At 45.0% G+C, this 1,029,069-nt stretch overlaps 13 protein-coding genes and 2 long non-coding RNA genes across 21 annotated transcripts in view; 7 read left to right on the forward strand and 8 right to left on the reverse strand.

The window, feature by feature from the left end:
• Positions 1 to 48,690: 48,690 nt before the first annotated feature.
• On the forward strand, positions 48,691 to 428,696 carry LOC143766439 (uncharacterized). Of its 3 annotated transcripts, XM_077254131.1 has the most exons (8): positions 48,691 to 48,745; positions 52,311 to 52,458; positions 53,620 to 53,770; positions 53,900 to 54,079; positions 54,162 to 54,285; positions 54,369 to 54,463; positions 54,628 to 54,718; positions 427,196 to 428,696. In XM_077254131.1, exons 3-8 carry the CDS (start codon positions 53,693 to 53,695, stop codon positions 428,641 to 428,643), a joined length of 2,016 nt encoding a protein of 671 aa, XP_077110246.1. In that variant the 5' UTR covers positions 48,691 to 48,745; positions 52,311 to 52,458; positions 53,620 to 53,692; the 3' UTR covers positions 428,644 to 428,696. The 3 variants fall into 3 exon arrangements, with proteins under 3 accessions (XP_077110246.1, XP_077110247.1, XP_077110248.1); XM_077254132.1 differs by lacking the exons at positions 48,691 to 48,745; positions 52,311 to 52,458; positions 53,620 to 53,770; ... (2 more) ...; positions 54,369 to 54,463; positions 54,628 to 54,718 and adding exons at positions 408,090 to 408,203; positions 409,579 to 409,728; positions 409,858 to 410,037; ... (1 more) ...; positions 410,332 to 410,429; positions 410,628 to 410,718; XM_077254133.1 differs by lacking the exons at positions 48,691 to 48,745; positions 52,311 to 52,458; positions 53,620 to 53,770; ... (2 more) ...; positions 54,369 to 54,463; positions 54,628 to 54,718 and adding exons at positions 408,090 to 408,203; positions 409,579 to 409,728; positions 409,858 to 410,037; ... (1 more) ...; positions 410,332 to 410,429; positions 410,628 to 410,718 and having other exon boundaries at positions 427,199 to 428,696.
• Positions 71,216 to 73,980, reverse strand: LOC143766459 (uncharacterized). The gene is made up of 2 exons (XM_077254174.1): positions 73,833 to 73,980; positions 71,216 to 73,131 (listed from the first exon to the last, which is right to left on the reverse strand). Exons 1-2 carry the CDS (start codon positions 73,874 to 73,876, stop codon positions 72,027 to 72,029), a joined length of 1,149 nt encoding a protein of 382 aa, XP_077110289.1. The 5' UTR covers positions 73,877 to 73,980; the 3' UTR covers positions 71,216 to 72,026.
• Positions 89,105 to 90,346, forward strand: LOC143769312 (uncharacterized). Of its 2 annotated transcripts, XM_077257807.1 has the most exons (5): positions 89,105 to 89,168; positions 89,272 to 89,355; positions 89,464 to 89,670; positions 89,752 to 89,906; positions 90,022 to 90,346. In XM_077257807.1, exons 3-5 carry the CDS (start codon positions 89,560 to 89,562, stop codon positions 90,269 to 90,271), a joined length of 516 nt encoding a protein of 171 aa, XP_077113922.1. In that variant the 5' UTR covers positions 89,105 to 89,168; positions 89,272 to 89,355; positions 89,464 to 89,559; the 3' UTR covers positions 90,272 to 90,346. The 2 variants fall into 2 exon arrangements, with proteins under 2 accessions (XP_077113922.1, XP_077113923.1); XM_077257808.1 differs by having other exon boundaries at positions 89,111 to 89,355; positions 89,464 to 89,674.
• On the reverse strand, positions 145,871 to 619,635 carry LOC143766427 (uncharacterized). Of its 4 annotated transcripts, none has more exons than XM_077254102.1 (13): positions 619,502 to 619,635; positions 347,386 to 347,535; positions 347,077 to 347,256; positions 346,870 to 346,993; positions 346,689 to 346,786; positions 339,843 to 339,933; positions 325,859 to 326,016; positions 309,565 to 309,714; positions 309,256 to 309,435; positions 309,049 to 309,172; positions 308,868 to 308,965; positions 308,579 to 308,669; positions 145,871 to 148,557 (listed from the first exon to the last, which is right to left on the reverse strand). In XM_077254102.1, exons 1-13 carry the CDS (start codon positions 619,595 to 619,597, stop codon positions 146,948 to 146,950), a joined length of 3,150 nt encoding a protein of 1,049 aa, XP_077110217.1. In that variant the 5' UTR covers positions 619,598 to 619,635; the 3' UTR covers positions 145,871 to 146,947. The 4 variants fall into 4 exon arrangements, with proteins under 4 accessions (XP_077110217.1, XP_077110219.1, XP_077110220.1 ...); XM_077254104.1 differs by lacking the exons at positions 145,871 to 148,557; positions 347,077 to 347,256; positions 347,386 to 347,535; positions 619,502 to 619,635 and adding exons at positions 214,305 to 216,623; positions 377,188 to 377,367; positions 377,497 to 377,648; positions 390,904 to 390,940; XM_077254105.1 differs by lacking the exons at positions 145,871 to 148,557; positions 619,502 to 619,635 and adding exons at positions 214,305 to 216,620; positions 348,767 to 348,832 and having other exon boundaries at positions 325,859 to 326,013.
• Positions 169,578 to 172,069, reverse strand: LOC143769313 (uncharacterized). Its single transcript, XR_013214341.1, has 3 exons — positions 171,535 to 172,069; positions 170,504 to 171,440; positions 169,578 to 169,907 (listed from the first exon to the last, which is right to left on the reverse strand). It is a non-coding gene; the product is annotated as an uncharacterized LOC143769313 (long non-coding RNA).
• LOC143767072 (uncharacterized) lies at positions 310,234 to 325,815 on the reverse strand. Its single transcript, XM_077255095.1, has 2 exons — positions 324,716 to 325,815; positions 310,234 to 310,260 (listed from the first exon to the last, which is right to left on the reverse strand). Exons 1-2 carry the CDS (start codon positions 325,772 to 325,774, stop codon positions 310,234 to 310,236), a joined length of 1,086 nt encoding a protein of 361 aa, XP_077111210.1. The 5' UTR covers positions 325,775 to 325,815.
• On the reverse strand, positions 455,613 to 459,855 carry LOC143766426 (uncharacterized). Its single transcript, XR_013213568.1, has 2 exons — positions 459,724 to 459,855; positions 455,613 to 457,458 (listed from the first exon to the last, which is right to left on the reverse strand). It is a non-coding gene; the product is annotated as an uncharacterized LOC143766426 (long non-coding RNA).
• Positions 494,258 to 519,500, forward strand: LOC143767073 (uncharacterized). The gene is made up of 4 exons (XM_077255096.1): positions 494,258 to 494,390; positions 494,479 to 494,576; positions 494,775 to 494,865; positions 518,028 to 519,500. The coding sequence occupies exons 1-4, from the start codon at positions 494,258 to 494,260 to the stop codon at positions 519,302 to 519,304; spliced, it is 1,599 nt and encodes a 532-aa protein (XP_077111211.1). The 3' UTR covers positions 519,305 to 519,500.
• Positions 586,562 to 599,804, reverse strand: LOC143766441 (uncharacterized). The gene is made up of 7 exons (XM_077254135.1): positions 599,782 to 599,804; positions 598,272 to 598,482; positions 597,963 to 598,142; positions 597,756 to 597,879; positions 597,575 to 597,672; positions 597,286 to 597,376; positions 586,562 to 588,400 (listed from the first exon to the last, which is right to left on the reverse strand). The coding sequence occupies exons 2-7, from the start codon at positions 598,410 to 598,412 to the stop codon at positions 587,037 to 587,039; spliced, it is 1,998 nt and encodes a 665-aa protein (XP_077110250.1). The 5' UTR covers positions 598,413 to 598,482; positions 599,782 to 599,804; the 3' UTR covers positions 586,562 to 587,036.
• Positions 619,636 to 621,301: 1,666 nt separating the features above from the next.
• On the forward strand, positions 621,302 to 974,736 carry LOC143766434 (uncharacterized). Its single transcript, XM_077254121.1, has 7 exons — positions 621,302 to 621,374; positions 628,487 to 628,636; positions 628,766 to 628,945; positions 629,028 to 629,151; positions 629,235 to 629,332; positions 629,531 to 629,621; positions 972,470 to 974,736. The coding sequence occupies exons 1-7, from the start codon at positions 621,348 to 621,350 to the stop codon at positions 974,080 to 974,082; spliced, it is 2,283 nt and encodes a 760-aa protein (XP_077110236.1). The 5' UTR covers positions 621,302 to 621,347; the 3' UTR covers positions 974,083 to 974,736.
• On the reverse strand, positions 702,216 to 724,758 carry LOC143766453 (uncharacterized). Its single transcript, XM_077254166.1, has 7 exons — positions 724,476 to 724,758; positions 723,298 to 723,447; positions 722,989 to 723,168; positions 722,782 to 722,905; positions 721,869 to 721,957; positions 721,580 to 721,670; positions 702,216 to 703,438 (listed from the first exon to the last, which is right to left on the reverse strand). The coding sequence occupies exons 2-7, from the start codon at positions 723,373 to 723,375 to the stop codon at positions 702,417 to 702,419; spliced, it is 1,584 nt and encodes a 527-aa protein (XP_077110281.1). The 5' UTR covers positions 723,376 to 723,447; positions 724,476 to 724,758; the 3' UTR covers positions 702,216 to 702,416.
• On the reverse strand, positions 764,560 to 824,321 carry LOC143766458 (gastrula zinc finger protein XlCGF66.1-like). Its single transcript, XM_077254173.1, has 8 exons — positions 824,291 to 824,321; positions 782,163 to 782,312; positions 781,854 to 782,033; positions 781,651 to 781,774; positions 781,470 to 781,567; positions 781,182 to 781,272; positions 766,311 to 767,827; positions 764,560 to 765,266 (listed from the first exon to the last, which is right to left on the reverse strand). The coding sequence occupies exons 2-7, from the start codon at positions 782,232 to 782,234 to the stop codon at positions 767,142 to 767,144; spliced, it is 1,251 nt and encodes a 416-aa protein (XP_077110288.1). The 5' UTR covers positions 782,235 to 782,312; positions 824,291 to 824,321; the 3' UTR covers positions 764,560 to 765,266; positions 766,311 to 767,141.
• Positions 841,378 to 844,344, forward strand: LOC143766460 (gastrula zinc finger protein XlCGF66.1-like). The gene is made up of 6 exons (XM_077254175.1): positions 841,378 to 841,586; positions 842,218 to 842,367; positions 842,497 to 842,676; positions 842,760 to 842,883; positions 842,967 to 843,064; positions 843,263 to 844,344. Exons 2-6 carry the CDS (start codon positions 842,290 to 842,292, stop codon positions 843,359 to 843,361), a joined length of 579 nt encoding a protein of 192 aa, XP_077110290.1. The 5' UTR covers positions 841,378 to 841,586; positions 842,218 to 842,289; the 3' UTR covers positions 843,362 to 844,344.
• LOC143767074 (uncharacterized) lies at positions 885,155 to 890,291 on the forward strand. Its single transcript, XM_077255097.1, has 2 exons — positions 885,155 to 885,212; positions 887,024 to 890,291. The coding sequence occupies exons 1-2, from the start codon at positions 885,155 to 885,157 to the stop codon at positions 888,316 to 888,318; spliced, it is 1,353 nt and encodes a 450-aa protein (XP_077111212.1). The 3' UTR covers positions 888,319 to 890,291.
• An 8,564-nt stretch (positions 974,737 to 983,300) lies between the features above and the next one.
• Positions 983,301 to 1,029,069, forward strand: part of LOC143766442 (uncharacterized) — a 51,223-nt gene continuing 5,454 nt past the window's right edge. The window contains exons 1-6 of the mRNA XM_077254137.1: positions 983,301 to 983,360; positions 1,000,727 to 1,000,880; positions 1,001,010 to 1,001,189; positions 1,001,273 to 1,001,399; positions 1,001,483 to 1,001,580; positions 1,001,779 to 1,001,869. Coding sequence (XP_077110252.1) covers positions 1,000,809 to 1,000,880; positions 1,001,010 to 1,001,189; positions 1,001,273 to 1,001,399; positions 1,001,483 to 1,001,580; positions 1,001,779 to 1,001,869 — 568 coding nt within the window. The 5' untranslated portion in view covers positions 983,301 to 983,360; positions 1,000,727 to 1,000,808. The remainder of the gene's footprint in view (positions 983,361 to 1,000,726; positions 1,000,881 to 1,001,009; positions 1,001,190 to 1,001,272; positions 1,001,400 to 1,001,482; positions 1,001,581 to 1,001,778; positions 1,001,870 to 1,029,069) is intronic.

The raw sequence follows: 1,029,069 nt of genomic DNA on the forward strand, positions 1-1,029,069 counted from the left end.
CATGGGATGTGAGTGAGGTTGCCGAGGCCCAGAGCTGCCACCAGATTTCGGCCATTATCACACACTACCATGCCTGGCTGGAGATTCGCTGGCACAAACCACACATCGCTCTCCTGCTTGATGGCATTCCAGAGCTCCTGCGCTGTGTGGCTACGATTCCCCAAAAAAATTAATTTCAAGACGGCCTGTTGACGTTTGGCCACGGCTGTGCTCATGTCGGTCGTAACAGGTACACGTTCATCACGGGTCCATGTGGAGGTGGACTGTGACGGCTCCTGCAGCGATGATTCTGAGGAACTGGTGTAAGAGGGAGGAGTCAATGCGTACAGAATGGATTCCTGCAATCCTTGGAGTGGGCAGGACACGTCCTGCGCCACTCGCACGGTCTGTACCCGGCTCAACGACATTAACCCAATGGGCAGTGAGGGAAAGGTATCGCCCCTGTCCATGTTGACTGGTCCACGCATCGGTGGTGAGGTGGACCTTGCTACTGACGGCATTCAGTAGCGCGTGTTTTATGTGTCCCTCCACATGCTTGTGCAGGGCAGGGACGGCTTGCCTGCTGAAGTAAAAGCGGCTGGGCACATTGTACTGTGGGACTGCCAATGACATCAAGTCACAGAAGCTGTCAGTCTCCACCAGCCTGAATGACAGCATTTCCAGTGAAAGAAGTTTGGCAATGCCTGCAGTCAGAGCCTGTGCTCGTGGGTGGTTTGACGAGAAAGGCCGCCTTTTCTCCCATGCCTGTACTACCGATGGCTGTAGACTGGGCTGGGAGTGTGTGGATGACTGGGAAAGTGGTGCTGCGGGTGGAATTACAGCGGGTCTCTGGACAACAGGGCCAGAGGTTCTTCCACGGCGATCCTGGGAGGAAGCCGAACCAGCTGCGTGTGAGCTAGAGGAAGAGGCAACACGAGCTGAAGAGGTGGTAGCTGCCGCTGTTGGTTGGCCTAGCTCTTCAGTGTGTTTTTCTAACTCCGCCGGGTGCCTGTTGCGCGCATGTTTCCACATGTTGGAGGTATTGAGGTTGCTGACATTTCGACCTCTTTTGACTTTTTGATGACACACCTTGCATCTGACATAACAAATGTCATCTGCAACTGTGTCAAAAAAGGACCAGGCACTGCAAGTCTTGGGAGCGCCCTTTTTGGCTTTTGGAAGAGACATGCTCCTAACGGGTGCCAAAGCGGAGGCTGCAGGATCCGCAGTCTTCCCCCTCCCTCTCCCTCTTTGGGCCGTACGGGGAATCTCTTCCTCAGAGCTGCTCCCACCACCTTCCTGTCCCTCACGCCAAGATGGGTCAAGGACCTCATCATCTACACTACCCTCTGCCCCCAACTGCTCCTCCTGGGTAGTCTCAGCAGCAGAGCACGCACCAGTAAGTGGCACCTGAGTGTCATCATCAGCTGATGCGGCCTGCGATGTGGTGACCGGAGCCACTGGCCCACCCGCCTCTTCAGAGGAAGAGAGAAAAAGCTGTTGGGCATCACTGCACCCTGCCTCTTCTTCCATTTCTCCAATGCTGCTTGGCTGGCCCCCTGTTTCCAAGCCAAGAGATTCAGAGAACAGAAGTAGAGACGGCTCCTGTCCTGGGCTCTCTGTCTGCCTGGGCAATTTGGCAGGTGGTGAAGAGACAGATGGCTGCTCTCCAGTGCTCTGTGTCTGAGAGGATGTGGCACTAATTGAAGTTGATGCATTAGCTGCCATCCATCCGACAACGGCTTCAATTTGTTCTTCACGCAGCAGCGGTGTACGGCGCTCTGACACAAAGCTGCGCATGAACGACTGTTGCCTGGTGAATGTGGGTGCTGATGAGTCACCGGTGCCCGCAGCAGGCACAGAATCCCCACGTCCCCTCCCTGCTCTGCGCCCACGCCCACGCCCACGTGCCTTACTCACTGCCTTCTTCATCTTGGTTGACTGATAAAGATAAGCAGAAAAGTACTAACGGCTTTGTGTGCTTATTCCTGAGCAACTCCTCCTAACAGGTATAAGAAACACTAATTTTCTAAAGTGTGGACTAGACTTTAATATGAGCTAATGTGGCCTACACAAATGTAAAGTGGTGTAACTGGTGTGTTTGGTGAACTTTATTATTTATTTATTTTTTGGGGGCTGAACTGACAACGGATAGAGCTGCAGTCACACGGAGACCGTGCAGACAGACGTAAACGGCGCTGCAAGGCCCAAAAACCCTCCTCTACGTTATCCTATGTAGTGTTTTTCCACAAGTTAGCTGGAGACGGGTGGAAAGACACTAATAGGAATTTTTTGAAAAAATGTGCAGCAGCCTGCACTACTTAAAACAAAATGAAAATTGATTTGGCGGTATGACGCAGTGAACAACCCTGAGCTGGAGACAACCAGGCTACGGCTGCTCACAGACTACAGGGCGAGCTGCAGTCACACGGAGACCGTGCAGACAGCCGTAAACGGCGCTGCAAGGCCCAAAAACCCTCCTCTACGTTATCCTATGTAGTGTTTTTCCACAAATTAGCTGGAGACGGGTGGAAAGACACTAATAGGATTTTTTTGAATAAATTAGCAGCAGACTACACTACTTGAAAAAAAAATAAAAAAAAGAACAGTATGAGGCAATGAACCACCCTCCCTGAACTGAATACAACCAGCTATGGATGGCCTATGTGGCTGCACTCAGACTAGAGAGTGGGCTGCACTCACACACACACACACACACACAGACCTTGCAGATCGCTGTGAAAACAGCGCTACAAGGCAAAAGCAAGGTGAATAGTAGGTGAACACAGCGGTTGCTAAATTAGCCTTTGGAAAGCACAAAGAAGCAAATCGCTATCTCTAAACTGTCCCTCAGTCAGCAAACAGCGTCCTGTCACTAACTGAATTCACAGCAGAGTGATCGCAAAATGGCGCCAGCGACTTTTAAACTGCATCATGACATCATTTCAGCAGCCAATCACAGCCTTGCCAGTAGTTTCATGCCCTCCATGCTAAACAGGATGTGCCCACACTTGGAATCATTCTCATTGGCTGAATTTCTGCATTTTGAATCTTGGAACTTCCGATTCCGGTATCCGATACGCGGCAAGTATCGGAATCCCGGTATCGGAATTCCGATACCGCAAGTATCGGCCGATACCCGATACTTGCGGTATCGGAATGCTCAACACTAGTCATCGGTCATCATTTTGATAATGCGGGGGTCCCTTTTTAGGATACGCAAAGCATACTCAGCCATGTGGGCAAATGTTCCAGGTGTCAATTTACTGCTTGTGCTGGGTTGAGGAGCACTTTCTTGCAAATCAACATCACTTGTGTCCTGCAAAAACCCTGTTCCTGACCTTGCAACGCCACCAGTTTCTATTGCCCCCTGAGAAGCATCCTCCTCCCATAAATATTCATCCCCATCATCATCCTCCTCCTCTTAGTCTGCCACCTCGTCCAGGAGAGTTCCCTGAGCAGACAATGGCTGACTGTCATCAAGGCTTCCCTCCTCCTCGGCTGCAGACGCCTGCTCCTTAATGTGCGTCAAACTTTGCATCAGCAGACGCATTAGTGGGATGCTCATGCTTATGATGGCGTCGTCTGCACTTACCAGCCGTGTGCATTCCTCAAAACACTGAAGGACTTGACAGAGGTCTTGTAGCTTCGACCACTGCACACCAGACAACTCCATGTCTGCCATCCAAGTGCCTGCCCGTGTATGTGTATCCTCGCAGTAATTAATTACAGCACGCCTATGTTCGCACAGCCTCTGAACCATGTGCAGTGTGGAGTTCCACCTTGTTGCAACGTTGATTATTAGGCAGTGCTGGGGAAGATTCATCGATCGCTGATTGTTCAGCATACGGCTGGAGTGTACGGGCAACCAGCGGATGTGCGAGCAAAGTCTTCGCACCTTCAGGAGCAGGGCTGGTAACCCCGGATAATTTTTCAGGAAGCACTGCACCACCAGGTTCAAGGTGTGAGCCAGGCAAGGCATGTGTTTCAGTTCTGAAAGGGCTATGGCAGCCATAAAATTCCTTCCGTTATCACTGACTACCTTGCCTGCCTCAAGATGTACACTGCCCAGCCATGACTGAGTTTCTTGCTGCAAGTACTTGGCCAGTACTTCCGCGGTGTGTCTGTTGTCGCCTTCATTTGTAACACAGCCTGCTGACACCACTAGTTCGATAATGGGACACCTCATGTGCAACACTGGCAGCTGCAGATGGAGTGGTCGTGCAACTGCACTCTGTGGACGAGCTTTCGCTTCTGTAGGAGGAGGGGTGGCGAACGCCTACAGCCAACTGTTTCCTAGACGGTGGGCTAGGCAGAACTGTCCCACTATGGCTGTCCCCTGTGGACCCTGCATCCACCACATTAACCCAGTGCGCCGTGATGGACACGTAATGTCCCTGGCCATGCCTACTGGTCCATGCATCTGTTGTGAGGTGCACCTTTCCACTGACTGATTGCCTCAGTGCATGGACAATGCGGTCTTTGACATGCTGGTGAAGGGCTGGGATGGCTTTTCTCGCAAAGAAGTGCCGACTGGGTAGGTCATAGCATGGTACTGTGTAGGCCATCAGGTCTTTGAAAGCTTCGCTTTCAACCAACCGATAGGGCATCATCTCTATCGAGATTAGTCTAGCGATGTGGGCGTTCAAACCCTGTGTACGCGGATGAGAGGATGAGTACTTTCTTTTCCTAACGAGAGTCTCTTGTAGGGTGAGCTGGACCGGAGAGCTGCATATGGTGGAACTAGCGGTGGTGGTGGTGGTGGTGGACATGGCGGATTGAGAGAGGGTTGGTGATGGTATTCTTAATGTTGGCCTACATAGTGTTTCCTACCAATAACCTTGTGATTCCCTGACTGCTTTGGCCTTGCGACGATACCTCCACATTTGCTGCTAGTGGTGTCCTAACCGGTGGGCTTACAGCGAGGGAAGCAATGTAGCATCGCTGACTACCTTCATTCTGAGCAGGTGCACCAACGGTATGGGACGTTTGGTAGTTAGTCCAGGCTTGCAAGTGCATGCTGGTTAAATGTCTAAGCATGCACGTTGTATTTAAATTTTGGAGATTCTTCCCTCTGCTAAAGGTCTTTGAGCATTTCTTACAGATAACTTTGCACTGGTCATTCGGATCTTGGTTAAAAAATTGCCACACTACACTCTTCCTACTATGGAATACGTTTTCAGGCATTGCACGCTGTCCTAAAACTGTTTTTGACAAATGTTTTTGGCCTGATACGGGCCTGCCAGATGACAGCTGTTGCGATGTAGATGGCTGCTGCAGATCATCCTCCTCCGCTTCTGAGCTACTGGCAGCGGCACCCTCTTCCCCCAATGGCTGCCAATCTGGGTCAACAACTGGGTCATCTATCACCTCCTCTTCAATGTCATGTGCACCTTCCTCTGTGTCACCGTGTAAGGTGCTATAGCGTTCGGGACGGGGCACCATAGTCTCATCAGGGTCAGATTTTGGCTCAGTACACTGCGAGGGCAATGTAGTGATCTGAGTCAATGGAACAGCATAATAATCTAGCTGTGGCTGTGCATCAGTGCACTCCATGTCCGATTCATCTTGTAATGGGCCGTTAACAATTTCCCTTTCTAACCCAAGCACGGTATCTGTAAAGAGCTTCATGGAGTAACCTGTAGTGTCGCCTGACGCATCGTTCATTTTTGGTTTGGGTGAAGGACACAAGGAAATGTCTTGTTCCTGACCGGGAGCATCCACTGACGACTCGCTGCTTTTATATTTGGAACTTTCTGAAGAGGAGGCGAAAGAGGTTGAGTCAGCAAGGAAAGCCAAAACTTTTTCCTGCTGCTCCGTCTTTAAAAGCTGTTTTCCTACTCCCAGATAAGGGAGCCTTCGAGGCCTTGTGTAGCCAGACTATGATGCTGGCTCAACACCCCCAGCCTTAGGTGCTATTGTGCTTTTCCCACTACCACCAGATGCACCACCACCACCATCAGTACCAGCTGGCAACGACCGCCCACGGGCTCTTCCACCAGACTTCCTCATTTTTTGGAAAATCTAACCAAAATAACAACCGTTATATGGTACTGTAAAACAAGGTAGAAGGTGTATATAAACTTGTTGAGAATTTAAATCTCCCTTTTTTGGGGGAGACTGAACCAAAACTCAGGCCCTGTGCATAAAACAACACAATGTAAGTGGCAGAAAGTGGCTGGCTGATATACGACAAACTAACAGGACTGAAGTATATCCACTTTGTGAGAATTTGAATCTCCCTTTTTTGGGGGGAGACTGAACCAAAACTAAGGCCCAGTGTATAAAACAACACGATGTAAGTGGCAGAATGTGGCTGGCTGATATACGACAAACTAAAAGGACTGAAGTATATCCACTTTGTGAGAATTTGAATCTCACTTTTGTTTGGGGGGAGACTGAACCAAAAACTCAGGCCCAGTGTGTAAAACACAATGTAAGTGGCAGAATGTGGCTGGCTGATATACAACAAACTAACAGGACTGAAGTATATCCACTTTGTGAGAATTTGAATCTCACTTTTTTTGGGGGGGAGACTGAACCAAAACTCAGGCCCAGTGTGTAAAACACAATGTAAGTGGCAGAATGTGGCTGGCTGATATACAACAAACTAACAGGACTGAAGTATATCCACTTTGTGAGAATTTGAATCTCACTTTTTTTGGGGGGGAGACTGAACCAAAACTCAGGCCCAGTGTATAAAACAACACAATGTAAGTGGCAGAAAGTGGCTGGCTGAAATACGACAAACTAACAGGACTGAAGTATATCCACTTTGTGAGAATTTGAATCTCACTTTTGTTTGGGGGGAGACTGAACCAAAAACTCAGGCCCAGTGTGTAAAACACAATGTAAGTGGCAGAATGTGGCTGGCTGATATACAACAAACTAACAGGACTGAAGTATATCCACTTTGTGAGAATTTGAATCTCACTTTTTTTGGGGGGGAGACTGAACCAAAACTCAGGCCCAGTGTGTAAAACACAATGTAAGTGGCAGAATGTGGCTGGCTGATATACAACAAACTAACAGGACTGAAGTATATCCACTTTGTGAGAATTTGAATCTCACTTTTTTTGGGGGGGAGACTGAACCAAAACTCAGGCCCAGTGTATAAAACAACACAATGTAAGTGGCAGAAAGTGGCTGGCTGAAATACGACAAACTAACAGGACTGAAGTATATCCACTTTGTGAGAATTTGAATCTCACTTTTTTGGGGGGGAGACTGAACCAAAACTCAGGCCCAGTTTATAAAACAACACAATGTAAGTGGCAGAAAGTGGCTGGCTGAAATACGACAAACTAACAGGACTGAAGTATATCCACTCTGTGAGAATTTGAATCTCCCTTTTTTTGGGGGGAGACTGAACCAAAACTCAGGCCCAGTGTATAAAACAACACAATGTAAGTGGCAGAATGTGGCTGGCTGTTGTACGACAAGCTAACAGGACTGAAGTATATCCACTTTGTGAGAATTTGAATATCACTTTTTTGGGGGGGGGAGACTGAACCAAAACTCAGGCCCAGTGTATAAAACAACACAATGTAAGTGGCAGAAAGTGGATGGCTTATATACGACAAACTAACAGGACAGAAGTATATCCACTTTGTGAGAATTTGAATCTCCTTTTTTTGAGGGGAGACTGAACCAAAACTCAGGCCCAGTGTATAAAACAACACAATGTAAGTTGCAGAAAGTGGCTGGCTGATATACGACAAACTAACAGGACTGAAGTATATCCACTTTGTGAGAATTTGAATCTCCCTTTTTTGGGGGAGAGACTGAACCAAAACTCAGGCCCAGTGTATAAAACAGCACAATGTAAGTGGCAGAAAGTGGCTGGCTGATATACGACAAAATAACAGGACTGAAATATATCCACTTTGTGAGAATTTGAATCTCACTTTTTTTTTGGACACTGAACCAAAACTCAGGCCCAGTTTATAAAACAACACAATGTAAGTGGCAGAAAGTGGCTGGAAGATATATGAAAAAATACAAGGACTGTAGTACAATTTCAATCTCCCTACAATGATCTCAGGACAAGTATGGCAGCAATAAAAAGGACTGCTGCACACAAAATTGCACTGTGGACAAAAAAAAAGAAAACTGTGCAGAAAGGAGCAACAGGATTTTTCCTTTTAAAAAAGCAGTTGGTTTGCACAGCAGCGTGCAAACAGCAATGCAGCTATCAGGGAGCCTTATAAGGCAGCCTAATAAGCTACAGAACTGATGCACAAAAATATAGCCTCCACTGTCCCTGCAAAAAAAGGTGGTGTTGGACAGTGGAAATCGCTACAGCACAAGCAGTTTGGGGGTTAATCTTCCCTCCCTAACTATATCCCTTCTTCTGATGAAGCTGCAGCAACCTCTCCCTATGCTAAGGTCAGCAGAAGTAAGATGGCGGTCGGTGTGAACGCCCCTTTATAGCCCCTGTGACGCCGCAGAAAGCAAGCCAATCACTGTCATGCCCTTCTCTAAGATGGTGGGGACCAAGACCTATCTCATCACGCTGCCCACACTCTGCGTCCTCCTTCATTGGCTGAAAAATGGCGCGGAAAGTGTCATACGAAACGCGACTTTGAAGCGCAGATCGACGACCTCAATGCCGATCCCACACTAGGATCGGGTCGGGTTTCATGAAATCCGACTTTGCCGAAAGTCGTCGATTTTTTAATTTGTCCGATCTGTTTCGGTCAACCCTAGTATATACTGTATACAGGAGGAGATGACACACAAAGGTATATACTATATACAGGGGAGATGACATACAAGTATATACTATATACAGGAGGAGATGACACACAGGTATATACTATATACAGGAGTAGATGACACACAAGTATATACTATATACAGGAGGAGATGACATACAGGTATATACTATATACAGGAGTAGATTACACACAGGTATATACTATATAAAGGAGGAGATGACATACAGGTATATACTTTATACAGGAGATGACACACAGGTATATATTATATGCAGGGGAGATGACACAGGTATTTACAATATACAGTGGAGATGACACACAGGTATATACTAAATATACAGGGGGAGATGACCTACAGGTATATACTATATACAGGGGAGATGACACAGGCATGTACTATATACAGGGGGATGACATACAGGTATATACAACATACAGGAGGAGATGACAAACAGGTATATACTATATACAGGGGGAGATGACATACAGATATATACTGTATACAGGAGGAGATGACATACAGACATATACTATATACAGGGGGATGACACACAGGTATATACTATATACAGGGGAGATGACATACAGGTATACACTATATACAGGGGAGATGACACACAGGTATATACTATATGCAGGAAGAGATTACATACTGGTATATACTATATACAGTGGGAGATGACATACAGGTATATACACTATATACAGGATGAGATGATATACAGGTATATACAATATACAGGAGATGACACACAGGTATATATTATATACAGGGGAGATGACATACAGGTATATACTGTGTACAGGGGAGATGACAGACAGGTATATACTATATACAGGGGAGATGACAAAAAGGTATATACGATATTCAGTGGAGATGACACACAGGTATATGCTATATACAGGGGAGACGACACACAGGTATATACTATATAAGGGGGTGGACACAGGTATATACTATATACAGTGGAGATGACACACAGGTATATACTACATACAGGGGGAGATGACATACAGGTGTATATACTATATACAGGTTGATGACATACAGGTATATACAACATACAGGAGTAAATGGCAAACAGGTATATACTATATACAAGATGAGATGACATAAAGGTATATACTATATACAGGAGGAAATGACATACAGGCATACACTATATGCAGGGGAGATGACACACAGGTATATACTTTATACAGGGGAGATGACATACAAGTGTATACTAGATCCAGGGGAGATGACATACAGGTATATACTATATACAGGGGAGATGACACTCGTTTATATTATGTACAGGGGGAGATGACATACAGTTATATACTATATACAGGGGAGATGATGACATACAGGTATATACTATATACAGATGAAATACAGGTATATACTATATACAAGGGGAGATGACACAGGTATATACTATATACAGGGGATGGCATACAGGCATATACAATATACAGGAGGAGATGACACACAGGTACAATATATACTATGTACAGGGGAAGATGGCACACAGGTATATACTATATACAGGTGTGAAGAGCGGAACAAAAATGGTTACCTCAATGAACCAAAAAGAATTTGTGATCAATATTGACCTGTCCATTCAAGGACATTTTAGCTATAGTGTGAAATCCTATTTTTTGTTTGTGAAACTGCCACTTAGGCGAAACTGTACTGTTTTGTTTGTTGTGAAACTATCACATAGCCGAAACTGTTTTTTTTGTCTTCTCTTTTCTCTCTTTGTTTAAACAAGAAAAACTTGTATAACCACTGAAACTACCTGTACAACTATATAAAGAGGGGATAGCACCTTGAAGGAAGGCGTGCTTCAAAGGCTTCCCAGTGATATACTATACGAGACGTGTCTTGTGTATTATTTCTGGTGATTCCCCACTTCCAAAGGCTGCTCCGACTGAGTGTGGTCCCGACATTTCCTGGCGCCTGAACAGGGACCCGAGGTCTGTGTACTCCTTCAAGAACACCGGCAGAATACGAACGAAAAGAGAATCTGGGATAATGGACGGCAGATGAATAAAAACCTGGCCAGGTAAGAGACACTGTTAGATCTCTTATATCTGCCCTGCACTGTCCGTAAGATTTTCTGTGTCGTGTCCTTTAGCGGGTAGTTCTAGTAGAGGAGGATACCTATAGCTCGGGTTCTTGAACTACTTAGGAATTGACCACCTCATGGAGTACGGCATTGAATGAGAGTGAATGTGAATAGAAGGTGTGTGGAAGTTGGGAATAGCCCTATAAGCCGCCCAGGGTGTTGAAACAGAAGAAGTGACTGTCCCACTGGGCAACGTGGTTGCGTCCTTTCGGGGAGACCTCCGCGCCTATGTTCAATCTCTGATCCTGTCTTTGACGAAAACCTGGTGACGGATAAGTGTATGATAGTATGAGCCCAGGACAGATAAATTAGCCTGGGACAAGATACGTTGTATTTTGATCCTCTGTCTGGTTGCATTTGTGTTGTTTGCTATAGGTGTAGGAATCAGGATTTTCTTACATCAACACGGTACGCAGAAGCCGTTAAACATCCTAGCTCCTTAGGAAGAAGGTAACGAGGTATTCTCATACCCAAACACCACCTAGGGCAAGAAAAGAAAAAAGCTCAGGATAAGAAAATGGGGAATAAGCAAACAAAGTCGGAACCAGAAGAATTAGATATCTATACTATCATAAAGGAGAGAAGTGGTGAAGATGCCACTAAGGGGCTGAGAAAGATTTTTAGTAAGTTTGGAGTTACTAAGGCAGAAGCCTTTAGTAGAAAAAAATGGGAAGGAATTCAGGAAAAAAAAAAAAAAAAGGCATAATCAGAGACAAGAAATGGATAGATCAGATCCAAGCGTTGATTGATGTCTCTAGGGTAGCAGAAAAAGAGGGATGGACATATAATCAACAGAATAAAAAGTGGTGTATTAGACCCGCAGGCTATGGAGAAAAACAAAATGTGGAATATAAGAACACCCCACCCCCATACCTTAACCCACATGCCCCATCTTTTCTCCAAACACCACCTCAAAGTTTAGCCGGACCAGGAGGATGGGTATGTCCGCACTGTGGACAACAAAATCCAGACTGGAGAAATGATTGCCTAGCCTGTGGTACACCTAGACATGGCGCTGTACTTGCCCCTGTTAGGGTAGTACCAAGACCCTTTAGGGAACCTGGTGCTGACGGAGTAATGGGAACTAGATATCACCAAACTCGACAATATTTCCCTTGGTCCCCCGATGAAGGCATGTCTCTCTTGCATAACGCACCAGATCCCACCCAGTGTCCAGTTAGATTTGCACAATATATACAGCAAATTATGCAGACTCACGCTGGAGTTTGGGCAGATGGAGAAGAATTATGTAGAATGAAAATGACTCCTGGACTCTTCCAGGAGCTATTAGCAAATCTACAGGTACATAGGCCCCAGGCAGGAGATGGTGCCTTACAAACGATAGAATCAGGTACGCAATTTGTAGATCACTTAATGGTTTTCATGAGGGAAAAACAGAGGCAGAGAGGAACAACGGGAGTGGTGGCTCAGAAATCTGGACAATCAGTAGACGAATATTATCTAAGTGTAGAAAATAATTTCAGAGATGAAGGCATGGATCTAACCGCTTCAGGAATGATGAGGTTAGTTACAAAAACCTTTATAGATGGATTGTCTCCAAAAGTGAAGGAAAAGCTTAAGGCCGCAACCCCTGATTGGAGAACCTTGGAAGACCCACACCTGGCTAGACAGAAAGCTGTAGGGATAGAAATGGACTTAAGAGAAAATTCTAAGCCAGTAAGAATTGCACAGGCTAATACTGGCTCTGCTAATCAAAAGTTTACTTGTCATTACTGTAAGAAGCCAGGACATTTCCAAAGGGAATGTAGGAAGAGAAAAGCAGATATAGATTCAGGAACCTTTGTACCCAAAAATAGGATAAATAACCCAGCGCCTGATCAAACAGACAGCTCAGAATGACTGAAGGTTATGCAGGTCTCTCTTCCTTCTAGAAGACCAATAATACAAGTTGAGGTTGAGGGTAAAAATGTACCTTTTCTGATAGATACGGGAGCAACATCCTCCATTTTAAATCAAGACTTTTTACCATATCCTGACAATATATCCTCAAAGGTAACATATGCAGAAGGGTATGATGGTAAAATTCAGGCGTTGCCCTTTACAAAACCTTTAAATGTGAGCTTTGGCCCTAAAACCTTTGTATCCAAATTTTTATTTGCTAAAGGTGCACCTACCTGCTTGCTGGGTACTGATGTCTTAAGTAAAATGCACGCAAACATCCATTTTAGAGAAAATGGCACAGTTATGCTGACCACCCCTGAAGATGCAGAAACTCTGGAACAATATGTTAGAATACAGGCAATGGAGGATTTTCCCGAAATTTACACTCAACAAGCAAAAATTGACTTGTCTCGGGTTCCTGACAGCCTATGGGCAAAAGGAGACACTGATGTAGGATTCTTATCAGTAGCTCCTATACTGTTAGAAACTGCCCCGGGAACCATTTTACCTCAGCTTAGGCAATACCCCATCAGCGCCCAGCAAGAACTGGCGATTTCTCAACAAATTCAGGATTATGTGTTACAAGGTGTTTTGGTAGAAATCAGGTCACCCGCCAATACACCCTTATATCCTGTTAAAAAGAAAGTTTCCTCAAAAGAAACTATGGTGAAATATCGCATGGTGCACGACCTACGGGAAATCAATAAGGTTTTGGCACCGGTCACCCCTGTGGTACCGAATCCTCATACCTTACTGTCTCAAATTCCCAGCACTGCTGCATATTTTACGGTAATTGACTTATCAAACGCATTTTTTTTCTGTGCCACTACATAAGAACTGTTGGCATTTGTTTGCCTTTACATTCAAGGGTAAACAATTAGCATGGACAAGATTGCCACAAGGTATGGTACACTCACCAACTTTGTACTCTGAAGCAATGCAGACCGTGCTGAAAAATTTCACCCCAGAACCAGGAGTAGTCATTCTACAGTATGTAGATGACTTACTTATTTGTTGCCCTGATGAGCAGACGGCAGTTACCTCAACTGTTAATTTCTTAATTTTCCTAGCGCAAGAAGGCTGTAAAGTAAATAGACAGAAACTCCAGGCTTGTCAACAAACAGTCGTGTTCTTAGGTCACTGCATATCACAGGGCATCAGACACCTCACACCTCAACGTACGGAAGCCATACGTAACATGCTTGAACCCAGGAATCACAAACAGCTGCGTGCTTTCCTGGGTATTGTTTCACACTGTAGACAGTGGATCATACATGCAAGTCAACTCATGCAGTCTTTATATGACTGTATTGCCAACACGCCATATTCACTCAGTGAAGAGGCTAAACAGTCATTTTCCTCTTTGAAAACAGCACTGGTATCAGCTCCGGCTTTGGGACTCCCAGACTACACTAAACCTTTTCAATTGATGGCAGCTGAGATATCCTCACATGCTACAGGGGTGCTCACACAAAAACATGGAAACAAACAGAGACCTGTGGCATACATATCAGCTCATCTGGACCCTGTAGCTAGAGCCGCACCTTCTTGTGTAAGGGTACCGTCACACATTGAAATTTTCATCGCTGCGACGGCACGATTTGTGACGTCGCAGCGTCGTATAATCATCGCTCCAGCGTCGTAGACTGCGGTCACACGTTGCAATCACGGCGCTGGAGCGATGCCGAAGTCCCCGGGTAACCAGGGTAAACATCGGGTAACTAAGCGCAGGGCCGCGCTTAGTAACCCGATGTTTACCCTGGTTACCAGCGTAAACGTAAAAAAACAAACAGTACATACTCACCCGTCGGTGTCCTTCAGGTCCCTTGCCGTCTGCTTCCTGCTCTGAGTGCAGCCGTACAGTGAGAGCAGAGCGCAGCACCGCTGCGATCTGCTCTCACTTTCCGGCCGGCACTCAGAGCAGGAAGCAGACGGCAAGGGACCTGAAGGACACCGACGGGTGAGTATGTACGGTTTGTTTTTTTACGTTTACGCTTGTAACCAGGGTAAACATCGGGTTACTAAGCGCGGCCCTGCGCTTAGTTACCCGATGTTTACCCTGGTTACAAGCGAAGACATCGCTGGATCGCTGTCACACACAACGATCCAGCGATGTCAGCGGGTGATCAAGCGACGAAAGAAAGTTCCAAACGATCTGCTACGACGTACGATTCTCAGCAGGGTGTCTGATCGCAGTAGCGTGTCAGACACAGCGATATCGTAACGATATCGCTAGAACGTCACGAATCGTAACGTCATAGCGATGGAAATTTCAATGTGTGACGGTACCTTACGAGTAGTAGCCGCAATTTCACTGTTATTAGATAAAGCTTCTGAGATTGTTCTTGATCACCCACTTCTAGTTCAGACCACTCATGATGTACATGGCATTCTTAACCAGGTCCAACCTAAACATATTTCAATGGCCAGACACCTCCGTCTCCAATGTTCCCTACTACTGCCGCCCAACATTTCCTTTGCCAGGGTTCAGACTCTTAATCTCGCGTCTTTGCTCCCTTTAGAGTCTGAGGGGGGTACCATACCTGAGGAAACTGCACTCTTCAACTCCTTTGACCCATCAGAGTCAATGCATGATTGTGTACAATTAATGGAACAAGAGACTCAGGGCTTACGTAATGTACGTGACAAGCCACTCTGTAATGCTACATTTGAACTTTTCATAGATGGCAGTAGATATGCAGATATCAATGGACAATTTCATACAGGTTATGCGGTAGTAACTCAGCATGAAGTGCTGAAAGCAGAACCTCTCCCTGCTAATCAGTCTGCACAAGAAGCAGAACTTACGGCATTAGTTGAAGCTCTAAAAATAGCCAAAGATCAGACAGCAAACATATACACTGATTCTAGATATGCACATGGCATTATTTTCGATTTTGGCGTAATATGGAGAGCCAGAGGTTATATGACTGCTTCAGGCCAACCTGTTAAACATGCCTCCCTCATTAGACAGATTCTGGAGGCAGCACAAGAAACTAAAGAAATAGCGGTGATAAAGGTAGCTGCACATGTGAGACTCGACACCGAGGAAGCCAGGGGTAACGATAAAGCCGACAAAGCAGCAAAACAGGCAGCACGTAAACCCTTACATCATGCCCACACACTAGATAGCTCTGAAGATGATGAGGAGAGATTGAAGGAAGCTCAGAAACAGGTAGACGACGAAGAACGAGGGCAGTGGCAGAAAAAAGGGGCAGAAGATCAGCAAGGATTATGGAAAAAAGGAACTTTGTTGTGTTTACCCAGAGCCTGGTACCCCGCAGTGGCGAGTGACCTCCACCTACCTACGCATGTATCGGCAAACGGTATGACGCTCAAGGTAAAAGAAAGGTGGTTGGCTCCAGGCTTTGGTAATTTCGCTCGGAACATGTGTGCTGCATGCGCTATATGCCTGGCACACAATCCAGGTCAGACCATTAAAACCCCAACCAAGCATCATGTAAGACCACTGTATCCCTTTCAAAGACTCCAGATCGACTACATCCAGCTTCCTAGGTACAATGGATACGAATATGTGCTTGTGTGTGTGGACATGTTCTCAGGGTGGCCAGAGGCTTATCCAGTTCGTAAAGCCTCAGCAAAAACTACTGCCATTAAAATAGCACATGAACTGATACCCCGTTACGGCATGCCTGAGGTGATCGAGTCAGATAGGGGTACCCATTTTACTGGAGAAATATTCCAGAATGTTATGAAAATGTTGGGAGTAGGAAACCAGTTTCACACTCCGTATCACCCACAGAGTTCAGGTAAAGTGGAAAGATTAAATGGAACAATAAAATTAAAAATCCAGAAGGCCATGGCAGAAACAGGAAAGCCTTGGACCGAGTGTCTACCACTTGCCCTGTATTCCATCCGAAACGCCCCAAGGGGGAAGGCTAAGCTGTCACCACATGAGATTCTTTTTGGTAGAGCAGCAAATTTGGGTTGTTATTTTCCACAACAACTGATGTTGAATACTGAGACTTTAACTGCTTATGTACAAGAATTACAAAAACGTTTAACTAAAGTGCATTCGCAAGTTTTTGCTTCCCTTCCAGATCCAGAAAATCTCGAAGGAGGCCACAAGTTGGAACCTGGTGATCAAATCTACGTGAAAAGACACACCAGAAAGACTCTGGAACCGAGATTTGACGGACCTTTCCAAGTCCTGTTAACAACTCCAACAGCAGTCAAGCTTGAAGGAAAGGCATCATGGATACATGCAAGCCATTGCAAAAAAGCAGTATAAGACTCATGATATTGATGTTAATAATGTTAACACAGATGTGGGATAAATTAGTTAGAGCCACGGATTATCTAGATGACCAGATTTGGGATATATTGGACATATTAAATACTAGTATAGCTGTACAGAATCAGCTTATAATAGTCACTAACCAACATACCCTGGTATTGGATTACCTAACTGCCTCACAAGGGGGTATGTGTCAAATCATCGGACCCACCTGCTGTCATTATATAGACCCGAATAGTACTATGAGTATGAGATTTAAATTAGAAGACGTACAACAACTCAGGGATCAGTATGACAAAGACAATGACCAAAATAAGGATAGCTGGTGGTCAGATACCTTTTCTTTTCTTAACCCGGCCAATTGGTTCAGGGGGATCGGTGGGTGGGTTACCGGGATTATGCAAAGCCTAATACATACAGTTATAGTTATTGTAATTATATATGTATTATTCAAGGTTGTACTCAAGGGTATCTCGGTATGCACAAATAAATTTTGTGTAATGGATGCGAGAATATAAAGTTTTTTTTTGTAATATCACAAAAAGAATGACTAAAATAATCGTCTATATGACAAGGTTTTGAATGGAATATGTCAAAGGGGGGATTGTGAAGAGCGGAACAAAAATGGTTACCTCAATGAACCAAAAAGAATTTGTGATCAATATTGACCTGTCCATTCAAGGACATTTTAGCTATAGTGTGAAATCCTATTTTTTGTTTGTTAAACTGCCACTTAGGCGAAACTGTACTGTTTTGCTTGTTGTGAAACTATCACATAGCCGAAACTGTTTTTTTTGTCTTCTCTTTTCTCTCTTTGTTTAAACAAGCAAAACTTGTATAACCACTGAAACTACCTGTACAACTATATAAAGAGAGAATAGCACCTTGAAGGAAGGCGTGCTTCAAAGGCTTCCCAGTGATATACTATACGAGACGTGTCTTGTGTATTATTTCTGGTGATTCACCCACTTCCAAAGGCTGCTCCGACTGAGTGTGGTCCCGACACAGGGGAGATGACACAGGTATATACTATATACAGGGGGATGACACAGGTATATACGATATACAGTGGAGATGACACACAGGTATATGCTATATACAGGGGGAGATGACATACAGGTATATACTATATACAGATGACATACAGGTACATACTATATACAGGGGGAGATGACACAGGTATATACTATATACAGTGGGATGACATACAGGTACATACAACATACAGGAGTAGATGACAAACAGGTATATACTATATACAAGGGGAGATTACATACAGGTATATACTATATACAGGGGGATGACACACAGGTGTACACTATAAACGGGAGATGACACACAGGTATATACTATATAAAGGAATAGATGAGATACTGGTATATACTATATACAGGGGAGATGATATAAAGGTATGTACTATATACAAGGGAGAAGACATAAAGGTATATACTATATACAGGATAGATGACACACGTTTATGCTATATACAGGTGGAGATGACATACAGGTATATACTATATACAGGGGAGATGATGACATACAGGTATATGCTATATACAGATGACATACAGGTATATACTATATACAGGGGGAGATGACACAGGTATATACTATATACAGGGGGATGACATACAGGTATATACAACATACAGGAGGAGATAACATACAGGTATGTACTATGTACAGGGGGAGATGACATACAGGTATATACTAAATAAAGAAGGAGATGACGTACAAGTATATACTATATACAGGAGGAGATGACACAGATTTATACTATATACAGGACTAGGAGGAGATGACATACAGGTATATACTTTATGCAGGAGGAGATGATACACATGTATATACTATATACAGGAGGAGATGACATACAGGTATATACTATATGCATGAGGAGATGACACACAGGTATATACTATTCACAGGAGGTGATGACACACAGGTATATACTATATAAAGGAGGAGATGACACACCGGTATATATTATATACAGGGGAGATGACATACAGGTATATACTATATACATGAGGAGATGACACACAGGTGTATACTATATACAGGAGGAGATGACACACAGGTATATACTATATACAGGAGGAGATGGCATACAGGTATATACTTATATACAGGAGGAGATGATACACAGGTATATACTATATACAGGGGAGATGACACACAGGTATATACTATATACAGGATGGGATGACACACCGGTATATACTATATGCAGGGGAGATGACATACAGGTGTATACTATATACAGGAGGAGATGACATACAGGTATATACTATATACAAGAGGAGATGACACAGGTATATACTATATACAGGAAGAGATGACACACAGGTATATACTGTATACAGGGGAGATGACACACAGGTATATACTATATACAGGAAGAGATGATACACAGGTATGTACTATATACAGGGGAGATGACACACAGGTATATACTGTATACAGGGGAGATGACACACAGGTATATACTATATACAGGGGAGATGACACACAGGTATTTACTGTATACAGGGGAGATGACACACAGGTATTTACTGTATACAGGGGAGATGACACACAGGTATATACTACATACAGGGGAATGACACACAAGTATATACGATATACAGTGGAGATGACACACAGGTATATATTATATACAGGAGATGACACAGGTATATACTATATACAGGAGGAGATGACATACAGGTATATACTACACTCACTGGCCACTTTATTAGGTACACCTGTCCAACTTCTTGTTAACACTTAATTTCTAATCAGCCAATCACATGGCGGCAACTCAGTGCATTTAGGCATGTAGACATGGTCAAGACAATCTCCTGCAGTTCAAACCGAGCATCAGTATGGGGAAGAAAGGTGATTTGAGTGCCTTTGAACGTGGCATGGTTGTTGGTGCCAGAAGGGCTGGTCTGAGTATTTCAGAAACTGCTGATCTACTGGGATTTTCACGCACAACCATCTCTAGGGTTTACAGAGAATGGTCCAAAAAAGAAAAAAAATCCAGTGAGCGGCAGTTCTGTGGGCGGAAATGCCTTGTTGATGCCAGAGGTCAGAGGAGAATGGGCAGACTGGTTCGAGCTGATAGAAAGGCAACAGTGACTCAAATCGCCACCCGTTACAACCAAGGTAGGCCTAAGAGCATCTCTGAACGCACAGTGCGTCGAACTTTGAGGCAGATGGGCTACAGCAGCAGAAGACCACACCGGGTACCACTCCTTTCAGCTAAGAACAGGAAACTGAGACTACAATTTGCACAAGCTCATCGAAATTGGACAGTAGAAGATTGGAAAAACGTTGCTTGGTCTGATGAGTCTCGATTTCTGCTGCGACATTCGGATGGTAGGGTCAGAATTTGGCGTAAACAACATGAAAGCATGGATCCATCCTGCCTTGTATGGAGCATCTTTGGGATGTGCAACCGACAAATCTGCGGCAACTGTGTGATGCCATCATGTCAATATGGACCAAAATCTCTGAGGAATGCTTCCAGCACCTTGTTGAATCTATGCCACGAAGAATTGAGGCAGTTCTGAAGGCAAAAGGGGTCCAACCCGTTACTAGCATGGTGTACCTAATAAAGTGGCCGGTGAGTGTATATACAAGAGGAGATGACACAGGTATATACTATATACAGTAAGAGATGACACACAGGTATATACTGTATACAGGGGAGATGACACACAGGTATATACTCTATACAGGGGGAGACAGGGCCGGATTTAAGAGGTGGGTGGCCCAGGGCCCATTTTGGAGGGAGGCCCATTTTTCAAGGTGTTGCAATATGTAATGCAAAAACACAAAATGAAACGAATGCAAGTTTATTTACAAAGATCATGTACGCAGATTATTTCAGGTAAAATCATTCATTGTTTACAATCTAGGCTCTTTCCTTGATTTTCGTGCTGCAAAATCACTAATGATGTCACTAAAGTGCAATTCACGCAGTAGATCTGACTCGATGCTCATGATTGCCAAATTTACAAGTCGTTCCTGCTTCATGGATGTCCTTAATCGGTTTTGAACTAACTTGAGTTTTGAGAAGGAACGCTCCCCACTGCAGTTTGTTACCATCAAAATTAGATATATCCTTAGAGCTATCTCAATGTTTGGGAAAGTGTCCTGCACACCCTTATCCATGATAAGCTTGTAGATGAAAAGTTCAGTGCTGATATGTTTTGGCTCCTCGTCTGTGAATAAATTGGCAAATGTTACAAACTGACATAGTTCATCGATAAATGTAATGTCCAAGTCATCTGAATAAGACCTGACGAGTAGCTCTGCTGTGGCCTTAAGCTCGTCTGAAGACAGTTCTTTCAGATGGCTAAAAAAGCTAAATTTGTATTGTAGAAATTTGGGCTGTCTATATCAAAGACTGCTGCTGGGCTCTATATGTCAGAGGCTGCTGCTGGGCTGTATATGTATGAGAGGCTTCTGCTGGGCTGTATATATATGTGAGGGGCTGGTGCTGGGCTGTATATATTAGAAGCTGCTGCAGGGCTATATATATATGAGGGGCTGCTGCCGGGCAGTATACAGTATATCAGAGGTTGTTGCTGTGCTGGCTGTATATAGAATAGAGGCTGAGGGGCTGTATAAAGTGTATACACAGCACTATACTGTAAACAGGTCCACACTATATACAATGCCTTGTGAAAGTATTTGGCCCCCAGGAACTTTTCAACCTTTTCCCACATATGATGCTTCAAACATAAAGATACCGAATGTAAATTTTTGGTAAAGAATCAACAAGAAGTGGAACACAATTGTGAAGTTGAACGAAATTTATTGGTTATTTTACATTTTTGTGGAAATTCAAAAACTGAAAAGTGGGGCATGCAATATTATTCGGGTCCTTTAACTTAATACTTTGCTGCGCCACTTTTTGCTGCGATTACAGCTGCAAGTGGCTTGGGGTATGTCTCTATCAGCTTTGTACATCGAGAGACTGAAATTCTTGCCCATTCTTCCTTGGCAAACAGCTCGAGCTCAGTGAGGTTTGATGGAGATCGTTTGTGAACAGCAGTTTTCAGCTCTTTCCACAGATTCGCGATTGGATTGAGGTTTGGACTCTGACTTGGCAATTCTAAAACCTGGATACGTTTATTTGTGAACCATTCCATTGTAGATTTTGCTTTATGTTTGGGATCATTGTCTTGTTGGAAGACAAATCTCCGTCCCAGTCTCAGGTCTTTTGCAGACTCCAACAGGTTTTCTTCAAGAATGGTCCTGTATTTGGCTCCATCCATCTTCCCATCAATTTTAACCATCTTCCCTGACCCTGCTGAAGAAAAGCAGGCCCAAACCATGATGCTGCCATCACCATGTTTGGGGATGGTCTGTTCAGGGTGGTGAGCTGTGTTGCCTTTACGCCAAACATATTGTTTGGCATTGTTGCCCAAAAGTTCGATTTTGGTTTCATCTGACCAGAGCACCTTCTTCCACGTTTGGTGTGTCTCCCAGGTGGCTTGTTGCAAACTTTAAACGACACTTTTTATGGATATCTTTGAGAAATGGCTTTCCTCTTGCCACTCTTCCATAAAGGCCAGATTTGTGCAGTGTACGACTGATTGTTGTCCTATGGACAGACTGTCCCACCTCAGCTGTAGATCTCTGCAGTTCATCCAGAGTGATCATGGGCATCTTGGCTGCATCTCTGATCAGTCTTCTCCTTGCTTGAGATGAAAGTTTAGAGGGACAGCCAGGTCTTGGTAGATTTGCAGTAGTGTGATACTCCTTTCATTTCAATATGATCGCTTGCACAGTGCTCCTTGGGATGTTTAAAGTTTTGGAAATCATTTTGTATCCAAATCCAGCTTTAAACTTCTCCACAAAAGTATCACGGACCTGCCTTTTGTGTTCCTTGGTCTTCATGATGCTCTGTGTGCTTCAAACAGAACCATGAGACTATCACAAGCAGGTGCATTTATACGGAGACTTGATTACACACAGGTGGATTATATTTATCATCATTAGGCATTTAGGACAACATTGGATCATTCATAGATCCACAATGAACTTCTGGAGTGAGTTTGATGCACTGAAAGTAAAGTGGCCGAATAGTATGGCACGCCCCACTTTTCAGTTTTTGAATTTCCACAAAAATTTTAAATAACCAATAAATTTTCTTCAAAAATTTACATTTGGTATCTTTATGTTTGAATCATGATATGTGGGAAAAGGTTGAAAAGTTCCAGGGGGCCGAATACTTTTGCAAGGCACTGTACAACAGTATACACAGACACACTATAATGCAGGATATAGTGTGGACCTGTATATACAGTATGGTACTATGTAGGACAGGAGCTGCAAGAAAGACACAGACAGACAGGCACACACAGAGATCATACTCACCCACCGCTACACTGTGAAGATTGAACCACTTCACCTCTGGATCTTCAGTGACTGAAGATCCAGAGTGAAGTGCAGCCGCGCTCCACAGTGGAGAATACTCTTCTCACGCCAACATCGTAGCTCCGCCTCCTTCCTCGTAGGTTGCTGAACAAACTCTCATCTGATCTAATCCGAGGGAGCAATCATATAGCTGAATAGGGAGCGCCTAGAAGCTTCTGTTGGGATCGGAGAAGGCTGCCGCATGCCATAAGCTAAGCATTAGGTACAGGGAGGGTACTAAGGAAGTCTGGCTGGGCTAGCCAGGTCAGTGGATGCTGATGCAGGTCAGATGCCATGACTCTGCCGCTCTGCGTCAGCCACTGAGATGTAGGACCGTAGCCAGGTCCCTACACTTTCAATAGTTTCTCTTTTGTTAAATGTTCCTTATCATTAGAAACGGTTCACAGCAAAGAGACATGTATTTTACATGTTTTGCGATATTTATCCCTATATTGGTGGGAGGCCCCCGCTTGGTGGGTGGCCCAGGGCCCGGGCCCCCCTAAATCCGGGCCCGGGGGGAGATGACATACAGGTATCTATACATAAAACTCAAAATCTGTAGTAGCCCGCTCTATACAAATCCACAGTTCTAGACTGATTTGGGTGAAATTTGGCATGCCCCCTCTCCACCCACGAGAGAATACTGCGCACATTAAATATCGCTAACGTCCCCCTGTCATGAGATTGGGGCCCCTGAAGTTAGGACCCAAACATATAATGGAGAGATGTGAAGGTGAAAGTAAAAGCGCTGAGGGGAAAACAACAGTTGTGTCTGACAGGGATGGATTATACCGACGGCGCTGCTAAATGGGCCGCACCACGACACACAACACACAAACATTTCACAAGCACCATACAAACATCACACAGACAGCACACATACACCAAGCCCAGAAGCACACCACCACACAAATGCCACAACACACCACACAAACAGCAGAACACTCTAGACACACACAACACAAACACCACCCCACAAATACACCACCCCATAAATACCTCAACAAAACCCCATAAATACCACATGCACCCCACACACACATGCACGTAAGGACCACACACATACAACCACACTCAGATGGATGCACCCTACGCACACGGACCAACATTACTGAGCAGTAATATTGATCAGGCGAAAAATGCCTCATAGTAAGATTGTCATTACTGATTACTATACAGGGAGCTTTTGTCACTGAAGCTGCTGAGGTAAAGTGAAAGCTGAGCTCTGATTTGTTGCTATGGGCAACTAGATAAGTCGGCCTGTGAGGCGGTTTTCATTACTGAGATGTGAGCTCCTTCAGGTCATAGTAACTGTGTGAGGTGTTGTGAATTCTGCTCTTGGGTTCCCTCCGGTGGTTGTTGGTGGTAATGCAGTTGTCTCTGGGTTGTAAATCCTGGGCAGGTGTTCCTGCTGATTTCAGCACTGCTGGGGTATTTAGGTGTGCAGGATCCATTAGCCCTTGCCAGTTGTCCATTGTTCTTGGAGGGATTACATCTCTGTCTGGTTCCTCCTGCCCTGCTGCCAATTCAGCCAAGATAAGTGTCTGGTTTATTTTTCTGCAGTACACACGCTGTGTGCTTTACAATTCAGAACCATTCTTTATTTTTTCTTGTCCAGCTTAGACTTGTTTGGATTTTTTCAGTCATGCTGGATTCTCTGGAGATGCAGATATACATTCTATGTCTTTAGTTAGATGTGGGATATTTGTATTATCTGCTGTGGATATTTTTAGGGTTTTAATGCTGACCGCTTAGTACTCTGTCCTATCCTTTACTATTTAGCTAGAAGTGCCTCTTTTGCTAAATCCTGTTTTCTGCCTGTGTGTGTCTTTACTCTAATATTCACAGTCAATATTTGTGGGGGGCTGCCTATCCTTTGGGGTTTCTGCTCTGAGGCAAGATAGAATTCCCATTTCCATCTATAGGGTTATTTAGTCCTCCGGCTGTGTCGAGGTGTCTAGGATGTGTTAGGGACACCCCACGGCTACTTCTAGTTGCGGTGTCAGTTTAGGGTTGTGGTCAGTACAGGTACCACCTTCTCCAGAGAAAGTCTCATGCGGCTCCTAGGTCACCGGATCATAACAGTGAGGGCTGCTCTGTATTTACTATTCATCCTATTACATCTCTTATCAGTGTCAGGTGAATACTAAAGGGTCATAATACTAAGGACTGTTTTTTAAAATGCCGCCCAAAAACGACCATCTATTGGGCAAGTTCATCCAAAAGCTAAGAAAGCAAAATTGTGTCAAAGATCTGAGACAAGTGAACAACGTGACTCTCGGCTTGAAAAGAAACGTATGAGACAGGCTAAATGTAAGGCAGCTGAGACATCAGAGCAACGGGAATGTCATCTTCCCAAGAATCGGATAAGGCAGGCTGAAGCAAGGAATATGGCAACATCTGAGCAAAAGGATGAACGCTGTGAAAATGACCGCATACGACATATGCAACGTGTGCAAAGATGTAGGCAGGCTGATTTAAGGTTGGAATCATTTTACTACAACCAAATTCAAGACTATAGGTCACATCAGAAAGTCATAATTGGTAAAATGGACATAATATGCAAACATTGTCAAGCAGAGAAGTTTAACTTGGAATCGCTTGGTATGTGCTTCTGCTCTAATGGTAACGTCAGTTTGCCACCTTTAGATCTACCTCCTGAACCATTGCTTTCATACATGTCAGGAACAACTCCCGAGTCCAAGCATTTTCTGCAGAATAATAGGAGATACAATTCATCTTTCCAAATGACATCCTTTGGTATGACAGCTGTACTCCAGGAAGCAGGATTTATGCCAACTTTTACAGTCCAAGGCCAAATATATCACAAAATCGGTTCAATGCTTCCCTTAGCAAATGAAGATCCAAAGATATAACAAATGTATTTTTTGGGACATGAACAAATGCAAGCTGATAGACGTTGTGAAGCTATACTTGAGACAAAAAAAGAGATTGTGTTGAATTTGCAAAGATTTTTCCATCAGCACAATCAGTCTTTTTCCAGTAAAATATCTCTCTGAGAAGGCCTAACAATTTCTGTTGACCCAAACTTTCATGATTATATCTTGTGAACTAAACTTGTACATGTTTTGGTACAACAGGATGCAACTCCCCATTTAAGTCATGACACAAAACCCTGTTTTCACAAACAAAGGGAGGTTTTGGATCAACCCAGGAAACAAGAGATGTGTCTTTTTCTTGTTCTTCCACAAAAGAAGGGATATGCGTGTCTGTTCTTTGAACTGCTGAAACCTCTAGAGGTTCAGGTACAAACACTTCTTCTCTTGTCAGGGATGCCTCTTTGGCTAACATATCTGTGGTTGCATTTCCAACAGATAATTCATCATCAGGTTTTTTATGGCAGGGACTTTGACAATAGCAAAACCATTAGGGTTTTTTGATGCTATCTCAAAAATTGTTTTCAGTGAGTCACTATGAGCAAGAGTCTTATTAAAAGAATCTACATAACCTTTTTTTCTGGCAAATAATCTGTCAGTGATCTAAGAACATAGGAGCTATCACTGTAGATTACAATGGGACACTGATAATCAGCTTTGTTCAGCTGTAGTACCATTTTTACCTCTTCTAGCTCTGCCCTTTGAGCTGAAAAATGACTTGGTAATTTGTGTTTTACAACCTGTCCTCTTTTGGGATAAAAAATGGCGTATCCTGAATAGTAGTGCCCATCTGAATAGTTTCTGGAACCATCTACAAAAATTGGTTCATCTGTTGCCTCTGCCTTCTGTCTGAAAAGCGATGGACTAGGATCCTGAAAAGACTGTAAACAATCATGAGTTTGTCCTTCATATTGCATCAACCAAAGAAGAACATATTTGGCTTTATAATCTACCTCAATTTGTATGGGAGACAATGACACTAACCAATGAGCAAATCTCTGATGTGATACACCTGGGATATTATTCTCAAAGAGAAGTTTTTAGTGTAGAATGAGGAGTTTGCAAAGTGATTTTGTTGAACTCAACAATTTGTTCAGCTGCTTTGACTGCAAAGTACACACCTACCAAGTGTCTTGCACAGGTCTCAAAACCTCTTTCATCAGGTGAGAGAAGCTTAGAAAAATAACCCAAAATTCTCCACTCTTCTCAATGCAACTGTAGCAGCACAGCAGACACAGAAGTCTCTGATGTGTGTACTTGCAAAGCAAATGGAGCCGAAGGATCTACTGTGGGCAAAGCAGGTGCATTTTGTAAATTAATTTTCAATTGTTCAAATGAGGTCTGTTGTTCATCACCCCAAGAACCAAAGTAATCACTATTTTCACCTTTTAAAAGATCATACAAAGGCCTGGCCTCATATGCAAAATTCTCAATGAAGTCCCTTGAAAAGTTCATAAGACCCAAAAAATGTCACAATGCCTTGTGTGATGTTGGAATTGGTAGAGAAGCAATTGCCTGCATTCTTTCCTGCAGTGGCTGTCTTTTTCCTGAACTCAACAACACTCCTAAAAACCTGACCTCGGTCTGCATCAATTTGACATTTTTGGTGTTCAATTTCAACCCTGCATCATGCAGCAGCTCAAACAATTCTGTCAGAAGAGAAACATGTGATTCTTTATCATCAGAAGACAACAGAATATCATCCACATATTGCAAAATACAATCAGGCCTAGAAAATCTAGATAATACCTATTCGAACGCCTGATGGAAAACACTAGGTGACAAACGCACTCTTTGAGGTAACCTGCAAAACAGATATTGCTTATCCAAGAAAGTAAATGCAAACTTGTACTGACAACTCTTTTCAAGAAGTATACTGAAAAACCTATTACTAATGTCCAGTACAGAGAACTATTTTGACTTTGCAGTCAACCTTGCCATCATGTCATGAGTATCTGCAACAATGGGTGCTACATTGGGAGTATGTTTGTTTAACATCCCCAAATCCAATATCATTCGATAAGAACCATCAGATTTCAAGATGCACCACAAAGGATTGTTACTAACAGAATTAGCCTTTCGGATGACACCTTGATCTAACAATTCCTGTATGATCTTTGATGACAGACTCAACTGATTCTGGAGGCAATTTATACTGACGTTGTGATGGAGGATCTCGCCCTTCCACATTTACAACAACATCCCTCATTGCACCAACCTCATTCCTTAACTGAGCCCAAAGAGAAGGAAAAAGCTGTACAGTTTTTGTCAATACCTCATCACCACCAGTTTCAGGCCACAAATGATCTGTTGACACAACATCATTTATGCAAATACTTCCAACATGGCTATAATCACTAGGGTCAATGACTACAGGTTTACAACCATTAGAATATTTCCAGATCACTTGATTTTCTAGATCGACTACCCATCTGAATTTCTACACAAAATCTGTGCCAAGTATATTTTCAGAATCACGACAATACCAAATGTCAATTCCTGTTTTGATAGGTATTTCCAATGTCACATTGGTAACTAAGGTTGCTTTAGTTCCACCTTTTCCACTAAAACCAACAATTGTAAAAACTAATGAATCTGGTTTTAACTTCAAATCAAGATTTGTAACACTTAATTGGGCTCCTGTATCAATAAGAAATACAACATTCTATCCTGATAAATTTCCTGTGATAAATGGTCTTCCACAGTCATCCAATGTAACGAGTCACAAATTCCAATGGATGGGGTGTAGGACTAGTCTCTGATTGTCAGTAAGATGGAGGAGTTGTGAGAAGACCAATGTTCTTTTTAACCCCTTCCCGACCTGTAATGCCACGTAGGTGTCATGAAAGTCGGTGCCAATCCGACCTGTGACGCCTATGTGGCGTCATGGAGGGATCGCGTGCGTCTCTGCTAGTGTTGAGCATTCCGATACTGCAAATATCGGGTTTCGGCCGATATTTGCTGTATCAGATTTCCGATACTGAGTTCCGATATTTTTAAGATATCGGATACCGGAATCGGAAGTTCCTATAGTGCAATGATGCACTATAATGAGAGTGTGAGCAGTGCGTGGGCAGAGACTGCGTCTGTGTGTGTGTGCGGGCAGGGTCTGTGCGTGACTGTGGTGAGGTCTGTGCGGGCCTGCCGGGGGTCTGTGCGGGCCTGCCGGGGGTCTGTATGGGCCTCTTGGGGGTCTGTGCGGCCGGCCGGTGGTCTGTGTGGCCTGCCGGGGGTCTGTACGGGCCTCTCTGGGGACTGTGCAGCCTGCCGGGGGTCTGTGCGGCCTGCTGGGGGTCTGTACGGGCCTCTCGTGGGGTCTGTGCGGCCTGACGGGGGTCTGTGCAGCCTGCCGGGGGTCTGTACGGGCCTCTCGGGGGGTCTGTGTGGCCTGCCGGGGGTCTGTGTGGGTGTGCAGGCATCATCTTGTAGTCCCATCGGGCTATGACTGCTACAATGGCAGTGATTGACATATTAGCCTATGATGGGACAATAGTAGTCCCATCATCCGGATACTGTGTTGAATGTAAAAAAAATAAAATAAAAAAACACTGCATACTACATACAACATGCAACATACTACATACATACAACGTACATACAACATACATACAACATATACATACATACTACATACATACTACATACATACTACATATATGCATACATACTACATACATACTACATACATACAACATGCTACATACATACTACATACATTCATACATACTACATACATACATATAACATACTACATACATACTACATACAACATACTGCATTCATATTACATACATATATACAACATACATACAATGTACTACATACATACTACATACATACATACTACATACCACATACATACAACATACATACATGCTACATACATACTACATACTGTGATGCAGCGATGTCCTTGCTGTGCAGTGAATAGGCAGTGACCCATATAAAGTTCAAACAAAGTCTTGTTTATTTCACAGCATACTCACAAACCGGAAAAATAAGCAAACAAGTCTTTCAGTATGCAGCCAGGAAAAATAACGACAGTCCACAATCCGTTGCCGTGAACGTAATACACCACCGTGTACGCTGGGGTGTCAGGCTTTTTAGGCTTTGCCTGGCCCGTGTTGCACCACACGGACAGAGCTCCTCATAAAGCTCCTGCTAGGTCTGACTCCCAGACCAACACTGACACACCCAAACTCTCTTGCAGGGTTTTTTTTCCTTTCCTCCAGATTCTATGGCCATGGGCCACTATAAGATCTGGGCTGGAGGAAACGAACCGGCCCCACTGCCTTCCTGCAGTCCGTTTCAAAAATAAAAGCCCATACCGGGTTTTCCTGAATAATTTCTGGGTCAAATAACTTGATCCAGTTCACACTCACTTTTATTCTTCCCTGTGTCTCACAGGCAAACCTGCTGTGAGCACAGGGCACTCCAGCGGATCTAATGTGCTTCAAAGCACATCCTGGAGGATACATAGCGACTCTCGCATATGACACCAGTCACTGCCTTACATACCCCCCCCTCTGTTCAGACTTGTGGGGTTGAACATTTGTCAGCATACATGGTGCCCGTGACAGGGCATCCGCATTTCCCTGTGATTTCCCAGCCTGATGTTCCACAGAAAAGCTGAAGTTTTGTAGGGACAAGAACCATCTGGTGACTCGGGCATTCCTCTCTTTTGCATTTCTCATCCAGACAAGGGGTGAATGGTCCGTTACCAACCGAAACTGACGCCCGAGCAAATAGTAGCGCAGGGACTCCAAGGCCCATTTAATCGCCAAGCACTCCTCCACTACGCTATAATTTTTCTCTGCCGGGGTCAGTTTCCTGCTTAAATAGGTGACTGGATGCTCATCCCCGTTCACCTCTTGCGACAGCACCGCTCCTAAGCCTACCTCGGAGGCATCGGTTTGCACAATAAAGGTTTTGTTGAAGTCGGGGCTGATGAGGACCGGCTGTCCACACAACTCTGACTTCAGAGACTGGAAAGCTTCCTCAGCTTGAGGATTCCACTTGACCATCACCGTTTTCTTCCCTTTTAACAGGTCCGTTAGGGAAGCTGATTTACCAGCAAAATTGGGTATAAATCGACGGTAATACCCAATGATGCCAAGGAATGCCCTCACTTGTTTGGTACTTAAGGGCTTGGGCCAGTTTTGAATGGCCTCAATTTTGTTCACTTGAGGTTTGATAACCCCTCGGCCGATCACGTACCCTAAGTACCGGGCTTCCGTGAGACCTATCGCGCATTTCTTTGGGTTTGCTGTTAACCCTGCGACTCTAAGAGACTCCAGCACTGCTTGTACCTGGGACAGGTGGGTATCCCAGTCAGTACTAAAGATGACTATGTCATCCAAATAGGCCGATGCGTAATCTCTATGTGGCGCTAACACAATGTCCATCAGCCTCTGGAATGTGGCCGGAGCCCCATGTAACCCAAAAGGTAAGACAACGTATTGAAAGAGACCCTCTGGGGTTATAAAAGCAGTCTTTTCTTTCGCTGACTCTGTTAAGGGAACCTGCCAGTAACCTTTCGTGAGATCCAGCGTGGTGAAGTACTGTGCCTTCCCCAGTCTCACAATTAGCTCGTCCACCCGTGGCATGGGATACAGGTCAAATTTTGACACTTCATTTAACTTCCTAAAGTCATTACAGAAGCGTAATGACCCATCAGGTTTTGGTATTAGTACAATGGGGCTAGCCCACTCACTTCGGGACTCCTCAATGACTCCCAACTGAAGCATTTGCTTTACCTCGGCCGCGATGGCTTGCCTTCGGGCTTCTGGCACTCGGTAGGGTTTCATCCGCACCTTTACCCGTCGCTCAGTGACAATGTCATGCTAAACCACTGAGGTTCGCCCCGGCAGCTCTGAGAATACATCCATATTCTGCTGTACCAAAGCTCGAGCCTCCCGCCGCTGCTGTTTTGTGAGGTCATCATTGACTTTTACCTCACACCCGGCTGTGTCCTTGGCGAGTGCCAGAGGGACCTCCGATTGTATGACCGTAGTTGCTTCTGTGACCAAACATTCTCGGTCCTTCCAGGCCTTTAGCAGGTTTACATGGTACAGCTGCTCGGGTTTTCTTTTCCCGGGTTGGTACACTTTGTAATTCACTTCCCCCACCGTATCTCATAAGGCCCTTGCCACTTGGCCATGAGTTTACTCTCTGGGGTGGGTACTAGTACCAACACCCGGTCTCCTTCTTTAAAGGTCCTGACTGTGGCCCTTTTATTATATGTACGGCTCTGAGCGGCCTGGGCATCCAACAGATGCTCCTTTACTATGGGTTGCATGACCGCAATCCGATCCTGCATACTTGCCACATACTCGATAACACTCTTATGTGGAGTGGGCTCCTGTTCCCACATCTCTTTGGCTACATCCAGCAGTCCCCTCGGGTGCCTGCCATACAATAGCTCAAACGGGGAGAACCCCATGGACGCCTGCGGTACCTCGCATATGGCGAACATTAAATATGGCAATAACATATCCCAATCCTTCCCATCCTTGGCGACCACCTTTTTGAGCATGGCCTTGAGGGTCTTATTAAACCTCTCGACCAACCCATCGGTTTGTGGATGGTACACTGACGTAAGTAACTGTTTAATTTGGAGCAATTTACATAGCTCCCTAGTCACTTTAGACATAAAAGGGGTTCCCTGATCTGTAAGGATCTCCTTGGGAAGCCCAAGGCGACAAAATATGGCAAACAGTTCACGGGCTATTAGTTTAGCCGAAGTGTGCTGGAGCGGTATTGCCTCTGGATACCGGGTGGCGTAGTCTAAAACTACTAATATGTGCTGGTGGCCCCGGGCGGATTTTACTATTGGTCCTACCAGATCCATCGCTATCCGCTCAAAAGGTACTTCTATGATGGGTAGAGGCACTAACGGACTCCGGTAGTTCGTGGTGGGTGAGGTTAGTTGACACTCAGGACATGTGTCACAGTACTTTGTAACCTCAGCGTAGACACCAGGCCAAAAAAACCTCTGTAATATGCACTCTAACGTCTTTTTGGCCCCAAAGTGCCCCCCCAACATGTGAGTGTGAGCCATGTCGAGCACCGCCCGACGATAGGGTTGGGGCACTACCAGTTGTTCCACCACCTCATCCCGGATTTTATCAACCCTGTACAGTAACTCCTGGTTGATCATCATCCGGGGAAACTCCTTTTCTGCACCAGGTTGTTGTGCCACCCCATTCACTTCGATTACTCTTTCCCTTGCCCGGGTCAGAGTGGGATCCTGGAGCTGGGCAGTCCCAAACTTACCAGGTGACACCTCCAGCTCAGGAACTGGTGCATTCTCTTCCACTTCTCCTGCCAACACCTCTAGGGGAAACCTATCGGGTTAACACACACTGTCCCTATCGTGGCGACCCCTACGGCAGGTATCCCTGACTCGGGATCTTCAGGTTCTGCACCTGGAATGCTTTTTACCCTGAGAGGGTTAACTCTGTTCTCCCAGAGGGACCAGAACAGGGGCAAGTCTCTACCGATCACAGTCCCATACGGAAGAGTCTTTACCACGCCCACCACATGTTTTATCTCTCCACATGGGGTGGAGAAAGTGACCTCCGCAGTCGGGTACTCTTGGAGGTCCCCATGTATGCACACTACCCCCACCTTTCGTCCATTAGGACTGTCCCCAGCAACCAGGGACCCGTGTACCAGGGTCACCAAGCTCCCTGAGTCCAAGAGAGCATCCGTCTGGTACCCATTAACGAGTACTCTACACAGCTGAGGTTCGGTACCGGCAGGGTCTGTAGTGGCAATGCAGACTGGCTGGGCATACATTGACACCCGACGGGTATACCCGCAGTCCATGGGTTCTGTTGTTAGAGGGCAATTAGCAACCACATGTCCAGGTTCTTGGCATCGCCAACACGTAATGACTAGTGTTGAGCGATACCGTCCGATACTTGAAAGTATCGGTATCGGAAAGTATCGGCCGATACCGGCAAAGTATCGGATCTAATCCGATACCGATACCCGATACCAATACAAGTCAATGGGACTCAAGTATCGGACGGTATCCCTGATGGTTCCCAGGGTCTGAAGGAGAGGAAACTCTCCTTCAGGCCCTGGGATCCATATTACTGTGTAAAATAAAGAATTAAAATAAAAAATATTGCTATATTCACCTCTCCGACGCAGCCTGCACCTTACTGAGGGAACCGACATCCTTCTTTGCTTAAAATGCGCGCGTTTACTGCCTTCCGTGACGTCACGGCTTCTGATTGGTCGCGTGCCGCCCATGTGACCGCGACCAATCACAACAAGCCGTGACGTAATTTCAGGTCCTGAATGCCTAATTCTAGGCATTCAGGATTTAAAAATTACGTCACGGCTTGTGATTGGTCGCGTCGCAGTCACATGGGCGGCACGCGACCAATCACAAGCCGTGACGTAATTTTCAAATCCTGAATGCCTAGAATTAGGCATTCAGGGCCTGAAATTACGTCACGGCTTGTTGTGATTGGTCGCGTCGCGGTCACAAGGGCGGCACGCGACCAATCAGAAGCCGTGACGTCATGGAAGGCAGTAAACGCGCGCATTTTAAGCAAAGAAGGCTGCCGGTTCCCTCGGTGAGGTGCAGGCTGCGTCGGAGAGGTGAGTATAGCAATATTTTTTATTTTAATTCTTTATTTTACACATTGCTATTAATCCCGATACTTAGCACTGCTAGGCCGAACCGGAAGTGCGGCCATAACATCCTGTGCAGCGCCGGCGTCCTGCCACGCCTGCACAGCTCCCGCAGCACCTCGTCGCCTCACGCCGGCAGGGCCGCCGGGTGGATTCCTGCCGGAGGGGGGGCGGGCGGTGTGGCTGCGCCGTATCCCCCAGCCCCCGCAGGGTCCCGGGAGGGGCTCCGCAGCCTGCGCCTGCCGCGCGTTGTGTTATCCGGGGACAGCCTCTCGGGCAGCCTCGACCTCCTGGAACTCCTGCCCCGGCTGCCGCTGTCCTTGCTCCCACTGCCTCCTAGCAGCCCAGTGAGCTGTTCCTCCAGCCATCCGGCCCTCCTGGATCTTGCCTGCCTGCGGAGCTGAGCAACCAAGCTGTCCACGGTGGCCATGGTAAGTAGCTTGTGGCAGCAGGTACACTCACTTCGCCGGTCTCTGACAAACTGACCCCTTTCCCGCACTTTTCCCCAAGCCCCCTCCTCCCATTCCCATAAAATCCCCGCCCAATTCCAATCCTACCAATCCTGAGCCCCCAGTTTAACTTTCAAGAAATTCTGCACTGCTCCCCATGGCAACGCAGTCATGTAGGGGCTTCCTTTTAGCTGCGCCCCATACAGCCCCCCCTCTTATGTGAGGGTAACCATACTCTGAATATCTTGTTTTTTGTTCATCATTAAGATTGAAGTTATATGTGTTTGATTCAATAATGTCCGCGTTATATAAGGCATCCATCTTGTCATTGAAGTTTGGAATGTCTTTTACAATTTTCATTAACTGATCGTGTATTTTCAGATTAATTTGTACTGCTCTGTCATGGAATTTTTCCTGTTGTTGTTCATCTGCCTGTATATCTTCTACTGAAATATCTGGATATTGTGTGTCTGATACAAATGATGTGGCAGCATTGTCTTCATGTTGATTTGATCATGTAACAACAGAAGCCTTTTTTATATCTTGGTGCAATTTGGATAATAATTCTGTTCGAGTATCAATTTGATCTTCCAATTGTACAATATGTTCTGACAACACCAAACAATTTGGACAATCGAAGTAATCCCCGTCAGACTCGTGTGTCACCTTGGTTGTCAGTATGACCAATGTCCTGTGTGATAGTACATGCTTTGTGTTTATGTTTCAGTTTTCTCAAAGACTAAATTATTGTACACTCAGACCATGTGCGTGACATTTTGAAGCTTTCTCTGTAACTATTTTACTGAGAAAAACCTCTTATCAAATTTTAGATTCTCTGCTTCACATTGGCTATACAAACTAGACCATAATTGTGAATCTGTATAGCTATGAACAAACTTAAACTCTATATTACTTTTCTTAGAATAATCATGAATAAAATCAATTTTCTCACCTATGGAATATATTTTCCTCTCCTGGATTGACCCAACCATCAATGGATGGTCCTCTGTGTCTTTACTGATTCCTCAGACCTCCATCTAGATGGGACACATGCAACTTTTTATGGTTGGAGACACAAATCTTCACTCTGTAGACTCTGTTTGATCCTTGTGATGTGATATAGTAGAATTGTGATGGAAATATATATATATATATATATTTCCTATAGATCTCACTTGCATATAAACTCATATATACTCACAGCTAATATATACACTATAACCAATTGATTAAAATGGCTGACATAAACTGATATAAGCCAGACAGACTGTTTGAGGCTTTCCAAGCAAAAAGCGAAACAGCACCAGATGTACTACTGTAAGTGATGATCAGATGTCTCAACTTTGTCCTTTATGCAGAAAACGGAGACAGCTACACTTTAGTTGCTTAATCAGCATTCATATGTGCATTAATCACAATATTCCATATATATTTAGATAACCAATAACAGAGGAGCTTGACAATATGGTAATTAACTAACCACCCCTATCCACCCCCTTTCTATATGCAATTATAAAACCATGTATGTACAATAAATCATCAGTATTGATGGAATGTTATTCTGTCCCCATAGTGTACAGTCTCAGTCTTGATGAGCGCTCAAAATACTCAGTCTTATTGGGAACGTCCACAGCACACACAGGGATAGATTTATCCAAACCAAATTTCCATAACAGAATTCCCACACCTTGAACAATAGGTGTTTAGCAGAGCTCTCCTCCTCCGTGTGTAAGGCTACGTTCTCATTTCGTTTTTGTGTGAGCGCTAACGGACAGCGTTGCACGGCGAAATTAACGCCTTGCAACGCGTCCGTTAGCGCTCCCTTTGTCAGCAATGTTAAAGCGCATTGCTAGCACGTGCCATTTTCAGCACGCGCTAGCGATGTGCCGTTCTTTTGTGGCGCGCCTCGGACGCTGCTTGCAGTGTCCGCGGTGCACCCGAGATCCGTTCCCCGCTCTGGCAGATCGGGGATCTGTGCTAGCGGGGACGTTTAACGCGACCCCTAAAAAGACATTGCGTTAGCGCAATCCGCTAGCGCTTAGCGCTAAACGGATTGCCCTAACGCAATCTGAACCTAGCCTTAGGGAAAGGAATCCACACAAAATAGCACAAAAAAAATCAGATTTGGCTGAGGCTCGCCATAATGCTAGAAAAAAATATCACTTCCTTACTTTTTTTAAGTAAGAGCACGGTGAGGATAAAAAGGAAAGCAATATTGAATTGTGTGGATAAAACAAATCTTGTTTAATGATTCAAAAAGTGATTACAAAAATGAAGAAAAGTATGTTCATAAGTTCATAGAACACAAAAAATAAGTAAGGCTACGTTCACATTTGCGCCTTTGGGCGCAGCGTCGTCGACGCAACGCATAACGCATGGTAAACGCATGCAAAACGCATGTTTTTTTGACGCATGCGGTCACCGCATGTGTCGGAAAACGCTGCGTTGTTTTGTAAAAAACTTGCGTTTTTTGCAAAAACGCAGCGTTTTCTGACGCATGCGTTGGCCTAAAGTGATGTCATTCTTTACACAATTGCACAACATAAAGCCCCAATTTAGTGTCTAGACACTAGATAAAGACCACCAATGGCTAGAAGAGGGTGGGTGTAATGGAATTTGTGTATATATACCCGGGCAGAGATGAATTCCTCACATTTTGCTGTGGTGCATCATGATGGAGCGTCCCATGGACAGTATCTACATGAATATGGAGTTGGATTTTGCCTTGGCTAATGCTTATGCTATTGCCTATTACGAGCAAAGGAAAAGAGAAAAACGGAGAAGGAGTCATCGGCGCTTTTGGCTACACCCTATAGTTGAAGTCCTGGAGAGCCGTGGAGCCTACCATTGTTTGTTTGGCGAGCTAAATGACAATCTGGAAAAATATTTTTAATATACCAGGATGTCTCAAGACAGCTTCCGCTATCTGCTGCGTCTTGTGGAAGGAGCCATTACCAGGCAGGACACACAGCTCCAGAGATCAATTTCTGCAGAGGAACGGCTGCTGGTGACTCTACGGTACGTAATTTAGCTATTTGAACGACTGTCATATGTTCTGCCATTTTTTTGTTTGGTAATATTTTTTTTTTATATAAAAATGTACTTTAATTAAATTTCTTTATTTTTCTGCTTGGCAGTTTCCTGGCTACCGGAGAGACCTTAAGATCCCTGCATTTCCAATTTAGGATTGGAGTCTCCACACTTTCTGGAATTGTTGCCGACACATGCCGCGCTTTGTGGGACAATCTCCGGGATGAATTTTTACCAATCCCAACAACTGAATTATGGGAAGCCAACGCCCAAAAATTTGAACAACTGTGTTCTTTCCCTAACTGTATTGGAGCTGTGGATGGGAAGCACATTAGGATTACAAAGCCTGCAAGGACTGGATCTCTGTTCTTTAATTATAAAAAATATTTTTCCACCGTGCTCATGGCAATTGCAGGTGCGGACTGCAGGTTTCTCGCCGTGGACATTGGTGCGTTTGGCCATACAAATGACTCACGGACATTTAAAGAGTCTGATATGGGCCAAAGGTTATATGGGAACAATTTTAATTTCCCCCAGCCACGACCTCTTCCCAACACTGAAGGCCCGGCAATGCCATTTGTTGTGGTTGGGGATGAGGCAATTCAAATGTGTGCCAACCTACTCAAACCCTACTCCAGTCGGGGCTTGGACCACACCAAAAGTATTTTCAATTATAGACTGTCCAGGGCCAGAAGGACTGTGGAGTGCGCCTTTGGCATCCTGGTCTCCACATGGCGTATTTTAGGATCCGCCATTAATCTGAAAATTGAGACAGTGGATGAGGTGGTGAAGGCTTGTGTGGTTCTCCACAATTATATTATTGCCAAAGAGAGACTGAACGTGGAACTAGATGAACCCATACCAAACCCATTGCCCGATTACCAACATCATCCTCTGAGGACAACTGTTGAAATTGGGCAGATGAGGGATCGATTTGCTTCCTATTTTGTTTCTGATGTTGGCCGTGTGTCATGGCAAGATGCAATGGTGTAGTGTTTATGTTTTACCATTATACTTTATTCTGCTTTTAAGTGAAAAATAACTTTATTGTGCTTATAATAAAAGAATATAATGACAATAATAAAATTTTTCAACACTAATGTGTCCATGAAATGTAACCAGTTTAAAGGTGCCTAATGTAATGTTCTTTCAAATTTGTCATCTACCTAGATTTTCAACTGTTGTGTGTTTTGAATAAACTTACTTTATTGTGCCTTAACTTATCAAAACCTGCTCCCCTTTTTTTTTCAAATGTTGTTAATAAAAAAATGTTGACACTTTTCCAATGTCCATTTTCCTACCAACTGGTCTAAAAGTGTGTACCGCCAAAAATGTACTCAGGTAATCACCAGCTCCCAAATATACTCAGGTGATCCCCAGCTCCCAAATAGACGCCAAACCACCCCACTTATGTTCACATGGCCGTGTGTTCTATAGTTGAGCGAACATGATCGGCTCCCTCCTTGGCAAACTGTAAAACTTCCCGACTAGTTGCATATGGAACCCGGCTTCATGGAGCTCGCTGGCTGATCAGCATTTTTCACCCGCCGCAACTGCATGTGCCGTGGCACTACACATGCATGGCGAGGCCAACAAATAGGCTTGGGTTGTGCATGTGTTGTGCCTGTCACACAGCCTTGGAACATGCGGCTGCGGTGCCGGAAAAATGCAGATCATCATCAGCACACCAGGAAGCCGGGTCCATATGCAAGTAGTCGGCAAGTGTTATAGCTTGCCAAGGAGGGAGCCGATCTATTGAAGTCAGGATGCTGAAATACATCCTGATTCAAATAGTGTTGACACTTGGCCACGTGACCATTGCAACCACCTCACCTGAGCCATGACCTTATTGTATCTGTAAAAACTATAAGATGTTATAATCCTCTTTGTGTTTGTAAACACCTCATAGAACAATGAGAGACACCAAAAAAAGGCGAATAAAAAATTGATAAAATAGTGACATTGCATATATATGAGGTGTACAAAACACAAGAAACTAATTTTGAACAATACAAACAAATAGAGTTTGAAATATAACAGCTTTATTTGGGGACACAAAAAAGGAAAACATTAGTATTCAAAAAATAACATTTCACATACACCAACTCCTGTGTAATATAATAAAGTTAACATTACATCACACAACAATATAAAATAATTTAACATATAATTGTGAGGGTCACTTCCGTCTGTCAGTCTGTCTGTCCTTAACTCATCATTCGCTGATTGTTCTCGCCAGCTGCCTGTCATGGCTGACGCGACCAATCAGCGATGGGCACAGTCCAGAATAAAATGAGCGCTCCTCCCCGCAGTCAATGCCTGTCGCCCGCATACTCACCACTGTCATCGCTAAACACACGGCCGGTGTTAACGCAAACCATTGTCGACGCAAAACCTTGGTGTCACCAACTATTTACTATTGATGCTGCCTATGCCGCATCAATATTAAACAATTTAAAGTTACAAATTTGATTAAAAAATATACCCTGGTATACTTGCCCTCCGTTGGCGTTTGTGACGATCGCCATGTTTTACGCTGATCGCAGGACCTGCCATGACGTTACGGTCATGTGACTGAGATGTAATCACAGGTCCTGCGATCAGACCAACCCTGGCTGGGACCGGAACCTGTCGTGGACTACAAGGACTCACGCGGTAAATAATTTTATTTTTTAAAAAACTGTGACAAACCTGGATGGGCAATATACCATGCCACTAGGAAAAATTTTACGTGGCTGGCCAATATACTATGTGGCTCTGTGCTGTATACTACATCACTTGAAAAAATGTCATGTGTGGCTTGGCAATATACAATGTGACTCTGCTTTATACTACGTCACTGGGAAATATACTAGTTGGCTGCCCAATATACTACGTGGCTGGGCAATATACTACGTGGACATGCATATTGTGCAATACCCGATGCGTTGCACTAGGTACACCAATAATTAAATACTTACGATCGGCGGCCAAGGATCGGTCTCAGGAACTGGAGCAACCTTGTGTACTTGTAGGTTGACGACCTTGCGCAGCAGCACCACTTCGAGCCTGTTCCTCCTCCTTCCGCAGGCCCTGATTGAAACGGTCCTTCATGGAACGCCATCTTGTCTGGACTGTGAATGCAAACAACAAAAAGGTTAGAGATTGTACATTTCCAAATGATAACACAACCATGTGCGATGCAACAAAGTTGAAGGAGTTGATCACATCACACACGGTTGTGTTATCCTGGTCTGATGGGTCTGAGGCTAGATAGTGCACTACTCCAGATGTCCATCAAGGTTTTTTATCACATTCACCGCCATCTGCTAAACATCCCAGCCTATGTCATAGTGGCAATACCATTAGCAAAATACCGATGGTTCACGTGAAGTGTCCCTTGCTCCATACATATTACCTGCTCCGTGTCTTCACTCAACGTGCTCAGCCAAATGGCATGCCATCTCCGCATGCCCCATGCATGCCACTATGACATAGGCTGGGATGTTTAGCAGATGGCGGTGAATGTGATAAAAAACCTTGATAGACATCTGGAGTAGTGCACTATCTAGCCTACCAGTCTTAGCGCTCTGCATTAGATGAAGTGGCTGCAATTTATGCAGTGCTTTGCTGCTTTAATTATATGCTTGGCAGACAATTGATGGTCTAGTCAAAATTATTTGTTGTATGATCTATATACACTCACCGGCCACTTTATTAGGTACACCTGTCCAACTTCTTGTTAACACTTAATTTCTAATCAGCCAATCACATGGCGGCAACTCAGTGCATTTAGGCATGTAGACATGGTCAAGACAATCTCCTGCAGTTCAAACTGAGCATCAGTATGGGGAAGAAAGGTGATTTGAGTGCCTTTGAACGTGGCATGGTTGTTGGTGCCAGAAGGGCTGGTCTGAGTATTTCAGAAACTGCTGATCTACTGGGATTTTCACGCACAACCATCTCTAGGGTTTACAGAGAATGGTCCGAAAAAGAAAAAAAATCCAGTGAGCGGCAGTTCTGTGGGCGGAAATGCCTTGTTGATGCCAGAGGTCAGAGGAGAATGGGCAGACTGGTTCGAGCTGATAGAAAGGCAACAGTGACTCAAATCGCCACCCGTTACAACCAAGGTAGGCCTAAGAGCATCTCTGAACGCACAGTGCGTCGAACTTTGAGGCAGATGGGCTACAGCAGCAGAAGACCACACCGGGTACCACTCCTTTCAGCTAAGAACAGGAAACTGAGGCTACAATTTGTACAAGCTCATCGAAATTGGACAGTAGAAGATTGGAAAAACGTTGCTTGGTCTGATGAGTCTCGATTTCTGCTGCGACATTCGGATGGTAGGGTCAGAATTTGGCGTAAACAACATGAAAGCATGGATCCATCCTGCCTTGTATGGAGCATCTTTGGGATGTGCAGCCGACAAATCTGCGGCAACTGTGTGATGCCATCATGTCAATATGGACCAAAATCTCTGAGGAATGCTTCCAGCACCTTGTTGAATCTATGCCACGAAGAATTGAGGCAGTTCTGAAGGCAAAAGGGGGTCCAACCCGTTACTAGCATGGTGTACCTAATAAAGTGGCCGGTGAGTGTATATGCAGCGCTTTAATTGAATAGACTATGTGTATGATTGTACAGCAGAAGGATTTGTTACACTCCCAGATCTATTGAATTGCGTATATAATAATTGTTTTACTCGTGCTGACCGCATTCTTTTGGTTGTATAGAGGCACCTTGTCATTTATGTAATGTATGTATCTAGTGTATTTTTATCTATATGTAAATAAAATGTGTTCATTTTTATGAATATCTTTGTGGCACTTCTTGGACCACAGTATATTTTTCTGTGTTCCTGGTAGGTTCTAAAACACCATAAGGCTATGTTCACACGCTGCGGGTTTTGCTGCGGACCCGCAGCTGTTTTGCAGCTGCGGGTCCGCATCCTTTTTCCATGTAGGTTACAGTACAATGTAACCTAATGGAAAACAAAACCCGCTGTGCCGACGATCCTTTTTTTCTGTGGAAAATCCGCGCGGATTTTCTGCAGAAAAAAAGAAGGACCATGTCACTTCTTGGTGCAGAATCGCAGCGATTCTGCACCCATAGAAATGCATTGAACCGCTAACTTCCCGCATGGGCTGTGCCCACGTTGCGGGAAGTTAAGTGGATAATGTGCGGGTGGTACCCGGGGTGGAGGAGAGGAGACTCTCCTCCAGGCCCTGGGAACCATATTTGGGTGTAAAAAAAAAAGAATTAAAATAAAAAATCATGCTATACTCACCTCTCTGCGCTGCCCGTGGCGTCCGGTCTCAGTTGCTGTGCCGAACAGGACCTGTGGTGACGTCGCGGTCACATGACCGTGATGACGCCGCGGTCACATGACCGTGACGTCACGAAGGTCCTTGTCGGCACAGCCGCTTGCAGCGCCGGGGAGATCGCGACGTCAGACGGTGAGTATAGCCAATTTTTATTATTTTTTACATTACTATTGATGCTGCATATTGCTGCATATGCAGCATCAATAGTACAGGAGTAATCCCGCAGCGGAAACCGCGGAACAAACCGCGATAAATCTGCAGGGATAACCGCAGCGGTTTTGCCCTGCAGATTTTCAATTCCGCTGCGGGATTAACCCGCAGAGGAACCCGCAGCGTGTGAACGTGGCCTAAATGTAAACAAAAAAAAAAGACACACAGGAAAAAAAAAAAAGAGGCCAAAGAAAAGGCAATCTGGTATAACCGCCATACTTTACAAAAAAAAACAGCAAGATATGAGCCAAGAAAACGCAATACGGTTACCCCAGAAATAGAAACCAGAATTAAAACCACATAAACAAGAAATTAAACAAGAAAATCCTATTTAAAAACACAGTGGCGCAAACGCATGACATATACAGAACAACCCAAAATAAATTAAAACCAATCCAAAAACAAAAAAGGCCAGAGACAAGAAAACACCATCATATAACGCCTGAAATAAATCAGAACAAGATTTAAAAACACAAATTTTCAAAAAAGATCCACAGTGGCATAGTCGTACTAAAGTACAGAGCAAACATTAAATTATACCTGCACAAATTGCATTAAAAATGCAAAAATAAAACACATAAAGAAGAAAAATGCACTGAGAAATTATATACTTACAGCTTTTGAAAGCAGATCAGAGATGTTGTCTCGTGTTCTTTCCTGCAGGCAACTGAAAGACAATGCCAATCCCTTTTTTTATATATGTATATAAGTTGTTTTGTCACTGTCTAGACACCGTCTAGACACTTATTTGTTTTTTAATTAAAGGACGCATACGTCGCACGACGCGCTGCAACGCAAGCACTTGCGCCTTCTGCGTTGTCAATAGACTTGAATGGGGGTTTTGGCGCATAGACGATGCAAACGCGACACATGCGTTTTTTAAAAAATTTATGACGGTGAAAAACTGCAACATGTAGTGTCTGCCGCGCCCTGACAGGTGTGCCGAAACGACGCATGCGTCGCAAAATGCATGAAAACGCATAACAACGCATGTCCATGCCCCCCTAATGTTAAAGATAGGGGCGCATGACGCATGCGTCGCTATGCGTCGACGACGCTGCGCCCGAAGGCGCAAACGTGAACGTAGCCTAAGAGAAAACAAGCATTCATTGGTCTTACATATGGTCTTGAGGCATGATGTGGTCCATGTTGGAGATTCTCAAGGTATGAGAGATCTGTCTCAGTAGGAGTTAGGTCGGCTGAGATACTATTTTGACCCATAGACTTACATTGGTTTATATTTTTCCTATCTCATAACCACATATCGTGATCTGCCGCTATGTTCATATAGTTACATAGTTATTAACGTTGAAGGAAGACTTTAAGTCCATCTAGTTCAACCCATAGCCTAGCATGACCTAACATGTTGATCCAGTGTTCGTGCTTCTACCATATTAGAAGAACACTAGTAACTTGCAGAATATGCATGTTAGTTTTGTACATTACCTCATTTTGAAATACTTAAGCATATAGCCTGTGACCTTTAAAAGAACCATTTACTATCTCCAAATAGCCACATTTTGACAGTTCTGACAAGAGGCCTATAGTTATGACAGAGAACAGATGTATCTAGCAAGATTCTCAAAATAGCTGTCACACACTAACCAAAATCTCTGATTGCTAGTTAGACTCTGCATATACAGTCTATTAAGTAATCTATATTTTTTATTATTGTTATATTAATATTTTATAGTTAGGAGCTGGGATGCAGATGTGGAAGTGGGGCTGTTAATGGGGATATTGAAGTCTCCGAGTATAAGGGTTGGTAATTTTGAGGACATGAAGTGCGGCACCCAGGCAGAGAAATGATCAAGGAAGTGGGGGGGTGAGCCTGGGGGACGGTATATGGCAGCTACTCTGAGGGAGAGGGGATGGAAGAGCCTGATAGTGTTGATCTCAAAAGAAGGGAATGAGAGTGATGGAGCTGGGGGGATGAGCTTGAAAGTGCATTGTGGGGACAGGAGTATGCCGACTCCACCATCAAGTCTGTTTGCGGGTCTCAGGGAATGGGAAAAGTGTAAGCTGCCATGAGAAATAGCAGCAGGGGAGACAGTGTCAGAATCCTGAATCCAGGTTTCCGTGAGGGCCAACAGAGTAAGAGTTTATTATAAAGTAGTTTTGGAGGAAAGGAAGCTTATTTCATACAGACCATGGATTTCAGAGTGCACAATTAAAAGAAAGAGATGAAGTAGTACAGCTGATGTTAATGTGGTTAGCAAGGTTTCGATGTGAGGTGGGGGAAGGGTTGAGGTTGGTGGAGGGTGGACCGAGGTTGGGGGAGATATCCCCTGAAATAAGTAGCAGTGGAAAGAGCAAGTAGTTCTTGAAATTAAGACTTGTTTTTTGTTCAATGTCTTTGGGCAAGATGGGCTGAGGTTTTTCAGGAAGGTGAGAAGTGCATAAGAGCAGTACATGGGAGGGGGAAGCAGAGAGAGGCTGATGTGTGTGAGTCATGATGGAGAGGGGATGGGGCGGTGGATGTGGAGGGCACACAGGGAAATAGAAATAAGGCATATGGTTAAAAGGGAGCATATAGTGTGGGTTACTTGTCTCCTGCCCTGACTAACTGCCATTGAATTAACTGCTTGATCTAGATACTTAGCTACAGGGATACTTTGCTGAAGGGTGGAATGCATGCACCCCACACGTGCACCCCTAAGGATGCTACTACTGGTTTGGGATAAATTAGCAGCTGGCCAACACACCAGGGGGTGGATAGAAGATCAAATACACTAGGCCTGGCTACAACTATATGTTATAACACCTTTCACCAGATAACATCTACAGAGACCTCACGATGAATGTACAGCAGTGAGTACTGGATACAATGCAACAGATGAATTATAGCAAAGAGTCAGCAGGCAGTGTTATTATATCCCATTCAAAACTGTTGCAGGATGACAACCTCATACACTCCATACACACGTGGCTCCACTCCATACACCTCGTACACACATGGCTCCGTTCCATACACCTCGTACACATATGGTTCCGCTCCATACACCTCGTACACACGTGGCTCCGCTCCGTACACCTCGTACACACATGGCTCCGCTCCATGCACCTCATACACACACGGCTCCGCTCCATACACCTCGTACACAAGTGGCTCTGCTCTGTACACCTCGTACACACATTGCTCCGTTCCATACACCTCGCACACACACAGCTCCGCTCCGTACACAAGCGGCTCTGCTCCGTACACCTCGTACACACACGGCTCCGCTCCATACACCTCACACACACACGGCTCCGCTCCATACACCTCGCACACACATGGCTCCGCTCCATACACCTCGCACACACACGGCTCCGCTCCATACACCTCGCACACACACGGCTCCGCTCCATACACCTCGCACACACACGGCTCCGCTCCATACACCTCGTACACACATGGCTCCGCTCCATACACCTCGCACACACGGCTCCGCTCCATACACCTCGTACACACATGGCTCCGCTCCATACACCTCGTACACACACAGCTCCGCTGCATACACAAGCGGCTCTGCTCCGTACACCTCATACACACGACTCTGCTCCGTACACCTCATACGCACAGGGCTCCATTCCGTATACCTCGTACACACGCGTCTCCTCTCCGTACACCTCATACACACGCGACTCTGCTCCGTACATCTCGTACACATGGCTCCGCTCCGTACACCTGGTGTACACACATGGCTCTGCTACATCCACACTGTAAACCCCTCCTGACCCCACACATAAACTTCCCCTTCATCCAGCACCATGACAACCAGCACAGCAGAGTCCTGCATACACTAAGGCCCCTGATCATGTGACCCCTGACTCCTCCCCTCTTGTGACCTCATCACAGGTCCTGTGCGCACAGAGCAGCCGTGTACACTCACCGGCCACTTTATTAGGTACACCATGCTAGTAACGGGTTGGACCCCCTTTTGCCTTCAGAACTGCCTCAATTCTTCGTGGCATAGATTCAACAAGGTGCTGGAAGCATTTCTCAGAGATTTTGGTCCATATTGAAATGATGGCATCACACAGTTGCCGCAGATTTGTCGGCTGCACATCCCAAAGATGCTCCATACAAGGCAGGATGGATCCATGCTTTCATGTTGTTTACGCCAAATTCTGACCCTACCATCCGAATGTCGCAGCAGAAATCGAGACTCATCAGACCAAGCAACGTTTTTCCAATCTTCTACTGTCCAATTTCGATGAGCTTGTACAAATTGTAGCCTCAGTTTCCTGTTCTTAGCTGAAAGGAGTGGTACCCGGTGTGGTCTTCTGCTGCTGTAGCCCATCTGCCTCAAAGTTCGACGCACTGTGCGTTCAGAGATGCTCTTAGGCCTACCTTGGTTGTAACGGGTGGCGATTTGAGTCACTGTTGCCTTTCTATCAGCTCGAACCAGTCTGCCCATTCTCCTCTGACCTCTGGCATCAACAAGGCATTTCCGCCCACAGAACTGCCGCTCACTGGATTTTTTTTCTTTTTCGGACCATTCTCTGTAAACCCTAGAGATGGTTGTGCGTGAAAATCCCAGTAGATCAGCAGTTTCTGAAATACTCAGACCAGCCCTTCTGGCACCAACAACCATGCCACGTTCAAAGGCACTCAAATCACCTTTCTTCCCCATACTGATGCTCGGTTTGAACTGCAGGAGATTGTCTTGACCATGTCTACATGCCTAAATGCACTGAGTTGCCGCCATGTGATTGGCTGATTAGAAATTAAGTGTTAACAAGAAGTTGGACAGGTGTACCTAATAAAGTGGCCGGTGAGTGTATATGTAGAGTGCGTCTCTGCAGGTGTTTGAGGCTCCATTATTCTCTATGTGGTATGTGGAGTGCGGCTCTGCGGGTGGAGGTCGGTGTTTGAGGCTCCATTATTCTGTATGTGGTTGTGCGGCTCTGCGGGTGGAGGTAGGTGGTGGACAGTCCACATTACTGGGGGGGACATTAACCCCTTCAGCACTGAGGAGACTCTTTTGGGGTCTCTGTGTGGTGTGAACAGTGAGGTAACAGCTGTGGACAGAATGCGGCTTCGCTGGTTCCACATTAGACCCAGTCAGACACCTGCAGGATGAGCGGACAGAAGCCCAGAGAAGTTCTCCCACAATGCGATGATTCCTCTCCTGGCTCCAGCACAATAATGTAGATACTAGTGATGAGGGAGCCGCTCTCCACTACTCAATCGAGTATCTCGAGTGCTCTAGTCCCCGACCCGCATGTTTTGCTGCTGTTAGACAGCTAACAAACATGCGGCGATTGCCTGCCATACACGGTAATGTTGTAGCCATGTGTACTACTGCATTTCTCTGACTGGCCGACCACATCACATTATCAGGTTTATAGAAGACTCGGTGACGCAATGCTCGGTATACCGTCCTCAGGAAGCAGTTATAGGAGGGAGAGCTTAGATTAATATTCGCCACCCCTAAATATTATATAGTTGCACCCTTTTGTCACTTTCATGTGGCACTATAGAGTGTATTTAACTTTTTTTAATAACCTATTAAATAATTAATTTAAAAAAACTGATGTGGGATCCCCCCTATTTTTGATAACCGGCCAAGGTAAAGCAGGCAGCTGGGGGCTGATATTATCGTGCTGAGAAAGTCCATGGATATTGGTCTGTTCCCAGCCTATAAATACCAGCCCGCAACAGTCCCAGAATTGACGCATCACATTAAAGCCGCCAACTCTGGCACTTTGCCTGGTTCTTGCCCTGGTGTGTTGGCTATCAGGGTAATATTTTTACGGGTTTATGTCAGCTGTGTATTGTCAGCTGGCATCATTCCCAGGGGTTAGCATTGCAGACATCTATCAGACACACCATTGCTAACCCAGTAAGCTAAAAAAAAACACAAAGCACACTCCCTTTTTCACATATTTATTAATTTAAAAAAAGTCATGCTGGTTCGAAGTAGTACACAAATCTCAAACTGAAAGACATAAAAAGAGAGAAAATAATAAAGACAAGAGACAGTCCATCATTTACCAATTGATTATCTCCACAGCTCCGACGTAGTTCATGGCGTTGCCACGGCATGCACCGATTTCTGTAGTACAACCTATGGAGCCTGAGATTAGAAGTTACATAGGTCACTCCCGGTCAGGCTGCGCTCTGCGAGTGCGGTGATTTCAGGAACATTACTGAAGTCCTCTCTGCTCCACATGTCTCGCGGAGCACAGCTGTCGGCACAAGCAGCGTTTCATGGGGACATCATGGAAAGGGAGTTGTGGTGTGAACACACACATGTTGCAATGTTTCAGGGTTTGACGCCTTTTTAAGCATGTGTCATATCCCTTGGATGTTTCTTATATCGTGATTGTCACATGACAAGGGGATACCAAATGTCAGAACCAATACACATACGTGACATAAAGATAATAAATTACACAAACAACAAAAAAGGGAAAGAAACAAACCACCACCGCACCTCCATAGAGCGACAGGATTATAACCTATTAATACTAGAAATATATTGCACAGGGGATATTGCAGCCAATTCCCACCAGAAGAGTCCTAGAAACACAGAATTAGAAATGATTCTTTCTATACAGTTTCTGTAGGACTTAAAGGGAACCTGTCACCCCATTTTTTCAGTATGAGATAAAAATACCGTTAAATAGGGCCTGAGCTGTGCGTTACAATAGTGTATTTTGTGTACCCTGATTCCCCACCTATGCTGCCGAAATAGCTTACCAAAGTCGCCGTTTTCGCCTGTCAATCAGGCTGGTCTGGTCAAATGGGCGTGGTGACATCGCTGTTTCTTCCCCCAGATCTTGCTTATCTTTCTGTTGGTGGCGTAGTGGTTTGCGCATGTCCAACTGCCGAATCCACTGTGCAGGTGAAGAAAAAGAGCGCGATCTGCGCTATTCCCCTGGTTATCGGTGGGGGCGGCCATCTTCCTGAGGCCGCGCGTGCGCAGATGGAGCGCTCTGCTGCACGGGGCTTGAGGACAATGGCCGCGGGATGCCGCGCGTGCGCAGATGGAGATCGCGGCGGCCATTTTCCTGAAGCCGAGTTCGCATCTCGGCTTCAGGAAAATGAGGCCATACTGGGCCCCTGGCCATAAAGGGAGGCCGACATGACGGGGTTAAGGTGGGAATAAAGTGAGCTGGGCAGTTATTGTGAAGTTCGAGATTAATAGGAATAGCAGAGGTGGAGTTGGGGTCAGACCAACGGAGAGAAGAGGTCAGAGGTGTGGAGGGGGAGTAGTATATGAGGGTCAGCCATTTCCCTTGGGGCAACCATTTTAGGTACCCCTTACCAGAGCTCCCACCCTCCCTATTTGTATACTATGTTTTCATGGATGTGGTTTTATTTGTCAGGTGTTTTTTCATAGAGATGGGAATAAAGTAAGTTTACATTTATTGGCAATGCAAGGAGGTCCTCGAAATTGGTGGAGTTGGTTAATGGAGGATCGGTGGGGGGATCTCAAGAGGCTCTGGACTACACCTGGGTGGATTTAACTTGACAAGTGTTTAAGTAATCCTGGGAAAGGGATTAAAGGGGCCTGTGGTTAGTTGTTTCGGACATTGGCCAGGTTAGTTAATACGTGCCTCTGAGCTGGTATAAGGTGGGCTTATTAAACCTGTTGTTTATAGTTTTTGGGGCTGCAATAACAACCCCTTCTGGGAGGCTGTTCTTTGGCCATGTGCACACATTGCAGATTTGACTGGCATTTCTTGGCAGAAAACGCAGGTCAGAATCTGCGCCTTTTTTTGGTATGTGCACGCGTTGCAGATTTTTGTGCAGATTTCTTCCTTTTTTTTACCCCTTTTTTTTTTTTACCCCTGATTTCTATTATGGAATGCGTGCAGAAACTGCACAAAGAATTGACATGGTCCTTTTTTGAATCTGCTGCGCTTTCCGTGCAGATTTTTCCGCACCATCAGCACAGCATTTTTTTTTTGCCATTGATTTACATTGTACTGTAAATCACTTGCGGATCTGCAGCGTTTCTGCGCGGAAAGAAAAGCTGCAGTTCTGCAGGAAATCTGCAACGTGTGCGCATACCCTACACTGTTTTGTAATAAATGTTAATAAAATGCTGCTGTGGCCAGGCCAATCAATCCAATATGTGTGGTGTGATTATTTGGTAGTTTATAAGGTAAAAAAAAATGGGGAGGGGAGTAGGAGGAAGGGGCTAAAAAAGGGCTCATATGAATCGCGATTACTTCTTATGTCATGATTCCCTTTGGGAGAAAGTGATTCCAGGGAGTAAATCTAGAGCACGTCTCTGTAGAAGTTTCCTGCATTGTGATTGTGAATCCACTGAGGTAGCCTTTCTAACACCGACCATCGGAGATCAGAACTTTTATCACCATCTCAGAGAAATGTCCGGCCATCGTGGTCTCACCCAACTTCTGCTCTTTCTCATCCTTTTCTTGCAGGGGCCGCAGTGGATTTAATCCTAGATCCATAAAGCTGAATAGAGGAGCGATGTTCCTTCAGTCTGAGGGTAATTGAAGGTGATATTTGTCCAATATCCACTTTACCACAAGTCACTTTACCAAGTAAATCCCACCAGGACTGTAGCAGGTAAAGACCCCAATATCGACAGGTGTCCCTTCTAATGGGGGGGAAACGATCACCTCTAATAATCCTCGGACAGTTCTCACAAACACGGAAAAGTGCCCCTTTATGGAGGTGACACAAAGTCTGTTTAGTCACTTTATCTTCATAGTATCAGCTCTAATCTAATGGTGAGAGAGCGATTTACCCTGAGGAGTCACAGATTGTGGGGTTGTTGTAAAATGTTATATTTAGGGGGTTTTGTGTTGTCTCCTTATAAGAATCACAATGGTTTTGTTCCTCTTTCGCTGATAGATACAAACGACCCAACTATGAAAAAGGGGAACCAACGAAACCTGTATGGCTCTCACAGTATGATGGCTCTTTCTTGGCCCATACAGACAGTATAATGTTCACAATACCCCCATCAACCCCCACACACACTGAATGATGTTGTCACAGTATCACCATATCCCTTCATACTATATAATGTTTCCACAGTACCGCCATCACCAGTTTTATTTTTTTACATTTTAACACCTTTTTTTGGGGGTGTTTTTCATGTAATATATGGAAGCCTATGGCAAAAGGCTAAAAAAAAAAAAACATATCCCAAAGAAAAAAAGAACATTGAATATGGAGACATTTGCCTCGTATATCTCCTGTCTTGTTGTTCTTACAAATAATCTTTTCTAAAAGCCTCAAACTTCTGTGTGTGAATCAGACCTGAGATCTAACGTGATAGAAGATTACAGTGCGGGGAAGACGGGAAACCTTCATATAGAGGCCGGTGGGGATGGAGTCAGTGACCGACTCTGGACAAATCTGTTTCTAGAGCCGTAGTAGAAGATGAATATGTCGTCCTCATCATGAAGTCGTTATTTCTCCTGTCACGTGTAATGAATATCTCCTGCAGTATTACTAATGCCGATTCCAATGTCGGTAAATGAGACGAGAATTAGCGTTATGGAAGATGAGTCTATGAGAAACGTATTCAGCTGCCGACTCCGAGGAAGAAGCTGCTTGTTGTCTGTGGCCTAAATATATAGGTTTTATTACTGGATGTAAAGAAGAAAACTAATTACTGTAAAATAATAAATCTCCTCATATGTTTCCCTTATTATCTCCAGTAATTGTATTATTACACAGGATTTTTATAATATTACATCGGCTCATCTTCTCATTCAGGTCTCTACAATATCGGATCCTCTCAGTGAAGATCTTCTGTATTAAGATAATTTTCCTGATTTACCCATCAAAGATGGATATGAACAGAGACAAGATGGCGGAGAGGATATTACACCTCACCCTAGAGATCCTCTTCCGGCTTACTGGAGAGGTGAGAGATTCTGACGACATCACATTTCATCATTCATATCTAGGGGAATGCGAGATGGACAGAACTGGAGAGGTGAGGACTCTGGAAATGTCTGTAGTGAGATTTATTAATGTGTCTCTCCATATCCAGGAATATACAGTAGTGAAGAAGACCTCTAGTGAGCGCTGTCAGGACCCTGGGCTCAGGAGTCTTCCCCATCCCTCAGACACAATCATGGGTCCTCCATCTCACCCCCTGATACATAAGGACATCAATGACCAGAAGATCCTAGAACTCACCTACAAGATAATTGAGCTGCTGACTGGAGAGGTGACACTGCTGGGAATGCTGGGACATTATACAGTAACGCTGTGAAGAAATCGGGGGATGACGGTATCATTGTATGTGTCAGGTTCCTATAAGGTGTCAGGATGTCGCCGTCTATTTCTCCATGGAAGAGTGGGAGTATTTAGAAGGACACAAAGATCTGTACAAGGACGTCATGATGGAGGATCCCCAGCCCCTCACATCACCAGGTAATAGACAGGACTAAATACACACGGCCTATAATTATCTGTATGTAAAGAATGAATTCAGTCCCTGTATGTGTTTCCTCCAGATGTATCCAGTAAGAGGACAACACCAGAGAGATGTCCCTGTCCTCTTCCACGGGACTGTAAACAAGAAGATCCAAATGTTCCTCAAGATCATCAGGTAGATGGAGAGAAGGTGTCATGAGGTGTTGCTTGGTGTTGTTTTATCCAGCATTATTATATATTTTATACGTGTGTAATGAGAACGGTGGAGATAGCAGGATTAGAGCTGATCATAGATGTGACTTCTCCATCTGTCTCTGACTTTTACAATATTTGTTTCAGGGTGAAGATCTGACCCATATTTATACTACAGAGACATATGTGAGGGGTGATGAGCCGTGTAAAGAGGAGATTCCTACATATGACTACCCAGGTGAGTAGTAACCACTAAATGCAGGGAATTCACAGATTCTTCTCAGTCACCGGCTGTGGCTGCTTTATTGGTAGTGTAGTCTGCTCGTATCACAATTGTGTGATCACCATTTTGCCTCTAGATCACAACATTGTCCTCCACCCAAAACTGTTCAAATGACTTTGGGCATTGAAGGCCTTTTTTATAGATCTTACAACCTGGAGGATCCACCTACCTCCTGGGATTAGGAGACGATGACCTGATTACCTGCCCAGATCTGTAAATTACAAAGTAAAATGACAGTGTATGTAGAATGTGCTGACAAGTTAGAAAATCACTTGAAGAAAAATATTATGATAGTCCTGTAAGAGAAAGTGGAGGGTAATGATGCTTTTGGCTTCCTAGATCCCTTATATATTATTGGATGAATCTACCTTCTCTCCCTTCTGTGCTGCTTAATGTGCTGATATGGTCCCTACAAGACCAGGTCCAGTCTTTCTGGACAAACTTCACTTTTAGGATCGACAGCATTAAATGTGCAGTGAGGCCAAGTGTGAATTTCTGTACAATAACAGCAGAGTTTCCCTTTATCCTGAATTTTGAATTTTTTTAAAACCGACTAACTTGAAACAGGATTGTGATAAACTTCATAAAACACATTACACCTGTGCCATGATACATCTCTAAGCTGTGTTTGGTTGATGGCTGTAATACACATTTAAAGGGGTTATCCACTGTGATGCGGTGCTGTGACACCGACACTCAATCAGACCTGGCGTCACTATCTCCGCTTTCAGACAAACTGAACATGAAGGGGAAGACAGAGCGGCAGCTCATCCCGGACTTTTTCTTCATGTTCAGTTTGTCTGAATGTGGAGACAGTGACGCCAGCACTGATTGGGAGCTGGGCATCACTTGTCATTCTACCGCATCACAGCGCCGATGCAGCGACTGCCAACTCCTCTGGAACAAAGCCAGCATGGCAGTTGAGTTTAAGCTTTATTATTTTATCAGGGACGAACATTTAGTTTAAGAAGTGCTTGTCCTAGTACTGGACAACCCCTTTAATAAATACTATAGATATGCATGTATTGCTAAGTTTTTAACACTAAGGTTCGGATATGGCTTTAAAGAAGGCTACTACTTGCGATATAAAGCTATTTTATTTAAAGTACAAAATTAAGGAATAGTATGATTGCATACACTTTTGTATATTTTAACATACAAAGGTTAAATACATATAAAGATCAAACACATAAAATGATTAAGTACAGACCAAATCTCATTTAAAGATTTTTCTGTATTTCTGTGACTATGAAAATTGTAAATTCACCCTGAAGGCATCAAAACTATGAATTAACATATGTGGAATTATATACTTAACAAAAAAGTGTGAAACAACTGAAAATTTCTTATATTCTAGGTTCTTCAAAGTAGCCACCTTTTGCTTTGACTGCTTTGCACACTCTTGGCATTCTCTTGATGAGCTTCAAGAGGTAGTCACTGGAAATTTTCTTCCAACAATCTTGAAGGAGTTCTCAGAAATGCTTAGCACTTGTTGACCCTTTTGCCTTCACTCTGTGGTCCAGCTCACCCCAAACCATCTCGATTGGGTACAGGTCTGGTGATTGTGGAGGCCAGGTCATCTGGCGTAGCACCCCATCACTCTCCTTCTTGGTCAAATAGCCCTTACACAGTCTGGAGGTGTGTTTGGGGTCATTGTCCTGTTGAAAAATAAATGATGGTCCAACTAAACGCAAACCGGATGGAATAGCATGCCGCTACAAGATGCTGTGGTAGCCATGCTGGTTCAGTATGCCTTCAATTTTGAATAAATCCCCAACAGTGTCACCAGCAAAGCACCCCCACACCATCACACCTCCTCCATGCTTCACTGTGGGACCCCAAGCATGTAGAGTCCATCCACGCACTTTTTCTGCGTTGCACAAAGACACGGTCTAATGTCCATTCCTTGTGTTCTTTAGCCCAAACAAGTCTCTTCTGCTTGTTGCCTGTCCTTAGCAGTGGTTTCCTAGCAGCTATTTTACCATGAAGGCCTGCTGCACAAATTCTCCTCTTAATAGTTGTTGTAGAGATGTGTCTGCTGCTAGAACTCTGTGTGGCATTGACCTGGTCTCTAATCTGAGCTGCTGTTAACCTGTGATATCTGAGGCTGGTGACTCGGATAAACTTATCCTCAGAAGCAGAGGTGACTCTTGGTCTTCCTTTCCTGGGGTGGTCTTCATGTGAGCCAGTTTCTTTGTAGCGCTTGATGATTTTTGCAACTGCACTTGGGGACACTTTCAAAGTTTTCCCAATTTTTCAGACTGATTGACTTTCATTTCTTAAATGCATGTAGAAAAGCCACGGAGACACCATCACGTGTTTCTCAACGCAAGCAATGAATAGCCAGGTCTTTCACCTGGAAGGAACAACCACGGGAAGGGCAGCATCCAATAAAGGAAAACCACCTATGTCAAAACATGGTATCCATCCACAGACAGCTGTTTCAGGGTATTTGCCCCTCGTCAGTGTGGAGTAGGAAACTGGCTATTAGGAGCAGTGCCTAGTGAAAAGACTATAAACATAAAGATGAATGACCTCGGGGAAATCAAAACATCCAACACCGCGGAGACACCATCACGTGTTTCTCAACGCAAGCAATGAATAGCCAGTGTTCTGGATCACTGCATTGAGAAACACGTGAACAAACTGAAGTTGCTTCAGATGAACAGCAACATGATAGTTTAGATCTTGTTGAAACTGTTTCAATAAGTTCTTTCATTCATCACATGCGCTGTGTTGTGCATATGCTAGAGCTGGCTATAAGAGACAGTCTGCAAGAAGGACATGCTGCTGCACTGATTGGCAAGGTGAGAAAATTGGCTACTGTTGCCAGAACCCCTAAAGTTGACTCAATTTTGAAGAGACGTGCTGGAAAAGGGGCAATTATTGATCAAGCCACACGATGGGGCAGTACTTACTTAATGATTCAGCGCTTGGTTGAACTGAAAACCTTTCTTGTAGACATGGCTAACCCTCCACTGACGCTAAATGTAAGTCAGTGGAATCAGGTGACTGAGCTGGAAAAAACCTGATGTTTCGCCTGTCCCAAAGAGGAGGTTAATTGCAAGTGGCATTGCTACATCAATGAAACGGAGAGAGGAGCTACTATTACAAAATAACATTCTTTTGGCAGCTGTTTATGTAGACCCAATGCATCGGATTCTTGTAGCTGATCAACAGCTAACTAAAGGAAAAGAAGCTGTGTTTGAAATAGCAGTAAGGATGAAAGGGTTGCAGAACAGTCAGGAGGAACAAGAAGAATTTAGTCATCTTGCCACATCTTCACCCTCAACTGATGAAGAATTTAATTTCGAAAAATATTTGGATCACAAGGACCGTGCAAAGCATTCCCGCATCGAAGAAGAATCATCCCCATCAAAGAACACAGCCAGTACATTTCAGCAGAATTTTTCATGTGCACTAAAAGAAATTGAGAAAGTTCATCAAAAATAACAGTGCAACAAGCGATTCCTCTGTATCCTGACATTGTCAGAGATGTTGCCCGAGTGGTTACTGCTTTGCGACCAACCCAAGTTAGTGTAGAGAGGTTGTTCTCTGCTCTCAAAATAATTAGATCAGATTTGAGGGCATCCATGAAGGAGGATCTGACAGAGGCAATACTTTTTCTGAGGACAAATTTATAGATTTCTTCTTATTAACTGCATAACAGTGTTTATTGCATATTTACTTACAAGAGTTTAGAAAAGTTTATCAAAGTTATTTGCTATATTCTAATAAATATAGTTTTTGCTCTAAGTGGTCTGATTACTTATATGATGGTGAGAAACTGAATAAGCACGATGTTAATATTTTACAACAGTAAATTTATTGTTACGAATTGGCCATTTATGAAGGAGTCGGAGCCTGATAAAATCCAGGAGTCGGAGTCGCAACTGTGGCTTACCGACTCCACAGCCACTTTCACCTTGCTTTCCTGTGTCCAGCTTTCAAGATAAGATGAAACAGAGATACCAGGCGAACATCAAACGATGGGCCATAAACCCTGAATTTAAAGCCACAAGAAATAGATAACCTCTGTCTGTGGTGGAGTTAAATAAACCTTCATGTTTTACAAAATCAAACAACAAACATAGAGAAACATAGAATTCTTTGTGAGGTGAAGGCTTTCAGACAATGAGTCAACAGGTCTCAAGATTGTGTCACTATAGGTACCGTCACATTAAGCGACGCTGCAGCGATAGCGACAGCGATGCCAATCGCTGCAGCGTCGCTGTTTGGTCGCTGGAGAGCTGTCACACAGACCGCTCTCCAGCGACCAACGATGCCGAGGTCCCCGGGTAACCAGGGTAAGCATCGGGTTGCTAAGCGCAGGGCCGCGCTTAGTAACCCGATGTTTACCCTGGTTACCAGCGTAAAAGTTAAAAAAACAAACAGCACATACTCACCAGCGCGTCCCCCAGCCTCTGCTTCCTGACACTGACTGAGCTCCGGCCCTAACAGCACAGCGGTGACGTCACCGCTGTGCTTTCACTTTCAGTTTAGGGTCGGCGCTCAGTCAGTGTCAGGAAGCAGAGGCTGGGGGACGCGCTGGTGAGTATGTGCTGTTTGTTTTTTTAACTTTTACGCTGGTAACCAGGGTAAACATCGGGTTACTAAGCGCGACCCTGCGCTTAGTAACCCGATGTTTACCCTGGTTACCAGTGTAAAATATCGCTGGTATCCTTGCTTTTGCTGTCAAACACGGCGATACACGGCGACCTAGCGACCAAATAAAGTGCAGACCTTCTAGCAGCGACCAGCAATTTCACAGCGGGATCCAGATCGCTGCTGCGTGTCAAATACAGCGATATCGCTATCCAGGTCGCTGCAACGTCACGGATCGCTGGCGATATCGCCTAGTGTGACGGTACCTTATGAGTATTTTCTGTCTGTCTGTAAATGTATGACCATCAATGCTGCTCTGTAATGGTCTGAATGCATTCTGTATATTTCAATATGGACTCAAAATATCCATTTTTATATTCACACTACAATCCACCCTTGGCTATTTTGAGCCATACATTATTTATGCAAGATACCATTCCCTAAGGGTACCGTCACACATTGAAATTTCCATCGCTACGACGTTACGATTCGTGACGTTCTAGCGATATCGTTACGATATCGCTGTGTCTGACACGCTACTGCGATCAGACACCCTGCTGAGAATCGTACGTCGTAGCAGATCGTATGGAACTTTCTTTCGTCGCTTGATCACCCGCTGACATCGCTGGATCGTTGTGTGTGACAGCGATCCAGCGATGTGTTCGCTTGTAACCAGGGTAAACATCGGGTAACTAAGCGCAGGGCCGCGCTTAGTAACCCGATGTTTACCCTGGTTACCAGCGTAAACGTAAAAAAACAAACCGTACATACTCACCCGTCGGTGTCCTTCAGGTCCCTTGCCGTCTGCTTCCTGCTCTGAGTGCCGGCCGGAAAGTGAGAGCAGATCACAGCGGTGCTGCGATCTGCTCTCACTGTACGGCTGCACTCAGAGCAGGAAGCAGACGGCAAGGGACCTGAAGGACACCGACGGGTGAGTATGTACTGTTTGTTTTTTTACGTTTACGCTGGTAACCAGGGTAAACATCGGGTTACTAAGCGCGGCCCTGCGCTTAGTTACCCGATGTTTACCCTGGTTACCCGGGGACTTCGGCATCGCTCCAGCGCCGTGATTGCAACGTGTGACCGCAGTCTACGACGCTGGAGCGATATTCATACGATCGCTGCGATGTCACGGATCGTGCCGTCGCAGCGATGAAAATTTCAATGTGTGACAGTACCTTAAGGGGATGGTTTTAGTGGATGATTGACGTAAGGATAGTAATGGACGTGTACACTGTATACAACAACACAGAGCATTGCATGCAAAAATTACTATTGTATGGGAAGCTTTGAGTAACATCTTCTATGTCTTCATCTTGAGTAGATACCCCTATCAGCATTGTCAATAACTGTAATGGGTCGGTACTACCACCGGACAAGTTTCTAATCTATTGGTAGCAGTAGTAGTCTTTGTCAAACAAAAATGGCTAGTGTTCATCAGCCTATCCAAGTAAATCCACAGATTGTTTGATTTATCATAAAGCCCCATTTTCCATAGTTGGTCTCTTGGCTTTTGGTCTGAAGATCTCTTGGGTAGTGACAGAAGTTAAAATGACCATGCACACGGTGGCTACAGTGATGCACCATTTCCAGATTTTGATCTAAGGGTCCCTTTCCACTTGCGAGCGTAAAAATGTTCCATAATCTGTACTGAAAAAAAGGATGTAACGTATGCGATTGTCATGTGAGTGTTACGCGAGTGCCATGCGTTTTTTTTAATCGTACCATCCGTATGACATCCGTATGCAATCCGTTTTTAACGTGCAGAAAAAAACACAAGCAATCCTAATTCATGTGTGCTATCCCTATATAAAGGCATTTAGCAACATGTGTGATTCCTTGTTGTGATGTTGGTTTTGTGCCTTTTGGGATAAACAACAAGCAAGCATGGCTGCAAGAAATCTTAGTCTTGACCCTACTGAGGAGCTCCTCTTTAACTGGATGTTATCACGGGAATATGGAGTGGGATATCCCCTTGTTTCTGCTCCAAGGAGGCGGCGTCGATTTTGGGTGCATCCGCTCCTCACCCATCGTCCTAGAAAAGGACATTTTTCACGCCTATATCAACATATGCGGATGCATAGGGATAAATTTTATGCCTACACAAGGATGTCAGTTGAGGCCTTTGACTTTCTCCTTGCAGAGCTTCGTCCAGCCATCACGTTTAAAAATACCCGTTTTCGTCGCTGCATTTCTGCTGAAGAACGTCTCATGTTAACCTTTAAGGTATATTTTGAAAGGCAAATCACAGATTGTAAATGCAGCGCCCCAGAGTCCTGGTCGTTGCAGTACTGTGGCTCCGCCACTAAGGGGAGCTATGGTACGTCTGATGGCACTGAAGGAGTTCATCTGACCAGGTATCACAGACACCAATACATTTCACAGCCGGGCCTCCAGGGGGAGCTAAGGGTTCTATTCATTAGGCCACTCCTCACATACTGGTAAAACTGGGGGTCAGGCAGGAAGTTAGAAAGAAAGCTGACTGGGTTGGAGCCAGGCAACACCTTGTGGCAGAGGGTGTTGTGGGGGAAGATTCGGTAGGGTCCCTGTCAGGGGTGGGATCCTGACAGGGGCTTGGCAACTTGAGCGAACGTAACGGGACCGTGCCTGCTCAGTATAGCAGCGGTGCCCAAGGAGGGATTGAAAGCAAGATAGATTGTGCTGAGTGAGAAACGAGATCAAAGCAACAAGGAGAATACCAGTAGGGGTTGTGCTGTAAGACCGAGGCAACATCCTACTGAGGCGCACAACCGGCGGCCGGAACGCCGAGGGAGTATTACAATATTCAGCTTCAAGCAATACTCTAAACCAACGGCAGGACAGTCAGTCAAAGGCGGGCTGTCTCATCTAAATCACCTATGCAGTCTTGGGGGGCAACTTGTGGAGAGGGGCGACTCTAGGGTCCCGGAAGAGCTCCGAGCCTACCCGTCATACGGGTGCCGTTCCAACCGTAACATCAGGGAGGGACGGAGGATTAGCAGGACATCATCTAATCGAGTTGTGAGGGAACTTAAGAAACGGACACAACAGTTGTGGGGACTTTCCGTAAGCACAGCAGGGAACGAGCGCAACACATAGCGCTAGCAGGAAGGCACAGATTTCCACCTGTTAAGAGAACTCGGGAGGTGCCATTGGACCGTCCGGACTTGCGCAGCCTGGTTATCCAGATTCCGGACTGAGGACCCAGAGATCTTCAGTAAAGAGGTAAAGAGACTGCAACCTGGTGTCCTCGTTATTTACTGCACCGCACCACTACAACATCACCACCATCCATCATATCTATCACTGTACGCCCCTCAGCAGGGTCACGGACCGGGCCTAGCCACCGTGACAACCCAGAGCAGAGACTCAGAGGCCCGGTACCGGGTACCCCTCGGCCCTGCGGCAGTGGGGGCGCTACATAAACATATATATATGTAGATATTTCACCAAGCAAAGTGTGCTTAACCCACTGTTTGGTCGTACCACTACCCCTAACCAGAACCCTACCCCTACCTATACTTACAGTTAGGGTAAGGGGTAGGGTTACGTTTGTTATTTTTAGGCAATTTCAAGATTTGATTATATGCAGGTTTTGTAAAAATTTATACATGGTCTGATATACGTCAATTTTCATTTTGCCTTTTTTGGGGGGCTCTTTCCATTTATAGGTTTTTGTCAACAGGACAATCCTATGCTTCCCTCCATCTCGAGTTTCTTCTGGGCGTACCAACTATATCAAATATAGTGAAGCACACATGCTCCCAGATATGGAATTCCCTAAAGAACAAAGTGATGCCTGAGCCCACAACAGAAGATTGGGAACGTATTGCTAATGGCATCAACGACACGTGCCACTTTCCTAATTGTCTGGGTGCACTAGATGGGAAGCACATCCGGGTCAAGAAGCCGCCGAACTCTGGGTCCCTATACTACAATTATAAGGGTTATTTTTCTGTTGTCTTGTTGGCCTTAGTTGACAGCAAGTACAATTTTATAATTGTAGATATAGGGGCCTATGGAAGAACTGGAGATTCTCGAATCTTCAGTTCTTCCATTATGGGTCGGCGGCTGAAGGCCAATGAATTGGGTGTGCCACCCCCATGGAGTCTTCCTTCTTCTGGTGGACAACCAATGCCATATGTCGTAGTTGGTGATGAGGCATTTCAGCTAACACGGAATGTGATGAGGCCTTATCCGCGACGGTGTCTGGACAGACGTGGGCGCATTTTTTTTAATCAGATATTTTTTATTAAAGTTTTCAGAACATAACAGAATTTTTTCCAAAATACCCCACAATCTTTTCCCCATTCCCAACCGCTCCCCCCCTACCCAACCCTGGTCCAATGATAAAATATATCACAAGAAAAATACAGACATAGATAAGGCACATATCCCAAGGCACCAGTCATGGAGTACAACCAAATCCTTTTAAGGGTGATATAAACATGGTATCACGAGAATAAACTTACAGACGGTAAGCCCGGAACATTCAACCATCCTGCCCAAATTTTCTCAATCACTGCCGGTCTACCCCGTTTAAGATAAATGGCCTTCTCTCTGCATAGTATGAGGTTTAGCTTATTTACATATTTCCTCGTGGGAACTGTATCTGAGATCCAGTGATATGCTATTAATTTTCTAGCAGTAAAAAGCATTCTGGCAACAGCTATTTTTGAATAATCATCTCCTCCCGCCTCCTCAACATATCCAAGCACACAGACAATAGGATCTCTGGGAATATCCTGCTCTGTGGCAATATATATTAAGTTGAGAACCATAATCCAGAATATTTGTATACAGGGACACGTCCCATATGTAGGATATCTGCATTATCGAGCGTACACTTGGGACATTTTGAATTTGGCCTTAGACCTAAATCAAACAGCCACTTAGGAGTCCTATAAACCCTATAAAGGATATATAGTTGAGACAGATGGTTAGGCTCACTGAGGGACAACTTAGGGATCATTTGCATTATTGACTCCCATTGATCTACCGAAATCCCCCCCACTTGATGTTCCCATTTCGCTAATGCAGTCATCGGGTGACTGTTATGATTGAGCTGGTGGTTAGGAGCACTAGAAATGACCAGATGAGCAAACTAGTAATACAGGACGAGCTCTGGGAAGTGGGAGCTCTGCCGACCGCAACCCCTAATCCTATCGCAACAACTAGAAATAGCCGTGGAGCATTCCTGACTCTGCCTAGACGCCTCTTCACAGCCTAAGAGCTAACTACCCCTAAAGATAGAAAATACAGCCTACCTTGCCTCAGAGAAATTCCCCAAAGAAATAGGCAGCCCCCCACACATATTGACTGTGAGTTTAGATGGAAGTCACAAACACAGGAATTAAATAGGTTTCAGCAAAGGAGGCCGGACTTAACTAAACAGACTGAAGATAGAAACGGTATCTTTGCGGTCAGCATAAAAAACTAACAAAAAAACACGCAGAGTGTGCAAAAAGGAGCACCGTACCGACTCACGGCGCGGTGGTGCCACTCTGCATCCCAGAGCTTCCAGCTAACAAAACAAAATCATAATAGCAAGCTGGACAAAAACAGTGGTAACAAATAAGCTAGCAGGGACTTAGCTTTTGCTGAAGTAGACAGGTCATCTGAAAGATCCAAGAGAACTGAACCAGTACTAGGACATTGACAGCTGGCATCAGGTAACTATCTGAGTGAAGTTAAATAGAGCAGCCAGCCAAGGCCTAAACGAGGTCAGCTGGGGAGGAACCTCAGAACCAGCAGCTCCACTCACAGCCACCAGAGGGAGTCCATGGACAGAACTCGCCGAAGTACCATTCATAACCACAGGAGGGAGTTCGAGAACAGAATTCACAACAGTACCACCCCCTTGAGGAGGGGTCACCGAACCCTCACCAGAGCCTCCAGGCCGATCCGGACGAGCCAAATGAAAGGCATGAACAAGATCGGCAGCATGAACATCAGAGGCAAGCACCCAGGAATTATCCTCCTGACCATAACCTTTCCACTTGACTAGGTACTGAAGTTTCCGTCTCGAAACACGAGAATCCAAAATCTTCTCCACCACATACTCCAACTCCCCCTCAACCAACACCGGAGCAGGAGGATCAACGGAGGGAACCATAGGAGCCCCATATCTCCGCAACAACAACCTATGGAACACATTATGGATGGCGAAAGAAGCTGGAAGGTCCAAACGAAATGACACAGGATTAAGAATTTCAGAAATCTTATAAAGACCAATGAAACGAGGCTTAAACTTAGGAGACGAAACCTTCATAGGAACATAACGAGACGACAACCAAACCAAATCCCCAACACGAAGTTGGGGACCAACACAGCGACGGCGGTTAGCGAAACGTTGAGCCTTCTCCTGGGACAATGTCAAATTGTCCACTACGTGAGTCCAAATTTGCTGCAACCTGTCCACCACAGAATCCACACCAGGACAGTCCGAAGGCTCAACCTGCCCTGAAGAAAAACGAGGGTGGAAACCAGAATTACAGAAAAAGGGCGAAACCAAAGTGGCCGAGCTGGCCCGATTATTAAGGGCGAACTCAGCCAAAGGCAAGAAGGACACCCAATCATCCTGATCAGCAGAAACAAAGCATCTCAGATATGTTTCCAAAGTCTGATTGGTTCGTTCGGTTTGGCCATTTGTCTGAGGATGGAAAGCTGAAGAAAAAGACAAATCAATGCCCATCTTAGCACAAAAGGACCGCCAAAATCTTGAAACAAACTGGGAACCTCTGTCCGACACGATGTTCTCCGGAATGCCATGTAAACGAACCACATGCTGGAAAAACAATGGAACCAAATCAGAGGAGGAAGGCAATTTAGGCAAAGGTACTAAATGGACCATATTAGAGAAGCGATCACAAACCACCCAGATAACCGACATCCTCTGAGAGACAGGGAGATCTGAAATAAAATCCATGGAAACATGCGTCCAGGGCATTTTCGGGACCGGCAAGGGCAAAAGCAACCCACTGGCACGAGAACAGCAGGGCTTAGCCCGAGCACAAGTCCCACAGGACTGCACAAAAGAACGCACATCTCGTGACAAGGAAGGCCACCAAAAGGATCTAGCCACCAAATCTCTGGTACTAAAGATTCCAGGATGACCAGCCAACACCGAACAATGAACCTCAGAGATAACTCTACTAGTCCATCTATCAGGGACAAACAGCTTCTCCGCTGGGCAACGGTCAGGTCTATCAGCCTGAAACTCCTGCAGCACCCGTCGCAAATCAGGGGAGATGGCAGACAAAACTACCCCCTCTTTGAGAATACCACCCGGCTCAGGAACTCCCGGAGAATCAGGCACAAAACTCCTTGAAAGGGCATCAGCCTTCACATTCTTAGAACCCGGAAGGTACGAAACCACAAAATTGAAGCGGGAGAAAAACAGCGACCATCGAGCCTGTCTAGGATTCAACCGCTTGGCAGACTCGAGATAAGTCAGATTCTTGTGATCCGTCAAGACCACCACGCGATGCTTGGCTCCTTCAAGCCAATGTCGCCACTCCTCGAACGCCCACTTCATAGCCAACAACTCTCGATTGCCCACATCACAATTGCGCTCAGCAGGCGAAAACTTTCTAGAAAAGAAAGCACATGGTTTCATCACAGAGCCATCAGAACCTCTTTGAGACAAAACAGCCCCGCTCCAATCTCAGAAGCATCCACCTCGACCTGAAACGGGAGCGAAACATCTGGCTGACACAACACAGGGGCAGAAGAAAAACAACGCTTCAGCTCCTGAAAAGCCTCAACGGCCGCAGAGGACCAATTGACCACATCAGCACCTTTCTTGGTCATATCAGTCAATGGTTTAACAACACTAGAAAAATTAGCGATGAAGCGACGGTAAAAATTTGCAAAGCCCAGGAATTTCTGAAGGCTCTTCACAGAAGTAGGCTGAGTCCAATCATAAATGGCCTGAACTTTAACAGGGTCCATCTCGATAGTAGAAGGGGAAAAAATGAAGCCCAAAAATGAAACCTTCTGAACTCCAAAGAGACATTTAGACCCCTTCACAAACAAGGAATTAGCACGAAGGACCTGGAACACCATTCTGACCTGCTTCACATGAGACTCCCAATCGTCCGAAAAGACCAAAATATCATCCAAATATACAATCATGAATCTATCCAGGTACTTTCGGAAGATGTCATGCATAAAGGACTGAAACACAGATGGAGCATTAGAAAGCCCGAATGGCATCACCAAGTACTCAAAATGGCCCTCGGGCGTATTAAATGCTGTTTTCCATTCGTCGCCCCGTTTAATACGCACAAGATTATACGCCCCTCGAAGATCTATCTTGGTGAACCAGCTAGCCCCCTTAATCCGAGCAAACAAATCAGACAGTAGCGGCAAAGGGTACTGAAATTTGACGGTGATTTTATTGAGAAGGCGGTAATCTATACAAGGTCTCAGAGAACCATCCTTCTTGGCCACAAAAAAGAACCCTGCTCCCAACGGTGACGACGACTGGCGAATATGCCCTTTCTCCAAGGACTCCTTTATATAACTCCGCATTGCAGCGTGTTCTGGTACAGATAAATTGAACAGTCGGCCCTTCGGAAACTTACTACCAGGAATCAAATTAATAGCACAATCGCAATCCCTATGAGGAGGTAGGGCACTGGATTTGGGCTCATCAAATACATCCCGGTAATCTGACAAGAAATCAGGGACTTCAGAAGGATGGGAAGACGAAATAGACAACAATGGGACATCCCCATGTACCCCTTGACAACCCCTACTGGATACAGACATTGATTTCCAATCCAATACTGGATTATGGACCTGTAGCCATGGCAAACCCAAAACGACCACATCATGCAGATTATGCAATACCAAAAAGCGAATGTCCTCCTGATGTGCAGGAGCCATGCACATGGTCAATTGAGTCCAGTACTGAGGCTTATTCTTGGCCAAAGGTGTAGCATCAATTCCTCTCAATGGAATAGGATACTGTAAGGGCTCCAAGAAAAAACCACAGCGCCTGGCAAACTCCAAGTCCATCAAATTCAGGGCAGCGCCTGAATCCACAAATGCCATAACAGAATAGGACGACAAAGAGCAAATCAGAGTAACGGACAAAAGAAATTTTGGCTGTACCGTACCAATGGTGGCAGACCTAGCGAACCGTTTAGTGCGCTTAGGACAATCAGAGATAGCATGAGTGGAGTCACCACAGTAAAAACACAGCCCATTCTGACGTCTGTACTCTTGCCGTTCAGCTCTGGTCAAGGTCCTGTCACATTGCATAGGCTCAGGCCTCTGCTCAGAAAACACCGTCAAATGGTGCACACTTTTGCGCTCACGTAAGCGTCGATCGATCTGAATGGCTAAGGACATAGACTCATTCAGACCAGCAGGTGTGGGGAATCCCACCATAACATCCCTAAGGGCTTCAGAAAGACCCTTTCTGAAAATTGCCGCCAGGGCACATTCATTCCACTGAGTAAGCACAGACCACTTTCTAAACTTCTGACAATATACCTCCGCTTCATCCTGACCCTGACACAAAGCCAGCAAAATTTTCTCTGCCTGATCCACTGAATCTGGTTCATCATAAAGCAATCCAAGCGCCAGAAAAAACGCATCTACATTACGCAATGCAGGATCTCCTGGCGCAAGGGAAAATGCCCAGTCATGAGGGTCGCCACGCAGCAAAGAAATAATGATTTTTACTTGCTGAATGGGGTCACCAGAGGAGCGGGGTTTCAAAGCAAAAAACAGTCTACAATTATTTTTGAAATTCAGGAACTTAGATCTATCCCCAGAAAACAAATCAGGAATTGGAATTCTGGGTTCTAACATCGAGTTCTGAACTACATAATCTTGAATGCCTTGTACCCTTGCAGTGAGTTGATCCACACAAGAGGACAGACTTTGAATGTCCATATCTACACCTGTGTCCTGAACCACCCAGAGATTTAGGGGAAAAGAGAAACAAAACACACTGCAGAGAAAAAAAAAAAAAATGGTCTCAGAACTTCTCTTATCCCTCTATTGAGATGCATTTAACACTTTACTGGCCAGCTGTACTGTTATGATTGAGCTGGTGGTTAGGAGCACTAGAAATGACCAGATGAGCAAACTAGTAATACAGGACGAGCTCTGGGAAGTGGGAGCTCTGCTGACCACAACCCCTAATCCTATCGCAACAACTAGAAATAGCCGTGGAGCGTTCCTGACTCTGCCTAGACGCCTCTTCACAGCCTAAGAGCTAACTACCCCTAAAGATAGAAAATACAGCCTACCTTGCCTCAGAGAAATTCCCCAAAGAAATAGGCAGCCCCCCACACATATTGACTGAGAGTTTAGATGGAAGTCACAAACACAGGAATGAAATAGGTTTCAGCAAAGGAGGCCGGACTTAACTAAACAGACTGAAGATAGAAAAGGTATATTTGCGGTCAGCATAAAAAACTAACAAAAAACCACGCAGAGTGTGCAAAAGAGAGCACCGTACCGACTCACGGCGCGGTGGTGCCACTCTGCATCCCAGAGCTTCCAGCTAACAAGACAAAATCATAATAGCAAGCTGGACAAAAACACAGTGGTAACAAATAAGCTAGCAGGGACTTAGCTTTTGCTGAAGTAGACAGGTCATCTGAAAGATCCAAGAGAACTGAACCAGTACTAGGACATTGACAGCTGGCATCAAGTAATGATCTGAGTGGAGTTAAATAGAGCAGCCAGCCAAGGCCTAAACGAGGTCAGCTGGGGGAGGAACCTCAGAACCAGCAGCTCCACTCACAGCCACCAGAGGGAGTCCATGGACAGAACTCGCCGAAGTACCATTCATAACCACAGGAGGGAGTTCGAGAACAGAATTCACAACAGTGACCTAATAGCACCCTCGAAAGGAGCTCCCCGTACACGAATGAAATTAGTCCCCTTGTAGATGCCTGTAAACCGAGCCTATTAATAACAGTATCATGATGTATAATAATAGGGTGTATATGAGTCTGCATTATATAAGCGTGTCTTACTTGTAAATACTGATAAAATATAGAATGCTGAAGTGAGAACTCCTTTCGTAACTCCTCAAATGATTTAAAGACACCCCCATCTATCAGCTGTGAGAGCCACCAGATACCCACTCGTCGCCATTGCGCAAACCCTTTCAATGTCCTCAATTGCGGCAGATATGGATTATCCCATATAGGGGTATACCTCGTGAACCCAGTAATTCCCCTTAAACTTTTAATTTTACCCCACACTTTGACCATAAGCATTACCGTCGGAAATTTAGACACCCACGGTTTAAATTTATTCGCCTCTAACTTAGACAATAGGGGACCCCGACCCCCCTGAAACTGAAGAATCCCTCAACCTCCCCCTATTTCCACAGATGTGTCCTCCATTCTACTTGCCAGATGTTGACACTGGGAAGATGACGTGGGCACATTTTTAACTACAGATTAACTTGTGCACGTCGTCTGGTGGAATGTGCATTTGGGATCTTGACAGCTAAATGGAGGGTCTTGCACAGTGCCCTCCAGTTAAGCCCAAACAATGTGGACATAGTAGTAAAGGCCTGCGTCATAGTACACAACTTTACCCGGCAACATGATGTCTCTGTGTCTCTGGCTGGCGTTTTAGGATCACCAATCAATCGTCCACACATTGCACAAGCTTTGCCCATACCCACCCAGCTGTCAGGCCTCAGAGTCCGTAACTTTTTTGCAAATTATTTTGATTCGCCGGAGGGAGCAATACCCTGCCAAGAAAATGTTGTAATATGATTGGTGTATTCGTTATGTTTCTTCTAATTTGAAAACAATTGTATTTCTACCTTTCTCCCAACAATGTTTTTTTTTTTCCAAATAATTCAAAAAACAAAATCCAGAACAAACGTGTTGTTTATTTTTCCAAACATAAAAACAAAACTGAGGCTTGATTTTGACAAACAAAAAAACGTGCTATAATTGGCAATGCCTGGTTAATTTCCAAAAGAACAAACATTCCAAGACCAGCAAAGAATGATTGGCTGTTGAGGGTCAGGTTGCTGTTTGTGATGTTTGCCTTCAATAGTGATGTTGATTGTTTGTAGGCAAACGTATATTGTGTGAATGGGTGGGTTGATGATGTTACGTTCTGGCTTCATGACTGTGGCTAAACACATCAGGTGGTACATAACTGCAACCAGTATTTTTGGATGAATGGCAGGATAGTCTTGGTTTGCGTTGGCCAAAAGGGGCTTGGTTTTGTGGTCGTTGCTGGCCAAATTGTCCATGGACATAAGCATTCCAAAAACAAGTTATTGGCCCATGGTGGTACCTCTCACTCCATAAATGTGAGTGAGCAGATGATGGAGGCACTGTGGCATGAAGAGGCTCTCTCAAAATATTGGCCTATGTTATTTTTTTTTTTTTAACATAACAACAATTTTCAAAAAATATACTTTAGTATAAGCCGAGATGTAATGGCCATCTTTCAAGGCCTCAAATTTCCCCTTTTGGCTTATACTCAAGTATATTCAATTATTATTTTGTATCGTTACTTTGGATCCATGTTTAATATCCAAAATATACACATATCTTGTTTTGAACACAATTTTAGCTTAGAAATAGTAAACCGAACAGAAATAACAAGGCTTCCTTTGGCCTAAAGTTAAAACTAGACAATGTTGGCCAAAAATTAAACATGCAAACAGTTACAAACATTACAAATCAAGAAAAGAATGATGTGATGTGGTTGGTGAAGATGTTGAAATGGGAATGTGTTGGCCTTCTGGAAGAGTGCTTTGCTCACGGGAAGTATTTTGAGTGATTGCTGCTGGGGTGTTGGCCTGTGTTCGTATTGGTTGTTGCTGACTGGGCACATAATCAACTTGTCCATGAGAATAGAAAGCTGGTTCTTGTGTATGTTGCTGTTGAAATATATTGCTGTGTTGTGTAAAATTAGAATTGGGTTGTTGATCCCGAGGAAGCCAGCCTGCACCCTGCCCAATTACATTTGCTGCCCTATACTGTGGCCCATATTGTCCTTGCTGACCATAATGTCTTTGGTATGGGGGCCATGCTTGCTGAGTATGTGTGGGGGGAATATTGGTGATGGTGGGGTTGGAATAAGCAACAAAAGGAGGCGGTTGGCCTATGTTGCCATGCTCCTGTCCAAAATGCCCTTCAACACTAATATGACGTGGCCATGATTGGATTGCAATGACAGACAAAGATGGCCGCCCAGAGTCAGTATTTGGCCTACTTATAGGTGTTTGTTGTGACTCTCTAGTTGCAGGGACATGAGCAGCGCCAGAGATGGATGCATCGGGGCAGGCAGACAGCTGTTGGTGGTGTTTCTCAATTATTTCAAAAAGTTCTCGTGGGTTTTGGGGGGGGGTTGCAGCATGTATGAGGTGCATTATAGATGTTTTGGTATTTAGTCTTAAATCCATTGGTATTCTGCGTAGATGTTGGGCCAAGCTGGGACAAAATGCCTCCTCTCCATCATCAGAAATGGTGCGACCAATGTAATCCATGACACATCTATCAATCTCCCTCCTTGTCACGAGATTTTGGGCTTCTCTCCTTCTGCGCATTCGCTGTGGTATTGATGCCAGTGGTGAGCTAGATAGGGGCAATGTTGGGCTGCTGCTCCTGGGCTGGTCTTCCTGCTGTGCATCATCCTCAGGAGGGTTTTGTGCTTCTCGCCCTTCCTCCTCTGATGGTCCAGGGACATCTTCCTCACTTGGGCGTTGTTGTTCATGTTGTGATGGCCCTGCCTCTGCCTCCAAGCCTGTGTCTGTTTCTCGTATGTTGGATTCGGTTCTAGATATTACAAATTTTTAAGGTTAAGACATTTTTTTAAGACAACTAGGAATTATGTCCTACAATTAGCAATGCCCAAGAAAAACAAGTAGCACATATACTCGTGTAGAAGCCGAGATGATGTTAAGTGACAACAAAACCTCACCCTCGGATTAGACACAAGTAACTTTGGCACAATGCTGGGGGGGGAGGGGCACCACCAGAGCAGCATCAGGAGCCGAATTTAAAGAATACATGTTACTCAACCTCCGTTGATGCATCTCCGTTGTCACAGCGCAACCATCTCGCTGCTCCTGTGCTTAGCAGTCACGTGTTACCGCTTATTAAGGTAAGAAATATGGACATATATCCATTTTATTGGCGTGGAGTGCATAACCAGAACCTTTCTGACGGATAACACATGACCGCATGGGAGAGCAGACAACGCAAGACAATGGAGATGCAGGGACGGAGATACAGCAACAGAGTGTGATTCTGATGGGAGGGGGGGGGAATGTCAGCCATGCCTACAACCAGGGTTAAGAGTGGGGAACTGAGCAATGCGAGACCAGGAGAGCCATGCATACAACAGGATGAGCCACACATACCAGGACAAGGCAAGCCACATACCAGGACAAAACGGGGTTAGTCACGCATAGCAGGACAGGGATGAGGGGTAAAAACGCATACCCGGCTTATACTCGAGTGTATAGGGTACTTACGGTCTTAGGTCAATGATGCGTGCTAAAAAGTTTAAGCGACTCATATACAGGTATGGCCTTTTTTTTAAAGCCCCCGAACCACTTTGCTGACGTTGTTGGCGCTCTCTCCTGTATTGATCCCGGCAGCTCCGCCACCTCCGGGTTACATCATTCACTGCAAAGATCAATGTTTTAAAAACATTTACACATACAAAGATTAGTCATGTGAAGGCAACAAAATCTCTCTCTCTCTCTCTATACCTATATCTATACATACACAATTGTCTGTCTGTGTGTCTCACAAATCACATTGTTCGTGGCTTCTGTCTGTGAGAGCAATCAAACTTTATGATTTGACGGTGCCAAACGACCACGACCAATCAGCGACAGGCACATACCGGCATCAAAATGGCCGATGCTTACTCTCCGCAGTCAGTGGAAGCTACATACTCCCCTACAGGCAGCGCTCAAACAGGGTTAATGTCAGCGTTAACGGAGTGCCTTAGGCCGCGGTGTAACAAACTCCGTTACCGCTGACATTAACCCTGTGTGACCAAATTCCCAATATTGATGCTGCCTATGCAGCATCAATATTTTTAAGATATAATGTGAAAAATAAGAACAAACATAAAGAATCATTATATACTCACCCTCCCATGACATTAGCGCTGTTGGGGAGGCTCGGAACCATGCATTGTGATCTCGCAAGATTACGAGGTAGCGGTCTTGCGAGGACGCACGTCATCATTTCGCGAGGCGGCAGTGCATTCTTCAGACCACCGCGTCGCAACATACATTGGGAAATGCCTGCCTTGGATCCGCAGGACGCCGGAGGTTGAGTATATAATGATTTTGGAACCAAATTCTTTTTGGAACAATAATATCGTGGCAACATTGAAAAATACTTCGTGGCTGGGCTATATACTACGTGGCTGTGCAATCTAGCATGTGGCCTGTGCTATATACTACCTACACATTCTAGAATATCTGATGCGTTAGAATTGGACCAACATCTAATATATATATATATATATATATATATATATATATATATATATATATATATATATATATATATACACATCTCTCTATCTTTTTTTTTCTCCAAAAAAAAGGTGTATATATATATATAGTTATATTACAAAATGATAGTTTAATAATTCACATGTATGTATGTATGTATGTATGTATGTATGTGTGTGTGTGTGTATATATATATATATATATATATAGAGATAGATAGATAGATATATAGATATATATATAGAGATATATATAGAGATATATATAGAGATATATATAGAGATATATATATATATAGATATATATATAGATATATATATATATATATATAGATATATATAGATATATATATATATATAGATATATATATATATATATATATATATATATATAGATATAGATATATATATATATATATATATATATATATATATATATATATACACTCACCGGCAACTTTATTAGGTACACCATGCTAGTAACGGGTTGGACCCCCTTTTGCCTTCAGAACTGCCTCAATTCTTCGTGGAATAGATTCAACAAGGTGCTGGAAGCATTCCTCAGAGATTTTGGTCCATATTGACATGATGGCATCACACAGTTGCCGCAGATTTGTCGGCTGCACATCCCAAAGATGCTCCATACAAGGCAGGATGGATCCATGCTTTCATGTTGTTTACGCCAAATTCTGACCCTACCATCCGAATGTCGCAGCAGAAATCGAGACTCATCAGACCAAGCAACGTTTTTCCAATCTTCTACTGTCCAATTTCGATGAGCTTGTACAAATTGTAGCCTCAGTTTCCTGTTCTTAGCTGAAAGGAGTGGTACCCGGTGTGGTCTTCTGCTGCTGTAGCCCATCTGCCTCAAAGTTCGACGCACTGTGCGTTCAGAGATGCTCTTAGGCCTACCTTGGTTGTAACAAGTGGCGATTTGAGTCACTGTTGCCTTTCTATCAGCTCGAACCAGTCTGCCCATTCTCCTCTGACCTCTGGCATCAACAAGGCATTTCCGCCCACAGAACTGCCGCTCACTGGATTTTTTTTCTTTTTTGGACCATTCTCTGTAAACCCTAGAGATGGTTGTGCGTGAAAATCCCAGTAGATCAGCAGTTTCTGAAATACTCAGACCAGCCCTTCTGGCACCAACAACCATGCCACGTTCAAAGGCACTCAAATCACCTTTCTTCCCCATACTGATGCTCGGTTTGAACTGCAGGAGATTGTCTTGACCATGTCTACATGCCTAAATGCACTGAGTTGCCGCCATGTGATTGGCTGATTAGAAATTAAGTGTTAACAAGAAGTTGGACAGGTGTACCTAATAAAGTGGCCGGTGAGTGTATATAGATATATATATAGATATATATATAGATATATATGTAGAGATATCTAAACAGTTTACTTACTCATCCTCATTTGGACATCTGGGGTGCTCTCAGCATAATTGTTAAATAATTGCCGGCAAATGTAAGTCCATGAGGCGTCCTTGACAAGGCGGTTGTGATAATTTGAATCTTGGGGATCCCAAAGTTCTGGGCGCTCCTGGACTAACACCAAGAGCATCTCCACATTAATTATATACGACATGGCAAACCGAGAACAACTTGAGACTCCGTGGAGGTGTCACAAGCAGGGAATACTGACATGTGGTGTAGGGAAGCCTGCCAACACTTCCCTGTATGTCACTTCCGGTCATGGGATCATTTCACTCTTTTGTGCTAAATTCTCTCACATCAATCCGTTAAAAACGCGAGTGCTGTGCATTTTTTTCTCGCACCCATTGACTTCTTTTGGCGAGTCTCGTCCGAGAATCTCAGCAATACGCAGCATGCTGCGATTTTTTTTCTCAGCCGACCCAGATTTTTCTCAGTTCGATTTCGGCTGAGAAAAAAAATCGCAAATGATAAGACACCTATTAAATAACATTGGTCCGAGTGCAATCCGATTTTTTTATCGGATTGCACTCGTCCGTTTTCCTCGCAAGTGGAAAGGGACCCTAAAAGAAAAAATATATATTACTCTCTGAGATAACAACACCTGTCAGTTAACATAAGTTCCCACTTTTCTTGCCCGCGTTTCATAACTATCAGCACATTATCAGCTCCACGAGCAATTACTTCAAGACCACAACAAACGAAATGATGATCAAAAGGTCGAATTTCATAAAAAATCAATATAAATTTTATTAATCAACAAACTACAAAATTGTAAAACGCATATCACCATATGAAGGAAAGAAGGTGAAATAGACTGCATATGTGCATTGCGTAATACATAATAAGCGACGCTCACGTCTAGACTACCGGTTTATATAGCAATAGGGCAATGCTACCTTTGCACTGCTTGTACACAATATTGATACCAATTCAGATCCAAGTATAACCTATCGCTATAATGCCACACATGCATAGCCTAAATAATTTGCCACAAAGTGTACCATCTCAACAGGCACGGCTCATGCATAAATGGATATCACAATTCCCCTATATAAATAAATACCCCCAGCTTGACCACTGTATAACCCCTGTGAGGGATAAAGTACCATGCACAGAAAGGGACCATAGCTTTACCTTATAATAGGCGCCGGAGATATGGGGACAAAACCAGAGTTAGACGAGCGCGTCCGCCCCGACGCGCGTTTCGGACCTCTCCTTTCTTAAGGGGCCTGGTGGGACCAATGTTAACCCGTCTTAAATACTGCACGGACGTTTTAACAGTAAGCCGCGCTAATCGGAAGTAATACTCCTGGCCCGGAAATGACACGTCCTGTCACCGAGGCAACAACCAGCACCGGCGTCATGCAAAGGAGAAGCCGTCCGGCTCCATCTCCACATAGAGACGCGGACAGCAGCGGCAGTGACAAGATGACGAGCGCGTACAGGGCAGGGAGGACAACTTTGAATATGTACACATACCCACTAAGAAATCCTAAAACCTACAAACACACACTAAAGGAGCTATTGGAAACAGCCAATGCACCAGATGTGGCATATAGCATTACAAGCCAATATAGGTCATATCATATATCCCCAAGTCAATTACAGAACTGCATATATACTAACATCTACTGATCTTAACAATAATATAAAGTGATATAAATCAGTTTAATTGGAAGCAGATAGAGTATAGAACTGTGCAACAAGACTTTGATGACAATTCAGGATTATTCCAATTCTTCTTTATTTTAAAGGGTCATGACTGGCGAACCATCAGTTGTATAAACATTTTGATCACTCCGTCCCTCCATATGGCCATGCGATAAATTTCTCTCATCCCATGGAAATGTTCAGACTCGGGATCGGTGATGTTTCGGAGTTAGTTGATTTCCAAGCATCACCATCCCACTGATCTGGGTTCCACTCTATCCCTGCTTTGGCTATGACCAAAGCTACTTTCTTTTGTTGTTTTGTTTTGTTATTTTGTTTTGTTGTACTTCTTCTGTATTTATACTCGGCCACACATACTGCAGCCTTTTCTGCAACATGCTGATAACCATCACATCTGTCAATTAATAACTTATTCTGACATTGTGCTATAACAAATGCATTCTGGAAATCACAACTGTTTTTCCAATTCCTGTACTTTTGTTAGCATATGCATTCTTTCCTCATGCTGTTTTCTATATGCAGACAACCGTATCCATCCGGGCCTACCAACATCACCCAACTCTTTACCTTTCTCCAATTTCACTTTCTGTAAGCATGCAACTACATCAGCAGGTTCAGCATCCTTCAAACATTTGTCCCATGCTTCACACAAACCAGCACTGTGCGACCACTTGGTTGCCAAAATAAGAAAGGGAGCCTGTTCCCAACCTGGAATCTCAATAGACTCACTCACATACACTTTTTTTTCGTATGACACAGCCCTGTTAATATTAACAAAAAAACTTCTGAGCCTTCTGCGTATCCTGCCGACTACGCCAAATTATGTATTGCCAAGTTTTTAACACTAAGGTTCGGATACGGCTTTAAAGAAGGCTACTACTTGTGATATACCTCAATTTTATTTTAAAGTTCAAAATTAAAGGAATAGTATGATTGCATACACTTTTATATATTAACATACAAAGGTTAAGTACATATTAAGATTAACTACATAAAATGATTAAGTAGATATAAAGATTAACTACATATACTCACATCATCACCAAGGAGCTATTAAACCTCATCTGTTAGGAATATCAGAGAAGCAAGCACCGAGACAGAGAATCCATGGGAAATTCACAACACTGCACGTGTGTCCCCACTTATGCAGGAAAGAGATATCTTGGTACCGTGTTAGGCTGTAGATAGGAAAATATATAGAATTGAGTCCTTCAGTGGTTGATAACTTTTAATGGCTAACTGAAAAGATGGTAACAAATTGTGGAGTGCCCCGTCAGGGCCGTGGGATACTTGGTACCAGGTCCTGCGGTTCACAGGGGGATGTCAGTGGCTGCAACCCGGTCCGTGGCCCTGGGACATCCATATAAAAAGGGAAAGGTCTTTAAAGGGATAAAGTTTATGTTCGTGACGCCACCTGTGGTATTCGGTCAGGGTGACCGACGCTGCTTTAAGAGGTCTGCTGGGGTGATGTTATGGCAGCTAGATGGTATACCTTCCCACAGGTGAAGTATATGCCCAGGGCTCCCGGTGTGTAGATAGTACAATGGTGAGAGGTGCAGTGAAGAACGAGGACAGGTTTGCAGTCTCTTTACCTCTTTTACTGAAGTCTTCAGCAGCCACAGTCCAGGGCACCAGGCCACAGGGCCGGTTCAGAGGCAAGTCCAGAGTCCCCTTGTCCAGGTGGAAATCAATAGCCTTCCCTTGCGCTGTAGTGGTGTAGTCCCTTACTGCATAAGCTTCAAATAAGGGCCTCACAGATGTGGTGTCTCTCTCTCTCTCTCTCTCTGTCCCCCGTAGTCGGATAGGACATAACCCGTATGACTGGTGGCTTGAGGCTGTTTATAGGGACTCTAGCATAGCATGCCCCAGCCTCTGAGGGGTGCCACCGTGCCTCCTGGGTGTAGGTGCGGACAGGTAACATGCAATTAGCTGTCCTGCCGGTCTCTGAACTAAGGCATTGAGGTCCTTACTACCTCCGTGTTTCGGCTACCGGTGTTCTGCGCCTCAGAAGGAGGCAGCCTGTTTGAGGCTGGTCCCCTTCTGGTAGCCTCTCCTTTGCTTTGCTTTCCTGCATGCTCGCTGCAATACAATTCGGCCTTCAAAATGTTTCTTTCAGGGAGCTGCAGCTCTTAGGGCATGCACAGCTCCGTGAACCCTCTCATCTGACAGGAATATGCTCCTACCAGGAACAGCTTCCCAGAAGGACTGACTGACTTTCCCTACAGACTACCAGTTATATATATGTGGGGAGTCATTTAGTAAATAGGATCAAAAGCTCCCCCCTGGTGGCCTGGAGTATGAAGGCGTTGCATGTTTGTGGTACCTGGATGCAGTTATCCTTCCTTGCCTCCAAATGTAGCATCACTCTCCCTGGGAGGAAAGCAATACGATTTTGACGACCAGGACCCTGGGCCGCCACAATTGCAAGCTTTCGAGACTACTCAGGCCTCTTCATTAGGCCGGCGTCACACTCAGCGTAGGGAAATACTGTCATTTTTTTACAGGCGTAATACGCAGAAATGATCCCAAAACAGTGATCCGTATGTTATCCGTAGGCAGGGTGTGGCTGCGTATTTTACGCATGTGATCTTCCGTATGTAATCCGTATGGCATCCGTACTGCGTTTTTTTTCTCGCAACCTTGCAAAATGGACATATAATGGATCCATGGGCTCAAATATTCTGAAAACATATATACAGTGTATATATGTATATGTATGTATGTGTGTGTGTGTGTGTGTATATATATATATATATATATATATATATATATATATATATATATATATATATATAATGTGTTCCAAATTATTAAGCACAAAGAGTTTAGGAGTGATAAGGTTAGAATTTTTTTGTTTGTCGTTTAAACTCATTGATGGTGATGTGTGTCAGGGCTCTTTGTATCACTGAAAGCAATTGCAGATACCTGTGCAAATTAGTTTGGCAGGTGTGTCCAAATAAAGGCAAGACTACTTAAGAAGGCTGTTCCACATTATTAAGCAGCCTACATTTTTTGCCAGATTGGGAAAGAAAAAGGATGTGTCGGCTGCTGAGAAGCAACAAATTGTGGAGTATTTAGGTCAAAGCATGACTACATTCAACATTGCCAAGACACTTCATCGTGATCATTGCACAATCAAGAAGTATGTAGCTGATTCCCAGCACACACGTGTGCGTGCTGATAAGGAAAAATTGAGGACTCTTTCCAACAGGCAATTGCGTAAGGTTAAAAGAGCAGCTGCAAAAATGCCTTGTCATAGCAGCAGACAAGTTTTTGAAGCTGCTGGTGCCTCCAATGTCCCCAGAACAACCAGATGCAGGGGTCCTTCAGAGGTTTGCAGCTGTGCGTAAGCCATCCGGTCGACCACCTCTATCAACTGCACACAAGCAGAAACGGCTCCAGTGGGCCAAACGATACATGAAGACTGACTTCCAAACTGTTTTGTTCACCGATGAGTGCCGTGCAACGCTCGATGGTCCAGATGGATGGAGTGGAGGATGGCTGGTTGATGGACACCCCATGTGAACACGGCTAAGGGGCCAACAAGGAGGAGGTGGAGTAATGTTTTGGGCTGGAATCATGGGGAGAGAGATTGTCGGCCCCTTTATGATCCCTGAAGGGGTAAAGATGAACTCCATATTCTATGTGGAGTTTCTAAAACAACACTTCCTGCCATGGTTCAAGAGGAAGAACCATGCTTTCTGCAGCAAGATCATATTCATGCATGATAATGCACCGTCTCATGCTGCAAAAAACACATCTGCATCTCTGGCTGCTATGGGCATAAAAGAGGACAAACTTGAGTGTCTATGATGGCGGGAGGCAGTTCACATCTAAGCAACAGCTCTGGGAGGGTATTCTGTCCACATGCAAAACAATTGAAGCAGAAACCATCTAAAAACACAAATTCAATGGACAAGAGAGTTCAGAAGCTTCTTTCGAACAAGGGGTCCTATGTGCAAATGTAACATCACCTAGAATAAAGTTTTCACTTGAAAACTGTTTGATTTCATTTTGTAATAAGCTGATAATGCTTATAACTTCACAATTGACCATTTTTTTGTTCAAAATAAGAAAAAAAAAGGATAAATACAAAATAACACACACTGGCGCTCACCACGCTTGAGGGCTAGAAGTAGGTGACAGGAAGAATCGAAGGTGGAATTATACACCCCAGGCTGCTGGGATCACAAAACAGGATCTGTGCCTATCCTGGAGGAAGGTAAAGAATTATCACAAGAAAAAACTAAGTGATTCTGCGCTCGGGGGTGGATGTTGCGTGATAGTGAACGGCGTATGGCGGATGAATAGGTACTAATGGGTACCCAATTAGGAGCCACAGATATATGCCCTCAATAGGGAGTGAAAGAAACCTATAAAATATCTAAAACATATGTGCGCGTGTACATACACCTGAATACTGTATTGCACAAAGGTGCTTACCCAATATGTAGATGCGCTGGTAGATGCATTTGTAGTCCCACTGTAGCTGTGCTTGTGGATGCTACTCCCACTGCAGAACCCAGAAGGGTTGCCCCATCCGGCCACCGCTGTTTTGCTGTTTGCGGCGTGTGTGGGGGATAAGGGAGCGGGGGGATGAGTAGCAGCTGACGCGATACCTAGGAGCGCCGGCCGAAGGCGTCCCTGGTAACCGCGAGGGGAAAGATGGCTGCTAGCGCCGGCTCGCGCGTGCCTGTACTGTGACGTCACTAGAGGCACGGAGCAGCGTTGGGGCCAAAAGGGAATGACTAACCAATGCGTTTCGAAGGTTCTCGGCCTTCTTCATCAGGGTTACTATGTGTCATTCCATCTTCTCTCTTTATATGCTGTGACTAAGCCGCTAGTCCGCCCACACCCCGCCTCCCCTCGCATAACTCATTTGGGAACGCTGCATGGAAACTTTGTTGCTATAATAAGCTGGGCACTGTGGACCGAGTATATAATATATTTATTGAGACATGACTGATTTGGACTTCCCAGAACGTCCCTGTCATTTGAACGTGACTATGTGTTTAAAATTAAATACTTTATTAGAACTACATAATTAAAACCTATACGTTATGCACTATATATCACTCATAATGAGTGGATTGTTGTCTTAGGTTCTGCAGTGGGAGTACAAACGCATCCACAAGCACAGCTACAGTGGGACTACAAATGCATCTACCAGCGCATCTACATATTGGGTAAGCACCTTGTGCAATACAGTATTCAGGTGTATGTACATGCGCACATATGTTTTAGATATTTTATAGGTTTCTTTCACTCCCTATTGAGGGCATATATCTGTGGCTCCTAATTGGGTACCCATTAGTACCTATTCATCGGCCATACGCCGTTCACTATCACGCAACATCCACCCCCGAGCGCAGCATCACTTCGTTTTTTCTTAAGAAAAAAAAAGGTTGAAAACTCTGCTGTGCATAATAATTTCGAACATGCATTTGAGTGTTTATTTTTTTTTAAAAAATACTGTTTTCATAGGCAGTTTGTTCCAAAACATTACAATTATACTAGAATAGTAGATGACTGTAAAATAACAATGACACACACACACACACACACACACACACACACACACACACACACACACACACACACACTCTACAGACCAAAAGTTTGGACACACCATCTCATTTAAAGATTTTTCTGTATTTTCATGACTATGAAAGTTGTAAATTCACACTGAAGGCATCAAAACTATAAAATAACACTTGTGGAATTATATACTTAAAGGGAACCTATCACCCCATTTTTTAAAGATTAGATAAAAATAGTGTGAAATAGGGGCAGAGCTGGGCTTTACATTACTGCCTTTTTGGTGCCTTTATTCCCCCGTTAGGCTGCCGAAATACCTTTGTGAAGTGGCCGTTTTGTCCTGTCACTCAAGTTGGTCAGGTCGGATGGGCGTGGTTAAATAGCGGTTCCTCCCCCCTGCTTCTCGGCGTGTCTTTCGTAAACGCGATCTGTGAATGGCACAGATCGCGCTTTTTCTTAGCAGTTGCACAGTGAATTTGCCTCCGGCGCCTGGGCATTATGTTTTGCCCAACTGTGGGCATAGCATATTTTACATCACTGCGCATGCGCGGGTCGTAACTTTAGCCTTTAGTCCTTGGTGCCCCCACTATGCCCATATGATCACTTCCGGGGCACCAAGGCTAAAGTTACGACCCGCGCATGCGCAGTGATGTAAAATATGCTATGCCCACAGTTGGGCAAAACATAATGCGCAGGCGCCGGAGGCAAATTCACTGCGCAACTGCTAAGAAAAAGCGCGATCTGTGCCATTCACAGATCGCGTTTACAAAAGACACGCCGAGAAGCAGGGGGGAGGAACCGCTATTTAACCACGCCCATCCGACCTGACCAACTTGAGTGACAGGACAAAACGGCCACTTCACAAAGGTATTTCGGCAGCCTAACGGGGGAATAAAGGCACCAAAAAGGCAGTAATGTAAAACCCAGCTCTGCCCCTATTTCACACTATTTTTATCTAATCTTTAAAAAACGGGGTGATAGGTTCCCTTTAACAAAAAAGTGTGAAACAACTGAAAATATGTCTTATATTCTAGGTTCTTCAAAGTAGCCACCTTTTGATGACTGCTTTGCACAGTCTTGGCATTCTCTTGATGAGCTTCAAGAGGTAGTCACCGTAAATGGTCTTCCAACAATCCTGAAGGAGTTCCCAGAGACGCTTAGCACTTGTTGGCCCTTTTGCCTTCACTCTGCAGTTACCCCAAACCATCAGGTCATCTGGCGTAGCACCCCATCACTCTCCTTCTTGGTCAAATAGCCCTTACACAGTTTGGATTGGAGGTGTGTTTGGGGTCATTGTCCTGTTGAAAAATAAATGATGGTCCAACTAAACGCAAACTGGATGGAATAGCTTGACGCTGCAAGATGCTGTGGTAGCCATGCTGGTTCATTATGCCTTCAATTTTGAATAAATCCCCAACAGGGTCACCAGCAAAGCACCCCCACACATCACACCTCCTCCTCCATGCTTAACGGTGGGAACCAGGCATGTAGAGTCCATCCATTCACCTTTTCTGCGTCGCACAAAGAGACGGTGGTTGGAACCAAAGATCTCAAATTTGGACTCATCAGAGCAAAGCACAGATTTCCACTGGTCTAATGAACACAAGGAATGGACTTTAGCCCAAACAAGTCTCTTCTGCTTGTTGCCTGTCCTTAGCAGTGGTTTCCTAGCAGCTGTTTTACCATGAAGGCCTGCTGCACAAAGTCTGCTCTTAATAGTTGTAGAGATGTGTCTGCTGCTAGAACTCTGTGTGGCATTGACCTGGTCTCTAATCTGAGCTGCTGTTAACCTGCTATTTCTGAGGCTGGTGACTCGGATAAACTTATCCTCAGAAGCAGAAGTGACTCTTGGTTTTCCTTTTTTGGGGCGGTCCTCATGTCAGCCAGGTTCTTTGTAGTGCTTGATGGTTTATGCAACTGCACTTGGGGAAACTTTCAAAGTTTTCCCAATTTTTCGGACTGACTGACCTTCATTTCTTAAAGTAATGATGGCCACTCGTTTTTTCTTTACTTAGCTGCTTTTTTCTTGCCATAATGCAAATTCTAACAGTCTATTCAGAAGGACTATCAGCTGTGTATCCACCAGACTTCTGCTCAACACAACTGATGGTCCCAACCCCATTTATAAGGCAAGAAATCCCACTTATTAAACCTGACAGGGCACACCTGTGAAATGAAAACCATTTCCGCTGACTACCTCTTGAAGCTCATCAAGTGAATGCCAAGAATGTGCAAAGCAGTCATCAAAGCAAAAGGTGGCTACTTTGAAGAACCTAGAATATAAGACATATTGTCAGTTGTTTCACAATTTATTTTTTTTTGCGCATTACGCTGACAAACGCAGCATGCTGCGATTTTCTACGCCAGTAAAATACGGCTGCGAAATATACGGCAGATAGGAGCTGTCCCATAGAAAATCATTGGTCCGTGTACAATGCATAGTTTTTGCGACTCTCATACCTCCATATAACTTTCTAGTGTGACGACGGCCTTAGGCATAGACTAATACAACATCTGAAGAATCACATACTGTATTTATACACAACACAGCACAGAACAGTCATTATGGGAGAGTGATAAACAGTTGAGTCCCTAAATATTGGAACAGTTCCTAGATAAGGAGTGAAGGTTTTATTGTACTCTGATTGGGGTCTGGTTCTGTGTTATGATGCCCCATAAGGTTTGAAGTGCAAATTCCTTAATTGATGTAAAAAGGCATAAATCCATGCGACACATTCATTCCTGCACTCAGTGTGTCAAAGGTTGTCATAAATGTATACTCCCAAATTCTCTGTCTCTCTGAGATTTGAAGTCACCTTTTAATACAAGTAATTTCATGTCCAAAATGCTGTGATCTGGGAGACAAAAATGTATTGCCACAGATAGGTCCATTCTTTTTTCTTTTATTGTGTGGCGATGAGAATTTATTCTTGTTCTAAACTTTTGTCCGGTCTCCCCCACATACAGACCCCCAGTTGGACATTTGGTACAAATTATTAGGTACACCACATTAGATGTGATGCAGCTGAAAGTACCTGGGATCTTGTAGTCCTGATGTGAGTTGGGGATCTTTATCTTGTCCGTATTCATTAAAAATGGACAGGTTTTACTTTTTTCTTTTTTTTTTCTGGTTGCAAGGAAAGGTTCCTGCAGCTGTTGGAGAGGACAGGGAGCTTCTGACAATGATACTTCATAGATTTGGGGGTTGCCTAAAACACAGTAATGGGGTGGGTCTGGAAAAATGGATTGTAAGTGGGCATCTTTTTGTAGTAAAGGTTGTAATTTCCGTGCAGCTTAGCACCTCTAGATTTGGATTGTAGGTGACTACTAGAGGTACACGGTTATTTTCTTCTTTAGCTTTGTAATGTAGCAGGTGATTCCAGGTTAATTCCTCAACCAAGAATCTGCAAAAACCCTAGTCCATGTCCTCATCATCTCTCGTCTTGACTACTGCAACCTCCTGCTCTGTGGCCTCCCCTCAAACACTCTCGCACCCCTCCAATCTATTCTAAACTCTGCTGCCCGACTAATCCACCTGTCCCCCCGCTATTCTCCGGCCTCTCCCCTCTGTCAATCCCTTCACTGGCTCCCCATTGCCCAGAGACTCCAGTACAAAACCCTAACCATGACATACAAAGCCATCCACAACCTGTCTCCTCCTTACATCTGTGACCTCATCTCCCGGTACTTTCCTACACGCAACCTCCGATCCTCACAAGATCTCCTTCTCTACTCCCCTCTTATCTCCTCTTCCCACAATCGTATACAAGATTTCTCTCGCGTATCACCCCTACTCTGGAACCCTCTACCACAACACATCAGACTCTCGCCCACCATCGAAACCTTCAAAAAGAATCTGAAGACCCACCTCTTCCGACAAGCCTACAACCTGCAGTAACCACCGATCAACCAACCGCTGCACGATCAGCTCTATCCTCACCTACTGTATTCTCACCCATCCCTTGTAGATTGTGAGCCCTCGCGGGCAGGGTCCTCACTCCTCCTGTACCAGTTATGACTTGTATTGTTCAAGATTATTGTACTTGTTTTTATTATGTATACCCCTCCTCACTTGTAAAGCGCCATGGAATAAATGGCGCTATAACAATAAATAATAATAATAATAATAATAATAATAATAATATTCTGGTGGCTCTTGTGATCTGGTTTTCAATTGTTCTTGGATGGTAGCCCTAATTCTAAAAGGTCTTTCTGAGGCGACCAAGGTGTTCATCCCCATCCATGGGGTTGGAACATATATGATTGTATCTGATAACTTGGCTGTAGACAGAGTTTTTTACGTGTTTTGGATGGAAACTGTCCCATTTAAAGTATGTTGGGTGGTCGATTGGCTTCTGATACAGGGATGTCTCTTTTTCAATGTTCTGCCGCTTAATGTTTGTGTCCAAAAAGTTAATTTCAGTGCTGGAGTAGTTGAGTGTTAAGTTGATGGTGGGATAAAATTGATTACACTGTTCATGTAACGTCTTTAGCTGTGGCTCAGACTCTGTCCAGATGATTAAAATATCATCAATGTAGTGGAAGTAGGCCAGAGGCCTGATGAGACATGAAGACAAAAAGTCACTTTCAAGCTTGGCCATGAAAAGATTTGCATACTGTGGGGCCATTTTACTTCACATTGCTGTACCAGTCTCCTGTAGATAGATCTTCTTGTCAAATTCAAAGTAATTGTGGGTGAGGATACATTTTTAGTTTCACCACAGAATCAACATCAGTCCCTGTGTTTTCCAGGAAGAATTTGCAGGCATTTAATCCATCTTGAAGTGGGATATTAGTGTACAAATATTCCACATCCATGGTGGCCAGGATGGGTCCTTCAATAGGTCATTTGTGATCATTTTTTTTTCTCATAGACTTGTATTATCGATGGATTGCAACGGATGGCCTCACGTTTCATCCGTCGATCGCCAGATCCATCGAAAATTGTCCGGCGGCTGGAGATGACGTACAAAGTAATGTGTTTTTTTTTGTCTCCAACGAAAAATCGGACAGTGACGGATCCGGCGGCGTCCGGCATTTGCTAGAATAGAAGCCTATGGGTGCCGGATCCGTCAAATGACTGAATCTGGCGCCAGATTCCATTTTTTTTAAGCTGTGCATACTCCAATTTAATTAGGATACAATTGTCCAGCCCCCAATTAGGAAAGGTATATAAAGCCTGCCAGGTAGGGCTTCACTCATCCATTTACCAGCGAGCAAGCAAGACAGCCCGAGACCAGCCAGCCACAGAGCTAAAACCTGCCAGCCAGAGCTAACACCTGCCAGCCAGAGCTAAAACCTGCAAGCCAGCCGCAGAGCCTACCAGCTGCAGAGCCAGCCAGCCACAGACTCTAACAGGCTATCAGCCAGCCACAGACTCTACCAGGCTATCAGCCAGCCACAGAGCCTACCAGGCTATCAGCCAGCCACAGAGCCTACAGCAATACAGCCAGGCCAGCGGGTCTCAATATCCTCTTCTGGGAGCCCTTCCTCACATCGTCAGCCCAGTGAGTTAAATATATATATATATATATATATATATATATATATATATTTGGTGTTGTTAACATTTTTTGTACACATACTAATATGCATTAATTCTTGTTTAACAGGAAGCTGCAGCATCAGAGGTGCTTCCAGAAAGAGACGGATGGGGTGGAGAAATACCCGGAGCGGGCTCGCATTTTGTAAGTTACAAGCAATGCAGAGCCAGATCATTACAGACATCACAGCACACACAACACATAAGCCTACATCCAAGCACATAATGAATCTTTTTTTGTTGTTTAGTCTTCCAATTCTGGGGCTCGATGTAGAGGTCCTCAATGCACCTCCCAGGGTCGTCGGCGTGAGCGTCGAGGCGGTCGCCATCAAGTAAGTACCTTTTCTTTTTTTTTTTTGTTTTGTTTTGTTTTTTGTATTTTTCCACTTCATGTTGATGATTTCAATGTAATGTTATTGTTGTTTGTCTTTTTTTAACAGGCTTCGCAGCGTGCTCCGGACTCTGGCGGTGAGGAGGCCGGTCTAGATATCAACCTCCTCATCAATCTAGTCTGAGAGCAGGAGCCGCAGTGGAATATGGGGGATTGCTGCCACGCTGATCTTGGTGTGACCCTTCGGCTCTGGGAGGAAGTATGCCACAAAGTTGTGGACCACTGGGAGGACCTTGATGTTCGGGCCCAGAATCAAGTGCGTAAGTATTCACAGTTCAGTAACTTATGTTGGATGTAATGTGCTGTATACTAACTAATTTGTGCTTTCACTTTACAGGGGACAGTTATCAAGCGGTGGCGGTCACTCAGGGATCGCTTCAAGAAGGAGTTCAACAAGGAGATACAGGCACCTAGTGGATCGGGAGGACGCAGGAGCAAGTACAAGTATGCTAGAGCCCTGTCGTTCCTCCGGTCGACGATGGTGCACAGAAGGTAAATATTCCCACTCCATTTACTAAGTAAAAAATGTTTACATGTGTAACCTTTTTTTGGCTTCAGCCATGGCCAAGCAATAACAATATATATTTTTTTTTTCTTTGTTCCATAGCATCGTCTGCATCACTCTGGAGCCAGCAGAGTTGAACCCTTCTGGAGCGATCCCTCAGGAGTCCACCACCGCGGACCACTTCGACAGACCCGACCCATCTGCACGTTCCCTGCCTTCCCTCACATCTGGTCCCTCTGTCCCATCCACCAGCGCTGGAGCGTGGCAGACTTCGTTACAAGAAGCTGCTGGTGAGGATGTAGCTTTTCCTTTACTCCATCCCTCTGACACACCTGCCTGCTTGTGTTTCTGACCCATCACCACCACAATCCTCTCTCCACAATCCCTCTGTCGAAGTGGTGCGATCTGTCAGCCCCTCCAGTACTATCTCCACCCCACACTACCTAATTTTATAATGTTGTAATTAAGAAATTAAAAAAATTGTATAAAAAGCTTTGTCTTTCATTTATTTAAAGATACGGTAAAATACTTTGGTTGGGTAAAACAAGGTACAATACTTTGTGTTTCGAGAGTTGGAACGCTTCATCTCCAACACATACAAAAGGCATTGGTGGCCCAGAGGTTTCAGGAAGCGGTCTTGGTGGTGGAAATTGGAAGCTGTTTCCATATAAATGAACCAATTGCAGACATTTTAAAAACTTGAGTCATTGGAGCTGCCATAGGCTCCAATATCGACCGTTAAACTTGTATTGTGCGTCTGCACAATATTGACCTATAAACTTGTATTGTGCATCTGCTATGGCCATAAGCACGATGGAGAAATATTTCTTGTAGTTGAAATATTCAGAGCCTGATGCAGCAGGTTTGACGATACAAATATGTTTCCCGTCCACTGCACCCAAGCAATTGGGAAACTGACAATTTTTTTGGGAAGTTTTCTGCAATGTCCAGCCAACTCTCTGTTGTGGGATGTATTCTTCATGTAAACAGTACCACAATGCACGGCAGGTGTATTTAACAATCCCTGATATGGTGGAAATCCCAAGTCAGAATTGAAAATGGAGTGAGGAAAGGGATTCACCAGTTGCAAGGAATCTGTTAAAAAAGGAAAGTCATTAATTAATACAAACTACCAGCAACAACATTAGTTATAAGTCAGCTTAAGGAGGAGATACAATAAAAATGGCTGACCGAAGAGTCCCCATCAGATGCTCCGCCAGTGAAACTGAGAAGCAGAAGTACGTGTCATTTCTCCGAATGATCTCAACAATACGTTCCACCAAAAAATCAAAGTTCTCCACTTTCATCTGAACCTAGCTCCACAACTTCTCGGTGTTTCCTTGCAACTCCATATATAATGTAGAATACACCCCACATGTCATTCTCAGTGCAGTAATTGGGTGGATCCAAAAACAAAGCCAGCGCTGACGGATGATGCGCTGTCTTTCTCGCTCCTTTTCCAGAACGATCGCTTCCAAACGATTCGCCTCACAAGTGAAATCCACATAAATCTTCACAATGTTTGCAATCACACCTTCCATTTTTGCCACTTGCTGTACAACCTGTCAAAGATGGACTGTAGAAACACTGTATATATAGGTTTTTAGTAGCCAATAACGCTTGGGGGCCTCCCATGGGCGTTTAAAAAAAAACAGATCCATCATAATCCGTTGTAAAATGGATAAAAAAACTGAAGAAATGGATGAAAAACTGATGCAACGGATCTTTTTTTTTTTTTTTTTTGCCGGATCTGCTAGTCGGATCTGGCGAAAAAACGGATCCGTTGCATCAGATTTTCACAGTCTACGAAACTCACTCCCACTCTTGACACACTGAGAGCAGCACTGCAGAAGAAATGCTAGCACAGGCTTCCAGTATCCGTTGTTTCAGATGCTGCACATCTCGGATCTTTACAGCATAGAAAATTACCTTCAGATGACCCCAAAACATCTGAAACATCGCATACTGGAAGCCTGTGCTAGTATTTTTTCTGCAGTACTGCTATCAGTGTGTCAAGAGTGGGAGAAGAGGGTTGCATTGACAATCCCACACAATGGGCAGCACTTTGAACATATTTTATAAGTGGTGTTCTATAAATAACTCATGAAAGAATAAAGTTACATTAAAACCAAGCACACCATTGTTTTTCTTGTGAAATTCTCAATAAGTTTGTGTCACATGACCCTCTTCCCATTGAAAATAATAAAGTTAGATCCAAAATGGCCGACTTTAAAATGGCCGCCATGGTCACCACCCATCTTGAAAAGTTTTCCCCCTCCCATATACTAATTTGCCACAAACAGTAAGTTGATATTACCAACCATTCCCATTTTACTTAGGTGTATCCATATAAATGGCCCAACCTGTACATTTATTCATGCCTTCATGGTAACATGGCTCGAGCCCTTATTTCATGGATTCTCTTCACTTCATCAATTCCATTATGCTTTTTATCCTAAGGCATTCAGATTACTACACAATCTCTCCTGAAATGGAGAGCACTAATATTTTCTCTACTTTTCTGGTCAGGACTCATAGTAGCTCTAATGGTCCACCATAAATAAGTCCAACTCCGGTTTAATGTTGTAGTTTTTCCCCCAAACATTGTCTAATATTTCTTCTTGAAACTCATCTGACAGAAAATAGTCACTTACGATAGTTTAGATTGCCAAGAGCGATTGAGCCCCATACTCTAATTATCGCGGAGATGTGTCACCAATAGTTACTCTTTTTTTTTTACTGATGAAGATTGTTGAGTTAGACAATAATGCATCTAATGAAATGATCAATCTTCAGTTTTCGACTACAGTAGTTAGTGCCCAAAATGCTCTGATAACCAGTTCCTGCAGCCAGTTTTGTCTTCCTAATCATACCCTATTTTTCAAATCTAATGTGTCACTTTATGTGGTGATAACTTTGAAATTATTTACAAAGGATAATATGAAACAAATGAACCTTACAAATTATTTTCCAATTTCTGTTGAATACGACAATACCCTATATAGGGTTGTACACTACTGTCTGGGCACATGGAAGTGTTAAGAAGGGAAAGGGCGCCATTTTTCTGTTTGAAGGCAAATTTTGCTGGACTGGTTTGCAGACAAAATTTATTGGGGGCATTGTTCGTGGTCACCTGGCAGCTCAAAAGATGGCTACCATGAAGAGGCTTGGTTCTATCTACTCCATTTTCCAGATCCAAGGGATTATCTTGCTCATCACCCATTAACCTTTCTACATGGATCTGGACTTACAAAGACTCCTAGGCTTGGGCCATGGTGTTGCCTGATTTTTATGGTGTGAAATAGCAAGAAGAATAGATAGTCGAGTCAGAACCAGGAGAGGAGAGAAAATACAAAGACAGAAGATGCAAGAGTATTCAGTAAACGGGCCGGGTTCACATTAGGAAGCAAATACACAAGCTGGGAGCTGAGCACTGAGGACTGAACCAGAGGCGGCCAAGGCTGTATCTGACAGGTTTCGGTAATATGCTTCAAGCATTAGTAGGGTGTGGTGCTTTCCAAGTGGCTGAAGCAGGGAGCAGATTACTTCAACTGGACAGCACACTCGCCCATACTGCCAGGCTGGATGGCACTACTGGTCCCAGTCACCCGAATATTTGTGGCCCAACAGTGCCTATGCTGCCCAGAGCTTCTGTTTCTAATGTCTCCTCCATCACCGCTGCTGCCTACAGAATGAATAAGATGGCGCCTGGCGACAGAAGCGGTAAGCGTGGGAGCAGATCCCAGAGAAAATGGGACACGCCATTTGCGGAAGCCCTAACATGACAAAATGGCAGAAATCTAGATCAATATAAATCCTCATAAAATTACTCCAATTTGGAAATTATAACCTTCAGTGAATTAATCTATAGGAGTAGTGACTATTTTGACTTCAAATGCACTTTGCGGAAATTAGCTTGCAGTGAATGTAGGAGAGTGAAAATTACACATTTGCCACTTTATTGCCAAGAAAATAGTGCCCAGATTGTGCTCCAGGAGATACACACATTGTAAACTAAGTGGGTTCTTCTCATTATAGTGATGGCAAATTATATGGATGTTAAATGTGGTTTAGGCACATTGCAAAACTCAGAAGTGAGGGGGAGATTTGACTTTGGGAGAGTGGATTTTGCTGGATTGTTTTATATCAGCCATGTTGCTTTTCAAGAGTCTTTGAGTCACTAATAAAGTGGACACCTGGTTTCCTCTGACAGATGATGGAATTGAGTGGGGACTTGTTTTTTGTGAGATAAGAAGTTTTTATTGGTTTAATTTACACCTGCATAACATTTTTGGTGGCTTCTTATTCCATATTTGGGAGGCCGGATGAACTGGGCTGGCAGTGGGCTTCTCGGACCTTTCCCGGCGCCTGCGCACTGCAGTACTTTGCTCTGCCCTCAACAGGGCATATAAGTATGCCTGCGCAGGAGCCGCAACAGGAAGCAAGGAAGAAGATGTCATCGCATGAAGATGGAAGGTGACAGACCCGAACTGCGATGCTCATCAGACCTGACCACCTCCCCAGGTGAGTATAATATAACTAGTTTTTATGATCTTTCAGGTTACATCGGGGTCTTATCTCCAGCATTACAGAATGCTGTAGATAACCTGCGGCCACCGCCATCAGGGGCTTATATGCCAAAAAGTAGGTGAAAGATTCCCTTTAATTAGAAATTTTCAAAAATACAAAATTCAAGGATGTTTTATTCAAAAATAATTGTTTTTTCTTACCAGATAACTGTACCAGGAGATCAGAGGGACAGCTGACATCTTCAATGTTTAAATCAGATCTCGAAATCCCACAGGATGCAACTGAATTGAAGGCCATTACTTCAGATTTACCATCAACCCTTCAAAGCAAAGATCTGTCATCTGATCCTTTGAAACAGGTCCTGTCTTCTGATTTATTACTGACTACAAAGGAAAATGAAAGTCACAAAATAAGCATTAAAACACAATCTGCTCCTAAAGAAAATAAGTCATTTTCACATTCAGAATATGGAAATAGTTTTCCCCTTAAAAAGTTGTTTCTTGAACATCAAAAAATTCACACAACGGAGAAAAGATTTTCTTGTTCCAAGTGTGGGAAATGTTTTGAAAGGAAATGTAATCTTGCTGTACACCAGAGAACTCACACAGGGGAGAAACCTTTTTCCTGTTCAGAATGTGGGAAATATTTTAACCATAAATGTAATCTTGTTACACACCAGAGAACTCACACAGGGGAGAAGCCTTTTTCCTGTTCAGAATGTGAGAAATGTTTTATCCAGAAATCAAATTTTGTTAAGCACCAGAGAATACACACAGGGGAGAAACCTTTTTGCTGTTCAGAATGTGGGAAGCATTTTCTCCAGAAATCACATTTTGTTAGGCACCAGAGAACTCACACAGGGGAGATGCCATTTTCCTGTTCAGAATGTGGGAAATGTTTTAAGCATAAATCCGATTTAGTTAAGCACCAGAGAACTCACACAGGGGAGAAGCCTTTTTCCTGTTCAGAATGTGGGAAATGTTTTACAAAGAAATCAGCTTTTGTTAGGCACCAGAGAATTCACACAGGGGAGAAACCTTTTTGCTGTTCAGAATGTGGGAAGTGTTTTAACCAGAAATCAAGTTTTTTTAGGCACCAGAGAACTCACACAGGGGAGAAGGCATTTTCATGCTGATAATGTAGAAAATGTTTTAACCAGAAATCAGATTTTGTTAGTCACAAAAGAATTCACAGAGGAGAGAAACCTTTTTCATGTGATTAATGTGGAAAATGTTTTACACAGAAATTAACTCTTAATAAACATCAGAGCTGTCACACAGGAGAGAAGCCTTTTCCATGTTTAGAATGTTGGAAATGTTTTTAACCAATAATTTTATTTTCTTAAAAGTGGTTGTCCACTATTAAGGCAATTCCTTGTCATTCCTCATGTTTGGCTTTGTTAACCCCTTCCCCAACTTGGACTTATCTATACGTCCCTTTAACCTGGGTCATAGTTACATCTCGGCGATATTGCGCTCGCACGGCCTGTGCACGTGCGATCACCGCTGGGAGTTAGCTGATTCTGACAGCTATCACACTCGGTGCCCGGAGCGGTCCCGCACTGCTCCCATTACTTTAACCCCCTAAGTGATGTGATCAAACTCACAGCAGGCAAAGGGAAGGCCACCTCTTTGCCTTTGGATCAGAGACATATATAATATCATAAAAATTCCCTATTCAAAAAATACTTTATTATTAAAAGGAACCGTAATAGGGTCCACACCAAGAAAACGTGACCAAATTACCCAACTCAAAAGAAAAACAAACCATTATTAAAAACTAGTGGGGTAAACTAAAGGTCCCTAGGTGTGTCTCCTATGCTCATACCTACCTGGCTGCGGGGGTTGGCACCCTGGGGGGAAACGTAATGGCGCCCCTGCTCAACGATGGCTTTCCCTAGGGGGGCTTGATATACCCTGCAGCCACTATGGAGCCCTCTACCCCGATACTAGAGAGACCCCATCAATAAACATAGACCATCTATGATAAAGGAGACCCTAGACCCCAAAAATTAAAAACAATTTGAACACAGGCAGATTTGTGATATAGATAGATATAGATAGTGATTAATTATAAAATTATAATCCTAAGAACAATCTCTCAAACATCCACCTATTGCTTGATGTCAGTAGGGATCTTAGTGCTATCCCCTATATTATACTGACCATCACACAGGATTATTTTTATCCTCTGACATGCAGAAACCTCAATTGATGGCTATATCCTATAATGTAAATAGGGACCATAGCTTTATACATCCCACCTATTTTCTAAGGTCTGATTCATAGTGAGGAACAAATCTGCAATTACATAACAAATAGACAGAAGCTTGTTACTCATCTTATTTTCATATCACCCGCCACCTGCCATATCGCTTGTTAACGCCTCAACGCGTTTCACCTCATTTGGCTCATCAGGAGGCCTGATAATTAGATGCAATGTGTCCCTGCATGGTGTAATAGCTAAATGATAAACAGCGTTACTCTCCCTTTTATACACTTACTGCCATAGTTGCATGGTGAACGCTCTCCCATTTCCGACAGGCTGGACCTCGCAATAGTGCCGTCTCCCACACACAAGGGCGCATGTCCCCGCAGGAACGCACCATGCATTATACCTCCCCACGGTGGAGCGCAAGCATCCCATCACTCCTAACGTGTCCGGACCTTTAGTTTCACTTCCGGGTGATTACAATGCAGTCTGTGCGCCATGTTACTGCGAATGTCTCTCGGCCCCCAGCATTGTGCTCCTTTAAGGTGCGTAAAATGCGAGATTTAACTGTGTCACTCACGGTGGAGCGCACAGGACCCATTATCAATCAGATGTCTACGGTTCTACTAATTGATGATCATGCTGGGAACAATATGCAATGTCACTGCACATGTCCCCAGATCTACGATATCCAGTTAAAATATGTAATGTGCCTCAACAACAACCGGCGCAGATTTAATATGGAGCGCACCACCATACTAAGTAGTAAGTTACTTCACATATGTTAATTTCCATTTAATTCCACCTTGATCCGGAATATCATATTTGGCTGAAGCTCACAACCACCCCTTTTTTTGACATTCCTTTATCTCTGTTACCAATATGTATAATTATTATATGAGCAGCTAAATAGATATTTCCCAGGCCGCTATTTTTCAAGGCAATGGAAGAACTATAAGCACAACCCAGAGAGTAAAGAAGATAAACATAGATAAATTTTACATAGCAATCTACGTCATTCCCAATACACAGGGAAATTATTCAAAAATATAGAACGAACCAGCTACCTCAAAAAGGCCATTAAATGTTCTCATCAATGGCTACAGAAAACAGGCATAAGACAACTGTTCATTGATTCCCCGTGGCTCCAAAGTCTTCATCCTAAAAATCCATTCACATTCCATTTTCAAGATCCTTTTGTCCATGTTTCCCCCCCTGGGATTAACACTCACCACCTCAAAAATCATAAACTTGATTTCCATAGGGTTTCCCCCATGGACTGTCCTCATATGTTTAGCCAGTGGGGTGTCCCTGTTGTACCTGATGTCTCCCATATGCTTCCCAACTCTTCTCCTGAATTCTCTTTTCGTTTTCCCTATGTAATCCCTGGGGCAGGAGCAAGTCACCAAATAAACTACCCCTGTGGTCTTACAATTAGAGAATTTCCATTGGTAAAATATTTTTCCCGTTGCGGAGCTACAAAATGACTTAGTAGGTCTCATCCACTTACACATGCTACAGTCCCCACATCTGTAGAAACCACATGGTCTCCAATCCAGCCAAGTCCCACTAGCCGCTGGTCTAGAATATTGGCTATGTACCAACATGTCCCTCGTAGATCTCCCTTTTCTGAATGTAATATTCGGGCATTCACCCACTACCTCTCTCGGATCGGGGTCGAATCTAAGAATATCCCAATGTCTGAGGAAAATTTACCTAACTTCATGATGTCTCGTGTCAAAAGTCCCAATGATTCTCATAATCTCTGTGGGGCTTCTTTTTTTTTTTTTTTTTCCTGTTTCTGCAATAGTTTTTGTCTATCTGCTTTTTTGGCAAAATCGTATGCTGCCGTATTAATGACATGTCCAGGGTAACCCTTTTCTTTGAATCTATAAAACATATCCACCGATTGACTCTTGAAGAGATCATTCCTAGAACAATTTCTCCTAAGTCTAAGGAATTGACCCTTGGGGATCCCTCTCTTCAGGGCGGCCGGATGGTGACTATGCCAGTGTAGAAGGCTGTTAGTAATTGTTGGTTTACGGTTGATACTAGTAGATAAGCTCCCATATGTTTCCTTCCTGATCTTTACATCAAGGAATGCCAATTCATTCTTATGGATCTCTGATGTAAACCTAAGGCCTATATCATTCTGATTAAGCTCCTTTATGAATAAGTGGAATTGGTCCCTCATCCCTGTCCAAACCACAAAGACATCATGCAAAAATTTGTACCATATGGATACATACTCCTGCCACCATTTGATGTTATCTCCAAACACAATAGTCTCCTCCCACCAGCTCAGGAACAGATTTCCATATGATGGGGCACAGGGACTCCCCATTGCAGTGCCCCTGAGCTGGTGGTAGTGTTTTCCATCAAAGGTAAAGGCATTGTGGGTAAGTGTAAATTCAAGAAGAGATATCACGAATCCATTGTGTTCTCTACATGACGCAGACCTTTTTTGCAAAAAATGTTCCACACCCCATTCCCGCTCCGTGCGGGATATTGCTATATAGAGCCTCTATGTCAATGGAGGCCAACCAGGTATCTCTATCCAGATGTATGCCTTCCAGTTTAAGTAGTAGATCCACTGTATCTCTAAGATACGATGGAGTGGAGATGACAAAAGGGCGAAGAATTAGATCTATATATAGCCCACAATTTTGTGTCAGAGTCCACTCCAGAGACAATTGGTCATCCTTTCAGCGGATCAAGCCCCTTATGCACCTTGGGTAATGCATAAAATGTTGCTAAGAGTGGAAACTTGGGTAAGAGGAATTCAAATTCAATCTTAGAAATCAGTCTATGAGAGATAGCCTTCTCCAAAAGTATCCTTTGTTCCTCCTTAAAGGAAGTCAATGGGTTGCTACCGAGTACCTCATATGTAGTATTATCCTGTAGAATGTTATAACACATAGCCCGATATTCCGGGTGACCCATGATCACCAGGTTTCCCCCTTTATCAGAGGGTTTTACAATCATCTGATCATTTTTCTTTAGGCCCTCAAGGGCTCTCCGCTCCCCCTTCTCCAGATTATCCTCCCATATCCCATTCAGATTTTCTTATCTTGTTAAGGTCTCTCTCCACCAACAGTGAAAACATATCAATATTTCCAGTATCCCCCTGTGGTGGCATCCTTTTCGCTGTTATTTTTTAGAGTCGTAAAGGGGCCTTTACCATTTTCAGGGATCCGATCATTTTCTCGGAGGAGACCTATGAGTGCCTCATATCCCTCAATATCCTCATCATTTAGACCCTGTTGATAACATTCTTCACGGCTATTGTGCTTAAAGAACAAAATAAATTCAGATCCTTAACCCACTCAAAACAGTTAAACTGATTAGTAGGTTCAAAATTCAAATCCCTTGACAATACATTAAATTCATCCCTTGTGAGTGTGTGCAAGGACAGGTTCAGAATCTGTCCCCTAGTTAATTGAACCGGGTTTTGAGATGATATCCTGTTCTCGCACCCTGCTCCAAAAAAAGAGGAGGAAGATGAAGCAGAGGGAGGCTGTGTAAATACAGATATTGTGTTCGGTGCCAGGAAGGGGGTTAACGTACCCATCCCACTCCTGTGCGCTCCTCTCTCCCTTTTGCCAGATTTCCCTCTTCCACCTTGCCATAGTTGTTTCTGTATGGCACCTCTCAACTGTTGTGGCCCACCAGTTGTTATATCAGTTTTGTTATATCAGACCTCCTAATGAGCCAAATGAGGTGTGGAGGATTTATAAAGCTATGGTCCCTAGTTACATTATAGGATATAGCCATTAAATAGTTGGATGTTTGAGAGATTGATCTTAGGAATATTATATATATATATATATATATATATATATATATATATATATATATATATATATATATATATATATATATATATATATATTTAATATATACAGTACAGACCAAAAGTTTGGACACACCTTCTCATTTAAAGATTTTTCTGTATTTTCATGACTATGAAAATTGTACATTCACACTGAAGGCATCAAAACTATGAATTAACACATGTGGAATTATATACTTAACAAAAAAGTGTGAAACAACTGAAATTATGTCTTATATTCTAGGTTCTTCAAAGTAGCCACCTTTTGCTTTGATGACTGCTTTGCACACTCTTGGCATTCTCTTGATGAGCTTCAAGAGGTAGTCACCGGAAATGTTCTTCAACAATCTTGAAGGAGTTCCCAGAGATGCTTAGCACTTGTTGGCCCTTTTACCTTCACTCTGCGGTCCAGCTCACCCCAAACCATCCTGATTGGGTTCAGGTCTGGTGACTGTGGAGGCCAGGTCATCTGGCGTAGCACCCCATCACTCTCCTTCTTGGTCAAATAGCCCTTACACAGCCTGGAGGTGTGTTTGGGGTCATGGTCCTGTTGAAAAATAAATGATGGTCCAACTAAACGCAAACCAGATGGAATAGCATGCCGCAGCAAGATGCTGTGGTAGCCATGCTGGTTCAGTGTGCCTTCAATTTTGAATAAATCCCCAACAGTGTGACCAGCAAAGCACCCCCCACACCATCACACCTCCTCCTCCATGCTTCACGGTGGGAACCAGGCATGTAGAGTCCATCCGTTCACCTTTTCTGCGTCGCACAAAGACACGATGCCAAAAGATCTGAAATTTGGACTCATCAGACCAAAGCACAGATTTCCACTGGTCTAATGTCCATTCCTTGTGTTCTTTAGCCCAAACAAGTCTCTTCTGCTTGTTGCCTGTCCTTAGCAGTGGTTTCCTAGCAGCTATTTTACCATGAAGGCCTGCTGCACAAAGTCTCCTCTTAACAGTTGTTGTAGAGATGTGTCTGCTGCTAGAACTCTGTGTGGCATTGACCCGGTCTCTAATCTGAGCTGCTGTTAACCTGCGATTTCTGAGGCTGCTGACTCGGATAAACTTATCCTCAGAAGCAGTTGTGACTCTTGGTCTTCCTTTCCTGGGGCGGTCCTCATGTGAGCCAGTTTCTTTGTAGCGCTTGATGGTTTTTGCCACTGCACTTGGGAACACTTTCAAAGTTTTCCCAATTTTTCGGACTGACTGATCTTCATTTCTTAAAGTAATGATGGCCACTCGTTTTTCTTTACTTAGCTGCTTTTTTCTTGCCATAATACAAATTCTAACAGTCTATTCAGTAGGACTATCAGCTGTGTATCCACCAGACTTCTGCACAACACAACTGATGGTCCCAACCCCATTTATAAGGCAAGAAATCCCACTTATTAAACCTGACAGGGCACACCTGTGAAGTGAAAACCATTCCCGGTCACTACCTCTTGAAGCTCATCAAGAGAATGCCAACAGTGTGCAAAGCAGTCATCAAAGCAAAAGGTGGCTACTTTGAAGAACCTAGAATATAAGACATATTTTCAGTTGTTTCACTCTTTTTTGTTAAGTATATAATTCCACATGTGTTAATTCATAGCTTTGATGCCTTCAGTGTGAATGTACAATTTTCATAGCCATGAAAATACAGAAAAATCTTTAAATGAGATGGTGTGTCCAAACTTTTGGTCTGTACTGTGTATATATATATATATATATATATACACTCACCGGCCACTTTATTAGGTACACCATGCTAGTAACGGGTTGGACCCCCTTTTGCCTTCAGAACTGCCTCAATTCTTCGTGGCATAGATTCAACAAGGTGCTGGAAGCATTCCTCAGAGATTTTGGTCCATATTGACATGATGGCATCACACAGTTGCCGCAGATTTGTCGGCTGCACATCCCAAAGATGCTCCATACAAGGCAGGATGGATCCATGCTTTCATGTTGTTTACGCCAAATTCTGACCCTACCATCCGAATGTCGCAGCAGAAATCGAGACTCATCAGACCAAGCAACGTTTTTCCAATCTTCTACTGTCCAATTTCGATGAGCTTGTACAAATTGTAGCCTCAGTTTCCTGTTCTTAGCTGAAAGGAGTGGTACCCGGTGTGGTCTTCTGCTGCTGTAGCCCATCTGCCTCAAAGTTCGACGCACTGTGCGTTCAGAGATGCTCTTAGGCCTACCTTGGTTGTAACAAGTGGCGATTTGAGTCACTGTTGCCTTTCTATCAGCTCGAACCAGTCTGCCCATTCTCCTCTGACCTCTGGCATCAACAAGGCATTTCCGCCCACAGAACTGCCGCTCACTGGATTTTTTTTCTTTTTCGGACCATTCTCTGTAAACCCTAGAGATGGTTGTGCGTGAAAATCCCAGTAGATCAGCAGTTTCTGAAATACTCAGACCAGCCCTTCTGGCTCCAACAACCATGCCACGTTCAAAGGCACTCAAATCACCTTTCTTCCCCATACTGATGCTCGGTTTGAACTGCAGGAGATTGTCTTGACCATGTCTACATGCCTAAATGCACTGAGTTGCCGCCATGTGATTGGCTGATTAGAAATTAAGTGTTAACAAGAAGTTGGACAGGTGTACCTAATAAAGTGGCCGGTGAGTGTATATATATATATATATATATATATATATATATATATATATATATATATATATATATATATATATATATATATATATCTATCTATCTATCTATCTATCTATCTATCTATCTATCTATCTATATATATATATATATATATATATTATACACACACACACACACACACACACACACACACACACACACACACACACATATACACACACACACACCTGCCTAATGTGTTCAAATTGTTTTTAGTTTTTGGGCTCTAGGGTCTCCTTTATCATAGATGGTCCATGTTTATTGATAGGGGTCTCTCTAGTATCTCGGTAGAGGGCTCCATAGTGGCTGCAGGGTATATCAGGGGCCCCTAGGGAAAGCCATCATTGAGCGGGGGCGCTATTATGTTTCCCCCCAGGGTGCCAACCCCCGCAGCCAGGTAGGTATGAGCATAGGAGACACACCTAGGGACCTTTAGTTTACCCCACTAGTTTTTAATAATGGTTTTGAGCACGTTTTTCTTTTTGAGTTGGGTAATTTGGTCACATTTTCTTGGTGTGGACCCTATTACGGTTCCTTTTAATAATAAAGTATTTTTTGACTAGGGAATTGTTATGATATTATATTTGAAGCCCTAGTTATCTCTACTGAAATTGGACTTTGGATCCGAAACCCAGCGTACGTCATTGTGTGGTCCGGATCGTTGTCATGGTGACCCAATGTCGTGACTATGACATCCAGTCACCAGAGCTATCAAAGTTGCTTGATCATGCTCAGAGAAAAATCGGCAATTTTGTCAGAGTAGTGTTGAAAGTTTGCATAGCATAGGGATGCTCCTGCATCCCCATGCTATACATGCGATCAGCCTGGAGAAAATTACAGTCCCACAATGGGACAAAGTAAAAAAAAAAAGTTAAAGAAAGTTAAAAAAAAAAATGTAAAAATAAATAAAAATATTGTACCCCAAAAAATATTTGAATAAAAAATATATAAGCAATAAAAGTGCACATATTTGGTATTGTCGCATGCAGAATGAACATACCTATGAAACTGCCCCACTAGTTAACCCCTTTAGTGAACACCACATAAAAAAAACAAAGCAAAAAACAATGCTTTATCATACCGTTAAACAAAAAGTGCAATAAAACGCGATCAAAAAGACAAATATACATAAACATGGAACCGCTGAAAATGTAATCTTGCCTGCAAAAAAAGAAGCCATCATACAGCTCCTTCAGTGGAAAAATAAAAAGATTATAGCTTTCAGAATTAAACAATGCAAAAATAATATTTTTTTTCTATAAAATAGTTGTGTGAAAGTGCCAAAACATAAAAAAGATAGAACTGTGGTATCGCTGTAATCATACTGACTGGAAGAATAAAACTGCCTTACCAATTTTACCACATGCGGAGCGTCCTAACAAAAAAGAATCCTGAATTGCTGATTTTTGTTCATTCTTCCTCCCAAAAATCTGAATAAAAAGCTATCAAAGAGTGTCGTGTCTGATAATGGTACTAATAAAAACGTCAACTCGTCTCGCCAAAAACATGCCCTCACATGATATGCAAAGACTAGTTTTTGCAATAAAAAGCATTTTTTAAATTTGTAAAAGCAGCCAAACAAAAAACAATATACATTTGGTATCACTGTAATCGCACTGACCCGAAGAAAGAAGTTACCTAATCACTTATACCGCATAAGGAATGACGTAAAAAATAAATAAAACCAATTCTTCACCTGCTGTTTTGTTCATTCTGTCTCCCAAAGATCGCAGTAAGGCTTGGCTCACATTTTTACTGCACTTTACGCTGATTGCTTACACCAATGTTAAGCTCTGAAATATGTGATTCAGACAGAAACCCAGGAGAATATTCCCTATAATGAGGAAGATGGAGGCACTGTGGACGCCATAAGACCTGTGAACCAGAGTTGTCCGTCTTTCTAGGACTGCATAAAAGTGTCATCGACCACAGTTTTGTGCACCTCTGAAAAGAGGGACAAAGCTGAACAGAGGCCAGACTGAGTTCAGAATAACTCTGCTGCCTCATTAAAGTGAATGGATCCATCGGGGGTTTCATCTGAATCTCGTCACTTGGATATTTAGATGGAAACCCCAGACTAAGTGCTCAGCGTAGAGCGCTGGATAAATGTGATCCCAAACATTATGTAAAATGTTCCCAATAAAAGCTTCAAGTCAATCCACAAAAAAAAGCAAGTCCCCACTCAGGTCTGTCATCTGTTAATGGAAATATAGGGGGATTCCACGTTACTGGTAGCACAAAGGCTCTGGAAAAGTGAAATGGCTCCTTTCTTCTCCAAAGAAATTCAGCAAATTCTGCGCTCCCAAACCCCAATTCCCCCCTCCCTTCTGAGCCCCACAGTATACCTAAACCAGATATAATATCCACATTTGGCATTTCTAAAGCAACAAGAGCCCGCCTAAGTTATGGATGCGTATCTCCAGAAGCATGAGGTGGGCATAACGTACTTGTGACTGCAACATACTGGCTATAGCAACGTACTGGTGATAGCAACGTACTTGTCACTACAATGTACTGGTCACTACAATGGCAGTTTGCATTTTTGACTCGGAAAAATTTAATGCTGCTTGTTTCTGGAAAACGCCCATGGAGTAAAAATTGTCACTGCACCTGTAGATAAATTCCGAAATGGGTATATTTTCAAAATGGAGTCACTTGTGTGAGGATTCTGCTCTTGTAACAATTAGGGGTTCTGTTTATGGAGTCTGCAAACTATTATAGGAAAATCTGCGCTCCAGGAGACAAATAGCGCTCTGTCCCTTCTGAGTCTGTCGTATGGCCATTCAGTACTGTACAGCCACGTAATGGGGTATTGCATTGTTCAATAGAACTTGTGGGTCAAATTATGGTGCTATTTTTACCCACTTCTTGTGTGAAAATATAAAATCTGGGGCTAAAACAAAATTTTGGTGGTAAAAATGTACTTGTTTTTTTTCTTCACTGCCCAATCATATAAAATTTTGTGACACACCCATGGTGTCAACATGATCACTACACCCATCGATGAATTTGATGAATTTGTTTAGATGTGTAGTTTATAAAATGGAGTCACTTATGGGTTGATCTGCTTTTCTGGCAACTCAGAGATTCTCCCAGAGGGTCTAGGCACCCGCAGACCATAACAGTAAAATCTGCATTGTAGTATGTGGTCCTTCACTTCTGAGCTTTGCACTGTGTTTCAAAAACATTTCCCGATTACATGTGTATTGGTGCACTCAGAATTTTTTTTTTTAAACAATCTGAGGTCCATATTTTCCTATTAGCCCTTAGAAAAATAACTTGGGGCTAAAGCAACATTCTAGTGGTAAAAATTTAATTGTTTCTTCACCGCTCAATGGTATAAAATTCTGTGATGCACATGTGGTGTTAATATGATCACTGCACACCTAGATAAATTAATTGGGAAGTGTAGTTTGTAATATGATGGGGGGGGTTCTGTTCTGGCACCTCAACAGCTCTGCCAATGTGACATGGCACCCTCAAACCATTCCAGCAAAATCCGAACTGCCATATGGCACCTCTTCCCTTCTGAGCTGTGCACTGTGCCTCAAAAGTAGTATTCTCCCACATTTGGGGTATCGGCGTACTCGGGAGAAATTACACAACAAATTGTATGGTGCAATTTCTCCTGTTACCTTGTGAAAATAAAAATAAATGTATTTTTTTTTTTTTTCATGGCTTAACGTTATAAATCTCTGGGGTTTGAGGTGCTCACTAAATACATTCCTTGAGCGTTCTAGTTTCCAAAATTGGGTAATTTGTGGTGGGTTTCCACTGTTTTGGCACGTCATGGGCTCTCCAAACGGGACATGGCATCCACTAATGATTCCAGCAAATTCTACATTAAAAAATTAAAATAACGCTCCTTCTCAGCCCTGCCGTGCACCCAAATAGTAGTTCTCTCCCTCATGTGGGATATCAATGTACTCAGGAAAAATCGCACAACAAATTGTATCGTGCAATTTTTCCTGTTACCCTTATGAAAATGCAAAATTTTGGGTAAAATAATATTTTCGCCGGGAAAATTTGACTTATTTCTTTTTCCCGGCTCAACGTTCTACATGTCTGTGAAGCACTCGAGAGTTCAATGGCACACATCTAGATCAGCTCCCTGAGGGGTCTAGTTTACAAAATGATGTCTCTTGAGGGGGATTTTCACTGTTAAGGCACATCAGGGGCACTCCAAATGCAACTTTGCATCTGTTAATTCTTCCAGCAAATTTTCAAAAAGTCAAATGGTGCTCCTTCCCTACCGAGCTCTGCTGTGCACCCAAATAGTGGTTTTCCATCACATATGGGATAATGTAATGCTCATGAGGAATTACACAACAAATTTTCTTCTTGTAAACCTTGTGAAAATAAAAAAAATTGGGGGTCTAAGGTAAATTTTTTTTGTGGAAAAAAGTTAAATGTTCATTTTTTTTTTTACAAATTTCAAAAATTCCTGTGAAAAACCTAAAGGGTTAATAAACTTCTTGAATGTGGTTTTGAGCAGCTTGAGGGGTGCAGTTTTTAGAATGGTGTCACTTTTGGGTATTTTCTGTCATATAGGCACTTCAAAGTCACTTCAAATGTGAGGTGACACCTAGAAAAATGGTTTTGTAAATTTTTTGGAAAAAGGAGAAATAGCTTGTCAACTTTTAACCCTAATAACATCCTAACAAAAAAAATTGTTTCAAATATTGTGCTGATGTAAAGTAGACATGTGGGAAATGTTATTTAGTAACTATTTTGTGTGACATCTCTTTGATTTTAGGGCATAAAAATTCAAACTTTGAAAATTGCTACATTTTGCAAATTTTCACCATATTTCTGTTTTTTTTTCACAATTAAAGTTATATCAAAACATTTTAACTACTATCATGAAGTACAATATGTCATGAAAAATCTTCTTTTTGGCTTATACTATTTGTATATTGTTTTGGAAAATTCAATAAAAATTCTGTTAATAAAAAAAACAGTCTCCACTTCAATTGTACATGAGTTGTTTCATGTTAAATCTAAATTAGTGGACTGCAGAGCTGAAATCAAGATTCAGTGACTGACCAAATATTCCTGGACCTAACTGTATTCATATATTTACATTATATGAGCAAATATTGCATCACTTGTCCCCACCCCCAAAACAAAACCCAAAATATCCTCCTACCCCTTTTCCTAACTCCCAATCCTAAATAGACAAAGACATTCAGCATTGTCAATCCTCCCTCTTTGTAAAATTCTGTAGATAAAGCATCTTCAGCCTCGGCTCTTTACCTCTCCTACAGACAAAATAGGGGGAAAACAAAAAACTTTTACTAAACAGTTATGTTTTATTACAGGTTTTTTTTTAAAGGGCAAATACGATAAAATGTCCCCAATACCATTTTCCCTTCTAATCCAAAATGCTTGGGTCAGATTATGTCTCCAAAGACCCCTGTACAGGAATATTCAGGCCCCAGCGCTCTGAGACAATATACAGAAGAATAGCGCGATCTCCATAGTTCTTACACAGGACACACAGATCAGACAAGGTCTCATATTCAGCAGTTTCTATTTTACTCCAACCCTCTTCATATGACCAAGATCAGAGTCTCAATATACCGACTAGAGAAGCTCCAGGGACATAGACCCTATCTGGTCCTAACAAACAGGGGGCCTGGAGTATCATCCTTAAAACCCATCCTGCGTGATAATATAGGTGAATCTAATGAAAATGTAGAGTCTCTGTGGGTGAAGATAAGGGGAGGGGGAAAAATAATAAATTACTGATAGGGGTTAGTTATAAGTCTCCAAAAATAATAAGGGCAATGGAGAATATCCTCGTAAAGCAAATAGATGAAGCTGCGACTCAAGGAGAAGTCATTATTATGGGGGACTTCAACTACCCTGAAATAGATTGGGGAACGGAAATCTGCAGTTCCAGCAAAGGTAATCGGTGTCTGACAACTATGAGAAACAATTACCTTTCACAACTGGTTCAGGACCCAACAAGAAGAGGGGCACTGCTAGACCTAATATTAACCAACAGGCCAGACCGCATAGCAAATATAAGGGTTGGGGGTCACTTGGGGAATAGTGATCACAAAATAAGTTTTCATGTATCCTTTAATAAGATGTGTAGTAGAGGGGTGACAAGGACACTAAACTTCAGGAGGGCAAATTTCCAACGGATAAGAGAGGATCTTGGTGCAATTAACTGGGACGATATCCTGAGACATAAAAATACACAAAGAAAATGGGAGACGTTTATTAGCATCCTGGATAGGACCTGTGCACAGTATATACCGTATGGGAATAAACATACTAGAAATAGGAGGAAACCAGTATGGCTAAATAGAGCTGTAAGGGGCGCAATAAGTGACAAAAAGAAAGCATTTAGAGAATTAAAGGAAGTAGGTAGTGAGGAGGCATTAAATAAATATAGAAAATTAAATTCTGTAAAAAGCAAATCAAGGCAGCAAAGATTGAGACAGAGAGACTCATTGCCACAGAGAGTAAAAATAATCCCAAAATATTCTACGTAAATAGTAAGAAACTAAAAAATGAAAGTGTTGGCCCCCTTAAAAATAGTCTGGGTGAAATGGTGGATGAGGATGAGGAAAAAGCCAATATGCTAAATGACTTTTTTTCATCAGTATTTACACAAGAAAATCCCATGGCAGACAATATGATCATTGATAACAAAAATTCCCCATTAAGTGTCACCTGCTTAACCCAGCAGGAAGTACGGCGGCGTCTAAAAATCACTAAAATTACCAAATCTCCAGGCCCGGATGGGATACTGCAGGAACTAAGTACAGTCATTGATAGACCATTATTTTTAATCTTTAAAGACTCCATAATAACAGGGTCTGTACCACAGGACTGGCGTATAGCAAATGTGGTGCCAATATTCAAAAAGGGGACAAAAACTGAACTCGGAAATTATAGGCCAGTAAGCTTAACCTCTACTGTGGGTAAAATCCTGGAGGGCATTCTAAGGGATGCTATGCTGGAGTATCTGAAGAGGAATAACCTCATGACCCAGTATCAGCATGGGTTTACTAGGGACCGTTCATGTCAGACTAATCTGATCAATTTCTATGAAGAGGTAAGTTCTGGATTGGACCAAGGGAACCCAGTGGACGTAGTGTATATGGACTTTTCAAAAACTTTTGATACGGTGCCACTCAAAAGGTTGATACAGAAAATGAGAACAATGGGGATGGGGAAAATATGTGTAAGTGGGTTAAGACCTGGCTCAGGGATAGGAAACAAAGGGTGGTTATTAATGAAGCACACTCGGACTGAGTCATGGTTAGTAGTGGGGTACCACAGGGATCAGTATTGGGCCCTCTTCTTTTTAACACATTTATTAATGACCTTGTAGGGGACATACAGAGTAGAATTTCAATATTTGCAGATGACACTAAACTCTGCAGGGTAATCAATACAGAGGAGGACAATTTTATATTACAGGATGATTTATGTAAACTAGAAGCTTGGGCTGATAAGTGGCAAATGAACTTTAATGGGGATAAATGTAAGGTCATGCACTTGGGTAGAAGTAATAAGATGTATAACTATGTGCTTAATTCTAAAACTCTGGGCAAAACCGTCAATGAAAAAGACCTGGGTGTATGGGTGAATGACAAACTCATATTCAGTGGCCAGTGTCAGTCAGCTGCTACAAAGGCAAATAAAATAATGGGATGTATTAAAAGAGGCATAGATGCTCATGAGGAGAACATAATTCTACCTCTATACAAGTCACTAGTGCGACCACACTTAGAATACTGTGCACAGTTCTGGTCTCCGGTGTATAAGAAAGACATAGCTGAACTAGAGCGGGTGCAGAGAAGAGCGACCAAGGTTATTAGAGGACTGGGGGGTCTGCAATACCAATATAGGTTATTACACTTGGGGCTGTTTAGTTTGGAAAAACGAAGACTAAGGGGTGATCTTATTTTAATGTATAAATATAGGAGGGGACAGTGCAGAGATCTTTCCAATGACCTTTTTGCTAGTAGACCTAAGATGGGGACAAGGGGGCATCCTCTACATCTGGAGGAAAGAAGGTTTAAGCATAATAACAGACGCGGATTCTTTACTGTAAGAGCAGTGAGACTATGGAACTCTCTGCCGTATGATGTTGTAATGAGTGATTCATTACTTAAATTTAAGAGGGGACTGGATGCCTTTCTTGAAAAGTATAATGTTACAGGGTATATATACTAGATTCCTTGATAGGGCGTTGATTCAGGGAACTAGTTTGATTGCCGAATGTGGAGTCGGGAAGGATTTTTTTTCCCCAATGTGGAGCTTACTCTTTGCCACATGGATTTTTTTTTGCCTTCCTCTGGATCAACATGTTAGGGCATGTTAGGTTAGGCTATGGATTGAACAAGATGGACTTAAAGTCTTCCTTCAGCCTTAATAACTATGTTACTATGTAGTTAGCAGTACGCTGTAGTGATCAGTAGGTTGCAGTCACCAGTACGTTATGCCCAGCTCATGCTTCTGAAGACAAGAACCCATAAGTTAGGCGGGCTCTCATCGCAGCAGAAATGCCAAACATGTGGACGCTATATGTGGTTTAGGTACACTGTGGAGCTCAGAAGGGAGTGAGTACTTTTATTCCACTGCTACCGGCAAGGTGTCTGACAGTCTTGGAATAACCCGCACCTTTGATACAGGTACCGAACGTTTATTTTAGAAGTCCTGCCAATAGATTTGTCCACGGTATGTGGATGCTTCATAACCTGGAGGAACGTTTATTGCTTCTAGTATATCTTGGTTTATTACATCACTAAGCTCTCTCAATATTGCCCTTTGGTAACTTTCCGCGTTATAAATACATATTTTATAAGAGGGCTTCAAAACACTGAAAACCTAAACACCAAGGACCCCTAAAATCTAACTTTTATTTGACAACAATTAAAAACTCTCTTATCAAGAACAAAAAGTATATTAAATAAATAAACAACAAGTTATGTACCTGTTGGGTCCTAGGGAGTAACTACGCTTATTCCTACCTAACAGTGGGGGTTGGCACCCTAATTTACTGCGGTAGGCGCCCCCACTCAGCGTGGACTTACCCTCAAAACTCCCTAGAATTCCCTGAATAAGGAACCCTGAAATAATCCTGAAGAATCCCTATAGGGAAAATACTACCTAACAGTGGGGGTAGGCGCCCTAATGTGAGGCGGTAGGCGCCCCCACTCCGCATCGACTAACCCTAGGATCCCTACAAAGTCCCTGAATCGGGATAGAAGATAAAGAATTGTGCCCAAAAACTCCCAAACACCCCAAAAAGAAGGAAAATCAAAAATTTGAAAATACAAAAATTCCAAAAAACGTGAGACAAAATCTCACCAATTACATAGATGTGCCCAAAAATCACATAGCAGACATCTATAGCTAGAGCAAAATATGCCCCACAAAAATTGCAACAAATAGATGAATAGGACGCAAATAGTCTCAATGTAGGTGAATGAGATGCAGCAATAACAATATTGTCCATATAAGATCAAAAAAGCGCTCTTACAATATAAATTCAATTTTTTTATTTTCCTTCTTTTTGGGGTGTTTGGGAGTTTTTGGGCACAATTCTTTATCTTCTATCCCGATTCAGGGACTTTGTAGGGATCCTAGGGTTAGTCGACGCGGGGTGGGGGCGCCTACCCCCACTGTTAGGTAGTATTTTCCCTATAGGGATTCTTCAGGATTATTTCAGGGTTCCTTATTCAGGGAATTCTAGGGAGTTTTGAGGGTAAGTCCACGCTGAGTGGGGGCGCCTACCGCAGTAAATTAGGGTGCCAACCCCCACTGTTAGGTAGGAATAAGCGTAGTTACTCCCTAGGACCCAACAGGTACATAACTTGTTGTTTATTTATTTAATATACTTTTTGTTCTTGATAAGAGCGTTTTTAATTGTTGTCAAATAAAAGTTAGATTTTAGGGGTCCTTGGCGTTTAGGTTTTCAGATTTATCTAGGATTCCAAGTTATCCTTTTTTGTGGTAGGGCTTCAAAACACCCAAGACATCTTACAGTATCTTGACAGGTTGCATTTATACTAATTACCCCTTTCACTTTAGTTTGAGTCTACACACCTTGATTTGACTCTCTTCGCTGTGCTTATCACAAAGCTTTCTCCCATCTAGTCAATATCATTTTGGTGTCTAACCCATGCATTTTGTTTTATAGGGCAAGTATTGTGTTCTTTTTTCAATATCTCCCTAAGTGGTCTAGGGCTATACTTGCAGCTGACCTGATGCACTTACATTAGCGCCGCTACACATTGAATCCATTTTATTTCTACATTCAGTAGAAATTGTGGGACAAATTCTGGTGCAATTTTTACCCATTTCCCAGTGTGAAAATGTAAAACTCGGGGCTAATACACAATCTTGGTGGTAAACATATAAAGTATTTTCTCTTTACTTCTTCACAATGGTATAAAAGTTTGTGACACACCTGTGGTGTCAATATAATCACTGCACCCCTAGATGAATTAATTGAGATTTTTAATTGGTAAAATGGGGTCACTTATGGGGGTCTACTCTTCTGGCACATCAGGTGCTCTGTCAATGTAACATGGCACCCTCAAACAAGTGGGGCAAAACCTGCACTGTAATATGGCGCTCTTCCTTCTGAGCTTTGCACTGTGCCTCAAAAGTAAGTTTTCAACCACATATGGTGTATCGCTGAACTCAGGAAAAATTGAGTAACAAACGTTGGGGTTCATTTTCTCCTTTTGCCCTCATGAAAATACAAAATTTGCAGCTAAAAATTATTTTTGTGGGAAAATGTGATTTTTTTTTCTTTTTTCACGGCTTAAAGTTATAAACTTCTGTGAAGCACCTGTGGGTTTAAGGTGCTCAATACACATCTAGATTAGTTCCATAAGGGGTCTAGTTTCCAAAATGGTGTCACTTGTGGGGGGTTTCTACTGTTTAGGCACATCAGGGGCTCTCCAAACATGACATGGTGTCCGCTAATGATTCCATCAAATTTTACATTAAAAAAGTAAAATGGCGCTCCTTCCCTTCCGAGCACTGCTGTGCACCCAAACAGTATATTTCCCCCACATATGGGGTATCAGCATGCTCAGGAGAAATTGCACAACAAAATGTATGGTCCATTTTCTCCTGTTACCCTTGTGAAAGTGAAAAAAATTAGATCTAAAGGAACATTTTGTGAAAGAAAAGTGTGTGAACAACTTCCACGTTGCAAAAATTCCTGTGAAGCACCTCAAGGGTTAATAAACTTCTTGAATGTGGCTTCGAGAACCTTGAGGGGTACAGTTTTTAGAATAGTGTCATTTTGGGATATTTTCTATTATATAGACCCCTCACAGTAATTTCAAGTGTGAGGTGGTCCGTAAAAAAAATGGATGTGCAAATTTTGTTGTAAAAATGAGAAATCGCTGGTCAACTTTTAACCCTTATAACTTACTAGCAAAAAAATTATGTTTTTAAAGTTGTGCTAATGTAAAGTAAACATGAGGGAAATGTAATTAATTAATTATTTTGTGTGATATGACTCTCTGATTTAAAGGCATAAAAATTAAGTTTGAAAATTGCAAAATTTTCAAAATTTGCCAAATTTCCTCTTTTTTCCACAAATAAACGTAAGTCATATCAAAGAAATTTTACCACTGTCATAAAGTACAATCTGTGACGAGAAATCATTCTCAGAATCACTGGAATTTGTTGAAGCGTTCCAGAGTTATTACCTCATAAAGTGACACTGGAATTGTAAAAATTGGCCTGGTCAGGAAGGCGAAAACAGGCTTCGGGTGAAGGGGTTAAAGAATCTTCTTGTGAGAATGCGATTTTCATAGAGGAATATCGTGAGCTCCAGGAAGTCTATACTAGAATTGCTGATGTTGGAGGTAAAAATGAGACCCCAGCTATTGGGATTAGTCCAGGAGATGAACTTCTGAGTGTTTTTATTTCTATTGTTGCATATAAAATAAATAATCTGACTTCCTGTTCTGGACTGGCTGCAAAGGAGAGAGAGAAGAGAGCCCCACAAAGCCCCGGCAGATTTCATCCCCTCACAAAAGTAATAACTGGGATGAAACCACAAGAAACAAAGTGGAGAGAAAAGATTAGGTTGTTGTTATTTTTGTTGTTATTGGGCAAGGGGGTGTTTGCTATAGGGGAAGACATGCCGGAGTACAATGTAGGACGGAATGAAATCGGAAACATTTGGTGCAGTTGTGTAATAGGTAACCCAGCTCGGAGCCCCAACAAAAAGAATGCTGGTCTTATAGCATTAAAGAAGTGGAAAGCAGATATTGCCTTAATACAGGAAACTCATTGGAGAAATGAAGACATTTTCAAAATGAAAAAATTGTGGGTGGGGAGGTTTACGGATCTGAAGGAGAGGGGAGAAAATCAGGAGCGTTAATATTATTGCACAAAAAGTTTCCATACAAAGTCAAACAGGTAGAGTGGGATATAGAAGGGTGATACATAATGTTAAATTAGAAGGGAATGAAGGGGTCATTTGTGTAATTAATGTCTATGCACCTAATTCGGACCAAAAAACTTTTTTTTTTGCAATTGCATACTACAGTTGTGCTCAAAAGTTTACAAACCCCGACAGAATTTTTGCTTTCTTGGCATTTTTTTCAGAGAATATGAATGATCACACCAAAGCTTTTTCTCCGCTTATGGTTAGTGGTTGGGTGAAGCCATTTATTGTCAAACTATTGTGTTTTCTCTCTTTAAATCATACTGACACCCCAATACAACGAAATGACCCTGATCAAATGTTTACATACCCTGGTGATTTTGGCCTGATAACATGCGCCGAAGTTGACACAAATGGGTTTGAATGGCTACTAAAAGTAACATCCTCACCTGTGACCTGTTTTGCTTGTAATTATTGTGTGTGCGCATTAAAGCTGAGTGAGTTTTGGGCGAGGAGGAGAGGATGTGGCGCGCGGAGGGGAAATGGCTGCCGAGAACAAGCCGGAAGATGATCATGGAAATCGCAACGGCAGTCGTTTAAAGATCTTTCTACCCAAGAAGCTGCTCGAATGTCTACCAGAATGTTCAAGCTTACGAAAAGAAAGCATCGTTGGAACACGAGCGAGAATTCATGTTACTGACCGTCCTTTTGGATTTCTTTTTAATATTGTGTGACTCCTCCATTGATAAAGCATTCTTCGGGTTAGTACGATTACAGCTATACCTCATTTATATATTTTTTTATGTTTTGGCGTTGTTATACAATAAAAACTTTTACATAAAAAATAATTATTTTTGCATCGCTTTATTCTGACAGCTATAACTTTTATATTTTTCCGGTGATGACGGTGTATGGGGGCTTATTTTTTGTGGGACAAGATAACGTTTTCAGCGGTACCATGTTTATTTATATCCGTCTTTTTGATCGTGTGTTATTCCACTTTTTGTTCGGCCTTTTTTTTAAACTTTTTTTTATGGCATTCACTATAGGGGTTAACTAGTGGGACAGTTTTATAGGTCGGGTCGTTACGGATGCGGCAATACTAAATATGTGTACATTTATTGTGTAGATTTTCAATATTTATTGATTGAATAAATACGGATTTATAATTTTTTTTTTTTTTTACAATTATTTACATTTTTTTTATTTATTTCTTAGTTTACACTGTGTCTCACTATGAGACACTCATTTTGTGCAGGCTGATCTCTTCTATAACATGCAGAGCTGCATGCTATAGAAGCTTTCAGTGCTGCACGGAGTTGCACACTGACCTGAGAGACTTCCTGGTCATCACTGCACATGACCAGAAGTCTCTCAGCAGTAGAGACCCGGATGTCGTCATGACGACATCGGGTCTCCATGGCAGTGCAGCGCCCCAGAGTCCTGGTCGTTGCAGTAACGTCGCTCTGCCGCTAAGGGGAGTGATGGTATGTCTGATGGCACTAAAAGAGTTCACCTGACCAGGTATCACAGTCACACACTACACTTCACACTCCGTCCACCAGGGGGAGCAAAAGGTTCTATGTATTAGGCCACTCCTCACTCTCTGGTAAAACTGGGAGTTGGATAGGAAGTGAGGAAGAAGCTGACTGGGTTTTGCTCAGGTAACATCTAGTGAGAGAGAGCGTTACTTGGGAAGATTCAGGGAGGTCCCTGTCAGGGGTGGGATCCTGGCAGTGGCCTAGCACAAGACAGATCGTTACGGAGCCACGCCTGCACCTCATTGCGGCGGCATCCTAAGAAAGGACACGAAGCAAAGTATATTGTGGAGAAGTGAGAAACGAGATCACAGCACAAAGAAGATAGAACCAGAAGGAGTCGTGCCCCAAGATCAGCAACATCCTTCTGAGGCGCGTAGCCGGCGGCCGGAACGCCGAGGAAGTAATAGACTCTACGCATTACTTTGAACTATGGCAGGGCAGTTAACTCTAGGTTGGCTGTCTCACCTTTACACCTAATGAAGACAACGGAGGCAATTGTGGGAGAGGGGCATCTCTAGAGTCCCTATAAAATAACTCCAGGCCTACCCCGTCATACGGGTGCGTCCTATCCAAACCATCTGGGGGACGGAGAGAAAGAACAGAAACATACACGACAGTTGTGAGGACTATCCCGTGGTGTTCAGCAGGGAGGTACTACAACACACAGGCGCTAGTAGGAAGGCTACTGATTTCCACCTGCAAAGGGAGCTCTAGATGTGCCTTCGGACCGGCCGGTCTCAGCCAGCCCTGTTAGCAGTGCTCTGGATTGTGGATGCCAAAGCCTTAAGTAAAAAGGTAAAGAGACTGCAACCCTGTGTCCTCGTCATTTACTGCGACCTACACCATTACCATCTACTCATCAAGGGAAGCCCTGGGGACATACTTCACCTGTGGGAAGTTACAACATCTAGCTGCCATTCCATCACCCCAGCGGACCCCTAGCAGCGTCGGTCACCCTGACCGAATACCACAGGTGGCGTCACGAACACTTGACAAACTCTCACCTACACCTTTATTTGGGCGCCCCTTAGCAGGGCCACGGACTGGGTCAGGCCACCGTGACACCCCTAGAACCGAGACCGAGGGACCCGGTACCGAGTACCCCGCTGCTCTGCATTTGGGGGCCGCTCCAGCAGCAATCGGCATGCCGTGGGATCTCCGATCCAAAGGCAGAGGGTCTGTCAGCCCCTCTGTCAGCTCCGGAATGCTGTGGTCATGTTTGATCGCAGTGTTCCAGGGGTTAAAGTGCCGTGACCGCTCCTGGCACTAAGTACCGGGTGTCACCTCTGATAATCCTCTGACACCCGGCTGCAATCAGCCGCTCTCCCCTATGAGGGCAGCTGATTGCATGGGATGTACTATTCCATCCATGGGAATTAGGTCCCAGGTCACATGGACGGGATAATACGTCTGATGGCAGAAAGGGGTTAAAGTGAGATTGTAACAATGGTGGGAGAAATAATAATTTCACATTTCTTCAGATAATTTAAAGACACAAACTTATTGGTAGGCAGGAAAGATAGTTTGGAGAGAGAAATTAATAGCTTATTTGCATACATTAAAAAAAGTCCATCAAATTTGAAGAGTTTAGCAATAAACTGAGATAAAAAATGTGTAGTCTTCGGATGACAAAAAAACTGAAAAGGCCAGAGAAAACTGGAAGGAGGCCCAAAAAAATGTTAAAGAATGAGCAGAGAAGAGAGGAATGTTTAGGAAGACACAAATGGACATTGAGTTGTGGGCAGGCTACTAGCAAATTTGGCAAAAGGAAGAAAGGGAAAAAAATATATTAAAACTTAAGAATAAAGAGGGTCTAGTAGTGGATAATCCCAAAGAGATAAGCTCAATCCTGGGGGATTTTTATGGAAACTTATACTAAGATGAGTCACAGGTGATTTCTTTAAAGTCATGACCCAGCAAATAGCTCCTATTCTAACTAAATGGTATAATGAGATACTTACAAGGTGTAGACTTGTTGGGGGAACCAATATGGCTCATAAAATCTTGATACCAAAAGATGGGAAAAGCGTGGAGGATCCAACTTCCTATAGACCTATCTCTCTGATAAACCAGTATATTAAAATAATTTCCAAACTTATGGCAAACAGGTTGGCAGGGATACTCCTAGCTCTAGTGTCATCAGTAGTGTTGAGCATTCCGATACCGCAAGTATCGGGTAATCGGCCGATACTTGCGGGTATCGGAATTCCGATACCGAGATCCGATACTTTTGTGATATCGGGAATCGGTATCGGGATTAATAGCAATGTGTAAAATAAAGAATTAAAATAAAAAATATTGCTATACTCACCTCTCCGACGCAGCCTGCACCTCACCGAGGGAACCGGCAGCCTTCTTTGCTTAAAATGCGCGCGTTTACTGCCTTCCGTGATGTCACGGCTTGTGATTGGTCGCGTGCCGCCCATGTGACCGCGACGCGACCAATCACAAGCCGTGACGTAATTTTCAAATCCTGAATGCCTAGAATTAGGCATTCAGGACCTGAAATTACGTCACGGCTTGTTGTGATTGGTCGCGTCGCGGTCACATGGGCGGCACGCGACCAATCACAAGCCGTGACGTAATTTTCAAATCCTGAATGCCTAGAATTAGGCATTCAGGACCTGAAATTACGTCACGGCTTGTTGTGATTGGTCGTGTCGCCGTCACATGGGCGGCACGCGACCAATCAGAAGCTGTGACGTCATGGAAGGCAGTAAACGCGCGCATTTTAAGCAAAGAAGGCTGCCGGTTCCCTCTGTAAGGTGCAGGCTGCGTCGGAGAGGTGAGTATAGCAATATTTTTTATTTTAATTCTTTATTTTACACAGTAATATGGATCCCAGGGCCTGAAAGAGAGTTTCCTCTCCTTCAGACCCTGGGAACCATCAGGGATACCGTCCGATACTTGAGTCCCATTGACTTGTATTGGCATCGGGTATCGGTATCGGATTAGATCCGATACTTTGCCGGTATCGGCCGATACTTTCCGATACCGATACTTTCAAGTATCGGACGGTATCGCTCAACACTAGTCATCAGCTCAGGTGGGCTTTCTGAAAGATAGAAGTGCGGTCACAAATGTTAGACGGATTTCATTATTATTTATTTATATAGCGCCATTAATTCCATGGTGCTGTACATGAGAAGGGGTTACATACAAAGTTATAGATATCGTTTACAGTAAACAAATTTACAATGACAGACTGGTACAGAGGGGAGAGCGGACTTACATTCTACAGGATAATGGGGAAGAGACAGAAGGTTGGGGGTGCAGCAGCTCGGGTGGTTGGTGAGGCGGCAGAATGGTTATTGTAGGCTGTAAGCTATCCTGAAGAGATGGGTTTTCAGGTTCTGTCTGAAGGATCCGAGGGTGGTGGATAATTGGACGTGCTGAGGCGTGGAATTCCAGAGGATGGGGGATATTTGGGATAAATCTTGGAGGCAGTTGTGTGAAGAACGAATAAGTGTGGAGGAGAGTAGGAGGTCTCAGGAGGATCAAAGATAACATGAGGGAAGATATTGGGAGATTAGTTAAGAGATATAGGGAGGGGACAGGTTGTGGATGGCTTTGTAGCTCAGTGTTAGTAGTTTGAACTGGATTCCTTGGGGAATTGGGAGCCAGTGGAGGTATTTTCAGAGGGAGAAACAGGGGAGTAGCTAGGAGAGAGGTGGATTAGTCGGGCAGTAGAGTTGAGGACAGACTGGAGTGGTGCAAGAGAGGTGGCGGGGAGGCCACAGAGGAGGGTGTTGCAGTAATCGAGGCGGGAGATGATGAAAGCATGCACAAGAGTTTTACTAGATTGAGGGCTGAGGAAGGGACGGATTCTGGAAATATTTTTGAGTTGGAGGCGACAGGAGGTGGCAAGAGTTTGGACGTGTGGTTTGAAGGACAGGGCAGAGTCGAGAGTTACTCTGAGGTAGCGGATTTCAGTTGCGGAAGAGAGCGTGATGACGTTTACCATAATAGATAGATTGGGTAGGGAAGATAAGCGAGATGGAGGAAAGATGATGAGTTGAGTTTTGTCTACATTGAGTTTTAGGAAGCGAGAGGTGAAAGAGGATATGGCTGATAGAAACTCCAGGATTCTGGACAGCAGAGAGGTGACATCTGGGCCAGAGAGGTATATCTGAGTGTCCCCTGCATACAGGTGATATTGGAAGTCATGGGCCAAGGGTATAGATGGAAAAAAGTAGGGGCCCCAGGACAGAGCCTTGAGGGACTCCAACAGAGAGAGAGTGGGATGAGGAGGTAGTGTGGGAGTGGAAAACGCTAAATGTGCAGTCAGAAAGGTAAGAGGCGATCCAGGACAGGGCAAGGTCTTTAATGTCAAGGGAAGAAAGAATCTGTAGCAGTAGGCAGTGGTCGACTGTGTCAAAGGCAGAGGACAGATCGAGAAGGAAGAGGATGGAGAACTGTCTGTTAGCTTTGGCTGTAAGTCATTAGTAATTTTGGTCAGGGCAGTTTCGGTGGAGTGGTGGGGCGGAAGCTAGATTGGAGGTTGTCAAGGAGAGAGTTAGATGAGAGGTGGGAGGAAAGTTGAGCATGGACATGCTGCTCAAGGAGTTTGGTAGCAATTAGCCTTTTGGTAAGTTCACACAAGGCATTTTTGCTGCTTTTTTTATGCTAATTTTCAGCTGCTTTTTAAGTACCAGCAAAGCCTATGAGATTTCAGAAATCTCATGCACACACATTGGGTTTTTGTTTGATCAGTATTTTGTGCTTTGCAGCATTTTTTTGACATAGGGCATGTCACTTCTTTCAGCGTTTTTCACCCATTGACTTGAATGGGTGGTGAAAAAAACGCTGCAAATTCACTAGGTTGACTTTTCTTGCAATGTATATGCTGCAGAAAAGTCAAGCAGAGCTGGATGTGATGTCACACTTGGCTCTGCTACATCAAGATAACAGGCTACATGATGCGTTCATGCAGCCTGTCATCCAGCAGCAGACCCCCCATTCACTTGAATGGGGAGGGCCGACATTAGTGTTTGACACGCTGTTATATGCATGACAGCATGGCAAACACCGCTTCTGATCAGCGGAGAAATCCTCAGTGCCGGTCAGAGAGCTGCAACTCTGACAGCGGGGAGCGCTCAGCAGTGATCGGAGGTGTAAACTTCAACTCCAATCACTGGTGTCAGCTGATGGGACTACTGAGCCCATCCTCTGACACCTACAGCCACTAATGACAGTCAGAGCAGGAGTGGCAGATGGGAGTTTTCATCTGCCGCTCCTGCACTATAAATATTTTTAAAATATTAAGAATAGAGGGGTCCTGACGCTTTAAAAAATTTTTTTTTTAAATAAATAATAATAAAAAAAAACCGGAGTGGGGTCCCCCCCATTTTTGACAACCAGCCTTGCTAAACCTAACAGCTGGGGCTGGTATTCTCAGGCTGGTAAGGGGCCATGGATATAGGCACCCCCAGCCTAAAAATAGCAGCCCGCAGCTACCCAGAAAAGGCGCATCTATTAGATGCCAATTCTGGCACTTTGCCCGACTCTTCCCACGTGTCCTGTAGCGGTGGCAAGCGGGGTAATGAGGGGTTAATGTCACCTTCCTATTGAATGGTGACATTAAGCCGGCTTAGTAATGGAGAGGCGTCAATAAGACACCTATCCATTAGTAATCTTGTAGCGGTTAAAGGGTTAAGTAAAGACATTATTAAGACAAGTATTTTAATGAAATAAAACAACACAAAACTTTGACCATATTTTTATTGTTCTGCTATTCCAAAGTGAAGCCCTCGATCTTCTGTAATAAAAATAAAATAAAAAAGCAAAAGTATACTCCCTGATCTGTCGTAGTCCAATATATCGAGTGTCCCACCCAGAATCTGGGGGAGATAAAGCTTACAACTGGGAGCGCTTCTAATATGACCACTCCCAGCTGTAAGCGACTGGGGAATGAAGGAGACAGAACGGGCGCAGGCTCAGTAACTAGTGGTGACGTCACCGAGCCTGCGCTCCCTCACTGCCTGACCGGATTTAACCTCTGCACCGTGGGAAAATGTTGGGGAAGAGGATATAGCAGGTAATTTATCTATTCTATCAATCTATTCTATCAATATATTTTTTTCATTCTAATCTATTCAATCAATTTATCTATTCATTCTATCTACAGGAAGTTTTTTTTTTTTTCTGTGTGCACTCAACTTTATTGGCATGCGCAAAGAGAAAAAAAAGCATGAAAAAAAACCTCACCTAAACCTGCGATTTTGGTGCAGCTTCTTTCCGGCCAAGATGATCAGGTTTTGCTGTGTGAACTTACCCTTAGATGTAATAAAAAGTGGAGAGAATAAGAGTGATAGTTGCATTAGATGCAGAGAAGGAGTTTGATAAGGTAAAGTGGAACTGGATAAGACAGGTACTAGACAAAGTAGGTATGACAAGTAATTTCAGAAACTTTGTAAATCTTGTATACAGATGCCAGGGTAAAAATTAAAACTTCTGAACCTCTAGGAGTGTCCTTTGTGAACGTTTATATTTGATTTAGCACTTGAACCCTTGGCACACTACTTGGAACAACAGAGGGAATTTGAAAGGATAAAAGTAGGGGTCATGAGGATCAAAGCCTCATATTTTGCGGATGACATTATACTTTACATGGCAGATGTGGAATGCTTTGTCAGAAGTATTAGATCTCTTAGAAATTTTTGTTAGATTTTCAGGCTTCACCTTAATAAACGTAAATTTAGAAAATTCTACAATTGTCAGAAAAAGATAGAAATGAGTGCTAGAAAGCTGTGTGGCACTCTTGTAGGGTGCTCAAATAGGGTTCCACTCCATAAATAGAAAAAAGGGAATTTGGCACTCCAGCATGAGATGCTGAAATCATATAAATGTATATGAAATGTATATAAAATTATTTATATATACAGTGTGTATATATATATATATATATATATATATATATATATAATGTCATAAGGGTGCATACAATAGTTCATAATACATAGAAACTAATCTCATCTATATATATAATTGTCTAATGGTCACTTCTGTCTGTCTGTAACGGAAATCCCAAGTCGCTGATTGGTCGCGGCAAAACAGCCACGACCAATCAGCGACGGGCACAGTCCGGCGGCAAAATGACCGCTCCTTACTCCCCGCAGTCAATGCCCGGCGCCCGCTCCATACTCCCCTCCAATCACCGCTCACACAGGGTTAATAGCAGCGTTAACGGACCACGTTATGCCGTGGTGTAACGCACTTCGTTATCGCTGCTATTAACCCTGTGTGACCAACTTTTTACTATTTATGCTGCCTATGCAGCATCAATAGCAAAAAGATCTAATATTAAAAATAATTAAAAAAAAATAAAAAATAGTTATATACTCACTGTCCGTCGGCCCCTCGGATCCAGAACAGGCCTTTCCCGCTCCTCATGACATTCCGGTGACCGCTCCATGCATTGTGATCTCGCGTGATGATGATGATGATGATGATGTAGCGGTCTCGCGAGACTGCTACATCATCATCTCGCGAGACCGCAATGCACTCTTGGGACCGGAGCGCGTGAGGAGCATCGGTAAACGCTTTGCCTGGATCCGGGGGCCAACGGAAGGTGAGTATATAACTATTTTTTATTTTAATTCTTTTTTTTTAACAGGGATATGATGCCCACATTGCTATATACTACATGGGCTGTGCAATATACTACGTGGGCTGTGCAATATACTACGTGGTCTGTGCAATATACTTTGTGGCTGTGCAATATACTACGTGGCTGTGCTATATACTACGTGGGCTGTGCTATATACTACGTGGCTGTGTTATACACTACATGGGCTGTTATACACTACGTGGGCTGTGTTATGCACTATGTGGGCTGTGTGCGTGTGCTCTTATATACTACGTGAGTTCTGTTATATGCTACGTGGGCTGTTATACACTCCATGGGCTGTGCTATATACTCCGTGGGCTGTGCTATATACTACGTGGCTGTGCTATATACTATGTGGCTGTGCTATGTACTATGTGGGCTATCATATACTACGTGGCTGTGCTATATACTACATGGCCGGCTGTGAACAATCAGCGCCAGGCGCAGTCCGGCCGCGAATTGGCGCGGGATTTGAACCACGCTTCGCTAATTGGTCACGGTTGGCCGAATCCTGTGTATTCAATGTATTATTCTAAAATCTTCATAAATAAACTACATACATATTCTAGAATACACCCAATGCGTTAGAATCGGGCTACCATCTAGTATACTATAGAGGTAGAAAAATTGCAGAACCTAGGAGATAATTATATAGTACATAGCAGAAAGTAGCAGGCAAAATAGATTATGAGTGCTACTCCAGATCGATTGTCTACATTGTAAATACGTAGAGGATATAGCCAAAACTAAAGAAGGGCATATAGAGTCAAAAGAATTAAATACGGTGAGAACAAAACTTTACCAGATAGTGGGTCAATGCAGGTAACAGTTGCTGTAAAAGCTGAAAGATAATAATGATTGCTATGAGTCACACAGCCCCGGTCGAATCTGTCCAAACCAAAGCTCAATGCTTGGTAAACAGGTGGAATCAAACAGCCATTCACCAATATAGTACTGTGCAAAGAGAGCAAACCGCGCTGAGGAAGAAGCACAGCCATGCTTGTGAAAGGGCGCTGAGTCTTCCGGTTTTGTCCAGTCACATGATGCCGGCATGTGTATGTCACCGGGTGTGACGTGAATGATGACAGATGTCGCCACTCGGCGCCATATTGGTGAGGAACAAGTAACACTTCCTGCTGTTAAATTGTTTCTACGTTTGTTCACATATTATTAGTGTTTATATCATCAATGGTGACCTAAACAATGGTGAGTATCGCCCATAGGTATTATACTAGTGAGAGACCAGAAAAAACAAGTATAGTAAGATCACATGAGCGATCTTTCGCAATGTTCATTTTTGTTATTGTCTGTAAAGTAGTTAAAAATGATATACAGTTCTCTTCATGTTTTGCATTAGAAAACAGTGTGCAATGTTCCCAATGCTGGAAATCAAAACTAGTATGAAGATTTTGTGATTAACTCATGTTTTTGAACACACTGCTATTATTTTCAACACTACTGTATTTAGGTCATATGATAGGCAAATAGAGGGAGAGGAAATTGGGTAAAAAATCCTAGTAGGGTGGAAGGTAGTACCGAAGAACATTTTCAGTGAGATTTGGAGGGACGCATAGTTTAGGATCATGCATAGAGCAATCTTGGCCTTTAATATACCAATATCCAAAAATATGAGAAATCTTCTGACACATTGTCCAAAATGCAAACTTATTCCGACTTACTACATGGATTGTGGAGTTGCCCTTAGGTACAAGAATTCTGGAAAGACATAAAAGCGTATATTGGAAAATACGAGTGTTCCTCTATATCTGTTACATTTCTTTTCCATTACTGGAGGAGAAGGAAAAACTAACCCCAATATTCCATACAATCTGTATAATTGCCAAAAGAGGCTTCTTACAATATTAGTTTCCTGAATCTATTCCAAATTGGAAAGAGACAATCGGCCAAGTGACGGCCATATTCCATCTGGAAAGGATGAAAGCAGAACGTGATAAGGAGAGATATGGAAAATTGCTTATGATAAAATGGAAAGACTTTGTACTTAGTTATTATAAAAAGGAGTAACTTCATAAAATCATGAGGCCCATTGACCAGACCAGTTCGTATTTACTGGAAGACTTTTGTGGAACTTAAATATAATTGATCCAAATGTGGAGGGAAAAGGGGGGAGAGATACCGGCTAACAGAACATTGTATAGAGATTAAATAAGGAAGTGCAACATCCGAGGGGTTACTGTGGTCAAGAGAATGATAGAAGTGAACACTGGAAATATAAATAGTATAGCCTGCATGTCTGGGTGGAGGGAGGAAGTTAGGGAATTACCGTATTTTCCGCTTTGTAAGACGCACTTTATTTCCCCCAAATTTGGGGGGGAAATGGGGGTGCGTCTTACAAAGCGGATATACCGCTTACCGTTACAGGCTGGGATGAGGGGGTGTCCGCTGCCGCTCGCCACCGCTGCCGCCCACCACCACTGCTGCTGCCGCCCGCCACCGCGGTTGTCCACTGCTGCCCCGGGTGATGCTGGAAACTCCGGTGCTGCGGGGGGCTCTGGAGACATTTTGTGAAAGACCAGAGCCCCCCCGGCAGTTCGTCCATGCGTTCCTTCCTGTATGACTGACTCCGGGAAAATGGCTGCTGGAATCTCGGGAGATGAGATTTCAGCGCTGAGATCTCATCTCTCGAGATTCTGGCGGTGTCACGGGGAGACTAGGTGAGCGAGAGCTAATAACCCGGGCCCCTGCAATTTCCCTCAGACTAGGGAAATCCTGACTGACCCTCTACCTGGAGTTTACACTGATGGTGTGCATGTCCAGGCCTCGACCCTCGCCCTGTCTCCTGTTTCAACCCTAGGCTGAAACCTTCGCCCACCACCCAGTGAAGATGTAATTCACCAATACCCACAGTTAGCACAGACAAGGATAAAGGAAAATATACACCACGCCGCAGTCACTCAGGAATACACTATAAATGTGCAGGGCAAAATAAATACAAATATAGGAAGGAGTAAATAAGACAAAGGAAAATACACCACCAGCAACAAATCTCCAGCAACCAGCTCTCCACTCCAGACCGAGATAACAACGCACAAGACAAAAGCTATAATCGGCGACGCCCAATGATCAGGAGAGCTATTTAAAGGCAATGGGCATGGCCCAGCTTCCAATCCGAGGATCAGGTAAATTAACCCCGGAACAGCTAGATAAAATCTAGCCGACGCCAATGAGCAAATAGTGGTCAAAAGCGGAATTACCGCTGTCTGTCGAACGACCTGGTCTGAACAGCGTCCGACATGACAGGTGGCCATTTTCCCGGAGTCAGTCATACAGGAACACATGGATGAACTGCCGGGGGGCTGTGGCCTTTCACAATATGTCGGCAGAGCCCCCGCAGCACCGGAGACAGCCCTGCAGCCCTGGAGCCCCCCTGCAGCACCGGAGCCCCCCTGCAGACTGCCTCATCCCAGCCTGCAGCACAGGAGCCCCCCTGCAGACTTCCTCATCCCAGCCTGTAGCACAGGAGCCCCCCTGCAGCACAGGAGCCCCCCTGCAGACCCCCTCATCCCAGCCTGCTGCACAGGAGCCCCCCCTGCAGACCCCTCATCCCAGCCTGCTGCACAGGAGCCCCACTGCAGACCCCCTCATCCCAGCCTGCTGCACAGGAGCCCCCCTGCAGACCTCCTCACCCCAGCCTGCAGCAATGATCCACTCCTGCCTCCAGCAACGACCCTGGGACCCTGATCCACCACAGCCACAACCCCTGGTAAGTAATAAGACGCATGGATTATAAGACGCCCCACCAATTTATTAAAAAAAGTTTTTTCCTATTTTTCTCCTCAAAATTTGGGGTGCGTCTTATAATCCGGAGCGTCTTACAAAGTGAAAAATACGGTATATGTTTGTTTATTTTATTTTTCAATTACTCCGTTTGGGATCCTTTCATTTTGAAAATGGAAGAAAGGAAACTAAATCTGAGAGTTTTCAAACTAAGTGTATATAATTTTATTATTTAATTATAGATGTTATAAATCAATAAAAAGCAATTTTGTAAAAAAATTGCTTTTTGTTCAGCAATAGAACCTTGAGTGGCGAGCCTGTATACAGACCATGGAGGTTGAGTGCATGCCTTACAGTTTTCTTTATAACAATTGTAGCTGCTGATTCCAGGTCTTTCTGTAGCTCTTCTCAGGTAATCCTTGGCTCTTGGAAAAAATTTTGTCTAAAACTTGGTCACTGCCGGTTTATGGTAAAATAATGTTCTTTCAATTACCAGACTACTGCCACAACAGTACTCACTAGAACCTTCAGTAGTTTATAAATGTTTCTGTAACCAATCCCATCAGTATATTTTGCAAGAATAAGGTTGCAAAGGTCTTGAGACAGCTCACTGGTTTTACCCATAATGAGATTTTGTTTGTGTGATATTCTGGTGAGGATTTCATGTCAATAGTAGATTTCATGTCAAACAGAACTTAATATTTAGTACAGAAACCTTTGTTTGCAATTACAGAGGTCAGACATTTCCCATAGTTATTGACCAAGTTTATGCACACACACTGTAGCAGGGATTTTGGCCCACTCCTCCATACAGATCTCCAGTTAGTTCAGGTTTCAGGGCAGTCGCCAGGAAACATTAAGTTTCAGCTCCCTCCAAAGTTTTTCTGGAGACTGGCTAGGCCACTCCAGGACTTTGAAATGTTTCTTACGAAGCCACTTTTTAATTGCCAAGGCTGTGTGTTTGGGGTCAATGTCGTGCTGGAAGACCCAGCCATGACCCACCTTCAATGCTCTTACTGAGGAAAAGAGGTTGTTGGCCATAATCTTATGATATTCATCTTCCCTTCAATATGATGCAGTCATCTGATTTCTTTCGCAGAAAAGCACCATGAGGTTTCCCCTATCATGCTTTATGGTTGGGATGTACTCATCCTTCTCACTCAAAACACGGAGTGGAGTTTATACCACAAAGTTATATTTTGTTCTCATCTGACCACATGACCTTCTCCCATGCTTCCTCTGGATCATCCACATGGTCACTGACAGATTTCCAACGGGCCTGGACTTGTGCCGGAGTGAGCAGGGGGAACTTGCGTGCCCTGCAGGATTTTAATCTATGACCGCATAGTATGTTACTGACAGTAAGTTTGAGACTGTAGTCCCAGCTCTTTTCAGGTCTTTGACCAGGTGCTTTTAGTTCTGGGCTGATTCCTGACTTTTCTTAGAATCATACTTACGCCTTGAGAGGAGATCTTGCAGGGAGTCCCAAATCGAGGAAGATTGACAGTGATCTTGTGTTTCTTCTATTTTCTAATAATTGCACCAAGGGTTGTTGCCTTCTTACCAAGCAGCTTGCCTATTGTTCTGGAACCCATGCAAGTCTTGTGCAGGTCTACCCTGGAGCCCATCCCAGTCTTGTGCAGGTCTACAATTTTGTCCCTGGTATCCTTAGACAGTTTTTTGTTCTTGGCCATGGTGGAGAGCTTGGAGTGCGAGGACAAGGGTCTTCTATACAGGTAATGATTTCAAACAGGTACAATTAATACAGGTAATTAGTGCAGAGTAGGAGAGCTTCTTAATGAAAAACTAACAGGTCTGTGAGAGACAGAATTTTTGCTGGTTGGGAAGTGATCAAATACTTACCGTATTTTTCAGACTATAAGATGCACTTTTTCCTCCAAAAACGTGGAGGAAAATGGGGAGTGCGTATTATAGTCTGGATGTACCGGCTCTGGTTGTGTTGGGGAGGTGGGTGAGTGGCATCGGGGGAGCAGAGGGTCACAGGAGGCTGGAGCCGGCTGCTGTGGCTAACTCCTGTGCGCGCTGCTAAAGAGAAATGAATATTCAATGCATTCCACGCCCATGGGCCCATGGATGTGGAGGGCAATGAATATTTATTTCTCTTTAATAGTATCTTGGTATGATTGGCCCCCAACCCCGGTCTTGGAAGCATGGCCCCCACCCCCATCTTGTCCTAGTATGCATGGCCCCATCCTTATTCTGGTATGATTGGCCCCCCAGCCCGGTCCTGGTATGCATAGCCCCATCAGAAAACATTAAAAAAAACCAAATCATTACACTTACCTTCCCGGCACTCCCTCAAAGCATTTTGTTCCGATGCCAGCAGCTGCTTTATGCTTGTAAGCAGCGCATGGCAGGGTTATCATGCGCTACTTGCAAGCCGAAGGGCAGCTGCCGTAATACTCATTGCTCTGCACACCGGGACTGTGTGTGTGGCGGGCAGTGAGTATTCATTGCTCTTCAGTAGCATGCACAGTGTCAGCCGCCGGCTTCCTGCTGCCGCCGGGCAGCCACGTGTGCCACTACTTAAGAGAAATGAATACTCATCTCTCTCCACGCCCAGAGAAGTGAATATTAATTTATCTTAAGAAGCTGCACATGTGACCACGGGCAGCAGCAGGAAGGCTCTGGCTGACACTGCACTAATGAAGAGCAATAAATACTCACTGCTCTATGCGCACACAGTCCCGGCGTGCAGAGCAGTGAGTATTCTGGCAGCTGTGCTCTGCTTATGAGCTGAGCATGACATCCCTGCCATGCGCTGCTTACAAGCATAAAGCAGCTGCTGGCACCGGAAAACAAGATGCTGCGACGGGGCGCAGGGAATGTACCGTATATACTCGAGTATAAGCCGACCCGAGTATAAGCCGACCCCCCTAATTTTGCCACAAAAAACTGGGAAAACTTATTGACTCGAGTATAAGCCTAGGGGGGAAAATGCAGCAGCTACCGGTAAATGTCAAAAGTAATAATAGATACCAATAAAAGTAAAATTAATTGAGACATCAGTAGGTTAAGTGTCTTTGAATATCCATATTGAATCAGGAGCCCCATATAATGCTCCATACAGTTCATTATGGCCCCATAAGATGTTCCATATTAAAATATGCCCCATATAATCCTGCATAAAGGCTAATAAAGGCCCCATAAGATGCTCCATAGACACATTTGCCCAATATAATGCTGCACAAATGCTGATTATGGCCCCATAAGATGCTCTATAAAGATATTTGCCCCTTATAGTGCTGCACATACGTTATGGCCCTATAAGATGCTCCATACAGACACTTGCCCCATATGGCGTAGTGCCCTACAAACGTTATTTATGGCCCCATACAGTCACTTGCCCCATATAGTGCTGCACAAACATTATGCCCCTATATAGTGCTGCAGAAACGCTATGGCCCCATATAGTGCTGCAGAAACGTTATGGCCCCATATAGTGGTGCAGAAATGTTATGGCCCAATATAGTGCTGCAGGAATGTTATGGCCCCATATAGTGCTTCAGGAATGTTATGGCCCCATATAGTGCTGCAGGAATGTTATGGCCCCCATAGAGTGCTGCAGGAACGTTATGGCCCCCATATAGTGCTGCAAGAACGTTATGGCCCCCATATAGTGCTGCAGGAATGTTATGGCCCCATATAGTGCTGCAGGAATGTTATGGCCCCATATAGTGCTGCAGGAATGTTATGGCCCCATATAGTGCCGCAGGAATGTTATGGCCCCATATAGTGCCGCAGGAATGTTATGGCCCCATATAGTGCCGCAGGAATGTTATGGCCCCATATAGTGCCGCAGGAATGTTATGGCCCCATATAGTGCCGCAGAAACGTTATGGCCCCATATAGTGCCGCAGGAATGTTATGGCCCCATATAGTGCCGCAGGAATGTTATGGCCCCATATAGTGCCGCAGGAATGTTATGGCCCCATATAGTGCCGCAGGAATGTTATGGCCCCATATAGTGCCGCAGGAATGTTATGGCCCCATATAGTGCCGCAGGAATGTTATGGCCCCATATAGAGCCGCAGGAATGTTATGGCCCCATATAGTGCTGCAGGAATGTTATGGCCCCATATAGTGCTGCAGGAATGTTATGGCCCCATATAGTGCCGCAGGAATGTTATGGCCCTATATAGTGCCGCAGGAATGTTATGGCCCCATATAGTGCCGCAGGAATGTTATGGCCCCATATAGTGCCGCAGGAATGTTATGGCCCCATATAGTGCTGCAGGAATGTTATGGCCCCATATAGTGCTGCAGGAATGTTATGGCCCCATATAGTGCCGCAGGAATGTTATGGCCCCATATAGTGCCGCAGGAATGTTATGGCCCCATATAGTGCCGCAGGAATGTTATGGCCCCATATAGTGCCGCAGGAATGTTACGGCCCCATATAGTGCTGCAGGAATGTTATGGCCCCATTTAGTGCTGCACAAATGTTATGGCCCCATATAGTGCTGCAGGAACGTTATGGCCCTATATAGTGCTGCAGAAACGCTATGGCCCCATATAGTGCTGCAGAAACGTTATGGCTCCATATAGTGCTGCAGGAATGTTATGGCCCCATATAGTGCCGCAGGAATGTTATGGCCCCATATAGTGCCGCAGGAATGTTATGGCCCCATATAGTGCCACAGGAATGTTATGGCCCCATATAGTGCCGCAGGAATGTTATGGCCCCATATAGTGCCGCAGGAATGTTATGGCCCCATATAGTGCCGCAGGAATGTTATGGCCCCATATAGTGCCGCAGGAATGTTATGGCCCCATATAGTGCTGCAGGAATGTTATGGCCCCATATAGTGCCGCAGGAATGTTATGGCCCTATATAGTGCCGCAGGAATGTTATGGCCCCATATAGTGCTGCAGGAATGTTATGGCCCCATATAGTGCCGCAGGAATGTTATGGCCCTATATAGTGCCGCAGGAATGTTATGGCCCCATATAGTGCCGCAGGAATGTTATGGCCCCATATAGTGCCGCAGGAATGTTATGGCCCCATATAGTGCCGCAGGAATGTTATGGCCCCATATAGTGCCGCAGGAATGTTATGGCCCCATATAGTGCTGCAGGAATGTTATGGCCCCATATAGTGCCGCAGGAATGTTATGGCCCTATATAGTGCCGCAGGAATGTTATGGCCCCATATAGTGCCGCAGGAATGTTATGGCCCCATATAGTGCTGCAGGAATGTTATGGCCCCATTTAGTGCTGCACAAATGTTATGGCCCCATATAGTGCTGCAGGAACGTTATGGCCCCATAGATGCTCCATACAGACACTTGCCCCATTTGCTGCGATAAAAAAATCACATACTCACCTCTCCGTCGCTCAGGCCCCCGCACTTTCAATAGTCACCTCTCCTCGTTCCGGGCGCCGATCTGTCTCCAGCACTGACGTTCAGCAGAGGGTGCGCACTGACCACGTCACCGCGCCCTCTGACCTCAGCGTCACTGCTGGAGACAGATCGGCGCCCGGAACGAGGAAAGGTGACTATCGCGCAGCGCAGCGCTCCCCTCCCCGTATACTCACCTGGTCCTGGCGCTGTGCAGTCCCTGCTTCCCTGACGCCGCAGCGCTTCATCCTGTACTCAGCGGTCACATGGTCCCGCTGATTACAGTAATGACTATGCGGCTCCACCCCTATGGGAGGTGGAGCCGAATATTCATTTACTGTAATGAGCGGGACCATGTGACCGCTGAGTACAGGAAGAAGCTGAAGCTGCTGCTGCCAGCGCCGGGGAAGCAGGGACCGCGCCTGGACTAGGTGAGTATTTTTAGACAGCCCCCGCTCCCCCTCCCCTGCCGACCCCTGGTATGATTCGAGTATAAGCCGAGAGGGGCAATTTCAGCCCAAAAAAGTGGGCTGAAAATCTCGGCTTATACTCGAGTATATACGGTAAGTGAAATGATTTTTTTTTTTTATGTTTTCTGATGGGGCCATCCATACCAGGATGGGGGTGGGGCCAATCATAATAATAATAATAGTATTTATTTATATAGCTCCAACATATTCTGCAGCGCTTTACAGTTTAACAGTTTCAAACAACAGTCATAAGTAACAATGTTAACAATACAATAATTAAAGCAAAATAAGACAACCCTGCTCATGAGAGCTTACAATCTACAATGAGGTGGGGGAAATACAAAGTACAGGTGTGTATTTACAATGATGTATTTACAATGATGGTCCAGCCATCTTCAGGGGGTGGGGATAGATGGAAGTAGTGAATGGGCTACACACACACATAAAATGACTGATTAGTGAACGTGATAGGCCGCTCTGAGCAAATGTGTTTTGAGGGAGCGCCTAAAACTATGCAAATTGTAGATGGTCATAATAGGACAACCTTGGCTGCTGCATTAAGGACAGACTGGGACCATGCATACCAGGACCAGGATGGGGGCCAATCATACCAGAATAAGTTTGGGGACATGCATACTAGGATGAGATGGGGGCCCTGCATACCAGAATGGGGGTGGGGCCATACATAATAGGACGAGATGGGGGCTCTGCATACCAGGATAGGGATTGGGGCCATGAATACTAGGACAAGATAGAGGCCCTGAATACCAGGATGGGGATTAGGCCATGCATACTAGGATGAGATTGGGGCCATGCATACCAGGATAGAAATGAGGATGATCATTCCTGCCAGGATAGGGATGAAGAGGACCATTCCTACCAGGATAGGGATGAGGGATCCATGCATACCAAGATAGGGACGAGAGGGCTGCCAACAATATGTCTCGGATCCCAACAATATGCCAGGCATCCCGGATACCTTGATAACAAGGTGGTTGTTTGATTTCCCCTTTCCGAAGGGGATTTAGCTACATCCCACTTCCGGTTTGGAACTTGCAGCTCTCGGGTGCCCCCTTTACCCTCAGGTCAGATCAGGTACTGCACCTAGGGTAATTAGTCGCCAGAAAGGCTGCCTATGTACTGGCTATTGGGCACACTGCAGTGAGGACGATATAACTACTCCCACTCAGGCGGGAACAATAATTATCAATGCCACCGGTCGCTGCAAAGATGTCCATTTGCACAGAACAAGGTCGCTGCAACCAGCTTCGATTTTCACCAAAGGTTGACTGGTCCAGAGCCAACCCAAAATCAGTAGTGTTATTCACCTCAGAGGACGCACAGTCGTATAGAGCATAAAGAGATAAGCTAGTAAAATTATATATTTTACTCCATAAAAGATACTTACAAAAATATTAAAAAGATATTATAAAGAAGACGAATCGTGTGTAAAAATTGACTTACAATTCTTTTATATCATTCAATGGTATGCCGTATGCTGGCTGGGGGAGGCGACCTTCTCCACACTGCAAGAATTCTGCTTTACACAGATGTTCCCTGCCTAAAGCCCAGGCACTCCCCCTGTGGTGACATCACTTGGGGGCTGAAACCTCCCCTTTTCTTACAATATGAAAAGTATTTTTTATGCATAATTTGCTGTGTGAGCCTCATATAAATACAACACGATGCTCATGATGTTCCCCACATCAGGGGCGTTCTGTTAAGTGTAAATACGGAGCCATTACATGAACTGCTTAAGGAGAAATCCGCACTTTGCACTCGTTGTGCCTAGCTGCTCGCGCTTTCAGTGGCCGATAGGTCTACCGATGCACATCCAGAATATGTAATTCAAATAGTTCCAGCCCAAATCGGTGCCACAATATGTAACTTTAATAGAACAAAGAAACTCATGTCTTACACCAGTTCCAACTAGTACTAGATGGGAGGAGGGAGGAGTGAGCAGCACACACACACACACGCACACACACACACGCAACCAGCAGAGAAAAGAGGGGGGGTCGGAATAGCCCGCAGCATGTGTCTTGTAAAGTTTTTTCTTTGATGAAAACTCACATGTTTTGTTTCCCACAGAAGAGGAACAGACAGCGTTAAGGGTTTTGGAGGAGTTGTCTGACGAGCACAGGACACCAGAAGGAGGTAGGATACCGCCCTCAATTAGACCACGCTCCAGGAGGTTCCCCCCCGCTTTCAACATGTAGCAATATAGATTTGTTCGTACAGGTGGTGACAAAGGATTTTTTTAAAATTCCTAAACATCTTGCGAGTGACAATTTGACAAGGGATGAGCAGCAACACCTCCGTACTTTGCAGGATCTACCAGGTATAGTGATAAAACTGTTATGGTTCCCAATGGCAGGGGAACATCAGAAGCATAGAAAAAACGGACAAGTTCTCGGGTGATGGAAACAAGAGCTGACCGCGATGCTAAACCTATACACACAACTAATAGTAGCCAGGGAACGTACCTACGTTTTCGCTAGACGTCTCGCACCAGCCGGAGAGCTAACTACCCCTAGTAGATGAAACATAGTCCTGGCTTGCCTCCAGAGGAAAATCCCCCACAGGAGATAGTAGCCCCCCACATATAATAACGGTGAGTTAAGATGAAAAGACAAACGTAGTATGAAAGCAGATTTAGCACAGCGAGGCCCACTAACTAGATAGCAGAAGGATACAATAGTGGACTTCGCAGTCAGCTACAAAACCCTATCAAATACCATCCTGAAATTACCTTAAACTCATGTGCCAACTCATGGCACCGGAGTGGCAATTTCAGCCCACAAGAGCTTCCAGCTGCAGAGAATCACATAAGTGCAAACTGGACAAAAGATACAAAAATAGACAAAGGACAGAAATGTCCAACTTAGCTGGTCAGCAGACTGGGAGCAGGTACATGCAACAGAAAGACTCTGGTTACATTGATGGCCGGCATTGGAATGACTGAGGAACAAGGCTAAATAGGAAACTCCCACATCCTGATAGAAACAGGTGAAAAGCTCAAAGACACCAGTACCACAAGCGACCACTGGGGGAGCCAAATAACCGAATCACAACAGTACCCCCCCCTTAAGGAGGGGGCACCGAACCCTCACAAGAACCACCAGGGCGATCTGGATGAGCCCTATGAATGGCACGGACCAAATCAGAGGCATGAACATCTGAAGCTGAAACCCAAGAATTATCCTCCTGACCGTAGCCTTTCCACTTAACCAGATATTGAAGTCTCCGTCTGGAAACACGGGAGTCCAAGATTTTCTCCACCACGTACTCCAATTCACCCTCAACCAGCACAGGAGCAGGAGGCTCAACAGAAGGCACAACTGGCACCTCATACCTCCGCAATAACGACCGATGGAAAACATTATGGATAGCAAAGGATGCTGGGAGGTCCAAACGAAAAGACACAGGGTTAAGAATTTCTAAAATCCTATAAGGACCGATGAACCGAGGCTTAAACTTAGGAGAAGAGACCCTCATAGGGACAAAACGGGAAGACAACCACACCAAGTCCCCAACACGAAGACGAGGACCAACACGACGATGGCGATTAGCAAAATGCTGAGTCCTCTCCTGGGACAACTTTAAATTGTCCACCACCTGCCCCCAAATACGATGCAACCTGTCCACCATAGTATCCACTCCAGGACAATCCGAAGATTCCACCTGACCAGATGAAAAACGAGGATGGAACCCTGAATTGCAAAAGAAAGGGGAAACCAAAGTGGCAGAACTGGCCCGATTATTAAGGGCAAACTCTGCCAACGGCAAAAAGGTGACCCAGTCATCCTGATCAGCAGACACAAAACACCTCAAATAAGTCTCCAAGGTCTGATTAGTACGCTCCGTCTGGCCATTCGTCTGAGGATGAAATGCAGACGAAAAAGACAAATCAATGCCCATCCTGGCACAAAACGCCCGCCAGAATCTGGACACAAACTGAGATCCCCTGTCAGAAACTATATTCTCCGGGATACCATGCAACCGAACCACATTCTGAAAAACCAGAGGCACCAACTCAGATGAGGAAGGCAACTTGGGCAAAGGTACCAAATGAACCATCTTAGAAAAACGGTCACACACCACCCAGATGACAGACATTTTCTGAGAAACAGGGAGATCAGAAATAAAATCCATAGAGATGTGTGTCCAAGGCCTCTTAGGAATAGGCAAGGACAACAACAATCCACTAGCCCGAGAACAACAAGGCTTGGCCCGAGCACAAACATCACAAGACTGCACAAAAGTACGCACATCCCGAGACAGGGAAGGCCACCAGAAGGACCTAGCCACCAAATCCCTGGTACCAAAAATTCCCGGATGACCTGCCAACGCAGAAGAATGAACCTCCGAGATGACTCTACTGGTCCACTCATCCGGCACAAACAATCTACCAGGCGGACAACGATCAGGCCGATCCGCCTGAAACTCTTGTAAAGCACGTCGCAGGTCAGGGGAGACAGCAGACAATATCACCCCATCCTTAAGGATACCCGTAGGTTTAGAATCACCAGGGAAATCAGGTTCAAAACTCCTAGAAAGGGCATCTGCCTTCACATTTTTAGAACCTGGCAGATACGAGACCACAAAATTAAACCGAGAGAAAAACAACGACCAGCGCGCCTGTCTAGGATTCAGACGTCTGGCCGACTCAAGATAAATCAAATTCTTGTGATCAGTCAAGACCACCACCTGATGTCTAGCACCCTCAAGCCAATGACGCCACTCCTCGAATGCCCATTTCATCGCCAAAAGCTCCCGATTACCAACATCATAGTTTCGCTCGGCGGGCGAAAATTTTCGAGAAAAGAACGCACAAGGTCTCATCACTGGACCATCTGAACTTTTCTGTGACAAAACCGCCCCCGCTCCAATCTCAGAAGCATCAACTTCCACCTGAAAAGGAAGTGAAACATCAGGCTGGCGCAACACAGGGGCAGAAGAAAAGCGGCGCTTAAGCTCTCGAAAGGCCTCCAGAGCAGCAGGAGACCAATCGGCAACATCAGCACCTTTTTTAGTCAAATCAGTCAAAGGCTTGACCACGCTAGAAAAACCAGTTATGAATCGACGATAAAAATTAGCAAAGCCCAAAAATTTCTGAAGGCTCTTAAGAGAAGTCGGCTGCGTCCAGTCACAAATTGCCCGAACCTTAACAGGATCCATCTCAATAGAAGAAGGGGAAAAAATGTACCCCAGAAAAGAAATCTTCTGAACCCCAAATACGCACTTTGAACCCTTTACAAACAGAGAATTGGTCCGCAAAACCTGAAAAACCTTCCTAACCTGTTGAACATGAGACTCCCAGTCATCCGAAAAAATCAAAACGTCATCCAGATACACAACCATGAATTTATCCAGATATTCACGGAAAATATTGTGCATAAAGGACTGAAAGACCGAAGGGGCATTTGACAAACCAAAAGGCATTACCAAATACTCAAAATGGCCCTCGGGCGTATTAAATGCGGTTTTCCACTCATCCCCCTGCTTAATTCGCACCAAATTATACGCACCACGAAGATCAATCTTAGAGAACCACTTAGCTCCCTTAATGCGAGCAAATAAATCTGTCAGCAATGGCAAAGGATACTGATATTTGACTGTGATCTTATTTAAGAGTCTATAATCAATACAAGGTCTCAAAGAACCATCTCTTTTGGCTACAAAAAAGAACCCTGCTCCTAAAGGAGACGAAGAAGGACGAATATGTCCTTTTTCCAAGGACTCCCTAATATACTCTCGCATAGCAGCATGTTCAGGTACAGACAGATTGAATAAACGACCCTTAGGAAATTTACTGCCAGGAATCAGATCTATGGCGCAATCACAATCTCTGTGAGGGGGAAGAGAATTAAGAGTAGACTCCTCAAAAACATCACAATAATCAGACAAAAAAGCCGGGATCTCAGAGGGAATAGATGAAGCAATGGAAACCAAAGGTGCGCCCCCATGATTTCCCTGACATCCCCAGCTTAGTACAGACATTGTTTTCCAGTCAAGGACTGGGTTATGGGTTTGCAACCATGGCAATCCCAGCACTAATACATCATGTAGATTAAACAACACAAGGAAGCGAATCACCTCCTGATGGTCTGGAGTCATACGCATAGTCACTTGTGTCCAGTATTGTGGTTTATTACTAGCCAATGGTGTAGAATCAATACCCTTTAAAGGTATAGGGACTTCCAGAGGCTCTAGATCAAACCCACAGTGCCTGGCAAAGGACCAATCCATAAGACTCAAAGCGGCACCAGAATCCACATAAGCATCCGCGACAATAGAAGATAACGAACAAATTAAAGTCACAGACAAAATAAACTTGGACTGCAAAGTGCCAATAGCAGAGGATTTAGCAACTTTGTTTGTTCGTTTTGAGCATGCTGATATAACATGAGTTGAATTCCCACAATAGAAGCACAACCCATTTTTGCGTCTATAATTCTGTCGTTCGCTTCTGGACAGAAAACTGTCACATTGCATACTCTCTGGTGCTTTCTCAGAAGACACTGCCAAATGGTGCACAGGTTTGCGTTCCCGTAAACGCCGATCAATCTGAATAGCCATTGTCATGGACTCATTCAGACCCGTAGGCGTAGGAAACCCCACCATGACGTATTTTACGGCATCAGAGAGCCCTTCTCTGAAATTTGCCGCCAGAGCGCACTCATTCCACTGAGTAAGCACAGACCATTTTCGAAATTTCTGGCAATATATTTCGGCTTCATCTTGCCCCTGAGAGAGGGCTATCAAGGCCTTTTCAGCCTGAATCTCTAAATTAGGTTCCTCATAAAGTAACCCTAAGGCCAGAAAAAACGCATCCACATTGAGCAACGCAGGATCCCCTGGTGCCAATGAAAATGCCCAATTTTGAGGGTCACCCCGCAATAATGAAATCACAATTTTAACCTGCTGTGCAGGATCTCCAGCAGAGTGAGATCTCAGAGAAAGAAACAATTTACAATTGTATTTAAAATTCAGAAAACAAGATCGATCTCCGGAGAAAAACTCTGGTATAGGAATTTTAGGTTCAGACCGAGGAGCATGTATAACAAAATCTTGTATATTCTGAACTTTAGCAGCAAGATTATTCAAATTTGTAGCCAGACTCTGGAGATCCATATTTCAACAGATAAAATCTGAGCCATTCAGGGGTTAAGAGGAGAGGAAAGCAGGAGACTGCAATTAGAGCTGGAGTGCAACTTCAGAGGGAGGAAAAAAAAAAAAAAATTTCACACAGTTCCTTTTCTCTCCTGCTTCAGCCCATAGATTAAACATGTTGGCCGGCCATACTGTTATGGTTCCCAATGGCAGGGGAACATCAGAAGCATAGAAAAAACGGACAAGTTCTCGGGTGATGGAAACTAGAGCTGACCGCGATGCTAAACCTATACACACAACTAATAGTAGCCAGGGAACGTACCTACGTTTTCGCTAGACGTCTCGCACCAGCCGGAGAGCTAACTACCCCTAGTAGATGAAACATAGTCCTGGCTTGCCTCCAGAGGAAAATCCCCCACAGGAGATAGTAGCCCCCCACATATAATAACGGTGAGTTAAGATGAAAAGACAAACGTAGTATGAAAGCAGATTTAGCACAGCGAGGCCCACTAACTAGATAGCAGAAGGATACAATAGTGGACTTCGCAGTCAGCTACAAAACCCTATCAAATACCATCCTGAAATTACCTTAAACTCATGTGCCAACTCATGGCACCGGAGTGGCAATTTCAGCCCACAAGAGCTTCCAGCTGCAGAGAATCACATAAGTGCAAACTGGACAAAAGATACAAAAATAGACAAAGGACAGAAATGTCCAACTTAGCTGGTCAGCAGACTGGGAGCAGGTACATGCAACAGAAAGACTCTGGTTACATTGATGGCCGGCATTGGAATGACTGAGGAACAAGGCTAAATAGGAAACTCCCACATCCTGATAGAAACAGGTGAAAAGCTCAAAGACACCAGTACCACAAGCGACCACTGGGGGAGCCAAATAACCGAATCACAACATAAAACCTGCAGACAAGGGGGGTAACATAGTAATATGGCCCACGGACATGTATGAACGTGAGGCCTTCAGACAATTGAATGATTCCACCTGTTATAAGAGACTATCGTATAACCCCTTGTCTGCATATAGTACCACTCTTGCCATTATCCTGGCGGATGCTGTGGAGGGGGAGGTTATTACCAAGGAACTTGCCACAGCTCTTACTGTTAATGAACCTACAATCTCTACTTTCTATTAACTCCCCAAAATACATAAGAATGCACAGTCACCACCTGGGCGTCCTATTGTTTCGGACCGGGGGAACTTCCTGGAGCCCGTTAACAAGTGGATTGATTCCATTTTACAGCCCCTTGTGGTTGACTTACCATCTTATTTGAAAGATACAACCCACTTGTTAAGGATGGTTGATGACCTCCCACTCGATCCAGATACTCTTCTTGTAACTGCTGACATCGAGTCATTATATACCAGCATTAGGCATGCTGACGGCCTTAGGGCAGTAAGTTTTTTCCTGCGCTCGTCTGATCATTCTTCCTCATTCAGATCCCTCGTGCTTCAACTCCTTGAGTTTACTCTTACTCACAACTTTTTCGTTTTTAAGGGGTCCTTCTTCCTGCAGCTCCAGGGGACGGCCATGGGGGCGGCCTTTGCGCCCTCCTATGCGAATCTGTTCCTGGGGCTGTGGGACAGGGACCTCTTCCAGTCGGACCAGTGGTCGTTGTCGGTGTGCCGCGTCCTCTCCTGGGCGCGGTACATCGACGACGTCTTTATGGTCTGGCAGAGATCGGTTTTGGAGTTACAGGAGTGGATTGGCGAATTAAATAATAATAATCTCAATATACACCTTACGTTTAATTTTCACTCGGACGAGATTGATTTTCTGGATGTGGCTTTAAAGAGAGGGGATAACGGGAATATCTGCACGAATATTCACAGGAAACCTACGGCCACAGCCTTTTACATGCATCCTCTTCTCATCCTCAACATATGGTACGTTCGGTACCTGTAGGCCAATTTCTCCGCCTCTTCCGTATTTGTTCTACACAAACGGCTTTTGAGTTAGAGGCGGAGAAATTAAAAGCACGATTTCGTGAACGTGGCTACAGCCATCGTGCCATTAAGAGGGCATACCATAGGGCCAAGTGGTCTGGTAGGAAGTCTTCTCTACAAACAAAGGGTTAAGGCGCAGGATTCCAATTCTGTTAGGTTCATTACCAACTTCAATACACAGTCGGAACAGATTCGCTCCTCCCTTAGAAAATCGTGGCCCATTCTTTTGGCAGACGCTAAGATTGCAAAACTCATACCTGACCAACCCCAGATCACTTTTAGACGGACTAGGAACCATCGAGACTATTTGGTTCATAGTCATTACGATCAAATACCTGTGCGTACATTCCTTGATAATTATAGGGCTCGACACGGTTGTACCACATGTGGACACTGTGTCGCGTGTAGTAATATCGATCGGAGTGATGTGTTCTGTGACTCGTCTGGTCAGAGAAATTTTAAAATCAAAAAGTTTATCACCTGTACCACGAAAAATGTGGTCTACTTTGCGGTCTGTCCATGTCCCCTGATATATGTTGGATTAACAACACGTCAGTTAAAAATTCGGGTCAGGGAACATGTGCGAGGCATACAGGCAACCAGGGAACAAGATGATCCTGCGTTACCAAAAACTATACCAAGACATTTCAAGGAATATCATAACTGTGTGAGTAGTGGCCTACGAGTTAAGGGCATCGACTCTATTGACCCTGGTATTCGCGGTGGAAGGATTCCCCAACGATTATCACAATTAGAGTCGAGGTGAATCTGGACGTTGGACACCGTCCATCCACGTGGCCTGAATGAGAGCCTCAGCTTCGCCCCATTCTTGTGATCACCATTTTCTGTGTTTTATCATCTATGTTTTCCATCATGCTATGGTGTTTGATTTTAACTTGTTTTCTTATTGATTTTAGATATTATGGTTATTATTCATATACTCACCTGATTTATGTGATCCGTTCTGGCGTTCCTGATGGTGTGGCTTGATTCGTTGTTCCATCTTCCTGCAACATGGGAATAACTCTATCAATTTCATGGATGAAGAATCCTGAGGAATGTCCTGATGAGGATTTTTGTGTAAATACAGATTATCACACATTCTATGGACTATTACTATGGACTGATACCTAATTTTAGAGTGTATTCCTCATCCAATGAGAATTTATATTTCTGTATGTATTTCATATATTTGATTGCATTTCGCATGTTGTTGTGCTTTGTGGCGTAATGGTTTGTTTTAAATACATATGTATACATTGTATTCTTTTCCCTGTGTGTAATTACCTTTATTTGGCAACTGGTTCTATGTTTGCCCTTCTGGTTGCCAATATTTAACATGGTGCCTCTTTTGCTGTAGTGCCGGTGTGCACAGGCGCGCGCAGGCGCAGTTTTTTATTTCCATCCCTGTATTCTCGGTGCCCCTGTTGTTGCCCACCCAGTTGTGGAGTGCACGGGGCCCCGTGTCACATCTTCAATTTGTGGCGGAGCACACAGTGAGTGCCGTAATGTTCGTCACAAAAAAAATCATTTTTTTGGTGATCATTACATTATGATTTTAGTGGCGGCGTCTGCACTTCCGGTGCGGGTCGAGTGTACTTCCGCCAGTTAGATCTTCTGTGCCTATTGCCAGCTGTTATGATGGCGCCGCTCCATCTCTGCGCATGCGCGGTTTAGCTCCGCCTCCATCTGTTTGGCGTCTCCTCTTACCGTGCTATGTCCAGTAGGAGATGCGGTTTCTCGGCATCTGTTTACTGGTGTGTGGCTTTATGCGGGGTATGTGTTAGTCTAGCCCCTGTTATTGGTTGTACTTTGTTATAATCCCCGAGCACTGTTGAGGCATCATGGTTACCATGGCGACTTGAGCATTTCCGGTCTCCCAGGTGTCATGTATTTCCGCTGCCCCCTACTATTTAAAACCAGCTAGCCACACCATTCTCTATGCACCCTGAGGAAGGATAACATCCGAAACATGCGTTGGGGTGTGCGCACACATTCCTTGAACCTCCACATCGGTGCCATCTATTTATAAGGTAGTATCGTTTATTCATATACTGTTTATTCCTTTAGTGCTATAGCATGTGCTCTGATTCTTGGAGCATTATTTACCCTTTCAGCTTTAGGATCATTTTTTGCTTGGGCACCCTCTCTTATACCGCCATATTGTGACGGGGAGATTTTTTTCTGGCATTACCATTTTGTGTTGAGTGATCAAGGCATGTGTGCACACCTGCCGTTTTTTACCATTGTCATGTTGGTTTCATGTATTGCATGTCATCTCTTGGCCTGATGGCTTTCTTTTTGTCCCTTGTACCACTATGTTCCAATAAAGTATTTTTCACTTTTATATTTATATTGGACTGTTTTGGTCATTTTTTTGGCATTTTCTATGCCATGTTTCTTTTCAGTATTGTATGTAGCGACTAGTCCGTATATGAGAAGTCCGCTTTATTCAGCTGATTACTTGTTATGACCAATAATTGTATTACACATATCTTTCTTTTGATATGGTACCATGCTGATCGTTCTTGTAAGTATTGTTTTCGTCTTGTAAAGCTAGGCAGACTCAAACATGGCATATTCACATTATCGTGACAATGTATATCAGGATGTGGATGAGGGGACCATATACCAGGATAGGAGATATTAAGTACAAAATTTACCACTTTTTTTGCTTCAGTTTTTATTTCCCTAATTTCCTCCTTTTAAACCTATGTGAGTCTTATGGTCCGGTGAGTCTTATAGTCTGAAAAATACGTTATTTCATGCAATTTAATCATGCAAAAATCATACAGTTATTTCCTGGCTTTTATTTTTAGATTCTGTCTCTTACAGTTGAAGTGTACCTACAAAAAAAAAAAAAAATGACAGACTTCATTCTTGGTAGCTGGGAAAACTTGCAAAATCAGTTTAGTATTCAATAGTTATTTTCCCCATTGTATATATTTTCTCCAGGTCAGAGCTATTTTTGACAGTCAACAAAAAACAATTTAAGTAATTCATTCTTTACACTCTAGGTATGATAATGACTTCTCGCTGTGTGGGAATTTTTTTTATGTTTAAAAGGGTTGTTCTCTACTTGGACAATCCCTTCTCAAGCCTTATGTTTGATCCTGTTAAAATAAAAATTATTCAAACTTTCCATGCCGATGCAGTTCCAGCAGTGTCAGCACTTGCATTCATGAAGCTCATGTGAGTTTGTCACGTCATGTGAGCGCTGCGGCCAATCAGCGCTGATGTCACTGTCCCCAACTTCAAATCAAACAAAAGGAGGAAGTAGAGAGCAGTCACAGCTCTGGTTTCCTGTTAATGTTCAATACTTCCAAAGGCGGGGACAGTGAAGCCGGCACCGATTGGGCACAGGGCTTGTGTACTGTAGCAACCTCACATGAATCCTGACACCGCTGAATTGGGGCTGACAAGGGAGCCGTGTATGAGTATTTTTGGTTTAACGAGGCCAAACATAAGGAATGACAAGGTGTTGTCCTAGTAGTAAAGCAACTGTTTTAAGAAGTTACAATTTTTTGTTAAATATTTCCAACATTCTGAACATGAAAAAGGCTTCTCCCCTGTGCAACTTCTCTGATGTTTATTAAAGAGTTGAATTCCATGTAAAACATTTCCCACATTAGGAACAGGAAAAAGGCTTCTCCCCTATGTGAATTCTTTGGTGTCTAACAAGATCTGATTTCCGATTAAAATATTTCCCACATTCTGAACATGAAAAAGGCTTCTCCCCTGTGTGACTTTTCTGGTGGCTAACAAGATTTGATTTGAGGTTAAAACATTTCCCACATTCTGAACATGAAAAAGGCTTCTCCCCTGTGTGAATTCTTTGGTGTCTAGCAAGATCTGATTTCCAATTAAAATATTTCCCACATTCTGAACATGAAAAAGGCTTCTCCCCTGTGTGGATTCTCTGGTGGCTATCAAGATGCGCTTTCCAGTTAAAACATTTCCCACATTCTAAACAGGAAAAAGGCTTCTCCCTTGTGTGGATTCTCTGGTGGCTATCAAGATGCGCTTTCCAATTAAAACATTTCCCACATTCTGAGCAGGAAAAAGGCTTCTCCCCTGTGTGGATTCTCTGGTGGCTATCAAGATTCGATTTCTGATTAAAACATTTCCCACATTCTGAACATGAAAAAGGCTTCTCACCTGTGTGAGTTCTCTGGTGCTTAACCAAATCTGATTTCTGGTTAAAATATTTCCCACATTCTGAACATGAAAAAGGCTTCTCCCCTGTGTGGATTCTCTGGTGGCTATCAAGATGCGCTTTCCAGTTAAAACATTTCCCACATTCTAAACAGGAAAAAGGCTTCTCCCCTGTGTGGATTCTCTGGTGGCTATCAAGATGCGCTTTCCAGTTAAAACATTTCCCACATTCTGAACATGAAAAAGGCTGCTCATCCGTGTGAGTTCTCTGGTGCTTAACCAAATGTGATTTCTGGTTAAAACATTTCCCACATTCTGAACAGGAAAAAGGCTTCTCTCCTGTGTGGATTCTTTGGTGGCTATAAAGATGCGCTTTCCGAGTAAAACATTTCCCACATTCTGAACATGAAAAAGGCTGCTCACCTGTGTGAGTTCTCTGGTGCTTAACCAAATCTGATTTCTGGTTAAAACATTTCCCACATTCTGAACATGAAAAAGGCTTCTCACCTGTGTGAGTTCTCTGGTGCTTAACCAAATTTGATTTCTGGTTAAAACATTTCCCACATTCTGAACAGGAAAAAGGCTTCTCTCCTGTGTGTAATCTCTGGTGGCTATCAAGATGCGCTTTCCGAATAAAACATTTCCCACATTCTGAACATGAAAAAGGCTTCTCCCCTGTGTGAGTTCTTTGGTGTATAACAAGATTCCACTTCTGGTTAAAACATCTCCCACACTTGGAACAAGAAAATCTATTCTCTGCTGTGTGAATTTTTTGATGCTTAAGGAAAGATTCTTTGAGGGGAAAATGATTTCCATATTCTAAAAGTGAAAATGGCTTCTTTACTTCAGGACCAATTTTTTTTTTAATGCTTATTTTGTGACTTTGATTTTCCATAGTAGTCGGTAATGAATCCGAAGACAGGACCTGTTTCAAAAGATCAGACAATAGATCTTTGCTGTGAAGGGATGATGGTATATCTGGAGTAATGGCATTCACTTCAATTGTATCCTGAGGGATCTCAAGATTATCTGATTTAAAAACTGAAGATGTCAGCTGCCCCTCTGATCGCCTGGTGCAGTCATCTGTTAAAAATAAAACCAATTAGATTTCATAAAAAAACCTTGAATTTTACATATTTTAACATTTGTACGTAAACTGTCCACAACATGACAAGTTATAATGAATATGTAATTATTCACTAAGACAATGACAGCTCACAGTCAAATAGAAAACCTCATAGGATGAACCAGTAGAGCGTGGTGTTCAACTGTTTGGCCATTCTGCCTCCGAAATATAAAGTAAAAAGTCACCAATGTTATATTGAGGAAAATTATACCAATAAACCTTCTACTCATCTCCAAAAAAAAAAAAAACCATTCAGGTCCATCATCTGTCAGTGAAAAACAGGCTAGAAGAATTTGCTCTAATGATTCCTTTTTTGAAAGACAGGCATCAGATCTCTCTAAACGATTTCAAGATTGAGGATATGGAAAAAAGACCATCTGCCGTTCAGATCAACGGGCATCTCAAAGTCGGAGGACGGAACTTCTACAGCAAAGGAAGGATTATGGACAACAGGATCAGGTACGGTGTGTCCTGGATTATCATTCTAGGAGTGGGGAAATTAAACGGATCATTGCTAAGCACTGGCATATCCTTCAGTTGGATGATACAATTTCCAAGTTCATTGGCAACACTCCAGTGGTAACTTTCAGACGATCACAGAATCTAAGAGACCAATTAGTTCACAGCTATCACAAGGGTCCAAGCCAAAAGTACATCTTTGGCTCTAAGGGGCCAAAATGGGGCTGTACTAGATGTGGCAAGTGTGTGGCGTGTAAAAACGTTTGTGAAGCTACGGAGTTTTCCAATAGTAATAACGACAGAACTTTTAAGATCACCCACACAATTACATGCACCACTAAGGCGGTTGTGTATTATGCCACATGCCCATGCGGCCTAATATATGTGGGTATGACATCACGGGAGTTTCGCCGCAGAGTGCGTGAACATGTCCTGGACATCGAAAATGCTTCCACGGAAAGTGACCCTCAAAAACTAAAACCAATACCACCTCATTTTAAGGCCTTACATGACTGTGACGCCACTGGGTTGGCGGTTAAAGGTATTGATTGGGTCTTTATTGGACCTCGTGGAGGCAATTGGAAGAGGCTTTTAGCCCAAAAAGAATCAAGATGGATATACAGACTTGATACCATCTCACCGCATGGTCTTAATGACCATAACAGCTTTGTTCCATTTTTACCAACGTAGATTTATTTGCTGTCTTCTGTTTTTTATTCTGGCTGTTTTTAATAAAGTTGATTTTATCTTTCATGTCTCTTATTTTCTTCTTTTATTTTTATTTTCTTAGGGGGTCCTCTGTCCAATGGTAGTTGACTATATGTCATTCTCAGTGGTCATTTAATACTCCTTCTCCTCCATACTTGGCTCCTATCCATGTGTCAAGCCTGCAGGATTCGATTCTTTCTAAGGATGTGCTGAATACTACATTATATCTTATTGTTTATTTTTGTTTTTTTTACTGGCATTTATAACACTATTATGGTCATTGTGTTTATCACGTTTTATATCATAACTTTATATATTTATGTCACCGTTTCAATATTTGTGAATATTTTGATTGTCACTGTTCACTATATTAACTTGTTCCTTGTTTATTGTTCATCTTTTTCACCTTATGATACATTAGGTATCTACACTGCTACATTGTATACTTTTTTTCTTGGGAATTTTTTTCTCCCATCATACTACACTCTTGGTAACCAATACTGTGGTTTTTGGGTTCTATTTATCTATGGTACCTGGCAACTTCGTATGCTGGTTCCTTATTCACTGTCTCTCACTCACTGTTTAGTGTTACTTTTAATTTATTATTTTATTGTTCTGGATGCTAGTTTTATAATTATATTTTGTCTTCATTATCCTTTACGTCTCCAAGTTCATTATTTTATGATACATTACGTATCTATATTGGTATGCTTGTTTGGGATTTTTTCTCCCACTATACTACATCTGTGGCAACTTATTTTGTAGTATATGGGATATATTCATTTTGGATATGTTCCGGTACCTGGCAGTTTTTTCTGCTGGGTTTTCCTTATATGTTCACTGAGGGTATCCACTGTTGTTTCCCTTTTGGGCATCAACTGCCACTGCTCTAAATGCCATTTTTTGAATTATATTTTGTTTTATGTGCCCGTTTATAATGTGTCTCCCATGTTATCAAGTTGATTATTATGAGTATTTGTGACATAATACGTGCATATAGCTGTTTGTTCTATATTTGTTGCAGATACCGATGGTTCACGAATAACTCACCGCTTTAAATTCAGTTCTCTTTCATTTTTTCATGTCTCCGTAACAGGAACAGTTGCTTTCTTCAACTTGCGCATGCGCTATTCACATAATACACGTTTATGTCTTTGCTTCCCAGCGTACATGCGCTGTTAATGCAGCACATTTCCACCTTTACTTGGAGTTACACTTGCGCATGCGCATTTTGTATTTTTTCAGCATGTAACTTTGACTCCGGTCTCTTTTTTGGATTTTGTTTTTACTAAGTGCGTCATGCCTGTAGCGGTCTGCTATGGTGACATAATGCGCAACTGTTTGTCCGTTTAGGATTATGGTTACCTCTTCTGGCGTTGCCTAAGTTTAATGTTGTAGCAACTGTTGCCTTCCCAGCTATGCGCTTGCGTGTTCTTTTCATTACACTCCAGCCGCTACTTCCGGTCCTCACTTCCTGTTTCGCATTCCACACACGGCGCACCGTCTTCATCTCAGGTGCCGGTCTTATATATTTTTGATTACTCCTCTTCTACCATTGGTCAAGACCAACATAAAACCCCTATCTGGCCAGTACCCAACCACCCCTGGACGAAGCATTTCCGTGCGAAACGCGCGTCGGGTGTGGTGGGTCTCCCGGGTCTATCCTCGTGGTAACTATGCTTATATATTGTTTTTCACACTCGTGCCTAAGTATATACTTCTAAATTTGTTCTGTTGTTATTTATTTGCAGCTTAGTTTGACTTGTTTCTGAGCCTAGTATGTGCAGCAATATCTAATACACTAATGCACATTAACACAATTCAGTAGCATTTATTTGCACTATTTGCACATTAGCACTTTATTGCATTTTGATTATATGTCTCATACGTAGCTCTATTATATGATATATGTATATACATACACTATTCTAGGCTGTATAGCATTCTTTTATCCTTGCTGTGTATATACTTGTATTAAGGCTAGGCCCGTGTGTGTCCCACCGTTGTTTCTGCACTGGTGGCTTTTATCATGATTTTATGTTTGTGTATGTTTGTCTTTAATAAACATTTGTATACTTTTCAACAAATTTTTGGTCTCTGAGTGAAGGTTTTTTCTTTCGGTTTTGCTATATCATATCCTTCATGACCCCGTAAGGGATATTATTTGGTGTTTTCTCCGAAATATAGAGTAAAAAGTCACCAAACAATGTTATGTTGAGGAAAATTATACCAATAAACCTTCTACTCATCTCCAAAAAAAAAAAAAAACCCATTCAGGTCCATCATCTGTCAGTGAAAAACAGGTTTCTACATTACAAGTGGCTCAAAGGCTCTTGAAAAGCACCATGGCTTCCATACACCAATCCAGCAATATCTCCCAAAATCAAAATTTCCCCTTTCTTCTGAGCCTTGCAGTGTGCCCAAACCACATTTAGCATCCATGTATAAAGCATGTGCAAAGCGCCATGGAATAAATGGCGCTCTAAAAATGAATAGTGATAATAAATAATAATGTACCGTATATACTCGAGTATAAGCTGACCCGAGTATAAGCCGACTCCCCTAATTTTGCAACAAAAAACTGGGAAAACTTATTGACTCTAATATAAGCCTAGGGTGGAAAATGCAGCAGCTACCGGTAAATGTCAAAAATAAAAATAGATACCAATAAAAAATATAGTTCTTACCGATAACGGTATTTCTCTGAGCCCATGACGGCACCACGGAGAGAGGGGATCCGCCCACCAAGGACAGGAAACCTACAGATAAAAAGGGCGGTACCACTCTCGCGCATCAGTTGTTTACTAGAGAACGATGGGAGACTATGGAACAGCTTATTAGTTTCAATATTACTTAACTTAATTGAGATACCGCGTGACCTATCATTAAATAAACTATGGCACTATATTAACGTGCACACCCATGAGTGAAGGGAGGGAATGTACGGGTGCCGTCATGGGCTCAGAGAAATACCGTTATCGGTAAGAACTATATTTTTCTCTGACGCCCATGACGGCACCACGGAGAGATTTGCAGAGAATGTACATTCAGGGAGGGACCACCGCTTCCAGAACCTTTTACCGAAAGTAAAGTCCGAAGAAGAGATAAGGTCCAATCTATAGTGCCTATAGAATGTGGAAGGTGATGACCAAGTAGCAGCTCTACATATCTGGTCAATCGAAGCTCCGGCCTTCTCGCCCAAGAAGCTGCCACTGCTCTCGTTGAGTGAGCCTTGACCTCCCCTGGAACAGACATTCCACTTGATGAGTATGATAGGCTGATAGCATCTGTGATCCATCTCGCCAGAGTATCTTTGGAGGCTTTTTCCCCCTTCCAGGGATCCTGAAAGCACACAAAAAGAGAGGCATCCTCCCTACTCTCTCTGGTGGCTTCTAAGTACTACATGAAGCATCTCCTGAAATCTAGTGTATGCAATGATTCCTCCTCCCTATTTTTAGGGTTAAGACAAAAGGGGGGAGAGATATCTCGAGTTCTGTGGAACCGGGATGCCACCTTCGGGAGGTATGCTGGATCTATTTTGAGAGTAACACTATCCTGTAAAACCCGTGTATGAGGAGGGTTAGCAAATAGTGCCTGTATGTCGCTTATTCTACGAGCACATGAGAGGGCGACGAGCAGGGATGTTTTGAGGGATAGGCGTTTTAATGGGATATCCTCTAAGGGTTTGAAGGGCGGTTTAGACAGGGTTTTAAGGACCAGAAATAAATCCCATTGAAGGGAACTTTTACTGGAAGTGGCCTCTAGCTACCTGCTGCCCTGATGAACCTGGGAACCCACCGATTCATAAATTGATGTTTTAAGGGGCAGATTCCCAGAGAAGCCTCTGACCGGGGTTCAAAAGGAGGTTTAGATAGGGATATAAGATCCAAGTTTAATTTGCAAGGAGGAGTAAACCGAGAGGGGATGGGTCTAGACCTGACCAATGCTTTGATGAACCTGGATATCCCCGATACCCAGCCGGGTCGTAATTGTACAGGGCCCTTAAAGCCAAGACTTTAACTTTTATAGTATTTGTGGCTAGCCCATGTTCCAATTCCTTGCAGAAACTCTAAGACAGCCGTTATTGGAAACTCCCTCTTCTAACTTGGAACCTGAAAGGAAGTTCCTCCAGGTTTCCCCCCCCAGCAGTTTGGTGGTTCCTATATGGTCTACTCCACTCCTGGAAGCTAATATTTTGAGGAGATGCACCAGAGAAGCCTGGGTGACCAGCCTTTGACCATTGCCACATATTAGGGCTCAGAGTACCGGCCCCTGAGCACCTGCTCTATATTTCCACGAGGAGGGGACTTGGAGAAGCGACATGCTTGTTCAGACTGGATTACCCAGTCATGCACCGCGGCGTCTGCTTGCGTCATAAGGGCGCGCTCTCACCCCGCACGTGCACACTAGCCTCCGGTCCTGGACTGCGGGAAGATGAAACCAACAACAGTTAGTACATGGATAATGGCAGAGCATTAGGATGTACACACATTACTCATCCAGGAGATCACGTCTATTCCGAATCCTTAGGTGTCTAAACCCCAAACAAGGGTTGGATATTATTGCAACTAAGGAATACACAATCCGGCAGGTAATATTTCCTAACATTACCAGAGTTGGCCTCTCATTAGAAACGCTGAAGGGAAACATGGATCATCACTCCTATTTTACTGACATTACACACATATACCTATCCTAAAAGGCAAGCTTGTCAGTGTTATTTATACACCCATATAAAATATAGTACACCGCACACTATGTATGTGTATTGCAATGGTGAAAATTTTATGACAAAATAACTATGTGATGTGAAAGCGACCAGAGGTAATTATGACGTTTCGGCCCTACCAGAGCCTTAATCATACAATTGCTTTATTGTGCATAGGAGAGAGGATAAAGATCCTTGAAGGAAGAGGCATACACTTAGGTGCAAAATTGCTGAGGACATAGAGTCGCATAGACTGCCCTGTTGTGGGGTCTTGTAGGTCAAGCTGATCAGCGGCGCACCCGCGCCCTGCTGCCAGAAGATTCGCCACCAGGTGCCAAAGGCAGACATGCCGTCTCTGGTAACCATAGTACAATAGACTTATGGGACGAGAATCTGTCTACTGGATGTTAATCAAGGAAACCAGCCTGATTGTCACATGTGGAATTGGTAAGGATTTTTTCCTTCCACCTCTTGGTATTTTCTGCTGCCAGGACAGTAGTATGTCCCTTTATAGGTTGAGAAAAACTGTTCCATACGGAAGAACTGCTAATTTACTCAGCCCATTCAAGCAAAGCTGCTTGCTCAGCTAAGCCCTGTTGTAAAGAATGAATCAACAGAAGTTGGAACTGGGTAAAAAACCACTAGGACTCTATAAGCCAGAGTTGGGGCCCAAGACAAAAATGTGAAATGGTAGACCCACGATATACCTTGTGCGTGGCTGCATAACCTAGATCAGAAGGTCTAACCCAGAGCCAAAAAAAAAAAAAAAGAAAACACCAAGCCCGAAGTACTAGGAAGCACAGACGTGCTATGATACTAACGATACCTCCTGAGGCACAGGGGCACTGAGGCAATAAGATGCCCGTAAGCACACATTGATGCATGGAGGGGCTATTAATGCAATGTGAAGCAAAAAAGCACAATGAAGCACCATGATGCAATATGATGCAATACAATGCATAAAGGCAATATAAAGCACTATAATACCACATGAAGCACAGAGGCACTATGATGCAATATGATACACAGAGGCACTCGATATGATGCATAGAGGCACAAAGATGCAACATGATGCACAGAGGCACTCAAAATGATGCATAAAAGCACAATGATGCCATATGAAGCAGAGGTACTCAATATGATGCATAAAGGCACTATAATGCAACATGCTGCACAGCGGCACTCAATATGATGTATAGAGGCACTGATGCAACATGAAGCACAGATGCACTCAATATGATGCATAAAGGCACCATGATGCAACAGGATGCACAGAGGCTCTCAATATGATACATAGAGGCACAATAATGCAATATGAAGCACCGAGGCACTCAGTATGATGCATAGATGCACTATGATACAATATGACACCCTGAGGCACTCAGTACGATGCATAGAGTCACCATGATGCAATACAACATGCAGAGGCACTCAATACGATGCCTAGAGGTACTACCATGCAACATGATATATAGAGGCATGCAAGATAATGCATAAAAACACTATGATGCAGTATGATACACAGAGACAAGCCATATAATGCAGAGGCACCATGATGTAATATGATGCACAGAGGCACATAGTATGATGCATAGAGGCACCATGATGCCACATGATGCACAGAGGCACTCCGTAACATGCATAGAGGCACCATGCCGCAACATTATGCACAGAGGCACGCAATATAAGGCATAGAGGCACCATGATGTAACATGTTACATAGAGGTATGTAATATAATGCATAGAAGCACTATGATGCGACATGATAGAGACAATGCATAGAAGCAATATAATACACAGACACGCAATATACTCGGTAAGATGCATAGAGGCTCTTAGATGCAATATGACATACAGAGACACTCAATACGATGCATAGCGGAACCATGATGCAACATGTTGCACTCAATATCATGCATAAAAGTATCATGATGACATATGATGTTCAGCCACACACAATATAAAGCATAGAGCTACAGTCATGCTTGAAAACCAGCCCATAGTTACAAGCAAAAGAGCAATCTCTCAGAGATACGGATAAGCCTCCACTTTGAATAGTATATCTCATTTTGTCAGACTGACCCCACCCGAAGGAGCGAACTAATGAGTCGCAGCTGAAGGGCAGCCTTCATGGAGGCAAAGTGCTTCATTAACACTATATGTCCTCCCAAGGCATAGAGTAGTTAAGTTGCAAGGAAAAGTGAGACACCTGTTTATCAGACCCCCAAAAAAGTGAAAACAATGCTTCCAAAGGTCACTTTGAAGTCTAATCATAAGGCTCTGCGCAGGCAAGACATGCAACTAACTTAAGCCAAATCATGAGATGTAGCCTGGACATATGGCCTTATAGCCTAGAGGTCCAAGGTCTGCTGTGTATATGTGAAAACATACCTCACATATGAAGCTCTAGCACAGCTTTGCACAAAGGCATGAGCTATCAACAGAACATTCCACCATGCACTTACCTGTGCTGGCTCCATACCTGCTAAAAAACAGGGGGAGCTGGTGACGCCGAGAGCCCATCATAAGGGAAGCGGCGTCCCATCAGGAGTGCTGCATTGCTGTCAATGATTTTATCTCCCCCATGAGGTCTAGGCCTGGCAACTGAAGTAGGCTGAGCTCAGGTGTTTCCCTGGAGAAGATTCTGGGAGAGGCAGCATGCTTTTTTTTTTTTTTTTTTTCCCTGCACACCGGGGGCCCCAGCTTTTGCAGATTGCAGACTTACGCATCAGGGGGGGGGGGGGGAGCGCCACTCTCCCCGTAACCACAGAGGGACCCCCCTGTATGTTTATCGTGCTGCGGTTTGCGCTGCGGCCTGTGCCGTGCTGCGGTTCCTTTCCATTATCGCTCTTTCCAACGTGCAGTTTCAAGATGGTGCCGCACGTGACCCGCTGCCCACCGGAGCTCCCGGTCTCTTTGCAGCCTGCAGCCTGCCCTAACGCGCGGTCCCTGCACGCCGGGTGGCAATGCAGTGTGCAGACTGACGCTTTCAAAGGGAGAGCCGCGCCGCTCCTCCCGCAACCACAGAGGGACCCCCCTGGATGTTGCCGCTGCTGCATCTTACCTAGGGAGGTGACCACGAACTCCATGTCACCTCCCCCGCACACCCTAGAGGCCCACTAGCCCCAGCGGTGGCGCTTCGGGTGACCACACCAGCCGAGGCAGAGGGACCCCAGCTGCCTGAGTCGGACTGATTGGCCCCGGAATCCCACGACGATCTTCCTTCTGGTAAGTCTGTAGGTCTCCCATCAAGGACAGGAAACCAACTGATGCGCGAGAGTGGTACCGCCCTTTTTATCTGTAGGTTTCCTGTCCTTGGTGGGCGGATCCCCTCTCTCCGTGGTGCCGTCATGGGCGTCAGAGAAAGTAAAATTAATTTAGACATCAGTAGGTTAAGTGTTTTTGAATATCCATATTGAATCAGGAGTCCCATATTATGCTCCATACAGTTCATTATGGCCCCATAAGATGCTTCATACAAAATAGGCCCCATATAATGCTCCATACAGTTCATTATGGCCCCATAAGATGCTCCATATACAAATATGCCCCATATAATGCTCTATGCAGTTCTTTATGGCCCCATAAGATGCCCCATATAATGCTCCATGCAGTTCTTTATGGCCCCATAGACACTCCATATAGCATTGTGCCACATGTAATGCTGCTGCACTTAAAAAAAAAAAAAAAAAAAAAGACTTACCTCTCGTCGCTGCCAGCTGCTCCTCAGCGTCCCGCCTCTCCGCAGTGACTGCTCAGGCAGAGGGCGGCGCGCATAGTAATACGTCATCGCGCCCTCTGTCCTGAACAGTCACTGCAGAGGACGCGAAAGACGAGGCGGCGGTGCAACACGGAAAGGTGAATATGACATACTCACCGGCTCCCGGCGCTCCTGACGCGGTCCCTGCATGTCCCACGGTCTCCGGGAGCCGGCAGCTTCTTCCTGTAGTGAGCGGTCACGTGGCACCGCTCATTACAGTAATGAATATGCGGCTCCACACCTATGGGAGTGGAGTCCATATTCATAACTTTAATGAGCGGTACCAGTGACCGCTGAACAGGGGAAGAAGCTGCAGCGCCTGAAGACCGTGGGACATGCGGTGACCGCGTCAGGAGCGCCGGGAGCAGGTGAGTATTTGACAGGCATCGCTTCCCCTCACCCGCCGACCCCCCCGCCTTCCATGCCTTGAGTATAAGCCGAGAGGGGCACTTTCAGCCCATTTTTTTGGGCTGAAAATCTCGGCTAATACTCGAGTATATACGGTATTTGGCATTACTATAGTGATAAGAACCCACTTAATTTACAATGTGTGTGTCTCCTGGACCACAATCTGGGCACTGTGTTGGGTAATAAATTGGCATATGTGCAATTTTCACTCTCCAACATCCACTGCGTTCTAATTTCTGGAAAGTGGCTCTGGGGTCAACATAGTCACTACTACAATACATTAATCCCCTGGGGGTTATAATTTCCAAAATGAAGTCAATTTTTGGGGATTTCTACTGCTCTGGTTTTCTGCCATTTTCTCATTTTAGGGCTTTCATATGGTATGTTCTATCTCCTCTGGGATCTGCTCCTGTGATGTTTGGTTCTGTTACCAGGCACGACCTTATTCATTCTACAGGAGGCACTGGTAATGGAGGAGACATCGAAACCAGAAGCTCTGGGCGATGCAGGCTCTGTCCTGCCACTAAGATTAGGGTGCATGGGATTTGTAGTACTATTCGGTCTGGCAGTATGGGTATGGGTGTGTGTTGTAAAGCTCCCTGCTCCAGCCAGTTGGAAAGCACCACACCCTCCTAAAGCTGGAAGCATATTGCTGGTTGCTGTCAGATACAGCCTTCTCCTCTGGTTAATTCCTCTGCGCTCATCTCCCGGCTTGTTTATTTGTTTCCTGTTGTGACCTCGGCTCGCTGACTGACTAGTCTTGTGTCTTCTGATTTTGTATTTTCTCTGCTCTCCTGGTACTGACCCGGTTACCTGACTATTCTTGCTACATCTCGCATCACATAACAGAAGGTAACACCATGGCCAAAGCCTAGGGGTCTCTGTCTAAGATCAGACCCAAGTAGAAGGGTTAAAGTAAGTGAACAAGGCAATCCCTGGGATCTGTAAAATGGAGTAGATAGCTCCAAGTCTGCTCATGGTGGTCATTTTTTCAGCTGCCAGGTGACCACGAACAGTGCCCCCAATGCATCGTATCCGCAAACTATTTCTGCAAGATCTGCAGTCAAATAGCTAAATAGCTTCTTAACCCTGCCATGTGCCCAAACAGTAGTGTACAATTGTATATAGGGTACTGTCAGATTCAAGAGAAGCTGGAAAATAATTTGTAAGGTTCATTTGTTTCCTATTATCCTTTGTGAAGAATTCCAAAGTTATCACTACAAAGTGACACACATCAGGTTAGAAAAATTGGGTCATGATTAGGAACAAAAAAGGACTTGTGGGAAGTGGTTAAGTCAAAGGATTTGAGCAGTAACTACTGTAGTCAAAAACTGTGACCTAAGATAATAACACATCTACTTAAATGATCAAACTCAACAGTCTTCATCTACTATATAATTATCTAAGGGTCACTTCCGTCTGTCTGTCCCGGAAATCCTGCGTCGCGGCCACCAGGCACAGTCCTGACGCGGCCGGGCGTGACCAATCAGTGACAGGCGCAGTCCGCCCGCGAATTTGAACCACGCTTCGCTAATTGGTCGCGGCCGGCCGGCTGAATCCTGTGTATAAATTGCATTATTCTGAAAAGTTCATAAATAAACTACATACATATTCTAGAATACCCGATGCGTTAGAATCGGGCCACCATCTAGTCAGTAATAAATGAGTAACTAGTGGTGAAACCTCTCTGGGGTAATTAGAATATGGGGCTCAGTGGTTCTTTCAAGCTAAACTATTATAAGGACCAATGCTAGATGTCAGATCAGTTTCAAGAAGAAATATTAGACATTCAAATACTTTTTTTATAACAGTTTAGAGCTGATGTATCAAAGTTTGGATGGAGGAGAATGTTGAGGTCTAGAGGCAAAATGGCGAACACCCGATTATGATACGACCGGACTACACCACCGATAAAGCAGCAATAGCCGGTGACTGAGAAGAAAATGTGACTTCTCTGCATTTAGTGGTTTCTACTCACCTGGGTAGTCGTATGTAGGAATCTCCTCTTTACACCACTCATCACCCCTCACATATGTCTCTGTAGTATTAATATGGGTCTGATCTTCACCCTGAAGCAAGTATTGTAAAAGTCACAGACAGATCAATAGAAAAGATAGTCACATCTATGATCAGCTCTAATCCTGCCATCAGTTCCGCCATCAGAGCATTACAGCCCTTACTGGCGAATAGGGCCTGGCGAGCAGAGGGGGCCCGCAGCAGGCCGCCTCTCCTCTACGGGCCCCAGCGGCTCAACTGATCATGCATCGTCAGATGCACGGCAAGTTAAAATCTGTTACATTGTGGGAGATCACAAGCTGGCAGCTGATATCAGAGGGCACATTGCCAGCATATAATGACACTCACATATGATGGTACACGCCTCAGATGTATCAGGTGGAGGACACCGCTGCACCTCAGCCAGGTCAGGATAAACTTTTTTTTTTATAAAGCTGCAGTATGACTCTGCATTATACTACTATGGGGCTGCATTATACTATGAAGTGCATCATACCACTATGGGAGGGCATTATACTATGAGGTGCATTATACTACTATGGTGGTGCATTGTACTACTATGGGGGTGCATTATACTACTATGAGGGTGCATTATAGTACTATAGAGGTGCATTATACTCCTAAGGGGATGCATTATTTAACTATATATGGCTATGGGATGCATTATACTGTACAGATGCAGAGTTGTTCTATGAGTGGGCAGTGGGACTGTGGAAGGTTCGAGAGTTGGAGGCGGAGCTGGGGGGGAAGGTGTAGCCTGGGCAGAGTCCCAAGTGGGCCCGAAAGTTTTGCCAGTATGTGACACCGAAATTCCTGGTGGCAGCCCTGCCTGCCATCTGCACCGTTCTCATTACACAAGTATAAAACATATAATACTGGCGAATAAAACAAGACTGAGCACAAGACCTTCACAGCCGTCTACACATCATAGGGGAGATCTCATAACACCTTCTCTCCATCTACCTGATGATCCTGGGGAACATTGGGATCTTCTTGTTTATAGTCCTGTGGAAGAATAGGATTGGGACATTTCTCTGGTGTTGTCCTCCTACTGGATAGAACTGGAGGAAACACATACAGGGACTGAATTCATTCTTTACATACAGATAATTATAGGCCGTGTGTATTTAGTCCTGTCTATTACCTGGTGATGTGAGGGGCTGGGGAACCTCCATCATGACGTCCTTGTACACATCTTTGTGTCCTGCTAAATACTCCCACTCCTCCATGGAGAAATAGATTGTGACATCCTGATACCTTATAGGAACCTGACACACAATGATACCGTCATCCCCTGAAACCTTCACAGTGTTACTGTATAATGTCCCAGCATTCCCAGCAGTGTCACCTCTCCAGTCAGCAGCTCAATCATCTTGTAGATGAGTTCTATGATCTTCTGGTCATTGATGTCCTCATGTATCAGGTGAGGTGGAGGCGCCGTGACTGGGCTCAGGGGTCTTCCAAATCCCTCAGACACAGGGTCCTGACAGCGTTCACTAGAGGTCTTCTTCACTACCGTGTAATCCTGGTTATGGAGAGACACATTCATAAATTTCACTACAGACATTTCCAGAGTCCTCACCTCTCCAGTTCTGTCCATCTGTTATTCCCATAGATAAGAATGATGTAATGTGACGTCATCAGAATCTCTCACCTCTCCAGTAAGCCGGAAGAGGATCTCTAGGGTGAGGTGTATTATCCTCTCCGCCATCTTGTCTCTGTCCATATCCATCCTTGATGGGTAAATCAGGAAAAATGCTCTTATATAGAAGATCTTCACTGAGAGGATCCGATATTGTAGAGACCTGAATGAGAAGATGATCCGATGTAACATCATAAAAATCCAGTGTAATAATACAATTACTGGAGATAAGGGAAGCATATGATTATTTTACAGTATTTAGTTTTCTTCTTTACATCTACTAATAAAACCAATATACACTGCTCAAAAAAATAAAGGGAACACTAAAATACCACATCCTAGATATCACTGAATGAAATATTTCAGTAGCAAATTTTTATTCATTGCATAGTGGAATGTGTTGAGAACAATAAAACATAATTATCAATGTAAATCAAAATGAATATCCCATGGAGGTCTGGATTTGGAATGATACTCAAAATCAAAGTGGAAAATCAAATTACAGGCTGATCCAACTTCAGTGGAAATGCCTCAAGACAAGGAAATGATGTTCAATTGTGTGTGTGTGTTGCCTCCATGTGCCTGTATGACCTCCCTACAAGCCTGGGCATACTTCTAATGAGGCGGCGAATGGTCTCCTGAGAGATCTCCTTCCAGACCTGGACTAAAGCATCCGCCAACTCCTGAACAGTCTGTTGTGCAACGTGACGTTGATGGATCATGCGAGACATGATGTCCCAGATGTGTTCAATCGGATTCAGGTCTGGGGAACGGGCAGGCCAGTCCATAGCTTCAATGCCTTCATCTTGCAGGAACTGCTGACACACTCCAGCCACATGAGGTCTGGCATTGTCCTACATTAGGAGGAACCCAGGGCCAACTGCACCAGCATAAGGTCTCACAAGGGGTCTGAGGGTCTCATCTCGGTACCTAATGACAGTCAGGCTACCTCTGGCGAGCACATGGAGGGCTGTGCGGCCCTCCAAAGAAATGCCACCCCACACCATTACTGACCCCCTGCCAAACCGGTCACTCTGAAGGATGTTGCAGGCAGCAGATCGCTCTCCACGGCGTCTCTAGACTCCGTCACATGTGCTCAGTGTGAACCTGCTTTCATCTGTGAAGAGCACAGGGCACCAGTGGCGAATTTGCCAATCCTGGTCTTCTGTGGCAAACGCCAATCATCCTGCACGGTGTTGGGCTGTGAGCACAACCCATGAGGAAATCACAGCTAGAATAAGATTGTTCCTGTACAGAAAAATTGAACAAACAAATTCACTGTGTAAAAACTGTACGTAAAAAATTACCTTTAATTACGTCTTAACGCAGTAAGGTGATAACAAGGACCACTACCACCATTTAAAAGATACCAGGAGGTGCCTATACCTATCACTAAACTGAACTGTTCCTACCTACCAGCGGAGGTTGGCACCCTTCACCTGCACAATGGCGCCCCCGATCACTGTCGACTGTCCCTCCTACTCCTATCTAGCCCTGTGGGATGGGGAAAGGAATAGGAGGTAGGAAGAGAGATATTGAAATGAGAGTTTGTTTGGACAGTATACCACAATTATAGTGATTGAAGAAATGGCTAAGACCGGCACAATAGCAACATGGATGAACATGCACCGTATCATGTAGCACACTATGAAGGGGTATCGTTTCCTTATGTGCTTGCACTCTGAACCCTGCTATTGTGCCGGTCATAGCAATTTCTTCAGCAGCTAAGTAGTCTCTTTATACTATGTATACTTTATTCAATCCTGATGAACCTTGAAAGGGGAAATGCGTTGAGTGTGTTTCAGAGCTCTGAGGTTTGTTTTTTTTCTATAAGTTCTTGATTTGATGACATGTACCTGTTCTTTAACATGCAGCTGAGCCTTATCTGGTTTTGAATATTTTTGGGCTTATTGCTTAACCCTTTTCTGCCATCGGACGTACTATCCCGACCATGTGACCTGGGACTTAATTCCCATGGACGGGATAGTACGTTTTACCCGATCAGCCGCGCTCGGGGGGGGGGGGGGGGGGGGGGGGCGTCCAATCGCAGCCGGGTGTCAGCTGATCATCACAGCTGACATCCGGCACTGTGACCGCTCCTGGCACTTTAACCCCTGAAACACTGCGATCAAACATGATCTCAGCATTCCGGTGGCATAGGGAAGCATCGTGCAGGAAGGGGGCTCCCTGCGTGCTTCCCTGAGACCCTCGGAACAACGCGATGTGATCGCGTTGTTCCAAGGGTCTCCTTCGTTCTCCTCCCTGCAGGCCCCGGATCCAAGATAGCTGCGGGGACCTTCAGGGTCCTGCAGGGAGGTTGGCTTGGGAGCAAAATGTCAGATCAGCGATCTGATAATATATAGTGATGTCCTGGGGTAAAGTAAAAAAAAAAAAAAAAATATTACATTGTGTAAAAATATATATATATATATAAAAAAATCCTAAATAAAAAAAAAAAAAAAAAAAACATTGTTCCAATAAATACATTCCTTTATGTAAATAAAAACAATAAAAGTACACATATCTAGTATCGCCGACTGTAACGACCCGACCTATAAAACTGTCCCACTAGTTAACCCCTTCAGTGAACACCGTAAAAAAAACCAAAAAAAATATGAGGCACAACACAATGCTTTATCATCATACCGCCGAACAAAAAGTGGAATAACACGCGATAAAAAAGACGGATATAAATAAACATAGTACCGCTATAAAATGTAATCTTGTCCCGCAAAAAACGAGCCACCATACAGAGTCATTAGCGAAAAAATAAAAAAGTTATAGTCCTCAGAATAAAGCGATGCAAAAATTATTTTTTACATTAAAGTTTTTATTGTATAAAAGCGCCAAAACATACAAAAATTATATAAATGAGGTATCGCTGTAATCGGACTGACCCGAAGAATAAAACTGCTATATCAATTTTTCCAAACGCGGAACGGTATAAATTTCTCTTGTTACGCTTAGGAAAATAAAAATTTGGGGGCTAAAAATAATTTTTGTGGAAAAAAAAGGTTTTTTCTTTTCACAGCTCTGCATTATAAACTGTAGTGAAACACTCGGGGGTTCAAAGTTCTCACAACACATCTAGATTCGTTCCTTAGGGGGTCTAGTTTCCAATATGGGGTCACTTGTGGGGGTTTCTACTGTTTAGGTACATCAGGGGCAACGTGACGCCCACAGACCATGCCATCAAAGTCTGCATTTAAAACGGTGCTCCTTCCCTTCCGAGCTCTGCCATGCGCCCAAACAGTAGTTTACCCCCACACATGGGGTATCAGCATACTCAGAACAAATTGTACAACAACTTTTGGGGTCCAATTTCTGCTGTAACCCTTGGTAAAATAAAACAAATTGGGTCTGAAGTAAATTTTTTGTGAAAAAAAGTGAAATGTTCATTTTATTTTTTTAAACATTCCAAAAATTCCTGTGAAACACCTGAAGGGTTAATAAACTTCTTGAATGTGGTTTTGAGCATCTTGAGGGGTGCAGTTTTTAGAATGGTATCACACTTGGGTATTTTCTATCATATAGACCCCTCAAAGTGACTTCAAATGTAATGTGGTCCCTAAAACGAAAATGGTGTTGTGAAAATGAGAAATTGCTGGTCAACTTTTAACCCTTATAACTCCCTAACAAAAAAAAAAAAAGTGTTGGTTCCAAAATTGTGCTGATGTAAAGTAGACATGTGGGAAATGTTACTTATTAAGTATTTTGGGTAACATATCTCTGTGATTTACGGGCATGAAAATTCAAAGTTGGAAAATTACGAAATTTTTAAGATTTTCAGTTTTTTTTCACAGATTAGAGCAAGTAATGTCGAGGAAATGTTACCACTAACATGAAGTACAATATGTCACGAGAAAACACTGTCAGAATCACCGGAATCCATTGAAGCGTTCCAGAGTAATAACCTCATAAATGGACAGTGGTCAGAATTGTAAAAATTGGCCCGGTCATTAATATGCAAACCACCCTTGGGGTTAAGGGGTGAATGCCCTGGGATCGTGCAATATTTATGCAGGCTCTATGATATTTATATATGACATTGGCTATCTGTTTAGTTCCTACTCAGACAGTATAACTATTTGCCCTATAAGAGGAAGTGGAACTATATTGATCATTTATTAGTTTGAGTTCATTTTAATTTTGGATAGTAAACTGTTGAGTCTAACATATCATTGCCATCATTGTTAGACTTCACCCCTTCACTGCCTCTCATATGGAAATGATCTTATGGTTTTGGGGTTAGGAGGGACAGCCATCTGGAGGGGGGCACCAAAAAAATCGTAAATATCATATAGGGTGCCAACCTCCGCTGATAGGCAGGAGATAGATAAGGGTAAGGTCCCTTCAATTAATTTTGGCTCCTCAAAAAGTCTATATTATCTTTTACAACCCCCTTTATCTTGGGTACTTGAAAATCTAAATATATTTTCACTCACGTGGTTTACTACACCACATTAACATTTTTGCAGTAATAATAAAAAAGTAATACATCAATCCCCCACTATAATTGTGGTATACTGTCCAAACAAACTAATTTCAGTATCTCTCCTCCTATTTCTAGGGGTAGGAGGGACAGTCGATGGTGAGCGGAGGCGCCATTGCACAAGTGTAAGATGCCAATCTCCGTTGGTAGGTAGGAACAGTTCAGTTTAGTGATAGGTACAGGCACCTCCTGGTATCTTTTAAATGGTGGTAGTGGTCCTTAATATCACATTACTGCGTTAAGACGTAATTAAAGGTAATTTTTTTTAACTACAGTTTTTACACAGTGAATTTTTTTCTGTGAGCACAACCCCCATCTGTGGACATCGGGCACTCAGACCATCCTCATGGAGTCAGTTTATAACCGTTTGTGATGACACATGAACATTTGTGGCCTGCTGGAGGTCATTTTGCAGGGCTCTGGCAGTGCTCCTCCTGATCCTCCTGGCACAAAGGCTGAGCCCCTTCCACATCTCCTGGTGTACTGGCCTGTCTCCTGGTAGCACCTCCAGCCTCTGGACACTACGCTGAGAGACACAGCAAACCTTCTTGCCACAGCTCACATTGATGTGCCATCCTGGATGAGCTGCACTACTTGAGCCACTTATGTGGGTTGTAGAGTTTGTCTCTTGCTACCACAAGTTTGAAAGCACAACCAACATTCAAAAGTGACCAAAACATCAGCCAGAAAATATTGGTACTGAGATGTGGTCTGTGGTCCCCACCTGCAGAACCACTCCTTTATTGAGTGTGTCTTAATAATTGCCAATAATTTCCAGATGTTGTCTATTCCATTTGCACAACAGCATGTGAAATTGATTGTCAAACAGTGTTGCTTCCTAAGTGGACAGTTTGATTTCACAGAAGTTTGATTTACTTGGAGTTATATTCTGTTGTTTAAGTGTTCCGTTTATTTTTTTGAGCAGTGAATTTTAGGCCACAGACAACAAGCAGTTTCTTCCTCGGAGTCGGCAGCTGAATACATTTCTCATAGACTCATCTTCCATAACACTAAGGCTAGGTTCACATTGCGTCTTTGGCGTCCGTTAGACAGACTACGTTACACCGTGGTGTAACGCAGTCCGTTAACGCCGCCATTAAGTCCTATGACGGAAGCATTGTGGGTGTGTGCTAGCGATGTGCCGTCATTGAGTGATGGACCCTGGGACGCGGGCTGCAGCATTTCTGGGTTCGTCACTGCTAGCGCAAATAGAGCATCTGCTAGCTCTATCTGCGCTAGCGAGCTGACATATTGGCACTTGCGTTAACAGCAGCTCATTAACGCAATGTGAACCTGGCCTAATTCTCGTCTCATTTACCAACACTGGAATCGGCATTAGCAGCATTAGCAATACTGCAGGAGATATTCATTACACGTGACATGAGAAATAACTACTTCTTGATGAGAATGACATATTCCATCTTCTACTACGGCTCTAGGAACATATTTGTCCAGAGTCTGTCACTGAATCCATTACCACCGGCCGTCTATATGAAGGTTTCCTGTCTTCCCCGCACGGTCATCTTCTATCACATTAGATCTCATGTCTGAGTCACACACAGAAGTTTGAGGCTTTTATAAAATTGTCATGCTGCTTTGCAGTGCAGTATAACGCAACCTCCACCAGAGTGAGCTTGAGAGGGAAGTGAGACGGCGTACACAAAGAATCACTGCAAAGCAGCAGCATAGGCACCACCAAGTGCCGAGAGAGTGGTCCACCAAGCAGAGTCAAAAAACCAACAATAGGCAGAAGTACTAAAGGGATCAGCAAGTTGGTCAGGAACAAGCCAGGAGGTTCAGCAACGGTCAGAAGTGGATAAGACAAAATCAAGAGGCAGAAGAGAGTCCGAATACAAGCCAAGTCAGAAAGCAGAGAATCAAAACCGAAACGCTGGAAAAAGGGTAGAAAGAGGGAGTCAACAGACACGGGGGAAGTCAGGGATCACAGCAGGACAAACCAAGAGCTACCTGAGTCAGGTTCACATGCCGAAGGCAGAACTATAGCTGACACCGCCAGCAGGATGCATGGGAGCTAAATAGCAAACCTGAACCCAGAATGAGGCAGAGCAAAGTTAACTTGACATGATCCCCCCGGAAAAATGGGAGACAGGATTAAACCCTGGAACGGATCATGACAAAGTTTTTTTGTTTGTACAAACACAGCGGACAGAAATTATCTGATCCCAAAGTCTCCATGTACAGTGTTTTATGGGATTTATTTCTGGCCTTAGGCTTTCCTATATTACAGGAAAAACACCAGGAAAAAAAAAAACAGATACTAAAAATTATTTTTTTTGACACGTTAAACATTTGTTTTACTCTTTTGGGCCCCAGAACATAGATTTACACTGTAGGAATGGCACAGGGGCGGCTGCACCGAAGCCCTGGCAGTTTAACCACTTGCTGGTGCCAAAATCAAACACAGCATCTAGGAAGGTGTGACAGAGTTTGGCTGAATGCCCTCCAGCCCAAAGTATCAAAGCCTGAAATGTAAGAAGGTCTATTAGGCTGGGCCATAGGCAGCGTCCAATAGGACAACCCATTCTTGATTAATATGTTTGGCCCCGATTATAATAATAAACCCTATACTCAACTCCCGTGCTGGTGCCGTTTGTATTGTTTAAATGTACCTGTAAATTCTAAACGTACCTGCAATGTTTGCTGAATTAAATAATAAAATACCTGTAGTAAAACACCCATTACAAGTTCCCTCAATAATGCAATAAACATGTGTTTGCGGCGGCGGCGCTCAAAGAGACAATGAAAACCCAGATATTGGGCAAAGAAAATAAACATTTATTTAACCAAAAAATAACTGAGTTTAGGATTGGGGTCTATCTGATGGTGCGATGTGGTGGACCTTGGAGGTGTGGAGCTGAGGAATGGATAGACAAACTGGAAGGGACAGACACAAGGGAAGGTAGTGACACATTTGACAACAGAGAAACATTGGTAGGTGAGGGTGGAGGTGGTGAGTCCAATTTTAGCAGGGTTTTTCGACTCCGGGTCTTCGTCCTGGTGGAAATGTTATTAGTTTTTGACCTTTGCTTTCTTGGCCGAGTGGGAGTGGTGGTCTCTGTAGCAGTCTTTTGGTGTGGTGCTGGAAGCTGCTGGCTGCAGAGGTAACATAGAAACTTAGTTATTAAGGTTGAAGGAAGACTAAGTCCATCTAGTTCAACCCATAGCCTAACCTAACATGCCCTAACATGTTGAACCAGAGGAAGGCAAAAAAAAACCATGTGGCAAACAGTAAGCTCCACATTGGGGAACAAAATTCCTTCCCGACTCCACATACGGCAATCCAACTGGTTCCCTGGATCAATGCCCTATCAAGGAATCTAGTATACATAACCTGTAACATTATGCTTTTCAAGAAAGGTATCCAGTCCCCTGTTAAATTTTAGCAATGAGTTACTCATAACAACATCATACGGCAGAGAGTTCCATAGTCTCACTGCTCTTACAGTAAAGAATCTGCATCTGTTATTATGCTTAAACCTTCTTTCCTCCAGACGTAGAGGATGCCCCCTTGTCCCCGTCTCAGGTCTACGAGTAAAAAGGTAATTAGAAAGATCTTTGTACTATCCCCTCATATATTTATACATTAAAATAAGATCACCCCTATGCCTTCGTTTTTCCAAACTAAATAACCCCAAGTGTAATAACCTGTCTTGGTATTGCAGACCCCCCCAATCCTCTAATAACGGAACTTGGTAGCGTGGTGGGTGCTGAACTTGGGAGCGTCGTAGATGCTGCTGGCCGCAGGGATGATGAAGTTGGTAGCGTAGTGGATCTGTGAACTGGAGGCGGGGGCGGTGGAGGATAGTTCGGCACTCTGGGAGTTTGAAAGTAGATGTTCGGCAGCTGGTAATATCTTCCGGCCTGTGGATTGTAGCTTTGTGACTGTTGCAGCAATGCTTGGCTGTAAGCAGCCTGGCAGGCCTGCACGACGTTGATCTGGAATTGAGGCGTAAGGTTTTCTGACACTTCCAGCTCTATTGAAAAAAAAAATAACAAATAAAAAAATGTCACGCCGGTCTTTCAAGGTCGGCTTCCCGGCGATCAAGGCATTTGTTGACATCCTGTATAAGTGTATTCACATGGGTGAACCTACTCTTCAGTCTATCACCAAGCACCTTAATCCCATCCTGGAAGACCGAGCTTAAGTGCATAAACTCGGGCATGAGTGACCTCTCCCAGGCCCTCTGCCGCTGATGAGAAGACCAAACAAAAGCAGCGGCAGAGGGCTGGGAGAGGGGAAAACCGGAAGGATCGGCGGCTGCCTCTTCCTCAGCCTGTTAGGCCTGACAGGTTGCTACATCGCTGGTGGATGATTGGGATTGTGCTTGTTCATTGGCTGGTCGATGAGGGTCCGCTCCAACAGAGGACAAACCAGGTTGTGTGGTGAATAAAAAAAAAAAACAACAACATTAGTAAAACACCAAAAAAAGGTTAAATAATAGCAAGACAAAACAAAAGATACTCACGTTCGGGTAGCAAGCGCAGGCATCAGAAAAGCAAAGTTCCGGTGGTATTTGTATTTTCTGAGTATCCTTTGAGCAGCACCACTTTTAACCTGGTTCTCCTGTCTCATGTCCTTGTTCAAGAGATCCTTCATCGAGCGCCAACGCACTCTTATTCTCTTCACTGTGGTGGGGAAAAAAAGGAAATAATTAATTGTAAAACAATGCACCTACATTTACAGTTTCACTGATGCATCACAACACATTCAAATACTTACCAAAATAATTTCTGATATGTGGCGTGACACGATCCCGATCATGCAGCAGCGATCTGGCCACTTCTTCCCAGAGTTGTCGAATCACAGCAATGTCGGAGTGCTGACGATCACGGATGTACCACAATGTGAATTCGTTGCTCGTTTTCAATGTCCTGTTTGGCATCTTCCCATTGTGGAACCTATAGATCCAATAAAACAAAATAATTTTAAGTAAAAATCAAACAAAAATCAATTACAACTTTGATGAAAAGAATACTTACACCACGTATTTGCTCATGAGACACATGAGCCCGAGGTACCTGTAAACAAATTACATGATTTAACACAGCTATAGTATTGCCAGTCAATACATACCAATCAGTATAGCAAATGTGACTACATAATCGGTGTCATGTCCACCCTGGGAAGCAGTCACCTCTTCACTTAAGGACATGGTTGAAGAGCAGGCAGCAGTCAAATGGAACACTACAGCAAAAAATAAAACAAAATTTAAGCTTGTTAAGAGCCAATCACAATGTTGCCCCCCCCCCCCAAAAAAAGGACACCAATACTTACATTACAGGCAGTAGTCGAATAGCACAGCAGTCAGCACAGGACAGGGACAGGTGGCCGCACTAGGACAGATGCCAGCAGCAGAGACAGCAGCACCAGGAGACAACCAGTCTAAAGGAACCAAAAAAAAAAATGTAAGAGAGAGACATTTTTAAAGGTTCTATACTTACATAGCCAGTGTTGTCCTCACCAGGACAATGGCACCAGGAGAGTCGGCAGCACCAGAAGAAACGCCAGCACCAGGAGAGATGGCAGCACCAGGAGAGACGCCAGCACCAGGAGAGATGGCAGCACCAGGAGACAACTATTGAAAAAATAGGAAAATATGAGTCGCCATATATTGAAAACAATATTATTTATTAGTACCAAAAACCATGATAAAAAATATATAAATATGTACAATTTCAATATTACATTCATAGATGACGTCCAAATGGACAGTATATATAGCCATTAAATATAACTGTAAGAAAATCGTAAGCACATACCCCACATATAGTGGGACAAAGGTAACAGCGTAATTCAAGTCAGGTCATAAGGCTAATCTAGACTGAAAAGAGATCACATGTCTCTCACAATACAGCGCTGTTCAGAGAAATGTAAAAAACATAGAATAAATAAAGAGTTAATTACCCATAATAGTATCTCCGATTCAGTCCAGTCCAAGGGGCGACCACTGACCCTGACGCGTGTTTTGCGAGCTTGACTGTCGCTTCCTCAAGGGGGGGGATATAGATCAGGAGACAACTAGTCTTGTGCTTTTGTCCAGAGTCCTAAGAGTAATGGACTACCTGTCTCCACATCCCCTTTTATACATCAGTGATTTTGCAGGTGGTAACATCGTTTCCTGGATATGATTCGTGTGAAGTACGCATTGCGTTTCGAATGCATGCGTACTCATGTCCTTGCGTACCAATGCGTTGCCATAGACAGTAATGGAGGGTTTTTTTACGCAATCATCTGCAATCGTCCATATGCGGATGATTGCGCAATATTTGTTGCCTCCAAAAATGCAACATGTTGCGTTCGCCGTGCCCTGCTGCACACCACCAAACTACGCATGCGTACTCAAAAGCATGCAAACACATGTCCTTACGTACACCATTTTAAATATATGTACGCATGACGCATGCGGATCTATGCGGATGAAACGCTGCGCGCACAGATGCAAATGTGAAACCAGCCTAAGAGAGCATCATACTGTGGAGAGGGGAGCTCAACAGGGGGAGACTCAAACATTATTAAATGTTTAGTGGGCGCTTATTGTTATAGGGGGACTCTGGTTATTGTGTCAGAGGGGCACACAGGGAACATTATTACTTTCTAGGCGAGAAGAGGGCATTACTATATTCTAAAAAGGTTTGTTTTACCATCTAGAGCAGTGGTGGGCAATTAGTTTCCCGAGAGGTGGGCACATGAGAGACTGCGACCATTGTGAAGGGCCGAAATAGCCTCCCCCATATGCGGCATGAGCCCCGCACAGCCTCCCAATATACACTGCATGTCGCCCCCATAGCCTCCCCATGTGAAGCATGTCGCCTCAATATGCAGCACCATGTGCCGCATGTCACCCCACTATGTGTGCAGCACCATGTCCCACCCTCATAGCCTCCCCATGGCCACCCAAACAACCCATACACGAGGACAAAAAAAAAAAAAACGCCACATACTCACCTCGGTCCCGTTTCCTGGCGCTCTGCTTCTCTGGAAATGTGAGAAGTAAAATGTGTCTGGTGTAATGTCTGCAGATAGTTACATAGTTATTAAGGTTGAAGGAAGACTGTAAGACGCTCTAGTTCAACCCATAGCCTAACCTAACATGCCCTAACATGTTGATCCAGAGGAAGGCAAAAAAAACCCATGTGGCAGAGAGTAACTCCACATTGGGGAAAAAAATTCCTTCCCGACTCCACATACGGCAATCAGACTAGTTCCCTGGATCAACGCCCTATCAAGGAATCTAGTATATATACCCTGTAACATTATACTTTTCCAGAAAGGTATCCAGTCCCCTCTTAAATTGAAGCAATGAGTCACTCATTACAACATCATACGGCAGAGAGTTCCATAGTCTCACTGCTCTTACAGTAAAGAATCCGCGTCTGTTATTATGCTTAAACCTTCTTTCCTCCAGACATAGAGGATGCCCCCTTGTCCCTGTCTCAGGTCTATGATTAAAAAGATCATCAGAAATGTCTTTGTACTGTCCCCTCATATATTTATACATTAACATAAGATCACCCCTTAGCCTTCGTTTTTCCAAACTAAATAGCCCCAAGTGTAATAACCTATCTTGGTATTGCAGACCCCCCAGTCCTCTAATAACCTTGGTCGCTCTTCTCTGCACCCGCTCCAGTTCAGCTATGTCTTTCTTATACACCGGAGACCAGAACTGTGCACAGTATTCTAAGTGTGGTCGAACTAGTAACTTGTATAGAGGTAAAATTATGTTCTCCTCATGAGCATCTATGCCTCTTTTAATACATCCCATTATTTTATTTGCCTTTGTAGCTGCTGCCTGACACTGGCCACTGAATATGAGTTTGTCATCCACCCATACACCCAGGTCTTTTTCATTGACGGTTTTGCCCAGAGTTTTAGAATTAAGCACATAGTTATACATCTTATTACTTCTACCCAAGTGCATGACCTTACATTTATCCCCATTAAAGCTCATTTGCCATTTATCAGCCCAAGCTTCTAGTTTACATAAATCATCCTGTAATATAAAATTGTCCTCCCCTGTATTGATTACCCTGCAGAGTTTAGTGTCATCTGCAAATATTGAAATTCTACTCTGAATGCCCCCTACAAGGTCATTAATAAATATGTTAAAAAGAAGAGGGCCCAATACTGACCCCTGTGGTACCCCACTGCTAACCGCGACCCAGTCCGAGTGTGCTCCATTAATAACCACCCTTTGTTTCCTATGCCTGAGCCAGCTCTCAACCCACTTACACATATTTTCCCCTATCCCCATTACTCTAATTTTATGTAACAACCTTTTGTGTGGCACCGTATCAAAAGCTTTGGAAAAGTCCATATACACTACGTCCACTGGGTTCCCTTGGTCCAGTCCGGAACTTACCTCTTCATAGAAGCTGATCAAATTAGTCTGACATGAACGGTCCCTAGTAAACCCGTGCTGATACTGGGTCATAAGGTTATTCCTCTTCAGATACTCCAGTATAGCATCCCTTAGAATGCCCTCCAGGATTTTACCCACAGTAGAGGTTAAGCTTACTGGCCTATAATTACCGAGTTCAGTTTTTGCCCCTTTTTTGAATATTGGCACCACATTTGCTATACGCCAGTCCTGTGGTACAGACCCTGTTATTATGGACTCTTTAAAGATTAAAAATAACGGTCTATCAATGACTGTACTTAATTCCTGCAGTACTCGGGGGTGTATCCCATCCGGGCCCGGAGATTTGTCAATTTTAGTTATTTTTAGACGCCGCTGTACTTCCTGCTGGGTTAAGCAGGTGACATTTAATGGGGAATTTTTATCACTAGTCATATTGGCTGCCATGGGATTTTCTTTTGTAAATACTGATGAAAAAAAGTCATTTAGCATATTGGCTTTTTCCTCATCCTCATCCACCATTTCACCCAGACTATTTTTAAGGGGGCCAACACTGTCATTTTTTAGTTTCTTACTATTTATATAGTTAAAGAATATTTTGGGATTATTTTTGCTCTCTCTGGCAATGAGTCTCTCTGTCTCAATCTTTGCTGCCTTGATTTGCTTTTTACAGAATTTATTTAATTTTCTGTATTTATTTAATGCCTCCTCACTACCTACTTCCTTTAATTCTCTAAATGCTTTCTTTTTGTCACTTATTGCGCCCCTTACAGCTCTATTTAGCCATATTGGTTTCCTCCTATTTCTAGTATGTTTATTCCCATACGGTATATACTGTGCACAGGTCCTATCCAGGATGCTAATAAACGTCTCCCATTTTTCTTGTGTATTTTTATGTCTCAGGATATCGTCCCAGTTAATTGGACCAAGATCATCTCTCATCCGTTGGAAATTTGCCCTCCTGAAGTTTAGTGTCCTTGTAACCCCCCTACTACACATCTTATTAAAGGTTACATAAAAACTTATTATTTTGTGATCACTATTCCCCAAGTGACCCCCAACCCTTATATTTGCTATGCGTTCTGGCCTGTTGGTTAATATTAGGTCTAGCAGTGCCCCCCTTCTTGTTGGGTCCTGAACCAGTTGTCAGAGGTAATTGTCTCTCATAGTTGTCAGACACCGATTACCTTTGCTGGAACTGCAGGTTTCTTTTCCCCAATCTATTTCAGGGTAGTTGAAGTCCCCCATAATAATGACTTCTCCTTGAGTCGCAGCTTCATCTATTTGCTTTATGAGGATATTCTCTGCTGCTTCCATTATTTTTTTAGACTTATAACAAACCCCTATCAGTAATTTATTATTTTTCCCCCCTCCCCTCATCTCCACCCACAGGGACTCTACATTTTCATTAGATTCACCTATATTATCAAGCAGGATGGGTTTTAAAGGGACTCTGTCAGCTCAAATTGGCGGGATATTAAAATGATTTCTTACCGGTCAGATGGGCGGCGTATCCTCTTTATTTCTCCACCCCGTCCGTCCCTGTTTTCCGCATTATTTTCGGAAATAAGTATGCGTGCGCCATAGTTGGCGCTTGCGCCATGCAATCTTCGGTGGCGCACGCGCAGTATGCTTTGCCCTACTACGGGCAAAGCCGAAAAGCATTACTACGCATGCGCCCGCGCACTATCTCCCGGAAGACAGCAAAACACTTCCAGGACATAGTGCGCTGGCGCATGCGCAGTAATGCTTTTCGGCTTTGCCCGCAGTAGGGCAAAGCATACTGCGGGCGCGCCACCGAAGACTGCATGGCGCACGTGCTAACTACGGCGCATGCATACTCTTATTCCCGAAAATAATGCAGAAAACAGGGACGGACGGGGCAGAGAAATAAAGAGGATACGCCGCCCATCTGACCGGTAAGAAATCATTTTAATAGCCCGCCAATTTGAGCTGACAGAGTCCCTTTAAAGGGACACTGTCACCTGAATTTGGAGGGAACAATATTCAGCCATAGGGGCGGGGTTTTCGGGTGTTTGATTCACCCTTTTCTTACCCGCCGGCTGCATTATTGGATTGAAGTTCATTCTCTGTCCTCCGTAGTACATGCCTGCACAAGGCAATCTTGCCTTGCGCAGGCGTATACTATGGAGGACAGAGAATGAACTTAAATCCAATATTGCAGCCAGCATGCAGCCGGTGGGTAAGGAAAGGGTGAATCAAACACCCGAAAACCCCGCCCCTATGGCTGAAGATTGTTCCCTCCAAATTCAGGTGACAGTGTCCCTTTAAGGATGATTTTACATATAGACACACACCTCTGCCTCGCTTATCCGTTCAGTCATTTCTGAACAGACTATAGCCCTGCAAGTTAACAGCCCAGTCATGGCTCTCATCCAGCCATGTCTCAGATATCCCCACCATGTCATAATTATGCTACAATAACATTAATTCTAATTCCTCCATTTTGTTGCCGAGGCTTCTGGCATTAGTATACATGCACTTTATATATCTCTCTGTACCTCTATTCTTTCTTAAATTATTAATTGTTCTAACCCCACCCCCATGCAACCGCCACCCCCACCTTCCTTATTTGCGCCCAGGTCTCTAGCTGCACTATATTCCCCTCCCCCCATTCCCTAGTTTAAACACTCCTCCAACCTTCTAGACATTTTCTCCCGCAACACAGCTGCACCTTCCCCATTGAGGTGCAGCCCGTCCCTAGCGTAGAGCCTGTAGCCAACTGAGAAGTCGGCCCAGTTCTGCAGGAACCCAAACCCCTCCTTCCTACACCAATTCTTGAGCCACTTATTAACCTCCCCAATCTCCCGTTGCCTCTCTGGCGTGGCACGTGGTACAGGCAGTATTTAGGAAAATACCACATTGGAGGTCCTTGCCTTCAGCTTGCAGCCTAATTCCCTGAAATCATTTTTAAAGGGAACCTGTCACCCCCAAAATCGAGGGTGAGCTAAGCCCCCCGGCATCAGGGGCTTATCTTAATGCTGTAGATAAGCCCCCGATGTATCCTAAAAGATGAGAAAAAGAGGTTAGATTATACGGTCCGATCCGGTGGGCGTCGCGGTCTGGTCCGGGGTCTCCCATCTACATAGGATGATGTCCTCTTCTGGTCTGCACGCTGCGGCTCCGGCGCAGGCGTACTTTTTCTGCCCTGTTGAGTACTGCAATGCGCAGGCGCTGGGAAAGGTCAGAAAGGCCTGGCGTCTGAGCACTGCAGTGCTTTGCTCTGCCCTCAACAGGGCAGACAAAGTACGCCTGCGCCGGAGCCGCAGCGTGAAGACAAGAAGAGGACGTCATCTGATGAGATGGGAGGTGCCGGACGGGACTGCGACACCCATTGGACAGGACTGCAGCAGGGACCGCCCCTGGGTGAGTATAATCTAATCTCTTTTTCTTATCTTTTAGGATACATCGGGGGCTTACAGAATGCTGTAGATAAGCCCCTGATGCTGGTGGGCTTAGCTCACCCTCAATTTTGGGGGTGACAGGTTCCCTGTAAGAACCTTCCACCTACCTCTAACTTTGTCATGTGTGCCAATGTGCACCATGACCGCTGGGTCCTCACCAGCCTCTCCCAGTAATCTGTCACCCCGATCAGCGATGTGTCGGACTCGGGCGCCAGGTAGGCAGCACACCGTTCGACAATCCCTGCCTTTGTGACAGATTGCCCTATCTGTTCCCCTAATAATTGAGTCCCCCACTACCAGCACCTGTCTGGCCTGCCCTGCTCTCCTAGTTCCCTCCTTACTGGAGCAGTCACTCCTCCGGCTTTCAGAGGACATGCCTGGCTGCAGCAGTGCTACCCCTGTACTGGCACCCCCCTCATCTGCCAACTTAGCAAACTTATTGGGGTGTGCCAGATCAGGACTAGCCTCCCTGGCATTCTTCCCTCTACCCCACCTTCTAACTGTCACCCAGCTTGCTGCTCCACTGTCCTGCACTGTACTGTGGGAACATTAGAAAGTGGGAGGATGGCAGTACTGTGGAAACATTATCCTGTGTCTTTGGGAAGCCACTATTGTGGGAACTAAATATTGTGTGTGGTGGGATGTAGGTACTGTGGGAACTTTATACTGTGTGTGGGGGTATAGTGGTACTGTGAGAAGATTATACTGTGTGTGGTGGGATGGAGATACTGTAGGAACATTATACTGTGTGTGGTGGGATGGAGGTACTGTAGGAACATTATACTGTGTGTGGTGGGATGGAGATACTGTAGGAACATTATACTGTGTGTGGGGGTATGGTGGTAGTGTGAAAATACCTTTTTTACGAGAGATGCGAGTACTGTGGAAACATTATACTGTGTGAGCGGCATCATATATATTGCATCAGGGGTGTAAAAAGGAGCGTCATAAAAAAAGACTCCTCAGGGCTGTGCTGCATTTGTACAGACTGCTATCTGCCGTCCAGACGGGACCATGTGACATCAATGGGAAGAGGGAGGGTGTCAGGAAGGAAGAGTCTAGATGGTACCTGGTCAGGAGACCCTGATGACAGATTACTGATATTATAAAGGCCAGAGCCCCAAAGGCAGAACAGATTTGCACCAAGCAAAGGAAAGGGGTGCGGGGAAGAATCTGAGGTACCAGCTCATGGTAAAGTGCCCGAGGCAGCTGGTTGTGGGGCAGAACCCTGCTTACAGGGGCATAATGGGGGCATTACACTGTGTGGGGCAATAAAGGGGCCCTGTACTAGGAGAACAATCCGTTCCCTCACTTCCTGTCCTCCATAGTTGGGTCGTATGTATCTAAACAGAACAAAAACGTTATGATTCTTATAAAGTGGTGACAACACCAAAAGAGTCTCAGTGCAGAAGGGTTAATGTCCCCCGCGCTCAGTAATGGGGAATCTCCAGCACCTACCTCCACCTGCAGAGCCGCACTCCACATATATGGCTGCTCTGTGCGCACAGGACCTGTGATGAGGTCACAGGAGGGGAGGAGTCAGGGGTCACGTGATCAGGAGCCTCAGGGAATGATATCCATAGTGAAGACCCTACATGGAAACTTCTCCTCAGTCAGTGACATTCCCGCCATTATTCCCCCTCACTACTGGCACAATTAGGCTACGTTCACATTTGCGGCTAGCGCCGCAGCGGCGCCGCATGCATCATGCGCCCCTATATTTAACATGGGGGCGCATGGACATGCGGTGCACTTGCTTTTTGCGCCGCATGCGTCCCTGCGGCGCCCGCGTCGGGGCGCAGAGGACGCAGCAAGTTGCATTTTTGCTGCGTCCAAAATCAATGGAAAAAAGGACGCATGCGGCGCAAAAAGCAGCGTTGTGCATGTGTTCACATTTGCGCTGTGCGTTGCGGCGGCGACGCTGCGGCGCACACCGCAAATGTGAACGTAGCCTAACCCCGCGCCGCCTTTTCTACACAGTGTTATGTGTGGAATGTAACGTGTGATTTCTCTGGAGACAAATAGACCCCACACATGAGGGAATTATTACCAGTTACGTCTACTATATGGCGGCATATGATTGTTCTATCGACTCCATACCAGGAGCTAAAATGCCGAAATCTCGCTGTAGGGGTGCTTTTGATAATAGGATGGAGGGAGGCGTCCATGCTTGGACTTCAGAGAGATTCACCTTCCCTGTCCTTTACCCCTTATACCTGACCTGTTTAGCCAATTACCTGGAGATAAATGGTTTTACAAACTCAACGTTAGAGGGGAATAATATTATTATTATTTATTTATATAGCACCATTAATTCTATGGTGCTGTACATGAGAAAGGGGTTACATACAGGGTCATAGATATCATTTACAGTACACAAATTTACAACGACAGACTGTTACAGAGGGGAGAGGACCCTGTCCTTGCGGACTTACATTCTACGGGACTATAACCTTATACGTAAACGCCATGGTGACGAATGGAAGACCGCATTCAATACTCCTGAGGGGCAGATTGAACATTTGATGCTGCCATTCGGGTTAACCAGTGCTTCGGCAGTCTTTGAAAATGTCATTGATATTTTTTCTCACTGATTGGTAGATTTGTGGTAATTTTCCTAGATGATATATTGAGTTACTCACGTACTCTGGAGGAGCATGGTGAGTATGTCAGACAGGTTCTCCGGGTTCTACGTGACAACTATTTATTTGTTAACCTGGAGAAATTCCAATTTGTAGTACAGCAGGTCCAGTTCTCAGGACATTTGGCTTCTGCATTGGGGTTTCAGAAGGACCCCGTTAAGCTCCAAGCAGTCCTTGATTGCTTTTTACCAAGTAACCTGAAAGCATTACAGAGATTTCCTGTAGTTGAGATACTGAGGAACAAACAAGCGAAAATTAGGGTCTTAACTGATAACAAGATATATTGAAAATAGAGGAGTATTACACTCACCTTGATAGAGTGGCACCTCATCAACATGTTCAATGCATAAATCAGCTGCTGCCGGACACGGGTCCAAAGACCAAGCAGAATAGTTGATCTGGGTATAATGTGTCTGCACCTGCACTGCTGATGAAGACTATCAGATATGGAGATTTCCTTAAAAATGTTTATTCAAATAGGTTTTCGAAGTCAACGCGTTTCAGAGTCACCCAGGACCTCTTCCTCAGGACAAACCTGATAGCGGATGAACATGTCAAGTTGGAACGTGTTATATGCAGTCTTTTTGGAAGAAAAATCCAAACAAAGCATGATATGTCAAAGTTCATGAGAAAGTCCGTGAAACAAACATAATTTATGGCTCATGAAAAAAAAAGACATTTCCATACATTAATTATATTAAAAAGTACTTATGAATTAAGTGAGGTCACCTAAAAGAATGAATAAACATGTCACAAGGCTACCGTGACAGAAAGGTTCCAGAGAACCGCAGCGCTCTGGGCCTCATTCACACACGGTGAACAGAAGCTCTTCTCCTGAATTCTGACCTGGCTGTCTTGTGCCAGCAGGGCAGGAGTTAAACCTTGTTGCTGAAGTTGCTGAGAGCTTGGTCTCTCAGCTGAATTGGTTTTTGTAATCTCTTCTCCTATATAGACTCAGCTTTGACTACAACTGTTGTTAGTGATCAGTTCTGCTGCCTGGCTTGAAGTAGGAAGGAGCATGGTGTTAGGAGCTTGGAGGTTTATCTACAGAGATTGTTGTCTGCTGTTTTGGTTGCATGTTAAGCCTGTTTTCCTTCCTAGTTTTTTCCCCTCTCTTCCCTTCTCTGTGTTTCCTCTGTGGCTGTGTGAGCATTTGGTGAGTTTGAGATTTTAGTTACCTTGTCTGCATACCCTGTTTACTTGTCATATTAATACACTGGTGCAGTCCTCCCTGGGGGGAGAGGGGGGCCACTGATGGGGCCTGCACAGGAGACAGGGATACGCTGGAGGCTCAGGCCTCCTAACCATTATAGGTACCCCTGAGATAAGGGTAAGCCAGGGCCTCTTTATAGTGGCAGGGACAGGTGCGGGTCCCAGTATGCCGTCCTGCCCCTTTATCGCCATTAACGGCGTGACAGTATCACTGACCCTCAACATTTTCTTGGTCCAATATGGACCCTATTGCTGCTTTAGCTGGACAATTGCAGCAACTCAGTTTAGAGGTAGCTGACCTCCGCTCGGCGGTTGTACAGCGCACTCAGTGGCCACTGCAGAGGTTGCTAGTGCAGCGCCCCAGAGTCCTGGTCGTTGCAGTAATGTCGTTCTCCCACCAGGGGGAGTGATGTTACGTCTGATGGTATTAAAGGAGTTCATCTGATCAGGTATCACAGTCACACACTACACTTCACACTCCAGTCCACCAGGGGGAGCGAAGGTTCTATGTACTAGGCCACTCCTCACACACGGGTAAAACTGGTGGGTTGGATAGGAAGTTAGTCAGAAAGCTACCTGGGTTTGACCCAGAGAGGACCTGTCAGGCAGACAGGGGGAGAAGGAGGAACATCTGAGCTGCAGACAGAGGTCCCTGTCAGGGGTGGGATCCTGACAGAGACAGAGCACAAGATAGAACGTTACGTGTTATGACCTGGTGGTTAAGGAGCAACATGGGACGAGCTCTGAGGAGGTGGTATCTGTACTGACCTCAGTTCCTGATCCTAACACCAACACTAGAAGTAGCCGTGGGATGTTCCTGTCACTCCCTAGACACCTCGTCACAGCCTGAGAACTAACTACCCCTAAAGATGGAAACAGAAAGCTATCTTGCCTCAGAGAAAATCCCCAAAGGAAAGATAGTCCCCCACAAATATTGACTGTGAGTGGAGAGGGAAATGACATACACAGAATGAAAACAAGATTTAGCAAAGGAGGCCACTTCTAACTAGATAGACAGAACAGGAAAGAATACTGTGCGGTCAGTATTAAAAGCTAAAAAAAAATCCACACAGAGTTTACAAAAAAATCTCCACACCGACTCACGCTGTGGAGGGCAAATCTGCTTCCCCAGAGCTTCCAGCTATGCTGAATATATCATACTGACAAGCTGGACAAGAAAAAACATAACATGAGCTGAACGATTAAGTCCACAGCAAGTGGACAACCAAAAGAACAAGCAAGGACTTATCTTTGCTGAAATGGACAGACTATCAGAGAAATCCAAGGAGAGATCTGAATCCAACCAAGAAACATTGACAGCTGGCACTGGCTGAAGACTAGAGCCAGGCTAAATAGCAGAGCCAGGAGAGACGATCAGTGGAAGCAGCTGCTAATGCTAAACCCAAGGAGCAGCAGTTCCACTTAAAACCACCGGAGGGAGCCCAAGGGCAGAATTCACAAAAGTGCCATTTACAACCACCGGAGGGAGCCCAAGAACGGAATTTACAACAGTTACGGAGCTGCGCCTGCACCTCATTGCGGCAGCATCTTAAGAAAGGACACGAAGCGAAGTATATTGTGGAGAGTGAGAAACGAGATCACAGCACAAGGAGATAACACCGGGAGCAGTTCTGCCTTAAGATCGACAACATCCTTCTGAGGCACGTAGCCGGTGGCCGGAACACCGAGGGAGTAATAAGCTCTACGCATTACTTTGAAACACGGCAGGTCAGTTAATTCCTAGTTGGCTGTCCAACCTTTACACCTAATGAAGACAACGGAGGCAAATTGTGGGAGAGGGGCGACACTAGGGTCCCTATAAAATAGCTCCAGGTCTACCCCGTCTTACGGGTGCGTCCTATCCATACCATCTGGGGGACGGAGAGAAAGAAGATCAGAAACATTCACGACAGTTGTGAGGACTATCCCGTGGTGCTCAGCAGGGAAGTACTACAACACACAGGTGCAAGTAGGAAGGCTACTGATTTCCACCTGAGTAAGGGAACTCTGGATGTGCCTTCGGACCGGCCGGACTCAGCCTGCCCTGTGAACGGTACTCTGGACTGTGGACGCCGAAGTCTTCAGTAAAAGGTAAAGAGACTGCAACCTTTGTGTCCTCGTTATTCACCGCGTCTACACAATCACCATCTACACATCTGGGAAGCCCTGGGGACATACTTCACCTGTGGGAAGGTATACCATCTAGCTGCCATAACATCACCCCAGCGAACTCCTAAGCAGCGTCGGTCACCCTGACCGAATACCACAGGTGGCGTCACGAACACCGTATAAACAAATAACCCCTTTTAATTGGACGCCCCTCAGAAGGGCCACAGACCGGGTCGGGCCACCGTGACATCCCCATCCAGCACTGAGAGGGACCCGGTACCGAGTACCCCATTGCCCTGCACGTGGGGGCGCTCCAAAATCTTGGCGTCACGAACAGGATCTACTTAAGCCTGGAAATCAGGTAATGTGTGCCTAAGAACTGTGTCAGAATTGTGCTTGAACTGTGACTTGCTTAAAGACTGTGTATTGCCATTTTCCGCCAAAACCGCCGCCATTACAGCACCACGAAGAGCGCAGGAGAAGAAGAAGGGCGTGGAGTTGTGGGCGTGAACGAACTGAGAAGCGTGAAAAACATTGGCCGCCCAGTCTAAGTATTTGTGTATCCTGAGGACATGTCCATCAGCGGCTGAGATCCGCCTCCTGATTCTCTGTGGAGGGTGGGGGCCAAGGAGACGTGGCCGCTTCCGAAAGAGAACGTGGGAGGAAGATGAAGAAGGGAAGGAAACCAACATAGCAACCTCCAGGCGTCCACGTGGGAACGCTCCGGCCCAGCACAGGCCCCCATCGGAGGAAGAGGTATAAGGTTCACCCTCGCAGGGGGAGATGACCTTTCCGGAGTCTCCCACGGAGGGGTCCCCCGGCCAGCCTCCGGGCAGCTGGTCGACCATGGCCGAGTACCGGTGGCTGGTTTCCTGTTGGAGAAGCACTCAGCAGGGGATGCAGCCCGCATCGCTGATGGCTACAACAGTCCCATTTGCAGACCGGATCAGCAGCGGAGGAGTTTGTCCCCATGAGGGCACCAGACCTGGCCGTGCCTCCGGGATTCACCTGTCCCCCATGTCTGCTTCGTCGCCTGCTGTGGCGGATCCGACTGCATCACTGCCCAGTAATGGGTCGTGAGAGCCGGACCTTAGGGTCCTCCCTTGGATGGAGTACCGGCAGCACCTAATGGCGGAGTGGAAGGAGGAGGCTGGATACGCAGCTCAAGCCGGTCTGCAGGACGACCTCCCACCGAAATGGGGTGTCGTCGTGACCTTTCATCCCCAGGAGGGAAGGGGATTCATACAGCTGCCGGTAAGGGTGCACGTCAACCGAAGTGAGCTGGAGCCCTGTTATGGAGAGGCTGATGCTGATCGTGACCTACAGCCTGGGGATGCTGTAACCTACACCCGGTGGCGGAGAGGAAATGGTGGGCTCAGGACGTTCAGCGGTGTGCAGCTCTCCTAGCGGCGCCCAAGTCCCAAGAAGCCAAACCCGCCGAAGAAAAGACAACGGCGACCCCCGCTGGCCGCAGCCAAGCTGCTCGGACCCATGATGTGACCCTGGCTTCCACCCTTTCCCGACCGAGAGGAGTGGCGTGCAAGGTAAAGCCGCTGCAGCAATCAGAGTAAACCTCAGAGGAACCGAAAATGTAAATAGTTAACTGTTTGTTTCCATGTTTCCTGCTGCTCCAACCCGTTTAGGGTTAACTCTTATAGGGATCCCTTTGTTGACCGGGGATCCCTATTGCTGTTGTTACTCGTTTTTGCACAAAAGTTCATCACTGTTTTACCAAAGAACATTTGAATCATGAACTGCGCATGATTACAAACTGCTTGTATATACTTTGCACGTTCTTAAAGGTGCTCTCTACTGGTTTTACACAAAGAAGAGCTTTTTGAAGAGACTGTTCTTGACTACAGCGTGAAAGTTCTTGCTTAAAACTGACTTGCAAATAGTTTGCACTACCTCAGAAGAGACTTGGTTCCTCTTAAAGGGAATGGTCACTTGTTGCGCTTAGCCAAAAACATGATAATGTTGCCTTAAGTAGTTAGTAATAATGTTTATATATAGTAGTGATATGTAGTTAGCAAGCTAGTGATAGGGAATATTCAATAATGTTAATGTTTATTTTGAATAAAAATTGAAGTTAAAGTAATTGCTAGGTTTTATAGAAGTAGACTAAAAGAGAAAAATGCAGTAGGCCCGTAGGGGTAGACAGATAGTCCTACATATGTGGAAGCGAAAGAAGAATAAAGAAAATGTTGCACTTTGGAGTTCATAGTATACCTTTAGTGGGTACACGCCCTTAAAGGGAATGTACTGTTGCGCACTTATAGTTAGTAAGTAGAATACCTGTATGGGTAATAGCATTTTATAGATAGCAACTGTTTTCAAATTGCCTTTGCATCATGTAAATATGTTCTTGTTTGCAACGTTCAAGTGTTCTCACCTATAAAGGGAAGCACTGTTCTATTTACTTGTTTATAGCATTTCAAAAATGTTGTATGTCTTTTGCTAATATGTATTGTTGTTCTTCTTTTCCCAGTCCGGGAGTACTGGATTTAACGGGGGGAGTGCAGCGCCCCAGAGACCTGGTCAATGCAGTAATGTCGTTCTCCCACCAGGGGGAGTCATGTTACGTCTGATGGTACTAAAGGAGTTCATCACATCAGGTATCACAGTCACACACTACACTTCACACTCCAGTCCACCAGGGGGAGCAAAGGTTCTATGTACTAGGCCACTCCTCACACACAGGTAAAACTGGTGGGTTGGATAGGAAGTTAGTCAGGAAGTTAGTCAGAAAGCTACCTGGGTTCGACCCAGAGAGGACCTGTCAGGCAGACAGGGGAAGAAGGAGGAACATCTGAGCTGCAGACAGAGGTCCCTGTCAGGGGTGGGATCCTGACAGAGACAGAGCACAAGATAGAACGTTACGGAGCTGCGCCTGCACCTCATTGCGGCAGCATCTTAAGAAAGGACACGAAGTGAAGTATATTGTGGAGAGTGAGAAACGAGATCACAGCACAAGGAGATAACACCGGGAGCAGTTCTGCCTTAAGATCGGCAACATCCTTCTGAGGCGCGTAGCCGGTGGCCGGAACACCGAGGGAGTGATGAGCTCTACGCATTACTTTGAAACTCGGCAGGTCAGTTAATTCCAAGTTGGCTGTCCAACCTTTACACCTAATGAAGACAACGGAGGCAAATTGTGGGAGAGGGGCGACAGTAGGGTCCCTCTAAAATAGCTCCAGGCCTACCCCGCCTTACGGGTGCGTCCTATCCATACCATCTGGGGGACGGAGAGAGAAAAAATCAGAAACATTCACGACAGTTGTGAGGACTATCCCGTGGTGCTCAGCAGGGAAGTACTACATCACACAGGTGCAAGTAGGAAGGCTACTGATTTCCACCTGAGTAAGGGAACTCTGAATGTGCCTTCGGACCGGCCAGACTCAGCCTGCCCTGTGAACGGTACTCTGGACTGTGGACGCCGAAGTCTTCAGTAAAAGGTAAAGAGACTGCAACCTTTGTGTCCTCGTTATTCACCGCGTCTACACCATCACCATCTACACATCTGGGAAGCCCTGGGGACATACTTCACCTGTGGGAAGGTATACCATCTAGCTGCCATAACATCATCCCAGCGGACCCCTAAGCAGCGTCGGTCACCCTGACCGAATACCACAGGTGGTGTCATGAACACCGTATAAACAAATAACCCCTTTTAATTGGAAGCCCCTCAGAAGGGCCACGGACCGGGTCGGGCTATCATGACATCCCCATCCAGCACTGAGAGGGACCCGGTACCGAGTGCCCCATTACCCTGCACGTGGGGGCGCTCCACTATACCTCCACAAGCTTCGCTGGAGCCTAAAATTGCATTACCTGACAGGTTCTCTGAGGGGCGCGACAAATTTGTTACATTCAGGGAGGCCTGTAAATTATACTTTAGGTTGTGTCCTCACACTTCAGGTTCAGAGGAGCGGAGGGTTGGAATTGTAGTATCGCTCCTACTGGGTGATCCTCAGGCCTAGGCTTTTTCACTTCCCGCTGACGCTTTGCCATTACGGACTGTGGAGGAGTTTTTTCGAGCCTTAGGTCAAGTGTATGATGATCCTGACCGTGTCTCCCTTGCTGAGTCCACAATACGCCACCTTCGGCAGGGAGACCGGCCAGTAGAGGAGTACTGCTCTGTTTTGGAGATGGGCTACTGACACAAAGTGGAATGACCCTACACTCCGCAGTCAATTTTATCAGGGACTATCTGATAAGATAAAAGATGCCTTCGCCGTACAGGAGACACCAACCACACTGGAGGCAGCTATGTCTCTAGCGATCCGTGTGGACCGCCGCCTGCGCCAGAGACTTAATGAATTGCCACTATTCAAGGGTATCTCAGATTTGGACTTACCAGAACCTGAGTCTCCAAGGGAACCTATGCAGTTAGGTGGCGCTTCTCGTTCTAAGGGGGCTGCAGTAGTACGGCGTAAGGGAGGTGCATGTTTTTTTGTGGCAGAAGGGGTCATTATGCGAATGTGTGTCCTTCTAGAAGACAACCGCCGGAAAACTATTGAGCCCAGGTTGCGGGGAGGTTGGCAACTCGGGTGTTCTTGTTTCCTTCATAGGTAAGCCACAATTTTTATTACCAGCTGAGATTCGTCTTGGTGAAAGTAGGTTCATAATCTCTGCCTTCCTGGACTCTGGAGCTGGGTTTAATTTAATTGATGTTGGGTTTGTTCAGGCACAGGGGCTTAAACCTCAAGAGTTGTCCAGACCCATACGTATAATTGCTATTGATTCTGCACCTTTTAGCCAGGGGACTTTCACTCAGATCGTCCGTGGGGTGAGCCTACAAATAAGGGCGTTGCACTCCGAGTCAATAGATTGTTATGTGTTGGGGGGATTGCCGTCGCCTGTAGTTCTCGGTTTAACATGGCTCACGTTACACAACCCGGTGTTAGACTGGCAGACTCGGGAGGTTACTAGATGGAGTGAGTTTTGTCAGGAACATTGCCTGGGCACTCGGCTGTCCAGGTTGAGTTCTCAGGTTCTGCCAGAGTTCATCTCAGATTTTGAGGATGTATTCTCTGAGGATGGGAGTCAGGAGCTACCTCCACACCGCCCTTATGATTGCGCCATACGTCTCATTCCTGGTGCTAAACTGCCTAAGAGTAGGCTATACAAAATCTCTGCCCCAGAGAGACAGGCCATGAAGGACTATATCACGGAGAGTCTGGCCAAGGGTCATATCAGACCCTCATCATCACCCATTGCTGCTGATTTCTTCTTTGTAAAGAAGAAGGACGGGGGTTTACGCCCATGCTTAGACTTCTGTGAATTAAATCAAATTACGGTCCGGGATTCTTTCCCGCTCCCTCTTATTCCGGACCTCTTTAATCAAATTGTGGGGGCTAAGTGGTTCTCCAAATTAGACCTCAGGGGCTCATATAATCTCATTCGGATGACGGAGGGGGATGGATGGAAAACGGCGTTTAATACTCCAGAGGGACATTACGAGAACATGGTTAAGCCTTTTGGGTTATGTAATGCTTCTACTGTGCTTCAACACTTTGTCAATACTTAGTCAACTGATATATCTCGATGACATCTTAATTTATTCCCCCAACCTCGAGTCCCATCAGGTTCATGTAAGGCAGGTCCTTCAGGTACTCAGGGACAATAAACAAACTATTTGCCAAACTTGAGAAATGAATGTTCGCGGTCAAAGAGATTCCGTTCTTGGGTTATTTCTCATCCTCCACAGGATTTCGTATGGATCCGGCTAAAGTCAAGGCGGTCTTGGAGTGGGAGCATCCTGAGGACCTTAAGGCCTTACAGAGGTTTTTAGGTTTTGCAAACTACTATCCCAAATTTATTAAAGACTTTTCAGTAATAGCCAAACCTTTAACCGACATGACCAAAAGAGGCACGGACATCTCTGTCTGGTCCAGTGCGGCCTGCCAGGCTTTTGAAACTTTGAAGAAGTGTTTTTCCACTGCACCCATACTAAAACAGCCTGACATCATGCAGCCATTTGTGGTAGAGGTGGATGCCTCTGAGGTGGGGGTGGGAGCTGTATTGTCACAGGGGATTTCTCAGAGTAAGTGGCGCCCATGTGCATTTTTCTCAAAAAAATTATCTCCTACTGAGAGGAATTATGATATTGGTAACAGTAACATAGTTATTAAGGTTGAAGGAAGACTTTAAGTCCATCTAGTTCAACCCATAGCCTAACTTAACATGCCCTAACATGTTGATCCAGAGGAAGGCAAAAAAACCCATGTGGCAAATAGTATGCTCCACTTTGGGGAAAAAAATTCCTTCCTGACTCCACAAACGGCAATCAGACTAGTTCCCTGGATCAACGCCCTATCAAGGAATCTAGTATATATACCCTGTAACATTATACTTTTCCAGAAAGGTATCCAGTCCCCTCTTAAAGTTAAGTAATGAATCACTCATTACAACATCATATGGCAGAGTTCCATAGTCTCACTGCTCTTACAGTAAAGAACCAGCGCCTGTTATTATGCTTAAACCTTCTTTCCTCCAGACGTAGAGGATGCCCCCTTGTCCCTGTCTCAGGTCTATGATTAAAAAGATCATCAGAAAGGTCTTTGTACTGTCCCCTCATATATTTGTACATTAAAATAAGATCACTCCTTAGTCTTCGTTTTTCCAAACTAAATAGCCCCAAGTGTAATAACCTATCTTGGTATTGCAGACCCCCCCAGTCCTCTAATAACCTTGGTCGCTCTTCTCTGCACCCGCTCTAGTTCAGCTGTGTATTTCTTATACACCGGAGACCAGAACTGTGCACAGTATTCTAAGTGTGGTCGAACTAGTGACTTGTATAGAAGTAAAATAATGTTCTCCTCATGAGCATCTATGCCTCTTTTAATGCATCCCATTAATTTATTTGCCTTTGTAGCAGCTACCTGACACTGGCCACTAAATGTGAGTTTGTCATCCACCCATACTCCCAGGTCTTTTTCATTGACGGTTTTGCCCAGAGTTTTAGAATTAAGCACATAGTTATACATCTTATTACTTCTACCCAAGTGCATGACCTTACATTTATCCCCATTAAAGCTCATTTGCCATTTATCAGACCAAGCTTCTAGTTTACATAAATCATCCTGTAATATAAAATTGTCCTCCTCTGTATTGATTACCCTGCAGAGTTTAGTGTCACCTGCAAATATTGAAATTCTACTCTGAATGCCCCCTACAAGGTCATTAATAAATATGTTAAAAAGAAGAGGGCCCAATACTGACTCCTGTGGTACCCCACTGCTAACCGCGACCCACTCAGAGTGTGCTCCATTAATAACCACCCTTTGTTTCCTATCCCTGAGCCAGCTCTTAACCCACTTACACATATTTTTCCCTATCCCCATTATCCTCATTTTATGTAACAACCTTTTGTGTGGCACCGTATCAAAAGCTTTTGAAAAGTCCATATACACTACGTCCACTGGGTTCCCTTGGTCCAGTCCGGAACTTACCTCTTCATAGAAGCTGATCAGATTAGTCTGACATGAACGGTTCCTAGTAAACCCGTGCTGATACTGGGTCATGAGGTTATTCCTCTTCAGATACTCCAGTATAGCATCACTTAGAATGCCCTCCAGGATTTTACCCACAGTAGAGGTTAAGCTTACTGGCCTATAATTACCGAGTTCAGTTTTTGTCCCCTTTTTGAATATTGGCACCACATTTGCTATACGCCAGTCCTGTGGTACAGTGTTGTGGATTCTGTTTGTGGGCTCCCTCTGGTGGTTACTGCTGGTACTGGGTGACTTTGGTGGGTTGCGGCCTTTGGTTTCAACCTGTCCATCAGAGGCTGGGTGTTTCCTATTTTACCTGGCCTTTCTGTCATTTCCCTTGCCGGCTATCAATGTGTTCAGATGTGCTCTGTTTGGTTCCTGCCTACCTGCTCCCAGATCTTTCAGGATAAGCTAAGTGCTGATTTTCAGTTGTTTGTTTTTTTGTCCAGCTTGCTTATTATGTCTTAATGCTTGCTGGTAGCTCTAGTGGACTGAGGTTCTCCCCATGTGCCATGAGTTGGCACATGGGTTCTTGTAATCTCAGGATGGTTTTTTTGATTAGGGTTTTTTGCTGACCGCTCAGTCCCCTTTTGTATCATTCTGCTTTCTAGTTTACAGCGGGCCTCAATTTGCTAAAGCTATATACATCATCTCTATGTGTGTGCCTTCCTCTCATTTCACCGTCAATACATGTGGGGGGCAACTATATCTTTTGGGGTTCGTTCCTCTGGAGGCAAGTGAGGTCTTGTTTTCTCTGCAGTACTAGTTAGCTCTTAGGCTGGTGCGTGGCGTCTAGAACCAACGTAGGCACGCTCCCTGGCTATCTCTAGTTGCGTTTGTCAGGCGTAGGGCAGCGGTCAGCCCAGGTTCCATCACCCTAGAGCTCGTCCGATATTTATTGTGCTTTGCTTGTCCTGTGCTATCCCTAGCCATTGGGGATTCATGACTGTACAGCCGGCCCACAAAGTGTTAATTGTTTGGGCTGAAGCAGGAGAAATAGAAGTGTTCAAGGGAAATTTTTTTTTTTTTCCCTTCAGAGTTTTGCTGCCTAGCCCTTAATTGCTGTCTAGCTGCTTCTTACCTCCTCTTAACCCTTGAATGGCTCTGATCTTTGCTGTTTATCATGGATGTCCAGAGTTTGGCTTCCAGCCTGAGTAATCTCGCGGCAAAGGTTCAAAACATACAGGATTTTGTTGTTCACACTCCCATGTCTGAACCTAGAATTCCTATTCCAGAGTTTTTTTCTGGAGACCCTGCTCAACAGGTCAAGATTGTTATATCTTTCCTACGGGGCGACCCTCAGAATTGGGCATTTGCATTGGCACCAGGGGATCCTGCATTGCTCAGTGTGGATGCGTTTTTCTGGCATTGGGATTGCTCTATGAGGAACCTAACCTAGAGATTCAGGCTGAAAAGGCTTTATTAGCCCTCTCTCAGGGGCATGATGAAGCGGAAATATATTGTCAGAAATTTCGGAAATGGTCGGTGCTTACTCAGTGGAATGAGTGCGCCCTGGCTGCAAACTTCAGAAATGGTCTTTCTGAGGCCATTAAGGATATTATGGTGGGGTTCCCTACGCCTACTGGTCTGAATGAGTCTATGGCTATGGCCATTCAGATTGATCGGCGTTTACGGGAGCGCAAACCCGTGCACCAGTTGGCGGTGTCTTCTGAACAGGCACCTGAGACTATGCAATGTGATAGAATTCAGTCCAGAAGTGAACGGCAAAATTATAGGCGGAAAAATGGATTGTGTTTTTATTGTGGTGATTCAGCTCATGTTATATCAGCATGCTCTAAACGCACAAAAAGGGTTGATAAATCTTTTGCCATAGATACTCTGCAGTCTAAGTTCATTTTGTCTGTGACTCTGATTTTTTCACTGTCTTCCATTTCCGTCGATGCCTATGTGGATTCGGGCGCTGCCCTGAGTCTTATGGATTGGTCATTTGCTAAACGCTGCGGTTTTAGTCTCGAGCCTCTGGAAGTTCCTATTCCTCTGAAGGGAATTGACTCTACACCATTGGCTATGAATAAACCGCAGTATTGGACACAAGTGACCATGCGCATGACTCCCGTTCATCAGGAGGTGATTCGCTTCCTTGTACTGTATAATTTACATGATGTACTAGTGCTTGGTCTGCCATGGTTACAAACTCATAATCCTGTCCTGGACTGGAAAACAATGTCTGTGCTAAGCTGGGGATGTCAGGGGGTTCATGATGATGCACCTCTGATTTCAATCGCTTCATCTACTCCTTCTGAGGTCCCTGTGTTTTTGTCGGACTATCGGGATGTTTTTGAGGAGCCTAAGCTCAATTCACTCCCTCCTCATAGAGAGTGTGACTGTGCTATAGAATTGATTCCTGGCAGTAAGTTCCCTAAGGGTCGTTTATTTAATCTGTCACTGCCAGAGCATACTGCTATGCGGAATTATATTAAGGAGTCCTTGGAAAAGGGACATATTCGTCCATCTTCGTCCCCTCTGGGAGCAGGTTTTTTTTTCGTGGCAAAAAAAGATGGTTCCCTGAGGCCTTGTATAGATTATCGCCTTCTGAATAAGATTACAGTCAAATATCAGTATCCATTGCCATTATTTACTGATTTGTTTGCTCGCATTAAGGGGGCTAGGTGGTTCACTAAGATAGATCTTCGTGGTGCGTATAATCTGGTGCGGATAAAACAGGGTGATGAGTGGAAAACCGCATTTAATACGCCTGAGGGCCATTTTGAGTATTTGGTAATGCCTTTTGGACTCTCCAATGCTCCATCAGTCTTTCAGTCCTTTATGCACAATATTTTCCGTGAATATCTGGATAAGTTTATGATTGTGTATTTGGATGATATTTTGGTGTTTTCTGATGACTGGGAGTCTCATGTTCTACAGGTCAGGAAGGTGTTTCAGGTTCTGCGGGCCAATTCTCTGTTTGTGAAGGGCTCAAAGTGTCTCTTCGGAGTCCAGAAGATTTCTTTTTTGGGGTACATTTTTTCTCCTTCTACTATTGAGATGGATCCCGTTAAGGTTCAGGCTATTTGTGACTGGACACAACCTACATCTGTTAAGAGCCTTCAGAAGTTCTTGGGGTTTGCTAATTTTTATCGTCGGTTCATTGCTAATTTTTCCAGTATTGTTAAACCTTTGACTGATTTGACTAAAAAGGGTGCTGATGTTGCTGATTGGTCTCCTGCGGCCATGGAGGCCTTTCGGGAACTTAAGCGCCGGTTTTCTTCTGCTCTTGTGTTGTGTCAACCAGATGTTTCACTTCCTTTTCAGGTTGAGGTTGATGCTTCCGAGATTGGAGCGGGGGCGGTTTTGTCACAGAGAAGTTCTAATGGCTCGGTGATGAAGCCATGTGCTTTCTTCTCTAGAAAATTCTCGCCCGCCGAGCGCAATTATGATGTGGGTAATCGGGAGCTTTTGGCCATGAAGTGGGCATTTGAGGAGTGGCGTCATTGGCTTGAGGGTGCTAAACATCGCGTGGTGGTCTTGACTGATCACAAGAATCTCATTTACCTTGAGTCTGCCAGGCGTTTGAATCCTAGACAGGCTCGTTGGTCGTTATTTTTTTCTCGTTTCAATTTCGTGGTTTCGTACCTGCCAGGTTCAAAGAATGTGAAGGCAGATGCTCTTTCCAGGAGTTTTGTGCCTGACTCTCCTGGAGACACTGGGCCTACTGGTATCCTTAGGGATGGGGTAATATTGTCCGCCGTATCCCCAGACTTGCGACGCGCATTGCAGGAGTTTCAGGTGGATAAACCGGATCGATGTCCACCAGAAAGACTGTTTGTTCCGGATGATTGGACCAGTAGAGTCATCTCCGAGGTCCATTCTTCTGTGTTGGCTGGTCATCCTGGAATATTTGGTACAAGAGACTTGGTGGCCAGGTCTTTTTGGTGGCCTTCCTTGTCTAGGGATGTGCGTACCTTTGTGCAGTCTTGTGAAGTGTGTGCTCGAGCTAAGCCTTGCTGTTCACGGGCCAGTGGGTTGTTGTTATCCTTGCCCATCCCGAAGAGGCCTTGGACGCACATTTCCATGGATTTTATTTCTGATCTCCCGGTTTCACAGAAAATGTCCGTTATCTGGGTTGTGTGTGACCGCTTTTCTAAGATGGTTCATTTGGTGCCCTTGCCTAAGTTGCCCTCCTCCTCTGAGTTGGTTCCTTTATTTTTTCAGAACGTGGTTCGTTTGCATGGGATTCCGGAGAATATCGTTTCTGACAGGGGATCCCAGTTTGTGTCTAGATTTTGGCGGACGTTTTGTGCCAAGATGGGCATTGATTTGTCTTTCTCGTCTGCATTCCATCCTCAGACGAATGGCCAGACGGAGCAAACTAATCAGACCTTGGAAACTTATTTGAGGTGTTTTGTTTCTGCTGATCAGGATGACTGGGTTGCTTTTTTGCCACTGGCCGAATTTGCTCTTAATAATCGGGCTAGTTCTGCCACGTTGGTCTCTCCTTTTTTTTGTAATTCGGGGTTTCATCCTCGTTTTTCCTCTGGTCAGGTGGAGTCTTCGGATTGTCCTGGAGTGGACGTGGTGGTGGACAGGCTACATCAGATTTGGAATCAGGTGGTGGACAATTTGAAGTTATCTCAGGAGAAGACTCAGCAGTTTGCTAATCGCCGTCGCCGCGTGGGTCCCCGACTTCTTGTTGGGGACTTGGTGTGGTCTTCTCGTTTTGTCCCTATGAAGGTTTCTTCTCCTAAGTTCAAGCCTCGGTTCATCGGTCCTTATAGGATCTCGGAGATTCTTAACCCTGTATCTTTTCGTTTGGATCTCCCAGCATCGTTTGCTATTCATAATGTGTTCCATCGGTCGTTGTTGCGGAGGTATGAGGTGCCCGTTGTTCCTTCGGTCGAGCCTCCTGCTCCGGTGCTGGTGGAGGGAGAATTGGAGTATGTTGTTGAAAAGATCTTGGATTCTCGTGTTTCCAGACGCAAACTCCAGTATTTGGTTAAGTGGAAGGGTTATGGTCAGGAGGATAATTCCTGGGTGGTCGCCTCCGATGTTCATGCGACTGATTTGGTCCGCGCCTTCCATAGAGCTCACCCTGATCGCCCTGGGGGTTCTCGTGAGGGTTCGGTGACCCCTCCTCAAGGGGGGGGGTACTGTTGTGGATTCTGTTTGTGGGCTCCCTCTGGTGGTTACTGCTGGTACTGGGTGACTTTGGTGGGTTGCGGCCTTTGGTTTCCACCTGTCCATCAGAGGCTGGGTGTTTCCTATTTTACCTGGCCTTTCTGTCATTTCCCTTGCCGGCTATCAATGTGTTCAGATGTGCTCTGTTTGGTTCCTGCCTACCTGCTCCCAGATCTTTCAGGATAAGCTAAGTGCTGATTTTCAGTTGTTTGGTTTTTTGTCCAGCTTGCTTATTATGTCTCAATGCTTGCTGGTAGCTCTAGTGGACTGAGGTTCTCCCCATGTGCCATGAGTTGGCACATGGGTTCTTGTAATCTCAGGATGTTTTTTTTGATTAGGGTTTTTTGCTGACCGCTCAGTCCCCTTTTGTATCATTCTGCTTTCTAATTTACAGCGGGCCTCAATTTGCTAAAGCTATATACATCATCTCTATGTGTGTGCCTTCCTCTCATTTCACCGTCAATACATGTGGGGGGCAACTATATCTTTTGGGGTTCGTTCCTCTGGAGGCAAGTGAGGTCTTGTTTTCTCTGCAGTACTAGTTAGCTCTTAGGCTGGTGCGTGGCGTCTAGAACCAACGTAGGCACGCTCCCTGGCTATCTCTAGTTGCGTTTGTCAGGCGTAGGGCAGCGGTCAGCCCAGGTTCCATCACCCTAGAGCTCGTCCGATATTTATTGTGCTTTGCTTGTCCTGTGCTATCCCTAGCCATTGGGGATTCATGACTGTATAGCCGGCCCACAAAGTGTTAATTGTTTGGGCTGAAGCAGGAGAAATAGAAGTGTTCAAGGGAAATTTTTTTTTTTTTCCCTTCAGAGTTTTGCTGCCTAGCCCTTAATTGCTGTCTAGCTGCTTCTTACCTCCTCTTAACCCTTGAATGGCTCTGATCTTTGCTGTTTATCATGGATGTCCAGAGTTTGGCTTCCAGCCTGAGTAATCTCGCGGCAAAGGTTCAAAACATACAGGATTTTGTTGTTCACACTCCCATGTCTGAACCTAGAATTCCTATTCCAGAGTTTTTTTCTGGAGACCCTGCTCAACAGGTCAAGATTGTTATATCTTTCCTACGGGGCAACCCTCAGAATTGGGCATTTGCATTGGCACCAGGGGATCCTGCATTGCTCAGTGTGGATGCGTTTTTTCTGGCATTGGGATTGCTCTATGAGGAACCTAACCTAGAGATTCAGGCTGAAAAGGCTTTATTAGCCCTCTCTCAGGGGCATGATGAAGCGGAAATATATTGTCAGAAATTTCGGAAATGGTCGGTGCTTACTCAGTGGAATGAGTGCGCCCTGGCTGCAAACTTCAGAAATGGTCTTTCTGAGGCCATTAAGGATATTATGGTGGGGTTCCCTACGCCTACTGGTCTGAATGAGTCTATGGCTATGGCCATTCAGATTGATCGGCGTTTACGGGAGCGCAAACCCGTGCACCAGTTGGCGGTGTCTTCTGAACAGGCACCTGAGACTATGCAATGTGATAGAATTCAGTCCAGAAGTGAACGGCAAAATTATAGGCGGAAAAATGGATTGTGTTTTTATTGTGGTGATTCAGCTCATGTTATATCAGCATGCTCTAAACGCACAAAAAGGGTTGATAAATCTTTTGCCATAGATACTCTGCAGTCTAAGTTCATTTTGTCTGTGACTCTGATTTTTTCACTGTCTTCCATTTCCGTCGATGCCTATGTGGATTCGGGCGCTGCCCTGAGTCTTATGGATTGGTCATTTGCTAAACGCTGCGGTTTTAGTCTCGAGCCTCTGGAAGTTCCTATTCCTCTGAAGGGAATTGACTCTACACCATTGGCTATGAATAAACCGCAGTATTGGACACAAGTGACCATGCGCATGACTCCCGTTCATCAGGAGGTGATTCGCTTCCTTGTACTGTATAATTTACATGATGTACTAGTGCTTGGTCTGCCATGGTTACAAACTCATAATCCTGTCCTGGACTGGAAAACAATGTCTGTGCTAAGCTGGGGATGTCAGGGGGTTCATGATGATGCACCTCTGATTTCAATCGCTTCATCTACTCCTTCTGAGGTCCCTGTGTTTTTGTCGGACTATCGGGATGTTTTTGAGGAGCCTAAGCTCAATTCACTCCCTCCTCATAGAGAGTGTGACTGTGCTATAGAATTGATTCCTGGCAGTAAGTTCCCTAAGGGTCGTTTATTTAATCTGTCACTGCCAGAGCATACTGCTATGCGGAATTATATTAAGGAGTCCTTGGAAAAGGGACATATTCGTCCATCTTCGTCCCCTCTGGGAGCAGGTTGTTTTTTCGTGGCAAAAAAAGATGGTTCCCTGAGGCCTTGTATAGATTATCGCCTTCTGAATAAGATTACAGTCAAATATCAGTATCCATTGCCATTATTTACTGATTTGTTTGCTCGCATTAAGGGGGCTAGGTGGTTCACTAAGATAGATCTTCGTGGTGCGTATAATCTGGTGCGGATAAAACAGGGTGATGAGTGGAAAACCGCATTTAATACGCCTGAGGGCCATTTTGAGTATTTGGTAATGCCTTTTGGACTCTCCAATGCTCCATCAGTCTTTCAGTCCTTTATGCACAATATTTTCCGTGAATATCTGGATAAGTTTATGATTGTGTATTTGGATGATATTTTGGTGTTTTCTGATGACTGGGAGTCTCATGTTCTACAGGTCAGGAAGGTGTTTCAGGTTCTGCGGGCCAATTCTCTGTTTGTGAAGGGCTCAAAGTGTCTCTTCGGAGTCCAGAAGATTTCTTTTTTGGGGTACATTTTTTCTCCTTCTACTATTGAGATGGATCCCGTTAAGGTTCAGGCTATTTGTGACTGGACACAACCTACATCTGTTAAGAGCCTTCAGAAGTTCTTGGGGTTTGCTAATTTTTATCGTCGGTTCATTGCTAATTTTTCCAGTATTGTTAAACCTTTGACTGATTTGACTAAAAAGGGTGCTGATGTTGCTGATTGGTCTCCTGCGGCCATGGAGGCCTTTCGGGAACTTAAGCGCCGGTTTTCTTCTGCTCCTGTGTTGTGTCAACCAGATGTTTCACTTCCTTTTCAGGTTGAGGTTGATGCTTCCGAGATTGGAGCGGGGGCGGTTTTGTCACAGAGAAGTTCTAATGGCTCGGTGATGAAGCCATGTGCTTTCTTCTCTAGAAAATTCTCGCCCGCCGAGCGCAATTATGATGTGGGTAATCGGGAGCTTTTGGCCATGAAGTGGGCATTTGAGGAGTGGCGTCATTGGCTTGAGGGTGCTAAACATCGCGTGGTGGTCTTGACTGATCACAAGAATCTCATTTACCTTGAGTCTGCCAGGCGTTTGAATCCTAGACAGGCTCGTTGGTCGTTATTTTTTTCTCGTTTCAATTTCGTGGTTTCGTACCTGCCAGGTTCAAAGAATGTGAAGGCAGATGCTCTTTCCAGGAGTTTTGTGCCTGACTCTCCTGGAGACACTGGGCCTACTGGTATCCTTAGGGATGGGGTAATATTGTCCGCCGTATCCCCAGACTTGCGACGCGCATTGCAGGAGTTTTAGGTGGATAAACCGGATCGATGTCCACCAGAAAGACTGTTTGTTCCGGATGATTGGACCAGTAGAGTCATCTCCGAGGTCCATTCTTCTGTGTTGGCTGGTCATCCTGGAATATTTGGTACAAGAGACTTGGTGGCCAGGTCTTTTTGGTGGCCTTCCTTGTCTAGGGATGTGCGTACCTTTGTGCAGTCTTGTGAAGTGTGTGCTCGAGCTAAGCCTTGCTGTTCACGGGCCAGTGGGTTGTTGTTATCCTTGCCCATCCCGAAGAGGCCTTGGACGCACATTTCCATGGATTTTATTTCTGATCTCCCGGTTTCACAGAAAATGTCCGTTATCTGGGTTGTGTGTGACCGCTTTTCTAAGATGGTTCATTTGGTGCCCTTGCCTAAGTTGCCCTCCTCCTCTGAGTTGGTTCCTTTATTTTTTCAGAACGTGGTTCGTTTGCATGGGATTCCGGAGAATATCGTTTCTGACAGGGGATCCCAGTTTGTGTCTAGATTTTGGCGGACGTTTTGTGCCAAGATGGGCATTGATTTGTCTTTCTCGTCTGCATTCCATCCTCAGACGAATGGCCAGACGGAGCGAACTTATCAGACCTTGGAAACTTATTTGAGGTGTTTTGTTTCTGCTGATCAGGATGACTGGGTTGCTTTTTTGCCACTGGCCGAATTTGCTCTTAATAATCGGGCTAGTTCTGCCACGTTGGTCTCTCCTTTTTTTTGTAATTCGGGGTTTCATCCTCGTTTTTCCTCTGGTCAGGTGGAGTCTTCGGATTGTCCTGGAGTGGACGTGGTGGTGGACAGGCTACATCAGATTTGGAATCAGGTGGTGGACAATTTGAAGTTATCTCAGGAGAAGACTCAGCAGTTTGCTAATCGCCGTCGCCGCGTGGGTCCCCGACTTCTTGTTGGGGACTTGGTGTGGTCTTCTCGTTTTGTCCCTATGAAGGTTTCTTCTCCTAAGTTCAAGCCTCGGTTCATCGGTCCTTATAGGATCTCGGAGATTCTTAACCCTGTATCTTTTCGTTTGGATCTCCCAGCATCGTTTGCTATTCATAATGTGTTCCATCGGTCGTTGTTGCGGAGGTATGAGGTGCCCGTTGTTCCTTCGGTCGAGCCTCCTGCTCCGGTGCTGGTGGAGGGAGAATTGGAGTATGTTGTTGAAAAGATCTTGGATTCTCGTGTTTCCAGACGCAAACTCCAGTATTTGGTTAAGTGGAAGGGTTATGGTCAGGAGGATAATTCCTGGGTGGTCGCCTCCGATGTTCATGCGACTGATTTGGTCCGCGCCTTCCATAGAGCTCACCCTGATCGCCCTGGGGGTTCTCGTGAGGGTTCGGTGACCCCTCCTCAAGGGGGGGGGGTACTGTTGTGGATTCTGTTTGTGGGCTCCCTCTGGTGGTTACTGCTGGTACTGGGTGACTTTGGTGGGTTGCGGCCTTTGGTTTCCACCTGTCCATCAGAGGCTGGGTGTTTCCTATTTTACCTGGCCTTTCTGTCATTTCCCTTGCCGGCTATCAATGTGTTCAGATGTGCTCTGTTTGGTTCCTGCCTACCTGCTCCCAGATCTTTCAGGATAAGCTAAGTGCTGATTTTCAGTTGTTTGGTTTTTTGTCCAGCTTGCTTATTATGTCTCAATGCTTGCTGGTAGCTCTAGTGGACTGAGGTTCTCCCCATGTGCCATGAGTTGGCACATGGGTTCTTGTAATCTCAGGATGTTTTTTTTGATTAGGGTTTTTTGCTGACCGCTCAGTCCCCTTTTGTATCATTCTGCTTTCTAATTTACAGCGGGCCTCAATTTGCTAAAGCTATATACATCATCTCTATGTGTGTGCCTTCCTCTCATTTCACCGTCAATACATGTGGGGGGCAACTATATCTTTTGGGGTTCGTTCCTCTGGAGGCAAGTGAGGTCTTGTTTTCTCTGCAGTACTAGTTAGCTCTTAGGCTGGTGCGTGGCGTCTAGAACCAACGTAGGCACGCTCCCTGGCTATCTCTAGTTGCGTTTGTCAGGCGTAGGGCAGCGGTCAGCCCAGGTTCCATCACCCTAGAGCTCGTCCGATATTTATTGTACTTTGCTTGTCCTGTGCTATCCCTAGCCATTGGGGATTCATGACATAGGGGTGTATTGGGATTAGGGTTACGTTTGAGGTTAGGGTTGAGATTAGGATTAGGGGTGTGTTGGATTTAGGGTTTTGATTATGGTTATGGTTGACATTAGGGTTGTTTTGGGGTAGGGGTTGTGATTATCATTAGGGTTGTGATTAGGATTATGGATCGGGTTGGGGTTAGGGGTGTGTTGGGGGTTAGGGTTGGAGTTAGAATTGGGGGGGTTCCACTGTTTAGGTACATCAGGGGGTCTCCAAACACGACAGCCAAATTTGCGCTCAAAAAGTCAAATGGTGCTCCCTCCATTCTGAGCTCTGCCGTGCGCCCAAACAGTGGGTTACCCCTACATATTGGGCATCAGCGTACTCGGGATAAATTGGACAACAACTTTTGGGGTCCAATTTCTCCTGTTACCCTTGTGAAAATAAAAACTTGGGGGCTACAAAATCTTTTTTGTGGAAATTTTTTATTTTTTTATTTTCACGACTCTGCATTATAAACTTCTGTGAAGCACTTGGGCATTCAAAGTTCTCACCACACATCCATATAAGTTCCTTGGGGGTCTGTTGTGAATTTGGATTCTGGGCTCCCCCGGTGGCTACTGGTGGAATTGAACTGGTGTCTTCATCTTCTCTGTTCACCTGTTCCCATCAAGATGTGGGAGTCGCTATATAACCTTGCTGCTTTGTTAGTTGCTTGCCGGTCAACAATGTTATCAGAAGCCTCTCTGTGCTTGTTCCTGCTCCTAGACAACTACTAGATAAGTTGGACTCTTGTCCATGTTTGTTTTTGCATTTTTGTTCCAGTTCACAGCTGTAGTTTCGTTACTGTGTCTGGAAAGCTCTTGTGAACAGGAATTGCCACTCTGGTGTTATGAGTTAATGCCAGAGTTTTAAAGTAATTTCTGGATGGTGTTTTGATAGGGTTTTCAGCTGACCATGAAAGTGTTCTTTCTGTCTTCTGCTATGTAGTAAGTGGACCTCAAATTTGCTAAACCTATTTTCATACTACGTTTTGTTATTTCATCTTAATTCACCGCCAATACATGTGGGGGGCCTCTGTCTCCTTTCGGGGTATTTCTCTAGAGGTGAGCTAGGACTAATATTTTCCTCTGCTAGCATTATTTAGTCCTCCGGCTGGTGCTGGGCATCTAGAATCAACGTAGGCATGCTACCCGGCCACTGCTAGTTGTGTGTTAGGTTTAGTTCATGGTCAGCTCAGTTCCCATCTTCCAAGAGCTAGTTCCTATATATGCTGATGCTATGTTCTCTTGCCATTGAGATCATGACAGTTTGACCGGCCCACAAAGTGTTAATTGTTTGGGCTGAAGCAGGAGATAGAGAAGTGTTTAAGGGAATTTTTTTTTTTTTTTTTTTTTTTTTTCCCTTCAGAGTTTTGCTGCCTAGCCCTTAATTGCTGTCTAGCTGCTTCTTACCTCCTCTTAACCCTTGAATGGCTCTGTGTCCACCTGATTGTAATGGATCTTCAGAGTATAACTGCAGGTTTGAATAATCTCGCCACGAAGGTACAAAATTTGCAAGATTTTGTTTGTCATGCACCTGTATCTGAGCCGAGAATTCCTTTGCCGGAATTTTTCTCGGGGAATAGATCTGGGTTTCAGAATTTTCGAAATAATTGCAAATTATTTTTGTCCCTGAAATCTCGCTCTGCCGGAGACCCTGCACAGCAGGTCAGGATTGTGATTTCCTTGCTCCGGGGCGACCCTCAAGACTGGGCTTTTTCATTGACACCAGGGGATCCTGCGTTGCTCAATGTGGATGCGTTTTTTCTGGCCTTGGGGTTGCTTTATGACGAACCTCATTTGGAGCTTCAGGCAGAAAAAACTTTGATGTCCCTATCTCAGGGGCAAGATGAAGCGGAAATTTACTGCCAAAGATTCCGTAAATGGTCTGTGCTTACTCAGTGGAATGAGTGCGCCCTGGCGGCGACTTTCAGAGAGGGTCTCTCTGATGCCATTAAGGATGTTATGGTGGGGTTCCCTGTGCCTGCGGGTCTGAATGAGTCCATGACAATGGCTATTCAGATCGATAGGCGTTTGCGGGAGCGCAAACCAGTGCACCATCTGGCGGTGTCCACTGAGAAGTCGCCAGAGAGTATGCAGTGTGATAGAATTCTGTCCCGAAGCGAGCGGCAGAATTTTAGACGGAAAAATGGGTTGTGTTTCTATTGTGGTGATTCTACTCATGTTATATCAGCATGCTCTAAACGCACTAAAAAGCTTGGTAAATCTGTTTCCATTTGCACCTCACCGTCTAAGTTTATTCTATCTGTGACCCTGATTTGCTCTTTGTCATCTATTACCACGGACGCCTATGTCGACTCTGGCGCCGCTTTGAGTCTTATGGATTGGTCCTTTGCCAAACGCTGTGGGTATGATTTAGAGCCTTTGGAGACTCCTATTCCTCTGAAGGGGATTGACTCCACCCCATTGGCTAATAATAAACCACAATACTGGACACAAGTAACTATGCGTATTAATCCGGATCACCAGGAGATTATTCGCTTTCTGGTGCTGTGTAATCTACATGATGATTTGGTACTAGGATTGCCTTGGCTGCAATCTCACAACCCAGTCCTCGACTGGAGAGCTATGTCTGTGTTGAGCTGGGGATGTAAGGGGGCTCATGGGGATGTACCTGTGGTTTCCATTTCATCATCTATTCCCTCTGAAATTCCTGAGTTCCTGTCTGACTATCGTGACGTCTTTGAAGAATCCAAGCTTGGTTCGTTACCTCCGCACCGAGAGTGCGATTGTGCCATAGATTTAATCCCGGGTAGTAAATACCCAAAGGGTCGTTTATTTAATCTGTCTGTGCCTGAACATGCTGCTATGCGAGAATATATAAAGGAGTCCTTGGAAAAGGGACATATTCGTCCATCGTCATCTCCCTTAGGAGCCGGTTTTTTCTTTGTGTCAAAAAAAGACGGCTCTTTGAGACCATGTATTGATTATCGGCTTTTGAATAAAATCACTGTTAAATATCAATACCCATTGCCGTTGCTGACTGATTTGTTTGCTCGCATAAAGGGGGCCAAGTGGTTCTCTAAGATTGACCTTCGTGGGGCGTATAATTTGGTGCGAATCAGGCAGGGGGATGAGTGGAAAACCGCATTTAATACGCCCGAGGGCCACTTTGAGTATTTAGTGATGCCTTTTGGTCTTTCAAATGCTCCGTCAGTTTTCCAGTCCTTTATGCATGATATTTTTCGCGATTATTTGGATAAATTTATGATTGTGTATCTGGATGATATTCTGATTTTTTCGGATGACTGGGACTCTCATGTCCAGCAAGTCAGGAGGGTTTTTCAGGTTTTGCGGTCTAATTCTTTGTGTGTGAAGGGTTCTAAGTGTGTTTTTGGGGTACAGAGGATTTCCTTTTTGGGATATATTTTTTCCCCCTCTTCCATTGAAATGGATCCTGTCAAGGTTCAAGCTATTTGTGATTGGACGCAGCCCTCTTCTCTTAAGAGTCTTCAGAAATTTTTGGGCTTTGCTAACTTTTATCGTCGATTTATTGCTGGTTTTTCGGATATTGCTAAGCCATTGACCGATTTGACTAAGAAGGGTGCTGATGTTGCTGATTGGTCCCCTGATGCTGTGGAGGCCTTTCGGGAGCTTAAGCGCCGTTTTTCCTCTGCCCCTGTGTTGCGTCAGCCTGATGTTGCTCTACCTTTTCAGGTTGAGGTCGACGCTTCTGAGATCGGAGCTGGGGCAGTGTTGTCGCAGAAAAGTTCTGACTGCTCCGTGATGAGGCCTTGTGCCTTCTTTTCCCGTAAATTTTCGCCCGCTGAGCGGAATTATGATGTTGGGAATCGGGAGCTTTTGGCCATGAAGTGGGCTTTTGAGGAGTGGCGCCATTGGCTTGAGGGGGCCAGACATCAGGTGGTGGTATTGACGGACCACAAAAATTTGATTTATCTTGAGACCGCCAGGTGCCTGAATCCTAGACAGGCGCGCTGGTCATTATTTTTCTCTCGGTTTAATTTTGTGGTGTCATACCTACCGGGTTCTAAGAATGTTAAGGCGGATGCCCTTTCTAGGAGTTTTGAGCCTGACTCGCCTGGTAACTCTGAGCCCACAGGTATCCTTAAGGATGGAGTGGTATTGTCAGCCGTTTCTCCAGACCTGCGGCGGGCCTTGCAGGAGTTTCAGGCGGATAGACCTGATCGTTGCCCACCTGATAAACTGTTTGTTCCTGATGATTGGACCAGTAGAGTAATCTCTGAGGTTCATTCTTCTGCGTTGGCAGGTCATCCTGGCATTTTTGGTACCAGGGATTTGGTGGCAAGGTCCTTCTGGTGGCCTTCCCTGTCACGAGATGTGCGAGGTTTTGTGCAGTCTTGTGACGTTTGTGCTCGGGCCAAGCCTTGTTGTTCTCGGGCTAGTGGATTATTGTTGCCCTTGCCTATTCCTAAGAGGCCTTGGACGCACATCTCGATGGATTTTATTTCAGATCTGCCTGTTTCTCAGAAGATGTCTGTCATCTGGGTGGTGTGTGACCGTTTCTCTAAGATGGTCCATTTGGTTCCTCTGCCCAAGTTGCCTTCTTCTTTCGAGTTGGTTCCTCTGTTTTTTCAAAATGTTGTTCGTTTGCATGGTATTCCTGAGAATATCGTTTCTGACAGAGGGACTCAATTCGTGTCTAGATTTTGGCGGGCATTCTGTGCTAGGATGGGCATAGATTTATCTTTTTCGTCCGCTTTCCATCCTCAGACGAATGGCCAGACCGAGCGGATTAATCAGACCCTGGAGACATATCTGAGGTGTTTTGTGTCTGCTGACCAGGATGATTGGGTTGCTTTTTTGCCATTGGCGGAGTTCGCTCTCAATAATCGGGCCAGCTCTGCCACTTTGGTGTCCCCGTTTTTCTGTAATTCGGGGTTTCATCCTCGATTTTCCTCTGGTCAGGTGGAATCTTCGGATTGTCCTGGAGTGGATGCTGTGGTGGAGAGATTGCATCAGATCTGGGGGCAGGTGGTGGACAATTTGAGGTTGTCCCAGGAGAAGACTCAGCTTTTTGCCAACCGCCACCGTCGTGTTGGTCCTCGGCTTTGTGTTGGGGATTTGGTGTGGTTGTCTTCTCGTTTTGTCCCTATGAGGGTCTCTTCTCCTAAGTTTAAGCCTCGGTTCATCGGCCCGTATAAGATATTGGAGATTCTTAACCCTGTTTCCTTCCGTTTGGACCTCCCTGCATCCTTTTCTATTCATAACGTTTTTCATCGGTCATTATTGCGCAGGTATGAGGTACCGGTTGTGGCTTCCGCTGAGCCTCCTGCTCCGGTGTTGGTTGAGGGTGAGTTGGAGTACGTTGTGGAGAAAATCTTAGACTCTCGTGTTTCCAGACGGAGACTCCAGTATCTGGTCAAGTGGAAGGGATACGGCCAGGAGGATAATTCTTGGGTGAATGCATCTGATGTTCATGCCTCTGATCTGGTTCGTGCCTTTCATAGGGCCCATCCTGATCGCCCTGGTGGTTCTGGTGAGGGTTCGGTGCCCCCTCCTTGAGGGGGGGGTACTGTTGTGAATTTGGATTCTGGGCTCCCCCGGTGGCTACTGGTGGAATTGAACTGGTGTCTTCATCTTCTCTGTTCACCTGTTCCCATCAAGATGTGGGAGTCGCTATATAACCTTGCTGCTTTGTTAGTTGCTTGCCGGTCAACAATGTTATCAGAAGCCTCTCTGTGCTTGTTCCTGCTCCTAGACAACTACTAGATAAGTTGGACTCTTGTCCATGTTTGTTTTTGCATTTTTGTTCCAGTTCACAGCTGTAGTTTCGTTACTGTGTCTGGAAAGCTCTTGTGAACAGGAATTGCCACTCTGGTGTTATGAGTTAATGCCAGAGTTTTAAAGTAATTTCTGGATGGTGTTTTGATAGGGTTTTCAGCTGACCATGAAAGTGTTCTTTCTGTCTTCTGCTATGTAGTAAGTGGACCTCAAATTTGCTAAACCTATTTTCATACTACGTTTTGTTATTTCATCTTAATTCACCGCCAATACATGTGGGGGGCCTCTGTCTCCTTTCGGGGTATTTCTCTAGAGGTGAGCTAGGACTAATATTTTCCTCTGCTAGCATTATTTAGTCCTCCGGCTGGTGCTGGGCATCTAGAATCAACGTAGGCATGCTACCCGGCCACTGCTAGTTGTGTGTTAGGTTTAGTTCATGGTCAGCTCAGTTCCCATCTTCCAAGAGCTAGTTCCTATATATGCTGATGCTATGTTCTCTTGCCATTGAGATCATGACAGGGGTCTAGTTTCCAAAATGGGGTCACTTGTGGGGAGGTTACTACTGTTTAGGTACATCAGGGGCTCTGCAAACGCAACATAACGCCCACAGACCATTCTATCTAAGTCTGCATTCCAAAACGGCGCTCCTTCCCTTCCAAGCTCTGCCGTGCGCCCAAACAGTGGTTTACCCCCACATATGGGGCATCAGCGTACTCGGGATATATTGGACAACAACTTTAGTGGTCAAATTTCTCCTGTTACCCTTGTGAAAATAAAAACTTGGGGGCTACAATATATTTTTTGTGGAAAAAAAAATATTGTTTATTTTCACGACTCTGCATTCTAAACTTCTGTGAAGCACTTGGGCATTCAAAGTTCTCACCACACATCTATATAAGTTCCATGGGGGGTCTAGTTTCCAAAATGGGGTGACATGTGGTGGGTTTCTACTGTTTAGACTCATCAGGGGCTCTCCAAACGCGACATGGCGTCCGATCTCAATTCCAGCCAATTCAATATTGAAAAAGTAAAACGGCACTCCTTCTCTTCCAAGCTCTGCGGTGCGCCCAAACAGTGGTTTACCCCCACATATGGGGTATTGACGTACTCGGGAGAAATTGCACAACAACTTTTCTGGTCTAATTTCTCCTGTTACCCTTGTGAAAATAAAAATTTTGGGGCAAAAAGATCATTTTTGTAGAAAAAATGCGATTTTTTTATTTTCACGGCTCTACGTTATAAACTTCTGTGAAGCACCTGTGGGTTTGAAGTGCTCACCACACATCTAAATCAGTTCCTTAAGGGGTCTAGTTTACAAAATGGGGTCACTTGTGGGGGGTTTCCACTGTTTAGGCACATCAGGGGCTCTCCAAACGCGACATGGCGTCCGATCTCAAATCCAGCCAATTCTACATTGAAAAAGTAAAACGGCACTCCTTCTCTTCCAAGCTCTGCGGTGCGCCCAAACAGTGGTTTACCCCCACATATGGGGTATCGACGTACTCAGGAGAAATTGCACAACTTTTGTGGTCTAATTTCTCCTGTTACCCTTGTGAAAATAAAAATTTGGGGGCAAAAAGATCATTTTTGTAGAAAAAAAATGTGATTTTTTTATTTTCACGGCTCTACGTTATAAACTTCTGTGAAGCACTTGGGGGTTCAAAGTGCTCACCACACATCTAGATAAGTTCCTTAAAGGGTCTAGTTTCCAAAATGGTGTCACTTGTGGGGGGTTTCCACTGTTTAGGCACATCAGGGGCTCTCTAAACGTGACATGGCGTCCGATCTTAATTCCAGCCAATTCTGCATTGAAAAAGTCAAACGGCGCTCCTTCACTTCCAAGCTCTGCGGCGTGACTAAAAAGTGGTTTACCCCCACATATGGGGTATTGGCGTGTTCAGGAGAAATTGCATAACAAAATTTATGGTTACATTTCCGTTTTTACACATGTGAAAATAAAAAAAATGGTTCTGAATTAAAATGTTTGCAAAAAAAAGTTAAATGTTCATTTTTTCCTTCCACATTGTTTCAGTTCCTGTGAAGCACGTAAAGGGTTAATAAACTTCTTGAATGTGGTTTTGAGAACCTTGAGGGGTGCAGTTTTTAGAATGGTGTCACACTTCATTATTTTCTATCATATAGACCCCTCAAAATGACTTCAAATGTGATGTGGTCCCTAAAAAAAAAAATGGTGTTGTAAAAATGAGAAATTGCTGGTCAACTTTTAACCCTTATAACTCCCTAACATAAAAAAAAATTTTGTTTCCAAAATTGTGCTGATGTTAAGTAGACATGTGGGAAATGTTATTAATTAACTATTTTTCGTGACATATCTCTCTGATTTAAGGGCATAAAAATACAAAGTTTGAAAATTGCAAAATTTTAAAAATTTTCGCCATATTTCCATTTTTTTCATAAATATTCGCAAGTAATATCGAAGAAATGTTACCACTAACATGAAGTACAATATGTCATGAAAAAACAGCCTCAGAATCAGCGGGATCCGTTAAAGCGTTCCAGAGTTATAACCTCATAAAGTGACAGTGGTCAGAATTGTAAAAATTGGCTCGGTCATTAAGTACCAAATTGGCTGTCACTAAGGGGTTAAAAACATCAGCTCGGCACGCAAAAAATAAGCCTTCACCCAACCTAAGATCATGAAAAATGGAAAAGCGACGGGTATCGGAAAATGGCGCAATTCTTTTATACTTTACCTAATAAAGAGGAGTTATTTTTACTGATAAATGTTTTGTTTTGGGTCATTTATTTTCTGTTGGTATTTCGTTTATCCTATAAAACTCCCATATAATATTCTGACCTTGAATGCATGCTGCGCGCATCATGTTTTTGCACAATTTGTCAAAAATATATACTGTGTACTTTTCTCCCCGTCTGAATTATTTTTGAAGGTCAACAAAATACGATTTTCCTGTAATTCATTTCTCACCCTCTAGGTATAGTAATGACTTTTCTCTGTGTGGGATTTTTGATGTTTATAAAGGTTGACAACTAGTTGGAGAAGCCCTTCTCATTCCTCAGGTTTGGTCCTGTTAAAATAAAAGTCCTCATACAAACCTCCCATGGTGGCACCGCTTCACTGGTGTTGGCACTTGTCTTCTTGGGGCTCTTTTGAGGTTTTTACGTCATGTGAGCCCTGTGCCCAATCAGCGCTGACGTCACTGTCCCCACCTTCGGACAAATCAAGCATCATGAGGCAGTCAGAGACCAGCCGCAGCCCTGGCTTCCTGTTCATGATCAATATGTCCAAAGGAAGGAACAGTGAAGCTGCCGCTGATCGGGTGCAGGGCTTGTGTGATGTAACAACCTCACATAAGCCCCGGGACATTGAGTTTCGACACCGCTGAAGTGGAGCCAGCATGCCAGCGGAGTATGAGTGTTTTTATTTTAATGAGGCCAAACATGAGGAATGAGTTCACAGAGAAAAAAAAAAAAAAGATATATATATATATACACTCACCGGCCACTTTATTAGGTACACCATGCTAGTAACGGGTTGGACCCCCTTTTGCCTTCAGAACTGCCTCAATTCTTCGTGGCATAGATTCAACAAGGTGCTGGAAGCATTCCTCAGAGATTTTGGTCCATATTGACATGATGGCATCACACAGTTGCCGCAGATTTGTCGGCTGCACATCCCAAAGATGCTCCATACAAGGCAGGATGGATCCATGCTTTCATGTTGTATACGCCAAATTCTGACCCTACCATCCGAATGTCGCAGCAGAAATCGAGACTCATCAGACCAAGCAACGTTTTTCCAATCTTCTACTGTCCAATTTCGATGAGCTTGTACAAATTGTAGCCTCAGTTTCCTGTTCTTAGCTGAAAGGAGTGGTACCCGGTGTGGTCTTCTGCTGCTGTAGTCCATCTGCCTCAAAGTTCGACGCACTGTGCGTTCAGAGATGCTCTTAGGCCTACCTTGGTTGTAACGGGTGGCGATTTGAGTCACTGTTGCCTTTCTATCAGCTCGAACCAGTCTGCCCATTCTCCTCTGACCTCTGGCATCAACAAGGCATTTCCGCCCACAGAACTGCCGCTCACTGGATTTTTTTTCTTTTTCGGACCATTCTCTGTAAACCCTAGAGATGGTTGTGCGTGAAAATCCCAGTAGATCAGCAGTTTCTGAAATACTCAGACCAGCCCTTCTGGCACCAACAACCATGCCACGTTCAAAGGCACTCAAATCACCTTTCTTCCCCATACTGATGCTCGGTTTGAACTGCAGGAGATTGTCTTGACCATGTCTACATGCCTAAATGCACTGAGTTGCCGCCATGTGATTGGCTGATTAGAAATTAAGTGTTAACAAGAAGTTGGACAGGTGTACCTAATAAAGTGGCCGGTGAGTGTATATATATATATATATATATATATATATATACTGTAATTTTTGGACTATAAGATGCACCTAGGGTTTAGAGGAGGAAATTAGGAAAAAAAATTGAAGCAAACAATGTGGTCAATTCTGTACTTAATTTCCCCTATACTGGTATATATGGCCCCCTCATCCGAACCCTGATACATATGGCCCCCTCATCCCTATCCTATTATGCATGGATCCCTCATCCCTACTCTGGTATGCATGGATCCCTTATCCCTATCCTGATACACATGGCCCCCTCATCCCTATCCTGGCAGGAATGATCGACCTCATCCCTATACTAGTATGCAGGGCCCCATCTCTATCCTGGTATCCAGGGCCCCATCCCTATTCTGGTATGTTTGGCCCCCACTCCAGTCATGGTATGCATGGCTCCATCAGAAAATATTAAAAAAAACCAAAAACATTACACTTACCAACCTGGCGCTCCCTCCCTTTTCCGATGCCAGCAGCTGCTTTATGCTTGTAAGCAGCACATGGCAGGGATGTCACAAGCAGAGCACAGCTTCTGGAGTACTTGCAGGGACTGTGCGCAGAGAGTGGTGAGTATTCATTGCTCTTCAGTAGTGCGCAGTGTCAGCCGGAGCCTTCCTGCTGCTGCCGGCATTCACGTGTGCCGCTACTTAAGAGAAATGAATATTTATTGGATTCATTCATTCATCAGGAGACTATTTAATATTCAACTATATTCAAGAAGGACTAGACAAAGAAAACCCTAAAATCATGTATCATGTTAACCGAAACAGTCAGAAGAAACCTAGCCACATATTGGCAGATCCCACACCTCAAACTATATACCTTGTAAATTTATAAGCCACTCCCGTGTCAGGAATAGATAGTATGTGAAAATACTGTATATACCGCTCAGGGAACACTTAACTTGCAGAGATAATCTCCATATTCATACTAAATAATGGCACAGATCTTCCAGACATTATAGTTGCACACATCCCTAGTCTTTATAACGATATTGCACTCATTCCTTGACAGACCGCAGCATGGCCATTAGTTAGAAGCTGCTATTGATCTTTGGAGCAGGTAAGGCCAGGTTCACATTACGTTTTTGGAGTCCGTTAGATGGACTACGTTACACCACGGCATAACGTAGCCATTTAGTCCAATGTCGGACGCATCGCTAGCGCACGCCCATTGTGGGCGTGCGCTAGCGATGTGTCGTCATTGAGTGACGGACCCTGGGACGCGGGCTGCAGCGTTTCCGAGTCCGTCACTGCTAGCGCAGATAGAGCATCTGCTAGCTCTATCTGCGCTAGCGCGCTGACATACCGACACTTGCGATAACAGCAGCCCGTTAACGCATGTGTTGAACAGGCTGCTGTTAACGCAATGTGAACCTGGCCTAAGTTTTCCCTGAGTGGCATATATTTGGCCGTCGGAAAACAGAGTTTAGTCTAGGACAATTTGTCTGCACTACTAATTAACAGCTGTTACAACACCAAACTAGGGCAGTCCCTATATGAGAAAAACACAAGAATTATACTGTATTGTCACATACTATCTATTCCTGACACTGGAGTGGCTTATAAACTTACGAGTATATAGTTTGAGGTCTCGGATCTGCCAATATGTAGCTGGTTTTCTGACTGTTTCAGATAACATGATACATGACTTTAGTTTTTTCTTGGTCTACTCTCGCTTGACTATAGGTCAATATTAAATAGTCTCCTGATGTCGCCTTTTGTGAGGATGATGAAACCCGTAGAAATGAGAGGCTTGGAGAGTGAGTGTGTATACGTCACCTCACCCTATATACTGAACTGTGGGGTACATGTTTTTTCTATTAGTCACCTACTGACTAACCTTCAGGGAGTGAATTATGGGTATAGTTTTACATTTGGAATGAATATAGTTTAGTTTTATCCTTTTTTTCAGCAAACATGAGGAATGATAAGAGACAACCCATTTAAGAAGATTCAATTTTGGTTAAAACTATTCCAACATTATGAACATAAAAAAGGCTTCTCCCCTATGTGATGTCTCTGATGTTTATTAACAGTTGATTTCCAAGTAAAATATTTCCCACATTAAGAAAATGTAAAAGGCTTCTCCTCTGTGTGACTGTTCTGATGTCTAACAAGAAGCTTTTTGCATTTAAAACATTTCCCACATTCTGAACAGGAAAAAGGCTTATCTCCTGTGTGAGTTTTATGGTGATTAACCAAATCTGATTTCTGGTTAAAACATTTTCCACATTCTGAACAGGAAAAAGGCTTCTCCCCCGTGTGAGTTTTATGGTGATTAACCAAATCTGATTTCTGGTTAAAACATTTTTCACATTCTGAACAGGAAAAAGGCTTCTCCCCCGTGTGAGTTCTAAGGTGCTTAACCAAATCGAATTTCTGTTTAAAACATTTTCCACATTCTGAACAGGAAAAAGGCTTCTCCCCTGTGTGAGTTAATTGGTGTTTAACAAGATTTCCTTTGAGGGTAAAACATTTCTCACATTCTGAACAGGAAAAGGGCTTCTCCCCCGTGTGAGTTCTATGATGATTAACCAAATCTGATTTCTGGTTAAAACATTTTCCACATTCTGAACAGGAAAAAGGCTTCTCCCCTGTGTGAGTTATTTGGTGTGTAACAAGATTCCCTTTTAGGGTAAAACATTTCCCACATTCTGAACAGGAAAAAGGCTTCTCCCCCGTGTGAGTTCTATGGTGATTAACCAAATCTGATTTCTGGTTAAAACATTTTCCACATTCTGAACAGGAAAAAGGCTTCTCCCCCGTGTGAGTTTTATGGTGATTAACCAAATCGAATTTCTGGTTAAAACATTTTCCACATTCTGAACAGGAAAAAGGCTTCTCCCCCGTGTGAGTTCTAAGGTGCTTAACCAAATCGCATTTCTGGTTAAAACATTTTCCACATTCTGAACAGGAAAAAGGCTTCTCCCCTGTGTGAGTTATTTGGTGTGTAACAAGACTCCCTTTGACGGTAAAACATTTCCCACATTCTGAACAGGAAAAAGGCTTCTCCCCCGTGTGAGTTCTATGGTGAATAACCAAATCTGATTTCTGGATAAAACATTTTCCACATTCTGAACAGGAAAAAGGCTTCTCCCCCGTGTGAGTTCTAAGGTGCTTAACTAAATATGATTTCTGGTTAAAACATTTTCCACATTCTGAACATGAAAAATACTTCTCCCCTGTGTGGGTTCTTTGATGTCTAACAAAATATGATTTACGTGCAAAACATTTTGCACATTCTGAACAGGAAAAAGGCTTCTCCCCTGTGTGGGTTGTTTGGTGTGCAACAAGAGTCTCTTTGTGGGTAAAACATTTCCCACATTCTGAACAGGTAAAAGGCTTCTCTCCTGTGTGAATTCTCTGGTGAGTAACAAAATGTGATTTGTTGTTAAAACATTTCCCACATTCTGAACATGAAAATGACTTCTTTGCTTTAGGTGCAGTTTGTTTTTTAATGCCTCTTTTGTTACTTTGATTTTCCTTAGTAGTCAGTAATGAATCAGAAGATGGAACCTGTTTCATAGGATCAGATGATAGATCTTTGCTGTGAATGGATGATGATATATCTGGAGTAATGTCATTCACTTCAGTTGTATCTTGTAGGGTCTCAAGATCATCAGATTTAAAAATTGAAGATGTCAGCTGTCCCTCTGATCTCCTGGTACAGTCATCTGCTAAGATAAAAAACAATTATTTTTAATAAAATATCATTGAGTTTTATATTTTTGAACATTTCTACTTAAACTGTCCATAAAAATAGCAAGCTATGTAAAAAACTTTAATTAATTACACTATGTAACATTTTTTTTCCTGGGAAGAAAGTGTGTTTTCCTAACCTGTTATGCCTAAAACAAATAGAAAATAGTTATTGTTCCATCAAAACTATGTTTCTGTGATCAGGACAATGAAATTTTAAAATTTGTCTGTTTTTGGTAAAAATCTCGATTCATATTCAATACAGTCTTCTAGAATATTCTTGAACTGCTAGAATTGTGCAGAAGTTTCTAGAATTATCTAGAAGTTTCTAGAAACTTTTAGAACATTCTAGAACGTTCTCGGAGTGTTAAATAGTAGTCATACAAGTATAAAAGCACAGGTGACTCAAACCAACATTTCGGTTCATGTTATTGCTGAGTAAGAGAATAGCGAATCATATTTAAAGAGCAATTATTTTTTTTAGATGGCATCAAGAGGTTGTTTGCGCCCAGCAGATGCATTTTTCTATGTGTGTGGACAATTTATAAAGACAAGAGCGAGAAAATATTCCATGAAAGCATGTAGTAAGATGTGCAAGGCCTACAAGGTATATTTCGGCACGCCTGTCGGGATCAAGACAAGTCCTGGGCACCTCAATTCTCATGCGAATATTGCAAGAAAACTCTTGAAGGTAAGGTGAACAATTGCTGCTCATTTGATGGCAGTGCATTATTTTGCAGAATTTCAATGATTAAGATCTAGTACAGTTTAAGGAGTTGCAATTGACAAAATTTTCACATATGTCTATTGTGACAAAACACTCCGGGATCGCCTTTGCTGGGGTCAAAGGTCACATGGTTTGTGCATTGAATCTGAGGCGTACAGCAGGTTTCTGAGCAGGCTGACCTCAGGTCAGATTTATTAACGTGAAAGCAACATAGATAAAACAAAGCATAAACATAAATCCTAGCCTGTCCGGCACTAACTAAACCAATACGTTGCTATCTCAACAAATGGGGGGGCTTATCCCACCCAGCTAACATCATACGGTTCTTGAGCACAGCTCTCACTCACGTTTGTCTCACACAGACAGGCAATCTGTGTGCCCCAGGCTGACGCTGGAAACCCCCAGCTGGTCATCCTTTATTCCTGCACTTATTAACCCATCAGTATCCTGAAGACACTGAGCGGCCTAATTCACATAGGACAAGTACCTGGGTGAGATATACCTGCCCCCGACTACCAGACCGACCTGACTCTTACATATCCCCCCCCCCCGCTCAGACCACTCCGGTCGAGCAAGAACACTCTTGAAACAGTGCACTCGGGACAGGGCATCAGCGTTCCCCATCTGCACCCCGGGTCGGTGCTCCACCGTGAAAGAGTAAGCCTGCAGGGCAAGGAACCACCGGGTTACGCGACTATAACGGTCTTTGTGGAGGTGCATCCACTTGAGAGGGGCATGGTCCGTGACCAGTCTAAACTTCCTACCTGCCAGGTAGTACTTGAGGGAGTCGAGAGCCCATTTAATGGCTAGGCACTCTTTTTCAACCACGGCATACCTCCGCTCATGTACATTCAGTTTCCGGCTGAGGTAGAGGACCGGGTGTTCCACTCCGTCCCTCACCTGGGAAAGTACAGCTCTGACACCAGTATCAGAGGCATCGGTTTGCACCACAAACTCGCTGCTGAAATCAGGAGTCACTAGTACGGGCTGAGAGCACAAAGTCCATTTCAGGCTGTGGAAGGCCTCTTCAGCAGCTGAGGTCCATTTTACCATGACGGAACCCCTCCCTTTGGTAAGATCCGTCAAGGGGGTAGCCATGGCTGCAAAATTGGGTATGAACCGGCGATAATAGCCGGCAATCCCTAGGAAAGCTTGTACTTGTTTCTTGTTCACTGGTTGCGGCCAGCCCTGAATTGCCTGTATTTTGTCGATCTGGGGTTTAACCACTCCTCTGCCAATCACGTAGCCCGATGTGACATTTCTTGGGGTTCGCCGTTAAGCCTGCGTCTCGCAGGTCATCAATCACCGCCTGTACCTTCCGGAGGTGCGTTTCCCAGTCCATGCTGTAAATTACGATGTCATCCAGGTAGGCAGAAGCGTACTGCCTGTGGGGCCTCAAGACTCGATCCATCAATCTCTGGAACGTTGCTGGAGCTCCGTGAAGTCCAAACGGCATGTAGACATACTGGAACAGACGTTCCGGTGTAGCAAATGCCGTCTTCTCTCTGGCCGCCTCGTCCAGAGGGATCTGCCAGTACCCCTTTGTTAGATCCAGGGTCGTAATGTATCGGGCTTTACCAAGCCAGTCGATCAACTCATCGACCCGGGGCATAGGGTACGCATCAAATTTAGAAACCGCATTCAGTTTCCTAAAGTCATTACAAAACCGTATGGAGCCATCCGGCTTAGGTATCAATACGATTGGACTGGACCAGGCGCTGTGTGACTCTTCAACGACTCCTAAGTCCAACATTGCCTTCACTTCCCGGGAGACGGCTTCACGGCGTGCTTCCGGAATCTGGTAGGGCTTCACATGAACTGTGACACCAGGCTCTGTGACAATCTCATGTTTCACCAGCTTAGTCCGGCCAGGTTTTTCCGAGAAAAACTGTTGGTTCTGTAACAAAAACTGCTTAACCTCAGATTTTTGTCGTTCCGAGAGAGTCTCGGCAATCTGCACCTCCGGTATCGTAGGTGAGCAAACCGGACGGGGCAGATCCGCCGTTAGGGCAGAGCGGTCTTTCCAGGGTTTTATCAGATTCACATGATAAATCTGTTCTGGTTTTCTCTTACCAGGCTGGTACACTTTATATTTCACTTCACCAACTCTTTCCATGACCTCAAAGGGGCCCTGCCATTTCGCCAGAAATTTACTATCCACCGTAGGGATTAGGATCAACACCCTATCCCCGGATGCAAATGTACGGACCTTAGCGCCTCTATCATAACTTTGCCTCTGGGCTCCCTGGGCCTGTAACATATGGTCCTTAACAATGGGCATGACAGCGGCAATACGGTCCTGCATTTGTAATAATTGGATAGAAAAAGACACCGCGCCAACTAGACAAGGCGATACATGGGAATAAAAAGTGAGCATCTGCCTGGGCACGACATAAAGCACAATAAAAATATATATATAACAATATCAGCAAACTGGTACCGATAACAGAGTGAGTGCCTGTTTTATCCAGAGTTTGCGTGATTAGTGTTAATAGAAAAAAAGCACACTTACTAACTGACAACGTAGCTGCTCGTAGCGGTGTTAGCGTGTTCTCAGTGAGGCTGTAGTCGTCCTAATAGGTATGGAGCCAGGATCGCCAGCGGCCCAAAGAAATAGGGGTACAGTGTCCAGATTAGCAATGACCAAGGTGGCAATGTGGGGCGGCACAAGCACCTGATGGTATGGGGAGCGTCCTCCCTGGTGAGTGTGTGCCCGCCGCACACGTCGGGACCGCCGCTGACTGGCACACGAGGCTGGTGCACGGAGCGGTAAAAAAGGGGGCGTGGTAAAGGTGACGTCACCAAAACAAAAAGCAAAGGACGGATGCCGCACAGGATCACAATTGCCTACGCGTTTCGAAGGTCTCCGGACCTTCTTCGTCAGGGCTGAGGAAACTGGCGGTCTCATAGTCCTTATAAAGCCCCATATGCCCACATAATGAGTCGGCAGCTGGAACACTGAAGCACTATTGGGCTACTAGCTATGTAAGGAGGGATAATGAGTAAGGATTTAACTAGGCAATATACGGGATAGAATCAGGATTTTGTTATAGCCACAATGACCTAAGTTAAATATATAAAAATATAAGATAGAATAAGCTTTATTTAATTTACTATTGGCACATATATAAACATAAAAAACCCGGGCAAAGACAACCCTACAAATCAAAGAGATAAAACATTAAATAATGTAAAATAGTAAAAGCACTATAAGTTATAAAGATAAATAGAAAATGCATATAAATATATAAAAGGGGCCCATATAAAGCAAATGGCCCCAATAAGAGTAGGGTGGGGGGAGGGGGGAAAAAAACGAAAGGAGGAAAGAGGAGAGGGAGGAGGGGAAGAGAAAAAAATGTAAATAAATAAATAAATAAAAAGCTAAAACACGCTATAAGCCAAGAGTTAGGGTCCTGCATTTGTGTTACATGGTCGATCACCGTTTTAAAGGGAGTGACTTGACCTTCCCAGGTTTCTTTTGCGACGTCCAACAGTCCACGGGGACGACGGGCGTATAACAGTTCGAAAGGCGAAAATCCTGTGGAAGACTGGGGAACTTCCCTAATGGCAAACAGCAAATAGGGTAACAAGTAATCCCAGTTCTTCCCATCTTTGTCTATCGCTTTCCGGAGCATCTGTTTTAAGGTTTTGTTGAACCGCTCAACCAGGCCATCTGTTTGAGGGTGATAGACAGATGTACGCAATGGGTCTATTTGTAAGAGTCTGCAGAGCTCCTTCATTACCCTCGACATAAAGGGAGTCCCCTGATCGGTGAGTATCTGTTTTGGAATTCCCACCCGACTAAACACTTGTACCAATTCCTTGGCGATCGTCTTGGTAGCTGTGTTACGCAAAGGGATGGCTTCCGGGTAACGAGTGGCATAGTCCACGATGACGAGGATATGTTGGTGCCCACGTGCGGACCGGGGAAGGGGCCCAATCAAATCCATTCCAATTCTCTCAAATGGGACTCCAATGATAGGGAGGGGTACCAAAGGGCTACAGAACCGAGGTTTAGGCGCAGAGATTTGGCACTCTGGACAGGACTCACAATAGTTACGCACATCATTATGTATGCCGGGCCACACAAAACAATGCGATATCCTTTCTGTGGTTTTCTGTACCCCCAGATGTCCCCCCATTATATGTCCGTGGGCCAGGTCCAGTACCTTCCGCCGATAAGGTTTGGGTACCACTAACCATTGCACAGTGTCTTCCCCTTTTTTACTACCTGGTAGAGCAAATCATTTTCAAGAACCATGTACGGGTACGCTAGCCTAGTGTCAGGTTCTACGGGTACCCCATCTATCATTTTTACATTTTTCCTAGCCGGAGTCAGGGTAGGATCTTTCATTTGCTCGCTGTGGAAGTCATCCAACTGGACTCCCAAATCTGGCAGGCAGGGTGCCGGATGGCTGTCTGCCTCCGCCTCTCGCTGAGTTTCCTCAGTTTCCCCCGCCATAACTGAGAAGGGGTACTGAAGGTTAGATTCAATAACCTCCCCAGCAACGTCTTCCTGTGGGGTCTCCTCTAGGAGCTCGGGACCTCCAGATGGCATGGGAGAAGATTCACGGGTACAGCTACCGTGAAGGAGCAACTGATTTTCCCACAACTGCCAGAAATGGGGAAAATCCCTGCCCAGGAATACATCCTGTACCAATGCGGGAACGAGTCCCACTTTGTGTTGCACAGACCCATAGGGAGTGAAAATCCATATGACCGCTGTTAGGTACGAGCAGGTGTCGCCATGCACACACGTTACAGAAAACTTGTCAGACGGACCAGATGGAAGTGCCACCAGACTGGCTTTCACCAGAGTCACCACACTTCCAGAGTCTAGTAATGCCACAACATTTTTCCCATCAACAAATAATTCACACAGGTGTTTCGCTGTATCATTTTGACCCGCATTCACACTCACTAGCCGTGTAACCAAAGACATGCATTTTTTAGAGTCTGTAATGTCGCACTGCATGGGTTCAGTGGTAACAGGACAATTCACAGAAACATGGCCCTTCTCATAGCAGCGGAAACACCTAACAGGTCCCCTATTGAGACCACTGTCCAACATTCTCGGTCTCGGAGTGCGAGCAGTCCCTTGTTCCTCCCCCACAGTTTTAAGCGATTTTCCTTCACCCGTAGTCCCTGGAACAGTCTTACCGGTTCCACGAGGAGGAGGCACAGACCGGGTGCTGGCGGTGTCGTCGGGAAGTCTTTCTGCCACGGAATAACGCTCGACCAACTCCACAAGTTGATCCGCTGTCGTGGGATTTCCTTGGCTTACCCACCTTTTCAGTGCTGGTGGTAGTACTCTCAGGTACTTGTCCACTGGTGTACCCTCTGTGCACGGACAGCCGTCGTCACACCCAGCCGGGCCAGGACCTCAGCTTTCAGCTTCTCAAAGTCCTGAGCGACTTCCGGGTCCAAGTCATGGTAAGCTTTTTGGGCCTCGCCGGAGAGAAACGGGGCAATCAAATCGGCCCATCGTGCCTTCGGCCACTTTTCTCTCAACGCTATCCGCTCAAACGTTGTCAGGTGTGCCTCGACGTCATCTTCTGCAGTCAGCTTTTGCCAGTATCGACTCACATGGATCCTTCTGGACTCTGCTTCCGGGTCAGCCTCAGGCATGCTCACCAGGCGCTGCGCCACCTGTTGGAGAAGCTGGCGGTCTGCAACCGTCATGTCCACTAACTCCTTCAGCTGTGCGGCCATCAAGCGATTAGCTTCTTGCTGTGCGGCAGTGGCCTGCTGCTGTATGGCAGTGGACTGTACTAGGGCTTTCACTACGTCTTCCATACTGTCGCCTGTGCCACGTTATGCCCGCGTTCTCCACCACAATGTGACAAAACACTCTGGGATCGCCTTTGCTGGGGTCAAAGGTCACGTGGTTTGTGCATTGAATCTGAGGCGTACAGCAGGTTTCTGAGCAGGCTGACCTCAGGTCAGATTTATTAACGTGAAAGCAACATAGATAAAACAAAGCATAAATATAAAACCTAGCCTGTCCGGCACTAACTAAACCAATACATTGCTATCTCAACAACTGGGGGGGCTTATCCCACCCAGCTAACATCACACAGTTCTTGAGCACAGCTCTCACTCACGTTTGTCTCACACAGACAGGCAATCTGTGTGCCCCAGGCTGACGCTGGAAACCCCCAGCTGGTCATCCTTTATTCCTGCACTTATTAACCCATCAGTATCCTGAAGACACTGAGCGGCCTAATTCACATAGGACAAGTACCTGGGCGAGATATACCTGCCCCCGACTACCAGACCGACCTGACTCTTACATATCCCCCCCCCCCCCCTGCTCAGACCACTCCGGTCGAGCAAGAACACTCTTGAAACAGTGCACTCAGGACAGGGCATCAGTATCCTGAAGACACTGAGCGGCCTAATTCACATAGGACAAGTAACTGGGCGAGATATACCTGCCCCCGACTACCAGACCGACCTGACTCTTACACTATGCACTATAGTAAAATATGTATTAAGCAATGTGTAAAATTTCATGCTTTTAAATTTATATAATTAATTACATCTGCTATGTTACAGGTTGGTACAGGGGAAAAAAGAGCCATGAAGTTCGCTATCCCGCGAATTTGGAGGCAACCGACCGACCACTCAAGCCTGTTCCAACTCCCCCGAAGAGGGATCAGCCATCTTCAGGAAAAAGCAGCAAGTCAGACAGCGAGGAAGATATTGGAGATCAAGATTACGTTTTCACAGATGCAGTTGAGGAGGGAAGGCCATACTTTCCTAACCAGAAAGATGTCAAAAATTTAATCAGAGACCTTCGCCTTACCAAGTCCAATGCTGAGCTACTGACATCCAGGCTCAAGCAGTGGAACTTGTTGGATGAAATCGTACAAGCAACAGATCAGAGAAAGCGTCACCAAACATTTTCTAACTTTTTTATTTAAGAAGATGGGTTGTGCTTCTGCAACAATGTGACCGGTCTTTTTGAGGCTATCGGTATCACCTGAAACCCGAGTGAATGGAGCCTATTCATAGACAGTTCATCCCGCAGCCTCAAAGCCGTGCTGGTTCACAACGGAAAAAACTACTCGTCTCTCCTTATAACTCACTCTGTGTATCTCAAAGAGAACTACACCAGTGTCAAGATGTTGCTGAGTGCCTTGAAGTATGACGACTATGGATGGGAGGTCATCAGAGACTTAAAAATGGTGTTATTTCTGATAGGCCTTCAAGGCGGTTTCACAAAATTTCTTTGGCCTCTGGGACAGCCGTGACACTAAGGCGCACTAACACAGAAAGGACTGGCCGCAGAGGAACACAGTGGGAGCCACTGATAGAACCTCTGAAGGTCCTGATGCCACCACTGCACATCAAGTAAGGCATCATCAAGCAATTTGTCATGGCTCTTGACAAGGAGTCAGCAGCTTTCAATTACCTCCAAGGTCTCATTCCAAAGCTGTCCAAGGTGTTATGACCCCAATGGCGAGGGTCTCAGAGGAACGTGGAAGTCTGCAGAATACAAAAATCCAGCTCATAGGGCAGTGGTAACTGGGTTGACCATATATCTAAACCTAACGCCAACACTAGAAGTAGCCGGGGATCATTCCTACGATGATTCTAGATGACACGCGCCAGCCGGAGAATCTAGCTACCCCTAGTAGAGGAAAAACAAAGACCTTTCTTGCCTCCAGAGAAGGGGACCCCAAAGCTGGATAGAAGCCCCCCACAAATAATAACGGTGAGGTAAGAGGAAATGACAAACACAGAAATGAACCAGGTTTAGCACAGAGAGGCCCGCTTACTGATAGCAGAATAAAGAAAGGTAACTTATATGGTCAACAAAAACCCTATCAAAATCCACACTGGAAATTCAAGAACCCCCGAACCGTCTAACGGTCCGGGGGGAGAACACCAGCCCCCTAGAGCTTCCAGCAAAGGTCAGGATATAGATTTGGAACAAGCTGGACAAAAATACAAAAACAAAACAAATAGCAAAAAGCAAACTGCAGACTTAGCTGATATTACTGGAACCAGGATCAGTAGACAAGAGCACAGCAGACTAGCTCTGATAACTACGTTGCCAGGCATAGAACTGAAGGTCCAGGGAGCTTATATAGCAACACCCCTAACTAACGACCCAGGTGCGGATAAAAGGAATGACAGAAAAACCAGAGTCAAAAAACTAGTAACCACTAGAGGGAGCAAAAAGCAAATTCACAACAGTACCCCCCCCTAAGTGAGGGGTCACCGAACCCTCACCACGACCACCAGGGCGATCAGGATGAGCGGCATGAAAGGCACGAACTAAATCGGCCGCATGAACATCAGAGGCGACCACCCAGGAATTATCCTCCTGACCATAGCCCTTCCACTTGACCAGGTACTGAAGCCTCCGCCTGGAGAGGCGAGAATCCAAGATCTTCTCCACCACGTACTCCAACTCGCCCTCAACCAACACTGGAGCAGGAGGCTCAGCAGAAGGAACTACAGGCACAATGTATCGCCGCAACAAGGACCTATGAAATACATTGTGAATAGCAAACGACACAGGAAGATCCAGACGAAAAGATACAGGATTAAGGATTTCCAATATCTTGTAAGGCCCAATAAAACGAGGTTTAAATTTGGGAGAGGAGACCTTCATAGGAACAAAGCGGGAAGAAAGCCATACCAAATCCCCAACGCGTAGTCGGGGACCCACACCGCGGCGGCGGTTGGCAAAGCGCTGAGCCCTCTCCTGTGACAACTTCAAGTTGTCCACCACATGATTCCAGATCCGCTGCAACCTATCCACCACAGAATCCACTCCAGGACAGTCAGAAGGCTCCACATGACCCGAAGAAAAGCGAGGATGGAAACCAGAGTTGCAGAAAAAAGGCGAAACCAAGGTGGCGGAACTAGCCCGATTATTAAGGGCAAACTCAGCCAACGGCAAGAAGGTCACCCAATCGTCCTGATCAGCAGAGACAAAACACCTCAAATAAGCCTCCAAAGTCTGATTGGTTCGCTCCGTCTGTCCATTAGTCTGAGGATGGAAAGCAGACGAAAACGACAAATCAATGCCCATCCTACTACAAAAGGATCGCCAGAACCTGGAAACGAACTGGGATCCTCTGTCTGACACAATATTCTCAGGGATGCCGTGCAAACGAACCACGTTCCAATGTGTCAGCACGGACCATTTCCGAAATTTTTGGCAATACACTTCAGCCTCGTCCTGCCCCTGAGACATAGCCAGCAAGGCCTTTTCTGCCTGAATCTCAAGATTGGGTTCCTCATAAAGTAAACCGAGCGCCAGAAAAAACGCATCAATATCAGCCAATGCCGGATCTCCTGGCGCCAGCGAAAAAGCCCAATCCTGAGGGTCGCCCCGTAAGAACGAAATAACAATTTTTACTTGCTGAGCAGAGTCTCCAGATGAACAGGGTCTCAGGGACAAAAACAATTTACAATTATTCATGAAATTCCTAAACTTAAACCTGTCTCCGGAAAACAGTTCAGGAATCGGTATTTTAGGTTCTGACCTAGGATTTCTAATAACATAGTCTTGTATGCCCTGCACACGAGTAGCCAGCTGGTCCACACTTGTAATCAAGGTCTGGACATTCATGTCTGCAGCAAGCATAGCCACTCTGAGGTAAAGGGGAAGAAGAAAAAAAAAAAAAAACTCAGAATCTTCTTTCTTATAATCCCTCTTCTGCAATGCATTAAACATTTAATACTGGCCTGGCAAACTGTTATGACCCCAATGGCGAGGGTCTCAGAGGAACGTGGAAGTCTGCAGAATACAAAAATCCAGCTCATAGGGCAGTGGTAACTGGGTTGACCATATATCTAAACCTAACGCCAACACTAGAAGTAGCCGTGGATCATTCCTACGATGATTCTAGATGACACGCGCCAGCCGGAGAATCTAGCTACCCCTAGTAGAGGAAAAACAAAGACCTTTCTTGCCTCCAGAGAAGGGGACCCCAAAGCTGGATAGAAGCCCCCCACAAATAATAACGGTGAGGTAAGAGGAAATGACAAACACAGAAATGAACCAGGTTTAGCACAGAGAGGCCCGCTTACTGATAGCAGAATAAAGAAAGGTAACTTATATGGTCAACAAAAACCCTATCAAAATCCACACTGGAAATTCAAGAACCCCCGAACCGTCTAACGGTCCGGGGGGAGAACACCAGCCCCCTAGAGCTTCCAGCAAAGGTCAGGATATAGATTTGGAACAAGCTGGACAAAAATACAAAAACAAAACAAATAGCAAAAAGCAAACTGCAGACTTAGCTGATATTACTGGAACCAGGATCAGTAGACAAGAGCACAGCAGACTAGCTCTGATAACTACGTTGCCAGGCATAGAACTGAAGGTCCAGGGAGCTTATATAGCAACACCCCTAACTAACGACCCAGGTGCGGATAAAAGGAATGACAGAAAAACCAGAGTCAAAAAACTAGTAACCACTAGAGGGAGCAAAAAGCAAATTCACAACACCAAGGCAAAGGTCAAGGCTGGTATCTTAGTCGGACCACAGATCATAGAATGTGACGAGTTCGTCAAGCTGCTGAACAGGACGGAGAAAACAGCTTGGAACAGTTCGTTGCAGTGGTTCATGGCTTCCTGGGTAATCAGAAGGCAGAAAACTATGTGCAGTTGGTTCAGACTCTCAAAGAATTAAGTTATAATAGGATGCAGAAGGTCTCTCAAAGTCCATATCCTTGACGCTCATCTTGACAAGTTCAAGGAGAACATGAGAACTAAGAGGAGCAAGGCGAGCGCTTTCGTCAAGATATATTGGACTTTGAACGGTTACCAAGGAAAGTATATGTCAGGACTCTGAACATTTTTTATCACCTTCTGTGCATTACTGCCCTTTTTCAAGATGGCGTCTTTGGTCTCATGTGCACTTGTCTTCCTGCTATAAAACTCCACCCCAGCCTTCAGTCTGTGCTAGAGTATTCTGCTTTGCATCCAGCTCCTGATTACTCCCTGGCCTTGCACCTGCACCTGCTCCTGTGAACCTGTGTTGGAGATCCTGCCACTCTGCTCTGAGTTCCTGCTGCATACACCAGTGTTCAGTAATCCTCCTTCATCTGCTGCTCGTGTTACTTCCATCTGCATTTGCTGAACATGTAAGCTGTTTGCTGCTCTGCAAAACCTGAGACTATTAATCAGGCCTCCCTGGTTGAGCTAAGTTATGATTTGAACTTCCTTATAAGCATATCTATCTGTGTCTGGACTAAAGACAAGGATTTATTCGTGTCAAGTATCCTCAAGAATAACTGTGCTTCATAGACTTTCTGCTTGTCTGCATTTTCCTCTGAAGTTTCCTGTTGACTGCTAAACTGCGTTTATTATTTACACCAAGTGTTGTGGACTTGAGTTTCTCTCTGCACCTGTTTGAATCACGGTGTTATAATAAAAACTTTACCACTTATAAACTGTGTCCTGTTGTCTTTTTCCACGCAAATAGTCTCCTGAGTTATCCCCTACAATTATTACAGGATACTCTAGCCTAAAAAAAAAAAAAAAAAGAGACTGCTTGAACAATAACTGCAGAGAGCAGATTAGAGCAGGTGTTTTCCATAATTAGATCACTGCAGAAAGATGTGGAAGGTCTGCAAAAGAAGTTTGGAAGCTTTGAACACAATCAACAAGTGTTTGGACAATCTTTGCAGTACTTAAGCAATCGCATGGCAGCCCAGGAAAAAAAACTTGCTGGCATAGAGTCCCAGTATGGATGGGCTTTTCAGGACATAAGCATGCAAATAGCTGCACAAGTGACTTTACCTTCTGGGCAACCGCCACCAGCTAGCCCACCTAAGTTTCCTCCATTCAGATTTAATGGTGATCGCAACAAATTTCGTGGCTTTGTGAATCAATGTATGCTATATTTTGATGTGCATGCTGACCGTTTTCCTACTGATAGATCTAAAGTATTGTGTGTAATAATGCTACTGACCTCACGAGCGCTCGCCTGGGCAAATACGATGATTGAATCTCGTGATCCACAGTTAAATGACTTGGATGATTTCTTGGCCGCTATGGCATTAATGTTTGATGACCCTAATCGCCGTGCAACCGCTGAATCACTTTTGTTGTCTTTACGCCAGGCTAAATGTTCTGTTATTGAGTATGACACTGAATTCAGGAGATTAGCGGAAGATACCAATTGGGACAGTTATGCAAAATTGCCTATTTTTAAAAGGGGTCTGTCTAGTATTGTAAAAGATGAACTAGCCCGCTTTGAATCACAAGAGCTAGAGACATTTATACAGCATTGTGTGCGCACTGACATTCGCCTTACTGAGCGTAGGCAGGAGAAATTTGCTGCATATAACCATATTTCTAACTTTTCCCTTCCTTCCAAAGAGCCTGCAGGTAAAACATCTCGGGAGGTGGAGGAGGTACCCATGCAAATTGATTTTGTTCAGAGAAGTGAGATCAATGAGCGCCGGGAGCATCGCCTTCGTGAAAGTCTATGTTTCTACTGCGGCCAGTCTGACCACTTCTTGATCAATTGTCGTAAGTGTCCTAGACGGCCTAACAAGGTGCTAGCAGCAGTAGGGGACTATGATAACTGTGATGATGAATCTGACATCTCTGAATGTAGCCTGCCTTTAAACGCTGTATTCCATTCACTTTCTATGACTTCACCCCCCAAGGAGCTGAGGGAAAAGAACTCTCACTGTTCTCTCCCTATTAAGATCCGGTGTTCAGGACAGTGGATTTCCAATGCAGCTATGATTGACTGTGGTGCAGGTGGCAATTTCATGGATATCGTATTTGCCAAGGAACATGGTATTGAAATTCAGCAGAGAGCCTCTCCAATTACCATGGAAACAGTGGATGGGTCACCTTTAATCTCTGGGCCTGTGGATCAGGAGACCGTACCCCTTGAAATTTTGTTGGAGCCTAATCATCAGGAGCAACTTTCTTTCTTGCTAATTTCTTCTCATTTTCCTGTGATTTTAGGCATTCCTTGGTTACGTTCTCAGAACCCAATAATCAACTGGGAGACAAAGGAGATTATCTTTCCAACAAGGAGCAACTCAGCGTTAACAGAAGCTGTCCCTGAGTCCACGGCTACGGAACCACATCTACAGGTATTTTCTTTACCTCCAGCAAATAAAGAGTTCTCTGACCTCTGTGACAAGAAGAATGCAGATCAGCTTCCTCCACACAGGCATTATGACTGTTCCATTGAGTTGCTTCCTGGGGCAGATATTCTTTTTGGTAACGTATACCCTTTGGCGGCACCTGAGCTTCAAGCCTTAACGGAGTATATTGATGAAAATCTGGCCAAAGGCTTCATACGTCCTTCTTCCTCACCAGCAGGGGCACCCATTTTTTTTGTAAAGAAGAAGGATGGGACCCTGAGACCCTGTGTTGACTATCGGGAACTCAATAAGGTAACCGTACGAAACCGTTACCCTTTGCCTCTGATTCCAGAATTACTGGAAAGAGTCCGTCATGCTAAGGTGTTCTCTAAGCTGGATCTTTGTGGGGCTTATAATTTGGTGCGTATTCGTCCAGGGGATGAGTGGAAGACAGCATTCAGATGCCGGTATGGACACTTTGAATATCTTGTGATGCCCTTCGGGCTTTGTAACGCCCCTGCAGCATTTCAACACCTTGTTAATGACATCTTCAGAGATTTGTTGGACCAGTTTGTGGTGATCTATTTGGACGATATACTAATCTTTTCTGACTCTCTACAGGAACATGAAGAACATGTCAAAACTGTTTTAAGACGTCTGAAAGAGAACCAACTGTATATCAAGCCGGAGAGATGCGAGTTCCATCGTTCTGAGATACAGTTCTTGGGTTATATCATCTCTCCCCAGGGGCTGAACATGGAATCTGGTAAGATTCAGGCTATCCTTGACTGGCCGGTACCCAAGAACGTTAAGGAGATCCAACGTTTTATTGGTTTTGCAAATTTCTACAGACGCTTCATTCGAAATTTTTCTGATATTGTCCGTCCCATTACTTCCTTGACAAAGGAAAAGCCCTTTAAGTGGTCATCACAGGCTCAAGAAGCTTTTGATCGGCTTAAGATCTGTTTCACATCAGCACCGCTGTTGATACACCCAGATCCAACACTTTCTTTCATTGTGGAGGTGGACGCTCATGATAATGCTTTGGGGGCTGTTCTCTCCCAAAGAACTGGAGAGAAGGGTCTGCTACATCCTTGTGCTTTTCCCGTAGACTAACCTCAGCAGAGAAGAATTACGACGTGGGAGACAAGGAATTGCTGGCTATTATTGCGGCTTTCAAAGAATGGAGGCATCGTCTGCAAGGAGCTGCACAGCAGATCATAGTGCTAACTGACCACCGCAATTTAGACTTCCTTAGATCCGCTAAATGTCTTTCTCCTCGTCAGGCTCGTTGGAACTTATTTCTAAATCAATTTAACTTTGTTATCTCGTACCGTCCAGGTTCTCGTAATGGGAAGGCTGATGTTTTATCCCGAATCCATGCTGCGGATTCCGTACCTGGAGCACCGTCCAAGACCATTCTATCTGATGCCAATTTAATCGGAGTTATCCACGATCAGGACTTATGGAAGGAGTGCAGTGAGGCCTATGAGGATGATGTATTTCTGGCAAACCCACCTGTGGATATTAATCTTGTCTTTAAGGGTGGCAAGTGGTTCAGAGATCGACGTATCTACATCCCGGAGGTCGTCCGTCTGCAGATCCTCAAGTTGGTACATGACTCCAAGTTGGCTGGTCACAGGGGGGTACAGAAGACACAAGAGTTCCTGAGCCGATTCTTCTGGTGGCCAACTTGCCTGAAGGACACCAAGGACTAAGTTCTCTCTTGCGAGGTATGTACTCGTTACAGGACTCCTCATGTGGCACCTAAGGGTCTTCTACAACCATTACCTGTTCCGTCCCGCCCTTGGGGGTCTATATCGATGGACTTTATTGTGGAGCTGCCTACATCAGGGGGCATGAATACAATCATGGTGGTAGTTGATCGCCTGACTAAAGCTGCTCATTTTGTTCCGTGCACCGGCCTCCCCTCAGGTAAAGATACAGTGAACTTGGTTATACAGAATGTCTTTCGGTTGCATGGGGTTCCGGATGAGATCATCTCTGACCGTGGAGTACAGTTCACTTCAAGATTCTGGAAGGGGTTTTGCTCTGCACTTAATATTAATGTCTGTCTCTCTTCCGCTTACCATCCCCAGACAAATGGTCAGACTGAGAGTACCAGATGCTGGAACAATATCTAAGATGCTATGTCAGCCATCTCCAGGATGATTGGTTGGAGTTGCTGCCGTTAGCCGAATTTTCATATAACAATTCTCAGAGCGCCTCCACTAAATTTACACCTTTCTTTGCCAATCTGGGTTATCATCTGTGTATCTTACCTAGGTCTCCAATTAATTCGGCAGTGGAGGAAAGGCTGACTGCGATGAGGCAAAATCTGGAGGTTCTGAAGGAATCCCTGACCACAGCTCAAGAACGTTACAAAAGATAGGCTGATAGATTCCGTAAACCTGCACCCATGTACAAGGTAGGAGATTCCGTGTGGTTAGCAACTAAGAATCTGAAGTTAAACGTTCCTTCACAAAAACTTGGACAGAAATTCATTGGCCCCTTCAAGATCAACGGTATTGTGAGCTCTGTGGCCTGCCGGCTGAAGCTCCCTAGGACTATGAAGGTACACCCAGTCTTTCATGTATCTTTACTAAAGCCTGTATCTCCTAATATCTTCCAGGGACGTGTTGTGCCACCTCCGCAGCCTGTGGTGATTGATGGGCAAGAACAATTTGCGGCAGAGGAAATTATTGATTCCAGGATTCGCAGGAATCGGCTCTAATATCTGATAAGACGGCAGGGATATCCCCCTGAGGAAGACTCTTGGGAACCTGTGGAAAACATCAATGCCCAACATTAGATTTCTCGTTTTCATCAGAGATTCCCTGAGAAACCAAGTCCAGGATCATCCTGAGGCCGCTTCTAAGGAGGGAGTAATGTCAGGACTCTGAACATTCTTTATTACCTTCTGTGCATTACTGCCCTTTTTCAAGATGGCATCTTTGGTCTCATGTGCACTTGTCTTCCTGCTATAAAACTCCACCCCAGCCTTCAGTCTGTGCTAGAGTATTTTGCTTTGCATCCAGCTCCTGATTACTCCCTGGCCTTGCACCTGCACCTGCTCCTGTGAACCTGTGTTGGAGATCCTGCCACTCTGCTCTGAGTTCCTGCTGCATACACCTGCTGTTCAGTAATCCTCCTTCATCTGCTGCTCGTGTTACTTCCATCTGCATTTGCTGGACATGTAAGCTGTTTGCTGCTCTGCAAAACCTGAGACTATTAATCAGGCCTCCCTGGTTGAGCTAAGTTATGATTTGAACTTCCTTATAAGCATATCTATCTGTGTCTGGACTAAAGACAAGGATTTAGTCGTGTCAAGTATCCTCAAGAATAACTGTGCTTTATAGACTTTCTGCTTGTTTGCATTTTCCTCTGAAGTTTCCTATTGACTGCTAAACTTCGTTTATTATTTACACCAAGTGTTGTGGACTTGAGTTTCTCTCTGCACCTGTTTGAATCACCGTGTTATAATATAAACTTTACCACTTATAAACTGTGTCCTGTTGTCTTGTTCCACGCAAAGAGTCTCCTGAGTTATCCCCTATAATTATTACAGTATAACGAAAACATAATGAGGGACTACATTTGGGGGCTTCTTCGAGAAATCAATTTGCTGTACACTCGCAAATCTAGAACACTTACTCATTTCTGAACCGTTTTGAGAGATTTTTGACTCCCTTTGTCTATTCACCATGCAAGTGTTGCTTTTTCTATCAGACCGCATGAACAGAAGAAAATATAATAATTTCCTTTTTTGGCAAAATAAATACAAAATTTTTTTGGGCTGTGGTCATAAAATCAAAGTTTGCGCTGAATATAGTCGTTTTTCCATAGTCTTTAAACATAAGCAGTTCAATATTACACTTGGAAGACAGGAACAAAAATTGTGTTACATGGTGTTATTTACCAAGACAGTGACTGTTCACAGTCAAATAGAAAACCTTGTTGGATGAGCCAGTAGTGTGTGGTGTTAAACCGTTTGTTCATTCTGCCTCCCAAATATTGAATAAAAAGAAACCAATCAATGTTATGTAGGCAAAAATAATACCAATTCTCATCTCACAAAAACAAGTCCCCACTCAGGTCCATCTTCTGTCAATGGAAAAACAGAGGTTCCCACACTACTAGTGGCTCAAAGGCTGTTGAAAAGCAACAGAGTTTCTATAAACCAATCCAGCAAAATCCGCTCTCACTTCTGAGTCTTGCAGTGTGCTCAAACAACATTTAGGATCCCTGTATTTAGCAATATTACATAGTGAGAAGAATCCACTTACCGTAATGTGCGGTGTGTGTCTACTGGAGCACAATCTGGGCACTATGTGCTGGGTAATAAAACGGCAAATGTGTAATTTTCACTCTCCAACATCCACTGCGTGTTAATTTCCTGAAAGTGGCTGTAGAGTAAAAATATTCATTCCTCCTACACACGTGGTCTAAATTGTTGGTTCCCCTCATTTAATGACAGAAAAACCCACAATTGTCACAGAAATAACTTGAAGCAATAATAAAAAATCTATGAAAATGAACAAATGAAAGTCAGACATTGCTTTTCAACCATGCTTCCACAGAATTAAAAAAAAAATAAAACTCATGAATAAGTACTGGACAGAAATGATAAGACCCATAACTTAATATTTTGCTGCACAACCTTTTGAGGCAATCACTGCAATCAAACAATTCCTGTAACTGTCAATAAGACTTCTGCACCTCTGGACAGGTATTTTGGCTCACTCCTCAGGAGCAAACTCCAGTTGTCTCATGTCTGAAGGTTGCCTTTTTCAGACGGCATGTTTCAGCTCTTTCCAAAGATGTTCAATAGGATTTAGGTAAGGGCTCATAGAAGGCCACTTCAGAATAGTCCAATGTTTTCCTCTTAGCCATTCTTGGGTGTTTTTACCTGTGTGTTTTGGGTCATTATCATTTTGCAAGACCCATGACCTGCAACTGAGACCAAGCTTTCTGACACTGGGCAGCACATTTCTCTAGAATGCCTTGATAATCATGATATTTCGTTGTACCCTGCTCAGATTCTAGACACCCTGTGCCAGATGCAGGAAAGCAGCCCCAGAACAGAACAGAGCCTCCTCCATGTTTCACAGTAGGGACTGTGTTCTTTTCTTGATATGCTTAATTTTTCCGTCTGTGAACATAGAGCTGATGTGCCTTGCCAAAAAGTTCAATTTTTGTCTCATCTGTCCATAGGACATTCTCCCAGAAGCTTTGGGGTATGTCAACATATAGCTTGGCTAATTCCAGTCTGGATTTTTTAGGATTTTTTTTTTTCAACAATGATGTCCTCCTAGGTTGTCTCCCATGAAGTCCACATTGGCTCATGTACAACGGATGGTGCAATCTGACACTGATGTTCCTTTAGCTTGAAGTTCACGTTTAATCTGTTTAGAAGTTTTTCTGAGCTCTTTTGTTACCATTCGTATTATCCGTCTCTTTCATTTGCCATCAATTTTCCTCCTGCGGCCACATCCATGGAGGTTGGCCACAATCCCATGGATCTTACATTTCTGAATAATATGTGCAACTGTAGTCACAGGAACATCAAGCTGCTTGGAGATGGTCTTATAACTTTTACCTTTAACATGTTTGTCTATAATTTTCTTTCTAATCTCCTGAGACAACTCTTTCCTTCGCTTCCTATGGTCTATGTTGAATGTGATACACACCATGTCACCAAACAGCACAGTGAGTATCTGACAACAAAAACCACTGAAACATACTAATTAAACAGGTCCAATTACATACCCTTTCAAGGGACTAGATCAACATGATCAAGGACACTCCAAACTAGTTAATTCCTGCATAAACACACGTAGTAAGTAAGTAAGTTTATTGAAAACATGATATTACAAGAAAATCACAAAAAAAATCATGATAAAAACAACTTATCAATGACAAGGCACATAGAGAGCTTCTGTGTGAAGGACAGAAAAACAGTGGCACTGAGAAAAAGCAGGCTGGGCAAGCAAACAGAGGTAATAAATCTCCACATTAATAAACTTGAATGCAAAAGTAAAAAAAGTGCATAGTGCAAATAAGGTGCCAACATACCAATTAACTGAAAAAGTAGAGGGCTTAATGTGGGAGAGTATACATCACTTGAAATAAACCCATTAGCCAAATATCACTACCCTAGGGAAAAAAGCGACACTCAAACAAAGTCCTGCTTACTCATATCGCCTGTCAGCGTGTGTCCAAGGCAGCCCTGACGCACGTTCAGGAGGCAGCCTGTTATGATCCGGTGACCTTGGAGCCGCATGAGACTTTCTCAGGAGTAGGTGGAACCTATACTGACCGCAATCCCTAAACTGACACCGCAACTAGAAGTAGCCGTGGGATGTACCTAATAATCCTAGACACCTCGACACAGCCGGAGGACTAAATACCCCTATAGATGGAAATAGGAATCCTATCTTGCCTCAGAGCAGAACCCCAAAGGATAGACAGCCCCCCACAAATATTGACTGTGAGTATTAGAGGAAAGACACACGCAGGCAGAAAACAGGGTTTAGCAAAAGAGGCCACAAAATAACCACAGCAGATAATACAAAAATTCCACCATCTAACTAAAGACATGGAACGTATATCTGCATCTCCTGAGAATCCAACTTGACTGGAAAAATCCTGCACAGTCAAAGCTGGACAAGAAAAAACAATGAATAGCACAGATCTGTAAAGCACACAGTATGTGTGCTGCAGAAACAAAAACCAGACACTTATCTTTGCTGAATGGCAGCAGGGCAGGAGGAACAGACTGAGATCCAATCCTTCCAAGAACAATGGACAACTGGCAAGGACTAATGAATCCTGCAACCTTAAATACCCCAGTCAGCCCTGCAATTAGCAGGGACACCTGCCCAGGATTGCAACCCAGGGACAACTGCATTACCACCAACAACCACCGGAGGGAACCCAAGAGCAGAATTCACAACAGTACCCCCCCTTGAGGAGGGGTCACCGAACCCTCACCAGAGCCCCCAGGCCGATCAGGACGAGCCAGATGAAAGGCACGAACCAAATCAGCAGCATGGACATCAGAGGCAAAAACCCAAGAATTATCCTCCTGGCCATAACCCTTCCATTTGACAAGGTACTGAAGCCTCCGCCTCAAAAAGCGAGAATCCAAAATCTTCTCAACCACATACTCCAACTCCCCATCAACCAACACCGGGGCCGGAGGATCAACAGAGGGAACAACGGGCACCACATATTTCCGCAATAAAGATCTATGGAAGACATTATGGATAGCAAAAGAGGCCGGAAGCGCCAATCGAAAAGACACCGGATTAATAATCTCAGAAATCCTATAAAGACCAATAAACCAAGGCTTAAACTTAGGGGAAGAAACCTTCATTGGAACATGACGGGAAGACAACCAAACCAGATCCTCAACCCGAAGCCGGGAACCAACACACTGACGACGGTTAGCAAAATGTTGAGCCTCCTCCTGAGACAACACCAAATTGTCCACCACATGAGCCCAAATCTGCTGCAACCTGTCAACCACAGAATCCACACCGGGACAGTCAGAAGGCTCAACCTGCCCTGAAGAAAAACGAGGATGAAAACCAAAATTACAAAAGGGCGGCGAAACCAAAGTAGCCGAACTAGCCCGATTATTAAGGGCAAACTTGGCCAATGGCAAGAAAGACACCCAATCATCCTGATCTGCGGACACAAAGCATCTCAAATAAGTCTCCAGGGTCTGATTAGTTCGCTCGGTTTGGCCATTTGTCTGAGGATGAAATGCGGAAGAAAAAGACAAATCAATGCCCAGCCTAGCACAAAAGTCCCGCCAAAACCTAGAAACAAACTGGGAACCTCTGTCGGACACAATATTCTCCGGAATACCATGCAAAGGAACTACATGCTGAAAAAACAACGGAACCAAATCTGAAGAGGAAGGCAATTTAGGCAAAGGCACCAAATGAACCATCTTAGAGAATCTGTTGTGAACTCTGTTCTTGGGCTCCCTCTTGTGGTCACAAGTGGTACTGTGTGAGTGCTGTCTTTGGGCTCCCTCTGGTGGCTATTTTTGTCATTCTGCGGGTCTGTGGCTGGATCAGCTGTCTCGTTATCTGCTAGGTGGTTTCCTATTTAGCTGACCTGGACCTTCAGTTGTTGCCTGTTGTCGATGTATTCAGTGCTATTCGGATTTCTCCTGACTACATTCGTTTTCTGTCTCTCCAAGAGAAGCTAAGTTTCTGTTTGTTCATTTTTTGCTCATCAGTGTTCAATATGTTCCTTTGTTTATGATGAGTTCTGTCCAGCTTGCTAACATGTGATTTCCTCGCTTGCTGGTAGCTCTAGGGGGCTGAGTTTCTCCCCTCACACCGTTAGTTGGTGTGGGGGTTCTTGAACTCTCAGCGTGGATATTTGTATAGGGTTTTTTACTGACCGCACAGCTTCTTATCTATCTTCTGCTATCTAGTATTAGCGGGCCTCATTTGCTGAATCTGTTTCATTTCTACATTTGTGTTTTCCCCTTACCTCACCGTTATTATTTGTGGGGGGCTTTTCTATATCTTTGGGGTTATTTCTCTGAGGCAAGTGAGGTCTTTGCTTTCTCTCTTAGGGTAGCTAGTTTCTCAGGCTGTGTCGAGACGTCTAGGAAATCTAGGCACGTTCACCGGCTACCTTTAGTGTGTGCGGTTAGGATCAGGATTGCGGTCAGTCCAGTTACCACCTCCCTAGAGCTCGTCCTATGTTCAGTTACTTAGCTAGTCAGATCTGTGATCCTCAGCCACTAAGGATCATAACAGTACAACAGGCCAAAAAGTGTTTAATGCATCGCAGAAGCGGGATAGGAGAAGTCCTTAGTGCATTTTTTTTATTCCTTTGCTGCAGTTTGTCCAGCTTCTCTCTTCTCCTTAATCTCTGGGTGGCTCTGAGTTCAGCTGCAGACATGGATATTCAGAGTCTGACTGGGTGCAAAGCATTCAGGATTTTGTTGTTCACAGTCCTATGTCAGAGCCAAAAATTCCTATTCCTGAGTTGTTTTCTGGAGATAGATCTAGGTTTCTGAATTTTAAGAATAATTGTAAATTATTTATTTCTTTGAGACCTCGTTCCTCTGGTGATTCCGCTCAGCAAGTGAAAATTGTTATCTCCTTATTACGTGGTGACCCTCAAGATTGGGCATTCTCCCTGGCGCCAGGAGACCCTGCATTGCTGAATGTGGATGCATTTTTTCTGGCGCTTGGATTGCTTTATGAGGAACCTAATCTTGAAAACCAGGCAGAAAAGGCTTTGCTGGCCCTCTCTCAGGGTCAGGATGAAGCAGAGGTGTATTGTCAAAAATTTAGGAAATGGTCGGTGCTTACTCAATGGAATGAGTGTGCTCTGGCTGCAAATTTCAGAAAAGGTCTTTCTGAAGCCATTAAGAATGTTATGGTGGGATTCCCCACGCCTGCAAGTCTGAATGAGTCAATGGCTTTGGCCATTCAGATTGATCGGCGTTTGCGGGAGCGCAAACCTGCGCACCATCTGGCGGTGTTTTCTGAACAGAAACCTGAGTCTATGCAATGTGACAGAATTCTGACCAGAATTGAACGGCAAAATCATAGACGTCAAAATGGGTTGTGCTTTTACTGTGGTGATTCTGCTCATGTTATCTCAGCATGCTCTAAGCGCTTAAAAAAAAATCGCTGAATCTGTCACCGTTGGTACTATACAGCCTAAATTCATTTTGTCTGTTACTTTAATTTGCTCTCTGTCATCTTACTCTGTTATGGCTTTTGTGGATTCGGGTGCTGCCCTGAATCTGATGGATTTGTCAGGCGCTGTGGTTTTATCTTGGAGCCTTTAAAAATCCCTATTCCACTAAGGGGAATTGATGCTACACCATTGGCTAAGAATAAACCTCAGTACTGGACTCAGGTGACCATGTGCATGACTCCTGTACATCAGGAGGTGATTCGCTTTCTTGTGCTACATAATTTGCATGATGTTGTCGTGTTGGGTCTGCCATGGCTGCAGGTTCATAATCCAGTCCTGGATTGGAAAGCTATGTCTGTGTCAAGTTGGGGTTGCCAGGGAGTTCATGGCAACTCTCCTTTGGTGTCGATTGCTTCTTCCAATCCTTCTGAAATCCCTGAGTTTTTGTCGGACTACCAGGATGTATTTGATGAGCCCAGATCCAGTGCCCTACCTCCTCATAGGGATTGTGATTGTGCTATAAATTTGATTCCTGGTAGTAAGTTCCCTAAGGGACGACTTTTTAATTTGTCTGTACCAGAACATACCGCTATGCGGAGTTATATAAAGGAGTCCTTGGAGAAGGGACATATTCGCCCGTCCTCCTCCCCTCTTGGTGCAGGATTCTTTTTTGTGGCCAAGAAGGATGGTTCTCTGAGACCTTGTATAGATTATCGCCTTCTAAATAAAATCACGGTCAAATTTCAGTATCCGTTGCCATTATTGTCTGATCTGTTTGCTCGGATTAAGGGGTCCAGTTGGTTCACCAAGATAGATCTTCGTGGTGCGTATAACCTTGTGCGTATTAAGCAGGGTGATGAATGGAAAACAGCATTTAATACGCCCGAAGGCTGTTGTGATTTTGCTTTTTGCTCCCTCTAGTGGTCATTAGTGAATTGACTCTGGAGCGTCTGTCTTTTTCTTTATCCTCACCTGGGCCGTTAGTTCTGGGGCGTTGCTATATTAGCGCCTTGGACCTTCAGTTCAATGCCTGGCATCGTTGAAATCAGAGCTAATCTGTTGTGCTCTTGTCCTTTGATCCTGTTCCTGTATTTCAAGCTAAGTCTTCTTCCTTGCTTTTTGCTTTTGTTTTGTTTTGTATTTTTGTCCAGCTTGTTCCAATCTGTATCCTGACCTTTGCTGGAAGCTCTAGGGGGCTGGTGTTCTCCCCCCGGACCGTTAGACGGTTCGGGGGTTCTTGAATCTCCAGCGTGGATTTTTATAGGGTTTTTGTTGACCAGATAAGTTATCTTGCTTTATTCTGCTATTAGTAAGCTGGCCTCTCTTTGCTGAACCTGGTTCATTTCTGTGTTTGTCATTTCCTCTTACATCACCGTTATTATTTGTGGGGGGCTTGTATCTTGCTTTGGGGTCCCTTTCTCTGGAGGCAAGAGAGGTCTTTGTTTTCTTCTCCTAGGGGTAGTTAGATTCTCCGGCTGGCGCGAGTCATCTAGCGATCACCGTAGGCATGATCCCCGGCTACTTCTAGTGTTGGCGTTAGGAGTAGCTATTTGGTCAACCCAGTTACCACAGCCCTATGAGCAGGATTTTTGTATTTCGCAGACTTACACATTCCTCTGAGACCCTGTCCACTGGGGTCATAACAGTATGCCAGGCCAGTATTAAATGTTTAATGCATTGCAGAAGTGGGATTATAAGAAAGAAAATTGAGTTGTTTTTTTTCCTCTCTCATTTTTTTTTTTTTCTTTTCTTTTCCCCTTTACCTCAGAGTGGCTTAAGCTTGCTGCAGACATGAATGTCCAGACCTTGATTACAAGTGTGGACCAGCTTGCCGCTCGTGTGCAGAGTATACAAGATTATGTTACCAGAAATCCTAGGTCTGAACCCAAGATTCCGATTCCTGAACTGTTTTCAGGAGACCGATTTAAGTTTAGGAATTTCAGGAATAATTGTAAATTGTTTTTGTCCCTGAAACCTTGTTCGTCTGGAGACTCTGCTCAACAAGTAAAAATTGTTATTTCATTCTTACGGGGTGACCCTCAAGATTGGGCTTTTTCGTTGGCGCCAGGAGATCCGGCATTGGCCGATATTGATGCGTTTTTTCTGGCGCTCGGTTTACTTTATGAGGAACCCAATCTTGAGATTCAGGCAGAGAAAGCCTTGCTGGCTATGTCTCAGGGCCAGGACGAGGCTGAGGTGTATTGCCAAAAATTTCGGAAATGGTCCGTGCTGACACATTGGAACGAGTGTGCACTGGCCGCTAATTTTAGAAATGGCCTTTCTGAGGCCATTAAGAATGTTATGGTGGGTTTTCCCATTCCCACAGGTCTGAATGATACCATGTCCCTGGCTATTCAAATTGACCGGCGGTTGCGGGAGCGCAAAACCGCAAATTCCCTCATGTTGTTGTCTGAACAGACACCTGATGTGATGCAATGTGATAGAAAAACCGCAAATTCCCTCATGGTGTTGTCTGAACGGACACCTGATTTGATGCAATGTGATAGAATCCAGACTAGAAATGAGAGGAAAATTCAGAGACGCCGGAATGGCTTGTGCTACTACTGTGGTGATTCTACACATGTTATCTCAGCATGCTCTAAACGTATATCTAAGGTTGTTAGTCCTGTCACCGTTGGTAATTTGCATCCTAAGTTTATTCTGTCTGTAACTTTGATTTGCTCATTGTCATCTTATCCTGTCATGGCGTTTGTAGATTCAGGTGCTGCCCTGAGTCTTATGGATCTCTCATTTGCTAAGCGCTGTGGTTTTGTTCTTGAGCCATTGGAAAATCCTATCCCTCTTAGGGGTATTGATGCTACGCCATTGGCAGAAAATAAGCCGCAGTATTGGACACAGGTTACCATGTGCATGACTCCTGAACACCGCGAGGTGATACGTTTTCTCGTTCTACATAAAATGCATGATTTGGTTGTTTTGGGGCTGCCATGGTTACAGACCCATAATCCAGTCCTTGACTGGAAGGCTATGTCAGTGTCTAGTTGGGGCTGTCTTGGTATTCATGAGGATTCCCTGCCTGTGTCTATTGCTTCTTCTACGCCTTCGGAAGTTCCGGAGTATTTGTCTGATTATCAGGATGTCTTTAGCGAGTCCAGGTCCAGTGCATTGCCTCCTCATAGGGAATGTGACTGTGCAATAGATTTGATTCCAGGCAGTAAGTTTCCTAAGGGGAGACTGTTTAATCTGTCGGTACCTGAACATACCGCTATGCGTTCATATATCAAGGAGTCTCTGGAGAAAGGACACATCCGTCCGTCTTCTTCCCCTCTTGGTGCGGGATTCTTTTTTGTGGCTAAAAAGGACGGATCTTTGAGGCCTTGTATTGACTATCGGCTTTTAAATAAGATCACTGTCAAGTTTCAGTATCCTTTGCCGCTGTTGTCTGACTTGTTTGCCCGGATTAAGGGTGCCAAGTGGTTTACCAAGATAGACCTTCGTGGTGCGTACAACCTTGTGCGCATTAAGCAAGGGGATGAATGGAAAACCGCATTCAATACGCCCGAAGGTCATTTTGAGTACTTGGTGATGCCTTTTGGGCTCTCTAATGCCCCTTCAGTTTTTCAGTCCTTTATGCATGACATTTTCCGGAACTATCTGGATAAATTTTTGATCATTTATCTGGATGATATTCTGTTTTTTTCTGATAATTGGGACTCGCATGTGGAGCAGGTCAGGATGGTCTTTAAAATTTTGCGTGAAAATTCTTTGTTTGTCAAGGGCTCAAAGTGTCTTTTTGGTGTACAGAAGGTTCCCTTTTTGGGGTTCATTTTTTCCCCTTCTGCTGTGGAGATGGACCCAGTCAAGGTCCGAGCTATTCTTGATTGGACTCAGCCCTCGTCAGTTAAGAGTCTTCAGAAGTTCTTGGGTTTCGCTAACTTCTACCGTCGTTTTATCGCTAACTTTTCTAGCATTGTGAAACCTCTGACGGATATGACCAAGAAGGGCTCCGATGTGGTTAATTGGGCTCCTGCCGCCGTGGAGGCCTTCCAGGAGTTGAAACGTCGGTTTACTTCGGCGCCTGTTTTGTGCCAGCCTGATGTCTCGCTTCCCTTTCAAGTTGAGGTGGATGCTTCAGAGATTGGAGCAGGGGCCGTTTTGTCGCAGAGAGGCCCTGGTTGCTCTGTTATGAGACCTTGCGCCTTTTTCTCTAGGAAGTTTTCACCTGCGGAGCGAAATTATGATGTGGGCAATCGGGAGTTGTTGGCCATGAAATGGGCATTTGAGGAGTGGCGTCATTGGCTCGAGGGTGCTAAGCATCGTGTGGTGGTCTTGACTGATCACAAAAATCTGATGTATCTCGAGTCTGCTAAACGCCTGAATCCTAGACAGGCCCGCTGGTCATTGTTTTTCTCCCGTTTTGACTTTGTTGTCTCGTATTTACCAGGTTCAAAGAATGTGAAGGCCGATGCTCTTTCCAGGAGCTTTGTGCCTGATGCTCCTGGAGTCGCTGAACCTGTTGGTATTCTTAAGGATGGTATTATCTTGTCAGCTATTTCTCCAGATCTGCGACGTGTGTTGCAGAGATTTCAGGCTGATAGGCCTGATTCTTGTCCACCTGACAGACTGTTTGTGCCTGATAAGTGGACCAGCAGAGTCATTTCCGAGGTTCATTCATCGGTGTTGGCAGGTCACCCAGGAATTTTTGGCACCAGAGATCTGGTGGCCAGATCCTTTTGGTGGCCTTCCTTGTCTAGGGATGTGCGGTCATTTGTACAGTCCTGTGGGACTTGTGCTCGAGCTAAGCCTTGCTGTTCTCGTGCCAGCGGGTTGCTCTTGCCCTTGCCTGTCCCTAAGAGACCTTGGACACATATCTCCATGGATTTCATTTCTGATCTTCCGGTGTCTCAAGGCATGTCTGTTATCTGGGTTATATGTGATCGCTTCTCCAAGATGGTCCATTTGGTTCCTTTGCCTAAGCTGCCTTCCTCCTCCGATCTGGTTCCTGTGTTTTTCCAGAACGTGGTTCGTTTGCACGGCATCCCTGAGAATATTGTGTCAGACAGAGGATCCCAGTTCGTTTCCAGATTCTGGCGATCCTTTTGTAGTAGGATGGGCATTGACTTGTCGTTTTCGTCTGCTTTCCATCCTCAGACTAATGGACAGACGGAGCGAACTAATCAGACTTTGGAGGCTTATCTGAGGTGTTTTGTCTCTGCTGATCAGGACGATTGGGTGACCTTCTTGCCGTTAGCTGAGTTTGCCCTTAATAATCGGGCTAGTTCCGCCACCTTGGTTTCGCCGTTTTTCTGCAACTCTGGTTTCCACCCTCGTTTTTCTTCGGGTCATATGGAGCCTTCTGACTGCCCTGGGGTGGATTCTGTGGTGGATAGGTTGCAGCGGATCTGGAATCTTGTAGTGGACAACTTGAAGTTGTCACAGGAGAGGGCTCAGCGCTTTGCCAACCGCCGCCGCGGTGTGGGTCCCCGACTACGTGTTGGGGATTTGGTGTGGCTTTCTTCCCACTTTGTTCCTATGAAGGTTTCCTCTCCCAAATTTAAACCTCGTTTTATTGGTCCTTACAAGATATTGGAAATTCTTAATCCTGTGTCCTTTCGCCTGGATCTTCCTGTGTCGTTTGCTATCCACAACGTATTTCATAGGTCCTTGTTGCGGCGGTACGTTGTGCCTGTGGTTCCCTCTGCTGAGCCTCCTGCTCCGGTATTGGTTGAGGGCGAGTTGGAGTACGTGGTGGAGAAGATCTTGGATCCTCGTCTCTCCAGGCGGAGGCTTCAGTACCTGGTCAAGTGGAAGGGCTATGGTCAGGAAGATAATTCCTGGGTGGTCGCCTCTGATGTTCATGCGGCCGATTTAGTTCGTGCCTTTCACGCCGCTCATCCTGATCGCCCTGGTGGTCGTGGTGAGGGTTCGGTGACCCCTCACTAAGGGGGGGGGTACTGTTGTGATTTTGCTTTTTGCTCCCTCTAGTGGTCATTAGTGAATTGACTCTGGAGCGTCTGTCTTTTTCTTTATCCTCACCTGGGCCGTTAGTTCTGGGGCGTTGCTATATTAGCGCCTTGGACCTTCAGTTCAATGCCTGGCATCGTTGAAATCAGAGCTGATCTGTTGTGCTCTTGTCCTTTGATCCTGTTCCTGTATTTCAAGCTAAGTCTTCTTCCTTGCTTTTTGCTTTTGTTTTGTTTTGTATTTTTGTCCAGCTTGTTCCAATCTGTATCCTGACCTTTGCTGGAAGCTCTAGGGGGCTGGTGTTCTCCCCCCGGACCGTTAGACGGTTCGGGGGTTCTTGAATCTCCAGCGTGGATTTTTATAGGGTTTTTGTTGACCAGATAAGTTATCTTGCTTTATTCTGCTATTAGTAAGCTGGCCTCTCTTTGCTGAACCTGGTTCATTTCTGTGTTTGTCATTTCCGCTTACCTCACCGTTATTATTTGTGGGGGGCTTGTATCTTGCTTTGGGGTCCCTTTCTCTGGAGGCAAGAGAGGTCTTTGTTTTCTTCTCCTAGGGGTAGTTAGATTCTCCGGCTGGCGCGAGTCATCTAGCGATCACCGTAGGCATGATCCCCGGCTACTTCTAGTGTTGGCGTTAGGAGTAGCTATTTGGTCAACCCAGTTACCACAGCCCTATGAGCAGGATTTTTGTATTTCGCAGACTTACACATTCCTCTGAGACCCTGTCCACTGGGGTCATAACAGAAGGCCATTTTGAGTACTTGGTGATGCCTTTTGGACTTTCTAATGCTCCTTCTGTGTTTCAGTCCTTCATGCATGACATATTCCGAAAATATCTGGATAAATTTATGATTGTGTATCTGGATGACATTTTGGTCTTTTCTGATGATTGGGAATCCCATGTGAAGCAGGTCAGGATGGTATTTCAGGTCCTGCGTGCCAATGCCTTATTTGTGAAGGGCTCAAAATGTCTCTTCGGAGTCCAGAAGGTTTCCTTTTTGGGTTTTATTTTCTCTCCTTCTACTATTGAGATGGACCCAGTCAAGGTCCAAGCTATTCATGACTGGACTCAGCCTACATCTGTTAAGAGTCTTCAGAAGTTCTTGGGTTTTGCTAATTTTTACCGTCGCTTCATCGCTAATTTTTCTGGCGTGGTTAAACCCTTGACGGATTTGACCAAGAAGGGTTCTGATGTGACTAATTGGTCTCCTGCGGCCGTGGAGGCCTTTCGGGAGCTGAAGCGTCGGTTTTCTTCGGCTCCAGTCTTATGTCAGCCAGATATCTCTCTTCCTTTTCAGGTCGAGGTTGATGCTTCTGAGATTGGAGCAGGGGCTGTTTTGTCGCAGAGAAGCTCTGATGGCTCTGTGTTGAAGCCTTGTGCTTTCTTTTCTAGAAAGTTTTCGCCTGCCGAGCGGAATTATGATGTTGGTAATCGGGAGTTGTTGGCAATGAAGTGGGCATTTGAGGAGTGGCGACATTGGCTCGAGGGAGCTAAGCATCGTGTGGTGGTCTTGACTGATCACAAAAATCTGATTTATCTCGAGTTTGCCAAGCGGCTGAATCCTAGACAGGCTCGTTGGTCGTTGTTTTTCTCCTGTTTCGATTTCGTGGTCTCGTACCTGCCTGGTTCGAAAAACGTGAAGGCTGATGCTCTTTCTAGGAGTTTTGTGCCTGACTCTCCTGGAGTTTAAGAGCCGGCTGGTATCCTCAGAGAGGGAGTGATTTTGTCGGCCATTTCTCCAGATTTGCGACGAGTGCTGCAGGAATTTCAGGCGGATAGACCTGACCGTTGTCCACCAGAGAGACTGTTTGTCCCAGATAGATGGACCAGCAGTAGGGTTGAGCGACTTTCATTTTTTTAAGATCGAGTAGGGTTTTGGGAAACCCGATTTTGTCCAGAGTCGAGTCGAGTGCAGTCGGCCGATTATCGCTAAAAGTCGGGGATCGACCGAAACACGAAACCCAATGCAAGTCAATGGGGAAGCATAGTCGGCAGTGAGTGGAGGCCAGGAAAACACCTACAGTGCCCATTTTAATGCCAAAAACATCCATTCTTGTTTCTGAAGCTTGCCAATCTTAATTAACTGTATAATAATAGTTGGGCATAGGGAATTGGGGGAAAGTTGTGGGGGGAGTAGGGCTGGCTCAAGTTTTTCGTGGGCCCAGGAAATGCGGACTACGTCACGGCGGTGTTGCAGGGAAAGGTAAGTATTTAAAAGTTGCAAGTGCTGTGATCCTGAGCAAGCAGGGGGGGGGCCCACTCGTTCGCATTGCCACTGGCACAGGGCCCCTCAAAGTACGGCGGTGTGTTTGCATGGCGGGGGCGCCTCCCACCAGCAGCGACACTTTTGCGTACTCTGAGGGGCCCTGTGCCAGTGACGTCGCCAACGAGTATGCCCCCCCACCTGATGAAGGAACCTGCACTTTCATCTGCACCTTCCTCTTTGTCCCTGTGTAAGGTGGTATAACATGCGGGAAGGGGAACCTTACTTTCAGCAGGGACAGATTCTGGCTGTGTAGAGTACAAGGGGAATGTAGTGGTCTAGGTCAATGTACCAGCAGACTCATTTAGCAGTGGCTGGGCAATGGGCAGGATGAGGAGGAAACAGATATAGGGCCAAAGAATAAAGTAGGCTACATGCAGTTCAAAATTGGTAACAGGACTAAACAGGCGGCATTGCTTTGTTCAGTGGAGTAGCAAACCCAAGAGCAGCAGACACTGTTTCAAGGGCCTAACCACACTAGTAGGCCAAATGCAGTTTAATATCTGATAGTATAGGGCGAAAGCCAGAATGTGGAAGCTCAGCTTTGTTCAGTTGAGGACAACACCAGGGAGGGGCAGACACCTTTAGTAGGCCGGAAAAGCCTATTGCATTTTTTAAAATGGTAATTTGGAGCAGAAGGTTGAAGCTCAGCTTTATTTAGTTGAGGGCAACACCAGGCAGGGGCACACAGACAGACACCTTTAGTAGGCCGGAAAAGCCTATTGCATTTTTCAAAATGGTAATTTGGAGCAGAAGGTTGAAGCTCAGCTTTATTTAGTTGAGGGCAACACCAGGGAGGGGCAGAAGCCGTTAGTAGGCCCTAACCACCATTTTTTTTTTAAAACCACTTAATGAGAGCCGGAAGGTTGAAGCTCAGCTTTATTTAGTTGAGGACAACACCAGGGAGGGGCAGAAGCCGTTAGTAGGCCCTAACCACCATTTTTTTTTTTAAAAACCACTTAATGAGAGCCGGAAGGTTGAAGCTCAGCTTTATTTAGTTGAGGACAACACCAGGGAGGGGCAGAAGCCGTTAGTAGGCCCTAACCACCATTTTTTTTTTTAAAACCACATAATGAGAGCCGGAAGGTTGAAGCTCAGCTTTATTTAGTTGAGGACAACACCAGGGAGGGGCAGAAGCCGTTAGTAGGCCCTAACCACCATTTTTTTTTTTAAAACCACATAATGAGAGCCGGAAGGTTGAAGCTCAGCTTTATTTAGTTGAGGACAACACCAGGGAGGGGCACACAGACAGACACCTTTTGTAGGCCTGAAAAGCCTATTGCATTTTTCAAAATGGTAATTTGGAGCAGAAGGTTGAAGCTCAGCTTTATTTAGTTGAGGGCAACACCAGGGAGGGGCAGAAGCCGTTAGTAGGCCCTAACCACCATTTTTTTTTTTAAAACCACATAATGAGAGCCGGAAGGTTGAAGCTCAGCTTTATTTAGTTGAGGACAACACCAGGGAGGGGCAGAAGCCGTTAGTAGGCCCTAACCACCATTTTTTTTTTTAAAACCACATAATGAGAGCCGGAAGGTTGAAGCTCAGCTTTATTTAGTTGAGGACAACACCAGGGAGGGGCAGAAGCCGTTAGTAGGCCCTAACCACCATTTTTTTTTTTAAAACCACATAATGAGAGCCGGAAGGTTGAAGCTCAGCTTTATTTAGTTGAGGACAACACCAGGGAGGGGCACACAGACAGACACCTTTAGTAGGCCTGAAAAGCCTATTGCATTTTTCAAAATGGTAATTTGGAGCAGAAGGTTGAAGCTCAGCTTTATTTAGTTGAGGGCAACACCAGGGAGGGGCAGAAGCCGTTAGTAGGCCCTAACCACCATTTTTTTTTTTTAAAACCACTTAATGAGAGCCGGAAGGTTGAAGCTCAGCTTTATTTAGTTGAGGACAACACCAGGCAGGGGCACACAGACAGACACCTTTAGTAGGCCTGAAAAGCCTATTGCATTTTTCAAAATGGTAATTTGGAGCAGAAGGTTGAAGCTCAGCTTTATTTAGTTGAGGGCAACACCAGGGAGGGGCAGAAGCCGTTAGTAGGCCCTAACCACCATTTTTTTTTTTAAAACCACATAATGAGAGCCGGAAGGTTGAAGCTCAGCTTTATTTAGTTGAGGACAACACCAGGGAGGGGCAGAAGCCGTTAGTAGGCCCTAACCACCATTTTTTTTTTTAAAACCACATAATGAGAGCCGGAAGGTTGAAGCTCAGCTTTATTTAGTTGAGGACAACACCAGGGAGGGGCACACAGACAGACACCTTTTGTAGGCCTGAAAAGCCTATTGCATTTTTCAAAATGGTAATTTGGAGCAGAAGGTTGAAGCTCAGCTTTATTTAGTTGAGGGCAACACCAGGGAGGGGCAGAAGCCGTTAGTAGGCCCTAACCACCATTTTTTTTTTTAAAACCACATAATGAGAGCCGGAAGGTTGAAGCTCAGCTTTATTTAGTTGAGGACAACACCAGGGAGGGGCAGAAGCCGTTAGTAGGCCCTAACCACCATTTTTTTTTTTAAAACCACATAATGAGAGCCGGAAGGTTGAAGCTCAGCTTTATTTAGTTGAGGACAACACCAGGGAGGGGCACACAGACAGACACCTTTAGTAGGCCTGAAAAGCCTATTGCATTTTTCAAAATGGTAATTTGGAGCAGAAGGTTGAAGCTCAGCTTTATTTAGTTGAGGGCAACACCAGGGAGGGGCAGAAGCCGTTAGTAGGCCCTAACCACCATTTTTTTTTTTTAAAACCACTTAATGAGAGCCGGAAGGTTGAAGCTCAGCTTTATTTAGTTGAGGACAACACCAGGCAGGGGCACACAGACAGACACCTTTAGTAGGCCTGAAAAGCCTATTGCATTTTTCAAAATGGTAATTTGGAGCAGAAGGTTGAAGCTCAGCTTTATTTAGTTGAGGGCAACACCAGGGAGGGGCAGAAGCCGTTAGTAGGCCCTAACCACCATTTTTTTTTTAAAACCACATAATGAGAGCCGGAAGGTTGAAGCTCAGCTTTATTTAGTTGAGGACAACACCAGGGAGGGGCAGAAGCCGTTAGTAGGCCCTAACCACCATTTTTTTTTTTAAAACCACATAATGAGAGCCGGAAGGTTGAAGCTCAGCTTTATTTAGTTGAGGACAACACCAGGGAGGGGCACACAGACAGACACCTTTTGTAGGCCTGAAAAGCCTATTGCATTTTTCAAAATGGTAATTTGGAGCAGAAGGTTGAAGCTCAGCTTTATTTAGTTGAGGGCAACACCAGGGAGGGGCAGAAGCCGTTAGTAGGCCCTAACCACCATTTTTTTTTTTAAAACCACATAATGAGAGCCGGAAGGTTGAAGCTCAGCTTTATTTAGTTGAGGACAACACCAGGGAGGGGCACACAGACAGACACCTTTAGTAGGCCGGAAAAGCCTATTGCATTTTTCAAAATGGTAATTTGGAGCAGAAGGTTGAAGCTCAGCTTTATTTAGTTGAGGGCAACACCAGGGAGGGGCAGAAGCCGTTAGTAGGCCCTAACCACCATTTTTTTTTTTTAAAACCACTTAATGAGAGCCGGAAGGTTGAAGCTCAGCTTTATTTAGTTGAGGACAACACCAGGCAGGGGCACACAGACAGACACCTTTAGTAGGCCTGAAAAGCCTATTGCATTTTTCAAAATGGTAATTTGGAGCAGAAGGTTGAAGCTCAGCTTTATTTAGTTGAGGGCAACACCAGGGAGGGGCAGAAGCCGTTAGTAGGCCCTAACCACCATTTTTTTTTTTAAAACCACATAATGAGAGCCGGAAGGTTGAAGCTCAGCTTTATTTAGTTGAGGACAACACCAGGGAGGGGCAGAAGCCGTTAGTAGGCCCTAACCACCATTTTTTTTTTTAAAACCACATAATGAGAGCCGGAAGGTTGAAGCTCAGCTTTATTTAGTTGAGGACAACACCAGGGAGGGGCACACAGACAGACACCTTTAGTAGGCCGGAAAAGCCTATTGCATTTTTCAAAATGGTAATTTGGAGCAGAAGGTTGAAGCTCAGCTTTATTTAGTTGAGGGCAACACCAGGGAGGGGCAGAAGCCGTTAGTAGGCCCTAACCACCATTTTTTTTTTTAAAACCACATAATGAGAGCCGGAAGGTTGAAGCTCAGCTTTATTTAGTTGAGGACAACACCAGGCAGGGGCACACAGACAGACACCTTTAGTAGGCCTGAAAAGCCTATTGCATTTTTCAAAATGGTAATTTGGAGCAGAAGGTTGAAGCTCAGCTTTATTTAGTTGAGGGCAACACCAGGGAGGGGCAGAAGCCGTTAGTAGGCCCTAACCAAAGTTGAAGGCCAAATGCAGTTTAATTTCTGATACTATAGGCCGAAAGCCAGAAGGTGGAAGTTCCGATTTAGACAGTGGAGGACAATTTGAATTAGGGACTGCAGACAGACTTAGTAGGCTGTCCCCTGTGGACCATGCATCCACCACATTAACCCATTGCGCCGTAATGGACACGTAATCTTCCGTGGCCATGCCTACAGGTCCATGCGTCTGTTGTCAGGTGCACCTTTGTACTCACAGATTGCCAGAGTGCATGGACAATGCGGTCTTCTACATGCTGGTGGAGGGTTGGGATGGCTTTTCTCGCAAAAGAAGTGTCGACTGGTTAGCTTGTAGCGTGGTACAGCGTAGTCCATCATGGCCTTATTAATAGTAAATAAAATATATAACTAGGCTCTATGAACTTTTAAATAGGTTCCAGGGGTACACGGGCAGCATTGGTGTGGTCAGTGGAGGAGTATTGCAAGTAGGGGCTGCAGACAGGCTATCAAAGGCCTAAAATAACAAACAGTAGGCAGTCATGGCAGTTTTACATCGGTTACATGGATACACAGGCAGGCACTCCAGGCAGCATTGTGGTCAGTGGAGGAGTATTGCAAGTAGGGGCCGCAGACAGGCTATCAAAGGCCTAAAATAACAAACAATAGGCTCATGGCAGTTTTACAGCGGTTACATGGATACACGGGCAGGCAGCTTGGTGGTCAGTGGAGGAGTATTTAAAGTAGGGACCGCAGACAGGCTATCAAAGGCCTAAAATAACAAACAATAGGCTCATGGCAGTTTCACAGCGGTTACATGGATACACGGGCAGGCAGCTTGGTGGTGGTGAGTGGAGGAGTATTTAAAGTAGGGACCGCAGACAGGCTTCAAAGGCCTAACATAAGAAAATGGGCTGGCTGTAGGCACTTTATAATTGGTTCCAGGGGTACACGGGCAGCAGTGGTCTGGTCAGTGGAGGAGTATTTAAAGTAGGGACCGCAGACAGGCTATCAAAGGCCTAACATAACAAACAATAGGCTCATGGCAGTTTCACAGCGGTTACATGGATACACGGGCAGGCAGCTTGGTGGTGGTGAGTGGAGGAGTATTTAAAGTAGGGACCGCAGACAGGCTTCAAAGGCCTAACATAAGAAAATGGGCTGGCTGTAGGCACTTTATAATTGGTTCCAGGGGTACACGGGCAGCAGTGGTCTGGTCAGTGGAGGAGTATTTAAAGTAGGGACCGCAGACAGGCTTCAAAGGCCTAACATAAGAAAATGGGCTGGCTGTAGGCACTTTATAATTGGTTCCAGGGGTACACGGGCAGCAGTGGTCTGGTCAGTGGAGGAGTATTTAAAGTAGGGACCGCAGACAGGCTATCAAAGGCCTAACATAACAAACAATAGGCTCATGGCAGTTTCACAGCGGTTACATGGATACACGGGCAGGCAGCTTGGTGGTCAGTGGAGGAGTATTTAAAGTAGGGACCGCAGACAGGCTATCAAAGGCCTAAAATAACAAACAATAGGCTCATGGCAGTTTTACAGCGGTTACATGGATACACGGGCAGGCAGCTTGGTGGTCAGTGGAGGAGTATTGCAAGTAGGGGCCGCAGACAGGCTATCAAAGGCCTAAAATAACAAACAATAGGCTCATGGCAGTTTTACAGCGGTTACATGGATACACAGGCAGCTTGGTGGTGAGTGGAGGAGTAGTGCAAGGAGTGTCTGTCCCAGTACTCCCAAAATATAAATAGATGTTAATGTCTCGCAAAACAACCAAAACAAAAAAAAAAGGTGGCATACTTAGGTACAGGGGTGGGCTCATCTACTGAGTTTCTGACATAGTAATTTGGCAGTAACTATTTAATGGTGCCAATATAGGACACAGACACAGACTACTTTAAGTTGCATCATAGATGTCTACAAATTTGTATTGTCAGTGCCAGACATTGAATGATGTCAGCGAATAGACTAAAGATTGGTGGAGCTGTGCGACATAATTTTGCACGTGGTAGAGCACATTTTGAGCTGGGGTAGGGGGGAACTCTCTTGAGGCCGGCGGGACCGCCCCAGGGCCCCTCATGTTACAACGGTGTGTCTGACGTTGGGTGCGCACCACCACCGCCAGAGACACTACATTGTACTATGAGGGACCCAGTAGCAATGCCGTCAACCAAAAGCGAGCACACCCACCTCTTCAGACAAACAGCAGTCTCACGGGTGCTTGCGCCAAGTCGCGATACCACGGCCCCGTGTGGGGAGTTTTGCCATTTAGGGAGGTGTAAACATGTCGTATGCTGTACAATCAGCTGCAGCAAATTAGACATTAGAAAAGTAATTCACAGGCAAGAGCTTTTCATAGGAAAGCTAGGTGTCGGCCGGGCAAGGTGGGGCAAAAGATTTCGAAATCCAGTTGTGGTTCATTTTAATGAATGTTAGATCGTCAACATTTTGGGTAGCCAGACGAGTCCTTTTTTCGGTTAATATTGAACCTGCAGCACTGAATACTCTTTCTGATAGGACACTTGCTGCCGGGCAAGCAAGCTCCTGCAATGCATATTCTGCCAATTCTGGCCAGGTGTCTAATTTGGAGGCCCAGTAATCAAATGGGAATGACGGTTGAGGGAGAACATCGATAAGGGATGAAAAATAGTTAGTAACCATACTGGACAAATGTTGTCTCCTGTCACTTTCAATTGATGCAGCAGTACCTGTCCTGTCTGCGGTCATAGCAAAATCACTCCACAACCTGGTCAGAAAACCCCTCTGTCCAACGCCACTTCTGATGTGTGCACCCCTAACACTCCTAGTCTGCTGCCCCCTGGAGCTCGTGTGAGAACGATCACGTGCGCTGTGTGCTGGGAATGCCTGAAGCAAACGGTCAACAAGAGTTGATTGTTTGGTTGCTAATATTAGTTCCAAGTTCTCATGTGGCATAATATTTTGCAATTTGCCTTTATAGCGTGGATCAAGGAGGCAGGCCAACCAGTAATCGTCATCGTTCATCATTTTCGTAATGCGTGTGTCCCTTTTTAGGATACGTAAGGCATAATCCGCCATGTGGGCCAAAGTTCCAGTTGTCAAATCTCCGGTTGTGATTGGTTGAGGGGCAGTTGCAGGCAAATCTACGTCACTTGTGTCCCTCAAAAAACCAGAACCCGGCCGTGACACGCAACCAAATTCCTGTGCCCCCGGGAAAGGTTCGGCATTAAAAATATACTCATCCCCATCATCCTCCTCGTCCTCCACCTCCTCTTCGCCCGCTACCTCGTCCTGTACACTGCCCTGACCAGACAATGGCTGACTGTCATCAAGGCTTTCCTCTTCCTCTGGTGCAGACGCCTGCTCCTTTATGTGCGTCAAACTTTGCATCAGCAGACGCATTAGGGGGATGCTCATGCTTATTACGGCGTTGTCTGCACTAACCAGCCGTGTGCATTCCTCAAAGCACTGAAGGACTTGACACATGTCTTGTATCTTAGACCACTGCACACCTGACAACTCCATGTCTGCCATCCTACTGCCTGCCCGTGTATCCTCCCACAAATAAATAACAGCACGCCTCTGTTCGCACAGTCTCTGAAGCATGTGCAGTGTTGAGTTCCACCTTGTTGCAACGTCTATGATTAGGCGATGCTGGGGAAGGTTCAAAGACCGCTGATAGGTCTGCATACGGCTGGCGTGTACAGGCGAACGTCGGATATGTGAGCAAAGTGCACGCACTTTGAGGAGCAGGTCGGAGAACCCAGGATAAGTTTTCAATAAGCACTGCACCACCAGGTTTAAGGTGTGAGCCAGGCAAGGAATGTGTTTCAGTTGGGAAAGGGAGATGGCAGCCATGAAATTCCTTCCGTTATCACTCACTACCTTGCCTGCCTCAAGATCTACTGTGCCCAGCCACGACTGCGTTTCTTGTTGCAAGAACTCGGACAGAACTTCCGCGGTGTGTCTATTGTCGCCCAAGCACTTCATAGCCAATACAGCCTGCTGACGCTTGGCAGTAGCTGGCCCATAATGGGACAACTGGTGTGCAACAGTGTCATCTGCCGATGGAGTGGTTGGCAGACTGCGTTCTGTGGAAGAGCTGTAGCTTCTGCAGGAGGACGAGGAGGAGGAGGAGGAGGGGGTGCGAACGCCTACAGCCAACTGTTTCCTAGACCGTGGGCTAGGCACAACTGTCCCTAAATTGATGTCGCCTGTGGACCCTGCATCCACCACATTCACCCAGTGTGCCGTGATGGACACATAACGTCCCTGGCCATGCCTACTGGTCCATGCATCTGTAGTCAGGTGCACCTTTGTACTCACAGATTGCCTGAGTGCATGGACGATGCGCTGTTTAACATGCTGGTGCAGGGCTGGGATGGCTTTTCTGGAAAAAAAGTGTCGACTGGGTAGCTCGTATCGTGGTTCAGCGTACTCCATCAGGGCTTTGAAAGCTTCGCTTTCAACTAACCGGTAGGGCATCATCTCTAACGAGATTAGTCTAGCTATGTGGGCGTTAAAACCCTGTGTACGCGGATGCGAGGATAAGTACTTCCTTTTTCTAACCAGAGTCTCATGTTGTCATGATCTCTGCAGGCAGAGATCATAGCAAGCCTATAGAGGGACAAGCTCTCGGAAGATGGAACTATACTGACCATGAACTAAGCCTGCCGCGCAACTAGAAATAGCCAGGTAGCATTTCCTATTTATCGCTAGATGCCCAGCTCTGGCCTAAGACCTAAATAGCTAGCAGAGGGAAATATAAGACCTGGCTCACCTCTAGAGAAATATTCCAAAGAAGACAGTAGCCCCCCACATATAATGACGGTGAGTTCAGATGAAACAACAAACGCAGCAGGAAAATAGTCTTAGCAAATTTGAGGTCCGCTTACTAGATAGCAGAAGACAGATAGTATACTTTCATGGTCAGCAGAAAAACACTAACAAAACTCCATCCAGAGATTACCTTAAACTCTGGCATTAACTCATAACGCCAGAGTAGCAATCCCTGATCAACGAGAGCTTTCCAGACACAGTAACAAAACTTCAGCTGTGAACTGGAACAAATAGGCAAAACAAAACATGGACAAAAGTCCAACTTATCTAGTAGTTGTCTAGAAGCAGGAACAAGCACTGAGAGGCATCAGATAACATTGATGACCGGCAAGAAACCACCAGAGAAATGAGCTTAAATAGCGACACCCACTACTGATGGAACCAGGTGAAACAGGAAAGAGGATGACAAGTCCAATTCCACAAGCGGCCACCGGGGGAGCCCAGAATCCAAATTCACAACAGTACCCCCCCCTCAAGGAGGGGGCACCGAACCCTCACCAGATCCACCAGGGCGACCAGGATGAGCCCTATGGAAGGCACGAACAAGATCAGAAGCATGAACATCAGATGCATTGACCCAAGAATTATCCTCCTGGCCGTAACCCTTCCAGTTGACCAGATACTGGAGTCTCCGTCTGGAAACACGAGAGTCCAAAATTTTCTCCACAACGTACTCCAACTCACCCTCAACCAACACCGGAGCAGGAGGCTCAACTGAAGGTACAACAGGTACCTCATACCTGCGCAATAACGACCGATGAAAAACGTTATGAATGGAAAAGGACGCAGGGAGGTCCAAACGGAAAGAAACAGGATTAAGAATCTCCAATATTCTATAAGGGCCGATGAACCGAGGTTTAAACTTAGGAGAAGAGACCCTCATAGGGACAAAACGAGAAGACAACCACACCAAATCTCCAACACAAAGCCGAGAACCAACACGACGATGACGGTTGGCAAAACGCTGAGTCTTCTCCTGGGACAACTTCAAATTGTCCATAACCTGCCCCCAGATGTGATGCAATCTCTCCACCACCGCATCCACTCCAGGACAATCCGAGGATTCCACCTGACCGGAGGAAAATCGAGGGTGAAACCCCGAATTACAGAAAAACGGGGACACCAAGGTGGAAGAGCTGGCCCGATTATTGAGGGCGAACTCTGCCAATGGCAAAAAAGCAACCCAATCATCCTGGTCAGCAGAGACAAAACACCTCAGATATGTCTCCAGGGTCTGATTAGTCCGCTCGGTCTGGCCATTAGTCTGAGGGTGAAAAGCAGATGAAAAAGACAAATCTATGCCCATCCTAGCACAGAATGCCCGCCAAAATCTAGACACAAATTGGGTACCTCTGTCAGAAACAATATTCTCAGGAATACCATGCAATCGGACAACATTCTGAAAAAACAGAGGAACCAACTCAGAAGAAGAAGGCAACTTGGGCAGAGGAACCAAATGGACCATTTTAGAGAAACGGTCACAGACCACCCAGATGACAGACATCTTCTGGGAAACAGGCAGATCTGAAATAAAATCCATCGAGATGTGTGTCCAAGGCCTCTTAGGAATAGGCAAGGGCAACAGCAGTCCGCTAGCCCGAGAACTACAAGACTTGGCCCGAGCACAAACGTCACATGACTGCACAAAGACTCGCACATCTCGTGACAGGGAAGGCCACCAGAAGGATCTTGCCACCAAATCCCTGGTACCAAAAATTCCGGGATGACCTGCCAATGCAGAAGAATGTACCTCAGAGATGACTCTGCTGGTCCAATCATCCGGAACAAACAGTCTATCAGGCGGACAACGATCCGGTCTATCCGCCTGAAACTCTTGCAAGGACCGCCGCAGATCAGGAGAAACGGCCGACAAAATTACTCCCTCCCTAAGGATACCTGTGGGTTCAGAATTACCAGGAGAGTCCGGGTCAAAACTCCTAGAAAGGGCATCTGCCTTAACATTCTTAGAACCCGGTAGGTATGACACCACAAAATTAAAGCGAGAAAAAAATAAAGACCAGCGCGCCTGTCTAGGATTCAGGCGTCTGGCAGTCTCAAGATAAATCAAATTTTTGTGGTCCGTCAATACCACCACCTGATGCCTAGCCCCCTCGAGCCAATGGCGCCACTCCTCAAACGCCCACTTCATGGCCAAAAGCTCCCGATTCCCAACATCATAATTCCGCTCTGCGGGCGAAAATTTGCGAGAAAAGAAGGCACAAGGCCTAATGACGGAGCAGTCGGAACCTTTCTGCGACAACACTGCCCCAGCTCCGATCTCCGAAGCGTCAACCTCAACCTGAAAAGGCAGATTCACATCAGGCTGACGCAACACAGGGGCAGAGGCAAAACGGCGCTTAAGCTCCTGAAAGGCCTCTACAGCATGAGGGGACCAATTAGCAACATCAGCGCCTTGTCTGGTCAAATCAGTCAGTGGTTTAACGACATCCGAAAAACCAGCAATAAATCGGCGGTAAAAGTTGGCAAAGCCCAAAAATCTCTGAAGACCCTTAAGAGAGGAGGGCTGAGTCCAGTCACAAATAGCTTGCACCTTGACGGGATCCATCTCAATGGAAGAGGGAGAAAAAATATACCCCAAAAAGGAAATTTTCTGGACCCCAAAAACGCACTTAGACCCCTTCACACATAAAGAATTAGACCGCAGAACCTGAAAAACTCTCCTGACCTGCTGGACATGAGAGTCCCAGTCATCAGAAAAAATCAGAATATCATCCAGATATATTATCATAAATTTATCCAGAAAATCGCGGAAAATATCATGCATAAAAGACTGGAAAACTGAAGGGGCATTAGAAAGACCAAAAGGCATGACCAAATACTCAAAGTGGCCCTCGGGCGTATTAAATGCGGTCTTCCACTCATCCCCCTGCCTGATCCGCACCAAATTATACGCCCCACGAAGATCAATTTTAGAGAACCACTTAGCACCCTCTATACGAGCAAACAAATCAGTAAGCAATGGCAATGGGTATTGATACTTAACAGTGATCTTATTCAGAAGCCGATAATCAATACATGGTCTCAAAGAGCCGTCTTTTTTTGAGACAAAGAAAAACCCAGCTCCCAAGGGAGAAGAAGATGGACGAATATGTCCCTTTTCCAAAGACTCCTTTATATATTCCCGCATAGCAGCATGTTCCGGCACAGACAGATTAAACAAACGACCCTTTGGATATTTACAACCCGGTATCAAATCTATGGCACAATCGCACTCACGGTGCGGAGGTAACGACCCAAGCTTGGGTTCGTCAAAGACGTCTTGATAATCAGAGAGGAACTCAGGGACTTCAGAGGGAATGGACGACGAAATAGAAACCAAAGGTAAGTCCCCATGAATACCCTTACATCCCCAGCTCAACACAGACATTGCTCTCCAGTCCAAGACTGGGTTGTGAGACTGCAACCATGGCAATCCCAGTACCAAATCGTCATGTAAATTATACAGCACCAGGAAACGAATAATCTCCTGGTGATCCGGATTGATACGCATGGTTACTTGTGTCCAGTATTGTGGTTTATTATTAGCCAATGGGGTGGAGTCAATCCCCTTCAGAGGAATAAGAGTCTCCAAAGGCTCTAAATCAAAACCACAACGATTGGCAAAGGACCAATCCATAAGACTCAGAGCGGCGCCAGAGTCAACATAGGCGTCCGTGGCAATGGATGACAAAGAGCAAATCAGGGTTACAGACAAAATAAACTTAGACTGAATGGTGCCAATGGAAACAGACTTATCAAGCTTCTTTGTACGCCTAGAGCATGCTGATATAACATGAGTAGAATCCCCACAATAGAAACACAATCCATTCTTCCGTCTAAAATTCTGTCGCTCGCTCCTGGACAGAATTCTATCACACTGCATACTTTCTGGCGTCTTTTCCATAGACACCGCCAGATGGTGCACCGGTTTGCGCTCCCGCAGACGCCTATCAATCTGAATAGCCATTGTCATGGACTCATTCAGACCTGCAGGCACAGGGAACCCCACCATAACATCCTTAACGGCATCAGAGAGACCTTCTCTGAAAGTTGCCGCCAAGGCGCACTCATTCCACTGAGTAAGCACAGACCATTTACGGAATTTTTGGCAGAAAACTTCAGCTTCGTCTTGCCCCTGAGATAGTGCCATCAAAGTTTTTTCTGCCTGAAGTTCCAAATGAGGTTCCTCATAAAGCAAGCCCAAGGCCAGAAAAAACGCATCCACATCGCGTAACGCAGGATCCCCTACTGGCAATGAGAAGGCCCAATCTTGAGGGTCACCCCTGAGCAAGGAAATCACAATCCTAACCTGCTGAGCAGGGTCTCTAGCTGAACGAGACTTCAGGGACAAATAAAGCTTACAATTATTTCGGAAATTCTGGAAGCTAGCTCTATTCCCTGTGAAGAACTCCGGCAAAGGAATTCTCGGCTCAGATACCGGAGCATGTACCACAAAATCTTGTAAATTTTGTACTTTCGTGATGAGATTATTCAAACCCGCAGTTACACTCTGGAGATCCATTATTGTCAGGTGCACACAGAGCCATACAGAGATTAGGAGGAGAGAGAGAAAAAAGACTGCAGCAAGGCAGACTGGAGGAAAAAAAAAAAAAATTCCAGCAGACTTCTTATAACTCTCCTTTCTCAACCTGGGTCTTTAACACTTTAATGGCCGGTCAAACTGTCATGATCTCTGCAGGCAGAGATCATAGCAAGCCTATAGAGGGACAAGCTCTCGGAAGATGGAACTATACTGACCATGAACTAAGCCTGCCGCGCAACTAGAAATAGCCAGGTAGCATTTCCTATTTATCGCTAGATGCCCAGCTCTGGCCTAAGACCTAAATAGCTAGCAGAGGGAAATATAAGACCTGGCTCACCTCTAGAGAAATATTCCAAAGAAGACAGTAGCCCCCCACATATAATGACGGTGAGTTCAGATGAAACAACAAACGCAGCAGGAAAATAGTCTTAGCAAATTTGAGGTCCGCTTACTAGATAGCAGAAGACAGATAGTATACTTTCATGGTCAGCAGAAAAACACTAACAAAACTCCATCCAGAGATTACCTTAAACTCTGGCATTAACTCATAACGCCAGAGTAGCAATCCCTGATCAACGAGAGCTTTCCAGACACAGTAACAAAACTTCAGCTGTGAACTGGAACAAATAGGCAAAACAAAACATGGACAAAAGTCCAACTTATCTAGTAGTTGTCTAGAAGCAGGAACAAGCACTGAGAGGCATCAGATAACATTGTTGACCGGCAAGAAACCACCAGAGAAATGAGCTTAAATAGCGACACCCACTACTGATGGAACCAGGTGAAACAGGAAAGAGGATGACAAGTCCAATTCCACAAGCGGCCACCGGGGGAGCCCAGAATCCAAATTCACAACACATGTAGGGTGAGCTGGACTGGAGAGCTGGAGATCGTGGAACTTTCGGGTGTGCCGGTGTACATGGCAGACTGAGAGACGGTTGGAGACGGTATTGTTTCCGCCGGTGCCCTAGATGCAATATTTCCTCCTACAAAACTGGTGATTCCCTGACCCTGACTGCTTTTGGCTGGCAAAGAAACCTGCACAGATACTGCCGGTGGTGCGGAAAATGGTGGCCTTACAGTGACGGAAGGGATGTTGCGTTGCTGACTAGCTTCATTGGCCGAGGGTGCTACAACCTTGAGGGACGTTTGGTAGTTAGTCCAGGCTTGAAAATGCATGGTGGTTAAGTGTCTATGCATGCAACTAGTATTTAGACTTTTCAGATTCTGACCTCTGCTTAAGCTAGTTGAACATTTTTGACAGATGACTTTGCGCTGATCAGTTGGATGTTGTTTAAAAAAATGCCAGACTGCACTCTTCCTAGACTCGGATCCCTTTTCAGGGATTGCAGACTGAGCTTTAACCGGATGGCAACGCTGTGCTCCAACAGGTTTTGGCTTTGACACGCGTTTTGGTCCAGATACGGGCCCGGCAGATGGAACCTGTTGCGATGTTGATGCCTGCTGCGGCCCCTCCTCCACCTCCGCTTCTGAACTACTGCCGCCTGCACCCTGTTCCCCCAATGGCTGCCAATCGGGGTCAATAACTGGGTCATCTATTACCTCCTCTTCGAGCTCGTGTGCAACTTCGTCTGTGTCACTGTGTCGGTCGGTGGTATAGCGTTCGTGGCGGGGCAACATAGTCTCATCAGGGTCTGATTGTGGATCTGTACCCTGAGAGGGCAATGTGGTGGTCTGAGTCAAAGGAGCAGCATAGTACTCTGGCTGTGGCTGTGCATCAGTGCACTCCATGTCAGAATATACTTGTAATGGGCATGGCCTGTTAAATGTTTCACTTTCTAAGCCAGGGACGGTATGTGTAAAGAGCTCCATGGAGTGACCCGTTGTGTCGCCTGCTGCATCCTTCTCTCTTGTTGTAGTTTTTGCTGAGGAGGACAAGGAAGCGACTTGTCCCTGACCGTGAACATCCACAAGCGACGCGCTGCTTTTACATTTACCAGTTTCGGAAGAGGAGGCAAAAGAGCTAGAGGCTGAGTCTGCAATGTAAGCCAAAACTTGCTGTTGCTGCTCCGCCTTTAAAAGCGGTTTTCCTACTCCCAGAAAAGAGAGCGTTCGAGGCCTTGTGTAGCCTGACGACGAAACTGGCTCCACAGCTCCAGACTTAGGTGGAATATTTTTATCCCCACGACCACCTGATGCTCCACTACCACTACCATCATTACCAGCTGACAATGAACGCCCACGACGACCTCTTGCACCAGACTTCCTCATTGTTTTAAAATCTTAACCAAAGTAACTTTATTTGTTGCTGTCAAACAACTTACACGGTGAGCTATAACTTCAGTATGATTTCAATATCCCTTAACAGGTTGGTGAGACCACAAGGAAAATCAGGCACAATGTTACACACTCTGTTTTCTGTGGCACAAAATCACAGAGATGACACACACGCAGGACTGTCACTCAAGCACTAATGTCAATATTAATCTCCCACCTAATTTATTTTTTTTTTTTTCTCAGGGAGACTTTAGAAACCAAATAATATTAAAAAAAAAAAAAAAAAAAGGCTTTCTATGGCCCACAATTAGAGAGAGAGAGGTGGCACAACCAGGAGTCAAGACTGGCGCACAAGCTGAAAGGGCAATATTACTCTCCCACTGTTTTTTATGTTTTTTTTGTTTTTTTCAGGGAGACTTTAGAAACCAAATAATATTAAAAAAACCAAAAAAAAAAAAGGCTTTCTATGGCCCACTGAATGAGAGGGAGAGAGGTGGCACACCCAGGAGTCAAGACTGGCACACAAGCTGAAAGGGCAATATTACTCTCCCACTGTTTTTTTAGGTTTTTTTTTTTTTTTCAGGGAGACTTTAGAAACCAAATAATATTAAAAAAAAAAAAAAAAAAAAAAAAAAAAATAGGCTTGCTATAGCCCACTGAATGAGAGATAGCACACACAGCAGTGGCACACAAGCCCTGACTGAGGCCAATATTTTTCTCCCACTGATTGATGTAGTGTTTTTGTGTTGAGGTAGAATTTAGAACACAAATCACGGAAAAAATAAATAGGCTTTCTATGGCCCACTGAATGAAAGGGAGAGAGGTGGCACACCCAGGAGTCAAGACTGGCACACAAGCTGAAAGGGCAATATTACTCTCCCACTGTTTTTTTATGTATTTTTTGTTTTTTCAGGGAGACTTTAGAAACCCAATAATATTTAAAAAAAAAAATAAATAGGCTTTCTATGGCCCACTGAATGAGAGGGAGAGAGGTGGCACACCCAGGAGTCAAGACTGGCACACAAGCTGAAAGGGCAATATTATTCTCCCACTGTTTTTTTAGGTTTTTTTTTTTTTTTTCAGGGAGAATTAGAAACCAAATAATATTAAAAAAAAAAAATAAATAGGCTTTCTATGGCCCACTGAATGAGAGGGAGAGAGGTGGCACACCCAGGAGTCAAGACTGGCACACAAGCTGAAAGGGCAATATTACTCTCCCACTGTTTTTTTAGGTTTTTTTTTTTTTTTCAGGGAGACTTTAGAAACCAAATAATATTAAAAAAAAAAAAAAAAAAAAAAAATAGGCTTGCTATAGCCCACTGAATGAGAGATAGCACACACAGCAGTGGCACACAAGCCCTGACTGAGGCCAATATTTTTCTCCCACTGATTGATGTAGTGTTTTTGTGTTGAGGTAGAATTTAGAACACAAATCACGGAAAAAATAAATAGGCTTTCTATGGCCCACTGAATGAAAGGGAGAGAGGTGGCACACCCAGGAGTCAAGACTGGCACACAAGCTGAAAGGGCAATATTACTCTCCCACTGTTTTTTTATGTATTTTTTGTTTTTTCAGGGAGACTTTAGAAACCCAATAATATTTAAAAAAAAAAATAAATAGGCTTTCTATGGCCCACTGAATGAGAGGGAGAGAGGTGGCACACCCAGGAGTCAAGACTGGCACACAAGCTGAAAGGGCAATATTATTCTCCCACTGTTTTTTTAGGTTTTTTTTTTTTTTTTCAGGGAGAATTAGAAACCAAATAATATTAAAAAAAAAAAATAAATAGGCTTTCTATGGCCCACTGAATGAGAGGGAGAGAGGTGGCACACCCAGGAGTCAAGACTGGCACACAAGCTGAAAGGGCAATATTACTCTCCCACTGTTTTTTTAGGTTTTTTTTTTTTTTTTCAGGGAGACTTTAGAAACCAAATAATATTAAAAAAAAAAAAAAAAAAAAAAAATAGGCTTGCTATAGCCCACTGAATGAGAGATAGCACACACAGCAGTGGCACACAAGCCCTGACTGAGGCCAATATTTTTCTCCCACTGATTGATGTAGTGTTTTTGTGTTGAGGTAGAATTTAGAACACAAATCACGGAAAAAATAAATAGGCTTTCTATGGCCCACTGAATGAAAGGGAGAGAGGTGGCACACCCAGGAGTCAAGACTGGCACACAAGCTGAAAGGGCAATATTACTCTCCCACTGTTTTTTTATGTATTTTTTGTTTTTTCAGGGAGACTTTAGAAACCCAATAATATTTAAAAAAAAAAATAAATAGGCTTTCTATGGCCCACTGAATGAGAGGGAGAGAGGTGGCACACCCAGGAGTCAAGACTGGCACACAAGCTGAAAGGGCAATATTACTCTCCCACTGTTTTTTTAGGTTTTTTTTTTTTTTCAGGGAGACTTTAGAAACCAAATAATATTAAAAAAAAAAAAAAAAAATAGGCTTGCTATAGCCCACTGAATGAGAGATAGCACACACAGCAGTGGCACACAAGCCCTGACTGAGGCCAATATTTTTCTCCCACTGATTGATGTAGTGTTTTTGTGTTGAGGTAGATTTTAGAACACAAATCACGGAAAAAATAAATAGGCTTTCTATGGCCCACTCAGTGAGAGATGGCACACACAGGGATGGCACTGTAGCAGAAATGCCAATCTTAATCTCCCACAAAAAAAAAACAAAAAAAAAAAAAAAACTGTCCTACAATTACTATCTCCCTGCAGTAATGTAAGCCAGGTATGGCAGGCAGCAATAGGAGTGGACTGATGCACAAATTAAATAAAAAGTGTGGACAAACAAAAAAGATAGCTGTGCAGAAAGGAAGGAACAAGAGGATATGTGCTTTGAAAAAAGCAGTTGGTTTCCACAGTGGCGTACACACAGCAATACAGCTATCACGGAGCCTTCTAGGGCAGCCCAATGAGCTACAGCGCTGAGGGGAAAAAAAAAAAAAAATAGCTTCCACAGTCCCTGCACACCGAAGGTGGTGTTGGACAGTGGAAATCGCTGCAGCACAAGCGGTTTGGTGGTTAGTGGACCCTGCCTAACGCTCTCCCTGCTTCTGACGAAGCGGCAGCAACCTGTCCCTAAGCTCAGATCAGCAGCAGTAAGATGGCGGTCGGCGGGAACGCCCCTTTATAGCCCCTGTGACGCCGCAGACAGCAAGCCAATCACTGCAATGCCCTTCTCTAAGATGGTGGGGACCAGGATCTATGTCATCACGCTGCCCACACTCTGCGTTCACCTTCATTGGCTGAGAAATGGCGCTTTTCGCGTCATTGAAACGCGACTTTGGCGCGAAAGTCGCGTACCGCATGGCCGACAAGCACAGGGGTCGGATCGGGTTTCATGAGACGCCGACTTAGCCAAAAGTCGGCGACTTTTGAAAATGATCGACCCGTTTCGCTCAACCCTACTGAAGGGTATTGTATACCGAAAGATCTCGTGTGGTAAGAGATCTGATTCCCCAGAGACAGAAATTGTTGGGTTATATACTCTCTTTATCTTTGGGGTATGTTTTTTATATTAGCATTCCTATGGATGCATTTTCTTGTGAGTCCTTTTTCGTTTTGGTTGCTAATGGTTACCATTTTTTAACTAAGGCCGATGAAAAAGACAAATCAATGCCATCTTAGCACAAAAGGTCCGCCAAAATCTGGACACAAACTGGGATCCTCTGTCAGACACAATGTTTTCAGGGATGCCGTGCAAACGAACCACATTCTAAAAAAACAGAGGAACCAAATCGGAGGAGGAAGGCAACTTAGGCAAGGGCACCAAATGGACCATTTTAGAAAAACGATCACACACCACCCAGATGACAGACATTCTCTGAGAGACTGGAAGATCCGAAATAAAATCCATGGAAATATGCGTCCAAGGCCTCTTCGGGACAGGCAAAGGCAAAAGCAAACCACTGGCACGAGAACAGCAAGGCTTAGCCCGAGCACAAATCCCACAGGACTGCACAAAGGAACGCACATCCCGCGACAAGGAAGGCCACCAGAAGGACCTAGCCACCAAATCTCTGGTACCAAAAATCCCAGGATGACCCGCCAACACCGAAGAATGAACCTCGGAAATAACTCTGCTGGTTAGGGTTGAGCGAAACGGGTCGATCATTTTCAAAAGTCGCCGACTTTTGGCTAAGTCGGCGTCTCATGAAACCCGATCCGACCCCTGTGCTTGTCGGCCATGCGGTACGCGACTTTCGCGCCAAAGTCGCGTTTCAATGACGCGAAAAGCGCCATTTCTCAGCCAATGAAGGTGAACGCAGAGTGTGGGCAGCGTGATGACATAGATCCTGGTCCCCACCATCTTAGAGAAGGGCATTGCAGTGATTGGCTTGCTGTCTGCGGCGTCACAGGGGCTATAAAGGGGCGTTCCCGCCGACCGCCATCTTACTGCTGCTGATCTGAGCTTAGGGACAGGTTGCTGCCGCTTCGTCAGAAGCAGGGAGAGCGTTAGGCAGGGTCCACTAACCACCAAACCGCTTGTGCTGCAGCGATTTCCACTGTCCAACACCACCTTCGGTGTGCAGGGACTGTGGAAGCTATTTTTTTTTTTTTTTCCCCTCAGCGCTGTAGCTCATTGGGCTGCCCTAGAAGGCTCCGTGATAGCTGTATTGCTGTGTGTACGCCACTGTGGAAACCAACTGCTTTTTTCAAAGCACATATCCTCTTGTTCCTTCCTTTCTGCACAGCTATCTTTTTTGTTTGTCCACACTTTTTATTTAATTTGTGCATCAGTCCACTCCTATTGCTGCCTGCCATACCTGGCTTACATTACTGCAGGGAGATAGTAATTGTAGGACAGTTTTTTTTTTTTTTTGTTTTTTTTTTGTGGGAGATTAAGATTGGCATTTCTGCTACAGTGCCATCCCTGTGTGTGCCATCTCTCACTGAGTGGGCCATAGAAAGCCTATTTATTTTTTCCGTGATTTGTGTTCTAAAATCTACCTCAACACAAAAACACTACATCAATCAGTGGGAGAAAAATATTGGCCTCAGTCAGGGCTTGTGTGCCACTGCTGTGTGTGCTATCTCTCATTCAGTGGGCTATAGCAAGCCTATTTTTTTTTTTTTTTTTTAATATTATTTGGTTTCTAAAGTCTCCCTGAAAAAAAAAAAAAACCTAAAAAAACAGTGGGAGAGTAATATTGCCCTTTCAGCTTGTGTGCCAGTCTTGACTCCTGGGTGTGCCACCTCTCTCCCTCTCATTCAGTGGGCCATAGAAAGCCTATTTATTTTTTTTTTTAAATATTATTGGGTTTCTAAAGTCTCCCTGAAAAAACAAAAAATACATAAAAAAACAGTGGGAGAGTAATATTGCCCTTTCAGCTTGTGTGCCAGTCTTGACTCCTGGGTGTGCCACCTCTCTCCCTTTCATTCAGTGGGCCATAGAAAGCCTATTTATTTTTTCCGTGATTTGTGTTCTAAATTCTACCTCAACACAAAAACACTACATCAATCAGTGGGAGAAAAATATTGGCCTCAGTCAGGGCTTGTGTGCCACTGCTGTGTGTGCTATCTCTCATTCAGTGGGCTATAGCAAGCCTATTTTTTTTTTTTTTTTTTTTTTTTAATATTATTTGGTTTCTAAAGTCTCCCTGAAAAAAAAAAAAAAACCTAAAAAAACAGTGGGAGAGTAATATTGCCCTTTCAGCTTGTGTGCCAGTCTTGACTCCTGGGTGTGCCACCTCTCTCCCTCTCATTCAGTGGGCCATAGAAAGCCTATTTATTTATTTTTTTTAATATTATTTGGTTTCTAATTCTCCCTGAAAAAAAAAAAAAAAACCTAAAAAAACAGTGGGAGAATAATATTGCCCTTTCAGCTTGTGTGCCAGTCTTGACTCCTGGGTGTGCCACCTCTCTCCCTCTCATTCAGTGGGCCATAGAAAGCCTATTTATTTTTTTTTTTAAATATTATTGGGTTTCTAAAGTCTCCCTGAAAAAACAAAAAATACATAAAAAAACAGTGGGAGAGTAATATTGCCCTTTCAGCTTGTGTGCCAGTCTTGACTCCTGGGTGTGCCACCTCTCTCCCTTTCATTCAGTGGGCCATAGAAAGCCTATTTATTTTTTCCGTGATTTGTGTTCTAAATTCTACCTCAACACAAAAACACTACATCAATCAGTGGGAGAAAAATATTGGCCTCAGTCAGGGCTTGTGTGCCACTGCTGTGTGTGCTATCTCTCATTCAGTGGGCTATAGCAAGCCTATTTTTTTTTTTATTTTTTTTTTTAATATTATTTGGTTTCTAAAGTCTCCCTGAAAAAAAAAAAAAAACCTAAAAAAACAGTGGGAGAGTAATATTGCCCTTTCAGCTTGTGTGCCAGTCTTGACTCCTGGGTGTGCCACCTCTCTCCCTCTCATTCAGTGGGCCATAGAAAGCCTATTTATTTTTTTTTTTTAACATTATTTGGTTTCTAATTCTCCCTGAAAAAAAAAAAAAAAACCTAAAAAAACAGTGGGAGAATAATATTGCCCTTTCAGCTTGTGTGCCAGTCTTGACTCCTGGGTGTGCCACCTCTCTCCCTCTCATTCAGTGGGCCATAGAAAGCCTATTTATTTTTTTTTTTAAATATTATTGGGTTTCTAAAGTCTCCCTGAAAAAACAAAAAATACATAAAAAAACAGTGGGAGAGTAATATTGCCCTTTCAGCTTGTGTGCCAGTCTTGACTCCTGGGTGTGCCACCTCTCTCCCTTTCATTCAGTGGGCCATAGAAAGCCTATTTATTTTTTCCGTGATTTGTGTTCTAAATTCTACCTCAACACAAAAACACTACATCAATCAGTGGGAGAAAAATATTGGCCTCAGTCAGGGCTTGTGTGCCACTGCTGTGTGTGCTATCTCTCATTCAGTGGGCTATAGCAAGCCTATTTTTTTTTTTTTTTTTAATATTATTTGGTTTCTAAAGTCTCCCTGAAAAAAAAAAAAAAACCTAAAAAAACAGTGGGAGAGTAATATTGCCCTTTCAGCTTGTGTGCCAGTCTTGACTCCTGGGTGTGCCACCTCTCTCCCTCTCATTCAGTGGGCCATAGAAAGCCTATTTATTTATTTTTTTTAATATTATTTGGTTTCTAATTCTCCCTGAAAAAAAAAAAAAAAACCTAAAAAAACAGTGGGAGAATAATATTGCCCTTTCAGCTTGTGTGCCAGTCTTGACTCCTGGGTGTGCCACCTCTCTCCCTCTCATTCAGTGGGCCATAGAAAGCCTATTTATTTTTTTTTTTAAATATTATTGGGTTTCTAAAGTCTCCCTGAAAAAACAAAAAATACATAAAAAAACAGTGGGAGAGTAATATTGCCCTTTCAGCTTGTGTGCCAGTCTTGACTCCTGGGTGTGCCACCTCTCTCCCTTTCATTCAGTGGGCCATAGAAAGCCTATTTATTTTTTCCGTGATTTGTGTTCTAAATTCTACCTCAACACAAAAACACTACATCAATCAGTGGGAGAAAAATATTGGCCTCAGTCAGGGCTTGTGTGCCACTGCTGTGTGTGCTATCTCTCATTCAGTGGGCTATAGCAAGCCTATTTTTTTTTTTTTTTTTTTTTAATATTATTTGGTTTCTAAAGTCTCCCTGAAAAAAAAAAAAAAACCTAAAAAAACAGTGGGAGAGTAATATTGCCCTTTCAGCTTGTGTGCCAGTCTTGACTCCTGGGTGTGCCACCTCTCTCCCTCTCATTCAGTGGGCCATAGAAAGCCTTTTTTTTTTTTGGTTTTTTTAATATTATTTGGTTTCTAAAGTCTCCCTGAAAAAAACAAAAAAAACATAAAAAACAGTGGGAGAGTAATATTGCCCTTTCAGCTTGTGCGCCAGTCTTGACTCCTGGTTGTGCCACCTCTCTCTCTAATTGTGGGCCATAGAAAGCCTTTTTTTTTTTTTTTTTTTAATATTATTTGGTTTCTAAAGTCTCCCTGAGAAAAAAAAAAAAATAAATTAGGTGGGAGATTAATATTGACATTAGTGCTTGAGTGACAGTCCTGCGTGTGTGTCATCTCTGTGATTTTGTGCCACAGAAAACAGAGTGTGTAACATTGTGCCTGATTTTCCTTGTGGTCTCACCAACCTGTTAAGGGATATTGAAATCATACTGAAGTTATAGCTCACCGTGTAAGTTGTTTGACAGCAACAAATAAAGTTACTTTGGTTAAGATTTTAAAACAATGAGGAAGTCTGGTGCAAGAGGTCGTCGTGGGCGTTCATTGTCAGCTGGTAATGATGGTAGTGGTAGTGGAGCATCAGGTGGTCGTGGGGATAAAAATATTCCACCTAAGTCTGGAGCTGTGGAGCCAGTTTCGTCGTCAGGCTACACAAGGCCTCGAACGCTCTCTTTTCTGGGAGTAGGAAAACCGCTTTTAAAGGCGGAGCAGCAACAGCAAGTTTTGGCTTACATTGCAGACTCAGCCTCTAGCTCTTTTGCCTCCTCTTCCGAAACTGGTAAATGTAAAAGCAGCGCGTCGCTTGTGGATGTTCACGGTCAGGGACAAGTCGCTTCCTTGTCCTCCTCAGCAAAAACTACAACAAGAGAGAAGGATGCAGCAGGCGACACAACGGGTCACTCCATGGAGCTCTTTACACATACCGTCCCTGGCTTAGAAAGTGAAACATTTAACAGGCCATGCCCATTACAAGTATATTCTGACATGGAGTGCACTGATGCACAGCCACAGCCAGAGTACTATGCTGCTCCTTTGACTCAGACCACCACATTGCCCTCTCAGGGTACAGATCCACAATCAGACCCTGATGAGACTATGTTGCCCCGCCACGAACGCTATACCACCGACCGACACAGTGACACAGACGAAGTTGCACACGAGCTCGAAGAGGAGGTAATAGATGACCCAGTTATTGACCCCGATTGGCAGCCATTGGGGGAACAGGGTGCAGGCGGCAGTAGTTCAGAAGCGGAGGTGGAGGAGGGGCCGCAGCAGGCATCAACATCGCAACAGGTTCCATCTGCCGGGCCCGTATCTGGACCAAAACGCGTGTCAAAGCCAAAACCTGTTGGAGCACAGCGTTGCCATCCGGTTAAAGCTCAGTCTGCAATCCCTGAAAAGGGATCCGAGTCTAGGAAGAGTGCAGTCTGGCATTTTTTTAAACAACATCCAACTGATCAGCGCAAAGTCATCTGTCAAAAATGTTCAACTAGCTTAAGCAGAGGTCAGAATCTGAAAAGTCTAAATACTAGTTGCATGCATAGACACTTAACCACCATGCATTTTCAAGCCTGGACTAACTACCAAACGTCCCTCAAGGTTGTAGCACCCTCGGCCAATGAAGCTAGTCAGCAACGCAACATCCCTTCCGTCACTGTAAGGCCACCATTTTCCGCACCACCGGCAGTATCTGTGCAGGTTTCTTTGCCAGCCAAAAGCAGTCAGGGTCAGGGAATCACCAGTTTTGTAGGAGGAAATATTGCATCTAGGGCACCGGCGGAAACAATACCGTCTCCAACCGTCTCTCAGTCTGCCATGTACACCGGCACACCCGAAAGTTCCACGATCTCCAGCTCTCCAGTCCAGCTCACCCTACATGAGACTCTGGTTAGAAAAAGGAAGTACTTATCCTCGCATCCGCGTACACAGGGTTTTAACGCCCACATAGCTAGACTAATCTCGTTAGAGATGATGCCCTACCGGTTAGTTGAAAGCGAAGCTTTCAAAGCCCTGATGGAGTACGCTGAACCACGATACGAGCTACCCAGTCGACACTTTTTTTCCAGAAAAGCCATCCCAGCCCTGCACCAGCATGTTAAACAGCGCATCGTCCATGCACTCAGGCAATCTGTGAGTACAAAGGTGCACCTGACTACAGATGCATGGACCAGTAGGCATGGCCAGGGACGTTATGTGTCCATCACGGCACACTGGGTGAATGTGGTGGATGCAGGGTCCACAGGCGACATCAATTTAGGGACAGTTGTGCCTAGCCCACGGTCTAGGAAACAGTTGGCTGTAGGCGTTCGCACCCCCTCCTCCTCCTCCTCCTCGTCCTCCTGCAGAAGCTACAGCTCTTCCACAGAACGCAGTCTGCCAACCACTCCATCGGCAGATGACACTGTTGCACACCAGTTGTCCCATTATGGGCCAGCTACTGCCAAGCGTCAGCAGGCTGTATTGGCTATGAAGTGCTTGGGCGACAATAGACACACCGCGGAAGTTCTGTCCGAGTTCTTGCAACAAGAAACGCAGTCGTGGCTGGGCACAGTAGATCTTGAGGCAGGCAAGGTAGTGAGTGATAACGGAAGGAATTTCATGGCTGCCATCTCCCTTTCCCAACTGAAACACATTCCTTGCCTGGCTCACACCTTAAACCTGGTGGTGCAGTGCTTATTGAAAACTTATCCTGGGTTCTCCGACCTGCTCCTCAAAGTGCGTGCACTTTGCTCACATATCCGACGTTCGCCTGTACACGCCAGCCGTATGCAGACCTATCAGCGGTCTTTGAACCTTCCCCAGCATCGCCTAATCATAGACGTTGCAACAAGGTGGAACTCAACACTGCACATGCTTCAGAGACTGTGCGAACAGAGGCGTGCTGTTATTTATTTGTGGGAGGATACACGGGCAGGCAGTAGGATGGCAGACATGGAGTTGTCAGGTGTGCAGTGGTCTAAGATACAAGACATGTGTCAAGTCCTTCAGAGCTTTGAGGAATGCACACGGCTGGTTAGTGCAGACAACGCCGTAATAAGCATGAGCATCCCCCTAATGCGTCTGCTGATGCAAAGTTTGACGCACATAAAGGAGCAGGCGTCTGCACCAGAGGAAGAGGAAAGCCTTGATGACAGTCAGCCATTGTCTGGTCAGGGCAGTGTACAGGACGAGGTAGCGGGCGAAGAGGAGGTGGAGGACGAGGAGGATGATGGGGATGAGTATATTTTTAATGCCGAACCTTTCCCGGGGGCACAGGAATTTGGTTGCGTGTCACGGCCGGGTTCTGGTTTTTTGAGGGACACAAGTGACGTAGATTTGCCTGCAACTGCCCCTCAACCAATCACAACCGGAGATTTGACAACTGGAACTTTGGCCCACATGGCGGATTATGCCTTACGTATCCTAAAAAGGGACACACGCATTACGAAAATGATGAACGATGACGATTACTGGTTGGCCTGCCTCCTTGATCCACGCTATAAAGGCAAATTGCAAAATATTATGCCACATGAGAACTTGGAACTAATATTAGCAACCAAACAATCAACTCTTGTTGACCGTTTGCTTCAGGCATTCCCAGCACACAGCGCACGTGATCGTTCTCACACGAGCTCCAGGGGGCAGCAGACTAGGAGTGTTAGGGGTGCACACATCAGAAGTGGCGTTGGACAGAGGGGTTTTCTGACCAGGTTGTGGAGTGATTTTGCTATGACCGCAGACAGGACAGGTACTGCTGCATCAATTGAAAGTGACAGGAGACAACATTTGTCCAGTATGGTTACTAACTATTTTTCATCCCTTATCGATGTTCTCCCTCAACCGTCATTCCCATTTGATTACTGGGCCTCCAAATTAGACACCTGGCCAGAATTGGCAGAATATGCATTGCAGGAGCTTGCTTGCCCGGCAGCAAGTGTCCTATCAGAAAGAGTATTCAGTGCTGCAGGTTCAATATTAACCGAAAAAAGGACTCGTCTGGCTACCCAAAATGTTGACGATCTAACATTCATTAAAATGAACCACAACTGGATTTCGAAATCTTTTGCCCCACCTTGCCCGGCCGACACCTAGCTTTCCTATGAAAAGCTCTTGCCTGTGAATTACTTTTCTAATGTCTAATTTGCTGCAGCTGATTGTACAGCATACGACATGTTTACACCTCCCTAAATGGCAAAACTCCCCACACGGGGCCGTGGTATCGCGACTTGGCGCAAGCACCCGTGAGACTGCTGTTTGTCTGAAGAGGTGGGTGTGCTCGCTTTTGGTTGACGGCATTGCTACTGGGTCCCTCATAGTACAATGTAGTGTCTCTGGCGGTGGTGGTGCGCACCCAACGTCAGACACACCGTTGTAACATGAGGGGCCCTGGGGCGGTCCCGCCGGCCTCAAGAGAGTTCCCCCCTACCCCAGCTCAAAATGTGCTCTACCACGTGCAAAATTATGTCGCACAGCTCCACCAATCTTTAGTCTATTCGCTGACATCATTCAATGTCTGGCACTGACAATACAAATTTGTAGACATCTATGATGCAACTTAAAGTAGTCTGTGTCTGTGTCCTATATTGGCACCATTAAATAGTTACTGCCAAATTACTATGTCAGAAACTCAGTAGATGAGCCCACCCCTGTACCTAAGTATGCCACCTTTTTTTTTTGTTTTGGTTGTTTTGCGAGACATTAACATCTATTTATATTTTGGGAGTACTGGGACAGACACTCCTTGCACTACTCCTCCACTCACCACCAAGCTGCCTGTGTATCCATGTAACCGCTGTAAAACTGCCATGAGCCTATTGTTTGTTATTTTAGGCCTTTGATAGCCTGTCTGCGGCCCCTACTTGCAATACTCCTCCACTGACCACCAAGCTGCCTGCCCGTGTATCCATGTAACCGCTGTAAAACTGCCATGAGCCTATTGTTTGTTATTTTAGGCCTTTGATAGCCTGTCTGCGGTCCCTACTTTAAATACTCCTCCACTGACCACCAAGCTGCCTGCCCGTGTATCCATGTAACCGCTGTGAAACTGCCATGAGCCTATTGTTTGTTATGTTAGGCCTTTGATAGCCTGTCTGCGGTCCCTACTTTAAATACTCCTCCACTGACCAGACCACTGCTGCCCGTGTACCCCTGGAACCAATTATAAAGTGCCTACAGCCAGCCCATTTTCTTATGTTAGGCCTTTGAAGCCTGTCTGCGGTCCCTACTTTAAATACTCCTCCACTGACCAGACCACTGCTGCCCGTGTACCCCTGGAACCAATTATAAAGTGCCTACAGCCAGCCCATTTTCTTATGTTAGGCCTTTGAAGCCTGTCTGCGGTCCCTACTTTAAATACTCCTCCACTCACCACCACCAAGCTGCCTGCCCGTGTATCCATGTAACCGCTGTGAAACTGCCATGAGCCTATTGTTTGTTATGTTAGGCCTTTGATAGCCTGTCTGCGGTCCCTACTTTAAATACTCCTCCACTGACCAGACCACTGCTGCCCGTGTACCCCTGGAACCAATTATAAAGTGCCTACAGCCAGCCCATTTTCTTATGTTAGGCCTTTGAAGCCTGTCTGCGGTCCCTACTTTAAATACTCCTCCACTCACCACCACCAAGCTGCCTGCCCGTGTATCCATGTAACCGCTGTGAAACTGCCATGAGCCTATTGTTTGTTATTTTAGGCCTTTGATAGCCTGTCTGCGGTCCCTACTTTAAATACTCCTCCACTGACCACCAAGCTGCCTGCCCGTGTATCCATGTAACCGCTGTAAAACTGCCATGAGCCTATTGTTTGTTATTTTAGGCCTTTGATAGCCTGTCTGCGGCCCCTACTTGCAATACTCCTCCACTGACCACAATGCTGCCTGGAGTGCCTGCCTGTGTATCCATGTAACCGATGTAAAACTGCCATGACTGCCTACTGTTTGTTATTTTAGGCCTTTGATAGCCTGTCTGCAGCCCCTACTTGCAATACTCCTCCACTGACCACACCAATGCTGCCCGTGTACCCCTGGAACCTATTTAAAAGTTCATAGAGCCTAGTTATATATTTTATTTACTATTAATAAGGCCATGATGGACTACGCTGTACCACGCTACAAGCTAACCAGTCGACACTTCTTTTGCGAGAAAAGCCATCCCAACCCTCCACCAGCATGTAGAAGACCGCATTGTCCATGCACTCTGGCAATCTGTGAGTACAAAGGTGCACCTGACAACAGACGCATGGACCTGTAGGCATGGCCACGGAAGATTACGTGTCCATTACGGCGCAATGGGTTAATGTGGTGGATGCATGGTCCACAGGGGACAGCCTACTAAGTCTGTCTGCAGTCCCTAATTCAAATTGTCCTCCACTGTCTAAATCGGAACTTCCACCTTCTGGCTTTCGGCCTATAGTATCAGAAATTAAACTGCATTTGGCCTTCAACTTTGGTTAGGGCCTACTAACGGCTTCTGCCCCTCCCTGGTGTTGCCCTCAACTAAATAAAGCTGAGCTTCAACCTTCTGCTCCAAATTACCATTTTGAAAAATGCAATAGGCTTTTCAGGCCTACTAAAGGTGTCTGTCTGTGTGCCCCTGCCTGGTGTTGTCCTCAACTAAATAAAGCTGAGCTTCAACCTTCCGGCTCTCATTATGTGGTTTTAAAAAAAAAAATGGTGGTTAGGGCCTACTAACGGCTTCTGCCCCTCCCTGGTGTTGCCCTCAACTAAATAAAGCTGAGCTTCAACCTTCTGCTCCAAATTACCATTTTGAAAAATGCAATAGGCTTTTCCGGCCTACTAAAGGTGTCTGTCTGTGTGCCCCTCCCTGGTGTTGTCCTCAACTAAATAAAGCTGAGCTTCAACCTTCCGGCTCTCATTATGTGGTTTTAAAAAAAAAAATGGTGGTTAGGGCCTACTAACGGCTTCTGCCCCTCCCTGGTGTTGTCCTCAACTAAATAAAGCTGAGCTTCAACCTTCCGGCTCTCATTATGTGGTTTTAAAAAAAAAAATGGTGGTTAGGGCCTACTAACGGCTTCTGCCCCTCCCTGGTGTTGCCCTCAACTAAATAAAGCTGAGCTTCAACCTTCTGCTCCAAATTACCATTTTGAAAAATGCAATAGGCTTTTCAGGCCTACAAAAGGTGTCTGTCTGTGTGCCCCTCCCTGGTGTTGTCCTCAACTAAATAAAGCTGAGCTTCAACCTTCCGGCTCTCATTATGTGGTTTTAAAAAAAAAAATGGTGGTTAGGGCCTACTAACGGCTTCTGCCCCTCCCTGGTGTTGTCCTCAACTAAATAAAGCTGAGCTTCAACCTTCCGGCTCTCATTATGTGGTTTTAAAAAAAAAATGGTGGTTAGGGCCTACTAACGGCTTCTGCCCCTCCCTGGTGTTGCCCTCAACTAAATAAAGCTGAGCTTCAACCTTCTGCTCCAAATTACTATTTTGAAAAATGCAATAGGCTTTTCAGGCCTACTAAAGGTGTCTGTCTGTGTGCCCCTGCCTGGTGTTGTCCTCAACTAAATAAAGCTGAGCTTCAACCTTCCGGCTCTCATTAAGTGGTTTTAAAAAAAAAAAATGGTGGTTAGGGCCTACTAACGGCTTCTGCCCCTCCCTGGTGTTGCCCTCAACTAAATAAAGCTGAGCTTCAACCTTCTGCTCCAAATTACCATTTTGAAAAATGCAATAGGCTTTTCAGGCCTACTAAAGGTGTCTGTCTGTGTGCCCCTCCCTGGTGTTGTCCTCAACTAAATAAAGCTGAGCTTCAACCTTCCGGCTCTCATTATGTGGTTTTAAAAAAAAAAATGGTGGTTAGGGCCTACTAACGGCTTCTGCCCCTCCCTGGTGTTGCCCTCAACTAAATAAAGCTGAGCTTCAACCTTCTGCTCCAAATTACCATTTTGAAAAATGCAATAGGCTTTTCCGGCCTACTAAAGGTGTCTGTCTGTGTGCCCCTCCCTGGTGTTGTCCTCAACTAAATAAAGCTGAGCTTCAACCTTCCGGCTCTCATTATGTGGTTTAAAAAAAAAAAATGGTGGTTAGGGCCTACTAACGGCTTCTGCCCCTCCCTGGTGTTGTCCTCAACTAAATAAAGCTGAGCTTCAACCTTCCGGCTCTCATTATGTGGTTTTAAAAAAAAAAATGGTGGTTAGGGCCTACTAACGGCTTCTGCCCCTCCCTGGTGTTGCCCTCAACTAAATAAAGCTGAGCTTCAACCTTCTGCTCCAAATTACCATTTTGAAAAATGCAATAGGCTTTTCAGGCCTACAAAAGGTGTCTGTCTGTGTGCCCCTCCCTGGTGTTGTCCTCAACTAAATAAAGCTGAGCTTCAACCTTCCGGCTCTCATTATGTGGTTTTAAAAAAAAAAATGGTGGTTAGGGCCTACTAACGGCTTCTGCCCCTCCCTGGTGTTGCCCTCAACTAAATAAAGCTGAGCTTCAACCTTCTGCTCCAAATTACCATCTTGAAAAATGCAATAGGCTTTTCAGGCCTACTAAAGGTGTCTGTCTGTGTGCCCCTCCCTGGTGTTGTCCTCAACTAAATAAAGCTGAGCTTCAACCTTCCGGCTCTCATTATGTGGTTTTAAAAAAAAAAATGGTGGTTAGGGCCTACTAACGGCTTCTGCCCCTCCCTGGTGTTGTCCTCAACTAAATAAAGCTGAGCTTCAACCTTCCGGCTCTCATTATGTGGTTTTAAAAAAAAAAATGGTGGTTAGGGCCTACTAACGGCTTCTGCCCCTCCCTGGTGTTGTCCTCAACTAAATAAAGCTGAGCTTCAACCTTCTGCTCCAAATTACCATCTTGAAAAATGCAATAGGCTTTTCAGGCCTACTAAAGGTGTCTGTCTGTGTGCCCCTCCCTGGTGTTGTCCTCAACTAAATAAAGCTGAGCTTCAACCTTCCGGCTCTCATTATGTGGTTTTAAAAAAAAAAATGGTGGTTAGGGCCTACTAACGGCTTCTGCCCCTCCCTGGTGTTGTCCTCAACTAAATAAAGCTGAGCTTCAACCTTCCGGCTCTCATTATGTGGTTTTAAAAAAAAAAATGGTGGTTAGGGCCTACTAACGGCTTCTGCCCCTCCCTGGTGTTGTCCTCAACTAAATAAAGCTGAGCTTCAACCTTCCGGCTCTCATTATGTGGTTTTAAAAAAAAAAATGGTGGTTAGGGCCTACTAACGGCTTCTGCCCCTCCCTGGTGTTGCCCTCAACTAAATAAAGCTGAGCTTCAACCTTCTGCTCCAAATTACCATCTTGAAAAATGCAATAGGCTTTTCAGGCCTACTAAAGGTGTCTGTCTGTGTGCCCCTCCCTGGTGTTGTCCTCAACTAAATAAAGCTGAGCTTCAACCTTCCGGCTCTCATTATGTGGTTTTAAAAAAAAAAATGGTGGTTAGGGCCTACTAACGGCTTCTGCCCCTCCCTGGTGTTGTCCTCAACTAAATAAAGCTGAGCTTCAACCTTCCGGCTCTCATTATGTGGTTTTAAAAAAAAAAATGGTGGTTAGGGCCTACTAACGGCTTCTGCCCCTCCCTGGTGTTGTCCTCAACTAAATAAAGCTGAGCTTCAACCTTCTGCTCCAAATTACCATCTTGAAAAATGCAATAGGCTTTTCAGGCCTACTAAAGGTGTCTGTCTGTGTGCCCCTCCCTGGTGTTGTCCTCAACTAAATAAAGCTGAGCTTCAACCTTCCGGCTCTCATTATGTGGTTTTAAAAAAAAAAATGGTGGTTAGGGCCTACTAACGGCTTCTGCCCCTCCCTGGTGTTGTCCTCAACTAAATAAAGCTGAGCTTCAACCTTCCGGCTCTCATTATGTGGTTTTAAAAAAAAAAATGGTGGTTAGGGCCTACTAACGGCTTCTGCCCCTCCCTGGTGTTGTCCTCAACTAAATAAAGCTGAGCTTCAACCTTCCGGCTCTCATTATGTGGTTTTAAAAAAAAAAATGGTGGTTAGGGCCTACTAACGGCTTCTGCCCCTCCCTGGTGTTGCCCTCAACTAAATAAAGCTGAGCTTCAACCTTCTGCTCCAAATTACCATTTTGAAAAATGCAATAGGCTTTTCAGGCCTACAAAAGGTGTCTGTCTGTGTGCCCCTCCCTGGTGTTGTCCTCAACTAAATAAAGCTGAGCTTCAACCTTCCGGCTCTCATTATGTGGTTTTAAAAAAAAAAATGGTGGTTAGGGCCTACTAACGGCTTCTGCCCCTCCCTGGTGTTGTCCTCAACTAAATAAAGCTGAGCTTCAACCTTCCGGCTCTCATTATGTGGTTTTAAAAAAAAAATGGTGGTTAGGGCCTACTAACGGCTTCTGCCCCTCCCTGGTGTTGTCCTCAACTAAATAAAGCTGAGCTTCAACCTTCCGGCTCTCATTAAGTGGTTTTAAAAAAAAAAAATGGTGGTTAGGGCCTACTAACGGCTTCTGCCCCTCCCTGGTGTTGTCCTCAACTAAATAAAGCTGAGCTTCAACCTTCCGGCTCTCATTAAGTGGTTTTAAAAAAAAAATGGTGGTTAGGGCCTACTAACGGCTTCTGCCCCTCCCTGGTGTTGCCCTCAACTAAATAAAGCTGAGCTTCAACCTTCTGCTCCAAATTACCATTTTGAAAAATGCAATAGGCTTTTCCGGCCTACTAAAGGTGTCTGTCTGTGTGCCCCTGCCTGGTGTTGCCCTCAACTAAATAAAGCTGAGCTTCAACCTTCTGCTCCAAATTACCATTTTAAAAAATGCAATAGGCTTTTCCGGCCTACTAAAGGTGTCTGCCCCTCCCTGGTGTTGTCCTCAACTGAACAAAGCTGAGCTTCCACATTCTGGCTTTCGCCCTATACTATCAGATATTAAACTGCATTTGGCCTACTAGTGTGGTTAGGCCCTTGAAACAGTGTCTGCTGCTCTTGGGTTTGCTACTCCACTGAACAAAGCAATGCCGCCTGTTTAGTCCTGTTACCAATTTTGAACTGCATGTAGCCTACTTTATTCTTTGGCCCTATATCTGTTTCCTCCTCATCCTGCCCATTGCCCAGCCACTGCTAAATGAGTCTGCTGGTACATTGACCTAGACCACTACATTCCCCTTGTACTCTACACAGCCAGAATCTGTCCCTGCTGAAAGTAAGGTTCCCCTTCCCGCATGTTATACCACCTTACACAGGGACAAAGAGGAAGGTGCAGATGAAAGTGCAGGTTCCTTCATCAGGTGGGGGGGCATACTCGTTGGCGACGTCACTGGCACAGGGCCCCTCAGAGTACGCAAAAGTGTCGCTGCTGGTGGGAGGCGCCCCCGCCATGCAAACACACCGCCGTACTTTGAGGGGCCCTGTGCCAGTGGCAATGCGAACGAGTGGGCCCCCCCCCTGCTTGCTCAGGATCACAGCACTTGCAACTTTTAAATACTTACCTTTCCCTGCAACACCGCCGTGACGTAGTCCGCATTTCCTGGGCCCACGAAAAACTTGAGCCAGCCCTACTCCCCCCACAACTTTCCCCCAATTCCCTATGCCCAACTATTATTATACAGTTAATTAAGATTGGCAAGCTTCAGAAACAAGAATGGATGTTTTTGGCATTAAAATGGGCACTGTAGGTGTTTTCCTGGCCTCCACTCACTGCCGACTATGCTTCCCCATTGACTTGCATTGGGTTTCGTGTTTCGGTCGATCCCCGACTTTTAGCGATAATCGGCCGACTGCACTCGACTCGACTCTGGACAAAATCGGGTTTCCCAAAACCCTACTCGATCTTAAAAAAATGAAAGTCGCTCAACCCTACCCTTCAGTCCTATACTCCATATCAACAATGTATTCAAGTTGCAGGAATCGCGACCGGAATAATAAAATGGAACGATCTCACCTCTTTTTTCTTCCTTCAATAAGGATGAGATCACCTGGCATCGGCACTGTCTCCGAGGGGGGGGGCAATTTTCGCCACACACTACCCCACGCTGCCAATGAAACAATCAACCCCAAAATAGACCATGCATTTTCCCTACGCGTTTCATGTGTAAACTCATCAGGGGAAAAGAGGGGATGCAAAATCACCACCCCAACTTTCTAGGAGGGTTTTTACTACGGGGTACAGAGATTACCAACACGCGGCAATCGCTGCTATTAAATAGCCCGCCGAGCTCATACCTGCGCTCCCGGGCTCACGTCATTTCCTGTGCGCCCAGCATGTGACTCCACGCTGGACCATGCACGTCACTTCCGGTGACGCGGTGTTTGCTTCCACGGCAACTCGCCACATGACCATCTTGCATACTATTGGTCTGCAAGATGGTCATGTGGCTCGTTGCCGTGGAAGCAAACACCGCGTCACCGGAAGTGACGTGCATGGTCCAGTGTGGAGTCACATGCTGGGCGCACAGGAAATGACGTGAGCCCGGGAGCGCAAGTATGAGCTCGGCGGGCTATTTAATAGCAGCGATTGCCGCGTGTTGGTAATCTCTGTACCCCGTAGTAAAAACCCTCCTAGAAAGTTGGGGAGGTGATTTTGCATCCCCTCTTTTCCCCTGATGAGTTTACACACGAAACGCGTAGGGAAAATGCATGGTCTATTTTGGGGTTGATTGTTTCATTGGCAGCGTGGGGTAGTGTGTGGCGAAAATTGCCCCCCCCCTCGGAGACAGTGCCGATGCCAGGTGATCTCATCCTTATTGAAGGAAGAAAAAAGAGGTGAGATCGTTCCATTTTATTATTCCGGTCGCGATTCCTGCAACTTGAATACATTGTTGATATGGAGTATAGGACTGAAGGGTATTGTATACTGAAAGATCTCGTATGGTAAGAGATCTGATTCCCCAGAGACAGAAATTGTTGGGTTATATACTCTCTTTATCTTTGGGGTATGTTTTTTATATTAGCATTCCTATGGATGCATTTTCTTGTGAGTCCTTTTTCGTTTTGGTTGCTAATGGTTACCATTTTTTAACTAATATTTATTAAAAGTTAATTTTTATTGAATTTATAATCACACCCTGCTTTGTCAATTATCTTTTTGATTGGTGGTATTGATTTATCTATTTTTCGTCGGCCTTCCATCCTCAGACAAATGGCCAAACGGAGCGAATTAATCAGACCTTGGAAACCTATTTAAGATGTTTTGTTTCTGCTGATCAGGATGATTGGGTTACTTTTTTGCCATTGGCCGAGTTTGCCCTTAATAATCGGGCTAGTTCTGCTACTTTGGTTTCGCCTTTTTTTTGTAATTCTGGTTTTCATCCTCGTTTTTCCTCGGGTCAGGTGGAGCCTTCTGACTGTCCTGGGGTGGATTCTGTGGTGGATAGGTTGCAGCAGATTTGGAACCATGTGGTGGACAATTTGAAATTGTCACAGGAGAAGGCTCAGTGTTTTGCCAACCGTCGTCGCTGTGTGGGTCCCCGACTTCGTGTTGGGGATTTGGTATGGCTGTCTTCTCATTATGTTCCTATGAAGGTCTCCTCTCCTAAGTTCAAGCCTCGCTTCATCGGCCCTTATAAGATTTTGGAAATCCTTAACCCTGTGTCATTTCGTTTGGACCTCCCAGCGTCGTTTGCCATTCATAATGTGTTCCATAGGTCTTTGTTGCGGAGGTATGTGGTGCCTGTGGTTCCTTCTGTTGAGCCTCCTGCTCTAGTGCTGGTTGAGGGAGAATTGGAGTACGTAGTGGAGAAGATCTTGGATTCTCGTATTTCTAGACGGAGGCTTCAGTATTTGATTAAGTGGAAGGGCTATGGTCAGGAGGATAATTCCTGGGTTGTCGCCTCTGATGTTCATGCGGCCGATTTGGTTCGTGCTTTTCATGTGGCTCATCCTGATCGCCCTGGGGGTTTTGATGAGGGTTCGGTGACCCCTCCTCAAGGGGGGGTACTGTTGTGAACTCTGTTCTTGGGCTCCCTCTTGTGGTCACAAGTGGTTCTGTGTGAGTGCTGTCTTTGGGCTCCCTCTGGTGGCTATTTTTGTCATTCTGCGGGTCTCTGTCTGGATCAGCTGTCTCGTTATCTGCTAGGTGGCTTCCTATTTAGCTCACCAGGACCTTCAGTTGTTGCCTGTTGTCGATGTATTCAGTGCTATTCAGATTTCTCCTGACTACATTCGTTTTCTGTCTCTCCAAGAGAAGCTAAGTTTCTGTTTGTTCATTTTTTGCTCATCAGTGTTCATTATGTTCCTTTGTTTATGATGAGTTCTGTCCAGCTTGCTAACATGTGATTTCCTCGCTTGCTGGTAGCTCTAGGGGGCTGAGTTTCTCCCCTCACACCGTTAGTTGGTGTGGGGGTTCTTGAACTCTCAGCGTGGATATTTTGTATAGGGTTTTTTACTGACCGCACAGCTTCTTATCTATCTTCTGCTATCTAGTATTAGCGGGCCTCATTTGCTGAATCTGTTTCATTTCTACGTTTGTGTTTTCCCCTTACCTCACCGTTATTATTTGTGGGGGGCTTTTCTATATCTTTGGGGTTATTTCTCTGAGGCAAGTGAGGTCTTTGCTTTCTCTCTTAGGGTAGCTAGTTTCTCAGGCTGTGTCGAGACGTCTAGGAATTCTAGGCACGTTCACCGGCTACCTTTAGTGTGTGCGGTTAGGATCAGGATTGCGGTCAGTCCAGTTACCACCTCCCTAGAGCTCGTCCTATGTTCAGTTACTTAGCTAGTCAGATCTGTGATCCTCAGCCACTAAGGATCATAACAAGAATCGGTCACAAACCACCCAGATAACCGACATCCTCTGGGAAACCGGAAGATCAGAAATAAAATCCATAGAAATATGCGTCCAGGGCCTCTCAGGGACCAGCAATGGCAAAAGCAACCCACTAGCACGGGAACAACAAGGCTTGGCCCACGCACACGTCCCACAAGACTGCACAAAAGAAAGCACATCACGTGACAAAGAAGGCCACCAAAATGACCTACCAACCAAATCTCTGGTACCAAAAATACCAGAATGGCCAGCCAACACAGAACAATGAACCTCAGAAATCACTCTACTAGTCCATCTGTCAGGAACAAACAGTTTCCCCACCGGACAACGGTAAGGTCTGTCAGCCTGAAATTCCTGAAGAACCCGTCGTAAATCAGGGGAAATGGCAGAGAGGACCACCCCCTCTTTCAGAAAGCCGACCGGTTCAAGGACCTCAGGAGAATCAGGCAAAAAAACTCCTAGAGAGGGCATCAGCCTTAATATTCTTAGAACCCAGAAGATACGAGACCACAAAATCAAAACGGGAAAAAAAAAAGGACCATCGAGCCTGTCTAGGATTCAGCCGTCTGGCAGACTCGAGGTAAATCAGATTCTTATGATCGGTCAAGACCAAAATACGGTGCTTAGCTCCCTCAAGCCAATGTCGCCACTCCTCAAACGCCCACTTCATAGCCAACAATTCCCGATTGCCGACATCATAATTGCGTTCGGCAGGCGAAAACTTACGGGAAAAGAAGGCACATGGTTTCATCAAGGAACCAACAGGATCCCTCTGGGACAAAACGGCCCCTGCGCCAATCTCAGAAGCATCAACCTCTGTTGTGTATCCGCTTTTTGGGCTCCCCTGGTGGTTGCTGGTGGTACTGGTGACTTGTTTGCACTTTGCTGTTTCTGTTCACCTGCTTCCATCAGTGTTTGGGAGTTTCCTATTTAGCCTTGCTCTCCAGTCATTTCCTTGCCGGTCATCATTGTAACCAGAGCCTTCGGTTGCATGTTCCTGCTACTAGTCTGCTGATCAGCTAAGTGGACTTTGTCCTTTTGTTTTGTATCTTTTGTCCAGTTTGCAGTTTTTGTTATTCTCTGTAGCTGGAAGCTCTTGCGGGCTGAAATTGCCACTCCTGTGTCATGAGTTGACACTGGAGTCTTAAAGTAATTTCAGGATGGTTTTTTGAAAGGGTTTTCAGTTGACCGTGAAGTCCTCTTTTGTATTCTTCTGCTATCTAGTAAGTGGACCTCTCTTTGCTAAATCTACCTTCATACTGTGTATGTCTTTTCCTCTTAACTCACCGTTATTACATGTGGGGGGCTGCTATCATCTTTTGGGGTATTTCCCTAGAGGTAAGCCAGGTCTGTTCCTTCCTCTACCAGGCGTAGTTAGTCCTCCGGCTGGTGCGTGGCATCTAGGAAGTCGTAGGTATGCTCCCTGGCTACTATTAGTTGTGTGGTAGATTTAGCTCACGGTTAGCTCTAGATTCCATCACTCAGAGCTCGTCCGTTATTTTTGTGTTCTGATGTTTCCCTGCCATTGGGAACCATGACAGTATGACCGGCCAGTGTTAAACTTATTGGCAGAAGAAAGGAGAGAAAAAAGAAGTCTGTAAATTTTTTTTTTTTTTCCCCTATGCTTGCTCCATAGTTGGATCAGTTGTATTTCAGCTCTAATTGCAGCCTTTGCCTTTCTCTCCTTATAATCCTTGAATGGCTCTGAGCTCACCTGTTTAAAGATGGATCCTCAGAGTTTGGCTGCAGGTTTAAATAATCTTGCTACGAAGGTTCAAAATTTACAAGATTTTGTTATACATGCTCCTATTTCTGAACCTAAGATCCCTACACCAGAGGTGTTTTCCGGAGATAGATCTCGGTTTCTGAATTTCAAATATAATTGTAAATTATTCCTTTCTCTCAGACCTCACTCCTCAGGAGATCCTGTCCAGCAGGTTAAGATTGTAATCTCTTTGCTGCGAGGTGACCCTCAAAATTGGGCATTTTCATTGGCACCAGGGGATCCTGCGTTGCTCAATGTGGATGCGTTTTTCCTGGCTTTAGGGTTGCTTTATGAGGAACCTAATTTGGAGATTCAAGCTGAAAAAGCTTTGATAGCCCTATCTCAAGGGCAAGATGAAGCTGAGATATACTGCCAAAAATTTCGTAAATGGTCTGTGCTTACTCAGTGGAATGAGTGCGCCCTAGCAGCAAATTTCAGAGAGGGCCTTTCTGATGCCGTTAAAGATGTTATGGTCGGGTTCCCTGCGCCTACAGGTCTGAATGAGTCCATGACAATGGCTATTCAGATTGATCGGCGTTTGCGGGAGCGCAAACCCGTGCACCATTTGGCGGTATCTTCTGAAGAGACGCCAGAGAAAATGCAATGTGACAGAATTATGTCCAGAAGCGAGCGGCAGAATTATAGGCGTAAAAATGGGTTATGCTTCTATTGTGGTGATTCTGCTCATGTTATATCAGCATGCTCTAAACGTACTAAGAAGGTTGACAAGTCTATTTCAATTGGCACTTTACAGTCCAAATTTATTTTGTCTGTAACCTTGATTTGTTCATTATCAGTTATTACCGTGGATGCCTATGTGGACTCTGGCGCCGCTCTGAGTCTTATGGACTGGTCCTTTGCCAGGCGCTGTGGGTTTGATTTAGAGCCTCTGGAAGTCCCTATACCTCTGAAGGGTATTGATTCTACACCTTTGGCTTGTAATAAACCACAGTTCTGGACGCAAGTGACTATGCGTATGACTCCAGACCATCAGGAGGTGATTCGCTTCCTTGTGTTGTACAATTTACATGATGTTGTGGTGCTTGGATTACCATGGTTACAATCTCATAACCCAGTCCTTGACTGGAAAGCTATGTCTGTGTTAAGCTGGGGATGTCGGGGGGCTCATGGGGACATACCTTTGGTGTCCATTTCGTCATCTATTCCATCTGAGATTCCGGCATTTTTGTCTGATTATCGTGATATTTTTGAAGAGCCTAAGATTGGTTCACTCCCTCCCCACAGGGATTGTGATTGCGCCATAGATCTGATTCCTGGCAGTAAATTTCCAAAGGGTCGTTTGTTTAACCTATCTGTACCTGAACATGCTGCTATGCGCGAGTATATTAAGGAGTCCCTGGAAAAGGGACATATTCGTCCTTCTTCATCACCTTTAGGAGCCGGTTTTTTCTTTGTCTCTAAAAAGGATGGCTCTTTGAGGCCTTGTATTGATTATCGACTCCTGAATAAAATTACAGTCAAATATCAGTATCCGTTGCCTTTGCTGACTGATTTGTTTGCTCGCATAAGGGGGGCTAAGTGGTTCTCTAAGATTGATCTTCGTGGGGCGTATAATTTGGTGCGAATTAAGCAGGGGGATGAGTGGAAAACCGCATTTAATACGCCTGAGGGCCATTTTGAGTATTTAGTAATGCCTTTCGGCCTTTCTAATGCACCTTCGGTCTTTCAGTCCTTAATGCATGATATTTTCCGTGAATATTTGGATAAATTTATGATTGTGTATTTGGATGATATTTTGATATTTTCTGATGACTGGGAGTCTCATGTTCAGCAGGTCAGGAGGGTTTTTCAGGTTTTGCGGGAGAATTCTTTGTGTGTAAAGGGTTCAAAGTGTGTTTTTGGGGTTCAAAAGATTTCTTTTTTGGGGTACATTTTTTCCCCTTCTTCTATTGAGATGGACCCTGTCAAGGTTCGGGCTATTTATGACTGGACGCAGCCTACTTCTCTGAAGAGTCTTCAGAAATTCTTGGGCTTTGCTAATTTTTATCGTCGATTTATAGCTGGTTTTTCTGGCGTTGCTAAACCTCTGACGGATTTGACTAAAAAGGATGCTGATGTTGCCAATTGGTCCCCTGCTGCTGTGGAGGCCTTTCGGGAGCTTAAGCGCCGCTTTTTGTCTGCCCCTGTGTTGCGCCAGCCTGATGTTTCTCTTCCCTTTCAGGTTGAGGTCGATGCTTCCGAGATCGGAGCGGGGGCGGTTTTGTCGCAGAAAAGTTCCGACTGCTCAGTGATGAGACCTTGTGCGTTCTTTTCTCGAAAATTTTCGGCCGCCGAGCGAAACTATGATGTTGGTAATTGGGAGCTTTTGGCCATGAAGTGGGCATTTGAGGAGTGGCGTCATTGGCTTGAGGGTGCCAGACATCAGGTGGTAGTTTTGACTGATCACAAGAATCTCATTTATTTAGAATCTGCCAGGCGCCTGAATCCTAGACAGGCACGTTGGTCGTTGTTCTTTTCTCGGTTTAATTTCGTGGTCTCGTACTTACCGGGTTCTAGGAATGTGAAGGCAGATGCTCTTTCTAGGAGTTTTGAGCCTGACTCTCCTGGGAATTCTGAACCTGCTGGTGTCCTTAAGGATGGGGTGGTTTTGTCTGCTGTCTCCCCGGATCTGCGACGTGCTTTGCAAGAATTTCAGGCGGATAGACCTGATCGTTGTCCGTCTGGTAGACTGTTTGTTCCTGACGATTGGACCAGTAGAGTCATCTCGGAAGTTCATTCTTCTACTCTGGCAGGTCATCCGGGTATTTTTGGCACCAGAGATTTGGTGGCTAGATCCTTCTGGTGGCCTTCCCTGTCTCGAGATGTGCGTGTTTTTGTGCAGTCTTGCGATGTGTGTGCTCGGGCCAAGCCTTGTTGTTCTAAGGCTAGTGGGTTGTTGTTGCCCTTGCCTATTCCGAAGAGGCCTTGGACGCACATCTCTATGGACTTTATCTCGGATCTTCCTGTTTCTCAGAAGATGTCTGTCATCTGGGTGGTGTGTGACCGTTTTTCTAAAATGGTTCATTTGGTGCCATTGCCTAAGTTGCCTTCCTCATCTGAGTTGGTCCCTCTGTTTTTTCAAAATGTGGTTCGCTTGCATGGTATTCCGGAAAACATCGTTTCTGACAGGGGTACCCAGTTCGTGTCTAGATTTTGGCGGGCAGTCTGTGCCAGGTTGGGCATTGATTTGTCTTTTTCGTCTGCATTCCATCCTCAGACCAATGGCCAGACGGAGCGAACTAATCAAACTTTGGAGACTTATTTGAGGTGTTTTGTGTCTGCGGATCAGGATGATTGGGTTGCCTTTCTGCCGTTGGCAGAGTTTGCTCTTAATAATCGGGCTAGTTCTGCCACTTTGGTTTCTCCTTTCTTTTGCAATTCAGGGTTTCATCCGCGTTTTTCATCTGGTCAGGTTGAATCTTCGGATTGTCCTGGAGTGGATGCGGTAGTGGATCGGTTGCATCGGATTTGGGGACAAGTGGTGGATAATTTGGAATTGTCCCAGGAGAGGACCCAGCAGTTTGTCCCTATGAGGGTTTCTTCTCCTAAATTTAAGCCTCGGTTCATCGGTCCTTATAGGATTTTGGAGATTCTTAACCCTGTTTCCTTTCGTTTGGACCTCCCGGCATCTTTCGCTATCCATGTTTTCCATCGGTCGTTGTTGCGGAGATATGAGGTACCGGTGGTTCCTTCTACTGAACTTCCTGCTCCTGTGCTGGTGGAGGGTGAATTGGAGTACGTGGTAGAAAAGATCTTGGACTCCCGTATTTCCAGACGGAGACTTCAATATCTGGTTAAATGGAAGGGCTATGGTCAGGAAGATAATTCTTGGGTAACTGCCTCTGATGTTCATGCCTCGGATTTGGTTCGTGCCTTTCATAGGGCTCATCCAGATCGCCCTGGCGGTTCTTGTGAGGGTTCGGTGCCCCCTCCTTAAGGGGAGGGTACTGTTGTGTATCCGCTTTTTGGGCTCCCCTGGTGGTTGCTGGTGGTACTGGTGACTTGTTTGCACTTTGCTGTTTCTGTTCACCTGCTTCCATCAGTGTTTGGGAGTTTCCTATTTAGCCTTGCTCTCCAGTCATTTCCTTGCCGGTCATCATTGTAACCAGAGCCTTCGGTTGCATGTTCCTGCTACTAGTCTGCTGATCAGCTAAGTGGACTTTGTCCTTTTGTTTTGTATCTTTTGTCCAGTTTGCAGTTTTTGTTATTCTCTGTAGCTGGAAGCTCTTGCGGGCTGAAATTGCCACTCCTGTGTCATGAGTTGACACTGGAGTCTTAAAGTAATTTCAGGATGGTTTTTTGAAAGGGTTTTCAGTTGACCGTGAAGTCCTCTTTTGTATTCTTCTGCTATCTAGTAAGTGGACCTCTCTTTGCTAAATCTACTTTCATACTGTGTATGTATTTTCCTCTTAACTCACCGTTATTACATGTGGGGGGCTGCTATCATCTTTTGGGGTATTTCCCTAGAGGTAAGCCAGGTCTGTTCCTTCCTCTACCAGGCGTAGTTAGTCCTCCGGCTGGCGCGTGGCATCTAGGAAGTCGTAGGTATGCTCCCTGGCTACTATTAGTTGTGTGGTAGATTTAGCTCACGGTTAGCTCTAGATTCCATCACCCAGAGCTCGTCCGTTATTTTTGTGTTCTGATGTTTCCCTGCCATTGGGAACCATGACAAACCTCAACCTGAAACGGAAGAGAAACATCCGGTTGACGCAACACCGGAGCAGAAATAAATTGGCGTTTAAGCTCCTGAAAGGCAGAGACAGCCGCAGAGGACCAATTGGCCACATCAGCGCCTTTCTTCGTCAAATCGGTCAAGGGTTTAACCACGCTGGAGAAGCTAGCAATGAAACGGCGATAAAAATTAGCAAAGCCCAAAAATTTCTGAAAGCTCTTCACGGATGTGGGTTGAATCCAATCATGAATGGCCTGAACCTTAACCGGATCCATCTCGATAGATGAGGGAGAAAAAATGAAGCCCAAAAAAGAAACCTTCTGCACTCCAAAGAGACACTTAGACCCATTCACAAACAAAGCATTATCACGAAGGATCTGAAATACCATCCTGACCTGCTTCACATGAGACTCCCAATCATCGGAAAAGATCAAAATGGCATCCAAACATATAATCAAAAATTTATCAAGATAAGTCCAGAAGATATCATGCATGAAGGACCGAAAAACAGATGGAGCATTAGAGAGCCCGAATGGCATCACAAGGTATTCAAAATGGCCTTCGGGCGTATTAAACGCAGTTTTCCATTCATCACCTTGTTTAATACGAACAAGATTATATGCCCCTCGAAGGTCAATTTTAGTAAACCAACTAGCCCCCTTAATACTAGCAAACAAATCGGAAAGCAGAGGTAAAGGGTATTGAAACTTGACCTTGATCTTATTCAAGAGGCGATAATCAATACAGGGTCTCAAGGAGCCATCCTTCTTAGCAACAAAAAATCCCGCTCCCAACGGTGAAGAAGATGGCCGAATATGCCCTTTCTCCAAAGACTCCTTAACAAAGCTCCGCATGGTGGTATGTTCAGGCACAGACAGGTTGAAAAGTCGGCCCTTAGGAAACTTACAGCCTGGAATCAAATCAATAGCACAATCACAGTCCCTATGCGGTGGAAGGGAACTGGACTTGGGCTCATCGAATATATCCTGAAAATCAGACAAAAACTCTGGAATTTCAGAAGAGGAAGAAGAGGAGATTGACATCAAAGGAACGTCATTGTGAACCCCCTGACAACCTCAACTAGTCACAGACATAGACTTCCAATCCAATACAGGATTCTGTACCTGCAACCACGGAAAACCCAGCACGATAACATCATGTAAATTATGCAACACCAGAAATCGACACTCTTTCTGATGGGCTGGCGCCATGTGCATGGTCACCTGTGTCCAAAACTGAGGCTTATTTTTAGCCAAAGGTGTAGCATCAATCCCCCTTAAAGGAATAGGATTCTGCAAAGGCTGCAAGGGAAAACCACAACGCCTGGCAAACTCAAAGTCCATTAAGTTCAATGCGGCGCCTGAATCCACAAACGACATGACAGAAAATGAAGACAATGAGCAGATCAAGGACACAGATAACAGAAATTTAGATTGTACAGTACTGATGGTAAATGAACTAGCGATCCTCTTTGTACGCTTAGGGCAGACTGAAATGACATGAGAAGCATCGCCACAATAAAAACACAACCTATTCTGACGTCTGAATCCTTGTCGTTCAGCTCTAGACACAATCCTATCACATTGCATTGGCTCAGGCATCTGCTCTGAGGACAACGCCACAGCGCGCACAGTTCTGCGCTCTCGCAAACGCCGATCAATCTGAATGGCCAGAGACATAGAATCACTCAGACCGGAAGGCATGGGAAACCCCACCATAACATCTTTAACGGATTCAGAAAGACCCTTTCTGAAAATTGCCGCCAAAGCATCATCATTCCATTAAGTCAACACAGACCATTTTCTAAATTTCTGACAATACAATTCTGCCGCTTCTTGACCCTGAGACAGGGCCAACAAGGTCTTCTCTGCTTGATCCACAGAGTTTGGTTCATCATATAATAATCCTAAAGCCTGAAAGAAGGCGTCTACATTAAGCAAGGCCGGATTCCCAGATTCCAGGGAAAATGCCCAATCCTGAGGATCGCCACGCAGCAGGGAGATGACAATTTTAACCTGCTGAATGGAACCACCAGAGGATCGAGGTCTCAGAGCAAAAAACAGTTCACAGTTATTTTTAAAACTCAGAAATTTGGACCTGTCACCAAAAAACAAATCAGGAATAGGAATCCTAGGCTCTAAAACCAGAGTCTGAACAATATAATCAGAAATACCCTGTACCCTAGCAGCAAGCTGGTCTACACGAGAAGCTAATCCCTGAATATCCATGCTAGCACCAGACTCCTCAGCCACCCAGAGAAAAAGAGGAAAGAAAAGACAAAGCAGGCTACAGAAAAAAAAATGGCTCAACACTTTTCTTCCCTTCTTCTGAGATGCATTTAACTCATTGTGGTCCAGTTGTACTGTTATGATCCGGTGACCTTGGAGCCGCATGAGACTTTCTCTGGAGTAGGTGGAACCTATACTGACCGCAATCCCTAAACTGACACCGCAACTAGAAGTAGCCGTGGGATGTACCTAATAATCCTAGACACCTCGACACAGCCGGAGGACTAAATACCCCTATAGATGGAAATGGGAATCCTATCTTGCCTCAGAGCAGAACCCCAAAGGATAGACAGCCCCCCACAAATATTGACTGTGAGTATTAGAGGAAAGACACACGCAGGCAGAAAACAGGGTTTAGCAAAAGAGGCCACTCTAGCTAGATAGGAAAGGATAGGACAGAATGCTAAGCGGTCAGTAATAAAATCCTGAAAATAACCACAGCAGATAATACAAAAATTCCACCATCTAACTAAAGACATGGAACGTATATCTGCATCTCCTGAGAATCCAACTTGACTGGAAAAATCCTGCACAGTCAAAGCTGGACAAGAAAAAACAATGAATAGCACAGATCTGTAAAGCACACAGTATGTGTGCTGCAGAAACAAAAACCAGACACTTATCTTTGCTGAATGGCAGCAGGGCAGGAGGAACAGACTGAGATCCAAACCTTCCAAGAACAATGGACAACTGGCAAGGACTAATGAATCCTGCAACCTTAAATACCCCAGTCAGAACTGCAATTAGCAGGGACACCTGCCCAGGATTGCAACCCAGGGACAACTGCATTACCACCAACAACCACCGGAGGGAACCCAAGAGCAGAATTCACAACAGCAGCCTCCCGAAGAAGCTCACGCGAAACGCGCGTCGGGGCTCCCCTGGACACAAACTGACAGGCGACATGGATAAGCAGGACTTTGTTTGAGTGTCACTTTTATCACTAGGGTAGTGATATTTGGTTAATGGGTTTATTTCGAGAGATGTATACTCTCCCATATTAAGCCATATTAAGCCCTCTACTTTTTCGGATAACTGGTATAATGTTTGCACCTTATTTGCACTATGCACTTTTTTGCTTTTGCATTGAAGTTTATTGAGGTGGAGATTTATTACCTCTGTTTGCTTACCCAGCCTGCTTTTTCTCTGCGCCACTGTTTTTGTCCTTCACACAGAAGCTCTCTATGTACCTTATCATTGATAAGCTGTTTTTATCATGTTTTTTTCGTGTAATATTATGTTTTCAATAAACTTTGTTATTTTTATGAAATAACTCTTTTTGGACAGTGAGTACCTGTAGCCCTATATACAGGCCACTCACGGAATCCAAGACTGTAGACACACCGCGATTTAACATGTCCCTTTTGTCACATTATTTTCAGGGGTACCATCATTTCTGTTCAGGCCTATTTCATGAGTTTTATTTATTTATTTTTTTTAATTCTGTGGCAGCATGGTTGAAAAGCAATGTCTGACTTTCATTTGTTCATTTTCATAGATTTTTTATTTATTATTACTTTTGTCAGATTCAAGTTATTTCTGTCACCATTGTGGATTTTTCTGTCATTAAGCGAGGGGTACAGACAATGTTGACCACATATGTATAGATTCAGAGGCGTAGCTAGGGTTTCAACTTAGGGGGGGCGCAGCATCTGAGTGGGCCCCTAACCAGCTAACCCTGATTACAGCTACGGTTGCGCACTCTAATTGTGAATATAGGGGAACCTCAGAATATGACCCTACTGTTATTAAAAATAAATCTATATACAAAAACGAACATTAACTTTACCGCCATATTGTGACCATATGCAACTTTGATGGTCATAATACTCTGGGTGCCCCTATAACAATAATGCTTAAGTGCCCACTTAACATTTAATAATGTCCCCTAAGTTCCCCATGTACTTCTCCATTATACACAGTATGGTGAGCTTAAAGGGACTCTGTCACCTGAATTTGGAGGGAACAATTTTCAGCCATAGAGACGGGGTTTTCGGCTGTTTGATTCACCCTTTCCTTACCCGCTGGCTGCATGCTGGCTTCAATATTGGATTGAAGTTCATCCTCTGTCCTCCATAGTACACGCCTGCGTAAGGCAAGATTGCCTTGTGCAGGCATGTACTACGGAGGACAGAGAATGAACTTCAATCCAATATTGCAGGTAGCATGCAGCCAGCGGGTAAGGAAAGGGTGAATCAAACAGCCGAAAACCCCGCCTCTATGGCTGAAAATTGTTCCCTCCAAATTCAGGTGACAGTGTCCCTTTAAAGCTTCCCTATACACAGTATGATGTCCCCACAGCTCCCCTGTACAAAGTATGATGTCCCCACAGCTCCCCTATACACAGTATGATGATTCTATAACTCCCCTATACACCGTATGATGTTCCCACTGCTCCCCTTTACACAGTATGATGTTCCCACTGCTCCCCTATAGATAGTATGAGCCCAATGCTCCCCTATACACAGTATAAGGCTGACAGAACTCCACTATAGAAAGTATAATGACCCCCAGAGCTCCCCTATATACAGTGTAATGGGCCAACAGCTCCCATATGCACAATATGCCTTCACAGTTCCCTATACACAGTATGATGGGCCTACAGCTCCCCTGTACACAGTATGATGGGCCCACAGCTTCCTTATACACAGTATGATGGGCCTGCAGCTCTCGTCAAACAGTATGATGTCCCTCACAGTTCCCCTGTACACAGTATGATGGGCCCACAGCTTGCTTATACACAGTATGATGGGCCCACATCTCCCTTATACATAGTATGATGCACCCGCAGCTCCCTTGTATACAGTATGATGGGCCCGCAGCTCCCTTATACACAGTATGATGGGCCCACAGCTCCCTTATACACAGTATGATGGGCCCACATCTCCCTTATACACAGTATGATGGGCCCGCAGCTCCCTTATACACAGTATGATGGACCCGCAGCTCCCTTGTATACAGTATGATGGGCCCGCAGCTCCCTTATACACAGTATGATGGGCTCGTAGCTCCCTTATACACAGTATGATGGGCCCGCAGCTCCCTTATACACAGAATGATTGGCCCGCAGCTCCCGTATACGCAGTATGATGGGCTTGCAGCTCCCGTATACACAATATGATTGGCCCACAGCTCCCTTATACATAGTATGATTGGCCTGCAGCTCCCGTATACACAGTATGATGGACCCGCGGCTCCCTTATACATAGTATGATTGGCCCGCAGCTCCCATATACACAGTATGATGGACCCGCAGCTCCCTTATACACAGTATAAGGCTGACAGAACTCCACTATAGAAAGTATAATGACCCCCAGAGCTCCCCTATATACAGTGTAATGGGCCAACAGCTCCCATATGCACAATATGCCTTCACAGTTCCCTATACACAGTATGATGGGCCTACAGCTCCCCTGTACACAGTATGATGGGCCCACAGCTTTCTTATACACAGTATGATGGGCCTGCAGCTCCCGTCAAACAGTATATGATGTCCCTCACAGTTCCCCTGTACACAGTATGATGGGACCACAGCTTGCTTATACACAGTATGATGGGCCCAAATCTCCCTTATACACAGTATGATGGACCCGCAGCTCCCTTGCATACAGTATGATGGGCCCGCAGCTCCCTTATACACAGTATGATGGGCCCACAGCTCCCTTATACACAGTATGATGGGCCCACATCTCCCTTATACACAGTATGATGGGCCCGCAGCTCCCTTATACACAGTATGATGGACCCGCAGCTCCCTTGTATACAGTATGATGGGCCCGCAGCTCCCTTATACACAGTATGATGGGCTCGTAGCTCCCTTATACACAGTATGATGGGCCCGCAGCTCCCTTATACACAGAATGATTGGCCCGCAGCTCCCGCATACGCAGTATGATGGGCTTGCAGCTCCCGTATACACAATATGATTGGCCCACAGCTCCCTTATACATAGTATGATTGGCCTGCAGCTCCCGTATACACAGTATGATGGACCAGCGGCTCCCTTATACATAGTATGATTGGCCAGCAGCTCCCATATACACAGTATGATGGACCCGCAGCTCCCTTATACACAGTATGATGGGCCCGCAGCTCCCTTATACATAGTATGATTGGCCCGCAGCTCCCTTATACATAGTATGATTGGCCCGCAGCTCCCATATACACAGTATGATGGGCCCGCAGCTCCCTTATACATAGTATGACTGGCCCGCAGCTCCCTTATACATAGTATGATTGGCCCGCAGCTCCCTTATACACAGTATGATGGACTCACAGCTCCCTGTCATGATTTGGATATCCCGGTCATTTACTCATCCTCCGGCGTATTCACTATTTTGTGGCACTGCTGCAGTGCCGCTGCTCAAACTTGTGAGCGCAGCTTCTGACAGGCCAGACGTTAGAAGCTATGTTACAAGCGCTCAATGTAAGACTATGAGGCTATGTGCACTTGTTGCGGATTCGTGTGCGGATTTACTGTGTTTTTTGTGCAGATTTCACCTGCGGTTTTACACCTGCGGATTCCTATACAGGAGCAGGTGTAAAACGCTGCGGAATCCGCACAAAGAATTGACATGCTGCGGAAAATACAACACAGCGTTTCCGGTGGTATTTTCTGCACCATGGGCACTGCGGATTTGGTTTTCCATAGGTTTACATGGCACTGTAAACCAGATGGAAAACTGCTTCGAATCCGCAGCGGCCAATCCGCACTGTGTGCACATAGCCTGAGAGTGAGAAAGAGGCCAGAATGAGGCTCCCATAGACTCACATTGATTAGTGACCTCTGCGCTGCTCCATAAAACACTGGAGCCTCGGACAGGTCACAAACTGCAGGAGACGGAGCCGAGCGGAGACAAAACAGATGAAAATGCCAGAAGGTGAGTATCAGACAGGGGGCAGCGGACGTGGATTTTCAGCACCGCTCCAGCAATGAAATAAAAAATAATGCTGCAGTGGTGCTGTAAATGTGACGCAGCTCTTAGAAACTGTATGCGGCTCCTTATACTAACACTCATAAAAGAGCCAGGTGGTACGTATCAAAAGCCCCCTACCACCCCCAATCTCCAGTCTCCCCAGACAGCAAATATTACGTGATGGAGCACATATAATATCATAACAAAACATTATAATATTCAGCCCCCAGTGACCTGTCCCCCCTCCCCCACTTCAGCCCCAATACACCATCATCTCACATCCACCCCTCAGTGCCCTGTCCCTCGCCCACCTTCTGCCCTCACAACTGCCCTCACAACACCCCCATGGTCTTAGGCCATGTGCACACGTTCAGTATTTTTCGCATTTTTTTCGCTATAAAAACGCGAAAAAAAACGCTTACATATGCCTCCCATTATTTTCAGTGTATTCTGCATTTCTTGTGCAAGTGTTGCATTTTTTTCCGCGAAAAAATCGCATCGCGGAAAAAAAAGCAACATGTTCATTAAGTTTGCGGAATTGCGGGGGTTCCGCACACCTAGGAATGCATTGATCTGCTTACTTTCCGCATGTGGCTATGCACACCATGTGGGAAGTAAGCAGATCATGTGCGGTTGGTACCCAGGGTGGAGGAGAGGAGACTCTCCTCCACGGACTGGGCACCATATAATTGGTAAAAAAAAAAGAATTAAAATAAAAAATAGTCATATACTCACCTTCGATGGCCCCCGCAGTCTTCCCGCCTCTCAGGTGCATGCTGCCGCTTCCGTTCCTATAGATGGTGTGTGTGAAGGACCTGCGATGACGTCGCGGTCACGCGACTGCGACGTCATCGAAGGTCCTGCACACACACACCATCTATAGGAACGGACGCCGCTGAGGAGATCGGCTGTCTGCAGGTGAGTATAACCATTTTTTTCATTATTTTTAAACATTTTATCTCTTACTATTGATGCTGCATAGGCTGCATCTATAGTAAAAAGTTGGTCACACTTGTCAAACACTATGTTTGACAAGTGTGACCAACCTGTCAGTCAGTTTCCCAAGCGATGCTACAGATAGCTTGGAAAACTTTAGCATTCTGCAAGCTAATTACGCTTGCAAAATGCTAAAAAAAACGCAAAAAAAACCGGGGAAAAACTAAAAAAAAAGTGCGGATTTCTTGCAGAAAATTTCCGGTTTTCTTCAAGAAATTTCTGCAAGAAATCCTGACGTGTGCACATACCCTTACATTCACCCTCCAGTACCCAGTCTCCCCTCCCCCTCAATACCCCCATGGTCTCACCTTCACCCCCAGTACCCTGTCCCCCCTCACTCACTTTCAGCCCCCACAATACCCCAAGGGTCTCACAGTGACATACCTCAATTTAATAAACCTAATAAGTTCCATCCCCACTTACTGATAAAGTTTGCACTGCAGGCAGGACCAGGAAGTGTCTAGGTGAAATGCAAGATGTGGGCACTAGGACCCAGCGGGCCTGAGCCAATCCCAGCGTGCACAGAGTGAGGAAAACTGCAGCCAGGAAAAGCTTCATGATCAGGTCAGACGGGCAGCACCATTCACTTCACTGCAGGAGGGAGACTGCAGCCGGCCACTGTGCTAGTAGCGTGCAATCATCAGACGGGAGCAGACATTATACTGCTCTGCTCCTATGCGGTGTTCTGCCCCTGGCTCCCAGTGGGCCCCTTCATGTGACAGGGCCCGGGGCGACGGCCCCCTCTGCCCCCCCAGTAGCTACGCTACTGTATAGATTATAACCCTCAGTGAATTAATTTGTAAAATGGAATCTCTATGGGGATTTCGACTATTCTGATTTTCTGTCATTTAGTCATATTAGGGCTTCTGCATATGGTGTGTCCAATCTCATCTGGGATCTGTTCCTGCTGTCCAGCTGGAGTAATCTGCTCCCTACTTCAGCTAATTGGAAAGTACCACACCCTACTAAAGCTCAAAGCACATGGCTGGAATCTGCCAGAAACAGCGTTGTTCTCCTCTGGTTCAGCCCTCTGTGCTCAGCTTGCAACTTGTGTATTTGTTTACTGTTGTGACCGTGGCCTGTTTACTGACTACTCGTGTCTTCTGATTCTGTATTCTGTCCTTCCGGTTCAGACCCAGCTACCTGACTATTCTTCTTGCCATCTAATACCACAGAATAGCAGGTAACACCATGGTCCAAGCCTAGGGGTCCCAGTATAAGTCCAGATCCATGTAATGGTGTTAAAGGGCGATGAGCAAGGCAACCCTTGGGATATGGAAAGCAGAGAAGATAGTGCCAAGCATGTTCATGGTGGAGATCTTTAGAGCTGCCAGTGACCACGAACAGTGCTCCCAATACATTGTGTCTGCAAACTATTCCAGCTAGATCTGCATTCAAACAGCAAAATGGCGCTCCTTCCCTTCTGAACCCTGCCATGTTCCCAGAGAGTAGTGTACAATCGTATGTAGGGTATTGTGAGAAGTTGAAAAATAATTTGTAAGATGTATTTGTTTTCTATTATCCTTTGTGAATAATTTAAAAATTATCACCACTTAAAGTGACACACGTCAGATTGTGTCAGGTTGTTCCTTCCCGGGGAAAGGCCTGGCTATTCATTGCTTGCGTTGAGAAACACGTGATGGTGTCTCCGCAGCTACTCTACATGCAGATTGTAAAAAAGGGGCCTGATTAAGAACACAAAACTGGCTGCGGAAAGAGGTTAAATCAGAGTATTTTGAACACTACTGTAATGAAAAACTGTAACTATAGACAATAACATCTACTGAAATGCTCAAACTGAACAGTCTCCATCAGTAATAAATGAGTAGCTAGTGGTGAAACCTCTCTGGGGTAATTAGAGCACGGGGCTCGGTGACTTCACAATCTAAACTATTGTAAGGTCCAATATTTTCTGTCAGATGAGTTTCAAGAAGAAATATTACACATTTAAAGAGAACGGTGTACAATAGTTCAGAGCGGAGATGTCTTAAAGGGAACCTGTCAGCAGGATTGTGCTCAGTGACTACAGACACTGTCAGGTCGGTGCCGTTATACTGAGTACACTGATACCTGGTGATAAAATCCGTCTTGTGGTTGTTGTTTAATCTGTATTTGTAGCTTTCAGTTAATAAATTTCTCGTGCTCTGGGGCGGGGCTAAGGGCGGGGCTTTATGTGGTGCTCTGATTATATATGCATCTGTATTGGCTTATAACAGATCATAAGGTGAATGGCGGTGCCTGCGCAGTAGCATCAATAAGAAAGAGATAGATGCTACTGGACAGGCGCCGATGGTGTCATTATGCAGGATGTAATTTTTTTTTCTAAGCCTCCCAATAGCCACAATAATATCAACACTGTTATATGCATTATGTAAAAATGGGGGAAAGGTCAGTGAGTGATCAGTGACCTGTCATAGGCAAATAAAGGTGCATATGTAATCAGAGCACCACATAAAGCTCCACCCACAGCCCCGCCCCAGAGCACGAGAATCTCATTAACTGAAAACTACAAATACAGATTAAACAACAGTAAACCAGAGTTGCATTCATTTATGGTGGACCATTGGAGCTACTATGAATCCTGACCAGAAGATTAGAGAAAATAATATTGCTCCCCATTTCAGGAGAGATTGTGCAGTAATCTGAATTTCATAGGATCAAAAGCAATGTAATTTATGACATGGAGTGAATCCATGAAACCAGGGCTCGAGCCATGCCAACATATCTCCTGATCAAAAAAATAAAGGGAACACTTAAACAACAGAATATAACTCCAAGTAAACCAAACTTCTGTGAAATCAAACTGTCCATTTAAGAAGCAACACTGACAATTTCACATGCTGTTGTGCAAATGGAATAGACAACAGATGGAAATTGTTGGCAATTATCAAGACACTCAATAAAGGAGTGGTTCTGCAGGTGGAGACCACAGACCAAATCTCAGTACCAATGCTTGCTGGCTAATGTTTTGGTCACTTTTGAATGTTGGTTGTGCTTTCACACTCGTGGTAGCATAAGACGGACTCTACAAACCGCACAAGTGGCTCAGGTAGTGCAGCTCATCCAGGATGGTACATCAATGGGAGCTGTGGCAAGAAGGTTTGCGGTGTCTGTCAGCATAGTGTCCAGAGGCTGGAGGCGCTACCAGGAGACAGTCTAGTGCAGCAAGAGACATGGAGGGGGCCGTAGGAGGGTAACAACCCAGCAGAGGGACTGTTACCTCAGCCTTTGTGCAAAGAGAAGCACTGCCAGAGCCCTGAAAAATGACCTCCAGCAGGCCACAAATGTGCATGTGTCTGCACAAAAGGTTAGAAACCAACTCCATGAGGATGGTCTGAGTGCTCAACGTCCACAGATGGGGGTTGTGCTCACAGCCCAACACCGTGCAGGACACTTGGCATTTGCCACAGAACACCAGGACTGGCAAATTCGCCACTGGTGCCCTGTGCTCTTCACAGATGAAAGCAGGTTCACACTGAGCACATGTGACAGACATAACAGAGTCTGGAGACGCCGTGGAGAGCGATCTGCTGCCTGCACCATCCTTCAGCATGACCGGTTTGGCAGTGGGTCAGTAATGGTGTGGGGTGGCATTTCTTTGGAGGGCCGCACAGCCCTCCATGTGCTCACCAGAGGTAGCCTGACTGCCATTAGGTACCGAGATGAGATCCTCAGACCCCTTGTGAGACCATATGCTGGTGCGGTTGGCCCTGGGTTCCTCCTAATGCAGGACAATGCCAAAACTCATGTGGCTGGAGTGTGTCAGCAGTTCTTGCAAGATGAAGGCATTGAAGCTATGGACTGGCCCGCCCGTTCCCCAGACCTGATTCCGATTGAACATATCTGGGACATCATGTCTCACACCATCCACCAATGTCACGTTGCACCACAGACTGTCCAGGAGTTGGCAGATGCTTTACTCCAGGTCTGGGAGGAGATCCCTCAGGAGACCATCCGCCGCCTCATCAGGAGCATGCCCAGGCATTGTAGGGAGGTCACACAGGCACATGGAGGCAACACACACACAACTGACCATCATTTCCTTGTCTTGAGGCATTCCCACTTAAGTTGGATCAGCCTGTAACGTCATTTTCCACTTTGATTTTGAGCATCATTCCAAATTCAGACCTCCGTGGGATATTCATATTGATTTACATTGATCATTTTTATGTTTTATTGTTCTCAACACATTCCACTATGTAATGAATAAAGATTTACAACTGAAATATTTAATTCAGTGATATCTAGGATGTGGTATTATAGTGTTCCCTTTATTTTTTGAGCAGTGTATATTACAGCCATCAGCCACGCACAGCTCAGAGATACAGTGCCTTGCAAAAGTATTCGGAACTTTTCAACCTTTTCCCACATATCATGCTTCAAACATAAAGATACCAAATGTAAATTTTTGGTGAAGAATCAACAACGAGTGGAACACAATTGTGAAGTTGAATGAAATGTATTGGTTATTTAAAATTTTTGTGGAAATTCAAAAACTGAAAAGTGGGGCATGCAATATTATTCGGCCCCTTTACTTTCAGTTACTCCAGAAGTTCATTGTGGATCTCTGAGTGATCCAATGTTGTCCTAAATGCCTAATGATGATAAATATAATCCACCTGTGTGTAATCAAGTCTCCGTATAAATGCACCTTCTCTGTGATAGTCTCAGGGTTCTGTTTGAAGCACCGAGAGCATCATGAAGACCAAGGAACACAACAGTCAGGTCCGTGATACTGTTGTGGAGAAGTTTAAAGCCGGATTTGGATACAAAATGATTTCCAAAACTTTAAACATCCCAAGGAGCACTGTGCAAGCGATCATAATGAAATGGAAGGAGTATCATACGACTGCAAATCTACCAAGATTCGGCCGTCCCTCTAAATTTTCATCTCACACAAGGATAAGACTGATCAGAGATGCAGCCAAGAGGCCCATGATCACTCTGGATAAACTGCAGAGATCTACAGCTTATGTGGGATAGTCTGTCCATAGGACAACAATCAGTCGTACACTGCACAAATCTGGCCTTTATGGAAGAGTGGCAAGAAGAAAGCCATTTCTCAAAGATATCCATAAAAAGTGTCATTTAAAGTTTGCAACAAGCCACCTGGGAGACACACCAAACATTTGGAAGAAGGTGCTCTGGTCAGATGAAACCAAAATCGAACTTTTTGGCAACAATGCCAAACGATGTGTTTGGCGTAAAGGCAACACAGCTCATCACCCTGGACACACCATCCCCACTGTCAGACATGGTGGTAGCAGCATCATGGTTTGGGCCTGCTTTTCTTCAGTAGGCACAGGGAAGATGGTTAAAATTGATGGGAAGATGGATGGAGCCAAATACAGGACCATTCTTGAAGAAAACCTGTTGGAGTCTGCAAAAGACCTGAGACTGGGACAAAGATTTGTCTTCCAACAAGACAATGATCCCAAACATAAGGCAAAATCTACGATGGAATGGTTCACAAATAAACGTATCCAAGTGTTAGAATGGCTAAGTCAAAGTCCAGACCTCAATCCAATCGAGAATCTGTGGAAAGAGCTGAAAACTGCTGTTCACAAACGATCTCCATCAAACCTCACTGAGCTCGAGCTGTTTGCCTTTGTTTCAGTCTCTCGATGTACAAAACTGAGACACATACCACAAGCGACTTGCAGCTGTAATCGCAGCAAAAGGTGGTGCAACAAAGTATTAAGTTAAAGGGGCAGGAATAATATTGCACGCCTCACTTTTCAGTTTTTGAATTTCCACAGAAATTTAAAATAACATTTCGTTCAACTTCACAATTGTGTTCCACTTGTTGATGATTCTTCACCAAAAATTTACATTTGGTATCTTTATGTTTGAAGCATGATATGTTGGAAAGGGTTGAAACGTTGCAGGGGGCCGAATACTTTTGCAAGGCACTGTATATCATGGCACAGGTGTAATGTGTTTTATGTAGATTTTCACGATCCTGCTTGAAGTTAGCTGGTTTTAATACAAATTGAAAAGTCAGGATAAAGGGAAACTCTGTTATTGTACAGAAATTCACACTTGGCTTCACTGCACATTTAATGTTGTCGATCATAAAAGTGAACTGTGGCCAGAAAGACTGGACCTGGTCTTGTAGGGACCATATGATCAGCAGCACAGAAGTGAGAGAAGGGAGATTCATCCAATAAGATCTCAGGGTTCTAGGAAGCCAACAGCATCATTACCCTCCGCTTTCTCTTACAGGCCCATCATAATATTTTTCTTCAAATGATTTTCTATCTTGTCAGCACATTCTACGTACGCTGTCACTTGGCTAAACTAAATTTGAACTAATTATCTTTCCTCCATCTTGCATATCTTCCCTACCTAATCTATCTATCTAAATAAATGAAATCACACTTTCCCCTGTCCTGGAAATCCGCTGCTTCAAAGTAACCCTTGTCTCTGCCCTGTCGTTCAAACCGGACATCCAAGCTCTCGCCACCTCCTGTCGCCTCAAGCTCAAAAATATTTCCAGATTTCGTCCTTTCCTCAGCCCTCACTCTACCAAAATACTTGTGCATGCCCTAATCATCTCCCGCCTCGACTATTGCAACATCCTTCTCAGTGGCCTACCTTCTAATACTCTCGCATGTCTCCAGTCTGTCCTTACCTCTCCTGCCCGACTAATTAATCTCTCTCCTTTCTACACTCCTGCTTCCCCTCTTTGCAAATCCCTTCACTGGCTCCAAATTTCCCAGCATATCCAGTTTCAACTACTAACACTGACCTACAAAGCCATCCATAACCTGTCTCCTCCGAACTAATCTCTCAATATCTTCCCTCACATAATCTCCTCCCAAGACCTCCTTCTCTCCTCCATGCTTATTCGCTTCTCACCCAATCGCCTCCAAGACTTCTCCCGAATATTCCCCATCCTCTGGAATTCTGTGCCCCAACACGTCTGGTCATCCACCACATTTGGATCCTTCAAAAGGAACCTGAAAACCCACCTCTTCAGGAAAGCTTACAGCCTGCACTGACCACACGACCACCGCAACACCATCGGAGCTACTGCAACCCTAGACCTACTGTCTCCTTCCCCATAATCCTGTAGAATGTAAGCCTGCAAGGGCAGGGTCCTCTCCCCTCTGTATTCGTCTGTCATTGTTAGTTTGTTTACTATAAGTGATATTTGTACTTTGATATAACCCCGTCTAATGTACCTAAACCCAGGGAGTAGGTGGATCTACCAGGTTATAAGTTCTATAGAAAAGGGCTTTCAATGCCCAAATACATTTGAACAGTTTTGGGTGGAGGAGAATGTTGTGGTCTAGAGGCAAAATGGTGATCATGGAAATATGGCCGGACTACACCACCGATAAAGCAGCCACAGCCGGTGACTGAGAAGAATCTGTGACTTCTCTACATTTAGTGGTTACTACTCACCTGGGTAGTCATATGTAGGAATCTCCTCTTTACACCACTCATCACCCTTCACATATGTCTCTGTAGTATTAATATGGGTCAGATCTTCCCCCTGAAATAAATATTGTAAAAGTCACAGACAGATGGAGAAGTCCCATCTATGATCAGCTCTAATCCTGCAATCTCCACCGTTCTCATTACACAAGTATAAAATATATAATACTGGTGGATAAAACAAGACTGAGCACAACACTTTCACCGGTGTCTACACATCATAGGGCAGATCTCCTGACACCTTCTCTCCATCTACCTGATGATCCTGAGGAGCATTGGGATCTTCTTGCTTGCAGTCTTGTGGAAAAAGAGGATGGGGACATCTCTCTGGTGTTGTCCTCTTACTGGATAGATCTGGAGGAAACACATACAGGCAGTGAATTCATTCTTTACATACAGATAATTATAGGCCGTGTGTATTTAGTCCTGTCTGTTACCTGGTGATGTGAGGGGCTGGGGAACCTCCATTATGACGTCCTTGTACAGATCTCTGCGTCCTTCTAAATGCTCCCACTCCTCCTTGGAGAAATAGACAGCGACATCCTGACACCTTATAGGAACCTGACACATAGAATGATACTGTCATCCCCCTGATCTCTTCATAGTGTTACTGTATAATGTCCCAGCATTCCCAACAGTGTCACCTCTCCAGTCAGCAGCTCAATCATCTTGTAGGTGAGTTCTAGGATCTTCTGGTCATTGATGTCCTCATGTATCAGGGGGTGAGGTGGAGGTCCCATGATTGGGCTCAGGAGTCTTCCCCATCCCTCAGACACAGGGTCCTGACAGCGCTCACTAGAGATCTTCTTCACTACTGTGTAATCCTGGTTATGGAGAGACACATTAATAAATCTCACTACAGACATTTCCAGAGTCCTCACTTCTCCAGTTCTGTCCATCTGTTATTCTCATAGATAAGAATGATGTAATGTGACGTCATCAGAATCTCTCACCTCTCCAGTAAGATGGAAAAGGATCTCTAGGGTGAGGTGTAATATCCTCTCCGCCATCTTGTCTTTGTCCATATCCATCTTTGATGGGTAAATCAGGAAAAGTTTCTTTTGTAGAAGATCTTCACTGAGAGGATCCGATATTGTAGAGACCTGAATGAGAAGAAGATGAGCCGATGTAACATCATAAAAATCCTGTGTAATAATATAACTACTGGAGATAATAAGGGAAACTTATGAGGAGATGTATTATTTTACAGTATTTAGTTTCCTTCTTTACATTGTGATGCAGCGGTATGACCATACACAGTGAAACGGCAGTGACCCAAACAAGTTCAAACAAAACTTTCTTTTATTGTGTTACTTCACACAGTCAATATAGTATACGGCTTCTTCATACAGTCCACTTATAATGCATGGCTATATGATGCAGTCAATACACAGGCCGAACTTCCCTCTGTCCAGTTTCCCTGGGTAAGGAAAGAATATGGTGTGCACTCAGCCTTGAAGAATGAGGTGCCGGTGTAATAGACCAAAGGTCTCAAACTGCAGTAAAATAAATGTTTCACCGCACACTCTTTTTTGAAGCAAAATTTGGTGTGAATTTATTCAACAAAATCTGGGAGCGGAACAGAATAAACAACTCATGCGATCTTTTTACAACGTTTCGGCTCAACCAGAGCCTTTGTCATGTGATCGCTGTGAACAAAACAAACATAAAACAAAACAAAAAATAAAAAATAAATACATGATAGTAAATAATAGCGAAATGTACATATCCCATAAACATCGGCGTAGAAAATCATCCTGGTATTATAGTAGACTCAATAGGTCCACCTCAAACTTCTGTCATATGACAATACCAGTGGTACAGATAAATCTCAATATAAGTGACGAGTCAGCATGTGATAAATGAGCCATCGAGATATGGTGACACAGGGTAACGTAAAGATCCTGAGTGCCCTGTGGGTAAAAGTGACATTGTGAGTAGTGTGACAATCAAAGAGACAAAGTAACCAGCGGGCTATTAGAGAGGGTGGAGCATAAATGACTAGATCCACCTGCTATCCCAAACATATGATCTGTGAATGTTAACCATTGTGACATCCTGAGGGAACATGGTAAATACCTTGTTCCAGATCAGATAGTGACAGGTGAGGGAATGCCCTAGTAGTAATAGTCTTACGCTGTAAAGAATAGTGAAAAAGACGACTTCGCATGTGTGGAACTCAAAAGAATGTGCCCATGGAGATAAACATGGTACCTATTATGGTATTATAGTCCATATGAAGCAGCCAATGGTCTGAATCTGCAGGGGTAAATAACAAAAGTGAGACCGGTCTTGATAAGGGAGGATGAACCGGGGGTGGCCTAGGATGCCCCACGTTACCTGCAATGTCCTGTGTGGTAAGCGGCGCTCTCGTGCCCTGCTGTGATCGGCGTGAGCATGATCATGTTTGGATCCTATTTAATGGCAAGCCCCGGGCCGCCGCACCGGAAGTGCGCGGTAAAAACCGGAAGTGACGTGTCACGACGATGCTGCACGCAGTGCGCATGTCAGTACGTTACTATGCCGACTGGTAAACAGAAAACAAGCCCTGCTGCTAGTGATAGGTATTATGCGTACATAGGACAAACGGTATAATGAATAATGGGCCACATTCTAGAGGGCGGTGTGAAAGCTACCTAACCGCTGAAAGGTGGGCATTGCAAAACCTAAGTTAAGGGAAAAAAAAAAGAACAAAAATTTTATTTTTTCCTCATTATAATCCCCTCTTTTGAGTCCACCGGTTTTTTTGTTCTTTTTTTTTTCCCTTAACTTAGGTTTTGCAATGCCCACCTTTCAGCGGTTAGGTAGCTTTCACACCGCCCTCTAGAATGTGGCCCATCATTCATTATACCGTTTGTCCTATGTACGCATAATACCTATCACTAGCAGCAGGGCTTGTTTTCTGTTTACCAGTCGGCATAGTAACGTACTGACATGCGCACTGCGTGCAGCATCGTCGTGACACGTCACTTCCGGTTTTTACCGCGCACTTCCAGTGCGGCGGCCCGGGGCTTGCCATTAAATAGGATCCAAATATGATCATGCTCACGCCGATCACAGCAGGGCACGAGAGCGCCGCTTACCACACAGGACATTGCAGGTAACGTGGGGCATCCTAGGCCACCCCCGGTTCATCCTCCCTTATCAAGACCGGTCTCACTTTTGTTATTTACCCCTGCAGATTCAGACCATTGGCTGCTTCATATGGACTATAATACCATAATAGGTACCATGTTTATCTCCATGGGCACATTCTTTTGAGTTCCACACATGCGAAGTCGTCTTTTTCACTATTCTTTACAGCGTAAGACTATTACTACTAGGGCATTCCCTCACCTGTCACTATCTGATCTGGAACAAGGTATTTACCATGTTCCCTCAGGATGTCACAATGGTTAACATTCACAGATCATATGTTTGGGATAGCAGGTGGATCTAGTCATTTATGCTCCACCCTCTCTAATAGCCCGCTGGTTACTTTGTCTCTTTGATTGTCACACTACTCACAATGTCACTTTTACCCACAGGGCACTCAGGATCTTTACGTTACCCTGTGTCACCATATCTCGATGGCTCATTTATCACATGCTAACTCGTCACCTATATTGAGATTTATCTGTACCACTGGTATTGTCATATGACAGAAGTTTGAGGTGGACCTATTGAGTCTACTGTAATACCAGGATGATTTTCTACGCCGATGTTTATGGGATATGTACATTTCGCTATTATTTACTATCATGTATTTATTTATTTTTGTTTTGTTTTATGTTTGTTTTGTTCACAGCGATCACATGACAAAGGCTCTGGTTGAGCCGAAACGTTGTAAAAAGATCGCATGAGTTGTTTATTCTGTTCCGCTCACAGATTTTGTTGAATAAATTCACTCATTTTACTAGTTTCCCTGGGTGACCGCACTCCGGTAACAAGTCTCTGTACTCACTCAGCGCACTGCACTCTTTATCCTCTGGAGTGCAGCCGGGTATACATAAGACAGCCCAAGACGCAGGGTGTCAGTCTCTCTGGTTCCTTTAGCCTCTGTGCTGCTCCACACAGAGAGAGCTCTGCAGACAACTGCCCTGTCTGCTTCCAAGAACACACTGACACACCTCCCCCACTACTACAGGGCTTTTTAATCAGTCACTGCTTCACTATTCTAATTACAGCCACACCTGTGTCTGTAGTACGCCCTCATGGCCTCACTACGCTTCCATGCACATTGTGCAGAGCACATACAGCGCCCCCTAGCTGTACCGGGGGTCACTGCTTCACAACATCTACTAATAAAACCTATATATTTTAGGCCACAGACAACAAGCAGTTTCTTCCTCAGAGTCGGCAGCTGAATACGTTTCTCATAGACTCATCTTCCATAACGCTAATTCTCGTCTCATTTACCGACCCTGGAATCGGCATTAGTAATACTGCAGGAGATATTCATTACACGGGACATGAGAAATAACGACTTCATGATGAGGACGACATCTTCATCTTCTACTACGGCTCTAGAAACATGTTTGGTCAGAGTCAGTCACTGACTCCATCCCCACCGACCGTCTATATGAAGGTTTCCCGTCTTTCCCGCACTGTAATCTTCTATCACGTTAGGGTATGTGTCCACGTTCAGGATTGCTTCAGGCTTTGGTCAGGATTTTATGCAGGTAAAATCCTGACCAAAACTGCACCTGAGGTCACTGGCAGTCACCTGCGGTGTTCCTGCGTGTTTTGCTCATTGTAGCAACATGCTGCGTTTTTAAAAAACGCACCGCATGTGCGTTTTCGCGGCAAAAACGCATGCGTTTTTTAACGCATAGTGGAGTCGGGATTTCATTAAATCCCCTCCACTATGCTGTAACATCTCGACGCTGCGTTTTTGACGCTGCGGCTCAGCGCTGCGTCAAAAACGCAGCGTTTCCTGAATGTGGACACATACCCTTAAATCTCAGCTCTGATTCACACACAGAAGTTTGAGGTTTTTAGAAAAGCTTTTTTGTTTCCACAATCAACGCGGACAGAAATGATCTAATCCCAAAGTCTCCATGTACAGTGATTTCTGGGGTTTATTTCTGGCCTTAGGCTTTCCTATATTACAAGAAAACTGCAGAAAAAAAACAGATATTGAAATGTTTCTAAAGAAAATTGGCTCCAACAATTCTTGTAAAAATAAAAAAAACATGGAAAAAGTAGAAGACATATTTTATAATTTTTAACATGTTAAACATTTATTAAAAAGAAATTAATCTTTTGTGCACCAGAACATAGATGTGCACCGCAGGGACAGTACAGATGAGGCTTCAACAAAAACCCTGGCAGTTTAACGACTTGCTGCTGTTAAAAGCAAACATGACATCTAAGAAGGTGTACAGAGTCCGGCTGAATGCCCCCTCCTCCAAGTACTCGATAGTATGGGGCGGCCTTGTTATTACCATACTTACATGCCTAATAATAGTGTCTGAGCTGCAATGTATGAAGGTCTATTAGGCCGGGCCAGAGGCAGCATCCAATAAGTTTCATTTCACCAGAGCCGTTTAAAAGATGAAAGCTGAGCTGTGATTGGTTGCTATGAGCAACAGTTTTCCCACTCCACAACACCTCAGCAGACACTGACCTGGTGGGAGAAATCAAGCATCCCTGGGAACATAAGTTCTCAGCCATTGTCTGCCCCCCAGAAAGGAGCAGAGAGCACATGACAGAAATGAATCCCCCCATCTCTATTACTGCGGCGCTCTATTGTTACCGGCGTAGAAAATCGCATCATCAGCGGCCGCACACAGAGCCGCACTGCCAGGTTACATAACAACACATCTCCAGGAACTCCCTGCTCAGTGCCACCCAGCTTGGGACTATGGGATGGAGGATGTGTGATGGGTATATGGACACTGGACTATGGGATGGAGGATGTGTGATGGGTATATGGGCACTGGACTATGGGATGGAGGATGTGCGATGGGTATATGGGCACTGGACTATGGGATGGAGGATGTGTATGATGGGTATATGGGCACTGGACTATGGGATGGAGGATGTGTGATGAGTATATGGGCACTGGACTATGGGATGGAGGATGTGCGATGGGTATATGGGCACTGGACTATGGGATGGAGGATGTGTGATGGGTATATGGGCACTGGACTATGGGATGGAGGATGTGTGATGAGTATATGGGCACTGGACTATGGGATGGAGGATGTGTGATGGGTATATGGACACTGGACTAAGGGATGGAGGATGTGTATGATGGGTATATGGACACTGGACTATGGGATGGAGGATGTGTGATGGGTATATGGACACTGGACTATGGGATGGAGGATGTGTGATGAGCATATGGGAACTGGACTATGGGATGGAGGATGTGTGATGGGTATATGGGCATTGGACTATAGGATGCAGGATGTGTGATGATCTCCCGCTTCGACTACTTCAACATCCTTTCTGTGCCCTCCCTGCCAAAACCCTTGCACCTCTCCAGTCCATCCTTATCTCTGCTGCCCGACTAATTCATCTCTCTCCTCGCTACTCCTCCACTTCTCCCCTCTGCAGATCTCTTCACTGGTTCCCATTCCCTCAGTGTATCCAGTTCAAACTGCTAATACTGACCTACAAGGCCATCTATAACCCGTCTCCTCCTCCTCTCTGAACCAATCTCCCGATATCTTCCCTCGCGTAATCTCCAGTCCTTACAAGACCTCCTTCTCTCCTCCACACTTACAGTGGGGCAAAAAAGTATTTAGTCAGTCAGCAATAGTGCAAGTTGCACCACTTAAAAAGATGAGAGGCGTCTGTAATTTACATCATAGGTAGACCTCAACTATGGGAGACAAACTGAGAAAAAAAAATCCAGAAAATCACATTGTCTGTTTTTTTAACATTTTATTTGCATATTATGGTGGAAAATAAGTATTTGGTCAGAAACAAACAATCAAGATTTCTGGCTCTCACAGACCTGTAACTTCTTCTTTAAGAGTCTCCTCTTTCCTCCCCTCATTACCTGTAGTAATGGCACCTGTTTAAACTTGTTATCAGTATAAAAAGACACCTGTGCACACCCCCAAACAGTCTGACTCCAAACTCCACTATGGTGAAGACCAAAGAGCTGTCAAAGGACACCAGAAACAAAATTGTAGCCCTGCACCAGGCTGGGAAGACTGAATCTGCAATAGCCAACCAGCTTGGAGTGAAGAAATCAACAGTGGGAGCAATAATTAGAAAATGGAAGACATACAAGACCACTGATAATCTCCCTCGATCTGGGGCTCCACGCAAAATCCCACCCCGTGGGGTCAGAATGATCACAAGAACGGTGAGCAAAAATCCCAGAACCACGCGGGGGGACCTAGTGAATGAACTGCAAAGAGCTGGGACCAATGTAACAAGGCCTACCATAAGTAACACACTACGCCACCATGGACTCAGATCCTGCAGTGCCAGACGTGTCCCACTGCTTAAGCCAGTACATGTCCGGGCCCGTCTGAAGTTTGCTAGAGAGCATTTGGATGATCCAGAGGAGTTTTGGGAGAATGTCCTATGGTCTGATGAAACCAAACTGGAACTGTTTGGTAGAAACACAACTTGTCGTGTTTGGAGGAAAAAGAATACTGAGTTGCATCCATCAAACACCATACCTACTGTAAAGCATGGTGGTGGAAACTGTTGTGAATTTGGTTTTTGGGCTCACCCGGTGGTCACTGGTGGTACTGGACTTGTGTGCTTCACTTTCTCTGTTCACCTGTTTCCATCAGGATATGGGAGTATCCTATTTAGCCTTGCTGCTCAGTTATTCTAGTGCCGGCCATCAATGTAACCAGAGCCTTTCTGTTGCATGTTCCTGCTTCTAGACTACTATCAGCTAAGTTGGACTCTTAGTCCTAAGTTTGTTTGCATTTTTGTTCCAGTTCACAGTTATGTTATGTTTCTGTAGCTGGAAGCTCTTGTGGGCCGAAATTACCACTCCGGTGTCATGAGTTGACACATGAGTCTTAAAGTAATTTCTGGATGGTATTTTAATAGGGTTTTCAGCTGACCGTGAAGTTCCCTGTTGTATCTTCTTACTATCTAGTAAGTGGACCTCGCTTTGCTGAACCTACCTTCATACTGCGTATGTCTTTTCCTCTGAACTCTCCGTCAATATATGTGGGGGGCTTCTGTCTCCTTTTTGGGGGAATTTCCCTAGAGGTAAGCCAGGTCTGTTTTTTCCTCTATTAGGGTTAGTTAGTTCTCCGGCTGGCGCTGGGCGTCTAGGGATAAAACGTAGGTACGTCACCCGGCCACTGTTAGTTGTGTGGTAGGTTTAGCTCACGGTCAGCTCGAGATTCCATCACCCAAGAGCTAGTCTGTTATTTAAGTTCTCTGATGTTCCCTTGCCATTGGGAACCATGACAGTATGGCCGGCCAAGGGTTAAAACCGTTGGCAGAAGAAAGGAGAGAAAAAGAAGTCTGCAGATTTTTTTTTTTTTTTTTCCTTCTGAGCTTGCTCTATAGTTTACTCAGTTGCATTTCTGCTCTAATTGCAGCCTTTGCCTCTCTCTCTCCTTCTAATCCTTGAATGGCTCTGATCTCACCTGATTGAAATGGATCCTCAGAGTTTGGCTACAGGTTTGAATAATCTTGCTACGAAGGTTCAAAATTTACAGGATTTTGTTATTCATGCTCCTATATCTGAACCTAGAATTCCTATACCAGAATTTTTCTCCGAGGATAGATCTCGTTTCCTGAATTTCAAATATAATTGTAAATTATTTCTTTCCCTGAGATCTCGCTCCGCTGGAGATCCCGCACAGCAGGTTAGGATAGTAATTTCCTTGCTGCGGGGTGACCCTCAGGATTGGGCATTTGCGTTGGTACCCGGGGATCCTGCGTTGCTCAATGTGGATGCGTTTTTTCTGGCTTTGGGGTTGCTTTATGAGGAACCTAATTTAGAGATTCAGGCTGAAAAAACCTTGATGGCCCTATCTCAAGGGCAAGATGAAGCTGAAATATACTGCCAAAAATTTCGTAAATGGTCTGTGCTTACTCAGTGGAATGAGTGCGCCCTGGCGGCGAATTTCAGAGAGGGTCTCTCTGATGCCATTAAAGATGTTATGGTGGGGTTCCCTGCACCTACAGGTCTGAATGAGTCCATGACAATGGCTATTCAGATTGATCGGCGTTTGCGGGAGCGCAAACCTGTGCACCATTTGGCGGTGTCTTCTGAGAAGGCTCCAGAAAATATGCAATGTGATAGAATTCTGTCCAGAAGCGAACGGCAGAATTTTAGGCGAAAAAATGGGTTGTGCTTCTATTGTGGTGATTCAACTCATGTTATATCAGCATGCTCTAAACGTACAAAAAAGGTTGATAAGTCTATTTCAATTGGCACTTTACAGTCTAAGTTTATTTTGTCTGTGACCTTGATTTGTTCATTATCGTCAATTACCGCGGATGCCTATGTCGACTCTGGCGCCGCTTTGAGTCTTATGGATTGGTCCTTTGCCAGGCGCTGTGGGTTTGATCTAGAGCCTCTGGAAGTTCCTATACCTCTGAAGGGTATTGACTCTACACCATTGGCTAGTAATAAACCACAATACTGGACACAAGTGACTATGCGTATGAATCCAGACCATCAGGAGACGATTCGCTTCCTTGTGTTGTACAATCTACATGATGTTTTGGTGCTCGGATTGCCATGGTTACAATCTCATAACCCAGTTCTTGACTGGAAAGCAATGTCTGTGTTAAGCTGGGGATGTCAGGGGGCTCATGGGGACGTACCTTTGGTTTCCATTTCGTCATCTATTCCCTCTGAGATTCCGGAATTTTTATCTGATTATCGTGATGTTTTTGAGGAGCCTAAGCTTGGTTCACTACCTCCTCACAGAGATTGCGATTGTACCATAGATCTGATTCCGGGCAGTAAATTTCCAAAGGGTCGTTTATTTAATCTATCTGTACCTGAACATGCTGCTATGCGAGAATATATTAAGGAGTCCCTGGAAAAGGGACATATTCGTCCTTCTTCATCTCCCTTAGGAGCCGGTTTTTTCTTTGTATCTAAAAAAGATGGCTCTTTGAGCCCGTGTATTGATTATCGACTCTTGAATAAAATTACAGTCAGATATCAGTATCCTCTGCCACTGCTGACTGATTTGTTTGCTCGAATAAAAGGGGCTAAGTGGTTCTCTAAGATTGATCTCCGTGGGGCGTATAATTTGGTGCGAATTAAGCAGGGGGATGAGTGGAAAACCGCATTTAATACGCCCGAGGGCCACTTTGAGTATTTAGTAATGCCTTTTGGTCTTTCAAATGCCCCTTCAGTCTTTCAGTCCTTTATGCATGACATTTTCCGGGAATATTTGGATAAATTCATGATCGTGTATCTGGATGATATTTTGATTTTTTCGGATGACTGGGATTCTCATGTCCAACAGGTCAGGAGGGTTTTTCAGGTTTTGCGGGCTAATTCCTTGTGTGTGAAGGGTTCTAAGTGTATTTTTGGGGTTCAAAAGATTTCTTTTTTGGGGTACATTTTTTCCCCCTCTTCCATTGAGATGGATCCTGTCAAGGTTCGGGCTATTTGTGATTGGACGCAACCTTCTTCGCTTAAGAGCCTTCAGAAATTTTTGGGCTTTGCTAATTTTTATCGTCGATTTATAACTGGTTTTTCTGATGTTGCTAAACCTTTGACTGATTTGACCAAAAAGGGTGCTGATGTTGCTGATTGGTCCCCTGCTGCTGTGGAGGCCTTTCGGGAGCTTAAGCGCCGCTTTTCTTCCGCCCCTGTGTTGCGTCAGCTTGATGTTACTCTTCCTTTTCAGGTTGAGGTCGATGCTTCCGAGATCGGAGCTGGGGCGGTCTTGTCGCAGAAAAGTTCCGATTGCTCCGTGATGAGACCTTGTGCGTCCTTTTCTCGAAAGTTTTCGCCCGCCGAGCGAAATTATGATATTGGTAATCGGGAGCTTTTGGCTATGAAGTGGGCTTTTGAGGAGTGGCGTCATTGGCTTGAGGGGGCTAGACATCAGGTGGTGGTATTGACCGATCACAAGAATTTGATTTATCTTGAGTCTGCCAGGCGCCTGAATCCTAGACAGGCGCGCTGGTCGTTGTTTTTCTCTCGGTTTAATTTTGTGGTCTCATACTTACCAGGTTCTAAAAATGTGAAGGCGGATGCCCTTTCTAGGAGTTTTGAGCCTGATTTCCCTGGTGATTCTGAACCTACAGGTATCCTTAAGGATGGGGTGATATTATCTGCTGTTTCCCCAGACCTGCGACGGGCTTTGCAGGAGTTTCAGGCGGATAGACTTGATCGTTGCCCGCCTGGTAGACTGTTTGTTCCTGATGATTGGCCCAGTAGAGTCATCTTGGAGGTTCATTCATCTGCGTTGGCAGGTCATCCCGGGATCTTTGGTACCAGGGATTTGGTGGCTAGGTCCTTCTGGTGGCCTTCTCTGTCTCGAGATGTACGAGTTTTTGTGCAGTCTTGTGATGTTTGTGCTCGGGCCAAACCTTGTTGTTCTCGGGCTAGCGGATTGTTGTTATCTTTGCCTATTCCAAAGAGGCCTTGGACTCACATCTCTATGGATTTTATTTCTGATCTCCCTGTTTCTCAGAAAATGTCTGTCATCTGGGTGGTGTGTGACCGTTTTTCAAAGATGGTTCATTTGGTGCCCTTGCCTAAGTTGCCGTCCTCTTCCGAGTTGGTTCCTCTGTTTTTTCAAAATGTGGTTCGCTTGCATGGTATTCCGGAGAATATCGTTTCTGACAGGGGGACCCAGTTCGTGTCTAGATTTTGGCGGGCGTTCTGTGCTAGGATGGGCATTGATTTGTCTTTTTCGTCTGCGTTCCATCCTCAGACTAATGGCCAGACTGAGCGAACTAATCAGACCTTGGAGACTTATTTGAGGTGTTTTGTGTCTGCGGATCAGGATGACTGGGTTGCCTTTTTGCCGTTGGCGGAGTTTGCCCTCAATAATCGGGCTAGTTCTGCCACTTTGGTTTCTCCTTTCTTTTGCAATTCGGGGTTTCATCCTCGCTTTTCTTCTGGTCAGGTGGAGTCTTCGGATTGTCCTGGAGTGGATACTGTGGTGGATAGGTTGCATCGGATTTGGGGACAGGTGGTGGACAATTTGGAGTTGTCCCAGGAGAAGACTCGGCATTTTGCTAACCGCCGTCGTCGTGTTGGTCCTCGTCTTCGTGTTGGGGACTTGGTGTGGTTGTCTTCTCGTTTTGTCCCTATGAGGGTTTCTTCTCCTAAGTTTAAGCCTCGGTTCATCGGCCCGTATAAGATTTTGGAGATTCTTAACCCTGTGTCCTTTCGATTGGACCTCCCGGCATCTTTTTCTATCCATAATGTCTTCCATCGGTCATTATTGCGCAGGTATGAGGTACCGGTTGTGCCTTCCGTTGAGCCTCCCGCTCCGGTGTTGGTTGAGGGTGAATTGGAGTACGTTGTGGAGAAGATCTTGGACTCCCGTGTTTCCAGACGGAAACTTCAGTATCTGGTCAAGTGGAAGGGCTACGGTCAGGAGGATAATTCTTGGGTGACAGCCTCTGATTTGGTCCGTGCCTTTCATAGGGCTCATCCTGATCGCCCTGGTGGTTCTTGTGAGGGTTCGGTGCCCCCTCCTTGAGGGGGGGGTACTGTTGTGAATTTGGTTTTTGGGCTCCCCCGGTGGTCACTGGTGGTACTGGACTTGTGTGCTTCACTTTCTCTGTTCACCTGTTTCCATCAGGATATGGGAGTATCCTATTTAGCCTTGCTGCTCAGTTATTCTAGTGCCGGCCATCAATGTAACCAGAGCCTTTCTGTTGCATGTTCCTGCTTCTAGACTACTATCAGCTAAGTTGGACTCTTAGTCCTAAGTTTGTTTGCATTTTTGTTCCAGTTCACAGTTATGTTATGTTTCTGTAGCTGGAAGCTCTTGTGGGCCGAAATTACCACTCCGGTGTCATGAGTTGACACATGAGTCTTAAAGTAATTTCTGGATGGTATTTTAATAGGGTTTTCAGCTGACCGTGAAGTTCCCTGTTGTATCTTCTTACTATCTAGTAAGCGGACCTCGCTTTGCTGAACCTACCTTCATACTGCGTATGTCTTTTCCTCTGAACTCTCCGTCAATATATGTGGGGGGCTTCTGTCTCCTTTTTGGGGGAATTTCCCTAGAGGTAAGCCAGGTCTGTTTTTTCCTCTATTAGGGTTAGTTAGTTCTCCGGCTGGCGCTGGGCGTCTAGGGATAAAACGTAGGTACGTCACCCGGCCACTGTTAGTTGTGTGGTAGGTTTAGCTCACGGTCAGCTCGAGATTCCATCACCCAAGAGCTAGTCTGTTATTTAAGTTCTCTGATGTTCCCTTGCCATTGGGAACCATGACAGGAAACATCATGCTTTGGGGCTGTTTCTCTGCAAAGGGGCCAGGACGACTGATCCGGGTACATGAAAGAATGAATGGGGCCATGTATTGTGAGATTTTGAGTGCAAACCTCCTTCCATCAGCAAGGGCATTGAAGATGAAACGTGGCTGGGTCTTTCAACATGACAATGATCCAAAGCACACTGCCAGTGCAACGAAGGAGTGGCTTCGTAAGAAGCATTTCAAGGTCCTGGAGTGGCCTAGCCAGTCTCCAGATCTCAACCCTATAGAAAACCTTTGGATGGAGTTGAAAGTCCGTGTTGCCAAGCGAAAAGCCAAAAACATCACTGCTCTAGAGGAGATCTGCATGGAGGAATGGGCCAACATACCAACAACAGTGTGTGGCAACCTTGTGAAGACTTACAGAAAACGTTTGACCTCTGTCATTGCCAACAAAGGATATATTACAAAGTATTGAGATGAAATTTTGTTTCTGACGAAATACTTATTTTCCACCATAATATGCAAATAAAATGTTAAAAAAACAGACAATGTGATTTTCTGGATATTTTTTCTCAGTTTGTCTCCCATAGTTGAGGTCTACCTATGATGTAAATTACAGACGCCTCTCATCTTTTTAAGTGGTGGAACTTGCACTATTGCTGACTGACTAAATACTTTTTTGCCCCACTGTATTCGCTCCTCACCCAACCGCCTCCAAGACTTCTCCCGAATATCCCACATCCTCTGGAATTCTTTGCCCCAACAGGTTCGACTATCAAGCACATTTGGATCCTTTAGATGGAACCTGAAAACCCACCTCTTCAGGAAAGCCTACAGCCTACACTGACCCTGCCGCCTCCTCACCACTACTGGAGCTGCCGCCTCACCAACACCGGAGCTCCTGCAACCCTCAAGCTATTGTCTCCTTCCCCACCATCTTGTAGAATGTAAGCTTGCAATGGCAGGGTCCTCGCCCCTCTGTATCAGTCTGTCATTGTTAGTTTGCTTATTTTAAGTGATATTGTGGCACCCCAGGAGTTCGGGTAGCACAGTAGTGCTACCTTCCTCTCGGGGAGGGTAGTGCTATGCCTGGAAACAAGGGGGATCTCTTTGGCAGGAAATCACACACACAACACCTTCTGAATCCAGGCCAGGAGGGGGAGTTCAAAACCCGGTTTTAGGGTAGCTTCCCTAGATAAAGATCCTGGTTTGGAGGAGTCAGTTTAGTCTGGTGCAGAAAGTCTCTGAGCGAAGACAGACAGGAAACGAGTAGAGGAGAGATTCAGGACTCAAGGAGGCTGCGAGTGGGCCTCAGAGGAGTCAGAGCGCAGAGACCGGGTACCAGGAGCCCGAGGCTAGAGTGAAACTGTAGAACACTTAGCACAACCGGAGGACATAGGATTACATGGACATTGCCCAAATCACGCCTGTGGTACAGCAGCATCCTGAAGCCTGGAGTCACTGTGCGGAGACCCCAGAAGGAACAGCTCAAGCTGCCTACCATACAGGCACTGTGCCAGGACAGATAAGGACCAGGACCTTGTTGAAACACTTCAGGCAGCAAGGGAATTTAGCAAGCACAAAGTGGAAGGCTCCCAACCTGACTTTCCAAGGGGATTCTACTTGTTTCCGGGCTGCCTGGACTTCTATGTACCTGTTGCCAGTGCCCTGGACTGTGGCCTGCTAAGTACAGTAAACCAGGTAAAGACTTACAACTTGTGTCCTTTACTCATTTACCGTCATCCGTCATCATCGCCATATACCTTAGGACTCCTGGGGACCCCGCTTCACCTATGGGAAGTGTACGATCAGTGCTGCAACAACATCCCCACCGGCATCAGGGGCTTATCTACCTAATTCGGTAATGCTGTAGATAAGCCCCCGATGTATCTTGAAAGATGAGAAAAAGAGGTTAGATTATACTCACCCAGGGGCGGTCCAGCTGCGGTCCGGTCCAATGGGTGTCACGGTCTGGTCCAGGGCCTCCCATCTTCTTACGATGACGTCCTCTTCTTGTCTTCACGCTGTGGCTCCAGCGCAGGCGTACTTTGTTTGCCCTGTTGAGGGCAAAGCAAAGTACTGCAGTGTGCAGGTGCCGGGAAAGGTCAGAGAGGCCCGGCGCCTGTGCACTGCAGTACTTTGCTCTGCCCTCAACAGGGCAGACAAAGTACGCCTTCGCCGGAGCTGCAGCGTGAAGACAAGAAGAGGACGTCATCCTATGAAGATGGAAGGCCCCGGACCCGGATCGCGACACCCATCGGACCCGAACTGCACCGGACCGCCCTTGGGTGAGTATAATCTAACCTGTTTTTCTTATGTTTTAGGATATATTGGGGGATTATCTACAGCATTATAGAATGCTGTAGATAAGCCCCTGATTCCGATTGCCTTAGCTCATATACGATTTTTGGGGTGATATTCCCTTTCACTGTTCTCACCTTCAGACAAATCGAACAATAAGAGGAAGTCAAAGAGAAGTCACAGCACTGGCTTCCTGTTCATGTTCAATACGTCTGAGGGTGGGGACAGTGAAGCTGGGGCTGATTGGGCACAGGGCTCATGTGATGCAACAACCTTATATGAGCCCCAGGAATGCAAGTGACAATACCACTGGAACAGCCCAGGCATGGAAGGTAAATGATTTTTTTTATTTTAACAAGGCCAAACATGATGACAACTCCTTTAAGAAAATACCATTTCCATTTAAAACATTTCTCACATTAAGAATATGAAAAAGGCTTCTCCCCTATGTGGGTTCTCTGGTGGTTATCAAGAACCGATTTCCGGTTAAAACATGTCCCACATTCTGAACATGAAAAAGGCTTCTCTCCTGTGTGAGTTCTTTGGTGTATAACAACATATGATTTCTTGTTAAAACATTTTTCACATTCTGAACAGGAAAAAGGCTTCTCCCCTGTGTGAATTCTCTGGTGCTTAAGCAAATCTGATTTCTGGATAAAACATTTCCCACATTCTGAACAGGAAAAAGGCTTCTCCCCTGTGTGAGTTCTTTGGTGCATAACCAGATGTGATTTCTGGTTAAAACATTTCCCACATTCTGAACAGGAAAAAGGCTTCTCCCCTGTGTGAGTTCTTTGGTGCATAACCAGATGTGATTTCTGGTTAAAACATTTCCCACATTCTGAACAGGAAAAAGACTTCTCCCCTATGTGAGTTCTTTGGTGCTTAAGCAAATCAGATCTATGGTTAAAACATTTCCCACATTCTGAACATGAAAAAGGCTTCTCCCTTGTGTGAATTATCTGGTGCTTAAGCAAATTAGATTTCTGGTTAAAACATTTCCCACATTCTGAACAGTAAAAAGGCTTCTCCCCTGTGTGGTTTCTTTGGTGTATAACAATATGTGATTTCTTTTTAAAACATTTCCCACATTCTGAACAGGAAAAAGGCTTATCCCCTGTGTGAGTTCTTTGGTGCCTAAGCAAATCACATTTATGGTTAAAACATTTCCCACATTCTGAACATAAAAAAGGCTTTTCCCCTGTGTGAATTCTCTGGTGCTTAAGCAAATTAGATTTCTGGTTAAAACATTTCCCACATTCTGAACAGGAAAAAGGCTTTTCCCCTGTGTGGGTTCTTTGGTGTATAACAATATGTGATTTCTTGTTAAAACATTTCCCACATTCTGAACAGGAAAAAGGCTTCTCCCCTGTGTGCATTCTTTGGTGTAGAACAAAATCTGATTTTTGGTTAAAACATTTCCCACATTTTGAACAAGAAAATCTATTCTCTGCTGTGTGAATTGTTTGATGTTTAAGAAAACACTTTTCAAGGAGAAAGCTATTTCCATATTCGGAAGATGAAAACGGCTTCATTGATTTAGGAACAGTTTGTTTTTTAATGCTTATTTTGTGACTTTGAATTTCTTTAGTAGTTGGTAATGAATCAGAATACAGAACCTGTTTCAAAAGATCAGATGACGGATCTTTGCTGTGAAGGGATGATGGTACATCTGGCATAACATTCACTTCAAATGTATCCTGTGTGATCTCAATATCATCTGATTTAAAAATTGAAGATGTCAGCTGTCCCGCTGATCTCCTGGTACAGTAATCTGCTAAGAATAAAACCAATTATTATTTTTCAATGAAATATCCTCAAATTTATTTTTTGAACATTTCTACTTAAAATATAATTAAAAATGGCAAGTTATGTAAATATATGAATTATTCACCACCAAAATGACAGTTCACAGTCTAACAGAAAGCCTCATCTCATGAACCAGTGGAGCGTGGTGTTCAACTGTTTGTTCATTCTGCCTCCCAAATATGGAATAAAAAGCCACCAAACAATGTTATGCAGTCAAAATAATTCCAATGAAAAGTTCTACTCATCTTACAAAAAGCAAGTCCCCACTCAGGTCCATCATCTGTCAATGGAAAAACAGAGGTTTCTACATTATTAGTGGCTTGAAAAGCATCATGGCTTCCATAAACCAATCTAGCAAAATCCACTCTTTCAAAGTTAAATCGCCCCCTTGCTCCTGAGCCTTGCAGTGTTCCCAAACCACATTTAACATCCATGTACCTGGCTGTTATGAACTGGTGGTTTAGGAGCAACATGGGACGAGCTCTGGAGGAGGTGGTACCTGTACTAACCGCAGTTCCTGAGCTAAACACAACACTAGAAGTAGCCGTGGGATGTTCCTGTCACTCCCTAGACACCTCGTCACAGCCGGAGGACTAACTACCCCTAAAGATGGAAACAGGAAAGCTATCTTGCCTCAGAGAAAATTCCCAAAGGTCAGACAGCCCCCCACAAATATTGTGAAAGAAACCGATAGGAATGGCCTGCTATCTTTTGACAGTAACCATCCGAGGAGAATGGTGAGTTCTCTTCCTTGGAGTCAGTTACTAAGAGTGAGGAGGATAGTTTCCGACGAGGGGCGGGTAGATTCACGGCTTGGTGATATGTGTAAAAAGTTTATTGCAAGGGGATATCCTGTTAGCGAGGTGACCAGATAAGGATAGGGCTATAGGATGTTCCCGTGAGAGTATCCGGAAGAAAACCCGAGTGAAACAGACATGTGACAGGATCCCTTTTGTGTCAACGTATAATTCGGTGAGCAGTCGTGTTGGTAACATACTTAGGAGACATTGGACACTATTACAGCGGGGTCTTCCGTCTGTTTCAAATTTTGTTATGTACCCTATGATGTCATATAGAAGGGGACGCAACTTTCAAGATAGGCTAGTAAAATCCGATATTGGGGCCTCAAAATCCATGGTTCAGAGTACCCTGAGTACAGCCAAACATGGGAATTTCCCATGTTTGGGCTGTGCCTGCTGTAACAACATGCTAAAAGGGGAATTTTTCTATCATCCACATACGGGAGAGAAAATTTTCTTGAAGGAAAGATACACCTGCTCTTCAAGCTATGTTGTGTACATGATCATATGCCCATGCAGACTCACCTATGTTGGTGAAACAACCATGGAGGTGAGGGCCCGCATTAGCAAACATAAGAGCACGGTGAGAACAGGGCTTACAGAATTGCCAGTCCCTAAACACTTTATTGAGAATAGACACTCAGTAAATCAATTGAGGTTCACGGTGATTGATAGTGTCCCACCTCTGAGGAGGGGTGGTAATAGGATACAGATTCTTAAAAGGAAAGAATTACGATGGATCTACACATTAGGGTCTTTGCAACCTAAAGGTTTAAATATTGACTTTAATTTACAGACCTGTGTCTTTTAACTTTTTTGATCTATTATGGGCGGGTGGTATCATAGTGGGTATATGTTTATTTTAATGTTCCCTTCCGCTATGTAATATATTCACGTTATATTTTCTTTCTTTTTCCCCCCCTTTTGTTTCCTTCGTTTTGTTTCTCTTGTCAGTGTTTAGGGCAATATGGCTACAGTCGATTGTCATAGGGATTGGGATATATTGGAAGCAACAGATAGGAGGTGATATCGTTGAAGCCTTATATCAATTCCCCTCCCTGTGCTTTTCGACTGTTGCGCATGTATGATGATATGTTATAATGTATTTTGGGATCGCTGATAACATGCAGAAATTTGTCTTAATATTAGTTATGCTTTGATCTGCCTTCTTGATTAGTGGTGTCATTTGACCGTTTGCGTCCTGGTCACCTAGGTGACGCTCCCGACTGGACGCGGTGTTGTAGATGGGCGGGTGGGTGTGCGCTGCCGATGGTAGGTCCGCCTCGCGGTCACGTGACGCGGATACTTCCGGTTGGCGGTGCGCTCCTGCGTCCCGCCCACCGCTGCACTGTGGACCATGGGGTGAGCCGTACCTGCGGTGATGACGCCGGTTTATGACGCCCTGAGTCTTGAGGTATGTCAGAGATTGCCTGATAGGTCGGACGTCAGAATCCTTATATGTGGGTGATACAGATTGGCGGCATGAAGTCTTTTGGCGCCACTTGAAGATGGAATCTTATTGGCTCCGCTCTGTTTATGATTTCCACATGGCTACACAAGGATTGGTGGAGGTTGCCGTGACGACCTAGATGCTGGAGGCGGATTGCTCGAGACATCAACAGTAGATTGTGTTATTAATGAGAGGATAAGGGATTTATGTGGGTGACTTAAGGGGAAGGTATGGGCGGTTGGTGAATTGTATTTTAATGTGTTCTGATGTCTGTTTTTTGTATTATATTGTAAATTTTATTGGGTGGTGGGCGGCTGAATGGTGATTGGTGCCCTGCGTGGCACACACACTATTTAAAGCCGGTCATGAGCTCTCTATGTTATGCTTGATAAAGGCCCTTAGGGCCGAAACGTTGCTGTTGTATGGCAAAATAAAACTTCTTTTTTATACTACACACCTGGATGGAGCGCTGTTCTTCTACTGCTTGAAGCCCCCCACAAATATTGACTGTGAGTGGAGAGGGAAATGACATACACAGAATGAAACCAGGGTATAGCAAAGGAGGCCAATCTAGCTAGATAGATAGGACAGGACAGAATACTGTGCGGTCAGTATTAAAATACTAGAAAAATCCACCACAGAGTTTACAAAAATCTCCACACCTGACTAAAGGTGTGGAGGGTAAATCTGCTTTCCAGAGCTTCCAGCTTAACTGAATAAATCCATACTGACAAGCTGGACAAGAAAAAACATAGAATGTGCTGAACGATTAAGTCCACAATATGTGGACAGCAAAAGAACAAGCAAGGACTTATCTTTGCTGAACTGGTCAAAATATCAGGGAAATCCAAGCAGAGATGTGAATCCAACCAGGAACCATTGACAACTGGCACTGGCTGAAGGATAGAGCCAGGCTATATAGCCGAGCCAGAATAGACGATCAGTGGAAGCAGCTGCTGACTGCTAATTCCAAGGAGCAGCCGTACTACTTAAAACCACCGGAGGGAGCCCAAGAGCAGAACTCACAAAAGTGCCACTTACAACCACCGGAGGGAGCCCAAGAGCGGAATTCACAACAGTACCCCCCCTTGAGGAGGGGTCACCGAACCCTCACCAGAGCCCCAAGGCCGATCAGGACGAGCCAAGTGAAAAGCACGAACCAAATCGGCGGCATGGACATCGGAGGCAACAACCCAAGAATTATCCTCCTGGCCATAACCCTTCCACTTGACAAGATACTGAAGCCTCCGCCTCGAAAAACGAGAATCCCAAATTTTCTCCACCACATATTCCAACTCCCCTTCAACCAACACCGGGGCAGGAGGATCAACAGAGGGAACAACGGGCACCACATATCTCCGTAACAAAGAGCTATGAAGTGGGCATTTGAGGAGTGGCGACATTGGCTTGAGGGAGCCAAGCACCGCGTTGTGGCCAGTTGTACTGTTATGAACTGGTGGTTTAGGAGCAACATGGGACGAGCTCTGGAGGAGGTGGTACCTGTACTAACCGCAGTTCCTGAGCTAAACACAACACTAGAAGTAGCCGTGGGATGTTCCTGTCACTCCCTAGACACCTCGTCACAGCCGGAGGACTAACTACCCCTAAAGATGGAAACAGGAAAGCTATCTTGCCTCAGAGAAAATTCCCAAAGGTCAGACAGCCCCCCACAAATATTGACTGTGAGTGGAGAGGGAAATGACATACACAGAATGAAACCAGGGTATAGCAAAGGAGGCCAATCTAGCTAGATAGATAGGACAGGACAGAATACAGTGTGGTCAGTATTAAAATACTAGAAAAATCCACCACAGAGTTTACAAAAATCTCCACACCTGACTAAAGGTGTGGAGGGTAAATCTGCTTTCCAGAGCTTCCAGCTTAACTGAATAAATCCATACTGACAAGCTGGACAAGAAAAAACATAGAATGTGCTGAACGATTAAGTCCACAATATGTGGACAGCAAAAGAACAAGCAAGGACTTATCTTTGCTGAACTGGTCAGAATATCAGGGAAATCCAAGCAGAGATGTGAATCCAACCAGGAACCATTGACAACTGGCACTGGCTGAAGGATAGAGCCAGGCTATATAGCCGAGCCAGAATAGACGATCAGTGGAAGCAGCTGCTGACTGCTAAATCCAAGGAGCAGCCGTTCCACTTAAAACCACCGGAGGGAGCCCAAGAGCAGAACTCACAAAAGTGCCACTTACAACCACCGGAGGGAGCCCAAGAGCGGAATTCACAACACCTGGCATTACTATAGCGAGAAGAACCCACTTAATTTATGGTGTGTGTGTCTTCTGGAGCACAATCTGGACAATATGTGTTGGGTAATAAAATGGTATATTTTCAATTTTTACTCTCCAACATCCACTGTGCGCTAATTGCCGAAAAGTGGCTGTGGAGTCAAAATTGTCACTACTCCTACAGATTAATTCACCGAGGGTTATACTGTCCAAAATGGAGTCACTTTGTGATTTCTACTGCTCTGGTTTTCTGACATTTTGTCATATTAGGGCTTCTACAAATGCTGTGTCCGATTTTCTCTGGGATCAGCTTCTATGACGTCTGCTTATTCATTCTGTAGGTGGCGCTGGTCATGGAGGAGACATCAGAACCAGAAGCTCTGGGGGGGGCAGACTGTTGAGCCACCAAGTTTAAGGTGCCTGCAACCTGTGATACTATCCATTCCGGCAGGGGTACCATCTATTCTGGCAGTTTGAGTATGCACGGTGTTCAGCTAGAGTAATCTGCACCCTACTTCAACCAACTGGAAAGCACCGCGCCCTACTAAAGCTTGTAGCATATTGCCGAAAGCTGCGAGATACAGGCTCGTTGTCCTCTGGTTCAGTCCTCTGTACTCAGCTCCCAGCTTGTGTATTTGTTTCCTGTTGTGACCCCGGCCTGTTTCCTGACTACTCTTGTGTCTTTTGATTTCGTATTTTCTCTTCCCTCACGGTTGTAGCCAGACTACCTGACTATTCTTCTTGCCATCTTATACTATTGAAAAGCAAGTATCTGTGTGTAAGTCCATATGTAAAGGGGTTAAAGAAGTTAAAGGATGATGGGCAAAACTGTGACTATATAACACGCCTACTGAAATAATCAAGCTGAAAATCGGTATTAGTCTTACCGGTAATTATGTTTCCAGGAGTCCATACTGACAGCACCCAGGAGGACGTCCTCCTCCTCCTTGCTGGGACAGGAAACACACGAGAGTTCAAATATCCGGTACCTCCCACCGATCCTCAGTGTTGTAACAAGGACCAACTCATGGAATGATGCAAATAAAAATTTTAATATTTGAAACTCAATACACAGAATATATATAACATAACTCTGAATATATATATGTAATTTATAGTAGATATGGGAGGGAACTACCGGTGCTGTCAGTATGGACTCCTGGAAACATAATTACCGGTAAGACTAATACCGATTTTCCAGGACGTCACTCCTGACAGCACCCAGGAGAAGTACCAGATCATCTCCTTAGGGTGGGACTACCGCTTGGAGGACTTTCCTCCCAAAAGCCGTGTGCTGACTAGACATAACATCAAGCTTATAATGTTTACAGAAAGTGTCTGTCCTGGCCCAAGAAGCGGCCTTACAGATCTGCTCTATGGTAGCTCCCGCACGCTCAGCCCAAGAGGCAGACACCCCCCGGGTAGAATGGGCTTTTAAACCTGGAGGAGGGGATAAACCCTCGGACTGATAGGCGTGAGAGATTACCGCAGTAATCCAACGGGCGATAGAGGCTCTAGAGGCTTTCTTACCCTTATTTTTTCCCCCAAATAAAATAAAAAGGTTAGAATCTATACGCCAGGAGTTTGTGGCCTGTAAATAATCTAACACTCCTTGCCTAACATCGAGAGATTGCAGAGCCCTTTCTTTCTCGTTGGAGGGGTTATTACAAAAGGAAGGGAGAATTATTTCTTGGTTCCTATTTTTTGTGGAAGCTATCTTTGGTACAAAAGCTGGGTCTAATTTCAGTATTAGGCTATCCTCCCTGATTTGTAGGTAGGGATCTCTGATACATAACGCCTGAATTTCTCCAATTCTTTTAGCCGTGGTGATCGCAACCAAGAAGGCCATTTTCCGAGTGCGAGTAGCTATCGGCATATCATCACCCGGAGTGTAAATACCTTTACATAGTGCTCTAAGAACAAGGTTAAGGTCCCAGGCTGGGGACAAGTGCCGGATGGTGGGACGCATTCTCTGGGTGGCCCGAATAAAGCGTATTATCCATGGGTGTGATGCTAAGGGGTAGTCTAGATAAGAACTTAACGCTGACACTTGTACTTTTAATGTGCTAGGTCGAAGCCCCGAGTTGAACCCTTTCTGCAGAAAGTCCAAGATAACCGGAATGTTCGGTGAGCCTGATGCAACATCGGACCTGCCACTTTCTGAACAAAAACGTTTCCAAATCTTCTGGTATATGGCTGATGTAACTGGTTTCCTGCTGCTTTGTATAGTAGATATGACTTGGTCTGATAGGCCTTTGGACTTCAGGATGATCCTCTCAGGATCCAGGCTGAAAGACAGAGTCTGCTTGGATCTGGGTGATAGACTGGACCTTGGTGGATGACTCTTCCGCTGGCAGGCAGAATGACTGGGTTGTCCATTGCTAGTGTTCCCAGCACTGGAAACCAACTCCTCTTTGGCCAATACGGAACTACTAAGATGACCGTTGTCTGATCCTCCTTGATCTTCCGAAGGACAGCTGGAATTAACGCCAATGGTGGGAAGGCGTATGAGAGGGAATGGTTCCATTTCTGACTCAGAGCATCTACCCCTTCTGGAAAATCCGATGGGTTCAGAGAGAAGAATCTTGGAGTCTTCGAGTTCCTTCTGCTTGCGAAGAGGTCGATGCTGGGAGTTCCCCAACGAAAGCATAGTTGCCGAAAAATGTTCTGGTCCAGTTCCCACTCTGTTGGACACAATTCTTGTCTGCTTAAGTAGTCTGCTACTATGTTCTGAGAACCTTCTAGGTGGATAGCTTTTAGGGAGAGTATCGTGTCTTCGGCCCAGGTGAAGATTTGTTCTGCTAAATCTTGCAGAGGTTGATATCTTGGTCCTCCCTGATGATTTAGGAATGAGACTGTCGTTACATTGTCGGAGAAAATTCTTATGTGCTGGTTTAGTAGGAAAGGACGATTGTGTTTTAACGCCTGCCATACAGCGTACAGCTCTTTGAAATTTGATGATCTGTTCCTTATGCTTTCTGGCCACTTGCCTTGCAAGATTCTGCCCTGTAGATGAGCTCCCCAACCCCATGCACTGGCGTCTGTAGTGATAACTACATAAGGTGAGGAGATCCATAGAACGCCCACTTCTAGGTTTTTTGTGCGAGTCCACCAATGGAGAGATCTTCGAGTTGGACCCGTCAGCCTCAATGTAGCCTCTAGTGAAGATTTCCGGCGATCCCATACCGACAGGATTTGTCGTTGCAGACGTCTTGAGTGTGCCTGAGCCCACCTTACACATGGGATGCAAGCTGTCATAAGGCCGAGGACCTGCATAGCCATCCTTATAGAAGCTCGATGCTCCAGCAGGTACTTGACTCGATCTTGAATTATTCTTCTTTTGCCCTCCGGTAAGCAGGATATTCTGCGACTGGAGTCCAAAAGCACCCCTAGGTAGGTTACTCTTTGGTCTGGAAGAAGGCTGGACTTCTGCCGATTTATTACCCAGCCTAGGTGTTCCATCGTTGCCATCGTTTGATTTCTGTGAACTTCCAAGATCTCCACTGAATCTGCTACTAAAAGGAAATCGTCCAGGTACGGGATTATTATGATTCCTTGTCTTCTCAGAAATGCCACCATTTCTGATACAAGCTTCGTAAAGATGCGCGGAGCAGAGGCCAGCCCGAAGGGAAGGCCTTGAAATTGGAAGTGGCAGGTCCGGGTTGGTAGTTTTACTGCGAACCTTAGCAGGTTTTGAGACATGGGATATATTGGGACTTGGTAATAAGCCCGCTTTAGATCGATGGTACACATGACCGCGTTCTGATTTATTAGCTGAATCGCTGAGCGGATAGACTCCATGCGAAATCTTTTGTATCTTACCCAGACATTTAACGGCTTTAAGTTTATGATTGTGCGAGTGTCGCCCGATGGCCGTGAGATAGTGAATAGGGAGGAGTAGTGACCCGTTCCTATCTCTGAGTGAGGGACCGGAATGATTACTTCGGTTCTGAGCATGTTTTGTAAGTCTTTTAGAATAGCTGAATCTGCAGTGACTATAGTTGGTGTAATATACCTTTCTGGGGGAGGAGCGTAGAGTTCTATGTTGTATCCCCTGGAGACAATGCTGAGAACCCACTGATTCTGAGTGATCTGAGCCCAGTTTTCTGCGAACCTCCGAAGCCTCCCCCCGATGCCTGTGGCGTCATAGTGATTTATTCTTGTATGCAGGGTTAAAGAAGGAACCTCTGTTCCTGTAGCTCTGACCACGGGAGCCTCTGAAGGATCCTCTACTGGCCCGACCCTGACCTTTAGGCTCAAATTGCTTCTTGGGAAAGAAGAAGCCTCTCCGAAAGGACTGAGGACGCTTATTTTTGTCCTCAGGAAATCCTTTCTTTTTATCACTGGCTGATTCAAGGATAGTGTCTAAAGTAGGTCCAAACACTCTCTGTCCCGAGAATGGAATAGAGCAGAGTTTGGATTTAGAGGCGTTGTCGCCAGACCATGACCTCAACCACACAGCTCGCCTAGCTGCATTAGATAAGGAACTATTACGAGCTGCAAATCTAACTGATTCCGCTGTCATATCTGACAAGAAGGCCGTTGCCGATTTCATTAAAGGAAGGGAATTTAGTATATCTGCTCTAGGTGTCTTATTGGATAGCTGTTCTTCCAGCTGCCCCATCCATATGTACATTGACCTTGCCACCGAAGTGGCTGCAATGTTTGTTTTGATCAGGGCTGCGGAAGATTCCCAAGCCCTCTTAAGTAATATATCGGCCTTCCTGTCCATTGGGTCACGAAGGCTAGAGGAGTCCTCGAATGGTATAGCAGTCTTCTTGGTGACCTTCGCAACCGGGACGTCGATTTTAGGGACCTCGTCCCATAGCTTGGCTTCCTCAGAGTCAAATGGTAATCGATTTTTAAAGTCGCGGGATAGTACCAAACGGCGTTCGGCCTCCTTCCACTCCTCTAGGATCATGGCCTTGATATGCTCACTTATAGGAAATACAGTCAAATTTCGTGCCACTAGACCCCCGAACATCAAGTCCTGTCTGGACTGAGGTTTAGATGTGTCTTCTATCTGCATAGTACTTCTAACAGCATGTACGAGACCATCTGTTTCTTCAGATTGAAATAGATACTTCCTGGCTAATTCCTGATTCTCCACTATTTCACCTTCTTCTTCTGCGAGCGAATCTCTGAGCTCGGAATCTTCCTCAGATGAATAATCAGGTTCCCCCTGTATTTCCTCCCGCCTGGGACGCTTACGACCGGGTATGGGACTGGCGGGCCGAGACTGCGACAGGCTGGATATAGAAGCCTGTACTTCTTCCCTTATAAGGGATCTCATCTCGGAAAACAGGGTTGTCTGCTCATCTTTCATGACCTTGGAGGTACATGAGGCACAGAGGGTTTTGTTATAGGCTTCTGGGAGCTTAGCATGACATAAAGGACATCTGGCGCTCTTCATATTAGCTTTTCCTGATCTTTTAGCTGTAACAGTGGGAACAGCTGAGTTTCCCTTATCCTAGGAGATGTAAGATAGGGAGTAATAGGCGGGGAAATATGAGGAGGTTACGGGGCTTAGGTTGTACTGCTCCAGGCAGTCTTACCCTCTCCTCGTCGATTCTATCTTCCATCGTCGCTCCTGGCAGCCGATCCTGGCAGACGGTGTGGCCACTGCAGATGCTGGATGCAAAGAACGTAGCGACCGCTCTGTACAGTGTGCTCCCATATGGAGCGTCTGCCTCCCCGCTGAAGCGAACGCCACCGGAAGTGACGTTCCGCCGGCTCTGCCGATACCGGAAGTGACGCGGCTACTTTACACCCGGAAGCCTCCCTGTCTGTAATCTCTCCGGGACTGCGTGCTCTGCAGAACGGAGGCCGGATCCTGCTGCGTCCTGAACCGAGAGCCTCCCCACCGGGAGGAGCGGTTCAATCCCGGAGTATCGTCCACTCCGGGCCTCTGGGGTAGAGGGACTCCCCTCCGGGGAGTTTCGACCCTGAGCTGCTTGACAGGGGAAAGGATTGGAAAACCGCTCGATCCCCCTGAGCTCGGTAAGCATGTGCTGCTTCTCTACGTGTGTCCCTCCGTGCAGGGACAGGAAAAAACACTGAGGATCGGTGGGAGGTACCGGATATTTGAACTCTCGTGTGTTTCCTGTCCCAGCAAGGAGGAGGAGGACGTCCTCCTGGGTGCTGTCAGGAGGGACGTCCTGGAAAAGTCTTTTTAAGTATAAGAAAATGAGTATATAACGGCAAAATCTCTTCGGGGTAATTAGAGTATGGGACTCAGATGCTCTTAGCAATATAAACTATCACAAAGGCCAATATTTTCTATCACATTAATTTCAACAAGAAATATACTTTTAAATAGCACTATTTATAAGGCTGTGTGCGAACGTTGTGTATTTTCTTGCAGAAATTTCTGCAAGGTTTCTGCATCTCTTGACAGAAAAAAAACGCAGCTGACAATACGCGCAGTTTTTATGCATTTTTGTGAATCCAAAGAGCTAAATAAAGATATATTAAAAAAAAAAATAATAGTTGTGATGTAATTTCCTTGTTCAACCTCTTCAGCCAGATACCCTCAGTAATATTAAATAAAGACACACACACCAGCCTATGTAGGAGCATTAACATAATTAACCTACATACTGTATGCTGTAACAAAAAATCAATTATCAGAAACCTGCGTGAAATGTAATATCTGTTTATATTTCAAAATATTTAAAAAAAAATTGCATGGGCTCCCGCATAATTTTCATTCCAGCAGAGGAAAAGCCGAAAGCTGATATTAATATTCTGGCAAGGAGCCAATAGCCAAAGGTTCGCAGGCTACGAGTATTAATATCAGCTCACAGCTGTTTGCTTAGCCTTTACTGGCTAGTTTACAGGGAAACACCAGAAAAATTTTTTACATGGGCTGCAAATGCGGACAGAAATTTACTGATAATGTGCACAACACTTCAGGATTGTCATTGAATTCCCTTGCTTTAGCATTCCATTGCATTTTTGGAGCATTTACACACGGAAAAAAAAAATGCAGCGAAAACGCTTTGTGTGCATATAGCCTAAGGCCGGCCTCACACTAGCGAGTTTTACGGACGTATGAGCGCATAAACTACGTCCGTAAAATTCGCATTACACACGGCCCAATGAATCTCTATGGCCCAGCTCCTATCTGCCGTATATTACGCATCCGTAATATAAGGTCTTGTACGGCTGTAGAAAATCGCAGCATGGTGCGTTTGTCACCGTATTGCGCAAAAAAATCGCCAATGAAAGTCTATGGGGGCGAGAAAAATACGGATTGCACACGGACCAGCAGTGTGACTTGCGACAAAATACGCAGCGGTGTTAGTGAAAAGCCGGTAATTCAATTGCCGGCTTTTCATTTCTCCTTCCCAAACCCGACAGGATATGAGACATGGTTTACATACAGTAAACCATCTCATATCCCCTTTTTTTTTGCATATTCCACACTACTAATGTTAGTAGTGTGTATGTGCAAAATTTGGGCGCTGTAGCTGCTAAAATAAAGGGTTAAATGGCGGGAAAAATTGGCGTGGGCTCCCGCGCAATTTTCTCCTCCAGAGTGGTAAAGCCAGTGACTGAGGGCAGATATTAATAGCCAGGAGAGGGTCCATGGTTATTGGCCCCCCCTGGCTACAAATATCTGCCCCCAGCCACCCCAGTAAAGGCACATCTGGAAGATGCGCCTATTCTGGCACTTGGCCACTCTCTTCCCACTCCCGTGTAGCGGTGGGATATGGGGTAATGAAGGGTTAATGTCACCTTGCTATTGTAAGGTGACATTAAGCCAGATTAATAATGGAGAGGCTTCAATAGCCTCCATGGAAGACTAGAAGCTGTCATAACGCAATCGGCTCAACTACATACAAGAGATGATCAGATCACCTGGATGTAGCAGAATTACTCACTTGATATGAGCGCCATCACCTGGCGGCACTTATATCAAGCCGGCAGTGAGAACCATAGAGGAATACAGGAGACCTCTGGTTGTCATGCCAACCCATTGGTGACCCATGATCACATGATGGGGGTCACCGATGGGCATATTTCTGGCGCGATTGCCAGAAGCGCATGTTAAATGCTGCTGTCGGCGTTTGGCAGCGGCATTTAGCGGGTTAATAGCCGAGGGTGGATCACGAATCCACCCGCGGCTGTTCCTTGCACATGTCAGCTGTTCAAAACAGCTGACATGTGCCGGAGCCGACATCAAGGGGAAGGTGTCTGACATCGGTGTACATTTACGACCGATGTAGGAAAGGGGCTAAGGACTAACACGGAGTTACAGACTCAGATAACTGAGGTAGGGCGATCCCACCACAATCAAGCTATCATACAGATGAACAGGTAAAAAAAAGAAATAGAATAAAAAAACTATGATACATCCCAAACAACAGCGTATGTATGAGGAGAGAGCTCATACACTAAACCAGACTTGCACTCATTTATGGTGAACCACTGGAGTCATTGTGAGTCCTGTTCAGAAGAGTAGAGAAAGTATTAGCGTCCGATTTTAGGATCGATTGTGCAGTAATCTGAATTCCTTAGGATTGAAAACATAATGTAATTTATGACGTGGAGTGAATCCATGAAACCATGGCTCGCGCCATGCCATCACATCTCCTACAGGCATGAATAAATGTATATTACAGTCATCAGCCACGCACAGCTTAGAGATATATCATGGCACAGGTGTAATGTCTTTTAAGAAGTTTATCACAATCCTCCTTGAAGTTATTCGGTTTTAAAAGATATTGAAAATTCAGAATAAAGGGAAACTCTGTTGTTATTGTACAGAAATTCACACTTGGCCCTCACTGCACATTTAATGTTGGCGATCATAAAAGTGAAGTTTGACCAGAAAGACTGGACCTTGTCTTGTAGGGACCATATGAGCACATTCGGCAGCACACAAGGAAGAGAAGGTAGATTCATCCAATAAGATATCAGGGTTATAGGAAACCAACAGCATCATTACCCTCCGCTTTCCCTTACAGGTCCATCATTATATTTTTCTTCAAGTTTTTCTAACTTGTCAGCACATTCTACGTATGCTGTCATTTGGCTTTGTAGTTTACAGATCTGGGCAGGTTACGATCAGCATCTCCTAATTTCAGGGAGTAGATGGATCCTCCAAACTCTATGTTCTATAGCAAAGTGCTTTTAATGCCCAAAGTCATTTGAAGAGTTTTGGATGGAGGAGAATGTTGTGGTCTAGAGGAAAAATGGTGATCACATGATTGTGATACTGCCAGACTACACCACCGATAAAGCAGCCAAAGACGGTGACTGAGAAGAATCTGTGAATTCTCTACTCACCTGGGTAGTCATATGTAGGAATCTTCTCTTTACACCCCTCATCACCACTCACATAGGTCTCTGTAGTATTAATCTGGGTCAGAACTTCACCCTGAAACAAATATTGTAAAAGTCACAGACAGATGGAGAAGTCACATCTATAATCAACTCTAGTCCTGCCATCTCCACCGTTCTCATTACAAAAGAATAAACCGGATTACTTACCGGTAATTGTATTTTATGGAGTCCACGACAGCACCCACTGAGAGAGGGGATTCGCCCCCAGGAACAGGAAACCTACAGATAAAAAGGAGCGGTCCCCCTCGCCTCCTCAGTTGGATTACAGAGTACAAGAGGAACCGCCAAGAAAACATTAGAACATCTTCATAAAAACCACTCAATATGTATAAACATATATCTCAATATATACTACCATCACCTGGAGTGAATTACATACACATCTCTAGTATGTGCTACTAACAGAGGCAAGTGAGTGGGTGCTGTCATGGACTCCATAAAATACAATTACCGGTAATAATCTGTTTTTTTATTCTTGCCACGACAGCACCCACTGAGAGACTTTCAGAGAACCATCATCTGGGAGGAACCACCATATTGAGGACAGATCTCTTGAAAACCAAGTCCGAAGATGATGACAAATCGAGTCTCTAGTGGTTGTAAAAGGTAGATGGTGAAGACCATGTTGCAGCATTACATATCAGATCAATCGAGACGTCCGCCTTCTCAGCCCAGGAGGAAGCCATAGCCCATGACGAATGTGCCCTTGTTCCATCCGGAGAACCTTCACCCTTTGCTGAGTAGGCCAGACAGATTGTATCTCTGATCCAATGTGATAAAGTGATCCTTGTGACTCCAAAACCCTTCCTGTGGCCCTGAAAAGACACAAACAGAGCCCTACTCTGCCTCCAGGGATGAGTTCTGTTTACATAATGTAGGACCGCTCTCCTCACATCTAAGGTGTGGAATCTCTTGGTCCCAGGTGATGGGGAGGGATCCCTTGGATCAGGGGTTGGAGGCAGGAAGTTTCAGGAATATGGGTTTGGTGTATCCTACTTTAGCGCTGATACATAAAGTCTGGGAGGCAATTAAAAAGATTAGGGGTTTGGAGAACTTGACAAATATTTCCCCGATATGGCAAAACGAGACTTTACCGGAATTTGTTCAAATGGGAGAATTTAAAAATTGGATGAGACTGGGAATACAGTACATGGTTCAGGGGCAGGATGCGCAGGGACTGGTGCCCTTTGGAAAGTTGCAGGAGGATTATGGTCTACCGGAGGTCTGCAGATTTAAATATGGGCAGTTTCGGCATGCTTATATTACGCAGAGCAAGACGATGAATATGGAGATTCACAAGGATATATTGATTATGTCTGCGCAGAGGGGGGAACAAAAGGGGTGGTGTCGGGCATTTATAAGGATCTAATGCATGCTTTTTTAAATAATTATTTTATTAGAGCACAGGTTAAATGGGAGGAGGAATTGGGTAGGATAGAGGAAGATAAATGGGAATTGATTATGGAATATATACCTCAACTATTACTGAGTGAACCGGGCAGACTCCCGCAGATATATGTACTCCATGGAGTATATAGGACTCCTGAACGGCTGTATAGAGCGGGTCTGAGACAGACTTCTGAGTGTCCTCGGTGCCGGGGGCTGAAATTCTCCATATGTTATGGAAGTGTCAGGACTCTGAACATTTTTTACCTTTTGTGCATTACTGCCCTTTTCCAAGATGGCATCTTTGGTCTCATGTGCACTGTGTCTTCCTGCTATAAATCTCCACCCCAGCCTTCAGTCTGTGCTAGAGTATTCTGCCTTGCATCCAGCTCCTGACCTCTGATTACTCCCTGGCTATTTACCTGCTCCTGTGAACCTGTGTGGCGATCCTGCTACTCTGCTCTGAGTTCCTGCTGCATACACCACTTTCAAGTAATCCTCCTTCATCTGCTGCTCGTGTTTACTTCCATCTGCATTTGCTGGACATGTAAGCTGTTTCTGCTCTGCAAAAACCTGAGACTATTAAACAGGCCTCCCTGGTTGAGCTAAGATATGATTTGAACTGCCTTATAAGCTTATCTATCTGTGTTTGGACTAAGACAAGGATTTATTCGTGTCAAGTATCCTTAAGAATAACTGTGCTTCGTAGACTTTCTGCTTGATTGCATTTTCCTCTGAAGTTTCCTATAGACTGCTATTCTGCGTTTAATATTTACACCAAGTGTTGTGGACTTGAGTTTCTCTCTGCACCTGTTTGAATCACCGTGTGATAATATAGACTTTACCACTTATAAAACTGTGTCCTGTAGTTGTCTTGTTTCACGCAAAGAGTCTCCTGAGTTATCCCCTATAATTATTACAGAAGTGTCCAAATCTGAACCCATATTGGACAGCGGTGCTTAATGCCATAGAAGGAGCGTATGGTTGTAGGACTGAGAGGGATCCTGTGGTGTGTATTCTGGGATATGTGGAGGAGGTCCAGGTACATAATAAAAATAAGGTGACAATAGCTAGATTATTATATATTGCGTGGAAACTAATCTCCAGATACTGGATAAATGAAGATCCGCCAACGTTGAGGGAATTTTTCAGACAGTCTGACTCTATTGTGAATATGGAAAAAAAACATTTAGGTTAAGAGAAAATGCATAAGAACATTTGAGACACTATGGACACCTTGGGTGGAGAGAAGATGACCCTGAACTTAGGTTATACCATGCATTATTCGCTGTTCTTGTATGTAATGGGGGGAGGGAGGAAATTTCTGAAACTAATGACCATTGCTAATGTTGTTCTCATTGCGATTTCTGTTTTATTGCTTTGTACCTTGAATTTGGTTAAATGAAAATGTATCTGATTTTAAAAAAAAAAGGTGTGGAATCTCTCTTCCTCAGCAGTAGAAGGGTTATCAAAAAAGGAGGGAAGGAAAATCCCCCGACTTCTATGAAACCTGGCGGCTACCTTAGGGAGGTAGGAAGGATCTGACTTCAGCAGTATCCTATCAGGAAATACTAACAGGAAAGGACGGTCTATAGATAGAGCCTGTATGTCACTAACACTTCTAGCTGATGTTAAAGCAACTAACAGAGCAGTCTTTAATGATATGTTCTTTAATGCGACAGACTCTAGCAGGTTCAAAAGGAGGACCTGTCAGGGCATCAAGGACCAGGTTCAGGTCCCAGGGAGGCAAGCGAGCAATGTGTACAGGGTCACTACGCTCACACGCTAAAATAAACAGTACAAACCATTTATCTCCCTCAATATTACGACTAAATAGGGCTCCCAAAACTGATATCTGAACCTTTAATGTGTTAACTGAAAAACCCAGCTCCCGACCCTTCTGCAGAAACTCGATAATTGCAGAAATTGGAACCTCACTACAGAAGGGCCCAGTATGAAAATTAAGGAACTTCCTCCACACTCTACTGTATATCTTCGTCGTGGATTCTTTCCTACTCTGCAGACTGGCACTAATCAGGTTGTCAGAAAACCTCCTTAGTTTCAACATCTGCCTCTCATGTTCCACGCTGTCAAGCGGAGACCCCTCACCCGAACATGAGGGAATGGACCTCGAGAGATCAGGCCTGGATCTTATGGGAGGATCCAGGGGTCGGCTATTAACAGGACCCTGAGCCATGAAAACCATGGTCTCATGGGCCAGAAAGGAGCAATGAGAATTACCCTTGCCCTCACGTCCCTGATCTTCCTGATGACTAGTGGAAGCACCATCATTGGGGGAAACGCATAGGCCAGACTGAACCGTCAAGGGAACTGGAGGGAGTCGACCATCTCTGGCTGATCTGCCCTGTCCAGGGAGGCAAACCTTTGGACCTTTCTGTTGTCTCTGGTAGCATACAAGTCTATTTCCGGAAGCCCCCACTAGTCCACTAACTTCCTAAATACTAGGTGACTGAGACCCCATTCTCTCTGATATAACGTATGGCGACTGATGAAGTCCGCATTGAGATTTTCCACTCCCTTGATGTGAATCGCTGAGAGGGACAAGAGATGGGTTTTAGCCAGTTGGAGAATCTCCACCGCAGTAGACATCAGCACTTTTGATCTAGTTCTGCCTGGCCAATTTACATATGCAACCGACATGGTGTTGTCCAACAAAACTCTCACGAGACCCCCGGAGCTGTGGGAGAAAGTCATGTAGAGCATGGCTGACTGCCTTTAATTCCTTTAGATTTGAGGAGTCATCAGCCTCCTCTATAAACCACTGCCCCTGGGCCAGGTTATCGTCCATATGAGCTCCCCATCCATCAGGACTAGCATCCATAGTAACTATCCTGGACAGTTTCACTACCCATGGAATCCCCTTCCCTCCTGGTCTCCCGGGACCTCCATAAGGACATGCTTAGATAATAGACATAAAACCTCCAACTCAAGAGCCTCCTGTTGTGCTGGAGATCTAAGGGTATGTGTCCACGGGCCGGTTTACATCCGGATTAGCTGCGGATTGAACGCTGCATACAACCGCAGTGTTCAACCCGCAGCATCCAGATGTTAGACTGTAGTGGATGGGATTTTATGAAATCCCGTCTCCACTATGCATGCGAACACGCAACCTGCGGCCCTGCGTTTACGGGATCCGAAGAAACTCTAGTTTCAACCCCGATGTTACTAAGCCCAGGGTCCAGGGATTAGTAGTGATCTCCCGCCATCGGTGGCAAAAGAATTTTAACCTGTCGGCCACAGGAGGGTCAGGGTCAGTGGAATTTATTACTCTTCCTGAAAGAAGAACCGCTACAAAGGGGAACCTTTTTGTTTGGTCTCCTTTGTTTCCCAGCGATCTCGGTTTTCATAAGGCCTCCTTCTACCGAATGGTCGCTTTCTGAAGGCCCTCCTGTAGGACCGAACAGACTGGTTAGGGAACCCCTACTTTCTCTCTCCCGCCTTGGTGAGCATGCTGCCAAACATGAACTCACCCTGGCATGGAATTGCGCACAATTTAGATTTTGATTGCGCATCCCCCTTCCAGCCCTTCAGCCATAGGGCACGACAAGTAGAATTAACAAGACCCGCTGACCTTGCAGCCAGGCGTAGGGAGTCCACAGAAGCATCAGCTAGATATGCTGTAGCTCCCCTGATCAATGAAATACAGGACAAAAGCCTCTCTCTAGACAATCCTTTCTTGATCTGTTCCTCCAGCTGGTCCGCCCAAACAAGCACTGACCTTGCTGTACATGTGTTGGATATAGCCGGTCTAAAGGCTCTGGTGCAGGACTCCCATGATCTTTTAAGTAATGTCTCTGCTTTGCAGTCTAGAGGATCAGATAAGACCCCAAAATCTTCTACAGGCAGGACAGAATACCTGGAAGTCAAAGCCAATGCAGAGTCCACCTTGGGAACCTTGGACCAAGCTGTCAGGTCATCAACTTCAAAGAGACAAAGGGATACATCCTCCTGGAAGATGAAGAGAGGAACCCTCGTGCTGCCCCTGCTTGCTCCATTCCTTCCTGACCAAATCCTTCACCGCACCAATAACTGGGAAAGCGCGTCTCTTGTTCTGCGAGAGACCTGCAAACATAATTTCCTGCGTAGATCTAGCCTCTTTCACCTCTGAAAGCCCCATGGTATTTCTAACTGACTTCACTAGGTTATCTATACTCTCTATGGGAAAATAAGATAGCCCTTCTTCACCAGATGGCGATGAACCAGAAGCACCAGAAGATCCAGTCTGGTCACTACTGGAAGCAGAACTGGAGACAGGGGTAACACTCCTTGCTTTAGACTTATGTTTCTTAGGCCTGTTTGAACATCCTAAGGACTGAAGTTCCTCTCTCATCATTAATTGTATATCAGCGGATCTAACCGAGGACTCCTCCTCTAAAGTCTGGCTGATACAACTCTGACACAGTCTTAAGATAGATGTCAGGAAGGGGTTGTGAGCACAAGGCACATTCTTTGTGCTTAGCTTTTTTAGTTTTCTTAGCCTGAAAGGGAGGTACACAGAAAGAAGGTGAATCAGCTTAGTAGGCAGAGTCATGTAATACTCACCCAGTGAAACTGTGATGTGGTACCGGTTCTGGAAGCGGAGGCATAGCACGAGTTCTAGAAGGTTCAGCTCCATTACTCCGTACCCTCTTGTCAGTTGAGTCACCATCTCTGGAGCGCCCACTGCTGCTCTTGGGATTGCTGTGCAGCTGCACTTCCACCACCTGTGGTGAACCTCAGATTTTCCTGGAGAGGACATCTTTGGGACACATTGGCAGCAGGAGGCTGCCGAATCTTATACTTACAGCCCGTCCATCTCCAGAACAAGCCTCCATGGACCCCCGGAAGTGAACCCAAGCAATTTTAGTTCAGGAATGCTGAATGGGCAGTGCGCATGCGTGGGCCGAAACCTGGAAGCCTTGCCCGATGGAAGAGCAGGGCAGCCGATGCTCGCATTCCACTCCACAAGATGAGTGCCGGTCTGTTCCTACCGCACCACGTTCCGCGTGAACTAGGAAGGCCTCTCCCGGATCCTGGCCTCACATCATCCACCATCAGACAAAGGGGAAGTCTGACAGGCAGGGCTCTCCCGACGCTGCTTCTGGTGTCACAGCCCCTGCTGTTCCCCAGACACCGCACAGGCGGCATGCACAGGTCCAGGTAACGTTTCCTCTGCAGGTTCCCGCAGGAACAGGAAACCAACTGAGGAGGCAAGGGGGACAGCCCCACTTTATCTGTAGGTTACCTGTTCCTGGGGGCAGATCCCCTCTCTCAGTGGGTGCTGTCAGCGATAATAAAAAAAAAAACATATAATACTGGTGGATAAAACAAGACTGAGCACAAAACCTACACAGTTGTCTACACATCATAGGGGAGATCTCATGACACCTTCTCTCCATCTACCTGATGATCCTGAGGAACATTGGGATCTTCTTGTTTACAGTCCTGTGGAAGAAGAGGACGGGGACATCTCTCTGGTGTTGTCGTCTTACTGGATAGAACTGGAAAAAACACATACAGAGACTGAATTCATTCTTTACATACAGAAAATTATAGGCCGTGTGTATTTAGTCCTGTCTATTACCTGGTGATGTGAGGGGCTGGGGAACCTCCATCATGACGTCCTTGTACAGATCTTTATGTACTTCTAAATACTCCCACTCCTCCATGGAGAAATAGACAGCGACATCCTGACACCTTATAGGAATCTGATACATACAATGATACCGTCATCCCCCCGATCCCTTCATAGTGTTACTGTATAATGTCCCAGCATTCCCAGCAGTGTCACCTCTCCGGTCAGCAGCTCAATCATCTTGTAGGCGAGTTCTAGGATCTTCTGGTCATTGATGTTCTCATGTATCAGGGGGTGAGGTGGAGGCCCCGTGATTGGGCTCAGGGGTCTTCCCCATCCCTCAGACATAGGGTCCTGACAGCGCTCACTAGAGGTCTTCTTCACTACTGTGTAATCCTGGTTATGGAGAGACACATTCATAAATCTCACTACAGACATTTCCAGAGTCCTCACCTCTCCATTTCTGTCCATCTGTTATTCTCATAGATAAGAATGATGTAATGTGACGTCACCAGAATCTCTCACCTCTCCAGTAAGCCGGAAGAGGATCTCTAGGGTGAGGTGTAATATCGTCTCCGCCATCTTGTCTCTGTCCATATCCATCTTTGATGGGTAAATCAGGAAAATTCTCTTATATAGAAGATCTTCACTGAGAGGATCCGATATTGTAGAGACCTGAATGAGAAGAAGATGAGCCGATGTAACATCATAAAATTCCTGTAGATAATAAGGGGAAACAAATAAGAAGATAGAACTTGTAGATGTTGTATTCTCTAGTCTTGTATGGACTGGAACATAAGTTGAATTGCTGACTAAGACATCTCCTCCATGCTCCCAATCACTGGCGATGTTACTCACAGCTTTGGCGACTGATTGGCTGTAAGAATCATAAGTTCGTTAGGTCTAAGCAGAAAATACAGAGACTGGCGGGAACTCAAGCAGCAATGGTATTTTTGTTATTTTACAGTATTCAGTTTTCTTCTTTCCATCTACTAATAAAACCTTTATATTTAGGCCACAGACAACAAGCAGTTTCCTCCTCGGAGTCGGCAGATGAATACGTTCCTCATAGACTCATCTTCCATAACGCTAATTCTCGTCTCATTTACCGACCCTGGAATCGGCATTAGTAATACTGCAGGAGATATTCATTACACGTGACAGGAGAAATAACTACTTCATGATGAGGACGACATCTTCATCTTCTACTACGGCTCTAGAAACAGATTTGTCCAGAGTCCGTCACTGACTCCATCCCCACCGGCCTCTATATGAAGGTTTCCCGACAATACTGTGTGGAGGCCCCGTACTATGAGAGTAATACATGTTTCTTTGGTTCCCGTCTTTCATAGATCAAAAAAATTGGGTTGGAGATACTGTGAGAACATTATACTGTGTGTGGGAGCCAAGAAAATGGCAATGTACAGTATCAAGAATGGGGATAAGTGAGGATTTATTATCTAGTGGTTTAGGTGGTAGAATATTGTGTGAGGCATTTTGTATTATTATAATGTGTGGAGGCTTCTGGGGGAACATTACACTGTGTGGGGCCCCGTACTATGAGAGTAATACAGGTTTCCTTGTTTCCCATCTTTCATAGTTGGGTCATTTGTATCCATCAGAAGAAAAGAAACAAAACCATTGTGAGTCTTATAAGGAGACAACACAAACCCCCTAAATATAACATTATATAACAACCCCACAATCTGTGACTCTTCAGGGTAAATCGCTCTCTCACCATTGGATTAGAGCTGATACTATGGAGCTAAAGGGACTAAACAGACTTTCTGTCACCTCCATAAAGGGGCACTTTTCCGTGTTTGTCAGAACTGTCCGTGGATTATTATTAGAGGGGATAGTTTCCCCCCCAATTAGAAGGGACACCTGTGGGTATTGGGGTCTTTACCTGCTACAGTTCTGGTGTGGACCCTCCACCCGCAGAGCCGCACTCCACATATATGGCAGTTCTGTGTGCACAAGACCTGTGATGAGGTCACAGGAGGGGAGGAGTCAGGGGTCACATGATCAGGGGCCTCAGTGTATGCAGGACTCTGCTGTGCTGGTTGTCATGGTGCTGGATGAGGGGAAGTTTATGTGTGGGGTCAGGAGGGGTTTACAGTGTGGATGTAGCAGAGCCGCGTGTGTACGAGGTGTACGGAGCGGAGCCGTGTGTGTACGAGGTGTACGGAGCGGAGCCGTGTGTGTACGAGGTGTACGGAGCGGAGCCGTGTGTGTACGAGGTGTACGGAGCAGAGCCGTGTGTGTACGAGGTGTACGGAGCAGAGCCGTGTGTGTATGAGGTGTACGGAGCGGAGCCGTGTGTGTACGAGGTGTACGGAGCGGAGCCGTGTGTGTACGAGGTGTACGGAGCTGAGCCGTGATTATAATCAGCCTTTGTGGGCTAAATGGAAATGGTTTTCTATCCTTGACCTTAAAGGGGTTATAATTTGATACACTTCAAGAAGGTTGATGTGTGGTGATGGGAGAGTGGGCTCAGTACTTGATCGAGTATTCAGGTATTTGGGTGTTATACTCAGAAGTTTAGCGGCTATTAGACAGCCAATAAACACTCGGGGATCGCCAGCCATACACAGTAATGCCATTGACATGCCGTATAGTACCATCAAGTCTGTATAAGACCTGGTGACGCCATGTTTGGAGCATTGTACACGGACATAGTGTAGGGAGAGTTGCTGCTGGTGTTACATTAAACCAACAGCCCTTTTCAGGACTAATTCAAATACAGGTGCTTCTCACAAAATTAGAATATCATCAAAAAGTTAATTTATTTCTGTTCTTCAATACAAAAAGTGAAACTCATATATTACCTAGAGTCATTACAAACAAACATTACAAACAAAGTATTTATCTATGTTAATTTTGATGATTATGGCTTACAGCCAATGAAAACCCAAAAGTCATTAGTGATGAGCGAATATACTTGTTACTCTAGATTTCCCAAGCACGCTCGGGTGTCCTCCGAGTATTTTTTAGTGCTCGGAGATTTAGTTTTCATCACTGCAGCTGAATGATTTACATCTCTTAGCCAGCTTGATTACATGTGGGGATTCCCTAGCAACCAGGCAACTCCCACATGTACTCAAGCTGGCTAACAGATGTAAATCATTCAGCTGCGGCAATGAAAAGTAAATCTCCGAGCACTAAAAAATACTCGAAGGACACCCGAGCGTGCTTGGGAAATCTCGAGTAATGAGTATATTCGCTCATCACTAGTCATTATCTCAGTAAATTAGAATAACTAATAGTGATGAGCGAATATATTCGTTACTCGAGATTTCCCGAGCACACTCGAGTGACCTCCAAGTATTTTTTAGTGTAAGGAGATTTAGTTTTCATCACCGCAGCTGAATGGTTATTGTGTTTTTATTGGTTCCCATTTACATATATACCTATTGTGCTGTTGATGTATACATAAAGTTTTTTTACAATTTAGCACACTTGCTGTGAATCCTACGTGTTCTTGGGACAGACATAATAGAGCAAAAGGTATATACCTATTTATGGTTTCTTGACTGTATCTTATGTAAATTTGCAGACGTTTGACTGGGTGTGCAACATACATTTGCAGTTTTTGTTTTCTCCCATAGGCTGTCCTTCTCTGAAGGCTTTTAGCACAGGTGTCTCTCATTTTGTGTCCAATTAGAATCCCCCCAAAAAATATTTGGTGCGGTCACAGAAGAGCATATCTCACAACTTTGCAGCCCTTACAAATTAATTTTCCTCCTATTGAGACACATTGATTGTTTTTTGACTGCACCTATAAAGAAAGATGCCAACAAAAACTGCCCACCCAAATATGGTATGATACCCTCACATTGAATTCCACCACATATACAGTATGATGACCTTCCTGTACCCCCCACCTCAACTCCCCTGGAAAAGTGTGGCGACCCAACACTGTATGATACCCCAACTGTTCAAATATGACCCCCACATACATTATAATGGCCCCCAGACAGTATAATCCCCCAGCACAACCATCCACACTGTGCAATGGCCCCCGTTAGCCCTTGAAACAATATAATCCACTCTACACAGCCTTCCAAACAGCATAAAGGCTCCCACCCAGCCCTCCACACAGTATGATGGACCCCACACAAAACTTCACAATTTAACCCCTTCATGACCCAGCCTATTTTGGCCTTAATGACCTTGCGATTTTTTGCAATTCTGACCAGTGTCCCTTTATGAGGTAATAACTCAGGAACGCTTCAACGGATCCTAGCGATTCTGAAATTGTTTTTTCGTCACATATTGGGCTTCATGTTAGTGGTAAATTTAGGTCGATAATTTCAGAGTTTATTTGTGAAAAAAACGGAAATTTGGCGAAAATTTTGAAAATTTCGCAATTTTCACATTTTGAATTTTTATTCTGTTAAACCAGAGAGTTATGTGACAAAAAATAGTTAATAAATTACGTTTCCCACATGTCTACTTTACATCAGCACAATTTTGGAAACAAATTTTTTTTTTGCTAGGAAGTTATAAGGGTTAAAATTTGACCAGTGATTTCTCATTTTTTACAACAAAATTTACAAAACCATTTTTTTTAGGGACCACCTCACATTTGAAGTCATTTTGAGGGTTCTATATGGCTGAAAATACCCAAAAGTGACACCATTCTAAAAACTGCACCCCTCAAGGTGCTCAAAACCACATTCAAGAAGTTTATTAACCCTTCAGGTGTTTCACAGCAGCAGAAGCAACATGGAAGTAAAAAATGAACATTTAACTTTTTAGTCACAAAAATGATCTTTTAGCAACAATTTTTTTATTTTCCCAAGGGTAAAGGGAGAAACTGGACCACGGACGTTGTTGTCCAATTTGTCCTGAGTACGCTGATACCTTATATGTTGGGGTAAACCACTATTTGGGCGCACGGCAGGGCTCGGAAGGGAAGGAGCGCCATTTGACTTTTTGAATGAAAAATTGGCTCCAATCTTTAGCGGACACCATGTCGCGTTTCGAGAGCCCCCGTGTACCTAAACATTGGAGCTCCCCCACAAGTGACCCCATTTTGGAAACTAGACCCCCCAAGGAACTTATCTAGAAGCATAGTGAGCACTTTAAACCCCCAGGTGCTTCACAAATTGATCCGTAAAAATGAAAAAGTACTTTTTTTTCACAAAAAAATTATTTTAGCCTCAATTTTTTCATTTTCACATGGGCAACAGGATAAAATGGATCCTAAATTTTGTTTGGCAATTTCTCCTGAGTACAACGATACCTCACATGTGGGGGTAAACCACTGTTTGGGCACATGGTAAGGCTCGGAAGGGAAGGAGCGCCATTTGACTTTTTGAATGGAAAATTAGCTCCAATCGTTAGCGGACACCATGTCGCGTTTGGAGAGCCCCTGTGTGCCTAAACATTGGAGCTCCCCCACAAGTGACCCCATTTTGGTAACTAGACCTCCCAAGGAACTAATCTAGATGTGTGGTGAGCACTTTGAACCCCCAAGTGCTTCACAGAAGTTTATACCGCAGAGCCGTGAAAATAAAAAATAATTTTTCTTTCCTCAAAAATGATTTTTTAGCCCAGAATTTTTTATTTTCCCAAGGGTAACAGGAGAAATTGGACCCCAAATGTTGTTTTCCAGTTTGTCCTGAGTACGCTGATACCTCATATGTGGGGGTAAACCACTGTTTGGGCGCACGGCAGGGCTCGGAAGGGAAGGCACGCCATTTGGCTTTTTGAATGGAAGATTAGCTCCAATCATTAGCGGACACCATATCGCGTTTGGAGAGCCCCTGTGTGCCTAAACATTGGAGCTCCCCCACAAGTGACCCCATTTTGGAAACTAAACCTCCCATGGAACTAATCTAGATGTGTGGTGAGCACTTTGAACCCACAAGTGCTTCACAAAAGTTTATAACGCAGAGCCATGAAAATAAAAAATAATTTTTCTTTTCTCAAAAATGATTTTTTAGCCCACAATTTTTTATTTTCCCAGGGGTAACAGGAGAAATTGGACCCCAAAAGTTGTTGTCCAGTTTCTCCTGAGTACGCTGATACCCCATATGTGGGGGTAAACCACTGTTTGGGCACAAGTCGGGGCTCGGAAGGGAGGTAGTGACATTTTGAAATGCAGGCTTTGATGGAGTGTTCTGCGTGCGTCACATTCCATTTGCAGAGCCCCTGATGTGCCTAAACAGTAGAAACCCCCCACAAGTGACCCCATTTTGGAAACTAGACCCCCCAAGGAACTTATCTAGATGTATAGTGAGCACTTTGAACCCCCAAGTGCTTCACAGAAGTTTATAACGCAGAGCCGTGAAAATAAAAAAATTTTCATTCCTCTAAAATTATGTTTTAGCAAGCAATGTTTTATTTTTGCAAGGGTAACAGGAGAAATTGGACCCCAATAATTGTTGCCCAGTTTGTCCTGAGTATGCTGGTACCCCATATGTGAGGGTAAACCACTGTTTGGGCACACGTCGGGGCTCGGAAGGGAGGGAGCACCATTTGACTTTTTGAACGCAAGATTGGCTGGAATCAATGGTGGCGCCACGTTGCGTTTAGAGACCCCTGATGTGCCTAAACAGTGGAAACCCCTCAATTCTAACTCCAACACTAACCCCAACACACCCCTAACCCTAATCCCAACCCTAACCCCAACACACCCCTAACCCTAATCCCAACTCTAGCCATAACCCTAATCACAACCCAACCCCAACACACCCTTAACCACAACCCTAATCCCAACCCTAACCCCAACCCAAACCACAACTTTAACCCCAACACACCCCTAACCCTAACCACAAGCCTATTCTTAATCCTATTTCCAACCCTAGCCCTAATTCCAACCCTAAGGCTATGTGCCCACGTTGCGGATTCGTGTGAGATTTTTCCGCACTGCGTTTTACCTGCGGATTTACCGCGGATTTCCAGTGTTTTTTATGCGGATTTCACCTGCGGATTCCTATTGAGGAACAGCTGTAAAACGCTGCGAAATCCGCACAAAGAATTGACATGCTGTGGAAAATAAAGCGCAGCATTTCCGCGCGGTATTTTCCGCACCATGGGCACAGCGGATTTGGTTTTCCATAGGTTTACATGGTACTGTAAACCTGATGGAACACTGCTATGAATCCGCAGCGGCCAATCCGCTGCAGATCCGCAGCCAAATCCGCACCGTGTGCACATAGCCTAATTCTAACGCTAACCCTAGTTCTAACCCTAACCCTACCCCTAGTTCTAACCCTAACCCTAGTTCTAACCCTAGTGGAAAAAATATATATTTTCTTTATTTTATTATTGTCCCTACCTATGGGGGTGATAAAGGGGGGGGGTCATTTACTATTTTTTTATTTTGATCACTGTGATAAGTTTACCACAGTGATCAAAATGTATATGGAACGCATCTGCCGGCCGGCAGATTCGGCGGGCGAACTGCGCATGCGCCCGCCATTTTGGAAGATGGCGGCGCCCAGGGAGAAGACGGACCGACTTCGGGAGGCTAGGTAAGTATGAGGGGGTGGTGGTGGGGGGATCGGAGGATGGGGGGAGCGGACAGGAGCACGGGGGAGCGGACAGGGGGACGGAGGGGGGTACCGGACAGAACGGAGGACTGGGGAGGAGATCGGGGGCGGTGGGGGGGGGGCAGAACATGATTTCCAGCCATGGCAGATGCTATTGCAGCATCGGCCATGGCTGGATTGCAATATTTCACCATTTTCATAGGTGAAATATTGCAAATTGCTCTGATTGGCTGTTGCACTTTCAACAGCCAATCAGAGTGATCGTAGCCACGTGGGGGCAAAGCCACCCCCCCTGGGCTGAAGTACAACTCCCCCTCTCCCTGCAGATCGGGTGAAATAGGAGTTAACCCTTTCACCCGATCTGCAGGGACGCGATCATTCCATGACGCCACATAGGCGTCATGGGTCGGATTGGCACCGACTTTCATGACGCCTACGTGGCGTCAAAGGTTGGGAAGGGGTTAATTACTCGCATTCATTATTATAGCCTTTCAAACAGTAAATGGGCTCTACATAGCCCTGAACACAGTATAATGGCCCCCACAAAGTGCAGAAAAAAGTATAATGGCCTTGCAAACAGTACAATGGCCCACAGATAACCCTTCAAACAGTATAATGGCCCCATATAGTCCACCATATAGTATAATGGCCACCACATTGCCTTCCGCATAGTATAATTGTCCACACATAGTCCTTAATACAATGGGCCACACAATGTACTCACTGATTTAAAAAAATAAAATACTCAACTCTCCTGGTTTCCCCACTGCTCCAGTCTCCATAGTCTGTGCTCTGAAACTCTTCACTTCTCGGCACATGGGCACAATTAAATGACGCACCGACAAAGGGAGAATGATGGAGGAGGGAGCTGACGGTTTCCCTATTTCATCATTGCTTTCAACTGTATTGGCATCCAGGATGCAGATACAATTGAACCTATGATGTTGGGTGGGACCCTCTGCCTCCCAAACCCCATAGCAGCTGCTAGGTTTGTGCCATTGGCGGTGCAACACTGCTTCCAACAACATTCTAGTCACCTCAGTACTCATCTGTCTAGATTGGAGTTGATTCCGGAAGATCCTCGCAGAAGTAACTCCAATCTAGCGACAAAGGAGAAAATGGTCAGTTCAGCCACATATGAAGAGGAAACGTGTGGTGCCAGAGGAAAAAGGTAGGTACAGAAATTCCAGCATCCAAATCTTCTTAAAACACTATTGAAAAAAAATGCATAAAAGGTCACAAGTCCGGTAACTATCTGTTACACGCAAACACGTTTCCGACTGCTGTCTTTATTCATTGCACATACAATTGTGAATTGGTCACAAACATGATCAAACATGACCAATCACAAGGAAAGAAGGTCACAGCAGGTAACAAAGCATGTGAGTAATATAGAGATTTGAAATCATGGTAATCAGGGGCGCACACAGAAATCATGGGGACCAGTAGAGCAGATCTCACTTTACAGCACTTACAGAGTAATTTTCCTCCTATTGAAGCCCTAGAGTCCCCTTTAATTGCTCCTATAAAGTGTGTTGCCAACTAAATTGCCCCCACAGTAAGATACCCCCAAAATAAATTCCAACAGAGTACTCTCCGCATGTACAGTATGATGATCCTACTGTACATGAGGCTGGAAAAAGGCATTTTGGTGCCCTAGGCAGTTAAAGCTGATGCCCCACCCACATGAACCCTCATCCCCATGTAAAGAAATAGGTCGGAGACTAATTTAACAGGACCCCTAACACTTCCCTCCCCCCTATAATAGGTCAGGTAACAAGCTCCGACGACCACTTCTGCTAGACTTGTTACCTTTTTCACCAAAAAATAACCCCAAAAGTAAAAAAGCAGTATACTTTAGAGGGGGAGGCTCAATAGGAAGTATGTTTATATAGATATGAAATCATTCATTTCTTGCTGACCATTTGCAGGGAAAAATAGCAATATTTATCCCTGACATCCTATATCTTAAGTGTCAAACCCAAGGACAGTCATGGGAACTAATATTACTTAACTGTAATGAGGGCCATTTGGTTTCAAATAGGTATGCAGCAGAGCATTTGCAACTAAACTGATGGTGATTTTGGTGCCATATTCCTCTATGGATAGTGATTCTGGTCTCATATTCCTGTACTGATGGCGATTGTGGTGACCTCTTCATGTAGTGATAGTTGTTCTGGTGCTGTATTCATGTACTATTGATGGTTCTGGTGAGGTATTCATGTAATGATTATGGTTCTGGAGCTGTATTCATCACCAGAACCATCATCAGAAAAGATGGGCGAACCCCAACAGTAAAATTCGGTGTCGGTACAGAACACCTACTTTTCGGGCACAGACACCAAACACCTACTGTTCGAGCACGGACACCGAACAAGGACTTCACAAACACCGGGTGTCATGCACATGACAGCGCAGCAAGCACTGCTTCTGATCAGTGGTGAAATTATCCCCGCCGGTCAGACAGCCACCATTCCCAAACTGTCAAAAGACAGCGTGAGCGCTCAGCTGTGATTGAAGGTATAAAGTTTACTTCAGGTCATGTTAAAAATATTTATTTCATATATTTATTTATTCAGGACTCTTTACCAGATGCAATACTCTAAAAGAAAATGTTGTGATTTTTCTTATAAAAATTTAGTGATTTATTGGATTGTCCACCAAAAAGCATCATTGCAGCAAAACATAAAATACAAGAAATAGTTTCAAAGAAATTGTCCATATCAAAGTTTGTTCCCCAATTTTCCTGGGACCCTGAATGGTTAATGGAATTTGTCTCTGTCAAGAGCATGGTTGAAGAAAGAAGCACGTGTTTAACTCACATATCAGCTGTCCATCTGATGTCTGTGTGAAGTGTGAGCGAAGTGTCCAAAGAGAGCCAAGAGACCTCCCTTCCTGTGGGTCATGTGTTATATATTTCCCACAGAGCACGTGTGCTCTCTACATGGTGTAATTTACCCTGAGCTAAATATACAGGAATAGCACATGTAATGTCAGCGAAACCTTCCACGAGGTTCAGTACAGAAATGAGTGTAATAAGAATACATCAATAACCAATAATTCATATTAACAATTCCCCCCTTTTGAGGGTGAAAGACATTAATTGGAACCCTCAAAGTAGATAAGTTCATCTTAAGGATAATCAGATCTTCTTTCTTTTCTTCTTTGGCAAAATAATTTAATGCCCATAATAATATCTATATCAGATTGTTGTTATACGTACTCAGTAACACAATGATGTAAATTCATGTTATGGTAAGCCATGACCAATATTCATATACAATATATAATCATACTTCCCTATATCTAAATTGAAGCATCTCAGGTCCGATCTTCATCATCTGATGTCATCTGGTCTTCATCTTGATGTCTTCTTCTTGGTTCTTTTAAAACAGTCTTTAGATGATAATTCCTTTGAAATAGATGATAGCATGTAGATATCGTAGAGACCGCGTGCTATGTGTCAATCAAAGTCCATAAATTCAAATGTTGATACGAAAGTCTGTAGATGAAATGTAGCAATGTCACCTTTAAAGATCTGGACTTACATTGGCTCACCTTGGATATTTCTGGAATCCTCCATGTCATACGCACTGGTCTTGGAACAGGTGTGACGTCTTTGGTCAGCACAGCAAGGGTTATAATGACTCTTCCTTGCTAAACATAGCACCATAACCAGTCCTTAGTCCTAATGCACAGGACACATGTCAGGGTTGTAGCATCCTGACAATTACCTTATTGTTCATCAGCTTTCATTGAAGCTTTATAGGTGATAGGAAACCACTGGAACATGATAAAAACACAATAACACAGTTCATCTTAGTATCATAGGATCATCGTCCTCTCCAATTGTGATTATCAGTTTAGATACTGCAATTGTTGTTGTCAGTGATGGATACTGCAGTCGTGGTTGTCAGTGGTGACAAGAATTGTAATTAACACAGTCTATTATTACTCAGAAATCATAGCATTGTTACCTTGTGGAACTTCTGGATATCGGCTATTTTCTTCTTGCCACTTTTAAGAATCAATTGAATTTAGAAATATGAAAAATCTTCATTAACATAACTCCAGTATCTTGCTTGAAGTCTTCATCCCTATTCTATAGCAAATCTGGTAATTTTCCTGACTTATAATATCACAGCATACCATTGCAATCAGTAATATCCATATAATTATTATCAGAATATTAATATAGAATTCATATTTGGAATAGTAAAGCAATAATAAATGATAACACATTGTTAACTATATTCTTCATGTGATAGAACATTTTTAAGTCATACGTGTAATTACCTTTTCAACCCAAAGATGTCAGTGTGTTTTTTATGTAGCAAGTATTTCCATCTTTATAACTAAAACTTTATTAATATAATATGTTTATTAGACCAATAATAAGTAAGAATGTATAACCATGAACCAAAATAAGAATATATGAGTGAATAAAATAATTAATAGTTGTATTTACTGAGAATTGAAACATTTTCCCTTATAATGGAACCATATCATCACTATATTTAATGAAGCAATATTCTTGTACTAGACATTACTTTACTAAATATTGATTTTTTTCTTGAGATAAAAAATAAAAATTAAGAATAAAAAATAAAGTAAGAATAAAAATGTAAAATGAAAAATAAAAATAAGGCCTTTATATGTTGTTGACAAATGCGGAGTAGTTATATTCTCAATAACACAGACCCTTAATATTTCCATTTTCTGAATGATTTCATATTTGTCATAACCTTGGATTACCAAAATATTTAAATTATGCAACTTTGCATGTAATATTTTCCTTAGTGTAAAGAAATTTCTCTTTTATGTTTCATCTTATTATACCCAATAGTACCTTATTAATATTTCTTCTTTATTAAAATGTGTGAAGAAGAGGTATTGATGAAACATGATGATGTTATCAGGATCAAAAACACATTTCCCCTAAAGAAAACAAAATATCATTTTATAAAATTATTAATTTATAAAAAACAAAATTAAAAATAATTATTTCATGAATAATCTGTGTAAATTCTATATCAGTTTTATGCCATATATTTGTCTGAAGATGTGTAAATAAATTAAAAATAACACTGAATACCATAAAATTATCATTTGGAAAAAATGATTCTAAATGTAGATTTTCTTGATAAATAATTTTGATGTGTGATTACACTTATCCACTATTATCTAAATCATGAAATAATAATTACTAAAAAAATATAAATATATGTTGAGTAGATAATATGTTATTATATCTTAATATTCTAATAATTTAACTGATTTATATTATTTCCTATAAACACAAGGTTTTTGTTTTTTCCAACATACCATGAGGTCTCCCATACATCACACATACCATGTTAGGCCGGGGTCACACATGCGTGTTTTACGGACGTAAGAGCGCAGAAACTACGTCCGTAAAACTCGCATTACATACGGCACAATTATTCTCAATGGGGCTGCTCCTATCAGCCGTATATTACGGATCCGTAATATACGGCTTTCTATGGCCGTACAAAATCGCAGCATACTGCGTTTGTCAGCGTATTGCGCAAAAAAATCGCCAATGAAAGTCTATGGGGGCGAGAAAAATACGGATTCCACACGGACCAGCAGTGTGACTTGCGAGAAATATGCAGCGGTGTTAGTGAAAAGTCGGTAATTCAATTGCCGGCTTTTCATTTCTCCTGCACAAACCCGACAGGATATGAGACATGGTTTACATACAGTAAACCATCTCGTATCCCATTTTTTTTTGCATATTCCACACTACTAATGTTAGTAGTGTGTATGTGCAAAATTTCAGCGCTGTAGCTGCTAAAATAAAGGGTTAAATGGTGGAAAAAATTGGCGTGGGCTCCCGCGCAATTTTCTCCGCCAGAATGGTAAAGCCAGTGACTGACGGCAGATATTAATAGCCAGGAGAGGGTCCATGGTTATTGGCTCCCCCCATGGCTAAAAACATCTGCCCCCAGCCACCCCAGAAAAGGCACATCTGGAAGATGCACCTATTCTGTCACTTGGCCACTCTCTTCCCACTCCCCTGTAGCTGTGGGATATGGGGTAATGAAGGGTTAATGCCACCTTGCTATTGTAAGGTGACATTAAGCCAGGTTAATAATGGAGAGGCGTCAATTATGTCACCTATCCATTATTAATCCAATTGTATGAAAGGGTTAAAAAACACACACACACATGATTTAAAAGTATTTTAATGAAATAAACACAGCGGTTGTTTTAATAATTTATTGCTCTCTCAATCCATTTGCAGGCCCTCGCATGGCAAAATAATAAACGCACAAGATACATACCCTCAGCTGAATCGTCATGTCCCACGAGGAAATCCATCTTAAGGGGTTAAAATATTTTACAGGCAGGAGCCCTGCAAATGCAGCTGTGCTCCGTGCCTGTAATCCCCGGCGAATGAATGAAATGTAGGTGATCCATATGGTGGATGTCCTCATATGACCTGGAGCGTGGGAAAAAGTTCCCAGGCTGCAGTTCATGAGAACATCCAGCAGGGGCGCATCACCGCGACTGAATGTAAGTATAGATCACTCTGCTTTCCTTTCAGCACCCGGGGATTACAGGCACGAGCGAGTGGTTTATCGCAGCTCGTGCCTGTAATATTAGTTAACCCCTTCAGATGGATTACCTCGTTGGACGTGATAGGACATCAGAAGGTATGTATCTTGTGCGTTTATTATTTTGCCAAGCGAGGGTGTTGCTGATGGATTGAGAGAGCAATAAATTATTAAAACAACCGCTGTGTTTATTTCATTAAAATACTTTTAAATCATGTGTGTGTGTGTGTGTTTTTTAACCCTTTCATACAATTGGATTAATAATGGATAGGTGTCATAATTGACGCCTCTCCATTATTAATCTGGCTTAATGTCACCTTGCAATAGCAAGGTGGCATTAACCCTTCATTACCCCATATCCCACCGCTACAGGGAGTGGGAAGAGAGTGGCCAAGTGCCAGAATAGGCGCATCTTCCAGATGTGCCTTTTCTGGGGTGGCTGGGGGCAGATGTTTTTAGCCAGGGGGGCCAATAACCATGGACCCTCTCCTGGCTATTAATATCTGCCGTCAGTCACTGGCTTTACCACTCTGGCGGAGAAAATTGCGCGGGAGCCCACGCCAATTTTTTCCGCCATTTAACCCTTTATTTTAGCAGCTACAGCGCTGAAATTTTGCACATACACACTACTAACATTAGTAGTGTGGAATATGCAAAAAAAATGGGGATATGAGATGGTTTACTGTATGTAATCATGTCTCATATCCTGTCGGGTTTGTGCAGGAGAAATGAAAAGCCGGCAATTGAATTACCGACTTTTCACAGATATCGCGCTGAATGAAATCTAAATACAGAATATATATATATATGTGTCTCTATGACATATATATATATATATATATATATATATATATATATATATATATATATATATATACTGTATATATGTTTTAATGAACATTTGAGCACATAAATCCATTAGATGTCAGTTTTGCAAGCCTGCGCGAAAATCTCGCAGTACGGATGCCATACGGATTACATACGGAGGATGCCATGCGCAAAATACGCTGACACACCCTGACTACGGATCAATATTTTGGGAACATTTCTCCGTATTACAGCCGTAGTACGGACGTATAATACGTGGCGTATTGTCTTACGCCAAGTGTGACCCCAGCCTTACTCTTGAGTTATATTCCCTCTTAGCAGCTGCTCTTACGCTCATCTGTCAGCCATCACTCAGACTGTGATGCGTATATTGTATATGTTCAAACCACATATTCCACATACAAAGGTATGAATGTTAGAAAATATTAAAAGCACACAAAAACTAAATGTAGATTCAGTTAGTTATATATTATTTCTTTGAACTGTTAAATATATAAAATCATGCAGTTATTACAACTTCCTGTGTAAATAAAGACATAAATCCATGAAGAGATTTTTGTTCAAATTCTGCTTTGAAATGAAAATTCTAAGGAAAAATAAAAGATAAAGTTAAATATCATATTCATCCAGAAACAATACAATTTAACTATCTTATCAGTCTGCTATTCCTGGTATGTCCACTGGCTGCAATATCATCACCATCATCCATCTTTCCTGATCCCTCTCACCCTGTATCCATCTGCTATTCCTGGTATGTCTACTGGCTGCAATATCATCACCATCACCCATCTTTCCTGATCCCTCTCACCCTGTATCCATCTGCTATTCCTGGTATGTCCACTGGCTGCAATATCATCACCATCGCCCATTTTTCCTGTTCCCTGTCACCCTGTATCCATCTGCTATTTTTTTCCTTCTCTATTTTCTTCCTGCATGTTTTCCCACCTTAATTCTTTGATGCTAAAACACAGTTGGCTTTATCTTTCCATTTGAATCTGACTTTTTCCATTTTCATGTTCCCTTCTGACTTCTAAATAATCCCCTCCTGTGTCTGTGACCAGTCTCCCTGCTGCCTCTCCCTCCTGATCACACCTGGCCTATTTCATGTACACTTAGCTTGTTATAAATTCAGAGTCTCAGGTCTGTTTTGACCGTGGTCTGTCTCTATAAGGATGTCTCTAAAAGGATACAGCAGAAATATGCCAGAAATGAGCCACTAACTTCTGGTTCCTTCTCCTCTGCTTTCAAACATGCCACAATCACACCTTTCCTCAAAAAGCCATCCCTTGACCCGAGCGCTATGTCCAGCTATCGCCCCATATCTTTGCTCCCATTTGCTTCCAAACTCCCTGAGCAGCATGTCCACGCTGAACTTTTCTCTCACCTTGCATCAAACTCGCTTTTCGATGACCTACAATCTGGCTTCCGTCCCCACCATTTCACTGAGACTGCCCAGACCAAACTTACAAATGACTTACTTACAGCCAAAGCTAACAGCCTATTATCTATACTCCTCCTCCTAGACCTGTCCCCTGCCTTCGACACAGTTGACCACTGCCTCCCACTACAGATCCTCTCTTCCCTTGGTGTCAAAGACCTTGCCCTATCCTTGATCTCCTCATACCTTACCAACAGCACATTTAGCGTTTCCTACTCCCATACTACCTCTTCATCTTGCACCCTCTCTGTTGGTGTCCTTCAAGGCTCTGTCCTAGGACCCCTTCTCTTTTCCATCTATACCCTTGGCCTGGGCCTACTCATAAAGTCCTATGGCTTCCAGTACCATCTATATGCTCATGACACTCAGATCTACCTCTCTGGCCCAGATGTTACCTCTCTCTCTCCAGAATCCCAGCGTGTCTATCAGCCATATCTTCCTTCCTTCTTCTCCTCTCGCTTCCTCAAACTCAATGTGGACAGATCTGAACTAATTATCTTTCCTCCATCTCGCACACCTTCCCTACCTGATCTATGTATCACAATAAATTCACACTTTCCCCTGTCCCGGTAATCCACTGCCTCAGAGTAACCCTAGATTCTGCCCTGTTCTTCAAACCACACATCCAAGCTCTCGCCACCTCCTGTCGCCTTCAACTCAAAAATATTTCCAGAATCAATCCTTTCCTCAACCCTCACTCTACCAAAATGCTTGTGCATGCCCTAATCATCTCCCGCGTCGACTACTGCAACATCCTCCTTTGTGGCCTACCTTCTAACACTCTCGCACCCCTCCAGTCTGTCCTTAACTCTGCTGCCCAACTAATTAATCTCTCTCCTCGCTACACTCCTGCTTCCCCTCTTTGCAAATCCCTTCACTGACTCCCAGTTTCTCAGCGTATCCAGTTTAATCTACTAACACTGACCTACCAGGCCATCCATAACCTTTCTCCTTATATTTCCGAACGAATCTCTCAATATCTTCCCTCACATAATCTCCGGTCCTCCGAAGACCTCCTTCTCTCTTCCACACTTATTTGCTCCTCACCCAATCGCTTCCAAGACTTCTCCCGAATATCCCCCATCATCTGGAATTCTGTGCCCCAAAACGTCCGGTTATCCACCATATTTGGATCCTTCAAACGGAACCTGAAAACCCATCTCTTCAAAAAAAGCTTACAACCTGTAATGACCACACGGCCAACTCAACACCATCGGAGCTACTGCAGCCCCCGACCTACCATCTCCTACGGTCCTCTTCCCTCTGTACCAGTCTGCCATTGTTAGTTTGTTTACTGTAAGTGATATTTGTATTATGATGTAACCCAGTGTAATGTACAGCACCATGGAATTAATGGTGCTATATACGGTAAATATTAATAATAACAATAATAATAGTAATATGTATGTATTTAATGTATATATTTAATATAATTCTAAGTATTATTACTTTAGTAAACTTTAATTATTTCACTATACATATAAAAATACAGTTATACAATCTCTACTTATACAAGTATACTATATATATTGTATAAATATATAGCTACAAAAACTATAGAACTACAGAATTATACTGTGTGAAATAGTTAAAAATAACTAAATAATACATCGTATAACACTTTTATACAACATATAATTACATTTTTAGCCAATTCCTAAATCAAATCTTATTTCTCTGTCGATAATGTCCTAAAAAGCTCTATTCAACATTACCATTTTTAAACTAACAGATTCTTTCAAAAACCTCGATAATGGAGTCTTAAGTTTACCCCCCATGATGTCACTTTCAGATATCACCTGCTTCTGTCTGTCAGTTTCCATTTGTCTCTTTACAGAGAAGTCAGAACCTTGAATTTTTAACTCTTTCTGTGCAACCTTTTCAGTGGACCTTTGGATCATTTGATAGGGCTTATAACACGATTCTCATGTTTTCTTGCAAAGTCAAGGGATTGTGCACATTCAAATAAAGAATCTTTTTGTGAGCAAGAACACGAGATACAGAATTTAGGAGTCCAAATTTGTTCACAAAACATTTTATCATTGTGTTCTGACATTATTAATGAGAGTTCTGTACAACCGTTCAAATATGGACATGAATGTAAAGGTAGATTCTTTCAAGCCAATCCTTAATTTTAAAAGAATATCAATATCTGGAATATTTTCATTTAAATCCACAGAAAATGAGAAAATGAGAATTTTTAATCTGTCTGTATCTTTTAATCCTTCATGTTATCACAAGACATTTTTAATGTTAAGAGTCTAGAAAAAGTTACAGGAAGCCACATTTTAAGCAACTGATTTTTCTCCTCATTAGTTAAATGAAACAAGCAAAATTCTCAAATAGCTCTGAATTTCTGCACACATGGATTTTATCATATGCAGGAATGATTTTGCATAATTTTAACAAATTTTTCCTATCTTTAATTTGGAGTTGGGCCTCTGAGTTGTCTTCTATTGTTAGTGGCCTTTGTACATCTGTCTCTTGTACGTCTTTTACATCAATTCTCATGTGTCCTCCCCCATTTCCTCCATCTATTTTCACGTCTTCAGACATAAGGCCACCTTGAGTGGCCATTACAGACACGTGTCTCACATCTTGTTCCATCTCCACATTACAGTCAATCTCGAGAACATCGCTACTTTCCTTTGACACTATTTTTACACAATCATTTTTGGATTTTTGTGACACAAACTTGTGAAATACGTCTATCAACTGTAAAATATTTTTCAATTTCTCTTTTTCTTTGTTAAAAGTCATCAGCTTAGAATCTAAAATTAGATTTTTCCTTTCACATTCTGCGTATAGACTGAGCCATAAAACTTCTAAGTTAGACTCATCTAGGCATAAATTTCAGTCTTCTTTGCTTAGAAAAAGTAGTAATAACATCCATTTTCTTATCATGAAATATCTCAGCTTGTAGTTCCTTTGTTGGACAAAGCAGGTCTCTGGTCATCAGCACGTCTATCTTTAGTACGTCTGGCACTTCTAGTACTTCCGCTACTTGACAATCCATCTGGCACCTCTTAGTACTCACTCGAAGGCTCTCTCTGATCCTTGTGACTTGAAGTATTGTAGTGGAATTCCGGAAAACTTGCACAACTGATGTTTAGCAAAGCTATTCTCTCTTCCTCTGTGTGCAAGTAGAAGGAAATCCATGAAAAATAGCACAAAAAATCAGGTATGGCTGGCTCTTCAAATGTTAAAAATACTTATTTTGTATATTTATTTATTCAGGACTCTTCACCAGATGACATACTCTAAATAAAATGTCATGATATTTCTTATAAAAAATGAAATGTAATGGTTTATTTAATTGTCCACCAAAAAGCATCATTGCAGCAAAACATAAAATAGACGAAATAGTTACAAAGAGATTGTCCATTTGTCCATATCAAAGTTTGTTCCCCATCTTTCTTGAGATTCTGAATGGTAAATGGCATCTGTCTCGGTCAAAAGCATGTTAGAAGTTCCTCAAGTGGCGAACTCACATACCAGCTGTTCATTTCATCTGAAGTCTGTGTGGAGTGTGTGAAGTGAAAGAAGAGAGTGAATAGGCCTCAACAGCGCCCCCCCTCCCTCCTGTGAGTCAAGGTTATATATGTCCCATTGAGCATGTATTCTCTCTATGTGGTGTTAACTTTTACTCTGAGCTAAAAATACAGGAGCAATACATGCAATGTCAGCAAAAGGCAATGTGCTTAGTATAGAATTGAGTGTAATAAATGAATAACCAATAATACATATTTAATATATTTAATATAATTCATTCACTAAATGCTAAAACTGACCTGCCAGTATGATTCTCCAGATCATTACGAGTTCAGAGACATCAAACATGTCTAGGCTGTTTTTTCTTTAATTAGTGAAAATATTCAAAAGTTTGTAAAAAAAACTTTTTTGCTATTTTCCCAGACCCGTAGCGTCTCCATTTTTCAGGATCTAGGGCTGGGTGTGGGCTTATATTTTGCGTGCCAATCTGACGTTTTTACTGACATCATTTTGGTGTATATACGATTTTTTTGATCGCCCGTTATTGCATTTTATTGCAATGTTGAAGCAACCAAAAAAACGTAATTCTGGCATTTCGATTTTTTTCCTCGCTATGCCGTTTACTGATTGGATAAATTATTTTTATATATTGATAGATGGGGAAATTCTGAAAGTGGAGATCCCAAATATGTGTATATTTGATCTTTTTTAATTGTTTTATTTTGAAAGGGGCCGATTTGAACTTTTATTTTTTTTAAAACAAACATTTTTTTTTACTTTTTATTTGCTTCAATAGTCCTCATGGGAGACCAGAAGCTGCGAACATCCGATTGCTTGTGCTACATAGAGCAGGGCTGCATGTTAGCTGATCAGATCAGCTCTCATGTGCCATGTTCATCATCAGAGCCAGCATCAAACAGGGGGAGGCGTCCAATGACGGATTCTGCCCGTCATTGGACATTAAGGGGTTAAACAGACTGTTTATTTGTTGGCTGTGAAGATCCAGTGTTTTCTTATAAGCATTATGTTAGCCCCAAACTTGTATGACATCATCCTCTAATCTCTGTGTGAGTATGAGTGTTTTTATTTTAATGAGGCCAAACATGAGGAATGACAAAGAGATATCCTAGTAGTGGATAATCCCTTTTAACAAAATACAATTTTCTTTTAAAACATTTACAACATTATGAACATGAAAAAGGCTTCTCCCCTGTGTGACCTTTCGTAAGTTTATTAAGGGTTGACTTGTGTGTAAAACATTTCCCACATTAAGAATATGAAAAAGCCTTCTCCCCTATGTGAATTCTTTGGTGACTAAGAAGAGATGATTTATTAACAAAACATTTCTCACATGCTGAACATGAAAAAGGCTTCTCCCCTGTGTGAGTTCTCTGATGTTTTTTAAGATTTGTTTTCTCAACAAAACATTTCCCACATTCTGAGCAGCAAAAAGGCTTCTCCCCTGTGTGGATTCTCTGGTGTTTTCTAAGATTTGTTTTCTCAACAAAACATTTCCCACATTCTGAGCAGCAAAATGGCTTCTCCCCTGTGTGGGTTCTCTGGTGTATAACAACATCTGATTTCCGTTTAAAACATTTCCCACATTCTGAACATAAAAAAGGCTTCTCCACTGTGTGAGTTCTCTGATGGTTATCAAGAAGCCATTTCCGGCTAAAACATTTCCCACATTCTGAACATGAAAATGGCTTTTCCCCTGTATGTGTTCTTTGGTGTATAACAACATCTGATTTCTGGTTAAAACATTTCCCACATTCTGAGCAGCAAAAAGGTTTCTCCCCTGTGTGGGTTCTCTGGTGTATAACAACATCTGATTTCCATTTAAAACATTTCCCACATTCTGAACATAAAAAAGGTTTCTCCACTGTGTGAGTTCTCTGGTGGTTATCAAGAAGCCATTTCCGGCTAAAACATTTCCCACATTCTGAACATGAATAAGGCTTCTCCCCTGTGTGGGTTGTCTGGTGGTTATCAAGATGTGCTTTCCTTATAAAACATTTCCCACATTCTGAACATGAAAAAGACTTCTCCTTTGTGTGGATTCTCTGGTGGCTATCAAGAGGTGCTTTCTGGCTAAAATATTTCCCACACTTGGAATAAGAAAATTTATTCTTCGCTGTATGAATTTTTTGATGCTTATGAAAAAAATTTTCAAGGGGAAAACTATTTCCGCATTCTGAAACTGAAAATGACTTCTTCTCTTTAGGAGCAGTTCGTTTTTGTATGCTTATTTTGTGACTTTGATTTTCCTTAGTAGTCGGTAATAAATCATAAGACAAGACCTGTTTCAAAGGATCAGATGACAGGTCTTTGCTGTGAAGGGATGATGGTATATCTGGAGTAATGGCAGTCACTTCAATAGAATCCTGTGTGATCTCAAGATCATCTGATTTAAAAATTGAAGATTTCAGCTGTCCCTCTGATCTCCTGGTACAGTCATCTGCTAAGAATAAAACCAATTATTATTTTTGAATAAATTATCCTTTAATTTTATATCTTTGAACACTTCTACTTAAACTGTCAGTAAAAATATAACGTTATGCAAAAATATTGAATTATTCATCAATACAAGTCTAATAGAAAGCCTCATAGGATGAACTGTTTGTTCATTCTGTATCCCGAATATGGAATGAAAAGCCACCAAACAATGTTATGTAGGCAAAAATAATACCAATAAAAACTTCTATTCATCTCACAAAAAATAAATCACCACTCGGGTCCATCATCTTTCAATGGAAAAACAGAGGTTTCCACTATATTAGTGGCTGAAATTCTCTTGAAAAGCACCATGGCTTCCATAAACCAATCCAGCAATATCTGATCTTCCAAAGTCAAATCTTCACCTCACTTCTGGGCCTTGCAGTGTGCCCAAACCACATTTAGTATCCATGTATTTGGCATTACTATTGTGAGAAGAACCCACTTAATTTACAATGTGCACATCTCCTGGAGCACAATCTGGGCACTATGTGTCGGGTACTAAAATTAAAAAAAGTGCAATTTTTACTCTCCAACATCCACTGCATGCTAATATCCAGAAAGTGGCTGTGGAGTCAAAATATTCCCTACTTCTAAAGATTAATTCATTCGGGGTTATAATTTCCAAAATAGTGTCACTTTATGGGAATATCTACTGATCGAGTTTTCTGCACGTTTGTCACATTAGGCCTTCTGCACATATTGTGTCCCATCTCCTCTGGTATCTGCTCCTGCAACGTCTGCTTCTGTCACCAGGAGTCGCCTTTTTCATTCTGCAGGCAGCGCTGGTAGTGGAGGAGACATGGGAACCAGAAGATTCAGGAGAATTTTGAAAATAATTTGTAAGGTCCACTTGTTTCCTATTATCTTTTGTGAAGAATTCCAAAGTTATCACCACATAAAGTGACACAAGTCAGATATGAAAAATGGGCCCTGATTAGGAACACAACACTCCACATATAAAAAGCAAAGGGGCTGACAGCACTCACTCCTCTAGGGCGCCCGTTCCTTGTCCAGGGAACCTTCCTGGATATTCCAAAGTCATCCAATAAAAAATGAACAGCGCTCCACCCAGGTGTAGAAATCTTCAGGTAACTCTTTATTCAGCCACAGAATACATAGCGACGTTTCGAACAGATACTGGTCTTTATCAAGCATACATTACAATCAAGGGGGCCTGTCTTAAGTAGTGTGAATGCCAGACAATGCACCAATCACTACCAAGTCCAGCCCACATCACATAAATAACACTTATTGTATATAAAAAAGACATCAGACATCAATGTACATATGTACCATTACGTGCACATAACCACCCATTAAAAAACAGTAATTTGCATAATAAAACAAAAGATCCTCTCATATTCTGCTTATACCCGGCGTCTCAGCTTCCTGTGTCTTCATCTCCATGAGAACCATCAGCCAATCGGTAATCGCATTACTCCAGATTTGTTCATAACTGTGGTATCCAATCGAAGATCATGGTGTCAGAAGCAAGACTACCCTATCCCCGCATCTCATACAAACAACACCATATCCCTCACCCAATCAGTGAATCCCCTTCACTAAAGAGCACATCCAATGCCACAGGTCTATGTACTCTAACCGGGTCACAAAAGTTCAATCGTGGCATCACAGGGGAGCGCCGGCGCAAAGAGCACATGACAGGCCCTCACCACATGACCGCAACAGCGGACCGCCCCCGCCGCATCGCGCCAACCCCAGACGCCTGAACAAGCACCAGTGGGAGGTGCAAACGCGCCCCCACCCCCGGCCGCCCACACAGGCATCAGTGGGAGGCGCGAGCGCACGAACATAGGGAACGCCCCCAATCGCGGTCGCAGCGAGAAAAGCCCCCGCTCCATAGCGCACGCGCGCCATTACCCAACCACTACAAGAAACATCACCCACATCATAAACGCTGGGGGAGCAGTCATGCAGCCGCGCACGCGCGCCGCACCTCTACGGAGAAGCCAAGCCAAGCAAGGCCTCACCACAGAGGAAACCACGTGCATGCGCAGACCACGCGAGGCTCCATCCACTCATATGCGTAAAGGACCTAGAACATGTATATACAACCATATCAACAGGCAATATAAATACAGTATATTCTGGCATGATATATAGCTCTATCATCAGGGGAAAGGTGCTCAAATTACCCCAGATAGAAAACCCACCTTAATAGAAAAAAAGGGGGGGGGAATAAAGCAAAAGAGAAAACAAATAAAATCACTCAAAATAACGGCAAACTGAGATAGTCAGAAGGCAAGGATAAAGATTTCTTTATTATCAATAAGTATAGCATAAGCTACATATCCACCATTCACTTAATCAATCCAGCCAACGACTGTCCCAGATTGCCCTGCAAAAAACATAACACAATATTAACAAAATATATACAATTCCAGTGTCATTAAAAACAATAATACACCAACGTTCTAGCTGCTCTGAGGGGTATAAGGCCTATCACATACAGAACTGTAAATTAAAGTCCAAATTGAGACCCTTGGGTTGTAGAGACCCAATGTGTAAATCCATCTCATTTCTTTAGTTTTTAGAATCTGTACCCTATCACCCCCTCTCCTCAATGTAGGGACACTATCAATCACCCTGAAACGTAGTTGGTTAACAGAATGCCTCTTTTCTACAAAATGTTTAGGTATTGGTAAATCCGTTAGACCCGTTCTGATGGTACTCTTGTGTTTGCTAATGCGGGCCTTTACCTCCATAGTTGTCTCCCCCACATAAGTCAAGCCACACGGGCACACAATCATGTATACCACGTAGCTTGACAAACAGGTATATCTGTCCTTCAAAAAAATCTTCTTGCCTGTGTGAGGATGATCAAAAAATTCACCTTTCAGCATATTGTTGCAACAGGCACAGCCTAGGCAAGGAAAATTACCATGCCTGGCTGTGCTCAAAACCTGCTGTATTAGAGTTTTCTCTGTGCCTATATCCGACTTCACTAGTTTATCTTTCAGGTTCCGTCCCCTCCTAAATGACATCATTGGATAGGACCTGAAACCCAAAACAGACAGGAGTCCCCGTTGTAACAAAGTCCAATGTTTTCTCAAAACTCTGCCAATCTGATTGCTGGCAGAGTTATACGTCGACACAAATGGGATACGTTCACACGGCTGCCTAGTAGATAGCCCATTCCGGATATCTGCATGTGGCAGTCCGCAAGCCCTTTTTCTGAACCTATCCACCTCATCTCTCAGGTATATCCCCTCTTCAAAAATGTACCACACATCTCATCAAGTCGGGAATCAACTCTTTCCTCATCCGACACTATCCGTCGAACCCGTAGCAGTTGACTCCAGGGCAAGGAGCCAACCATCCTCCTTGGGTGATTGCTGTCAAACAATAAAAGACTATTCCTGTCTGTGTCTTTCACATATATATCAGTCTTCAGCCCAATCCCATCTCTACACAAGGGGATCCAAAAACTGTATCTGAGTTGTTGAATGGGTAAGGGTAAACTGCAACTCTGGATAAATACCATTGAGTTCACCCCAGAACTCCTCAAGTTCCTTCAGATCTCCATCCCAAATCACAAAGATATCATCAATGTAGCGCCACCAGGCTCTGACGTGGCACCAAAGGTTGGAATTGTACACAAACCTGTCCTCAAATACCGCCATGTAGATGTTGCTTCTGACACCATGATCTTCGATTGGATACCACAGTTATGAACAAATCTGGAGTAATGCGATTACCGATTGGCTGATGGTTCTCATGGAGATGAAGACACAGGAAGCTGAGACGCCGGGTATAAGCAGAATATGAGAGGATCTTTTGTTTTATTATGCAAATTACTGTTTTTTAATGGGTGGTTATGTGCACGTAATGGTACATATGTACATTGATGTCTGATGTCTTTTTTGTATACAATAAGTGTTATTTATGTGATGTGGGCTGGACTTGGTAGTGATTGGTGCATTGTCTGGCATTCACACTACTTAAGACAGGCGCCCTTGATTGTAATGTATGCTTGATAGGAACACAACACTGTCTGCAGGAAGTGGTTAAATCTGATTATTTTGGACACTCCCTTCTGTAGTCAAAATCTGAGTATAGACAATAATACATCTACTGAAATGATCAAACTCAGCAGTCTTCTTCAATAAAAAATAAGTAATTAGTGGTGAAACCTCTCTGGGGTAATTAGAGTATGGGGCTCGGTGGCTCTTGGTAATCTAAACTATTGTAAGGGCCAATATTTTCTGTCAGAGGATTTTCAAGAGGAAATATTGGACATTTAAGGATAACTTTTTGTAATAGTGCAGAGCTGAGGTGTCTTAAATTTAGATCTCGGGCATTTGGCAGAAGAAATGGAGACCCTTTTTTAAAGATACTAGGGAGTTGTAGATTCACATAAGTGAGGCAGGCCGATCCCAGCACAATCAAACTATATTAAGGATCAATCTGTAAAAAAAATACATTTTTTTATTCTATGTTGCATCTCTAACAACAACATATGTTTGAGGGGAGAGCTCCAAGACTAAACTAACACTCATTCATGATGGAACATTGGAGCTACTGTGAGTCCTGACCAGAAGAGAAAAGAAAGTATTAGCGCCCCCATTTCAGGAGAGATTGTGCAGTAATCTGAATTTCTTAGGATTGAAAACATTATGCAATTTAGGACGTGGAGTGAATCCATAATACCAGGGCTCAAGCCATGCCAACACATCTCCTGAAGGAGTGATTCAATGTACATGTGCATCTCACAAAATTAGAATATCATCAAAAAGTGAATTTATTTCACTTCTTCAATACAAAAAGTGAAACTCATATATTGAGAGACCCTGACGAAGGACGCTGTTCCTTTGAAACGCGTTGGTTAGAACTTTGTCCCTAGTGCCGCTCCGTAGTTTCCCAGCGGTGATGTCACACGCTCAGCTCCCTGTCGGCCATCTTTCCCCGTGCTCGTATCCAGGGACGCCACCGGCCGGGGCTCTCCCTGGCTCTACGTAGCCTTTGTGCAGCACCTCTGTGTGTTAGCACTTCTACATTTGCCGACCCACCGCCCCATCTACTTACCTGACACTGGACGTTCCACCTCACAGCTCCACGCTCAGCTCCGCACCTGACATCCTGGTGCCTGGATTCTGGCTGGTTATACAATCACATCTACCGGCACATCCACAGCCTCTCCACATGAACTATACAAACCACAGGTATGACTACCATTAATCCTGGGGGGTCTTTTCCGTTATCATAGGTCACTTATTGACATATATCCACACCCCTGCTTGGTCTGCCTGTGTGCCGTTACCCACTTGTTAGAGTGATTTTTCTGAACAGAGTGCCGTACGGTTTTTGGAGGGTTTTCGTCATTATTACACGCTGTGCCATTGTATACTATTGTTGTCTTCAGCTTATTCCCTTATGCGCGGTCTCAACCTTCTTTACTCTCATATATTGCTTGTGTCAGGACTGGCGTCTGCCTGTTTTTGATTCCAGCTGCTAAGGGTATTGTTTATGTGATTTTGCGCTGGTGTATTCATTATACAGAAACTCATATATTATATAGAGACATTACACAAAGAGTGATCTATTTCAAGTGTTTATTTCTGCTAATGTTGATGGTTATGGCTTACTGTCAATAAAAACCCAAAAGTCATTATCTCAGTAAATTAGAATACTTTATAGTACCAGCTTGAAAAAAATATTTTAAAATCTGAAATCTTGACCTACTGAATGTGTGTTCAGTAAATGCACTCAGTACTTGGTCAGAGCTCCTTTGACATCAATTACTGCATCCATGCTGCATGGCATGAAGGCACTGCTGAGTTGTTATTGACGCCCAGTTTGCTTTGATAGCAGCCTTCAGCTCATCTGCATTGTTGGGTCTGGTGTCTCTCATCTTCCTCTAGACAATATTCCATAGATTCTCTATTCTCTATAGGGTTAAGGTCAGGGCAAGTTTGCTGCCAATCAAGCACAGTGATACTGTTGTTTGTAAACCAGGTATTGGTACTTTTGGCAGTGTGGACAGGTGCCAAGTCCTGCTGGAGAATGAAATTTCCATCTCCAAAAAGCTTGTCAGCAGAGGGAAGCATGAAGTGCTCTAAAATTTCCTGGTAGATGGCTGCGCTGACTTTGGTCTTAATTAAACACAGTGGACCTACACCAGCAGATGACATGGCACCCCAATCCTTGGCTGACTGTGGAAACTTCACACTAGACCACAAGCAGCTTGGATTGTGGCCTCTCCACTCTTCCTCCAGACTCTGGGACCTTGGTTTCCAAGGTCTATATGAAATATCCACAATCAATGATGGTTTCTGGAGCCACAGACTGATCGCCTCCATGACACGCCGCATTGATGCAGTAACTGATACAAAAGGAGCCCCGACCAAGTATTGAGTGAATTTACTGAACATACATTTCAGTAGGCCAACATTTCGGATTTTAAAATCATTTTTTGAAGCTGGTGTTATAAAGTATTCTAATTTACTGAGATAATGACTTTTGGGTATACATTGGCTGTAAGCCATAATCATCAACATTAACAAAAATAAACACTTGAAATAGATCTCTCTGTAATGACTGTATATATGAGTTTCACTTTTTGTACTGAAGAACTGAAATAAATTAACTTTTTGATAATATTCTAATTTTGCGAGATGCACCTGTATATTGCAGCTTAAAGGTATATCATGGCACAGGAGTAATGGTTTTTTATGTATTTTATCGTGATTCTGTTTGAAGTTAGTGTTAAAAGGAAATGAAAAGTCAGGATAATGAAAAACTCTGCTGTTATTGTACAGAAATTCACAATTGGCCCTCACTGCACATTTAATATGGTCAATCATAAAAGTGAAGTTTGTTAGAAAGACTGGACCTGGTCTTGTAGGGACCATATGAGCACATTCAGCAGCACAGAAGGAAGAGAAGGTAGATTCATCCAATAAGATCTCAGGGTTCTAGGAAGCCAACAGCATCATTACCCTCCGCTTTCTTTTACAGGCCCATCATAATATCAAGTGATTTTGTAAGTTGTCAGCACATTCTATGTACACAGTCATTTGGCTTTGTAGTTTACAGATCTGGGCAGGTAATATCAGCGTCTCCTAATCCCAAAGGGTAGGTGGATCCTCCAGGCTGTAAGCTCTATAGAAAAGGGCTTTCAATGCCCAAAGTAATTTGTGCAGTTTTGAGTGAAGGAGAATGTTGTGGTCTAGAGGCAAAATGATGATCACACGATTGTGATACGGCCGGACTACACCACCAATAAAGGAGCCACAGCTGGTGACTGAGAAGAATCTGTGATTTCTCTATATTTAGTGGTTACTACTCACCTGGGTAGTCATATGTAGGAATTTCCTCTTTACACCGCTCATCACCTCTCACATATGTCTCTGTAGTATTAATATGGGTCAGATCTTCACTCTGAAAGAAAAATTGTAAAAGTCACAGACAGATGGAGAAGTCACATTTATGATCAACTCTAATCCTGCCATCTCCACCATTGTTATTACACAAGTATAAATCATATAATACTGGTGGATAAAACAAGACTGAGTACAAGATCTCCACAGCCGTCTACATATCATAGGGAACATCTCATGACACCTTATCTCCATCTACCTGATGATCCTGAGGAACATTGGGATCTTCTTGTTTACAGTCCTGTGGAAGAAGAGGACGGGGACATCTCTCTGGTGTTGTCCTCTTACTAGATAGACCTGGAGGAAACATATACAGGGACTGAATTCATTCTTTACAAACAGATAATAATAGACTGTGTGTATTTAGTCCTGTCTATTACCTGGTGATGTGAGGGGCTGGGGAACCACCATCATGACGTCCTTGTACAGATCTTTGTGTCCTTCTAAAAACTCCCACTCCTCCATGGAGAAATAGACCGCGACATCCTGACACCTTATAGGAACCTGACATATACAATGATACCGTCATCCCTCCGATCCCTTCATAGCATTATTGTATAAAGTCCCAGCATTCCCAGAAGTGTCACCTCTCCAGTCAGCAGCTCAATCATCTTGTAGGTGAGTTCTAGGATCTTCTGGTCATTGATGTCCTCCTGTATCAGGGAGTGAGGCGGAGGTCCCATGATTGGGCTCAGGAGTCTTCCCCACCTCTCAGACACGGGGTCCTGACAGCGCTCACTAGAGGCCTTCTTCACTACTGTGTAATCCTGGTTATGGAGAGACACATTAATACATCTCACTACAGACATTTCCAGAGTCCTCACCTCTCCAGTTCTGTCCATCTGTTATTCCCATAGATAAGAATGATGAAATGTGACGTCATCAGAATCTCTCACCTCTCCAGTAAGCCGGAAGAGGATCTCTAGGGTGAGGTGTAATATCCTCTCCACCATCTTGTCTCTGTCCATATCTGTCTTTGATTGGTAAATCAGGAAAATTCTTTTATATATAGAAGATCTCCACTAAGATGATCCGATGTTGTAGAGACCTGAATGAGAAGAAGATGAGTCGATGTAACATCATAAAATCCTGTGTAATAATACAATTGCTGGAGATAATAAGGGAAACATATGAGGAGATAGAACGTGTAGATGTATTCTCCAGTTTTGTATGGACTGAAACACAAGTTGAATTGCTGACTAAGACATCTCCATGCTCCCAATCACTGGCTATGTCACTCACTGCTTCGGCAGCTGATTGGCTGTAGGAATTACAATTTCATTAGGACTGAGGAGAAAATACAGAAACTGGCGAGGACCCAAGCAGCAATGGTATTTTTAAAAGTTTACAACATTCTGTTTTTTTTCCCTGACATCTACTAATAAAACCAATATATTTTAGGCCACAGACTACAAGTAGTTTCTTCCTCGAAGTGGGCAGCTGAATACGTTACTCATCAACTCAACTTAATATATATTTACCTTGTAATGTCTTCACATCTTGTTCCGTCCACATGTGTCCGGATACCAGAATTCCAAGCGGCGGAAATTCACCGACCTCCATATTGGGACACTCAAGTGATGGGTGTCTCAATATGGAAACTTCTGGTGGTACCAGCCTCTTGCGCGGTTCCACCAACAGAATACCGTCGGACCACACACACCCACACACACTGCATATGCCGTACGCACCACACACACACACTGTATATGCCGTATGCAACCTCTTGCATGGTACCACCAAGGGAAACACCGTCGTGAACACGCTACCGCTGGAATCAGCTGAATGATTCACTGACTGCCACTATCTTTGTACAGGAGGAGTGCATGTGCAGTTTTAATGTGACCTCCACTGTCTGCACAAAGATGGCGGTGGTTTGATTTACTGCGTCTGCGCAAATTCTGCGCAGGTGCAGTGAATCATTCGGCTGATCCCGGCGGCAGATGCCCGACGTATCTACAGGCAGAGGAAGCCGGTCACATTAAAGGGGGTTTTCCCATGAAAGAAAGTTCATTTAAATAATTGTCTGTGTCTGACTGTGTACGGCGCATACCACATCTCCTGGGCAGGGGAGGGAGTAAAAGACCAAACTGACATTACCGCAGGGAATCACAGAGGATTTCTTTTGTCAGGTAAAATATTTCACTGACTGTTTTTTAAAAATATTTTACCTCACAAAATGTATCCTCTGCGATCTCCTGCTGTAATGTCAGTATTGTCTTTTGCTTCCTCCCCTGCCCAGGAGCTGTGGTATGTTCTGTACACGGTCAGACACAGACAATTTTTAAAATGAACTTTGGTTCGTGGGAAAACCCCTTTAAAAAGCAAATATCAACACCAACATGGCTCCTCCTAAAACTTACGCCAATGACAATGAAAGGAAAGCAGCAAAGGCACAATGTCGAAGACAAATACGGGCAAATGAGACTCTTGAAGAACAACAGCATCCTGGGACAAAAACAATGCATATAAGCGTAGGCATCGAGCACATGAGTCCCCTGAAGCAAAAGTCATTAGATTATCACAGGATGCCATTAGGCAACATGACATGAGAGGAGAAGACAGTAGATGGGGGAGAGAAAACGCACGCAGGGGTGAGAGAGACAGAGCACAGGGGGAAGACAGCTCAAACAAGACAGCACATGAGGGGAGAACACAGCACAGGAAGGAGAGAGACAGCAGACAAGGGGGAGAGAACACGGGGTAGACAGGTCAAAGAATGGAGCACAGACAGGAGAAGTCAGCACATGGGAAAAGAGAGAGTGGATAGGTGGAAGAGCACATAGGGGGAGAGATTCTCAATGCTGCAAAGCTTGCCCCCATCGTGACATTACTGCCTTCCTGATGCGATAGCATTGGGCCCCCATCTAGTCTTCCATAATGCTAATTCTCATCTCATTTACCGACACTGGAATCGACATTAGCAATACTGCAGTAGATATTCATTACACGTGACAGGAGAAATAACTACTTCATTATGAGGACGACATCATATCTACTACGGCTCTAGAAACATATTTGTCCAGAGTCCCTCACTGACTCCATCACCACCGGCCGTCTATATGAAGGTTCCCCGTCTTCCCCGCACTGTAATCTTCTATCACGTTAGATCTTATGTCTGATTCACACAGAGAAGTTTGAGGCTTTTAGAAAAGATTTTTTGTAAGAACATCAAGACAGGAGTTACTTGATGCCAATGGCTCCATGGAGGCTTCCATATATTACATGAAAAACACCAAAAAAAAGTGTGAAAATATTCCAAAAATAATTATAGTAAAGTGTTGAGGCACCAAATAGAAAGTTTTTACCCAGTATATGGACAACTTGGACCAATGTTACAAGCTCCACTCTAATAAATATTATATTAGCCCCCTATCCCGTCTCACTAGTAGTGCCGTGTCTAGGTATTCCTTTGAGAGAAAGACTGGAGGACGAGTGAGAAAAAGTCCACATTGATTAGGGACGCCATTTGCATATTATATAGGGTGCCAACCTCCGCAGCAAGGAAGGGACTTGTCTAGGGATTTATGAGGATGAGCAATAGCTATCACAATAGGATTGCCCTATTAACCCCTTGAGATTGTTAGACTATCAATATTGGAGTTTCTTCGAACTTGGCAGTGAATTTTGTTGGGGGTTGATACTGGTGATTTTTTTGCTAATTGTCCCATATATAGTCCCTAATTGGTTGGACTGCTCCTTGGACTGGTTTACAGATTCCACCTGATCTTACATGATCTATTGTAACGTTTTTGTTTTGAGATTGGGTTCAACACTATAAGCTGTTAAGGGACTTCTGTTAAGGGACTCATTATACTATAGAGGCTGCCTATGGGGGTGCATTATAATCATTATAATCATTATAATAGGGGCTGCATTATGCTATAGATTCTGCCTATGGGGGTGTATTATATTAGGGGCTGCATTATGATACAGAGTCTGCATTATACTATAGAGTCTCCCTATGGGGAGTGCATTATACTATATTGAGCACTATATTGAGGATTGTCTGGTGCAGTTTTCTTTATCGAGGCTATCTAGGTAGCCATCACACAGTGTGGAGATTAGTGTTAGAGCTATCAAACAGTTTAGGGGATACTAAAGGGTCAGTATATATACAGAGAGGGGGCATAATACTGTGTATAAGAGAGCATCATACTGTGTACAGGTGAGCTGTACAGGGGGACTTCTAAAATGTAAAGTGGGCAGGTATTGTTATAGGGAAACTCAGGTTACTGTGAATGTCAAAGTGGCACACAGGGGGCATTATTACTTTCTAGGAGACAAAATGTGGGCACTCTTTTGTAGGGCACTTGCACTGGGTATTACTATATTCTAGAGGGTTGCTTTAGAATTTAGAGAGCACACAGTATCACACATCACACAGTATCACACAGCAGGTGCAGCAGCGGCTCAGAATTGGGGTATCAGCAGGATGAGTTTCTGCAGGTTGGGAATAGATGGGGACAGTGCTGATAATGTGAGACGTGAAATATGTCTTTGTTGTATTGTCTGCAGCCGAGTTGTAGCTGGAAGAAGTTGTCATGTCGGTCTGGGCCAGATGGAAAAGACAAGAAATGTGAATGATTCCATCAGAAAGAACGTCAGTGGTAAGTCATTATCTGTAAGGCTATGTGCACACATTGCTGATTTTGTTGCGGATCCACACCAAATCCGCAAAAGAGTGCTCAGGCAATGTTAATCAATGGGAATCCAGAATTGTTGTGCACATGCTGTGGAAAATTGAGCACTGATTCTCAGCGTTTTATTTCCTGCAGCATGTCAATTCTTTTTGCCGATCTGCCGTGTTCCGGAACAAATTGACTTACATTGAATAAGTCAAATCCGCAGCTAAACCGCAGGTGTAAAAAGGTCTGTGAATTTGCATGCCGAAAACACTGCAGAAAGGGAGGAGTAAGAGTGTGCGGGGGGAGAATATGTGTGAGTGGAGAATAGGTGTGGGTCTGCGGTGTCTGTGTGAATCTGTGTCTGTGTGCGCGCGAGTGTGTATGGGTCTGTCTGTGTAGGCGCGCATCTGTGTGCTGGTATGTGTCTGTCTGCGGATGTCTGTATGTGTAGCCAGTCAACGTCTGATGGGACTACTACTCCTATCCGGCCATGCCTGGTGTCACATATAACAGTGATAGCATGAGCCGATGATGGGACAGTACAACTCCTGGCAAAATTATGTAATCACCGGCCTTGGAGGATGTTCATTCGGTTGTTTAATTTTGTAGAAAAAAAGCAGATCACAGACATGTCACAAAACTAAAGTCGTTTCAAATGGCAACTTTCTGGCTTTAAGAAACCCTAAAAGAAATCAAGAACAAAATATGTGGTAGTCCATAATCAGGGCCGGCGTCAGCACCCGGGCAAGTGACGGGGCCCTGAGCAGGCAGGGGACCCACTCACCGTCGGGGACACTGGCGCGCTATAGTGCCGGCCCCCACGAGTGGACCCCCCGCCTGCTCCGGGCCCCGACACTTGCGATACTTACCTCTTCCGGTTCCAGCGCTGCAGCGTCTTCCATCCTCTGTGACGTTCAGGTCAGAGGGCGCGATGACGTCACCAGTGCGCGCCCTCTGCCTGAGCAGTCGCAGCACAGAGAGAAGGAAGACGCCGACGGTGAGGAGTCCAGAGCAGAGCAGCGTCAAGCAATGAGAGGTGAGTATTTCATTTTTATTTTTTAATATTTGGAGCAATATATGGGGCTAATTCTATATGGAGTATCTTATGGGGCCAATAATATAGGGAGCATCTTATGAAGCCAATTGTATAGGGAGCGTTATATGGGGCCAATTTAATATGGAGCATCTTATGGGGCCAATTTAATATGGAGCATCTTATGGGGCCAATTCAATATGGAGCAGTATATGGAGCCAAATACATATGGAGCAGTGTATGGGGCCAATAATATCTTATGGGACTAATTATATATGAAGCATTTTATATGGCCAATTATATATGGAGCATTATATGTGGCCCATTATACATGGAACATCTTATGGGGCCAATTATTTTTGGAACATTATATGGGACCCATTCTGTAAGGAGCATCATATGGGGCCCATTCTGTATGGAGCAATATATGGGACTCAGTACACTGTATGGGGCCACTCATATACTGTATGGAGCATTATATGAGGCCCACTGTATATGGAGCAATAGATGGGGCCCATCACATACTGTATGGAGAATTATATGTGGCTCACTATACTGTATGGAGCATTATATGGGGTCAATTCCGTATGGAGCAATATATGCGGTTCATTCTGTATGGAGCACTCTATGGTGCCCATTATACTGTATGGAGCATTATATGAGGCTCATTCTGTATGGAGCATAATATTGGGCTCATTATCTTGTTTGGAGCAATTTATGGGGCTCATTATTCTGTATAGAGGACTATAGTGTCTGGTTTCTGAGCTAATGTAGAATGCACAGTAGATATCACTCATGTAATGTAAGAAGTAAGTGAAATTTTTGGCATTGTACTATACCTATATTTCTCTGCCGTATCCGTGCATTATGAATTGTGGCATGTGTTAAAGGGGCCCATCGGGACTCTTTCGCCCAGGGCCCATGAAAACCTGGAGCCGACCCTGTCCATAATGGTTACTTTTTTTAACCAAGCATGAGGGAAAAATTATGGAATCACTCAATTCTGAGGAAAAAATTATGGAATCATGAAAAGCAAACAAAAAAACACTCCAAAACATCACTAGTATTTTGTTGCACCACCTCTGGCTTTTATTACAGCCTGCAGTCTCTGAGGCATGGACTTAATGAGTGTCAAACCGTGCTCTTCATCAATCTGGCTCCAACTTTCTCTGATTGCTGTTGCCAGATCAGCTTTGCAGGTTGGAGCCTTGTCATGGACCATTTTCTTCAACTTCCACCAAAGATTTTCAATTGGATTGAGATCCGGACTATTTGTAGGCCATGACATTGACCTTATGTGTCTTTTTTCAAGGAATGTTTGCACAGTTTTTGCTCTATAGCAGGATGCATTATCATCTTGAAAAATGATTTAATCATCCCCAAACATCCTTCCAATTGATGGGATAATAAATGTGTCCAAAATATCAACATAAACTTGTGCATTTATTGAAGATGTAATGACAGCCATCTCCCCAGTGCCTTTACCTGACATGCAGCCCCATATCATCAATGACTGTGGAAATTTGCATGTTTTGTTTACTGAGGACTCTCAATTCTAAATATTTTTCTATCTACTGGCTAACACGGCACCAAGATATATATCTTTCATGTTCTCTTCAGGCAGTTATCTTTATAAATCTCATTGGAACGACACCAAACAAAAGTTCCAAAATCATCACCTTGCCCAATGAAGATTCGCGATTCATCACTGAATATGACTTTCATCCAGTCATCCACAGTCCATGATTGCTTTTCCTTAGCCCATTGTAACCTTGTTTTTTTCTGTTTAGGTGTTAATGATGGCTTTCATTTAGCTTTTCTGTATGTAAATCCCATTTCCTTTAGGCGGTTTCTTACAGTTAGGTCACAGACGTACGTTGACTCCAGTTTCCACCCATTCGTTCCTCATTTGTTTTGTTGAGAATTTCCTGCTTTGGAGACATATTGCTTTAAGTTTCTGGTCTTGACGCTTTGATGTCTTCCTTGGTCTACAAGTATCTTTGCCTTCAACAACCTTCCCATGCTGTTTGTATTTGATCCAGATTTTAGACACTGCTGACTGTGAACAACCAACATCTTTTGCAACATTGCGTGATGATTTACCCTCTTTTAAGAGTTTGATAATCCTCTCCTTTGTTTCAATTGACATCTGTCGTGTTGGGGCCATGATTTATGTCAGTCCACTTGGGTATGAAAATTTAAAGGGTGATTCCATAATTTTTCCTCTATGCTTGGTTAAAAAAGTAACCATTACTGACCACCACATTTTTTGTTCTTGATTTGTTTTAGTGTTTCGTAAAGCCAGAAAGTTGCCAGTTGAAATGACTTTAGTTTTGTGCCATGTCTGTGATCTGCTTTTTTTCTACAAAAATAAACAACTGAATGAACATCCTCTAAGGCCGGTGATTCCATAATTTTTGCCAGGGGTTGTACTAGTCCCATCATTTGGCGACTGTAAAACAAAAAAATATACATCCGTAATCACCAAACACCTAACTCCCCAACGCCCTCAATCTCCTGCAATAAAAATAAAATAAGAAACCAACATATACTTTCCTTTCCACTGTAGTCCATTTAATAATGAGTCTCCCAAGGAGATCTCACATGTGGAACAGTCACATCGGGAGATGTGACAGTTCTTCCCGGCCTTCTACGATGCACTCACAGGAGGTAATCCTCCCACAGTGTATCACTGCGCCGCTGTCAGAGGTCACCGGAGATTGTGCTGTCACTTGCGGCACCGCTGCGTGAGAAAATTCTCACACAGCGGTAGTGCCGTAAGTGAGAGCACGAACTCCGGTGAACTCTCAGTATCGCTGGAGGCCGTGTAGAGCAGTATGTGATTATGTAAATGTGTTTTTTTTTACACATGAACACAGTTACCGGATGATGGGGCTACTGCCCCATCATTGGCTCATGCTGTCACTGTTATTTTGTGACAGCAGACATAGCCAGATGGGATAAGTAGTCCCATCAGACGATGCCTGGCTGCACACACAGACCCGCAGATGCCCGCGCACAGACACAGATACAAGCAGATGCCCACACAGACCCGCACACACCCACACACACAGAGACACACACAGACACCCGCACACACAGAGACACATGCAGACACCAGACAGACCCGCACACAGGTGCACACACACACATTCACCAGCACATACACAGACAGACACAGACAGACACCCACATCTTCTCTGCTCACACATAGTCTCCACCCACACACTCCTTCCTTTCTGTAGCATTTCTCACACAAATCCGCAGCAAATCCACAAACCTTTTTACTCCTGTGGTTTTGCTGCGGATTTGACTGACTCAATGGAAGTCAATGGGTGCAGAAACACTGCAGAGCCGCAAAAACAATTGACATGCTGCGGAACATAAAACGCTGCTAATCCACGTGGAATTTTCCCCAGCATGTGAACACCAATTCTGGATTCCCATTGATTAACATTGTGGATTTCGTGCAATTTTGCACAGAAAAAATGCTGCGGAGCTGAAAAAAATCTGCAGCGTGTGCACATAGCCTGAAACTGTGCTGTGATCTCTTATATGTTCTGCAGGACTGGTATTTACCACTGACCATATGGCGGTAATATCAATATTGGTCATTATACAGAGATTATCCTCAGTAACAGCGCGGTCATCTGCTGAGGTTCTCCTCCACTATTAGGGTGCGTCACCGAGTTGTAATCAAGGTTACCTGGTTAGGAACTACTCAGAAGTTTGGTCCCCCTGACCCAAAACCCTAGCTACGCCTCTGCATTATGTCACTGTTCACACCACACAGAGACCCCAAAAGAGTCTCAGTGCTGAAGGGGTTAATGTCCTCCACACCCAGTGATGGGGAATCTCCAGTAGGCCCGGATTGCTAATCTGCCCAGCCGAGCAGATGCCTGGTGGGTTGGCGGCTCTGTAATACAAAGTGGGCTGTCGCTGGCCCATTAAATAAGGGGTGAGGAACCTCCGCAATGCTCTGGTGGCAGCCCTTATCCTGCCAGCTTCCAGCCGTTTAGTCCCCAAGTGCACGCAGCGTTCATTACAGATGACGTCATCGGGGGGTTAGCGCCAGGGTGGTCGGGGTTAGCACCCAATGCTTTCCCATTCTCCTGTGCCAGAAGAAGAGCTGCTGCCAGAGAGTCCAGAGCAATCTCTGTGCCGGCAGCTCAGTGCCTGTCTGCAGGTGTTCTGTGCCCCTCAGCTATGTGCCCCCCAGCTATGTGCCCCAATATAATCTCTGTGCCCCCCACTATATGCCTTCCTGTGATATCTGTGCCTCCCAGCTATGTGCCCCCATGTGATCTCTGTGCCCCCGCTGTGATCTCTGTGGCCACAGCTTTGTTCCCCCCCTGTGGTCTCTGTGACCCATAGCTATATGTCCCCTGTGATCCCTGTGCCCCTCAGCTATGTGACCCCTGTGATTTCTGTGCCCCCAGCTATGTGCCCCCTGAGATCTGTGCGGTTCCCAGCTTTCTGCCCCCCTGCTATGTCCCTCCCCGTGGAATTTGTGCCACATGTGATCTCTGTGCCCCCTGTTAGCTGTGTCCCCTCCAGCTATGTGCCCCCCAGCTATGTGCCCCTCCGTGATCTATGTGCCCTCTAGCAATGTGCCCTCCTGTGATTTCTGTGCCCTCCTGTGATCTTCGTGCCACCCCCCGGTGATCCCTGTGTCCCTCCAGTGATCTATGTGCCTCCCTGGTGATGCATGTCTCCCCAGTGCTGTATATTCCCCTTTTTTTGTTTCCTGCTCTATTCACCGTCCGAGCCAGGGACTCGCTCCTGTGCACGCACGACGATGAACTCACATCAGCTGTTCATCCTCCCCCATCTGAGCGACCTGGGAGAGTCCCACTATGGAAACTTTGTTTTATGTATGTACAGCACTTGTATACTGTATATAGACTGCTGTGTATACATTTATGATTTATTTACCCCTTTATGATCCCTGAAGGGGTAAAGATGAACTCCATAATCTATGTTGAGTTTCTAAAACACTTCCTGCAATGGTTCAAGAGGAAGAACCGTGCTTTCCGCAGCAAGATCATTTTCATGCATGATAATGCACCGTCTCATGCTGCAAAAAACACATCTGCATCTCTGGCTGCTATGGGCATAAAAGAGGACAAACTTATGGTGTGGCCACCATCTTCCCCTGACCTCAACCCCATTGAGAACCTCTGGAGCATCATCAAAAGGAGTGTCTATGATGGCGGGAGGCAGTTCACATCTAAGCAACTGCTCTGGGAGGGTATTCTGTCCACATGCAAAGCAATTGAAGCAGAAACCATCCAAAAACTGACAAATTCAATGGACGAGAGAGTTCAGAAGCTTCTTTCCAACAAGGGGTCCTATGTGCAAATGTAACATCACCTAGAATAAAGTTTTCACTTGAAAACTGTTTGATTTCATTTTGTAATAAGCTGATAATGCTTAGAACTTCGCAATTGACCATTTTTTTGTTCAAAAAAAAAAAAGGTTGAAAACTCTGCTGTGCATAATAATTTGGAACATGCATTTTGAGTGTTTATTTTTTTTTTTTAAAGATACTATTTTCATAGGCAGTTTGTTCCAAAACATTGCAATTATACTAGAATAGTAGATGACTGGAAAATAACAATGACTGCAATTCAGATAGGTAATTTAGAGAAAATATGAGGAAATATTACTTGCATAATAATTTGGAACACAGTGTATATACATTATATAAGGGATAGTGTGACTTATAAATACAGTATATGGGTGATACTGCTGTATATATGTTACATTGGTGATACTGCGGCTGTACACACCAGTCACAGTATCACCTATGCAATGCATATACATAGTCACATTATCACCTATATAATGTATATACAGCAGTCACCAATATGATGCATGCAACATAATATAGTATAATGCTGTCTTAATATATAATGTACAGATGTTTATATAATACTAGATGGTGGCCAGATTCTAACGCATCGGGTATTCTAGAATATGTATGTAGTTTATTTATGAAGATTTTAGAATAATACAATGAATACACAGAATTCGGCTGACCGGGCGCGGCCAATTAGCGAAGCGTGGTTCAAATCCCGCGCCAATTCGCGGCCGGAGTCTGCCTATCGCTGATTGTTCGCGGCCAGCCACGTAGTATATAGCACAGCCACGTAGTATATAGCACAGTCACGTAGTATATAGCAGCCCACATAGCATATAACACAGCTCACGTAGTATATAACAGCCCACGCAGTATATAACAGCCCACGCAGTGTATAACACAGCCCACGTAGTGTTTAACACAGCCATGTAGTATATAACAGCCCACGTAGTATATTGCACAGCCACGTAGTATAAAGCACAGCCGATGTAGTATATTGCACAGCCCACGTAGTATATTGCACAGCCACGTAGTATATTGCACAGCCCACGTAGTATATTGCACAGCCCACGTAGTATATAGCACAGCCACGTAGTACATAGCACAGCCATGTAGTATATTCCACAGCCACGTAGTATATTACACAGCCCACGTAGTATATAGCACAGCAACGTAGTATATAACACAGCCCATGCAGTATATAACGCAGCCCACGTAGTCCCACATAGTATATAGCACAGCCAAGTAGTATATAGCACAGTTATGTAGTATATTACACAGCCACGTAGTATATTGCACAGCCACGTAGTATATTGCACAGTCCACGTAGTATATTGCACAGTCCACGTAGTATATTGCACAGCCGATGCAGTATATAACACAGCCCATGCAGTATATTGCAGAGCCCACATAGTATATTGCACAGCCGATGTAGTATATAGCACAGCAACGTAGTAAATAACACAGCCCATGCAGTATATAACACAGCCCACGTAGACCCATGTAGTATATAGCACAGCCAAGTAGTATATTGCACAGCCACGAAGTATATTGCACAGCCACGTAGTATATTGCACAACCACGTGGTATATAGCACAGCCTTGTAGTATATTGCACAGCTGACACAGTATATTGCAGAGCCGACGCATCATATGACACAGCCCACGCAGTATATAGCACAGCCCACGTAGTATATTACACAGCCATGTAGTATATTACACAGCCCACGTAGTATATAGCACAGCCACGTATTATATTGCACAGCCAATGTAGTATATAGCACAGCCCACGCAGTATATAACACTGCCCACATAGTATGTAACACAGCCCACACAGTATATAGCAATGTGGGCACCATATCCCTGTTAAAAAAGAATTAAAATAAAAAATAGTTATATACTCACCCTCCGACGGCCCCCGGATGCAGCCCAGGCCTTTCCCGCTCCTTGCGCGCCCGCTGCTCCGGTCCCAAGTGGCAATAACATGTGATGATGTAGCGGTCTCGTGAGACCGCTACGTCATCTCCGGTCATTGCCGCAATGCATTCTGGGGACCGGAGAGGCGTGCGAGGAGCGGGAAAGGCCTGGGCTGGATCCGGGGGCCGTTGGAGGGTGAGTATATAATGATTTTTTTTTTCTTATTTTTTTTTTACATGTTTTTACTATAAAGTTGGTCACACAGAGGGTTAATGGCAGCGTTAACGGACTGCCTTACACATTATACTGTATGGAGCAATACATGGGGCTCATTATAGTGTATGGAGCAATATGTGGTACCCATAATACTGTATAGAGCAATATATGGGGCTCATTATACTGTATGGACATTATGTGGTACTCATAATACTGTATGGAGCAATATATGGGTCATGTTATTCTGTATGGAGCGCTATGTGGCGGCCACAATACTGAATAGAGGACTATGTGGTGCCCATAATACTGTATGGAGCTACATATGGGGCTCATTATTCTGTATGGAGCAATATATAGGGCTCATTATTCTGTATGGAGCAATATATGGGGCTCATTATACTGTATGGAGCATTATTTGGTACCCATAATACTGTATGGAGCAATATATGGTGTATGGAGCAATATATGGGGCATGTTATTCTGTATGGCGGGCTATGTGGTGCGCATAATACTGTATGGAGGACTATACTGTCTGATTTATGAACTATTGTAGAATGTACAAGAGATCACTCATGTAATATAAGAAGTGAAATCTTTGGCATTGTGCTACACCTATATTTCTCTGCTGTATCTGTGCATTATGATTTATGGTATGTGTTAAAGGCGCCCGCTGAGACTTTTACACCTGGAAACCACAAAAACTTGGCGCCGGCCCTGAATACACTGCACAGTACCACTCTCCTGTTGTGGATGAGGCGACATTGGACTTTGGAGGGGTCAATATTGGTTTAGTATTTTCAATAATACTGTGGCCAAATAAAAATACAATATTGGAAAAGCTGTTTAAATGGATTATCCCAAGTAATCCGCTCTCCTCTGGATAGGGGAGAACATTCCAACTGCTGGGACCCCCATGATCCTGAAAATCGGAGCCCTGTAGAGCCCCATGTAAATGCAGCTGTGGTCGATCATACGCACTGTGGCGCCATTCACATGTGGCTCTGTTAATATCTCCTTTTAGGAGAGTGAGGGGCACAACAAAGTAAAGAAAAAGTCGGGGTGAGGAGTGTTGCAGTTTGTGGGCTGGTGGGGTTGGTGTGGCAGGGCTGCTTCTTTGTCCCAGTCTGGCCCTGATCTCCAGCACCTACCTCCACCTGCAGAGCCGCCACCACATATATGGCTGTTCTTGGCGCACAGGACCTGTGATGAGGTCACAGTAGGGGAGGAGTCAGGGTCACATGATCAAAGGCCTCAGTGTATGCAGGACTCTGCTGCTGCTGCTCCTTTAAGAACAGGTAACGTTGCTAAAAGTAGAACAATTCCCCCCACAAAGTGATTGGATCCCCCCAGATCTTTCATAGACCTTAGTGATATTACAGACGGGAGATTCCAAGAGCGCTAGATTCAGGGGTAATCCTAGTGCTGACTGAGCCGTGCGCCTCCATCTAAGAGAGCGGCCACAACCCCAGACGATGCAGCGGCCGGAGCAATGTTATTGATGGAGGGAATTTCTGAGAGCAGCAAATTAATAAGAATGTTTTATTAACCTCCTGGGGCATCAAGGAAAACAGTCTCCTATTCCCACCTGGAATCTGAGCCATAATTGCCAAATACCCCGATCTGTGGTCATCAGTAGTGATGGCCGAGCACTAAAATGCTCGGATGCTCATCGCTCATGTCGACATATTGGAATAATCTGGTGCTTGACCCGAGAAACGAGCCCAATGTAAGTCTATGGGAAACTCGAGCATTCTTCTGGCGGTCCCCCGGCGGTCTGCAGAGGGACTAGAAACCGTGGAAATCGATGGGAACAGTGATCAAATGACATGGGAACATCATGGCGAAGACCCCTGGAAGCATTTCTGACTCCCAGGTCACAGGTGTGAACAATGTTGTCAGAGTCTTATGACACTTTTACAGACACAATAAAACACAAAAATGAAACCAAAATGGATTTTCCTGGGAAATATGTTAAGGATCATCCTTTCCAGGGTAATGACTTGTATCAGTAGCGTATCTACCGAGGGGGCAGAGGGTGCGGGCTCCCCGGGTCTACCCAGAGCTACGCTACTGTAACTGCATCGGCGCATGCAGCGCACCGATACAGTTACATTCTGCGGCAGAGCAGGGAGAATCGATCTCCCTGCTCTGCCACTATGGGGCCCCTGAGCAGGCAGGGGGGCCCGTTGCCAGCAGTGGGCCCCCCACCATCATCGGAAGATCGCATTTTTAGGGGGGGCTGCCTCATTATAGGCTGCCTCATTACATGGTCTGACTATGGGGGTGCTGCCTTATTACAGGGCCTGCCTATGGGGCTGCCTTATAATATGATAATTATTGCTTTTTCACATGTGATGTAGTTAACCTTTATTCATCTGTCCCTCTTTCTTTGGCTGTTCAGGCTGTCCGTTATCATTTGGATCGTTACAGCGATTATTCTATAGAGTTAAAGCACTTCATAATCAGATCGCTCACATATCTGCTCAAACATAATTTTTTTTTTAATAAAAAATGTTTTTTTTACAAATTCTTGGTGCTCCTATGGGCTCGAAATTTTCCCCTTCGCTTGCAATTTTGTACACGGCTTGGTGGGAGGAACATTTTCTTTTCAATGATTCTGATCCTTTTTCTGATGATATATATTGGTTTGGCAGATATGTGGATGATCTGACCTTTATATGGCAGTTAAAAATGTCATATGTATCTTAATACTAATGATTTAAATTTATCTTTTACCATCAGTGGTGAAGGCACAAAAAATCCTTTTTTGGATGTATTGTTAACAGTTGATTCCATTTTACATAAGATTCCAACTTCGGCATACAGAAAAGGTAATTCAGGAAACTCTCTACTTCTTTCTTCCTCCTCTCATTCGAAACATACTATTAAGGCGATCCCTTATGGTGAGTTTAACAGAATCAAACGTTTATGTTCTAATCAGGGTATTTTTTTTTACAGGGAAGTCATGTTGTCACTGAACATTTGGTAGATAGAGGTTATAATTGTCATGATATCAGAGAAGCTTTCAACAAGGTTTGCAGACAACCTAGATCCCTTTCATCCACCAGAGCCCTTCCCCCTAATAATAATAATGAGAATTTTTTTATATAGCGCCAACATATTCCGCAGCGCTTTACATTATAGAGGAGACTTGTACAGACAATAGACATTACAGCATAACAATAATCACAGAACAAAACAGGTACCAAGAAGAATGAGGGCCCTGCTCGCAAGCTTACAAACTATGCGGAAAAAGGGAGACACAAGAGGTGGATGGGGGTGTTGAAATCACCCATAATGAGGGTGGGGACATCACAGGAGAGAAAGTGTGGAAGCCAGGTGGCAAAGTGAACCAGGAACTGATGGGAAGAGCCCGAAGGACGATACACTACTGCCACTCGCATGGAGAAGGGGATGTAGAGTGTTATGATCTGGTGGCCTAGGAGCAGCATGAGACGTACTCTGGAGAAGGTGGTACCTGTACTGACCGCAGACCCTGAACTTAACACCGCAACTAGAAGTAGCCGTGGAATGTACCTAACACTCCCTAGACATCTCGACACAGCCGGAGGACTAAATACCCCTAGAGATAGAAAAGGGAAAACTATCTTGCCTCAGAGAAAATCCCCAAAGGATAGACAGCCCCCCACAAATATTGACTGTGAGAGGAGAGGGAAATAACATACGCAGACTGAAATCAGGATTTAGCAAAGGAGGCCGCTTCTAGCTAAATAGAAAGGATAGGACAGAGTACTATGCGGTCAGTATTAAAACACTAGAAAATATCCACCACAGAAAATACAAAATCTCCACATCTAACTAAAGATATGGAGGGTATATCTGCATCTCCAGAGATACCAGCTTGGCTGAACAAATCCTTATACAGACCAAGCTGGACAAGACAAAACATGGAAATGAACTGAACTATAAGGCCCACAGCATGTGGACTGCAAAAAACAAAGCCAGAACTTATCTTTGTTGAAATGAACAGCAAGCAGGAGAGACCAAGCAGGGATGTGAATCCTCCAGGAACAATGGACAACTGGCACTGACTAAAGGGTCAAGCAAGACTAAATAGCCCAGTCAGAATTGCAATAAGTGGACACACCTGATGAATGCTGCGATCCAAAGACAGCAGCGCTACCACTTATATCCACCGGAGGATGAGGGTACTTGGGGGATAACTTGGAAGGTACATTTGGGTAAAAGGAGCAGACCAACACCTCCACCTGCTCTGTTGTCCCATCTTGAGGTATGAGAAAAGTGTAGTCCACCATATGAAAGATCAGCAGCAGAGGTGGTGTCTGGCTGCTGGATCCAGGTTTCACTAAGAGCCAGGAGGTTAAGAAAATTAGAAAGGAAGAAGTCATGGATGAAGGAGAGTTTATTACACACTGAGCTATAATTCCAAAGGGCACAATTGAAAGAGACAGAAGGCATGCAGGGGATATTAATAAGGTTATAGGGGTTTCTGAGTGTAGCAGTTGAGAGTTTTCACTTGCTATAACATGGGGGGCCGGGGTTGCTAGAGATGTCTCCTGCGACTAGGAGGAGGATAGAAAGAGTGAGCAGATGGTTAAGTGATTTGTGAGAGCGCCTCGTGTGTTGGATGTTGGGACTGAATGGATCTGCACTGTTAAGCAATGTGAACAGAGCGTTAGTGCTATATATAGGAGAGGCAAGGACAGAGGGGCCGATATGGATGGAGTGTAAAGAGTTAATGCACGGGCGGTGAATGTGAGTGAATGCAGAGGCTAGGATATAGATTATACAAATGCATATGGTGACTCAGATTCCATTGTTACATTTTCTACCCCCTATAGTCCCCAATTACACTTAATAAAAAATATAGTGAAAAAAATGTTTACCTGTAGTTAATCAGGATGACAAACTACATCAAGTTACCAGGAATGGCTGCAGCTACGTAGCAAGGAAAGGTTTCAGTTTAGGTAATGCGCTTTCTCCTGGCGTTCTCAAACAACATTCCACTCCTAAATCCTAGTTATCCACTACTGTTTTTTTACAAATGTGCTGGTATTTGTTGCAATGTGTGCGTTTACGCACTGGATAAAACTAAATCCATAAGTTCCTTTTCAGGTTTTTCACAGATTACGTCTTTCATGAATTATGACACACAATATGTCATTTACTGCATCTGTTGTTTGTGGTGCAAAATGCAATATGTTGGTTGCACTACATGATAGATTAGGAAACGCATAGCTGAACATCTAGCCAATTTTCAAAACAAAAATGCGGCTTACTCCGGTGCCTCAACAAACTTTTTGAATATTCACCAAGGAGACGTCACACATTCTGCTTTTTATGCATTTGAAAAGATTTTTAATCCTATTCGCTGTGGAAACAAACAGAAACTATTGACCTCAAGGGAGGCATTCTGGATTCTAACGTTGGACACGAGATATCCGATGGGCATGAACTCAAGAAACGATTTATTCTATATTTATTGATATGTTCTTTTCCCCTTGCTGCTGTGTTTGCATCCACACCTTGTGCATATGTAATTAATCATTTGTCATCTGTGGTTCTTCATTGAAATTTATTCTGGCTGTGATTTTAATTGTATTTCCTATGACTAAGGCTGCTGAATGCGCCTGAAACACGTAAGGCTTTTCATGTTTTTAATATGGCTTGCTATGCCGGAATACTTTTTTTTTTCATTTTTTGATCAGTGGTGTGCTGCTATCCTCTCAATTTTTCATGTCTAATATTAAGAATATAGCGACTCCACGTCGCATGTCACTAGGAGTGTATTTGCATCAGTATCGCAACTAAAAGATGGTAAACATTCAGCCAGAGGCTGTAGTTTGGCATCAATTAATTTACTTGCGATCTCCAAATGATTACCGCTACCAGAAATTGTTTGTCTTCCAGGTGGTGTTTTCTCATTTTTATAGATTTTTGGTAAAAAGTAGAGACTGGATACAGTTGCTAGAAAAGGAAAGATGGGCGATCCAGCTACTTAAAATTGTAATCCTTATTTATCCGTTTTAAAATCCATGTAATTGGCAAAATCCTCAGATGATGTGGATGCACACAGAGGGCAGAAAAAGTCTAGCGACGCGTTTCGATCTATAGATAGATCTTTATCACAGCTAAACTATGTTCAACAGCATGAGATCTATACAGTGCATGCGGACCAATCAAATAGTGTCGGATGACTTAATGGAAAGGTCCTGCAAGGTCAAAATTAACACATGGTTTCAAATTACAAACTGATACATTGTACCGACATGCTGTGACCAAAAATGTTATAAACATTCATCTTGGATTACTATAATACATTGAAATAAAACAATTCACCATTAATAATGAAATATTATCTCGAATAATGAAACATGATCTCGTTTCGTCTGTTTAAGCCAGTAGGAAATCTAGTTTCTAAATTATAAATCCAAAAAGCCTCGCACGTAAGAAGGTGTCTTTTTACATCTCCAAGGATTTTTAACCTGCTCTATACCCGTGACTTTTAAGGAAGATGTATGTAACGCCGATGGATTTGTACCTTGTTTCTCCGGCGTTACTCTGCATGTCTCTGCTTTATCCCTTAGTTTTTCTCCCCCTAACTAGCAGGGATACTGTTGTCTGTTACCTATATGAATGCTGCTCAGTTCCCTGTGCCGCTGCGTAGCCGTACATGTGCTGTGATGTCTTTGCTCCGCTGCATGATCATCCGCATGTGATGTCCCTGGCTGCCGCTGTGGAAGCTATCTGCAGTTGCAAGGTCCTCTGCAGCTCGTGCATGACTTTCCACGTGTGTTCAGGCTAGCCACAGTTCCTGTGCTGACTGTGCTGTAATGGTTTCTGTTTGTGCTTCGTGTGCGCGCGGCGACACCTTCCCTGCTTTTATTAGGGTTATTGTCTGCACCTGTGTTGCTTTCCTCAGCCTATTGCTGAGGGGCAGCTCCTATATAATCTCCCTCTTTTTTGTGTCCTGATGTCCAGCCTGTGTCCTGATGTCCAGCCTGTGTCTGGATGTCCAGTCTGTATCCTGAGGTCCTGCCTGGGATCCGATGTTCCACCGGTTCCCCGGAGTCTACCCTGTGATGAAGTCTATCCTGGATCGGTGTCTGATGTACTCCTGCTGAGCCTGTGCTACACCTGAGGCCTGAGAGTGAGGCCATCCTATTATGCCTGTGCCAGATAACCCTGGACTGCATCAACCTGTGATGTCCTCCTTCCTTCGTCTGTTATCCTTATACAGGAACCCTACTCTGATGTGTGGAATTGGGATCCTGACAGCATTATGTTTTGTTTATGTACTGTGTTTTCATTTAAGTAAACTTTGTTTCTTCATATCTGAAGTTGTGCAGTGTAATCTAGTTCTGCACATTGCCATCTGCTCAGCTGCCACAGACCCTGCTTGCTGCCCTTCCCTAGTCTGGGTAGGTCCAGGATACTCTATGTGGTCCATTGGGTCCACATTACGTTCCCATTTGGGACGCTCGCCCACATCGTCATGGTTTGGCGACGTAGAGGCATCGGCTCAGCCGCGTCTGCGGTCGCAGCCGTAACAATGTATTACTGGAATGGTGAGATATAAAATGTTTAGCTGCCATAGAGATGTTACGATTGCTACTGTTATTGTTTACTATATCCCTAATATGTTCGGATATACGAGTCTTCAGTTTTCTCGTAGTGCAACCTATTTTTGATAGTTGGCATTTGGTACACTCTATTTTGTAAATAATATTAGTTGTGTTACAGTTAATAAACTGATTAATATTATATGTTTGTCAGTTGTTATGGTTATTAAACGTTTTACTGCTTTGGGCATGTTTATATGTTTTGCACTTAAGTGTGCCGCATTTATAAAAACCCTTGCATTCCAGCCAAGTTATTGAGGAAGGTTTGAACTTGACCATTCCTGGGGAAGAACACCAAAAACTCCTAGTCTATTTTAATGTGCAGCCAAGCTTGTACTAAGCCGACAAACAGAACACTTGTGGTGTTTACATCTTCTGACCTGGATTCTTCAGACATCAATTTCAGTGCATCGGATACATCTCTCAATACCATCATTGCTGATAATAAAAAGAAATATGATAAACCATGAAAATATGTAAAAGGTGGGGTGGCAGAAAGCACCGCAAACAATCTAGGTGTGACAACCAGATACAAGAAAAAAACGAAGAAATAAATACATATAATGTGATCAATCTATCATCTCAACATCTCACAGAGGACCAACTCAGTGTTTTATCACTGGGTCTTAATTTTGTACCAGATTTGGATTTTTACCTGATTACTACAATTTTGGACATAAACAAATTTGTTCATAATCTAACTGTGTGATGGTGTGATACGGTATACGGGTATCATTTTTGTGTATATTTCTATTTTACTGATTATCATGGTGTTCTCTTGTAGGATGAGTTATTTCTAATTGATGAATGGCTGTGGTTGCCATCTGATATCAGCCCCCACAGTACTGTATTGTTGTCTTCTCACAGGTTCAGTGAATAATCCTGTTTGCTAATATGCTAATGACATATTGACCTAGCTTTTTGAAACAATGAGCCCCTGCTACCTTCCCACCTGACCTGTGAATGAGGAGGGGGACTTTTAAAATATCAGTGAGGTGAGACACAGATCAGTCCTGTGTGGAATTATGATGTGAACACAGCACCTCAGAGAGAAAGAAGAGTATATGGACTGTTATCCTCTGCTGGATTGTTGGACCTTTATCCTGTTACTGAACTGCATTCGGATTTTGGACTATTTTATCCTTTGTGTGGTGGATCGTATATAGACCTTTCGTATTTTTGCCTAAATAAAGGTCTTGGTATTGTTTACTATACTCTAGCTCTGTTGATTATGTGGTATCAGAGAAGGGCCCCGTGACAACTGGTGGCAGCAGTGGGATCAACAGAGTGTAACCTAATGGAGAACCACACACAGAGTGAGTACAGAAATTGGACTGTATCCAGTTTACAGGAGAGAGCCAGAGACATGTGCCTGAAGTACCAGGGACTGACTAAAGAAACCTTAATTGATCTAGTGGTGAGTGCTAGCCAGACCACCTACTCCCATATGTCTGAAGGACGAGCCCAGGAGATGAGGACCCCCACCCCAAAAAGCAAATGGGTGGTGTAGTAAGAAGAAGAGATGCCGGTTCTGGGTCCAGGTGTATCTCAGGAGTATAAGGAGGAGGCTGCCCACCGGGCACAGCAGAGGCAAGAAGCAATGGAACTTGAAAGAGGGAGTAACGCAATGTGGAATGTAAACCCAACGATCCGGGAGCCTGTACGGATCATCCAGACAGAGTTTAAGCCATTTGATGAGGCTTCTGGAGATGTGGAGGGGTTCTTCAAGGACTTTGAGCAGCAGTGTGCTGTGATGGAGATGCCACACTCTGGCTGGATGCGTTTGTTAGTGGGACTCCTGAACGGTAGCCTGGCGGAGGCTTACCGAACCATTGACTCATCGGGATTATAACATTGTAAAGCGGACTATCCTGGATTACCATGCTATCACCCCAGACTCATACAGGGCCACGTTCTGAGACCTCCCATGCACTACGGGGGGATCGTGTAGGATGTATGCACATAAGATGTCCCAGGCATGTCGGAGATGGCTGGAAGCAGAAAACGCCTTTACTGTGCAAGATGTTATACAGGCGTTCCTTATAGAACAATTTCTTGCCAAGTGCCTCCCAGAGGTACGGGAATGGGTCCAGGAGCGCATGCTGTGCACCATGGATAGAGCTGCAGCCCTGGCCAATGGTCCTAATCCGTAGAAGCGCAGCAGCGCGAAACGATTGTCATCCTGTTTTGTCCACGTTCTCCCTGTCGTCTCCTGCACATGTCCTAATAAAGGAATTTTTTGGCTTCAACAGACCGGTGAGTGCATTCCTATTTTTTCTTTTAATGGATTTCATATTATCTCTGGATCATTGCACCCGAGGGTCTTGATTGTTTAGGCACGTTTGGCAACAGCAGGGACATTTAGCGGTGGAGGTACTCACCCTGGGTTTCAGCGGTGCTGATTTTTTTCGTCTATTGGATACTTACAATGGCATATTGGGAATTGGAATATGTTTATTCCAAATGTAATCCCTTTTCTCAAGATCTAATTTGGTATGGCAGATACATCGATGACGTCCTCATTATATGGAGGACGATGTATCTGCCATACCAGAATTTGTTAATTACATTAACTCTAATAATTATAACATTAGGTTTACATATAGGCAAGATAATCATCACATATCTTTCCTAGATCTGGATCTTCAAGGGGAAGTTGGTCACACATTTCATGTAAAATGCACTGCAAACCCTTGAGTGGGAATACTATCCTACCTGCTCTCAGTAGTCATCCAAAGCATACAATAAAATTTATTCTGGTGAGAGAGTATACCAGACTCAAAAGGAATTGTAGCAATGAGACAGATATGGATTCAGAATTTTATATTCTACATAAGAAATGAAAAAAAAACAAAATAATCCTGAGTGGTCCTTAAAAAGGGCTCACAATATAGTTACCAATAAGAAGAGGGAAGATCTGATCGAACCTAAATTTGAAGTGACACGGAGAAAAAAAGACAGGGAAGAGGCACATAAACCATATGTTTGCTTATGATCTAGCCCTCAATTTAATAAAAATATAATCAATTCATGTTTGCCCATATTATATGAAGATCAAATCCTTGCTAATATTCAGGTGTCAACGTAGTAGCTAGAAGAGCTCCTACTATTGGGAATGCTATTTCCCCAAGAATATTCAAAGTCAAAACCTTCCTCAAGAACTTGGTTGGAATGCAAGCAAATGCGGCACACTTTTTGCACATGTAAACATGCTCAAACCAGTAAAACCTTTAACCCTATCAACTTACAAACATTAATCAGTTTCTTAACTGTAACGCAACTAAAGTTAATTACAGAATAGGGTGTACCAACTGCCAACTATCATACATAGGTTTCACTACAAGAAAATCAAAGACTCGTATATCCGAACATATTAGGGAAATAGTAAATAATAATAGCACGAATCGTAACATCTCTACGGCAGCTAAACAGTTTATATCTCACCATTCCTGTAATACATCTTCCTTAAAAGTCACGGGTTTAGAGCAGGTTAAAAATCCTCGGCGAGGAGGTGATGTAAAAAGACGTCTTCTTACGCACGAGGCTTTTTGGATTTATAGTTTAGAAACTAGATTTCCTACTGGCGTAAACAGACGAAGCGAGATCATATTTCATCATTAATGTTGAATTGTTTTTATTTCAATGCATTATTTTAATCCATGATGAATGTTTTTAACATTTTTGTTCACAGCATGTCAGTACAATGTATCAGTTTGTAATTTAAAACCATGCGTTCATATAGACCTTGCAGGACCTTACCATTAAGTCATCTGACACTAGTGGCTTATTTGATTGCTCCGCATGCACTATATGGATCTCATGCTGTTGAACACAGTTTAGGTTACTTTCACATTAGCGTCGTTCGACGCACGTCGCAATGCGTCCTTATGTAGAAAAAACGCATCCTGCAAAGTTGCCAGCAGGATGCGTTTTTTCTCCATAGACTTTCATTAGCGACGCATTGCGACAGAGTGCCACACGTTGCAACCTTTGCGTCGTGTTTTGGCAGACCGTCGGCACAAAAAAGTTACATGTAACTTTTTTTGAGCGTCGTGTCCGCCATTTTCAACCGCGCATGCTCGGCCGAAACTCCGCCCCCTCCTCCCCGGACATTACAATGGGGCAGCGGAAGCGTCGTAAGACTGCTTCCGCTGTCCACGTCGGCCATTACTTTCACAACGCGCGTCGGGCCAACGCATAGCGACGGCCCCGTGCCAATGCTAGTGTGAAAGAAGCCTTAACTGTGACAAAGATCTATCTATAGATCGAAACGCGTCTCTAGACTTCCTCACCTCCGTGTGCGTCCACATCATCTGAGCATTTTGCCAATTACATTGATTTTAAAATGGATAAAGATTAAAATTTTAAGGAGCTGGATCGCCCATCTTTCCTTTTCTGGAAAGACGAGGTTCCGTGCACCTGTGGCTGTTGCCGAGTTAGCTGTGGCTATTTAGCCTATTTGTTTTATATACTGGATACGTTGGCTTCTCATATTGTAGGGCCAATGCCAATTCTTTTGTAATGATTTCTTTATCTTTGGCTACTTTTATCATATGACAAAATTGTGCTGACTATGATAGCGGGGGATTATATGTCGGCTTTCTATAACAATTTTTTTTATTTTTAGATGGCGGAATGTCTCAGACTCATACAGAGTTTTGGCAATGTCACTATGTTGCCGCCTGTGTTCACGGTTTTAAAAACAACATTGTCTAATATTTTTAGGTTATTTAGACTGTTACATTCATCTCTGCTTAAATTGTCTTTAATTGTATGAGGAATTTTCTCAAAGTCTGCGCTGACCAACTGAACGAGTAAATCCACACTAGGACAGGTAGATGGAGGTGGACGTTTTTTGATCTTGGGGCAATACTAGATGGAATCTTCCTTCCTTCCTCTGTTTTATGATCAGGAGCTAATTCCTCCAAGATCTTTAGAGCTTCCTGTTCTGATTCTGTTGGAAACAATTTATGTAAGGATTGGTCATGGAAATGGTTTTTAAAGGTCAGAGGTCGTGCAAAAAGCTGCAGATCTTTGATACTTGTAAATAAACCAAATTTAATGTCAGGAAAAAAATTATGACCCTTATTAAGGACATCATAATCAGCTTCAGATAATACACGAGTGCTCACATTAATGACCTTGTTGTCAGGTGACCGATGGCCTCTATTATGGAATTGATGCTTATATTTACATCTGAATAAATTATTCCTTTTAAAAATTGTTACAAAGGCTTTCCGGAACTTTGCTCAAGGACGTAGCAGAAGATAATGATTCTGAACTCATATTTTCATGTGTTTGTTGTTTTCTCAGTTATACGTTATTCGCCTGCAGGTCTTTGATGTCTCGTGTGAATTTAGTAGCTTGAGTCTGATGAATGTTTTTAACCCAAGTATCCACATGTTTATCTATTTGGGAATTAATGGATTCAAGGTCATCTGCTGAGAATTCTGATGAAGAGGATGTACAGTAGCATGTAAAAGTTTGGGCACCCCTGATCAAAATTGCTGTTATTAAGAACAGTTAAGCAAGTTGAAGATGAAATGATCTCTAAAAGGCCTAAAGTTAAAGATGACACATTTCTTTTGTATTTTTGGCAAAGTATATATACAGTATATACATATGTATATATATAATGGGCTGATGCAAAAGTTTAGGCACTCTAAATGATTAGTACCTAGTAACAGCCCCTTTTGCAAGTATCACAGGTTGTAAATGCTTTTGTTGCCAGAATCTTTCTTTTTTTTAAGGTGTTTTCATCCATTCTTCCTTGGAAAACTTTTCTAGTTCTGTGAGATTCCTGGGTCATTTTGCATCCTCTGCTATTTTGAGGTCTTGCTACAGATTTTCAATGATGTTCAGATCAGAGGACTGTGAGGGCCATTGTAAAACCTTCAGCTTGTGCCTTTTGAGGTCGTCTATTGTGGATTGTGACGTGTGTTTAGGATCATTATCCATTTGTAGAAGCCATCCTCCTTTCACCTTTAGCTTTGTTACAGATGCTGTTATGTTTTCATGAATATAATTTGTTGAAATTTCATTGAATTCATTCTTGCCTCTACTCGGGAAATGTTCCTCATTCTATTGGCTGCAACACAACCCAAAGCATGATCGATCCACCCCATGCATAATGGTTTGGTAGATGTTCTTTTCCTGAAATTCTGTGCCCTTTTTCTCCACACATACCTTTGATCATTTCTGTGCCCTTTTTCTCCACACATACCTTTGATAATTGAGGCCAAATAGTTCTATTTTAACCTTACTGGTCCACAGAACTTGTTTCCAAAATGCATAAGGCTTGTTTAGATGTTCGTTTGCAGACTTCAGATGCTGAATTTTATGGTGAGGACGCAGGAGAGGTTTTTTTTTCTGATGACTCTTCCATGAAGGCCATATTTGTGCAGGTGTCTCTGAACAGTAGAAAAATGTAACCCATCTCCAGAGTCTGCTAAATCTTTCTGGAGGTCTTTTACAGTCAAGCGAGGTGCAGATTTGCTTTTCTAGCAATTCTACAAACAGCTCTCACTGAAATCTTGCTTGGTCTTCCAGACTTTATCTTGTTCCTGTTAAATGCCATTTCTTAATTACATTTGGAACTGAGAAAATGGCAACTTGAAGAAAACGCTTTGCTATCTTCTTACAGCCTTCTCCTGCTTTGTGAACCTCCACCATTTTAATTTTCAGAGTGCTAGGCCGCTGCTTAGAAGAACCCATAGCTGCTGTTATTTGCACAAGGTTAGAGGAGGCTGGGTTTTATAAGTCTGGGAAATTTGCATCACCTGGCCTTTCCTAATCCTAACAATGAGGCTGCCGTCACACTAGCAGTATTTGGTCAGTATTTTACATCAGTATTTGTAAGCCAAAACCAGGAGTGGAACAAATAGAGGAAAAGTATAATAGAAACATATGCACAACTTCTGCATTTTTCACCCACTCCTGGTTTTGGCTTACAAATACTGATGTAAAATACTGACCAAATACTGCTAGTGTGACGGCAGCCTGATAGTTAACAAGCCATAACCCTAACAGGCTACTTAAGGTCTGAAACCTTGATCAAAGTTATCTGAGCAGACAAATCTTCAAGGGTGCCCACACCCTATAGGCATTAGCCTATTTTCCTTTTTGTAATTTTTAAAATGTAAAAAATGACAATATATAATGTATTTTTTACCTAAAATACAAAGAAAATGTGATATCTTTAACTTTAGGCCATTTAGAGATCTTTCCATCTTCAACTTGCTTAATTGTTCACAATAACTAATATTGACCAGGGGTGTCCAAACTTTTACCTGCCACTGTAAATGCTTCATCCAGTTGGTGTTCAATATTTAATAGGGTCTTGCTATAAAACTTAATGAAAGTTCCATGATTTTCTTTGAGCTGTTATTGCAACTATTTCCCAATTATTGATGAACTCCTGGTCCTCAATAAGAGAAGAAGGTCTCACACGTATCCGCAATCCTCTCAGGATTGTTGGGGAAGATCATTTCCAGGAAAGCTTTGTTCCTCCAGGTTTTGGTTCGTTTAAGGCTACCGTCACACTAAGGGTATGTTTCCATGTTCAGGAAATGCTGCGTGTTTGATGCTGCGTAGAGCCGCAGCGTCAAACACGCAGAGTCCAGATGTTACAGCATAGTGGAGGGGATTTCATGAAATCCCGTCTCCACTATGCATTAAAAGACGCATGCGGCATACCCGCGAAAACGGACATGCGGCGCGTCTTTTCAGAACGCAGCATGTCCTTACAATGCTGAAACAACACAAGAACAACGCAGGTGACCTGCCAGTGACCTCAGGTGCAGATTTGGTCAGGACTGATGCAATCCTGAACGTGAACACATACCCTAGCAGTATTTGGTCAGTATTTTACATCAGTATTTGTAAGCCAAAACCAGGAGTGGAACAATTTGAGGAAAAGTATAATAGAAACATATTCACCACTTCTGCATTTATCACCCACTCCTGGTTTTGGCTTACAAATACTGATGTAAAATACTGACCAAATACTGCTAGTGTGATGGCAGCCTAAAGAGTAGATTTTATATCAATACGTTAAAATTCTTCATACTCGGAGCCCCAGAGCCGCCAGTTATTGTTGGTTTGTTATTGGAAACTGGATTCACGTGTCCGAGCCAAGACTGTTCCCGGACTTTGTAGTCCATGGTCTTTACCAAGACGTCCTGGCCGGAGCAAAGTATAATATTAAGCCGGCGTCACACTCGGCGTAGGGAAATACGGTCCGTATTTTACGGCCGTAATACGCAGTAATTTTCCCAAAACACTGTTCCGTATTCAATGCGAGGATGCGATTTTTACGGACAAATGTATCCGTGTGTCATCCGTATGGCATCCGCACAGCGATTTTTTTTTGCGCAGGCTTGCAAAATGGACAAATCATGGATCCATCTGCTAAAATATTCCTAAAAACATATATACAGTCTATATATATATATATATATATATATATATATATATATATATATATATATATATATATGTCAGTGAGACACACATATATATATATTTATATTTAATTCAGCGCTAGATAGCAGAAAAGCCGCTAATTCAATTGCCGGCTTTAGCTCTCTCCTTCACAAACCCGACAGGATATGAGACATGGTTTACATACAGTAAACCATCTCATATCCCTTCTTTTATTACATATTCCTCTTTACTAATGTAACAAGTGTCTGTGTGTAAAATTTTTTAATACTATTGGATTAATAATGGATAGGTGTCATAATTGACGCCTCTCCATTATTAACCTGGCTTAATGTCACCTTACAATAGCAAGGTGACATTAACCCTTCATTACCCCATATCCCACCGCTACAGGGAGTGGGAAGAGAGTGGCCAAGTGCCAGAATAGGCGCATCTTCCAGATGTGCCTTTTCTGGGGTGGCTGGGGGCAGATGTTTTTAGCCACGGGGAGCCAATAACCATGGACCCTCTCTAGGCTATTAATATCTGCCCTCAGTCACTGGCTTTACCATTCTGGCGGGGAAAATTGCGCAGGAGCCCACGACCATTTTTTCCGGGATTTAACCCTTTAATTTAATAGCTAGAGCTTCAAAATTTTACACACAGACACTTGTTACATTAGTAAAGAGGAATATGTAATAAAAAAAAGGGATATGAGATGGTTTACTGTATGTAAACCATGTCTCATATCCTGTTGGGTTTGTGAAGGAGAAATGAAAAGCCGGCAATTGAATTAGCGGCTTTTCTGCTATCTAGCGCTGAATTAAATATAAATATATATATATATATGTGTGTGTCTCACTGACATAGAATAGGTATATATATATATATGTGTACACATTTATTCTACCTATTCTATTCTGTCAGTGTGATGTTACTGTACACCGCACTGAATTGCCGGCTTTTCTAGAGAACACCGCTGCGTATTTCTCACAAGTCACACGCATGGTCCGTGTATAATCCGTAATTTTCTCGCCTCCATAGACTTTCATTGACGGATTTTTTGCGCAATACACTGACAAACGCAGCATGCTGCGATTTTCTACGGCCGTGCAAGACCGTATAATACGGATCAGTAAAATACGGCAGATAGGAGCAGGGCCATAGAGAATCATGGTACCGTATGCAATCTGTATTTTCTGCGCCTCTCATACGTCCATAAAACACGCCAGTGTGACGCCGACCTTAGGAAGTGGGAAAAAGACACAAGACAATAATACACAGATGAACAAAACATGGAATATTCAGATGGATCCAATCATTGTTTTATACAAAATCTACTTATTAAACGAACCAAAACATTGAACAAAGCTCGGCTCTGTACATACACTGCTCCACTACATACAACTCGTAACCACACGGCTTCGACTACATTCCCCTCGTACACACACGGCTCCACTCTATACGCCCCACACACATAGCTTCGCTCCGTACACCTCCTACACACACTGCTCTGCTCCGTACACACACAGCTGGGCTCCGTACATCTCGTTGACACACGGCTCCGCTCTGTACACATGCGGCTCCACTACATACACCTCGTACACACACGGCTCCGCTCCGTACACCTCATACACACACGGCTCCGCTCCGTACACCTCGCACACACGGCTCCGCTCCGTACACCTCATACACACACGGCTCCGCTCCGTACACCTTGTACACACACGGCTCCGCTCCGTACACCTCGCACACACGGCTCCGCTCCGTACACATGTGGCTCCGCTCCGTACACCTCGTACATATGTGGCTTTGCTCCATACACATTGTACACATACGGCTTCTCTCTGTACACCTCGTACACACACGGCTCTGCGCCGTATACATGCGGCTCCACTATATACACCTCGTACACACACGGCTCCTCTCCGTACACCTCATACACACGCGGCTCTGCTCCGTACACCCCACACACACATGGCTCTGCTCCGTACACCCCACACACACATGGCTCTGCTCCGTACACCCACAGCTCTGCGCCGTACACATGCGGCTCCACTACATACACCTCATACACACACGGCTCTGCCCCATACACATGTGGCTCCGCTCCATACACCCCATACACACGGCTCCACTCCGTACACCTCGTACACTTATGGCTCCGCTCCATACACCTCATGCACACACGGTTCTGCTCTGTACACCTCGTACGCACATGGCTCTGCTACCTCCACCCTGTAAACCCCTCCTGACCCCACACATAAACTTTCACTCATCCAGCACCATGACAACCAGCACAGCAGAGTCCTGCATACACTGAGGCCCCTGATCATGTGACCCCTGACTCCTCCCCTCCTGTGACCTCATCACAGGTCCTGTGCGGCTCTGCAGGTGGAGGCTCCACACCAGAACTGTAGCAGGTAAAAACCCCAATATCCTCCTGTCCCTGCTAATTGGGGGGAACTATCTCCTCTAATAATCCTCAGACAGTTCTGACAAACACGGAAAAGTGCCCCTTTATGGATGTGACAGAAAGTCTGTTTAGTCCCTTTAGCTCCATAGTATCAGCTCTAATCCAATGGTGAGAGAGCGATTTACCCTGAAGGGTCACAGATTGTGGGGTTGTTATAGAATGTTATATTTAGGGGTTTGTGTTGTCTCCTTATAAGAATCACAATGGTTTTATTCCTTTTCCGCTGATAGATGAAAAACGACCCAACTATGAAAGACGGGAACCAAGGAAACATGGATTAGGGTTCCTTCTCACTTGCGAAAAATACGTCCGAGTCTCGCAGGTTAAAACCCTGCTCTGGCACCGGCACTCCAAAGCAGAGCGTGCGGCTCCATGTATTCCTATGTGGCCGCACGCTCCGCTCTGGAGTGCCAGCGTCAGAGCAGGGTTTTAACCTGCGAGACTCGGACGTATTTTTCGCAAGTGAGAAGGAGCCCTTACTCTCATAGTACGGGGCCCCCACACAGTATAATGTTCCCCCAGTTCCTCCATTCCCCCACACAATATTCTCCCACCTAAACCAATAGATAGTAAATCCTCACTTACCCCCATTGTTGATGCCTTACAGAGCCTTTTCTTGGTTACTGCCCACAGTGTAATGTTCCCTCAGTACCAACATCCCCCACAGTTTTCCCAGAACCTCCAGTCCTAATTTTATTTTTGTAACACGTTAACACCTGTTTTGTTTGGGTGTTTTTCATGTAATATGTGAAAGCCTGCAGAAAAATGCCAAAAAACCCTCCATTATATTTATAAACTTGTTGTTCTTACAAAAAAATCTCTTATAAAAGCCTCAAACTTCTGTGTGTGAATCAGAGCTGAGCTCTAACGTGATTGAAGATTACAGTGCGGGGAAGACGGGAAACCTCCATATAGACGGCCGGTGGGGATGGGGTCAGTGACCGACTCTGGACAAATCTGTTTCTAGAGCCGTAGTAGAAGATGAAGATGTCGTCCTCACCATGAAGTAGTTATTTCTCCTGTCACGTGTAATGAATATCTCCTGCAGTATTACTAATGCCGATTCCAGGGTCGGTAAATGAGACGAGAATTAGCGTTATGGAAGATGAGTCTATGAGAAACGTATTCAGCTGCCGAATCCGAGGAAGAAACTGCTTGTTGTCTGTGGCCTAAATATATAGGTTTTACTAGTAGATGTAAAGAGGAAAACTAAATACTGTAAAATAATAAATCTCCTCAAATGTTTCCCTTATTATCTCCAGTAATTGTATTATTACACAGGATTTTATGATGTTACATCGGCTCATCTTCTTCTTATTCAGGTCTCTACAATATCGGATCCTCTCAGTGAAGATCTTCTGTAGAAAAGAAATTTCTTGATTTACCCATCAAGGATTGATATGGACAGAGACAAGATGGCGGAGAGGATATTACACCTCACCCTAGAGATCCTCTTCCGGCTTACTGGAGAGGTGAGAGATTCTGATGACATCACATTACATCATTCTTATCTATGGGAATAACAGATGGACAGAACTGGAGAGGTGAGGACTCTGGAAATGTCTGTAGTGAGATTTGTTAATGTGTCTCTCCATAACCAGGATTACACAGTAGTGAAGAAGACCTCTAGTGAGCGCTGTCAGGACCCTGTGTCTGAGGGATGGGGAAGACCCCTGAGCCCAATCACAGGGCCTCCATATAACCCCCTGATACATGAGGACATCAATGACCAGAAGATCCTAGAACTCACCTACAAGATGATTGAGCTGCTGACTGGAGAGGTGACACTGCTGGGAATGCTGGGACATTAAACAGTAACGCTATGAAGGGATGGGGGAATGACGGTATCATTGTGTGTGTCAGGTTTCTATAAGGAGTCAGGATGTCGCCGTCTATTTCTCCATGGAGGAGTGGGAGTATTTAGAAGGACACAAAGATCTGTACAAGGATGTCATGATGGAGGTTCCCCAGCCCCTCACATCACCAGGTAATAGGATTACATACATACAGCCTATAATTATCTGTATTATCTGTATGTAATGAATGAATTCAGTCCCTGTATGTGTTTCCTCCAGATCTATCCAGTAAGAGGACAACACCCGAGAGATGTCCCTGTCCTCTTCTTCCACAGGACTGTAAACAAGAAGATCCCAATGCTCCTCAGGACCATCAGGTAGATGGAGAGAAGGTGTCATGAGATCTCCTCTATGATGTGTAGACGCCGGTGAAGGTCTTTTGCTCAGTCTTGTTTTATCCACCAGTATTATATGTTTTATACTTGTGTAATGAGAACGGTGGAGATGGCAGGATTAGAGCTGATCATAGATGTGAATTCTCCATCTGTCTGTGACTTTTACAATATTTGTTTCAGGGTGAAGATCTGACCCATATTAATACTACAGAGACATATGTGAGGGGGGATGAGCGGTGTAAAGAGGAGATTCCTACATATGGCTACCCAGGTGAGTAGTGACCACTAAATGCAGAGAAGTCACAGATTCTTCTCAGTCATCGGCTGTGGCTGCTTTATCGGTGGTGTAGTGCGGCCGTATCACAATCGTGTGATCACCATTTTGCCTCTAGACCACAATGTTCTCCTCCACCAAAACTGTTCAAATGACTTTGGGCATTGAAAGCCACTTTCTATAGATCTTACAACCTGGAGGATCCACCTACCCCCTGGGATTAGAAGACGCAGATTGTTAAGGTACCTTCACACGAAACTACTTTGTAACGATATCGCTAGCGATCCGTGACGTTGCAGCGTCCTGGCTAGCGATATCGTTTAGTTTGACACGCAGCAGCGATCAGGATCCTGCTGTGATGTCGCTGGTCGCTGAATAAAGTTCAGAACTTTATTTGGTCGTCCGATCGCCGTGTATCGTTGTGTTTGACACCAAAAGCAACGATACCAGCGATATTTTACACTGGTAACTAGGGTAAACATCGGGTTACTAAGCGCAGGGCCGCGCTTAGTAACCCGATGTTTACCCTGGTTACCAGCGTAAACGTAAAAAAAAAAAAACAGTACATACTCACCATTTGATGTCCGTCAGGTCCCTTGCCGTCTGCTTCCCACACTGACTGAGCGCCGCAAAGTGAAAGTGAAAGTGCAGCACAGCGGTGACGTCACCGCTGTGCTCTGCTCTCACTGTACGGCGGCACTCAGTCAGAGCAGTAAGCAGACGGCAAGGGACCTGACGGACATCAGATGGTGAGTATGTACTGTTTGTTTTTTTTTACTTTTACGATGGTAACCAGGGTAAACATCGGGTTACTAAGCGCGGCCCTGCGCTTAGTAACCCGATGTTTACCCTGGTTACCCGGGGACCTCGGCATCGTTGGTCGCTGGAGAGTGGTCTATGTGACAGCTCTCCAGCGATCAAACAGCGACGCTGCAGCGATCGGCATCGTTGTCGCTATCGCTGCAGCGTCGTTTCGTGTGAAGGTACCTTTACCTGCCCAGATCTGTAAACTACAAAGCCAAATGACAGTGTACGTACAATGTGCTGACAAGTTCGGAAATCACTTGAAAAGTATTATGATTGGCCAGTAAGAGAAAGCGGAGGGTAATGATGCTGTTGGCTTCCTGGAACCCTGAGATCTTATCGGATGAATCTACCTTCTCCCCCTTCTGTGCTGCTGAATGTGCTCATATGGTCCCTACAAGACCAGGTCCAGTCTTTCTGGCCAAACTTCACTTTTTGATCAACAACATTAAATGTGCAGTGAGGCCAAGTGTGAATTTCTGTACAATAAAAACAGAGTTTCCCTTTATCCTGACTTTTCAATTTGTATTAAAAACTAACTAATTTCATGGAGGATTGTGATAGACTACAGGAAAACCATTACACCTGTGCCATGATATATCTCTAAGCTGTGCGTGGCTGATGGCTGTAATATACATTTATTCGCACCTGCAGGAGATGTGTTGGCTCGAGCCCTGGTTTCATGGATTCACTCCACGTCATAAATTCCATTATATTTTCAATCCTAAGGAATTCAGATTACTGCACGATCTCTCCTGAAATGAGGAGCACTAATACTTACTCTAATCTTCTGGTCAGGACTCATAGTGGCTCCAATGGTCCATCATAAATAAGTGCCACTCTGGTTTAGGCTAAGTGCACACGTTGAAGAATTTCCACGGAAATTCTGCAACTCCTGCCGCAGGTATATCGCATGTGGAATTGGCATGCGTATTCCCGCTTAACACTAGCTTTTTACAAGCGTAATTAGCTTGCAGAATCCTAGTGTTTTCCATCTGATCTGTAGCTTTGCTTGGAAAACTGATTGACTGGTTGGTCACACTTGTCAAACATAGTGTTTGACAAATGTGACCAACTTTTTACTATTGATACTGCCTATGCGTCATCAATAGTAAAAAGATAGAATGTTAAAAAAATAAAAACTCATGATATTTTCACCTTCCGGCCTCCCCAGCAGCCTTCCCGCTCCTCGCGATGCTTCCGGACCCAAAATTCCGCACAAAGAATGAACATGCTGCCTTTTTTCCGGAATGCGATTCTGCTGCTGAATAAAACGCACCATGTGCACAAAAGTGTGGAACGCATTCTAAAAATAGGATGCTTAATGTAAGCGAAAAAAACCTGAAGGTGTGCACATATCGTTAGTGTTGGAGTTCTCCCCTCGTACATACTGTACGTTGTTGGGGATGTAACTTTTTTTATTCTATGCCTTTTTTTTTACCTGTTCATTCTGTATGATAGTTTGATTGTGGTGGGATTGGCCTTCCTGAATTATGTGAGTCTGTAACTCCCTGATAGTCTTAAAAAAAGCTCTCCATCTCCTCTTCCAAATGCCTAACATCTAAATTTAAAGTGAACCTGTCAGCAGGATTGTGCACAGTAACCTACAGACAGTGTCCTTTCGGTGCCGTTATACTGATTACACTGATACCTGGTGATGAATTCCATCTTGTGGTTGTTGTTGTTTAATCTTTATTTGTAGTTTTCAGTTAACCCTTTCGTGCCCGGGCCTGTTTTTGCCTTCGTGACCTAGCCAATTTTTACAATTCTGACTACTGTCACTTTATGAGGTTATAAGTCTGGAACGGTTCACCGGATCCTGGTGATTCTGACAATGTTTTCTTGGGACATATTGCTCTTCATGTTAGTGGTAAAATGTCTTTGATATGACTTGTTTATTTGTGAAAAAAAGGAAATTTGGCAAAAATTTTGAAAATTTCACAATTTTCAAACTTTTAATTTTTAGACCCTTAAATCAGAGAGTTATATCGCACAAAATAGTTAATAAATAACATTTCCAACTTTACGTCAGCACAATTTTGGAATCAAAAATTTTTTTTTTCTAGTAACCCCCCACGACAGCACACCTGGAGGATGTTACCCCTTTCCTAATAGGGACAGGAAATGACAAAGAGGTTAAATAACCCCTCCCTCATCCTCCCCTCAGTGTTTTTTGCTGTCCCTACTAGGGATGAAGAGGTCATCCCAGGTGTACTGTGCCGGCAGCGATCACCGGGGGGAACTTAACGCCGGGCAGCTAGGGAGCAGACTTACCTCTCTTCCCTGTGCGCTGCTCCCGTCTCCTCTGGACTCGGGACATCCGCCACCAGTGCGCACCTGCAGGGCAAGGTCTGGGCGGCATTCTTCAGCTGCAGACCGCTCTGATGCTCTCCAGCCTCTCAGCCTCCAGCGGTATGCGCACGATGAGGACTTCCGGTCTGAAGCCGGCGGCAGGATGTGACGTCAGACGCCGGCCGCCTTCAGCGTTCAGGAAGGTCCTTTTGCGTTCCACGCTGGAACGCATGATAGAGCAGTGTGTATGTCGGCGGCCTCCCCCCACATGCGTCCGGACATTGGAGGAGGAGGTCCTCCCACCACGAGGACAGGTGCTGTGTCCGGTCGCCTATTTAAGAGCCCCGGACAAGAAGACATCTCAGGTAGGACCACTGTGTGGTGAAAATCATGGAGATGTCCGCTGCCTCGCGCTCTGCTCCTGCAGATCCCAGCACCATCCCGGCCCCAGTAAGTAGTCTGGCCCAGGGTGTCCATTCCCTGATGCGGGTTACAAACTTATGGTTCCTTCTCCCCTTTATTTCAGGGGGACAAGGAACCCGCATCAGGAGGCAAATCCAAAGCTACGCGCAAATGCGCAGTTTGTGTAAAGAAATTGTCCTCTTCATACAAGAAGACATTGTGCAAAGAATGCACAGAGAAAATTATTAGAGAAGAGCAGCCATCTCTCATGGAAGAGATCAAAGGCTTAATCCAGCACGAGATCAGAAGCTCTCTGGCCACCCTTTCCCAACCCACACCCTCCCCTAGTACTCCTCCGGAGGCTAAGAAAAGAAGGCTTAATCCAGAGGATGAAGTACATGAGGATTCTCAAGGGGAGATGTCTGATGAACCTCCAGAGGAAGGTGAAATATCCTTAGAATCAGAGTCTTCTCAGCAGGAGAGATACTACTTCTCCTCCAGTGACATAGAAGAACTTCTCACAGCAGTAAGGAAGGCTACGGAGATTGAAGAAGAAAAAACGGCTCAGTCAGTACAGGAAGAGAAGTTCGGGGGTCTCCGTTCTAGGAAGAAACAGGGATTTCCTATTCACAAAAATATCTGTGATTTAGTCCTAGAAGAATGGGAATCCCCAGAAAAGAGGTTGACCACCCCAGCAGAAATTAAGGATCGGTTTCCGGTAGATGACGACACTGCTTCATGCTGGTCGGAGATACCAAAGGTGGACGTCCAGATCGCTAGGGTAGCTAAAAAAAACCACGCTACCATTTGAAGATGCCTCCCAGTTGAAAGATCCTCTGGAACGTAAAATGGACGGGCTACTAAGGAAATCATGGGAAACGTCAGCATCCTTACTGAACATCAATTCTGTATCTACCTGTGTGGCTAGGTCAATGCACCATTGGATGGGACAACTAGAAGAGCACCTGTCCTCAGGCACTCCCAGAGAAGATATTCTAGCCTCCCTACCTATCTTCCAGAAGGCGACAGGATTTCTAGCCGATGCCTCGGCTGAATCGGTGAGGGTGGCAGCAAGATCATCAGGGTTGTCAAATTCCGTAAGACGAGCACTCTGGCTAAGATCTTGGTCTGGGGACATGACTTCGAAGATGAGGCTGTGTTCTATTCCTTTTAAAGGAAAATATATGTTTGGGTCTGCCCTGGATGATCTATTGGAGAAAGCCTCAGACAAAAAGAATACACTGCCAGTACCTAGAAACCCTAGGAAAAGACCCTTTCGCTCTCAACAAGAGCATACTCCTCAATACAGGGGTAAGGGTAAGTCGGGGCGTTGGAGTTATCCAAAAGGGGGAAAAGACAGGAATCTTTTTCTTCCCCAACCCCAAAATCAATGAAAACAATGACGCCACCATGTTGGGGGGTCGTATCTCAAATTTCCTCCCATACTGGCAAACAATCCGCTCAGACCAATGGACCTTAACATCAGTCAGAGACGGGATAAAAATAGAGTTTGTCTCATATCCTCAAAAGATGTTAAAGACAACATCTTTGTCCACACCAAAGCTACAATCCACATTGATAGCGGGAGTACAAGATCTCCTAGTCAACAATGTGATCTCCACAGTCCCGGAGAACGAGCGGAACAGAGGACATTATTCAAACTTATTCCTAATAAAGAAACTGAATGGGTCCCATCGTGTGATAATCAATCTAAAACCCCTGAATTGACACGTCGCCTACAGAAGGTTCAAGATGGAATCCGTAAAATCTACAGTACCCCTTATAGGTCAAGATTTCGTCATGGCAACTATAGATTTACAGGACGCATACTACCACGTCCCAATCCATCCAACTTATCGGAAATTCCTAAGATTTGCAGTCGCCAGGGGAGAAAACACAGACCATTTTCAGTTCAATGTCCTCCCGTTTGGGCTATCCTCAGCCCCTAGAATCTTCACAAAGATTAAGACCGAAGCAATGGCCTACATCAGAGGTCAAAGAATATGCATAATTCCATACCTCGATGACCTCCTGATAGTGGCTCCCACAGTTTCCATTCTACAAGAACACCTTCAAAAGACAGTCCAAATCTTATCGTCCCTAGGCTGGATAGTGAACCACAAGAAATCGGATATGGTTCCGTCAACAACAAAGGTCTTTTTAGGAGTCCTACTAGGCTCTCACAGCCAAACATCTTTCTTACCAGAACAAAAACGGACCTTGCTTACACCAAAAATAAGAATGTTGCGGGACAAAAGGGACCATGACATCATGCATCCAGATGGTGGCATGGGCACAAGCCCACACCAGAATACTTCAAACTCATATTCTGTCAAACTGGGACGGATCCCCAAATTCTCTAGACAAAAAGATCACAATACCACCACACGTAAAGTCCTCATTGACATGGTGGCTACGAAAGGAGAACTTAATCAAAGGAGTTCCCTGGTTACAGGATCCAGCAATTTCTATAACAGTAGATACCAGCGAAAGAGGTTGGGGAGCTACGGTGGCCCAACATATATTTCAAGGAGACTGGCCAAACGAGATAAGTCAATGATCCTCGAACTTCAGAGAACTGAAAGCGGTAGAGGAAGTACTCAAAGCAGCAGTAGCTCCTGTTCAAAATTCCCACATCAAAATCTACTCGGACAACATGACGACAGTTGCCCACCTTCGCCATCAGGGAAGTACAAGACACGAGGATCTAAAGGCCATATCAGCCAGAATATTTTCCTGGGCCGAAGAACATGTTCTCTCGCTTTCCGCCCTGCACATAAAAGGGGAAATAAATATACAGGCCGACTTCCTGAGCAGGGAAAGGATCCATCCAGGAGAATGGGGTCTAGACCCGGAAATTTTTCAAATTTTGGCCAAAAAGTGGGGACAGCCAGAAGTGGACCTGTTCACAAGCAGTCAGAACACAAAGGTGGACCAGTTTTTCTCGCTAGATCCAACCAATCCGGGGCTAGTTGTAGACGCATCGGCACAACCATGGACATTCTCACTGGCCTATGCTTTTCCGCCGTTACCAATTCTACCAAAGGTCCTACAAAAGATAAAGACAAAAAAGATCAGGGTAATCCTTTTGGCCCAAAAGAAGCTGGTTTGGGACCCTCATCAGCCTAAAAGTAGATGGACCGATGGTCAATAACCTTCTATATCAGGGGCCAATACTTCATCCAGATCCCGAGAGATTACACCTGAATGCCTGGCTTCTGAATTCTCAATTCTGAGGACCAGAGGCCTATCAAAGAACATCATTAGAATGCTACAGAAAAGCTGGAAAATGGTAACCAATAGGGTTGAGCGACCTTGACTCTTTTAGGGTCAAGTCATGTTTTGCGAAACCCGACTGCTGGAAAAGTCGAGTCGGGCGAAATCGGCCGATTACTGCGCAAAGTCGAGGATCGGCCGGAACACGAAACCCTATGCACTTTAATGGGGATATTTTTTTTTATTTTTTTATTTTTTCTCTCTCTCTCTCTCTCTCTCTTCTCTCCTCTCCTCTCCTCTCCTCCGTCCCAGCACTGAAAAGTTCGTTTTACACATTCCAAATCGCTACTGCGCACAAGCGATAAAATGATGATGGGCGTACACGCCCTAACCCCTATGTCATCACTCTGCCCACGCTCCTTCATTGGCCGAAAAAATGGCGCTAAACGCGTCATACGAAACGCGACTTTGGCGCCAAGATCGCGTACCGCATGGCCGACCCCACACAGGGATCGGGTCGGGTTTCATGAGACACCGACTTTACCAAAAGTCAGCGACTTATGAAAATGAACGACCCGTTTCGCTCAACCCTAGTAACCAATTCCATCTATCAAAAAATATGGAAGACCTTTATCGCATGGAGTGCTCCTGAACGGCCTAACCCAGACTGGCCGAACCTAGCAAGAATCTTAGATTTTTTGGAAGATGGGCTAGAAAAGGGTCTCAGACCCAGCACCCTCAAGGTACAGGTGGCGGCCCTGAGCTCGTATTTTGACCAGCCTTTAGCTGACCACAGATGGATAAGAAGATTTATGACGGCAGCATCCCGCATATCTCCAAGATCCATAAATATAGTCCCATCCTGGGACCTCAATATAGTCCTCAAGGGACTTGCACTTCCACCTTTTGAACCCCTGTCATCAATAGGAATGGATAGACTTGCCTGGAAAACCACCTTGCTGATAGCAATAACTACAGCCAGGAGAGTAGGTGAACTACAGGCCCTGTCAATCAATGAGCCCTACATGAAGAGTCTACAAGACAGACTTATCCTGAGATTGGATCCATCCTTTCTCCCAAAGGTTGTCTCTGACTTCCACAAGTCGCAGGAGATAATTCTCCCCTCCTTCTATTAGGAACCAAAGAATGAGGAAGAAGAACAGTTCCATACTTTGGATGTTCGGAGAACGGTACTTTATTATCGTCAAGTTTCAGACAAAATTAGAAAGGATCAGAATTTGTTTATTCATCTTCACGGCCAGAATAAGGGGAAGAAGATTTCCAAATCTACAATTGCCAACTGAATCAAGAGAGCCATCTTGGAGGCTTACCAGATCCAAGGCCTTCCACCGCCAGAAAAATTCACAGCTCATTCTACCAGAGCAACAGCTGCCTCCTGGGCCGAGAAAGCCAGTGCTTCTATCGAGCAAATATGCAGAGCTGCTACATGGTCCTCGGTCCATACATTTTCCAAACATTACAGGCTAGACCTAATGTCAAAAGAAGACTTGGCCTTTGGGGAAAAAGTCCTTAGAGCTATAGTCCCTCCCTAAATATTACTCTTGGGTACTGCTCCAGGTGTGCTGTCGTGGGGGGTTACTAGAGAAAATAGAATTATTCTTACCGTTAGTTCGGTTTCTAGTAACCCACCACGACAGCAGGAGTAATCCCTCCCTTTGCTTAATATACGTTCTGAAAAGAATAAATATAATTTGAAGCATTTCTTCTCCTGTGGTCCTTTATAATAACACTGAGGGGAGGATGAGGGAGGGGTTATTTAACCTCTTTGTCATTTCCTGTCCCTATTAGGAAAGGGGTAACATCCTTAAGGTGTGCTGTCGTGGTGGGTTACTAGAAACCGAGTTAACGGTAAGAATAATTCTATTTTTTGTTAGGAAGTTATAAGGGTTAAATGTTGACCAGCGATTTTTCATTTTTTCAACAAATTTTACAGAACCATTTTTTTTAGGGACCACCTAACATTTGAAGTCACTTTGAGGGGTCTATATGAAAAAAAAATACCCAAAAGTGACACCATTGTAAAAACTGCACCCCTCAAGGTGCTCAAAACCACATTCAAGAAGTTTATTAACCCTTCAGGTGCTTCACGGTAATGAATGGAATGTGGAAGGAAAAAATAAACATTTACTTTTGTTTCACAAAAGTTTTCCTTTATACCTAATTTTTTTTTACTTTCGCAAGGGTAACAGGAGAAAATGGACTATACATTTTATTTTGCAATTACTCCTAAGCATTCTGATACCCCATATGTGGGGGAATACTACTGTTTAGGCACACGGCAGGGCTCAGAATGGAAGGAGTGCCATTTGATTTTTTTTAATGTAAAATATGCTGGAATAATTAGCGGTTGCTGTGACGCGCTTGGAGAGCCCCTGATGTGCCTAAACAGTGGAAACCCCCAACAAGTGACACCATTTTGGAACTTATCTAGAGTGTATTGAGCACCTTGAACCCACAGGTACTTCACAGAAGTTTATAGCGTAGAGCCTTGGAAATAAAAAAAAAAAATCACATTTTTCCCAAATAAAGCTCTTTTAGCTCCATATTTTGCATTTTCATAAGGGTAAAAGGTGAAATTGCTCCATAAATTTTGTTGAGCAATTTCTCCTCAGTACACAGATACCCCATATCTGGAGGAAAATCACTGTTTGTGCGCATGGCAGAGCTCAGAAGGGAAGGAGCGCCATTTGACTTTTGGAATGCAGAATTGGCTGGAATCGATAGAGGACGCCATGTTGTGTTTGGAGAGCCCCTAACTTGCCTAAACAGTGGAAACCCCCAACAAGTGACCCCATTTTGGAAAGTAGACCCCTCAAGGAATTTATCTACATGTCTGGTGAGCACCTTGATCCTCCAGGGGCTTCACATAATTTTATAATATTGAGCAGTCAAAATAATAATAAATAACATTTTTACCACAAAAATGCTATTTTAGCCCCACTTTTTTATTTTCAAAAGGGTAGCAAGAAAAAATGGACCCCAAAGTTTGTTGTGCAATTTCTTCCGAGTATACCAATACCTGGTATGTGGTGGAAAACTACTGTCTAGGAGCATGGCAGGGCATGAAAGGGAAAGAGCACCATATTACAGTGCAGGTTTTGCTGCATTGGTTTGAGAGGGCCATATCATATTGGCAGAATCCCTGAGGTGCCAGAACAGCAGAAACCCCCATAAGTGACCCCATTTTACAAACTACACCTCTCAGTTCATCTAGGGGTGCAGCGATCATATTGACACCACAAGTGTATCATAGAATTTGATACCATTGGGCAGTGAAGAAAAAAATAATTACATTTTTACCACAACAAAATAGTTTTAGCCCTAGATTTTTCATTTTAACACTGGGAAATGGGTAATAATGGTGCCAAAATGAAAATTAGCCACACAGCAAGACTCTGGAGGGACGGAGCGCTATTTGACTCTTGGAGAACAAATTGTTGTAGAATAGTTTCCAGACTCTATATAAAGAGCCCCTAAATGCCAGAAAAGCAGAATCCCCCTCAAGTGACCCCAGTTTGGAAATTATACCCCTTTAGGAATTTATCCTATACACTTTATCAAGTGTAGTGATGATTTTGATTCCAGAAACAGGCAGCAATGGATGTTGCTGAGTGAAAAATGCAAACTGCCATTGTAGTGACCAGTACGTTGCAGTAACCAGTACGTTATGCCCAGCCTGTGCTTCTGGATACATGCACCCATAAATTAGATGGGCTCTAGTCACTACAGAAATGCCAAACATGTGGATGATATTTGTGGCTTAGGTACACTGTGGGGCTCAGAAGGGAGGAGGGCATTTGAATTTGGGAGCGCAGAATTTTTTTTAGGGGGTTGAGTAGCCGTAACGCTTTTCCAGAGCCTTTGTACTAGCAGTAAAGTGGAAGCCACCTATATTTCCGTTAACAGATGATGGACCTGAGTGAGGACTTGCTTTTTTTTGTGGATTGAGTGGAAGCTTTAATTGACACGAAATCATGAAAAAACTTATTAAAAAGATAACCTTTATTTAATTAAAGTTAAAAAACACCCACGAGGTGGTATGTGCTCACCAAAAATAAAAAAACACACTGTGTATACCCAAAAACTAACCAATAAACCCTTTATGGGTTTTTTTTTGCTGCAGTTCCTTAATATTGAACTGTGTTGATCCTGTCTTACAGCGGGGGTTGGCACCCTAAGGGGATTTTCGTTGTGAAGCCCCCGCTCATCGACGGCTGTCCCTGTTATTCCCTAGATGCGCACTATATCTGATAATGCCCCCAACCCTCAGTAGGGAACCACTGTATCTAGACATAGATCACATCTGTCAATAAAGGGTCCCTGCAGCCCAGAAATATTAAAAACTATTATATGCTGGCCTGGTGGCTCAATCAGAGATCGAGAGTTCCTCGACAGGAAAGTGTTTTTATCAGAGAGACTTTTCCAATTGTAAAACTTCAAGGGTTGTCTATAAGGCCATGTGCTCCTGCCCAAGAGACTATATAGGAATAACTAAAAGGGAATTTAGAAAAAGAGTGAGTGAACATCTAGGAGACATTAGAAATGATAGGGATACCCCCTTGGCCCGACATATGAGGTTAGTCAATCGAGGAGATTTGGAAAATATCAACTTTATGATTATTCAGGTCATAAAACCAGGCCCCAAAGGAGGTGACCATGATAGTACCATGATAGTACCATTTTTAGACGGGAGTGTGAAAGGATATTTAGACTTGACTCCCGGCAACCCAAAGGAATAAATGAGCAGATGTCATTTGCCTGTTTTGTCTAGACTACCCTATTGTTTTTTGGACACTGAGTAATTAATTGACTAGCCAATTACTATTTTTCTCCTATTAGGAATGCATAGATTTCTATGTATTAATACCATTGATCCATTTCTGCAAATGGTCTGCCTTGCCTCGTAAGGATTTAATAATATATTTATATGATTTTTGGGAGGTCATTTATAGGACCGGTTAAACTCATAATATTGAATAAATTATACCTATATTAATGAAACAGCAAGACACTAATGTAATACCCGGCTATTGATATACCATTTGAAAAAGGAAAAAATACATTGCTGGTGGCCTGGGTTATTGATTCTCTTATTATGTGGTAGTGTAATATATGATTCTTTGCTCCCCAAAAAATAGGGTCTGATCGGTTTGTCCATTGCTCTCGCCTGGTATGTGCAGTGTGAACTACAGTCTGGTAACGTCCGTCGGTCTTTTGCTCATGCGCAAACGGATATGACGTGGGACACTTTGAACTTGGAAGTTATTTTACATGCTTCCGTGCAATCCACATGAGGCATGCGCAGACCGCTCATCAGAAGACATTACTTACTTCCGTGCGCTCCAGATTGAAACGCACGCGAGGCATGCTTTGATGGGCAGATCATGGCACGGGCTGAACTCATTTTATTACTGATGAAGACTGTTGAGTTGGATCATTTCAGTAGATGTGTTATTGTCTATAGCCACAGTTTTTGACTGCACTAGTTAGTGTCCAAAACACTCTGATTTAACCTCTTCCTGCAGCCAGATTTTTGCTCCTAATCATGCCCCATTTTTAAAATCAGACGTGTGTCACTTTATGTGGTGAGCACTTTGGAATTATTCCCAAAGGATAATGGAAAACAAATCGAACATACAAATTATTTTCCACCTTCGCACAATACCCTATATAAAGGTTGTACACTACTGTCTGGGCACATGGCAGTGGTCAGAAGGGAAGGAGCGCTATTTGAATGTAGATCTAGCTGAAATAGTTTGCAGACACAATGTATTGGGTCATCTGGCAGCTCAAAAGATGTCCATCATGAACATGCTTGGCACTATCTTCTCTGCTTTCCATATCCCAAGGATTGTCTTGCTCATTGCCCTTTAACACACTTACATGAATCTGAACTTACACTGGGACCCCTAGGCTTGGACCCCATGGTGTTACCTGCTATTTTGTGGTGTTAGATGGCAAGAAGAATAGTCAGGTAGCTGGGTAAGAACTAGAAGGACAGAATAAGAAGACACGAGTAGTCAGTAAATGGGCCACGGTCACAACAGTAAACAAATGCACAAGCCGCAAGCTGAGCACAGAGGACTGAACCAGAGGAGAACAACTCTGTATCTGGTAGATTCTGGCAATATGCTTTGAGCTTTAGTAGGGTGTAGTACTATCCAATTTGCTGAAGTAGGGAACAGATTACTCCAGCTGGACAGACAGATCCCAGATGAGATTGGTAGAGTATATAATCACTGCATTCGTACAAATTGAGGAATTTTGCTTCAAGTGAAAAATTTAATACAGGTGGCAGGTGAACTGACAGGCAAATTAACGTTTCGGACAGTTAATGGCCTTGATCACAATGCCGCCCTTGGAAAAATGTCTCCAGGTTAGAACACGAAATGTCAATATGGATGGTTGGAGTAAGAGTGAATGGACAAAATCTTCCATAAGTGGTTAAGTTGTGCATGTAGACACGAATGTGTCTTGGGATCAGCTGGATAGCATTGCAGCAGAAGCCGACACCAGTGGCTATTTAGTGAAAGCTGGCACGTATTGTGTCTGAAAGCAAACTCAGACAAAACAGGTCGGTGCTGTCATGTAGGTTAGGGAGCCGAATCCAATAGCGATAGTGCAGTTGTGGAACAGGTGCAGCAATACCCCAGGAGCATATGAGAGACGCAGCTGCAGGAGCCGGCCTTGGTGGACGAGTGGGAGTTGCTCCCTAACCTACATTACAGCACTGACCTGTTTTGTCTGAATTTGTTTTGAGACACAATATGTGCCAGCATTCGCTAAATAGCCACTGGTGTCGGCTTCTGCTACAACGCTATCCAGCTGTTCCCAAGTCACACCAAAGACGACTAATCAGGAGACTTTATTTAATATTTACCTATATTTAAGTGAGACTAGAAAAAAAACTAAAATTATGTATCATGTTATCCAAAACAGTCAGAAATCTAGCCACATATAGGCAGATCTCAATATGGTCACAATATGTGTATTGCCATCTTAACTTGGGTCCGCTGCACCTTGGTTAGTGCAATTGTTGGAGGCCTTGGACAGATAAGCATCTCTGCCTGTATTCTGGTGTTTTTTTGTCTAAAATAGTGGAGGTTTTTCCTCTTATGGTGTTTTTTTTTTTTAGATTAGGACTGCCAATATGTAAGGACCCATGACGTGGGTTGGCAGCTTAAATATTGTGGCCATAATATCAACCAATACCTTGCATACATTGTTGTGTTTTTGGTGCACTATATATTTTTCCAGGGTGCGGCTGGGCCCTTGATGGCTCTGTACACTGTGGCCTCTGTTCACACAGGATGCATTATGGTGAGCCCGCTACATGGCGTCATTAATAGGCTTTGAGCCATATACTTTGCATTCCTGTTTGAACACGCCACATACAGACTATTTGTTTGCACAGGTGCACCAAGCGGCCAATTCCTGATTGTAGGGTGGCTGCCTTATTGGTATTATTGCACCTGTGTATTTGCCATCTTAGGCCGGTTTCACACGTCAGTGGCTCCGGTACGTGAGGTGACAGTTTCCTCCCGTACCGGAGACACTGACACACGTAGACCCATAAAAATCAATGCATCTGTTCAGATGTCATTGATTTTGTGCGGACCGTGTGCGGACCGTGTCTCCGTGTGCCAAACACGGAGACATGTCAGTGTTCGTGGGAGCGCACGTTTTACACGGACCCAATAGAGTCAATGGGTCCGTGTAAAACACGCACCTCACACGGACATTCTCCGTCTGGGGTCCGTGTGGCGTGCCGGAGACAGCGCTACAGTAAGCGCTGTCCCCCCCCACATGGTGCTGAAGCCGCCATTCATATGTTCCCTGTAGCAGCGTTTGCTACAGAGAAAATATGAATGATAGTGTTTAAACTAAAGATCCATGTGTCCGCCGCCCCCCCACCCCCTGTGCGCCCCCCCCCGCTGGTCAGAAAATACTTATCCGGGTCCCCCGTCGGCTGTCGCTCCTTCCTGGTCTGGCCGCGCCTCCTACTGTATGCGGCCGATTACACTCATGAATATGTGGCTCCACCTCCAATAGGGGCGGAGCCGCCTATTCATGAGTGTAAATGAGCGGCCCCACGTGACCGCATACAGTAAGCCGCGGCCAGACCAGGAAGGAGCGACTGCCGACGGGGGATCCGGGTGAGTATTTTCTGACCAGCGGGGGGGGGGCGCACAGGGGGTGGGGGGGCGGCGGACACATGGATCTTTATTTTAAACACTATTCTTCATATTTTCCCTGCAGCAAACGTTGCTGCAGGGATGATATGAATCGCAGCTTCAGCACCATGCAGAGTGGGTACCACACGCTCCGTGTGGTACCCACTCGCCATACGGGCGGCACACGTGTGCCGCAGGTATGGCCTCCGTGAGTTCCCAGGCACACGGACACGGATAACTCCGGTACCGATTTATTCCGGTACCGGAATTATCTGGACGTGTGGGACAGCCCTTAACTTGGGTCCGCTGCACCTTGGTTAGTGCAATTGTTGGAGGCCTTGGACAGGTAAGCATCTCTGCCTGTATACTGGTGTTTTTTTTTGTCTAGAATAGTGGAGGTTTTTCCTCTTATGGTGTTTTTTTTATCACAATATGTGCCAGCATTCGCTAAATAGCCACTGGTGTCGGCTTCTGCTACAACGCTATCCAGCTGTTCCCAAGACACATTCGTGTCTGCATGCACAACTTTACCACTTACGGAAGATTTTGTCCATTCACTCTTACTCCAACATCCATATAGACATTTCGTGTTCTAACCTATAGAAATTTTTCCAAGGGCGGCATTGTCATCAAGGCCATTAACTGTCCGAAACGTTAATTTGCCTGTCGGTTCACCTGCCACCTGTATTAAATTTTTCACTTGAAGCAAAATGTACGCGTGCAGTGATTATATACTCTATTGTTTATGGGATCATCGGCTCCGTTCACTAGCACCGTCATATCCTTAAGAATCGAGTGCTAGCCCTCTGCCCTTTTTCCCAGATGAGATTGGACATACCATATGCAGACACCCTAATATAACTAAATGACAGAAAACCAGAGTAGTCGAAATCCCCATAAAGTGATTCCATTTTATAAATTAATTCGTGGAAGGTTATAATCTATAGGAGGAGTGAATATTTTGACTCCACAACCACTTTCCGGAAATTAACACGCAGTGGATATTGGAGAGTGAAAATTACACATTTGCCATTTTATTACCCAACACATAGTGCCCAGATTGTGCTCCAGGAGACAAACACTGTAAATTAATTGGATTCTTCTCATAATTTTGCTAAACACGGGGATCCTAAATGTTGTTTGAGCACACTGCAAGACTCAGAAGTGAGATCTGATTGTGCTGTATTGGTTTATAGAAACCCTGTTGCTTTACAACCTTTGAGCCACTAATAGCGTGGGAACCTCTGTTTTTCCATTGACAGATGATGGACCTGAGTGGGGACTTGTTTTTTTGTGAGATGAGAATTGGTATTATTTTCGCCTACAAAACATTGATTGGTTTCTTTTTATTCGATATTTGGGAGGCAAAATGAACAAACAGTTTTAACACCAAACCCTACTGGTTCATCTAATAAGGTTTTCTGTTAGACTGAACTGTCATTGTCTTGGTAAATAATTAATGGTTTTTATATATCTTGCAATTTTTATGGACCGTTTAAGTAGAAATGTTCAAAAATATAAAACTCAAGGATGTTTTATTAAAAAAACAATTGTTTTTATCTCAGCAGATGACTGTACCAGGAAATCCGAGGGACAGCTGACATCGTCTTCAATTTTTAAATCAGATGATCTTGAGATCCGACAAGATACTTCAGAAGTGAATGATATTACTCCAGATACACCATCATCCCTTCACATCAAATATATGTCAGCTGATCCTATGAAACAGGTCCCATCTTCTGATTCATTACCAACTACTAAGGAAAATCAAAATCACAAAAGAGACAATAAAAAACAAACTGCTCCTAAAGCAAAGAAGTCATTTTCATGTTCAGAATGTGGAAAATATTTTAATTGCAAATCACATTTTGTTACTCACCAGAGAATTCACACAGGAGCTAAACCTTTTTCATGTTCAGAATGTGGGAAACGTTTTACCCGGAAAGCACATCTTGTTAGACATCAGATAACTCACACAGGGGAGAAGGCTTTTTCCTGTTCAGAATGTGGGAAATGTTATCTATGGAAAACAAATCTTGATAGCCACAAGAGAACCCACACAGGGGAGAAACCTTTTTCCTGTTCAGAATGTGGGAAATGTTTTAACTGGAAAATGGATCTTGAGAGCCACCAGAGAACCCACACAGGGGATAAGCCTTTTTCCTGTTCAGAATGTGGGAAATGTTTTACCCGGAAAGCACATCTTGTTAGACATCAGATAACTCACACAGGGGAGAAGGCTTTTTCCTGTTCAGAATGTGGGAAATGTTATATATGGAAAACAAATCTTGATAGCCACAAGAGAACCCACACAGGGGAGAAGCCTTTTTCCTGTTCAGAATGTGGGAAATGTTTTACCCAGAAAGCATATCTTGATAGCCACCAGAGAACCCACACAGGGGAAAAGCCTTTCTCCTGTTCAGAATGTGGGAAATGTTATATATGGAAAGCAAATCTTGATAGCCACAAGAGAACCCACACAGGGGAGAAGCCTTTTTCCTGTTCAGAATGTGGGAAATGTTTTAACCGTAAATCAGTTCTTGATAGCCACCAGAGAACTCACACAGGGGAGAAGCCTTTTTCCTGCTCAGAATGTGGGAAATGTTTTAACCGGAAATCGGTTCTTGATAGCCACCAGAGAAATCACACAGGGGAGAAACCTTTTTCATGTTCAAAATGTGGGAAATGTTTTAAATGGAAAGTGCTTCTTGATAGACATCAGAGAAGTCACACAGGGGAGAAGCCTTTTTCCTGTTCAGAATGTGGGAAACGTTTTAGCAATAAATCAGATTGTGTTAAGCACCAGATAATCCATACAGGGGAGAAGCCTTTTTCCTGTTCAGAATGTGGGAAATGTTTTAACCGGAAAGCACATCTTGTTAGACATCAGAGAACTCACACTGGGGAGAAGGCTTTTTCCTGTTCAGAATGTGGGAAATGTTTTAACCAGAAAGCGCATCTTGTTAGACATCAGAGCAGTCACACAGAGGAGAAGCCTTTTTCATTTTCTTAATATGGGAAATGTTTTACTTGGAAATCAACTGTTAATAAACATCAGAGACGTCACATAGGGGAGAAGCCTTTTTTATGTTCAGAATGTTGGAATCGTTTTAAAGGGAAGGTACCGCTTTTGTAGATCATTAATAAATCACTGTAATGTAGCATAACATGCTGCTATAACCAAGTTTTAAATGCATGTGAAACAGATTTCGTGTGTTATATGAGTTTAAAGAAGGCACTGGGGGCTGACATCTTGTGTTCACAGCAGTAGCACGACACTATCAGTGTCATATTACGGCACCCCATGGACATAGGAGATAATAGACCGGCGCTGACCCTATCTCTAACATTGCAGCAGCATTAGCAGTGAGCTGGGCACGCCTCTGTGGGCTGCACACTTCACTGCTGTAGGCGCGGCTGACCGCCATTTTATTATAGCCCAGTGCTATCTGCCAAGCTCCACTTACTCTCTATCGCAGGAGAGAAGCGCTCACTGGAGCCGGAGGATGGGGAGTGCAGGTGATTTACATCCCTGCTCCTCTGTACTCCAGGCACTGCACGTCCTGGGCAGACATCCTCTGCTCCTCACACGCTGCTCTGTGTGCTTCTCCTGCTCTGTCTCTGCCTCCTCACACAGTCCCTGTGATCTCCGGTAAGCTGCACTCTCAGGCTGCAGAGAGGGAGCTGACACCTGGAGAAAGGGCAGCTGACAGGACAGTGACTAAGGTGGGGGAAGGGGGGATGGCAAGAATTTTAGTCAAAAAACAGGAGAGAAGTAGCGTGCACACAGCAGGGATCACATACCCTTCCCCCATATAGCTCTTCTGTGATCTCCCATAGGCCAGCACACTGCTCTCCTGAAATACTCTGTGCTGCAGTCACCCTGCTCCTTCCCCTATATATCTCCCTCTGTGACCCTGGAGGTGACTGTCTCTCCCAATGGGTGCTGTCTCTCTTCCCATGTGTGCTCTCCATCCCCCTGTGCCTGTTCGCTCTCGCTCCTAAGCACTCCTCTCCCCCTGCATGTCTTTCCCCATTGCACACACAGCTCAGTGCGTGCAATAACAGGAGCTGCGGGGTTCATGCTGTGACATGTCAGCGTGACCCCCCACAGCTGTGACTGTCACCCGCGGTAACACTACCGCCGGTACTGTCGGTCACAGCGCTGCGGGATCATGCTGGCAGATGTCAGTGTGATTCCGCAGCTGACTGTGACCTGCAGCGGTGACTTGCGGTAAAAAAGCAGGCGCGGACCGATGAGGCTACTGCTCCCATTGGGCTCTGTCTGATGAGAGAGTAGTATCATCTGCCGCTACCTGTGCTCACAGTTTAAAAGAAAAAAAAAAAAGTTACATTACATACACATTCACATAAAAATTAAAAAAAATTATACTCACGGTGGTGCAGTGATCCACCTCCCGTCAGTCTATCGCCGGCTGTCTTTGAGAGCAGTCATATCACTGATGTGACTGCTCTCAAAGTGATCAGGATCGTCGTGGGACATTATGGATTATCTTCTCGGCGGGCAGGTGAGGAATATATGTGGCTTATTTTATTTTTGTTGCAGGAGACGAGGACGAGGGATTCGGGGAGCCGGGCAAAGTGCCAGAAAAGCATCTAATAGATGCGCCATTTCTGGGGCGGCTGAGAGCTGATGGTTTTTAGCCTGGGGGGTCAATATCCATGGCCCCTTCCTAGGCTATTAATATCCCGCAGCTGTTTGCATAACCTTTGCTGGTTATTATAGGGGGACCCCACGTAATTTTTTTTGATTGGGGTCCCCCATTTTAATAGCCAGTAAAGGCTAAGTATACAGTTGTGTGCATGTGAGCGTCAGCGTGCGCACACTCCCCCCCATAGACCAGCACACGGCTCTCCTGAAATACTCTGCTCCCTCCACCGTATATCTCTCTGTGACCCCCCCATAGACCAGCACACTGCCATATGGATCACGCATAATGCTGCCATATCTATTTTTCACATAATACTCCCATAAAGACCACACATTATACCGCCATATATATTTATTACATAATACTGCATATAGATCACACATGATGCCACCATATATATTTTTTACATAGTACTGTCATATAGACTACACTTGATGTGGACAAGTATTATGTGTGATCTGTATTATGGCATTATGTGTGATCTATATGACGGTATTATATGTGATCTTTATGGTGGTATTATGTTTGATCAGTATGGTGGAATAATGTAAAAAATATGACTATTATATGATAACTATATTGTGGGATTATGTGTGATCTATGTGGCATTATTATGTGACAATTATATGGTGGTATTATGTGTGATCTACATGGTGTTGTGTGTGATCTATATAACGGTATTATGTGTGATCTATATGGCGGTATTTGAGAAGTATATGGCGGTATTATATGAGAACACTATGGCGGTATGTGTGATCTATATGATGGTATTATATGAGAACTATATGGCGCCATTATGTGTGATCTATATGGAGGTATTATGTGAGAACTATACGATGATTATAGCCTAGGAAGGGGTTAACACCCACGGATATTCCCAGGCTATGAATATCAGCCTGCAGCTGTATATTTAGCCTTTACTGGCTATTAAAATAGGGTTCCCACCAAAAAACGTGGGGTCCCCCTATAATTAATAACCAGAAAAGGCTATGCAGACAGCTGCGGGCTGATGTTAATAGCCTAAGAAGGGGCCATGGATATTGCACCCACCCCCTTCCTTGGCTACAAACACCAGCTCAAAGCCACCCCTGAAATGGCGCATCTCTAAGATGCGCCAATTCCGGCACTTAGCCTCTCTCTTCCCACTACCCTGTAGAGGTGTCATATGGGTAATATTTGTGGGGTTAATGTCATCTTTGTATTGTAAGGTGACATCAATCCGGCTTAGTAATGGAGAGGCGTCAATAAGACACCTATCCATTACTAATCCTATAGTTGTTAAGGGGTTAAATAAACACAGCCAGAATAAAGTATTTTAATTAAATAAAACACTACACACTTTCTCATCTTTACTAGTCAGCTAACCGTGCAACGCTCTCAATCTCCTGAAAAAAAAAACAGCAGTATACTCCCTGTTCCCGCACACACACACACGCAGATACACACGGACACCCGCACACAGACACGCACATATTCACAGCTCACAGTCTCCGCACACACACTCTTCCTCCTCCGCAGCGTTTATCGCACACAACTCCGCAGCAAAACCTCAGATTTTTTGGGTGCAGAAACACTGCAGATCCGCAAAAAGAATTGACGTGCTGCGGAAAATAAAACCCTGCAAATCCGTGCGTATTTTTCCGCAGCATGTCCACACCAATTCTCAATTTCCCATTGACTAACATTGGGTGTGCACTACGCTGCGGATTTGATGCAATTCCGCGCATCCAAAAACGCTGCAGAAACGCATCAAAATCATCCAAGTGTCTCACCCCTGCTATTCCATGTGTATCTCTCTCCATCACACTCGATATCTCTCATCATACTACGTCTCTCTCCTCATCACGCTCCATGTGTCTCACCCCTACTGTTCCATGTGTATCTCTCTCCCCATCACGCTCCGTGTGTCAAACCCCTGCTATTCCATGTGTATCTCTCTCCCCATCATGCTCCATGTGTCTCACCCCTGCTGTTCCATGTGTATCTCTCTCCCCATCATGCTCCATATGTCTCACCCCTGCTGTTCCATGTGTATCTCTCTCCCCATCACGCTCCATGTGTTTCACCCTTGCTGTTCCATGTGTATCTCTCTCCTCATCACGCTCCATGTGTCTCGCCCCTGCTGTTCCATGTTTATCTCTCTCCCATCACGCTCCGTGTCTCACTCATCATACTACATGTCTCTCTCCCCATCACGCTCCATGTGTCTCACCCCTGCTGTTCCATGTGTATCTCTCTCCCCATCATGCTCCATGTGTCTCACCCCTGCTGTTCCATGTTTATCTCTCTCCCATCACGCTCCGTGTCTCACTCATCATACTACATGTCTCTCTCCTCATCACGCTCCATGTGTCTCACCCCTACTGTTCCATGTGTATCTGTCTCCCCATCACGCTCCATGTGTCTCACCCCTGCTGTTCCATGTGTATCTCTCTCCCCATCATGCTCCATGTGTCTGACCGCTGCTGTTCCATGTGTATCTCTCTCCCCATCATGCTCCATGTGTCTCACCCCTGCTATTCCATGTGTCTCTCTCTCCCCATCACGCTCCATGTGTCTCACTCATCATACATGTCTCTCTCCCCATCACACTCCATATGTTTTACCCCTGCTGTTCCATGTGTATCTCTCTCCCATCATGCTTCATGTGTCTCACCCCTGCTGTTCCATGTGTATCTCTCCCCATCACGCTCCATGTGTCTCACCCCTGCTGTTCCATGTGTATCTCCCATCACGCTCCATGTCTCTCACCCCTGCTATTCCATGTGTATCTCACTCCCCATCATGCTCCATGTCTCACCCCTGCTGTTCCATGTATATCTCTCTCCCCATCACGCTCCATGTGTCTCACGCCTGCTGTTCCATGTGTATCTCCCATCACGCTCCATGTCTCACCCCTGCTATTCCATGTGTATCTCACTCCCCATCATGCTCCATGTCTCACCCCTGCTGTTCCATGTATATCTCTCTCCCCATCACGCTCCATGTGTCTCATCCCTGCTGTTCCATGTGTATCTCTCTCCCATCATGCTCCATGTGTCTCACCCCTGCTGTTCCATGTGTATCTCTCTCCCATCATGCTCCATGTGTCTCACCCCTGCTGTTCCATGTGTATCTCTCTCCCCATCACGCTCCATGTGTCTCACCACTGCTGTTCCATGTGTATCTCTCTCCCATCATGCTCCATGTGTCTCACCCCTGCTGTTCCATGTGTATCTCTCTCCTCATCATGCTCCATGTGTCTCACCCCTGCTGTTCCATGTGTATCTCTCTCCCATCATGCTCCATGTGTCTCACCCCTGCTGTTCCATGTGTATCTCTCTCCCCATCATGCTCCATGTGTCTCACCACTGCTGTTCCATGTGTATCTCTCTCCCATCACGCTCCATGTGTTTCACCCCTGCTGTTCTATTTGTATCTCTCCCCATCATGCTCCATGTGTCTCACCCCTGCTGTTCCATGTGTATCTCTCTCCCATCACGCTCCATGTGTCTCACCCCTGCTGTTCCATGTGTATCTCTCTCCCATCACGCTCCATGTGTTTCACCCCTGCTGTTCCATGTGTATCTCTCTCCCATCATGCTCCATGTGTCTCACCCCTGCTGTTCCATGTGTATCTCTCTCCCATCATGCTCCATGTGTCTCACCCCTGCTGTTCCATGTGTATCTCTCTCCCATCATGCTCCATGTGTCTCACCCCTGCTGTTCCATGTGTATCTCTCTCCCATCATGCTCCATGTGTCTCACCCCTGCTGTTCCATGTGTATCTCTCTCCCATCACGCTCCATGTGTCTCACCCCTGCTGTTCCATGTGTATCTCTCTCCCATCATGCTCAATGTGTCTCACCCCTGCTATTCCATGTGTATCTCTCTCCCCATCACGCTCCGTGTCTCACCCCTGCTGTTCCATGTGTATCTCTCCCCATCATGCTCCATGTGTCTCACCCCTGCTATTCCATGTGTATCTCTCTCCCCATCACGCTCCGTGTCTCACCCCTGCTGTTCCATGTGTAGCTCTCTCCCCATCACGCTCCATGTGTCTCACCCCTGCTGTTCCATGTGTTTCTCTCTCCCATCACGCTCCATATGTCTCACTCCTGCTGTTCCATGTGTATCTCTCTCCCATCACGCTCAATGTGTCTCACCCCTGCTGTTCCATGTGTATCTCTCCCATCACGCTCCATGTGTCTCACCCCTGCTGTTCCATGTGTATCTCTCTCCCATCACGCTCCATGTGTCTCACCCCTGCTGTTCCATGTGTATCTCTCTCCCATCACGCTCCAAGTGTCTCACGCCTGCTGTTCCATGTTTATCTCTCTCCCATCACGCTCCATGTGTTTCACCCCTGCTGTTCCATGTGTATCTCTCTCCCATCACACTCCAAGTGTCTCACCCCTGCTGTTCCATGTGTATCTCTCTCCCCATCACGCTCCATGTGTCTCACCCCTGCTGTTCCATGTGTATCTCTCTCCCATCACGCTCCATGTGTCTCACCCCTGCTATTCCATGTGTATCTCTCTCCCCATCATGCTCCATGTGTCTCACCACTGCTGTTCCATGTGTATCTCTCTCCCATCATGCTCCATGTGTCTCACCCCTGCTGTTCCATGTGTATCTCTCTCCCATCATGCTCCATGTGTCTCACCCCTGCTGTTCCATTTGTATCTCTCCCCATCATGCTCCATGTGTCTCACCCCTGCTGTTCCATGTGTATCTCTCTCCTCATCATGCTCCATGGGTCTCACCCCTGCTATTCCATGTGTATCTCTCTCCCCATCATGCTCCATGTGTCTCACCCCTGCTGTTCCATGTGTATCTCTCCCCATCATGCTCCATGTGTCTCACCCCTGCTGTTCCATGTGTATCTCTCTCCCATCACGCTCCATGTGTCTCACCCCTGCTGTTCCATGTGTATCTCTCTCCCATCACGCTCCATGTGTCTCACCCCTGCTGTTCCATGTGTATCTCTCTCCCATCATGCTCAATGTGTCTCACCCCTGCTGTTCCATGTGTATCTCTCTCCCCATCATGCTCCATGTGTCTCACCCCTGCTGTTCCATGTGTATCTCTCTCCCATCACGCTCCATGTGTCTCACCCCTGCTGTTCCATGTGTATCTCTCTCCCATCATGCTCCATGTGTCTCACCCCTGCTGTTCCATGTGTATCTCTCTCCCATCACGCTCCATGTGTCTCACCCCTGCTGTTCCATGTGTATCTCTCTCCCATCATGCTCCATGTGTCTCACCCCTGCTGTTCCATGTGTATCTCTCTCCCATCACGCTCCATGTGTCTCACCCCTGCTGTTCCATGTGTATCTCTCTCCCATCATGCTCCATGTGTCTCACCCCTGCTGTTCCATGTGTATCTCTCCCCATCATGCTCCATGTGTTTCACCCCTGCTGTTCCATGTGTATCTCTCTCCCATCATGCTCAATGTGTCTCACCCCTGCTATTCCATGTGTATCTCTCTCCCCATCACGCTCCATGTGTCTCACTCCTGCTGTTCCATGTGTATCTCTCTCCCCATCACGCTCAATGTGTCTCACCCCTGCTGTTCCATGTGTATCTCTCTCCCATCATGCTCAATGTGTCTCACCCCTGCTATTCCATGTGTATCTCTCCCCATCATGCTCCATGTGTCTCACCCCTGCTGTTCCATGTGTATCTCTCTCCCATCACGCTCCATGTGTCTCACCCCTGCTGTTCCATGTGTATCTCTCTCCCATCACGCTCCATGTGTCTCACCCCTGCTGTTCCATGTGTATCTCTCTCCCATCACGCTCCATGTGTCTCACCACTGCTGTTCCATGTGTATCTCTCTCCCATCACGCTCCATGTGTCTCACCCCTGCTGTTCCATGTGTATCTCTCTCCCATCATGCTCCATGTGTCTCACCCCTGCTGTTCCATGTGTATCTCTCTCCCATCATGCTCCATGTGTCTCACCCCTGCTGTTCCATGTGTATCTCTCTCCCATCATGCTCCATGTGTCTCACCCCTGCTGTTCCATGTGTATCTCTCTCCCATCATGCTCCATGTGTCTCACCCCTGCTGTTCCATGTGTATCTCTCCCCATCATGCTCCATGTGTCTCACCCCTGCTGTTCCATGTGTATCTCTCTCCCATCACGCTCCATGTGTCTCACCCCTGCTGTTCCATGTGTATCTCTCTCCCCATCACGCTCCGTGTCTCACCCCTGCTGTTCCATGTGTATCTCTCCCCATCATGCTCCATGTGTCTCACCCCTGCTATTCCATGTGTATCTCTCTCCCCATCACGCTCCGTGTCTCACCCCTGCTGTTCCATGTGTAGCTCTCTCCCCATCACGCTCCATGTGTCTCACCCCTGCTGTTCCATGTGTTTCTCTCTCCCATCACGCTCCATATGTCTCACCCCTGCTGTTCCATGTGTATCTCTCTCCCATCACTCTCAATGTGTCTCACCCCTGCTGTTCCATGTGTATCTCTCCCATCACGCTCCATGTGTCTCACCCCTGCTGTTCCATGTGTATCTCTCCCATCACGCTCCATGTGTCTCACCCCTGCTGTTCCATGTGTATCTCTCCCCATCACGCTCCATGTGTCTCACCCCTGCTGTTCCATGTGTATCTCTCTCCCATCACGCTCAATGTGTCTCACCCCTGCTGTTCCATGTGTATCTCTCCCATCATGCTCCATGTGTCTCACCCCTGCTGTTCCATGTGTATCTCTCTCCCCATCACGCTCCATGTGTCTCACCCCTGCTGTTCCATGTGTATCTCTCTCCCATCACGCTCCATGTGTCTCACCCCTGCTATTCCATGTGTATCTCTCTCCCCATCATGCTCCATGTGTCTCACCACTGCTGTTCCATGTGTATCTCTCTCCCATCATGCTCCATGTGTCTCACCCCTGCTGTTCCATGTGTATCTCTCTCCTCATCATGCTCCATGTGTCTCACCCCTGCTATTCCATGTTTATCTCTCTCCCCATCATGCTCCATGTGTCTCATCGCTGCTGTTCCATGTGTATCTCTCTCCCATCACGCTCCATGTGTCTCACCCCTGCTGTTCCATGTATATCTCTCTCCCATCATGCTCCATGTGTCTCACCCCTGCTGTTCCATGTGTATCTCTCTCCCATCACGCTCCATGTGTCTCACCCCTGCTGTTCCATGTGTATCTCTCTCCCATCATGCTCCATGTGTCTCACCCCTGCTGTTCCATGTGTATCTCTCTCCCATCACGCTCCATGTGTCTCACCCCTGCTGTTCCATGTGTATCTCTCTCCCATCATGCTCCATGTGTCTCACCCCTGCTGTTCCATGTGTATCTCTCTCCCATCACGCTCCATGTGTCTCACCCCTGCTGTTCCATGTGTATCTCTCTCCCCATCACGCTCCATGTGTCTCACCCCTGCTATTCCATGTGTATCTCTCTCCCATCATGCTCCATGTGTCTCACCCCTGCTGTTCCATGTGTATCTCTCTCCCATCATGCTCCATGTGTCTCACCCCTGCTGTTCCATGTGTATCTCTCCCCATCATGCTCCATGTGTCTCACCCCTGCTGTTCCATGTGTATCTCTCTCCCATCACGCTCCATGTGTCTCACCCCTGCTGTTCCATGTGTATCTCTCTCCCATCATGCTCAATGTGTCTCACCCCTGCTATTCCATGTGTATCTCTCTCCCCATCACGCTCCATGTGTCTCACCCCTGCTGTTCCATGTGTATCTCTCTCCCATCACGCTCCATGTGTCTCACTCCTGCTGTTCCATGTGTATCTCTCTCCCATCACGCTCAATGTGTCTCACTCCTGCTATTCCATGTGTATCTCTCTCCCATCACGCTCCATGTGTCTCACTCCTGCTGTTCCATGTGTATCTCTCTACCCATCATGCTCCATGTGTCTCACCCCTGCTGTTCCATGTGTATCTCTCTCCCATCACGCTCCATGTGTCTCACCCCTGCTATTCCATGTGTATCTCTCTACCCATCATGCTCCATGTGTCTCACCCCTGCTGTTCCATGTGTATCTCTCTCCCATCACGCTCCATGTGTCTCACCCCTGCTATTCCATGTGTATCTCTCTCCCCATCATGCTCCATGTGTCTCACTCCTGCTGTTCCATGTGTATCTCTCTCCCATCACGCTCCATGTGTCTCACCCCTGCTGTTCCATGTGTATCTCTCTCCCATCACGCTCCATGTGTCTCACTCCTGCTGTTCCATGTGTATATCTCTCCCCATCATGCTCAATGTGTCTCACCCCTGCTGTTCCATGTGTATCTCTCTCCCATCATGCTCAATGTGTCTCACCCCTGCTATTCCATGTGTATCTCTCCCCATCATGCTCCATGTGTCTCACCCCTGCTGTTCCATGTGTATCTCTCTCCCATCACGCTCCATGTGTCTCACCCCTGCTGTTCCATGTGTATCTCTCTCCCATCATGCTCAATGTGTCTCACCCCTGCTGTTCCATGTGTATCTCTCTCCCATCATGCTCAATGTGTCTCACCCCTGCTATTCCATGTGTATCTCTCCCCATCATGCTCCATGTGTCTCACCCCTGCTGTTCCATGTGTATCTCTCTCCCATCACGCTCCATGTGTCTCACCCCTGCTGTTCCATGTGTATCTCTCCCCATCATGCTCCATGTGTCTCACCCCTGCTGTTCCATGTGTATCTCTCTCCCATCATGCTCAATGTGTCTCACCTCTGCTGTTCCATGTGTATCTCTCTCCCATCATGCTCAATGTGTCTCACCCCTGCTATTCCATGTGTATCTCTCTCCCCATCATGCTCCATGTGTCTCACCCCTGCTGTTCCATGTGTATCTCTCTCCCCATCATGCTCCATGTGTCTCACCCCTGCTGTTCCATGTGTATCTCTCTCCCATCACGCTCCATGTGTCTCACCCGTGCTGTTCCATGTGTATCTCTCTCCCATCATGCTGCATGTGTCTCACCCCTGCTGTTCCATGTGTATCTCTCTCCCATCACGCTCCATGTGTCTCACCCCTGCTGTTCCATGTGTATCTCTCTCCCATCACGCTCCATGTGTCTCACCCCTGCTGTTCCATGTGTATCTCTCTCCCCATCACGCTCCATGTGTCTCACCCCTGCTGTTCCATGTGTATCTCTCTCCCATCATGCTCTATGTGTCTCACCCCTGCTGTTCCATGTGTATCTCTCCCCATCATGCTCCATGTGTCTCACCCCTGCTGTTCCATGTGTATCTCTCTCCCCATCACGCTCCATGTGTCTCACCCCTGCTGTTCCATGTTTATCTCTCTACCCATCATGCTCCATGTGTCTCACCCCTGCTGTTCCATGTGTATCTCTCTCCCATCACGCTCCATGTGTCTCACTCCTGCTGTTCCATGTGTATCTCTCTCCCATCACGCTCAATGTGTCTCACCCCTGCTATTCCATGTGTATCTCTCTCCCATCACGCTCCATGTGTCTCACTCCTGCTGTTCCATGTGTATCTCTCTCCCATCATGCTCCATGTGTCTCACCCCTGCTGTTCCATGTTTATCTCTCTACCCATCATGCTCCATGTGTCTCACCCCTGCTGTTCCATGTGTATCTCTCTCCCATCACGCTCCATGTGTCTCACTCCTGCTGTTCCATGTGTATCTCTCTCCCATCACGCTCAATGTGTCTCACCCCTGCTATTCCATGTGTATCTCTCTCCCATCACGCTCCATGTGTCTCACTCCTGCTGTTCCATGTGTATCTCTCTCCCATCACGCTCCATGTGTCTCACTCCTGCTGTTCCATGTGTATCTCTCTCCCATCACGCTCAATGTGTCTCACCCCTGCTATTCCATGTGTATCTCTCTCCCATCACGCTCCATGTGTCTCACCCCTGCTGTTCCATGTGTATCTCTCTCCCATCATGCTCAATGTGTCTCACCCCTGCTGTTCCATGTGTATCTCTCTCCCATCACGCTCCATGTGTCTCACCCCTGCTGTTCCATGTGTATCTCTCTCCCATCACGCTCCATGTGTCTCACCCCTGCTGTTCCATGTGTATCTCTCTCCCATCACGCTCAATGTGTCTCACCCCTGCTGTTCCATGTGTATCTCTCTCCCATCACGCTCCATGTGTCTCACCCCTGCTGTTCCATGTGTATCTCTCTCCCATCACGCTCAATGTGTCTCACCCCTGCTGTTCCATGTGTATCTCTCTCCCCATCACGCTCCATGTGTCTCACCCCTGCTGTTCCAGGTGTATCTCTCTCCCCATCACGCTCCATGTGTCTCATCGCTGCTGTTCCATGTGTATCTCTTCCCATCACGCTCCATGTGTTTCACCCCTGCTATTCCATGTGTATCTCTCTCCCCATCATGCTCCATGTGTCTCACCCCTGCTGTTCCATGTGTATCTCGCTCCCATCATGCTCAATGTGTCTCACCCCTGCTGTTCCATGTGTATCTCCCTCCCATCATGCTCCATGTGTCTCACTCCTGCTGTTCCATGTGTATCTCTCTCCCATCATGCTCAATGTGTCTCACCCCTGCTGTTCCAGGTGTATCTCTCTCCCCATCACGCTCCATGTGTCTCATCGCTGCTGTTCCATGTGTATCTCTTCCCATCACGCTCCATGTGTTTCACTCCTGCTATTCCATGTGTATCTCTCTCCCCATCATGCTCCATGTGTCTCAGCCCTGCTGTTCCATGTGTATCTCGCTCCCATCATGCTCTATGTGTCTCACCCCTGCTGTTCCATGTGTATCTCTCTCCCATCACGCTCCATGTGTCTCACCCGTGCTGTTCCATGTGTATCTCTCTCCCATCATGCTCCATGTGTCTCACCCCTGCTGTTCCATGTGTATTTCTCTCCCATCACGCTCCATGTGTCTCACCCGTGCTGTTCCATGTGTATCTCTCTCCCATCATGCTCAATGTGTCTCACCCCTGCTATTCCATGTGTATCTCTCTCCCCATCACGCTCCATGTGTCTCACCCCTGCTGTTCCATGTGTTTCTCTCTCCCATCACGCTCCATGTGTCTCACTCCTGCTGTTCCATGTGTATCTCTCTCACCATCATGCTCCGTGTCTCACCCCTGCTGTTCCATGTGTATCTCTCACCATCATGCTCCGTGTCTCACCCCTGTTGTTCCATGTGTATCTCTCTCCCATCATGCTCAATGTGTCTCACCCCTGCTATTCCATGTGTATCTCTCTCCCATCACGCTCCATGTGTCTCACCCCTGCTGTTCCATGTGTATCTCTCTCCCCATCACGCTCCATGTGTCTCACCCCTGCTATTCCATGTGTATCTCTCTCCCATCACGCTCCATGTGTCTCACCCCTGCTGTTCCATGTGTATCTCTCTCCCATCACGCTCCATGTGTCTCACCCCTGCTGTTCCATGTGTATCTCTCTCCCATCATGCTCCATGTGTCTCACACCTGCTGTTCCATGTGTATCTCTCTCCCATCACGCTCCATGTGTCTCACCCCTGCTGTTCCATGTGTATCTCTCTCCCATCATGCTCCATGTGTCTCACCCCTGCTGTTCCATGTGTATCCCTCTCCCATCACGCTCCATGTGTCTCACCCCTGCTGTTCCATGTGTTTCTCTCTCCCATCACGCTCCATGTGTCTCACCCGTGCTGTTCCATGTGTATCTCTCTCCCATCATGCTCAATGTGTCTCACCCCTGCTATTCCATGTGTATCTCTCTCCCCATCACGCTCCATGTGTCTCACCCCTGCTGTTCCATGTGTATCTCTCTCCCATCATGCTCAATGTGTCTCACCCCTGCTGTTCCAGGTGTATCTCTCTTACCATCATGCTCCCTGTCTCACCCCTGCTGTTCCATGTGAATCTCTCTACCCATCATGCTCCATGTGTCTCACCCCTGCTGTTCCATGTGTATCTCTCTCCCATCATGCTCCATGTGTCTCACCCCTGCTGTTCCATGTGTATCTCTCTCCCATCACGCGCCATGTGTCTCACCCCTGCTATTCCATGTGTATCTCTCTACCCATCATGCTCCATGTGTCTCACCCCTGCTGTTCCATGTGTATCTCTCTCCCATCACGCTCCATGTGTCTCACTCCTGCTGTTCCATGTGTATCTCTCTCCCATCACGCTCCATGTGTCTCACTCCTGCTGTTCCATGTGTATCTCTCTCCCATCATGCTCAATGTGTCTCACCCCTGCTATTCCATGTGTATCTCTCTCCCATCACGCTCCATGTGTCTCACTCCTGCTGTTCCATGTGTATCTCTCTCCCATCACGCGCCATGTGTCTCACCCCTGCTATTCCATGTGTATCTCTCTCCCATCACGCTCCATGTGTCTCACTCCTGCTGTTCCATGTGTATCTCTCTCCCATCATGCTCAATGTGTCTCACCCCTGCTATTCCATGTGTATGTCTCCCCATCATGCTCCATGTGTCTCACCCCTGCTGTTCCATGTGTATCTCTCTCCCATCACGCTCCATGTGTCTCACCCCTGCTGTTCCATGTGTATCTCTCTCCCATCATGCTCCATGTGTCTCACCCCTGCTATTCCATGTGTATCTCTCCCCCATCACGCTCCATGTGTCTCACCCCTGCTGTTCCATGTGTATCTCTCTCCCATCACGCGCCATGTGTCTCACCCCTGCTGTTCCATGTGTATCTCTCTCCCCATCACGCTCCATGTGTCTCACCCCTGCTGTTCCATGTGTATCTCTCTCCCATCACGCTCCATGTGTCTCACCCCTGCTGTTCCATGTGTATCTCTCTCCCATCACGCTCAATGTGTCTCACCCCTGCTGTTCCATGTGTATCTCTCTCCCATCACGCTCCATGTGTCTCACCCCTGCTGTTCCATGTGTATCTCTCTCCCATCACGCTCCATGTGTCTCACCCGTGCTGTTCCATGTGTATCTCTCTCCCATCATGCTCCATGTGTCTCACCCCTGCTGTTCCATGTGTATCTCTCTCCCATCACGCTCCATGTGTCTCACCCGTGCTGTTCCATGTGTATCTCTCTCCCATCATGCTCAATGTGTCTCACCCCTGCTGTTCCATGTGTTTCTCTCTCCCATCACGCTCCATGTGTCTCACTCCTGCTGTTCCATGTGTATCTCTCTCCCCATCACGCTCCATGTGTCTCACCCCTGCTGTTCCATGTGTATCTCTCTCCCATCACGCTCCATGTGTCTCACCCGTGCTGTTCCATGTGTATCTCTCTCCCATCATGCTCCATGTGTCTCACCCCTGCTGTTCCATGTGTATCTCTCTCCCATCACGCTCCATGTGTCTCACCCGTGCTGTTCCATGTGTATCTCTCTCCCATCATGCTCAATGTGTCTCACCCCTGCTGTTCCATGTGTTTCTCTCTCCCATCACGCTCCATGTGTCTCACCCCTGCTATTCCATGTGTATCTCTCTCCCCATCACGCTCCATGTGTCTCACCCCTGCTGTTCCATGTGTTTCTCTCTCCCATCACGCTCCATGTGTCTCACTCCTGCTGTTCCATGTGTATCTCTCTCCAAACATGCTCAATTTGTCTCACCCCTGCTGTTCCAGGTGTATCTCTCTCACCATCATGCTCCATGTGTCTCACCCCTGCTGTTCCATGTGTATCTCTCCCCATCATGCTCTGTGTCTCACCCCTGCTGTTCCATGTGTATCTCTCACCATCATGCTCCGTGTCTCACCCCTGCTGTTCCATGTGTATCTCTCTCCCATCATGCTCAATGTGTCTCACCCCTGCTATTCCATGTGTATCTCTCTCCCCATCACGCTCCATGTGTCTCACCCCTGCTATTCCATGTGTATCTCTCTCCCATCACGCTCCATGTGTCTCACCCCTGCTGTTCCATGTGTATCTCTCTCCCATCACGCTCCATGTGTCTCACCCCTGCTGTTCCATGTGTATCTCTCTCCCATCATGCTCCATGTGTCTCACACCTGCTGTTCCATGTGTATCCCTCTCCCATCACGCTCCATGTGTCTCACCCCTGCTGTTCCATGTGTATCCCTCTCCCATCACGCTCCATGTGTCTCACCCCTGCTGTTCCATGTGTTTCTCTCTCCCATCACGCTCCATGTGTCTCACCCGTGCTGTTCCATGTGTATCTCTCTCCCATCATGCTCAATGTGTCTCACCCCTGCTATTCCATGTGTATCTCTCTCCCCATCACGCTCCATGTGTCTCACCCCTGCTGTTCCATGTGTTTCTCTCTCCCATCACGCTCCATGTGTCTCACTCCTGCTGTTCCATGTGTATCTCTCTCCCATCACGCTCAATGTGTCTCACCCCTGCTATTCCATGTGTATCTCTCTCCCCATCACGCTCCATGTGTCTCACCCCTGCTATTCCATGTGTATCTCTCCCCCATCACGCTCCATGTGTCTCACCCCTGCTGTTCCATGTGTATCTCTCTCCCATCATGCTCAATGTGTCTCACCCCTACTGTTCCAGGTGTATCTCTCTCACCATCATGCTCCGTGTCTCACCCCTGCTGTTCCATGTGTATCTCTCTACCCATCATGCTCCATGTGTCTCACCCCTGCTGTTCCATGTGTATCTCTCTCCCATCACGCTCCATGTGTCTCACTCCTGCTGTTCCATGTGTATCTCTCTCCCATCACGCGCCATGTGTCTCACCCCTGCTATTCCATGTGTATCTCTCTCCCATCACGCTCAATGTGTCTCACCCCTGCTGTTCCATGTGTATCTCTCTCCCATCATGCTCCATGTGTCTCACCCCTGCTGTTCCATGTGTATCCCTCTCCCATCACGCTCCATGTGTCTCACCACTGCTGTTCCATGTATATCTCTCTCCCCATCACTCTCCATGTGTCTCACCCCTGCTATTCCATGTGTATCTCTCTCCCATCACGCTCAATGTGTCTCACCCCTGCTATTCCATGTGTATCTCTCTCCCATCATGCTCAATGTGTCTCACCCCTGCTGTTCCATGTGTATCTCTCTCCCATCATGCTCAATGTGTCTCACCTCTGCTATTCCATGTGTATGTCTCCCCATCACGCTCCATGTGTCTCACCCCTGCTGTTCCATGTGTATCTCTCTCCCATCACGCTCCATGTGTCTCACCCCTGCTGTTCCATGTGTATCTCTCTCCCATCATGCTCCATGTGTCTCACCCCTGCTGTTCCATGTGTATCTCTCTCCCATCATGCTCCATGTGTCTCACCCCTGCTGTTCCATGTGTATCTCTCTCCCATCATGCTCCATGTGTCTCACCCCTGCTATTCCATGTGTATCTCTCCCCCATCACGCTCCATGTGTCTCACCCCTGCTGTTCCATGTGTATCTCTCTCCCATCACGCTCCATGTGTCTCACCCCTGCTGTTCCATGTGTATCTCTCTCCCATCACGCTCAATGTGTCTCACCCCTGCTGTTCCATGTGTATCTCTCTCCCCATCACGCTCCATGTGTCTCACCCCTGCTGTTCCAGGTGTATCTCTCTCCCCATCACGCTCCATGTGTCTCATCGCTGCTGTTCCATGTGTATCTCTTCCCATCACGCTCCATGTGTTTCACCCCTGCTATTCCATGTGTATCTCTCTCCCCATCATGCTCCATGTGTCTCACCCCTGCTGTTCCATGTGTATCTCGCTCCCATCATGCTCAATGTGTCTCACCCCTGCTGTTCCATGTGTATCTCTCTCCCATCATGCTCAATGTGTCTCACCCCTGCTGTTCCAGGTGTATCTCTCTCCCCATCACGCTCCATGTGTCTCATCGCTGCTGTTCCATGTGTATCTCTTCCCATCACGCTCCATGTGTTTCACCCCTGCTATTCCATGTGTATCTCTCTCCCCATCATGCTCCATGTGTCTCACCCCTGCTGTTCCATGTGTATCTCGCTCCCATCATGCTCAATGTGTCTCACCCCTGCTGTTCCATGTGTATCTCTCTCCCATCACGCTCCATGTGTCTCACCCCTGCTGTTCCATGTGTATCTCTCTCCCATCATGCTCCATGTGTCTCACCCCTGCTGTTCCATGTGTTTCTCTCTCCCATCACGCTCCGTGTGTCTCACCCCTGCTATATTATGTGTATCTCTCTCCCCATCACGCTCCATGTGTCTCACCCCTGCTGTTCCATGTGTTTCTCTCTCCCATCACGCTCCATGTGTCTCACTCCTGCTGTTCCATGTGTATCTCTCCCCATCATGCTCCGTGTCTCACCCCTGCTGTTCCATGTGTATCTCTCCCCATCACGCTCCATGTGTTTCACCCCTGCTGTTGCATGTGTATCTCTCCCCATCATGCTCCGTGTCTCACCCCTGCTGTTCCATGTGTATCTCTCCCCATCACGCTCCATGTGTCTCACCCCTGCTATTCCATGTGTATCTCTCTCACCATCATGCTCCGTGTCTCACCCCTGCTGTTCCATGTGTATCTCTCTCCCATCATGCTCAATGTGTCTCACCCCTGCTATTCCATGTGTATCTCTCTCCCATCACGCTCAATGTGTCTCACCCCTGCTATTCCATGTGTATCTCTCTCCCATCACGCTCCATGTGTCTCACCCCTGCTGTTCCATGTGAATCCCTCTCCCATCACGCTCCATGTGTCTCACCCCTGCTGTTCCATGTGTTTCTCTCTCCCATCACGCTCCATGTGTCTCACTCCTGCTGTTCCATGTGTATCTCTCTCCCATCATGCTCAATGTGTCTCACCCCTGCTATTCCATGTATATCTCTCTCCCCATCACGCTCCATGTGTCTCACCCCTGCTATTCCATGTATATCTCTCTCCCATCATGCTCAATGTGTCTCACCCAGGGCCGGACTGGGACTAAAATTCAGCCCTGGCATTTGAAGTTACACAGGCCCACTTGTCACATGGTGACTGTATAATATCTTTGTACACTTGTAGGCAGGGCCGGTTTTAGGCAAAGTGGGGCCCTAGGCAAAGTTTAAAATGGGTCCCCAAATGCTAACATATTGCACATCACACAGAAGCATTTCGGTTGTATTTACTTACATGCGCTGATCTCAGGCCGCTAAATGAGTTTGATCGACAATACTGAAGTTGTTCACGGCTTGTTTCCCGGCCTCTTTCCACCAGCTGAGGAATAATGATGAGACAGAACGATCACTAATAGATCACTAACAGATCACCATACAGTATCATGTTTTCAGCAGCACATCTACAGTTTACACTGGCAATGTGCTGCTGACAACAAGGCTTTTTGTTCCAGCAAAAACAATCCGAATATGCAGCATTTTACTTGTTTAGTAAAATACACCCCATAGTCCTCCATATATTATACTGTGCTCCATAGTCCTCCATATAGTATAATACACTCCCTTTAGTCCTCCATATATTAAAATACATTGCTCAGTCCTCCACATAGTATAATACACTCCTCATAGTCCTCCATATAGCATAATACAATCCTCATAGTCCTCCATATAGCATAATACAATCCTCATAGTGCTCCATATAGCATAATACAATCCTCATAGTGCTCCATATAGTATAATGCACCGCCACAGTCATCCATGTAGTACAATTCACTTCCCATAGTATAATGCACCCCATAGTTCTTCATATAGTATAACGTATTCCCCATAGTCCTCGATACAGTATAATGCAGCCCACATAGAGTATAATGCAGCCACCCCACAGAGTATAATGCAGCCACCCCACAGAGTATAATGCAGCCACCCCACAGAGTATAATGCAGCCACCCCAGAGTATGTAACCCCCATAGAATATAATACAGCCCACCTCCCCATAATATATAATGTAGCCCCCCATAGAATATAATGTAGCCCCCCATAGTATATAACGCAGCCTCCCCCATAGAATATAATATACCCCCACAATAGTATATAACACAGCCACATAGTACATAACATGGCCTCCCCCATAGAATATAATATACTCCCCATAGTATATAGCAAAGCCCGCATATTATATAGCACAAACCGCATAGTATACAGCACAGCCTGCATACTATAGCACAGCTCGCGTAGTAGATAACACAGCCCACACAGCAGTATTCAGCACAGACCACACAGTAGTATTCAGCACAGACCACACAGTAGTATACAGCACAGACCACACAGTAGTATACAGCACAGCCCACGTAGAAGTATACAGCACAGTCCACACAGTAGTATACAGCACAGCCCACAGAGTAATATATACAGCACAGCCCACAAAGTAATATATACAGCACAGCCCACAAAGTAATATATACAGCACAGCCCACAGAGAACTATATACAGCACAGCCCACAGAGAACTATATACAGCACAGCCCACAGAGAACTATATAAAGCACAGCCCACAGAGAACTATATAAAGCACAGCCCAGAGTACTATATACAGCACAGCCCAGAGTACTATATACAGCACAGCCCAGAGAGTACTATATACAGCACAGCCCACAGAGAACTATATACAGCACAGCCCACAGAGAACTATATAAAGCACAGCCCACAGAGAACTATATACAGCACAGCCCACAGAGTACTATATACAGCACAGCCCACAGAGAACTATATACAGCCCACAGTAGTATACAGCACAGAGCACAGCCCACAGAGAACTATATACAGCACAGAGCACAGCCCACAGAGAACTATATACAGCACAGAGAACAGCCCACAGAGAACTATATACAGCCCACAGTAGCATACAGCACAGAGCACAGCCCACAGAGAGCTATATACAGCCCACAGCAGTATACAGCACAGAGCACAGCCCACAGAGTACTATATACAGCCCACAGTAGTATACAGCACAGAGAACAGCCCACAGAGTACTATATACAGCCCACAGTAGTATACAGCACAGAGAACAGCCCACAGAGAGCTATATACAGCCCACAGCAGTATACAGCACAGAGCACAGCCCACAGAGTACTATATACAGCCCACAGTAGTATACAGCACAGAGCACAGCCCACAGAGTACTATATACAGCCCACAGCAGTATACAGCACAGAGAACAGCCCACAGAGAGCTATATACAGCCCACAGCAGTATACAGCACAGAGAACAGCCCACAGAGTACTATATACAGCCCACAGTAGTATACAGCACAGAGAACAGCCCACAGAGAGCTATATACAGCCCACAGCAGTATACAGCACAGAGCACAGCCCACAGAGTACTATATACAGCCCACAGTAGTATACAGCACAGAGCACAGCCCACAGAGTACTATATACAGCCCACAGCAGTATACAGCACAGAGAACAGCCCACAGAGAGCTATATACAGCCCACAGCAGTATACAGCACAGAGCACAGCCCACAGAGTACTATATACAGCCCACAGTAGTATACAGCACAGAGAACAGCCCACAGAGAGCTATATACAGCCCACAGCAGTATACAGCACAGAGCACAGCCCACAGATAACTATATACAGCCCACAGTAGTATACAGCACAGAGCACAGCCCACAGAGAACTATATACAGCCCACAGCAGTATACAGCACAGAGCACAGCCCACAGAGAACTATATACAGCCCACAGTAGTATACAGCACAGAGCACAGCCCACAGAGAGCTATATACAGCCCACAGCAGTATACAGCACAGAGCACAGCCCACAGAGTACTATATACAGCCCACAGTAGTATACAGCACAGAGCACAGCCCACAGAGTACTATATACAGCCCACAGTAGTATACAGCACAGAGCACAGCCCACAGAGTACTATATACAGCCCACAGCAGTATACAGCACAGAGAACAGCCCACAGAGAGCTATATACAGCCCACAGCAGTATACAGCACAGAGCACAGCCCACAGAGTACTATATACAGCCCACAGTAGTATACAGCACAAAGAACAGCCCACAGAGAGCTATATACAGCCCACAGTAGTATACAGCACAGAGCACAGCCCACAGAGTACTATATACAGCCCACAGCAGTATACAGCACAGAGAACAGCCCACAGAGAGCTATATACAGCCCACAGCAGTATACAGCACAGAGCACAGCCCACAGAGTACTATATACAGCCCACAGTAGTATACAGCACAGAGAACAGCCCACAGAGAGCTATATACAGCCCACAGTAGTATACAGCACAGAGCACAGCCCACAGAGAACTATATACAGCCCACAGCAGTATACAGCACAGAGCACAGCCCACAGAGAGCTATATACAGCCCACAGCAGTATACAGCACAGAGCACAGCCCACAGAGTACTATATACAGCCCACAGTAGTATACAGCACAGAGAACAGCCCACAGAGAGCTATATACAGCCCACAGCAGTATACAGCACAGAGCACAGCCCAGAGAACTATATACAGCCCACAGTAGTATACAGCACAGAGCACAGCCCACAGAGAGCTATATACAGCCCACAGCAGTATACAGCACAGAGCACAGCCCACAGAGAGCTATATACAGCCCACAGCAGTATACAGCACAGAGCACAGCCCACAGAGAACTATACACAGCCCACATCTCTTCTCTTCCTCCCCTCACCTCCTCCGAGAATGGCCCCACAGTCCAGAAAAAAAAAAACTCTCCTCACCTCTCCTCGTGCCCAGCGTTGCTTCCTGGTTCCTGCTCCTGTCTCAGCAGGGTTGAGCCTAGAGTGTATGGGCTCCTTCCAGGTCCTGACTGCAGTCCATACACTCTAGCCGGCTCACTGTGAAGATGCTAGAGTGTATGGGCTCCTTCCAGGTGCCTGACTGCAGCCCATACACTCTAGCCGGCTCACTACTGAAGATGCTAGAGTGTATGGGCTCCTTCCAGGTATATATTCTTGAAGATAGCAGACTTTATGGGTTGCTGCCTGGCCCTGACTGCAGCCTAAACATGTCACTACAATGTATGTGCTCCTTCAAGGTATAAATTATTAAAGCCAGCAGAATATATGGACTCCTGCCAGGTCCTGACTGCAGCCCATACAGTCTAGCCAGCTCACTGGTGAAGAGACTAGACTGTATGGGCTCCTTCCAGGTATATATTATTGTAGATACAGACTGTATGGGCTCCTGTCAGGTATATATTATTGTAGATATAGACTGTACGGGCTCCTGTCATGTATATATTATTGTAGATATAGACTGTACGGGCTCCTGTCAGGTATATATTATTGTAGATACAGACTGTACGGGCTCCTGTCAGGTATATATTATTGTAGATATAGACTGTACGGGCTCCTGTCAGGTATATATTATTGTAGATATAGACTGTACGGGCTCCTGTCAGGTATATATTATTGTAGATACAGACTGTACGGGCTCCTGTCAGGTATATATTATTGTAGATACAGACTGTACGGGCTCCTGTCAGGTATATATTATTGTAGATACAGACTGTACGGACTCCTGTCAGGTATATATTATTGTAGATACAGACTGTACAGGCTCCTGTCAGGTATATATTATTGTAGATACAGACTGTACGGGCTCCTGTCAGGTATATATTATTGTAGATACAGACTGTACGGGCTCCTGTCAGGTATATATTATTGTAGATACAGACTGTACAGGCTCCTGTCAGGTATATATTATTGTAGATACAGACTGTACGGGCTCCTGTCAGGTATATATTATTGTAGATACAGACTGTACGGGCTCCTGTCAGGTATATATTATTGTAGATATAGACTGTATGGGCTCCTGTCAGGTATATATTATTGTAGATATAGACTGTATGGGCTCCTTCCTGGTTCCCTGACTGCAGTCCATACACTCTAGCCGGCTCACTACTGAAGATGCTAGAGTGTATGGGCTCCTTTCAGGCATATATTATTGTAGATATAGACTGTACGGGCTCCTGTCAGGTATATATTATTGTAGATATAGACTGTACGGACTCCTGTCAGGTATATATTATTGTAGATATAGACTGTACGGGCTCCTGTCAGGTATATATTATTGTAGATATAGACTGTACGGGCTCCTGTCAGGTATATATTATTGTAGATATACTGTAGACTGTATGGGCTCCTGTCAGGTATATATTATTGTAGATACAGACTGTACGGGCTCCTGTCAGGCATATATTATTGTAGATATACTGTAGACTGTATGGGCTCCTGTCAGGTATATATTATTGTAGATACAGACTGTACGGGCTCCTGTCAGGTATATATTATTGTAGATATACTGTAGACTGTATGGGCTCCTGTCAGGTATATATTATTGTAGATACAGACTGTACAGGCTCCTGTCAGGTATATATTATTGTAGATACAGACTGTACGGGCTCCTGTCAGGTATATATTATTGTAGATACAGACTGTATGGGCTCCTTCCTGGTATATATTATTGTAGATACAGACTGTACGGACTCCTGTCAGGTATATATTATTGTAGATATAGACTGTACGGGCTCCTGTCAGGTATATATTACTGTAGATATACTGTAGACTGTACGGGCTCCTGTCAGGTATATATTACTGTAGATATACTGTAGACTGTACGGGCTCCTGTCAGGTATATATAAGCGATGATATCAGAATGTATGGGCTCCTATCAGGTATATATATCATTGACGGTATCAGAATGTGTAGGCTCCTGTCAGGTGTATATTAGTGATAATATCAGAATGTATGGGCCTCTGTGAGGTATATATTACTGATGATATCAGAATGTGTGGGCTCCTGTCAGGTATATATTAGTGATATCAGAATGTATGGGCCCCTGTCAGGTATATATTAGTTATGATATCAGAATGTATGGGCTCCTGTCAGGTATATATTACTGATGATATCAGAATGTATGGGCTCCTGTCAGGTATACACTCACTGGCCACTTTATTAGGTACACCATGCTAGTAACGGGTTGGACCCCCTTTTGCCTTCAGAACTGCCTCAATTCTTCGTGGCATAGATTCAACAAGGTGCTGGAAGCATTCCTCAGAGATTTTGGTCCATATTGACATGATGGCATCACACAGTTGCCGCAGATTTGTCGGCTGCACATCCCTGATGCGAATCTCCCGTTCCACCACATCCCAAAGATTTCATGTTGTTTACGCCAAATTCTGACCCTACCATCCGAATGTCGCAGCAGAAATCTAGACTCATCAGACCAAGCAACGTTTTTCCAATCTTCTACTGTCCAATTTCGATGAGCTTGTGCAAATTGTAGCCTCAGTTTCCTGTTCTTAGCTGAAAGGAGTGGTACCCGGTGTGGTCTTCTGCTGCTGTAGCCCATCTGCCTCAAAGTTCGACGCACTGTGCGTTCAGAGATGCTCTTAGGCCTACCTTGGTTGTAACGGGTGGCGATTTGAGTCACTGTTGCCTTTCTATCAGCTCGGTCCAGTCTGCCCATTCTCCTCTGACCTCTGGCATCAACAAGGCATTTCCGCCCACAGAACTGCCGCTCACTGGATTTTTTTTCTTTTTCGGACCATTCTCTGTAAACCCTAGAGATGGTTGTGCGTGAAAATCCCAGTAGATCAGCAGTTTCTGAAATACTCAGACCAGCCCTTCTGGCACCAACAACCATGCCACGTTCAAAGGCACTCAAATCACCTTTCTTCCCCATACTGATGCTCGGTTTGAACTGCAGGAGATTGTCTTGACCATGTCTACATGCCTAAATGCACCAAGTTGCCGCCATGTGATTGGCTGATTAGAAATTAAGTGTTAACAAGAAGTTGGACAGGTGTACCTAATAAAGTGGCCAGTGAGTGTATATATATATATATATATATATATATATATATATATATATATATATATACACATACATACATACACAGACAGTACAGACCAAATGTTTAGACACACCTCATTTAAAGATTTTTCTGTATTTTTATGACTATGAAAACTGTACATTCACACTGAAGGCATCAAAACTATGTGGAATTATATACTTAATAAAAGTGTAAGGCAACTGAAAATATCTTATATTCTAGGTTTTTCAAAGTAGCCACCTTTTGCTTTGATGACTGCTTTGCACACTCTTGGCATTCTCTTGATGAGCTTCAAGAGGTAGTCACTGGGAATGGTCTTCCAACAATCTTAAAGGAGTTCCCAGAGATGCTTAGCACTTGTTGGCCCTTTTTGCCTTCATTCTGCGGTCCAGCTCACCCCAAACCATCTCGATTGGGTTCAGGTCTGGTGACTGTGGAGGCCAGGTCATCTGGCATAGCACCCCATCACTCTCCTTCTTGGTCAAATAGCCCTTACACAGCCTGGAGGTGTGTTTGGGGTCATTGTCCTGTTGAAAAATAAACGATGGTCCAACTAAAAGCAAACCGGATGGTATAGCATGTCGCTGCAAGATGCTGTGGTAGCCATGCTGGTTCAGTATGCCTTCAATTTTGAATAAATCCCCAACAGTGTCACCAGCAAAGCACCCCCACACCATCACACCTCCTCCTCCATGCTTCACGGTGGAAACCAGGCATTTAGAGTCCATCCGTTCACCTTTTCTGTGTGCGACGTGTGGCAATCCGTCCCAATGTGTTGCTAATGAAAGTCTATGGAGAAAAAATGCATCATGAAGGCAACTTTGCAGGATGCATTTTTTCTCCAAAACGACGCATTGAGACGTACAGCAAGCGACGTTAGTGTGAAAGTAGCCTTAACGGAGGAAGAAGGCTGCCGTCCGCAGCCCTGCCGAACGCTGGTGTGAAACCAGCCTACGGCTGTTATTATAGCACCTTCCATGTGTTAAGGTACCTTCACACTAAACGATATCGCTAGCGATCCGTGACTTTGCAGCGTCCTGGCTAGCGATATTTGACACGCAGCAGCGATCAGGATCCTGCTGTGATATCGCTGGTCGTTGAACAAAGTTCAGAACTTTATTTGGTCGTCAGACCGGCGTGTATCGTCGTGTTTGACACCAAAAGCAACGATACCAGCGTTGTTTTACGCAGGGCCGCGCTTAGTAACCCGATGTTTACCCTGGTTACCAGTGTAAAATGCAAAAAAACAAACAGTACATACTCACCTTCGCATCCCCCGGCGTCCGCTTCCCACACTGACTGAGCGCCGTAAAGTGAAAGTGAAAGTACAGCACAGCTCTGCTGTTAGGGCCGGCGCTCAGTCAGTGCTGGAAGCGGACGCCGGGGGACGCGAATGTAAGTATGTACTGTTTGTTTTTTTTACATTTTACGCTGGTAGCCAGGGTAAACATCAGGTTACTAAGCGCGGCCCTGCGCTTAGCAACCCGATGTTTACCCTGGTTACCCGGGGACCTCGGCATCGTTGGTCGCTGGAGAGCGGTCTGTGTGACAGCTCTCCAGCGATCAAACAGCGACGCTGCAGCGATCGGCATCGTTGTCGCTATCGCTGCAGCGTCGCTTAATGTGAAGGTACCTTAACACAGATACATCATGGGCTTGTCCTGCCCTGCGCATGAAATGAAAGGCAAAAATACAATGTGGAGACTTCATCAGAGCAATGTTTTATTTACATTCAGAACTGGTTTAAGAGGAACAAATTACCATTTCCCACAGAAATCTCAGACTTTTACTTATAGAAATACTGGATAAATATCATTTTACCATTAGATATAGAAACATTTCCAATTTTATAAAACTGCATTTTTTTGCATTGAATAACTTTATGCCTTTGCTTGTTTCATTTTATGCATTTCTAAAGTATTGTAAAACTGTAGTATGCTGTTGGTGCATGCGGGCTGGACTGTCGGTTTGGTATGTGGCTCTGTTCCCCCCAGGCCTGCCTCCGATGTCTGAGGTTTCGGTGTCCCAGACCAGAGATCATAATACCGGCCTTGAATTGTGAAGGACACGGCAGCCGACCCTGAGAAACATCCAAGGTGGGAACGCCCCATCATGTCGAAGAGAGTCTGCTAGATCCAGGCCTAGCAGACCAGTGCTGGTGGGTTCATGGATGCCAGGAGGGGGTTGGCCTAAAGGCCCCGTCTCACATAGCGATTTACCAAAGATCACGACCAGCGATACGACCTAGCCGTGATCGTTGGTAAGTCGTTGTGTGGTCGCTGGGGAGCTGTCACACAGACCGCTCTCTCCAGCGACCAACGATCAGGGGAACGACTTCGGCATTGTTGAAACTGTCTTCAATGATGCCGAAGTCCCCCTGCAGCACCGCCGTACAGTGAGAGCAGAGCGCAGCGGTGACGTCACTGCTGTGCTGTGCTCTCACTGTACGGCCGGCGCTCACAGTCAGAGCAGGAAGCAGACGGCAAGGGACCTGACGGACATCAGATGGTGAGTATGTACTGTTTGTTTTTTTACATTTACGCTGGTAACCAGGGTAAACATCGGGTTACTAAGCGCGGCCCTGCGCTTAGTAACCCGATGTTTACCCTGGTTACCAGTGAAGACATCGCTGGATCGGTGTCACACACACCGATTCAGCGATGTCAGCGGGACCTCAACGACCAAAAAATGGTCCAGGCCATTCCGACACGACCAGCGATCTCACAGCGGGGGCCTGATCGCTGGTACGTGTCACACATAGCGAGATCGCTACTGAGGTCGCTGTTGCGTCACAAAACTTGTGACTCAGCAGCGATCTCGCTAGCGATCTCGCTATGTGAGACGGGGGCTTAAAGGAAGGTCTCGTCTTTTCCTGGCGGGTCGGAGAGTTGTCCCGTCGGTTTTTTGGACAGAACATTTCCAAGACAACCAAAATTGAACAGCAGATCTCTTGGGAGGCAGACTTTAGTACTCTGTTGCAGAAGCGAAGTACTCTTAAACTGATAGGTGCAGAGTACGACGCACTAGAAAGTTGGCGTGCATGATTGTTCAGGGCACTGGCGGTGTGGACCGGCCACCAGAGAAGTCCTAGACCGAAGCCTGGATATTTTAAGAGCAGGGTCACAGGAGCCTCTGGAAAACATGGAGGCTGCATGAATAGGAAGGTTTCCCCAGGAGACGTCCATATTGCTCAGGGGCAAACTAGGACATACTTGTCCTGTCCATTTTTTTTTTTTTTTTTTTTAAAGTAACCCCCTCACTGCCTGAAGATCACACATCATTCTTCACAGACCGATGATGAAGATGGGCATGGAATAACCTGGACGCAGACCTTTCGGCGGCTGGCACATAACGGATTAGTCTTCCCTCCCTACTCTATCTGGCTCTGGGGGGGCCGGAGGGTAGGGGGATTCATGGCATGGACCGTCCTCTGGGGAACCACAAACACTCTTGATGTGTTAGGGCCTTGCCTCGTAGACCACAGATGATACGGTAGTGACAATTCTAGGTGGGAGATTAGAGTGACAATTCCACTGTCGCCCTCAAAAGCCGTATCTGAAAAAAAAAGAAAAGAAAAAGGAAAATCGTTAATAAAAAAAAACCCCAAAACCTAAGTCAGAACTGGGCTGGGTGGTCCAGACCCATGTCTGCCTCCTACTGACATTAAGCTAAAAAGGATTAGCTTCGTGCCAGTTGGTGGTGTGGCCTACTCTACAGGGAAATACCTCAAAAATTTTTTTGCATAGCATAAGCAGCATACACTCATATTTTTTGTGTGTACCCCAATGAAGCATTAGCCCCCCCCACATCAACCAGATGGCCACACAGCATAAACTCGCTCCCCCAGTCAGAAACCTCCACCTCACATTAACCAGCGGGCCACACAGCATAACCTCGCTCCCCCAGTCAGAAACATCCACCTCACATTAACCAGCGGACCCCACAGGATAAATCCAAAGCCCACCAGACATTCCCTCCCCTCAAGCGTAAATCCAAATATGACGCCCCCTGCCCCAACCATAAATCCCATCAGACACCCCCTCCAATCGAACGCCACCCTAGCTTAAACTCTCATCGGACGTCCAACCCCCACAAACCCCCATCGGACGTACAACCCCCACCGGACGCGGAACCCCCCACCCAGCAGAAACCCCCAGATGCAGACCCCCCACCCCGCAGAAACCCCCATCACACGTGGACCCCCCCCCACCCAGCACAAATCCCCATCGGACGTGGACCCCCCCACATTCAACGACAAGCAGGTCGCCTCCCCACATTCAACGACAAGCAGGTCGCCTCCCCACATTCAACGACAAGCAGGTCGCCTCCCCACATTCAACGACAAGCAGGTCGCCTCCCCACATTCAACGACAAGCAGGTCGCCTCCCCACAAGCAGGTCGCCCTCAAATCTGACCACAGGGGTCCCCCAAATAGCCTGCAGCAGGTCACCCCTCACATGCAGGTCGCCTCCCCACATCCCACCACAAGCAGGTCACCCCCACATCCCACCACAGGGGTCCCCCAATAGCTTGCAGCAGGTCTCCCCCCACATCCACCACAAGGGTCCCCCCCAATAGACAGCAGGTCACGCCCTCCCAAAACCCGACCACAAGCATGTCGCCCTCAAACCCCACCACCAGGGTCTCCCCAATAGCCAGCAGCAGGTCGCCCCCACTAAAAGGGGTCCACCCCGTAAGCAGCACGTCACCTCCAAACCCCATCACAGGGATCCCCCACAATAGCCAGCAGCAGCAGAGCCCCCCAAAATCCTACCACAGGGGTCCCCCACAATAGCCGGCAGCAGCAGAGCCCCCCAAAACCCCACCACAGGGGTCCCCCACAATAGCCAGCAGCAGCGGAGCCCCCCAAAACCACACCGCAGCGGTCCCCCACAATAGCCAGCAGCAGCGGAGCCCCCCAAAACCACACCGCAGCGGTCCCCCACAATAGCCAGCAGCAGCGGAGCCCCCCAAAATCCCACCGCAGGGGTCCCCCACAATAGCCAGCAGCAGCGGAGCCCCCCAAAACCACACCACAGGGGTCCCCCACAATAGCCAGCAGCAGCGGAGCCCCCCAAAACCCCACCACCGGGGTCCCCCACAATAGCCAGCAGCAGTGGAGCCCCCCAAAACTACACCGCAGGGATCCCCCACGATAGCGAGCAGCAGCGGAGCCCCCCAAAATCCCACCGCAGGGGTCCCCCACAATAGCCAGCAGCAGCGGAGCCCCCCAAAATCCCACCGCAGGGGTCCCCCACAATAGCCAGCAGCAGCGGAGCCCCCCAAAACCACACCACAGGGGTCCCCCACAATAGCCAGCAGCAGCGGAGCCCCCCAAAACCCCACCACCGGGGTCCCCCACAATAGCCAGCAGCAGCGGAGCCCCCCAAAACTACACCGCAGGGATCCCCCACGATAGCGAGCAGCAGCGGAGCCCCCCAAAATCCCACCGCAGGGGTCCCCCACAATAGCCAGCAGCAGCGGAGCCCACCAAAATCCCACCACAGGGGTCCCCCACAATAGCCAGCAGCAGCGGAGCCCACCAAAATCCCACCGCAGGGATCCCCCACAGTAGCCAGCAGCAGCGGAGCCCCCCAAAATCTCACCACAGGGGTCCCCCACAATAGCCAGCAGCAGCAGAGACCCCCAAAATAGCCAGCAGCAGCGGAGGCCCCCCACAATAGCCAGCAGCAGCAGAGCCCCCCAAAATCCCACCACGGGTCACTCCCCACACAGACAAGTAGGTCGACCACCACAGGGCCTCCCCCCAATAGCGAATAGCGATCGGCAAGTAGCATTTTTCACCCTGAAACCACCAACCTCCATGGCGTCCACAAGCTGTCATGCTGCTTTCCTTTGCCGCCTTGGAGAACACGCCCCCCTCCCGATAGGACACGCCCCCGGAAATGACGTCACACCTGGAAGGAGCCCATACACTCTAGCATCTACCGTCTCAGCAGCTGCAGTCTGCCCGGGACACAGCAGGTGCGCGATGATATGACGTCATCGCGCACCCGCAGTGTCAGAGGCAGAGCGGGGAATGATGGGAGAGGAGCGTCTGTAGACGCTTTCTCCTCCATCATTGCATTCAACTGTACCGGCGTCTATACGCCGGTATAGTTGAATGCGGGGGCGGTGGATTGGGCGGCCCACCACTGGCACCGGCCCTTCTGGCATTTGCCAGAAGTGCCCTATGGCCAGTCCGGCCCTGGTCTCACCCCTGCTGTTCCATGTGTATCTCTCTCCCATCATGCTCAATGTGTCTCACCCCTGCTGTTCCAGGTGTATCTCTCTCACCATCACGCTCCGTGTCTCACCCCTGCTGTTCCATGTGTATCTCTCTCCCCATCACGCTCCATGTGTCTCACCCCTGCTATTCCATGTATATCTCTCTCCCATCATGCTCAATGTGTCTCACCCCTGCTATTCCATGTGTATCTCTCTCCCCATCACGCTCCATGTGTCTCACCCCTGCTATTCCAAGTGTATCTCTCTCCCATCACGCTCCATGTGTCTCACCCCTGCTATTCCATGTGTATCTCTCTCCCATCACGCTCCATGTGTCTCACCCCTTCTGTTCCATGTGTATCTCTCTCCCATCATGCTCAATGTGTCTCACCCCTGCTGTTCCATGTGTATCTCTCTCCCATCACGCTCCATGTGTCTCACACCTGCTGTTCCATGTGTATCTCTCTCCCATCACGCTCCATGTGTCTCACCCCTGCTGTTCCATGTGTATCTCTCTCCCATCATGCTCCATGTGTCTCACCCCTGCTGTTCCATGTGTATCCCTCTCCCATCACGCTCCATGTGTCTCACCCCTGCTGTTCCATGTGTTTCTCTCTCCCATCACGCTCCATGTGTCTCACCCCTGCTGTTCCAGGTGTATCTCTCTCACCATCATGCTCCGTGTCTCACCCCTGCTGTTCCATGTGTATCTCTCTCCCATCATGCTCAATGTGTCTCACCCCTGCTGTTCCAGGTGTATCTCTCTCACCATCATGCTCCGTGTCTCACCCCTGCTGTTCCATGTGTATCTCTCTCCCATCACGCTCCATGTGTCTCACCCCTGCTGTTCCATGTGTTTCTCTCTCCCATCACGCTCCATGTGTCTCACTCCTGCTGTTCCATGTGTATCTCTCTCCCATCATGCTCAATGTGTCTCACCCCTGCTATTCCATGTGTATCTCTCTCCCCATCACGCTCCATGTGTCTCACCCCTGCTATTCCATGTGTATCTCTCCCCCATCACGCTCCATGTGTCTCACCCCTGCTGTTCCATGTGTATCTCTCTCCCATCATGCTCCATGTGTCTCACCCCTGCTGTTCCAGGTGTATCTCTCTCCCCATCACGCTCCATGTGTCTCATCGCTGCTGTTCCATGTGTATCTCTCTCCCATCATGCTCCATGTGTCTCACCCCTGCTATTCCATGTGTATCTCTCTCCCATCATGCTCCATGTGTCTCACCCCTGCTATTCCATGTGTATCTCTCCCCCATCACGCTCCATGTGTCTCACCCCTGCTGTTCCATGTGTATCTCTCTCCCATCATGCTCCATGTGTCTCACCCCTGCTGTTCCAGGTGTATCTCTCTCCCCATCACGCTCCATGTGTCTCACCCCTGCTGTTCCATGTGTATCTCTCTCCCATCATGCTCAATGTGTCTCACCCCTGCTGTTCCAGGTGTATCTCTCTCACCATCATGCTCCGTGTCTCACCCCTGCTGTTCCATGTGTATCTCTCCCCATCATGCTCCATGTGTCTCACCCCTGCTATTCCATATGTATCTCTCTCACCATCATGCTCCGTGTCTCACCCCTGCTGTTCCATGTGTATCTCTCTCCCATCACGCTCAATGTGTCTCACCCCTGCTGTTCCATGTGTATCTCTCCCCATCATGCTCCATGTGTCTCACCCCTGCTGTTCCATGTGTATCTCTCTCCCCATCATGCTCCATGTGTCTCACCCCTGCTATTCCATGTGTATCTCTCTCCCCATCACGCTCCATGTGTCTCACCCCTGCTGTTCCATGTGTATCTCTCTCCCCATCATGCTCCATGTGTCTCACCCCTGCTGTTCCATGTGTATCTCTCTCCCCATCATGCTCCATGTGTCTCACCCCTGCTATTCCATGTGTATCTCCCATCACGCTCCATGTGTCTCACCCCTGCTGTTCCATGTGTATCTCTCTCCCCATCACGCTCCATGTGTCTCACCCGTGCTGTTCCATGTGTATTTCTCTCCCCATCATGCTCCATGTGTCTCACTCATCATATTACATGTCTCTCTCCCCATCACGCTCCATGTGTCTCACCCCTGCTATTCCATGTGTATCTCTCTCCCATCACGCTCCATGTGTCTCACCCCTGCTATTCCATGTGTATCTCTCTCCCATCATGCTCAATGTGTCTCACCCCTGCTGTTCCATGTGTATCTCTCTCCCATCACGCTCCATGTGTCTCACACCTGCTGTTCCATGTGTATCTCTCTCCCATCACGCTCCATGTGTCTCACCCCTGCTGTTCCATGTGTATCTCTCTCCCATCATGCTCCATATGTCTCACCCCTGCTGTTCCATGTGTATCTCTCTCCCATCACGCTCCATGTGTCTCACCCCTGCTGTTCCATGTGTATCTCTCTCCCATCATGCTCAATGTGTCTCACCCCTGCTGTTCCATGTGTATCTCTCTCCCATCACGCTCCATGTGTCTCACCCCTGCTATTCCATGTGTATCTCTCTCCCCATCATGCTCCATGTGTATCACCCCTGCTGTTCCATGTGTTTCTCTCTCCCATCACGCTCCATGTGTCTCACCCCTGCTATTCCATGTGTATCTCTCCCCCATCACGCTCCATGTGTCTCACCCCTGCTGTTCCATGTGTATCTCTCTCCCATCATGCTCAATGTGTCTCACCCCTGCTGTTCCAGGTGTATCTCTCTCCCCATCACGCTCCATGTGTCTCATCGCTGCTGTTCCATGTGTATCTCTCCCCATCACGCTCCATGTGTCTCACCCCTGCTATTCCATGTGTACCTCTCCCCATCACGCTCCATGTGTCTCACCCCTGCTATTCCATGTGTATCTCTCTCCCATCACGCTCCATGTGTCTCACCCCTGCTGTTCCATGTGTATCTCTCTCCCCATCATGCTCCATGTGTCTCACCCCTGCTGTTCCATGTGTACCTCTCCCCATCACGCTCCATGTGTCTCACCCCTGCTATTCCATGTGTATCTCTCTCCCATCACGCTCCATGTGTCTCACCCTTGCTGTTCCATGTGTATCTCTCTCCCCATCATGCTCCGTGTCTCACCCCTGCTGTTCCATGTGTATCTCTCTCCCATCATGCTCAATGTGTCTCACCCCTGCTATTCCATGTGTATCTCTCTCCCATCACGCTCAATGTGTCTCACCCCTGCTATTCCATGTGTATCTATCTCCCATCATGCTCCATGTCTCATCCATGCTGTTCCATGTGTATCTCTCTCCCCATCATGCTCCATGTGTCTCACCCCTGCTGTTCCATGTGTATCTCTCTCCCCATCACGCTCCATGTGTCTCACCGCTGCTGTTCCATGTGTATCTCTCTCCCCATCATGCTCCATGTGTTTCACCCCTGCTATTCCATGTGTATCTCTCTCCCATCATGCTCTATGTGTCTCACCCCTGCTGTTCCATGTGTATCTCTCTCCCCATCATGCTCCATGTGTCTCACCACTGCTGTTCCATGTGTATCTCTCTCCCCATCATGCTCCATGTGTCTCACGCCTGCTATTCCATGTGTATCTCTCTCCCATCATGCTCCATGTCTCATCCCTGCTGTTCCATGTGTATCTCTCTCCCCATCACGCTCCATGTGTCTCACCCCTGCTATTCCATGTGTATTTCTTTCCCATCATGCTCCATGTGTCTCACCCCTGCTGTTTCATGTGTATCTCTCTCCCCATCAGGCTCCATGTGTCTCACCCCTGCTGTTCCATGTGTATCTCTCTCCCCATCACGCTCCATGTGTCTCACCCCTGCTGTTCCATGTGTATCTCTCTCCCATCACGCTCCATGTGTCTCACCCCTGCTGTTCCATGTGTATCTCTCTCCCCATCATGCTCCATGTGTCTCACCCCTGCTGTTCCATGTGTACCTCTCCCCATCACGCTCCATGTGTCTCACCCCTGCTATTCCATGTGTATCTCTCTCCCATCACGCTCCATGTGTCTCACCCTTGCTGTTCCATGTGTATCTCTCTCCCCATCATGCTCCGTGTCTCACCCCTGCTGTTCCATGTGTATCTCTCTCCCATCATGCTCAATGTGTCTCACCCCTGCTATTCCATGTGTATCTCTCTCCCATCACGCTCAATGTGTCTCACCCCTGCTATTCCATGTGTATCTATCTCCCATCATGCTCCATGTCTCATCCATGCTGTTCCATGTGTATCTCTCTCCCCATCATGCTCCATGTGTCTCACCCCTGCTGTTCCATGTGTATCTCTCTCCCCATCACGCTCCATGTGTCTCACCGCTGCTGTTCCATGTGTATCTCTCTCCCCATCATGCTCCATGTGTTTCACCCCTGCTATTCCATGTGTATCTCTCTCCCATCATGCTCTATGTGTCTCACCCCTGCTGTTCCATGTGTATCTCTCTCCCCATCATGCTCCATGTGTCTCACCACTGCTGTTCCATGTGTATCTCTCTCCCCATCATGCTCCATGTGTCTCACGCCTGCTATTCCATGTGTATCTCTCTCCCATCATGCTCCATGTCTCATCCCTGCTGTTCCATGTGTATCTCTCTCCCCATCACGCTCCATGTGTCTCACCCCTGCTATTCCATGTGTATTTCTTTCCCATCATGCTCCATGTGTCTCACCCCTGCTGTTTCATGTGTATCTCTCTCCCCATCAGGCTCCATGTGTCTCACCCCTGCTGTTCCATGTGTATCTCTCTCCCATCATGCTCCATGTCTCATCCCTGCTGTTCCATGTGTATCTCTTTCCCATCATGCTCCATGTGTCTCACCCCTGCTGTTCCATGTGTATCTCTCTCCCATCATGCTCCATGTGTCTCATCCCTGCTGTTCCATGTGTATCTCTCCCCCATCATGCTCTATGTCTCATCCCTGCTGTTCCATGTGTATCTCTCTCCCCATCACGTTCCATGTGTCTCACCCCTGCTGTTCCATGTGTCTCTCCCCATCACGCTCCATGTGTCTCACCGCTGCTATTCCATGTGTATCTCTCTCCCCATCACGCTCCATGTGTCTCACCCCTGCTGTTCCATGTGTATCTCTCTCCCAATCACGCTCCATGTGTCTCACGCCTGCTATTCCATGTGTATCTCTTTCCCATCATGCTCTGTGTCTCACCCCTGCTGTTCCATGTGTATCTCTTTCCCATCATGCTCCATGTGTCTCAACCCTGCTGTTCCATGTATATCTCTCTCCCCATCACGCTCCATGTGTCTCACCCCTGCTGTTCCATGTGTATCTCTCTCCCATCATGCTCCATGTGTCTCACCCCTGCTATTCCATGTATATCTCTCCCCATCACGCTCCATGTGTCTCACCCCTGCTATTCCATGTATATCTCTCCCCATCACGCTCCATGTGTCTCACCCCTGCTATTCCATGTGTATCTCTCTCCCCATCACGTTCCATGTGTCTCACACCTGCTGTTCCATGTGTATCTCTTTCCCATCATGCTCCATGTGTCTCAACCCTGCTGTTCCATGTATATATCTCTCCCCATCACGCTCCATGTGTCTCACCCCTGCTGTTCCATGTGTATCTCTCTCCCATCATGCTCCATGTGTCTCACCCCTGCTGATCCATGTGTATCTCTTTCCCATCATGCTCCATGTGTCTCAACCCTGCTGTTCCATGTGTATCTCTTTCCCATCATGCTCCATGTGTCTCACCCCTGCTGTTCCATGTGTATCTCTCTCCCCATCATGCTCCATGTGTCTCACCCCTGCTGTTCCATGTGTATCTCTCTCCCATCATGCTCCATGTGTCTCACCCCTGCTTTTCCATGTTTATCTCTCCCCATCACGCTCCATGTGTCTCACCCCTGCTATTCCATGTGTATCTCTCTCCCATCATGCTCCATGTGTCTCACACCTGCTGTTCCATGTGTATCTCTTTCCCATCATGCTCCATGTGTCTCACCCCTGCTGTTCCATGTGTATCTCTCTCCCCATCACGCTCCATGTGTCTCACCCCTGCTGTTCCATGTATATCTCTCTCCCATCATGCTCCATGTGTCTCACCCCTGCTATTCCATGTGTATCTCTCTCCCATCATGCTCCATGTGTCTCACACCTGCTGTTCCATGTGTATCTCTTTCCCATCATGCTCCATGTGTCTCACCCCTGCTGTTCCATGTGTATCTCTCTCCCCATCACGCTCCATGTGTCTCACCCCTGCTGTTCCATGTATATCTCTCTCCCATCATGCTCCATGTGTCTCACCCCTGCTGTTCCATGTGTATCTCTCTCCCCATCATGTTCCATGTGTCTCACCCCTGCTGTTCCATGTGTATCTCTCTCCCCATCACGCTCCATGTGTCTCACCCCTGCTGTTCCATGTTTATCTCTCTCCCATCACGCCCCATGTGTCTCACCCCTGCTATTCCATGTATATCTCTCTCCCTATCATGCTCCATATGTGTCTCACTCATCATTGTACATGTCTCGCTCTCTCCCATCAGTCTCTCTCAGCCATAGCAATGCATCTCTCGCCTCCCTCCACAATGCCTGGCTATTCAATGCAGACCTGGATCTCCTTTTTATCTTACTGATGGTGAGTCACAGACAGCTCTGCTCAGACAATGCTGCTCTATAGACATCACATGTCTTCACTCTTCCTCCAGTCCACCATGCTGCTGAGTCCACCATCTTCTTCTCCTCTGTAAACAAGCTGTGCTTCTGATGCAGTAACTGCTGGTGATAGCAGATCACAGGTCATTCACACACAAAATGGCGCTGCCCTGTGATTCTGCTCTTCATTCTGTCCCAGGGATATTAGGCCACCTCTATGGTTACTGATGCCGGCCTGCTGTGAGCGCCCCCCTGTGGTCGGCGCTCACAGCACACCTGCATTTCAGCTACATAGCAGCCATCTGATGATCGCTGCTATGTAGCTGAGCCGATCGAGTTGTGGCAGCTTCTAGCCTCCCATGGAGGCTATTGAAGCATGGCACAGGTAAAAAAAAAATGTTTTTAAAAATATGAAAAAAAATGTAAAAAACATAAAAGTTTAAATCACCCCCCTTTCGCCCCATCCTAAATAAAACAATTAAAAAAAAATCAAACCTACACGTATTTGGTATTGCCGCGTTCAGAATCGCCCGATCTATCAATAAAGAAAAAGCATTAACCTGATCGCTGAACAGCGTAGTGAGAAAAAAATTTAAAATGCCAGAATTACGTTTTTTTGGTCGCCGCGACATTGCATTAAAATGCAATAACGGTCTATCAAAAGAACGTATCTGCACAAAAGTGATATTATTAAAAATATCAGCTCGGCACGCAAAAAATAAGCCTTAACCCGACCCCAGATCACGAAAAGCGGAGACGCTTCGGGTATCGGAAAATGGCACTTTTTTTTTTTTTTATGAAGTTTTGAATTTCTTTTCACCACTTGGATAAAAAATAACCTAGACATATTAGGTGTCTATGAACTCGTAATGTCCTAGAGAATCACAATGGCAGGTCAGTTTTAGCATTTAGTGAACCTAGCAAAAAAGCCAAACAAAAAACAAGTGTGGGATTGCCCTTTTTTTTGCAATTTCACCGCACTTGAAATTATTTTCCCTTTTTCTAGTAAAAGACATGGTAAAACCAATGGTGTCGTTCAAAAGTACAACTCGTCCCGCAAAAAATAAGCCCTCACATGGCCATATTGACGGAAAAATAAAAAAGTTATGGCTCTGGGAAGGAGGGGAGTGAAAAACGAACACGCAAAAACGAAAAAGGGCCGCGACTTGAAGGGGTTAAAAGAACATCTCTCTTTCTCATATCCACAATGGAGACAACACATGCAAAGTAAACTGCCAAGTACAGGCTAGGTATCACAAACCATTCATATATTCAATGATACTAAAGTGGATTGGGGTAAAGTGACCATTCATAGGAATAATAATATACTTGCTATTGAAAAGAGTATATATATAGTATACTGTATATTTGCAGTTCTAGTACCTAAAGATCCAATATAAAGGGCTAATCCTACAGTGGAAACAAGTGCTAGGTGCTATATTTTTGCAAAGTGCATAGTAATCTATGTCCACCATTAGATGAGTACCAGAACAAATAAAAAATCATATAGACAAATCCTATGCATTGGCCACAAAACAAGTAAAGATCAATCAGAATATGCTAGTGCAAAAACAGCTCATAAAAACAGCTCACAGATAAGTAAGCCATGCCCCATATTATATACCCACGCACCCTCAAACCACATAACTATCTCCCCTCTCTCTTACCCCCCGCCTCATTCATCACTAATCCTCCCCCTATCCTTCTCACACTATGAGAAATTATTGCAACCCCTCACACTTAAAATCTGTGCCACTGACCCCCACCCCCCTGCTTCCTCTCTCTGGGGCACTTTGGAATGCCCGCTCTATATGCAACAAGCTCCACATGGTCCATGATCTCTTCACTTCCCGCAACCTTTCCTTCCTGTCCCTCACTGAGACCTGGCTGACGCCCCCTGACACGGCCTCCCCTGCAACACTGAGTTACGGTGGCCTCCAATTTACCCACACTCCTCGCTCTGGCAACAGACATGGTGGAGGAGTGGGTATCCTTCTTTCTAAAAACTGTTTTTTCAACCCTATCCAACCCCCACCCTCCCTTATCCTCCCTTCTTTCGAGGTTCACTCTGTCCATATTTACGCTCCCTCCAATCTACAAATGGCTGTCATATACTGACCACCGGGCTCAGCCACTGCCTTCATCGACCAATTCTCCACCTGGCTCCTTCACTTTCTCTCCGCTGACATCCCCACCATCATCATGAGTGACTTTAATATCCCTACTGACACCCGCCAGCCAGCAGCCTCCAAGCTACTGGCCCTTACTTCATCCTTTGGACTCACCCAGTGGTCCTCCACAGCCACCCACAAAGACGGACATACACTAGACCTCATCTTCACCCGCCTCTGTTCCTTATCTAATCTCGCAACCTCTCCCTTCCCCCTATCTGACCACCATCTACTCACCTCATCCTTGTCCTCACCTGCCCCCCATGTCCAGCCATTACCACATCCTCGCACATCTAGGCATTCACAGACTCTGACTCTCTCCTACCCCTGTCCTCCATATTTTGACTCCACGACAGACAGCGCCACCGCTTCTTATAACGCCACTCTCACATCAGCCATAGACTCAGTCGCCCCTCTCATGCATGGCAAAGAGCGACGAACCAATAGGCAACCTTGGCATAACAATCTCACAAAAAAACTTAGACAAGCATCCAGGGTTGCGGAGCGGCGTTGGAAGAAAACACGCCTGCCAGACGACTTCACTGCTTTCAAACAAGCTACATTTGACTTCAAATTAGCCCTCACCTCCGCTAAACAGACCTATTTCACTAACCTTGTATCTTCACTATCCTACAACCCAAAACAACTGTTCAGCACATTTAACTCCCTCCTCCGCCGACCACTGCCACCCCCAACTCCCCTTATCTCCTCCGAGGACTTTGCCACCTAGTTCAAAAACAAGATCGACCAAACAAGGCAAACCCTAACTGTTCCACCACCCCAACCACTCCATATACCAGACCTCTGCCCATCCCTAATAACCTCCCTCTCCAACATCACTGAAGGAGAGCTTACTCACCTCTTTTCCAAATCACACCTCACCACCTGTGCACTTGACCCCATCCCCTCCCACTTGCTCCCCAACCTCACTAACATGCTCATTCCAGCCCTAACCCATCTCTTCAACCTATCACTATCTTCTGGTACCTTCCCCTCTGCCTTCAAAGATGCCACCATCACACCCATCCTCAAAAAAACTAACCTTGACCCAACTGCTATGCCCAGCTACCGCCCCATATCACTGCTCCCGTTTGCTTCAAAACTCCTTGAGCAGCATGTCCATGCTCAAATTTCCTCCCACCTCTCATCTAACACTCTCCTTGACAACCTCCAATCTGGCTTCCGCCCCAACCACTCCACCGAAACTTCCCTGACAAAAATTACTAATGACTTACAGCCAAAGCTAACAGACAGTTCCCCATCCTCCTCCTTCTTGACCTGTCCTCTGCTTTTGACACAGTTGATCACTGCCTACTGCTACAGATTCTTTCTTCCCTTGGCATCAAAGACCTTGCCCTGTCCTGGATTGCCTCATACCTTTCCGACTGCACATTTAGCATTTCCCACTCCCACACTACCTCCTCATCCCGCCTTCTCTCTGTTGGAGTCCCTCAAGGCTCTGTCCTAGGGCCCCTACTTTTTTCCATCTATACCCTTGGCCTAGGGCAACTCATAAAGTCCCATGGCTTCCAGTACCACCTGTATGTGGACGACACTCAGATCTACCTCTCTGGCCCAGATGTCGCCTCTCTTCTGTCCAGAATCTCGGAGTTTCTGTCAGCCATATCCTCCTTCTTCACCTCTCGCTTCCTAAAACTCAATGTAGACAAAACCGAACTCATCATCTTTCCCCCATCTCACGTATCCCCCCTACCTGATCTATCTATTATGGTAAACGGCATCACGTTCTCTCCCGCACCTGAAATCCGCTGCCTCGGTGTAACTCTCGACTCTGCCTTGTCCTTCAAACCGCACGTTCAAACTCTTGCCACCTCCTGTCGCCTCCAACTCAAAAATATTGCCAGAATCCGTCCCTTCCTCAGCCCACAATCTACGAAGACTCTTGTGCATGCCCTTATCATCTCCTGCCTCGACTACTGTAACACCCTCCTCTGTGGCCTCCCCGCTAAGTCTCTTGCACCACTCCAGTCTGTCCTCAACTCTGCTGTCCGGCTAATCCACCTGTCTCCTCGCTACTTCCCTGCTTCTCCCCTTTGCAAATCCCTCCACTGGCTCCCAATTCCCCAATGAATCCAGTTCAAACTACTAACACTGATCTACAAAGCCATCCACAACCTGTCCCCTCACTATATCTCTGAACTAATCTCCCAATACCTTCTCTCACGTAATCTCCGATCCTCCCAAGACCTCCTACTCTCCACCACACTTATTCGGTCCTCACACAACCGCCTCCAAGATTTCTCCCGAATATCCCCCATCCTCTGGAATTCCATGCCTCAACACATCCGACTATCCACCACCCTCGGATCCTTCAGGCGGAACCTGAAAACCCATCTCTTCAAGAAAGCCTACAGCCTGCAATAACCATTCTGCCGCCTCGCCATCGCCAGAGCAGCCGCCTCACCACCGCCAGAGCTGCTGTACCTCTGACCTTCTGTCTCATCCCCACTATCCCATAGAATGTAAGTCCGCAAGGACAGGGTCCTCTCCCCTCTGTACCAGTCTGTAACTGTAAACTTGATTACTGTAAACGATATTTATAACCTTGTATGTAACCCCTTTCTCATGTACAGCACCATGGAATTAATGGTGCTATATAAATAAATAAATAAATAATAATAATATGCATAAATTCATCAGAGGAATGGAGTAATACATAACCTGCACATGCAGTCCTCAGCCCCAACGCGCGTTTCGCGTTAGCTTCGTCCGGGGGAACTGTATGTTTAAGTGTCATTAATGGAGCTATTTATAGTCTTATCCTTCATAGGTGGCAGCGGCGTGGTAATGGCGCTCGCATCTCTGAGCCGGGCTCCGGCGCATGTGCAGGTCGGCGTCCCACGTCACTGTTCCACTTCCCTGTCCGACGCGTCAGAATGGGGGGCGGAGTCAGCGACATCACGGACGGGTTGCTATGGTAACGCGGTAACCCGGACAGCGGTGGAGCGCACTCACCGCAGGAGGAGCCGTGTAAGGGGGAGAGAGATAATAAGGGCAGAAGGTGCCACACATAAGAAAAACCAGAGGAGGCAACACCAAAAGATAATAAATAGATTAAAATATATATACATATGGGGAACAATAATATTTAAACCCTGTGATGTATTGTAGTAAACCCACAGAAAGATAAACCTCCGTATGTAAATATCTAAGGGGCAGTGCTGAAGATTGACTGGGACGTGCAGGCTATGTATTCACCTCATTGAGGCAATAAAGGGACAATGCAGTGTAAATACACAAACAAGACCAATAATTGTAATGGCCAGTTAGTAATAATAATAATCCAGTGATTATACTAACTACTGTGATACAAATAAAGTATACAAATATAAAAATTATTATTTAAATACATTATTTACTTAAAATGTGTCAACTATAGTGGCAGAAAAAGTGCCCGTGATTATAAATATAATATTAAGATAGTATATCTCCACATTTTCTTATTTTCTTCTGTTGTATTTTTTCCTTTCTCTGTACCTTTCTCTTGGACCTAGGGACACCTTTCATTCATAGGTGTGGAACCCAAACTCAGAAACTCGAACCCCCACGATGATTTGCACTCCTCCAGCTGATCCAGAGCCCATGCCACCAAACAGCCACAAATCGGTAAGTACAGTACAAGTAAATAAAACTGAAAGAGAACAAAGTTAAAACTTGGCATATATACAGTAACAGATTAAAAAGGCAAATTAAAACAAAGACAGAACATACATATAAATGTAATTAAAGAAAAGGGGCAAAACTCAACTTTTCATTTAACCCTTTTGGCTGAACACAATCAATCCTCTTAATCCATCTAGTCTCTAGCTGAGCTAAGGTCTTCTTCCAATTTCCACCTCTCTGGTCTATAAAAACCTTATCAATCCCTGATACCCTTAGAAGTTTGGCATTGCAGTCATGGATTCGCTTGAAGTGCCTGGGTATTGGTTTTAATAGTGATATATCCGTTACCTCTCGTGCATTCATGATATCTCTATAATGTTCTCTGACCCGGATTTTCAAGGGTCTCGATGTTAAACCCACATAGATTTTGCCACAAGGGCAATTGGCGTAATATATCACACCTACCATGTTGCATGTTATATGTTGTGTAATGGTAAAGGTTTTTGTTCCATCGCTAGATTTAAACGTTAAGGCTTTCTCCATATTAGGACAGGCAATACAGTCATTACATGGTAAAATCCCCACTTACAGTAGGTCCTTTTGAACCAAAGGCTTTACTTGGTTCTTCGCCCAAGTAATAACTGTGTACCAGCATATCTTTAAGATTATGTGATCTTCTGTAGGTAACAGAAGAGGTGTTGCTAATATGTTTAGTCAGAACTTGGTCAGTTTTCAATATTGCCCAGTACTTGTTGAGGGCCTGTTTCATATCTACCCATTTCTCATTGTATGTTGATATAAATCTGATCATATTGTCCTGTCCAGTTGTCTTGGTTTTTGGCTGAAGAAGAGTTGTCCGATTCTCCGCTGCTGCTCTTCTACGGGCTCTTTTAATACTTCAATTGGAGTATCCCCGATTTTTGAATCTTTCAGCTAGATCATCAGCCTGTTTGTTAAATAGAGAGTCATTCGAACAGATTCTTTTAATTCGCAAGAACTGACCTGTTGGTATCGCATTCACCACTTGATGGGGGTGGGAGGAAGATGCATGAAGAAGAGAGTTTACAGCAGTCTCTTTACGGAACACATCAGTTAGTAAGGCATTTGAAGATCCCTTAAAGATGAGAATGTCTAGGAATTCAATGTCTTTTTGACTACATTTACATGTTAGTTTTACATTGATGCTGTTGTCGTTCAATGTATCCACAAAAGAGAGGAGTTCTCGTTCAGTACCCTGCCAAATCATAAGAATGTCATCAATAAATCTTGCCCAAAATAGGACTTTTTCAATATCCGCTATTGGGTTGGTAAAGAAAATTTTCCTTTCCCAGGCCCCTAAGAATAAATTTGCATACGAGGGGGCGAACGCCGCCCCCATAGCAGTGCCCTGCTTCTGTAAGTAGATGGTATTTTTAAAAATAAAATAGTTATGCTCTAATGCAAATCTTAGTAGGGACATCAGGAAGTCAATAAACTCTATGTCGTAATCAGACATAGCAAGAAACATTTGTACTGCATGTATACCATCCTTGTGCTGAATCGATGTATACAGCGATTCTACGTCTAGCGTGACCAATCACATATCTTCTTCCATCGGAATAACCTCTATTTTGCCCAGTACATCGTCAGTGTCTTTAATGTGTGATGGTAGATTTTGGACAATTGGCTTCTGATGAAAATCTAAATACTTACATGTGATTTCACATAGACTTGCATTCCCTGAGACAATCGGTCGTCCGGGTGGGTTTGATAGACTCTTGTGTATTTTCGGAATGAAGTATATACATGCAGTTCTGGGATAAGTGGGTATTAAATTCTCCCTCAATTCCTTCGTTATTATTCCATCTTGAAAGGCTTTGTCTAATATGTCATAGAGTTCACTCTGAAAGGCAGATGTAGGATTATACGTTAATTTCTTATAACAGGCAGTTTCCATGAGTTGTCTAAACGCCTCTTTTTCATATTGCTTTTGTGGCCAAATCACAACATTGCCCCCTTTATCAGAGGGTTTAATTACTATCCCTTTCATATTTTTAAGTTTGTGCAACACCTTTCTCTGATTGTTGGACATATTATCGTTAGAGATACCTTTGACAATTTTTTCAAACTCCTCAGTGACTAACTTAACAAATATTTCAATATTTGGATAAATATTCAATGATGGAAATTTTTTTGGAGTTGGTATTATGAACTTACTCTTTGTTGTAGATTCATCTTGTTCATTGCTTAAATCTTCTAATACTCTTATAGCCTCCATTTCCTCCTCACTCCACTCTTCACCTCTATCAGATTTATCATGTAGTTTTTTTCGAACTAATTTTCTTGCGAAGAGGTGGAGGTCCTTTATGGCTAGGAAGGAGTCAAAGGGGGAGACAGGGGAGAAGGTTAAACCTAAACTTAACACATCTAACTGTGCCTCTGACAATTGAATTTCTGATAGGTTGATTACCTGTAGTTTCGATGAGGGATTATCAGTTCTCCTGTCATCTTTCCTCTTATGATTACTTCCTTTTCTTTTATAATCGTTTTTCCTCAAGTTGTATGTACGGTGCCTTGCTCCCAATTCCCCTTCATCATCCCTTGATGACATAGATGAAAATGATGAGGATCTGGTTTTATCCTGTTCTCTGGTGGTCAAAGAGCGCCATCTATAGATGGTTCCGTTTTTAAAATCATTCAAATCCCTTTGAAATTTCTTTGTCTTCACCTCCTTGACCTCTTTTTCCCAGATTTTGAATTGGGTGTCTATATCATTGTTTAATGAATCCAATTCAGATGTTGATAGAGTCTCAGTCAATTTTTTTCGTGTATTCTCAATGTCCAAATCTAAACTTCTCTTATTGTTACCAATCAGTAGTTCCTTAAGTGATTTTGAGCATTGGTTACAAATCTCTTCCCATTTTGTCTTAAATGCGCTATCATCTATAGGGAAGGAGGGCAAACAGGGTTTCTGTTGGAAACAATTTATGTAAGGATTGGTCATGAAAATGTTTTTTAAAGGTCAGAGGTCGTGCAAAAAGCTGCAGATCTTTGATACTTATAAGTAAACCAAATTTACTGTCAGGAAAAAAATTAAGACCCTTATCAAAGACATTATAATCAGCTTCAGATAATACATGAGTGCTCAAATTAATTACCTTGTTACGCTTGTTGTCAGGTGACCGATGGACTCTGTTATGGAAATGACGCTTATCATATTTACGTCCGAATAAATTATTCCTTTTAAAAATTGTTACAAAGGCTTTCCGGAACTTTGCTCAAGGACGTAGCAGAAGATAATGATTCTGAACTCATATTTTCATGTGTTTGCTGTTTTCTCCGTTATACGTTATTCGCCTGCAGGTCTTTGAGGTCTCGTGTGAATTTAGTAGCTTGAGTCTGATGAATGTTTTTAACCCAAGTATCCACATGTTTATCCATTTGGGAATTAATGGATTCAAGGTCATCTGCTGAGAATTCTGATGTAGCGGATGTACAGTAGCATGTAAAAGTTTGGGCACCCCTGGTCAAAATTGCTGTTATTAAGAACAGTTAAGCAAGTTGAAGATGAAATGATCTCTAAAAGGCCTAAAGTTAAAGATGACACATTTCTTTTGCATTTTAGGTAAAGTATACAGTATATACAGTGTGTATATATGTGTGTATATATGTGTGTGTGTGTATATATATATATATATATATATATATATATATATATATATATATATATATTTAATCGTATGAACATATATTTTAACATCATATAAGAATGAATAACAAACAATAAAAAGTGATTGAAAGGGGACAATGGAACAGAAGTCAGAGTCGAAATGATGTAAAATATATTGACCAAGAGATCTAGATGTAATTTGATTGTTTGGTCATCAAGATTGTTAGTCCTTTAGCGTTACCCAGGGTGCACCACGTGGAGGCGGACTAACACATATATTGGGCTGATGCAAAAGTTTAGGCACCCTGAATGATTAGTACCTAGTAACGCCCCCTTTTGCAAGTATCACAGGTTGTAAATGCTTTTGTTGCTAGACAAGAGTTTCTTTTTTTTAAGGTATTTTCATCCATTCTTCCTTGGAAAACTTTTCTAGTTCTGTGAGATTCCTGGGTCGTCTTGCATCCTCTGCTATTTTGAGGTCTTGCTACAGATTTTCAATGATGTTCAGATCAGGGGACTGTGAGGGCCATTGTAAAAACTTCAGCTTGTGCCTTTTGAGATCGTCTATTGTGGATTGTGACGTGTGTTTAGGATCATTATCCATTTGTAGAAGCCATCCTCCTTTCACCTTTAGCTTTGTTACAGATGCTGTTATGTTTTCGTGAATAATTTGTTGAAATTTCATTGAATCCATTCTTCCCTCTACTCGGGAAATGTTCCTCGTGCTATTGTCTGCAACACAACCCAAAGCATGATCGATCCACACCCATGCATAATGGTTGGGTAGATGTTCTTTTCCTGAAATTCTGTGCCCTTTTTCTCCACACATACCTTTGATCATTGAGGCCAAATAGTTCTATTTTAACCTTATAGGTCAACAGAACTTGTTTCCAAAATGCATAAGGCTTGTTTAGATGTTCTTTAGCATACTTCAGAAGCTGAATTTTATGGTGAGGATGCAGGAGAGGTTTTTTTCTGATGACTCTTCCATGAAGGCCATATTTGTTATCATACCGCTGCTGCCGCCTCCTCGCTCGCTCCCGGCCTCTGCTTCTCGTGCGTGCGCGCATACCAAGTTCAGTGCTGCGCGTGTGCACTTCTGATCTTCTGTCGGCGTCTCCTCTATGGTCCTGGAGGACTAGTACCCAGAGGTCGGTCCTCCTTATTGTCCTCTCTATGGTTCTGGAGGTCTGTTACCTGGAAGTGCTACCCTGCCTTTAGGTAGTTAAACTGCTTCCTGCCGTCCCTCTGTGCCTGGTTATCATTTGTTCCTTCAGGTGTTCCTGGCCGCTCTTAGTCTCTGTGAAGTTCGGTTTCCCTCTGACTTTGGGTTTATCCTGTCTTTCCTGTATCCTGCTAGCCTCTGCGTTCCTTCAGTTCCTTCGCCAGTCCCTGCACTGCTGCAGCTTACCCACCAGTCCTGTGTCTCTGCAGTCCTCACCTATCTTGTGGTCCTACTATCTCCGCCTCTTCTTGGTCTACTCCCGTCCTGGTCCTCCAGCTTCCATGGCGATAGTCCCTCACGGGCCTGCCCCTAACTCTCCCTGTATAGGGGGCGCGGTCTATCTGGTCAGCTCATCCGTGAGGGGTTCGTCGTCGCGGTCTAGAGGGTCCACTTTCCGTTTTCCCCCTTTGAATCGTCACACTCGCATTTGGACTGCACTCGGATGACATCTGAGTGCAGCCTGATTCTTACAGCATAAAAGTATAACCAGGCCATGGACCCCACTGGTGTCTCTGCCACTCAAAAGGAGTTACTTTTTTTGCGGGAGAACCAGACTAGAATCACGTCCTTTCTCAAGAACATGGAGTCTCGTCTCGTGACGTTACAGTCTACCGACCCTGGTAACGCTACTCAGTTGGCGGCTCTTCAGCAAGAGTTAAGTCAACAATGGGACACTCAGTCCCATATTTTGAATTTTATGGCCTCTGTCGATAATTGACTTCTCTCTCTTCAGACTGCCGCTTCTGCTCCTGTACAGGTGTCCGCTCCACAGCCCTCGCCCTGTCTTGCCAGGCCACCTCGGTATGGTGGGGATCCTAAATTATGTCGTGGGTTTCTCAACCAGTGTCAAATACACTTTGAATTATCCCCGCTACTGTACCCAACTGACCGAGCTAAGGTGGCTTTTGTGATGTCCCATTTGGAGGGCGAGGCTTTGGCTTGGGTGAACCCTCCTTGGGAGTGAGATGACCCAGTGGTTTCTCAACTTGCTCTCTTTTTAGACACCTTCCGCAAGGTGTTTGATGAACCTGGTCATCTGGTATCGACCACGGAGTCCCTTTTCAACCTTAGTCTGGGGACCCTTTCTGTAGCTCAATATGCCATCCGTTTCCGGATGCTGTCCTCTGATTTAGGTTAGAATAATGAGGCTTTGGTGGGAGCATTTTGGCGAGGTTTGTCTTCTCGTATTAAGGATGAGCTGGCAGGGTGGGATACTCCTTCTGCTTTAGATGACCTTATCTCTTTGGCGACTCACATTGATTTGCGGTTCCAGTAGCGCTCTCGTGAGGTTGTCAGAGAGAGGCGATCTCCTCATTTATCCTCCATTACACATGGTACTTCTCTTTCCCAAACCACTGCAGCTTCTTCCTCTTCTTCCCCTGAGCCTATGCAGGTTGATCGCCTCAAGCCTGCCGAACAATGCCAAAAGGAGAGACTCGCACAGGGCTTATGCTTTTATTGTGGCAGCGCTTCTCATCTTCTGCGTTCTTGTCCCCAGAAGCCGGGAAACGCCTCCGCCTAGGTCAGGTAAGAGAGGCCTCCCTAGGTAGCCATTCCTCTCCACCTTTGATTTTGCCTGTTATTTTACACATGGGTTCCAGTCGCTTCTATTTTGAGGCTTATGTAGATTCTGGTGCGGCTGGGAATTTTGTTCAACTTGAGCTGGTCGAGAGGCTTGGGATTCCTGTCAGATCCTTGGAGGTTCGTAGGCAAATAGCTTCTGTCGACGGTCAGCCTTTGCGGGAGGTCGTTTCTTCGGTCACAGAGGAGATTGAGATTCAAATTGGAGCTTTACATCGAGAAAAGTTGGCATTTTATGTTTTACCGTCTTTATCCCATGCATTTCTTTTAGGACTCCCCTGGTTAAGAAACCATGAACCTACTCTGAATTGGCGTACTGGGGACGTCCTATCCTGGGGACAGTTTTGTCAAAACAGATGCCTGCTTCCCGTCAAGCCTGCTAGTTTCTCTCCCTCTGCTCCAGAACTAGAGAATCTACCCGCAGCTTATCACTCTTTTTCGGACGTTTTTGACAAAAAGGAAGCAGAGGTCTTACCTCCGCATCGCCCATACGACTGTCCGATAGATCTTGTATCCTGCTCTACTCCTCCTAGAGGTCGTATTTATCCTCTGTCACCCTCCGAGACTCAAGCCATGTCTGAATACGTTCAAGAGAATCTGGCCAGAGGCTTTATACGGAAGTCCTCCTCACCTGCAGGCGCTGGTTTTTTCTTCGTCAAGAAGAAGGACGGTTCCCGTCGTCCCTGCATTGATTACCGTGGCCTCAATAACATCACCATTAAAAACAAGTATCCACTTCCTCTCATCCCAGAACTTTTTGATCGTCTGCGTGGAGCACGAATCTTCACTAAACTGGATCTCAGAGGAGCTTACAACTTGATCCGAATTCGTTCGGGAGATGAATGGAAGACTGTATTTAACACCAGAGACCGTCATTATGAGTATTTGGTGATGCCTTTCGGCTTATGTAATGCTCCTGCAGTTTTTCAAGAGTTGGTGAATGATGTTTTTCGGGACCTACTTTACACCTGTGTAGTGGTGTACTTGGATGACATCCTTGTGTTTTCACCGGATCTGCTTTCTCATAGGAGACATGTGCGGCAAGTTCTTCTCCGTCTGAGGGAGAATCGTCTGTATGCTAAACTTGAGAAGTGTGCCTTCGAACAGTCGTCCCTGCCGTTCCTGGGCTTCATCATCTCTGATTCTGGTCTGTGTATGGATCCGGCTAAAGTTTCTGCCATACTCAACTGGCCACGTCCGCTTGGAGTTAAGGCAATTCAGCGTTTTCTAGGATTCGCGAATTACTATCGGCAATTTATTCCTCATTTCTCCTCCTTGTCGGCTTCCATCTCTTTTTTGATAAAGAAGGGTGCCAATCCTCGTATTTGGCCAGCAGAGGCTGAAAAGGCTTTTCATTCTCTCAAAGAAGCATTCGCCTCCGCTCCTTTACTCCATCGCCCTGAAGCTAATAAATCCTTCTTCCTAGAGGTTGACGCCTCTGCTGTCGGTGCCGGAGCTGTGCTTTCTCAGAAGTCGTCTACTGGTCGTCTTGTGCCCTGTGGTTTCTTCTCCAAGAGTTTCTCTTCTTCTGAAAGAAATTATTCCACTGGCGACAGATAACTTTTGGCCATTAAAGTGGCCTTAGAGGAGTGGAGATATCTGTTGGAAGGAGCCTTACATCCCTTTGTCATCTTTACAGATCATAAGAATTTGGCATACATCCATTCAGCGCACCGACTGAATCCACGACAGGCCAGGTGGGCCTTGTTCTTTGCCCGATTTGACTTTGAACTTCGCTTCCTGCCTGGAGAAAAGAACTTCAAAGCTGACACTCTATCCAGGTCCTTCTTGTCGGTGGACACTGAGGAGGAGTCCTCGCACATCATTGACCCCGCTAGAATCATCATACTTGCTCCAGTATCTATGACCTCTTTACCTCCGGGTAAGACTTTCGTTTCTGAGAGGAACAGGAGACGTGTGTTACTCTGGGGACATGCTTCCAAGCTAGTGGGACATGTCGGTTTCAAGAAAACTCTTGATCTAATATCTCGTTACTACTGGTGGCCGACTCTTTTGAAGGATGTCCAAGCTTTTGTGGTCTCTTGTCCTTCCTGTGCCAAGAACAAAGTACCCAGGCGGCTTCCTTCCGGGCTTCTTCCTCTTCCAGTGCCTACCGCTCTGTGGCAAAATATCGCAATGGATTTCTTAACTGATCTGCCTCGTTCCTGTGGTTGTACCGTCATCCTCGTGGTTGTGGACTGTTTTTCTAAAATGGCACATTTCATTGCTCTTCCTGGTCTGGCGAAGATTTTTGTTCAACATATTTTTCGCATTCATGGTCTTCCACAGCACATTGTTTCTGACCGGGGAGTTCAGTTCACCGCTCGTTTCTGGAGATCTCTCTGTAAGCCATTGAACATTTCGCTTGATTTTTCTTCGACCTATCATGCACAGTCCAACGGCCAAGTGGAGCGTACCAATCAGATCCTGGTTACTTATCTCCGGCATTTCTCCAACGCTCATCAAAATGATTGGTCTGACTTACTACCATGGGCCGTGTTTTGTTATAATAACCACACCAGCGAAGCTTCTACCAAATCTCCATTTTTTGTCTTCTACGGACAACACCCTGGTCTTCCTCTACCAGTTCCTCCTGTCTCTACTGTGCCGGCGGCAGATCTTCTGTCTAGAGAATTCTCCAGGGTTTGGCAGGAGACCAAGTCTGCTCTCGAACTAGCTCAGCATAGGATGAAGAGGCATGCAGATAAAAGGTGTCTCGATTCTCCTGTGTTCCATCCGGGGAATAAGGTCTGGCTTTCTTCTAGATTTATTCACCTTAAAATCCCTTCACATAAACTGGGTCCCCATTATATTGGTCCTTTCGAGGTTTTGGCACGTATTAACAACGTTTCTTAAGGCCCCGTCTCACATAGCGATTTACCAACGATCACGACCAGCGATACGACCTGGCCGTAATCGTTGGTAAGTCGTTGTGTGGTCTGTTGTGAACTGTGTTTCTGGGCTCCCTCTGGTGGTCACTAACGGTACTGTGTTAGGCATGTCTTGTTGCAGGCCTGGGCTCCAGCTGGGTCATTAAGCAGCGGGTGTTCCCTATTTAGGTCTCCTCTGGACTCAGTCTCTTGCCTGGCATCGTTGTATCCAGTCCTATAAGGTTTCCTCCTGATTCCTTTCCGTCTGTCTCATGCAAGAAAAGCTAAGTCCATTTTGAATACTTTGGATCATTTGCATTTTTCAGTGTTTTTGTCCTGCTTGCTTAATATGTGATTTTCTGCTCGCTGGAAGCTCTGGGGTGCTGATATTCTCCCTCCGCACCGTCAGTCGGTGTGGGGGTTCTTGAAATATTCAGCGTGGATGTTTTTGCAGGGTTTTCTGCTGACCGCATAGTTCACTTTCTATTTTCTGCCTATCTAGACTAGTGGGCCTCACTTTGCTGAATCTAGTTCATCTCTGCGTTTGTGTTTTCCTCTTGCCTCACCGTTATTATTTGTTGGGGGCTTTCTATATCTTTGGGGTTCAATTTCTCTGGAGGCAAGTGAGGTCTTATTTTCCCTCTAGGGGTAGTCAGTTCTCTGGCTGGCTTGAGACGTCTAGAATCAACGTAGGCACGTTCACCGGCTACTTCTAGTTGTTGTGTTAGGATCAGGTATGCGGTTAGCCCAGTTTCCATCTCCCTAGAGCAGTTCCTATGTTTTTTGTTTTCCTTGCCGGAATACCAGAGATCCTCTACCACTGGGATCATAACAGAATTCCAGGCCAAAAGAAAATGTTTATTGCATCGCAGAAGCGGGATTAAAAGGAAGTTCTGAGTTTTTTTTGTTTTTTTTTGTGTTTTGATGCAGTTTGCCTTGCTTCTTCCATCCCCTTTTTCTCTGAGTGGCTTGAGCTCTGCTGCAGATATGAATGTCCAGACTCTAACTTCTAGTGTGGATCAGCTTGCTGCTAGGGTGCAAAGCATTCAGGATTTTGTTATCCATAGCCCTATGTCTGAACCAAAAATACCTATTCCTGAGCCATTTTTTGGAGATAGATCTAAGTTCCTGAATTTTAGGAATAATTGCAAATTGTTTCTGTCTCTGAAACCTCGTTCCTCTGGTGATTCCGCTCAGCAAGTTAAGATTGTTATCTCCTTCTTGCGCGGCGACCCTCAAGATTGGGCCTTCTCTCTGGCGCCAGGAGATCCTGCATTGGTGAATGTTGATGCGTTTTTTCTGGCGCTTGGTTTGCTTTATGAGGAGCCTAATCTTGAAAGTCAGGCTGAAAAGATGTTGCTAGCTATCTCTCAAGGTCAGGACGAAGCTGAGGTGTATTGTCAAAAATTTCGGAAATGGTCCGTGCTTACTCAATGGAATGAGTGTGCCCTGGCCGCAAATTTCAGAAATGGTCTTTCTGAAGCCATTAAGAATGTGATGGTGGGGTTTCCTATCCCTACAGGTCTGAGTGATTCAATGGCTCTGGCCATTCAAATTGATCGACGTTTGCGGGAGCGCAAATCTGCTAATCCTTTGGCAGTGCTGTCTGAACGGTCACCTGATTCTATGCAATGTGACAGAATTCTGACCAGAGCCGAGCGGCAAAATCATAGACGTCAAAATGGGTTGTGTTTTTACTGTGGTGATTCGGCACATGTTATCTCAGCATGCTCTAAGCGCCTAAAAAAAGTTGTTGTTAATCCTGTCGCCATTGGTACTTTTCAGCCTAAGTTTATTTTGTCTGTGACTTTAATTTGTTCGTTGTCTTCTTACTCAGCTATGGCTTTTGTAGATTCTGGTGCTGCTCTGAGTCTGATGGATTTGTTGTTTGCCAGGCGCTGTGGTTTTGTCCTGGAGCCTTTGGAAAATCCTATCCCTCTTAGAGGAATTGATGCTACGCCATTGGCAGAGAATAAACCTCAGTATTGGACGCAAGTGACCATGTGCATGACTCCTGTACATCAGGAGGTGATTCGTTTTCTGGTACTGCATAAAATGCATGATGTTAGTGTTTTGGGTCTGCCATGGTTACAGGCCCATAATCCAGTTTTGGATTGGAAAGCTATGACTGTGTCAAGTTGGGGTTGTCAGGGGATTCATGGCGATTCTCCATTGGTGTCTATTGCTTCTTCTGCTCCTTCTGAGATCCCTGAGTTTTTGTCAGACTATCAGGATGTATTTAGTGAGCCCAGGTCCAGTGCCCTTCCTCCTCATAGGGACTGTGATTGTGCTATAGATTTGATTCCTGGTAGTAAATTTCCTAAGGGACGACTCTTTAATTTATCTGTGCCAGAGCATGCCGCGATGCGGAGTTATATAAAGGAGTCTTTGGAGAAGGGACATATTCGCCCATCCTCTTCTCCTCTTGGTGCAGGATTCTTTTTTGTGAGCAAGAAAGACGGGTCTTTGAGACCTTGTATAGATTATCGTCTTCTGAATAAGATCACGGTGAAATTTCAGTATCCTTTGCCATTGTTGTCCGATTTGTTTGCTCGGATTAAGGGTGGCAGTTGGTTCACCAAGATAGATCTTCGCGGTGCGTATAACCTTGTGCGCATAAAGCAGGGAGATGAATGGAAAACAGCATTTAATACGCCCGAGGGTCATTTTGAGTACCTGGTGATGCCTTTTGGACTCTCTAATGCTCCTTCTGTGTTTCAGTCCTTCATGCATGACATCTTCCGGATAAATTTATGATTATTTATCTGGATGATATTTTGTTTTTTTCTGATGATTGGGAGTCCCATGTGAACCAGGTCAGGATGGTGTTTCAGGTTCTGCGTGAGAATGCTTTATTTGTGAAGGGTTCAAAATGTATCTTTGGGGTACAGAAGGTTTCTTTTTTGGGTTTCATTTTTTCCCCTTCTACTGTGGAGATGGACCCAGTCAAGGTCCGTGCCATTCATGACTGGACTCAGCCCACGTCTGTTAAGAGCCTGCAGAAGTTCTTGGGCTTTGCTAATTTTTACCGTCGTTTTATCGCTAATTTTTCTAGCGTGGTTAAACCTTTGACGGATATGACCAAGAAGGGTTCTGATGTTGCTAATTGGTCTCCTGCGGCCGTGGAGGCCTTTCGGGAGCTGAAGTATCGGTTTACTTCAGCGCCAGTCCTGTGCCAGCCAGATGTCTCTCTTCCCTTCCAGGTTGAAGTTGATGCTTCGGAGATTGGTGCAGGGGCCGTTTTGTCGCAAAGAAGTTCTGATGGCTCCGTGATGAAGCCATGCGCCTTCTTTTCAAGAAAATTTTCGCCTGCTGAGTGGAACTATGATGTTGGTAATCGGGAGTTGTTGGCTATGAAGTGGGCATTTGAGGAGTGGCAACATTGGCTCGAGGGAGCTAAACATCGTGTGGTGGTCTTGACTGATCATAAAAATCTTATTTATCTCGAGTCTGCCAAGCGCTTGAATCCTAGACAGGCTTGTTGGTCGTTGGTTTTCTCCCGTTTTGACTTTGTGGTCTCGTACCTGCCTGGTTCGAAGAACGTGAAGGCTGATGCACTTTCTAGGAGTTTTGTGCCTGACTCTCCTGGAGTCTCAGAGCCGGTTGGTGTTCTCAGAGAGGGAATGATTTTGTCTGCCATTTCCCCAGATTTGCGACGAGTGCTGCAGAAATTTCAGGCTGATAGGCCTGATCATTGCCCACCGGAGAGACTGTTTGTCCCTGTCAGATGGATCAGCAGAGTTATTTCTGAGGTTCATTCCTCGGTGTTGGTGGGGCATCCTGGGATTTTCGGTACCAGAGATTTGGTGGCTAGGTCCTTTTGGTGGCCTTCCTTGTCGCGGGATGTGCGTTCTTTTGTGCAGTCCTGTGGGATTTGTGCTCGGGCTAAGCCTTGCTGTTCTCGTGCCAGCGGGTTGCCTTTGCCCTTGCCTATCCCAAAGAGGCCTTGGACGCACATTTCCATGGATTTCATTTTGGATCTTCCGGTATCTCGGAAGATGTCTGTCATCTGGGTGGTGTGCGATCGTTTTTCTAAAATGGTCCATTTGGTGCCCTTGCCTAAGTTGCCTTCTTCCTCTGATTTGGTGCCTTTGTTCTTTCAGAATGTGGTTCGTTTGCACGGCATCCCTGAGAATATTGTGTCTGACAGAGGATCCCAGTTTGTGTCCAGATTCTGGCGATCCTTTTGTGCTAGGATGGGGATTGATTTGTCTTTTTCGTCGGCTTTTCATCCTCAGACTAATGGCCAGACCGAGCGAATTAATCAGACGTTGGAGACTTACTTAAGATGTTTTGTTTCTGCTGATCAGGATGACTGGGTTACCTTTTTGCCACTCGCCGAGTTTGCCCTTAATAATCGGGCTAGTTCTGCCACTTTGGTTTCACCCTTTTTCTGCAACTCTGGTTTTCATCCTCGTTTCTCCTCGGGTCAGGTTGAGCCTTCTGACTGTCCTGGGGTTGATTCTGTGGTGGATAGGTTGCAGCGGATTTGGAACCATGTGGTGGACAATTTGAAATTGTCACAGGAGAAGGCCCAGCGTTTTGCCAACCGCCGCCGCAGTGTGGGTCCCCGACTTCGTGTTGGGGATTTGGTTTGGTTGTCTTCTCGGCATGTTCCTTTGAAGGTCTCCTCTCCTAAGTTTAAGCCTCGCTTTATCGGTCCTTATAAGATTTTGGAAATCCTTAACCCGGTGTCTTTTCGCTTGGACCTTCCAGCGTCATTTGCTATTTATAATGTGTTCCATAGGTCCTTGTTGCGGCGGTACGTTGTGCCTATGGTTCCTGCTGTTGAGCCTCCTGCCCCGGTTTTGGTTGAGGGCGAGTTGAAGTACGTGGTGGAGAAGATTTTGGATTCTCGTATCTCCAGACGGAGACTTCAGTATTTAGTTAAGTGGAAGGGCTATGGTCAGGAGGATAATTCCTGGGTTGTCGCCTCTGATGTTCATGCGACTGATTTGGTTCGTGCCTTTCACGCTGCTCATCCTGATCGCCCTGGGGGTCTTGGTGAGGGTTCGGTGACCCCTCCTCAAGGGGGGGGTACTGTTGTGAACTGTATTTCTGGGCTCCCTCTGGTGGTCACTAACGGTACTGTGTTAGGCATGTCTTGTTGCAGGCCTGGGCTCCAGCTGGGTCATTAAGCAGCGGGTGTTCCCTATTTAGGTCTCCTCTGGACTCAGTCTCTTGCCTGGCATCGTTGTATCCAGTCCTATAAGGTTTCCTCCTGATTCCTTTCCGTCTGTCTCATGCAAGAAAAGCTAAGTCCGTTTTGAATACTTTGGATCATTTGCATTTTTCAGTGTTTTTGTCCTGCTTGCTTAATATGTGATTTTCTGCTCGCTGGAAGCTCTGGGGTGCTGATATTCTCCCTCCGCACCGTCAGTCGGTGTGGGGGTTCTTGAAATATTCAGCGTGGATGTTTTTGCAGGGTTTTCTGCTGACCGCATAGTTCACTTTCTATTTTCTGCCTATCTAGACTAGTGGGCCTCACTTTGCTGAATCTAGTTCATCTCTGCGTTTGTGTTTTCCTCTTGCCTCACCGTTATTATTTGTTGGGGGCTTTCTATATCTTTGGGGTTCAATTTCTCTGGAGGCAAGTGAGGTCTTATTTTCCCTCTAGGGGTAGTCAGTTCTCTGGCTGGCTCGAGACGTCTAGAATCAACGTAGGCACGTTCACCGGCTACTTCTAGTTGTTGTGTTAGGATCAGGTATGTGGTTAGCCCAGTTTCCACCTCCCTAGAGCAGTTCCTATGTTTTTTGTTTTCCTTGCCGGAATACCAGAGATCCTCTACCACTGGGATCATAACAGTGGTCGCTGGGGAGCTGTCACACAGACAGCTCTCTCCAGCGACCAACGATCAGGGGAACGACTTCGGCTTCGTTGAAACTGTCTTCAACGATGCCGAAGTCCCCCTGCAGCACCCGGGTAACCAGGGTAAACATCGGGTTACTAAGCGCAGGGCCGCGCTTAGTAACCCGATGTTTACCCTGGTTACCAAAAAAAACAAACAGTACATACTCACCATCTGATGTCCGTCAGGTCCCTTGCCATCTGCTTCCTGCTCTGACTGTGTGCCGCCGTACAGTGAGAGCAGAGCGCAGCGGTGATGTCACCGCTGTGCTGTACTTTCACTTTACGGCCGGGAGTCAGTCAGAGCAGGAAGCAGATGGCAAGGGACCTGACGGACATCAGATGGTGAGTATGTACTGTTTGTTATTTTTTACATTTACGCTGGTAACCAGGGTAAACATCGGGTTACTAAGCGCGGCCCTGCGCTTAGTAACCCGATGTTTACCCTGGTTACCAGTGAAGACATCGCTGGATCGGTGTCACACACACCGATTCAGCGATGTCAGCGGGACCTCAACGACCAAAAAAAGGTCCAGGCCATTCCGACACGACCAGCGATCTCACAGCAGGGGCCTGATCGCTGGTACGTGTCACACATAGCGAGATCGCTACTGAGGTCGCTGTTGCGTCACAAAACTTGTGACTCAGCAGCGATCTCGCTAGGGACCTCGCTATGTGAGACGGGGCCTTTACAAACTTAAGTTACCTGCCTCTCTTCGTATCCCTAATTCCTTTCATGTATCTCTCCTTAAGCCTGTAGTTTTTAATCGGTTTCACACCTCGACTCTTTCTTCACCTTCGCCTGTTTCCGCAGACAATGTTTTTGAGGTTAAGGACATTTTGGCCATGAAAAATATTAGAGGTAGAACTTTGTTTTTGGTCGACTGGAAGGGTTTCGGTCCTGAGGAGAGATCCTGGGAGCCTCGGGAGAATATTCAGGCTCCTCGAATTATAGCTAAGTTTCTTTCTGGCCTAAAGAGGAGGGAGGGATGTAAAGACGGGGGTACTATCATACCGCTGCTGCCGCCTCCTTGCTCGCTCCCTGCCTCTGCTTCTCGTGCACGCGTGCATACCAGGTTCAGTGCAGCGCGTGTGTACTTCTGATCTTCTGTCGGCGTCTCCTCTATGGTCATGGAGGACTAGTACTCAGAGGTCGGTCCTCATTGTCCTCTCTATGGTTCTGGAGGTCTGTTACTCGGAAGTGCTACCCTGCCTTTAGGTAGTTAAACTGCTTCCTGCCGTCCCTCTGTGCCTGGTTATCATTTGTTCCTTCAGGTGTTCCTGGCCGCTCTTAGTCTCTGTGAAGTTCGGTTTCCCTCTGACTTTGGGTTTATCCTGTCTTTCCTGTATCCTGCTAGCCTCTGCGTTCCCTCAGTTCCTCCGCCAGTCCCTGCACTGCTGCAGTTTACCTACCAGTCCTGTGTCTCTGCAGTACTCACCTATCCCGTGGTCCTACTATCTCTGCCTCTTCTTGGCCTTCTCCCGTCCAGGTCCTCCAGCTTCCATGGCGATAGTCCCTCACGGGCCTGCCCCTAACTCTCCCTGTATAGGGGGCGGTCTATCTGGTCAGCTCGTCCGTGAGGGGTTCGTCGTCGCGGTCTAGAGGGTCCACTTTCTGTTTTCCCTCTTTGAATCGTCCGGACTGTGGACTGCACTCGGATGACATCTGAGTGCAGCCTGATTCTTACAGCATAACATTTGTGCAGGTGTCTCTGAACAGTAGAAAAATGTACCACAACTCCAGAGTCTGCTAAATCTTTCTGGAGGTCTTTTACAGTCAAGCGAGGTGCAGATTTGCTTTTCTAGCAATTCTACAAACAGTTCTCACTGAAATTTTGCTTGGTCTTCCAGACTTTATCTTGACCTCCACTGTTCCTGTTAAATGCCATTTCTTAATTATATTTCGAACTGAGAAAATGGCGACTTGAAGAAAACGCTTTGCTATCTTCTTACAGCCTTCTCCTGCTTTGTGAACCTCCACCATTTTAATTTTCAGAGTGCTAGGCAGCTGCTTAGAAGAACCCATGCTGCTGCTATTTGCACAAGGTTAGAGGAGGCTGGGTTTTATAAGGCCGGCGTCACACTAGCGAGTTTTACGGACGTATGAGCGCATAAACTACGTCCGTAAAATACGCATTGCATACGGTACAATGATTCTCTATGGCCCAGCTCCTATCTGCCGTATATTACGCATCCGTAATATACGGTCTTGTACGGCCGTAGAAAATCGCAGCATGCTGCGTTTGTCACCATATTGCGCAAAAAAAATCGCCAATGAAAGTCTATGGGGGCAAGAAAATTACGGATTACACACGGACCATGCGTGTGACTTGCGAGAAATACGCACCGGTGTTAGAGAAAAGCCGGTAATTCAATTGCCGGCTTTTAATTTCTCCTCCCCAAACCCGACAGGATATGAGACATGGTTTACATACAGTAAACCATCTCATATCCCCTTCTTTTTTGCATATTCCACACTACTTCCATTCGTGGTGATGCGCCCTCTGCTGTATGTCCTCATGAACTGGAGCCTTGGAAAAGTTCCCACGCTCGAGTTCATATGAGGACATCCAGCAGAGGGCGCCTCACCGCGACTCAAGATAACTACAGATCACCCTGCTTTCCATTCAGTACCCGGGGTTTTACAGGCAGGAGCAAGTGCATTAGCAGAGCTCCTGGCTGTAAAATGATTAAACCCCTTCAGATGGATTTACATCGTGGGACATAAAGACAGAAGGTATGGAATATTGTTGCTTGTTTTTTTAACTTTGTTTCAGGACGATGGTCTTCAGGTGGATTAAGAGTCTAATAAAATATTACAACACCCTGTGTCTTTATTTCATTAAAATATCGCAGTACGGATGCCATACGGATTACATACGGAGGATGCCATGCGTAAAATACGCTGCCACACCCTGCCTGCAGATGACATACGGATCACTATTTTTGTAACATTTCTGCGTATTGCGGCCGTAAAAAACGGACCGTATTGTCTTACGCTAAGTGTGACGCCGGCCTTAGTCTGGGAAATTTGCATCCCCTGGCCTTTCCCAAACCTAAGGGTATGTGCACACGTTGCGGATTTTGCTGCGGATCCGCAGCCTTTTTGACGTTGCGGATCCGCAGCAGTTTTCCATGCGGTGTACAGTACAATGTTACCCTATGGAAAACAAAATCCGCAGTGCACATGCTGCGGAAAATTCCGCGCGGAAACAAAGAAGTAGCATGTCACTTCTTTCTGTGGATTCCGCAGCGGTTTTCAGCCTGCACCAATAGGAAAGTGCAGTTGAAAACCCGCAGAGGAATCCGCAGAAGAAACCGCGAGAAAATCCGCAGTGAAAACCGCAGTGGTTTTGCACTGCGGATTTTCCAAATCCGCTACGAAAAAATCCGCAGCAAAATCTGCAACGTGTGCACATACCCTTACAACGAGGCTGCCGTCACACTAGCAGTATTTGGTCAGTATTTTACATCAGTATTTGTAAGCCAAAACAAGGAGTGGAACAATTAGAGGAAAAGTATAATAGAAACATATTCACCACTTCTGCATTTATCACCCACTCCTGGTTTTGGCTTACAAATACTGATGTAAAATACTGAAAAATACTGCTAGTGTGATGGCAGCCTAAAGAGTAAATTTTATATCAATACGTTAAAATCCCATACTCAGAGCCCCCAGATATTGTTGGTTTGTTATTGGAAACTGGATTTACGTGTCCGAGCCAAGACTGTTCCCGGACTTTGTAGTCCATGGTCTTTACCAAGACGTCCTGGCCGGAGCAAAGTATAATATTAGGAAGAAGGAAAAAGACACAAGACAATAATACACAGATGGGAATAATAGAGGAAATATTGTAGAACAGAACATGTGATATTCAGATGGATCCAATCATTGTTTTATACAAAATCTACTAATTTAGGCCTCTTTCACATTAGCGTCGTACGACGCACGACGAATTGCATCGTTGCGATGTACCGACGCAAGCAGTGAAAGCGCCACACAACGGGGGCAGCGAATGCTGTTTTTCAACGCATCCGCTGCCCCATTGTGATGTGCGGGGAGGCGGGGGCGGAGTTCCGGCCTCGCATGCGCGGTCGGAAAAGACGGTCTCGACGCACCAAAAAATGTTACATGCAACGTTTTTTGGTGGCGATGGACCGACGCAACCGTCGCACGATGGTTGCGACGTGTGGCAATGCGTCGCACTGCGTCGCTAATGCAAGTCTATGGAGAAAAAACGCATCCTGCAGGCACTTTTGCAGGATGCGTTTTTTCTACAAAACGACGCATAGCGACGTGCAGTGTATGATGCTAGTGGGAAATTAGCCTAAACGAACCAAAACATTGAACAAAGCTCGGCTCCGTACATACACTGCTCCAATGCATACAACTCGTAACCACACGGCTCTGCTACATACACCTTGTACACACACGGCTCCGACTACATACACCTCGTACACACATGGCTCCACTCTATATGCCCCACACACAAGGCTCCGCTCCGTACACCTCGTACAAACACTGCTCCTCTCCGTACACCTCCTACACACACCGCTCTGCTCCGTACACCTTGTACACACAGCTGTGCTCCGTACATCTCGTTGATACACGGCTCCGCTGTACACATGCTGCTCAGCTACATACACCTCGTACACACATGGCTCCGCTCCGTACACCTAGTACACGCGCGGCTCTGCTCTGTACACCTCGTACACACACGGCTCCGCTCCGTACACCTAGTACACGTGCGGCTCTGCTCTGTACACCTCGTACACACACGGCTCCGCTCCGTACACCTCGTACACACACGGCTCCGCTACATCCACACTGTAAACCCCTCCTGACCCCACACATAAACTTCCCCTCATCCAGCACCATGACAACCAGCACAGCAGAGTCCTGCATACACTGAGGCCCTGATCATGTGACCCCTGACTCCTCCCCTCATGTGACCTCATCACAGGTCCTGTTTGGCTCTGCAGGTGGAGGCTCCACACCAGAACTGTAGCAGGTAAAGACCCCAATATCCACAGGTGTCCCTTCTAATTGGGGGGAACTATCTCCTCTAATAATCCTCGGACAGTTCTGACAAACACGGAAAAGTGCCCCTTTATGGAGGTGACAGAAAGTCTGTTTAGTCCCTTTAGCTCCATAGTATCAGCTCTAATCCAATGGTGAGAGAGCGATTTACCCTGAAGAGTCACAGATTGTGGGGTTGTTATAAAATGTTATATTTAGGGGGTTTGTGTTGTCTCCTTATAAGAATCACAATGGTTTTCTTTCTTTTCTTCTGATGGATACAAACGACCCAACTATGAAAGACGGAAACCAAGGAAACCTGTATTACTCTCATAGTACGGGGCCCCCACACAGTATAATGTTCCCCCAGAAGCCTCAGCACATTATAATAATACAAAAAACCTCACACAATCTGCTACCACCTAAACCACTAGATAATAAATCCTCATTTATCCACATTCTTGATACTGTACATTGCCATTTTCTTGGTTCCCACACACAGTATCTCCAACCCAATTTTTTGGATCTATGAAATATGGGAACCAAGGAAACCTGTATTACTCTCATAGTACGGGGCCTCCACACAGTATTGTCGGGAAACCTTCATATAGAGGCCGGTGGTGATGGAGTCAGTGATGGACTCTGGCCAAATCTGTTCCTAGAGCCGCAGTAGAAGATGAAGATGTCGTCCTCATCATGAAGTCGTTATTTCTCCTGTCCCGTGTAATGAATATCTCCTGCAGTATTGCTAATGCCGATTCCAGTGTCGGTAAATGAGACGAGAATTAGCGTTATGGAAGATGAGTCTATGAGGAACGTATTCAGCTGCCGACTCCGAGGGAGAAACTGCTTGTTGTCTGTGGCCTAAATATATAGGTTTTATTAGTAGATGTAAAGAAGGAAACTAAATACTGTAAAATAATAAATCTCCTCATATGTTTCCCTTATTATCTCCAGTAATTGTATTATTACACAGGATTCTTATGATGTTACATCGGCTCATCTTCTTCTTATTCAGGTCTCTACAATATCGGATCTTCTCAGTGAAGATCTTCTATAGAAGAGAATTTTCCTGATTTACCCATCAAAGATGGATATGGACAGAGACAAGATGGTGGAGAGGATATTACACCTCACCATAGAGATCCTCTTCCGGCTTACTGGAGAGGTGAGAGATTCTGATGACGTCACATTACATCATTCTTATCTATGGGAATAACAGATGGACAGAACTGGAGAGGTGAGGACTCTGGAAATGTCTGTAGTGAGATTTATTAATGTGTCTCTCCATAACCAGGATTACACGGTAGTGAAGAAGATCTCTAGTGAGCGCTGTCAGGACCCTGTGTCTGAGGGATGGGGAAGACCCCTGAGTCCAATCACGGGGCCTCCACCTCACCCGCTGATACTTGAGGACATCAATGACCAGAAGATCCTAGAACTCACCTACAAGATGATTGAGCTGCTGACTGGAGAGGTGACACTGCTGGGAATGCTGGGACATTATACAGTAACAATATGAAGGGATCGGGGGGATGACGGTATCATTGTATGTGTCAGATTTCTATAAGGTGCCAGGATGTCGCCGTCTATTTCTCCATGGAGGAGTGGGAGTATTTAGAAGGACACAAAGATCTGTACAAGGACGTCATGATGGAGGTTCCCCAGCCCCTCACATCTCCAGGTAATAGGATTACATACACACAGCCTATAATTATCTGTATTATCTGGATGTAAGGAATTAATTCAGTCCCTGTGTGTGTTTCCTCCAGATCTATCCAGTAAGAGGACAACACCCGAGAGATGTCCCCGTCCTCTTCTTCCACAGGACTGTAAACAAGAAGATCCCAATGTTCCTCAGGATCATCAGGTAGATGGAGAGAAGGTGTCCTGAGATCTCCCCTATGATATGTAGACGGCTGTGAAGGTCTTGTGCTCAGTCTTGTTCTATCCACCAGTATTATATGTTTTATACTTGTGTAATGAGAATGGTGGAGATGGCAGGATTAGAGCTGATCATAGATGTGACTTCTCCATCTGTCTGTGACTTTTACAATATTTGTTTCAGTGTGAAGATCTGACCCATATTAATACTACAGAGACATATGTGAGAGATGATGAGTGGTGTAAAGAGGAGATTCCCACATATGACTACCCAGGTGAGTAGTAACCACTAAATGCAGAGAAGTCACAGATTCTTCTCAGTCACCGGCTGTGGCTGCTTTATCGGTGGTGTAGTGCGGCCGTATCATAATCGTGTGATCACCATTTTGCCTCTAGACCACAACATTCTCCACCAAAACTGTTCAAATGACTTTGGGCATTGAAAGCCACTTTCTATAGATCTTACAACCTGGAGGATCCATTAGATTAGAAGACAATAACCCTTTCCTGTCCAGATCTGTAAACTACAAAGCCAAATGACAGTGTACGTACAATGTTCTGACAAGTTCGGAAATCACTTGAAAAGTATGATTGGCCAGTAAGAGAAAGTGGAGGGTAATGATGCTGTTGGCTTCCTAGATCCCTGATATCTTATTGGATGAATCTTCCTTCTCTCCCTTCTGTGCTGCTGAATGTGCTCATATGGTCCCTACAAGACCAGGTCCAGTATTTCTGGCCAAACTTCACTTTTTGATCAACAACATTAAATGTGCAGTGAGGCCAAGTGTGAATTTCTGTACAATAACAACAGAGTTTCCCTTTATCCTGACTTTTCAATTTGTATTAAAAACTAACTAATTTCAAGGAGGATTGTGATAGACTACAGGAAAACCATTACACCTGTGCCATGATATATCTGTAAGCTGTGCGTGGCTGATGGCTGTAATATACATTTATTCGCGCCTGCAGGAGATGTGTTGTCATGGCTTGAGTCCTGGTTTCATGGATTCACTCCACGTCATAAATTCCATTATATTTTCAATCCTAAGGAATTCAGATTACTGCACAATCTCTCCTGAAATGAGGAGCACTAATACTTACTCTAATCTTGTGGTCAGAACTCATAGTAGCTCCAATGTTCCATCATAAATAAGTGCCACTCTGGCTTAGGCTAAGTGGACACGTTGAAGAATTTCCGCGGAAATTCTGCAACTCCTGCCACGGGTATATCGCATGTGGAATTGGCATGCGTATTCCCGCTAAACACTAGCGTTTTATAAGCGTAATTAGCTTGCAGAATCCTAGTGTTTTCCATCTGATCTGTAGCTTTGCTTGGAAAACTAATTGACTGGTTGGTCACACTTGTCAAACATAGTGTTTGACAAATGTGACCAACTTTTTACTATTGATACTGCCTATGCGTCATCACTAGTAAAAAGATAGAATGTTAAAAAAATAAAAACTCATGATATTTTCACCTTCCGGCCTCCCCAGCAGCCTTCCCGCTCCTCGCGATGCTTCCAGAACCAAAATTCCGCACAAAGAATGAACATGCTGCCTTTTTTCCGGAATGCGATTTTGCTGCTGAATAAAACGCACCATGTGCACAAAAGTGCAGAACGCATTCTAAAAATAGGATGCTTAATGTAAGCGAAAAAAACCTGAAGGTGTGCACATATCGTTAGTGTTGGAGTTCTCCCCTCGTACATACTGTACGTTGTTGGGGATGTAACTTTTTTTATTCTATGCCTTTTTTTTTACCTGTTCATTCTGTATGATAGTTTGATTGTGGTGGGATTGGCCTTCCTGAATTATGTGAGTCTGTAACTCCCTGATAGTCTTAAAAAAAGCTCTCCATCTCCTCTTCCAAATGCCTAACATCTAAATTTAAAGTGAACCTGTCAGCAGGATTGTGCACAGTAAGGCCGGTTTCACACGTCAGTGGCTCCGGTACGTGAGGTGACAGTTTCCTCCCGTACCGGAGACACTGACACACGTAGACCCATAAAAATCAATGCATCTGTTCAGATGTCATTGATTTTGTGCGGACCGTGTGCGGACCGTGTCTCCGTGTGCCAAACACGGAGACATGTCAGTGTTCGTGGGAGCGCACGGATTACACGGACCCAATAGAGTCAATGGGTCCGTGTAAAACACGGACCTCACACGGACATTCTCCGTCTGGGGTCCGTGTGGCGTTTCGGAGACAGCGCTACAGTAAGCGCTGTCCCCCCCCACATGGTGCTGAAGCCGCCATTCATATGTTCCCTGTAGCAGCGTTTGCTACAGAGAAAATATGAATGATAGTGTTTAAAATAAAGATCCATGTGTCCGCCGCCCCCCCACCCCCTGTGCGCCCCCCCCGCTGGTCAGAAAATACTCACCCGGATCCCCCGTCGGCAGTCGCTCCTTCCTGGTCTGGCCGCGGCTTCTCTACTGTATGCGGCCGATTACACTCATGAATATGTGGCTCCACCTCCAATAGGGGCGGAGCCGCCTATTCATGAGTGTAAATGAGCGGCCCCACGTGACCGCATACAGTAAGCCGCGGCCAGACCAGGAAGGAGCGACTGCCGACGGGGGATCCGGGTGAGTATTTTCTGACCAGCGGGGGGGGCGCACAGGGGGTGGGGGGGCGGCGGACACATGGATCTTTATTTTAAACACTATTCTTCATATTTTCCCTGCAGCAAACGTTGCTGCAGGGATGATATGAATCGCAGCTTCAGCACCATGCAGAGTGGGTACCACACGCTCCGTGTGGTACCCACTCGCCATACGGGCGGCACACGTGTGCCGCAGGTATGGCCTCCGTGAGTTCCCAGGCACACGGACACGGATAACTCCGGTACCGATTTATTCCGGTACCGGAATTATCTGGACGTGTGGGTCAGCCCTAACGTACAGACAGTGTGCTTTCGGTGCCGTTATACTGATTACACTGATACCTGGTGATGAATTCCATCTTGTGGTTGTTGTTGTTTAATCTTTATTTGTAGTTTTCAGTTAACCCTTTCGTGCCCGGGCCTGTTTTTGCCTTCGTGACCTAGCCAATTTTTACAATTCTGACTACTGTCACTTTGAGGTTATAAGTCTGGAACGGTTCACCGGATCCTGGTGATTCTGACAATGTTTTCTTGGGACATATTGCTCTTCATGTTAGTGGTAAAATGTCTTTGATATGACTTGTTTATTTGTGAAAAAAAGGAAATTTGGCAAAAAATTTGAAAATTTCACAATTTTCAAACTTTTAATTTTTAGACCCTTAAATCAGAGAGTTATATCGCACAAAATAGTTAATAAATAACATTTCCAACTTTACGTCAGCACAAGTTTGGAACCAAAATTTTTTTTCTCTAGTAACCCCCCACGACAGCACACCTGGAGGATGTTACCCCTTTCCTAATAGAGACAGGAAATGACAAAGAGGTTAAATAACCCCTCCCTCATCCTCCCCTCAGTGTTTTTTGCTGTCCCTACTAGGGATGAAGAGGTCATCCCAGGTGTACTGTGCCGGCAGTGGTCACCGGGGGGAACTTAACGCTGGGCAGCTAGGGAGCAGACTTACCTCTCTTCCCTGTGCGCTGCTCCCGTCTCCTCTGGACTCGGGACATCCGCCACCAGTGCGCACCTGCAGGGCAAGGTCTGGGCGGCATTCTTCAGCTGCAGACCGCTCTGACGCTCTCCAGCCTCTCTCCTCCTCCAGCGGTATGCGCATGATGAGGACTTCCGGTCTGAAGCCGGCGGCAGGATGTGACGTCAGACGCCGGCCGGCTTCAGCGTTCAGGAAGGTCCTTTTGCGTTCCACGCTGGAACGCATGATAGAGCGGTGTGTATGTCGGCGGCCTCCCCCCACATACGTCCGGACATTGGAGGAGGAGGTCCTCCCACCACGAGGACAGGTGCTGTGTCCGGTCGCCTATTTAAGAGCCCCGGACAAGAAGACATCTCAGGTAGGACCACTGTGTGGTGAAAATCATGGAGATGTCCGCTGCCTCACGCTCTGCTCCTGCAGATCCCAGCACCATCCCGGCCCCAGTAAGTAGTCTGGCCCAGGGTGTCCATTCCCTGATGCGGGCTACAAACTTATGGTTCCTTCTCCCCTTTATTTCAGGGGGACAAGGAACCCGCATCAGGAGGCAAATCCAAAGCTACGCGCAAATGCGCAGTTTGTGTAAAGAAATTGTCCTCTTCATACAAGAAGACATTGTGCAAAGAATGCACAGAGAAAATTATTAGAGAAGAGCAGCCATCTCTCATGGAAGAGATCAAAGGCTTAATCCAGCACGAGATCAGAAGCTCTCTGGCCACCCTTTCCCAACCCACACCCTCCCCTAGTACTCCTCCGGAGGCTAAGAAAAGAAGGCTTAATCCAGAGGATGAAGTACATGAGGATTCTCAAGGGGAGATGTCTGATGAACCTCCAGAAGAAGGTGAAATATCCTTAGAATCAGAGTCTTCTCAGCAGGAGAGATACAACTTCTCCTCCAGTGACATAGAAGAACTTCTCACAGCAGTAAGGAAGGCTATGGAGATTGAAGAAGAAAAAACGGCTCAGTCAGTACAGGAAGAGAAGTTCGGGGGTCTCCGTTCTAGGAAAAAACAGGTATTTCCTATTCACAAAAATATCCGTGATTTAGTCCTAGAAGAATGGGAATCCCCAGAAAAGAGGTTGACCACCCCAGCAGAAATTGAGGATCGGTTTCCGGTAGATGACGACACTGCTTCATGCTGGTCGGAGATACCAAAGGTTGACGTCCAGATCGCTAGGGTAGCTAAAAAAAAACCACGCTACCATTTGAAGATGCCTCCCAGTTGAAAGATCCTTTGGAACGTAAAATGGACGGGCTACTAAGGAAATCATGGGAAACGTCAGCATCCTTACTGAACATCAATTCTGTATCTACCTGTGTGGCTAGGTCAATGCACCGTTGGATGGGACAACTAGAAGAACACCTGTCCTCAGGCACTCCCAGAGAAGATATGCTAGCCTCCCTACCTATCTTCCAGAAGGCGACAGGATTTCTAGCCGATGCCTCGGCTGAATCGGTGAGGGTGGCAGCAAGATCATCAGGGTTGTCAAATTCCGTAAGACGAGCACTCTGGCTAAGATCTTGGTCTGGGGACATGACTTCGAAGATGAGGCTGTGTTCTATTCCTTTTAAAGGAAAATATATGTTTGGGCCTGCCCTGGATCATCTATTGGAGAAAGCCTCAGACAAAAAGAATACACTGCCAGTACCTAGAAACCTGTTGTGAATTAGACTTTTTGGCTCCCTCTTGTGGTTACTAGTGATATTACTCTGGGAGTTTCTTCCCTCAGTTTGCACCCACCTGGGCCGTTAGTCCAGGGGTGTTGCTATATAAACTTCCTGGATCCTTAGTCCAGTGCCTGGCATCGTTGTAATCAGATCCTTTCTGTTTGCTCCTATCTGCTGGTCCCGGTTCGTGCTAAATTAAGCTAAGTCCTGCTTCTTTGTTTTTTGGGTTATTTGCTTGCTCTCATTTTTGTCCAGCTTGTACTAAATGTTATTCCTGACCTTGCTGGAAGCTCTAGGGGGCTGGTGTTCTCCCCCCGGGCCGTTAGACGGTTCGGGGGTTCTTGAATTTCCAGCGTGGATATTTTTGATAGGGTTTTTGCTGACCATATAAGTTATCTTACTATATTCTGCTATTAGCTAGTGGGCCTCTCTTTGCTAAATACCTAGCTCATTCTTGCGTTTGTCTTTTCCTCTTACCTCACCGTTATTATTTGTTGGGGGCTTGTATCCAACTTTTGGGGTCTTTTCTCTGGAGGCAAGAAAGGTCTTTCTTTTCCCTTCTAGGGTTAGTTAGTTCTCCGGCTGGCGCGAGACGTCTAGAATCAACGTATCCACGTTCCCCGGCTGCTGTTATTTGTGGTGCTAGGATTAGATATATGGTCAGCCCAGTTACCACTGCCCTATGAGCTGGTTTTTGTGTTTGCAGACTTAGTAAATATTTCTGAGACCCTCTGCCATTGGGGTCATAACAGAAACCCTAGGAAAAGACCCTTTCGCTCTCAACAAGAGCATACTCCTCAATACAGGGGTAAGGGTAAGTCGGCGCGTTGGAGTTATCCAAAAGGGGGAAAAGACAGGAATCTTTTTCTTCCCCAACCCCAAAATCAAAGAAAACAATGATGCCACCATGTTGGGGGGTCGTATCTCAAATTTCCTTCCATACTGGCAAACAATCTGCTCAGACCAATGGACCTTAACATCAGTCAGAGACGGGATAAAAATAGAGTTTGTCTCATATCCTCAAAAGATGTTAAGGACAACATCTTTGTCCACACCAAAGCTACAATCCACATTGATAGCGGGAGTACAAGATCTCCTAGTCAACAATGTGATCTCCACAGTCCCGGTGTTGTGAATTCCGTTCTCGGACTCCCTCCTGTGGTCATGAATGGTACTTCGGTGAGTTCTGTCCTTGGACTCCCTCTGGTGGCTTTGAGTGGAACTGCTGGTCCTTGAGGTTGGCTTCCTCAGCTGCCCTCGTTTATTGCTATGCTGGCTTCCCTATTTAACTCCACTCAGATCGTTACTTCATGCCAGCTGTCAATGTCTCAGTATTGGTTCAGATCTCTCTTGGACTTCTCTGATGACCTGTCTACTCCAGCAGAAGCTAAGTCCCTGCTAGTTCATTTGTTGTTACTGCTTCCTGAATATATTTCTTAGTACTGCTAAATTCTAGTCCAGCTTGCTATCATGATATTTCCTTGCTAGCTGGAAGCTCTGGGGGTGCAGAGTTGCACCTCCACACCGTGAGTCGGTGTGGAGGTCTTTTTGCATACTCTGCGTGGTTTTTGTAGTTTTTTGTGCTGACCGCATAGTTCCCGTTTCTATCCTCTGACTATTTAGTGAAGACTGGCCTCCTTTGCTAAAACCTGTTTCATTCCTGTGTTTGTGACTTTCCTCTTAACTAACAGTCAATATATGTGGGGGCTGCCTTTTCCTTTGGGGAATTTCAAAATTATGTAGTTCAGAATCCGATGTTAGAGCCTAGAATTCCAATGCCTGATTTGTTTTCTGGGGATAGATCTAAGTTTCTGAATTTCAAAAATAATTGCAGACTGTTCCTTGCTTTGAAACCTCGCTCCTCTGGTGACTCCATTCAGCAAGTAAAAATTATTATTTCTTTGTTACGTGGCGACCCTCAAGACTGGGCATTCTCCCTTGCGCCAGGAGATCCTGCATTGCTTAATGTAGATGCGTTTTTTCTGGCGCTTGGATTGCTTTATGACGAACCGAATTCAGTGGATCAGGCAGAGAAAATCTTGCTGGCTCTGTCTCAGGGTCAGGATGAAGCGGAGGTATATTGCCAGAAGTTTAGGAAGTGGTCTGTACTTACTCAATGGAATGAGTGTGCCCTGGCAGCAATTTTCAGAAAGGGTCTTTCTGAAGCCCTTAAGGATGTTATGGTGGGGTTCCCCACGCCTGCTGGTCTGAATGAATCAATGTCCTTGGCCATTCAAATTGATCGGCGTTTGCGCGAGCGCAAAGTTGTGCACCATTTGGCGGTGTCCTCTGAGCAGAGGCCTGAGCTTATGCAATGTGATAGGACTTTGACCAGAACTGAACGGCAAGAACACAGACGTCAGAATGGGCTGTGTTTTTACTGTGGTGACTCCACTCATGCTATCTCTGATTGTCCTAAGCGCACTAAGCGGTTCGCTAGGTCTGTCACCATTGGTACTGTACAGCCTAAATTTCATTTATCTGTTACTCTGATTTGCTCTTTGTTGTCCTACTCTGTTATGGCATTTGTGGATTCGGGCGCTGCCCTGAATTTGATGGACTTGGAGTTTGCCAGGCGCTGTGGTTTTTCCTTGGAGCCTTTGCAGTATCCTATTCCATTAAGGGGAATTGATGTTACGCCTTTGGCCAAGAATAAACCTCAGTACTGGACTCAGTTGACCATGTGCATGGCTCCTGCACATCAGGAAGATATTTGCTTTTTGGTGTTGCATAATTTGCATGATGTGGTCGTGTTGGGTTTGCCATGGCTACAGGTTCATAATCCAGTATTGGATTGGAAATCAATGTCTGTGTCTAGTTGGGGTTGTCAAGGGGTACATGGTGATGTTCCGTTGATGTCAATTTCTTCTTCCATTCCTTCTGAAGTCCCTGAGTTTTTGTCAGATTACCGGGATGTATTTGATGAACCCAAATCCAGTGTCCTACCTCCTCATAGGGATTGTGATTGTGCTATTAATTTGATTCCTGGTAGTAAGTTTCCTAAGGGCCGACTTTTCAATTTATCTGTGCCAGAACACGCCGCTATGCGGAGTTATATAAAGGAATCCTTGGAGAAAGGGCATATTCGCCCGTCTTCGTCACCGTTGGGAGCAGGGTTCTTTTTTGTGGCCAAGAAGGATGGTTCTCTGAGACCCTGTATAGATTACCACCTTCTCAATAAAATCACGGTCAAATTTCAGTACCCTTTTCCCCTGCTGTCTGATTTGCTTGCTCGGATTAAGGGGGCTAGTTGGTTCACCAAGATAGATCTTCGAGGGGTGTATAATCTTGTGCGTATTAAACAGGGCGATGAATGGAAAACAGCATTTAATACGCCCGAGGGCCATTTTGAGTACCTGGTGATGCCATTCGGGCTTTCTAATGCTCCATCTGTGTTTCAGTCCTTTATGCATGACATCTTCCGAAAGTATCTGGATAGATTCATGATTGTATATTTGGATGATATTTTGGTCTTTTCGGATGATTGGGAGTCTCATGTGAAGCAGGTCAGAATGGTATTCCAGGTCCTTCGTGCTAATTCCTTGTTTGTGAAGGGGTCTAAATGTCTCTTCGGAGTTCAGAAGGTTTCCTTTTTGGGCTTCATTTTTTCCCCTTCTACTATCGAGATGGATCCTGTTAAAGTTCAGGCCATTTATGATTGGACTCAACCTACATCTGTGAAGAGCCTTCAGAAATTCCTGGGCTTTGCTAATTTTTACCGTCGCTTCATCGCTAATTTTTCTAGTGTGGTTAAACCTTTTGACTGATTTGACAAGGAAAGGTGCTGATGTGGTGAATTGGTCCTCTGCGGCCGTTGAGGCTTTTCAGGAGCTGAAACGTCGTTTTTCTTCTGCCCCTGTGCTGCGTCAGCCAGATGTTTCGCTCCCTTTTCAGGTCGAGGTGGATGCTTCTGAGATTGGAGCAGGGGCTGTTTTGTCTCAAAGAAGTTCTGATGGCTCTGTGATGAAGCCATGTGCTTTCTTTTCTAGAAAGTTTTCGCCTACTGAGCGTATTTATGATGTTGGCAATCGGGAGTTGCTGGCTATGAAGTGGGCATTCGAGGAGTGGTGACATTGGCTTGAGGGAGCCAAGCACCGCGTGGTGGTCTTGACGGATCACAAGAATCTGACTTATCTAGAGTCTGCCAAGCGGTTGAATCCTAGACAGGCTCGATGGTCGCTGTTTTTCTCCCGTTTCGATTTTGTGGTCTCATACCTTCCTGGTTCTAAGAATGTGAAGGCTGATGCCCTTTCTAGGAGTTTTGTGCCTGATTCTCTGGGAGTCCCTGAGCCGGCTGGTATTCTCAAAGAGTCGGTAATTCTGTCTGCCATCTCCCCTGATTTGCGGCGGGTGCTGCAGGAGTTTCAGGCTGATAGACCTGACCGTTGTCCTGCGGAGAAACTGTTTGTCCCTGATAGATGGACTAGTAGAGTTATTTCTGAGGTTCATTGTTCGGTGTTGGCTGGTCATCCTGGGATTTTTGGTACCAGAGATTTGGTGGCTAGGTCCTTTCTTGTCACGGGATGTGCGTTCTTTTGTGCAGTCCTGTGGGACTTGTGCTCGGGCCAAGCCCTGCTGTTCTCGTGCCAGTGGGTTACTTTTGCCCTTGCCGGTCCCGAAAAGGCCCTGGACGCATGTTTCCATCGATTTTATTTCAGATCTTCCTGTCTCTCAAAGGATGTCTGTCATCTGGGTGGTTTGTGATCGCTTTTCTAAGATGGTCCATTTGGTACCCTTGCCTAAATTACCTTCCTCCTCTGATTTGGTTCCACTATTTTTTCAGCATGTGGTTCATTTGCATGGCATTCCGGAGAACATTGTGTCTGACAGAGGTTCCCAGTTTGTCTCTAGGTTTTGGCGGTCCTTTTGTGCTAAGATGGGCATTGATTTGTCTTTTTCTTCGGCTTTCCATCCTCAGACAAATGGCCAAACCGAACGAACCAATCAGACTTTGGAAACCTATCTGAGATGCTTTGTTTCTGCTGATCAGGATGATTGGGTGACTTTCTTGCCATTGGCTGAGTTCGCCCTTAATAATCGGGCTAGTTCGGCTACTTTGGTTTCGCCTTTTTTTTGCAATTCTGGTTTTCATCCTCGTTTTTCTTCAGGGCAGGTTAGCCTTCTGACTGTCCTGGTGTGGATTCTGTGGTGGACAGGTTGCAGCAAATTTGGACTCACGTGGTGGACAATTTGACGTTGTCCCAGGAGAAGGCTCAACGTTTCGCTAACCGCCGTCGCTGTGTTGGTCCCCGACTTCGTGTTGGGGATTTGGTTTGGTTGTCTTCTCGTTATGTTCCTATGAAGGTTTCTTCTCCTAAGTTTAAGCCTCGTTTCATTGGTCCTTATAAGATTTCTGAAATTCTCAATCCTGTGTCATTTCGTTTGGTCCTTCCAGCTTTTTTTGCCATCCATAATGTGTTCCATAGGTCGTTGTTGCGGAGATATGTGGCGCCTATGGTTCCCTCCGTTGATCCTCCTGCTCCAGTGTTGGTCGAAGGGGAGTTGGAGTATGTGGTAGAGAAGATTTTGGATTCTCGTATTTCAAGACGGAAGCTTCAATACCTGGTTAAGTGGAAGGGCTATGGTCAGGAGGATAATTCCTGGGTTGTTGCCTCCGATGTCCATGCTGCCGATTTAGTTCGTGCCTTTCATTTGGCTCGTCCTGATCGGCCTGCGGGCCCTGGTGAGGGTTCGGTGACCCCTCCTCAAGGGGGGGGTACTGTTGTGAATTCCGTTCTCGGACTCCCTCCTGTGGTCATGAATGGTACTTCGGTGAGTTCTGTCCTTGGACTCCCTCTGGTGGCTTTGAGTGGAACTGCTGGTCCTTGAGGTTGGCTTCCTCAGCTGCCCTCGTTTATTGCTATGCTGGCTTCCCTATTTAACTCCACTCAGATCGTTACTTCATGCCAGCTGTCAATGTCTCAGTATTGGTTCAGATCTCTCTTGGACTTCTCTGATGACCTGTCTACTCCAGCAGATGCTAAGTCCCTGCTAGTTCATTTGTTGTTACTGCTTCCTGAATATATTTCTTAGTACTGCTAAATTCTAGTCCAGCTTGCTATCATGATATTTCCTTGCTAGCTGGAAGCTCTGGGGGTGCAGAGTTGCACCTCCACACCGTGAGTCGGTGTGGAGGTCTTTTTGCATACTCTGCGTGGTTTTTGTAGTTTTTTGTGCTGACCGCATAGTTCCCTTTTCTATCCTCTGACTATTTAGGCAGTCTTCACTGGCCTCCTTTGCTAAAACCTGTTTCATTCCTGTGTTTGTGACTTTACTCTTAACTCACAGTCAATATAATCTTTAATCTTTAATTTAGTCAATAATCTTTAGGGGTAGTTAGCTCTTAGGCTGTGAAGAGGCATCTAGGAAGAGTTAGGTACGCTCCACGGCTATTTCTAGTGTGTGTGATAGGAGTAGGGTTTGCGGTCAACAGAGTTCCCACTTCCCCAGAGCTTGTCCCTATTTCTAGTTTAAACATCAGGTCATTCCGGGTGCTCCTAACCACCAGGTCCATAACACCCGGAGAACGAGCGGAACAGAGGACATTATTCAAACTTATTCCTAATAAAGAAACCGAATGGGTCCCATCATGTGATAATCAATCTAAAACCCCTGAATTGACACGTCGCCTACAGAAGGTTCAAGATGGAATCCGTAAAATCTACAGTACCCCTCATAGGTCAAGATTTCGTCATGGCAACTATAGATTTACAGGACACATACTACCACATCCCAATCCATCCAACTTATCGGAAATTCCTAAGATTTGCAGTCGCCAGGGGAGAAAACACAGACCATTTTCAGTTCAATGTCCTCCCGTTTGGGCTATCCTCAGCCCCTAGAATCTTCACAAAGATTATGACCGAAGCAATGGCCTACATCAGAGGTCAAAGAATATGCATAATTCCATACCTCGACGACCTCCTGATAGTGGCTCCTGCAGTTTCCATTCTACAAGAACACCTTCAAAAGACAGTCCAAATCTTATCGTCCCTAGGCTGGATAGTGAACCACAAGAAATCAGATATGGTTCCGTCAACAACAAAGGTCTTTTTAGGAGTCCTACTAGGCTCTCACAGCCAAACATCTTTCTTACCAGAACAAAAACGGACCTTGCTTACACCAAAAATAAGAATGTTGTGGGACAAAAGGATAGTATCTTTAAGATGGGCCATGTCGGTTCTCGGGACCATGACATTATGCATCCAGATGGTGGCATGGGCACAAGCCCACACCAGAATACTCCAAACTCATATTCTGTCAAACTGGGACTGATCCCCAAATTCTCTAGACAAAAAGATCACAATACCACCACACGTAAAGTCCTCATTGACATGGTGGCTACAAAAGGAAAACTTAATCAAAGGAGTTCCCTGGTTACAGGATCCAGCAATGTCTATAACAGTAGATGCCAGCGAAAGAGGTTGGGGAGCTACGGTGGCCCAACACATATTTCAAGGAGACTGGCCAAATGAGATAAGTCAATGATCCTCGAACTTCAGAGAACTGAAAGCAGTAGAGGAAGTTCTCAAAGCAGCAGTAGCTCTTGTTCAAAATTCCCACATCAAAATCTACTCAGACAACATGACGACAGTTGCCCACCTTCGCCATCAGGGAAGTACAAGACATGAGGATCTAAAGGCCATATCAGCCAGAATATTTTCCTGGGCAGAAGAACATGTTCTCTCGCTTTCCGCCCTGCACATAAAAGGGGAAATAAATATACAGGCCGACTTCCTGAGCAGGGAAAGGATCCATCCAGGAGAATGGGGTCTAGACCCGGAAATTTTTCAAATTTTGGCCAAAAAGTGGGGACAGCCAGAAGTGGACCTGTTCGTAAGCAGTCAGAACACAAAGGTGAACCAGTTTTTCTCGCTAGATCCAACCAATCCGGGGCTAGGTGTAGACGCATTGGCACAACCATGGACATTCTCACTGGCCTATGCTTTTCCGCCGTTACCAATTCTACCAAAGGTCCTACAAAAGATAAGGACAGAAAAGATCAGGGTAATCCTAGTGGCTCCCTTTTGGCCCAAAAGAAGCTGGTTTGGGACCCTCATCAGCCTAAAAGTAGATGGACCGATGGCACTACCCCCGGTCAATAGACTTCTATATCAGAGGCCAATACTTCATCCAGATCCCGAGAGATTACACCTGAATGCCTGGCTTCTGAAATCACAATTCTGAGGACCAGAGGCCTATCAAAGAACGTCATTAGAACGCTACAGAAAAGCTGGAAAATGGTAACCAATTCCATCTATCAAAAAATATGGAAGACCTTTATCGCATGGAGTGCTTCTGAACGGCCTAACCCAGACTGGCCGAACCTAGCCAGAATCTTAGATTTTTTGCAAGATGGGCTAGAAAAGGGTCTCAGACCCAGCACCCTCACGGTACAGGTGGCGGCCCTGAGCTCGTATTTTGACCAGCCTTTAGCCGACCACAGATGGATAAGAAGATTTATGACGGCAGCATCCCGCATATCTCCAAGATCCATAAATATAGTCCCATCCTGGGACCTCAATATAGTCCTCAAGGGACTTACACTTCCACCTTTTGAACCCCTGTCATCAATAGGAATGGATAGACTTGCCTGGAAAACCACCTTCCTGATAGCAATAACTACAGGCCCTGTCAATCAATGAGCCCTACATGAAGAGTCTACAAGACAGACTTATCCTGAGATTGGATCCATCCTTTCTCCCAAAGGTTGTCTCTGACGTCCACAAGTCGCAGGAGATAATTCTCCAATCCTTCTATCAGGAACCAAAGAATGAGGAAGAAGAACAGTTCCATACTTTGGATGTTCGGAGAATGGTACTTTATTATGGTCAAGTTTCAGACAAAATTAGAAAGGATCAGAATTTGTTTATTCATCTTCACGGCCAGAATAAGGGGAAGAAGACTTCCAAATCTACAATTGCCAACTGAATCAAGAGAGCAATCTTGGAGGCTTACCAGATCCAAGGCCTTCCACCGCCAGAAAAATTCACAGTTCATTCTACCAGAGCAACAGCTGTCTCCTGGGCCGAGAAAGCCAGTGTTTCCATCGAGCAAATATGCAGAGCTGCTACATGGTCCTCAGTCCATACATTTTCCAAACATTACAGGCTAGACCTAATGTCAAAAGAAGACTTAGCCTTTGGGGAAAAAGTCCTTTAAGCTATAGTCCCTCCCTAAATATTACTCTTGGGTACTGCTCCAGGTGTGCTGTCGTGGGGGGTTACTAGAGAAAATAGAATTATTCTTACCGTTAATTCGGTTTCTGGTAACCCACCACGACAGCAGGAGTAATCCCTCCCTTTGCTTAATATACGTTCTGAAAAGAATAAATATAATTTGAAGCATTTCTTCTCCTGTGGTCCTTTATAATAACACTGAGGGGAGGATGAGGGAGGGGTTATTTAACCTCTTTGTCATTTCCTGTCCCTATTAGGAAAGGGGTAACATCCTCCAGGTGTGCTGTCGTGGTGGGTTACTAGAAACCGAATTAGCGGTAAGAATAATTCTATTTTTTGTTAGGAAGTTATAAGAGTTAAAAGTTGACCAGCGATTTTTCATTTTTTCAACAAATTTTTCAAAACCATTTTTTTAGGGACCACCTAACATTTGAACTCACTTTGAGGGATCTATATGAAAAAATAATACCCAAAAGTGACACCATTGTAAAAACTGCACCCCTCAAGGTGCTCAAAACCACATTCAAGAAGTTTATTAACCCTTCAGGTGCTTCACGGTAATGAATGGAATGTGGAAGGAAAAAATAAACATTTGCTTTTGTTTCACAAAAGTTTTCCTTTATACCTAATTTTTTAATTACTTTCGCAAGGGTAACAGGAGAAAATGGACTATACATTTTATTTTGCAATTACTCCTAAGCATTCTGATACCCCATATGTGGGGGAATACTACTGTTTAGGCACACGGCAGGGCTCAGAATGGAAGGAGCGCCATTTGATTTTTTTTTTATGTAAAATATGCTGGAATAATTAGCGGTTGCTATGACGCGCTTGGAGAGCCCCTGATGTGCCTAAACAGTGGAAACCCCCAACAAGTGGCACCGTTTTGGAACTTATCTAGAGTGTATTGAGCACCTTGAACCCACAGGTACTTCACAGAAGTTTATAGCGTAGAGCCGTGGAAATAAAAAAAAATCACATTTTTCCCAAATAAAGCTCTTTTAGCTCCATATTTTGCATTTTCATAAGGGTAAAAGGTGAAATTGCTCCATAAATTTTGTTGAGCAATTTCTCCTGAGTACACAGATACCCCCATATCTGGAGGAAAATCACTGTTTGTGCGCATGGCAGAGCTCAGAAGGGAAGGAGCGCCATTTGACTTTTGGAATGCAGAATTGGCTGGAATCGATAGAGGACGCCATGTTGTGTTTGGAGAGCCCCTAACTTGCCTAAACAGTGGAAACCCCCAACAAGTGACCCCAGTTTGGAAACTAGACCCCTCAAGGAATTTATCTACATGTCTGGTGAGCACCTTGATCCTCCAGGGGCTTCACATAATTTTATAATATTGAGCTGTCAAAATAATAATAAATAACATTTTTACCACAAAAATGCTATTTTAGCCCCACTTTTTTATTTTCAAAAGGATAGCAAGAAAAAATGGACCCCAGAGTTTGTTGTGCAATTTCTCCCGAGTATACCAATACCTGGTATGTGGTGGAAAACTACTGTCTAGGAGCATGGCATGGCATGAAAGGGAAGGAGCACCATATTACAGTGCAGGTTTTGCTGCATTGGTTTGAGAGGGCCATAACATATTGGCAGAATCCCTGAGGTGCCAGAACAGCAGAAACCCCCATAAGTGACCGCATTTTACAAACTACACCTCTCAATGAGTTCATCTAGGGGTGCAGCGATCATATTGACACCACAAGTGTATCACAGAATTTGATACCATTGGGCAGTGAAGAAAAAATAATTACATTTTTACCACAACAAAATTGTTTTAGCCCTAGATTTTTAATTTTAACACTGAGAAATGGGTAAAAATTGTGCCAAAATGAAAATTAGCCACACAGCAAGACTCTGGAGGGACGGAGCGCTATTTGACTCTTGGAGAACAAATTGTTGTAGAATAGTTTCCAGACTCTATATAAAGAGCCCCTAAATGCCAGACAAGCAGAATCACCCTCAAGTGACCCCAGTTTGGAAATTATACCCCTTAAGGAATTTATGTACAAATGTAGTGATGATTTTGATTCCAGAAACAGGCAGCAATGGATGTTGCTGAGTGAAAAATGCAAACTGCCATTGTAGTGACCAGTACGTTGCAGTAACCAGTACGTTATGCCCAGCCTGTGCTTCTGGATACATGCACCCATAAATTAGATGGGCTCTAGTCACTACAGAAATGCCAAACATGTGGATGATATTTGTGGCTTAGGTACACTGTGGGGCTCAGAAGGGAGGGGGGCATTTGAATTTGGGAGCGCAGAATTTTTTTTAGGGGGTTAAGTAGCCGTAACGCTTTTCCAGAGCCTTTGTACTAGCAGTAACATGGAAGCCACCTATATTTCCGTTAACAGATGATGGACCTGAGTGAGGACTTGCTTTTTTTTGTGGATTGAGTGGAAGCTTTAATTGACACGAAATCATGAAAAAAACCTTATTAAAAGAATAACCTTTGTTTAATTAAGGTTAAAAAACACCCACGAGGTGGTATGTGCTCACCAAAAATCAAAAAAACACAGTGTATACCCAAAAACTAACCAATAAACCCTTTATGGGGGTTTTTTTGCTGCAGTTCCCTAATATTGAACTGTGTTGATCCTGTCTTACAGCGGGGGTTGGCACCCTAAGGGGATTTTCGTTGTGAAGCCCCCGCTCATTGACAGCTGTCCCTGTTATTCCCTAGATGCGCACTTTATCTGATAATGCCCCCAACCCTCAGTAGGGAACCACTGTGTCTAGACATAGATCACACCTGTCAATAAAGGGTCCCTGCGGCCCAGAAATATTAAAAACTATTCTACGCTGGCCTGGTGGCTCAATCAGAGATCGAGAGTTCCTCGACAGGAAAGTGTTTTTATCAGAGAGACTTTTCCAGTTGTAAAACTTCAAGGGTTGTTTATAAGGCCACGTGCTCCTGCCCAAGAGACTATATAGAAAAAACTAAAAGGGAATTTAGAAAAAGAGTGAGTGAACATCTAGGAGACATTAGAAATGATAGGGATACCACCTTGGCCCGACATATGAGGTTAGTCAATCGAGGAGATTTGGAGAATATCAACTTTATGATTATTGAGGTCGTAAAACCAGGCCCCAAAGGAGGTAACCATGATAGGACCATTCTTAGAAGGGAGTGTGAATGGATATTTAGACTTGACTCCCGGCAACCCAAAGAAATAAATGCGCAGATGTCATTTGCCTGTTTTGTCTAGACTACCCTATTGTTTTTTGGACACTGAGAAATTAATTGACTAGCCAATTACTATTTTTCTCCTATTAGGAATGCATAGATTTCTATGTATTAATACCATAGATCCATTTCTGCAAATGGTCTGCCTTGCCTCGTAAGGATTTAATAATATATTTATATGATTTTTGGGAGGTCATTTAAAGGACCGGTACTCATAATATTGAATAAATTATACCTATATTAATGAAACAGCAAGACACTAATGTAGTACCCGGCTATTGATATACCATTTGAAAAAGGAAAAAATACATTGCTGGTGACCTGGGTTATTGATTCTTTTATTATGTGGTAGTGTAATATATGATTCTTTGCTCCCCAAAAAATAGGGTCCGATCGGTTTGCCCATTGCTCTCGCCTGGTATGCGCAGTGTGAACTACAGTCTGGTAACGTCCATCGGTCTTTTGCTCATGTGCAAACGGATATGACCTGGGACACTTTGAACCGGAAGTTATTTTACATGCTTCCGTGCAATCCACATGAGACATGCGCAGACCGCTCATCAGAAGACATTACTTACTTCCGTGCGCTCCAGATTGAAACGCACGCGAGGCATGCTTTGATGGGCAGATCATGGCACGGTGTGAATGCAGCGCCCCCACTGCCGCAGGGCCGAGGGGTACCCGGTACCGGGCCTCTGAGTCTCTGCTCTGGGAGTGTCACGGTGGCTAGACCCGGTCCGTGACCCTGCTGAGGGGCGCCCAATAATAGGTGTGGATGGTGGTGGTAGTGCGGTGCAGTGCTGGTCACAGGAAATAACGAGGACACCAGGTTGCAGTCTCTTTACCTCTTTACTGAAGGCTTCAGGATCCTCAGTCCGGAATACGGTTAACCAGGCTGTGCAAGTCCGGCCGGTCCGATGGCACCTCCAGAGTTCCCTTTGCAGGTGGAAATCTGTGCCTACCTTCTAGCGCTTGTGTGTTGCGGTCCTCCCCTGCTGTGCTTACGGGATAGTCCCCACAACTGTTGTGTCTGTTTCTCGTGTTCCCTCACAACTCAATTCTGATGTTCTTCTTCGTCCCCCAGATGATATGGCTAGGACGCACCCGTATGACGGGTAGGCTCGGAGCTCTACCTGGACCCTAGTGTCGCCCTTCTCCTAATGTTGCCTCCTATGTCTTCGTAGGTGATTTGTGTGAGACAGCCCTCCTATAGCTGACTGTCCTGCCGTAGGTTTGAAGTATTGCTTGGAGCCTAGTACTTCCTCGGCATTCCGGCCACCGGCTACGCGCCTCAGTAGGATGTTGCCTTGTCTTACAGCACGACTCCTACTGGTATTTCTCCTTGTTGCGTTGATCTCGTTTCTCACTCAGCACAATATACCTCGCTTCTTGTCCTTTCTTAGGGTACTGCCGCGATCAGGTGCAGGCGCGGTCCCGTAACGTTCTCTCTGTTCGCTAGGCCTCTGTCAGGATCCCACCCCTGACAGGGACCCCCCTGAGTCTCTCCCCGCAACACCCTCTGCCACAGGGTGTTGCATGTTCAATCCCCAGTCAGCTTCTCTCTAACTTCCTATCCAACCCCCAGTTTTACCAGATTGTGAGGAGTGGCCTAATACATAGCACCCTTACCTCCCCCTGGAGGCCAGACTGTGAAGTGTATTGGTGTCTGTGATACCTGGTCAGGTGAACTCCTTCAGTGCCATCAGACGTGCCACAGCTCCCCTTAGCGGCGGAGCATCAGTACTGCAACGACCAGGACTCTGGGGCGCTGCATGAACTCATTTTATTACTGATGAAGACTGTTGAGTTTGATCATTTCAGTAGATGTGTTATTGTCTATAGCCACAGTTGCCACAGTTTTTGACTGCACTAGTTAGTGTCCAAAACACTCTGATTTAACCTCTTCCTGCAGCCAGATTTTTGCTCCTAATCATGCCCCATTTTTAAAATCAGACGTGTGTCACTTTATGTGGTGAGCACTTTGGAATTATTCCCAAAGGATAATGGAAAACAAATCGAACATACAAATTATTTTCCACCTTCGCACAATACCCTTTATAAGGTTGTACACTACTGTCTGGGCACATGGCAGTGTTCAGAAGGGAAGGAGCGCTATTTGAATGTAGATCTAGCTGAAATAGTTTGCAGACACAATGTATTGGGTCATCTGGCAGCTCAAAAGATGTCCATCATGAACATGCTTGGCACTACCTTCTCTGCTTTCCATATCCCAAGGATTGTCTTGCTCATCGCCCTGTTATGACCTGGTGGTTAAGGAGCAACATGGGACGAGCTCTGAGGAGGTGGTATCTGTACTGACCGCAGTTCCTGATCCTATCACCAACACTAGAAGTAGCCGTGGGATGTTCCTGTCACTCCCTAGACACCTCGTCACAGCCTGAGAACTAACTACCCCTAAAGATGGAAACAGAAAGCTATCTTGCCTCAGAGAAATTCCCCAAAGGAAAGATAGCCCCCCACAAATATTGACTGTGAGTGGAGAGGGAAATGACATACACAGAATGAAAACAGTATTTAGCAAAGGAGGCCAATTCTAACTAGATAGACAGAACAGGAAAGAATACTGTGCGGTCAGTATTAAAACCTAAAAAATCCACACAGAGTTTACAAAAATAATCTCCACACCGACTCACGGTATGGAGGGCAAATCTGCTTCCCCAGAGCTTCCAGCTAAGCAGAATATATCATACTGACAAGCTGGACAAGAAAAAACATAACATGAGCTGAGCGATTAAGTCCACAGCAAGTGGACAACCAAAAGAACAAGCAAGGACTTATCTTTTGCTGAAATGGCAGGCTATCAGAGAAATCCAAGGAGAGATCTGAATCCAACCAAGAAACATTGACAGCTGGCACTGGCTGAAGACTAGAGCCAGGCTAAATAGCAGAGCCAGGAGAGACGATCAGTGGAAGCAGCTGCTAATGCTAAACCCAAGGAGCAGCAGTTCCACTTAAAACCACCGGAGGGAGCCCAAGGACAGAATTCACAAAAGTGCCATTTACAACCACTGGAGGGAGCCCAAGAACGGAATTCACAACATCGCCCTTTAACACACTTACATGAATCTGGACTTACACTGGGACCCCTAGGCTTGGACCCCATGGTGTTACCTGCTATTTTGTGGTGTTAGATGGCAAGAAGAATAGTCAGGCAGCTGGGTAAGAACTAGAAGGACAGAATAAGAAGACACGAGTAGTCAGTAAATGGGCCACGGTCACAACAGTAAACAAATGCACAAGCCGCAAGCTGAGCACAGAGGACTGAACAAGAGGAGAACAACTCTGTATCTGGCAGATTCTGGCAATATGCTTTAGTAGGGTGTAGTACTATCCAATTTGCTGAAGTAGGGAACAGATTACTCCAGCTGGACAGACAGATCCCAGATGAGATTGGTAGAGTATATAATCACTGCATTCGTACAAATTGAGGAATTTTGCCTCAAGTGAAAAATTTAATGCAGGTGGCAGGTGAACTGACAGGCAAATTAACGTTTCGGCCAGTTAATGGCCTTGATGATAATGCCGCCCTTAGAAAATTTCTCCAGGTTAGAACACGAAATGTCAGTGTGGATGGTTGGAGTAAGAGTGAATGGACAAAATCTTCCATAAGTGGTTAAGTTGTGCATGTAGACACGAATGTGTCTTGGGATCAGCTGGATAGCATTGCAGCAGAAGCCGACACCAGTGGCTATTTAGTGAATGCTGGCATGTATTGTGTCTGAAAGCAAACTCAGACAAAACAGGTCGGTGCTGTAATGTAGGTTAGGGAGCCGAATCCAATAGCGATAGCGCAGTTGTGGAAACAGGTGCAGCAATACCCCAGGAGCATATGAGAGACGCAGGTGCAGGAGCCGGCGTTGGTGGACGAGTGGGAGTTGCTCCCTAACCTACATTAGGTTTCGTCGGAGCGGCAAACCCGCTCGGCGCTAAGCCCCGCCCCCTTCTGTGACGCGATGATGCCGGATGTGTTCATTGCACACATCCGGGATCATCGCACCCCACGCATAGGGCCCTGTGTTATTCCTTGCGGAGGCGCTGCGTCGCCGCAAGGAACACGGACATGCTGCGATCTTAAAAGACACGCAGCATGTCCGGAGTCGCAGGGCCGACGGATGCATGTTACCAAGCATATTGGAGACGGGATTTCATAAAATCCCCTCCACTATGCTGGAACATCTGGACGCTGCGTGTTTGACGGTGCGGCCCCACGCAGCATCAAACACGCAGCGTTTCCTGAACGTGGACACATACCCTTACAGCACTGACCTGTTTTGTCTGAATTTGTTTTCAGACACAATATGTGCCAGCATTCGCTAAATAGCCACTGGTGTCGGCTTCTGCTACAAAGCTATCCAGCTGTTCCCAAGTCACACCAAAGACGACTCATCAGGAGACTTTATTTAATATTTACCTATATTTAAGTGAGACTAGAAAAAAAACTAAAATTATGTATCATGTTATCCAAAACAGTCAGAAATCTAGACACATATAGGCAGATCTCAATATGGTCACAATATGTGTATTGCCATCTTAACTTGGGTCCGCTGCACCTTGGTTAGTGCAATTGTTGTAGGCCTTGGACAGGTTAGCATCTCTGCCTGTATACTGGTGTTTTTTTGTCTAGAATAGTGGAGGTTTTTCCTCTTATGGTGTTTTTTTTTATCACAATATGTGCCAGCATTCGCTAATTAGCCACTGGTGTCGGCTTCTGCTACAACGCTATCCAGCTGTTCCCAAGACACATTCGTGTTTGCATGCACAACTTTACCACTTACGGAAGATTTTGTCCATTCACTCTTTCTCCAACCATCCATATTGACATTTCGTGTTCTAACCTATAGAAATTTTTCCAAGGGCGGCATTGTCATCAAGGCCATTAACTGTCCGAAACGTTAATTTGCCTGTCGGTTCACCTGCCACCTGTATTAAATTTTTCACTTTAAGCAAAATTCCTCAATGTACGAGTGCAGTGATTATATACTCTATTGTTTATGGGATCATCGGCTCCGTTCACTAGCACCGTCATATCCTTAAGAATCGAGTGCTAGGCTTCTGCCCTTTTTCCCAGATGAGATTGGACACACCATATGCAGATGCCCTAATATAACTAAATGACAGAAAACCAGAGTAGTCGAAATCCCCATAAAGTGATTCCATTTTATAAATTAATTCACGGAAGGCTATAATCTATAGGAGGAGTGAATATTTTGACTCCACAGCCACTTTCCGGAAATTAACATGCAGTGGATATTGGAGAGTTAAAATTACACATTTGCCATTTTATTACCCAACACATAGTGCCCAGATTGTGCTCCAGGAGACAAACACTGCAAATTAAGTGGATTCTTCTCATTATAATTTTGCTGAACACAGGGATCCTAAATGTTGTTTGAGCACACTGCAAGACTCAGAAGTGAGAGCTGATTTTGCTGGATTGGTTTATAGAAACCCCGTTGCTTTTCAACAGCCTTTGAGCCACTAATAGCATGGGAACCTCTGTTTTTCCATTGACAGATGATGGACCTGAGTGGGGACTTATTTTTTGTGAGATGAGAATTGGTATTATTTTCGCCTACATAACATTGATTGGTTTCTTTTTATTCGATATTTGGGAGGCAGAATGAACAAACACTTTTAACACCAAACCCTACTGGTTCATCTAATAAGGTTTTCTGTTACATATCTTGCAATGTTTATGGACCCTTTAAGTAGAAATGTTAAAAAATATAAAACTCAAGGATGTTTTATTAAAAAAAAAATTGTTGTTATCTCAGCAGATGACTGTACCAGGAGATCCGAGGGACAGCTGACATCGTCTTCAATTTTTAAATCAGATGATCTTGAGATCCTACAAGATACAACAGAAGTGAATGCTATTACTCCGGATATACCATCATCCCATCACAGCAAAGATCTGTCAGCTGATAGTATGAAACAGGTCCCATCTTCTGATTCAGTACCAATTGCTAAGGAAAATCAAAGACACAAAAGAGGCATTAAAAAACAAACTGCTCCTAAAGCAAAGAAGTCATTTTCATGTTCAGAATGTGGGAAATGTTATAACTGGAAATCGGATTTTGAGAGCCACCAGAGAATCCACACAGGGGAGAAGCCTTTTTCCTGTTCAGAATGTGGGAAATGTTTTACCCGGAAAGCACATCTTGTTAGACATCAGATAACTCACACAGGGGAGAAGGCTTTTTCCTGTTCAGAATGTGGGAAATGTTTTAACCGGAAAGCACATCTTGATAGCCACCAGAGAACCCACACAGGGGACAAGCCTTTCTCCTGTTCAGAATGTGGGAAATGTTATATATGGAAAACAAATCTTGATAGCCACAAGAGAACCCACACAGGGGAGAAGCCTTTTTCCTGTTCAGAATGTGGGAAATGTTTTAACCGTAAATCAGTTCTTGATAGCCACCAGATAACTCACACAGGGGAGAAGCCTTTTTCCTGCTCAGAATGTGGGAAATGTTTTAACCGGAAATCGGTTCTTGATAACCACCAGAGAAATCACACAGGGGAGAAACCTTTTTCATGTTCAAAATGTGGGAAATGTTTTAAATGGAAAGTGCTTCTTGTTAGACATCAGAGCAGTCACACGGGGGAGAAGCCTTTTTCATGTTCAGAATGTGGGAAATGTTTTAACTTGAAAGCGCTTCTTGTTAGACATCAGAGCAGTCACACAGGGGAGAAGCCTTTTTCCTGTTCAGAATGTGGGAAACGTTTTAGCAATAAATCAGATTGTGTTAAGCACCAGATAATCCATACAGGGGAGAAGCCTTTTTCCTGTTCAGAATGTGGAAAATGTTTTAACCGGAAAGCATATCTTGATAGACATCAGAGAACTCACACTGGGGAGAAGACTTTTTCCTGTTCAGAATGTGGGAAATGTTTTAACCGGAAAGCACATCTTGATAGCCACCAGAGAACCCACACAGGGGAGAAGCCTTTCTCCTGTTCAGAATGTGGGAAATGTTTTAACCAGAAAGGGCATCTTGTTAGACATCAGAACAGTCACACAGAGGAGAAGCCTTTTTCATTTTCTTAATATGGGAAATGTTTTACTTGGAAATCAACTGTTAATAAACATCAGAGACATCACATAGGGGAGAAGCCTTTTTTATGTTCAGAATGTTGGAATCGTTTTAACCAAAACTGGATCTTCTTAAATGGGTTGTCTCTTGTCATTCCTCATGTTTGCTGAGAAAAGGATAAAACTAAACTTTATTAATTCCAAATGTTAAACTATACTCATAATTCACCCCCTGAAAGTTAGTCAGAAGCTGACTAATAGAAAAAACATATACCCCACGTTTCAGTATTGAGGTGACGTATACACACTCACTCTCAAAGCCTCTCATTTCTATGGGTTTCGTCATCCTCACCAAAGATGACTCATAAGGAGACTTTATTTAATATTGAACAATATTCAAGTGAGACTAGAAAAAAAAACTAAAATCATGTATCATGTTATCCGAAACAGTCAGAAATCTAGCCACATATAGGCATATCCCAGACTTCAAACTATATACTTTGTAAGTTTATTAGCCACTCCAGTGGTGGTCAGTCAGGAATAGAACGTATGTGAAGGTACAGTATAATTATTGTGTTTTTTCTCCTATAGGGACTGCGCTAGTTTGGTATTGTAACAGCTGTCTATTAGTAGTGCAGACAAATTGTCCTAGACTGAATTCAGTTTTCAGACGGCCCAATATATACCACTCAGGGAAAACTTACCTGCTCGAAAGATCATTAGTAGCTTCTAACTAATGGCCATGCTGCGGTCTGTCAAGGAATGAGTGCAATATCATTACAAAGACTAGTGATATGAGCAACCATAATGTCTGGAAGATCCGTGCTATTATTTACTATGAATATGGAAATTATATCTGGAGAAGTTAAGTGTTCCCTGAGCGGTATATACTGTATTTTCACATACTATCTATTCCTGACACTGGAGTGACTTATAAGCTTATGAAGCATATAGTTTGAAGTCTGCAGTCTGCCAATATATGGCTAGTTTTGACTGTTTCGGATAACATGATACATGATTTTAGTTTTTTCTTTGTCTAGTCTCACTTGAATATAGGTTAATATGAGTCCCCTTTGGTGAGGATGACGAAACCCGTAGAAATGAGAGGCTTGGACAGTGAGTGTGTATATATCCCCTCACCCTGTATACTGAGACGTGGGGTATATGATTTTTCTATGTCACCTTTTGACTAGCCTTCAGGGGGTGAATTATGGGTATAGTTTTACATTTGGAATTAAGAAAGTTTAGTTTTATCCTTTTGTCATTTTACATATAATTATATATTATAATTTTTTTCTCAGTGATCTCCTTCCTCATGTTTGGCCTCATTAAAATATAAACATTCATACTCCGCTGGCGTACGGCCTCTGCTTCAGGGGTGTCTAGACTCATTGTGCCAGGACTTATCTTATGTGAGTTTGTTACATCACACGAGCTCTGGACCCTGAGGAGAAACTATGGTGGATTTTACCATTTATAAAGTAGCAGTAGACTCTTATACAATATGTATTCCTGCCTCTCTATATTATGTATTTACCTTTTACCTTTTTTGTAAATACTGAATGTGGGACACTTGTTAAGTATAAAAATAGGTTACATGTAGTGATGAGCGAGTATACTCGTTGCTCAGGTTTTCCCAAGCATGCTCGGGTGATCTCTGAGTATTTGTTAGTGTTTGGCGATTAAGTTTACATCGCCGCAGCTGAATGATTTACAGCTATTAGCCAGGCTGAGTACATGTGGGGGCTGCCTGGTTGCTAGGGAATCCCCACATGTAATCAATTGGCTAATAGCTGTAAATCATTCAGCTGCAGCGATGAAAACTTAATCTCCAAACATTAACAAATACTCGGAGATCACCCGAGCGTGCTCGGGAAAACCCAAGCAACGAGTACACTCGCTCATCACAAGTTACATGCCTCTGTATGAAGAGATCGGGAGAGAGAAACAGCCAGAGAGATTCTGCCAAGACATCCATACATCCAAAGGACCAGAGACAGGACAGTAGCAATTTTACATCATGGAACCACCACGAGGGACACGGAACTATCATCCTATAGGAAAAAAAGTAGGGGTTTTCAGCCTCGGATGGTGAGTGAGCAGATCTGTATTCTTCCATTGCTGAACCATGGATACTTTGAAGAAGCCAGGTTGTGATCCTCGGATCAACTGGCCTTGTACCTTGTATGGACTCAATGGACTGTCATCTTCCGATGCTTGTCGATACCTCCTCTCTGTGCATGCCACAGGTGGGGTAGCGACCCTGCGAGCTCTGAAGTAACAGCAGCTATTATCCCGGCAAATCAGCGGAAGGGTGATACTCTGTAAAGTACACCATCTTGGGTATTTTGCTGGGACTGTTTTGTGCTGTCTGCCTGTTTTGTGGTTCAATAAAGCATTGCCACACTATTTTACCCTCACCCTGTGTTGTCTGAGTAGCGTTTTGCCCACATTTAAAGGAGAGCGGGAATTCATCAGGATGATCCCTGGTCCATGCGGTTTCCGCTAGCGGACTGGGGTGCCCGCTGACCCCCATACATGTCTCCACAGGCATTCTTCAATAGTCTCCATGGGAGACTAGAAGCTGCCATAACCAGATCGGTTCTGCTATATGCAGGCGATGAGCAGATCGCCTGTATGTAGCAGAGTTGCTCACTTGCTATAGGCAGTGACAACCGTAGAGGTATGCTGGAGACCACTGGTTGTCATGCGAACCCATCAGTGACCCACGATCATGTGACAGGGTCACTGATGGGCGGGATATCTGGCCCATCATGTGCCGGAAAAGATATGGTCTCAGCGCCGGAGCCCACGTCAAGGGGAGGGAGTCTGGCATCAGCTTACATTTACACCCGATGTCGGAAAAGGGATAAAAGGGATTGTTTTTACAGAGACAAAAGTGGTAATCAATCATGTATACATACAAGTAATTACAATATGATAGAAAAAAGGAAGGCACTCACCATTACCAAAAGTGGAAGTCTTTATTTCATGGATAAAAAAAGCATAGGCCCGGGAGTAATGCAGAGAGTGCGGACAACGGCCATTTCATGCTCCTGCGCTTCAACAGGACCCATGAAAGTGTGAAATGGCCATTGTCCGCACTCTCTGCATTACTCCCGAGCCTGTCCTTTTTTTATCCATGAAATAAAGACTTCCACTTTTGGTAACGGTGAGTGCCTTCCTTTTTTCTTTCATTGTACCATTGGACTCCATTTTCATACAGGATTGAGCACCCATTCGTTGGGGTGTGTGGCGTTAATATAGTGTGTGAATGGTCTCTGCAGACTTGCTCAAGAGACCACGGTGGTGCAACAGTGCCAAATTTACTTTTCTCTGTTTTTGGACTTTATACAAATAATTACAAAAATACACAGCTTATAATGTTAAATAGAGTTAGAATGGTAGCGGCGCTAATGTACATATACAGACAGCTGCAGGTAGAGCCCTGAACCACACAGGGGATTAAATGACTGCGAAGAGATAGATATGTACCTGCGCTATATGGAATAATACATTAGATAAATAATAAGCGTGTTATTTACCTGTTTAATGTGGACAATACTCCGATTGCTTTTGTGTTGAGGTGGGTCAAATCTGAAGTTATATAGGATCGAGTGTTTAATGAAGGCAACACCTCGATTGATTTATGTTGAGGTAGATCAAATCTGAGGTTGTGTAGGCACAACTAAGGTAGGGAGAAAAAAAGAATGTATAAACCGAACAATACTGGGTCCAGATAATACCTGAATTGCTATCGTGCCCGGTTTTTTAAGACCATCCTCCAGTGAGTAAAATGTACAGTGAGAATAAAAATCCCTTAAAAAAAAGTCCTTTGAAGAACTTCTAGGTATGTCCCTTAACCCCCCCGGTGCTCTCTGCGGTACACTGATATGCGGGATTATATCAGTGACAAAATACTCTCTCAGTACCTGGGATAGGTGTAATGGCATAGAGCGGAAGTTGTCCGTAAGTGCCAGACGGTAGTAATAGAGCAAAATTACTTAGCTTGGTAATTGCAGTAGCTGTGTTTGCTTGTCTGTTTCCAGGCGGCTTGTATCAGCGCCGTCCCGGTCGATGCCGGCCCTCACGATGCCTGCGCTTGGAGATCCTTGCGCGGTACTCGGCAGGACCTTCGTGCCATTCGGGTCATGTGATCGGCAGTCACGTGGTGCCCCTGAGATAACTATGGATCGCAGTGGGAGCCAAGAAACCAATGCCTTTCTGTGGATGACAAGATGTGTGAGCTTAAATTTATTACCTTATTATCATGCCTTTTATATTCTGGTGACTTAAAATCATGGCGTCTGTAAGGATGAAAATTCGAATCGCTTGATCTTTCAGGTCTTGCCCCAGATCTGGTAGTCTTAGGGGCATTTGATACCTCACTTTTTGAATAAGGGTTTATCCTTTTTGCCAGTGGCTGCATTTGATGTGCTCTCTACAATTAAAGATCTCCATTTGTTCGCTTGCTCATTGTGGTTCAAAAGACTTTTTTTTATACTAATCTCTCAATTATTCCCCACAGAGGAGGAACAAGTAGCATTATGGGCATTAGAGGATCTAGCTGCTGAGCACAAAGCACAGAAGGAGGTAAGATCCCTCCTTCCATTAATTGGGGGGTTTCCACTGTTTAGGCACATCAGGGGCTCTCCAAACGTGACATGGTGTCCGATCTCAATTCCAGCCAATTCTGTGTTGAAAAAGTAAAACAGTGCTCCTTCCCTCCCAAGCTCTGCCGTGCGCTCAAACAGTGGTTTACCCCTACATATGGGGTATCAGCATACTCCGGACAAATTGAACAACTTTTGCAGTCCGATTTCTTCTGGTACCCTTAAGAAAACAAAAATTTGGGGGCTAAAAAATATTTTTTGTGGGAAAAAATGATTTTTTATTTTCACGGCTCTGCGTTATAAACTTTAGTGAAACACTTGGGGTTTCAAAGTTCTGACAACACATCTAGATAAGTTCCTTGGGGGGCTAGTTTCCAAAGTGGGGTCACGTGGTGGTTTCTACTCTTTAGGCACATCAGGGGCTCTGCAAACGCAACGTGATGCCCGCAGACCATTCTATCAAAGTCTGCATTCCAAAATGGTGCTCCTTCCCTTCCAAGCTCTGCCATGCACTCAAACAGTGGTTTACCCCCACATATGGGGTATCAGTGTACTCAGGACAAATTGCACAAATATGGGGTCCAATTTCTCCTGTTACCCTTGGGGAAAAAAAAACTTGAGGGCAAAAAGATCATTTAACCCCTTCCCGCCTTTGACGCATACGCTGCGTCATGAAAGTCGGTGCCAATCCGACCTGTGACGCAGCGTATGCGTCATGGAGGGATCGCGCTCCTGCAGATCGGGTGAAAGGGTTAACTCCAATTTCACCCGATCTGCAGGAACAGGGGGAGTAGTGCTTCAGCCCAGGGGGGTGGCTTCACCCCCTCGTGGCTACGATCGCTCTGATTGGCTGTTGAAAGTGAAACTGCCAATCAGAGCGATTTGTAATATTTCACCCAAAGAAACGGTGAAATATTACAATCCAGCCATGGCCGATGCTGCAATATCATCGGCCATGGCTGGAAAATCTAATCTGGACCCCCCCACACCCACCGATCTCCTCCCCAGTCCTCCGTTATGTGGTCCGCCCCCCTAAGTCGTCCTGTCCGCTCCTCCGTCCTCCTGTCCGCTCCCCCCGTGCTCCGGTCCCCCCTCCCTGTGCTCCGGTCCCCCCCCCCGTGATCCGATCACCCCCAACCATACTTACCGGGCCTCCCGATGTCCGTCTGGATTCTCCATGGGCGCCGCCATCTTCCAAAATGGCGGGCGCATGCGCACTGCGCCCGCCGAATCGGCCGGCTGGCAGATTCGTTTCAGATGTATTTTGATCACTGCGGTATAGCCTATCACAGTGATCAAAATAAAAAAAATAGTAAATGACCCCCCTTTATCACCCCCATAGGTAGGGACAATAATAAAAATAAATAAAATAATTTTTTTTTCTTTTTCTACTAGGGTTAGGGTTAGAACTAGGGTTAGAACTAGGGTTAGAATTAGGGGTAGGGGTAGGGTTAGGGCATGTGCACACAGTGCGGATTTGGCTGCGAATCCGCAGCGGATTGCCGCGGATCCGCAGCGGATTGGCCGCGGATCCGCAGCGGATTGGCCACGGATCCGCAGCGGATTGGCCGTGTTGTATTTTCCGCAGCATGTCAATTTTGTGCGGATTCCGCAGCGTTTTACACCTGTTCCTCAATAGGAATCCGCAGGTGAAATCCGCACAAAAAAACACTGGAAATCCGCTGTAAATCCGCAGGTAAAACGCAGTGCCTTTTACCTGCGGATTTTTCAAAAATAGGGCGGAAAAATCTCACACGAATCCGCAAAGTGGGCACATAGCCTTAGGGTTAGGGTTGGAATTAGAGTTAGGGTACCGTCACACAGTGGCACTTTGATCGCTACGACGGTACGATCTGTGACGTTCCAGCGATATCCATACGATCTCGCTGTGTCTGACACGCAGCAGCGATCAGGGACCCTGCTGAGAATCGTACGTCGTAGCAGATCGTTTGGAACTTTCTTTCGTCGCTGGATCTCCTGCTGCCATCGCTGGATCGTTGTGTGTGACAGCGATCCAGCGATGCGTTCGCTTGTAACCAGGGTAAACATCGGGTTACTAAGCGCAGGGCCACGCTTAGTAACCCGATGTTTACCGTGGTTACCAGCGTAAAAGTAAAAAAAAAAAAACGTACATACTCACATTTCGGTGTCCTTCAGGTCCCTTGCCGTCTGCTTCCCGCTCTGACTGTCTGCCGGCCGGAAAGTGAGAGCACAGCACAGCAGTGACGTCACCACTGTGCTCTGCTCTCACTGTACGGCGGCACTCAGTCAGAGCGGGAAGCAGACGGCAAGGGACCTGAAGGACACCGAAATGTGAGTATGTACGTTTTTTTTTTTTTTACTTTTACGCTGGTAACCACGGTAAACATCGGGTTACTAAGCGCGGCCCTGCGCTTAGTAACCCGATGTTTACCCTGGTTACCCGGGACCTTGGCATCGTTGGTCGCTGGAGAGCGGTCTGTGTGACAGCTCCCCAGCGACCACACAACGACTTTCCAACGATCACGGCCAGGTCATATCGCTGGTCGTGATCGTTGGTAAATCGTTATGTGAGACGGTACCCTTAGGGTTGGAATTAGGGCTAGGGTTGGAAATAGGGTTAAGATTAGGCTTGTGGTTAGGGTTAAGGATAGGGTTAGGGTTGTATTGGGGTTACAGTTGTGGGTAGGGTTGGGATTAGGGTTAGGGTTAGGGTTGGAATTAGGGTTACGGGTGTGTTGGGGTTAGGGTTGTGGTTAGGGGTGTGTTGGGGTTAGGGTTGTGATTAGGGTTATGGCTACAGTTGGGATTAGGGTTAGGAGTGTGTTGGGGTTAGTTTTGAAGTTAGAATTGAGGGGTTTCCACTGTTTAGGCACATCAGGGGTCTCCAAACGCAACATGGCGCCACCATTGATTCCAGCCAATCTTGCGTTCAAAAAGTCAAATGGTGCGCCCTCCCTTCCAAGCCCCGACATGCGACCAAACAGTGGTTTACCCCCACATATGGGATACCCGCGTACTCAGGACAAACTGGGCAACAACTATTGGGGTCCAATTTCTCCTGTTACCCTTGCAAAAATAAAAAATTACTTGCTAAAACATAATTTTTGAGGAAAGAACAATTATTTTTTATTTTCACGGCTCTACGTTATAAACTTATGTGAAGCACTTGGGGGTTGAAAGTGCTCACCACATATCTAGATAAGATCCTTTTGGGGTCTAGTTTCCAAAATGGGGTCACTTGTGGGGTGTTTCTACTGTTTAGGCACATCAGGGGCTCTGCAAATGCAACGTGACGCCCGCAGACCATTCCATCAAAGTCTGCATTTCAAATGTCACTACTTCCCTTCCAAGCCCTGACGTGCGCCCAATCAGTGGTTTACCCCCACATATGGGGTACCAGCGTACTCACAACAAACTGGGCAACAAATATTGGCATCCAATTTCTCCTGCTACCCTTGTGAAAAAAAAAATTGCTTGCTAAAACATCTTTTTTGAGGACAGAAAAATGATTTTTAATTTTCACGGCTCTGCGTTGTAAACTTCTGTGAAGCACTTGGGGGTTGAACGTGCTCACCACACATCTAGATAAGTTCTTTGGGGGGTCTAGTTTCCAAAATGGGGTCACTTATGGGGTGTTTCTACTGTTTAGGCACATCAGGGGCTCTGCAAATGCAACGTGACGCCCGCAGACCAATCCATCTAAGTCTGCATTTCAAATGTCACTACTTCCCTTCCGAGCCCTGACGTGCGCCCAAACAGTGGTTTACCCCCACATATGAGGTATCAGCGTACTCACAACAAACTGGGCAACAAATATTGGGGTCCAATTTCTCCTGTTACCCTTGTGAAAATAAACAATTGCTTGCTAAAACATCTTTTTTGAGGAAAGAAAAATGATTTTTTATTTTCACGGCTCTGCGTTGTAAACTTCTGTGAAGCACTTGGGGGTTGAACGTGCTCACCACACATCTAGATAAGTTCCTTGGGGGGTCTAGTTTCCAAAATGGGGTCACTTGTGGGGGGCTTCTACTGTTTAGGCACATCAGGGGCTCTGCAAACGTTACATGATTCCCGCAGACCATTCCATCAAAGTCTGCATTCCAAATCGTCACTACTTCCCTTCCGAGCCCCGGCATGTGCCCAAACAGTGGTTTACCCCCACATATGGGGTATCATCGTACTCAGGACAAACTGGACAACAACATTTGGGGTCCAATTTCTCCTATTACCCTTGGGAAAATAAAAATTATTTTTGAGGAAAGAAAAATTATTTTTTATTTTCATGGCTCTGAAAAATTTTGTGTGAAAAAAAAGTACTTTTTCATTTTTACGGATCAATCTGTGAAGCACCTGGGGGTTTTAAGTGCTCACTATGCATCTAGATTAGTTCCTTGGGGGGTCTAGTTTCCAAAATGGGGTCACTTGTAGGGGAGCTCCAATGTTTAGACACACAGGGGCTCTCCAAACGCGACATGGTGTCCGCTAATGATTGGAGCTAATTTTCCATTCAAAAAGTCAAATGGCGCGCCTTCCCTTCCGAGCCTTGCCGTGCACCCAAACAGTGGTTTACTCCCACATATGAGGTATCGGCGTACTCAGGAGAAATTGCCCAACAAATTTTAGGATCCATTTTATCCTGTTGCCCATGTGAAAATGAAAAAATTGAGGCTAAAAGAAATTTTGTGTGAAAAAAAAGTACTTTTTCATTTTTACGGATCAATTTGTGAAGCACCTGAGGGTTTAAAGTGCTCACTATGCTTCTAGATACGTTCCTTGGGGGGTCTAGTTTCCAAAATGGGGTCACTTGTGGGGGAGCTCCAATGTTTAGGCACACGGGGGCTCTCCAAACGCGACATGGTGTCCGCTAAAGATTGGAGCCAATTTTTCATTCAAAAAGTCAAATGGCGCTCCTTCCCTTCCGAGCCCTGCCGTGCGCCCAAACAGTGGTTTACCCCCACATATGAGGTATCAGCGTACTCAGGACAAATTGGACAACAACATTCGTGGTCCAGTTTCTCCTTTTACCCTTGGGAAAATAAAAAAATTGTTGCGAAAAGATCATTTTTGTGACTTAAAAGTTAAATGTTAATTATTTCCCTCCATGTTGCTTCTGCTGCTGTAAAACACCTGAAGGGTTAATAAACTTCTTGAATGTGGTTTTGAGCACCTTGAGGGGTGCAGTTTTTAGAATGGTGTCACTTTTGGGTATTTTTAGCCATATAGAACCCTCAAACTGACTTCAAATGTGAGGTGGTCCCTAAAAAAAATGGTTTTGTAAATTTTGTTGTAAAAATGAGAAATCACTGGTCAAATTTTAACCCTTATAACTTCCTAGCAAAAAAAAAATTTGTTTCCAAAATTGTGCTGATGTAAAGTAGACATGTGGGAAATGTTATTTATTAACTATTTTGTGTCACATAACTCTCTGGTTTAACAGAATAAAAATTCAAAATGTGAAAATTGCTAAATTTTCAAATTTTTTGCCAAATTTCCGTTTTTTTCACAAATAAACTCAGAAATTATCGACCTAAATTTACCACTAACATGAAGCCCAATATGTCACGAAAAAACAATCTCAGAACCGCAAGGATCCGTTGAAGCGTTCCTGAGTTATTACCTCATAAAGGGACACTGGTCAGAATTGCAAAAAATGGCAAGGACATTAAGGCCAAAATAGGCTGGGTCATGAAGGGGTTAAAAAAATATATATGATTTTTTATTTTTATGGCTCTACATTATAAACTTCTGTGAACCACTTGGGGGTTAAAAGTGCTCACCACCCATCTCGATAAATTCCTTAGGTGGTCTACTTTCCAAAATGGTGTCACTTGTGGGGGGTTTCCACTGTTTAGGAACATCAGGGGCTCTCCAAACGCGACATAGCGTCCTATCTCAAGTCCAGCCAATTTTGCATTGAAAAGTCAAATGGCGCTCCTTCCCTTCCGAGCTCTGCTATACGCCTAAACAGTGGTTTATCCCCACATATGAGGTATCGGCGTACTCGGGACAAATTTCACAACAACTTTTGGAGTCCAATTTCTTCTGTTGCTCTTGGGAAAATAAAATATTGGGGGCGAAAAAAATCATATTTGTGAAAAAAATATGATTTTTTTTACGGCTCTGCATTATAAACTGTAGCATCCCCCACATATGGGGTATGGGCGTACTCAGGACAAGTTATACAGCAACTCTTGGAGTCCAGTTTCTCTTGTTACACATTGTAAATTAAAATAAATTGGATCTTAAGTAATTTTTTTGTGAAAAAAGTTAAATGTTAATTTTTTAAAAAACATTCAAAAAATTCCTGTGAAGCACCTGAAGGGTAAATAAATTTCTTGAATGTGGTTTTGAGCACCTTGAGGGGTGCAGTTTTTAAAATGGTGTCACATTAGGGTATTTTCTATTATATAGACCCCTCAAAGTGACTTAAAAAGTGATGTGGTCCCTAAAAAAATTGTGGTTAAAAGTTGACCAGCAATTTCTCATTTTTACAACCTTATAACGTTCTAACAAAAAAACTTTTGGTTCCAAAATTGTGCTTATGTAAATTAGACATGTGAGAAATGTTGCTTATTAAGTATTTTGTGTGACATATCTCTGTGATTTAAGGGGATGAAAATTGAAATTTGGAAAATTTCAAAATTTTAGCCAGTTCCATTTTTTTCACAAAATAGCGAGAAATGTTACCACTATCTTGAAGTAAAATATGCCCCGAGAAAACAATGTCAGAATCACCAGGATCCATGGAAGCGTTCCTGAGTTATTACCTCATAAAGGGACAGTGGTCAAAATTGTAAAAATTGGCCCGGTCATTAACATGCAAACCACCCGTGGGGGTTAAGGGGTTAAAATGTGACTTCCTGTAACTTTTTCCAGACGGTTAACATTAAAAATCCAGTGTGATAACGAGTCACATGAAGGATTAAATGATAAAGACAGATTAAAATTCTGTTCTTCTGAGCTTTGAATGAAATTCAATATTGATATTCTTCAAAAATTAAGGATTGGTGGAAAATAATGTATCTTTACATTCATGTCCATGTTTCAATGGTTGTACAGAACTCTCATTAACAATGTCGGAACACAATCAGTGATAAAAAGTTTTGTAAACAAATTTGGATTCCTAAATTCTGTATCGCGTGTTACAAAAAGACTCTTTCTTTGAATGTTCGCAATCCCTTGATTTTGCTAGAAAACATGAGAATCGTGAAAGGAAAATAAATTGTGCTAATTTTGTAAAATCAGACAGAGTAAAATCTTATCAGAAGCTAGTGTGAAAATCTCCTGAACGGAGTCATCCCCAAAATCAAATGTATGAAGTATGTAGGAAATTATATATTTGTTATAAGCCCTATCCAAAAGTCCACAGAAAGAGCTTCACAGAAAGAGTTAAAAATGCAAAGTTATGACCTTCACTCTACAAAAAGACAAATGACAGAAGGTGACAGACAGAAACAAGGTGATTTCTGAGAGTGACATCATGGGGGGTAAACTGGGGTGTGCACGTATCTGTGATCCCACCGGTCCTTAAAGATATATAGCCCCCAAATCCTTTTCTCTATCTTTGCACATTTCCAGCATGGATCTGCACCATTTACTCTGACTTTGGTACACTTGGATTGTCACCCAAAAGGAGTGAGTTTTATGGTTTTATTTAATAACCAATTTTTTGCCTATTTTTTTCATATTACACTCACATTTTTCACTATTTTAATTAACTTGTGGCTACTTTATCCAATAACTTAGGCACATTTTTTAATTATTTATATCATTTTAATATAAACATTTTTTTTCTGCTTTCACTTTTTTCTTTCTTTTCTTTTTTGGGGGTCCCTTATGTGATCACAAATATGTGTTTTTTTTATAGTACACATATATATACTGTACAGTTAGGTCCATATATATTTGGACAGAGACAACCTTTTTCTAATTTTGGTTATAGACATTACCACAATGAATTTTAAACAAAACAACTCAGATGCAGTTGAAGTTCAGACTTTCAGCTTTCATTTGAGGGTATCCACATTAAAATTGGATGAAGGGTTTAGGAGTTTCAGCTCCTTAACATGTGCCACCCTGTTTTTAAAGGGACTAAAAGTAATTGGACAATTGACTCCAAGGCTATTTCATGGACAGGTGTGGGCAATCCCTTCGTTATGTCATTCTCAATTAAGCAGATAAAAGGCCTGGAGTTGATTTGAGGTGTGGTGCTTGCATTTGGAAGGTTTTACTGTGAAGTAAACATGCGGTGAAAGGAGCTCTCCATGCAGGTGAAACAAGCCATCCTTAAGCTGCGAAAACAGAAAAAAACATCCGAGAAATTGCTACAATATTAGGAGTGGCAAAATCTACAGTTTGGTACATCCTGAGAAAGAAGAAAGCGCTGGTGAACTCATCAATGCAAAAAGACCGGGGCGCCCACGGAAGACAACAGTGGTGGATGATCGCAGAATAATCTCCATGGTGAAGAGAAACCCCTTCACAACAGCCAACCAAGTGACCAACACTCTCCAGGAGGTCGGCGTATCAATATCCAAATCTCCAATAAAGAGAAGACTGCATGAAAGTAAATACAGAGGGTTCACTGCACGGTGCAAGCCACTCATAAGCATCAAGAATAAAAAGGCTAGACTGGACTTTGCTAAAAAACATCTTAAAAAGCCAACACAGTTCTGGAAGAACATTCTTTGGACAAATGAAACCAAGATCAACCTCTACCAGAATGATGGAAAGAGAAACGTATGGCGAAGGCAAGGCGTGGTACAGCTCATGATCCAAAGCATACCACATCATCTGTAATAGAAGGCGGAGGCAGTGTGATGGCTTGGGCATGCATGGCTGCCAGTGGCACTGGGTCACTAGTGTTTATTGATGATGTGACACAGGACAGAAGCAGCCGAATGAATTCTGAGGTATTCAGAGCCATACTGTGTGCTCAGATCCAGCCAAATGCAGCCACACTGATTGGTCGTCGTTTCATACTACAGATGGACAATGACCCAAAACATAAAGCCAAAGCAACCCAGGAGTTTATTAAAGCAAAGAAGTGGAATATTCTTGAATGGCCAAGTCAGTCACCTGATCTCAACCCAGTTGAGCATGCATTTCACTTGTTAAAGACTAAACTTCAGACAGAAAGGCCCACAAACAGCAACTGAAAACCACCGCAGCGAAGGCCTGGCAGAGCATCAAAAAGGAGGAAACACAGCGTCTGGTGATGTCCATGAGTTCAAAACTTCAGGCAGTCATTGCCAACAAAGGGTTTTCAACCAGGTACTAGAAATTAACATTTTATTTAAAATTATTGAATCTGTCCAATTACTTTTGGTCCCTTTAAAAACAGGGTGGCAGATGTTAAGGAGCTGAAACTCCTAAACCCTTCATCCAATTTTAATGTGGATACCCTCAAATGAAAGCTGAAAGTCTGAACTTCAACTGCATCTGAATTGTTTTGTTTAAAATTCATTGTGGTAATGTCTATAACCGAAATTAGAAAAATGTTGTCTCTGTCCAAATATATATGGACCTAACTGTATATTTTATGTGATATCTGTGTTCCAGCATCTGTTCTAATGGTTTTATGGTTATCACATTATATATAATATACTATCTTTTATCAATTGATGAATTTTTTATTGAATATATCTTGTCCGGTATTTGTATGATAGTCCATTTTTCTGGGGTTTTCTTTTAATGGGGGGTAAACTGAAGATTCAATTATCAGAGCTCTTTAACCCCTTAGTGACAGAGCCAATTTGGTACTTAATGACCGAGCCAATTTTTACAATTCTGACCACTGTCACTTTATGAGGTTATAACTCTGGAACGCTTTAACGGATCCTGCTGATTCTGAGATTGTTTTTTCGTGACATGTTGTACTTCATGCTAGTGGTAACATTTCTTCGGTATTACTTGCGATTATTTATGAAAAAAATGGAAATATGGTGAAAATTTTTAAAATTTTGCAATTTTCAAATTTTGTATTTTTATGCCCTTAAATCAGAGAGATATGTCACACAAAATAGTTAATAAATAACATTTCCGACATGTCTACTTTACATCAGCACAATTTTGGAAACAAAATTTTTTTTTGTTAGGGAGTTATAAGGGTTAAAATTTGACCAGCAATTTCTCATTTTTACAACACCATTTTTTTAGGGACCACATCACATTTGAAGTCATTTTGAGGGGTCTATATGATAGAAAATAACCAAGTGTGACACCATTCTAAAAACTGCACCCCTCAAGGTACTTAAAACCACATTCAAGAAGTTTATTAACCCTTTACGTGCTTCACAGGAACTCAAACAATGTGGAAGGAAAAAATGAACATTTAACTTTTTTTGCAAACACTTTAATTCAGAACCATATTTTTTTATTTTCACAAGTGTAAAAACAGAAATTTAACCATACATTTTGTTGTGCAATTTCTCCTGAATACGCTGATACCCCATATGTGGGGATAAACCACTGTTTGGGCGCACCGCAGAGCTTGGAAGAGAAGGAGCTCCATTTGACTTTTTCAATGCTGAATTGTCTGGAATTGAGATCGGACGCCATGTCGCGTTTGGAGAGCCCCTAATGTGCCTAAACAGTGGAAACCCCCCACAAGTGACACCATTTTGGAAACTAGACCCCTTAAGGAACTTAACTAGATGTGTGGTGAGCACTTTGAGCCCCCAAGTGCTTCACAGAAGTTTATAACGTAGAGCCGTGAAAATAAAAAATTGCATTTGTTTACACAAAAATGATATTTTCGCCCACAAATTCTTATTTTCACAAGGGTAACAGGAGAAATTAGACCACAAAAGTTGTTGTGCAATTTCTCCTGAGTACGTCGATACCCCATATGTGGGAGTAAACCACTGTTTGGGCGCACCGCAAAGCTTGGAAGAGAAGGAGTGTCGTTTTACTTTTTCAATGTAGAATTGGCTGGAATTGAGATCGGACGCCATGTCGCGTTTGGAGAGCCCCTGATGTGCCTAAACAGTGGAAACCCCCCACAAGTGACACCATTTTGTGGTTAAATATATTTTTATTAAAGAGAAGAGAATTTTACAAGAAAAACAGTAGTTGAAAACTACGTCAATGATCAAAGTACTTTTTCTTATAATATACAATTCGAGAAGAGTAACACAAAAAAACACTCATTCACAAACCTTGCATAAATCTTACAAAAAAGAGAGAGAAAAAAAAAATTAGATGGAGTAAACCCTCAAGAATGACTACGGTATCTTTAACATATAAGCAATGACTCCTTGCCCCCGCAACAGGCGAGGACTTTCATTACCGTAAATAAAGTAAAGCATACCTAAAATCAGTTCGCCCATGTCCCCTAAAGCGAGACATGCACGCAGATGGTATCATTATAAAAGTAACTGGTGAATCATGGTACAGACCTATCACACCGAGCTGGTGGAAGGTGAACAGCTCACCCAGGGGGGAGATAGAAAGAAGAAAAAATAGAGGGGGGAGCCCAATTAGGTGGGGCTCAAGAAAAGATATTTAAAATGAGAACATGAAAAGAAAGGAAGAGTAGCTTAGTAATCGACTGTAGAATAGACAGGTGTATTCAGGTAAACAGGTCAGGGAAACGAGCAGAATCTTTAAATAGAATCCATTCAGTCCAGGTACCTAAGAAGGAGACCCTTGTCTGTGAAAGGTCTGCTTCAATTTCCTCCATCCTAAAGATGGTTTCAAATTCTGAAAACCACTCCACAACATCGGGGGGAACCGGGTCTCGCCATCGGTGGGGGATGACCGTTCTAGCAGCTGCTAGGCAAAATTTAAGGATGTCCTTTTTTTGGGATCTCACCGAACCGGGAATCATGGAGAGCAATGCCATCTCCGGAGTACCGGTGATGTGCTTGCCTGTGATCAAACCATAATTTCGGAACACTTGGTCCCAGAATGTTCTAATCAAGGGGCAGTCCCACCAGATATGCAAAAGGGAGCCAATGCCATTTCCACACCTCCAGCAGCAGTTTGAAATTGAGGGAGAAAATTTGTGTAACCTGTCAGGTGTGAGGTACCACCTATATTGCAGTTTATACCCCTTCTCCGAGGCCTCACTGGAACTCGGGAGTTTATGGTTCATCAGGAAGCAACGCTCCCAATCCTCATCCGACAGAGTCCGACCTAAATCCTTCTCCCAAGCAGACTGGAAATAGAGCCTTGCGTCAGAGTCAGGTGTTGAAAAAATTGAGTAGAGGGAAGAGATTCCCCTGCTCGGGGCGTCACCACCGGCAAACAACAGTTCCAAGGGAGAGAGTCTACAGTTCGAACCCCTAGGCAAATTCAAAGAGGCCAGGAAAGACCGGACCTGCAAGTACTCCCACCATAGAAGTTTAGTGGAGGGAGATTGGGTTTGGAGGGAACAGAGGGTGGGAATCTCGCCGCGCTGTAAGATATCGCCAACCCGTATGTCATCCTCGTATTTCCATCCCATGAAGGCTTTCCTGTGAATGCCCGGAGGAAATGCCGGGTTGCAAAAAATAGGTGTAAGAAGGCTGGCCCCAGAAGGAGCGGACCCCTTCACCCCACTGCAGTGCCATGCCCTCATAGCCTCTGAGGTTAGGAAGGAAAATCTCCCCTGTTGAAGAGCATATTGCTTTTGGATCCACTGAAGATACTGAAGAGGCAAATTGGACCATTCTTGTTCCAACTCTACCCATTTTTTAAATTTAATTTTATATTTCCAGTCCAAGAGGCGAACTAATATGGCCGCCCTGCAATAGTTTCGGAGGTTGGGCAGACCAACCCCACCAAACTGGCGCGGCCTAGATAAAACCTTGTAACTCACCCTCGGTGTTTTCCCCTTCCAGATAAAACGGGAAATCAAGGACTGTATTTTAATAAAAAACGATTTATGTGGCCAAATGGGAATTGCCTGAAAGATATAAAGAAATCTCGGCAGGATATCCATCTTTACCACCTGAATCCTACCGAGCCACGACAGCCTCAATGAAGTGACACCATTTTAGAAACTAGACCCCATAAAGAACTTAACTAGATGTGTGGTGAGCACTTTGATCCCCCAGGTGCTTCACGGAAGTTTATAACGTAGAGCCGTGAAAATAAAAAATCACATTTTTTCTACAAAAATGATCTTTTTGCCCCAAAATTTTTATTTTCCCAAGGGTAACAGGAGAAATTAGACCACAAAAGTTGTTGTGCAATTTCTCCTGAGTACGTTGATACCCCATATGTGGGGGTAAACCACTGTTTGGGCTCACTGCAGAGCTTGGAAGAGAAGGAGCGCCGTTTTACTTTTTCAATGTAGAATTGGCCTGAATTGAGATCGGATGCCATGTCGCGTTTGGAGAGCCCCTGATGTGCCTAAACAGTGGAAACCCCCCACAAATGACACCATTTTGGAAACTAGACCCCTTATGGAACTTATCTAGATGTGTGGTAAGCACTTTAAACCCCCAGGTGCTTCACGGAAGTTTATAACGTAGAGCCGTGAAAATAAAAAATCCTTTTTTTCACACAAAAATGATTTTTTAGCCTGCAATTTTTTATTTTATCAAGGGTAACAGGAGACATTGGACCACAAAATCTGTTGACCAGTTTGTCCTGAGTACGCTGATACCCCATATGTGGGGGGAGGGCACTGTTTGGGCACCCATCAGGGCTCGGAAGGGAAGGAGCGCCGCTTGGAATGCAGACTTTGATGGGATGGTCTGCAGGTGTCATGTTGCATTTGCAGAGATCCTGATGTACCTAAACAGTAGAAACCCCCCACAAGTGACTCCATTTTGGAAACTAGACCCCCCAAAGAGCTTATCTAGATGTGTGGTGAGCACTAGGAACTCCCAACTGCTTCACAGAAGTTTATAATGTAGAGCCATGAAAATAAAAAAAATCATATTTTTTCCACAAAAATGATCTTTTCACCCCCAAATTTTTACTTTCACAAGGGTAACAGGAGAAATTGGACCCCAAAATTTATTGTGCAATTTATGCTGAGTAGGCTGATACCCCATATGTGGGGGATAAACCACTGTTTGGGCGCATGGCTGAGCTCGGAAGGGAAGGAGTGCCGTTTTGGAATGCAGACTTTGATAGAATGGTCTGCAGGCATTATGTTGCGTTTGCAGAGCCCCCGACACATTTCTGGCAAATGCCAGAAGGGCCGGTCCTTGTAATGGGCCGCTAGAGATATCGCCCCTTCAGCATTGTCAGTGGGCGTTCCAGAGTTCACTTCAGCAGCCAGGACGCCGGGCGGCATTTGCTTGCCTTGCGCACTTGATCACGCTGCACTAGAAAGGAGGAAGTGGGCGGCTGATGTCCTGAGACCTGATCACTACTGCTGCAGTGAGGTACATAGAACAGGATGGGGGCTGCGCTGCGCTGCTCCAGCCATGCCTCTCACTACAGCTTGTGATCAGGACATGAGACTGCCCACTTCTTCCTGTCTAGTGCGGCGACAGGGCATGAAAGTATTTACACTGAAGATGTCCCTGATAGCAGTGACAGAACATAGGGAGACTGCAGCAGTAAGTTTGTGTATTTTGGGACAGAGGACGGGTAGCCGCCTGCTCACGGTGCCACTGGTTGTGGTTGGCTGGGGGTGCAAATATTTTTCTAGACACTGATTTATTTTTTTTCTTTGCTGCGCCGGGTTCAGCCATTCAAAAAAGGGGCGTGCTATGCTGGAGAAGAACACTGGCCAATGAGCATCAGATTGATAGAAGAGCTGATTGGCCAGTTCTCCTGTTCCCCTGCACGAAAGAGCCTGCAATCAAGCTGCAAGGTCAGCCATATCTACCTGTGTGTGCTCCGAGGGACAGATAGAGAAGCAGCTCAATTCCTCATGGTCACAGCTTCTCCTGCTCTCTTCCACATCCCCAACAGAGAAGGAGAGAGCGGGGAAGTGCTTGCTGTGAGCAGAAGGAGCTGCACATGTATATCAGCCTCTGCTGCAGCACAGAGGAGTGTGTGGTATCTGTAGTGTGTGTGGGGGGGTATCTGTAGTGTGTGTGATATCTGTAGTGTGTGTGTGATATCTGTAGTGTGTGTGTGTGTGTGTGATATCTGTAGTGTGTGTGTGATATCTAGTGTGTGTGTGTGTGTGTGTGTGTGTGTGTGTGTGTGATATCTGTAGTGTGTCTGTGTGTGGGGGGGGGTATCTGTAGTGTGTGTGTGTGATATCTGTAGTGTGTGTGTATGTGATATCTGTAGTGTGTGTGATATCTGTAGTGTGTGGGGGGGTATCTGTAGTGTGTGTGTGTGTGATATCTGTAGTGTGTGTGTGTGATATCTGTAGTGTGTGTGTGATATCTGTAGTGTGTGTGTGTGTGTGAGATATCTGTAGTGTGTGTGTGTGTGTGGGGGGGGTATCTGTAGTGTGTGTGTGTGATATCTGTAGTGTGTGTGTGTGATATCTGTAGTGTGTGTGATATCTGTAGTGTGTGTGGGGGGGTATCTGTAGTGTGTGTGTGTGTGATATCTGTAGTGTGTGTGTGTGTGTGTGTGTGTGTGGTATCTGTAGTGTGTGTGTGTGTGATATCTGTAGTGTGTGTGTGATATCTGTAGTGTGTGTGTGTGTGATATCTGTAGTGTGTGTGTGTGGGTGGTATCTGTAGTGTTTGTGTGTGGGTGGTATCTGTAGTGTGTGTGTGTGTGTGATATCTGTAGTGTGTGTGTGTGTGATATCTGTAGTGTGTGTGTGTGTGTGTGTGATATCTGTAGTGTGTGTGTGTGTGTGTGTGTGATATCTGTAGTGTGTGTGTGTGTGTGTGTGTGATATCTGTAGTGTGTGTGTGTGGGTGGTATCTGTAGTGTGTGTGATATCTGTAGTGTGTGTGTGTGTGTGATATCTAGTGTGTGGATGGTATCTGTAGTGTGTGTGTGTGTGTGATATCTGTAGTGTGTGTGTGTGTGATATCTGTAGTGTGTGTGTGTGTGTGTGTGTGTGATATCTGTAGTGTGTGTGTGTGTGTGATATCTGTAGTGTGTGTGTGTGTGTGTGATATCTGTAGTGTGTGTGTGTGGGTGGTATCTGTAGTGTGTGTGATATCTGTAGTGTGTGTGTGTGTGTGATATCTAGTGTGTGGGTGGTATCTGTAGTGTGTGTGTGTGTGTGATATCTGTAGTGTGTGTGTGTGTGATATATGTAGTGTGTGTGTGATCTGTAGTGTGTGTGTGGTATCTGTAGTGTGTGTGTGGGTGGTATCTGTAGTGTGTGTGTGTGGTATCTGTAGTGTGTGTGTGTGTGGTATCTGTAGTGTGTGTGTGTGATATCTGTAGTGTGTGTGTGTGATATCTGTAGTGTGTGTGTGGGTGATATCTGTAGTGTGTGTGTGGTATCTGTAGTGTGTGTGGGTGGTATCTGTAGTGTGTGTGTGGGTGGTATCTGTAGTGTGTGTGTGTGTGTGTGGTATCTGTAGTGTGTGTGTGTGGTATCTGTAGTGTGTGTGTGTGGTATCTGTAGTGTGTGTGTGTGATAATCTGTAGTGTGTGTGTGTGATATCTGTAGTGTGTGTGTGGGTGATATCTGTAGTGTGTGTGTGGTATCTGTAGTGTGTGTGTGGGTGGTATCTGTAGTGTGTGTGTGTGTGGTATCTGTAGTGTGTGTGTGTGGTATCTAGTGTGTGTGTGTGTGTGTGGTATCTGTAGTGTGTGTGTGTGATATCTGTAGTGTGTGTGTGGGTGATATCTGTAGTGTGTGTGTGATATCTGTAGTGTGTGTGTGAGATATCTGTAGTGTGTGTGTGGGTGATATCTGTAGTGTGTGTGGTATCTGTAGTGTGTGTGTGGTATCTGTAGTGTGTGTGTGGTATCTGTAGTGTGTGTGTGGGTGGTATCTGTAGTGTGTGTGTGTGGTATCTGTAGTGTGTGTGTGTGGTATCTAGTGTGTGTGTGTGTGTGTGTGGTATCTGTAGTGTGTGTGTGTGATATCTGTAGTGTGTGTGTGGGTGATATCTGTAGTGTGTGTGTGATATCTGTAGTGTGTGTGTGAGATATCTGTAGTGTGTGTGTGGGTGATATCTGTAGTGTGTGTGGTATCTGTAGTGTGTGTGTGGTATCTGTAGTGTGTGTGTGGTATCTGTAGTGTGTGTGTGGGTGGTATCTGTAGTGTGTGTGTGTGTGGTATCTGTAGTGTGTGTGTGTGTGTGTGGTATCTGTAGTGTGTGTGTGTGTGTGTGTGTGTGGTATCTGTAGTGTGTGTGTGTGTGGTATCTGTAGTGTGTGTGTGTGATATCTGTAGTGTGTGTGTGGGTGATATCTGTAGTGTGTGTGTGTGGTATCTGTAGTGTGTGTGTGGGTGGTATCTGTAGTGTGTGTGTGTGTGTGTGGTATCTGTAGTGTGTGTGTGGTATCTGTAGTGTGTGTGGTATCTGTAGTGTGTGTGTGGGTGGTATCTAGTGTGTGTGTGTGTGTGTGGTATCTGTAGTGTGTGTGTGTGTGTGGTATCTGTAGTGTGTGTGTGTGTGTGGTATCTGTAGTGTGTGTGTGTGATATCTGTAGTGTGTGTGTGGGTGATATCTGTAGTGTGTGTGTGGGTGATATCTGTAGTGTGTGTGTGGTATCTCTAGTGTGTGTGTGGGTGGTATCTGTAGTGTGTGTGTGTGTGGTATCTGTAGTGTGTGTGTGTGTGTGTGTGGTATCTGTAGTGTGTGTGTGTGTGTGTGTGTGTGGTATCTGTAGTGTGTGTGTGGGTGATATCTGTAGTGTGTGTGTGGGTGGTATCTGTAGTGTGTGTGTGGGTGGTATCTGTAGTGTGTGTGTGGGTGATATCTGTAGTGTGTGTGTGTGGTATCTGTAGTGTGTGTGTGGGTGGTATCTGTAGTGTGTGTGTGGTATCTGTAGTGTGTGTGTGTGGTATCTGTAGTGTGTGTGGTATCTGTAGTGTGTGTGGGGGTGGTATCTAGTGTGTGTGTGTGTGTGTGGTATCTGTAGTGTGTGTGTGTGTGGTATCTGTAGTGTGTGTGTGTGTGGTATCTGTAGTGTGTGTGTGTGATATCTGTAGTGTGTGTGTGTGATATCTGTAGTGTGTGTGTGGGTGATATCTGTAGTGTGTGTGTGGGTGATATCTGTAGTGTGTGTGTGGTATCTCTAGTGTGTGTGTGGGTGGTATCTGTAGTGTGTGTGTGTGTGGTATCTGTAGTGTGTGTGTGTGTGTGTGGTATCTGTAGTGTGTGTGTGTGATATCTGTAGTGTGTGTGTGGGTGATATCTGTAGTGTGTGTGTGGGTGGTATCTGTAGTGTGTGTGTGGGTGGTATCTGTAGTGTGTGTGTGTGTGTGGTATCTGTAGTGTGTGTGTGTGTGGTATCTGTAGTGTGTGTGTGGTATCTGTAGTGTGTGTGTGGTATCTGTAGTGTGTGTGTGGGTGGTATCTGTAGTGTGTGTGTGGGTGGTATCTGTAGCGTGTGGTATCTGTAGTGTGTGTGTGTGTGTGTTGTGTGTGATCAGTGCTGTATTTTATAGCATATTCTGCAGTGTGATAATAGTCTGCAGGCCATCTGTGTTGATCTGATGTCTATTCCCCCTATGGCCACTGCAGGTTACATATATAAAGTGGTTTAACACATTTGATTCGTGTAACAAATAAAGCAAAAAAGTCAGCACAACCTGTCAGTGCTTTACGATTTGATTCTACAACACTCGTATGTGGGCTGGTGAATTTTTATTTGTGCCAGGGCTGCTTTTTGGTCCCAGTCCGGCCCTGGCCCCCGATGTACCTAAACAGTAGAAACCCCCCACAAGTGACCTTATTTTGGAAACTAGACCCCCCAAGGAACTTATCTAGATGTGTTGTGAGAACTTTGAATGCCCAAGTGCTTCACAGAAGTTTATAATGCAGAGTCGTGAAAATAAAAAATATTTTTTTTTTCCACAAAAAAAGATTTTTTAGCCCCCAAGTTTTTATTTTCACAAGGGTATCAGGAGAAATTGGATCCCAAAAGTTGTTGTCCAATTTATTCCGAGTACGCTGATGCCCCATATGTGGGGGTAAACCACTGTTTGGGCGCACGGCAGAGCTCAGAAGGTAGGGAGCACCATTTTACTTTTTGAGCACAAAATTGGCTGTGGCGTTTAGAGACCCCCTGATGTACCTAAACAGTGGAAACCCCCCAATTCTAACTCCAACCCTAACCCCAACACACCCCTAACCCTAATCCCAACCCGATCCATAATCCTAATCACAACCCTAACCCCCAAAACACCCCTAACCCTAATCCCAAAGCTAACCATAACCCTAATCAAACCCTAAACCCAACACCCCCCTAATCCTAATCTCAACCCTAACCTCAAAACCTAACCCTAATCCCAATACACCCCTATCCTTAATCCCAACCCTAGCCTTAACCCTAATCCCAAACCTAACCCTAATCCCAAATATAACCCTAATGCCAACCCTAATCCAAATCCTAATCCCAACTCTAACCCTAACTTTAGCCCCAACCCTAGCCCTAACCCTAACTTTAGCCCAAACCCTAACTTTAGCCCTAAACCTAGCCCCAACCCTAACCCTAACTTTAGCCCCAACCCTAGCCCTAACCCTAGCTCTAACCCTAATCCTAGCTCTAACCCTAACCCAAGCCCTAACCCTAAGGCTATGTGCACATGTTGCGGATTTTGCTGCGGATCCGCAGCGTTTCCGCAGCTGTGGGTCCGCAGCAGTTTCCCATGAGTTTACAGTACAATGTAAACCTATGGGAAACATAAAACGCTGTGCCCATGCTGCGGAAAAAAACACACGGAAACGCAGCTGTTTACATTCCGCAGCATGTCAATTCTTTCTGCTGATTCCGCAGCGGTTTTACACCTGCTCCATAATAGAAAACCGCAGGTGTAAAACCGCAGTGGAATCCGCACAAAAACCGCGGTACATCCGCGATAAATCCGCAGGAAAAACACAGCGTTTTGGTCCTGCGGATTTATCAAATCCGCTGCGGAAAAATCCGCAGAGAACCATTCTATGTGTGCACATATCCTAACCCTACCCCTAACCCTAACCCTACCCCTAACCCTACCCCTATTTGGAAAATAGAAATTCATACATTTTGTTTATTTTATTATTTTTTTCTTACTAAGGGGGTGATAAAGGGGGGGGGTTATTTACTATTTTTTTTATTTTGAGATAGGATCTCAGTGACCAAAATAAAAAAAAGAGGAAGAATTTTCTTCTGCCGGCCGGCAGATCATGGCGGGCGTACTGCGCATGCGCCCGCCATTTTCTTACCGGAGCAAGAAGCCGGCGGCCAGCAGAAGAAGCAGGAGGACCCAGGGACACCGGTAAGTATAACAGGGTCCCCGAATCCCCCTATTTCTCTGTCCTCTGATGTGCGATCACATCAGAGGACAGAGAATGACATCGCTTTTTCTTTTTTTTTGCATTCGCCGGTAAACAGTTAATTACCGGCGATCGCAAAACATGTTCTTTGGGGTCTCGGCTACCCCCGGCAGCCGAGACCCCAAAGAACATCCGGGTGCCGGGCGGCGGGCGCACTGCGCATGCGCCCGCCATTATTTCCCCGGAAAAAGATGGCGGCGCCCATCGGGAGCCACGAGGAGCACCGGGGGAGGTAGGTTAGTATTGGGGGGCTATCGGGGACCACATTTCTCTGTCCTCCGAGGTGCGATCACATCGGAGGACAGAGAAATTAAATGGCAAATCGCGTTTTGTTTTTTTTTGTTGCGACCGCCGGTAAACGGTTAATTACTGGCGATCGCAACTCGGGGGTCGGTAAAAAAACACCGAATCATGTTCTCTGGGGTCTCGGCTACCCCCAGCAACCGAGACCCCAGAGAAAATCCGACTCTGGGGAGCGCTATTCACTTTTTCCCCAGCTAACGGCGCTGTGGTTTAAGTACCCTTAGCGGCCGCCTTTAAAAGGCGTATCGTAAGGAGACCTCTGGTTGTTATGGCAACGCAGTGATGACCCCCGATTATGTGACAGGGTCAGCGGTGCGAGCAATTCCGGCCGTGCGGCCTGGAGCGCTAGTTAAATGCCGCTGTCAGCGTTTGACGGCGGCATTTAACTAGTTAATGGGCGTGGGTGGATCGCGATTCCACTCGCGCTCATTGCGCGCACATGTCAGCTGTACAAAACAGCTGACATGTCGCGGCTTTGAGGTGGGCTTACCACCGGAGCCCACCTCAAAGCGGGGGTTCTGCCAGCTGATGTACTATTCCGTCAGCTGGCAGAAAGGGGTTAATACTTAAAAAAGTATACATATACTATATAACTAACTGAATTTAAACTTAGGTAGTTTTTGTGTACTGTTAATATTTTCTAACATTTTATAGAGTTATTTATTTGCATCTAGGCTACTTTCACACTAGCGTTAACTGCATTGCGTCTCAAAACGTCTTTTTTCCGAAAAAACGCATCCAGCAAAAGTTTTTGCTGGATGCGTTTTTTCCCCATAGACTTGTATTGGCGACGTATTGCGACGGATTGGCATACGTCGTGTCCGTCTTACGACGTATGCGTCGAAATTTGGCGACACGTCGTCGGCAAAAAACGTTGATTGTAACGTTTTTTGTCTCCGCCTAAAAAACGTGTTGCGACGCATCCTGCGGCATACGTCGTTGGCTGCAATGGAAGCCTATGAGCGACGGATGCGTCGGGACACGTCGTACGACGCAATACAGCGCTGCAATAAGTTTTTTTTACACTGAGCATGCTCAGAAGCAGGATTTTGTTGCCAATTGGCCAGACACCCCCAAATCTATATAAACCTGGCCTGGGCCTTCAACCCCACATATGCCTGCAAGACCCAGAGAGGAGAAGACTGCCAGCAAGACCCCAGCCAGCCACAAGACCCCAGCCAGCCACAGGACCCCAGCCACAAGACCCCAGCCACAAGACCCCAGCCTGCCACAGGAGCCAGCCACAGGAGCCAGCCACAGGAGCCAGCCACAGGACTCCAGCCACAAGACTCCAGCCACCATAGAGCCAGTGTGAGTATTGCAATTTTTGTGTGCATCTGTGTGCCTGTGCATTTCTGTGTGTATGAGGTACTACTGACTACAGCAAGAGCTTAAAACCTGAAGAGAACCAGAGGCCTGCCATCGTCCTGCACCAGCCAGTGCCATGCTAGAGTCCAGATGCACCCTGATGCCAGCCACTGTGAAGACCTGCAGCTCCAGCCAGAGGATTGTCAGCCTTTTGTATGTGTGTGTGTGTATGCGTCTTCTGATTGGGTTCACCTTTCTGCCTTTGTTGTACATATGTGTATTTGCATAAAGCTTATGTGCGTGCGTGCGTGCGTGTGTGTGTATTTTTGTACGGCTGTGTGCTTTTGTAAGTATGTCTTCATGTGCCTGCACCTTATTATGCCTTTGCCAATCTTATGCCTGTTCATGTGGGAGGGTATGTGTCCACGTTCAGGATTGCATCAGGATTTGGTCAGGATTTTCCATCAGTATTTGTAAGCCAAAACCAGGAGTGGGTGATAAAAGCAAAAGTGTGCCTGTTTTCCTATTATACTTTCCCTCTATTGTTACACTCCTGGTTTTGGCTTACAAATACTGATGGAAAATCCTGACCAAATCCTGATGCGATCCGGAATGTGGACACATACCATGCATGTTTGTGTGCGTCTTGTTGATTGCATGTGCATTTGTCCATGCTTTAATTGGTTAATTGCCTTTTTCTGATGTATTTACTGTATAGTGGTCTGTGCAGCATGTGGTTTAAATGTGTTTTTTTTTTTTTTTTTTTAAATCTGATGTATTTTTTCAAAGTCTAGCGGTCTGCAGCTTGTGGTTTGAATGTGTGAGTGTGGTTTTTTATTCTATTTAAAAGTGTTGATTTTATTTTACTGTTGAAACCATTTGCAGTTGATGTACTTGTATTTAAAATAAAGAGCATTTCAGCTCCTAATTGTGATTAAAAAAAAAAAAAAAGTAAAAAAAAAGAAATAACAATAATAAAATGTTTATTAAAAAAATGTCCGTAGTATCATTTCATAAAGGTAAATTTAAAACTGGTGTATGTACCAATGGTTACACATGCAATACAGAGTTGGTTGAGGGCTTATTTTTTAATAAAGGTTATACTGTAAAGGTTTTTTTTGGGGGGAGGTGATTTTTAAAAATTAAAATGTGGCAAATATATTTTTGCATGGTGGGTTCACATTTCAAAATTTAATTTTTTGGGACATGGAAATGAGTGCTATAACGTGCAACTTTTGTTTTTGGGGTTTTGGTGTTCACCTGTAATGAACATTTCTCACATCATTTTAGCAGGGTGTTTATCGTTAAACATTACCTAGTTCAGGGGGTGGTCTAACTATAAATCAATTATACTTATTACAGGTACACCAGGACCGCAGTCACTGACCAGCCCACCACTACCACACCCACACATCTTTCAAAGTAAGTTTTGAAGACCCCAATCTACTACTTCAATGTGTAGAGCAGATTTCAAGTTTAATTTTAAACTTACAGAAACACCAGAACCACAGCCGCTGCCAGCCTTACCCACCAGGACCACAGCCGCTGACTGCCTTGCCCACCAGGACCAGAACCAACAATTGTTTTAAAGTAAGTTTTGAAGACCCCCAATCTGCTACTTCAATGTGTAGAGCAGATTTCAAGTGTCTTTTTAACTTACAGAAACACCAGGACCACAGCCGCTGCCAGCCTTGCCCACCAGGACCACAGCCGCTGACTGCCTTGCCCACCAGGACCACAGCCGCTGCCAGCCTTGCCCACCAGGACCACAGCCGCTGCCAGCCTTGCCCACCAGGACCACAGCCGCTGCCTGCCTTGCCCACCAGGACCAGGACCAACAATTGTTTTAAAGTAAGTTTTGAAGCCCCCCAATCTGCTACTTCAATGTGTAGAGCAGATTTCAAGTGTCTTTTTAACTTACAGAAACACCAGGACCACAGCCGCTGCCAGCCTTGCCCACCAGGACCACAGCCGCTGCCTGCCTTGCCCACCAGGACCAGGACCAACAATTGTTTTAAAGTAAGTTTTGAAGACCCCCAATCTGCTACTTCAATGTGTAGAGCAGATTTCAAGTGTCTTTTTAACTTACAGAAACACCAGGACCACAGCCGTTGCCAGCCTTGCCCACCAGGACCACAGCCGCTGACTGCCTTGCCCACCAGGACCACAGCCGCTGCCAGCCTTGCCCACCAGGACCACAGACGCTGCCAGCCTTGCCCACCAGGACCACAGCCGCTGCCTGCCTTGCCCACCAGGACCAACAATTGTTTTAAAGTAAGTTTTGAAGACCCCCAATCTGCTACTTCAATGTGTAGAGCATATTTCAAGTGTCTTTTTAACTTACAGAAACACCAGGACCACAGCCGCTGACTGCCTTGCCCACCAGGACCACAGCCGCTGCCTACACAGCAACAATGTCCTCTTCTGACAGCCCTCCTCCACAGCAACAGCGTGTATCGGTAAGTTAACACAAAAAATGGTTTTTTTTTTGTTTTTTTTTAAATTACATTTTTATGGATAACTACATGTATAAATTATGTTTCAACAGGAAGCTGAATCACATGAGGAGCTGTCAGAAGGGGGCGAGATGGGTGGAGAGATGCAAGTGGAGGAGGAACCAAGTGTAAGTAGTGGTGAAACAGTTGCTTCGCACATCACACTGCACCATACACAAAACAGAATTTCATACATAACTAAACACAGAAAATATATGCCTACATTACTGAGAATTTGTTTCCTTTATTTCAGTCTCCTGCTGCTGCTGCTGCTGCTCCTGATGCTGCCGCTGAAGGTTCTCCCAGACGCTCCCAGAGTCGGCGTCATCGTCGCCGCGGTCGGCCATCAGTGAGTTTTTTTTGTTGGGAGGGGGATTCTATTGGTACTTTAGTGTTTCAGTGTACTTATTTGTTTGTTTTTCTTCTTCTTTTTGGCACAGGCTTCACAGCATCCTCCCGACGACGACGATGATGACATTGACATCGATTGTCTCATCGAGGAGGTTCGCGAGCGGGAGCCGCTGTGGAACATGGCTGACCGCAAGCATTCCAATACTAGTGTCACCCGCCGGCTCTGGGACGAAGTGTGTCACAACCTATTTCCAAGGTGGGAGAACCTTCATCCTCAGCAGCTGAGCAAACTAGGTAAGTATTCACTTTCCAGTGATGTTTTGAGCTGACTGTAATGTATTGCATTTACCAATTTTTTTTTTTTTCTTTTGATTCTTCTCTTCACAGCTCAAAAGGTTAGGAAGCGGTGGCGGTCACTGAGGGATCGCTTTAAGAGGGAATTTAACGAGGAGATGCAGGCCCCGAGTGGCTCTGCAGGAAGGAAGAGGAGCAAATATAAACATGGCCAGGCCCTCTCCTTCCTGAGGCGAACAATGCTGAGCAGAGTGTAAGTATTCGTCAGCCCACTACTAACCATGTTAACCTGTCTACTTAGTTTGCTTTCAGTCAGGGCTTTTTCATATCAATGTATTAATTTATTTTGTTTTTTCTTTCACAGCACCTTCTCCAGCCACCGTGCGCCTGCATCTTCCTCTGCGCCCTCTGGAGCGATCCCTCCTGAGTCCGCCACTGTGGGCCACGTCGGTAGGCCCCACACCACTGTCCCCTCCTCTGACCCCTCTGTCCCCTCCTTTGACCCCTCTGTCCCCTCCACTTCATCCGCCCCAAGCAGTGGAGCATTATTGCAGCCTTCATTGCTCGCATCTGATACTGAACAGTTAGCGTTCCCTTTACCCCACCCCTCTGATCCTGCCACCTCTAGACCACCATTAGGTTCTTGGCGGCAGCGACAGAGGGGTCAGGAAAGGAGCTATGCTCCTGAGTTCTTACACCTGAATGCATCCTTCCAAGGCTCTTTCAAAATTTTGGGAGAGCAAGTGACTGCTGGTTTCAACATGGTGCAATCAAGCATCAGTGAAACAAGCCAGGAAACCAGCAGTCGCTTGGATAGGCTGCATTCAGCTGTAAGTCCAGATCCGGCCAATATTTTTTTTCAATCCATGCTCAGGAGCATGGAGAAGCTTTCTTTTGAGCAACAGATGCGGGTAATGAATACCTGCCATAATGCTCTACTGCAGGCCATTAACGAGCCCCAATCAACCCACACACCTCCCCACACATCCACTACAATTCCACCCCAGGCCCCATTTCCACCCCAGGCCCCATTTCCACACCATGCCCATCCCCAGGCCCCATTTCCACACCATACCCCCCATTACCAAACCCAGCCCCAATACCCACACCAGCCCCATTACCAAACCCAGCCCCAATCCCCACACCAGCCCCATTACCAAACCCAGCCCCAATCCCCACACCAGCACCATTACCAAACCCAGCCACAAACCCCACGCCAGCCCCATTACCCAACCCAGTCCCACTACCCAACCCAGTCACAATACCCAACCCAGTCACAATACCCAACCCAGTCCCAACACCCAACCCAGTCCCCATACCCATCCCGGCCCCAAAACCAAATTCCTTCCCCACTGTTTTCTTCCTTGCCCAGCTTCCCTTCCCCATTAAGTATTCCCCCTACCCCAACACCACCCCCCTCTGGTCAGCCTCCTGGTTTTACCCCCCCTTCCACTGCACCCCAAACAAGTAGGGTTTCCCAACCTATTGACGTGGTCCAACCTTCCAGCCCCTCCTCCCCTCGTATCTCCACCCCACACTTTCAAGACCTGTAAATGGCTGTTTGTTAAAAATGTTATTTTCTACCTAAAAATGTACAAACTATTTTTATGAAAGTTTGAACAGAAAAAATATATATATATGTTTTTGGAAATAAAATAAAGTTTTGAAAAAAGAGTTCAAATAAAATTAAGTTTGATAAAAATTCTACTCTGTGTGTGTGTGGATTTATTAAGGTCATATGGTAACTAATAACAAAGGTAAAATAAAAATAAACACCAGACGTGTCACAGGTATAAAATATTGGTTTTACTAGCAAGAAAACCACTCTTTTGTAATTTTTTTTTTTCTGAAGAAACACATTTTTTACATAAACAAAAACATGGAAAACAGGTTAAACAATCATGTCTTGCCATGGGATCCGCCCGACAGGTGACACAAAATAATCGGCAAACTGGTCCCTCATCCTTGTAACAGAACCTGTAGAGCGAACCGAGCTGCTGCGGTAGTCCCACAAGGTGGTCTCCAACTCTTCGTCATCCAAGGAAACGGGCTCCTTTGAAAGGACAAAGTTGTGGAGCACCACACAGGCTTTAACTACCTCATCTATAGTTGTGTTTTTCAGTTTGATAGCCGTCAGCAGAACTCGCCACTTCGCCGTCAATATGCCAAAAGAACACTCCACTACTCGTCGTGCTCTAGTAAGCCGGTAATTAAAGACCCGCTTGGTATGGGTTAAGTTCCGGCTACTATACGGTTTCAGTAGGTGCGGCGACAGTTGAAAGGCTTCATCACCTACACAGACATATTCCATGGCTGGTTCACTTGTTCCTGGCAGTGGTCTGGCTGGCGGGAAATCGTAGCTCTCTCCATAAAGGCAACGACCCATTGGAGAGTTTTTAAAAACTTGTGAATCGTTGGACCGTCCATATGCTCCTATGTCCACGGCAAGGAACCTGCAGTTGGCATCTGCAATAGCCATAAGGACGATGGAGAAATACTTCTTATAATTATAGTACTCCGATCCTGTTCCTGCCGGTTTCGCAATCCGTATGTGTTTCCCGTCAACTGCACCCACACAATTAGGGAAATTGCAAATTTGCTGAAACTCTTCTGCACTTCGCAACCAGATTTCCATGGATGGTTGGGGGATATACTCTGGTTGCAAAGTGGTCCAAATAGCCCGACATGTGTCCTTCACTATTCCTGAAATAGTGGAAATGCCCAGCCGGAATTGGTAATGGAGAGAAGTCATAGATTCACCCGTAGCTAGGAAACTTTAAAAAAAAAAAAAAGTTTGAAAAAATTGCACAGACCAACAAGCTTCAATATGGCACTGTTAATTTTTTTTAAGGACGGGACACACAATAAAACCAGCATGAAACCGGTGTAAAAAAGCAGTGGAATGGCCGCAAAGAAAACCAAAATTACATGCTGCAGAAAATAGTGCGCAGTATGTCAGCGCAGTATTGTCTGCAGCATGTAATATAACATTAAAAATGACCAATGACAGAAAAAAAAACAGTTGCATGTCATCAAACCCAAAAACAACAAAAAAAAAAACTGCAGAAAATGCAACGCAATATTTCAGCGCAGTATTTTCTGCAGTCTGTTATCTAACATTCAATATCAGCAATGAGATTTAAAAAAAGCAGTGGAATGGCCGCAAAGAAAACCAAAATTACATGCTGCAGAAAATAGTGCGCAGTATGCCAGCGCAGTATTGTCTGCAGCATGTAATATAACATTAAAAATGACCAATGACAGAAAAAAAGAGGCTTACCGCAGGGTCACCATCAGCCGCTCCGCCGGTGTGATGGCAAGCCTTATCCTTGTGTGCTGCCTTCGGATGACATCCTCCAGTTTTTGAAGCAAAAAATCAAAATTTTCCATCCTCATCCGCACGTAGTTGTAGAATTTGTGTGGATTGTGCCGCAACTCCAGGTACAGAGTGGACTGGACACCCCGGGTCATCCGTAGTTCATTAATCGGATGAATCCACAGTCGTCTCCGTCTCCGTTGCTGCAGAAGCATCCTACGCCTCTCCGCTGCCGCCTCCTTCTCCCGCACTATGATGTCCAGGCGATTCGTCTCAAAGATAACGTCGGTAACCAAACTAGCAATCCTCCCAAGAACACCTTCCATCGCTGCCACAAAACTAAAACCCTCAAAGATGGGCTGTAAAAACAGTAACTATATAGTTTTCCCTATTTTCCAGTAGCCAATCAAATTTGGGAGCCTCCCATTTTAAAAACGGATCAGTCGTAAAAACGGATGCAACGGATGGTAAAAACGGATGCAACGTATGCAATGCATCCAGTATTTTCGACAGAAACGTTTAACGGATTTGCGACGTATCCGTCAAAATGCTGTATGCGTGGCATACGTTTGTCTCCGTTTTTCACTTTTTCGACGCATCCGTTTTTTCGGCAAAAAAGACGTTTTGAGACGGTTTGCAGTTAACGCTAGTGTGAAAGTAGCCTAAGTGAGAACAATTTCTGAGAGACCTCAATTTTTGCAAGTCAAGGGAAATCCTTAGGCCTCTTAAGTTCCAGGGTTCAGATACAATTACAAACCCCTGCACCAAATATAGCTATAACTCATGTTTAATTATGTTATATGTTCTTGTATCCATAAAATGGTTTACAGAGTTTTACGTTATGTGTATTTGGAAAATATTGAAAGATATATTAAGACATTAAATGTAATAGTTTATAATAAGCATTGATAATTAGGATACAATAATTTGGTTTAATATGCATGTATTCATACCTTTTGTATGTGGAATTTGTGGTTTGAACTTATAATTGTCACAGTCTGAGTGACAGATGAGGATGAGCAGCTGCTAAGAGAGAATATAACGTAAGAGTAACGTGTATGTGTGATGTGTGAGAGGCCTCATGGTATGGTAGGGAAAAAACAAAAACCTTGTGGTTATGGGAAATAATACAAACTAGTTTAATGATGAGGATATTAAGATACATAATGAAATATGATGTACTCAACATATATTTCTTTAGTAATTATAATTTCTTGATTTTGTTAATTGTGGATAAGTGTAATCACAGATCAAAATGGTTTATCAAGAAAATCTAAGTTTAGAATATTTTTTTTCCATATGATAATTTTATGGTATCCAATGTTTTTTTTAATTATTAGATAGATGTATACACCTCTTCAGACAAATATATTGCATATAGCTAATCTAGAATTTATACAGATTATTTATGAAATAATTATTAATAATAATTATTATTATTAATTATTTTTAATCTTGGTTTTGATAAATGAATTATTTCAAAAATAATATTTTTGGGGTATTAAGGGGGAAATGTGTTTTTGATCCTGATTACATCACATTTCATCTATACCTCTTCATCACACATTCGAATAAATATAAATATAAATAAGGTACTATGGTATAACTATTGGGGATAATAAAATGAAGTATTATAAAGTGTCATTTCTTTACACTAAGAAGGTTATTTATTACATGCAACGTTGCGTAATGTGAATATTTTGGTAATACAAGGTTATGACAAATATAAATTCATCCAGATAATGGAAATATTAATGGTCTGTGATACTGAGAACATAACTACTCTGCATTTGTCATCAACATATAAAGGCCTTATTTTTATTTTTAATTCTTGATTTTAATTTTTTATCTCAATCAAGAAAAAACATACATTTAATAAAGTAATTTCTTGTACAAGAATATTGCTTCATTAAATACAGTATATTGATGATATGGTTCCACTAAAAGGGAAAAAATGTTTCAATTCTGAGTAAATACAACAATTCTTTCATTCATTCAATCACTCATTCATATATTCATTTATTTTGGTTCATGGCTATACATTCTTACGTGTTATTCGTCTAATAAATATATTCAATTAATAAAGTTTGAATAATAAATATGGAAACACTTGTTACATAAAAACACACTGACATCTATGGGTTGAAAAGGTAATTACACCCATGAAATAACCATATTCTTCATGTGATAGAACATTTTTAACAATGAAGTATCATTTATTATTGTTTTGTTATTTGAAACATGAACTCCATATTAATATTCTGATAATTATATGCATATTACTGATTGCTATGGTACGCTGTGATATTATAGGTCAGGAAAATTACCAGATTTGGGATAAATTAGGGAGTGAAGACTTCAACCAAAGCACTTGATATATGTTAATAAAGACTTTTATATTTTTAAATTCAATAGATTGTCAAAATTGCAAGAAGAAAAAGCCGCTATCCAGAAGTTCCAGAAGGTAATAATGGACTGTGTCAATTACAATTCATTTCACCACTGACAACCACAAATGCAGTATCCACCACTGACAACCACGACTGCGGTATCTAACCTGACAGCCACGACTGCAGAGGACGATGATTCTATGATGCTAAGATGAACTGTGTTTTAACTTTTTTATCAAGTTCCAGAAGTTTCCTATCACCTATAAGGGTATGTGCACACGCTGCGGATTACAGTATGATGTAAACCTATGGGAAACGAAATCCACAGTGCACATGCTGCAGAAAAAAACTCGCAGAAACGCAGCGGTTTACATTCTGCAGCATGTCAATTCTTTGTGCGGATTCCGCCGCGGGTTTACACCTGCTCCAATAGAAAACTGCAGGTGTAAACCTGCAGCGGAATCCGCAATAGAAACCGCGATAAATCCGCCAGGAAAAACCGCAGCAGTTTTGCCCTGCGGATTTATCAAATCCGCTGCGGAAAAATCTGCAGCCCTCAGACATACATGTGCACATACCCTAAAGCTTCAATGAAAGCTGGTGAACAATAAGGTAATTGTCAGGAAGCTACAGCCCTGACATGTGTACTGTGCATTAGGACTAAGGACTGGTTATGGTGCTATTCTTAGCAAGGAAGAGTCAATTTAACCCTTGCTGTGCTGACCAAAGACGTCACATCTGTTCCAAGACCAATGCGGATGACATGGAGGATTCCAGAAATATCCAAGGTGAGCCAATGTAAGTCCAGGTCTCTAAAGGTGACACTGCACAGATATTACAACTACATTTCATCTATGGACTTTCTTTTCTTATCAGCATTTGAATTTATGGACTTTGATTGACACATGACACACCGTCTCTACAATATCTACATGCTATCATTTATTTTAAAGGAATTATCATCTAAAGACTGTGTTTTAAAAGAACCAAGAAGAAGACATAAAAATGAAGATCAGATGACATCAGATGATGATGATCGAACCTGTGTTGCTTCCATTTAGATTTAGGGAAGTATAATTATACATTTTATATGAATATTGGTCTCGGCTTACCATAATTCACATCATTGTGTTATTGAGTATGTATAACAACAATATTATTATTATTTTTATTATGGACATTACATTATTTTGCCAAAGAAGAAGAAAAGAAAGTAGATCTGATTATCCTTAAGATGAACTTATCTACTTTGGGGGTTCCAATTAATGTCTGTCACCCTCAAAAGGGGAATTGTTAATATTAATTTTTGGTTATTGGTTTATTTTTATTACACTCATTTCTGCACTGAGCCTCGTGGAAGGTTTCGCTGACATTACATGTGCTATTCCTGTATGTTACGTGTTAAGGAACCACTCAGCACCCAGAATATGTTGTGCAGTTACAGTATATGTATGAATAATAAGTTCCATGTGAGATTGTGAGATGCATCATCCCACAGGCTGTGCCCCTGGGCAGAGGGGACAAGATATCCCTCTTCTGTCCTCCCCCCACCTTTGTAATTCCCACAGTAAATATCGGCAGGCTCCGTCCCCCTGCGGCTATTGTAATGTATGTCTGGCCTGCTGCTTTTCTATTGGCCCGCCCTCTGTATCTGTGTAATATATTTTGTGTCCTGTGAATAAAGTGTGTGAGACTAGAAATACGTGGAGAAGCAGTCAGCTTTTATATGCTCTCATGTAATCAAGCAATTCCAGCCAGCGTCCTTCATTCAGACTCCAGCCAAAGCAGAGTGGACCTCCTGAAACACGGGGTGGTACTGAAAGAGGTACCCCAGCTTGGTAGACCCCGTTACACTGGTGGCAGACAGCAGGATGTGATACCCCTTCTACAGGAGAAAAGGAATGAATGGAAAACAACTACCAGAAGTTAAAGAGGACTACATTAAAAGATCTGGTGGAAGCCCGAGGGTTAATCGCCAGCAACAAAACAAAAGCGGATTTGATAGCAGCCATCATGGAACACGACAGTGCAGCGCCCTCCAATGTGAACGTGGAGGAGACTGAATTCCAGAGGGAGGTAAAGAACAGACTGGCCCAAACCCTGCAGTAGAGATCATACGAGAGGTGATGGCTGATGTGCGTACTGATCTGAAGGAAAAGATGGCCGAGCGGACCAGGATAGAGCTAACCAAGATGGAGATAGCAGAGCGGACCAAAGTGGAGCTGGCCAAGATGGAGATGGCAGAGTGGAGAGAGGAGAGTCAGCGAGCAGGGGGAGCTCTGGCCTCTGACCAGGTACCTTCAACAGTAAGCCACAAAAAGATCCAGTATAATGCCTTCTGACAGTTGAGGGAGGCAGAGGAAGACATTGATGGCTTTCTGCAGGACTTTGAGTGGCAGTGTGCCCTTCACCAAGTGAAGCCGGAGGAACGGGTTCAGATTCTGGCCAGCAAGCTGACAGGCCGGGCAGCGGACGCCTATTGCATGGTACCTGATGAGGACTGTAAGGACTATGAGCCCATCAAAGAAGTGATCTTGGCCCGGTATGCGCTGACACCAGGGGCATACCACCAAAAGTTCCGCGGACTTATCAAATGAGTAACCGATACCCATGCTGAATGGGCCTGTAAATTACGGCGGTCACTGCTACAGTGGGTACAAGGAAGCCAAGCAACCACTAAGGAGGACGTCCTCCAGCTCTTCTTGTTAGGACGATTCTTTAATAGACCAACCCCCGAAACACAGGAATGGCTTCGGGACAGGCGGCCAATGACTCTTGAGGAAGCTGTCACGGGAGACCTAGGCAGGAAAGAGCTAATAACCCGGGCCCCTGCGATTTCCCTTAGACTAGGGAAACCCTGACTGACCCTCTCTCAGAGTTTACACTGATGGTGTGCATGTCTGGGCCTCCACCCTCGCCCTATCTCCTGTTTCAACCCTAGGCTGAAACTACCTCCCACCACCCAGTGAACACCACACTCCAATACCCACAGTAAGCACAGACAAGGATAACGGAAAAATAAGCACCACGCCGCAGTCACTCAGGAATACACTATAAATGCAAAGGGCAAAACAAATACAAATATAGGAAGGAGCAAATAAGACAAAGGGAAATACACCACCAGCAACGATACTCCAACTACTAGCTCACCACTCCAGACCGAGATAACAACGCACAAGACAGAAGCTATAATCGGCGACGCCCAATGTTCAGGAGAACTATTTAAAGGCAGTGGGCATGGCCCAGCTTCCAATCCGAGCACCAGGTAAATTAACCCCGGACCAGCTAGATAAAATCTAGCTGACGCCAATGAGCGCATAGTGGTCAAAAGCGGAATTACCGCTGTCTGTCGAACGACCTGGTCTGAACAGCGTCCGACATGACAGAAGCCGCTCGTCTGGCCGATGAACATCATGACGCCAGGAGGCCTCAGTTGTCCGGATCAAACATGGTCACTAAGGGTCCGCCCATGGACCTGGAGGGCCCCAAACCACTGAAGATTGTAGGGGGACCAGCTAGAAACCCGGCCTACCACAGTTCCCCTGGGGCGCGATGCCACACCTGCCGTCAGCTGGGCCACCTGCAAAGACAATTTCCCAACCGGACTGGACTTAGCATAAGTGGCCAAAGGCGGGAACAGCTACCTTCAGCCGGGCCGCTGTACACTGCTACCAAGGCGAAGCTGACCTGGCATTGGGGGCTACAACTAACCAAGGGGTGGAAGAAATGGAGGAAGTGCTGCATGAAGTAGACCCCGTGCAGGCAGCCCGGACAGATAATCGACAACAGCATCGACAGGTCATGAGAGTTAATGGGAGACGCATGCAGGGACTAAGATTCCAGAGCAACTTTGACCCTTGTGAAGCCTCATCTCGTACGGGACCAAGAGAAGATGGATCGGACAGTGGCAGTCCGTGTAGCAGGGGGAGCCATACATCGACTGCCCACTGCCAGGATTCACCTGAACTGGGGAGTCGGGGATGGCCTTGTTGAGGTCGGCTTGATGCAGGATTTGCCTGCAGACGTCTTGCTGGGAAATGACTTGGGGCCCATGTTGTCTGCCTTCTCGATTGCCCCTCTGGCTGAGACATATCCTGTGACCACCTGGAGACAAGCTCGAGCTGCGGAGGCGGAATCACACTCAGAGGAGGCCCAGGTAAGACATGCCAGCCCTACATGTATTCCCATAGCCAGACACATTTCTTGGGCCACCCCAGATGAATTTAAGAGGGAGTTACTTGAGGATCCTTTATTGGAGGGATATCGTGGGAAGGCACAGGAGGGGAGAGGGGTACTGGAAGGGGAACAGTTTGTATGGAAGCAGGGACTCCTCTACCGGATCACAGAGCAGCACCACACAGGGACGAGCCCCACTATAAAACAACAGCTGGTAGTTCCCAAGAAGTATAGGCAGGAGTTACTGCGAATCTCTCATGACATACCCTTGGCCGGGCACTTCGGCGTCAGTCGCACCAGGCATCGTCTGACACAAAACTTCTGTTGGCCGGGGGTAACCTATGATGTTCGTCAGTACTGCCAGACCTGTGACAGTTGCCAGCGCATTGGCAAGAGGGGAGATTGATGCAAGGCCAAATTACACCCCCTCCCCATTGTGGAGGAGCCATTTAGCCGAGTAGCGGTCGATCTGATAGGGCCATTAGGCAAACCCAGTCTGTCAGGGAAAAGGTATATATTGACAGTGGTAGATTATGCCACACGGTATCCAGAGGCGGTTGTGTTACCTAACATACTGGCAAAGACGGTGGCGGCTGCCCTGCTCCAGGTTTTCTCACGGGTTGGATTTCCCCGGGAGATTATCTCAGACCAGGGTACCCAGTTTGCAGCAGAGGTGACCAACCAACTGTGGAAGCTGTGCGGCGTAAAGTCCATTAGAAGCGCCCCGTACCACCCACAAACCAATGAGTTGTGTGAACGCTTTACCGGGATGTTAAAACAACTCATTGGGACTTTTACCAGGACCTACAGGGACTGGGAGAAATTCTTGCCACACCTCCTGTTTGCCTATCGGGAGGTGCCCCAAGAATCCACGGGGTTCTCCCCGTTCGAACTGGTATACGGGAGATGGGTAAGGGGACCCCTAGACTTAGTGCTAGAACACTGTGAAGGGGAGGGCATCATAGAAGGGGTGTACCTATTGTACCCTATGTGCTGGAATTCCGGGACTGCCTACAGGAGCTGACCCAGGCTGTACGTGGGAACATGCAGGTGGCCCAGCGGCGCCAGCGCGTATGGTAAGATCGGAGGGCCAGAGAGCGCACCTTGGAAATAGGGCAGAAGGTCCTGGTGTTAGAGCCCACTAGGCAGAACAAGTTCCAAGCTGCATGGCAGGGGCCCTACCAGGTAGTGGGGAAAATAGCTGACACCACCTATAATGTGGCCGATTGTGATGACCCCAGGGTTATCCGCATGTTCCACGTGAATATGCTGAAGCCCTACCGGGAGTGCCCTGAAGAGGTAGTGGCCATCTGTGCACCTGAAGCAGAGGATTTAGCCAGACTTCCCTTGCCTGATGTCTTAGGGGAAAGGACTCAGTCTGAAACATGGGACCAGGTACACTTGGGTGCAGACCTAGGCCTCTGGGAGAGACAGCAGGCGGAGGAGTTGTTGAGGCAGCAACAGAGGATGTTTTCGGGGAGACCACGGTACACTCGCCTGGCACAACACAAGGTTGAGACCCAGGATCAGACCCCCCTGCGACAACCCCCCTTCCGCGTCCCTGAGTCTGTACGAGAAGGGATGCGACAAGAGATACAAGATATGTTGCGTTTAGGGGTCATTGAAGAGTCAGATAGTCCCTGGACAACCCCCGTAGTGTTAGTGCCCAAGAAGGATGGGACTACACGGTTTTGTGTAGACTATCGTAAGCTCAATGAGAAAACAGTGACGGATGCATATCCCATGCCGCGTGTGGATGAGTTGTTAGACCGGCTGGCGGGGGCAAAGTATTTGACCACCATCGATCTATGCAAAGGCTACTGGCAGATTCCCCTTAGTCCTGACACTGTTCCCAAGTTCGGCTTATTCCAGTTTCGAGTTATGCTATTCGGGATGAAGAATGCCCCGACGACCTTCCAGAGGCTGGCTGACAGGCTTCTGGATGGTCTCCAGGACTATGCTTCTGCCTACCTGGATGACATCGCCATCTACAGCGCGACATGGGAAGAGCATCTAAATCACCTAGAGACAGTACTGGACAGGATCCACAATGCCGGAATCACCCTGAACCCAAACAAGTGTCACGTGGGCAAAGCAGAAGTTCAGTATTTAGGGCATTGGGTGTGAAGAGGGAAACAGCGACCAGAACCAGCCAAGATTGAGGCAATAGCCAAATGGCCCACCCCACGCACTAAAACCCAGGTCATGGCGTTTCTAGGGACAGCAGGGTATTACAGGAAATTCGTTCCCAATTACAGCAGCATAGCCAGGCCCCTCACTGATCTGACCCGTAAGAACCAACCCCGCCAGGTAACCTGGACCTCAGAGTGTGAGGAAGCCTTCCGCCACCTTAAGGACGGCCTCACCAATACCCCTGTATTGGCCGCACGCGATCCAACTAAACGTTTCCTGGTTCACACAGATGCTTCTATGTTTGGATTGGGGGCAGTACTGAGCCAAGTCGGGCCGGACGTCCAAGAACACCCGGTAGCTTACCTGAGTCGGAAACTACTGCCACGTGAAGTAAGCTATGCGGCCATTGAGAAGGAGTGCCTGGCGGTAGTATGGGCACTCAAAAAGTTGCAACCATATTTGTATGGACGACAATTTTCCCTCCTAACGGACCATAATCCCCTAGTCTGGCTTAATCGGGTCTCCGGAGACAACGCCAGATTACTGCGGTGGAGTTTAGCCCTACAACCTCTGGACTTCACTATCCACTACAGACCCGGCAAACAAAACGGTAATGCCGATGGACTAAGTCGACAAACGGAACTTGTACCAACCCCATAAACTTCGGCATCCCCAAACCGATCCGTTAAGGATCAGACTGTGTATGCCGATCGCGTCGCTGAAAAGGGGAGCCGTGTTACGTGTTACGGAACCACTCAGCACCCAGAATATGTTGTGCAGTTATATGTATGAATAATAGGTTCCATGTGAGATGCATCAGCCCACAGGCTGCACCCCTGGGCAGAGGGGACAAGATATCCCCCTTCTGTCCTCCCCCCACCTTTGTAATCCCACAGTAAATATCGGCAGGCTCCGGCCCCCTGCGGTTATTGTAATGTATGTCTGGCCTGCTGCTTTTCTATTGGCCCGCCCTCTGTATCTGTGTAATATATTTTGTGTCCTGTGAATAAAGTGTGTGAGACTGGAAATACTTGGAGAAGCAGTCAGCTTTTATATGCTCTCATGTAATCAAGCAATTCCAGCCAGCGTCCTTCATTCAGACTCCAGCCAAAGCAGAGTGGACCTCCTGAATCACGGGGTGGTACTGAAAGAGGTACCCCAGCTTGGTAGACCCCGTTACACTGTATATTTAGCTCAGGGTAAATGATGACACCATACAGAGAGAACACGAGCTCTGTGGGCCAGATATAACACATGACCCACAAGAAGGGAGGTCTCTTGTCTCTCCTCGGACAGTTCGCTCACACTTCACACTGTTCAGATGGACAGCTGATATGTGAGTTAACCCCTTAAGCCCCGAGGGTGGTTTGCACGTTAATGACCAGGCCAATTTTTACAATTCTGACCACTGTCCCTTTATGAGGTTATAACTCTGGAACGCTTCAACGGATCTTAGCGATTCTGACATTGTTTTCTCGTGACATATTGTACTTCATGTTAGTGGTAAAATTTCTTCGATATAACTTGCGTTTATTTGTGAAAAAAACGAATATTTGGCGAAAATTTTGAAAATTTCGCAATTTTCCAACTTTGAATTTTTATGCCCTTAAATCACAGACATATGTCACACAAAATACTTAATAAATAACATTTCCCACATGTCTACTTTACATCAGCACAATTTTGGAACCAACATTTTTTTTTGTGACGGAGTTATAAGGGTTAAAAGTTGACCAGCAATTTCTCATTTTTACAACACCATTTTTTTTTAGGGACCACATCTCATTTGAAGTCATTTTGACGGGTCTATATGATAGAAAATACCCAAGTGTGACACCATTCTAAAAACTGCACCCCTCAAGGTACTCAAAACCACTTTCAAGAAGTTTATTAACCCTTCAGGTGTTTCACAGGAATTTTTGGAATGTTTAAATAAAAATGAACATTTAACTTTTTTTCACACAAAATTTATTTCAGCTCCAATTTGTTTTATTTTACCAAGGGTAACAGGAGAAAATAGACCCCAAAAGTTGTTGTACAATTAGTCCTGAGTACGCTGATACCCCATATGTGGGGGTAAACCACAGTTTGGGCGCATGGCAGAGCTTGGAAGCAAAGGAGCGCCATTTGACTTTTCAATGCAAAATTGACTGGAATTGAGATGGGACGCCATGTTGCATTTGGAGAGCCCCTGATGTGCCTAAACATTGAAACCCCTAACAAGTGACACCATTTTGGAAAGTAGACCCCCTAAGGAACTTATCTAGATGTGTGGTGAGCACTTTGACCCAACAAGTGCTTTACAGAAGTTTATAATGCAGAGCCGTAAAAATAAAAAATCATATTTTTTCACAAAAATGATCTTTTCACCCCCAATTTTTTATTTTCCCAAGGGTGAGAGAAGAAATTGGACCCCAAAAATTGTTGTGCAATTTGTCCTGAGTACGCTGATACCCCATATGTGGGTGTAAACCATTGTTTGGGCGCAGGGCAGAGCTCGGAAGGGAAGGAGCGCCATTTGACTTTTCAATGCAAAATTGACTGGAATTGAGATGGGACGCCATGTTGCATTTAGAGAGCCCTTGATGTGCCTAAACATTGAAACCCCTAACAAGTGACACCATTTTGGAAAGTAGACCCCCTAAGGAACTTATCTAGATGTGTGGTGAGCACTTTGACCCAACAAGTGCTTTACAGAAGTTTATAATGCAGAGCCGTAAAAATAAAAAATCATATTTTTTCACAAAAATGATCTTTTCACCCCCAATTTTTTATTTTCCCAAGGGTAAGAGAAGAAATTGGACCCCAAAAATTGTTGTGCAATTTGTCCTGAGTACACTGATACCCCATATGTGGGTGTAAACCATTGTTTGGGCGCAGGGCAGAGCTCAGAAGGGAAGGAGCGCCATTTGACTTTTCAATGCAAAATTGACTGGAATTGAGATGGGACGCCATGTTGCGTTTGGAGAGCCCCTAATGTGCCTAAACATTGAAACCCCCCACGAGTGACACCATTTTGGAAAGTAGACCCCTTAAGGAACTTATCTAGATGTGTGTTGAGCACTTTGACCCAACAAGTGCTTCACAGAAGTTTATAATGCAGAGCCGTAAAAATAAAAAATCATATTTTTTCACAAAAATGATCTTTTCACCCCCATTTTTTTATTTCCCCAAGGGTAAGAGAAGAAATTAGACCACAAAAGTTGTTGTGCAATTTGTCCTGAGTACGACGATACCCCATATGTGGGTGTAAACCATTGTTTGGGCGCAGGGCAGAGCTCAGAAGGGAAGGAGCGCCATTTGACTTTTCAATGCAAAATTGACTGGAATTGAGATGGGACGCCATGTTGCGTTTGGAGAGCCCCTAATGTGCCTAAACATTGAAACCCCCCACGAGTGACACCATTTTGGAAAGTAGACCCCTTAAGGAACTTATCTAGATGTGTGTTGAGCACTTTGACCCAACAAGTGCTTCACAGAAGTTTATAATGCAGAGCCGTAAAAATAAAAAATCATATTTTTTCACAAAAATTATCTTTTCACCCCCATTTTTTTATTTCCCCAAGGGTAAGAGAAGAAATTAGACCACAAAAGTTGTTGTGCAATTTGTCCTGAGTACGACGATACCCCATATGTGGGTGTAAACCATTGTTTGGGCGCATAGCAGAGCTCAGAAGGGAAGAAGCGCTATTTTACTTTTCAATGCAAAATTGACTGGAATTAAGATGGGATGCCATGTTGCGTTTGGAGAGCCCCTGATGTGCCTAAACATTAAACCCCCCCACAAGTGACACCATTTTGGAAAGTAGACCCCCTAAGGAACTTATCTAGATGTGTTTTGAGAGCTTTGAACCCCCAAGTGTTTCACTACAGTTTATAACGCAGAGCCGTGAAAATAAAAATTATTATTTTTTTCACAAAAATGATTTTTTAGCCCCCAGTTTTGTATTTTCACAAGGGTATCAGGATAAATTGGACCCCAAAAGTTGTTGTCCAATTTGTCTGGAGTACGCTGATACCCCATTTGTGGGGGGGGACCACTGTTTGGGCGCATGACAGAGCTCGGAAGGGAAGGAGCGCCATTTGGAATGCAGACTTAAATGGATTGGTCTGCAGGCATCACGTTGCATTTGCAGAGCTCCTGATGTACCCAAACAGTACAAACCCCCCACAAGTGACCCCATATTGGAAACTAGACCCCCCAAGGAACTTATCTAGATGTGTTGTGAGAACTTTGAACCCCCAAGTGTTTCACTACAGTTTATAACGCAGAGCCGTGAAAATAAAAATTATTTTTTTTTTCACAAAAATGATTTTTTAGCCCCCAGTTTTGTATTTTCACAAGGGTATCAGGATAAATTGGACCCTAAAAGTTGTTGTCCAATTTGTCCTGAGTACGCTGATACCCCCTATGTGGGGGGGAACCACTGTTTGGGCGCATGACAGAGCTCGGAAGGGAAGGAGCGCCATTTGGAATGCAGACTTAAATGGATTGGTCTGCAGGCGTCACGTTGCATTTGCAGAGCCCCTGATGTACCCAAACAGTACAAACCCCCCACAAGTGACCCCATATTGGAAACTAGACCCCCCAAGGAACTTATCTAGATGTGTTGTGAGAACTTTGAACCCCCAAGTGTTTCACTACAGTTTATAACGCAGAGCCGTGAAAATAAAAATTATTTTTTTTTTCACAAAAATGATTTTTTAGCCCCCAGTTTTGTATTTTCACAAGGGTATCAGGATAAATTGGACCCTAAAAGTTGTTGTCCAATTTGTCCTGAGTACGCTGATACCCCCTATGTGGGGGGGAACCACTGTTTGGGCGCATGACAGAGCTCGGAAGGGAAGGAGCGCCATTTGGAATGCAGACTTAAATGGATTGGTCTGCAGGCGTCACGTTGCATTTGCAGAGCCCCTGATGTACCCAAATAGTACAAACCCCCCACAAGTGACCCCATATTGGAAACTAGACCTCCCAAGGAACTTATCTAGATGTGTTGTGAGAACTTTGAACCCCCAAGTGTTTCACTACAGTTTACAACGCAGAGCCGTGAAAATAAAACATTTTTTTTTCCCACAAAAATGATTTTTAGCCCCCCAAATTTTTATTTTCCCAAGGATAACAAGAGAACTTGGACCCCAGAAGTTGTTGTTCAATTTGTCCCTAGCACGCTGATACCCCATATGTTGGGGTAAACCCCTTTTTGGACGCACGGGAGAGCTCGGAAGGGAAGGAGCACTGTTTTACTTTTTCAACGCAGAATTGGCTGGAATTGAGATTGGACGCCATGTCGCGTTTGGAGAGCCCCTGATGTGCCTGAACAGTGGAAACTCCCCAATTCTACCTGAAACCCTACCCCTAACCTCATTCCTAACCGTTTACTGAACATTTTCTGACAGTCATAAGTGCCACGTATATAAGTGCCACGTATATAAGTGCCACGTATTTAAGAGCCACGTATTTAAGAGCCACGTATTTAAGTGCCACGTATTTAAGTGCCACGTATTTCAGTGCCACGATATTTCAGTGCCACGTATTTCAGTGCCACATATTTCAGTGCCACGTATTTCAGTGCCACGTATTTCAGGCACTGAAAAATACGTGGCACGTAAATACTTCAGTGCCACTATATTTCAGTGCCACGATATTTCAGTGCCACGTATTTCAGTGCCACGTATTTCAGGCACTGAAAAATACGTGGCACGTAAATACGTGGCACTGAAATACGTGGCACTGAAATACGTGGCACTGAAATACGTGGCACTTAAATACGTGGCACTTATATACGTGGCCACTGAAATATCGTGGCACTTATATACGTATATACATATATAAACGTATATTTCAGTGCCACGTATTTCAGTGCCACGTATTTCAGGTTAGGGGTAGGGTTAGGGGTAGGGTTAGGGTTTTTTGTTTTTTTCTTGTTTTCTTGTGTTTTTCTATAAAAACGCATGCGTTTTACCGCGTTTACATGCATTTTTTCACACATGCGTTTTTTTTAAAAAACGCATGCAGATAAAAACGCAAGTGTGAAACCAGACTAAAAGACGCTTTTTATAGCAAAAAAGTTTTTGCGTCTCCACATTTTGAGACCTATAATTTTTCCACATTTTGGTCCACAGAGTCATGTGAGGTCTTGTTTTTTGCGGGACGAGTTGACGTTTTTATTGGTAACATTTTCGGACACGTGACCATTTTTTATCACTTTTTATTCCGATTTTTGTGAGGCAGAATAACCAAAAACCAGCTATTCATGAATTTCTTTTGGGAGAGGCGTTTATACCGTTCTGCGCTTGGTAAAATTGATAAAGCAGTTTTATTCATCGGGTCAGTACGATTACAGCGATACCTCATTTATATCATTTTTTTATGTTTTGACGCTTTTATACGATAAAAACTATTTTATAGAAAAAATAATTATTTTGGCATCGCTTTATTCTGAGGACTATAACTTTTTTATTTTTTTGCTGATGATGCTGTATGGCGGCTCGTTTTTTGCGGGACAAGATGATGTTTTCAGCAGTAACATGGTTATTTATATCCGTCTTTTTGATCGCGTGTTATTCTACTTTTTGTTCGGCGGTATGGTAATAAAGCGTTGTTTTTTGCCTCGTTTTGTTTTTTTTTTTTCTTACGGTGTTTACTGAAGGGGTTAACTAGTGGGCCAGTTTTATAGGTTGGGTCGTTACGGACGCGGCGATACTAAATATGTGTACTTTTATTGTTTTTGTTTGTTTTTTTTAGATAAAGAAATGTATTTATGGGAATAATATTTTTTTTTTTATTATTATTTATTTAGGAATTTTTTTTTTTTTTTTTTTTACTTTTTTACTTTGTCCCAAGGGGGGACATCACAGATCGCAGATCTGATAGTGTGCACAGCACTCTATCAGATCGGCGATCATACTTTCATCGGAGCAGGCTGCAGCTTTCATCTGCAGCCTGCTCCGACCCGGAAGTGCTCCCTGCAGGACCCGGATACAGCCCCTCGGCAATTTTGGATCCGGGGCCTGCAGGGAGAAGACGTTCGGTACGAGGTGAGTACATCACCTTGTACCGATCGTCTCAGGGAAGCACGCAGGGAGCCCCCTCCCTGCGCGATGCTTCCCTGTACCGCCGGTACACCGCGATCATGTTTGATCGCGGTGTGCCGGGGGTTAATGTGCCGGGGGCGGTCCGTGACCGCTCCTGGCACATAGTGCCGGATGTCAGCTGCGATATGCAGCCGACACCCGGCCGCGATCGGCCGCGCTCCCCCCGTGAGCGCGGCCGATCGCGTATGACGTACTATCCCGTCACCGGGAATTAAGGCCCACCCCACCTCGACGGGATAGTACGTCATACGGGCTTAAGGGGTTAAACATGTGTTTCTTCAACCATGCTCTTGACAGAGACAGATTCCATTTACCATTCAGGATCCCAAGAAAGATGGGGAGCAAACTTTGATATGGACAAATGGACAGTTTGTTTGTAATTATGTCACATATTTTATGTTTTGCTACAATGATGCTTTTTGAAGGACAATTCAATAAATTACTACATTTTTTATAAGAAAATTCATCTTTATCACATCTGGTAAAGAGTCCTGAATAAATAAATATACGAAATAAGTATGACATGACCGGAGGTAAACTTTATACCTCCGATCACAGCTGAGTGCTCACGCTGTCTTTTGACAGTGTGGGAACTGTGGCTCTCTGACCGGCGGGGATAATTTCACCACCGATCAAAAACAGTGTTTGCCGCGCTGTCATGTGCATGACACCCGGTGTTTGTGAAGTCCGTGCTTAGTGTCTGTGCGAAAAACAGTAGGTGTTCGGTGTCCGTGCCCGAACAGTAGGTGTTAGGTACCAACGCCGGATTTTACTGTTGGCGTTCACCCATCTCTACTGATGATGGTTCTGGTGATGAATACAGCACCAGAACTATAATAATTACATGAATACCTAACCAGAATCATCAATAGTACATGAATACAGCACCAGAACAACTATCACTACATGAAGAGGTCACCACTATTGCCATCAGTACAGGAATATGAGACCAGAATCACCATCTATAGAGGAATATGGCAACAAAACCACCATCAGTTTAGTTGCAAACTGTATTTGTTGCATGATGGGGTCTGTTTAGCTCCATTGGATTACCCATCAAATGCTGTGCTGCACATCTATTTGAAACCAAATGGCCCCCATTACAGTTAAGTAATATTAGTTCCCATGACTGTCCTTGGGTTTGACACTTATTATACAGGATGTCAGGGATAAATATTGCTATTTTTCCCTGTAAACGGTCTGCAAGCAAATAATGATTTCATATCTATATAAACATACTCCCTATTGAGCCTCCCCCTCTAAAGTACACCGCATTTTTACTTTTGGAGCTATTTTTTGGTGAAAAAGGTAAAAATTCTAGCAGAAGTGGTTGTCGTAGCTTGTTACCTGACCCATTGGAGGGGGAAGGGATGTGTGTTAGGGGTCCTGTTAACCCCTTAACGACCACCAATATGCCTTTTAACGGCGGCAGTTAAGTGTACTTAAACCACAGCGCCGTTAATTAAAAAATTTGGGGCTAAAAAAATCATTTTTGTGGAAATTTTTTTTTAATTATTTTCACGACTCTGCATTATAAACTTCTGTGACACACTTGGATGTTCACCACACATTGCTAGGGTTAGCGGAACGCACCGAGTATAAATATATGTAATAATAGGTGCGTTCGCAACCCGGGGTCCACCGCGCAGGAGAGGAACCTGCTGCTAGCAATTGGCAGCGCTATATGGCGGTATTAGCGAACTCTGTTACTTCACAGAATCGCTAGGATAGGGAAACGCTGTGCCCTGTTAACCTCACAGAGGAACACAGCTCCCAAACAGAGCAAAACTGTGGTCATGCAGTCAGCAGAGCACACAAACAACTCCTCACCGGAGGTGCCGGTATTCTAGGGGCTTATTTCAGCCAAGACCAGAATCCAAACACACAAAACTCCTCACCGGAGCTGCCGGTATTCTAGGAGCTTATTTCAGCCAACCCTGACCTCATGCAAACATGACCACACAGTAGCAATGCTCAAAACATAGGTTGATACTAGCGCATGGCCATGCGGCCATGTGAACCTTTTATAGCTGTAACAGACTAGGAGCTTCCTGGTGGTCCAATAGGAGCTGCTACAGGACCTGAGTATGTGACCCCAGACCTCGAATGGGAGGTCGTCCCGTGGGCATGCTCAGTATGGGAAAAGCGGGACTTAGTCCCAGAAAGACCTGCTCGCTGCTGAACTTTGCTGGCTACAATGACAGAGCCTGGAAGGGCAGTAGTAACCAGTCGTCCAGTATTAGCCTGAGCCAGACGCTGGGACCTGAGGATGGAGGAGAATGGGAGACCACAGCAGACATGGTTTGAGATTCCCCCTGTGCAGTGGCGGGAACTTGACACCTAACATACATCTAGATAAGTTCCTTGGGGGGTCAAATTTCCAAAATGGGGTCACTTGTGGGAGGTTTCTACTGTTTAGGTACATCAGGGGCTCTGCAAGCGCAACATAACGCCCGCAGACCAGTCTATCAAAGTCTGCATTCCAAAATGGTGCTCCTTCCCTTCCGAGCTCTGCCATGTGCCCAAACAGCGGTTCCCCCCACATATGGGGTATCAGCGTACTCAGAATAAATTGCACAATAAATTTTGGGGTCCAATTTCTCCTGTAACCCTTGTGAAAGTAAATATTTGGGGGTGAAAAGATATTTTTTGTGGAAAAAATATGATTTTTTTCATGGCTCTACATTATAAACTTCTGTGAAGCAGTTGGGGGTTCATAGTGCTCACTACACAGCTAGATAAGCTCTTTAGGGGGTCTAGTTTCCAAAATAGGGTCACTTGTGGGGGGGTTTCTACTGTTTACGTACATCAGGAGCTCTGCAAATGCAACATGACGCCCGCAGACCATTCCATCAAAGTCTGCATTTTAAAACGTCACTACTTCCCTTCCGAGCCCCGATGTGTGCCCAAACAGTGGTCCCCCTCCACATATGGGGTATCAGCGTACTCAGGACAAACTGGTCAACAAATTTTGGGGTTCAATTTCTCCTGTTACCCATGAGAAAATAAAAGTTTGCGGGATAAAAAATAATTTTTGAGTTAAAAAAAGGATTTTTTATTTTCACGACTCTACGTTATATATTTCTGTGAAGCACTTGGGGGTTCAAAGTGCTCACCACACATCTACATAAGTCCCTTATTGGGTCTAGTTTCCAAAATGGTGTCACTTGTGGGGGGTTTCCACTGTTTAGGCACATCAGGAGCTCTCCAAACACGACATGGCCCCCGATCTCAGTTCCAGCCAATTCTGCATTGAAAAAGTCAAACGGCACTCCTTCTCTTCCAAGCCCTGCCGTGCGCGCAAACAGTGGTTTACCCCCACATATGGGTTATCGATATTAAGGAGAAATTGCACAACAAATTTTGTGGTTCATTTTCTCTTTTTACACTTGTGAAAATAAAAAAAATTGGTTCTGAATAAAATGTTTGCAAAAAAAAGTTAAATGTTCATTTTTTCCTTCCACATTGTTTCAGTTCCTGTGAAGGACGTAAAGGGTTAATAAACTTCTTGAATGTGGTTTTGAGCACCTTGAGGGGTGTACTTTTTTAAATGGTATCAAGTTTGGGTATTTGCTGTCATGTACATCCCTCAAAGTGACTTTAAATGTGAGATGGTCCCTATGGTTTTCTAAATTTTGTTGTAAAAATGAGAAATCACTGGTCAACTTTAACCCTTATAACTTCCTAACAAAAAAAAAAATTTGTTTCCAAAATTGTGCTGATGTAAAGTAGATATGTGGGAAATGTTATTTATTAGCTATTTTGTATGACATATCTCTCTGATTTAAGGGCATAAAAATTCAAAGTATGAAAATTTAAAAATTTTAAATTTTTTTGCCATATTTCTGTTTTTTTTTTATAAATAATTTCAAGTAATATCGAACAAATGTTACCACTAGCATGAAGTACAATATGTCACAAAAAACATTCTCAGAATCAGCGTTCCAGAGTTATAACCTCATAAAGTGACAGTGTTCAGAATTGTAAACGTTGGCTCGGTCATTAAGTACCAAATTGGCTCTGTCACTAATGGGGTTAAATTAGTCTCCGACCTATTTCTTTACATGGGGATGAGGGTTCATGTGGGTGGGGCATCGGCTTCAACTGACTAGGGCACCAAAATGCCTTGTTCCAGCCCCATGTACAGTAGGATCATCATACTGTGCATGCGGAGAGTACTCTGTAGGAATTTAATTTGGTGGTATCTTACTGTGTTTGGGGGCAATTTAGTTGGCATCACACTTTATAGGAGCAATTAAAGGGGAATCTAGGGCTTCAATAGAAGGAAAATTACTTTGTAAGTGCTGTAAAGTGAGATCTGCTCTTCTGGGCCCCATGATTTCTGTGTGCACCCCTGAGTGATTACCATGTTTTCATATCTCTTTATTACTCACGTGCTTTGTTGCCTGCTGTGACCTTTTTTCCTTGTGATTGATCATGCGAATTGCAGGATATCATATAAGACGCTGACCAATTCACAGTTGTGTGTGCAATGAATAAAGACAGCAATCGGAAACGTGTTTGCATGTAACAGACAATTGCCGAACTTTAGACCGTTTAAACCCTTTACCCCCAAGGGTGGTTTGCACGTTAATGACCGGGCCAATTTTTACAATTCTGACCACTCTCCCTTTATGAGGTTATAACTCTGGACTGCTTCAACGGATCCCGGTGATTCTGACATTGTTTTCTCGTGACATATTGTACTTCATGAAAGTGGTAACATTTCTTTGATATTACCTGCGTTTATTTGTGTGAAAAAATGGAAATTTGGCGAAAATTTAGAAAATTTCACAATTTTCCAACTTTGAATTTTTATGCCCTTAAATCACAGAGATATGTCACGCAAAATACTTAATAAGTAACATTTCCCACATGTCTACTTTACATCAGCACAATTTTGGAAACAACATTTTTTTTTGTTAGGGAGTTATAAGGGTTAAAATGTGACCAGAAATTTCTCATTTTTACAACACCATTTTTTTTTAGGGACCACATCTCATTTGAAGTCATTTTGAGGGGTCTATATGATAGAAAATTCCCAAGTGTGACACCATTCTAAAAACTGCACCCCTCAAGGTGCTCAAAACCACATTCAAGAATTTTATTAACCCTTCAGGTGTTTCACAGGAATTTTTGGAATGTTTAAATAAAAATGAACATTTAACTTTTTTTCACACAAAATTTATTTTACCAAGGGTAACAGGAGAAAATGGACCCCAAAAGTTGTTGTACAATTTGTCCTGAGTATGCTGATACCCCATATGTGGGGGTAAACCACTGTTTGGGCGCATGGCAGAGCTCGTAAGGAAAGGAGCGCCATTTTACTTTTCAATGCAAAATTGACTGGAATTGAGATGGGACGCCATGTTGCGTTTGGAGAGCCCCTGATGTGCCTAAACATTGAAACCCCCCACAAGTGACACCATTTTGGAAAGTAGACCCCCTAAGGAACTTATCAAGATGTGTGGTGAGCACTTTGACCCACCAAGTGCTTCACAGAAGTTTATAATGCAGAGCCGTAAAAATAAAAAATAATATTTTTTCACAAAAATGATATTTTTGCCCCCAATTTTTTATTTTCCCAAGGGTAAGAGAAGAAATTGGACCCCAAAAATTGTTGTGCAATTTGTCCTGAGTACGCTGATACTCCATATGTGGGGGGAACCACTGTTTGGGCGCATGGCAGAGCTCGGAAGGAAAGGAGCGCCATTTGACTTTTCAATGCAAAATTGACTGGAATTAAGATGGGACGCCATGTCGCGTTTGGAGAGCCCCTGATGTGCCTAAACATTAAAACCCCCCACAAGTGACACCATTTTGGAAAGTAGACCCCCTAAGGAACTTATCTAGATGTGTTTTGAGAGCTTTGAACCCCATAAGTGTTTCACTACAGTTTATAACGCAGAGCCGTGAAAATATATATTTTTTTTCACAAAAATGATATTTTAGCCCCCAGTTTTGTATTTTCACAAGGGTAACAGGATAATTTGGACCCAAATAGTTGTTGTCCAATTTGTCCTGAGTACGCTGATACCCCATATGTGGGGGTGAACCACTGTTTGGGCGCATGGCAGAGCTCGGAAGGGAAGGAGCGCCATTTGGAATGCAGACTGAGATGGATTGGTCTGCAGGCGTCACATTGCATTTGCAGAGCCCCTGATGTACCCAAACAGTTCAAACCTCCCACAAGTGACCCCATATTGGAAACTAGACCTCCCAAGGAACTTATCTAGATGTGTTGTGAGAACTTTGAACCCCCAAGTGTTTCACTACAGTTTATAACGCAGAGCCGTAAAAATAAAAATTCTTTTTTTTCCACAAAAATGATTTTTTAGCCCCCAGTTTTGTATTTTCCCAAGGGTAACAGGAGAAATTGGACCCCAAAAAAATGTTGTCCAATTTGTCCTGAGTACGCTGAAACCCCATATGTTGGGGTAAACCCCTGTTTGGGCGCACGGGAGAGCTCGGAAGGGAAGGAGCACTGTTTTACGTTTTCAACGCAGAATTGGCTGGAATTGAGATCAGACGCCATGTTGCGTTTGGAGATCCCCTGATGTGCCTGAACAGTGGAAACTCCCCAATTCTACCTGAAACCCTAATCCAAACACACCCCTAACCCTAATCCCAACGGTAACCCTAACCACACCCCTAACCCTAACACACCCCTAACTCTAATCCCAACCTTAATCCCAACCGTAAATGTAATCCAAATGCTAACCCTAACTTTAGCCCCAACCCTAACCCCAACTTTAGCCCCAACCCTAACTTTAGCCCCAACCGTAACCCTAACTTTAGCTCCAACCCTAGCTCTAACCCTAACCCTAGCCCCAACCCTAGCCCTAACCCTAGCCCTAACCCTAATGGGAAAATGGAAATAAATTTTTTTAATTTTATTATTTTTCCCTAACTAAGGGGGTGATGAAGGGGAGTTTCATTTACTTTTATAGCGTTTTTTATAGTGGATTTTTATGATTGGCAGCTGTCACACACTAAAAGATGCTTTTTATAGCAAAAAAGTTTTTGCGTCTCCACATTTTGAGACCTATAATTTTTCCATATTTTGGTCCACAGAATCATGTGAGATCTTGTTTTTTGCGGGACGAGTTGCCGTTTTTATTGGTAACATTTTCGGACACGTGACAGTTTTTGATCGCTTGTTATTCCGATTTTTGTGAGGCAGAATGACCAAAAACCAGCTATTCATGAATTTCTTTTGGGGGAGGTGTTTATACCGTTCCACGTCTGGTAAAATTGATAAAGCAGTTTTATTCTTCGGGTCAGTACGATTACAGCGATATCTCATTTATATCATTTTTTTATGTTTTGGCGCTTTTATATGATAAAAGCTATTTTATAGAAAAAATAATTATTTTGGCATCGCTTTATTCTGAGAACTAACTTTTTAATTTTTTTGCTTATGATGCTGTATGGCAGCTTGTTTTTTTGTGGGACAAGATGACGTTTTCAGCGGTACCATGTTTATTTATATCTGTCTTTTTGATCGCGTGTTATTCCACTTTTTGTTTGGCGATATGATAATAAAGCGTTGTTTTTTGCCTCGTTTTTTTTTCTTACGGTGTCCATTGAAGGGGTTAACTAGTGGGACAGTTTTATAGGTTGGGTCGTTACAGACGCGGCGATACTAAATATGTGTACTTTTATTGTTTTTTTTTTATTTAGATAAATGTATTTATGGGAATAATATATTTTTTTTCTTTATTTAGGATTTTTTTTTTTTTTTTTTTACACGTGGAATTTTTTTTTCTTACTTTTTTACTTTGTCCCGGGGGGGACATCACAGATCGCTGATCTGACAGTTTGCACAGCACTCTGTCAGATCAGCGATCTGACTTACAGCGCTGCAGGCTTACCAGCGCCTGCTCTGGACCTGGAAGTAGTCCCTGCAGGACCCGGATGCAGCCCCGCGGCCATTTTGGATCCGGGGCCTGCAGGGAGCCCCCTCCCTGCGCGATGCTTCCCTATACCGCCGGAACACTGAGATCATGTTTGATCGCAGTGACCGCTCCTGGCACATAGTGCCGGATGTCAGCTGCGATAGTCAGCCGGCCGGGTGTGTAACCTCTTAGAGTGGGAACAGCCTCGGGAGACTTTAAGGACCCCTGACGCCCCACTGCAGCTGACGAGGAAGACCCTAGACATCCAGGGAGAATGGATAACTTTCCGGTGGAAGCACACCAGTACTGACCTGATCGGGTTCCCCGGGGAGGCCCAAGCGGAAGGGGAGCAGGTGGGGATCATAAGTCAGGAGGAGTACCGTCAGCAGCAGGCCCTCCAGCGAGAGCAGGAGGAAAGGGAGCTGGACCACCGATACCAGGCCGCAAAGGAAAGAGACTTGCAGGCTAAAGCCCGGGCCAGGAAGGGAAGCTATAAGGACAGGGGCCCAAGGAGACAAGATACAGTGGTGACATTCCACCTTAAATCTGGATGGGGTTTATCAAAGAACCTGACCTGTACCCAGAGGTATTTGTTACCAGATGGGATGTGGAGGCTCACCTAATAGAGGGACACTCAGACAGGGACCTCTACCGCAGTGACCGCGTCACCTATACCAGACACTGGGGAGACAAAGGGTGGTGCGCCCTACATGTGCACATGTGTGTACCAAAGATTGCAGAATCCCCTGCTCATGACCTTGAGCCATCGCCACCAGTGGCCCCACGTTGCCTGCCAATGCCCTCACCTGGCAAGGTGACATCAGCATCTCCTTCCCACAGAGCACCCATCATCATGTGCTCAAGATGTACACAAACTGTCATCGAACAAAAATCAGTGGGCACTCAGATGCCTATCCGGAGTGTGGATGCGCTCTATGTGGTACCCGGTAGCCGCCAACATCCGAAGGGGCTACCATGAACAATGCCTCAGCTAAAGCAAATGAAAAACCTGAATCAGACTGTAAATAGTTAAGTTAACTCTTTGTTGCTGCAAGTTAAAAAAATGACTGCAACAAAAGTTCGTTAAACCTGACCAGGTTTATAGTTAAAGGGGTCCCATGTTAAAGGGATCCTCTGTTTACAGAGTTCATCCGTTTCAAGAACTGTGAATCATGAACTGTGCATGATCAAAAACTTTGCTTGTAAATAGTGTGCACCTTCTTAAAGGTGCTTCCTACTGGTTTTACAAAGAAGTTTTAAAAACACTGCTTCTAACATTTCCATGAAAGTTGCTTTGTTTTACAGAGACCTGAAGAAAAACCCGTTTAGCGTGGCAGGATTCCAGGTCTGGATACACGCCTTGTAGCCCGCCCAAGCCTAACGTTGGGATTAATGACGGGTCCCTCGCATCGTTGCTGCTGTTTTAAAGTTATTGATTGACTTGAGTAATTAAATTACACTACCTCAGCATTGAAAGACTTGAATACTGTTTGCACCCATAAAGGGAATGTTGAATTGTTGCACTTTGCTGAACTAGTGCCTAGAGTTGGTTAGAAATGCACTTTATATGCCAGTTAGTTAGTATATTAGTAAGTTAATATAGTGAATAAAAATAAAATTGAAATTTGGACTTAGACAGTGATGTGTGCAGATACTTAGGAAGATATCTCATGATGCATCTTTACATAAAATTAACAAGATACAGTGAGCCCGTGGGGGTTGGTTGAAAGTTCTGCACTTGAATAAAGAAGACGCTTGTTTTGCACTTTGAAGCCTTAAGATAGTTTTTCATAGCTAGTTCATTATTATACTGTTCTATTAAATTGCTCTATGCCAAAAGTAGGCCTACAATGTAAATAGTTATTGCAACGTTCAAGTGTCCTCACCTCCCATAAAGGGACGCTCTAGTTTATATATGACGGGCAGCACGGTAGTGCAGTGGTTATCATTGCAGCGCTGGAGTCCTGGGTTCTAATCCCACCCAAGGCAACAACTGCAAAGAGTTTGTATGTTCTCTCCGTGTTTGCATGGGGTTCCTCCGGGTACTCCGGTTTCCTCCCACATTTCAAAGACATACTGATAGGGAATTTAGATTGTGAGCCCCATTGGGGACAGTGATGATAATGTGTGCAAACTGTAAAGCGCTGCGGAATATGTTAGCGCTATATAAAAATAAAGATTATTAAAGATTATTATAATATAGTATTAACTTGTTTTATAAGTTTATAGCATTCCAAAAATTGTATGTCTTTTTGCTAATCTGTATTGTTGTTCTTCTTTTCCCAGTCTGGAAGTACTGGATTTAATGGGGGGGTTCTGATTGTCACAGTAGCATTGCTTTCCTCACGCGGAGAGCGATATTATGCCTGAAGGCAAGAAGGGATAACTGTAACCAGGTAACACAAGCACGCAACACATTCCACTCCACTCCAGGCCACCAGGGGGAGCATTTGATCCTATTCACTAGGTGACTCCCCCATATATAAGGTAGTTTTGGAGGGAAGGTAGTCAGTCAGAGCTGAGAACAGTTCTTTCCAGGAAACAGACTGGATCAGTCTGAGGCAGAGGAGGGTTTTACGGAGCTGTGTAGCCGCAGTGCAGCAGTTCCTGGAAAGAGACATTCAGAAAGCCGAATTGATTGCAGAAAACGTGTGGGAGAGCAAAGAATGGGGGGGATATCAGGGGGAGACCATAACTGAGCAGGCTGCCTCCTTCTGAGGCGCAGAGACCGGTAGCCAGAACACCGAGGTTGTAAGGACCTCTACAACTTACCTCAGAGACCAGCAGGACTGCTGAACTCCAAGTTACCTGTCCGACCTAATACCCAGGAGGCACGGTGGCACCCCTCCGAGGCTGGGGTGTGCTAGAGTCCCTATAATCCACCTCAAGCCACCAGTCATACGGGTTATGTCCTATCCTAACCAGGGGACAGAAAGTGAGACAACATCTGTGAGGACCTTATGTGAAGCCATAGGCAGTAAGGGACTACACCACCACGGCGCTAGAGGAAGGCTTTGGATTTCCACCTGAATAAGGAGACTCCTAACTTGCCTTCAAGCCGGCCGGACCTTGCCTGCCCTGTGATCTGGTGCCCTGGACTGTGGCTGCCTGAAGTCGGCAGTAAACAAGGTAAAGAGACTGCAACCCTGTGTCCTCATTCTTTACTGCGCCATTCACCATCTTCCATCTACACACCGGGAGCCCTGGGGAGGGTATACCATCTAGCTGCCATAACATCACACCAGCGGACCCCTTAATGCAGCGTAGGTCCCCATTGACCGAATACCACAGGTGGCGTCACAAACATAAATTTTATTCCCTTTAAAGACCATTCCCTTTTACATGGACGCCCAGGGCCACGGACCAGGTCGTAGCTACCGTGACATCCCCCTGTGAACCGCAGGACCCGGTACAAGTACCCCGCCTCCCTGCTCCAGGTTCGTCATTTAATTGTGCCTCTGTGCAGAGAAGAGTTTCAGAGTACAGGCTACAGAGACTGGAGCAGCGCGGAAACTGGAAGAGTTGAGTATTTAATTTTTTTAAATCAGTGAGTACATAGTGTGGCCTATTATACTATATGGAAGGCAATGTGGTGGCCATTATTCTATATGGTGAATGATGTGGAGCCAGTATACTGATTGAAGGGTTATGTGGGGGCCATTGTACTGTTTGCAAGGCCATTATACTTCTTTCAGCACTTTGTGGGGGCCATTATACTGTGTTCAGGGCTATGTAGAGCCCATTATACTGTTTGGAAGGCTATTATAATGAATGCGATTAATTATAGTGTGAAGGTTTGTGTGGGGTCCATCATACTGTGAGGAGGGCTGTGTGGGAGCCATTTTTTTGTTTAGAGAGCTGTTTGGGAGCCTTTATACTGTTTGGAAGGCTGTGTGGGGTCCATTATATTGTTTCAAGGGCTAGTGGGGGCCATTAGACAGTATGGATGGTTGTGTTGAGGCCATTATACTGTTTGCGGGCCATTATACTATATGTAGGGCTGTGTGGGGGTCATATTTGGACAGTAGAGGTATCATATTGTATTGGGGTCACCATCCTTTTCCAGGGGAGTTGAGGTGGGGGGTACAGGAGGGTCATTCTTTATAGGTGCAATAAAAAGACAATCAATGTGTGTCATTAGGAGGAAAATTAATTTGTAAAGGCTGCAAAGTTGTGAGATATGCTCTTCTGTGACGGCACCAAATATATATATATTTTTTTGGGGGGGTTTCCAATTAGACACAAAATGAGAGACACCTGTGCTAAAAGCCTTCAGAGAAGGACAGCCTATGGGAGAAAATAAAAGCTGCAAACAGATATGTTGCACACCCAGTCAAACGTCTGTAAATTTACATAAGATACACTCAAGAAACCATAAAAAGGTATATACCTTTTGCGCTATTATGTCTGTCCCAGGAACACGTAGGACTCACAGCAAGTGTGCTAAATTGTAAAAAAACTATATGTATACATCAACAGCACAATAGGTATATATGTAAATGAGCTCCACAATAAGGGGTAGTATGTGTGCACTGTACACAGAATAGCAAGATTTGGGGCAGTGACAAACCAGGCTGCAAATAGGTGATTAATAAAAATTAAAGTGTGGAGATCAGCCTAATCTGCCCGTCCTGCCATCATAGCGCATGTGCCAATATGCATTCAGCTACACATTAAAAACCTCAACAAACAGAGAAAGCACAATACAGTAATGAAGTGCTGTATGTAATTACCGTATATATTCGATTATAAGCTGTGATTTTCAGCCCATTTTTTTTAGGCTAAAAGTGCCCCTTTCGGCTTATACTTGAGTCATTGTCCTAGGGGGTGGGCGGGGGAGGGGGAGCGGCGGCTGTCACATCATACTCACCTGCTCCTGACGCAGTCCCTGCTTCTCAGATTGTCTCTGACACCGGCAGCTTGTTCCTGTGTTCAGTGGTCACGTGGTACCGCTCATTAAAGTAATGAATATGGACACGACTCCACTCCCATAGGGGCGGAGCGCATATTCATTACTTTAACGAGCGGTACCATGTGACCGCAGAACACAGGAACAAGCTGCCGGCACCAGAGACCATCGCATCGGAGAAGCAGGTACCGCATCAGGAGGAGGTGAGTAAGAAGGGGGAGGATGAGCCATGCGATATTCACCTGTCCCCGTTCCACCGCCAGGCTCTGTCTTCCGCGTCCTCTGGCTGTAAAGTTCAGGTCAGAGGGCGCGATGACGTGTTTAGTGCGTTTCTGAACAGTCACTGCAGAGACCCAGAAGACACAACGGTGTGCGGTGGTGGAACGGGGACAGGTGAATATCGCAAGTGCCGGGCGCCTGAGCGACGAGAGGTGAGTATGTCTTTTTTTTTTTTATCGGAGCAGCATATGCAGCATATGAGTCATAATGTGCTATGGAGCATCTTATGGGGCCATCAACCTTTGTACAGCATTATATGGGGCATAATCTATGGAGCATCTTATGGGGCCATCAACCTATGTGCAGCTTTATATGGGGCATAATCTATGGAGCATCTTATGGGGCCATCAACCTTTGTGCAGCGTTATATGGGGCATAACCTATGGAGCATCTTATGGGGCCATCAACCTTTGTGCACCGTTATATGGGGCAGAATCTAGGGAGCATCTTATGGGGCCATCAACCTTTGTGCAGCATTGTATGGAGCATAATCTATGGAGCATCTTATGGGGCCATCGATAACCTTTTATGCAGCATTATGTGGGGCATATTTTAATATGGAGCATCTTATGGGGCCATCAACCTTTGTGCAGCATTATATGGGGCATAATATGTGGAGCATCTTATGGGGCCATCAACCTTTGTGCAGCATTATATGGGGCATAATCTATGGAGCATCTTATGGGGCCATCACCCTTTGTGCAGCATTATGTGGGGCATAATCTATGGAGCATCTTATGGGACCATCAACCTTTGTGCAGCATTATATGGGGCATAATCTATGGAGCATCTTATGGGGCCATCACCCTTTGTGCAGCATTATATGGGGCATAATCTATGGGGCATCTTATGGGACCATCAACCTTTGTGCAGCATTATATGGGGCATAATCTATGGAGCATCTTATGGGGCCATCACCCTTTGTGCAGCATTATGTGGGGCATAATCTATGAAGCATCTTATGGGACCATCAACCTTTGTACAGCATTATATGGGGCATAATCTATGGAGCATCTTATGGGACCATCAACCTTTGTGCAGCATTATATGGGGCATAATCTATGGAGCGTCTTAAGGGACCATCATTAACCTTTTATGCTGCATTATGGGGCATATTTTAATACTAGGCATCTTTTGGAGCCCATCATGAACTTTATGGAGCATTATATGGGGCTCCTGATTCAATATGGATATTCAAAAACACAACTTACTGATGTCTCAATTAGTTTTACTTTTATTGGTATCTATTTTTATTTTTCAAATTTACCAGTAGCTGCTGCATTTCCCACACTAGGCTTATACTTGAGTCATTAAGTTTTTGCAGTTTTTTTGTGGCAAAATTAGGGGTCTCGGCTTATACTCAAGTATATACGGTACCCCATTCCCTGCTATGCAGTCCAGCAAAGTTCTTAGTTACATCCACTTGAAAGAAAAGCCACACTCGGCGGTGTAGGGAGGTCCTTGGAGAAATAAAGAAGCAAGTAAAAGCTGCAATATAGTGAACAGGTGTCCCTGGACGGTGGCGTGTCTGAACACAAAAAACAAGGCAATGCGGGTACAGGTACAGCAGCGTGAGACATCGCACAGTCCACGGAGCACAAAAGCCAATGCAATACACCAGTCCTAGTCCTTACATGTTTTGGAAAACTCGATTTTCTTCTTTAGTGGGGACTGGTAACAAGCTATACTAAAAAGCTTTTGTGTCCCTTTAATGCAGCAGATTAATGAGATTATGGTTAAATAACAAGTACAGCTCTGGCAAAAATTAAGAGACCGCTGCAAAATGTTCAGTTTGCCTGATTTTTCTCTTTATATGTATATTTTTGAGTAAAATGTAAATTGTTCTTCTATTCTACACATTACTGACAACATTTCTTTGAAGTTCCAAGCAACAAATTTTTTATTTATTTTCTGAAAAAAAAAAATGGTCAAAATAACAAAAAAATGCATTGCTTGCAGACCTAAAAAACAAACAAAAACAAGTTCATAATCATTTAGAAACAACAATACTAATGTTTTTACTCAGGAACAGTTCAGAAATCAGTATTTTGTGGAATAACCTTGATTTTTAATCACAGCATTCATGCGTCTTGGCATGCTTTCCACCAGTCTTTCACGCTGTTTTTGGGTGACCTTATGTCACTCCTGGTGCAAAAATGTAACAGTTCTTCTTTGATTGCTTGTGACTATCCATCTTCCTCTTCATTACATTCCAGAGGTTTTCAATGAGGTTCAGGTCTGGAGATTGGGCTGGCCATGACAGGGATTTGATGTGGTGGTCCTTCATCCACACCTCGATTGACCTAGCTGTGGTATGGCGCATTTTGCTGCTGGAAAACCAGTCCTCAGAGGTGGGGAACATTGCCTGAGCACTAGTACAGCTCCCACTTCTACTCTACTCTGCTGCTCTCCTGATAAGACCCAGCAGGATTCCTGTGCTGTATCTGCAGTTTCTAAGGCACTGAAGATTTATGGCGGCTGGTCAGTAATGTGCACTCATGGACGTGACCCTGGCTGCAGGACCCCACAGATGAGGATATATGGTATGTCTCTTTCCTATATATACCATATATGGGAAAGAGTCAAATATCCTCATGTGTGGGGTCCTGCAGCCAGGGTCACGTCCATGAGTGCATATTACTGACCAGTCTTGTCAGTGTATATATACATATATATATATACCGTATATGGTACTGTAAAAGTCAGAAGGACGGTAAAACCTAGGATTTACCGGTCAATCTGGACATTTACCGAGGCCATCGGTAAAAGCTCAAAATGAAAAGTAAAATTGGACTTTTACTGGTGCAGTCTTGGTAAATGTTAACATTTCTCAACAGCGTTGGTAAAAGTCAGATGTATTCCATATAAACGAACGATTTTGGACTTTTACCTGGGCGATTTGGTAAATCTTTACATTTACCAGCATGTGTTGGTAAAAGTAAATGTTCATTGTTATTACCATATTTTCCCCATTTACTCTTATTACATTTATAAAAACTTTGAACACTGTGTCCTCCATTTCCTCGCCGTATCTGCCTAATCATCAGACACCTTTCCCACTGTGTCCTCCATTTCCTCGCCCACGGTGGCTTACACTTTTTATTACACCCTTCTCAGCTACATTTACCAAGAAGCCATGGTAAATGTGCACATTTAACAACTGCGCTTGGTTAAAGTCAGATGTTCCATCTTCACACCAGATATTTCTGACTTTTACCAACGCTGTTGAGAAATGTTAACATTTACCAAGACTTCACCGGTAAAAGTCCAATTTTACTTTTCATTTTGAGCTTTTACTGACGGCCTTGGTGAATGTCCAGATTGACCGGTAAATCCTAGGTTTTACCGTCCTTCTGACTTTTACAGTAACATATACAGTACAGACCAAAAGTTTGGACACACCTTCTCATTTAAAGATTTTTCTGTATTTTCATGACTATGAAAATTGTACATTCACACTGAAGGCATCAAAACTATGAATTAACACATGTGGAATTATATACTGAACAAAAAAGTGTGAAACAACTGAAATTATGTCTTATATTCTAGGTTCTTCAAAGCAGCCACCTTTTGCTTTGACGACTGCTTTGCACACTCTCGGAATTCTCTTGATGAGCTTCAAAAGGTAGTCACCGGGAAAGGTCATCCAACAATCTTGAAGGAGTTCCCAGAGATGCTTAGCACTTGTTGGCACTTTTGCCTTCACTCTGCGGTCCTGCTCATCCCAAACCATCTCGATTGGGTTCAGGTCTGGTGACTGTGGAGGCCAGGTCATCTGGCGTAGCACCCCATCACTCTCCTTCTTGGTCAAATAGCCCTTACACAGCCTGGAGGTGTGCTTGGGGTCATAGTCCTATTGAAAAATAAATGATGGTCCAACTACCAACTATCAGACCAAAGCACAGATTTCCACTGGTCTAATGTCCATTCCTTGTGTTCTTTAGCCCAAACAAGTCTCTTCTGCTTGTTGCCTGTCCATAGCAGTGGTTTCCTAGCAGCTATTTTACCATGAAGGCCTGCTGCACAAAGTCTCCTCTTAACAGTTGTTGTGGAGATGTGTCTGCTGCTAGAACTCTGTGTGGCATTGACCTGGTCTCTAATCTGAGCTGCTGTTAACCTGCGATTTCTGAGGCTGGTGACTCGGATAAACTTATCCTCAGAAGCAGAGGTGACTCTTGGTCTTCCTTTCCTGTGGCGGTCCTCATGTGAGCAAGTTTCTTTGTAGCGCTTGATGGTTTTTGCCACTGCACTTGGGGACACTTTCAAAGTTTGCCCAATTTTTCAGACTGACTGACCTTCATTTCTTACAGTAATGATGGCCACTTGTTTTTCTTTACTTAGCTGCTTTTTTGTTGCCATACTAAAAATTCTAACAGTCTATTCAGTAGGACTATCAGCTGTGTATCCACTAGACTTCTGCACAACACCACTGATGGTCCCAACCCCATTCATAAGGCAAGAAATCCCACTTATTAAACCTGACAGGGCACACCTGTAAAGTGAAAACCATTCCCGGTGACTACCTCTTGAAGCTCATCAAGAGAATACCAAGGGTGTGCAAAGCAGTCATCAAAGCAAAAGGTGGCTACTTTGAAGAACCTAGAATATAAGACATAATTTCAGTTGTTTCACACTTTTTTGTTAAGTATATAATTCCACATGTATTAATTCATAGTTTTGATGCCTTCAGTGTGAATGTACAATTTTCATAGTCATGAAAATACAGAAAAATCTTTAAATGAGAAGGTGTGTCCAAACTTTTGGTCTGTACTGTACATGATTGATTACCACTTCTGTCTCTGTAAAAACAATCCCCTTTAACCCTTTTCCGACATCGGGTGTAAATGTAAGCTGATACCGGACTCCCTCCCGAAGAAAAACCTAAAATCATGTATCATGTTATCCGAAACAGTCAAAACTAGCCATTTATTGGCAGACTGCAGGCTTCAAACTATATACTTTGTAAGTTTATAAGTCATTCCAGTGTCAGGAATAGATAGTATGTGAAAATACAGTATATACCGTTCAGGGAACACAACTTCCAGAGATCATTTCCATATTCATAGAAAATAATTACACAGATCTCCCAGACATTATGGTTGCTCATATCTCTAGTCTTTGTAATGATATTGCACTCATTCCTTGACAGACTTCAGCATGGCCATTAGTTAGAAGCTGCTAATGATCTTTCGAGCAGGTAAGTTTTCCCTGAGTGGTACATGTTGGGCTGTCTGAAAACTGAATTCAGTCTAGGACAATTTGTCTGCACTACTAATTGACAGCTGTTACAATACCAAACTAGGGCAGTCCCTATAGGAAAAAAAAAACACAATAATTATACTGTACCTTCACATACGTTCTATTCCTGACTGACCGCCACTGGAGTGGCTTATAAACTTACCAAGTATATAGTTTGAAGTCTGGGATCTGCCTATATGTGGCTAGATTTGACTGTTTTGGATAGCATGATACATGATTTTAGTTTTTTTTCTAGTCTCACTTGAATATAGGTCAATATTAAATAAAGTCTCCTGATGAGTCGTCTTTGGTGAGGATGACGCAACCCATAGAAATGAGAGGCTTTGAGAGTGAGTGTGTATACTTCACCTCAATACTGAAACGTGGGGTATATGTTTTTTCTATTAGTCAGCTTCTGACTAACTTTCAGGGGGTGAATTATGGGTATATTTTAACATTTGGAATTAATTAAGCTTAGTTTTATCCTAGTTTTATCCTTTTCTCAGCAAACATGAGGAATGACAAGACACAACCCATTAAAGAAGATCCAATTTTGGTTAAAACGATTCCAACATTCTGAACATAAAAAAGGCTTCTCCCCTATGTGACGTCTCTGATGTTTATTAACAGTTGATTTCCAAGTAAAATATTTCTCACATTAAGCAAATGAAAAAGGCTTCTCCCCTGTGTGACTGCTCTGATGTCTAACAAGATGCGCTTTCTGGTTAAAACATTTCCCACATTCTGAACAGGAGAAAGGCTTCTCCCCTGTGTGGGTTCTCTGGTGGCTATCAAGATGTGCTTTCTGGTAAAAACATTTCCCACATTCTGAACAGGAGAAAGGCTTCTCCCCTGTGTGGGTTCTCTGGTGGCTATCAAGATGTGCTTTCTGGTAAAAACATTTCCCACATTCTGAACAGGAAAAAGGCTTCTCCCCTGCGTGAGTTCTCTGATGTCTAACAAGATGTGCTTTCCGGTTAAAACATTTCCCACATTCTGAACAGGAAAAAGCCTTCTCCCCTGTGTGGATTATCTGGTGCTTAACACAATCTGATTTATTGCTAAAAAGTTTCCCACATTCTGAACAGGAAAAAGGCTTCTCCCCTGTGTGACTGCTCTGATGTCTAACAAGAAGCGCTTTCCAGTTAAAACATTTCCCACATTCTGAACATGAAAAAGTCTTCTCCCCTGTGTGACTGCTCTGATGTCTAACAAGAGCCGATTTCCGGTTAAAACATTTCCCACATTCTGAACAGGAAAAAGGCTTCTCCCCTGTGTGAGTTCTCTGGTGGTTATCAAGAACTGATTTACGGTTAAAACATTTCCAACATTCTGAACAGGAAAAAGGCTTCTCCCCTGTGTGGGTTCTCTGGTGGCTATCAAGATTTGTTTTCCATATAAAACATTTCCCACATTCTGAACAGGAGAAAGGCTTCTCCCCTATGTGGGTTCTCTGGTGGCTATCAAGATGTGCTTTCCGGTTAAAACATTTCCCACATTCTGAACAGGAAAAAGCCTTCTCCCCTGTGTGAGTTATCTGATGTCTAACAAGATGTGCTTTCTGGTTAAAACATTTCCCACATTCTGAACAGGAAAAAGGCTTCTCCCCTGTGTGGGTTCTCTGGTGGCTCTCAAGAACCGATTTCCAGTTAAAACATTTTCCACATTCTGAACAGGAAAAAGCCTTCTCCCTTGTGTGAGTTCTCTGGTGAGTAACAAAATGTGATTTCCATGTAAAATATTTTACACACTCTGAACATGAAAATGACTTCTTTGCTTTAGGAGCAGTTTGTTTTTTAATGCCTCTTTTGTGTCTTTGATTTTCTTTAGCAATTGGTAATGAATCAGAAGATGGGACCTGTTTCATAGGATCAGCTGACAGATCTTTGCTGTGAAGGGATGATGGTATATCCGGAGTAATAGCATTCACTTCTGTTGTATCTTGTAGGATCTCAAGATCATCCGATTTAAAAATTGAAGACGATGTCAGCTGTCCCTCGGATCTCCTGGTACAGTCATCTGCTGAGATAAAAACAATTATTTTTTTAATAAAACATCCTTGAGTTTTATATTTTTGAACATTTCTACTTAAACGGTCCATAATTGCAAAACATGTAAAAAACATTAATTATTTACCAAGACAATGACAGCTCAGTCTAACAGAAAACCTTATTAGATGAACCAGTAGGGTTTGGTGTTAAAACTGTTTGTTCATTCTGCCTCCCAAATATCGAATAAAAAGAAAACAATCAATGTTATGTAGGCGAAAATAATACCAATTCTCATCTCACAAAAAACAAGTCCCCACTCAGGTCCATCATCTGTCAATGGAAAAACAGAGGTTCCCACGCTATTAGTGGCTCAAAGGTTGTAAAGCAACAGGGTTTCTATAAACCAATACAGCAAAATCAGCTCTCACTTCTGAGTCTTGCAGTGTGCTCAAACAACATTTAGGATCCCCGTGTTTAGCAAAATTATGAGAAGAATCCAATTAATTTACAGTGTTTGTCTCCTGGAGCACAATCTGGGCACTATGTGTTGGTAATAAAATGGCAAATGTGTAATTTTCACTCTCCAATATCCACTGCGTGTTAATTTCCGGAAAGTGGCTGTGGAGTCAAAATATTCACTCCTCCTATAGATTATAACCTTCCGTGAATTAATTTATAAAATGGAATTTCTTTATGGGGATTTCAACTACTCTGGTTTTGTCATTTAGTTATATTAGGGCTTCTGTATATGGTGTGTCCAATCTCATCTGGGAAAAAGGGCAGAAGGCTGGAACTCAATTCTTAGGGATATGACGGTGCTAGTGAACGGAGCCGATGATCCCATAAACAATAGAGTATATAATCACTGCACTTGTACAAATTGAGGAATTTTGCTTCAAGTGAAAAATTTAATACAGGTGGCAGGTGAACAGACAGGCAAATTAACGTTTCGGCCAGATACCGACCTGTTTTGTCTGAGTTTGTTTTCAGACACAATACGTGCCAGCATTCAATAAATAGCCACTGGTGTCAGCTTCTGCTGCAATGCTATCCAGCTTTTCCCAAGACACATTCGTGTCTGCATGCACAACTTAACCAGTTATGGTAGATTTTGTCCATTCACTCTTACTCCAACCATCCATATTGACATTTTGTGTTCTAACCTAGAGAAATTTTTCCAAGGGCGGCATTGTGATCAAGGCCATTAACTGGCCGAAACGTTAATTTGCCTGTCTGTTCACCTGCCACCTGTATTAAATTTTTCACTTGAAGCAAAATTCCTCACTTTGTACGAATGCAGTGATTATATACTCTACCAATCTCATCTGGGATCAGTTTGTCCAGCTGGAGTAATCTGTTCCCTACTTCAGTCAATTGGAAAGTACCACACCATACTAAAGCTCAAAGCATATTGCCAGAATCTGCCAGATACAGAGTTGTTCTCCTCTGGTTCAGTCCTCTGTGCTCAGCTTGTGTATTTGTTTACTGTTGTGACCATGGCCCATTTACTGACTACTCTTGTGTCTTCTTATTCTGTCCTTCTGGTTCTGACCTAGCTACCTGACTATTCTTCTTGCCATCTAACACCACAGAATAGCAGTTAACACCATGGGGACCAAGCCTAGGGGTCCCAGTGTAAGTCCAGATTCATGTGTGTTAAAGGGCGAAGAGTAAGGCAATCCTTGGGATATGGAAAGCAGAGAAGATAGTGCCAAGCATGTTCATGATGGACATCTTTTGAGCTGCCAGATGACACAATACATTGTGTCTGCAAACTGTTTCAGCTAGATCTACATGCAAAGAGCGCACCTTCCCTTCTGAACACTGCCATGTGCCCAGACAGTAGTGTACAACCTTACGGTATATAGGGTATTGTGCGAAGGTGGAAAATAATTTGTAAGATCGATTTGTTTTCCTTTATCCTTTGGGAATAATTCCAAAGTGATCACCACATAAAGCGACACACGTCTGATTTAAAAAATGGGGCCTAATTAGGAGCACAAATTTGGCTGCAGGAAGAGGTTAAATCAGAGTGTTTTGGACACTAACTGCTGTAGTCGAAAACAGTGGCTATAGACAATAACACATCTACTGAAATGATCAAACTCAACAGTCTTCATCAGTAATAAAATGAGTTCACCCCGCGCCATGATCTGCCCATGAAAGCATGCCTCGCGTGCGTTTCAATCTGGAGCGCACGGAAGTAAGTTGTAATAATTATAGGGGATACCTCAGGAGACTCTTTGCATGGAACAAGACAACTACAGGACACAGTTTTATAGGTGGTAAAGTCTATATTGTCACACGGTGATTCAAACAGGTGCAGAGAGAAACAAGTCCACAACACTTGGTGTAAATATTAAATGCAGCTTAGCAGTCTATAGGGAACTTCAGAGGAAAATGCAATCACGCAGAAAGTCTATGAAGTACAGTTATTCTTGAGGATACTTGACACGAATAAGTCCTTGTTTTAGTCCAAACACAGATAGATATGCGTATAAGGCAGTTCAAGCAATGTCTTATCTCAACCAGGAAGGCCTTGGTGATAATCTCAGGTTTAAGCAGAGCAGCAACAGCTTACATGTCCAGCAAATGCAGATGGAAGTAAACAGGAGCAGCAGATGATGGAGGATTACTGGAGACTGGTGTATGCAGCAGGAACTCAGAGCAGAGTAGCAGGATCACCACACAGGTTCACAGGAGCAGGCATATAGCCAGGGAGTCACCAGAGTCAGGAGCTGGATGCAAGGCAGAATACTCTAGCACAGACTGAAAGCGGACGTGGAGTTTTATAGCAGGAAGAAACAGTGCACATGAGACCAAAGACGCCATCTTGGAAAAGGGCAGTAATGCACAAAAGGTAATAAAAATGTTCAGAGTCCAGATATAAGTAATGTCTTCTGATGAGCGGCCTGCGCATGCCTCATGTGGATTGCACGGAAGCATGTAAAATAACTTCCGGTTCAAAGTGTCCTACGTCATATCCGTTTGCGCATGAGCAAAAGACCGATGGACGTTACCAGACTGTAGTTCACACTGCGCATACCAGGCGAGAGCAATAGACAAACCGATCGGACCCTATTTTTTGGGGAGCAAAGAATCATATATTGCACTGCCACATAATAAAAGAATCAATAACCCAGGCCACCAGCAATGTATTTTTCCTTTTTGCAATGGTATATCAATAGCCGGGTATTACATTAGCGTCTTGCTGTTTCATTAATATACGTATATTTATTCAATATTATGAGTACCGGTCCTTTAAATGACCTCCCAAAAATCATATAAATATATTATTAAATCCTTACGAGGCAAGGCAGACCATTTGCAGAAATGGATCAATGGTATTAATACATAGAAATCTATGCATTCCTAATAGGAGAAAAATAGTAATTGGCTATTCAATTTCTTAGTGTCCAAAAAACAATAGGGTAGTCTAGACAAAACAGGCAAATGACATCTGCTCATTTATTCCTTTGGGTTGCCGGGAGTCAAGTCTAAATATCCATTCACACTCCCTTCTAAAAATGGTCCTATCATGGTCACCTCCTTTGGGGCCCGGTTTTACGACCTCAAAAATCATAAAGTTGATATTTTCAAAATGTCCTCGATGGACCAACCTCATATGTCAGGCCAAGGGGGTATCCCTATCATTTCTAATGTCTCCTAGATGTTCACTCACTCTTTTTCTAAATTCCCTTTTAGTTATTCCTATATAGTCTCTTGGGCAGGAGAACGTGGCCTTATAGACAACCCCTGAAGTTTTACAATTTGAAAAGTCTCTCTGATAAAAACACTTTCCTGTCGAGGAACTCTCGATCTCTGATTGAGCCACCAGGCCAGCGTATAATAGTTTAATATTTCTGGGCTGCAGGGACCCTTTATTGACAGGTGTGATCTATGTCTAGAGACAGTGGTTCCCTATTGAGGGTTGGGGGCATTATCAGATATCCCATCTAGGGAATAACAGGGACAGCCATTGATGTGGGGGGCTCCACAACGAAAATCCCCTTAGGGTGCCAACCCCCGCTGTAAGGCAGGATCAACACAGTTCAATATTATGGAACTGCAGCAAAAAATAACCCATAAAGGGTTTATTGGTTAGTTTTTGGGTATACACAGTGTGATTTTTTGATTTTCGGTGAGCACATACCACCTCGTGGGTGTTTTTTAACTTTAATTAATCCCTTAATCCCATATGATGTACTATCCCTTCAACGTGACCTGAGACTTAATTCCCAGTGATGGGATAGTACGTCATATGCGATCGGCCACGCTCACGGGGGGATCACGGCCGATCGTGGCCGGGTGTCAGCTGACTATCGCAGCTGACATCCGGCACTATGTTCCAGGAGCGGTCACGGACCGCCCCCGGCACACTAACCCCCGGCACACCGCGATCAAACATGATCGCAGTGTTCCGGCGGTATAGGGAAGCATCGCGCAGGGAGGGGGCTACCTGCGGGCTTCCCTGAGACCCTCGGAGCAACGCGATGTGATCGCGTTGCTCCGAGCGTCTCTTACCTCCTCTCCCTGCAAGCCCCGGATCCAAAATGGCCACGGGGCTGCATCCGGGTCCTGCAGGGAGGTGGCTTACCAACCCCCCGCTGTAAGTCAGATAGCTGATCTGACAGAGTGCTGTGCAAACTGTCAGATCAGCGATCTGGGATGTCCCCCCCTGGGACAAAGTAAAAAAGTTACAAAAAAAAATTTCCACATGTGTAAAAAAAAAAAAAATTCCTAAATAAAGAAAAAAATATATATATTATTCCCATAAATACATTTCTTTATCTAAATAAAATAAAAAAAAACAATAAAAGTACACATATTCAGTATCGCCGCGTCCGTAATGACCCGACCTATAAAACTGTCCCCCTAGTTAAGCCCTTCAGTGAACACCGTTAAAAAAAAAAAAAAAAAAACACGAGGCAAAAAAACAACGCTTTATTATCATACTGCTGAACAAAAAGTGGAATAACACACGATCAAAAAGACAGATATAAATAACCATGGTACCGCTGAAAACATCATCTTGTCCTGCAAAAAACGAGCCGCCATGCAGCATCATGAGCGAAAAAATAAAAAAGTTATAGTCCTCAGAATAAAGCGATGCCAAAATAATTATTTTTTCTCTAAAATAGTTTTTATCGTATAAAAGCGCCAAATCATAAAAAAAGATGTGAATGAGGTATCGCTGTAATCATACTGACCCAAAGAACAAAACTGCTTTATCAATTTTACAAAACGTGGAATGGTATAAACGGCCCCCTCAAAAGAAATTCATGAATAGCTGGTTTTTGGTCATTCTACCTCACAAAAATCAGAATAAAAAGCGATCAAAAAATGTCACGTGCCCGAAAATGTTAACAATAAAAATGTCAACTCGTCCCGCAAAAAACAAGACCTCACATGACTCTGTGGACCAAAATATCGAAAAATTATAGGTCTCAAAATGTGGAGACACAAAAACTTTTTTGCTATAAAAATCGTCTTTTAGTGTGTGACAGCTGCCAATCATAAAAATCTGCTATAAAAAAAGCTATAAAAGTAAATCAAACCCCCCTTCATCACCCCCTTAGTTAGAGAAAAATACGAAAATTAATTTTTTTTTATTTATTTCCATTTTCCCGTTAGGGTTAAGGTTAGGGCTAGGGTTAGGGCTAGGGTTAGAGCTAGGGTTAGAGCTAGGGTTAGAGCTAGGGTTAGAGCTAGGGTTAGGGTTAGGGTTGGGGCTAAAGATAGGGTTAGGGTTTGGATTACATTTACTGTTGAGATTAGAGTAAGGGGTGTGTCAGGGTTAGGGGTGTGTTTAGGGTTACTGTTGGGATTAGGGTTAGGGGCATGTTTGGATTAGGGTTTCAGTTAGTATTGGGGAGTTTCCACTGTTTAGGCACTGTTTAGGCACATCAGGGGCTCTCCAAACGCGACATGGCGTCCGATCTCAATTCCAGCCAATTCTGTGTTGAAAAAGTAAAACAGTGCTCCTTCCCTTCCGAGCTCTCCCGTGCGCCCAAACAGGGGTTTATCCCAACATATGGGGTATTAGCGTACTCGGGACAAATTGGACAACAAGTTTTGGGGTCCAAGTTCTCTTGTTACCCTTGGAAAATAAAAATTTGGGGGGCTACAAATCATTTTTGTGGGAAAAAAAGGATTTTTTATTTTCACGGCTCTGTGTTATAAACTGTAGTGAAACACTTAGGGGTTCAAAGTTCTCACAACACATCTAGATAAGTTCATTGGGAGGTCTAGTTTCCAATATGGGGTCACTTATGGGGGTTTCTACTGTTTGGGTACATCAGGGGCACTGCAAATGCCACGTGACGCCTGCAGACCAATTTATCTATGTCTGCATTCCAAATGGCGCTCCTTCCCTTCCGAGCTCTGTCATGCGCCCAAATGGTGGTTCCCCCCCACATATGGGGTATCAGCGTACTCAGGACAAATTGGACAAATACTTTTGGGGTCCAATTTATCCTGTTACTCTTGTGAAAATACAAAACTGGGGGCTAAAAAATCATTTTTGTGAAAAAAAAAAAGAATTTTTATTTTCACAGCTCTGCGTTATAAACTGTAGTGAAACACTTGGGGGTTCAAAGCTCTCAAAACACATCTAGATAAGTTCCTTAGGTTGTCTACTTTCCAAAATGGTGTCACTTATGGGGGGTTTGAATGTTTAGGCACATCAGGGGCTCTCCAAACGCAACATGGCGTCCCATCTCAATTTCAGTCAATTTTGCATTGAAAAGTCAAATGGCGCTCCTTCCCTTCCGAGCTCTGCCATGCACCCAAACAGTGGTTTACCCCCACATATGGGGTATCAGCGTACTCAGAACAAATTTTACAACAAGTTTTGGGGTCCATTTTCTCCTGCTACCCTTGGTAAAATAAAACAAATTGGAGCTGAAATAAATTTTGTGTGAAAAAAAGTTAAATGTTCATTTTTATTTAAACATTCCAAAAATTCCTGTGAAACACCTGAAGGGTTAATAAACTTCTTGAATGTGGTTTTGAGCACCTTGAGGGGTGCAGTTTTTAGAATGGTGTCACACTTGGGTATTTTCTATCATATAGACCCCTCAAAATTACTTCAAATGAGATGTGTTCCTTAAAAAGAAATGGTGTTGTAAAAATGAGAAATTGCTGGTCAATTTTTAACCCTTATAACTCCCTAACAAAAAAAAAATGTTGGTTCCAAAATTGTGCTGATGTAAAGTAGACATGTGGGAAATGTTACTTATTAAGTATTTTGCGTGACATATGTCTGTGATTTAAGGGCATAAAAATTCAAAGTTGGAAAATTGCGAAATTTTCAAAATTTTCACCAAATTTCCATTTTTTTCACAAATAAACGCAAGTTATATCGAAGAAATTTTACCACTAACATGAAGTACAATATCTCACGAGAAAACAGTGTCAGAATCGCCAAGATCCGTTGAAGCGTTCCAGAGTTATAATTTCATAAAGGGACAGTGGTCAGAATTGTAAAAATTGGCCCGGTCATTAACGTGCAAACCACCCTTGGGGGTAAAGGGGTTAAAATAAAAAATCATGATATTCTCACCTTCCGGCATCCCCGGCAGCCTTCCCGCTCCTCGCGATGCTCCCGTTCCCAGTAATGCCTTGCGGCAATGACCTGTGATGACGTAGTGGTCTCTCCAGACTGCTACATCATCTGGGGTCATTGTCGCAAGGCATTATTGGGTACGGAAGCATCGCGAGGAGCGGGAAGACAGCTGGGGAGGCCGGAAGGTGAGAATATCATGATTTTTAATTTTTTTAACATTCTATCTTTTTACTATGGATGACGCATAGGCATTGACCAACCTGTCAATCAGATTTCCAAGCGATGCTACAGATCGCTTGGAAAACGCTAGCATTCTGCAAGCTAATTACGCTTGTAAAACGCCAGTGTTTAGCGGGAAAACGCATGCCAATTCCACATGCGATATACCCGCGGCAGGAGTTGCAAAATTTCAGCAGCAATTCTTCAACATGTGCACTAAGCCTAAACCAGAGTTGCACTCATTTATGATGGACCATTGGAGCTACTATGAGTCCTGACCAGAAGAGTAGAGAAAGTATTAGTGCTCCTCATTTCAGGAGAGATTGTGCAGTAATCTGAATTCCTTAGGATTGAAAATATAATGGAATTTATGATGTGGAGTGAATCCATGAAACCAGGGCTGGAGCCATGCCAACATCTCCTACAGGGGTGAATAAATGTATGTTACAGCCATCAGCCACGCACAGTTTAGAGATGTATCATGGCACAGGTGTAAAGGTTTTTATGTAGATTATCACAATCCTCCTTGAAATTAGTTAGTTTTAATACAAATTGAAAAGTCAGGATAAAGGGAAACTCTGTTGTAATTGTACAGAAATTCACACTTGGCCCCACTGCACATTTAATGTTGTTGATCAAAAAAGTGAAGTTTGGCCAGAAATACTGCACCTGGTCTTATAGGGACCATATGAGCACATTCAGCAGCACAGAAGGGAGAGAAGGTAGATTCATCCAATAAGATATCAGGGATCTAGGAAGCCAACAGCATCATTACCCTCCGCTTTATCTTACCGGCCAATCATAATACTTTTCAAGTGATTTTCTAACTTGTCAGCACATTGTACGTACACTGTAATTTGGCTTTGTAGTTTACAGATCTGAGCAGATAACGGTCAGCGTCTTCTAATCCCAGGGGGAAGGTGGATCCTCCAGGTTGTAAGATCTATAGAAAGTGGCTTTCAATGACCAAAGTCATTTGAACAGTTTTGGTGGAGGAGAATGTTGTGGTCTAGAGGCAAAATGGTGATCACACGATTGTGATACGGCCGCACTACACCACCGATAAAGCAGCCACAGCCGGTGACTGAGAAGAATATGTGACTTCTCTGCATTTAGTGGTTACTACTCACCTGGGTAGCCATATGTAGGAATCTCCTCTTTACACCGCTCATCACACCTCACATATGTCTCTGTAGTATTAATAGGGGTCAGATCTTCACCCTGAAACAAATATTGTAAAAGTCACAGACAGATGGAGAAGTCACATCTATGATCAGCTCTAATCCTGCCATCTCCACCGTTCTCATTACACAAGTATAAAACATATAATACTGGTGGATAAAACAAGACTGAGCACAAGACCTTCACAGCCATCTACACATCATAGGAGACATCTCATGATACCTTCTCTCCATCTACCTGATGATCCTGAGGAACATTAGGATCTTCTTGTTTACAGTCCTGTGGAAGAAGAGGACGGGGACATCTCTCTGGTGTTGTCCTCTTACTGGATAGATCTAGAGGAAACACATACGGGGACTGAATTCATTATTTACATACAGATCATTATAGGCCGTGTGTGTTTAGTCCTGTCTATTACCTGGTGATGTGAGGGGCTGGGGAACCTCCATCATGACATCCTTGTACAGATCTTTGTGTCCTTCTAAATACTCCCACTCCTCCATGGAGAAATAGACGGCGACATCCTGACATCTTATAGGAACCTGTCACATACAAAGATACCGTCATCCCCCCGATCCCTTCATAGCGTTACTGTATAATGTCCCAGCATTCCCAGCAGTGTCACCTCTCCAGTCAGCAGCTCAATCATCTTGTAGGTGAGTTCTAGGATCTTCTGGTGATTGATGTCCTCATGTATAAGGGGTTGAGGTGGAGGCCCAGTGATTGGGCTCAGTGGTCTTCCCCATCGCTCAGGCACAGGGTCCTGACAGCGCTCACTAGAGGTCTTCTTCACCACTGTGTAATCCTGGTTATGGAGAGACACATTAATAAATCTCACTACAGACATTTCCAGACTCCTCACCTCTCCAGTTCTGTCCATCTGTTATTCCCATAGATGAGAATGGTGTAATGTGACGTCATCGGAATCTCTCACCTCTCCAGTAAGCCGGAAGAGGATCTCTAGGGTGAGGTGTAATATCCTCTCCACCATCTTGTCTCTGTCCATATCCATCTTTGATGGGTAAATCAGAAAAATTCTCTTATATAGAAGATCTTCACTGAGAGGATCCGACATTGTAGAGACCTGAATGAGAAGAAGATGAGCCGATGTAACATCATAAGAATCCTGTGTAATAATACAATTACTGGAGATAATAAGGGAAACATGAGGAGATTTATTATTTTACAGTATTTAGTTTCCTTCTTTAGATCTACTAATAAAACCTATATATTTAGGCCACAGACAACAAGCAGTTTCTTCCTCGGAGTCGGCAGCTGAATACGTTCCTCATAGACTCATCTTCCATAACGCTAATTCTCGTCTCATTTACCGACCCTGGAATCGGCATTAGCAATACTGCAGGAGATATTCATTACACGTGACAGGAGAAATAACGACTTCATGATGAGGACGACATCTTTATCTTCTACTATGGCTCCAAAAACAGATTTGTCCAGAGTCTGTCACTGACTCCATCCCCACCGGCCTCTATATGAAGGTTTCCCGTCTTCCCCGCACTGTAATCTTCTATCACGTTAGATCTCAGGTCTGATTCACACACAGAAGTTTGAGGCTTTTATAAAAGATTTTTTTGTAAGAACAACAAGTTTATAAATATAATGGAGGTTTTTTTGGCATTTTTCTGTAGGCTTTCAGATGTTACATGAAAACACCCAAACAAAACAGGTGTTAACATGTTACAAAAATAAAATTAGGACTGGAGGTTGTAGGAAAACATTGCACTGTGTCTGTGGGGGATGTTGGTACTGAGGGAACATTACACTGTGGGCATCAACAATGGGGGTAAGTGAGGATTTACTATCTATTGGTTTAGGTGGTAGAATATTGTGTGGGGGAATGGAGGAACTGGGGGAACATTATACTGTGTGGGGGCCCCGTACTATGAGAGTAAGCGCTGCTTTTCACTTGCGAAAAATACGTCCGAGTCTCGTAGGTTAAAACCCTGCTCTGGCACCGGCACTCCAGAGCGGAGCGTGCGGCCGCATAGCAATACATGGAGCCGCACGCTCCGCTTTGGAGTGCCGGCACCAGAGCAGGGTTTTAACCTGCGTGACTCGGATGTATTTCTCGCAAGTGAAAAGGAGCCCTAATACATGTTTGCTTGGTTCTCGTCTTTCATAGTTGGGTCGTTTGTATCTGTCAGCGGAAAAGGAACAAAACCATTGTGATTCTTATAAGGAGACAACACAAACCCCCTAAATATAACATTTTATAACAACCCCACAATCTGTGACTCTTCAGGGTAAATCGCTCTCTCCCCATTGGATTAGAGCTGATACTATGAAGCTAAAGGGACTAAACAGACTTTCTGTCACCTCCATAAAGGGGCACTTTTCCGTGTTTGTCAGAACTGTCCGAGGATTATTAGAGGGGATAGTTTCCCTCCCAATTAGCAGGGACAGGAGGATATTGGGGTCTTTACCTGCTACAGTTCTGGTGTGTGGACCCTCCACCTGCAGAGCCGCACAGGACCTGTGATGAGGTCACAGGAGGGGAGGAGTCAGGGGTCACATGATCAGGGGCCTCAGTGTATGCAGGACTCTGCTGTGCTTGTTGTCATGGTGCTGGATGAGGGGAAGTTTATGTGTGGGGTCAGGAGGGGTTTACAGTGAGGATGTAGCAGAGCCGTCAGCCGTGTGTGTACGAGGTGTATGGAGCGGAGCCGTGTGTGTACGAGGTGTACGGAGCGGAGCCGTGTGTGTACGAGGTGTACGGAGCGGAGCTGTGTGTGTCGGAGGTGTACGGAGCGGAGCCGTGTGTATGAGGTGTAGGGAGCGAAGCAATGTGTGTGGGGGGCGTATAGAGTGGAGCCGCGTGTGTATGAGGTGTATGGAATGGAGCCGTGTGGTTACGAGTTGTATGCAGTGGAGCAGTGTATGTACGGAGCCGAGCTTTGTTCAATGTTTTGGTTCGTTTAGGCTAATTTCCCACTAGCATCATGCACTGCACGTCGCTATGCGTCATTTTGTAGAAAAAACACATCCTGCAAAAGTGCTTGCAGGATGCGTTTTCTTCCCATAGACTTGCAGCCACAGCCAGCTCAGCGACAGCCACAGGTGCACTGAACCTCGTCTTTCCAGAAAAGGAAAGATGGGCATTGCAGCTCCTTAAAATTGTAATCTTTATCCATTTTAAAATCAATGTAATTGGCAAAATCCTCAGATGATGTGGACGCACACGGAGGGGAGGATGTCCAGAGACGCGTTTCGTTCTATAGATAGATCTTTGTCACAGCTAAACTGTGATCAACAGCATGAGATCCATATAGTGCATGCCGACCAAGCAAATATAAGCCACTAGTGTCAGATGACTTAATGGTAAGGTCCTGCAAGGTCTATATGAACGCATGGTTTCAAATTACAAACTATTACATTGTACTGACATGCTGTGAACAAAAATGTTAAAAACAGTCATCTTGGATTAAAATAACACATTGAAATAACAACAATTCACCATTAATGATGAAATATGATCTTGTTTCGTCTGTTTACGCCAGTAGGAAATCTAGTTTCTAAATTATAAATCCAAAAAGCCTCGCGCGTAAGAAGACGTCTTTTTACATCTCCTCCTCGCCGAGGATTTTTAACCTGCTCTAAACCCGTGACTTTTAAGGAAGATGTATTACTGGAATGGTGAGATATAAACTGTTTAGCTGCCGTAGAGATGTTACGATTCGTGCTATTATTATTTACTATTTCCCTAATATGTTCGGATATACGAGTCTTTGATTTTCTTGTAGGGCAACCTATGTATGATAGTTGGCAGTTGGTACACTCTATTCTGTAAATAAAGGCTTTACTGGTTTAAATAAAGGTTTTACTGGTTTGGGCATGTTTACATGTTTTGCACTCAAGAGTGCCCCATTTGCTTGCATTCCAACCAAGTTCTTGAGGAAGGTTTTGACTGGAATATTCTTGGGGAAATAGCATTCCCAATAGTAGGAGCTCTTCTAGCTACTACTCTGACACCTGAATATTAGCAAGGATTTGATCTTCATATAATATGGGCAAGCATGAATTGATTATAATTTTATTAAATTGAGGGCTAGATCATAAGCAAACATAAGGTTTATGTGCTCCTTCCCTGTTTTTTTTTCTCCGCGTCACTTCAAATTTAGGTTTGATCAGATCTTCCCTCTTCTTATTGGTAACTATCATTTTGTTTTTTTCATTTCTTATGTAGAATCCATATCTGCCTCATTGCTACAATTCCCTTTTGAGTCTGGTATACTCTCCCACCAGAATACATTTTATTGTATGATTTGGATGACTACTGAGAGCATGTAGGATAGTATTCCCACTTAAGGGTTTGCAGTGCATTTTACTTGAAATGTGTGACCTACTTCCCCTTGAAGATCCAGATCTAGGAAAGATATGTGATGATTATCTTGCCTATATGTAAACCTAATGGTATAATTATTAGAGTTAATGTAATTAACAAATTCTGGTATGGCAGATACATCGTCCTCCATATTATGAGGACGTCATCGATGTATCTGCCATACCAAACTAGATCTTGAGAAAAGGGATTACATATGGAATAAACATATTCCAATTCCCAATATGCCATTGCAAGGTTTGCAAGTGACGGGGAGTGTTTAGCCCCCATGGGAACGCCCGCTTTTTGTAAACAAAAAACAAATTATGTGTTAACAAGAAAAAAATAACCTGTAACAAAAAATTAAATAGATCTTCTGAGGATTGACTGAAATTTTTGAGATGAAATTGAAGAGCTTGTTCATGGGGAACACAGGTATACAACAAAACAACATCACAGCATAGCTATGAGAAATTGTTCAGCCATGTTTTTTAGAAAAAAAACCTCTCAAAACATCTCTGGAGTCTTTTATATATCCAGGTAATTTCTGCTCCAGAGGTTGTAACAAAGAGTCAGCCCATTCACAAAGATATTCATTTATTGATCTGAATCCTGATATGATAGGTCTCGTAGGAGGAATTCCAGTACTTTTGTGTACTTTTGTAAGACCATATAGAATTGGAAGAACTGGATTCGATACAATTAGAAAGTCAGCCTGCTTTTTGTCAAGCACACCCAAACTTATCCCTTCAAGAACAATTTTACTAATTTCTTCATTAAACTTACCGTATTTTTTGGCATATAAGACGCACTTTTTCCCCAAAAAAATTGTGAGGAAAATGGGGGGTGCGTCTTATATGCGGAACGCAGGCTTACCGGCATTGTGGCGGCGACAGAGGTGCGGGCATGATGTGGCACGGTGAGCTGTATGGCGTGAGCAGGTCCCATCCATATTTGAGGTGAATCCGCGGCCCGGTATTGATGGAGAGCAGCAGCGCTGGTGAGTTACGGTATTTTCCGGTGGCGGCGGCCATCTTGCTGAGGCCGCGCATGCGCAGATTCACTACTCTGCGTCCCAGGGCTTCAGGAAAATGGCCGCGGGAGGCCACGCGTGCGCAGATGGAGATCGCGGCGGCCATTTTCCTGAAGCCCTGAGACGCAGAGTAGTGAATCTGCGCACGCGCGGCCTCAGCAAGATGGCCGCCGCCACCGGAAAATACCGTAACTCACCAGCGCTGCTGCTCTCCATCAATACCGGGCCGCGGATTCACCTCAAATATGGATGGGACCTGCTCACGCCATACAGCTCACCGTGCCACATCATGCCTGCACCTCTGTCGCCGCCACAATGCCGGTAATCCCGCCGCCACCAGGAAAACCACCCAGCTCTGCTGCTCTCCTTCACTACTGCTGTGGCGTCACCTCAAATGTGGAAGGGACCCTGGCCGCTGCCACCTGAGGAAGTGACCGCACGTCTGCCACCGCCACAGCAACCTCCCCATGGACACCAGGCCATGGCGTCGCACACCTAAGCAGGATGGGACCCTGCTCAGGTGCACGCCGTTCCGCCCACCGCACCTCAGCATCACCTCACCTCTGCCACCACCATGCCTCCTGTGACCCTGCTCTGCCACTGCCTGCCCTCAGGTAAGAGATCTTAAATTCGGACAATAAGACGGACCCCCATCTTATAAAAAATCTTTTTTTCTGCATTTTTCACCCCAAATTTGGGGTGCGTCTTATAGTCCGGTGCGTCTTATATGCCAAAAAATACGGTAGTTGTTTGGTTGTTTTCAAGTTTCTCATATATTGAGGTATCTATAGTAGTTCCATTGTTTTGTTTTCATAATCTTCAGAGTTGAGAACCCCAATCATGCCACCCCTTGCCACACCATTTAATAACAATAGTTTGAATATTTTTCAATTCTGATAGTGCCACTTTTTTATGGGAAATATTTTCCCTCCTTTTGTTCATATGCCAATACTCATTTTCATTATTAGTTTTAAGATTTTTTAATTCTCTTTCTATCGTCTCCTGGAATTTATCCATATATTCTACTCTTGTTTGGATAGGTTAAAATAAAGGATTTTTTACATTTAAATTATATGACTGGTTAATTATTTTTTCCTCCTCATCCTTAATAGAAATCAAACTTTGTAAATTAAGTCACGTCATTTGTTCCTTGTAGTCCAAATCCGGAATTCAATAAATTGTGGGTCATCTGTTGTGAATTCCGTTCTTAGGCCCCCTCCTGTGGTTGTGAATGGTACTTTTGTGGGTTCTGCCCTTGGGCTCCCTCTGGTGGTTTCGAGTGGGACTGCTGCTCCTTGAGTTTGGCTGTAGCAGCTGCTTTCTCTGATCGTCTCTCCTGGCTTTGCTATTTAACATGGCTGTGGTCTTCAGTTCATGCCAGCTGTCAATGTTTTCTGGGTTGGATTCAGATCTCTTCTTGGATTTCTCCTATGGCCTGTCCATTTCAGCAAAAGATAAGTTTTTGCTAGTTCTTTGGTTGTCCATTTGCTGTGGACTTAATTGCTCGGCTCATGTTATGTTTCTTTTTGTCCAGCTTGTCATCATGATATATTCAGGCTAGCTGGAAGCTCTGGGGAAGCAGATTTGCCCTCCACACCGTGAGTCGGTGTGGAGATCATTTTTGTAAACTCTGTGTGGATTTTTAGTTTTTAATACTGACCGCACAGTAACCTTTCCTATTCTGTCTATCTAGATTAGTATTGGCCTCCTTTGCTAAATTCTGTTTTCATTTCTGTGTATGTCATTTCCCTCTCCACTCACAGTCAATATTTGTGGGGGGCTATCTTTCCTTTGGGGGTTTTCTCTGAGGCAAGATAGCTTTCTGTTTTCCATCTTTGGGGTAGTTAGTTCTCAGGCTGTGATGAGGTGTCTAGGGAGTGACAGGAACATCCCACGGCTACTGCTAGTGTTGGTGTTAGGATTAGGAACTGCGGTCAGTAAAGATACCACCTCCTCAGAGCTCGTCCCATGTTGCTCTTTAACCACCAGGTCATATCAGTGTTGCTCCTTAACCACCAGGTCATAACAGTACAGCTGGCCCGCAATGTGTTGAATGCATCTTAAAAGAGGGAAAAAAAAGTTCTGAGCCATTTTTTTTTTCCTTTGCAGCCAGTTTTGTCTTTTTTTCCCCTTAATCTCTGGGTGGTTCAGGATTCTGGTGCTGACATGGAGGTTCAGGGTCTGTCCTCGCGTGTGGATCAACTCGCTGCAAGGGTACAGAGTATCCAAGATTATGTTGTTCAGACTCCGGTTTTAGCGCCTAGAATTCCTATTCCTGATTTGTTTTCTGGGGATAGATCTAAATTTTTGAATTTTAAAAATAACTGCAGATTGTTTTTTGCTCTGAGACCCCGTTCCTCTGGTGACCCCATTCAGCAGGTGAAGATTGTCATTTCTCTGCTGCGTGGAGACCCGCAGGACTGGGCATTCTCCCTTGAGCCAGGGAATCCTGCATTGCTCAATGTAGACGCATTTTTTCAAGCGCTCGGATTGCTGTATGACGAACCTAATTCTGTGGATCAGGCAGAAAAAATCTTGCTGGCTCTGTGTCAGGGTCAGGAAGCAGCAGAAGTATACTGCCAGAAATTTAGAAAGTGGTCTGTGCTCACAAAATGAAATGAGTATGCCCTGGCAGCGATTTTCAGAAAGGGTCTTTCTGAAGCCCTTAAAGATGTTATGGTGGGGTTCCCCACGCCTGCTGGTTTGAATGAATCAATGTCTTTGGCCATACAGATTGATCGGCGCCTGCGCGAGCGCAAGGTGGTGCACCATATGGCAGTGTCCTCTGGGCAGAGTCCTGAGCCTATGCAATGTGATAGGATTTTGACTAGAGCAGAACGGCAGGAATTCAGACGTCAGAATGGGCTGTGTTTTTACTGTGGTGATTCTGCTCATGTTATTTCTGATTGCCCTAAGCGTACTAAGAGGGTCGCTAGGTCTGTTACCATCAGTACTGTACAGCCTAAATTTCTCTTATCTGTGACCCTGATTTGCTCATTATCGTCCTTTTCTGTCATGGCATTTGTGGATTCTGCCGCTGCCCTGAACTTAATGGACTTGGAATTTGCCAAACGCTGTGGCTTTTCCTTGGAGCCTTTGCAGAGCCCTATTCCCATAAGGGGGATTGATGCTACGCCATTGGCCAAGAATAAACCTCAGTACTGGACACAGTTGACCATGTACATGGCTCCAGCACTGTTGTGAATTTGGATTCTGGGCTCCCCCGGTGGCTACTGGTGGAATTGAACTGGTGTTTTCATCTTCTCTGTTCACCTGTTCCCATCAAGATGTGGGAGTCGCTATATAACCTTGCTGCTCTGTTAGTTGCTTGCCGGTCAACAATGTTATCAGAAGCCTCTCTGTGCTTGTTCCTGCTCCTAGACAACTACTAGATAAGTTGGACCTTTGTCCATGTTTGTTTTTGCATTTTTGTTCCAGTTCACAGCTGTAGTTTCGTTACTGTGTCTGGAAAGCTCTTGTGAACAGGAATTGCCACTCTGGTGTTATGAGTTAATGCCAGAGTTTTAAAGTCATTCCTGGATGGTGTTTTGATAGGGTTTTCAGCTGACCATGAAAGTGTCCTTTCTGTCTTCTGCTATGTAGTAAGTGGACCTCAAATTTGCTAAACCTATTTTCATACTACGTTTGTTATTTCATCTTAATTCACCGCCAATACATGTGGGGGGCCTCTGTCTCCTTTCGGGGTATTTCTCTAGAGGTGAGCTAGGACTAATATTTTCCTCTGCTAGCATTATTTAGTCCTCCGGCTGGTGCTGGGCATCTAGAATCAACGTAGGCATGCTACCCGGCCACTGCTAGTTGTGCGTTAGGTTTAGTTCATGGTCAGCTCAGTTCCCATCTTCCAAGAGCTAGTTCCTATATATGCTGATGCTATGTTCTCTTGCCATTGAGATCATGACAGTTTGACCGGCCACAAAGTGTTAATTGTTTGGGCTGAAGCAGGAGAAAAAGAAGTGTTTAAGGGAATTTTTTTTTTTTTTTTCCCTCTCAGAGTTTTGCTGCCTAGCCCTTAATTGCTGTCTAGCTGCTTCTTACCTCCTCTTAACCCTTGAATGGCTCTGTGTCCACCTGTTTGTAATGGATCTTCAGAGTGTAACTGCAGGTTTGAATAATCTCGCCACGAAGGTACAAAATTTGCAAGACTTTGTTTGTCATGCACCTGTATCTGAGCCGAGAATTCCTTGGCCGGAATTTTTCTCGGGGAATAGATCTGGGTTTCAGAATTTTCGAAATAATTGCAAATTATTTTTGTCCCTGAAATTTCGCTCTGCCGGAGACCCTGCACAGCAGGTCAGGATTGTGATTTCCTTGCTCCGGGGCGACCCTCAAGACTGGGCTTTTTCATTGACACCAGGGGATCCTGCGTTGCTCAATGTGGATGCGTTTTTTCTGGCCTTGGGGTTGCTTTATGACGAACCTCATTTGGAGCTTCAGGCAGAAAAAACTTTGATGTCCCTATCTCAGGGGCAAGATGAAGCGGAAATTTACTGTCAAAGATTCCGTAAATGGTCTGTGCTTACTCAGTGGAATGAGTGCGCCCTGGCGGCGACTTTCAGAGAGGGTCTCTCTGATGCCATTAAGGATGTTATGGTGGGGTTCCCTGTGCCTGCGGGTCTGAATGAGTCCATGACAATGGCTATTCAGATCGATAGGCGTTTGCGGGAGCGCAAACCAGTGCACCATCTGGCGGTGTCCACTGAGAAGTCGCCAGAGAGTATGCAGTGTGATAGAATTCTGTCCCGAAGCGAGCGGCAGAATTTTAGACGGAAAAATGGGTTGTGTTTCTATTGTGGTGATTCTACTCATGTTATATCAGCATGCTCTAAGCGCACTAAAAAGCTTGATAAATCTGTTTCCATTTGCACCTTACCGTCTAAGTTTATTCTATCTGTGACCTTGATTTGCTCTTTGTCATCTATTACCACGGACGCCTATGTCGACTCTGGCGCCGCTTTGAGTCTTATGGATTGGTCCTTTGCCAAACGCTGTGGGTATGATTTAGAGCCTTTGGAGACTCTTATTCCTCTGAAGGGGATTGACTCCACCCCATTGGCTAATAATAAACCACAATACTGGACACAAGTAACTATGCGTATTAATCCGGATCACCAGGAGATTATTCGCTTTCTGGTGCTGTATAATCTACATGATGATTTGGTGCTAGGATTGCCTTGGCTGCAATCTCACAACCCAGTCCTCGACTGGAGAGCTATGTCTGTGTTGAGCTGGGGATGTAAGGGGGCTCATGGGGATGTACCTGTGGTTTCCATTTCATCATCTATTCCCTCTGAAATTCCTGAGTTCCTGTCTGACTATCGTGACGTCTTTGAAGAATCCAAGCTTGGTTCATTACCTCCGCACCGAGAGTGCGATTGTGCCATAGATTTAATCCCGGGTAGTAAATACCCAAAGGGTCGTTTATTTAATCTGTCTGTGCCTGAACATGCTGCTATGCGAGAATATATAAAGGAGTCCTTGGAAAAGGGACATATTCGTCCATCGTCATCTCCCTTAGGAGCCGGTTTTTTCTTTGTGTCAAAAAAAGACGGCTCTTTGAGACCATGTATCGATTATCGGCTTTTGAATAAAATCACTGTAAAATATCAATACCCATTGCCGTTGCTGACTGATTTGTTTGCTCGCATAAAGGGGGCCAAGTGGTTCTCTAAGATTGACCTTCGTGGGGCGTATAATTTGGTGCGAATCAGGCAGGGGGATGAGTGGAAGACCGCATTTAATACGCCCGAGGGCCACTTTGAGTATTTAGTGATGCCTTTTGGTCTTTCAAATGCTCCGTCAGTTTTCCAGTCCTTTATGCATGATATTTTTCGCGATTATTTGGATAAATTTATGATTGTGTATCTGGATGATATTCTGATTTTTTCGGATGACTGGGACTCTCATGTCCAGCAAGTCAGGAGGGTTTTCCAGGTTTTGCGGTCTAATTCTTTGTGTGTGAAGGGTTCTAAGTGTGTTTTTGGGGTACAGAGGATTTCCTTTTTGGGATATATTTTTTCTCCCTCTTCCATTGAAATGGATCCTGTCAAGGTTCAAGCTATTTGTGATTGGACGCAGCCCTCTTCTCTTAAGAGTCTTCAGAAATTTTTGGGCTCTGCTAACTTTTATCGTCGATTTATTGCTGGTTTTTCGGATATTGCTAAGCCATTGACCGATTTGACTAAGAAGGGTGCTGATGTTGCTGATTGGTCCCCTGATGCTGTGGAGGCCTTTCGGGAGCTTAAGCGCCGTTTTTCCTCTGCCCCTGTGTTGCGTCAGCCTGATGTTGCTCTACCTTTTCAGGTTGAGGTCGACGCTTCTGAGATCGGAGCTGGGGCAGTGTTGTCGCAGAAAAGTTCTGACTGCTCCGTGATGAGGCCTTGTGCCTTCTTTTCCCGTAAATTTTCGCCCGCTGAGCGGAATTATGATGTTGGGAATCGGGAGCTTTTGGCCATGAAGTGGGCTTTTGAGGAGTGGCGCCATTGGCTTGAGGGGGCCAGACATCAGGTGGTGGTATTGACTGACCACAAAAACTTGATTTATCTTGAGACTGCCAGGCGCCTGAATCCTAGACAGGCGCGCTGGTCATTATTTTTCTCTCGGTTTAATTTTGTGGTGTCATACCTACCGGGTTCTAAGAATGTTAAGGCGGATGCCCTTTCTAGGAGTTTTGAGCCTGACTCGCCTGGTAACTCTGAGCCCACAGGTATCCTTAAGGATGGAGTGGTATTGTCAGCCGTTTCTCCAGACCTGCGGCGGGCCTTGCAGGAGTTTCAGGCGGATAGACCGGATCGTTGCCCACCTGATAAACTGTTTGTTCCTGATGATTGGACCAGTAGAGTCATCTCTGAGGTTCATTCTTCTGCGTTGGCAGGTCATCCTGGCATTTTTGGTACCAGGGATTTGGTGGCAAGGTCCTTCTGGTGGCCTTCCCTGTCACGAGATGTGCGAGGCTTTGTGCAGTCTTGTGACGTTTGTGCTCGGGCCAAGCCTTGTTGCTCTCGGGCTAGTGGATTATTGTTGCCCTTGCCCATTCCTAAGAGGCCTTGGACGCACATCTCGATGGATTTTATTTCAGATCTGCCTGTTTCTCAGAAGATGTCTGTCATCTGGGTGGTGTGTGACCGTTTCTCTAAGATGGTCCATTTGGTTCCTCTGCCCAAGTTGCCTTCTTCTTCCGAGTTGGTTCCTCTGTTTTTTCAAAATGTTGTTCGTTTGCATGGTATTCCTGAGAATATCATTTCTGACAGAGGGACCCAATTCGTGTCTAGATTTTGGCGGGCATTCTGTGCTAGGATGGGCATAGATTTATCTTTTTCGTCCGCTTTCCATCCTCAGACGAATGGCCAGACCGAGCGGACTAATCAGACCCTGGAGACATATCTGAGGTGTTTTGTGTCTGCTGACCAGGATGATTGGGTTGCTTTTTTGCCATTGGCAGAGTTCGCTCTCAATAATCGGGCCAGCTCTGCCACTTTGGTGTCCCCGTTTTTCTATAATTCTTGGGTGAATGCATCTGATGTTCATGCCTCTGATCTGGTTCGTGCCTTTCATAGGGCCCATCCTGATCGCCCTGGTGGTTCTGGTGAGGGTTCGGTGCCCCCTCCTTGAGGGGGGGGTACTGTTGTGAATTTGGATTCTGGGCTCCCCCGGTGGCTACTGGTGGAATTGAACTGGTGTTTTCATCTTCTCTGTTCACCTGTTCCCATCAAGATGTGGGAGTCGCTATATAACCTTGCTGCTCTGTTAGTTGCTTGCCGGTCAACAATGTTATCAGAAGCCTCTCTGTGCTTGTTCCTGCTCCTAGACAACTACTAGATAAGTTGGACCTTTGTCCATGTTTGTTTTTGCATTTTTGTTCCAGTTCACAGCTGTAGTTTCGTTACTGTGTCTGGAAAGCTCTTGTGAACAGGAATTGCCACTCTGGTGTTATGAGTTAATGCCAGAGTTTTAAAGTCATTCCTGGATGGTGTTTTGATAGGGTTTTCAGCTGACCATGAAAGTGTCCTTTCTGTCTTCTGCTATGTAGTAAGTGGACCTCAAATTTGCTAAACCTATTTTCATACTACGTTTGTTATTTCATCTTAATTCACCGCCAATACATGTGGGGGGCCTCTGTCTCCTTTCGGGGTATTTCTCTAGAGGTGAGCTAGGACTAATATTTTCCTCTGCTAGCATTATTTAGTCCTCCGGCTGGTGCTGGGCATCTAGAATCAACGTAGGCATGCTACCCGGCCACTGCTAGTTGTGCGTTAGGTTTAGTTCATGGTCAGCTCAGTTCCCATCTTCCAAGAGCTAGTTCCTATATATGCTGATGCTATGTTCTCTTGCCATTGAGATCATGACACAGCACATCAGGAAAATATTCGCTTTTTGGTGTTGCATAATTTGCATGATGTTGTTGTGCAGGGTTTTCCATGGTTACAGGTACATAATCCAGTGCTGGATTGGAAATCTATGTCTGTGACTAGTTGGGGTTGTCAAGGGATACATAGTGATATTCCTTTGATGTCAATTTCCTCTTCCACCTCTTCTGAAGTTCCTGAGTTTTTGTCAGATTTCCAGGATATATTTGATGAGCCCAAGTCCAGTTCCCTACCTCCTCATAGGGACTGTGATTGTGCTATTAACTTGATTCCTGGCTGTAAGTTCCCTATGGGTCGACTTTTCAATCTGTCTGTGCCAGAGCATGCCGCTATGCGGAGTTATGTAAAGGAGTCTTTGGAGAAGGGGCATATTCGCCCTTCTTTGTCACAGTTGGGAGCGGGGTTCTTTTTTGTTGCCAAGAAGGATGGCTCCTTGAGGCCCTGTATAGATTATCGCCTTCTCAATAAGATCACGGTCAAATTCCAGTACCCTTTACCTTTGCTTTCTGATTTGTTTGCTCGGATTAAGGGGGCTAGTTGGTTTACCAAGATTGACCTTCGAGGGGCGTATAATCTTGTTCGTATTAAACAGGGTGATGAATGGAAAACAGCATTTAATACGCTCGAAGGCCATTTTGAATACCTTGTGATGCCATTCGGGCTCTCTAATGCTCCATCTGTGTTTCAGTCCTTTATGCATGATATCTTCCGGAATTATCTGGATAAATTCATGATTGTATATTTGGATGATATTTTGTTTTTTTCCGATGATTGGGAGTCTCATGTGAAGCAGGTCAGGATGGTATTTCAGATCCTTCGTGCTAATTGTTGTGAATTCCATTTCCGGGCTCCCTCCTGTGGTCATGAGTGGTATTGTGTGAATTCTGCTCTTGGGCTCCCTCTGGTGGCCTTTAGCGATACGGCTGGTCTGCATCTGGGTTCCAGCTGCCTGGTTTTCTGCCACTCTGGCTCCTATTTAACTCCACCTGGACCTTTACTTTTTGCCAGCTGTCGTTGTATTCAGTACTGGTTTGATCTCTCTTGGACTTCCCTTGTGACCTGTCTCCTCCTGGAGAAGCTAAGTCTTGCTTGTTCATGTTTGCTCATTGTTTCCCTGAAAATGTTTCTCACTATATGATGAGTTCAGTCCAGCTTGCTTATATGTGATTTTCTTGCTTGCTGGAAGCTCTGGGGTGCAGAGTGCGCCCCTCACATCGTGAGTCGGTGTGGGGGTTCTTGTATTCTCTGCGTGGATAATTTTTGATAGCATTTTGTACTGACCGCACAGATTCCTTGCTATCTTCTGACTATTTAGAATTAGCGGGCCTCATTTGCTAAAACCTGTTTCATTTCTACGTTTGTGTTTTCCCCTTCACTCACCGTTATTATTTGTGGGGGGCTGTCTAAACTTTGGGGTTTTCTCTGAGGCAAGTGAGGCTTGCTTTCTCTCTAGTGGTAGCTAGTTTCTCAGGCTGTGAAGAGGCTTCTAGGTTTTTAGGAAACGCTCCACGGCTGCCTTTAGTGTGTGTGGATAGGATCAGGGTTGCGGTCAGTAAAGTTCCCACATCCCCAGAGCTAGTCCGATATTCTGGTTTACTTATCAGGTCAGTTTGGTTATCCTTACCACCAGGATCATAACAGCTAATGCGTTGTTTGTGAAGGGGTCTAAGTGCCTCTTTGGAGTTCAGAAGGTTTCTTTTTTGGGTTTCATTTTTTCTCCCTCGGCTATTGAAATGGACCCTGTTAAGGTCCAGGCCATTCATGATTGGATTCAACCCACTTCTGTGAAGAGCCTTCAGAAATTTTTGGCTTTGCTAATTTTTATCGCCGTTTCATTGCCAACTTTTCCAGTGTGGTTAAGCCCCTGACTGATTTGACGAAGAAAGGCGCTGATGTGAGGAATTGGTCCTCTGCGGCTGTTGAGGCCTTTCAGGAGCTTAAACGTCGATTTACTTTTGCCCCTGTGTTGCGTCAGCTGGATGTTTCGCTTCCTTTTCAGGTTGAGGTTGACGCTTCTGAGATTGGGGCAGAGGCCGTTTTGTCTCAGAGAAGTTCTGATGGTTCTCTGATGAAACCGTGTGCCTTCTTCTCCAGAAAGTTTTCGCCTGCGGAGCGTAATTATGATGTCGGCAATTGGGAGTTGTTGGCTATGAAGTGGGCATTTGAGGAGTGGCGACATTGGCTTGAGGGAGCCAAGCACCGCATTGTGGTCTTGACCGACCATAAGAATCTGATTTACCTCGAGTCTGCCAAGCGGTTGAATCCTAGACAGGCTCGATGGTCCCTGTTTTTCTCCCGTTTTGATTTTGTGGTCTCGTATCTTCCGGGATCTAAGAATGTTAAGGCTGATGCCCTCTCTAGGAGTTTTTTGCCTGATTCTCCGGAAGTCCTTGAGCCGGTTGGTATTCTCAAGGAGGGGGTGATTCTTTCTGCCATCTCCCCTGATTTACAGCAGGTGCTTCAGGAATTTCAGGCTGATAAACCTGACCGCTGTCCAGTGGGGAAACTGTTTGTTCCTGATAGATGGACTAGTAAGGTAATTTCTGAGGTTCATTGTTCGGTGTTGGCTGGTCATCCTGGGATTTTTGGTACCAGAGATTTGGTTGCTAGGACCTTTTGGTGGCCTTCCTTGTCGCGGGATGTGCGTTCTTTTGTGCAGTCCTGTGGGACTTGTGCCCGGGCTAAGCCTTGCTGTTCCCATGCTAGTGGGTTGCTTTTGCCTTTACCGGTCCCTGAGAGGCCCTGGACGCATATTTCCATGGATTTTATTTCGGATCTTCCTGTTTCCCAGAAGATGTCTGTTATCTGGGTGGTTTGTGACCGGTTTTCTAAGATGGTCCATTTGGTACCTTTGCCTAAATTGCCTTCCTCCTCTGATTTGGTTCCATTGTTTTTTCAGCATGTGGTTCGTTTGCATGGCATTCCGGAGAATATTGTGTCTGACAGAGGTTCTCAGTTTGTTTCTAGGTTTTGGCGGTCCTTTTGTGCTAGGATGGGCATTGATTTGTCTTTTTCTTCGGCGTTTCATCCTCAGACAAATGGCCAAACTGAGCGAACCAATCAGACCTTGGAAACCTATTTGAGATGCTTTGTGTCTGCTGATCAGGATGATTGGGTGGCCTTTTTGCCGTTGGCCGAGTTTGCCCTTAATAATCGGGCTAGTTCGGCTACTTTGATTTCGCCTTTTTTTTTGTAATTTTGGTTTTCATCCTCGTTTTTCTTCAGGGCAGGTTGAGCCTTAAGATTGTCCTGGTGTGGATTCTGTGGTGGACAGGTTACAGCAGATTTGGACTCATGTGGTGGACAATTTGACGTTGTCTCAGGAAAAGGCTCAACGTTTTGCTAACCGCCGTCGGTGTGTTGGTCCCCGGCTTCGTTTTGGGGATTTAGTTTGGTTATCTTCTCGTCATGTTCCTATGAAGGTTTCTTCCCCTAAGTTCAAGCCTCGCTTTATTGGTCCCTATAAGATTTCTGAGATTATCAATCCGGTATCTTTTCGTTTGGCCCTTCCAGCCTCTTTTGCCATCCATAATGTTTTCCATGGATCTTTGTTGTGGAGATATGTGGTGCCCGTTCTCTCTGTTGATCCTCCTGCCCCGGTGTTGGTTGAGGGGGAGTTGGAATATGTGGTGGAGAAGATTTTGGATTCTCGTTTTTCGAGGCGGAGGCTTCAGTATCTTGTCAAGTGGAAGGGTTATGGCCAGGAGGATAATTCTTGGGTTGTTGCCTCCGATGTCCATGCCGCCGATTTGGTTCGTGCCTTTTACTTGGCTTGTCCTGATCGGCCTGGGGGCTCTGGTGAGGGTTCGGTGACCCCTCCTCAAGGGGGGGTACTGTTGTGAATTCCGTTCTTGGGCTCCCTCCGGTGGTTGTAAATCGCACTTTTGTGAATTCTGCCCTTGGGCTCCCTCCGGTGGTTTTAAGTGGAACTGCTGCTCCTTGGATTTAGCTTAGCAGCTGCTTCCACTGATCGTCTCTCCTGCTCTGCTATTTAGCCTGGCTCTGATCTTCTGCCAGTGCCACCTGTCAATGTTTCTTGGTTGGATTCAGATCTCTCCTTGGATTTCCTTGATAGTCGGTCCTGTTCAGCAAAGATAAGTCCTTGCATGTTCATTTGTTGTCCTCTTGCTGTGGACTTAATCATTCAGCTCATTTTATGTTTGCTCTAGTCCAGCTTGTCAGTATTCAATATTCAGTTAAGCTGGAAGCTCAGGGGAAGCAGATTTGCCCTCCACACCGTTAGTCAGGTGTGGAGACTTTTTGTAAACTCTGTGATGGATTTTTCTAGCTTTTAATACTGACCGCACAGAATCCTTTCCTATTCTGTCTATCTATTTAGAAGTGGCCTCCTTTGCTAAATCCTGGTTTCATTCTGTGTATGTCATTTCCCTCTCCACTCACAGTCCATATTTGTGGGGGGCTGTCTGTCCTTTGGGGATTTTCTCTGAGGCAAGATAGCTTTCCTGTTTCCATCTTTAGGGGTAGTTAGCTCTCCGGCTGTGACGAGATGTCTAGGGAGTGACAGGAACATTCCACGGCTACTTCTAGTGTTGTGTTAGGTTCAGGAACTGCGGTCAGTAAAGATACCATCTCCTCAGAGCTCGTCCCATGTTGCTCCTTAACCACCAGGTCATAACACTATTCCCACCAATGTGTTGCTAGGCACAGACTTGGGGAGGATGGTGTTCCACTATATTCCTCCCTTAGGCTAGGTTCACATTGCGTTAAGTGCAGTCCGTTCAATGCATACGTTAAACGGACTGCGCCACACAAGTGTCTTTAAAGATCGCGTTATACGATTGCGCTAGCGCAGATGCTCCATCTGTGCTAGCGGTGATGGACCCCGAAACGCTGCAGACCACGTCCGAGGGTCCATCACAGAATGACGGCACATCACTAACGCATGCCGATTATGACATGTGTTAGCGATGTGCTACATAATGGCAGTCAACGGGTGCACTAACACATCTGTTACATAGCGTTAGTGCTGCTATGTAACGGATGCCGTCAGCGGATTGCCATTAACGTAATGTGAACCCAGCCTAGTAACTGCTACAGAGAAGGTGGAAGAAAGCAACCCACCTGAGATCTCGTGCAAGGAAGGAAAATGTGCCAATGCACAGGAATGTATGTATGTGGCAGCTGTGACCCGGAGTCAGGCTATGGCTCAAACTCAACCCCAGAGATTAGAGGATGAGTCTCAGACAGAACTGTCAGAACAGGAGGACCACATTGTGGCCCCGGAGCCTCCTCACATGGCAGACCCAACAAAGTCCCTGATTAACGACACTGAACACTCAGCTTCAAACCAGGGCTTGGCAGTCACACTAGGCCAAGGGCTACAGGCTGACAATCAGAGCTTCCTGGAGGCCCTGCAGACAGATGTCAGTCTGAGGAAGCTCAGATGTCTTGCAGACCAACCCCCTAAGGCTTCCCGGAGGCCCTGTAGACAGATGTCAGTCTGAGGAAGCTCAGATGTCTTGCAGACCAACCCCCTAAGGCTTCTTACAAAGAGAATATACTGGGAGCAGGGCAGACTGTATAAAGAGACTCTCCCCACCATCACTACAGAACATTGGGACTGTGAAAAGCGGCTGGTCGTTCCTTATCTATTTAGGGAAGTTATTTGGAATTGCTTATGAAATTCCTCTGGCTGGACACCTTGGAATGCAAAAGACTACAGCTCGCCTGACACATACCGTATTTTTCTGACCATAAGATGCACTTTTTTCCTCCAAATTTGGGAGGAAAGTGTGGGTGCGTCTTATGGTAGGGATGTAGCATGTGGGGAGGGGGGCAGCAGCGAGTGGGATCGCACTGTTATCCTACTTCAGGAGGCACAAAAATGTCCCCGCTGCCTGGAATCAGCACTGGGGAAACCATGTGGTCCCGATGATTAAGTGCAGTGAATATTCATTAGCTGCTTCCCCGCCCACCTATCAGCTGAGCGGTGAGCCAGGAGCAGCAAATGAATACTGCACTTAAGCAGGGACACACATGGTTTCCCCAGTGCTAGATTCCTGCAGCAGCTGGGGAGATCTGTGTGTCCGGGGGAGGAGGAGGCAGCAACAGCAGGGGCCAGGGGAGAGGAGATCGCTGCATATCTGCCTGGGCTCGATGCTGAGTTCTGTGCACAAGGAGGACCTGTGTGATGTCAGAAGTGGGCGGGCTGGAGCATCACATGGCAGCTCAGAGCCCTCCCTCTTCTTGACATCACAGGTCCTTCAGACTCCCCACTAGAATCTGCAGGCTTCCTCTTATACCTGTGCTGTGGAAAGGCAACAAGAAGGAGGGCTCTGTGTGTGCAGTCATGGGATGCTTTTACCCCACCAGTGTGGCTGGCTGGCTGGCTGCCACAATTAAGAGGTTAGTCTTTACAAAACACAATAAAGCACTCTGCCACTCCTTTGGTGAACTACAACTCCCGGCATGTCATAGGGTGTGCAGGACATGCTGGGAGTTATAGTTCTTCCATGGGATTTTAAAGCAGCACTCCAGTGTTATTTTGCAGTGCTGGAGTGGTGCTTTCAATATAAGCCCTGTGCCCCCATTCTTATACTCACCCTCCAGCATCTTCATATAGTACTTCACAGACACCACACTGGTCCTGCAGCTTCCAACATAATAGCATACTATTATATATAATAACACCACATATAATAGTATGTTATTTATGTTATTAAATATTTTACCACTTTTTTTGCTTCAAATATTTTTTTCCCTATTTTCCACCTCTAAAACCTGGGTGCGCCTTATAGTCTGGTGCGTCTTATAGTCCAAAAAATACGGGTAACTTTTATTGGCCCAAGATGGGGACGGATAAAGCCAATTATTGTCGATTATGTGTAGTTTGTCAGAATTGGAAAGTTTGGAAATATACAGAAAGCCCCATTGATACCACTGCCAGTGATCAATGAACCTTTGCAACTAGTGGCCGTGGATATCATGGGGCCACTTGTAATACCTAGCAGCTCTGGCAAAAAGTTCATCCTCACAGTGGTGGAATATGCTACACGATACCTGGAAGCTATGGCCCTGTCCTCCATCTGAGCAGACAAAGTGGCGGATACTTTACTGACTGTTTTCTCTATGTGGGTTTCCCCAGGGAAATATTAACCAATCATGGAACCCAATTCATGTCCAGTCTGATGGAAAGCCTCTGCAAGAAAAGTCAAGTTCTGCAAGAAAATTCAAATGCAGCATTATGTTGCCAGCGCCTATCATCCCCAAACCAACAGACTTTGCAAGCATTTTAACGGAACATTAAAACTAATGCTCAAAATGCTGGTGGAGACTGAAGGGAGAGACTGGGAGCAGTACCTCCCTCATCCGTTGTTTGCATACAGAGAGGTACCCCAGGCGTCTACAGTATTCTCCACCTTTGAACTGGATTATGGGAGGAGGGTCAGGGGGCCACTTGATTTGCTTAAGGACTGTTGGGAGGGCGTCTCAGTGGTCGAATATGTACTGCGGCTCAGAGAAAGAATGCAAAAACTGAGCAACGTAGCCCATGATAATGTGACCCAGGCCCAACTCAACCAGAAGGTCTGGTATGACCATAATGCCAGACTGAGGGCCTATGAGGAGGGGCAGAAGGTTTGGGTGTTGGTCCCTATGTTACAGAATAAATTACAGGCTGCATGGGAGGGACCATACCTCGTACACAAGCGGCTAAATGATGTTAATTATGTGGTGACCCTAGATGAACATGCAAAGTGTCACAAAGTATTTCATGTAAATATGATGAAAGCTCATCATGACAGGGAGACCTGTGTCTTAGGCTACTTTCACACTAGCGTCGGTACGGGGCCCGTCGCGCTGCGTCGGCCCGACGTACCGACGCATACTGTGCAAGCGCCGCACAACGAGGGCAGCGGATGCAGTTTTTCAATGCATCCGCTGCCCCATTACGAGGTGCGCGGTCGGAAATAGCAGACCGTCGGCACAAAAAAAACGTTACATGTAGCGTTTTTTTGTTCCGACGGTCCGCCAAAGCACGACGCATCCGTCGCACGACTTATGCGACGTGTGGCAATCCGTCGCAATGCGTCGCTAATGCAAGTCAATGGAGAAAAAACGCATCCTGCAAGCACTTTTGCAGGATGCGTTTTTTCTCCAAAATGACGCATTGCGACGATGCTAGTGTGAAAGTAACCTTACCTGTCTGCAGGGTGCCTGAAGAGGGGGAGGCTGATCTGTTACTAGATGTGAGGGCTGGGACTCAGTATATGGAGTCCCTGGAGTCAGCAGAGTTTAACCCTGAGCTATTCCACAGTCAGAGGTCTGAGCTGATGGGGGTTCTCAGCGAGTTCACAGAAGTCTTCACAGGGAAGCCTGGGAGGACGCACTTAGCAACTCACCATGTGGACACTGGTACTAATCAAGAATAAGTATGAAAGTCAGCTCACCTGTTTGAGGAATCTTCCACATCTAATCCCGCACGGAAAGGACAGAGCAGCCAGTATGTATAGAACAAAAAAGTAAATCCAACGGAAAATGATCATATTGAATACAATTTAAAAAATTTATTTGTTCCAAAAGATAAAATTAGAATAATTGCAAGAGTGGAGGTAAACCACTGCAGCATAATACAGCCTCATGCGTGGTCACAGTCTGCAGCGAAAATGTTGGCATATTTTCTTGGAATTATGGTGAACCCCTCAGTTCTTAAAGCATTTAGAACCGTCTGTACCTTTGGCAGCTGACTATCCCAGTCAGGGCTAAAGACCAAAATGTCATCAACGTACACTGTGGCATATTTCTTATGCAAAGTCAGGATCCGATCCATCGCCCTCTGGAAGGTTACCAGGGCCCCCTGCAGACCGAAGGCCATTCTGGTCTATTGAAAACAGCCATCAGGCATAAAGAAGGCCATCTTCTCCTTGACACTATGGAACATGGGGATTTGCCAATAGCCCTTTGTCAGGTCTAGGGTTGTAATATACTTTGTGTGACCAAGTCTCTCAATGAGCTCATCCACATAAGACACTGGGTCTGAATCAATTCTTTAGACTTCATTCATCTTGCTGTAGTCATTGCAGAACCACCTCTCACCATCAGGCTTTGGCACGAGGATGACTGTACTCGATCATCCACTTTTCGACTCCTCTATCACCCCGAGATCTACCATCCTCATTTGAAATCCCCTCCTGACGTGCTTCTATAGGGCTTGAGGTTCACCCTGACATGCGGATCTGTCAACACGTCATGCTCTACCACCTGAGTATGGCCGGACAGCTCCGAGAACAGGTCATGGTTTTGCTGCAACAGCTCCCGACACTGTTGCCTCTGGGCAGACGTTAGTCTCCACAACAGTGACATCGTCCACTGTGGCTTTGGGACTGGCTCCGTCCAGCGATTCTCACCAAGGTTTTAGCAAGTTCACCTGATAGACTTGGTGCGGCTTCCTTCGACCCGGCTGTGTACCTTGTAATTAACTTCACCCAGTTTTTCCACCACCTCATATGGGCCTTGCCTCTTAGCTAGGAACTTGCTCTCCACCGGACGGATAAGCACTAGCATGGGGTTCCTGGGCTGGAACTGCCTCAGCCTCGCTGATTGGTCATAGACCCTCGCCTGTGCCTCCTGTGCCTGGAGACGATCCTACTTCATGATAGTCATTACTTTCTCATACTCTCCTGCAGCTGCGGAACACGGAATAATATTAGGAAAAAGACACAAGACGATAATACACAGATAGGAATAATAGAGAGGAAATATTGGGGAACAATACATGTAATATTCAGATGGATCCAATCATTGTTTTATAAAAAAACGAGTCAAAACATGGTGGAACAAAGCTCCGCTCCGTATACACACAGCTCTGCTCCGTAAATGTCGTACACACACGGCTCTGCTCAGTACATGTCATAGACACATGGCTCCGCTCTGCACAGAAACAACTCTGCTCCGTCCATATTATAAGCACGGCTCAGCACCGTACATCCTGTACACGCAGCTCCGCTCCATACACCCTGTACACAGGCGGCTTCTCTCCATATATCCCATACACACACGGCTCCGCTCCGTACACCTCATACACACACGGCTCTGCTTCATACACCTCGCACACACACAGCTCTGCTACATCCACACTGTAAACCCCTCCTGACCCCACACATAAACTTCCCCTCATCCAGCACCATGACAACCAGCACAGCAGAGTCCTGCATACACTGAGCCTCTGATCATGTGACCCCTGACTCCTCCCCTCCTGTGACCTCATCACAGGTCCTGTGCACAGAGCAGCCATATATGTGGTGTGCGGCTCTGCAGGTGGAGGTATGTGGAGATTCCTCATTACTGGCGCATTAATATTAGAAATATATTGCTTGGTCTTCCAGACCTTATCTTGACCTCCACTGTTCCTGGTAACTGCTATTTCTTAATTACATTTAGGACTGAGGAAAGGGCAACTTGAGAACACTTTGTTATCTTCTTATATCCTTCTGCTTTGTGGCCTCCGTCATTTTCAGAGAGCTTGGCAGCTGCTTAGAACCCATGGCTGCTGTTTTCTGGCACAAGGTTAGAGGAGGCCGGGTTTTTACAAAGCTGGAAAATGTGCATCACCTGGCCTTTCCTAACAATGATAGTGAACAAGCCGTAACCCTAACAGGTTAATTAAGGTGTGAAACCTGGGTCAAAGTCTGAGCGCACAAATCTCCAAGCGTGCCCAAACTATTACATCACCGCCTTTTCCTTTTTGTACTTTTTAAAATATAAAAAATGCCTAAAATACAAGGGAAATGTGTCATCTTGCCTTTTAGACATCTTTTACAATTGGGATAATTTCCAGTTTAGTACTTAGCAGCACATCTGCACTTTTATTATTTCCCTTTTTGCACAGTAACATTGCATACACTAGTCCCATATTTTCATTTTTATTTTTAAAATAATTTTATTAGGTTTTGTATTAAAACCTGGGATTAGGGAAATGAGGGGAGGGAAGGGAAGGGAAGGGTTAACAGTGATGAAGTGATGAAGGGATCAATAACATTAGAGAACCCTAATAACAGTCTCTAACAAACAAATACTGATTTGCAATTTGAAGAATGTTGTATGTAGATGTCATACTTAAATGTATACGATTTCGAGGAAAGAGGCACAAAATGGCAGTTTTAAACCTCAAATTTGCTGTTCCAGGTCTTCCATTTCTTAGAATATTTGTAAACACTGCTATTGTTAGCCGCAAATCTCCATTCCAGAGCGCTATGTTGGTGAATTTTGTCCAAAATATCTGAAAATTTGGGTGTTTCAGGTTTTTTTTCCCACCATAATGCATTTTTGACAACTAGGAGGATCTGTTTGATGACATTTCTAACCGAGGGGTCAAATTGCTCCATGTCAAGGGAAAGAAGCGCCCTTTGAGGGGTGATCACAAAGTTTTCAGAAAAGGAGTTAATATGGCGCGATACCTGGAACCAGAGATTTTTTTATTATCGGACAACCCCAATATAAGTGAAAGAGATTACCCTGTAGTCTGCAGTCTCTCCAACATAAGGGGAAGTGTTCCTAGTTTATATGTGACAATCTGATGGGCGTTAGATACCATCTTGTCATTATTTTACAATAGGACTCATGGAACGCCATTGATATGTTTGACTGGTATGTGTTTTTTATAGAGCTGTCCAGTTGTTCAGTTCACAAGTCTGTTTTAGACTTGTTTTAGAGCTAACATTGTCCATGATCAAGTAACTACTGTATTTTCCGCTTTGTAAGATGCACTTTATTTCCCCAAAATTTTTGGGGGAAATGGGGGTGCGTCTTACAAAGCGGATATACCGCTTACCGTTACAGGCTGGGTTGAGGGGGTGTCCGCTGCCGCGGTTGACCGCCACCGCTACCGCAGTTGTCCGCTGCTGCCCCGGGTGATGCTGAAGGCTCCGGTGCTGCGGGGGGCTCTGGCGACATTTTGTGAAAGACCAGAGCCCCCCGGCAGTTCGTCCATGCTTTCCTGTATGACTGACTCCGGGAAAATGGCCGCCGGAATCTCAGGAGATGAGATTTCAGGGCTGAGATCTCATTTCTCGAGATCTTGGTCTGAAGATCTCCATCTGCGCATGCGCCGCCTCCCGGCGGCCATTTTCCCAAAGTCCACCGCACAGGAAAGCATGGACGAACTGCCGGGGGCTCTGGCCTTTCACAAAATGTCGGCAGAGTCCCCCGCAGCACTGGAGACAGGCCTGCAGCACTGGAGACAGCTCTGCAGCACCGGAGCCCCCCTCATCTCAGCCTGCAGCACAGGAGCCCCCCTGCAGACCCCCTCATCCCAGTCTGCAGCACAGGAGCCCCCCTGCAGACCCCCTCATCCCAGCCTGCAGCAATGCTCCACTCCTGCCTTCAGCAACGACCCTGGAACCCTGATCTACCGCAGCCACAACCCCTGGTAAGCAATAAGATGCATGGATTATAAGAAGCCTCACCAATTTATTAAAAAAAAGTTTTTCCCTATATTTCTCCTCAAAATTTGGGGTGCGTCTTATAATCTGGAGCGTCTGTTAGGGATCGAGTTCCCGCCTCTGCACAGGGGGAATCTCGGGCCATCTCCGCTGCGGTCTCCCATTCTTCTCCTGCTGCAGTGGAGCCTGCTCAGCGGAGACGTCTGTCCCAGCGTCTTGCTCAGTCCCACTCTGTACAAAGAGTTACTGCTGCTTTTCCTGCTTCTGCCATTGAAGTCAGTGCTGGGCAGCGGCGAGCAGACGCTTCTGGGACTAAGTCCTGATTTTCTCATTCTGAGCATGCCCAGAGTAAGATCTCTCAGTGGGGATCGAGGGTCACATGGTCAGATACTGCAGCTAAGTCCATTGGTCCTTTCAGGAAGGTCCTGTAGGTGCTAGGACTAAGTCCTGCTCTGCACACACAGCATGCCCAGGGCAAGATCTCTCAGTGGAAATCTAGGGTCACATGCTCAGGTATGGCAGCCTCTCATTGGTCCTTCTAGGAAGGTCTTTTACTTGCTGCAGCTATTTAAGGCTCGCATGGCCGCACGGCCATGCGCTAGTATCAAATCTGTTATGTGCATGCGCCAGTGTGGTCACATTTATGTGTGTTCAGGGACTCGGCTGAAATAAGCCCCTAGAATGCCGGCACCTCCGGCGAGGAGATTGTGTGTGTGTGTGTGGATCTAGGGCCCCAGCTGAAATACCGTAAGCCCCTAGAATACCGGCTCCTCCGGTGAGGAGATTGTATGTGTGCGTGACCACAGACTGCCTTCAGCTCGGCAGTTAGCTGTGTACTCCTGTGGGGTTAACAGGGCACAGCGTCTTGTTTCCGTGCGACTCTGTGAAGTAACAGAGTTCGCTTAAACCGCCATATAGTGCCGTCATTTGCTAGCAGCAGGCTCCTCCTGCACGTTGGACCCCGGGCTGCGAACGCACCAATAATAACATCTATATTTACTTGGTGCGTTCCGCTAACCCTAACATAATACTAGCGCCAGGGTCTGGCTAGCAATGGCGGACAAACAGCAATCTTTGCGGTACATCCAGCAGCTGGAGGGTAGGTTGGCGGCTCTCGAGCGCACAACCTCAGCTGTGGATGTTACCGCAGTTGCTGTACAGGCTGCTAGCGTGGCTGCAGCAACTTTGTCCACTGCCACTCCTGTTCCGCCCTTGTCTCGCCTCCCGCTGCCAGAAAAATTCTCTGGTGATGGCAAATCATGTAGGGGTTTCGTGAGCCAGTGCTCTATACACCTCGAGCTCCTGGCTGCACGTTTCCCTACAGAGCGGGCAAAAGTGGGATTCATTATGTCTCTCCTGTCGGACAGGGCATTGGAGTGGGCTACGCCGCTGTGGGAGCGTGGCGATCATGTGGTGCAGAGTGCTCCGCTGTTTCTGAGCACTCTGAAACAGGTTTTTTAGGACCTCGAGTCACCCATGATACGGCGCTCCAACTGTTGGCATTGACTCAGGGCTCATCCTTGGTCAGCCATTTTGCCGTCCACTTCCGCACCTTAGCATCTGAGCTGGAGTGGTCGGATAAAGCCCTCATCCCTATATTTTGGAGGGGGCTGGCTGACCATGTTAAGGACGCTCTGGCCACTAGGGAGATTCCCACCACACTGGAGGAGTTAATAGCTGTATCTGCTCGTATTGACCTCTGTTTTAACGAGCGGAGGTTAGAGCGATCCCAGTGTAGGCAGAGGTTTCGGCTGGCTCTCACCTTCGCCAAACCTTTGGAATCTCTGGTCCAGGCACCCGAGTCACATGAGGCCATGGAGGTGCTACGAGCGGGACCTAAGTCCCAGACCGCTCGTGCACTTGGGGTCTGTCATGTTTGCCGGCAGTCAGGACATCTTGCCACCAGATGTCCTCAGCGGTCGGGGAAACATCAGCGTCTAGTGGTAGTAGGTGGAGGTTCACTAGACACGGCGACGTTTGCCTCCAAATTGTCCTTTAAGGGGACAATTACCATTGGCCCATCCACTCATTCGGTAGAGCTTTGCGTGGATTCCGGGGCGGAGGGCAATTTTATGTCTTCTGCCTTCGCCCAACGACACGCAATACCTCTGGTGATGCTCGCCCAACCAGTGACCGTACGAGTGGTGAATGGGTCGACACTGCCCTCACAGATTACACACCAGACCATCCCATTTACTCTATCCATGTCGCCATCTCATCAGGAGATAATATCTCTGCTCGTCATTCCTGAGGGAATTGATGAGGTCCTCTTAGGGATACCTTGGCTACGGTACCACTCTCCTCATATTGAGTGGTCCACAGGCAGGATTTGGGGATGGAGTGAATCTTGTGGGGGTAGATGTCAGAGGGAATGCATTCAGGTTGCTACAACAGAGGTACCCGCAGATCTCTCCTCTCTCCCAAAGCAATATTGGCCCTATGCGGACGTGTTATCCAAAAAGGCTGCGGAGACTCTTCCGCCTCACCGCCCCTATGACTGTCCTATTGACCTCTTGCCTGGTGCTGAGCCTCCCCGGGGTCGAGTCTACCCATTGTCTCTCCCAGAGACGGAGGCAATGTCTCAGTACATCCAGGAGAATTTGGCAAGGGGATTCATTAGGAAGTCTGTGTCACCTGCAGGGGCTGGTTTCTTCTTCGTGCAGAAGAAGAACGGAGAATTACGTCCATGCATAGATTACAGGGGTCTTAACGCCATCACCGTTAAGAACAAGTACCCTCTGCCCCTGATATCTGAGCTTTTTGACAGGCTTCGGGGAGCAAGAGTGTTTACTAAATTAGATCTGCGGGGTGCTTACAACGTGATTCGCATCCGTGAGGGGGACGAATGGAAGATGGCTTTTAACACCAGGGATGGGCACTATGAATATCTGGTGATGCCCTTTTGGCTCTGTAATGCCCCAGCCGTTTTCCAAGACTTTGTAAACGATATCTTCCGGGATATGCTCTCCACCTCGGTTGTAGTCTACCTGGATGATATTCTCATCTACTCTCCAGATATAGACTCCCACCGGAGAGATGTGTGCAAAGTCTTCAACCTCCTACGGGCAAATTCCCTCTATGCCAAGTTGGAGAAGTGTGCGTTTGAGCATGAGTCTTTGCCTTTCCTGGGCTATATCATCTCGGCCCAAGGATTGGCTATGGATCCTGCCAAGCTACAGGCTGTGATGGACTGGCAAGAACCCCATTCTCTCAAAGCGGTGCAGCGCTTTATGGGGTTCATTAATTACTATCGCCAGTTCATTCCCCACTTCTCAACTTTGGTAGCTCCTTTGGTAGCCCTCACCAAAAAGGGAGCAAATCCCAAGCTGTGGTCAGAAGAGGTCTCCAAGGCTTTCCTCTGCAGCCACGCTAGCTATGAAGTTGGCCTTCTCGGAGTGGAGACATCTCTTGGAGGGGGCTTGTTTTCCCTTCCAAGTTTTCACCAATCACAAGAACTTGGTCTATATTCAGACTGCCCAGCGGCTAAATTCTCGCCAGGCCAGATGGTCCCTGTTCTTCTCCCGGTTCCATTTCACCCTCCATTTTCTCTCCTGGGAGAAGAACATTCGTGCCGATGCTCTCTCCCACTCCGTAGTGTCATCAGCGGAGTAGGTGGAGGAGGAACCTCGGCTTATTGTCCCATCTGAGAGTCTGAGGACCGTGGCTCCGGTTTCACTAGAGTCTGTGCCCCCGGGTAAGACTTTCGTGCCAGCAAATTTGCGACCGTAGGTTCTCTCTTGGGCTCACTCGTCCAGGGTGGGTGGACACTTTGGGACCAAAAGGACATCTGAGCTTCTGGCGAGGACGTACTGGTGGCCGCATATTGCCCGTGACATCGGAGACTATATTCGGGCGTGTGTCTCCTGTGCCAAAAATAAGTCTCCTCGACAACGGCCAGCTGGCTCACTTTATCCCATGCCGGTGGCAGACAGGCCCTGGGAGATGGTCGGGATGGACTTTGTGGTGGGCTTACCCAAGTCCTGTGGCTGCACCATTATTTGGGTGATCACCGACCATTTTTCCAAAATGGTGCATTTGGTGCCTCTTCCACGGCTACCTTCTGCACAGGCTCTGGCAGCGTTGTTTATTAAACATGTCTTTCGCCTACACGGTATGCCGGGCAAAATTGTCAGTGACCGGGGTCCCCAGTTCGCATCTCGGTTCTGGAGAGAGCTTTGTCATCTACTCAGCATTGAGCTGAATCTCTCTTCAGCATATCATCCCGAGACGAATGGGTTGGTAGAGAGGGCCAACCAGACTCTGGTCACATATCTGCGACATTTTGTTTCTGCTAGGCAGGATGACTGGGCATCCTTGCTACCGTGGGCGGAATTTGCGCTTAACAACGCCGTAGCCGACTCCACTGGTCAGACTCCATTCCTTCTTAATTACGGTCAGCATCCGTGGGTTCCTGTGCCTATGCCCGTGTCTTCTGCCGACTCCAGGGTGGCAGACTGGGCTGTGGAGGCACAGGACATTTGGGACCGCACTCAGGATGCCATCCGGGCCTCCAAGGAGAGAATGAGGTCCTCCGCCGATGCACATGGGCGCCCCGCTCCGATCTTTGCTTCTGGCGACTTAGTGTGGCTCTCCGCCCGTAACATCAGGCTGCGAGTTGAGTCCACTAAGTTTGCACCTCGCTATTTGGGTCCCTTCAAGGTCCTCGAACAGGTTAACCCTGTGGTCTACTGTCTGGCCCTTTCTCCACGCCTGGGTATCACTGACACCTTTCATGTGTCCCTCTTAAAGCCCGTATACATGTCCCAGTTTTCTGAGTCATCTGCCGGGACATCGGGTTCATCTTCTGATGATTATGAGGTGAACGCTATCTTGGGGTGCAAGGTGGTACGTGGCAAAAAATTTTATTTGGTGGATTGGAGGGTCACGGTCCAGTCCGGTTCTATCTCCTCATATGTTTCCCTTATTATCTCCAGTAATTGTATTATTACACAGGATTTTTATGATGTTACATCGGCTCATCTTCTTCTCATTCAGGTCTCTACAATATCAGATCCTCTCAGTAAAGATCTTCTATATAAGAGAATTTTCCAGATTTACCCATCAATGATGGATATTGACAGAGACAAAATGGCAGAGAGGATATTACACCTCACCCTAGAGATCCTCTTCCGGCTTACTGGAGAGGTGAGAGATTCTGATGACGTCACATTACATCATTCTTATCTATGGGAATAACAGATGGACAGAACTGGAGAGGTGAGGACTCTGGAAATGTTTGTAGTGAGATTTATTAATGTGTCTCTCCATAACCAGGATTACACAGTAGTGAAGAAGACCTCTAGTGAGCGCTGTCAGGACCCTGTGTCTGAGGGATGGGGAAGACCCCTGAGCCCAATCACTGGGTCTCCACCTCAACCCCTGATACATGAGGACATGGGTAACCAGAAGATCCTTGAACTGACCTACAAGATGATTGAGCTGCTGACTGGAGAGGTGACACTGCTGGGAATGCTGGGACATTATACAGTAACACTATGACGGGATCGGGGGATGACGGTATCATTTTATGTGTCAGGTTCCTATAAGGTGTCAGGATGCCGCCGTCTATTTCTCCATGGAGGAGTGGGAGTATTTAGAAGGACACAAAGATCTGTACAAGGACGTCATGATGGAGGTTCCCCAGCCCCTCACATCACCAGGTAATAGACAGGACTAAATACACACAGCCAATAATTATCTGTTTGTAAAGAATGAATTCAGTCCCTGTATGTGTTTCCTCCAGATCTATCCAGTAAGAGGACAACACCAGAGAGATGTCCCCATCCTCTTCTTCCACAGGACTGTAAACAAGAAGATCCCAATGTTCCTCAGGATCATCAGGTAGATGTAGAGAAGGTGTCATGAGACCTCCCCTATGATGTGTAGATGGCTGTGAAGGTCTTGTGCTCAGTTTTGTTTTATCCACCAGTATTATATGTTTTATAGTTGTGTAATGAGAATGGTGGAGATGGAAGGATTAGAGCTGACCATAGATGTGACTTCTCCATCTGTCTGTGACTTTTACAAAATTTGTTTCAGGGTGAAGATCTGACCCATATTAATACTACAGAGACATATGTGAGGGGTGATGAGCGGTGTAAAGAGGAGATTCCTACATATGGCTACCCAGGTGAGTAGTAACCACTAAACACAGAGAAGTCACAGATTCTTCTCAGTCACCGACTGTAGTTGTATTATCGGTCGTGTAGTCCGGAGGTATCACAATCATGTGATCACTATTTTACCTCTACATCACAACATTCTCCTCCACCCAAAACTGTTCAAATTAGTTTGGGCATTGAAAGCCCTTTTCTATAGAACTTACAACCTGGAGGATCCACCTACCCCCTGAAATTAGGAGACACTGACCGTAACCTGCCCAAATCTGTAAAGTACAAAGTAAAATGACAGCGTATGTAGAATGTGCTGAGAAGTTAGAAAATCATTTGAAGAAAAGTATTATGATGGGCCTGTAAGAGAAAGCGGAGGGTAATGATGCTGTTGGCTTCCTAGATCCCTGATATCTTATTGGATGAATCTACCTTCTCTCCCTTCTGTGCTTCTGTATGTGCTCATATGGTCCCTACAAGACCAGGTCCAGTCTTTCTGGCCAAACTTTGCTTTTATGATCGACAACATTGAATGTACAGTGGGGGCCAAGTGTGAATTTCTGTACAATAACAGCAGAGTTTCCCTTTATCCTGACTCTTCAATTTCTTTTAAAACCAACTAACTTCAAGGAGGATTGTGATAAACTACATAAAAAACATTACACCTGTGACATGATATATTTCTGAGCTGTGCGTGGCTGATGGCTGTAATATTAATTTATTCAGGCCTGCAGGAGACACCCTATTTTTCAGATTATAAGACGCACTTTTTCCCCCCAAATTTGGGGGGAAAATGGGAGTGCCTCTTTTTACTCGAATATACTGTACCATACTGACCGCAGTGGAGCAGGGTCCCAGGGTTGCTGCTGGAGGACGTAAAGAGTGGCGCTTAGCTGCAGGCTGGGATAAGGGGGTATTTGGAGGTGCGACACTGTGGGTGTTCGGTGGTGCGGGGGCTCCGACGATATTTTGTGAAAACCTGTAGCCCCCATACTTCCATGGTTTACATTGCGGTAGACTCTGGGAAAATAGCTCCTGGGGACAGCGCATGCCCAGATAGAGATCTCGGTACCAAGATCTCGGGAGATGAGATCTCAGTGCCAAGATCTCCATCTGCGCATGCGCCGCCCCCAGTGGCCATTTTCACAGAGTCTACCACAAAGTAAACCATGGAAGTACGGGGGCTACAGGTTTTCACAAAATATCGGCGGAGCCCCCGCACCACCGAACACGGGCAGCGTCGCACATCCGAATACCCCTTTCTTCCAGTCTGGGGTCCGCAGCATCGCTCCACTCCTGCCTTCGCCAGTAGCGACCCTGGGTCCCCGCTTCACTGCAGCCACCACCCCCAGTAAGCAATAAGACTCATGGATTGTAAGAAGCACCACCATTTTATTAACAAATTTATTTTTTTACTAATTTTTTCCTCAAAATTTGGAGTGCGTCTTATAATCCGGCGCATTTTATAAACTGCAAAAGACGGTATGTTGGCTTTGCTCGAGCCCTGGCTTCATGGAATCATTCCACGTCATAAATGGCATTGTATTCAATTCTTAGTAATTCAGGTTACTGCACAATCTTTCCTGCAATGGTGAACAGTAATACTGTCTCTACTCTTTACATAGTTACATAGTTACATAGTTAGTAAGGCCGAAAAAAGACATTTGTCCATCCAGTTCAGCCTATATTCCATCATAATAAATCCCCAGATCTACGTCCTTCTACAGAACCTAATAATTGTATGATACAATATTGTTCTGCTCCAGGAAGACATCCAGGCCTCTCTTGAACCCCTCAACTGAGTTCGCCATCACCACCTCCTCAGGCAAGCAATTCCAGATTCTCACTGCCCTAACAGTAAAGAATCCTCTTCTATTTTGGTGGAAAAACCTTCTCTCCTCCAGACGCAAAGAATGCCCCCTTGTGCCCGTCACCTTCCTTGGTATAAACAGATCCTCAGCGAGATCTTTGTATTGTCCCCTTATATACTTATACATGGTTATTAGATCGCCCCTCAGTCGTCTTTTTTCTAGACTAAATAATCCTAATTTCGCTAATCTATCTGGGTATTGTAGTTCTCCCATCCCCTTTATTAATTTTGTTGCCCTCCTTTGTACTCTCTCTAGTTCCATTATATCCTTCTTGAGCACCGGTGCCCAAAACTGGACACAGTACTCCATGTGCGGTCTAACTAGGGATTTGTACAGAGGCAGTATAATGCTCTCATCATGTGTATCCAGACCTCTTTTAATGCACCCCATGATCCTGTTTGCCTTGGCAGCTGCTGCCTGGCACTGGCTGCTCCAGGTAAGTTTATCATTAACTAGGATCCCCAAGTCCTTCTCCATGTCAGATTTACCCAGTGGTTTCCCATTCAGTGTGTAATGGTGACATTGATTCCTTCTTCCCATGTGTATAACCTTACATTTATCATTGTTAAACCTCATCTGCCACCTTTCAGCCCAAGTTTCCAACTTATCCAGATCCATCTGTAGCAGAATACTATCTTCTCTTGTATTAACTGCTTTACATAGTTTTGTATCATCTGCAAATATCAATATTTTACTGTGTAAACCTTCTACCAGATCATTAATGAATATGTTGAAGAGAACAGGTCCCAATACCGACCCCTGCGGTACCCCACTGGTCACAGCGACCCAGTTAGACACTATACCATTTATAACCACCCTCTGCTTTCTATCACTAAGCCAGTTACTAACCCATTTACACACATTTTCCCCCAGACCAAGCATTCTCATTTTGTGTATCAACCTCTTGTGTGGCACGGTATCAAATGCTTTGGAAAAATCGAGATATACCACGTCCAATGACTCACCGTGGTCCAGCCTATAGCTTACCTCTTCATAAAAACTGATTAGATTGGTTTGACAGGAGCGATTTCTCATAAACCCATGCTGATATGGAGTTAAACAGTTATTCTCATTGAGATAATCCAGAATAACATCCTTCAGAAACCCTTCAAATATTTTACCAACAGTAGAGGTTAGACTTACTGGCCTATAATTTCCAGGTTCACTTTTAGAGCCCTTTTTGAATATTGGCACCACATTTGCTATGCGCCAGTCCTGCGGAACAGACCCCGTCGCTATAGAGTCCCTAAAAATAAGAAATAATGGTTTATCTATTACATTACTTAGTTCTCTTAGTATTCGTGGGTGTATGCCATCCGGACCTGGAGATTTATCTATTTTAATCTTATTTAGCCGGTTTCGCACCTCTTCTTGGGTTAGATTGGTGACCCTTAATATAGGGTTTTCATTGTTTCTTGGGATTTCACCTAGCATTTCATTTTCCACCGTGAATACCGTGGAGAAGAAGGTGTTTAATATGTTAGCTTTTTCCTCGTCATCTACAACCATTCTTTCCTCACTATTTTTTAAGGGGCCTACATTTTCAGTTTTTATTCTTTTACTATTGATATAGTTGAAGAACAGTTTGGGATTAGTTTTACTCTCCTTAGCAATGTGCTTCTCTGTTTCCTTTTTGGCAGCTTTAGTTCTTCTGGTCAGGACTCATAGTAGCTCCAATCGTTCTCTATAAATAAGTGCAAGTCCGGTTGAATTTTACGTTGTTGTTGTTGGGGATGTATTTTTTTTTTATTTTGTATGATTTATGGTGGGATTTCCCTGCCTCACTTATGTGAGTCTGCAACTCCCTTCTATTCTTTAAATAACGGTTTCCATGATGTGGTGCTTTCCCCTTCGCTGAATCAGGATACATTAGATTACTTCAGCTGGCCTGCACACACACCCATACTGCCAGACTTGATGGGACTACTGGTCCCAGACACTATAATCTTAGTGGCAGAACAGAGCTGGTGCCACCCAGAGGTTCCGACGTCTGCTCGACCACCAGTGCTGCCTGCAGAATTAATAAGGGGATGTCTGGTGACAGAAGCAGACGTTGCATGAGCAGATCGCAATGTAGATGGGACACAGAGTGAAAATTGCACATTTATCATTTTATTACCCAACACATAGTGCCCAGATTGTGCTCTAGGAGACACACACCAAAAACTAACTGGGTTCTTCTCACTATGGTAATACCAAATACATGGATGCTAAATGTGGCTTGGACACACTGTGAGGCTCAGAAGCGAGGGGGAGATGGAGATTTGACTTTGGGAGAGTGGATATTGCTGAATTGGTTTATGGAAGCCACGTTACTTTTCAAGAACCTTTGAGAAACTAATAATGTGGAAACCTCTGTTTTATCGATCACCCATGCACCACGACCGAGGGGATCCGCCCACCAAGGACCCGAAAACTACAGGCTAAAGGGCGGCACCTCTCCCTCACGTCAGTTGTTTTTTTTGTCCTTTATGAGTGAACCTGTGCATGATTACCTGTGAAGAAATAAAAGATGGAAGTTTCCTTCCCAGACCTGGCTGACTGGCTTAGGCAGGGATCCCTTCTCTGCCTCAGCAGGTGCAGGATGCCTGGAAGTGCCACTATGAGTACAAGGAGTCTTCACACGTGAGCGGTTGCAAGGTTAGCGGTGTACCCTGAGAGAAGGGATGCCAAGGGGGCAACCTCACCGAAGAATCACACCACAAGGTGTGTGAACGATTCAGAAGGTGCTTCCTGCTGGGGGGGTGTGATGATGACGATGCAAGGAAGCATGTCAGACAGGAGCCACATGACCCGGAAATGCCGGGGGTGCTGGTGACCACAGGTGCCAGTGGAGCGGCCCCCAGACGCAGGGCAGCGGGGTACTCGGTACCGGGTCTCTTGGTCCTGGGGATGTCACGGTGGCCCGACCCGGACCGTGGCCCTGCTAAGGGGCGCCCAATAAAAGGTGTAGGTGGTGGTGTAGGTCGCAGTAAATGAGGAGGACACAGGGTTGCAGTCTCTTTACCTCTTTACTGAAGGCTTCGGCATCCACAATCCAGAGCACTGCTAACAGGGCTGGCTGAGACCGGCCGGTCCGAAGGCACATCCAGAGTTCCCTTTGCAGGTGGAAATCAGTAGCCTTCCTACTAGCGCCTGGGTGTTGTAGTACCTCCCTGGTGAGCACCACGGGATAGTCCTCTGTTGTGAACTATATTTCTTTGCTCCCTCTTGTGGTCATTAGCGGTATGGCACTTGGAGTGTCTTTCCCCAGGTTGGCACCCACCTGCTTCGTTTGGCCTTGGGTGTGCCTATATTAACTTCCTGGATACTCTGTATTGTGCCTGGATTCGTTGTTATCAGACCATGTCTGTTTTCTCCTGTCTCCTGGTCTCCTGATTTTGCAAAATAAGCTAAGTCCTGCTTTCTTATTTTTGTGCATTTGAATTTTCCTTATTTTGTTCCAGCTTTGTTTTAAAATGTGATTGCTGATTTTGCTGGAAGCTGAAGGGGGGCTGTTATTCTCCCCCCACACCGTTAGTCGGTGCGGGGGTTCTTGGATATTCAGCGTGGATATTTTGTAGGGTTTTTTGCTGACCGTATAAGTCATCTTTCTATTTTCTGCTATTAGTCAGTGGGCCTCTCTTTGCTAAATCTAGTTCATTCTTACGTTTGTCATTTCTTCTTACCTCACCGTTATTATTTGTGGGGGGCTTGTATTTACTTTGGGGTCTTTTCTCTTGAGGCAAGAGAGGTCTTATTTTCTCTGAAAGGGTTAGTTAGTTCTCCGGCTGGCGCGAGACGTCTAGAACCAACGTAGGTACGTTCCCCGGCTGCTGCTAGTTGTTTGTGTTAGGATCAGGTATACGGTCAGCCTAGTTACCACTTCCCTATGAGCTGTTTTTTTGTGTTTGCAGACTTAGCTGGTACTCCTGAGATCCTCTGCCATTAGGATCATAACAGTAATCCAGGCCAAATAGGTGCATTGCTGAAGCGGGATTATAAGAAAAGAAGTCTGAGGTTTTTTTTTTTTTCTTCCTCCCCTTTTTCTCTGAATGGCTTGAAGCTCTGCTGCAGACATGAATGTTCAGACTCTGATTACTAGTGTGGATCAGCTTGCTGCACGTGTGCAGGGCATTCAGGATTTTGTTATTAGCAGTCCTATGTCAGAACCTAAGATTCCTATTCCTGAGCTGTTCTCTGGAGATCGATTTAAATTTGGGAATTTTAGGAATAATTGTAAATTGTTTCTATCTTTGAGACCTCGTTCGTCTGGAGACTCAGCTCAACAAGTTAAAATTGTTATCTCCTTCTTGCGTGGCGACCCTCAGGATTGTGCTTTCTCATTGGCACCAGGAGATCCGGCATTGGCAAATATTGATGCGTTTTTTCTGGCGCTCGGATTGCTTTATGAGGAACCCAATCTTGAAATACAGGCAGAAAAGGCATTACTGGCTATCTCTCAGGGCCAGGATGAAGCTGAGGTGTACTGCCAAAAATTTCGGAAATGGTCCGTGCTTACTCAATGGAATGAGTGTGCTCTGGCCGCAAATTTCAGAAATGGCCTTTCTGAAGCCATTAAGAATGTGATGGTGGGTTTTCCCATTCCTACAAGTCTGAATGATTCTATGGCTCTGGCCATCCAGGTTGATCGGCGTTTGCGGGAGCACAAAACTGCTAATCCTCTGGCAGTGTTGTCTGAACGGACACCTGACTCAATGCAATGTGATAGAATCCTGACTAGAACCGAACGGCAAAATCATAGGCGTCAGAATGGGTTGTGTTTTTACTGTGGTGATTCTACACATGTTATCTCGGCATGCTCTAAACGGCCATCAAAGGCTGTTAGTCCTGTCGCCATTGGTAATTTGCAGCCTAAGTTTATTTTGTCTGTGACTTTGATTTGCTCATTATCTTCCTACCCTGTTATGGCATTTGTGGATTCAGGTGCTGCCCTGAGTCTTATGGATTTATCGTTTGCCAAGCGCTGTGGTTTTGTCCTAGAGCCTTTAGAAAATCCTATTCCTCTTAGAGGAATTGATGCTACGCCATTGGCGGAGAATAAACCGCAGTATTGGACACAAGTGACCATGTGCATGTCTCCTGAACATCGGGAGGTGATTCGTTTTCTTGTTTTGCATAAAATGCAGGATTTGGTCGTTTTGGGTCTGCCATGGTTACAGACCCATAATCCAGTTTTGGATTGGAAGGCAATGTCCGTGTCAAGTTGGGGTTGTCAGGGAATTCATTGTGATTCCTCGTCGGTGTCTATTGCTTCTTCTACTCCTTCTGAGGTCCCTGAGTATTTGTTGGACTATCAGGATGTATTCAGTGAGTCCAGGTCCAGTGCCCTTCCTCCTCATAGGGACTGTGACTGCGCTATAGATTTGATTCCTGGTAGTAAATTTCCTAAGGGACGACTATTTAATCTGTCTGTACCTGAGCATGCCGCGATGCGTGCTTATATTAAGGAGTCTTTGGAGAAGCGACATATTCGTCCATCCTCCTCCCCTCTTGGTGCGGGATTCTTTTTTGTGGCCAAGAAAGACGGGTCTTTGAGACCGTGTATAGACTATCGGCTTTTTAATAAAATCACTGTCAAATTTCAGTATCCTTTGCCACTATTGTCGGACTTGTTTGCCCGGATTAAGGGTGCCAAGTGGTTCACCAAGATAGATCTTCGCGGGGCGTACAATCTTGTGCGCATTAAGCAGGGAGATGAATGGAAAACTGCGTTCAATACGCCCGAAGGTCATTTTGAGTACTTGGTGATGCCTTTTGGGCTTTCTAATGCCCCCTCAGTGTTTCAGTCCTTTATGCATGACATTTTTCGGAAGTATCTGGATAAATTTATGATTGTTTATCTGGATGATATTCTGGTTTTCTCTGATGATTGGGATTCTCATGTAAAGCAGGTCAGGATGGTGTTTCAGGTTTTGCGTGATAATGCTTTGTTTGTGAAGGGCCCAAAGTGTCTCTTCGGAGTGCAGAAGGTTTCCTTTTTGGGTTTTATTTTTGCACCTTCTACTGTGGAGATGGACCCAGTCAAGTTCCGAGCTATTCATGATTGGACTCAACCCACGTCCATTAAGAGTCTTCAGAAGTTCTTGGGTTTTGCTAATTTCTACCATCGTTTTATTGCTAATTTTTCTAGCATTGCAAAACCTTTGACGGATATGACCAAGAAAGGTTCTGATGTTGATAATTGGGCTCCTGCAGCCGTGGAGGCCTTTCGTGAGTTGAAGCGCAGGTTTACTTTGGCGCCTGTTTTGTGCCAGCCTGATGTCTCACTTCCCTTTCAGGTTGAAGTAGACGCTTCTGAGATCGGTGCAGGGGCTGTTTTGTCGCAGAAAGGCTCTGGTTGCTCTGTGATGAGACCATGTGCTTTTTTTTCTAGGAAGTTTTCGCCTGCTGAGCGGAACTATGATGTTGGTAATCGGGAGTTGTTGGCTATGAAGTGGGCATTTGAGGAGTGGCGTCATTGGCTCGAGGGAGCTAAGCATCGTTTGGTGGTCTTGACTGATCACAAAAATCTGATGTACCTCGAGTCCGCTAAGCGCCTGAATCCTAGACAGGCTCGTTGGTCGTTGTTTTTCTCCCGTTTTGACTTTGTTGTCTCGTACCTGCCTAGTTCAAAGAATGTGAAGGCTGATGCTCTTTCTAGGAGTTTTGTGCCTGACTCTCCTGGAGTCTCAGAGCCAGCGGGTATTCTTAAAGAGGGAGTGATCTTGTCGGCCATTTCTCCTGATTTGCGACGTGTGTTGCAGAGATTTCAGGCTGGTAGACCTGACTCTTGCCCACCTGACAGACTGTTTGTTCCTGATAAATGGACCAGTAGAGTTATTTCCGAGGTTCATTCCTCAGTGTTGGCGGGGCATCCTGGGATTTTTGGTACCAGAGATTTGGTGGCTAGGTCCTTTTGGTGGCCGTCCCTGTCGCGGGATGTGCGATCTTTTGTGCAGTCCTGTGGGATTTGTGCTCGGGCTAAGCCTTGCTGTTCTCGTGCCAGCGGGTTACTTTTGCCCTTGCCCGTCCCGAAGAGGCCTTGGACGCACATTTCCATGGATTTCATTTAAGATCTTCCGGTGTCTCAAGGAATGTCTGTCATCTGGGTGGTCTGTGATCGTTTTTCCAAGATGGTCCATTTGGTGCCCTTGCCTAAGTTGCCTTCCTCTTCCGATTTGGTTCCTTTGTTCTTTCAGAATGTGGTTCGTTTGCACGGCATTCCTGAGAATATCGTGTCTGACAGAGGATCCCAGTTTGTGTCCAGATTCTGGCGATCCTTTTGTGCTAGGATGGGCATTGATTTGTCATTTTCATCTGCCTTTCATCCTCAGACTAATGGCCAAACGGAGCGAACTAATCAGACGCTGGAGGCTTATTTGAGATGTTTTGTTTCTGCGGATCAGGATGATTGGGTGACCTTCCTGCCATTGGCTGAGTTTGCCCTTAATAATCGGGCAAGTTCCGCTACTTTGGTTTCGCCATTTTTCTGCAACTCTGGTTTTCATCCGCGGTTTTCCTCGGGTCATGTTGAACCTTCTGACTGTCCTGGGGTGGATTCCGTGGTGGATAGGTTGCAGCGGATTTGGAATCTTGTGGTGGACAACTTGAAGTTGTCACAGGAGAAGGCTCAGCGCTTTGCCAACCGCCGCCGCGGTGTGGGTCCCCAACTTCGTGTTGGGGATTTGGTTTGGTTGTCTTCTCGGTATGTCCCTCTGAAGGTTTCCTCTCCTAAGTTTAAGCCTCGCTTTATTGGTCCTTATAAAATTTTGGAAGTCCTTAATCCGGTGTCGTTTCGTTTGGATCTTCCGGTGTCGTTTGCCATTCACAATGTGTTCCATAGGTCTTTGTTGCGGTGGTACGTGGTGCCTATGGTTCCTGCTGCTGAGCCTCCTGCTCCGGTGTTGGTTGAGGGCGAGTTGGAGTATGTGGTGGAGAAGATCTTGGGCTCTCGTCTCTCTAGACGGAGACTTCAGTATCTGGTCAAATGGAAAGGCTATGGTCAGGAGGACAATTCCTGGGTGGTCGCCTCTGATGTTCATGCGGCCGATTTGGTTCGTGCCTTTCACGCTGCTCATCCTGATCGCCCTGGTGGCCTTGGTGAGGGTTCGGTGAACCCCTCCTTAAAGGGGGGGTACTGTTGTGAACTATATTTCTTTGCTCCCTCTTGTGGTCATTAGCGGTATGGCACTTGGAGTGTCTTTCCCCAGGTTGGCACCCACCTGCTTCGTTTGGCCTTGGGTGTGCCTATATTAACTTCCTGGATACTCTGTATTGTGCCTGGATTCGTTGTTATCAGACCATGTCTGTTTTCTCCTGTCTCCTGGTCTCCTGATTTTGCAAGATAAGCTAAGTCCTGCTTTCTTATTTTTGTGCATTTGAATTTTCCTTATTTTGTTCCAGCTTTGTTTTAAAATGTGATTGCTGATTTTGCTGGAAGCTCAAGGGGGGCTGTTATTCTATCCCCACACCGTTAGTCGGTGCGGGGGTTCTTGGATATTCAGCGTGGATATTTTGTAGGGTTTTTTGCTGACCGTATAAGTCATCTTTCTATTTTCTGCTATTAGTCAGTGGGCCTCTCTTTGCTAAATCTAGTTCATTCTTACGTTTGTCATTTCTTCTTACCTCACCGTTATTATTTGTGGGGGGCTTGTATTTACTTTGGGGTCTTTTCTCTTGAGGCAAGAGAGGTCTTATTTTCTCTGATAGGGTTAGTTAGTTCTCCGGCTGGCGCGAGACGTCTAGAACCAACGTAGGTACGTTCCCCTGCTGCTGCTAGTTGTTTGTGTTAGGATCAGGTATACGGTCAGCCTAGTTACCACTTCCCTATGAGCTGGTTTTTTGTGTTTGCAGACTTAGCTGGTACTCCTGAGATCCTCTGCCATTAGGATCATAACAGTCCTCACAACTGTTGTGTATGTTTCTGTTCTTTCTCTCTGTCCCCCAGATGATATGGATAGGACGTACCCGTATGATGGGGTAGGCCTGGAGTTATTTTATAGGGACCCTAGAGACGCCCCTCTCCCACAATTGCCTCAGTTGTTTTCATTAGGTGTAAAAGGTGAGACAGCCAACCTAGAGTTAACTGCCCTGCCGTAGTTCAAAGTAATGCGTAGAGTCTATTGCTCCCTCGGCGTTCCGGCCGCCGGCTACGCGCCTCAGAAGGATGTTGCCGATCTTGGGGCACGACTCCTTCTGGTTCTATCGCCTTTGTTCTGTGATCTCATTTCTCACTTCTCCACAATATACTTCGCTTCGTGTCCTTTCTTAAGATGCCGCCACAATGAGGTACAGGCACGGCTCCGTAACGATCTGTCCTTTGCTAGGCCACTGTCAGGATCCCACCCCTGACAGGGACCCCCCCTGAATCTTCCCAAGTAACGCTCTCCTCTCACTAGATGTTACCTGGGCAAAACCCAGTCAGCTTCTCTCTAACTTCCTATCCAACCCCCAGTTTTACCAGAGTGTGAGGAGTGGCCTAATACATAGAACCTTTTGCTCCCCCTGGTGGCCGGAGTGTGAAGTGTAAAGTGTGACTGTGATACCTTGTCAGGTGAACTCTTTTAGTGCAATCAGACATACCATCACTCCCCTTAGCGGCAGGGCGACGTTACTGCAACGACCAGGACTCTGGGGCGGGATTACTCCTGTACTATTGATGCTGCATATGCAGCAATATGCAGCATCAATAGTAATGTAAAAAATAATAAAAATTGGCTATACTCACCCTCAGATGTCGCGATCTCCCCGGCGCTGCACGCAGCTGTGCCGACAAGGACATTCGTGACGTCACAGTCATGTGACCGCGGCGTCATCACGGTCATGTGACCGCGACATCACCACAGGTCCTGCAAGCACAGCAACTGAGACCGGACGCCACGGGCAGCGCTGAGAGGTGAATATAGCATCATTTTTTATTTTAATTCTTTTTTTTACATCAAAATATGGTTCCCAGGGCCTGGAGGAGAGTCTCCTCTCCTCCACCCCGGGTACCATCTGCACATTATCCGCTTAACTTCCCGCAACGTGGGCACAGCCCCATGCGGGAAGTGAGCGGATCAATGCATTTCTATGGGTGCAGAACCGCTGCGATTCTGCACCAAGAAATGACATGCTCCTTCTTTTTTTTCCGCGGAAATCCGCAGCGTGGGCACAGCGGGTTTTGTTTTCCATAGGGTAACATTGTACTGTACCGTGCATGGAAAACTGCTGCGGATCCGCAGTGTCAAATCCGCTGCGGATCCGCGGCAAAACCCGCAAAGTGTGAACATAGCCTTAGATTTTAAATAACACTTATTAAATAAATAACTATAAATAACTATCATTACCCAGCCGGGCATACTATTTACTAAGTGCAAATTCTGAACAATAATTTAACTCTTCCTTTAAGGGCGTAAGGGCAGGTACCCACTAAAGGCATACTATAAAACACTATAGTACAAATTAACTTTTCTTTATCTTCCTAAGTACAGATTCACCAACCATCTTCTTATGGCTTTCCGGAGGACTCACTAACCCCTACGGGTTCACTTTATTGAAACTCAGTCTTCAACTTCCTCTGGTCCTCAATTTTCAAAGAACATCATCAAACATTTCTTATTACTATCTAACCAACTACATACTATTCCTATGTAACATTATTACTATTTAACTTTCTTAAGGCAACATTATATTTTGACTAAGTGCAACAATAAACATTCCCTTTAAGAGGGACATCTCAAGTCTCTTTGAGGTAGTGCAAACTATCGATTTGCAAGTCTGATAAAGCAAGAACTTCTGCGCTGTAATCCGGAACAGTCTCTTCAAAAAGCTCTTCTTTTTGTAAAACCAGTAGGGGGCACCTTTAAGAAGGTGCAAACTATATACAACATCAGTTTGTGAATCATTCACCCTCCATGATTCGGCAGTCTTTGATAAACGTGGAAAACTTGTGCAAAAACATAAAACAATAGGGATACCGGGTCAACAAAGGGATCCCTTTAAGAATAACCCTGGTCGGGTTTTAGCAGCAAAAACAGGAAAATCAGTTTTAAAGAACTATGTACAGTTTCATGGCTCCGAGGTTTACTCTTGCTCGGGCGGCCGCAGCTCCACAGGTAGCAATGGGCGAGGCCACCTGCCCGGATACCTGCGGCTACCAGGTGTTGTACCAGGAGCTCCCCCACTCCAGTCATGGGTCTGGGTACCCACAGTTTTGGATCCGGAGATGGCCTGGGCACTAGCCATCACTGCGGTCAACTCTCTAGCCACAACGGTGGTGGTAGTGGCAACGGTACAAGTCGTAATTTTAATGATGGTGCACGTCGGGGTAGCAACGGTGGTCTTCGTAGTAACCGTAGCCTGACCACGAGGGAGCGCCACAGTAATGGGAGATGCTCTCATTGGCGCAATGGGTGGACGTGCTACATGGTCTTGCTTTTTGTGCACGTTCAGTGCGAACCAGCCCTTCTCCCCGAAGTGCCTGGTATAGGTGACAATGTCTCCTGGGTGGAGATCCCGGTCCGGGTGGCCTTCTCTGAGGTAGGACTCCACATCTCGTCGATTTACAAAGACCTCGGCATACAAGTCTGGTTCTTTAATGAAGCCCCATCCCCCACGGAGTCTAAAGGCTATGACAATGTCTTGCCTGCGCGGGGCCTGGTGGGTGGAGCGGTCCTTGCGGGCCCGGTCCTTCACCGCTAGGTCCCGCTGGTGATGGGCCTCCCGCCGGGCCTGGTACTCTTTCTCCTCCTTCTCCCACCATTGGTCTAGCTGGGCCTGGTATTCCTCCCAGCTAAGGGCCTCCACCATCTCCCCTTCATGCGTCTTCTCCCCGGGGAACCCCATGAAGTCTGATCCTGGGTTCACCCAGCGGCACACAGTCCGCTCCGCATAAACCTCACCCGATACGTTGGTTGGTGAAATTGGGGCCTTGAGGAACTTCTCCATACCCGTGGCCTGATCGCAGGGTGCAAGGCGCTGGAGTCTATGGGTCCCAGGGGGAGGTGGCGCTGCGATGGGGCCTATCAGCAGGTCCTCGGCTGGCGGGGCAGGGTCAACGTGCTTACCAGCCGGCGCGGCGTCCTCCATCGTGGCTGGCTCCGCTGGCGGTGACGACGGTGGAAACATCAGCAGCAGCTCTGGCAGCGGTAGAGGAACCGATGTCGGGGAATCCTCCGCTGGCGTCTCCTGGTATGAGGCCTTGGTTTCCACCCGTAGTTGGAGGAGCTGCTCAATCAATTCCTCCATCTCGATCTGCAGGAGGCCGGTTCCAATAGTGGAGATCTGGCTGCTGTGCTCTTCCGGGTAGCTGGGGCAGTCCTCTTGTAATAATTATAGGGGATAATTCAGGAGACTCTTTGCGTGGAACAAGACCACAGGACACAGTTTTATAAGTGGTAAAGTTTATATTATCACGCGGTGATTCAAGCAAGTGCAGAGAGAAACTCAAGTCCATAACACTTGGTGCAAATAATAAACGCAGCTTAGCAGTCAATAGGAAACTTCAGAGGTAGATGCAAACAAACAAAGTCTATGAAGCACAGTTATTCTTGAGAAAACTTGACACGAATAGATCCTTGACTTAGTCCAGACACAGATAGATATGCTATTAGGCAGTTCAAATCATATCTTAGCTCAACCAGGGAAGCCTGGTTAATAGTCTCAGGTTTTGCAGAGCAGAAACAGCTTACATGTCCAGCAAGTGCAGATGGAAGTAACACGAGCAGCAGATGAAGGAGGATTACTGAACACTGGTGTATGCAGCAGGAACTCAGAGCAGTGGCAGGTAGGGTTGAGCGACCTTTACTTTTATAGGATCGGGTCGGGTTTCACGAAACCCGACTTTTTCAAAAGTCGGGTCGAGTGAAATCGGCCGATCCTATAAAAAAGTCGGGGTCGGGGTCGGCCGAAACTCGAAACCCAATGCAGTGCATTGGGTTTCCAATGGTTCTCAGGGTCTGAAGGAGCGGAAACTCTCCTTCAGGCCCTGGGATCCATATTTAAGTGTAAAATAAAGAATTAAAATAAAAAATATCGCTATACTTACACTCTGATGCGCCCTGGTACTAAGCGGGAACCTTCCTTCCTTAGAATAAGCCTTCCAGGACCTTGCGGTGACGTCGCAGTGACGTCGCGGCTTGTGATTGGTCGCGCGGCCGCCCATGTGACCGCTCGCGCGACCAATCACAAGCCGCAATGTCACCGTGACGTCACCGAAGGTCCTGGAAGGGCTGATTCTTAGGAAGGAAGGCTGCCGGAAAGAAGCAGGGCATGTCCGAGGGTGAGTATATACCTAATAGGAATATACTCACCCTCGGCTTCTTTCCGGCAGCCTTCCTTCCTAAGAATCAGCCCTTCCAGGACCTTCGGTGACGTCACGGTGACGTCGCGGCTTGTGATTGGTCGCGCGAGCGGTCACATGGGCGGCCGCGCGACCAATCACAAGCCGCGACGTCACCGCAAGCTCCTGGAAGGATGATTCTAAGGAAGGAAGGTTCCCGCTTAGTACCAGGGCGCATCAGAGTGTAAGTATAGCGATATTTTTTATTTTAATTCTTTATTTTACACTTAAATCTGAATTCCGATACCAATTCCCGATATCTTAAACATATCGGGAATCGGTATCGGAATTCTGATTCCAGATTCAGAAGATCGCCGACTTCATGGCCGACCCTACACAGGGGTCGGGTTGGGTTTCATGAAACCCGACTTTGCCAAAAGTCGGCGACTTCTGAAAATTGCCGACCTGTTTCGCTCAACCCTAGTGGCAGGATCTCCAACACAGGTTCACAGGAGCAGGTGCAGGTGCAAGGCCAGGGAGTAATCAGGAGCTAGATGCAAAGCAGAATAATCTAGCACAGACTGAAGGCTGGGGTGGAGTTTTATAGCAAGAAGACAAGTGCACATGAGACCAAAGACGCCATGTTGGAAAAGGGCAATAATGCTGCATCCTGCTAAGTGTGCATTTATCATCAGACAGGGTTTTGGGAAAGCTGTATCTCTTGGTATGTATTTTTTCTGAGTTTTTTTCTTTGTTAGCTGTTTTATAATATTAATGGTAGGACCCGCAATATTATGGGGACCCTTGACGTTGGGTTGCGGGCTTACTTTGTTTTGGCCAAAATAATAAACCAATACCTCATATAGTGTATGTGTTCATCATATACATACATTTTTTTGCACTATATCATATCATCATTTTTTATGCAGGATGTGGCCAGGCCTCTTTACGTTGGTTAGGTTTTTTGGGGCGCCTATCACTGTGTGCTGCATATTATAGTGCTGGGCAGCCCGCCTGTTAATACAAGGGGCGTCATTAATAGGTTGCATACCAGACACTGTGCACCACACCTATCAGTGTGACTGGTGTCCTATGTGAGTCATATCAATGTGCATTTTTTTCTACTAGGCAGCCAACCCCTGCAATGTTTGGAGGATAGGGGTGGTTGTTTTTATCAAGTAGTTTGCACTCGTGCCGCTCCTAGCCTTTATTAGTGGAGGCCTGCTGCATCCTGCTAAGTGTGCATTTGTCATCAGACAGGGTTTTGGGAAGGCTGTATCTCTTGGTATGTATTTTTAAAAGGGCAATAATGCACAAAAGGTAAAAAATGTTCAGAGTCCTGACATCGGGTCACCTGGCTACATACCTTACTGCTCTTGTTTAGCTTCCTAAGCTTGTCATTAACTCCTCGATGTGGGGGCCCGCCAAAAGCGGGGAGCCACTGGTGGGGGTATTTGGCACTGGAAGCAGCTCTAATCCCAGTGAATCAGCACAAGGGTGAGACTCTGTATTTGCACCATCTTGGATATTTGCTGGGACTATAATGTATGCTGTTGTGTTGGTGGTTCAATAAATTTCCACTGTTTTACCCTCATCCTGTGTTGTCTGAGTAGTGTTCTGCCCACGGGGAGAGAGAGTGGGCATTCAGTGGTATGAGCCTGGTCCATGCAGTCTTTCTAAAGGCAGCCGGGCCAGTAGACGAGAGTACCCACTGACCCCCGTGTCTCTAGGAAGAGAGGTGTTACAGGGAGTATGGACCAGGAGTGAGAAAACACTGTAGTCAAATGCAAAGGAATTGCTGGCAGTAGAAAAGGCTGTAAATAAATGTCTTATATCCCTACAGAGCCTACATGTCACGATCCTTTTGGACAATCAATTATAAGTGGCTTATATAAATCCAGGGGAGTGGGAGTTGAGTCATGAAGTCTTCAGATAGTTCGGATGTGGAGTCTCGATTTCTAGACCTTTTTGCAAGCAGACTAAACAGAAAGGTAAAGGTGTTTTATTCCCTGGACCCCAGGGAGGATCCACTAGTAGTAGACGCATTCCGAGCCTCCTGGGACTTTAGCCTGGCATATGCGTTCCCCGCATTAGCCCAGATCCCACTAGTCATAAGAAAAATCAGGGAGGACAGAGCGAGGATTGTGTCGATTGCTCCCTTCTGGCCCAAAAGCCCATGGTTTTCATGGCTAGGAAGGATATAGGTGTCCAATCCATTGGTTCATTCAGAGGTGCCGAAGCTGCTTTCTCAGGGGCCAGTGTTACATCTGCAAGCAGCCAGCCTCCACCTGATGGTGTGGAATTTTAAAGCGCACTGTTAATGGAAAACGTTTTTTCCCCAAACCTTGTATCCACTCTGCTTCAGAGTAGGAAAGCAGTCACGACCAGGCTATATCCTAGGATATGGAGAACATTTTTATACTCTTCAGGTTCTAGGGTCGAAGATGGACCACCGGTAAGGATCTTATCTTATCTTCGAATTTTTGCAGAAAGCCTTGAGTTAGGTTTGACCAACAGTACCATTAAAGTGCACTTGGCAGCTCTTGGGGCTCTGTACAGCTGTAATGTGGCCAGTAATTATTGGGTTTCACGATTTATAAAAGCATCATTAAAATCTAGGACCATTTCTAAAGCAAACTTAGTATCGTGGGACTTAAATCTGGTCTTGACAGCCTTAATGGAAGCTCCTTTTGAACCCATGGAATCTGCATCCCTGAAGATCCTTTCGCTTAAAACAGGTCTGCTGGTAGCATTGACATCAGCCAGAAAAGTCAGTGATATTCAGGCTCTTTCTATAGCCCCACCATTCACCCAAATCCTAGATGATAGGGTAACCTTTAAGCCCGAACCACCCTACCTTTCCAAAATAGCGTTTTGATTCCAATCCAAAAAAACAGAAGGAGGAAAAACTGCATACTTTGGATGATAGGAGATGTGTAATTAGATACCTGTCCACTTTGAAACACTGGAGAAAGAGAATATCTTGGTTCTTATCCCTCTAGAGTTTGTAGAGCCTCAAAACCCATAATTGCTAGGTGGATTACGGAGGCCATTTCTGTAGCCTACTTAGCAAGTGGCAAGATGCCACATAACGTCTCAAGGATCTTTCTACTCGGGCCATGGCATCCTCCTGGGCAGAGAGGTCGGACCACTTGATAGAAGACATCTGTAAGGCAGAAACCTGGTCCTCTACTTCTACCTTCTATAGGCACTATACACTCACCGGCCACTTTATTAGGTACACCATGCTAGTAACGGGTTGGACCACCCTTTTGCCTTCAGAACTGCCTCAATTCTTCGTGGCATAGATTCAACAAGGTGCTGGAAGCATTCCTCAGAGATTTTGGTCCATATTGACATGATGGCATCACACAGTTGCCGCAGATTTGTCGGCTGCACATCCCAAAGATGCTCCATACAAGGCAGGATGGATCCATGCTTTCATGTTGTTTACGCCAAATTCTGACCCTACCATCCGAATGTCGCAGCAGAAATCGAGACTCATCAGACCAAGCAACGTTTTTCCAATCTTCTACTGTCCAATTTCGATGAGCTTGTACAAATTGTAGCCTCAGTTTCCTGTTCTTAGCTGAAAGGAGTGGTACCCGGTGTGGTCTTCTGCTGCTGTAGCCCATCTGCCTCAAAGTTCGACGCACTGTGCGTTCAGAGATGCTCTTAGGCCTACCTTGGTTGTAACGGGTGGCGATTTGAGTCACTGTTGCCTTTCTATCAGCTCGAACCAGTCTGCCCATTCTCCTCTGACCTCTGGCATCAACAAGGCATTTCCGCCCACAGAACTGCCGCTCACTGGATTTTTTTTCTTTTTCGGACCATTCTCTGTAAACCCTAGAGATGGTTGTGCGTGAAAATCCCAGTAGATCAGCAGTTTCTGAAATACTCAGACCAGCCCTTCTGGCACCAACAACCATGCCACATTCAAAGGCACTCAAATCACCTTTCTTCCCCATACTGATGCTCGGTTTGAACTGCAGGAGATTGTCTTGACCATGTCTACATGCCTAAATGCACTGAGTTGCCGCCATGTGATTGGCTGATTAGAAATTAAGTGTTAACAAGAAGTTGGACAGGTGTACCTAATAAAGTGGCCAGTGAGTGTAGATTGAATATAGGTGCGTCTTCCAACCTCGCCTTCGGGCAGGGGTGCTCCAGGTGGTAGTCCCACCTTAGATTATTATATTTCTCTGTGACTCTCTCATTGTGTTGTACGAACGTCGTGTGCACAACTAACGTAATGGTGCCTGGGTAGGTTCCCAAACCATAATAACAATCAAAAACATAACCCAGCACTCAACTTAGCGGTGATGAAAATAAAGAGGATTTTTATTCATCCAATGTTAGCCAAACGTTTCGGTCCCTGACCGGGACCTTCATCAATGACTGTAAAAAGTGTATACAGATATATACAATAAATAAAGCAAATGAACAAAAAACAAAGTATATACAAAGTATATCAGACAAAATACATCTTGGATGCGCTATTTAACAGTAACTGTGGCAAATAGCTGAAGTAGAACACAATCATACTTAGGAAGACATGTACTATACTGGACTAACCACATAGGCCATGAACATACCGTGTGAGGGAACGTGATAATATATGGCTGTGCTCGCCCACAACAAAGAGAACGGTAATGGTGTAATATGAGAGGCCAAAATGTGAGGCCATAAGAGAAGGGTAGGAGCAGAGGCTGCAAGGGCTGGGACTTACCAAAGGAAGGATGCTGTAAGTATGATAGGAATGAATGGAGGACTGAGCCTGTATGAGAGATATAGCATATGTTAGGGGAATGTCCACTAGCGTATATATGCGCTGTGTCCATAGGGACAGCGTGGCGCCAGAAATAAGATAAGAGCCGAGATTTACCTGTGTCTAGATGGCCGCGGCATCCACCGCTGTATTGCGGGTAAAGGGGAGGGAGATCATGTTTAAATAGAGGACTCGGCGTATAGTTCCGGTTTCCAGCAGGGGAGACCGGGCGCATTGCGCAAAAGCGGACATGACATAAAAGGGGGCGTGGTTAGGGGATGCGTGTCACTGTTTGAGAACGGCAGTATGGACGTGCGTTCCACCTGCTGGGGCATGCGCAAATGATAGGTTGTGTGGGTAGAGATATATGTACCTTTCAGAATGCAGTATGCTGTATGATAAGAGTGGAGAGTGGGGATAAGAGACACGGAAGAGGCCTGAAAAATAGAAAGTGAGAACATAGTACCATGCTATAAATAATACAGTAGTGTGCTCATTATCCGGTATGATGGCGTGAGAGGATGTACGTGAAGTACACGGATATTCAGTAGGGATGTGCGACAAGTGCCGGTCTATATTCGTGCATGGCGGTGTCCAAAGATCAGTAGAGGCGACTCTAAAGGAACAAGAGAGATGGTGTTAGTACATTGTAACAACAAGGGGTAAATACGTTAAATAAATGCCATTAAATCATAATCCTTGTTGAGACCCCTAGGTGCAAGGGTTTCTAATGTATGGATCCAGTATGCCTCTCTTTTCTTTAACAGTATGGCCCTGTTACCACCTCTTCTAGGTGGGGGAACTGAGTCAATGATCTGAAACCTGAGCTGCGAGACTCAGTGTCCGTGTGTGTGGAAATGATGGGGGATAGGTAATAGTAGATTTTTACACCGGATAGTAGATTTATGTTTTGAAATCCTATCACGGACTGGCTGGGTGGTCTCTCCATGGTGGAGAGACCACCCAGCCAGTCCGTGATAGGATTTCAAAACATAAATCTACTATCCGGTGTAAAAATCTACTATTACCTATCCCCCATCATTTCCACACACACGGACACTCAGTCTCGCAGCTCAGGTTTCAGATCATTGACTCAGTTCCCCCACCTAGAAGAGGTGGTAACAGGGCCATACTGTTAAAGAAAAGAGAGGCATACTGGATCCATACATTAGAAACCCTTGCACCTAGGGGTCTCAACAAGGATTATGATTTAATGGCATTTATTTAACGTATTTACCCCTTGTTGTTACAATGTACTAACACCATCTCTCTTGTTCCTTTAGAGTCGCCTCTACTGATCTTTGGACACCACCATGCACGAATATAGACCGGCACTTGTCGCACATCCCTACTGAATATCCGTGTACTTCACGTACATCCTCTCACGCCATCATACCGGATAATGAGCACACTACTGTATTATTTATAGCATGGTACTATGTTCTCACTTTCTATTTTTCAGGCCTCTTCCGTGTCTCTTATCCCCACTCTCCACTCTTATCATACAGCATACTGCATTCTGAAAGGTACATATATCTCTACCCACACAACCTATCATTTGCGCATTCCCCAGCAGGTGGAACGCACGTCCATACTGCCGTTCTCAAACAGTGACACGCATCCCCTAACCACGCCCCCTTTTATGTCATGTCCGCTTTTGCGCAATGCGCCCGGTCTCCCCTGCTGGAAACCGGAACTATACGCCGAGTCCTCTATTTAAACATGATCTCCCTCCCCTTTACCCGCAATACAGCGGTGGATGCCGCGGCCATCTAGACACAGGTAAATCTCGGCTCTTATCTTATTTCTGGCGCCACGCTGTCCATATGGACACAGCGCATATATACGCTAGTGGACATTCCCCTAACATATGCTATATCTCTCATACAGGCTCAGTCCTCCATTCATTCCTATCATACTTACAGCATCCTTCCTTTGGTAAGTCCCAGCCCTTGCAGCCTCTGCTCCTACCCTTCTCTTATGGCCTCACATTTTAGCCTCTCATATTACACCATTACCGTTCTCTTTGTTGTGGGCGAGCACAGCCATATATTATCACGTTCCCTCACACGGTATGTTCACGGCCTATGTGGTTAGTCCAGTATAGTACATGTCTTCCTAAGTATGATTGTGTTCTACTTCAGCTATTTGCCACAGTTACTGTTAAATAGCGCATCCAAGATGTATTTTGTCTGATATACTTTGTATATACTTTGTTTTTTGTTCATTTGCTTTATTTATTGTATATATCTGTATACACTTTTTACAGTCATTGATGAAGGTCCCGGTCAGGGACCGAAACGTTTGGCTAACATTGGATGAATAAAAATCCTCTTTATTTTCATCACCGCTAAGTTGAGTGCTGGGTTATGTTTTTGATTGTCTCTCATTGTGTTGTCATGGGTGATCGATAAAGTCTTAGTTACTTACTGAAAACGTGATTTTTCGGATCCATGACAGCACCCTTATTTTCTCTCCTATTACATGTGGGTGAGCACTACTTTTGCTAGCTTTGTTTCCACACCTTTAGTTTATTAGGTGGTGTTAGTTGTTTTATTATGTTTTTGTTACTAACCATTGGAGGTTCTCTCATGCTGTGTAATCCAACTTATGCGAGGGAGAGGTGCTGCCTTTTTAGCCTGTAGGTTTCTTGTTCTTGGTGGGTTTATCCCCTCTTTTGTGGTGCTGTCATGGGTTTAGAAAAATCCTGTTACCGGTAAGTAACTAAGACTTTTCATGTCCCCACTCAAGGACCAATGACCTGAGTGGAGACTTTTTTTTTGCAAGATGGGTACAAGATTTTATTGGTTTTATTTTCACCTACATAAGATTGTTTGGTGTCTGTTCATTCTGGCTCCCAAATATTGGAATAAACAAACAGTTGATCACCACGCTCCACTAGTTCATCCTATGAGGTTTTCTATTAGACTGTGAACTGTCATTTTCCTGGTGAATATTGATTCTTTTTACATAACTTGCCATTTTTACTGACAGTTTAAGTAGCAATGTTAATAAAATGTGAAATTCAATAAAATAATAATAATTGGTTTTATTCTTTGCAGATGACTGTACCAGGAGATCAGGGGGACAGCTGACATCTTCAATTTTAAAATTGGATGATCATGAGATCCTACAGGATACAATTCAAATGAATGCCATTACTCCAGATATACAATCATCTCTTCACAGCAACAATCTGTCATCTGATAATTTGAAACAGGTCATGCCTTCTGAATCATTACTGACTAAGGAAAATCAAAGTCACAAAATAAGCATTAAAAAACAAATTACTCCAGAAGCAAAAAAGCCTTTTTCATGTTCAGAATGTGGGAAATGTTTTAACCATAAATCAGATCTTGTTAGGCACCAAAGAACCCACAAAGAGGAGAAGCCTTTTTCATGTTCAGAGTGTGGGAAATGTTTTAATCTGAAATCAGATCTTGTTAGGCACCAAAGAACCCACACAGGGGAGAAGCCTTTTTCATGTTTAGAATGTGGGAAAGGTTTTAACCATAAATCAGAACTTGTTAGGCACAAAATAACCCACACAGAGGAGAAGCCTTTTTCATGTTCAAAATGTGGGAAATGTTTTAAACGGAAAGAGCATCTTGATTACCACCAGAGAAGTCACACAGGGGTGAAGCCTTTTTCATGTTCAGAATGTGAGAACTGTTTTATCCTAAAATCAGATCTTCTTAGGCACCAAAGAACCCACACAGGGGAGAAGCCTTTTACATGTTCAGAATGTGGGAAAGGTTTTATCCGGAAAACGCAACTTGTTAGCCACCAGAGAACCCATACAGGGGAGAAGCCTTTTTCATGTTCAGAATGTGGGAACTGTTTTAACCTGAAATCAGATCTTGTTAGGCACCATAGAACCCACACAGGGAAGAAGGCTTTTACATGTTCAGAATGTGGGAAAGGTTTTAATCAGAAAGTGCATCATGATAAGCACCAGAGAAGTCACACAGTGGAGAAGCCTTTTTCATGTTCATAATGTGGGAAATATTTTAATCGGAAAGAGCTTCTTAATTACCACCAGATAAGTCACATGGGTGAAGCCTTTTTCATGCTCAGAATGTTGGAAATGTTTTAACCTGAAACTTCATCATGATAACCACCAGAAAATTCACACGGGGAGAAGCCTTTTTCATGTTCAGAATGTGGGAGCTGTTTTATTCTGAAATCAGATCTTGATAGGCACCAAAGAACCCACACAGGGGAGAAGCCTTTTACATGTTCAGAATGTGGGAAAGGTTTTATCCGGAAAATGCAACGTGTTAGCCACCAGAGCACCCATACAGGGGAAAAGCCTTTTTCATGTTCAGAATGTGGGAACTGTTTTAACCTGAAATCAGATCTTGTTAGTCACCAAAGAACCCACACAGTTGAGAAGCCTTTTTCCTGTTCAGAATGAGGTAAATGTTTTGAGAAGAAATCCTTTTTTCTTAGTCACCAGAGCAGTCACACAGGGTAGAAGTCTTTTTTCTTGAATGGATCTTCCCACTCTAAAGGTATTGTTACCCCATCTCAACGTAGAAAAAGAAGCAGTTTTATCCCTCAAGATGCCTGACACCTCAAGCCTGTAAGTCCTGCACCATCCTCTCCTCTCTTAATGTCGGCCTTAAAAGAAAAAAGCTCAACCAATCTCCCTGTACTCTCACCGAAAACCACACACTGAGCAGTGCTTGCTTCACAGTGATTTTTATCCCCCCCCCCCTCTCCCCAGCCACAGAATATTCTGGTATGGGGAGCACCATAAATGATTTGAAACATTAGATTCTGTGCTTCCCACCTAATTAAGACTTTGAGCAATGTATACAGAGGCTAGAGACCACATACAAAACTAAAATACGTTCCCTCACTTCTAGAATAGTCACAGCTTACGGACAAGGTACAGAGATTACAAGATGATGGCCTACAAGTTTTGAGCCATCAAAATGCTCATAAACAAACACTGGATCTTCACAATTAGCAAATAAACAGTCTGTTTAATATGGTTGATTACCAAGAAAATCACAATAATATCTGGATAAGGGGTATACTTAAAAGCATCAATGCACAAGCGATTAAGTCAACACTGTAAACATTATTCAATAATATCTTTGGTGATCCTATTGATAAGGAGCTGGAGATTTATATACAGTAGGCAATCATAGCCCAGATCCTGAGCGTCCAAGAGATATTAGCTGTCACACATTTTTTCAGTGTAAAAGAGGCCATTATCAGAAAATCAAGGGAGTTTGGTCCCTGTTCATTCAAATGGAAAACGTGTACAATTGCTCATAGAACTATCCCGAATGACACTTCCTAAAAAAGGGTATTGAAACTACTACTTGATGCAGTCTGGGAAAATGTCCTGATGTGCTCTTGGGGGTGCCCTTTCCAGCTGCATATCCGGAAAAATGGATCGTTGTATACTTTTAAAGATCTGAGCGATATGAGTATTCTGTTATGCCCTTGACAATCCCAGAATCTATATACAGGTGCTTATCACAAAATTAGAATATCATCATAAAGTTAATTTGTTTAACTTCTTCAATACAAAAAGTGAAACTTATATTGTATAAAGTCATTACAAACAGTGATATGTTTCCAGTATTTATTTCTGTTAATGTTGATGATTATGGCTTACAGCCAATGAAAACCCTAAAGTCATTATCTCAGTAAATTTGAATATTTTATAACACCAGCTTGAAAAATTATTTTAAAATCCAAAATGTTGGCCTACTGAAAAGTACAATGGGTACGGAAAGTATTCAGATCCCTTTAAATGTTTCACTTCGTTTCATTGCAGCCATTGGGTATATTCAGAAAAGTTCATTTTTTCTCATTAATGTACTCTGCACCCCATCTCGACTAAAAAAAAAAAACCAGAAATGTAGATTTTTTTTGGAAATTTATAAAAACAAAATGAAATATCACATGGTCATAAGTATTCAGACCCTTTGCTCAGACACTCATATTTAATTCACATGCTGTAAATTTCCTTGTGATCCGCCTTGAGATGGTTCTACTCCTTCATTGGAGTCCAGCTTATGATTAATTAAACTGATAGGACTTGATTTGGAAAGGCGCACACTTATCTATATAAGACCTCACAGCTCACAATGCATGTCAGACCAAATGAGACTCATGGGGTCAAAGGTAGGGTTGAGCGAAACGGGTCGGCCATTTTCAGAAGTCATGAAACCCGACCCGACCCCTGTGTGGGGTTGGCCATGAGGTCGGCGATCTTCTGAATCTGGTATCGGAATTCCGATACCGAGTTCCGATATGTTTGCGATATCGGGAATTGGTATCGGAATCCATATTTAAGTGTTAAATAAAGAATCAAAATAAAAAATATTGATATACTCACCCTCGGACGCGCCCTGGTACTAACCGGCAGGCTTCCTTCCTAAGAATGAGCGCGTGAATGACCTGCGGTGACGTCGCAGCTTGTGATTGGTCACGAGCGGTCACATGGACAAGCCGCGACGTCATCTAAGGTCCTTCACGCGCTCATTCTTAGGAAGGAAGGCTGCCGGAAAGAAGCAGGGCGCGTCCGAGGGTGAGTATATACCTAATAGGAATATACTCACCCTCGGACGCGCCCTGCTTCTTTCCGGCAGCCTTCCTTCCTAAGAATGAGCGCGTGAAGGACCTTAGATGGCGTCGCGGCTTGTCCATGTGACCGCTCGTGACCAATCACAAGCCGCGACGTCACCGCAGGTCATTCACGTCCTCATTCTTAGGAAGGAAGCCTGCCGGTTAGTACCAGGGCGCGTCCGAGGGTGAGTATATCAATATTTTTTATTTTACACATTAATATGGATCCCAGGGCCTGAAGGAGAGTTTCCTCTCCTTCAGACCCTGGGAACCATAGTATCCCATTGCACTGCATTGGGTTTTGTGTTTCGGCCGACCCCGACCCCGACTTTTTTATAGGATCGGCCAATTTCACTTGACCCGACTTTTGAGAAAGTCGGGTTTCGTGAAACCCGACCCGATCCTATAAAAATAAATGTCGCTCAACCCTAGTCAAAGGGACTGGCCAAGGAGCTCAGAGACAGAATTGTGGCAAGGCACAGATCTGGCCAATGTTACAAAATAATTTCTGCAGTACTCAAAGTTCCTAAGAGCACAGTGGCCTCCATAATCCTTAAATGGAAGAATTTTGGGACCACCAGAAGTCTTCCTAGACCTGGCTGTCCAGCCAAACTGAGCAATAGTGGAAGAAGAACCTTGGTGAGAGAGGTAAAGAAGAATCCCAAGATCACTGTGGCTGAGCTCCAGAGATGCAGTAGGCAGATGGGAGAAAGTTCCACAAAGTCAACTATCACTTCAGCGCTCCATCAGTCGGGCCTTTATGGCAGAGTGGCCCGACTGAAGCCTCTCCTCAGTGCAAAATATATTAAAGCCCGCATAGAGTTTGCTAAAAACACATGAATGACTCTCAGACTATGAGAAATAAGATTCTCTGGTCTGATGAGACGAAGATAAACTGTTTGATGATAATTCTAAGTGGTATGTTTGGAGAAAACCAGGCACTGCTCATCACCTGCCCAATACAATCCCAACAGTGAAACATGGTGTTGGCAGCAACATGCTATGGAGGTGTTTTTCAGCTGCAGGGACAGGACGCCTGGTTGCCATTGAAGGAAACCTGAATGCGGCCAAGTACAGAGATATCCTGGATGAAAACCACTTCCAGAGTGCTCTGGACCTCAGACTTGGCAGAAGGTTCACCTTCCAACAAGATAATGACCCTAAGAATACAGCTAAAATAACAAAAGGAGTGGCTTCAGAACAACTCTGTGACCATTCTTGACTGGCCCAGCCAGAGCCCTGACCTAAACCCAATTGAGCATTGCTGGAGATACCTTAAAATGGCTGCCCACCAACATTCACCATTCAGCTGGAGAGGTCCCCAAATCCAGGTGTGAAAAACTTGTTGCACCATTCGCAAGAAGACTCATGGCTGTACTAGCTCAGAGTGCTTCTACTCAAAACTGAGCAAAGGGTCTGAATACTTATAACCATGTGATAGTTGGGTTTTTCTTTTTTAGTAAATTTGCAAAAATGTCCACATTCCTGTTTTTTTTAGTCAAGCTGGGGTGCAGAGTGCATATTTATGAGAAAAAAAATTAACAAATGAAATGCAATCAAACAAAGAGTGAAAAATTTAAAGGTGTCTGAATACTTTCCATACCCATTGTATGTTCAGTAAATGCACTCAGTACTTGGCCAGGGCTCCATTTGCATCTGATTTTAATCTCAAACTTTATATTACATATATTACGGATTACTTACTTCCAATTTTGCTAATCTTTTTCAGTTATCACCAAAATGCCTGCTCCACCACAAAGTATCGTTGCCAGAAACTCCAATTTCACCTCTAGATTCATATTCAAGGATCACCCAATACTCTTAACACCTACTTTTTTCCACAATTAATACATTCATAGAAAAAAAAATTGTACTGCATATCTCCCATTCACGATGAAGGGTTATTACAAGTATCCACTAACTTCTTCACAGTGAGGGACCCCTCCCCCCCAGTATTTTCATCCCATAGACTCTTTTCCTCGCTGAAGGCTGCACCCTCAGGGCCTTCAGTTCTTGTTCCTACCCCCATCCCTGCTCACTGATCTGGTTTTTCAGATGCCTTAGGGTACCGTCACACCGTGCAATTACGATCGCTACGACGGCACGATCCGTGACGTCGCAGCGTCGTATGACTATCGCTCCAGCGTCGTAGACTGCGGTCACACTTTGCAATCACGGCGCTGGAGCGATGCCGAGGTTCGCTGGTAACCAGGGTAAACATCGGGTTACTAAGCGCAGGGCCGCGCTTAGTAACCCGATGTTTACCGTGGTTACCAGCGTAAAAGTAAAAAAAAAAAAACCGTACATACTCACCATCTGATGTCTGTCAGGTCCCTTGCAGTCTGCTTCCTGCTCTGACAGTGCCGGCCGTACACTGAGAGCAGAGCGCAGCGGTGACGTCACCGCTGTGATCTGCTCTCACTTTCCGGCCGGCGCTCACAGTCAGAGCGGGAAGCAGACTGCAAGGGACCTGACAGACATCAGATGGTGAGTATGTACGGTTTGTTTTTTTTTACTTTTACGCTGGTAACCACGGTAAACATCGGGTTACTAAGCGCGGCCCTGCGCTTAGTAACCCGATGTTTATCCTGGTTACCAGCGAACGCATCGCTGGATCGCTGTCACACACAACGATCCAGCGATGACAGCGGGAGATCCAGCGACGAAAGAAAGTTTCAAACGATCTGCTACGACGTACGATTCTCAGCAGGGTCCCTGATCGCTGCTGCGTGTCAGACACTGCGATATCGTAACGATATCGCTAGAACATCACGAATCGTACCGTCGTAGCGTTCAAAATTGCACTGTGTTACGGTACCCTTATGCACAGAGCCAGTAGGTAGCTCAATTTTTTTACCATGAATCCTCACGGTTTTGTTCCCATTCTGAACTGTTTTTCCAAACTCGTTTCACCTATACGGAGTCACGTTCTCCACTGTTGATATCAGTCCACTGCCAATGGATCTAGCAGCACTCTGCTGTCCTACAATCACAGCTAGGTTGGTTCTCCATACCTACCACTATTCAGGAAGTTTAAATAATGAATTTTCATCTCTCGATCTTTATTATTAAATGGAAGAATAAACCACTCTATTCACTGCAGTTTCATTCACTGTCATATGATGTTTTCCACATTCCCTCGTCACTATTTTAATGTTTTCCCTTCTCTGCTAATTTTTTCCCTTCTCTGCTATTCCTTAAAAAATAAAAAAAATGTCACCGGTATTTTGATTTAATTTTATACACTTGTGTAACACGCAAAGCTTTTTTCCCAGGAGTTACCCATTCATTTATCTGTCATCCTTAACCAGCACTAGTCCGTCTTCTAACTTTAGCCAGGTCTAGAGTATGTTCCCGGTGACCTGATGCAGTTTACACATTCTCACCATTGATTAAAACATAAGTGGCTTGAGTGGCTCGCTGCCCTAATGACACAAGCTTGGTAACTTCAGGTCATTAGAACATGAGTTTGTATGTCGGATGAGTTGTTTCTCAAAGACAAATACATATGTTTTGATAAAGGAGTTTTTTATTCATCAATCATTTTTATACATTTTATTACTTGTTTTTATATTTTTATTTTTCTGAATGTTTCTTTTTATTCGTAGATTTGTTACATATATGGTCTGTCTATTTGTATTGTATTTAATCATTGTTTGTGATGTTTTTTGCTTTATGAACTGTGAATTGTCATGTGCCCGGTTTGGCAGGGTTTTTTTTGAGAAAAGAAAAAAAAAAGACAGCATAAAGGAGATCTGACAGGTCTGATAATCCACTTGTAAGATTTTGTCCCGAGGAAGAGGTCCTGCATGATCTCGAAACGCGTTGACTATTAACCTGTTTGAAATTTGAAATAAAGCTTTTAAGAATATCGTCCGCCATTCATCTTTATCAGCAGCGCAGTTTTAGACACATAAACCCGGTTTCACCATTAAACCAGGGATTGGTACTTTTGGCATTGTGGACAGGTGCCAAGTAGAGATGAGTGGACTCCTGCATGTTCGGGTCTGGCAGGATTGGCCAAACAGTTACAATAAGTTCAGGTACCCGGACCCATTCACTAGAATGGGGGGCCGAACATCCAAAAAATCATCCCCGCTGGTCAGAGAGTTGTGTTTCCCACGCTGTCAGAAGACAGCGTGAGTGCTCAGCTGTGATCAGAGGTATAAAGATTACCTCCGGTCACTGGTGTCAGCTGATGGGACTACTGCTCCCGTCATCTGACACCTGCAGCCACTAATAACAGAGCAGGAGCGGCGGATGGGAGTATTCATCAGCCTCTCCTGCGCTGTAAATAAATAATTAAAAAAACCTGCAGTGGTCCCCTGTATTTTCGATAACCAGCCAGGCAAGACTCACAGCTGGGTGCTACAACCCTTAGCTGTCAGCTTCAGTAAGTCTGGTTATCAGAATAGAGGGGTCCCCACACTGTTTTTTTAATTACTAAAATAACCAGCCTTGCTAAAGCAGACAGCTGGGGGCTGGTATTCTCATGGATATTGCCCCCCCAGCCTAAAAATAGCCTGCAGCTGCCCAGAAGAGGCACATGTATTAGATGCGCTAATTCTGGCGCTTTGCCTGGCTCTTCCCACTTGTCCTGTAGCGGTGGCAAAAGGGGTTAATATTTGGGGGTTGACGTCGCCTTTATATTGTCATGTGACATCAAGCCCATGGATTTGTAGAATGTAAGCCCGCAAGGGCAGAGTCCTCGCCCCTCTGTATCAGTCTGTAATTGTTAGTTTGCTTACTGTGATATCTGTAATTTGTATCTAACCCCTTCTCATGTACAGCACCATGGAATCAATGGTGCTCTATAAATAAATAATAATTTGTAATGGAGAGGCATCTGTAAGTCACCTATCCATTACTAATCTTATAGTTGTTTTGTAAATAAACACACAGCCAAAATACACCATGTTCCAAATTATTATGTAAATTATATTTTTCTTGGATTTTCCTAAATGATCGATGCAAATGACAATCTAATAAAAGTCATCACCCGTTAGATTATATATCGAATTTTGTTGAAGAAACCCCCCAATGATAACAGTATAATCTCCAAAATGAATAAAAACTCAAAATGCACTGTTCCAAATTATTAGGCACAGTAGAATTTCTAAACATTTGATGTTTCAAAGAACTAAAAATTCTCATTTGTGGAATTTGCAGCATTAGGAGGTCACATTCACTGAACAAAAAAGCTATTTAACTCCAAAACATCCTAACAGGCCAAGTTACATGTTAACATAGGACCCCTTCTTTGATATCACCTTCACAATTCTTGCATCCATTGAACTTGTGAGTTTTTGGAGAGTTTCTGCTTGTATTTCTTTGCATGAAGTTGGAATAGCCTCCCAGAGCTGCTGTTTTGATGTGAACTGCCTCCCACCCTCATAGATCTTTTGCTTGATGATACTCCAAAGGTTCTCTATAGGGTTGAGGGCAGGGGAAGATGGTGGCCACACCATGAGTTTATCTCCTTTTATGCCCATAGCAGCCAATGACTCAGAGGTTTTCTTTGCAGCATGAGATGGTGCATTGTCAGCATGAAGATGATTTTGCTCCTGAAGGCACATTTCTGCTTTTTATACCATGGAAGAAAGTTGTCAGTCAGAAACTCAATATACTTTCCAGAGGTCATTTTCACACCTTCAGGAACCTTAAAGGGCCCTACCAGCTGTTTCCCCATGATTCCGGCCCAAAACATGACTCCTCCACCTCCTTGCTGACGTTGCAGCCTTGTTGGGACATGGTGGCCATCCACCAACCATCCACTACTCCATCCATCTGGACCATCCAGGGTTGCTCGACACTCATCAGTACACAAGACTGTTTGAAAATTAGTCTTCATGTATGTCTGGGCCCACAGCAACAGTTTCTGCTTGTGAACACTGTTTAGGGGTGGCCGAATAGTAGGTTTATGCACCACAGCAAGCCTTTGAAGGATCCTACACCTTGAGGTTTGAGGGACTCCAGAGGCACCAGCAGCTTCAAATAACTGTTTGCTGCTTTGTAATGGTATTTTGGCAGCTACTCTCTTAATCCAATTAATTTGTCTGGCAGAAACCTTCCTCGTTATGCCTTTATCTGCATGAACTCTGTCTGTGCTCTTTTTTGTCACAAATCTCTTCACAGTATGATGATCACCCTTAAGTTTTCGTGAAATATCTAATGTTTCTAAGGCATTGCACTATTTAATGCTTTTCAGCAGCAGAGAGATCCTTTTTATTTCCCATATTGCTTGAAACCTGTGGCCTGCATAATAATATGGAACATCATTTTTAAGTAGTTTTCCTGTAATAAACTTAGTGATAAGTACAGTGGAGATCAGTATCATGGGTCAGAAAAGAAGCCGAGAGACAACAGGTTAAGAGTTCAAGAATATTTATGATGGTATGCAGGTAAACAGCTATGACACAGCAGGTTAGTAGCAGACAGAGCTGGATAGGCAGTAAACACGTGTACAGACCGTAGAAGTCCAAGTATGTCAGGTCCAGAGACCTGGAGACCAGACCAGGCCTCCTAGCAGGGAGCAGTCCAGCAGCAGAGATGAGTGCAGTGCAGATCCAGGGAAACAAGTCTTACAACGAAGAGAAGTAGATCCTGAGACTGACGGGGTATCCCAAAGTAACGAAGAAACCAGCAGGATAGCAGTTCTTCCAGCTTGATCACAAGTCAGGAACAAGATACTCAAGCAATGAGTAATATACAGAGCTCCCTTATATACACCACAGACAGGAACAGGAAAAGTCTGACAGAAAGCAAGATAGCCCCCGTGAGGCCAGTGACTCCATCTTAGGTAAGGGCAAAAGTAACTGAACTGAGGGCAACAGCAGACAGGAACAGATGAACAGTCCAAGTCCTTACATTTCCTTTAATTAGAATCACCTGGAAAACTAATTATCACATATGTTTAAAATGGATTTCAGTGATCCATTGAGCCCTGAAACACAATACCATCCACGAGTTTATTTGAAAAACAAAACAATTAAATCTTTATGACACTTAAATCCAATTTGCATAATAATTTGGAACTCAGTCTATTAGAAATAGAACAAAACACAGTTTTCCATTTTTATTTAAAAATAACAAACACCATTCTACTCACCTAACACTTAATTCCACCGAAGCCCTCGATCTCCTGTAATAAACCAAAAATAAAAAAAATAACAATATGCCATACCTGTCTGTCATTCTGTTCCACGCCGTAATCCATATCTGGAGTATAAACAGTTTTCAACCTGGACGTTGTAAAGATTCGCCCATCCAAGCTGAGAACCACTGGTGACTGAAGTGCAAGCGCAGTGACATCATTGAGGTTACCTCTGGTCACTGAGGCTCCGTTCCCAGCCAGGCTGAACTACCATGACCTCGGTGAGATCTCCACTAGCACCGTGAGAGTTTTAAATAATTTAAAAAAACAGCGTGGGGACCCCTCCATTCTTGATAACCAGCCTTGTTAAAGCTGATAGCTGAGGGTTGCAGCCCCCAGCTGTGAGTTTTGCCTGGCTGGTTATCAAAAATACAGGGGAACCCACGCCGGGTTTTATTAAAATAATTTATTTACAGCGCAGGAGCGACTGATGAATACTCCCATCCGCCGCTCCTGCTCTCACTGTTATTAGTGGATGCAGGTGTCGGATAGTGGGAGCAGTAGTCCCATCAGCTGGCACCAGTGACCGAAGGTAAACTTTATACCTCCTATCACAGCTGAGCGCTCATGCTGTCGTTTTCCACACTGTCATGCACATGAGATTGTGACAAACACCTGGTGTTTGGGCAGCCGAACCCGAACAGTAGCTGTTCGGTATGGACGCCAAACTTTACTATTTGGATTCGCCCATCTCTACTGCCAAGTCCTGCTGGAGAATTAAATTTCCATCTCCAAAAAGCTTGTCAACAGAGGGCAGCATGAAGTTCTCTAAAATTTCCTGGTAGATGGCTGTGCTGATTTTGGTCTTGATAAAACACAGTGGACCTACACCAGCAGATGACATGACTCCCCAAACCGTCACTAATTGAGGAAACTTCACATTAGACCTCAAGCAGCTTGGGTTGTGGCCTCTCCATTCTTCCTCCAGATTCTGGGACCTTGATTCCCAAATGAAATGCAAAATGTACTTTCATCTGAAAACAACACCTTGGACTACTGAGCAATAGTGTTGAGCTTTCCGATACCGCAAGTATCGGGTATCGGCCGATACTTGCGGTATCGGAATTCCGATACCGGGATTCCGATACTTGCCGCGTATCGGATACCGGAATCGGAAGTTCCCAGATTCAAAATGCACAAATTCAGCCAATGAGAATGATTTCAAGTGTGGGCACATCCTGTTCAGCATGGAGGGCATGAAACTACTGGCATGGCTGTGATTGGCTGCTGAAATGATGTCATGATGCAGTTTAAAAGTCGCTGGCGCCATTTTGCGATCACTCTGCTGTGAATTCAGTTAGTGACAGGACGCTGTTTGCTGACTGAGGGCCAGTTTAGAGATAGCGATTTGCTTCTTTGTGCTTTCCAAAGGCTAATTTAGCAACCGCTGTGTTCACCTACTATTCACCTTGCTTTTGCCTTGTAGCGCTGTTTTCACAGCGATCTGCAAGGTCTGTGTGTGTGTGTGTGTGAGTGCAGCCCACTCTCTAGTCTGAGTGCAGCCACATAGGCCATCCATAGCTGGTTGTATTCAGTTCAGGGAGGGTGGTTCATTGCCTCATACTGTTTTTTTTTTTTTTTTTTTTCCAAGTAGTGTAGTCTGCTGCTAATTTTTAACAAAAAATCCTATTAGTGTCTTTCCACCCGTCTCCAGCTAATTTGTGGAAAAACACTACATAGGATAACGTAGAGGAGGGTTTTTGGGCCTTGCAGCGCCGTTTACGGCTGTCTGCACGGTCTCCGTGTGACTGCAGCTCGCCCTGTAGTCTGTGAGCAGCCATAGCCTGGTTGTCTCCAGCTCAGGGTTGTTCACTGCGTCATACCGCAAAATCAATTTTCATTTTGTTTTAAGTAGTGCAGGCTGCTGCACATTTTTTCAAAAAATTCCTATTAGTGTCTTTCCACCCGTCTCCAGCTAATTTGTGGAAAAACACTACATAGGATAACGTAGAGGAGGGTTTTTGGGCCTTGCAGCGCCGTTTACGGCTGTCTGCACGGTCTCCGTGTGACTGCAGCTCTCTCTGTTGTCAGTTCAGCCCCCAAAAAATAAATAAATAATAAAGTTCACCAAACACACCAGTGACACCACTTTACATTTCTGTAGGCCACATTAGCTCATATTAAAGTCTAGTCCACACTTTAGAAAATTAGTGTTTCTTATACCTGTTAGGAGGAGTTGTTCAGGAATAAGCACACAAAGCCGTTAGTACTTTTCTGCTTATCTTTATCAGTCACCCAAGATGAAGAAGGCAGTGAGTAAGGCACGTGGGCGTGGGCGTGGGCGCGGAACAGGGAGGGGACGTGGGGATTCTGTGCCCACTGCGGGCACCGGTGACTCATCAGCACCCACTTTCACAAGGGAACAGTCATTCATGCGCAGCTTTGTCGCAGAGCGCCGTACACCGCTGCTGCGTGAAGACCAAATTGAAGCTGTTGTCGGATGGATGGCAGCTAATGCATCAACTTCAATTAGTGCCACATCCTCTCAGACACAGAGCACTGGAGAGCAGCCATCTGTCTCTTCACCACCTGCCAAATTGCCCAGGCAGACAGAGAGCCCAGGACAGGAGCCGTCTCTACTTCTGTTCTCTGAATCTCTTGGCTTGGAAACAGGGGGCCAGCCAAGCAGCATTGGAGAAATGGAAGAAGAGGCAGGGTGAAGTGATGCCCAACAGCTTTTTCTCTCTGAGTCTGAAGAGGCGGGTGGGGCAGTGCCTCCGGTCACCACATCGCAGGCCGCATCCGCTGATGATGACACTCAGGTGCCACTTACTGGTGCGTGCTCTGCTGCTGAGACTACCCAGGAGGAGCAGTTGGGGGCAGAGGGTAGTGTAGATGATGAGGTCCTTGACCCATCTTGGCGTGAGGGACAGGAAGGTGGTGGGAGCAGCTCTGAGGAAGAGATTCCCCGTACGGCCCAAAGAGGGAGAGGGAGGGGGAAGACTGCGGATCCTGCAGCCTCCGCTTTGGCACCCGTTAGGAGCATGTCTCTTCCAAAAGCCAAAAAGGGCGCTCCCAAGACTTGCAGTGCCTGGGCCTTTTTTGACACAGTTGCAGATGACATTTGCTATGTCAAATGCAAGGTGTGTCATCACAAAGTCAAAAGAGGTCGAAATGTCAGCAGCCTCAATACCTCCAACATGTGGAAACATGTGCGGACCAGGCACGCGGCGTTGTTAGAAAGACACACTGAAGAGCTAGGCCAACCAACAGCGGCAGCTACCACCTCTTCAGCTCGTGTTGCCTCTTCCTCCAGCTCACACGCAGCTGGTTCGGCTTCCTCCCAGGATCGCCGTGGAAGAACCTCTGGCCCTGTTGTCCAGAGACCTGCTGTAATTCCACCCGCAGCACCACTTTCCCAGTCATCCACACACTCCCAGCCCAGTCTACAGCCATCGGTAGTACAGGCATGGGAGAAAAGGCGGCCTTTCTCGTCAAACCACCCACGAGCACAGGCTCTGACTGCAGGCATTGCCAAACTTCTGTCACTGGAAATGCTGTCATTCAGGCTGGTGGAGACTGACAGCTTCCGTGACTTGATGTCATTGGCAGTCCCACAGTACAATGTGCCCAGCCGCTTTTACTTCAGCAGGCAAGCCGTCCCTGCCCTGCACAAGCATGTGGAGGGACACATAAAACACGCGCTACTGAATGCCGTCAGTAGCAAGGTCCACCTCACCACCGATGCGTGGACCAGTCACCATGGACAGGGGCGATACCTTTCCCTCACTGCCCATTGGGTTAATGTCGTTGAGCCGGGTACAGACCGTGCGAGTGGCGCAGGACGTGTCCTGCCCACTCCAAGGATTGCAGGAATCCATTCTGTACGCATTGACTCCTCCTCCTACACCAGTTCCTCAGAATCATCGCTGCAGGAGCCGTCACAGTCCACCTCCACATGGGCCCGTGATGAACGTGTACCTGTTACGACCGACATGAGCACAGCCGTGGCCAAACGTCAACAGGCCATCTTGAAATTAATTTCTTTGGGGAATCGAAGCCACAAAGCGCAGGAGCTCTGGAATGCCATCAAGCAGGAGAGCGATGTGTGGTTTGTGCCAGCGAATCTCCAGCCAGGCATGGTAGTGTGTGATAATGGCCGAAATCTGGTGGCAGCTCTGGGCCTCGGCAACCTCACTCACATCCCATGTCTGGCACATGTGCTCAATTTGGTCGTGCAGAGTTTTCTGAGGGACTATCCGGATCTTGATGCACTGCTGCACAAGGTCCGCCTAGAGTGTGCTCACTTGCGGCGTTCCAGCACGGCAAAAGCGTGCATTGCGGCTCTGCAGCGCCGACACCGCCTGCCGGAACATCGCATCATATGTGACCTACCTACCAGGTGGAATTCCACGTTACATATGTTGGAGCGGTTGTGTGAGCAGCAGCAAGCTGTAATGGAGTACCAGCTGCTTCAGGCGCAAAGAAGTCGCACTCAGCGCCGTACAGACTTCACAACCACAGAGTGGGCCACTATGAATGACGTCTGCCAGGTTTTGCGTCCCTTTGATTATTCCACGCGGATGGCGAGTGCAGATGATGCACTAGTCAGCATGACTGTCCCCCTTATCTGCCTGCTTGAAAAATCACTGCAAGCGCTAAGGGATGATGTTGTGGAAGAGGTGGAGGATGAGGATTCAGCATTTCCATCATCTTCTGGACAGTCAGCGCCATGTGGTTCCTCACAAACGCGTAGGCAGGGGACAGTTTGTGAGGAGGATGAGGAGGAGTCAATGGAGGAGGAAGACATCCGTCCAGAGGAGGGAGTTACACAATTGTCCAGTAGTCAGTGTGTACAGCGAGGGTGGGGTGATGACGAGCGGGCAGAGATCACGCCTCCAGCAGGGGACAGCGTTTCTTGGGCAGTTGGCAGTCTGCAGCACATGGTGGATTACATGCTGCAGTGCCTGAGAAACGACCGCCGCATCGCCCACATTCTCAACATGTCTGATTATTGGGTGTTCACCCTCCTCGATCCTCGCTACCGGGACAACGTAGAAAGCCTCATCACACCGTTGAACCGGGAGCAAAAAATGCGGGAGTACCAAGACACACTGGTGAATTCCATCATCTTCTCCATTCCAAGTGAGAGAAGTGCTGCTAGTGCATTCCAAAGCAGCTCATGCGTCCAGGCAGTGGTGGAGGCTCTGCACAAAGAGGGAGCAGAAGCAGTGCCTCTGCCCAAGGCAAGACCAGTATGGCCCAACTGTGGCACAGTTTTCTGTGCCCGCCACAAAAGTCTACACCATCACAGACGGCTCCAGTCAGCAGGAGGCAACGGTTCCGTCAGATGGTGACAGACTACATGTCTTGCCCTCTTGCTGTACTCCCAGACGGCTCTTCCCCTTTCAAGTTTTGGGTCTCAAAGCTGGATACATGGCCAGAGCTAAGCCAGTATGCATTGGAGGTGCTGTCTTGCCCTGCGGCCAGTGTATTATCGGAACGTGTCTTTAGTGCTGCAGGTGGTGTACTAACTGACCGTCGCATGCGACTATCCTCCGATAACGTTGACCGGCTTACTTTCCTGAAAATGAACAAGGCCTGGATCTCTCAGGAATTTGCCACTCCTCTTCCTGATTAAATAATTAGGTGACTGTCTACAGTATCCAGGTCTCCTGTTGTGTTCATCTTTCTACCACCCGAACTTAAATTCCTGGGCTCCAACACCGCCAGTTGAGGCTCAGAAGTGCCGTCTGCACAGTCAAAACATACGACCCAGTGTTATTGGGTTTCAGTAACGTCAGCTGATCCCCAGCTGTGTAGCCGGCAATGTGTCCTGCGACCGCCACGCTGACACAACAACTGAAATGTAAGGGAACCTGTCCCCCCCCCCCCCCAAGGCGTTTGTTACTGAAAGAGCCACCTTGTGCAGCAGTAATGCTGCACAAGGAAAAGGTAGCTATTTTTGTTTAGCTCCTTGCACACGCAGAACTTAACACTTATAAAATGTGTCCACTGATACCGTAAAACCGTCCCGGAGGTGGGACTTTCCTTCGTAATATGACGCAGCACAGCCGTCATTCCTACCCCCTTGGCGCCGTGCCCCGGCTCCTCAGCGTTGTTTGATTCCGTCCCGGAGCCTGCGCTGTTATGTTATCCCTTGGCCAGGCACACTTAGCGCTGCCCGTCTTCTGACATCATTTGGTGTCAGGCTGGCTGCGCCTGTGCGGCCGCGCTGGCCGAGAGCCCGCCTCGCAGTGTCTTCTGATTTCATCCCACTGGGGGCCTGAGATCCATGGACATGCGCAGTGCATATCTGAACCTCCACCTCTCACTCATCTCCCTACGGCTTCTTCAGACTGTGCGGTGTCAGCTGGTCCCTAATAGCATGCCACGGCCGTGACACCGCACAGTCTTAAGAAGCCGTAGGGAGGGGAGTGAGAGGCGAGGATATGCACTGCGCATGGCCACGGATCCCAGGCCCGCGGTGGGATTACATTAGACGACACTGCGAGGCGGGCTCTCGGCCAGCGCGGCCGCACAGGCGCAGCCAGCCTGACACCAAATGATGTCAGAAGATGGGCAGCGCTAAGTGTGCCTGGCCAAGGGATAACATAACAGCGCAGGCTCCGGGACGGAATCAAACAACGCTGAGGAGCCGGGGAACGGCGCCAAGGAGGTAGGAATGACGGCTGTGCTGCGTCATATTACGAAGGAAAGTCCCACCTCCGGGACGGTCACACGGTATCAGGGGACACATTTTATAAGTGTTTAGTTCTGTGTTTGCAAGGAGCATCATGAAAAGAGCCACCTTTTCCTTTTGCATCTTTTTTGCTGCACAAGCTGGCTCTTTCAGCTACAAATGCCTTGGGGGGGGGTTAAAGGTTCCCATTCGACTTTCTCCAATCAGGCTTCGGCCTACATTGTGTTCCTCTGCTTCTCCTCCTGTCCCTGGGCTCCAACACCGCTAGTTGTTGCCTGGTAGTGCTGTACGCACAGTCAACAGTCCCTCCTCTGTTATTGGGGTTCAGTAACGTCAGCTGTTCCCCTGCTGTGTGTGTGGCAATCCCTCCTACCTCCTCCTCCTCCACCTGTCCCTGGGCTCCAACACCGCTAGTTGTTGCCTGGTAGTGCTGTACGCACAGTCAACAGTCCCTCCTCTGTTATTGGGGTTCAGTAACATCAGCTGTTCCCCTGCTGTGTGTGTGGCAATCCCTCCTACCTCCTCCACCTCCTCCACCTGTCCCTGGGCTCCAACACCGCTAGTTGTTGCCTGGTAGTGCTGTACGCACAGTCAACAGTCCCTCCTCTGTTATTGGGGTTCAGTAACGTCAGCTGTTCCCCTGCTGTGTGTGTGGCAATCCCTCCTACCTCCTCCTACCTCCTCCACCTGTCCCTGGGCTCCAACACCGCTAGTTGTTGCCTGGTAGTGCTGTACGCACAGTCAACAGTCCCTCCTCTGTTATTGGGATTCAGTAACGTCAGCTGTTCCCCTGCTGTGTGTGTGGCAATCCCTCCTACCTCCTCCTACCTCCTCCACCTCCTCCACCTGTCCCTGGGCTCCAACACCGCTAGTTGTTGCCTGGCAGTGCTGTACGCACAGTCAACAGTCCCTCCTCTGTTATTGGGGTTCAGTAACGTCAGCTGTTCCCCTGCTGTGTGTGTGGCAATCCCTCCTACCTCCTCCACCTCCTCCTCCTCCACCTGTCCCTGGGCTCCAACACCGCTAGTTGTTGCCTGGTAGTGCTGTACGCACAGTCAACAGTCCCTCCTCTGTTATTGGGGTTCAGTAACGTCAGCTGTTCCCCTGCTGTGTGTGTGGCAATCCCTCCTACCTCCTCCACCTCCTCCTCCTCCACCTGTCCCTGGGCTCCAACACCGCTAGTTGTTGCCTGGTAGTGCTGTACGCACAGTCAACAGTCCCTCCTCTGTTATTGGGGTTCAGTAACGTCAGCTGTTCCCCTGCTGTGTGTGTGGCAATCCCTCCTACCTCCTCCTACCTCCTCCACCTCCTCCACCTGTCCCTGGGCTCCAACACCGCTAGTTGTTGCCTGGTAGTGCTGTACGCACAGTCACCAGTCCCTCCTCTGTTATTGGGGTTCAGTAACGTCAGCTGTTCCCCTGCTGTGTGTGTGGCAATCCCTCCTACCTCCTCCTACCTCCTCCACCTCCTCCACCTGTCCCTGGGCTCTAACACCGCTAGTTGTTGCCTGGTAGTGCTGTACGCACAGTCAACAGTCCCTCCTCTGTTATTGGGGTTCAGTAACGTCAGCTGTTCCCCTGCTGTGTGTGTGGCAATCCCTCCTACCTCCTCCTACCTCCTCCACCTCCTCCACCTGTCCCTGGGCTCCAACACCGCTAGTTGTTGCCTGGTAGTGCTGTACGCACAGTCAACAGTCCCTCCTCTGTTATTGGGGTTCAGTAATGTCAGCTGTTCCCCTGCTGTGTGTGTGGCAATCCCTCCTACCTCCTCCTACCTCCTCCACCTCCTCCACCTGTCCCTGGGCTCCAACACCGCTAGTTGTTGCCTGGTAGTGCTGTACGCACAGTCAACAGTCCCTCCTCTGTTATTGGGGTTCAGTAACGTCAGCTGTTCCCCTGCTGTGTGTGTGGCAATCCCTCCTACCTCCTCCACCTGTCCCTGGGCTCCAACACCGCTAGTTGCCGTCCAGAAGTGCTGTCCGCACAGAGCCAAACACCTCGCCAATGTGTTAGTGGGGTTCAGTAACGTCAGCTGTTCCCCTGCTGTGTATACGGCAACGTGTACTGCGACCGCCACGCAGGCACAACAAGTTAAATTTAAGGGAACCTGTCCCCCCCCCCAGGCGTTTGTTACTGAAGGAGCCACCTTGTGCAGCAGTAATGATGCTGTCATGCAGCGCTCGCCCCCGGCCTCTGCAGCTCGCCGGGTGCGCGCGCGCGGCGCATTCAGCTCTGCGCGTGCGCACATCTGATTCCTCTGTTGGCGCTCCTTCCTGTCCTCTCCGTCATCCTGGAGGACTGTAACCCGGAAGTAGCTCCCACGCTGGTATATAAGCTGCTTCCTGCTGCTCCTCTGTGCCTGATGATCATTTGTGTTTACAAGTGCTTCTGGTCACCTGTGGTCTCTGTGCGTTCCTAGCTCTCTGACCTTGGGACTCCTCCTCTCTCTGCAGTACCTGCCTGTTTTTCCTGTGTTCCTGCCTTGTTCCTTCAGTTCCTGTTTCTCTTCAGTACCTGCCCAGCTCCTATACCATTTCCTTGCTCCCGTCAGCCTCTGTGTCTCCATATTTTCTCATCAGCCTCCGTGTCTCTGTAGCATTCCCACCTTCTCCCTCGTCTCAGTAGTTCCTTGCCATTCCCTCTGTTTCCTCCGCTGTTTCCTTCGGTCCCTGTGTTCCTGCAGTTTACTTTTCTGATCTCTGTCGACCCTCCAGCTTCCGTGGCGATAGTCCCTCACGGGCCTGCCCCTAACACTCCCTGTATAGGGGGCGGTCCACCTGGTCAGCTCGTCCGAGAGGGGTTCGTCGTCACGGTCCAGTGGGTCCACTCTCCGTTTTCCCCGTTAGAATCTACTCTCTCAAATTGGACTGCACTCGGATGACATCTGAGTGCAGCCTGATTCTTACAGTATCACAGTATCATCAGGCCATGGACCCCGCTGGAGTTTCCGCTACTCGAAAAGACTTACTCTTTTTGCGTGAAAACCAGACTAGGATCATGTCGTTTTTAAAAAATATGGAGTCTCGCCTAGCGGCTTTACAGCCTTCTGATCCTGGTATTGCTCCGCAGTTGGTTGCCCTTCAGCTGGAGCTAGGTCTACAACGGGACACTCAGTCCCATATTTCGAATTTTTTGGCCTCTATTAATGATCGGCTTCTCGCCCTCCAGAGTGTGGCCTCTGTCTCCACTCCTGTCTCTGCGCCACAACCCTCGCCCCGACTTGCTAGACCTCCTCGGTATGGTGGGGATCCTAAAGCGTGCAGCGGCTTTCTTAATCAATGCCAGTTGCATTTTGAATTGTCTCCGTTACTTTATCCCACCGATCGAGCTAAGGTTGTTTTTATAGTATCCCATTTAGAGGGTGAGGCTTTGGCGTGGGTTAATCCCCTCTGGGAGCGTAATGATCCTTTGGTCTCCCAACTCAATTCGTTCCTGGATACCTTCCGCAAGGTTTTTGATGAACCTGGACGTCTGGTCTCTACCACAGAGTCCCTCTTTAACCTTAGCCAGGCTACTCTCTCTGTAGCTCAGTACGCCATCCGTTTCCGGACTCTGTCTTTAGACCTTGGGTGGAATAATGAGGCTTTGGTTGGAGCATTTTGGCGTGGTTTGTCTTCACGGATTAAGGATGAGCTGGCAGGGTGGGACACTCCCACCTCTTTGGATGATCTTATCTCCTTGGCCATACGCATTGATCTGCGCTTTCAGGAGCGCACTCGCGAACTTGCCAGAGAAATGAGACCTCTTCGCCAGTCCACTATTGCTCTAGGGACTTCTTTTTCTCAAACAGCCCCGGTTGTTTCTTCATCTTCTCCTGAACCCATGCAGGTCGATCGCTTTAAGTCTTCTGAGCAACGCCGCAAGGAGAGACTTGCACAAGGTCTCTGTTTTTACTGCGGCAGTGCCTCTCATCTCTTACGCGCCTGTCCTCAGAGGTCGGGAAACGCCTCCGTCTAGGACAGGTAAGAGAGGCCTTCCTAGGTGGTTACGACTCCTCTCCACCTCTGGTTTTGTCCGTTATTCTACATTTAGGTTCCCGTCACTTTTCTCTGGAGGCTTATGTTGATTCAGGAGCGGCTGGGAACTTTGTTCAGCTCGAGGTTGTTAACAGGCTTGGGATACCTGTTAGACCCTTGGAGACTCCTAGACAAATAGCTTCCGTCGATGGTCAGCCTTTGCGGGAGACAGTCAACTTGGTTACGGAGGAAGTTGAACTTCAGATAGGAGCTCTTCATCGTGAGAAACTGGCCTTCTATGTTTTACCTTCATTGTCTCATTCTTTCCTTTTGGGTCTTCCTTGGCTGAGAGATCACGAACCCACTCTGGACTGGCGCACTGGAGATGTTCTGCGGTGGGGACAGTCTTGTCTGAACAGGTGCCTGCTTCCTGTCAAGCCTGCGTCCTCCTTTCGCTCTGCTTCGGAATCCATGGGAATTCCTCCAGCCTATTGCGCCTTCTCGGATGTCTTTAACAAGAAGGAGGCGGAGATCTTGCCACCGCACCGCTCTTATGACTGCCCCATAGACCTTGTTCCTGGTTCTACTCCACCTCGAGGACGTATTTACCCATTGTCTCCTACCGAAACTCAAGCCATGTCCGAATATATCCAAGAGAATCTGGCCAGAGGCTTCATTCGAAAGTCTTCCTCACCTGCAGGAGCTGGGTTCTTCTTCGTTAAGAAGAAGGACGGTTCTCTTCGCCCATGTATAGACTATCGGGGTCTCAACACTATCACGATCAAGAACAAGTACCCACTTCCTCTCATACCAGAACTCTTTGATCGTCTACGTGGAGCACGAATCTTTACCAAATTGGATCTCAGAGGAGCTTATAATTTGGTCCGTATCCGTTTCGGTGACGAGTGGAAGACTGCGTTTAATACCAGAGATGGTCATTATGAATATTTGGTTATGCCATTCGGTTTATGCAACGCACCCGCAGTCTTCCAGGAGTTTGTAAATGATGTTTTTCGGGATCTACTTTACACCTGTGTTGTAGTGTACTTGGACGATATCCTTGTGTTCTCTCCAGATCTGTCTACTCACAGAAGAGATGTACGGCAAGTACTTCTGCGTTTGAGAGAGAATCGGCTGTACGCAAAACTGGAAAAATGTGTCTTCGAACAGTCATCTCTTCCCTTCTTGGGTTTCATCATTTCCGACGCTGGTTTGTGTATGGATCCAGGAAAAGTTTCTGCCGTGCTCAACTGGCCACGTCCTCTTGGAGTGAAAGCAATTCAGTGATCTCTCGGATTTGCTAACTACTATCGGCAGTTTATCCCTCACTTTTCCTCTCTTTCTGCTCCAATCTCCTCCATGATTCGGAAGGGTGCCAATCCTCATCTGTGGTCATCTGAGGCCGAAGAGGCTTTCCGGTCCATCAAGCAGGCCTTCGCCTCCGCTCCTATTCTTCATCGTCCTGTGGCCAATAAACCCTTCATCCTTGAAGTAGATGCTTCTGCAATTGGAGCTGGAGCTGTGCTCTCGCAGAAATCCTCTTCTGGTCGTCTTGTGCCCTGTGGTTTTTTCTCTAAGATCTTCTCCTCCTCTGAAAAGAATTATTCTATCGGTGATAAAGAACTTTTGGCAATCAGGTTGGCATTAGAGGAGTGGCGGTACCTCTTGGAGGGGGCTTTACATCGTTTTGTAATTTACACAGATCACAAGAATCTGGCATATATTCGCTCAGCACAAAGACTAAATCCTCGGCAGGCCAGGTGGGCCTTGTTTTTCGCCAGGTTTGACTTCGAACTTCGTTTCCGGCCAGGAGATAAAAACTCCAGAGCCGATGCTCTGTCTAGGTCATTCCAAGCGGTAGATATGGAAGAAGAACCAGCGCACATCATCGATCCTGCAAGAGTCATCACAGTTGCTCCACTCTCTCTTTCCTCGTTGCCTCCGGGTAAGACCTTAGTTGCTGAAAAGAACCGAGAACGTGTCTTACTTTGGGGTCATGCCTCCAAATTAGCTGGACATGTTGGTCTCAAAAAAACCCTCCGTCTGATCTCTCGCTATTACTGGTGGCCTACGTTGTCCAAGGACGTCCAAAGTTTTGTCGCCTCTTGTCCTTCCTATGCCAAGAATAAAATTCCCAGGCAACTACCTTCTGGGCTTTTGCATCCTTTACCGGTACCCTCCACTCCGTGGCAACATTTATCGATGGACTTCATCACTGACCTGCCTTTTTCATCTGGTTGTACCGTCATCTTCGTGGTCATGGATCGTTTCTCGAAGATGGCTCATTTCATTGCACTACCTGGTTTGCCTTCTGATCCCGAATTGGCAAAGATTTTTGTTCACCATATTTTTCGTCTTCATGGTCTTCCTTTGCATATTGTTTCTGACCGAGGTGTTCAATTCACCGCCCGCTTCTGGAAATCCCTCTGCAAATCTATGAACATTTCGCTTGACTTTTCTTCGGCCTACCATCCGCAGTCCAATGGCCAGGTGGAACGTACTAATCAGACCTTAGTAACTTATCTCCGTCATTTTTCCAATTCCCATCAGAATGATTGGTCTGACTTGCTGCCATGGGCTGAGTTTTCTTACAATAACCATTCCAGCGAGGCTACTAACAAATCTCCATTTTTTATCGTCTACGGTCAACATCCTGGTCTTCCTCTTCCGGTTCCTCCTGTCTCTACTGTACCAGCGGCTGATCTTCTGTCTAGAGAGTTCTCCAGGGTCTGGCAGGAGACCAAGTCTGCCCTTGAGTTGGCTCAAGTCAGAATGAAGAGACATGCGGACAAAAGACGTCTCGATTCTCCTATATTCCATCCTGGGGACAAGGTTTGGGTTTCTTCTAAATTTATCCGTCTCAAAATTCCTTCACATAAGCTGGGCCCTCGCTATATCGGTCCATTCGAAGTTTTGTCTCGTATTAATGACGTTTCTTACAAACTTAAGTTGCCTGCCTCTCTGCGTATTTCTAATTCTTTTCATGTGTCTCTCCTTAAACCCGTAGTTTTTAATCAGTTTCATTCTTCTAACCCTTGTTCTCCTTCGCCTGTTTCCGAGGATGATGTCTTTGAGGTTAGGGACATTTTAGCCATGAAAAAACTTAGAGGGAGAACTTTGTTTTTGGTTGACTGGAAAGGTTTTGGTCCTGAGGAGAGGTCCTGGGAGCCTCGTGAGAACATTCAGGCCCCTCGTATTTTGTCCCGGTTTCTTTCTAGTCTTAAAAAGGAGGGGCGTAAAGACGGGGGTACTGTCATGCAGCGCTCGCCCCCGGCCTCTGCAGCTCGCCGGGTGCGCGCGCGCGGCGCATTCAGCTCTGCGCGTGCGCACATCTGATTCCTCTGTTGGCGCTCCTTCCTGTCCTCTCCGTCATACTGGAGGACTGTAACCCGGAAGTAGCTCCCACGCTGGTATATAAGCTGCTTCCTGCTGCTCCTCTGTGCCTGATGATCATTTGTGTTTACAAGTGCTTCTGGTCACCTGTGGTCTCTGTGCGTTCCTAGCTCTCTGACCTTGGGACTCCTCCTCTCTCTGCAGTACCTGCCTGTTTTTCCTGTGTTCCTGCCTTGTTCCTTCAGTTCCTGTTTCTCTTCAGTACCTGCCCGGCTCCTATACCATTTCCTTGCTCCCGTCAGCCTCTGTGTCTCCATATTTTCTCATCAGCCTCCGTGTCTCTGTAGCATTCCCACCTTCTCCCTCGTCTCAGTAGTTCCTTGCCATTCCCTCTGTTTCCTCCGCTGTTTCCTTCGGTCCCTGTGTTCCTGCAGTTTACCTTTCTGATCTCTGTCGACCCTCCAGCTTCCGTGGCGATAGTCCCTCACGGGCCTGCCCCTAACACTCCCTGTATAGGGGGCGGTCCACCTGGTCAGCTCGTCCGAGAGGGGTTCGTCGTCACGGTCCAGTGGGTCCACTCTCCGTTTTCCCCGTTAGAATCTACTCTCTCAAATTGGACTGCACTCGGATGACATCTGAGTGCAGCCTGATTCTTACAGCATCACAGATGCAAAGGGAAAAAGTGCCTCTTTTCGTGGTGCTCCTTGCACATGCTGAACCTAACACTTATGAAAAGTGTCCCCTCCTACCGTGATACCGTCCGGTAGGTGGAACTTTCCTTTGTGATGTGACGCAGCACAGCCGTCATTCTTACCCCCTTGGCGCCATGCGCCGCCTCCTCAGCGTTGTTTGAATCAGTCCCGGAGCCTGCGCTGTTAGGTTAGCCCTTGGCCATGCACACATTTTGCGCTGCCCGTCTTCTGACATCATTTGGTGTCGTACTGTCTTCTGATTTCATCCCACTGGGGGCCTGAGATCCATGGACATGCGCAGTGCATATCTGAACCTCCACCTCTCACTCATCTCCCTACGGCTTCTTCAAACTGTGCGGTGTCAGCTGGTCCCTAATAGCATGCCACGGCCGTGACACCGCACAGTCTGAAGAAGCCGTAGGGAGGGGAGTGAGAGGCGAGGATATGCACTGCGCATGGCCACGGATCTCAGGCCCCCAGTGGGATTAAATCAGAAGACAGTACGAGGCGGGATCTCGGCCAGCGCGGCCGCACAGGCGCAGCCAGCCTGACACCAAATGATGTCAGAAGACGGGATGTGTGCATGGCCAAGGGCTAACCTAACAGCGCAGGCTCCGGGACTGATTCAAACAACGCTGAGGAGGCGGCGCACGGCGCCAAGGAGGTAAGAATGACGGCTGTGCTGCGTCACATCACAAAGGAAAGTTCCACCTACCGGACGGTATCACGGTAGGAGGGGACACTTTTCATAAGTGTTGGGTTCAGCATGTGCAAGGACCATAATTAAAAGAGCTAAGTTTACCTTTTCCAGCATTAGTGCTGTACACGATGGCTCTTTCAGCTACAAACGCCTGGGGGGGGGTTAAAGTTTCCCTTTCAACTTGCTCCAGTGCAGGCTTCGGCCTACACTCTGCTCCCTCTCCTCCTCCTGCTGACCCTGGGCTCTAACACCGCCAGTTGGGGCCCAGATGTGCTAGCTGCACAGAGAAAAACACCAGCCAATGTGTCAGTGGGGTTCAGCACCGCCAGCTGTTCCCCTGCTGTGCAGCCAGCAACGTGTCCTGCAACAGCCACGCAGACACAAGAACTGGAATTGAAGGAAACCTGTCCCCCCTCCCCCAGGTGTTTCCACGTTTTACAGCCACCTTGTACGACAGTAATGCTGCATGTGTGCAAGGTGGCTCAGAAACTTATTCTCCTTGCCCATGTTGAACTGAACACGTCTAAAATGAGTCCTCTGCGACCATTAAAACGTCCCTCATGTGTGATTTTCCTTTGTATTGACACGCAACAAGCTCCTTGGTAGCGCTGCCCGTCTTCTGGCATCATTGTTTGGCTGCCTGCGCCTCTGCGGCCGCCTTGCCCCACACAACGCCCCTCGGTGTCTTATTTATTTGGACTGCGAGGGTGTGATTGATGGGCATGAACGGTGCATTTCTTCGCCTGTCCCTCATCTCCTTCCGCCTTCTTCGGACTGTGCGGCTTCATGGCCGTGGCATGCGATAAGGGATCAGATGACGCCGCACAGTCTGAAGCGGGTGTAAGGACCCGAGTGTGAGAGGCGAACATATGTGCTGCGCCAGGCCCTGAATCCCAGCCCCGCAGTGTTTTAACAATGTTAAGACACTGCGGGGCTGGGATTCATGGTCATCGCGAACCGCACCGGCCGACATTACATGATGCCAGAAGATGGGCAGCGCTAACAGCGCAAGGCCAAGGGATAACACGACAGCGCAGACTCCTGTGCAACAAATAACGATGCTCAGGAGGCCGCGCCAAGCACCAAGGTGGCATTTTTGCCAGCTGTACTGCGTCTCTTTACGAAGGGAACTCACGCCTCAAAATCAGTTTGACTGTGTAAGGGCCTAAATGTTATACGTGTTCCTTTCAGCGTGTGCAAGGAGCAAAATTAAAAGAGCAACCTTTGACTTGTGCAGCATTACTGCTGCATAAGCTGTGGCTCTTCTACTTTGTAACACCTGAGGGGGGGTTAAAGGTTACCTTTGAAATTGGTTCAATTAGGCTTCGGCCTACATTCTGCTCCCCCTGCAGAGCCCGGGCTCCAACACCGCCAGTTGGGGCCCGGTACTGCTAGCTGCACAGAGAAAAACACCAGCCAATGTGTCAGTGGGGTTCAGCACCGCCAGCTGTTCCCCTGCTGTGCAGCCGGCAACGTGTCCTGCAACAGCCACGCAGGCACAACAGACTCAAAGCTGCCGCCAGTGCAGGCTTCGGCCTACACTCTGCTCCATCTCCTCCTCCTGCTGACCCTGGGCTCTAACACCGCCAGTTGGGGCCCGGTACTGCTAGCTGCACAGAGAAAAACACCAGCCAATGTGTCAGTGGGGTCCAGCACCGCCAGCTGTTCCCCTGCTGTGTAGCCGGCATTGTGTCCTGCAAAAGCCACGCAGACACAAGAACTGAAATTGAAGGGAACCTGTCCCCCCTCCCCCAGGCGTTTGTACGTTTTACAGCCACCTCGTACAGCGGTAATGCTGCATGTGTGCAAGGTGGCTCATAAACGTATTCTCCTCGCACATGTGGAACTGAAAACACGTCTGAAATGTGTCCTCTGTGTGACCATTTAACCGTCCCGGTGGTGTGACTTTCCTTTGTAATGACACGCTGCAACCCCCTTGGTAGCGCTGCCCGTCTTCTGGCATCAGTGTTTGGCTGCCTGCGCCTCTGCGGCCGCCCTGACCCACACAACGCCCCTCGGTGTCTTATTTATTTGGACTGCGAGGGTGTGATTGACGGGCATGAACGGTGCATTTCTTCGCCTATACCTCATCTCCTTCCGCCTTCTTCGGACTGTGCGGCTTCATGGCCGTGGCATGCGATAAGGGATCAGCTGACGCCGCATAGTCTGAAGCAGGTGTAAGAACCCAAGCGAGAGGCGAACATATGTACTGCGCCAGGCCATGAATCCCAGCCCCGCAGTGTTTTAACAATGTTAAGACACTGCGGGGCTGGGATTCATGGTCATCGCGAACCGCACCGGCCGACATCAAATGTTGTCAGAGGACGGGCAGCGCTAACAGCGCAAGGCCAAGGGATAACACGACAGCGCAGACTCCTGTGCAGCAAATAACGATGCTCAGGAGGCCGCGCCAAGCACCAAGGTGGCATTTTTGTCAGCTGTGCTGCATCTCATTACGAAGGGAACTCTCGCCTCCAACACAGTTTGACTGTATAAAGGGCTAAATGTTATACGTGTTTCATTCGGCGTGTGCAAGGAGAAAAATTAAAAGAGCAACCTTTGACTTGTGCGGCACTACTGCTGCATAAGCTGTGGCTCTTCTAGTTTGTAACCCCTGAGGGGGGGTTAAAGGTTACCTTTGAAATCGGTTCAATTAGGCTTCGGCCTACACTCTGCTCCACCGGCAGAGCCCGGGCTCCAACACCGCTAGTTGCTGTCCGGAAGTGCTGGCTGCACAGAGCCAAACACCTCGCCAATGTGTCAGTGGGGTTCAGCACCGCCAGCTGTTCCCCTGCTGTGTAGCCGGCAACGTGTCCTGCGACCGCCACGCAGGCACAACAGACCCAAAGCTGCCGCCAGTGCAGGCTTCGGCCTACACTCCCCTCCCCCTGCTCCTCCTTCTGCTGACCCTGGGCTCTAACACCGCCAGTTGGGGCTCTAGGAAGACAAGCTTGAATAGGTCCCCATCCTGGTTCCAGTACCGTCAGCTGGTTCCGGGCAGAGCCTTTGGCTTAGGTGCCTCCCTCTGGGTATCCGAGTTCCACCAACGTCAGGTGGTCCTTGGTAGTGCTTTCAGGCACGGGTACCTCCTGCTTAGTAACCGGGTTCCAGTAACGTCAGCTGGTCCTCGGTAGTACCATTGGCTCTTGGACCTTCGGCTACCCATCCGGGTTCCAGTACCGTCAGCTGGTTCTCGGCAGTGTCTTTTTCTCTTGTACCTTCTGCTCCCCATCCTGGTTCCAGTACCGTCAGCTGGTTCCGGGCAGAGCCTTTGGCTTAGGTGCCTCCCTCTGGGTATCCGAGTTCCACCAACGTCAGGTGGTCCTTGGTAGTGCTTTCAGGCACGGGTACCTCCTGCTTAGTAACCGGGTTCCAGTAATGTCAGCTGGTCCACGGTAGTTCCATTGGCTCTTGGACCTTCGGGTAGCCATCCGAGTTCCAGTTCCATCAGCTGTTTCTCGGCATTTTCTCAGCCTTCTTGTACCTTCTGCTACATTTCCAAGTTCAAGACCCTAAAGACGATGACCCGGAAGACCACCCCTAAGATGATGACGACACCAGAGACGACAACCACCGAGATGACGACGACCCTGGAAACGATGACCCTGAAGACGACCCCGATGACGACGACCCCGATGACGACGACCCCGGAGACGACGACCCTGGAGCCGACGACGACATGGGAGACCGAGAAGCAGAAGAACAAGAGGCTGCAGAACAAAGAGCAGAAGAACATTAAGCATAAGACTAAATATCAGAGCAAAAGATATTATCTAAATTATAAGCAGAAGAAGACTAAGCAGTGTATGGGGGTGAGTCCGTTCCTCCTCGTGGTGCCCCTGGATAAAGCCTGATGCTGCAGGCCAAACTGAACGCGGACAAATGTAACTCTTTTGTGACAAGCAGAACGGAAGGTGTAATCTTCAAACTTTTATAGATAACAACTACGGGAATGCCTGTCACAAATAAGAATATGATGAAGAAGTTGAATATGAAAAAGATAATAGTTAAATAAAAAGAATATGAACAATGTAAAAAAAAAAAATTAGAGGTAGAATAAGATGAATAAGGTGAAGATAGTTGATGTCAAAGAAGCTGATGATGAGGATAATGAAGAAGAAAGTGTGGGAGAAGTAAAAAAGAAGGTGAAGGACGTGGAAGTAGTGAAACATCAATATCTGACAAAATAAAAAAAAAAAATAGTCAAAATCTTTCTAACGCCGAACGTCATAAAAAAAACCAAAAAAACCTGCTATTCTATTTGTTTGGGCTAAACCTCTGTGCCTTTAATGTCTCCGCCACCTCCCCCAATACATCCTACATTATTCTTAGTTGTTTTCCTTCATGTAGAATTAACCTACAAGGAAAGAAAGGGTTTATTTTAATTCCGATATTTTCGTCCCATTGACTTGCATTGGGATCGGGTATCGGTATCGGATTAGATCCGATACTTTGACGGTATCGGCCGATACTTTCCGATACCGATACTTTCCGATATCGGAAGGTATCGCTCAACACTACTGAGCAACAGTCCGGTTCTTTTTCTCCTTGGCCCAGGTAAGACGCTTCTCGCATTGTCTATTGGTCATGAGTGGCTTGACACAAGGAATGTGACACTTGTAGCCCATGTCCTGGATACGTCTGTGTGTTTTTGAATGGCCTTTTCTTAACAATCCTTTCAAGGCTGTGGTTATCCTGGTTGCTTGTTCACCTATTTCTACCACATTTTCCATTAATATGCTTGGATACAGCACTCTGTGAACAGCCAGCTTCTTTAGCCATGACCTTTTGTGGCTTAACCTCATTGTGGAGTGTGTCAATGACTGCTTTCTGGAAATCTGTCAAGTCAGCAGTCTCCCTCATGATTGTGGAGCTACTGAAACAGACTAAAGGCCCCGTCTCACATAGCGATTTACCAACGATCACGACCAGCGATACGACCTGGCCGTGATCGTTGGTAAGTCGCTGTGTGGTCGCTGGGGAGCTGTCACACAGACAGCTCTCTCCAGCGACCAACGATCAGGGGAACGACTTCGGCATCGTTGAAACTGTCTTCAACGATGCCGAAGTCCCCCTGCAGCACCCGGGTAACCAGGGTAAACATCGGGTTACTAAGCGCAGGGCCGCGCTTAGTAACCCGATGTTTACCCTGGTTACCAAAAAAAACAAACAGTACATACTCGCCTTTCGGTGTCCGTCAGGTCCCTTGCCGTCTGCTTCCTGTTCTGACTGAGCCGCCGTACAGTGAGAGCAGAGCGCAGCGGTGACGTCACCGCTGCACTCTGCTCTCACTGTACGGCCGGATCTCAGTCAGAGCAGGAAGCAGCCGGCAAGGGACCTGACGGACATCAGATGGTGAGTATGTAGTGTTTGGTTTTTTTTTACATTTACGCTGGTAACCAGGGTAAACATCGGGTTACTAAGCGCGGCCCTGCGCTTAGTAACCCGATGTTTACCCTGGTTACCAGTGAAGACATCGCTGGATCGGTGTCACACACACCGATTCAGCGATGTCAGCGGGACCTCAGCGACCAAAAAAAGGTCCAGGCCATTCCGACACGACCAGCGATCTCGCAGCAGGGGCCTGATCGCTGGTACGTGTCACACATAGCGAGATCGCTACTGAGGTCGCTGTTGCGTCACAAAACTTGTGACTCAGCAGCGATCTCGCTAGCGATCTCGCTATGTGAGACGGGGCCTTTAGGGACCTTTTCAAATGCTTAGGAAGCTTTTTTTGTTAATTATTCTAATTTACTGAGATAATGACTTTTGGGTTTTCATTGGTTGTAAGCCAATCATCAACATTAACCCCTTAATCCCATATGACGTACTATCCCGTCAAGGTGACCTGGGACTTAATTCCCAGTGACGTGATAGTACGTCATAGCCGATCGGCCGCGCTCACGGGGGGAGCGCAGCCGATCGTCAGCTGACTATCACAGCTGACATCCGGCACTATGTGCCAGGAGTGGTCACGGACCGCCCCCAGCACATTAACCCCCGGCACACCGCGATCAAACATGATTGCGGTGTACCGGCGGTACAGGGAAGCATCGCGCAGGGAGGGGGCTCCCTGCGTGCTTCCCTGAGATGATCGGTACAAGGCTATGTACTCACCTTGTACCGAGCGTCTCCTCCCTGCAGTCCCCGGATCCAAAATGGCCGCGGGGCTGCATCAGGTCCTGCAGGGAGTACTTCTGGGTCCGGAGCAGGCTGCAGAGCAGCCAGCTCCGATGAAAGTAAGATCGCCGATCTGACAGAGTGCTGTGCAAACTGTCAGATCGGCAATCTGAGATGTCCCCCCCTGGGACAAAGTAAAAAAAAATAAATTCCACATGTGTAAAAAAAAAAAAAAAAATTCCTAAATAAAGAAAAAAAAAACTATTATTCCCATAAATAAATTTCTTTATCTAAAAAAAACAAAAAAAAAAATAAAAGTACACATATTTAGTATCGCCGCGTCCGTAATGACCCAACCTATAAAACTGTCCCACTAGTTAACCCCTTCAGTGAACACCGTAAGGAAAAAAAAAAAAACAAGCCAAAAAACAACGCTTTATTATCATACCGCCGAGCAAAAAGTGGAATAACACGCGATCAAAAAGACGGATATGAATAACCATGGTACTGCTGAAAACGACATCTTGTCCCGTAAAAAACGAGCCACCATACAGCATCATAAGCAAAATAAAAAAGTTATAGTCCTCAGAATAAAGCGATGCCAAAATAATTATTTTTTCTATAAAATAGCTTTTATCGTATAAAAGCGCCAAAACATAAAAAATATATAAATGAGGTATCGCTGTAATCGTACTGACCCGAAGAATAAAACTGCTTTATCAATTTTACCTAACGTGGAACGGTATAAACGCCTCCCCCAAAAGAAATTCATGAATAGCTGGTTTTTGGTCATTCTGCCTCACAAAAATCGTAATAAAAAGTGATCAAAAACTGTCACGTGTCCAAAAATATTACCAATAAAAACGTCAACTCGTCCCGCAAAAAACAAGACCTCACATGACTCTGTGGACCAAAATATGGAAAAATGATAGCTCTCAAAATGTGGCAACGCAAAAAATATTTTTTGCAATAAAAAGCGTCTTTGTGTGTGACGGCTGCCAATCATAAAGATCCACTAAAATACCCGCTATAAAAGTAAATCAAACCCCCCTTCATCATCCCCTTAGTTAGCGAAAAATAAAAAAATTAAAAAAATGTATTTATTTCCATTTTCCCATTACGGCTAGGGTTAGGGCTAGGGTTAGGGTTAGAGCTAGGGTTAGGGCTAGGGTTAGGGCTAGGGTTGGGGCTGGGGTTGGAGCTAAAATTAGGGTTGGGGTTAAAGTTAGGGTTAGGGTTGGGGCTAAAGTTAGGGTTTGGATTACATTTACGGTTAGGATTAGGGTTGGGATTAGAGTTAGGGGTGTGTCAGGGTTAGGGGTGTGGTTAGGGTTACCGTTGGGATTAGGGTTAGGGGTGTGTTTGGATTAGGGTTTCAGGTAGAATTGGGGAGTTTCCACTGTTTAGGCACATCAGGGGCTCTCCAAACGTGACATGGCGTCCGATCTCAATTCCAGCCAATTCTGCATTGAAAAAGTAAAACAGTGCTCCTTTCCTTCCGTGCTCTCCCGTGAGCCCAAACAGGGGTTTACCCCAACATATGGGGTATCAGCATACTCGGGACAAATTGGACAACTTTTGGGGTCGAAGTTCTCTTGTTACCCTTGGGAAAATAAAAATTTGGGGGGCTAAAAATCATTTTTGTGGGAAAAAAAAAGGATTTTTTATATTCACGGCTCTGCGTTATAAACTGTAGTGAAACACTTGGGGGTTCAAAGCTCTCAAAACACATCTAGATAAGTTCCTTAAGGGGTCTACTTTCCAAAATGGTGTCACTTGTGGGGGGTTTAATGTTTAGGCACATCAGGGGCTCTCCAAACGCAACATGGCGTCCCATCTTAATTCCAGTCAATTTTGCATTGAAAAGTAAAATGGCGCTCCTTCCCTTCCGAGCTCTGCTATGCGCCCAAACAGTGGTTTACCCCCACACATGGGGTATCGTCGTACTCAGGACAAATTGCACAACAACTTTTGTGGTCTAATTTCTTCTCTTACCCTTGGGAAAATAAAAAATTGGGGGGCGAAAAGATCATTTTTGTGAAAAAATATGATTTTTTATTTTTACGGCTCTGCATTATAAACTTCTGTGAAGCACTTGTTGGGTCAAAGTGCTCACCACACATCTAGATAAGTTCCTTAAGGGATCTACTTTCCAAAATGGTGTCACTTGTGGGGGGTTTCAATGTTTAGGCACATGAGGGGCTCTCCAAACGCAACATGGCGTCCCATCTCAATTCCAGTCAATTTTGCATTGAAAAGTAAAATGGCGCTCCTTTCCTTCCGAGCTCTGCCATGCGCCCAAACAGTGGTTTACCCCCACATATGGGGTATCAGCGTACTCAGGACAAATTGTACAACAACTTTTGGGGTCCATTTTCTGCTGTTACCCTTGGTAAAATAAAACAAATTGGAGCTGAAATAAATTTTGTGTGAAAAAAATGTAAATGTTCATTTTTATTTAAACATTCCAAAAATTCCTGTGAAACACCTGAAGGGTTAATAAACTTCTTGAATGTGGTTTTGAGCACCTTGAGGGGTGCAGTTTTTAGAATGGTGTCACACTTGGTTATTTTCTATCATATAGACCCCTCAAAATGACTTCAAATGAGATGTGGTCCCTAAAAATAAATGGTGTTGTAAAAATGAGAAATTGCTGGTCAACTTTTAACCCTTATAACTCCCTAACAAAAAAAAATTTTGGTTCCAAAATTGTGCTTATGTAAAGAAGACATGTGGGAAATGTTACTTATTAAGTATTTTGCGTGACATATCTCTGTGATTTAAGGGCATAAAAATTAAAAGTTGGAAAATTGCGAAATTTTCAAAATTTTCACCAAATTTCCATTTTTTTCACAAATGAACGCAAGTTACATCGAATAAATTTTACCACTATCATGAAGTACAATATGTCACGAGAAAACATTGTCAGAATCGCCAAGATCCGTTGAAGCGTTTTAGAGTTATAACCTCATAAAGAGACAGTGGTCAGAATTGTAAAAATTGGCCCGGTCATTAACGTGCAAACCACCCTCGGGGCTTAAGGGGTTAACAGAAATAAACACTTGAAATAGATCACTCTGTTGGTAATGACATTCTAATTTTGTGAAAAGCACCCGTATCTGACTGGCCACCTGCTTCACCATTGCCACAGAGAGTTCCAGAACATCGCCGAAGATGTTGAATGGATCAGGAACTTGATGGTGATGCACCCACATGGGAAAGGAACCTGACAATCATATGAGCTCCCGAGATGAATCTTGTCTTCCTTGATGAGAGAGACAGTTTGCAGATGATTACTTATTTCTTTAAGCTTATTATTAGTTATAGCTATATAGTTTTATGTTCCTCTCTCCCACTATATAGAAAATCTCAGTTCATATAAGATCTTAGAACGACATAAGTTGAGCTCACATGATATTACTGTAATAAACGGCTGTATCACTTTACTCGCTATATGTTCCATGGTTCCCATTAGTAGGATCCCTAAGACTGAAAGTTTTGACTTGCGCCTGTAAAGACAACCCCCAGTTAGGGAATTGCATTGTTTTGCAGTTTCCTAATGTTCGATATATTCATAATCTATACCTCATTGATGCTGAGAGGTAGACGTTACTATCTAACATCCATTCTTCCGCCTTGCTCTTTTTTTCCATATAATATGGCATGGCTAAAAACTTGCTCATTGAATGTCAGAGGACTTAATGTTCCAGAGAATAGAGCTCAAGTGTTTTATCAGATACATAAACAACACGTACATTTTCTCTCTCTTCAGGAGACGCACTTTAGGGGCGATCATATACCTCAGTTACTAACAGATATTATTCATCTTGGAGCCACAGATGCTGTTTCGAGGTACAGTGGCATGTAAAAGTTTGGGCACCCCTGGTCAAAATTACTGTTATTGTGAACAGTTAAGCAAGTTGAAGATGAAATCATCTCCAAAAGGCCTAAAGATAAAGAGGACACATTTCCTTTGTATTTTAGGAAAAATATACAGGTCCTTCTCAAAAAATTAGCATATAGTGTTAAATTTCATTATTTACCATAATGTAATGATTACAATTAAACTTTCATATATTATAGATTCATTATCCACCAACTGAAATTTGTCAGGTCTTTTATTGTTTTAATACTGATGATTTTGGCATACAACTCCTGATAACCCAAAAAACCTGTCTCAATAAATTAGCATATTTCACCCGTCCAATCAAATAAAAGTGTTTTTTAATAACAAACAAAAAAACCATCAAATAATAATGTTCAGTTATGCACTCAATACTTGGTCGGGAATCCTTTGGCAGAAATGACTGCTTCAATGCGGCGTGGCATGGAGGCAATCAGCCTGTGACACTGCTGAGATGTTATGGAGGCCCAGGATGCTTCAATAGCGGCCTTAAGCTCATCCAGAGTGTTGGGTCTTGCGTCTCTCAACTTTCTCTTCACAATATCCCACAGATTCTCTATGGGGTTCAGGTCAGGAGAGTTGGCAGGCCAATTGAGCACAGTAATACCATGGTCAGTAAACCATTTACCAGTGGTTTTGGCACTGTGAGCAGGTGCCAGGTCGTGCTGAAAAATGAAATCTTCATCTCCATAAAGCATTTCAGCCGATGGAAGCATGAAGTGCTCCAAAATCTCCTGATAGCTAGCTGCATTGACCCTGCCCTTGATGAAACACAGTGGACCAACACCAGCAGCTGACATGGCACCCCACACCATCACTGACTGTGGGTACTTGACACTGGACTTCAGGCATTTTGGCATTTCCTTCTCCCCAGTCTTCCTCCAGACTCTGGCACCTTGATTTCCGAATGACATGCAAAATTTGCTTTCATCAGAAAAAAGTACTTGGGACCACTTAGCAACAGTCCAGTGCTGCTTCTCTGTAGCCCAGGTCAGGCGCTTCTGCTGCTGTTTATGGTTCAAAAGTGGCTTTACCTGGGGAATGTGGCACCTGTAGCCCATTTCCTGCACATGCCTGTGCACGGTGGCTCTGGATGTTTCCACACCAGACTCAGTCCACTGCTTCCTCAGGTTCCCCAAGGTCTGGAATCGGTCCTTCTCCACAATCTTCCTCAGGGTCCGGTCACCTCTTCTCGTTGTACAGCGTTTTCTGCCACATTGTTTCCTTCCAACAGACTTACCATTGAGGTGCCTTGATACAGCACTCTGGGAACAGCCTATTTGTTGAGAAATTTCTTTCTGGGTCTTACCCTCTTGCTTGAGGGTGTCAATGATGGCCTTCTTGACATCTGTCAGGTCGCTAATCTTACCCATGATGGGGGTTTTGAGTAATGAACCAGGCAGGGAGTTTTTAAAAGCCTCAGGTATCTTTTGCATGTGTTTAGAGTTAATTAGTTGATTCAGAAGATTAGGGTAATAGGTCGTTTAGAGAACCTTTTCTTGATATGCTAATTTATTGAGACAGGTTTTTTGGGTTATCAGGAGTTGTATGCCAAAATCATCAGTATTAAAACAATAAAAGACCTGACAAATTTCAGTTGGTGGATAATGAATCTATAATATATGAAAGTTTAATTGTAATCATTACATTATGGTAAATAATGAAATTTAACACTATATGCTAATTTTTTGAGAAGGACCTGTATATATATATATATTTTCTCATTTTTTTACATTTTAAAAATTACCAAAAGGAAATTGGGCTTATGCAAATGTTTGGGCACCCTTGGAGTTGTGTATGCTCAGAGATAACTTTGACCAATGTTTCAGACCTCACTTAGCCCGTTAGAGTTATGGCTTGTTCACTATCACCGTTAGGAAAGGCCAGGTAAAACAAATTTCCCAGCTTTATAAAAACTCAGCCTTCTCTAACCTTGTGCCAAAAAAACAGCAGCCATGGGTTCTTCTGAGCATCTGCCTAGCAGTCTGAAAATGAAAATGGTGGAGGCCAGCAAAGCAGGAGAAGGCTGTAAGCAGATAGCACAGCGTTTTCAAGTTGCCCTTTCCTAAGTTCAAAATGTAATTAAGAAATGTCAGTTTACAGGAACAGTGGAGGTCAAGATAAGGTCTGGAAGATGAAGCAAAATTTCAGTGAGACCTGCTCTTAGTATTGCTAGAAAGGAAAATCATAACCACTGCTTGACTGCAAGAGACCTTCAGAAAGTTTTAGCAGGCTCTGGAGTTCTGGCACATTGTTCTACTGTTCAGAGATACCTGCACAAATACAACCTTCATGAGAGTCATCAGAAGAAATCTCTCCTGCAGTCTCACCGTCAAAGTCAAAGTATGCAAAAAAACATCTAAACATTCATTGTGGAAACAAGTCCTGTGGACCGATGAAGTTAAAATTGAACTCTTTGGCCACAATGATCAAAGGTATGTGTGGAGAGAAAAGGACACAGTATTTCAGAAAAAGAACATCTCGCCAACCATTAAGCATGGGAGTGGATCAATCATGTTTTGGAGTTGTCTTAAAGCCAATGGGATGGGGAATATTTCACATGTAGAGGGAACAATGGATTCAATGAAATTTCAACAAATTCTTGATGCAAATATGTAAAAAAGCTGAATTTGAAAAGAGCATAGCTTCTACAAATGGATGATGATCCTAAACACATGTCAAAATCCACAATAGACTACTTCAAAAGGCGCAAGATGAAGGTTTTACAATGGCCCTCACAGTCCCCTGATCTGAACATCACTGAAAATCTGTCGCTAGACCTCAAAATAGCAGTGCATTTAAGACAACCCAGGAATCACACAGAACTGCAAGAATTTTTCAAGGAAGAATGGAAAAAATCCCTCAAACAAGAATTGAAAGACCCTTGTATGGCTACAAAAAGCGTTTGCAAGCTATAATAGTTTTAAAAGGGGGTACTAGGTACTAACCATGCAGGATGCCTAAACTTTTGCATGAGCCCATTTTCCTTTTTGTAATTTTTAAAATGTAAAGATGAAAAAAATATAGATATATTTTAACAAAAATACAAAGAAAATGTGCCATCTTAAACTTTAGGCCTTTTAGAGATGATTTAATCTTCAACATGCTTAACTGTTCACAATAACAGTAATTTTGACCAGGGGTGCCCAAACTTTTACATGCCACTGTATAAGGTGCAGAGTATAGGCCGACACACATCACTGCCGCATACTATTTTAGAAACACTGCCTGACACGGAGGGGAGGTGTGTATTTGATCTCCATCTATCTCCCTAGTTGTGACCAAATTAAGACATGCCGTCAATACTTAAACAAATGTAAAAATTTTGCGGAGGACCTTATCATCATTGGAGGTGACTTTATTTTGTCTTGGATCCATCTTTAGACGCATCCCTGGGCCGGAGTTACCAACCTAAATCACAAAAAAAAAAGCTTTGGTCAACGTGCTCTGGTCTCTCCAACTGGTCGATATATGGAGGATACTACATCCAGACATAAAGGATTATACGTATTATTCTCCTGTACACAATACACATAGCTGTTTGTATCCATGTATGTATCTGTATATCCATAAATTAGCCATCACTTGCTTATATGGCTATGTACGTCTCAGATAGGACCTGCAATATGGTCAGATTATGCTCCTGTATACTGTAATCTGACTATACCGGACTCCACCAAGGCTTCAGATGTTGGATCGTAAATGATAATCTGCTGAAAGACTCACTCTGTGTCTCAGACCTAATTGAAACTATAGATTCCTTCAGATATACAGTGTGGGAAATAAGTATTTGATCCCTTGCTGATTTTGTAAGTTTGCCCACTGACAAAGACATGAACAGTCTAAAATTAAAATTTTAAGGGTAGGTTAATTTTAACATTGAGAGATAGAATATCAAAAATAAAATCCAGAAAGTCACATTGTATAAATTATATCAATTTATTTGCATTTTGCAGTGAGAAATAAGTATTTGATCCCTCTGGCAAACAAGACTTAATGCTTGGCTGCAAAACCCTTGTTGGCAAGCACAACAGTCAGATATTTTTTGTAGTTGATGATGAGGTTTGCGCACAAGTCAGGAGGAATTTTGGTCCACTCCTCTTTGCAGATCATCTCTAAATGATTAAGATTTTGAGGCTGTCGCTTGGCAACTCGGAGCTTTAAATGCCTTCCATAAGTTTTCTATGGGATTAAGGTCTGGAGACTGGCTAGTAGTGATGAGCAAATATACTCGTTGCTCGGGTTTTTCCAAGCATGCTCAGATGTCCTCGGAGTATTCGGGCATGCTCAGGGATTTAGTTTCTGTCAACGCAGCTGCATGGTTTGCGGCTGCTGGACAGCCTGAATACATGTGAGGAATGCCTGTTTGTTAGGGAATCTCCACATGTATTCAGGCTGCCTACCAGCTGCAAATCATGCAGCTGTGTCGACAAACTAAATCTCTGAGCATGCCAAAATACTCGGAGGACACCCGAGCATGCTCGGAAAAACCCGAGCAATGAGCATACTCGCTCATCACTACTGGGTACACCACTCCATGACCTTAATGTGCTTCTTTTTGAGCCACTCCTTTGTTGTATGTTTTGGATCATTGTCTTGCTAGAAGACCCAGCCACGACCCATTTTTAATTTCCTGGTGGAGGGACGGAGGTTGTCCCTCAGGATTTTACGGTGCATGGCTCCATCCATTCTCCCATTGATGCAGTGAAGTAGTTCTGTACCCATAGCAGAGAAACACCCCCAAAACATAATGTTTCCACCTCCATGCTTGACAGTGGGGATGGTGTTCTTTGGGTGATGGGCAGCATTTCCCTTCTTCCAAACACGGCAAGTTGAGTTAATGCCAAAGAGCTCAATTTTTTTCTCATCTGATCACTGTGCCTTCTCCCAATCACTCACAGAATCATCCAGGTGTTCATTGGCAAACTTAAGATGGGCCTGCACATGTGCTTTGTTGAGCAGGGGGACCTTGCGCGCACTGCAGGATTTTAAACTTTTACGGCATAATGTGTTCGCAATGGTATTTTTGGTGACTGTGGTCCCAGCTGACTTGAGATCATTAACAAGTTCCCCCATGTAGTTTTAAGCTGATCTCTCACCTTCCTCATGATCAAGGATAACCCACAAGGTGAGATTTTGTATGGTGCCCCAGATCGATGTCGATTGACAGTCATTTTGTATTTCTTCCATTTTCTTACTATTGCACCAACAATTGTTTCCTTCTCACTCAGTGCTTTACATATGGTTTTGGAGCCATTCCAGCTTTGTACAGGTCTATGATCTTGTCCCTGACATCCTTATAAAGCTCTTTGGTCTTGCCCATGTTGTAGAGGTTAAAGTCTGACTGAATTGAGTCTATGGACAGGAGTCTTTTATAAAGGTGACTTTGTAAGACAGCTGTCTTGAATGAAGGTATCGAGTTGATTAGTAGTGTCTAAATACAAATGTTAAAACTAAGGAATGTCATGGACTGGTACAGTCATGGGGAAGGAATTAACAACATCTGCAATCAAAGGGTGTTTGAAAAAATGGTAGCCTGCTTTGTAGGATAGAAAAAGTGACTGTGTATGCCGAGGGACCTACAAAATGAAGGTGACTATATTAGGTCTAATATTAACCCCTTAATCCCATATGACGTACTATCCCGTCGAGGTGACCTGGGACTTAATTCCCAGTGACGGGATAGTACGTCATATGCGATCGGCCGCGCTCACAGGGGGAGCGCGGCTGGGTATCAGCTGACTATCGCAGCTGACATCTGGCACTATGTGCTCGGTGACCGTTCCTGGCACACTAACCCCCGGAACACTGCGATCAAACAGTGTTCCGCAGTGTTCTGGCGGCATAGGGAAGCATCGCGCAGGGAGGGGGCTCCCTGAGTGCTTCCCTGAGTCCCTCGGAGCAACGCGATGTTATCGCGTTGCTCCGAGGGTCTCCTACCTCCTTCTCCCTGCAGGCCCCGGATCCAATATGGCCACGGGGCTGCTTCCAGGTCCTGCAGAGAGGTCGCTTGCAAGCGCCTGCTCAGAGCAAGCGCTTGCAAGTGTCCCTGCAGTGCCTGTCAGATCGCTGATCTGACACAGTGCTCTGCAAAGTGTCAGATCAGCGATTTGACCCTATAACATGATGTCCCCCCTGGGGCAATGTTATAAAGTAAAAAAAAAAATAATCACATGTAAAAAAAAATTCCTAAATAAAGAAAAAAAATTATTGTTCCCATAAATACATTTCTTTATCTAAAAAAACCCAAAACAATAAAAGTACTTAGTATTTAGTATCGCCGCGTCCGTAACAACCCGACCTATAAAACTGTCCCACTAGTTAACCCCTTCAGTGATCACCGTAAAAAAAAAAGATGCAAAAAAACAATGCTTTATCATCATACCGCCAAACAAAAAGTGGAATAACACGCGATCACAAATACGGATATAAATAACCATGGTACCGCTGAAAACGTCATCTTGTCCCGCAAAAAACGACCTGCCATAGAGCATCATCAGCAGAAAAATAAAAAAGTTATAGTCCTCAGAATAAAGCGATGCAAAAATAATATTTTTGTTTCTCTAAAATTGTTTTTATCGTATAAAAGCACCAAAACATAAAAAAAGATATAAATGAGGTATCGCTGTAATCGTACTATCCCGAAGAATAAAACTGCTTTATCAATTTTACCAAACTTGGAAGGGTATAAACCCCCCCCCAAAAAAAGAAATTCATGAATAGCTGGTTTTTGTTCATTCTGCCTCACAAAAATCGGAATAAAAAGCGATCAAAAAAGTCACATGCCCGAAAATGGTACCAATGAAAACGACAACTCGTTCCGCAAAAAACAAGACCTCACATGACTCTGTGGACCAAAATATGGAAAAATTATAGCTCTCAAAATGTGGAGACGCAAAAACAATTTTTTGCAATAAAAAGCGTCTTTTAGTGTGTGACAGCTGCCAAACATAAAAATCCGCTAAAAACCCGCTATAAAAGTAAATCAAACCCCCCTTCATCACCCGCTTAGTTAGGGAAAAATAATAAAATAAAAAAATGTATTTATTTCCATTTTCCCATTAGGATTAGGGTTGGGGCTAGGGTTAGGCTAGGTTCACATTGTGTTAATTGTGTTAATGGGCTGCTGTTAATGCAAGTGCCGGTATGGCAGTGCGCTAGCGCAGATAGAGCATCTGCTAGCTCTATCTGCGCTAGCGGTGACGGACCCGGAAACGCTGCAGCCCGCGTCTCGGGGTCCATCACTCAATGACGGCATATCGCCAGCGCATGCCCATTGTGGGTGTGCGCTAGCGATGCGTCCGACATTGGATTAAATGGCGGCGTTAACGGACTACGTTACACCGCGTTATGCCGCGGTGTAACATAGTCCGTCTAATGGACGCCATCAACGCAATGTGAACCCAGCCTTAGGGTTGGGGCTAGGCAGGGCCGGACTGGGACTAAAATTCAGCCCTGGCATTTGAAGTTACACAGGCCCTCTTGTCACATGGTGACTGTATAATATCTTTGTACACTTGTAGGCAGGGCCGGTTTTAGGCAATGTGGGGCCCTACGCCTAGGCAAAGTTTAAAATGGGGCCCCAAATGCTAATATATTGCACAGACATCACACAAAAGCATTTTGGTTGTATTTACATGCGCTGAGTTCAGGCCGCTAAATGAGTTTGATCGACAATACTGAAGTTGTTAAACACTTGTTTCCCGGCCTCTTTCTACCAGCTGAGGAATAATGATTGGACAGAACCATCACTAATAGATCACTATCAGATCACCATACAGTATCATGTTATCAGCAGCACACAGTAGTATACAGCACTGCCCATACAGTAGTATACAGCAATGCCCACACAGTAGTATATAGCACAGCTCACATAGTAGTATATAGCACAGCCCACACAGTCGTATACAGCACTGCCCACACAGTAGTATACAGCACAGTCCACAAAGTAGTATACAGCACAGCCCACATAGTAGTATACAGCACAGCCCACATAGTAGTATATAGCACAGCCCACACAGTAGTATACAGCACAGCCCACACAGTAGTATACAGCACAACCCACATAGTAGTGTATAGCACAGCCCACATAGTATTATACAGCACTGCCCACACAGTAGTATACAGCAGAGCCCACACAGTAGTATACAGCAGAGCCCACACAGTAGTATATAGCACAGCCCACACAGTAGTATACAGCAGAGCCCACACAATATCATCGTGGGACACTCGTTTTAATTGGATTTCTGCGGATCAGGGAGTATAGTGTTTGTTTATTATTTTAATATTTTTTACAGGTGACACTGGCTTCGGGGAACAAAGTGACAAGTGATGGTAAGTATTTACTCTATGTTATATGTACTGTACGTCTGTATGTATGTATTGTATGTAATGTATGAATGTACTGTATGTATGTATTGTATGTTATATGTTGTATGTTCTGTTGTATGTTATATGTTGTATGTTCAGTTGTATGTTATATGTTGTGTAATATGTTGTATGTTCTGTTATGTTATATGTTGTATGTTCTGTTATGTTATATGTTGTATGTTATGTTGTATGTTCTGTTTTATGTTATATGTTGTATGTTATATGTTTGTGTTCTTGTTTTTTTTTACATTCAACACATTAGCCGGATGATAGGACTACTACTGTCCCATCATTGGCTAATGTGTCAATCACTGTCATTGCAGCAGGCATAGCCCGATGGGACTTGTAGTCCCATCGGACGATGCTTGCACACACACACACACACACAAAGACCCCTGGCAGCCTACATAGATCCCCGAGAGACCCGCACAGACCCCCGAGGCCCGCACAGACCCCCGAGAGGCCTGCACAGACCCCCGGTAGGCCCGCACAGACCCTCAAGAGGCCCGCACAGACCCCTGAGAGGCTTGCAGACCCTCGGCAGGCCGGGACAGACCCTCGACAGGCCGGCACAGACCCTCGACAGGCCCACACAGACCCCCGAGAGGCCCGCACAGACCCCCGACAGGCCCGCACAGACCCCCGACAGGCCCACACAGACCGACAGGCCCACACAGACCCCCGACAGGCCCACACAGACCCTCAACAGGCCTGCACAGTGCCCCGTGAGGCCCGCACAGACCCCCAAGAGGCCCACAGAGACCCCGACAGACCTGCACAGACCCCCGGCAGGCCCACACAGACCCCTGAGAGGCCCACACAGACACCCAACAGGCCCGCACAGACCCCCGACAGTGCTGCACAGACCCTGCCTGCACACAGTGTCCACCCACACTCTTCCCCCCTCCCGATCTGCAGCGTTTTCACCCGCAGCTAAACCACAGATCTCTTTTACATCTGCGGTTTTGCTGCGGAAGTGCCCGACTCAATACAAGTCAATGGGTGCAGAAACGTTTCAGATCCGCACAAAGAATTGACATGCTGCGTAAATCCGTTTCCGCGTGTTTTTTTCCGCAGCATGTGCACTGTGGATTTGGTTTTCCATAGGTTTACATGGTACTGTAGACTGCATGGGAAACTACTGCAGATCCGCAGCGTAAGAAACGCAGCGGATCCGCGGTAAAAACAGCAACGTGTGAACATGGCCTCAATTAATCATCATGTCCACGATTTTATATCCTGCAAAAGTACATTTGTGGTTTATACTTTGTTCTGTCCTTGTTTCTATTTTTATATAGGGAAAACCATCAGACCTTTAGTTACTCAATTCCGGGAGAATTATCACTCTATAAATACAGGAAAAGGATCGTTAAGATTAATCCACCATATGCAAACAAAACATGATTCTAATCCTGAGCTTTTGAGGTTTGCAGGTTTAGAACTGGTTACATTTCTACCACAGGGTGGTAACCATAATAAAATTCTACTAAGGAAAGCAGCGAGGTGGATAATAAAATCTAACGGGAAAGGGCCCATTGGGTTAAATGATAGGTTCGATCTTTCTATCTTTTTATAATCTATAGCAATCTTATCGCTTAAGAAAACATGTTAGGAGGGTAATAAATCCTGCTGTACTAGTATATTTTGGAACAGGTGAGAATCTGTGCTTTCCATTAATGTTTAAATAATTTTGGATTTTTGTGTTGCAATTATGACCTTTAGATATGCCGTTCGTAGATAAGAGTAACCAAGATATAATGTATGTTTGTATTTTTGCGCTTTTATTATGCACTTGTATGTTTTAAAAAAAAAGTGCTTTTTGCAAATGTGTTTGTTAAATTATGTGCACTCATTAAGCCCCTATAAAGGAAATTACATCATCTGATTACTCACATGGACCTGTGGAAGCGTCTCGGACGCGAAACGGCCGTCGTCCTTCCCCGCATTCCTCCTGCACCTGCCTGTCCCATGAACTTTGTCCACGGATCCACAATGGTTTAATAAAGGACTTCATTGAAACAGCTCATGGGTGAGTGCTGCATCTTTTCTGCTTTTGCACACTTTTTATTTCCCATATTGCTTGAAACCTGTGGCCTGCTTAATAATGTGGAACAACATTTTTAAGTAGTTTTCCTTTAATTAGAATCACCTGGAAAACTAATTAAGATTGATTTCAGTGATCCATTGAGCCCAGAGACACAATACCATCCACAAGTTTATTTGAAAAACAAAACAATTAAATCTTTATGACACTTAAATCCAATTTGCATAATAATTTGGAACATGGTGTATGTGTATATTCATCTATTCTATTCTAACCTGTCAGTGTGATTTTACTCTACTATCTATCATATATATACTGTATATATGTGTGTGTGTTGATGAATTTTTCCTTTGAAAACAATGTGTAAATGACATAGAGAACTGCTGTATGTTAAAGCTCATGTTAAAATTGAATTTCAATCGGATAGCAATCGCAATGCACTCAGATGTAAATCAGATGCTAGGTGTGAAAATTGCATTATACTCGCATGACACTCGCATAACACTCGTCCTTTTTTTCAGGCCAGATTACGGACTTTTTTTTTTCTCGCATATGGGTATGAGCCCTAAGTGCCAGAATTGGCGCACCTATAGGATGCGCCATTTTTGGGGCAGCTGAGAGCTGATGTTTTTAGCCTGCGGGGTTGCCAAAATCCATGACCCCTTCCCAGGCTATTAATATCAGCCCGCAGCTGTCTGCCTAGCCTTTGCTGGTTCGATTTTATAGGGAAACCCGGTGTCAATTTTTTTCTGTGGTTCCCTTGTAATCTAGCTAGTAAAGGCTAAGCAAACAGCTGTGAACTGATATTAACAGGGTGGGAACCTTTATGGCTATTGGCTCCTTCCCAGAATATTAACATCAGCCATCGGCTTTCCCTCTGCTGTTTAAGAAAATTATGCAGAAGCCCAAGTAATTTTTTTTTTAAATTTATTTGAAAAATAAACAGATATTGCATTTTACATAGATTTCTGACAGTTGCTGTGTTGTTACAGCATATGTAGGTTAATTATGTTAATGCTCCTACATAGGCTGGTGTGTGTGTCTTTATTTACCGTTTTATTGATGAGGGTATCTGGCTGACACCTGTTCATTGCTAAATCTCGTGTGTGGGGAAAAAAGTATTTAGTCAGTGACCAATTGTGCAAGTTCTCCCATTTAAAAAGATGAGAGAGGCCTGTAATTGACATCACAGGTAGACCACAACTATGAGAGTCAAAATTAAAAAACAAATCCAGAAAATCACCTTGTCTGATTTGGCAAGGTAAATTTTGCAAAATGTATATAATAGATTTCCAAGATGTGGAAATAAAGAAGCGCACTTGTTACACATGTTCTGGAGTGCAGGAGATTGGGCTCCTACTAGAAAACACAATATCTTTAATAAAAAGTGGTATTTGGTGTGCAAATCCAAGCAGACCCCAAAATATGCATATTGGAATAGTTGGGAGAATCGGTCTATTTTGAACTCCCGTTGACTATAGGTCTTTCGCAAACATTATATCAAATGCGCAAACTTATTGCACAACATTGGACAGATGCCCAACCAACGACAGTTGACGAGTTAATAAATAAGCTAAACAATATTATTTGGTTGGAAAAAGAGGTATATAGAAAAAGAAAAGCAATCAAACATCTAGGGACCCTGGTTGAATGTCCCAGGCCAGACATCTGGAGTACTCCTGACAGATAACATATTGCAATTTCTGGCTTCATGAACACTTGTGGTATGATCAGTTCAGATTAAATTATATAAGCAGGGCCAGTACACATGCAAACTAATTATTATAACTGAATGGCAGATATTCTAATGTATACACATCATCAAAAATATGAATACAGTTTTCTCTGGAGTGCTATCAGGGGAAGGAGGTTGTATTAGTTTATTTGATTAAAAAATAATCAAATTCTTGGAAGAAGATGACATTATTGTATTTTATGTATAACAATAATATATAACAATACCATGCTACATTGAAAATATCTTTGTTCTACTGATGTCTCTTTGTAAAAATGTTATTGTGTAATTTTCTTAATAAAAATGATCCAATTAAAAAAAGTGTGTCTTACAGTCCAAGAAATACAGTAAGTTCTAAAGTAATTTCTCATTCTCATTCAATTACACGTCTGCCTGTTGTATGTCTTTGTACCATTTGTCAATAACATATATTGCTTCTTCCCGTCTGAATTATTTTTGATGGTCAACAAAATACTATTTTCCAGTAATTCATATTTCACACTCTAGGTATGATGTCTTCTCTTCTGTGTGGGATTTTGACTTCTCATTCCTCACATTTAGCCCTGTCAAAATAAAAACATTTCTATAATCTCTCATGCCGGCATGGTTCCAGCACTTGTGTTTCAGGGGCTCAGGTTTTTATGTCATGTGAGCCCTACATCCAATTAACGTTGGCATCACTGTTCTCACCTTCAGACAAATCAAACAATAAAAGGAAATCATAGAAAAGTCACAGCCCTGGCTTCCTGTTGATGTCCAATATGTCTAAAGGTACCTTCACACGAAGCGACGCTGCAGCGATAGCGACAACGATGCCGATCGCTGCAGCGTCGCTGTTTGATCGCTGGGGAGCTGTCACACAGACCGCTCTCCAGCGACCAACGATGCCGAGGTCCCCGGGTAACCAGGGTAAACATTGGGTTGCTAAGCGCAGGGCCACGCTTAGTAACCCGATGTTTACCCTGGTTACCAGCGTAAAAGTAAAAAAAACAAACAGTACATGCTTATCTGCGCGTCCCCCAGCGTCTGCTTCCTGACACTGACTGAGCTCCGGCCCTAACAGCACAGCGGTGACGTCACCGCTGTGCTTTCACTTTCACTTTCGGCCCGGCGCTCAGTAAGTGTCAGGAAGCAGACGCTGGGGGACGCGCAGGTGAGTATGTACTGTTTGTTTTTTTTACTTTTACGCTGGTAACCAGGGTAAACATCGGGTTACTAAGCGCGGCCCTGCGCTTGGTAACCCGATGTTTACCCTGGTTACCAGTGTAAAATATCGCTGATATCGTTGCTTTTGCTTTCAAACACAACGATACACGGCGATCGGACGACCAAATAAAGTTCTGGACTTTATTCAGCGACCAGCGACATCACAGCAGGATCCTGATCGCTGCTGCGTGTCAAACGAAACGATATCGCTAGCGAGGACGCTGCAACGTCACGGATCGCTAGCGATATCGTTACAAAGTCGTTTCGTGTGAAGGTACCTTAAGGTCAGGGACAGTGAAGCTGGGGCTGATTATGCACAGGGCTTGTGTGATGTAACAACCTCATATGAGCCCCAGGAAAGCGAGTGCCGATACCGCTGGAACAGCACAGGCACAGAGGGTGAATATGATTTTTTTATTTTAACAAGGCCAAACATAATGACAATTCCCTTAAGAAAATACAATTTCCGTTTAAAACATTCACCACATTAAGAACATGAAAAAGGCTTCTCCCCTGTGTGGGATCGCTGGTGGTAATCAAGATGCGCTTTCCGGGTAAAACATTTCTCACATTCTGAACATGAAAAAGGCTTCTCCCCTGTGTGAATTCTCTGGTGTATAACAAGACTGCATTTCTGGTTAAAATATCTCCCACATTCTGAACAGGAAAAAGGCTTATTCCCTATGTGAATTCTGTGGTGCTTAACCAACTCTGGTTTCCGATTAAAACAGTTCCCACATTCTGAACATGAAAAAGGCTTTTCCCCTGTGTGAGTTCTCTGGTGCTTTACTAAACCTGATCTATTGTTAAAACTTTTCCCACATTCGGAACAAGAAAAAGGCTTCTCCCCTGTGTGAGTTCTGTGGTGTATAACAAGATTCCCTTTACAATTAAAACATTTCCCACATTCTGAACACGAAAAAGGCTTCTCCCCTGTGTGAGTTCTTTGGTGCCTAATCAAGCCGGATTTCTGGTTAAAACATTTCCCACATTCTGAACAGGAAAAAGGCTTCTCACCTGTGTGAATTCTCTGGTGCTTATGCAAATCTGATTTATGGTTAAAACATTTCCCACATTCTGAACAGGAAAAGGGCTTCTCCCCTGTGTGAGTTCTTTGGTGTATAACAAAATGTGATTTCTTGATAAAACATTTCCCACACTTGGAACAAGAAAATCTGTTCTCTGCTGTGTGAATTGTTTGGTGTTTCAGAAAAGACTTTTCAAGGGGAAAGCTATTACCATACTCTGAAGGTGAAAACGGCTTCTTTGATTTAGGAACAGTTCGTTTTTTAATGCTTATTTTGTGACTTTGATTTTCCTTAGTAGTTGGTAATGAATCAGAAGACAGGACCTGTTTCAAAGGATCAGATGACATATCTTTGCTGTGAAGAGATGATGGTATATATGAAGTAATGGCATTAACTTCAATTGTATCCTGTGGGATCTCACGATCATCCGATTTAAAAATTGAAGATGTCAGCTGCCACTCTGATCTCCTTGTACAGTTATCTGCCAAGAGAAAACCCAATTATTATTTTTGAATAAAATATCTTTGAATGTTATTTAACATTTCTACTTAAACTGTCTGTAAATATAGCAAGTTATGTAAAAAATGTGAATTATTCATCAAGAAAATGACAATTCACAGTCTAATTGTAAACCTCATGGCATTTACCAGTAGAGCATGGTGTTCAACAGTTTATTCTTTCTGCCTCCCAAATATGGAATAAAAAAACACCTGTTATGTAGGCAAAAATTAAAACATAAAAATATCTACTCATCCCGCAAATAGACATCATCGATCAATAGAAAAACAGAGTTGTCCACATTATTAGTGGCTCAAATGCTCTTGAAAAGCAGTATGGCTTCCAAAAACCAGTCCAGCAATATCCGCTCTCCCAAAGGCAAAATTCCCCCTCACTTCTGAGTCTTGCAGTGTGCCCAAATCACATTTAGCATCCATGTATTTGGCATTACTATAGCGAGAAGAACCCACTTAATTTATGGTGTGTGGGTCTCCTGGAGCACAATATGGGCACTAGATGTTGGGTAATAAAATGGTATATTTTCATCTTTTACTCTACAACATCCTCTGCTCATTAATTACCCGAAAGTAGCTGTGGAGTCACAATTGTTACTAATCCTATAGATTAATTTACTGAGGGTTATACTGCCCAAAATATAGTGACTTTAGGCGTATATCTACTGCTCTGATTTTCGGTCATTTTAGGGCTTCTACAAATGCTGTATCCCATCTTCTCTGGGATCTGCTCCTATGACGTCTGCTTATTCATTCTGCAGGCGGTGCTGGTAATGGAGGAGGCATCAGAACCAGAGGCTCTGATGGTACAGACTCTGCCCGGCCACTAAGATTATGGTGCCTGCGACCTGTGATACCATCCATTCTGGCAGTTTGGGTGTGTACGCTGTCCAGCTAAAGTAATCTGCTGCCTACTTCAGCTAGCTGGAAAGCACCGCACCCTACTAAAGCTAGAAGCATATTGTCGGAAGCTGTGAAATACAGGCTTGTTCTCCTCTGGTTCAGTCCTCATGCCAAAAGTCCATGCTATTATCAGGAAACACTGGCCACTATTGGGCAGGGCACATCCTAACATAAAACCCTTCAACCAACCCACCCTCATGTGTGCAAAAAGACCACCCAACATCAGGGATAAGATAGTTAGGGCAAACATAGGTAGCACACACCCAACAGTTACACAACAGTTGCTTGGCACTTGCAGATGGGGAACCTATCCGTGCCTAAATTGTGCAGCATGCTCAAATGTAATCAAGTCAGTGAATGTTACCCATCCTAAAAGGGTAAAACATACCCAATAAGGGGATTCTTTACCTGTGACTCGAATTTTGTGGTCTATATGATCAAATGTCCTTGTGGTCTATTCTATATAGGGGAAATCACCCAACATGTCAGAGATCGCATCGCAAGCCAAAAGTCCACTATACGCTGTGGGAAAACATGACTACCAATACCTGACCATTTCTTCAAATTCAAACATACTATAGCCCAATTAGGTTACCATGTAATAGAACAAGTCCCACATGCAAGAAGGGGTGGAAATCATATTGAATTGCTAAAAACCCAGGAAACTTATTGGATCCATAAATTAGATACCTAAGGGTACCGTCACACAGTGCCATTTTCATCGCTACGACGGCACGATTCGTCACGTTGCAGCGTCGTATAAGTATCGCTCCAGCGTCGTATACTGCGGTCACACGTTGCAATACACGGCGCTGGAGCGATAATTTCATGACGTATTTGCGATGTAGAAGCCGTTGGTTACTGTGCGCACATTGTATACAACCTGTGTCACACAATGCAATCATGCCGCCACAGCGGGACACTAGACGACGAAAGAAAGTTTCAAACGATCTGCTACGACGTACGATTCTCAGCGGGGATCCGGATCGCAGTAGCGTGTCAGACACAGCGATATCGTAAATGCATCGCTGGAACGTCACGAATCGTGCCGTTGTAGCGATCAAAATTGCACTGTGTGACGGTACCCTTAGGGACTGAATAGAGAAATTGATTGGCTCTTATAGATTGCATCTAATGTTAATCTGCTCTTATTTTGCAGACATGTTGACTCTCCCTACATATACTGTATATTTTCTGGAAAATGTTGTCTCCCATGATTAAGGATGAACTTCCTCGTGCCGACCCTCCCACCATGTTAGGAGACTTTATTAACTAGTGCATCTGTATTGATGCCTGTCTTACTGAAAGCAGACAGGGGAGATGGTCCGAAATTAATTGCACTAATCATTTCCTGCCTCCCTCCCCAGCTAAGGAGTCTTTGAGCTGGATCAGGCGGGAACCAGAGCCCGAACCTATGCAGGTGGACTCTTTACAGAGACAGGTTAGTGATGCACGCAAGGAACATCAACTAAAGGAAAATCATTACAAGCTGCCCCAGCCATTCTTGTAAGATTGCTGCAGCAGTCATACACTGAGTGCTGCAAAAGGGGATCTGTCAAGTCCGAACCTCAGATTCAAGGAAGATCTGCAGCTATGGGTATGGAGTTCTTGTACTTGAACTCTGTTACTTAAGAGCCTGAGGATTGTATTAATGCAGCAATTTTTCAAGTTTCTGCAGCAGTGTCCCAGTTGAACTGTAAGAAAAACAACTCTCATTGCTTCCTCTCCATTAACCTCTGGGTTGACTCAGTATGGGTGTCTAGCTCTGCCATGATTGACTCAGGGGCAAGAGGCAATTTTATGGACATCTCATTTGCCCAGAAACATGGGATACGTCCAGAGAACAAGGCTACTCCTGCACAGATGGAGACTGTGGATGGCTCACTGTTAAACTCTGGACCAGGGGATCAGGAGATGGAGCCCTTGAATGTCCTCATGGGTAAAGATCAAGAAAGACTGTCTTTTATGCTTATCGCTTCTCCCCATTTCCCCGTCATTTTAGGGCTGCCATGGCTGCAGGCTCAGAACCCTACAATTAAATGGGAGACCATGGAGCTGCACTTCCCGGAGAAACAGACAGGTCCAGAAGTTGCAGCTTGTCCTGTTCCTGAGGGACCCACAACAGTCTCAGAGCTACCAGCTATGTACTATGAGCATGCTGATGTATGTGATAAAGGGAACGCTGACCAGTTTCCCCCTCACCATCCATACGATTGTCCAATTGAACTCTTGTAGGTATACCCTTTGGCAAGATCTATACTTTGGCAGGGCCCGAGCTAAAGGCTTTGAAGGACTATATCGATGAAAATCTATCCAAGGGCTACATATCCGACTCTTCATTTTCTGCAGGCACACCCATCTTCTTTGTGAAGCAGACAGATCTTTTTGACCCTGCATAGATTATCAGGAGCTCAATAAGCTTACTATTATAAACCGCTATCCATTCCATTGTTATTGGAGAGAGTATGGCATGCCAAGATTTTTTCTAAACTGGATCTCCATGGGGCCTATAATTTGGTCCGCATTAGACCCAGGGCTGAATGGAAAACCGCACTTAGGTCACGCTACGGACATTTGAAATATTTAGTCATGCATTTAGGTCTGTGTAACGCCCCAGCAACTTTCCAACATTTAGTGAATGACATTTTCAGGGATCTCTTGGATACTTTTGTCGTTATTTATTTAGATGATATTTTGATTAGTTTCTAACTCCACAGAGGAACATCATGGACATGGGAGGATGGTCTTAGAACACCTACGACAGAATCATCTTTATATCAAACTTGAAAAATGCAAATTCCATCAGACCGAGATTCAATTTTTGGGGTACGTAATTTCTTCACAAGGAATTTGTATGGATGAAAGTAAGACCCAAGCCATCAAGAACTGGCCAGTTCCTAAAAATGTGAAGGAAGTACAGCGCTTCATCTGGTTTGCCAACTTCTACAGGCGTTTTATTAGAACTTTTTCTGAGGTAGTGTCTAGTGATGAGCGAAAGTGCTCGCCACTACTCGGTACTCACCCGAGTATCACTGTGCTCGGTGTACTCAGTGAGCACCGAGCATTTCTGGGGTTATTCGGTGGGAGCTCTAGTCTCCGCCTTTAAATTTTGGCGCTTTTTAGCACGCCAATGAACATGCAGGGATTGTCTGCCATGCACTGTAATCCTGCAGCCATCTTTGTTGTGGTATTACAGTGATTGGCCGCACACGATCATCAGGTCTATAAGAGACATGATGCCGCCCTGCTCAGCGCATTCTGCTCCGGACTCAGCTAGTGTAGGGAGTGCTGCTGAGATAGGGTCAGATTGGTTCTTTTATTAGTTTGTGTGGTTCTACTATTGTTCAATCCACAAATCCTGATAAACCAAAATTCCTTTTTAGGGCTAATTCGGGGGTATATAGATTGCAGTGCTAGGTAGGCAGGGGAGTCTATGTGCGCATATCCACATCAGTGCAAGGCATGCAGGCACTGTATGTGAGTATATAGATCTAATTGCAGACATCAAAAGGCTCCATTATTGTCTGCTGCTGCGTATTTTATATATACCTAGCTGCAGGTATCTGTGTTTTGGCACCGTATACCTGCTAATTTTATTACAAAGCAATCCATAGCCCCCTTTTTTCTACATTTCTTTGCTTGGTCACACTGCATACTACAGCCAGGTCATTTTAATACAAGAGCGTGAAAATCTAACAATTTAAAATGGGTTTTTTTGTCCCAGGCATCAGATGTGAGTGCACAGAAAATTCTGGCCTTTTTTTTGTACTATAGTATTTTTTGGAATGTGTTACAACATTTTTGGACACCATTTTGTTGACCAAAAAATCTTTAGCTGGCTCAAAAATATTTAGCTACAGTTCTTATATTTATCACTGTGATTTGTATGCCACACACATCACATATCATTGCGCTAAATATTTTACAATTTAAGTACTCCATTTTTTTTTTTTTTTAGTGTCATAGCCTAGTTATTGACAAAATTTTGGTGGGCCCAAAAAAATCAAGGCCACATTTTGATCAGTCTGTTATCTCAGTCAGACGCCCGGTCTATCTGTGGTCTACAAATACTTGCTTTTCAGGCATACATTCCACTTTTTTGTCTATCTGCTACCCTTGGTCTATACAGTATTTTGGGTAAAAAAAAAAAAAAAAAACTCCTCACAGGCCACAGTACTAAATTCTCACATTTCTCGTCTGCTTGCGCTCGAAATGTTGCCTTTTAGGCTCGTTGACACAGAAGCTTTCCGCAACCTGATGGCAGCGGCCATCCGAAAGTACTCGGTCCCCAGTCACCACTATTTTTCCCGGTGTGATGTACCGGCATTACACCAGCACGTGTCCCACAACATTACTTGTGCCCTCAACAATGCAGTTACTGGGAAAGAACACCTAACTACGGACACGTGGACAAGTGCTTGTGGGCAGGGATGGTACATCTCACTGATGGCACACTGGGTTAACATAGTGGAAGCCGGGACCCACTCGGACCTTAGGATGGAACACATTCTTCCGACGCCGAGGATTGTGGGCCCTACGTCAATCAGGGTTGCCCCAGTCTACAGCTCCTGCACCTCCTCCTCTTCAGCCTCTATCTCTGAAAAGAGCACATCAGTCAGAAGCTGGAAGCACTGCCTCAGCCAAGCAGCAACAGGCTGTGCTGAAGCTAATCTGCTTAGGTGGCAAACCACACAATGCTGAAGAGTTGTGGACAGTCAGATTTTTGGCTTACACCACTGAACCTACAGCCAGGCATGGTCATGTGTGACAATGGCTGGAACCTGGTGGCGGCTGGGAGGCAAGGTGAGCTCACACACAAACCTTGCCTGGCCCATGTGCTTAACCTCGTCGTTCAACGTTTTCTCAAAAGCTACCCGGAGCTGCTGGATCTGCTAGTGAAAGTACACCGCCTGTCTGCTCATTTTAAAAAGGCAGCTACAACTTCAGCTGCCCTTGCCATGCTTCAGCAGCGTTTGAAGCTTCCAGCTCACCGACTGGAGTGTGATGTCCCCACATGTTGGAACGCTGCACTGCATATGTTGGAAGGATTTGTGAGCAGAAGAGGGCAGTTGTTGACTACTGGCATCAACAAGGCCGTAGTTATTCAGTTCAGACTCCACACATAAGACCTCAGGAGTGGATATGGTTGTCAGACATATGTACCATCCTCCAAAACTTTGAGGATTGCACCAACATGATGAGTGGCGATGATGCCATAATTAGTGCCACCATCAAGTTCTCTGTATTCTGAAAACTTCTCTGCTCACAATTAAAGAGGATGCATTGCAGGCAGAGCAAGAGGACATGGAGCAAGGAACCATACAGAGTGATTACACACAGCCCAGCCTCATGTCTTCCCAACGTGGATTGGTAGACAATGAGGAAGAGGAGGAAGAACAGGAGCTACTTTCATGCGCTATAGATGGTATTATAAGCACAACTGTCATACTGTCTGTTCAGCGGGGATGGCCTGAAGACAGGGAGGAGGAGGATGAGGAGGACAGCATGGTCAGTCGTCCTGTTGGTGAGGACACGGAAGTCTTGCCTGTTAGCATTCTGGCACATATGGCTGACTTTATGCTGCGCTGTTTTTCCTGTGACTTTTGCATTATTGAAATTTTCGGTGACACTCATTACTGGTTGGTGACACTTCTAGATCCATGCTAAAAGGAGAACTTTCAAACTCTTCCAGAGGCAGACAGGTGTACTAAAATGGTGCAGTACCAGAGGGCCCTTGTAGCGGCATTACTAAAAAAATTCCCATCTGAGAATGCTGGCAGCAGACATCAGAATTTGTTGGACAACCAAGGAGTACAGGCGAGAGAGACAGAAGTACAATCCAGCACAGGCAAGGGAACAATGGCAAAGTTCTGGGACAGTTTTCTCAGACCCTCCCATCACGCAGGCACAGAGCCAAGGGGGTGCTATCACAAGAAGTGCAATGTTTGGGAAGATGCTGAGGGAGTACCTTGCTGATCGTACAAACATCGTCCGTGATTCCTCTGTGCCTTTTAATTATTGGATATTCAAGCTGGATATGTGGCATGAACTGGCTCTCTAAGCCTTGGAGGTCCTGGCCTGCCCTGCTGCTACCGTTCTGTCAGAGCGGCTTTTTAGTGCCACTGGTGGAATTATAACTGATAAGCTCATCTGCCTGTCAACTGAAAATGCTGACAGGCTGACTCTTATAAAAATGAACAAGGGCTGGATTGGGAAAGACTTCTGTACACCACCAAGTGAAAACAGCGAAACATAACCTCAAATATATTGTCATTCTTGGGGAGGTGTATTATCATGCACCTCTTCAGAACCACACGTGTTATCCTCCTTATCCTCATCATCCACAACCACTAGAACACGAGGGTCAACGTATTCCATGATGCAAAAGTCTCTCAATTTTTGTGCAAGGGTGTTTTTATAATGCCCGTTACTAATTTGAAACCCCAAAAAATTAACTCACCCAGGGGGAAATGTTTGTTTCAAAATGTTGGAGACCCGCTCCTTTAAATTGGTAATAGAGACATATGAGGACATCCTCCACGTCTCTTCAGGCACCACCACTAGTACACGAGGGTGAAGGTATTCCGTGATGCAACAGTCACTCAATTTTTGGGTAAGGGTGTTGTTATGATGCCAGCAAATACTTACCAAAAATAAAAATGTTGTACCCCCCAGGGGGAAAGGTTTGTCAGCCCATACACTTAGTGTATGGGCACTCAAAATGTAGGAGACCTGCTCCTTTAAATTGGGAATAAAGACATATGAGGACATCCTTCACGCCTCTTCAGGCACCACCATTAGAACATGAGGGTGAAGGTATTCCGTGATACAACAGTCACTCAATTTTTGGGCAAGGGTGTTGTTATGATGCCCGTAAATACTTACCAGAAATAAAAATTTTGTACCCCCCTCAGGGGGTAATGTTTGTCAGCCCATACACTTAGTGTATGAGCATTCCAAGTATAGGTGAAGTGCTCCTTTGTAACCCCTTAATGACCGGCAATACGTCTTTTAACTGACCTGAGATATAAGAGAATAGCCTCCCCATACAGGTGACAATCCAGCAGCTGTCAGCTGTCCACTATAGCTGACAACTTGCTGCATCAGCCACGATCAGTGTTTGCACCGTCCAAATCTGTTTAACCCCTTAGATGCTGCTGTCAATAGTGACTACATCAGTATAAATGGTTAACAAAGTGTGGGGGCTTCCTCTTTATCCAAACTTGTGCCCTCAGATCATGATTTTGTGGTCCTGATGTTTCCCATGGCAATTCACGACCAAATAGCGGCCTTAGAGTCTGACGGCTCTTGTAATCTGTTCAGAAGTTAGCGGCATTTAGGTGGTAAAAATACACATTTTCATTTCTGTCATGCCACTTTGCATTAATTCCTGTAAAGCACTTGAAGGGTTAATAAACTACCTGACAGCAGTTTTCAATATGTCTAGGGGTGCTATTTTTAAAATGGTATCACGTTTGGGGGTTTCCCAGTATATGGGAACCCTAAAGTCACTTCAAACATGGATAAGTCCCTTAAAAAATAAATATTATAAATTTCCTTGAAAAAAATGAAAAATTGCTGCTACATTTTTAAACCTCCTAAAATGCTAACAAAATAAAATAACATTTTACAAATGGTGCCGATGTAAAGCCGACATGAGGGAAATGTTATTTATTAATGGTTTACTGTGGTATGACCATCTGGATTAAAGGGATAATCATTCAGATTTAGAAAATTGCTAATTTTTTAATATTTTTCTCAAATTTTTGATATTTTTTATAAATAAACACAAAACATATTGACCTAAATTTACCATTATCATAAAGTACAATGTGTCACGAAAAAACAGTCTCAAAATCACTTGGATTTGTTGAAGCGTTGCAGAGTTATTACCACATAAAGTGACACTGGTCAGATTTCAAAAATTTGGCTCCGTCACTAAGGGGGTAAAGTGACAATTTTTTTATGAGACCCTCCTCCACGTTTCTTCCAAGGGGGATTGTGGTGCATGCAAATTACTGCCAGGCCTTGCATTCACTTCATGGACAAAATTTATGGTAATAAAAAAATTAAATAATGTGAACTTTTGTTTCATGTGGCCATCCAGTACGTGGTTTCAAAGAGTTATTGGAGTGCATGTAATATTGGTGCAGGGCAGGCCTTACATTCAAGTGCATAAGCAAACAGTATGGGAGACACACTTTGTTCTAATGGGAACAATTTTGTCATGAGGCCGTAAAGTACTTCTGAAAGGCTTATTGGGGTGCAAGTAACTTTGGAGCAGGCCTTGCATTCAAGTGCATAAGCAAACAATGTGGGAGACACAATTTCTTCTAATGGGAACAATTTTGTCATGAGGCCGTACAGTACGTCTGCTGAAACAGTTATTGGGGCGCATGTAACATTGGTATAGAGCAGGCCTTGCATTAAATGCATAAGGAAACAGCATGGGACACACACTCTCTTCTAATGGGAACAATTTTGTCATGAGGCGGTAAAGTACGTCTGCTGAAAGGCTGATTGGGATGCATAAAACATTGGTGCAGGGCAGGCCTTGCATTCAGTGCATAAGCAAACAGTATGGGAGACACACTTTCTTCTAATGGGAACAATTTTGTCATGAGGCCTTCAAGTGGGTCTGCAGAAACGGTTATTGGGGTGCATGTAACTTTGGGGCAGGGCAGGCCTTGCATTCAATGCAACATTTTTTAAGGAGGCCCTACTGTACGTGTCGTGAAAGGGGTATTGGAGTGCGTCATAATTTTTGGCAGCCCAGCCACTTACTGCATAGGCAATAACAGTATAGGAGACCCACTGTTTAATGGCCCTTTAAGAACATTAATGCCGTCCGATACCCCTTGAAAAATAGGCTCTGTGACTTTAAGAGTCCCTCCTTCATAAATGAAACAAGATGTGTCTCCTTATGTGTCACACACCACATGGCCAGCTAGGGTTGTTCAATGTTACAAAGACATTACCCAGTGAATGCATTTGTATTAGTTGAAAGCAATGCTAAAGTTGAAAAACGCATCAAAAGCGCAGCGTGTGAACATAGCCCAAGTGGTGGAGGAACATTTTTGGTCGGGGTTAGTTATTTTGCTTTATATAATTCATTACCCTGGAAAAGATGTTCCTTAACATATTTCACAGCAAAATCCATTTTGCTTTCATTTTTGTATGTTTTTTTGGTATGCCTGTGAAAATGGCGTGAAACTCTGACAACATTGTTTACAGCTGTGACCTAGGAGTTAGAAATGCTTCCAGGGGCGATCCCCATAATGTTCCGTGTCATTTAAGCAGTGTTTCCATCATTTTTAGATGTTTTTAGACCTTAAAAGGACCCTCGGGGGGATCGCGGTAAAAATGCTCGGGTATTCCAATTTGCTCGAGCTGAGCAACGAGCACCCAAGCATTTTAGTGCTCGCCCATCACTAGTAGTGTCACCTATCACACAACTTACCTGTAAAAGGTCTATCTTCACCTGGACTCCTCAAACCCAAGAAGCGTTTTCTTGTCTGAAGAGTAAATTTACCACAGCACCTATCCTAGTGCATTCCAACCCTGAACTTGCCTTCATTATAGAGGTGGATGCCTCAGACTGGGCCATCAGAGCTATACTCTCCCAGAGAACAGGTGATAAGAATCTTTGCATGCCTGTGCTTTCTTTTCCCAGTGGTTGTCTGCAGCAGAAAAGAACTACAACATGGGCAATAGAGAATTGTTGTCCATCATTGCTGCCTTTAAGGAATGGAGACATTATCTTCAGTGAGCTGCACAGCACATACTCGTCCTAACCGACCATCGCAATCTTGAATTTATCAGATCAGCTAAGTGCCTGACTCCTCGCCAGACTCGTTGGAGTCTGTTCTTAAATCAATTCAATTTTGTAATCTCTTATAGGCCAGGATCTCACAAGGGAAAGGCCATTACACTCTCTAGGATCCATTCAACTGAGATCTCTCCACTCACTTCTTCTAAGACTATTCTTCCCGATTCCAGGTTCCTGGTAGTGATTTATAATTAAGGCCTACTTAATGACATCAAGGAGGCATACCATTTGAAATCCTTGTTGGCACAACCTTCTAGGGACGTAAGTTTGTTTATAAGAATGGGGTGTGGATTCAAAGACAACACCTGCATATACAGTACCTTGTGAAAGTATTCGGCTCCCTGGAACATTTCAACCTTTTCCAACATATCATGCTGCAAACATAAAGATACCAAATGTAAATGTAAAGAATCAACAACAAGTGGAACACAATTGTGAATTTGAACGAAATTTATTGGTTATTTTAATTTTTGTGGACATTCAAAAACTGAAAAGTGGGAAGTGCAATATTATTTGGCCCCTTTACTTTCAGTGCAGCAAACTCACTCCAGAAGTTCATTGTGGATCTCTGAATGATCCAATGTTATACTAAATGCCTAATGATGATAAATATAATCCACCTGTGTGTAATCAAGTTTCCCTATAAATGCACCTGCACTGTGATAGTCTCAGGGTTCTGTTTGAAGCAATGAGATCATCATGAAGACCAAGGAATACAACAGGCAGATCCGTGATACTGTTGTGGAAAAGTTTAAAGCCGGATTTGGATACAAAATAATTTCCAAAACTTTAAACATCCCAAGGAGCACTGTGCAAGCGATCATATTGAAATGGAAGGAGTATCATACCACTGCAAATCTACCAAGACCCGGCCGTCCCTCTAAACTTTCATCTCAAACAAAGAGAAGACTGATCAGAGATGCAGCCAAGAGGCCCATGATCACGCTGGATGAACTGCGGAGATTTACAGCTGAAGTGGGACAGTCTTTCCATAGGACAACAACCAGTCGTACACTGCACAAATCTGTCCTTTATGGAAGAGTGGCAAGAAGAAAGCCATAAAAACTGACATTTAAAGTTTGCAACAAGCCACCTGAGAGACACACGTGGAACATGTGGAAGAAGGTGTTCTGGTCAGATGAAACCAAAATCGAAATTTTTGGCAACAATGCCAAACGATATGTTTGGCATAAAGGCAACACCGCTCATCACCCTGAACACACCATCCCCACTGTCAAACATGGTGGTGGCAGCATCATGATTTGGGCCTGCTTTTCTTCACCAGGGACAGGGAAGATGGTTAAAATTGATGGGAAGATGGATGGAACCAAATATAGGACCATTCTTGAAGAAAACCTGTTGGAGTCTGCAAAAGACCTGAGACTGGGACAGAGATTTGTCTTCCAACAAGAAAATGACCCCAAACATAAAGCAAAATCTACAATGGAATGGTTCACAAATAAACATATCCAGGTGTTAGAATGGCCAAGTCAAAGTCCAGACCTCAATCCAATCAAGAATTTGTGGAAAAAGATGAAAACTGCTGTTCACAAACCTCACTGAGCTCGAGCTGTTTGCCAAGGAAGAATGGGCAAGAATTTCAGTGTCTCGATGTACAAAACTGATAGAGACATACCCCAAGCGATTTGCAGGTGTAATTGCAGCAAAAGGTAGCGCAACAAAGTATTAAGCTACAGGGGCCGAATAATGTTGCACGCCCCACTTTTCAGTTTTTGAATTTCCACAAAAATTTAAAATAACCAATCAATTTCGTTCAACTTCACAATTGTGTTCCACTTATTGTTGATTCTTCACCAAAAATTGACATTTGGTATCTTTATGTTTGTAGCATGATATGTGGGAAAAGGTTGAAAAGTTCCAGGGAGCCGAATATTTTCGCAAGGCACTGTACCTGAAACGGTCAGATTGAGAATACTGCAACTCATCCACAACTCTAAGATAGCTGGACATAGAGGTGTTCTAAAGACTCAAGAATTTTTCTCGTTTCTTTTGATGGCCCACTTACAGAAGAGATATTCTAATTTATGTCACTTCATGGGAGGTGTGTGCCAGAAGCAAGACACGCACGTTCTTCGCTGATGGGTCTATTACAACCCCCACCCACCCCATGTCATCCGTGGAGATCCATTTCCATGGACTTCATTGTGGAGTTGCCAACCTCTCAAGGGAAAAACACCATTTTGGGGGTGGTGAATCGTTTGACAAAGGCAGCTCACTTAATTCCCTGTACCCCCTGCTAGAAAGACTACAGATTTAATCATTCAAAATGTGTTTCGCTTGCATGGATTCTCGGATGAGGTAGGTCCATTGTGATCGGGGGGTTCACTTCAAGGTTTTGGCAGAATTTCTGTGCCGCATTGGACATTAAAGTAAACCATTCTTGTGCCTTTCATCCTCAGACTAATGGTCAGACAGAACGGACCATTCAGACCCTGGAACAGTATCTCCGCTGCTTTATCTGCCACCTACAGGATGATTGAGTGGATTTACTCCCACTGGCAGAGTTTTCTTATAATAACTCTCAGAGCACTTCCACTAAGCAGTCTCCTTTTTATGTTAATCTAGGTTATCATCTTAACATACTTCCTTGATTTCCCATAGATACGCCTTTGCCAGCTGTGGCCGACAGAATCACTTATCTACAATGGAATGTTGACCTTCCAAAGAAGAATCTGGATTTGGCTCAGGAGAGGTATAAAGGCCCCGTCTCACATAGCGAGATCGCTGCTGAGTCACTAGTTTTGTGACGCACAACAGCGACCTCAGTAGCGATCTCGCTATGTGTGACACGTACCAGCGATCAGGCCCCTGCTGTGAGATCGCTGGTCGTGTCGGAATGGCCTGGACCTTTTTTTGGTCGTTGAGGTCCCGCTGACATCGCTGAATCGGTGTGTGTGACACCGATCCAGCGATGTCTTCACTGGTAACCAGGGTAAACATCGGGTTACTAAGCGCAGGGCCGCGCTTAGTAACCCGATGTTTACCCTGGTTACCAGCGTAAATGTAAAAAAAAAACAAACAGTACATACTCACCATCTGATGTCCGTCAGGTCCCTTGCCGGCTGCTTCCTGCTCTGACTGAGATCTGGCCGTACAGTGAGAGCAGAGCGCAGCAGTGACGTCACCGCTGCGCTCTGCTCTCACTGTACGGCGGCTCAGTCAGAGCAGGAAGCAGACGGCAAGGGACCTGACGGACATCAGATGGTGAGTATGTACTGTTTGTTTTTTTTGGTAACCAGGGTAAACATCGGGTTACTAAGCGCGGCCCTGCGCTTAGTAACCCGATGTTTACCCTGGTTACCCGGGTGCTGCAGGGGGACTTCGGCATCGTTGAAGACAGTTTCAACGATGCCGAAGTCGTTCCCCTGATTGTTGGTCGCTGGAGAGAGCGGTCTGTGTGACAGCTCCCCAGCGACCACACAGCGACTTACCAACGATCACGGCCAGGTCGTATCGCTGGTCGTGATCGTTGGTAAATCGCTATGTGTGCCGGGGCCTTAAGAAAGCAGCAGATAAGCTTTGTAAACCCACACCAGCCTTCAAGGTAGGAGACTTGGTCTGGCTGTCAATTACGAACCTTAAGTTGAGGATTCCATCATCCAAATTGGGACATAAGTACATTGGTCTCTATAAGATCAGTAAGATTGTAAGAGCCATGGCTTGTCTTCTTCATCTGCCCAGAACTATGAGAATCACCCTGTTTTCACGTTTCACTACTAAAGGCAGCAATTCCCAATATGTTTCCTGGACGTTCTTCTCCTCATCCTGATCCAAATGTTCATTGATGGTCAGGAGGAATTTGTGTTGGAAAAGATTCTGGATTCCAGGTCACATAGATATCTCTACAAATTTCTACAATGCCACTCTTGCATCAGCCATCGTCTCGGTCGCCCCTGTCATGTATAGCAGAATGCGACAATTCAATAGAAAGCCCTGGCACAATAACATCACTAAAAAGCTTTGGCAAGTATCCAGAATTGCAGAGCGGCGTTGAAAGAAAACGCATTCACAAGATGATTTCACTGCCCTTAAAACAAGCAATACTCGCATTCAAATCAGCTCTCACCTCTGCTAAACAGGCCTATTTTACATCCCTCGCATCTTCTTTATCCCACAACCCCAAACAGTTGTTCAACAATTTTAACTCCCTCCTCCGCCCAGCACTGCCTCCTCCGAGTACCCTAATCATTGCTGACGACTTTGCCACACACTTCAAAAATTAGATAGACCAAACATGGCAAGTCTTTGTTGTCAAACCACCACAACCCCTTTGTATACCAGACCAATGCCCTAACCTCATAACTTCCCTCTCCAAAATCACTCAAGGACAGCTTGCTCATCTTCTCTCCAAATTACACCTCACCTCTTGTGCTCTTGACCCCATCCCATCCCACCTCCTCGCCAACCTCACCACCACACTAATCTCATCCCTAACCCATCTCTTCAACCTATCACTAACTTCTGGTAACTTCCCCTCAGCTTTCAAAACTGCCACAATCACACCTATCCTCAAAAAGCCATCCCTTGACCCAAGCGCTATGTTCAGCTATCGCCCCGTATCTTTGCTCCCATTTGCTTCCAAACTCCTTGAGCAGCACGTCCATGCAGAACTTTCCTCTCACTTTGCATTTAACTCTCTCTTCGACAACCTACAATCTGGCTTCCGTCCCCACCATTCCACTGAGACTGCCCTGACCAAAGTTACTAACGACTTACTTACAGCCAAAGCTAACAGACAATTCTCTATACTCCTCCTTCTAGACCTGTTCTCTGCCTTCGACACAGTTGACCACTGCCTCCTACTACAGATCTTCTCTTCCTTTGGGGTCAAAGACCTTGCCCTATCTTGGATCTCCTCATACCTTACCAACCACACATTTAGCGTTTCCTACTCCCATACTACCTCTTCATCTTGCCCCCTCTCTGTCGGTGTCCCTCAAGGCTTTGTCCTAAGACCCTTACTCTTCTCAATCTATACACTCGGCCTGTGACAACTCATAAGGTCCTATGGCTTCCACTACCATCTATATGCTGATGACACTCAGATCTACCTCTCTGTTCTCCAGACTCCCAGAGTGTCTATCAGCCATATCCTCCTTCTTCTCCTCTCGCTTCCCCAAGCTCAATGTGGACAAATCTGAACTAATTATCTTTCCTCCATCTCGCACATCTTCCCTACCTGATCTATCTATCAAAAAAAAAATGAAATCACACTTTCTCCTGTCCCCAAAATCTGCTGCCTCGGAATAACCCTTGACTCTGCCCTGTCCTTCAAACCCCACATCCAAGCTCTCACCACCTCCTGTCGTCTCCAGCTAAAAAATATTTCCAGAATCCGTCCTTTCCTCAAACCTCTTTCTACCAAAATGATTGTGCATGCCCTAATCATCTCCTGCCGGACTACTGCAATATCCCCCTTTGTGGCCTCCTTCTAACACGCTCGCATCCCTCCAGTCCGTCTTTAACGCTGCTGACCAATTAATCTCTCTCCTCGCTACACTCCTGCTTCCCCTCTTTGCAAATCCTTTCACTGGCTCCCAATTCCCCAGCGTATCCAGTTTACACTACTAACACTGACCTACAAAGCCATCCATAACCTTTCTCCTCCATATATTTCTGAACTAATCTCTCAATATCTTCCCTCACGTAATCTCCGGTCCTCCCAAGACCTCCTTGTCTCCTCCATGTTTATTCATTCATCACCCAATCGCCTTGAAGACTACTCCCGAATATCCCCCATCCTCTGGAATTCTGTGCCCCAACACATCCGGTTATCCACCACATTTAGATCCTTCAAAAGAAACCTGAAAATCCACCCCTTCAAGAAAGCTTACAACCTGTAATGACCACGCGGCCACCTCAACACCATCGGAGCTGCCACCTCACCAACACCGGAGCTGCTGCAACCCTCGACCTACTGTCTCCTTTCCCATAATCCTGTAGAATGTAAGCCCGCAAGTTTTGTTTACTGTAAGTGATATTTGTATTTTGATGTAACCCCTTCTCATGTACAGCACCATGGAATTAATAGTGCTATATAAATAAATAATAATAATAAAATAATAATAATAATAAATCAGCTACAATATCTGATTAAGTGGCAGGGCTACTCAGTTGAAGACAACTCATGGAAACCGGTTAATAACACTAATGCTCCTCACTTATTTCGCCAGTTCCATCAGAGGTACCCAGACAAGTCTGGTCTGGGGTCATCCGGAGGCTGTCCCTAAGGTGGGAGTAATGTAAGGTTTTTAGTCTCTTTTCCATATCTGCTGTTATTTTTAATTGAACCTAGTTTTTCCTGTCAGCCATTTTGCTTTCTGTCCTGCTGCATCTACCTTGCCCTTTACCAGTATGGAGTTCTCAGTTTCAATGTTTCCGCCCTGTTCTCTGCCACTTGCCCCTTTAAGCAGCATCAGCTGTTTAATCAGGGCTTCAGAATCAAGTCTGAAGTTTACCTGTGACCTGCTCCAGGAAGTCTTGGACTTATTAGACCAACCACCTTCTACTTCCGATCCTTGGACACGTGAGTACTTGGGAATCCCTCAGCTTACCATCAACATTTGCAAGGCAAGTAAGAGAAAGAATTGAACCTATTTCTGCAACTTTGCTTGGACTTAAGGTTTATTCCTGCCTGTCTTATCTCCTGCCTTTGTACCTGCACCTGTGTTAACACTTACTTGTATGAAGTAATACAAGAACTACTTAAACAAGCCTGTGTCTTTGGTGTTTCCTCGCACCCAAGCACAATACTCTATACAGATTGTATTCTATAATTGACAGGAAACTCTGTTGTTATTGTACAGATAATCACACTTGACCCTCACTGCACATTTAATGTTGTTGATTATAAAAGTGAAGTTTGGCCAAAAAGACTGGACCTGGTCTTGTAGGGACCATATAAGCACAATAAGCAGCACAGAAGGGAGAGAAGGTAAGATTCATCCAATAAGATATCAGGGTTCTAGGAAGCCAACAGCATCATTACCCTCCACTTTCTCTTACAGGTCCATCATAATATTTTCTTCAAGTGATTTTCTTCAAGTGATTTTCTAACTTGTCAGCACATACTAAGTACGCTGTCATTTGGCTTTGTAGTTTACAGATCTGGACAGGTAAGACTTAGCGTCTTCTAATCTCAGGGGGTAGGTGGATCTTCCTGGTTGTAAGTTCTATAGACAATGGCTTTTATTGCCCAAAGTCATTTGAATAGTTTTGGGTGGAGAAAGTTGTGGTCTAGAGGCAAAATGGTGATCACATGATTGTGATACGGCCGGACTACACCACCGATAAAGCAGCCACAGACGGTGACTTAGAAGAATCTGTGACTTCTCTGCATTTAGTGGTTACTACTCACCTGGGTAGCCATACGTAGGAATCTCCTCTTTACACCGCTCATCACCCCTCACATATGTCTCTGTAGTATTAATAGGGGTCATATCTTCACCCTGAAACAAATATTGTAAAAGTCACAGACAGATGGAGAAGTCACATCTATGATCAGCTCTAATCCTGCCATCTCCACCGTTCTCATTACACAAGTATAAAACATATAATACTGGGGGATAAAACAAAGCTGAGCACAAGACCTTCACAGCCGTCTACATATCATAGGGGAGATCTCATGACACCTTCTCTCTACCTACCTGAGGAACATTGGGATCTTCTTGTTTACAGTCCTGTGGAAGAAGAGGACGGGGACATCTCTCTGGTGTTGTCCTCTTACTGGAAAGATCTGGTGGAAACACATACAGGAACTGAATTCCCACTAAAGTTATTTCCCTCACTTTTTGTTTTTTCTTGCTTGAGAGCAGAGAGGGATAATTCTAAGGGAAAGTGAGGGCGAGTTGACGAGAGTGGGGGTGCCACATTGCGTATTTATCTAGGGTGCTAATGTCCTCAGTCAGGTAGGGACGGTTTGATTAGGGTGATAAGAGGGAGGACTATATTAGGCTTTATCGTGCCACCCTCTATCACTGAATCATGTTCAGATTTATCCGGTTTTTATCGTTTTGGTTTTTTTGTTGTGATTTGAGTGTTACCGTCTTTGTAGGGCTCCTGATGATAAGCAGGTTGTTATCTAGTGTTTATCAGTTCATTGGGTTCACCTCCCCCCTTTTTTTCTCCCTAGTCCTTCCAATCACCATGGCACAATTGTCTTATCAATCAAAGATTTTTTACCGTCTGCACTCTGCACCTTTATAGGAAACAGCAGGGTGCATTTAGGGTAAGCCGTCGGTGAGCGGGGGCGCCAATTTGCGTTCAAGCTAGGGTGCCAACCTCCGTTGTAAGGAAGGGTGTATTAAGGTCCGCTAGGGCCTTATAGGGATTTGTATATGTAGGAGCACCAAATCATAAGTTGCAGGCCCGATGCCTTTAAGTGTTGTTTGTTGTTTTGTATTTAATAAAGATAATAAATTTTAGGTATTAGTTTGTGAGCTTGATTTGAATTCTATACCTGTGTATCCAGTTTATGGTTTATGAAACACATACAGGGACTGAATTTATTCTTTACATACAGATAGTTATAGGCCGTGTGTATTTAGTCCTGTCTATTACCTGGTGATGTGAGGGGCTGGGGAACCTCCATCATGACGTCCTTGTACAGATCTTTGTGTCCTTCTAAATACTCCCACTCCTCCATGGAGAAATAGACAGCGACATCCTGACATCTTATAGGAACCTGACACATACAATGATACCATCATCCCCCCGATCCCTTCACAGTGTTACTGTATAATGTCCCAGCATTCCCAGCAGTGTCACCTCTCCAGTCAGCAGCTCAATCATCTTGTAGAGGAGTTCTAGGATCTTCTGGTCATTGATGTCCTCATGTATCAGGGGGTGAGGTGGAGGTCCCGTGATTGGGCTCAGGGGTCTTCCCCATCCCTCAGACACAGGGTCCTGACAGCGCTCACTAGAGGTCTTCTTCACTACTGTGTAATCCTGGTTATGGAGAGACACATTAATAAATCTCACTACAGACATTTCCAGAGTCCTCACCTCTCCAGTTCTGCCCATCTGTTATTCCCATAGAGAAAAATGATGTAATGTGACGTCATCAGAATCTCTCACCTCTCCAGTAAGCCGGAAGAGGATCTCTAGGGTGAGGTATAATATCCTCTCCAGCATCTTGTCTCTGTCCATATCCATCTTTGATGAGTAAATCAGGAAAATTCTCTTATATAGAAGATCTTCACTGAGAGGATCCGATATTGTAGAGACCTGAATGAGAAGAAGATGAGCCGATGTAACATCATAAGAATCCTGTGTAATAATACAATTACTGGAGATAATAAGGGAAACATATCAGGAGATAGAACAAAATGTTGTATTTTCTAGTCTTGTATGGGCAACAACATAAGTTGAATTTCTGACTAAGGCATCTCCCTCCATGCTCCCAATCACTGGCTATTTTACTGCTTCTACAACTGATTAGCTGTAGGAATCACAAGCTCGTTGGGACTGATCAGGAAACACAGACACGAGGAGACCCAAGCAGCAATGGTATTTTTATTTTACAACATTCAGCTTTTTTCCTGACATCTCCTAATAAAACCTATATATTTAGGCCACAGACAACAAGCAGTTTCTCCCTCGGAGTCGGCAGCTGAATACGTTCCTCATAGACTCATCTTCCATAACGCTAATTCTCGTCTCATTTACCGACCCTGGAATCGGCATTAGCAATACTGCAGGAGATATTCATTACACACGACATGAGAAATAACTACTTCATGGTGAGGACGACATCTTCATCTTCTACTGCGGCTCTAGAAACATATTTGTCCAGAGTCCGTCACTGACTCCATCACCACCGGCCTCTATATGAAGGTTTCCCGACAATATTGTGTGGGGGAATGGAGGAACTGTGGGAACATTATACTGTCTGGAGGCCAAGAAAGGAGCACGGTACTATGAGAGTAATACAGGTTTCCCTGGTTCCCATCATAGTTGGGTCGTTTGTATCAGCGGAAAAGGAACAAAACCATTGTGATTCTTATAAGGAGACAACACAAAACCCCCTAAATATAACATCTTATAACAACCCCACAATCTGTGACTCCTCAGGGTAAATCGCTCTCTCACCATTGGATTAGAGCTGATACTATGAAGCTAAAGTGACTAAACAGACTTTCTGTCACCTCCATAAAGGGGCACTTTTCCGTGTTTGTCAGAACTGTCCGAGGATTATTAGAGGTGACAGTTTCCCCCCAATTAGAAGGGACACCTGTGGATATTGGGGTCTTTACCTGCTACAGTTCTGGAGGGATTTAGTGGGTAAAGTGCTGGAATCACTTTCTCCCAAAGGGTTAAATGTCCTCTGTAACTTCAATGTCTTTCTATGAAGCTTCTTTTCTGAACTTTCTTCCTCTGTTTTCTGCCGTATTTCTATTACTCCCCGGAATCAGGAATGTATTAAGTCCTATAGAAACTGCGGAGAAAGAATCATTTCTAATTCTGTGTTTCCAGGGAATTGTTTGCGATATCCCCTGTGCAATATATCCACCCGCACACCACATATACGGCTGCTCTGTGCGCACAGGACCTGTGATGAGGTCACAGGAGGGGAGGAGTCAGGGGTCACATGATCAGGGGCCTCAGTGTATGCAGGACTCTGCTGTGCTGGTTGTCATGGTGCTGGATGAGGGGAGGTTTATGTCTGGGGTCAGGAGGGGTTTACAGTGTGGATGTAGCAGAGCCGTGTGTGTACGAGGTGTACGGAGCGGAGCCGTGTGTGTACGAGGTGTACGGAGCGGAGCCGTGTGTGTACGAGGTGTACGGAGCGGAGCCGTGTGTGTACGAGGTGTACGGAGCGGAGCCGTGTGTGTACAAGGTGTATGAAGCAAAGCCATGCATGTATGGGGTGTACATAGCTGAGCCGTATGCGCATGAGGTGTACGGAGTGGAGCCATGTGTGTGCAATGTGCACGGAGTGGAGCAGTACGTGTACGAGGTGTACGGCACGGAGCCATGTGTGCACAACATTTAAAAAAAAAAAAAAACAATGATTGGATCCATCAGATTATTCCATGTTTTGTTCCCCAATATTTCCTCTCTATTTTTCCCATCTGTGTATTATCGTCTTGCGTCTTTTTCATTCTCACTAATATTATACTCTGCTCCGCACAGGGCATCTTGCTAAAGACCATGGACTACAAAACCCAGGACCGGTCTTGGCTCAGTCACGTAAATCCTGTTTCCAATATTGAAGCACCAACAACTGGCGGCTCTGGGGCTCAGAGTAGGAAGGATTTTAACGTTTTGATTAAAAAAAAAATACTTTTTAAATGAACCAAAACTTGGTGGAACAAAGCTTTCCTGGAAAATGATCTTCTGAAACAATTACTACTGAGAATATTGCGGACACGTGTGAGACCAGGAGTTCATCAATAACTGGGAAAGTATTTGCAATAACAGCTCAAATAAATTCATGGAACTTTTTGTTAATTTTTATAGCACAACCATATTGAACACCAACTGGATGGCATATTTACAGTGGCATGTACAAGTTTTGGCACCCCTGGTCAAAATTACCGTTACAGTTAAACAAGTTGTAGATGAAATAATCTCTAAAAGGTCTAAACTAAAGATGAAGGTCAAGATAAGGTCAGGAAGACCAAGCAAAATTTAAGTGAAAGCAGCTCTTCGGATTGCTAGCAAATCATAACCACTACTTGACTGCAAAAGACCTTCAGAAAGATTTAGCAGATATGATACATTGTTCTACTGTTCAGAGACACCTGCACAAATATGGCTTTCATGGAAGTCATCAGAAGAAAACTTCTGTGTCCTCACCATAAAATTCATGCATCAGAAGTATGCAAAAGAACATCTGAACCTGCCGGTTGCATTTTGGAAACAAATCCTGTGGACCAATGAGGTTAAAATAGAACTGTTTGGACACAATGATCAAAGGTATGTGTAGGAAAAAAGGGCACAGAATTTCAGGAAAAGAACATCTCACCAGCCATTAAGAACCTCAAAAAATTAAACGTTGTTTTTAAACTCATGGACAAAAGTGTTAACATGGTGATATTGGCAAAATCTATGTATGAGTCTGATACAGGAAAGATATATATCTTGGTACTGTGTTAGCCAGTGGATAGAAAAATATCTCTATTGTCTCTCGGATCATAGCTTTATGGACATAAAATTACTTGTATTAACCCCTTTTACAACATGCCCCGTACTAGATTGGTTCTCCTTTTTGTACATACTTTGGTTATTTTGTTTTTATTTGCACTTTTTACATTTTGTAGTAACTGAAGAAGGTTCATGTTGAACCGAAACGTTTTGAGTATACTGCAAAATAAATTACAGACAGTTACCATGCATTGCCATGTCTAAAGTGTTACAAAGATAGAAAACAGTGCATATTGATCATTAATATCCTATTTTATAACCTTAATTACAATAACCTCATATAAAAAAAAAAGAACCTTCTAAAACTAACATACAGTGCCGCCAAAGGAAGGAATCTGTATTAAATTCCGCCCTGCAAGTAAGTAGTGCCTCCAAAATCGTACACCCCACCACTCACACATATACTGTATTATTACTGCCTATAAAGTATGACAGGAGGAGTTCCATCTTCCCCATATTTTTTAAAATTTAGCTGGACATCCTCTATTTTGATACAATGTCCGCTCATACGGAATAATTGAATTTACTAATTCAACCCATGCTTTGAGAGATGGGCTAGAACCACCCATCCACCGTAGTGCCAACACCTTTCGTGCCATAAACAGTGTCTCTCTCAGAAAAATCCCAGTGTAATGGTCCCAGGCCTCCGCTTCCCATACTCCAAACAAACATATCAATGGCTCAAGTGGGACAGGGATCGATACCAAGGATGTCAATAGTGTCGTCACCTCTTTCCAATAATGGAAAACAATAGGACATTTCCAAATCATATGAGTGAAATCTGCATTACTGGAATGACACCTCAAGCAGTCTGATGAGTGGAGACAGCCCATTTTAAAGAGACGAGTCGGGGTCAAATAGGATTGATGTATAGTATACAATTGGGTCATTCTATTATTGATTGATGGGGAGACTTTAGTTGGAGATTCCAAGATTTCATCCCATTCTTCTCCTAGTGTATCCAGAAGGAGCCCCCCCCCCATTTCCCCCTAATTGAATCTATAATAGATCCTCCGCCTGTGGATAATAGATAGGTGTATACAGAGGAAAGGAGTCCTTGAGGGCCCTGCGAATTAAGAATTCCTATTAACGGTAGAGACGAGATAGCTCGACCCCCACCCATATTCCGTACGTGCGACTGGAAGGCCGATCTTAGTTGTAAATAGCGGAAAAATTGAGACCTCGGTATATTATAAGTATTTTGAAATTGTTCAAAGGAGATAAAAATCCCCTGGTTATGTATGTTACCCACTGAGAGAACACCATGCGCTACCCAAAACTCAGTGGACGGGTGGCCCAATAATTCTGGAAAATAACTGTTATTCCACAGTGGCATTTCGACTGCTATGTCAATAAATTTAATAATTTTTTTAATTTGCCTCCATATTGATCGTGTCGATTGGAGCAGAGGCAGCAAACGGGGAACATTAATTTTCTCCAGTTCCAAAACCCCCAACGGGCAATCGATTCTGGCTGAGTGTAGTATATGACTTTCAGAATTAGGAAGGGGGTTCCCGGGCATCCATGAGTTTATCATTTTAGCCTGTCTGGCAAGGTAATATAGGTAGAAGTCCGGCAAGGCTGCCCCTCCCCCCTGCCTGGGTCTCTGCAGAGTGGACAACTTAAGTTTAGGCCTAGTCTTCCCCCATATGAAGGATGTAGTAAGGGAGTTTAGGGTTGCAAAGAAAGATTTAGGTATTGAAACAGCGCTGTGCTGGAAGCAATAGCTCAATTTGGGGAGTAGTGTCATTTTGATCAGGTTAATACGACCAGCCACAGAAAGTGGGAGTTTATCCCAGGTAGCAAATTTGGATTTAACTAGATCCAGTAGTGGGTGTATATTAAGATGTAGATCTAGTTGACTGCGCTGAGACATATGTATTCCCAGATATTTAAAATTGGAGACAATGGGCAATACCAAGAGAGTTTCGAGGCATGACATTGGGGCATGGGAGAGAGGCATCAGGGCAGATTTATCCCAATTTATGTAGAGACCAGAAAATTTACTAAATTTATCAATCATCGTTATTACTTTTGGTAACATATCTTCTGTTTGGTCCATAAACACCACCATATCATCAGCATAGAGACCGATAATGTCCACTCGATCAGCAATATGTGTCCCCCTAATGTCTACAGAGGACCTCATCCGTATTGCCAAAGCCTCTATCGCCAAGGCAAATAAAGCTGGGGAAAGAGGGCATCCCTGGCGAAGCTGCTTTACTTTCAGTGCAGCAAACTCACTCCAGAAGATTATTGTGGATCTCTGAATGATCCAATCTTGTCCTAAATGCCTAATGATGATAAATATAATTCACCTGTGTGTAATCAAGTCTCCCTATAAATGCACCTGCTCTGTGATCGTCTCAGGGTTCTATTTGAAGCACAGAGAGCATCATGAAGACCAAGGAACACAACAGGCAGGTCCGTGATACTGTTGTGGAGAAGTTTAAAGCCAGATTTGGATACAAAATTATTTCCAACACTTTAAACATCCCAAGGAGCACTGTGCAAGCAATCATATTGAAATGGAAGGAGTATCATAAAACTGCAAATCTACCAAGACCCGGCCGTCCCTCTAAACTTTCATCTCAAATTAGGAGAAGGCAGATCAGAGATGCAGCCAAGAGGCCCATGGTCACTCTGGATGAACTGCAGAGATCTACAGCTGAGGTGGGACAGTCTGTCCATAGTACAACAATCAGTCGTACACTGCACAAATCTGGCCTTTTTGGAAGCGTGGCAAGAAGAAAGGCATTTCTCAAAGATATCCATAAAAAGTGTCATTTAAAGCTTGCAACAAGCTACCTGGGAGACACACGAAACATGTGGAAGAAGGTGCTCTGGTCAGATGAAACCAAAATCAAACTTTTTGGCAACAATGCCAAACGATATCTTTGGCATAAAGGCAAAACAGGCAAAACCCTGAACACACTATTCCGCGCTGTCAAACATGGTGGTAGCAGCATCATGGCTTGGGCCTGCTTTTCTTCAGCAGGGACAGGGAAGATGGTTAAAATTGATGGGAAGATGGATGGAGCCAAATACAGGATCATTCTTGAAAAAAAACTGTTGCAAAAGACCTGAGACCGGGACGGAGATTTGTCTTCCAACAAGACAATGACCCCAAACATAAAGCAAAATCTTCACAAATAAACATATCCAGGTGTTAGAATGGCCAAGTCATTGTCCAGACCTCAATCCAATCAAGAATCTGTGGAAAGAGCTGAAAACTGCTGTTCACAAATGATCTCCATCAAACCTCACTGAGCTCGAGCTGTTTGCCAAGGAAGAATGGGCAAGAATTTCAGTCTCTCAATGTACAAAACTGATAGAGACATACCCCAAGTGACTTGCAGCTGTAATCGCAGCAAAAGGTGGCGCAGCAAAGTATTAAGTTAAAGTGGCCGAATAATATTGCACGCCCCACTTTTCAGTTTTTGAATTTCCACAAAAATTTAAAATAACCAATAAATTTTGTTCAACTTCACAATTGTGTTCCACTTGTTGTTGACTCTTCACCAAAAATTTACATTTGGTATCTTTATGTTTGAAGCATGATATGTGGGAAAAGGTTGAAATTTTCCAGGGAGCCGAAAACTTTTGCAATGCACTGTTTATCTACAGGAGACTGGCACAGCAATGGGAAGTAAAATAGCCCCACAGTATGCAAATCTTTTCATGGCCAAGCTTGACAGTGACTTTTTGTCCTCATGTCCCATCAGGCCTCTGGCCTACTACCTCTACATTGATGATATTTTAATAATCTGGACGGAGTCTGAGCCACAGCTAAAGATGTTCCATGAACAGTTTAATCAATTTCATCTTACCATGAACTTAACACTCCTCCTGCACTGAAATTAACTTTTCGGACACCATCATTAAGCTGCAGAACAATGAAATAGAAACATCCCTGTATCAGAAGCCAATCGACCGCCCAACATACCTTAAATGGGACAGTTTCCATCCAAAACACATACAAAACTCCATTGTCTACGGCCAAGCCATCAGATACAATCGTATATGTTCCAATCCCATGGATAGAGCTGAACACCTTGGTCACCTCGGAAAGACCTTTTTGAATCTGGGCTACCATCCAAAAACAATTCAAAACCAAATTACAAGAGCAACTAGAATATCAAGTTATCACCTGCTACATTACAAAGCTAAAGAAGAAAATAATCGGGTGCCTCTAGTAGTTACCTACAATCAAACTCTGGAGGTGCTAAGGGGAGCTGCACGGAAATTACAACCTTTACTACAAAAAGATGCCCGATTACAATCCATTTTTCCAGACCCCCTACTACTGTGTTTTCGGCAGCCCCCAAAATCTAAGACGCATCATTGTCAGAAGCTCTCTGTCCTCTCCAACAGCTGCAGGAACCTTTCCTTGCAACCAGAAAAAAATGTAAAACCTGACCTTTTATAATAACCATGGACAAGATAAAGATCCCCAATTCACTTCAGGACTACAAGTTACCAGGAACTTTCAGCTGCGTCACTTCTAATGTGGTGTACTTAATAATTTGTACTAAATGTCCAGCTGGGGGTCTGTATGTTGGGGAGAAAGGGCAGAAACTGAGAACAAGGATGAACTCTCATCGCCATACAATAAGAGAAAAAAGAATGGATCTACCTGTGGCAATACATTTTTGTCTCCCTGATCATAGCATTATGGACATGAAATTACTTGTATTAAAAGGTAACTTCAAATCTCAGAGAGACAGAAGAGTCTGGGAATATAAGCTGATGATGACCTTAGACACACTCAGTGCAGAAATGAATGTGTCGCATGGATTTATGTCTTTTTACATCAACTAAGGAATTTGCTCCTCAGACCATGTGGGGTCACCATAACATAGAACTATACCCCAATCAAAGGACAATAAAACATTCACACTCCTTATCTATGAACTGTTCCAATATTTATGGACATAACTGTTTATCACTCACATAATTGTAATTCTGCTTCACGTCACCTGTCTTGTCTATGGCATTTTTCTGTGCTATGTTGTGCATAAATATGTGATTCTTCAGAATTTCTATTAGTCTATGCCTGATGAAGAGACCTGAATAGTCTCGAAAGCTTGCAATCTGTTCCCATCTTTTCAGTTAGCCATTAAAAGGTATCAATCACTGAGGACTCAATTGTAAATATTTTTGTATTAAAAGGTAACTTCACATCTCAGAGACAGAAGAGTCTGGGAATATAAGCTGATGATGACCTCTGACACTCTCAGTGCAGGAATGAATATGTTGCATGGATTCATGTCTTTTTACATCAATTAAGGAAATTGCCCCTCAGACCATTTGGGCTCATCATAACATAGAACCAGACCCCAATCAGAGGACAATAAAACATTCACACTCCCTATCTATGAACTGTTCCAATATTTATGGACATAACTGTTTATCACTCACATAATGGTAATTCTGCTTCACATCACCTGTCTTATCTATGGCATTTTTCTGTGCTGTGTTGTGCATAAATATGTGATTCTTCAGAATTTCTATTAGTCTATGCCTGATGAAGAGACCGGAGTAGTCTCGAAAGCTTGCAATTTGTTCCCATCTTTTCAGTTAGCGATTAAAAGGTATCAACCACTGAGGACTCTCAAATCTAAATATTTTTGTATGAGTCCGAGGCATTTCGTTGTTAAATATGCTTATTTAGCACATTTATTTAATCAGGACTCTTTACCAGATGCGTTACTCTTAAAGAAAAATGTTATATTTTCATAAAAAATGTAGTGGTTTATTGGATTGTCTACAAAAAACCCATATTGCATCAAAACATAAAATAGGTGAAGTAGTTACAAAGAGTTTGTCCATTTGTTCCTATGAAAGTTTGTTCCCCATCTTTCCTGAGATGGTAAATGGCTTCTGTCTTTGTTATGGAGTAGAAGTCATCATGGCTACCAGCTGTTCATTTCTTCTGTGAGTAGTCTGAAGTCTGTGGAGAGTGAAGGAAAAGGCAGGAGGTTACAGCCTCCATCCTCCTAAAAGCCGTGGATCATATATGTCTCATAGAACACGTGTTCTCTCTATATGGTGTTAACTTACTCTGAGCTAAATATACAGATATATATAGCTTTTGGAATGTCAGTGAGAGGCAATGTGCTCAGTACAGAATTGAGAATAAGAATAAGTCAAAAATTAATAATTAATATTTAACATCCGTCATCTAAAAAATAAGGATTGTTATAAAAAGCTAACCTATAATCCCCTGCTATCATATTCAACACAATTTTGTCATACTGTATGATAAAAGTAGCCAAACAAAGGAATTATTACAAAAGAATTGGCATTGGCCCTACAATATGACAAACCAACAATATCCAGTCTCTACGTTTTACCAAAAATTTATAAAAAGGAGAAATCACCACCTGGAAGACCAATCATTTCTGGTAGCGGTAATTATCTGGAGAACACAAGTAAATTCACTGATGCCAAACTACAGCCTATAGCTGGATGTTTACCATCTTTTCTTTGTGATACTGGTGACTCACTCAAAAAAATTGATGAACTTCACATTGATGCGAACACACTCCTACTGATGTGTGATGGGGGTCACTATACACTATCAGACATATTGATGGCATCAGAGCCACCAAATTCTTATTAGAATCATCCAACATGAGCCCTGAAATGATTGAATTTACATCTCAATTATTGCAATTTAGTTTTGCACATAATTTCTTGGTTTTCAAGGGGCCCTTCTACCTGCATCTCCTGGACATGACTATGGCAGCGGCCTATGCATCCTCGTATGCCAATTTGTTTTTTGGCCTGTGGAAGAGTCCCTCTTCCTGTCAGATCAGTGTGCATGGATGGACCATGTCCTGTGTTGGGTGCGGTACATTGACGACATCCTCCTGATTAGGCAGGGTTCATTCGTAGAGTTACACAGCTTTATGTCATTTCTTAACAATTGCAAAAACACACATACAGTCCTTTGTCAGGAGGAGCGTCGAGGAGCGTGCCGCACTGCCAATCACTATTCACCAGGTAAATATTTCCGATATACCTTTTTGAGCCCCCGCTGTGACTCTGCTGCAGTGTAATATGGATTGATTGCAGTATGATATCCCATATCAGAGCCAGCATTTACAATACTATAGATATTTAGTCCAGCTATATATGTATATAGGTTTTTTAACACTATTACTTGTATTAGTTACAGCAAGACCCTTTTTTTAATATATTTCTTGTGTAATATTACCTGTCATTTAACATACATTGAGATTTCTAGTCTAGGATCTCTGGTTCTTTGTTGGGCTATAGTACTTAATATTTATTTGTTTTATCTCACCTGGTGTTAGTTTCATATTCTATTTTATCTGGTATAATCAGTATTTTTTATCTTTATTATGCGGTACACCCTTTTGTGTTGGTCTTACCATTTGCCATGTATGTTTTCATGAATAAAGGCATTTTTATGTAATTTCATTGTCCCTATATATATATCATTTGTGATTTTATGTTCGGTTCTTTCTGATTGGTGCACCATGTGGTAAGTGTGAAGCGTGTCCAAATATTGAAAGAACTAATGTATTTTCGGACCCAACTGGACAAAAACTTTTGATATACAACATGATATCACTTGTACTATGAGGACGGTCATTTATTACACTACTTGTCCATGTGCCAAGATTTATGCTTGACTCACAACTAGACAACTAACAGTGAGACTATGGAAATACATTAATGGGATTTCTGCTGGCAGACTTGAGGACAAGCTCTGAACACTCAAAACTATTCCCAAACACTTTAATTTTTATCGTGACTGCAATCCATATCTTCTAAAAGTTATTGGGATTGACATGATTACTCCTACAATACAGAGCAGGAAAGCCAGCCAAAATTGGCACAATTCGAGATAAACCGATTTGGACATTGAAGACTATTCAACCATTTGGCCTTAATGTACAGAATAGCTTTGTTCCTTTTCTCTGACCCCTTTTGGTGTCATCCAGTATATATGTCCATACATAGATGATATACTGTTTAACTTAAGTGGTTTTATATGATTTTTTTATTCAGTATTCATTTTTTTTCATCTTTTCTAATATACAGCTTTCTGTGATCTTTGGCCGATATTGTTCATCCTGGAACTTGAATATGGCACCCATTCAGGATGGCGCCAAATACACCAGAAAATGTCTTATGGATTATTCCATCAAGTCCAATATCAGTAACCTATACTATACATTCTATCTCTTATATTATATTGTATCATCATGTAGGTTGAGGGCAGACTCTATAGTCATGTGATACATAATGCGCCGTGTGTGTATATGGCAATCACAGATGCAAGGCGTCTTCTCATAGTATATTTTGTAGATGTATCTTAACTTTTTATACACATTTCTATGCATATTTTAATTTTTAGACACAACTTCTACATATTGTCTTCTATTTCATATCTATGTATTTTTTTTATATATATATATATATGTTTTAATTTATTTACCGCAGTCACTTTATTATATATGATTTTATTTTACATTTTTCGTATTTTTTGGACTTTAAGATGCACTTTTTTCTTCCTAAAATGTGGAGGAAAATAGGGGGTGCGTCTTATAGTCCGGATGTACCGGCTCTGGCAGTGGTGGGTTTGGTGAAGCAGCGGGTCACAGACGCAGGAGCCGGCGGCTGCAGCTAACTCCTGTGCCCGATGCTAAAAAGAAATGAATATTACTTCAGCAAGGCTGAAATTGGGTAGGTTGTTGTTTGCGAAGGACGTATGAATCAAGCCGCAAACAAGGTTATCCTCGAAAAACAGTTGATTCCTTCTGCTCAGGCAATGTTCCCCAACTCTGAGGACTGGTTTTTCCAGCAGGACAATGCACCATGCCACACAGCTAGGTCAATCAAGGTGTGGATGAAGGACCACCACATCAAATCCCTGTCATGGCCAGACCTGAACCCCATTGAAAACCTCTGGAATGTAATCAAAAGGAAGATGGATAGTCACAAGCCATCAAACAAAGAAGAACTGCTTACATTTTTGTACCAGGAGTGGCATAAAGTCACCCAAAAGCAGTGGGAAAGACTGGTGGAAAGCACGCCAAGACGCATGAAAGCTTTGCTTAAAAATCATGGTTATTCCTCAAAATATTGATTTCTGAACTCTTCCTGAGTTAAAATATTAGTATTGTTGTTTCTAAATGATTATGAACTTGTTTTTTTTTTCATTATTTGAGGTCAGCAAGGAATGCATTTTTTGGTTATTTTGACCTTTTCTCATTTTCATAAAAAAAATAAGAAATTTATTGCTTGGAGCTTTGGAGACATGTTGTCAATAGTTTATAGAATAAAAGAACAATTTACATTTTCCTCAAAAATATACCTATAAAGAGGCAATCAGACAAACTGAAAATTTTGCGGTGGTCTCTTCATTTTTGCCAAGGCTGTATATATACAGCTCTGGCAAAAATTAAGAGACCACTTTAAAATTTTTAGTTTCTCTGATTTTCCTTTTTATAGGTACATTTTTGCATAAATTGTTGTTGCTGTTGTTGTTTTATTCTATAAACTACTGACAAAGTGTCTCTGAAATTCAAAGCTAAAAATGTTGTATTTTTTTTTGGCAGCAAATGAAAAATCGTCAAAATAAAAAATAAACAGTGCTTTCATACCTCAAATAATGCAAAGAAAACACATTCTTATTCATGTAGAAACAACAATAATGTTTTAACTCAGGAAGAGTTCAGAAATCAATATTTTGTGGAATAACCATGATTTTTAACCCCTTTACCTGGTGGTTTGCATGTTAATGACCAGGCCAATTTTTACACTTCTGACCACTGTCCCTTTATGAGGTAATAACTCTGGAACGCGTCAACGGATCCCGGTGATTCTGACACTGTTTTCTCGTGACATATTGTACTTGATGTTAGTGGTAAAATTTATTTGATATTACCTACGTTTATTTGTGAAAAAAAAAAGAAATTTGCAATTTTCCAACTTTGAAATTTCATGCCCTTAAATCACAGAGATATGTCATACAAAATACTTACTTAGTAACATTTCCCACATGTCTACTTTACATCAGCACAATTTTGAATAAAAGTTGACAAGCGATTTCTCATTTTTACAACACTTTTTTTTTTTTTTTTAGGGACCATATCACATTCGAAGTCACTTTAAGGGGTCTGTATGATAGAAAATGCCCAAAAGTAACACCAGTCTAAAAACTGCACCGCTCAAGGTGAGCAAAACCACATTCAAGAAGTTTATTAACCCTTTTTGGAATGTTTAAAAAAAAATTAACATTTAACTTTTTTTCTCCAAAAAATTAATTCAGATCCAATTTTTTTTTATTTTCCCAAGGGTAACAGGAGAAATTAGACCCCAAAAGTTGTTGCGCAATTTGTCCTGAGTACGCTGATACCCCATATGTGGGGGTAAACCACTGTTTGGGCACATGGCAGAGCTCGGAAGGGAAGGAGCGCCATTTGACTTTTTCAATGCAAAATTTGCTGGAATTGAGATCGGACGCCATGTTACATTTGGAGAGCCCATGATGGGCCTAAACAGTGGAAACCCCCCACAAATGACACCATTTTGGAAACTAGACCCCCCAAAGAACTTATCTAGATGTATGGTGAGAACTTTGAACTCCCAAAGGCTTCACAGAAGTTTATAAAGCAGAGCTGTAAAATTAAAAAATCTATTTTTTTTTTCAAAAATGATCTTTTCACCCCTTAATTTTAAATTTTCCCAAGGGTAACAGGACCCTAAAAGTTATTGTGCAATTTGTCCTGAGTACGCTGATACCCCATATGTGGGAGAAAACTACTGTATGGGCACATGTCGGGGCTCAGAAGGGAAGTAGGGCATCATGTCGTGTTTTGGAACGCCCCTGATGTGCCTAAACAGTGGAAACCCTCAAGTGACCCCATTTTGGAAACTACACCATCCAAGAAACTTATCTAGACGTGTAGTGAGAACTTTGGACCCCCAGGTGTTTCACTAAAGTTTATAACGCCCAGGCGTGAAAATAAAAAAAAATCATATTTTTTCACAAATATGATATTTCAGTCCCCAATTTTTAACTTTTCCAAGGACAAGTTGTTGTCCAATTTGTCCTGAGTACGCTGATACCCCATATGTGGGGGTAAACCCCTGTTTGGGCACGTGGCAGAGCTTGGAAGGGAAGGAGCACCGTTTGACTTTTTCAACACAGAATTGGCTGGAATTGAGATCAGACGCCATGTCGCGCTTGGAGAACCCCTGATGTGCCTAAACAGTGGAAACTCCCCAATCCTAACTCCAACACTAACCCCAACACACCCCTTACCCTAATCCCAACCATAATTATAACCCTAACCACAAACCTAACCCTAATCCTAACCGTAATCCTAATTTTAGCCCCAACCCTAATCCTAACTGTAACCCTAATGGGAAAATAGAAATAAATACATTTTTTTTAAATTATTTTTTCCTAACTGAGGGGGTGATAAAGGGAGGTTTGATTTACTATTTAAAGTGGGGTTTTAAAGTGGGTTTTTATGTTTGGCAGCCGTCACACACTAAAAGACTCTTTATTGCAAAAAAACAGATTTTGCATCACCACATTTTGAGAGCTATAATTTTTCCATATTTTGGTCCACAGATTCATGTGAGGTCTTGTTTTTTGCAGGACGAGTGATGTTATTGGTACCATTTTGGGGCACAAAACATTTTTTTGATCTCTTTTTATTCCAATTTTTGTGAGGCAGCATGACCAAAAACCAGCAATTCATGAATTTCTTTTGGGGGGTGTTTAAAACGTTCCGCGTGTGATAAAATTGATTAATACAGTTTTATTCTTTGGGTTAGTACATTGACAGCGATACCTCATTTATATTTTTTTTAATGTTTTGGCGCTTTTATGCAACAAAAACTTTTATATAAAAATTATTATTTTTGCATCGCTTTACTCTGAGCGCTATAACTTTTTTGTGTTTCTGGTGATGGAGCTATATTGATACTTGTTTTTTGCGGGACAAGATGATGTTTTCAGCGGTACCATATTTATTTATATCCGTCTTTTTGATTGCGTGTTAATCCACTTTTAGTTTGGCAGTATGATGATAAAGCAATTTTTTTTGCCTTTTTTTAATGGAGTTCACTAAAGGGGTTAACTAGTGGGACAGTTTTATAGGTTGGGTCTTTAGAGATGTGGCGATACTAAACATGTGTACTTTTATTGTTTAGATTTTTTTACTCAAATATTTATTTATTGATGGAATAAATATTGATTTTTTATTATTTTTCTTAAAAATTTTTACAATTTTTTTTTTTTAATTCATTCTTGCTTTTATACTGTGTCCCACTATTGGACACTCATTTTGTGCAGGTTGATCTCTTCTATAGCTGTCAGCGCTGCAACTTTTATGCACTAACCTTAGAGACTTCCTGACATGCACTGCGCATGACAGGAAGTCTCTCAGCTCTGGAGACCCGGACGTCGTCATGACGATATTGGGTCTCCATGGCAGCGATCGGGACTCTGCGTCATGCCGCGGGGTCTCCGATCCAAAGGCAGAGGGGCTGTCAGCCTCCCTGCCGGCTTCAGAATGCTGCGATCATGTTTGATCACAGTGTTTCGGGGGTCGCAGTGCCAGGAGCGGTCCGAAACCACTCCTGATGCTTAGTGTCGGTTGTCAACTGTGAGAATCAGCTGACATCTGGCCACGCTCCCCCCCGTGAGGGCCGCTGATCGCTGATTACGTATTATTCCATCAGTGCGAACGGAAACGCTAAATTTTAAAAAGCATTTCCGAAAAAAATGTTTAATTTAAAAATTTCAAAAACTGCTATGTGCCTGCTATGACTCAAACTAAACTAATGAAATAAACCAATAAGGTTAAAATGTTGTAGAACCTTATATCCAAAGGGATAATGGATAAAACTATTTTTATTTATTAATAATTAAAAACCTGTACCACACAGCAAAAGGACATACAACCGTGCACACTACAACCGTCCCTCACACAATGACCACTGGATTACCCTGCCTACACAGCGGAGGTTGGCACCCTAGATATGCGAGAGAGGCGCCCCCGCTCCTCGATGACTATCCCTACCGCTCCTGCACTCTTTTCCTATATGTTACAGCTTAGAAGCAGGAGAGGACAAAGGAGAAATCTTTGTCAGGGGTGGACAGTGAATGCAGAGCAGGTGACAGGCCGGCAGCTCGAGCCTCCAGAGGCCGTATTCACACCAAATATTAACACCCAGGCAATTTTTCAAATAGAGTAAGATAAATATTCTTAACATCCAGTTCATGTATTGTACGAACCAGAACTACGAAGAGGAGGAGAGTTTGTGAAAGCCTCGGTTACAGGAAGCAGAACCCATCACAGGGACTCAGCAATACCACACTGTCATCCCATGTAGTGAAACAGAAATAAAAACAAAGACAGTGACGTCCATGAAGTGGTAGAAGGCGGCACAAGATCGGCCATGGATGACACAACTGGCTATGTGACCTGTGAATATGATCGGCGCTGGTGGCTACTGGACTCTCCATAGATTGTGAAAATGAAGAAGTAGAAGTGACTTTTCTGCACCTTCTAGTCCAGCACCATCCTTTGTGTATCCAAGGAAACCAGACATTGTAAAAGTGAACAAAAATCAGATATATGTTGTGAATTCTGTTTTTGGGCTCCCTCTGGTGGTTACTGGTGGTACTGGCTGATTTTTGTCTTGCACCTGTTCCCATCAGGAATCTGGGAGTTTCCTATTTAGTCTGGCTTCTCAGTCATTCTAGTGCCGGCAATCAATGTTACCAGAGCACCTCTGTTGCTTGTTACCTGCTCCAAGTCTGCAATTCAGCTAAGTTGGATCTTTGGCATTTTTTGTGTTTGTTTGTCCAGCATGCATTTATATTTCTCTTGCTGCTGGAAGCTCTAGTGATCTGAAATTACTACTCCGGTGTCATGAGTTGATAACGGAGTTAAAGTAATTTCAGGATGGCTGTTTAGGGTTTTGAGGTGACCGCGAAGTCCTCTTTTGTATTTTCTGCTATCTAGTCAGAGGGCCTCTCTTTGCTGAATCTATATTCATACTGCGTACGTGTTTTCCTCTTACCTAACCGTTATTATATGTGGGGGGCTACTATCACTTTTGGGGTTTCCCTGGAGGCAAGCCAGGTCTGTGTATTCCTCTACTAGGAGTAACTAGATCTCCGGCTGGTGCGAGGTGTCTAGGGATAATCGTAGGCACACCCCCTGGCTACTATTAGTTGCGTGTTAGGTTCAGCGTCGCGGTCATCTGAGATTCCATCATTCCTAGAGCTAGTCCGTTTTTGCCTGAGTCCCTGCCATTGGGAACCATGACAGTATTGCCGGCCGCAAATGTATTAAAGGTATTGGCTGAAGAAAGAGAGAAAAGAAGAAGTTTCTGACACTTTTTTTTTTTTTTACTCTGAAGTTCTGTCTAGCCATAATTGCAATCTGCTGCTTTTTCTCTCCTCTTAACCCCTGAATGGCTCAGATCTCAGCTGTTGAGAAATGGATATCCAGAGTTTAGCTACAGGCCTGAGTGCTCTTGCTTCTAAGGTTCAAAATATCCAAGACTATGTTATACATGCTCCTATGTCAGAACCCAAGATTCCTATACCTGAGTTCTTTTCTGGAGATAGATCTCGTTTTTTGAATTTTAAGCACAATTGTAAATTGTATCTTTCTCTGAGATCTCGCTCCGCTGGAGATTCCGCTCAGCAGGTTAAAATTGTGATTTCCTTGTTGCGGGGTGACCCCCAGAATTGGGCATTTGCATTGGCACCAGGGGATCCTGCGCTGCTCAATGTGGATGCGTTTTTTCTGGCACTGGGGTTGCTCTATGAGGAACCTAATTTGGAGATTCAGGCTGAAAAGGCCTTGATAGCCCTCTCTCAAGGGCATGATGAAGCTGAAATATATTGTCAAAAATTTCGAAAATGGTCTGTGCTTACTCAGTGGAATGAGTGCGCCCTGGCGGCGAATTTCAGAGAAGGTCTCTCTGACGCCGTTAAAGATGTCATGGTGGGGTTTCCTACGCCCACAGGTCTGAATGAATCCATGACTATGGCTATTCAGATTGATCGGCGTTTACGGGAGCGCAAACCTGTGCACCATTTGGCGGTGTCTTCTGAGCAGACACCGGAGATTATGCAATGTGATAGAATTCTGTCCAGAAGTGAACGGCAGAATTATAGGCGTAAAAATGGGTTGTGCTTCTACTGTGGTGATTCTGCTCATGTTATATCAGCATGCTCTAAACGCACAAAAAAGGTTGATAAGTCTTTTGCAATTGGCACTTTACAGTCTAAGTTTATTTTGTCTGTAACTTTGATCTGTTCATTATCATCTATTACTGTGGATGCCTATGTGGATTCTGGCGCTTCCTTGAGTCTTATGGATTTGTCCTTTGCCAGACGCTGTGGGTTTAGCCTAGAGCCTTTGGAAGTTCCTATCCCTCTGAAGGGTATCGACTCCACACCATTGGCTAGGAATAAACCACAATACTGGACACAAGTGACTATGTGTATGACTCCTGACCATCGGGAGGTGATTCGCTTCCTTGTGTTGCATAACTTGTATGATGTCTTAGTGCTTGGATTGCCATGGTTGCAAACTCATAATCCAGTCCTTGACTGGAAAACAATGTCTGTGTTAAGCTGGGGATGTCAGGGGGCTCATGGGGAAGTACCTTTGGTTTCCATTGCTTCATCTACTCCCTCTGAAATTCCGGCATTTTTGTCTGACTATTGTGATGTTTTTGAGGAGCCCAAACTTAGTTCTCTCCCCCCTCACAGGGATTGTGATTGTGCTATAGACTTGATTCCGGGCAGCAAGTTTCCCAAGGGTCGTTTGTTTAATCTGTCTGTGCCTGAACATGCTGCTATGCGAGAGTATATTAAGGAGTCCTTGGAAAAGGGACATATCCGTCCATCCTCATCCCCTTTAGGAGCAGGTTTTTTTTTCGTGGGTAAAAAAGATGGCTCCCTGAGGCCCTGTATTGATTATCGCCTGTTAAATAAGATTACAGTCAAATACCAGTATCCTTTGCCACTATTGACTGATTTATTTGCTCGTATTAAAGGGGCAACGTGGTTCTCTAAGATTGATCTTCGGGGTGCGTATAATTTGGTGCGGATTAAGCAGGGAGATGAGTGGAAAACTGCATTTAATACGCCCGAGGGCCATTTTGAGTAATTGGTAATGCCTTTTGGTCTTTCTAATGCTCCTTCAGTCTTTCAGTCCTTTATGCACGATATTTTCCGTAAATACCTGGATAAATTTATGATTGTGTATTTGGATGATATTTTGATTTTTTCGGATGACTGGGAGTCGCATGTTCAACAGGTTAGGAAGGTTTTTCAGGTTTTGCGGGCCAATTCTTTGTTTGTAAAGGGTTCAAAGTGTATTTTTGGGGTTCAGAAGATCTCCTTTTTGGGGTATATTTTTTCCCCTTCTTCTGTTGAGATGGATCCTGTCAAGGTTCGGGCTATTTGTGATTGGACGCAGCCTACTTCCCTGAAGAGTCTTCAGAAGTTCTTGGGCTTTGCTAATTTCTATCGTCGATTTATAACTGGGTTTTCAAGTGTTGCTAAACCTCTGACTGATTTGACTAAGAAGGGTGCTGATGTTGCCAATTGGTCCTCTGCGGCTGTGGAGGCCTTTCGGGAGCTTAAGCGCCGCTTTTCTTCCGCCCCTGTGTTGCGCCAGCCTGATGTTTTGCTCCCTTTTCAGGTCGAGGTTGATGCTTCCGAGATTGGAGCGGGGGCGGTTTTGTCGCAGAGAAGTCCCGATTGCTCAGTGATGAGACCATGTGCATTCTTCTCTCGAAAGTTTTCGCCCGCCGAGCGAAATTATGATGTCGGTAATCGGGAGCTCTTGGCTATGAAGTGGGCATTTGAGGAGTGGCGTCATTGGCTTGAGGGTGCTAGACATCAGGTGGTGGTCTTGACTGATCACAAGAATCTGATTTACCTTGAGTCTGCCAGGCGTCTGAATCCTAGACAGGCGCGCTGGTCGTTGTTTTTCTCCCGGTTTAATTTTGTGGTTTCATACTTGTCGGGTTCAAAAAATGTGAAGGCAGATGCCCTTTCTAGGAGTTTTGAGCCTGACTCCTCTGGTGATTCTGAGCCTACGGGTATCCTTAAGGATGGGGTGATTTTGTCTGCTGTCTCCCCAGACTTGCGACGTGCTTTGCAGGAGTTTCAGACTGATAGGCCTGATCGTTGTCCGCCTGGGAGACTGTTTGTTCCAGATGAATGGACCAGTAGAGTCATCTCGGAGGTTCATTCTTCTGTGTTGGCAGGTCACCCTGGAATTTTTGGTACCAGAGATTTGGTGGCCAGGTCCTTCTGGTGGCCTTCCCTGTCTCGGGATGTGCGTGCCTTTGTAAGTCTTGTGATGTTTGTGCTCGGGCCAAGCCTTGCTGTTCTCGGGCTAGTGGATTGTTGTTGTCCTTGCCTATTCCGAAGAGGCCGTGGACGCACATCTCTATGGACTTTATCTCGGACCTCCCGGTTTCTCAGAAAATGTCCGTCATTTGGGTGGTGTGACCGTTTTTCTAAGATGGTTCATTTGGTACCCTTGCCCAAATTGCCTTCTTCATCTGAGTTGGTTCCTTTATTTTTTCAGAATGTGGTTCGTTTACATGGTATCCCGGAAAACATCGTTTCTGACAGGGGGTCTCAATTTGTGTCTAGGTTCTGGCGAGCGTTCTGTGCCAGGATGGGCATTGATTTGTCTTTTTCGTCTGCATTCCATCCTCAGACTAATGGCCAGACGGAGCGAACTAATCAGACCTTGGAGACTTATTTGAGGTGTTTTGTGTCTGCTGATCAGGATGATTGGGTCGCCTTTTTGCCGTTGGCAGAGTTTGCCCTCAATAATCGGGCCACTTCTGCCACTCTGGTTTCTCCTTTCTTTTGCAATTCAGGGTTTCACCCTCGTTTTTCATCTGGCCAGGTGGAATCTTCGGATTGCCCTGGAGTGGACACGGTGGTGGATAGACTGCACCGGATTTGGAGTCATGTGGTGGACAATTTGAAGTTGTCTCAGGAGAAGACTCAGCAGTTTGCTAATCGTCATCGTCGTGTGGGTCATCATCTCCACGTTGGGGACTTGGTGTGGTTATCTTCTCGTTTTGTCCCTATGAAGGTCTCTTCTCCTAAGTTTAAACCTCGGTTCATAGGTCCTTATAAGATTTTGGAGATTCTTAATCCTGTATCTTTTCGTTTGGACCTACCAGCATCTTTCACCATTCATAATGTCTTCCATCGGTCGTTGTTGCGGAGGTACGAGGTACCGGTTGTTCCTTCTGTTGAGCCTCCTGCTCCTGTGCTGGTGGAGGGTGAATTGGAGTATGTTGTGGAGAAGATTTTGGACTCTCGCGTTTCCAGACGGAGACTTCAATATTTGGTTAAATGGAAGGGATACGGTCAGGAGGATAATTCTTGGGTGACTGCCTCCGATGTTCATGCCTCTGATTTGGTTCGCGCCTTTCATAGGGCGCATCCAGATCGCCCTGGTGGTTCTCATGAGGGTTCGGTGCCCCCTCCTTAAGGGGGGGGGTACTGTTGTGAATTCTGTTTTTGGGCTCCCTCTGGTGGTTACTGGTGGTACTGGCTGATTTTTGTCTTGCACCTGTTCCCATCAGGAATCTGGGAGTTTCCTATTTAGTCTGGCTTCTCAGTCATTCTAGTGCCGGCAATCAATGTTACCAGAGCACCTCTGTTGCTTGTTACCTGCTCCAAGTCTGCAATTCAGCTAAGTTGGATCTTTGGCATTTTTTGTGTTTGTTTGTCCAGCATGCATTTATATTTCTCTTGCTGCTGGAAGCTCTAGTGATCTGAAATTACTACTCCGGTGTCATGAGTTGATAACGGAGTTAAAGTAATTTCAGGATGGCTGTTTAGGGTTTTGAGGTGACCGCGAAGTCCTCTTTTGTATTTTCTGCTATCTAGTCAGAGGGCCTCTCTTTGCTGAATCTATATTCATACTGCGTACGTGTTTTCCTCTTACCTAACCGTTATTATATGTGGGGGGCTACTATCACTTTTGGGGTTTCCCTGGAGGCAAGCCAGGTCTGTGTATTCCTCTACTAGGAGTAACTAGATCTCCGGCTGGTGCGAGGTGTCTAGGGATAATCGTAGGCACACCCCCTGGCTACTATTAGTTGCGTGTTAGGTTCAGCGTCGCGGTCATCTGAGATTCCATCATTCCTAGAGCTAGTCCGTTTTTGCCTGAGTCCCTGCCATTGGGAACCATGACAGATATAATTCAGGTGGAGCCGAGCACCATGACAGCCGCACATACTCTGACACAAAAGGAAACGGCCATTGCTAGTGAGCGCATATGGACAAGATGACATTTCATCCTTTAGAAGGGACACATTGATGATAGAAGGCCAGTGTAAAAACCTACTATTAATTGTTTGATTAGTTCATATTTTATACAACGAGGATTTAACTACTGTACTATTCTTCTTAAACACTTCATAAATGACATGTTTAGTGATATAGTAGAAATAAAATTGTTCCATGTATAAATAGGTCGTAAAAATATTGGTTCTTTTAATCTCGTTTTTAACATATAATTAGGATCAGACTGTATTTAAAAAACCACACATGAGGATGTGATCACCTTTTATCTTTTGGCTTGTTCAATGCATTCAGGTTGAAAATGCTGTGCAAGTTGTTATGATGATTAAGATGCATTTATTCTGGCACTTCAGTAGTTGTTTTTTGCGTTTCTTCATTGTTGCATATAAATCTTGAATTCAATAAGTTGTAATTTGAAAAGAAAAAAAGGAAGAAACTCACACAAACATAAAATCAGATGATTCAAGGCTTAAAGGGAACCTGTCACCTGAATTTGGCGGGATCGGTTTTGGGTCATATGGGCGGGGTTTTCGGGTGTTTGATTCACCCTTTCCTTACCCGCTGGCTGCATGCTGGCCGCAATATTGGATTGAAGTTCATTCTCTGTCCTCCGGAGTACACGCCAGCGCAAGGCAATATTGCCTTGCGCAGGCGTGTACTCCGGAGGACAAAGAATGATCTTCAATCCAATATTGCGGCCAGCATGCAGCCAGCGGGTAAGGAAAGGGTGAATCAAACACCTGAAAACCCCGCCCATATGACCCAAAACTGGTCCCGCCCAATTCAGGTGACAGGTTCCCTTTAAACATTTTTTTTTACATGTCCCAAGTTGAATCCCTGTACAAATATAAACAAGAACACAAGTAACACATTTTTTCACAATTTTAAAACATACGTTTTTTTCACAATTGTGCATTAAAATTTTGAATTTGATTTCTCCAAAGCAAAATATAAAGAAACATAGTCTTGTGACATATCAAATGAAAGCAGGTACCATTCTGAGAAAAATTATGCCTCTCCCACCTCTTTATCTTAATTCTAGCCCGGGATATGATAAAAAATGTAAAGCCATACCAGGCCAAAATCCGCGCTTTTTCAAAACCTTAGAAGTCTGTAAAAAATTAACTTATGAAGAAAAAAATTCAAATCTTTTAATTTGCAATTAACTAAAGTTGCACTTCATAAAACAAAATAATCTAAAGACGTCAGGTAAAAAAAAAAATCATATTTGGATCACTTGATATGGAATGACCCTGCTGCACAAAGGTTGATGGCCCCATAAGATGCTCCATAGAATAATAAGCCCCATGACATACTCTCACCTCCTGTCGCTGAAGGTCTGGTGCCGGTGTCTTGAGCAGTCAGGGACACCGGTGCGCTATGGGTGCCAGGTGCAGGAGTCGCCGCTGGCTCAGGACACTGGCACTTGTGATATTCAACTGTCCCCGTTCCACCACCGCGCGCCGCTGTGTCTTCCGGGTCTCTGCAGTGACTGTTCAGGCAGAGGGCGCGCAGTAACTATGTCATCGTGCCCTCTGACCTGATCACCACAGCCAGAGGACATGGAAGACAGAGCCTGGAGGTGGAACAGGGACAGGTGAATATCACATGGCTCACCCTCCCCCGTCATACTAACCCCTCCTGACACGGTCCCTGCTTCTCCAATGGTCTCTGGCGCCGGCAGCTTGATCCTGTGTTCAGCAGTCACATGGTACCGCTCATTAAAGTAATGAACATGCGCTCCTAGCATGGGAGTGGAGTTGCATCCATATTCATTACTTTAATGAGCGGTACCCCGTGACCGCTGAACACAGGAAGAGCTATGGGTGCCGGAGACCATCAGAGAAACAGGGATGTGCAGAGATGCGTCAGGTGGGGGTGAATACAATGTGACAGCCATGACTCCAGCCGCTCCTCCTCCCCCACCGACCCCCTGGGACAATTACTCGAGTATAAGCCGAGAGGGGAACTTATAGCCTAAAAAAATGGGATGAAAATCTTGGCTTATACTAGAGTATATACGGTAAATCTCAGTCTACTTTGCTTAGAAAAAGAGGTAATAACATCCATTTTCATACCTTGAAATATCTCAGCTTGTAGTTCCTTTGTTGGACAACGCTAGGCTCTGGTCATCAGCACGTCAATCTTCAGTACGTCTGGCACTTGTAGTACTTCTGGTACTTGTCAATCCATCTGGCACCTCTTAGTCCTCATTTGTAGATTCTGTCTGATCCTTGTGACTTGTAGTGGAATTCCTTACAACTTTCACAACTGATGTTTTACAAAGCTTTTCTATTTTCCCTTGTGTGCAAGTAGAAGAAAATCCATGCAAAATAGCACAAAAAATCAGGTATGGCTGGCTCACCAAATGGTAAATATACTTACCGTATTTTCACCGTATTTTTACCGTATTTTTCACCTGACCGCTCACCTGACCGCTCACATGACCGAGACGTCATCGAAGGTCCTTCACTCACTGCATTCCTAGGAACAGAGGCAGACGCTTGCAGCGGTGACAGCCAGGGTTCGTCAGAGGGGTGAGTATATCCATATTTTTTTTTATTCTTTATTTTTTACATGAATATGGATCCCAGGGCCTGAAGGAGAGTCTCCTCTCTTCCAGACCCTGGGAACCACACGCCGTATAAGATGACTGGGCGTATAAGATGACCCCCGTCTTATACGGCGGGCATATCCCAAATTCCATATTTTATATGGAAAAGTTGGGGGTCGTCTTATACGGCCAGTCGTCTTTTACACCAGAAAATACGGTATTTTGCAAATTTATTTATTCAGGACTTCTTACCAGATGCGATACTCTAAAGAAAATGTCATGAGGTTTCTTATAAAAAATGTAGTGTAGTGGTTTATTGGATTGTCCACTAAAAAGCATCATTACATTACAACATAAAATAGGTGAAATAGTTGCGAATATATTGTCCATTTGTCCATATCAAAATTTGTTCCCCATTTTTCTTGGGATCCTGAATGGTAGATTGCGTCTGTCTCTGTCAAGAGCATGGTTAAAGAAAGAAACACGTGGTTAACTCACCACCAGTCCATCTGATGTCTGTGTAAAATGTAAGCAAAGTTTATCCAAAGAAAGCTTAGTGAGCCCCTCTTCCTGTGGGTCATGTGGTTATATATGTCCAACAGAGCACGTGTTCTCTCTATATAGTGTTAGCATTTACCCTGAGCTAAATATACAGAAATAACCTGTCAGCATGTGCTCAGTATAAAATTGAGTGTAATAAGAATAAATCAATAACCAATAATTAATATTTAACAAAATATTTTTAAAAATAAAAAAATATATACGTTCAAATTCGTCCCATTCAAAATAAAATTATATATAAAAAAAAAGAATCAAACATACTTATTTGGTATCACCGCATTCAGAATCACCAGATCTATCAATATAAAAAAAGAATTAACCTGATAGCTAAACGGTGTAACGCCAGAATTACATTTATTTGGTCGCCGCAACATTGCATTAAAATGCAATAACGGGCGTTCAAAACATCGTATCTGCACCGAAGTGGTATTCATTAAAAACATCATCTCGGTGAGCAAAAAATAAGCCCTCACTCCACAAGAGATCATGAAAAATGGGGACACGACGGGTATCAGAAAATTGTGCAATTCTTTTATACTTTACCTAATAAAGAGGAGTTATTTTTACTGATAAATGTTTGTTTGGGGTCATTTATTTTCTGTTGGTATTTGGTTTATCCTATAAAACTCCCATATAATATTCCCACATTGAATTTATTCTATAAAACTCTCATATAATATTCCATCCTTGAACGCACGCTGCGCGAATCATGTTTTAGTACAATTTGTCAATAATATATATAGTTTCTCCCGGTCTGAGTTATTTTTGATGCTCAACAAAATACGATTTTCCTATAATTCCTTTCTCACTCTCTAGGTATAATAATAACTTCTCTGTGTGGGATTTTTGATGTTTAAAAAGGTTGTCCACTAGTTGGACAACCCCTTCTCATTCCTCATGTTTGGTCCTATTAAAATAAAAACACTTATACAAACCTCCCATGCTGGCACCATTTCAGCGGTGTCGGCACTTGCATTCTTGGTTTTCTTTTGAGCTTTTTACATCATGTGAGCCTTGTGCCCAATCAGTGCTGATGTCACTGTCCTCACCTTCGGACAAATCGAGCATCATGAGGAAGTCAGAGACCAGCCGCGGCCCTGGATTCCTGTTGATGTTCAATACGTCCAAAGGTGGGAACAGTGAAGCTGCCGCTGACTGGGCACAGGACTCGTGTGATGTAACAACCTCACATAAGTCCGAGGACAGTGGGTCTCGACACCAATGAAGCAGAGGCCGTACGCCAGCAGAGTAGGAATGTTTTTATTTTAATAGAGCCAAACATGAGGAATGAGTTCACTGAGAAAAAAAAATTATCATCCCTTGATTAGAAGATTCACCGACAAAAGGATAAAACTAAACTTTATTAATTCCAAATGTAAAACTATACCCATAATTCACCCCCTGAAGGTTAGTCAGAAGGTGACTAATAGAAAAAACATATACCCCACATCTTAGTATATAGGGTGAGGTGACATATACCACACTCACTCTCCAAGACTCTCATTTCTAAGTGATTCATTGTCCAACTCCTCACCAAAGGCGACTCATCAAGAGACTATTTAGCCCCTTTCTGCCACTGGACGTACTATTCCGTCCATGTGGGGTGGGCCCTACTTCCCAAGGACGGAATAGTATGTCCAGAGCGATCGGCCGCGTTCACAGGGGGAGCGCGGCCGATCGCGGCCGGGTGTTAGCTGACTATCGCAGCTGACATCCGGCACTATGTGCCAGGAGCGATCACGGACTGCCCCCGGCACATTAACCCCGGCACACTGCGATCACACATGATCGCAGTGTTCCGGCGGTATAGGGAAGCATCGCGCTGGGAGGGGGCTCCCTGCTGGCTTCCCTGAGACCCTCGGAGCAACACGATGTGATCGCGTTGCTGCGAGGGTCTCTTACCTCCTCCTCCCTGCAGGCCCGAATCCAAAATGGCCGCGGGGCTGCATCTGGGTCCTGCAGGGAGGTGGCTTACCAGCGCCTGCTCAGAGCAGGCGCCGGGAAGCCTCCCTGCTGTGCATGTCAGATCGCTGATCTGACACAGTGAACAGCAAAGTGTCAGATCAGCGATCTGTCACTTTACTGTGATGTCCCCCCTGGGGCAAAGTAAAAAAGTAAAAAAAAAAAATTACATGTGTGAAAGAAAAAAAATCCTAAATAAATAATGATAAAAAAAAAATATTGTTCCAATAAATACATTCCTTTATCTAAACGACCCGACCCTATAAAACTGTCCCACTAGTTAACCACTTCAGTAAACACCGTTAGAAAAAAAAAAACAAGGCAAAAGACAAACCTTTATTATCATACCGCAGAACAAAAAGTGGAATAATACGCGATCAAAAAGAGGCATATAAATAACCATGGTACCGCTGAAAACATCATCTTGTTCCGCAAAAAACGAGCTGCCATACAGCATCATCAGCAAAAAAATAAAAAAGTTATAGTCCTCAGAATAAAGCGATGCCAAAATAATTATTTTTTCTATAAAATAGTTTTTATCGTATAAAAGCGCCAAAACATAAAAAATGATATAAATGAGGTATCGCTGTAATCGTACTGACCCGAAGAATAAAACTGCTTTATCCATTTTACCAAACAGCGCCCCCAAAAGAAATTCATAAATAGCTGGTTTTTGGTCATTCTGCCTCACAAAAATCGTAATAAAAAGCGATCAAAAAATGTCACGTGCCCTAAAATGTTACCAATAAAAACGTCAACTCGTCCCGCAAAAAACAAGACCTCACATGACTCCATAATGGGAATATGGAAAAATTATAGGTCTCAAAATGTGGTAATGCAAAAAATATTTTTTGCAATAAAAGCGTCTTTTAGTGTGTGACGGCTGCCAATCATAAAAATCCGATAAAAAACCCGCAATAAAAGTAAATCAAACCCCCCTTCATCATCCCCTTAGTTAGGGAAAAATTAAAAAAAGTATTTACTTCCATTTTCCCATTAGGGCTAAAGTAAGAGTTAAGGTTAGGGATAGGGTTAGGGTTGGGGCTAGGGTTAGTGCTACAGTTAGGGTTGGGGCTAAAGTTAGGGTTAGGATTACATTTACGGTTGGGAATAGGGTTGGGATTAGGGTTGGGGGCGTGTCAGGGTTAGGGGTGTGGTTAGGGTTACCGTTGAGATTAGGGTTAGGGGTGTGTTTGGATTAGGGTTTCAGTTATAATTGGGGGGTTTCCACTGTTTAGGCACAAACGCGACATGGCGTCCGATCTCAATTCCAGCCAATTCTGTGTTGAAAAAGTAAAACAGTGCTCCTTCCCTTCCGAGCTCTCCCGTGTGCCCAAACAGGGCTTTACCCCAACATATGGGATATCAGCGTACTCCGGACACATTGGACAACAACTCTTGGGGTCCAATTTCTCCTGTTACCCTTGGGAAAATACAAAACTGGGGGCTAAAAAATAATTTTTGTGGAAAATACGTACGCTACTTACCTGGTAGCAGTGTTTTTTCAGGAGCCCATGACAGCACAACGAGAGGGGATCCGCCCTTCAGGGACAGGAAACCTCAGACATAAAAGGGCGGCACCTCACTCCCCCGTCAGTTGGTTTACAGAGTACGAAGGGACCTTCTAGGTTAGTAGCACATAAACAATTTTAAAACATGGTACAATTCACCCAGTGAAAAAACTTAGGAATTAACTAAAGGAAGTGTCGACTCCAATAAGCAAAGAGGATAGGGAATATAAGGGTGCTGTCATGGGCTCCTGAAAAAACACTGCTACCAGGTAAGTAGCGTACATATTTATTCAACTGTCCCCGTTCCACCACCGCGCGCCGCTGTGTCTTCCGGGTCTCTGCAGTGACTGTTCAGGCAGAGGGCGCGCAGTAACTATGTCATCGTGCCCTCTGACCTGATCACCACAGCCAGAGGACATGGAAGACAGAGCCTGGAGGTGGAACAGGGACAGGTGAATATCACATGGCTCACCCTCCCCCGTCATACTAACCCCTCCTGACACGGTCCCTGCTTCTCCAATGGTCTCTGGCGCCGGCGACTAGGGAGGGACCACTGCCTCCAGCACCCTTCTCCCAAACGTGAGGTCGGAGGAGCCACCTAGATCTAATCTATAGTGTCTAAGAAAGGTAGATGGAGAAGACCATGTGGCCGCCTTACAAATGTCTTCAATCGACACCTCTGCTCTCTCAGCCTAGGATGTGGCTACCGCCTGAGTGGAGTGAGCCTTTATACCATCTGGAATTCCCACGTCACCTGCGGTATAAGCGAGAGATATCGCCTCCCTGATCCATCTGGCTAGTGTATTTTTTGATACCCTAAGCCCCTTCCTAACTCCCTGGTAGGATATAAATAAGGAGTTATCTTTTTTCCAGGTGTCTGTAACTGAAATATATTTGAGAAGCCACCTTCGTACATCCAAACAATGAAATCTAGGTTCCTTATCATTAGAGGGATTAGAACAAAACGAAGGTAGGACCACCTCTTGTGATCTATGAAATTTTGAAGCAACTTTTTGAAGATAAAGGGGGTCAGGTTTCATAACAACTCTATCTTCCCTAAACTGCATATATGGAGGTTGCCTAGACAATGCTTGTAGATCACTAACCCTTCTTGCGGACGTGAGGGCAACTAGGAGGGCCGTTTTAACCAACAGGATTTTGATTGGGACAGTATCAATAGGCTTGAATGGGGCTTGTGTTAGAGCTGAGAGCACAAGATTTAGGTCCCATGGAACTATCTTCTGTTTGGGTTGGATACCTAACTTGTGCACCTCCAAGAAGCCCTGAGTGCCGTGGTCTATATCTCTCTATCTTCTGTTTAATAACCGGTCTGGATCTGGTAACCGCCTTGAAGAACCTAGATATCCAGTGATTACTGGCTAAGTTAGAATTATATAGCGCCCCCAGAGCCGACACCTGAACTCTGAGGGTGCTGGTGGCTAAGCCCATCTCTAGTCCCCTTTGTAAAAATTCTAAAATTTGAGTGATACAAGGCTTTTGATCAATCTGTGCCCCTGAACTCGATAGGAACTTTCTCCAAACCCTGACATAAATGTTTGTCGTAGAGGTTTTCCTACTCTTAAGAAGTGTATTAATAAGATTTTGAGAAAATCCTTTCTCCTTTAGTAGTGACCTCTCAAATTCCACGCTGTTAGGTGTAAGTTGGCTACTCGTGGATGCAGGATTGGACCCTGGGAGAGGAGGTCTGGTATTTCTGGGAGGATCCATGGCTGGGAAATGGACATGTTTCTCAGCCATGGGAACCACGACCTTCTGGGCCAGAACGGGGCTATTAGTATCACTCGGGCCCTGTCTTCCTGTATTTTCCTCAGAACTATAGGAATTAGGTTTAGAGGGGGAAAGGCATAGGCGAGACTGAAGTTCCAGGAGATTAGGAGAGCGTCGACTGCATACGGGTTGTCCTTTGGGTTTAGGGAACAGAATTGATGTAGTTTTCTGTTTCCTCGACTGGCAAAGAGATCTATTTCTGGACATCCCCACAAATGTACGATCTGATTGAAGACAGCCGGTTTTAAAGACCAGTCCCCTTGTTTGAGTTCGTTGCGGCTTAAATAATCGGCCATGGTATTGAGTTTTCCCTTTATATGAAGAGCCGTAAGGGAAAGTAGGTGATTCTCGGCCATCTGAAAAATACGATTCGCAACGTCCATTAACGACCCAGACCGCGTACCTCCTTGATGGTTAATATAGGCAACGGTCACCTGGTTGTCAGAGAATAGTCTGACATGTCTACGCTGCAGGGGTTCTCTCCCCTCTGTACCAGTGAGTCACTGTAAACCTGTTTACTGTAAATGATAGCTATAACCCTGTATGTAACCCCTTTCTCATGTACAGCACCATGGAATTAATGGTGCTATATAAATAAATAATAATAATAATAAGGAACCCATTCAATGCGCGTTCTACCGCTAACAATTCCTTTAGATTGGAGGATGAGTTTCGTTCAGACTGGGACCACAAACCCTGGATCCAATTATTCTCCCAGTGTGCCCCCAACCCATAGGGCTAGCATCAGTTGTTATTACTCGTGTTATTCGATTTGTCCAGGGTACCCCTCTACGAAGATTCGGTATGTGCGTCCACCAAATTAGTGAATTAGTGGTCTCAACAGATAGTGAAAATTTGCAATCGAGATTAGCCCCCAGCTGACGAAAATTATGTAAAACATCCCACTGCAGAGATCTCGAGTGAAACTGTGCCCAGAGCACCGCCGGAATACAAGAAGTAAGAGAACCCAAAAGTGACATCGCTTCTCTTAAGGAGACTACGGGATTACTAATCGTTCTGGTGACCAGCCGATGAATACTGTCCACTTTTGAGTCCGGCAGGCGACATTCCTGCTGACCAGAATCTATGATAAAACCTAAAAACTCCTGTGATCTTAAGGGCTGTAGACGCGACTTCTTGAGATTAATAACCCATCCTAAGTTATGTAATACTGCCATCACCTTCCCCAACTGGTCTTTACAGTGTGATTCTGAACGTCCCACAATCAATAAATCATCTAGGTAGGGAATTATTAGTATGTTTTGTTCGTTAAGGTGTGCCATAACCTCTACCATGATCTTAGTGAAAACACGGGGTGCAACTGCAACACCAAAAGGGAGTGCCTGATATTGAAAGTGCTCCACAGTGCCGGCGAGTGAAACCGCCACCCTGAGAAAACGCTGATGATTTACATGTATTGGGACATGGCAATAGGCGTGTTTCAGATCTAAGACAACCATGAAGCAATTGTGAAAGAGAAGTTTTATTGCCGTTTTCACAGATTCCATTTTAAAGGATGGGATCAGCAAGAATTCATTCAGGCCTTTTAGATTGATGATGGTACGATATGACCCATCAGGTTTTTTTTATCAGGAATAAAGGGGAATAAAACCCCTTACCTCGCTCTTCCGTGGGTACTCTAATCAGAACCCTCTTTTGTTGGAGATCCTGGACTTCTGACTCCAGTGCCAATTGTTCTGCAGGAGAAGAACGGATGGGAGTTAATTTAAATTTGTCCTGAGGGATATGATGGAACTGGAATTTTAAACCCTCTTTAATGATACTGAGGATCCACGGACTATTGGTGATCTTCAACCAGGCCGGGTAGAAGGCTAAAAGCCTACCGCCCACCTGGACCGCCAGTCATTGAAGTTTTTTAGAGTCCCGAGAGGAGTTAAACATATATCCTCTACCTCTTCTTCTGTTGGAGTTATATCTGGTCGATTCTCTATTTGAATCTCTGTCAGATCTTCGGCGATAAGACCATCCTCTGTTGTAATCTCGCCTATAAAAGGGTGTTCTGAAAAGAGGGAACCGCTTTTTACTGTCACCCGCCTTTTCTAGCAGCTCATCTAGCACCGGTCCAAACAAATGAACCCCTTCACAGGGGATGCCACATAACTTTGATCTGGCCTATAAGTCTCCCGGCCAACATTTTATCCAAAGTGCTCTACGGGCTGCGTTGGACAAGGCTGAGGACCTTGCGGCCAGCCTAACAGAATCCGCTGACGCATCTGAAAGGAAGGCTGCTGCATCTTGAATTATGGACATAGAAGATAGGATTTCATTTCTAGGAACTTTATCCTTAAGCTGGTCTTCCAGGTGGCCCAGCCACACCATCAATGACCGGGCTGTGCAAGTGGCCGCAATTGCTGGCCTCAGGGATCCCGCTGATGTCTCCCAAGCTCCTTTAAGGAACACATCAGCTTTCCTATCAAGCGGGTCCTTTAGGTTTCCCAAATCCTCAAATGGGAGAGAAGTTTTTCTGCACGCTTTGGCCACTGCAGCATCCAATTTCGGGACCTTGTCCCAAGAGGATGAAGCCTCCTCCTCGAAAGGATATCTCCTTTTGAATGCTGGTGGAAGTGACCCCTTCCTTTCGGGTTTCTTCCATTCTTTTGTAATCAGCGACTTGATTTTATCTACCACAGGAAAAACCCTCTGGGATTTACGATCTATGCCCTTGAACATTATGTCCTGGATGGAACATTCTGACTGGGTCTCTTTAATCCCCATAGTGTTGTTGACGGCCTTGACTAGGTGGTTAATCCTATTTATTGACAGACAGGCTTAGCTAGATTCAATGTCCTCTGAAGATGAAGATGATGGAAGAGAATCCGAGCTCACACCACCTGTCTCTGAATCCACATCTGAGGCTGGGGATGAAATTTCCTTTCTTTTTTTGGAAACTGTCTTGTGAGACCTGGACCTCATGGAATCTCTGACCTCCTGTTTAACCATATCCCTAAGAGTAGACGTAAGGTCAGGGGCCTCCTCCTCAATTAAACGCTGTATGCAGGATCTGCACAGCTTCTTTTTATGCCCATCTGGAAGTGGCTCCGTACACATGGCACACTCCCTATGCTTGGACTTGGAAGCACATTTTCTCCCATAATAAGGAGAGAGGGAATACAAGGAGGGACAGCAATCAGAAAGCGTACTTTCACGTAGCTCACTTACCCATCCCTGCAGCGAATGGTACCGTGATCGAGGGGTCCTTCTTATCCGGAGGTTCCTTACGGCCTGAGGACTTGGTTGATTTCTGAGCCGCCTTAGCTCCACCAGCGCGACTACTGCCACTAGATCGCTGCTGGGAGCTCACTTGAGGCTCTTCCAACTCCTGCTGCTGCTGCTGTCTGACCAGCTGCGATGCTCCTTCTGGCGAATCCATCACGAGAAAGGATCAGGAGCACCTCACAGCCGGTATGTGCTACCTTAAATATACCCCCATGGTACCACCCCCGGGTGGGGGACAGCAGGATCTCCAGGTGGTGCGATTAGTACCAGGCGCTGATAGGCACGCTCCCCAGGGTCGCGCCCCCGCCCCCGCCGAGATCCAGCACAGCCCGGACAACAGGGCGCCGCCATTGACCGGGACGGCGCTACTGGGCATGCCCCGCCGCGTCATCAGGCCGCGCTGCCAGCCGCAACATCCGGAAATGTCACTTCTGGTCGCGACCGCGGCATTGCAGGCCGACACGTGCAGGAGGACGCCAGCACCGCCCGGAGCAATCAGCGCGCCCGCACCAGGCAGCGCACAGACCCCCGGAGGCCCCAGCAGACACGACCCCGCAAAGCGCAGCCCTGTATACTTACCAGGTACGTGCGCGGTCCACATTAGAAGTCAGCCCACGCTATCAGAGGCCGCTTCTCACTGCTGTCACCGACACCGACAGTACCCCTGCCGTGTGGTGCTTCCACAATCTGACCAGGCTGAGGTAGGGGACCCCCGCTACCTGCATCGGCCTGTCAGAAGTGGGATATCTTCTTAAATCTTCATCCCTCTTCTTAGAGTCTGTCTGAAGAGGTTCCCCTGTCAGGGACAGGAAACCAACTGACGGGGGAGTGAAGTGCCGCCCTTTTATGTCTGAGGTTTCCTGTCCCTGAAGGGCGGATCCCCTCTCGTTGTGCTGTCATGGCGACTGAATAAAAATAGATTTTTTATTTTCACGGCTCTGCGTTATAAACTGTAGTGAAACACTTGGGGGTTCAGAGTTCTCACAACACATCTAGATAAGTTCCTTGGGGGGTCTAGTTTCCAATATGGGGTCACTTGTGGGGGGTTTCTACTGTTTAGGTACATTAGGGGCTCTGCAAATGCAATGTGATGCCTGCAGACCATTCCATCTAAGTCTGCATTCCAAATGGCGCTCCTTCCCTTCCGAGCTCTCCCATGCGCCCAAACGGTGGTTCCCCCCACATATGGGGTATCAGCGTACTCGGAACAAATAGGACAACAACTTTTGGGGTCCAATTTCTCCTGTTACCCTTGGGAAAATACAAAACTGGGGGCTAAAAAATAATTTTTGTGGAAAAAATGTTTTGTTTTTTTTATTTTCACGTCTCCGCGTTATAAACTGTTGTGAAACACCTGGGGGTTCAACGTTCTCACAACACATCTAGATAAGTTCCTTGGGGAGTCTAGTTTCCAATATGGGGTCACTTGTGGGGGGTTTCTACTGTTTAGTTACATCAGGTCCTCTGCAAATGCAACGTGACGCCTGCAGACCAATCCATCTAAGTCTGCATTCCAAATGGCGCTCCTTCCCTTCCGAGCTCTGCCATGCGCCCAAACGGTGGTTCTCCCCCACATATTGGGTAGCAGCGTACTCAGGACAAATTGGACAACTTCTGGGGTTCAATTTCAACTGTTACCCTTGGAAAAATACAAAACTGGGGGCTAAAAAATTATTTTCATGGGAAAGTTTTTTTTTTTAATTAGAGCCGTAAAGGCTCTACATTATAAACTTCTGTGAAGCACTTGGTGGGTCAAAGTGCTCACCACACATCTAGATAAGTTCCTTAGGGGGTCTACTTTCCAAAATGGTGTCACTTGTGGGGGGTTTCAATGTTTAGGCACGTCAGTGGCTCTCCAAATGCAACATGGCGTCCCATCTCAATTCCTGTCAATTTTGCATTGAAAAGTCAAATGGCGCTCCTTCCCTTCCGAGCTCTGCCATGCGCCCAAACAGTGGTTTACCCCCACATATGGGGTATCGGCGTACTCAGGACAAATTGTACAACAACTTTTGGGGTCCATTTTCTCCTGTTACCCTTGGTAAAATAAAACAAATTGGAGCTGAAATAAATTTGTGAAAAAAGTTAAATATTCATTTTTTTAAACATTCCAAAAATTCCTGTGAAACACCCGAAGGGTTAATAAACTTCTTGAATGCGGTTTTGAGCACACTGAGGGGTGTAGTTTTTATAATGGTATCACATTTGGTTATTTTTTATCATATAGACCCCTCAAAATGACTTCAAATGTGATGTGGTCCCTAAAAAAAAATGGTGTTGCATTATTTGAGGTCTGAAAGCACTGGGGTTTTTTTTTATTTTAATTTTGACCATTTTTCTTTGTCAGAAAAAAAATACAAAATGTATTGCTTGGAACTTCGGAGACATGTTGTCAGACGTTTATAGAATAAAAGAACAATTTACATTTTACTCAAAAATATACCTATAAAGAGAAAAGTCAAAAAAACTGAACATTTTGCAGTGGTCTCTTAATTTTTGCCAGAGCTGTATGTTCAAGAGAGACTAGACGAATAAAACCCTAAAATCATTTATCATGTTATCCGAAACAGTCAGAAAACTAGCCACATATTGGCAGACTGCAGCCTTCAAATTATATACTTCGTAAGTTTATAAGCCACTCCAGTGTCAGGAATAGATAGTATGTGAAAATACAGTACATACCGCTCAGGGAACACAACTTCCAGAGATAATTTCTATATTCATAGTAAAAAATAGCACGGATCTCCCAGACATTATAGTTGCACATATCCCTAGTCTTTATAATGATATTGCACTAATTTCTTGACAGACTGCAGCATGACAATTAGTTAGAAGCTGCTATTGATCTTTGGAGCAGGTAAGTGTTCCCTGAGTGGTATATATTGGGCCGTCTGAAAACTGAGTTTAGTCTAGGACAATTTGCCTGCACTACTAATAGACAGCTGTTACAATACCAAACTAGGGCAGTCTCTATAGGAGGAAAAACACAAGTGAGTGTGTATATGTCACCTCACCCTACAGTGAGTGCGGAAAGTATTCAGACCCCAATAAATTTTTCACTCTGTTTCATTGCCGCCATTTAGTAAATTCAAAAAAGTTCATATTTTTTCTCATTAATGTACACTCTGTATCCCATCTTGACGGAAAAAAACTGAAATGTAGTAATTTTTGCAAATGTATTAAATAAGAAAAACTGAAATATCACATGGTCATAAGTATTCAGACCTTTTGCTCAGATACTTGTATTTAAGTCACATGCTGTCCATTTCCTTGAGATGGTTCTACTCCTTCATTGGAGTCCAGCTGTGTTTAATTAAACTGATAGGAATTGATTTGGAAAGGCACTCACCTGTCTATATAAGACCTCACAGCTCACAGTGCATGTCAGACCAAATGAATGAGAATCATGAGGTGAAAGGAACTGGCCAAGGAGCTCAGAGACAGAATTGTGGCAAGGTACAGATCTGGCCCAGGTTACAAAAGAATTTCTGCAGTACTCAAGGTTCCTAAGAGCACAGTGGCCTCGATAATCCTTAAATGGAAAACGTTTGGGACCAACAGAAGTCTTCCTAGACCTGGCCGTCCAACCAAACTGAGCAATCGTTGGAGAAAAGCCTTGGAGAGAGAGGTAAAGAATAGTGATGAGCGAATATACTCGTTGCTCGGGTTTTCCAGAGCACGCTTGGGTGATCTCTGAGTATTTGTTAGTGTTCAGAGATTTAGCTTTCCTTGCTGCAGCTAGATGATTTGCAACTACTAGACAGCTTGATTACAAGTGGGGATTCCCTAGCAACTAGGCAACCCCCACATGTACTTAGGCTGGCTAGTAGCTGTAAATCAAGCAGCTGAATCAACAAAAACAAAATCTCTAACAAATACTCGGAGCTCACCCGAGCGTGCTCGGGAAAACCACGAGTATATTCGCTCATCACTAGTAAAGAACTCCAAGATCACTGCATGCAAACCTGCTATGAGCAAATAGGAAGATTCCTGGAGCTGCAGTGCTCTCCAACGCAGCATCCACTGCTTGTCTCGTGACAAGCGGTGGATGCCGCGTCGGAGAGCACTGCAGCTCCAGGAATCTTCCTATTTGCTCATAGCAGGTTTGCCTACAACAACCACGCTGAACTAATTTGATATATGATCGTGCAGCGATTATAATTCCCGTTACCGGCTTTCATTTAATAACCCCTGTAACTGATGAAGGTTACAATTGACAGAAATGTTTTCCTGTATTTACTACAATAAATTTTTCCTGCTGCATCTTACCTAAAGTTGAGTGCTAGGTCTCTTACTATTAATCTATATGGTTTGGGAACCTGTCCTTGGCACCCCTTCTCTAGTAGTGCTCAAGGTTAAATTTTCCACTTTCCATCACCCATGACAGCACGACGAGAGAATTAGAGATTTGTAGTTTCTTAGGGAGGGATCACTGCCTGTAACACCCTTCTCCCGAATGTGAGGTCAGAGGAAGCAGACAGATCTAACCTATAATGTCTGAAGAAGGTAGATGGAGAGGACCGAATGGCCACCTTACAGATTTGGTCGATGGAAGCATCTGCTCTCTCCACCCAGTATGTTGACATGGCTCTTGTGGAATGGGCCTTCAGACCTTCTGGAACAGCCCTGCCTGCACTATTATATGCTAATTTAATGGCCTCTCTCACCCATCTAGCTATAGTCTGTTTAGAGACCTTAAGGCCCCTTCTCGACCCCTGAAACGAGACAAACAAGGCCCTTTGCTTTCTCCAGGGTTCCGTTACCTCTAAGTATCGTAGAAGACATCTCCTAATGTCCAGGCAATGACGCCTCTCCTCCTTCTGGTTACTAGGGTTAGGACAGAAAGATGGTAGGGTTATTTCCTGAGCCCTATGGAACCTTGACACCATCTTGGAGAGATAAGCTGGGTCTAATCTTAATGCAATTCTATTGTCCATGACTTGAGTGTTGCAAGGGTCTGCTGATAATGCCTGCAAGTCACCTATTCTAGGAGCCGAAATAAGTGCCACTAATACGGCTGTCTTTAATGCAATTATCCCTTCTGACACCATTTTCAATGGCTCAAAGGGACCTTAGATCCCAAGGAGTAGGTGTAGGAGATGGGACAGAGTTTGCTCTGAGTAGACTCTGATAAACCTTGCCACCCACCTATCATTCGCCAGGTCACAGGTAACGCCGCCAAAGCTGAAACCTGCACCTTGAGGGTACTGACTGATAATCACAACTCTAAGATTTCATCTTGAGAATTCCTCATCAAGGACAGGAAACCAATTGATGCGGAGAGAGGAGCCACCCTTTTTATCTTGAAGGTTTCCTGTCCTTGAAGGGTGGATCACCTCTCTCGTGGTGCCATCATGGGTGATGGAAAAGAAGGCTTCTCCCCTATGTGACATCTCTGATGTTTAAATAGTAAAGGAAAAGAGTGCAAAATATAGTTTGCACAAGGCAATAATAAATAGGAAGAGGCTTTATTACAACAACAATGCCAAGACAGACAAAAAATGCATTAAAAACAATTAATGATGGAGCGACATGCAAGACAATGAAAGGCAAGTAAAATAGGAAATGTGCAAAATTACAAAAATCTTCAAAAATTATTATAAAGGCAGTCAATATTGTGAATACATGATAGATCTGGTATATAGATAGATAGATCTGTCAAATGTCCATGGCTGGAAAAAATATATATATTGGGTGTCTAACAGGCTATGTGATATAATAATGAAATGTTTAAATAACTGTAGTAAGCCAACTGATCAATCTCCCTGAGAATCAAATAAAATATAAATACCCACCTGACAATTGTCATATATACAAAATATAAACATGCATGAATCAATGTATGAAGTCATAGATCACCAGAGTGGAGACAGTCCATCAGAGGCTCAAACACACATGCAAACACTCAGAATGTGTTTGTAACAAAATACTAAGGCAGAAATAAGCCAAATAAGGATCACGTGTGTGAACAAGCCCCCATGGTGAGCTGACAGTCACCAAGTTTCTCAACAAAGACCGCACAAATATCTAAACATACTTACTAAGTCAGCATGCCCTAGCTCTGCCCAACGCGTGTCGCTGCCTCAAAGCAGCTTCATCAGGGGTAGTTGTCATAGTGAGTCAGAACCCGATTTACAGAAAGCAAGTGCATTTGCTAATCACTCAGTGAACGCTACACATACGAGTGGCATCCACTGAGTGTTTACAATCAGATGGAGAGAAAGTCCAATGGCCAATGCACACGCGGCAATTCAATCATGTGCGATCCAGGAAAAGAGGCGACTGCCGGAGCCAAGCATCCGGCCATCAGTGCGCATGCGCAAATTGGACCCATACCTTCTGCATAATAAAATAAATGAATACAAAAAGCAAAATAAACAATAAAACATACAACACCTAGTAAGCACATTTGGACGGCATAAACAAGCTGTGCAGAGCAAAAGTTGGCATACCTTTCATGGGGAATATGGATGAGGGAACCAAGCAACTAAAAATGCACCATGTTCCAAAGAGGTATGATCTCTATTATCCTTCATTAATTTATCCCTTTGCTATCCCTTCCATTTCTCCATATCTCCCCCTAATCCCTTTCTTCTTTCTCACTTATAAGCCAGGCAGCCAACAACACAGTTGGATTAATACAATCCACATCATAAAAGGTGGTATGTAAAAAAAAAAAAAGTTTTTTTTTCTCTTTCCCCACAAAAGCAACAAACTATTCAACCATGATAGAAACCAAAATAATACAATTATAAATACCAATATATAATATCATGCCACCCTAATGCCATATGAGTACCTTACACTACGCCTATACAAACCCATAGAGAACCCAAATCCACACACACAAGGGCAATGAGGCCCCAATTACTTAATCACCCAGGGCCCCCATAACTCAAAAACTAAGTCATAAGGAAACCTGTAAAAAAAAGATCTTCATTAATGCCGAATGGTCTAACAGAATTTAGTTCATACATCCACCGGGATTCCAATCTTAGCAGTTCCCCTTGTCGATCCACTCTACGTATGTTAGGCCTAACCTTTTGAAGGCCCAACACCCTTAATCCCCATGTGAGTTCAGCTTGGTGCTCCAAAAAATGGGAAGCTACAGTGGTTATAGTTTTCCCTTTAGCCACATCTTATCTGGCCAAACCTATATTCGATATATGTTGCTGTATACGTTTCCGCATCTCCTGAGATGTTTGACCAATGTATAACGTAGAGCATGGGCAGATCAGTACATAAATAACATTATGTGTTTTGCAATTTATGTAATCCTTCAATATGTAAGTACACGAATCAACTGGATTGACAAAGGAAGTTGTACGTTCCACATATCCACAAATATTGCACTCACCGCATGGGTAGGATCCCCGTAACCGATAGCCCGTACCTAACCTTGTGGTAGGCTGAACAAAATGGCTTTTCATTTAGGAATCACTAAAATTTGGAGCCCTTCTAGCGGTCATTACCGGACGTTCCGGCAACAAATCAGAAATGCGTGAATTGGTCTTAAGAATTGCCAGTGTGTCTGAAAAAGGCCTTTTACCCTCTCCCATTGATTATGGAAAGTGGTTATAAATCTAATATCATTATTAGGAGCACCTGGACTTGGAGTTAGTAGCTGATCTCGAGTCTTGGATACCTTTCTACGATAGGCCTGCATTATCACTGATCTGGGATACCCCCTGCTGCGCAGCCGTGCCGAGAGGTCCCCAAATTGGGTCTTGTAGTCCCATATCTCTGAACATTTAAGACGCAATCTTATAAATTGTCCATAAGGTATACCACTACCACGTTTGAGATGTTCCGGGTGGAAACTTCTGAAGTCCAATAGTCCATTGGTCGCTGTCTTCTTCCGAAAAAGGTTTGTGCACAATTGGTTACTTTGGAGAGAGCCTGAGATCCAAAAATTCTACAGTAGAAAGAGAAAAATGATGAGTCAAACAAATATTAAATGAATTCTGATTTAGTGATACAATAAAATCCTCACAATCATTTTGAGTACCTGTCCAAATGAAAAAAACATCATCAATGAAACGAAACCATGAAAAAACATGTGCTTGAAGTGCCGGCAATAGGTACACATGCTCCGCCTCCCACCACCCCAAAAAGAGGTTGGCGAAAGACGGAGCACAGAATGCCCCCATCGCCATGCCAGAAATCTGACGAAAAAATGAAAAATGAATTAATTGTGAGTCAAAATGAATTTCAATAGACCAAGGAGAAAACAATTATGCTGTAAATCTGAAAAATTCTGACTTTCTAAAAAATATTCTACAGCATTCAGTCCATGTTGATGCGTAATGTTTGTGTACAATGATTCTTCATCTATTGTCACTAATAAGACTAACTCAGGTAATTGTAGACTCCTCAATTTTTCAATAAGATCCAAAGAATCCCTTAAATATGATGGTAATGTCAAAACCATTGGCTATAGAAAAAAATCTACATAAATACAGGCTCTCTCCAAGGCCCCCAATCCCGGCAACAATAGGTCTGCCGGGAGGACAATTAAGGTCCTTGTGCACTTAAGGCAGGAGGTAGAAAGTCGGTATGACAGGTTTCCTCACAAAAATATATTCCATCTCCTGCTTATTAATGATAACTTCAGTCAAAGCCACCAAGAGTAGGCGCTCAAGTTTTTGATTAAAAACGACTGTAGGATCAGATGGCAACTTAACATAATTTTTTGGATTGTTCAGCTGTCTCCTTGCTTCATGGACATACATCTCAATGGGCCAAAGGACTGCGTTGCCTCCTTTGTCTGCAGTCTTAATTACAAACATGGTATTGGATTGCAACCTTGAAAGAGTCCTTCTATCAGATGGAATCAGGTTTTGCTTATCCGAACAATTATCAGGGAGACACTGTATCTCACTTTTCATAACCTCAAAAAAGGTTCTAACAGAAGGGATAAAGGTTGTAGATGGCAATTTAACTGGAAAACGTCTCCTACCTGTATTCATCTCATTTTCATTTAGTAAATCAAGCAAATCTAAAAAAAACTCGCCTGTCAAGTGACGAGGCAGAATCAGGAAGCAAATCCGGTTTTGAATGTAGAGCCTGTAATACAATCTTCCTACAGAATAAGAAAAGATCTTTGATTAATGTAAATTTATCAGTAGCATGGATCGGCGAGAATGATAACCCCAGTTCAAGTACTGACCTCTCAAGTTCAGTTAGCATGTGTAGATAAATTAATAATCTGTAATTGCTGACTCTCTGAGGTTATCGCTTGTATTTTTCCCGTTGAGTCATTGGAAGATTTTGCTGCCTGGTATTTCTTTTTTCTTCTGCCACGCCGGATCCTCTGTCCGTGTCGCTGTTGCCTGAGGTTTTTTTTTTTCCCCCAGCCATGGACATTTGACATCATTCTCCCTGGAGATCCTTTCATTGCCTCTTTTATACTAGATCTATTATGTATTCACAATATTGACTGCCTTTATAATAATTTTTGAAGATTTTTGTAAGTTTGCACATTTCCTATTTTACTTGCCTTTCATTGTCTTGCATGTCACTCCATCATGATTTTAATTGTTTTTAATTGCATTTTTTGTCTGTCTTGGCATTGTTGTTGTAAAAAAGCCTCTTTCTATTTATTATTGCCTTGTGTGCACTATATTTTGCGCTCTTTTTATTTACTATTTAGAACTCTGGTTGCGCATTGAGTAGCACCTGGCTGTATGGTGTAATTGTATTTTATTAAGTGGTGCCCACCTTCTTTCCATTTCAAGTTCTATCTCTGATGTTTACCAACAGTTGATTTCCAAGTAAAATATTTCCCACATTAAGAAAATGAAAAAGGCTTCTCCTCTGTGTGACTGCTCTGATGTCTAACAAGACTATCTTTCCGGTTAAAACATTTCCCACATTCTGAACAGGAAAATGGTTTCTCCCCTGTGTGAGTTCTGTGGTGAGAAACAAGATGTGATTTCTTGTTAAAACATCTCCCACATTCTGAACAGGAAAATGGCTTCTCCCCTGTGTGAGTTCTCTGGTGATTAACAAGAGTATGTTTCCAGTTAAAACATTTCCCGCATTCTGAACATGAAAATGGCTTCTCCCCCGTGTGAGTTCTCTGGTGACCAACAAGAGACTTTTTCCAGTTAAAACACTTCCCACATTCTGAACATGAAAATGGCTTCTCCCTTGTGTGAGCTCTCTGGTGGTTAACAAAATCTGATTTATCTGCAAAACATTTCCCACATTCTGAACAGAAAAATGACTTATTTCCTTTAGGAGCAGTTTTTTTTTTAATGCCTCTTTTGTGACTTTGATTTTCCTTAGTAGTCGGTAATGAATCAGAAGATGGGACCTGTTTCATAGGATCGAATGACAGATCTTTGCTGTGAATGGATGATGGTATATCTGGAGTAACAGCAATCACTTCAGTTGTATCTTGTAGGATCTCAAGATCATCAGATTTAAAATATGAAGATGTCTGCTGTCTCTCTGATCTCCTGGTACAGTCATCTGCTAAAATAAAACATTATGATTTTTTATGTTCAATCTACTTTATTAAACATTTTGGAAACAAAAAATATATGAAAAATGGTAATATATATAATTGTAGAAAATATCTAGCATTCAAAATGAGAATACCACTTTTAACAGTAAGTCAAACATACCATGGTAGACAATAACAATAACCATATGGCAAACGCCAACAAGGTATTCAAAGAAGAAAGACATAGGATAAGAAAAAGAGGGAAAGAAAGACAAGGGAAGAAAAAAAGAACAAAAAGGGGTTATGGATAAAGGGGTCCTTAAAATCATATACAGTGCCTTGCGAAATTATTCGACTCCCTGGAACTTTTCAACCTTTTCCCACATATTATGCTTCAAACATAAAGATATGAAATGTAAACTTTTGGCGAAGAATCAACAACAAGTGGAACACAATTGTGAAGTTGAACGAAATTTATTGGTTATTTTAAATTTTTGTGGAAATTCAAAAACTGAAAAGTGGGGCGTGCAATATTATTCGGCCCCTTTACTTTCAGTGCAGCAAACTCACTCCAGAAGTTCATTGTGGGTCTCTGAATGATCCAATGTTGTCCTAAATGCCTAATGATGATAAATATAATCCGCCTGTGTGTTATCAAGTCTCTGTATAAATGCACCTGCTCTGTGATAGTCTCAGGGTTCTGTTTGAAGCACAGAGAGCATCATGAAGACCAAGGAACACACCAGGCAGGTCCGTGATACTGTTGTGGAGAAGTTTAAAGCCAGAGTTGGATACAAAATGATTTCCAAAATGTTAAACATCCCAAGGAGCACTGTGCAAGCAATCATATTGAAATGTTAAGAGTATCATACAACCGCAAATCTACCAAGACCCGGCCGTCCCTCTAAACTTTCATCTCAAATTAGGAGAAGGCAGATCAGAGATGCAGCAAAGAGGCCCATGGTCACTCTGGATGAACTGCAGAGATCTATAGCTGAGGTTGGACAGCCCGTCCATAGGACAACAATCAGAAATCTGGCCTTTGTGGAAGAGTGGCAAGAAGAAAGCCATTTCTCAAAGATATCCATAAAAAGTGTTGTTTACAGATTGCAACAAGCCACCTGGGAGACACACCAAACATGTGGAAGAAGGTGCTCTGGTCAGATGAAATCAAAATCGAACTTTTTGGCAACAATGCCAAAATATATGTGTGGCGTAAAAGCAACACAGCTCATCACCCTGAACACACCATCCCCACTGTCAAACATGATGGTGGCAGCATCATGGTTTGGGCCTGCTTTTCTTCAGCAGGGACAGGGAAGATAGTTAAAATTGATGGGAAGATGGATAGAGCCAAATACTGGACCATTCTTGAAGAAAACCTGTTGGAGTCTGCAAAAGACTTGAGACTGGGACGGAGATTTGTCTTCCAACAAGACAACAATCCCAAACATAAAGCAAAATCTACAATGGAATGGTTCACAAATAAACGTATCCAGGTGTTAGAATGGCCCAGTCAAAGTCCAGACCTCAATCCAATCGAGAATCTGTGGAAAGAGCTGAAAACTGCTGTTCACAAACGATCTCCATCAAACCTCACTGAGCTTGAGCTGCTTGCCAAGGAAGAATGGGCAAGAATTTCAGTCTCTCGATGTACAAAACTGATAGAGACATACCCCAAGCGACTTGCATCTGTAATCGCAGCAAAAGGAGGCACAACAAAGTATTAAGTTAAAGGGGCTGAATAATATTGCACGCCCCACTATTCAGTTTTTGAATTTCCACAAAAATTTAAAATAACCAATAAATTTTGTTCAACTTCACAATTGTGTTTCACTTATTTTCGATTCTTCATCAAAAATTTACATTTGGTATCCTTATGTTTGAAGCATGATTTGTGGGAAAAGGTTGAAAAGTTTCAGGGAGCGGAAAACTTTCGCAAGGCACTGTATATATGTTAATGTGCAAATTCTTATGTAACTGTAAAAGTCAGCAGAACAAATTATGGAAATCAGGTGAGTCCTGAAATAATATCCATCCACTCCAAATCCTTCTAAATGTATTGTTTGTTCCATTGCAGTCTGCAGACAGCTTCTCCTTTCTACACAGATTTACCATGTCCTTATACCAGTGTAATATGTCAGGAAGGTTTGTAAGTTTCAAAAACCGCGGGATTACCATTTGTGCTGCTGTTAGACAAAACCGAAGAATTGTATTACTTTATAGTTCTTCTCTTGTGCAATCCCAGCGCTAGCAAGTTTATGAGTGAAGAGAAACCATCTTTCCCAATCCTAAGGAGACAAGCTTATCCCCAAGTCTCTCTCCCATGCCTGTTGAAATGTTAACTTCTCGGCTTCACCCTCTCAGCTCAAGCCCCCATAACTCACTGATATAGCATGTGGCAGCCTATTTTCTTCTAAGAACAATTTCTCAAAAAAGGTGAAGTTTGAAATCAAAATTTTATCAAAATTATGTGCCACTAGGAAAGATTGTAATTGCAAGTATTCAAACCACCTAACGTTCTCATTTGGAAACTGAGCCTGCTCCCTGTCTTCTAGCACCTGAAACAATCGGGTATCCTCCACTGCCCTCCGACCGAGAAAAGATCTGCGCAAGTATCCAGGGAGAAAGGATGAATTGAAAAACATTGATGTAAGTGGGCTAATATTCCTATCTGGGAACCTCCCCTTTTCTCAGAGTGCTCCAAATTTTAAGTGTGTCTCTAGTTAAATTACAATTGACTATAGTCAATGATTACCCAGAACACCACGGCAGATGTCTTAAAGGGACATCCAAACTCTCCGGTTCCACCCTCACTCATTGTTTAGCATCAGCTTGAAAGTGCCAATCTAGAATCCTAAGTAATGCAGTAGCCTGGAAGTACCTCCTAAAATTGGGAAGACCAATTACACCACTTAAAGATTTAGGTCGAGAAAGGGTCTGTATGCTTATGCAAGGTTGGAGTTTACCCCATATGAAATACTCAATTATTATTTTTTAATAAAATATCCTTGAGTTTTATATTTTTGAACATTTCTACTTAAACTGTCTATAAAAATGGAAAGCTATGAAAAAACTTTAATTATTTACCAAAACATTGACAGTTCACAGTCTAATAGAAAACCTTGTTGGATGATCCAGTAGTGTGTGGTGTTCAACTGTTTGCTCATTCTGCCCCCAAAATATTGAATAAAAAGAAACCAATCAATCTTATGTAGGCAAAAATAATATCAATTCTCATCTCACAAATAAGAAGTCCCCACTCAGGTCCATCAGCTGTCAATGGAAAAACAGAGGTTCCCACACTATTAATGGTTCAAAAAAGCTGTTGAAAAGCAACAGGGTTTCTATAAACCAATCCAGCAAAATCCGCTCTCACTTCTGAGTCTAGCAGTGTGCTCAAACAACATTTAGGATCCCTGTATTTAGCAATATTATAGTGAGAATAACCCACTTAATTTGCGGTGTGTATGTCTCCTGGAGCACAGCCTGTCACTATATGTTGGGGAATAAAGAGGCAAATGTGTAATTTTCACTCTCCAACATCCACTGCGTATTAAATTGGCTGCAGAGTCAAAATATTCACTCCTCCTACACACGTGGTCAAAATTGTTGGTACCCCATACTTAAAGACAAAAAATCCCACAAATGGTCACAGAAATAACTTGAATCTGACAAAAGTAATAATAAAAAATCTATGAAAATGAATGAATGAAAGTCAGACATTGCTTTTCAACCATACTTCCACAGAATAAAAAAAAATAAAACTCATGAAATAGGTCTGGACAGAAATGATGGTACCCTTAGCTTAATATTTTGCTGCACAACCTTTTGAGGCAATCACTGCAATCAAAGGATTCCTGTAACTATCAACGAGACTTCTGCACCTCTTGACAGGTATTTTGGACCACTCCTCAAGAGCAAATGGCTCCAGCTGTCTCGTGTTTGAAGGTTGCCTTTTCCAGATGGCATGTTTCAGCTATTTCCAAAGATGCTCAATAGGATTAAGGTAAGGGCTCATAGAAGGCCACTTCAGAATAGTCCGCTTTCATCTTAGCCATTCTTGGGTGTTTTTAGCTATGTCTTTTGGGTCATTATCCTGATGTAAGACCCATGACCTGTGACTCAGACCAAGCTTTCTGACACTAGGTAGCATATTTTTCTCTAGAATCCCTTGACAGTCTTGAGATTTCATTGTACCCTGCACAGATTCTAGACACCTTGTGTCAGATGCAGCAGAGCAGCCCCAGAACATAACAGAGCCTCCACCATGTTTCACAGTGGGGACAGTGTTCTCCTCTTGATATGCTTCATTTTTCCATCTGTGAACAGAGCTGATGTGCCTTACCAAAAAGTTCAATTTTTATGTCATCTGTCCATAGGACATTCTCTCAAGCTTTGTGGCTTGACAACATGTAGTTTGGCAGATTCCAGTCTGGCTGTTTTATGATTTTCTTTCAACAATGGCGTCCTCCTTGGTCGTCTCCCATGAAGTCCACTTTTGCTCATACAATGACGGATGGTGCGATCTGACACTGATGTTCCTTGAGTTCACCTTTAATCTGTTTAGAAGTTTTTCTGGGCTCTTTTGTTACCATTCGTATTATCCATCTCTTTGATTTGTCATCAATTTTCCTCCTGCGGCCACATCCAGGGAGGTTGGCTACAGTCCCATGGATCTTAAATTTCTGAATAATATGTGCAACTGTAGTCACAGGAACATCAAGCTGCTTGGAGATGGTCTTATAACTTTTACCTTTAACATATTTGTCTATAATTTTCTTTCTAATCTCCTGAGACCACTCTTTCCTTTGCTTACTCTGGCCCATGTTGAGTGTGATACACACTATGTCCCCAAACAGCACAGTGAGTATCTGTAGCCCTATATATACTGTATTTTTCAGATTATAAGACGCTTCAGATTATAAGACACACCCCAAATTTTGAGGAGAAAAATAAGAAAAAAATATTTTTTAATTAAATGGTGATGCTTCTTATAATTCTTGTATCTTATTACTTACTGGGGTTGGTGGCTGCGGTGAAGCGGGATCCCAGGGTCGCTGTTGGAGGAGGCACGAGTGGGATGATGCTGCAGGCAGGGATGAGGGGGGACTCCGATGTGCGGTGCGCTGCTGCGTGGGTCTTGTGCTGCTGCCGGGTGTCTCTGGGTGCCCGGCGGTTGCTGGCTGGTGCTGCAGCGATGCTGCGCAGGTGTCCGGTGCGGCCCGGGGCTCTGCCAACATTTTGCGATAGGCTAGAGCCCCGGCACTTCCACGGTTCCATGTGCGGTGGTCTCCGGGAATATGGCATCACGGTGATGTTGGGGCCAAGATCTCGAGAGATGAGATCTCAGCGCTGAAATCTCATCTCTCGAGATCTCAATCCAGAGATCACCATCTTCGCATGCGCCGCCTCCAGCGTCGGCCATATTTCTGGAGACCAGCCAGTAATGGCCGGGCACCCGGAGACACCCAAACACCCCCTCATCCCACCCTGCGGCCTACACCCACAGTATAGGTAACTGTTGTGAATTTGGATTCTGGGCTCCCCCGGTGGCCGCTTGTGGAATTGGACTTGTCATCCTCTTTCCTGTTTCACCTGATTCCATCAGTAGTGGGTGTCGCTATTTAAGCTCATTTCTCTGGTGGTTTCTTGCCGGTCAACAATGTTATCTGATGCCTCTCAGTGCTTGTTCCTGCTTCTAGACAACTACTAGATAAGTTGGACTTTTGTCCATGTTTTGTTTTGCCTATTTGTTCCAGTTCACAGCTGAAGTTTTGTTACTGTGTCTGGAAAGCTCTCGTTGATCAGGGATTGCTACTCTGGCGTTATGAGTTAATGCCAGAGTTTAAGGTAATCTCTGGATGGTGTTTTGTTAGTGTTTTTCTGCTGACCATGAAAGTATACTATCTGTCTTCTGCTATCTAGTAAGCGGACCTCAAATTTGCTAAGACTATTTTCCTGCTGCGTTTGTTGTTTCATCTGAACTCACCGTCATTATATGTGGGGGGGCTACTGTCTTCTTTGGAATATTTCTCTAGAGGTGAGCCAGGTCTTATATTTCCCTCTGCTAGCTATTTAGGTCTTAGGCCAGAGCTGGGCATCTAGCGATGAATAGGAAATGCTACCTGGCTATTTCTAGTTGCGCGGCAGGCTTAGTTCATGGTCAGTATAGTTCCATCTTCCGAGAGCTTGTCCCTCTATAGGCTTGCTATGATCTCTGCCTGCAGAGATCATGACAGTTTGACCGGCCAGTTAAAGTGTTAAAGACCCTGGTTGAGAAAGGAGAGTTATAAGAAGTCTGCTGGAATTTTTTTTTTTTTTTTTTTTTTTTTCCTCCAGTCTGCCTTGCTGCAGTCTTTTCTCTCTCTCTCCTCCTAATCTCTGTATGCTCTGTGTGCACCTGACAATAATGGATCTCCAGAGTGTAACTGCGGGTTTGAATAATCTCATCACGAAAGTACAAAATTTACAAGATTTTGTGGTACATGCTCCGGTATCTGAGCCGAGAATTCCTTTGCCGGAGTTCTTCACAGGGAATAGAGCTAGCTTCCAGAATTTCCGAAATAATTGTAAGCTTTATTTGTCCCTGAAGTCTCGTTCAGCTGGAGACCCTGCACAGCAGGTTGGGATTGTGATTTCCTTGCTCAGGGGTGACCCTCAAGATTGGGCCTTCTCATTGCCAGCAGGGGATCCTGCGTTACGCGATGTGGATGCGTTTTTTCTGGCCTTGGGCTTGCTTTATGAGGAACCTCATTTGGAACTTCAGGCAGAAAAAACTTTGATGGCACTATCTCAGGGGCAAGACGAAGCTGAAGTTTTCTGCCAAAAATTCCGTAAATGGTCTGTGCTTACTCAGTGGAATGAGTGCGCCTTGGCGGCAACTTTCAGAGAAGGTCTCTCTGATGCCGTTAAGGATGTTATGGTGGGGTTCCCTTTGCCTGCAGGTCTGAATGAGTCCATGACAATGGCTATTCAGATTGATAGGCGTCTGCGGGAGCGCAAACCGGTGCACCATCTGGCGGTGTCTATGGAAAAGACGCCAGAAAGTATGCAGTGTGATAGAATTCTGTCCAGGAGCGAGCGACAGAATTTTAGACGGAAGAATGGATTGTGTTTCTATTGTGGGGATTCTACTCATGTTATATCGGCATGCTCTAGGCGTACAAAGAAGCTTGATAAGTCTGTTTCCATTAGCACCATTCAGTCTAAGTTTATTTTGTCTGTAACCCTGATTTGCTCTTTGTCATCCATTGCCACGGACGCCTATGTTGACTCTGGCGCCGCTCTGAGTCTTATGGATTGGTCCTTTGCCAATCGTTGTGGTTTTGATTTAGAGCCTTTGGAGACTCTTATTCCTCTGAAGGGGATTGACTCCACCCCATTGGCTAATAATAAACCACAATACTGGACACAAGTAACCATGCGTATCAATCCGGATCACCAGGAGATTATTCGTTTCCTGGTGCTGTATAATTTACATGACGATTTGGTACTGGGATTGCCATGGTTGCAGTCTCACAACCCAGTCTTGGACTGGAGAGCAATGTCTGTGTTGAGCTGGGGATGTAAGGGTATTCATGGGGACGTACCTTTGGTTTCTATTTCGTCGTCCATTCCCTCTGAAGTCCCTGAGTTCCTCTCTGATTATCAAGACGTCTTTGACGAACCCAGGCTTGGGTCGTTACCTCCGCACCGTGAGTGCGATTGTGCCATAGATTTGATACCGGGTTGTAAATATCCAAAGGGTCGTTTGTTTAATTTGTCTGTGCCGGAACATGCTGCTATGCGGGAATATATAAAGGAGTCTTTGGAAAAGGGACATATTCGTCCATCTTCTTCTCCCTTGGGAGCTGGGTTTTTCTTTGTCTCAAAAAAAGACGGCTCTTTGAGACCATGTATTGATTATCGGCTTCTGAATAAGATCACTGTTAAGTATCAATACCCATTGCCATTGCTTACTGATTTGTTTGCTCGTATAGAGGGTGCTAAGTGGTTCTCTAAAATTGATCTTCGTGGGGCGTATAATTTGGTGCGGATCAGGCAGGGGGATGAGTGGAAGACCGCATTTAATACGCCCGTGGGCCACTTTGAGTATTTGGTCATGCCTTTTGGTCTTTCTAATGCCCCTTCAGTTTTCCAGTCTTTTATGCATGATATTTTCCGCGATTTTCTGGATAAATTTATGATAATATATCTGGATGATATTCTGATTTTTTCTGATGACTGGGACTCTCATGTCCAGCAGGTCAGGAGAGTTTTTCAGGTTCTGCGGTCTAATTCTTTATGTGTGAAGGGGTCTAAGTGCGTTTTTGGGGTCCAGAAAATTTCCTTTTTGGGGTATATTTTTTCTCCCTCTTCCATTGAGATGGATCCCGTCAAGGTGCAAGCTATTTGTGACTGGACTCAGCCCTCCTCTCTTAAGGGTCTTCAGAGATTTTTGGGCTTTGCCAACTTTTACCGCCGATTTATTGCTGGTTTTTCGGATGTCGTTAAACCACTGACTGATTTGACCAGACAAGGCGCTGATGTTGCTAATTGGTCCCCTCATGCTGTAGAGGCCTTTCAGGAGCTTAAGCGCCGTTTTGCCTCTGCCCCTGTGTTGCGTCAGCCTGATGTGAATCTGCCTTTTCAGGTTGAGGTTGACGCTTCGGAGATCGGAGCTGGGGCAGTGTTGTCGCAGAAAGGTTCCGACTGCTCCGTCATTAGGCCTTGTGCCTTCTTTTCTCGCAAATTTTCGCCCGCAGAGCGGAATTATGATGTTGGGAATCGGGAGCTTTTGGCCATGAAGTGGGCGTTTGAGGAGTGGCGCCATTGGCTCGAGGGGGCTAGACATCAGGTGGTGGTATTGACTGACCACAAAAATTTGATTTATCTTGAGACTGCCAGACGCCTGAATCCTAGACAGGCGCGCTGGTCTTTATTTTTTTCTCGCTTTAATTTTGTGGTGTCATACCTACCGGGTTCTAAGAATGTTAAGGCAGATGCCCTTTCTAGGAGTTTTGACCCGGACTCTCCTGGTAATTCTGAACCCACAGGTATCCTTAGGGAGGGAGTAATTTTGTCGGCCGTTTCTCCTGATCTGCGGCGGTCCTTGCAAGAGTTTCAGGCGGATAGACCGGATCGTTGTCCGCCTGATAGACTGTTTGTTCCGGATGATTGGACCAGCAGAGTCATCTCTGAGGTACATTCTTCTGCATTGGCAGGTCATCCCGGAATTTTTGGTACCAGGGATTTGGTGGCAAGATCCTTCTGGTGGCCTTCTCTGTCACGAGATGTGCGAGTCTTTGTGCAGTCATGTGACGTTTGTGCTCGGGCCAAGTCTTGTAGTTCTCGGGCTAGCGGACTGCTGTTGCCCTTGCCTATTCCTAAGAGGCCTTGGACACACATCTCGATGGATTTTATTTCAGATCTGCCTGTTTCCCAGAAGATGTCTGTCATCTGGGTGGTCTGTGACCGTTTCTCTAAAATGGTCCATTTGGTTCCTCTGCCCAAGTTGCCTTCTTCTTCTGAGTTGGTTCCTCTGTTTTTTCAGAATGTTGTCCGATTGCACGGTATTCCTGAGAATATTGTTTCTGACAGAGGTACCCAATTTGTGTCTAGATTTTGGCGGGCATTCTGTGCTAGGATGGGCATAGATTTGTCTTTTTCGTCTGCTTTTCACCCTCAGACTAATGGCCAGACCGAGTGGACTAATCAGACCCTTGAGACATATCTGAGGTGTTTTGTCTCTGCTGACCAGGATGATTGGGTTGCTTTTTTGCCATTGGCAGAGTTCGCCCTCAATAATCGGGCCAGTTCTTCCACCTTGGTGTCCCCGTTTTTCTGTAATTCGGGGTTTCACCCTCGATTTTCCTCCGGTCAGGTGGAATCCTCGGATTGTCCTGGAGTGGATGCGGTGGTAGAGAGATTGCATCACATTTGGGGGCAGGTTATGGACAATTTGAAGTTGTCCCAGGAGAAGACTCAGCGTTTTGCCAACCGTCATCGTCGTGTTGGTTCTCGGCTTTGTGTTGGAGATTTAGTGTGGTTGTCTTCTCGTTTTGTCCCTATGAGGGTCTCTTCTCCTAAGTTTAAACCTCGGTTCATCGGCCCTTATAGAATATTGGAGATTCTTAATCCTGTTTCTTTCCGTTTGGACCTCCCTGCGTCCTTTTCCATTCATAACGTTTTTCATCGGTCGTTATTGCGCAGGTATGAGGTACCTGTTGTACCTTCAGTTGAGCCTCCTGCTCCAGTGTTGGTTGAGGGTGAGTTGGAGTACGTTGTGGAGAAAATTTTGGACTCTCGTGTTTCCAGACGGAAACTCCAGTATCTGGTCAACTGGAAGGGTTACGGCCAGGAGGATAATTCTTGGGTCAATGCATCTGATGTTCATGCTTCTGATCTTGTTCGTGCCTTCCATAGGGCTCATCCTGGTCGCCCTGGTGGATCTGGTGAGGGTTCGGTGCCCCCTCCTTGAGGGGGGGGTACTGTTGTGAATTTGGATTCTGGGCTCCCCCGGTGGCCGCTTGTGGAATTGGACTTGTCATCCTCTTTCCTGTTTCACCTGATTCCATCAGTAGTGGGTGTCGCTATTTAAGCTCATTTCTCTGGTGGTTTCTTGCCGGTCAACAATGTTATCTGATGCCTCTCAGTGCTTGTTCCTGCTTCTAGACAACTACTAGATAAGTTGGACTTTTGTCCATGTTTTGTTTTGCCTATTTGTTCCAGTTCACAGCTGAAGTTTTGTTACTGTGTCTGGAAAGCTCTCGTTGATCAGGGATTGCTACTCTGGCGTTATGAGTTAATGCCAGAGTTTAAGGTAATCTCTGGATGGTGTTTTGTTAGTGTTTTTCTGCTGACCATGAAAGTATACTATCTGTCTTCTGCTATCTAGTAAGCGGACCTCAAATTTGCTAAGACTATTTTCCTGCTGCGTTTGTTGTTTCATCTGAACTCACCGTCATTATATGTGGGGGGGCTACTGTCTTCTTTGGAATATTTCTCTAGAGGTGAGCCAGGTCTTATATTTCCCTCTGCTAGCTATTTAGGTCTTAGGCCAGAGCTGGGCATCTAGCGATGAATAGGAAATGCTACCTGGCTATTTCTAGTTGCGCGGCAGGCTTAGTTCATGGTCAGTATAGTTCCATCTTCCGAGAGCTTGTCCCTCTATAGGCTTGCTATGATCTCTGCCTGCAGAGATCATGACAGGTAACGCATGTACGCTTTCTAAGATGTATCCCCACTTTGTGAATAATTCCAAAGTGATCACCACATAAAGTGTCAAACGTCAGATGTGGCCTGATTAAGAACACAAAACTCGCTGCGAGAAGACGTTAAATCAAAGTATTTTGGACACTACTGTAATCAAAAACTGTGACTATAGACAATAACACCTACTGAAATGATCAAACTGAACAGTCTTCATCAGTAATAAATGAGTAGCTAGTGGTGAAACCTCTCTGGGGTAATTAGATACGGGGCTCGGTGACTTCACAATCTAAACTATTGTAAGCTCCAATATTTTCTGTCAGATGAGTTTCAAGAAGAAATATTACACATTTAAAGAGAACTGTGTATAATAGTGCAGAGCTGAGGTGTCTTAAAGGGAACCTGTCAGCAGGATTGTGCACAGTAACCTACAGACACTGTCAGGTCGGTGCCGTTATACTGATTACACTGATACCTGGTGATGAAATTATTATTCTTTATTATTATAGCGCCATTTATTCCATGGCGCTTTACATGTGAGGAGGGGTATACATAATAAAAACAAGTACAATAATCTTAAACAATACAAGTCAGGACTGGTACAGGAGGAGAGAGGACCCTGCTGCCCACGTGGGCTCACAATCTACAAGGGATGGGTGAGGATATAGTTGGCGAGGGTAGAGCTGGTCGTGCAGCCATTTGGACGATCGGTGGTTACTGCAGGTTGTAGGCTTGTTGGAAGAGGTGGGTCTTCAGGTTCTTTTTGAAGGTTTCAATGGTAGGCGAGAGTCTGATATGTTGTGGTAGAGAGTTCCAGAGTTCCACAATATTATATGCATTATATAAAAATGGGGGGCAGGTCACTGAAGGATCAGTGACCTGTTATATGCCAATACAGATGAATATGTAAGCAGAGCACCATGTAAAACCCCGCCCACAGCCCCGCCCCAAAGCACGGGAATCTCATTAACTTCAAACTACAAATAAAGATTAAACAACCACAAGACAGATTTCATCACCAGTTATCAATGTAATCAGTATAATGGCGCTGACCTGACACTGTGTGTAGGTTACTGTGCACAATCCTGCTGACAGGTTCACTTTAAATTTAGATCTTCGGCATTTGGAAGAGGCGATGGAGAGCTTTTTTTTTTTAAGACTATCAGGGAGATACAGACTCACATATCCCAATCAAACTATCATATAGAATGAACAGGTAAAAAAAAAAAAAAGACATAGAATAAAAAAATGTTACATTCCCAACAACAATGTATGTACAAGGGGAGAACTCCAACAGTAAACCAGAGCTGCACTCATTTATAGTGGACTATTGGAGCTACTATGAGTCCTGACCAGAAGAGTAGAGAAACTAATATTGATCCTCATTTCAGGAGAGATTGTGCAGTAATCTGAATTCCTTAGGTTCGAAAACATAATGGAATTAATGACGTGGAGTGAATCCATGACACCAGGGCTCGAGCCATGCCAACACATCTCCTGCAGGCGTGAATAAATGTATATTACAGCCATCAGACACGCACAGCTTAGAGATATATCATGGCACAGGTGTAATGGTTTTTATGTAGTTTATCACAATCCTCCTTGAAGTTAGTCGGTTTTAATACAAATTGAAAAGTCAGGATAAAGGGAAACTCTGCTGTTATTGTACAGAAATTCACACTTGGCCTCACTGCACATTTAATGTTGTCGATCATAAAAGTGAAGTTTGGCCAGAAAGACTGGACCTGGTCTTGTAGGGACCATATGAGCACATTCAGCAGCACAGAAGGGAGAGAAGGGAGATTCATCCAATAAGATATCAGGGTTCTAGGAAGCCAACAGCATCATTACCCTCCGCTTTCTCTTAAGGACCATCATAATATTTTTCTTCAAATGATTTTCTAACGTACACTGTCATTTTACTTTGTAGTTTACAGATCTGGGCAGGTAACGGTCAGTGTCTTCTAATCCCAGAGGGTAGGTGAATCCTCCAGGTTGTAAGTTCTATATGAAAGGGCTTTCAATGACCAAAGTCATTTGAACAGTTTTGATTGGAGGATAATGATGTGGTCTAGAGGCAAAATGGCGATCATGGTAATAAAGCTGCATCTCATGACCAATAAAGCAGCCACAGCCGGTGACTGAGACGATTCTGTGACTTCTCTGCATTTAGTGGTCACTACTCACCTGGGTAGTCATATGTGGGAATCTCCTCTTTACACCGCTCATCACCCCTCACATATGTCCCTGTAGAATTAATATATGTAAAATCTTCACCCTGAAACAAATATTGTAAAAGTCATAGACAGATGGAGAAGTCACATCTATGATCAGCTCTAATCCTGCCATCTCCACCGCTCTCATTACAAAAGTATAAAACTTATAATTCTGGAGAATAAAACAAGACTGAGCCCAAGACCTACACAGCCGTCTACACATCATAGGGGGGATCTCATGACACTTCTCTCCATCTACCTGATGATCCTGAGGAACATTGGGATGTTCTTGTTTACAGTCCTCTGGAAGAAGAGGACGGGGACATCTCTCTGGTGTTGTCCTCTTACTGGATAGATCTGGAGGAAACATATACAGGGACAGAATTCATTATTTACATACAGATAATTATAGGCCGTATGCACTTAGTCCTGTCTATTACCTGGTGATGTGAGGGGCTGGGGAACCTCCATCATGACGTCCTTGTACAGATCTTTGTGTCCTTCTAAATACTCCCACTCCTCCATGGAGAAATAGACAGTGACATCCTGACATCTTATAGGAACCTGTCACATACAATATCATCATCCCCCGGGTCCCTTCATAGCGTTACTTATAATGTCCCAGCATTCCCAGCAGTGTCACCTCTCCAGTCAGCAGCTCGATCATCTTGTAGGTGAGTTCTAGGATCTTCTGGTCACTGATGTCCTCATGTATCAGGGGGTGAGGTGGAGGCCTTGTGATTGGGCTCAGGGGTCTTCCCCATCCCTCAGACACAGGGTCCTGACAGCGCTCACTAGAGGTCTTCTTCACTACTGTGTAATCCTGGTTATGGAGAGACACATTAATAAATCTCACTACAGACATTTCCAGAGTCCTCACCTCTCCAGTTCTGTCCATCTGTTATTCCCATAGATAAGAATGAGGTAATGTGACGTCATCAGAATCTCTCACCTCTCCAGTAAGCCGGACGAGGATCTCTAGGGTGAGCTGTAATATCCTCTCCGCCATCTTGTATCTGTCCATATCCAGCCTTGATGGGTAAATCAGGAAAATTCTCTTCTATAGAAGATCTTCACTGAGAGGATCCGATATTGTAGAGACCTGAATGAGAAGATGATGAGCCGATGTAACATAATAAAAATCCTGTGTAATAATACAATTACTGGAGATAATAAGGGAAACATATGAGGAGATTTATTATTATACAGTATTTAGTTTCCTTCTTTACATCTACTAATAAAACCTATATATTTAGGCCACAGACAACAAGCAGTTTGTTCCTCGGAGTCGGCAGCTGAATACGTTCCTCATAGACTCATCTTCCATAACGCTAATTCTCGTCTCATTTACCGACACTGAAATCGGCATTAGCAATACTGCAGGAGATATTTATTACACGTGACAGGAGAAATAACTACTTCATGATGAGGACGACATCTTCATCGTCTACTACGGCTCTAGAAACATATTTGTCCAGAGCCCGTCACTGACTCCATCACCACCGGCCGTCTATATGAAGGTTTCCTGTCTTCCCCGCACTGTAATCTTCTATCACGTTAGATCTCAGGTCTGATTCACACATAGAAGTTTGAGGCTTTTATAAGAGACTAGATGGTGGCCCGATTCTAACGCATCGGGTATTCTAGAATATGTATGTAGTATAGTTATGAAGATTTTAGAATAATGCAATTTATACACAGGATTCGGACAGCTGCAACCAATTAGCAAAGCGTGATTCAAATCCCGCGCCAATTCGCGGCCGGACTATGCCTATCGCTGATTCTTTGCGGCCAGCCACGTAGTATATAGCACAGCCACGTAGTATATAACAGCACGCGTAGTAAATAGCACAGCCACGAAGTATATAGCACAGCCACGTAGTACATAGCACAGCCCACGGAGTATATAGCACAGCCCACGGAGTATATAGCACAGCCCACGGAGTATATAGCACAGACCACGGAGTATATAGCACAGCACACGGAGTATATAGCACAGCCACGTAGTATACAGCACAGCCTACGGATTGTATAACAGCCCACATAGCATAGAACACAGCTACGTAGTTTATAACAGCCCACGTAGCATATAACACAGCTCATTGTCATGTCGGACGCTGTTCAGACCAGGTCGTCCGACAGACAGCGGTAATTCCGCTTTTGACCACTATATGCTCATTGGCGTCAGCTAGATTTTATCTAGCTGTTCCGGGGTTAATTTACCTGATCCTCGGATTGGACGCTGGGCCATGCCCATGGCCTTTAAATAGTTCTCCTGATCATTGGGCGTCGCCGATTATAGCTTCTGTCTTGTGCGTTGTTATCTCGGTCTGGAATGGAGAGCTGGTTGTTGGAGAATCATTGCTGGTGGTGTATTTTCCTTTGTCTTATTTACTCCTTCCTATATTTGTATTTATTTTGCCCTGCACATTTATAGTGTATTCCTGAGTGACTGCGGCGTGGTGTATATTTTCCTTTATCCTTGTCTGTCTTTACTGTGGGTATTGGTGTATTGCATTCACTGGGTGGTGGGCGGAGGTTTTCAGCCTAGGGTTGAAACAGGAGGCAGGGTGAGGTTCGAGGCCTGGACATGCACACCATCAGTGTAAACTTCAAGTAGAGGGTCAGTCAGGATTTCCCTAGTCTGAGGGAAATTGCAGGGGCCCGGGTTATTAGCTCTCGCCCACCTAGTCTCCTCGTGACATTATAATCGGCCCAACAAAAAAAAAAAAAAGGAGTTTCTTTTTTTTTGTGTTTTGTCATGGATCCCATGACTTCCATAACCCGCCAGTTGGAGGCGCTGTCCCTACAGGTCACTGAGTTGAGGGGGGCAGTACAGCAACAGGGACTAGCAGTATCTAATGTGCAAGCTGGAGCGACAGGAAGTGTTGCTGAGCCGAAATTTCCTTTACCTGAAAAGTTTGCTGGGGAACGCAGTAAATTTGTTTCTTTTCGTGAGGCTTGCAAACTATATTTCCGTATGCGCCCGATCTCCTCGGGTAATGAGCCTCAGCGTGTGGGCCTGGTGTTGTCATTGTTAAGCGGGGATCCCCAAACATGGGCGTTTTCTTTGCCATCTGATTCTGCTGCATTTGACTCTGTGGAGAGTTTTTTTCCTTCTCTTGGGAAAATCTACGATGAACCTGACAGAATGGCTCTGGCAGAATCTAAGATACGCTCTATTCGCCAGGGGGAGCGAGTTGCAGAGGATTACTGTTCTGAATTTCGTCGCTGGGCGATCGATACACAATGGAATGATCCAGCATTGCGGAGTCAGTTTATTCATGGGTATCTGGAATGGTTAAAAAAGCCCTTCTGATGTACGAGACTCCTGCTTCTCTAGATTCCGCTATGAGTCTGGTTGTCTGCATTGATCGCCGTTTGCATCAGGCGGAGCATGAGACATCGCCTATGGGAGAAGCTTTAGGTTCACGTGAGGTTGCTGCAGGTGAGCCCACGGAGCCTATGCAAATCGCAGGGGTGTCACATGTGAAACGTCGAGTCCCTGAGCTCAGGAAGCAGGGCGCCTGTTTTTACTGTGGTAAAACTGGTCATTTTATTAACATATGTCCTCTGCTGACTAAGAAAAATGCAACGGCGGAAAACTTCTAAGCTCAGAGGGTGTGGAGGAGACCAATCTGAGCTTATGTATATCCTCCATGGTGGTTTCTCAATGCATGCTCCCTGCTAAGTTTTTTTTATCTCTGGCAGTGAGCTGCCAATTACTGTTTTTGTTGATAGTGGTTCAGCCACAAATGTCATTGATGAGGAGTTTGCGCGCACTTCTGGTTTTAAGATGGAGAAACTGCCTCATCCTATCCGTGTGGTCACCATCAATGCTGCTCCTCTCTCAGAGGGGGAGATTACTGAGTTTGTGGCTGAGGTGAAATTCCACATTGGGGTTCTACATTCCGAGCGGGTTACATGTAAGGTGCTCAGGAATCTTCCTGCTCAGGTGGTTTTGGGTTTTTCTTGGTTGTCTATGCACAACCCGGTAATTGACTGGAAGACTCAGGACATAATTCAGTGGAGCGAGTTCTGCCAGGAGAACTGCCTGGCCACATGTGTGGCTGCGGTGACTTCAAGCGTTCCGGAGTCACGTCTGGATTTTGTGGATGTGTTCTCTGAGAAGGGTTGTTCAGAGTTGCCGCCACATCGTTCCTATGACTGTTCTATCAGGTTTAAACCAGGGGCCAAATTGCCTAAAGCAAGGATGTTTAACATCTCCGGTCCGGAGAGACAAGCGTTAAAAGATTATATTGCTGAAAGCTTGAGCAAAGGGCACATCAGGCCGTCATCCTCGCCGGTGGCAGCAGGGTTCTTCTTCGTGAAGAAGAAAGATGGCGGATTACGCCCGTGTTTGGATTTCAGGGAGTTGAACCAGATTACGGTTCATGATCCATACCCTATGCCACTGATACCAGATTTGTTCAACCAGGTGGCAGGTGCTAAGTGGTTTACCAAGCTTGACCTCAGGGGGGCGTACAACCTCATAAGAGTCCGTCAAGGTGATGAGTGGAAGACGGCTTTTAATACCCCTGAGGGTCATTTTGAAAATTTGGTGATGCCATTTGGGTTGACTAACGCACCTGCAGTGTTGCAACATTTCATCAATGATGTGTTCTCGCATGTTTTGGGGAAGTTTGTTATCGTGTACCTAGATGACATTCTCATATATTCTTGCGACCGTGATGCTCATTTAGATCATGTCAGGCAGGTGTTACAGCTTCTCAGAGAGAATAAGCTGTATGCTAAACTTGAGAAATGTGTATTTTTTGTTCAAGAGTTGCCGTTCTTGGGTTATATTGTGTCTGCTTCTGGTTTTAAAATGGACGCCGCTAAGGTGCAAGCGGTGCTGCATTGGGAACGTCCTGATAACCTGAAAGCGCTTGAGCGGTTCCTTGGGTTTTCTAACTACTATAGAAAATTTATCAAGGATTTTTCCATCATTGCTAAACCGCTTGTTTTGTTTCAGCCCCCATTCTTGTGCAGCCAGACGTATCAAAATCCTTTGTTGTGGAAGTCGATGCGTCTGAGGTTGGTGTGGGGGCGGCACTATCTCAAGGCTCATCTTTGAGTGGTTGCGTCCGTGCGCCTATTTCTCCAGGAAACTGTCGTCCACCGAACGTAACTACGATATCGGCAACAGGGAGTTGTTGGCTATCAAGTTGGCCTTTGAGGAATGGCGACACTTCTTGGAGGGGTCTGTTCATCAGGTAACTGTTATTACCGATCATAAGAATCTACTGTATTTGGAGTCTGCCAAGCGTCTGTCCCCCAGGCAGGCTCGCAGGGCATTGTTTTTCACGCGGTTCAATTTTGTTGTCACTTACAGACCGAGGTCTAAAAACACTAAGGCTGTGTGCACACGTAGCAGATTTTTTGCGTTTTTTTCGCGGTTTTTCACTATAAAAACGCTATAAAACCGCGAAAAAAACGCTACCATTAAGCATCCTATGTAACAGAATGCAATCCTCATTTTTTGTGCACATGCTGCATTTTTTTCCTGAGCGGAATCGCAATCCAGAAAAAAATGCAGCATGTTCATTAAAATTGCGGAATCGCGGCGATTCTGCACACATAGGAGTGCATTGATCTGCTTACTTCCCGCACGGGCCTGTGCACACCATGCGGGAAGTAAGCAGATCAAGTGCGGTTGGTACCCAGGGTGGAGGAGAGGAGACTCTCCTCCACGGACTGGGCACCATGTATTTGGTAAAAAAAAAAAAGAATTAAAATAAAAAATAGCGATATACTCACCTTCTGGCGGCCCGACCTTCTCAGCGGCTTCCGTGGTGTGTGTGAAGGACCTGCGATGACGTCGCGGTCACATGACCGCGGTCACGTGACCGCTACGTCAATGGAAGGTCCTGCACCCACAGCATTAGGAACGGAAGCCGCTGAGGTGAGTATAACCTTTTTTTTAATTTTTTTTATTATTTTTAAACATTCGATCTTTTACTATAGATGCTGCATAGGCTGCATCTATAGTAAGAAGTTGGTCACACTTGTCAAACACTATGTTTGACAAGTGTGACCAACCTGTCAGTCAGTTTTCCAAGCGATGCTACAGATTGCTTGGAAAACTCTAGCATTCTGCAAGCTAATTTCGCTTGCAAAACGCTAGTTTTCTGCGGGTATATGCATGCAAATTCTGCATGCGATATACCCGCGGCAGGAGGCGCAGAATTGCCGCGGAAATTTCCGCGGCAATTCTGCTACGTGTGCACTTAGCCTTAGGCGGATGCTCTGTCCAGGTGTTTTCTGGGGGGAAAACCTCGGGAGGATCCAGTACCCATCCTCCAAAAGGGTGTTGTGGTTTTGGCTCTCACTACCGAGGTTGAGGCTAAGATTGCCGAGGCTCAGGAGGAGGTACCATCTGAGCTTCCCATCAACAAATCTTTTGTACCGCTTCGTCTCCGCTTAAAGGTTTTGGCGGAGCATCATGATGCTGTCCTGGCTGGCCACCCAGGGGTTAGAGGTACCTTGGAGTTGGTGTCACGTCGGTTTTGGTGGCCCAAGATCCGACAGGACGTGGTCTCATACGTGTCTGCTTGTACCACTAAGATGCCCCGCTCCCGTCCTGTTGGCACACTACTTCCTCTTGAGGTACCTAGTAAGCCATGGACGGAAATCTCCATGGATTTCATCACTGATTTGCCCTCATCAGCTGGGAACACGGTCATCTTGGTGATTGTTGATCGGTTTTCAAAAATTTCGCACTTTGTGTCTTTGCCTTCGTTGCCTAATGCTAAGACTCTGGCTCAGGTATTTGTGCAGGAGGTGGTCAGACTTCATGGGGTTCCGTCTGACATCGTGTCTGATAGGGGGTCTCAGTTTGTGACAAAATGTTGTAAAGCATTTTGCTCACGGCTGGGGATCAAGTTGTCTCATTCTTCGGCTTTTCATCCTCAGTCAAATGGTCAGACTGAGCGTATGAACCAAAATTTGGAACACTACCTACGCTGCTTTGTCTCTGATAACCAGGAGGAGTGGTCTACCTTTCTTCCTTTGGCGGAGTTTGCCATCAATAATCACCACCAGGAGTCATCTGGGGAGTCTCCGTTTTTTTGTGTTTACGGGCTACATCCTCAATTTTGTACTTTGAGTCAGAGGGGCTCTTCCGGCGTTCCGGAGGAGGACCAGTTAGGAGCACAATTGTCGTCAGTCTGGAGGAGAGTTAAACAGCACCTGTTGAGTGTGGGTGCTAGGTACAAACGTGTGGCTGACAGTAGGCGTGTGCCAGGTCCGGACCTGAGTGTGGATGACTGGGTGTGGTTATCCACAAAAAACATAAGACTCAAAATACCGTCCCTTAAATTGGGTCCACGGTTTATTGGTCCATTTAGGGTCACCGCCGTCATTAACCCAGTAGCGTACCGACTGGAGCTCCCTACGGTGTATAAGATACACAACGTGTTCCACAGGTCTCTTCTGAAGAAGGTGGTGGGTTCTGTGGACGCGGCGCCTATGCCACCTCCAGTCTTGGTGGATGGTAACCTGGAATTTGAAGTCTCCAAGGTGGTTGACTCTCGTGTAGTGCGCCGCACTTTACAGTACTTGGTACACTGGCGTGGTTATGGGCCTGAGGAGAGGTCCTGGGTACCAGCCTCGGACATTCATGCGGATCGGCTGGTCAGGTTTTTTCATCGTCGCCATCCAGACAAGCCGGGTCCTATAAGCCGTGAGGGCCCTGGGGTCCCTCGTAGAAGGCGGGGTACTGTCATGTCGGATGCTGTTCAGACCAGGTCGTCCGACAGACAGCGGTAATTCCGCTTTTGACCACTATTTGCTCATTGGCGTCGGCTAGATTTTATCTAGCTGTTCCGGGGTTAATCTACCTGATCCTCGGATTGGACGCTGGGCCATGCCCATGGCCTTTAAATAGTTCTCCTGATCATTGGGCGTCGCCGATTATAGCTTCTGTCTTGTGCGTTGTTATCTCGGTCTGGAGTGGAGAGCTGGTTGTTGGAGAATCGTTGCTGGTGGTGTATTTTCCTTTGTCTTATTTACTCCTTCCTATATTTGTATTTATTTTGCCCTGCACATTTATAGTGTATTCCTGAGTGACTGCGGCGTGGTGTATATTTTCCTCTATCCTTGTCTGTGTTTACTGTGAGTATTGGTGTATTGCATTCACTGGGTGGTGGGTGGAGGTTTTCAGCCTAGGGTTGAAACAGGAGGCAGGGTGAGGTTCGAGGCCTGGACATGCACACCATCAGTGTAAACTTCAGGTAGAGGGTCAGTCAGGATTTCCCTAGTCTGAGGGAAATTGCAGGGGCCCGGGTTATTAGCTCTCGCCCACCTAGTCTCCTCGTGACACTCATGTAGTATATAACAGCCCATGCACGCAGTATATAACACAGCCCACGTAGTGTATAACACAGCCCACGTAGTGTATAACACAGCCCACGTAGTGTATAACACAGCCCACGTAGTGTATAACACAGCCCACATTGTGTATAACACAGCCCACATTGTGTATAACACAGCCCACATTGTGTATAACACAGCCCACATTGTGTATAACACAGCCCACATTGTGTATAACACAGCCCACATAGTGTATAACACAGCCCACATAGTGTATAACAGCCCACATAGTGTATAACACAGCCCACATAGTGTATAACACAGGCCACGTAGTATATAACAGCCCACGTAGTGTATAACACAGCCCACGTAGTATATTGCACAGCCACGTAGTATATTGCACAGCCCACGTAGTATATTGCACAGCACACCTAGTATATTGCACAGCCCACCTAGTACATTGCACAGCCCACCTAGTACATTGCACAGCCCACGTAGTACATTGCACAGCCCACGTAGTACATTGCACAGCCCACGTAGCATATAGCAATGTGGGCATCATATCCCTGTTAAAAAAAGAATTAAATTAAAAAATAGTTATATTCTCACCTTCTGTTGGCCCCCGGATCCAGGCGAAGCATTTACCGATGCTCCTCGCGCGCTCCGGTCCCAAGAGTGCATTGCGGTCTCGCGAGATGATGACGTAGCAGTCTCGCGAGACCGCTATGTCTTCATCTCGCGAGATCGCAATGCATGGAGCGGTCACCGGAGCGCCGCGAGGAGCGGGAAAGGCCTGTTCTGGATCTGAGGGGCTGATGGACGGTGAGTATATAACTTTTTTATTTTTTTTATTATTTTTAACATTAGATCTTTTTACTATTGATGCTGCATAGGCAGCATCAATAGTAAAAAGTTGGTCACACAGGGTTAATAGCAGCGTTAACGGAGTGCGTTACACCGCGGCATAATGTGGTCCGTTAACGCTGCCATTAACCCTGTGTGAACGCTGACTGGAGGAGAGTATGAAGCGGGCACTGATTGCGGGGAGAAAGGAGTGGCCATTTTGCAGCCGGACTGTGCCCGTCGCTGATTGGTCGTGGCTGTTTTGCTGCGACCAATCAGCGACTTGGGATTTCCAAGACAGACAGACAGAGAGAAAAACGGAAGTGACCCTTAGACAATTATATAGTAGATTTTTTTTGGAAGAACAACAAGACAGGAGATATTTGATAGCAATGTCTCCATGTACAGTCTCTTATGTTCTCTTTATATTACGTTGTGTTTTTTTTAGCATTTTCTTGTAGGCTTCCATATATTATACGAAAAACAGAAAGTGGCTATATGGTATCAAGAATGGGGATAAGTGAGGATTTATTATCTAATGGTTTGGGTGGTAGAATATTGTGTGGGGCATCTCATATTATAATGTTTTAAGGTTGGCGGTACTGTAAGAACATTATACTGTGTGGGGGCCCTGTACCATGAGACACGCCCTGTGCCATGAAACCATGAGAGGGTCATGTGACACATCAAACTTATTGCGAATTTCACAAGAAAACAATGGTGTGAATGGTGTAAATAACTCATGAAAGAATAAAGTTATGTTCAAAGCAAGCACACCATTGTTTTTTTGTGAAATTCTCAATAAGTTTGATGTGTCACATGACCCTCTTCCCATTGGAAAAAATAAAGTTGGATCCAAAATAGCCAACTTCAAAATGGCCGCCATGGTCACCACCCATCTTGAAACGTTTCCCCCCCCCCATATACTAATGTGCGACAAACAGGAAGTTGATATCACCAACCATTCCCATTTTAATTAGGTGTATCCATATACAGTGCCTTTGCGAATGTATTCGGCTCCCTGGAACTTTTCAACCCTTTCCCACATATCATGCTTCAAACATAAAGATACTAAATGTACCTTTTTGGTGAAGAATCAACAACACAAGTGGAACACAATTGTGAAGTTGAACAAAATTTATTGGTTATTTTAAATTTTTGTGGAAATTCAAAAACTGAATAGTGGGGCATGCAATATTATTCCACCCCTTTTAACTTAATACTTTGTTGCACCACCTTTTGCTGCGATTACAGCTGCAAGTCGCTTGGGGTATGTCTCTATCAGTTTTGTACATCGAGAGACTGAAATTCTTGCCCATTCTTCCTTGGCAAACAACTCGAGCTCAGTGAGGGTTGATGGAGATCGTTTGTGGACAGCAGTTTTCAGCTCTTTCCACAGATTCTCGATTGGATTGAGGTCTGGACTCTGACTTGGCCATTCTAACACCTGGATACCTTTATTTGTGAACCATTCCATCGTAGATTTTGCTTTATGTTTGGGATCATTGTCTTATTGGAAGATAAATCTCCATCCCAGTCTCAGGTCTCTTGCAGACTCCAACAGGTTTTCTACAAAAATGGTCCTGTATTTGGCTCCATCCATCTCCCCATCAATTTTAGCCATCTTCCCTGTCTCTGCTGAACAAAAGCAGGCCCAAACCAGGATGCTGCCATAACCATGTTTGACAGTGGGGATGGTGTTCAGGGTGATGAGCTGTGTTGCCTTTACACCAAACATATCGCTTGGCATTGTTGACAAAAAGTTCGATTTTGGTTTCATCTGGCCAGAGCACATTCTTCCACATGTTTGGTGTGTCTCCCAGGTGGCTTCTTGCAAACTTTAACCCCTTCCTGACAAGTGACACAGCGTATGCGTCATGAAAGTCAGTGCCAATCTGACCTGTGACGCACATGCTGTGTGACAGAATGATCGCGTCCCTGCAGATCGGGTGAAAGGGTTAACTCCAATTTCACCCGACCTGCAGGGACAGGGGGGAGTGGTACTTCAGCCCGGGGGGGGGGTGGCTTAGCCCCACCGTGGCTACGATTGCTCTGATTGGCTGTTGAAAGTGAAACAGCCAATCAGAGCAATCTGTAATATTTCACCTATGAAAATTGGTGAAATATTACAATCCAGCCATGGCCGATGCTGCAATAGCATCGGCCAGGGCCGGAGACCCCGATCTGCCCCCCCCCATGACTGACGGCGGCGAGACCTCCGTCCTGTCCTAAGCGCCTTCCTCTCCCCTCCGACCCTCCCCGTCCTCCCCTCCCCCCCGCTGTCCGATCGCGCCCCCCCATACTTACCTAGTCCTGGTGTCCTCGGTGTCTTCCCGCATGGGCGCCGCCATCTTGGAAAATGGCCGGCAGATTCGTTCCCTGTACATTTTGATCGCTGTGATAGAACCTATCACAGCGATCAAAATGAAAAAAATAGTAAATAACCCCCTACTTTATCACCCCCATAGGTAGGGACAATAATAAAATACAGAAAATGTATTTATTTTTGTTTTTCCATTAGGGTTAGGGTTAGGGGTAGGGTTGCACTTAGGGATAGGGTTGCACTTAGGGATAGGGCTAGAATTAGGGTAAGGGTTAGAATTAGGGTTGCAATTAGGGTTAGAATTAGGGCTAGGGTTGGAATTAGGATTAGAATTAGGCTATGTGCACACGGTGTGGATTTGGCTGCGGATCCGCAGCGGATTGGTCACTGCGGATTCGTAGCAGTTTTCCATCACATTTACAGTACCACGTAAACCTAGGGAAAACCAAATTCGCTGTGCCCATGGTGCGGAAAATACAGCACGGAAACGCTGCGTTGTATTTTCCGCAGCATGTCAATTCTTTGTGCGGATTCCGCAGCGTTTTACACCTGCTCCATAATAGGAATCCGCAGGTGAAATCCACACAAAAAACACTGGAAATCAGCGGTAAATCCGCAGGTAAAGTGCAGTGCATTTTACCTGCAGATTTTTCAAAAACAGTGCGGAAAAATCCGCACACAAATCCGCAACGTGGGCACATAGCCTTAGGGTTAGGGTTGGAATTAGTTAGGGTTGGAATTAGGGTTAAGACTAGGGTTAGGGGTGTGTTGGGGTTAGTGTTGGAGTTAGAATTGAGGGGTTTCCACTGTTTAGGCACATCAGGGGGTCTCCAAACGCGACATGGCGCCACCATTGAATCTAGGCAATCTTGCGTTGAAAAAGTCAAATGGTGCTCTCTCCCTTCCGAGCCCCGACGTGTGCCCAAACAGTGGTTTACGCCCACATATGGGGTACCAGCGTACTCAGGAGAAACTGGACAACAATTTTAGGGGTCCAATTTCTCCTTTAACTCTTGGGAAAATAAAAAATTGCGGGCTAAAAAATTATTTTTGAGGAAAGAAAAATGATTTTTTATTTTCACGGCTCTGCGTTATAAACATCTGTGAAGCACTTGGGGGTTCAAAGTGCTCACCACACATCTAGATAAGTTCCTTTGGGGGTCTAGTTTCCAAAATGGGGTCACTTGTGGGGAGTTTCTACTGTTTAGGCACATCAGGGGCTCTGCAAACGCAATGTGACGCCCGCAGAGCATTCCATCAAAGTTTGCATTTCAAAACGTCACTACTTCCCTTCCGAACCCTGACGTGTGCCCAAACAGTGGTTTACCCCCACATATGGGGTACCAGCGTACTCAGGAGAAACTGGACAACAACTTTTGGCATCCAATTTCTCCTGTTACCCTTGGGAAAATAAAAAATTGCGGGCTAAAAAATCATTTTTGAGGAAAGAAAAATATTTTTTTATTTTTATGGCTCTGCGTTATAAACTTCTGTGAAGCACCTGGGGGTTTAAAGTGCTCACTATGCATCTAGTTAAGTTCCTTGGGGGGTCTAGTTTCCAAAATGGGGTCACTTGTGGGGGAGCTCCAATGTTTAGGCACACGGGGGCTCTCCAAACGCGACCTGGTGTCCGCTAAAGATTGGAGCCAATTTTTCACTCAAAAAGTCAAATGGCGCTCCTTCCCTTCCGAGCCCTGCCGTGCGCCCAAACAGTGGTTTACCCCCACATATGAGGTATCAGCGTACTCAGGACAAATTGGACAACAACTTTCGTGGTCCAGTTTCTCCTTTTACCCTTGGGAAAATAAAAAATTTGTCGCTAAAAGATCATTTTTGTGACTAAAAAGTTAAATGTTCATTTTTTTCCTTCCATGTTGCTTCTGCTGCTGTGAAACACCTGAAGGGTTAACAAACTTCTTGAATGTGGTTTTGAGCACTTTGAGGGGTGCAGTTTTTAGAATGGTGTAACTTTTGGGTATTTTCAGCCATATAGAACCCTTAAACTGACTTCAAATGTGAGTTGGTCCCTAAAAAAAATAGTTTTGTAAATTTTTGTTGTAAAAATGAGAAATCACTGGTCAAATTTTAACCCTTATAACTTCCTAGCAAAAAAAAATTATGTTTCCAAAATTGTGCTGATGTAAAGTAGACATGTGGGAAATGTTATTTATTAACTATTTTGTGTCACATAACTCTCTGGTTTAACAGAATAAAAATTCAAAATGTGAAAATTGCAAAATTTTCAAAATTTTTGCCAAATTTCCATTTTTGTCACAAATAAACGTAGAAATTATCGACCTAAATGTACCACTAACATGAAGCCCAATATGTCACGAAAAAACAATATTAGAATCGCTAGGATCCGTTGAAGCGTTCCTGAGTTATTACCTCATAAAGGGACACTGGTCAGAATTGCAAAAAATAGCCAGGTCATTAAGGTCAAAATAGGCTGGGTCATGAAGGGGTTAAACAACATTTTTTATGGATATCTTTGAGAAATCGCTTTCTTCTTGCCACTCTTCCATAAAGGCCAGATTGATGCAGTGTACGACTGATTGTCCCACCTCAGCTGTAGAACTCTGTATCAGGTGCAGTAATAGGGACACATACGGCAACAGCGGCTCAGTATTGGGGTATCAGGTGCAGTAATAGGGTCACATACGGCAGCAGCGGCTCAGTATTGGGGTATCAGGGACAGTAATAGGGTCACATACGGCAACAGCGGCTCAGTATTGGGGTATCAGGGGCAGTAATAGGGACACACGGCAGCAGCGGCTCAGTATTGGGGTATCAGGGACAGTAATAGGGTCACATACGGCAGCAGCGGCTCAGTATTGGGGTATCAGGGGCAGTAATAGGGACACATGGCAGCAGCAGCTCAGTATTGGGGTATCAGGTGCAGTAATAGGGACATATATGGCAGCAGCGGCTCAGTATTGGGGTATCAGGGGCAGTAATAGGGACACATACGGCAGCAGCGGCTCAGTATTGGGATATCAGGTGCAGTAATAGGGACACACGGCAGCAGCGGCTCAGTATTGGGGTATCAGGGGCAGTAATAGAGACACATACGGCAGCAGCGGCTCAGTATTGGGGTATCAGGGGCAGTAATAGGGACACATACGGCAGCAGCGGCTCAGTATTGCGGTATCAGGGGCAGTAATAGAGGCACATACGGCAGCAGCGGCTCAGTATTGGGGTATCAGGGACAGTAATAGGGACACATACGGCAGCAGCGGCTCAGTATTGGGATATCAGGTGCAGTAATAGGGACACACGGCAGCAGCGGCTCAGTATTGGGGTATCAGGGGCAGTAATAGAGACACATACGGCAGCAGCGGCTCAGTATTGGGGTATCAGGTGCAGTAATAAGGACACATACGGCAGCAGCGGCTCAGTATTGGGGTATCAGGGGCAGTAATAGGGACACATACGGCAGCAGCGGCTCAGTATTGGGGTATCAGGGGCAGTAATAGAGACACATACGGCAGCAGCGGCTCAGTATTGGGGTATCAGGGACAGTAATAGGGACACATACAGCAGCAGCGGCTCAGTATTTGGGTATCAGGTGCAGTGATAGGGACACATACGGCAGCAGAGGCTCAGTATTGGGGTATCAGGTGCAGTAATAGGGACACATACGGCAGCAGCGGCTCAGTATTGGGGTATCAGGGGTAGTAATAGGGACACATACGGCAGCAGCGGCTCAGTATTGGGGTATCAGGTGCAGTAATAGGGACACATACGGCAGCAGCGGCTCAGTATTGGGGTATCAGGTGCAGTAATAGGGACACATACGGCAGCAGCGGCTCAGTATTGGGGTATCAGGGGTAGTAATAGGGACACATACGGCAGCAGCGGATCAGTATTGGGGTATCAGGGGCAGTAATAGGGACACATACGGCAGCAGCGGCTCAGTATTGGGGTATCAGGGGCAGTAATAGGGACACATACGGCAGCAGCGGCTCAGTATTGGGGTATCAGGTGCAGTAATAGGGACACATACGGCAGCAGCGGCTCAGTATTGTGGTATCAGGGGCAGTAATAGGGACACATACGGCAGCAGAGGCTCAGTATTGGGGTATCAGGGGCAGTAATAGAGACACATACGGCAGCAGCGGCTCAGTATTGGGGTATCAGGTGCCGTGATAGGGACACATACGGCAGCAGTGGCTCAGTATTGGGGTATCAGGGGCAGTAATAGAGACACATACGACAGCAGCGGCTCAGTATTGGGGTATCAGGGGCAGTAATAGGGACACATACGGCAGCAGTGGCTCAGTATTGGGGTATCAGGTGCAGTAATAGGGACACATACGGCAGCAGCGGCTCAGTATTGGGGTATCAGGTGCAGTGATAGGGACACATACGGCAGCAGAGGCTCAGTATTGGGGTATCAGGGGCAGTAATAGGGACACATACGGCAGCAGCGGCTCAGTATTGGGGTATCAGGTGCAGTGATAGGGACACATACGGCAGCAGTGGCTCAGTATTGGGGTATGAGGTGCAGTAATAGAGACACATATGGCAGCAGCGGCTCAGTATTGGGGTATCAGGTGCAGTAATAAGGACACATACGGCAGCAGCGGCTCAGTATTGGAGTATGAGGTGGAGTAATAGGGACACATACGGCAGCAGAGGCTCAGTATTGGGGTATCAGGGACAGTAATAGGGACACATACGGCAGCAGAGGCTCAGTATTGGGGTATCAGGTGCAGTAATAGGGACACATACGGCAGCAGCGGCTCAGTATTGGGGTATCAGGTGCAGTAATAGGGACACATACGGCAGCAGCAGCTCAGTATTGGGGTATCAGGGGCAGTAATAGGGACACATACGGCAGCAGCGGCTCAGTATTGGGGTATCAGGTGCAGTGATAGGGACACATACGGCAGCAGTGGCTCAGTATTGGGGTATCAGGGGCAGTAATAGAGACACATACGACAGCAGCGGCTCAGTATTGGGGTATCAGGGGCAGTAATAGGGACACATACGGCAGCAGCGGCTCAGTATTGGGGTATCAGGTGCAGTGATAGGGACACATACGGCAGCAGAGGCTCAGTATTGGGGTATCAGGGGCAGTAATAGGGACACATACGGCAGCAGCGGCTCAGTATTGGGGTATCAGGTGCAGTGATAGGGACACATACGGCAGCAGTGGCTCAGTATTGGGGTATGAGGTGCAGTAATAGGGACACATACGGCAGCAGAGGCTCAGTATTGGGGTATCAGGGGCAGTAATAGGGACACATACGGCAGCAGCGGCTCAGTATTGGGGTATCAGGTGCAGTAATAGGGTCACATACGGCAGCAGCGGCTCAGTATTGGGGTATCAGGTGCAGTGATAGGGACACATACGGCAGCAGTGGCTCAGTATTGGGGTATGAGGTGCAGTAATAGGGACACATACGGCAGCAGAGGCTCAGTATTGGGGTATCAGGTGCAGTAATAGGGACACATACGGCAGCAGCGGCTCAGTATTGGGGTATCAGGGGCAGTAATAGGGACACATACGGCAGCAGCGGCTCAGTATTGGGGTATCAGGTGCAGTAATAGGGTCACATACGGCAGCAGCGGCTCAGTATTGGGGTATCAGGTGCAGTGATAGGGACACATACGGCAGCAGTGGCTCAGTATTGGGGTATGAGGTGCAGTAATAGGGACACATACGGCAGCAGAGGCTCAGTATTGGGGTATCAGGGGCAGTAATAGGGACACATACGGCAGCAGAGGCTCAGTATTGGGGTATCAGGGGCAGTAATAGGGACACATACGGCAGCAGCGGCTCAGTATTGGGGTATCAGGTGCAGTGATAGGGACACATACGGCAGCAGTGGCTCAGTATTGGGGTATCAGGGGCAGTAATAGGGACACATACGGCAGCAGAGGCTCAGTATTGGGGTATCAGGAGCAGTAATAGGGACACATACGGCAGCAGCGGCTCAGGGGCAGGGGCTGCCTGGGGAGAATGGGGCGATGTTGCTTGCATGGGGCTGCCTGGGGAGAATGGAGCGATGTTGCTTGCATGGGGCTGCCAGGGGAGAATGGGGCGATGTTGCTTGCATGGGGCTGCCTGGGGAGAATGGGGCAATGTTGCTTGCATGGGGCTGCCTGTGCATGCTGGACGGGGGGCCTGCCTGGGGAGAATGGGGTGATGTTGCTTGCATGGGGCTGCCTGGGGAGAATGGGGTGATGTTGCTTGCATGGGGCTGCATGTGCATGCTGGACCGGGGGTCTGCCTGGGGAGAATGGGGTGATGTTGCTTGCATGGGGCTGCCTGGGGAGAATGGGGTGATGTTGCTTGCATGGGGCTGCCTGTGCATGCTGGACGGGGGGTCTGCCTGGGGAGAATGGGGTTGATGTTGCTTGCATGGGGCTGCCTGGGGAGAATGGGGCGATGTTGCTTGCATGGGGCTGCCTGGGGAGAATGGGGCGATGTTGCTTGCATGGGGCTGCCTGGGGAGAATGGGGTGATGTTGCTTGCATGGGGCTGCCTGGGGAGAATGGGGCTGCATGTGCATGCTGGACGGGGGTCTGTCTGGGGAGAATGGGGTGATGTTGCTTGCATGGGGCTGCCTGGGGAGAATGGGGTGATGTTGCTTGCATGGGGCTGCCTGGGGAGAATGGGGTGATGTTGCTTGCATGGGGCTGCTTGGGGAGAATGGTGCGATGTTGCTTGCATGGGGCTGCCTGGGGAGAATGGGGCGATGTTGCTTGCATGGGGCTGCTTGGGGAGAATGGGGCGATGTTGCTTGCATGGGGCTGCTTGGGGAGAATGGGGCGATGTTGCTTGCATGGGGCTGCCTGGGGAGAATGGGGCGATGTTGCTTGCATGGGGCTGCTTGGGGAGAATGGGGCGATGTTGCTTGCATGGGGCTGCATGTGCATGCTGGGGCGATGTTGCTTGCATGGGGCTGCATGTGCATGCTGGGGCGATGTTGCTTGCATGGGGCTGCATGTGCATGTTGGGGCGATGTTGCTTGCATGGGGCTGCCTGGGGAGAATGGGGCGGTGATGCTTGCATGGGGCTGCCTGGGGAGAATGGGGCGATGTTGCTTGCATGGTGCTGCCTGGGGAGAATGGGGCGATGTTGCTTGCATGGGGCTGCATGTGCATGCTGGTGGGGGGTCTGCCTGGGGAGAATGGGGTGATGTTGCTTGCATGGGACTGCATGTGCATGCTGGTGGGGGGTCTGCCTGGGGAGAATGGGGTGATGTTGCTTGCATGGGGCTGCCTGGGGAGAATGGGGTGATGTTGCTTGCATGGGGCTGCCTGGGGAGAATGGGGTGATGTTGCTTGCATGGGGCTGCCTGGGGAGAATGGGGTGGTGATGCTTGCATGGGCTGCATGTGCATGCTGGAGGGGGGTCTGCCTGGGGAGAATGGGGTGATGCTTGCATGGGGCTGCCTGGGGAGAATGGGGTGATGCTTGCATGGGGCTGCCTGGGGAGAATGGGGTGATGCTTGCATGGGGCTGCATGTGCATGCTGGACGGGGGGTCTGCCTGGGGAGAAGGGGGAGATGTTGTTTGCATGGGACTGCGTGCTGGAGGGGCCTGCCTGGGGAAGGGTGACTGCATGCTGGGGATCTCAGTTGGAAGGGGGTCATGTTCCTTGCTAGCGGTGCTGGGTGTCTGTTGGGAAGGGGGGCTGTGTGCTGGAGTCTCTGTTGGGAAGGGGGTCATGTTGCATGCGTGGGGGATCTGCGCGCAGGGGGGTCTACCTGCAGAATGGGGCTGATGTTACTCGCATGGGTCTGTGTGGTGTGCAGGTCAGTGTGTGTGATGTCACTTGCGGTGGGGGGTGCAGGGAAGTATAGTGCTACGTGTGTGGGGGCGAACAGGGGAGGGGATGAATGATGATGGAGATCTGAGGGATTGATATTACTTAGCATGAGAATCTCTGCCTGATGGTGAGGAGTCGGTCCTGTGTTTTTTTTTTTTAAATACATAAAACGTGTTCTCATTAATATTATTGGGGACACATGCTGTCAGGTTGATGACTGACCTATGACCTCTGGGAGCAAAACAGCTTTACAACAATGTCTCCAGATCCCTGGCTTTATTCTCCCCTCGCACTCTGTGCTGGTCAGTATTAGCCCGGTGGCCACTGGTGTCAGCCACTACTTGTATCCAGTTTTCTGCATGATTTTTTCTCTGTTTTATTCTAGGTATTGCGACTTTTCCCCATCCTGTGCCCCCCAGAGCAGTGACCTCCCTGCAGATGTCATTTCATCACTGGATTTCTTTTCACCAAGTGGAATGGCGGTGCCCCCACAATCCGTGTGAGGACCCAAAGGGATGACACTGTGGGCGTCTGATAATGTCAGATAGATGAGTATAATTACTAAAAAAAAATAAAAAAAAAATCCCTTTTTCTCGATGCACGCCCTCCCTCTGTCTCCCCCGCCCTCCCTCTGTCTCTTAAAGGGAACCTGTCACCCCCAAAATCGATGGTGAGCTAAGCCCACCAGCGTCAGGGGCTTATCTACAGCATTCTGTAATGCTGTAGTTAAGCCTCCAATGTATCCTAAAAGAGGTTATATTATACTGACGCGGGTGGTCCGATCCAAGTCGCGGTCCGGTCCTGGGCCCTCCCATCTTAATAGGATGACATCCTCTTCTTGTCTTCACACTGCGGTGCGCAGGCGCCGGGAAAGGTCAGAGAGGCCTGGGGCCTGCACACTGCAGTACTTTGTGCTGGAGCCGCAGCGTGAAGACACGAAGAGGACGTCATCTGATGAAGATAGGAGGCTCCGGACTGCGATGCCCATCGGACAGGACTGGGACTGTCCCTGGGTTAGTATAATATAACCTCTTTTTCTCATTTTTTAGGATACATCGGGGGCTTATCTACAGCATTACAGAATGCATTACAGAATGCTGTAGATAAGCCCCTGATGCTGGTGGGCTTAGCACGCCCTCGATTTTGGGGGTGACAGGTTGCCTTTAAGCACCACAATACAATTTTTGCAGCTAAAGCACATGGGACTTTGGTACAAAATGTGTTTTTCTTTTTTGTCATTAATCTGTCTTTAATGTTTAATTCATTGTTTTGATTTCTAAAACTATTATTGATTTGTATGTATGCATACTTATATATTTCTCTTTTTTATTTCTAACTATTCGTCTTGTAATAAACTTGTTTGACAGCTATGAGTTGAAATTTCATTTCCTTGCGGATTTACATTCTATGGGATAATGGGGAAGAGACAAAAGGTCGGGGGTGCAGTAGCTCTGGTGGTGGTGAGGTGGCAGAATGGTTATTGGAGGCTGTAGGCTTTCCTGAAGAGATGGGTTTTCAGGTTCCGTCTGAAGGATCCAAGGGTGGTGGATAATCGGACGTGTTGAGGCGTGGAATTCGAGAGGATGTGGAATATTGGGGAGAAATCTTGGAGGCGGTTGTGTGAGGAATGAATAAGTGTGGAGGAGAGTAGGAGGTCTTGGGAGGATCTGAGATTACGTGAGGGAAGATATTGTGAGATTAGTTCAGAGATATAGGGAGGGGACAGGTTGTGAATGGCTTTGTAGATCAGTGTTAGTAGTTTGAACTGGATTCGTTGTGGAATTGGGAGCCAGTGGAGGGATTTGCAGAGGGGAGAAACGGGAGTAGCGAGGAGATAGGTGGATTAGCCGCCGGGCAGCAGAGTTGAGGACAGACTGGAGTGGTGCAAGAGAGTTAGCGGGGAGGCCACAGAGGAGGATGTTGCAGTAGTCGAGGAAAGAAATGATGAGGGCATGCACAAGAGTCTTAGTAGATTGAGGGCAGAGGAAGGGACGGATTATGGCAATATGTTTGAGTTGGAGGCGACAGGAGGTGGCAAGAGTTTGGACGTGCGGTTTGATGGACAGGGCAGAGTCGAGAGTTACCGCGAGGCAGCGTATTTCAGGTGTGGGAGAGAGTGTGATGCCGCTTACCATAATAAATAGATCAGGTAGGGGGGATACGCGAGATGGAGGAAAGATGATGAGTTCGGTATTGTCTACATTGAGTTTTAGGAAGCGAGAGGTGAAGAAGGAGGATATGGCTGCTAGACACTTCGGGATTCTGGACAGCAGAGAGGTGACATCTGGGCGAGAGAGGTATATCTGAGTGTCGTCCGCATACAGGTGGTACTGGAAGCCATGGGACTTTATGAGTTATCCTAGGCCAAGGGTATAGATGGAAAAAAGTAGGGGCCCCAGGACAGAGCCTTGAGGGACTCCAACAGAGAGAGGGCGGAATGAGCCAATACAGTCTGCTGTGCCTGCGCAACGACCGCAGAGTTGCCCAGATCTTCCCTACTGATTACCGGGTGGCCACCCTGCTGGATCCCTGCTGCAAAGACAATGTGTGAATACAAGCACATGCTGGTAGAGGCACTACTGACGGTGTTCCCACCTGACAGAAGAAACACAAGGCAGAGGAGGAGGAAGTCGCCAACGCAGTTGTGGCACCACCTCAGAAGGGAGGGTTAACATGGCTAAAATGTGAAAAAAATTAATCAGCATGACACAGCATCCAGCACCACCATCTGATACGGTCTATACAACCAGGTGCCAGCGTTATAACAACATGGTGGAAGAGTACATGTCAATGTCCACACGTCTGCATGTACTAAGTGATGGGTCTGCCCATTTACCTTCTTGGTTTCCAAACTGGACACATGGCCTAGGCTTGTACTTTTTGACTTGGAAGTGCCGGCATGCCCCGTGGCAAGTGTAATGTTGGAACATGTGTTTATCACAGCAGGGGATATAGTCACACATAGGCGCATCCACCTGTCCAAAGCCAACGTGGGCACTCTCGCATTCATTAAAAGAAACCAGGAGTGGAGTCCACAGGACTTGCCTTTGGTAAACCAGACAAATGTACCATCTGCACCCAGACATTGTTTTATTTTATTTGCCATTTGTTTTATTTTGGGGCCTTACCAAAAAGGAAGAGAAATAAAATCCACAAAAATAATGTTGGATACCATCAGGCCTGCCTCTTGCGCCTACACTGCAATGTCCACCTACACCACCTCCTCCACTAGGACATCTGACTGCTGTATCTACATTGTTCTTTTTTATTTTATTTTATACAATGTTCTTTTAAATGCTGTCCCTAAAAAATAAAAAAATAAAAAAATTAATAAGAAACCCTCCAAAAAACTGTTGGATACCTCATCCCCTGCCTCTTCCACCTTCATCGCCACATTCGCCTCAAGCTCATCCATCTACTACACCTCCTCCTACATTTGGACCTATGCCTCTTTTTTCAAGATTATTATTACTTTTTATTCTCTGTTATTTTAAGTGATCTTACTATCCACATTTGTTTTCAGGGCTATTGTCCTGCTTACCCCCTTTTTCTATTTTTCACCTTTACCGCTTACTACCCCCATTTTACCACGCGAAAGTACGAGACCACATTGGCTGTGAGCTGGTCTCATGCTGGGAAGGGCCCAATAAACATTTAACTTTTCAGCTTATTAATCAGTGAACAGCTGTCTGCTTTTTCTTTGCTGGTTATTAAAAAATGGGTGGACTCATCCAAAAAATTAATTGGGGCCCCCTCCATTTTTAATAACCAGCTACGGCAAAACAGACAGCTAAGGGCTGATATTAAAAAGCTGTGAAAGTCCATGGATATTGGCCCCTACCAACACTAATAAGACTAGTCCTCAGCCGCACGAGAAATGGAGCATCTATGAGAAGCGCTAATTCTTGAGCATCGACTCCACTCTTCCTGATTGCATGTGTGCAGTGGCAATTGGGGTAATATATACAGCTCTGGCCAAAATTAAGAAACCACCACATCAAAACCCTGCCATGGGCAGCCCATTCTCCAGACCTGAACCCCACTGGAAACCTCTGGAATGTAATCAAGAGGATGATGGATAGTCACAAGCCATCAAACAAAGAAATGCTTACATTTTCGCGCCAGAAGCAGTGTGAAACACTGCTGGAAAGCATGCAAAGATGCATGAAAGCTGTGATTAAAAATTATGGTTATTACACAAAATATTAATTTCTGAATAGTGATGGGCGAGCACTAAAATGCTCGGGTGCTCGTTGCTCGGGTCAAGCAAATTGGAATACTCGGGTACTCGGCCAGAACAGCGAACCCAATATAAGTCTATGGGAGACCCAAGTATTTTTACTACGATCCCCCCCGGGGGTCCTTTTAAGGTCTAAAAACATCTAAAAATGATGGAAACACTGCTCAAAAGACACAGGAACATCATGGGGATCGCCCCTGGAAGAATTCCTGACTCCTAGTTCACAGCCTTAATATTTTTTTTCCGAGATTCATGCCATTTTTCCTGGTGCCACAAAAAATACATTAAAACGAAACCAAAACGGGTTTTGCTGGCCTGTAAGGCCAAATATTTAACCCCAGGCCGAAAATTTCCTCTCCCTGTTAGGCTTAGTTCAGATGCAGCGTTTTTGAAGCGTTTTTCAACTTTAACATTGCTTTCAACCACTATAAATGCATTCACTGGGAAATGTCATTGTAACATTTAACACCCCTAGCTGGCCATGTGGTGTGTGACACATAAGCAGACGCATCTTGTTTCATTTACGAAGGAGGGACTCTTAAAGTCACAGAGCCTATTTTTACTGGTGCATCAGGTAAATATACTGATTACGTGTATATATGAAGATTAACTTCATACAGTCTACTTAGATCATCATCAAGAGGCTTTTAAATATCATCCGTCTGGAATATCCGAGAAGCAACACCAAGACAGAGAACCCCTTTGAGATTACCTACACTGCATGGGCGTCCCCAATTATGCAGGTATCAGCACACTGTACATGTACAGGTACCCCAGTTTTGGCATCTGTCTTGGTCATGTTTCTCTGGTCTTATATAGTGATTTACACTATGTAGTAACTCTAGTTTCACCCAGACCTTCAAGCGGCCAGCTTTCAAGGTTGTATTAAACTGAGATATCATGGAGTCATCAGACGAGTGGCCATAAACCACTAGAAAATAAAAACCACAAGGATTTAGATCAAACCACCACAGGCAGAGTTTCAGTAAACCTTAATGTTTTACAATGACAAACAGCAAACATATAGAGGCTTCAAACTGTTTCTGAAGTGAGAAAACAAACATTTATCAAGATTGTGTCACTATGAGCATTGTCTGTCACATCTGTAAATGTTTTACAAGATATGCAGCTATGTGATTGTCTGAATGCATTCGGTGTACAGTATTTCAATCTTGTTTACAAATCGCCATTTGTATATTCGCCATTTGTACATTTGAGGCAGCCAAAGTTATGGCTCTCAAGGAGAGAAACTAATATAGTGGACAAAGAAATATTTGTAATAAACTACTGAGCCAAACTAACATCATTGCATTATCAAATGTATATGAAGTGTATTGTGTCCAATTTGCGCAACCAGGCAACACAAAAGGAGCTTTTCCAGTGAGCTCTTTAAGGTAGACAAATGTGAAGTGTTTGCTATCAAGGATGTGGTTTCACCAATGGGGGGGTACCTTTTTTAAAAATATACTATTGCCATCACAGCCACCCATGCCCAAACTTCACGGGCCTATAACAATACAAAGCATGTTCACCCAGGTCATGTTGTCGGAGATAAGGAAGAGACATTGCAGGAGACAGTTAAGAATTAGGGCCAATGTAGTGGTGTGGGTCTCTTGAGACTTGTAATGCAGTGCATGATCTGCCAAACAATTCCCCAATGGGGGTACCTTTTTTAAAAGTACACTAGTGCCATCGCATGCCCCTAGCCCAAATATTAACGGCCTATAACAGTACTGAGCACGTTTACCCTGGTGATCTAGTGGCAGGAACATTTTAGATTGCAGGAGACCAAGTTAAGAAGTCGGCCCAATGGAATGTCATGCCCAATTCCACAATGTGGGATCCTTTTTAAAAAAAATAAGAGTGCCATCACAGCCCCCTTGGCCAAAATGCACCGTACAGAGCACGTTCACCCTGGTGATCTACTGGCAGATACAGGACAGATTGCAGGCGACCGAGTTAAGAAGTAGGCCCAATGTAATGTCATGCCCAATTTCCCAATGTGTTGTCCTTTTTGGACTTAAAAAATTAGTGCCAGCACAGCCCCTTTGTCCAAAATTCACTGGCCTATAACAGTACAGAGCACGTTCACCCTGGTGATCTACTGGCAGATACAGGACAGATTGCAGGCGACCGAGTTAAGAAGTAGGCCCAATGTAATGTCATGCCCAATTTCCCAATGTGTTGTCCTTTTTGGACTTAAAAAATTAGTGCCAGCACAGCCCCTTTGTCCAAAATTCACTGGCCTATAACAGTACAGAGCACATTCACCCTGGTGATCTACTGGCAGGTACAGGACAGTTTGCAGGAGACCGAGTTAAGAAGTAGGCTCAATGTAATGTCATGCCCAGTTCCCCAATGTGTTGTCCTTTTTAAAAAAAATAAAAAAGAGTGCCATCAGAGCATCCTTGGCCAAAATGCACCGTACAGACCACGTTCACCCTGGTGATATATTGGTTCTGGATGAGGAGGATGAGGATAAGGAGGAGGATAAGAACAAACAGACCAAATCTGTAAGCGTATACCCATGTTGGGTTGTGAAGAGGTGCATAAGAATACGCCTCCCCAAAAGAGAGAATGTATTTGAGGTTATGTTTCTCTGTTTTCACTTGGTGGTGTACAGAAGTCTTTCCCAATCCAGGCCTTGTTCATTTTTATAAGAGTCAGCCTGTCAGCATTTTCAGTTGACAGGCGGATGCGCTTTTCTGTTATAATTCCACCAGCGGCACTAAAAACCCTCTCTGACAGAACGCTAGCAGCAGGGCAGGCCAGGACCTCCAAGGTGTAGACAGCCAGTTCATGTCACGTGTCCAGCTTGGATACCCAATAATTCAAAGGCACATAGGAATCCCGGAGGATGTTTGCACGATCTGCAAGGTACTCCCTCACCATCTTCCCAAACATTGCACTTCTTATGACAGCACCCCTTGCCTCTGTGGCGCCACGATGGGAGTGTCTGAGAAAACTGTCCCAGAACTTGGCCATTGTTCCCCTGCCTGAGCTGGATTGTACTTCTGTCTCTCTCTTGCTTGGAGTCCTTGGTTGTACAACAAACTCTTGACGTCTGCTGCCAGCGTTCTCACATGGGAATTTTCTAAGTAATTCCGCTACAAGGGCCCTGTGGTACTGCAAAATTTTAGTACACCTCTCTGCCTCAGGCAGAAGAGATTGAAAGTTCTCCTTGTAGCGTGGGTCTAGAATGTCACCAACCAGTAATGAGTGTCACCCAAAATTTTGATAATCCGAGGGTCACGTGAAATGCAGTGCAACATAAAGTCAGCCATGCGTGCCAGACTGCTAACAGGAAAGACTTCCGCGTCCTCATCAACAGGACGACTGACGATGCTGTCCTCCTCCTCCTCCCTGTCCTCAGGTCATCCCCACTGAACAGAAGCTAATACAGATGTGTTTGTAGTACCATCTATAGCACATGAAAGTAGCTCCTGTTCTTCCTCCTCCTCCTCCTCATTGCCTACCAATCCACGTTGAGAAGACATGAGGCTGGGCTGAGTGTAATCCCCCTGTATGTTTCCTTGCTCCATGTCCTCGTGCTCCGCCTGCAATGCATCCTCTTTGATTGTGAGCAGAGAGTTTTTCAGAATGCTGAGAAGAGGGATAGTGATGCTAATTATGGCATCATCGCCACTCACCATCTTAGTGCAGTCCTCAAAGTTTTGGAGGATGTTATATATGTCTGACATCCATGTCCACTCCTGAGGTCTTATGTGTGGAGTCTGACCTGAAATTCGACGGCCTTGTTGATGTTGGTAGTCAACAACGGCCCTCTTCTGCTCAAAAATCCTTTCCAACATATGCAGCGTAGAGTCCCAGCGCGTGGGGATGGGGGACATCACACAATAGTCGGTGAGCTGGAATCTGAAAACGCTGCTGAAGCACGGCAAGGGCGGCTGAAGCTGTAGCTGACTTTCTAAAATGGTCAGACAGACGGCATACTTTCACTAGCAGATCTGGCAGCTCCAGGTAGCTTTTCAGAAAACGTTGAACCAAGAGATTAAGCACATGGGCCAAGCAAGGTACGTGTGTGAGCTCACCTTGCCTCAGAGCCGCCACCAGGTTACGGCCATTGTCACACATGACCATGCCTGGCTGTAGGTTCAGCGGTGTCATCCAAACATCTGACTGCTCTTTCAGCGCTGTCCACAACTCTTTGTGCGGTTTGTCACCTATGCAGATTATCTTCAGCACAGCCTGTTGCCGCTTGGCTGAGGCAGTGCTGCAGTGCTTCCAACTTCTGACTGATGTGTTGATTTCAGAGATGGAGGATGAAGAGGAGGAGGAGGAGGTGCAGGAGCTGAAGACTGTGGGGGCAACCCTGATTGACATAGGGCCAGCAATCCTCAGCGTGGGGAGGATGTGTTCCATCTCAAGGTCCAACTGGGTCCCGGCTTCCACTATGTTAACCCAGTGTGCCGTCATTGAGATGTACCGTCCCTGCCCACAAGCACTTGTCCACGTGTCCGTGGTTAGGTGGACTTTCCCGGTAACAGCATTGTTGAGGGCACGGGTAATGTTGTGGGACACATGCTGGTGTAATGCCGTTACGGCACACCGGGAGAAATAGTGGCGACTGGGGACCGAGTACCTTGGGATGACCGCCCCCATCAGGTTGCGGAATGCTTCCGTCTCAACAAGCCTAAAAGGCAGCATTTCTAGCACAAGCAGAAGAGAAATATTAGAATTGAGGACTGTGGCCTGTGGGGTGTTGGCTGGGTATTTCTGCTTGTGTTCCAAAGACTGGGTTATAGACAACTGAACGCTGTGCTGGGTCAAGGACGTGGACGGGTTTGCTGCTTCCGGCCACAACAGGTGCAGGGCTAGAGGCATCTTCACATGCACGGTGTACTAGAGATTGGCTTCTATGCAAAACAGTGGAAGAAGCAGTGGTGTGACCAGCATGCAGTGGTCCTCGAGCCTGGGGTTCGGCCCACAAAGTCAGGTGCTTTGCTTGCATGTGCCTGATCATGCTGGTGGTCAGGCTGGTTGTTTTGCTATCCCTGCTGAAGCAGGCATGGCAGGTGCTGCAAATGGCCTGTTTAGGGTTATCGGCAGTCTTTAAAAAATAGCCAGAGTCGGGAAGATCTCACAGGTGGAATGGCAACTTCACTCATGTTGGTGTTACAGGGAACGGATGCACGCCTTCTGTCTGTGGCCACCACACTGCTTCTTCCTGCCTGTTGGGGGATATGCCTCCTTCCCCATTTGTGCTGCTGTCCTCGCTACGCATGTCCTCCTGCCAGCTTGGGTCATTTACTATGACATCCACCACCTCGTCTTCCACATGTGCACCCTGCTCCTCCTCCTGACTTTCTAGAAATTAGGTCTCATCATGGTCCACCTCTTGTGACACTTTCCCACCATTGCCTTCATGTGACTGGGGCTGGTCAAAGCTTTGGGCAGCTCTACATGCAATTTCATCTTTCCCCACTTCAAGTTGACCGGCAGAGATTTCTGAATCTTGAAATGGAAAACTGAACAGCTCTTCAGAGTGTCCAAGTGTGGGATCAGTTGTCTCAGGGCACTCGGCATGGTGGGAGGAAGGAGGATCAGGGTGAGGAATATCCGGGCCACACTCACGGCTACTCAGACTTGACCGTGTGGAAGACAAGGTGGTGGTGGTGGTGGTGGCTAAGTGACTGGAAGCATTATCCGCTATCCAACCAACAACCGTTACACACTGCTCTGGCTTCAATAGTTGTGTGCTGCGGTCCCCTAGAAACTGGGACAGGAATGTCGAGCGAGAAGATGTGGGTCTTTGTTGTTGCCCACTTTCACCTTGCCCACGGCCTCATCCTCTGGATGCACCATCAGCATCACGTCCACTTCCCCGTACTTTGCCCCTTGCCTTAACCATTTTAAATGGACTACTGCACTATTTCAAATGCTCAACACAAATGTCTTTATTAGTAGCGAAATAATATGTGATCAGTATGCCTGCAAATCTATGATTTTTCAAACCCAAACACCAGGCAGGCCTCAGCCTGACCTAACAAGTTAATTTATGCAAAATAGTGCTGTATAGAATTTGAGTATCACACAGCCAAAAAATAAGTACACCAGCCTCCAATGCCCAAACTTGGAGCACAGAGATATATGACGGCTGTAACGGAAACACCACACTGGCAAATCTGTGACCTTTGAATTTTTTTGATACGAAATAGTGCTGTATAGAATTTGACTATCACACAGTCAAAAAATAAGTACACCGGCCTCCAATGACCAAACATGGAGCACGCAGATATATGAGGCCTTTTTCAGTGAATTTAAAACACCAAAAAAAAAGGGAGCACAAGGGTCGCACAGACAACTATGCTACGTATGCCTGACAAACTATAATTTTTCAACAGGCCTCAGTATGACAGAACAGACTGTATTTTTTTTTTTTTGGGGGGGGGGGGGAATTTTTGAAAAAAAAAGAAGGAAAAATAGATATATAGACAGTAAATAAGCTGCAGCAGCAGCAGGCAGTCATGGAGCTTTGGGAGGGATGCAGTGGGAGCAATGAACGCACATACAGTGCCTGCAGGCCTTGCACTGATGTGGATATGCGGTGCCCTGCCTACCTAGTGCTGCAATATCGGGACCCACAAATTAGCCCTAAAAAGGACTTTTGGTTTCTGAGGAGTTGTGGATGTAAGAGTTGCAGACCTACACTAACTCTAAAACCACGATTCTGACCCTATCTCGGCAGCAGCTCTCCCTACTCTCGCTGAAACAGGAACAGAATGCGGCGAGCAGGGCGGCGCCAGGTCTCTTATACTCGGGATGATGCTGTATGGCCCAGCCAATCACTGCACTAAACAACAAAGATGGCTGCGGCATTTCATGGCCTGGCAGACAATCCCTGCACCGTGATTGAGTTGAACTCAAGGAGCACAGTGACCGGCAATACGCATAACCTGGCGGAAACATTGTAGTAGGTTGGATTGCCGGACTGCCCCCAGCGTGACACAGGGGCACTACAGTACGGAAGTCCGACAGTGAACCAGTGGGATCATTACAGTGCATCAGATTGGTGAATCACTGTTGGACTGCGTTGCCCACTAGACTTTGTTATATACAGCAAGCTAAATCTAAGTGGGCAGAAGGACCTGGTGTTTTAGCTTACTAAGTCTGGCATTAAACCACTCCAAGGGACCTGGTCCTTTATCCCACTTGGATTTAGCTTTCTCACAGAGAGCAGGCTAAATCCATGTTGGCAGAAGGACCTGGTCCATTTGGCCAATAATTATAGTATTAACCCCTTCACAATGCATGATGCAGTTACATCCTATATCATAAAAATATCAGAAAAAAAAAATATCGCTTTTGCTCCATTTAAAAAAATAAATAAATTGGGACTTGACATGTTCAGAAAGGTCTGACCAATCAAAATGTAAAATAATCTGATCGGTAATTGACATAACGAGAAAAAAACTAGAAACGCCATAATTATGTTTTTTTTGGTCGCCACAACATTGTAATAAAATGAAATAAAAGGTGATCAAAACATGGTATCCGTGCCAAAATGGTATCATTAACCCCTTAAGCCCCGAGGGTGGTTTGCACGTTAATGACCAGGCCAATTTTTACAATTCTGACCACTGTCCCTTTATGAGGTTATAACTCTGGAACGCTTCAACGGATCTTGGCGATTCTGACATTGTTTTCTCGTGACATATTGTACTTCATGTTAGTGGTAAAATTTGTTCGATATAACTTGCGTTTATTTGTGAAAAAAACGAATATTTGGCGAAAATTTGGAAAATTTCGCAATTTTCCAACTTTGAATTTTTATGCCCTTAAATCACAGACATATGTCACACAAAATACTTAATAAATAACATTTTCCACATGTCTACTTTACATCAGCACAATTTTGGAACCAAAATTTTTTTTTGTGACGGAGTTATAAGGGTTAAAAGTTGACCAGCAATTTCTCATTTTTACAACACCATTTTTTTTTAGGGACCACATCTCATTTGAAGTCATTTTGACGGGTCTATATGATAGAAAATACCCAAGTGTGACACCATTCTAAAAACTGCACCCCTCAAGGTACTCAAAACCACTTTCAAGAAGTTTATTAACCCTTCAGGTGTTTCACAGGAATTTTTGGAATGTTTAAATAAAAATGAACATTTAACTTTTTTTCACACAAAATTTATTTCAGCTCCAATTTGTTTTATTTTACCAAGGGTAACAGGAGAAAATAGACCCCAAAAGTTGTTGTACAATTTGTCCTGAGTACGCTGATACCCCATATGTGGGGGTAAACCACAGTTTGGGCGCATGGCAGAGCTTGGAAGCAAAGGAGCGCCATTTGACTTTTCAATGCAAAATTGACTGGAATTGAGATGGGACGCCATGTTGCATTTGGAGAGCCCCTGATGTGCCTAAACATTGAAACCCCTAACAAGTGACACCATTTTGGAAAGTAGACCCCCTAAGGAACTTATCTAGATGTGTGGTGAGCACTTTGACCCAACAAGTGCTTTACAGAAGTTTATAATGCAAAGCCGTAAAAATAAAAAATCATATTTTTTCACAAAAATGATCTTTTCACCCCCAATTTTTTATTTTCCCAAGGGTGAGAGAAGAAATTGGACCCCAAAAATTGTTGTGCAATTTGTCCTGAGTACGCTGATACCCCATATGTGGGTGTAAACCATTGTTTGGGCGCAGGGCAGAGCTCGGAAGGGAAGGAGCGCCATTTGACTTTTCAATGCAAAATTGACTGGAATTGAGATGGGACGCCATGTTGCATTTAGAGAGCCCTTGATGTGCCTAAACATTGAAACCCCTAACAAGTGACACCATTTTGGAAAGTAGACCCCCTAAGGAACTTATCTAGATGTGTGGTGAGCATTTTGACCCAACAAGTGCTTTACAGAAGTTTATAATGCAGAGCCGTAAAAATAAAAAATCATATTTTTTCACAAAAATGATCTTTTCACCCCCAATTTTTTATTTTCCCAAGGGTAAGAGAAGAAATTGGACCCCAAAAATTGTTGTGCAATTTGTCCTGAGTACACTGATACCCCATATGTGGGTGTAAACCATTGTTTGGGCGCAGGGCAGAGCTCAGAAGGGAAGGAGCGCCATTTGACTTTTCAATGCAAAATTGACTGGAATTGAGATGGGACGCCATGTTGCGTTTGGAGAGCCCCTAATGTGCCTAAACATTGAAACCCCCCACGAGTGACACCATTTTGGAAAGTAGACCCCTTAAGGAACTTATCTAGATGTGTGTTGAGCACTTTGACCCAACAAGTGCTTCACAGAAGTTTATAATGCAGAGCCGTAAAAATAAAAAATCATATTTTTTCACAAAAATGATCTTTTCACCCCCATTTTTTTATTTCCCCAAGGGTAAGAGAAGAAATTAGACCACAAAAGTTGTTGTGCAATTTGTCCTGAGTACGACGATACCCCATATGTGGGGGTAAACCACTGTTTGGGCGCATAGCAGAGCTCGGAAGGGAAGGAGCGCTATTTTACTTTTCAATGCAAAATTGACTGGAATTAAGATGGGATGCCATGTTGCGTTTGGAGAGCCCCTGATGTGCCTAAACATTAAACCCCCCCACAAGTGACACCATTTTGGAAAGTAGACCCCCTAAGGAACTTATCTAGATGTGTTTTGAGAGCTTTGAACCCCCAAGTGTTTCACTACAGTTTATAACGCAGAGCCGTGAAAATAAAAATATTTTTTTTTTCACAAAAATGATTTTTTAGCCCCCAAGTTTTGTATTTTCACAAGGGTATCAGGATAAATTGGACCATAAAAGTTGTTGTCCAATTTGTCCTGAGTACGCTGATACCCCCTATGTGGGGGGGAACCACTGTTTGGGCGCATGACAGAGCTCGGAAGTGAAGGAGCGCCATTTGGAATGCAGACTTAAATGGATTGGTCTGCAGGCGTCACGTTGCATTTGCAGAGCCCCTGATGTACCCAAACAGTACAAACCCCCCACAAGTGACCCCATATTGGAAACTAGACCCCCCAAGGAACTTATCTAGATGTGTTGTGAGAACTTTGAACCCCCAAGTGTTTCACTACAGTTTATAACGCAGAGCCGTGAAAATATTATTTTTTTTTTTTTTCACAAAAATGAAATTTAGCCCCCAGTTTTGTATTTTCACAAGGGTATCAGGATAAATTGGACCCTAAAAGTTGTTGTCCAATTTGTCCTGAGTACGCTGATACCCCCTATGTGGGGGGGAACCACTGTTTGGGCGCATGACAGAGCTCGGAAGGGAAGGAGCGCCATTTGGAATGCAGACTTAAATGGATTGGTCTGCAGGCGTCACGTTGCATTTGCAGAGCCCCTGATGTACCCAAACAGTACAAACCCCCCACAAGTGACCCCATATTGGAAACTAGACCCCCCAAGGAACTTATCTAGATGTGTTGTGAGAACTTTGAACCCCCAAGTGTTTCACTACAGTTTATAACGCAGAGCCGTGAAAATATTATTTTTTTTTTTTTTCACAAAAATGAAATTTAGCCCCCAGTTTTGTATTTTCACAAGGGTATCAGGATAAATTGGACCCTAAAAGTTGTTGTCCAATTTGTCCTGAGTACGCTGATACCCCCTATGTGGGGGGGAACCACTGTTTGGGCGCATGACAGAGCTCGGAAGGGAAGGAGCGCCATTTGGAATGCAGACTTAAATGGATTGGTCTGCAGGCGTCACGTTGCATTTGCAGAGCCCCTGATGTACCCAAACAGTACAAACCCCCCACAAGTGACCCCATATTGGAAACTAGACCTCCCAAGGAACTTATCTAGATGTGTTGTGAGAACTTTGAACCCCCAAGTGTTTCACTACAGTTTACAACGCAGAGCCGTGAAAATAAAACATATTTTTTTTCCCACAAAAATGATTTTTAGCCCCCCAAATTTTTATTTTCCCAAGGATAACAAGAGAACTTGGACCCCAGAAGTTGTTGTTCAATTTGTCCCTAGTACGCTGATACCCCATATGTTGGGGTAAACCCCTTTTTGGACGCACGGGAGAGCTCGGAAGGGAAGGAGCACTGTTTTACTTTTTCAACGCAGAATTGGCTGGAATTGAGATTGGACGCCATGTCGCGTTTGGAGAGCCCCTGATGTGCCTGAACAGTGGAAGCTCCCCAATTCTACCTGAAACCCTACCCCTAACCTCACCCCTAACCGTTTACTGAACATTTTCTGACAGTCATAAGTGCCACGTATATAAGTGCCACGTATTTAAGAGCCACGTATTTCAGTGCCACGTATTTCAGTGCCACGTATTTCAGTGCCACGTATTTCAGTGCCACGATATTTCAGTGCCACGTATTTCAGTGCCACGTATTTCAGTGCCACGTATTTCAGGCACTGAAAAATACGTGGCACGTAAATACTTCAGTGCCACGATATTTCAGTGCCACGAATTTCAGTGCCACGAATTTCAGTGCCACGTATTTCAGTGCCACGTATTTCAGGCACTGAAAAATACGTGGCACGTAAATACGTGGCACTGAAATACGTGGCACTGAAATACGTGGCACGTAAATACGTGGCACTGAAATACGTGGCACTGAAATACGTGGCACTGAAATACGTGGCACTGAAATACGTGGCACTGAAATACGTGGCACTGAAATACGTGGCACTTAAATACGTGGCACTTAAATACGTGGCACTTAAATACGTGGCACTTAAATACGTGGCACTTATATACGTGGCCACTGAAATATCGTGGCACTTATATACGTATATACGTATATAAACGTATATTTCAGTGCCACGTATTTCAGTGCCACGTATTTCAGGTTAGGGGTAGGGTTAGGGGTAGGGTTAGGGTTTTTTGTTTTTTTCTTGTTTTGTTGTGTTTTTCTATAAAAACGCATGCGTTTTACCGCGTTTACATGCATTTTTTCACACATGCGGTTTTTTTAAAAAACGCATGCAGATAAAAACGCAAGTGTGAAACCAGACTAAAAGACGCTTTTTATAGCAAAAAAGTTTTTGCGTCTCCACATTTTGAGACCTATAATTTTTCCACATTTTGGTCCACAGAGTCATGTGAGGTCTTGTTTTTTGCGGGACGAGTTGACGTTTTTATTGGTAACATTTTCGGACACGTGACAGTTTTTGATCGCTTTTTATTCCGATTTTTGTGAGGCAGAAAGACCAAAAACCAGCTATTCATGAATTTCTTTTGGGGGAGGCGTTTATACCGTTCCGCGTTTGGTAAAATTGATAAAGCAGTTTTATTCTTCGGGTCAGTACGATTACAGCGATACCTCATTTATATCATTTTTTTATGTTTTGACGCTTTTATACGATAAAAACTATTTTATAGAAAAAATAATTATTTTGGCATCGCTTTATTCTGAGGACTATAACTTTTTAATTTTTTTGCTGATGATGCTGTATGGCGGCTCGTTTTTTGCGGGACAATATGACGTTTTCAGTGGTACCATGGTTATTTATATCCGTCTTTTTGATCGCGTGTTATTCCACTTTTTGTTCGGCGGTATGGTAATAAAGCGTTGTTTTTTGCCTCGTTTTTTTTTTTTTTTTCTTACGGTGTTTACTGAAGGGGTTAACTAGTGGGCCAGTTTTATAGGTTGGGTCGTTACGGACGCGGCGATACTAAATATGTGTACTTTTATTGTTTTTGTTTGTTTTTTTTAGATAAAGAAATGTATTTATGGGAATAATATTTTTTTTTTTATTATTATTTATTTAGGAATTTTTTTTTTTTTTTTTTTACACATGTGGAAATTTTTTTTTTTACTTTTTTACTTTGTCCCAGGGGGGGACATCACAGATCGCAGATCTGATAGTGTGCACAGCACTCTATCAGATCCGCGATCATACTTTCATCGGAGCAGGCTGCAGCTTTCATCTGCAGCCTGCTCCGACCCGGAAGTGCTCCCTGCAGGACCCGGATACAGCCCCTCGGCCATTTTGGATCCGGGGCCTGCAGGGAGAAGACGTTCGGTACGAGGTGAGTACATCACCTTGTACCGATCGTCTCAGGGAAGCCCGCAGGGAGCCCTCTCCCTGCGCGATGCTTCCCTGTACCGCCGGTACACCGCGATCATGTTTGATCGCGGTGTGCCGGGGGTTAATGTGCCGGGGGCGGTCCGTGACCGCTCCTGGCACATAGTGCCGGATGTCAGCTGCGATATGCAGCCGACACCCGGCCGCGATCGGCCGCGCTCCCCCCGTGAGCGCGGCCGATCGCGTATGACGTACTATCCCGTCACCGGGAATTAAGGCCCACCCCACCTCGACGGGATAGTACGTCATACGGGCTTAAGGGGTTAAGAACTTCCTGCCAAAATAAAAAAAAATCCCAACATCGATGTGGATGGAAAAATAAGTTATGGGAAGGAAAAAAATTTAAAAAAAACCGGAAAATCGCCCGAGGGTTAACCCCTTCATGACCCAGACTATTTTGGCCTTAATGACCTTGCCGTTTTTTGCAATTCTGACCAGTGTCCCTTTATGAGGTAATAACTCTGGAACGCTTCAACGGATCCTAGCGATTCTGAGATTGTTTTTTCGTGACATATTGGGCTTCATGTTAGTGGTAAATTTAGGTCGATAATTTCTGAGTTTATTTGTGAAAAAAACGGAAATTTGGCGAAAATTTTGAAAATTTCGCAATTTTCACATTTTGAATTTTTATTCTGTTAAACCAGAGAGTTATGTGACACAAAATAGTTAATAAATAACATTTCCCACATGTCTACTTTACATCAGCACAATTTTGGAAACAAATTTTTTTTTTGTTAGGAAGTTATAAGGGTTAAAATTTGACCAGTGATTTCTCATTTTTACAACAAAATTTACAAAACCATTTTTTTTAGGGACCACCTCACATTTGAAGTCAGTTTGAGGGTTCTATATGGCTGAAAATACCCAAAAGTGACACCATTCTAAAAACTGCACCCCTCAAGGTGCTCAAAACCACATTCAAGAAGTTTATTAACCCTTCAGGTGTTTCACAGCAGCAGAAGCAACATGGAAGTAAAAAATTAACATTTAACTTTTTAGTCACAAAAATGATCTTTTAGCAACAATTTTTTTATTTTCCCAAGGGTAAAAGGAGAAACTGGACCATGGACGTTGTTGTACAATTTGTCCTGAGTACGCTGATACCTCATATGTGGTGGTAAACCACTGTTTGGGCGCACGGCAGGGCTCGGAAGGGAAGGAGCGCCATTTGACTTTTTGAATGAAAAATTGGCTCCAATCTTTAGCGGACACCATGTCGCGTTTGGAGAGCCCCCGTGTGCCTAAACATTGGAGCTCCCCCACAAGTGACCCCATTTTGGAAACTAGACCCCCCAAGGAACTTATCTAGAGGCATAGTGAGCACTTTAAACCCCCAGGTGTTTCACAAATTGTTCCGTAAAAATGAAAAAGTACTTTTTTTTCACAAAAAAATTATTTTAGCCTTAATTTTTTCATTTTCACATGGGCAACAGGATAAAATGGATCCTAAAATTTGTTGGACAATTTCTCCTGAGTACACCAATACCTCACATGTGGGGGTAAACCACTGTTTGGGCACATGGTAAGGCTCGGAAGGGAAGGAGCGCCATTTGACTTTTTGAATAAAAAATTATCTCCATCGTTAGCGGACACCATGTCGCGTTTGGAAAGCCCCCGTGTGCCTAAACATTGGAGCTCCTCCACAAGTGACCCCATTTTGGAAACTAGACCCCCCAAGGAACTTATCTAGAGGCATAGTGAGCACTTTAAACACCAGGTACTTCACAAATTGATCCGCAAAAATGAAAAAGTACTTTTTTTTCACACAAAATTTCTTTTAGCCTCAATTCTTTCATTTTCACATGGGCAACAGGATAAAATGGATCCTAAAATTTGTTGGGCAATTTCTCCTGAGTACGCCGATACCTCATATGTGGGGGTAAACCACTGTTTGGGTGCACGGCAAGGCTCGGAAGGGGAGGCGTGCCATTTGACTTTTTGAATGGAAAATTAGCTCCAATCGTTAGCGGACACCATGTCGCGTTTGGAGAGCCCCTGTGTGCCTAAACATTGGAGCTCCCATACAAGTGACCCCATTTTGGAAACTAGACCCTCCAAGGAACTTATCTAGATGCATAGTGAGCACTTATAACCCCCAGGTGCTTCACAGAAGTTTATAACGCAGAGCCGTGAAAATAAAAAATAATTTTTCTTTCCTCAAAAATGATTTTTAGCCTGGAATTTTTTATTTTCCCAAGGGTAATAGGAGAAATTGGACCTCAAATGTTGTTGTCCAGTTTGTCGTGAGTACGATGATACCCCATATGTGGGGGTAAACCACTGTTTGGGCGCACGGCAGGGCTCGGAAGGGAAGGCACGCCATTTGGCTTTTTGAATGGAAAATTAGCTCCAATCATTTGCGGACACCATGTCGCGTTTGGAGAGCCCCTGTGTGCCTAAACATTGGAGCTCCCGCACAAGTGACCCCATTTTGGAAACTAGACCTCCCAAGGAACTAATCTAGATGTGTGGTGAGCACTTTGAACCCCCAAGTGCTTCACAGAAGTTTATAACGCAGAGCCATGAAAATAAAAAATAATTTTTCTTTCTTCAAAAATGATTTTTAGCCCAGAATTTTTTATTTTCCCAAGGGTAATAGGAGAAATTGGACCCCAAATGTTGTTGTCCAGTTTGTCCTGAGTACGATGATACCCCATATGTAAGGGTAAACCACTGTTTGGGCGCACGGCAGGGCTCGGAAGGGAAGGCACGCCATTTGGCTTTTTGAATGGAAAATTAGCTCCAATCATTAGCGGACACCATGTCGCGTTTGAAGAGCCCCTGTATGCCTAAACATTAGAGTTCCCGCACAAGTGACCCCATTTTAGAAACTAGAGCTCCCAAGGAACTAATCTAGATGTGTGGTGAGCACTTTGAACCCCCAAGTGCTTCACAGAAGTTTATAACGCAGAGCCATGAAAATAAAAAATAATTTTTATTTTCTCAAAAATGATTTTTTAGCCCACAATTTTTTATTTTCCCAAGGGTAACAGGAGAAATTGGACCCCAAAAGTTGTTGTCCAGTTTCTTCTGAGTACGCTGATACCCCATATGTGGGGGTAAACCACTGTTTGGGCATATGCCGGGGCTCAGAATGGAAGTAGTGACGTTTTGGAATGCAGACTTTGATGGAATGGTCTGCGGGCATCATGTTACGTGTGCAGAGCCCCTGATATGCCTAAACAGTAGAAACCCCCCACAATTGACCCCATTTTGGAAACTAGACCCCCCAAGGAACTTATCTAAATGTGTGGTGAGCACATTCAACCCCAAGTGCTTCACAGAAGTTTACAACGCAGAGCCATGAAAATAAAAAATCATTTTTCTTTCCTCAAAAAAGATGTTTTATCAAGCAATTTTTTATTTTCACAAGGGTAACAGGAGAAATTGGACCCCAGTATTTGTTGCCCAGTTTGTTGTGAGTACGCTGATACCCCATATGTGGGGGTAGACCACTGTTTGGGCATATGCCGGGGCTAGGAAGGGAAGTAGTGGCATTTGAAATGCAGACTTTGATGGAATGGTCTGCGGGCGTCACGTTACATTTGCAGAGCCCCTGATATGCCTAAACAGTAGAAACACCCCACAAGTGACCCCATTTTGGAAACTAGACCCCTCAAGGAACTTATCTAGATGTGTGATGAGCACGTTCAACCCCCAAGTGCTTCACAGAAGTTTACAACGCAGAGCCGTGAAAATAAAAAATCATTTTTCTTTCCTCAAAAAAGATGCTTTAGCAAGCAATTTTTTATTTTCACAAGGGTAACAGGAGAAATTGGACCCCAATATTTGTTGCCCAGTTTGTTGTGAGTACGCTGATACTCCATATGTGGGGGTAGACCACTGTTTGGGCATATGCCGGGGCTCGGAAGGGAAGTAGTGGCATTTGAAATGCAGACTTTGATGGAATGGTCTGCGGGCGTCACGTTGCATTTGCAGAGCCCCTGATATGCCTAAACAGTAGAAACACCCCACAAGTGACCCCATTTTGGAAACTAAACCCCCCAAGGAACTTATCTAGATGTGTGGTGAGCACTTTCAACCCCCAAGTGCTTCACAGAAGTTTATAACGCAGAGCCGTGAAAATAAAAAATAATTGTTCTTTCCTCAAAAATTATGTTTTAGCAAGTAATGTTTTATTTTTGCAAGGGTAACAGGAGAAATTGGACCCCAACAGTTGTTGCCCAGTTTGTCCTGAGTACGCTGGTACCCCAAATGTGGGGGTAAACCACTGTTTGGGCGCACGTTGGGGCTTGGAAGGGAGGGAGCACCATTTGACTTTTTGAACGCAAGATTGGCTGGAATCAATGATGGCGCCATGTTGCGTTTGGAGACCCCTGATGTGCCTAAACAGTGGAAACCCCTCAATTCTAACTTCAACACTAACCCCAACACACCCCTAATCCTAATCCCAACTGTAGCCCTAACCCTATTCACAACCCTATCCCCAACACACCCCTAACCACAACCCTAACCGCAACACACCCGTAACCCTAATTCCAACCCTAACCCTAATCCCAACCCTAACCCTAATCCCAACCCTAACCACAACTGTAACCCCAACACACCCCTAACCCTATCCGTAACCCTAACCACAAGCCTAATCTTAACCCTATTTCCAACCCTAGCCCTATTTCAAACCCTAACTCTAATTCCAACCCTAACCCTAAGGCTATGTGCCCACGTTGCGGATTCGTGTGAGATTTTTCCGCACGATTTTTGAAAAATCTGCAGGTAAAAGGCACTGCGTTTTACCTGCAGATTTACAGCAGATTTCCAGTGTTTTTTTGTGCGGATTTTACCTGCGGATTCCTATTGAGGAACAGGTGTAAAACGCTGCGGAATCCGCACAAAGAATTGACATGCTGCGGAAAATACAACGCAGCGTTTCTGCACGGAATTTTCCGCACCATGGGCACAGTGGATTTGGTTTTCCATAGGTGTACATGGTACTGTAAACCTGATGGAAAACTGCTACGAATTCGCAGCGGCCAATCCGCTGCGGATCCGCGGCCAATCCGCTGCGGATCCGCGGCAATCCGCTGCGCATCCGCAGCCAAAGCCGCACTGTGTGCACATGCCATAACCCTAACCCTACCCCTACCCCTAACCCTACCCGTAACCCTAACCCTACCCCTAACCCTACCCCTAGTTCTAACCCTAGTTCTAACCCTAACCCTAGTGGAAAACGAAAAAAAAAAAAAAAAAAAAATTCTTTATTTTATTATTGTCCCTACCTATGGGGGTGATAAAGGGGGGGGTTTATTTATTATTTTTTTATTTTGATCGCTGTGATAGAACCTACCACAGCGATCAAAATGTACTTGTAAGGAATCTGCCGGCTGGCAGATTCGGCGGGCGCACTGAGCATGCGCCCGCCATTTTGGAAGATGGCGGCGCCCAGCGAGGAGACGTACGGACACCGGGAGGATCGGTAAGTATGAAGGGGTGGTGGGGGGGTGGATCGGAGCACAGGGGGGGTAATCGGAGCACAGGGGGGGTGAATCCAAACAAGGAGGGAGCGGACAGGAGGACGGGGGAGCCGGCAGGCGGACGGAGGGGACCGGACCCCATAACGGTGGACTGGGGGGGCGATCGGTGGGTGTGGGGGGGGGTCACTTCAGTATTTCCAGCCATGGCCGATGATATTGCAGCATCGGCCATGGCTGGATTGTAATATTTCACCAGTTTTTTAGGTGAAATATTACAAATCGCTCTGATTGGCAGTTTCACTTTCAACAGCCAATCAGAGTGATCGTAGCCACGGGGGGTGAAGCCACCCCCCCTGGGCTGAAGCACCACTCCCCCTGTCTCTGCAGATCGGGTGAGATTGGAGTTAACCCTTTCACCTGATCTGCAGGGACGCGATCATTCCATGACGCATACGCTGCGTCATAGGTCGGATTGGCACAGACTTTCATGACGCAGCGTATGCGTCAAAGGTCGGGAAGGGGTTAAACCACTCCTAGGTGCATGCATAGAAAAAAATCTGTGGTTGTGTGATCTACAAAAATGATCACCAGTAAATAAAACGGGACGAGGATGAGATTGGCGCAGAATATTGTACACACTGGGATTAAGGGGAAAATTCTTGCGTATAATTTTTACATATAAATAAATGTGTAATCAGATGTCAGATCTAGTCTGCGGCTCAATATTACTGCAAAAAATCACATGACAGGATTCATATATATCTATATACAATAAGGGTCCTTCTATCTACTGGGATTTAGCATTCTTATATAGAGCAGGCGAAATCCAAGTCGGCTAAAGGACCTGGTCCCTCTGCAACCAGGAAATAGCCCACTCTGTGTGAGAAAGCTAAATCCCAGTGCACAGAAGGACCTGGGCCTTTAGCCGACTGGGATTTAGCCACAACCCTCCACTATTAGGGGGCGTCACCCAGCTGTAATCAACCCTAGCTACACCTCTACTGTTATGTCACTGTTCACACCACACAGAGACCCCAAAAGAGTCTCCTCAGTGCTGAAGGGGTTAATGTCCCCTGCGCCCAGTAATGAGGAATCTCCAGCACCTACCTCCACCCGAAGAGCCGCACTCCACATATATTGCTGCTCTGTGCTCACAGGACCTGTGATGAGGTCACAGGAGGGGAGGAGTCAGGGGTCACATGATCAGGGGCCTCAGTGTATGCAGGACTCTGCTGTGCTGACAAGTGACAAGTATTCAGCTCCTCTGCTGGTGCTGCTCCTTTTAAGGCTACGTTCACATTTGCGGTCGGCGCCGCAGCATCGCCGCATGCATACCTCCCAACTTTTGAAGACGGGAAAGAGGGACAAAGTTTGCGGCAAATTTTAGGCCACGCCTCTGACCACACCCATTCATAATTAGTCACACCCATATCCACATCCCAACCACACCCATTTAGCACTGCTGATCACACTGTTTCATATACAATAATTATAAACAAAAAAATATGGCCACACAGTGCTCCATACTGTATAATGAACACACAATACGCTCCATATTGTATAATGACCGCACATGATGCTGTATGTATAGAGCAGGGGATCATCTTGGGACCTTGAAGTGGATTACGCTGGACCTTGTGGATCTCATTGAACCTGCAGGTGTTTTTTTTTGGTAAATGGGTGAAAGAGGGTGTCTGTTTTTATATTTTAATTACATGTTTTTAATCTGTGTTTCTTTATTTTTACTTACAGTGTTAGGAAACAGGGTGTTTCATAGACACCTCTCTATTACTAACCCTGGGCTTGACGTCAGCTGTGATTTTTGACAAATCACAGTTGTAATTATACTTACAGCCCTGGCAAAAATTAAGAGACCACTGCAAAATGTCCAGTTTGTCTGATTTTTCTCTTTATAGGTATATTTTTGAGTAAAATGTAAATTGTAAGAACAGGTAATGGAGGCGCACGGCTCAGTCAGCACTAGGATTACCCCTGAATCTAGCGCTCTTGGAATCTCCCGTCTGTAATATCACTAAGGTCTATGAAAGATCTGGGGGGATGCAATCACTTAATGGGGGGAACTGCTCTACTTTTAGCAACGTTAGGCTACGTTCACATTTGCGTTGTGCGCCGCAGCGTCGGCGACGCAACGCACAACGCAAACAAAAACGCATGCTAAAACGCATGCGTCCTTTTTTGCCGAAAGTTGGACGCACAAAAAATGCAACTTGTTGCGTTATCTGCGCCCAAGGCTTGCGGCCAAAAAAACGCATGCGTCGCAAAACGCAGCACAACGCATGTCCATGCGCCCCCATTTTAAATATAGGGGCGCATGACGCATGCGGCGACGCTGCGGCGCCCGACGCTGCGGCGCCGAACGCTAATGTGAACGTAGACTTAGAGAGCGGCCACAACCCCAGACGATGCAGCAGCCGGAGCAATGTTATTGATGGAGGGAATTTCTGAGAGCAGCAAATTAATAAGAATGTTTTACCGGAACCTCCTGGGGCATCAAGGAGAACAGTCTCCCATTCCCACCTGGAATCTGAGCCATAATTGCCAAATCCCCCGATCTGTGGTCATCAACCAGAAGAGGCTTATTTACTGGGACAAATCCCCTCATCTTCCCCAAATCCTGGCTTTTCTCTCCCAGATTATCTCTCCCATAACACACAGGCTGGTGGAGCTGGTGCCGGTGACCTGATGCTATTAGAGGGTCACTACTGACACATTGGCTCCTTTCTTCTAGAGTCAGGAGGACTGTGGTGGATCTGTCGGCAGTGACATTTATATCTAAGTCCGGATGACCTCTCCTGTGCTCTCTATGGATATCTCCTCTAGGATATTCTGTGTATTTGTCCCACAGAGCCCGGGGATTGGAAGGTGCACAGGTTGTAGGTATTATAGGGAGCAGGTTAGAAGATGAGGTGGAAAGCGAGTGAGGGACGCCTCCTGCAATGTCAGGTCCCAGTGTGGACCATCCTCCATCAGACCACGCTTTTGGCATGGCCTCCCTGTAAGTGTTTGTTGGTTCAGCTGTACGTACAGAAGACGCTCGCTCTCCACCTTGGCATACAGATCTACTACACATTGATGAGAAAGTTACCTCCATTGTTGTCTGGTCATTATTTGGTAGGCGTAGAAGTCCATAGCTGATATGTTTATTGGTTGGTTTATTGGTCGGCCTCGCAGTGTTGGGATCAGTCTGTTAGATTATAGTGATCGCCATCTTGGCCATTCCACAATATTATAGGATATTGCAGAGCATCATATGATCTATGTGTTTCTGTAATAAGCTGAATATGTTCTCTACGTCTCTGAATAATTATATCTCGGCTTAGAAAGTCCCGTCCAACCATTACAATAGCTTCTTTATTAACACTGAGGGAAGTAAATCTCCTTTTGTGCCACCAACTGGTATCTTCTCTGCTCTTATTACACCCTGATATTCCGCACTTGACATTCTTTATAAGGCTGTTTTATAAAGGTTTACTAACTGTTTTGCTGGAAAAATTTTTGCAAATTCAAAACAAAATCTTTTTGTCTCAGGTATAACTTCACAACGTCGCTCAGCTTGTATCTGTTCATCTCCCTAACAGTAAAGCGCGATCTCCATAGTTTTCATATTCAGGCCCCAGTGCCATGCCCCATTATACAGAAGAATAGAGCGATCTCCATAGTTCTTACACAGGACACAGAGATCAGACAAGGTCTCATAGTCAGGCCCCAGCGCCATGCCCCATTATACAGAAGAATTATTATTATTTATTGTTATAGCTCCATTTATTCCATGGCGCTTTACATGTGAGGAGGGGTATGCATAATAAAAACAAGTACAATATTCTTAAACAATACAAGTCATAACTGGTACAGGAGGAGAGAGGACCCTGCCCGCGAAGGCTCACAATCTACAAGGGATGGGTGAGAATACAGTAGGTGAGGATAGAGCTGGTCATGCAGCGGTTTGGTTGATCGGTGGTTACTGCAGGTTGTAGGCTTGTCGGAAGAGGTGGGTCTTCAGGCTCTTTTTGAAGGTTTCGATGGTAGGCGAGAGTCTGATGTGTTGTGGTAGAGGGTTCCAGAGTAGGGGTGATACGCGAGAGAAATCTTGTATACGATTGTGGGAAGAGGAGATAAGAGGGGAGTAGAGAAGGAGATCTTGTGAGGATCGGAGGTTGCGTGTAAGTAAGTAACGGGAGACGAGGTCACAGATGTATGGAGGAGACAGGTTGTGGATGGCTTTGTATGTCATGGTTAGGGTTTTGTACTGGAGTCTCTGGGCAATGGGGAGCCAGTGAAGGGATTGACAGAGGGGAGAGGCCGGGGAATAGCAGGGGGACAGGTGGATTAGTCGGGCAGCAGAGTTTAGAATAGATTGGAGGGGTGCGAGAGTGTTAGAGGGGAGGCCACAGAGCAGGAGGTTGCAGTAGTCAAGGCGAGAGATGATGAGGGCATGCAGATTCTTGGTTGAGGAATGTACGGATTCGTGAAATATTTTTGAGTTGAAGTCGGCAGGAAGTGGAAAGGGCTTGGATATGTGGTTTGAAGGAGAGATCAGCGTCAAGGATTACCCCGAGGCAGCGAGCTTGTGGGACTGGGGAGAGTGGGCAGCCATGCACTGTAATGGATAGGTTCATTGGGGGGTCGCGTGAGATGGGGGAAAGATGATGAATTCTGTTTTGTCCATGTTAAGTTTCAGAAATCTAGCGGAGAAGAAGGATGAAATAGTGGACAGACATTGAGGGATTCTGGTTAGTAGGGAGGTGATATCTGGTCCAGAGATGTAGATCTGTGTGTCATCAGCATAGAGGTGATACTGGAAGCCATGAAATTCTATGAGCTGACCCAGGCCAAAGGTGTAAATGGAGAAGAGCAGGGGCCCAAGGACTGAACCTTGTGGGACTCCGACAGGGGGCGAGGTGAGGAGGTGGTGTGTGAGTGGGAGACGCTGAATGTCCGGTCTGTTAGGTATGATGAGATCCAGGATAGGGCCAAATCTGTGATGCCAAGGGGTGAGAGGGTCTGTAATAATAGGGAATGGTCCACTGTGTCAAAGGCAGCCGACAGGTCGAGGAGGAGGACAGAGTAGTGTCGGTGTCGCTTGCTCTTGGCGGTTAAGAGGTCATTGGTGACCTTAGTTAGGGCAGTTTCAGTGGAGTGGTGTGACCGGAAGCCAGATTGTAAGCAGTCAAAGAGGGAGCAAGAAGAGAGATGGGAGGACAGTTCAAGGTAGACGTGTTGTTCCAGTAGTTTGGAGGCATAAGGGAGAAGTGATATAGGGCGATAGCTAGATACAGAGGATGGGTAAGGAGAAGGCTTTTGAGGATAGGTGTGATTGAGGCATGTTTAAAGCTTGAGGGGAAAACACCAGTTGTTAGTGATAGGTTGAAGAGATGGGTTAGGGTTGGGATGAAGTGGGATGGGAGCGGGTCAAGTGCACAGGTGGTGAGATGCGATCTTGAGAGTAGAGTGGAGAGTTGATCTTCTGTAATGGTGGAGAAGTTGGTTTTGGAGGTGGAGGGCTGGGAAGTTGGGAGGAAGGGCTCTGGGGGTTGTTGACCCAAACTGTCTCTGATGTTATCAATCTTCTGCTTGAAAAATCAGGCAAAGTCTTCAGCTGAGATAAGTGGAGAGGGAGGAGGTGCTGGGGGGCGGAGGAGAGAATTGAAAGTATTGAATAACTGTTTAGGGTTGTGAGACAGGGAGGATATGAGAGATGAGAAGTAGGTTTGTTTAGCTGTGGCGAGTGTGGTCTTGAAAGTAGTGAGGGACTGTTTGAATGCGATGAAGTGCTCGTTGGAGTGGGATCTTTTCCATCTGCGCTCAGCAGCCCTGGAAGCTCGCCTCAGTTCTTTGGTCAGGCTGGTGTGCCAGGGCTGTCGGTTGATTTTGCGAGCTTTGGTATGTGTAAGTGGGGCAGCAGATTCCAGAGCTACAGCTATTGTGGTGTTATATAGAGCGGCAACGTCATCCGCATTGTGTAAAGAACTTATGTCTGTGAGAGGGAGGAGGGATTCAGAGAATGAATGTAGGTCAAGATGTTTAAGATTTCTGCGTGAGAGATAGAAGTTTAGTGGCAGCTGAGAGGGAAGTGTCAATGGGGATGTTGAAGTCGCCCATGATGATAGTGGGGATGTCTGCGGAAAGGAAATGAAGTAGCCAGGTGGTGAAGTGGTCAAAGAAGGTGGTGGCTGGCCCTGGGGGGCGGTAAATGACAGCCAATTGGAGATTGGAGGGGGAGTAGATGCTCACAGAGTGCACCTCAAAGGAAGGGAGGGTATCAGAGGGTGGATGTGGGATTGGGGTGAAGGAGCAGTTATCTGACACGAGAAGACCAACTCCTCCGCCATGTTTGCTGCTGCAGCGGGGTGTGTGAGAAGGGTGGAAGCCACCGTAAGAGAGTGCAGCAGGGGAGGCTGTGTCGGAAGGGGTGAGCCAGGTTTCGGTGATGGCGAGGAAGGAAAGTTTGGTAGTAACAAAGAGATCACGGATGTAGGAAAGCAAGTTGCAGACAGAGCGAGCGTTCCACAGAGCTCCTGTTAGTGGGACTGGGGAAGTGGGGGTTGGGCGAATGGGTATAAGGTTAGAGAGGTTATGGAAATTTGTGATAGAATGTGGATGGGAGGTAGAAATGACTGTGGGAATGTGGTGAGGAGGACCAGGATTTGGAGAGATATCACCAGCAGTGAGAAGGAGCAGAGAAAGTGTTAGCAGGTGGGAGCAGGAGACGACATGTGTCACGGGGAGACTAGGTGGGCAAGAGCTAATAACCCGGGCCCGTGCAATTTCCCTCAGACTAGGGAAATCCTGACTGACCCTCTACCTAGAGTTTACACTGATGGTGTGCATGTCTAGGCCTCGACCCTCGCCCTGTCTCCTGTTTCAACCCTAGGCTGAAACTACCGCCCTCCACCCAGTGAAAAGATCATACACCAATACCCACAGTTAGAACAGACAAGGATAACGGAAAATATACACCACACCGCAGTCACTCAGGAATACACTATAAATGGGCAGGGCAAAATAAATACAAATATAGGAAGGAGTAAATAAGACAAAGGGAAATACACCACCAGCAACGATACTCCAACTACTAGCTCACCACTCCAGACCGAGATAACAACGCACAAGACAGAAGCTATAATCGGCGACCACCAATGTTCAGGAGAACTATTTAAAGGCAATGGGCATGGCCCAGCTTCCAATCCGAGCATCAGGTAAATTAACTCCGGACCAGCTAGATAAAATAAAGCCGAAGCCAATGAGCACATAGTGGTCAAAAGCGGAATTACCGCTGTCTGTCGAACGACCTGGTCTGAACAGCATCTGATATGACAGTACCCCGCCTTCTACGAGGGACCCCAGGGCCCTCACGGCTTATAGGACCCGGTTTGTCCGGATGGCGACGGTGAAAAAACCTGACCAGCCGATCCGCATGAATGTCCGAGGCTGGTACCCAGGACCTCTCCTCAGGCCCATAACCACGCCAGTGTACCAAGTACTGTAAAGTGCGGCGCACTACACGAGAGTCAACCACCTTGGAGACTTCAAATTCCAAATTACCATCCACCAAGACTGGAGGTGGCATAGGCGCCGCGTCCACAGAACCCACCACCTTCTTTAAAAGAGACCTGTGGAACACGTTGTGTATCTTATACACCGTAGGAAGCTCCAATCGGTACGCTACTGGGTTAATGACGGCGGTGACCCTAAATGGACCAATAAACCGTGGACCCAATTTAAGGGATGGTATTTTGAGTCTAATGTTTTTTGTGGATTACCACACCCAGTCATCCACACTCAGGTCTGGACCTGGCACACGCCTACTGTCAGCCACACGTTTGTACCTAGCACCCACACTCAACAGGCGCTGTTTAACTCTCCTCCAGACTGATGACAATTGTGCTCCTAACTGGTCCTCGTCCTGAACGCCAGAAGAGCCCCTCTGACTCAAAGTACAAAATTGAGGATGTAGCCCGTAAACACAAAAAAACACAAACACAAATTATTGATGGCAAACTCAGCCAAAGGAAGAAAGGTAGACCACTTCTCCTGGTTATCAGAGACAAAGCAGCGTAAGTACTGTTCCAAATTTTGGTTCATACGCTCAGTCTGACCATTTGACTGAGGATGAAACGCCGAAGAATGAGACAACTTGATCCCCAGCCGTGAGCAAAGTGCTTTCCAAAATTTTGCCACAAACTGAGTACCCCTATCAGACATGATGTCAGACAGAACCCCATGGAGTCTGACCACCTCCTGCACAAATACCTGAGCCAGAATCTTAGCGTTAGGCAACGAAGGCAAAGACACAAAGTGCAACATTTTTGAAAACCGATCAACAATCACCAAGATGACCGTGTTCCCAGCTGAGGAGGGCAAATCAGTGATGAAATCCATGGAGCTTTCCGTCCATGGCTTACTAGGCACCTCAAGAGGAAGTAGTGTGCCAACAGGACGGGAGCGGGGCGTCTTAGCTCTAGCGCACGTGGTACAAGCTGACACGTATGAGACCACGTCCTGTCGCATCTTGGGCCACCAAAACCGACGTGACACCAACTCCAAGGTACCTCTAACCCCTGGGTGGCCAGCCAGGACAGCATCATGATGCTCCGCCAAAACCTTTAAGCGGAGATGAAGCGGAACAAAAGATTTGTTGATGGGAAGCTCAGATGGTACCTCCTCCTGAGCCTCGGCAATCTCAGCCTCAACCTCGGTAGTGAGAGCCGAAACCACAACACCCTTTTGGAGGATGGGTACTGGATCCTCCCGAGGTTCTCCCCCCGGAAAACACCTGGACAGAGCATCCGCCTTAGTGTTTTTAGACCCCGGTCTGTAAGTGACAACAAAATTGAACCGCGTGAAAAACAATGCCCAGCGAGCCTGCCTGGGGGACAGACGCTTGGCAGACTCCAAATAAAGCAAATTCTTATGATCGGTAATAACAGTAACCTGATGAACCGACCCCCTCCAAGAAGTGTCGCCATTCCTCAAAGGCCAACTTGATTGCCAACAACTCCCTGTTGCCGATATCGTAGTTACGTTCGGCGGACGACAGTTTCTTGGAGAAATAGGCGCATGGACGCAAATCACTCAAAGATGAGCCTTGATATAGTACTGCCCCCACACCAACCTCAAACGCATTGACTTCCACAACAAAAGGTTTTGATACGTCTGGCTGCACAAGAATGGGGGCTGAAACAAAACTGTTCTTAAGAAATTCAAATGCGCGCACAGCAGCCTCAGGCCAAACGGAGAAATTGGTACCCTTTTTAGTCATGTCAGTAAGCGGTTTAGCAATGATGGAAAAATCCTTGACAAATTTCCTATAGTAGTTAGAAAACCCAAGGAACCGCTGAAGTGCTTTCAGGTTATCAGGCCGTTCCCAATGCAGCACCACTTGCACCTTAGCGGCGTCCATTTTAAAACCAGAAGCAGACACAATATAACCCAAGAAAGGCAACTCTTGAACAGAAAATACACATTTCTCAAGTTTAGCATACAGCTTATTCTCTCTGAGAAGCTGTAACACCTGCCTGACATGATCTAAATGAGTATCACGGTCGCAAGAATATATGAGAATGTCATCTAGGTACACGATAACGAATTTCCCCAAAACATGCGAAAACACATCATTAATGAAATGTTGGAACACTGCAGGTGCGTTAGTCAACCCAAATGGCATCACCAAATTTTCAAAATGACCCTCAGGGGTATTAAAAGCCGTCTTCCACTCATCACCTTGACGGACTCTGGGTTGTACGCCCCCCTGAGGTCAAGCTTGGTAAACCACTTAGCACCTGCCACCTGGTTGAACAAATCTGGTATTAGTGGCATAGGGTATGGATCACGAACTGTAATCTGGTTCAATTCCCTGAAATCCAAACACGGGCGTAATCCACCATCTTTCTTCTTCACAAAGAAGAACCCTGCTGCCACAGGCGAGGATGAAGGCCTGATGTGCCCTTTGCTCAAACTTTCAGCAATGTAATTCTTTAATGCTTGTCTTTCCGGACCGGAGATGTTAAACATCCTTGCTTTAGGCAATTTGGCCCCTGGTTTAAATCTGATAGTACAGTCATAGGGGCGATGTGGCGGCAACTCTGAACAACCCTTCTCAGAGAACACATCCACAAAATCCAGAAGTGACTCCGGAACGCTTGAAGTCACAGCAGACACACATGTGGCCAGGCAATTCTCCTGGCAGAATTCGCTCCACTGAATTATGTCCTGAGTTTTCCAGTCAATTACCGGGTTGTGCATAGACAACCATGGAAAACCCAAAACCACCTGAGCAGGAAGATTGCTGAGCACCTTACATGTAACCTGCTCGGAATGTAGAACCCCAATGTGGAGTTTCACCTCAGCCACAAATTCAGTAATTTCCCCCTGTGAGAGAGGTGCAGTATTGATGGTGACCACGCGGATAGGATGAGGCAGTTTTTCAATCCTAAAACCTGCTGTGCGCGCAAACTCCTCATCAATGAGATTTGTGGCTGAACCACTATCCACAAACACAGTAATTGGCAGCTCACTGCCAGCGATTATAACCTTAGCAGGAAGCATGCATTGAGAAACCACCATGGAGGATATACATAAGCTCAGATTGGTCTCCTCCACACCCTCTGAGCTTAGAAGCTTTCCGCCGTTGCGTTTTTCTTAGACAGTAGAGGACAGATGTTAATAAAATGACCAGTCTTACCGCAGTAAAAACAGGCTCCCTGCTTCCTGAGCTCAGGGGCTCGACGCTTCACATGTGACACCCCTGCGATTTGCATAGGCTCCATGGGCTCACCTGCAGCAACCACACGTGAACCTAAACCCTCTCCCACAGGCGGTGTCTCATGCTCCCCCTGACGCAAACGGCAATCAATGCGGACAACCAGACTCATAGCAGAATCTAGAGAAGTAGGAGTCTCGTACATCAGAAGGGCTTTTTTAACCCTTCCAGAAACCCCATGAATAAGCTGACTCCGCAGCGCTGGATCATTCCACTGTGTATCGATCGCCCAGCGGCAGAATTCAGAACAGTAATCCTCTGCTACTCGCTCCCCCTGGCGAATAGTGCATATCTTAGATTCTGCTAGAGCCATTCTGTCTGGCTCATCGTAAATATTTCCACGAAAGGAAAAAAAAACTCTCCACAGAGTCAAATGCAGCAGAATCAGATGGCAAAGAAAACGCCCATGCTTGAGGATCCCCGTTTAACAATGACAACACCAGGCACACACGCTGAGCCTCATTACCAGAGGAGATCGGGCGCATACGGAAATATAGTTTGCAAGCTTCACGAAAAGAAACAAATTTACTGCGTTCCCCAGCAAATTTTTCAGGCAAAGGAAACTTAGGCTCAGCAACTCTACCTGTCGCTCCAGCTTGCACATTAGATACTGCTAGTCCTTGTTGCTGCACTGCCCCCCTCAACTCAGTGACCTGTAGGGACAGCGCCTCCAACTGGAGGGTTATGGAAGTCATGGGATCCATGACAAGACAAAAAAAAAGGAAACCCCTTTTTTTTGTTTTAAAGGCCGATTATAATGTCACGGGGAGAGTAGGTGAGCAAGAGCTAATAACCCGGGCCCCTGCAATTTCCCTCAGACTAGGGAAATCCTGACTGACCCTCTACCTAGAGTTTACACTGATGGTGTGCATGTCTAGGCCTCGACCCTCGCCCTGTCTCCTGTTTCAACCCTAGGCTGAAACCACCGCCCTCCACCCAGTAAAAAGATCATACACCAATACCCACAGTTAGAACAGACAAGGATAACGGAAAATATACACCACGCCGCAGTCACTCAGGAATACACTATAAATGCCCAGGGCAAAATAAATACAAATATAGGAAGGAGTAAATAAGACAAAGGGAAATACACCACCAGCAACGATACTCCAACTACTAGCTCACCACTCCAGAAAGAGATAACAACGCACAAGACAGAAGCTATAATCGGCGACGCCCAATGTTCAGGAGAACTATTTAAAGGCAGTGGGTGTGACCCAGCTTCCAATCCGAGCATCAGGTAAATTAACCCCGGACCAGCTAGATAAAATCAATCCGACGCCAATGAGCGCATAGTGGTCAAAAGCGGAATTACCGCTGTCTGTTGAACGACCTGGTCTGAACAGCGTCCGACATGACAGCATGAGGGGGCTGTCTGTGCTTGGAGACAGAGGATTGTATGTTAAGGAACAGTTCTGAGGAGGAGGTGAGATGGATGGGGAGAATTGAAGCAGAGATAAACAGTTCCTTACTTGGTGTGGGGATTAGGGGAGGTAGGATAAAGTGAAGGATTATAGGGGTGAGAGTGAAAATAAACAGAAACATTGTTTACAGTGACTGTGTCCAGTTACCTTCAGTTCCAATTCAGGTTTTAATTCTACTGTTATCTTCACACATTTAAAACACACTTCTAGGAATCACACTGCAGACTAAGGGTACTGTCACACAGTGCAATTACGATCGCTACGACGGTACGATTCGTGACGTTCTAGCGATATCGTTACGATATCGCAGTGTCTGACACACAGCAGCGATCAGGGACCCTGCTGAGAATCGTACGTCGTAGCAGATCGTTTGAAACTTTCTTTCGTCGCTGGATCTCCCGCTGTCATCGCTGGATCGTTGTGTGTGACAGCGATCCAGCGATGCGTTCGCTGGTAACCAGGGTAAACATCGGGTTACTAAGCGCAGGGCCGCGCTTAGTAACCCGATGTTTACCGTGGTTACCAGCGTAAAAGTAAAAAAAAACAAACCGTACATACTCACCATCTGATGTCTGTCAGGTCCCTTGCAGTCTGCTTCCCGCTCTGACTGTGAGCGCCGGCCGGAAAGTGAGAGCAGATCACAGCGCCGGCCGGAAAGTGAGAGCAGATCACAGCTCTGCTCTCACTGTACGGCTGCACTCAGTCAGAGCGGGAAGCAGACTGCAAGGGACCTGACAGACATCAGATGGTGAGTATGTACGGTTTGTTTGTTTTTTACTTTTACGCTGGTAACCACGGTAAACATCGGGTTACTAAGCGCGGCCCTGCGCTTAGTAACCCGATGTTTACCCTGGTTACCAGCGAACCTCGGCATCGCTCCAGCGCCGTGATTGCAAAGTGTGACCGCAGTCTACGACGCTGGAGCGATACTCATACGACGCTGCGACGTCACGGATCGTGCCGTCGTAGCGACGAAAATTGCAGGGTGTGACAGTACCCTTGAGTCATGCAGACTTTAGCTATGCAATATATGTACAACTAAGTGTGTTCAGGTGTGAAGCAGAGAGGAGTGGTCTCTGCTCATCTTGGTCAGAGAATTAAGGGTGGACCAGATGCATACAAACAAGCCTGAGTAAACAAGGTCATAAATAACAAGAATAGCGCAATCTCCATAGTTCTTACACAGGACACAGAGATCAGACAAGGTCTCATATTCAGGCCCCAGCACCATGCCCCATTATTCAGGGGAATAGCGCTATCTCTATAGTTCTTACACAGGACACAGAGATCAGACAAGGTCTCATATTCAGGCCCCAGCGCCATGCCCCATTATTCAGGGGAATAGCGCTATCTCTATAGTTCTTACACAGGACACAGAGATCAGACAAGGTCTCATATTCAGGCCCAGCGCCACGCCCCATTATACAGAAGAATATCACTATCTCCATAGTTCTTACACAGGACACAGAGATCAGACAAGGTCTCATGTTCAGGCCGTTTCTACTTTACTCCAACCCTCTTTATATGACCGAGGTCAGAGTCTCATTATACCGAGGAGAGAAGCTCCAGGGACAAAGACCCCATCTAGTCCTAACACGCTGGGGGCCCGGAGTATCCAGCCACAGGGCCCGGATTCTCTCATTTGTGGCCCCAGCGTTTCTTGTAGAATAAATCCCTTTCTTATACAGTCCTGTAGTAATGACTTTGTTCTCACGTTTTGTAGGAGGGTTCGTCTGACTACATCTTAGGTTATCAATATATGTGTGAGAGACGAGAGACCGACGGCCGCAGTTTTACTGTGTGTGTCCGAGGTCAGTTCTACAGTGTGAGAGAGCCGGGGGGTCTTTGACCGAAGCTGGGGGTATACGGGTGTATACAGAGTACACAGAAGGGTCTGTGACAGAAGCTGGGGTATACAGTGTACATGGAGGGGTCTGCGACCGAAACTGGGAGGATACGGGTGTATACATAGTACACAGAGGGGTCTGTGACAGAAGCTGGTGTATACAGGGGTCTGTGACCGAAGCTGGGGGTATACGGGTGTATACAGAGGGGGGCTGTGACAGAAGCTGGGGCTAAACGGGTGTATACAGGGTACACAGAGGGGTCTGTGACCGAAACTGGGAGTATACGGGTGTATACAGAGTACACAGAGGGGTCTGTGACAGAAGCTGGTGTATACAGGGGTCTGTGACCGAAGCTGGGGGTATACCGGTGTATACAGAGGGGGGCTGTGACCGAAGCTGGGGGTATACGGGTGTATACAGCGCACACAGAGGGGTCTGTGACTAAAACTGGGTGTATACAGTGTACACACAGGTGTCTGTGACCGAAGCTGGGGGTATACGGGTGTATATGGAGCGCCCCCAGGCGCAGGGCCGCGGCGTACTCCGTACCGGGCCTCTCTGTCTCGCTCCTGGGGTTGTCACGGTGGCTAGACCCGGTCCGTGACCCTGCTAAGGGGCGTCCAATGAAAGGTGTAACGCCGGTGCGTGGTGCAAGGTGCGATGAATAACGAGGACACAGGGTTGCAGTCTCTTTACCTCTTTACTGTAGGCTTCAGGATCCGCAATCCAGAGCACTGCTAATAGGGCTGGCTGAGACCGGCCGGTCCGAAGGCACATCCAGAGTTTCCTTTGCAGGTGGAAATCAGTGCCTACCTTCTAGCGCCTGTGTGTTGTAGTACCTCCCTGCTGAGCACCACGGGATAGTCCTCACAACTGTTGTGTCTGTTTCTGATGTTCTTTCTCACAACTCTCGTTTCTGTTCTGATGTTCTTCTCCGTCCCCCAGATGATTTGGCTAGGACGCACCCGTATGACGGGTAGGCCTGGGGTCCTTCCGGGACCCTAGAGTCGCCCCTCTCCCACAATTGCCTCCTATGTCTGCTTAGGTGATTTAGATGAGACAGCCAACCTAAAGTCAACTGCCCTGCCGCTTGTTTGAAGTAATGATTGGAGCCCAATACTTCCTCAGCGTTCCAGCCACCGGCTACGCGCCTCAGTAGGATGTTACCACGATCTTAAGGCACGACTCCTACTGGTTCTATTCTCCTTTGTGCTGTGATCTCGTTTCTCACTTCACCACAATAAACCTCGCTTCTTATCCTTTCTTAAGATACCGCCGCAATCAGGTGCAGGCGCGGTTCCGTAACGATCTGTCCTTTTCGCTAGGCCTCTGTCAGGATCCCACCCCTGACAGGGACCCACCTGAATCCTCCCAAGCAACCCCTTCTCTCACTAGGTGTTGCCTGGGCAAAACCCAGTCAGCTTTCTTTTTAACTTCCTATCCAACCCCCAGTTTTACCAGATTGTGAGGAGTGGCCTAATACATAGAACCCTTGTCACCCCCTGGAGGCCAGAGTGTGAAGTGTAATGTGTGATTGTGATACCTGGTCAGGTGAACTCCTTAAGTGCCATCAGACGTACCATCACTCCCCTTTGCGGCAGAGCAACAGTACTGCAACGACCAGGACTCTGGGGCGCTGCATATACAGTGTAGCCAGAGGGGTCTGCGACTGAAGCTGGGGGTATATGGGAGTATACAGTGTACACAGGGGGGGTCTGTGACCGAAGCTGGTATTATACGGGTGTATACAGAGAACACAGAGGGGTCTTTGACAGAAGCTGGGGTATACAGGTGTATACAGGGGCCTGTGACCAAATCTGGGGGTATACGGGAGTATACAGTGTACACAGAGGGTTCTGTGACCGAAGCTGGGAGTATACAGGTGTATACAGTGTACAGTACACAGAGGGGTCTGTGACCGAAGTTGGGGTATACAGGTGTATACAGCGGTCTGTGACCGAAGCTGGGGGTATACGGGTGTATACAGCGTACACAGAGGGGTCTGTGACCGAAGCTGGGGGTATACGAGTGTATACAGCATACACAGAGGGGTCTGTGACCGAAGCTGGGGGTATACGGGTGTATACAGAGTATTCTGTCCCCACATGAGGCGAATGGAGGTGTAGTTGACTAATAGGTGTTGTGAGAGAGATTCGTACCTTCAGTTTTCCTTGCTGTAGGGCAGACAGGACCAATGCTGTTCAGCGTCCGGAGAGATGATGCACACCAGGGATTGTGCAGTCCAGACTTGTTTATTCGGAAATCTGGACATACAGCATAGGATGGTATACAGTAACTTCTCCAGAGTTGAGCCAGGTGCAGCAAGTGTATTTGTGACAGCGAGTGAGCAGCAAGGGGTCGAAAAACTGATGCCTTCCTAAGCCCGGTTCAAGCGTGTCCTCTCACAACAGGATGTAAACTAAAAAATTAAATGGCTTCCAGAGGAAGAGAAGACTTGACCCCTGAACCAGAAGTGGAAGACATGCCGACAAGAATTAATTAATAACTAGCTACCATATGGAAAAAGGCCATTGGGTGGCAGCAGAGCAGAAATGTAAGAACATACATAACATGAAAACACATAAATGCTGAAGAGCATAACTTACACGGAACAGCACACAGAGTACCAAGACGGGTTTCCAACTGAAGCTGGGGGTATACGGGTGTATACAGTGTACAAACAGATGTCTGTGACCGAAGCTGAGGGTATACGGGTGTATACAGGGTACACAGCAGGGTCTGTGACTGAAGCTGGGGGTATACGGGTGTATACAGTGTACACAGAGGGGTCTGCGACCGAAGCTTGGGGTATACAGAGGGATCTGCAACTGAATCTGGGGGTATACGGGGGTATATAGCTCATACACCCCATAGAATGCAAGTCCGCAAGGACAGGGTCCTCTCCCCTCTGTACCAGTCTGTCACTGTAAACGATATCTATAACTCTGTATGTAACCCCTTTCTCATGTACAGCACCATGGAATTAATGGTGCTATATAAATTAATAATAATAATACACACGGCTCTGCTCCATCCACCTTGTACACACAACATACCTCTAAATTTCGAGGAAGGGAAAGAGGGACAAAGTTAGCCGCGTGCGCAGCAAATTTTAGGCCACACCTCTGACCACACCCATTTCACAACTAGTCACGCCCCAAGCACACCCATTTAGCACTTCTGATCACAATGTTTCGTAAACAATAATTATAAACAAAAAAAAATATGTCCACACAGTGCTCCATACTGTATAATGGCCCCACATGATGCTCCATACTGTATAATGGCCCCACACGATGCTCCATACAGTATAATGGCCCCACACAATGCTGGGTACAGTATAATGGCCACACATGGTTGCCCCACCCCCATCATTGCCTTCTCCATCACTACACACACACACCTTTCACCACGCTCCCTCGCAGCAGCCGGCAGCTTCCACTCCCACGGCGCTGAATGGTGTCATCCAGCTGCGCCGCTGACCGCTCACGTCGCTGCAGCTGTGATACGCCACTGATAAAGACCTCCGTGTCTCCTGTGCCAGTCAGTGTCAGAGCGAGGAGCAATATCTGCTCCGATCCGACACAGCCAGTGTCCGCTCCATACACCTAGTACACACACGACTCCGCTCCATACACCTTGCACACGCGGCTCTGCTCCGTACACCTCGTACACACACGGCTCCGCTCCGTACACCTCGTACACACACGGCTCCGCTCCGTACACCTCGTACACACACGGCTCTGCTCCGTACACCTCGTACACACACGGCTCCGCTCCGTACACCTCGTACACACACGGCTCCGCTCCGTACACCTCGTACACAGACAGCTCCACTCCGTACACCTCGTACACACACGGCTCCGCTCCGTACACCTCGCACACACACAGCTCCACTCCGTACACCTCGTACACACACGGCTCCGCTCCGTACACCTCGTACACACACGGCTCTGCTCCGTACACCTCGCCCACACGCGGCTCTGCTACATCCACACTGTAAACCCCTCCTGACCCCACACATAAACTTCCCCTCATCCAGCACCATGACAACCAGCACAGCAGAGTCCTGCATACACTGAGGCCCCTGATCATGTGACCCCTGACTCCTCCCCTCCTGTGACCTCATCACAGGTCCTGTGCGCACAGAGCAGCCATAGAAATCTCAGGCCACGGTGGTCTCCCCCAACTTCTGCTCTTTCTCCTTCTTTTCTTGCAGGGGCCGCAGTGGATTTCATCCTGGATCCATAGAGCCGAGTAGAGGAGCGATGTTCCTTCAGTCTGAGGGGAATTGATGGTGATATTCGCCCAGCGTCCACTGTACCGAGTAAATCCCACCAGGACTGTAGCAGGTAAAGACCCCAATATCCACCGGTGTCCCTTCTAATGGGGGGAAAGTACCAAAGAAAACCGTCATATCCTGAGAAAGAGAAACCCCGTACATGGAGACATTGGCCTCAGATATCTCCGGTCTTGTTCTTACCAACAATCTCTTATAAGATCCTCAAACGTCTGTGTGTGACTCAGAGCTGAGATCTAACGTGATAGAAGATTACAGTGCGGGGAAGACGGGAAACCTCCATATAGAGGCCGGTGGGGATGGAGTCAGTGACCGACTCTGGACAAATATGTTTCTAGAGCCGTAGTAGAAGATGGAGATGTCGTCCTCATCATGAAGTAGTTATTTCTCCTGTCACGTGTAATGAATATCTCCTGCAGTATTGCTAATGCCGATTCCAGTGTCGGTAAATGAGACGAGAATTAGCGTTATGGAAGATGAGTCTATGAGGAACGTATTCAGCTGCCGACTCCGAGGGAGAAACTGCTTGTTGTCTGTGGCCTAAATATATAGGTTTTATTAGTAGATGTAAAGAAGGAAACTACATACTGTAAAATAATAAATCTCCTCATATGTTTCCCTTATTATCTCCAGTAATTGTATTATTACACAGGATTTTTATGATGTTACATCTTCTCATTCAGGTCTCTACAATATCGGATCCTCTCAGTGAAGATCTTGTATATAAGAGAATTTTCCTGATTTACCCCTCAAAGATGGATATGGACAGAGACAAAATGGCGGAGAGGATATTACACCTCACCCTAGAGATCCTCTTCCGGCTTACTGGAGAGGTGAGAGATTCTGATGGTGTCACATTACATCATTCTTATCTATGGGAATAACAGATGGACAGAACTGGAGAGGTGAGGACTCTGGAAATGTCTGTAGTGAGATTTATTAATGTGTCTCTCCATAACCAGGATTACACAGTGGTGAAGAAGACCTCTAGTGAGCGCTGTCAGGACCCTGTGTCTGAGGGATGGGGAAGACCCCTGAGCCCAATCACTGGGCCTCCACCTCACCCCCTGATACATGAGGACATCAATGACCAGAAGATCCTAGAACTCGCCTACAAGATGATTGAGCTGCTGACTGGAGAGGTGACACTGCTGGGAATGCTGGGACATAAAACAGTAACACTGTGAAGGGATCGGGGGGATGACGGTATCATTGTATGTGTCAGGTTCCTATAAGGTGTCAGGATGTCGCCGTCTATTTCTCCATGGAGGAGTGGGAGTATTTAGAAGAACACAAAGATCTGTACAAGAACGTCATGATGGAGGTTCCCCAGCCCCTCACATCACCAGGTAATAGACAGGACTAAATACACACGGCCTATAATTATCTGTATGTAAAGAATGAATTCAGTCCCTGTATGTATTTCCTCCAGATCTATCCAGTAAGAGGACAACACCAGAGAGATGTCCCCGTCCTCTTCTTCCACAGGACTGTAACCAAGAAGATCCCAATGCTCCTCAGGATCATCAGGTAGATGGAGAGAAGGTGTCATGAGATCTCCCCTGTGATGTGTAGACGGTGGTGAAGGTCTTGTGCTCAGTCTTGTTTTATCCACCAGTATTATATGTTTTATACTTGTGTAATGAGAACGGTGGAGATGGCAGGATTAGAGCTGATCATAGATGTGACTTCTCCACCTGTCTGTGACTTTTACAATATTTGTTTCAGGGTGAAGATCTGACCCATATTAATACTACAGAGACATATGTGATGGGTGATGAGCGGTGTAAGGAGGAGATTCCTTCATATGACTACCCAGGTGAGTAGTGACCACTAAATACAGAGAAATCACAGATTCTTCTCAGTCACCGGCTGTGGCTGCTTTATCGGTGGTGTAGTCCGGCCATATTACAATCATGTGATCACTATTTGGCCTCAAGACCACAACATTCTCCTCCACCCAAAACTGATCTAATCACTTTGGGCATTGAAAGCCCTTTTCTAAGAACTTACAACCTGGAGGATCCACCTACCCCCTGGGATTAGAAGACGCTGACCATTACCTGCCCAGATCAGTAAACTACAAAGCTAAATGACAGGGTACGTAGAATGTGCTGACAAGTTATAAAATCACTTGAAGAAAACTATTATGATGGGTCTGTAACAGAAAGGGGAGGGTAATGATGCAGTTGGCTTCCTAGATCCCTGATATCTTATTGGATGAATCTCCCTTCTCTCCCTTCTGTGCTGGTGAATGTGATCATATGGTCCCTACAAGACCAGGTCCAGTCTTTCTGGCCAAACTTTGCTTTTATGAGCGACAACATTAAATGTACAGTGAGGCCAAGTGTGAATTTCTGTACAATAACAACAGAGTTTCCCTTTATCCTGACTTTTCAATTTGTATTAAAACTAACTAATTTCAAGGAGGATTGTGATAAACTACAGGAAAACCATTAAGGTATGTGCACATGTTGCGGATTTTGCTGCGGATCCGCAGCATTTCTGCAGCTGTGGCTCCGCAGCAGTTTCCCATTAGTTTACAGTTCAATGTAAACCTATGGGAAACCGAAAACGCTGTGCACATGCTGCGGAAAAAAACGCGCGGGAACGCAGTGGTTTACAATCCGCAGCATGTCACTTCTTTGTGCGGAATCGCGGGGATTCCGCACACATAGGAATGCATTGATCCGCTTACTTCCCGCATGGGGCTGTGCCCACCATGCGGGAAGTAAGCGGATAATGTGCAGATGGTACCCAGGGTGGAGGAGAGGAGACTCTCCTCCAGGCCCTGGGAACCATATTGGTGTAAAAAAAAAAAAAAAAGAATTAAAATAAAAAAAAATGATATACTCACTTCTCAGCGCTGCACGCGGCCGTCCGGTCGCAGGGTTGCTATGCAAGCAGGGCCTGCGATGACGTCGCGGTCACATGACCGTGACGTCACGAAGGTCCTTCTCACATAGCATCTTTGGAACCGGACCGCCGTGTGCAGCGCCGAGGAGATCGGGACGTCGGAGGGTGAGTATAACCATTTTTTTAATTATTTTTAACATTACTATTGATGCTGCATATGCAGCATCAATAGTAAAACAAGTGCAGGAGTAAACCCGCAACGGAAACCGCAAGACAAACCGCGATAAATCTGCAGGGATAACCGCAGCGGTTATCAGATTTATCAAATCCGCTGTGGGAGAACTCGCAGGGGACCCTTCCTACCTGTGCACATAGCTTTACACCTGCGCCATGATAAACTAGCGTTCAAAATCATAGCAGTGCGTTCACAAAAATGAGTTATAATCACAAAATCTTTCTCCTAGTTGTTGTTTCCAGCATTGGGGACATTGCACACTGTTCTCAAGTTTAGAACATGAAGAGAAATGTAGATAATCTTTAACTACTTTACAGAAAATAACAAATAATGAACATTGGACCGTTCTAATCAACAGCAGTGTCTGCATTTGTCTTTACAGACTCACAATATGTATTTTTTCTGGATTTATCATTCCTGTGAATCACTAGCCTAGTATTTAGTTGCTACCTACAGTTTTTTTAGAACGGCTTCACATCCATGTTGCATAGAGTCACCAAACTTCTGGCCCCGGTCACCTGTTATTCCAGCCCAGGATGCTCGGACTACATCCTACAATTTTTTGACATTTGTTGGCTTTGCCTCAGAAACGGCATTTTTAATGTCACCTCACAAGTGTTCTATTGGATTCATGCCCGAAGATTGGACTGGCCACTCCGTGATCTCAATTTTGTTGGACTGGAACCAAGATTCTGCTTGTTTACTGGTTTGTTTTAATATATGCAAACTGGTCCATGATCCCTGGAATGTGGTAAATGGGTCCGGCACCATAGTAAGAGAAACATGTTGTGAGATAGCGCTTACCGCATGTGTTGGGGGACACTCGCTTGGCCATGACATTCAGGCACACGGGCTCGGTTTTTCACACAAAGCAGTCTATTTGGTTTATTAAAGACTCATAAACCATATCATCAACAGTTCATTACACACTCTGTCAGGACATCACATTAAGTTTCACGTCATTAAGTCTGCGGCAACTAAACACGCTGGTCCTCTTCTGACCAGTTGCCGTGGGTTACCACACAGTTCATGGAACATCATAAGCACCAACAGTCTATTGAGATACCTTACTGGAGCCTCTGCTCCATCTGCTGACTCCTTGTCAGTCCACTCTCCTGGGTAAACTGCCTTATGGGGATCACTAACTTGCCTGGCAGGCACACATCAGTCAGTCCAGACCCACCGAAGGACGGTAGCTTCCCCACGCAGGACAGAAGCCGTCACAGACCGTACAGGACCACGGTCTCTCCAGGTGCTTCCAGGAAGTCTCCACTCTCAGGAGCTTCCAACACAGACCGTCCAGGTCCACAGTCACTCTGTGCTCTTCAGGGATCCAGTCCTACTCCCAGCACCTTCCAACACAAAAAGGCCTTCCACAATGCACAATTCGGGACGTTCGTCCCCACCTGGGACCTTCCAACACACAGGTGTGTGGCCTGTCCAGGTGCTATTCAGAACGTTCGTCCAACACCCCAGACCACCAGGTCCAAAGCCCCACCATGTGCTATTCAGGGAGATAGCACTCCCAACACACTCTTTCAGGACCTTTAGCACAGACCATTCAGATCCATACTCAGAGACCATGTAACCCACACCCTGGTCACATTAATAATAATAATAATAATAATCTTTATTTTTATATAGCACTAACATATTCCGCAGCGCTTTACAGCTTGCACACATTATCATCACTGCCCCCGATGGGGCTCACAATCTAAATTTCCTATCAGTATGTCTTTGGAATGTGGGAGGAAGCCGGAGGACCCGGAGGAAACCCACACAAACACGGGGAGAACATATAAAGTCCTTGCAGATGTTGTCCAAGGTGGGATAAGAACCCAGGACTCCAGCGCTGCAAGGCTGCAGTGCTATCCACTGAGCCACCGTGCTGCCCCACATTATATACTTGTAACCACTCCCATAGATGGGTGGTGGTGTGTGTGTGTGGCTAGTTCGACCCACCCAGCTCTCAGAACTAGCCCTGCCAGCCTCCCTTCACAATTATACAAACAACACAATTACTTGTGGGACTACAGATCCCAGAACATCCTTACTTCAGGCTGACAGTGCAGCGTATCTTCCTCTGCGACACACATACCGGCCATTCACAATAATGCCGGACTTTGACTCATCGCCACAGCTAAGCCTGCGATTGCCATGCATTCCTATGGCTGCAATATGCCTCCATGCGTATTCTGGGAAGGCCATGCAGCGCCCCCTACCTGTAACAGGGGTCACTGCATCAAAATGTTCATACCACCATGCTTCACTGTCTTCAGAGTTTACTGTAACTGAATGCAGAGTTTGGGTTTGTCTGACAAACTGTCTGCAGCCCCTTGGACCCAAAATTAACAATTTTACTTTCATCAGTCCACAAAATGTTTCTCCATTTCTCTTTAGGCCAGTTGATGTGTTCTTTGGCAAATTGTATCCGCTTTGTTACGTGTTTTTGCAGGGACTTCTTGCTAAGAGATTAGCGTCACACAGGTGTCTTCTAGCTGTCACAGTCCTCACAGCTAACTTGAGACCGTCTTTGATCATTGGCTAAGCCTTTGCCATTCTGGCTATTCTTCCATCCATTCTAATGGTAGTCTTTCACTTTCTTCCACGTCTTTCTAGTTTGGCTTTCCATTTTAAAGCATTGGATATCATTTTAGCTGAGCAGCAGATCATTGTCTGCACTTCTTTATAAGTTTTACCCTCTCCAATTAACTTTTTAGTCAAAGTACTCTATTCTTCTGAATACATGTCTCAAAGGACCCATATTTGTCAGGTTTTCAAGGAGAAATGCATGTACAACATGTCCTGGCCTCGCCCTTAGATAAGGGCCACCTGATTCACATGTTTCCTCATGGAATGATTGACCTCACTCATTGAACTCCACACTGATATTATTGTGAACACACCGCCTTTGAATTAGTTATTCTAATAAAACGACTCAAAAACCTGCAGATTATGAATGCGGCGTCTGGTAGTTTTCTTAGTATCTACTGCACCAATTGGTAAATTGTTTGACACGTGGTAATATAATTTGCACCAAAAACAGTGATTAACCCCTTTGAGACGAAGCCTGTTTTCACCTTAATGACCAGGCCAATTTTTACAATTCTGACCACTGTCACTTTATGAGGTGAGAGCTCTGGAACGCTGCAACAGATCCTGGTGATTCTGAGAATGTTTTCTCATGACATATTGTACTTTATGATAGTGGTAAAATTTATTCAATATGACTTATTTGTGAAAAAATTGACATTTTGGAAAAATTATGAAAATTTTTCAATTTTCAAACTTTTAATTTTTATGCCCTTAACCCCTTAAGCCCCGAGGGTGGTTTGCACGTTAATGACCGGGCCAATTTTTACAATTCTGACCACTGTCCTTTTATGTGGTTACAACTCTGGAACGCTTCAACGGATCTTGGCGATTCTGACATTGTTTTCTCGTGAGATATTGTACTTCATGTTAGTGGTAAAATGTATTCGATATAACTTGTGTTTATTTGTGAAAAAAACGGAAATTTGGCAAAAATTTTGAAAATGTCACAATTTTCCAAATTTGAATTTTTATGCCCTAAAATCACAGAGATACGTCACGCAAAATACTTAATAAGTAACATTTCCCACATGTCTACTTTACATCAGCACAATTTTGGAACCAAAATTTTTTTTTGTTAGGGAGTTATAAGGGTTAAAAATTGACCAGCAATTTCTCATTTTTACAACACCATTTTCTCATCTCATTTGAAGTCATTTTGAGGGGTCTATATGATAGAAAATACCCAAGTGTGACACCATTCTAAAAACTGCACCCCTCAAGGTGCCCAAAACCACATTCAAGAAGTTTATTAACCCTTCAGGTGTTTCACAGGAATTTTTGGAATGTTTAAATAAAAATGAACATTTAACTTTTTTTTCACACAAAATTTACTTCAGCTCCAATTTGTTTTATTTTACCAAGGGTAACAGGAGAAAATGGACCCCAAAAGATGTTGTACAATTTGTCCTGAGTACGCCGATACCCCATATGTGGGGGTAAACCACTTTTTGGGCGCATAGCAGAGCTCGGAAGGGAAGGAGCGCCATTTGACTTTTCAATGCAAAATTGACTGGAATTGAGATGGGACGCCATGTTGCGTTTGGAGAGCCCCCTAATGTGCCTAAACATTGAAACCCCCCACAAGTGACACCATTTTGGAAAGTAGACCCCTTAAGGAACTTATCTAGATGTGTGGTGAGCACTTTGACCCAACAAGTGCTTCATAGAAGTTTATAATGCAGAGCCATAAAAATAAAAAATCATATTTTTTCACAAAAATGATCTTTTTGCCCCCAATTTTTTATTTTCCCAAGGGTAAGAGAAGAAATTAGACCCCAAAAGTTGTTGTGCAATTTGTCCTGAGTACAACGATACCCCATATGTGGGGGTAAACCACTGTTTGGGCGCATAGCAGAGCTCGGAAGGGAAGGAGCACCATTTGACTTTTCAATGCAAAATTGACTGGAACTGAGATGGGACACCATGTCGCGTTTGGAGAGCCCCTGATGTGCCTAAACATTAAAACCCCCCACAAGTGACACCATTTTGGAAAGTAGACCTCCTAAGGAACTTATCTTGATGTGTTGTGAGAGCTTTGAACCCCCAAGTGTTTCACTACAGTTTATAACGCAGAGCTGTGAAAATAAAAATTCTTTTTTTTTTCAGAAAAATGATATTTTAGCCCCCAGTTTTGTATTTTCACAAGGGTAACAGGATAAATTGGACCCCAAAAGTTGTTGTCCAATTTGTCCTGAGTACGCTGATACCCCATATTTGGGGGGGAACCACTGTTTGGGCACATGGCAGAGCTCGGAAGGGAAGGAGCGACCATTTGGAATGCAGACTTAGATGGATTGGTCTGCAGGCGTCATGTTGCATTTGCAGAGCCCCTGATGTACCCAAACAGTATAAACCCCCCATAAGTGACCCCATATTGGAAACTAGACCTCCCAAGGAACTTATCTAGATGTGTTGTGAGAACTTTGAACCCCCAAGTGTTTCACTACAGTTTAGAACGCAGTGCCGTGAAAATAAAAAATCCTTTTTTTCCCACAAAAATGATTTTTAGCCCCCCAAATTTTTATTTTCACAGAGATAACAAAAGAACTTGGACCCCAAACGTTGTTGCCCAATTTGTCTCGAGTACGCTGATGCCCCATATGTTGGGGTAAACCCCTGTTTGGGCGCACGGGAGAGCTCGGAAGGGAAGGAGCACTGTTTTACTTTTTCAACGCAGAATTGTCTGGAATTGAGATCGGACGCTGTTATGATCCTAGTGGCTGAGGATCACAAAACGGACTAGCTAAGTTTATGAACATAGACACGAGCTCTAGGGAGGTGGTAACTGGACTGACCGCAAACCTGATCCTAACCAACACACTAAAGGTAGCCGGTGAACGTGCCTAAAATCCTGGACGTCTCGACGCAGCCTGAGAAACTATCTACTCCTGGAAGGAAAGTAAGACCTCACTTGCCTCAAGAGAAATCACCCCAAAGATATAGGAAGCCCCCAACAAATAACGGTGAGGTAAGGGGAAAACACAAACGTAGAAATGAAAACAGATTCAGCAAATGAGGCCCGCTAATACTAGATAGCAGAAGACAGATAGGGAACTGTGCGGTCAGTAAAAAACCCTATGCAAAATATCCACGCTGAGAATACAAGAACCCCCACACCAGCTAACGGTGTGAGGGGAGAAACTCAGCCCCCTAGAGCTACCAGCAAGCAAGGAAATCACATATTAGCAAGCTGGACAAGAAACAAAAATAAACCAAGAAACATACGACCACTGATGGTCAAAAAATGAACCAAGCAAAACTTAGCTTCTCTTGAAGAGACTGATAACGAAGGACTGCAGGAGAGCTCCAAAATAGCACTGAAGACATTGACAGCAGGCAACAACTGAGAGTCCAGGTGAACTAAATAGGAAACCAGCTAACAGATAACGAGACAGCTGATCAGCCTCAGACCTGCAGAATGACACAAAGAACCACCAGAGGGAGCCCAAAGACAGCACTCACACAGTACCAGTTGTGACCACAAGAAGGAGCCCAAAAACAGAGTTCACAACAGTACCCCCCCCCTTGAGGAGGGGTCACCGAACCCTCATCAAAACCCCCAGGGCGATCAGGATGAGCCACATGGAAGGCATGAACCAAATCGGCCGCATGAACATCAGAGGCGACAACCCAGGAATTATCCTCCTGACCATAGCCCTTCCACTTAACCAAATACTGAAGCCTCCGTCTAGAAATACGAGAATCCAAGATCTTCTCCACCACGTACTCCAATTCGCCCTCAACCAGCACCGGAGCAGGGGGTTCAACAGAAGGAACCACAGGCACCACATACCTCCGCAACAAAGACCTATGGAACACGTTATGAATGGCAAACGACGCTGGGAGGTCCAAACGAAATGACACCGGGTTAAGGATTTCCAAAATCTTATAAGGACCGATGAAGCGAGGCTTGAATTTAGGAGAGGAAACCTTCATAGGAACATACCGAGAAGACAGCCATACCAAATCCCCAACAAGAAGTCGGGGACCCACACCGCGACGGCGGTTGGCAAAGCGCTGAGCCTTCTCCTGTGACAACTTCAAATTGTCCACCACATGGTTCCAAATCTGTTGCAACCTATCCACCACAGAATCCACCCCAGGACAGTCAGAAGGCTCAACCTGACCCGAGGAAAAACGAGGATGAAAACCAGAATTGCAGAAAAAAGGCGAAACCAAAGTAGCAGAACTAGCACGATTATTAAGGGCAAACTCGGCCAACGGCAAAAAAGTCACCCAATCATCCTGATCAGCAGAAACAAAACATCTTAAATAAGTTTCCAAGGTCTGATTAGTTCGCTCGGTTTGGCCATTCGTCTGAGGATGGAAGGCCGACGAAAAAAGACAAATCAATGCCCATCTTAGCACAAAAGATCCGCCAAAATCTGGACACAAACTGGGATCCTCTGTCAGACACAATATTTTCAGGAATGCCGTGCAAGCGAACCACATTCTGAAAAAATAGAAGAACCAAATCGGAGGAGGAAGGCAACTTAGGCAAGGGCACCAAATGGACCATTTTGGAAAAACGATCACACACCACCCAGATGACAGACATTCTCTGAGAGACTGGAAGATCCGAAATAAAATCCATGGAAATGTGCGTCCAAGGACTCTTCGGGACAGGCAAAGGCAAAAGCAAACCGCTGGCACGAGAACAGCAAGGCTTAGCCCGAGCACAAATCCCACAGGACTGCACAAAGGAACGCACATCCCGCGACAAGGAAGGCCACCAGAAGGACCTAGCCACCAAATCTCTGGTACCAAAAATCCCAGGATGGCCTGCCAACACCGAAGAATGAACCTCGGAAATAACTCTGCTGGTCCATCTATCTGGGACAAACATTCTCTTTGGTGGGCAACGGTCAGGTCTATCCACCTGAAATTTCTGCAGCACTCGTCGCAAATCTGGGGAAATGGCAGACAAAATCACTCCCTCTCTGAGGATACCAGCCGGCTCTGAAACTCCCGGAGAGTCAGGCACAAAACTCCTAGAAAGAGCATCAGCCTTCATGTTCTTCGAACCAGGCAGGTACGAGACCACGAAATCGAAACGGGAGAAAAACAACGACCAACGAGCCTGTCTAGGATTCAGCCGCTTGGCAGACTCGAGATAAATCAGATTTTTGTGATCAGTTAAGACCACTACACGATGCTTAGCTCCCTCGAGCCAATGTCGCCACTCCTCAAATGCCCACTTCATAGCCAACAACTCCCGATTACCAACATCATAATTCCGCTCGGCAGGCGAAAACTTTCTTGAAAAGAAAGCACAAGGCTTCATCACAGAGCAATCAGAGCTTCTCTGCGACAAAACAGCCCCTGCTCCAATCTCAGAAGCATCAACCTCGACCTGAAAAGGAAGAGAGACATCAGGCTGACACAAAACTGGAGCCGAAGAAAACCGGCGCTTCAGCTCCCGAAAGGCTTCCACGGCCGCAGGAGACCAATTAGTCACATCAGAACCCTTCTTGGTCAAATCCGTCAAGGGTTTAACCACGCCAGAAAAATTAGCAATGAAGTGACGGTAAAAATTAGCAAAACCCAAGAACTTCTGAAGACTCTTAACAGATGTAGGCCGAGTGTCATGTTCTCAATGGCAAGAGAACATAGCATCAGCATATATAGGAACTAGCTCTTGGAAGATGGGAACTGAGCTGACCATGAACTAAACCTAACGCACAACTAGCAGTGGCCGGGTAGCATGCCTACGTTGATTCTAGATGCCCAGCACCAGCCGGAGGACTAAATAATGCTAGCAGAGGAAAATATTAGTCCTAGCTCACCTCTAGAGAAATACCCCGAAAGGAGACAGAGGCCCCCCACATGTATTGGCGGTGAATTAAGATGAAATAACAAACGTAGTATGAAAATAGGTTTAGCAAATTTGAGGTCCACTTACTACATAGCAGAAGACAGAAAGGACACTTTCATGGTCAGCTGAAAACCCTATCAAAACACCATCCAGAAATTACTTTAAAACTCTGGCATTAACTCATAACACCAGAGTGGCAATTCCTGTTCACAAGAGCTTTCCAGACACAGTAACGAAACTACAGCTGTGAACTGGAACAAAAATGCAAAAACAAACATGGACAAGAGTCCAACTTATCTAGTAGTTGTCTAGGAGCAGGAACAAGCACAGAGAGGCTTCTGATAACATTGTTGACCGGCAAGCAACTAACAGAGCAGCAAGGTTATATAGCGACTCCCACATCTTGATGGGAACAGGTGAACAGAGAAGAAGAAAACACCAGTTCAATTCCACCAGTAGCCACCGGGGGAGCCCAGAATCCAAATTCACAACAGTACCCCCCCCTCAAGGAGGGGGCACCGAACCCTCACCAGAACCACCAGGGCGATCAGGATGGGCCCTATGAAAGGCACGAACCAGATCAGAGGCATGAACATCAGATGCATTCACCCAAGAATTATCCTCCTGGCCGTATCCCTTCCACTTGACCAGATACTGGAGTCTCCGTCTGGAAACACGAGAGTCTAAGATTTTCTCCACAACGTACTCCAACTCACCCTCAACCAACACCGGAGCAGGAGGCTCAACGGAAGGCACAACCGGTACCTCATACCTGCGCAATAATGACCGATGAAAAACGTTATGAATAGAAAAGGATGCAGGGAGGTCCAAACGGAAGGAAACAGGGTTAAGAATCTCCAATATCTTATACGGGCCGATGAACCGAGGCTTAAACTTAGGAGAAGAGACCCTCATAGGGACAAAACGAGAAGACAACCACACCAAATCCCCAACACAAAGCCGAGGACCAACACGACGGTGGCGGTTGGCAAAAAGCTGAGTCTTCTCCTGGGACAACCTCAAATTGTCCACCACCTGCCCCCAGATCTGATGCAATCTCTCCACCACAGCATCCACTCCAGGACAATCCGAAGATTCCACCTGACCAGAGGAAAATCGAGGATGAAACCCCGAATTACAGAAAAACGGGGACACCAAAGTGGCAGAGCTGGCCCGATTATTGAGAGCGAACTCTGCCAATGGCAAAAAAGCAACCCAATCATCCTGGTCAGCAGACACAAAACACCTCAGATATGTCTCCAGGGTCTGATTAGTCCGCTCGGTCTGGCCATTCGTCTGAGGATGGAAAGCGGACGAAAAAGATAAATCTATGCCCATCCTAGCACAGAATGCCCGCCAAAATCTAGACACGAATTGGGTCCCTCTGTCAGAAATGATATTCTCAGGAATACCATGCAAACGAACAACATTTTGAAAAAACAGAGGAACCAACTCGGAAGAAGAAGGCAACTTGGGCAGAGGAACCAAATGGACCATCTTAGAGAAACGGTCACACACCACCCAGATGACAGACATCTTCTGAGAAACAGGCAGATCTGAAATAAAATCCATCGAGATGTGCGTCCAAGGCCTCTTAGGAATAGGCAAGGGCAACAATAATCCACTAGCCCGAGAGCAACAAGGCTTGGCCCGAGCACAAACGTCACAAGACTGCACAAAGCCTCGCACATCTCGTGACAGGGAAGGCCACCAGAAGGACCTTGCCACCAAATCCCTGGTACCAAAAATGCCAGGATGACCTGCCAACGCAGAAGAATGAACCTCAGAGATGACTCTACTGGTCCAATCATCAGGAACAAACAGTTTATCAGGTGGGCAACGATCCGGTCTATCCGCCTGAAACTCCTGCAAGGCCCGCCGCAGGTCTGGAGAAACGGCTGACAATACCACTCCATCCTTAAGGATACCTGTGGGCTCAGAGTTACCAGGCGAGTCAGGCTCAAAACTCCTAGAAAGGGCATCCGCCTTAACATTCTTAGAACCCGGTAGGTATGACACCACAAAATTAAACCGAGAGAAAAATAATGACCAGCGCGCCTGTCTAGGATTCAGGCGCCTGGCGGTCTCAAGATAAATCAAGTTTTTGTGGTCAGTCAATACCACCACCTGATGTCTGGCCCCCTCAAGCCAATGGCGCCACTCCTCAAAAGCCCACTTCATGGCCAAAAGCTCCCGATTCCCAACATCATAATTCCGCTCAGCGGGCGAAAATTTACGGGAAAAGAAGGCACAAGGCCTCATCACGGAGCAGTCAGAACTTTTCTGCGACAACACTGCCCCAGCTCCGATCTCAGAAGCGTCGACCTCAACCTGAAAAGGTAGAGCAACATCAGGCTGACGCAACACAGGGGCAGAGGAAAAACGGCGCTTAAGCTCCCGAAAGGCCTCCACAGCGTCAGGGGACCAATCAGCAACATCAGCACCCTTCTTAGTCAAATCGGTCAATGGCTTAGCAATATCCGAAAAACCAGCAATAAATCGACGATAAAAGTTAGCAAAGCCCAAAAATTTCTGAAGACTCTTAAGAGAAGAGGGCTGCGTCCAATCACAAATAGCTTGAACCTTGACAGGATCCATTTCAATGGAAGAGGGAGAAAAAATATATCCCAAAAAGGAAATCCTCTGTACTCCAAAAACACACTTAGAACCCTTCACACACAAAGAATTAGACCGCAAAACCTGGAAAACCCTCCTGACTTGCTGGACATGAGAGTCCCAGTCATCCGAAAAAATCAGAATATCATCCAGATACACAATCATAAATTTATCCAAATAATCGCGAAAAATATCATGCATAAAGGACTGGAAAACTGACGGAGCATTTGAAAGACCAAAAGGCATCACTAAATACTCAAAGTGGCCCTCGGGCGTATTAAATGCGGTTTTCCACTCATCCCCCTGCCTGATTCGCACCAAATTATACGCCCCACGAAGGTCAATCTTAGAGAACCACTTGGCCCCCTTTATGCGAGCAAACAAATCAGTCAGCAACGGCAATGGGTATTGATATTTTACAGTGATTTTATTCAAAAGCCGATAATCGATACATGGTCTCAAAGAGCCGTCTTTTTTTGACACAAAGAAAAAACCGGCTCCTAAGGGAGATGACGATGGACGAATATGTCCCTTTTCCAAGGACTCCTTTATATATTCTCGCATAGCAGCATGTTCAGGCACAGACAGATTAAATAAACGACCCTTTGGGTATTTACTACCCGGGATTAAATCTATGGCACAATCGCACTCTCGGTGCGGAGGTAATGAACCAAGCTTGGATTCTTCAAAGACGTCACGATAGTCAGACAGGAACTCAGGAATTTCAGAGGGAATAGATGATGAAATGGAAACCACAGGTACATCCCCATGAGCCCCCTTACATCCCCAGCTCAACACAGACATAGCTCTCCAGTCGAGGACTGGGTTGTGAGATTGCAGCCAAGGCAATCCTAGCACCAAATCATCATGTAGATTATACAGCACCAGAAAGCGAATAATCTCCTGGTGATCCGGATTAATACGCATAGTTACTTGTGTCCAGTATTGTGGTTTATTATTAGCCAATGGGGTGGAGTCAATCCCCTTCAGAGGAATAAGAGTCTCCAAAGGCTCTAAATCATACCCACAGCGCTTGGCAAAGGACCAATCCATAAGACTCAAAGCGGCGCCAGAGTCGACATAGGCGTCCGTGGTAATAGATGACAAAGAGCAAATCAGGGTCACAGATAGAATAAACTTAGACGGTAAGGTGCAAATGGAAACAGATTTATCAAGCTTTTTAGTGCGCTTAGAGCATGCTGATATAACATGAGTAGAATCACCACAATAGAAACACAACCCATTTTTCCGTCTAAAATTCTGCCGCTCGCTTCGGGACAGAATTCTATCACACTGCATACTCTCTGGCGACTTCTCAGTGGACACCGCCAGATGGTGCACTGGTTTGCGCTCCCGCAAACGCCTATCGATCTGAATAGCCATTGTCATGGACTCATTCAGACCCGCAGGCACAGGGAACCCCACCATAACATCCTTAATGGCATCAGAGAGACCCTCTCTGAAAGTCGCCGCCAGGGCGCACTCATTCCACTGAGTAAGCACAGACCATTTACGGAATCTTTGACAGTAAATTTCCGCTTCATCTTGCCCCTGAGATAGGGACATCAAAGTTTTTTCTGCCTGAAGCTCCAAATGAGGTTCGTCATAAAGCAACCCCAAGGCCAGAAAAAACGCATCCACATTGAGCAACGCAGGATCCCCTGGTGTCAATGAAAAAGCCCAGTCTTGAGGGTCGCCCCGGAGCAAGGAAATCACAATCCTGACCTGCTGTGCAGGGTCTCCGGCAGAGCGAAATTTCAGGGACAAAAATAATTTGCAATTATTTCGAAAATTCTGAAACCCAGATCTATTCCCCGAGAAAAATTCCGGCAAAGGAATTCTCGGCTCAGATATAGGTGCATGACAAACAAAGTCTTGCAAATTTTGTACCTTCGTGGCGAGATTATTCAAACCTGCAGTTACACTCTGAAGATCCATTACAAACAGGTGGACACAGAGCCATTCAAAGATTAGAAGGAGAAAAAAAAAAAAAAATTCTCAGCAGACTTCTTATTTCTCTCCTTTCTCAGCCAAGGATTTTAACCCTTTAGTGGGCCGGTCAAACTGTCATGTTCTCAATGGCAAGAGAACATAGCATCAGCATATATAGGAACTAGCTCTTGGAAGATGGGAACTGAGCTGACCATGAACTAAACCTAACGCACAACTAGCAGTGGCCGGGTAGCATGCCTACGTTGATTCTAGATGCCCAGCACCAGCCGGAGGACTAAATAATGCTAGCAGAGGAAAATATTAGTCCTAGCTCACCTCTAGAGAAATACCCCGAAAGGAGACAGAGGCCCCCCACATGTATTGGCGGTGAATTAAGATGAAATAACAAACGTAGTATGAAAATAGGTTTAGCAAATTTGAGGTCCACTTACTACATAGCAGAAGACAGAAAGGACACTTTCATGGTCAGCTGAAAACCCTATCAAAACACCATCCAGAAATTACTTTAAAACTCTGGCATTAACTCATAACACCAGAGTGGCAATTCCTGTTCACAAGAGCTTTCCAGACACAGTAACGAAACTACAGCTGTGAACTGGAACAAAAATGCAAAAACAAACATGGACAAGAGTCCAACTTATCTAGTAGTTGTCTAGGAGCAGGAACAAGCACAGAGAGGCTTCTGATAACATTGTTGACCGGCAAGCAACTAACAGAGCAGCAAGGTTATATAGCGACTCCCACATCTTGATGGGAACAGGTGAACAGAGAAGAAGAAAACACCAGTTCAATTCCACCAGTAGCCACCGGGGGAGCCCAGAATCCAAATTCACAACAGCCGAGTCCAGTCATGAATAGCCTGGACCTTGACTGGGTCCATCTCAATAGTAGAAGGAGAAAAAATAAAACCCAAAAAGGAAACCTTCTGTACTCCGAAGAGACATTTTGAGCCCTTCACAAATAAGGCATTAGCACGCAGGACCTGAAATACCATCCTGACCTGCTTCACATGGGACTCCCAGTCCTCAGAAAAGACCAAAATGTCATCCAGATACACAATCATAAATTTATCCAGATATTCTCGGAAGATGTCATGCATGAAGGACTGGAACACAGAAGGAGCATTAGAGAGTCCAAAAGGCATCACCAAGTACTCAAAATGGCCTTCGGGCGTATTAAATGCTGTTTTCCATTCATCCCCCTGCTTAATGCGCACAAGGTTATACGCACCATGAAGATCTATCTTGGTGAAACAACTGGACCCCTTAATCCGAGCAAACAGATCAGACAACAATGGCAAAGGATACTGAAATTTGACCGTGATTTTATTTAGAAGACGATAATCTATACAAGGTCTCAGAGAACCATCCTTCTTGGCCACAAAAAAGAATCCTGCACCAAGAGGGGAGGAAGACGGGCGAATATGTCCCTTCTCTAAAGACTCCTTTATATAGCTCCGCATTGCGGCATGTTCTGGTACAGACAAATTAAAAAGTCGTCCCTTAGGGAACTTACTACCAGGAATCAAATTTATAGCACAATCACAATCCCTGTGAGGAGGCAGGGCACCGGATCTGGGCTCATCAAATACATCCTGGTAGTCCGACAAAAACTCAGGGACCTCAGAAGGAGTGGAAGAAGCAATTGATACCAAAGGAGCATCGCCATGAATCCCCTGGCAACCCCAACTTGACACAGACATAGCTTTCCAATCCAGAACTGGATTATGGGCCTGCAGCCATGGCAGACCCAACACGACAACATCATGCAAATTATGCAGCACAAGAAAGCGAATCACCTCCTGATGCACAGGAGTCATGCACATGGTCACTTGAGTCCAATATTGAGGCTTATTCTCAGCCAATGGTGTAGCATCAATTCACCTCAGTGGAATAGGGAATTCCAAAGGCTCCAGGACAAAACCACAGCGCCTGGCAAACGACAAATCCATCAGATTCAGGGCAGCACCTGAATCCACAAAAGCCATAACCGAGTAGGATGACAAAGAACAAATTAAAGTAACAGACAAAATGAATTTAGGCTGTATAGTACCAATGGTGACAGGTTTAGCGATTTTTTTAACGCGCTTAGAGCATGCTGAGATAACATGAGTTGAATCACCACAGTAAAAGCACAACCCATTTTGACGTCTATGATTTTGCCGCTCAATTCTGGTCAGAACTCGGTCACATTGCATAGACTCAGGTCTCTGTTCAGAAAACACAGCCAGATGGTGCGCAGATTTGCGCTCCCGCAAACGCCGATCAATCTGAATGGCCAAAGCCATTGAGTCATTCAGACTTGCAGGCGTGGGGAACCCCACCATAACATTCTTAATGGCTTCAGAAAGACCCTCTCTGAAACTTGCAGCCAGGGCACACTCATTCCATTGAGTAAGCACCGACCATTTCCGAAATTTTTGACAATACACCTCAGCTTCATCCTGGCCCTGAGAAAGAGCCAGCAAGGCCTTTTCTGCCTGGTTCTCAAGATTAGGTTCCTCATAAAGCAATCCAAGCGCCAGAAAAAACGCATCCACATTCAGCAATGCAGGATCTCCTGGCGCCAGGGAGAAGGCCCAATCTTGAGGGTCGCCACGTAACAGGGAGATAACAATTTTAACTTGCTGAGCGGAATCACCAGAGGATCGAGGTCTCAAAAATAGAAATGATTTACAATTATTCTTAAAATTCAGAAACCTAGATCTATCTCCAGAAAACAACTCAGGAATAGGTATTTTTGGCTCTGACATAGGGCTATGAACAACAAAATCCTGAATGCTTTGCACCCTTGCAGCAAGATGATCCACACTAGAAGTCAGACTCTGAATATCCATGTCTGCAGCTGAACACAAAACCACCCAGAGATTAAGGGGATGAGAGAAGCTGGACAGACTGCAGCAAAGATAGAGAGGAAAAAAAAGAAAATTGTACTCAGGGCTTCTCTTATCCCACTTCTGCGATACATTAAACACTTTTAGGCCTGCTGTACTGTTATGATCCTAGTGGCTGAGGATCACAAAACGGACTAGCTAAGTTTATGAACATAGACACGAGCTCTAGGGAGGTGGTAACTGGACTGACCGCAAACCTGATCCTAACCAACACACTAAAGGTAGCCGGTGAACGTGCCTAAAATCCTGGACGTCTCGACGCAGCCTGAGAAACTATCTACTCCTGGAAGGAAAGTAAGACCTCACTTGCCTCAAGAGAAATCACCCCAAAGATATAGAAAGCCCCCAACAAATAACGGTGAGGTAAGGGGAAAACACAAACGTAGAAATGAAAACAGATTCAGCAAATGAGGCCCGCTAATACTAGATAGCAGAAGACAGATAGGGAACTGTGCGGTCAGTAAAAAACCCTATGCAAAATATCCACGCTGAGAATACAAGAACCTCCACACCAGCTAACGGTGTGAGGGGAGAAACTCAGCCCCCTAGAGCTACCAGCAAGCAAGGAAATCACATATTAGCAAGCTGGACAAGAAACAAAAATAAACCAAGAAACATATGACCACTGATGGTCAAAAAATGAACCAAGCAAAACTTAGCTTCTCTTGAAGAGACTGATAACGAAGGACTGCAGGAGAGCTCCAAAATAGCACTGAAGACATTGACAGCAGGCAACAACTGAGAGTCCAGGTGAACTAAATAGGAAACCAGCTAACAGATAACGAGACAGCTGATCAGCCTCAGACCTGCAGAATGACACAAAGAACCACCAGAGGGAGCCCAAAGACAGCACTCACACAGTACCAGTTGTGACCACAAGAGGGAGCCCAAAAACAGAGTTCACAACAGGACGCCATGTCGCGTTTGGAGAGCCCCTGATGTGCCTGAACAGTAGAAACTCCCCAATTCTACCTGAAACTAATCCAAACACACCCCTACCCCTAATCCCAACTGTAACCCTAACCACACCCCTAACCCTGACACACCCCTAATTCTAATCCCAACCCAAATCCCAACCGTAAATGTAATCCAAACCCTAACCCTAACTTTAGCCCCAACCCTAACCCTAACTTTAGCCCCAACCCTAACTTTAGCCCCAACCCTATCCCTAACTTTATCCCCAACCCTAACTTTAGCCCCAACCCTATCCCTAACTTTAGCCCCAACCCTAACCCTAACTTTATCCCCAACCCTAACTTTAGCCCCAACCCTATCCCTAACTTTAGCCCCAACCCTAACTTTAGCTCCAACCCTAGCCCCAACCCTAGCCCTAACCCTAGCCCTAACCCTAGCGGGAAAATGGAAATAAATACATTTTTTTTAATTTTATTATTTTTCCCTAACTAAGGGGGTGATGAAGGGGGGTTTGATTTACTTTTATAGCGTTTTTTATATCGGATTTTTATGATTGGCAGCTGTCACACACTAAAAGACGCTTTTTATAGCAAAAAAGTTTTTGCGTCTCCACATTTTGAGACCTATAATTTTTCCATATTTTGGTCCACAGAGTCATGTGAGGTCTTGTTTTTTGCGGGACAAGTTGACGTTTTTATTGGTAACATTTTCGGACACGTGACAGTTTTTGATCACTTTTTATTCCGATTTTTGTGAGGCAGAATGACCAAAAACCAGCTATTCATGAATTTCTTTTGGGGGAGGCGTTTATACCGTTCCACGTTTGGTAAAATTGATAAAGCAGTTTTATTCGTCGGGTCAGTACGATTACAGGGATATCTCATTTATATCATTTTTTTATGTTTTGGCGCTTTTATACGATGAAAGCCATTTTTTAGAAAAAATAATTATTTTGGCATCGCTTTATTCTGAGGACTATAACTTTTTTATTTTTTTGGTTATGATGCTATCTAGTGGCTCGTTTTTTGCGGGACAAGATGACGTTTTCAGCGGTACCATGGTTATTTATATCCGTCTTTTTGATCGCGTGTTATTTCACTTTTTGTTCGGCGGTATAATAATAAAGCGTTGTTTTTTGGCTCGTTTTTTTTTTTTTTCTTACGGTGTTCACTGAAGGGGTTAACTAGTGGGACACTTTTATAGGTTGGGTCGTTACGGACGCGGCGATACTAAATATGTGTACTTTTATTTTTTATTTTTTTTTTTAGATAAAGAAATGTATTTATGGGAATAATATTTTTTTTTTTTTCTTCTTTATTTAGGAATTTTTTTTTATTTTTTTTTACACACCTGGAATTTTTTTTTTAAACTTTTTTACTTTGTCCCAGGGGGGGACATCACAGATCGCCGATCTGATAGTGTGCATAGCACTCTATCAGATCGGCTATCTCATTCACATCGCCGCAGGCTTACGGAGCTGCAGCTGCAGCCTGCTCCTGACCCGGAAGTACTCCCTGCAGGACCCGGATGCAGCCCCGCGGCCATTTTGGATCCGGGGCCTGCAGGGAGGAGACGCTCGGTACAAGGTGAGCACATCGCCTTGTACCGATCGTCTCATGGAAGCCCGCAGGGAGCCCCCTCCCTGCGCGATGCTTCCCTGTACCGCCGGTACACCGCGATCATGTTTGATCGCGGTGTGCCGGGGGTTAATTTGCCGGGGGCGGTCCGTGACCGCTCCTGGCACATAGTGCCGGATGTCAGCTGCGATAGGAAGCTGACACCCGGCCGCGATCGGCCGCGCTCCCCCCGTGAGCGCGGCCGATCGCATATGACATACTATCCCGTCACTGGGAATTAAGTCCCAGTTCACCTTGACGGGATAGTACGTCATATGGGATTAAGGGGTTAAATCAGAGATACTGTACATAGCGCACAAAATAGTTAATAAATAACATTTCCCACATGTCTACTTTACATCAGCACAATTTTTACATCATTTTTTTTGTTAGGAATTCATAAGATTTAAAAGTTGACCGGCGATTTCTCATTTTTTTTTTTTCCAGTTAAGTTTACAAAACCATTTTTTTAGGGACCACATCACATTTGAAGTCACTTTGAGGGGTCTATATGAAAGAAAATACCCAAAAGTGACACCATTCTAAAACCTGCACCCCTCAAGGTGCTCAAAACCACGTTCAAGAAGTTAATTAACCCTTCAGGTGCGTCACAGGAACTGAAGCAACGTGGAAGTAAAAAATGAACATTTTACTTTTTAGTCACAAAAATGATCTTTTAGCAACGATTTTTTTTTTTTTTTAATTTTCACAAATGTTAAAGGAGAAAGTGGACTACTGAAGATGTTGAGCAATTTCTCCTGAGTTTGCCGATACCTCATATGTGGCAGAAAACCATTGTTTGGGCGCACGGCAGGTCTCGGAAAGGAAGGAGCACCTTTTGACTTTTTGAACACAAAATTTGCTGAAATTAAGAGCGGACACCATGTCGCATCTGAAGAGCTGCTGATGTGCCTAAAAATTGGAAAACCCCCACAGATTACCCCATTTTTTAAAATAGACCCTTCAAGGAACTTATCTGGATGTATGGTTATCACTTTAAACCCCCAGGTGCTTCACATAAATTTATAATGTAGAGCCATGAAAATAAAAAATCACATGTTTTCCCCAAAATGATCTTTTAGCAACAATTTTTTTTATTTTTACAAGTGTAAAAAGAGAAAACAGACTGCATTAGTTGTTGTGCAATTTCTCCTGAGGATGCTGATACCCCATATGTGGGAGAAAACCACTGTTTGGGTGCACGGCAGGTCTCAGAAGGGAAGGAGCACCTTTTGAATGCAAAATTGGCAGGAATTGAGAGCGGACGCTATTTCGTGGTTGGAGAGCCCCTGTGTGCCTAAACATTGGAAAACCCCCACAAGTGACCCCATTTTGGAAACTAGACCCTTCAAGGAACTTATCTAGATGTGTGGTGAGCACTTTTAACCCCCAGGTGCTTCATAGAAGTTTAGACCGTAGAGCCGTGAAAATAAAAAATCAATTTTTTTCCCCAAAATTGATCTTTTATCAACATTTTTTTTATTTTCACAAGGGAAATAGGATAAAATAGACTGAGAGTTGTGCAATTTCTCCAGAGTATGCTGATACTCCATATGTGCAGGAAAACCACTGTTTGGGCACACAGCAGGGCTCGGAATGGAAGGAGTGACATTTTGGATTGCAGACTTTCATGGAATGGTCTGCGGGCATCATGTTGTGTTTTCAGAGCCCTTTTGTGACTAAACAGTGAAAATCAAACACAGGTGACCCCATTTTGAAATCTAGACCTCCGAAGGAATTTATTTAGATATGTTTTGAGCACTGTGAACCTCCAAGTTCCTCACAGAAAATTATAACTTTGAGTCGTGAAAAAACCAACGCATTTTTCAGTCTATTGTATCCTATTACCCTTGGGAAAATACAAAAAAATCGGGGCTTAAAGATCATTTTTGTGGAGAAAATATGGTTACTTACCGATAACGGTATTTCTCTGACCCCATGACGGCACCACAGAGAGAGGATCCGCACCTAGGGACAGGAAACCTACAGATAAAAAGGCAGTACCTCTCTCCCGCATCAGATGGTTTACAGAGCACTAAAGGAACTTTCAGATTAATCAACATGGCTAACTAAGACATCTATTGCTATGTAAGCAACTTAAAGAAAGCACCGCGTGACAGTATTTGCTCAATAACTAACTGTGCACACCCACATTTGAAGGGAAGGAATATACGGGTGCCATCATGGGGTCTGAGAAATACCATTATTGGCAAGTATCTATATTTTTCTCTCTCTTCCCCCCCCCCCCCATGACGGCACCAAGGAGAGAATTGCAGAGATATGCAGATTAGGGTGGGGTCCACTGCTTCCAGAACCCGTTTGCCAAAGGTAAGGTCTGAAGAGGAGGCTAGGTCCAGCCAATAGTGGTTAAAGAATGTAGAGGGAGAAGACCAAGTGGCGCCTCTACATATCTGTTCTATTGAGGCCCCAGCTCTTACCGCCCAGGACGTTGCCACTGATCTTGTTGAGTGAGCTTTTATTTTCTCCAGAATGGCTGTCCGTGAGGAGTATGAAAGTGTGATAGTGTCTCTTATCCATCTTGCAAGTGTACTTTTGGATGCTTTCTGCCCCTTCCGTGGTCCCTGATAGCACACAAAGAGAGACCTGTTGTGAATTTGGTTTCTGGGCTCCCCCGGTGGTCACTGGTGGTACTGAACTTGTGTGCTTCATCTCCTCTGTTCACCTGTTTCCATCAGGATGTGGGAGTTTTCTATTTAACCTTGCTCCTCAGTCATTTCTATGCCGGCCAACAATGTTACCAGAAGCCTTTCTGTTGCATGTTCCTGCTCCTAGACTACTATCAGCTAAGTTGGACTTTTAGTCCCAAGTTTGTTTTGCATTTTTGTTCCAGTTCTCTGTGATTGAATATTTCTGAGGCTGGAAGCTCTTGTGAGCTGAAATTGCCACTCTGGTGTCATGAGTTGATATTGGAGTCTTAAAGTAATTTCAGGATGGTGTTTTGAAAGGGTTTTCAGCTGACTGTGTAGTTCCCTTTTCTGTCTTCCTACTATCTAGTAAGTGGACCTCAATTTGCTAAACCTATTTTCATACTTCGTATGTCAATTTCCTCTGAAATCACCGACAATATATGTGGGGGCTACTGTCTGCCTTTTGGGGAAAATTTCTCTAGAGGTAAGTCAGGTCTGTATTTTCCTCTGCTAGGGTCAGTCAGTCCTCCGGCTGGCGCTGGGCGTCTAGGGATAAAACGTAGGCACGCTACCCGGCCACTGTTAGTTGTGCGGTAGGTTTAGCTCACAGTCAGCTCGAGTTCCCATCTTCCAAGAGCTAGTCCTTTTGTATGCTTTACTACGTTCTCTTGCCATTGAGAACCATGACAGTTTGGCCGGCCAAGGGTTAAAATAATTGGCAGAAGAAAGGAGAGAAAAGAAGTCTGCAGAGAATTTTTTTTTTTTTCTGAGTTTGCTCATTAGTTGATTCACTTGCATCTCTGCTTACTGCAGCCTTCGTCTCTCTCTCCTTCTAATCCTTGAATGGTTCTGATTTCACCTGATAAAAATGGATCAGCAGAGTTTAGCTACAGGTTTGAATAATCTCGCTATTAAGGTTCAAAGTTTACAGGATTTTGTAATTCATGCTCCTATATCTGAACCTAGAATTCCTTTACCTGAATTTTTCTCCGGGGATAGATCTCGCTTCCAGAATTTCAAACATAATTGTAAATTATTTTTGTCTCTGAGATCTCGCTCCGCTGGAGATCCTGCACAGCAGGTCAGGATTGTAATTTCCTTGCTCCGGGGCGACCCTCAGGATTGGGCATTTGCTTTGGCACCAGGGGATCCTGCGTTGCTCAATGTGGATGCATTTTCCTGGCATTGGGGTTGCTTTATGAGGAACCTCATTTAGAGATTCAGGCTGAAAAAGCCTTGATGGCCCTGTCTCAGGGGCAAGATGAGGCTGAAATATACTGCCAAAAATTTCGTAAGTGGTCTGTGCTTACTCAGTGGAATGAGTGCGCCCTGGCGGCGAATTTCAGAGAGGGTCTCTCTGATGCCATTAAAGATGTTATGGTGGGGTTCCCTGTGCCTACAGGTCTGAATGAGTACATGACAATGGCCATTCAGATTTATCGGCGTTTGCGGGAGCGCAAACCTGTGCACCATTTGGCGGTGTCTACTGAGAAGGCGCCAGAGATTATGCAATGTGATAGAATTCTGTCCAGAAGCGAACGACAGAATTTTAGGCGAAAAAATGGGTTATGCTTCTATTGTGGTGATTCAACTCATGTTATATCAGCATGCTCTAAACGTACTAAGAAGGTTGATAAGTCTGTTTCAATTGGCACTTTACAGTCTAAGTTTATTCTATCTGTGACCCTGATTTTCTCTTTATCGTCTATTACCGCGGACGCCTATGTCGACTCTGGCGCCGCTTTGAGTCTTATGGATTGGTCCTTTGCCAAACGCTGTGGGTTTAATTTAGAGCCTCTGGAAGTTCCTATACCTCTGAAGGGTATTGACTCCACGCCATTGGCTAGTAATAAACCACAATACTGGACACAAGTAACTATGCATATTAATCCGGATCACCAGGAGATTATTCGTTTCCTTGTGTTGTATAATCTACATGATGTGTTGGTGCTTGGATTGCCATGGCTGCAATCTCATAACCCAGTCCTCGACTGGAAAGCAATGTCTGTGTTAAGCTGGGGATGTCATTGGACTCATGGGGAAGTACCTTTGGTTTCCATTTCGTCATCTATTCCCTCTGAGATTCCGGAATTTTTATCTGATTATCGTGACGTTTTTGAGGAGCCTAAACTTGGTTCACTACCTCCGCACAGAGATTGCGATTGTACTATAGATCTGATTCCGGGCAGTAAGTTTCCAAAGGGTCGTTTATTTAATCTATCTGTGCCTGAACATGCTGCTATGCGGGAATATATTAAGGAGTCCTTGGAAAAGGGACATATTCGTCCTTCGTCATCTCCCTTAGGAGCCGGTTTTTTCTTTGTATCTAAAAAAGATGGCTCTTTGAGGCCGTGTATTGATTATCGGCTTTTGAATAAAATCACGGTTAAATATCAGTATCCTTTGCCACTGCTTACTGATTTGTTTGCTCGAATAAAGGGGGCCAAGTGGTTCTCTAAGATTGATCTTCGTGGGGCGTATAATTTAGTGCGAATTAAGCAGGGGGATGAGTGGAAAACCGCATTTAATACGCCTGAGGGCCATTTTGAGTATTTAGTAATGCCTTTTGGTCTTTCAAATGCCCCTTCAGTCTTTCAGTCTTTTATGCATGACATTTTCCGTGAATATTTGGATAAATTTATGATTGTGTATCTGGATGATATTTTGATTTTTTCGGATGACTGGGACTCTCATGTCCAACAGGTCAGGAGGGTTTTTCAGGTTTTGCGCTCTAATTCCTTGTGTGTAAAGGGTTCTAAGTGTGTTTTTGGGGTTCAAAAGATTTCGTTTTTGGGGTACATTTTTTCCCCCTCTTCCATTGAGATGGACCCTGTCAAGGTTCAGGCTATTTGTGATTGGACGCAACCCTCTTCTCTTAAGAGCCTTCAGAAGTTTTTGGGCTTTGCTAATTTTTATCGTCGATTTATAACTGGTTTTTCTGATGTTGCTAAGCCGTTGACTGATTTGACTAAGAAGGGTGCTGATGTTGCTGATTGGTCCCCTGCTGCTGTGGAGGCCTTTCGGGAGCTTAAGCGCCGCTTTTCTTCCACCCCTGTATTGCGTCAGCCTGATGTTACTCTTCCTTTTCAGGTTGAGGTCGACGCTTCAGAAATCGGAGCTGGGGCGGTTTTGTCGCAGAAAAGTTCCGACTGCTCCGTGATGAGACCTTGCGCGTTCTTTTCTCGTAAATTTTCGCCCGCTGAGCGAAATTATGATATTGGTAATCGGGAGCTCTTGGCTATGAAGTGGGCTTTTGAGGAGTGGCGTCATTGGCTTGAGGGGGCTAGACATCAGGTGGTGGTATTGACCGACCACAAGAATTTGATTTATCTTGAGTCTGCCAGGCGCCTGAATCCTAGACAGGCGCGCTGGTCGTTATTTTTCTCTCGGTTTAATTTTGTGGTTTCTTACCTACCGGGTTCTAAAAATGTGAAGGCGGATGCCCTTTCTAGGAGTTTTGAGCCTGATTCCCCTGGTAATTCTGAACCTACAGGTATCCTTAAGGATGGAGTGATATTATCTGCTGTTTCCCCAGACTTGCGACGGGTCTTGCAGGAGTTTCAGGCGGATAGACCTGATCGTTGCCCGCCTGGTAGACTGTTTGTTCCGGATGATTGGACCAGTAGAGTCATCTCGGAGGTCCATTCTTCTGCGTTAGCTGGTCATCCTGGAATCTTTGGTACCAGGGATTTGGTGGCTAGGTCCTTCTGGTGGCCTTCCCTGTCGCGAGATGTGCGAAGTTTTGTGCAGTCTTGTGATGTTTGTGCTCGGGCCAAGCCTTGTTGTTCTCGGGCTAGTGGATTGTTGTTATCTTTGCCTATTCCGAAGAGGCCTTGGACTCACATCTCCATGGATTTTATTTCTGATCTCCCTGTTTCTCAGAAGATGTCTGTCATCTGGGTGGTGTGTGACCGTTTCTCTAAGATGGTCCATTTGGTCCCCTTGCCTAAATTGCCTTCCTCATCCGAGCTGGTTCCTCTGTTTTTTCAAAATGTGGTTCGCTTGCATGGTATTCCGGAGAATATCGTTTCTGACAGGGGAACTCAATTCGTGTCTAGATTTTGGCGAGCATTCTGTGCTAGGATGGGCATTGATTTGTCTTTTTCGTCTGCTTTCCATCCTCAGACTAATGGCCAGACCGAGCGAACTAATCAGACCTTGGAGACTTATTTGAGGTGTTTTGTGTCTGCGGATCAGGATGATTGGGTTGCCTTTTTGCCCTTGGCGGAGTTTGCCCTCAATAATCGGGCTAGTTCTGCCACCTTGGTGTCTCCTTTCTTCTGTAATTCGGGGTTTCATCCTCGTTTCTCTTCCGGTCAGGTTGAGTCTTCGGATTTTCCTGGAGTGGATGCTGTGGTGGAGAGGTTGCATCAGATTTGGGGGCATGTGGTGGACAATTTGAAGTTGTCCCAGGAGAAGACTCAGCAGTTTGCCAACCGCCGTCGTCGTGTTGGTCCTCGTCTTTGTGTTGGGGACTTGGTGTGGTTGTCTTCTCGTTTTGTCCCTATGAAGGTTTCTTCTCCTAAGTTTAAGCCTCGGTTCATCGGCCCGTACAAGATATTGGAGATTCTTAACCCTGTGTCCTTTCGTTTGGACCTCCCTGCATCTTTTTCTATTCATAATGTCTTCCATCGGTCATTGTTGCGCAGGTATGAGGTACCGGTTGTGCCTTCCGTTGAGCCTCCTGCTCCGGTGTTGGTTGAGGGTGAGTTGGAGTACGTTGTCGAGAAGATCTTGGACTCCCGTGTTTCCAGACGGAGACTTCAGTATCTGGTCAAGTGGAAGGGCTACGGTCAGGAGGATAATTCTTGGGTGACAGCCTCTGATGTTCACGCCTCCGAGTTGGTCCGTGCCTTTCATAGGGCTCATCCTGATCGCCCTGGTGGTTCTGGTGAGGGTTCGGTGCCCCCTCCTTGAGGGGGGGGTACTGTTGTGAATTTGGTTTCTGGGCTCCCCCGGTGGTCACTGGTGGTACTGAACTTGTGTGCTTCATCTCCTCTGTTCACCTGTTTCCATCAGGATGTGGGAGTTTTCTATTTAACCTTGCTCCTCAGTCATTTCTATGCCGGCCAACAATGTTACCAGAAGCCTTTCTGTTGCATGTTCCTGCTCCTAGACTACTATCAGCTAAGTTGGACTTTTAGTCCCAAGTTTGTTTTGCATTTTTGTTCCAGTTCTCTGTGATTGAATATTTCTGAGGCTGGAAGCTCTTGTGAGCTGAAATTGCCACTCTGGTGTCATGAGTTGATATTGGAGTCTTAAAGTAATTTCAGGATGGTGTTTTGAAAGGGTTTTCAGCTGACTGTGTAGTTCCCTTTTCTGTCTTCCTACTATCTAGTAAGTGGACCTCAATTTGCTAAACCTATTTTCATACTTCGTATGTCAATTTCCTCTGAAATCACCGACAATATATGTGGGGGCTACTGTCTGCCTTTTGGGGAAAATTTCTCTAGAGGTAAGTCAGGTCTGTATTTTCCTCTGCTAGGGTCAGTCAGTCCTCCGGCTGGCGCTGGGCGTCTAGGGATAAAACGTAGGCACGCTACCCGGCCACTGTTAGTTGTGCGGTAGGTTTAGCTCACAGTCAGCTCGAGTTCCCATCTTCCAAGAGCTAGTCCTTTTGTATGCTTTACTACGTTCTCTTGCCATTGAGAACCATGACAGAGACCTATCCTTCCTACACTCCCGTGTTGCCGATAGGTATTGGATTATGCACCTCCATTGGATGGGCAACTTATGTAGTAGATGTGTAGTAGAGAGGTTACAAGGACACTAAACTTCAGGAGGGCAAATTTCCAACGAATGAGAGATGATCTTGGTGCAATTATCTGGGACGATATCCTGAGACATAAAAATACACAAAGAAAATGGAAGATGTTTATTAGCATCCTGGATAGGACCTGTGCACAGTATATACCGTATGGGAATAAACATAGTAGAAATAGGAGGAAACCAATATGGCTAAATAGAGCTGTAGGGGGCGCAATAAGGGGCAAAAAGAAACAAGCTAGAGAATTAAAGGAAGTAGGTAGTGAGGAGGCATTAAATAAATACATAAAATTAAATAAATTCTGTAAAAAGCAAATCAAGGCAGCAAAAATTGAGACCGAGAGACTCATTGCCAGAGAGAGTAAAAATAATCCCAAAATATTCTTTAACTACATAAATAGTGAGAAACTAAAAAATGATACTGTTGGCCCCCTTAAAAATAGTCTGGGTGAAATAGTGGATGAGGATGAGGAAAAACCAATATGCTAAATTACTTTTTTTCGCCAGTATTTACATAAGAAAATCCCATGGCAGACAATATGATCAGTGATAACAAAAATTCCCCATTAAATGTCACCTGCTTAACCCAGCAGGAAGTACGGCGGCGTATAGAAATCACTAAAATTGACGAATCTCTGGGCCCGGATGGGATACACCCTCGAATACTGCAGAAACTAAGTACAGTCATTGATAGACCATTATTTTTAAGGGGACAAAAACTGAAGGAAATTATAGGCCAGTAAGCTTAACCTCTACTGTGGGTAAAATCCTGGAGGGCATTCTAAGGGATGCTATACTGGAGTATCTGAAGAGGAATAACCTCATGACCTAATATCAGCATGGGTTTACTAGGGACCGTTCCTGTCAAACTAATCTGATCAGTTTCTATGAAGAGGTAAGTTCCGGACTGGACCAAGGGAACGCAGTGGACGTAGTGTATATGGACTTTTCAAAAGCTTTTGATATGGTGCCACACAAAAGGTTGATACATAAAATGAGAATAATGGGGATAGGGGAAAATATGTGTAAGTGGGTTAAGAGCTGGCCCAGGGATAGGAAACAAAGGGAGGTTTTTAATGGAGCACACTCGGACTGGGTTGCGGTTAGCAGTGGGGTACCACAGGGGTCAGTATTGGGCCCTCTTATTATTAACATATTTATTAATGACCTTGTAGGGGGCATACAGAGCAGAATTTCAATATTTGCAGATGACACTAAACTCTGCAGGGTAATCAATACAGAGGAGGACAATTTTATACTACAGGAGGATTTATGTAAACTAGAACCTTGAGTTGATAAATGGCAAATGAGCTTTAATGGGGATAAATGTAAGGTCATGCACTTGGGTAGAAGTAATAAGATGTATAAGTATGTGCTTAATTGTAAAACAATTGGCAAATCCGCCAATGAAATAGACATGGGTGGATGGCAAACTCACATTTAGTGGCCAGTGTCAGGCAGCTGCTACAAAGGCAAATAAAATAATGGGATGCATTAAAAGAGGCATAGATGCTCATGAGGAGACCATAATTTTACCTCTATACAAGTCACTAGTTCGACCACACTTAGAATACTGTTTACAGTTCTGGTCTCCGGTTATATACACTAGTTTCCTTGATAGGGCATTGATCCAGGGAACTAGTCTGATTTCCGTATGTGGAGTCGGGAAGGAATTTTTTTCCCCAATGTGGTGCTTACTCTTTGCCTTCCTCTGGATCAACATGTTAGGGCATGTTAGGTTAAGGTACCGTCACACTAAACGATATCGCTAGCGATCCGTGACGTTGCAGCGTCCTGGATAGCGATATCGTTGAGTGTGACACGCAGCAGCGATCAGGATCCTGCTGTGATGTCGCTGGTCGTTGAAGAAAGTTCAGAACTTTATTTGGTCGTCAGACCGGCATGTATCATCGTGTTTGACACCAAAAGCAACGATACCAGCGATGTTTTACACTGGTAACCAGGGTAAACATCGGGTTGCTAAGCGCAGGGCCGCGCTTAGTAACCTGATGTTTACCCTGGTTACCAGTGTAAAATGTAAAAAAACAAACACTACATACTCACCTTCGCGTCCCCCGGCGTCCGCTTCCCACACTGACTGACTGCCGGCCGTAAAGTGAAACCACAGCACAGCGGTGACGACACCGCTCTGCTGTTAGGGCCGGCACTCAGTCAGTGCAGGAAGCGGACGCCGGGGGATGCGAAGGTGAGTATGTACTGTTTGTTTTTTTTACATTTTACGCTGGTAACCAGGGTAAACATCGGGTTACTAAGCGCGGCCCTGCGCTTAGCAACCCGATGTTTACCCTGGTTACCCGGGGACCTCGGCATCGTTGGTCGCTGGAGAGCTGTCTGTGTGACAGCTCTCCAGCGACCAAACAGCGACGCTGCAGCGATCGGCATCGTTGTCTGTATCGCTGCGGCGTCGCTAAGTGTGACGGTACCTTTAGGCTATGGATTGAACTAGATGGACATAAAGTCTTCCTTCAACCTTAATAACTATGTTACTATGAGAACCATGTTCTCCTCGGCCAGAAGGGGGCTATCGAGATTACCCTTGCCCTGTCCTACCGAATTTTCCTCAGCACTACTGGAATCAGGGCTATAGGTGGGAAGGTGTATGCTAGATGGTAATCCCAAGGTATCATGAGGGCGTCTAGAGCAACCGGGTTCCCCAGGGGATCTATTGAACAGAAGGAGTCTACTTTCTGGTTCCTGCTGTTTGCGAACAAGTCTATGGCTGGGTAACCCCATGCCTTTACGATTTGATCGAACACTGACTGCTTCAACTCCCACTCGCCCTGTCTTAGCTGGGTTCAGCTCAGGAAATCCGCTGTCTGATTTTCTGCCCCTTTTGTATGGAGCGCTGACAAAGAGCTCAGGTTGTTTTCGGCAACCTGAAAAATTGACTGTTAATTCCATCAGAGAGCGGGATCTGGTGCCCCCTTGATGATTTAGCTAGGCTACTACTACTTGATTGTCCAAGAATATTCTCACATGTTGGGACTGGAGAGCGTTCAGAAAATGAACTAAGGTGAACTTTACCGCTAGGAGTTCTTCTATATTCGAGAATACCGACTAACTCCCCTTTCCAAACTCCCTGGGCTAACTGGTTGTTCATGTGAGCCCCCCACCCCCTGAGGCTTGTGTCTGTAGTCAGGATTTGTGAAACTGGTAATTCCCAGGGAACTCCCCATACTAAATTGTGTCCGTCCACCATTGCAACGAGAGAACTGTTTTTTTATATATTTAACCGCCCTTCTAAATTCTGTTTTTAGGGAATTTTCTGCTGGCAATATTTCCCATTGCAATTTTCTGGAATGAACCTGAACCCATCTGAAAGCCGGGATACACAATGTCATAGTTCCTAGGACCGACATAGCCTTCCCCTCTACCACTCTGTGGAAGGCAATCGCTAGCTAGATGCTAGCTCTACCATATTTTGGATCTTCCGATCTGGAAGACGACATTCCTGTTGGCTCGAGTCCAGTAAGATGCCTATATATTCTTGTATTTGACCCGGCACGATCCTGGATTTTGGCAAATTTAGAATCCAACCTAAGTTGGTAACCCCATGACTGAGTCTAGATGGTCTCTGCAGTGACGAGGAGAGTTGCCTTTTACTAGAAAATTGTCTAGATACGGGACTATCAAGATATTTTGTTCCATTAAGTGGGCCATCACCTCCGCCTTTTGGATGGGGACGTGATAGTACGCGTCCTTTAGGTCTAACACCGTCATAAAACAGGAAGGAAACAGCATTTTTACTGCTTACTTTATTGTCTCCATTTTGAAGGACTCTACTTGCAAACATTTGTTCAGTTTCCTTAGGTTTACAATTGTCCTGAATGTCCCATCCGGTTTCCTCCTCAAGAAAAGAGGGGAGTAAAACCCTTTGCCTCTTTCGTGACGGGGTACTTCCTGAAGAACGTTCTTTTCCACTAGGCCCAGAATTTCCTGTTGTAGGCCCAGCTGTTCTTCTTTTAGGGGTCACTATGAGGCATGGGGGAGGGGGATAAAGGAACCTTAGTTTTAGTCCTGACTTTATCATATTCAGAATCCATGTGCTGCTGGATATTCCCAGGCCTGGAGAAAGAAAGATCACCTCCCCCTACCCGGGGAACACCCTTATTATTGGGATTGTTGCTTGGTGGCGCTGGCCTTATTAAACATGAACCCCTTATTTCTGCTTTTTCTATCTTCCCATCTATCCTGGGGATTTTTGGGGGGCTTTCTGTTAATAAATCTTCTGCTCCGAAAGGGCCGTTTATAAGAGTAACTGGAGAGATTAGAGATAGATTTCTTTTTATCTCCCGCTTTATCTAGAATATCATCCAGGGTGGCCCCGAATAAAAACTCTCCTTCACAGGGGATAGAAGACACTTTTGACTTGGTCTGAAGATCCCCAGCTAACTCTTAAGCCACAAGGCCCGCCTAGCTGCATTTGAGAAAGAAGCCGATCTAGAGGCTAGCCTGACTGAATCTGTGGAAGCATCCGCCAAAAAAGCCGCCGCCCCCTCATTATAGGAACAGAATTCAAGATTGTGTCTCTAGGGGTCCTGTCTTTTAGCTGTGTTTCCAGCTGATCCAGCCAGATCATCAGAGCCCTAGCTGTACAAGTGGCAGCAACAGCCAGCTTTAGTCCTCCCCCAGCAGCCTCCCAAGAACCCTTTAAGAATGCATCCGCCTTCTTGTCCCTGGGGTCTTTTTAACGCCCCCATATCCTCAAAAGGTAGGGCAAATTTTTGGGAGGCTTTGGCAATAGCCACATCTAATTTTGGTGCTTTACCCCAAAACAAACACACAGGGTGTTCAAAGGGGTATTTCCTTTTGTGGGTGAGCAGACCCTTTTTTCAGTTTTTTTTCCATTCCTTTTTAATTGATGCCTGAACTTTCTTGTTCAATGGAAACGACCTCCTATTTTTTTTACTTAAGCCCACTAAATATTATGTCCTGAATGGTTTTCTTCGGCCGGGGGTCCACAAGGCCCATTGTGGTTCTAATTGCCTTAATTAGATTATTTGTTTCACCTATTGGGAAACAGCACCGACCATCTTCAGAGGAAGAAGAGGATGAGTTAGCAGAATCCAAGTCGCTTACACTCCCTGCGCTAATGGACCCAGATTCAGGGGATTTATGTCTAATTTTTTGTCATTTTTTTTCTGATCTCTGTAGGGATTTAAGGGTGTCCTCCACTTGATTTTTAATTAAAGATCTAATGTCTGAGGTAAAACTCGGGGATTCTTTGCAAATTGTTTGTTCAATACACGAACTACAAAGCCTCTTCCCTAAAGTGGCGGGTAGATCCTCTGCACAGAGCGCATAAATCTTATGTTTGGTCTTGGTGGTACATTTATTCCCCTATAAGGCAAGAGAAACTGGCCCTAATTACAAAGTGGACTTTCACAAAGTTCACTTACCATTCCAGCAGAAAGGTTACCGGATTCGGGGGGGGGAAAGCATTCCCAAAGCTGGATTCTCTTTTCCGCTGGCAATCACACTGGAGCCCTTACTGTGTTGAGAGCAGTTGCTACCGCTGCGTCTATGGGAAGAAACCTTTTCCGTCCTCTTCTGCTGCTGCCGCTGCTGCAGATGCCACTGCTGCTGGCTAGGATGGGGAGATTGACCCTGCGAGTCCTGCTCCTCTGAAAGCTCCTGGTCACTCATGCCAGTATGGCCGTCAGGTTCCATGTGAGCCCCCGTATACAAATTCTTCCGCTGTTTAAATACCTATTCCGGGACCTCCCACAGCCTCTGTTCCAGGAGAGAGCGCTGTGTGACTGGCCACAGCGTTCCCAGTGATGCACTGTGACCTCAGCGTCATTGGAGGCCTCGCCCATGCGCAGTACTGGTTTCCTAGTAATGCATTGCGGCACCCTGCATCATAAGCTAGCGATTCTCGCATGTGCGCACTGCTGCCCTGGGGCTTCGGACGCCGTGCGCACTGCAGGAAGCCGAGACACGCTCCGGGAGAGGTGGTCTTCCGCATTTCTTCTGCCACCTCTCCCCGCACACCCTTAATGCCCGCTAGCCCTGGCGGTGGCACTTCAGGCAACCGCCCCAGCCAAGGTAGGGAACCCCCGCTGCCTTGACAGGACTGGTCGGGCCTGGCATCTCACGACGATCCTCAGGTATGCACTTCTATCCACGTCGACTGTAGGTTCCCCCATCAGGGACAGGAAACCAACTGATGTGGGAGAGAGGTACCACCTTTTTATCTGTAGGTTTCCCATCCCTGGGGGTGGATCCCCTCACTCTGTGGTGCCATCATGGGAGAAAGAAATAAAAGTTGTTTTGCAATTTCTCCCAAGTATGCCGATGCCCCATATGTGGAGGAAAACCACTGTTTGGGCGCACGGCAGGGCTCGGAATGGAAGGAGCAACGTTTTGGATTGCAGACTTTGATGGAATGGTCTGCTGGCATCATGTCGCGCTTGAAGAGCCCCTGATGTGCCTAAGCAGTGGAAATCACCCACAAGTTACCCCATTTTGAAAACTACACCCCTGAAGGAATCTATCTAGAGGGGCTAGTTTTATAGTAATGATTATAATGCTTTTAGTTTTACTGGTGTATGAATTTATAATGTGGTGTTATGTGTAAAATGCGTGGCGTATAAAAGATTTGAAAATTGTGTTGTCAACTGGGTAAAAATTAATTTTATTAATTTGTGGACGTGTGCTAAGCTTTGAAGCAATCTTTAATGCAAACGCCAGGTTTCTCAGGGAAGACTTTACAATGGTAAGTTGTGTCCTTTCGGATTTCCGTTTTGGCGCACACTCTGCACCGTTTTTGTGATTGTCCTGTCCTCGCTGTTTGGGGAACCAGTCCTGGGAAATATTGACCTGGGACAATACGGGCACTACTGTTTCAGTTTCAGAAGTACTGGGACCCTCACCTTCCTGAGTGCAAACATTAGGGTCTTGATGAATACCTTCTGAAACTGAAGGTTCCCGTATTGCCTGCAGATCAGAACAGCACAAAAGCATTGTACATTGCCATCTGTACAATGTGCACATCCAATTTTTTGTACCTTCCTTTGGCTTTTCACATGGCACTGTATGGTTTGAGGACTTGATCTGAAAAATCTACACCCCCCATGTAACAATTGTAATCCAAGACACAATCTGGCTTTGGGACTTGTGTTGTGGTCCCACAAAGAGTGAAAAGGGTGCTGTTGTCACGGTATATGGTGGTCAAGAAAAGAACATCCCTTTTGTCCTTCTACTTGACCACCAGCATGTTGTCTCTGCTTTGGGCTCTGTTTTCGCCTTTTCTCAGCATTTGCCTACTTAGCGGCTTAGGGGGGCCTCGCTGATTTTTTTTTTTTCTCACGGTGCCACATGCAACTGTATCTCTGGCAGAGAGAGTCTTGAAGAGCGGGATGGTGGTGTAAAAGTTGTCAATGTAGAGGTGATAACCCTTATCCAGCAGTGGGTGCAGCAATTCCCACACAATTTTCCCACTCACCCACTGGATGGGGGGGGCATTCAGGGGGGTTAATCTGGATGTCCTTCCTCTCGTAGATCCTAAATCTGTGGGTGTACCCTGAGGTACTCTCGCACAGTTTGTACAGTTTAATTCTGTACCTGGACCTCTTACTGGGCAGGGAATTGTCATAATTTTAGCCTCCCTTTGAAATGAACCAGAGGTTCATCAATAGGTTCATCTAAGGTGTTTAAGCCTCAGCAAATTTTCTGCTGAAGTGTTCAACCACTGACCCAATTTTATATAGAGGACACTGTGCATTATCACTATAATGCAAAATTTTTTGTATGTATAAATGTATATCGGTACTCCAGTATTGCCGAAGCTTTGGTCTTCGGATTATGCCCATATGCAGCACAATTCCCCAAAATGTCATCATCTCTGCTGCATTTACAGGGGTTCATCTGGCGTATGATGATGTGGGATTTTGGGTGAAAAATTGATGGCATACAAGTTTGTCTGGGCCACCATAACATTTATTAGGTCCTTGCTGAAAAATAATTTGAAGTAAATTTCAGTGAGGCCAGTGGTGTCAAACTGAATTCCTGCGCTGCCGATGAAATCAGGAATGATGGGCTGATAATTTTCGGGGTTGCAATCCATATGGGATCGATTGCTGCAGGAGTTGCCTGGGTCCTAGGGCGCCTTGCTGGGGGTCTTTCCTAACTAGATGAGGAGGAATAGAGGAATGTGGGATCTTCCTCACTGCCTGAATCCGTGTTGGAGGCAAGGAAGATGTAAGCCTCCTCTGGTAAATAGTCTTCTTGACAAATGAGCCATTTTTATTTTTTTTACCCAAACTTTGGGGATGTGTGTCTAAGTGGTGCCTTTACACCTGTAATGTGTGGGGCTTGTGTTGTGTATAGGGTACTATTTATTATTAAAAAAAAAAAAAAAGATAGAAAAAAAAGTAGAGAGAAAAATTGTAGAAGAAACAGGAAAAACCTGAAAAGAAAAATCAGATGTAAAAAAATAAGTTTGTATAAAAAATTCAGACGTTCGCAACACTAATGCCCTCCCTATAAATTTACCGGCCACAAATAATTTAAATAATAATTTTTTTTCAAAAAAATGAACGTCACCAACAATGTAACGTAAGCTTCCATAATGCACTCGCTAAAAATTTACTAGACGCAACTAATTATTTTTTTTACAAAGGAAAAACAGACAACACCAATGTGCTGCCGCCTCACCACCGCCAGAGCTGCCGCCTCACCACCACCAGAGCTGCCGCTCCCCCGACCTTGTGTCTCTTCCCCATTACCCCATAGAGTGTAAGTCCGTAAGGACAGGGTCCTCTCCATTCTGCACCAGTCTGTCATTGTAAATTTGTTTACTGTAAAGGATATCTATAACCCTGTACGTAACCCCTTTTCTCATGTACAGCACCATGGAATTAATGGTGCTATATAAATAAATAATAATAATGTCATGCACCCTCTCCTAAGGCACTAGAAATTACTTGGCAATAGGAGTTATTATTTTATCTAAAAAATAAGACGCTACCTCACTACCTATAAAGCTACTCTATACTTTTTTTTTTCTTTGTCCCCCATGACAGCACCACGGAGAGAGGGAATCCGCCCATCAAGGACAGGAAACCTACAGATAAAAAGGGCGGTGTGTCTCTCCCGCAACAGTTGGTTTCTTGTCCTTGATGGTGAACCTACAGTCAACGCAAGGATCATACCTAAGGATCGTCGTGGGATGCCAGACCGAACCAGGCAGCTGGGGTTCCCTACCTTGGCTGGCGCGGTATCCTGAGGCGCCACCGCTGGGGTCAGTGGGCCTTTAGGATGTGGGGAGAGGCGGCAGAGAAGAGGATTGCCGCATATGCTTCTCCTGGAATCTTCTCCAGAGAACGCCGACGCTGAGCCAGGAGCTGAAACTCTCCTGAGTGGGGATCCCTCAGCCACAGAGACCAGCGAGCGGATGAGTCTCCTGGGCAGAGCCGCTTCCTCCCGCAGCGGAGGCTCTCTGCTGCGACACCGGCTGGCAGGCCACCGCTACTTCCATTGCCCGGCCAGACCGATCCAGGCAGCGGGGGTTCCCTGTCTCGGCTGGCGCAGTATCCTGAGGCGCCACCGCTGGGGTCAGTGGGCCTGTAGGGTGTGCGGAGAGAGGCAGCAGAGAAGAGGACGCACAGTGGAGAAAGCTGACGCACTTCCGCTGTTCCACAGTAGATTGTGAAAGTGTGGAACGAGACAGGCAACAGGCTGGTTTCCTGGATCTCGTGGGGCACAGGAGAGAAAATCATTGGCAGCAATGCAGCATTCCTGATGGGACGCCACTTCCCTTCATGATGGGCTCTCGGCGTTACCAGCTCCCCCTGTTTTTCTAGCAGGTATGGAGCCAGCACAGGTGATGGAATGTTCTGTTTGATGGTCTAGGCCTCTGGGCTGATGCTAGTCTCATGCCTTTGTGCCAAAGTTGTGCCTAGAGCCTCATGTGCCGAGGTATGTTTTCATATATACGAAGCTAGGCCTTGGACCTCTAGGCTATAATAAGGCCATATGTCTGGGCTACATCTCATGATTTGACTTCAGTTAGTTGCATGTCTTGTCTGCACCGAACCTTATGATTGGGCTTCAGAGTGACTTTTTGGAAGCATGTTTTCCTCTTTTTTTTTGGTTCGATAAACAGGTGTTTCACTTTTCTTTGCAACTTAACTACTTCATGCCTTGAGAAGACACATGGTGTTAATGGAGCACATTGTCTCCATGAAGACTGCCCTCTAGCTGTGGTTCATTAATTAGCTTCTCGTGGGGTCAGTCTGACAAATGAGTTGTACTATTCAGAGTGGAGATTTTTCCAGAACTTTGAGAAATTGCTCTCTTGCTTGTAACTGTGGTCCTGTTTGGCGCCTTCAAGCATGGCTGTAGCTCTGTGCATTATAGTGAGTGCCTCTGTGCATCACATTGCCTCTGTGCATTATAGTGAGTGCCTCTGTGCATTATATTGCATCATAGTGCCTCTATGCTTTATAATGAGTGCCTCTGCATCATATTGCATCATAGTGCCTCTGTGCATTATAGTGGGTGCCTCTGCATCATTGCATCATAGTGCCTCTATTCTTTATAGTGAGTGCCTCTGCATCATATGGCATCATAGTGCCTCTGTGAATCATATTGTTTCATAGTGCTTCATATTGCATCATAGTGCTGCTATGCATCATATTGAGTGCCTCTGTGCTTCATATTGCATCATAGTTCCTCTATGCATTTTATTGCATGCATCTGTGCATCATATTGCATAAGTGCCTCTGTGCCTCATATTGTATCAAAGTGCCTCTATGCATCATATTGAGTGCCTCTGTGTATCATATTGCATCACAGTGCCTCTGTGCATCATGTTGTATCATAGTGCTTCATATTGCATCATGGTGCCTCTGTGCATCGTATTGCATCATAGTGCTTCATAGTGCCACTATGCATTAGTTGGCATATTGCATTGTAATGCATCATATTGCATTGCATAGTATTGCATCATAGTGCTTCATATTGCTTCGTTGTGCTTTTTTGCTTCATATTGCATCATAGGGCTTCATAGCACACTATGCATCAAAATGTGTGTTTATTTGCATCATATTGCTTCGGTGCCCCGGTGCCGCATGGGGTATCATTAGTGTGTCATAGTGCCTCTGTGCTTCATAGTACCTCGGGCCTTGTGCCTTTTTTGTCTCTGGGTTAGACCTTCTGACTTGTTCTTTGTTGCATGGCCGCACATTGTATCATCGGCCTACCACTTCACATTTTGTTTTGGGCTCCAACTCTGGTTATAGAGTCTTCATGTTTTTGTACCCAGTTCCAACTGCTGTTGCTTCATTCTTTACAACAGGGCATAGCGAAACAAACAGCTATGCTTGAATTGGCTTAGTAAATTAGCAGTTCTTTCATTTGGAACAGATCTCTCAAGTGAACTACTGCCTTGAGCGCTAAAGGCAGGTCTCTTTCATAATTAGCTTTAAAAGGTGACTTTTTTGGTTCATCCTATACAAGGACATACTACTGTCCTGGGAGCAGAAAATCACATGTGGTGGAATGAAAGAATCCTTCCCGACTCCACATACGACAATCAGACTAGTTTCCTTGATCAACATCCGGTAGACAGATTCTTGTCCTATAAGTTTGTTGTGTTATGGTTACCAGGGACGGCATCTCTGCCTTTGATGTCTTGTGGCGAATCAGCAGCATTGCGTCAGGTGGCAGAGGTTCACATACTCGCTGCTCTTAGAGCTCCTAAGATAAATGAAATTGTATCAGGGACACTTACAGTTGAGAACCCATAGTTCCACTGCTTCACAGTAGATAATCTCCCTCTGTGGTGGGAATAAACCCACTTTTCTCTAGCCATAGAGTATGGTTACATCCTCCATGACTGGCTGGGTGTATAAATATCACCGAGAAGATTGCCTTTTATAATATGTATATGTGTGTAATATCAGTAAAACAGGAGTGATGATCCACATTTCCCTTTCAGCGCTTCTAATGAGAAGCCCGACTTTGGTATTGTCAGGAGAGATTACCTGCCAGTTGGCATATTCCTTAGTTTCAATAATATCCAACCCTTGCTTGGGGTTTAGACATCCAAGGATGCGGAATAGATTTGATCTCCTGGATGAGTAATGTGCGTACATCCCAATGCTCTGCCTATTATGCATGTACTAACTGTTATTGGTTTGATCTTCCAGCAGTCCAGGGCCGGAGGCTAGTGCTCACGCGCGGCGAGAGCTAGCCCCTACGCCGCAGTGCATGACTGGGTAATCCAGTCTGAACAGGCACGCATCACTTCTCAAAGTCCCCTCCTCGTGGAAATATGGGGCAGGTGGTCGGGGGACCAGTACTCTGAGCCTTAATATATGGCAATGATCAAAAGTCTGGTGACCCAGACTTAACTAATTCAACTCCTCATATTAACCATAATATTGATTGTGAATGTTTCCAGGAGTGGAGAAGATCATATAGGAACCACCAAACTGCATGGGTGAAACCTGGAGGAACTTCTTTTCAGGTTCCAAGTTAGAAGAGGGGGTTTCCAATAACAGCCGTCTTGGAGTTTCTGCACAAGGGGTTGGAACAGGGGCTAGCCACAAATACTTTAAAAGTTCAAAGTCTTGGCTTTAGGGGCCCTGTACAATTAGAACCATGCTGGGAATCTGGGGATATCCAGGTTCATCAAAGCGGTGGCCAGGTCTAGACTCATCCCCTCTCGGTTTACTCCTCCTTGGGATTTAAACTTGGACCTTACAGCCTTATCCAAACCTCCTTTTGAACCCCTGTCATAGGCTTCACTGGGAATCCCCTCCCTTAAAACATCACTTCTTGTAGCTCTCATACAAGCTCGTAGAGTCAGTGACATTCATTCAGGCATTGTCAAGCAAGCCCTCGCTTCACACAAAGCTTAGAGGATAGGGTTATTCTTAAGACTGACCCGGCCTAACTTCAAAAAGTGGCATCACAGTTTCTCAGATATCAGGAGATCTCCCTCTCTTCTTTTTGTCCCAATCTCAAAGATAGGGAAGAGAAAGTCTTACACACATTAGATGTAGGGAAATGCCTAATCCAGTGCCTTGTGGCCACATGGGAGCGTAGGAAGCATAGGTCTCTCTTTGTGTGCTTTCCGAGTCCTTGAGAGGGGCGTAAAATCTTCTAAGGGCACGCCGGCAAGATGGATAAGGGACCCCATCACCCTGGCATACTCCTCGCATGAAGTGGCCATCCTGGAGAAAATTAAGAGCCCATTCATCAAGAGAGGTTGCAGCCTCCTGGGCAGAAAAAGCCGCTGCCTCAATAGAACCGATATGTAGAGTCGCTACGCGATCTTTCCCCTCTACTTTTTTTAATCACTATCGGCTAAATCTAGCCTCTTCTTCACACCTTGCCTTTGGGAGTATGGTTCTGGAAGCGGTGGTCCCTCCCTAATGTACAATCTCTTCAATCTCTCTGTGGTGCCATCATGAGGGACAGAGAAAAATATAGTTACTTACCGATAACGGTATTTCTCGGAGCCCATGACGGCACCCGTACATTCCCTCCCTTCACGTGTGAGTGTGCACACTTATTTTCGTTAACTTTATTGCTTATATGTAGTTACATGGTGTTTTCTGTTAAGCTTCATAGTAATGTTAAATGTTTATGTTAATAACCTGGAGGTACTCTCATGCTCTGTAAACAACTGATGCGGGAGAGAGGTACTGCCCTTTTTATCTGTAGGTTTCCTGTCCTTGATGGGCGGACCCCCTCTCTCCGTGGTGCCATCATGGGCTCAGAGAAATACCGTTATCGGTAAGTAACTATATATATTTTTTTTCCTCTAAAACCAGATCGGGCGTCAAACACTGATGCCGGCTATACTAACATGCTACTTATAAAACTACTCTGTACGATTTTTTTTTTCTCTGAAAGAAAATTGGTCTTCACTAACACTAACACCAGCTACACTAACGTGCTACCTCACTACCTCTAAAACCACTGTGTATGATTTTTTTTTTCTCTAAAAGAAGATTAGTCGTCACTAACACTGTGACGCTGGCTACGCTACTTCTAAAACTACGCTGTACTAACTACTATTAATTTTTTTCTAAAAAAAAATAAATCGGCCGTCACTTAGACTGCGATGTCCGCTACACAATCTACTAAAAAAAGAAAGTCCTGATATTGATGAGAGCGGTGCGGACACAGGAAGAGCAAAAATGCTCTGGAAAGGACGCCGCGCACACAAAAAAGCGCAAAAAAGGGCTATAAAAAATTCAATGGGGAGGGGAGAGGGGTACTGGAACGGGGATGGGGGGACTGGGACAGGAATGGGGGAGGTGCTGCTGCTGTGATCACAGATGAGTCAGACAGCACAGCACAGATTGCAGGAGGATCACACTGGAGCACAGGAGGCAGGAGATCGAAGGGGGGAATCACACTGACCACCAATGAATCTCCCAGGTAACACAGAGGGGCTGGAGAACCGCTCTGCATGACAAATCTAAGACAAAGATGGTGTTCAGGGTGGTGATTGCTATTTTAGATTAACCCCTTTGGAGCTGATTGGCCAGAAACTACTGTTCAGCCAATTAGTGCCAAAGGGGTTAATCAGTTGAAGTGGGGTCGCGATCACCCCACCCATTGTGACAGCATGTCACTTTTTTACTTTTTTAATTAATTTTATTGACATATTGCTGTGCTTGGCTGGTCGATTCTGACTTGCCAATCACAGTAATCGCCGATGCAGCGGGGGGGCAGGGATGGTCTACTGTCAGGGACAGCAGCCAACTTAACACGGTTACAGCGCAATGCAGCGTGGAGACCAGAAATGGTGGCACACCTCCCGCAGATCAGTACTAGTATGGTGCATATCACAAATGGGTTAATCTGGTTATTCATATTGGACTGATATTATTTTGAACACTACTGTATATCTCTAAGCTGTGCGTGGATGATGACTAATATAAATTTACAGGGGATGTGTTGGCATGGCTCGAGTCCTGGTTTCATGTATTCACTCCACGTCATAAATTCTATTATGTTTTTAATCCTAAGGAATTCAGATAACTGCACAATCTTTGAAATGAGGAATTGGGGAAGATTTTCATTTTGTATGATTTGTGGTGGAATTCTGTTTGGATGTGCCAGTCAGTCTTTTGATAATAGTATACTTGGGTTCTCTGACTGAGCACTCCACCCCTCAGCCTGAGGCATTTTCCATTACATCAGGATCCTACCTTCCCATATAAATGTAGACTTTAGCCCAAGAAAGGATTCGCACAGGCAGGTTCCCAGCAACGAGAATCGCCTTAACTTTGCTGCTGGGTACACATAAATTGGACTATTTATGCGCTCAGTATTCTCAATTTTTCAAATTTTCTACAGCAGTAATGCAATTCAAATTTCATATATTTCATGTTTCCATGCTATAGTGCTACAGAGTACTACTTTATTTGTTTGTTATGTATGGAGATGGCTACTCTTAGTAAGCACCTGTTTTGTGTTTGGATGTGCCGGTCAGTCTTTTGATATTGTAATTCTTACAGACAGTTTAAGTAAAAATGTTCAAAAATATAAATTTCAAGGATATTTTATTAAAAAATATTTGGTTTTACTTTTAGAAGATGACTGTACCAGGAGATCAGAGGGACAGCTGACATCTTCAATTTTTAATTCAGATGACCTTGAGATCCCACAGGATACTATTGAAGTGAATTTCATTACTCCATATATACCATCATCTCTTCATAGCAAAGATCTGTCTTCTGATTCATTGAAACAGGTCCAGTCTTCTGATTCATTACCAACTACTGAGGAAAATCAAAGTCACAAAATAAGAATGAAAACACTAACTGCTGGTAAAGCAAAGAAACAATTTTCACGTTCAGAATATGGCAATAGTTTTCCCCTTGAAAAGTATTTTCTTGAACATCAAACAATTCAGATATCAGAAAATAGATTTTCTTGTTCCAAGTGTAGAAAATGTTTTAACCAGAAATCATATTTTGTTAAGCATCAGAAAACTCACACAGGGGAGAAGCCTTTTTCATGTTCAGAATGTGGGAAATGTTTTAACCAGATACAGCATTTTGATTACCACCAGAGAACCCACACAGGGGAGAAGCCTTTTTTATGTTCAGAATGTGGGAAATGTTTTAATCGGAAACAGCATCTTGATTACCACCAGAGAACCCACACAGGGGAGAAGCCTTTTTCATGTTCAGAATGTGGGAAATGTTTTAATCGGAAACAGCATCTTCATAGACACCAGAGAACCCACACAGGGGAGAAGCCTTTTTCATGTTCAGAATGTGGGAAATGTTTTAATCGGAAACAGCATCTTGATTACCACCAGAGAACCCACACAGGGGAGAAGCCTTTTTCATGTTCAGAATGTGGGAAATGTTTTAACCAGAAACAGAATCTTGATAGTCACCAGAGAACCCACACAGGGAAGAAGCCATTTTCATGCTTAGAATGTGGGAAATTTTTTACAGAGAAATCAACTCTTACTACACATCAGAGAACTCACACTGGGGAGAAGCCCTTTTCATGTTTAGAATGTGGGAAATGTTTTATAAAGAAATCAATGCTTGCCAGCCATCAAAGAACTCACACAGGGGAGAAGCCTTTTTCATGTTCACAATGTGGAAAATGTTTTACAGAAAAATCGACTCTTGTTAAACATCAGAGAACTCACACAGGGGAGAAGCCTTTTTCATGTTCACAATGTGGGAAATGTTTTAACAGGAAACAGGATCTTTATAGAAACCAGAGAACCCACACAGGGAATAAGCAATTTTCATGTTCAGAATGTGGGAAATATTTTAACCAGAAACGGCGTCTTAATATACATCAGAGAACCCACATGGGGAGAAACCTTTTTCCTGTTCAGAATGTGGAAAATGTTTTATGAAGAAATCATCTCTTCTTAGTTACCTGGGCAGTCACACACGGTAGAAGCCCTTTTAATATTTATAATGTGGGAAATGTTTTATTTGGAAATTAACTCTTAAAAAACATCAAAGAAGTCACACAGGGGAGAAGCCTTTTTCATGTCCAGAATGTTGGAAATGTTTTAACTGAAAATTGAATCTTCTTAAACTGGTTGTCCTCTACTAGAAGAACCCTTTGTTATTCCCCATGTTTGGTCTTGTTAAAATAAAAACACTCCTACATCGCCCCCGTGCTGGACCCGTTGCAGCGGTGTCAGGACTCTCGTTCCCAGGGTTCACAGGAGGTTGTTACATCACCCTAGCCTTGTGCCCAATCGGTGCTGACTTCTGTCCCTGCCTTCAGACATATTGAACATCAACAGGAAGCCAGGGCTGTGGCATCAGCGCTGATTGTGTGCAAGGCTCACATGACGTAAGAACCTCACGTGAACCCCAGGAGCAGCTCTGGAACATCGCTGGTATAGGAGGTTTGCATAATTCTTTTTATATTAATAGGACCAAATGTGAGCAATGAGAAGGGGTTGTACAAGTAGTGGAAAAACCCTTTAAACATCAAAAATAACACACACAGAGAAGCCAGAGTGTGAAAAATTAATTACTGGAAAATCCTATTTTGTTGACCATCAAAAATAACTCAGATGGGGAGAACCTATATACAATGGGGAAAATAAGTATTTGATACACAGACAATTTTGCAATTTTTCCCACCTACAAAGAATGGAGAGGTCTGTAATTCTTATCATAGGTACACTTCAACTGTGAGAGACAGAATCTAAAACTAAAAAAACAGAAAATCACATTGTATGATTTTTAAATACTTATTTTATGCAATAAAATGCAACTAAGTACTTCATACTTCATCACCTACCAACCAGCAAGAACTCTGACTCTCACAGACCTGTTAGTTTTAGTTTACCTGTATTAATTGCACCTGTTAGAACTCGTTACCTGGATAAAAGACACCTGTCCACACACTCAACCAATCCACACTCTTTCGTTTGGGAAAAAACCTCGTCCCATAAGCAGGCTATTGAGGTGTTCAACACAGTTAGGGGGCATGAGTCTCGTGAATCTGCAGGACTATTACGTAGCCTCTCAGTTAGATCAAATTAAATCTTGGTATAGGGGAGATGGGTCCTGCCGCTGGACACAGATTGAATCATATTTCATACATTTCAAAAGTGTGAAGGCCCTTCTTTGCTCCTCCCTAATTGCCACCAGAAGATCCTACACTGCCCTAACCCCTACAATTTCTTTAATCTCTAATTGGGATTTATTTCACAAGAAATTTTCCTCTTCCTCCACACACCCTCTTTTGCATAGCACAGATTGAGATTCTGGAAGAATTAATCCCTGATCTAGACGTGTATATGTGGAAATCTCTTGGAATTTCATTGCTAAACACCCTCTCATCAGGCTCATCCCTGATGTCTTTTCACTTTTTCAGACTCCGGTTGCAATCAGCGAATTCGATAGTTATTTGGGTATAAGGAACTTCTTACAAAAGGCACCTTTTGTACCAATCAAAGTTAGGTTTGAGATGTTACACATATTATAGTACAACCCCATCCCAAAAAGTGAGGGTGTTTACTGGCCATACATTACTGGCAGCAAAAATGATTATTACCAGATTGTGGGAAAAACTAACTCCATGATTCGAAGATGTAATTTTCTCTATTAATAAACCTGTTCACATGAAAATATGATTTCTTACAAGAACAATCGAGTTCAAGCCTTCTTATTAGACTGGAAGCTCTGGCTTCAACATTCAAAGAATACAACTTGGGTGTACTCCTGATTTCCCCGAATACAGGAATTTCTGAGGGTCTGTTCCTATTCTGCCTAGTCTGTCTAATTTTATAACACTGATATTTTATTGTTAACATGTGATATCTCAAGTATATTTGTTTTCTTTCTGTTTAATGTGTGATAAGATGTTGTCATGTCGGATGCTGTTCACACTAGGGCGTCCGACAGACAGCGGTAATTCCACTTACGTCCACTACACGGCCAGTGGCGTTGGCCAGACTTTATCCAGCTTACTTGGGGTTAATCTAGCTGGTAATTAGGCTGGGTCACGCCCACAGCCTTTAAATAGTCATGCTAGACTTTGGGCAACGCCGATTATAGCTTGTGCTTTGTGCCTGGTGATCTTGGTCTGGAGTGGTGGTCTTGTTGTAAGGAATATCGTATCTGGTGGTGTATTATCCGTTGTCATATTCCTCCTTCCTATATTTGTATTTATTTTGCCCTGTGCACATTATAGTGTTTTCCTGTGTGACTGCGGCGTGGTGCGTTTTTCAGTTTTCCCTGTCTGTGCTTTCTGTGGGGATTGGTGTGTGGTCTCTTCACTGGGTGGCGGGTGGTGGTTTCAGCTTAGGGCTGAAACAGGAGACAGGGTCAGGCCTGGCGGTCCAGACATGCACACCATTAGTGTAACTTCTGGGAGAGGGACAAACAGGGTTTCCCTAGCCTGAGGGATATCACAGGGGCCCGGGTAACCAGCCTTAATCTACCCCGTACTCCCGTGACATTATAATCGGCCCAAAAAGAAAAAAAAGTTTTTTTGTTTTTTTTTATGTCATGGATCCCATGACTTCCATAACCCACCAGTTGAAGGCGCTGTTCTTACAGGTCTCTGAATTGAAGGGGGCAGTTCAGCAACAGGGTCTTGTGGTATCTAATGCACAAGTGGAAACTGCAGGGAGAGTTGCAGAGCCAAAAATCCCTTTACCTGAGAGGTTTGCTGGGGAACGCAGTAAATTTGTTGTTTTCCGTGAAGCTTGCAAATTGTATTTTCGTATGCGCCCACTTTCCTCAGGTAATGAGGCTCAGCGTGTGGGCTTGGTTTTGTCATTACTGAACGGAGACCCCCAAGCATGGGCGTTTTCATTACCTTCTGATTCAGCTGCCTTTAACTCAGTGGAGAGTTTTTTTCTGCTCTTGGACTCATTTATGATGATCCTGACAGATTGGCTCTAGCAGAATCTGAAATACACGCTCTCCACCAGGGGGAGCGAATGGCAGAGGATTACTGTTCTGAATTTCGCCGCTGGGCGGTGGACACACAATGGAATGACCCAGCGCTGCGGAGTCAGTTTGTATGTGGGGTTTTGAGAAGGGTTAAACAAGCCCTTCTGATGTATGAGACTCCTGCTTCTCTAGAGTCTGCCATGAGTCTTGTTGTCTGCATTGATCGCCGTTTGCGTCAGGGGGCGCTAGAGACGCCGCCTATGGTGGAGGTCGTAGGTGCACGTGAGGTTGCTGCAGGTGAGCCCACGGAGCCTATGCAAATCGCAGGGGTGTCGCATCATCAAGCCCCCTCGCTCAGGAAGCAGGGACTCTGTTTTTGGTGTGGTAAAAAGGGGCATTATGTAAATGCTTGTCCTCTGTTTTCAAAGAAAAAGCGCAATGGCGGAAAACTACTAAGCTCAGAGGGTGTGGAGGAGGCCAATCTGAGCTTATGCATATCCTCCGTGGTGGTCTCTCAATGTATGCTTCCTGCCAGAGTTATTGTCGCTGGCAGAGAGCTGCCAATCACTGTTTTTGTGGATAGTGGTTCGGCCACTAATCTCATTGATGAGGAGTTTGCGCATACGGCCGGGTTCACGGTCAAAAAATTGCCTCATCCTATCCGGGTGGTCACCATCAATGCTACCCTTCTCCCACAGGGGGAGATTACTGAATTTGTGGCTGAGGTTAAACTCCACATTAGGGTCCTACATTCTGAGCAGATTACATGTAGGGTGCTCAGTAATCTTCCTGCACAAATGGTTCTGGGTTTTCCATGGTTGTCTATGCACAACCCGGTGATTGACTGGAAAACTCAAGACATAATTCAGTGGAGCGGATTTTGCCAGGAGAATTGCCTGGCCACATGTGTGTCCGCTGTGACTCCAAGCATTCCTGAGTCACTGCTGGATTTTGCGGATGTGTTCTCTGAGAAGGGTTGCTCAGAACTACCACCACATCGCCCCTATGACTGTTCTATTAGGTTTAAACCAGGGGCTAAATTGCCAAAAGCTAGGATGTTCAACATCTCTGGTCCTGAGAGGCAAGCTTTAAAAGATTACATTGGGAAGAGTCTGAGTAAAGGGCACATCAGGCCTTCATCCTCGCCGGTGGCAGCGGGGTTCTTCTTCATTAAAAAGAAAGATGGCGGACTACGCCCATGTCTGGATTTCAGGAAGTTAAACCAGATTACGGTTCGTGATCCATACCCTATGCCACTGATACCTGATTTGTTCAACCAGGTGGCTGGTGCTAAGTGGTTTTCCAAGCTTGACCTCGGAGGCGTACAACCTCATAAGAGTCTGTCAAGGTGATGAGTGGAAGACGGCTTTTAATACTCCTGAGGGTCATTTTGAAAATTTGGTGATGCCATTTGGGTTGACAAACGCGCCCGCAGTTTTTCAACATTTCATAAATGATGTATTCTCGCATGTTCTGGGGAAATTCGTTATTGTGTACCTTGATGACATTCTCATTTATTCATGCGACCATGATACTCATTTAGAGCATGTGAGGCAGGTGTTACAGCTACTAAGAGACAATAAGCTCTATGGAAAACTTGAGAAATGTGTATTTTCGGTTCAGGAGTTGCCTTTCTTGGGTTATATTGTGTCTGCTTCAGGGTTTAAAATGGACGCCGCTAAGGTGCAAGCGGTGCTGCATTGGGAACAGCCTGATAACCTAAAAGCACTTCAGCGGTTCCTTGGGTTTTCCAACTATTATAGAAAGTTTATCAAGGATTTTTCTACCATTGCTAAACCGCTTACTGACATGACGAAAAAGGGTACCAATTTCTCCGCCTGGCCTCAGGCTGCTGTGAGCGCATCTGAATTTCTGAAGAACAGTTTTGCTTCGGCCCCCATTCTGGTGCAACTGGACGTATCAAAACCATTTACCGTGGAAGTCGATGCGTCTGAGGTTGGAGTTGGGGCGGTGCTGTCACAAGGCTCATCCTTGGGCGAGTTGCGTCCTTGCGCCTATTTTTCCAAGAAGCTGTCGTCTGCCGAACGTAATTACGATATCGGCAACAGGGAGTTGCTGGCTATCAAGTTGGCTTTTGAGCAATGGCGTCACTTTTTGGAGGGGTCGGTCCATCAGGTTACAGTTATCACCGACCATAAAAATCTGCTGTATTTGGAGTCAGCCAAGCGTCTGTCCCCCAGGCAGGCTCGCTGGGCATTGTTTTTCACGCGATTCAACTTTTTTGTTACTTTCTGACCTGGGTCTAAGAACACTAAGGCAGATGCTTTGTCCAGGTGTTTTCCGGGGGGAGAACCTCGGGAAGATCCGGTACCCATCCTCCAAAAGGGTGTAGTGGTCTCGGCTCTCGCGACCGAGGTTGAGGCTGAGATTGCCAAGGCTCAGGAGGTACCACCAGAGCTTCCCATTGGCAAATCATTTGTGCCTCTCTATCTTCACCTAAAGGTGTTGGGTGAGCATCATGATACTGTTTTGGCTGACCATCCAGGGGTTAGGGGTACCTTGGAGTTGGAGTCGCGGCGGTTTTGGTGGCCCAAAATCCAACAAGATGTGGTCTCGTACGTGTCAGCTTGTACCACGTGTGCTAGGGCTAAGACGCCCCGCTTTCGTCCTGCTGGCACACTACATCCTCTCGGGGTACCCATTAGGCCATGGACGAGATTTCCATGGATTTTATCACAGATTTGCCCTCCTCTGCTGGGAACACGGTCATTCTGGTGATTGTTGATCGTTTCTCAAAGATGTCGCACTTTGTGTCTGCCTTCGTTGCCTAACGCTAAGACTCTGGCTCAGGTATTTGTGAAGGAGGTGGTCAGACTTCACGGGGTCCCGTCTGACATAGTGTCTGATAGGGGTACTCAGTTTGTGGCAAAATTTTGGAAAGCTTTTTGCTCACGGCTGGGGATCAAGTTGTCGCATTCTTCTGCGTTTCATCCTTAGTCAAATGGTCAGACCGAGCGTATGAACCAGAATTTGGAGCAGTACTTACTCTGTTTTGTTTCTGACAATCAGGAGGAGTGGTCGACGTTCCTTCCTTTGGCTGAGTTTGCTATAAATAATCACCGTCAGGAATCGACTGGGGAGTCCCCGCTCTTTTGTGTTTACGGGCTCCATCCTCAGTTTTGTACTCTGTGTCAGGGGGGATCTGCTGGCGTCCCGGAGGAGGACCAGTTAGGAGCACAACTGGCATCCGTGTGGAGGAAAGTGAAACAGCGCTTGCGTAGGTGCAAGGTACAAACGAGTGGCTGACAGTAAACGTGTGACAGTAAACGTGTGACAAATCCGGACCTGAGTGTGGGTGACTGGGTGTGGTTGTCCACAAAAAACATAAAACTCAAGATTCCATCTTTGAAATTGGGTCCAAGGTTTATTGGTCCATTTAGGGTTGCCGCCATCATTAACCCGGTAGCCTACCGTTTGGCGCTCCCTGCGGTATATAAAATTCACGTGTTCAACAGATCTTTGTTAAAAAAGGGTGGTGGGTTCTGTGGACACGGTGCCTATGCCACCTCCAGTCTTGGTGGATGGTAATTTGGAGTTTGAAGTCTCCAAGGTGGTTGATTCTCGAGTAGTGCGCCGCACATTACAGTACCTGGTACATTGGCATGGTTATGGGCCGGAAGAGAGGTCCTGGGTACCAGCCTCGGACATACATGCCAACCGGCTGGTCAGTATGTTTCACCGCCGCCATCCGGACAAGCCGGGTCCTATAAGTCGTGAGGGCCCTGGGGTCCCGCGTAGAAGGCTGGGTACTGTCATGTCGGATGCTGTTCACACTAGGGCGTCCGACAGACAGCGGTAATTCCACTTACGTCCACTACACGCTCAGTGGCTTTGGCCAGACTTTATCCAGCTTACTCGGGGTTAATCTAGCTGGTAATTAGGCTGGGTCACGCCCACGGCCTTTAAATAGTCGTGCTGGACTTTGGGCGACGCCGATTATAGCTTGTGCTTTGTGCCTGGTGATCTTGGTCTGGAGTGGTGGTCTTGTTGTAAGGAATATTGTATCTGGTGGTGTATTATCCGTTGTCATATTCCTCCTTCCTATATTTGTATTTATTTTGCCCTGTGCACATGATAGTGTATTCCTGTGTGACTGCGGCGTGGTGCGTTTTTCTGTTTTCCCTGTCTGTGCTTTCTGTGGGGATTGGTGTGTGGTCTCTTCACTGGGTGGCGGGTGGTGGTTTCAGCTTAGGGCTGAAACAGGAGACTGTTGTGAATTAAACTTTTAGGCTCCCTCTTGTGGTCACTAGCGACATGACACTTTGATTTTCTTTCCCCAGCTTGGTACCCACCTGGTTCTTTAGTCCAGGGGTGTTGCTATTTAAACTCCCTGGATTCTCAGTCTGGTGCCTGGCATCGTTGTAATCAGTTCCTTTCTGTTTGCTCCTGTCTGCTGGTCCTGGTTCTTTGCAAAATAAGCTAAGTCCTGCTTCCTTATTTTTTGGTTATTTGCATTGCTCTTATTTTTGTCCAGCTTGTACTAAATGTGATTCCTGATATTGCTGGAAGCTCTAGGGGGCTGATATTCCCCCCCCCCCCCCCCCCCGTGCCGTTAGATGGTTCGGGGGTTCTTGAATATTCAGCGTGGAAATTTTGATAGTGTTTTTGCTGACCGTATAAGTCATCTTCCTATATTCTGCTATTAGTCAGTGGGCCTCTCTTTGCTAAAACCTAGTTCATTCTTACGTTTGTCTTTTCTTCTTACCTCAACGTTATTATTTGTTGGGGGCTTGTATCCAACTTTTGGGGTCTTTTCTCTGGAGGCAAGAAAGGTCTATTGTTTCCCTTCTAGGGTTAGTTAGTTCTCCGGCTGGCGCGAGACGTCTAGAACCAACGTAGGTACGTTCCCCGGCTACTGCTATTTGTTGTGCTAGGATCAGGTATACGGTTAGCTTAGTTACCACTGCCCTATGAGCTGTTTTTTGTGTGTGCAGACTTGGTAATAACCTCTGAGACCCTCTGCCATTGGGGTCATAACAGTATGCCAGGCCAAAAGTAATACTTAATGCATTGCAGAAGTGGGATTATAAGAAAGGAAATTCTGAGTTTTTTTTTTTTTTTTTCTTTCTTCCTCCCCTTTATCTCTGAGTGGCTTGAGCTTGCTGCAGACATGAATGTCCAGACTTTGATTACTAGTGTGGATCAGCTTGCTGCTCGTGTGCAGGGCATTCAAGATTTTGTTACTTGTAGTCCTATGTCAGAACCTAAAATACCTATTCCTGAACTGTTCTCTGGAGACCGATTTTAAGTTTAGGAATTTCAGGAATAATTGTAAATTGTTTCTATCTCTGAGACCTCGTTCGTCTGGAGACTCAGCTCAGCAAGTAAAAATTGTTATCTCTCTCTTGCGGGGTGACCCTCAGGATTGGGCCTTCTCGTTAGCGCCAGGAGATCCGGCATTGGCAAATATTGATGCGTTTTTTCTGGCGCTCGGGTTGCTTTACGAGGAGCCCAATCTTGAAATTCAGGCAGAAAAAGCTTTGCTGGCTATCTCTCAGGGCCAGGATGAAGCTGAAGTGTATTGCCAAAAATTTCGGAAATGGTCCGTGCTTACTCAGTGGAATGAGTGTGCTCTGGCCGCAAATTTCAGAAATGGCCTTTCTGAAGCCATTAAGAATGTGATGGTGGGTTTCTCCATTCCTACAAGTCTGAATGATTCCATGGCGCTGGCTATTCAAATTGACCGGCGTTTGCGGGAGCGCAAAGCCGCTAATCCTCTGGTGGTGTTGTCTGAACAAACACCTGATTTAATGCAATGTGGTAGAATTCAGACTAGAAATGAACGGAAAAATCATAGACATCAGAATGGGTTGTGTTTTTACTGTGGTGATCCTACACATGTTATATCAGCATGCTCTAAACGCTTAACAAAGGTGGTTAGTCCTGTCGCCATTGGTAATTTGCAACCTAAATTTATTTTGTCTGTGACTTTAATTTGCTCATTGTCTTCCTACCGTTATGGCGTTTGTGGATTCAGGTGCTGCCCTGAGTCTTATGGATTTTTCATTTGCCAAACGCTGTGGTTTTGTTCTTGAGCCATTGGTAAATCCTATCCCTCTTAGAGGTATTGATGCTACGCCATTGGCGGAAAATAAGCCGCAGTTTTGGACACAGGTAACCATGTGCATGACTCCTGAACATCGGGAGGTGATTCGTTTTCTGGTTCTGCATAAAATGCATGATTTGGTCGTTTTGGGTCTGCCATGGTTACAGACCCATAATCCAGTTTTGGATTGGAAGGCAATGTCTGTGTCAAGTTGGGGCTGTCAGGGAATTCATGGCGATTCCCCGCCGGTGTCTATTGCTTCCTCTACTCCTTCGGAAGTTCCTGAGTATTTGTCTGATTATCAGGATGTATTCAGCGAGTCCAGGTCCAGTGCTCTTCCTCCTCATAGGGACTGTGACTGCGCTATAGATTTGATTCCGGGTAGTAAATTTCCTAAGGGAAGATTATTTAATCTGTCTGTACCTGAGCATACCGCAATGCGTTCGTATATCAAGGAGTCTCTGGAGAAGGGGCATATTCGTCCATCCTCTTCCCCTCTTGGTGCGGGATTCTTTTTTTGTGGCCAAGAAGGACAGATCTTTGAGACCTTGTATAGACTATCGGCTTCTGAATAAAATCACTGTTAAATTTCAGTATCCTTTGCCTTTGTTGTCGGACTTGTTTGCCCGGATTAAGGGTGCCAAGTGGTTCACCAAGATAGATCTTTGTGGTGCGTACAACCTTGTGCGCATTAAGCAGGGAGATGAATGGAAAACTGCATTTAATACGCCCGAAGGTCATGTTGAGTACTTGGTGATGCCTTTTGGGCTCTCTAATGCCCCTTCAGTGTTTCAGTCCTTTATGCATGATATTTTCCGGAAGTACCTGGATAAATTTATGATCGTTTATCTGGATGATATTCTGGTTTTTTCTGATGATTGGGACTCCCATGTAAAGCAGGTCAGGATGGTGTTTCAGGTTTTGCGTGAGAATGCTTTGTTTGTCAAGGGCTCAAAGTGTCTCTTTGGAGTGCAGAAGGTTCCCTTTTTGGGTTTTATTTTCTCCCCTTCTGCGGTGGAGATGGACCCAGTCAAGGTCCGAGCTATTCATGATTGGACTCAACCCACGTCAGTTAAGAGTCTTCAGAAGTTCTTGGGTTTTGCTAACTTCTACCGTCGTTTTATCGCTAACTTTTCTAGCGTTGTTAAACCTTTGACGGATATGACCAAGAAAGGTTCTGATGTTGCTAACTGGGCTCCTGCAGCCGTGGAAGCTTTCCAAGAGCTGAAGCGCCGGTTTACTTCGGCGCCTGTTTTGTGTCAGCCTGATGTCTCACTTCCCTTCCAGGTTGAAGTGGATGCTTCTGAGATCGGTGCAGGGGCCGTTTTGTCGCAGAGAGACCCTGGTTGCTCTATAATGAGACCATGTGCTTTTTTTTCTAGGAAGTTTTCGCCTGCTGAGCGGAACTATGATGTTGGCAATCGGGAGTTGTTGGCCATGAAGTGGGCATTTGAGGAGTGGCGTCATTGGCTCGAGGGTGCTAAGCATCGTGTGGTGGTCTTGACTGATCACAAAAATCTGATGTATCTCGAGTCTGCTAAACGCCTGAATCCTAGACAGGCCCGTTGGTCATTGTTTTTCTCCCGTTTTGACTTTGTGGTCTCGTACCTACCGGGTTCAAAGAATGTGAAGGCTGATGCTCTTTCTAGGAGCTTTGTGCCTGACTCTCCTGGAGTCTCAGAGCCAGCTGGTATTCTTAAAGAGGGAGTTATCTTGTCGGCCATTTCTCCGGATTTGCGACGTGTGTTGCAGTGATTTCAGGCTGGTAGACCTGACTCTTGTCCACCTGACAGACTGTTTGTTCCTGATAAATGGACCAGCAGAGTCATTTCCGAGGTTCATTCCTCGGTGTTGGCAGGGCATCTGGGGATTTTTGGCACCAGAGATTTGGTGGCTAGGTCCTTTTGGTGGCCTTCCTTGTCACGGGATGTGCGGTCGTTTGTGCAGTCCTGTGGGACTTGTGCTCGGGCTAAGCCTTGCTGTTCTCGTGCCAGCGGGTTGCTCTTGCCCTTGCCTGTCCCGAAGAGGCCTTGGACACACATTTCCATGGATTTCATTTCAGATCTTCCTGTGTCTCAGGGCATGTCTGTCATCTGGGTGGTATGTGATCGTTTTTCCAAGATGGTCCATTTGGTGTCCTTGCCTAAGCTGCCTTCCTCTTCCGATCTGGTTCCTTTATTCTTTCAGAATGTGGTTCGTTTGCACGGCATTCCTGAGAATATCGTGTCTGACAGAGGATCCCAGTTTGTTTCCAGGTTCTGGCGATCCTTTTGTGCTAAGATGGGCATTGATTTGTCGTTTTCATCTGCCTTTCATCCTCAGACTAATGGCCAAACTGAGCGAACAAATCAGACTCTAGAGGCTTATTTGAGGTGTTTTGTTTCTGCAGATCAGGATGATTGGGTGACCTTCTTGCCATTGGCTGAGTTTGCCCTTAATAATCGGGCTAGTTCCGCTACTTTGGTTTCGCCATTTTTCTGCAACTCTGGTTTTCATCCTCGTTTTTCCTCGGGACATGTTGAGCCCTCTGACTGTCCTGGGGTAGATTCTGTGGTGGATAGGTTGCAGCGGATTTGGAATCATGTGGTGGACAACTTAAAGTTGTCACAGGAGAAGGCTCAGCGTTTTACCAACCGCCGCCGCGGTGTGGGTCACCGACTTCGCGTTGGGGATTTGGTGTGGCTGTCTTCTCGGTTTGTTCCTATGAAGGTCTCCTCTCCTAAATTTAAGCCTCGCTTCATCGGTCCTTATATTCTTTAACTACATAAATAGTAGGAAACTAAAAAATGATAGTGTTGGCCCCCTTAAAAATAGTCTGGGTGAAATGGTGGATGAGGATGAGGAAAAAGCCAATATGCTAAATGACTTTTTTTCATCAGTATTTACAAAAGAAAATCCCATGGCAGCCAATATGACTAGTGATAATAATTCCCAATTTAATGTTACCTGCTTAACCCAGCAGGAAGTACGGCGGCGTCTAAAAATCACAAAAATTGACAAATCTCCGGGCCCGGATGGGATACACCCCCGAATACTGCAGGAATTAAGTACAGTCATTGATAGACCATTATTTTTAATCTTTAAAGAGTCCATAATAACAGGGTCTGTACCACAGGACTGGCGTATAGCAAATGTGGTGCCAATATTCAAAAAGGGGACAAAAACTGAACTCGGAAATTATAGGCCAGTAAGTTTAACCTCTACTGTGGGTAAAATCCTGGAGGGCATTCTAAGGGATGCTATACTGGAGTATCTGAAGAGGAATAACCTCATGACCCAGTATCAGCACGGGTTTACTAGGGACCGATCATGTCAGACTAATTTGATCAGCTTCTATGAAGAGGTAAGTTCCGGTCTGGACCAAGGGAACCCAGTAGATGTAGTGTATATGGACTTTTCAAAAGCTTTTGATACGGTGCCACACAAAAGGTTGATACATAAAATGAGAATAATGGGGATAGGGGAAAATATGTGCAAGTGGGTTGAGAGTTGGCTCAGGGATAGGAAACAAAGGGTGGTTATTAATGGAGCACACTCGGACTGGGTCACGGTTAGTAGTGGGGTACCACAGGGGTCAGTATTGGGCCCTCTTCTTTTTAACATATTTATTAATGACCTTGTAGGGGGCATTCAGAGTAGAATTTCAATATTTGCAGATGACACTAAACTCTGCAGGGTAATCAATACAGGGGAGGACAATTTTATATTACAGGCCGATTTATGTAAACTAGAAGCTTGGGCTGATAAATGGCAAATGAGCTTTAATGGGGATAAATGTAAGGTCATGCACTTGGGTAGAAGTAATAAGATGTATAACTATGTGCTTAATTCTAAAACTCTGGGCAAAACCGTCAATGAAAAAGACCTGGGTGTATGGGTAGATGACAAACTCATATTCAGTGGCCAGTGTCAGGCAGCTGCTACAAAGGCAAATAAAATAATGGGATGCATTAAAAGAGGCATAGATGCTCATGAGGAGAACATAATTTTACCTCTATACAAGTCACTAGTGCGACCACACTTAGAATACTGTGCACAGTTCTGGTCTCCGGTGTATAAGAAAGACATAGCTGAACTGGAGCGGGTGCAGAGAAGAGCGACCAAGGTTATTAGAGGACTAGGGGGTCTGCAATACCAAGATAGGTTATTACACTTGGGGCTATTTAGTTTGGAAAAACGAAGACTAAGGGGTGATCTTATGTTAATGTATAAATATATGAGGGGACAGTACAAAGACCTTTCTGCTGATCTTTTTAATCATAGACCGGTGACAGGGACAAGGGGGCATCCTCTACGTCTGGAGGAAAAAAGGTTTAAGCATAATAACAGACGCGGATTCTTTACTGTAAGAGCAGTGAGACTATGGAACTCTCTGCCATATGATGTTGTAATGAGTGACTCATTGCTTCAATTTAAGAGGGGACTGGATACCTTTCTGGAAAAGTATAATATTACAGGGTATATATATTAGATTCCTTGATAAGGCGTTGATCCAGGGAACTAGTCTGATTGCCGTATGTGGGGTCGGGAAGGAATTTTTTTCCCCATGATGGAGCTTACTCTTACCACATGGGGGTTTTTTGCCTTCCCCTGGATCAACATGTTAGGGCATGCTAGGCTATGGGTTGAACTAGATGGACTTAAAGTCTTCAACCTTAATAACTATGTAACTATGTAACTATGAAATCCTTAATCCAGTGTCCTTTCGCTTGGATCTTCCGGTGTCGTTTGCCATTCACAACGTGTTCCATAGGTCTTTGTTGCGGCGGTACGTTGTGCCGGTGGTTCCTTCTGTTGAGCCTCCTGCTCCGGTGTTGGTTGAGGGCGAGTTGGAGTACGTAGTGGAGAAGATCTTGGATTCTCGTCTCTCCAGACGGAGGCTTCAGTATCTGGTCAAGTGGAAGGGCTATGGTCAGGAGGATAATTCCTGGGGGGTCGCCTCTGATGTTCATGCGGCCGATTTGGTTCGTGCCTTTCACGCTGCTCATCCTGATCGCCCTGGTGGTCTTGGTGAGGGTTCGGTGACCCCTCCTTAAGGGGGGGGTACTGTTGTGAATTAAACTTTTTGGCTCCCTCTTGTGGTCACTAGCGACATGACACTTTGATTTTCTTTCCCCAGCTTGGTACCCACCTGGTTCGTTAGTCCAGGGGTGTTGCTATTTAAACTCCCTGGATTCTCAGTCTGGTGCCTGGCATCGTTGTAATCAGTTCCTTTCTGTTTGCTCCTGTCTGCTGGTCCTGGTTCTTTGCAAAATAAGCTAAGTCCTGCTTCCTTATTTTTTGGTTATTTGCATTGCTCTTATTTTTGTCCAGCTTGTACTAAATGTGATTCCTGATATTGCTGGAAGCTCTAGGGGGCTGATATTCCCCCCCCCCCCCCCCGTGCCGTTAGACGGTTCGGGGGTTCTTGAATATTCAGCGTGGAAATTTTGATAGTGTTTTTGCTGACCGTATAAGTCATCTTCCTATATTCTGCTATTAGTCAGTGGGCCTCTCTTTGCTAAAACCTAGTTCATTCTTACGTTTGTCTTTTGTTCTTACCTCACCGTTATTATTTGTTGGGGGCTTGTATCCAACTTTTGGGGTCTTTTCTCTGGAGGCAAGAAAGGTCTATTGTTTCCCTTCTAGGGTTAGTTAGTTCTCCGGCTGGCGCGAGACGTCTAGAACCAACGTAGGTACGTTCCCCGGCTACTGCTATTTGTTGTGCTAGGATCAGGTATACGGTTAGCTTAGTTACCACTGCCCTATGAGCTGTTTTTTTGTGTGTGCAGACTTGGTAATAACCTCTGAGACCCTCTGCCATTGGGGTCATAACAGGAGACAGGGTCAGGCCTGGCGGCCCAGACATGCACACCATTAGTGTAACTACTGGGAGAGGGACAGACAGGGTTTCCCTAGCCTGAGGGATATTACAGGGGCCCGGGTAACCAGCCTTAATCTACCCCGTACTCCCATGACAGATGTTTTTGGTATTCAATGTTTATTCACACACTGTAGTTTATTTGTAAAAATCTTAATAAAAAGTTATTGCTTAACCCCTTTACCCCGTGGTTTGCACATTAATGATCAGGCCAATTTTTACAATTCTGACCACTGTCCCTTTATGAGGTAATAACTGTGGAACGCTTCAATAGATCCCAGTGATTTTGAGAATTTTTTTTCATGACATATTGTACGTCTTGATAGTGGTAAAATTTCTTTGATATGATTTGCTTATATTTGTGAAAAAACCATAAATTTGGTGAAAATTTTGAAAATCTTGCAATTTTCCAACTTTGGATTTTCATGCCCTTAAATCACAGAGATACAGTATGTCACACAAAATACTTAATAAGTAACATTTCCCACATGCCTATTTTACATCAGCACAATTTTGGAACCACCTTTTTTTTTGTTAGGAAATTGTAAGGGTTTTTAAGTCGACCAGCGAATTCTAAATTTTACAACACCATTTTTTTTAGGGAACACATCACATTTGAAGTCACTTGAGAGGTCTATATGATAGAAGATACCACAAAGTGACACCATTCTAAAAACTGCACCCCTCAAGATGCTCAAAATCACATTCAAGAAGTTTATTAACCCTTCAGGTGCTTCACAGGAATTTTTGGAATGTGGAAAAAAAAATTAACATTTACCGTATATACTCGAGTATAAGCCTACCCGAGTATAAGCCGAGACCTCTAATTTTGCCACAAAAAATGGGAAAAAAGATATAATGAAATGTTATCTACTCAACATATATTTCTATTTTTTTTAGTAATTATTATTTCTTGATTTAGTTAATAGTGGGTAAATGTAATCACACATCAAAATTATTTATCAAGAAAATCTACATTTAGAATCATTTTTTCCAAACAATAATTTTATGGTATTCAGTGTTATTTTTAATGGTTACATAGATGGTTACACATCTTCAGACAAATATATGGCATAAAGCTGATATAGAATTTACACAAATTATTCATAAAATAATTATTTTTAATTTTGGTTTTTATAAATTAATAATTTTATTAAAAAAAAAAAAATTTATATTAAGGGGGAAATGTGTTTTTGATCCTGATGACACCATCATATTTCATCAATACCTCTTCTTCACACATTTTAATAAAGAAGAAATATAAATAAGGTACTATTTGGTATAATAAGATGAAGCATTATAAAAGTCATTTCTTTACACTAAGGAAGGTATTACATGCAAAGTTGCATAATTTAAATATTTTGGTAATCCAAGGTTATGACAAATATGAAATCATTCAGATAAAGGAAATATTAAAGGTCTGTGTTATTGAGAACATAGCTACTCCGCCTTTGTCAACAACATATAAAGGCCTTCATTTTATTTTTTAATTTTTATTCTTACTTTATTTTTTATTCTTAATTTTTATTTTTTATCTCAAGAAAAAAATCAATATTTAATAAAGTAATGTCTAGTACAAGAATATTGCTTCATTAAATATAGTGATGATATGGTTCCATTATAAGGGAAAATGTTTAAATTCTGAGTAATTCTTTTACTCACTCATATATTCTTATTTTGGTTCATGGCTATACATTCTTACTTATTATTGGTCTAATAAATATATTCTATTAATAAAGTTTTAGTAATAAAGATGCAAATTGTCTCTTCAGAGTGGAAGAGGACTAGAACTCTAGTGCCACCTATTGGAAGTAGCAATTTTAACAGTCAATGTCAACCCTTTAACAAGCCTTGTCACATTGCTTAGGATAATAGCCAAACCAGAGTCTCAATTTGCAGACACTGTGTTTTGAGGTACTGCCCCTCCTCAGTGCAATGTGGAGATCTGGTTTGGCTGATTGAATTTTGTCACCTTTGAAACTGCTAAGACTCTTACTGTCGCTCTTATTCATTCTCGTCTGGACTACTGCAACTCTCTTCTGATCGGTCTCCCTCTTACCAAACTTTCTCCTCTCCAATCCATCTTGAATGCGGCAGCCAGGGTCATATCTCTGTCCAACCGCTTCACCAATGCCTCCATCTTGTGCCAGTCATTACACTCGCTACCCATTCGCTACAGTATAAACTCATCTCTCTCACCCACAAAGCTCTCCACAGTTCTGCACCGCCTTATATCTCCTCTCTCATCTCTGTCTATTGCCCTACACGTGCCCTCCATTCTACAAATGACCTAAGGCTAACATCCCCCGTAATCCAAACCTCACACCTCCGTCTCCAAGACTTCTCTCGTGCTGCGCCAGCTCTCTGGAATGCACTTCCCCAGACGATGAGACTGATACCTAGCCCTGACCTATTCAAGCATGCTCTAAAAACCCATCTCTTCAAACTAACTTTGCCCTGTTCCCTCCTTCCAAATATTATTCTAAATCTGCACCCTACTATTCATCTGTCTCCACACCCTCCATGCACATAACTGCACTTGATACTTGACTATTGCACTTAAACACACGGGCTGATGACCGGATCATGCAGCTTTATATGAAAATCCCTATTTATTATAATTGCCAGACCTGAAATAACAAGCACTTTTTACCTATTGTGTCAACACCCATTTCCTTGTAGATTGTAAGCTTGCGAGCAGGGACCTCACTCCTAATGTCACTGTTTGAATTGTCTTAACTTGTATTGAATTTGTCTGTATATGTCCCCGCTTAATTGTAAAGTGCTGCGAAATATGTTGGCGCTATATAAATAAAAATTATTATTATTATTTAATTGATTGAGTAATAAAGATGGAAACACTTGCTACATAAAAACACACTGACATCTATGGGTTGAAAAGGTAATTACACCTATGACTTAAAAATGTTCTATCACATGAAGAATATGGTTAACAATGTATTATCATTTATTATTGCTTTATTATTCCAAACATGATTTCTATATTAATATTCTGATAATTATTATATGGATATTGCTGATTGCAATGGTTGTGATATTATAAGTCAGGAAAATTACCAGATTTGGTATAGAATAGGGAATGAAGACTTCAAGCAAGATGCAGGAATACGTTAATAAAGACTTTTCATATTTCTAAATTCAATTGATTCTTAAAAGTTGCAAGAAGAAAATAGCCGCTTTCCAGAAGTTCCACAAGGTAACAATGCTATGATTTCAGAGTAATAATAGACTGTGTTAATTATAATTCATGTCACCACTGACAACCACAACTGCAGTATCTAAACTGAAAATCACAATTGGAGAGGATGATGATCCTATGATTCTAAGATGAACTGTGTTATCACGTTTTATCTTGTTCCAGTGGTTTCCTATCACCTATAAAGCTTCGATGAAAGCTGGTGAACAATTTTACCACAAAAAAAGGGAAAACTTAATGACTCGAGTATAAGCCTAGGGTGGAAAATGCAGCAGCAACCGGTAAATTTCAAAAATAAAAATAGATACCCATAAAAGTAAAATTAATTGAGATATCAGTAGGTTAAGTGTTTTTGAATATCCATATTGAATCAGGAGCTCCATATAATGCTCCATACAGTTCATGATGAGCCCCATAAGATGCTCCATACAGTTCATGATGGGCCTCATAAGATGCTCCATATTAATGTCACAGGAGACCTAGGTAAGCAAAGGCTAACAACCCGGGCTGATATGGACCTGGTGGTTAGGTGCACCAGGAATGACCTGATAGTTAAACACGGAATCAGGACGAGCTCTGGGGAAATGGGAACTCTGCTGACCGCAAACCCTACTCCTATCAACACAACTAGAAACAGCCGTGGAGCGTGCCTGACTCTGCCTAGACGCCTCTTCACAGCCTAAGCTAACTACCCCTAAAGAAAGGAAACAAAGCCTTACTTGCCTCAGAGAAATTTCCCCAAAGGTAAAAGCAGCCCCCCCACAAGTATTGACTGTGAGATAAGAGGAAATCACAAACACAGGATGAAATAGGTTTTAGCAAAGAGAGGCCAGTCTAACTAAACAGATTGAGGATAGAAAAGGGATCTTTGCGGTCAACACAAAAAGCTACAAAAACCACGCAGAGTGTGCAAAAAATACCCCCGCACCGACTCACGATGCGGTAGGTGCCACTCTGCACCCCCAGAGCTTCCAGCTAGCCAGGTAGTTTCATGAGAGCAAGCTGGACTAGAACTCAGCAAGAAAAACCATATGTAACAAATGAACAAGCAGGAACTTAGCTTGTGCTGGAGTAGACAGGTCCTCAGAAAGATCCAGGAGAGATCTGAACCAGTACTAGAACATTGACAGCTGGCATGGAATAATGATCTGAGTGGAGTTAAATAGAGAATAAGCCTAGCCCCAAACAAGGGCAGCTGGAGAAGGAATCTCAGAACCAGCAGCTCCACTCACAGCCACCAGAGGGAGTCCACGGACAGAACTCACCGAAGTACCATTCATGACCACAGGAAGGAGTTCGAGAACGGAATTCACAACACCGGGCCCCTGCGATTTCCTTAAGACTAGGGAAACCCTGACTGACCCTCTCCCAGAGTTTACACTGATGGTGTGCATGTCTGGGCCTCCATCCTCACCCTGTCTCCTGTTACAACCCTAAGCTGAAACCACCACCCAGTGAGGAGACCACACCAATACCCACAGTTAGCACAGACAAGCTCAGGGCAAAACAAATACAAATATAGGAAGGAGAAAATATGACAAAGGGAAATACACCACCAGATACGAAACTCTTTCTCCTAGACCACCACTCCAGACCGAGATAACCAAGCACAAGACAGAAGCTATAATCGGCAACGCCCAATGTTCAGCAGCACTATTTAAAGGCAGTGGGCGTGACCCAGCTTCCAATCCGAGTACCAGCTAAATTAACCCCGGACCAGCTAGATAGAACCTAGCCGACGCCACTGAGCGCATAGTGGACAAAAGCAGAATTACCGCTGTCTGCCGGACACCCTAGTGTGAACAGTGTCCGACATGACAGTACCCCGCCTTCTACAAGGGACCTCAGGGCCCTCACGACTTATAGGACCCGGCTTGTCTGGATGCCAGCGGTGAAACATACTGACCAGCCGATCCGCACGAATGTCCGAGGCTGGTACCCAAGACCTCTCCTCCGGCCCATAGCCACGGTGTGTACCAAGTACTGTAAAGTGCGGCACACTATACGAGAGTCAACCACCTTGGAGACTTCAAATTCCAAATTACCATCCACCAAGGCTGGAGAAGGCATCGGCGTCGCGTCCACAAGACCCACCACTTTTTAGCAACGATCTGTGGAACACGTGTATCTTATAACTACAAACACAAATACACTGGCGCTCAACACTCCTTCCCACTGAAACCTGTGGGACTGATCTGTAAAAACACCCAGCTGCTGGTATCCTCAGAATATGTGCCACTTCTGAAAGACCAAATAGGAAGACTCAAAAATGATACCGCGCTTAGGTGATTAGAATGTACTGCCTACAGTGACCGGGATACAATACAAGTGTGTGTGATGATGAATGCTAATGATGGTGGGCCCAGTAATACACACCAAAATGCCTATAGGTGATTGCAAAGATGCACTGAACACCGTAGGGAGCTCCAAACGGTAAGCTACTGGGTTAATGACGGCGGCGACCCTAAATGGACCAATAAACCTTGGACCCAATTTAAGGGATGGAATTTTGAGTCTTATGTTTTTTGTGAATAACCACACCCAGTCATCCACACTCAGGTCCAGACCTGGCACACGCCTACTGTCAGCCACACGTTTGTACCTAGCACCCACACTCAGTGGGTACCTAGCGCACGTGGTGCAAGCTGACACGTACGAGACCATGTCCTGTCAGATTTTGGGCCACCAAAACCGACGTGACACCAACTCCAAAGTACCCCTAACCCCTGGATGGCCAGCCCGGACAGCATCATGATGCTCTGCCAAAACCTTTAAGCGGAGATGAAGTGGTACAAATGATTTGTTGATGGGAAGCTCAGGTGGTACCTCCTCCTGGGCCTCGGCAATCTCAGCCTCCACCTCGGTTGTGAGAGCCGAAACCACAACACCCTTTTGGAGGATGGGTACCGGATCTTCCTGAGGTTCTCCCCCCGGAAAACACCTGGACAAAGCATCCGCCTTAGTGTTTTTAGACCCAGGTCGGTAAGTAACAACAAAGTTGAACGGTGTAAAAAACAATGCCCAGCGAGCCTGCCTGGGGGACAGACGCTTGGCAGATTCCAAATAAAGCAAATTCTTATGGTCAGTAATAACAGTAACCTGATGAACTGACCCCTCCAAGAAGTGTCGCCATTCCTCACAGGCCAACTTGATTGCCAACAACTCCCTGTTGCCGATATCGTAGTTACGTTCAGCGGGTGACAGTGTCTTGGAAAAGTAGGCGCAAGGACGCAACTCGCCCAAGGATGAGCCTTGTGACAGCACCGCCCCCACACCAACCTCAGACGCATCGACTTCCACGACAAATGGTTTCGATACGTCTGGCTGCACAAGAATAGGGGCCGAAACAAAACTGTTCTTAAGAAATTCAAATGCGCGCACAGCAGCCTCAGGCCAGACTGAGAAATTGGTACTCTTTTTAGTCAAGTCAGTTAGCGGTTTAGCAATGGTAGAAAAATCTTTGATAAACTTCCTATAGTAGTTAGAAAACCCAAGGAACCACTGAAGTGCTTTTAGGTTATCCGGGCGTTCCCAACGCAACACAGCTTGCACCTTAGCGGCGTCCATTTTAAACCCAGAAGCAGACACAATATAACCCAAGAAAGGCAACTCCTGAACCGAAAATACACATTTCTCAAGTTTTGCATAGAGCTGATTCTCTCTGAGAAGCTGTAACACCTGCCTGACATGCTCTAAATGAGTATCACGGTCGCATGAATAAATGAGAATGTCATCTAGGTACACAATAACGAATTTACCCAAAACATGCGAGAACACATCATTTATGAAATGTTGAAACACTGCAGGCGCGTTTGTCAACCCAAATGGCATCACCAAATTTTCAAAATGACCCTCAGGAGTATTAAAAGCCGTCTTCCACTCATCACCTTGACGGACTCTTATGAGGTTGTACGCCCCCCTGAGGTCAAGCTTGGTAAACCACTTAGCACCTGCCACCTGGTTGAACAAATCTGGCATCAGTGGCATAGGGTATGGATCACGAACCGTAATCTGGTTTAACTCCCTGAAATCCAGACACGGGCGTAGTCCGCCATCTTTCTTCTTTACGAAGAAAAACCCCGCTGCCACAGGCGAGGACGAAGGCATGATGTGTCCTTTGCTTAAACTTTCAGCAATGTAGTCCTTTAACGTTTGTCTCTCAGGACCGGAGATGTTAAACATCCTCGCTTTCGGCAATTTGGCCCCTGGTTTAAACCTGATAGTACAGTCATAGGAGCGATGTGGTGGCAATTCCGAGCAACCCTTCTCTGAGAACACATCCGCAAAATCCAGAAGTGACTCAGGAATGCTTGAAGTCACTGCGGACACACATGTGGCCAGGCAATTCTCTTGGCAGAATTCGCTCCACTGAATTATGTCCTGAGTTTTCCAGTCAATAAGCGGGTTGTGCATAGACAACCATGGAAAACCCAAAACCACCTGTGCAGGAAGATTCCTGAGCACCTTACATGTAACCTGCTCGAAAGGTAGAACCCCAATGTGGAGTTTCACCTCAGCCACAAACTCAGTAATCTCCCCCTGTGGGAGAGGAGCTGCATTGATGGTGACCACGCGGATAGGATGAGGCAGTTTTTCGATCCTAAAACCGGCTGTGCGCGCAAACTCCTCATCAATGAGATTTGTGGCAGAACCACTATCCACAAAAACAGTGTTTGGCAGCTCTCTGCCAGCGATAATAACTTTGACAGGGAGCATGCATTGAGAAACCATCATGGAGGATATGCATAAGCTCAGATTGGCCTCCTCCACACCCTCTGAGCTTAGAAGTTTTCCGCCGTTGCGTTTTTCTTAGACAGCAGAGGACAAATGTTAACTAAATGACCAGTTTTACCACAGTAAAAACAGGCTCCCTGCTTCCGGAGCAAAGGGGCTCGATGCTTAACATGTGACACCCCTGCGATTTCAATAGGCTCCGTGGGCTCATCTGCAGCAACCTCACGTGAACCTAAGCCCTCTCCCATAGGTGATGTCTCCTGCTCACCCTGACGCAATCGGCGATCAATGCGGACGACAAGACTCAGCGGCATCTAGAGAAGCAGGAGTTTCGTACATCAGGAGGGCTTTTTTAACCCTTAGATACACAGCTGCAGCTTGGAAAACCAAACTGTTGCACAACTCTTGAGGAAAACAGTTAATATCAGCTTGAAGAGTGCAACCCAATATATATTAATACATAACTTTTAATAACCTCATTAAAATAGGACATACAAAGAAACAAAAAAGTGCTCACGCCGATAACAGTGCAGATAAAAAACTGGTTGGATCTCACCAATTGCAGACTAGGGAAACCCACGTAGATGATAGAGGGTCCCAGGGAGGGTCCAGAAGAGGGTGCCGATTGTGGCAGACGGCCACACAAAATCTCTCTGATTACCAGAGGACATACAGCCACTGCTGATATCCTCAATGCTGTGTATTTGGGCAAAATGGAGCTCATGGATTTTTTGAACTCCCCTGATGAATCTCCGTGAAGAAACGCGTTGGGAGGCGTTTATCACTACACACTTGGTGGGGGGTGTCCAGTTTAAGGCTCATTTGGGCCTGTCCTTGTTAGGACAGGAGTAAATGCTGGGGCACGACAGGGGAGTAGCAAATAGGTCTCCACCCCCTCACATATTTCTCCATCTCTTCTGGACCCTCCCTGGGACCCTCTATCATCTACGTGGGTTTCCCTAGTCTGCAATTGGTGAGATCCAACCAGTTTTTTATCTGCACTGTTATCGGCGTGAGCACTTTTTTGTTTCTTTGTATGTCCTATTTTAATGAGGTTATTAAAAGTTATGTATTAATATATATTGGGTTACACTTTTTTTAACCCTTCCAGAAACCCCATGAATAAACTGACTCCGCAGCGCGGGATCATTCCATTGTGTGTCGACCGCCCAGCGGCGAAATTCAGAACAGTAATCCTCCGCAACACGCTCCCCCTTGCGAATAGCGCGTATCTTAGATTCTGCTAGAGCCATTCTGTCAGGATCATCGTAAATGTTTCCAAGAGCAGAAAAAAAACTCTCCACTGAGTTAAATGCAGCAGAATCAGATGGCAAAGAAAACGCCCATGCTTGGGGGTCCCCGTTTAGTAATGACAACACCAGGCCCACACGCTGAGCCTCATTACCTGAGGAGATCGGGCGCATATGAAAATATAGTTTGCAAGCTTTACAAAAAGTAACAAATTTACTGCGTTCCCCAGCAAACTTTTCAGGTAAAGGAAACTTAGGCTCAGCAACTCTACCTGTCGCTTCAGCTTGCACATTAGATACTACTAGTCCCTGTTGCTGCACTGCCCCCCTCAACTCAGTGACCTGTAGGGACAGCTCCTCCAACTGGCGGGTTATGGAAGTCATGGGATCCATGGAATTTAAATAATACTGGCCAATTATAATGTCACGGGAAACCTAGGTAAGCAAAGGCTAACAACCCGGGCCCCTGCGATTTCCTTACGACTAAGGAAACCCTGACTGACCCTCTCCCAGAGTTTACACTGATGGTGTGCATGTCTGGGCCTCCATCCTCACCCTGTCTCCTGTTACAACCCTAAGCTGAAACCATCACCCACCACCCAGTGAGGAGACCACACCAATACCCACAGTTAGCACAGACAAGGATAACGGAAAATTCACAAAAGTGGTATCATTAAAAACGCCAGCTCGGCACGCAAAAAATAAGCCCTCACACTACCCCAGATCACGAAAAATGGAGACGCTGCGGGTATTGGAAAATGGCGCAATTTTATTTTTTTAGCAAACTTTGGAAGTTATTTTCACCACTTAGATAAAAGAGAACCTTGACATGTTTGGTGTCTATGAACTCGTACTGACCTGGAGAATCACAATGGTCAGTTTTAGCATTTAGTGAACCTAGCAAAAAAGCCAAACAAAAAACAAGTGTGGGATTGCACTTTTGCAATTTCACCGCATATGGACTTTTTTTCCCCTCATTTTCAAGTACACAATATGGTAAAACCAATGATGTCGTTCAAATGTACAACTCGTCCCACAAAAAATAAGCCCTCACATGGCCAAATTGACGGAAAAATAAAAAAGTTATGGCTCTGGGAAGAAGGGGAGTGGAAAACGAAAAAAGCTCCAGTCATGAAGGGGTTAATATAATTAAACACAAGTCCCATTGTATTGATAAAGGAGATTCTTAGACTTGTAGTTCCACTAACTGCTGAGCCCTGTCCTCTTTTAGAGAGGGGAGATGGGACACATCAGAGGCGGATAGCTGCACATAACTGTAAACCATCAGATGTAGCAGAGCTGAAGCGGTCATGTTGCCCTGTATGTGCTGTGTATTAGACCAGCAGCCCCCGGGGTTATGCCAGAACATCGCAGAGGAGCATGATGGGACATTAGTACAAGACGTAATGTGAGCACAGGAGCATGATGGGATATTAGTACAAGACGTAATGTGAGCAGAGGAGCATGATGCCCAATAAATGTGGTATATAAGAAACCACAATAGTACGATTCCCCCAGATAACACACGACTCCCTCAGCTCTGCTACTTCCATACTGATGCCGCCTCTGCTCTGCTACTTCCATACTGATGCCGCCTCTGCTCCGCTACATCCATACTGATGCCGCCTCTGCTCCGCTACATCCATACTGATGCCGCCTCTGCTCCGCTACATCCATACTGATGCCGCCTCTGCTCCGCTACATCCATACTGATGCCGCCTCTGCTCCGCTACATCCATACTGATGCCGCCTCAGCTCCGCTACATCCATACTGATTCCGCCTCTGCTCTGCTACATCCATACTGATGCCGCCTCTGCTCTGCTACATCCATACTGATGCCGCCTCTGCTCTGCTACATCCATACTGATGCCGCTTCTGCTCTGCTACATCCATACTGATGCCGCTTCTGCTCCGCTACATCCATACTGATGCCGCCTCTGCTCTGCTACATCCATACTGATGCCGCTTCTACTCCGCTACATCCATACTGATGCCGCCTCTGCTCCGCTACATCCATACTGATGCCGCCTCAGCTCTGCTACATCCATACTGATGCCGCCTCTGCTCTGCTACATCCATACTGATGCCGCTTCTGCTCCGCTACATCCATACTGATGCCGCCTCTGCTCTGCTACATCCATACTGATGCCGCCTCTGCTCTGCTACATCCATACTGATGCCGCCTCTGCTCTGCTACATCCATACTGATGCCGCCTCTGCTCTGCTACATCCATACTGATGCCGCCTCTGCTCTGCTACATCCATACTGATGCCGCCTCTGCTCTGCTACATCCATACTGATGCCGCTTCTGCTCCGCTACATCCATACTGATGCCGCTTCTACTCCGCTACATCCATACTGATGCCGCCGCTGTCCGGTCTCCTAGTAACAATTTTGCACAAGTCTTGACACCGGGAGATCAGTCACATTGTGTAGTAATTCTGTTACATTTAGTAAGACCATAGGCTTCTCACTAGGTTTCTAATGCACGGAGCTGATTTGCACCATCCACTAAGCTGTGGCTCTGCAGTGTGTGCTGGGACCTGTAGTTCCACTCAAGCTACACAGCTATAAGCTAGTAAGTAACCCCTGCCCCAGAGACTGGGGGCTGCATATCCCTCCTGTAGCTTCTAAAACTCCCAGCACAAAGTCAGCCTCCCATTCTAATAAGTAAAACAAGTGCAGTCCGCCCCCCTTCCCCCACACCAGCTGCAGCGGACTGAGGAGCCAGACCGGACACAGGTCACTCGGCAGAGCAGGGAGCCTGGCTGCATCTGCAGTGAACCGGAGCAGCTCCTGCTAGGTGGTGAGGAGAACTAGGAACCACGTGACACAGGCAGGTCACATGACTCGTCCCTGCAACATCTCCGCTCTGAAGACTGGCTGAGGTGGGTTAGTGGGCGAGCCGACCCCAGACTAAGAACCCGCACTAAAATAAATAAAAAAAAAAAAACACACACCTTGCTCGGGTGCCGCCCCCCCAGCATGCTCCCGCCCCAGGCACCTGCCCTCAAGTGCCTAGTGGCAAATACGGCCCTGATCACACCGCAGTCACACAGGAATACACTATAAATGCTCAGGGCAAAACAAATACAAATATAGGAAGTAGAAAATATGACAAAGGGAAATACACCACCAGATACGAAACTCTTTCTCCTAGACCACCACTCCAGACCGAGATAACCAAGCACAAGACAGAAGCTATAATCGGCGACGCCCAATGTTCAGCAGCACTATTTAAAGGCAGTGGGCGTGACCCAGCTTCCAATCCGAGTACCAGCTAAATTAACCCCAGACCAGCTAGATAGAACCTAGCCGATGCCACTGAGTGCATAGTGGACAAAAGCGGAATTACCGCTGTCTGCCGGACGCCCTAGTGTGAACAGCGTCCGACATGACAATTAAAATATGTCCCATATAATGTGACACAAAGGTTAATAATGGCCCCATAAGATGCTCCATAGACACATTTGCCCCATACAGTACTGCATAAAGGTTAATAAGGGCCCCATAAGATGCTCCATAGAGACATTTGCCCAATATAATGCTGCACAAGTGTTGATTATGGCCCCATAAGATGCTCCATAGAGATATTTGCCCCATATAATGCTGCACAAATGCTGATTATGGCCCCATAAGATGCTCTATAAAGATATTTGCCCCCATATAATGCTGCACAAACGTTGATTATGGCCCCATAAGATGCTCTATAAAGATATTTGCCCCCATATAATGCTGCACAAATGTTGATTATGGCCCCATATGATGCTCCATAAAGATATTTGCCCCATATAGTGCTGAACAAACGTTGATTATGGCCCCATAAGATGCTCCATAAAGATATTTGCCCCATACAATGCTGCACAAACATTATGGCCCCATAAGATGCTCCCTAAAGATATTTGCCCATATAGTGCTCCACAAATGGTGATTATGGCCCCATAAGATGCTCCATAAAGATATTTGCCCCCATATAATGCTGCACAAACGTTGATTCTGGCCCCATAAGATGCTCCATAAAGATATTTGCCCCATACAATGCTGCACAAATGTTGATTATGCCCCATAAGATGCTCCATCGCGATATTTGCCCCATATAGTGCTGCACAAACATTGAATATGGCCCCATAAGATACTTCATAGATACATTTGCCCCATATAGTGCTGCGATAAAAAAAAAAAAGATGGCATACTCACCTCTCGTTGCTCAGGCCCCCGACACTTGCAATACTCACCAGTCCTCGTTCCGGCGCCACTGTGTCTTCCGCGTCCTCTGCACTAACGTTCAGGCAGAGGGCGCAGACTAACCACGTCATCGCGCCCTCTGACCTGAGCATCACTGCAGAGCATGTAGAAGACGGAGCGGCACCCGGAACGAGGATCGGTGAATATCGCGCAGTGCTCCCCCTCCCCATTATACTCACCTGCTCCCGACGCAGTCCCTGCACGTCCCTCCGGGCGCTGACAGCTTTTTCCTGATTTGAGCGGTCACCGGTACCGCTCACAGTAATGAATATGCGACTCCACCTCTATGGGAGTGGAGTCGGGTCCATATTCATTACTGTAATGAGCGGTACCATGTGACCGCTCAATACAGGAAGAAGCTGTCAGCGCCCAGAGACCGAAGATGCAGGGACCGTGTCTGGAGCAGGTGAGTATGTCACAGCCACCACTCCCCCTCCCCTGCTGACCCCCCAGGGACAATGACTCGAGTATAAGCCGAGAGGGGCACTTTCAGCCTAAAAAAAATGGGCTGAAAATCTCAGCTTATACTCGAGTATATACAGTAATTGTCAGGACGCTATGACCCTGACATGTGTCCTATGCATTCGTACTAAGGACTGGTTATGGTGCTAAGTTTAGCAAGGAAGAGTCATTTTAACCCTTGCTGTGCTGACCAAAGACGTCACACCTGTTCCAAGACTAGTGCGGATGACATGGAGGATTCCAGAAATATCCAAGGAGATCCCAGTAAATCCAGGTCTTTAAAGGTTACACTGCACAGATATTACAGCTACTTTTCATCTACAGACTTTCTTATCAACATTTGAATTTATGGACTTTGATTGACACATGACACACGGTCTCTACAATATCCACATGCTATCATTTATTTCAAAGGAAGAAGACATGAAGATGAAGACCAGATGACATCAGATGATGAAGATCGGACCTGAGATGCTTCAATTTAGATATAAGGAAGTATAATTATATATTTTATATGAATATTGGTCACGGCTTACCATAACATGATATTACATCATTGTGTTATTGAGTACCTATAACAACAATCTGATATAGTAGTATTATTATTATTATTATGGGCATTAAATTATTTTGCCAAAGAAGAAAAGAAAGGAGATCTTATTATCTTTAAGATGAACTTATCTACTTTGAGGGTTCCAATTAATGTCTGTCACCCTCAAAAGTGGGAATTGTTAATATTAGTTATTGGTCATTGATGTATTCTTATTACACTCATTTCTGTACTGAGCCTCATGGAAGGTTTCGCTGACATTACATGCGCTATTCCTGTATATTTAACTCCGGGTAAATGGTGACACCATATAGAGACAACACGTGCTCTGTGGGACATATATAACACATGACCCACAGGAAGGGAGGTCTCTTGGTTCTCCTCAGACACTTTGCTCACACTTCTCACAGACATCAGATGGAAAGCTGATAGGTGAGTTAAACATGTGTTTCTTCAAGCATGCTCTTGACAGAGTCAGATTCCATTTACCATTCAGGATCCCAGGAAAGATGGGAAACAAACTTTTGATATGGACAAATGGACAATTTCTTTGTAATTATTTCACCTATATTATGTTTTGCTACAATAATGCTTTTTGGTGGACAATCCAATAAATCACAAAAAAAAATTTTTAATAAGAAAAATCATGACATTTTCTTTATCGCATCTGGTAAAGAGTCCTGAATAAATAAATATATGAAATAAGTATTTTTAACATGACCGGAGGTAAACTTTATACCTCCGATCACAGCTAAGCGCTCACGCTGTCTTTTGACAGTGTGGGAACCGTGGCTCTCTGACAAGCGGGGATAATTTCACCACTGATCAGAAGCAGTGTTTGCCACTCTGTCATGTGCATGACACCCGATGTTTGTGAAGTCCTTGTTCGGTGTCCGTTCCCAAACAGTAGGTGTTTGGTGTCCGTGCCTGAACAGTAGGTGTTCTGTACCGACACCAAATTTTACTAAAAAAAAGAAAAAAAAAATGTGACAAAACCAGCTCACCTACTAGGCATTTGTTGTGGGGAAGCCCGGATAACGTGCAGTCTTCACGAAAGGTAATAGAACAAATAGAAGAAAAAATCCAGCTTCCAAAAATATCAAAATTTATTGAAGATAAAATCCAAGATCCAAAAACATGGTTCACAGGAGAAGAAATGCCATTTCTTCTCCTGTGAACCATGTTTTTGGATCTTGGATTTTATCTTCAATAAATTTTGATATTTTTGGAAGCTGGATTTTTTCTTCTATTTGTTCTATTACCAAATTTTACTGTTGGGGTTCCCCCATCTCTACTGATGATGGTTCTGGTGATGAATACAGCACCAGAACCATAATCATTATATAAATACCTCACCAGAACCATCAATAGTACATGAATACAGCACCAGAACAACTATCACTACATGAAGAGGTCCCCACAATCGCCATCAGTACAGGAATATGTGACCAGAATCACTATCCATAGAGGAATATGGCACCAAAACCACCATCAGTTTAGTTGCAAACTGTATTTGTTGGATGATGGGGTCTGTTTAGTTCAATTGGATTACCAACCAAATGCTCTGCTGCATACCTATTTGAAACCAAATGGCCCTCATTACAGTTAAGTAATATTAGTTCCCATGACAGTCCTTGGGTTTGACACTTAAGATAGGATGTAAAGGATAAATATTTCTATTTTTCCCTGTAAATGGTCAGCAAGAAATTAATGATTTCATATCTATATAAACATACTCCCTATTGAGCCTCCCCCTCTAAAGTACGCCACTTTTTTACTTTTGGGGTTATTTTTTGGTGAAAAAGGTAACAAGTCTAGCAGAAGTGGTCGTCAGTGCTTGTTACCTGACCCATTGGAGAGGGAAGGGAAGTGTTAGGGGTCCTGTTAAATTAGTCTCAGTCCTATTTCTTTACATGGGGATGAGGGTTCATGTGGGTGGGGCATCGGCTTCAACTGCCTAGGGCACCAAAATGCCTTGTTCCAGCCTCATGTACAGTAGGATCATCATACTGTGCATGCGGAGAGTACTCTGTAGGGATTAACTGTTGGGGTATCTTACTGTGTTTGGGGGCAATTTAGTTGGCAACACACTTTATAGGAGCAATCAAGGGGGAATCTAAGGCTTCAATAGGAGGAAAATTACCCTGTAAGTGCGGTAAAGTGAGATCTGCTCTACTGGGCCCCATGATTTCTGTGTGCACCCCTGATTATCATGTTTTCAAATCACTTTATTACTCACATGCTTTGTTACCTGCTGTGACCTTCTTTCCTTGTGATTGGTCATGTTTGATCATGTTTGTGACCAATTCACAATTGTATGTGCATGAATAAAGACAGCAGTCGGAAACGTGTTTGCAAGTAGCAGATAGTTACCGGACTTGTGACCTTTTAAATATTTTTTTCAATAGTGTTTTATGAAGATTTGGATGCTGGAATTTCTGTACCTACCTTTTTGCTCTGGCATCACACGTTTCCTCTTCATGGATCTTCCATATGTGGCTGAGCTGACCATTTTCTCCTTCGCTAGATTGGAGTTACTTCTGCAAGGATCTTCCGGAGTCAACTCCAATCTAGACAGATGAGTACTGAGGTGACTAGAATGTTGTTGGAAGCAATGCCGCACCACCAATGGCACAAACCTAGCAGCTGCTATGGGGTCTGTGAGGCAGAGGGGGTCCACCCAACATCATAGGTTCAATTGTATCTGCATCCTGGATACCAATACAGTTGAAAGCAATGATGAAATAGGGAAACCGTCAGCTCCCTCCTCCATCATTCTCCTGTTGTCGGTGCGTCATTTAATTGTGCCCATGTGCCGAGAAGTGAAGAGTTTCAGAGCACAGACTATGGAGACTGGAGCAGTGGGGAAACCAGGAGAGTTGAGTATTTTATTTTTTTAAATCAGTGAGTACATTGTGTGGCCCATTATATTGTATTAAGGACTATGTGTGGACTATTATACTATATGGAAGGCAATGTGGTGGCCATTATACTATATGGTGGACTATATGGAGCCATTATACAGTTTGAAGGGTTATGTGGGGGCCATTGTACTGTTTGCAAGGCCATTATACTTTTTTCAGCACTTTGTGGGGGCCATTATACTGTGTTCAGGGCTATGTAGAGCCCATTTACTGTTTGAAAGGCTATTATAATGAATGCGAGTAATTAAATTGTGAAGGTTTGTGTGGGGTCCATTATACTGTGTGGAGGGCTTGGTGGGAGCCTTTATGCTGTTTGGAAGGCTGTGTAGAGTGGATTATATTGTTTCAAGGGCTAATGGGGGCCATTGCACAGTGTGGATGGTTGTGTTGGGGCCATTATACTGTCTGGGGGCCATTATAATGTATGTAGGGCTATGTGGGGGTCATATTTGGACAGTTGGGGTATCATACAGTGTTTTGGTCACCACATTTTTCCAGGGGAGTTGAGGTGGGGGTACAGGAGGGTCATCATACTGTATATGTGGTGGAATTCAATGTGAGGGTATCATACCATGTTTGGGTGGGCAGTTTTTGTTGGCATCATTGTTTATAGGTGCAATCAAAAGACAATCAATGTGTGTCAATAGGAGGAAAATTAATTTGTAAGGGCTGCAAAGTTGTGAGTTATGCTCTTCTGTGACTGCACCAAATATTTTTTGGGGGGATTCCAATTAGACACAAAATGAGAGACACCTGTGCTAAAAGCCTTCAGAGAAGGACAGCCTATCGGAGAAAACAAAAACTGCAAACAGGTATTTTGCACACCCAGTCAAACGTTTGCAAATTTACATAAGATACACTCAAGAAACCATAAATAGGTATATACCTTTTGCGCTATTATGTCTGTCCCAGGAACACGTAGGATTCACAGCAAGTGTACTAAATTGTAAAAAAAACCTTATGTATACATCAACAGCACAATAGGTATATATGTAAATGAAAACCAATAAAATCACAATAAGGGGTAGTATATGTGTACTGTACACCGAATATCAAACTTTGTGGTAGTGACAAACCAGGCTGCAAATAGGTGATTAATAAAAATTAAAGTATGGAGATCAGCCTAATCTGCCCACCCTGCCATCGTAGCATATGTGCCAATATGCATTCAGCTACACATTAAAAACCTCAACAAGCAGAGAAAATACTATACAGTATTATGTAATTACCCCATTCCCCGCTATGCAGTCCAGCAAAGTTCTTAGTTACATCCACTTGAAAGAAGAGCCACACTCGGTGGTGTACAGAGGTCCGAAATAAAGAAGCAAGTAGAGCTGCAATGTAGCAAACAGGCAGGCCTGGACGGTGGCGTGTCTGAATACAAAAACCAATGCAATGTGGGCACAGGTCACACAGTCCACTGAGCACAAAAGCCAGTGCGATACACCAGTCCTAGTCCTTACATGTTTCTGAAAACTCGATTTCCTTCTTTAGAGGGTTTAACGCCGGTGGGTTTGTACCTTGTTTCTCCGGCATTGCTCTGCATGTCTCTGCTTTAGCCCTTTGCTCCTCTACCTCTAACTAGCAGGGATACTGTTGTCTGTTACCTTTATGGATGCTGCTCAGTTCCCTGCTCCACTGCATAGCTGTACATGTGTTGTGATGTCTTTTCTTTGCTGCATGACCATCCGCATATGCAGTCCCTGGCTGCCACTGTGGAAGCTACCAGCGGGTTGCAAGGTCCTCTGCAGCTGGTGCATGACTTTCCAGGTGTGTCCAGGCTTGCAGTCGCTGCCAGGTGCCCTAAGCCTCAGTTCCTGTGCTGACTGTGCTGTAATGGTTTCTGTTATGATTCGGTGACCTTGGAGCCGCATGAGACTTTCTCTGGAGTAGGTGGAACCTGTACTGACCACAAACTCTAAACTGACACCGCAACTAGAAGTAGCCGTGGGGTGTACCTAACACATCCTAGACACCTCGACACAGCCGGAGGACTAAATACCCCTATAGATGGAAATGGGAATTCTATCTTGCCTCAGAGCAGAACCCCAAAGGATAGGCAGCCCCCACAAATATTGACTGTGAGTATTAGAGGAAAGACACACGCAGGCAGAAAACAGGATTTAGCAAAAGAGGCCACTCTAGCTAAATAGAAAAGGATAGGACAGAATACTAAGCGGTCAGTATTAAAACCCTAAAAATATCCACAGCAGATAATACAAAAATTCCACCATCTAACTAAAGACATGGAATGTATATCTGCATCTCCTGAGAATCCAACTTGACTGAAAAAATCCAAACACAGTCTAAGCTGGACAAGAAAAAACAATGAATAGCACTGAATTGTAAAGCACACAGCATGTGTGCTGCAGAAACAAAAACCAGACACTTATCTTTGTTGATTTGGCAGCAGGGCAGGAGGAACCAGACAGAGATGCAAAACCTCCAAGAACAATGGACAACTGGCAATGACTAATGAATCCTGCACCCCTAAATAGCCCAGTCAGAGCTGCAATCAGCAGGGACACCTGCCCAGGATTGCGACCCAGGGATAACTGCATTACCACCAACAACCACCGGAGGGAACCCAAGAGTAGAATTCACAACAGTACCCCCCCCCCTTGAGGAGGGGTCACCGAACCCTCACCAGAGCCCCAGGCCGATCAGGACAAGCCAGATGAAAGGCACAGACCAAATCAGCAGCAGGACATCAGAGGCAAAAACCCAAGAATTATCCTCCTGGCCATAACCCTTCCATTTGACAAGGTACTGAAGCCTCCGCCTCGAAAAGCGAGAATCCAAAATCTTCTCAACCACATACTCCAACTCCCCATCAACCAACACAGGGGCCGGAGGATCAACAGAGGGAACAACGGGCACCACATATTTCCGCAATAAAGATCTATGGAAGACATTATGGATAGCAAAAGAGGCCGGAAGGGCCAATCGAAAAGACACTGGATTAATAATCTCAGAAATCCTATAAGGACCAATAAACCGAGGCTTAAACTTAGGGGAAGAAACCTTCATAGGAACATGACGGGAAGACAACCAGACCAGATCCCCAACCCAAAGCCGGGAACCAACACACCGACGACGGTTAGCAAAACGTTGAGCCTCCTCCTGAGACAACACCAAATTGTCCACCACATGAGCCCAAATCTGCTGCAACCTGTCAACCACAGAATTCACACCAGGACAGTCAGAAGGCTCAACCTGCCCCGAAGAAAAACGAGGATGAAAACAAAAATTACAAAAGAAGGGCGAAACCAAAGTAGCCGAACTAGCCCGATTATTAAGGGCAAACTCAGTCAATGGCAAGAAAGCCACCCAATCATTCTGATCAGCAGACACAAAGCATCTCAAATAAGTTTCCAAAGTCTGATTAGTTCGCTCGGTCTGGCCATTTGTCTGAGGATGAAATGCAGAAGAAAAACACAAATCAATGCTCAGCCTAGCACAAAAGGCCCGCCAAAACCTAGAAACAAACTGGGAACCTCTGTCGGACACAATATTCTCCGGAATACCATGCAAACGAACCACATGCTGAAAAAACAACGGAACCAAATCAGAAGAGGAAGGCAATTTACGCAAAGGCACCAAATGAACCATCTTAGAGAACCGGTCACAAACAACCCAGATAACAGACATCCTCTGGGAAAAGGGAAGATCAGAAATAAAATTCATAGAAATATGTGTCCAGGGCCTCTCAGGGACCGGCAAAGGCAAAAGCAATCCACTAGCACGGGAACAACAAGGCTTGGCCCGCGCACAAGTCCCACAGGACTGCACAAAAGTACGCACATCACGTGACAAAGAAGGCCACCAAAAGGACCTACCAACCAAATCTCTGGTACCAACAATGAACCTCAGAAATCACTCTACTAGTCCATCTATCAGGAACAAACAGTTTCCCCACTGGACAGCGGTCAGGTTTGTCAGCCTGAAATTCCTGAAGAACGCGTCGTAAATCAGGGGAAATGGCAGAAAGGACCACCCCTTCTTTCATAATGCCGACCGGTTCAAGGACCTCAGGAGAATCAGGCAAAAAACTCCTAGAGAGGGTATCAGCCTTAATATTCTTAGAACCCGGGAGATACGAGACCACGAAATCAAAACAGGAAAAAAACAAGGACCATCGAGCCGGTCTAGGATTCAGCCATCTGGCAGACTCGAGGTAAATCAGATTTTTATGATCGGTCAAGACCACAATACGGTGCTTAGCTCCCTCAAGCCAATGTCACCTCTCCTCAAACGCCCACTTCATAGCCAACAACTCCCGATTGCCGACATCATAATTGCGTTCAGCAGGTGAAAACTTACGGGAAAAGAAGGCACACGGTTTCATCAAGGAACCAACAGAATCCTTCTGAGACAAAACGACCCCTGCCCCAATCTCAGAAGCGTCAACCTCAACCTGAAACGGAAGAGAAACATCCGGTTGACACAACACCGGGGCAGAAGTAAATCGGCGTTTAAGCTCCTGAAAGGCAGAGACAGCCACAGAGGACCAATTCGTAACATCAGCGCCTTTCTTCGTCAAATCGGTCAAGGGTTTAACCACACTGGAGAAGTTAGCAATGAAACGACGATAAAAATTAGCAAAGCCCAAAAATTTCTGAAGGCTCTTCACAGATGAGGGTTGAATCCAATCATGAATGGCCTGAACCTTAACCGGATCCATCTCTATAGATGAGGGAGAAAAAATGAAGCCCAAAAAAAGAAACCTTCTGCACTCCAAAGAGACACTTAGACCCCTTCACAAACAAAGCATTATCACGAAGGATCTGAAATACCATCCTGACCTGTTCCACATGAGACTCCCAATCATCGGAAAAAATTAAAATATCATCCAAATATACAATCATGAATTTATCAAGATAATTCCGGAAGATATCGTGCATGAAGGACTGAAAAACAGATGGAGCATTAGAGAGCCCGAATGGCATCACAAGGTATTCAAAATGGCCTTCGGGCGTATTAAACGCAGTTTTCCATTCATCACCCTGCTTAATACGAACAAGATTATATGCCCCCCGAAGGTCAATCTTCCTAAACCAACTAGCCCCCTTAATCCTAGCAAACAAATCGGAAAGCAGAGGTAAAGGGTATTGAAACTTGACCGTGATCTTATTGAAGAGGCGATAATCAATACAGGGTCTCAAGGAGCCATCCTTCTTAGCAACAAAAAAAAATCCCGCTCCCAACGGTGAAGAAGATGGCCGAATATGCCCTTTCTCCAAAGACTCCTTAACATAACTCCGCATGGCGGTATGTTCAGGCACAGACAGGTTGAAAAGTCGGCCCTTAGGATACTTACAACCTGGAATCAAGTCAATCGCACAATCACAGTCCCTATGCGGTGGAAGGGAACTGGACTTGGGCTCATCGAATACATCCTGAAAATCAGACAAAAACTCTGGAATTTCAGAAGAGGAAGAAGAGGAGATTGACATCAAAGGAACATCATTATGAACTCCCTGACAACCCCAACTAGTCACAGACATAGACTTCCAATCCAACGCAGGATTATGTACCTGCAACCATGGAAAACCCAGCACGATAGCATCATGCAAATTATGCAACACCAGAAAACGACAATCTTCCTGATGGGCTGGCGCCATGCACATGGTCACCTGTGTCCAAAACTGGGGCTTATTTTTAGCCAAAGGTGTAGCATCAATGCCCCTTAAAGGAATAGGGTTCTGCGAAGACTGCAAGGGGAAACCACAACGCCTGGCAAACTCAAAGTCCAATAAGTTCAAGGCGGCGCCTGAATCCACAAACGCCATGACAGAAAATGATGACAATGAGCAGATCAAGGACACAGATAACAGAAATTTAGGTTGTACAGTACTGATGGTAAATGAACTAGCGATCCTCTTTGTACGCTTAGGGCAGACTGAAATGACATGAGAAGCATCGCCACAATAAAAACACAACCTATTCTGACGTCTGAATCCTTGTTGTTCCATTCTAGACAGAATCCTATCACACTGCATTGGCTCAGGCATCTGCTCTGAGGACAACGCCACAGCGCGCACAGTTCTGCGCTCCCGCAAGTGCCGATCAATCTGAATGGCCAGAGACATAGAATCACTCAGACCAAAAGGCGTGGGAAACCCCACCATAACATCTTTAATGGATTCAGAAAGACCCTTTCTGAAAATTGCCGCCAAAGCATCATCATTCCATTTAGTCAACACAGACCATTTTCTAAATTTCTGACAATACAATTCTGCCGCTTCTTGACCCTGAGACAGGGCCAACAAGGTCTTCTCCGCTTGATCCACAGAATTTGGTTCGTCATATAATAATCCTAAAGCCTGAAAAAAGGCGTCCACATTAAGCAAGGCCGGATTCCCAGATTCCAGGGAAAATGCCCAATCCTGAGGATCGCCACGCAGCAGGGAGATGACAATTTTAACCTGCTGAATGGAATCACCAGAGGATCGAGGTCTCAGAGCAAAAAACAGTTTACAATTGTTTTTAAAACTCAAAAATTTGGACCTGTCCCCAAAAAACAAATCAGGAGTAGGAATCTTAGGCTCTAAAACCGGAGTCTGATCAATATAATCAGAAATATCCTGTACCCTAGCAGCAAGCTGGTCTACACGAGAAGCTAATCCCTGAACATCCATGCTAGCACAAGACTCCTCAGCCACCCAGAGAAAAGAGGGAAGAAAAGACAAAGCAGGCTACAGAAAAAAAAATGGCTCAACACCTTTCTTCCCTTCTTCTGAGATGCATTTAACTCATTGTTGGCCAGTTGTACTGTTATGATCCGGTGACCTTGGAGCCGCATGAGACTTTCTCTGGAGTAGGTGGAACCTGTACAGACCGCAAACCCTAAACTGACACCGCAACTAGAAGTAGCCGTGGGGTGTACCTAACACATCCTAGACACCTCGACACAGCCGGAGGACTAAATACCCCTATAGATGGAAATGGGAATTCTATCTTGCCTCAGAGCAGAACCCCAAAGGATAGGCAGCCCCCCACAAATATTGACAGTGAGTATTAGAGGAAAGACACACGCAGGCAGGAAACAGGATTTACCAAAAGAGGCCACTCTAGCTAAATAGAAAAGGATAGGACAGAATACTAAGCGGTCAGTATTAAAACCCTAAAAATATCCACAGCAGATAATACAAAAATTCCACCATCTAACTAAAGACATGGAATGTATATCTGCATCTCCTGAGAATCCAACTTGACTGAAAAAATCCAAACACAGTCTAAGCTGGACAAGAAAAAACAATGAATAGCACTGAATTGTAAAGCACATAGCATGTGTGCTGCAGAAACAAAAACCGGACACTTATCTTTGTTGATTTGGCAGCAGGGCAGGAGGAACCAGACGGAGATGCAAAACCTCCAGGAACAATGGACAACTGGCAATGACTAATGAATCCTGCACACCTAAATAGCCCAGTCAGAGCTGCAATCAGCAGGGACACCTGCCCAGGATTGCGACCCAGGGATAACTGCATTACCACCAACAACCACCGGAGGGAACCCAAGAGTAGAATTCACAACAGATTTCTGTTTGTGCTTAGGGTGCGCACGGCCACACCCTCCCTGCTTTTATTAGGGTTAGTGTGTGCACCTGAGTTGCCTTCCCCAGCCTATTGCTGAGTGGCAGCTCCTATATAAACTTCCTCTTTCCTGTTGGGCGTTGCCAGAGCTTCACATTAAGTTTCTGAGTCTCACTATGTGTGTGGGGTGTTCAGCTCCTGTTCTGCCTGCGTTATGCTCTGGGAAAGCTAATATCTGTTCTTCTGCCTGCTCTGGGGGCTGAGTACCCAGATCCGCCTTTCCTGGAGGTTGCAAATACAGGCCCATTTCTGTTGTGTTTGTTTCCCACCTCCCTGAGGGCTGCATTCTCAGGTCCGAACCCTTGATACTGTTTACGCTCCTGTACCTGACCCTGTCTGAACTGTGTCCTCTGTGTTATGTTCCTGAAGTCCCTCTGTGTCTCGAACCCTGTACCCAGTGACTTTGAACTAACCTGGGGGCGTCATTTAAAGATTGAGTTCCTTCCTAGGTCCGATGCCCGGAGCCTGACGGCCGTAGTTAGGAACCTGACGACTGCTGCCTGGTGCCTGGAGATAGTGTCTAATGTCCGGAGACTGGCAACCGCTGTGATGGGGAAATCAGGGACCACCTTGATACATCCTTGTAATTCATATATACTTCTTAGTATAACAAGACATGTTCAGACATGTTGTCTAGCTTTGCAATAACTAATCAATTAGAATTGCTGACAAGGGTGAGGTTAATTAGATTGAACCTTAGGACTGTACGTGTCGTACTTGTCTGTCCACAGGTTACCTCTTATGTAAGGATCACCTGATGAATTAATAATGGTCTCATATGTAATAAACAGCTGATTCGCGCACAAACATAATGTATACGCCTACTCAAAGTGTATATAACTGACTGTACGGAACCAGTAAAATTATGGCATCTGAACAGATTACGTCTGTCTCTGTCCATCATTGCTTAAGCATCCTCACATCTGGCAGCCATCCAATATCCCTGAAGGTCTGACTTGCAGGCCACTCTAAAGGCCCCGTCACACACAGCGACGCTGCAGCGATACAGACAACGATGCTGATCGCTGCAGCGTCGCTGTTTTGTCGCTGTGTGGTCGCTGGGGAGCTGTCACACAGACCGCTCTCCAGCGACCAACGATGCCGAGGTCCCAGGTAACCAGGGTAAATATCGGGTTACTAAGCGCAGGGCCGCGCTTAGTAACCCGATGTTTATGCAGCGCCCCAGAGTTCTGGTCGTTGCAGTACTGTGGCTCTGCCGCTAAGGGGAGCCATGGTACGTTCGATGGCACCGAAGGAGTTCCTCCAATCAGGTATCACAGACACCAATATGTTTCACAGCTGGGCCTCCGGGGGGAGCTAAGGGTGCTATTCATTAGGCCACTCCCCACCATAGTGGGTAAACTGGGGGTCAGGCAGAAAGTTAGAGAGAACGCTGACGGGATTGAACGGAGCAACACCCTGTGGCAGGGGGTGTTGTGAAGGGAGAGACTGTAGGGTCTCTGCCAGGGGTGGGATCCTGGCAGAGGCTTGGCATTGAAAGAACGTAACGGGTCCGCGCAGGCTCCTGGAAGCGGCGGGACTCAGGAAAGGACTAGAAGCGAGACAGATTGTGCTGAGTGAGAAACGAGATCAAGCAGAAGGAGAATACCAGCAGGGGTTGTGCTGAAAGAGGCAGCACCTTGCTGAGGCGCAATACCGGTGGCCGGAACGCCGAGGGAGTGGATTAGAATACAGCTTCAAGCCATACTCCAAACAGCGGCAGGACAGTCGGTCTCAGGCGGGCTGTCTACCACATATCACCTATGAAGTCTTGGGGGGCAATTGCGGGAGAGGGGCGTCTCTAGGGTCCCGGAAGAACTCCAGGCCTACCTGACAAACGGGTGCCATTCCAACCTGAATACAGGGAAGGGGTGGATTACAGAGGAACATCAAATCGAGTTGTGAGGGAACTTAAGAAACAGACACAACCGTTGTGGGGTCACTTTCCGTGAGCACAGCAGGGAAGGACTACAACACATAGCGCTAGAAGGAAGGCACAGATTTCCACCTGAGAGGAGGGCTCTGGAGGTGCCATTGGACCGGCCGGACTTGCGCAGCCTGGTGAACCGTATTCTGGACTGAGGACTCAGAGATCTCCAGTAAAGAGGTAAAGAGACTGCAAACTGGTGTCCTCGTTATTTACCGCGACTTACACCCCACAACCGCACCGTTACATCGCTACCATTACTACCACCTATTTCACCGGACGTCCCCCACTGACGGACAGGGCCACGGACCGGGTCTAGCCACAGTGACAACCCCCAGGACTGAGACCCAGAGGCCCGGCTCCGGGTACCCCTCGGCCCTGCGGCGGTGTGGGGGCGCTCCAACTTGGCGTCACGAACAGGATCTACTTAAGCCTGAAGAATCAGGTCATGTGTGCCTTGGAACTGTGATTTATTGTGCTTGGACTGTACTTTATTGCAAAGACTGTGCTGCGCCATTTACCGCCAAAAGTTCCCGCCAAAACCGCCGCCATTACAGCGCTGAGGAGAGCGCAGGAGAAGAAGAAGGGCGTGGAAGTGGGCGTGAACAAGCTGAAGAGCGCGAAAGACAATGGCCGCCCAGTCTAAATATCTCGGCCCCTTGAGGACGTGTCCGTCAGCAGCCGAGATCCGCCTCCTGATCCTTAATGGTGGGCAGAGGCAACGAAAACGAAACCGCCCACGAAGGAGAGAGCGGGAAAAGGACCAGGAAGAAGAAGTGAGCGACATGGAGGACGCCATGGCGAGCCGCCCGAAGCCGGAGCGTGGGGTCGGAGCAGAGGACTCCCCCAGCCACCCGGAGGGGCACCGCAACCAGGCCCCCACCGCTGATGCTGAATTCCTGCAGGCCGGAGTGGACGAGCTCAGCGACCGACCCCGGCGGACGCAGCTGAGCACCGAGGCCGGGTGGAAGAAGGCCATCATCAGGAGCCTCACCGGACATCTGTCGGCAGCCTCATCTGGTCCGGAGCAGGAAAGAAGTCCCAGCGCTCCGAAGCTGGAAAGCAAGGCCCTGCCGGAAAGCGAGGTGCTGCAAGCAGAGATGACAGCGTCGCAGCACAAGGCCCCGCAGCCAGCGTTCCAGACCCCAGTGGAGACGGAGCAGACCGGCACCGGAGGAACCGCATCTGAAGCAGGTAGGAGGAGCCACCCTGCCCTGACGACCGACACCACTCCAGTGACTGCTAGTGCCACAGCTGCTGACTCCGTTCCAGTGACTGATCTTGCAGCAGCCGCTACCTTTGCTGCCGCAGATGCCCATACTCAAGCTGCGCAGACCTCCATCGCTGCGCATGATTTAACCATACATGAAAGACGGATTAACGGCGTGTGTCCAGCACTGGGTGTAGCCCTGGACCTCACTTTTCCCAGGCCAGGAAGGGTTAAGTGCCAGGTGCAGCCCTGGAAGCCGTCCAACTAAGCCTCGGAAACCTGAAACTGTAAATAGTTAACTGTTTATTTCCTTGCTGTTTTGCTGCTAAAACCCGTCCTGGTTTTAGCCAAAGACACTTTGCGAAGATATTTGCCCTATTTGTTTGAGCCAAAGACACTTTGTGAAGATACCTTTCCTACCGGTTCTAGTTAAAGACACTTTGCGAAGATACCATGCCGGAACCTTTGCATGGGCCGGTAGGCTGAGAAGACGAGCTACCTTAGAAAGACTTGGTCTCCTCTTAAAGGGGATGTGAGAAACTGAACTTGAGAGAGATACTGTTGCAGAACAGTAATGCCATAATGATGCCTTGAAAAGAAATGTAACTGTTTTACATGCTAAGTTATATGTGTTGAATTTGTTGAAATGTCTAAATAATGTTTTGCAGAAAGAAAAGATGCAGAGAGCCCGTAGGGGTAGAGATAGAGGTCTGCATAGTTGAAAGTAAGCAAAGTAATAATGAAGGTGAGGATAGAAGGTAAACCCCGCGTCCCCATTGAAAGTTACTTTGTTACTAAGGACAGAGAGTGAACCCGTAGGGGTTAGAGAGTGAGTCCTTAAAGGAGCCGAGTAGAGCTGGCTCAGAGTTCTTTAAACGAAAGGAATGTTATGTCTATACCATGTATAGTAGAGAAAGGCAGTAGGCCCTGGATGAACAGGGCGGTCCTGTAAAAGAAAGGAGAGGCAGTAGGTCTGGTGCCATAGGGACAGGCGGTCCTGCAGGTTCAAAGTAGGAGAATGTGAAGTTACCTTACCCTGTAATGTGATTATAGGAAGGCCTTTGGTAAACTAAGAGTGTATGTTTCCTAAAGGCAATGTTAATTTATTGTTCCAGAATTTGCACTAAGTAGAATACCCGGTTGGGTAACAGGAGTTATGCATAGCCTGTAATTTATAATGTTGACCATGTTTGTAACGTTAAAAGTGTCCTCACCTCCCATAAAGGGAAGCCTGTTCAAGTATACTTATCGTTTTGCACTCAACAAAATTGTATGTCTTTTTGCTAATCTGTATTGTTGTTTTTCTTCCCAGTCCCGGAGTACTGTGTTTAACCAGGGGGGAGTGCAGCGCCCCAGAGTTCTGGTCGTTGCAGTACTGTGGCTCTGCCGCTAAGGGGAGCCATGGTACGTTCGATGGCACCGAAGGAGTTCCTCCAATCAGGTATCACAGACACCAATATGTTTCACAGCTGGGCCTCCGGGGGGAGCTAAGGGTGCTATTCATTAGGCCACTCCCCACCATAGTGGGTAAACTGGGGGTCAGGCAGAAAGTTAGAGAGAACGCTGACGGGATTGAACGGAGCAACACCCTGTGGCAGGGGGTGTTGTGAAGGGAGAGACTGTAGGGTCTCTGCCAGGGGTGGGATCCTGGCAGAGGCTTGGCATTGAAAGAACGTAACGGGTCCGCGCAGGCTCCTGGAAGCGGCGGGACTCAGGAAAGGACTAGAAGCGAGACAGATTGTGCTGAGTGAGAAACGAGATCAAGCAGAAGGAGAATACCAGCAGGGGTTGTGCTGAAAGAGGCAGCACCTTGCTGAGGCGCAATACCGGTGGCCGGAACGCCGAGGGAGTGGATTAGAATACAGCTTCAAGCCATACTCCAAACAGCGGCAGGACAGTCGGTCTCAGGCGGGCTGTCTACCACATATCACCTATGAAGTCTTGGGGGGCAATTGCGGGAGAGGGGCGTCTCTAGGGTCCCGGAAGAACTCCAGGCCTACCTGACAAACGGGTGCCATTCCAACCTGAATACAGGGAAGGGGTGGATTACAGAGGAACATCAAATCGAGTTGTGAGGGAACTTAAGAAACAGACACAACCGTTGTGGGGTCACTTTCCGTGAGCACAGCAGGGAAGGACTACAACACATAGCGCTAGAAGGAAGGCACAGATTTCCACCTGAGAGGAGGGCTCTGGAGGTGCCATTGGACCGGCCGGACTTGCGCAGCCTGGTGAACCGTATTCTGGACTGAGGACTCAGAGATCTCCAGTAAAGAGGTAAAGAGACTGCAAACTGGTGTCCTCGTTATTTACCGCAACTTACACCCCACAACCGCACCGTTACATCGCTACCATTACTACCACCTATTTCACCGGACGTCCCCCACTGACGGACAGGGCCACGGACCGGGTCTAGCCACCGTGACAACCCCCAGGACTGAGACCCAGAGGCCCGGCTCCGGGTACCCCTCGGCCCTGCGGCGGTGTGGGGGCGCTCCATTTACCCTGGTTACCAGCGTAAAAGTAAAAAACCCAAACACTACATACTCACCTTCCGCTGTCTGTCCCTCGGCGTTCTGCTTCTCTGCACTGTGTAAGCACAGCGGCCGGAAAGCAGAGCGGTGACGTCACCACTGTGCTGTGTTTTCCGGCTGGCCGGCGCTCACAGTGCAGAGAAGCACAGCGCCGGGGGACAGACACCAGAATGTAAGTATGTACTGTTTGTTTTTTTTTACTTTTACGCTGGTAACCACGGTAAACATCGGGTTACTAAGAGCGGCCCTGCGCTTAGTAACCCGATGTTTACCCTGGTTACCAGTGAAGACATCGCTGAATCCGTGTCACACACACCGATTCAGCGATGTCAGCGGGACCTGAACGACCAAAAAAAGGTCCAGGCCATTCCGACACGACCAGCGATCTCGCAGCAGGGGCCGGGTCGCTGGTACGTGTCACACATAGCGAGATCGCTACTGAGGTCGCTGTTGCGTCACAAAACTTGTGACTCAGCAGCGATCTCGCTAGCGATCTCGCTATGTGAGACGGGGCCTTAAGGGTACTGTCACACTATACGATTTACCAACGATCACGACCAGCGATACGACCTGGCTGTGATCGTTGGTAAGTGGTTGTGTGGTCGCTGGGGAGCTGTCACACAGACAGCTCTCCAGCGACCAGCGATGCCTAAGTCCCCGGGTAACCAGGGTAAACATCGGGTTACTAAGCGCAGGGCCGCTCTTAGCAACCCGATGTTTACCGTGGTTACCAGCGTAAAAGTAAAAAAAAAAAAACGTACATACTCACATTCCGGTGTCTGTCCCCCGGCGTTCTGGTAACCACGGTAAACATCGGGTTACTAAGCGCGGCCCTGCGCTTAGTAACCCGATGTTTACCCTGGTTACAAGCGAACGCATCGCTGTCACACACAACGATCCAGCGATGACAGCGGGAGATCCAGCGACGAAAGAAAGTTCCAAACGATCTGCTACGACCTACGATTCTCAGCAGGATCCCTGATCGCTGCTGCGTGTCAGACACTGCGATATCGTATGGATATCGCTGGAACGTCACGGATCGTACCGTCGTAGCGACAAAAGTGCCACTGTGTGACAGTACCCTAACAGCTGTATGGTTACCGGAGCCCAACGACCGCTGTCTGGTTCTGTGCCATCCGTGTCCCAGCCGATGATCTAGGCCATCACATCCGTGCCCCAATGTCATGCCTGTGTTCCGATGCCCTGCCTGTGTCTGATGTCCTGATGTCCAGCCTGTGTCCTGATGTCCAGCCTGTGTTCAGATGTCCTGATGTCCAGCCTGTGTCCAGATGTCCTGATGTCCAGCTTTTGTCCAGATGTCCTGATGTCCAGCCTGTGTCCTCATGTTCAGATGTTCTGATATCCAGCTTTTGTCCAGATGTCCAGCCTGTGTCCAGATGTTCTGCCTGTGTCCCAACGTCCCGACGGTATCCCGGGGTCCACCCTGTGATGACGTCTGTCCTGAGTCGGTGTCTGATGTTCTCCTGCTGAGACTGTGCTACGCCTGAGGCTTGAGAAAGAGGCCGTCCTAGTATGCCCGTGCCAAATGACCCTGGACTGCATCAACCTGTGATGACCCCTGTTGTGCATTCTGTTCTCGGGCTCCCTCCTGTGGTCGTGAATGGTACTTTGTTGAGCTCTGTTCGTGGGCTCCCTCTGGTGGCTTTGAGTGATACTGCTGGTCTTTAGCTGGGCTCCCAGCTGCCTCGTTTTCTGCTATGCTGGCTGCCTATTTAACTCCACCTAGATCTTTACTTGTTGCCAGCTGTCGTTGTATTCAGTATTTTTTCAGATCTCTCTGGGACTTCCTTTGTGACCTGTCTCCTCCTGGAGAAGCTAAGCTCATGCTAGTTCATTTTTTGCTCAATGCTTTTGGAAAATGTTTCTCAGTATAAGATAAATTCAGTCCAGCTTGCTTATATGCTATTTTCTTGCTAGCTGGAATCTCTGGGGTGCAGAGTTGCTCCCTCACATCGTGAGTCGGTGTGAGGGTCTTTTTGTACTCTCTGCGTGGATATTTTTGTAGTATTTTATACTGACCGCACAGTTACCTTGCTATCTTCTTCCTATTTGGTATTAGTGGGCCTCTTTTGCTAAAGCCTGTTTTCATTCCTATGTTTGTATTTTCCTCTGAACTCGCCGTCATTATTTGTGGGGGGCTGCTTTTACTTTGGGGAAATTTCTCTGAGGCAAGTGAGGCTTTGTTTCTCTCTGGGGCTAGCTAGCTCTCGGGCTGTGAAGAGGCATCTAGGGAGAGTTAGGTACGCTCCACGGCTGCCTATAGTGTGTGTGATAGGATCGGGGTTGCGTGTCATGTTCCCAATGGCAGGGAATTTAACAAATAACATGGGCAAAAACAGGACGAGCTCTAGGGTGATGGAACCTGAGATGACCGCGATCCTGAACCTCAACACTCAACTAACAGTAGCCGGGGAGCGTTCCTGGGGGGACTCTAGACGCCTCGCGCCAGCCGGAGATCTAGCTTCCCCTATCAGAAGAATCACAGACCTATCTTGCCTCCAGAGAAATATTCCCACAGAAATAGCAGCCCCCCACATATAATGACGGTGAAATGAGAGGAAGGCACAAACGTAGTTATGAAAATAGATTCAGCAAAATGAGGCCCGCTTTAAGCTAGATAGCAGAGGATACAAAAGGTGCACTGCGCGGTCAGCTTAAAAAACCCTTCAAAATACCATCCTGAAATTACTTGAACTCATGTGCCAACTCATGGTACATGAGTGGTAATTTCAGCCCACCAGAGCAACCAGTAGCAGAGAATTACATATCTGCAAGCTGGACTAAAAACATGAAAGCAAACATGAAACAGGGAAATCAGAACTTAGCTTGTCTTGAAGGCTTTAGGAGCAGGTAACAGAGACACACTGATACATTGATAGCCGGCAAGGGAATGACAGGAAAGCCAGGTTAAATAGGAAACACCCAGCCTCTGATGGACAGGTGGAAACCAGAGACCGCCACCCACCAAAGTCACCCAGTACCAGTTGTAACCACCAGAGGGAGCCCAAAAACAGAATCCACAACAGTACCCCCCCCTTGAGGAGGGGTCACCGAACCCTCACGAGAACCCCCAGGGCGATCAGGATGAGCTCTATGGAAGGCGCGGACCAAATCAGTCGCATGAACATCAGAGGCGACCACCCAGGAATTATCCTCCTGACCATAACCCTTCCACTTAACCAAATACTGGAGTTTACATCTGGAAACACGAGAATCCAAGATCTTCTCAACAACATACTCCAATTCTCCCTCCACCAGCACCGGAGCAGGAGGCTCAACCGAAGGAACAACGGGCACCTCATACCTCCGCAATAACGACCGATGGAACACATTATGAATAGCAAACGATGCTGGGAGATCCAAACGAAAAGATACAGGGTTAAGAATCTCCAAGATCTTATAAGGACCGATGAACCGAGGCTTGAACTTAGGAGAAGAGACCTTCATAGGGACAAAACGAGAAGACAACCACACCAAGTCCCCAACACGAAGTCGGGGACCCACGCGGCGACGGCGATTAGCAAACTGCTGAGCCTTCTCCTGAGACAACTTCAAATTGTCCACCACCTGATTCCAAATCTGATGTAGCCTGTCCACCACCACGTCCACTCCAGGACAATCTGAAGGCTCCACCTGACCAGAGGAAAAACGAGGATGAAACCCCGAATTACAAAAGAAAGGAGAAACCAAAGTAGCAGAACTAGCCCAATTATTAAGGGCAAATTCGGCCAGTGGCAAAAAGGCAACCCAGTCATCTTGATCAGCAGAAACAAAACACCTTAAATAAGTTTCCAAGGTCTGATTAGTTCGCTCCGTCTGGCCATTCGTCTGAGGATGGAATGCAGACGAGAAAGACAAATTAATGCCCATCTTAGCACAAAACGTCCGCCAAAATCTAGACACAAACTGGGATCCCCTGTCAGAAACGATATTCTCCGGAATCCCATGCAAACGAACCACGTTCTGAAAAAACAAAGGAACCAACTCAGAGGAGGAAGGCAACTTAGGCAAGGGTACCAAATGAACCATCTTAGAAAAGCGGTCACACACAACCCAGATAACGGACATTTTCTGTGAGACAGGGAGATCTGAAATAAAATCCATGGAAATGTGCGTCCAAGGCCTCTTCGGGATAGGCAAGGGTAACAACAACCCACTGGCCCGAGAACAGCAAGGCTTAGCCCGAGCACACACTTCACAAGACTGCACAAAGGTGCGCACATCCCTTGACAAGGAAGGCCACCAAAAAGACCTGGCCACCAAATCTCTAGTACCAAATATTCCAGGATGACCAGCCAACACAGAAGAATGGACCTCGGAGATGACTCTACTGGTCCAATCATCTGGAACAAACAGTCTTTCTGGTGGACAACGATCAGGTTTATCCGCCTGAAACTCCTGCAATGCACGTCGCAAGTCTGGGGAGACGGCGGACAATATTACCCCATCCCTAAGGATACCAGTAGGCCCAGAGTCTCCAGGAGAGTCAGGCACAAAACTCCTGGAAAGAGCATCCGCCTTCAAATTCTTTGAACCTGGCAGGTATGAAACCACAAAATTGAAACGAGAAAAGAAAAACGACCAAGGAGCCTGTCTAGGATTCAGACGCCTGGCAGACTCAAGGTAAATCAGATTTTTGTGGTCAGTCAAGACCACCACACGATGTCTAGCACCCTCAAGCCAATGACGCCACTCCTCAAATGCCCACTTCATGGCCAAAAGCTCCCGATTACCCACATCATAATTGCGCTCGGCGGGCGAGAATTTTCTAGAAAAGAACGCACATGGCTTCATCACCGAGCCATCGGAACTTCTCTGTGACAAAACCGCCCCCGCTCCAATCTCGGAAGCATCAACCTCAACCTGAAAGGGAAGTGAAACATCTGGTTGACATAACGCAGGAGCAGAAGAAAACCGGCGCTTAAGTTCCTGAAAGGCCTCCACAGCCGTAGGAGACCAATTAGCAACATCAGCACCCTTTTTAGTCAAATCAGTCAAAGGTTTAACAACACTGGAAAAATTAGTAATGAACCGACGATAAAAATTAGCAAAACCCAAAAACTTCTGAAGACTCTTAACAGATGTAGGTTGTGTCCAGTCACAAATCGCCTGAACCTTGACGGGATCCATCTCAATAGTAGAAGGAGAAAAAATGTACCCCAAAAAAGAAATCTTCTGGACTCCGAAGAGACATTTTGAGCCCTTCACAAACAGAGAATTGGCCCGCAGGACTTGAAACACCTTCCTGACCTGTAGAACATGAGACTCCCAGTCATCAGAAAACACCAAAATATCATCCAAATACACAATCATAAACTTATCCAGATATTCACGGAAAATATTGTGCATAAAGGACTGAAAGACTGAAGGAGCATTAGAAAGTCCAAAAGGCATTACCAAATACTCAAAATGGCCCTCAGGCGTATTAAATGCGGTTTTCCACTCATCACCCTGCTTTATCCGCACAAGATTATACGCACCGCGAAGATCTATCTTAGTGAACCACCTAGCCCCCTTAATGCGAGCAAACAAATCAGTCCATAATGGCAATGGATACTGATATTTGACTGTAATCTTATTCAGAAGGCGATAATCTATACAAGGCCTCAGGGAACCATCTTTTTTAGCCACGAAAAAAAAACCTGCTCCCAGAGGGGACGAAGATGGACGAATATGTCCCTTTTCCAAGGACTCCTTAATATAATTCCGCATAGCAGTATGCTCTGGCACTGACAGATTAAATAAACGACCCTTAGGGAACTTACTGCCAGGAATTAATTCTATAGCACAGTCACAATCCCTATAAGGAGGGAGCGAATTGAGCTTAGGCTCCTCAAAAACATCCCGATAGTCAGACAAAAACGCAGGGACCTCAGAAGGAGTAGATGAAGCGATTGAAATCAGAGGTGCATCATCATGAACCCCCTGACATCCCCAGCTTAACACAGACATTGTTTTCCAATCCAGGACTGGATTATGAGTTTGTAACCATGGCAGACCAAGCACTAGTACATCATGTAAATTATACAGTACAAGGAAGCGAATCACCTCCTGATGAACGGGAGTCATGCGCATGGTCACTTGTGTCCAGTACTGCGGTTTATTCATAGCCAATGGTGTAGAGCCAATTCCCTTCAAAGGAATAGGAACTTCCAGAGGCTCCAGACTAAAACCGCAGCGTTTGGCAAATGACCAATCCATAAGACTCAGGGCAGCGCCCGAATCCACATAGGCATCGACGGAAATGGATGACAGTGAACAAATCAGAGTTACAGACAAAATGAACTTAGACTGCAGAGTACTAATGGCAAAAGATTTATCAACCTTTTTTGTGCGTTTAGAGCATGCTGATATAACATGAGCTGAATCACCACAATAAAAACACAATCCATTTTTCCGCCTATAATTTCGCCGTTCACTTCTGGACTGAATTCTATCACATTGCATAGTCTCAGGTGCCCGTTCAGAAGACACCGCCAACTGGTGCACAGGTTTGCGCTCCCGTAAACGCCGATCAATCTGAATGGCCATAGCCATAGACTCATTCAGACCTGTAGGCGCAGGGAACCCCACCATAATATCCTTAATGGCCTCAGAAAGACCATCTCTGAAGTTTGCAGCCAGGGCGCACTCATTCCACTGAGTAAGCACCGACCATTTCCGAAATTTTTGACAATATACTTCCGCTTCATCTTGCCCCTGAGAGAGGGCTAATAAAACCTTTTCAGCCTGAATCTCCAGATTAGGTTCCTCATAGAGCAATCCCAGTGCCAGAAAAAACGCATCCACACTGAGCAATGCAGGATCCCCTGGTGCCAATGCAAATGCCCAATTCTGAGGGTCGCCCCGCAGGAAAGATATTACAATCTTGACCTGCTGAGCAGGGTCTCCAGAGGAGCGAGATTTCAAAGAAAGAAACAACTTGCAATTGTTCCTGAAATTCAGGAAGGTAGATCTATCTCCAGAAAAAAACTCTGGAATAGGAATTCTAGGTTCAGACATAGGAGTGTGAACAACAAAATCCTGTATGTTTTGAACTTTTGCAGCAAGATTATTCAGGCTGGAAGCCAAACTCTGGACATCCATGTTAAACAGCTAAGGTCAGAGCCATTCAAGGGTTAAGAGGAGGTAAGAAGCAGCTAGACAGCAATTAAGGGCTAGGCAGCAAAACTCTGAGGGGAAAAAAAAAAAAAAATTACCCTTCAACACTTCTTTTCCTCCTGCTTCAGCCCAAACAATTAACACTCTGTGGGCCGGCTATACTGTCATGTTCCCAATGGCAGGGAATTTAACAAATAACATGGGCAAAAACAGGACGAGCTCTAGGGTGATGGAACCTGAGCTGACCGCGATCCTGAACCTCAACACTCAACTAACAGTAGCCGGGGAGCGTTCCTGGGGGGACTCTAGACGCCTCGCGCCAGCCGGAGATCTAGCTTCCCCTATCAGAAGAATCACAGACCTATCTTGCCTCCAGAGAAATATTCCCACAGAAATAGCAGCCCCCCACATATAATGACGGTGAAATGAGAGGAAGGCACAAACGTAGTTATGAAAATAGATTCAGCAAAATGAGGCCCGCTTTAAGCTAGATAGCAGAGGATACAAAAGGTGCACTGCGCGGTCAGCTTAAAAAACCCTTCAAAATACCATCCTGAAATTACTTGAACTCATGTGCCAACTCATGGTACATGAGTGGTAATTTCAGCCCACCAGAGCAACCAGTAGCAGAGAATTACATATCTGCAAGCTGGACTAAAAACATGAAAGCAAACATGAAACAGGGAAATCAGAACTTAGCTTGTCTTGAAGGCTTTAGGAGCAGGTAACAGAGACACACTGATACATTGATAGCCGGCAAGGGAATGACAGGAAAGCCAGGTTAAATAGGAAACACCCAGCCTCTGATGGACAGGTGGAAACCAGAGACCGCCACCCACCAAAGTCACCCAGTACCAGTTGTAACCACCAGAGGGAGCCCAAAAACAGAATCCACAACAGTTGCTGTCAGTAAAGTTCCCACATTCCCTGAGCTTGTCCTATATTTCTGGTTTACCTATCAGGTCAGTTCAAGTGTTCCTAACCACCAGCTCCATAACAGACCCCTGTGTTGTGAATTCCGCTCTTGGGCTCCCTCCGGTGGTTGTAAGTGGCACTTTTGTGAGTTCTGCTCTTGGGCTCCCTCCGGTGGTTTTAAGTGGAATGGCTGCTCCTTGGATTTAGCATCAGCAGCTGCTTCCACTGATTGTCTTTCTGGCTCGGCTATTTTAGTCTGGCCTTATCCCTCAGTCAGTGCCAGTTGTCAATGGTTCCTGCTTGGAGTCACATCTCTTTTGGATTTCCCTGACACTCTGACCAGTTCAGCAAAGATAAGTCCTTGCTTGTCCTTTTGCAGTCCACTTGTTGTGGACTTAATTGTTCAGCACATTCTATGTTTTTCTTTCTAGCCCAGCTTATCAGTATGGATCTATTCAGCTAAGCTGGAAGCTCTGGGCAGCAGATTTTGCCCTCCACACCTTTAGTCAGGTGTGGAGATTTTTGCATTCTCTGCGGTGGACTTTTTCTAGTTTTTATTACTGACCGCACAGTGTTCTGTCCTGTACTATCTATCTAGCTAGAAGTGGCCTCCTTTGCTACATCTTGTTTCATTCTACGTCTGTCATTTCCCTCTCCACTCACAGTCATTATTTGTGGGGGGCTGCCTACCCTTTGGGGATTTTCTCTGAGGCAAGATAGCTTTCCTGTTTCTACCTTTAGGGGTAGTTAGTTCTCCGGCTGTGACGAGGTGTCTAGGGAGTGACAGGAACATCCCACGGCTACTTCTAGTGTTGTGTTAAGATCAGGAACTGCGGTCAGTATAGTTACCACCTGCTCAGAGCTCATCGCATGTCGCTCCTAAACCACCAGTTCATAACACCCTGCCATTGTCTGACGTCTGTCCGAGGTTGGTGTCTGATGTTCTCCTACTGAGCCTGTGCTATGCCTGAGAGAGAGGCTGTCCTAGTATGCCCTTGCCAGATGACCCTGGACTGCATCAACCCATGATGACCTCTGCCATTGTCTGACATCAGTCCGAGGTCGGTGTCTGATGTTCTCCTGCTGAGCATGTGCTACGCCTGAGAGAGAGGCCGTCCTAGTTTGCCCGTGCCAGACGACTCTGGACTGCATCAACCCGTGATAACCCCTGCAATCATCTGAAGTCTGTCCGACGTCGGTGTCTGATGTTCTCCCGCTGAGCCTGTGCTACGCCTGAGGCCTGAAAGAAAGGCTGTCCTAGTATGCCTGTGCCAGATAACCCTGGACTGCATCATCCCGTGATGTCCTCCTGCCTCTGTCTGTTTCCCTGAGACGAATACCCTTTCTTGATGTGCAGAATCGGGAGCCTGGCATAGTTATGTTCTGTTTATGTACTGTGATTTCGTTTGAGTAAGCTTTATCTTTCTTCTTACCTGAAGTTGTGCGGTGTTATCTAGTTCTGCATGTCACCATCTTGTCCACAAGATCAGCTGCCACAGACCCTGCTCACTGCCCTTCCTGTTATGATCCTTAGTGGCTGAGGATCACGTATAGACCAGCAAGTGAATAAACTAAGGACAAGCTCTAGGGAGATGGTAACTGGACTGATCGCAAATCTGAACCTATCCAACACAACTAGAGGTAGCCGGTGAACGTGCCTAAAAAATTCCTAGACGTCTCGAGCCAGCCTGAGGAACTAGCTACCCCTAAAGAGAAAGAAAGACCTCGCTTGCCTCCAGAGAAATAATCCCCAAAGATATAGAAGCCCCCAACAAATATTAACGGTGAAGTAAGAAGAAGGCACATACGTAGGGATGAAATCAGATTCAGCAAAAGAGGCCCACTAGTACTAAAAAGCAGAAAATAGAGCAGGGGTCTATGCGATCAATAAAAAACCCTTACAAAATATCCATCCTGAGAATTCAAGAACCCACGCACCAACTAATGGTGTGTGGGGAGAAACTCAGTCCACTAGAGCATCCAGCAAGTGAGGGAATCACATTTTAGCAAGCTGGACAAGAAAACATGATAAACATTTATCACTGCTGTCACTGCTGATCAAAAAATGAGCAAAGAAAACTTAGCTTGTCCTGGATGGACTGGGAGCAAGGTAGTCAGAAGGAATCTGAGTAGCACGGCCGGCAACAAGTGGAAGTAAAACAGAGCTATATAGGAACCTCCCAGAGGATAACGAACCAGCTGATAGCCAGAGACCAGCAGGATAACAAACAAAGCCACCAGGGGGAGCCCAAAGCAAAAGTCACACCATACCACCAGTGACCACAAGAGGGAGCCTGAAAACAGAGTTCACAACAGTACCCCCCCCCCCCTTAAGGAGGGGTCACCGAACCCTCATGAAAACCCCCAGGGCGATCAGGATGAGCCACATGGAAGGCACGAACCAAATCGGCCGCATGAACATCAGAGGCGACAACCCAAGAATTATCCTCCTGACCATAGCCCTTCCACTTGACCACATACTGGAGCCTCCGTCTAGAAACACGAGAATCAAAGATCTTCTCCACCACGTATTCCAATTCTCCCTCAACCAGCACCGGGGCAGGAGGCTCAACCGGAGGAACCACAGGTACCACATACCTCCGCAACAACGAGCGATGGAACACATTATGAATAGCAAATGATGCCGGGAGGTCCAGACGGAATGACACAGGGCCAAGGACTTCCAGAATCTTATAAGGACCGATAAACCGAGGCTTGAACTTAGGAGAGGAGACCTTCATAGGAACGAAGCGAGAAGACAACCACACCAAGTCCCCAACGCGAAGTCGGGGACCCACACAGCGACGGCGGTTGGCAAAGAGCTGAGCCTTCTCTTGTGACAACTTCAAATTGTCCACCACATGATTCCAAATCTGATGCAACCTATCCACCACAACATCCACTCCAGGACAGTCAGAAGGCTCCACCTGACCCGAGGAAAAACGAGGATGAAACCCCGAAATACAAAAAAAAGGAAAAACCAAAGTAGCAGAACTAGCCCGATTATTAAGGGCAAACTCGGCCAATGGCAAAAAAGTAACCCAGTCGTCCTGGTCAGCAGAAACAAAACATCTTAAATAAGTCTCCAAGGTCTGATTAGTTCGCTCGGTTTGGCCATTAGTCTGAGGATGGAAGGCCGACGAAAAAGACAATTCAATGCCCAACTTAGCACAAAAGGTCCGCCAAAATCTAGACACAAACTGGGATCCTCTGTCAGAAACAATGTTCTCAGGAATCCCGTGCAAACGAACCACATTTTGAAAAAACAGTGGAACCAACTCGGAGGAGGAAGGCAACTTAGGCAAGGGCACCAAATGGACCATCTTAGAAAAATGATCACACACCACCCAGATGACAGACATTCTCTGAGAGACAGGGAGATCTGAAATAAAATCCATGGAAATGTGCGTCCAAGGCCTCTTCGGGACAGGCAAAGGTAACAGCAAACCACTGGCACGAGAACAGCAAGGCTTCGCCCGAGCACAAATTCCACAAGACTGCACAAAGGAACGCACATCCCGCGACAAGGAAGGCCACCAAAAAGACCTGGCCACCAAGTCTCTGGTACCAAATATTCCAGGATGGCCCGCCAACACAGAAGAATGAACCTCGGAGATGACTCTGTTGGTCCATCTATCCGGGACAAACAGTCTCTCCAGTGGACAGCGGTCTGGTCTATCCGCCTGAAACTTTTGCAGCACACGTCGCAAATCTGGGGAGATGGCAGACAAAATCACCCCTTCTCTAAGGATACCAGCCGGCTCTGAATCTCCAGGAGAGTCAGGCACAAAACTCCTAGAAAGAGCATCAGCCTTCACATTCTTCGAACCCGGCAGGTACAAGACCATGAAATCAAAACGAGAGAAAAACAACGACCAACGAGCCTGTCTGGGATTCAGCCGCTTGGCCGACTCGAGATAAATCAAATTCTTGTGATCAGTCAAGACCACCACACGATGTTTAGCTCCCTCGAGCCAATGTCGCCACTCCTCAAATGCCCACTTCATAGCCAACAGCTCCCGATTACCAACATCATAATTCCGCTCGGCAGGCGAAAACTTTCTTGAAAAGAAAGCACATGGCTTCATCACAGAGCCATCGGGGCTTCTCTGCGACAAAACAGCCCCCGCTCCAATCTCGGAAGCATCAACCTCCACCTGGAAGGGAAGTGAGACATCTGGCTGACATAAGACCGGAGCCGAAGAAAACCGACGCTTCAGCTCCCGAAAGGCCTCCACAGCCGCAGAAGACTAATTAGTCACATCAGAACCCTTCTTGGTCAAATCCGTCAAAGGCTTAACAACGCCAGAAAAATTAGCTATGAAGCGACGGTAAAAATTAGCAAAACCCAAGAACTTCTGAAGACTGTTAACAGATGTAGCTGCGTCCAGTCATGAATAGCCTGAACCTTGACTGGGTCCATCTCAATAGTAGAAGGAGAAAAAATGAAACCCAAAAAAGAAATCTTCTGGACTCCAAAAAGACATTTTGAGCCCTTCACAAATAAAGCATTGTCACGCAGGACCTGAAAGACCATCCTGACCTGCTTAACATGAGACTCCCAATCATCCGAAAAAAATAGAATATCATCCAGATACACAATCATAAACTTATCCAGATATTCACGGAAGATGTCATGCATAAAGGACTGAAAGACTGAAGGAGCATTAGAAAGTCCAAAAGGCATCACCAAGTACTCAAAATGGCCTTCAGGCGTATTAAATGCAGTTTTCCATTCATCACCCTGTTTTATACGCACAAGGTTATACGCACCACGAAGATCTATCTTGGTGAACCAACTAGACCCCCTAATGCGAGCAAACAAATCAGTTAACAATGGCAAAGGATACTGAAATTTGACCGTGATTTTATTCAAAAGGCGATAATCAATACAGGGTCTCAGGGAACCATCCTTTTTAGCCACAAAAAAGAATCCTGCACCAAGAGGGGATGAGGATGGGCGAATATGTCCCTTCTCTAAAGACTCCTTTATATAACTCCGCATGGCAGCATGCTCCAGCACAGATAAATTGAAAAGTCGTCCCTTAGGAAACTTACTACCAGGAATCAAATTTATAGCACAATCACAGTCCCTATGAGGAGGTAGAGAATTGAGTTTGGGCTCCTCAAATACATCCTGGTAGTCTGACAAAAACGTAGGGACCTCAGAAGGAGTGGACGAAGCAATTGACACCACAGGAGCGTCACCATGAATTCCCTGACAACCCCAACTTGACACCGACATAGCTTTCCAATCCAGGACTGGATTATGAGTCTGCAACCATGGTAGACCCAACACGACGACATCATGCAAATTATGCAGTACAAGAAAGCGAATCACCTCCTGATGAACAGGAGTCATGCACATGGTCACTTGTGTCCAGTACTGAGGTCTATTCGTAGCCAATGGTGTAGAATCAATTCCCCTTAGTGGAATAGGGAATTTTAAAGGCTCCAAATCAAAACCACAGCGCCTGGCAAATGACCAATCCATCAGACTCAGGGCGGCACCTGAATCTACAAAAGCATTAACCGGGTAAGATGACAGGGAACAAATCAGGGTAACAGACAAAATGAACTTAGGCTGTAAAGTACCAATGGTGACAGATTTATCAACCTTTTTTTTGCGCTTAGAGCATGCTGAGATAACATAAGCTGAGTCACCACAGTAAAAGCACAACCCATTTTGCCATCTATAATTTTGCCGTTCACTTCTGGTCAGAATTCTGTCACATTGCATAGATTCAGGTGTCTGTTCAGAAGACACCGCCAAATGGTGCACAGGTTTGCGCTCCCGCAAACGCCGATCAATCTGAATGGCCAGAGTCATTGACTCATTCAGACCTGCAGGCGTAGGGAACCCCACCATGACATTCTTAATGGCTTCAGAAAGACCTTCTCTGAAATTTGCAGCCAGGGCACACTTATTCCACTGAGTAAGCACCGACCATTTCCGAAATTTCTGGCAGTACACCTCTGCTTCATCTTGCCCCTGCGAGAGGGCCAATAACGTTTTTTCAGCCTGGTTCTCAAGATTAGGTTCCTCATAGAGCAATCCAAGAGCTAGGAAAAACGCATCTACACTAAGCAATGCAGGATCCCCTGGCGCCAATGCGAAGGCCCAATCTTGAGGGTCACAGCGCAAAAAGGAAATGATAATCTTAACTTGCTGAACGGCATCACCAGAGGAATGAGGTTTCAAAGAAAGAAACAACTTACAATTGTTCCTAAAATTCAGGAACCTAGATCTATCTCCAGAAAACAACTCCGGAATAGGTATTCTAGGCTCTGACATAGGACTGTGAACAACAAAATCCTGAATACTTTGAACCCTAGCAGCAAGATGATCCAGACTGCAAGCCAAGCTCTGGACATCCATGTCAGCAGCTGAACTCAGAGCCACACCAAGATTAAGAGTAGGAGAGAAGCTAGCCACAGCAGCTAGACACACGGCAACAACAAAAAAAAAAAAAATTCTCAAGGCTTCTTTTCTCCTGCTTCTGCCATGCAATTAACACTTTGTGGCCGGCTGTACTATTATGATCCTTAGTGGCTGAGGATCACGAATAGACCAGCAAGTGAATAAACTAAGGACAAGCTCTAGGGATATGGTAACTGGACTGATCGCAAATCTGAACCTATCCAACACAACTAGAGGTAGCCGGTGAACGTGCCTAAAAAATTCCTAGACGTCTCGAGCCAGCCTGAGGAACTAGCTACCCCTAAAGAGAAAGAAAGACCACGCTTGCCTCCAGAGAAATAATCCCCAAAGATATAGAAGCCCCCAACAAATATTAACGGTGAAGTAAGAAGAAGGCACATACGTAGGGATGAAATCAGATTCAGCAAAAGAGGCCCACTAGTACTAGAAAGCAGAAAATAGAGCAGGGGTCTATGCGATCAATAAAAAACCCTTACAAAATATCCATCCTGAGAATTCAAGAACCCACGCACCAACTAATGGTGTGTGGGGAGAAACTCAGTCCACTAGAGCATCCAGCAAGCGAGGGAATCACATTTTAGCAAGCTGGACAAGAAAACATGATAAACACTGCTGATCAAAAAATGAGCAAAGAAAACTTAGCTTGTCCTGGATGGACTGGGAGCAAGGTAGTCAGAAGGAATCTGAGTAGCACTGATTACATCGACAGCCGGCAACAAGTGGAAGTAAAACAGAGCTATATAGGAACCTCCCAGAGGATAACGAACCAGCTGATAGCCAGAGACCAGCAGGATAACAAACAAAGCCACCAGGGGGAGCCCAAAGCAAAAGTCACACCATACCACCAGTGACCACAAGAGGGAGCCTGAAAACAGAGTTCACAACACCTTCACTAGTCTGGGTAAGTCCAGGTTCCCTTCTGTGGTCCAGTGAGTCCACATTCCATTCCCCCTGGGACGCTCGCCCCACCTCATTGTGGTCTGGCGACGTGGCAGTGTCGGCTTGGATGCGTCTGCGGTCGCAGCAGTAATAGGAAGCTCTGGCCATGGACTCCACTGAGCATGTGTGGACTGCAGAACTCTCCCCAAGCCCTGCTTGGTCAGCGGATTAGACTGCTTGGACCCCACCTGGTAGTGGACTAGATTGCTCAATCCAGCGCTTGGTGAGCGGTTTGGATTTTCTGAACTATAAACTCTGCTGCCATATTGTGAAATGTGGGACTTACCGCCTAACCCAAGAGAATTTTATGGGGAATATTTTTGGGGTCTTCAGCAGAGGGGGCCTGAGGAGGGGATACTGTAACACCGGTGGGTTAGTACCTTGTTTCTCCAGTGTTACTCTGCATGTCTCTGCTTTAACCCTTTGTTCCTCTCCCCCTAACTAGCATGGATACTGTTGTCTGTTACCTGTATGGATGCTGCGCAGTTCCCTGCTCCGCTGCATAGCTGTACATTTGTTGTGATGGCTTTGCTCCGCTGCATGACCATCTGCATATGCGGTCCCTGGCTGCCACTGTGGATGCTATCCATGGGTTGCAAGGTCCTCAGCAGCTGGTGCATGACTTTCCACGTGTGTCCAGGCTTGCAGCCACTGCCAGGTGCCCTAAGCCTCAGTTCCTGTGCTGACTGTGCTATAATGGTTTCTGTTTGTGCTTAGGGTGCGCGCGGCCACACCTTCCCTGCTTTTATTAGGGTTAGTTTGTGCACCTGAGTTGCTTCCCCAGTCTATTGCTGAGGGGCAGCTCCTATATATAACTCCCTCTTTCCTGTTGGGCATTGCCAGAACTTCACATTAAGTTTCTGAGTCTTGCCATGTGTGTTGGATGTTCAGCTCCTGTTCTGCCTGCGTTAAGTTCTGGGAAAGATGATACCGATACCTGTTCTTCCGCCTTCTCTGGGGGCTGAGTACCCAGATCTGTTTCTGTTTGTGTCTTGTTTTTCCACCTGCTCTGGGGGCTGAATACCCAGATCCGCCCTTCCGAGAGGCTGCAAATCCAGGCCCATTTCTGTTGTGTTTTGTTTCCCGCCTCCCTGAGGGCTGCATACTCAGGTCCAAAGCCTTAATCCTGTTTCTGTTCCTGTATCTGACCCTGTCTGAACTGTGTCCTATATGTTATGTTCCTGAAGTCCCTCTGTGTCTGGAACCCTGTGCCCAGTGACTGTGAACTAACCTGGGTTCGTCTTTTAAAGATGGAGTTTGGTGATTTTGCTGAGCGTTTACTATGCTGTGCTCAGCCTGCTATGCGGTGCTAACTCTGTCTGGCCCCAGAACAACCCGGCGGTGCTAGCATCATCCCGCTTGACTTCCTTCCTAAGTCCGATGCCCAGAGCCTGTGGGCCGTAGTTAGGAACCTGACAACTACTGCCTGGTGCCTGGAGATGGTGTCCGATGTCTGGAGACTGGCGACCGCTCTCTGGTTCCTGGAGCCCGAACACCGCTGCCTGGCTCGGTGCCATCCGTGTCCCAGCCGATGACCTAGGCCGCCACACTGGTGTTCCGATGTCATGCCTGTGTTCCGATGTCCTGCCTGTGTCCAATGTCCGATGTCCAGCCTGTGTCCTGATGTCCAGCCTGTGTCTTGATGTTCAGATGTCCTGATGTCCAGCCTGTGTTCAGATTTAAAGATGTCCAGCATGAGTCCAGATGTCTTGATTTCCAGCCTGTGTCCTGATGTTCAGATGTTCTGATGTCCAGCTTGTGCCAGATGTCCTGATGTCCAGCCTGTGTCCAGATGTTCTGCCTGTGTCCCGATGTACCGCCGGTACCCCGGGGTCCACCCTGTGATGACGTCTGTCCTGGGTCGGTGTCTGCTGAGCCTGTGCTATGCCTGAGGCCTGAGATAGAGGCCGTCCTAGTGTGCCCATGCCAGATGACCCTGGACTGCATCAACCCATGATGACCCCTGCCATCGTCTGAAGCCTGTCCGACGTCGGTGTCTGATGTTCTCCCACATATCCTGTGCTATGCCTGAAGCCTGAGAGAGAGGCTGTCCTAGTATGCCCATGCCAGATAACCCTGGACTGCATCAACCCGTGATGTCTTCCTGCCTTCGTCTGTTTCCCTGAGATGTGTTCCCTTTCTTGATGTGCAGAATCGGGAGCCTGGCATAGTTATGTTCTGTTTATGTACTGTGATTTAATTTGAGTAAACTTTATCTTTCTTCTTACCTGAAGCTGTGCAGTGTTATCTAGTTCTGCATGTCACCATCTTGCCCACAAGCTCAGCTACCACAGACCCTGCTCGCTGCCCTTCCCTCTTCCCTGTTCCTGAAGTTCCTCTGTGTCTGGAACCCTGTACCCAGTGACTGTGAACTAACCTGGGTTTGTCTTTTAAAGATGGAGTCCGGTGTTTTTGCTGAGCGTTTACTATGCTGTGCTCAGCCTGCTATACAGGGCCTACTCCGTCCGGCCACGGTCCAACTCAGCGGTACTGGCACCATCCTGCTTGAGTACCTTCCTAGGTCCGATGTCCGGATCCTGGCGTCAGTAGTTAGGAACCTGACGACCACTGCCTGGTGCCTGGAGATGGTGTCCGATGTCCGGAAACTGGCAACTGCTGTCTGGCTCCCAGAGCCCGACCACTGCTGCCTGGTTCTGTGCTATCCGTGTCCCAGCCGATGACCTAGGCCGCCACACCAGTGTCCCGATGTCCTGCCTGTGTCCGAAGTCCTGATGTCCAGCCTGTGTCCTGAAGTTCAGATGTCCTGATGTCCAGCCCGTGTCCAGATGTCCTGATGTCCAACCTGTGTCCAGATGTCCAGCTTGTGTCCAGATGTTCAGCCTGTGTCCTGATGTTCAGATGTCCAGCCTGTGTCCAGATGTCCTGATGTTCTGCCTGTATCCTGATGTCACACCGGTACCCCAGGGTCCACCCTGTGATGATGCCCTGGGTCGGTGTCTGATGTTCTCCTGCTGAAACTGTGCTATGCCTGAGGCCTGAGAGAGAGGCCATCCTATTATGCCCGTGCCAGATGACCCTGGACTGCATCAACCCGTGATGATCCATGCCATCATCTGAAGTCTGTCCGACGTCAGTGTCTGATGTTCTCCCGCTGAGCCTGTGCTACGCTCAACCCGTGATGTCCTCCTTCCTTTGTCTGTTTCCTTGAGATGTGTACCCTTTCTTCATGTGCAGAATCGGGAGCCTGGCATAGTTATGTTCTGTTTATGTACTGTGATTTCGTTTGAGTAAACTTTATCTTTCTTCTTACCTGAAGTTGTGCGGTGTTATCTAGTTCTGCATGTCACCATCTTGTCCACAAGCTCAGCTGCCACAGACCCTGCTCGCTGCCCTTCACTAGTCTGGATAGGTCCAGGTTCCCTTCTGTGGTCTAGTGGGTCCACATTCCATTCCCACCTGGGACGCTCGCCCCACGTCGTCGTGGTCTGGCAATGTGGAGGCGTCGGCTGGGCCGTGTCTGCAGTCGCAGCTGTAACAGTGGGGACTGGTAACAAGCTATACTGAGCAGCTTTCGAGTCCCTTTTATGCAGCAGATTAGTGAGATTATGGTTAAATAACAAGTATATAATGACAAAATAAAATGTACATAAACATATACAAATAATTTATTTACAAATGGAACTCAAGATTAAAAGCAAAAAAGATATATATTTAAAAATGTAAGTTAAATATGCAAATTATGGATATGCAAATACTGCCTGCACTTCAGTAGATGAATATATAGATGTATACACACATCATAACATATTAAACGCAAAATATATGGGTGTCTACAAAGGACACACACGGCCATCTGCACATTCTGCCCGCAAGAGGGAAAAAGACATGTTTAAAAATGTATTTGTAGTATACACATCTCAAGTCAAAACTATCGATTCCACAGCCCAGCTCTATGGGGCTAAGGTCAGACGCATTTGCTGGCCAATTAAGCACAGTGATACTGTTGTTTGTAAACCAGGTATTGGTACTTTTGGCAGTGTGGAAAGGTGCCAAGTCCTGCTGGAGAATGAAATTTTAATCTCCAATAAGCTTGTCGGTAGAGGGAAGCATGAAGTGCTCTAAAATTTCCTGGTAGACGGCTGTGCTGACTTTGGTCTTGGTAAAACACAGTGGACCTACCTTGCACATGACATGACTCCCCAAACCATCACTGATTGTGGAAACTTCACACCAGACCTCAAGCAGCTTGGATTTTGTACCTCTCCACTCTTCCTCCAGACTCTTGGACCTCGATTTCCAAATGAGATGCAAAATTTACTTTCATCTGAAAACAAAACCTTGGATCATTGTGCAACAGTCCAGTTCTTTTTCTCCTTGGCCCAGGTAAGGCTCTTCTGGCGCTGTCTATTGGTCATGAGTGGCTTGACACAAGGAATGTGACACTTGTAGCCCATTTCCTGGATAAGTCTGTGTGTGGTGGCTCTTGAAGCAATGACTCCAGCAGCAGTCCACTCCTTGTGAATTTCCCCAATTTTTTGAATGGCCTTTTCGTAACAATCATTTCAAAGCTGCGGTTATCCCGATTGCTTATGCACCTTTTTCTACCACACTTTTTCCTCCCACTCAACTTTCCATTAATATGCTTGGATACAGCACTCTGTGAACAGCCAGCTTCTGTAGTAATGACCTTTTGTGGCTTACCTTCCTTGTGGAGTGTGTCAGTGACTGCCTTCTGGACATCTGTCAAGTCAGCAATCTTCCCCATGATTGTGGAGCCTACTGAAACAGACTAAGGGACCGTTTTAAACGCTTAGGAAGCCTTTGCAGGTGTTTTTTGTTAGTTATTAGTGATGAGTGAATATACTCGTTACTCGAGATTTCCCGAGCTGCGGTGATGAAAACTAAATCTCCGAGCATTAAAAAATACTCGGAGGACACCCGAGCGTGCTTGGGAAATCTCAAGTAACGAGTATATTCGCTCATCACTATAAGTTATTCTAATTTACTGAGATAATGCCTAGTGATCAGCGAATATACTCGTTACTCGAGATTTCCCGAGCACGCTCGGGTGTCCTCCGAGTATTTTTTAGTGCTTGGAGATTTCGTTTTCATTGCCGCAGCTGAATGATTTACATCTCTTAGCCAGCATAAGTACATGTGGGGGTTGCCTGGTTGCTAGGAAATCCCCACATGTAATCAAGCTGGCTAAGAGATGTAAATCATTCAGCTGCGGCGATGAAAACTAAATCTCCGAGCACTAAAAAATACTCGGAGGACACCCGAGCGTGCTTGGGAAATCTAGAGTAACAAGTATATTCGCTCATCACTAATGACGTTTGGGTTTTCATTGGCTGTAAGCCATAATCATCAACATACACCTCATACACACACAGCTCTGCTCCACATACCTCGTACAAACATGGCTCTGCTCCGTACACCTCATACACACCTGACTCCGCTCCGTACACCCTGCACACACACAGGACTCTGCTACATCCACACTGTAAACCCCTCCTGACCCCACACATAAACCTCCCCTCATCCAGCACCATGACAACCAGCACAGCAGAGTCCTGCATACACTGAGGCCCCTGATCATGTGACCCCTGACTCCTCCCCTCCTGTGACCTCATCACAGGTCCTGTGCGGCTCTGCAGGTGGAGGGTCCACACACCAGAACTGTAGCAGGTAAAGACCCCAATATCCTCCTGTCCCTGCTAATTGGGAGGGAAACTATCACCTCTAATAATCCTCGGACAGTTCTGACAAACACGGAAAAGTGCCCCTTTATGGAGGTGACAGAAAGTCTGTTTAGTCTCTTTAGCTTCATAGTATCAGCTCTAATCCAATGGTGAGAGAGCGATTTACCCTGAGGAGTCACAGATTGTGGGGTTGTTATAATATGTTATATTTAGGGGGTTTTGTGTTGTCTCCTTATAAGAATCACAATGGTTTTGTTCCTTTTCCGCTGATAGATACAAACGACCCAACTATGAAAGACGGGAACCAAGGAAACATGTATTACTGTCATAGTACGGGGCCCCCACACAGTATAATGTTCCCACAGTTCCTCCATTCCCTCACACAATATTCTACCACCTAAACCACTAGATAATAAATCCTCATTTATCCCCATTCTTGATACTGAACATTGCTACTTTCTTGGTTCCCACACAGTATAATGTTCTCACAGTATCTCCAACCCAATTTTTTGGGTCTATGAAAGACGGGAACCAAGGAAACATGTATTACTCTCATAGTACGGGGCCTCCACACAGTATTGTATGGAAACCTTCATATAGACGACCGGTGGGGATGGAGTCAGTGACCGACTCTGGACTAATATGTTTCCAGAGCCGTAGTAGAAGATGAAGATGTCGTCCTCATCATGAAGTAGTTATTTCTCCTGTCACGTGTAATGAATATCTCCTGCAGTATTGCTAATGCCGATTCCAGTGTCGGTAAATGAGACGAGAATTAGCGTTATGGAAGATGAGTCTATGAGGAACGTATTCAGCTGCCGACTCTGAGGGAGAAACTGCTTGTTGTCTGTGGCCTAAATATATAGGTTTTATTAGTAGATGTAAAGAAGAAAACTAAATACTGTAAAATAACAAAAATACCATTGCTGCTTGGGTCCCCGCCAATCTCTGTATTTTCTGCTCAGACCTAACAAACTTATTATTCTTACAGCCAATCAGTCGCCAAAGCTGTGAGTAACATCGCCAGTGATTGGGAGCATGGAGGAGATGTCTTAGTCAGCAATTCAACTTATGTTCCAGTCCATACAAGACTAGAGAATACAACACCTACACGTTCTATCTTATATGCTTCCCCTTATTATCTACAGGATTTTTATGATGTTACATCGGCTCATTATCTTCTCATTCAGGTCTCTACAATATCGGATCCAATCCTCTGTGAAGATCTTCTATAGAAGATAATTTTCCTGAATTATCCATCAAAGGTAGATATGGACAGAGACAAGATAGCAGAAAGAATATTACACCTCACCCTAGAGATCCTCTTCCGGCTTACTGGAGAGGTGAGAGATTCTGATGACGTCACATTACATCATTCTTATCTATGGGAATAACAGATGGACAGAACTGGAGAGGTGAGGACTCTGGAAATGTCTGTAGTGAGATTTATTAATGTGTCTCTCCATAACCAGGATTACACAGTAGTGAAGAAGACCTCTAGTGAGCGCTGTCAGGACCCTGTGTCTAAGGGATGGGGAAGACCCCTGAGCCCAATCACAGGGCCTCCACTTCACCCCCTGATACATGAGAACATCAATTACCAGAAGACCCTTGAACTCACATACAAGATGATTGAGCTGCTGACTGGAGAGGTGACATTTCTGGGAATGTTGGGACATTTTACAGTAATGCTATGAAGGGATCGGGAGGATGACGGTATCATTGTATGTGTCAGGTTCCTATAAGGTGTCAGGATATCGCTGTCTATTTCTCCATGGAGGAGTGGGAGTATTTAGAAGTACATAAAGATCTGTACAATGATGTCATGATGGAGGTTCCTCAGCCCCTCACATCACCAGGTAATAGACAGGACTAAATACACACGGCCTATAATTATCTGTATGTAAAGAATGAATTCAGTCCCTGTATGTGTTTCCTCCAGATCTATCCAGTAAGATGACAACACCAGAGAGATGTCCCCGTCCTCTTCTTCCACAGGACTGTAAACAAGAGGATCCCAATGTTCCTCAGATTCATCAGGTAGATGGAGAGAATGTGTCATTAGATCTCCCCTGTGATGTGTAGACAACTGTGAAGGTTTTGTGCTCAGTCTTGTTTTATCCACCAGTATTATATGTTTTTTTTATTATCGCTGACAGCACCCACTGAGAGAGGGGATCCGCCCCCAGGAACAGGAAACCTACAGATAAAAAGGGGCTGTGTCCCTCTTGCCTCCTCAGTTGGTTTCTTGTTCCTGCGGGAACCTGCAGAGGAAACGTTACCTGGGTCTGTGCATGCTGCCTGTGCGGTGTCTGGGGAACAGCAGGGGCTGTGACACCAGAAGCACTGTTGGGAGAGCCCTGCCTGTCAGACTGCCCCCTCGTCTGATGGTGGATGATGTGAGGCCAGGATCCGGGAGAGGCCTTCCTTGTTCACGCGGAACGTGGTGCGGTAGGAACAGACCGGCACTCATCTTGAGGAGCGGGATGCGTGCATCAGCTGCCCTGCTCTTCTATCGGACAGTGCTTCCAGGTTTCGGCCCACGCATGCGCACTGCCCATTCAGCATTCCTGAACTAAAATTGCTTGGGTTCATTTCCGGGGGTCCAGGGAGGCTTGTTCTGGAGATGGACGGGCTGTAAGTATAAGATCCGGTGGCCACCTGCTGCCAATGTGTCCCAAAGATGTCCTGTACTCTCCAGGAGAATCTGAGGTGCACCACATGTGGTGGAAGTGCAGCTGCACAGCATTCCCAAGAGCAGCAGCAGGCGCTCCAGAGATGGTGACTCAACTGACAAGAGGGTACGGAGTAATGGAGCTGAACCTTCTAGAACTCGTGCTATTCCTCCGCTTCCAGAACGGGTACCACATCACAGCTTCACTGGGTGAGTGTTACATGACTCTGCCTACTAAGATCATTCACCTTTTTTTTGTGAACCTCCCTCTCAGGCTAAGAAAACTAAAAAAGCCAAGCACAAAGAATGTGCCTTGTGCTCACAACCCCTTCCTGACATCTATCTTAAAAGACTGTGTCAGAGTTGTATCAGCCAGACTTTAGAGGAGGAGTCCTTGGTTAGATCCGCTGATATACAATTAATGATAAGAGAGGAACTTCAGTCCTTAGGAAACATAAGTCCAAAGCAAGGTGTGTTACCCTACTCTCCAGTTCTGCTTCCGGTAGTGACCAGACTGGATCCTCTGGTGCTTCTGATTCATCGTCATCTGGTGAAGAAGGGATATCTTTTTTTCCGATAGAGAGTATGGATTACCTGGTGAAATCAGTTAGAAATACCATGGGGCTTTCAGAGGCGAAAGAGGCTAGATCTACGCAGGAAATTATGTTTGAAGGTCTCTTGTAGAAAAAGAGATGTGCTTTCCCAGTTATTGGTGCGGTGAAGGATTTGGTCAGGAAGGAATGGAGCAAGCAGGAGCAGCATGAGGGTTCCTCTCTTCATCTTCCAGGAGGATGTATCCCTTTGTCCCTTTGAAGTTGATGACCTGACAGCTTGGTCCAAGGTTCCCAAGGTGGCCTCGATTTCTAGGTATTCTGTCCTGCCTGTAGAAGATTCTGGGGTCTTATCTGACCCTCTAGACTGCAAAGCAGAGACGTTTACTTAAAAGATCATGGGAGTCCTGCACCAGAGCCTTTAGACCGGCTATATCTAGCACATGTACAGCAAGGTCAGTGCTTGTTTGGGTGGACCAGCTGGAGGAACAGAACAAGAAAGGATTGTCTAGAGAGACGCTTTTGTCCTGTATTCCATTGATCAGGAGAACCACAGCATATCTAGCTGATGCTTCGGTGGACTCCCTACGCCTGGCAACAAGGTCAGCTGGTCTTGTTAATTCTGCTTGTCGTGCCCTATGGCTGAAGGGCTGGAAGGGGGATGCATAATCAAAGTCTAAATTGTGTGCAATTCCATGCCAGGGTGAGTTCCTGTTTGGCAGCATGCTTGATGATATCCTCACCAAGGCGGGAGAGAGAACGAAGGGGTTCCCTAACCAGTCTGTTCTGTCCTACAGGAGGGCCTTCAGAAAGAGACCATTCGGTAGAAGGAGGCCTTATGAAAACTGAGATTGCTGGGAAACAAAGAAGACCAATCAAAAAGGTGCCCTTTTTAGCGGATCTTCTTCCAGGAAGAGTAATAAATTCCATTGACCCTGACCCTCCTGTGGGCGGCAGGTTAAAATTCTTTTGCCACAGATGGCGGGAGATCACTTCTAATCCCTGGACCCTGGGCTTAGTAACATCGGGGTTGAAACTAGAGTTTCTTCGGATCCCCCCGGTTTCCTTTGTCATGACCTCTCTTAGGGTGCGTGTCCACTGTCCGGATTTACGGCGCTTTGGACGGAGCGGGAAAACCCGCTCCACTCAAAGTGCCGCCCCCTTCTGAACGCACGGTGATTCCGGATGTGTTCATTGCACACATCCGGAATCTCCGCACCCTATGCATAGGGCCCTGTGATTCTCCGTCACCGCAAGGTAAACAGTCTTGCTGCGTTCTAAAAAGACACGCCGCATGTCCGTAATCGCAGGGCCGCCGGGTGCGTGTTCGCACGCATAGTGGAGACGGGATTTCATAAAATCCCCTCCACTACGCTGTAACATCTGAATGCTGCGGGTTGAACGCTGCGGTTGTATGCAGCATTCAATCTGCAGCTAATCCGGATGTAAACCGGCCCGTGAACACATACCCTTAGATCTCCAGCACAACAGGAGGCTCTTGAGTTGAAGATTTTATGTCTATTATCTAAGCATGTCCTGATGGAGGTCCCGGGAGACGAGGAGGGAAGGGGATTCCATGGGTAGTGAAACCGTCCAGGATCGTTACTACGGATGCTAGTCCTGATGGATGGGGAGCTCATATGGACGATAACCTGGCCCAGGGGCAGTGGTCCATAGAGGAGGCTGAAGACTCCTCAAATCTAAAGAAATTAAAGGCAGTGAGTCATGCTCTATATCACTTTCTCCCACAGCTGCGGGGGTCTCATGTGAGAGTTTTGTTGGACAATACCATGTCGGTTGCATATGTAAATTGGCCAGGCAGAACTAGATCAAAATTGCTGATGTCTACTGCGGTGGAGATTCTCCAACTGGCTAAAACAAATCTCTTGTCCCTCTCAGCGATTCACATCAAGGGAGTGGAAAAGCTCAAAGCGGACTCCATCATTCGCCATACGTTATATCAGAGAGAATGGGGTCTCAGTCACCAAGTATTTAGTAAGTTAGTGGACTTGTGGGGGCTTCCGGAAATAGATTGTATGCTACCAGGGACAACAGAAAGGTCCAAAGGTTTGCCTCCCTGGACAGGGCAGATCAGCCAGAGATAGTTGACTCCCTCCAGTTCCCTTGGCGGTTCAGTCTGGCCTATGCATTTCCCCCAATGATGGTGCTTCCACTAGTCATCAGAAAGATCAAGGATGAGAGAGCAAGGGTAATTCTCATTGCTCCTTTCTGGCCCAAGAGACCATGGTTTTCACGGCTCAGGGCCATGTTAATATCCGACCCCTGGATCCTCCCCTCAGATCCAGGCCTGATCTCTCGAGGTCCATTCCCTCATGCTTGGGTGAGGGGTCTCCGCTTGACAGCGTGGAACATGAGAGGCAGATGTTGAAACTTAGGGGGTTTTCTGACAACCTGATTAGTTCCAGTCTGCAGAGTAGGAAAGAATCCACGATGAAGATATACAGTAGAGTGTGGAGGAAGTTCCTTAATTTTCATACTGGGCCATTCTGTAGTGAGGTTCCAATTTTTGCAATTCTCGAGTTTCTGCAGAAGGGTCGGGCGCTGGGTCTTTCAGTTAACACATTAAAGGTTCAGATATCAGTTTTGGGAGCCCTATTTAGTCGTAATATTGAGGGAGATAGATGGTTTGTACTGTTTATTTTAGCGTGTGAGCGTAGTGACCCTGTACACATTGCTCGCTTGCCTCCCTGAGACCTGAACCTGGTCCTTGATGCCCTGACAGGTCCTCCTTTTGAACCTGTTAGAGTTTGTCGCATTAAAGTACAGATCATTAAAGACTGCTCTGTTAGTTGCTTTAACATCAGCTAGAAGAGTTAGTGACATACAGGCTCTATCTATAGACCGTCCTTTCCTGTTAGTATTTCCTGATAGGATACTACTGAAGTCAGATCCTTCCTACCTCCCTAAGGTAGCCGCCAGGTTTCATAGAAGTCAGGGGATTTTCCTTCCCTCCTTTTTTGATAACCCTTTTACTGCTGAGGAAGAGAGATTCCACACCTTTTTTTTAAAATCAGATACATTTTTATTTAACCAAATTCAAGGTACAAAGCAATAAAACAAAAATCGCAATGAGAACAACATTAGCAATGGTCATTAGTTTCAGAAATTTCCTCCCTCCCCCATTACATACAAGAGCAGCGAATAATGCATGGTATAACCTAAGTTCAGGGTCATCTTCTCTCCACCCAAGGTGTCCATAGCGTCTCAAATGCTCTTATGCCTTTTCTCTTAACCTAAGTATTTTTTTCCATATTCACAATAGAGTCAGAATGTCTGAAAAATTCCCTCAACGTTGGCGGATCTTCATTTATCCAGTATCTGGAGATTAGTTTCCGCGCAATATATAATAATCTAACTATTGTCACCTTATTTTTATTATGTACCTGGACCTCCTCCACATATCCCAGAATACACACCATAGGTGTCATGATCCAGTTCTGAGTTTATGTTCAGCTGTCTTGTCTCTGGACTGGTCATGTGGGAGTTAATCCCCTCTGCCTCACTTTGAAGCTGGCTGAGCTATTTAAGTCCTGCAGCCTGTGTCAGCTTTAGTCCTTGCTGCACGGCTTGAGCACCTGACCTGTTCACTTGTACTAGTGTTCCTTTTTGCCTCTGACTGCCTGTACCCGTTTATGACTTGTTCTGACCTCTAGCTTGTATCCCGACTTCGTCTTACATCTCACGTTTTGGTTACCACGTTCCCGGTAGGCTCTGACTTCTTGTTTGTCCCCGACCATTCTTCTGACTTCCCCTGTGTACTGCGCTTACCTCTCTGTGTATGACCTTGGCTCGTCTGACTTCTCTTTCATTACCTGTCACACCTGAGTTGTTGTTCAGTATTGCTGCGCTGTGGGTACAACCTCTTTTCCTTAACTAGCACCCCCTGGTGGAGGTTGCACTATACTGCACTGCAGCAGCACACTACATTAGGATCCCTCTCAGTCCTACAACCATGCGCTCCTTCTATGGCATTAAGCACCGCTGTCCAATATGGGTTCAGATTTGGACACTGCAATAACATATGGAGAATTCCAGCCCCGAGGACACTCAGAAGTCTGTCTCAGACCCGCTCTATAGAGCCGTTCAGGAGTCCTATATACTCTATGGAGTACATATATCTGCGAGAGTCTGCCCGTTCACTCAGTAATAGTTGGGGTATATATTTCATAATCCCTTCCCATTTATCTTCCTCTATCCTACCCAATTCCTCCCCCCATTTCCCCTGTGCTCTAATAGGATAATTATTTAAAAAAGCATGCATTAGATCCTTATAAATGCCCGATACCACCCCTTTTGTTCCCCCCTCTGCGCAGACATAATCAATCAATATATCCTTGTGAATCTCCATATTCATCGTCTTGCTCTGCGTAGCATAAGCATGCCAAAACTGCCCATATTGAAATATGCAGACTTTCGGTAGACCATAATCCTCATGCAACTTTCCAAAGGTCACCAGTCCCTGCGCATCCTGCACCTGAACCATGTACTGTATTCCCAGTCTCATCCAATTTTTAAATTCTCCCATTTTAACAAATTGCGGTAGAGTTTCGTTTTGCCATATCGGGGAAATATTTGTCAAGTTCTCCAAACCACTAATCTTTTTGATTGCCTCCCAGACTTTATGTATCAGCGCTAAAGTAGGATACACCAAACCCATCTTCCTGAAACTTCCTGCCTCCAACCCCTGAACCTAGGGATCCCTCCCCATCACCTGGACCAAGAGATTCCACACCTTAGATGTGAGGCGAGCAGTCCTACATTATATAGACAGAACTCATCCCTGGAGGCAGAGTAGGGCTCTGTTTGTGTCTTTTCAGGGCCACAGGAAGGGTTTTTGAGTCACAAGGATCACTTTATCACATTGGATCAGAGATACAATCTGTCTGGCCTACTCAGCAACGGGTGATTGTCCTCCAGATGGAATAAGGGCACATTCGTCATGGGCTATGGCATCCTCCTGGGCTGAGAAGGCGGACGTCTCGATTGATCTGATATGTAATGCTGCAACATGGTCTTCACCATCTACCTTTTACAACCACTAGAGACTCGATTTGTCATCATCTTCGGACTTGGTTTTCAGGAGATCTGTCCTCAATACAGTAGTCCCTCCCAGATGATGGTTCTCTGAAAGTCTAGCAGTGGGTGCTGTCATGGCGAGAATAAAAAAAAGGATTACTTACTGGTAATTTCTATTTTATGGAGTCCATGACAGCACCCACTCACTTCCCTCTGTTAGTAGCACATACTAGAGATGTGTATGTAATTCACTCCGGGTGATGGTAGTATATATTGAGGTATATGTTTATACATATTGAGTAGTTTTTATGAAGATGTTCTAATGTTTTCTTGGCGCTTCCTCTTGTACTCTGTAATCTAACTGAGGAGGCGAGGGGGACTGCTCCTTTTTAACTGTAGTAAAGACAAAAAAGCTAGCACTCAACAGTTGCGGAGGTCGACTGTGCAAGTGAACGGAGCCAATAGTCCCACCAATAGTAGAGTAAATAATCACTGCACTCGTACAGTTCACAAAGTTTTTTTGCTTCAGGTGAGTAATTTATTGATACGTAGTGAAGACGATAAAACCACAGGCAGTTCAATTGACGTTTCGGCCACTCAGTGGCCTTGGTCACAATATCGCTGATATAAACAGAAATATACATAACACATATATACAATATTTACAGTTTTAAAGAGAACCATTTTATAATCTTTGAAGGGCTCTAGAAAAACATTCCAGAGTGATTGAAAGTATTCCTAGATTACGGAAAACATTTTTTGTCTGTAGACTCATGATGCAAGGGTCATAAAGGAGAGCATAGTTTGGAAGGTTACAGCAAAATCACATATTCAAGGAAGTAAGTCAGATGAATATAACCTTTTGTCGGTTTGTTTCTATAAATAGACGTGTGACGTTCATTGGAAAGTCAAATGAGTCTTCACTACGTTTTAATAAATTACTCGCCTGAAGCAAAAAACTTTGTGAACTGTGGGAGTGCAGTGATTATTTAGGCTACTTTCACACTAGCGTTGTTGGCTGTACGTCGCAATGCCTCGTTTAGGATAAAAAACGCATCCTGCAAAGTTGTCTGCAGGATGCGTTTTTTCCCCATAGACTAACATTAGCAATGCATTGCGACGTATGGCCACACGTCGCAACCGTCGTGCAACGTTTGCATCGTGTTTTGGTGGACCGTCGGCACAAAAAAAGTTACATGTAACTTTTTTTTGCGCGTCGTGTCCGCCATTTTCGACCGCGCATGTGCGGCCAAAACTCCGCCCCCTCCTCCCCGAACCTTACAATGGGGCAGTGGAAGTGTTGTAAGACTGCTTCTGCTGCCCACTTCGGGCATTATTTTCACAACGCACGTTGGGCCGACGCATAGCGACGGCCCCTTGCCGACGCCAGTGTGAAAGCAGCCTTACTCTCCTTTTTATCTGTAGGTTTCCTGTTCCTGGGGGCGGGTCCCCTCTCTCAGTGGGTGCTGTCGTGGACTCCATAAAATACAATTACCGGTAAGTAATCCGGTTTATACTTGTGTAATGAGAATGGTGGAGATGGCAGGTGACTTCTCCATCTGTCTGTGACTTTTACAATATTTGTTTCAGAGTGAAGATCTGACCCATATTAATACTACAGAGTTATATGTGAAGAATGATGAGCGGTGTAAAGAGAAGATTCCTACATATGACTACCCAGGTGAGTAGAGAAGTCACAGATTCTTCTCAGTCACCGTCTGTGGCTGCTTTATCGGTGGTGAAGTCTGACTGTATCGCAATCATGTGATCACCATTTTTCCTCTAGACCACAACATTCTCCTCCATCCAAAACTCTTTAAATGACGTTGGGCATTAAAAGCCCTTTTCTATAGAACAGGACCAACCTATACCCTGAAATTAGGAGACACTGACCGTAACCTGCCCAGATCTGTAAACTCCAAAGCCAAATGACAACATACGTAGAATGTGCTGACAAGTTAGAAAAACTTGAAGAAAAATATAATGATGGGCCTGTAAGAGAAATTATGTTGTTGGCTTCCTATAACCCTGATATCTTATTAGATGAATCTACCTTCTATCCCTTCTGTGCTGCTGACTGTGCTCATATGGTCCCTACAAGACCAGGTCCAGTCTTTCTGGTCAAACTTCACTTTTATGATCGCCAACATTAAATGTGCAGTGAGGCCAAGTGTGAATTTCTGTACTGTAACAACAGAGTTTCCCTTTATACTGAATTTTCAATTTCTTTTAAAACCATATAACTTCAAGGAGGATTGTGATAAACTTCTTAAAAACCATTACACCTGTGCCATGATATATCTCTAAGCTGTGCGTGGCTGATGGCTGTAATATACATTTATTCCTGCCTGCAGGAGATGTGTTGGCATGGCGCGAGCCCTGGTTTCATGGATTCACTCCACGGCATAAATTACATTATGTTTTCAATCCTAAGGAATTCAGATTACTGTACAATCTGTCCTGAAATGGGGGCACTAATACTTTCTCTACTCTTCTGAATAGGATTCACAATGGCTCCAGTGGTTCACCATAAATGAGTTCAACTCTGGTTTAGTGTATGAGCTCTACCCTCATACATACGCTGTTGTTGGGGATATATCATAGTTTTTTTTATTCTGTCTTTTTTTACCTGTTCATCAGTATAGATTGATTGTGGTGGGATCGCCCTCAGTTATCTGAGTCTGTAACTCCGTGTTAGTCCTTAGCCCCTTTCCTACATCGGTCGTAAATGTACGCCGATGTCGGACACCTTCCCTTTGATGTGGGCTCCGGCGGTAAGCGCACATCTTTCCCGCACATGTCAGCTGTTTTGAACAGCTGACATGTGCAAGGAACAGCCGCTGGTGGATTCGCGATCCACCCTCGGCTAGTAACCCATTAAATGCCGCTGCCAAACACCGACAGCAGCATATAACATGCGCTTCTGGCAATCGCGCTAGAAATCTGCCCATCGGTGACCCCCATGATGTGATCACGGGTCACCAATGGGTTGGCATGACAACCAGAGGTCTCCTGTATTCCTCTATGGTTGTCATTGCCGGCTTGCTGTGAGCGCGGCCACGTGGTGGGCGCTCATATCAAGTGAGTAATTCTGCTGCTACATCCAGGTGATCTGATCATCGCTGGTATGTAGCTGAGCCGATTGCATTATGGCATCTTCTAGCCTTCCATGGAGGCTATTGAGGCATGCCAGTAGTTAAAAAAAAAAAAAAGTTTTTAAAAATGTAAAAATATATAAAAGTTCAAAACATACACATATTTGGTATCGCAACGTTCAGAATCACCTGATATATCAATATTAAAAAAGAATTAACATGATCGCTAAACAGCGTTGCCAGAAAAAAGTAGAAATGCCAGAAATACATTTTTTTGCTTGCCACAACATTGCATTAAAACGCAATAGCTGGCGATCAAAAGATCGTATCAGCACCAAAATAGTTTAATTAAAAAGTCAGCTCGGTTTGCAAAAAATAAGCGCTTAACCGACCCCAGATCACGAAAAATGAAGACGCTACGGGTATCGGAAAATTGCGCAATTTATATTTTTTAACAAAGTTTGGAAATTTTTTTGCCACTTAGATTAAAAAGAACCTAGACATGTTTGGTGCCTATGAATTCATAATAACATGGAGAATCATAATGGTAGGTCAGTTTTAGTATTTAATGAACATAGTAAAAAAAGCCAAACAATAAACTGTGCGATTGCACTTTTTTGCAATTTCACCGCACTTGGAATTTTTTTCCCGTTTGCCAGTACACGATATGTTAAAATTAAGCTCTCGTTCAAAAATACAACTCAACCCACAAAAAAAACAAGCCCTCACTTGGCAATATTTATGAAAAAAATGGTTATGGCTCTGGGAAGAAGGGGAGCAAAAAATGAAAATGCAAAACCAAAAATCCCTCTGGTCGTTAAGGGGTTAAAAAAGGTCTCCATTCCCTTTTCCCTTATCACAGGTCAGCTCTGCACTATATGCACACAAAGCGTTTTCGCTGCATTTTTTTTACATTTGTACATGCTCCAAAAAAACGCAATGGAATACTAAAGCAAGGGAATTCAATGACAATCCTGAAGTGTTGTGCCCATGATCAGTAAATTTCTGTCCGTATTTGCAGCGTTTTATTTTCTGCAGCATGTCAATTCTTTTTGCGTTTCTGCAGCATTTTTGACTCACTGGCTTCAATTGAGTCAGTCAAATCTGCAGCAAAAACACAGGTGTAACAAGGTTTGCGGATTTGCTGCCAAAAACACAGCAAATTGTCAAAGGGAGATGTCAGAAAGAGGAAAAGTGTGTGGGAGGAGAATATGTGCTTGTGTGTCTGTGTGTGTACTCATGCGACGTGTATACCCAGGCGTCATCTGATGGGACTACTATTCCCCTCTGGCAACGTCTTTTGACAGGAGGTAATCGCTCCCGCAGTGTATCACTGAGCCGCCATGAGAGTTCACAGGAGTTAATCAGCTGAACAGCTCCGGTGCTCTCACTTAAGGCATCGCTGCGTGGGAAAGTTCTCACACAGCGGTAGTGCCGTAAGTGAGAGCATCAGAGCTGATGAACTCCAGTGAAGTCTCACGGCAGCGCAGTGATACACTGCAGGAATAATTACCTCCTGTCATTGTATCACCGGAGGCCGGGTAGAGCAGTCACATCTCCTGGTGGAGAGGATAGTATTGTATGTTGGTTTATTATTTTTGATTGTTTGCAGGAGACAAGGGAGTTGGAGATTAGGCGTTCAGTAAGCATGGTAAATTTTGATTCAATAAAGGAGTCTATGTGATTATTTCAAATAAAGGACTTTATTCTGGGTGTCTGTGTTTTATACAATATCACTATGGTCAGTAATGGATAGGTGTCTTATAGATGTCTCTCCATTACTAACCTGTGGGCTTGATGTCACCTGATAATACAAAGGTGACATCAACCCCACAAATGTTAACCCCACTTGCCACCGCTACAGGGCAAGTGGGAAGAGCGAGGCTAAGTGTAATAATAATAATAATAATAAATGTATTTATATAGCGCCAACATATTCCGCAGCACTTTACAAATTATAGAGGGGACTTGTACAGACAATAGACATTACAGCATAACAGAAATCACAGTTCAAAATAGATACCAAGAGGAATGAGGGCCCTGCTCGCAATCTTGCAAACTATGAGGAAAAGGGGAGACACGAGAGGTGGATGGTAACAATTGCTTTAGTTATTCGGACCAGCCATAGTGTAAGGCTCGGGTGTAAAGCTGCATGAACCAGTTAACTGCCTAAGTATGTAGCAGTACAGACACAGAGGGTTATTAAAGGGCCACTGTCACCCCCCTCCAGCCGTTATAAACTAAAAGAGCCACCTTGTGCAGCAGTAATGCTGCATTCTAACAAGGTGGCTCTTTTAGTTTTAGGTTCAAGTATACCCCAAATAAAGCGTTTTTATACTTAGCCACAATTCCTGTCTCTAGCCAGGGAGGCGGGTCCTCACTCCCCAGCTTGGCCAGCTCCTCTGCCGTCACTCCAATCTTCCTGCGCTTTCGGCACTGCCCCCTCAGCGCTGTTATCGTTTCAAAACCGGCGCCTGCGCTGTGTACTGGTGTCCTGCGCAGACGCAGTAATCTCTGGCCGTCTGACGTCCCAGCCAGGCTTGCACACTGCGCCTGCGCGGGCATTGCGGCCAGCCACCTTTGGAATCCCCGCCCCGCACTGTGTTATGCATTATGCGTCTGCGCAGGACACCAGTACACAGCGCAGGCGCCGGTTTTGAAACGATAACAGCGCTGAGGGGGCGGCATCGAAAGCGCAGGAAGATTGGAGTGACGGCAGAGGAGCTGGTCAAGCTGGGGAGTGAGGACCCGCCTCCCTGGCTAGAGACAGGAATTGTGGCTAAGTATAAAAACGCTTTATTTGGGGTATACTTGAACCTAAAACTAAAAGAGCCACCTTGTTAGAATGCAGCATTACTGCTGCACAAGGTGGCTCTTTTAGTTTATAACGGCTGGAGGGGGGTGACAGTGACCCTTTAACTGTATAAAGTGTATGAGAACATGATGCGAGGAACCTGATTATGGTTTAAGATTTTTTTTTTTTAATGGGCCACACAGGGATAGTTAGGTTAATGCGTTGAGGCGGTAGGCCAATCTGAACAAATTAGTTTTTAGGGCACGCTTAAAGGGAACCTGTCACCCCGTTTTTTCCGTATGAGATAAAAATACCGTTAAATAGGGCCTGAGCTGTGCGTTACAATAGTGTATTTTGTGGACCCTGATTCCCCACCTATGCTGCCGAAATACGTTACCAAAGTCGCCGTTTTCGCCTGTCAATCAGGCTGGTCTGGTCAGATGGGCGTGGTGACATCGGGGTGACAGGTTCCCTTTAAAACTGTGGGGATTGGGGAATAATCGTATTAACCTGGGTAGTGCATTCCAAAGAATCGGCGCAGCACGTGTAAAGTCTTGGAGACAGGAATGGGAGGTTCTGATTATTGAGGATGCTAACCTGAGGTCATTAGTGGAGTGGAGGGCACGCGTAGGGTGGTAGACTGAGAGGAGATGTAGGGTGGTGCTGAGCTATGGAGTGCTTTGTGAATGAGGGTAGTAGTTTTGTACTGGATTCTGGAGTGGATGGGTAGCCAGGTAGCCAGTGTAATGACTGGCACAAGGTAGAGGCATCGGTGTAACGGTTGGTGAGGAATATGATCCTGGCAGCAGCATTTAGGACAGATTGGAGTGGGGAGAGTTTGGTAAGAGGGGGGCCGATTAGTAGAGAGTTACAATAGTCCAGACGAGAATGAATAAGTGAAACAGTAAGAGTTTTTGCAGAGTCGAAAGTAAGAAAAGGGCGAATTCTAGAAATGTTTTTGAGATGCAGATAAGAAGAGCGAGCCAGTGATCGGATGTGGGGGGTGAATGAAAGCTCGGAATCAAGTATGACCCCAAAGCAGCGGGCATTGGAGTAATGGTGGAACTGCACACGGAGATGGCAATGTCAGTCAAAGGTAGGTGGAGTTTAGAGATGAAGGGAAGATTAGAGACATGTCTATAATAGAATTGGCGCATCCATAAGATGCAGCATTTCTGGGGTGGCTGAGAGCTGTTTTTTCTAGCCTGGTGGGATGCCAATATCCATGGCCCCTTCCCAGGCTTTTAATATCAGCCCACAGCTGCCTGCCTAGCCTTTGCTGGTTCGATTTTATAGGGGGAGCCCATGTAAAAAATTTTCTGGGGTTTCCCCGTAAACTAGCCAGTAAAGGCTAAGCAAACAGCTGTGAGCTGACATTAATACTTTGTCTATTGGCTCCTTGCCAGAATATTAATATCAGCTGTCGGCTTTTCCTCTGCTGGTTATGAAAATTATGCGGGAGCCCATGCAATTTTTTTTAAATATTTTGAAATATAAACGGATATTGCATTTCACGCAGATTTGATAATTGATTTTTTGTTACAGCATATGTAGGTTAATTATGTTACTGCTCCTGCATAGGCTGGTGTGTGTGTGTCTTTATTTAATATTAATGAGGTATCTGGCTGAAGAGATTGAACAAGGAAATGACATCACAACTATTATTTTAATATATCTTTATTTAGCTCTTTGGATTCACAAAAATGCATAAAGACCGCGCGTATTGTAAGATGCATTTTTCTGCCAAGAGATGCAGAAACCTTGCAGAAATTTCTGTAAGCAAATATGCAACGTGTGCACACAGCCTTATAGTGATATTTAAAAGTATATTTCTTGTTGAAATTAATGTGCTAGAAAATATTGGCCTTTATGATAGTTTATATTGCTAAGAGCCAAAGAGTCCCATACTCTAATTACCACGAAGAGGTTTTGCTGTTAGATACTCATCTTTTTTATACTTAAAAAGACTGTTCAGCTTGATTATTTCAGTAGGTGTGTTATATAGTCGCAGTTTTGCCCATCATCCTTTAACTTCTTTAACCCCTTTACATATGGACTTACACACAGACCTCTAGGCTTGGGCCACATTGATACTTGCTTTTCAGTAGTATGAGATGGCAAGAAGAATAGTCATGTAGTCTGGCTACCACCGTGAGGCAAGAAAAAATACAAAATCAAAAGACACAAGAGTAGTCAGTAAACAAGCCAGGGTCACAACAGGAAACATACACAAGCTGGGAGCTGAGTACAGAGGACTGAACCAGAGGACAACAAGCCTGTATCTCGCAGCTTTCGGCAATATGCGAGATACATAGTAGGGTGCGATGCTTTCCAGTTGGCTGAAGTAGGGTGCAGATTACTCTAGCTGGACACCGTGCACAAACTGCCAGAATGGATGGTATCCCTGCCAGAATGGATGGTATCACAGGTTGCAGGCACCTTAAACTTGGTGGCTCAACAGTCTACGCCCCCCAGAGCTTCTGGTTCTGATGTCTCCTCCATTACCAGCGCCGCCTACAGAATGAATAAGCAAACGTCATAGGAGCTGATCCCAGAGAAGATGGGACACAGCATTTGTAGAAGCCCTAATATGACAAAATATCAGAAAACCAGAGCAGTAGAAATCCTCATAAAGTAACTCCATTTTGGACAGTATAACCCTCTGTGAATTAATCTATAGGAGTAGTGACAATTGTGACTCCACAGCCCCTTTCCGGTAATTAGCACGCAATGGATGTTGGAGAGTAAAAATGGAAAATATACGATTTTATTACCCAACACATAGTGCCCAGATTGTGCTCCAGAAGACACACATACCATAAATTAAGTGGGTTCTTCTCGCTATAGTAATGCCAAATACATGGAAGCTAAATGTGGTTTAGGAACACTGCAAGGCTCAGAAGCGAGGGGGAGATTTAACTTTGGAAAGTGGATTTTGCTAGATTGGTTTATGGAAGCCATGTTGCTTTTCAAGCCACTAATAATGTAGAAACCTCTGTTTTTCCATTGACAGATGATGGACCTGAGTGGGGACTTGTATTTTGTAAGATGAGTAGAACTTTTCATTGGTATTATTTTGTCTACATAACATTGTTTGGTGGCTTTTTATTCCATATTTGGGAGGCAGAATGAACAAATAGTTGAACACCACGTTCCACTGGTTCATGCGATGAGGTTTTCTATTAGACTGTGAACTGTCATTTTGTTGGTGAATAATTCAGATATTTTACATAACTTGACATTTTTAATTATAGTTTACGTAGAAATGTTCAAAAAATAAATTTGAGGATATTTCATTGAAAAATAATAATTGGTTTTATTCTTAGCAGATTACTGTACCAGGAGATCAGAAGGACAGCTGACATCTTCAATTTTTAAATCAGATGATCTTGAGATCACACAGGATACATTTAAAGTGAATGTTATTACACCAGATGTACCATCATCCCTTCAAAGCAAAGATCTGTCATCTGATCTTTTGAAACAGGTCCTGTCTTCTGATTCATTACTGACTACTAAGGAAATTCAAGGTCACAAAATAAACATTAAAAAACGTACTGTTCCTAAATCAAAGAAGCCGTTTTCATCTTACGAATATGGAAACAGCTTTCCCCTTGAAAAGTCTTTTCTTAAACATCAAACAATTCACACAGCAGAGAACAGATTTTCTTGTTCAAAATGTGAGAAATGTTTTAACCAGAAATCAGATTTTGTTATACACCAAAGAACCCACACAGGGGAGAAGCCTTTTTCCTGTTCAGAATGTGGGAGATGTTTTAACAAGAAATCACATATTGTTATACACCAAAGAACCCACACAGGGGAGAAGCCCTTTTCCTGTTCAGAATGTGGGAAAAGTTTTAACCAGAAATCAGATTTGCTTAAGCACCAGAGAATTCACACAGGGGAGAAGCCTTTTTCCTGTTCAGAATGTGGGAAATGTTTTAACCATAAATCTGATTTGCTTTACCACCAAAGAACTCACACAGGGGAGAAGCCTTTTTCCTGTTCAGAATGTGGGAGATGTTTTAACAAGAAATCATATCTTGTTATGCACCAAAGAACTCACACAGGGGAGAAGCCTTTTTGCTGTTCAGAATGTGGGAAATGTTTTAGCCAGAAATCACATCTTGTTATGCACCAAAGAACTCACACAGGGGAGAAGCCTTTTTCCTGTTCAGAATGTGGTAAATGTTGTAGCCAGAAATCAGATTTGCTTAAGCACCAGAGAGTTCACACAGGGGAGAAGCCTTTTTCATGTTCAGAATGTGGAAAATGTTTTAACAAGAAATCATATCTTGTTATACACCAAAGAACTCACACAGGGGAGAAGCCTTTTTCCTGTTCAGAATGTGGGAAATGTTTTAACCAGAAATCACAACTTGTTCTACACCAAATAACTCACACAGGGAAGAAGCCTTTTTCCTGTTCAGAATGTGGGAAATGTTTTAACCAGAAATCAGATTTGCTTAAACACCAGAGAATTCACACAGGAGAAAAGCCTTTTTCATGTTTAGAATGTGGGAAATGTTTTAACCAGAAATCATATTTTGTTAGACACCAGAGAACTCACACAGGTGCGAAGCCTTTTTCATGTTCAGAATGTGGGAAATGTTTTAAACAGAAATCATATTTTGTTATACACCAGAGAACTCACACAGGAGAGAAACCTTTTTCCTGTTCAGAATGTGGGAAATATTTTAACCAGAAAGCGCATCTTGATCACCACCAGAGAACCCACACAGGGGAGAAGCCTTTTTCGTGTTCACAATGTGGGAAATGTTTTACCCGTAAAGAGCATCTTGATCACCACCAGAGAATTCACACAGGGAAGAAGCCTTTTTCATGTTCAGAATGTGGGAAATGTTTTAACCGGAAATCGGTTCTTGATAACCACCAGAGAACCCACACAGGGGAGAAGCCTTTTTCATGTTCTTAATGTGGGATATGTTTTAAACAGAAATGGTATTTTCTTAAAGGAGTTGTCGTCATGTTTGGCCTTGTTAAAATAAAAAAAATCATATTCACCTTCCGTGCCTGTGCTGTTCCAGTGGTATCGTCACTCGCATTCCTGGGGCTCATATAAAGTTGTTGCATCACACGAACCCTGTGCCCAATCAGCCCCAGCTTCACTGTTCCCACCCTCAGATGTAGTGAACACTAACAGGAAGCCAGTGCTGTGACTTCTCTTTGACTTTCTCTTATTGTTCGATTTGTCTGAAGGTGAGAACAGTGAAAGGGAATCTGTCACCCCAAAAATCGTATATGAGCTAAAGGTACCTTCACACTAAGCGACTTTGCAGCGAGAACGACGAAGATCCGTGACGTTGCAGCGTCCTGGATAGCGATCTCGTTGTGTTTGACACGCAGCAGCGATCTGGATCCCGCTGTGATATCGCTGGTCGGAGCTAGAAGTCCAGAACTTTATTTCATCGCTTGATCACCCGCTGTCATCGCTGGATCGGCGTGTGTGACGCCGATCCAGCGATGTGTTCAATTGTAACCAGGGTAAACATCGGGTTACTAAGTGCAGGGCCGCGCTTAGTAACCCGATACACGGGGACGTGACAGACATCAGAAGGTCAGTATGTAATGTTTTTTTTTTTACTTTTACAATGGTAACCAGGGTAAATATCGGGTTACTAAGCGCGGCCCTGCACTTAGTAATCCGATGTTTACCCTGGTTACCCGGGTGCTGCAGGGGGACTTCGGCATCGTTGAAGACAGTTTCAACGATGCCGAAGTCGTTCCCCTGACCGTTGGTCGCTGGAGAGAGCTGTCTGTGTGACAGCTCCCCAGCGACCTAAACAGCGACGCTGCAGCGATCGGCTCGTTGTCTATATCGCTGCAGCGTCGCTGAGTGTGATGGTACCTTTAGGCCACCGGCATCAGGGGCTTATCTACAGCATTCTGTAGTGCTGTAGATAAGCCCCCAATGTAACCTGAAAGATAAGAAAAACAGTTTATATTATATTCACCCAGGGGCGGTCCTGCTGCGGTCAGGTCCGATGAGTGTCGTGATCCGGATCCGGCGCCTCCCATCTTCATGCGATGACGTCCTCTTCTTTTCTTCCTGCCGCGGCTCCGGCGCAGGTGTACTTTGCAGTGCGCAGGCTCCGGGCCTCTCTGAGCTTTTTTTTGTATTTTGTGTTTATATTTTAACAGGACTAAACATGAGGATGAGAAGTCAAAATCCCACACAGAGGAGAAGACATTATCATACCTAGAGTGTGAAAAATGAATTACTGAAAAATAGTATTTTGTTGACCATCAAAAATAACTCAAACTATAGACGTTATTGACAAATTGTACAGAAACATATAACAGACAGACGTATAATTGAATGAAAGAGGGAAATAACTTTAGAAGTTACTATATTTCTTGGACTATAAGACACACTTTTTTATTAGATAATTTTATTAAGAAAATTACACAATAGTTTTTAGAAAGAGACATCAGTAGAACAAAGATATTTTCAATGTTACATGGTATAAGTATATATTATTGTTGTACATAAAATACAATAAAGTTGTCATCTTCTTCCAAGGATTCAATGTTATTTTTCATTCAAACTAATACAACCCCCCTCCCCCGATAACACTCCAGATAAATCTGTATTCATACTATTATTTTTTTATGATGTGTATACATTAGAATATCTGCCATTCTGTTATCATAATTAGTTTGCATGTGTACTGGCCCTACTTATATCATGTAACCTGGATGGATGATACTACAAGTGTTCATGAAGCCAGAAATTGCCATATGTTATCTCTCAGGAGTACTCCAGATGGTAGGCCTGGAACATTCAACCAGGATCCCCAGATGTTGTCAAATTTCCAACCAAATAATATTGTTTTGCTTATTTATTAACTCATTAACTGTCAGTGGTTCAGCATCTGGCCAATGTTGTGCAATAAGTTTGCAAGCTTGTTACAATGTTCGCGAAAGACCTACAGCCATTGGGGATTCAAAACTTCCATAATCAGCCTCACATCTGCTTCCTATTTTAATGTAGCTGTCAGAGGATGGTCTCCCATGCGAGACTGTGAGAGTTTCTGGTAGATGTTTGAAATTAAGTTGGTCGTGTATTTTGCCGTTGCTATTGAGTCTAGTAAATATTTTTTCAGTATATCCGATGCCGCAGCGCTAAACTAAGTTAGATATGCATGCCTAAGTTGTAGGTTTCGAAAGAAGAGGCCATGGGCAATCCAAACTCTTTTGTAGTTTGTTAGGGTATGTGCACGTTGCGGATTTGGCTGCAGATCCACAGCAGATTTGACCCTGCGGATTCGCAGCAGTTTTCCATGCGGTGTACTGTACCATATAGACCTATGGAAAACAAAATCCGCAGTGCACATGCTGCTGAAAATTTCTCGCATAAACGCAGTGGTTTATTTTTTGCAGCATGTCAATTCTTTGTGCGGATTCAGCAGCGTTTTACACCTAGTGTAAAAACGCAGGCAAATTCCACATTGAAAAATCCGCAATGGAATCCGCAACGTGTGCACATACCCTTAAGGCTATGTGCACACATTGCAGATTTGACTGTGGAATTTTCTGTGCAGATTCTGCATTTCTTGGCAGAAAACGCAGGTCAGAATCTGCGCCTTTTTTTGGTATGTGCACACATTGCAGATTTTTGTGCAGATTTCTTCCTTTTTTTACCCCTGCAGATTTCTATTATGGAATAGGTGCAGAAACGCAGCAAATCTGCACAAAGAAGTGACATGTGGTCCTTTTTTTAACCCGCGGCGTTTTCCCGTGCAGATTTTTCCGCACCATTAGTGGAGCGCCCCCAGACGCAGGGCCGCGGGGTACTCGGTACCGGGCCCCTCTGTCTCGGTCCTGGGGTTGTCACGGTGGCTAGACCCGGTCCATGACCCTGCTAAGGGGCGTCCAATGAAAGGTGTGATGGTGGTGCGTGGTGCAAGGTGCGATGAATAACGAGGACACAGGGTTGCAGTCTCTTTACTGAAGGCTTCAGGATCCGCAATCCAGAGCACTGCTAACAGGGCTGTCTGAGACCGGCCGGTCCGAAGGCACATCCAGAGTTCCCTTTGCAGGTGGAAGTCAGTGCCTACCTTCTAGCACCTGTGTGTTGTAGTACCTCCCTGCTGAACACCACGGGATAGTCCTCACAACTGTTGTGTCTGTTTCTGATGTTCTTCTCTCACAACTCGTATCTGTTCTGATGTTCTTTCTCTGTCCCCCAGATGATATGGATAGGACGCACCCGTATGACGGGTAGGCCTCGTGTTCTTCCGGGACCCTAGCGTCGCCCCTCTCCCACAATTGCCCCCTATATCTGCTTAGGTGATTTAGGTGAGACAGCCAACCTAAAATTAACTGTGCTGCCGCTGTTTGAAGTACTGCTTGGAGCCTAATACTTCCTCAGCGTTCCGGCTACGCGCCTCAGTAGGATGTTGCCTCGATCTTACGGCATGACTCCTACTGGCTTTATCTCCTTTTTGCTGCAATCTCATTTCTCACTTCTCCACAATAAACCTCGCTTCGTTTCCTTTCTTAGGATGCCACCGCATTCAAGTGCAGGCGCGGCTCCGTAACGTTCTGTTCTGTTCGCTAGGTCACTGTCAGGATCCCACCCCTGACAGAGACCCCCCTGAATCTTCCCCCGCCACACCCTCTGCCACAGGATGTTGCCTGGATCCAACCCAGTCAGCTTCTGACTAACTTCCTATCCAACCCCCAGTTTTACCAGATTGTGAGGAGTGGCCTAATACATAGAACCCTTTGCTCCCCCTGGTGGCCAGAATGTGAAGTGTAATGTGTGCCTGTGATACCTGGTCAGGTGAACTCCTTAAGTGCCATCAGACGTACCATCACTCCCCTTAGCGGCGGAGCGTCAGTACTGCAACGACCAGGACTCTGGGGCGCTGCATTAGCACAGCATTTTTTTTGCCATTGATTTATATTGTACTGTAAATCACTTGCAGATCTGCAGCGTTTCTGTATGGAAAAAGAAGCTGCAGATCTGAAGGAAATCTGCAACGTTTGCACATACCCTAAAGCTTTTAAGTGTTCCTTTTCCTACTAACTGATCTAAAGTCTGAATTCCCTTGATTCCCAACCTCTGAAACCAGTAAATTTATCAAAGTCCACCAATCCCTGATTTTGCCATAATGGGGTAAAATTAGAGCATTCCCTTATCCCCAACAGTCTCTCCTCTATCCCACACATTGTACATAATTGCTAAGGTCGGTCTCAACAGCTTTACCATCTGAGGAAATAAAGAACCTCATCCACAACTACCACAAAAGACTTCCAGCTGTCCTTGATGTTAGAGGGGGCAATACACGGTATTAAGAAATGGGGTAAGTGAACTTTTGATCAGGGTCATTTGGCTTTCTTCTGGTGACTTGACCATGCTGCCCATTTTTCTTTAATTGCTTCCTTATAGTGCATCTTGAAGCAACCACACCGCTCGTTTTCAGAGAGTCCAGTATTTCAGCAAATGTTATTTGTGGGTATTTCTTTGCATCCCGAACAATTTTCCTGGCATTTGTCACAGGTGAGGATGTTAGTAGCCATTCAAACCCATTTGTGTCAACTTCTGTGCATGTTATCAGGCCAAAATCACCAGGGTACGTGAACTTTTGATCAGGGTCATTTGGATGTTTTGGGGTGTCATTATGATTTAAAAAGAGAAAACACAGTAGTTTGACAAGAAATGGCTTCACCCAACCACTAACCATGAGCGGAGAAAAGGTTTTGGTGTTATCATTCATGTTCTCTGAATAAAGGCCAAGAAAGCAAAAATTCTGCCGGGGTGTGTAAACTTTTGAGCACAACTGTATAACAATGTATTTTTATGGTGCCTGTATACTGACGTGAAGAAAAATATATTTTTTGTGCCTATAAAAGTAATAATAATAATAAATTACAAAAATGCTTTTTTCCCGTTAGACTCCCAGATCTTGAACCCGCAGCCTCAACATTACTGACAGGTACTTTCAGCTGCTGAGCAACAAGCTCTGGTTAAGCACTGGCAGAATTCTGTGTACTTGATCCATATTCCAGGCTCTGACTACAGGCAGATTATACTGATAGAAATACACTGCTGTGTACAATGGATGTTTCTGTGTCCTAGAGGAGAACAAGAGATTTTTTTCATCCTATAAAATTACTAAAAAATAATGATGTAAAACAACTGATAATGAAAAAATAATGTCATTTTTAATGTGTTTTTTTTTAAATAATAAGCATCACAAATCAGTAAATAATCTGGACATATTTGTGTCAATATAATAAAGACCCGCACAAGACAGCGATCAGATTATTTACAGGAATCGGTAAATTATTGGGGAAAAGGGCGTAATTAATATTTTTCTCTATTAAACCCATAAAATACTGTAATAAAACTGTAATGCTGAGGCCGTGTTCACACATAGCGTAAATGCCGAGTTCTTTCTTCAGCTTTTTTTCTGCATGTGTCCGCACCAGATTTTTTTCTCCCATATTTGATGCGTTCTTGGGGCAGATATTTAGCCGCGTTTAACACTTTTTTAATAGCACAGAAAAGCTTTGATTCTGCGCTTAAAAATGTAACGGCGTTTTTTCTCCATACATTTTTTCTCTTCATACGTTTTTTTCAGAAGAAGCTTATAGAGAAAAAATCCCTCAAACCCCAGAGTTCAGCAGCGTCTTCAGGCCACAGAGAGCGGAGATTTCATGGAATCGCGTCCACTCTGCTGTGAAATGTAGATCATGTTCACATGTAGAGTAAATGCTGAGGATTTTCTGCTGCTCTTTTTTCATAAAAATTCTGCTGTTTAACTGTCCAAGCAAAGTGGATGAGATTCCATGAGAACTGCGCCGCTATTAGGATCCAGCACTCAGTATCTCACATTATGTAACAGTCAGTATTTCTCTATATGTCGTCCCTCCGCCTGTTACCGCTGTTCTTCCTTCCCCTTTCCTTTCCTTGCCTTTCCTGTTCCTTTTCTTCTCCTCCGGCCTCTTAAATGTTTTATATATAAGGTCTTATATATGTACTGTAACCCCTTCCCCTGCCTATCTTGTACAGACCAATATTTCTCATTTCCTTTCTATCCCTTTCATTTTTCCCTTTTCCCCATTTTCCTTAATAATCCATATTTTCTCTCCTCCTTTTCATCCTTAACCCTTTCCACCCTATATTTTGCCTTTCATCCCTTTATATTTCCCTTGTTTCCTGTTATTTGGTTCTTCTCTATGTCTATATTACTGTGTATTTATAATCCGTCGCCTCCTTTTTCTTTAGCCAATTTATGTAAAAAATCCTTAATAAAACCTACTTTAACATAAAAGACGCCCGCTGTGCCCCAAGGACGCGGCTGATCTGTGCGGTTTTTGGGCTTTTTTTCTCGTCTTCTATGTGGAGCCTAATAAAAACGCAGCTAAAAAACTGCAGAAACTTTATTAAGCGCAGAATCAAAGATTTTCTGTACTATAAAAAGCGCATTAAAAACGCAGCTTCACAACTGCACCAAAAACGCATCAAATAAGGGGGAGAAGATTGTTATTGTGGATTTTGGTGCGGATTTTGCATAAAGCAAAACACAGTATTTCTGCAACGTGTGAACACGGCCGTACAGACACAACAAAGCCGGATGTCGTACAGTGACGCTACATAAAGATGAGGAAGTTCTGGAGGCTCCGACTGTGAATGAAGGAACAAACAATAATCCCCAGGTCCCACACACGCTGGACCAGAGACCCCTGAACCCACCTGCTCCTCTCTAGTCCCAACTGTCCCGAATACAGAGGACAGTCCCGGATTTGGGTCTACACCCTGCAGTCTCAGGCGTCTGCTGAATTTCCCTCTCTATCAGCGCCCCTCTGACAACTCCTCCTGCCGGGGGGAGAAGGAAGTGATAAATGAGCATGGATTGGGGTGTGGACAAAATTTGTTGCTCTGTGCTTCAAAAGTTGTGAGGTGTGCACAATTACTTGGTGTAACACTGGTGGTTGTGGAACCCGAGGCTTACCCTGAAGGGGCGTAACTAGATGTCCACCAGGTCTTCACATGAGCTACTGGTGAAGAGGACAGGCTGGACAGCCGGTAGAGACAGGTACTACTCCAAGGTAACCAAGACTGGAGCAGCTGATCGGGGGTCAGAGACACAAGTGTGAGGTACAACAGGTAACACAACCCAACCACTAGCAGCATGAACTGCCTAGGAACTAACATTCAGCAGAGCGGTGGGTGGAGCTGCTTAATATAGGACCTGCCGGCACGGGATAGGCTGGGGAACCTAATCTCTGAAGGACACAGCAGGGTTATATTCCTGTAGAGACTGGTCAATCCCCCCTAAGGCCAAATGGAAGCAACAAACTGAGAAGCCGTGCGGTGACCATAGTGAGTAGGGAGGCGCTGAGAGGGCAGGTGAGGTACCACCGTGACACCTGGTGAGGAGCCCACTCAGATGTTTCCCCCTGAGCTGAACCCCTCGCTGCGTCTCAGAACAAATGTAATATCTTCACAACCGAGTGATAAATCAGTGACAGCTGTGGGATAAAAATGCCCATTACACCCTGAGATGACTTCCCTGGTGGGTACAGTGTCCGAAATGGGGTCACTTTAGGGGGTTGTGTGTCTTCACACACCTCGGGGGCTTTGTAATTAACCTCCACAAGTGAGGACTGCCAAATTACTGCTCCAAAAGCAAAATAGTGATGCTCGTCATTGGAGCCCGGCCGTGTGCAGTCATTTCTGGCCTCAGGTCTGGGAGAAATTTCTGTATAAATTGTGGCTCCATTTTACTCTGTGAAACTGAAAAATTTTGACCCAAACAACATTTTAGTGGAAAAAATATTTTTTTCACGACCAGAAATATAAAGGTATGACGTAATGGTGAAAGAAAACGCCGCCCACACCCAGATGGATTGCCTGAGGACTGTCGATCTGAAATGGGGTCACTTTGGGGGGGGGGGGGGGAGGTCGCTGTTCTGGCCGCTGCACCTTATTCCAGACAAATGTACAATCCAGAAACCAAACAGTGATTCTTCCCTCTGGAGCTGCGGAAGCGAGATCTCCTGTCACATTCCGGGGGTCGCCTCATTCTCCAGAAATTGCTTTATAAATTGTGCAGCGTCCTATAAGATATTCTGCCCAAAGCGCCCCCATCCAGCGAGTGTCTGAGAAAGGTCATTACTCCGAAACGTCATGATGATCAGATCCAAGGAGCACGATCACATTTATCATTGCTGCGCACTGTGTACGGCATCAATGGAGGGAGCAGCGGAGATTCTCTTATCACTGGGATCCCACTCCACTCGCTCCTCACACTCAGCAAGTGTCTGCACTGCGGCCTATATACCCGAAGCATCACACGGCTCCGCTCTGTGCGCAGTGTACACCCAGTACTTCTGTTATATGCAGTCTTCTCCGTACACATGCAATTCCGCTCCGCACACCTCGTACACGCACGGCTCCGCTCCGCACACCTCGTACACGCACGGCTCCGCTCCGCACACCTCGTACACGCACGGCTCCGCTCCGCACACCTCGTACACGCACGGCTCCGCTCCGCACACCTCGTACACGCACGGCTCCGCTCCGCACACCTCGTACACGCACGGCTCCGCTCCGCACACGCGCGGCTCCGCACACCTCGTACACGCACGGCTCCGCTCCGTACACCTCGTACACGCGCGGCTCCGCACACCTCGTACACATGCGGCTCCGCTCCGTACACCTCGTACACATGCGGCTCCGCTCCGTACACCTTGTACACACGCGGCTCCGCTCCGTACACCTCGTACACACACTGCTCCGTACACCTCGTACACATGCGGCTCCGCTCTGTACACCTCGTACACATGCGGCTCCGCTCTGTACACCTCGTACACATGCGGCTCCGTACACCTCGTACACACACGGCTCCGCTCCGTACACCTCGTACACACGCGGCTCTGCTCCATACACCTCATACACACACAGCTCGGCTCCGTACACCTCGTACACACGCGGCTCCGCTCTGTACACCTCGTACACACACGGCTCTGCTACATCCACACTGTAAACCCCTCCTGACCTCACACATAAACTTCCCCTCATCCAGCACCATGACAACCAGCACAGCAGAGTCCTGCATACACTGAGGCCCCTGATCATGTGACCCCTGACTCCTCCCCTCCTGTGACCTCATCACAGGTCCTGTGCGCACAGAGCAGCCATTCTGCTCGTCTGCTGGAGTTGCCCTTTAAGATCAGGTAACGTTTGGCAGAAGTCTCCTGCAGAAAGTACAATTCCCCCAGAAGTGATTGGACCCTGCAGATCTCTGGAGGTGCGGATCTCGGGCCTCTGCCGCTTTCTTGTGCCCTGTGGTACATTAACCCTTACAAGTCTGTGATACTTTCTCTCCCCTGAGCCCTCGGTGATATTACAGACGGGAGTTTCCAGAGCGCTGGATTCAGGGCAGTCCTAGTGCTGACTGGGCCGTGCGCCTCCATCTATAGTTCTGTTGTTAGGTGGTGGAGCCGCTCTTTCCTCTGCATTGTTCGCAGTGAAATAATCTTCTCCATTGTCAGGATGGAAGCTGAGATGACGTCTAGTCGGTTGTGTGGCGCAGGTCTCCAGGCAGTGTGCTATGGGCGCGCTCCGGCCTATCACAGGGGCAGCACCTGCAAGTCAGCAAACATCCTCAGCCAATATTAATACAGGATAATCCCCGCGCTAATTATATCAGGACTATCATGAATTGGACCAGTAAATATGGTACATATGGAGAATTCTGATAATATACTCACTTGATTGTTATTCGTGGTACAGGTTGCTAGGGATCCGTGCAGGAAATCTGTTTGTGGTGAGTGTAATACTTGGGAGTGTTGCTCCCTTGGACCACCAAAATTCCCACTAATTGAATAGATTTATATTTGCATTAGTTATATTATTAAACAGTGAATGTGACCTTATCCAATAATGTCAATTTGGTATACTCACTATAAGTTTTGTGGTTATCGTGTTGTATAAATAACCTGCTGGTGTTCAAATATACAGGTGATTGGTTGCAACACGTAACTGTAATACACAAATCTGGACGGCTGTATATCCGAACATGTGTCATGGCGTCCTGAGCGTACTCGCGCATATGTCTGGGACTTCCTGCAAATGTAGCCGGTAAAATAACCATTCCCCCAATGTGCACCACGTTGCCATGATTGGCAATAGCATTTCTTAAATTACTGTATTCATCCACTCTGAATATTTCTTGCTTCAGTTGTACGTACAGAAGACGCTCGCTCTCCACTTTGGCATACAGATCTACTATACACTGATGAGAAAGTTGCCTCCATTGTTGTCTGATCATTATTTGGTAGGCGTAGAAGTCCATAGCTGATATTTTATTGGTTGGTTTATTGGTCGGCCTCGCAGTGTTGGGATCAGTCTGTTAGATTATAGTGATCGCCATCTTGGCCATTCCACAGTATTATAGGATATTGCAGAGCATCATATGATCTATGTGTTTCTGTAATACGCTGAACATGTTCTCTCCATCTCTGAATAATTATATCTCGGCTTAGAAAGTCCCGTCCAACCATTACAATAGCTGCTTCATTAACACCGGGAGAAGTAAATCTCCTTTTGTGCCACCAACCGCTGTCTTGTCTGCTCTTATTACACCCTGATATTCCGCACTTGGCATTCTTTATAAGGCTGTATTATAAAAGGTTTACTAACTGATTGTGTTGATTTTGCAAAGATTTTTCCATCAACACAATGTCTATTAGTCTCAGGTATAGCTTCCCAACGTCGCTCAGCTTGTATCTGTTCATCTCCCAAACAGTAAATTTGTAAAAATGTTGGGTCTTGATTTTTTACAGGAAGCATCAGACCTATTTTGTGATTTATTTGTCCCTGGATTTTAAAAGTCAACATAAATCCTGCTTCCTCGAGTCCAGCTGTCTCACCAAAGGATGTCATCTGGAAAGATGAATTGTGTCTCCTAATAATTTGCAGTAAATGCTTAGACTCATGAGTTGTTCCCAACATGTATGAAAAAAGTGGTTCGGGAGGTAGAGTTAAAGGTGACAAACTGACTTCACCATTGACCACCACACACCAGGTGATTTAAAGTTAAACTTCTTTGCTTGACAATGTTTTCATATTACGTCCATTTTACATATTATGATTTTGAGATGTGACCTATAGTCCTGAATTGGGTCGTAGTGAAACACTTCCAAACTCAAGTCAGCCTGCCTACATCATTTTGATGACGTTCATCCTTTTGTTCAGATATTTCCACATCCCTTAATTCAGCCTGTCTTTATTTTACACTAAATACTGTAAAATAATAAATCTCCTCATATGTTTCCCTTATTATCTCCAGTAATTGTATTATTACACAGGATTGTTATGATGTTACATTGGCTCATCATCTTCTCATTCGGATCTCTACAATATCGGATCCTCTCAGTGACGATCTTTCATATAAAATAATTTTTCAGAATTGCCCATCAAAGATGGATATGGACAGAGACAAGATGGTGGAGAGGATATGGAGCGCCCCCACTGCCGCAGGGCCGAGGAGTACCCGGTACCGGGCCTCTGAGTCTCTGTTCTGGGGTTGTCACGGTGGCTAGACCCGGTCCGTGACCCTGCTGAGGGGCGTCCAGTGAAAAGGTGGTGGTAAATGGTGGTGAGGTAGTGGTGCTGTGCAGGTCGCAGTAAATAACGAGGACACCAGGTTGCAGTCTCTTTACCTCTTTACTGAAGAATTCTGAGTCCTCAATCCGGAATACGGTTAACCAGGCTGCGCAAGTCCGGCCGGTCCGATGGCACCTCCAGAGTTCTCTTTGCAGGTGGAAATCTGTGCCTACCTGCTAGCGCTGTGTGTTGTGGTCCTCCCCTGCTGTGCTTACGGGATAGTCCCCACAACTGTTGTGTCTGTTTCTCGTGTTCCCTCACAACTCGATTAGATGATGTTCTGCTAATCCGTCCCTCCCTGATGTTATGGTTGGGACGCACCCGTATGACGGGTAGGCTCGGAGCTCTTCCAGGACCCTAGAGTCGCCCCTCTCCAAAGGTTGCCCCCTATGTCTTAGTAGGTGATTTAGGTGAGACAGCCCGCCTGTGACTGACTGTCCTGCCGTTGGTTTGAAGTATTGCCTGGAGCCTAATACTTCCTCGGCGTTCCAGCTGCCGGTTGTGCGCCTCAGTAGGATGTTGCCTCGGTCTAACATCACGACTCCTACTGGTATTCTCCTTCTTGCTTTGATCTCGTTTCTCACTCAGCACAATAAATCTCGCTTCTTGTCCTTTCTTAGGGCACCGCCGCTATGAAGTGCAGGCGCGGTCCCGTAACGTTCTCTCTGGTTGCCAGGCCTCTGTCAGGATCCCACCCCTGACAGGGACCCTACCGAATCTTCCCCCACAACACCCTCTGCCACAAGGTGTTGCCTGGTTCCAACCCAGTCAGCGTTCTCTTCTAACTTCCTGCCTAACCCCCAGTTTTACCAGAGTGTGAGGAGTGGCCTAATGAATAGTACCCTTAGCTCCCCCTGGAGGCCAGACTGTGAAATGTATTGGTGTATGTGATACCTGGTCAGATGAACTCCTTCAGTGCCATCAGACGTACCACAGCCCCCCTTAGCGGCGGAGCCTCAGTACTGCAACGACCAGGACTCTGGGGCGCTGCAGATATTACACCTCACCCTAACATAGTAACATAATATTTAAGGGGGTCCTCTCACTTTACATAGTAACATAGTTTTAAAGGTTGAAGGAAGTCCATCTAGTTCAACCCATATTATTATTATTATTATTATTATTATTATTATTATTATAATACATTTTTATAGCGCCATTTATTCCATGGCACTGTACATGTGAAAAGGGGCAAATATAGACAAATATAATAAACATGAGCAAAAAACAAGGCACTAACAGGTACAGAAGGAGGGAGGACCCTGCCCACGAGGGCTCACAGTCTGCAGGGGATGGGTGAGGATACACCAGGAGAGGGTAGAGCTGGTCATGCGGCGGTTCAGTAGGTTGAGGATCACTGCAGGCTGTAGGCTTGTTGGAAGAGGTGGGTCTTCAGGTTCCTTTTGAAGGTTTTTTTCGTAGGCGAGAGTCTGATGTGTTGGGGTAGAGAGTTCCAGAGTATGGGGGAAGCATGGGAGAAGTCTTGGATGCAGTTGTGGGAAGAAGAGATAAGAGGGGAGTAGAGAATGAGATCTTGTGAGGATCGAAGGTTGCATGTAGGTAAGTACCGGGAGACGAGGTCACAGATATAGTCTGATTGCCGTATGTGGAGTCGGGAAGGAATTTTTTCCCCCAATGTGGAGCTTACTGTTTGCCACATGTTGTTTTTTTTGCCTTCCTCTGGATCAACATGTTAGGGCATGTTAAGTTAGGACTAGTGATGAGCGAATATACTCATTACTCGAGATTTCTCCAGCATGCTTGGGGGTCCTCCGAGTATTTTTTTAGTGCTCGGAGATTGTTTTTCTTGCCACAGCTGGATAATTTACATCTGTTAGCCAGCATAAGTACATGTGGGGATTCCCTAGCAACCAGGCAACCCCCACATGTTGGCAGTTTAACAATAACAGTTTAAAAAATCTAAACAGTAAAAATAACATATTTGGTATCCCCTTGTCCATAATGACCCGACCTATATAACTGTCCCACTAGTTAACCCCTTTAGTGAACACCATAAATTAAAAAAACAAAAACAAAACAAACCCAGGCAAAAAACAATTCTTTATTATCATACTGTCTTACAAAAAGTGGAATAACATGCGATCAAAAAGACTGATATACATAAGCATGTACCGCTGAAAATGTCATCTTGTCCCGCAAAAAAACAAGCCCCTATACAGCATCATCAGCAGAAAAATATAAAAGCTATAGCTCTCAGAATAAAGCAATGCAAAAATATTTTTTCTTTATGTAAAATAGTTTTTATTGTATAAAAGCAGCAAAACCTAAAAAATGATATAAATGAGATATCGTAAATAATCGTACTGACCCGAAGAATAAAACTGCTTTATCAATTTTTCCAAACGCGGAACGGTATAAACGCCCCCCAAAAGAAATTCATGAATTGCTGGTTTTTGTTCATTCTACCTCCCAAAAATCGGAATAGAAAGCGATCAAAAAATGTCATGTGCCCAAAAATTTACCAATAAAAATGTCAACTCGTCCCGCAAAAAAAAAAGACCTCACATGACTCTGTGGACCAAAATATGGAAAAATTATAGCTCTCAAAATATGGTGATGCAAAAACTATTTTTTGCAATATAAAGTGTCTTTTAGTGTGTGACAGCTGCCAAACATAAAAACCTACTATAAAACCCCTCTATAACGCCTCTTTCACACGTCCTGATATTTCTGGTTCCGGAGATGTCAGTGTCCGTGTTTGATTTCTAGACGCCGCCGTACTTCCTGCTGGGTTAAGCAGGTGACATTTAATGGGGAATTTTTGTTATCACTCACTAATCATGTTGTCAGTCATGGGATTTTCTTGTGTAAATACTGTTGAAAAAAAGTCATTGGCTTTTTCCTCATCCACCATTCACCCAGACTATGTTTAGTCTTCAGTGGCCAAACATTTATTATACCAACACTCACGCAGTATTCTCTCTTTGGGTTTGCAGATTAAAACAGGTTATTAAACCGTTGTGGGGTGGCGATATCAGATGCCTCTTACTGACTCGTGAAGCCTATTGGATATACAACGTAGGTACTAGGTTTCCAAATGGATTAAACAGACGCAATGAGATCTTGTTTCATTATTAATAGCATTTTGTCACTTATTTTCTAGCTGTATATATACATATACAGTGCCTACAAGTAATATTCAACCCCCTGCAGATTTAGCAGGTTTACACATTTGGAATTAACTTGGCATTGTGACATTTGGACTGTAGATCAGCCTGGAAGTGTGAAATGCACTGCAGCAAAAAAGAATGTTATTTCTTTTTTTTCATTGTGAAAAGTTTTTTCAGAGGGTCATTTATTATTCAACCCCTCAACCCACCAGAATTCTGTTTGGTTCCCCTAAAGTATTAAGAAGTAGTTCAGGCACAAAGAACAATGAGCTTCACATGCTTGGATTAATTATCTCTTTTTCCAGCCTTTTCTGACTATTTAAGACCCTCCCCAAACTTGTGAACAGCACTCATACATGGTCAACATGGGAAAGACAAAGGAGCATTCCAAGGCCATCAGAGACAAGATCGTGGAGGGTCACAAGGCTGGCAAGGGGTACAAAACCCTTTCCAAGGAGTTGGGCCTACCTGTCTCCACTGTTGGGAGCATCATCCGGAAGTGGAATGCTTATGGAACCACTGTTAGCCTTCCACGGCCTGGACAGCCTTTGAAAGTTTCCTCCCGTGCCGAGGCCAGGCTTGTCCGAAGAGTCAAGACTAACCCAAGGACAACAAGGAAGGAGCTCCGGGAATATCTCATGGCAGTGGGGACATTGGTTTCAGTCAATACCATAAGTAACGTACTCCACCGCAATGGTCTACAGTTTGCTCATGATCACTTGGAGGACTCTGAGACTGACTGGTTCAAGGTTCTCTGGTCTGATGAGACCAAGATCGAGATCTTTGGTGCCAACCACACACGTGACGTTTGGAGACTGGATGGCACTGCATACGACCCCAAGAATACCATTCCTACAGTCAAGCATGGTGGTGGCAGCATCATGCTGTGGGGCTGTTTCTCAGCCAAGGGGCCTGGCCATCTGGTCCGCATCCATGGGAAGATGGATAGCACGGCCTACCTGGAGATTTTGGCCAAGAACCTCCGCTCCTCCATCAAGGATCTTAAGATGGGTCGTCATTTCATCTTCCAACAAGACAACGACCCAAAGCACACAGCCAAGAAAACCAAGGCCTGGTTCAAGAGGCAAAAAATCAAGGTGTTGCAGTGGCCTAGTCAGTCTCCTGACCTTAACCCAATTGAAAACTTGTGGAAGGAGCTCAAGATTAAAGTCCACATGAGACACCCAAAGAACCTAGATAACTTGTAGAAGATCTGCATGGAGGAGTGGGCCAAGATAACTCCAGAGACCTGTGCCGGCCTGATCAGGTCTTATAAAAGACGATTATTAGCTGTAATTGCAAACAAAGGTTATTCCACAAAATATTAAACCTAGGGGTTGGATAATAATTGACCCACACTTTTATGTTTAAAATTTATAAAAATTTAACTGAGCAACAAAACTTTTTGGTTTGTAAGATTTATGCATCTGTTAATAAATCCTGCTCTTGTTTGAAGTTTGAAGGCTCTAACTTATTTGCATCTTATTAAACCTGCTAAATCTGCAGGGGGTTGAATACTACTTGTAGGCACTGTATATACACTCACCGGCCACTTTATTAGGTACACCTGTCCAACTTCTTGTTAACACTTAATTTCTAATCAGCCAATCACATGGCGGCAACATGGTCAAGACTATCTCCTGCAGTTCAAACCGAGCATCAGTATGGGGAAGAAAGGTGATTTGAGTGCCTTTGAACGTGGCATGGTTGTTGGTGCCAGAAGGGCTGGTCTGAGTATTTCAGAAACTGCTGATCTACTGGGATTTTCACGCACAACCATCTCTAGGGTTTACAGAGAATGGTCTGAAAAAGAAAAAAAAAACAGTGAGCGGCAGTTCTGTGGGCGGAAATGCCTTGTTGATGCCAGAGGTCAGAGGAGAATGGGCAGACTGGTTCGAGCTGATAGAAAGGCAATAGTGACTCAAATCGCCACCCGTTACAACCAAGGTAGGCCTAAGAGCATCTCTGAACGCACAGTGCGTCGAACTTTGAGGCAGATGGGCTACAGCAGCAGAAGACCACACCGGGTACCACTCCTTTCAGCTAAGAACAGGAAACTGAGGCTACAATTTGTACAAGCTCATCGAAATTGGACAGTAGAAGATTGGAAAAACGTTGCTTGGTCTGATGAGTCTCGATTTCTGCTGCGACATTCGGATGGTAGGGTCAGAATTTGGCGTAAACAACATGAAAGCATGGATCCATCCTGCCTTGTATGGAGCATCTTTGGGATGTGCAGCCGACAAATCTGCGGCAACTGTGTGATGCCATCATGTCAATATGGACCAAAATCTCTGAGGAATGCTTCCAGCACCTTGTTGAATCTATGCCACGAAGAATTGAGGCAGTTCTGAAGGCAAAAGGGGGTCCAACCCGTTACTAGCATGGTGTACCTAATAAAGTGGCCAGTGAGTGTGTGTGTATATATATATATATATATATATATATATATATATATATATATATATATATATATATATATATATATATATATATATACTATATAATTGTCTAAGGGTCACTTCCATCTGTCCTTCTGTCTGTCTGTCACGGATATTCATTGGTCGCAGCCTCTGTCATGGAATCTAAGTCGCTGATTGGTCTCGCCAGCTGCCTGTCATGGCTGCCACGACCAATCAGCAACGGCCACAGTCCGATTAGTCCCTCCCTACTCCCCTGCAGTCAGTGCCCGGCGCCCGCTCCATACTCCCTGCAGTCACCGCTCACACAGGGTTAATACCAGCGGTAACAGACCACGTTATGCCGTGGGTAACTCACTCCGTTACCGCCGCTATTAACCCTGTGTGACCAAGTGTTTACTATTGATGCTGCCCATGCAGCGTCAATAGTAAAAACATCTAATGTTAAAAATAATTTAAAAAAATAAAAAATCATTATATACTCACCTTCCGCCGCCTTTCCCGCTCCTCGCGACGCTCCGGTGACCGCTCCATGCAAGCGGCAGATTCCGGTGGCAAGGATGGTCTGCGAGAAGGACCTGCCATGATGTCACGGTCATGTGACCGCAACGTCATCACAGGGCCTGCGCGAGAAGGAGGCGACAGGACTATAAGAGGCCCTCGGAAGGTGAGTATGTGTTTATTTTATTATTTTTTTAACCTGTGACATAAGTGGCTGGGCAATGTACTACATAGCTGGGCAATATACTACGTGGCTGGGCAATATACTACATGGCTCTGTGCTGTATACTACGTAACTGGGCAATATACTACGTGGCTGGGCAATATACTATGTGGGCTGGGCAATATACTATGTGGGCTGGGCAATATACTATGTGGGCTGGGCAATATACTATGTGGGCTGGGCAATATACTATGTGGGCTGGGCAATATACTATGTGGGCTGGGCAATATACTATGTGGGCTGGGCAATATACTATGTGGGCTGGGCAATATACTATGTGGGCTGGGCAATATACTATGTGGGCTGGGCAATATACTATGTGGGCTGGGCAATATACTATGTGGGCTGGGCAATATACTATGTGGGCTGGGCAATATACTATGTGGGCTGGGCAATATACTATGTGGGCTGGGCAATATACTATGTGGGCTGGGCAATATACTATGTGGGCTGGGCAATATACTATGTGGGCTGGGCAATATACTATGTGGGCTGGGCAATATACTATGTGGGCTGGGCAATATACTACGTGGGCTGGGCAATATACTACGTGGACATGCATATTCTAGAATACCCGATACGTTAGAATCGGGCCACCATCTAGTGTATGTATGTATATATATATATATATATATATATATATATATATATATATATATGTATTGTTTTGTCGTATATGTATTTATTCACGTGATGTGTTTTTGTGTCTGTTTTTCACAAACTTTTGTGTCAGGACCTTGCATACCATGTGGCATGTTTCAGGTTTTTAATTGGTTTAGCTTTCCTATAAAAAATATTGTGTCCTAAGGATAGCAGCTTTGATAAAGGTCGATTTTGTGATCGAAACTCGTTGCTCTGTTATCCCATTGTGCTCTATAGTGCGGTCTAGGAGCTTATCATGTTTTAAATTGCTTGAAACAATTTTAAGAAATTTTTTATCCCAAGAAGCTGGAACGAACAGTTTTTTTTTTTCTTTTTACTCATATGCATACGTCTCATCGGGACAGAGTTCCGCGCACCTTGAAGTATTGGTGAGCTGACTTTTTCTTTTCTATAGATTAGTATAATACACTACCCATAGTGCTCCATACAGTATAATACGCATCCTGGAGTCCTCCATATAGTATATTGCAAAGCCCATAGTCTTCCATATAGTATAATACACTCCCCGTGTCCTTCTTACAGTATAATACACACCCCATAGTCCTCCATATAGTATAATACACACCCAATAGTCCTCCGTATAGTATACTGCAAAGCCCATAGTCTTCCATACAGTATAAGGCCGGTTTCACACGTCAGTGATTCCGGTACGTGAGGTGTTGTGAATTCCGTTCTTGGGCTCCCTCTGGTGGTTGTAAGTGGCACTTTTGTGGGTTCTGCTCTTGGGCTCCCTCCGGTGGTTTTGAGTGGAATGGCTGATTCTTTGATTTAGCATCAGCAGCTGCTTCCACTGATCGTCTTTCTGGCTCGGCTATTTTAGTCTGGCCTTATCCCTCAGTCAATGCCAGTTGCCAATTGTTCCTGCCTGGAGTCACAGCTCTTTTGGAATTCTCTGACACTCTGACCAGTTCAGCAAAGATAAGTCCTTGCTTGTATTTTGCAGTCCACTTGTTGTGGACTTATTGTTCAGCACATTGTATGTTTTTTCTCTTTAGTCCAGCTTATCAGTATGTATCTATTCAGCTAAGCTGGAAGCTCTGGGCAGCAGATTTTGCCCTCCACACCTTTAGTCAGGTGTGGAGATTTTTACATTCTCTGCGGTGGACTTTTTCTAGTTTTTATTACTGACCGCACAGTGTTCTGTCCTGTACTATCTATCTAGCTAGTAGTGGCCTCCTTTGCTACATCTTGTTTCATTCTACGTATGTCATTTCCCTCTCCACTCAGTCATTATTTGTGGGGGGCTGTCCTATCCTTTGGGGATTTTCTCTGAGGCAAGATAGCTTTCCTGTTTCTACCTTTAGGGGTAGTTAGCTCTTAGGCTGTGACGAGGTATCTAGGGAGTGACAGGAACATCCCACAGCTACTTCTAGTGTTGTGTTAAGATCAGGAACTGCGGTCAGTATAGTTACCACCTGCTCAGAGCTCATCGCATGTCGCTCCTAAATCACCAGTCCATAACAGTGAGGTGTCAGTTTTCTCACGTACCGGAGACACTGACACACGTAGACACATTCAAATCAATGTGTCTCTGCACATGTCAGCGTGTTTTCGCGGACCGGGGGTCCGTTTGAAAAACACGGAGGCATGTCAGTGTTCGCACGGATCACATGGACCCATTAAAGTCAATGGGTCCGTGTAAAGCACGTACCGCACACGGATGTTGTCCGTGTGCCATGCAGGAGACAGCGCTACGGTAAGCGCTGTCCCCCCAGCGTGGTGCTGAAGCCACCATTCATTTCTTCTCTCCAGCAGCTTTCGCTGGAGAGAAGATATGAAAAATCTTTTTTTTTTGTTTAAAATAAAGATCCCTGTCCCCAACCCCCTCCCACCCCCTGTGCGCCCGACCGCTGGAAATAAAATACTCACCCGGCTCCCTGGAAGCGTCCTCTCCGCGCTGCAGCTTCTCCTGTATGAACGGTCATGTGGTGCCGCCCATTAGTGATGAATATGCGGCTCCACCTCCCTTAGGGGTGGAGCTGCATATTCATCACTCTAATGGACGGCACCACGTGACCAAACATATTAATCAAGAAGGGGCTGTCCTATTGGACTTATTGGATGCTGCATGTGACCCGGCGTAATAGACCTTCGTACATTGCAGCCCCAGACATCATTATTAGGCATGTAAGTATCATAGTAACTAGGTCGCCCCATACTATCCAGTACTTGGGGGCGGAGGGCATTCAGCCGGACTCTGTCACACCTTCTTAGATGCCATGTTTGCTTTTCACAGCAGCAAGTTGTTAAACTGCCAGGGTTTTCGTTGCAGCCGCCCCGTGCCATCCCTGCGGTACACATCTATGTTCTGGGGCCCAAAGAGATTTTTTTAAAAACAAAACAAATGTTAACCCCTTTCTGCCATCTCATGTACTACCCCATCCATTTGCCCTGGGCAGGTCTGACCATGGATGGGATAGTATGTCATAGCAATCGGCCGTGCACACGAGTGGTGTGCGGCCGGGTGTCGGCTGATTCTCACAGCTGACACCTGGCACTAAGTACCAGGAGTGGTTACAAACTACTCCCGACACTTCAACCCCCGGAACACTGCGATCAAACGTGATCACAGTGTTCCGGAGCCAGCACTGGGTCTGACAGCCCCTCTGTCTTTGGATCAGAGACCCCGTGGCACACCGTGGGGTCCCGATCGCTGCCATAGAGACCCGATGTCGTCATGACGACATCCGGGTCTCCAGAGCTGAGAGACTTCCTGTCATGCGCAGTGATGATCAGGAAGTCTCTCAGGTCAGTGTAAAATACATGCAGCGCTGACTGCTTCTGTAGCATGCAGATCTGGATGCTATAGAAGCGATCAGCCTGCACAAAATGATTATCCCATAGTGGGACACAGTGTAAAAGTAAGAATGAATTAAAAAGAATGTTTTAAATAATTGTAAAAATATTTTTAAAAATAATATTTTAAAAACAATAATAAAAAAACAATATTTATTCTATCAATAAATAAATATTTGAATAAAAAAATTCTAAACAATAAAAATAACATATTTGGTATCCCCGTGTCCATAATGACCCGACCTATAAAACTGTGCCACTAGTTAACCCCTTTAGTGAACACCATAAGTAAAAAAAAAAAACAGGCAAAAAACAATACTTTATTATCATACTGTCTAACAAAAAGTGGAATGACACGCGATCAAAAAGACTGATATAAATAACCATGGTACCGCTGAAAACGTCATCTTGTCCCGCAAAAAAACAAGCCCCTATACAGCGTCACCAGCGAAAAAATAAAAGTTATAGCTCTCAGAATAAAGTACAAAAATAATTTTTTATGTAAAATAGTTTTTATTGTATAAAAGCACGAAAACATAAAAAATGATATAAATGAGTACGATCGCTGTAATCGTACTGACCCGAAGAATAAAACTGCTTTATAAATTTTACCAAGCACAGAACGGTATAAACGCCTCCCCAAAAGAAATTCTCGAATTGCTGGTTTTTGTTCATTCTGCCTCCCAAAAATCGGAATAAAAAGCAATAAAAAAATCACGTGCCCGAAATTTACATGACTCTGTGGACCAAAATATGGAAAAATTATAGCTCTCAAAATATGGTGATGCAAAAACTATTTTTTGCAATATAAAGCGTCTTTTAGTGTGTGACGACTGCCAAACATAAAAACCTGCTATAAAAACCCTCTATAACGCCTTTTTCACACGTCCTGATATTTCCGGTACCGGAGATGTCAGTGTCCGTGTGTGTAACACTTGCGGCACACGTGTGGCATGTGTGCCGCTTCAGTACCATACGGACAGGCACCAGGGAAGAAGCGTTACAGTAAGCGCTGTTCCCCGGTATCGGGTGCTGAACACGGCTCTCATCGTTATCCCCTGCTTATGCTGATCGCCGGCAGAGAAGGGGAGAATGATGAGAATCGTGTTCAGCACCCGGCGCTGGGGAACTGCACTTACTGTAATGCTTCTTCCTCGGCTCCGATGCATGTCACATGAATGACATCCATGTGTGTTATGTGTATGCACATGTGCTGGATGTTTGGTGGCCCGTGCTGACATTAAAAAACGGACATGTCAGTGTGTTTTGTCCATGAACACACGTTCTGTGGAAACACACTGACATGTGCACAGACCCATTCACTTGAATAGGCAAATAGTGCTCCATTCTTCCCGAGTCTCTTTGCATGGCTGCCCAATGGTATAAAATACTGTGACACAACCGTGGTGTCAATATGATCACTGCACCCATAGATGAATTCATTGAGAGGTGTAGTTCGTAAAGTGGGGTCACTAATGGGGGGGTTCTGCTGTTTTGGCACATCATGGGCTCTCCCAGTGGTCATGGCACCTGCAAACCATAACCGTAAAATCAGGCGCTCCTTCCCTTCCAAGCTCTGCCATGCGCCCAAAGAGTGGTTTACCCCCACAAATGGGGTATCAGCGTACTCAGGACAAATTGAACAACAACTTTTGGGGTCCAATTTCTCCTGTTCCCCTGGGGAAAATGAAAAAAAAATTGAACATTTAACTTTTTTTTCACAAAAAAATTACTTCAGATCCAATTTTTTTTAACATTCCAAAAATTCCTGTGAAGCATGTAAAAGGTTAATAAACTTCTTGAATGTGGTTTTGAGTACCTTGAGGGGTGCAGTTTTTAGAATGGTGTCACTTTTGGGTATTTTCTATCATATAGTGACTTCAAATGAGATGTGATCCCTAAAAAAAAATGGTGTTGTAAAAATGAGAAATCGTTGGTCAATTTTTAACCCTTATAACTCCCTAACAAAAAAAATGTTGGTTCCAAAATTGTGCTGATGTAAAGTAGACATGTGGGAAATGTTACTTATTAAGTATTTTGTGTGACATATCTCTGTGATTTAAGGGCATGAAAATTCAAAGTTGGAAAATTGTGAAATTTTCAAAAATTTTCACCAAATTTCCTTTTTTTTTTTCACAAACGCAAGAAATATCAAAGAAATTTTACCACTATCATGAAGGTACAATCTGTCACGAGAAAACATTGTCAGAAACACTGGTATCTATGGAATCGTTCCAGAGTTATAACCTCATAAAGGGACAGTGATCAGAATTATAAAAATTGTCCTGGTCATTAACGTGCAAACCACTCTTGGGGGTAAAGGGGTTAATATTAAAAATTAACGAACTGTGTCTTCTGCTTTTTGCATGTTTTTTTTCTTTTTACAAGGACTGTTGGTGCCAAGTTTCTTTTGAAACATTTTAGCTCCTTAACACCTGGGACGTTTTCTGTTTTTGCTCACCTTCTTCCCAGAGCCATATTAATTTAAAAATTTCTCCATCAATATGGACATGTGTGTTTTGCGGGACGAGTTGTACTTTTGACCGACACCATTGGTTTTACCTTGTATTGTGCTGGAAAACAGGCAAAAAAATCCAAGTGTGGTGAAACAGCAAAAAAAGTGCAATTCCACAATTTGTTTTGTTTTGTTTTTTTCTTTATCATATTCACCAAATGCTAACACTGACCTGCCATTATGATTCTCCATGTCATTACGGGTTGGTAGATACCAAACATGAATAAGTCCTTTATTTTTTATTGGATGGGTGAAAAAAAAAAATCCAACATTTGTTACAAAATAAGAAAAAATTGTCCTTTTTTCGAGACCCATAGCATCTCCATTTTTCTGGGGCTGGGTGACTGTCTAGAACTCATATAGGATAAAATATAACTTTTACTAAATCATTTAAAAACCAAACTCACAATGAAAGTGCAAGGTGCAGAACACAGACAAACATACAAACCACTGTGTGGATAGCGCTATAGATCCCGATCAGAAATCAATATATATTGGACATAACCGAATTTAAACTTGTGCAGATCTAGTACGACACCTCTACTGGGGACCCATCATTAAGGTACATGCATATAATATTCATGATAAATAAGAAATCAAATAGAAAGGAATTAATAGTTTAACTTTTAGATTTATTAAGGTTTTTAGATACGGCAGACCATTTTCTCAGCAGTATTGGAGGCACGGAAATGATAGGTATAGATAGAAGGAGATTGAGTAGAGAAAGACTAGTGTGTACCTAGGGCACCCTATTCTATGCCTCACGCGGAGGTTGGCACCCTAGGACCTACGCAGTGGTGCCCCCACTCAACGGCGGCTCACCCTCTCTATACACCCTATTACTCCCTACATTACAGGAAGGAAGCAAAAGAGAGCTGGTCATTTAGACCATTTGGATGGACGGTACCCAACCAAAAAATCCATTTACACTCCTTCTGGAGAATCATTTAGTCCCAATTCCCCCCTCTACTTGGTGGTTTAATTCTGTCTATCCCTATAAAGGTAATTTTCTTGATGTTACCCTGATGATGTCTATTAACATGGTTAGCTATTGATGTATCCTTCTTATGTTTAATATCACGTATGTGCTCTCTTATTCTTTTACAAAACTCCCTTTTCGTTTTCCCTACATATTCAAGCCCGCACTCGCATGTAGCCTTGTATACCACTCCCTTTGTCTGGCAGTTAATAAATTGCCTAATCTGATATGTCTTGCCTGTATTGTTGCCTACAAATGTTTTGCTCGTCTGTATAGAGGCACATGCTTTGCATCTGCCGCATTTGTAGCAACCAGCCGGGTTGACTGGGTGACGGCTTATTGTTTGTGTGCCGAGCTGAAGTTTTTATTGATACAATTCTTGTGTAGATACAATGTTTTGATTGCTTGTTATTGCATTTTAATGCAATGTTACGGTGACCCAAAAAAATTGAATTCTGTTTTTGCTTTATTTCTCGTTACGCCGTTTACAGTCAGAAATTCTTTTTATATATTGATAGATTAGGCGATAACGAACTAAGCGATACCAAATATATGTATTTTTTGTTTTTGAATTGGGTGGTGATTTAAACTTTTATATATAGATAGATATTTTTTTTTTACATTTTTGTATTTTACTTTACACTTGCTTCAGTAATCTCCATGGGAGACTGGAAGCTGTGATCATCCAATCACTTGTGCTACACAGAGCAGTGCTTCAGCCCCGCTCTGTGTAACAGAACTGTTCACTTGCTGTGAGCGCCGATGGCTGGCCCGGCGCTCATAGCTATCCGGCAATGACAACCACAGGGGTCTCCTGCAGACCCCGGGTTCTCATGCCAACCCATCGGTGACCCGCAATCATGTTAGTGATGTGCTTCGGCGCGATCGTGTTAACAGGTTAGCAGCCGCGGGTGGATCACGATTCCATCCGTGGCCGTTATGGGCACAAGTCAGCTGTTGAAAACAACTGACATGTGCAGGAAAAGATGTGGGCTCGGCGCCTGAGCCCACATCAAACGGAGACCCGACATGCTCCGTACATGTACGGCGCATGTTGTGAAGGAGTTAATATCTGTTTTGTTTTGTTTTCTGGTATTTTCCTTGTAATATAGGAAAGCCTAAGAGGAGAAATAAACCCCATAAAACACTGTACATGGAGACTTTGGTATCGGATAACTTATGTCCACGGTGTTTGTGCAAACAAAAAAGCTTTTATAAAAGCCTCAAACTTCTGTGTGTGAATCAGAGCTGAGATCTAATGTGATAGAAGATTACAGTGCGGGGAAGACGGGAAACCTTCATATAGAGGCCGGTGGGGATGGAGTCAGTGACCGACTCAGGCCAAATATGTTTCTAGAGCCGTAGTAGAAGATGAAGATGTCGTCCTCATCATGAAGTAGTTATTTCTCCTGTCACGTGTAATGAATATCTCCTGCAGTATTACTAATGCCGATTCCAGTGTCGGTAAATGAGACGAGAATTAGCGTTATGGAAGATGAGTCTATGAGGAACGTATTCAGCTGCCGACTCCGAGAAAGAAACTGCTTGTTGTCTGTGGTTCAAATATATAGGTTTTATTAGGAGATGTAAAGAAGAAAACTAAATGCTGTAAAATAATAAATCTCCTCATGTTTCCCTTATCTCCAGTAATTGTATTATTACACAAGATTTTTATGATGTTACATCGGCTCATCTTCTTCTCAGTCAGGTCTCTACAATATCAGATCCTCTTAGTGAAGATTTTCTGTATGAGAGAATTTTTCTGAATTACCCATCAAAGATTGATATGGACAGAGACAAGATGGTGGAGAGGATATTACACCTCACCCTAGAGATCCTCTTCCGGCTTACTGGAGAGGTGAGAGATTCTGATGACGTCACATTACATCATTCTTATCTATGGGAATAACAGATGGACAGAACTGGAGAGGTGAGGACTCTGGAAATGTCTGTAGTGAGATTTATTAATGTGTCTCTCCATAACCAGGATTACACAGTAGTGAAGAAGATCCCTAGTGAGCGCTGTCAGGACCCTGTGTCTGAGGGATGGGGAAGACCCCTGAACCCAATCACGGGGCCTCCACCTCACCCCCTGATACATGAGGACATCAATGACCAGAAGATCCTAGAACTCGCCTACAAGATGATTGAGCTGCTGACTGGAGAGGTGACACTGCTGGGAATGCTGGGACATTATACAGTAACACTATGAAGGGATCGGGGGGATGACGGTATCATTGTATGTGTCAGGTTCCTATAAGGTGTCAGGATGTCACCGTCTATTTCTCCATGGAGGAGTGGGAGTATTTAGAAGGACACAAAGATCTGTACAAGGACATCATGATGACAGAGGCTCCCCAGTTCATCACATTACCAGGTAATAGACAGGACTAAATACACTCAGTCTATAATTATCTGTATGTAAAGAATGAATTCACTCCCTGTATGTGTTTCCTCCAGATCTATCCAGTAAGAGGACAACACCAGAGAGATGTCCCCGTCCTCTTCTTCCACAGGACTGTAAACAAGAAGAGCCCAATCTTCCTCAGGATCATCAGGTAGATGGAGAAAAGGTGTAATGAGATCTCCCCTATGATGTCTAGACATATGTAAAGGTCTTGTGCTTAATCTTGTTTTATCCACCAGTATTATAAGCTTTATACGTGTGTAATGATAACGGTGGAGATGGCAGGATTAGTGCTGATCATAGATGTGACTTCTCTATCTGTCTGTGACTTTTACAATATTTGTTTCAGGGTGAAGATCTGACCCATATTAATACTACAGAGACATATGTGAGGGATGATGAGCGATGTAAAGAGGAGATTCCTACATATGACTGCCCAGGTGAGTAGTAACCACTAAATGCAGAGAAGTCACAGATTCTTCTCAATCACCTCCTGTGGCTGCTTTATCAGTGTTGTAGACCGACCCTATTACAATCATGTGATTACCATTTTTCCTCCAGATCACAACATTATCCTCCACCCAAAACTGATCTAATTACTTTGGGCATTGAAAACCCTTTTCTATAGACCTTACAACCTGGTGGATCCACCTACCCCCTGGGGTTAGAAGACGTTGACCGTTACCTGCCCAGATCTGTAAACTACAAAGTAATATGACAGCATATGTAGAATGTGCTGACAAGTTGGAAATATATTATGATGGGCGTCTTGGAGAAATCGGAGGGTAATGATGCTGTTGTTTTCCATGATCCCTGATATGGGAAGAAGCGAAAAATCAGGTCATCGAAAAGCGCTGCCAAGTGCTGAGCCATAAAGTTGGGTATCAAAACAAATTAACATAAAAAATTGTTTTCATTTTAAAATGCTTCACATTTCCAATGTGAACCAGCTCCTTCCTCAGGCATATACAAATACTTTGTGGATGTTAAATATCCTCCAAAACGCCGTCACTAATCCAATTGCTTAATTAATTAATTAAATCGCGCTTATGATGCACAGTTTTTTGTATTGAAACCTGTCATCTTATAAAAAAACAATACAAATAGATGTAAAATGCATATTGGATGCACAATAAAATACATATAAAGAAAAATAAACATGGCAACAACCAAAATACCTAAGGATTATTCAAAAAGATACCCCTATTTCGTTTTTTCCAATGCTCTCATTCAGGTGCTCCGGTTTAAGTGTGGATAGTTTAAAAATCCAATAGGATTCCCTATTCACAAGTCTTTGGAACCTGTTAGACACATTTTCTGATATTTGTTCGAATATAATAATTCTTAAACTGGTGGGATATCGTTTACATTCTAAAACGAAATGCCTAAACAGACTGTGACAAATTGCACCTTTCCTAATATTCTGTCTATAGCTTTTCATTCTATTAAGGATCGCTTGAGTCACTTTCGCCCTCTACGGGTCTGTAGCTTTGTTGTCCCTAATGTCTGCTGCTTGACCTTTTTGTAATGGACTGCCGTCTCAGAAATTTTAAGGATGGAGGCAACATGACGAGGCAACACACTGTGTCCCTCTGCTAGTAAAGCCAGAATTGAGCCCTTCTTTTCCTCACTCAAGACTTTTCTTTTGAAATTATTTGACATGGTTAAAAATTATTTTTTCATTCCTGATACTTTTAGGATATTATTAGCACTTGCTTTGCCATCCAGCTTGTTCTATTGCAAGATGATTGTGAACACCACAGCAGTGTTTTTTATACTTTCCTTCATTAAAAAAGATTTGGTTCAGGTGATCACCTAATCAGAAGCACATTAAGTAGAATGAGGTGTACTCTGGCTGGAATTCAACTGACACTGGGATGGAATGGAACACTGCAAGGCTCAGAAGTGAGGGGGAGATTTGACTTTGGGAGAGCGGATATTGCTGGATTGGTTTATGGAAGTCATGTTGCTTTTTAACAGCCTTTGAGCCACTATGGAAACTTCTATTTTTCCATTGACAGATGATGGACCTGAGTTGGGACTTGTTTTTTTGCGGGATGAGTAGAAGCTTGAATTAGTATTATTTTCACCTACATAACATTGTTTGGTGGCTTTTTATTCCATATTTGGGAGGCAGAATGAACAACAAACACCACATTCTACTGCTTCATGCTATGAGGTTTTTTTTGTTAGACTGTGAACTGCCATTGTTTTATTAATTCAATATTTTTACATATCCTGCCATTTTTGCAGACACTTTGAGTAGAAATGGTAAAAAAATTATTTTATGCAAAATTAATAATTAATTTTATGCTTGACAGATGATTGTACCTGGAGATCAAAGAGACAGCTGACATCTTCAATTTTTAAACCAGATGATTTTGAGATCACCTGGGATTCTATTAAAGTGACTGCCATTACTCCAGATATACGAAAATCCCTTCACAGCAAAAATCAATCATCTGATCTTTTGAAACAGGTCTTGTCTTCTGATTCATTACCGACTGCTAAGGAAAATCAAACTCACAAAAAAAGAACTGCTCCTAAAGCAAACAAGACATTTTCACATTCAGAACATCAAAGTAGTTTACCCCTTGAAAAGTGTTTTCTTAAACATCAAAAAAAGAGGAGAACACCAAGGAGCGGCAGACACCGTTACTAGGCCCTAACCCAGGTAGCAGGGCAACTGCAGTGTTAAATTTAAAAATACTTAATGAGAGCCTGAAGGTTGAAGCTCAGCTTTTTCAGTGGAGGACAACACCAGGGAGCGGCAGACACCGTTACTAGGCCCCAACCCAGGTAGCAGGGCAACTGCAGTGTTACATTTAAAAATACTTAATGAGAGCCTGAAGGTTGAAGCTCTGACAAGGAAACCAGGAGGAGAACACCAAGGAGGAGGAGAACACCAAGGAGCGGAACACACCGTTACTAGGCCCCAACCCAGGTAGCAGGGCAACTGCAGTGTTACTTTTAAAAATACTTAATGAGAGCCTGAAGGTTGAAGCTCAGCTTTTTCAGTGGAGGACAAAACCAGGGAGCGGCAGACACTGTTACTAGGCCCCAACCCAGGTATCAGGGCAACTGCAGTGTTACATTTAAAAATAGTTAATGAGAGCCTGAAGGTTGAAGCTCAGCTTTTTCAGTGGAGGACAAAACCAGGGAGCGGCAGACACCGTTACTAGGCCCCAACCCAGGTAGCAGGGCAACTGCAGTGTTACATTTAAAAATACTTAATGAGAGCCTGAAGGTTGAAGCTCAGCTTTTTCAGTGGAGGACAACACCGTTACTAGGTCCCAACCCAGGTGGCAGGGCAACTGCAGTGTTACATTTAAAAATACTTAATGAGAGCCTGAAGGTTGAAGCTCAGCTTTTTCAGTGGAGGACAAAACCAGGGAGCGGCAGACACCGTTACTAGGCCCCAACCCAGGTAGCAGGGCAACTGCAGTGTTACATTTAAAAATACTTAATGAGAGCCTGAAGGTTGAAGCTCAGCTTTTTCAGTGGAGGACAACACCAGGGAGCGGCAGACACCGTTACTAGGCCCCAACCCAGGTAGCAGGGCAACTGCAGTGTTACATTTAAAAATACTTAATGAGAGCCTGAAGGTTGAAGCTCAGACAAGGAAACCAGGAGGAGAACACCAGGGAGGAGGAGAACACCAAGGAGCGGCACACACCGTTACTAGGCCCCAACCCAGGTAGCAGAACAACTGCAGTGTTACATTTAAAAATACTTAATGAGAGCCTGAAGGTTGAAGCTCAGACAAGGAAACCAGGAGGAGAACACCAAGGAGGAGGAGAACACCAAGGAGCGGCACACACCGTTACTAGGCCCCAACCCAGGTAGCAGGGCAACTGCAGTGTTACTTTTAAAAATACTTAATGAGAGCCTGAAGGTTGAAGCTCAGACAAGGAAACCAGGAGGAGAACACCAAGGAGCGTCAGACACCGTTACTAGGCCCCAACCCAGGTAGCAGGGCAACTGCAGTGTTACATTTAAAAATACTTAATGAGAGCCTGAAGGTTGAAGCTCAGCTTTTTCAGTGGAGGACAACACCGTTACTAGGTCCCAACCCAGGTAGCAGGTCAACTGCAGTGTTACATTTAAAAATACTTAATGAGAGCCTGAAGGTTGAAGCTCAGCTTTTTCAGTGGAGGACAACACCGTTACTAGGTCCCAACCCAGGTAGCAGGGCAACTGCAGTGTTACATTTAAAAATACTTAATGAGAGCCTGAAGGTTGAAGCTCAGCTTTTTCAGTGGAGGACAACACCGTTACTAGGTCCCAACCCAGGTAGCAGGGCAACTGCAGTGTTACATTTAAAAATACTTAATGAGAGCCTGAAGGTTTAAGCTCAGACAAGGAAACCAGGAGGAGAACACCAAGGAGGAGGAGAACACCAAGGAGCGGCACACACCGTTACTAGGCCCCAACCCAGGTAGCAGGGCAACTGCAGTGTTACATTTAAAAATACTTACTGAAAGCCTGAAGGTTGAAGCTCAGACAAGGAAACCAGGAGGAGAACACCAAGGAGGAGGAGAACACCAAGGAGCGGCACACACCGTTACTAGGCCCCAACCTAGATAGCAGGGCAACTGCAGTGTTACATTTAAAAATACTTAATGAGAGCCTGAAGGTTGAAGCTCAGCTTTTTCAGTGGAGGACAACACCAGGGAGCGGCAGACACCGTTACTAGGCCCCAACCCAGATAGCAGGGCAACTGCAGTGTTACATTTAAAAATACTTAATGAGAGCCTGAAGGTTGAAGCTCAGCTTTTTCAGTGGAGGACAACACCAGGGAGCGGCAGACACCGTTACTAGGCCCCAACCCAGGTAGCAGGGCAGCTGCAGTGTTACATTTAAAAATACTTAATGAGAGCCTGAAGGTTGAAGCTCAGACAAGGAAACCAGGAGGAGAACACCAAGGAGGAGGAGAACACCAAGGAGCGGCACACACCGTTACTAGGCCCCAACCCAGGTAGCAGGGCAACTGCAGTGTTACATTTAAAAATACTTAATGAGAGCCTGAAGGTTGAAGCTCAGACAAGGAAACCAGGAGGAGAACACCAAGGAGCGTCAGACACCGTTACTAGGTCCCAACCCAGGTAGCAGGGCAACTGCAGTGTTACATTTAAAAATACTTAATGAGAGCCTGAAGGTTGAAGCTCAGCTTTTTCAGTGGAGGACAAAACCAGAGAGCGGCAGACACCGTTACTAGGCCCCAACCCAGGTAGCAGGGCAACTGCAGTGTTACATTTAAAAATACTTAATGAGAGCCTGAAGGTTGAAGATCAGCTTTTTCAGTGGAGGACAACACCAGGGAGCGGCAGACACCGTTACTAGGCCCCAACCCAGGTAGCAGGGCAACTGCAGTCTTACATTTAAAAATACTTAATGAAAGCCTGAAGGTTGAAGCTCATACAAGGAAACCAGGAGGAGAACACCAAGGAGCGTCAGACACCGTTACTAGGCCCCAACCCAGGTAGCAGGGCAGCTGCAGTGTTACATTTAAAAATACTTAATGAGAGCCTGAAGGTTGAAGCTCAGACAAGGAAACCAGGAGGAGAACACCAAGAAGGAGGAGAACACCAAGGAGCGGCAGACACCGTTACTAGGCCCCAACCCAGGCACCAGGGCAACTGCAGTGTTACATTTAAAATACTTAATGAGAGCCTGAAGGTTGAAGCTTAGCTTTTTCAGTGGAGGACAAAACCAGGGAGCGGCAGACACCGTTACTAGGCCCCAACCCAGGTAGCAGGGCAGCTGCAGTGTTACATTTAAAAATACTTAATGAGAGCCTGAAGGTTGAAGCTCAGACAAGGAAACCAGGAGGAGAACACCAAGGAGGAGGAGAACACCAAGGAGCGGCACACACCGTTACTAGGCCCCAACCCAGGTAGCAGGGCAACTGCAGTGTTACATTTAAAAATACTTAATGAGAGCCTGAAGGTTGAAGCTCAGGCAAGGAAACCAGGAGGAGAACACCAAGAAAGAGGCGAACACCAAGGAGCGGCACACACCGTTACTAGGCCCCAACCCAGGTAGCAGGGCAACTGCAGTGTTACATTTAAGAATACTTAATGAGAGCCTGAAGGTTGAAGCTCAGACAAGGAAACCAGGAGGAGAACACCAAGGAGGAGGAGAACACCAAGGAGCGGCACACACCGTTACTAGGCCCCAACCCAGGTACCAGGGCAACTGCAGTGTTACATTTAAAAATACTTAATGAGAGCCTGAAGGTTGAAGCTCAGCTTTTTCAGTGGAGGACAACACCAGGGAGCGGCAGACACCGTTACTAGGCCCCAACCCAGGTAGCAGGGCAACTGCAGTGTTACATTTAAAAATATTGAATGAGAGCCTGAAGGTTGAAGCTCAGACAAGGAAACCAGGAGGAGAACACCAAGGAGGAGGAGAACACCAAGGAGCGGCAGACACCGTTACTAGGCTCCAACCCATGTAGCAGGGCAACTGCAGTGTTACATTTAAAAATACTTAATGAGAGCCTGAAGGTTGAAGCTCAGCTTTTTCAGTGGAGGACAAAACCAGGAAGCGGCAGACACCGTTACTAGGCCCCAACCCAGGTAGCAGGGCAACTGCAGTGTTACATTTAAAAATACTTAATGAGAGCCTGAAGGTTGAAGCTCAGCTTTTTCAGTGGAGGACAACACCAGGGAGCGGCAGACACCGTTACTAGGCCCCAACCCAGGTAGCAGGGCAACTGCAGTGTTACATTTAAAAATACTTAATGAGAGCCTGAAGGTTGAAGCTCAGACAAGGAAACCAGGAGGAGAACACCAGGGAGGAGGAGAACACCAAGGAGCGGCACACACCGTTACTAGGCCCCAACCCAGGTAGCAGGGCAACTGCAGTGTTACATTTAAAAATACTTAATGAGAGCCTGAAGGTTGAAGCTCAGCTTTTTCAGTGGAGGACAACACCAGGGAGCGGCAGACACCGTTACTAGGTCCCAACCCAGGTAGCAGGGCAACTGCAGTGTTACATTTAAAAATACTTAATGAGAGCCTGAAGGTTGAAGCTCAGACAAGGAAACCAGGAGGAGAACACCAAGGAGGAGGAGAACACCAAGGAGCGGCACACACCGTTACTAGGCCCCAACCCAGGTAGCAGGGCAACTGCAGTGTTACATTTAAAAATACTTAATGAAAGCCTGAAGGTTGAAGCTCAGACAAGGAAACCAGTAGGAGAACACCAAGGAGCGTCAGACACCGTTACTAGGCCCCCAACCCAGGTAGCAGGGCAACTGCAGTGTTACATTTAAAAATACTTAATGAGAGCCTGAAGGTTGGAGCTCAGACAAGGAAACCAGGAGGAGAACACCAAGAAAGAGGAGAACACCAAGGAGCGGCAGACACAGTTACTAGGCCCCAACCCAGGTACCAGGGCAACTGCAGTGTTACATTTAAAAATATTGAATGAGAGCCTGAAGGTTGAAGCTCAGACAAGGAAACCAGGAGGAGAACACCAAGGAGGAGAACACCAAGGAGCGGCACACACCGTTACTAGGCCCCAACCTAGGTAGCAGGGCAACTGCAGTGTTACATTTAAAAATACTTAATGAGAGCCTGAAGGTTGAAGCTCAGCTTTTTCAGTGGAGGACAACACCAGGGAGCGGCAGACACCGTTACTAGGCCCCAACACAGGTAGCAGGGCAGCTGCAGTGTTACATTTAAAAATACTTAATGAGAGCCTGAAGGTTGAAGCTCAGCTTTTTCAGTGGAGGACAACACCAGGGAGCGGCAGACACCGTTACTAGGCCCCAACACAGGTAGCAGGGCAGCTGCAGTGTTACATTTAAAAATACTTAATGAGAGCCTGAAGGTTGAAGCTCAGACAAGGAAACCAGGAGGAGAACACCAAGGAGGAGGAGAACACCAAGGAGCGGCAGACACCGTTACTAGGCTCCAACCCATGTAGCAGGGCAACTGCAGTGTTACATTTAAAAATACTTAATGAGAGCCTGAAGGTTGAAGCTCAGACAAGGAAACCTGGGGGAGAACACCCAGGAGGAGGAGAACACACAGGAGCGGCAGACATCACTAGTAGGCCCCAACCAAACTAGTAGCCCAAATGCGGTTTCCTATTTTTTTAAAAAGCCCGAAAACCTGAATTGAGGACAATTTTAATTAGGGACTGCAGACAGACTTAGTAGGCTGTCCCCTGTGGACCATGCATCCACCACATTAACCCATTGCGCCGTAATGGACGTAACCTTCAGTGGCCATGCCTACAGGTCCATGCGTCTGTTGTCAGGTGCACCTTTGTACTCACAGATTGCCAGAGTGCATAGACAATGCGGTCTTTTACATGCTGGTGGAGGGTTGGGATGGCTTTTCTCACAAAAGAAGTGTCGACTGGGTAGCTCGTAGCGTGGTACAGCGTAGTCCATCATGGCTTTATTAATATTAAATAAAATAAAAAAAATAGGCTCTATGCACTATAAAATAGGTTCCAGGGGTACACGGGCAGCATTGGTATGGTCAGCGGAGGACGATTGCAAGGAGGGACCGCAGACAGACTTACTAGGCCTAAAATAATAAAATAGGCTCTATGCACTGAGTTATCTCGCAGGGGTACACAGGCAGCATTGGTGTGGTCAGCGGAGGGCGATTGCAAGGAGGGACCGCAGACAGACTTACTAGGCCTAAAATAATAAAATAGGCTCTATGCAGTTTTAAATTGGTTACAGGGGTACACAGGCAGCATTGGTGTGGTCAGCGCAGGACGATTGGAAGGAGTGTCTGACACAGTTAGTACTCCCAAAAAATAAATAGATGTTAATGTCTCGCAAAACAAAACAAAAAAACAAAAGTGTGGCATACTTAGGTACAGGGGTGGGCTCCTCTGCTGAGTTTCAGACATAGTAATTTGGCACTAAGTATTTACTGGTGTCAATATAGGACACTGACCCTGACTATTTTAACTTGCATCATACATGTCAACAAATTGGTATTGTCAGTGCCAGGCATTGAAGGATGTCAGCGCATAGACTAAACATTGTTGGAGCTGTGAGAGATAATTTTGCACGTGGTAGAGCACAGTTTGAGCTGGGGGGGGGAAACTCTCTTGTGGCCGGCGGTACAGGCTCAGGGCCCCTTATGTTACAACGGTGTGTCTGACGTTGGTTGTGTGCCACCACCGCCAGAGACACTTTATTGTACTATGAGGGACCCAGTGGCAGTGCCGTCGACCAAAAGCGGGCACACCCACCTCTTCAGACAAACGGCACTCTAACGGGTGCTTGCGCCAAGTGGCGAGACCACGGCCCCGTGGAGGGAGTTTTCCCATTTAGGGAGGTGTAAACATGTCGTATGCTGGACAAACAGCTGCTGCAAATTAAGAGATTGGTACACTCAGTAAGACCAGTCCACAAGCAAGACCTTTTTATAGGAAAGCTAGGTGTCAGCCGGGAAAGGTGGGGCAAAATAATTTGAAATCCAGGAGTGGTTCATTTTAATGAAGGTTAGATCATCAACATTTTGGGTAGCCAGACGAGTCCTTTTTTCGGTTAATATTGAACCAGCAGCACTGAATACTCTTTCTGATAGCACACTAGCTGCTGGGCAAGCAAGCTCCTGCAATGCATATTCTGCCAGGTGTCTAATTTGGATGCCCAGTAATCAAATGGGAATGACGGTTGAGGGAGAACATCGATAAGGGCTGAAAAATAGTTAGTAACCATACTGGACAAATGTCTCCTGTCACTTTGAATTGATGCTGCAGTATCTGTCCTGTCTGCGGTCATTGCGAAATCACTCCACAACCTGGTCAGAAAACCCCTCTGTCCAACGCCACTTCTGATTTGTGCACCTCTAACACCTCTGCCCTGTAGCCCCCTGCAGCTCGTGTGAGAACCATCACCGGCGCTGTGTGCTGGGAATGCCTGAATCAAACGGTCTAGAAGAGTTGCTTGTTTGGTTGCTAATATTTGTTCGAGGTTCTCATGTGGCATAATATTTTGCAATTTGCCTTTATAGCGAGGATCAAGGAGGCAGGCCAACCAGTAATCGTCATCGGTCATCATTTTAAGAATGCGTGGGTCCTTTTTGAGGATACGTAAGTGTTGTGAATTCCGTCTGGGCTCCCTCTGGTGGCCTTTAGCGTTACTGCGGGTCTGTAGCAGGGCTCAGCTACCTCATTTCCTGCTATGACTAGTCTCTATTTAATTCCACCTGGACATTCACTTGTTGCCTGCTGTCGGTGTATTCAGTCAGGATTTTGTGCTCTCCTGGATATTCCTTGTGACCTGTCTCCTGCCGGAGAAGCCAAGTTCTTTTTGTTACTCTTGCTCATTATTTCCTTGAAAACGTTTCTCAGTATATAATGAGTTCAGTCCAGCTTGCTATTATGTGATTTTTCACTTGCTGGTTAGTTCTGGGGTGCAGAGTGCGCCCCTCGCATCGTGAGTCGGTGTGAGGGTTCTTGTATTCTCTGCGTGGTTTATTTTTGATAGTTTTTGTACTGACCGCACAGACTCCTATCTATTTTCTTCTATCTAGTGTTAGCGGGCCTCCTTTGCTTAACCTGTTTCATTTCTACGTTTGTGTTTTCCCCTTATCTCACCGTTATTATTTGTGGGGGGCTGTCTAAATACTTTGGGGTTATTTCTCTGAGGCAAGTGAGGTCTTTGCTTTCTCTCTAGGGGTAGTCAGTTTCTCAGGCTGTGAACGAGGCGTCTAGGATTTTTTTAGGAACGCTCCACGGCTACCTTTAGTATGTGTGGATAGGATCAGGATTGCGGTCAGTATAGTTTCCACATCCCCAGAACTTGTCCTATATTCTGGTCATATGTGTCAGGTCAGTTTGAGATCCTACCACCAGGATCATAACAGTACAGCAGGCCCGAAAGTGTTAATGCAGCAGAAGAGGGAGAAGAGAAATCTTGAGGTCATTTTTTTTTCCCTCTGCACTGTTTGGCTTCTCTCCTCCCCTTAATCTTTGGGTGGTTCTGAACTCAGCGGCAGACATGGACATTCAGAGTCTGTCTTCTAGTGTGGATCATCTCACTGCCAGAGTACAGGGCATTCAGGATTATGTAGTCCGCAGTCCTATGTCAGAGCCTAAAATACCAATTCCTGAACTGTTTTCCGGAGATAGATCTAGGTTTTTGAACTTTAAGAATAATTGTAAGTTATTCCTTTCTCTGAGACCTCCCTCTTCTGGTGATTCTGTTCAGCAAGTTAAGATTGTTATTTCTTTGTTGCGTGGCGACCCTCAAGATTGGACATTCTCTCTGGCGCCAGGAGATCCTGCATTGCTAAATGTGGATGCGTTTTTTCTGGCGCTTGGAGTGCTTTATGAGGAACCAAATCAGGTAGACCAAGCAGAGAAGGCTTTGCTGGCTCTCTCTCAGGGTCAGGATGAAGCGGAGATTTACTGTCAGAGGTTTAGGAAGTGGTCTGTGCTCACTCAATTGAATGAGTGCGCCCTGGCGGCGATTTTCAGAAAGGGTCTTTCTGAAGCCCTTAAAGATGTTATGGTGGGTTTCCCCACGCCTGCGGGTCTGAATGAGTCAATATCTTTGGCCATTCAGATTGATCGACGTTTGCGGGAGCGCAAACCTGTGCGCCATCTGGCGGTATTTTCTGAGCAAAAGCCTGAGCCTATGCAATGCGACAGGATTTTGACCAGAGTTGAACGGCAAAACCACAGACGTCAGAATGGGTTGTGCTTTTACTGTGGTGATTCTGCTCATGTTATCTCAGAGTGTTCTAAGCGCACAAAAAGATTCGCCAAGTCTGTCACCATTGGTACTGTACAACCTAAATTTATTTTGTCTGTTACTTTGATTTGCTCTCTGCCATCCTACTCAGTTATGGCTTTTGTGGATTCAGGTGCTGCCCTGAATTTGATGGATTTGTCATTTGCCAGGCGCTGTGGTTTTATCTTGGAGCCTTTACAATTCCCTATTCCACTAAAGGGAATTGATGCTACACCATTGGCCAAGAATAAACCTCAGTACTGGACTCAAGTGACCATGTGCATGGCTCCTGCACATCAGGAGGTGATTCGTTTTCTTGTGCTACATAATTTGCATGATGTTGTCGTGCTGGGCCTGCCATGGTTGCGGGCTCATAATCCAGTCCTGGATTGGAAAGCAATGTCTGTGTCAAGTTGGGGTTGCCAGGGAATTCATGGCGAAACTCCTTTGGTGTCAATTGCTTCTTCTACTCCTTCTGAAGTCCCTGAATTTTTGTCGGACTACCAGGATGTGTTTGAGCCCAGATCCAATGCCCTACCTCCTCATAGGGATTGTGATTGTGCTATAAATCTGATTCCTGGTAGTAAGTTCCCTAAGGGACGACTTTTTAATTTATCTGTACCAGAACATACCGCTATGCGGAGTTATATAAAGGAGTCCTTGGAGAAGGGGCATATTCGCCCGTCCTCGTCCCCTTTGGGTGCGGGGTTCTTTTTTGTGGCCAAGAAGGATGGTTCTCTGAGACCCTGTGTTGATTATCACCTTCTAAATAACATCACGGTCAAATTTCAGTACCCCTTGCCACTGTTGTCTGATCTGTTTGCCCGGATTAAGGGGGCCAGTTGGTTCACCAAGATAGATCTCCGAGGAGCGTATAATCTTGTGCGCATAAAGCAGTGCGATGAATGGAAAACAGCATTTAATACGCCCGAAGGCCATTTTGAGTACTTGGTGATGCCTTTTGGGCTTTCTAATGCCCCTTCTGTGTTTCAGTCCTTCATGCACAACATTTTCCGAGAATATCTGGATAGATTTATGATTGTGTACCTGGATGATATTTTGGTCTTTTCCGATGATTGGGAATCTCATGTGAGACAGGTCAGGATGGTATTTCAGGTCCTGCGTGCCAATGCCTTGTTTGTGAAGGGCTCTAAATGTCTCTTTGGAGTCCAGAAGGTTTCCTTTTTGGGCTTTATTTTTTCTCCTTCTACTATTGAGATGGATCCAGTCAAGGTCCAGGCTATTCATGACTGGACTCAACCTACATCTGTGAAGAGTCTTCAGAAGTTCTTGGGTTTTGCTAATTTTTACCGTCGTTTCATCACTAATTTTTCTAGTGTGGTTAAACCTTTGACGGATTTGACCAAGAAGGGTTCTGATGTGACTAATTGGTCTCCTGCGGCTGTGGAGGCCTTTCAGGAGCTGAAACGTCGCTTTTCTTCTCCTGTCTTGTGCCAGCCCGATGTCTGTCTTCCTTTCCAGGTCGAGGTTGATGCGTCTGAGATTGGAGCAGGGGCTGTCTTGTCGCAGAAAAGCTCTGATGGTTCTGTGATGAGACCATGCGCTTTCTGTTCAAGAAATTTTCGCCTGCCGAGCGGAATTATGATGTTGGTAATCGAGAGTTGTTGGCAATGAAGTGGACATTTGAGGAGTGGCGACATTGGCTTGAGGGAGCCAAGCATCGTGTGGTGGTCTTGACTGATCACAAGAATTTGACTTATCTCGAGTCTGCCAAACGGTTGAATCCGAGACAGGCTCGATGGTCGCTATTTTTCTCTCGTTTCAATTTCGTGGTTTCATATCTTCCGGGTTCAAAAAACGTGAAGGCTGATGCCCTTTCTAGGAGTTTTGTACCTGACTCCCCGAAAGTTTCTGAACCGACTGGTGTCTTCAAAGAGGGGGTGATTTTGTCTGCCATCTCTCCTGATCTGCGACGAGTGTTGCATGAGTTTCAGGCCAATAGACCTGACCGTTGTCCACCGGAGAGACTGTTTGTCCCGGACAGATGGACCAGTAGAGTTATTTCTGAGGTTCATTCTTCGGTGTTGGCGGGTCATCCTGGGATTTTTGTTACCAGGGATTTGGTGGCGAGGTCCTTTTGGTGGCCTTCCTTGTCGCGGGATGTGCGCTCCTTTGTGCAGTCCTGTGGGATTTGTGCTCGGGCCAAGCCTTGCTGTTCTCGTGCCAGTGGATTGCTTTTGCCTTTGCCTGTCCCGAAGAGGCCTTGGACGCATGTTTCCATGGATTTTATTTCAGATCTTCCTGTCTCTCAGAGAATGTCTGTCATCTGGGTGGTTTGTGATCGGTTTTCTAAAATGGTCCATTTGGTACCCTTGCCTAAGTTGCCTTCCTCCTCCGATTTGGTACCACTGTTTTTTCAGAATGTGGTTCGTTTACATGGTATTCCGGAGAACATTGTGTCTAACAAAGGATCCCAGTTTGTGTCCAGATTTTGGCGGTCCTTTTGTGCCAAGATGGGCATTGAATTGTCTTTTTCGGCGGCCTTCCATCCTCAGACGAATGGCCAAACCGAACGAACTAATCAGACCTTGGAAACTTATTTGAGATGTTTTGTTTCGGCTGATCAGGATGATTGGGTGAATTTTTTGCCATTGGCTGAGTTCGCCCTCAATAATCGGGCTAGTTCTGCTACTTTGGTTTCACCTTTCTTTTGCAATTCTGGTTTTCATCCTCGTTTCTCCTCGGGTCAGTTTGAGCCTTCTGACTGTCCTGGGGTGGATTCTGTGGTGGATAGGTTGCAGCAGATTTGGAACCATGTGGTGGACAATTTGACGTTGTCACAAGAGAAGGCTCAGCGCTTTACTAACCGCCGTCGCTGTGTGGGTCCCCGACTTCGTGTGGGGGGATTTGGTATGGTTGTCTTCTCGTTATGTTCCGATGAAGGTTTCCTCTCCTAAGTTCAAGCCTCGTTTCATCGGTCCTTATAAGATTTTGGAAATTCTCAACCCTGTGTCGTTTCGTTTGGACCTCCCAGCTTCGTTTGCCATTGACAATGTGTTCCATAGGTCATTGTTGCGGAGATATGTGGTGCCTGTGGTTCCTTCTGTTGATCCTCCTGCTCCTGTCTTGGTCGAGGGAGAATTGGAGTATGTGGTTGAGAAGATCTTGGATTCTCGTGTTTCGAGACGGAAGCTTCAGTACTTGGTTAAGTGGAAGGGCTATGGTCAGGAGGATAATTCCTGGGTTGTCGCCTCTGATGTCCATGCGGCCGATTTGGTTCGTGCCTTTCATTCAGCTCGTCCCGATCGGCCGGGGGGCTCTGGTGAGGGTTCGGTGACCCCTCCTCAAGGGGGGGGGGTACTGCTGTGAATTCCATCTGGGCTCCCTCTGGTGGCCTTTAGCGTTACTGCGGGTCTGTAGCAGGGCTCAGCTACCTCATTTCCTGCTATGACTAGTCTCTATTTAATTCCACCTGGACATTCACTTGTTGCCTGCTGTCGGTGTATTCAGTCATGATTTTGTGCTCTCCTTTATATTCCTTGTGACCTGTCTCCTGCCGGAGAAGCTAAGTTCTTTTTGTTACTCTTGCTCATTATTTCCTTGAAAACGTTTCTCAGTATATAATGAGTTCAGTCCAGCTTGCTATTATGTGATTTTTCGCTTGCTGGTTAGTTCTGGGGTGCAGAGTGCGCCCCTCGCATCGTGAGTCGGTGTGAGGGTTCTTGTATTCTCTGTGTGGTTTATTTTTGATAGTTTTTGTACTGACCGCACAGACTCCTATCTATTTTCTTCTATATAGTGTTAGCGGGCCTCCTTTGCTTAACCTGTTTCATTTCTACGTTTGTGTTTTCCCCTTAACTCACCGTTATTATTTGTGGGGGGCTGTCTAAATACTTTGGGGTTATTTCTCTGAGGCAAGTGAGGTCTTTGCTTTCTCTCTAGGGGTAGTCAGTTTCTCAGGCTGTGAACGAGGCGTCTAGGATTTTTTTAGGAACGCTCCACGGCTACCTTTAGTGTGTGTGGATAGGATCAGGATTGCGCTCAGTATAGTTTCCACATCCCCAGAACTTGTCCTATATTCTGGTCATATGTGTCAGGTCAGTTTGAGATCCTACCACCAGGATCATAACACGTAAGGCATAATCCGCCATGTGGGCCAAAGTTCCAGTAGTCAAATCTGCGGTTGTGCTGGTTTGAGGGGCAGTTACAGGCAAATCTACGTCACTTGTCTCCCTCAAAAAACCTGAACCCGGCCTTGCCACACCAGCAATTTCCATTGGACCTAGAGAAGCTTCCTCATTTAAAAAATACTCATCCCCATCATCCTCCTCGTCCTCCTCCTCTTCGCCCGCTACCTCATCCTGTAGACTGCCCTGACCAGACAATGGCTGACTGTTATCAAGGCTTTCCTCTTCCTTGGCTGCAGACGCCTGCTCCTTTATGTGCGTCAAACTTTGCATCAGCAGACGCATTAGGGGGATGCTCATGCTTATTATGGCGTTGTCTGCACTAACCAGCCGTGTGCATTCCTCAAAACACTGAAGGACTTGACACAGGTCTTGTATCTTCAACCACTGCACACCTGACAACTCCATGTCTGCCATCCAACTGCCTGCCCGTGTATGTGTATCCTCCCACAAATACATAACAGCACGCCTCTGTTCGCACAGTCTCTGAAGCATGTGCAGTGTGGAGTTCCACCTTGTTGCAACATCGATGATTAAGCGATGCTGGGGAAGGTTCAAAGACCGCTGATAGTTCTGCATACGGCTGGAGTGTACGGGCGAACGGCGGATATGAGAGCAAAGTCTGCGCACTTTGAGGAGCAGGTCGGGTAACCCCGGATAACTTTTCAGGAAGCACTGCACCACCAGGTTTAAGGTGTGAGCCAGGCAAGGAATGTGTTTCAGTTGGGAAAGGGCTATGGCAGCCATGAAATTCCTTCCGTTATCACTCACTACCTTGCCTGCCTCAAGATGTACAGTGCCCAGCCATGACTGGGTTTCTTTCTGCAAGAACTCGGACAGAACTTCCGCGGTGTGTCTGTTGTTGCCCAAACACTTCATTGCCAATACAGCCTGCTGACGCTTGCCACTAGCTGTCCTCTAATGGTACACCTGGTGTGCAACAGTGGCAGCTTCGGATGGAGTGGATGTGCAACTGCGGTCTGTGGACGAGCTCTCGCTTCTGCAGGAGGAGGAGGGGGGGCGAACACCTACAGCCAACTGTTTCCTTGACCGTGGGCTAGGCAGAACTGTCCCAATATTGCTGTCCCCTGTGGACCCTGCATCCACCACATTCACCCAGTGTGCCGTGATGGACACGTAATGTCCCTGGCCATGCCTACTGGTCCATGCATCTGTTGTCAGGTGCACCTTTGTAGTCACAGATTGCCTGAGTGCATGGACGATGCGCTCTTTAACATGGTGGTAGAGGGCTGGGATGGCTTTTCTCGAAAAGAAGTGCCGACTGGGTAGCTCGTAGCGTGGTACAGCGTAGTCCATCAGCGCTTTGAAAGCTTCGCTTTCAACTAACCGGTAGGGCATCATCTCTAATGAGATTAGTCTAGCAATGTGGGCGTTCAAACCCTGTGTACGCGGATGCGAGGATGAGTACTTCCTTTTCCTAACGAGAGTCTCATGAAGGGTGAGCTGGACTGGAGAGCTGCATATGGTGGAACTAGCGGGGGTGCTGGTGGACATGGGTGACTGAGAGAGGGTTGGAGATGGTATTCTTGCCGGTGCCCTACATGCAGTGTTTCCTACTACTAACCTGGTGATTCCCTGACTGCTTTGGCCTGGCGACGAAAGCTGCACAGATACTGCAGGTGGTGCGGGAAATGGTGGGCTTACAGGGAGGGAAGGGATGTAGCGTTGCTGACTAGCTTCATTGGCCGAGGGTGCTGCAACCTTTAGGGACGTTTGGTAGTTAGTCCAGGCTTGCAAATGCATGGTGGTTAAATGTCTATGCATGCAACTTGTATTTAGACTTTTAAGATTCTGACCTCTGCTTAAGGTCGTTGAACATTTTTGACAGATGACTTTGCGCTGATCATTTGGATGTTGTTTAAAAAAATGCCAGACTGCACTCTTTCTACTATCGGATATCTTTTCAGGCATTGCAGACTGAGCTTCTTTAACCGGATGGCCACGCTGTCCTCCAACTGGTTTTGGTTTTGCCAAGCGTTTTTGGCCAGATACGGGCCCGGCAGATGGAACCTGTTGTGATGTTGATGCCTGTTGCGGCTCCTCCTCCTCCGCTTCAGAACTACTGCCGCCTGCACCCTGTTCCCCCAATGGCTGCCAATCGGGGTCAAGAACTGGGTCATCTATGACCTCCTCTTCTATGTCGTGTGCAATTTCGTCTGTGTCACCGTGTAAGCCGGTGGTATAGCGTTCATGACAGGGCACCATAGTCTCTGCTGGGTTTGATTCTGGCTCAGTACACTGCGAGGGCAATGTTCTGGTCTGAGTCAAAGGAACAGCATAGTAATCTGGCTGTGGCTGTGCATCTGTGCACTCCATGTCCGATTCTACTTCTAATGGGCATGGCCTGTTAACTGTTTCACTGTCTAACCCAGGAACGGTATGTGTAAAGAGCTCCATGGAGTAACCCGTTGTGTCGCCTGACGCATCCTTCTCTCTTGTTCTGGGTGAAGAAGACAAGGAAGCGACTTGTCCCTGACCGTGAACATCCACTAACGACGCGCTGCTTTTACATTTAGCACTTTCAGAAGAGGAGGCAAAAGAGCTAGAGGCTGAGTCAGCAAGGAAAGCCAAAACTTGTTCTTGCTGCTCCGACTTTAAAAGCGGTTTTCCTACTCCCAGAAAAGGGAGCGTTCGAGGCCTTGTGTAGCCAGACGACGAACCTGGCTCAACAACTCGAGACTTAGGTGCTGTACTGCTTTTACCACAACCACCTGATGCTCCACCACCACTACCTTCATTACCAGCTGACAATGACCGCCCACGGCCATGACCTCTTCCACCAGACTTCCTCATTGTTTGCAAAACGTAACCAAAGTAACGGTATTGGTTACTGTAAAACAACTTAAAAGGTGAACTCAAACTTCTGTAGGATTTATATATACCTTTATAGGTGCCTGACACTGAAAGGAAAATCAGGCCCAATGTTACACACTAGGTTTTCTGTGCCCCAATAATTTGAGACAGATGGCACACACAGGACCGGCACTCAAGCAGAAATGCCAATCTTAATCTTCCACTATTTTTTTTTTTTTCAGGGAGAATTTTTTTTTAAAAAAATTCACAGTATGACACACTAGGTTTTCTGTGCACCAATAATTTGAGACAGATGGCACACACAGGACCGGCACTTAAGCAGAAATGCCAATCTTAATCTCCCACTATTTTTTTTTTTCAGGGAGAATTAAAAAAAAATAATTCACAGTATGACACACTAGGTTCTCTGTGCACCAATAATTTGAGACAGATGGCACACACAGGACCGGCACTCAAGCAGAAATGCCAATCTTAATTTCCCACTATTTTTTTTTTCTGGGAGAATTTAAAAAAAAAAATTCCCAGTATGACACACTAGGTTTTCTGTGCACCAATAATTTGAGACAGATGGCACACACAGGACCGGCACTCAAGCAGAAATGCCAATCTTAATCTTCCACTATTTTTTTTTTTCAGGGAGAATTTAAAAAAAAAAAAAAAATTCACAGTATGACACACTAGGTTTTCTGTGCACCAATAATTTGAGACAGATGGCACACACAGGACCAGCACTCAAGCAGAAATGCCAATCTTAATCTCCCACTTTTTTTTTTTTTCAGGGAGAATCTAAAAAAAAAAAAAAAATCCCAGTATGACACACTAGGTTTTCTGAGCCCCAATAATTTGAGACAGATGGCACACACAGGACCAGCACTCAAGCAGAAATGCCAATCTTAATCTCCCACTAATTTTTTTTCAGGGAGAATTTAAAAAAAAAATAATAAATCACAGTATGACACACTAGGTTTTCTGTGCACCAATAATTTGAGACAGATGGCACACACAGGACCGGCACTTAAGCAGAAATGCCAATCTTAATCTCCCACTATTTTTTTTTTTCAGGGAGAATTAAAAAAAAATAATTCACAGTATGACACACTAGGTTCTCTGTGCACCAATAATTTGAGACAGATGGCACACACAGGACCGGCACTCAAGCAGAAATGCCAATCTTAATTTCCCACTATTTTTTTTTTCTGGGAGAATTTAAAGGGAACCTGTCACCACGTTTTTGGAAGATGGGATAAAAATAGCGTTAAATAGGGGCAGAGGTGGGCGTTACATTAGTGTGTGTGTTATGCGTTTATTACCCACCTAAGTTGCCGAAATACCTTTGCAAAGTCTCCGTTTTCGCCTGTCAATCAGGCTGGTCTGGTCAGATGGGCGTGGTGTCTTCCCCCAGATCTTGCTTAGTTTTCCGTTGGTGGCGTAGTGGTGTGCGCATGCCCAAGGTCCCGAATCCTCTGCCAGGGGATTTAAAAGAGCGCGGTGTTCGTTATTGCATTGGTGATCGGTGGGCGCGGCCATCTTCCTTTGGCCGCGCGTGCGCAGAAGCGGCGCTCTGCTGGCCGCGGCGCTCTGCTGGCCGCGGCTTCAGGAAAATGGCCGCCGCGATATCCATCTGCGCACGCGCGGCATCCCGCGGCCATTTTCCTGATGCCGCGGCCAGCAGAGCGCCGCTTCTGCGCACGCGCGGCCAAAGGAAGATGGCCGCGCCCACCGATCACCAATGCAATAACGAACACCGCGCTCTTTTAAATCCCCTGGCAGAGGATTCGGGACCTTGGGCATGCGCACACCACTACGCCACCAACGGAAAACTAAGCAAGATCTGGGGGAAGACACCACGCCCATCTGACCAGACCAGCCTGATTGACAGGCGAAAACGGAGACTTTGCAAAGGTATTTCGGCAACTTAGGTGGGTAATAAACGCATAACACACACACTAATGTAACGCCCACCTCTGCCCCTATTTAACGCTATTTTTATCCCATCTTCCAAAAACGTGGTGACAGGTTCCCTTTAAAAAAAAAATTCCCAGTATGACACACTAGGTTTTCTGTGCACCAATAATTTGAGACAGATGGCACACACAGGACCGGCACTCAAGCAGAAATGCCAATCTTAATCTCCCACTATTTTTTTTTTGTTTTCAGGGAGAATTTAAAAAAAAAAAAAAAAAGGGACTGTCCTACAATTACTATCTCCCTGCAGTAATCTCAGCAAGGTATGGCAGGCAGCAATAACAAGGAGTGGACAGCTGCACAAAAAAAAACAAAAGTGTGGACAAACAAACAAGATAGCTGTGCAGAAAGGAAGGAACAGGATTTGTGCTTTGAAAAAAGCAGTTGGTTTGCACAGCGGCGTACACACACAGCAACGCAGCTATCAGGGAGCCTTCTAGGGCAGCCCAATGAGCTACAGCGCTAAGTAAAAAAAATGTAGCTTCCACTGTCCCTGCAAACAAAAGGTGGTGTTGGACAGTGGAAATCGCTACAGCACAAGCGGTTTGGGGGTGAATGTACCCTGCCTATCACTATCCCTGCTTCTGAAGAAGCGGCAGCAACCTCTCCCTACGCTCAGATCAGCAGCAGTAAGATGGCGGTCGGCGGGAACGCCCCTTTATAGCCCCTGTGACGCCGCAGAAAGCAAGCCAATCACTGCAATGCCCTTCTCTAAGATGGTGGGGACTGAGATCTATGTCATCACGCTGCCCACACTCTGCGTCCACCTTCATTGGCTGAGAAATGGCGCTTTTAGCGTCATTGAAACGCGACTTTGGCACGAAAGTCGCGTACCGCGTGGCCGACCCCACACAGGGATCGGGTCGGGTTTCATGAAACCCGACTTTTCAAAAAGTCGGCGACTTATGAAAATGACCGATCCGTTTCGCTCAACCCTACTCCCGCAGTGTATCACTGAGCCGCTATGAGAGTTCACAGGAGTTAATCAGCTGAACAGCTCCGGTGCTCTAACTTAAGGCATCGCTGCGTGGGAAAGTTCTCACAGCGGTAGTGCCATAAGTGAGAGCATCAGAGCTGATGAACTCCAGTGAAGTCTCACGGCAGCGCAGTTATACACTGCGGGAATAATTACCTCCTGTCATTGTATCACCGGAGGCCGGGTAGAGCAGTCACATCTCCTGGTGGACAGGATAGTATTGTATGTTGGTTTATTATTTTTGATTGTTTGCAGGAGACAAGGGAGTTGGAGATTAGGCGTTCAGTAAGCATGGTAAATTTTGATTCAATAAAGGAGTCTATGTGATTATTTCAAATAAAGGACTTTATTCTGGGTGTCTGTGTTTTATACAATATCACTATGGTTAGTAATGGATAGGTGTCTTATAGATGTCTCTCCATTACTAACCTGTGGGCTTGATGTCACCTGATAATACAAAGGTGACATCAACCCCACAAATGTTAACCCCACTTGCCACCGCTACAGGGCAAGTGGGAAGAGCGAGGCTAAGTGCCATAATAATAATAATAATAATAAATTTATTTATATAGCGCCAACAAATTCCGCAGCACTTTACAAATTATAGAGGGGACTTGTACAGACAATAGACATTACAGCATAACAGAAATCACAGTTCAAAATAGATACCAAGAGGAATGAGGGCCCTGCTTGCAATCTTGCAAACTATGAGGAAAAGGGGAGACACGAGAGGTGGATGGTAACAATTGCTTTAGTTATTCGGACCAGCCATAGTGTAAGGCTCGGGTGTTCATGTAAAGCTGCATGAACCAGTTAACTGCCTAAGTATGTAGCAGTACAGACACAGGGTTATTAACTGTATAAAGTGTATGAGAACATGATGCGAGGAACCTGAATATGGTTTAAGATTTTTTGGGGTTTTTTTTTTTAATGGGCCACACAGGGATAGTTAGGTTAATGCGTTGAGGAGGTAGGCCAATCTGAACAAATTAGTTTTTAGGGCACGCTTAAAGGGAACCTGTCACCCCGTTTTTTCCGTATGAGATAAAAATACCGTTAAATAGGGCCTGAGCTGTGCGTTACAATAGTGTATTTTGTGGACCCTGATTCCCCACCTATACTGCCGAAATACGTTACCAAAGTCGCCGTTTTCACCTGTCAATCAGGCTGGTCTGGTCAGATGGGCATGGTGACATCGCTGTTTCTTCCCCCAGATCTTGCTTATTTTTCCGGTGGCGGTGTAGTGGTTTGCGCATGCCCAAGTGCCGAATCCACAGCATAGGTGTGGAAAAAGAGCGCGATCTGCACTATTCCCCTGGTGATTGGTGGGGGCGGCCATCTTCCTGTGGCCGCGCGTGCGCAGATGGAGCGCTCTGCTGCCCGGGGCTTCAGGAAAATGGCCGCGGGATGCCGCGCGTGCGCAGATGGAGATCGCGGCGGCCATTTTCCTGAAGCAGAGTTTGCATCTCGCGCTCTTTTTTCACACCTATGCAGTGGATTCGGCACTTGGGCATGCGCACACCACTACGCCACCAACGGAAAAATAAGCAAGACCTGGGGGAAGAAACAGCGATGTCACCACGCCCATCTGACCAGACCAGCCTAATTGACAGGCGAAAACGGCGACTTTGGTAACGTATTTCAGCAGCATAGGTGGGGAATCAGGGTCCACAAAATACACTATTGTAATGCACAGCTCAGGCCCTATTTAACGGTATTTTTATCTCATACGGAAAAAACGGGGTGACAGGTTCCCTTTAAAACTGTGGGGATTGGGGAATAATTGTATTAACCTGGGTAGTGTATTCCAAAGAATCGGCGCAGCACGTGTAAAGTCTTGGAGACAGGAGTGGGAGGTTCTGATTATTGAGGATGCTAACCTGAGGTCATTAGTGGAGCGGAGGGCACGCGTAGGGTGGTAGACTGAGACCAGAGAGGAGATGTAGGGTGGTGCTGAGCCATGGAGTGCTTTCTGAATGAGGGTAGTTGTTTTGTACTGGAATCTGGAGTGGATGGGTAGCCAGTGTAATGACTGGCACAAGGTAGAGGCATCGGTGTAACGGTTGGTGAGGAATATGATCCTGGCAGCAGCATTCAGGACAGATTGGAGCGGGGAGAGTTTGGTAAGAGGGGGGCCGAATAGTAGAGAGTTACAATAGTCCAGACGAAAATGAATAAGTGAAACAGTAAGAGTTTTTGCAGAGTCGAAAGTAAGAAAAGGGCGAATTCTAGAAATGTTTTTGAGATGCAGATAAGAAGAGCGAGCCATGGATCGGATGTGGGGGGTGAATGAAAGCTCGGAATCAAGGATGACCCCAAGGCAGCGGGCATTAGAGTAATGGTGGAACCGCACACGGAGATGGCAATGTCAGGCAAAGGTAGGTTAGTAGAGAGAAAACACGAGGAGTTCAGTTTTTGACAGGTTCAGTTTCAGATAGAGGGAAGACATGATGTTAGAGACAGTGGTAAGACAATCACTGGTGTTTTCTGAAAAGGTCGGCGTGATAACAGGAGAAGTAGTGTATAATTGGGTGTCATCAGCATAGAGATGGTACTGGAAACCAAATCTACTGATTGTTTGTCCAATAGGGGCAGTATACAAAGAGAAGAGGAGGGGGCCTAGGACTGATCCTTCAGGAACCCCTACAGTAAGGGGAAGGTGAGAGGAGGAGGAACCAGCAAAACATACAGTGAAGGATCGGTCTGAGAGATAGGAGGAGAACTAGGAGAGAACGGTGTCCTTGAGGCCGATGGATCGGAGCATAGTGAGGAGGAGCTGATGATCCACAGTGTCGAATGCTGCGGAGAGATCCAAGAGAATTAGCATGGAGTAGTGACCATTAGATTTAGCTGTTAGTAGGTCATTAGAGACTTTAGTGAGGGCAGTTTCAGGAGAGTTTAAAGAGCGGAAACCAGATTGAAGAGGGTCGAGAAGAGAGTTATCTGAGAGATAGCTGGTAAGACGGGAGTGGACCAGGCGTTTGAGGAGTTTAGAGATGAAGGGAAGATTAGAGACAGGTCTATAATAGAATTGGCGCATCCATAAGATGCAGCATTTCTGGGCTGGCTGAGAGCTGTTGTTTCTAGCCTGGTGGGATGCCAATATCCATGGCCCCTTCCCAGGCTTTTAATATCAGCCCACAGCTGCCTGCCTAGCCTTTACTGGTTCGATTTTATAGGGGGAGCCCATGTAAAAAAATTTCTGGGGTTTCCCCGTAAACTAGCCAGTAAAGGCTAAGCAAACAGCTGTGAGCTGACATTAATACTTTGTCTATTGGCTCCTTGCCAGAATATTAATATCAGCTGTCGGCTTTTCCTCTGCTGGTTATGAAAATTATGCGTCAGCCCATGCAATTTTTTTAAAATATTTTGAAATATAAACAAATATTGCATTTCACGCAGATTTGATAATTGATTTTTTGTTACAGCATATGTAGGTTAATTATGTTACTGCTCCTGCATAGGCTGGTGTGTGTGTGTCTTTATTTAATATTAATGAGGTTTCTGGCTGAAGAGGTTGAACAAGGAAATGATATCACAACTATTATTTTTTTTTTATATATATATCTTTATTTAGCTCTTTGGATTCACAAAAATGCAAAAGACCGCGCGTATTTTGTAAGATGCATTTTTCTGCCAAGAGATGCAGAAACCTTGCAGAAATTTCTGTAAGCAAATACGCAACGTGTGCACACAGCCTTATAGTGATATTTAAAAGTATATTTCTTGTTGAAATTAATGTGCTAGAAAATATTGGCCTTTATGATAGTTTATATTGCTAAGAGCCAAAGAGTCCCATACTCTAATTACCCCGAAGAGGTTTTGCTGTAGATACTCATCTTTTTTATACTTAAAAAGACTGTTCAGCTTGATTATTTCAGTAGGTGTGTTATATAGTCGCAGTTTTGCCCATCATCCTTTAACTTCTTTAACCCCTTTACATATGGACTTACACACAGACCTCTAGGCTTTTGCCACATTGATACTTGCTTTTCAGTAGTATGAGATGGCAAGAAGAATAGTCATGTAGTCTGGCTACAACCGTGAGGGAAGAAAAAATACAAAATCAAAAGACACAAGAGTAGTCAGTAAACAGGCCAGGGTCACAACAGGAAACATACACAAGCTGGGAGCTGAGTACAGAGGACTGAACCAGAGGACAACAAGCCTGTATCTCGCAGCTTTCGGCAATATGCTTCAAGCTTTAGTAGGGTGCGATGCTTTTCAGTTGGCTGAAGTAGGGTGCAGATTACTCTAGCTCAGGGGTCAGGAACCTTTTTGGCTAAGAGAGCCGTAAACGCCACATATTTTGAAATATAATTCCGCGAGAGCCGTACAATATGTTTAAAGGGCCATTGACAGATCAATCGCTCCAATGTTCACTTAGTACAGCAAGGAATGCTCCTCCCTGCTGTATAAAGCCACAACTGGACTGAAACAATGGTAATTAGCAGTAAAAAAAAGCCCCCCCCCCCCCCCCCCTTTAACACATACCACGATTCATGATGCCCAGATACAGCAGAGAAATATAGCTATAGTACAATGCCAGATTTCACTTCTTACATGAGTGAAAGCTATTGTAAATTCTGCAGTGTATATATACAGGACAGGAGGAGCGGTACTGTGCGGTGTATATATACAGGAGGAGTGGTACTGTGCAGTGTATATATACAGGAGGAGTGGTACTGTGCAGTGTATATATACAGGAGGAGTGGTACTGTGCAGTGTATATATACAGGAGGACTGGTACTGTGCAGTGTATATATACAGGAGGAGTGGTACTGTGCAGTGTATATATACAGGACAGGAGGAGTGGTACTGTGCGGTGTATATATACAGGACAGGAGGAGTGATGGTACTGTGCAGTGTATATATACAGGAGGAGTGGTACTGTGCAGTGTATATATACAGGAGGAGTGGTACTGTGCAGTGTATATATACAGGACAGGAGGAGTGGTACTGTGCGGTGTATATATACAGGAGGAGTGATGGTACTGTGCAGTGTATATATACAGGAGGAGTGGTACTGTGCAGTGTATATATACAGGAGGAGTGGTACTGTGCAGTGTATATATACAGGACAGGAGGAGTGGTACTGTGCGGTGTATATATACAGGAGGAGTGATGGTACTGTGCAGTGTATATATACAGGAGGAGTGGTACTGTGCAGTGTATATATACAGGAGGAGTGGTACTGTGCAGTGTATATATACAGGACAGGAGGAGTGGTACTGTGCAGTGTATATATACAGGAGGAGTGATGGTACTGTGCAGTGTATATATACAGGAGGAGTGGTACTGTGCAGTGTATATATACAGGACAGGAGGAGTGGTACTGTGCAGTGTATATATACAGGACAGGAGGAGTGGTACTGTGCGGTGTATATATACAGGAGGAGTGATGGTACTGTGCAGTGTATATATACAGGAGGAGTGGTACTGTGCAGTGTATATATACAGGAGGAGTGGTACTGTGCAGTGTATATATACAGGACAGGAGGAGTGGTACTGTGCGGTGTATATATACAGGAGGAGTGATGGTACTGTGCAGTGTATATATACAGGAGGAGTGGTACTGTGCAGTGTATATATACAGGAGGAGTGGTACTGTGCAGTGTATATATACAGGACAGGAGGAGTGGTACTGTGCAGTGTATATATACAGGACAGGAGGAGTGGTACTGTGCAGTGTATATATACAGGAGGAGTGATGGTACTGTGCAGTGTATATATACAGGAGGAGTGATGGTACTGTGCAGTGTATATATACAGGAGGAGTGATGGTACTGTGCAGTGTATGTATACAGGAGGAGTGGTACTGTGCAGTGTATATATACAGGAGGAGTGGTACTGTGCAGTGTATATATACAGGACAGGAGGAGTGGTACTGTGCGGTGTATATATACAGGAGGAGTGATGGTACTGTGCAGTGTATATATACAGGAGGAGTGGTACTGTGCAGTGTATATATACAGGAGGAGTGGTACTGTGCAGTGT

The sequence above is a fragment of the Ranitomeya variabilis genome, chromosome 4 (genome assembly GCF_051348905.1).
Source record: "Ranitomeya variabilis isolate aRanVar5 chromosome 4, aRanVar5.hap1, whole genome shotgun sequence".
Classification (NCBI taxonomy): domain Eukaryota; kingdom Metazoa; phylum Chordata; class Amphibia; order Anura; family Dendrobatidae; genus Ranitomeya; species Ranitomeya variabilis.

What these genes read in the sequence shown, in the direction of transcription:
- LOC143766439 (XM_077254131.1), top strand. Translation starts at nt 53,693, where the DNA reads ATGGATATGAACAGAGACAAGATGGCGGAGAGGATATTACACCTCACC. An exon ending in TTGAGCTGCTGACTGGAGAG is followed by an intron (nt 54,080 to 54,161) that starts GTGACACTGCTG and finishes TGTATGTGTCAG; the next exon opens with GTTCCTATAAGGTGTCAGGA. An exon ending in CCAGCCCCTCACATCACCAG is followed by an intron (nt 54,286 to 54,368) that starts GTAATAGACAGG and finishes TGTTTCCTCCAG; the next exon opens with ATGTATCCAGTAAGAGGACA.
- LOC143766459 (XM_077254174.1), bottom strand. Translation starts at nt 73,876, where the DNA reads ATGAGTCGCTTAAACTTTTTAGCACGCATCATTGACCTAAGACC. An exon ending in CGCATCATTGACCTAAGACC is followed by an intron (nt 73,132 to 73,832) that starts GTAAGTACCCTA and finishes TGTAATATCTAG; the next exon opens with AACCGAATCCAACATACGAG.
- LOC143769312 (XM_077257807.1), top strand. Translation starts at nt 89,560, where the DNA reads ATGGGGGATTGCTGCCACGCTGATCTTGGTGTGACCCTTCGGCTCTGG. An exon ending in ATGTTCGGGCCCAGAATCAA is followed by an intron (nt 89,671 to 89,751) that starts GTGCGTAAGTAT and finishes TTCACTTTACAG; the next exon opens with GGGACAGTTATCAAGCGGTG. An exon ending in TCGACGATGGTGCACAGAAG is followed by an intron (nt 89,907 to 90,021) that starts GTAAATATTCCC and finishes TTTGTTCCATAG; the next exon opens with CATCGTCTGCATCACTCTGG.
- LOC143767072 (XM_077255095.1), bottom strand. Translation starts at nt 325,774, where the DNA reads ATGAAGCCGTTTTCATCTTCCGAATATGGAAATAGCTTTCTCCTTGAA. An exon ending in CATGTTTTAACCGGAAATCG is followed by an intron (nt 310,261 to 324,715) that starts GTTCTTGATAAC and finishes TTTTGTTCACAG; the next exon opens with CGATCACATGACAAAGGCTC.
- LOC143767073 (XM_077255096.1), top strand. Translation starts at nt 494,258, where the DNA reads ATGTGTCAGATTTCTATAAGGTGCCAGGATGTCGCCGTCTATTTCTCC. An exon ending in CCAGCCCCTCACATCTCCAG is followed by an intron (nt 494,391 to 494,478) that starts GTAATAGGATTA and finishes TGTTTCCTCCAG; the next exon opens with ATCTATCCAGTAAGAGGACA. An exon ending in TCCCACATATGACTACCCAG is followed by an intron (nt 494,866 to 518,027) that starts GTGAGTAGTAAC and finishes TTATCTCAGCAG; the next exon opens with ATGACTGTACCAGGAGATCC.
- LOC143766441 (XM_077254135.1), bottom strand. Translation starts at nt 598,412, where the DNA reads ATGTCGGATCCTCTCAGTGAAGATCTTCTATATAAGAGAATTTTTCTG. An exon ending in TCTTCCGGCTTACTGGAGAG is followed by an intron (nt 598,143 to 598,271) that starts GTGAGAGATTCC and finishes CTCCATAACCAG; the next exon opens with GATTACACAGTGGTGAAGAA. An exon ending in CCAGCCCCTCACATCACCAG is followed by an intron (nt 597,673 to 597,755) that starts GTAATAGACAGG and finishes TGTTTCCTCTAG; the next exon opens with ATCTATCCAGTAAGAGGACA.
- LOC143766427 (XM_077254102.1), bottom strand. Translation starts at nt 619,597, where the DNA reads ATGATCATTTTCCGTTGGATTTACTTTTTTGTTCTATACATACTGGCT. An exon ending in TTTTCCATCTTACTGGAGAG is followed by an intron (nt 309,436 to 309,564) that starts GTGAGAGATTCT and finishes CTCCATAACCAG; the next exon opens with GATTACACAGTAGTGAAGAA. An exon ending in TCCTACATATGACTACCCAG is followed by an intron (nt 148,558 to 308,578) that starts GTGAGTAGTAAC and finishes TATTTTTAACAG; the next exon opens with ATGACTGCACCAGGCGATCA.
- LOC143766434 (XM_077254121.1), top strand. Translation starts at nt 621,348, where the DNA reads ATGTGGTGTGCGGCTCTGCAGGTGGAG. An exon ending in GTGCGGCTCTGCAGGTGGAG is followed by an intron (nt 621,375 to 628,486) that starts GTATGTGGAGAT and finishes CTTCTCATTCAG; the next exon opens with GTCTCTACAATATCAGATCC. An exon ending in TCTTCCGGCTTACTGGAGAG is followed by an intron (nt 628,637 to 628,765) that starts GTGAGAGATTCT and finishes CTCCATAACCAG; the next exon opens with GATTACACAGTAGTGAAGAA.
- LOC143766453 (XM_077254166.1), bottom strand. Translation starts at nt 723,375, where the DNA reads ATGGATATGGACAGAGACAAGATGCTGGAGAGGATATTATACCTCACC. An exon ending in TTGAGCTGCTGACTGGAGAG is followed by an intron (nt 722,906 to 722,988) that starts GTGACACTGCTG and finishes TGTATGTGTCAG; the next exon opens with GTTCCTATAAGATGTCAGGA. An exon ending in TCCTACGTATGGCTACCCAG is followed by an intron (nt 703,439 to 721,579) that starts GTGAGTAGTAAC and finishes TTCTCTTGGCAG; the next exon opens with ATAACTGTACAAGGAGATCA.
- LOC143766458 (XM_077254173.1), bottom strand. Translation starts at nt 782,234, where the DNA reads ATGGACAGATACAAGATGGCGGAGAGGATATTACAGCTCACCCTAGAG. An exon ending in CCAGCCCCTCACATCACCAG is followed by an intron (nt 781,568 to 781,650) that starts GTAATAGACAGG and finishes TGTTTCCTCCAG; the next exon opens with ATCTATCCAGTAAGAGGACA. An exon ending in ATGTTCCTCAGGATCATCAG is followed by an intron (nt 781,273 to 781,469) that starts GTAGATGGAGAG and finishes TATTTGTTTCAG; the next exon opens with GGTGAAGATTTTACATATAT.
- LOC143766460 (XM_077254175.1), top strand. Translation starts at nt 842,290, where the DNA reads ATGGATATGGACAGAGACAAAATGGCGGAGAGGATATTACACCTCACC. An exon ending in TTGAGCTGCTGACTGGAGAG is followed by an intron (nt 842,677 to 842,759) that starts GTGACACTGCTG and finishes TGTATGTGTCAG; the next exon opens with GTTCCTATAAGGTGTCAGGA. An exon ending in CCAGCCCCTCACATCACCAG is followed by an intron (nt 842,884 to 842,966) that starts GTAATAGACAGG and finishes TATTTCCTCCAG; the next exon opens with ATCTATCCAGTAAGAGGACA.
- LOC143767074 (XM_077255097.1), top strand. Translation starts at nt 885,155, where the DNA reads ATGGGCGGACCCCCTCTCTCCGTGGTGCCATCATGGGCTCAGAGAAAT. An exon ending in TCAGAGAAATACCGTTATCG is followed by an intron (nt 885,213 to 887,023) that starts GTAAGTAACTAT and finishes TTTTACTTTTAG; the next exon opens with AAGATGACTGTACCAGGAGA.